Below are 1,137,606 nucleotides of genomic sequence, written 5' to 3'. Positions count from 1 at the left end.
TTCCAATTTTTCTCAGCGATATTGGTATTCACGTTGCACTGCACTTCGCCGAACTATTACTCTTTGTGTAAAACAATTGATAACATGTAAACTTTGCTCAGTGAGCAATTCGATAAAGGCTTCCGGCTCCTCGGGCAGGTGCAAATATTTCTGTGTACCGACGTGCTAATCAATTGGTTTATGACGCACGTTTACGCATTGCTCGCTAGCTGCACTCGCTCGAAAAACTATAGCCTAACCTAAAACCAATCGCTCTTGCGTTCGATTTTCGGTAATGAGGCAAATCACTTCAAATTTGCGAACGTGCCGGATCGGTTGTGAGGTTGGACTATCTTATAACGAGCGTGCGGAGCGAGCAACGGTTACAATTTTATGCTGCACACATTCTTTATAACTCCTAACATATATTTTCATTAGTTTCAACTTCCTGGTCACACATATACTTCATATTTCCTTACATATATTTCCTGTTATTTCCCAGTTTTCTCAGTGATATTGGTACTCACGTTGCACTGTACTTCACCGAACTATTACTCTTTCTGTAAAACTATTGATAATATGTAAAGTTTGCTCAATGAGCAATTCGATAAAAGGGTCCGGCTCCTCGGGCTGGTGCAAATATTTCTATGTACCTACGTGCCATTCAATTGGTTTGTGACGCACGTTTACGCATTTCTCGCTCGCTGCGCTCGCTCGAAAAACTGTAGCCTAACCTAAAACCAATCCCTCTTGCGTTCGTCTTTCGGTAAGGATGCAATTCACTTCAAATTTGCGAACGTGCCGTATCGGTTGCGAGGTTGGACTATCTTTTTACGAGCGAGCGGAGCGAGCAACGATTACAATTTTATGCTACACACATTCTTTATAACTCCTAACATATATTTTCATTAGTTTCATAGCCTTCCCAAAAACCAATCCATCTTGCGTTCGATCTTCGATATGGAGGCGATTTTCTTCAAATTTGCGAACGTGCCGGATCGGTTGTGAGGTTGGACTATCTTTTTACGAGCGAGCAGAGCGAGCAACGATTACAATTTTATGCTACACACATACTTCATAGTTCCTAACATATATTTTCATTAGTTTCAACTTCCTGGTCACACATATACTTCATATTTCCTTACATATATTTCCTGTTATTTCCCAGTTTTCTCAGTGATATTGGTACTCACGTTGCACTGTACTTCCCCGAACTATTACTCTTTGTGTAAAACTATTGATAACATGTAAACTTTGCTCAGTGAGCAATTCGATAAAAGCTTCCCGCTCCTAGGGCAGGTGCAAATATTTCTATGTACCTACGTGCCAATCAATTGGTTTGAGACTCACGGATAGGCATTGCTCGCTCGCTGCGCTCGCTCGAAAAACTATAACCTAAGCTAAAACCAATCGCTCTTGCGTTCGTTTTTCGGTACGGAGGCAAATCACTTCAAATTTGCGAACGCGCCGGATCGGTTGTGAGATTGGACTATCTTTTTACGAGCGAGCGGAGCGAGCAACGATTACAATTTTAAGCTACACACATTCTTTATAATTCCTAACATGTATTTTCATTAGTTTCAACTTCCTGGTTACACATATACTTAATATTTCCTTACATATATTTCGTATTATTTCCAAGATTTCTCAGCGATATTGGTACTCACGTTGCACTGTACTTCGCCGAAATATTACTCTTTGTGTAAAACTATTGATAACATGTAAACTTTGTTCAGTGAGCAATTCGATAAAATCTACCGGCTCCTCGGGCAGGTGCAAATATTTCTATGTACCTACGTGCCAATCAATTGGTTTGTAACGCAAGTTTACGCATTGCTCGCTCGCTGTGCTCGCTCGAAAAACTGCAGCCTAACCTAAAACCAATCCCTCTACCGTTCTTTTTCGGTAAGGAGGCAATTCACTTAAAATTTGCGAACGTGGCGGACCGGTTGTGAGATTGGACTACCTTTTTACGAGCGAGCAGAGCGAGCAACGATTGCAATTTTATGCTACACAAATTCTTTATAATTCCTAACATATACTTTCACTAGATTCAACTGCCCGGTTATACATATACTTCATATTTCCTTACATATATTTCCTGTTATTTCCAATTTTTCTCAGCGATACTGGTACTCACGTTGCACTGCACTTCGCCGAACTATTACTCCTTCTGCAAAACTATTGATAACATGTAAAGTTTGCTCAATGAGCAATTCGACAAAAGCGTCCGGCCCCACGGGCTGGTGCAAATATTTCTATGTACCTACGTGCCATTCAATTGGTTTGTGACGCACGTTTACGCATTGCTCGCTCGCTGCGCTCGCTCGAAGAACTATAGCCTAACCTAAAACCAATCGCTCTTGCGTTCGTCTTTCGGTAAGGAGGCAATTCACTTCAAATTTGCGAACGTGCCGGATCGGTTGTGAGGTTGGACTATCTTTTTACGAGCGAGCGGAGCGAGCAACGATTACAATTTTAAGCTACACACATTCTTTATAATTCCTAACATATATTTTCATTAGTTTCATAGCCTTCCCTAAAACCAATCCATCTTGCTTCCGATTTTCGATATGGAGGCGATTTACTTCAAATTTATGAGCGTGCCGAATCGGTTCTGAGGTTGGACTATCTTTTTACGAGCGAGCGGAGCGAGCAACTATTACAATTTTCATGCTACACACATACTTCATAATTCCTAACATATATTTTCATTAGTTTCATAGCCAACCCTAAAACCAATCCCTCTTGCGTTCGTTTTTCGGTAAGAAAGCAATTCACTTCAAATTTGCGAACGTCCGGATCGGTTGTGAGATTGGACTACCTTTTTACGAGCGAGCGGTGCGAGCAACGATTACAATTTTATGCTACACAAATTCTTTATAATTCCTAACATATACTTTCATTAGATTCAACTTCCTGGTTATACATATAATTCATATTTCCTTACATATATTTCCTGTTATTTCCAAGTTTTCCCAGCGATATTGGTACCCACGTTGCACTGTACTTCGCCGCAATATTACTCTTTGTGTAAAAATATTGATAACATGTAAACTTTGCTCGGTGAACAATTCGATAAAAGCTTCCGGCTCCTCGGGCAGGTGCAAATATTTCTATGTACCTACTTGCCAATCAATTGGTTTGTGACGCACGTTTACGCATTGCTCGCTCGCTGCGCTCGCTCGGAAAACTATAGCCTAACGTAATACCAATCCCACTGGCGTTCGGCGTTCGATAAGGAGGCGATTTACTTCAAATTTGCGAACGTGCCGGATCGGTTGTGAGGTTGGACTATCTTTTTACGAGCGAGCGGAGCGAGCGAGCAACGATTAAAATTTTATGCTACACACATGCTTTATAATTCCTAACATATATTTTCATTAGATTCAACTTCGTTTCTGTACACATACTTCATATTTCCTTACATATATTTCCTGTTATTTCCAATTTTTCTCAGCGATATTGGTATTCACGTTGCACTGCACTTCGCCGAACTATTACTCTTTGTGTAAAACAATTGATAACATGTAAACTTTGCTCAGTGAGCAATTCGATAAAATCTACCGGCTCCTCGGGCAGGTGCAAATATTTCTATGTACCTACGTGCCAATCAATTGGTTTGTAACGCAAGTTTACGCATTGCTCGCTCGCTGTGCTCGCTCGAAAAACTGCAGCCTAACCTAAAACCAATCCCTCTACCGTTCTTTTTCGGTAAGGAGGCAATTCACTTAAAATTTGCGAACGTGGCGGACCGGTTGTGAGATTGGACTACCTTTTTACGAGCGAGCAGAGCGAGCAACGATTACAATTTTATGCTACACAAATTCTTTATAATTCCTAACATATACTTTCACTAGATTCAACTGCCCGGTTATACATATACTTCATATTTCCTTACATATATTTCCTGTTATTTCCAATTTTTCTCAGCGATACTGGTACTCACGTTGCACTGCACTTCGCCGAACTATTACTCCTTCTGCAAAACTATTGATAACATGTAAAGTTTGCTCAATGAGCAATTCGACAAAAGCGTCCGGCCCCACGGGCTGGTGCAAATATTTCTATGTACCTACGTGCCATTCAATTGGTTTGTGACGCACGTTTACGCATTGCTCGCTCGCTGCGCTCGATCGAAGAACTATAGCCTAACCTAAAACCAATCGCTCTTGCGTTCGTCTTTCGGTAAGGAGGCAATTCACTTCAAATTTGCGAACGTGCCGGATCGGTTGTGAGGTTGGACTATCTTTTTACGAGCGAGCGGAGCGAGCAACGATTACAATTTTAAGCTACACACATTCTTTATAATTCCTAACATATATTTTCATTAGTTTCATAGCCTTCCCTAAAACCAATCCATCTTGCTTCCGATTTTCGATATGGAGGCGATTTACTTCAAATTTATGAGCGTGCCGAATCGGTTCTGAGGTTGGACTATCTTTTTACGAGCGAGCGGAGCGAGCAACTATTACAATTTTCATGCTACACACATACTTCATAATTCCTAACATATATTTTCATTAGTTTCATAGCCAACCCTAAAACCAATCCCTCTTGCGTTCGTTTTTCGGTAAGAAAGCAATTCACTTCAAATTTGCGAACGTCCGGATCGGTTGTGAGATTGGACTACCTTTTTACGAGCGAGCGGTGCGAGCAACGATTACAATTTTATGCTACACAAATTCTTTATAATTCCTAACATATACTTTCATTAGATTCAACTTCCTGGTTATACATATAATTCATATTTCCTTACATATATTTCCTGTTATTTCCAAGTTTTCCCAGCGATATTGGTACTCACGTTGCACTGTACTTCGCCGCAATATTACTCTTTGTGTAAAAATATTGATAACATGTAAACTTTGCTCGGTGAACAATTCGATAAAAGCTTCCGGCTCCTCGGGCAGGTGCAAATATTTCTATGTACCTACTTGCCAATCAATTGGTTTGTGACGCACGTTTACGCATTGCTCGCTCGCTGCGCTCGCTCGGAAAACTATAGCCTAACGTAATACCAATCCCACTGGCGTTCGGCGTTCGATAAAGAGGCGATTTACTTCAAATTTGCGAACGTGCCGGATCGGTAGTGAGGTTGGACTATCTTTTTACGAGCGAGCGGAGCGAGCGAGCAACGATTAAAATTTTATGCTACACACATGCTTTATAATTCCTAACATATATTTTCATTAGATTCAACTTCGTTTCTGTACACATACTTCATATTTCCTTACATATATTTCCTGTTATTTCCAATTTTTCTCAGCGATATTGGTATTCACGTTGCACTGCACTTCGCCGAACTATTACTCTTTGTGTAAAACAATTGATAACATGTAAACTTTGCTCAGTGAGCAATTCGATAAAGGCTTCCGGCTCCTCGGGCAGGTGCAAATATTTCTGTGTACCTACGTGCTAATCAATTGGTTTGTGACGCACGTTTACGCATTGCTCGCTAGCTGCACTCGCTCGAAAAACTATAGCCTAACCTAAAACCAATCGCTCTTGCGTTCGTTTTTCGGTAATGAGGCAAATCACTTCAAATTTGCGAACGTGCCGGATCGGTTGTGAGGTTGGACTATCTTTTAACGAGCGTGCGGAGCGAGCAACGATTACAATTTTATGCTGCACACATTCTTTATAACTCCTAACATATATTTTCATTAGTTTCAACTTCCTGGTCACACATATACTTCATATTTCCTTACATATATTTCCTGTTATTTCCCAGTTTTCTCAGTGATATTGGTACTCACGTTGCACTGTACTTCACCGAACTATTACTCTTTCTGTAAAACTATTGATAATATGTAAAGTTTGCTCAATGAGCAATTCGACAAAAGGGTCCGGCTCCTCGGGCTGGTGCAAATATTTCTATGTACCTACGTGCCATTCAATTGGTTTGTGACGCACGTTTACGCATTGCTCGCTCGCTGCGCTCGATCGAAGAACTATAGCCTAACCTAAAACCAATCGCTCTTGCGTTCGTCTTTCGGTAAGGAGGCAATTCACTTCAAATTTGCGAACGTGCCGGATCGGTTGTGAGGTTGGACTATCTTTTTACGAGCGAGCGGAGCGAGCAACGATTACAATTTTAAGCTACACACATTCTTTATAATTCCTAACATATATTTTCATTAGTTTCATAGCCTCCCCTAAAACCAATCCATCTTGCTTCCGATTTTCGATATGGAGGCGATTTACTTCAAATTTATGAGCGTGCCGAATCGGTTCTGAGGTTGGACTATCTTTTTACGAGCGAGCGGAGCGAGCAACTATTACAATTTTCATGCTACACACATACTTCATAATTCCTAACATATATTTTCATTAGTTTCATAGCCAACCCTAAAACCAATCCCTCTTGCGTTCGTTTTTCGGTAAGAAAGCAATTCACTTCAAATTTGCGAACGTCCGGATCGGTTGTGAGATTGGACTACCTTTTTACGAGCGAGCGGTGCGAGCAACGATTACAATTTTATGCTACACAAATTCTTTATAATTCCTAACATATACTTTCATTAGATTCAACTTCCTGGTTATACATATAATTCATATTTCCTTACATATATTTCCTGTTATTTCCAAGTTTTCCCAGCGATATTGGTACTCACGTTGCACTGTACTTCGCCGCAATATTACTCTTTGTGTAAAAATATTGATAACATGTAAACTTTGCTCGGTGAACAATTCGATAAAAGCTTCCGGCTCCTCGGGCAGGTGCAAATATTTCTATGTACCTACTTGCCAATCAATTGGTTTGTGACGCACGTTTACGCATTGCTCGCTCGCTGCGCTCGCTCGGAAAACTATAGCCTAACGTAATACCAATCCCACTGGCGTTCGGCGTTCGATAAAGAGGCGATTTACTTCAAATTTGCGAACGTGCCGGATCGGTAGTGAGGTTGGACTATCTTTTTACGAGCGAGCGGAGCGAGCGAGCAACGATTAAAATTTTATGCTACACACATGCTTTATAATTCCTAACATATATTTTCATTAGATTCAACTTCGTTTCTGTACACATACTTCATATTTCCTTACATATATTTCCTGTTATTTCCAATTTTTCTCAGCGATATTGGTATTCACGTTGCACTGCACTTCGCCGAACTATTACTCTTTGTGTAAAACAATTGATAACATGTAAACTTTGCTCAGTGAGCAATTCGATAAAGGCTTCCGGCTCCTCGGGCAGGTGCAAATATTTCTGTGTACCTACGTGCTAATCAATTGGTTTGTGACGCACGTTTACGCATTGCTCGCTAGCTGCACTCGCTCGAAAAACTATAGCCTAACCTAAAACCAATCGCTCTTGCGTTCGTTTTTCGGTAATGAGGCAAATCACTTCAAATTTGCGAACGTGCCGGATCGGTTGTGAGGTTGGACTATCTTTTAACGAGCGTGCGGAGCGAGCAACGATTACAATTTTATGCTGCACACATTCTTTATAACTCCTAACATATATTTTCATTAGTTTCAACTTCCTGGTCACACATATACTTCATATTTCCTTACATATATTTCCTGTTATTTCCCAGTTTTCTCAGTGATATTGGTACTCACGTTGCACTGTACTTCACCGAACTATTACTCTTTCTGTAAAACTATTGATAATATGTAAAGTTTGCTCAATGAGCAATTCGACAAAAGGGTCCGGCTCCTCGGGCTGGTGCAAATATTTCTATGTACCTACGTGCCATTCAATTGGTTTGTGACGCACGTTTACGCATTTCTCGCTCGCTGCGCTCGCTCGAAAAACTGTAGCCTAACCTAAAACCAATCCCTCTTGCGTTCGTCTTTCGGTAAGGATGCAATTCACTTCAAATTTGCGAACGTGCCGTATCGGTTGCGAGGTTGGACTATCTTTTTACGAGCGAGCGGAGCGAGCAACGATTACAATTTTATGCTACACACATTCTTTATAACTCCTAACATATATTTTCATTAGTTTCATAGCCTTCCCAAAAACCAATCCATCTTGCGTTCGATTTTCGATATGGAGGCGATTTTCTTCAAATTTGCGAACGTGCCGGATCGGTTGTGAGGTTGGACTATCTTTTTACGAGCGAGCAGAGCGAGCAACGATTACAATTTTATGCTACACAAATTCTTTATAATTCCTAACATATACTTTCATTAGATTCAACTGCCTGGTTATACATATACTTCATATTTCCTTACATATATTTCCTGTTATTTCCAAGTTTTCCCAGCGATATTGGTACTCACGTTGCACTGTACTTCGCCGCAATATTACTCTTTGTGTAAAAATATTGATAACATGTAAACTTTGCTCAGTGAGCAATTCGATAAAGGCTTCCGGCTCCTTGGGCAGGTGCAAATATTTCTATGTACCTACGTGCTAATCAATTGGTTTGTGACGCACGTTTACGCATTGCTCGCTAGCTGCACTCGCTCGAAAAACTATAGCCTAACCTAAAACCAATCGCTCTTGCGTTCGTTTTTCGGTAATGAGGCAAATCACTTCAAATTTGCGAACGTGCCGGATCGGTTGTGAGGTTGGACTATCTTTTAACGAGCGTGCGGAGCGAGCAACGGTTACAATTTTATGCTGCACACATTCTTTATAACTCCTAACATATATTTTCATTAGTTTCAACTTCCTGGTCACACATATACTTCATATTTCCTTACATATATTTCCTGTTATTTCCCAGTTTTCTCAGTGATATTGGTACTCACGTTGCACTGTACTTCCCCGAACTATTACTCTTTGTGTAAAACTATTGATAACATGTAAACTTTGCTCAGTGAGCAATTCGATAAAAGCTTCCCGCTCCTAGGGCAGGTGCAAATATTTCTATGTACCTACGTGCCAATCAATTGGTTTGAGACTCACGGATAGGCATTTCTCGCTCGCTGCGCTCGCTCGAAAAACTGTAGCCTAACCTAAAACCAATCCCTCTTGCGTTCGTCTTTCGGTAAGGATGCAATTCACTTCAAATTTGCGAACGTGCCGTATCGGTTGCGAGGTTGGACTATCTTTTTACGAGCGAGCGGAGCGAGCAACGATTACAATTTTATGCTACACACATTCTTTATAACTCCTAACAAATATTTTCATTAGTTTCATAGCCTTCCCAAAAACCAATCCATCTTGCGTTCGATTTTCGATATGGAGGCGATTTTCTTCAAATTTGCGAACGTGCCGGATCGGTTGTGAGGTTGGACTATCTTTTTACGAGCGAGCAGAGCGAGCAACGATTACAATTTTATGCTACACAAATTCTTTATAATTCCTAACATATACTTTCATTAGATTCAACTGCCTGGTTATACATATACTTCATATTTCCTTACATATATTTCCTGTTATTTCCAAGTTTTCCCAGCGATATTGGTACTCACGTTGCACTGTACTTCGCCGCAATATTACTCTTTGTGTAAAAATATTGATAACATGTAAACTTTGCTCAGTGAGCAATTCGATAAAGGCTTCCGGCTCCTCGGGCAGGTGCAAATATTTCTGTGTACCTACGTGCTAATCAATTGGTTTGTGACGCACGTTTACGCATTGCTCGCTAGCTGCACTCGCTCGAAAAACTATAGCCTAACCTAAAACCAATCGCTCTTGCGTTCGTTTTTCGGTAATGAGGCAAATCACTTCAAATTTGCGAACGTGCCGGATCGGTTGTGAGGTTGGACTATCTTTTTACGAGCGAGCAGAGCGAGCAACGATTACAATTTTATGCTACACAAATTCTTTATAATTCCTAACATATATTTTCATTAGTTTCAACTTCCTGGTCACACATATACTTCATATTTCCTTACATATATTTCCTGTTATTTCCCAGTTTTCTCAGTGATATTGGTACTCACGTTGCACTGTACTTCCCCGAACTATTACTCTTTGTGTAAAACTATTGATAACATGTAAACTTTGCTCAGTGAGCAATTCGATAAAAGCTTCCCGCTCCTAGGGCAGGTGCAAATATTTCTATGTACCTACGTGCCAATCAATTGGTTTGAGACTCACGGATAGGCATTGCTCGCTCGCTGCGCTCGCTCGAAAAACTATAGCCTAACCTAAAACCAATCCCTCTTGCGTTCGTTTTTCGGTAAGGAGGCAATTCATTTCAAATTTGCGAACGTCCGGATCGGTTGTGAGGTTGGTATATCTTTTAACGAGCGTGCGGAGCGAGCAACGATTACAATTTTATGCTACACACATTCTTTATAATTCCTAACATATATTTTCATTAGTTTCAACTTCCTGGTTACACATATACTTTATATTTCGTTACATATTTTTCGTGTTATTTCCGCGATTTCTCAGCTATATTGGTACTCACGTTGCACTGTACTTCGCAGAACTATTACTCTCTGTGTAAAACTATTGATAACATGTAAACTTTGCTCAGTGAGCAATTCGATAAAAGCTTCCGGCTCCTCGGGCAGGTGCAAATATTTCTATGTACCTACGTGCCAATCAAGAGGTTTGTGACGCACGTTTACGCATTGCTCGCTCGCTGCACTCGCTCGGAAAACTATAGCCTAACGTAATACCAATCCCACTGGCGTTCGGCGTTCGATAAGGAGGCGATTTACTTCAAATTTGCGAACGTGCCGGATCGGTTGTGAGGTTGGACTATCTTTTTACGAGCGAGCGGAGCAAGCGAGCAACGATTAAAATTTAATGCTACACACATGCTTTATGATTCCTAACATATATTTTCATTAGATTCAACTTCGTTTCTGTACACATACTTCATATTTCCTTACATATATTTCCTGTTATTTCCAATTTTTCTCAGTGATATTGGTACTCACGTTGCACCGTACTTCGCCGAACTATTACTCTTTGTGTAAAACTATTGATAACATGTAAACTTTGCTCAGTGAGCAATTCGATAAAAGCTTCCGGCTCCTCGGGCAGGTGCAAATATTTCTATGTACCTACGTGCTAATCAATTTGTTTGTGACGCACGTTTACGCATTGCTCGCTCGCTGCGCTCGCTCGAAAAACTATAGCCTACCCTAAAACCAATCCATCTTGTGTTCGATTTTCGCTATGGAGGCGATTTACTTCAAATATATGAGCGTGCCGAATGGGTTGTGAGGTTGGACTTGCTTTTTACGAGCGAGCGGAGCGAGCGAGCAACGATTAAAATTTTATGCTACACACATGCTTTATAATTCCTAACATATATTTTCATTAGACTCAACTTCGTTCCTGTACACATACTTCATATTTCCATACAAATATTTCCTGTTATTTCCAAGTTTTCTCAGCGATTTTGGTAATCACATTGCACTCTACTTCGCCGAACTATTACTCTTTGTGTAAAAATATTGATAACATGCAAACTTTGCTCAGTGAGCAATTCGATAAAATCTTCCGGCTCCTCGGGCAGGTGCAAATATTTCTATGTGCCTACGTGCCAATCAATTGGTTTGAGACGCACGGATAGGCATTGCTCGCTCGCTGCGCTCGCTCGAAAAACTATAGCCTAACCTAAAACCAATCCCTCTTGCGTTCGTTTTTCGGTAAGGAGGCAATTCACTTCAAATTTGCGAACGTCCGGATCGGTTGTGAGGTTGGTATATCTTTTAACGAGCGTGCGGAGAGAGCAACGATTACAATTTTATGCTACACACATTCTTTATAATTCCTAACATATATTTTCACTAGTTTCAACTTCCTGGTTACACATATACTTTATATTTCGTTACATATATTTCGTGTTATTTCCAAGATTTCTCAGCGATATTGGTACTCACGTTGCACTGTACTTCGCAGAACTATTACTCTCTGTGTAGAACTATTGATAACATGTAAACTTTGCTTAGTGAGCAATTCGATAAAATCTTCCGGCTCCTCGGGCAGGTGCAAATATTTCTATGTGCCTACGTGCCAATCAATTGGTTTGAGACGCACGTTTAGGCATTGCTCGCTCGCTGCGCTCGCTCGAAAAACTATAGCCTAACCTAAAACCAATCGCTCTTGCGTTCGTTTTTCGGTACGGAGGCAAATCACTTCAAATTTGCGAACGTGCCGGATCGGTTGTGAGGTTGGACTATCTTTTTACGAGCGTGCGGAGCGAGCAACGATTACAATTTTATGCTACACAAATTCTTGATAATTCCTAACATATACTTTCATTAGTTTCAACTTACTGGTTATACATATACTTCATATTTCCTTACATATATTTCCTGTTATTTCCCAGTTTTCTCAGTGATATTGGTACTCACGTTGCACTGTACTTCACCGAACTATTACTCTTTCTGTAAAACTATTGATAATATGTAAAGTTTGCTCAATGAGCAATTCGACAAAAGGGTCCGGCTCCTCGGGCTGGTGCAAATATTTCTATGTACCTACGTGCCATTCAATTGGTTTGTGACGCACGTTTACGCATTGCTCGCTCGCGGCGCTCGCTCGAAAAACTATAGCCTAACCTAAAACCAATCCCTCCTGCGTTCGTTTTTCGGTATGGAGGCATTTCACTTCAAATTTGCGAACGTCCGGATCGGTTGTGAGGTTGGTATATCTTTTTACGAGCGAGCGAAGCGAGCAACGATTACAATTTTATGCTACACACATTCTGTATAACTCCTAACATATATTTTCATTGGTTTCATAGCCTTCCCTAAAACCAATCCATCTTGCGTTCGATTTTCGATATGGAGGCGATTTACTTCAAATTTGCGAGCGAGCCGGATCGGTTGTGAGGTTGGACCATTTTTTTACGAGCGTGCGGAGCGAGCAACGATTACAATTTTATGCTACACACATTCTATATAATTCCTAACAAATACTTTCATTAGACTCAACTTCCTGGTTATTCATATAATTCATATTTCCTTACATATATTTCCTGTTATTTCCAAGTTTTCCTAGCGATATTGGTACTCACGTTGCACTGTACTTCGCCGAACTATTACTCTTTGTGTAAAAATATTGATAACATGTAAACTTTGCTCAGTGAGCAATTCGATAAAGGCTTCCGGCTCCTCGGGCAGGTGCAAATATTTCTGTGTACCTACGTGCTAATCAATTGGTTTGTGACGCACGTTTACGCATTGCTCGCTAGCTGCACTCGCTCGAAAAACTATAGCCTAACCTAAAACCAATCGCTCTTGCGTTCGTTTTTCGGTAATGAGGCAAATCACTTCAAATTTGCGAACGTGCCGGATCGGTTGTGAGGTTGGACTATCTTTTAACGAGCGTGCGGAGCGAGCAACGGTTACAATTTTATGCTGCACACATTCTTTATAACTCCTAACATATATTTTCATTAGTTTCAACTTCCTGGTCACACATATACTTCATATTTCCTTACATATATTTCCTGTTATTTCCCAGTTTTCTCAGTGATATTGGTACTCACGTTGCACTGTACTTCCCCGAACTATTACTCTTTGTGTAAAACTATTGATAACATGTAAACTTTGCTCAGTGAGCAATTCGATAAAAGCTTCCCGCTCCTAGGGCAGGTGCAAATATTTCTATGTACCTACGTGCCAATCAATTGGTTTGAGACTCACGGATAGGCATTGCTCGCTCGCTGCGCTCGCTCGAAAAACTATAGCCTAACCTAGAACCAATCAATCTTGCGTTCGTTTTTCGGTAAGGAGGCAATTCATTTCAAATTTGCGAACGTCCGGATCGGTTGTGAGGTTGGTATATCTTTTAACGAGCGTGCGGAGCGAGCAACGATTACAATTTTATGCTACACACATTCTTTATAATTCCTAACATATATTTTCATTAGTTTCAACTTCCTGGTTACACATATACTTTATATTTCGTTACATATTTTTCGTGTTATTTCCGCGATTTCTCAGTGATATTGGTACTCACGTTGCACTGTACTTCCCCGAACTATTACTCTTTGTGTAAAACTATTGATAACATGTAAACTTTGCTCAGTGAGCAATTCGATAAAAGCTTCCCGCTCCTAGGGCAGGTGCAAATATTTCTATGTACCTACGTGCCAATCAATTGGTTTGTGACGCACGTTAGACGCATTGCTCGCTCGCTGCACACGCTCGGAAAACTATAGCCTAACGTAATACCAATCCCACTGGCGTTCGGCGTTCTATAAGGAGGCGATTTACTTCAAATTTGCGAACGTGCCGGATCGGTTGTGAGGTTGGACTATCTTTTTACGAGCGAGCGGAGCGAGCGAGCAACGATTAAAATTTTATGCTACACACATGCTTTATAATTCCTAACATATATTTTCATTAGATTCAACTTCGTTTCTGTACACATACTTCATATTTCCTTACATATATTTCCTGTTATTTCCAATTTTTCTCAGCGATATTGGTATTCACGTTGCACTGCACTTCGCCGAATTATTACTCTTTGTGTAAAACAATTGATAACATGTAAACTTTGCTCAGTGAGCAATTCGATAAAGGCTTCCGGCTCCTCGGGCAGGTGCAAATATTTCTGTGTACCTACGTGCTAATCAATTGGTTTGTGACGCACGTTTACGCATTGCTCGCTAGCTGCACTCGCTCGAAAAACTATAGCCTAACCTAAAACCAATCGCTCTTGCGTTCGTTTTTCGGTAATGAGGCAAATCACTTCAAATTTGCGAACGTGCCGGATCGGTTGTGAGGTTGGACTATCTTTTAACGAGCGTGCGGAGCGAGCAACGGTTACAATTTTATGCTGCACACATTCTTTATAACTCCTAACATATATTTTCATTAGTTTCAACTTCCTGGTCACACATATACTTCATATTTCCTTACATATATTTCCTGTTATTTCCCAGTTTTCTCAGTGATATTGGTACTCACGTTGCACTGTACTTCCCCGAACTATTACTCTTTGTGTAAAACTATTGATAACATGTAAACTTTGCTCAGTGAGCAATTCGATAAAAGCTTCCGGCTCCTCGGGCAGGTGCAAATATTTCTATGTACCTACGTGCCAATCAAGAGGTTTGTGACGCACGTTTACGCATTGCTCGCTCGCTGCACTCGCTCGGAAAACTATAGCCTAACGTAATACCAATCCCACTGGCGTTCGGCGTTCGATAAGGAGGCGATTTACTTCAAATTTGCGAACGTGCCGGATCGGTTGTGAGGTTGGACTATCTTTTTACGAGTGAGCGGTGCGAGCAACGATTACAATTTTATGCTACACACATACTTTATAATTCCTAACATATATTTTCATTAGTTTCATAGCCTACCCTAAAACCAATCCATCTTGCGTTCGATTTTCGATTTACTTCACATTTATGAGCGTGCCGAATTGGTTGTGAGGTTGGACTAGCTTTTTACGAGCGAGCGGAGCAAGCGAGCAACGATTAAAATTTAATGCTACACACATGCTTTATGATTCCTAACATATATTTTCATTAGATTCAACTTCGTTTCTGTACACATACTTCATATTTCCTTACATATATTTCCTGTTATTTCCAATTTTTCTCAGTGATATTGGTACTCACGTTGCACCGTACTTCGCCGAACTATTACTCTTTGTGTAAAACTATTGATAACATGTAAACTTTGCTCAGTGAGCAATTCGATAAAAGCTTCCGGCTCCTCGGGCAGGTGCAAATATTTCTATGTACCTACGTGCTAATCAATTTGTTTGTGACGCACGTTTACGCATTGCTCGCTCGCTGCGCTCGCTCGAAAAACTATAGCCTACCCTAAAACCAATCCATCTTGTGTTCGATTTTCGCTATGGAGGCGATTTACTTCAAATATATGAGCGTGCCGAATGGGTTGTGAGGTTGGACTTGCTTTTTACGAGCGAGCGGAGCGAGCGAGCAACGATTAAAATTTTATGCTACACACATGCTTTATAATTCCTAACATATATTTTCATTAGACTCAACTTCGTTTCTGTACACATACTTCATATTTCCATACAAATATTTCCTGTTATTTCCAAGTTTTCTCAGCGATTTTGGTAATCACATTGCACTCCACTTCGCCGAACTATTACTCTTTGTGTAAAAATATTGATAACATGCAAACTTTGCTCAGTGAGCAATTCGATAAAATCTTCCGGCTCCTCGGGCAGGTGCAAATATTTCTATGTGCCTACGTGCCAATCAATTGGTTTGAGACGCACGGATAGGCATTGCTCGCTCGCTGCGCTCGCTCGAAAAACTATAGCCTAACCTAAAACCAATCCCTCTTGCGTCCGTTTTTCGGTAAGGAGGCAATTCACTTCAAATTTGCGAACGTCCGGATCGGTTGTGAGGTTGGTATATCTTTTAACGAGCGTGCGGAGAGAGCAACGATTACAATTTTATGCTACACACATTCTTTATAATTCCTAACATATATTTTCACTAGTTTCAACTTCCTGGTTACACATATACTTTATATTTCGTTACATATATTTCGTGTTATTTCCAAGATTTCTCAGCGATATTGGTACTCACGTTGCACTGTACTTCGCAGAACTATTACTCTCTGTGTAGAACTATTGATAACATGTAAACTTTGCTTAGTGAGCAATTCGATAAAATCTTCCGGCTCCTCGGGCAGGTGCAAATATTTCTATGTACCTACGTGCCATTCAATTGGTTTGTGACGCACGTTTACGCATTGCTCGCTCGCGGCGCTCGCTCGAAAAACTATAGCCTAACCTAAAACCAATCCCTCCTGCGTTCGTTTTTCGGTATGGAGGCATTTCACTTCAAATTTGCGAACGTCCGGATCGGTTGTGAGGTTGGTATATCTTTTAACGAGCGTGCGGAGAGAGCAACGATTACAATTTTATGCTACACACATTCTTTATAATTCCTAACATATATTTTCACTAGTTTCAACTTACTGGTTATACATATACTTCATATTTCCTTACATATATTTCCTGTTATTTCCCAGTTTTCTCAGTGATATTGGTACTCACGTTGCACTGTACTTCACCGAACTATTACTCTTTCTGTAAAACTATTGATAATATGTAAAGTTTGCTCAATGAGCAATTCGACAAAAGGGTCCGGCTCCTCGGGCTGGTGCAAATATTTCTATGTACCTACGTGCCATTCAATTGGTTTGTGACGCACGTTTACGCATTGCTCGCTCGCGGCGCTCGCTCGAAAAACTATAGCCTAACCTAAAACCAATCCCTCCTGCGTTCGTTTTTCGGTATGGAGGCATTTCACTTCAAATTTGCGAACGTCCGGATCGGTTGTGAGGTTGGTATATCTTTTTACGAGCGAGCGAAGCGAGCAACGATTACAATTTTATGCTACACACATTCTGTATAACTCCTAACATATATTTTCATTGGTTTCATAGCCTTCCCTAAAACCAATCCATCTTGCGTTCGATTTTCGATATGGAGGCGATTTACTTCAAATTTGCGAGCGAGCCGGATCGGTTGTGAGGTTGGACCATTTTTTTACGAGCGTGCGGAGCGAGCAACGATTACAATTTTATGCTACACACATTCTATATAATTCCTAACAAATACTTTCATTAGACTCAACTTCCTGGTTATTCATATAATTCATATTTCCTTACATATATTTCCTGTTATTTCCAAGTTTTCCTAGCGATATTGGTACTCACGTTGCACTGTACTTCGCCGAACTATTACTCTTTGTGTAAAAATATTGATAACATGTAAACTTTGCTCGGTGAACAATTCGATAAAAGCTTCCGGCTCCTCGGGCAGGTGCAAATATTTCTATGTACCTACTTGCCAATTAATTGGTTTGTGATGCACGTTTACGCATTGCTCGCTCGCTGCGCTCGCTCGGAAAACTATAGCCTAACGTAATACCAATCCCACTGGCGTTCGGCGTTCGATAAAGAGGCGATTTACTTCAAATTTGCGAACGTGCCGGATCGGTTGTGAGGTTGGACTATCTTTTTACGAGCGAGCGGAGCGAGCGAGCAACGATTAAAATTTTATGCTACACACATGCTTTATAATTCCTAACATATATTTTCATTAGATTCAACTTCGTTGCTGTACACATACTTCATATTTCCTTACATATATTTCCTGTTACTTCCAATTTTTCTCAGCGATATTGGTATTCACGTTGCACTGCACTTCGCCGAACTATTACTCTTTGTGTAAAACAATTGATAACATGTAAACTTTGCTCAGTGAGCAATTCGATAAAGGCTTCCGGCTCCTCGGGCAGGTGCAAATATTTCTGTGTACCTACGTGCTAATCAATTGGTTTGTGACGCACGTTTACGCATTGCTCGCTAGCTGCACTCGCTCGAAAAACTATAGCCTAACCTAAAACCAATCGCTCTTGCGTTCGTTTTTCGGTAATGAGGCAAATCACTTCAAATTTGCGAACGAGCCGGATCGGTTGTGAGGTTGGACTATCTTATAACGAGCGTGCGGAGCGAGCAACGGTTACAATTTTATGCTGCACACATTCTTTATAACTCCTAACATATATTTTCATTAGTTTCAAATTCCTGGTCACACATATACTTCATATTTCCTTACATATATTTCCTGTTATTTCCCAGTTTTCTCAGTGATATTGGTACTCACGTTGCACTGTACTTCACCGAACTATTACTCTTTCTGTAAAACTATTGATAATATGTAAAGTTTGCTCAATGAGCAATTCGACAAAAGGGTCCGGCTCCTCGGGCTGGTGCAAATATTTCAATGTACCTACGTGCCATTCAATTGGTTTGTGACGCACGTTTACGCATTTCTCGCTCGCTGCGCTCGCTCGAAAAACTATAGCCTAACCTAAAACCAATCGCTCTTGCGTTCGTTTTTCGGTAATGAGGCAATTCACTTAAAATTTGCGAACGTGGCGGACCGGTTGTGAGATTGGACTACCTTTTTACGAGCGAGCAGAGCGAGCAACGATTACAATTTTATGCTACAAAAATTCTTTATAATTCCTAACATATACTTTCATTAGATTCAACTGCCCGGTTATACATATACTTCATATTTCCTTACATATATTTCCTGTTATTTCCAATTTTTCTCAGCGATACTGGTACTCACGTTGCACTGCACTTCGCCGAACTATTACTCCTTCTGCAAAACTATTGATAACATGTAAAGTTTGCTCAATGAGCAATTCGACAAAAGTGTCCGGCCCCACGGGCTGGTGCAAATATTTCTATGTACCTACGTGCCATTCAATTGGTTTGTGACGCACGTTTACGCATTGCTCGCTCGCTGCGCTCGCTCGAAGAACTATAGCCTAACCTAAAACCAATCGCTCTTGCGTTCGTCTTTCGGTAAGGAGGCAATTCACTTCAAATTTGCGAACGTGCCGGATCGGTTGTGAGGTTGGACTATCTTTTTACGAGTGAGCGGAGCGAGCAACGATTACAATTTTAAGCTACACACATTCTTTATAATTCCTAACATATATTTTCATTAGTTTCATAGCCTTCCCTAAAACCAATCCATCTTGCTTCCGATTTTCGATATGGAGGCGATTTACTTCAAATTTATGAGCGTGCCGAATCGGTTCTGAGGTTGGACTACCTTTTTACGAGCGAGCGGAGCGAGCAACTATTACAATTTTCATGCTACACACATACTTCATAATTCCTAACATATATTTTCATTAGTTTCATAGCCAACCCTAAAACCAATCCCTCTTGCGTTCGTTTTTCGGTAAGAAAGCAATTCACTTCAAATTTGCGAACGTCCGGATCGGTTGTGAGATTGGACTACCTTTTTACGAGCGAGCGGTGCGAGCAACGATTACAATTTTATGCTACACAAATTCTTTATAATTCCTAACATATACTTTCATTAGATTCAACTTCCTGGTTATACATATAATTCATATTTCCTTACATATATTTCCTGTTATTTCCAAGTTTTCCCAGCGATATTGGTACTCACGTTGCACTGTACTTCGCCGCAATATTACTCTTTGTGTAAAAATATTGATAACATGTAAACTTTGCTCGGTGAACAATTCGATAAAAGCTTCCGGCTCCTCGGGCAGGTGCAAATATTTCTATGTACCTACTTGCCAATCAATTGGTTTGTGACGCACGTTTACGCATTGCTCGCTAGCTGCACTCGCTCGAAAAACTATAGCCTAACCTAAAACCAATCGCTCTTGCGTTCGTTTTTCGGTAATGAGGCAAATCACTTCAAATTTGCGAACGTGCCGGATCGGTTGTGAGGTTGGACTATCTTTTAACGAGCGTGCGGAGCGAGCAACGGTTACAATTTTATGCTGCACACATTCTTTATAACTCCTAACATATATTTTCATTAGTTTCAACTTCCTGGTCACACATATACTTCATATTTCCTTACATATATTTCCTGTTATTTCCCAGTTTTCTCAGTGATATTGGTACTCACGTTGCACTGTACTTCCCCGAACTATTACTCTTTGTGTAAAACTATTGATAACATGTAAACTTTGCTCAGTGAGCAATTCGATAAAAGCTTCCCGCTCCTAGGGCAGGTGCAAATATTTCTATGTACCTACGTGCCAATCAATTGGTTTGAGACTCACGGATAGGCATTGCTCGCTCGCTGCGCTCGCTCGAAAAACTATAGCCTAACCTAAAACCAATCCCTCTTGCGTTCGTTTTTCGGTAAGGAGGCAATTCATTTCAAATTTGCGAACGTCCGGATCGGTTGTGAGGTTGGTATATCTTTTAACGAGCGTGCGGAGCGAGCAACGATTACAATTTTATGCTACACACATTCTTTATAATTCCTAACATATATTTTCATTAGTTTCAACTTCCTGGTTACACATATACTTTATATTTCGTTACATATTTTTCGTGTTATTTCCGCGATTTCTCAGCTATATTGGTACTCACGTTGCACTGTACTTCGCAGAACTATTACTCTCTGTGTAAAACTATTGATAACATGTAAACTTTGCTCAGTGAGCAATTCGATAAAAGCTTCCGGCTCCTCGGGCAGGTGCAAATATTTCTATGTACCTACGTGCCAATCAATTGGTTTGTGACGCACGTTTACGCATTGCTCGCTCGCTGCACTCGCTCGGAAAACTATAGCCTAACGTAATACCAATCCCACTGGCGTTCGGCGTTCGATAAGGAGGCGATTTACTTCAAATTTGCGAACGTGCCGGATCGGTTGTGAGGTTGGACTATCTTTTTACGAGTGAGCGGTGCGAGCAACGATTACAATTTTATGCTACACACATACTTTATAATTCCTAACATATATTTTCATTAGTTTCATAGCCTACCCTAAAACCAATCCATCTTGCGTTCGATTTTCGATTTACTTCACATTTATGAGCGTGCCGAATTGGTTGTGAGGTTGGACTAGCTTTTTACGAGCGAGCGGAGCAAGCGAGCAACGATTAAAATTTAATGCTACACACATGCTTTATGATTCCTAACATATATTTTCATTAGATTCAACTTCGTTTCTGTACACATACTTCATATTTCCTTACATATATTTCCTGTTATTTCCAATTTTTCTCAGTGATATTGGTACTCACGTTGCACCGTACTTCGCCGAACTATTACTCTTTGTGTAAAACTATTGATAACATGTAAACTTTGCTCAGTGAGCAATTCGATAAAAGCTTCCGGCTCCTCGGGCAGGTGCAAATATTTCTATGTACCTACGTGCTAATCAATTTGTTTGTGACGCAAGTTTACGCATTGCTCGCTCGCTGCGCTCGCTCGAAAAACTATAGCCTACCCTAAAACCAATCCATCTTGTGTTCGATTTTCGCTATGGAGGCGATTTACTTCAAATATATGAGCGTGCCGAATGGGTTGTGAGGTTGGACTTGCTTTTTACGAGCGAGCGGAGCGAGCGAGCAACGATTAAAATTTTATGCTACACACATGCTTTATAATTCCTAACATATATTTTCATTAGACTCAACTTCGTTCCTGTACACATACTTCATATTTCCATACAAATATTTCCTGTTATTTCCAAGTTTTCTCAGCGATTTTGGTAATCACATTGCACTCTACTTCGCCGAACTATTACTCTTTGTGTAAAAATATTGATAACATGCAAACTTTGCTCAGTGAGCAATTCGATAAAATCTTCCGGCTCCTCGGGCAGGTGCAAATATTTCTATGTGCCTACGTGCCAATCAATTGGTTTGAGACGCACGGATAGGCATTGCTCGCTCGCTGCGCTCGCTCGAAAAACTATAGCCTAACCTAAAACCAATCCCTCTTGCGTTCGTTTTTCGGTAAGGAGGCAATTCACTTCAAATTGGCGAACGTCCGGATCGGTTGTGAGGTTGGTATATCTTTTAACGAGCGTGCGGAGAGAGCAACGATTACAATTTTATGCTACACACATTCTTTATAATTCCTAACATATATTTTCACTAGTTTCAACTTCCTGGTTACACATATACTTTATATTTCGTTACATATATTTCGTGTTATTTCCAAGATTTCTCAGCGATATTGGTACTCACGTTGCACTGTACTTCGCAGAACTATTACTCTCTGTGTAGAACTATTGATAACATGTAAACTTTGCTTAGTGAGCAATTCGATAAAATCTTCCGGCTCCTCGGGCAGGTGCAAATATTTCTATGTGCCTACGTGCCAATCAATTGGTTTGAGACGCACGTTTAGGGATTGCTCGCTCGCTGCGCTCGCTCGAAAAACTATAGCCTAACCTAAAACCAATCGCTCTTGCGTTCGTTTTTCGGTACGGAGGCAAATCACTTCAAATTTGCGAACGTGCCGGATCGGTTGTGAGGTTGGACTATCTTTTTACGAGCGTGCGGGGCGAGCAACGATTACAATTTTATGCTACACAAATTCTTGATAATTCCTAACATATACTTTCATTAGTTTCAACTTACTGGTTATACATATACTTCATATTTCCTTACATATATTTCCTGTTATTTCCCACTTTTCTCAGTGATATTGGTACTCACGTTGCACTGTACTTCACCGAACTATTACTCTTTCTGTAAAACTATTGATAATATGTAAAGTTTGCTCAATGAGCAATTCGACAAAAGGGTCCGGCTCCTCGGGCTGGTGCAAATATTTCTATGTACCTACGTGCCATTCAATTGGTTTGTGACGCACGTTTACGCATTGCTCGCTCGCGGCGCTCGCTCGAAAAACTATAGCCTAACCTAAAACCAATCCCTCCTGCGTTCGTTTTTCGGTATGGAGGCATTTCACTTCAAATTTGCGAACGTCCGGATCGGTTGTGAGGTTGGTATATCTTTTTACGAGCGAGCGAAGCGAGCAACGATTACAATTTTATGCTACACACATTCTGTATAACTCCTAACATATATTTTCATTGGTTTCATAGCCTTCCCTAAAACCAATCCATCTTGCGTTCGATTTTCGATATGGAGGCGATTTACTTCAAATTTGCGAGCGAGCCGGATCGGTTGTGAGGTTGGACCATTTTTTTACGAGCGTGCGGAGCGAGCAACGATTACAATTTTATGCTACACACATTCTTTATAACTCCTAACATATATTTTCATTAGTTTCATAGCCTTCCCAAAAACCAATCCATCTTGCGTTCGATTTTCGATATGGAGGCGATTTACTTCAAATTTATGAGCGTGCCGAATCGTTTCTGAGGTTGGAATATCTTTTTACGAGCGAGCGGAGCGAGCAACTATTACAATTTTCATGCTACACACATACTTCATAATTCCTAACATATATTTTCATTAGTTTCATAGCCAACCCTAAAACCAATCCCTCTTGCGTTCGTTTTTCGGTAAGAAAGCAATTCACTTCAAATTTGCGAACGTCCGGATCGGTTGTGAGATTGGACTACCTTTTTACGAGCGAGCGGTGCGAGCAACGATTACAATTTTATGCTACACAAATTCTTTATAATTCCTAACATATACTTTCATTAGATTCAACTTCCTGGTTATACATATAATTCATATTTCCTTACATATGTTTCCTGTTATTTCCAAGTTTTCCCAGCGATATTGGTACTCACGTTGCACTGTACTTCGCCGCAATATTACTCTTTGTTTAAAAATATTGATAACATGTAAACTTTGCTCAGTGAGCAATTCGATAAAAGCTTCCGGCTCCTCGGACAGGTGCAAATGTTTCTGTGTACCTACGTGCTAATCAATTGGTTTGTGACGCACATTTACGCATTGCTCGCTCGCTGCGCTCGCTCGAAAAACTATAGCCTAACCTAAAACCAATCCCACTGGCGTTCGGCCTTCGATAAGGAGGCGATTTACTTCAAATTTGCGAGCGAGCCGGATCGGTTGTGAGGTTGGACTAGATTTTTACTAGCGCGCGCTGCGAGCAAGCAACGATTACAATTTTCATGCTACACACATACTTTATAATTCCTAACATACATTTTCATTAGTTTCAACTTCCTGGTTATACATATACCTTATATTTCCTTACACATATTTTCTGTTATTTCCAAGTTTTCTCAGCGATATTGGTACTCACGTTGCACTGTACTTCGCCGCAATATTACTCTTTGTGTAAAAATATTGATAACATGTAAGCTTTGCTCAGTACGCAATTCGATAAAAGCTTCCCGCTTCTCGGGCAGGTGCAAATATTACTATGTACCTACGTGCCAATCAATTGGTTTGTGACGCACGGTTAGGCATTGCTCCCTCGCTGCGCTCGCTCGAAAAACTATAGCCTAACCTAAAACCAATCGCTCTTGCGTTCGTTTTTCGGTACGGAGGCAAATCACTTCAAATTTGAGAACGTGCCGGATCGGTTGTGAGGTTGGACTATCTTTTAACGGGCGTGCGGAGCGAGCAACGGTTACAATTTTATGCTGCACACATTCTTTATAACTCCTAACATATATTTTCATTAGTTTCAACTTCCTGGTCACACATATACTTTATATTTCCTTACATATATTTCGTGTTATTTCCAAGATTTCTCAGCGATATTGGTACTCACGTTGCACTGTACTTCGCCGAACTATTACTCTTTGTGTAAAACTATTGATAACATGTAAACTTTGTTCAGTGAGCAATTCGATAAAATCTACCGGCTCCTCGGGCAGGTGCAAACATTTCTATGTGCCTACGTGCCAATCAATTGGTTTGAGACTCACGTTTAGGCATTGCTCGCTCGCTGCGCTCGCTCGAAAATCTATAGCCTAAGCTAAAACCAATCGCTCTTGCGTTCGTTTTTCGGTACGGAGGCAAATCACTTCAAATTTGCGAACGCGCCGGATCGGTTGTGAGGTTGGACTATCTTTTTACGCGCGTGCGGAGCGAGGCACGATTACAATTTTATGCTGCACACATTCTTTATAATTCCTAACATATATTTTCATTAGTTTCAACTTCCTGGTTACACATATACTTAATATTTCCTTACATATATTTCGTATTATTTCCAAGATTTCTCAGCGATATTGGTACTCACGTTGCACTGTACTTCGCCGAAATATTACTCTTTGTGTAAAACTATTGATAACATGTAAACTTTGTTCAGTGAGCAATTCGATAAAATCTACCGGCTCCTCGGGCAGGTGCAAATATTTCTATGTACCTACGTGCCAATCAATTGGTTTGTAACGCAAGTTTACGCATTGCTCGCTCGCTGTGCTCGCTCGAAAAACTGCAGCCTAACCTAAAACCAATCCCTCTACCGTTCTTTTTCGGTTAGGAGGCAATTCACTTAAAATTTGCGAACGTGGCGGACCGGTTGTGAGATTGGACTACCTTTTTACGAGCGAGCAGAGCGAGCAACGATTACAATTTTATGCTACACAAATTCTTTATAATTCCTAACATATACTTTCATTAGATTCAACTGCCCGGTTATACATATACTTCATATTTCCTTACATATATTTCCTGTTATTTCCAATTTTTCTCAGCGATACTGGTACTCACGTTGCACTGCACTTCGCCCAACTATTACTCTTTCTGCAAAACTATTGATAACATGTAAAGTTTGCTCAATGAGCAATTCGACAAAAGCGTCCGGCCCCACGGGCTGGTGCAAATATTTCTATGTACCTACGTGCCATTCAATTGGTTTGTGACGCACGTTTACGCATTGCTCGCTCGCTGCGCTCGCTCGAAGAACTATAGCCTAACCTAAAACCAATCGCTCTTGCGTTCGTCTTTCGGTAAGGAGGCAATTCACTTCAAATTTGCGAACGTGCCGGATCGGTTGTGAGGTTGGACTATCTTTTTACGAGCGAGCGGAGCGAGCAACGATTACAATTTTATGCTACACACATTCTTTATAATTCCTAACATATATTTTCATTAGTTTCATAGCCTTCCCTAAAACCAATCCATCTTGCTTCCGATTTTCGATATGGAGGCGATTTACTTCAAATTTATGAGCGTGCCGAATCGGTTCTGAGGTTGGACTATCTTTTTACGAGCGAGCGGAGCGAGCAACTATTACAATTTTCATGCTACACACATACTTCATAATTCCACACATATATTTTCATTAGTTTCATAGCCAACCCTAAAACCAATCCCTCTAGCGTTCGTTTTTCGGTAAGGAGGCAATTCACTTCAAATTTGCGAACGTGGCGGACCGGTTGTGAGATTGGACTACCTTTTTACGAGCGAGCGGTGCGAGCAACGATTACAATTTTATGCTACACACATTCTTTATAATTCCTAACATATATTTTCATTAGTTTCGACTTCCTGGTTATACATATGCTTTATATTTCCTTACATATATTTTCTGTTATTTCCAATTTTTCTCAGCGATATTGGTACTCACGTTGCACTGCACTTCGCCGAACTATTACTCTTTGTGTAAAACAATTGATAACATGTAAACTTTGCTCAGTGAGCAATTCGATAAAAGCTTCCGGCTCCTCGGGCAGGTGCAAATATTTCTGTTTACCTACGTGCTAATCAATTGGTTTGTAACGCACGATTACGCATTGCTCGCTAGCTGCGCTCGCTCGAAAAACTATAGCCTAACGTATTACCAATCCCACTGGCGTTCGTTTTTCGGTAAGGAGGCAATTCACTTCAAATTTATGAGCGTGCCGAATCGGTTGTGAGGTTGGATTAGCTTTTTACGAGCGAGCGGAGCGAGCGAGCAACGATTAAAATTTTATGCTACACACATGCTTTATAATTCCTAACATATATTTTCATTAGATTCAACTTCGTTTCTGTACACATACTTCATATTTCCTTACATATATTTCCTGTTATTTCCAATTTTTCTCAGCGATACTGGTACTCACGTTGCACTGCACTTCGCCGAACTATTACTCTTTCTGCAAAACTATTGATAACATGTAAAGTTTGCTCAATGAGCAATTCGACAAAAGCGTCCGGCCCCACGGGCTGGTGCAAATATTTCTATGTACCTACGTGCCATTCAATTGGTTTGTGACGCACGTTTACGCATTGCTCGCTCGCTGCGCTCGCTCGAAGAACTATAGCCTAACCTAAAACCAATCGCTCTTGCGTTCGTCTTTCGGTAAGGAGGCAATTCACTTCAAATTTGCGAACGTGCCGGATCGGTTGTGAGGTTGGACTATCTTTTTACGAGCGAGCGGAGCGAGCAACGATTACAATTTTATGCTACACACATTCTTTATAATTCCTAACATATATTTTCATTAGTTTCATAGCCTTCCCTAAAACCAATCCATCTTGCTTCCGATTTTCGATATGGAGGCGATTTACTTCAAATTTATGAGCGTGCCGAATCGGTTCTGAGGTTGGACTATCTTTTTACGAGCGAGCGGAGCGAGCAACTATTACAATTTTCATGCTACACACATACTTCATAATTCCTAACATATATTTTCATTAGTTTCATAGCCAACCCTAAAACCAATCCCTCTAGCGTTCGTTTTTCGGTAAGGAGGCAATTCACTTCAAATTTGCGAACGTGGCGGACCGGTTGTGAGATTGGACTACCTTTTTACGAGCGAGCGGTGCGAGCAACGATTACAATTTTATGCTACACACATTCTTTATAATTCCTAACATATATTTTCATTAGTTTCGACTTCCTGGTTATACATATGCTTTATATTTCCTTACATATATTTTCTGTTATTTCCAATTTTTCTCAGCGATATTGGTACTCACGTTGCACTGCACTTCGCCGAACTATTACTCTTTGTGTAAAACAATTGATAACATGTAAACTTTGCTCAGTGAGCAATTCGATAAAAGCTTCCGGCTCCTCGGGCAGGTGCAAATATTTCTGTTTACCTACGTGCTAATCAATTGGTTTGTAACGCACGATTACGCATTGCTCGCTAGCTGCGCTCGCTCGAAAAACTATAGCCTAACGTAATACCAATCCCACTGGCGTTCGTTTTTCGGTAAGGAGGCAATTCACTTCAAATTTATGAGCGTGCCGAATCGGTTGTGAGGTTGGATTAGCTTTTTACGAGCGAGCGGAGCGAGCGAGCAACGATTAAAATTTTATGCTACACACATGCTTTATAATTCCTAACATATATTTTCATTAGATTCAACTTCGTTTCTGTACACATACTTCATATTTCCTTACATATATTTCCGGTTATTTCCAATTTTTCTCAGCGATATTGGTACTCACGTTGCACTGAACTTCACCGAACTATTACTCTTTCTGTAAAACTATTGATAATATGTAAAGTTTGCTCAATGAGCAATTCGACAAAAGGGTCCGGCTCCTCGGGCTGGTGCATATATTTCTATGTACCTACGTGCCATTCAATTGGTTTGTGACGCACGTTTACGCATTGCTCGCTCGCTGCGCTCGCTCGAAAAACTATAGCCTAACCAAAAACCAATCCCTCTTGCGTTCGTCTTTCGGTAAGGAGGCAATTCACTTCAAATTTGCGAACGTGCCGGATCGGTTGTGAGGTTGGACTATCTTTTTACGAGCGAGCGGAGCGAGCAACGATTACAATTTTATGCTACACACATTCTTTATAATTCCTAACATATATTTTCATTAGTTTCATAGCCTTCCCTAAAACCAATCCATCTTGCTTCCGATTTTCGATATGGAGGCGATTTACTTCAAATTTATGAGCGTGCCGAATCGGTTCTGAGGTTGGACTATCTTTTTACGAGCGAGCGGAGCGAGCAACTATTACAATTTTCATGCTACACACATACTTCATAATTCCACACATATATTTTCATTAGTTTCATAGCCAACCCTAAAACCAATCCCTCTAGCGTTCGTTTTTCGGTAAGGAGGCAATTCACTTCAAATTTGCGAACGTGGCGGACCGGTTGTGAGATTGGACTACCTTTTTACGAGCGAGCGGTGCGAGCAACGATTACAATTTTATGCTACACACATTCTTTATAATTCCCAACATATATTTTCATTAGTTTCGACTTCCTGGTTATACATATGCTTTATATTTCCTTACATATATTTTCTGTTATTTCCAATTTTTCTCAGCGATATTGGTACTCACGTTGCACTGCACTTCGCCGAACTATTACTCTTTGTGTAAAACAATTGATAACATGTAAACTTTGCTCAGTGAGCAATTCGATAAAAGCTTCCGGCTCCTCGGGCAGGTGCAAATATTTCTGTTTACCTACGCGCTAATCAATTGGTTTGTAACGCACGATTACGCATTGCTCGCTAGCTGCGCTCGCTCGAAAAACTATAGCCTAACGTATTACCAATCCCACTGGCGTTCGTTTTTCGGTAAGGAGGCAATTCACTTCAAATTTATGAGCGTGCCGAATCGGTTGTGAGGTTGGATTAGCTTTTTACGAGCGAGCGGAGCGAGCGAGCAACGATTAAAATTTTATGCTACACACATGCTTTATAATTCCTAACATATATTTTCATTAGATTCAACTTCGTTTCTGTACACATACTTCATATTTCCTTACATATATTTCCGGTTATGTCCAATTTTTCTCAGCGATATTGGTACTCACGTTGCACTGAACTTCACCGAACTATTACTCTTTCTGTAAAACTATTGATAATATGTAAAGTTTGCTCAATGAGCAATTCGACAAAAGGGTCCGGCTCCTCGGGCTGGTGCATATATTTCTATGTACCTACGTGCCATTCAATTGGTTTGTGACGCACGTTTACGCATTGCTCGCTCGCTGCGCTCGCTCGAAAAACTATAGCCTAACCAAAAACCAATCCCTCTTGCGTTCGTCTTTCGGTAAGGAGGCAATTCACTTCAAATTTGCGAACGTGCCGCATCGGTTGTGAGGTTGGACTATCTTTTTACGAGCGAGCGGAGAGAGCAACGATTACAATTTTATGCTACACACATTCTTTATAATTCCTAACATATATTTTCATTAGTTTCATAGCCTACCCTAAAACCAATCCCTCTAGCGTTCGTTTTTCGGTAAGGAGGCAATTTACTTCAAATTTGCGAACGTGGCGGACCGGTTGTGAGATTGGACTACCTTTTTACGAGCGAGCGGTGCGAGCAACGATTACAATTTTATGCTACACACATTCTTTATAATTCCTAACATATATTTTCATTAGTTTCATAGCCTTCCCTAAAACCAATCCATCTTGCTTCCGATTTTCGATATGGAGGCGATTTGCTGCAAATTTATGAGCGTGCCGAATCGGTTCTGAGGATGGACTATCTTTTTACGAGCGAGCGGAGCGAGCAACGATTACAATTTTCATGCTACACACATACTTCATAATTCCTAACATATATTTTCATTAGTTTCATAGCCTACCCTAAAACCAATCCCTCTAGCGTTCGTTTTTCGGTAAGGAGGCAATTCACTTCAAATTTGCGAACGTGGCGGACCGGTTGTGAGATTGGACTACCTTTTTACGAGCGAGCGGTGCGAGCAACGATTACAATTTTATGCTACACACATTCTTTATAATTCCTAACATATATTTTCATTAGTTTCAACTTCCTGGTTATACATATACTTTATATTTCCTTACATATATTTTCTGTTATTTCCAAGTTTTCTCAGCGATATTGGTACTTACGTTGCACTGTACTTCGCCGCAATATTACTCTTTGTGTAAAAATATTGATAACATGTAAACTTTGCTCAGTGAGCAATTCGATAAAAGCTTCCGGCTCCTCGGACAGGTGCAAATATTTCTGTGTACCTACGTGCTAATCAATTGGTTTGTGACGCACATTTACGCACTGCTCGCTCGCTGCGCTCGCTCGAAAAACTATAGCCTAACCTAAAACCAATCCCACTGGCGTTCGGCCTTCGATAAGGAGGCGATTTACTTCAAATTTGCGAGCGAGCCGGATCGGTTGTGAGGTTGGACTAGATTTTTACTAGCGCGCGCTGCGAGCAAGCAACGATTACAATTTTCATGCTACACACATACTTGATAATTCCTAACATATATTTTCATTAGTTTCATAGCCTACCCTAAAACCAATCCCTCTAGCGTTCGTTTTTCGGTAAGGAGGCAATTCACTTCAAATTTGCGAACGTGGCGGACCGGTTGTGAGATTGGACTACCTTTTTACGAGCGAGCGGTGCGAGCAACGATTACAATTTTATGCTACACACATTCTTTATAATTCCTAACATATATTTTCATTAGTTTCAACTTCCTGGTTATACATATACTTTATATTTCCTTACATATATTTTCTGTTATTTCCAAGTTTTCTCAGCGATATTGGTACTTACGTTGCACTGTACTTCGCCGCAATATTACTCTTTGTGTAAAAATATTGATAACATGTAAACTTTGCTCAGTGAGCAATTCGATAAAAGCTTCCGGCTCCTCGGACAGGTGCAAATATTTCTGTGTACCTACGTGCTAATCAATTGGTTTGTGACGCACATTTACGCACTGCTCGCTCGCTGCGCTCGCTCGAAAAACTATAGCCTAACCTAAAACCAATCCCACTGGCGTTCGGCCTTCGATAAGGAGGCGATTTACTTCAAATTTGCGAGCGAGCCGGATCGGTTGTGAGGTTGGACTAGATTTTTACTAGCGCGCGCTGCGAGCAAGCAACGATTCTAATTTTCATGCTACACACATACTTGATAATTCCTAACATATATTTTCATTAGTTTCATAGCCTACCCTAAAACCAATCCATCTTGTGTTCGATTTTCGCTATGGAGGCGATTTACTTCAAATTTATGAGCGTGCCGAATGGGTTGTGAGGTAGGACTTGCTTTTTACGAGCGAGCGGAGCGAGCGAGCAACGATTAAAATTTTATGCTACACACATGCTTTCTAATTCCTAACATATATTTTCATTAGATTCAACTTCGTTTCTGTACACATACTTCATATTTCCATACATATATTTCCTGTTATTTCCAAGTTTTCTCAGCGATTTTGGTGCTCACGTTGCACTGTACTTCGCCGAACTATTACTCTTTGTGTAAAAATATTGATAACATGCAAACTTTGCTCAGTACGCAATTCGATAAAAGCTTCCCGCTCCTCGGGCTGGTGCAAATATTTCTATGTACTTACGTGCCAATCAATTGGTTTGTGACGCACGGTCAGGCATTGCTCCCACGCTGCGCTCGCTCGAAAAACTATAGCCTAACCTAAAACCAATCGCTCTGGCGTTCGTTTTCGGTACGGAGGCAAATCACTTCAAATTTGCGAACGTGCCGGATCGGTTGTGAGGTTGGACTATCTTTTAACGAGCGTGCGGAGCGAGCAACGATTACAATTTTATGCTGCACACATTCTTTATAACTCCTAACATATATTTTCATTAGTTTCAACTTCCTGGTCACACATATACTTTATATTTCCTTACATATATTTCGTGTTATTTCCAAGATTTCTCAGCGATATTGGTACTCACGTTGCACTGTACTTCGCCGAACTATTACTCTTTGTGTAAAACTATTGATAACATGTAAACTTTGTTCAGTGAGCAATTCGATAAAATCTACCGGCTCCTCGGGCAGGTGCAAACATTTCTATGTGCCTACGTGCCAATCAATTGGTTTGAGACTCACGTTTAGGCATTGCTCGCTCGCTGCGCTCGCTCGAAAAACTATAGCCTAACCTAAAACCAATCGCTCTTGCGTTCGTTTTTCGGTAAGGAGGCAATTCACTTCAAATTTGCGAACGTCCGGACCGGTTGTGAGGTTGGTATATGTTTTTACGAGCGAGCGGAGCGAGCAACGATTACAATTTTATGCTACACACATTCTTTATAACTCCTAACATATATTTTCATTAGATTCAACTGTCTGGTTATACATATACTTTATGTTTCCTTACATATATTTTCTGTAATTTCCAAGTTTCCTCAGTGATATTGGTACTCACGTTGCACTGTACTTCGCCGAACTATTACTCTTTGTGTAAAACTATTGATAACATGTAAACTTTGCTCAGTGAGCAATTCGATAAAAGCCTGCGGCTCCTCGGGCTGGTGCAAATATTTCTATGTACTTGCGTGCCAATCAATTGGTTTGTTACACAAGTTACGCATTGCTCGCTCGCTCGAAAAAATTTAGCCTAGCCTAAAACCGATCCCTCTTGCATTCGTTTTTCGGTAAGGAGGCAATTCACTTCAGATTTGCGAACGTACCGGTTCAGTTGTGAGGCTGGACTTGCTTTTTACGAGCGAGCAGAGCGAGCGAGCAACGATTAAAATTTTATGCTACACACATGCTTTATAATTCCTAGCACATATTTTCATTAGTTTCAACTTCCTGGTTATACATATACTTTATGTTTCCTTACATATATTTCCAGTTATTTCCAAGTTTTCTCAGCGATATTGATACTCACGTTGCACTGTACTTCGCCGAACTATTACTCTTTGTGTAAAACTATTGATGCCATGAAAACATTGCTCAGTGAGCAATTCGATAAAAGCTTGCGGCTCCTCGGGCTGGTGCAAATATTTCTATGTACCTACGTGCCAATCAATTGGTTTGTGACGCACGTTTACGCATTGCTCGCTCGCTGCGCTCGCTCGAAAAACTATAGAATAACCTAAAACCAATCCGTCTTGCGTTCGTTTTTCGGTAAGGAGGCATTTCGCTTCAAATTTGCGAACGTGCCGGATTGGTTCTGAGGATGGACTATCTTTGTACGAGCGAGCGGAGCGAGCAACGGTTACAATTTTATGCTACACACATTCTTTATAATTCCTAACATATATTTTCATTAGTTTCAACTTCCTGGTTATACATATACTTTATGTTTCCTTACATATATTTCCTGTTATTTCCAAGTTTTCTCAGCGATATTGATACTCACGTTGCACTGTACTTCGCCGAACTATTACTCTTTGTGTAAAACTATTGATAACATGAAAACATTGCTCAGTGAGCAATTCGATAAAAGCTTCCGGCTCGTCGGGCAGGTGCAAATATTTCTATGTACATACGTGCCAATCAATTGGTTTGTGACGCACGTTTACGCATTGCTCGCTCGCTGCGCTCGCTCGAAAAACTATAGCCTAACCAAAAACCAATCCCTCTTGCGTTCGTCTTTCGGTAAGGAGGCAATTCACTTCAAATTTGCGAACGTGCCGGATCGGTTGTGAGGTTGGACTACCTTTTTACGAGCGAGCGGAGCGAGCAACGATTACAAATTTATGCTACACACATTCTTTATAATTCCTAACATATATTTTCATTAGTTTCATAGCCTTCCCTAAAACCAATCCATCTTGCTTCCGATTTTCGATATGGAGGCGATTTGCTGCAAATTTATGAGCGTGCCGAATCGGTTCTGAGGATGGACTATCTTTTTACGAGCGAGCGGAGCGAGCAACGATTACAATTTTTATGCTACACACATACTTCATAATTCCTAACATATATTTTCATTAGTTTCATAGCCTACCCTAAAACCAATCCCTCTAGCGTTCGTTTTTCGGTAAGGAGGCAATTCACTTCAAATTTGCGAACGTGGCGGACCGGTTGTGAGATTGGACTACCTTTTTACGAGCGAGCGGTGCGAGCAACGATTACAATTTTATGCTACACACATTCTTTATAATTCCTAACATATATTTTCATTAGTTTCAACTTCCTGGTTATACATATACTTTATATTTCCTTACATATATTTTCTGTTATTTCCAAGTTTTCTCAGCGATATTGGTACTTACGTTGCACTGTACTTCGCCGCAATATTACTCTTTGTGTAAAAATATTGATAACATGTAAACTTTGCTCAGTGAGCAATTCGATAAAAGCTTCCGGCTCCTCGGACAGGTGCAAATATTTCTGTGTACCTACGTGCTAATCAATTGGTTTGTGACGCACATTTACGCACTGCTCGCTCGCTGCGCTCGCTCGAAAAACTATAGCCTAACCTAAAACCAATCCCACTGGCGTTCGGCCTTCGATAAGGAGGCGATTTACTTCAAATTTGCGAGCGAGCCGGATCGGTTGTGAGGTTGGACTAGATTTTTACTAGCGCGCGCTGCGAGCAAGCAACGATTACAATTTTCATGCTACACACATACTTGATAATTCCTAACATATATTTTCATTAGTTTCATAGCCTACCCTAAAACCAATCCATCTTGTGTTCGATTTTCGCTATGGAGGCGATTTACTTCAAATTTATGAGCGTGCCGAATGGGTTGTGAGGTAGGACTTGCTTTTTACGAGCGAGCGGAGCGAGCGAGCAACGATTAAAATTTTATGCTACACACATGCTTTCTAATTCCTAACATATATTTTCATTAGATTCAACTTCGTTTCTGTACACATACTTCATATTTCCATACATATATTTCCTGTTATTTCCAAGTTTTCTCAGCGATTTTGGTGCTCACGTTGCACTGTACTTCGCCGAACTATTACTCTTTGTGTAAAAATATTGATAACATGCAAACTTTGCTCAGTACGCAATTCGATAAAAGCTTCCCGCTCCTCGGGCTGGTGCAAATATTTCTATGTACTTACGTGCCAATCAATTGGTTTGTGACGCACGGTCAGGCATTGCTCCCTCGCTGCGCTCGCTCGAAAAACTATAGCCTAACCTAAAACCAATCGCTCTACCGTTCTTTTTCGGTAAGGAGGCAATTCACTTAAAATTTGCGAACGTGGCGGACCGGTTGTGAGGTTGGACTATCTTTTAACGAGCGTGCGGAGCGAGCAACGATTACAATTTTATGCTGCACACATTCTTTATAACTCCTAACATATATTTTCATTAGTTTCAACTTCCTGGTCACACTTATACTTTATATTTCCTTACATATATTTCGTGTTATTTCCAAGATTTCTCAGCGATATTGGTACTCACGTTGCTCTGTACTTCGCCGAACTATTACTCTTTGTGTAAAACTATTGATAACATGTAAACTTTGTTCAGTGAGCAATTCGATAAAATCTACCGGCTCCTCGGGCAGGTGCAAACATTTCTATGTGCCTACGTGCCAATCAATTGGTTTGAGACTCACGTTTAGGCATTGCTCGCTCGCTGCGCTCGCTCGAAAAACTATAGCCTAACCTAAAACCAATCGCTCTTGCGTTCGTTTTTCGGTACGGAGGCAAATCACTTCAAATTTGCGAACGTGCCGGATCGGTTGTGAGGTTGGACTATCTTTTTACGAGCGTGCGGAGCGAGGAACGATTACAATTTTATGCTACACACATTCTTTATAATTCCTAACATATATTTTCATTAGTTTCAACTTCCTGGTTATACATATACTTTATATTTCCTTACATATATTTTCTGTTATTTCCAAGTTTTCTCAGCGATATTGGTACTCACGTTGCACTGTACTTCCCCGAACTATTACTCTTTGTGTAAAACTATTGATAACATGTAAACTTTGCTCAGTGAGCAATTCGATAAAATCTTCCTTCTCCTCGGGTAGGTGCAAATATTTCTATGTACCTACGTGCCAATCAATTGGTCTGTGACGCACGTTTACGCATTGCTCGCTCGCAGCGCTCGCTCGGAAAACTATAGCCTAACCTAAAACCAATCCCACTAGCGTTTGGCCTTCGATAAGGAGGCTGTTTACGTCAAATTTGCGAGCGAGCCGGATCGGTTGTGAGGTTGGACTAGATGTTTACGAGCGCGCGCTGCGAGCAAGCAACGATTAAAATTTTATGCTACACACATGCTGTATAATTCCTAACATATATTTTCATTAGATTCAACTTCGTTTCTGTACACATACTTCATATTTGTATACATATATTTCCTGTTATTTCCAAGTTCTCTCAGCGATATTGGTACTCACGTTGCACTGTACTTCACCGCAATATTACTCTTTGTGTAAAAATATTGATAACATGTAAACTTTGCTCGGTGAGCAATTCGATAAAAGCCTCCGGCTCCTCGGGCAGGTGCAAATATTTCTATGTACATACGTGCCAATAAATTGGTTTGTGACGCACGTTTACGCATTGCTCGCTCGCTCGAAAGGCTATAGCCTAACCTAAAACCAATCCCTCATACGTTCGTTTTTCGGTAAGGAGGCAATTCACTTCAAATTTGCGAACGTCCGGACCGGTTGTGAGGTTGGTATATGTTTTTACGAACGAGCGGAGCGAGCAACGATTACAATTTTATGCTACACACATTCTTTATAATTCCTAACATATATTTTCATTAGTTTCAACTTCCTGGTTATACATATAATTCATATTTCCTTACATATATTTCCTGTTATTTCCAAGTTTTCTCAGCGATATTGGTACACACGTTGCACTGTTCTTCGCCGAACTATTACTCTTTGTGTAAAAATATTCATATCATGTAAACTTTGCTCGGTGATCAATTCGTTAAAAGCTTCCGGCTCCTCGGGCTAGTGCAAATATTTCTATGTATTTACGTGCCAATCAATTGGTTTGTGACGCACGTTAACGCATTGCTCGCTCGCTGCGCTCGCTTGAAAAACTATAGCCTAACCTAAAACCAATCCCTCTTGCGTTCGTTTTTCGGTAAGGAGGCAATTCACTTCAAATTTGCGAACGTCCGGACCGGTTGTGAGGTTGGTATATGTTTTTACGAGCGAGCGGAGCGAGCAACGATTACAATTTTATGCTACACACATTCTTTATAACTCCTAACATATATTTTCATTAGATTCAACTGTCTGGTTATACATATACTTTATATTTCCTTACATATATTTCGTGTTATTTCCAAGATTTCTCAGCGATATTGGTACTCACGTTGCACTGTACTTCGCCGAACTATTACTCTTTGTGTAAAACTATTGATAACATGTAAACTTTGTTCAGTGAGCAATTCGATAAAATCTACCGGCTCCTCGGGCAGGTGCAAACATTTCTATGTGCCTACGTGCCAATCAATTGGTTTGAGACTCACGTTTAGGCATTGCTCGCTCGCTGCGCTCGCTCGAAAAACTATAGCCTAACCTAAAACCAATCGCTCTTGCGTTCGTTTTTCGGTAAGGAGGCATTTCGCTTCAAATTTGCGAACGTGCCGGATTGGTTCTGAGGTTGGACTATCTTTGTACGAGCGAGCGGAGCGAGCAACGGTTACAATTTTATGCTACACACATTCTTTATAATTCCTAACATATATTTTCATTAGTTTCAACTTCCTGGTTATACATATACTTTATGTTTCCTTACATATATTTCCTGTTATTTCCAAGTTTTCTCAGCGATATTGATACTCACGTTGCACTGTACTTCGCCGAACTATTACTCTTTGTGTAAAACTATTGATAACATGAAAACATTGCTGAGTGAGCAATTCGATAAAAGCTTCCGGCTCGTCGGGCAGGTGCAAATATTTCTATGTACATACGTGCCAATCAATTGGTTTGTGACGCACGTTTACGCATTGCTCGCTCGCTGCGCTCGCTCGAAAAACTATAGCCTAACCTAAAACCAATCCCACTGGCGTTCGGCCTTCGATAAGGAGGCGATATATCAAATATATGAGCGTGCCAAATCGGTAGTGAGGTTGGACTAGCTTTTTACGAGCGCGAGCTGCGAGCAAGCAACGATTACAATTTTATGCTACACACATACTTTATAATTCCTAATATATACTTTCATTAGATTCAACTGCCTGGTTATACATATACTTTATATTTCCTTACATATGTCTCCTGTTACTTCCAAATTTTCTCAGCGATTTGGGTCCATACGTTGCACTGTACTTCACTGAACTCTTACTCTTTGTGTAAAACTACTGATAACATGTAAACTTTGCTCAGTGAGCAATTCGATAAAAGCGTCCAGCTCCTCGGGCTGGTGCAAATATTTCTATGTACCTACGTGCCAATCAATTGGTTTGTGACGCACATTTACGCATTGCTAGCTCGCTGCGCTCGCTCGAAAAACTATAGCCTAACCTAAAACCAATCCCACTGGCGTTCGGCCTTCGATAAGGAGGCGATTTGCATCAAATATATTGTTATTTTATATAGGCTGGGGTTGATAATCAAGCTGATCCACTCGGATTGGTTATCATACCTTTTATTCTCTCTCTTGTACAAAACACCAAATCACAGAGCAAACGTCTAATCTCTCCCAATGTGTCTTAGCAATTAACACGTGGTCGACTCCTAAGACAAAAGAGCGTCGTGAGGAGTCATACCAACATAACCCTAGTAACCTTTTAGTAACTAGCGGTCATACCAACTGAGCATCTCTCAACACTCCCCTTTGATCGCTAGTTTCCAAAAGCCCCATAGCTTTGGTAAAATACTGGCTCTTAACTCTATTTAACCCTTCGGTAAAAATGTCGGCAACATTCTCAGAACTAGATATGTAGATATAATCCAGTATCCCTTTCCGACACGCAGTTCTTAACATAAAAGTAACGCACTTGAACATGTTTAGAACTCTCGGCCACTACTTCATCCTTGGACCATGAGATCGCTCCACAGTTGTCACAAAAAATTTTGCATGGACGCGGACAATATGACGATTGACCTAACTCCCTTAATAATAAGAACATCCACACAGGCTCTCTAGCTGCCTCTTGCATCGCTACAATCTCTGCCTCGCATGTCGATTGAGATATGATTGGTTGTTTCTTCGACAACCAAGACACCGCTCCACCAGCAAGTATAAAAACATAACCGCTTCTAGACTTCCTATCTATTGCACAGCCTGCAAAGTCTGAATCGCAAAACACCTTTAGAGGTTGTCCTGTCCTTTGGTATACTAACTTTAAGTCTTTAGTTTTCAACAGGTACCTAAAAACACGTTTCACTGCCTTCCAGTCAAACACCGTCGGATTCGCACATCTTTGGCTTAATTTTCCTATTGCACACGCGACATCAGGACGGCTTACTGTGGCGATGTACATTATATGCCCCACAGCCTGTTCGTACAACTTATTGTCTATTGGTTCACTATCCACAATATCTAGACCAGCCTCGCACTCCTTGGCTAGTGGTGTAGACACTCCAACCTCTTGATCAATGTCAAACAGCTCCAACATTTGACTTATCTGCGTGGATTGGTCGAACACCACGGTAGTGCTGTATGGCTTGCTCAAGTGGATGGGTAGGAATTGAGTATCGCTTCCTAGCATCCTCACATCTAGTTTCTCCTTAATCCTAGTTTTGAACATGTGAATCATAGCCTCCGTACCGATACAAGGATATCATCCACATACACAGCCACAATGAGATCCTTGGATGTGTTCACATACATGCATCGATCACTCACACATATGGTTCAGATTCATATCTCTCAAGATACAATTTATATACTTAAACGACACTCTCCCCGCTTGCTTCAAACCATACAAACTCTTTTTAAGCTTACACACATACTGAGTTCTATCCTTCCCCGGAACCTTGTAGAAATCAGGTTGCTCCATATATATGTCCTCATCCAAAGGACTGTTTAGATACGCACACTCCACATCAATGTGTTCGTAACACCGCTCATTCTCCGCACACAGAGCAAGCAATATCCTTAGTGTCCTACGCTTTACTATTGGGCTAAAGATTTCGGAATAGTATACTCCAGGCCTTTGCCAGAATCCTCGGGCTACAAGTCTAGCTTTATGCCTATCTGGGTCTCTTTTCATGACTAGCACCCACCTACAATCTATCACATTTCTATCTAAAGGTCTTTTCACTATATCCCACACATCTTTGTTCGCTAGATTTTCTAACTCTTTCGCAATTGCATCTGTCCACTTTTGAGCATCTGGCCCCTTCAGAGCATCGTGCACATTCACTGACACACATGAACCTTGCTTTCTACAAGCTGTCGCAACACAGGCACAACTATTGCACGTCTTTGGTTTGTGCAATCTCGCTGATCTCCTAGGTACGATTGGTGCACTCACAACTTCTTGCTGACTATTTTCATTTGTTAGGCTATCCAGGAAGTAGTCACTGTGTCCCTCATCGTTTTCACCGTTGCTTTGAGTCTCTATATCGGTTGTATTTCCTCCTCCTTGGAGTTCGAAGTATTCAACGTCCCATATCCATTCGGTGAATCTCCTTTTGATATTCCTTGCATCCACTTTCATACGCTTATAGGGGAATACGTTTTCCTCGAACCTGACATGACAAGGAATTATTACCCTTTTGGTCTTCGGTAGGTAGATTCTATATCCCTTGACCTGTCTGTCATAACCTACAAATATCCCTTCATCTGCCCTGCTGTCGAATTTACATTCACCTGGGCTTTTTAGGTACCAGACTCTGCATCCGAATACCCTTAGCCTATTGATCTCCCCTTGGATGTCGCATCCCTTACCTTTCCACAGTTCTAGTGGGATCTTATCTCCGATAGCAGTGGATGGGCATAGGTTCCTGATATGGCATGCAGTGTTCACCGCTTCTCCCCACAGATAGTCAGGGAGCCCTGATTGGATTAGTAGGCATCTAGACATCTCGACCAGTGTCCTGTTCGCCCGTTCTGAAACTCCATTTTGCTCAGGGTTCCTCGGAACAGTCTTTCTGTGCAAGATACCTCTCTCCTTTAAACAGTTCTCAAAGTCAACCCCTGTATACTCTCCTCCGTTATCTGTCTGAAGGGCACAGATTCTCGATTGATGTAGGGCTTCTACTTCCATCTGGTATTCCTTGAAGCACCTGAATACCTCGCTCTTCCTACTGATGATCCTAACGTACATGTACCTGGAGAAATCATCTATGAACGTTGCAAAATAATTACCTCCACCTAACGATCTGCACTGGGCTCTGCCACTGACATCGCTGTGTACGATTTCTAGAGGACGATGGCACATGTGGTGGGCTGTCTTCGGGAATGTCACCTTTGTCATCTTTCCTTTTTCGCAGACTCCACATAGCTCGTCTTGTCTCTTGGACTCCTCCTTCACACTTTCTATAGGAAGCTTTCTCATTGCATTTCCATGCAAGTGACCCAATCTCTCGTGCCACGACGTGGTACCCTTGTATGCCCTTGCCTCGATGACCTCAATGTCTCCTTCATCCTGGCTAGCTTTCTCCTGATCATGCTCCACGGAGAGGCCTGCCATGTGCTCCTCCGCAGGTATTGTCTCCAGATAGTATACGTCGTCTCCAACCTTTGAGTTGAATACGACATCTCCTTCATCCTGTGTTCCAATGGCTTCATCCCTATTGCACACCGTGGTGACGCCCTTTTTTGCTAGGTGTCTAACCGAAATTAGATTTACGTCTAGCTCGGGCACCCATAAAGCGTTGGATAGGGATAGCGTCCAGCCACCACAGGACTCCGCCATCTTTACGATGATTGTTCCCCTTTCCTTGACTTCCAGGTACCCCTTGCCGATTCTGATCTGTCCCGTCGCGGGCGTGAATTCTACGAATCGGTGTCTGTCCGGTGTCATGTGGTTTGAGGCGCCTGAGTCCAGGTAACTTATCATCCCCCTACTCACATGGCTGATCGAAGACAAAGCCAGAGTCGATATAAGTCCCTTAGATCTTGGCCATTCTTCCGGTCCTCTATCCCTCCTTTTCTCCTTCTGGTTCCTTTCCTCCTTGTCTCCCTTTTGGTCTCGGCATTGATACGATATGTGACCCATTTTGGCACATATGTAGCACTTCTGATCATATGCGTCCTTTGTCTTCGGCCTGGCGCCATCTTTGTGCTGCTTGGACTTCCCTTGTTTCCGGGTCGCCATTGCGCTGCCCCTTTCGGATGATCCCTCCGCCGCATCGAATCTCCTCTTCTCGAGTAATAAATCAGATTTTACAACACTCGCGCTCAGATCCTTATCGATTCTCGTTGTTCTGAGATAGGTTGAGTAATCAGGGTCCGCCACGAGGCCGGCTAAGAGAAAACACGCCCTAACGTGGTCTTCGATTTTTATACCTACGCTGGATAATTTGTCGCATCTTGTATCCTCCCGCAATACTCGGACACGTCCATGCTAGGGGTCTTCTCCTTTGTTCCTAGTTCTCGCATGCATAATACAATGTCCATCGCCGTGGATCTCCCGTGGATATTTTCTAATGCCTTCCAGCACTCCCTTGCTGTTTTCCGGGTCCTGATATCCCCAAGGTATTGGGGGCGTACATGCCGGAAAATATACGCACGTGCTTTGTTGTCCATCTTTATACATTCTGGCTTCATCATTTCCGCTGGCGTAAATCCTGGCTGTACGGCATCCCAGCAGCCCAGAAAAACCAACGAATCTTCCGTCATTGTTCTCCAGTATTCGTAATTTCCTTTCCTCAAGATTGGGTTCATCTCCCTGTCCACATCGGCCATGCTTTCTTGGTCGGACATAGTGTGCTTTCTCCTCGGACAATTTCACACAAAAAAAATTCAAAACTCAAAAATATATATCTCTCCTGTCGCAGTTTACTGCTCTGGGCCCATAACCTGTTATTTTAGATAGGTTGGGGTTGATAATCAAGCTGATCCACTCGGATTGGTTATCACACCTTTTATTTTCTCTCTTGTACAAAACACCAAATCACACAGCAAACGTATAATCTCTCACAATGCGTCTTAGCAATTAACACGTGGTCGACTCCTAAGACAAAAGAGCGTTGTGAGGAGTCGTAACAACATAACCCTAGTAACCTTTTAGTAACTAGCGGTCATACCAACTGTGCATCTCTCAACATATATGAGCGTCCCGAATCGGTTGTGAGGTTGGACTAGCTTTTTACGAGCGAGCGGAGCGAGCGAGCAACGATTAAAATTTTATGCTACACACATACTTTATAATTCCTCACATATACTTTCATTAGTTTCAACTTCCTGGTTATACATAAACTTTATATTTCCTTACATATATTTCCTGTTATTTCCAAGTTTTCTCAGCGATATTGATACTCACGTTGCACTGTACTTCGCCGAACTATTACTCTTTGTGTAAAACTATTGATAACATGTAAAGTTTGCTCAATGAGCAATTCGATAAAAGCTTCCGGCTCGTCGGGCAGGTGCAAATATTTCTATGTACATACGTGCCAATCAATTGGTTTGTGACGCACGTTTACGCATTGCTCGCTCGCTGCGCTCGCTCGAAAAACTATAGCCTAACCAAAAACCAATCCCTCTTGCGTTCGTCTTTCGGTAAGGAGGCAATTCACTTCAAATTTGCGAACGTGCCGGATCGGTTGTGAGGTTGGACTACCTTTTTACGAGCGAGCGGAGCGAGCAACGATTACAATTTTATGCTACACACATTCTTTATAATTCCTAACATATATTTTCATTAGTTTCATAGCCTTCCCTAAAACCAATCCATCTTGCTTCCGATTTTCGATATGGAGGCGATTTGCTGCAAATTTATGAGCGTGCCGAATCGGTTCTGAGGATGGACTATCTTTTTACGAGCGAGCGGAGCGAGCAACGATTACAATTTTCATGCTACACACATACTTCATAATTCCTAACATATATTTTCATTAGTTTCATAGCCTACCCTAAAACCAATCCCTCTAGCGTTCGTTTTTCGGTAAGGAGGCAATTCACTTCAAATTTGCGAACGTGGCGGACCGGTTGTGAGATTGGACTACCTTTTTACGAGCGAGCGGTGCGAGCAACGATTACAATTTTATGCTACACACATTCTTTATAATTCCTAACATATATTTTCATTAGTTTCAACTTCCTGGTTATACATATACTTTATATTTCCTTACATATATTTTCTGTTATTTCCAAGTTTTCTCAGCGATATTGGTACTTACGTTGCACTGTACTTCGCCGCAATATTACTCTTTGTGTAAAAATATTGATAACATGTAAACTTTGCTCAGTGAGCAATTCGATAAAAGCTTCGGGCTCCTCGGACAGGTGCAAATATTTCTGTGTACCTACGTGCTAATCAATTGGTTTGTGACGCACATTTACGCACTGCTCGCTCGCTGCGCTCGCTCGAAAAACTATAGCCTAACCTAAAACCAATCCCACTGGCGTTCGGCCTTCGATAAGGAGGCGATTTACTTCAAATTTGCGAGCGAGCCGGATCGGTTGTGAGGTTGGACTAGATTTTTACTAGCGCGCGCTGCGAGCAAGCAACGATTACAATTTTCATGCTACACACATACTTGATAATTCCTAACATATATTTTCATTAGTTTCATAGCCTACCCTAAAACCAATCCATCTTGTGTTCGATTTTCGCTATGGAGGCGATTTACTTCAAATTTATGAGCGTGCCGAATGGGTTGTGAGGTAGGACTTGCTTTTTACGAGCGAGCGGAGCGAGCGAGCAACGATTAAAATTTTATGCTACACACATGCTTTCTAATTCCTAACATATATTTTCATTAGATTCAACTTCGTTTCTGTACACATACTTCATATTTCCATACATATATTTCCTGTTATTTCCAAGTTTTCTCAGCGATTTTGGTGCTCACGTTGCACTGTACTTCGCCGAACTATTACTCTTTGTGTAAAAATATTGATAACATGCAAACTTTGCTCAGTACGCAATTCGATAAAAGCTTCCCGCTCCTCGGGCTGGTGCAAATATTTCTATGTACTTACGTGCCAATCAATTGGTTTGTGACGCACGGTCAGGCATTGCTCCCTCGCTGCGCTCGCTCGAAAAACTATAGCCTAACCTAAAAACAATCGCTCTGGCGTTCGTTTTTCGGTACGGAGGCAAATCACTTCAAATTTGCGAACGTGCCGGATCGGTTGTGAGGTTGGACTATCTTTTAACGAGCGTGCGGAGCGAGCAACGATTACAATTTTATGCTGCACACATTCTTTATAACTCCTAACATATATTTTCATTAGTTTCAACTTCCTGGTCACACATATACTTTATATTTCCTTACATATATTTCGTGTTATTTCCAAGATTTCTCAGCGATATTGGTACTCACGTTGCTCTGTACTTCGCCGAACTATTACTCTTTGTGTAAAACTATTGATAACATGTAAACTTTGTTCAGTGAGCAATTCGATAAAATCTACCGGCTCCTCGGGCAGGTGCAAACATTTCTATGTGCCTACGTGCCAATCAATTGGTTTGAGACTCACGTTTAGGCATTGCTCGCTCGCTGCGCTCGCTCGAAAAACTATAGCCTAACCTAAAACCAATCGCTCTTGCGTTCGTTTTTCGGTACGGAGGCAAATCACTTCAAATTTGCGAACGTGCCGGATCGGTTGTGAGGTTGGACTATCTTTTTACGAGCGTGCGGAGCGAGGAACGATTACAATTTTATGCTACACACATTCTTTATAATTCCTAACATATATTTTCATTAGTTTCAACTTCCTGGTTATACATATACTTTATATTTCCTTACATATATTTTCTGTTATTTCCAAGTTTTCTCAGCGATATTGGTACTCACGTTGCACTGTACTTCCCCGAACTATTACTCTTTGTGTAAAACTATTGATAACATGTAAACTTTGCTCAGTGAGCAATTCGATAAAATCTTCCTTCTCCTCGGGTAGGTGCAAATATTTCTATGTACCTGCGTGCCAATCAATTGGTCTGTGACGCACGTTTACGCATTGCTCGCTCGCAGCGCTCGCTCGGAAAACTATAGCCTAACCTAAAACCAATCCCACTAGCGTTTGGCCTTCGATAAGGAGGCTGTTTACGTCAAATTTGCGAGCGAGCCGGATCGGTTGTGAGGTTGGACTAGATGTTTACGAGCGCGCGCTGCGAGCAAGCAACGATTAAAATTTTATGCTACACACATGCTGTATAATTCCTAACATATATTTTCATTAGATTCAACTTCGTTTCTGTACACATACTTCATATTTGTATACATATATTTCCTGTTATTTCCAAGTTCTCTCAGCGATATTGGTACTCACGTTGCACTGTACTTCACCGCAATATTACTCTTTGTGTAAAAATATTGATAACATGTAAACTTTGCTCGGTGAGCAATTCGATAAAAGCCTCCGGCTCCTCGGGCAGGTGCAAATATTTCTATGTACATACGTGCCAATAAATTGGTTTGTGACGCACGTTTACGCATTGCTCGCTCGCTCGAAAAGCTATAGCCTAACCTAAAACCAATCCCTCATACGTTCGTTTTTCGGTAAGGAGGCAATTCACTTCAAATTTGCGAACGTCCGGACCGGTTGTGAGGTTGGTATATGTTTTTACGAACGAGCGGAGCGAGCAACGATTACAATTTTATGCTACACACATTCTTTATAATTCCTAACATATATTTTCATTAGTTTCAACTTCCTGGTTATACATATAATTCATATTTCCTTACATATATTTCCTGTTATTTCCAAGTTTTCTCAGCGATATTGGTACACACGTTGCACTGTTCTTCGCCGAACTATTACTCTTTGTGTAAAAATATTCATATCATGTAAACTTTGCTCGGTGATCAATTCGTTAAAAGCTTCCGGCTCCTCGGGCTAGTGCAAATATTTCTATGTATTTACGTGCCAATCAATTGGTTTGTGACGCACGTTAACGCATTGCTCGCTCGCTGCGCTCGCTTGAAAAACTATAGCCTAACCTAAAACCAATCCCTCTTGCGTTCGTTTTTCGGTAAGGAGGCAATTCACTTCAAATTTGCGAACGTCCGGACCGGTTGTGAGGTTGGTATATGTTTTTACGAGCGAGCGGAGCGAGCAACGATTACAATTTTATGCTACACACATTCTTTATAACTCCTAACATATATTTTCATTAGATTCAACTGTCTGGTTATACATATACTTTATATTTCCTTACATATATTTCGTGTTATTTCCAAGATTTCTCAGCGATATTGGTACTCACGTTGCACTGTACTTCGCCGAACTATTACTCTTTGTGTAAAACTATTGATAACATGTAAACTTTGTTCAGTGAGCAATTCGATAAAATCTACCGGCTCCTCGGGCAGGTGCAAACATTTCTATGTGCCTACGTGCCAATCAATTGGTTTGAGACTCACGTTTAGGCATTGCTCGCTCGCTGCGCTCGCTCGAAAAACTATAGCCTAACCTAAAACCAATCGCTCTTGCGTTCGTTTTTCGGTAAGGAGGCATTTCGCTTCAAATTTGCGAACGTGCCGGATTGGTTCTGAGGTTGGACTATCTTTGTACGAGCGAGCGGAGCGAGCAACGGTTACAATTTTATGCTACACACATTCTTTATAATTCCTAACATATATTTTCATTAGTTTCAACTTCCTGGTTATACATATGCTTTATGTTTCCTTACATATATTTCCTGTTATTTCCAAGTTTTCTCAGCGATATTGATACTCACGTTGCACTGTACTTCGCCGAACTATTACTCTTTGTGTAAAACTATTGATAACATGAAAACATTGCTGAGTGAGCAATTCGATAAAAGCTTCCGGCTCGTCGGGCAGGTGCAAATATTTCTATGTACATACGTGCCAATCAATTGGTTTGTGACGCACGTTTACGCATTGCTCGCTCGCTGCGCTCGCTCGAAAAACTATAGCCTAACCTAAAACCAATCCCACTGGCGTTCGGCCTTCGATAAGGAGGCGATATATCAAATATATGAGCGTGCCAAATCGGTAGTGAGGTTGGACTAGCTTTTTACGAGCGCGAGCTGCGAGCAAGCAACGATTACAATTTTATGCTACACACATACTTTATAATTCCTAATATATACTTTCATTAGATTCAACTGCCTGGTTATACATATACTTTATATTTCCTTACATATGTCTCCTGTTACTTCCAAATTTTCTCAGCGATTTGGGTCCATACGTTGCACTGTACTTCACTGAACTCTTACTCTTTGTGTAAAACTACTGATAACATGTAAACTTTGCTCAGTGAGCAATTCGATAAAAGCGTCCAGCTCCTCGGGCTGGTGCAAATATTTCTATGTACCTACGTGCCAATCAATTGGTTTGTGACGCACATTTACGCATTGCTAGCTCGCTGCGCTCGCTCGAAAAACTATAGCCTAACCTAAAACCAATCCCACTGGCGTTCGGCCTTCGATAAGGAGGCGATTTGCATCAAATATATTGTTATTTTATATAGGCTGGGGTTGATAATCAAGCTGATCCACTCGGATTGGTTATCATACCTTTTATTCTCTCTCTTGTACAAAACACCAAATCACAGAGCAAACGTCTAATCTCTCCCAATGTGTCTTAGCAATTAACACGTGGTCGACTCCTAAGACAAAAGAGCGTCGTGAGGAGTCATACCAACATAACCCTAGTAACCTTTTAGTAACTAGCGGTCATACCAACTGAGCATCTCTCAACACTCCCCTTTGATCGCTAGTTTCCAAAAGCCCCATAGCTTTGGTAAAATACTGGCTCTTAACTCTATTTAACCCTTCGGTAAAAATGTCGGCAACATTCTCAGAACTAGATATGTAGATATAATCCAGTATCCCTTTCCGACACGCAGTTCTTAACATAAAAGTAACGCACTTGAACATGTTTAGAACTCTCGGCCACTACTTCATCCTTGGACCATGAGATCGCTCCACTGTTGTCACAAAAAATTTTGCATGGACGCGGACAATATGACGATTGACCTAACTCCCTTAATAATAAGAACATCCACACAGGCTCTCTAGCTGCCTCTTGCATCGCTACAATCTCTGCCTCGCATGTCGATTGAGATATGATTGGTTGTTTCTTCGACAACCAAGACACCGCTCCACCAGCAAGTATAAAAACATAACCGCTTCTAGACTTCCTATCTATTGCACAGCCTGCAAAGTCTGAATCGCAAAACACCTTTAGAGGTTGTCCTGTCCTTTGGTATACTAACTTTAAGTCTTTAGTTTTCAACAGGTACCTAAAAACACGTTTCACTGCCTTCCAGTCAGACACCGTCGGATTCGCACATCTTTGGCTTAATTTTCCTATTGCACACGCGACATCAGGACGGCTTACTGTGGCGATGTACATTATATGCCCCACAGCCTGTTCGTACAACTTATTGTCTATTGGTTCACTATCCACAATATCTAGACCAGCCTCGCACTCCTTGGCTAGTGGTGTAGACACTCCAACCTCTTGATCAATGTCAAACAGCTCCAACATTTGACTTATCTGCGTGGATTGGTCGAACACCACGGTAGTGCTGTATGGCTTGCTCAAGTGGATGGGTAGGAATTGAGTATCGCTTCCTAGCATCCTCACATCTAGTTTCTCCTTAATCCTAGTTTTGAACGTGTGAATCATAGCCTCCGTACCGATACAAGGATATCATCCACATACACAGCCACAATGAGATCCTTGGATGTGTTCACATACATGCATCGATCACTCACACATGGGTTCAGATTCATATCTCTCAAGATACAATTTATATACTTAAACGACACTCTCCCCGCTTGCTTCAAACCATACAAACTCTTTTTAAGCTTACACACATACTGAGTTCTATCCTTCCCCGGAACCTTGTAGAAATCAGGTTGCTCCATATATATGTCCTCATCCAAAGGACTGTTTAGATACGCACACTCCACATCAATGTGTTCGTAACACCGCTCATTCTCCGCACACAGAGCAAGCAATATCCTTAGTGTCCTACGCTTTACTATTGGGCTAAAGATTTCGGAATAGTATACTCCAGGCCTTTGCCAGAATCCTCGGGCTACAAGTCTAGCTTTATGCCTATCTGGGTCTCTTTTCATGACTAGCACCCACCTACAATCTATCACATTTCTATCTAAAGGTCTTTTCACTATATCCCACACATCTTTGTTCGCTAGATTTTCTAACTCTTTCGCAATTGCATCTGTCCACTTTTGAGCATCTGGCCCCTTCAGAGCATCGTGCACATTCACTGACACACATGAACCTTGCTTTCTACAAGCTGTCGCAACACAGGCACAACTATTGCACGTCTTTGGTTTGTGCAATCTCGCTGATCTCCTAGGTACGATTGGTGCACTCACAACTTCTTGCTGACTATTTTCATTTGTTAGGCTATCCAGGAAGTAGTCACTGTGTCCCTCATCGTTTTCACCGTTGCTTTGAGTCTCTATATCGGTTGTATTTCCTCCTCCTTGGAGTTCGAAGTATTCAACGTCCCATATCCATTCGGTGAATCTCCTTTTGATATTCCTTGCATCCACTTTCATACGCTTATAGGGGAATACGTTTTCCTCGAACCTGACATGACAAGGAATTATTACCCTTTTGGTCTTCGGTAGGTAGATTCTATATCCCTTGACCTGTCTGTCATAACCTACAAATATCCCTTCATCTGCCCTGCTGTCGAATTTACATTCACCTGGGCTTTTTAGGTACCAGACTCTGCATCCGAATACCCTTAGCCTATTGATCTCCCCTTGGATGTCGCATCCCTTACCTTTCCACAGTTCTAGTGGGATCTTATCTCCGATAGCAGTGGATGGGCATAGGTTCCTGATATGGCATGCAGTGTTCACCGCTTCTCCCCACAGATAGTCAGGGAGCCCTGATTGGATTAGTAGGCATCTAGACATCTCGACCAGTGTCCTGTTCGCCCGTTCTGAAACTCCATTTTGCTCAGGGTTCCTCGGAACAGTCTTTCTGTGCAAGATACCTCTCTCCTTTAAACAGTTCTCAAAGTCAACCCCTGTATACTCTCCTCCGTTATCTGTCTGAAGGGCACAGATTCTCGATTGATGTAGGGCTACTACTTCCATCTGGTATTCCTTGAAGCACCTGAATACCTCGCTCTTCCTACTGATGATCCTAACGTACATGTACCTGGAGAAATCATCTATGAACGTTGCAAAATAATTACCTCCACCTAACGATCTGCACTGGGCTCTGCCACTGACATCGCTGTGTACGATTTCTAGAGGACGATGGCACATGTGGTGGGCTGTCTTCGGGAATGGCACCTTTGTCATCTTTCCTTTTTCGCAGACTCCACATAGCTCGTCTTGTCTCTTGGACTACTCCTTCACACTTTCTATAGGAATCTTTCTCATTGCATTTCCATGCAAGTGACCCAATCTCTCGTGCCACGACGTGGTACCCTTGTATGCCCTTGCCTCGATGACCTCAATGTCTCCTTCACCCTGGCTAGCTTTCTCCTGATCATGCTCCACGGAGAGGCCTGCCATGTGCTCCTCCGCAGGTATTGTCTCCAGATAGTATACGTCGTCTCCAACCTTTGGGTTGAATACGACATCTCCTTCATCGTGTGTTCCAATGGCTTCATCCCTATTGCACACCGTGGTGACGCCCTTTTTTGCTAGGTGTCTAACCGAAATTAGATTTACGTCTAGCTCGGGCACCCATAGAGCGTTGGATAGGGATAGCGTCCAGCCACCACAGGACTCCGCCATCTTTACGATGATTGTTCCCCTTTCCTTGACTTCCAGGTACCCCTTGCCGATTCTGATCTGTCCCGTCGCGGGCGTGAATTCTACGAATCGGTGTCTGTCCGGTGTCGTGTGGTTTGAGGCGCCTGAGTCCAGGTAACTTATCATCCCCCTACTCACATGGCTGATCGAAGACAAAGCCAGAGTCGATATAAGTCCCTTAGATCTTGGCCATTCTTCCGGTCCTCTATCCCTCCTTTTCTCCTTCTGGTTCCTTTCCTCCTTGTCTCCCTTTTGGTCTCGGCATTGATACGATATGTGACCCATTTTGCCACATATGTAGCACTTCTGATCATATGCGTCCTTTGTCTTCGGCCTGGCGCCATCTTTGTGCTGCTTGGACTTCCCTTGTTTCCGGCTCGCCATTGCGCTGCCCCTTTCGGATGATCCCTCCGACGCATCGAATCTCCTCTTCTCGGATAATAAATCAGATTTTACAACACTCGCGCTCAGATCCTTATCGATTCTCGTTGTTCTGAGATAGGTTGAGTAATCAGGGTCCGCCACGAGGCCGGCTAAGAGAAAACACGCCCTAACGTGGTCTTCGATTTTTATACCTACGCTGGATAATTTGTCGCATCTTGTATCCTCCCGCAATACTCGGACACGTCCATGCTAGGGGTCTTCTCCTTTGTTCCTAGTTCTCGCATGCATAATACAATGTCCATCGCCGTGGATCTCCCGTGGATATTTTCTAATGCCTTCCAGCACTCCCTTGCTGTTTTCCGGGTCCTGATATCCCCAAGGTATTGGGGGCGTACATGCCGGAAAATATACGCACGTGCTTTGTTGTCCATCTTTATACATTCTGGCTTCATCATTTCCGCTGGCGTAAATCCTGGCTGTACGGCATCCCAGCAGCCCAGAAAAACCAACGAATCTTCCGTCATTGTTCTCCAGTATTCGTAATTTCCTTTCCTCAAGATTGGGTTCATCTCCCTGTCCACATCGGCCATGCTTTCTTGGTCGGACATAGTGTGCTTTCTCCTCGGACAATTTCACACAAAAAAAATTCAAAACTCAAAAATATATATCTCTCCTGTCGCAGTTTACTGCTCTGGGCCCATAACCTGTTATTTTAGATAGGTTGGGGTTGATAATCAAGCTGATCCACTCGGATTGGTTATCACACCTTTTATTTTCTCTCTTGTACAAAACACCAAATCACACAGCAAACGTATAATCTCTCACAATGCGTCTTAGCAATTAACACGTGGTCGACTCCTAAGACAAAAGAGCGTTGTGAGGAGTCGTAACAACATAACCCTAGTAACCTTTTAGTAACTAGCGGTCATACCAACTGTGCATCTCTCAACATATATGAGCGTCCCGAATCGGTTGTGAGGTTGGACTAGCTTTTTACGAGCGAGCGGAGCGAGCGAGCAACGATTAAAATTTTATGCTACACACATACTTTATAATTCCTCACATATACTTTCATTAGTTTCAACTTCCTGGTTATACATAAACTTTATATTTCCTTACATATATTTCCTGTTATTTCCAAGTTTTCTCAGCGATATTGATACTCACGTTGCACTGTACTTCGCCGAACTATTACTCTTTGTGTAAAACTATTGATAACATGTAAAGTTTGCTCAATGAGCAATTCGATAAAAGCGTCCGGCTCCTCGGGCTGGTGCAAATATTTCTATGTACCTACGTGCCAATCAATTGGTTTGTGACGCACGTTTACGCATTGCTCGCTCGCTGCGCTCGCTCGAAAAACTATAGAATAACCTAAAACCAATCCCTCTTGCGTTCGTTTTTCGGTAAGGAGGCAATTCACTTCAAATTTGCGAACGTGCTGCATCGGTTGTGAGGTTGGACTAGTTTTTTACGAGCGAGCGGAGCGAGCGAGCAACGATAAAAATTTTCATGCTACACACATACTTTATAATTCCTAACATATATTTTCATTAGGTTCATAGCCTACCCTAAAACCAATCCATCTTGCATTCGATCTTCGATATGGGGGCGATTTACTTCAAATTTATGAGCGTGCCGATCGGTTGTGAGGTTGGACTAGCTTTTTACGAGCGAGCGGAGCGAGCGAGCAACGATTAAAATTTTATACTACACACATGCTTTATAATTCCTAACATATATTTTCATTAGATTCAACTTCGTTTCTGTACACATACTTCATATTTCCTTACATATATTTCCTGTTATTTCCAAGTTTTCTCAGTGATATTGGTACTCACGTTGCACCGTACTTCGCCGAACTATTACTCTTTGTGTAAAACTATTGATAACATGTAAACTTTGCTCAGTGAGCAATTCGATAAAAGCTTCCGGCTCCTCGGGCAGGTGCAAATATTTCTATGTACCTACGTGCCAATCAATTGGTTTTTGACTCACATTTACGCATTGCCCGCACGCTCGAAAAACTATAGCCTAACCTAAAACCAATCCCTCTTGCGTCCGTTTTTCGGTAAGGAGGCAATTCACTTCAAATTTGCGAACGTGCTGCATCGGTTGTGAGTTTGGACTATCTTTTTACGAGTGAGCGGAGCGAGCAACGATTACAACTTTATGCTACACATTCTTTATAATTCCTAACATATATTTTCATTAGATTCAACTTCGTTTCTATACATATACTGTATATAGCCTTACATATGTTTCCTGTTATTTCCAAATTTGCTCAGCGATTTTGGTCCAGACCTTGCACTGTACTACGTCGAACTATTACTCTTTGTGTAAAGTTGCTGATAACATGTAAACTTTGCTCAGTGAGCAATTCGATAAAAGCTTCCGACTCCTCGGGCTGGTGCAAATATTTCTATGTACTTGCGTGCCAATCAATTGGTTTGTTACACAAGTTACGCATTGCTCGCTCGCTCGAAAAAATTTAGCCTAGCCTAAAACCGATCCCTCTTGCATTCGTTTTTCGGTAAGGAGGCAATTCACTTCAGATTTGCGAACGTGCCGGTTCGGTTGTGAGGCTGGACTTGCTTTTTACGAGCGAGCAGAGCGAGCGAGCAACGATTAAAATTTTATGCTACACACATGCTTTATAATTCCTAGCACATATTTTCATTAGTTTCAACTTCCTGGTTATACATATACTTTATGTTTCCTTACATATATTTCCAGTTATTTCCAAGTTTTCTCAGCGATATTGATACTCACGTTGCACTGTACTTCGCCGAACTATTACTCTTTGTGTAAAACTATTGATGCCATGAAAACATTGCTCAGTGAGCAATTCGATAAAAGCTTCCGGCTCCTCGGGCTGGTGCAAATATTTCTATGTACCTACGTGCCAATCAATTGGTTTGTGACGCACGCTTACGCATTGCTCGCTCGCTGCGCTCGCTCGAAAAACTATAGAATAACCTAAAACCAATCCGTCTTGCGTTCGTTTTTCGGTAAGGAGGCATTTCGCTTCAAATTTGCGAACGTGCCGGATTGGTTCTGAGGTTGGACTATCTTTGTACGAGCGAGCGGAGCGAGCAACGGTTACAATTTTATGCTACACACATTCTTTATAATTCCTAACATATATTTTCATTAGTTTCAACTTCCTGGTTATACATATACTTTATGTTTCCTTACATATATTTCCTGTTATTTCCAAGTTTTCTCAGCGATATTGATACTCACGTTGCACTGTACTTCGCCGAACTATTACTCTTTGTGTAAAACTATTGATAACATGAAAACATTGCTCAGTGAGCAATTCGATAAAAGCTTCCGGCTCGTCGGGCAGGTGCAAATATTTCTATGTACATACGTGCCAATCAATTGGTTTGTGACGCACGTTTACGCATTGCTCGCTCGCTGCGCTCGCGCGAAAAACTATAGCCTAACCTAAAACCAATCCCACTGGCGTTCGGCCTTCGATAAGGAGGCGATATATCAAATATATGAGCGTGCCAAATCGGTAGTGAGGTTGGACTAGCTTTTTACGAGCGCGAGCTGCGAGCAAGCAACGATTACAATTTTATGCTACACACATACTTTATAATTCCTAACATATACTTTCATTAGATTCAACTGCCTGGTTATACATATACTTTATATTTCCTTACATATGTCTCCTGTTATTTCCAAATTTTCTCAGCGATTTGGGTCCATACGTTGCACTGTACTTCACCGAACTCTTACTCTTTGTGTAAAACTACTGATAACATGTAAACTTTGCTCAGTGAGCAATTCGATAAAAGCGTCCAGCTCCTCGGGCTGGTGCAAATATTTCTATGTACCTACGTGCTAATCAATTGGTTTGTGACGCACGTTTAGGCATTGCTCGCTCGCTGCGCTCACTCGAAAAACTATAGCCTAACCTAAAACCAATCCCACTGCCGTTCGGCCTTCGATAAGGAGGCGATTTGCATCAAATATATTGTTATTTTATATAGGCTGGGGTTGATAATCAAGCTGATCCACTCGGATTGGTTATCACACCTTTTATTCTCTCTCTTGTACAAAACACCAAATCACAGAGCAAACGTCTAATCTCTCCCTATGCGTCTTAGCAATTAACACGTGGTCGACTCCTAAGACAAAAGAGCGTCGTGAGGAGTCATACCAACATAACCCTAGTAACCTTTTAGTAACTAGCGGTCATACCAACTCAGCATCTCTCAACACTCCCCTTTGATCGCTAGTTTCCAAAAGCCCCATAGCTTTGGTAAAATACTGGCTCTTAACTCTATTTAACCCTTCGGTAAAAATGTCGGCAACATTCTCAGAACTAGATATGTAGATATAATCCAGTATCCCTTTCCGACACGCAGTTCTTAACATAAAAGTAACGCACTTGAACATGTTTAGAACTCTCGGCCACTACTTCATCCTTGGACCATGAGATCGCTCCAATGTTGTCACAAAAAATTTTGCATGGACGCGGACAATATGACGATTGACCTAACTCCCTTAATAATAAGGACATCCACACAGGCTCTCTAGCTGCCTCTTGCATCGCTACAATCTCTGCCTCGCATGTCGATTGAGATATGATTGGTTGTTTCTTCGACAACCAAGACACCGCTCCACCAGCAAGTATGAAAACATAACCGCTTCTAGACTTCCTATCTATTGCACAGCCTGCAAAGTCTGAATCGCAAAACACCTTTAGAGGTTGTCCTGTCCTTTGGTATACTAACTTTAAGTCTTTAGTTTTCAACAGGTACCTAAAAACACGTTTCACTGCCTTCCAGTCAGACACCGTCGGATTCGCACATCTTTGGCTTAATTTTCCTATTGCACACGCGACATCAGGACGGCTTACTGTGGCGATGTACATTATATGCCCCACAGCCTGTTCGTACAACTTATTGTCTATTGGTTCACTATCCACAATGTCTAGACCAGCCTCGCACTTCTTGGCTAGTGGTGTAGACACTCCAACCTCTTGATCAATGTCAAACAGCTCCAACATTTGACTTATCTGCGTGGATTGGTCGAACACCACGGTAGTGCTGTTTGGCTTACTCAAGTGGATGGGTAGGAATTGAGTATCGCTTCCTAGCATCCTCACATCTAGTTTCTCCTTAATCCTAGTTTTGAACATGTGAATCATAGCCTCCGTACCGATACAAGGATATCATCCACATACACAGCCACAATGAGATCCTTGGATGTGTTCACATACATGCATCGATCACTCACACATGGGTTCAGATTCATATCTCTCAAGATACAATTTATATACTTAAACGACACTCTCCCCGCTTGCTTCAAACCATACAAACTCTTTTTAAGCTTACACACATACTGAGTTCTATCCTTCCCCGGAACCTTGTAGAAATCAGGTTGCTCCATATATATGTCCTCATCCAAAGGACTGTTTAGATACGCACACTCCACATCAATGTGTTCGTAACACCACTCATTCTCCGCACACAGAGCAAGCAATATCCTTGGTGTCCTACGCTTTACTATTGGGCTAAAGATTTCGGAATAGTATACTCCAGGCCTTTGCCAGAATCCTCGGGCTACAAGTCTAGCTATATGCCTATCTGGGTCTCTTTTCATGACTAGCAGCCACCTACAATCTATCACATTTCTATCTAAAGGTCTTTTCACTATATCCCACACATCTTTGTTCGCTAGATTTTCTAACTCTTTCGCAATTGTATCTGTCCACTTTTGAGCATCTGGCCCCTTCAGAGCATCGTGCACATTCACTGACTCACATGAACCTTGCTTTCTACAAGCTGTCGCAACACAGGCACAACTATTGCACGTCTTTGGTTTGTGCAATCTCGCTGATCTCCTAGGTACGATTGGTGCACTCACAACTTCTTGCTGACTATTTTCATTTGTTAGGCTATCCAGGAAGTAGTCACTGTGTCCCTCATCGTTTTCACCGTTGCTTTGAGTCTCTATATCGGTTGTATTACCTCCTCCTTGGAGTTCGAAGTATTCAACGTCCCATATCCATTCGGGGAATCTCCTTTTGATATTCCTTGCATCCACTTTCATACGCTTATAGGGGAATACGTTTTCCTCGAACCTGACATGACAAGGAATTATTACCCTTTTGGTCTTCGGTAGGTAGATTCTATATCCCTTGACCTGTCTGTCATAACCTACAAATATCCCTTCATCTGCCCTGCTGTCGAATTTACCTTCACCTGGGCTTTTTAGGTACCTGACCCTGCATCCGAATACCCTTAGCCTATTGATCTCCCCTTGGATGTCGCATCCCTTACCTTTCCACAGTTCTAGTGGGATCTTATCTCCGATAGCAGTGGATGGGCATAGGTTCCTGATATGGCATGCAGTGTTCACCGCTTCTCCCCACAGATAGTCAGGGAGCCCTGATTGGATTAGTAGGCATCTAGACATCTCGACCAGTGTCCTGTTCGCCCGTTCTGAAACTCCATTTTGCTCAGGGTTCCTCGGAACAGTCTTTCTGTGCAAGATACCTCTCTCCTTTAAACAGTTCTCAAAGTCAACCCCTGTATACTCTCCTCCGTTATCTGTCTGAAGGGCACAGATTCTCGATTGATGTAGGGCTTCTACTTTCATCTGGTATTCCTTGAAGCACCTGAATACCTCGCTCTTCCTACTGATGATCCTAACGTACATGTACCTGGAGAAATCATCTATGAACGTTGCAAAATAATTACCTTCAGCTAACGATCTGCACTGGGCTCTGCCACTGACATCGCTGCGTACGATTTCTAGAGGACGATGGCACATGTGGTGGGCTGTCTTCGGGAATGGCACCTTTGTCATCTTTCCTTTTTCGCAGACTCCACATAGCTCGTCTTGTCTCTTGGACTCCTCCTTCACACTTTCTATAGGAATCTTTCTCATTGCATTTCCATGCAAGTGACCCAATCTCTCGTGCCACGACGTGGTACCCTTGTATGCCCTTGCCTCGATGACCTCAATGTCTCCTTCATCCTGGCTAGCTTTCTCCTGATCATGCTCCACGGAGAGGCCTGCCATGTGCTCCTCCGCAGGTATTGTCTCCAGATAGTATACGTCGTCTCCAACCTTTGAGTTGAATACGACTTCTCCGTCATCGTGTGTTCCAATGGCTTCATCCCTAGTGCACACCGTGGTGACGCCCTTTTTTGCTAGTTGTCTAACCGAAATTAGATTTACGTCTAGCTCGGGCACCCATAGAGCGTTGGATAGGGACAGCGTCCAGCCACCACAGGACTCCGCCATCTTTACGATGATTGTTCCCCTTTCCTTGACTTCCAGGTACCCCTTGCCGATTCTGATCTGTCCCGTCGCGGGCGTGAATTCTACGAATCGGTGTCTGTCCGGTGTCATGTGGTTTGAGGCGCCTGAGTCCAGGTAACTTATCATACCCCTACTCATATGGCTGATCGAAGACAAAGCCAGAGTCGATATAAGTCCCTTAGATCTTGGCCATTCTTCCGATCCTCTATCCCTCCTTTTCTCCTTCTGGTTTCTTTCCTCCTTGCCTCCCTTTTGGTCTCGGCATTGATACGATATGTGACCCATTTTGCCACATATGTAGCACTTCTGATCATGTGCGTCCTTTGTCTTCGGCCTGGCGCCATCTTTGTGCTGCTTGGACTTCCCTTGTTTCCGGCTCGCCATTGCGCTGCCCCTTTCGGATGATCCCTCCGCCGGATCGAGTCTCCTCTCCTCGAGTAATAAATCAGATTTTACAACACTCGCGCTCAGATCCTTATCGATTCTCGTTGTTCTGAGATAGGTTGAGTAATCAGGGTCCGCCACGAGGCCGGCTAAGAGAAAACACGCCCTAACGTGGTCTTCGATTTTTATACCTACGCTGGATAATTTGTCGCATCTTGTATCCTCCCGCAATACTCGGACACGTCCATGCTAGGTGTCTTCTCCTTTGTTCCTAGTTCTCGCATGCATAATACAATGTCCATCGCCGTGGATCTCCCGTGGATATTTTCTAATGCCTTCCAGCACTCCCTTGCTGTTTTCCGGGTCCTGATATCCCCAAGGTATTGGGGGCGTACATGCCGGAAAATATACGCACGTGCTTTGTTGTCCATCTTTATACATTCTGGCTTCATCATTTCCGCTGGCGTAAATCCTGGCTGTACGGCATCCCAGCAGCCCAGAAAAACCAACGAAGCTTCCGTCATTGTTCTCCAGTATTCGTAATTTCCTTTCCTCAAGATTGGGTTCATCTCCCTGTCCACATCGGCCATGCTTTCTTGGTCGGACATAGTGTGCTTTCTCCTCGGACAATTTCACACAAAAAAATTCAAAACTCAAAAATATATATCTCTAATGTCGCAGTTTACTGCTCTGGGCCCATAACCTGTTATTTTATATAGGTTGGGGTTGATAATCAAGCTGATCCACTCGGATTGGTTATCACACCTTTTATCTTCTCTCTTGTACAAAACACCAAATCACACAGCAAACGCATAATCTCTCCCAATGCGTCTTAGCAATTAACACGTGGTCGACTCCTAAGACAAAAGAGCGTCGTGAGTAGTCGTACCAACATAACCCTAGTAACCTTTTAGTAACTAGCGGTCAAACCAACTGAGCATCTCTCAACATATATGAGCTTGCCGAATTGGTTGTGAGGTTGGACTAGCTTTTTACGAACGAGCGGAGCGAGCGTGCAACGATTAAAATTTTATGCTACACACATACTTTATAATTCCTCACATATACTTTCATTAGTTTCAACTTCCTGGTTATACATAAACTTTATATTTCCTTACATATATTTCCTGTTATTTCCAAGTTTTCTCAGCGATATTGATACACACGTTGCACTGTACTTCGCCGAACTATTACTCTTTGTGTAAAACTATTGATGACATGAAAACATTGCTCAGTGAGCAATTCGATAAAAGCTTCCGGCTCCTCGTTCTGGTGCAAATATTTCTATGTACCTACGTGCCAATCAATTGGTTTGTGACGCACGTTTACGCATTGCTCGCTCGCTGCGCTCGCTCGAAAAACTATAGAATAACCTAAAACCAATCCCTCTTGCGTTCGTTTTTCGGTAAGGAGGCATTTCGCTTCAAATTTGCGAACGTGCCGGATTGGTTCTGAGGTTGGACTATCTTTGTACGGGCGAGCGGAGCGAGCAACGGTTACAATTTTATGCTACACACATTCTTTATAATTCCTAACATATATTTTCATTAGTTTCAACTTCCTGGTTATACATATACTTTATGTTTCCTTACATATATTTCCTGTTATTTCCAAGTTTTCTCAGCGATATTGATACTCACGTTGCACTGTACTTCGCCGAACTATTACTCTTTGTGTAAAACTATTGATAACATGAAAACATTGCTCAGTGAGCAATTCGATAAAAGCTTCCGGCTCGTCGGGCAGGTGCAAATATTTCTATGTAGATACGTGCCAATCAATTGGTTTGTGACGCACGTTTACGCATTGCTCGCTCGCTGCGCTCGCTCGAAAAACTATAGCCTAACCTAAAACCAATCCCACTGGCGTTCGGCCTTCGATAAGGAGGCGATATATCAAATATATGAGCGTGCCAAATCGGTTGTGAGGTTGGACTAGCTTTTTACGAGCGCGACCTGCGAGCAAGCAACGATTACAATTTTCATGCTACACACATACTTTATAATTCCTGACATATATTTTCATTAGTTTCATAGCCCCACCTAAAGACAATCACTCTTGCGTTCGATTTTCGGGATGGAGGCGATTTACTTCAAATTTGCGAACGTGCCGGATCGGTTATGAGGTTGGACTAGATTTTTACGAGCGAGCGGAGCGAGCGAGCAACTATTACAATTTTATGCTACACACATACTTTATAATTCCTAACATATATTTTCATTAGATTCAACTTCGTTTCTGTACACATACTTCATATTTCCTTACATATATTTCCTGCTATTTCCAAGTTTTCTCAGCGATATTGGTACTCACGTTGCATTGTATTTCGCCGAACTATTTCTCAGTGCGTAAAAATATTGATAACATGTAAACTTTGCTCAGTGTGCAATTCGATAAAAGCTTCCGGCTCCTCGGGCAGGTGCAAATATTTCTATGTACCTGCGTGCCAATCAATTGGTTTGTGACGCACGTTTACGCATTGCTCGCTCGCTGCGCTCGCTCGAAAAACTATATCCTAACCTAAAACCAATCCATCTTGCGTTCGATTTTCGATATGGAGGCGATTTACTTCATATTTATGAGCATGCTGATTCGGTTGTGAGGTTGGACTAGCTTTTTACGAGCGAGCGAAGAGAGCGAGCAACGATTAAAATTTTATACTACACACATGCTTTATAATTCCTAACATATATTTTCATTAGATTCAACTTCGTTTCTGTACACATACTTCACATTTCCTTACATATATTTCCTGCTATTTCCAAGTTTTCTCAGCGACATTGGTACTCACGTTGCACCGTACTTCGCCGAACTATTTCTCATTGTGTAAAAATATTGATACGTAAACTTTGCGCAGTGAGCAATTCGATAAAAGCTTCCGGCTCCTCGGGAAGGTGCAAATATTTCTATGTACCTACGTGCCAAACAATTGGTTTGTGACGCACGTTTACGCATTGCTCGCTCGCTGCGCTCGCTCGAAAAACTATAGCCTAACCTAAAACCAATCCCACTGTCTTTCTGCCTTCGATAAGGGGGCGATTTACTTCAAATTTGCGAGAGAGCCGGATGGGTTGTGAGGTTTTTTTTTTGCGTGGGGAGGGGAAAATGCTGTTACGCATGCCCTGTGACCCGCATCACTGGGTTATGTGGGAGTCGGTCGGATGTCGTTGCCATACCCACTAAAAACCCCTCCTCCTCCTTCCTCCGCTTAGGGGGCAGACAACCCCGGTAAAACCTGTCGGCAGTCATCAGAGTTGTCCTTTCGTGCACCGTTGTATCTACTTCTTCGGGCAGTTACTGCTCATGTCGTCCTCTCAGCCAGTTCAGAATACTGGGCTGGTCTCCTTCTACGGTTTGCCGTTGTTTCATGATCTTGCCCTCATTGCTCCGCGTAGTTGTTGTTTCGCTCTTTCTCCTTCTTGCCTCTTCCCAGGCCCTCGCTGTCACCCTCCTGTGACACATGACGGTCTTGCAGAATTGCCTGAATTTATTCCAGCTCTCGTCCTTGGCGGTCACCGTGGCGATCAGATTGCCCACGTCTATCTTCCCGCCCAGAGCGTTCTCCAGCTCGATCCTTCTCTCCGTCCACTTCGGGCACGCGAAGAGGGCGTGCTCTGCATCGTCGTTCGGGTCTCCGCAGTCGAGGCAGTTGATGTCGCTATCCCTGCCAATCCTTTTCCTATAGACACCGAAGCTCCCATGCCCGGTTAGCAACTGCATGGTGTGGTGATCGATGTCCATCTTCTTTTTGGTAAATAGCAACGCACTCGGTATTAGCTTCTTTGTGATATTTTCTTTTTTGTAGTTGTTCCACTCCTTCTGCCAGTCCTCTTGGGCCTTCTTGCGAATCGCCTCCAGTTCCTCCTTCAGCTTGAAGCCGTCATCCGTGCCAATCCTGGTCCCATGGTTCTTGTTCCTCTCGTAGGTCTCTCCGAACATCTTTATCTTTATGTAGATCGGGAGATTCCCGGTCAACACGCAAAGTGCCGCGTGGGAGACGGTACGGTATGCCGTCGTTGTTATGCACAGGGCCGTTCGTTGTGCTCGTTTCAGCTTTTTCCTGTTCTTATCGGTATTCGCTGCTCTAGCCCACACCGGTGCTCCGTAGGTTACGATGGACTCCCACACATTGTAGTAGAGCCTGCGAGCCAGGCTGGACGGCCCATTGATGTTGGGTAGGATTCCCCTAAGGGCTCCTATTAACTTGTCGGCTCTGTTACACACCATCTCGATATGCGCACCGAACCTCCGACTGGAGTCGATGACGACTCCGAGATACCTGATGCGATCGACCGTTTCGATGTCCGAGGAGCCCAACCTGAGTTTCACCACTCTCGGCACTCGCAAGCTTGTGATAAGCATAACCTCCGTCTTTTCCCTCGCCAGGGTGAGCCCGACACTCATGCACCAATCGTTGGCGATCCTTAGCATCGTGTTGACCTTGACGGAGGCATCTTCGCTCCTCCCGACGGAACATGTGATGGCCAGATCATCCGCGAAGGCGGTTGCTCTGACCATTGGCATGTTGTCGAGTCTCTCGAGCAACCGGTCGTATACCAAGTTCCACAGGAATGGTCCGAGGATGGATCCCTGCGGGACTCCCGCCGCCACCTCGTGCTCCACCGTGCCGTGCTGGTTGCTCACGATGATCCTCCTTCCGGATAGGTAACTGCCGATTAGTCTTTTGACCTTCCATGGCAGCTTCCTCTTGTCAAATTCCTCGTATATGCTCTTCCAGCTGAGCGAATTGAAGGCATTGCTAATATCCAGGGTGATCATCACGCATATTACCTTCTTCTGTTTGCAGATGTTGGCATACTTCATCACCTGCGTGATGGCATCTACTGTGCTCCTCTTCTTTCTGAAGCCATATTGCCTCCGATGGAACGGGTCCGTCCCGATGCATCTCTCGATGATCCTCTTAAAGCATTTTTCCCAGATCTTGCTCATGGTTGGGAGTATGCTTATCGGCCGGTACGCGTTGGGGAGACTGGGATCCTTTCCCGGTTTCCTTAGCAGTATTACTCTGGTCGTCTTCCAGCAGTCTGGGATCCTTCCTGATTCGGTGATGCCGTTGAACGCCCTTGTCACGAGCTCGCTCCTGCGACTCGCTACCAGCTTCGCGATCTCGCCCGGCACGCCATCGACTCCTGCAGCCTTCTTGGAGTTCATTCTTCCGGCGGCATCGACGACATCGCCTTCGCCGATGGCGACGCTGAGGCTAATATCTCCTTCTTCTTCGGGCTCTGCCTCTTCGCGCCCCTCATAATGGGGGGGGGGGTCCGTGTCCCAGGGTGAATAGCCTCTGTAGGACTGCCTTCACCATGTCGATCGGCATGTCGTTTGTTGGTCCCTTGCTTTTACATTTCTTCATGACCGTGCAATAGGGTTTGCCCCAAGGGTCGCTCTCCAGTATCTTGCAGTATTCTGCCCAAGCTGTTTTTTTGCTACAGGCGATCTCCTTTTTTAACTGCCTACGGATCTCCTTGAAGGCGTTGACGAGGGGCTCGGTGTTGCCGGCATTCTTCTTTCTTTCTCTCGTCACCTTCCTGAGCGCTTTGTGCGCCTGCGCTCTCAGTTCCGCGATCATCGGGTTCCACCAGTAGTTCGCGTACTTGCGGCTAGCCGCACCGTTCGACTTCCTTAGCATCCCTTCGCACGTACCTTCTATGCTCTTTTGCAAGGGCTCGGCCCCATCCTCACCGCTAGCCGCGTTGAGGTCCTCCTTCTTCAGTGTGTCGTCGAATCTGCTCAGGAACTCCTCCGGCGACATGTCCTTGGTCACGTACCTGTAGAACTTCGATACGGTTCGGGTCCTCCTCGTCTTAAACCTGTGGAGCACGTACAGATGGTCCGAGGCCGAGTATTTGTCCAAGACCGCGCTTCCGGCGTGTATCTCGCTGACCTTGTTGGATACGCTTATTATGTCGGGGAAGCTCGTCCTCCCGTTCATGAAGAAGGTGTACTTTTCCTTGAGCCTCAATGGAAACACCCGGTGGGCGCTTAGTGCCTCCATTAAGACTCTCCCTCTCTTGTCTGTGGTCGATCCTCCCCAACAGGTTGACTTTGCGTTGAAGTCTCCGGCCACGACGACCTTGTCGTGTCTTCTAGCAACGCTCTTCGTCATAGCCGACAGCGTGTCTATGTATTTGCAGTATGCTGGCTTATTTATGTTGGGCGAACAGTATCCGCTGAAGCAGAAGACGTCGCCAACACGGACGCCCACTATCCCGTCGCTCTTGACCTCCGATGTTTCATCAGGCAGCTTGCCATTGAGGAGTGTGACCCATATCGAGGCGTCTCCTTTGGTGTCATTAAACCAGCGCGGTAGCTGCCTGTTCGGCTCGGAAATTACTATTATATCCGGCCTAAGTTCGATCGCGCATTGGTGCATCATGTCCTGCGCCAGCTTGCATCTGTTGAGGTTTATCTGCAGTATCCTCATTTACTCGCTTTCAACCGCCTTCTATATTCTGGACAAGCCAGGGATCCGGTTACGTGGTCAAATTTCACTCCTTTCTCCTTGCTGCAGATGGAGCAGCAGGGTGCGTTGACGCAGGCAGCTATCGTGTAGTCTTTGGCTCCGCACTTCCTGCAAATCTCCTTTCCAGGGCTTATCGCCGTGCACTTGTTCGCGATATGCCCAAACATGTGACATCTGAAGCACTTTACCACATTTGGTAGTGCCTTTATCGAGGCTATCGTCAAGCCGGTTCTGATCTTCCGGCTCGCCCCCTCTTTGGCCAGATAGGCTTTCGGCATCGTCACTATTGCCGATTTGGTGCCCCACGGCGCCATTTTTAGGGTCTTTACTTCGACCTCAGTGATGTCGCTTACGCCCAGTTGCTCTTCTATCTCCCTGGCTAGTTCTTCCTTGCCTACGAGCGGGTCTATATCCCTGATCTCTACGGAGGTCTTGTCGCGCATTGGTAGCGCTCTCACCTTGCTTCTTAGCGCCGTGTTCATATCCGCCGCGGTCTTTTTGGCGTTACTACCTGCTTTCAGCTCGATCAGGATGTCACCTGTTCTGGTCCTCCTGATCCCGCAGCTCTCTTTGAGGGTTTCCCTTACCCCCATCAAGTCTTTGTAGACCTGGATCCACTCCTTGTCCTGCCCTACTTTGACGAGGATGGTGTCACGTAAAAATAAAGAGAAATTTTATTAGGAAGGAGAACACTTTATTCTTATTTCGTTTATACAAGTATAAGACACTTCCGAACTCTAACCGTGACCGTACGAGAGTGAATCCCTACAAGCTTTTTACTTTCGGTCATCTGTTCTCTCATTACCCCCCACTACCCTGTAGGCGTACGTGATCGTTGCTACGCTTCTGGAACATTTTATGGTAGGACCGTTAGGCCATAAATGAATCCTTAGGTACTCTGCCAATATACATTGTCGCCAAGGTCACCATGTGTTCCTCTCGTCGGTGCATCGGGTGCGAAGTATGCCGACCGGGACACCATCCTGCCCGAGGTGTGTGTGTGTCCTGGTCTCTGATGTAATTTACGTTACATACCTCCCTCCTTAGATTGATTTTGGTCCTCTAAAATCTCAGTGTTTCTTCAGGATTGTTTTATGGAGGCTAATTGGCTAAAACTGTGTTTTCTTCTTTGTCTTAATCGACAAGACAAAATAAAAACAAAGTGCATAACAGCTACTTATGGAGAAGGTGAAGACCGTCCTGGAAAATAAGGTTTAATACGATTACCATGTATTTTCCTAATCGAGTCATTCACCATTATTTCGTAATAAGGGGTTTTTACTTTTTCAATGGTGTATGGCCCTAGCCATTCAGTATCTAACTTGTGTTTTTTATGATCATTATGAACTAATATCAAATCTCCTTCTCTAAAAATGGATTGAGGTTTAATAATTTTTTTTCTTTGATCTCTTTGGTATCTTTGTTTACTCTTCATTAGAGTTTCCCTGGCTTTAAGTAGCTTGGCATCCCATTCTCGTTTCCTGAAGCTGACCTCATCAGCGTATGTTCTTTGCGGATTTTGGGATATGGTAGATGGGAGATTGGCCTTGTGTCCAAATGTTAGTTCGAAAGGGGTATATCCAGTGGCATCATGAACCATAGTGTTATATGCTAGACACACAAAATTTAGGTTTTGATCCCATTCTGTTTCATTATCGTTTTGTATAGCTTTTAACATGTCGGATATTACAGCATGTGTTCGTTCTAGGCTTCCGTTGGATTGTGGATGGAATGAGGTGGTTTTTATGTGTTTGATCTTAAATGCTTCTTCGTATCGTTGCATTAGCTCGCTAATGAAACTTTGTCCTCTGTCAGTTAATATACGTTTCGGTGCGGAGAATATATAAATGTAATGATTCAGTAAAGCATTCCAGATTGATTGGGTCTGTTGTGTTTTTAGGGGCACAAGTATTAAATATTTGGTTAGTTCATCGTGTATAGAGAGAATGTATTGGTTTCCTATCTTGGTCTTTTTCAACGGGCCTATCACATCCATAGCGATTTTGTCGTTAGATTCTAACGGGGTGTCGGTTATCTGTGGTTCCTCCTTTCCTCTTATCCGAGTAGTCTTTGATGTTTGACATGTCGCGCAAGTTCCTATTCTGCTTTTTATTCTGTCTATTAGATGTGGGATATCATATTTGCCTCGGATTCTGTCGTACGTCTTTTGTATTCCGGGATGTCCTACCAAGTCATGATTTTCTTTTAGTACTTGTTCTATTTCCTCTTCGCTTAAACTCTGTATCGGTTCGTAAGCAAATTCTATGTCGTCGCGTTGGTCATTGAAAAATAAAAGAAATCTTTTTATGGGTGCTTTGTCTTGTGCGTTTAAGTTATTGTCTCCTATTACTATCTTTCTATTTGTTTTAAGTATGTCTGATATTTTCTGTAACCATACGGTTTCGTCATATGGGCCCAGATATGGTTTTGTTAATTGGAAAAAGTTGTCTTTGTTAGATGTTAGTTTCAATAATTTTGGTATTTCTTCTGATTTTTCCCAGTCTCTGAATTGTCTTAATAAAACGTCAGTTTGTGTTATCGCGTGTACTCTGGATAGGGTGTCAGCGGCTACGTTTTCCTTTCCTTTTACGTACTCTTAATTCGTCCTGTTGTTCTCTCACTGATACTTGCGCAGCTACATTACTTCTCAATGCTTCATACAGAGATTCGAATTCGGTAATACGAATATTGCGGATTGCCATTGCGGCTTTTCCTACAATCTTCTCTATTTTAATCATTTTTAGTAATAGTGTTGGTTCGCTACACATCATTCTTACTTCTTGTATTTCATGAATAAAATCCTCCACGTCTATATCATCCTTTCCGTTTAATATCGGAATGCATTTTAATGCACTCTCAGCTTTTAGCTCTGGTTGCGTATATTGTTCAGGAAAAGTCCTTTCCCAGGATGGTTGAGGTGGTGTTTGAAGTAATGGGCGAGGTTCTCGAAGGACCGATTGATCTTTAGCGGTGTGGGTCACTTCGTCTACAGTTATTAGGGAACTGGTCTCCGATACATTTCCCGTTTTTGTGTTTGGTACAACTTCATCCATACGCAGTGTAAGCATACTCATTTGTTGGGCCAGTCTCTCATTTTGCTTCTGCATTGCATCAAGCAAAGCTTTAACTGTTGAGTCTATTCCGCTGTTAGTTAAAGCGGCGCTAACAGTTTCGGTTTTGTCTTCTCGTGGCGTTGCCATTGTTATACTAATTGTGCTATCTGTTCTCGATCTGTATTTGACAAAAGAATCCAGGGCTTGCTCACCTTGATCGTTTAACCCGTAGGAAAGGTTCCGTTGCGGTGTTCCTTTGTCGAAACGTCGAAAGTGTCTGCTCTGTTACAGTGGTCCACTGATCCTCAATCTTCAAAGTTGACCGTAGCCCGAAATGCGTAATTTCGTTTTCTTGAAGTTGATGGATCCTGGCACGGATCGCCAAAATGTCACGTAAAAATAAAGAGAAATTTTATTAGGAAGGAGAACACTTTATTCTTATTTCGTTTATACAAGTATAAGACACTTCCGAACTCTAACCGTGACCGTACGAGAGTGAATCCCTACAAGCTTTTTACTTTCGGTCATCTGTTCCCTCATTACCCCCCACTACCCTGTAGGCGTACGTGACCGTTGCTACGCTTCTGGAACATTTTATGGTAGGACCGTTAGGCCATAAATGAATCCTTAGGTACTCTGCCAATATACATTGTCGCCAAGGTCACCATGTGTTCCTCTCGTCGGTGTATCGGGTGCGAAGTATGCCGACCGGGACACCATCCTGCCCGAGGTGTGTGTGTGTCCTGGTCTCTGATGTAATTTACGTTACAATGGCTTCGGGTCTGTTACGTATCCTCTTCGGTCCCTCCGGCCTCTTTGGCTTGTCCACTGCCGCCCTTCCTGCGTTCGCCTTCCTGACCACCGTCGGGGTGTCCGTTCCTTTTCCTCTCCTTCCGCGGACAGGGATCCAGTCTTCCTTTACATCGCTGTCCGTGCATTCCGTAGCCGCTTTTACTGAGCTGTTGCCGGCACAGGCTCCTGCGTAGGAGGCCTCCACGGTCGTTGGTCTCTTTCTCTTGGTGTCTCCCTTCCCCTCGACGGGCGATATCTCCTTCCTTTTTCCTTCCTTCTCCTCAGTCCTCCCCGGAGGGGTGGTCATCCTGGTGGCCGTGACTGTCCTCGCGTTCCTCTTGAGCCTCATCTCGTCCAACATCGAGTGGAGCTTGATCGCTTTTTTACTGATGGCGTCCCTCCTTTTCTTGATGTCGGTATCCTTTTTGCTCATGAGGTAGAGTCTGCTACCTATGTGTTGGGTTTCGCGGAAGACTTCTGTGATGATTTCCGTCATCGCCTTCCATTCGCTCATCTTAATGACGATGCTGTCCTCGTCGTTGCCTTCGGTCTCGGCCGTTGCTCTGTTCGCCATGGCCGTTCCTCCTGAGCCATTCCCTTGGTGCCGCCGCTTCGCTGCCGCTGTCCGACATTTCCGCCGGTGTGTCTGGCTCCGAGGTGCTGGCCGCTTCGTCCCTCGTTGCCCCCGGCTAGCTCCTGGCCAGGCTTCTCGTTGTCATGCACGCGCTCCCCTCCACTGGGGATTTTCTCATATATCTGGTGATCTTGTCACCTCTGAAGATTTTTTCCTTGGCGATTCGGGTCGCCTTTTCGATGAGTGGTGTCTTGTCCTTGAGTGCCTGCATTGGCATCTCGACATCCTCGATGATTCCCGCGTTGTCTTCATCAAATTCGAGGCATCTTCTAGTGCTTTTCATACACGTCATTTCCTCTGTGACAACTGCGGGTGTTTCTTGGTCCCCGGTCGTGTTTACCGAACGAGGGGAGGCCGTGGGAGCGACCTTCCCCTCGCCGTTCGTCCAGTCGTTGGGTGACCTATAGCGTAACCTAAAACCAATCCATCTTGCGTTCGTTTTTCGGTAAGGAGGCAATTCACTTCAAATTTGCGAACGTGCCGGATCGGTTATGAGGTTGGACTAGATTTTCACGAACGAGCGGAGCGAGCGAGCAACTATTACAATTTTATGCTATACACATTCTTTATAATTCCTAACATATATTTTCATTAGTTTCAACTTCCTGGTTATACATAAACATTATATTTCCTTACATACATTTCCTGTTATTTCGATGTTTTCTCAGCGATATTGATACTCACGTTGCACTGTACTTCGCCGAACTATTACTCTTTGTGTAAAACTATTGATAACATGTATACTTTGCTCAGTGAGCAATTACATAAAAGCGTCCGGCTCCTCCGGCTGGTGCAAATATTTCTATGTACCTACGTGCCAAACAATTGGTTTGTGACGCACGTTTACGCATTGCACGCTCGCTGCGCTCGCTCGAAAAACTATAGAATAACCTAAAACCAATCCCTCTTGCGTTCGTTTTTCGGTAAGGAGGCAATTCACTTCAAATTTGCGAACGTGCTGCATCGGTTGTGAGGTTGGACTAGTTTTTTACGAGCGAGCGGAGCGAGCGAGCAACGATTAAAATTTTCATGCTACACACATACTTTATAATTCCTAACATATATTTTCATTAGATTCAACTTCGTTTCTGTACACATACTTCATATTTCCTTACATATATTTCCTGGTATTTCCAAGTTTTCTCAGTGATATTGGTACTCACGTTGCACCGTACTTCGCCGAACTATTACTCTTTGTGTAAAGTTATTGATAACATGTAAACTTTGCTCAGTGAGCAATTCGATAAAAGCTTCCGGCTCCTCGGGCTGGTGCAAATATTTCTGTGAACCTACGCGCCAATCAATTGGTTTGTGACGCACGTTTACGCATTGCTCGCTCGCTGCGCTCGCTCGAAAAACTATAGAATAACCTAAAACCAATCCCTCTCGCGTTCGTTTTTCGGTAAGGAGGCATTTCGCTTCAAATTTGCGAACGTGCCGGATTGGTTCTGAGGTTGGACTATCTTTGTACGAGCGAGCGGAGCGAGCAACGATTACAATTTTATGCTACACACATTCTTTATAATTCCTAACATATATTTTCATTAGTTTCAACTTCCTGGTTATGCATATACTTTATGTTTCCTTACATATATTTCCTGTTATTTCCAAGTTTTCTCAGCGATATTGATACTCACGTTGCACCGTACTTCGCCGAACTATTACTCTTTGTGTAAAACTATTGATAACACGCAAACTTTGCTCAGTGAGCAATTCGATAAAAGCTTCCGGCTACTCGGGCTGGTGCAAATATTTCTATGTAGTTATGTGCCAATCAATTGGTATGTGACGCACGTTTACGCATTGCTCGCACGCTGCGCTAGCTTGAAAAACTATAGCCTAACCTAAAACCAATCCCACTGGCGTTCAGCCTTCGATAAGGAGGCGATTTATTTCAAATTTGAGAGCGAGCCGGATCGGTTGTGAGGTTGGACTATCTTCTTACGAGCGAGCGGAGCGAGCAACGATTACAATTTTATGCTACACACATACTTTATAATTCCTAACATATATTTTCATTAGTTTCATAGCCTACCCTAAAACCAATCCATCCTGCGTTCGATTTTCGAAATGGAGGCGATTTACTTCAAATTTATGGGCATGCTGATTCGGTTGTGAGGTTGGACTAGCTTTTTACGAGCGAGCGGAGCGAGCAACTATTACAATTTTATGCTACACACGTACTTTATAATTCCTAACATATATTTTCATTAGATTCAACTTCGTTTCTGTACACATACTTCATATTTCCTTACATATATTTCCTGTTATTTCCAAGTTTTCTCAGCGATATTGATACTCACGTTGCACTGTACTTCGCCGAACTATTACTCTTTGTGTAAAACTATTGATAACATGAAAACATTGCTGAGTGAGCAATTCGATAAAAGCTTCCGGCTCGTCGGGCAGGTGCAAATATTTCTATGTACATACGTGCCAATCAATTGGTTTGTGACGCACGTTTACGCATTGCTCGCTCGCTGCGCTCGCTCGAAAAACTATAGCCTAACCTAAAACCAATCCCACTGGCGTTCGGCCTTCGATAAGGAGGCGATATATCAAATATATGAGCGTGCCAAATCGGTAGTGAGGTTGGACTAGCTTTTTACGAGCGCGAGCTGCGAGCAAGCAACGATTACAATTTTATGCTACACACATACTTTATAATTCCTAACATATACTTTCATTAGATTCAACTGCCTGGTTATACATATACTTTATATTTCCTTACATATGTCTCCTGTTATTTCCAAATTTTCTCAGTGACTTGGGTCCATACGTTGCACTGTACTTCACCGAACTCTTACTCTTTGTGTAAAACTACTGATAACATGTAAAGTTTGCTCAGTGAGCAATTCGATAAAATTGTCCAGCTCCTCGGGCTGGTGCAAATATTTCTATGTACCTACGTGCCAATCAATTGGTTTGTGACGCACATTTACGCATTGCCAGCTCGCTGCGCTCGCTCGAAAAACTATAGCCTAACCTAAAACCAATCCCACTGGCGTTCGGCCTTCGATAAGGAGGCGATTTGCATCAAATATATTTTTATTTTATATAGGCTGGGGTTGATAATCAAGCTGATCCACTCGGATTGGTTATCACACCTTTTATTCTCTCTCTTGTACAAAACACCAAATCACAGAGCAAACGTCTAATCTCTCCCCATGCGTCTTAGCAATTAACACGTGGTCGACTCCTAAGACAAAAGAGCGTCGTGAGGAGTCATACCAACATAACCCTAGTAACCTTTTAGTAACTAGCGGTCATACCAACTCAGCATCTCTCAACACTCCCCTTTGATCGCTAGTTTCCAAAAGCCCCATAGCTTTGGTAAAATACTGGCTCTTAACTCTATTTAACCCTTTGGTAAAAATGTCGGCAACATTCTCAGAACTAGATATGTAGATATAATCCAGTATCCCTTTCCGACACGCAGTTCTTAACATAAAAGTAACGCACTTGAACATGTTTAGAACTCTCGGCCACTACTTCATCCTTGGACCATGAGATCGCTCCAATGTTGTCACAAAAAATTTTGCATCGACGCGGACAATATGACGATTGACCTAACTCCCTTAATAATAAGGACATCCACACAGGCTCTCTAGCTGCCTCTTGCATCGCTACAATCTCTGCCTCGCATGTCGATTGAGATATGATTGGTTGTTTCTTCGACAACCAAGACACCGCTCCACCAGCAAGTATAAAAACATAACCGCTTCTAGACTTCCTATCTATTGCACAGCCTGCAAAGTCTGAATCGCAAAACACCTTTAGAGGTTGTCCTGTCCTTTGGTATACTAACTTTAAGTCTTTAGTTTTCAACAGGTACCTAAAAACACGTTTCACTGCCTTCCAGTCAGACACCGTCGGATTCGCATATGTTTGGCTTAATTTTCCTATTGCACACGCGACATCAGGACGGCTTACTGTGGCGATGTACATTATATGCCCCACAGCCTGTTCGTACAACTTATTGTCTATTGGTTCACTATCCACAATGTCTAGACCAGCCTCGCACTCCTTGGCTAGTGGTGTAGACACCCCAACCTCTTGATCAATGTCAAACAGCTCCAACATTTGACTTATCTGCGTGGATTGGTCGAACACCACGGTAGTGCTGTTTGGCTTACTCAAGTGGATGGGTAGGAATTGAGTATCGCTTCCTAGCATCCTCACATCTAGTTTCTCCTTAATCCTAGTTTTGAACGTGTGAATCATAGCCTCCGTACCGATACAAGGATATCATCCACATACACAGCCACAATGAGATCCTTGGATGTGTTCACATACATGCATCGATCACTCACACATGGGTTCAGATTCATATCTCTCAAGATACAATTTATATACTTAAACGACACTCTCCCCGCTTGCTTCAAACCATACAAACTCTTTTTAAGCTTACACACATACTGAGTTCTATCCTTCCCCGGAACCTTGTAGAAATCAGGTTGCTCCATATATATGTCCTCATCCAAAGGACTGTTTAGATACGCACACTCCACATCAATGTGTTCGTAACACCACTCATTCTCCGCACACAGAGCAAGCAATATCCTTAGTGTCCTACGCTTTACTATTGGGCTAAAGATTTCGGAATAGTATACTCCAGGCCTTTGCCAGAATCCTCGGGCTACAAGTCTAGCTTTATGCCTATCTGGGTCTCTTTTCATGACTAGCACCCACCTACAATCTATCACATTTCTATCTAAAGGTCTTTTCACTATATCCCACACATCTTTGCTCGCTAGATTTTCTAACTCTTTCACAATTGCATCTGTCCACTTTTGAGCATCTGGCCCCTTCAGAGCTTCGTGCACATTCACTGACTCACATGAACCTTGCTTTCTACAAGCTGTCGCAACACAGGCACAACTATTGCACGTCTTTGGTTTGTGCAATCTCGCTGATCTCCTAGGTACGATTGGTGCACTCACAACTTCCTGCTGACTATTTTCATTTGTTAGGCTATCCAGGAAGTAGTCACTGTGTCCCTCATCGTTTTCACCGTTGCTTTGAGTCTCTATATCGGTTGTATTACCTCCTCCTTGGAGTTCGAAGTATTCAACGTCCCATATCCATTCGGTGAATCTCCTTTTGATATTCCTTGCATCCACTTTCATACGCTTATAGGGGAATACGTTTTCCTCGAACCTGACATGACAAGAAATTATTACCCTTTTGGTCTTCGGTTGGTAGATTCTATATCCCTTGACCTGTCTGCCATAACCTACAAATATCCCTTCATCTGCCCTGCTGTCGAATTTACATTCACCTGGGCTTTTTAGGTACCAGACTCTGCATCCGAATACCCTTAGCCTATTGATCTCCCCTTGGATGTCGCATCCCTTACCTTTCCACAGTTCTAGTGGGATCTTATCTCCGATAGCAGTGGATGGGCATAGGTTCCTGATATGGCATGCAGTGTTCACCGCTTCTCCCCACAGATAGTCAGGGAGCCCTGATTGGATTAGTAGGCATCTAGACATCTCGACCAGTGTCCTGTTCGCCCGTTCTGAAACTCCATTTTGCTCAGGGTTCCTCGGAACAGTCTTTCTGTGCAAGATACCTCTCTCCTTTAAACAGTTCTCAAAGTCAACCCCTGTATACTCTCCTCCGTTATCTGTCTGAAGGGCACAGATTCTCGATTGATGTAGGGCTTCTACTTCCATCTGGTATTCCTTGAAGCACCTGAATACCTCGCTCTTCCTACTGATGATCCTAACGTACATGTACCTGGAGAAATCATCTATGAACGTTGCAAAATAATTACCTCCACCTAACGATCTGCACTGGGCTCTGCCACTGACATCGCTGTGTACGATTTCTAGAGGACGATGGCACATGTGGTGGGCTGTCTTCGGGAATGTCACCTTTGTCATCTTTCCTTTTTCGCAGACTCCACATAGCTCGTCTTGTCTCTTGGACTCCTCCTTCACACTTTCTATAGGAAGCTTTCTCATTGCATTTCCATGCAAGTGACCCAATCTCTCGTGCCACGACGTGGTACCCTTGTATGCCCTTGCCTCGATGACCTCAATGTCTCCTTCATCCTGGCTAGCTTTCTCCTGATCATGCTCCACGGAGAGGCCTGCCATGTGCTCCTCCGCAGGTATTGTCTCCAGATAGTATACGTCGTCTCCAACCTTTGAGTTGAATACGACATCTCCTTCATCCTGTGTTCCAATGGCTTCATCCCTATTGCACACCGTGGTGACGCCCTTTTTTGCTAGGTGTCTAACCGAAATTAGATTTACGCCTAGCTCGGGCACCCATAAAGCGTTGGATAGGGATAGCGTCCAGCCACCACAGGACTCCGCCATCTTTACGATGATTGTTCCCCTTTCCTTGACTTCCAGGTACCCCTTGCCGATTCTGATCTGTCCCGTCGCGGGCGTGAATTCTACGAATCGGTGTCTGTCCGGTGTCATGTGGTTTGAGGCGCCTGAGTCCAGGTAACTTATCATCCCCCTACTCACATGGCTGATCGAAGACAAAGCCAGAGTCGATATAAGTCCCTTAGATCTTGGCCATTCTTCCGGTCCTCTATCCCTCCTTTTCTCCTTCTGGTTCCTTTCCTCCTTGTCTCCCTTTTGGTCTCGGCATTGATACGATATGTGACCCATTTTGGCACATATGTAGCACTTCTGATCATATGCGTCCTTTGTCTTCGGCCTGGCGCCATCTTTGTGCTGCTTGGACTTCCCTTGTTTCCGGGTCGCCATTGCGCTGCCCCTTTCGGATGATCCCTCCGCCGCATCGAATCTCCTCTTCTCGAGTAATAAATCAGATTTTACAACACTCGCGCTCAGATCCTTATCGATTCTCGTTGTTCTGAGATAGGTTGAGTAATCAGGGTCCGCCACGAGGCCGGCTAAGAGAAAACACGCCCTAACGTGGTCTTCGATTTTTATACCTACGCTGGATAATTTGTCGCATCTTGTATCCTCCCGCAATACTCGGACACGTCCATGCTAGGGGTCTTCTCCTTTGTTCCTAGTTCTCGCATGCATAATACAATGTCCATCGCCGTGGATCTCCCGTGGATATTTTCTAATGCCTTCCAGCACTCCCTTGCTGTTTTCCGGGTCCTGATATCCCCAAGGTATTGGGGGCGTACATGCCGGAAAATATACGAACGTGCTTTGTTGTCCATCTTTATACATTCTGGCTTCATCATTTCCGCTGGCGTAAATCCTGGCTGTACGGCATCCCAGCAGCCCAGAAACACCAACGAAGCTTCCGTCATTGTTCTCCAGTATTCGTAATTTCCTTTCCTCGAGATTGGGTTCATCTCCCTGTCCACATCGGCCATGCTTTCTTGGTCGGACATAGTGTGCTTTCTCCTCGGACAATTTCACACAAAAAAAATTCAAAACTCAAAAATATATATCTCTCCTGTCGCAGTTTACCGCTCTGGGCCCATAACCTGTTATATTATATAGGTTGGGGTTGATAATCAAGCTGATCCACTCGGATTGGTTATCACACCTTTTATTTTCTCTCTTGTACAAAACACCAAATCACACAGCAAACGTATAATCTCTCCCAATGCGTCTTAGCAATTAACACGTGGTCGACTCCTAAGACAAAAGAGCGTCGTGAGGAGTCGTAACAACATAACCCTAGTAACCTTTTAGTAACTAGCGGTCATACCAACTGAGCATCTCTCAACATATATGAGCGTGCCGAATCGGTTGTGAGGTTGGACTAGCTTTTTACGAGCGAGCGGAGCGAGCGAGCAACGATTAAAATTTTATGCTACACACATACTTTATAATTCCTCACATATACTTTCATTAGTTTCAACTTCCTGGTTATACATAAACTTTATATTTCCTTACATATATTTCCTGTTATTTCCAAGTTTTCTCAGCGATATTGATACTCACGTTGCACTGTACTTCGCCGAACTATTACTCTTTGTGTAAAACTATTGATAACATGTAAAGTTTGCTCAATGAGCAATTCGATAAAAGCGTCCGGCTCCTCGGGCTGGTGCAAATATTTCTATGTACCTACGTGCCAATCAATTGGTTTGTGACGCACGTTTACGCATTGCTCGCTCGCTGCGCTCGCTCGAAAAACTATAGAATAACCTAAAACCAATCCCTCTTGCGTTCGTTTTTCGGTAAGGAGGCAATTCACTTCAAATTTGCGAACGTGCTGCATCGGTTGTGAGGTTGGACTAGTTTTTTACGAGCGAGCGGAGCGAGCGAGCAACGATTAAAATTTTCATGCTACACACATACTTTATAATTCCTAACATATATTTTCATTAGATTCAACTTCGTTTCTGTACACATACTTCATATTTCCTTACATATATTTCCTGGTATTTCCAAGTTTTCTCAGTGATATTGGTACTCACGTTGCACCGTACTTCGCCGAACTATTACTCTTTGTGTAAAACTATTGATAACATGTAAACTTTTCTCAGTGAGCAATTCGATAAAAGCTTCCGGCTCCTCGGGCAGGTGCAAATATTTCTATGTACCTACGTGCCAATCAATTGGTTTTTGACTCACATTTACGCATTGCTCGCACGCTCGAAAAACCATAGCCTAACCTAAAACCAATCCCTCTTGCGTTCGTTTTTCGGTAAGGAGGCAATTCACTTCAAATTTGCGAACGTGCTGCATCGGTTGTGAGTTTGGACTATCTTTTTACGAGTGAGCGGAGCGAGCAACGATTACAACTTTATGCTACACATTCTTTATAATTCCTAACATATATTTTCATTAGATTCAACTTCGTTTCTATACATATACTGTATATAGCCTTACATATGTTTCCTGTTATTTCCAAATTTGCTCAGCGATTTTGGTCCAGACCTTGCACTGTACTACGTCGAACTATTACTCTTTCTGTAAAGTTATTGATAACATGTAAACTTTGCTCAGTGAGCAATTCGATAAAAGCTTCCGGCTCCTCGGGCTGGTGCAAATATTTCTATGTACTTACGTGCCAATCAATTGGTTTGTTACACACGTTTACGCATTGCTCGCTCGCTGCGCTCGCTCGAAAAACTATAGCCTAACCTGATACCAATCCCTCTTGCGTTCGTTTTTCGGTAAGGAGGCATGTCGCTTCAAATTTGCGAACGTGCCGGATTGGTTCTGAGGTTGGACTATCTTTGTACGAGCGAGCGGAGCGAGCAACGATTACAATTTTATGCTACACACATTCTTTATAATTCCTAACATATATTTTCATTAGTTTCAACTTCCTGGTTATACATATACTTTATGTTTCCTTACATATATTTCCTGTTATTTCCAAGTTTTCTCAGCGATATTGATACTCACGTTGCACTGTACTTCGCCGAACTATTACTCTTTGTGTAAAACTATTGATGACATGAAAACATTGCTCTGTGAGCAATTCGATAAAAGCTTCCGGCTCCTCGGGCTGGTGCAAATATTTCTATGTACCTACGTGCCAATCAATTGGTTTGTGACGCACGTTTACGCATTGCTCGCTCGCTGCGCTCGCTCGAAAAACTATAGAATAACCTGATACCAATCCCTCTTGCGTTCGTTTTTCGGTAAGGAGGCATGTCGCTTCAAATTTGCGAACGTGCCGGATTGGTTCTGAGGTTGGACTATCTTTGTACGAGCGAGCGGAGCGAGCAACAATTACAATTTTATGCCATACACATTCTTTATAATTCCTAACATATATTTTCATTAGTTTCAACTTCCTGGTTATACATATACTTTATGTTTCCTTACATATATTTCCTGTTATTTCCAAGTTTTCTCAGCGATATTGATACTTACGTTGCACTGTACTTCGCCGAACTATTACTCTTTGTGTAAAACTATTGATGACATGAAAGCATTGCTCAGTGAGCAATTCGATAAAAGCTTCCGGCTCCTCGGGCTTGTGCAAATATTTCTATGTACCTACGTGCCAATCAATTGGTTTGTGACGCACGTTTACGCATTGCTCGCTCGCTGCGCTCGCTCGAAAAACTATAGAATAACCTAAAACCAATCCCTCTTGCGTTCGTTTTTCGGTAAGGAGGCATTTCGCTTCAAATTTGCGAACGTGCCGGATTGGTTCTGAGGTTGGACTATCTTTGTACGAGCGAGCGGAGCGAGCAACGATTACAATTTTATGCTACACACATTCTTTATAATTCCTAACATATATTTTCATTAGTTTCAACTTCCTGGTTATACATATACTTTATGTTTCCTTACATATATTTCCTGTTATTTCCAAGTTTTCTCAGCGATATTGATACACACGTTGCACTGTACTTCGCCGAACTATTACTCTCTGTGTAAAACTATTGATGACATGAAAACATTGCTCAGTGAGCAATTCGATAAAAGCTTCCGGCTCCTCGGGCTGGTGCAAATATTTCTATGTACCTACGTGCCAATCAATTGGTTTGTGACGCACGTTTACGCATTGCTCGCTCGCTGCGCTCGCTCGAAAAACTATAGAATAACCTAAAACCAATCCCTCTTGCGTTCGTTTTTCGGTAAGGAGGCATTTCGCTTCAAATTTGCGAACGTGCCGGATTGGTTCTGAGGTTGGACTATCTTTGTACGAGCGAGCGGAGCGAGCAACGATTACAATTTTATGCTACACACATTCTTTATAATTCCTAACATATATTTTCATTAGTTTCAACTTCCTAGTTATACATATACTTTATGTTTCCTTACATATATTTCCTGTTATTTCCAAGTTTTCTCAGCGATATTAATACTCACGTTGCACTGTACTTCGCCGAACTATTACTCTTTGTGTAAAACTATTGATAACATGAAAAAATTGCTCAGTGAGCAATTCGATAAAAGCTTTCGGCTCGTCGGGCAGGTGCAAATATTTCTATGTACATACGTGCCAATCAATTGGTTTGTGACGCACATTTACGCATTGCTAGCTCGCTGCGCTCGCTCGAAAAACTATAGCCTAACCTAAAACCAATCCCACTGGCGTTCGGCCTTCGATAAGGAGGCGATATATCAAATATATGAGCGTGCCAAATCGGTAGTGAGGTTGGACTAGCTTTTTACGAGCGCGAGCTGCGAGCAAGCAACGATTACAATTTTATGCTACACCCATACTTTATAATTCCTAACATATACTTTCATTAGATTCAACTGCCTGGTTATACATATACTTTATATTTCCTTACATATGTCTCCTGTTATTTCCAAATTTTCTCAGCGATTTGGGTCCATACGTTGCACTGTACTTCACCGAACTCTTACCCTTTGTGTAAAACTACTGATAACATGAAAACATTGCTCAGTGAGCAATTCGATAAAAGCTTCCGGCTCGTCGGGCAGGTGCAAATATTTCTATGTACATACGTGCCAATCAATTGGTTTGTGACGCACGTTTACGCATTGCTCGCTCGCTGCGCTCGCTCGAAAAAATATAGCCTAACCTAAAACCAATCCCACTGTCGTTCGGCCTTCGATAAGGAGGCGATTTACTTCAAATTTGCGAGAGAGCCGGATCGGTTGTGAGGTTGGACTAGATTTTTACGAGCGCGAGCTACGAGCAAGCAACGATTACAATTTTCATGCTACACACATACTTTATAATTCCTAACATTTATTTTCATTAGTTTCATAGCCCAACCTAAAGCCAATCACTCTTGCGCTCGATTTTCGGGAAGGAGGCGATTTACTTCAAATTTGCGAACGTGCCGGATCGGTTATGAGGTTGGACTAGACTTTTACGAGCGAGCGGAGCGAGCGAGCAACTATTACAATTTTATACTACACACGTACTTTATGATTCCTAACATATATTTTCATTAGATTCAACTTCGTTTCTGTACACATACTTCATATTTCCTTACATATATTTCCAGTTATTTCCAAGTTTTCTCAGCGATATTGGTACTCACGTTGCACCGTACTTCGCCGAACTATTACTCTTTGTGTAAAACTATTGATAACACGAAAACTTTGCTCAGTGAGCAATTCGATAAAAGCTTCCGGCTCCTCGGGCTGGTGCAAATATTTCTATGTACTTACGTGCCAATCAATTGGTTTGTGACGCACGTTTACGCATTGCTCGCTCGCTGCGCTCGCTCGAAAAACTATAGCCTAACCTAAAACCAATCCCTCTTGCGCTCGTTTTTCGGTAAGGAGGCAATTCACTTCAAATTGGCGAACGTGCCGGATCGGTTATGAGGTTGGACTAGATTTTTACGAGCGAGCGGAGCGAGCGAGCAACTATTACAATTTTATGCTACACACATACTTTACAATTCCTAACATATATTTTCATTAGATTCAACTTCGTTTCTGTACACATACTTCATATTTCCTTACATATATTTCCTGCTATTTCCAAGTTTTCTCAGCGATTTTGGGCCATACGTTGCATTGTACTTCCCCGAAATATTACTCTTTGTGTAAAACTATTGATAACATGTAAACTTTGCTCAGTGAGCAATTCGATAAAAGCTTCCGGCTCCTCGGGCAGGTGCAAATATTTCTACGTACTTACGTGCCAATCAATTGGTTTGTGACGCACGTTTACGCATTGCTCGCTCGCTGCGCTCGCTCGAAAAACTATAGCCTAACCTAAAACCAATCCCACTGGCGTTCGGCCTTCGACAAGGTGGCGATTTACTTCAAATTTGCGAACGTGCCGGATCGGTTATGAGGTTGGACTAGATTTTTACGAGCGAGCGGAGCGAGCGAGCAACTATTACAATTTTATGCTATACACATTCTTTATAATTCCTAACATATATCATCATTAGTTTCAACTTCCTGGTTATACATAAACATTATATTTCCTTACATATATTTCCTGTTATTTCGATGCTTTCTCAGCCATATTGATACTGACGTTGCACTGTACTCCGCCGAACTATTACTCTTTGTGTAAAACTATTGATAACATGTAAACTTTGCTCAGTGAGCAATTCGAATTCAGGCTCCTCGGGCAGGTGCAAGTATTTCTATGTACTTACGTGCCAATCAATTGGTTTGTGACGCACGTTTACACATTGCTCGCTCGCTGCGCTCGCTCGAAAAAATATAGCCTAACCTAAAACCAATCCCACTGTCGTTCGGCCTTCGATAAGGAGGCGATTTACTTCAAATTTGCGAGAGAGCCGGATCGGTTGTGAGGTTGGACTAGATTTTTACGAGCGCGAGCTACGAGCAAGCAACGATTACAATTTTCATGCTACACACATACTTTATAATTCCTAACATATATTTTCATTAGTTTCATAGCCCAACCTAAAGCCAATCACTCTTGCGTTCGATTTTCGGGAAGGAGGCTATTTACTTCAAATTTGCGAACGTGCCGGATCGGTTATGAGGTTGGACTAGATTTTTACGGGCGAGCAGAGCGAGCGAGCAACTATTACAATTATATGCTACACACTTACTTTACAATTCCTAACATATATTTTCATTAGATTCAACTTCGTTTCTGTACACACACTTCATATTTCCTTACATATATTTCCTGCTATTTCCAAGTTTTCTCAGCGATACTCGTAATCACGTTGCACTGTACTTCGCCGAACTATTTCTCATTGTGTAAAAATATTGATAACATGTAAACTTTGCTCAGTGAGCAATTCGATAAAAGCTTCCGGCTCCTCGGGCAGGTGCAAATATTTCTATGTACTTACGTGCCAATCAATTGGTATGTGACGCACGTTTACGCATTGCTCGCTCGCTGCGCTCGCTCGAAAAACTATAGCCTAACCTAAAACGAATCCCTCTTGCGTTCGTTTTTCGGTAAGGAGGCAATTCACTTCAAATTGGCGAACGTGCCGGATCGGTTATGAGGTTGGACTAGACATTTACGAGCGAGCGGAGCGAGCGAGCAACTATTACAATTTTATGCTACACACATAGTTTACAATTCCTAACATATATTTTCATTAGATTCAACTTCGTTTCTGTACACATACTTCATATTTCCTTACATATATTTCCTGCTATTTCCAAGTTTTCTCAGCGATGTTGATACTCACGTTGCATTGTATTTCGCCGAACTATTTCTCAGTGCGTAAAAATATTGATAACATGTAAACTTTGCTCAGTGTGCAATTCGATAAAAGCTTCCGGCTCCTCGGGCAGGTGCAAATATTTCTATGTACCTGCGTGCCAATCAATTGGTTTGTGACGCACGTTTACGCATTGCTCGCTCGCTGCGCTCGCTCGAAAAACTATATCCTAACCTAAAACCAATCCATCTTGCGTTCGATTTTCGATATGGAGGCGATTTACTTCATATTTATGAGCATGCTGATTCGGTTGTGAGGTTGGACTAGCTTTTTACGAGCGAGCGGAGAGAGCGAGCAACGATTAAAATTTTATACTACACACATGCTTTATAATTCGTAACATATATTTTCATTAGATTCAACTTCGTTTCTGTACACATACTTCACATTTCCTTACATATATTTCCTGTTATTTCCAAGTTTTCTCAGCGATATTGCTACTCTCGTTGCACCGTACTTCGCCGAACTATTACTCTTTGTGTAAAACTATTGATAACACGTAAACTTTGCTCAGTGAGCCATTCGATAAAAGCTTCCGGCTCCTCGGGCTGGTGCAAATATTTCTATGTACTTACGTGCCAATGAATTGGTTTGTGACGCACGTTCACGCATTGCTCGCTCGCTGCGCTCGCTCGAAAAACTATAGCCTAACCTAAAACCAATCCCACTGGCGTTCAGCCTTCGATAAGGTGGCGATTTACTTCAAATTTGCAAACGTGCCGGATCGGTTGTGAGGTTCGACTATCTTTTTACGAGCGAGCATAGCGTGCAACGATTACAATTTTATGCTACACACATACTCTATAATTCCCAACATATGCTTTCATTAGATTCAACTGCCTGGTTATACATATACCTTATATTTCCTTACATATGTTTCCTGTTATTTCCAAATTTTCTCAGCGATTTTGGGCCATACGTTGCACTGTACTTCACCGAAATATTACTCTTTGTGTAAAACTATTGATGACACGTAAACTTTGCTCAGTGAGCAATTCGATAAAAGCTTCCGGCTCCTCGGTCTGGTGCAAATATTTCTACATACTTACGTGCCAATCAATTGGTTTGTGACGCACGTTTACGCATTGCTCGCTCGCTGCGCTCGCTCGAAAAACTATAGCCTAACCTAAAACCAATCCCACTGTCGTTCGGCCTTCGATAAGGAGGCGATTTACTTCATATTTGCGAGAGAGCCGGATCGGTTGTGAGGTTGGACTAGATTTTTACGAGCGCGAGCTACGAGCATGCAACGATTACAATTTTCATGCTACACACATACTTTATAATTCCTAACATATATTTTCATTAGTTTCATAGCCCAACCTAAACCAATCACTCTTGCGTTCGATTTTCGGGAAGGAGGCGATTTACTTCAAATTTGCGAGAGAGCCGGATCGGTTGTGAGGTTGGACTAGATTTTTACGAGCGCGAGCTACGAGCATGCAACGATTACAATTTTATTTCACACACATAGTTTATAATTCCTAACATATATTTTCATTAGATTCAACTTCGTTTCTGTACACATACTTCATATTTCCTTACATATATTTCCTGTTATTTCCAAGTTTTCTCAGCGATATTGGTACTCACGTTGCACCGTACTTCGCTGAACTATTACTCCTTGTGTAAAACTATTGATAACACGTTAACTTTGCTCAGTGAGCAATTCGATAAAAGCTTCCGGCTCCTCGGGCTGGTGCAAATATTTCTATGTACTTACGTGCCAATCAATTGGTTTGTTACGCACGTTTACGCATTGCTCGCTCGCTGCGCTCGCTCGAAAAACTATAGCCTAACCTAAAACCAATCCCTCTTGCGTTCGTTTTTCGGTAAGGAGGCAAGTCACTTCAAATTTGCGAACGTGCCGGATCGGTTATGAGGTTGGACTAGATTTTTACGGGCGAGCGGAGCGAGCGAGCAACTATTACAATTTTATGCTATACACATTCTTTATAATTCCTAACATATATTTTCATTAGTATCAACTTCCTGGTTATACATAAACATTATATTTCCTTACATATATTTCCTGTTATTTCGATGTTTTCTCAGCGATATTGGTACTCACGTTGCACTGTACTTCGCCGAACTATTACTCTTTGTGTAAAACTATTGATAACATGTAAACTTTGCTCAGTGAGCAATTCGAATTCAGGCTCCTCGGGCAGGTGCAAGTATTTCTATGTACTTACGTGCCAATCAATTGGTATGTGACGCACGTTTACGCATTGCTCGCTCGCTGCGCTCGCTCGAAGAACTATAGCCTAACCTAAAATCAATCCCTCTTGCGTTCGTTTTTCGGTAAGGAGGCAATTCACTTCAAATTGGCGAAAGTGCCGGATCGGCTGTGAGGTTGCACTATCTCCTTACGAGCGAGCGGAGCGATCAACGATTACAATTTTATGCTACACACATACTCTATAATTCCCAACATATGCTTTCATTAGATTCAACTGCCTGGTTATACATACACCTTATATTTCCTTACATATGTTTCCTGTTATTTCCAAATTTTCTCAGAGATTTTGGGCCATACGTTGCACTGTACTTCACCGAAATATTACTCTTTGTCTAAAACTATTGATGACATGTAAACTTTGCTCAGTGAGCAATTCGATAAAAGCGTTCGGCTCCTCGGGCTGGTGCAACTATTTCTATGTACTTACGTGCCAAACAATTGGTTTGTGACGCACGTTTACGCATTGCTCGCTCGCTGCGCTCGCTCGAAAAACTATATCCTAACCTAAAACCAATCCCACTAGCGTTCAGCCTTCGATAAGGAGGCGATTTACTTCAAATTTGAGAGCGTGCAGATCGGTTGTGAGGTTGGACTAGATTTTTACGAGCGAGCGGAGCGAGCGAGCTACTATTACAATTTTATGCTATACACATTTTTTATAATTCCTAACATATATTTTCATTAGTTTCAACTTCCTGGTTATACATAAACATTATATTTCCTTACATATATTTCCTGTTATTTCGATGCTTTCTCAGCCATATTGATACTGACGTTGCACTGTACTCCGCCGAACTATTACTCTTTGTGTAAAACTATTGATAACATGTAAACTTCGCTCAGTGAGCAATTCGATAAAAGCTTCCGGCTCCTCGGGCAGGTGCAAATATTTCTACGTACTTACGTGCCAATCACTTGGTTTGTGACGCACGTTTACGCATTGCTCGCTCGCTGCGCTCGCTCGAAAAACTATAGCCTAACCTAAAACCAATCCCAGTGGCGTTCGGCAATCGATAAGGAGGCGATTTATTTCAAATTTGAGAGCGAGCCGGATCGGTTGTGAGCTTGGACTATCTTCTTACGAGCGAGCGGAGCGAGCAACGATTACAATTTTCATGCTACACACGTACTTTATAATTCCTAACATATATTTTCATTAGATTCAACTTCGTTTCTGTACACATACTTCATATTTCCTTACATATATTTCCGGTTATTTCCAAGTTTTCTCAGCGATATTGGTACTCACGTTGCACCGTACTTCGCCGAACTATTACTCTTTGTGTAAAACTATTGATAACACGAAAACTTTGCTCAGTGAGCAATTCGATAAAAGCTTCCGGCTCCTCGGGCTGGTGCAAATATTTCTATGTACTTACGTGCCAATCAATTGGTTTGTTACGCACGTTTACGCATTGCTCGCTCGCTGCGCTCGCTCGAAAAACTATAGCCTAACCTAAAACCAATCCCACTGGCGTTCGGCCTTCGATAAGGTGGCGATTTACTTCAAATTTGCGAACGTGCCGGATCGGTTATGAGGTTGGACTAGATTTTTACGAGCGAGCGGAGCGAGCGAGCAACTATTACAATTTTATGCTATACACATTTTTTATAATTCCTAACATATATTTTCATTAGTTTCAACTTCCTGGTTATACATAAACATTATATTTCCTTACAAATATTTCCTGTTATTTCGATGTTTTCTCAGCGATACTGGTAATCACGTTGCACTGTACTTCGCCGAACTATTTCTCATTGTGTAAAAATATTGATAACATGTAAACTTTGCTCAGTGAGCAATTCGATAAAAGCTTCCGGCACCTCCGGCAGGTGCAAATATTTCTATGTACTTACGTGCCAATCAATTGGTATGTGACGCACGTTTACGCATTGCTCGCTCGCTGCGCTCGCTCGAAAAACTATAGCCTAACCTAAAACGAATCCCTCTTGCGTTCGTTTTTCGGTAAGGAGGCAATTCACTTCAAATTGGCGAACGTGCCGGATCGGTTATGAGGTTGGACTAGACATTTACGAGCGAGCGGAGCGAGCGAGCAACTATTACAATTTTATGCTACACACATACTTTACAATTCCTAACATATATTTTCATTAGATTCAACTTCGTTTCTGTACACATACTTCATATTTCCTTACATATATTTCCTGCTATTTCCAAGTTTTCTCAGCAATTTTGGGCCATACGTTGCACTGTACTTCGCCGAACTATTACTCTTTGTGTAAAACTATTGATGACATGTAAACTTTGCGCCGTGAGCAATTCGATAAAAGCTTCCGGCCCCTCGGGCAGGTGCAAATATTTCTATGTACCTACGTGCCAATCAATTGGTTTGTGACGCACGTTTACGCATTGCTCGCTCTCTGCGCTCCCTTGAAAAACTATAGCCTAACCTAAAACCAATCCCACTGTCGTTCGGCCTTCGATAAGGAGGCGATTTACTTCAAATTTGCGAACGTGCGGGATCGGTTATGAGGTTGGGCTAGATTTTTACGGGCGAGCGGAGCGAGCGAGCAACTATTACAATTTTATGCTATACACATTCTTTATAATTCCTAACATATATTTTCATTAGTTTCAACTTCCTGGTTATACATAAACATTATATTTCCTTACATATATTTCCTGTTATTTCGAAGTTTTCTCAGCGATGTTGATACTCACGTTGCACTGTACTTCGCCGAACTATTAGTCTTTGTGTAAAACTATTGATGACATGTAAACTTTGCTCCGTGAGCAATTCCATAAAAGCTTCCGGCCCCTCGGGCAGGTGCAAATATTTCTATGTACTTACGTGCCAATCAATTGGTATGTGACGCACGTTTACGAATTGCTCGCTCGCTGCGCTCGCTCGAAAAACTATAGCCTAACCTAAAACCAATCCCTCTTGCGTTCGTTTTTCGGTAAGGAGGCAAGTCACTTCAAATTTGCGAACGTGCCAGATCGGTTATGAGGTTGGACTAGATTTTTACGAGCGAGCGGAGCGAGCGAGCAACTATTACAATTTTATGCTACACACATACTTTACAATTCCTAACATATATTTTCATTAGATTCAACTTCGTTTCTGTACACATACTTCATATTTCCTTACATATATTTCCTGCTATTTCCAAGTTTTCTCAGCGATTTTGGGCCATACGTTGCATTGTACTTCCCCGAAATATTACTCTTTGTGTAAAACTATTGATAACATGTAAACTTTGCTCAGTGAGCAATTCGATAAAAGCTTCCGGCTCCTCGGGCAGGTGCAAATATTTCTACGTACTTACGTGCCAATCAATTGGTTTGTGACGCACGTTTACGCATTGCTCGCTCGCTGCGCTCGCTCGAAAAACTATAGCCTAACCTAAAACCAATCCCTCTTGCGTTCGTTTTTCGGTAAGGAGGCAAGTCACTTCAAATTTGCGAACGTGCCGGATCGGTTATGAGGTTGGACTAGATTTTTACGGGCGAGCGGAGCGAGCGAGCAACTATTACAATTTTATGCTATACACATTCTTTATAATTCCTAACATATATTTTCATTAGTTTCAACTTCCTGGTTATACATAAACATTATATTTCCTTACATATATTTCCTGTTATTTCGATGTTTTCTCAGCGATATTGGTACTCACGTTGCACTGTACTTCGCCGAACTATTACTCTTTGTGTAAAACTATTGATAACATGTAAACTTTGCTCAGTGAGCAATTCGAATTCAGGCTCCTCGGGCATGTGCAAGTATTTCTATGTACTTACGTGCCAATCAATTGGTATGTGACGCACGTTTACGCATTGCTCGCTCGCTGCGCTCGCTCGAAGAACTATAGCCTAACCTAAAACCAATCCCTCTTGCGTTCGTTTTTCGGTAAGGAGGCAATTCACTTCAAATTGGCGAAAGTGCCGGATCGGCTGTGAGGTTGCACTATCTCCTTACGAGCGAGCGGAGCGATCAACGATTACAATTTTATGCTACACACATACTCTATAATTCCCAACATATGCTTTCATTAGATTCAACTGCCTGGTTATACATACACCTTATATTTCCTTACATATGTTTCCTGTTATTTCCAAATTTTCTCAGAGATTTTGGGCCATACGTTGCACTGTACTTCACCGAAATATTACTCTTTGTGTAAAACTATTGATGACATGTAAACTTTGCTCAGTGAGCAATTCGATAAAAGCGTTCGGCTCCTCGGGCTGGTGCAACTATTTCTATGTACTTACGTGCCAAACAATTGGTTTGTGACGCACGTTTACGCATTGCTCGCTCGCTGCGCTCGCTCGAAAAACTATATCCTAACCTAAAACCAATCCCACTAGCGTTCAGCCTTCGATAAGGAGGTGATTTACTTCAAATTTGAGAGCGTGCAGATCGGTTGTGAGGTTGGACTAGATTTTTACGAGCGAGCGGAGCGAGCGAGCAACTATTACAATTTTATGCTACACACATACTTTGTAATTCCTAACATATATTTTCATTAGTTTCATAGCCCAACCTAAAGCCAATCACTCTTGCGTTCGATTTTCGGGAAGGAGGCGATTTACTTCAAATTTGCGAACGTGCCGGATCGGTTATGAGGTTGGACTAGACTTTTACGAGCGAGCGGAGCGAGCGAGCAACTATTACAATTTTATACTACACACGTACTTTATGATTCCTAACATATATTTTCATTAGATTCAACTTCGTTTCTGTACACATACTTCATATTTCCTTACATATATTTCCTGTTATTTCGAAGTTTTCTCAGCGATGTTGATACTCACGTTGCACTGTACTTCGCCGAACTATTACTCTTTGTGTAAAGCTATTGATAACATGAAAACATTGCTCAGTGAGCAATTCGATAAAAGCTTCCGGCTCGTCGGGCAGGTGCAAATATTTCTATGTACATACGTGCCAATCAATTGGTTTGTGACGCACGTTTACGCATTGCTCGCTCGCTGCGCTCGCTCGAAAAACTATAGCCTAACCTAAAACCAATCCCACTGTCGTTCGGCCTTCGATAAGGAGGCGATTTAGTTCAAATTTGCGAGAGAGCCGGATCGGTTGTGAGGTTGGACTAGATTTTTACGAGCGCGAGCTACGAGCAAGCAACGATTACAATTTTCATGCTACACACATACTTTGTAATTCCTAACATATATTTTCATTAGTTTCATAGCCCAACCTAAAGCCAATCACTCTTGCGTTCGATTTTCGGGAAGGAGGCGATTTACTTCAAATTTGCGAACGTGCCGGATCGGTTATGAGGTTGGACTAGACTTTTACGAGCGAGCGGAGCGAGCGAGCAACTATTACAATTTTATACTACACACGTACTTTATGATTCCTAACATATATTTTCATTAGATTCTACTTCGTTTCTGTACACATACTTCATATTTCCTTACATATATTTCCAGTTATTTCCAAGTTTTCTCAGCGATATTGGTACTCACGTTGCACCGTACTTCGCCGAACTATTACTCTTTGTGTAAAACTATTGATAACACGAAAACTTTGCTCAGTGAGCAATTCGATAAAAGCTTCCGGCTCCTCGGGCTGGTGCAAATATTTCTATGTACTTACGTGCCAATAAATTGGTTTGTGACGCACGTTTACGCATTGCTCGCTCGCTGCGCTCGCTCGAAAAACTATAGCCTAACCTAAAACCAATCCCTCTTGCGTTCGTTTTTCGGTAAGGAGGCAAGTCACTTCAAATTTGCGAACGTGCCAGATCGGTTATGAGGTTGGACTAGATTTTTACGGGCGAGCGGAGCGAGCGAGCAACTATTACAATTTTATGCTATACACATTCTTTATAATTCCTAACATATATTTTCATTAGTTTCAACTTCCTGGTTATACATAAACATTATATTTCCTTACATATATTTCCTGTTATTTCGATGTTTTCTCAGCGATATTGGTACTCACGTTGCACTGTACTTCGCCGAACTATTACTCTTTGTGTAAAACTATTGATAACATGTAAACTTTGCTCAGTGAGCAATTCGAATTCCGGCTCCTCGGGCAGGTGCCAATATTTCTATGTACTTACGTGCCAATCAATTGGTATGTGACGCACGTTTACGCATTGCTCGCTCGCTGCGCTCGCTCGAAAAACTATAGCCTAACCTAAAACCAATCCCTCTTGCGTTCGTTTTTCGGTAAGGAGGCAATTCACTTCAAATTGGCGAACGTGCCGGATCGGTTATGAGGTTGGACTAGATTTTTACGAGCGAGCGGAGCGAGCGAGCAACTATTACAATTTTATGCTACACACATACTTTACAATTCCTAACATATATTTTCATTAGATTCAACTTCGTTTCTGTACACATACTTCATATTTCCTTACATATATTTCCTGCTATTTCCAAGTTTTCTCAGCGATTTTGGGCCATACGTTGCACTGTACTTCCCCGAAATATTACTCTTTGTGTAAAACTATTGATAACATGTAAACCTTGCTCAGTCAGCAATTCGATAGAAGCTTCCGGCTCCTCGGGCAGGTGCAAATATTTCTACGTACTTACGTGCCAATCAATTGGTTTGTGACGCACGTTTACGCATTGCTCGCTCGCTGCGCTCGCTCGAAAAACTATAGCCTAACCTAAAACCAATCCCACTGGCGTTCGGCCTTCGATAAGGTGGCGATTTACTTCAAATTTGCGAACGTGCCGGATCGGTTATGAGGTTGGACTAGATTTTTACGAGCGAGCGGAGCGAGCGAGCAACTATTACAATTTTATGCTATACACATTCTTTATAATTCCTAACATATATCTTCATTAGTTTCAACTTCCTGGTTATACATAAACATTATATTTCCTTACATATATTTCCTGTTATTTCGATGTTTTCTCAGCGATATTGGTACTCACGTTGCACTGTACTCCGCCGAACTATTACTCTTTGTGTAAAACTATTGATAACATGTAAACTTTGCTCAGTGAGCAATTCGAATTCAGGCTCCTCGGGCAGGTGCAAGTATTTCTATGTACTTACGTGCCAATCAATTGGTTTGTGACGCACGTTTACACATTGCTCGCTCGCTGCGCTCGCTCGAAAAAATATAGCCTAACCTAAAACCAATCCCACTGTCGTTCGGCCTTCGATAAGGAGGCGATTTACTTCAAATTTGCGAGAGAGCCGGATCGGTTGTGAGGTTGGACTAGATTTTTACGAGCGCGAGCTGCGAGCAAGCAACGATTACAATTTTCATGCTACACACATACTTTATAATTCCTAACATATATTTTCATTAGTTTCATAGCCCAACCTAAAGCCAATCACTCTTGCGTTCGATTTTCGGGAAGGAGGCTATTTACTTCAAATTTGCGAACGTGCCGGATCGGTTATGAGGTTGGACTAGATTTTTACGGGCGAGCAGAGCGAGCGAGCAACTATTACAATTATATGCTACACACTTACTTTACAATTCCTAACATATATTTTCATTAGATTCAACTTCGTTTCTGTACACACACTTCATATTTCCTTACATATATTTCCTGCTATTTCCAAGTTTTCTCAGCGATACTGGTAATCACGTTGCACTGTACTTCGCCGAACTATTTCTCATTGTGTAAAAATATTGATAACATGTAAACTTTGCTCAGTGAGCAATTCGATAAAAGCTTCCGGCTCCTCGGGCAGGTGCAAATATTTCTATGTACTTACGTGCCAATCAATTGGTATGTGACGCACGTTTACGCATTGCTCGCTCGCTGCGCTCGCTCGAAAAACTATAGCCTAACCTAAAACGAATCCCTCTTGCGTTCGTTTTTCGGTAAGGAGGCAATTCACTTCAAATTGGCGAACGTGCCGGATCGGTTATGAGGTTGGACTAGACATTTACGAGCGAGCGGAGCGAGCGAGCAACTATTACAATTTTATGCTACACACATACTTTACAATTCCTAACATATATTTTCATTAGATTCAACTTCGTTTCTGTACACATACTTCATATTTCCTTACATATATTTCCTGCTATTTCCAAGTTTTCTCAGCGATTTTGGGCCATACGTTGCACTGTACTTCGCCGAACTATTACTCTTTGTGTAAAACTATTGATGACATGTAAACTTTGCTCCGTGAGCAATTCGATAAAAGCTTCCGGCCCCTCGGGCAGGTGCAAATATTTCTATGTACCTACGTGCCAATCAATTGGTTTGTGACGCACGTTTACGCATTGCTCGCTCGCTGCGCTCCCTTGAAAAACTATAGCCTAACCTAAAACCAATCCCACTGTCGTTCGGCCTTCGATAAGGAGGCGATTTACTTCAAATTTGCGAACGTGCGGGATCGGTTATGAGGTTGGACTAGATTTTTACGGGCGAGCGGAGCGAGCGAGCAACTATTACAATTTTATGCTATACACATTCTTTATAATTCCTAACATATATTTTCATTAGTTTCAACTTCCTGGTTATACATAAACACTATATTTCCTTACATATATTTCCTGTTATTTCGAAGTTTTCTCAGCGATGTTGATACTCACGTTGCACTGTACTTCGCCGAACTATTAGTCTTTGTGTAAAACTATTGATGACATGTAAACTTTGCTCCGTGAGCAATTCCATAAAAGCTTCCTGCCCCTCGGGCAGGTGCAAATATTTCTATGTACTTACGTGCCAATCAATTGGTTTGTGACGCACGTTTACGCATTGCTCGCTCGCTGCGCTCGCTCGAAAAACTATATCCTAACCTAAAACCAATCCATCTTGCGTTCGATTTTCGATATGGAGGCGATTTACTTCATATTTATGAGCATGCTGATTCGGTTGTGAGGTTGGACTAGCTTTTTACGAGCGAGCGGAGAGAGCGAGCAACGATTAAAATTTTATACTACACACATGCTTTATAATTCCTAACATATATTTTCATTAGATTCAACTTCGTTTCTGTACACATACTTCACATTTCCTTACATATATTTCCTGTTATTTCCAAGTTTTCTCAGAGATATTGCTACTCACGTTGCACCGTACTTCGCCGAACTATTACTCTTTGTGTAAAACTATTGATAACACGTAAACTTTGCTCAGTGAGCAATTCGATAAAAGCTTCCGGCTCCTCGGGCTGGTGCAAATATTTCTATGTACTTACGTGCCAATGAATTGGTTTGTGACGCACTTTCACGCATTGCTCGCTCGCTGCGCTCGCTCGAAAAACTATAGCCTAACCTAAAACCAATCCCACTGGCGTTCAGCCTTCGATAAGGTGGCGATTTACTTCAAATTTGCAAACGTGCCGGATCGGTTGTGAGGTTCGACTATCTTCTTACGAGCGAGCGTAGCGAGCAACGATTACAATTGTATGCTACACACATACTCTATAATTCCCAACATATGCTTTCATTAGATTCAACTGCCTGGTTATACATATACCTTATATTTCCTTACATATGTTTCCTGTTATTTCCAAATTTTCTCAGCGATTTTGGGCCATACGTTGCACTGTACTTCACCGAAATATTACTCTTTGTGTAAAACTATTGATGACACGTAAACTTTGCTCAGTGAGCAATTCGATAAAAGCTTCCGGCTCCTCGGTCTGGTGCAAATATTTCTACGTTCTTACGTGCCAATCAATTGGTTTGTGACGCACGTTTACGCATTGCTCGCTCGCTGCGCTCGCTCGAAAAACTATAGCCTAACCTAAAACCAATCCCACTGTCGTTCGGCCTTCGATAAGGAGGCGATTTACTTCATATTTGCGAGAGAGCCGGATCGGTTGTGAGGTTGGACTAGATTTTTACGAGCGAGCGGAGCGAGCGAGCAACTATTACAATTTTATGCTATACACATTCTTTATAATTCCTAACATATATCATCATTAGTTTCAACTTCCTGGTTATACATAAACATTATATTTCCTTACATATATTTCCTGTTATTTCGATGCTTTCTCAGCCATATTGATACTGACGTTGCACTGTACTCCGCCGAACTATTACTCTTTGTGTAATACTATTGATAACATGTAAACTTTGCTCAGTGAGCAATTCGTATTCAGGCTCCTCGGGCAGGTGCAAGTATTTCTATGTACTTACGTGCCAATCAATTGGTTTGTGACGCACGTTTACACATTGCTCGCTCGCTGCGCTCGCTCGAAAAAATATAGCCTAACCTAAAACCAATCCCACTGTCGTTCGGCCTTCGATAAGGAGGCGATTTACTTCAAATTTGCGAGAAAGCCGGATCGGTTGTGAGGTTGGACTAGATTTTTACGAGCGCGAGCTACGAGCAAGCAACGATTACAATTTTCATGCTACACACATACTTTATAATTCCTAACATATATTTTCATTAGTTTCATAGCCCAACCTAAAGCCAATCACTCTTGCGTTCGATTTTCGGGAAGGAGGCGATTTACTTCAAATTTGCGAGAGAGCCGGATCGGTTGTGAGGTTGGACTAGATTTTTACGAGCGCGAGCTACGAGCATGCAACGATTACAATTTTATTTCACACACATAGTTTATAATTCCTAACATATATTTTCATTAGATTCAACTTCGTTTCTGTACACATACTTCATATTTCCTTACATATATTTCTTGTTATTTCCAAGTTTTCTCAGCGATATTGGTACTCACGTTGCACCGTACTTCGCCGAACTATTACTCTTTGTGTAAAACTATTGATAACACGTAAACTTTGCTCAGTGAGCAATTCGATAAAAGCTTCCGGCTCCTCGGGCTGGTGCAAATATTTCTATGTACTTACGTGCCAATCAATTGGTTTGTTACGCACGTTTACGCATTGCTCGCTCGCTGCGCTCGCTCGAAAAACTATAGCCTAACCTAAAACCAATCCCTCTTGCGTTCGTTTTTCGGTAAGGAGGCAAGTCACTTCAAATTTGCGAACGTGCCGGATCGGTTATGAGGTTGGACTAGATTTTTACGGGCGAGCGGAGCGAGCGAGCAACTATTACAATTTTATGCTATACACATTCATTATAATTCCTAACATATATTTTCATTAGTTTCAACTTCCTGGTTATACATAAACATTATATTTCCTTACATATATTTCCTGTTATTTCGATGTTTTCTCAGCGATATTGGTACTCACGTTGCACTGTACTTCGCCGAACTATTACTCTTTGTGTAAAACTATTGATAACATGTAAACTTTGCTCAGTGAGCAATTCGAATTCCGGCTCCTCGGGCAGGTGCCAATATTTCTATGTACTTACGTGCCAATCAATTGGTATGTGACGCACGTTTACGCATTGCTCGCTCGCTGCGCTCGCTCGAAAAACTATAGCCTAACCTAAAACCAATCCCTCTTGCGTTCGTTTTTCGGTAAGGAGGCAATTCACTTCAAATTGGCGAACGTGCCGGATCGGTTATGAGGTTGGACTAGATTTTTACGAGCGAGCGGAGCGAGCGAGCAACTATTACAATTTTATGCTACACACATACTTTACAATTCCTAACATATATTTTCATTAGATTCAACTTCGTTTCTGTACACATACTTCATATTTCCTTACATATATTTCCTGCTATTTCCAAGTTTTCTCAGCGATTTTGGGCCATACGTTGCACTGTACTTCCCCGAAATATTACTCTTTGTGTAAAACTATTGATAACATGTAAACCTTGCTCAGTCAGCAATTCGATAGAAGCTTCCGGCTCCTCGGGCAGGTGCAAATATTTCTACGTACTTACGTGCCAATCAATTGGTTTGTGACGCACGTTTACGCATTGCTCGCTCGCTGCGCTCGCTCGAAAAACTATAGCCTAACCTAAAACCAATCCCACTGGCGTTCGGCCTTCGATAAGGTGGCGATTTACTTCAAATTTGCGAACGTGCCGGATCGGTTATGAGGTTGGACTAGATTTTTACGAGCGAGCGGAGCGAGCGAGCAACTATTACAATTTTATGCTATACACATTCTTTATAATTCCTAACATATATCTTCATTAGTTTCAACTTCCTGGTTATACATAAACATTATATTTCCTTACATATATTTCCTGTTATTTCGATGTTTTCTCAGCGATATTGGTACTCACGTTGCACTGTACTCCGCCGAACTATTACTCTTTGTGTAAAACTATTGATAACATGTAAACTTTGCTCAGTGAGCAATTCGAATTCAGGCTCCTCGGGCAGGTGCAAGTATTTCTATGTACTTACGTGCCAATCAATTGGTTTGTGACGCACGTTTACACATTGCTCGCTCGCTGCGCTCGCTCGAAAAAATATAGCCTAACCTAAAACCAATCCCACTGTCGTTCGGCCTTCGATAAGGAGGCGATTTACTTCAAATTTGCGAGAGAGCCGGATCGGTTGTGAGGTTGGACTAGATTTTTACGAGCGCGAGCTGCGAGCAAGCAACGATTACAATTTTCATGCTACACACATACTTTATAATTCCTAACATATATTTTCATTAGTTTCATAGCCCAACCTAAAGCCAATCACTCTTGCGTTCGATTTTCGGGAAGGAGGCTATTTACTTCAAATTTGCGAACGTGCCGGATCGGTTATGAGGTTGGACTAGATTTTTACGGGCGAGCAGAGCGAGCGAGCAACTATTACAATTATATGCTACACACTTACTTTACAATTCCTAACATATATTTTCATTAGATTCAACTTCGTTTCTGTACACACACTTCATATTTCCTTACATATATTTCCTGCTATTTCCAAGTTTTCTCAGCGATACTGGTAATCACGTTGCACTGTACTTCGCCGAACTATTTCTCATTGTGTAAAAATATTGATAACATGTAAACTTTGCTCAGTGAGCAATTCGATAAAAGCTTCCGGCTCCTCGGGCAGGTGCAAATATTTCTATGTACTTACGTGCCAATCAATTGGTATGTGACGCACGTTTACGCATTGCTCGCTCGCTGCGCTCGCTCGAAAAACTATAGCCTAACCTAAAACGAATCCCTCTTGCGTTCGTTTTTCGGTAAGGAGGCAATTCACTTCAAATTGGCGAACGTGCCGGATCGGTTATGAGGTTGGACTAGACATTTACGAGCGAGCGGAGCGAGCGAGCAACTATTACAATTTTATGCTACACACATACTTTACAATTCCTAACATATATTTTCATTAGATTCAACTTCGTTTCTGTACACATACTTCATATTTCCTTACATATATTTCCTGCTATTTCCAAGTTTTCTCAGCGATTTTGGGCCATACGTTGCACTGTACTTCGCCGAACTATTACTCTTTGTGTAAAACTATTGATGACATGTAAACTTTGCTCCGTGAGCAATTCGATAAAAGCTTCCGGCCCCTCGGGCAGGTGCAAATATTTCTATGTACCTACGTGCCAATCAATTGGTTTGTGACGCACGTTTACGCATTGCTCGCTCGCTGCGCTCCCTTGAAAAACTATAGCCTAACCTAAAACCAATCCCACTGTCGTTCGGCCTTCGATAAGGAGGCGATTTACTTCAAATTTGCGAACGTGCGGGATCGGTTATGAGGTTGGACTAGATTTTTACGGGCGAGCGGAGCGAGCGAGCAACTATTACAATTTTATGCTATACACATTCTTTATAATTCCTAACATATATTTTCATTAGTTTCAACTTCCTGGTTATACATAAACACTATATTTCCTTACATATATTTCCTGTTATTTCGAAGTTTTCTCAGCGATGTTGATACTCACGTTGCACTGTACTTCGCCGAACTATTAGTCTTTGTGTAAAACTATTGATGACATGTAAACTTTGCTCCGTGAGCAATTCCATAAAAGCTTCCTGCCCCTCGGGCAGGTGCAAATATTTCTATGTACTTACGTGCCAATCAATTGGTTTGTGACGCACGTTTACGCATTGCTCGCTCGCTGCGCTCGCTCGAAAAACTATATCCTAACCTAAAACCAATCCATCTTGCGTTCGATTTTCGATATGGAGGCGATTTACTTCATATTTATGAGCATGCTGATTCGGTTGTGAGGTTGGACTAGCTTTTTACGAGCGAGCGGAGAGAGCGAGCAACGATTAAAATTTTATACTACACACATGCTTTATAATTCCTAACATATATTTTCATTAGATTCAACTTCGTTTCTGTACACATACTTCACATTTCCTTACATATATTTCCTGTTATTTCCAAGTTTTCTCAGAGATATTGCTACTCACGTTGCACCGTACTTCGCCGAACTATTACTCTTTGTGTAAAACTATTGATAACACGTAAACTTTGCTCAGTGAGCAATTCGATAAAAGCTTCCGGCTCCTCGGGCTGGTGCAAATATTTCTATGTACTTACGTGCCAATGAATTGGTTTGTGACGCACTTTCACGCATTGCTCGCTCGCTGCGCTCGCTCGAAAAACTATAGCCTAACCTAAAACCAATCCCACTGGCGTTCAGCCTTCGATAAGGTGGCGATTTACTTCAAATTTGCAAACGTGCCGGATCGGTTGTGAGGTTCGACTATCTTCTTACGAGCGAGCGTAGCGAGCAACGATTACAATTGTATGCTACACACATACTCTATAATTCCCAACATATGCTTTCATTAGATTCAACTGCCTGGTTATACATATACCTTATATTTCCTTACATATGTTTCCTGTTATTTCCAAATTTTCTCAGCGATTTTGGGCCATACGTTGCACTGTACTTCACCGAAATATTACTCTTTGTGTAAAACTATTGATGACACGTAAACTTTGCTCAGTGAGCAATTCGATAAAAGCTTCCGGCTCCTCGGTCTGGTGCAAATATTTCTACGTACTTACGTGCCAATCAATTGGTTTGTGACGCACGTTTACGCATTGCTCGCTCGCTGCGCTCGCTCGAAAAACTATAGCCTAACCTAAAACCAATCCCACTGTCGTTCGGCCTTCGATAAGGAGGCGATTTACTTCATATTTGCGAGAGAGCCGGATCGGTTGTGAGGTTGGACTAGATTTTTACGAGCGAGCGGAGCGAGCGAGCAACTATTACAATTTTATGCTATACACATTCTTTATAATTCCTAACATATATCATCATTAGTTTCAACTTCCTGGTTATACATAAACATTATATTTCCTTACATATATTTCCTGTTATTTCGATGCTTTCTCAGCCATATTGATACTGACGTTGCACTGTACTCCGCCGAACTATTACTCTTTGTGTAATACTATTGATAACATGTAAACTTTGCTCAGTGAGCAATTCGTATTCAGGCTCCTCGGGCAGGTGCAAGTATTTCTATGTACTTACGTGCCAATCAATTGGTTTGTGACGCACGTTTACACATTGCTCGCTCGCTGCGCTCGCTCGAAAAAATATAGCCTAACCTAAAACCAATCCCACTGTCGTTCGGCCTTCGATAAGGAGGCGATTTACTTCAAATTTGCGAGAGAGCCGGATCGGTTGTGAGGTTGGACTAGATTTTTACGAGCGCGAGCTACGAGCAAGCAACGATTACAATTTTCATGCTACACACATACTTTATAATTCCTAACATATATTTTCATTAGTTTCATAGCCCAACCTAAAGCCAATCACTCTTGCGTTCGATTTTCGGGAAGGAGGCGATTTACTTCAAATTTGCGAGAGAGCCGGATCGGTTGTGAGGTTGGACTAGATTTTTACGAGCGCGAGCTACGAGCATGCATCGATTACAATTTTATTTCACACACATAGTTTATAATTCCTAACATATATTTTCATTAGATTCAACTTCGTTTCTGTACACATACTTCATATTTCCTTACATATATTTCTTGTTATTTCCAAGTTTTCTCAGCGATATTGGTACTCACGTTGCACCGTACTTCGCCGAACTATTACTCTTTGTGTAAAACTATTGATAACACGTAAACTTTGCTCAGTGAGCAATTCGATAAAAGCTTCCGGCTCCTCGGGCTGGTGCAAATATTTCTATGTACTTACGTGCCAATCAATTGGTTTGTTACGCACGTTTACGCATTGCTCGCTCGCTGCGCTCGCTCGAAAAACTATAGCCTAACCTAAAACCAATCCCTCTTGCGTTCGTTTTTCGGTAAGGAGGCAAGTCACTTCAAATTTGCGAACGTGCCGGATCGGTTATGAGGTTGGACTAGATTTTTACGGGCGAGCGGAGCGAGCGAGCAACTATTACAATTTTATGCTATACACATTCTTTATAATTCCTAACATATATTTTCATTAGTTTCAACTTCCTGGTTATACATAAACATTATATTTCCTTACATATATTTCCTGTTATTTCGATGTTTTCTCAGCGATATTGGTACTCACGTTGCACTGTACTTCGCCGAACTATTACTCTTTGTGTAAAACTATTGATAACATGTAAACTTTGCTCAGTGAGCAATTCGAATTCAGGCTCCTCGGGCAGGTGCAAGTATTTCTATGTACTTACGTGCCAATCAATTGGTTTGTGACGCACGTTTACGCATTGCTCGCTCGCTGCGCTCGCTCGAAAAACTATAGCCTAACCTAAAACCAATCCCTCTTGCGTTCGTTTTTCGGTAAGGAGGCAATTCACTTCAAATTGGCGAAAGTGCCGGATCGGCTGTGAGGTTGCACTATCTCCTTACGAGCGAGCGGAGCGATCAACGATTACAATTTTATGCTACACACATACTCTATAATTCCCAACATATGCTTTCATTAGATTCAACTGCCTGGTTATACATACACCTTATATTTCCTTACATATATTTCCTGCTATTTCCAAGTTTTCTCAGCGATTTTGGGCCATACGTTGCATTGTACTTCCCCGAAATATTACTCTTTGTGTAAAACTATTGATAACATGTAAACTTTGCTCAGTGAGCAATTCGATAAAAGCTTCCGGCTCCTCGGGCAGGTGCAAATATTTCTACGTACTTACGTGCCAATCAATTGGTTTGTGACGCACGTTTACGCATTGCTCGCTCGCTGCGCTCGCTCGAAAAACTATAGCCTAACCTAAAACCAATCCCACTGGCGTTCGGCCTTCGATAAGGTGGCGATTTACTTCAAATTTGCGAACGTGCCGGATCGGTTATGAGGTTGGACTAGATTTTTACGAGCGAGCGGAGCGAGCGAGCAACTATTACAATTTTATGCTATACACATTCTTTATAATTCCTAACATATATCATCATTAGTTTCAACTTCCTGGTTATACATAAACATTATATTTCCTTACATATATTTCCTGTTATTTCGATGCTTTCTCAGCCATATTGATACTGACGTTGCACTGTACTCCGCCGAACTATTACTCTTTGTGTAAAACTATTGATAACATGTAAACTTTGCTCAGTGAGCAATTCGAATTCAGGCTCCTCGGGCAGGTGCAAGTATTTCTATGTACTTACGTGCCAATCAATTGGTTTGTGACGCACGTTTACACATTGCTCGCTCGCTGCGCTCGCTCGAAAAAATATAGCCTAACCTAAAACCAATCCCACTGTCGTTCGGCCTTCGATAAGGAGGCGATTTACTTCAAATTTGCGAGAGAGCCGGATCGGTTGTGAGGTTGGACTAGATTTTTACGAGCGCGAGCTACGAGCATGCAACGATTACAATTTTCATGCTACACACATACTTTATAATTCCTAACATATATTTTCATTAGTTTCATAGCCCAACCTAAAGCCAATCACTCTTGCGTTCGATTTTCGGGAAGGAGGCGATTTACTTCAAATTTGCGAGAGAGCCGGATCGGTTGTGAGGTTGGACTAGATTTTTACGAGCGCGAGCTACGAGCATGCAACGATTACAATTTTATTTCACACACATAGTTTATAATTCCTAACATATATTTTCATTAGATTCAACTTCGTTTCTGTACACATACTTCATATTTCCTTACATATATTTCTTGTTATTTCCAAGTTTTCTCAGCGATATTGGTACTCACGTTGCACCGTACTTCGCCGAACTATTACTCTTTGTGTAAAACTATTGATAACACGTAAACTTTGCTCAGTGAGCAATTCGATAAAAGCTTCCGGCTCCTCGGGCTGGTGCAAATATTTCTATGTACTTACGTGCCAATCAATTGGTTTGTTACGCACGTTTACGCATTGCTCGCTCGCTGCGCTCGCTCGAAAAACTATAGCCTAACCTAAAACCAATCCCTCTTGCGTTCGTTTTTCGGTAAGGAGGCAAGTCACTTCAAATTTGCGAACGTGCCGGATCGGTTATGAGGTTGGACTAGATTTTTACGGGCGAGCGGAGCGAGCGAGCAACTATTACAATTTTATGCTATACACATTCTTTATAATTCCTAACATATATTTTCATTAGTTTCAACTTCCTGGTTATACATAAACATTATATTTCCTTACATATATTTCCTGTTATTTCGATGTTTTCTCAGCGATATTGGTACTCACGTTGCACTGTACTTCGCCGAACTATTACTCTTTGTGTAAAACTATTGATAACATGTAAACTTTGCTCAGTGAGCAATTCGAATTCAGGCTCCTCGGGCAGGTGCAAGTATTTCTATGTACTTACGTGCCAATCAATTGGTATGTGACGCACGTTTACGCATTGCTCGCTCGCTGCGCTCGCTCGAAAAACTATAGCCTAACCTAAAACCAATCCCTCTTGCGTTCGTTTTTCGGTAAGGAGGCAATTCACTTCAAATTGGCGAAAGTGCCGGATCGGCTGTGAGGTTGCACTATCTCCTTACGAGCGAGCGGAGCGATCAACGATTACAATTTTATGCTACACACATACTCTATAATTCCCAACATATGCTTTCATTAGATTCAACTGCCTGGTTATACATACACCTTATATTTCCTTACATATATTTCCTGCTATTTCCAAGTTTTCTCAGCGATTTTGGGCCATACGTTGCATTGTACTTCCCCGAAATATTACTCTTTGTGTAAAACTATTGATAACATGTAAACTTTGCTCAGTGAGCAATTCGATAAAAGCTTCCGGCTCCTCGGGCAGGTGCAAATATTTCTACGTACTTACGTGCCAATCAATTGGTTTGTGACGCACGTTTACGCATTGCTCGCTCGCTGCGCTCGCTCGAAAAACTATAGCCTAACCTAAAACCAATCCCACTGGCGTTCGGCCTTCGATAAGGTGGCGATTTACTTCAAATTTGCGAACGTGCCGGATCGGTTATGAGGTTGGACTAGATTTTTACGAGCGAGCGGAGCGAGCGAGCAACTATTACAATTTTATGCTATACACATTCTTTATAATTCCTAACATATATCATCATTAGTTTCAACTTCCTGGTTATACATAAACATTATATTTCCTTACATATATTTCCTGTTATTTCGATGCTTTCTCAGCCATATTGATACTGACGTTGCACTGTACTCCGCCGAACTATTACTCTTTGTGTAAAACTATTGATAACATGTAAACTTTGCTCAGTGAGCAATTCGAATTCAGGCTCCTCGGGCAGGTGCAAGTATTTCTATGTACTTACGTGCCAATCAATTGGTTTGTGACGCACGTTTACACATTGCTCGCTCGCTGCGCTCGCTCGAAAAAATATAGCCTAACCTAAAACCAATCCCACTGTCGTTCGGCCTTCGATAAGGAGGCGATTTACTTCAAATTTGCGAGAGAGCCGGATCGGTTGTGAGGTTGGACTAGATTTTTACGAGCGCGAGCTACGAGCAAGCAACGATTACAATTTTCATGCTACACACATACTTTATAATTCCTAACATATATTTTCATTAGTTTCATAGCCCAACCTAAAGCCAATCACTCTTGCGTTCGATTTTCGGGAAGGAGGCGATTTACTTCAAATTTGCGAGAGAGCCGGATCGGTTGTGAGGTTGGACTAGATTTTTACGAGCGCGAGCTACGAGCATGCAACGATTACAATTTTATTTCACACACATAGTTTATAATTCCTAACATATATTTTCATTAGATTCAACTTCGTTTCTGTACACATACTTCATATTTCCTTACATATATTTCTTGTTATTTCCAAGTTTTCTCAGCGATATTGGTACTCACGTTGCACCGTACTTCGCCGAACTATTACTCTTTGTGTAAAACTATTGATAACACGTAAACTTTGCTCAGTGAGCAATTCGATAAAAGCTTCCGGCTCCTCGGGCAGGTGCAAATATTTCTATGTACCTACGTGCCAATCAATTGGTTTTTGACTCACATTTACGCATTGCTCGCACGCTCGAAAAACTATAGCCTAACCTAAAACCAATCCCTCTTGCGTTCGTTTTTCGGTAAGGAGGCAATTCACTTCAAATTGGCGAAAGTGCCGGATCGGCTGTGATGTTGCACTATCTCCTTACGAGCGAGCGGAGCGATCAACGATTACAATTTTATGCTACACACATACTCTATAATTCCCAACATATGCTTTCATTAGATTCAACTGCCTGGTTATATATACACCTTATATTTCCTTACATATGTTTCCTGTTATTTCCAAATTTTCTCAGAGATTTTGGGCCATACGTTGCACTGTACTTCACCGAAATATTACTCTTTGTGTAAAACTATTGATGACATGTAAACTTTGCTCAGTGAGCAATTCGATAAAAGCGTCCGGCTCCTCGGGCTGGTGCAAATATTTCTATGTACTTACGTGCCAAACAATTGGTTTGTGACGCACGTTTACGCATTGCTCGCTCGCTGCGCTCGCTCGAAAAACTATAGCCTAACCTAAAACCAATCCCTCTTGCGTTCGTTTTTCGGTAAGGAGGCAAGTCACTTCAAATTTGCGAACGTGCCGGATCGGTTATGAGGTTGGACTAGATTTTTACGGGCGAGCGGAGCGAGCGAGCAACTATTACAATTTTATGCTATACACATTCTTTATAATTCCTAACATATATTTTCATTAGTTTCAACTTCCTGGTTATACATAAACATTATATTTCCTTACATATATTTCCTGTTATTTCGATGTTTTCTCAGCGATATTGGTACTCACGTTGCACTGTACTTCGCCGAACTATTACTCTTTGTGTAAAACTATTGATAACATGTAAACTTTGCTCAGTGAGCAATTCGAATTCAGGCTCCTCGGGCATGTGCAAGTATTTCTATGTACTTACGTGCCAATCAATTGGTATGTGACGCACGTTTACGCATTGCTCGCTCGCTGCGCTCGCTCGAAGAACTATAGCCTAACCTAAAACCAATCCCTCTTGCGTTCGTTTTTCGGTAAGGAGGCAATTCACTTCAAATTGGCGAAAGTGCCGGATCGGCTGTGAGGTTGCACTATCTCCTTACGAGCGAGCGGAGCGATCAACGATTACAATTTTATGCTACACACATACTCTATAATTCCCAACATATGCTTTCATTAGATTCAACTGCCTGGTTATACATACACCTTATATTTCCTTACATATGTTTCCTGTTATTTCCAAATTTTCTCAGAGATTTTGGGCCATACGTTGCACTGTACTTCACCGAAATATTACTCTTTGTGTAAAACTATTGATGACATGTAAACTTTGCTCAGTGAGCAATTCGATAAAAGCGTTCGGCTCCTCGGGCTGGTGCAACTATTTCTATGTACTTACGTGCCAAACAATTGGTTTGTGACGCACGTTTACGCATTGCTCGCTCGCTGCGCTCGCTCGAAAAACTATATCCTAACCTAAAACCAATCCCACTAGCGTTCAGCCTTCGATAAGGAGGCGATTTACTTCAAATTTGAGAGCGTGCAGATCGGTTGTGAGGTTGGACTAGATTTTTACGAGCGAGCGGAGCGAGCGAGCAACTATTACAATTTTATGCTACACACATACTTTATATTTCCTAACATATATTTTCATTAGTTTCAACTTCCTGGTTATACATAAACATTATATTTCCTTACATATATTTCCTGTTATTTCGAAGTTTTCTCAGCGATGTTGATACTCACGTTGCACTGTACTTCGCCGAACTATTACTCTTTGTGTAAAGCTATTGATAACATGAAAACATTGCTCAGTGAGCAATTCGATAAAAGCATCCGGCTCGTCGGGCAGGTGCAAATATTTCTATGTACATACGTGCCAATCAATTGGTTTGTGACGCACGTTTACGCATTGCTCGCTCGCTGCGCTCGCTCGAAAAACTATAGCCTAACCTAAAACCAATCCCACTGTCGTTCGGCCTTCGATAAGGAGGCGATTTACTTCAAATTTGCGAGAGAGCCGGATCGGTTATGAGGTTGGACTAGACATTTACGAGCGAGCGGAGCGAGCGAGCAACGATTACAATTTTATGCTACACACATACTCTATAATTCCCAACATATGCTTTCATTAGATTCAACTGCCTTGTTATACATATACCTTATATTTCCTTACATATGTTTCCTGTTATTTCCAAATTTTCTCAGCGATTTTGGGCCATACGTTGCACTGTACTTCGCCGAACTATTACTCTTTGTGTAAAACTATTGATGACATGTAAACTTTGCTCCGTGAGCAATTCGATAAAAGCTTCCGGCCCCTCGGGCAGGTGCAAATATTTCTATGTACCTACGTGCCAATCAATTGGTTTGTGACGCACGTTTACGCATTGCTCGCTCGCTGCGCTCCCTTGAAAAACTATAGCCTAACCTAAAACCAATCCCACTGTCGTTCGGCCTTCGATAAGGAGGCGATTTACTTCAAATTTGCGAACGTGCGGGATCGGTTATGAGGTTGGACTAGATTTTTACGGGCGAGCGGAGCGAGCGAGCAACTATTACAATTTTATGCTATACACATTCTTTATAATTCCTAACATATATTTTCATTAGTTTCAACTTCCTGGTTATACATAAACATTATATTTCCTTACATATATTTCCTGTTATTTCGAAGTTTTCTCAGCGATGTTGATACTCACGTTGCACTGTACTTCGCCGAACTATTAGTCTTTGTGTAAAACTATTGATGACATGTAAACTTTGCTCCGTGAGCAATTCCATAAAAGCTTCCTGCCCCTCGGGCAGGTGCAAATATTTCTATGTACTTACGTGCCAATCAATTGGTTTGTGACGCACGTTTACGCATTGCTCGCTCGCTGCGCTCGCTCGAAAAACTATAGCCTAACCTAAAACCAATCCATCTTGCGTTCGATTTTCGATATGGAGGCGATTTACTTCATATTTATGAGCATGCTGATTCGGTTGTGAGGTTGGACTAGCTTTTTACGAGCGAGCGGAGAGAGCGAGCAACGAATAAAATTTTATACTACACACATGCTTTATAATTCCTAACATATATTTTCATTAGATTCAACTTCGTTTCTGTACACATACTTCACATTTCCTTACATATATTTCCTGTTATTTCCAAGTTTTCTCAGCGATATTGCTATTCACGTTGCACCGTACTTCGCCGAACTATTACTCTTTGTGTAAAACTATTGATAACACGTAAACTTTGCTCAGTGAGCAATTCGATAAAAGCTTCCGGCTCCTCGGGCTGGTGCAAATATTTCTATGTACTTACGTGCCAATGAATTGGTTTGTGACGCACGTTCACGCATTGCTCGCTCGCTGCGCTCGCTCGAAAAACTATAGCCTAACCTAAAACCAATCCCACTGGCGTTCAGCCTTCGATAAGGTGGCGATTTACTTCAAATTTGCAAACGTGCCGGATCGGTTGTGAGGTTCGACTATCTTCTTACGAGCGAGCGTAGCGAGCAACGATTACAATTTTATGCTACACACATACTCTATAATTCCCAACATATGCTTTCATTAGATTCAACTGCCTTGTTATACATATACCTTATATTTCCTTACATATGTTTCCTGTTATTTCCAAATTTTCTCAGCGATTTTGGGCCATACGTTGCATTGTACTTCCCCGAAATATTACTCTTTGTGTAAAACTATTGATAACATGTAAACTTTGCTCAGTGAGCAATTCGATAAAAGCTTCCGGCTCCTCGGGCAGGTGCAAATATTTCTACGTACTTACGTGCCAATCAATTGGTTTGTGACGCACGTTTACGCATTGCTCGCTCGCTGCGCTCGCTCGAAAAACTATAGCCTAACCTAAAACCAATCCCACTGGCGTTCGGCCTTCGATAAGGTGGCGATTTACTTCAAATTTGCGAACGTGCCGGATCGGTTATGAGGTTGGACTAGATTTTTACGAGCGAGCGGAGCGAGCGAGCAACTATTACAATTTTATGCTATACACATTCTTTATAATTCCTAACATATATCATCATTAGTTTCAACTTCCTGGTTATACATAAACATTATATTTCCTTACATATATTTCCTGTTATTTCGATGCTTTCTCAGCCATATTGATACTGACGTTGCACTGTACTCCGCCGAACTATTACTCTTTGTGTAAAACTATTGATAACATGTAAACTTTGCTCAGTGAGCAATTCGAATTCAGGCTCCTCGGGCAGGTGCAAGTATTTCTATGTACTTACGTGCCAATCAATTGGTTTGTGACGCACGTTTACACATTGCTCGCTCGCTGCGCTCGCTCGAAAAAATATAGCCTAACCTAAAACCAATCCCACTGTCGTTCGGCCTTCGATAAGGAGGCGATTTACTTCAAATTTGCGAGAGAGCCGGATCGGTTGTGAGGTTGGACTAGATTTTTACGAGCGCGAGCTACGAGCAAGCAACGATTACAATTTTCATGCTACACACATACTTTATAATTCCTAACATATATTTTCATTAGTTTCATAGCCCAACCTAAAGCCAATCACTCTTGCGTTCGATTTTCGGGAAGGAGGCGATTTACTTCAAATTTGCGAGAGAGCCGGATCGGTTGTGAGGTTGGACTAGATTTTTACGAGCGCGAGCTACGAGCATGCAACGATTACAATTTTATTTCACACACATAGTTTATAATTCCTAACATATATTTTCATTAGATTCAACTTCGTTTCTGTACACATACTTCATATTTCCTTACATATATTTCTTGTTATTTCCAAGTTTTCTCAGCGATATTGGTACTCACGTTGCACCGTACTTCGCCGAACTATTACTCTTTGTGTAAAACTATTGATAACACGTAAACTTTGCTCAGTGAGCAATTCGATAAAAGCTTCCGGCTCCTCGGGCTGGTGCAAATATTTCTATGTACTTACGTGCCAATCAATTGGTTTGTTACGCACGTTTACGCATTGCTCGCTCGCTGCGCTCGCTCGAAAAACTATAGCCTAACCTAAAACCAATCCCTCTTGCGTTCGTTTTTCGGTAAGGAGGCAAGTCACTTCAAATTTGCGAACGTGCCGGATCGGTTATGAGGTTGGACTAGATTTTTACGGGCGAGCGGAGCGAGCGAGCAACTATTACAATTTTATGCTATACACATTCTTTATAATTCCTAACATATATTTTCATTAGTTTCAACTTCCTGGTTATACATAAACATTATATTTCCTTACATATATTTCCTGTTATTTCGATGTTTTCTCAGCGATATTGGTACTCACGTTGCACTGTACTTCGCCGAACTATTACTCTTTGTGTAAAACTATTGATAACATGTAAACTTTGCTCAGTGAGCAATTCGAATTCAGGCTCCTCGGGCAGGTGCAAGTATTTCTATGTACTTACGTGCCAATCAATTGGTATGTGACGCACGTTTACGCATTGCTCGCTCGCTGCGCTCGCTCGAAAAACTATAGCCTAACCTAAAACCAATCCCTCTTGCGTTCGTTTTTCGGTAAGGAGGCAATTCACTTCAAATTGGCGAAAGTGCCGGATCGGCTGTGAGGTTGCACTATCTCCTTACGAGCGAGCGGAGCGATCAACGATTACAATTTTATGCTACACACATACTCTATAATTCCCAACATATGCTTTCATTAGATTCAACTGCCTGGTTATACATACACCTTATATTTCCTTACATATATTTCCTGCTATTTCCAAGTTTTCTCAGCGATTTTGGGCCATACGTTGCATTGTACTTCCCCGAAATATTACTCTTTGTGTAAAACTATTGATAACATGTAAACTTTGCTCAGTGAGCAATTCGATAAAAGCTTCCGGCTCCTCGGGCAGGTGCAAATATTTCTACGTACTTACGTGCCAATCAATTGGTTTGTGACGCACGTTTACGCATTGCTCGCTCGCTGCGCTCGCTCGAAAAACTATAGCCTAACCTAAAACCAATCCCACTGGCGTTCGGCCTTCGATAAGGTGGCGATTTACTTCAAATTTGCGAACGTGCCGGATCGGTTATGAGGTTGGACTAGATTTTTACGAGCGAGCGGAGCGAGCGAGCAACTATTACAATTTTATGCTATACACATTCTTTATAATTCCTAACATATATCATCATTAGTTTCAACTTCCTGGTTATACATAAACATTATATTTCCTTACATATATTTCCTGTTATTTCGATGCTTTCTCAGCCATATTGATACTGACGTTGCACTGTACTCCGCCGAACTATTACTCTTTGTGTAAAACTATTGATAACATGTAAACTTTGCTCAGTGAGCAATTCGAATTCAGGCTCCTCGGGCAGGTGCAAGTATTTCTATGTACTTACGTGCCAATCAATTGGTTTGTGACGCACGTTTACACATTGCTCGCTCGCTGCGCTCGCTCGAAGAACTATAGCCTAACCTAAAACCAATCCCTCTTGCGTTCGTTTTTCGGTAAGGAGGCAATTCACTTCAAATTGGCGAAAGTGCCGGATCGGCTGTGAGGTTGCACTATCTCCTTACGAGCGAGCGGAGCGATCAACGATTACAATTTTATGCTACACACATACTCTATAATTCCCAACATATGCTTTCATTAGATTCAACTGCCTGGTTATACATACACCTTATATTTCCTTACATATGTTTCCTGTTATTTCCAAATTTTCTCAGAGATTTTGGGCCATACGTTGCACTGTACTTCACCGAAATATTACTCTTTGTGTAAAACTATTGATGACATGTAAACTTTGCTCAGTGAGCAATTCGATAAAAGCGTTCGGCTCCTCGGGCTGGTGCAACTATTTCTATGTACTTACGTGCCAAACAATTGGTTTGTGACGCACGTTTACGCATTGCTCGCTCGCTGCGCTCGCTCGAAAAACTATATCCTAACCTAAAACCAATCCCACTAGCGTTCAGCCTTCGATAAGGAGGCGATTTACTTCAAATTTGAGAGCGTGCAGATCGGTTGTGAGGTTGGACTAGATTTTTACGAGCGAGCGGAGCGAGCGAGCAACTATTACAATTTTATGCTACACACATACTTTATATTTCCTAACATATATTTTCATTAGTTTCAACTTCCTGGTTATACATAAACATTATATTTCCTTACATATATTTCCTGTTATTTCGAAGTTTTCTCAGCGATGTTGATACTCACGTTGCACTGTACTTCGCCGAACTATTACTCTTTGTGTAAAGCTATTGATAACATGAAAACATTGCTCAGTGAGCAATTCGATAAAAGCATCCGGCTCGTCGGGCAGGTGCAAATATTTCTATGTACATACGTGCCAATCAATTGGTTTGTGACGCACGTTTACGCATTGCTCGCTCGCTGCGCTCGCTCGAAAAACTATAGCCTAACCTAAAACCAATCCCACTGTCGTTCGGCCTTCGATAAGGAGGCGATTTACTTCAAATTTGCGAGAGAGCCGGATCGGTTATGAGGTTGGACTAGACATTTACGAGCGAGCGGAGCGAGCGAGCAACTATTACAATTTTATGCTACACACATACTTTACAATTCCTAACATATATTTTCATTAGATTCAACTTCGTTTCTGTACACATACTTCATATTTCCTTACATATATTTCCTGCTATTTCCAAGTTTTCTCAGCGATTTTGGGCCATACGTTGCACTGTACTTCGCCGAACTATTACTCTTTGTGTAAAACTATTGATGACATGTAAACTTTGCTCCGTGAGCAATTCGATAAAAGCTTCCGGCCCCTCGGGCAGGTGCAAATATTTCTATGTACCTACGTGCCAATCAATTGGTTTGTGACGCACGTTTACGCATTGCTCGCTCGCTGCGCTCCCTTGAAAAACTATAGCCTAACCTAAAACCAATCCCACTGTCGTTCGGCCTTCGATAAGGAGGCGATTTACTTCAAATTTGCGAACGTGCGGGATCGGTTATGAGGTTGGACTAGATTTTTACGGGCGAGCGGAGCGAGCGAGCAACTATTACAATTTTATGCTATACACATTCTTTATAATTCCTAACATATATTTTCATTAGTTTCAACTTCCTGGTTATACATAAACATTATATTTCCTTACATATATTTCCTGTTATTTCGAAGTTTTCTCAGCGATGTTGATACTCACGTTGCACTGTACTTCGCCGAACTATTAGTCTTTGTGTAAAACTATTGATGACATGTAAACTTTGCTCCGTGAGCAATTCCATAAAAGCTTCCTGCCCCTCGGGCAGGTGCAAATATTTCTATGTACTTACGTGCCAATCAATTGGTTTGTGACGCACGTTTACGCATTGCTCGCTCGCTGCGCTCGCTCGAAAAACTATAGCCTAACCTAAAACCAATCCATCTTGCGTTCGATTTTCGATATGGAGGCGATTTACTTCATATTTATGAGCATGCTGATTCGGTTGTGAGGTTGGACTAGCTTTTTACGAGCGAGCGGAGAGAGCGAGCAACGAATAAAATTTTATACTACACACATGCTTTATAATTCCTAACATATATTTTCATTAGATTCAACTTCGTTTCTGTACACATACTTCACATTTCCTTACATATATTTCCTGTTATTTCCAAGTTTTCTCAGCGATATTGCTATTCACGTTGCACCGTACTTCGCCGAACTATTACTCTTTGTGTAAAACTATTGATAACACGTAAACTTTGCTCAGTGAGCAATTCGATAAAAGCTTCCGGCTCCTCGGGCTGGTGCAAATATTTCTATGTACTTACGTGCCAATGAATTGGTTTGTGACGCACGTTCACGCATTGCTCGCTCGCTGCGCTCGCTCGAAAAACTATAGCCTAACCTAAAACCAATCCCACTGGCGTTCAGCCTTCGATAAGGTGGCGATTTACTTCAAATTTGCAAACGTGCCGGATCGGTTGTGAGGTTCGACTATCTTCTTACGAGCGAGCGTAGCGAGCAACGATTACAATTTTATGCTACACACATACTCTATAATTCCCAACATATGCTTTCATTAGATTCAACTGCCTTGTTATACATATACCTTATATTTCCTTACATATGTTTCCTGTTATTTCCAAATTTTCTCAGCGATTTTGGGCCATACGTTGCATTGTACTTCCCCGAAATATTACTCTTTGTGTAAAACTATTGATAACATGTAAACTTTGCTCAGTGAGCAATTCGATAAAAGCTTCCGGCTCCTCGGGCAGGTGCAAATATTTCTACGTACTTACGTGCCAATCAATTGGTTTGTGACGCACGTTTACGCATTGCTCGCTCGCTGCGCTCGCTCGAAAAACTATAGCCTAACCTAAAACCAATCCCACTGGCGTTCGGCCTTCGATAAGGTGGCGATTTACTTCAAATTTGCGAACGTGCCGGATCGGTTATGAGGTTGGACTAGATTTTTACGAGCGAGCGGAGCGAGCGAGCAACTATTACAATTTTATGCTATACACATTCTTTATAATTCCTAACATATATCATCATTAGTTTCAACTTCCTGGTTATACATAAACATTATATTTCCTTACATATATTTCCTGTTATTTCGATGCTTTCTCAGCCATATTGATACTGACGTTGCACTGTACTCCGCCGAACTATTACTCTTTGTGTAAAACTATTGATAACATGTAAACTTTGCTCAGTGAGCAATTCGAATTCAGGCTCCTCGGGCAGGTGCAAGTATTTCTATGTACTTACGTGCCAATCAATTGGTTTGTGACGCACGTTTACACATTGCTCGCTCGCTGCGCTCGCTCGAAAAAATATAGCCTAACCTAAAACCAATCCCACTGTCGTTCGGCCTTCGATAAGGAGGCGATTTACTTCAAATTTGCGAGAGAGCCGGATCGGTTGTGAGGTTGGACTAGATTTTTACGAGCGCGAGCTACGAGCAAGCAACGATTACAATTTTCATGCTACACACATACTTTATAATTCCTAACATATATTTTCATTAGTTTCATAGCCCAACCTAAAGCCAATCACTCTTGCGTTCGATTTTCGGGAAGGAGGCGATTTACTTCAAATTTGCGAGAGAGCCGGATCGGTTGTGAGGTTGGACTAGATTTTTACGAGCGCGAGCTACGAGCATGCAACGATTACAATTTTATTTCACACACATAGTTTATAATTCCTAACATATATTTTCATTAGATTCAACTTCGTTTCTGTACACATACTTCATATTTCCTTACATATATTTCTTGTTATTTCCAAGTTTTCTCAGCGATATTGGTACTCACGTTGCACCGTACTTCGCCGAACTATTACTCTTTGTGTAAAACTATTGATAACACGTAAACTTTGCTCAGTGAGCAATTCGATAAAAGCTTCCGGCTCCTCGGGCTGGTGCAAATATTTCTATGTACTTACGTGCCAATCAATTGGTTTGTTACGCACGTTTACGCATTGCTCGCTCGCTGCGCTCGCTCGAAAAACTATAGCCTAACCTAAAACCAATCCCTCTTGCGTTCGTTTTTAGGTAAGGAGGCAAGTCACTTCAAATTTGCGAACGTGCCGGATCGGTTATGAGGTTGGACTAGATTTTTACGGGCGAGCGGAGCGAGCGAGCAACTATTACAATTTTATGCTATACACATTCTTTATAATTCCTAACATATATTTTCATTAGTTTCAACTTCCTGGTTATACATAAACATTATATTTCCTTACATATATTTCCTGTTATTTCGATGTTTTCTCAGCGATATTGGTACTCACGTTGCACTGTACTTCGCCGAACTATTACTCTTTGTGTAAAACTATTGATAACATGTAAACTTTGCTCAGTGAGCAATTCGAATTCAGGCTCCTCGGGCAGGTGCAAGTATTTCTATGTACTTACGTGCCAATCAATTGGTATGTGACGCACGTTTACGCATTGCTCGCTCGCTGCGCTCGCTCGAAAAACTATAGCCTAACCTAAAACCAATCCCTCTTGCGTTCGTTTTTCGGTAAGGAGGCAATTCACTTCAAATTGGCGAAAGTGCCGGATCGGCTGTGAGGTTGCACTATCTCCTTACGAGCGAGCGGAGCGATCAACGATTACAATTTTATGCTACACACATACTCTATAATTCCCAACATATGCTTTCATTAGATTCAACTGCCTGGTTATACATACACCTTATATTTCCTTACATATATTTCCTGCTATTTCCAAGTTTTCTCAGCGATTTTGGGCCATACGTTGCATTGTACTTCCCCGAAATATTACTCTTTGTGTAAAACTATTGATAACATGTAAACTTTGCTCAGTGAGCAATTCGATAAAAGCTTCCGGCTCCTCGGGCAGGTGCAAATATTTCTACGTACTTACGTGCCAATCAATTGGTTTGTGACGCACGTTTACGCATTGCTCGCTCGCTGCGCTCGCTCGAAAAACTATAGCCTAACCTAAAACCAATCCCACTGGCGTTCGGCCTTCGATAAGGTGGCGATTTACTTCAAATTTGCGAACGTGCCGGATCGGTTATGAGGTTGGACTAGATTTTTACGAGCGAGCGGAGCGAGCGAGCAACTATTACAATTTTATGCTATACACATTCTTTATAATTCCTAACATATATCATCATTAGTTTCAACTTCCTGGTTATACATAAACATTATATTTCCTTACATATATTTCCTGTTATTTCGATGCTTTCTCAGCCATATTGATACTGACGTTGCACTGTACTCCGCCGAACTATTACTCTTTGTGTAAAACTATTGATAACATGTAAACTTTGCTCAGTGAGCAATTCGAATTCAGGCTCCTCGGGCAGGTGCAAGTATTTCTATGTACTTACGTGCCAATCAATTGGTTTGTGACGCACGTTTACACATTGCTCGCTCGCTGCGCTCGCTCGAAAAAATATAGCCTAACCTAAAACCAATCCCACTGTCGTTCGGCCTTCGATAAGGAGGCGATTTACTTCAAATTTGCGAGAGAGCCGGATCGGTTGTGAGGTTGGACTAGATTTTTACGAGCGCGAGCTACGAGCAAGCAACGATTACAATTTTCATGCTACACACATACTTTATAATTCCTAACATATATTTTCATTAGTTTCATAGCCCAACCTAAAGCCAATCACTCTTGCGTTCGATTTTCGGGAAGGAGGCGATTTACTTCAAATTTGCGAGAGAGCCGGATCGGTTGTGAGGTTGGACTAGATTTTTACGAGCGCGAGCTACGAGCATGCAACGATTACAATTTTATTTCACACACATAGTTTATAATTCCTAACATATATTTTCATTAGATTCAACTTCGTTTCTGTACACATACTTCATATTTCCTTACATATATTTCTTGTTATTTCCAAGTTTTCTCAGCGATATTGGTACTCACGTTGCACCGTACTTCGCCGAACTATTACTCTTTGTGTAAAACTATTGATAACACGTAAACTTTGCTCAGTGAGCAATTCGATAAAAGCTTCCGGCTCCTCGGGCTGGTGCAAATATTTCTATGTACTTACGTGCCAATCAATTGGTTTGTTACGCACGTTTACGCATTGCTCGCTCGCTGCGCTCGCTCGAAAAACTATAGCCTAACCTAAAACCAATCCCTCTTGCGTTCGTTTTTCGGTAAGGAGGCAAGTCACTTCAAATTTGCGAACGTGCCGGATCGGTTATGAGGTTGGACTAGATTTTTACGGGCGAGCGGAGCGAGCGAGCAACTATTACAATTTTATGCTATACACATTCTTTATAATTCCTAACATATATTTTCATTAGTTTCAACTTCCTGGTTATACATAAACATTATATTTCCTTACATATATTTCCTGTTATTTCGATGTTTTCTCAGCGATATTGGTACTCACGTTGCACTGTACTTCGCCGAACTATTACTCTTTGTGTAAAACTATTGATAACATGTAAACTTTGCTCAGTGAGCAATTCGAATTCAGGCTCCTCGGGCAGGTGCAAGTATTTCTATGTACTTACGTGCCAATCAATTGGTATGTGACGCACGTTTACGCATTGCTCGCTCGCTGCGCTCGCTCGAAAAACTATAGCCTAACCTAAAACCAATCCCTCTTGCGTTCGTTTTTCGGTAAGGAGGCAATTCACTTCAAATTGGCGAAAGTGCCGGATCGGCTGTGATGTTGCACTATCTCCTTACGAGCGAGCGGAGCGATCAACGATTACAATTTTATGCTACACACATACTCTATAATTCCCAACATATGCTTTCATTAGATTCAACTGCCTGGTTATATATACACCTTATATTTCCTTACATATGTTTCCTGTTATTTCCAAATTTTCTCAGAGATTTTGGGCCATACGTTGCACTGTACTTCACCGAAATATTACTCTTTGTGTAAAACTATTGATGACATGTAAACTTTGCTCAGTGAGCAATTCGATAAAAGCGTCCGGCTCCTCGGGCTGGTGCAAATATTTCTATGTACTTACGTGCCAAACAATTGGTTTGTGACGCACGTTTACGCATTGCTCGCTCGCTGCGCTCGCTCGAAAAACTATAGCCTAACCTAAAACCAATCCCTCTTGCGTTCGTTTTTCGGTAAGGAGGCAAGTCACTTCAAATTTGCGAACGTGCCGGATCGGTTATGAGGTTGGACTAGATTTTTACGGGCGAGCGGAGCGAGCGAGCAACTATTACAATTTTATGCTATACACATTCTTTATAATTCCTAACATATATTTTCATTAGTTTCAACTTCCTGGTTATACATAAACATTATATTTCCTTACATATATTTCCTGTTATTTCGATGTTTTCTCAGCGATATTGGTACTCACGTTGCACTGTACTTCGCCGAACTATTACTCTTTGTGTAAAACTATTGATAACATGTAAACTTTGCTCAGTGAGCAATTCGAATTCAGGCTCCTCGGGCATGTGCAAGTATTTCTATGTACTTACGTGCCAATCAATTGGTATGTGACGCACGTTTACGCATTGCTCGCTCGCTGCGCTCGCTCGAAGAACTATAGCCTAACCTAAAACCAATCCCTCTTGCGTTCGTTTTTCGGTAAGGAGGCAATTCACTTCAAATTGGCGAAAGTGCCGGATCGGCTGTGAGGTTGCACTATCTCCTTACGAGCGAGCGGAGCGATCAACGATTACAATTTTATGCTACACACATACTCTATAATTCCCAACATATGCTTTCATTAGATTCAACTGCCTGGTTATACATACACCTTATATTTCCTTACATATGTTTCCTGTTATTTCCAAATTTTCTCAGAGATTTTGGGCCATACGTTGCACTGTACTTCACCGAAATATTACTCTTTGTGTAAAACTATTGATGACATGTAAACTTTGCTCAGTGAGCAATTCGATAAAAGCGTTCGGCTCCTCGGGCTGGTGCAACTATTTCTATGTACTTACGTGCCAAACAATTGGTTTGTGACGCACGTTTACGCATTGCTCGCTCGCTGCGCTCGCTCGAAAAACTATATCCTAACCTAAAACCAATCCCACTAGCGTTCAGCCTTCGATAAGGAGGCGATTTACTTCAAATTTGAGAGCGTGCAGATCGGTTGTGAGGTTGGACTAGATTTTTACGAGCGAGCGGAGCGAGCGAGCAACTATTACAATTTTATGCTACACACATACTTTATATTTCCTAACATATATTTTCATTAGTTTCAACTTCCTGGTTATACATAAACATTATATTTCCTTACATATATTTCCTGTTATTTCGAAGTTTTCTCAGCGATGTTGATACTCACGTTGCACTGTACTTCGCCGAACTATTACTCTTTGTGTAAAGCTATTGATAACATGAAAACATTGCTCAGTGAGCAATTCGATAAAAGCATCCGGCTCGTCGGGCAGGTGCAAATATTTCTATGTACATACGTGCCAATCAATTGGTTTGTGACGCACGTTTACGCATTGCTCGCTCGCTGCGCTCGCTCGAAAAACTATAGCCTAACCTAAAACCAATCCCACTGTCGTTCGGCCTTCGATAAGGAGGCGATTTACTTCAAATTTGCGAGAGAGCCGGATCGGTTATGAGGTTGGACTAGACATTTACGAGCGAGCGGAGCGAGCGAGCAACTATTACAATTTTATGCTACACACATACTTTACAATTCCTAACATATATTTTCATTAGATTCAACTTCGTTTCTGTACACATACTTCATATTTCCTTACATATATTTCCTGCTATTTCCAAGTTTTCTCAGCGATTTTGGGCCATACGTTGCACTGTACTTCGCCGAACTATTACTCTTTGTGTAAAACTATTGATGACATGTAAACTTTGCTCCGTGAGCAATTCGATAAAAGCTTCCGGCCCCTCGGGCAGGTGCAAATATTTCTATGTACCTACGTGCCAATCAATTGGTTTGTGACGCACGTTTACGCATTGCTCGCTCGCTGCGCTCCCTTGAAAAACTATAGCCTAACCTAAAACCAATCCCACTGTCGTTCGGCCTTCGATAAGGAGGCGATTTACTTCAAATTTGCGAACGTGCGGGATCGGTTATGAGGTTGGACTAGATTTTTACGGGCGAGCGGAGCGAGCGAGCAACTATTACAATTTTATGCTATACACATTCTTTATAATTCCTAACATATATTTTCATTAGTTTCAACTTCCTGGTTATACATAAACATTATATTTCCATACATATATTTCCTGTTATTTCGAAGTTTTCTCAGCGATGTTGATACTCACGTTGCACTGTACTTCGCCGAACTATTAGTCTTTGTGTAAAACTATTGATGACATGTAAACTTTGCTCCGTGAGCAATTCCATAAAAGCTTCCTGCCCCTCGGGCAGGTGCAAATATTTCTATGTACTTACGTGCCAATCAATTGGTTTGTGACGCACGTTTACGCATTGCTCGCTCGCTGCGCTCGCTCGAAAAACTATAGCCTAACCTAAAACCAATCCATCTTGCGTTCGATTTTCGATATGGAGGCGATTTACTTCATATTTATGAGCATGCTGATTCGGTTGTGAGGTTGGACTAGCTTTTTACGAGCGAGCGGAGAGAGCGAGCAACGAATAAAATTTTATACTACACACATGCTTTATAATTCCTAACATATATTTTCATTAGATTCAACTTCGTTTCTGTACACATACTTCACATTTCCTTACATATATTTCCTGTTATTTCCAAGTTTTCTCAGCGATATTGCTATTCACGTTGCACCGTACTTCGCCGAACTATTACTCTTTGTGTAAAACTATTGATAACACGTAAACTTTGCTCAGTGAGCAATTCGATAAAAGCTTCCGGCTCCTCGGGCTGGTGCAAATATTTCTATGTACTTACGTGCCAATGAATTGGTTTGTGACGCACGTTCACGCATTGCTCGCTCGCTGCGCTCGCTCGAAAAACTATAGCCTAACCTAAAACCAATCCCACTGGCGTTCAGCCTTCGATAAGGTGGCGATTTACTTCAAATTTGCAAACGTGCCGGATCGGTTGTGAGGTTCGACTATCTTCTTACGAGCGAGCGTAGCGAGCAACGATTACAATTTTATGCTACACACATACTCTATAATTCCCAACATATGCTTTCATTAGATTCAACTGCCTTGTTATACATATACCTTATATTTCCTTACATATGTTTCCTGTTATTTCCAAATTTTCTCAGCGATTTTGGGCCATACGTTGCACTGTACTTCACCGAAATATTACTCTTTGTGTAAAACTATTGATGACACGTAAACTTTGCTCAGTGAGCAATTCGATAAAAGCTTCCGGCTCCTCTGTCTGGTGCAAATATTTCTACGTACTTACGTGCCAATCAATTGGTTTGTGACGCACGTTTACGCATTGCTCGCTCGCTGCGCTCGCTCGAAAAACTATAGCCTAACCTAAAACCAATCCCACTGTCGTTCGGCCTTCGATAAGGAGGCGATTTACTTCATATTTGCGAGAGAGCCGGATCGGTTGTGAGGTTGGACTAGATTTTTACGAGCGCGAGCTACGAGCATGCAACGATTACAATTTTCATGCTACACACATACTTTATAATTCCTAACATATATTTTCATTAGTTTCATAGCCCAACCTAAACCAATCACTCTTGCGTTCGATTTTCGGGAAGGAGGCGATTTACTTCAAATTTGCGAGAGAGCCGGATCGGTTGTGAGGTTGGACTAGATTTTTACGAGCGCGAGCTACGAGCATGCAACGATTACAATTTTATTTCACACACATAGTTTATAATTCCTAACATATATTTTCATTAGATTCAACTTCGTTTCTGTACACATACTTCATATTTCCTTACATATATTTCCTGTTATTTCCAAGTTTTCTCAGCGATATTGGTACTCACGTTGCACCGTACTTCGCCGAACTATTACTCTTTGTGTAAAACTATTGATAACACGTAAACTTTGCTCAGTGAGCAATTCGATAAAAGCTTCCGGCTCCTCGGGCTGGTGCAAATATTTCTATGTACTTACGTGCCAATCAATTGGTTTGTTACGCACGTTTACGCATTGCTCGCTCGCTGCGCTCGCTCGAAAAACTATAGCCTAACCTAAAACCAATCCCTCTTGCGTTCGTTTTCCGGTAAGGAGGCAAGTCACTTCAAATTTGCGAACGTGCCGGATCGGTTATGAGGTTGGACTAGATTTTTACGGGCGAGCGGAGCGAGCGAGCAACTATTACAATTTTATGCTATACACATTCTTTATAATTCCTAACATATATTTTCATTAGTTTCAACTTCCTGGTTATACATAAACATTATCTTTCCTTACATATATTTCCTGTTATTTCGATGTTTTCTCAGCGATATTGGTACTCACGTTGCACTGTACTTCGCCGAACTATTACTCTTTGTGTAAAACTATTGATAACATGTAAACTTTGCTCAGTGAGCAATTCGAATTCAGGCTCCTCGGGCATGTGCAAGTATTTCTATGTACTTACGTGCCAATCAATTGGTATGTGACGCACGTTTACGCATTGCTCGCTCGCTGCGCTCGCTCGAAGAACTATAGCCTAACCTAAAACCAATCCCTCTTGCGTTCGTTTTTCGGTAAGGAGGCAATTCACTTCAAATTGGCGAAAGTGCCGGATCGGCTGTGAGGTTGCACTATCTCCTTACGAGCGAGCGGAGCGATCAACGATTACAATTTTATGCTACACACATACTCTATAATTCCCAACATATGCTTTCATTAGATGCAACTGCCTGGTTATACATACACCTTATATTTCCTTACATATATTTCCTGCTATTTCCAAGTTTTCTCAGCGATTTTGGGCCATACGTTGCATTGTACTTCCCCGAAATATTACTCTTTGTGTAAAACTATTGATAACATGTAAACTTTGCTCAGTGAGCAATTCGATAAAAGCTTCCGGCCCCTCGGGCAGGTGCAAATATTTCTATGTACCTACGTGCCAATCAATTGGTTTGTGACGCACGTTTACGCATTGCTCGCTCGCTGCGCTCCCTTGAAAAACTATAGCCTAACCTAAAACCAATCCCACTGTCGTTCGGCCTTCGATAAGGAGGCGATTTACTTCAAATTTGCGAACGTGCGGGATCGGTTATGAGGTTGGGCTAGATTTTTACGGGCGAGCGGAGCGAGCGAGCAACTATTACAATTTTATGCTATACACATTCTTTATAATTCCTAACATATATTTTCATTAGTTTCAACTTCCTGGTTATACATAAACATTATATTTCCTTACATATATTTCCTGTTATTTCGAAGTTTTCTCAGCGATGTTGATACTCACGTTGCACTGTACTTCGCCGAACTATTAGTCTTTGTGTAAAACTATTGATGACATGTAAACTTTGCTCCGTGAGCAATTCCATAAAAGCTTCCGGCCCCTCGGGCAGGTGCAAATATTTCTATGTACTTACGTGCCAATCAATTGGTATGTGACGCACGTTTACGAATTGCTCGCTCGCTGCGCTCGCTCGAAAAACTATAGCCTAACCTAAAACCAATCCCACTGGCGTTCGGCCTTCGATAAGGTGGCGATTTACTTCAAATTTGCGAACGTGCCGGATCGGTTATGAGGTTGGACTAGATTTTTACGAGCGAGCGGAGCGAGCGAGCAACTATTACAATTTTATGCTATACACATTCTTTATAATTCCTAACATATATCATCATTAGTTTCAACTTCCTGGTTATACATAAACATTATATTTCCTTACATATATTTCCTGTTATTTCGATGCTTTCTCAGCCATATTGATACTGACGTTGCACTGTACTCCGCCGAACTATTACTCTTTGTGTAAAACTATTGATAACATGTAAACTTTGCTCAGTGAGCAATTCGAATTCAGGCTCCTCGGGCAGGTGCAAGTATTTCTATGTACTTACGTGCCAATCAATTGGTTTGTGACGCACGTTTACACATTGCTCGCTCGCTGCGCTCGCTCGAAAAAATATAGCCTAACCTAAAACCAATCCCACTGTCGTTCGGCCTTCGATAAGGAGGCGATTTACTTCAAATTTGCGAGAGAGCCGGATCGGTTGTGAGGTTGGACTAGATTTTTACGAGCGCGAGCTACGAGCAAGCAACGATTACAATTTTCATGCTACACACATACTTTATAATTCCTAACATATATTTTCATTAGTTTCATAGCCCAACCTAAAGCCAATCACTCTTGCGTTCGATTTTCGGGAAGGAGGCTATTTACTTCAAATTTGCGAACGTGCCGGATCGGTTATGAGGTTGGACTAGATTTTTACGGGCGAGCAGAGCGAGCGAGCAACTATTACAATTATATGCTACACACTTACTTTACAATTCCTAACATATATTTTCATTAGATTCAACTTCGTTTCTGTACACACACTTCATATTTCCTTACATATATTTCCTGCTATTTCCAAGTTTTCTCAGCGATACTGGTAATCACGTTGCACTGTACTTCGCCGAACTATTTCTCATTGTGTAAAAATATTGATAACATGTAAACTTTGCTCAGTGAGCAATTCGATAAAAGCTTCCGGCTCCTCGGGCAGGTGCAAATATTTCTATGTACTTACGTGCCAATCAATTGGTATGTGACGCACGTTTACGCATTGCTCGCTCGCTGCGCTCGCTCGAAAAACTATAGCCTAACCTAAAACGAATCCCTCTTGCGTTCGTTTTTCGGTAAGGAGGCAATTCACTTCAAATTGGCGAACGTGCCGGATCGGTTATGAGGTTGGACTAGACATTTACGAGCGAGCGGAGCGAGCGAGCAACTATTACAATTTTATGCTACACACATACTTTACAATTCCTAACATATATTTTCATTAGATTCAACTTCGTTTCTGTACACATACTTCATATTTCCTTACATATATTTCCTGCTATTTCCAAGTTTTCTCAGCGATTTTGGGCCATACGTTGCACTGTACTTCGCCGAACTATTACTCTTTGTGTAAAACTATTGATGACATGTAAACTTTGCTCCGTGAGCAATTCGATAAAAGCTTCCGGCCCCTCGGGCAGGTGCAAATATTTCTATGTACCTACGTGCCAATCAATTGGTTTGTGACGCACGTTTACGCATTGCTCGCTCGCTGCGCTCCCTTGAAAAACTATAGCCTAACCTAAAACCAATCCCACTGTCGTTCGGCCTTCGATAAGGAGGCGATTTACTTCAAATTTGCGAACGTGCGGGATCGGTTATGAGGTTGGACTAGATTTTTACGGGCGAGCGGAGCGAGCGAGCAACTATTACAATTTTATGCTATACACATTCTTTATAATTCCTAACATATATTTTCATTAGTTTCAACTTCCTGGTTATACATAAACACTATATTTCCTTACATATATTTCCTGTTATTTCGAAGTTTTCTCAGCGATGTTGATACTCACGTTGCACTGTACTTCGCCGAACTATTAGTCTTTGTGTAAAACTATTGATGACATGTAAACTTTGCTCCGTGAGCAATTCCATAAAAGCTTCCTGCCCCTCGGGCAGGTGCAAATATTTCTATGTACTTACGTGCCAATCAATTGGTTTGTGACGCACGTTTACGCATTGCTCGCTCGCTGCGCTCGCTCGAAAAACTATATCCTAACCTAAAACCAATCCATCTTGCGTTCGATTTTCGATATGGAGGCGATTTACTTCATATTTATGAGCATGCTGATTCGGTTGTGAGGTTGGACTAGCTTTTTACGAGCGAGCGGAGAGAGCGAGCAACGATTAAAATTTTATACTACACACATGCTTTATAATTCTTAACATATATTTTCATTAGATTCAACTTCGTTTCTGTACACATACTTCACATTTCCTTACATATATTTCCTGTTATTTCCAAGTTTTCTCAGCGATATTGCTACTCACGTTGCACCGTACTTCGCCGAACTATTACTCTTTGTGTAAAACTATTGATAACACGTAAATTTTGCTCAGTGAGCAATTCGATAAAAGCTTCCGGCTCCTCGGGCTGGTGCAAATATTTCTATGTACTTACGTGCCAATGAATTGGTTTGTGACGCACTTTCACGCATTGCTCGCTCGCTGCGCTCGCTCGAAAAACTATAGCCTAACCTAAAACCAATCCCACTGGCGTTCAGCCTTCGATAAGGTGGCGATTTACTTCAAATTTGCAAACGTGCCGGATCGGTTGTGAGGTTCGACTATCTTCTTACGAGCGAGCGTAGCGAGCAACGATTACAATTTTATGCTACACACATACTCTATAATTCCCAACATATGCTTTCATTAGATTCAACTGCCTGGTTATACATATACCTTATATTTCCTTACATATGTTTCCTGTTATTTCCAAATTTTCTCAGCGATTTTGGGCCATACGTTGCACTGTACTTCACCGAAATATTACTCTTTGTGTAAAACTATTGATGACACGTAAACTTTGCTCAGTGAGCAATTCGATAAAAGCTTCCGGCTCCTCGGTCTGGTGCAAATATTTCTACGTACTTACGTGCCAATCAATTGGTTTGTGACGCACGTTTACGCATTGCTCGCTCGCTGCGCTCGCTCGAAAAACTATAGCCTAACCTAAAACGAATCCCTCTGGCGTTCGTTTTTCGGTAAGGAGGCAATTCACTTCAAATTGGCGAACGTGCCGGATCGGTTATGAGGTTGGACTAGACATTTACGAGCGAGCGGAGCGAGCGAGCAACTATTACAATTTTATGCTACACACATACTTTACAATTCCTAACATATATTTTCATTAGATTCAACTTCGTTTCTGTACACATACTTCATATTTCCTTACATATATTTCCTGCTATTTCCAAGTTTTCTCAGCGATTTTGGGCCATACGTTGCACTGTACTTCGCCGAACTATTACTCTTTGTGTAAAACTATTGATGACATGTAAACTTTGCTCCGTGAGCAATTCGATAAAAGCTTCCGGCCCCTCGGGCAGGTGCAAATATTTCTATGTACCTACGTGCCAATCAATTGGTTTGTGACGCACGTTTACGCATTGCTCGCTCGCTGCGCTCCCTTGAAAAACTATAGCCTAACCTAAAACCAATCCCACTGTCGTTCGGCCTTCGATAAGGAGGCGATTTACTTCAAATTTGCGAACGTGCGGGATCGGTTATGAGGTTGGACTAGATTTTTACGGGCGAGCGGAGCGAGCGAGCAACTATTACAATTTTATGCTATACACATTCTTTATAATTCCTAACATATATTTTCATTAGTTTCAACTTCCTGGTTATACATAAACACTATATTTCCTTACATATATTTCCTGTTATTTCGAAGTTTTCTCAGCGATGTTGATACTCACGTTGCACTGTACTTCGCCGAACTATTAGTCTTTGTGTAAAACTATTGATGACATGTAAACTTTGCTCCGTGAGCAATTCCATAAAAGCTTCCTGCCCCTCGGGCAGGTGCAAATATTTCTATGTACTTACGTGCCAATCAATTGGTTTGTGACGCACGTTTACGCATTGCTCGCTCGCTGCGCTCGCTCGAAAAACTATATCCTAACCTAAAACCAATCCATCTTGCGTTCGATTTTCGATATGGAGGCGATTTACTTCATATTTATGAGCATGCTGATTCGGTTGTGAGGTTGGACTAGCTTTTTACGAGCGAGCGGAGAGAGCGAGCAACGATTAAAATTTTATACTACACACATGCTTTATAATTCTTAACATATATTTTCATTAGATTCAACTTCGTTTCTGTACACATACTTCACATTTCCTTACATATATTTCCTGTTATTTCCAAGTTTTCTCAGCGATATTGCTACTCACGTTGCACCGTACTTCGCCGAACTATTACTCTTTGTGTAAAACTATTGATAACACGTAAATTTTGCTCAGTGAGCAATTCGATAAAAGCTTCCGGCTCCTCGGGCTGGTGCAAATATTTCTATGTACTTACGTGCCAATGAATTGGTTTGTGACGCACTTTCACGCATTGCTCGCTCGCTGCGCTCGCTCGAAAAACTATAGCCTAACCTAAAACCAATCCCACTGGCGTTCAGCCTTCGATAAGGTGGCGATTTACTTCAAATTTGCAAACGTGCCGGATCGGTTGTGAGGTTCGACTATCTTCTTACGAGCGAGCGTAGCGAGCAACGATTACATTTTATGCTACACACATACTCTATAATTCCCAACATATGCTTTCATTAGATTCAACTGCCTGGTTATACATATACCTTATATTTCCTTACATATGTTTCCTGTTATTTCCAAATTTTCTCAGCGATTTTGGGCCATACGTTGCACTGTACTTCACCGAAACATTACTCTTTGTGTAAAACTATTGATGACACGTAAACTTTGCTCAGTGAGCAATTCGATAAAAGCTTCCGGCTCCTCGGTCTGGTGCAAATATTTCTACGTACTTACGTGCCAATCAATTGGTTTGTGACGCACGTTTACGCATTGCTCGCTCGCTGCGCTCGCTCGAAAAACTATAGCCTAACCTAAAACGAATCCCTCTGGCGTTCGTTTTTCGGTAAGGAGGCAATTCACTTCAAATTGGCGAACGTGCCGGATCGGTTATGAGGTTGGACTAGACATTTACGAGCGAGCGGAGCGAGCGAGCAACTATTACAATTTTATGCTACACACATACTTTACAATTCCTAACATATATTTTCATTAGATTCAACTTCGTTTCTGTACACATACTTCATATTTCCTTACATATATTTCCTGCTATTTCCAAGTTTTCTCAGCGATTTTGGGCCATACGTTGCACTGTACTTCGCCGAACTATTACTCTTTGTGTAAAACTATTGATGACATGTAAACTTTGCTCCGTGAGCAATTCGATAAAAGCTTCCGGCCCCTCGGGCAGGTGCAAATATTTCTATGTACCTACGTGCCAATCAATTGGTTTGTGACGCACGTTTACGCATTGCTCGCTCGCTGCGCTCCCTTGAAAAACTATAGCCTAACCTAAAACCAATCCCACTGTCGTTCGGCCTTCGATAAGGAGGCGATTTCCTTCAAATTTGCGAACGTGCGGGATCGGTTATGAGGTTGGACTAGATTTTTACGGGCGAGCGGAGCGAGCGAGCAACTATTACAATTTTATGCTATACACATTCTTTATAATTCCTAACATATATTTTCATTAGTTTCAACTTCCTGGTTATACATAAACATTATATTTCCTTACATATATTTCCTGTTATTTCGAAGTTTTCTCAGCGATGTTGATACTCACGTTGCACTGTACTTCGCCGAACTATTAGTCTTTGTGTAAAACTATTGATGACATGTAAACTTTGCTCCGTGAGCAATTCCATAAAAGCTTCCTGCCCCTCGGGCAGGTGCAAATATTTCTATGTACTTACGTGCCAATCAATTGGTTTGTGACGCACGTTTACGCATTGCTCTCGCTGCGCTCGCTCGAAAAACTATATCCTAACCTAAAACCAATCCATCTTGCGTTCGATTTTCGATATGGAGGCGATTTACTACATATTTATGAGCATGCTGATTCGGTTGTGAGGTTGGACTAGCTTTTTACGAGCGAGCGGAGAGAGCGAGCAACGATTAAAATTTTATACTACACACATGCTTTATAATTCCTAACATATATTTTCATTAGATTCAACTTCGTTTCTGTACACATACTTCACATTTCCTTACATATATTTCCTGTTATTTCCAAGTTTTCTCAGCGATATTGCTACTCACGTTGCACCGTACTTCGCCGAACTATTACTCTTTGTGTAAAACTATTGATAACACGTAAACTTTGCTCAGTGAGCAATTCGATAAAAGCTTCCGGCTCCTCGGGCTGGTGCAAATATTTCTATGTACTTACGTGCCAATGAATTGGTTTGTGACGCACTTTCACGCATTGCTCGTTCGCTGCGCTCGCTCGAAAAACTATAGCCTAACCTAAAACCAATCCCACTGGCGTTCAGCCTTCGATAAGGTGGCGATTTGCTTCAAATTTGCAAACGTGCCGGATCGGTTGTGAGGTTCGACTATCTTCTTACGAGCGAGCGTAGCGAGCAACGATTACAATTTTATGCTACACACATACTCTATAATTCCCAACATATGCTTTCATTAGATTCAACTGCCTGGTTATACATATACCTTATATTTCCTTACATATGTTTCCTGTTATTTCCAAATTTTCTCAGCGATTTTGGGCCACACGTTGCACTGTACTTCACCGAAATATTACTCTTTGTGTAAAACTATTGATGACACGTAAACTTTGCTCAGTGAGCAATTCGATAAAAGCTTCCGGCTCCTCGGTCTGGTGCAAATATTTCTACGTACTTACGTGCCAATCAATTGGTTTGTGACGCACGTTTACGCATTGCTCGCTCGCTGCGCTCGCTCGAAAAACTATAGCCTAACCTAAAACCAATCCCACTGTCGTTCGGCCTTCGATAAGGAGGCGATTTACTTCATATTTGCGAGAGAGCCGGATCGGTTGTGAGGTTGGACTAGATTTTTACGAGCGCGAGCTACGAGCATGCAACGATTACAATTTTCATGCTACACACATACTTTATAATTCCTAACATATATTTTCATTAGTTTCATAGCCCAACCTAAACCAATCACTCTTGCGTTCGATTTTCGGGAAGGAGGCGATTTACTTCAAATTTGCGAGAAAGCCGGATCGGTTGTGAGGTTGGACTAGAATTTTACGAGCGCGAGCTACGAGCATGCAACGATTACAATTTTATTTCACACACATAGTTTATAATTCCTAACATATATTTTCATTAGTTTCAACTTCCTGGTTATACATAAACATTATCTTTCCTTACATATATTTCCTGTTATTTCGATGTTTTCTCAGCGATATTGGTACTCACGTTGCACTGTACTTCGCCGAACTATTACTCTTTGTGTAAAACTATTGATAACATGTAAACTTTGCTCAGTGAGCAATTCGAATTCAGGCTCCTCGGGCATGTGCAAGTATTTCTATGTACTTACGTGCCAATCAATTGGTATGTGACGCACGTTTACGCATTGCTCGCTCGCTGCGCTCGCTCGAAGAACTATAGCCTAACCTAAAACCAATCCCTCTTGCGTTCGTTTTTCGGTAAGGAGGCAATTCACTTCAAATTGGGGAAAGTGCCGGATCGGCTGTGAGGTTGCACTATCTCCTTACGAGCGAGCGGAGCGATCAACGATTACAATTTTATGCTACACACATACTCTATAATTCCCAACATATGCTTTCATTAGATTCAACTGCCTGGTTATACATACACCTTATATTTCCTTACATATATTTCCTGCTATTTCCAAGTTTTCTCAGGGATTTTGGGCCATACGTTGCATTGTACTTCCCCGAAATATTACTCTTTGTGTAAAACTATTGATAACATGTAAACTTTGCTCAGTGAGCAATTCGATAAAAGCTTCCGGCTCCTCGGGCAGGTGCAAATATTTCTACGTACTTACGTGCCAATCAATTGGTTTGTGACGCACGTTTACGCATTGCTCGCTCGCTGCGCTCGCTCGAAAAACTATAGCCTAACCTAAAACCAATCCCACTGGCGTTCGGCCTTCGATAAGGTGGCGATTTACTTCAAATTTGCGAACGTGCCGGATCGGTTATGAGGTTGGACTAGATTTTTACGAGCGAGCGGAGCGAGCGAGCAACTATTACAATTTTATGCTATACACATTCTTTATAATTCCTAACATATATCATCATTAGTTTCAACTTCCTGGTTATACATAAACATTATATTTCCTTACATATATTTCCTGTTATTTCGATGCTTTCTCAGCCATATTGATACTGACGTTGCACTGTACTCCGCCGAACTATTACTCTTTGTGTAAAACTATTGATAACATGTAAACTTTGCTCAGTGAGCAATTCGAATTCAGGCTCCTCGGGCAGGTGCAAGTATTTCTATGTACTTACGTGCCAATCAATTGGTTTGTGACGCACGTTTACACATTGCTCGCTCGCTGCGCTCGCTCGAAAAAATATAGCCTAACCTAAAACCAATCCCACTGTCGTTCGGCCTTCGATAAGGAGGCGATTTACTTCAAATTTGCGAGAGAGCCGGATCGGTTGTGAGGTTGGACTAGATTTTTACGAGCGCGAGCTACGAGCAAGCAACGATTACAATTTTCATGCTACACACATACTTTATAATTCCTAACATATATTTTCATTAGTTTCATAGCCCAACCTAAAGCCAATCACTCTTGCGTTCGATTTTCGGGAAGGAGGCGATTTACTTCAAATTTGCGAGAGAGCCGGATCGGTTGTGAGGTTGGACTAGATTTTTACGAGCGCGAGCTACGAGCATGCAACGATTACAATTTTATTTCACACACATAGTTTATAATTCCTAACATATATTTTCATTAGATTCAACTTCGTTTCTGTACACATACTTCATATTTCCTTACATATATTTCCTGTTATTTCCAAGTTTTCTCAGCGATATTGCTACTCACGTTGCACCGTACTTCGCCGAACTATTACTCTTTGTGTAAAACTATTGATAACACGTAAACTTTGCTCAGTGAGCAATTCGATAAAAGCTTCCGGCTCCTCGGGCTGGTGCAAATATTTCTATGTACTTACGTGCCAATCAATTGGTTTGTTACGCACGTTTACGCATTGCTCGCTCGCTGCGCTCGCTCGAAAAACTATAGCCTAACCTAAAACCAATCCCTCTTGCGTTCGTTTTTCGGTAAGGAGGCAAGTCACTTCAAATTTGCGAACGTGCCGGATCGGTTATGAGGTTGGACTAGATTTTTACGGGCGAGCGGAGCGAGCGAGCAACTATTACAATTTTATGCTATACACATTCTTTATAATTCCTAACATATATTTTCATTAGTTTCAACTTCCTGGTTATACATAAACATTATATTTCCTTACATATATTTCCTGTTATTTCGATGTTTTCTCAGCGATATTGGTACTCACGTTGCACTGTACTTCGCCGAACTATTACTCTTTGTGTAAAACTATTGATAACATGTAAACTTTGCTCAGTGAGCAATTCGAATTCAGGCTCCTCGGGCATGTGCAAGTATTTCTATGTACTTACGTGCCAATCAATTGGTATGTGACGCACGTTTACGCATTGCTCGCTCGCTGCGCTCGCTCGAAAAACTATAGCCTAACCTAAAACCAATCCCTCTTGCGTTCGTTTTTCGGTAAGGAGGCAATTCACTTCAAATTGGCGAAAGTGCCGGATCGGCTGTGAGGTTGCACTATCTCCTTACGAGCGAGCGGAGCGATCAACGATTACAATTTTATGCTACACACATACTCTATAATTCCCAACATATGCTTTCATTAGATTCAACTGCCTGGTTATACATACACCTTATATTTCCTTACATATGTTTCCTGTTATTTCCAAATTTTCTCAGAGATTTTGGGCCATACGTTGCACTGTACTTCACCGAAATATTACTCTTTGTGTAAAACTATTGATGACATGTAAACTTTGCTCAGTGAGCAATTCGATAAAAGCGTTCGGCTCCTCGGGCTGGTGCAACTATTTCTATGTACTTACGTGCCAAACAATTGGTTTGTGACGCACGTTTACGCATTGCTCGCTCGCTGCGCTCGCTCGAAAAACTATATCCTAACCTAAAACCAATCCCACTAGCGTTCAGCCTTCGATAAGGAGGCGATTTACTTCAAATTTGAGAGCGTGCAGATCGGTTGTGAGGTTGGACTAGATTTTTACGAGCGAGCGGAGCGAGCGAGCAACTATTACAATTTTATGCTACACACATACTTTATATTTCCTAACATATATTTTCATTAGTTTCAACTTCCTGGTTATACATAAACATTATATTTCCTTACATATATTTCCTGTTATTTCGAAGTTTTCTCAGCGATGTTGATACTCACGTTGCACTGTACTTCGCCGAACTATTACTCTTTGTGTAAAGCTATTGATAACATGAAAACATTGCTCAGTGAGCAATTCGATAAAAGCATCCGGCTCGTCGGGCAGGTGCAAATATTTCTATGTACATACGTGCCAATCAATTGGTTTGTGACGCACGTTTACGCATTGCTCGCTCGCTGCGCTCGCTCGAAAAACTATAGCCTAACCTAAAACCAATCCCACTGTCGTTCGGCCTTCGATAAGGAGGCGATTTACTTCAAATTTGCGAGAGAGCCGGATCGGTTATGAGGTTGGACTAGACATTTACGAGCGAGCGGAGCGAGCGAGCAACTATTACAATTTTATGCTACACACATACTTTACAATTCCTAACATATATTTTCATTAGATTCAACTTCGTTTCTGTACACATACTTCATATTTCCTTACATATATTTCCTGCTATTTCCAAGTTTTCTCAGCGATTTTGGGCCATACGTTGCACTGTACTTCGCCGAACTATTACTCTTTGTGTAAAACTATTGATGACATGTAAACTTTGCTCCGTGAGCAATTCGATAAAAGCTTCCGGCCCCTCGGGCAGGTGCAAATATTTCTATGTACCTACGTGCCAATCAATTGGTTTGTGACGCACGTTTACGCATTGCTCGCTCGCTGCGCTCCCTTGAAAAACTATAGCCTAACCTAAAACCAATCCCACTGTCGTTCGGCCTTCGATAAGGAGGCGATTTACTTCAAATTTGCGAACGTGCGGGATCGGTTATGAGGTTGGACTAGATTTTTACGGGCGAGCGGAGCGAGCGAGCAACTATTACAATTTTATGCTATACACATTCTTTATAATTCCTAACATATATTTTCATTAGTTTCAACTTCCTGGTTATACATAAACATTATATTTCCTTACATATATTTCCTGTTATTTCGAAGTTTTCTCAGCGATGTTGATACTCACGTTGCACTGTACTTCGCCGAACTATTAGTCTTTGTGTAAAACTATTGATGACATGTAAACTTTGCACCGTGAGCAATTACATAAAAGCTTCCTGCCCCTCGGGCAGGTGCAAATATTTCTATGTACTTACGTGCCAATCAATTGGTTTGTGACGCACGTTTACGCATTGCTCGCTCGCTGCGCTCGCTCGAAAAACTATAGCCTAACCTAAAACCAATCCATCTTGCGTTCGATTTTCGATATGGAGGCGATTTACTTCATATTTATGAGCATGCTGATTCGGTTGTGAGGTTGGACTAGCTTTTTACGAGCGAGCGGAGAGAGCGAGCAACGATTAAAATTTTATACTACACACATGCTTTATAATTCCTAACATATATTTTCATTAGATTCAACTTCGTTTCTGTACACATACTTCACATTTCCTTACATATATTTCCTGTTATTTCCAAGTTTTCTCAGCGATATTGCTATTCACGTTGCACCGTACTTCGCCGAACTATTACTCTTTGTGTAAAACTATTGATAACACGTAAACTTTGCTCAGTGAGCAATTCGATAAAAGCTTCCGGCTCCTCGGGCTGGTGCAAATATTTCTATGTACTTACGTGCCAATGAATTGGTTTGTGACGCACGTTCACGCATTGCTCGCTCGCTGCGCTCGCTCGAAAAACTATAGCCTAACCTAAAACCAATCCCACTGGCGTTCAGCCTTCGATAAGGTGGCGATTTACTTCAAATTTGCAAACGTGCCGGATCGGTTGTGAGGTTCGACTATCTTCTTACGAGCGAGCGTAGCGAGCAACGATTACAATTTTATGCTACACACATACTCTATAATTCCCAACATATGCTTTCATTAGATTCAACTGCCTTGTTATACATATACCTTATATTTCCTTACATATGTTTCCTGTTATTTCCAAATTTTCTCAGCGATTTTGGGCCATTCGTTGCACTGTACTTCACCGAAATATTACTCTTTGTGTAAAACTATTGATGACACGTAAACTTTGCTCAGTGAGCAATTCGATAAAAGCTTCCGGCTCCTCTGTCTGGTGCAAATATTTCTACGTACTTACGTGCCAATCAATTGGTTTGTGACGCACGTTTACGCATTGCTCGCTCGCTGCGCTCGCTCGAAAAACTATAGCCTAACCTAAAACCAATCCCACTGTCGTTCGGCCTTCGATAAGGAGGCGATTTACTTCATATTTGCGAGAGAGCCGGATCGGTTGTGAGGTTGGACTAGATTTTTACGAGCGCGAGCTACGAGCATGCAACGATTACAATTTTCATGCTACACACATACTTTATAATTCCTAACATATATTTTCATTAGTTTCATAGCCCAACCTAAACCAATCACTCTTGCGTTCGATTTTCGGGAAGGAGGCGATTTACTTCAAATTTGCGAGAGAGCCGGATCGGTTGTGAGGTTGGACTAGATTTTTACGAGCGCGAGCTACGAGCATGCAACGATTACAATTTTATTTCACACACATAGTTTATAATTCCTAACATATATTTTCATTAGATTCAACTTCGTTTCTGTACACATACTTCATATTTCCTTACATATATTTCCTGTTATTTCCAAGTTTTCTCAGCGATATTGGTACTCACGTTGCACCGTACTTCGCCGAACTATTACTCTTTGTGTAAAACTATTGATAACACGTAAACTTTGCTCAGTGAGCAATTCGATAAAAGCTTCCGGCTCCTCGGGCTGGTGCAAATATTTCTATGTACTTACGTGCCAATCAATTGGTTTGTTACGCACGTTTACGCATTGCTCGCTCGCTGCGCTCGCTCGAAAAACTATAGCCTAACCTAAAACCAATCCCTCTTGCGTTCGTTTTCCGGTAAGGAGGCAAGTCACTTCAAATTTGCGAACGTGCCGGATCGGTTATGAGGTTGGACTAGATTTTTACGGGCGAGCGGAGCGAGCGAGCAACTATTACAATTTTATGCTATACACATTCTTTATAATTCCTAACATATATTTTCATTAGTTTCAACTTCCTGGTTATACATAAACATTATATTTCCTTACATATATTTCCTGTTATTTCGATGTTTTCTCAGCGATATTGGTACTCACGTTGCACTGTACTTCGCCGAACTATTACTCTTTGTGTAAAACTATTGATAACATGTAAACTTTGCTCAGTGAGCAATTCGAATTCAGGCTCCTCGGGCATGTGCAAGTATTTCTATGTACTTACGTGCCAATCACTTGGTATGTGACGCACGTTTACGCATTGCTCGCTCGCTGCGCTCGCTCGAAGAACTATAGCCTAACCTAAAACCAATCCCTCTTGCGTTCGTTTTTCGGTAAGGAGGCAATTCACTTCAAATTGGCGAAAGTGCCGGATCGGCTGTGAGGTTGCACTATCTCCTTACGAGCGAGCGGAGCGATCAACGATTACAATTTTATGCTACACACATACTCTATAATTCCCAACATATGCTTTCATTAGATTCAACTGCCTGGTTATACATACACCTTATATTTCCTTACATATGTTTCCTGTTATTTCCAAATTTTCTCAGAGATTTTGGGCCATACGTTGCACTGTACTTCACCGAAATATTACTCTTTGTGTAAAACTATTGATGACATGTAAACTTTGCTCAGTGAGCAATTCGATAAAAGCGTTCGGCTCCTCGGGCTGGTGCAACTATTTCTATGTACTTACGTGCCAAACAATTGGTTTGTGACGCACGTTTACGCATTGCTCGCTCGCTGCGCTCGCTCGAAAAACTATATCCTAACCTAAAACCAATCCCACTAGCGTTCAGCCTTCGATAAGGAGGCGATTTGCTTCAAATTTGAGAGCGTGCAGATCGGTTGTGAGGTTGGACTAGATTTTTACGAGCGAGCGGAGCGAGCGAGCAACTATTACAATTTTATGCTACACACATACTTTATATTTCCTAACATATATTTTCATTAGTTTCAACTTCCTGGTTATACATAAACATTATATTTCCTTACATATATTTCCTGTTATTTCGAAGTTTTCTCAGCGATGTTGATACTCACGTTGCACTGTATTTCGCCGAACTATTACTCTTTGTGTAAAGCTATTGATAACATGAAAACATTGCTCAGTGAGCAATTCGATAAAAGCATCCGGCTCGTCGGGCAGGTGCAAATATTTCTATGTACATACGTGCCAATCAATTGGTTTGTGACGCACGTTTACGCATTGCTCGCTCGCTGCGCTCGCTCGAAAAACTATAGCCTAACCTAAAACCAATCCCACTGTCGTTCGGCCTTCGATAAGGAGGCGATTTACTTCAAATTTGCGAGAGAGCCGGATCGGTTATGAGGTTGGACTAGACATTTACGAGCGAGCGGAGCGAGCGAGCAACTATTACAATTTTATGCTACACACATACTTTACAATTCCTAACATATATTTTCATTAGATTCAACTTCGTTTCTGTACACATACTTCATATTTCCTTACATATATTTCCTGCTATTTCCAAGTTTTCTCAGCGATTTTGGGCCATACGTTGCACTGTACTTCGCCGAACTATTACTCTTTGTGTAAAACTATTGATGACATGTAAACTTTGCTCCGTGAGCAATTCGATAAAAGCTTCCGGCCCCTCGGGCAGGTGCAAATATTTCTATGTACCTACGTGCCAATCAATTGGTTTGTGACGCACGTTTACGCATTGCTCGCTCGCTGCGCTCCCTTGAAAAACTATAGCCTAACCTAAAACCAATCCCACTGTCGTTCGGCCTTCGATAAGGAGGCGATTTACTTCAAATTTGCGAACGTGCGGGATCGGTTATGAGGTTGGACTAGATTTTTACGGGCGAGCGGAGCGAGCGAGCAACTATTACAATTTTATGCTATACACATTCTTTATAATTCCTAACATATATTTTCATTAGTTTCAACTTCCTGGTTATACATAAACATTATATTTCCTTACATATATTTCCTGTTATTTCGAAGTTTTCTCAGCGATGTTGATACTCACGTTGCACTGTACTTCGCCGAACTATTAGTCTTTGTGTAAAACTATTGATGACATGTAAACTTTGCTCCGTGAGCAATTCCATAAAAGCTTCCTGCCCCTCGGGCAGGTGCAAATATTTCTATGTACTTACGTGCCAATCAATTGGTTTGTGACGCACGTTTACGCATTGCTCGCTCGCTGCGCTCGCTCGAAAAACTATAGCCTAACCTAAAACCAATCCATCTTGCGTTCGATTTTCGATATGGAGGCGATTTACTTCATATTTATGAGCATGCTGATTCGGTTGTGAGGTTGGACTAGCTTTTTACGAGCGAGCGGAGAGAGCGAGCAACGATTAAAATTTTATACTACACACATGCTTTATAATTCCTAACATATATTTTCATTAGATTCAACTTCGTTTCTGTACACATACTTCACATTTCCTTACATATATTTCCTGTTATTTCCAAGTTTTCTCAGCGATATTGCTATTCACGTTGCACCGTACTTCGCCGAACTATTACTCTTTGTGTAAAACTATTGATAACACGTAAACTTTGCTCAGTGAGCAATTCGATAAAAGCTTCCGGCTCCTCGGGCTGGTGCAAATATTTCTATGTACTTACGTGCCAATGAATTGGTTTGTGACGCACGTTCACGCATTGCTCGCTCGCTGCGCTCGCTCGAAAAACTATAGCCTAACCTAAAACCAATCCCACTGGCGTTCAGCCTTCGATAAGGTGGCGATTTACTTCAAATTTGCAAACGTGCCGGATCGGTTGTGAGGTTCGACTATCTTCTTACGAGCGAGCGTAGCGAGCAACGATTACAATTTTATGCTACACACATACTCTATAATTCCCAACATATGCTTTCATTAGATTCAACTGCCTTGTTATACATATACCTTATATTTCCTTACATATGTTTCCTGTTATTTCCAAATTTTCTCAGCGATTTTGGGCCATTCGTTGCACTGTACTTCACCGAAATATTACTCTTTGTGTAAAACTATTGATGACACGTAAACTTTGCTCAGTGAGCAATTCGATAAAAGCTTCCGGCTCCTCTGTCTGGTGCAAATATTTCTACGTACTTACGTGCCAATCAATTGGTTTGTGACGCACGTTTACGCATTGCTCGCTCGCTGCGCTCGCTCGAAAAACTATAGCCTAACCTAAAACCAATCCCACTGTCGTTCGGCCTTCGATAAGGAGGCGATTTACTTCATATTTGCGAGAGAGCCGGATCGGTTGTGAGGTTGGACTAGATTTTTACGAGCGCGAGCTACGAGCATGCAACGATTACAATTTTCATGCTACACACATACTTTATAATTCCTAACATATATTTTCATTAGTTTCATAGCCCAACCTAAACCAATCACTCTTGCGTTCGATTTTCGGGTAGGAGGCGATTTACTTCAAATTTGCGAGAGAGCCGGATCGGTTGTGAGGTTGGACTAGATTTTTACGAGCGCGAGCTACGAGCATGCAACGATTACAATTTTATTTCACACACATAGTTTATAATTCCTAACATATATTTTCATTAGATTCAACTTCGTTTCTGTACACATACTTCATATTTCCTTACATATATTTCCTGTTATTTCCAAGTTTTCTCAGCGATATTGGTACTCACGTTGCACCGTACTTCGCCGAACTATTACTCTTTGTGTAAAACTATTGATAACACGTAAACTTTGCTCAGTGAGCAATTCGATAAAAGCTTCCGGCTCCTCGGGCTGGTGCAAATATTTCTATGTACTTACGTGCCAATCAATTGGTTTGTTACGCACGTTTACGCATTGCTCGCTCGCTGCGCTCGCTCGAAAAACTATAGCCTAACCTAAAACCAATCCCTCTTGCGTTCGTTTTCCGGTAAGGAGGCAAGTCACTTCAAATTTGCGAACGTGCCGGATCGGTTATGAGGTTGGACTAGATTTTTACGGGCGAGCGGAGCGAGCGAGCAACTATTACAATTTTATGCTATACACATTCTTTATAATTCCTAACATATATTTTCATTAGTTTCAACTTCCTGGTTATACATAAACATTATCTTTCCTTACATATATTTCCTGTTATTTCGATGTTTTCTCAGCGATATTGGTACTCACGTTGCACTGTACTTCGCCGAACTATTACTCTTTGTGTAAAACTATTGATAACATGTAAACTTTGCTCAGTGAGCAATTCGAATTCAGGCTCCTCGGGCATGTGCAAGTATTTCTATGTACTTACGTGCCAATCAATTGGTATGTGACGCACGTTTACGCATTGCCCGCTCGCTGCGCTCGCTCGAAGAACTATAGCCTAACCTAAAACCAATCCCTCTTGCGTTCGTTTTTCGGTAAGGAGGCAATTCACTTCAAATTGGCGAAAGTGCCGGATCGGCTGTGAGGTTGCACTATCTCCTTACGAGCGAGCGGAGCGATCAACGATTACAATTTTATGCTACACACATACTCTATAATTCCCAACATATGCTTTCATTAGATTCAACTGCCTGGTTATACATACACCTTATATTTCCTTACATATATTTCCTGCTATTTCCAAGTTTTCTCAGCGATTTTGGGCCATACGTTGCATTGTACTTCCCCGAAATATTACTCTTTGTGTAAAACTATTGATAACATGTAAACTTTGCTCAGTGAGCAATTCGATAAAAGCTTCCGGCTCCTCGGGCAGGTGCAAATATTTCTACGTACTTACGTGCCAATCAATTGGTTTGTGACGCACGTTTACGCATTGCTCGCTCGCTGCGCTCGCTCGAAAAACTATAGCCTAACCTAAAACCAATCCCACTGGCGTTCGGCCTTCGATAAGGTGGCGATTTACTTCAAATTTGCGAACGTGCCGGATCGGTTATGAGGTTGGACTAGATTTTTACGAGCGAGCGGAGCGAGCGAGCAACTATTACAATTTTATGCTATACACATTCTTTATAATTCCTAACATATATCATCATTAGTTTCAACTTCCTGGTTATACATAAACATTATATTTCCTTACATATATTTCCTGTTATTTCGATGCTTTCTCAGCCATATTGATACTGACGTTGCACTGTACTCCGCCGAACTATTACTCTTTGTGTAAAACTATTGATAACATGTAAACTTTGCTCAGTGAGCAATTCGAATTCAGGCTCCTCGGGCAGGTGCAAGTATTTCTATGTACTTACGTGCCAATCAATTGGTTTGTGACGCACGTTTCCACATTGCTCGCTCGCTGCGCTCGCTCGAAAAAATATAGCCTAACCTAAAACCAATCCCACTGTCGTTCGGCCTTCGATAAGGAGGCGATTTACTTCAAATTTGCGAGAGAGCCGGATCGGTTGTGAGGTTGGACTAGATTTTTACGAGCGCGAGCTACGAGCAAGCAACGATTACAATTTTCATGCTACACACATACTTTATAATTCCTAACATATATTTTCATTAGTTTCATAGCCCAACCTAAAGCCAATCACTCTTGCGTTCGATTTTCGGGAAGGAGGCGATTTACTTCAAATTTGCGAGAGAGCCGGATCGGTTGTGAGGTTGGACTAGATTTTTACGAGCGCGAGCTACGAGCATGCAACGATTACAATTTTATTTCACACACATAGTTTATAATTCCTAACATATATTTTCATTAGATTCAACTTCGTTTCTGTACACATACTTCATATTTCCTTACATATATTTCCTGTTATTTCCAAGTTTTCTCAGCGATATTGGTACTCACGTTGCACCGTACTTCGCCGAACTATTACTCTTTGTGTAAAACTATTGATAACACGTAAACTTTGCTCAGTGAGCAATTCGATAAAAGCTTCCGGCTCCTCGGGCTGGTGCAAATATTTCTATGTACTTACGTGCCAATCAATTGGTTTGTTACGCACGTTTACGCATTGCTCGCTCGCTGCGCTCGCTCGAAAAACTATAGCCTAACCTAAAACCAATCCCTCTTGCGTTCGTTTTTCGGTAAGGAGGCAAGTCACTTCAAATTTGCGAACGTGCCGGATCGGTTATGAGGTTGGACTAGATTTTTACGGGCGAGCGGAGCGAGCGAGCAACTATTACAACTTTATGCTATACACATTCTTTATAATTCCTAACATATATTTTCATTAGTTTCAACTTCCTGGTTATACATAAACATTATATTTCCTTACATATATTTCCTGTTATTTCGATGTTTTCTCAGCGATATTGGTACTCACGTTGCACTGTACTTCGCCGAACTATTACTCTTTGTGTAAAACTATTGATAACATGTAAACTTTGCTCAGTGAGCAATTCGAATTCAGGCTCCTCGGGCAGGTGCAAGTATTTCTATGTACTTACGTGCCAATCAATTGGTATGTGACGCACGTTTACGCATTGCTCGCTCGCTGCGCTCGCTCGAAAAACTATAGCCTAACCTAAAACCAATCCCTCTTGCGTTCGTTTTTCGGTAAGGAGGCAATTCACTTCAAATTGGCGAAAGTGCCGGATCGGCTGTGATGTTGCACTATCTCCTTACGAGCGAGCGGAGCGATCAACGATTACAATTTTATGCTACACACATACTCTATAATTCCCAACATATGCTTTCATTAGATTCAACTGCCTGGTTATATATACACCTTATATTTCCTTACATATGTTTCCTGATATTTCCAAATTTTCTCAGAGATTTTGGGCCATACGTTGCACTGTACTTCACCGAAATATTACTCTTTGTGTAAAACTATTGATGACATGTAAACTTTGCTCAGTGAGCAATTCGATAAAAGCGTCCGGCTCCTCGGGCTGGTGCAAATATTTCTATGTACTTACGTGCCAAACAATTGGTTTGTGACGCACGTTTACGCATTGCTCGCTCGCTGCGCTCGCTCGAAAAACTATAGCCTAACCTAAAACCAATCCTTCTTGCGTTCGTTTTTCGGTAAGGAGGCAAGTCACTTCAAATTTGCGAACGTGCCGGATCGGTTGTGAGGTTGGACTAGATTTTTACGAGCGCGAGCTACGAGCATGCAACGATTACAATTTTATTTCACACACATAGTTTATAATTCCTAACATATATTTTCATTAGATTCAACTTCGTTTCTGTACACATACTTCATATTTCCTTACATATATTTCCTGTTATTTCCAAGTTTTCTCAGCGATATTGGTACTCACGTTGCACCGTACTTCGCCGAACTATTACTCTTTGTGTAAAACTATTGATAACACGTAAACTTTGCTCAGTGAGCAATTCGATAAAAGCTTCCGGCTCCTCGGGCTGGTGCAAATATTTCTATGTACTTACGTGCCAATCAATTGGTTTGTTACGCACGTTTACGCATTGCTCGCTCGCTGCGCTCGCTCGAAAAACTATAGCCTAACCTAAAACCAATCCCTCTTGCGTTCGTTTTTCGGTAAGGAGGCAATTCACTTCAAATTGGCGAAAGTGCCGGATCGGCTGTGAGGTTGCACTATCTCCTTACGAGCGAGCGGAGCGATCAACGATTACAATTTTATGCTACACACATACTCTATAATTCCCAACATATGCTTTCATTAGATTCAACTGCCTGGTTATACATACACCTTATATTTCCTTACATATGTTTCCTGTTATTTCCAAATTTTCTCAGAGATTTTGGGCCATACGTTGCACTGTACTTCACCGAAATATTACTCTTTGTGTAAGACTATTGATGACATGTAAACTTTGCTCAGTGAGCAATTCGATAAAAGCGTTCGGCTCCTCGGGCTGGTGCAACTATTTCTATGTACTTACGTGCCAAACAATTGGTTTGTGACGCACGTTTATGCATTGCTCGCTCGCTGCGCTCGCTCGAAAAACTATATCCTAACCTAAAACCAATCCCACTAGCGTTCAGCCTTCGATAAGGAGGCGATTTACTTCAAATTTGAGAGCGTGCAGATCGGTTGTGAGGTTGGACTAGATTTTTACGAGCGAGCGGAGCGAGCGAGCAACTATTACAATTTTATGCTACACACATACTTTATATTTCCTAACATATATTTTCATTAGTTTCAACTTCCTGGTTATACATAAACATTATATTTCCTTACATATATTTCCTGTTATTTCGAAGTTTTCTCAGCGATGTTGATACTCACGTTGCACTGTACTTCGCCGAACTATTACTCTTTGTGTAAAGCTATTGATAACATGAAAACATTGCTCAGTGAGCAATTCGATAAAAGCATCCGGCTCGTCGGGCAGGTGCAAATATTTCTATGTACATACGTGCCAATCAATTGGTTTGTGACGCACGTTTACGCATTGCTCGCTCGCTGCGCTCGCTCGAAAAACTATAGCCTAACCTAAAACCAATCCCACTGTCGTTCGGCCTTCGATAAGGAGGCGATTTACTTCAAATTTGCGAGAGAGCCGGATCGGTTATGAGGTTGGACTAGACATTTACGAGCGAGCGGAGCGAGCGAGCAACTATTACAATTTTATGCTACACACATACTTTACAATTCCTAACATATATTTTCATTAGATTCAACTTCGTTTCTGTACACATACTTCATATTTCCTTACATATATTTCCTGCTATTTCCAAGTTTTCTCAGCGATTTTGGGCCATACGTTGCACTGTACTTCGCCGAACTATTACTCTTTGTGTAAAACTATTGATGACATGTAAACTTTGCTCCGTGAGCAATTCGATAAAAGCTTCCGGCCCCTCGGGCAGGTGCAAATATTTCTATGTACCTACGTGCCAATCAATTGGTTTGTGACGCACGTTTACGCATTGCTCGCTCGCTGCGCTCCCTTGAAAAACTATAGCCTAACCTAAAACCAATCCCACTGTCGTTCGGCCTTCGATAAGGAGGCGATTTACTTCAAATTTGCGAACGTGCGGGATCGGTTATGAGGTTGGACTAGATTTTTACGGGCGAGCGGAGCGAGCGAGCAACTATTACAATTTTATGCTATACACATTCTTTATAATTCCTAACATATATTTTCATTAGTTTCAACTTCCTGGTTATACATAAACATTATATTTCCTTACATATATTTCCTGTTATTTCGAAGTTTTCTCAGCGATGTTGATACTCACGTTGCACTGTATTTCGCCGAACTATTAGTCTTTGTGTAAAACTATTGATGACATGTAAACTTTGCTCCGTGAGCAATTCCATAAAAGCTTCCTGCCCCTCGGGCAGGTGCAAATATTTCTATGTACTTACGTGCCAATCAATTGGTTTGTGACGCACGTTTACGCATTGCTCGCTCGCTGCGCTCGCTCGAAAAACTATAGCCTAACCTAAAACCAATCCATCTTGCGTTCGATTTTCGATATGGAGGCGATTTACTTCATATTTATGAGCATGCTGATTCGGTTGTGAGGTTGGACTAGCTTTTTACGAGCGAGCGGAGAGAGCGAGCAACGATTAAAATTTTATACTACACACATGCTTTATAATTCCTAACATATATTTTCATTAGATTCAACTTCGTTTCTGTACACATACTTCACATTTCCTTACATATATTTCCTGTTATTTCCAAGTTTTCTCAGCGATATTGCTATTCACGTTGCACCGTACTTCGCCGAACTATTACTCTTTGTGTAAAACTATTGATAACACGTAAACTTTGCTCAGTGAGCAATTCGATAAAAGCTTCCGGCTCCTCGGGCTGGTGCAAATATTTCTATGTACTTACGTGCCAATGAATTGGTTTGTGACGCACGTTCACGCATTGCTCGCTCGCTGCGCTCGCTCGAAAAACTATAGCCTAACCTAAAACCAATCCCACTGGCGTTCAGCCTTCGATAAGGTGGCGATTTACTTCAAATTTGCAAACGTGCCGGATCGGTTGTGAGGTTCGACTATCTTCTTACGAGCGAGCGTAGCGAGCAACGATTACAATTTTATGCTACACACATACTCTATAATTCCCAACATATGCTTTCATTAGATTCAACTGCCTTGTTATACATATACCTTATATTTCCTTACATATGTTTCCTGTTATTTCCAAATTTTCTCAGCGATTTTGGGCCATTCGTTGCACTGTACTTCACCGAAATATTACTCTTTGTGTAAAACTATTGATGACACGTAAACTTTGCTCAGTGAGCAATTCGATAAAAGCTTCCGGCTCCTCTGTCTGGTGCAAATATTTCTACGTACTTACGTGCCAATCAATTGGTTTGTGACGCACGTTTACGCATTGCTCGCTCGCTGCGCTCGCTCGAAAAACTATAGCCTAACCTAAAACCAATCCCACTGTCGTTCGGCCTTCGATAAGGAGGCGATTTACTTCATATTTGCGAGAGAGCCGGATCGGTTGTGAGGTTGGACTAGATTTTTACGAGCGCGAGCTACGAGCATGCAACGATTACAATTTTCATGCTACACACATACTTTATAATTCCTAACATATATTTTCATTAGTTTCATAGCCCAACCTAAACCAATCACTCTTGCGTTCGATTTTCGGGAAGGAGGCGATTTACTTCAAATTTGCGAGAGAGCCGGATCGGTTGTGAGGTTGGACTAGATTTTTACGAGCGCGAGCTACGAGCATGCAACGATTACAATTTTATTTCACACACATAGTTTATAATTCCTAACATATATTTTCATTAGATTCAACTTCGTTTCTGTACACATACTTCATATTTCCTTACATATATTTCCTGTTATTTCCAAGTTTTCTCAGCGATATTGGTACTCACGTTGCACCGTACTTCGCCGAACTATTACTCTTTGTGTAAAACTATTGATAACACGTAAACTTTGCTCAGTGAGCAATTCGATAAAAGCTTCCGGCTCCTCGGGCTGGTGCAAATATTTCTATGTACTTACGTGCCAATCAATTGGTTTGTTACGCACGTTTACGCATTGCTCGCTCGCTGCGCTCGCTCGAAAAACTATAGCCTAACCTAAAACCAATCCCTCTTGCGTTCGTTTTCCGGTAAGGAGGCAAGTCACTTCAAATTTGCGAACGTGCCGGATCGGTTATGAGGTTGGACTAGATTTTTACGGGCGAGCGGAGCGAGCGAGCAACTATTACAATTTTATGCTATACACATTCTTTATAATTCCTAACATATATTTTCATTAGTTTCAACTTCCTGGTTATACATAAACATTATCTTTCCTTACATATATTTCCTGTTATTTCGATGTTTTCTCAGCGATATTGGTACTCACGTTGCACTGTACTTCGCCGAACTATTACTCTTTGTGTAAAACTATTGATAACATGTAAACTTTGCTCAGTGAGCAATTCGAATTCAGGCTCCTCGGGCATGTGCAAGTATTTCTATGTACTTACGTGCCAATCAATTGGTATGTGACGCACGTTTACGCATTGCTCGCTCGCTGCGCTCGCTCGAAGAACTATAGCCTAACCTAAAACCAATCCCTCTTGCGTTCGTTTTTCGGTAAGGAGGCAATTCACTTCAAATTGGCGAAAGTGCCGGATCGGCTGTGAGGTTGCACTATCTCCTTACGAGCGAGCGGAGCGATCAACGATTACAATTTTATGCTACACACATACTCTATAATTCCCAACATATGCTTTCATTAGATTCAACTGCCTGGTTATACATACACCTTATATTTCCTTACATATATTTCCTGCTATTTCCAAGTTTTCTCAGCGATTTTGGGCCATACGTTGCATTGTACTTCCCCGAAATATTACTCTTTGTGTAAAACTATTGATAACATGTAAACTTTGCTCAGTGAGCAATTCGATAAAAGCTTCCGGCTCCTCGGGCAGGTGCAAATATTTCTACGTACTTACGTGCCAATCAATTGGTTTGTGACGCACGTTTACGCATTGCTCGCTCGCTGCGCTCGCTCGAAAAACTATAGCCTAACCTAAAACCAATCCCACTGGCGTTCGGCCTTCGATAAGGTGGCGATTTACTTCAAATTTGCGAACGTGCCGAATCGGTTATGAGGTTGGACTAGATTTTTACGAGCGAGCGGAGCGAGCGAGCAACTATTACAATTTTATGCTATACACATTCTTTATAATTCCTAACATATATCATCATTAGTTTCAACTTCCTGGTTATACATAAACATTATATTTCCTTACATATATTTCCTGTTATTTCGATGCTTTCTCAGCCATATTGATACTGACGTTGCACTGTACTCCGCCGAACTATTACTCTTTGTGTAAAACTATTGATAACATGTAAACTTTGCTCAGTGAGCAATTCGAATTCAGGCTCCTCGGGCAGGTGCAAGTATTTCTATGTACTTACGTGCCAATCAATTGGTTTGTGACGCACGTTTACACATTGCTCGCTCGCTGCGCTCGCTCGAAAAAATATAGCCTAACCTAAAACCAATCCCACTGTCGTTCGGCCTTCGATAAGGAGGCGATTTACTTCAAATTTGCGAGAGAGCCGGATCGGTTGTGAGGTTGAACTAGATTTTTACGAGCGCGAGCTACGAGCAAGCAACGATTACAATTTTCATGCTACACACATACTTTATAATTCCTAACATATATTTTCATTAGTTTCATAGCCCAACCTAAAGCCAATCACTCTTGCGTTCGATTTTCGGGAAGGAGGCGATTTACTTCAAATTTGCGAGAGAGCCGGATCGGTTGTGAGGTTGGACTAGATTTTTACGAGCGCGAGCTACGAGCATGCAACGATTACAATTTTATTTCACACACATAGTTTATAATTCCTAACATATATTTTCATTAGATTCAACTTCGTTTCTGTACACATACTTCATATTTCCTTACATATATTTCCTGTTATTTCCAAGTTTTCTCAGCGATATTGGTACTCACGTTGCACCGTACTTCGCCGAACTATTACTCTTTGTGTAAAACTATTGATAACACGTAAACTTTGCTCAGTGAGCAATTCGATAAAAGCTTCCGGCTCCTCGGGCTGGTGCAAATATTTCTATGTACTTACGTGCCAATCAATTGGTTTGTTACGCACGTTTACGCATTGCTCGCTCGCTGCGCTCGCTCGAAAAACTATAGCCTAACCTAAAACCAATCCCTCTTGCGTTCGTTTTTCGGTAAGGAGGCAAGTCACTTCAAATTTGCGAACGTGCCGGATCGGTTATGAGGTTGGACTAGATTTTTACGGGCGAGCGGAGCGAGCGAGCAACTATTACAACTTTATGCTATACACATTCTTTATAATTCCTAACATATATTTTCATTAGTTTCAACTTCCTGGTTATACATAAACATTATATTTTCTTACATATATTTCCTGTTATTTCGATGTTTTCTCAGCGATATTGGTACTCACGTTGCACTGTACTTCGCCGAACTATTACTCTTTGTGTAAAACTATTGATAACATGTAAACTTTGCTCAGTGAGCAATTCGAATTCAGGCTCCTCGGGCAGGTGCAAGTATTTCTATGTACTTACGTGCCAATCAATTGGTATGTGACGCACGTTTACGCATTGCTCGCTCGCTGCGCTCGCTCGAAAAACTATAGCCTAACCTAAAACCAATCCCTCTTGCGTTCGTTTTTCGGTAAGGAGGCAATTCACTTCAAATTGGCGAAAGTGCCGGATCGGCTGTGATGTTGCACTATCTCCTTACGAGCGAGCGGAGCGATCAACGATTACAATTTTATGCTACACACATACTCTATAATTCCCAACATATGCTTTCATTAGATTCAACTGCCTGGTTATATATACACCTTATATTTCCTTACATATGTTTCCTGATATTTCCAAATTTTCTCAGAGATTTTGGGCCATACGTTGCACTGTACTTCACCGAAATATTACTCTTTGTGTAAAACTATTGATGACATGTAAACTTTGCTCAGTGAGCAATTCGATAAAAGCGTCCGGCTCCTCGGGCTGGTGCAAATATTTCTATGTACTTACGTGCCAAACAATTGGTTTGTGACGCACGTTTACGCATTGCTCGCTCGCTGCGCTCGCTCGAAAAACTATAGCCTAACCTAAAACCAATCCCTCTTGCGTTCGTTTTTCGGTAAGGAGGCAAGTCACTTCAAATTTGCGAACGTGCCGGATCGGTTGTGAGGTTGGACTAGATTTTTACGAGCGCGAGCTACGAGCATGCATCGATTACAATTTTATTTCACACACATAGTTTATAATTCCTAACATATATTTTCATTAGATTCAACTTCGTTTCTGTACACATACTTCATATTTCCTTACATATATTTCCTGTTATTTCCAAGTTTTCTCAGCGATATTGGTACTCACGTTGCACCGTACTTCGCCGAACTATTACTCTTTGTGTAAAACTATTGATAACACGTAAACTTTGCTCAGTGAGCAATTCGATAAAAGCTTCCGGCTCCTCGGGCTGGTGCAAATATTTCTATGTACTTACGTGCCAATCAATTGGTTTGTTACGCACGTTTACGCATTGCTCGCTCGCTGCGCTCGCTCGAAAAACTATAGCCTAACCTAAAACCAATCCCTCTTGCGTTCGTTTTCCGGTAAGGAGGCAAGTCACTTCAAATTTGCGAACGTGCCGGATCGGTTATGAGGTTGGACTAGATTTTTACGGGCGAGCGGAGCGAGCGAGCAACTATTACAATTTTATGCTATACACATTCTTTATAATTCCTAACATATATTTTCATTAGTTTCAACTTCCTGGTTATACATAAACATTATATTTCCTTACATATATTTCCTGTTATTTCGATGTTTTCTCAGCGATATTGGTACTCACGTTGCACTGTACTTCGCCGAACTATTACTCTTTGTGTAAAACTATTGATAACATGTAAACTTTGCTCAGTGAGCAATTCGAATTCAGGCTCCTCGGGCATGTGCAAGTATTTCTATGTACTTACGTGCCAATCAATTGGTATGTGACGCACGTTTACGCATTGCTCGCTCGCTGCGCTCGCTCGAAGAACTATAGCCTAACCTAAAACCAATCCCTCTTGCGTTCGTTTTTCGGTAAGGAGGCAATTCACTTCAAATTGGCGAAAGTGCCGGATCGGCTGTGAGGTTGCACTATCTCCTTACGAGCGAGCGGAGCGATCAACGATTACAATTTTATGCTACACACATACTCTATAATTCCCAACATATGCTTTCATTAGATTCAACTGCCTGGTTATACATACACCTTATATTTCCTTACATATATTTCCTGCTATTTCCAAGTTTTCTCAGCGATTTTGGGCCATACGTTGCATTGTACTTCCCCGAAATATTACTCTTTGTGTAAAACTATTGATAACATGTAAACTTTGCTCAGTGAGCAATTCGATAAAAGCTTCCGGCTCCTCGGGCAGGTGCAAATATTTCTACGTACTTACGTGCCAATCAATTGGTTTGTGACGCACGTTTACGCATTGCTCGCTCGCTGCGCTCGCTCGAAAAACTATAGCCTAACCTAAAACCAATCCCACTGGCGTTCGGCCTTCGATAAGGTGGCGATTTACTTCAAATTTGCGAACGTGCCGGATCGGTTATGAGGTTGGACTAGATTTTTACGAGCGAGCGGAGCGAGCGAGCAACTATTACAATTTTATGCTATACACATTCTTTATAATTCCTAACATATATCATCATTAGTTTCAACTTCCTGGTTATACATAAACATTATATTTCCTTACATATATTTCCTGTTATTTCGATGCTTTCTCAGCCATATTGATACTGACGTTGCACTGTACTCCGCCGAACTATTACTCTTTGTGTAAAACTATTGATAACATGTAAACTTTGCTCAGTGAGCAATTCGAATTCAGGCTCCTCGGGCAGGTGCAAGTATTTCTATGTACTTACGTGCCAATCAATTGGTTTGTGACGCACGTTTACACATTGCTCGCTCGCTGCGCTCGCTCGAAAAAATATAGCCTAACCTAAAACCAATCCCACTGTCGTTCGGCCTTCGATAAGGAGGCGATTTACTTCAAATTTGCGAGAGAGCCGGATCGGTTGTGAGGTTGGACTAGATTTTTACGAGCGCGAGCTACGAGCATGCAACGATTACAATTTTCATGCTACACACATACTTTATAATTCCTAACATATATTTTCATTAGTTTCATAGCCCAACCTAAAGCCAATCACTCTTGCGTTCGATTTTCGGGAAGGAGGCGATTTACTTCAAATTTGCGAGAGAGCCGGATCGGTTGTGAGGTTGGACTAGATTTTTACGAGCGCGAGCTACGAGCATGCAACGATTACAATTTTATTTCACACACATAGTTTATAATTCCTAACATATATTTTCATTAGATTCAACTTCGTTTCTGTACACATACTTCATATTTCCTTACATATATTTCCTGTTATTTCCAAGTTTTCTCAGCGATATTGGTACTCACGTTGCACCGTACTTCGCCGAACTATTACTCTTTGTGTAAAACTATTGATAACACGTAAACTTTGCTCAGTGAGCAATTCGATAAAAGCTTCCGGCTCCTCGGGCTGGTGCAAATATTTCTATGTACTTACGTGCCAATCAATTGGTTTGTTACGCACGTTTACGCATTGCTCGCTCGCTGCGCTCGCTCGAAAAACTATAGCCTAACCTAAAACCAATCCCTCTTGCGTTCGTTTTTCGGTAAGGAGGCAAGTCACTTCAAATTTGCGAACGTGCCGGATCGGTTATGAGGTTGGACTAGATTTTTACGGGCGAGCGGAGCGAGCGAGCAACTATTACAACTTTATGCTATACACATTCTTTATAATTCCTAACATATATTTTCATTAGTTTCAACTTCCTGGTTATACATAAACATTATATTTTCTTACATATATTTCCTGTTATTTCGATGTTTTCTCAGCGATATTGGTACTCACGTTGCACTGTACTTCGCCGAACTATTACTCTTTGTGTAAAACTATTGATAACATGTAAACTTTGCTCAGTGAGCAATTCGAATTCAGGCTCCTCGGGCAGGTGCAAGTATTTCTATGTACTTACGTGCCAATCAATTGGTATGTGACGCACGTTTACGCATTGCTCGCTCGCTGCGCTCGCTCGAAAAACTATAGCCTAACCTAAAACCAATCCCTCTTGCGTTCGTTTTTCGGTAAGGAGGCAATTCACTTCAAATTGGCGAAAGTGCCGGATCGGCTGTGATGTTGCACTATCTCCTTACGAGCGAGCGGAGCGATCAACGATTACAATTTTATGCTACACACATACTCTATAATTCCCAACATATGCTTTCATTAGATTCAACTGCCTGGTTATATATACACCTTATATTTCCTTACATATGTTTCCTGATATTTCCAAATTTTCTCAGAGATTTTGGGCCATACGTTGCACTGTACTTCACCGAACTATTACTCTTTGTGTAAAACTATTGATAACACGTAAACTTTGCTCAGTGAGCAATTCGATAAAAGCTTCCGGCTCGTCGGGCAGGTGCAAATATTTCTATGTACATACGTGCCAATCAATTGGTTTGTGACGCACGTTTACGCATTGCTCGCTCGCTGCGCTCGCTCGAAAAACTATAGCCTAACCTAAAACCAATCCCACTGTCGTTCGGCCTTCGATAAGGAGGCGATTTACTTCAAATTTGCGAGAGAGCCGGATCGGTTGTGAGGTTGGACTAGATTTTTACGAGCGCGAGCTACGAGCAAGCAACGATTACAATTTTCATGCTACACACATACTTTGTAATTCCTAACATATATTTTCATTAGTTTCATAGCCCAACCTAAAGCCAATCACTCTTGCGTTCGATTTTCGGGAAGGAGGCGATTTACTTCAAATTTGCGAACGTGCCGGATCGGTTATGAGGTTGGACTAGACTTTTACGAGCGAGCGGAGCGAGCGAGCAACTATTACAATTTTATACTACACACGTACTTTATGATTCCTAACATATATTTTCATTAGATTCAACTTCGTTTCTGTACACATACTTCATATTTCCTTACATATATTTCCAGTTATTTCCAAGTTTTCTCAGCGATATTGGTACTCACGTTGCACCGTACTTCGCCGAACTATTACTCTTTGTGTAAAACTATTGATAACACGAAAACTTTGCTCAGTGAGCAATTCGATAAAAGCTTCCGGCTCCTCGGGCTGGTGCAAATATTTCTATGTACTTACGTGCCAATCAATTGGTTTGTGACGCACGTTTACGCATTGCTCGCTCGCTGCGCTCGCTCGAAAAACTATAGCCTAACCTAAAACCAATCCCTCTTGCGTTCGTTTTTCGGTAAGGAGGCAAGTCACTTCAAATTTGCGAACGTGTCAGATCGGCTATGAGGTTGGACTAGATTTTTACGGGCGAGCGGAGCGAGCGAGCAACTATTACAATTTTATGCTATACACATTCTTTATAATTCCTAACATATATTTTCATTAGTTTCAACTTCCTGGTTATACATAAACATTATATTTCCTTACATATATTTCCTGTTATTTCGATGTTTTCTCAGCGATATTGGTACTCACGTTGCACTGTACTTCGCCGAACTATTACTCTTTGTGTAAAACTATTGATAACATGCAAACTTTGCTCAGTGAGCAATTCGAATTCCGGCTCCTCGGGCAGGTGCCAATATTTCTATGTACTTACGTGCCAATCAATTGGTATGTGACGCACGTTTACGCATTGCTCGCTCGCTGCGCTCGCTCGAAAAACTATAGCCTAACCTAAAACCAATCCCTCTTGCGTTCGTTTTTCGGTAAGGAGGCAATTCACTTCAAATTGGCGAACGTGCCGGATCGGTTATGAGGTTGGACTAGATTTTTACGAGCGAGCGGAGCGAGCGAGCAACTATTACAATTTTATGCTACACACATACTTTACAATTCCTAACATATATTTTCATTAGATTCAACTTCGTTTCTGTACACATTCTTTATAATTCCTAACATATATTTTCATTAGTTTCAACTTCCTGGTTATACATAAACATTATATTTTCTTACATATATTTCCTGTTATTTCGATGTTTTCTCAGCGATATTGGTACTCACGTTGCACTGTACTTCGCCGAACTATTACTCTTTGTGTAAAACTATTGATAACATGTAAACTTTGCTCAGTGAGCAATTCGAATTCAGGCTCCTCGGGCAGGTGCAAGTATTTCTATGTACTTACGTGCCAATCAATTGGTATGTGACGCACGTTTACGCATTGCTCGCTCGCTGCGCTCGCTCGAAAAACTATAGCCTAACCTAAAACCAATCCCTCTTGCGTTCGTTTTTCGGTAAGGAGGCAATTCACTTCAAATTGGCGAAAGTGCCGGATCGGCTGTGATGTTGCACTATCTCCTTACGAGCGAGCGGAGCGATCAACGATTACAATTTTATGCTACACACATACTCTATAATTCCCAACATATGCTTTCATTAGATTCAACTGCCTGGTTATATATACACCTTATATTTCCTTACATATGTTTCCTGATATTTCCAAATTTTCTCAGAGATTTTGGGCCATACGTTGCACTGTACTTCACCGAAATATTACTCTTTGTGTAAAACTATTGATGACATGTAAACTTTGCTCAGTGAGCAATTCGATAAAAGCGTCCGGCTCCTCGGGCTGGTGCAAATATTTCTATGTACTTACGTGCCAAACAATTGGTTTGTGACGCACGTTTACGCATTGCTCGCTCGCTGCGCTCGCTCGAAAAACTATAGCCTAACCTAAAACCAATCCCTCTTGCGTTCGTTTTTCGGTAAGGAGGCAAGTCACTTCAAATTTGCGAACGTGCCGGATCGGTTGTGAGGTTGGACTAGATTTTTACGAGCGCGAGCTACGAGCATGCATCGATTACAATTTTATTTCACACACATAGTTTATAATTCCTAACATATATTTTCATTAGATTCAACTTCGTTTCTGTACACATACTTCATATTTCCTTACATATATTTCCTGTTATTTCCAAGTTTTCTCAGCGATATTGGTACTCACGTTGCACCGTACTTCGCCGAACTATTACTCTTTGTGTAAAACTATTGATAACACGTAAACTTTGCTCAGTGAGCAATTCGATAAAAGCTTCCGGCTCCTCGGGCTGGTGCAAATATTTCTATGTACTTACGTGCCAATCAATTGGTTTGTTACGCACGTTTACGCATTGCTCGCTCGCTGCGCTCGCTCGAAAAACTATAGCCTAACCTAAAACCAATCCCTCTTGCGTTCGTTTTTAGGTAAGGAGGCAAGTCACTTCAAATTTGCGAACGTGCCGGATCGGTTATGAGGTTGGACTAGATTTTTACGGGCGAGCGGAGCGAGCGAGCAACTATTACAATTTTATGCTATACACATTTTTTATAATTCCTAACATATATTTTCATTAGTTTCAACTTCCTGGTTATACATAAACATTATATTTCCTTACATATATTTCCTGTTATTTCGATGTTTTCTCAGCGATATTGGTACTCACGTTGCACTGTACTTCGCCGAACTATTACTCTTTGTGTAAAACTATTGATAACATGTAAACTTTGCTCAGTGAGCAATTCGAATTCAGGCTCCTCGGGCAGGTGCAAGTATTTCTATGTACTTACGTGCCAATCAATTGGTTTGTGACGCACGTTTACACATTGCTCGCTCGCTGCGCTCGCTCGAAAAAATATAGCCTAACCTAAAACCAATCCCACTGTCGTTCGGCCTTCGATAAGGAGGCGATTTACTTCAAATTTGCGAGAGAGCCGGATCGGTTGTGAGGTTGGACTAGATTTTTACGAGCGCGAGCTACGAGCAAGCAACGATTACAATTTTCATGCTACACACATACTTTGTAACTCCTAACATATATTTTCATTAGTTTCATAGCCCAACCTAAAGCCAATCACTCTTGCGTTCGATTTTCGGGAAGGAGGCGATTTACTTCAAATTTGCGAACGTGCCGGATCGGTTATGAGGTTGGACTAGACTTTTACGAGCGAGCGGAGCGAGCGAGCAACTATTACAATTTTATACTACACACGTACTTTATGATTCCTAACATATATTTTCATTAGATTCAACTTCGTTTCTGTACACATACTTCATATTTCCTTACATATATTTCCAGTTATTTCCAAGTTTTCTCAGCGATATTGGTACTCACGTTGCACCGTACTTCGCCGAACTATTACTCTTTGTGTAAAACTATTGATAACACGAAAACTTTGCTCAGTGAGCAATTCGATAAAAGCTTCCGGCTCCTCGGGCTGGTGCAAATATTTCTATGTACTTACGTGCCAATCAATTGGTTTGTGACGCACGTTTACGCATTGCTCGCTCGCTGCGCTCGCTCGAAAAACTATAGCCTAACCTAAAACCAATCCCTCTTGCGTTCGTTTTTCGGTAAGGAGGCAAGTCACTTCAAATTTGCGAACGTGTCAGATCGGCTATGAGGTTGGACTAGATTTTTACGGGCGAGCGGAGCGAGCGAGCAACTATTACAATTTTATGCTATACACATTCTTTATAATTCCTAACATATATTTTCATTAGTTTCAACTTCCTGGTTATACATAAACATTATATTTCCTTACATATATTTCCTGTTATTTCGATGTTTTCTCAGCGATATTGGTACTCACGTTGCACTGTACTTCGCCGAACTATTACTCTTTGTGTAAAACTATTGATAACATGTAAACTTTGCTCAGTGAGCAATTCGAATTCCGGCTCCTCGGGCAGGTGCCAATATTTCTATGTACTTACGTGCCAATCAATTGGTATGTGACGCACGTTTACGCATTGCTCGCTCGCTGCGCTCGCTCGAAAAACTATAGCCTAACCTAAAACCAATCCCTCTTGCGTTCGTTTTTCGGTAAGGAGGCAATTCACTTCAAATTGGCGAACGTGCCGGATCGGTTATGAGGTTGGACTAGATTTTTACGAGCGAGCGGAGCGAGCGAGCAACTATTACAATTTTATGCTACACACATACTTTACAATTCCTAACATATATTTTCATTAGATTCAACTTCGTTTCTGTACACATACTTCATATTTCCTTACATATATTTCCTGCTATTTCCAAGTTTTCTCAGCGATTTTGGGCCATACGTTGCACTGTACTTCCCCGAAATATTACTCTTTGTGTAAAACTATTGATAACATGTAAACTTTGCTCAGTGAGCAATTCGATAAAAGCTTCCGGCTCCTCGGGCAGGTGCAAATATTTCTACGTACTTACGTGCCAATCAATTGGTTTGTGACGCACGTTTACGCATTGCTCGCTCGCTGCGCTCGCTCGAAAAACTATAGCCTAACCTAAAACCAATCCCACTGGCGTTCGGCCTTCGATAAGGTGGCGATTTACTTCAAATTTGCGAACGTGCCGGATCGGTTATGAGGTTGGACTAGATTTTTACGAGCGAGCGGAGCGAGCGAGCAACTATTACAATTTTATGCTATACACATTCTTTATAATTCCTAACATATATCTTCATTAGTTTCAACTTCCTGGTTATACATAAACATTATATTTCCTTACATATATTTCCTGTTATTTCGATGCTTTCTCAGCCATATTGATACTGACGTTGCACTGTACTCCGCCGAACCATTACTCTTTGTGTAAAACTATTGATGACATGTAAACTTTGCTCAGTGAGCAATTCGATAAAAGCTTCCGGCTCCTCGGGCAGGTGCAAATATTTCTACGTACTTACGTGCCAGTCACTTGGTTTGTGACGCACGTTTACGCATTGCTCGCTCGCTGCGCTCGCTCGAAAAACTATAGCCTAACCTAAAGCCAATCCCAGTGGCGTTCGGCAATCGATAAGGAGGCGATTTATTTCAAATTTGAGAGCGAGCCGGATCGGTTGTGAGCTTGGACTATCTTCTTACGAGCGAGCGGAGCGAGCAACGATTACAATTTTCATGCTACACACGTACTTTATAATACCTAACATATATTTTCATTAGATTCAACTTCGTTTCTGTACACATACTTCATATTTCCTTACATATATTTCCGGTTATTTCCAAGTTTTCTCAGCGATATTGGTACTCACGTTGCACCGTACTTCGCCGAACTATTACTCTTTGTGTAAAACTATTGATAACACGAAAACTTTGCTCAGTGAGCAATTCGATAAAAGCTTCCGGCTCCTCGGGCTGGTGCAAATATTTCTATGTACTTACGTGCCAATCAATTGGTTTGTTACGCACGTTTACGCATTGCTCGCTCGCTGCGCTCGCTCGAAAAACTATAGCCTAACCTAAAACCAATCCCTCTTGCGTTCGTTTTTAGGTAAGGAGGCAAGTCACTTCAAATTTGCGAACGTGCCGGATCGGTTATGAGGTTGGACTAGATTTTTACGGGCGAGCGGAGCGAGCGAGCAACTATTACAATTTTATGCTATACACATTTTTTATAATTCCTAACATATATTTTCATTAGTTTCAACTTCCTGGTTATACATAAACATTATATTTCCTTACATATATTTCCTGTTATTTCGATGTTTTCTCAGCGATATTGGTACTCACGTTGCACTGTACTTCGCCGAACTATTACTCTTTGTGTAAAACTATTGATAACATGTAAACTTTGCTCAGTGAGCAATTCGAATTCAGGCTCCTCGGGCAGGTGCAAGTATTTCTATGTACTTACGTGCCAATCAATTGGTTTGTGACGCACGTTTACACATTGCTCGCTCGCTGCGCTCGCTCGAAAAAATATAGCCTAACCTAAAACCAATCCCACTGTCGTTCGGCCTTCGATAAGGAGGCGATTTACTTCAAATTTGCGAGAGAGCCGGATCGGTTGTGAGGTTGGACTAGATTTTTACGAGCGCGAGCTACGAGCAAGCAACGATTACAATTTTCATGCTACACACATACTTTATAATTCCTAACATATATTTTCATTAGTTTCATAGCCCAACCTAAAGCCAATCACTCTTGCGTTCGATTTTCGGGAAGGAGGCTATTTACTTCAAATTTGCGAACGTGCCGGATCGGTTATGAGGTTGGACTAGATTTTTACGGGCGAGCGGAGCGAGCGAGCAACTATTACAATTATATGCTACACACTTACTTTACAATTCCTAACATATATTTTCATTAGATTCAACTTCGTTTCTGTACACACACTTCATATTTCCTTACATATATTTCCGGTTATTTCCAAGTTTTCTCAGCGATATTGGTACTCACGTTGCACCGTACTTCGCCGAACTATTACTCTTTGTGTAAAACTATTGATAACACGAAAACTTTGCTCAGTGAGCAATTCGATAAAAGCTTCCGGCTCCTCGGGCTGGTGCAAATATTTCTATGTACTTACGTGCCAATCAATTGGTTTGTTACGCACGTTTACGCATTGCTCGCTCGCTGCGCTCGCTCGAAAAACTATAGCCTAACCTAAAACCAATCCCTCTTGCGTTCGTTTTTAGGTAAGGAGGCAAGTCACTTCAAATTTGCGAACGTGCCGGATCGGTTATGAGGTTGGACTAGATTTTTACGAGCGAGCGGAGCGAGCGAGCAACTATTACAATTTTATGCTATACACATTCTTTATAATTCCTAACATATATCTTCATTAGTTTCAACTTCCTGGTTATACATAAACATTATATTTCCTTACATATATTTCCTGTTATTTCGATGCTTTCTCAGCCATATTGATACTGACGTTGCACTGTACTCCGCCGAACTATTACTCTTTGTGTAAAACTATTGATAACATGTAAACTTTGCTCAGTGAGCAATTCGATAAAAGCTTCCGGCTCCTCGGGCAGGTGCAAATATTTCTACGTACTTACGTGCCAATCACTTGGTTTGTGACGCACGTTTACGCATTGCTCGCTCGCTGCGCTCGCTCGAAAAACTATAGCCTAACCTAAAACCAATCTCAGTGGCGTTCGGCAATCGATAAGGAGGCGATTTATTTCAAATTTGAGAGCGAGCCGGATCGGTTGTGAGCTTGGACTATCTTCTTACGAGCGAGCGGAGCGAGCAACGATTACAATTTTCATGCTACACACGTACTTTATAATTCCTAACATATATGTTCATTAGATTCAACTTCGTTTCTGTACACATACTTCATATTTCCTTACATATATTTCCGGTTATTTCCAAGTTTTCTCAGCGATATTGGTACTCACGTTGCACCGTACTTCGCCGAACTATTACTCTTTGTGTAAAACTATTGATAACACGAAAACTTTGCTCAGTGAGCAATTCGATAAAAGCTTCCGGCTCCTCGGGCTGGTGCAAATATTTCTATGTACTTACGTGCCAATCAATTGGTTTGTTACGCACGTTTACGCATTGCTCGCTCGCTGCGCTCGCTCGAAAAACTATAGCCTAACCTAAAACCAATCCCTCTTGCGTTCGTTTTTAGGTAAGGTGGCAAGTCACTTCAAATTTGCGAACGTGCCGGATCGGTTATGAGGTTGGACTAGATTTTTACGGGCGAGCGGAGCGAGCGAGCAACTATTACAATTTTATGCTACACACATACTTTGCAATTCCTAACATATATTTTCATTAGATTCAACTTCCTGGTTATACATAAACATTATATTTCCTTACATATGTTTCCTGTTATTTCCAAATTTTCTCAGCGATTTTGGGCCATACGTTGCACTGTACTTCACCGAAATATTACTCTTTGTGTAAAACTATTGATGACATGTAAACTTTGCTCCGTGAGCAATTCGATAAAAGCTTCCGGCCCCTCGGGCAGGTGCAAAAATTTCTATGTACCTACGTGCCAATCAATTGGTTTGTGACGCACGTTTACGCATTGCTCGCTCGCTGCGCTCCCTTGAAAAACTATAGCCTAACCTAAAACCAATCCCACTGTCGTTCGGCCTTCGATAAGGAGGCGATTTACTTCAAATTTGCGAACGTGCGGGATCGGTTATGAGGTTGGACTAGATTTTTACGGGCGAGCGGAGCGAGCGAGCAACTATTACAATTTTATGCTATACACATTCTTTATAATTCCTAACATATATTTTCATTAGTTTCAACTTCCTGGTTATACATAAACATTATATTTCCTTACATATATTTCCTGTTATTTCGAAGTTTTCTCAGCGATGTTGATACTCACGTTGCACTGTACTTCGCCGAACTATTAGTCTTTGTGTAAAACTATTGATGACATGTAAACTTTGCTCCGTGAGCAATTCGAATTCAGGCTCCTCGGGCAGGTGCAAGTATTTCTATGTACTTACGTGCCAATCAATTGGTTTGTGACGCACGTTTACACATTGCTCGCTCGCTGCGCTCGCTCGAAAAAATATAGCCTAACCTAAAACCAATCCCACTGTCGTTCGGCCTTCGATAAGGAGGCGATTTACTTCAAATTTGCGAGAGAGCCGGATCGGTTGTGAGGTTGGACTAGATTTTTACGAGCGCGAGCTACGAGCAAGCAACGATTACAATTTTCATGCTACACACATACTTTATAATTCCTAACATATATTTTCATTAGTTTCATAGCCCAACCTAAAGCCAATCACTCTTGCGTTCGATTTTCGGGAAGGAGGCTATTTACTTCAAATTTGCGAACGTGCCGGATCGGTTATGAGGTTGGACTAGATTTTTACGGGCGAGCGGAGCGAGCGAGCAACTATTACAATTATATGCTACACACTTACTTTACAATTCCTAACATATATTTTCATTAGATTCAACTTCGTTTCTGTACACACACTTCATATTTCCTTACATATATTTCCGGTTATTTCCAAGTTTTCTCAGCGATATTGGTACTCACGTTGCACCGTACTTCGCCGAACTATTACTCTTTGTGTAAAACTATTGATAACACGAAAACTTTGCTCAGTGAGCAATTCGATAAAAGCTTCCGGCTCCTCGGGCTGGTGCAAATATTTCTATGTACTTACGTGCCAATCAATTGGTTTGTTACGCACGTTTACGCATTGCTCGCTCGCTGCGCTCGCTCGAAAAACTATAGCCTAACCTAAAACCAATCCCTCTTGCGTTCGTTTTTAGGTAAGGAGGCAAGTCACTTCAAATTTGCGAACGTGCCGGATCGGTTATGAGGTTGGACTAGATTTTTACGAGCGAGCGGAGCGAGCGAGCAACTATTACAATTTTATGCTATACACATTCTTTATAATTCCTAACATATATCTTCATTAGTTTCAACTTCCTGGTTATACATAAACATTATATTTCCTTACATATATTTCCTGTTATTTCGATGCTTTCTCAGCCATATTGATACTGACGTTGCACTGTACTCCGCCGAACTATTACTCTTTGTGTAAAACTATTGATAACATGTAAACTTTGCTCAGTGAGCAATTCGATAAAAGCTTCCGGCTCCTCGGGCAGGTGCAAATATTTCTACGTACTTACGTGCCAATCACTTGGTTTGTGACGCACGTTTACGCATTGCTCGCTCGCTGCGCTCGCTCGAAAAACTATAGCCTAACCTAAAACCAATCTCAGTGGCGTTCGGCAATCGATAAGGAGGCGATTTATTTCAAATTTGAGAGCGAGCCGGATCGGTTGTGAGCTTGGACTATCTTCTTACGAGCGAGCGGAGCGAGCAACGATTACAATTTTCATGCTACACACGTACTTTATAATTCCTAACATATATGTTCATTAGATTCAACTTCGTTTCTGTACACATACTTCATATTTCCTTACATATATTTCCGGTTATTTCCAAGTTTTCTCAGCGATATTGGTACTCACGTTGCACCGTACTTCGCCGAACTATTACTCTTTGTGTAAAACTATTGATAACACGAAAACTTTGCTCAGTGAGCAATTCGATAAAAGCTTCCGGCTCCTCGGGCTGGTGCAAATATTTCTATGTACTTACGTGCCAATCAATTGGTTTGTTACGCACGTTTACGCATTGCTCGCTCGCTGCGCTCGCTCGAAAAACTATAGCCTAACCTAAAACCAATCCCTCTTGCGTTCGTTTTTAGGTAAGGTGGCAAGTCACTTCAAATTTGCGAACGTGCCGGATCGGTTATGAGGTTGGACTAGATTTTTACGGGCGAGCGGAGCGAGCGAGCAACTATTACAATTTTATGCTACACACATACTTTGCAATTCCTAACATATATTTTCATTAGATTCAACTTCCTGGTTATACATAAACATTATATTTCCTTACATATGTTTCCTGTTATTTCCAAATTTTCTCAGCGATTTTGGGCCATACGTTGCACTGTACTTCACCGAAATATTACTCTTTGTGTAAAACTATTGATGACATGTAAACTTTGCTCCGTGAGCAATTCGATAAAAGCTTCCGGCCCCTCGGGCAGGTGCAAATATTTCTATGTACCTACGTGCCAATCAATTGGTTTGTGACGCACGTTTACGCATTGCTCGCTCGCTGCGCTCCCTTGAAAAACTATAGCCTAACCTAAAACCAATCCCACTGTCGTTCGGCCTTCGATAAGGAGGCGATTTACTTCAAATTTGCGAACGTGCGGGATCGGTTATGAGGTTGGACTAGATTTTTACGGGCGAGCGGAGCGAGCGAGCAACTATTACAATTTTATGCTATACACATTCTTTATAATTCCTAACATATATTTTCATTAGTTTCAACTTCCTGGTTATACATAAACATTATATTTCCTTACATATATTTCCTGTTATTTCGAAGTTTTCTCAGCGATGTTGATACTCACGTTGCACTGTACTTCGCCGAACTATTAGTCTTTGTGTAAAACTATTGATGACATGTAAACTTTGCTCCGTGAGCAATTCGATAAAAGCTTCCGGCCCCTCGGGCAGGTGCAAATATTTCTATGTACTTACGTGCCAATCAATTGGTATATGACGCACGTTTACGCATTGCTCGCTCGCTGCGCTCGCTCGAAAAACTATAGCCTAACCTAAAACCAATCCCTCTTGCGTTCGTTTTTCGGTAAGGAGGCAATTCACTTCAAATTGGTGAACGTGCCGGATCGGTTATGAGGTTGGACTAGACTTTTACGAGCGAGCGGAGCGAGCGAGCAACTATTACAATTTTATGCTACACACATACTTTACAATTCCTAACATATATTTTCATTAGATTCACCTTCGTTTCTGTACACATACTTCATATTTCCTTACATATATTTCCTGCTATTTCCAAGTTTTCTCAGCGATTTTGGGCCATACGTTGCACTGTACTTCGCCGAACTATTTCTCATTGTGTAAAAATATTGATAACATGTAAACTTTGCTGAGTGAGCAATTCGATAAAAGCGTCCGGCTCCTCGGGCTGGTGCAAATATTTCTATGTACCTACGTGCCAATCAATTGGTTTGTGACGCACGTTTACGCATTGCTCGCACGCTGCGCTCGCTCGAAAAACTATAGCCTAACCTAAAACCAATCCCTCTTGCGTTCGTTTTTCGGTAAGGAGGCAATTCACTTCAAATTTGCAAACGTGCCGGATCGGTTCTGAGATTGGACTATCTTTTTACGAGCGAGCGGAGCGTGCAACGATTACAATTTTATGCTACACACATACTTTACAATTCCTAACATATATTTTCATTAGATTCAGCTTCGTTTCTGTACACATACTTCATATTTCCTTACATATATTTCCTGCTATTTCCAAGTTTTCTCAGCGATATTGGTACTCACGTTGCACCGTACTTCACCGAACTATTACTCTTTGTGTAAAACTATTGATGACATGTAAACTTTGCTCAGTGAGCAATTCGATAAAAGCGTCCGGCTCCTCGGGCTGGTGCAAATATTTCTATGTACTTACGTGCCAAACAATTGGTTTGTGACGCACGTTTACGCATTGCTCGCTCGCTGCGCTCGCTCGAAAAACTATATCCTAACCTAAAACCAATCCCACTAGCGTTCAGCCTTCGATAAGGAGGCGATTTACTTCAAATTTGAGAGCGTGCCGATCGGTTGTGAGGTTGGACTAGCTTTTTACGAGCGAGCGGAGCGAGCGAGCAACGATTAATATTTTATGCTACACACATACTTTATATTTCCTAACATATATTTTCATTAGTTTCATTGCCTACCCTAAAACCAATCCATCTTGCGTTCGATCTTCGATATGGGGGCGATTTACTTCAAATTTATGAGCGTGCCGATCGGTTGTGAGGTTGGACTAGCTTTTTACGAGCGAGCGCAGCGAGCGAGCAACGATTAAAATTTTATGCTACACACATGCTTTATAATTCCTAACATATATTTTCATTAGATTCAACTTCGTTTCTGTACACATACTTCATATTTCCTTACATATATTTCCGGTTATTTCCAAGTTTTCTCAGCGATACTCGTAATCACGTTGCACTGTACTTCGCCGAACTATTTCTCATTGTGTAAAAATATTGATAACATGTAAACTTTGCTCAGTGAGCAATTCGATAAAAGCTTCCGGCTCCTCGGGCAGGTGCAAATATTTCTATGTACCTACGTGCCAATCAATTGGTTTGTGACTCACGTTTACGCATTGCTCGCACGCTGCGCTCGCTCGAAAAACTATAGCCTAACCTAAAACCAATTCCTCTTGCGTTCGTTTTTCGGTAAGGAGGCGATTTACTTCAAATTTCAGAGCGAGCCGGATCGGTTGTGAGGTTGGACTATCTTCTTACGAGCGAGCGGAGCGAGCAACGATTACAATTTTATGCTACACACATACTCTATAATTCCCAACATATGCTTTCATTAGATTCAACTGCCTGGTTATACATATACTTTATATTTCCTTACATATGCTTCCTGTTATTTCCAAATTTCCTCAGCGATTTTGGGCCATACGTTGCACTGTACTTCACCGAAATATTACTCTTTGTGTAAAACTATTGATGACATGTAAACTTTGCTCCGTGAGCAATTCGATAAAAGCTTCCGGCCCCTCGGGCAGGTGCAAATATTTCTATGTACCTACGTGCCAATCGATTGGTTTGTGACGCACGTTTACGCATTGCTCGCTCGCTGCGTTCCCTTGAAAAACTATAGCCTAACCTAAAACCAATCCCACTGTCGTTCGGCCTTCGATAAGGAGGCGATTTACATCAAATATACGAGCTTGACGAATCGGTTGTGAGGTTGGACTAGCTTTTTACGAGCGAGCGGAGCGAGCGAGCAACGATTAAAGATTTCATGCTACACACATACTTTATAATTCCTAACATATAATTTCACTAGATTCAACTTCGTTTCTGTACACATACTTCATAACTCCTTACATATAGTTCCTGTTATTTCTAAGTTTTCTCAGCGATATTGGTACTCACGTTGCACTGTACTTCGCCGAGCTATTACTAATTGTGTAAAAATATTGATAACATGTAAACTTTGCTCAGTGTGCAATTCGATAAAAGCTTCCGGCTCCTCGGGCTGGTGCAAATATTTCTATGTACCTGCGTGCCAATCAATTGGTTTGTGACGCATGTTTACGCATTGCTCGCTCGCTGCGCTCGCTCGAAAAACTATAGCCTAACCTAAAACCAATCCCTCTTGCGTTCGTTTTTCGGTAAGGAGGCAATTCACTTCAAATTTGCGAACGTGTTGCATCGGTTGTGAGGTTGGACTAGCTTTTTACGAGCGAGCGGAGCGAGTGAGCAACGATTAAAATTTTCATGCTACACACATACTTTATAATTCCTAACATATATTTTCATTAGTTTCATAGTCTACCCTAAGACCAATCCATCTTGCGTTCGATTTTCGATATGGAGACGATTTACTTCAAATTTATGAGCGTGCCGATCGGTGGTGAGGTTGGACTAGCTTTTTACGAGCGAGCGGAGCGAGTGAGCAACGATTAAAATTTTCATGCTACACACATACTTTATAATTCCTAACATATATTTTCATTAGTTTCATAGTCTACCCTAAGACCAATCCATCTTGCGTTCGATTTTCGATATGGAGACGATTTACTTCAAATTTATGAGCGTGCCGAATCGGTTGTGAGGTTGGACTAGCTTTTTACGAGCGAGCGGAGCGAGCGAGCAACGATTAAAATTTTCATGCTACACACATGCATTATAATTCCTAACATATATTTTCATTAGATTCAACTTCGTTTCTGTACACACACTTCATATTTCCTTACATATGTTTCCTGCTATTTCCAGGTTTTCTCAGCGATACTGGTAATCACGTTGCACTGTACTTCGCCGAACTATTACTCTTTGTGTAAAACTATTTATAACATGTAAACTTTGCTCCGTGAGCAATTCGATAAAAGCTTCCGGCTCCTCGGGCTGGTGCAAATATTTCTATGTACTTACGTGCCAATCAATTGGTTTGTTACGCACGTTTACGCATTGCTCGCTCGCTGCGCTCGCTCGAAAAACTATAGCCTACCCTAAAACCAATCCATCTTGCGTTCGATTTTCGATATGGAGGCGATTTACTTCAAATTTGCGAGAGAGCCGGGTCAGTTGTGAGGTTGGACTAGATTTTTACGAGCGCGAGCTACGAGCAAGCAACGATTACAATTTTCATGCTACACATATACTTTATAATTCCTAACATATATTTTCATTAGTTTCATAGCCCAACCTAAAGCCAATCACTCTTGCGTTCGATTTTCGGGAAGGAGGCGATTTACTTCAAATTTGCGAACGTGCCGGATCGGTTATGAGGTTGGACTAGATTTTTACGAGCGAGCGGAGCGAGCGAGCAACTATTACAATTTTATGCTACACACATACTTTACAATTCCTAACATATATTTTCATTAGATTCAACTTCCTGGTTATACATAAACATTATATTTCCTTACATATGTTTCCTGTTATTTCCAAATTTTCTCAGCGATTTTGGGCCATACGTTGCACTGTACTTCACCGAAATATTACTCTTTGTGTAAAACTATTGATGACATGTAAACTTTGCTCCGTGAGCAATTCGATAAAAGCTTCCGGCCCCTCGGGCAGGTGCAAATATTTCTATGTACCTACGTGCCAATCAATTGGTTTGTGACGCACGTTTACGCATTGCTCGCTCGCTGCGCTCCCTTGAAAAACTATAGCCTAACCTAAAACCAATCCCACTGTCGTTCGGCCTTCGATAAGGAGGCGATTTACTTCAAATTTGCGAACCTGCGGGATCGGTTATGAGGTTGGACTAGATTTTTACGGGCGAGCGGAGCGAGCGAGCAACTATTACAATTTTATGCTATACACATTCTTTATAATTCCTAACATATATTTTCATTAGTTTCAACTTCCTGGTTATACATAAACATTATATTTCCTTACATATATTTCCTGTTATTTCGAAGTTTTCTCAGCGATGTTGATACTCACGTTGCACTGTACTTCGCCGAACTATTAGTCTTTGTGTAAAACTATTGATGACATGTAAACTTTGCTCCGTGAGCAATTCGATAAAAGCTTCCGGCCCCTCGGGCAGGTGCAAATATTTCTATGTACTTACGTGCCAATCAATTGGTATGTGACGCACGTTTACGCATTGCTCGCTCGCTGCGCTCGCTCGAAAAACTATAGCCTAACCTAAAACCAATCCCTCTTGCGTTCGTTTTTCGGTAAGGAGGCAATTCACTTCAAATTGGTGAACGTGCCGGATCGGTTATGAGGTTGGACTAGACTTTTACGAGCGAGCGGAGCGAGCGAGCAACTATTACAATTTTATGCTACACACATACTTTACAATTCCTAACATATATTTTCATTAGATTCACCTTCGTTTCTGTACACATACTTCATATTTCCTTACATATATTTCCTGCTATTTCCAAGTTTTCTCAGCGATTTTGGGCCATACGTTGCACTGTTCTTCGCCGAACTATTTCTCATTGTGTAAAAATATTGATAACATGTAAACTTTGCTCAGTGTGCAATTCGATAAAAGCTTCCGGCTCCTCGGGCTGGTGCAAATATTTCTATGTACCTACGTGCCAATCAATTGGTTTGTGACGCATGTTTACGCATTGCTCGCTCGCTGCGCTCGCTCGAAAAACTATAGCCTATCCTAAAACCAATCCCTCTTGCGTTCGTTTTTCGGTAAGGAGGCAATTCACTTCAAATTTGCGAACGTGCTGCATCGGTTGTGAGGTTGGACTATCTTTTTACGAGTGAGCGGAGCGAGCAACGATTACAACTTTATGCTACACATTCTTTATAATTGCTAACATATATTTTCATTAGATTCAACTTCGTTTCTATACATATACTGTATATAGCCTTACATATGTTTCCTGTTATTTCCATATTTGCTCAGCGATTTTGGTCCAGACCTTGCACTGTACTACGTCGAACTATTACTCTTTGTGTAAAGTTATTGATAACATGTAAACTTTGCTCAGTGAGCAATTCGATAAAAGCATCTGGCTCCCCGGACAGGTGCAAATATTTCTATGTACCTACGTGCCAATCAATTGGTTTTTGACTCACATTTACGCATTGCTCGCACGCTCGAAAAACTATAGCCTAACCTAAAACCTATCCCTCTTGCGTTCGTTTTTCGGTAAGGAGGCAATTCACTTCAAATTTCCGAACGTGCCGCATCGGTTGTGAGGTTGGACTATCTTTTTACGAGTGAGCGGAGCGAGCAACGATTACAATTTTATGCCACACACATTCTTTGTAATTCCCAACATACACTTTCATTGGATTCAACTGCCTGGTTATACATATACTTTATATTTCCTTACATATATTTCCTGTTATTTCCAAGATTTCTCAGCCATATTGGTACGCGCGTTGCACTGTACTTCGCCGAACGATTACTCTTTGTGTAAAACTATTAATAACATGTAAACTATGCTCAGTGAGCAATTCGATAAAAGCTTCTGGCTCCTCGGGCAGGTGCAAATATTTCTATGTACCTACGTGCCAATCAATTGGTTTTTGAGTCACATTTACGCATTGCTCGCACGCTCGAAAAACTATAGCCTTACCTAAAACCAATCCCTCTTGCGTTCGTTTTTCGGTAAGGAGGCAATTCACTTCAAATTTGCGAACGTGCTGCATCGGTTGTGAGGTTCGACTAGCTTTTTACGAGCGAGCGGAGCGAGTGAGCAACGATTAAAATTTTCATGCTACACACATACTTTATAATTCCTAACATATATTTTCATTAGTTTCATAGTCTACCCTAAGACCAATCCATCTTGCGTTCGATTTTCGATATGGAGACGATTTACTTCAAATTTATGAGCGTGCCGAATCGGTTGTGAGGTTGGACTAGCTTTTTACGAGCGAGCGGAGCGAGCGAGCAACAATTAAAATTTTCATGCTACACACATACTTTATAGTTCCTAACATATACTTTCATTAGTTTCAACTTCCTGGTTCTACATAAACTTTATATTTCCTTACATATATTTCCTGTTATTTCCAACTTTTCTCAGCGGTATTGGTACTCACGTTGCACTGTACTTCGCCAAACTATTACTCTTTGTGTAAAACTATTTATAACATGTAAACTTTGCTCCGTGAGCAATTCGATAAAAGCTTCCGGCTCCTCGGGCTGGTGCAAATATTTCTATGTACTTACGTGCCAATCAATTGGTTTGTTACGCACGTTTACGCATTGCTCGCTCGCTGCGCTCGCTCGAAAAACTATAGCCTACCCTAAAACCAATCCATCTTGCGTTCGATTTTCGATATGGAGGCGATTTACTTCAAATTTGCGAGAGAGCCGGATCGGTTGTGAGGTTGGACTAGATTTTTACGAGCGCGAGCTACGAGCAAGCAACGATTACTATTTTCATGCTACACACATACTTTATAATTCCTAACATACATTTTCATTAGTTTCATAACCCAACCTAAAGCCAATCACTCTTGCGTTCGATTTTCGGGAAGGAGGCGATTTACTTCAAATTTGCGAACGTGCCGGATCGGTTATGAGGTTGGACTAGATTTTTACGAGCGAGCGGAGCGAGCGAGCAACTATTACAATTTTATGCTACACACATACTTTACAATTCCTAACATATATTTTCATTAGATTCAACTTCGTTTCTGTACACATACTTCATAACTCCTTACATATAGTTCCTGTTATTTCTAAGTTTTCTCAGCGATATTGGTACTCACGTTGCACTGTACTTCGCCGAGCTATTACTAATTGTGTAAAAATATTGATAACATGTAAACTTTGCTCAGTGTGCAATTCGATAAAAGCTTCCGGCTCCTCGGGCTGGTGCAAATATTTCTATGTACCTGCGTGCCAATCAATTGGTTTGTGACGCATGTTTACGCATTGCTCGCTCGCTGCGCTCGCTCGAAAAACTATAGCCTAACCTAAAACCAATCCCTCTTGCGTTCGTTTTTCGGTAAGGAGGCAATTCACTTCAAATTTGCGAACGTGTTGCATCGGTTGTGAGGTTGGACTAGCTTTTTACGAGCGAGCGGAGCGAGTGAGCAACGATTAAAATTTTCATGCTACACACATACTTTATAATTCCTAACATATATTTTCATTAGTTTCATAGTCTACCCTAAGACCAATCCATCTTGCGTTCGATTTTCGATATGGAGACGATTTACTTCAAATTTATGAGCGTGCCGATCGGTGGTGAGGTTGGACTAGCTTTTTACGAGCGAGCGGAGCGAGTGAGCAACGATTAAAATTTTCATGCTACACACATACTTTATAATTCCTAACATATATTTTCATTAGTTTCATAGTCTACCCTAAGACCAATCCATCTTGCGTTCGATTTTCGATATGGAGACGATTTACTTCAAATTTATGAGCGTGCCGAATCGGTTGTGAGGTTGGACTAGCTTTTTACGAGCGAGCGGAGCGAGCGAGCAACGATTAAAATTTTCATGCTACACACATGCATTATAATTCCTAACATATATTTTCATTAGATTCAACTTCGTTTCTGTACACACACTTCATATTTCCTTACATATGTTTCCTGCTATTTCCAGGTTTTCTCAGCGATACTGGTAATCACGTTGCACTGTACTTCGCCGAACTATTACTCTTTGTGTAAAACTATTTATAACATGTAAACTTTGCTCCGTGAGCAATTCGATAAAAGCTTCCGGCTCCTCGGGCTGGTGCAAATATTTCTATGTACTTACGTGCCAATCAATTGGTTTGTTACGCACGTTTACGCATTGCTCGCTCGCTGCGCTCGCTCGAAAAACTATAGCCTACCCTAAAACCAATCCATCTTGCGTTCGATTTTCGATATGGAGGCGATTTACTTCAAATTTGCGAGAGAGCCGGGTCAGTTGTGAGGTTGGACTAGATTTTTACGAGCGCGAGCTACGAGCAAGCAACGATTACAATTTTCATGCTACACACATACTTTATAATTCCTAACATATATTTTCATTAGTTTCATAGCCCAACCTAAAGCCAATCACTCTTGCGTTCGATTTTCGGGAAGGAGGCGATTTACTTCAAATTTGCGAACGTGCCGGATCGGTTATGAGGTTGGACTAGATTTTTACGAGCGAGCGGAGCGAGCGAGCAACTATTACAATTTTATGCTACACACATACTTTACAATTCCTAACATATATTTTCATTAGATTCAACTTCCTGGTTATACATAAACATTATATTTCCTTACATATGTTTCCTGTTATTTCCAAATTTTCTCAGCGATTTTGGGCCATACGTTGCACTGTACTTCACCGAAATATTACTCTTTGTGTAAAACTATTGATGACATGTAAACTTTGCTCCGTGAGCAATTCGATAAAAGCTTCCGGCCCCTCGGGCAGGTGCAAATATTTCTATGTACCTACGTGCCAATCAATTGGTTTGTGACGCACGTTTACGCATTGCTCGCTCGCTGCGCTCCCTTGAAAAACTATAGCCTAACCTAAAACCAATCCCACTGTCGTTCGGCCTTCGATAAGGAGGCGATTTACTTCAAATTTGCGAACCTGCGGGATCGGTTATGAGGTTGGACTAGATTTTTACGGGCGAGCGGAGCGAGCGAGCAACTATTACAATTTTATGCTATACACATTCTTTATAATTCCTAACATATATTTTCATTAGTTTCAACTTCCTGGTTATACATAAACATTATATTTCCTTACATATATTTCCTGTTATTTCGAAGTTTTCTCAGCGATGTTGATACTCACGTTGCACTGTACTTCGCCGAACTATTAGTCTTTGTGTAAAACTATTGATGACATGTAAACTTTGCTCCGTGAGCAATTCGATAAAAGCTTCCGGCTCCTCGGGCTGGTGCAAATATTTCTATGTACTTACGTGCCAATCAATTGGTATGTGACGCACGTTTACGCATTGCTCGCTCGCTGCGCTCGCTCGAAAAACTATAGCCTAACCTAAAACCAATCCCTCTTGCGTTCGTTTTTCGGTAAGGAGGCAATTCACTTCAAATTGGTGAACGTGCCGGATCGGTTATGAGGTTGGACTAGACTTTTACGAGCGAGCGGAGCGAGCGAGCAACTATTACAATTTTATGCTACACACATACTTTACAATTCCTAACATATATTTTCATTAGATTCACCTTCGTTTCTGTACACATACTTCATATTTCCTTACATATATTTCCTGCTATTTCCAAGTTTTCTCAGCGATTTTGGGCCATACGTTGCACTGTTCTTCGCCGAACTATTTCTCATTGTGTAAAAATATTGATAACATGTAAACTTTGCTCAGTGTGCAATTCGATAAAAGCTTCCGGCTCCTCGGGCTGGTGCAAATATTTCTATGTACCTACGTGCCAATCAATTGGTTTGTGACGCATGTTTACGCATTGCTCGCTCGCTGCGCTCGCTCGAAAAACTATAGCCTATCCTAAAACCAATCCCTCTTGCGTTCGTTTTTCGGTAAGGAGGCAATTCACTTCAAATTTGCGAACGTGCTGCATCGGTTGTGAGGTTGGACTATCTTTTTACGAGTGAGCGGAGCGAGCAACGATTACAACTTTATGCTACACATTCTTTATAATTGCTAACATATATTTTCATTAGATTCAACTTCGTTTCTATACATATACTGTATATAGCCTTACATATGTTTCCTGTTATTTCCATATTTGCTCAGCGATTTTGGTCCAGACCTTGCACTGTACTACGCCGAACTATTACTCTTTGTGTAAAGTTATTGATAACATGTAAACTTTGCTCAGTGAGCAATTCGATAAAAGCATCTGGCTCCCCGGACAGGTGCAAATATTTCTATGTACCTACGTGCCAATCAATTGGTTTTTGACTCACATTTACGCATTGCTCGCACGCTCGAAAAACTATAGCCTAACCTAAAACCTATCCCTCTTGCGTTCGTTTTTCGGTAAGGAGGCAATTCACTTCAAATTTCCGAACGTGCCGCATCGGTTGTGAGGTTGGACTATCTTTTTACGAGTGAGCGGAGCGAGCAACGATTACAATTTTATGCCACACACATTCTTTGTAATTCCCAACATACACTTTCATTGGATTCAACTGCCTGGTTATACATATACTTTATATTTCCTTACATATATTTCCTGTTATTTCCAAGATTTCTCAGCCATATTGGTACGCGCGTTGCACTGTACTTCGCCGAACGATTACTCTTTGTGTAAAACTATTAATAACATGTAAACTATGCTCAGTGAGCAATTCGATAAAAGCTTCTGGCTCCTCGGGCAGGTGCAAATATTTCTATGTACTTACGTGCCAATCAATTGGTTTGTTACGCACGTTTACGCATTGCTCGCTCGCTGCGCTCGCTCGAAAAACTATAGCCTACCCTAAAACCAATCCATCTTGCGTTCGATTTTCGATATGGAGGCGATTTACTTCAAATTTGCGAGAGAGCCGGATCGGTTGTGAGGTTGGACTAGATTTTTACGAGCGCGAGCTACGAGCAAGCAACGATTACTATTTTCATGCTACACACATACTTTATAATTCCTAACATATATTTTCATTAGTTTCATAACCCAACCTAAAGCCAATCACTCTTGCGTTCGATTTTCGGGAAGGAGGCGATTTACTTCAAATTTGCGAACGTGCCGGATCGGTTATGAGGTTGGACTAGATTTTTACGAGCGAGCGGAGCGAGCGAGCAACTATTACAATTTTATGCTACACACATACTTTACAATTCCTAACATATATTTTCATTAGATTCAACTTCGTTTCTGTACACATACTTCATAACTCCTTACATATAGTTCCTGTTATTTCTAAGTTTTCTCAGCGATATTGGTACTCACGTTGCACTGTACTTCGCCGAGCTATTACTAATTGTGTAAAAATATTGATAACATGTAAACTTTGCTCAGTGTGCAATTCGATAAAAGCTTCCGGCTCCTCGGGCTGGTGCAAATATTTCTATGTACCTGCGTGCCAATCAATTGGTTTGTGACGCATGTTTACGCATTGCTCGCTCGCTGCGCTCGCTCGAAAAACTATAGCCTAACCTAAAACCAATCCCTCTTGCGTTCGTTTTTCGGTAAGGAGGCAATTCACTTCAAATTTGCGAACGTGTTGCATCGGTTGTGAGGTTGGACTAGCTTTTTACGAGCGAGCGGAGCGAGTGAGCAACGATTAAAATTTTCATGCTACACACATACTTTATAATTCCTAACATATATTTTCATTAGTTTCATAGTCTACCCTAAGACCAATCCATCTTGCGTTCGATTTTCGATATGGAGACGATTTACTTCAAATTTATGAGCGTGCCGATCGGTGGTGAGGTTGGACTAGCTTTTTACGAGCGAGCGGAGCGAGTGAGCAACGATTAAAATTTTCATGCTACACACATACTTTATAATTCCTAACATATATTTTCATTAGTTTCATAGTCTACCCTAAGACCAATCCATCTTGCGTTCGATTTTCGATATGGAGACGATTTACTTCAAATTTATGAGCGTGCCGAATCGGTTGTGAGGTTGGACTAGCTTTTTACGAGCGAGCGGAGCGAGCGAGCAACGATTAAAATTTTCATGCTACACACATGCATTATAATTCCTAACATATATTTTCATTAGATTCAACTTCGTTTCTGTACACACACTTCATATTTCCTTACATATGTTTCCTGCTATTTCCAGGTTTTCTCAGCGATACTGGTAATCACGTTGCACTGTACTTCGCCGAACTATTACTCTTTGTGTAAAACTATTTATAACATGTAAACTTTGCTCCGTGAGCAATTCGATAAAAGCTTCCGGCTCCTCGGGCTGGTGCAAATATTTCTATGTACTTACGTGCCAATCAATTGGTTTGTTACGCACGTTTACGCATTGCTCGCTCGCTGCGCTCGCTCGAAAAACTATAGCCTACCCTAAAACCAATCCATCTTGCGTTCGATTTTCGATATGGAGGCGATTTACTTCAAATTTGCGAGAGAGCCGGGTCAGTTGTGAGGTTGGACTAGATTTTTACGAGCGCGAGCTACGAGCAAGCAACGATTACAATTTTCATGCTACACACATACTTTATAATTCCTAACATATATTTTCATTAGTTTCATAGCCCAACCTAAAGCCAATCACTCTTGCGTTCGATTTTCGGGAAGGAGGCGATTTACTTCAAATTTGCGAACGTGCCGGATCGGTTATGAGGTTGGACTAGATTTTTACGAGCGAGCGGAGCGAGCGAGCAACTATTACAATTTTATGCTACACACATACTTTACAATTCCTAACATATATTTTCATTAGATTCAACTTCCTGGTTATACATAAACATTATATTTCCTTACATATGTTTCCTGTTATTTCCAAATTTTCTCAGCGATTTTGGGCCATACGTTGCACTGTACTTCACCGAAATATTACTCTTTGTGTAAAACTATTGATGACATGTAAACTTTGCTCCGTGAGCAATTCGATAAAAGCTTCCGGCCCCTCGGGCAGGTGCAAATATTTCTATGTACCTACGTGCCAATCAATTGGTTTGTGACGCACGTTTACGCATTGCTCGCTCGCTGCGCTCCCTTGAAAAACTATAGCCTAACCTAAAACCAATCCCACTGTCGTTCGGCCTTCGATAAGGAGGCGATTTACTTCAAATTTGCGAACCTGCGGGATCGGTTATGAGGTTGGACTAGATTTTTACGGGCGAGCGGAGCGAGCGAGCAACTATTACAATTTTATGCTATACACATTCTTTATAATTCCTAACATATATTTTCATTAGTTTCAACTTCCTGGTTATACATAAACATTATATTTCCTTACATATATTTCCTGTTATTTCGAAGTTTTCTCAGCGATGTTGATACTCACGTTGCACTGTACTTCGCCGAACTATTAGTCTTTGTGTAAAACTATTGATGACATGTAAACTTTGCTCCGTGAGCAATTCGATAAAAGCTTCCGGCCCCTCGGGCAGGTGCAAATATTTCTATGTACTTACGTGCCAATCAATTGGTATGTGACGCACGTTTACGCATTGCTCGCTCGCTGCGCTCGCTCGAAAAACTATAGCCTATCCTAAAACCAATCCCTCTTGCGTTCGTTTTTCGGTAAGGAGGCAATTCACTTCAAATTGGTGAACGTGCCGGATCGGTTATGAGGTTGGACTAGACTTTTACGAGCGAGCGGAGCGAGCGAGCAACTATTACAATTTTATGCTACACACATACTTTACAATTCCTAACATATATTTTCATTAGATTCACCTTCGTTTCTGTACACATACTTCATATTTCCTTACATATATTTCCTGCTATTTCCAAGTTTTCTCAGCGATTTTGGGCCATACGTTGCACTGTTCTTCGCCGAACTATTTCTCATTGTGTAAAAATATTGATAACATGTAAACTTTGCTCAGTGTGCAATTCGATAAAAGCTTCCGGCTCCTCGGGCTGGTGCAAATATTTCTATGTACCTACGTGCCAATCAATTGGTTTGTGACGCATGTTTACGCATTGCTCGCTCGCTGCGCTCGCTCGAAAAACTGTAGCCTATCCTAAAACCAATCCCTCTTGCGTTCGTTTTTCGGTAAGGAGGCAATTCACTTCAAATTTGCGAACGTGCTGCATCGGTTGTGAGGTTGGACTATCTTTTTACGAGTGAGCGGAGCGAGCAACGATTACAACTTTATGCTACACATTCTTTATAATTGCTAACATATATTTTCATTAGATTCAACTTCGTTTCTATACATATACTGTATATAGCCTTACATATGTTTCCTGTTATTTCCATATTTGCTCAGCGATTTTGGTCCAGACCTTGCACTGTACTACGTCGAACTATTACTCTTTGTGTAAAGTTATTGATAACATGTAAACTTTGCTCAGTGAGCAATTCGATAAAAGCATCTGGCTCCCCGGACAGGTGCAAATATTTCTATGTACCTACGTGCCAATCAATTGGTTTTTGACTCACATTTACGCATTGCTCGCACGCTCGAAAAACTATAGCCTAACCTAAAACCTATCCCTCTTGCGTTCGTTTTTCGGTAAGGAGGCAATTCACTTCAAATTTCCGAACGTGCCGCATCGGTTGTGAGGTTGGACTATCTTTTTACGAGTGAGCGGAGCGAGCAACGATTACAATTTTATGCCACACACATTCTTTGTAATTCCCAACATACACTTTCATTGGATTCAACTGCCTGGTTATACATATACTTTATATTTCCTTACATATATTTCCTGTTATTTCCAAGATTTCTCAGCCATATTGGTACGCGCGTTGCACTGTACTTCGCCGAACGATTACTCTTTGTGTAAAACTATTAATAACATGTAAACTATGCTCAGTGAGCAATTCGATAAAAGCTTCTGGCTCCTCGGGCAGGTGCAAATATTTCTATGTACTTACGTGCCAATCAATTGGTTTGTTACGCACGTTTACGCATTGCTCGCTCGCTGCGCTCGCTCGAAAAACTATAGCCTACCCTAAAACCAATCCATCTTGCGTTCGATTTTCGATATGGAGGCGATTTACTTCAAATTTGCGAGAGAGCCGGATCGGTTGTGAGGTTGGACTAGATTTTTACGAGCGCGAGCTACGAGCAAGCAACGATTACTATTTTCATGCTACACACATACTTTATAATTCCTAACATATATTTTCATTAGTTTCATAACCCAACCTAAAGCCAATCACTCTTGCGTTCGATTTTCGGGATGGAGGCGATTTACTTCAAATTTGCGAACGTGCCGGATCGGTTATGAGGTTGGACTAGATTTTTACGAGCGAGCGGAGCGAGCGAGCAACTATTACAATTTTATGCTACACACATACTTTACAATTCCTAACATATATTTTCATTAGATTCAACTTCGTTTCTGTACACATACTTCATAACTCCTTACATATAGTTCCTGTTATTTCTAAGTTTTCTCAGCGATATTGGTACTCACGTTGCACTGTACTTCGCCGAGCTATTACTAATTGTGTAAAAATATTGATAACATGTAAACTTTGCTCAGTGTGCAATTCGATAAAAGCTTCCGGCTCCTCGGGCTGGTGCAAATATTTCTATGTACCTGCGTGCCAATCAATTGGTTTGTGACGCATGTTTACGCATTGCTCGCTCGCTGCGCTCGCGAGAGGCGATTTACTTCAAATTTGCGAGAGAGCCGGGTCAGTTGTGAGGTTGGACTAGATTTTTACGAGCGCGAGCTACGAGCAAGCAACGATTACAATTTTCATGCTACACACATACTTTATAATTCCTAACATATATTTTCATTAGTTTCATAGCCCAACCTAAAGCCAATCACTCTTGCGTTCGATTTTCGGGAAGGAGGCGATTTACTTCAAATTTGCGAACGTGCCGGATCGGTTATGAGGTTGGACTAGATTTTTACGAGCGAGCGGAGCGAGCGAGCAACTATTACAATTTTATGCTACACACATACTTTACAATTCCTAACATATATTTTCATTAGATTCAACTTCCTGGTTATACATAAACATTATATTTCCTTACATATGTTTCCTGTTATTTCCAAATTTTCTCAGCGATTTTGGGCCATACGTTGCACTGTACTTCACCGAAATATTACTCTTTGTGTAAAACTATTGATGACATGTAAACTTTGCTCCGTGAGCAATTCGATAAAAGCTTCCGGCCCCTCGGGCAGGTGCAAATATTTCTATGTACCTACGTGCCAATCAATTGGTTTGTGACGCACGTTTACGCATTGCTCGCTCGCTGCGCTCCCTTGAAAAACTATAGCCTAACCTAAAACCAATCCCACTGTCGTTCGGCCTTCGATAAGGAGGCGATTTACTTCAAATTTGCGAACCTGCGGGATCGGTTATGAGGTTGGACTAGATTTTTACGGGCGAGCGGAGCGAGCGAGCAACTATTACAATTTTATGCTATACACATTCTTTATAATTCCTAACATATATTTTCATTAGTTTCAACTTCCTGGTTATACATAAACATTATATTTCCTTACATATATTTCCTGTTATTTCGAAGTTTTCTCAGCGATGTTGATACTCACGTTGCACTGTACTTCGCCGAACTATTAGTCTTTGTGTAAAACTATTGATGACATGTAAACTTTGCTCCGTGAGCAATTCGATAAAAGCTTCCGGCCCCTCGGGCAGGTGCAAATATTTCTATGTACTTACGTGCCAATCAATTGGTATGTGACGCACGTTTACGCATTGCTCGCTCGCTGCGCTCGCTCGAAAAACTATAGCCTAACCTAAAACCAATCCCTCTTGCGTTCGTTTTTCGGTAAGGAGGCAATTCACTTCAAATTGGTGAACGTGCCGGATCGGTTATGAGGTTGGACTAGACTTTTACGAGCGAGCGGAGCGAGCGAGCAACTATTACAATTTTATGCTACACACATACTTTACAATTCCTAACATATATTTTCATTAGATTCACCTTCGTTTCTGTACACATACTTCATATTTCCTTACATATATTTCCTGCTATTTCCAAGTTTTCTCAGCGATTTTGGGCCATACGTTGCACTGTTCTTCGCCGAACTATTTCTCATTGTGTAAAAATATTGATAACATGTAAACTTTGCTCAGTGTGCAATTCGATAAAAGCTTCCGGCTCCTCGGGCTGGTGCAAATATTTCTATGTACCTACGTGCCAATCAATTGGTTTGTGACGCATGTTTACGCATTGCTCGCTCGCTGCGCTCGCTCGAAAAACTATGGCCTATCCTAAAACCAATCCCTCTTGCGTTCGTTTTTCGGTAAGGAGGCAATTCACTTCAAATTTGCGAACGTGCTGCATCGGTTGTGAGGTTGGACTATCTTTTTACGAGTGAGCGGAGCGAGCAACGATTACAACTTTATGCTACACATTCTTTATAATTGCTAACATATATTTTCATTAGATTCAACTTCGTTTCTATACATATACTGTATATAGCCTTACATATGTTTCCTGTTATTTCCATATTTGCTCAGCGATTTTGGTCCAGACCTTGCACTGTACTACGTCGAACTATTACTCTTTGTGTAAAGTTATTGATAACATGTAAACTTTGCTCAGTGAGCAATTCGATAAAAGCATCTGGCTCCCCGGACAGGTGCAAATATTTCTATGTACCTACGTGCCAATCAATTGGTTTTTGAGTCACATTTACGCATTGCTCGCACGCTCGAAAAACTATAGCCTTACCTAAAACCAATCCCTCTTGCGTTCGTTTTTCGGTAAGGAGGCAATTCACTTCAAATTTACGAACGTGCCGCATCGGTTGTGAGGTTGGACTGTCTTTTTACGAGTGAGCGGATCGAGCAACGATTAAAATTTTGTGCTACACACATTCTTTGTAATTCCTAACATATATTTTCATTAGTTTCAACTTTCTGGTTATACATATACTTTATGTTTCCTTACATATATTTCCTGTTATTTCCAAGTTTCCTCAACCATATTGGTACTCACGTTGCACTATACTTCGCCGAACTATGACTCTTTGTGTAAATCTATTGATAACATGTAAACTTTGCTCAGTGAGCAATTCGATAAAAGCTTCCGGCTCCTCGGGCTGGTGCAAATATTTCTATGTACTTACGTGCCAATCAATTGGTTTGTTACGCACGTTTACGCATTGCACGCTCGCTGCGCTCGCTCGAAAAACTATAGCCTAACCTAAAACCAATCCCTCTTGCGTTCGTTTTTCGGTAAGGAGGCAATTCACTTCAAATTTGCGAACGTGCTGCATCGGTTGTGAGGTTCGACTAGCTTTTTACGAGCGAGCGGAGCGAGTGAGCAACGATTAAAATTTTCATGCTACACACATACTTTATAATTCCTAACATATATTTTCATTAGTTTCATAGTCTACCCTAAGACCAATCCATCTTGCGTTCGATTTTCGATATGGAGACGATTTACTTCAAATTTATGAGCGTGCCGAATCGGTTGTGAGGTTGGACTAGCTTTTTACGAGCGAGCGGAGCGAGCGAGCAACAATTAAAATTTTCATGCTACACACATACTTTATAGTTCCTAACATATACTTTCATTAGTTTCAACTTCCTGGTTCTACATAAACTTTATATTTCCTTACATATATTTCCTGTTATTTCCAACTTTTCTCAGCGGTATTGGTACTCACGTTGCACTGTACTTCGCCAAACTATTACTCTTTGTGTAAAACTATTTATAACATGTAAACTTTGCTCCGTGAGCAATTCGATAAAAGCTTCCGGCTCCTCGGGCTGGTGCAAATATTTCTATGTATTTACGTGCCAATCAATTGGTTTGTTACGCACGTTTACGCATTGCTCGCTCGCTGCGCTCGCTCGAAAAACTATAGCCTACCCTAAAACCAATCCATCTTGCGTTCGATTTTCGATATGGAGGCGATTTACTTCAAATTTGCGAGAGAGCCGGATCGGTTGTGAGGTTGGACTAGATTTTTACGAGCGCGAGCTACGAGCAAGCAACGATTACTATTTTCATGCTACACACATACTTTATAATTCCTAACATATATTTTCATTAGTTTCATAACCCAACCTAAAGCCAATCACTCTTGCGTTCGATTTTCGGGAAGGAGGCGATTTACTTCAAATTTGCGAACGTGCCGGATCGGTTGTGAGGTTGGACTAGCTTTTTACGAGCGAGCGGAGCGAGCGAGCAACTATTACAATTTTATGCTACACACATACTTTACAATTCCTAACATATATTTTCATTAGATTCAACTTCGTTTCTGTACACATACTTCATAACTCCTTACATATAGTTCCTGTTATTTCTAAGTTTTCTCAGCGATATTGGTACTCACGTTGCACTGTACTTCGCCGAGCTATTACTAATTGTGTAAAAATATTGATAACATGTAAACTTTGCTCAGTGTGCAATTCGATAAAAGCTTCCGGCTCCTCGGGCTGGTGCAAATATTTCTATGTACCTGCGTGCCAATCAATTGGTTTGTGACGCATGTTTACGCATTGCTCGCTCGCTGCGCTCGCTCGAAAAACTATAGCCTAACCTAAAACCAATCCCTCTTGCGTTCGTTTTTCGGTAAGGAGGCAATTCACTTCAAATTTGCGAACGTGTTGCATCGGTTGTGAGGTTGGACTAGCTTTTTACGAGCGAGCGGAGCGAGTGAGCAACGATTAAAATTTTCATGCTACACACATACTTTATAATTCCTAACATATATTTTCATTAGTTTCATAGTCTACCCTAAGACCAATCCATCTTGCGTTCGATTTTCGATATGGAGACGATTTACTTCAAATTTATGAGCGTGCCGATCGGTGGTGAGGTTGGACTAGCTTTTTACGAGCGAGCGGAGCGAGTGAGCAACGATTAAAATTTTCATGCTACACACATACTTTATAATTCCTAACATATATTTTCATTAGTTTCATAGTCTACCCTAAGACCAATCCATCTTGCGTTCGATTTTCGATATGGAGACGATTTACTTCAAATTTATGAGCGTGCCGAATCGGTTGTGAGGTTGGACTAGCTTTTTACGAGCGAGCGGAGCGAGCGAGCAACGATTAAAATTTTCATGCTACACACATGCATTATAATTCCTAACATATATTTTCATTAGATTCAACTTCGTTTCTGTACACACACTTCATATTTCCTTACATATGTTTCCTGCTATTTCCAGGTTTTCTCAGCGATACTGGTAATCACGTTGCACTGTACTTCGCCGAACTATTACTCTTTGTGTAAAACTATTTATAACATGTAAACTTTGCTCCGTGAGCAATTCGATAAAAGCTTCCGGCTCCTCGGGCTGGTGCAAATATTTCTATGTACTTACGTGCCAATCAATTGGTTTGTTACGCACGTTTACGCATTGCTCGCTCGCTGCGCTCGCTCGAAAAACTATAGCCTACCCTAAAACCAATCCATCTTGCGTTCGATTTTCGATATGGAGGCGATTTACTTCAAATTTGCGAGAGAGCCGGGTCAGTTGTGAGGTTGGACTAGATTTTTACGAGCGCGAGCTACGAGCAAGCAACGATTACAATTTTCATGCTACACACATACTTTATAATTCCTAACATATATTTTCATTAGTTTCATAGCCCAACCTAAAGCCAATCACTCTTGCGTTCGATTTTCGGGAAGGAGGCGATTTACTTCAAATTTGCGAACGTGCCGGATCGGTTATGAGGTTGGACTAGATTTTTACGAGCGAGCGGAGCGAGCGAGCAACTATTACAATTTTATGCTACACACATACTTTACAATTCCTAACATATATTTTCATTAGATTCAACTTCCTGGTTATACATAAACATTATATTTCCTTACATATGTTTCCTGTTATTTCCAAATTTTCTCAGCGATTTTGGGCCATACGTTGCACTGTACTTCACCGAAATATTACTCTTTGTGTAAAACTATTGATGACATGTAAACTTTGCTCCGTGAGCAATTCGATAAAAGCTTCCGGCCCCTCGGGCAGGTGCAAATATTTCTATGTACCTACGTGCCAATCAATTGGTTTGTGACGCACGTTTACGCATTGCTCGCTCGCTGCGCTCCCTTGAAAAACTATAGCCTAACCTAAAACCAATCCCACTGTCGTTCGGCCTTCGATAAGGAGGCGATTTACTTCAAATTTGCGAACCTGCGGGATCGGTTATGAGGTTGGACTAGATTTTTACGGGCGAGCGGAGCGAGCGAGCAACTATTACAATTTTATGCTATACACATTCTTTATAATTCCTAACATATATTTTCATTAGTTTCAACTTCCTGGTTATACATAAACATTATATTTCCTTACATATATTTCCTGTTATTTCGAAGTTTTCTCAGCGATGTTGATACTCACGTTGCACTGTACTTCGCCGAACTATTAGTCTTTGTGTAAATCTATTGATGACATGTAAACTTTGCTCCGTGAGCAATTCGATAAAAGCTTCCGGCCCCTCGGGCAGGTGCAAATATTTCTATGTACTTACGTGCCAATCAATTGGTATGTGACGCACGTTTACGCATTGCTCGCTCGCTGCGCTCGCTCGAAAAACTATAGCCTAACCTAAAACCAATCCCTCTTGCGTTCGTTTTTCGGTAAGGAGGCAATTCACTTCAAATTGGTGAACGTGCCGGATCGGTTATGAGGTTGGACTAGACTTTTACGAGCGAGCGGAGCGAGCGAGCAACTATTACAATTTTATGCTACACACATACTTTACAATTCCTAACATATATTTTCATTAGATTCACCTTCGTTTCTGTACACATACTTCATATTTCCTTACATATATTTCCTGCTATTTCCAAGTTTTCTCAGCGATTTTGGGCCATACGTTGCACTGTTCTTCGCCGAACTATTTCTCATTGTGTAAAAATATTGATAACATGTAAACTTTGCTCAGTGTGCAATTCGATAAAAGCTTCCGGCTCCTCGGGCTGGTGCAAATATTTCTATGTACCTACGTGCCAATCAATTGGTTTGTGACGCATGTTTACGCATTGCTCGCTCGCTGCGCTCGCTCGAAAAACTATAGCCTATCCTAAAACCAATCCCTCTTGCGTTCGTTTTTCGGTAAGGAGGCAATTCACTTCAAATTTGCGAACGTGCTGCATCGGTTGTGAGGTTGGACTATCTTTTTACGAGTGAGCGGAGCGAGCAACGATTACAACTTTATGCTACACATTCTTTATAATTGCTAACATATATTTTCATTAGATTCAACTTCGTTTCTATACATATACTGTATATAGCCTTACATATGTTTCCTGTTATTTCCATATTTGCTCAGCGATTTTGGTCCAGACCTTGCACTGTACTACGTCGAACTATTACTCTTTGTGTAAAGTTATTGATAACATGTAAACTTTGCTCAGTGAGCAATTCGATAAAAGCATCTGGCTCCCCGGACAGGTGCAAATATTTCTATGTACCTACGTGCCAATCAATTGGTTTTTGACTCACATTTACGCATTGCTCGCACGCTCGAAAAACTATAGCCTAACCTAAAACCTATCCCTCTTGCGTTCGTTTTTCGGTAAGGAGGCAATTCACTTCAAATTTCCGAACGTGCCGCATCGGTTGTGAGGTTGGACTATCTTTTTACGAGTGAGCGGAGCGAGCAACGATTACAATTTTATGCCACACACATTCTTTGTAATTCCCAACATACACTTTCATTGGATTCAACTGCCTGGTTATACATATACTTTATATTTCCTTACATATATTTCCTGTTATTTCCAAGATTTCTCAGCCATATTGGTACGCGCGTTGCACTGTACTTCGCCGAACGATTACTCTTTGTGTAAAACTATTAATAACATGTAAACTATGCTCAGTGAGCAATTCGATAAAAGCTTCTGGCTCCTCGGGCAGGTGCAAATATTTCTATGTACCTACGTGCCAATCAATTGGTTTTTGAGTCACATTTACGCATTGCTCGCACGCTCGAAAAACTATAGCCTTACCTAAAACCAATCCCTCTTGCGTTCGTTTTTCGGTAAGGAGGCAATTCACTTCAAATTTACGAACGTGCCGCATCGGTTGTGAGGTTGGACTGTCTTTTTACGAGTGAGCGGATCGAGCAACGATTAAAATTTTGTGCTACACACATTCTTTGTAATTCCTAACATATATTTTCATTAGTTTCAACTTTCTGGTTATACATATACTTTATGTTTCCTTACATATATTTCCTGTTATTTCCAAGTTTCCTCAACCATATTGGTACTCACGTTGCACTATACTTCGCCGAACTATGACTCTTTGTGTAAATCTATTGATAACATGTAAACTTTGCTCAGTGAGCAATTCGATAAAAGTTTCCGGCTCCTCGGGCTGGTGCAAATATTTCTATGTACTTACGTGCCAATCAATTGGTTTGTTACGCACGTTTACGCATTGCACGCTCGCTGCGCTCGCTCGAAAAACTATAGCCTAACCTAAAACCAATCCCTCTTGCGTTCGTTTTTCGGTAAGGAGGCAATTCACTTCAAATTTGCGAACGTGCTGCATCGGTTGTGAGGGTCGACTAGCTTTTTACGAGCGAGCGGAGCGAGTGAGCAACGATTAAAATTTTCATGCTACACACATACTTTATAATTCCTAACATATATTTTCATTAGTTTCATAGTCTACCCTAAGACCAATCCATCTTGCGTTCGATTTTCGATATGGAGACGATTTACTTCAAATTTATGAGCGTGCCGAATCGGTTGTGAGGTTGGACTAGCTTTTTACGAGCGAGCGGAGCGAGCGAGCAACAATTAAAATTTTCATGCTACACACATACTTTATAGTTCCTAACATATACTTTCATTAGTTTCAACTTCCTGGTTCTACATAAACTTTATATTTCCTTACATATATTTCCTGTTATTTCCAAGTTTTCTCAGCGGTATTGGTACTCACGTTGCACTGTACTTCGCCAAACTATTACTCTTTGTGTAAAACTATTTATAACATGTAAACTTTGCTCCGTGAGCAATTCGATAAAAGCTTCCGGCTCCTCGGGCTGGTGCAAATATTTCTATGTACTTACGTGCCAATCAATTGGTTTGTTACGCACGTTTACGCATTGCTCGCTCGCTGCGCTCGCTCGAAAAACTATAGCCTACCCTAAAACCAATCCATCTTGCGTTCGATTTTCGATATGGAGGCGATTTACTTCAAATTTGCGAGAGAGCCGGATCGGTTGTGAGGTTGGACTAGATTTTTACGAGCGCGAGCTACGAGCAAGCAACGATTACTATTTTCATGCTACACACATACTTTATAATTCCTAACATATATTTTCATTAGTTTCATAACCCAACCTAAAGCCAATCACTCTTGCGTTCGATTTTCGGGAAGGAGGCGATTTACTTCAAATTTGCGAACGTGCCGGATCGGTTATGAGGTTGGACTAGATTTTTACGAGCGAGCGGAGCGAGCGAGCAACTATTACAATTTTATGCTACACACATACTTTACAATTCCTAACATATATTTTCATTAGATTCAACTTCGTTTCTGTACACATACTTCATAACTCCTTACATATAGTTCCTGTTATTTCTAAGTTTTCTCAGCGATATTGGTACTCACGTTGCACTGTACTTCGCCGAGCTATTACTAATTGTGTAAAAATATTGATAACATGTAAACTTTGCTCAGTGTGCAATTCGATAAAAGCTTCCGGCTCCTCGGGCTGGTGCAAATATTTCTATGTACCTGCGTGCCAATCAATTGGTTTGTGACGCATGTTTACGCATTGCTCGCTCGCTGCGCTCGCTCGAAAAACTATAGCCTAACCTAAAACCAATCCCTCTTGCGTTCGTTTTTCGGTAAGGAGGCAATTCACTTCAAATTTGCGAACGTGTTGCATCGGTTGTGAGGTTGGACTAGCTTTTTACGAGCGAGCGGAGCGAGTGAGCAACGATTAAAATTTTCATGCTACACACATACTTTATAATTCCTAACATATATTTTCATTAGTTTCATAGTCTACCCTAAGACCAATCCATCTTGCGTTCGATTTTCGATATGGAGACGATTTACTTCAAATTTATGAGCGTGCCGATCGGTGGTGAGGTTGGACTAGCTTTTTACGAGCGAGCGGAGCGAGTGAGCAACGATTAAAATTTTCATGCTACACACATACTTTATAATTCCTAACATATATTTTCATTAGTTTCATAGTCTACCCTAAGACCAATCCATCTTGCGTTCGATTTTCGATATGGAGACGATTTACTTCAAATTTATGAGCGTGCCGAATCGGTTGTGAGGTTGGACTAGCTTTTTACGAGCGAGCGGAGCGAGCGAGCAACGATTAAAATTTTCATGCTACACACATGCATTATAATTCCTAACATATATTTTCATTAGATTCAACTTCGTTTCTGTACACACACTTCATATTTCCTTACATATGTTTCCTGCTATTTCCAGGTTTTCTCAGCGATACTGGTAATCACGTTGCACTGTACTTCGCCGAACTATTACTCTTTGTGTAAAACTATTTATAACATGTAAACTTTGCTCCGTGAGCAATTCGATAAAAGCTTCCGGCTCCTCGGGCTGGTGCAAATATTTCTATGTACTTACGTGCCAATCAATTGGTTTGTTACGCACGTTTACGCATTGCTCGCTCGCTGCGCTCGCTCGAAAAACTATAGCCTACCCTAAAACCAATCCATCTTGCGTTCGATTTTCGATATGGAGGCGATTTACTTCAAATTTGCGAGAGAGCCGGGTCAGTTGTGAGGTTGGACTAGATTTTTACGAGCGCGAGCTACGAGCAAGCAACGATTACAATTTTCATGCTACACACATACTTTATAATTCCTAACATATATTTTCATTAGTTTCATAGCCCAACCTAAAGCCAATCACTCTTGCGTTCGATTTTCGGGAAGGAGGCGATTTACTTCAAATTTGCGAACGTGCCGGATCGGTTATGAGGTTGGACTAGATTTTTACGAGCGAGCGGAGCGAGCGAGCAACTATTACAATTTTATGCTACACACATACTTTACAATTCCTAACATATATTTTCATTAGATTCAACTTCCTGGTTATACATAAACATTATATTTCCTTACATATGTTTCCTGTTATTTCCAAATTTCCTCAGCGATTTTGGGCCATACGTTGCACTGTACTTCACCGAAATATTACTCTTTGTGTAAAACTATTGATGACATGTAAACTTTGCTCCGTGAGCAATTCGATAAAAGCTTCCGGCCCCTCGGGCAGGTGCAAATATTTCTATGTACCTACGTGCCAATCAATTGGTTTGTGACGCACGTTTACGCATTGCTCGCTCGCTGCGCTCCCTTGAAAAACTATAGCCTAACCTAAAACCAATCCCACTGTCGTTCGGCCTTCGATAAGGAGGCGATTTACTTCAAATTTGCGAACCTGCGGGATCGGTTATGAGGTTGGACTAGATTTTTACGGGCGAGCGGAGCGAGCGAGCAACTATTACAATTTTATGCTATACACATTCTTTATAATTCCTAACATATATTTTCATTAGTTTCAACTTCCTGGTTATACATAAACATTATATTTCCTTACATATATTTCCTGTTATTTCGAAGTTTTCTCAGCGATGTTGATACTCACGTTGCACTGTACTTCGCCGAACTATTAGTCTTTGTGTAAAACTATTGATGACATGTAAACTTTGCTCCGTGAGCAATTCGATAAAAGCTTCCGGCCCCTCGGGCAGGTGCAAATATTTCTATGTACTTACGTGCCAATCAATTGGTATGTGACGCACGTTTACGCATTGCTCGCTCGCTGCGCTCGCTCGAAAAACTATAGCCTAACCTAAAACCAATCCCTCTTGCGTTCGTTTTTCGGTAAGGAGGCAATTCACTTCAAATTGGTGAACGTGCCGGATCGGTTATGAGGTTGGACTAGACTTTTACGAGCGAGCGGAGCGAGCGAGCAACTATTACAATTTTATGCTACACACATACTTTACAATTCCTAACATATATTTTCATTAGATTCACCTTCGTTTCTGTACACATACTTCATATTTCCTTACATATATTTCCTGCTATTTCCAAGTTTTCTCAGCGATTTTGGGCCATACGTTGCACTGTTCTTCGCCGAACTATTTCTCATTGTGTAAAAATATTGATAACATGTAAACTTTGCTCAGTGTGCAATTCGATAAAAGCTTCCGGCTCCTCGGGCTGGTGCAAATATTTCTATGTACCTACGTGCCAATCAATTGGTTTGTGACGCATGTTTACGCATTGCTCGCTCGCTGCGCTCGCTCGAAAAACTATAGCCTATCCTAAAACCAATCCCTCTTGCGTTCGTTTTTCGGTAAGGAGGCAATTCACTTCAAATTTGCGAACGTGCTGCATCGGTTGTGAGGTTGGACTATCTTTTTACGAGTGAGCGGAGCGAGCAACGATTACAACTTTATGCTACACATTCTTTATAATTGCTAACATATATTTTCATTAGATTCAACTTCGTTTCTATACATATACTGTATATAGCCTTACATATGTTTCCTGTTATTTCCATATTTGCTCAGCGATTTTGGTCCAGACCTTGCACTGTACTACGTCGAACTATTACTCTTTGTGTAAAGTTATTGATAACATGTAAACTTTGCTCAGTGAGCAATTCGATAAAAGCATCTGGCTCCCCGGACAGGTGCAAATATTTCTATGTACCTACGTGCCAATCAATTGGTTTTTGACTCACATTTACGCATTGCTCGCACGCTCGAAAAACTATAGCCTAACCTAAAACCTATCCCTCTTGCGTTCGTTTTTCGGTAAGGAGGCAATTCACTTCAAATTTCCGAACGTGCCGCATCGGTTGTGAGGTTGGACTATCTTTTTACGAGTGAGCGGAGCGAGCAACGATTACAATTTTATGCCACACACATTCTTTGTAATTCCCAACATACACTTTCATTGGATTCAACTGCCTGGTTATACATATACTTTATATTTCCTTACATATATTTCCTGTTATTTCCAAGATTTCTCAGCCATATTGGTACGCGCGTTGCACTGTACTTCGCCGAACGATTACTCTTTGTGTAAAACTATTAATAACATGTAAACTATGCTCAGTGAGCAATTCGATAAAAGCTTCTGGCTCCTCGGGCAGGTGCAAATATTTCTATGTACCTACGTGCCAATCAATTGGTTTTTGAGTCACATTTACGCATTGCTCGCACGCTCGAAAAACTATAGCCTTACCTAAAACCAATCCCTCTTGCGTTCGTTTTTCGGTAAGGAGGCAATTCACTTCAAATTTACGAACGTGCCGCATCGGTTGTGAGGTTGGACTGTCTTTTTACGAGTGAGCGGATCGAGCAACGATTAAAATTTTGTGCTACACACATTCTTTGTAATTCCTAACATATATTTTCATTAGTTTCAACTTTCTGGTTATACATATACTTTATGTTTCCTTACATATATTTCCTGTTATTTCCAAGTTTCCTCAACCATATTGGTACTCACGTTGCACTATACTTCGCCGAACTATGACTCTTTGTGTAAATCTATTGATAACATGTAAACTTTGCTCAGTGAGCAATTCGATAAAAGCTTCCGGCTCCTCGGGCTGGTGCAAATATTTCTATGTACTTACGTGCCAATCAATTGGTTTGTTACGCACGTTTACGCATTGCACGCTCGCTGCGCTCGCTCGAAAAACTATAGCCTAACCTAAAACCAATCCCTCTTGCGTTCGTTTTTCGGTAAGGAGGCAATTCACTTCAAATTTGCGAACGTGCTGCATCGGTTGTGAGGTTCGACTAGCTTTTTACGAGCGAACGGAGCGAGTGAGCAACGATTAAAATTTTCATGCTACACACATACTTTATAATTCCTAACATATATTTTCATTAGTTTCATAGTCTACCCTAAGACCAATCCATCTTGCGTTCGATTTTCGATATGGAGACGATTTACTTCAAATTTATGAGCGTGCCGAATCGGTTGTGAGGTTGGACTAGCTTTTTACGAGCGAGCGGAGCGAGCGAGCAACAATTAAAATTTTCATGCTACACACATACTTTATAGTTCCTAACATATACTTTCATTAGTTTCAACTTCCTGGTTCTACATAAACTTTATATTTCCTTACATATATTTCCTGTTATTTCCAACTTTTCTCAGCGGTATTGGTACTCACGTTGCACTGTACTTCGCCAAACTATTACTCTTTGTGTAAAACTATTTATAACATGTAAACTTTGCTCCGTGAGCAATTCGATAAAAGCTTCCGGCTCCTCGGGCTGGTGCAAATATTTCTATGTACTTACGTGCCAATCAATTGGTTTGTTACGCACGTTTACGCATTGCTCGCTCGCTGCGCTCGCTCGAAAAACTATAGCCTACCCTAAAACCAATCCATCTTGCGTTCGATTTTCGATATGGAGGCGATTTACTTCAAATTTGCGAGAGAGCCGGATCGGTTGTGAGGTTGGACTAGATTTTTACGAGCGCGAGCTACGAGCAAGCAACGATTACTATTTTCATGCTACACACATACTTTATAATTCCTAACATATATTTTCATTAGTTTCATAACCCAACCTAAAGCCAATCACTCTTGCGTTCGATTTTCGGGAAGGAGGCGATTTACTTCAAATTTGCGAACGTGCCGGATCGGTTATGAGGTTGGACTAGATTTTTACGAGCGAGCGGAGCGAGCGAGCAACTATTACAATTTTATGCTACACACATACTTTACAATTCCTAACATATATTTTCATTAGATTCAACTTCGTTTCTGTACACATACTTCATAACTCCTTACATATAGTTCCTGTTATTTCTAAGTTTTCTCAGCGATATTGGTACTCACGTTGCACTGTACTTCGCCGAGCTATTACTAATTGTGTAAAAATATTGATAACATGTAAACTTTGCTCAGTGTGCAATTCGATAAAAGCTTCCGGCTCCTCGGGCTGGTGCAAATATTTCTATGTACCTGCGTGCCAATCAATTGGTTTGTGACGCATGTTTACGCATTGCTCGCTCGCTGCGCTCGCTCGAAAAACTATAGCCTAACCTAAAACCAATCCCTCTTGCGTTCGTTTTTCGGTAAGGAGGCAATTCACTTCAAATTTGCGAACGTGTTGCATCGGTTGTGAGGTTGGACTAGCTTTTTACGAGCGAGCGGAGCGAGTGAGCAACGATTAAAATTTTCATGCTACACACATACTTTATAATTCCTAACATATATTTTCATTAGTTTCATAGTCTACCCTAAGACCAATCCATCTTGCGTTCGATTTTCGATATGGAGACGATTTACTTCAAATTTATGAGCGTGCCGAATCGGTTGTGAGGTTGGACTAGCTTTTTACGAGCGAGCGGAGCGAGCGAGCAACGATTAAAATTTTCATGCTACACACATGCATTATAATTCCTAACATATATTTTCATTAGTTTCATAGTCTACCCTAAGACCAATCCATCTTGCGTTCGATTTTCGATATGGAGACGATTTACTTCAAATTTATGAGCGTGCCGAATCGGTTGTGAGGTTGGACTAGCTTTTTACGAGCGAGCGGAGCGAGCGAGCAACGATTAAAATTTTCATGCTACACACATGCATTATAATTCCTAACATATATTTTCATTAGATTCAACTTCGTTTCTGTACACACACTTCATATTTCCTTACATATGTTTCCTGCTATTTCCAGGTTTTCTCAGCGATACTGGTAATCACGTTGCACTGTACTTCGCCGAACTATTACTCTTTGTGTAAAACTATTTATAACATGTAAACTTTGCTCCGTGAGCAATTCGATAAAAGCTTCCGGCTCCTCGGGCTGGTGCAAATATTTCTATGTATTTACGTGCCAATCAATTGGTTTGTTACGCACGTTTACGCATTGCTCGCTCGCTGCGCTCGCTCGAAAAACTATAGCCTACCCTAAAACCAATCCATCTTGCGTTCGATTTTCGATATGGAGGCGATTTACTTCAAATTTGCGAGAGAGCCGGGTCAGTTGTGAGGTTGGACTAGATTTTTACGAGCGCGAGCTACGAGCAAGCAACGATTACAATTTTCATGCTACACACATACTTTATAATTCCTAACATATATTTTCATTAGTTTCATAGCCCAACCTAAAGCCAATCACTCTTGCGTTCGATTTTCGGGAAGGAGGCGATTTACTTCAAATTTGCGAACGTGCCGGATCGGTTATGAGGTTGGACTAGATTTTTACGAGCGAGCGGAGCGAGCGAGCAACTATTACAATTTTATGCTACACACATACTTTACAATTCCTAACATATATTTTCATTAGATTCAACTTCCTGGTTATACATAAACATTATATTTCCTTACATATGTTTCCTGTTATTTCCAAATTTTCTCAGCGATTTTGGGCCATACGTTGCACTGTACTTCACCGAAATATTACTCTTTGTGTAAAACTATTGATGACATGTAAACTTTGCTCCGTGAGCAATTCGATAAAAGCTTCCGGCCCCTCGGGCAGGTGCAAATATTTCTATGTACCTACGTGCCAATCAATTGGTTTGTGACGCACGTTTACGCATTGCTCGCTCGCTGCGCTCCCTTGAAAAACTATAGCCTAACCTAAAACCAATCCCACTGTCGTTCGGCCTTCGATAAGGAGGCGATTTACTTCAAATTTGCGAACCTGCGGGATCGGTTATGAGGTTGGACTAGATTTTTACGGGCGAGCGGAGCGAGCGAGCAACTATTACAATTTTATGCTATACACATTCTTTATAATTCCTAACATATATTTTCATTAGTTTCAACTTCCTGGTTATACATAAACATTATATTTCCTTACATATATTTCCTGTTATTTCGAAGTTTTCTCAGCGATGTTGATACTCACGTTGCACTGTACTTCGCCGAACTATTAGTCTTTGTGTAAAACTATTGATGACATGTAAACTTTGCTCCGTGAGCAATTCGATAAAAGCTTCCGGCCCCTCGGGCAGGTGCAAATATTTCTATGTACTTACGTGCCAATCAATTGGTATGTGACGCACGTTTACGCATTGCTCGCTCGCTGCGCTCGCTCGAAAAACTATAGCCTAACCTAAAACCAATCCCTCTTGCGTTCGTTTTTCGGTAAGGAGGCAATTCACTTCAAATTGGTGAACGTGCCGGATCGGTTATGAGGTTGGACTAGACTTTTACGAGCGAGCGGAGCGAGCGAGCAACTATTACAATTTTATGCTACACACATACTTTACAATTCCTAACATATATTTTCATTAGATTCACCTTCGTTTCTGTACACATACTTCATATTTCCTTACATATATTTCCTGCTATTTCCAAGTTTTCTCAGCGATTTTGGGCCATACGTTGCACTGTTCTTCGCCGAACTATTTCTCATTGTGTAAAAATATTGATAACATGTAAACTTTGCTGAGTGAGCAATTCGATAAAAGCGTCCGGCTCCTCGGGCTGGTGCAAATATTTCTATGTACCTACGTGCCAATCAATTGGTTTGTGACGCACGTTTACGCATTGCTCGCACGCTGCGCTCGCTCGAAAAACTATAGCCTAACCTAAAACCAATCCCTCTTGCGTTCGTTTTTCGGTAAGGAGGCAATTCACTTCAAATTTGCAAACGTGCCGGATCGGTTCTGAGGTTGGACTATCTTTTTACGAGCGAGCGGAGCGTGCAACGATTACAATTTTATGCTACACACATACTTTACAATTCCTAACATATATTTTCATTAGATTCAACTTCGTTTCTGTACACATACTTCATATTTCCTTACATATATTTCCTGCTATTTCCAAGTTTTCTCAGCGATTTTGGGCCATACGTTGCACTGTACTTCACCGAAATATTACTCTTTGTGTAAAACTATTGATGACATGTAATCTTTGCTCAGTGAGCAATTCGATAAAAGCGTCCGGCTCCTCGGGCTGGTGCAAATATTTCTATGTACTTACGTGCCAAACAATTGGTTTTTTTTTTTTTTTTTTTTTTTGCGTGGGGAGGGGAAAATGCTATTACGCATGCCCAGTGACCCGCATCACTGGGTTATGTGGGAGTCGGTCGGATGTCGTTGCCATACCCACTAAAAACCCCTCCTCCTTCTTCCTCCGCTTAGGGGGCAGACAACCCCGGTAAAACCTGTTGGCAGTCATCAGAGTTGTCCTTTCGTGCCCCGTTGTGTCTACTTCTTCGGGCAGTTACTGCTCATGTCGTCCTCTCAGCCAGTTCAGAATACTGGGCTGGTCTCCTTCTACGGTTTGCCGTTGTTTCATGATCTTGCCCTCATTGCTCCGCGTAGTTGTTGTTTCGCTCGTTCTCCTCCTTGCCTCTTCCCAGGCCCTCGCTGTCACCCTCCTGTGACACATGACGGTCTTGCAGAATTGCCTGAATTTATTCCAGCTCTCGTCCTTGGCGGTCACCGTGGCGATCAGATTGCCCACGTCTATCTTCCCGCCCAAAGCGTTCTCCAGCTCGATCCTTCTGTCCGTCCACTTCGGGCACGCGAATAGGGCGTGCTCTGCATCGTCGTTCGGGTCTCCGCAGTCGAGGCAGTTGCTGTCGCTGTCCCTGCCAATCCTTTTCCTATAGACACCGAAGCTCCCATGCCCGGTTAGCAGCTGCATGGTGTAGTGATCGATGTCCATCTTCTTTTTGGTAAATAGCAACGCACTCGGTATTAGCTTCTTTGTGATATTTTCTTTTTTGTAGTTGTTCCACTCCTTCTGCCAATCCTCTTGGGCCTTCTTGCGAATCGCCTCCAGTTCCTCCTTCAGCTTGGAGCCGTCCTCCGTGCCAATCCTGGTCCCATGGTTCTTGTTCCTCTCGTAGGTCTCTCCGAGCATCTTTATCTTTATGTAGATCGGGAGATTCCCGGTCAACACACAAAGTGCCGCGTGGGAGACGGTACGGTATGCCGTCGTTGTTATGCACAGGGCCGTTCGTTGTGCTCGTTTCAGCTTTTTCCTGTTCTTATCGGTATTCGCTGCTCTAGCCCACACCGGTGCTCCATAGGTTACGATGGACTCCCACACATTGTAGTAGAGCCTACGAGCCAGGCTGGGCGGCCCATTGATGTTGGGTAGGATTCCCCTAAGGGCTCCTATTAACTTGTCGGCTCTGTTACACACCATCTCGATATGTGCACCGAACCTCCGACTGGAGTCGATGACGACTCCGAGATACCTGATGCGGTCGACCGTTTCGATGTCCGAGGGGCCCAACCTGAGTTTCACCACTCTCGGCACCCGCAAGCTTGTGATGAGCATAACCTCCGTCTTTTCCCTCGCCAGGGTGAGCCCGACACTCATGCACCAATCGTTGGCGATCCTTAGCATCGTGTTGACCTTGGCGGAGGCATCTTCGCTCCTCCCGACGGAACATGTGATGGCCAGATCATCCGCGAAGGCGGTTGCTCTGACCATTGGCATGTTGTCGAGTCTCTCGAGCAACCGGTCGTATACCAAGTTCCACAGGAAAGGTCCGAGGATGGATCCCTGCGGGACTCCCGCCGCCACCTCGTGCTCCACCGTGCCGTGCTGGTTGCTCACGATGATCCTCCTTCCGGATAGGTAACTGCCGATTAGTCTTTTGACCTTCCATGGCAGCTTCCTCTTGTCAAATTCCTCGTATATGCTCTTCCAGCTGAGCGAATTGAAGGCATTGCTAATATCCAGGGTGATCATCACGCATATTACCTTCTTCTGTTTGCAGATGTTGGCAAACTTCATCACCTGCGTGATGGCATCTACTGTGCTCCTCTTCCTTCTGAAGCCATATTGCCTCCGATGGAACGGGTCCGTCCCGATGCATCTCTCGATGGTCCTCTTAAAGCATTTTTCCCAGATCTTGCTCATGGTTGGGAGTATGCTTATCGGCCGGTACGCGTTGGGGAGACTGGGATCCTTTCCCGGTTTCCTTAGCAGTATTACTCTGGCCGTCTTCCAGCTGTCTGGGATCCTTCCTGATTCGGTGATGCCGTTGAACGCTCTTGTCACGAGCTCGCTCCTGCGACTCGCTACCAGCTTCGCGATCTCGCCCGGCACGCCATCGACTCCTGCAGCCTTCTTGGAGTTCATTCTTCCGGCGCCAAACAATTGGTTTGTGACGCACGTTTACGCATTGCTCGCACGCTGCGCTCGCTCGAAAAACTATATCCTAACCTAAAACCAATCCCACTAGCGTTCAGCCTTCGATAAGGAGGCGATTTACTTCAAATATGAGAGCGTGCCGATCGGTTGTGAGGTTGGACTAGCTTTTTACGAGCGAGCGGAGCGAGCGAGCAACGATTAATATTTTATGCTACACACATACTTTATATTTCCTAACATATATATTGTCATTAGTTTCATTGCCTACCCTAAAACCAATCCATCTTGCGTTCGATCTTCGATATGGGGGCGATTTACTTCAAATTTATGAGCGTGCCGATCGGTTGTGAGGTTGGACTAGCTTTTTACGAGCGAGCGCAGCGAGCGAGCAACGATTAAAATTTTATGCTACACACATGCTTTATAATTCCTAACATATATTTTCATTAGATTCAACTTCGTTTCTGTACACATACTTCATATTTCCTTACATATATTTCCGGTTATTTCCAATTTTTCTCAGCGATATTGGTACTCACGTTGCACTGAACTTCACCGAACTATTACTCTTTGTGTAAAACTATTGATAACATGTAAACTTTGCTCAGTGAGCAATTCGATAAAAGCTTCCGGCTCCTCGGGCAGGTGCAAATATTTCTATGTACCTACGTGCCAATCAATTGGTTTGTGACTCACGTTTACGCATTGCTCGCACGCTGCGCTCGCTCGAAAAACTATAGCCTAACCTAAAACCAATTCCTCTTGCGTTCGTTTTTCGGTAAGGAGGCGATTTACTTCAAATTTCAGAGCGAGCCGGATCGGTTGTGAGGTTGGACTATCTTTTTACGAGTGAGCGGAGCGAGCAACGATTACAACTTTATGCTACACATTCTTTATAATTGCTAACATATATTTTCATTAGATTCAACTTCGTTTCTATACATATACTGTATATAGCCTTACATATGTTTCCTGTTATTTCCATATTTGCTCAGCGATTTTGGTCCAGACCTTGCACTGTACTACGTCGAACTATTACTCTTTGTGTAAAGTTATTGATAACATGTAAACTTTGCTCAGTGAGCAATTCGATAAAAGCATCTGGCTCCCCGGACAGGTGCAAATATTTCTATGTACCTACGTGCCAATCAATTGGTTTTTGACTCACATTTACGCATTGCTCGCACGCTCGAAAAACTATAGCCTAACCTAAAACCTATCCCTCTTGCGTTCGTTTTTCGGTAAGGAGGCAATTCACTTCAAATTTCCGAACGTGCCGCATCGGTTGTGAGGTTGGACTATCTTTTTACGAGTGAGCGGAGCGAGCAACGATTACAATTTTATGCCACACACATTCTTTGTAATTCCCAACATACACTTTCATTGGATTCAACTGCCTGGTTATACATATACTTTATATTTCCTTACATATATTTCCTGTTATTTCCAAGTTTTCTCAGCGATATTGTACTCACGTTGCACCGTACTTCGCCGAACTATTACTCTTTGTGTAAAACTATTGATAACACGTAAACTTTGCTCAGTGAGCAATTCGATAAAAGCTTTCGGCTCCTCGGGCTGGTGCAAATATTTCTATGTACTTACGTGCCAATCAATTGGTTTGTTACGCACGTTTACGCATTGCTCGCTCGCTGCGCTCGCTCGAAAAACTATAGCCTAACCTAAAACCAATCCCTCTTGCGTTCGTTTTCCGGTAAGGAGGCAAGTCACTTCAAATTTGCGAACGTGCCGGATCGGTTATGAGGTTGGACTAGATTTTTACGGGCGAGCGGAGCGAGCGAGCAACTATTACAATTTTATGCTACACACATACTTTGCAATTCCTAACATATATTTTCATTAGATTCAACTTCCTGGTTATACATAAACATTATATTTCCTTACATATGTTTCCTGTTATTTCCAAATTTTCTCAGCGATTTTGGGCCATACGTTGGACTGTACTTCACCGAAATATTACTCTTTGTGTAAAACTATTGATGACATGTAAACTTTGCTCCGTGAGCAATTCGATAAAAGCTTCCGGCCCCTCGGGCAGGTGCAAATATTTCTATGTACCTACGTGCCAATCAATTGGTTTGTGACGCACGTTTACGCATTGCTCGCTCGCTGCGCTCCCTTGAAAAACTATAGCCTAACCTAAAACCAATCCCACTGTCGTTCGGCCTTCGATAAGGAGGCGATTTACTTCAAATTTGCGAACGTGCGGGATCGGTTATGAGGTTGGACTAGATTTTTACGGGCGAGCGGAGCGAGCGAGCAACTATTACAATTTTATGCTATACACATTCTTTATAATTCCTAACATATATTTTCATTAGTTTCAACTTCCTGGTTATACATAAACATTATATTTCCTTACATATATTTCCTGTTATTTCGAAGTTTTCTCAGCGATGTTGATACTCACGTTGCACTGTACTTCGCCGAACTATTAGTCTTTGTGTAAAACTATTGATGACATGTAAACTTTGCTCCGTGAGCAATTCGATAAAAGCTTCCGGCCCCTCGGGCAGGTGCAAATATTTCTATGTACTTACGTGCCAATCAATTGGTATATGACGCACGTTTACGCATTGCTCGCTCGCTGCGCTCGCTCGAAAAACTATAGCCTAACCTAAAACCAATCCCTCTTGCGTTCGTTTTTCGGTAAGGAGGCAATTCACTTCAAATTGGTGAACGTGCCGGATCGGTTATGAGGTTGGACTAGACTTTTACGAGCGAGCGGAGCGAGCGAGCAACTATTACAATTTTATGCTACACACATACTTTACAATTCCTAACATATATTTTCATTAGATTCACCTTCGTTTCTGTACACATACTTCATATTTCCTTACATATATTTCCTGCTATTTCCAAGTTTTCTCAGCGATTTTGGGCCATACGTTGCACTGTACTTCGCCGAACTATTTCTCATTGTGTAAAAATATTGATAACATGTAAACTTTGCTGAGTGAGCAATTCGATAAAAGCGTCCGGCTCCTCGGGCTGGTGCAAATATTTCTATGTACCTACGTGCCAATCAATTGGTTTGTGACGCACGTTTACGCATTGCTCGCACGCTGCGCTCGCTCGAAAAACTATAGCCTAACCTAAAACCAATCCCTCTTGCGTTCGTTTTTCGGTAAGGAGGCAATTCACTTCAAATTTGCAAACGTGCCGGATCGGTTCTGAGATTGGACTATCTTTTTACGAGCGAGCGGAGCGTGCAACGATTACAATTTTATGCTACACACATACTTTACAATTCCTAACATATATTTTCATTAGATTCAGCTTCGTTTCTGTACACATACTTCATATTTCCTTACATATATTTCCTGCTATTTCCAAGTTTTCTCAGCGATATTGGTACTCACGTTGCACCGTACTTCACCGAACTATTACTCTTTGTGTAAAACTATTGATGACATGTAAACTTTGCTCAGTGAGCAATTCGATAAAAGCGTCCGGCTCCTCGGGCTGGTGCAAATATTTCTATGTACTTACGTGCCAAACAATTGGTTTGTGACGCACGTTTACGCATTGCTCGCTCGCTGCGCTCGCTCGAAAAACTATATCCTAACCTAAAACCAATCCCACTAGCGTTCAGCCTTCGATAAGGAGGCGATTTACTTCAAATTTGAGAGCGTGCCGATCGGTTGTGAGGTTGGACTAGCTTTTTACGAGCGAGCGGAGCGAGCGAGCAACGATTAATATTTTATGCTACACACATACTTTATATTTCCTAACATATATTTTCATTAGTTTCATTGCCTACCCTAAAACCAATCCATCTTGCGTTCGATCTTCGATATGGGGGCGATTTACTTCAAATTTATGAGCGTGCCGATCGGTTGTGAGGTTGGACTAGCTTTTTACGAGCGAGCGCAGCGAGCGAGCAACGATTAAAATTTTATGCTACACACATGCTTTATAATTCCTAACATATATTTTCATTAGATTCAACTTCGTTTCTGTACACATACTTCATATTTCCTTACATATATTTCCGGTTATTTCCAAGTTTTCTCAGCGATACTCGTAATCACGTTGCACTGTACTTCGCCGAACTATTTCTCATTGTGTAAAAATATTGATAACATGTAAACTTTGCTCAGTGAGCAATTCGATAAAAGCTTCCGGCTCCTCGGGCAGGTGCAAATATTTCTATGTACCTACGTGCCAATCAATTGGTTTGTGACTCACGTTTACGCATTGCTCGCACGCTGCGCTCGCTCGAAAAACTATAGCCTAACCTAAAACCAATTCCTCTTGCGTTCGTTTTTCGGTAAGGAGGCGATTTACTTCAAATTTCAGAGCGAGCCGGATCGGTTGTGAGGTTGGACTATCTTCTTACGAGCGAGCGGAGCGAGCAACGATTACAATTTTATGCTACACACATACTCTATAATTCCCAACATATGCTTTCATTAGATTCAACTGCCTGGTTATACATATACTTTATATTTCCTTACATATGCTTCCTGTTATTTCCAAATTTCCTCAGCGATTTTGGGCCATACGTTGCACTGTACTTCACCGAAATATTACTCTTTGTGTAAAACTATTGATGACATGTAAACTTTGCTCCGTGAGCAATTCGATAAAAGCTTCCGGCCCCTCGGGCAGGTGCAAATATTTCTATGTACCTACGTGCCAATCGATTGGTTTGTGACGCACGTTTACGCATTGCTCGCTCGCTGCGTTCCCTTGAAAAACTATAGCCTAACCTAAAACCAATCCCACTGTCGTTCGGCCTTCGATAAGGAGGCGATTTACATCAAATATACGAGCTTGACGAATCGGTTGTGAGGTTGGACTAGCTTTTTACGAGCGAGCGGAGCGAGCGAGCAACGATTAAAGATTTCATGCTACACACATACTTTATAATTCCTAACATATAATTTCACTAGATTCAACTTCGTTTCTGTACACATACTTCATAACTCCTTACATATAGTTCCTGTTATTTCTAAGTTTTCTCAGCGATATTGGTACTCACGTTGCACTGTACTTCGCCGAGCTATTACTAATTGTGTAAAAATATTCATAACATGTAAACTTTGCTCAGTGTGCAATTCGATAAAAGCTTCCGGCTCCTCGGGCTGGTGCAAATATTTCTATGTACCTACGTGCCAATCAATTGGTTTGTGACGCATGTTTACGCATTGCTCGCTCGCTGCGCTCGCTCGAAAAACTATAGCCTATCCTAAAACCAATCCCTCTTGCGTTCGTTTTTCGGTAAGGAGGCAATTCACTTCAAATTTGCGAACGTGCTGCATCGGTTGTGAGGTTGGACTATCTTTTTACGAGTGAGCGGAGCGAGCAACGATTACAACTTTATGCTACACATTCTTTATAATTGCTAACATATATTTTCATTACGATTCAACTTCGTTTCTATACATATACTGTATATAGCCTTACATATGTTTCCTGTTATTTCCATATTTGCTCAGCGATTTTGGTCCAGACCTTGCACTGTACTACGTCGAACTATTACTCTTTGTGTAAAGTTATTGATAACATGTAAACTTTGCTCAGTGAGCAATTCGATAAAAGCATCTGGCTCCCCGGACAGGTGCAAATATTTCTATGTACCTACGTGCCAATCAATTGGTTTTTGACTCACATTTACGCATTGCTCGCACGCTCGAAAAACTATAGCCTAACCTAAAACCTATCCCTCTTGCGTTCGTTTTTCGGTAAGGAGGCAATTCACTTCAAATTTCCGAACGTGCCGCATCGGTTGTGAGGTTGGACTATCTTTTTACGAGTGAGCGGAGCGAGCAACGATTACAATTTTATGCCACACACATTCTTTGTAATTCCCAACATACACTTTCATTGGATTCAACTGCCTGGTTATACATATACTTTATATTTCCTTACATATATTTCCTGTTATTTCCAAGATTTCTCAGCCATATTGGTACGCGCGTTGCACTGTACTTCGCCGAACGATTACTCTTTGTGTAAAACTATTAATAACATGTAAACTATGCTCAGTGAGCAATTCGATAAAAGCTTCTGGCTCCTCGGGCAGGTGCAAATATTTCTATGTACCTACGTGCCAATCAATTGGTTTTTGAGTCACATTTACGCATTGCTCGCACGCTCGAAAAACTATAGCCTAACCTAAAACCAATCCCTCTTGCGTTCGTTTTTCGGTAAGGAGGCAATTCACTTCAAATTTGCGAACGTGTTGCATCGGTTGTGAGGTTGGACTAGCTTTTTACGAGCGAGCGGAGCGAGTGAGCAACGATTAAAATTTTCATGCTACACACATACTTTATAATTCCTAACATATATTTTCATTAGTTTCATAGTCTACCCTAAGACCAATCCATCTTGCGTTCGATTTTCGATATGGAGACGATTTACTTCAAATTTATGAGCGTGCCGATCGGTGGTGAGGTTGGACTAGCTTTTTACGAGCGAGCGGAGCGAGTGAGCAACGATTAAAATTTTCATGCTACACACATACTTTATAATTCCTAACATATATTTTCATTAGTTTCATAGTCTACCCTAAGACCAATCCATCTTGCGTTCGATTTTCGATATGGAGACGATTTACTTCAAATTTATGAGCGTGCCGAATCGGTTGTGAGGTTGGACTAGCTTTTTACGAGCGAGCGGAGCGAGCGAGCAACGATTAAAATTTTCATGCTACACACATGCATTATAATTCCTAACATATATTTTCATTAGATTCAACTTCGTTTCTGTACACACACTTCATATTTCCTTACATATGTTTCCTGCTATTTCCAGGTTTTCTCAGCGATACTGGTAATCACGTTGCACTGTACTTCGCCGAACTATTACTCTTTGTGTAAAACTATTTATAACATGTAAACTTTGCTCCGTGAGCAATTCGATAAAAGCTTCCGGCTCCTCGGGCTGGTGCAAATATTTCTATGTACTTACGTGCCAATCAATTGGTTTGTTACGCACGTTTACGCATTGCTCGCTCGCTGCGCTCGCTCGAAAAACTATAGCCTACCCTAAAACCAATCCATCTTGCGTTCGATTTTCGATATGGAGGCGATTTACTTCAAATTTGCGAGAGAGCCGGGTCAGTTGTGAGGTTGGACTAGATTTTTACGAGCGCGAGCTACGAGCAAGCAACGATTACAATTTTCATGCTACACACATACTTTATAATTCCTAACATATATTTTCATTAGTTTCATAGCCCAACCTAAAGCCAATCACTCTTGCGTTCGATTTTCGGGAAGGAGGCGATTTACTTCAAATTTGCGAACGTGCCGGATCGGTTATGAGGTTGGACTAGATTTTTACGAGCGCGAGCTACGAGCAAGCAACGATTACAATTTTCATGCTACACACATACTTTACAATTCCTAACATATATTTTCATTAGATTCAACTTCCTGGTTATACATAAACATTATATTTCCTTACATATGTTTCCTGTTATTTCCAAATTTTCTCAGCGATTTTGGGCCATACGTTGCACTGTACTTCACCGAAATATTACTCTTTGTGTAAAACTATTGATGACATGTAAACTTTGCTCCGTGAGCAATTCGATAAAAGCTTCCGGCCCCTCGGGCAGGTGCAAATATTTCTATGTACCTACGTGCCAATCAATTGGTTTGTGACGCACGTTTACGCATTGCTCGCTCGCTGCGCTCCCTTGAAAAACTATAGCCTAACCTAAAACCAATCCCACTGTCGTTCGGCCTTCGATAAGGAGGCGATTTACATCAAATATACGAGCTTGACGAATCGGTTGTGAGGTTGGACTAGCTTTTTACGAGCGAGCGGAGCGAGCGAGCAACGATTAAAGATTTCATGCTACACACATACTTTATAATTCCTAACATATAATTTCACTAGATTCAACTTCGTTTCTGTACACATACTTCATAACTCCTTACATATAGTTCCTGTTATTTCTAAGTTTTCTCAGCGATATTGGTACTCACGTTGCACTGTACTTCGCCGAGCTATTACTAATTGTGTAAAAATATTCATAACATGTAAACTTTGCTCAGTGTGCAATTCGATAAAAGCTTCCGGCTCCTCGGGCTGGTGCAAATATTTCTATGTACCTACGTGCCAATCAATTGGTTTGTGACGCATGTTTACGCATTGCTCGCTCGCTGCGCTCGCTCGAAAAACTATAGCCTATCCTAAAACCAATCCCTCTTGCGTTCGTTTTTCGGTAAGGAGGCAATTCACTTCAAATTTGCGAACGTGCTGCATCGGTTGTGAGGTTGGACTATCTTTTTACGAGTGAGCGGAGCGAGCAACGATTACAACTTTATGCTACACATTCTTTATAATTGCTAACATATATTTTCATTAGATTCAACTTCGTTTCTATACATATACTGTATATAGCCTTACATATGTTTCCTGTTATTTCCATATTTGCTCAGCGATTTTGGTCCAGACCTTGCACTGTACTACGTCGAACTATTACTCTTTGTGTAAAGTTATTGATAACATGTAAACTTTGCTCAGTGAGCAATTCGATAAAAGCATCTGGCTCCCCGGACAGGTGCAAATATTTCTATGTACCTACGTGCCAATCAATTGGTTTTTGACTCACATTTACGCATTGCTCGCACGCTCGAAAAACTATAGCCTAACCTAAAACCTATCCCTCTTGCGTTCGTTTTTCGGTAAGGAGGCAATTCACTTCAAATTTCCGAACGTGCCGCATCGGTTGTGAGGTTGGACTATCTTTTTACGAGTGAGCGGAGCGAGCAACGATTACAATTTTATGCCACACACATTCTTTGTAATTCCCAACATACACTTTCATTGGATTCAACTGCCTGGTTATACATATACTTTATATTTCCTTACATATATTTCCTGTTATTTCCAAGATTTCTCAGCCATATTGGTACGCGCGTTGCACTGTACTTCGCCGAACGATTACTCTTTGTGTAAAACTATTAATAACATGTAAACTATGCTCAGTGAGCAATTCGATAAAAGCTTCTGGCTCCTCGGGCAGGTGCAAATATTTCTATGTACCTACGTGCCAATCAATTGGTTTTTGAGTCACATTTACGCATTGCTCGCACGCTCGAAAAACTATAGCCTAACCTAAAACCAATCCCTCTTGCGTTCGTTTTTCGGTAAGGAGGCAATTCACTTCAAATTTGCGAACGTGTTGCATCGGTTGTGAGGTTGGACTAGCTTTTTACGAGCGAGCGGAGCGAGTGAGCAACGATTAAAATTTTCATGCTACACACATACTTTATAATTCCTAACATATATTTTCATTAGTTTCATAGTCTACCCTAAGACCAATCCATCTTGCGTTCGATTTTCGATATGGAGACGATTTACTTCAAATTTATGAGCGTGCCGATCGGTGGTGAGGTTGGACTAGCTTTTTACGAGCGAGCGGAGCGAGTGAGCAACGATTAAAATTTTCATGCTACACACATACTTTATAATTCCTAACATATATTTTCATTAGTTTCATAGTCTACCCTAAGACCAATCCATCTTGCGTTCGATTTTCGATATGGAGACGATTTACTTCAAATTTATGAGCGTGCCGAATCGGTTGTGAGGTTGGACTAGCTTTTTACGAGCGAGCGGAGCGAGCGAGCAACGATTAAAATTTTCATGCTACACACATGCATTATAATTCCTAACATATATTTTCATTAGATTCAACTTCGTTTCTGTACACACACTTCATATTTCCTTACATATGTTTCCTGCTATTTCCAGGTTTTCTCAGCGATACTGGTAATCACGTTGCACTGTACTTCGCCGAACTATTACTCTTTGTGTAAAACTATTTATAACATGTAAACTTTGCTCCGTGAGCAATTCGATAAAAGCTTCCGGCTCCTCGGGCTGGTGCAAATATTTCTATGTACTTACGTGCCAATCAATTGGTTTGTGACGCACGTTTACGCATTGCTCGCTCGCTGCGCTCGCTCGAAAAACTATAGCCTACCCTAAAACCAATCCATCTTGCGTTCGATTTTCGATATGGAGGCGATTTACTTCAAATTTGCGAGAGAGCCGGGTCAGTTGTGAGGTTGGACTAGATTTTTACGAGCGCGAGCTACGAGCAAGCAACGATTACAATTTTCATGCTACACACATACTTTATAATTCCTAACATATATTTTCATTAGTTTCATAGCCCAACCTAAAGCCAATCACTCTTGCGTTCGATTTTCGGGAAGGAGGCGATTTACTTCAAATTTGCGAACGTGCCGGATCGGTTATGAGGTTGGACTAGATTTTTACGAGCGCGAGCTACGAGCAAGCAACGATTACAATTTTCATGCTACACACATACTTTACAATTCCTAACATATATTTTCATTAGATTCAACTTCCTGGTTATACATAAACATTATATTTCCTTACATATGTTTCCTGTTATTTCCAAATTTTCTCAGCGATTTTGGGCCATACGTTGCACTGTACTTCACCGAAATATTACTCTTTGTGTAAAACTATTGATGACATGTAAACTTTGCTCCGTGAGCAATTCGATAAAAGCTTCCGGCCCCTCGGGCAGGTGCAAATATTTCTATGTACCTACGTGCCAATCAATTGGTTTGTGACGCACGTTTACGCATTGCTCGCTCGCTGCGCTCCCTTGAAAAACTATAGCCTAACCTAAAACCAATCCCACTGTCGTTCGGCCTTCGATAAGGAGGCGATTTACTTCAAATTTGCGAACCTGCGGGATCGGTTATGAGGTTGGACTAGATTTTTACGGGCGAGCGGAGCGAGCGAGCAACTATTACAATTTTATGCTATACACATTCTTTATAATTCCTAACATATATTTTCATTAGTTTCAACTTCCTGGTTATACATAAACATTATATTTCCTTACATATATTTCCTGTTATTTCGAAGTTTTCTCAGCGATGTTGATACTCACGTTGCACTGTACTTCGCCGAACTATTAGTCTTTGTGTAAATCTATTGATGACATGTAAACTTTGCTCCGTGAGCAATTCGATAAAAGCTTCCGGCCCCTCGGGCAGGTGCAAATATTTCTATGTACTTACGTGCCAATCAATTGGTATGTGACGCACGTTTACGCATTGCTCGCTCGCTGCGCTCGCTCGAAAAACTATAGCCTAACCTAAAACCAATCCCTCTTGCGTTCGTTTTTCGGTAAGGAGGCAATTCACTTCAAATTGGTGAACGTGCCGGATCGGTTATGAGGTTGGACTAGACTTTTACGAGCGAGCGGAGCGAGCGAGCAACTATTACAATTTTATGCTACACACATACTTTACAATTCCTAACATATATTTTCATTAGATTCACCTTCGTTTCTGTACACATACTTCATATTTCCTTACATATATTTCCTGCTATTTCCAAGTTTTCTCAGCGATTTTGGGCCATACGTTGCACTGTTCTTCGCCGAACTATTTCTCATTGTGTAAAAATATTGATAACATGTAAACTTTGCTGAGTGAGCAATTCGATAAAAGCGTCCGGCTCCTCGGGCTGGTGCAAATATTTCTATGTACCTACGTGCCAATCAATTGGTTTGTGACGCACGTTTACGCATTGCTCGCACGCTGCGCTCGCTCGAAAAACTATAGCCTAACCTAAAACCAATCCCTCTTGCGTTCGTTTTTCGGTAAGGAGGCAATTCACTTCAAATTTGCAAACGTGCCGGATCGGTTCTGAGGTTGGACTATCTTTTTACGAGCGAGCGGAGCGTGCAACGATTACAATTTTATGCTACACACATACTTTACAATTCCTAACATATATTTTCATTAGATTCAACTTCGTTTCTGTACACATACTTCATATTTCCTTACATATATTTCCTGCTATTTCCAAGTTTTCTCAGCGATTTTGGGCCATACGTTGCACTGTACTTCACCGAAATATTACTCTTTGTGTAAAACTATTGATGACATGTAAACTTTGCTCAGTGAGCAATTCGATAAAAGCGTCCGGCTCCTCGGGCTGGTGCAAATATTTCTATGTACTTACGTGCCAAACAATTGGTTTGTGACGCACGTTTACGCATTGCTCGCACGCTGCGCTCGCTCGAAAAACTATATCCTAACCTAAAACCAATCCCACTATCGTTCAGCCTTCGATAAGGAGGCGATTTACTTCAAATATGAGAGCGTGCCGATCGGTTGTGAGGTTGGACTAGCTTTTTACGAGCGAGCGGAGCGAGCGAGCAACGATTAATATTTTATGCTACACACATACTTTATATTTCCTAACATATATATTGTCATTAGTTTCATTGCCTACCCTAAAACCAATCCATCTTGCGTTCGATCTTCGATATGGGGGCGATTTACTTCAAATTTATGAGCGTGCCGATCGGTTGTGAGGTTGGACTAGCTTTTTACGAGCGAGCGCAGCGAGCGAGCAACGATTAAAATTTTATGCTACACACATGCTTTATAATTCCTAACATATATTTTCATTAGATTCAACTTCGTTTCTGTACACATACTTCATATTTCCTTACATATATTTCCGGTTATTTCCAATTTTTCTCAGCGATATTGGTACTCACGTTGCACTGAACTTCACCGAACTATTACTCTTTGTGTAAAACTATTGATAACATGTAAACTTTGCTCAGTGAGCAATTCGATAAAAGCTTCCGGCTCCTCGGGCAGGTGCAAATATTTCTATGTACCTACGTGCCAATCAATTGGTTTGAGACTCACGTTTACGCATTGCTCGCACGCTGCGCTCGCTCGAAAAACTATAGCCTAACCTAAAACCAATTCCTCTTGCGTTCGTTTTTCGGTAAGGAGGCGATTTACTTCAAATTTCAGAGCGAGCCGGATCGGTTGTGAGGTTGGACTATCTTCTTACGAGCGAGCGGAGCGAGCAACGATTACAATTTTATGCTACACACATACTCTATAATTCCCAACATATGCTTTCATTAGATTCAACTGCCTGGTTATACATATACTTTATATTTCCTTACATATGCTTCCTGTTATTTCCAAATTTCCTCAGCGATTTTGGGCCATACGTTGCACTGTACTTCACCGAAATATTACTCTTTGTGTAAAACTATTGATGACATGTAAACTTTGCTCCGTGAGCAATTCGATAAAAGCTTCCGGCCCCTCGGGCAGGTGCAAATATTTCTATGTACCTACGTGCCAATCGATTGGTTTGTGACGCACGTTTACGCATTGCTCGCTCGCTGCGTTCCCTTGAAAAACTATAGCCTAACCTAAAACCAATCCCACTGTCGTTCGGCCTTCGATAAGGAGGCGATTTACATCAAATATACGAGCTTGACGAATCGGTTGTGAGGTTGGACTAGCTTTTTACGAGCGAGCGGAGCGAGCGAGCAACGATTAAAGATTTCATGCTACACACATACTTTATAATTCCTAACATATAATTTCACTAGATTCAACTTCGTTTCTGTACACATACTTCATAACTCCTTACATATAGTTCCTGTTATTTCTAAGTTTTCTCAGCGATATTGGTACTCACGTTGCACTGTACTTCGCCGAGCTATTACTAATTGTGTAAAAATATTCATAACATGTAAACTTTGCTCAGTGTGCAATTCGATAAAAGCTTCCGGCTCCTCGGGCTGGTGCAAATATTTCTATGTACCTACGTGCCAATCAATTGGTATGTGACGCATGTTTACGCATTGCTCGCTCGCTGCGCTCGCTCGAAAAACTATAGCCTATCCTAAAACCAATCCCTCTTGCGTTCGTTTTTCGGTAAGGAGGCAATTCACTTCAAATTTGCGAACGTGCTGCATCGGTTGTGAGGTTGGACTATCTTTTTACGAGTGAGCGGAGCGAGCAACGATTACAACTTTATGCTACACATTCTTTATAATTGCTAACATATATTTTCATTAGATTCAACTTCGTTTCTATACATATACTGTATATAGCCTTACATATGTTTCCTGTTATTTCCATATTTGCTCAGCGATTTTGGTCCAGACCTTGCACTGTACTACGTCGAACTATTACTCTTTGTGTAAAGTTATTGATAACATGTAAACTTTGCTCAATGAGCAATTCGATAAAAGCATCTGGCTCCCCGGACAGGTGCAAATATTTCTATGTACCTACGTGCCAATCAATTGGTTTTTGACTCACATTTACGCATTGCTCGCACGCTCGAAAAACTATAGCCTAACCTAAAACCTATCCCTCTTGCGTTCGTTTTTCGGTAAGGAGGCAATTCACTTCAAATTTCCGAACGTGCCGCATCGGTTGTGAGGTTGGACTATCTTTTTACGAGTGAGCGGAGCGAGCAACGATTACAATTTTATGCCACACACATTCTTTGTAATTCCCAACATACACTTTCATTGGATTCAACTGCCTGGTTATACATATACTTTATATTTCCTTACATATATTTCCTGTTATTTCCAAGATTTCTCAGCCATATTGGTACGCGCGTTGCACTGTACTTCGCCGAACGATTACTCTTTGTGTAAAACTATTAATAACATGTAAACTATGCTCAGTGAGCAATTCGATAAAAGCTTCTGGCTCCTCGGGCAGGTGCAAATATTTCTATGTACCTACGTGCCAATCAATTGGTTTTTGAGTCACATTTACGCATTGCTCGCACGCTCGAAAAACTATAGCCTTACCTAAAACCAATCCCTCTTGCGTTCGTTTTTCGGTAAGGAGGCAATTCACTTCAAATTTACGAACGTGCCGCATCGGTTGTGAGGTTGGACTGTCTTTTTACGAGTGAGCGGATCGAGCAACGATTAAAATTTTGTGCTACACACATTCTTTGTAATTCCTAACATATATTTTCATTAGTTTCAACTTTCTGGTTATACATATACTTTATGTTTCCTTACATATATTTCCTGTTATTTCCAAGTTTCCTCAACCATATTGGTACTCACGTTGCACTATACTTCGCCGAACTATGACTCTTTGTGTAAATCTATTGATAACATGTAAACTTTGCTCAGTGAGCAATTCGATAAAAGCTTCCGGCTCCTCGGGCTGGTGCAAATATTTCTATGTACTTACGTGCCAATCAATTGGTTTGTTACGCACGTTTACGCATTGCACGCTCGCTGCGCTCGCTCGAAAAACTATAGCCTAACCTAAAACCAATCCCTCTTGCGTTCGTTTTTCGGTAAGGAGGCAATTCACTTCAAATTTGCGAACGTGCTGCATCGGTTGTGAGGTTCGACTAGCTTTTTACGAGCGAGCGGAGCGAGTGAGCAACGATTAAAATTTTCATGCTACACACATACTTTATAATTCCTAACATATATTTTCATTAGTTTCATAGTCTACCCTAAGACCAATCCATCTTGCGTTCGATTTTCGATATGGAGACGATTTACTTCAAATTTATGAGCGTGCCGAATCGGTTGTGAGGTTGGACTAGCTTTTTACGAGCGAGCGGAGCGAGCGAGCAACAATTAAAATTTTCATGCTACACACATACTTTATAGTTCCTAACATATACTTTCATTAGTTTCAACTTCCTGGTTCTACATAAACTTTATATTTCCTTACATATATTTCCTGTTATTTCCAACTTTTCTCAGCGGTATTGGTACTCACGTTGCACTGTACTTCGCCAAACTATTACTCTTTGTGTAAAACTATTTATAACATGTAAACTTTGCTCCGTGAGCAATTCGATAAAAGCTTCCGGCTCCTCGGGCTGGTGCAAATATTTCTATGTACTTACGTGCCAATCAATTGGTTTGTTACGCACGTTTACGCATTGCTCGCTCGCTGCGCTCGCTCGAAAAACTATAGCCTACCCTAAAACCAATCCATCTTGCGTTCGATTTTCGATATGGAGGCGATTTACTTCAAATTTGCGAGAGAGCCGGATCGGTTGTGAGGTTGGACTAGATTTTTACGAGTGCGAGCTACGAGCAAGCAACGATTACTATTTTCATGCTACACACTTACTTTATAATTCCTAACATATATTTTCATTAGTTTCATAACCCAACCTAAAGCCAATCACTCTTGCGTTCGATTTTCGGGAAGGAGGCGATTTACTTCAAATTTGCGAACGTGCCGGATCGGTTATGAGGTTGGACTAGATTTTTACGAGCGAGCGGAGCGAGCGAGCAACTATTACAATTTTATGCTACACACATACTTTACAATTCCTAACATATATTTTCATTAGATTCAACTTCGTTTCTGTACACATACTTCATAACTCCTTACATATAGTTCCTGTTATTTCTAAGTTTTCTCAGCGATATTGGTACTCACGTTGCACTGTACTTCGCCGAGCTATTACTAATTGTGTAAAAATATTGATAACATGTAAACTTTGCTCAGTGTGCAATTCGATAAAAGCTTCCGGCTCCTCGGGCTGGTGCAAATATTTCTATGTACCTGCGTGCCAATCAATTGGTTTGTGACGCATGTTTACGCATTGCTCGCTCGCTGCGCTCGCTCGAAAAACTATAGCCTAACCTAAAACCAATCCCTCTTGCGTTCGTTTTTCGGTAAGGAGGCAATTCACTTCAAATTTGCGAACGTGTTGCATCGGTTGTGAGGTTGGACTAGCTTTTTACGAGCGAGCGGAGCGAGTGAGCAACGATTAAAATTTTCATGCTACACACATACTTTATAATTCCTAACATATATTTTCATTAGTTTCATAGTCTACCCTAAGACCAATCCATCTTGCGTTCGATTTTCGATATGGAGACGATTTACTTCAAATTTATGAGCGTGCCGAATCGGTTGTGAGGTTGGACTAGCTTTTTACGAGCGAGCGGAGCGAGCGAGCAACGATTAAAATTTTCATGCTACACACATGCATTATAATTCCTAACATATATTTTCATTAGATTCAACTTCGTTTCTGTACACACACTTCATATTTCCTTACATATGTTTCCTGCTATTTCCAGGTTTTCTCAGCGATACTGGTAATCACGTTGCACTGTACTTCGCCGAACTATTACTCTTTGTGTAAAACTATTTATAACATGTAAACTTTGCTCCGTGAGCAATTCGATAAAAGCTTCCGGCTCCTCGGGCTGGTGCAAATATTTCTATGTATTTACGTGCCAATCAATTGGTTTGTTACGCACGTTTACGCATTGCTCGCTCGCTGCGCTCGCTCGAAAAACTATAGCCTACCCTAAAACCAATCCATCTTGCGTTCGATTTTCGATATGGAGGCGATTTACTTCAAATTTGCGAGAGAGCCGGGTCAGTTGTGAGGTTGGACTAGATTTTTACGAGCGCGAGCTACGAGCAAGCAACGATTACAATTTTCATGCTACACACATACTTTATAATTCCTAACATATATTTTCATTAGTTTCATAGCCCAACCTAAAGCCAATCACTCTTGCGTTCGATTTTCGGGAAGGAGGCGATTTACTTCAAATTTGCGAACGTGCCGGATCGGTTATGAGGTTGGACTAGATTTTTACGAGCGAGCGGAGCGAGCGAGCAACTATTACAATTTTATGCTACACACATACTTTACAATTCCTAACATATATTTTCATTAGATTCAACTTCCTGGTTATACATAAACATTATATTTCCTTACATATGTTTCCTGTTATTTCCAAATTTTCTCAGCGATTTTGGGCCATACGTTGCACTGTACTTCACCGAACTATTACTCTTTGTGTAAAACTATTGATGACATGTAAACTTTGCTCCGTGAGCAATTCGATAAAAGCTTCCGGCCCCTCGGGCAGGTGCAAATATTTCTATGTACCTACGTGCCAATCAATTGGTTTGTGACGCACGTTTACGCATTGCTCGCTCGCTGCGCTCCCTTGAAAAACTATAGCCTAACCTAAAACCAATCCCACTGTCGTTCGGCCTTCGATAAGGAGGCGATTTACTTCAAATTTGCGAACCTGCGGGATCGGTTATGAGGTTGGACTAGATTTTTACGGGCGAGCGGAGCGAGCGAGCAACTATTACAATTTTATGCTATACACATTCTTTATAATTCCTAACATATATTTTCATTAGTTTCAACTTCCTGGTTATACATAAACATTATATTTCCTTACATATATTTCCTGTTACTTCGAAGTTTTCTCAGCGATGTTGATACTCACGTTGCACTGTACTTCGCCGAACTATTAGTCTTTGTGTAAAACTATTGATGACATGTAAACTTTGCTCCGTGAGCAATTCGATAAAAGCTTCCGGCCCCTCGGGCAGGTGCAAATATTTCTATGTACTTACGTGCCAATCAATTGGTATGTGACGCACGTTTACGCATTGCTCGCTCGCTGCGCTCGCTCGAAAAACTATAGCCTAACCTAAAACCAATCCCTCTTGCGTTCGTTTTTCGGTAAGGAGGCAATTCACTTCAAATTGGTGAACGTGCCGGATCTGTTATGAGGTTGGACTAGACTTTTACGAGCGAGCGGAGCGAGCGTGCAACTATTACAATTTTATGCTACACACATACTTTACAATTCCTAACATATATTTTCATTAGATTCACCTTCGTTTCTGTACACATACTTCATATTTCCTTACATATATTTCCTGCTATTTCCAAGTTTTCTCAGCGATTTTGGGCCATACGTTGCACTGTTCTTCGCCGAACTATTTCTCATTGTGTAAAAATATTGATAACATGTAAACTTTGCTGAGTGAGCAATTCGATAAAAGCGTCCGGCTCCTCGGGCTGGTGCAAATATTTCTATGTACCTACGTGCCAATCAATTGGTTTGTGACGCACGTTTACGCATTGCTCGCACGCTGCGCTCGCTCGAAAAACTATAGCCTAACCTAAAACCAATCCCTCTTGCGTTCGTTTTTCGGTAAGGAGGCAATTCACTTCAAATTTGCAAACGTGCCGGATCGGTTCTGAGGTTGGACTATCTTTTTACGAGCGAGCGGAGCGTGCAACGATTACAATTTTATGCTACACACATACTTTACAATTCCTAACATATATTTTCATTAGATTCAACTTCGTTTCTGTACACATACTTCATATATCCTTACATATATTTCCTGCTATTTCCAAGTTTTCTCAGCGATTTTGGGCCATACGTTGCACTGTACTTCACCGAAATATTACTCTTTGTGTAAAACTATTGATGACATGTAAACTTTGCTCAGTGAGCAATTCGATAAAAGCGTCCGGCTCCTCGGGCTGGTGCAAATATTTCTATGTACTTACGTGCCAAACAATTGGTTTGTGACGCACGTTTACGCATTGCTCGCTCGCTGCGCTCGCTCGAAAAACTATAGCCTAACCTAAAACCAATCCCTCTTGCGTTCGTTTTTCGGTAAGGAGGCAAGTCACTTCAAATTTGCGAACGTGCCGGATCGGTTATGAGGTTGGACTAGCTTTTTACGAGCGAGCGGAGCGAGCGAGCAACGATTAATATTTTATGCTACACACATACTTTATATTTCCTAACATATATTTTCATTAGTTTCATTGCCTACCCTAAAACCAATCCATCTTGCGTTCGATCTTCGATATGGGGGCGATTTACTTCAAATTTATGAGCGTGCCGATCGGTTGTGAGGTTGGACTAGCTTTTTACGAGCGAGCGCAGCGAGCGAGCAACGATTAAAATTTTATGCTACACACATGCTTTATAATTCCTAACATATATTTTCATTAGATTCAACTTCGTTTCTGTACACATACTTCATATTTCCTTACATATATTTCCGGTTATTTCCAATTTTTCTCAGCGATATTGGTACTCACGTTGCACTGAACTTCACCGAACTATTACTCTTTGTGTAAAACTATTGATAACATGTAAACTTTGCTCAGTGAGCAATTCGATAAAAGCTTCCGGCTCCTCGGGCAGGTGCAAATATTTCTATGTACCTACGTGCCAATCAATTGGTTTGTGACTCACGTTTACGCATTGCTCGCACGCTGCGCTCGCTCGAAAAACTATAGCCTAACCTAAAACCAATTCCTCTTGCGTTCGTTTTTCGGTAAGGAGGCGATTTACTTCAAATTTCAGAGCGAGCCGGATCGGTTGTGAGGTTGGACTATCTTCTTACGAGCGAGCGGAGCGAGCAACGATTACAATTTTATGCTACACACATACTCTATAATTCCCAACATATGCTTTCATTAGATTCAACTGCCTGGTTATACATATACTTTATATTTCCTTACATATGCTTCCTGTTATTTCCAAATTTCCTCAGCGATTTTGGGCCATACGTTGCACTGTACTTCACCGAAATATTACTCTTTGTGTAAAACTATTGATGACATGTAAACTTTGCTCCGTGAGCAATTCGATAAAAGCTTCCGGCCCCTCGGGCAGGTGCAAATATTTCTATGTACCTACGTGCCAATCGATTGGTTTGTGACGCACGTTTACGCATTGCTCGCTCGCTGCGTTCCCTTGAAAAACTATAGCCTAACCTAAAACCAATCCCACTGTCGTTCGGCCTTCGATAAGGAGGCGATTTACATCAAATATACGAGCTTGACGAATCGGTTGTGAGGTTGGACTAGCTTTTTACGAGCGAGCGGAGCGAGCGAGCAACGATTAAAGATTTCATGCTACACACATACTTTATAATTCCTAACATATAATTTCACTAGATTCAACTTCGTTTCTGTACACATACTTCATAACTCCTTACATATAGTTCCTGTTATTTCTAAGTTTTCTCAGCGATATTGGTACTCACGTTGCACTGTACTTCGCCGAGCTATTACTAATTGTGTAAAAATATTCATAACATGTAAACTTTGCTCAGTGTGCAATTCGATAAAAGCTTCCGGCTCCTCGGGCTGGTGCAAATATTTCTATGTACCTACGTGCCAATCAATTGGTTTGTGACGCATGTTTACGCATTGCTCGCTCGCTGCGCTCGCTCGAAAAACTATAGCCTATCCTAAAACCAATCCCTCTTGCGTTCGTTTTTCGGTAAGGAGGCAATTCACTTCAAATTTGCGAACGTGCTGCATCGGTTGTGAGGTTGGACTATCTTTTTACGAGTGAGCGGAGCGAGCAACGATTACAACTTTATGCTACACATTCTTTATAATTGCTAACATATATTTTCATTAGATTCAACTTCGTTTCTATACATATACTGTATATAGCCTTACATATGTTTCCTGTTATTTCCATATTTGCTCAGCGATTTTGGTCCAGACCTTGCACTGTACTACGTCGAACTATTACTCTTTGTGTAAAGTTATTGATAACATGTAAACTTTGCTCAATGAGCAATTCGATAAAAGCATCTGGCTCCCCGGACAGGTGCAAATATTTCTATGTACCTACGTGCCAATCAATTGGTTTTTGACTCACATTTACGCATTGCTCGCACGCTCGAAAAACTATAGCCTAACCTAAAACCTATCCCTCTTGCGTTCGTTTTTCGGTAAGGAGGCAATTCACTTCAAATTTCCGAACGTGCCGCATCGGTTGTGAGGTTGGACTATCTTTTTACGAGTGAGCGGAGCGAGCAACGATTACAATTTTATGCCACACACATTCTTTGTAATTCCCAACATACACTTTCATTGGATTCAACTGCCTGGTTATACATATACTTTATATTTCCTTACATATATTTCCTGTTATTTCCAAGATTTCTCAGCCATATTGGTACGCGCGTTGCACTGTACTTCGCCGAACGATTACTCTTTGTGTAAAACTATTAATAACATGTAAACTATGCTCAGTGAGCAATTCGATAAAAGCTTCTGGCTCCTCGGGCAGGTGCAAATATTTCTATGTACCTACGTGCCAATCAATTGGTTTTTGAGTCACATTTACGCATTGCTCGCACGCTCGAAAAACTATAGCCTTACCTAAAACCAATCCCTCTTGCGTTCGTTTTTCGGTAAGGAGGCAATTCACTTCAAATTTACGAACGTGCCGCATCGGTTGTGAGGTTGGACTGTCTTTTTACGAGTGAGCGGATCGAGCAACGATTAAAATTTTGTGCTACACACATTCTTTGTAATTCCTAACATATATTTTCATTAGTTTCAACTTTCTGGTTATACATATACTTTATGTTTCCTTACATATATTTCCTGTTATTTCCAAGTTTCCTCAACCATATTGGTACTCACGTTGCACTATACTTCGCCGAACTATGACTCTTTGTGTAAATCTATTGATAACATGTAAACTTTGCTCAGTGAGCAATTCGATAAAAGCTTCCGGCTCCTCGGGCTGGTGCAAATATTTCTATGTACTTACGTGCCAATCAATTGGTTTGTTACGCACGTTTACGCATTGCACGCTCGCTGCGCTCGCTCGAAAAACTATAGCCTAACCTAAAACCAATCCCTCTTGCGTTCGTTTTTCGGTAAGGAGGCAATTCACTTCAAATTTGCGAACGTGCTGCATCGGTTGTGAGGTTCGACTAGCTTTTTACGAGCGAGCGGAGCGAGTGAGCAACGATTAAAATTTTCATGCTACACACATACTTTATAATTCCTAACATATATTTTCATTAGTTTCATAGTCTACCCTAAGACCAATCCATCTTGCGTTCGATTTTCGATATGGAGACGATTTACTTCAAATTTATGAGCGTGCCGAATCGGTTGTGAGGTTGGACTAGCTTTTTACGAGCGAGCGGAGCGAGCGAGCAACAATTAAAATTTTCATGCTACACACATACTTTATAGTTCCTAACATATACTTTCATTAGTTTCAACTTCCTGGTTCTACATAAACTTTATATTTCCTTACATATATTTCCTGTTATTTCCAACTTTTCTCAGCGGTATTGGTACTCACGTTGCACTGTACTTCGCCAAACTATTACTCTTTGTGTAAAACTATTTATAACATGTAAACTTTGCTCCGTGAGCAATTCGATAAAAGCTTCCGGCTCCTCGGGCTGGTGCAAATATTTCTATGTACTTACGTGCCAATCAATTGGTTTGTTACGCACGTTTACGCATTGCTCGCTCGCTGCGCTCGCTCGAAAAACTATAGCCTACCCTAAAACCAATCCATCTTGCGTTCGATTTTCGATATGGAGGCGATTTACTTCAAATTTGCGAGAGAGCCGGATCGGTTGTGAGGTTGGACTAGATTTTTACGAGTGCGAGCTACGAGCAAGCAACGATTACTATTTTCATGCTACACACATACTTTATAATTCCTAACATATATTTTCATTAGTTTCATAACCCAACCTAAAGCCAATCACTCTTGCGTTCGATTTTCGGGAAGGAGGCGATTTACTTCAAATTTGCGAACGTGCCGGATCGGTTATGAGGTTGGACTAGATTTTTACGAGCGAGCGGAGCGAGCGAGCAACTATTACAATTTTATGCTACACACATACTTTACAATTCCTAACATATATTTTCATTAGATTCAACTTCGTTTCTGTACACATACTTCATAACTCCTTACATATAGTTCCTGTTATTTCTAAGTTTTCTCAGCGATATTGGTACTCACGTTGCACTGTACTTCGCCGAGCTATTACTAATTGTGTAAAAATATTGATAACATGTAAACTTTGCTCAGTGTGCAATTCGATAAAAGCTTCCGGCTCCTCGGGCTGGTGCAAATATTTCTATGTACCTGCGTGCCAATCAATTGGTTTTTGACGCATGTTTACGCATTGCTCGCTCGCTGCGCTCGCTCGAAAAACTATAGCCTAACCTAAAACCAATCCCTCTTGCGTTCGTTTTTCGGTAAGGAGGCAATTCACTTCAAATTTGCGAACGTGTTGCATCGGTTGTGAGGTTGGACTAGCTTTTTACGAGCGAGCGGAGCGAGTGAGCAACGATTAAAATTTTCATGCTACACACATACTTTATAATTCCTAACATATATTTTCATTAGTTTCATAGTCTACCCTAAGACCAATCCATCTTGCGTTCGATTTTCGATATGGAGACGATTTACTTCAAATTTATGAGCGTGCCGAATCGGTTGTGAGGTTGGACTAGCTTTTTACGAGCGAGCGGAGCGAGCGAGCAACGATTAAAATTTTCATGCTACACACATGCATTATAATTCCTAACATATATTTTCATTAGATTCAACTTCGTTTCTGTACACACACTTCATATTTCCTTACATATGTTTCCTGCTATTTCCAGGTTTTCTCAGCGATACTGGTAATCACGTTGCACTGTACTTCGCCGAACTATTACTCTTTGTGTAAAACTATTTATAACATGTAAACTTTGCTCCGTGAGCAATTCGATAAAAGCTTCCGGCTCCTCGGGCTGGTGCAAATATTTCTATGTATTTACGTGCCAATCAATTGGTTTGTTACGCACGTTTACGCATTGCTCGCTCGCTGCGCTCGCTCGAAAAACTATAGCCTACCCTAAAACCAATCCATCTTGCGTTCGATTTTCGATATGGAGGCGATTTACTTCAAATTTGCGAGAGAGCCGGGTCAGTTGTGAGGTTGGACTAGATTTTTACGAGCGCGAGCTACGAGCAAGCAACGATTACAATTTTCATGCTACACACATACTTTATAATTCCTAACATATATTTTCATTAGTTTCATAGCCCAACCTAAAGCCAATCACTCTTGCGTTCGATTTTCGGGAAGGAGGCGATTTACTTCAAATTTGCGAACGTGCCGGATCGGTTATGAGGTTGGACTAGATTTTTACGAGCGAGCGGAGCGAGCGAGCAACTATTACAATTTTATGCTACACACATACTTTACAATTCCTAACATATATTTTCATTAGATTCAACTTCCTGGTTATACATAAACATTATATTTCCTTACATATGTTTCCTGTTATTTCCAAATTTTCTCAGCGATTTTGGGCCATACGTTGCACTGTACTTCACCGAAATATTACTCTTTGTGTAAAACTATTGATGACATGTAAACTTTGCTCCGTGAGCAATTCGATAAAAGCTTCCGGCCCCTCGGGCAGGTGCAAATATTTCTATGTACCTACGTGCCAATCAATTGGTTTGTGACGCACGTTTACGCATTGCTCGCTCGCTGCGCTCCCTTGAAAAACTATAGCCTAACCTAAAACCAATCCCACTGTCGTTCGGCCTTCGATAAGGAGGCGATTTACTTCAAATTTGCGAACCTGCGGGATCGGTTATGAGGTTGGACTAGATTTTTACGGGCGAGCGGAGCGAGCGAGCAACTATTACAATTTTATGCTATACACATTCTTTATAATTCCTAACATATATTTTCATTAGTTTCAACTTCCTGGTTATACATAAACATTATATTTCCTTACATATATTTCCTGTTACTTCGAAGTTTTCTCAGCGATGTTGATACTCACGTTGCACTGTACTTCGCCGAACTATTAGTCTTTGTGTAAAACTATTGATGACATGTAAACTTTGCTCCGTGAGCAATTCGATAAAAGCTTCCGGCCCCTCGGGCAGGTGCAAATATTTCTATGTACTTACGTGCCAATCAATTGGTATGTGACGCACGTTTACGCATTGCTCGCTCGCTGCGCTCGCTCGAAAAACTATAGCCTAACCTAAAACCAATCCCTCTTGCGTTCGTTTTTCGGTAAGGAGGCAATTCACTTCAAATTGGTGAACGTGCCGGATCGGTTATGAGGTTGGACTAGACTTTTACGAGCGAGCGGAGCGAGCGAGCAACTATTACAATTTTATGCTACACACATACTTTACAATTCCTAACATATATTTTCATTAGATTCACCTTCGTTTCTGTACACATACTTCATATTTCCTTACATATATTTCCTGCTATTTCCAAGTTTTCTCAGCGATTTTGGGCCATACGTTGCACTGTTCTTCGCCGAACTATTTCTCATTGTGTAAAAATATTGATAACATGTAAACTTTGCTGAGTGAGCAATTCGATAAAAGCGTCCGGCTCCTCGGGCTGGTGCAAATATTTCTATGTACCTACGTGCCAATCAATTGGTTTGTGACGCACGTTTACGCATTGCTCGCACGCTGCGCTCGCTCGAAAAACTATAGCCTAACCTAAAACCAATCCCTCTTGCGTTCGTTTTTCGGTAAGGAGGCAATTCACTTCAAATTTGCAAACGTGCCGGATCGGTTCTGAGGTTGGACTATCTTTTTACGAGCGAGCGGAGCGTGCAACGATTACAATTTTATGCTACACACATACTTTACAATTCCTAACATATATTTTCATTAGATTCAACTTCGTTTCTGTACACATACTTCATATATCCTTACATATATTTCCTGCTATTTCCAAGTTTTCTCAGCGATTTTGGGCCATACGTTGCACTGTACTTCACCGAAATATTACTCTTTGTGTAAAACTATTGATGACATGTAAACTTTGCTCAGTGAGCAATTCGATAAAAGCGTCCGGCTCCTCGGGCTGGTGCAAATATTTCTATGTACTTACGTGCCAAACAATTGGTTTGTGACGCACGTTTACGCATTGCTCGCTCGCTGCGCTCGCTCGAAAAACTATAGCCTAACCTAAAACCAATCCCTCTTGCGTTCGTTTTTCGGTAAGGAGGCAAGTCACTTCAAATTTGCGAACGTGCCGGATCGGTTATGAGGTTGGACTAGCTTTTTACGAGCGAGCGGAGCGAGCGAGCAACGATTAATATTTTATGCTACACACATACTTTATATTTCCTAACATATATTTTCATTAGTTTCATTGCCTACCCTAAAACCAATCCATCTTGCGTTCGATCTTCGATATGGGGGCGATTTACTTCAAATTTATGAGCGTGCCGATCGGTTGTGAGGTTGGACTAGCTTTTTACGAGCGAGCGCAGCGAGCGAGCAACGATTAAAATTTTATGCTACACACATGCTTTATAATTCCTAACATATATTTTCATTAGATTCAACTTCGTTTCTGTACACATACTTCATATTTCCTTACATATATTTCCGGTTATTTCCAATTTTTCTCAGCGATATTGGTACTCACGTTGCACTGAACTTCACCGAACTATTACTCTTTGTGTAAAACTATTGATAACATGTAAACTTTGCTCAGTGAGCAATTCGATAAAAGCTTCCGGCTCCTCGGGCAGGTGCAAATATTTCTATGTACCTACGTGCCAATCAATTGGTTTGTGACTCACGTTTACGCATTGCTCGCACGCTGCGCTCGCTCGAAAAACTATAGCCTAACCTAAAACCAATTCCTCTTGCGTTCGTTTTTCGGTAAGGAGGCGATTTACTTCAAATTTCAGAGCGAGCCGGATCGGTTGTGAGGTTGGACTATCTTCTTACGAGCGAGCGGAGCGAGCAACGATTACAATTTTATGCTACACACATACTCTATAATTCCCAACATATGCTTTCATTAGATTCAACTGCCTGGTTATACATATACTTTATATTTCCTTACATATGCTTCCTGTTATTTCCAAATTTCCTCAGCGATTTTGGGCCATACGTTGCACTGTACTTCACCGAAATATTACTCTTTGTGTAAAACTATTGATGACATGTAAACTTTGCTCCGTGAGCAATTCGATAAAAGCTTCCGGCCCCTCGGGCAGGTGCAAATATTTCTATGTACCTACGTGCCAATCGATTGGTTTGTGACGCACGTTTACGCATTGCTCGCTCGCTGCGTTCCCTTGAAAAACTATAGCCTAACCTAAAACCAATCCCACTGTCGTTCGGCCTTCGATAAGGAGGCGATTTACATCAAATATACGAGCTTGACGAATCGGTTGTGAGGTTGGACTAGCTTTTTACGAGCGAGCGGAGCGAGCGAGCAACGATTAAAGATTTCATGCTACACACATACTTTATAATTCCTAACATATAATTTCACTAGATTCAACTTCGTTTCTGTACACATACTTCATAACTCCTTACATATAGTTCCTGTTATTTCTAAGTTTTCTCAGCGATATTGGTACTCACGTTGCACTGTACTTCGCCGAGCTATTACTAATTGTGTAAAAATATTCATAACATGTAAACTTTGCTCAGTGTGCAATTCGATAAAAGCTTCCGGCTCCTCGGGCTGGTGCAAATATTTCTATGTACCTACGTGCCAATCAATTGGTTTGTGACGCATGTTTACGCATTGCTCGCTCGCTGCGCTCGCTCGAAAAACTATAGCCTATCCTAAAACCAATCCCTCTTGCGTTCGTTTTTCGGTAAGGAGGCAATTCACTTCAAATTTGCGAACGTGCTGCATCGGTTGTGAGGTTGGACTATCTTTTTACGAGTGAGCGGAGCGAGCAACGATTACAACTTTATGCTACACATTCTTTATAATTGCTAACATATATTTTCATTAGATTCAACTTCGTTTCTATACATATACTGTATATAGCCTTACATATGTTTCCTGTTATTTCCATATTTGCTCAGCGATTTTGGTCCAGACCTTGCACTGTACTACGTCGAACTATTACTCTTTGTGTAAAGTTATTGATAACATGTAAACTTTGCTCAATGAGCAATTCGATAAAAGCATCTGGCTCCCCGGACAGGTGCAAATATTTCTATGTACCTACGTGCCAATCAATTGGTTTTTGACTCACATTTACGCATTGCTCGCACGCTCGAAAAACTATAGCCTAACCTAAAACCTATCCCTCTTGCGTTCGTTTTTCAGTAAGGAGGCAATTCACTTCAAATTTGCGAACGTGCCGCATCGGTTGTGAGGTTGGACTATTTTTTTACGAGTGAGCGGAGCGAGCAACGATTGCAATTTTATGCTACACGCATTCTTTGTAATTCCCAACATACACTTTCATTGGATTCAACTGCCTGGTTATACATATACTTTATATTTCCTTACATATATTTCCTGTTATTTCCAAGATTTCTCAGCCATATTGGTACGCGCGTTGCACTGTACTTCGCCGAACGATTACTCTTTGTGTAAAACTATTAATAACATGTAAACTATGCTCAGTGAGCAATTCGATAAAAGCTTCTGGCTCCTCGGGCAGGTGCAAATATTTCTATGTACCTACGTGCCAATCAATTGGTTTTTGAGTCACATTTACGCATTGCTCGCACGCTCGAAAAACTATAGCCTTACCTAAAACCAATCCCTCTTGCGTTCGTTTTTCGGTAAGGAGGCAATTCACTTCAAATTTACGAACGTGCCGCATCGGTTGTGAGGTTGGACTGTCTTTTTACGAGTGAGCGGATCGAGCAACGATTAAAATTTTGTGCTACACACATTCTTTGTAATTCCTAACATATATTTTCATTAGTTTCAACTTTCTGGTTATACATATACTTTATGTTTCCTTACATATATTTCCTGTTATTTCCAAGTTTCCTCAACCATATTGGTACTCACGTTGCACTATACTTCGCCGAACTATGACTCTTTGTGTAAATCTATTGATAACATGTAAACTTTGCTCAGTGAGCAATTCGATAAAAGCTTCCGGCTCCTCGGGCTGGTGCAAATATTTCTATGTACTTACGTGCCAATCAATTGGTTTGTTACGCACGTTTACGCATTGCACGCTCGCTGCGCTCGCTCGAAAAACTATAGCCTAACCTAAAACCAATCCCTCTTGCGTTCGTTTTTCGGTAAGGAGGCAATTCACTTCAAATTTGCGAACGTGCTGCATCGGTTGTGAGGTTCGACTAGCTTTTTACGAGCGAGCGGAGCGAGTGAGCAACGATTAAAATTTTCATGCTACACACATACTTTATAATTCCTAACATATATTTTCATTAGTTTCATAGTCTACCCTAAGACCAATCCATCTTGCGTTCGATTTTCGATATGGAGACGATTTACTTCAAATTTATGAGCGTGCCGAATCGGTTGTGAGGTTGGACTAGCTTTTTACGAGCGAGCGGAGCGAGCGAGCAACAATTAAAATTTTCATGCTACACACATACTTTATAGTTCCTAACATATACTTTCATTAGTTTCAACTTCCTGGTTCTACATAAACTTTATATTTCCTTACATATATTTCCTGTTATTTCCAACTTTTCTCAGCGGTATTGGTACTCACGTTGCACTGTACTTCGCCAAACTATTACTCTTTGTGTAAAACTATTTATAACATGTAAACTTTGCTCCGTGAGCAATTCGATAAAAGCTTCCGGCTCCTCGGGCTGGTGCAAATATTTCTATGTACTTACGTGCCAATCAATTGGTTTGTTACGCACGTTTACGCATTGCTCGCTCGCTGCGCTCGCTCGAAAAACTATAGCCTACCCTAAAACCAATCCATCTTGCGTTCGATTTTCGATATGGAGGCGATTTACTTCAAATTTGCGAGAGAGCCGGATCGGTTGTGAGGTTGGACTAGATTTTTACGAGTGCGAGCTACGAGCAAGCAACGATTACTATTTTCATGCTACACACATACTTTATAATTCCTAACATATATTTTCATTAGTTTCATAACCCAACCTAAAGCCAATCACTCTTGCGTTCGATTTTCGGGAAGGAGGCGATTTACTTCAAATTTGCGAACGTGCCGGATCGGTTATGAGGTTGGACTAGATTTTTACGAGCGAGCGGAGCGAGCGAGCAACTATTACAATTTTATGCTACACACATACTTTATAATTCCTAACATATATTTTCATTAGATTCAACTTCGTTTCTGTACACATACTTCATAACTCCTTACATATAGTTCCTGTTATTTCTAAGTTTTCTCAGCGATATTGGTACTCACGTTGCACTGTACTTCGCCGAGCTATTACTAATTGTGTAAAAATATTGATAACATGTAAACTTTGCTCAGTGTGCAATTCGATAAAAGCTTCCGGCTCCTCGGGCTGGTGCAAATATTTCTATGTACCTGCGTGCCAATCAATTGGTTTGTGACGCATGTTTACGCATTGCTCGCTCGCTGCGCTCGCTCGAAAAACTATAGCCTAACCTAAAACCAATCCCTCTTGCGTTCGTTTTTCGGTAAGGAGGCAATTCACTTCAAATTTGCGAACGTGTTGCATCGGTTGTGAGGTTGGACTAGCTTTTTACGAGCGAGCGGAGCGAGTGAGCAACGATTAAAATTTTCATGCTACACACATACTTTATAATTCCTAACATATATTTTCATTAGTTTCATAGTCTACCCTAAGACCAATCCATCTTGCGTTCGATTTTCGATATGGAGGCGATTTACTTCAAATTTATGAGCGTGCCGAATCGGTTGTGAGGTTGGACTAGCTTTTTACGAGCGAGCGGAGCGAGCGAGCAACGATTAAAATTTTCATGCTACACACATACATTATAATTCCTAACATATATTTTCATTAGATTCAACTTCGTTTCTGTACACACACTTCATATTTCCTTACATATGTTTCCTGCTATTTCCAGGTTTTCTCAGCGATACTGGTAATCACGTTGCACTGTACTTCGCCGAACTATTACTCTTTGTGTAAAACTATTTATAACATGTAAACTTTGCTCCGTGAGCAATTCGATAAAAGCTTCCGGCTCCTCGGGCTGGTGCAAATATTTCTATGTATTTACGTGCCAATCAATTGGTTTGTTACGCACGTTTACGCATTGCTCGCTCGCTGCGCTCGCTCGAAAAACTATAGCCTACCCTAAAACCAATCCATCTTGCGTTCGATTTTCGATATGGAGGCGATTTACTTCAAATTTGCGAGAGAGCCGGGTCAGTTGTGAGGTTGGACTAGATTTTTACGAGCGCGAGCTACGAGCAAGCAACGATTACAATTTTCATGCTACACACATACTTTATAATTCCTAACATATATTTTCATTAGTTTCATAGCCCAACCTAAAGCCAATCACTCTTGCGTTCGATTTTCGGGAAGGAGGCGATTTACTTCAAATTTGCGAACGTGCCGGATCGGTTATGAGGTTGGACTAGATTTTTACGAGCGAGCGGAGCGAGCGAGCAACTATTACAATTTTATGCTACACACATACTTTACAATTCCTAACATATATTTTCATTAGATTCAACTTCCTGGTTATACATAAACATTATATTTCCTTACATATGTTTCCTGTTATTTCCAAATTTTCTCAGCGATTTTGGGCCATACGTTGCACTGTACTTCACCGAAATATTACTCTTTGTGTAAAACTATTGATGACATGTAAACTTTGCTCCGTGAGCAATTCGATAAAAGCTTCCGGCCCCTCGGGCAGGTGCAAATATTTCTATGTACCTACGTGCCAATCAATTGGTTTGTGACGCACGTTTACGCATTGCTCGCTCGCTGCGCTCCCTTGAAAAACTATAGCCTAACCTAAAACCAATCCCACTGTCGTTCGGCCTTCGATAAGGAGGCGATTTACTTCAAATTTGCGAACCTGCGGGATCGGTTATGAGGTTGGACTAGATTTTTACGGGCGAGCGGAGCGAGCGAGCAACTATTACAATTTTATGCTATACACATTCTTTATAATTCCTAACATATATTTTCATTAGTTTCAACTTCCTGGTTATACATAAACATTATATTTCCTTACATATATTTCCTGTTACTTCGAAGTTTTCTCAGCGATGTTGATACTCACGTTGCACTGTACTTCGCCGAACTATTAGTCTTTGTGTAAAACTATTGATGACATGTAAACTTTGCTCCGTGAGCAATTCGATAAAAGCTTCCGGCCCCTCGGGCAGGTGCAAATATTTCTATGTACTTACGTGCCAATCAATTGGTATGTGACGCACGTTTACGCATTGCTCGCTCGCTGCGCTCGCTCGAAAAACTATAGCCTAACCTAAAACCAATCCCTCTTGCGTTCGTTTTTCGGTAAGGAGGCAATTCACTTCAAATTGGTGAACGTGCCGGATCGGTTATGAGGTTGGACTAGACTTTTACGAGCGAGCGGAGCGAGCGAGCAACTATTACAATTTTATGCTACACACATACTTTACAATTCCTAACATATATTTTCATTAGATTCACCTTCGTTTCTGTACACATACTTCATATTTCCTTACATATATTTCCTGCTATTTCCAAGTTTTCTCAGCGATTTTGGGCCATACGTTGCACTGTTCTTCGCCGAACTATTTCTCATTGTGTAAAAATATTGATAACATGTAAACTTTGCTGAGTGAGCAATTCGATAAAAGCGTCCGGCTCCTCGGGCTGGTGCAAATATTTCTATGTACCTACGTGCCAATCAATTGGTTTGTGACGCACGTTTACGCATTGCTCGCACGCTGCGCTCGCTCGAAAAACTATAGCCTAACCTAAAACCAATCCCTCTTGCGTTCGTTTTTCGGTAAGGAGGCAATTCACTTCAAATTTGCAAACGTGCCGGATCGGTTCTGAGGTTGGACTATCTTTTTACGAGCGAGCGGAGCGTGCAACGATTACAATTTTATGCTACACACATACTTTACAATTCCTAACATATATTTTCATTAGATTCAACTTCGTTTCTGTACACATACTTCATATATCCTTACATATATTTCCTGCTATTTCCAAGTTTTCTCAGCGATTTTGGGCCATACGTTGCACTGTACTTCACCGAAATATTACTCTTTGTGTAAAACTATTGATGACATGTAAACTTTGCTCAGTGAGCAATTCGATAAAAGCGTCCGGCTCCTCGGGCTGGTGCAAATATTTCTATGTACTTACGTGCCAAACAATTGGTTTGTGACGCACGTTTACGCATTGCTCGCTCGCTGCGCTCGCTCGAAAAACTATAGCCTAACCTAAAACCAATCCCTCTTGCGTTCGTTTTTCGGTAAGGAGGCAAGTCACTTCAAATTTGCGAACGTGCCGGATCGGTTCTGAGGTTGGACTAGCTTTTTACGAGCGAGCGCAGCGAGCGAGCAACGATTAAAATTTTATGCTACACACATGCTTTATAATTCCTAACATATATTTTCATTAGATTCAACTTCGTTTCTGTACACATACTTCATATTTCCTTACATATATTTCCGGTTATTTCCAATTTTTCTCAGCGATATTGGTACTCACGTTGCACTGAACTTCACCGAACTATTACTCTTTGTGTAAAACTATTGATAACATGTAAACTTTGCTCAGTGAGCAATTCGATAAAAGCTTCCGGCTCCTCGGGCAGGTGCAAATATTTCTATGTACCTACGTGCCAATCAATTGGTTTGTGACTCACGTTTACGCATTGCTCGCACGCTGCGCTCGCTCGAAAAACTATAGCCTAACCTAAAACCAATTCCTCTTGCGTTCGTTTTTCGGTAAGGAGGCGATTTACTTCAAATTTCAGAGCGAGCCGGATCGGTTGTGAGGTTGGACTATCTTCTTACGAGCGAGCGGAGCGAGCAACGATTACAATTTTATGCTACACTCATACTCTATAATTCCCAACATATGCTTTCATTAGATTCAACTGCCTGGTTATACATATACTTTATATTTCCTTACATATGCTTCCTGTTATTTCCAAATTTCCTCAGCGATTTTGGGCCATACGTTGCACTGTACTTCACCGAAATATTACTCTTTGTGTAAAACTATTGATGACATGTAAACTTTGCTCCGTGAGCAATTCGATAAAAGCTTCCGGCCCCTCGGGCAGGTGCAAATATTTCTATGTACCTACGTGCCAATCGATTGGTTTGTGACGCACGTTTACGCATTGCTCGCTCGCTGCGTTCCCTTGAAAAACTATAGCCTAACCTAAAACCAATCCCACTGTCGTTCGGCCTTCGATAAGGAGGCGATTTACATCAAATATACGAGCTTGACGAATCGGTTGTGAGGTTGGACTAGCTTTTTACGAGCGAGCGGAGCGAGCGAGCAACGATTAAAGATTTCATGCTACACACATACTTTATAATTCCTAACATATAATTTCACTAGATTCAACTTCGTTTCTGTACACATACTTCATAACTCCTTACATATAGTTCCTGTTATTTCTAAGTTTTCTCAGCGATATTGGTACTCACGTTGCACTGTACTTCGCCGAGCTATTACTAATTGTGTAAAAATATTCATAACATGTAAACTTTGCTCAGTGTGCAATTCGATAAAAGCTTCCGGCTCCTCGGGCTGGTGCAAATATTTCTATGTACCTACGTGCCAATCAATTGGTTTGTGACGCATGTTTACGCATTGCTCGCTCGCTGCGCTCGCTCGAAAAACTATAGCCTATCCTAAAACCAATCCCTCTTGCGTTCGTTTTTCGGTAAGGAGGCAATTCACTTCAAATTTGCGAACGTGCTGCATCGGTTGTGAGGTTGGACTATCTTTTTACGAGTGAGCGGAGCGAGCAACGATTACAACTTTATGCTACACATTCTTTATAATTGCTAACATATATTTTCATTAGATTCAACTTCGTTTCTATACATATACTGTATATAGCCTTACATATGTTTCCTGTTATTTCCATATTTGCTCAGCGATTTTGGTCCAGACCTTGCACTGTACTACGTCGAACTATTACTCTTTGTGTAAAGTTATTGATAACATGTAAACTTTGCTCAGTGAGCAATTCGATAAAAGCTTCTGGCTCCTCGGGCAGGTGCAAATATTTCTATGTACCTACGTGCCAATCAATTGGTTTTTGAGTCACATTTACGCATTGCTCGCACGCTCGAAAAACTATAGCCTTACCTAAAACCAATCCCTCTTGCGTTCGTTTTTCGGTAAGGAGGCAATTCACTTCAAATTTACGAACGTGCCGCATCGGTTGTGAGGTTGGACTGTCTTTTTACGAGTGAGCGGAGCGAGCAACGATTAATATTTTGTGCTACACACATTCTTTGTAATTCCTAACATATATTTTCATTAGTTTCAACTGTCTGGTTATACATATACTTTATGTTTCCTTACATATATTTCCTGTTATTTCCAAGTTTCCTCAACCATATTGGTACTCACGTTGCACTATACTTCGCCGAACTATGACTCTTTGTGTAAATCTATTGATAACATGTAAACTTTGCTCAGTGAGCAATTCGATAAAAGCTTCCGGCTCCTCGGGCTGGTGCAAATATTTCTATGTACTTACGTGCCAATCAATTGGTTTGTTACGCACGTTTACGCATTGCACGCTCGCTGCGCTCGCTCGAAAAACTATAGCCTAACCTAAAACCAATCCCTCTTGCGTTCGTTTTTCGGTAAGGAGGCAATTCACTTCAAATTTGCGAACGTGCTGCATCGGTTGTGAGGTTCGACTAGCTTTTTACGAGCGAGCGGAGCGAGTGAGCAACGATTAAAATTTTCATGCTACACACATACTTTATAATTCCTAACATATATTTTCATTAGTTTCATAGTCTACCCTAAGACCAATCCATCTTGCGTTCGATTTTCGATATGGAGACGATTTACTTCAAATTTATGAGCGTGCCGAATCGGTTGTGAGGCTGGACTAGCTTTTTACGAGCGAGCGGAGCGAGCGAGCAACGATTAAAATTTTCATGCTACACACATACTTTATAGTTCCTAACATATACTTTCATTAGTTTCAACTTCCTGGTTCTACATAAACTTTATATTTCCTTACATATATTTCCTGTTATTTCCAACTTTTCTCAGCGGTATTGGTACTCACGTTGCACTGTACTTCGCCGAACTATTACTCTTTGTGTAAAACTATTTATAACATGTAAACTTTGCTCCGTGAGCAATTCGATAAAAGCTTCCGGCTCCTCGGGCTGGTGCAAATATTTCTATGTACTTACGTGCCAATCAATTGGTTTGTTACGCACGTTTACGCATTGCTCGCTCGCTGCGCTCGCTCGAAAAACTATAGCCTACCCTAAAACCAATCCATCTTGCGTTCGATTTTCGATATGGAGGCGATTTACTTCAAATTTGCGAGAGAGCCGGATCGGTTGTGAGGTTGGACTAGATTTTTACGAGCGCGAGCTACGAGCAAGCAACGATTACAATTTTCATGCTACACACATACTTTATAATTCCTAACATATATTTTCATTAGTTTCATAACCCAACCTAAAGCCAATCACTCTTGCGTTCGATTTTCGGGAAGGAGGCGATTTACTTCAAATTTGCGAACGTGCCGGATCGGTTATGAGGTTGGACTAGATTTTTACGAGCGAGCGGAGCGAGCGAGCAACTATTACAATTTTATGCTACACACATACTTTACAATTCCTAACATATATTTTCATTAGATTCAACTTCGTTTCTGTACACATACTTCATATTTCCTTACATATATTTCCTGCTATTTCCAAGTTTTCTCAGCGATTTTGGGCCATACGTTGCACTGTACTTCACCGAAATATTACTCTTTGTGTAAAACTATTGATAACATGTAAACTTTGCGCAGTGAGCAATTCGATAAAAGCTTCCGGCTCCTCGGGCAGGTGCAAATATTTCTATGTACTTACGTGCCAATCAATTGGTATGTGACGCACGTTTACGCATTGCTCGCTCGCTGCGCTCGCTCGAAAAACTATAGCCTAACCTAAAACCAATCCCTCTTGCGTTCGTTTTTCGGTAAGGAGGCAATTCACTTCAAATTGGCGAACGTGCCGGATCGGTTATGAGGTTGGACTAGATTTTTACGAGCGAGCGGAGCGAGCGAGCAACTATTGCAATTTTATGCTACACACATACTTTACAATTCCTAACATATATTTTCATTAGATTCAACTTCGCTTCTGTACACATACTTCATATTTCCTTACATATATTTCCTGCTATTTCCAAGTTTGCTCAGCGATTTTGGGCCATACGTTGCACTGTACTTCACCGAAATATTACTCTTTGTGTAAAACTATTGATAACATGTAAACTTTGCTCAGTGACCAATTCGATAAAAGCTTCCGGCTCCTCGGGCAGGGGCAAATATTTCTACGTACTTACGTGCCAATGAATTGGTTTGTGACGCACGTTCACGCATTGCTCGCTCGCTGCGCTCCCTTGAAAAACTATAGCCTAACCTAAAACCAATCCCACTGTCGTTCGGCTTTCGATAAGGAGGCGATTTACATCAAATATACGAGCTTGACGAATCGGTTGTGAGGTTGGACTAGCTTTTTACAAGCGAGCGGAGCGAGCGAGCAACGATTAAAGATTTCATGCTACACACATACTTTATAATTCCTAACATATATTTTCACTAGATTCAACTTCGTTTCTGTACACATACTTCATATTTCCTTACATATATTTCCTGCTATTTCCAAGTTTTCTCAGCGATTTTGGGCCATACGTTGCACTGTACTTCGCCGAACTATTACTCTTTGAGTAAAACTATTGATAACATGTAAGCTTTGCTCAGTGAGCAATTCGATAAAAGCTTCCGGCTCCTCGGGCAGGTGCAACTATTTCTATGTACCTACGTGCCAATCAATTGGTTTTTGACTTACATTTACGCATTGCTCGCACGGTCGAAAAACTATAGCCTAACCTAAAACCAATTCCTCTTGCGTTCGTTTTTCGGTAAGGAGGCGATTTACTTCAAATTTGAGAGCGAGCCGGATCGGTTGTGAGGTTGGACTATCTTCTTACGAGCGAGCGGAGCGAGCAACGATTAAAATTTTATGCTACACACATTCTTTGTAATTCCTAACATATATTTTCATTAGTTTCATAGTCTACCCTAAGACCAATCCATCTTGCGTTCGATTTTCGATATGGAGACGATTTACTTCAAATTTATGAGCGTGCCGAATCGGTTGTGAGGTTGGACTAGCCTTTTACGAGCGAGCGGAGCGAGCGAGCAACGATTAAAATTTTCATGCTACACACATACTTTATAGTTCCTAACATATACTTTCATTAGTTTCAACTTCCTGGTTCTACATAAACTTTATATTTCCTTACATATATTTCCTGTTATTTCCAAGTTTTCTCAGCGGTATTGGTACTCACGTTGCACTGTACTTCGCCGAACTATTACTCTTTGTGTAAAACTATTGATGACATGTAAACTTTGCTCCGTGAGCAATTCGATAAAAGCTTCCGGCCCCTCGGGCAGGTGCAAATATTTCTATGTACTTACGTGCCAATCAATTGGTTTGTGACGCACGTTTACGCATTGCTCGCTCGCTGCGCTCGCTCGAAAAACTATATCCTAACCTAAAACCAATCCATCTTGCGTTCGATTTTCGATATGGAGGCGATTTACTTCATATTTATGAGCATGCTGATTCGGTTGTGAGGTTGGACTAGCTTTTTACGAGCGAGCGGAGAGAGCGAGCAACGATTAAAATTTTATACTACACACATGCTTTATAATTCCTAACATATATTTTCATTAGATTCAACTTCGTTTCTGTACACATACTTCACATTTCCTTACATATATTTCCTGTTATTTCCAAGTTTTCTCAGCGATATTGCTACTCACGTTGCACCGTACTTCGCCGAACTATTACTCTTAGTGTAAAACTATTGATAACACGTAAACTTTGCTCAGTGAGCAATTCGATAAAAGCTTCCGGCTCCTCGGGCTGGTGCAAATATTTCTATGTACTTACGTGCCAATGAATTGGTTTGTGACGCACGTTCACGCATTGCTCGCTCGCTGCGCTCGCTCGAAAAACTATAGCCTAACCTAAAACCAATCCCACTGGCGTTCAGCCTTCGATAAGGTGGCGATTTACTTCAAATTTGCAAACGTGCCGGATCGGTTGTGAGGTTCGACTATCTTTTTACGAGCGAGCGTAGCGAGCAACGTTTACAATTTTATGCTACACACATACTCTATAATTCCCAACATATGCTTTCATTAGATTCAACTGCCTGGTTATACATATACCTTATATTTCCTTACATATGTTTCCTGTTATTTCCAAATTTTCTCAGCGATTTTGGGCCATACGTTGCACTGTACTTCACCGAAATATTACTCTTTGTGTAAAACTATTGATGACACGTAAACTTTGCTCAGTGAGCAATTCGATAAAAGCTTCCGGCTCCTCGGTCTGGTGCAAATATTTCTACGTACTTACGTGCCAATCAATTGGTTTGTGACGCACGTTTACGCATTGCTCGCTCGCTGCGCTCGCTCGAAAAACTATAGCCTAACCTAAAACCAATCCCACTGTCGTTCGGCCTTCGATAAGGAGGCGATTTACTTCATATTTGCGAGAGAGCCGGATCGGTTGTGAGGTTGGACTAGATTTTTACGAGCGCGAGCTACGAGCATGCAACGATTATAATTTTCATGCTACACACATACTTTATAATTCCTAACATATATTTTCATTAGTTTCATAGCCCAACCTAAACCAATCACTCTTGCGTTCGATTTTCGGGAAGGAGGCGATTTACTTCAAATTTGCGAGAGAGCCGGATCGGTTGTGAGGTTGGACTAGATTTTTACGAGCGCGAGCTACGAGCATGCAACGATTACAATTTTATTTCACACACATAGTTTATAATTCCTAACATATATTTTCATTAGATTCAACTTCGTTTCTGTACACATACTTCATATTTCCTTACATATATTTCCTGTTATTTCCAAGTTTTCTCAGCGATATTGGTACTCACGTTGCACCGTACTTCGCCGAACTATTACTCTTTGTGTAAAACTATTGATAACACGTAAACTTTGCTCAGTGAGCAATTCGATAAAAGCTTCCGGCTCCTCGGGCTGGTGCAAATATTTCTATGTACTTACGTGCCAATCAATTGGTTTGTTACGCACGTTTACGCATTGCTCGCTCGCTGCGCTCGCTCGAAAAACTATAGCCTACCCTAAAACCAATCCATCTTGCGTTCGATTTTCGATATGGAGGCGATTTACTTCAAATTTGCGAGAGAGCCGGATCGGTTGTGAGGTTGGACTAGATTTTTACGAGCGCGAGCTACGAGCATGCAACGATTATAATTTTCATGCTACACACATACTTTATAATTCCTAACATATATTTTCATTAGTTTCATAGCCCAACCTAAACCAATCACTCTTGCGTTCGTTTTTCGGTAAGGAGGCAAGTCACTTCAAATTTGCGAACGTGCCGGATCGGTTATGAGGTTGGACTAGATTTTTACGGGCGAGCGGAGCGAGCGAGCAACTATTACAATTTTATGCTATACACATTCTTTATAATTCCTAACATATATTTTCATTAGTTTCAACTTCCTGGTTATACATAAACATTATATTTCCTTACATATATTTCCTGTTATTTCGAAGTTTTCTCAGCGATGTTGATACTCACGTTGCACTGTACTTCGCCGAACTATTAGTCTTTGTGTAAAACTATTGATGACATGTAAACCTTGCTCCGTGAGCAATTCCATAAAAGCTTCCTGCCCCTCGGGCAGGTGCAAATATTTCTATGTACTTACGTGCCAATCAATTGGTTTGTGACGCACGTTTACGCATTGCTCGCTCGCTGCGCTCGCTCGAAAAACTATATCCTAACCTAAAACCAATCCATCTTGCGTTCGATTTTCGATATGGAGGCGATTTACTTCATATTTATGAGCATGCTGATTCGGTTGTGAGGTTGGACTAGCTTTTTACGAGCGAGCGGAGAGAGCGAGCAACGATTAAAATTTTATACTACACACATGCTTTATAATTCCTAACATATATTTTCATTAGATTCAACTTCGTTTCTGTACACATACTTCACATTTCCTTACATATATTTCCTGTTATTTCCAAGTTTTCTCAGCGATATTGCTACTCACGTTGCACCGTACTTCGCCGAACTATTACTCTTTGTGTAAAACTATTGATGACACGTAAACTTTGCTCAGTGAGCAATTCGATAAAAGCTTCCGGCTCCTCGGTCTGGTGCAAATATTTCTACGTACTTACGTGCCAATCAATTGGTTTGTGACGCACGTTTACGCATTGCTCGCTCGCTGCGCTCGCTCGAAAAACTATAGCCTAACCTAAAACCAATCCCACTGTCGTTCGGCTTTCGATAAGGAGGCGATTTACATCAAATATACGAGCTTGACGAATCGGTTGTGAGGTTGGACTAGTTTTTTACGAGCGAGCGGAGCGAGCGAGCAATGATTAAAATTTTCATGCTACACACATACTTTATAATTCCTAACATATATTTTCACTAGATTCAACTTCGTTTCTGTACACATACTTCATAACTCCTTACATATATTTCCTGTTATTTCCAAGTTTTCTCGGCAATATTGGTACTCACGTTGCACTGTACTTCGCCGAACTATTACTCTTTGAGTAACACTATTGATAACATGTAAGCTTTGCTCAGTGAGCAATTCGATAAAAGCTTCCGGCTCCTCGGGCAGGTGCAACTATTTCTATGTACCTACGTGCCAATCAATTGGTTTTTGACTCACATTTACGCATTGCTCGCACGCTCGAAAAACTATAGCCTAACCTAAAACCAATACCTCTTGCGTTCGTTTTTCGGTAAGGAGGCAATTCACTTCAAATTTGCGAACGTGCCGGATCGGTTGTGAGGTTCGACTATCTTTTTACGAGCGAGCGGAGCGAGCAACGATTACAATTTTATGCTACACACATACATTATAATTCCTAACATATATTTTCATTAGTTTCATAGCCTACCCTAAAACCAATCCATCTTGCGTTCGATCTTCGATATGGGGGCGATTTACTTCAAATTTGCGAACGTGCCGGATCGGTTATGAGGTTGGACTAGATTTTTACGAGCGAGCGGAGCGAGCGAGCAACTATTACAATTTTATGCTACACACATACTTTACAATTCCTAACATATATTTTCATTAGATTCAACTTCGTTTCTGTACACACACTTCATATTTCCTTACATATATTTCCTGCTATTTCCAAGTTTTCTCAGCGATACTGGTAATCACGTTGCACTGTACTTCGCCGAACTATTTCTCATTGTGTAAAAATATTGATAACATGTAAACTTTGCTCAGTGAGCAATTCGATAAAAGCTTCCGGCTCCTCGGGCAGGTGCAAATATTTCTATGTACTTACGTGCCAATCAATTGGTATGTGACGCACGTTTACGCATTGCTCGCTCGCTGCGCTCGCTCGAAAAACTATAGACTAACCTAAAACCAATCCCTCTTGCGTTCGTTTTTCGGTAAGGAGGCAATTCACTTCAAATTTGCGAACGTGCTGCATCGGTTGTGAGGTTGGACTAGCCTTTTACGAGCGAGCGGAGCGAGCGAGCAACGATTAAAATTTTCATGCTACACACATACTTTATAGTTCCTAACATATACTTTCATTAGTTTCAACTTCCTGGTTCTACATAAACTTTATATTTCCTTACATATATTTCCTGTTATTTCCAAGTTTTCTCAGCGGTATTGGTACTCACGTTGCACTGTACTTCGCCGAACTATTACTCTTTGTGTAAAACTATTGATGACATGTAAACTTTGCTCCGTGAGCAATTCGATAAAAGCTTCCGGCCCCTCGGGCAGGTGCAAATATTTCTATGTACTTACGTGCCAATCAATTGGTTTGTGACGCACGTTTACGCATTGCTCGCTCGCTGCGCTCGCTCGAAAAACTATATCCTAACCTAAAACCAATCCATCTTGCGTTCGATTTTCGATATGGAGGCGATTTACTTCATATTTATGAGCATGCTGATTCGGTTGTGAGGTTGGACTAGCTTTTTACGAGCGAGCGGAGAGAGCGAGCAACGATTAAAATTTTATACTACACACATGCTTTATAATTCCTAACATATATTTTCATTAGATTCAACTTCGTTTCTGTACACATACTTCACATTTCCTTACATATATTTCCTGTTATTTCCAAGTTTTCTCAGCGATATTGCTACTCACGTTGCACCGTACTTCGCCGAACTATTACTCTTTGTGTAAAACTATTGATAACACGTAAACTTTGCTCAGTGAGCAATTCGATAAAAGCTTCCGGCACCTCGGGCTGGTGCAAATATTTCTATGTACTTACGTGCCAATCAATTGGTTTGTTACGCACGTTTACGCATTGCTCGCTCGCTACGCTCGCTCGAAGAACTATAGCCTAACCTAAAACCAATCCCTCTTGCGTTCGTTTTTCGGTAAGGAGGCAAGTCACTTCAAATTTGCGAACGTGCCGGATCGGTTATGAGGTTGGACTAGATTTTTACGGGCGAGCGGAGCGAGCGAGCAACTATTACAATTTTATGCTATACACATTCTTTATAATTCCTAACATATATTTTCATTAGTTTCAACTTCCTGGTTATACATAAACATTATATTTCCTTACATATATTTCCTGTTATTTCGAAGTTTTCTCAGCGATGTTGATACTCACGTTGCACTGTACTTCGCCGAACTATTAGTCTTTGTGTAAAACTATTGATGACATGTAAACTTTGCTCCGTGAGCAATTCCATAAAAGCTTCCTGCCCCTCGGGCAGGTGCAAATATTTCTATGTACTTACGTGCCAATCAATTGGTTTGTGACGCACGTTTACGCATTGCTCGCTCGCTGCGCTCGCTCGAAAAACTATATCCTAACCTAAAACCAATCCATCTTGCGTTCGATTTTCGATATGGAGGCGATTTACTTCATATTTATGAGCATGCTGATTCGGTTGTGAGGTTGGACTAGCTTTTTACGAGCGAGCGGAGAGAGCGAGCAACGATTAAAATTTTATACTACACACATGCTTTATAATTCCTAATATATATTTTCATTAGATTCAACTTCGTTTCTGTACACATACTTCACATTTCCTTACATATATTTCCTGTTATTTCCAAGTTTTCTCAGCGATATTGCTACTCACGTTGCACCGTACTTCGCCGAACTATTACTCTTTGTGTAAAACTATTGATGACACGTAAACTTTGCTCAGTGAGCAATTCGATAAAAGCTTCCGGCTCCTCGGTCTGGTGCAAATATTTCTACGTACTTACGTGCCAATCAATTGGTTTGTGACGCACGTTTACGCATTGCTCGCTCGCTGCGCTCGCTCGAAAAACTATAGCCTAACCTAAAACCAATCCCACTGTCGTTCGGCTTTCGATAAGGAGGCGATTTACATCAAATATACGAGCTTGACGAATCGGTTGTGAGGTTGGACTAGTTTTTTACGAGCGAGCGGAGCGAGCGAGCAATGATTAAAATTTTCATGCTACACACATACTTTATAATTCCTAACATATATTTTCACTAGATTCAACTTCGTTTCTGTACACATACTTCATAACTCCTTACATATATTTCCTGTTATTTCCAAGTTTTCTCGCCAATATTGGTACTCACGTTGCACTGTACTTCGCCGAACTATTACTCTTTGAGTAACACTATTGATAACATGTAAGCTTTGCTCAGTGAGCAATTCGATAAAAGCTTCCGGCTCCTCGGGCAGGTGCAACTATTTCTATGTACCTACGTGCCAATCAATTGGTTTTTGACTCACATTTACGCATTGCTCGCACGCTCGAAAAACTATAGCCTAACCTAAAACCAATACCTCTTGCGTTCGTTTTTCGGTAAGGAGGCAATTCACTTCAAATTTGCGAAAGTGCTGCATCGGTTGTGAGGTTGGACTAGCTTTTTACGAGCGAGCGGAGCGAGTGAGCAACGATTAAAATTTTCATGCTACACACATACTTTATAATTCCTAACATATATTTTCATTAGTTTCATAGTCTACCCTAACACCAATCCATCTTGCGTTCGATTTTCGATATGGAGACGATTTACTTCAAATTTATGAGCGTGCCGAATCGGTTGTGAGGTTGGACTAGCTTTTTACGAGCGAGCGGAGCGAGCGAGCAACGATTAAAATTTTCATGCTACACACATACTTTATAGTTCCTAACATATACTTTCATTAGTTTCAACTTCCTGGTTCTACATAAACTTTATATTTCCTTACATATATTTCCTGTTATTTCCAAGTTTTCTCAGCGGTATTGGTACTCACGTTGCACTGTACTTCGCCGAACTATTACTCTTTGTGTAAAACTATTTATAACATGTAAACGTTGCTCCGTGAGCAATTCGATAAAAGCTTCCGGCTCCTCGGGCAGGTGCAACTATTTCTATGTACCTACGTGCCAATCAATTGGTTTTTGACTCACATTTACGCATTGCTCGCACGCTCGAAAAACTATAGCCTAACCTAAAACCAATCCCTCTTGCGTTCGTTTTTCGGTAAGGAGGCAATTCACTTCAAATTTACGAACGTGCCGCGTCGGTTGTGAGGTTGGACTATCTTTTTACGAGTGAGCGGTGCGAGCAACGATTACAACTTTATGCTACACATTCTTTAAAATTTCTAACATATATTTTCATTAGATTCAACTTCGTTTCTATACATATACTGTATATAGCCTTACATATGTTTCCTGTTATTTCCAAATTTGCTCAGCGATTTTGCTCCAGACCTTGAACTGTACTACGTCGAACTATTACTCTTTGTGTAAAGTTATTGATAACATGTAAACTTTGCTCAGTGTGCAATTCGATAAAAGCTTCTGGCTCCTCGGGCAGGTGCAAATATTTCTATGTACCTACGTGCCAATCAATTGGTTTTTGACTCACATTTACGCATTGCTCGCACGCTCGAAAAACTATAGCCTAACCTAAAACCAATCCCTCTTGCGTTCGTTTTTCGGTAAGGAGGCAATTCACTTCAAATTTACGAACGTGCCGCATAGGTTGTGAGGTTGGACTGTCTTTTTACGAGTGAGCGGAGCGAGCAACGATTACAATTTTATGCTACACACATTCTTTGTAATTCCTAACATATATTTTCATTAGTTTCAACTTTCTGGTTATACATATACTTTATGTTTCCTTACATATATTTCGTGTTATTTCCAAGTTTTCTCAACCATATTGGTACTCACGTTGCACTATACTTCGCCGAACTATGACTCTTTGTGTAAATCTATTGATAACATGTAAACTTTGCTCACTGAGCAATTCGATAAAAGCTTCCGGCTCCTCGGGCTGGTGCAAATATTTCTATGTACTTACGTGCCAATCAATTGGTTTATGACGCACGTTTACGCATTGCTCGCACGCTCGAAAAACTGTAGAATAACCTTAAACCAATCCCTCTTGCGTTCGTTTTTCGGTAAGGAGGCAATTGACTTCAAATTTACGAACGTGCCGCATCGGTTGTGAGGTTGGACTGTCTTTTTACGAGTGGGCGGAGCGAGCAACGATTACAATTTTATGCTACACACATTCTTTGTAATTCCTAACATATATTTTCATTAGTTTCAACTTTCTGGTTATACATATACTTTATGTTTCCTTACATATATTTCCTGTTATTTCTAAGTTTTCTCAACCATATTGGTACTCACGTTGCACTATACTTCGCCGAACTATGACTCTTTGTGTAAATCTATTGATAACATGTAAACTTTGCTCAGTGAGCAATTCGATAAAAGCTTCCGGCTCCTCGGGCTGGTGCAAATATTTCTATGTACTTACGTGCCAATCAATTGGTTTGTTGCGCACGTTTGCGCATTGCACGCTCGCTGCGCTCGCTCGAAAAACTATAGCCTAACATAAAACCAATCCCTCTTGCGTTCGTTTTTCGGTATGGAGGCAATTCACTTCAAATTTGCGAACGTGCCGATTCGGTTGTGAGGTTGGACTAGCTTTTTACGAGCGAGCGGAGCGAGTGAGCAACGATTAAAATTTTCATGCTACACACATACTTTATAGTTCCTAACATATACTTTCATTAGTTTCAACTTCCTGGTTCTACATAAACTTTATATTTCCTTACATATATTTCCTGTTATTTCCAAGTTTTCTCAGCGGTATTGGTACTCACGTTGCACTGTACTTCGCCGAACTATTACTCTTTGTGTAAATCTATTTATAACATGTAAACTTTGCTCCGTGAGCAATTCGATAAAAGCTTCCGGCTCCTCGGGCTGGTGCAAATATTTCTATGTACTTACGTGCCAATCAATTGGTTTGTTACGCACGTTTACGCATTGCTCGCTCGCTGCGCTCGCTCGAAAAACTATAGCCTACCCTAAAACCAATCCATCTTGCGTTCGATTTTCGATATGGAGGCAATTCACTTCAAATTTACGAACGTGCCGCATCGGTTGTGAGGTTGGACTGTCTTTTTACGAGTGAGCGGAGCGAGCAACGATTACAATTTTATGCTACACACATTCTTTGTAATTCCTAACATATATTTTCATTAGTTTCAACTTTCTGGTTATACATATACTTTATGTTTCCTTACATATATTTCGTGTTATTTCCAAGTTTTCTCAACCATATTGGTACTCACGTTGCACTATACTTCGCCGAACTATGACTCTTTGTGTAAATCTATTGATAACATGTAAACTTTGCTCAGTGAGCAATTCGATAAAAGCTTCCGGCTCCTCGGGCTGGTGCAAATATTTTTATGTACATACGTGCCAATCAATTGGTTTGTGACGCACGTTTACGCATTGCACGCTCGCTGCGCTCGCTCGAAAAACTATAGCCTATCCTAAAACCAATCCCTCTTGCGTTCGTTTTTCGGTATGGAGGCAATTCACTTCAAATTTGCGAACGTGCCAGTTCGGTTGTGAGGTTGGACTATCTTCTTACGAGCGAGCGGAGCGAGCAACGATTACAATTTTATGCTACACACATACTTTATAATTCCTAACATATATTTTCATTAGTTTCATAGCCCAACCTAAAGCCAATCACTCTTGCGTTCGATTTTCGGGAAGGAGGCGATTTACTTCAAATTTGCGAACGTGCCGGATCGGTTATGAGGTTGGACTAGATTTTTACGAGCGAGCGGAGCGAGCAACGATTACAATTTTACGCTACACACATACTCTATAATTCCCAACATATGCTTTCATTAGATTCAACTGCCTGGTTTTACATATACTTTATATTTCCTTACATATGTTTCCTGTTATTTCCAAATTTTCTCAGCGATTTGGGTCCATACGTTGCACTGTGCTTCACCGAACTATTACTCTTTGTGTAAAACTATTGATAACATGTAAATTTTGCTCAGTGAGCAATTCGATAAAAGCGTCCAGCTCCTCGGGCTGGTGCAAATATTTCTATGTACCTACGTGCCAATCAATTGGTTTGTGACTCACGTTTACGCATTGCTCGCTCGCTGCGCTCGATCGAAAAAATATAGCCTAACCTAAAACCAATCCTACTGGCGTTCGGCCTTCGATAAGGAGGCGATTTACATCAAATATATTGTTATTTTATATAGGTTGGGGTTGATAATCAAGCTGATCCACTCGGATTGGATATCACACCTTTTATTTTTTCTCTTGTACAAAACACCAAATCACAGAGCAAACGTCTAATCTCTCCCAATGTGTCTTAGCAATTAACACGTGGTCGACTCCTAAGACAAAAGAGCGTCGTGAGGAGTCATACCAACATAACCCTAGTAACCTTTTAGTATCTAGCGGCCATACCAACTGAGCATCTCTCAACACTCCCCTTTGATCTCTAGTTTCCAAAAGTCCCATAGCTTTGGTAAAATACTGGGTCTTAACTCTATTTAACCCTTTGGTAGAAATGTCGGCAACATTCTCAGAACTAGATATGTAGATATAATCCAGTATCCCTTTCGACACGCAGTTCTTAACATAAAAGTAACGCACTTGAACATGTTTAGAACTCTCGGCCACTACTTCATCCTTGGACCATGAGATCGCTCCAATGTTGTCACAGAAAATTTTGCATGGACGCGGACAATATGACGATTGACCTAACTCCCTTAATAATAAGGACATCCACACAGTCTCTCTAGCTGCATCTTGCATCGCTACAAACTCTGCCTCGCATGTCGATTGAGATATGATTGGTTGTTTCTTCGACAACCAAGACACCGCTCCACCAGCAAGTATAAAAACATAACCGCTTCTAGACTTCCTATCTATTGCACAGCCTGCAAAGTCTGAATCGCAAAACACCTTTAGAGGTTGTCCTGTCCTTTGGTATACTAACTTTAAGTCTTTAGTTTTCAACAGGTACCTAAAGACACGTTTCACTGCCTTCCAGTCAGACACCGTCGGATTCGCACATCTTTGGCTTAATTTTCCTATTGCACACGCGACATCAGGACGGCTTACTGTGGCGATGTACATTATATGCCCCACAGCCTGTTCGTACAACTTATTGTCTATTGGTTCACTATCCACAATGTCTAGACCAGCCTCGCACTCCTTGGCTAGTGGTGTAGACACCCCAACCTCTTGATCAATGTCAAACAGCTCCAACATTTGACTTATCTGCGTGGATTGGTCGAACACCACGGTAGTGCTGTTTGGCTTACTCAAGTGGATGGGTAGGAATTGAGTATCGCTTCCTAGCATCCTCACATCTAGTTTCTCCTTAATCCTAGTTTTGAACATGTGAATCATAGCCTCCGTACCGATACAAGGATATCATCCACATACACAGCCACAATGAGATCCTTGGATGTGTTCACATACATGCATCGATCACTCACACATGGGTTCAGATTCATATCTCTCAAGATACAATTTATATACTTAAACGACACTCTCCCCGCTTGCTTCAAACCATACAAACTTTTTTTAAGCTTACACACATACTGAGTTCTATCCTTCCCCGGAACCTTGTAGAAATCAGGTTGCTGCATATATATGTCCTCATCCAAAGGACTGTTTAGATACGCACACTCCACATCAATGTGTTCGTAACACCACTCATTCTCCGCACACAGAGCAAGCAATATCCTTAGTGTCCTACGCTTTACTATTGGGCTAAAGATTTCGGAATAGTATACTCCAGGCCTTTGCCAGAATCCTCGGGCTACAAGTCTAGCTTTATGCCTATCTGGGTCTCTTTTCATGACTAGCACCCACCTACAATCTATCACATTTCTATCTAAAGGTCTTTTCACTATATCCCACACATCTTTGTTCGCTAGATTTTCTAACTCTTTCGCAATTGCATCTGTCCACTTTTGAGCATCTGGCCCCTTCAGAGCATCGTGCACATTCACTGACTCACATGAACCTTGCTTTCTATAAGCTGTCGCAACACAGGCACAACTATTGCACGTCTTTGGTTTGTGCAATCTCGCTGATCTCCTAGGTACGATTGGTGCACTCACAACTTCCTGCTGACTATTTTCATTTGTTAGGCTATCCAGGAAGTAGTCACTGTGTCCCTCATCGTTTTCACCGTTGCTTTGAGTCTCTATATCGGTTGTATTACCTCCTCCTTGGAGTTCGAAGTATGCAACGTCCCATATCCATTCGGTGAATCTCCTTTTGATATTCCTTGCATCCACTTTCATACGCTTATAGGGGAATACGTTTTCCTCGAACCTGACATGACAAGAAATTATTACCCTTTTGGTCTTCGGTAGGTAGATTCTATATCCCTTGACCTGTCTGTCATAACCTACAAATATCCCTTCATCTGCCCTGCTGTCGAATTTACATTCACCTGGGCTTTTTAGGTACCAGACTCTGCATCCGAATACCCTTAGCCTATTGATCTCCCCTTGGATGTCGCATCCCTTACCTTTCCACAGTTCTAGTGGGATCTTATCTCCGATAGCAGTGGATGGGCATAGGTTCCTGATATGGCATGCAGTGTTCACCGCTTCTCCCCACAGATAGTCAGGGAGCCCTGATTGGATTAGTAGGCATCTAGACATCTCGACCAGTGTCCTGTTCGCCCGTTCTGAAACTCCATTTTGCTCAGGGTTCCTCGGAACAGTCTTTCTGCGCAAGATACCTCTCTCCTTTAAACAGTTCTCAAAGTCAACCCCTGTATACTCTCCTCCGTTATCTGTCTGAAGGGCACAGATTCTCGATTGATGTAGGGCTTCTACTTCCATCTGGTATTCCTTGAAGCACCTGAATACCTCGCTCTTCCTACTGATGATCCTAACGTACATGTACCTGGAGAAATCATCTATGAACGTTGCAAAATAATTACCTCCACCTAACGATCTGCACTGGGCTCTGCCACTGACATCGCTGTGTACGATTTCTAGAGGACGATGGCACATGTGGTGGGCTGTCTTCGGGAATGGCACCTTTGTCATCTTTCCTTTTTCGCAGACTCCACATAGCTCGTCTTGTCTCTTGGACTCCTCCTTCACACTTTCTATAGGAATCTTTCTCATTGCATTACCATGCAAGTGACCCAATCTCTCGTGCCACGACGTGGTACCCTTGTATGCCCTTGCCTCGATGACCTCAATGTCTCCTTCATCCTGGCTAGCTTTCTCCTGATCATGCTCCACGGAGAGGCCTGCCATGTGCTCCTCCGCAGGTATTGTCTCCAGATAGTATACGTCGTCTCCAACCTTTGAGTTGAATACGACATCTCCTTCATCGTGTGTTCCAATGGCTTCATCCCTATTGCACACCGTGGTGACGCCCTTTTTTACTAGGTGTCTAACCGAAATTAGATTTACGTCTATCTCGGGCACCCATAGAGCGTTGGATAGGGATAGCGTCCAGCCACCACAGGACTTCGCCATCTTTACGATGATTGTTCCCCTTTCCTTGACTTCCAGGTACCCCTTGCCGATTCTGATCTGTCCCGTCGCGGGCGTGAATTCTACGAATCGGTGTCTGTCCGGTGTCATGTGGTTTGAGGCGCCTGAGTCCAGGTAACTTATCATCCCCCTACTCACATGGCTGATCGAAGACAAAGCCAGAGTCGATATAAGTCCCTTAGATCTTGGCCATTCTTCCGGTCCTCTATCCCTCCTTTTCTCCTTCTGGTTCCTTTCCTCCTTGTCTCCCTTTTGGTCTCGGCATTGATACGATATGTGACCCATTTTGCCACATATGTAGCACTTCTGATCATATGCGTCCTTTGTCTTCGGCCTGGCGCCATTTTTGTGCTGCTTGGACTTCCCTTGTTTCCGGGTCGCCATTGCGCTGCCCCTTTCGGATGATCCCTCCGCCGCATCGAATCTCCTCTTCTCGAGTAATAAATCAGATTTTACAACACTCGCGCTCAGATCCTTATCGATTCTCATTGTTCTGAGATAGGTTGAGTAATCAGGGTCCGCCACGAGGCCGGCTAAGAGAAAAAACGCCCTAACGTGGTCTTCGATTTTTATACCTACGCTGGATAATTTGTCGCATCTTGTATCCTCCCGCAATACTCGGACACGCCCATGCTAGGGGTCTTCTCCTTTGTTCCTAGTTCTCGCATGCATAATACAATGTCCATCGCCGTGGATCTCCCGTGGATATTTTCTAATGCCTTCCAGCACTCCCTTGCTGTTTTCAGGGTCCTGATACCCCAAGGTATTGGGGGCGTACATGCCGGAAAATATACGCACGTGCTTTGTTGTCCATCTTTATACATTCTGGCTTCATCATTTCCGCTGGCGTAAATCCTGGCTGTACGGCATCCCAGCAGCCCAGAAAAACCAACGAAGCTTCCGTCATTGTTCTCCAGTATTCGTAATTTCCTTTCCTCAAGATTGGGTTCATCTACCTGTCCACATCGGCCATGCTTTCTTGGTCGGACATAGTGTGCTTTCTCCTCGGTCAATTTCACACAAAAAAAATTCAAAACTCAAAAATATATATCTCTCCTGTCATAGTTTACTGCTCTGGGCCCATAACCTGTTATTTTATATAGGTTGGGGTTGATAATCAAGCTGATCCACTCGGATTGGTTATCACACATTTTATTTTCTCTCTTGTACAAAACACCAAATCACACAGCAAACGTATAATCTCTCCCAATGCGTTTTAGCAATTAACACGTGGTCGACTCCTAAGACAAAAGAGCGTCGTGAGGAGTCGTAACAACATAACCCTAGTAACCTTTTAGTAACTAGCGGTCATACCAACTGAGCATCTCTCAACATATATGAGCGTGCCGAATCGGTTGTGAGGTTGGACTAGCTTTTTACGAGCGAGCGGAGCGAGCGAGCAACGATTAAAATTTTATGCTACACACATACTTTATAATTCCTCACATATACTTTCATTAGTTTCAACTTCCTGGTTATACATAAACTTTATATTTCCTTACATATATTTCCTGTTATTTCCAAGTTTTCTCAGCGATATTGATACTCACGTTGCACTGTACTTCGCCGAACTATTACTCTTTGTGTAAAACTATTGATAACATGTAAAGTTTGCTCAATGAGCAATTCGATAAAAGCGTCCGGCTCCTCGGGCAGGTGCAAATATTTCTACGTACTTACGTGCCAATGAATTGGTTTGTGACGCATGTTTACGCATTGCTCGCTCGCTGCGCTCGCTCGAAAAACTATAGCCGAACCTAAAACCAATCCCACTGGCGTTCGGCCTTCGATAAGGTGGCGATTTACTTCAAATTTGAGGGCGAGCCGGATCGGTTGTGTGGTTGGACTAGCTTTTAACGAGCGAGCGGAGCGAGCGAGCAACGATTAAAATTTTATGCTACACACATGCTTTATAATTCCTAACATATATTTTCATTAGATTCAACTTCGTTTCTGTACACATACTTCATATTTCCTTAGATATATTTCCTGTTATTTCCAAGTTTTCTCAGCAATATTGGTACTCACGTTGCACTGTACTTCGCCGAACTATTACTCTTTGAGTAAAACTATTGATAACATGTAAGCTTTGCTCAGTGAGCAATTCGATAAAAGCTTCCGGCTCTTCGGGCAGGTGCAACTATTTCTATGTACCTACGTGCCAATCAATTGGTTTTTGACTCACATTTACGCATTGCTCGCACGCTCGACAAACTATAGCCTAACCTAAAACCAATCCCTCTTGCGTTCGTTTTTCGGGAAGGAGGCAATTCACTTCAAATTTGCGAACGTGCTGCATCGGTTGTGAGGTTGGACTATCTTTTTACGAGTGAGCGGAGCGAGCAACGATTACAACTTTATGCTACACATTCTTTATAATTCCTAACATATATTTTCATTAGATTCAACTTCGTTTCTATACATATACTGTATATAGCCTTACATATGTTTCCTGTTATTTCCAAATTTGCTCAGCGATTTTGGTCCAGACCTTGCACTGTACTACGTCGAACTATTACTCTTTGTGTAAAGTTATTGATAACATGTAAACTTTGCTCAGTGTGCAATTCGATAAAAGCTTCTGGCTCCTCGGGCAGGTGCAAATATTTCTATGTACCTACGTGCCAATCAATTGGTTTTTGACTCACATTTACGCATTGCTCGCACGCTCGAAAAACTATAGCCTAACCTAAAACCAATCCCTCTTGCGTTCGTTTTTCGGTAAGGAGGCAATTCACTTCAAATTTACGAACGTGCCGCATCGGTTGTGAGGTTGGACTGTCTTTTTACGAGTGAGCGGAGCGAGCAACGATTACGATTTTATGCTACACACATTCTTTGTAATTCCTAACATATATTTTCATTAGTTTCAACTTTCTGGTTATACATATACTTTATGTTTGCTTACATATATTTCCTGTTATTTCCAAGTTTTCTCAACCATATTGGTACTCACGTTGCACTATACTTCGCCGAACTATGACTCTTTGTGTAAATCTATTGATAACATGTAAACTTTGCTCAGTGAGCAATTCGATAAAAGCTTCCGGCTCCTCGGGCTGGTGCAAATATTTCTATGTACTCACGTGCCAATCAATTGGTTTGTTACGCACGTTTACGCATTGCACGCTCGCTGCGCTCGCTCGAAAAACTATAGCCTAACCTAAAACCAATCCCTCTTGCGTTCGTTTTTCGGTATGGAGGCAATTCACTTCAAATTTGCGAACGTGCCGGTTCGGTTGTGAGGTTGGACTAGCTTTTTACGAGCGAGCGGAGCGGGCGAGCAACGATTAAAATTTTATGCTACACACATGCTTTATAATTCCTAGCACATATTTTCATTAGATTCAACATCGTTTCTGTACACATACTTCATATTTCCTTAGATATATTTCCTGTTATTTCCAAGTTTTCTCAGCAATATTGGTACTCACGTTGCACTGTACTTCGCCGAACTATTACTCTTTGTGTAAAAATATTGATAACATGTAAATTTTTCTCAGTGAGCAATTCGATAAAAGCTTCCGGCTCCTCGGGCTGGTGCAAATATTTCTATGTACTTACGTGCCAATCAATTGGTTTATGACGCACGTTTACGCATTGCTCGCACGCTCGAAAAACTGTAGAATAACCTAAAACCAATCCCTCTTGCGTTCGTTTTTCGGTAAGGAGGCAATTCACTTCAAATTTGCGAACGTGCTGCATCGGTTGTGAGGTTGGACTAGTTTTTTACGAGCGAGCGGAGCGAGCGAACAACGATTAAAATTTTCATGCTACACACATACTTTATAATTCCTAACATATATTTTCATTAGGTTCATAGCCTACCCTAAAACCAATCCATCTTGCGTTCGATCTTCGATATGGGGGCGATTTACTTCAAATTTATGAGCGTGCCGATCGGTTGTGAGGTTGGACTAGCTTTTTACGAGCGAGCGGAGCGAGCGAGCAACGATTAAAATTTTCATGCTACACACATACTTTATAGTTCCTAACATATACTTTCATTAGTTTCAACTTCCTGGTTCTACATAAACTTTATATTTCCTTACATATATTTCCTGTTATTTCCAAGTTTTCTCAGCGGTATTGGTACTCACGTTGCACTGTACTTCGCCGAAGTATTACTCTTTGTGTAAATCTATTTATAACATGTAAACTTTGCTCCGTGAGCAATTCGATAAAAGCTTCCGGCTCCTCGGGCTGGTGCAAATATTTCTATGTACTTACGTGCCAATCAATTGGTTTGTTACGCACGTTTACGCATTGCTCGCTCGCTGCGCTCGCTCGAAAAACTATAGCCTACCCTAAAACCAATCCATCTTGCGTTCGATTTCCGATATGGAGGCGATTTACTTCAAATTTATGAGCTTGCTGAATCGGTTGTGAGGTTGGACTAGCTTTTTACGAGCGAGCGGTGCGAGCGAGCAACGATTAACATTTTATGCTACACACATATTTTATAATTCCAAACAGATATTTTCATTAGATTCAACTTCGTTTCTATCCATATACTTTATATAGGCTTACATATGTTTCCTGTTATTTCCAACTTTGCTCAGCGATTTTGGTCCATACCTTGCACTGTACTACGTCGAACTATTACTCCTTGTGTAAAACTATTGATAACATGTAAACTTTGCTCAGTGAGCAATTCGATAAAAGCTTCCGGCTCCTCGGGCTGGTGCAAATATTTTTATGTACATACGTGCCAATCAATTGGTTTCTGACGCACGTTTACGCATTGCACGCTCGCTGCGCTCGCTCGAAAAACTATAGCCTAACCTAAAACCAATCCCTCTTGCGTTCGTTTTTCGGTATGGAGGCAATTCACTTCAAATTTGCGAACGTGCCGGTTCGGTTGTGAGGTTGGACTATCTTCTTACGAGCGAGCGGAGCGAGCAACGATTACAATTTTATGCTACACACATACTTTATAGTTCCTAACATATACTTTCATTAGTTTCAACTTCCTGGTTCTACATAAACTTTATATTTCCTTACATATATTTCCTGTTATTTCCAAGTTTTCTCAGCGGTATTGGTACTCACGTTGCACTGTACTTCGCCGAACTATTACTCTTTGTGTAAATCTATTTATAACATGTAAACTTTGCTCCGTGAGCAATTCGATAAAAGCTTCCGGCTCCTCGGGCTGGTGCAAATATTTCTGTGTACTTACGTGCCAATCAATTGGTTTGTTACGCACGTTTACGCATTGCTCGCTCGCTGCGCTCGCTCGAAAAACTATAGCCTACCCTAAAACCAATCCAGCTTGCGTTCGATTTTCGATATGGAGGCAATTCACTTCAAATTTACGAACGTGCCGCATCGGTTGTGAGGTTGGACTGTCTTTTTACGAGTGAGCGGAGCGAGCAACGATTACAATTTTATGCTACACAAATTCTTTGTAATTCCTAACATATATTTTCATTAGTTTCAACTTTCTGGTTATACATACACTTTATGTTTCCTTACATATATTTCGTGTTATTTCCAAGTTTTCTCAACCATATTGGTACTCACGTTGCACTATACTTCGCCGAACTATGACTCTTTGTGTAAATCTATTGATAACATGTAAACTTTGCTCAGTGAGCAATTCGATAAAAGCTTCCGGCTCCTCGGGCTGGTGCAAATATTTTTATGTACATACGTGCGAATCAATTGGTTTGTGTCGCACGTTTACGCATTGCACGCTCGCTGCGCTCGCTCGAAAAACTATAGCCTAACCTAAAACCAATCCCTCTTGCGTTCGTTTTTCGGTATGGAGGCAATTCACTTCAAATTTGCGAACGTGCCGGTTCGGTTGTGAGGTTGGACTATCTTCTTACGAGCGAGCGGAGCGAGCAACGATTACAATTTTATGCTACACACATACTTTATAATTCCTAACATATATTTTCATTAGTTTCATAGCCCAACCTAAAGCCAATCACTCTTGCGTTCGATTTTCGGGAAGGAGGCGATTTACTTCAAATTTGCGAACGTGCCGGATCGGTTATGAGGTTGGACTAGATTTTTACGAGCGAGCGGAGCGAGCGAGCAACGATTAAAATTTTATACTACACACATGCTTTATAATTCCTAGCACATATTTTCATTAGATTCACCTTCGTTTCTGCACACATACTTCATATTTCCGTAGATATATTTCCTGTTATTTCCAAGTTTTCTCAGCGATATTCGTACTCACGTTGCACTGTACTTCGCCGAACTATTACTCTTTGTATAAAAATATTGATAACATGTAAACTTTGCTCAGTGAGCAATTCGATAAAAGCGTCCGGCTCCTCGGGCTGGTTCAAATATTTCTATGTACTTACGTGCCAATCAATTGGTTTGAGACGCACGTTTACGCATTGCTCGCACGCTCGAAAAACTATAGCCTAACCAAAAACCAATCCCTCTTGCGTTCGTTTTTCGGTAAGGAGGCAATTCACTTCAAATTTGCGAACGTGCCGTATCGGTTGTGAGGTTGGACTATCTTTGTACGAGCGAGCGGAGCGAGCAACGATCACAATTTCATGCTACACACATTCTTTATAATTCCTAACATATATTTTCATTAGTTTCATAGCCTACCCTAAAACCAATCCATCTTGCGTACGATCTTCGTTATGGGGGCGATTTACATCAAATTTATGAGCGTGCCGATCGGTTGTGAGGTTGGACTAGCTTTTTACGAGCGAGCGGAACGAGCGAGCAACGATTAAAATTTTATGCTACACACATGCTTTATAATTCCTAACATATATTTTCATTAGATTCAACTTCGTTTCTGTACACATACTTCATATTTCCTTGCATATATTTCCTGTTATTTCCAAGTTTTCTCAGCGATATTGGTACTCACGTTGCACTGTACTTCGCCGAACTATTACTCTTTGTGTAAAAATATTGATAAAATGTAAACTTTGCTCAGTGAGCAATTCGATAAAAGCTTCCGGCTCCTCGGGCAGGTGCAAATATTTCTATGTACATACGTGCAAATCAATTGGTTTGTGACGCACGTTTACGCATTGCTCGCTCGCTCGAAAAACTATAGCCTAACCTAAAACCAATCCCACTGGCGTTCGGCCTTCGATAAGGAGGCGATGTATCAAATGTATGAGCGTGCCAAATCGGTTGTGAGGTTGGACTAGCTTTTTACGAGCGAGCGGAGCGAGCGAGCATTATTAAAATTTTCATGCTACACACATACTTTATAATTCCTAACATATATTTTCATTAGTTTCATAGTCTACCCTAAGACCAATCCATCTTGCGTTCGATTTTCGATATGGGGGCGATTTACTTCAAATTTATGAGCGTGCCGATCGGTTGTGAAGTTGGACTAGCTTTTTACGAGCGAGCGGAGCGAGCGAGCAACGATTAAAATTTTCATGCTACACACATACTTTATAATTCCTAACATATATTTTCATTACTTTCATAGTCTACCCTAAGACCAATCCATCTTGCGTTCGATTTTCGATATGGAGACGATTTACTTCAAATTTATGAGCGTGCCGGATCGGTTGTGAGGTTGGACTAGCTTTTTACGAGCGAGCGGAGCGAGCGAGCAACGATTAAAATTTTATGCTACACACATGCTTTATAATTCCTAGCACATATTTTCATTAGATTCAACTTCGTTTCTGCACTCATACTTCATATTTCCGTAGATATATTTCCTGTTATTTCCAAGTTTTCTCAGCGATATTCGTACTCACGTTGCACTGTACTTCGCCGAACTATTACTCTTTGTGTAAAACTATTGATAACACGTAAGGTTTGCTCAATGAGCAATTCGATAAAAGCGTCCGGCTCCTCGGGCTGGTGCAAATATTTCGATGTACCTACGTGCCAATCAATTAGTTTGTGACGCACGTTTACGCAGTGCTCGCTCGCTGCGCTCGCTCGCAAACCTATAGCCTAACCTAAAACCAATCCCGCTGGCGTTCGGCCTTCGATAAGGAGGCGATATATCAAATATATGAGCGTGCCAAATCGGTTGTGAGGTTGGACTAGCTTTTTACTAGCGAGCGGAGCGAGCGAGCAACGATTAAAATTTTCATGCTACACACATACTTTATAATTCCTAACATATATTTTCATTAGTTACATAGTCTACCCTAAGACCAATCCATCTTGCGTTCGATTTTCGATATGGAGGCGACTTACTTCAAATTTATGAGCGTGCCGAATCGGTTGTGAGGTTGGACTAGCTTTTTGCGAGCGAGCGGAGCGAGCAAGCTACGATTAAAATTTTCATGCTACACACATACTTTATAATTCCTAACATATACTTTCATTAGATTCAACTGCCTGGTTATACATATACTTTATATTTCCTTACATATGTTTCCTGTTATTTCCAAATTTTCTCAGCGATTTTGGTCCATACGTTGCACTGTACTTCACCGAACTATTACACTTTGTGTAAAACTATTGATAACATGTAACCTTTGCTCAGTGAGCAATTCGGTAAAAGCGTCCGGCTCCTCGGGCTGGTGCAAATATCTCTATGTACCTACGTGCCAAACAATTGGTTTGTGACGCACGTTTTCGCATTGCTCGCTCGCTGCGCTCGCTCGAAAAACTATAGCCTAACCTAAAACTAATGCCACCGGCGTTCGGCCTCCGATAAGGAGGCGATTTATTTCAAATTTGCGAGCGAGCCGGATCGGTTGTGTGGTTGGACTAGATTTTTACGAGCGCGAGCTGCGAGCAAGCAACGATTACAATTTTCATGCTACACACATGCTTTATAATTCCTAACATATATTTTCATTAGTTTCATAGCCCAACCTAAAGCCAATAACTCTTGCGTTCGATTTTCGATATGGAGGCGATTTACTTCAAAGTTATGAGCATGCTGATTCGGTTGTGAGGTTGGACTAGCTTTTTGCGAGCGAGCGGAGCGAGCAAGCTACGATTAAAATTTTCATGCTACACACATACTTTATAATTCCTAACATATACTTTCATTAGATTCAACTGCCTGGTTATACATATACTTTATATTTCCTTACATATGTTTCCTGTTATTTCCAAATTTTCTCAGCGATTTTGGTCCATACGTTGCACTGTACTTCACCGAACTATTACACTTTGTGTAAAACTATTGATAACATGTAACCTTTGCTCAGTGAGCAATTCGGTAAAAGCGTCCGGCTCCTCGGGCTGGTGCAAATATTTCTATGTACCTACGTGCCAAACAATTGGTTTGTGACGCACGTTTACGCATTGCTCGCTCGCTGCGCTCGCTCGAAAAACTATAGCCTAACCTAAAACTAATGCCACCGGCGTTCGGCCTCCGATAAGGAGGCGATTTACTTCAAATTTGCGAGCGAGCCGGATCGGTTGTGTGGTTGGACTAGATTTTTACGAGCGCGAGCTGCGAGCAAGCAACGATTACAATTTTCATGCTACACACATGCTTTATAATTCCTAACATATATTTTCATTAGTTTCATAGCCCAACCTAAAGCCAATAACTCTTGCGTTCGATTTTCGATATGGAGGCGATTTACTTCAAAGTTATGAGCATGCTGATTCGGTTGTGAGGTTGGACTAGCTTTTTGCGAGCGGGCGGAGCGAGCGAGCTACGATTAAAATTTTCATGCTACACAAATACTTCATAATTCCTAACATATACTTTCATTAGATTCAACTGCCTGGTTATACATATACTTTATATTTCCTTACATATGTTTCCTGTTATTTCCAAATTTTCTCAGCGATTTTGGTCCATACGTTGCACTGTACTTCAACGAACTATTACACTTTGTGTAAAACTATTGATAACATGTAACCTTTGCTCAGTGAGCAATTCGGTAAAAGCGTCCGGCTCCTCGGGCTGGTGCAAATATTTCTATGTACCTACGTGCCAATCAATTGGTTTGTGACGCACGTTTACGCATTGCTCGCTCGCTGCGCTCGCTCGAAAAACTATAGCCTGACCTAAAACCAATCCCACTGTCGTTCGGCCTTCGATAAGGAGGCGATTTACTTCAAATTTGCGAGAGAGCCGGATCGGTTGTGAGGTTGGACTAGATTTTTACGACCGCGAGCTGCGAGCAAGCAACGATTACAATTTTCATGCTACACACATGCTTTATAATTCCTAACATATATTTTCATTAGTTTCATAGCCCAACCTAAAGCCAATCACTCTTGCGTTCGATTTTCGGGAAGAAGGCGATTTACTTCAAATTTGCGAGAGAGCCGGATCGGTTGTGAGGTTGGACTATCTTCTTACGAGCGAGCAGAGCGAGCAACGATTACAATTTTATGCTACACACATACTTTGTAATTCCTAACATATATTTTCATTAGTTTCATAGCCTACCCTAAAACCAATCCACCTTGCGTTCGATTTTCGATATGGAGGCGATTTACTTCAAATTTATGAGCATGCTGATTCGGTTGTGAGGTTGGACTAGCTTTTTACGAGCGAGCGGAGAGAGCGAGCAACGATTAAAATTTTATGTTTCACACATGCTTTATAATTCCTAACATATATTTTCATTAGATTCAACTTCGTTTCTGTACACATACTTCACATTTCCTTACATATATTTCCTGCTATTTCCAAGTTTTCTCAGCGATATTGGTACTCACGTTGCACTGTACTTCGCCGAACTATTACTCTTTGTGTAAAACTATTGATAACATGTAAACTTTGCTCCGTGAGGAAATCGATAAAAGCGTCCGGCTCCTCGGGCTGGTGCAAATATTTCTATGTACCTACGTGCCAATCAATTGGTTTGTGACGCACGTTTACGTATTGCTCGCTCGCTGCGCTCGCTCGAAAAACTATAGCCTAACCTAAAACCAATCCCACTGGCGTTCGGCCTTCGATAAGGAGGCGATTTACTTCAAATTTGCGAGAGAGCCGGATCGGTTGTGAGGTTGGACTAGATTTTTACGAGCGCGAGCTGCGAGCAAGCAACGATTACAATTTTCATGCTACACACATGCTTTATAATTCCTAACATATATTTTCATTAGTTTCATAGCCCAACGTAAAGCCAATCACTCTTGCGTTCGATTTTCGGGAAGGAGGCGATTTAATTCAAATTTGCGAACGTGCCGGTTCGGTTATGAGGGTGGACTAGATTTTTACGAGCGAGCGGAGCGAGCAACGATTACAATTTTATGCTACACACATACTTTATAATTCCTAACATATATTTTCATTAGTTTCAACTTCGTTTCTGTACACATACTTCATATTTCCTTACATATATTTCCTCTTATTTCCAAGTTTTCTCAGCGATATTGGTACTCACGTTGCACTGTACTTCGCCGAACTATTACCCTTTGTGTAAAACTATTGATAACATGTAGACTCTGCTCAGTGAGCAATTCGATAAAAGCGTCCGGCTCCTCGGGCTGGTGCAAATATTTCTATGTACCTACGTGCCAATCAATTGGTTTGTGAAGCACGTTTACGTATTGCTCGCTCGCTGCGCTCGCTCGAAAAACTATAGCCTAACCTAAATCCAATCCCACTGGCGTTCGGCCTTCGATAAGGAGGCGATATATCAAATATATGAGCGTGCCAAATCGGTTGTGAGGTTGGACTATCTTTGTACGAGCGAGCGGAGCGAGCAACGATTACAATTTTATGCTACACACATTCTTTATAATTCCTCACATATACTTTCATTAGTTTCAACTTCCTGGTTATACATAAACTTTATATTTCCTTACATATATTTCCTGTTATTTCCAAGTTTTCTCAGCGATATTGATACTCACATTGCACTGTACTTCGCAGAATTATTACTCTTTGTGTAAAACTATTGATAACATGTAAACTTTGCTCAGTGAGCAATTCGATAAAAGCTTCCGGCTCCTCGGGCTGGTGCAAATATTTCTATGTACTTACGTGCCAATCAATTGGTTTGTGACGCAAGTTTACGCATTGCTCGCTCGCTGCGCTCGCTCGAAAAACTATAGCCTAACCTGAAACCAACACCTCTTGCGTTCGTTTTTCGGTAAGGAGGCAATTCACTTCAAATTTGCGAACGTGCCGGATCGGTTGTGAGGATGGACTATCTTTTTACGAGCGAGCGGAGCGACGAACGATTACAATTTTATGCTACACACATTCTTTATAATTTCTCACATATACTTTCTTTAGTTTCAACTTCGTTTCTGTACACATACTTCATATTTCCTTACATATATTTCCTGTTATTTCCAAGTTTTCTCAGCGATATTGGTACTCACGTTGCACTGTACTTCGTCGAACTATTACCCTTTGTGTAAAACTATTGATAACATGTAGACTTTGCTCAGTGAGCAATTCGATAAAAGAGTCCGGCTCCTCGGGCTGGTGCAAATATTTCTATGTACCTACGTGCCAATCAATTGGTTTGTGACTCACGTTTACGCATTGCTCGCTCGCTGCGCTCGCTCGAAAAACTATAGCCCAACCTAAAACCAATGCCACTGGCGTTCGGCCATCGATAAGTAGGCGATTTACTTCAAATTTGCGAGCGAGCCGGATCGGTTGTGAGGTTGGACTAGATTTTTACGAGCGCGAGCTGCGAGCAAGCAACGATTACAATTTTCATGCTACACACATCCTTTATAATTCCTAACATATATTTTCATTAGTTTCATAGCCTACCCTAAAACCAATCCACCTTGCGTTCGATTTTCGATATGGAGGCGATTTACTTCAAATTTATGAGCGTGCCGAATCGGCAGTGAGGTTGGACTAGCTTTTTACGAGCGAGCGGAGAGAGCGAGCAACGATTAAAATTTTATGCTTCACACATGCTTTATAATTCCTAACATATATTTTCATTAGATTCAACTTCGTTTCTGTACACATACTTCACATTTCCTTACATATATTTCCTGTTATTTCCAAGTTTTCTCAGCGATATTGATACTCACGTTGCACTGTACTTCGCCGAACTATTACTGTTTGTGTAAAACTATTTATAACATGTAAACTTTGCTCAGTGAGCAATTCGATAAAAGCTTCCGGCTCCTCGGGCTGGTGCAAATATTTCTATGTACTTACGTGCCAATCAATTGGTTTGTGACGCAAGTTTACGCATTGCTCGCTCGCTGCGCTCGCTCGAAAAACTATAGCCTAACCTGAAACCAACACCTCTTGCGTCCGTTTTTCGGTAAGGAGGCAATTCACTTCAAATTTGCGAACGTGCCGGATCGGTTGTGAGGATGGACTATCTTTTTACGAGCGAGCGGAGCGACGGACGATTACAATTTTATGCTACACACATTCTTTATAATTCCTCACATATACTTTCATTAGTTTCAACTTCCTGGTTATACATAAACTTTATATTTCCTTACATATATTTCAAGTTATTTCCAAGTTTTGTCAGCGATATTGATACTCACGTTGCACTGTACTTCGCCGAACTATTACCCTTTGTGTAAAACTATTGATAACATGTAGACTTTGCTCAGTGAGCAATTCGATAAAAGCGTCCGGCTCCACGGGCTGGTGCAAATATTTCTATGTACCTACGTGCCAATCAATTGGTTTGTGACGCACGTTTACGTATTGCTCGCTCGCTCCGCTCGCTCGAAAAACTATAGCCTAACCTAAAACCCATCACTCTTGCGTTCGATTTTCGGGAAGGAGGCGATTTAATTCAAATTTGCGAACGTGCCGGATCGGTTATGAGGGTGGACTAGATTTTTACGAGCGCGAGCTGCGAGCATGCAACGATTACAATTTTCATGCTACACACATGCTTTATAATTCCTAACATATATTTTCATTAGTTTCATAGCCCAACCTAAAGCCAATCACTCTTGCGTTCGATTTTCGGGAAGGAGGCGATTTACTTCAAATTTGCGAACGTGCCGGTTCGGTTATGAGGGTGGACTAGATTTTTACGAGCGAGCGGAGCGAGCAACGATTACAATTTTATGCTACACACATACTTTATAATTCCTAACATATATTTTCATTAGTTTCAACTTCGTTTCTGTACACATACTTCATATTTCCTTACATATATTTCCTCTTATTTCCAAGTTTTCTCAGCGATATTGGTACTCACGTTGCACTGTACTTCGCCGAACTATTACCCTTTGTGTAAAACTATTGATAACATGTAGACTCTGCTCAGTGAGCAATTCGATAAAAGCGTCCGGCTCCTCGGGCTGGTGCAAATATTTCTATTTACCTACGTGCCAATCAATTGGTTTGTGAAGCACGTTTACGTATTGCTCGCTCGCTGCGCTCGCTCGAAAAACTATAGCCTAACCTAAATCCAATCCCACTGGCGTTCGGCCTTCGATAAGGAGGCGATATATCAAATATATGAGCGTGCCAAATCGGTTGTAAGGTTGGACTACCTTTTTACGAGCGAGCGGAGCGAGCGAGCAACGATTAAAGTTTTCATGCTACACACATACTTTATAATTCCTAACATATATTTTCATTAGTTACATAGTCTACCCTAAGACCAATCCATCTTGCGTTCGATTTTCGATATGGAGGCGATTTACTTCAAATTTATGAGCGTGCCGAATCGGTTGTGAGGTTGGACTAGCTTTTTACGAGCGAGCGGAGAGAGCGAGCAACGATTAAAATTTTATGCTTCACACATGCTTTATAATTCCTAACATATATTTTCATTAGTTTCAACTTCGTTTCTGTACACATACTTCATATTTCCTTACATATATTTCCTGTTATTTCCAAGTTTTCTCAGCGATATTGGTACTCACGTTGCACCGTACTTCGCCGAACTATTACTCTTTGTGTAAAACTATTGATAACACGTAAACTTTGCTCAGTGAGCAATTCGATAATAGCTTCCGGCTCCTCGGGCAGGTGCAAATATTTCTATGTACCTACGTGCCAATCAATTGGTTTGTGACGCACGTTTACGCATTGCTCGCTCGCTGCGCTCGCTCGAAAAACTATAGCCTAACCTAAAACCAATGCCACTGGCGTTCGGCCATCGATAAGGAGGCGATGTATCAAATATATGAGCGTGCCAAATCGGTTGTGAGGTTGGACTAGCTTCTTACGAGCGAGCGGAGCAAGCGAGCAACGATTAAAATTTTCATGTTACACACATACTTTATAATTCCTGACATATACTTTCATTAGATTCAACTGCCTGGTTATACATATACTTTATATTTCCTTACATATGTTTCCTGTTATTTCCAAATTTTCTCAGCGATTTTGGTCCATACGTTGCACTGTACTTCGCCGAACTATTACTCTTTGTGTAAAACAATTGATAACACGTAAACTTTGCTCAGTGAGCAATTCGATAAAGGCGTCCGGCTCCTCGGGCAGGTGCAAATATTTCTATGTACCTACGTGCCAAACAATTGGTTTGTGACCCACGTTTACGCATTGCTCGCTCGGTGCGCTCGCTCGAAAAACTATAGCCTAACCTAAAACTAATGCCACTGGCGTTTAGCCTTCGATATGGAGGCGATTTACTTCAAATTTATGAGCGTGCCGAATCGGTTGTGAGGTTGGACTATCTTTGTACGAGCGAGCGGAGCGAGCAACGATTACAATTTTATGCTACACACATTCTTTATAATTCCTCACATATACTTTCATTAGTTTCAACTTCCTGGTTATACATAAACTTTATATTTCCTTACATATATTTCCTGTTATTTCCAAGTTTTCTCAGCGATATTGATACTCACATTGCACTGTACTTCGCAGAATTATTACTCTTTGTGTAAAACTATTGATAACATGTAAACTTTGCTCAGTGAGCAATTCGATAAAAGCTTCCGGCTCCTCGGGCTGGTGCAAATATTTCTATGTACTTACGTGCCAATCAATTGGTTTGTGACGCAAGTTTACGCATTGCTCGCTCGCTGCGCTCGCTCGAAAAACTATAGCCTAACCTGAAACCAACACCTCTTGCGTTCGTTTTTCGGTAAGGAGGCAATTCACTTCAAATTTGCGAACGTGCCGGATCGGTTGTGAGGATGGACTATCTTTTTACGAGCGAGCGGTGCGACGAACGATTACAATTTTATGCTACACACATGCTTTATAATTCCTAACATATACTTTCATTAGATTCAACTGCCTGGTTATACATATACTTTATATTTCCTTACATATGTTTCCTGTTATTTCCAAATTTTCTCAGCGATTTTGGTCCATACGTTGCACTGTACTTCGCCGAACTATTACACTTTGTGTAAAACTATTGATAACATGTAAACTTTGCTCAGTGAGGAATTCGTTAAAAGTGTCCGGCTCCTCGGGCTGGTGCAAATATTTCTATGTACCTACGTGCCAAACAATTGGTTTGTGACGCACGTTTACGCATTGCTCGCTCGCTGCGCTCGCTCGAAAAACTACAGCCTAACCTAAAACCAATGCCACTGGCGTTCGGCCTTCGATAAGGATGCGATTTACTTCAAATTTGCGAACGTGCCGGATCGGTTGTGAGGATGGACTATCTTTTTACGAGCGAGCGGAGCGACGAACGATTACAATTTTATGCTACACACATTCTTTATAATTCCTCACATATACTTTCATTAGTTTCAACTTCCTGGTTATACGTAAACTTTATATTTCCATACATATATTTCAAGTTATTTCCAAGTTTTGTCAGCGATATTGATACTCACGTTGCACTGTACTTCGCCGAACTATTACCCTTTGTGTAAAACTATTGATAACATGTAGACTTTGCTCAGTGAGCAATTCGATAAAAGCGTCCGGCTCCACGGGCTGGTGCAAATATTTCTATGTACCTACGTGCCAATCAATTGGTTTGTGACGCACGTTTACGTATTGCTCGCTCGCTCCGCTCGCTCGAAAAACTATAGCCTAACCTAAAACCAATCACTCTTGCGTTCGATTTTCGGGAAGGAGGGGATTTAATTCAAATTTGCGAACGTGCCGGATCGGTTATGAGGGAGGACTAGATTTTTACGAGCGCGAGCTGCGAGCATGCAACGATTACAATTTTCATGCTACACACATGCTTTATAATTCCTAACATATATTTTCATTAGTTTCATAGCCCAACCTAAAGCCAATCACTCTTGCGTTCGATTTTCGGGAAGGAGGCGATTTACTTCAAATTTGCGAACGTGCCGGTTCGGTTATGAGGGTGGACTAGATTTTTACGAGCGAGCGGAGCGAGCAACGATTACAATTTTATGCTACACACATACTTTATAATTCCTAACATATATTTTCATTAGTTTCAACTTCGTTTCTGTACACATACTTCATATTTCCTTACATATATTTCCTGTTATTTCCAAGTTTTCTCAGCGATATTGGTACTCACGTTGCACCGTACTTCGCCGAACTATTACTCTTTGTGTAAAACTATTGATAACACGTAAACTTTGCTCAGTGAGCAATTCGATAATAGCTTCCGGCTCCTCGGGCAGGTGCAAATATTTCTATGTACCTACGTGCCAATCAATTGGTTTGTGACGCACGTTTACGCATTGCTCGCTCGCTGCGCTCGCTCGAAAAACTATAGCCTAACCTAAAACCAATGCCACTGGCGTTCGGCCATCGATAAGGAGGCGATATATCAAATATATGAGCGTGCCAAATTGGTTGTGAGGTTGGACTAGCTTTTTACGAGCGAATGGAGCGAGCGAGCAACGATTAAAATTTTCATGCTACACACATACTTTATAATTCCTAACATATATTTTCATTAGTTTCATAGCCTACCCTAAAACCAATCCACCTTGCGTTCGATTTTCGATATGGAGGCGATTTACTTCAAATTTATGAGCATGCTGAATCGGTTGTGAGGATGGACTATCTTTTTACGAGCGAGCGGTGCGACGAACGATTACAATTTTATGCTACACACATGCTTTATAATTCCTAACATATACTTTCATTAGATTCAACTGCCTGGTTATACATATACTTTATATTTCCTTACATATATTTCCTGTTATTTCCAAATTTTCTCAGCGATTTTGGTCCATACGTTGCACTGTACTTCGCCGAACTATTACACTTTGTGTAAAACTATTGATAACATGTAAACTTTGCTCAGTGAGGAATTCGTTAAAAGTGTCCGGCTCCTCGGGCTGGTGCAAATATTTCTATGTACCTACGTGCCAAGCAATTGGTTTGTGACGCACGTTTACGCATTGCTCGCTCGCTGCGCTCGCTCGAAAAACTACAGCCTAACCTAAAACCAATGCCACTGGCGTTCGGCCTTCGATAAGGATGCGATTTACTTCAATTTTGCGAGCGAGCCGGATCGGATGTGAGGTTGGACTAGATTTTTACGAGCGCGAGCTGCGAGCAAGCAACGATTTCAATTTTCATGCTACACACATACTTTATAATTCCTAACATATATTTTCAGTAGTTTCATAGCCTACCCTAAAACCAATCCACCTTGCGTTCGATTTTCGATATGGAGGCGATTTACTTCAAATTTATGAGCATGCTGATTCGGTTGTGAGGTTGGACTAGCTTTTTACGAGCGAGCGGAGAGAGCGAGCAACGATTAAAATTTTATGCTTCACACATGCTTTATAATTCCTAACATATATTTTCATTAGATTCAACTTCGCTTCTGTACACATACTTCACATTTCCTTACATATATTTCCTGTTATTTCCAAGTTTTCTCAGCGATATTGGTACTCACGTTGTACTGTACTTCGCCGAACTATTACCCTTTGTGTAAAACTATTGATAACATGTAGAATTTGCTCAGTGAGCAATTCGATAAAAGCGTCCGGCTCCTCGGGCTGGTGCAAATATTTCTATGTACCTACGTGCCAATCAATTGGTTTGTGACGCACGTTTACGTATTGCTCGCTCGTTGCGCTCGCTCGAAAAACTACAGCCTAACCTAAAACCAATCCCACTGGCGTTCGGCCTTCGATAAGGAGGCGATATATCAAATATATGAGCGTGCCAGATCGGTGGTAAGGTTGGACTAGCTTTTTACGAGCGAGCGGAGCGAGCGAGCAACGATTAAAATTTTCATGCTACACACATACTTTATTATTCCTAACATATATTTTCGTTAGTTACATAGTCTACCCTAAGACCAATCCATCTTGCGTTCGATTTTCGATATGGAGGCGATTTACTTCAAATTTATGAGCGTGCCGAATCGGTTGTGAGGTTGGACTAGCTTTTTACGAGCGAGCGGAGCAAGCGAGCAACGATGAAAATTTTCATGTTACACACATACTTTATAATTCCTGACATATACTTTCATTAGATTCAACTGCCGGGTTATACATATACTTTATATTTCCTTACATATGTTTCCTGTTATTTCCAAATTTTCTCAGCGATTTTGGTCCATACGTTGCTCTGTACTTCGCCGAACTATTACCCTTTGTGTAAAACTATTGATAACATGTAAACTTTGCTGAGTGAGCAATTCGATAAAAGCTTTCGGCTCCTCGGGCTGGTGCAAATATTTCTATGTACCTACGTGCCAATCAATTGGTTTGTGACTCACGTTTACGCATTGCTCGCTCGCTGCGCTCGCTCGAAAAACTATAGCCTAACCTAAAACCAATGCCACTGGCGTTCGGCCATCGATAAGGAGGCGATATATCAAATATATGAGCGTGCCAAATCGGTTGTGAGGTTGGACTATGTTTGTACGAGCGAGCGGTGCGAGCAACGATTACAATTTTATGCTACACACATTCTTTTAATTCCTAACATATATTTTCATTAGTTTCATAGCCTACCCTAAAACCAATCCACCTTGCGTTCGATTTTCGATATGGAGGCGATTTACTTCAAATTTATGAGCATGCTGATTCGGCTGTGAGGTTGGACTAGCTTTTTACGAGCGAGAGGAGAGAGCGAGCAACGATTAAAATTTTATGCTTCACACATGCTTTATAATTCCTAACATATATTTTCATTCGATTCAACTTCGTTTCTGTACACATACTTCATATTTCCTTACATATATTTCCTGTTATTTCCAAGTTTTCTCAGTGATATTGGTACTCACGTTGCACTGTACTTCGCCGAACTATTACTCTTTGCGTAAAACTATTGATAACATGTAAACTTTGCTCAATGAGCAATTCGATAAAAGCGTCCGGCTCCTCGGGCAGGTGCAAATATTTCGATGTACCTACGTGCCTATCAGTTGGCTTGTGACGCAAGTTTACGCATTGCTCGCTCGCTACGCTCGCTCGAAAAACTGTAGCCTAACCTGAAACCAACACCTCTTGCGTTCGTTTTTCGGTAAGGAGGCAATTCACTTCAAATTTGCGAACGTGCCGGATCGGTTGTGAGGATGGACTATCTTTTTACGAGCGAGCGGAGCGACGAACGATTACAATTTTATGCTACACACATTCTTTATAATTCCTCACATATACTTTCATTAGTTTAAACTTCCTGGTTATACATAAACTTTATATTTCCTTACATATATTTCCTGTTATTTCCAAGTTTTCTCAGTGATATTGGTACTCACGTTGCACTGTACTTCGCCGAACTATTACTCTTTGTGTAAAACTATTGATAACACGTAAGGTTTGCTCAATGAGCAATTCGATAAAAGCTTCCGGCTCCTCGGGCTGGTGCAAATATTTCTATGTACTTACGTGCCAATCAATTGGTTTGTGACGCAAGTTTACGCATTGCTCGCTCGCTGCGCTCGCTGGAAAAACTATAGCCTAACCTAAAACCAATCCCACTGTCGTTCAGCCTTCGATAAGGAGGCGATTTACTTCAAATTTGAGAGCTAGCCGGATCGGTTGTGAGGTTGGACTATCTTCTTATGAGGGAGCGGAGCGAGCAACGATTACAATTTTATGCTACACACATACTTTGTAATTCCTAACATATATTTTCATTAGTTTCATAGTCTACCCTAAGACCAATCCATCTTGCGTTCGATTTTCGATATGGAGGCGATTTACTTGAAATTTATGAGCGTGCCGAATCGGTTGTGAGGTTGGACTAGCTTTTTACGAGCCAGCGGAGAGAGCGAGCAACGATTAAAATTTTATGCTTCACACATGCTTTATAATTCCTAACATATATTTTCATTAGATTCAACTTCGTTTCTGCACACATACTTCACATTTCCTTACATATATTTCCTGTTATTTCCAAGTTTTCTCAGCGATATTGGTACTCACGTTGCACTGTACTTCGCCGAACTATTACCCTTTGTGTAAAACTATTGATAACATGTAGACTTTGCTCAGTGAGCAATTCGATAAATGCGTCCGGCTCCTGGGGCTGGTGCAAATATTTCTATGTACCTACGTGCCAATCAATTGGTTTGTGACGCACGTTTACGTATTGCTCGCTCGCTGCGCTCGCTCGAAAAAATATAGCCTAACCTAAAACCAATCCCACTGGCGTTCGGCCTTCGATAAGGAGACGATGTATCAAATATATGAGCGTGCCAAATCGGTTGTGAGGTTGGACTAGCTTTTTACGAGCGAGCGGAGCAAGCGAGCAACGATTAAAATTTTCATGTTACACACATACTTTATAATTCCTGACATATACTTTCATTAGATTCAACTGCCTGGTTATACATATACTTTATAATTCCTTACATATGTTTCCTGTTATTTCCAAATTTTCTCAGCGATTTTGGTCCATACGTTGCACTGTACTTCGCCGAACTATTACTCTTTGTGTAAAACAATTGATAACACGTAAACTTTGCTCAGTGAGCAATTCGATAAAAGCGTCCGGCTCCTCGGGCAGGTGCAAATATTTCTATGTACCTACGTGCCAAACAATTGGTTTGTGACGCACGTTTACGCATTGCTCGCTCGGTGCGCTCGCTCGAAAAACTATAGCCTAACCTAAAACTAATGCCACTGGCGTTTAGCCTTCGATATGGAGGCGATTTACTTCAAATTTATGAGCGTGCCGAATCGGTTGTGAGGTTGGACTATCTTTGTACGAGCGAGCGGAGCGAGCAACGATTACAATTTTATGCTACACACATTCTTTATAATTCCTCACATATACTTTCATTAGTTTCAACTTCCTGGTTATACATAAACTTTATATTTCCTTACATATATTTCCTGTTATTTCCAAGTTTTCTCAGCGATATTGATACTCACGTTGCACCGTACTTCGCAGAATTATTACTCTTTGTGTAAAACTATTGATAACATGTAAACTTTGCTGAGTGAGCAATTCGATAAAAGCTTTCGGCTCCTCGGGCTGGTGCAAATATTTCTATGTACCTACGTGCCAATCAATTGGTTTGTGACTCACGTTTACGCATTGCTCGCTCGCTACGCTCGCTCGAAAAACTGTAGCCTAACCTGAAACCAACACCTCTTGTGTTCGTTTTTCGGTAAGGATGCGATTTACTTCAAATTTGCGAGCGAGCCGGATCGGTTGTGAGGTTGGACTAGATTTTTACGAGCGCGAGCTGCGAGCAAGCAACGATTACAATTTTCATGCTACACACATCCTTTATAATTCCTAACATATATTTTCATTAGTTTCAGAGCCTACCCTAAAACCAATCCACCTTGCGTTCGATTTTCGGGAAGGAGGCGATTTACTTCAAATTTGCGAACGTGCCGGATCGGTTATGAGGGTGGACTAGATTTTTACGAGCGAGCGGAGCGAGCAAAGATTACAATTTTATGCTACACACATACTTTATAATTCCTAACATATATCTTCATTAGTTTCAACTTCGTTTCTGTACACATACTTCATATTTTATTACATATATTTCCTGTTATTTCCAAGTTTTCTCAGCGATATTGGTACTCACGTTGCACCGTACTTCGCCGAACTATTACTCTTTGTGTAAAACTATTGATAACATGTAGACTTTGCTCAGTGAGCAATTCGATAAAAGCGTCCGGCTCCTCGGGCAGGTGCAAATATTTCTATGTACCTACGTGCCAATCAGTTGGCTTGTGACGCAAGTTTACGCTTTGCTCGCTCGCTACGCTCGCTCGAAAAACTGTAGCCTAACCTGAAACCAATACCTCTTGCGTTCGTTTTTCGGTAAGGAGGCAATTCACTTCAAATTTGCGAACGTGCCGGATCGGTTGTGAGGATGGACTATCTTTTTACGAGCGAGCGGAGCGACGAACGATTACAATTTTATGCTACACACATTCTTTATAATTCCTCACATATACTTTCATTAGTTTAAACTTCCTGGTTATACATAAACTTTATATTTCCTTACATATATCTCCTGTTATTTCCAAGTTTTGTCAGCGATATTGGTACTCACGTTGCACCGTACTTCGCCGAACTATTACTCTTTGTGTAAAACTATTGATAACACGTAAACTTTGCTCAGTGAGCAATTCGATAATAGCTTCCGGCTCCTCGGGCAGGTGCAAATATTTCTATGTACCTACGTGCCAATCAATTGGTTTGTGACGCACGTTTACGCATTGCTCACTCGAAAAACTATAGCCTAACCTAAAACCAATGCCACTGGCGTTCGGCCATCGATAAGGAGGCGATATATCAAATATATGAGCGTGCCAAATCGGTTGTGAGGTTGGACTAGCTTTTTACGAGCGAATGGAGCGAGCGAGCAACGATTAAAATTTTCATGCTACACACATACTTTATAATTCCTAACATATATTTTCATTAGTTTCATAGCCTACCCTAAAACCAATCCACCTTGCGTTCGATTTTCGATATGGAGGCGATTTACTTCAAATTTATGAGCATGCTGAATCGGTTGTGAGGATGGACTATCTTTTTACGAGCGAGCGGTGCGACGAACGATTACAATTTTATGCTACACACATGCTTTATAATTCCTGACATATACTTTCATTAGATTCAACTGCCGGGTTATACATATACTTTATATTTCCTTACATATGTTTCCTGTTATTTCCAAATTTTCTCAGCGATTTTGGTCCATACGTTGCACTGTACTTCGCCGAACTATTACCCTTTGTGTAAAACTATTGATAACATGTAAACTTTGCTGAGTGAGCAATTCGATAAAAGCTTTCGGCTCCGCGGGCTGGTGCAAATATTTCTATGTACCTACGTGCCAATCAATTGGTTTGTGACTCACGTTTACGCATTGCTCGCTCGCTGCGCTCGCTCGAAAAACTATAGCCTAACCTAAAAGCAATGCCACTGGCGTTCGGCCATCGATAAGGAGGCGATATATCAAATATATGAGCATGCCAAATCGGTTGTGAGGTTGGACTATCTTTGTACGAGCGAGCGGAGCGAGCAACGATTACAATTTTATGCTACACACATTCTTTTAATTCCTAACATATATTTTCATCAGTTTCATAGCCTACCCTAAAACCAATCCACCTTGCGTTCGATTTTCGATATGGAGGCGATTTACTTCAAATTTATGAGCATGCTGATTCGGCTGTGAGGTTGGACTAGAGCGAGCGGAGAGAGCGAGCAACGATTAAAATTTTATGCTTCACACATGCTTTATAATTCCTAACATATATTTTCATTCGATTCAACTTCGTTTCTGTACACATACTTCATATTTCCTTACATATATTTCCTGTTATTTCCAAGTTTTCTCAGTGATATTGGTACTCACGTTGCACTGTACTTCGCCGAACTATTACTCTTTGCGTAAAACTATTGATAACATGTAAACTTTGCTCAGTGAGCAACTCGATAAATGCGTCCGGCTCCTCGGGCAGGTGCAAATATTTCGATGTACCTACGTGCCAATCAGTTGGCTTGTGACGCAAGTTTACGCATTGCTCGCTCGCTACGCTCGCTCGAGAAACTGTAGCCTAACCTGAAACCAACACCTCTTGCGTTCGTTTTTCGGTAAGGAGGCAATTCACTTCAAATTTGCGAACGTGCCGGATCGGTTGTGAGGATGGACTATCTTTTTACGAGCGAGCGGAGCGACGAACGATTACAATTTTATGCTACACACATTCTTTATAATTCCTCACATATACTTTCATTAGTTTAAACTTCCTGGTTATACATAAACTTTATATTTCCTTACATATATCTCCTGTTATTTCCAAGTTTTGTCAGCGATATTGATACTCACGTTGCACCGTACTTCGCCGAACTATTACTCTTTGTGTAAAACTATTGATAACATGTAAACTTTGCTGAGTGAGCAATTCGATAAAAGCTTTCGGCTCCTCGGGCTGGTGCAAATATTTCTATGTACCTACGTGCCAATCAATTGGTTTGTGACTCACGTTTACGCATTGCTCGCTCGCTACGCTCGCTCGAAAAACTGTAGCCTAACCTGAAACCAACACCTCTTGTGTTCGTTTTTCGGTAAGGAGGCGATTTACTTCAAATTTGCGAGCGAGCCGGATCGGTTGAGAGGTTGGACTAGATTTTTACGAGCGCGAGCTGCGAGCAAGCAACGATTACAATTTTCATGCTACACACATCCTTTATAATCCCTAACATATATTTTCATTAGTTTCAGAGCCTACCCTAAAACCAATCCACCTTGCGTTCGATTTTCGATATGGAGGCGATTTACTTCAAATTTATGAGCATGCTGATTCGGCTGTGAGGTTGGACTAGCTTTTTACGAGCGAGCGGAGAGAGCGAGCAACGATTAAAATTTTATGCTTCACACATGCTTTATAATTCCTAACATATATTTTCATTAAATTCAACTTCGTTTCTGTACACATACTTCACATTTCCTTACATATATTTCCTGTTGTTTCCAAGTTTTCTCAGCGATATTGATACTCACGTTGCACTGTACTTCGCCGAAATATTACTCTTTGTGTAAAACTATTTATAACATGTAAACTTTGCTCAGTGAGCAATTCGATAAAAGCGTCCGGCTCCTCGGGCTGGTGCAAATATTTCTATGTACCTACGTGCCAATCAATTGGTTTGTGACGCACGTTTACGTATTGCTCGCTCGCTCCGCTCGCTCGAAAAACTATAGCCTAACCTAAAACCAATCACTCTTGCGTTCGATTTTCGGGAAGGAGGCGATTTACTTCAAATTTGCGAACGTGCCGGATCGGTTATGAGGGTGGACTAGATTTTTACGAGCGTGCGGAGCGAGCAACGATTACAATTTTATGCTACACACATACTTTATAATTCCTAACATATATTTTCATTAGTTTCAACTTCGTTTCTGTACACATACTTCATATTCCCTTACATATATTTCCTGTTATTTCCAAGTTTTCTCAGCGATATTGGTACTCACGTTGCACCGTACTTCGCCGAACTATTACTCTTTGTGTAAAACTATTGATAACACGTAAACTTTGCTCAGTGAGCAATTCGATAATAGCTTCCGGCTCCTCGGGCAGGTGCAAATATTTCTATGTACCTACGTGCCAATCAATTGGTTTGTGACGCACGTTTACGCATTGCTCGCTCGCTGCGCTCGCTCGAAAAACTATAGCCTAACCTAAAACCAATGCCACTGGCGTTCGGCCATCGATAAGGAGGCGATATATCAAATATATGAGCGTGCCAAATCGGTTGTGAGGTTGGACTAGCTTTTTACGAGCGAATGGAGCGAGCGAGCAACGATTAAAATTTTCATGCTACACACATACTTTATAATTCCTAACATATATTTTCATTAGTTTCATAGCCTACCCTAAAACCAATCCATCTTGCGTTCGATTTTCGATATGGAGGCGATTTACTTCAAATTTATGAGCATGCTGAATCGGTTGTGAGGATGGACTATCTTTTTACGAGCGAGCGGTGCGACGAACGATTACAATTTTATGCTACACACATAATTTATAATTCCTAACATATACTTTCATTAGATTCAACTGCCTGGTTATACATATACTTTATATTTCCTTACATATGTTTCCTGTTATTTCCAAATTTTCTCAGCGATTTTGGTCCATACGTTGCACTGTACTTCGCCGAACTATTACACTTTGTGTAAAACTATTGATAACATGTAAACTTTGCTCAGTGAGGAATTCGTTAAAAGTGTCCGGCTCCTCGGGCTGGTGCAAATATTTCTATGTACCTACGTGCCAAACAATTGGTTTGTGACGCACGTTTACGCATTGCTCGCTCGCTGCGCTCGCTCGAAAAACTACAGCCTAACCTAAAACCAATGCCACTGGCGTTCGGCCTTCGATAAGGATGCGATTTACTTCAATTTTGCGAGCGAGCCGGATCGGATGTGAGGTTGGACTAGATTTTTACGAGCGCGAGCTGCGAGCAAGCAACGATTTCAATTTTCATGCTACACACATACTTTATAATTCCTAACATATATTTTCAGTAGTTTCATAGCCTACCCTAAAACCAATCCACCTTGCGTTCGATTTTCGATATGGAGGCGATTTACTTCAAATGTATGAGCATGCTGATTCGGTTGTGAGGTTGGACTAGCTTTTTACGAGCGAGCGGAGAGAGCGAGCAACGATTAAAATTTTATGCTTCACACATGCTTTATAATTCCTAACATATATTTTCATTAGATTCAACTTCGCTTCTGTACACATACTTCACATTTCCTTACATATATTTCCTGTTATTTCCAAGTTTTCTCAGCGATATTGGTACTCACGTTGTACTGTACTTCGCCGAACTATTACCCTTTGTGTAAAACTATTGATAACATGTAGAATTTGCTCAGTGAGCAATTCGATAAAAGCGTCCGGCTCCTCGGGCTGGTGCAAATATTTCTATGTACCTACGTGCCAATCAATTGGTTTGTGACGCACGTTTACGTATTGCTCGCTCGTTGCGCTCGCTCGAAAAACTATAGCCTAACCTAAAACCAATCCCACTGGCGTTCGGCCTTCGATAAGGAGGCGATATATCAAATATATGAGCGTGCCAGATCGGTGGTAAGGTTGGACTAGCTTTTTACGAGCGAGCGGAGCGAGCGAGCAACGATTAAAATTTTCATGCTACACACATACTTTATTATTCCTAACATATATTTTCGTTAGTTACATAGTTTACCCTAAGACCAATCCATCTTGCGTTCGATTTTCGATATGGAGGCGATTTACTTCAAATTTATGAGCGTGCCGAATCGGTTGTGAGGTTGGACTAGCTTTTTACGAGCGAGCGGAGCAAGCGAGCAACGATGAAAATTTTCATGTTACACACATACTTTATAATTCCTGACATATACTTTCATTAGATTCAACTGCCGGGTTATACATATACTTTATATTTCCTTACATATGTTTCCTGTTATTTCCAAATTTTCTCAGCGATTTTGGTCCATACGTTGCACTGTACTTCGCCGAACTATTACCCTTTGTGTAAAACTATTGATAACATGTGAACTTTGCTGAGTGAGCTATTCGATAAAAGCTTTCGGCTCCTCGGGCTGGTGCAAATATTTCTATGTACCTACGTGCCAATCAATTGGTTTGTGACTCACGTTTACGCATTGCTCGCTCGCTGCGCTCGCTCGAAAAACTATAGCCTAACCTAAAACCAATGCCACTGGCGTTCGGCCATCGATAAGGAGGCGATATATCAAATATATGAGCGTGCCAAATCGGTTGTGAGGTTGGATTATCTTTGTACGAGCGAGCGGAGCGAGCAACGATTACAATTTTATGCTACACACATTCTTTTAATTCCTAACATATATTTTCATTAGTTTCATAGCCTACCCTAAAACCAATCCACCTTGCGTTCGATTTTCGATATGGAGGCGATTTACTTCAAATTTATGAGCATGCTGAATCGGTTGTGAGGATGGACTATCTTTTTACGAGCGAGCGGTGCGACGAACGATTACAATTTTATGCTACACACATGCTTTATAATTCCTAACATATACTTCCATTAGATTCAACTGCCTGGTTATACATATACTTTATATTTCCTTACATATGTTTCCTGTTATTTCCAAATTTTCTCAGCGATTTTGGTCCATACGTTGCACTGTACTTCGCCGAACTATTACACTTTGTGTAAAACTATTGATAACATGTAAACTTTGCTCAGTGAGGAATTCGTTAAAAGTGTCCGGCTCCTCGGGCTGGTGCAAATATTTCTATGTACCTACGTGCCAAACAATTGGTTTGTGACGCACGTTTACGCATTGCTCGCTCGCTGCGCTCGCTCGAAAAACTACAGCCTAACCTAAAACCAATGCCACTGGCGTTCGGCCTTCGATAAGGATGCGATTTACTTCAATTTTGCGAGCGAGCCGGATCGGATGTGAGCTTGGACTAGATTTTTACGAGCGCGAGCTGCGAGCAAGCAACGATTACAATTTTCATGCTACACACATCCTTTATAAATCCTAACATATATTTTCATTAGTTTCAGAGCCTACCCTAAAACCAATCCACCTTGCGTTCGATTTTCGATATGGAGGCGATTTACTTCAAATTTATGAGCATGCTGATTCGGCTGTGAGGTTGGACTAGCTTTTTACGAGCGAGCGGAGAGAGCGAGCAACGATTAAAATTTTATGCTTCACACATGCTTTATTATTCCTAACATATATTTTCGTTAGTTACATAGTCTACCCTAAGACCAATCCATCTTGCGTTCGATTTTCGATATGGAGGCGATTTACTTCAAATTTATGAGCATGCTGATTCGGTTGTGAGGTTGGACTAGCTTTTTACGAGCGAGCGGAGAGAGCGAGCAACGATTAAAATTTTATGCTTCACACATGCTTTATAATTCCTAACATATATTTTCATTCGATTCAACTTCGTTTCTGTACACATACTTCATATTTCCTTACATATATTTCCTGTTATTTCCAAGTTTTCTCAGTGATATTGGTACTCACGTTGCACTGTACTTCGCCGAACTATTACTCTTTGTGTAAAACTATTTATAACATGTAAACTTTGCTCAGTTAGCAATTCGATAAAAGCTTCCGGCTCCTCGGGCTGGTGCAAATATTTCTTTGTACTTACGTGCCAATCAATTGGTTTGTGACGCAAGTTTACGCATTGCTCGCTCGCTGCGCACGCTCGAAAAACTATAGCCTAACCTGAAACCAACACCTCTTGCGTTCGTTTTTCGGTAAGGAGGCAATTCACTTCAAATTTGCGAACGTTCCGGATGGGTTGTGAGGATGGACTATCTTTTTACGAGCGAGCGGAGCGAGCAACGATTACAATTTTATGCTACACACATACTTTATAATTCCTAACATATATTTTCATTAGTTTCAACTTCGTTTCTGTACACATACTTCATATTTCCTTACATATATTTCCTGTTATTTCCAAGTTTTCTCAGCGATATTGGTACTCACGTTGCACTGTACTTCGCCGAACTATTACCCTTTGTGTAAAACTATTGATAACATGTAGACATTGCTCAGTGAGCAATTCGATAAAAGCGTCCGGCTCCTCGGGCTGGTGCAAATATTTCTATGTACCTACGTGCCAATCAATTGGTTTGTGACTCACGTTTACGCATTGCTCGCTCGCTGCGCTCGCTCGAAAAACTATAGCCTAACCTAAAACCAATGCCACTGGCGTTCGGCCATCGATAAGGAGGCGATATATCAAATATATGAGCGTGCCAAATCGGTTGTGAGGTTGGACTATCTTTGTACGAGCGAGCGGAGCGAGCAACGATTACAATTTTATGCTACACACATTCGTTATAATTCCTAACATATATTTTCATTAGTTTCATAGCCTACCCTAAAACCAATCCACCTTGCGTTCGATTTTCGATATGGAGGCGATTTACTTCAAATTTATGAGCATGCTGATTCGGCTGTGAGGTTGGACTAGCTTTTTACGAGCGAGCGGAGAGAGCGAGCAACGATTAAAATTTTCATGCTACACACATACTTTATTATTCCTGACATATACTTTCATTAGATTCAACTGCCTGGTTATACATATACTTTATATTTCCTTACATATATTTCCTGTTATTTCCAAGTTTTCTCAGCGATATTGCTACTCACGTTGCACTGTACTTCGCCGAACTATTACTCTTTGTGTAAAACTATTTATAACATGTAAACTTTGCTCAGTTAGCAATTCGATAAAAGCTTCCGGCTCCTCGGGCTGGTGCAAATATTTCTATGTACTTACGTGCCAATCAATTGGTCTGTGGCGCAAGTTTACGCATTGCTCGCTCGCTGCGCTCGCTCGAAAAACTATAGCGTAACCTAAAACTAATGCCACTGGCGTTTAGCCTTCGATATGGAGGCGATTTACTTCAAATTTATGAGCGTGCCGAATCGGCAGTGAGGTTGGACTATCTTTGTACGACCGAGCGGAGCGAGCAACGATTACAATTTATGCTACACACATTCTTTATAATTCCTCACATATACTTTCATTAGTTTCAACTTCCTGGTTATACATAAACTTTATATTTCCTTACATATATTTCCTGTTATTTCCAAGTTTTCTCACCTATATTGATACTCACGTTGCACTGTACTTCGCCGAACTATTACTCTTTGTGTAGAACTTTTTATAACATGTAAACTTTGCTCAGTGAGCAATTCGATAAAAGCTTCCGGCTCCTCGGGCTGGTGCAAATATTTCTATGTACTTACGTGCCAATCAATTGGTTTGTGACGCAAGTTTACGCATTGCTCGCTCGCTGCGCTCGCTCGAAAAACTATAGCCTAACCTGAAACCAACACCTCTTGCGTTGGTTTTTCTGTAAGGAGGCAATTCACTTCAAATTTGCGAACGTGCCGGATCGGTTGTGAGGATGGACTATCTTTTTACGAGCGAGCGGAGCGACGAACGATTACAATTTTATGCTACACACATTCTTTATAATTCCTCACATATACTTTCATTAGTTTCAACTTCCTGGTTATACATAAACTTTATATTTCCTTACATATATTTCCTGTTATTTCCAAGTTTTGTCAGCGATATTGATACTCACGTTGCACCGTACTTCGCCGAACTATTACTCCTTGTGTAAAACTATTGATAACACGTAAACTTTGCTCAGTGAGCAATTCGATAAAAGCGTCCGGCTCCTCGGGCTGGTGCAAATATTTCTATGTACCTACGTGCCAATCAATTGGTTTGTGACTCACGTTTAAGCATTGCTCGCTCGCTGCGCTCGCTCGAAAAACTATAGCCTAACCTAACACCAATGCCACTGGCGTTCGGCCATCGATAAGGAGGCGATTTACTTCAAATTTGCGAGAGAGCCGGATCGGTTGTGAGGTTGGACTAGATTTTTACGCGCGCGAGCTGCGAGCAAGCAACGATTACAATTTTCATGCTACACACATCCTTCATAATTCCTAACATATATTTTCATTAGTTTCATAGCCTACCCTAAAACCAATCCACCTTGCGTTCGATTTTCTATATGGAGGCTATTTACTTCAAATTTATGAGCATGCTGATTCGGCTGTGAGGTTGGACTAGCTTTTTACGAGCGAGCGGAGAGAGCGAGCAACGATTAAAATTTTATGCTTCACACATGCTTTATAATTCCTAACATATATTTTCATTCGATTCAACTTCGTTTCTGTACACATACTTCATATTTCCTGACATATATTTCCTGTTATTTCCAAGTTTTCTCAGCGATATTGGTACTCACGTTCCACTGTACTTCGCCGAACTATTACTCTTTGTGTAAAACTATTGATAACATGTAAACTTTGCTCAGTGAGCAATTCGATAAAAGCGTCCGGCTCCTCGGGCAGGTGCAAATATTTCTATGTACCTACGTGCCAATCAATTGGTTTGTGACGCACGTTTACGTATTGCTCGCTCGCTGCGCTCGCTCGAAAAACTATAGCCTAACCTAAAACCAATCCCACTGGCGTTCGGCCTTCGATAAGGAGGCGATTTACTTCAAATTTGCGAGAGAGCCAGATCGGTTGTGAGGTTGGACTGGATTTTTACGAGCGCGAGCTGCGAGCAAGCAACGATTACAATTTTCATGCTACACACATGCTTTATAATTCCTAACATATATTTTCATTAGTCTCATAGCCCAACCTAAAGCCAATCACTCTTGCGTTCGATTTTCGGGAAGGAGGCGATTTACTTCAAATTTGCGAACGTGCCGGATCGGTTATGAGGGTGGACTAGATTTTTACGAGCGAGCGGAGCGACGAACGATTACAATTTTATGCTACACACATACTTTATAATTCCTAACATATATTTTCATTAGTTTCAACTTCGTTTCTGTACACATACTTCATATTTTATTACATATATTTCCTGTTATTTCCAAGTTTTCTCAGCGATATTGGTACTCACGTTGCACCGTACTTCGCCGAACTATTACTCTTTGTGTAAAACTATTGATAACACGTAAACTTTGCTCAGTGAGCAATTCGATAATAGCTTCCGGCTCCTCGGGCAGGTACAAATATTTCTATGTACCTACGTGCCAATCAATTGGTTTGTGACGCACGTTTACGTATTGCTCGCTCGCTGCGCTCGCTCGAAAAACTATAGCCTAATCTAAAACCAATCCCACTGTCGTTCAGCCTTCGATAAGGAGGCGATTTACTTCAAATTTGAGAGCTAGCCGGATCGGTTGTGAGGTTGGACTATCTTCTTATGAGCGAGCGGAGCGAGCAACGATTACAATTTTATGCTACACACATACTTTATAATTCCTAACATATATTTTCAGTAGTTTCATAGCCTACCCTAAAACCAATCCACCTTGCGTTCGATTTTCGATATGGAGGCGATTTACTTCAAATTTATGAGCATGCTGATTCGGTTGTGAGGTTGGACTAGCTTTTTACGAGCGAGCGGAGAGAGCGAGCAACGATTAAAATTTTATGCTTCACACATGCTTTATAATTCCTAACATATATTTTCATTAGATTCAACTTCGTTTCTGTACACATACTTTACATTTCCTTACATATATTTCCTGTTATTTCCAAGTTTTCTCAGCGATATTGGTACTCACGTTGCACTGTACTTCGCCGAACTATTACTCTTTGTGTAAAACTATTGATAACACGTAAACTTTGCTCAGTGAGCAATTCGATAAAAGCGTCCGGCTCCTCGGGCTGGTGCAAATATTTCTATGTACCTACGTGCCAATCAATTGGTTTGTGACGCACGTTTACGTATTGCTCGCTCGCTGCGCTCGCTCGAAAAACTATAGCCTAACCTAAAACTAATGCCACTGGCGTTTAACCTTCGATATGGAGGCGATTTACTTCAAATTTATGAGCGTGCCGAATCGGCAGTGAGGTTGGACTATCTTTGTACGAGCGAGCGGAGCCAGCAACGATTACAATTTTATGCTACACACATTCTTTATAATTCCTCACATATACTTTCATTAGTATCAACTTCCTGGTTATACATAAACTATATATTTCCTTACATATATTTCCTGTTATTTCCAAGTTTTCTCACCTATATTGATACTCACGTTGCACTGTACTTCGCCGAACTATTACTCTTTGTGTAAAACTATTTATAACATGTAAACTTTGCTCAGTGAGCAATTCGATAATAGCTTCCGGCTCCTCGGGCAGGTGCAAATATTTCTATGTACCTACGTGCCAATCAATTGGTTTGTGACGCAAGTTTACGCATTGCTCGCTCGCTGCGCTCGCTCGAAAAACTATAGCCTAACCTGAAACCAACACCTCTTGCGTTCGTTTTTCGGTAAGGAGGCAATTCACTTCAAATTTGCGAACGTGCCGGATCGGTTGTGAGGATGGACTATCTTTTTACGAGCGAGCGGAGCGACGAACGATTACAATTTTATGCTACACACATTCTTTATAATTCCTCACATATACTTTCATTAGTTTCAACTTCCTGGTTATACATAAACTTTATATTTCCTTACATATATTTCCTGTTATTTCCAAGTTTTGTCAGCGATATTGATACTCACGTTGCACCGTACTTCGCCGAACTATTACTCTTTGTGTAAAACTATTGATAACACGTAAACTTTGCTCAGTGAGCAATTCGATAATAGCTTCCGGCTCCTCGGGCAGGTGCAAATATTTCTATGTACCTACCTGCCAATCAATTGGTTTGAGACGCACGTTTACGCATTGCTCGCTCGCTGCGCTCGCTGGAAAAACTATAGCCTAACCTAAAACCAATCCCACTGTCGTTCAGCCTTCGATAAGGAGGCGATTTACTTCAAATTTGAGAGCTAGCCGGATCGGTTGTGAGGTTGGACTATCTTCTTATGAGCGAGCGGAGCGAGCAACGATTACAATTTTATGCTACACACATACTTTATAATTCCTAACATATATTTTCATTAGTTACATAGTCTACCCCAAGACCATTCCATCTTGCGTTCGATTTTCGATATGGAGGCGATTTACTTCAAATTTATGAGCGTGCCGAATCGTTTGTGAGGTTGGACTAGCTTTTTACGAGCGAGCGGAGCAAGCGAGCAACGATTACAATTTTCATGTTACACACATACTTTATAATTCCTGACTATATTCCTGACTATATTCCTATACTTTCATTAGATTCAACTGCCTGGTTATACATATACTTTATATTTCCTTACATATATTTCCTGTTATTTCCAAGTTTTCTCAGCGATATTGCTACTCACGTTGCACTGTACTTCGCCGAACTATTACTCTTTGTGTAAAACTATTTATAACATGTAAACTTTGCTCAGTTAGCAATTCGATAAAAGCTTCCGGCTCCTCGGGCTGGTGCAAATATTTCTATGTACTTACGTGCCAATCAATTGGTCTGTGGCGCAAGTTTACGCATTGCTCGCTCGCTGCGCTCGCTCGAAAAACTATAGCGTAACCTAAAACTAATGCCACTGGCGTTTAGCCTTCGATATGGAGGCGATTTACTTCAAATTTATGAGCGTGCCGAATCGGCAGTGAGGTTGGACTATCTTTGTACGACCGAGCGGAGCGAGCAACGATTACAATTTATGCTACACACATTCTTTATAATTCCTCACATATACTTTCATTAGTTTCAACTTCCTGGTTATACATAAACTTTATATTTCCTTACATATATTTCCTGTTATTTCCAAGTTTTCTCACCTATATTGATACTCACGTTGCACTGTACTTCGCCGAACTATTACTCTTTGTGTAGAACTTTTTATAACATGTAAACTTTGCTCAGTGAGCAATTCGATAAAAGCTTCCGGCTCCTCGGGCTGGTGCAAATATTTCTATGTACTTACGTGCCAATCAATTGGTTTGTGACGCAAGTTTACGCATTGCTCGCTCGCTGCGCTCGCTCGAAAAACTATAGCCTAACCTGAAACCAACACCTCTTGCGTTGGTTTTTCGGTAAGGAGGCAATTCACTTCAAATTTGCGAACGTGCCGGATCGGTTGTGAGGATGGACTATCTTTTTACGAGCGAGCGGAGCGACGAACGATTACAATTTTATGCTACACACATTCTTTATAATTCCTCACATATACTTTCATTAGTTTCAACTTCCTGGTTATACATAAACTTTATATTTCCTTACATATATTTCCTGTTATTTCCAAGTTTTGTCAGCGATATTGATACTCACGTTGCACCGTACTTCGCCGAACTATTACTCCTTGTGTAAAACTATTGATAACACGTAAACTTTGCTCAGTGAGCAATTCGATAAAAGCGTCCGGCTCCTCGGGCTGGTGCAAATATTTCTATGTACCTACGTGCCAATCAATTGGTTTGTGACTCACGTTTAAGCATTGCTCGCTCGCTGCGCTCGCTCGAAAAACTATAGCCTAACCTAACACCAATGCCACTGGCGTTCGGCCATCGATAAGGAGGCGATTTACTTCAAATTTGCGAGAGAGCCGGATCGGTTGTGAGGTTGGACTAGATTTTTACGCGCGCGAGCTGCGAGCAAGCAACGATTACAATTTTCATGCTACACACATCCTTCATAATTCCTAACATATATTTTCATTAGTTTCATAGCCTACCCTAAAACCAATCCACCTTGCGTTCGATTTTCTATATGGAGGCTATTTACTTCAAATTTATGAGCATGCTGATTCGGCTGTGAGGTTGGACTAGCTTTTTACGAGCGAGCGGAGAGAGCGAGCAACGATTAAAATTTTATGCTTCACACATGCTTTATAATTCCTAACATATATTTTCATTCGATTCAACTTCGTTTCTGTACACATACTTCATATTTCCTGACATATATTTCCTGTTATTTCCAAGTTTTCTCAGCGATATTGGTACTCACGTTCCACTGTACTTCGCCGAACTATTACTCTTTGTGTAAAACTATTGATAACATGTAAACTTTGCTCAGTGAGCAATTCGATAAAAGCGTCCGGCTCCTCGGGCAGGTGCAAATATTTCTATGTACCTACGTGCCAATCAATTGGTTTGTGACGCACGTTTACGTATTGCTCGCTCGCTGCGCTCGCTCGAAAAACTATAGCCTAACCTAAAACCAATCCCACTGGCGTTCGGCCTTCGATAAGGAGGCGATTTACTTCAAATTTGCGAGAGAGCCGGATCGGTTGTGAGGTTGGACTGGATTTTTACGAGCGCGAGCTGCGAGCAAGCAACGATTACAATTTTCATGCTACACACATGCTTTATAATTCCTAACATATATTTTCATTAGTTTCATAGCCCAACCTAAAGCCAATCACTCTTGCGTTCGATTTTCGGGAAGGAGGCGATTTACTTCAAATTTGCGAACGTGCCGGATCGGTTATGAGGGTGGACTAGATTTTTACGAGCGAGCGGAGCGACGAACGATTACAATTTTATGCTACACACATACTTTATAATTCCTAACATATATTTTCATTAGTTTCAACTTCGTTTCTGTACACATACTTCATATTTTATTACATATATTTCCTGTTATTTCCAAGTTTTCTCAGCGATATTGGTACTCACGTTGCACCGTACTTCGCCGAACTATTACTCTTTGTGTAAAACTATTGATAACACGTAAACTTTGCTCAGTGAGCAATTCGATAATAGCTTCCGGCTCCTCGGGCAGGTACAAATATTTCTATGTACCTACGTGCCAATCAATTGGTTTGTGACGCACGTTTACGTATTGCTCGCTCGCTGCGCTCGCTCGAAAAACTATAGCCTAATCTAAAACCAATCCCACTGTCGTTCAGCCTTCGATAAGGAGGCGATTTACTTCAAATTTGAGAGCTAGCCGGATCGGTTGTGAGGTTGGACTATCTTCTTATGAGCGAGCGGAGCGAGCAACGATTACAATTTTATGCTACACACATACTTTATAATTCCTAACATATATTTTCAGTAGTTTCATAGCCTACCCTAAAACCAATCCACCTTGCGTTCGATTTTCGATATGGAGGCGATTTACTTCAAATTTATGAGCATGCTGATTCGGTTGTGAGGTTGGACTAGCTTTTTACGAGCGAGCGGAGAGAGCGAGCAACGATTAAAATTTTATGCTTCACACATGCTTTATAATTCCTAACATATATTTTCATTAGATTCAACTTCGTTTCTGTACACATACTTTACATTTCCTTACATATATTTCCTGTTATTTCCAAGTTTTCTCAGCGATATTGGTACTCACGTTGCACTGTACTTCGCCGAACTATTACTCTTTGTGTAAAACTATTGATAACACGTAAACTTTGCTCAGTGAGCAATTCGATAAAAGCGTCCGGCTCCTCGGGCTGGTGCAAATATTTCTATGTACCTACGTGCCAATCAATTGGTTTGTGACGCACGTTTACGTATTGCTCGCTCGCTGCGCTCGCTCGAAAAACTATAGCCTAACCTAAAACTAATGCCACTGGCGTTTAGCCTTCGATATGGAGGCGATTTACTTCAAATTTATGAGCGTGCCGAATCGGCAGTGAGGTTGGACTATCTTTGTACGAGCGAGCGGAGCCAGCAACGATTACAATTTTATGCTACACACATTCTTTATAATTCCTCACATATACTTTCATTAGTATCAACTTCCTGGTTATACATAAACTATATATTTCCTTACATATATTTCCTGTTATTTCCAAGTTTTCTCACCTATATTGATACTCACGTTGCACTGTACTTCGCCGAACTATTACTCTTTGTGTAAAACTATTTATAACATGTAAACTTTGCTCAGTGAGCAATTCGATAATAGCTTCCGGCTCCTCGGGCAGGTGCAAATATTTCTATGTACCTACGTGCCAATCAATTGGTTTGTGACGCAAGTTTACGCATTGCTCGCTCGCTGCGCTCGCTCGAAAAACTATAGCCTAACCTGAAACCAACACCTCTTGCGTCCGTTTTTCGGTAAGGAGGCAATTCACTTCAAATTTGCGAACGTGCCGGATCGGTTGTGAGGATGGACTATCTTTTTACGAGCGAGCGGAGCGACGAACGATTACAATTTTATGCTACACACATTCTTTATAATTCCTCACATATACTTTCATTAGTTTCAACTTCCTGGTTATACATAAACTTTATATTTCCTTACATATATTTCCTGTTATTTCCAAGTTTTGTCAGCGATATTGATACTCACGTTGCACCGTACTTCGCCGAACTATTACTCTTTGTGTAAAACTATTGATAACACGTAAACTTTGCTCAGTGAGCAATTCGATAATAGCTTCCGGCTCCTCGGGCAGGTGCAAATATTTCTATGTACCTACCTGCCAATCAATTGGTTTGAGACGCACGTTTACGCATTGCTCGCTCGCTGCGCTCGCTGGAAAAACTATAGCCTAACCTAAAACCAATCCCACTGTCGTTCAGCCTTCGATAAGGAGGCGATTTACTTCAAATTTGAGAGCTAGCCGGATCGGTTGTGAGGTTGGACTATCTTCTTATGAGCGAGCGGAGCGAGCAACGATTACAATTTTATGCTACACACATACTTTATAATTCCTAACATATATTTTCATTAGTTACATAGTCTACCCCAAGACCATTCCATCTTGCGTTCGATTTTCGATATGGAGGCGATTTACTTCAAATTTATGAGCGTGCCGAATCGTTTGTGAGGTTGGACTAGCTTTTTACGAGCGAGCGGAGCAAGCGAGCAACGATTACAATTTTCATGTTACACACATACTTTATAATTCCTGACTATATTCCTGACTATATTCCTATACTTTCATTAGATTCAACTGCCTGGTTATACATATACTTTATATTTCCTTACATATGTTTCCTGTTTTTTCCAAATTTTCTCAGCGATTTTGGTCCATACGTTGCACTGTACTTCCCCGAACTATTACACTTTGTGTAAAACTATTGATAACATGTAGACTTTGCTCAGTGAGCAATTCGATAAAAGCGTCCGGCTCCTCGGGCTGGTGCAAATATTTCTATGTACCTACGTGCCAATCAATTTGTTTGTGACGCACGTTTACGTATTGCTCGCTCGCTGAGCTCGCTCGAAAAACTATAGCCTAACCTAAAACCAATCCCTCTGGCGTTCGGCCTTCGATAAGGAGGCGATATATCAAATATATGAGCGTGCCAAATCGGTTGTAAGGTTGGACTAGCTTTTTACGAGCGAGCGGAGCGAGCGAGCAACGATTAAAATTTTCATGCTACACACATACTTTATAATTCCTAACATATATTTTCATTAGTTACATAGTCTACCCTAAGACCAATCCATCTTGCGTTCGATTTTCGATATGGAGGCGATTTACTTCAAATTTATGAGCGTGCCGAATCGGTTGTGAGGTTGGACTAGCTTTTTACGAGCGAGCGGAGCAAGCGAGCAACGATTAAAATTTTCATGTTACACACATACTTTATAATTCCTGACATATACTTTCATTAGATTCAACTGCCTGGTTATACATATACTTTATATTTCCTTACATATGTTTCCTGCTATTTCCAAATTTTCTCAGCGATTTTGGTCCATACGTTGCACTGTACTTCGCCGAACTATTACTCTTTGTGTAAAACTATTGATAACATGTAAACTTTGCTCAGTGAGCAATTCGATAAAAGCTTTCGGCTCCTCGGGCTGGTGCAAATATTTCTATGTACCTACGTGCCAATCAATTGGTTTGTGACTCACGTTTACGCATTGCTCGCTCGCTGCGCTCGCTCGAAAAACTATAGCCTAACCTAAAACCAATGCCACTGGCGTTCGGCCATCGATAAGGAGGCGATATATCAAATATATGAGCGTGCCAAATCGGTTGTGAGGTTGGACTATCTTTGTACGAGCGAGCGGAGCGAGCAACGATTACAATTTTATGCTACACACATTCTTTATAATTCCTAACATATATTTTCATTAGTTTCATAGCCTACCCTAAAACCAATCCACCTTGCGTTCGATTTTCGATATGGAGGCGATTTACTTCAAATTTATGAGCGTGCCGAATCGGTTGTGAGGTTGGACTATCTTTGTACGAGCGAGCGGAGCGAGCAAGGATTACAATTTTATGCTACACACATTCTTTATAATTCCTAACATATATTTTCATTAGTTTAATAGCCTACCCTAAAACCAATCCACCTTGCGTTCGATTTTCGATATGGAGACGATTTACTTCAAATTTATGAGCATGCTGATTCGGCTGTGACGTTGGACTAGCTTTTTACGAGCGAGCGGAGAGAGCGAGCAACGATTAAAATTTTATGCTTCACACATGCTTTAGAATTCCTAACATATATTTTCATTAGATTCAACTTCGTTTCTGTACACATACTTCACATTTCCTTACATATATTTCCTTTTATTTCCAAGTTTTCTCAGCGATATTGGTACTCACCTTGCACTGTACTTCGCCGAACTATTACCCTTTGTGTAAAACTATTGATAACATGTAGACTTTGCTCAGTGAGCAATTCGATAAAAGCGTCCGGCTCCTCGGGCTGGTGCAAATATTTCTATGTACCTACGTGCCAATCAATTGGTTTGTGACGCACGTTTACGTATTGCTCGCTCGCTGCGCTCGCTCGAAAAACTATAGCCTAACCTAAAACCAATCCCACTGGCGTTCGGCCTTCGATAAGGAGGCGATATATCAAATATATGAGCGTGCCAAATCGGTTGTAAGGTTGGACTAGCTTTTTACGAGCGAGCGGAGCGAGCGAGCAACGATTAAAATTTTCATGCTACACACATACTTTATAATTCCCAACATATAATTTCATTATTTACATAGTCTACCCTAAGACCAATCCATCTTGCGTTCGATTTTCGATATGGAGGCGATTTACTTCAAATTTATGAGCGTGCCGAATCGGTTGTGAGGTTGGACTAGCTTTTTACGAGCGAGCGGAGCAAGCGAGCAACGATTAAAATTTTCATGTTACACACATACTTTATAATTCCTGACATATACTTTCATTAGATTCAACTGCCTGGTTATACATATACTTTATATTTCCTTACATATGTTTCCTGTTATTTCCAAACTTTCTCAGCGATATTGGTACTCACGTTGCACTGTACTTCGCCGAACTATTACCCTTTGTGTAAAACTATTGATAACATGTAGACTTTGCTCAGTGAGCAATTCGATAAAAGCTTCCGGCTCCTCGGGCTGGTGCAAATATTTCTATGTACTTACGTGCCAATCAATTGGTCTGTGGCGCAAGTTTACGCATTGCTCGCTCGCTGCGCTCGCTCGAAAAAATATAGCCTAACCTGAAACCAACACCTCTTGCGTTCGTTTTTCGGTAAGGAGGCAATTCACTTCAAATTTGCGAACGTGCCGGATCGGTTGTGAGGATGGACTATCTTTTTACGAGCGAGCGGAGCGACGAACGATTACAATTTTATGCTACACACATTCTTTATAATTCCTAATATATATTTTCATTAGTTTCATAGCCTAACCTAAAACCAATCCCACTGTCGTTCAGCCTTCGATAAGGGGGCGATTTACTTCAAATTTGAGAGCTAGCCGGATCGGTTGTGAGGTTGGACTATCTTCTTATGAGCGAGCGGATCGAGCAACGATTACAATTTTATGCTACACACATACTTTATAATTCCTAACATATATTTTCATTAGTTACATAGTCTACCCTAAGACCAATCCATCTTGCGTTCGATTTTCGATATGGAGGCGATTTACTTCAAATTTATGAGCGTGCCGAATCATTTGTGAGGTTGGACTAGCTTTTTACGAGCGAGCGGAGCAAGCGAGCAACGATTACAATTTTCATGTTACACACATACTTTATAATTCCTGACTATATTCCTGACTATATTCCTATACTTTCATTAGATTCAACTGCCTGGTTATACATATACTTTATATTTCCTTACATATGTTTCCTGTTATTTCCAAATTTTCTCAGCGGTTTTGGTCCATACGTTGCACTGTACTTCGCCGAACTATTACACTTCGTGTAAAACTATTGATAACATGTAGACTTTGCTCAGTGAGCAATTCGATAAAAGCGTCCGGCTCCTCGGGCTGGTGCAAATATTTCTATGTACCTACGTGCCAATCAATTTGTTTGTGACGCACGTTTACGTATTGCTCGCTCGCTGCGCCCGCTCGAAAAACTATAGCCTAACCTAAAACCAATCCCACTGGCGTTCGGCCTTCGATAAGGAGGCGATATATCAAATATATGAGCGTGCCAAATCGGTTGTAAGGTTGGACTAGCTTTTTACGAGCGAGCGGAGCGAGCGAGCAACGATTAAAATTTTCATGCTACACACATACTTTATAATTCCTAACATATATTTTCATTATTTACATAGTCTACTCTAAGACCAATCCATCTTGCGTTCGATTTTCGATATGGAGGCGATTTACTTCAAATTTATGAGCGTGCCGAATCGGTTGTGAGGTTGGACTAGCTTTTTACGAGCGAGCGGAGCAAGCGAGCAACGATTAAAATTTTCATGTTACACACATACATTATAATTCCTGACATATACTTTCATTAGATTCAACTGCCTGGTTATACATATACTTTATATTTCCTTACATATGTTTCCTGTTATTTCCAAATTTTCTCAGCGATTTTGGTCCATACGTTGCACTGTACTTCGCCGAACTATTACTCTTTGTGTAAAACTATTTATAACATGTAAACTTTGCTCAGTGAGCAATTCGATAATAGCTTCCGGCTCCTCGGGCAGGTGCAAATATTTCTATGTACCTACGTGCCAATCAATTGGTTTGTGACGCAAGTTTACGCATTGCTCGCTCGCTGCGCTCGCTCGAAAAACTATAGCCTAACCTGAAACCAACACCTCTTGCGTCCGTTTTTCGGTAAGGAGGCAATTCACTTCAAATTTGCGAACGTGCCGGATCGGTTGTGAGGATGGACTATCTTTTTACGAGCGAGCGGAGCGACGAACGATTACAATTTTATGCTACACACATTCTTTATAATTCCTCACATATACTTTCATTAGTTTCAACTTCCTGGTTATACATAAACTTTATATTTCCTTACATATATTTCCTGTTATTTCCAAGTTTTGTCAGCGATATTGATACTCACGTTGCACCGTACTTCGCCGAACTATTACTCTTTGTGTAAAACTATTGATAACACGTAAACTTTGCTCAGTGAGCAATTCGATAATAGCTTCCGGCTCCTCGGGCAGGTGCAAATATTTCTATGTACCTACCTGCCAATCAATTGGTTTGAGACGCACGTTTACGCATTGCTCGCTCGCTGCGCTCGCTGGAAAAACTATAGCCTAACCTAAAACCAATCCCACTGTCGTTCAGCCTTCGATAAGGAGGCGATTTACTTCAAATTTGAGAGCTAGCCGGATCGGTTGTGAGGTTGGACTATCTTCTTATGAGCGAGCGGAGCGAGCAACGATTACAATTTTATGCTACACACATACTTTATAATTCCTAACATATATTTTCATTAGTTACATAGTCTACCCCAAGACCATTCCATCTTGCGTTCGATTTTCGATATGGAGGCGATTTACTTCAAATTTATGAGCGTGCCGAATCGTTTGTGAGGTTGGACTAGCTTTTTACGAGCGAGCGGAGCAAGCGAGCAACGATTACAATTTTCATGTTACACACATACTTTATAATTCCTGACTATATTCCTGACTATATTCCTATACTTTCATTAGATTCAACTGCCTGGTTATACATATACTTTATATTTCCTTACATATGTTTCCTGTTTTTTCCAAATTTTCTCAGCGATTTTGGTCCATACGTTGCACTGTACTTCCCCGAACTATTACACTTTGTGTAAAACTATTGATAACATGTAGACTTTGCTCAGTGAGCAATTCGATAAAAGCGTCCGGCTCCTCGGGCTGGTGCAAATATTTCTATGTACCTACGTGCCAATCAATTTGTTTGTGACGCACGTTTACGTATTGCTCGCTCGCTGAGCTCGCTCGAAAAACTATAGCCTAACCTAAAACCAATCCCTCTGGCGTTCGGCCTTCGATAAGGAGGCGATATATCAAATATATGAGCGTGCCAAATCGGTTGTAAGGTTGGACTAGCTTTTTACGAGCGAGCGGAGCGAGCGAGCAACGATTAAAATTTTCATGCTACACACATACTTTATAATTCCTAACATATATTTTCATTAGTTACATAGTCTACCCTAAGACCAATCCATCTTGCGTTCGATTTTCGATATGGAGGCGATTTACTTCAAATTTATGAGCGTGCCGAATCGGTTGTGAGGTTGGACTAGCTTTTTACGAGCGAGCGGAGCAAGCGAGCAACGATTAAAATTTTCATGTTACACACATACTTTATAATTCCTGACATATACTTTCATTAGATTCAACTGCCTGGTTATACATATACTTTATATTTCCTTACATATGTTTCCTGCTATTTCCAAATTTTCTCAGCGATTTTGGTCCATACGTTGCACTGTACTTCGCCGAACTATTACTCTTTGTGTAAAACTATTGATAACATGTAAACTTTGCTCAGTGAGCAATTCGATAAAAGCTTTCGGCTCCTCGGGCTGGTGCAAATATTTCTATGTACCTACGTGCCAATCAATTGGTTTGTGACTCACGTTTACGCATTGCTCGCTCGCTGCGCTCGCTCGAAAAACTATAGCCTAACCTAAAACCAATGCCACTGGCGTTCGGCCATCGATAAGGAGGCGATATATCAAATATATGAGCGTGCCAAATCGGTTGTGAGGTTGGACTATCTTTGTACGAGCGAGCGGAGCGAGCAACGATTACAATTTTATGCTACACACATTCTTTATAATTCCTAACATATATTTTCATTAGTTTCATAGCCTACCCTAAAACCAATCCACCTTGCGTTCGATTTTCGATATGGAGGCGATTTACTTCAAATTTATGAGCGTGCCGAATCGGTTGTGAGGTTGGACTATCTTTGTACGAGCGAGCGGAGCGAGCAAGGATTACAATTTTATGCTACACACATTCTTTATAATTCCTAACATATATTTTCATTAGTTTAATAGCCTACCCTAAAACCAATCCACCTTGCGTTCGATTTTCGATATGGAGACGATTTACTTCAAATTTATGAGCATGCTGATTCGGCTGTGACGTTGGACTAGCTTTTTACGAGCGAGCGGAGAGAGCGAGCAACGATTAAAATTTTATGCTTCACACATGCTTTAGAATTCCTAACATATATTTTCATTAGATTCAACTTCGTTTCTGTACACATACTTCACATTTCCTTACATATATTTCCTTTTATTTCCAAGTTTTCTCAGCGATATTGGTACTCACCTTGCACTGTACTTCGCCGAACTATTACCCTTTGTGTAAAACTATTGATAACATGTAGACTTTGCTCAGTGAGCAATTCGATAAAAGCGTCCGGCTCCTCGGGCTGGTGCAAATATTTCTATGTACCTACGTGCCAATCAATTGGTTTGTGACGCACGTTTACGTATTGCTCGCTCGCTGCGCTCGCTCGAAAAACTATAGCCTAACCTAAAACCAATCCCACTGGCGTTCGGCCTTCGATAAGGAGGCGATATATCAAATATATGAGCGTGCCAAATCGGTTGTAAGGTTGGACTAGCTTTTTACGAGCGAGCGGAGCGAGCGAGCAACGATTAAAATTTTCATGCTACACACATACTTTATAATTCCCAACATATAATTTCATTATTTACATAGTCTACCCTAAGACCAATCCATCTTGCGTTCGATTTTCGATATGGAGGCGATTTACTTCAAATTTATGAGCGTGCCGAATCGGTTGTGAGGTTGGACTAGCTTTTTACGAGCGAGCGGAGCAAGCGAGCAACGATTAAAATTTTCATGTTACACACATACTTTATAATTCCTGACATATACTTTCATTAGATTCAACTGCCTGGTTATACATATACTTTATATTTCCTTACATATGTTTCCTGTTATTTCCAAACTTTCTCAGCGATATTGGTACTCACGTTGCACTGTACTTCGCCGAACTATTACCCTTTGTGTAAAACTATTGATAACATGTAGACTTTGCTCAGTGAGCAATTCGATAAAAGCTTCCGGCTCCTCGGGCTGGTGCAAATATTTCTATGTACTTACGTGCCAATCAATTGGTCTGTGGCGCAAGTTTACGCATTGCTCGCTCGCTGCGCTCGCTCGAAAAAATATAGCCTAACCTGAAACCAACACCTCTTGCGTTCGTTTTTCGGTAAGGAGGCAATTCACTTCAAATTTGCGAACGTGCCGGATCGGTTGTGAGGATGGACTATCTTTTTACGAGCGAGCGGAGCGACGAACGATTACAATTTTATGCTACACACATTCTTTATAATTCCTAATATATATTTTCATTAGTTTCATAGCCTAACCTAAAACCAATCCCACTGTCGTTCAGCCTTCGATAAGGGGGCGATTTACTTCAAATTTGAGAGCTAGCCGGATCGGTTGTGAGGTTGGACTATCTTCTTATGAGCGAGCGGATCGAGCAACGATTACAATTTTATGCTACACACATACTTTATAATTCCTAACATATATTTTCATTAGTTACATAGTCTACCCTAAGACCAATCCATCTTGCGTTCGATTTTCGATATGGAGGCGATTTACTTCAAATTTATGAGCGTGCCGAATCATTTGTGAGGTTGGACTAGCTTTTTACGAGCGAGCGGAGCAAGCGAGCAACGATTACAATTTTCATGTTACACACATACTTTATAATTCCTGACTATATTCCTGACTATATTCCTATACTTTCATTAGATTCAACTGCCTGGTTATACATATACTTTATATTTCCTTACATATGTTTCCTGTTATTTCCAAATTTTCTCAGCGGTTTTGGTCCATACGTTGCACTGTACTTCGCCGAACTATTACACTTCGTGTAAAACTATTGATAACATGTAGACTTTGCTCAGTGAGCAATTCGATAAAAGCGTCCGGCTCCTCGGGCTGGTGCAAATATTTCTATGTACCTACGTGCCAATCAATTTGTTTGTGACGCACGTTTACGTATTGCTCGCTCGCTGCGCCCGCTCGAAAAACTATAGCCTAACCTAAAACCAATCCCACTGGCGTTCGGCCTTCGATAAGGAGGCGATATATCAAATATATGAGCGTGCCAAATCGGTTGTAAGGTTGGACTAGCTTTTTACGAGCGAGCGGAGCGAGCGAGCAACGATTAAAATTTTCATGCTACACACATACTTTATAATTCCTAACATATATTTTCATTATTTACATAGTCTACTCTAAGACCAATCCATCTTGCGTTCGATTTTCGATATGGAGGCGATTTACTTCAAATTTATGAGCGTGCCGAATCGGTTGTGAGGTTGGACTAGCTTTTTACGAGCGAGCGGAGCAAGCGAGCAACGATTAAAATTTTCATGTTACACACATACATTATAATTCCTGACATATACTTTCATTAGATTCAACTGCCTGGTTATACATATACTTTATATTTCCTTACATATGTTTCCTGTTATTTCCAAATTTTCTCAGCAATTTTGGTCCATACGTTGCACTGTACTTCGCCGAACTATTACTCTTTGTGTAAAACTATTGATAACATGTAAACTTTGCTCAGTGAGCAATTCGATAAAAGCTTCCGGCTCCTCGGGCAGGTGCAAATATTTCTATGTACCTACCTGCCAATCAATTGGTTTGAGACGCACGTTTACGCATTGCTCGCTCGCTGCGCTCGCTGGAAAAACTATAGCCTAACCTAAAACCAATCCCACTGTCGTTCAGCCTTCGATAAGGGGGCGATTTACTTCAAATTTGAGAGCTAGCCGGATCGGTTGTGAGGTTGGACTATCTTCTTATGAGCGAGCGGATCGAGCAACGATTACAATTTTATGCTACACACATACTTTATAATTCCTAACATATATTTTCATTAGTTACATAGTCTACCCTAAGACCAATCCACCTTGCGTTCGATTTTCGATATGGAGGCGATTTACTTCAAATTTATGAGCGTGCCGAATCGTTTGTGAGGTTGGACTAGCTTTTTACGAGCGAGCGGAGCAAGCGAGCAACGATTACAATTTTCATGTTACACACATACTTTATAATTCCTGACTATATTCCTGACTATATTCCTATACTTTCATTAGATTCAACTGCCTGGTTATACATATACTTTATATTTCCTTACATATGTTTCCTGTTATTTCCAAATTTTCTCAGCGGTTTTGGTCCATACGTTGCACTGTACTTCGCCGAACTATTACACTTCGTGTAAAACTATTGATAACATGTAGACTTTGCTCAGTGAGCAATTCGATAAAAGCGTCCGGCTCCTCGGGCTGGTGCAAATATTTCTATGTACCTACGTGCCAATCAATTTGTTTGTGACGCACGTTTACGTATTGCTCGCTCGCTGCGCCCGCTCGAAAAACTATAGCCTAACCTAAAACCAATCCCACTGGCGTTCGGCCTTCGATAAGGAGGCGATATATCAAATATATGAGCGTGCCAAATCGGTTGTAAGGTTGGACTAGCTTTTTACGAGCGAGCGGAGCGAGCGAGCAACGATTAAAATTTTCATGCTACACACATACTTTATAATTCCTAACATATATTTTCATTAGTTACATAGTCTACTCTAAGACCAATCCATCTTGCGTTCGATTTTCGATATGGAGGCGATTTACTTCAAATTTATGAGCGTGCCGAATCGGTTGTGAGGTTGGACTAGCTTTTTACGAGCGAGCGGAGCAAGCGAGCAACGATTAAAATTTTCATGTTACAACACATACATTATAATTCCTGACATATACTTTCATTAGATTCAACTGCCTGGTTATACATATACTTTATATTTCCTTACATATGTTTCCTGTTATTTCCAAATTTTCTCAGCGGTTTTGGTCCATACGTTGCACTGTACTTTGCCGAACTATTACACTTCGTGTAAAACTATTGATAACATGTAAACTTTGCTCAGTGAGCAATTCGATAAAAGCTTTCGGCTCCTCGGGCTGGTGCAAATATTTCTATGTACCTACGTGCCAATCAATTGGTTTGTGACTCACGTTTACGCATTGCTCGCTCGCTGCGCTCGCTCGAAAAACTATAGCCTAACCCAAAGCCAATGCCACTGGCGTTCGGCCATCGATAAGGAGGCGATATATCAAATATATGAGCGTGCCAAATCGGTTGTGAGGTTGGACTATCTTTGTACGAGCGAGCGGAGCGAGCAAGGATTACAATTTTATGCTACACACATTCTTTATAATTCCTAACATATATTTTCATTAGTTTAATAGCCTACCCTAAAACCAATCCACCTTGCGTTCGATTATCGATATGGAGACGATTTACTTCAAATTTATGAGCATGCTGATTCGGCTGTGACGTTGGACTAGCTTTTTACGAGCGAGCGGAGAGAGCGAGCAACGATTAAAATTTTATGCTTCACACATGCTTTATAATTCCTAACATATATTTTCATTAGATTCAACTTCGTTTCTGTACACATACTTCACATTTCCTTACATATATTTCCTTTTATTTCCAAGTTTTCTCAGCGATATTGGTACTCACCTTGCACTGTACTTCGCCGAACTATTACCCTTTGTGTAAAACTATTGATAACATGTAGACTTTGCTCAGTGAGCAATTCGATAAAAGCGTCCGGCTCCTCGGGCTGGTGCAAATATTTCTATGTACCTACGTGCCAATCAATTGGTTTGTGACGCACGTTTACGTATTGCTCGCTCGCTGCGCTCGCTCGAAAAACTATAGCCTAACCTAAAACCAATCCCACTGGCGTTCGGCCTTCGATAAGGAGGCGATATATCAAATATATGAGCGTGCCAAATCGGTTGTAAGGTTGGACTAGCTTTTTACGAGCGAGCGGAGCGAGCGAGCAACGATTAAAATTTTCATGCTACACACATACTTTATAATTCCCAACATATAATTTCATTATTTACATAGTCTACCCTAAGACCAATCCATCTTGCGTTCGATTTTCGATATGGAGGCGATTTACTTCAAATTTATGAGCATGCTGATTCGGCTGTGAGGTTGGACTAGCTTTTTACGAGCGAGCGGAGAGAGCGAGCAACGATTAAAATTTTCATGCTACACACATACTTTATTATTCCTGACATATACTTTCATTAGATTCAACTGCCTGGTTATACATAAACTTTATATTTCCTTACATATATTTCCTGTTATTTCCAAGTTTTCTCAGCGATATTGGTACTCACGTTGCACCGTACTTCGCTGAACTATTACTCTTTGTGTAAAACTATTGATAACACGTAAACTTTGCTCAGTGAGCAATTCGATAATAGCTTCCGGCTCCTCGGGCAGGTGCAAATATTTCTATGTACCTACCTGCCAATCAATTGGTTTGAGACGCACGTTTACGCATTGCTCGCTCGCTGCGCTCGCAGGAAAAACTATAGCCTAACCTAAAACCAATCCCACTGTCGTTCAGCCTTCGATAAGGAGGCGATTTACTTCAAATTTGAGAGCTAGCCGGATCGGTTGTGAGGTTGGACTATCTTCTTATGAGCGAGCGGAGCGAGCAACGATTACAATTTTATGCTACACACATACTTTATAATTCCTAACATACATTTTCATTAGTTACATAGTCTACCCTAAGACCAATCCATCTTGCGTTCGATTTTCGATATGGAGGCGATTTACTTCAAATTTATGAGCGTGCCGAATCGGTTGTGAGGTTGGACTAGCTTTTTACGAGCGAGCGGAGCAAGCGAGCAACGATTAAAAGTTTCATGTTACACACATACTTTATAATTCCTGACATATACTTTCATTAGATTCAACTGCCTGGTTATACATATACTTTATATTTCCTTACATATGTTTCCTGTTATTTCCAAACTTTCTCAGCGATATTGGTACTCACGTTGCACTGTACTTCGCCGAACTATTACCCTTTGTGTAAAACTATTGATAACATGTAAACTTTGCTCAGTGAGCAATTCGATAAAAGCTTCCGGCTCCTCGGGCAGGTGCAAATATTTCTATGTACCTACCTGCCAATCAATTGGTTTGAGACGCACGTTTACGCATTGCTCGCTCGCTGCGCTCGCTGGAAAAACTATAGCCTAACCTAAAACCAATCCCACTGTCGTTCAGCCTTCGATAAGAGGGCGATTTACTTCAAATTTGAGAGCTAGCCGGATCGGTTGTGAGGTTGGACTATCTTCTTATGAGCGAGCGGATCGAGCAACGATTACAATTTTATGCTACACACATACTTTATAATTCCTAACATATATTTTCATTAGTTAAATAGTCTACCCTAAGACCAATCCATCTTGCGTTCGATTTTCGATATGGAGGCGATTTACTTCAAATTTATGAGCGTGCCGAATCGTTTGTGAGGTTGGACTAGCTTTTTACGAGCGAGCGGAGCAAGCGAGCAACGATTACAATTTTCATGTTACACACATACTTTATAATTCCTGACTATATTCCTGACTATATTCCTATACTTTCATTAGATTCAACTGCCTGGTTATACATATACTTTATATTTCCTTACATATGTTTCCTGTTATTTCCAAATTTTCTCGGCGATTTTGGTCCATACGTTGCACTGTACTTCGCCGAACTATTACACTTCGTGTAAAACTATTGATAACATGTAGACTTTGCTCAGTGAGCAATTCGATAAAAGCTTTCGGCTCCTCGGGCTGGTGCAAATATTTCTATGTACCTACGTGCCAATCAATTGGTTTGTGACTCACGTTTACGCATTGCTCGCTCGCTGCGCTCGCTCGAAAAACTATAGCCTAATCTAAAACCAATGCAACTGGCGTTCGGCCATCGATAAGGAGGCGATATATCATATATATGAGCGTGCCAAATCGGTTGTAAGGTTGGACTAGCTTTTTACGAGCGAGTGGAGCGAGCGAGCAACGATTAAAATTTTCATGCTACACACATACTTTATAATTCCTAACATATATTTTTATTAGTTTCATAGCCTACCCTAAAACCAATCCAGCTTGCGTTCGATTTTCGATATGGAGGCGATTTACTTCAAATTTATGAGCATGCTGATTCGGCTGTGAGGTTGCACTAGCTTTTTACGAGCGAGCGGAGAGAGCGAGCAACGATTAAAATTTTCATGCTACACACATACTTTATTATTCCTGACATATACTTTCATTAGATTCAACTGCCTGGTTATACATATACTTTATATTGCCGTACATATATTTCCTGTTATTTCCAAGTTCTCCCAGCGATATTGGTACTCATGTTGCACTGTACTTCGCCGAACTATTACTCTTTCTGTAAAACTATTGATAACATGTAAAGTTTGCTCAATGAGCAATTCGATAAAAGCGTCCGGCTCCTCGGGCTGGTGCAAATATTTCTATGTACCTACGTGCCAATCAATTGGTTTGTGACGCACGTTTACGCATTGCTCGCACGCTCGAAAAACTATAGCTTAACCTAAAACCAATCTCTCTTGCGTTCATTTTTCGGTAAGGAGGCAATTCACTTCAAATTTGCGAACGTGCTGCATCGGTTGTGAGGTTGGACTAGCTTTTTACGAGCGAGCGGAGCGAGTGAGCAACGATTAAAATTTTGATGCTACACACATACTTTATAATGACTAACATATAGTTTCATTAGTTTCATAGTCTACCCTAAGACCAATCCATCTTGCGTTCGATTTTCGATATGGAGACGATTTACTTCAAATTTATGAGCGTGCCGAATCGGTTGTGAGGTTGGACTAGCTTTTTACGAGCGAGCGGAGCGAGCGAGGAACGATTACAATTTTATGCTACACACATGCTTTATAATTCCTAGCACATATTTTCATTAGATTCAACTTCGTTTCTGCACACATACTTCATATTTCCGTAGATATATTTCCTGTTATTTCCAAGTTTTCTCAGCGATATTGGTACTCACGTTGCACTGTACTTCGCCGAACTATTACTCTTTGTGTAAAACTATTGATAACATGTAAACTTTGCTCAGTGAGAAATTCGATGAAAGCGTCCGGCTCCTCGGGCAGGTGCAAATATTTCTATGTACCTACGTGCCAATCAATTGGTTTGTGACGCACGTTTACGCATTGCTCGCTCGCTGCGCTCGCTCGAAAAACTATAGCCTAACCTAAAACCAATGCCACTGGCGTTCGGCCTTCGATAAGGAGGCGATTTACTTCAATTTTGCGAGCGAGCCGGATCGGTTGTGAGGTTGGACTAGATTTTTACGAGCGCGAGCTGCGAGCAAGCAACGATTACAATTTTCATGCTACACACATACTTTATAATTCCTAACATATATTTTCATTAGTTTCATAGCCTACCCTAAAACCAATCCACCTTGCGTTCGATTTTCGATATGGAGGCGATTTATTTCAAATTTATGAGCATGCTGATTCGGTTGTGAGGTTGGACTAGCTTTTTACGAGCGAGCGGAGCGAGCGAGCAACGATTAAAATTATCATGCTACACACATACTTTATAATTCCTGACATATATTTTCATTAGATTCAACTGCCTGGTTATACTTATACTTTATATTTCCTTACATATGTTTCCTGTTATTTCCAAATTTTCTCAGCGATTTTGGTCCATACGTTGCACTGTACTTCGCCGAACTATTACCCTTTGTGTAAAACTATTGATAACATGTAGACTTTGCTCAGTGAGCAATTCGATAAAAGCGTCCGGCTCCTCGGGCAGGTGCAAATATTTCTATGTACCTACGTGCCAATCAATTGGTTTGTGACGCACGTTTACGCATTGCTCGCTCGCTGCGCTCGCTCGAAAAACTATAGCCTAACCTAAAACTAATGCCACTGGCGTTTAGCCTTCGATATGGAGGCGATTTACTTCAAATTTATGAGCGTGCCGAATCGGCAGTGAGGTTGGACTATCTTTGTACGAGCGAGCGGAGCGAGCAACGATTACAATTTTATGCTACACACATTCTTTATAATTCCTCACATATACTTTCATTAGTTTCAACTTCCTGGTTATACATAAACTTTATATTTCCTTACATATATTTCCTGTTATTTCCAAGTTTTGTCAGCGATATTGATACTCACGTTGCACTGTACTTCGCCGAACTATTACTCTTTGTGTAAAACTATTGATAACATGTAAACTTTGCTCAGTGAGCAATTCGATAAATGCTTCCGGCTCCTCGGGCTGGTGCAAATATTTCTATGTACTTATGTGCCAATCAATTGGTTTGTGACGCACGTTTACGCATTGCTCGCTCGCTGCGCTCGCTCGAAAAACTACAGCCTAACCTAAAACCAATGCCACTGGCGTTCGGCCTTCGATAAGGATGCGATTTACTTCAAATTTGCGAGCGAGCCGGATCGGTTGTGAGGTTGGACTAGATTTTTACGAGCGCGAGCTGCGAGCAAGCAACGATTTCATTTTTCATGCTACACACATACTTTATAATTCCTAACATATATTTTCAGTAGTTCCATAGCCTACCCTAAAACCAATCCACCTTGCGTTCGATTTTCGATATGGAGGCGATTTACTTCAAATTTATGAGCATGCTGATTCGATTGTGAGGTTGGACTAGCTTTTTACGAGCGAGCGGAGAGAGCGAGCAACGATTAAAATTTTATGCTTCACACATGCTTTATAATTCCTAACATATATTTTCATTAGATTCAACTTCGTTTCTGTACACATACTTCACATTTCCTTACATATATTTCCTGTTATTTCCAAGTTTTCTCAGCGCTATTGGTACTCACGTTGCACTGTACTTCGCCGAACTATTACCCTTTGTGTAAAACTATTGATAACATGTAGACTTTGCTCAGTGAGCAATTCGATAAAAGCGTCCGGCTCCTCGGGCTGGTGCAAATATTTCTATGTACCTACGTGCCAATCAATTGGTTTGTGACTCACGTTTACGCATTGCTCGCTCGCTGCGATCGCTCGAAAAACTATAGCCTAACCTAAAACCAATGCCACTGGCGTTCGGCCATCGATAAGGAGGCGATTTACTTCAAATTTGCGAGCGAGCCGGATCGGTTGTGAGGTTGGACTAGATTTTTACGATCGCGAGCTGCGAGCAAGCAACGATTACAATTTTCATGCTACACACATGCTTTATAATTCCTAACATATATTTTCATTAGTTTCATAGCCCAACCTAAAGCCAATCACTCTTGCGTTCGATTTTCGGGAAGGAGGCGATTTACTTCAAATTTGCGAACGTGCCGGATCGGTTATGAGGGTGGACTAGATTTTTACGAGCGAGCGGAGCGAGCAAAGATTACAATTTTATGCTACACACATACTTTATAATTCCTAACATATATCTTCATTAATTTCAACTTCGTTTCTGTACACATACTTCATATTTTATTACATATATTTCCTGTTATTTCCAAGTTTTCTCAGCGATATTGGTACTCACGTTGCACCGTACTTCGCCGAACTATTACTCTTTGTGTAAAACTATTGATAACATGTAGACTTTGCTCAGTGAGCAATTCGATAAAAGCGTCCGGCTCCTCGGGCTGGTGCAAATATTTCTATGTACCTACGTGCCAATCAATTGGTTTGTGACGCACGTTTACGCATTGCTCGCTCGCTGCGCTCGCTCGAAAAACTATAGCCTAACCTAAAACTAATGCCACTGGCGTTTAGCCTTCGATATGAAGGCGATTTACTTCAAATTTATGAGCGTGCCGAATCGGCAGTGAGGTTGGACTATCTTTGTACGAGCGAGCGGAGCGAGCAACGATTACAATTTTATCCTACACACATTCTTTATAATTCCTCACATATACTTTCATTAGTTTCAACTTCCTGGTTATACATAAACTTTATATTTCCTTACATATGTTTCCTGTTATTTCCAAATTTTCTCAGCGATTTTGGTCCATACGATGCACTGTACTTCGCCGAACTATTACTCTTTGTGTAAAACTATTGATAACATGTAAACTTTGCTCAGTGAGCAATTCGATAAAAGCTTTCGGCTCCTCGGGCTGGTGCAAATATTTCTATGTACCTACGTGCCAATCAATTGGTTTTTGACGCACGTTTACGCATTGCTCGCTCGCTGCGCTCGCTGGAAAAACTATAGCCGAACCTAAAACCAATCCCACTGTCGTTCAGCCTTCGATAAGGAGGCGATTTACTTCAAATTTGAGAGCTAGCCGGATCGGTTGTGAGGTTGGACTATCTTCTTATGAGCGAGCGGAGCGAGCAACGATTACAATTTTATGCTACACACATACTTTATAATTCCTAACATTTATTTTCATTAGTTTCATAGCCTACCCTAAAACCAATCCATCTTGCGCTCGATTTTCGATATGGAGGCGATTTACTTCAAATTTATGAGCATGCTGATTCGGTTGTGAGGTTGGACTAGCTTTTTACGAGCGAGCGGAGAGAGCGAGCAACGATTAAAATTTTATGCTTCACACATGCTTTATAATTCCTAACATATACTTTCATTAGATTCAACTTCGTTTCTGTACACATACTTCACATTTCCTTACATATATTTCCTGTTATTTCCAAGTTTTCTCAGCGATATTGGTACTCACGTTGCACTGTACTTCGCCGAACTATTACCCTTTGTGTAAAACTATTGATAACATGTAAACTTTGCTCAGTGAGGAATTCGATAAAAGTGTCCGGCTCCTCGGGCTGGTGCAAATATTTCTATGTACCTACGTGCCAATCAATTGGTTTGTGACACACGTTTACGCATTGCTCGCTCGCTGCGCTCGCTCGAAAAACTATAGCCTAACCTAAAACCAATGCCACTGGCGTTCGGCCATCGATAAGGAGGCGATATATCAAATATATGAGCGTGCCAAATCGGTTGTAAGGTTGGACTAGCTTTTTACGAGCGAGTGGAGCGAGCGAGAAACGATTAAAATTTTCATGCTACACACATACTTTATAATTCCTAACATATCTTTTCATTAGTTTCATAGCCTACCCTAAAACCAATCCACCTTGCGTTCGATTTTCGATATGGAGGCGATTTACTTCAAATTTATGAGCATGCTGAATCGGTTGTGAGGATGGACTATCTTTTTACGAGCGAGCGGAGCGACGAACGATTACAATTTTATGCTACACACATTCTTTATAATTCCTCACATATACTTTCATTAGTTTCAGCTTCGTTTCTGTACACATACTTCATATTTCCTTACATATATTTCCTGTTATTTCCAAATTTTCTCAGCGATTTTGGTCCATACGTTGCACTGTACTTCGCCGAACTATTACACTTTGTGTAAAACTATTGATAACATGTAAACTTTGCTCAGTGAGGAATTCGTTAATAGTGTCCGGCTCCTCGGGCTGGTGCAAATATTTCTATGTACCTACGTGCCAAACAATTGGTTTGTGACGCACGTTTACGCATTGCTCGCTCGCTGCGCTCGCTCGAAAAACTACAGCCTAACCTAAAACCAATGCCACTGGCGTTCGGCCTTCGATAAGGAGCCGATTTACTTCAAATTTGCGAGCGAGCCGGATCGGTTGTGAGGTTGGACTAGATTTTTACGAGCGCGAGCTGCGAGCAAGCAACGATTTCAATTTTCATGCTACACACATACTTTATAATTCCTAACATATATTTTCAGTAGTTTCATAGCCTACCCTAAAACCAATCCACCTTGCGTTCGATTTTCGATATGGAGGCGATTTACTTCAAATTTATGAGCATGCCGATTCGGTTGTGAGGTTGGACTAGCTTTTTACGAGCGAGCGGAGAGAGCGAGCAACGATTAAAATTTTATGCTTCACACATGCTTTATAATTCCTCACATATATTTTCATTAGATTTAACTTCGTTTCTGTACACATACTTCACATTTCCTTACATATATTTCCTGTTATTTCCAAGTTTTCTCAGCGATATTGGTACTCACGTTGCACTGTACTTCGCCGAACTATTACCCTTTGTGTAAAACTATTGATAACATGTAGAATTTGCTCAGTGAGCAATTCGATAAAAGCGTCCGGCACCTCGGGCTGGTGCATATATTTCTATGTACCTACGTGCCAATCAATTGGTTTGTGACGCACGTTTACGTATTGCTCGCTCGCTGCGCTCGCTCGAAAAACTATAGCCTAACCTAAAACCAATCCCACTGGCGTTCGGCCTTCGATAAGGAGGCGATATATCAAATATATGAGCGTGCCAAATCGGTTGTAAGGTTGGACTAGCTTTTTACGAGCGAGCGGAGCGAGCGAGCAACGATTAAAATTTTCATGCTACACACATACTTTATAATTCCTAACATATATTTTCATTAGTTACATAGTCTACCCTAAGACCAATCCACCTTGCGTTCGATTTTCGATATGGAGGCGATTTACTTCAAATTTATGAGCATGCTGATTCGGCTGTGAGGTTGGACTAGCTTTTTACGAGCGAGCGGAGAGAGCGAGCAACGATTAAAATTTTCATGCTAAACACATACTTTATTATTCCTGACATATACTTTCATTAGATTCAACTGCCTGGTTATACATATACTTTATATTTCCTTACATATGTTTCCTGTTATTTCCAAATTTTCGCAGCGATTTTGGTCCATACGTTGCACTGTACTTCGCCGAACTATTACTCTTTGTGTAAAACTATTGATAACATGTAAACTTTGCTCAGTGAGCAATTCGATAAAAGCTTTCGGCTCCTCGGGCTGGTGCAAATATTTCTATGTACCTACGTGCCAATCAATTGGTTTGTGACTCACGTTTACGCATTGCTCGCTCGCTGCGCTCGCTCGAAAAACTATAGCCTAATCTAAAACCAATGCAACTGGCGTTCGGCCATCGATAAGGAGGCGATATATCATATATATGAGCGTGCCAAATCGGTTGTAAGGTTGGACTAGCTTTTTACGAGCGAGCGGAGCGAGCGAGCAACGATTAAAATTTTATGCTTCACACATGCTTTATAATTCCTAACATAAGTTTCCATTAGTTACATAGTCTACCCTAAGACCAATCCATCTTGCGTTCGATTTTCGATATGGAGGCGATTTACTTCAAATTTATGAGCGTGCCGAATCGGTTGTGAGGTTGGACTAGCTTTTTGCGAGCGAGCGGAGCGAGCGAGCAACGATTAAAATTTTCATGCTACACACATACTTTATAATTCCGAACATATACTTTCATTAGATTCAACTGCCTGGTTATACATATACTTTATATTTCCTTACATATGTTTCCTGTTATTTCCAAATTTTCTCAGCGATTTTGGTCCATACGTTGCACTGTACTTCGCCGAACTATTACACTTTGTGTAAAACTATTGATAACATGTAAACTTTGCTCAGTGAGGAATTCGATAAAAGTGTCCGGCTCCTCGGGCTGGTGCAAATATTTCTATGTACCTACGTGCCAAACAATTGGTTTGTGACGCACGTTTACGCATTGCTCGCTCGCTGCGCTCGCTCGAAAAACTATAGCCTAACCTAAAACCAATCCCACTGACGTTCGGCCTTCGATAAGGAGGCGATTTACTTCAAATTTGCGAGAGAGCCGTATCGGTTGTGAGGTTGGACTAGATTTTTACGAGCGCGAGCTGCGAGCAAGCAACGATTACAATTTTCATGCTACACACATACTTTATAATTCCTAACGTATATTTTCATTAGTTTCATAGCCTACCCTAAAACCAATCCACCTTGCGTTCGATTTTCGATATGGAGGCAATTTACTTCAAATTTATGAGCATGCTGATTCGGTTGTGAGGTTGGACTAGCTTTTTACGAGCGAGCGGAGAGAGCGAGCAACGATTAAAATTTTATGCTTCACACATGCTTTATAATTCCTAACATATATTTTCATTAGATTCAACTTCGTTTCTGTACACATACTTCATATTTCCTTACATATATTTCCTGTTATTTCCAAGTTTTCTCAGCGATATTGGTACTCACGTTGCACTGTACTTCGCCGAACTATTACTCTTTGTGTAAAACTATTGATAACATGTAAACTTTGCTCACTGAGCAATTCGATAAAAGCGTCCGGCTCCTCGGGCAGGTGCAAATATTTCTATGTACCTACGTGCCAATCAATTGGTTTGTGACGCACGTTTACGCATTGCTCGCTCGCTGCGCTCGCTCGAAAAACTATAGCCTAACCTAAAACCAATGCCACTGTCGTTCGGCCTTCGATAAGGAGGCGATTTACTTCAAATTTGCGAGCGAGCCGGACCGGTTGTGAGGTTAGACTAAATTTTTACGAGCGCGAGCTGCGAGCAAGCAACGATTACAATTTTCATGCTACACACATACTTTATAATTCTTAACATATATTTTCATTAGATTCACAGCCTACCCTAAAGCCAATCCACCTTGCGTTCGATTTTCGATATGGAGGCGATTTACTTCAAATTTATGAGCATACTGATTCGGTTGTGAGGTTGGACTAGCATTTTACGAGCGAGCGGAGAGAGCGAGCAACGATTAAAATTTTATGCTTCACACATGCTTTATAATTCCTAACATATATTTTCATTCGATTCAACTTCGTTTCTGTACACATACTTCATATTTCCTTACATATATTTCCTGTTATTTCCAAGTTTTCTCAGCGATATTGGTACTCACGTTGCACTGTACTTCGCCGAACTATTACTCTTTGTGTAAAACTATTGATAACATGTAAACTTTGCTCAGTGAGAAATTCGATAAAAGCGTCCGGCTCCTCGGGCAGGTGCAAATATTTCTATGTACCTACGTGCCAATCAATTGGTTTGTGACGCACGTTTACGCATTGCTCGCTCGCTGCGCTCGCTCGAAAAACTATAGCCTAACCTAAAACCAATGCCACTGGCGTTCGGCCTTCGATAAGGAGGCGATTTACTTCAATTTTGCGAGCGAGCCGGATCGGTTGTGAGGTTGGACTAGATTCTTACGAGCGCGAGCTGCGAGCAAGCAACGATTACAATTTTCATGCTACACACATACTTTATAATTCCTAACAAATATTTTCATTAGTTTCATAGCCTACCCTAAAACCAATCCACCTTGCGTTCGATTTTCGATATGGAGGCGATTTACTTCAAATTTATGAGCATGCTGATTCGGTTGTGAGGTTGGACTAGCTTTTTACGAGCGAGCGGAGCGAGCGAGCAACGATTAAAATTATCATGCTACACACATACTTTATAATTCCTGACATATATTTACATTAGATTCAATTGCCTGGTTATACATATACTTTATATTTCCTTACATATGTTTCCTGTTATTTCCAAATTTTCTCAGCGATTTTGGTCCATACGTTGCACTGTACTTCACCGAACTATTACACTTTGTGTAAAACTATTGATATCATGTAAACTTTGCTCAGTGAGGAATTCGATAAAAGTGTCCGGCTCCTCGGGCTAGTGCAAATATTTCTATGTACCTACGTGCCAAACAATTGGTTTGTGACGCACGTTTACGCATTGCTCGCTTGCTGCGCTCGCTCGAAAAACTATAGCCTAACCTAAAACCAATCCCACTGACGTTCGGCCTTCGATAAGGAGGCGATTTACTTCAAATTTGCGAGCGAGCCGTATCGGTTGTGAGGTTGGACAAGATTTTTACGAGCGCGAGCTACGAGCAAGCAACGATTACAATTTTCATGCTACACACATACTTTATAATTCCTAACATATATTTTCATTAGTTTCATAGCCTACCCTAAAACCAATCCACCTTGCGTTCGATTTTCGATATGGAGGCGATTTACTTCAAATTTATGAGCATGCTGATTCGGTTGTGAGGTTGGACTAGCTTTTTACGAGCGAGCGGAGCGAGCGAGCAACGATTAAAATTTTATGCTTCACATATGCTTTATAATTCCTAACATATATTTCCATTAGTTACATAGTCTACCCTAAGACCAATCCATCTTGCGTTCGATTTTCGATATGGAGGCGATTTACTTCAAATTTATGAGCGTGCCGAATCGGTTGTGAGGTTGGACTAGCTTTTTGCGAGCGAGCGGAGCGAGCGAGCAACGATTAAAATTTTCATGCTATTCACATACTTTATAATTCCTAACATATACTTTCATTAGATTCAACTGCCTGGTTATACATATACTTTATATTTCCTTACATATGTTTCCTGTTATTTCCAAATTTTCTCAGCGATTTTGGTCCATACGTTGCACTGTACTTCGCCGAACTATTACACTTTGCGTAAAACTATTGATAACATGTAAACTTTGCTCAGTGAGGAATTCGTTAAAAGTGTCCGGCTCCTCGGGCTGGTGCAAATATTTCTATGTACCTACGTGCCAAACAATTGGTTTGTGACGCACGTTTACGCATTGCTCGCTCGCTGCGCTCGCTCGAAAAACTATAGCCTAACCTAAAACCAATGCCACTGTCGTTCGGCCTTCGATAAGGAGGCGATTTACTTCAAATTTGCGAGCGAGCCGGACCGGTTGTGAGGTTAGACTAGATTTTTACGAGCGCGAGCTGCGAGCAAGCAACGATTACAATTTTCATGCTACACACATACTTTATAATTCTTAACATATATTTTCATTAGATTCACAGCCTACCCTAAAGCCAATCCACCTTGCGTTCGATTTTCGATATGGAGGCGATTTACTTCAAATTTATGAGCATACTGATTCGGTTGTGAGGTTGGACTAGCATTTTACGAGCGAGCGGAGAGAGCGAGCAACGATTAAAATTTTATGCTTCACACATGCTTTATAGTTCCTAACATATATTTTCATTCGATTCAACTTCGTTTCTGTACACATACTTCATATTTCCTTACATATATTTCCTGTTATTTCCAAGTTTTCTCAGCGATATTGGTACTCACGTTGCACTGTACTTCGCCGAACTATTACTCTTTGTGTAAAACTATTGATAACATGTAAACTTTGCTCAGTGAGAAATTCGATAAAAGCGTCCGGCTCCTCGGGCAGGTGCAAATATTTCTATGTACCTACGTGCCAACCAATTGGTTTGTGAAGCACGTTTACGCATTGCTCGCTCGCTGCGCTCGCTCGAAAAACTATAGCCTAACCTAAAACCAATGCCACTGGCGTTCGGCCTTCGATAAGGAGGCGATTTACTTCAATTTTGCGAGGGAGCCGGATCGGTTGTGAGGTTGGACTAGATTTTTACGAGCGCGAGCTGCGAGCAAGCAACGATTACAATTTTCATGCTACACACATACTTTATTATTCCTAACATATAATTTCATTAGTTTCATAGCCTACCCTAAAACCAATCCACCTTGCGTTCGATTTTCGATATGGAGGCGATTTACTTCAAATTTATGAGCATGCTGATTCGGTTGTGAGGTTGGACTAGCTTTTTACGAGCGAGCGGAGCGAGCGAGCAACGATTAAAATTATCATGCTACACACATACTTTATAATTCCTGACATATATTTACATTAGATTCAATTGCCTGGTTATACATATACTTTATATTTCCTTACATATGTTTCCTGTTATTTCCAAATTTTCTCAGCGATTTTGGTCCATACGTTGCACTGTACTTCACCGAACTATTACACTTTGTGTAAAACTATTGATATCATGTAAACTTTGCTCAGTGAGGAATTCGATAAAAGTGTCCGGCTCCTCGGGCTAGTGCAAATATTTCTATGTACCTACGTGCCAAACAATTGGTTTGTGACGCACGTTTACGCATTGCTCGCTTGCTGCGCTCGCTCGAAAAACTATAGCCTAACCTAAAACCAATCCCACTGACGTTCGGCCTTCGATAAGGAGGCGATTTACTTCAAATTTGCGAGCGAGCCGTATCGGTTGTGAGGTTGGACTAGATTTTTACGAGCGCGAGCTACGAGCAAGCAACGATTACAATTTTCATGCTACACACATACTTTATAATTCCTAACATATATTTTCATTAGTTTCATAGCCTACCCTAAAACCAATCCACCTTGCGTTCGATTTTCGATATGGAGGCGATTTACTTCAAATTTATGAGCATGCTGATTCGGTTGTGAGGTTGGACTAGCTTTTTACGAGCGAGCGGAGCGAGCGAGCAACGATTAAAATTTTATGCTTCACATATGCTTTATAATTCCTAACATATATTTCCATTAGTTACATAGTCTACCCGAAGACCAATCCATCTTGCGTTCGATTTTCGATATGGAGGCGACTTACTTCAAATTTATGAGCGTGCCGAATCGGTTGTGAGGTTGGACTAGCTTTTTGCGAGCGAGCGGAGCGAGCGAGCAACGATTAAAATTTTCATGCTATTCACATACTTTATAATTCCTAACATATACTTTCATTAGATTCAACTGCCTGGTTATACATATACTTTATATTTCCTTACATATGTTTCCTGTTATTTCCAAATTTTCTCAGCGATTTTGGTCCATACGTTGCACTGTACTTCGCCGAACTATTACACTTTGCGTAAAACTATTGATAACATGTAAACTTTGCTCAGTGAGGAATTCGTTAAAAGTGTCCGGCTCCTCGGGCTGGTGCAAATATTTCTATGTACCTACGTGCCAAACAATTGGTTTGTGACGCACGTTTACGCATTGCTCGCTCGCTGCGCTCGCTCGAAAAACTATAGCCTAACCTAAAACCAATGCCACTGTCGTTCGGCCTTCGATAAGGAGGCGATTTACTTCAAATTTGCGAGCGAGCCGGACCGGTTGTGAGGTTAGACTAGATTTTTACGAGCGCGAGCTGCGAGCAAGCAACGATTACAATTTTCATGCTACACACATACTTTATAATTCTTAACATATATTTTCATTAGATTCACAGCCTACCCTAAAGCCAATCCACCTTGCGTTCGATTTTCGATATGGAGGCGATTTACTTCAAATTTATGAGCATACTGATTCGGTTGTGAGGTTGGACTAGCATTTTACGAGCGAGCGGAGAGGGCGAGCAACGATTAAAATTTTATGCTTCACACATGCTTTATAGTTCCTAACATATATTTTCATTCGATTCAACTTCGTTTCTGTACACATACTTCATATTTCCTTACATATATTTCCTGTTATTTCCAAGTTTTCTCAGCGATATTGGTACTCACGTTGCACTGTACTTCGCCGAACTATTACTCTTTGTGTAAAACTATTGATAACATGTAAACTTTGCTCAGTGAGAAATTCGATAAAAGCGTCCGGCTCCTCGGGCAGGTGCAAATATTTCTATGTACCTACGTGCCAATCAATTGGTTTGTGACGCACGTTTACGCATTGCTCGCTCGCTGCGCTCGCTCGAAAAACTATAGCCTAACCTAAAACCAATGCCACTGGCGTTCGGCCTTCGATAAGGAGGCGATTTACTTCAAATTTGCGAGAGAGCCGTATCGGTTGTGAGGTTGGACTAGATTTTTACGAGCGCGAGCTGCGAGCAAGCAACGATTACAATTTTCATGCTACACACATACTTTATAATTCCTAACGTATATTTTCATTAGTTTCATAGCCTACCCTAAAACCAATCCACCTTGCGTTCGATTTTCGATATGGAGGCAATTTACTTCAAATTTATGAGCATGCTGATTCGGTTGTGAGGTTGGACTAGCTTTTTACGAGCGAGCGGAGAGAGCGAGCAACGATTAAAATTTTATGCTTCACACATGCTTTATAATTCCTAACATATATTTTCATTAGATTCAACTTCGTTTCTGTACACATACTTCATATTTCCTTACATATATTTCCTGTTATTTCCAAGTTTTCTCAGCGATATTGGTACTCACGTTGCACTGTACTTCGCCGAACTATTACTCTTTGTGTAAAACTATTGATAACATGTAAACTTTGCTCACTGAGCAATTCGATAAAAGCGTCCGGCTCCTCGGGCAGGTGCAAATATTTCTATGTACCTACGTGCCAATCAATTGGTTTGTGACGCACGTTTACGCATTGCTCGCTCGCTGCGCTCGCTCGAAAAACTATAGCCTAACCTAAAACCAATGCCACTGTCGTTCGGCCTTCGATAAGGAGGCGATTTACTTCAAATTTGCGAGCGAGCCGGACCGGTTGTGAGGTTAGACTAAATTTTTACGAGCGCGAGCTGCGAGCAAGCAACGATTACAATTTTCATGCTACACACATACTTTATAATTCTTAACATATATTTTCATTAGATTCACAGCCTACCCTAAAGCCAATCCACCTTGCGTTCGATTTTCGATATGGAGGCGATTTACTTCAAATTTATGAGCATACTGATTCGGTTGTGAGGTTGGACTAGCATTTTACGAGCGAGCGGAGAGAGCGAGCAACGATTAAAATTTTATGCTTCACACATGCTTTATAATTCCTAACATATATTTTCATTCGATTCAACTTCGTTTCTGTACACATACTTCATATTTCCTTACATATATTTCCTGTTATTTCCAAGTTTTCTCAGCGATATTGGTACTCACGTTGCACTGTACTTCGCCGAACTATTACTCTTTGTGTAAAACTATTGATAACATGAAAACTTTGCTCAGTGAGAAATTCGATAAAAGCGTCCGGCTCCTCGGGCAGGTGCAAATATTTCTATGTACCTACGTGCCAATCAATTGGTTTGTGACGCACGTTTACGCATTGCTCGCTCGCTGCGCTCGCTCGAAAAACTATAGCCTAACCTAAAACCAATGCCACTGGCGTTCGGCCTTCGATAAGGAGGCGATTTACTTCAATTTTGCGAGCGAGCCGGATCGGTTGTGAGGTTGGACTAGATTCTTACGAGCGCGAGCTGCGAGCAAGCAACGATTACAATTTTCATGCTACACACATACTTTATAATTCCTAACAAATATTTTCATTAGTTTCATAGCCTACCCTAAAACCAATCCACCTTGCGTTCGATTTTCGATATGGAGGCGATTTACTTCAAATTTATGAGCATGCTGATTCGGTTGTGAGGTTGGACTAGCTTTTTACGAGCGAGCGGAGCGAGCGAGCAACGATTAAAATTATCATGCTACACACATACTTTATAATTCCTGACATATATTTACATTAGATTCAATTGCCTGGTTATACATATACTTTATATTTCCTTACATATGTTTCCTGTTATTTCCAAATTTTCTCAGCGATTTTGGTCCATACGTTGCACTGTACTTCACCGAACTATTACACTTTGTGTAAAACTATTGATATCATGTAAACTTTGCTCACTGAGCAATTCGATAAAAGCGTCCGGCTCCTCGGGCAGGTGCAAATATTTCTATGTACCTACGTGCCAATCAATTGGTTTGTGACGCACGTTTACGCATTGCTCGCTCGCTGCGCTCGCTCGAAAAACTATAGCCTAACCTAAAACCAATGCCACTGTCGTTCGGCCTTCGATAAGGAGGCGATTTACTTCAAATTTGCGAGCGAGCCGGACCGGTTGTGAGGTTAGACTAAATTTTTACGAGCGCGAGCTGCGAGCAAGCAACGATTACAATTTTCATGCTACACACATACTTTATAATTCTTAACATATATTTTCATTAGATTCACAGCCTACCCTAAAGCCAATCCACCTTGCGTTCGATTTTCGATATGGAGGCGATTTACTTCAAATTTATGAGCATACTGATTCGGTTGTGAGGTTGGACTAGCATTTTACGAGCGAGCGGAGAGAGCGAGCAACGATTAAAATTTTATGCTTCACACATGCTTTATAATTCCTAACATATATTTTCATTCGATTCAACTTCGTTTCTGTACACATACTTCATATTTCCTTACATATATTTCCTGTTATTTCCAAGTTTTCTCAGCGATATTGGTACTCACGTTGCACTGTACTTCGCCGAACTATTACTCTTTGTGTAAAACTATTGATAACATGTAAACTTTGCTCAGTGAGAAATTCGATAAAAGCGTCCGGCTCCTCGGGCAGGTGCAAATATTTCTATGTACCTACGTGCCAATCAATTGGTTTGTGACGCACGTTTACGCATTGCTCGCTCGCTGCGCTCGCTCGAAAAACTATAGCCTAACCTAAAACCAATGCCACTGGCGTTCGGCCTTCGATAAGGAGGCGATTTACTTCAATTTTGCGAGCGAGCCGGATCGGTTGTGAGGTTGGACTAGATTCTTACGAGCGCGAGCTGCGAGCAAGCAACGATTACAATTTTCATGCTACACACATACTTTATAATTCCTAACAAATATTTTCATTAGTTTCATAGCCTACCCTAAAACCAATCCACCTTGCGTTCGATTTTCGATATGGAGGCGATTTACTTCAAATTTATGAGCATGCTGATTCGGTTGTGAGGTTGGACTAGCTTTTTACGAGCGAGCGGAGCGAGCGAGCAACGATTAAAATTATCATGCTACACACATACTTTATAATTCCTGACATATATTTACATTAGATTCAATTGCCTGGTTATACATATACTTTATATTTCCTTACATATGTTTCCTGTTATTTCCAAATTTTCTCAGCGATTTTGGTCCATACGTTGCACTGTACTTCACCGAACTATTACACTTTGTGTAAAACTATTGATATCATGTAAACTTTGCTCAGTGAGGAATTCGATAAAAGTGTCCGGCTCCTCGGGCTAGTGCAAATATTTCTATGTACCTACGTGCCAAACAATTCGTTTGTGACGCACGTTTACGCATTGCTCGCTTGCTGCGCTCGCTCGAAAAACTATAGCCTAACCTAAAACCAATCCGACTGACGTTCGGCCTTCGATAAGGAGGCGATTTACTTCAAATTTGCGAGCGAGCCGGACCGGTTGTGAGGTTAGACTAAATTTTTACGAGCGCGAGCTGCGAGCAAGCAACGATTACAATTTTCATGCTACACACATACTTTATAATTCTTAACATATATTTTCATTAGTTTCATAGCCTACCCTAAAACCAATCCACCTTGCGTTCGATTTTCGATATGGAGGCGATTTACTTCAAATTTATGAGCATGCTGATTCGGTTGTGAGGTTGGACTAGCTTTTTACGAGCGAGCGGAGCGAGCGAGCAACGATTAAAATTTTATGCTTCACATATGCTTTATAATTCCTAACATATATTTCCATTAGTTACATAGTCTACCCTAAGACCAATCCATCTTGCGTTCGATTTTCGATATGGAGGCGATTTACTTCAAATTTATGAGCGTGCCGAATCGGTTGTGAGGTTGGACTAGCTTTTTGCGAGCGAGCGGAGCGAGCGAGCAACGATTAAAATTTTCATGCTATTCACATACTTTATAATTCCTAACATATACTTTCATTAGATTCAACTGCCTGGTTATACATATACTTTATATTTCCTTACATATGTTTCCTGTTATTGCCAAATTTTCTCAGCGATTTTGGTCCATACGTTGCACTGTACTTCGCCGAACTATTACACTTTGCGTAAAACTATTGATAACATGTAAACTTTGCTCAGTGAGGAATTCGTTAAAAGTGTCCGGCTCCTCGGGCTGGTGCAAATATTTCTATGTACCTACGTGCCAAACAATTGGTTTGTGACGCACGTTTACGCATTGCTCGCTCGCTGCGCTCGCTCGAAAAACTATAGCCTAACCTAAAACCAATGCCACTGTCGTTCGGCCTTCGATAAGGAGGCGATTTACTTCAAATTTGCGAGCGAGCCGGACCGGTTGTGAGGTTAGACTAGATTTTTACGAGCGCGAGCTGCGAGCAAGCAACGATTACAATTTTCATGCTACACACATACTTTATAATTCTTAACATATATTTTCATTAGATTCACAGCCTACCCTAAAGCCAATCCACCTTGCGTTCGATTTTCGATATGGAGGCGATTTACTTCAAATTTATGAGCATACTGATTCGGTTGTGAGGTTGGACTAGCATTTTACGAGCGAGCGGAGAGAGCGAGCAACGATTAAAATTTTATGCTTCACACATGCTTTATAGTTCCTAACATATATTTTCATTCGATTCAACTTCGTTTCTGTACACATACTTCATATTTCCTTACATATATTTCCTGTTATTTCCAAGTTTTCTCAGCGATATTGGTACTCACGTTGCACTGTACTTCGCCGAACTATTACTCTTTGTGTAAAACTATTGATAACATGTAAACTTTGCTCAGTGAGAAATTCGATAAAAGCGTCCGGCTCCTCGGGCAGGTGCAAATATTTCTATGTACCTACGTGCCAATCAATTGGTTTGTGACGCACGTTTACGCATTGCTCGCTCGCTGCGCTCGCTCGAAAAACTATAGCCTAACCTAAAACCAATGCCACTGGCGTTCGGCCTTCGATAAGGAGGCGATTTACTTCAATTTTGCGAGCGAGCCGGATCGGTTGTGAGGTTGGACTAGATTTTTACGAGCGCGAGCTGCGAGCAAGCAACGATTACAATTTTCATGCTACACACATACTTTATAATTCCTAACGTATATTTTCATTAGTTTCATAGCCTGCCCTAAAACCAATCCACCTTGCGTTCGATTTTCGATATGGAGGCAATTTACTTCAAATTTATGAGCATCCTGATTCGGTTGTGAGGTTGGACTAGCTTTTTACGAGCGAGCGGAGAGAGAGAGCAACGATTAAAATTTTATACTTCACACATGCTTTATAATTCCTAACATATATTTCCATTAGTTACATAGTCTACCCTAAGACCAATCCATCTTGCGTTCGATTTTCGATATGGAGGCGATTTACTTCAAATTTATGAGCATACTGATTCGGTTGTGAGGTTGGACTAGCATTTTACGAGCGAGCGGAGAGAGCGAGCAACGATTAAAATTTTATGCTTCACAAATGCTTTATAATTCCTAACATATATTTTCATTCGATTCAACTTCGTTTCTGTACACATACTTCATATTTCCTTACATATATTTCCTGTTATTTCCAAGTTTTCTCAGCGATATTGGTACTCACGTTGCACTGTACTTCGCCGAACTATTACTCTTTGTGTAAAACTATTGATAACATGTAAACTTTGCTCAGTGAGAAATTCGATAAAAGCGTCCGGCTCCTCGGGCAGGTGCAAATATTTCTATGTACCTACGTGCCAATCAATTGGTTTGTGACGCACGTTTACGCATTGCTCGCTCGCTGCGCTCGCTCGAAAAACTATAGCCTAACCTAAAACCAATGCCACTGGCGTTCGGCCTTCGATAAGGAGGCGATTTACTTCAATTTTGCGAGCGAGCCGAATCGGTTGTGAGGTTGGACTAGATTTTTACGAGCGCGAGCTGCGAGCAAGCAACGATTACAATTTTCATGCTACACACATACTTTATAATTCCTAACGTATATTTTCATTAGTTTCATAGCCTGCCCTAAAACCAATCCACCTTGCGTTCGATTTTCGATATGGAGGCAATTTACTTCAAATTTATGAGCATCCTGATTCGGTTGTGAGGTTGGACTAGCTTTTTACGAGCGAGCGGAGAGAGAGAGCAACGATTAAAATTTTATACTTCACACATGCTTTATAATTCCTAACATATATTTTCATTAGATTCACAGCCTACCCTAAAACCAATCCACCTTGCGTTCGATTTTCGATATGGAGGCAATTTACTTCAAATTTATGAGCATGCTGATTCGGTTGTGAGGTTGGACTAGCTTTTTACGAGCGAGCGGAGAGAGCGAGCAACGATTAAAATTTTATGCTTCACACATGCTTTATAATTCCTAACATATATTTTCATTCGATTCAACTTCGTTTCTGTACACATACTTCATATTTCCTTACATATATTTCCTGTTATTTCCAAGTTTTCTCAGCGATATTGGTACTCACGTTGCACTGTACTTCGCCGAACTATTACTCTTTGTGTAAAACTATTGATAACATGTAAACTTTGCTCAGTGAGAAATTCGATAAAAGCGTCCGGCTCCTCGGGCAGGTGCAAATATTTCTATGTACCTACGTGCCAATCAATTGGTTTGTGACGCACGTTTACGCATTGCTCGCTCGCTGCGCTCGCTCGAAAAACTATAGCCTAACCTAAAACCAATGCCACTGTCGTTCGGCCTTCGATAAGGAGGCGATTTACTTCAAATTTGCGAGCGAGCCGGACCGGTTGTGAGGTTAGACTAAATTTTTACGAGCGCGAGCTGCGAGCAAGCAACGATTACAATTTTCATGCTACACACATACTTTATAATTCTTAACATATATTTTCATTAGATTCACAGCCTACCCTAAAGCCAATCCACCTTGCGTTCGATTTTCGATATGGAGGCGATTTACTTCAAATTTATGAGCATACTGATTCGGTTGTGAGGTTGGACTAGCATTTTACGAGCGAGCGGAGAGAGCGAGCAACGATTAAAATTTTATGCTTCACACATGCTTTATAATTCCTAACATATATTTTCATTCGATTCAACTTCGTTTCTGTACACATACTTCATATTTCCTTACATATATTTCCTGTTATTTCCAAGTTTTCTCAGCGATATTGGTACTCACGTTGCACTGTACTTCGCCGAACTATTACTCTTTGTGTAAAACTATTGATAACATGTAAACTTTGCTCAGTGAGAAATTCGATAAAAGCGTCCGGCTCCTCGGGCAGGTGCAAATATTTCTATGTACCTACGTGCCAACCAATTGGTTTGTGAAGCACGTTTACGCATTGCTCGCTCGCTGCGCTCGCTCGAAAAACTATAGCCTAACCTAAAACCAATGCCACTGGCGTTCGGCCTTCGATAAGGAGGCGATTTACTTCAATTTTGCGAGGGAGCCGGATCGGTTGTGAGGTTGGACTAGATTTTTACGAGCGCGAGCTGCGAGCAAGCAACGATTACAATTTTCATGCTACACACATACTTTATAATTCCTAACATATAATTTCATTAGTTTCATAGCCTACCCTAAAACCAATCCACCTTGCGTTCGATTTTCGATATGGAGGCGATTTACTTCAAATTTATGAGCATGCTGATTCGGTTGTGAGGTTGGACTAGCTTTTTACGAGCGAGCGGAGCGAGCGAGCAACGATTAAAATTATCATGCTACACACATACTTTATAATTCCTGACATATATTTTCATTAGATTCAATTGCCTGGTTATACATATACATTATATTTCCTTACATATGTTTCCTGTTATTTCCAAATTTTCTCAGCGATTTTGGTCCATACGTTGCACTGTACTTCACCGAACTATTACACTTTGTGTAAAACTATTGATAACATGTAAACTTTGCTCAGTGAGGAATTCGATAAATGTGTCCGGCTCCTCGGGCTGGTGCAAATATTTCTATGTACCTACGTGCCAAACAATTGGTTTGTGACGCACGTTTACGCATTGCTCGCTCGCTGCGCTCGCTCGAAAAACTATAGCCTAACCTAAAACCAATCCCACTGACGTTCGGCCTTCGATAAGGAGGCGATTTACTTCAAATTTGCGAGCGAGCCGTATCGGTTGTGAGGTTGGACTAGATTTTTACGAGCGCGAGCTGCGAGCAAGCAACGATTACAATTTTCATGCTACACACATACTTTATAATTCCTAACGTATATTTTCATTAGTTTCATAGCCTACCCTAAAACCAATCCACCTTGCGTTCGATTTTCGATATGGAGGCAATTTACTTCAAATTTATGAGCATGCTGATTCGGTTGTGAGGTTGGACTAGCTTTTTACGAGCGAGCGGAGAGAGCGAGCAACGATTAAAATTTTATGCTTCACACATGCTTTATAATTCCTAACATATATTTTCATTCGATTCAACTTCGTTTCTGTACACATACTTCATATTTCCTTACATATATTTCCTGTTATTTCCAAGTTTTCTCAGCGATATTGGTACTCACGTTGCACTGTACTTCGCCGAACTATTACTCTTTGTGTAAAACTATTGATAACATGTAAACTTTGCTCAGTGAGAAATTCGATAAAAGCGTCCGGCTCCTCGGGCAGGTGCAAATATTTCTATGTACCTACGTGCCAAACAATTGGTTTGTGACGCACGTTTACGCATTGCTCGCTTGCTGCGCTCGCTCGAAAAACTATAGCCTAACCTAAAACCAATCCCACTGACGTTCGGCCTTCGATAAGGAGGCGATTTACTTCAAATTTGCGAGCGAGCCGTATCGGTTGTGAGGTTGGACTAGATTTTTACGAGCGCGAGCTACGAGCAAGCAACGATTACAATTTTCATGCTACACACATACTTTATAATTCCTAACATATATTTTCATTAGTTTCATAGCCTACCCTAAAACCAATCCACCTTGCGTTCGATTTTCGATATGGAGGCGATTTACTTCAAATTTATGAGCATGCTGATTCGGTTGTGAGGTTGGACTAGCTTTTTACGAGCGAGCGGAGCGAGCGAGCAACGATTAAAATTTTATGCTTCACACATGCTTTATAATTCCTAACATAAATTTCCATTAGTTACATAGTCTACCCTAAGACCAATCCATCTTGCGTTCGATTTTCGATATGGAGGCGATTTACTTCAAATTTATGAGCGTGCCGAATCGGTTGTGAGGTTGGACTAGCTTTTTGCGAGCGAGCGGAGCGAGCGAGCAACGATTAAAATTTTCATGCTATTCACATACTTTATAATTCCTAACATATACTTTCATTAGATTCAACTGCCTGGTTATACATATACTTTATATTTCCTTACATATGTTTCCTGTTATTTCCAAATTTTCTCAGCGATTTTGGTCCATACGTTGCACTGTACTTCGCCGAACTATTACACTTTGCGTAAAACTATTGATAACATGTAAACTTTGCTCAGTGAGGAATTCGTTAAAAGTGTCCGGCTCCTCGGGCTGGTGCAAATATTTCTATGTACCTACGTGCCAAACAATTGGTTTGTGACGCACGTTTACGCATTGCTCGCTCGCTGCGCTCGCTCGAAAAACTATAGCCTAACCTAAAACCAATGCCACTGTCGTTCGGCCTTCGATAAGGAGGCGATTTACTTCAAATTTGCGAGCGAGCCGGACCGGTTGTGAGGTTAGACTAGATTTTTACGAGCGCGAGCTGCGAGCAAGCAACGATTACAATTTTCATGCTACACACATACTTTATAATTCTTAACATATATTTTCATTAGATTCACAGCCTACCCTAAAGCCAATCCACCTTGCGTTCGATTTTCGATATGGAGGCGATTTACTTCAAATTTATGAGCATACTGATTCGGTTGTGAGGTTGGACTAGCATTTTACGAGCGAGCGGAGAGAGCGAGCAACGATTAAAATTTTATGCTTCACACATGCTTTATAGTTCCTAACATATATTTTCATTCGATTCAACTTCGTTTCTGTACACATACTTCATATTTCCTTACATATATTTCCTGTTATTTCCAAGTTTTCTCAGCGATATTGGTACTCACGTTGCACTGTACTTCGCCGAACTATTACTCTTTGTGTAAAACTATTGATAACATGTAAACTTTGCTCAGTGAGAAATTCGATAAAAGCGTCCGGCTCCTCGGGCAGGTGCAAATATTTCTATGTACCTACGTGCCAATCAATTGGTTTGTGACGCACGTTTACGCATTGCTCGCTCGCTGCGCTCGCTCGAAAAACTATAGCCTAACCTAAAACCAATGCCACTGGCGTTCGGCCTTCGATAAGGAGGCGATTTACTTCAATTTTGCGAGCGAGCCGGATCGGTTGTGAGGTTGGACTAGATTTTTACGAGCGCGAGCTGCGAGCAAGCAACGATTACAATTTTCATGCTACACACATACTTTATAATTCCTAACGTATATTTTCATTAGTTTCATAGCCTGCCCTAAAACCAATCCACCTTGCGTTCGATTTTCGATATGGAGGCAATTTACTTCAAATTTATGAGCATCCTGATTCGGTTGTGAGGTTGGACTAGCTTTTTACGAGCGAGCGGAGAGAGAGAGCAACGATTAAAATTTTATACTTCACACATGCTTTATAATTCCTAACATATATTTCCATTAGTTACATAGTCTACCCTAAGACCAATCCATCTTGCGTTCGATTTTCGATATGGAGGCGATTTACTTCAAATTTATGAGCATACTGATTCGGTTGTGAGGTTGGACTAGCATTTTACGAGCGAGCGGAGAGAGCGAGCAACGATTAAAATTTTATGCTTCACAAATGCTTTATAATTCCTAACATATATTTTCATTCGATTCAACTTCGTTTCTGTACACATACTTCATATTTCCTTACATATATTTCCTGTTATTTCCAAGTTTTCTCAGCGATATTGGTACTCACGTTGCACTGTACTTCGCCGAACTATTACTCTTTGTGTAAAACTATTGATAACATGTAAACTTTGCTCAGTGAGAAATTCGATAAAAGCGTCCGGCTCCTCGGGCAGGTGCAAATATTTCTATGTACCTACGTGCCAATCAATTGGTTTGTGACGCACGTTTACGCATTGCTCGCTCGCTGCGCTCGCTCGAAAAACTATAGCCTAACCTAAAACCAATGCCACTGGCGTTCGGCCTTCGATAAGGAGGCGATTTACTTCAATTTTGCGAGCGAGCCGAATCGGTTGTGAGGTTGGACTAGATTTTTACGAGCGCGAGCTGCGAGCAAGCAACGATTACAATTTTCATGCTACACACATACTTTATAATTCCTAACGTATATTTTCATTAGTTTCATAGCCTGCCCTAAAACCAATCCACCTTGCGTTCGATTTTCGATATGGAGGCAATTTACTTCAAATTTATGAGCATCCTGATTCGGTTGTGAGGTTGGACTAGCTTTTTACGAGCGAGCGGAGAGAGAGAGCAACGATTAAAATTTTATACTTCACACATGCTTTATAATTCCTAACATATATTTTCATTAGATTCACAGCCTACCCTAAAACCAATCCACCTTGCGTTCGATTTTCGATATGGAGGCAATTTACTTCAAATTTATGAGCATGCTGATTCGGTTGTGAGGTTGGACTAGCTTTTTACGAGCGAGCGGAGAGAGCGAGCAACGATTAAAATTTTATGCTTCACACATGCTTTATAATTCCTAACATATATTTTCATTCGATTCAACTTCGTTTCTGTACACATACTTCATATTTCCTTACATATATTTCCTGTTATTTCCAAGTTTTCTCAGCGATATTGGTACTCACGTTGCACTGTACTTCGCCGAACTATTACTCTTTGTGTAAAACTATTGATAACATGTAAACTTTGCTCAGTGAGAAATTCGATAAAAGCGTCCGGCTCCTCGGGCAGGTGCAAATATTTCTATGTACCTACGTGCCAACCAATTGGTTTGTGAAGCACGTTTACGCATTGCTCGCTCGCTGCGCTCGCTCGAAAAACTATAGCCTAACCTAAAACCAATGCCACTGGCGTTCGGCCTTCGATAAGGAGGCGATTTACTTCAATTTTGCGAGGGAGCCGGATCGGTTGTGAGGTTGGACTAGATTTTTACGAGCGCGAGCTGCGAGCAAGCAACGATTACAATTTTCATGCTACACACATACTTTATAATTCCTAACATATAATTTCATTAGTTTCATAGCCTACCCTAAAACCAATCCACCTTGCGTTCGATTTTCGATATGGAGGCGATTTACTTCAAATTTATGAGCATGCTGATTCGGTTGTGAGGTTGGACTAGCTTTTTACGAGCGAGCGGAGCGAGCGAGCAACGATTAAAATTATCATGCCACACACATACTTTATAATTCCTGACATATATTTTCATTAGATTCAATTGCCTGGTTATACATATACATTATATTTCCTTACATATGTTTCCTGTTATTTCCAAATTTTCTCAGCGATTTTGGTCCATACGTTGCACTGTACTTCACCGAACTATTACACTTTGTGTAAAACTATTGATAACATGTAAACTTTGCTCAGTGAGGAATTCGATAAATGTGTCCGGCTCCTCGGGCTGGTGCAAATATTTCTATGTACCTACGTGCCAAACAATTGGTTTGTGACGCACGTTTACGCATTGCTCGCTCGCTGCGCTCGCTCGAAAAACTATAGCCTAACCTAAAACCAATCCCACTGACGTTCGGCCTTCGATAAGGAGGCGATTTACTTCAAATTTGCGAGCGAGCCGTATCGGTTGTGAGGTTGGACTAGATTTTTACGAGCGCGAGCTGCGAGCAAGCAACGATTACAATTTTCATGCTACACACATACTTTATAATTCCTAACGTATATTTTCATTAGTTTCATAGCCTACCCTAAAACCAATCCACCTTGCGTTCGATTTTCGATATGGAGGCAATTTACTTCAAATTTATGAGCATGCTGATTCGGTTGTGAGGTTGGACTAGCTTTTTACGAGCGAGCGGAGAGAGCGAGCAACGATTAAAATTTTATGCTTCACACATGCTTTATAATTCCTAACATATATTTTCATTCGATTCAACTTCGTTTCTGTACACATACTTCATATTTCCTTACATATATTTCCTGTTATTTCCAAGTTTTCTCAGCGATATTGGTACTCACGTTGCACTGTACTTCGCCGAACTATTACTCTTTGTGTAAAACTATTGATAACATGTAAACTTTGCTCAGTGAGAAATTCGATAAAAGCGTCCGGCTCCTCGGGCAGGTGCAAATATTTCTATGTACCTACGTGCCAAACAATTGGTTTGTGACGCACGTTTACGCATTGCTCGCTTGCTGCGCTCGCTCGAAAAACTATAGCCTAACCTAAAACCAATCCCACTGACGTTCGGCCTTCGATAAGGAGGCGATTTACTTCAAATTTGCGAGCGAGCCGTATCGGTTGTGAGGTTGGACTAGATTTTTACGAGCGCGAGCTACGAGCAAGCAACGATTACAATTTTCATGCTACACACATACTTTATAATTCCTAACATATATTTTCATTAGTTTCATAGCCTACCCTAAAACCAATCCACCTTGCGTTCGATTTTCGATATGGAGGCGATTTACTTCAAATTTATGAGCATGCTGATTCGGTTGTGAGGTTGGACTAGCTTTTTACGAGCGAGCGGAGCGAGCGAGCAACGATTAAAATTTTATGCTTCACACATGCTTTATAATTCCTAACATAAATTTCCATTAGTTACATAGTCTACCCTAAGACCAATCCATCTTGCGTTCGATTTTCGATATGGAGGCGATTTACTTCAAATTTATGAGCGTGCCGAATCGGTTGTGAGGTTGGACTAGCTTTTTGCGAGCGAGCGGAGCGAGCGAGCAACGATTAAAATTTTCATGCTACACACATACTTTATAATTCCGAACATATACTTTCATTAGATTCAACTGCCTGGTTATACATATACTTTATATTTCCTTACATATGTTTCCTGTTATTTCCAAATTTTCTCAGCGATTTTGGTCCATACGTTGCACTGTACTTCGCCGAACTATTACACTTTGTGTAAAACTATTGATAACATGTAAACTTTGCTCAGTGAGGAATTCGATAAAAGTGTCCGGCTCCTCGGGCTGGTGCAAATATTTCTATGTACCTACGTGCCAAACAATTGGTTTGTGACGCACGTTTACGCATTGCTCGCTCGCTGCGCTCGCTCGAAAAACTATAGCCTAACCTAAAACCAATCCCACTGACGTTCGGCCTTCGATAAGGAGGCGATTTACTTCAAATTTGCGAGAGAGCCGTATCGGTTGTGAGGTTGGACTAGATTTTTACGAGCGCGAGCTGCGAGCAAGCAACGATTACAATTTTCATGCTACACACATACTTTATAATTCCTAACGTATATTTTCATTAGTTTCATAGCCTACCCTAAAACCAATCCACCTTGCGTTCGATTTTCGATATGGAGGCAATTTACTTCAAATTTATGAGCATGCTGATTCGGTTGTGAGGTTGGACTAGCTTTTTACGAGCGAGCGGAGAGAGCGAGCAACGATTAAAATTTTATGCTTCACACATGCTTTATAATTCCTAACATATATTTTCATTAGATTCAACTTCGTTTCTGTACACATACTTCATATTTCCTTACATATATTTCCTGTTATTTCCAAGTTTTCTCAGCGATATTGGTACTCACGTTGCACTGTACTTCGCCGAACTATTACTCTTTGTGTAAAACTATTGATAACATGTAAACTTTGCTCACTGAGCAATTCGATAAAAGCGTCCGGCTCCTCGGGCAGGTGCAAATATTTCTATGTACCTACGTGCCAATCAATTGGTTTGTGACGCACGTTTACGCATTGCTCGCTCGCTGCGCTCGCTCGAAAAACTATAGCCTAACCTAAAACCAATGCCACTGTCGTTCGGCCTTCGATAAGGAGGCGATTTACTTCAAATTTGCGAGCGAGCCGGACCGGTTGTGAGGTTAGACTAAATTTTTACGAGCGCGAGCTGCGAGCAAGCAACGATTACAATTTTCATGCTACACACATACTTTATAATTCTTAACATATATTTTCATTAGATTCACAGCCTACCCTAAAGCCAATCCACCTTGCGTTCGATTTTCGATATGGAGGCGATTTACTTCAAATTTATGAGCATACTGATTCGGTTGTGAGGTTGGACTAGCATTTTACGAGCGAGCGGAGAGAGCGAGCAACGATTAAAATTTTATGCTTCACACATGCTTTATAATTCCTAACATATATTTTCATTCGATTCAACTTCGTTTCTGTACACATACTTCATATTTCCTTACATATATTTCCTGTTATTTCCAAGTTTTCTCAGCGATATTGGTACTCACGTTGCACTGTACTTCGCCGAACTATTACTCTTTGTGTAAAACTATTGATAACATGTAAACTTTGCTCAGTGAGAAATTCGATAAAAGTGTCCGGCTCCTCGGGCTGGTGCAAATATTTCTATGTACCTACGTGCCAAACAATTGGTTTGTGACGCCCGTTTACGCATTGCTCGCTCGCTGCGCTCGCTCGAAAAACTATAGCCTAACCTAAAACCAATCCCACTGGCGTTCGGCCTTCGATAAGGAGGCGATTTACTTCAATTTTGCGAGCGAGCCGGATCGGTTGTGAGGTTGGACTAGATTCTTACGAGCGCGAGCTGCGAGCAAGCAACGATTACAATTTTCATGCTACACACATACTTTATAATTCCTAACAAATATTTTCATTAGTTTCATAGCCTACCCTAAAACCAATCCACCTTGCGTTCGATTTTCGATATGGAGGCGATTTACTTCAAATTTATGAGCATGCTGATTCGGTTGTGAGGTTGGACTAGCTTTTTACGAGCGAGCGGAGCGAGCGAGCAACGATTAAAATTATCATGCTACACACATACTTTATAATTCCTGACATATATTTACATTAGATTCAATTCCCTGGTTATACATATACTTTATATTTCCTTACATATGTTTCCTGTTATTTCCAAATTTTCTCAGCGATTTTGGTCCATACGTTGCACTGTACTTCACCGAACTATTACACTTTGTGTAAAACTATTGATATCATGTAAACTTTGCTCAGTGAGGAATTCGATAAAAGTGTCCGGCTCCTCGGGCTAGTGCAAATATTTCTATGTACCTACGTGCCAAACAATTGGTTTGTGACGCACGTTTACGCATTGCTCGCTTGCTGCGCTCGCTCGAAAAACTATAGCCTAACCTAAAACCAATCCCACTGACGTTCGGCCTTCGATAAGGAGGCGATTTACTTCAAATTTGCGAGCGAGCCGAATCGGTTGTGAGGTTGGACTAGATTTTTACGAGCGCGAGCTGCGAGCAAGCAACGATTACAATTTTCATGCTACACACATACTTAATAATTCCTAACATATATTTTCATTAGTTTCATAGCCTACCCTAAAACCAATCCACCTTGCGTTCGATTTTCGATATGGAGGCGATTTACTTCAAATTTATGAGCATACTGATTCGGTTGTGAGGTTGGACTAGCTTTTTACGAGCGAGCGGAGCGAGCGAGCAACGATTAAAATTTTATGCTTCACACATGCTTTATAATTACTAACATATATTTCCATTAGTTACATAGTCTACCCTAAGACCAATCCATCTTGCGTTCGATTTTCGTTATAGAGGCGATTTACTTCAAATTTATGAGCGTGCCGAATCGGTTGTGAGGTTGGACTAGCTTTTTGCGAGCGAGCGGAGCGAGCGAGCAACGATTAAAATTTTCATGCTACACACATACTTTATAATTCCTAACATATACTTTCATTAGATTCAACTGCCTGGTTATACATATACTTTATATTTCCTTACATATGTTTCCTGTTATTTCCAAATTTTCTCAGCGATTTTGGTCCATACGTTGCACTGTACTTCGCCGAACTATTACACTTTGCGTAAAACTATTGATAACATTTAAACTTTGCTCAGTGAGGAATTCGTTAAAAGTGTCCGGCTCCTCGGGCTGGTGCAAATATTTCTATGTACCTACGTGCCAAACAATTGGTTTGTGACGCACGTTTACGCATTGCTCGCTCGCTGCGCTCGCTCGAAAAACTATAGCCTAACCTAAAACCAATGCCACTGTCGTTCGGCCTTCGATAAGGAGGCGATTTACTTCAAATTTGCGAGCGAGCCGGACCGGTTGTGAGGTTAGATTAGATTTTACGAGCGCGAGCTGCGAGCAAGCAACGATTACAATTTTCATGCTACACACATACATTATAATTCTTAACATATATTTTCATTAGATTCACAGCCTACCCTAAAGCCAATCCACCTTGCGTTCGATTTTCGATATGGAGGCGATTTACTTCAAATTTATGAGCATACTGATTCGGTTGTGAGGTTGGACTAGCATTTTACGAGCGAGCGGAGAGAGCGAGCAACGATTAAAATTTTATGCTTCACACATGCTTTATAATTCCTAACATATATTTCCATTAGTTACATAGTCTACCCTAAGACCAATCCATCTTGCGTTCGATTTTCGATATGGAGGCGATTTACTTCAAATTTATGAGCGTGCCGAATCGGTTATGAGGGTGGACTAGCTTTTTACGAGCGAGCGGAGAGAGCGAGCAACGATTAAAATTTTATGCTTCACACATGCATTATAATTCCTAACATATATTTTCATTCGATTCAACTTCGTTTCTGTACACATACTTCATATTTCCTTACATATATTTCCTGTTATTTCCAAGTTTTCTCAGCGATATTGGTACTCACGTTGCACTGTACTTCGCCGAACTATTACTCTTTGTGTAAAACTATTGATAACATGTAAACTTTGCTCAGTGAGAAATTCGATAAAAGCGTCCGGCTCCTCGGGCAGGTGCAAATATTTCTATGTACCTACGTGCCAATCAATTGGTTTGTGACGCACGTTTACGCATTGCTCGCTCGCTGCGCTCGCTCGAAAAACTATAGCCTAACCTAAACCCAATGCCACTGGCGTTCGGCCTTCGATAAGGAGGCGATTTACTTCAATTTTGCGAGCGAGCCGGATCGGTTGTGAGGTTGGACTAGATTTTTACGAGCGCGAGCTGCGAGCAAGCAACGATTACAATTTTCATGCTACACACATACTTTATAATTCCTAACATATACTTTCATTAGATTCAACTGCCTGGTTATACATATACTTTATATTTCCTTACATATGTTTCCTGTTATTTCCAAATTTTCTCAGCGATTTTGGTCCATACGTTGCACTGTATTTCACCGAACTATTACACTTTGTGCGAAACTATTGATAACATGTAAACTTTGCTCAGTGAGCAATTCGATAAAAGCGTCCGGCTCCTCGGGCAGGTGCAAATATTTCTATGTACCTACGTGCCAATCAATTGGTTTGTGACGCACGTTTACGCATTGCTCGCTCGCTGCGCTCGCTCGAAAAACTATACCCTAACCTAAAACCAATGCCACTGGCGTTCGGCCTTCGATAAGGAGGCGATTTACTTCAATTTTGCGAGCGAGCCGGATCGGTTGTGAGGTTGGACTAGATTTTTACGAGCGCGAGCTGCGAGCAAGCAACGATTACAATTTTCATGCTACACACATACTTTATAATTCCTAACATATATTTTCATTAGTTTCATAGCCTACCCTAAAACCAATCCACCTTGCGTTCGATTTTCGATATGGAGGCGATTTACTTCAAATTTATGAGCATGCTGATTCGGTTGTGAGGTTGGACTAGCTTTTTACGAGCGAGCGGAGCGAGCGAGCAACGATTAAAATTTTATGCTTCACACATGCTTTATAATTCCTGACATATATTTCCATTAGTTACATAGTCTACCCTAAGACCAATCCATCTTGCGTTCGATTTTCGATATGGAGGCGATTTACTTCAAATTTATGAGCGTACTGATTCGGTTGTGAGGTTGGACTAGCTTTTTACGAGCGAGCGGAGCGAGCGAGCAACGATTAAAATTATCATGCTACACACATACTTTATAATTCCTGACATATATTTTCATTAGATTCAATTGCCTGGTTATACATATACTTTATATTTCCTTACATATGTTTCCTGTTATTTCCAAATTTTCTCAGCGATTTTGGTCCATACGTTGCACTGTACTTCACAGAACTATTACACTTTGTGTAAAACTATTGATAACATGTAAACTTTGCTCAGTGAGGAATTCGATAAAAGTGTCCGGCTCCTCGGGCTGGTGCAAATATTTCTATGTACCTACGTGCCAAACAATTGGTTTGTGACGCACGTTTACGCATTGCTCGCTCGCTGCGCTCGCTCGAAAAACTATAGCCTAACCTAAAACCAATCCCACTGACGTTCGGCCTTCGATAAGGAGGCGATTTACTTCAAATTTGCGAGAGAGCCGTATCGGTTGTGAGGTTGGACTAGATTTTTACGAGCGCGAGCTGCGAGCAAGCAACGATTACAATTTTCAAGCTACACACATACTTTATAATTCCTAACATATATTTTCATTAGTTTCATAGCCTACCCAAAAACCAATCCACCTTGCGTTCGATTTTCGATATGGAGGCGATTTACTTCAAATTTATGAGCATGCTGATTCGGCTGTGAGGTTGGAATAGCTTTTTACGAGCGAGCTGAGAGAGCGAGCAACGATTAAAATTTTATGCTTCACACATGCTTTATAATTCCTAACATATATTTTCATTAGATTCAACTTCGTTTCTGTACACATACTTCATATTTCCTTACATATATTTCCTGTTATTTCCAAGTTTTCTCAGCGATATTGGTACTCACGTTGCACTGTACTTCGCCGAACTATTACTCTTTGTGTAAAACTATTGATAACATGTAAACTTTGCTCACTGAGCAATTCGATAAAAGCGTCCGGCTCCTCGGGCAGGTGCAAATATTTCTATGTACCTACGTGCCTATCAATTGGTTTGCGACGCACGTTTACGCATTGCTCGCTCGCTGCGCTCGCTCGAAAAACTATAGCCTAACCTAAAACCAATGCCACTGCCGTTTAGCCTTCGATAAGGAGGCGATATATCAAATATATGTGCGTGCCAAATCGGTTGTAAGGTTGGACTAGCTTTTTACGAGCGAGCGGAGAGAGCGAGCAACGATTAAAATTTTCATGCTACACACATACTTTATTATTCCTGACATATACTTTCATTAGATGCAACTGCCTGGTTATACATATACTTTATATTTCCTTACATATGTTTCCTGTTATTTCCAAATTTTCTCAGCGATTTTGGTCCATACGTTGCACTGTATTTCACCGAACTATTACTCTTTGTGTAAAACTATTGATAACATGTAAACTTTGCTCAGTGAGCAATTCGATAAAAGCGTCCGGCTCCTCGGGCTGGTGCAAATATTTCTATGTACCTACGTGCCTATCAATTGGTTTGTGACACACGTTTACGCATTGCTCGCTCGCTGCGCTCGCTCGAAAAACTATAGCCTAACCTAAAACCTATCCCACTGGCGTTTGGCCTTCGATAAGGAGGCGATATATCAAATATATGAGCGTGCCAAATCGGTTGTGAGGTTGGACTAGCTTTTTACGAGCGAGCGGAGCGAGCGAGCAACGATTAAAATTTTCATGCTGCGCACACACTTTACAATTCCTCACATATATTTTCATTAGCTACATAGTCTACCCTAAGACCAATCCATCTTGCGTAGGATTTTCGATATGGAGGCGATTTACTTCAAATTTATGAGCGTGCCGAATCGGTTGTGAGGTTGGACTAGCTTTTTACGAGCGAGCGGAGCGAGCGAGCAACGATTAAAATTTTCATGCTACACACATACTTTATAATTCCTAACATATACTTTCATTAGATTCAACTGCCTGGTTATACATATACTTTATATTTCCTTACATATGTTTCCTGTTATTTCCAAATTTTCTCAGCGATTTTGGTCCATGCGTTGCACTGTACTTCTCCGAACTATTACACTTTGTGTAAAACTATTGATAACATGTAAACTTTGCTCAGTGAGGAATTCGATAAAAGTGTCCGGCTCCTCGGGCTGGTGCAAATATTTCTATGTACCTACGTGCCAAACAATTGGTTTGTGACGCACGTTTACGCATTGCTCGCTCGCTGCGCTCGCTCGAAAAACTATAGCCTAACCTAAAACCAATGCCACTGTCGTTCGGCCTTCGATAAGGAGGCGATTTACTTCAAATTTGCGAGCGAGCCGGACCGGTTGTGAGGTTGGACTAGATTTTTACGAGCGCGAGCTGCGAGCAAGCAACGATTACAATTTTAATGCTACACACATACTTTATAATTCCTAACATATATTTTCATTAGTTTCATAGCCTACCCTAAAAAAAATCCACCTTGCGTTCGATTTTCGATATGGAGGAGATTTACTTCAAATTTAAGAGCATGCTGATTCGGTTGTGAGGTTGGACTAGCTTTTTACGAGCGAGCGGAGAGAGCGAGCAACGATTAAAATTTTATGCTTCACACATGCTTTATAATTCCTAACATATATTTTCATTAGATTCAACTTCGTTTCTGTACACATACTTCACATTTCCTTACATATATTTCCTGTTATTTCCAAGTTTTCTCAGCGATATTGGTACACACGTTGCACTGTACTTCGCCGAACTATTACTCTTTGTGTAAAACTATTGATAACATGTAAACTTTGCTCAGTGAGCAATTCGATAAAAGCTTTCGGCTCCTCGGGCTGGTGCAAATATTTCTATGTACCTACGTGCCAATCAATTGGTTTGTGACGCACGTTTACGCATTACTCGCTCGCTACGCTCGCTCGAAAAACTATAGCCTAACCTAAAACCATTCCCAGTGGCGTTCGGCCTTCGATAAGGAGGCGATATATCAAATATATGAGCGTGCCAAATCGGTTGTGAGGTTGGATTAGATTTTTACGAGAGCGAGCTGCGAGCAAGCAACGATTACAATTTCCATGCTACACACATGCTTTATAATTCCTAACATATATTTTCATTAGTTTCATAGCCCAACCTAAAGCCAATCACTCTTCCGTTCGATTTTCGGGAAGGATGCGATTTACTTCAAATTTGCGAACGTGCCGGATCGGTTATGAGGGTGGACTAGATTTTTACGAGCGAGCGGAGCGAGCGAGCAACTATTACAATTTTATGCTACACACATACTTTATAATTCCTAACATATATTTTCATTAGATTCAACTTCGTTTCTGTACACATACTTCATATTTCCTTACACATATTTCCTGTTATTTCCAAGTTTTCTCAGCGATATTGGTACTCACGTTGCACTGTACTTCGCCGAACTATTACTCTTTGTGTAAAACTATTGATAACATGTAAACTTTGCTCAGTGAGGAAATCGATAAAAGCGTCCGGCTCCTCGGGCTGGTGCAAATATTTTTATGTACCTACGTGCCAATCAATTGGTTTGTGACGCAAGTTTACGCATTGCTCGCTCGCTGCGCTCGCTCGAAAAACTATAGCCTAACCTAAATCCAATGCTACTGGCGTTTAGCCTTCGATAAGGAGGCGATATATCAAATATATGTGCGTGCCAAATGGGTTGTAAGGTTGGACTAGCTTTTTACGAGCGAGCGGAGCGAGCGAGCAACGATTAAACTTTTCATGCTACACACATACTTTATTATTCCTGACATATACTTTCATTAGTTTCAACTTCCTTGTTATACATAAACTTTATATTTCCTTACATATGTTTCCTGTTATTTCCAAATTTTCTCAGCGATTTTGGTCCATACGTTGCACTGTACTTCGCCGAACTATTACTCTTTGTGTAAAACTATTGATAACATGTAAACTTTGCTCAGTGAGGAAATCGATAAAAGCGTCCGGCTCCTCGGGCTGGTGCAAATATTTTTATGTACCTACGTGCCAATCAATTGGTTTGTGACGCAAGTTTACGCATTGCTCGCTCGCTGCGCTCGCTCGAAAAACTATAGCCTAACCTAAAACCAATGTCACTGGCGTTCGGCCTTCGATAAGGAGGCGATATATCAAATATATGAGCGTGCCAAATCGGTTGTAAGGTTGGACTAGCTTTTTACGAGCGAGTGGAGCGAGCGAGCAACGATTAAAATTTTCATGCCACACACATACTTTATCATTCCTAACATATATTTTCATTAGTTTCATAGCCTACCCAAAAACCAATCCACCTTGCGTTCGATTTTCGATATGGAGGCGATTTACTTCAAATTTATGAGCATGCTGATTCGGCTGTGAGGTTGGAATAGCTTTTTACGAGCGAGCGGAGAGAGCGAGCAACGATTAAAATTTTATGCTTCACACATGTTTTATAATTCCTAACATATACTTTCATTAGATTCAACTGCCTGGTTATACATATACTTTATATTTCCTTACATATGTTTCCTGTTATTTCCAAATTTTCTCAGCGATTTTGGTCCATACGTTGCACTGTACTTCGCCGAACTATTACACTTTGTGTAAAACTATTGATAACATTTAAACTTTGCTCAGTGAGGAATTCGTTAAAAGTGTCCGGCTCCTCGGGCTGGTGCAAATATTTCTATGTACCTACGTGCCAAGCAATTGGTTTGTGACGCACGTTTACGCATTGCTCGCTCGCTGCGCTCGCTCGAAAAACTATAGCCTAACCTAAAACCTATCCCACTGGCGTTTGGCCTTCGATAAGGAGGCGATATATCAAATATATGAGCGTGCCAAATCGGTTGTGAGGTTGGACTAGCTTTTTACGAGCGAGCGGAGCGAGCGAGCAACGATTAAAATTTTCATGCTACACACACACTTTACAATTCCTAACATATATTTTCATTAGCTACATAGTCTACCCTAAGACCAATCCATCTTGCGTAGGATTTTCGATATGGAGGCGATTTACTTCAAATTTATGAGCGTGCCGAATCGGTTGTGAGGTTGGACTAGCTTTTTACGAGCGAGCGGAGCGAGCGAGCAACGATTAAAATTTTCATGCTACACACATACTTTATAATTCCTAACATATACTTTCATTAGATTCAACTGCCTGGTTATACATATACTTTATATTTCCTTACATATGTTTCCTGTTATTTCCAAATTTTCTCAGCGATTTTGGTCCATACGTTGCACTGTACTTCTCCGAACTATTACACTTTGTGTAAAACTATTGATAACATGTAAACTTTGCTCAGTGAGAAATTCGATAAAAGCGTCCGGCTCCTCGGGCAGGTGCAAATATTTCTATGTACCTACGTGCCTATCAATTGGTTTGTGACACACGTTTACGCCTTGCTCGCTCGCTGCGCTCGCTCGAAAAACTATAGCCTAACCTAAAACCTATCCCACTGGCGTTTGGCCTTCGATAAGGAGGCGATATATCAAATATATGAGCGTGCCAAATCGGTTGTGAGGTTGGACTAGCTTTTTACGAGCGAGCGGAGCGAGCGAGCAACGATTAAAATTTTCATGCTACACACACACTTTACAATTCCTAACATATATTTTCATTAGATTCAACTTCGTTTCTGTACACATACTTCATATTTCCTTACATATATTTCCTGTTATTTCCAAGTTTTCTCAGCGATATTGGTACTCACGTTGCACTGTACTTCGCCGAACTATTACTCTTTGTGTAAAACTATTGATAACATGTGAACTTTGCTCAGTGAGCAATTCGATAAAAGCTTTCGGCTCCTCGGGCTGGTGCAAATATTTCTATGTACCTACGTGCCAATCAATTGGTTTGTGACGCACGTTTACGCATTGCTCGCTCGCTGCGCTCGCTCGAAAAACTATAGCCTAACCTAAAACCAATCCCACTGGCGTTCGGCCTTCGATAAGGTGGCGATATATCAAATATATGACCGTGCCAAATCGGTTGTGAGGTTGGACTAGCTTTTTACGAGCGAGCGGAGCGAGCGAGCAACGATTAAAATTTTCATGCTACACACATACTTTATAATTCCTAACATATATTTTCATTAGTTACATAGTCTACCCTAAGACCAATCCATCTTGCGTTCGATTTTCGATATGGAGGCGATTTGCTTCAAATTTATGAGCGTGCCGAATCGGTTGTGAGGTTGGACTAGCTTTTTGCGAGCGAGCGGAGCTAGCGAGCGACGATTAAAATTTTCATGCTACACACATACTTTATAATTCCTGACATATATTTTCATTAGATTCAATTGCCTGGTTATACATATACTTTATATTTCCTTACATATGTTTCCTGTTATTTCCAAATTTTCTCAGCGATTTTGGTCCATACGTTGCACTGTATTTCACCGAACTATTACTCTTTGTGTAAAACTATTGATAACATGTAAACATTGCTCAGTGAGGAATTCGTTAAAAGTGTCCGGCTCCTCGGGCTGGTGCAAATATTTCTATGTACCTACGTGCCAAACAATTGGTTTGTGACGCCCGTTTACGCATTGCTCGCTCGCTGCGCTCGCTCGAAAAACTATAGCCTAACCTAAAACCAATGCCACTGTCGTTCGGCCTTCGATAAGGAGGCGATTTACTTCAAATTTGCGAGCGAGCCGGACCGGTTGTGAGGTTGGACTAGATTTTTACGAGCGCGAGCTGCGAGCAAGCAACGATTACAATTTTCATGCTACACACATACTTTATAATTCTTAACATATATTTTCATTAGATTCACAGCCTACCCTAAAGCCAATCCACCTTGCGTTCGATTTTCGATATGGAGGCGATTTACTTCAAATTTATGAGCATACTGATTCGGTTATGAGGTTGGACTAGCTTTTTACGAGCGAGCGGAGAGAGCGAGCAACGATTAAAATTTTATGCTTCACACATGCTTTATAATTCCTAACATATATTTTCATTAGTTTCAACTTCCTGGTTATACATATACTTTATATTTCCTTACATTTAGTTCCGGTTATTTCCAAGTTTTCTCAGCGATATTGGTACTCACGTTGCACTGTACTTCGCCGAACTATTACTCTTTGTGTAAAACTATTGATAACATGTAAACTTTGCTCAGTGAGAAATTCGATAAAAGCGTCCGGCTCCTCGGGCAGGTGCAAATATTTCTATGTACCTACGTGCCAAACAATTGGTTTGTGACGCACGTTTACGCATTGCTCGCTCGCTGCGCTCGCTCGAAAAACTATAGCCTAACCTAAAACCAATGCCACTGGCGTTCGGCCTTCGATAAGGAGGCGATATATCAAATATATGAGCGTGCCAAATCGGTTGTAAGGTTGGACTAGCTTTTTACGAGCGAGTGGAGCGAGCGAGCAACGATTAAAATTTTCATGCCACACACATACTTTATAATTCCTAACATATATTTTCATTAGTTTCATAGCCTACCCAAAAACCAATCCACCTTGCGTTCGATTTTCGATATGGAGGCGATTTACTTCAAATTTATGAGCATGCTGATTCGGCTATGAGGTTGGAATAGCTTTTTACGAGCGAGCGGAGAGAGCGAGCAACGATTAAAATTTTATGCTTCACACATGCTTTATAATTCCTAACATATATTTTCATTAGATTCAACTTCGTTTCTGTACTCATACTTCATATTTCCTTACATATATTTCCTGTTATTTCCAAGTTTTCTCAGCGATATTGGTACTCACGTTGCACTGTACTTCGCCGAACTATTACTCTTTGTGTAAAACTATTGATAACATGTAAACTTTGCTCACTGAGCAATTCGTTAAAAGTGTCCGGCTCCTCGGGCTGGTGCAAATATTTCTATGTACCTACGTGCCAAACAATTGGTTTCTGACGCACGTTTACGCATTGCTCGCTCGCTGCGCTCGCTCGAAAAACTATAGCCCAACCTAATACCAATCCCACTGGCGTTCGGCCTTCGATAAGGAGGCGATATGTCAAATATATGAGCGTGCCAAATCGGTTGTGAGGTTGGACTAGCTTTTTACGAGCGAGCGGAGCGAGCGAGCAACGATTAAAATTTTCATGCCACACTCATACTTTATAATTCCTAACATATATTTTCATTAATTACATAGTCTAGCGTAAGACCAATCCATCTTGCGTTCGATTTTCGATATGGAGGCGATTTACTTCAAATTTGCGAACGTGCCGGATCGGTTATGAGGTTGGACTAGATTTTTACGAGCGAGCGGAGCGAGCGAGCAACTATTACAATTTTATGCTACACACATACTTTATAATTCCTAACATATATTTTCATTAGATTCAACTTCGTTTCTGTACACATACTTCATATTTCCTTACATATATTTCCTGTTATTTCCAAGTTTTCTCAGCGATATTGGTACTCACGTTGCACTGTACTTCGCCGAACTATTACTCTTTGTGTAAAACTATTGATAACATGTAAACTTTGCTCAGTGAGCAATTCGATAAAAGCTTTCGGCTCCTCGGGCTGGTGCAAATATTTCTATGTACCTACGTGCCAATCAATTGGTTTGTGACGCACGTTTACGCATTACTCGCTCGCTGCGCTCACTCGAAAAACTATAGCCTAACCTAAAACCAATCCCAGTGGCGTTCGGCCTTCGATAAGGTGGCGATATATCAAATATATGACCGTGCCAAATCGGTTGTGAGGTTGGACTAGCTTTTTACGAGCGAGCGGAGCGAGCGAGCAACGATTAAAATTTTCATGCTACACACATACTTTATAATTCCTAACATATATTTTCATTAGTTACATAGTCTACCCTAAGACCAATCCATCTTGCGTTCGATTTTCGATATGGAGGCGATTTACTTCAAATTTATGAGCGTGCCGAATCGGTTGTGAGGTTGGACTAGCTTTTTGCGAGCGAGCGGAGCGAGCGAGCGACGATTAAAATTTTCATGCTACACACATACTTTATAATTCCTGACATATATTTTCATTAGATTCAACTGCCTGGTTATACATATACTTTATATTTCCTTACATATGTTTCCTGTTATTTCCAAATTTTCTCAGCGATTTTGGTCCATACGTTGCACTGTACTTCGCCGAACTATTACACTTTGCGTAAAACTATTGATAACATGTAAACTTTGCTCAGTGAGGAATTCGTTAAAAGTGTCCGGCTCCTCGGGCTGGTGCAAATATTTCTATGTACCTACGTGCCAAACAATTGGTTTGTGACGCACGTTTACGCATTGCTCGCTCGCTGCGCTCGCTCGAAAAACTATAGCCTAACCTAAAACCAATGCCACTGACGTTTGGCCTTCGATAAGAAGGCGATTTACTTCAAATTTGCGAACGTGCCGGATCGGTTGTGAGGTTGGACTATCTTTGTACGAGCGAGCGAAGCGAGCAACGGTTACAATTTTAATGCTACACACATACTTTATAATTCCTAACATATATTTTCATTAGTTTCATAGCCTACCCTAAAACCAATCCACCTTGCGTTCGATTTTCGATATGGAGGAGATTTACTTCAAATTTAAGAGCATGCTGATTCGGTTGTGAGGTTGGACTAGCTTTTTACGAGCGAGCGGAGAGAGCGAGCAACGATTAAAATTTTATGCTTCACACATGCTTTATAATTCCTAACATATATTTTCATTAGATTCAACTTCGTTTCTGTACACATACTTCACATTTCCTTACATATATTTCCTGTTATTTCCAATTTTTCTCAGCGATATTGGTACACACGTTGCACTGTACTTCGCCGAACTATTACTCTTTGTGTAAAACTATTGATAACATGTAAACTTTGCTCAGTGAGCAATTCGATAAAAGCTTTCGGCTCCTCGGGCAGGTGCAAATATTTCTATGTACCTACGTGCCTATCAATTGGTTTGTGACACACGTTTACGCCTTGCTCGCTCGCTGCGCTCGCTCGAAAAACTATAGCCTAACCTAAAACCTATCCCACTGGCGTTTGGCCTTCGATAAGGAGGCGATATATCAAATATATGAGCGTGCCAAATCGGTTGTGAGGTTGGACTAGCTTTTTACGAGCGAGCGGAGCGAGCGAGCAACGATTAAAATTTTCATGCTACACACACACTTTACAATTCCTAACATATATTTTCATTAGCTACATAGTCTACCCTAAGACCAATCCATCTTGCGTAGGATTTTCGATATGGAGGCGATTTACTTCAAATTTATGAGCGTGCCGAATCGGTTGTGAGGTTGGACTAGCTTTTTACGAGCGAGCGGAGCGAGCGAGCAACGATTAAAATTTTCATGCTACACACATACTTTATAATTCCTAACATATACTTTCATTAGATTCAACTGCCTGGTTATACATATACTTTATATTTCCTTACATATGTTTCCTGTTATTTCCAAATTTTCTCAGCGATTTTGGTCCATACGTTGCACTGTACTTCTCCGAACTATTACACTTTGTGTAAAACTATTGATAACATGTAAACTTTGCTCAGTGAGAAATTCGATAAAAGCGTCCGGCTCCTCGGGCAGGTGCAAATATTTCTATGTACCTACGTGCCTATCAATTGGTTTGTGACACACGTTTACGCCTTGCTCGCTCGCTGCGCTCGATCGAAAAACTATAGCCTAACCTAAAACCTATCCCACTGGCGTTTGGCCTTCGATAAGGAGGCGATATATCAAATATATGAGCGTGCCAAATCGGTTGTGAGGTTGGACTAGCTTTTTACGAGCGAGCGGAGCGAGCGAGCAACGATTAAAATTTTCATGCTACACACACACTTTACAATTCCTAACATATATTTTCATTAGATTCAACTTCGTTTCTGTACACATACTTCATATTTCCTTACATATATTTCCTGTTATTTCCAAGTTTTCTCAGCGATATTGGTACTCACGTTGCACTGTACTTCGCCGAACTATTACTCTTTGTGTAAAACTATTGATAACATGTGAACTTTGCTCAGTGAGCAATTCGATAAAAGCTTTCGGCTCCTCGGGCTGGTGCAAATATTTCTATGTACCTACGTGCCAATCAATTGGTTTGTGACGCACGTTTACGCATTGCTCGCTCGCTGCGCTCGCTCGAAAAACTATAGCCTAACCTAAAACCAATCCCAGTGGCGTTCGGCCTTCGATAAGGTGGCGATATATCAAATATATGACCGTGCCAAATCGGTTGTGAGGTTGGACTAGCTTTTTACGAGCGAGCGGAGCGAGCGAGCAACGATTAAAATTTTCATGCTACACACATACTTTATAATTCCTAACATATATTTTCATTAGTTACATAGTCTACCCTAAGACCAATCCATCTTGCGTTCGATTTTCGATATGGAGGCGATTTGCTTCAAATTTATGAGCGTGCCGAATCGGTTGTGAGGTTGGACTAGCTTTTTGCGAGCGAGCGGAGCTAGCGAGCGACGATTAAAATTTTCATGCTACACACATACTTTATAATTCCTGACATATATTTTCATTAGATTCAATTGCCTGGTTATACATATACTTTATATTTCCTTACATATGTTTCCTGTTATTTCCAAATTTTCTCAGCGATTTTGGTCCATACGTTGCACTGTATTTCACCGAACTATTACTCTTTGTGTAAAACTATTGATAACATGTAAACTTTGCTCAGTGAGGAATTCGTTAAAAGTGTCCGGCTCCTCGGGCTGGTGCAAATATTTCTATGTACCTACGTGCCAAACAATTGGTTTGTGACGCACGTTTACGCATTGCTCGCTCGCTGCGCTCGCTCGAAAAACTATAGCCTAACCTAAAACCAATCCCACTGACGTTCGGCCTTCGATAAGGTGGCGATTTACTTCAAATTTGCGAGCGAGCCGGATCGGTTGTGGGGTTGGACTAGATTTTTACGAGCGCGAGCTGCGAGCAAGCAACGATTACAATTTTCATGCTACACACATACTTTATAATTCCTAACATATATTTTCATTAGTTTCATAGCCTACCCTAAAACCAATCCACCTTGCGTTCGATTTTCGATATGGAGGCGATTTACTTCAAATTTATGAGCATGCTGATTCGGTTGTGAGGTTGGACTAGCTTTTTACGAGCGAGCGGAGCGAGCGAGCAACGATTAAAATTATCATGCTACACACATACTTTATAATTCCTGACATATATTTTCATTAGATTCAATTGCCTGGTTATACATATACTTTATATTTCCTTACATATGTTTCCTGTTATTTCCAAATTTTCTCAACGATTTAGCTCCATACGTTGCACTGTACTTCACCGAACTATGACTCTTTCTGTAAAACTATCGATAACATGTAAAGTTTGCTCAATGAGCAATTCGATAAAAGCGTCCGGCTCCTCGGGCTGGTGCAAATATTTCTATGTACCTACGTGCCTATCAATTGGTTTGTGACACACGTTTACGCATTGCTCGCTCGCTGCGCTCGCTCGAAAAACTATAGCCTAACCTAGAACCTATCCCACTGGCGTTTGGCCTTCGATAAGGAGGCGATATATCAAATATATGAGCGTGCCAAATCGGTTGTGAGGTTGGACTAGCTTTTTACGAGCGAGCGGAGCGAGCGAGCAACGATTAAAATTTTCATGCTACACACACACTTTACAATTCCTAACATATATTTTCATTAGCTACATAGTCTACCCTAAGACCAATCCATCTTGCGTAGGATTTTCGATATGGAGGCGATTTACTTCAAATTTATGAGCGTGCCGAATCGGTTGTGAGGTTGGACTAGCTTTTTACGAGCGAGCGGAGCGAGCGAGCAACGATTAAAATTTTCATGCTACACACATACTTTATAATTCCTAACATATACTCTCATTAGATTCAACTGCCTGGTTATACATATACTTTATATTTCCTTACATATGTTTCCTGTTATTTCCAAATTTTCTCAGCGATTTTGGTCCATACGTTGCACTGTACTTCTCCGAACTATTACACTTTGTGTAAAACTATTGATAACATGTAAACTTTGCTCAGTGAGGAATTCGATAAAAGTGTCCGGCTCCTCGGGCTGGTGCAAATATTTCTATGTACCTACGTGCCAAACAATTGGTTTGTGACGCACGTTTACGCATTGCTCGCTCGCTGCGCTCGCTCGAAAAACTATAGCCTAACCTAAAACCAATGCCACTGCCGTTTAGCCTTCGATAAGGAGGCGATATATCAAATATATGTGCGTGCCAAATCAGTTGTAAGGTTGGACTAGCTTTTTACGAGCGAGCGGAGAGAGCGAGCAACGATTAAAATTTTCATGCTACACACATACTTTATTATTCCTGACATATACTTTCATTAGATTCAACTGCCTGGTTATACATATACTTTATATTTCCTTACATATGTTTCCTGTTATTTCCAAATTTTCTCAGCGATTTTGGTCCATACGTTGCACTGTACTTCGCCGAACTATTACTCTTTGTGTAAAACTATTGATAACATGTAAACTTTGCTCAGTGAGGAAATCGATAAAAGCGTCCGGCTCCTCGGGCTGGTGCAAATATTTTTATGTACCTACGTGCCAATCAATTGGTTTGTGACGCAAGTTTACGCATTGCTCGCTCGCTGCGCTCGCTCGAAAAACTATAGCCTAACCTAAATCCAATGCTACTGGCGTTTAGCCTTCGATAAGGAGGCGATATATCAAATATATGTGCGTGCCAAATGGGTTGTAAGGTTGGACTAGCTTTTTACGAGCGAGCGGAGCGAGCGAGCAACGATTAAACTTTTCATGCTACACACATACTTTATTATTCCTGACATATACTTTCATTAGTTTCAACTTCCTGGTTATACATAAACTTTATATTTCCTTACATATATTTCCTGTTATTTCCAAGTTTTCTCAGCGATATTGATACTCACGTTGCACTCTACTTCGCCGAACTATTACTCTTTGTGTAAAACTATTGATAACATGTAAACTTTGCTCAGTGAGCAATTCGATAAAAGCTTTCGGCTCCTCGGGCTGGTGCAAATATTTCTATGTACCTACGTGCCAAACAATTGGTTTGTGACGCACGTTTACGCATTGCTCGCTCGCTGCGCTCGCTCGAAAAACTATAGCCTAACCTAAAACCAATCCCACTGACGTTCGGCCTTCGATAAGGTGGCGATTTACTTCAAATTTGCGAGCGAGCCGGATCGGTTGTGGGGTTGGACTAGATTTTTACGAGCGCGAGCTGCGAGCAAGCAACGATTACAATTTTCATGCTACACACATACTTTATAATTCCTAACATATATTTTCATTAGTTTCATAGCCTACCCTAAAACCAATCCACCTTGCGTTCGATTTTCGATATGGAGGCGATTTACTTCAAATTTATGAGCATGCTGATTCGGTTGTGAGGTTGGACTAGCTTTTTACGAGCGAGCGGAGCGAGCGAGCAACGATTAAAATTATCATGCTACACACATACTTTATAATTCCTGACATATATTTTCATTAGATTCAATTGCCTGGTTATACATATACTTTATATTTCCTTACATATGTTTCCTGTTATTTCCAAATTTTCTCAGCGATTTTGGTCCATACGTTGCACTGTACTTCACCGAACTATGACTCTTTCTGTAAAACTATCGATAACATGTAAAGTTTGCTCAATGAGCAATTCGATAAAAGCGTCCGGCTCCTCGGGCTGGTGCAAATATTTCTATGTACCTACGTGCCTATCAATTGGTTTGTGACACACGTTTACGCATTGCTCGCTCGCTGCGCTCGCTCGAAAAACTATAGCCTAACCTAGAACCTATCCCACTGGCGTTTGGCCTTCGATAAGGAGGCGATATATCAAATATATGAGCGTGCCAAATCGGTTGTGAGGTTGGACTAGCTTTTTACGAGCGAGCGGAGCGAGCGAGCAACGATTAAAATTTTCATGCTACACACACACTTTACAATTCCTAACATATATTTTCATTAGCTACATAGTCTACCCTAAGACCAATCCATCTTGCGTAGGATTTTCGATATGGAGGCGATTTACTTCAAATTTATGAGCGTGCCGAATCGGTTGTGAGGTTGGACTAGCTTTTTACGAGCGAGCGGAGCGAGCGAGCAACGATTAAAATTTTCATGCTACACACATACTTTATAATTCCTAACATATACTCTCATTAGATTCAACTGCCTGGTTATACATATACTTTATATTTCCTTACATATGTTTCCTGTTATTTCCAAATTTTCTCAGCGATTTTGGTCCATACGTTGCACTGTACTTCTCCGAACTATTACACTTTGTGTAAAACTATTGATAACATGTAAACTTTGCTCAGTGAGGAATTCGATAAAAGTGTCCGGCTCCTCGGGCTGGTGCAAATATTTCTATGTACCTACGTGCCAAACAATTGGTTTGTGACGCACGTTTACGCATTGCTCGCTCGCTGCGCTCGCTCGAAAAACTATAGCCTAACCTAAAACCAATGCCACTGTCGTTCGGCCTTCGATAAGGAGGCGATTTACTTCAAATTTGCGAGCGAGCCGAACCGGTTGTGAGGTTGGACTAGATTTTTACGAGCGCGAGCTGCGAGCAAGCAACGATTACAATTTTAATGCTACACACATACTTTATAATTCCTAACATATATTTTCATTAGTTTCATAGCCTACCCTAAAACCAATCCACCTTGCATTCGATTTTCGATATGGAGGCGATTTACTTCAAATGTATGAGCGTGCCGAATCGGTTGTGAGGTTGGACTAGCTTTTCGCGAGCGAGCGGCGCGAGCGAGCAACGATTAAAATTTTCATGCTACACACTTTCTTTATAATTCCTAACATATATTTTCATTAGTTTCAACTTCCTGATTTTACATATACTTTATGTTTCCTTACATATGTTTCCTGTTATTTCCAAATTTTCTCAGCGATTTTGGTCCATACGTTGCACTGTACTTCTCCGAACTATTACACTTTGTGTAAAACTATTGATAACATGTAAACTTTGCTGAGTGAGCAATTCGTTAAAAGTGACCGGCTCCTCGGGCTGGTGCAAATATTTCTATGTACCTACGTGCCAAACAATTGGTTTGTGACGCACGTTTACGCATTGCTCGCTCGCTGCGCTCGCTCGAAAAACTATAGCCTAACCTAAAACCAATGCCACTGCCGTTTAGCCTTCGATAAGGAGGCGATATATCAAATATATGTGCGTGCCAAATCAGTTGTAAGGTTGGACTAGCTTTTTACGAGCGAGCGGAGAGAGCGAGCAACGATTAAAATTTTCATGCTACACACATACTTTATTATTCCTGACATATACTTTCATTAGATTCAACTGCCTGGTTATACATATACTTTATATTTCCTTACATATGTTTCCTGTTATTTCCAAATTTTCTCAGCGATTTTGGTCCATACGTTGCACTGTACTTCGCCGAACTATTACTCTTTGTGTAAAACTATTGATAACATGTAAACTTTGCTCAGTGAGGAAATCGATAAAAGCGTCCGGCTCCTCGGGCTGGTGCAAATATTTTTATGTACCTACGTGCCAATCAATTGGTTTGTGACGCAAGTTTACGCATTGCTCGCTCGCTGCGCTCGCTCGAAAAACTATAGCCTAACCTAAATCCAATGCTACTGGCGTTTAGCCTTCGATAAGGAGGCGATATATCAAATATATGTGCGTGCCAAATGGGTTGTAAGGTTGGACTAGCTTTTTACGAGCGAGCGGAGCGAGCGAGCAACGATTAAACTTTTCATGCTACACACATACTTTATTATTCCTGACATATACTTTCATTAGTTTCAACTTCCTGGTTATACATAAACTTTATATTTCCTTACATATATTTCCTGTTATTTCCAAGTTTTCTCAGCGATATTGATACTCACGTTGCACTCTACTTCGCCGAACTATTACTCTTTGTGTAAAACTATTGATAACATGTAAACTTTGCTCAGTGAGCAATTCGATAAAAGCTTTCGGCTCCTCGGGCAGGTGCAAATATTTCTATGTACCTACGTGCCTATCAATTCGTTTGTGACACACGTTTACGCCTTGCTCGCTCGCTGCGCTCGATCGAAAAACTATAGCCTAACCTAAAACCTATCCCACTGGCGTTTGGCCTTCGATAAGGAGGCGATATATCAAATATATGAGCGTGCCAAATCGGTTGTGAGGTTGGACTAGCTTTTTACGAGCGAGCGGAGCGAGCGAGCAACGATTAAAATTTTCATGCTACACACACACTTTACAATTCCTAACATATATTTTCATTAGATTCAACTTCGTTTCTGTACACATACTTCATATTTCCTTACATATATTTCCTGTTATTTCCAAGTTTTCTCAGCGATATTGGTACTCACGTTGCACTGTACTTCGCCGAACTATTACTCTTTGTGTAAAACTATTGATAACATGTGAACTTTGCTCAGTGAGCAATTCGATAAAAGCTTTCGGCTCCTCGGGCTGGTGCAAATATTTCTATGTACCTACGTGCCAATCAATTGGTTTGTGACGCACGTTTACGCATTGCTCGCTCGCTGCGCTCGCTCGAAAAACTATAGCCTAACCTAAAACCAATCCCAGTGGCGTTCGGCCTTCGATAAGGTGGCGATATATCAAATATATGACCGTGCCAAATCGGTTGTGAGGTTGGACTAGCTTTTTACGAGCGAGCGGAGCGAGCGAGCAACGATTAAAATTTTCATGCTACACACATACTTTATAATTCCTAACATATATTTTCATTAGTTACATAGTCTACCCTAAGACCAATCCATCTTGCTTTCGATTTTCGATATGGAGGCGATTTGCTTCAAATTTATGAGCGTGCCGAATCGGTTGTGAGGTTGGACTAGCTTTTTGCGAGCGAGCGGAGCTAGCGAGCGACGATTAAAATTTTCATGCTACACACATACTTTATAATTCCTGACATATATTTTCATTAGATTCAATTGCCTGGTTATACATATACTTTATATTTCCTTACATATGTTTCCTGTTATTTCCAAATTTTCTCAGCGATTTTGGTCCATACGTTGCACTGTATTTCACCGAACTATTACTCTTTGTGTAAAACTATTGATAACATGTAAACTTTGCTCAGTGAGGAATTCGTTAAAAGTGTCCGGCTCCTCGGGCTGGTGCAAATATTTCTATGTACCTACGTGCCAAACAATTGGTTTGTGACGCACGTTTACGCATTGCTCGCTCGCTGCGCTCGCTCGAAAAACTATAGCCTAACCTAAAACCAATCCCACTGACGTTCGGCCTTCGATAAGGTGGCGATTTACTTCAAATTTGCGAGCGAGCCGGATCGGTTGTGGGGTTGGACTAGATTTTTACGAGCGCGAGCTGCGAGCAAGCAACGATTACAATTTTCATGCTACACACATACTTTATAATTCCTAACATATATTTTCATTAGTTTCATAGCCTACCCTAAAACCAATCCACCTTGCGTTCGATTTTCGATATGGAGGCGATTTACTTCAAATTTATGAGCATGCTGATTCGGTTGTGAGGTTGGACTAGCTTTTTACGAGCGAGCGGAGCGAGCGAGCAACGATTAAAATTATCATGCTACACACATACTTTATAATTCCTGACATATATTTTCATTAGATTCAATTGCCTGGTTATACATATACTTTATATTTCCTTACATATGTTTCCTGTTATTTCCAAATTTTCTCAATGATTTAGCTCCATACGTTGCACTGTACTTCACCGAACTATGACCCTTTCTGTAAAACTATCGATAACATGTAAAGTTTGCTCAATGAGCAATTCGATAAAAGCGTCCGGCTCCTCGGGCTGGTGCAAATATTTCTATGTACCTACGTGCCTATCAATTGGTTTGTGACACACGTTTACGCATTGCTCGCTCGCTGCGCTCGCTCGAAAAACTATAGCCTAACCTAAAACCTATCCCACTGGCGTTTGGCCTTCGATAAGGAGGCGATATATCAAATATATGAGCGTGCCAAATCGGTTGTGAGGTTGGACCAGCTTTTTACGAGCGAGCGGAGCGAGCGAGCAACGATTAAAATTTTCATGCTACACACACACTTTACAATTCCTAACATATATTTTCATTAGCTACATAGTCTACCCTAAGACCAATCCATCTTGCGTAGGATTTTCGATATGGAGGCGATTTACTTCAAATTTATGAGCGTGCCGAATCGGTTGTGAGGTTGGACTAGCTTTTTACGAGCGAGCGGAGCGAGCGAGCAACGATTAAAATTTTCATGCTACACACATACTTTATAATTCCTAACATATACTTTCATTAGATTCAACTGCCTGGTTATACATATACTTTATATTTCCTTACATATGTTTCCTGTTATTTCCAAATTTTCTCAGCGATTTTGGTCCATACGTTGCACTGTACTTCTCCGAACTATTACACTTTGTGTAAAACTATTGATAACATGTAAACTTTGCTCAGTGAGGAATTCGATAAAAGTGTCCGGCTCCTCGGGCTGGTGCAAATATTTCTATGTACCTACGTGCCAAACAATTGGTTTGTGACGCACGTTTACGCATTGCTCGCTCGCTGCGCTCGCTAGAAAAACTATAGCCTAACCTAAAACCAATGCCACTGTCGTTCGGCCTTCGATAAGGAGGCGATTTACTTCAAATTTGCGAGCGAGCCGGACCGGTTGTGAGGTCGGACTAGATTTTTACGAGCGCCAGCTGCGAGCAAGCAACGATTACAATTTTAATGCTACACACATACTTTATAATTCCTAACATATATTTTCATTAGTTTCATAGCCTACCCTAAAACCAATCCACCTAGCGTTCGATTTTCGATATGGAGGAGATTTACTTCAAATTTAAGAGCATGCTGATTCGGTTGTGAGGTTGGACTAGCTTTTTACGAGCGAGCGGAGAGAGCGAGCAACGATTAAAATTTTATGCTTCACACATGCTTTATAATTCCTAACGTATATTTTCATTAGATTCAACTTCGTTTCTGTACACATACTTCACATTTCCTTACATATATTTCCTGTTATTTCCAAATTTTCTCAGCGATTTTGGTCCATACGTTGCACTGTACTTCGCCGAACTATTACTCTTTGTGTAAAACTATTGATAACATGTAAACTTTGCTCAGTGAGCAATTCGATAAAAGCTTTCGGCTCCTCGGGCTGGTGCAAATATTTCTATGTACCTACGTGCCAATCAATTGGTTTGTGACGCACGTTTACGCATTACTCGCTCGCTACGCTCGCTCGAAAAACTATAGCCTAACCTAAAACCAATCCCAGTGGCGTTCGGCCTTCGATAAGGAGGCGATATATCAAATATATGAGCGTGCCAAATCGGTTGTGAGGTTGGATTAGATTTTTACGAGAGCGAGCTGCGAGCAAGCAACGATTACAATTTCCATGCTACACACATGCTTTATAATTCCTAACATATATTTTCATTAGTTTCATAGCCCAACCTAAAGCCAATCACTCTTCCGTTCGATTTTCGGGAAGGATGCGATTTACTTCAAATTTGCGAACGTGCCGGATCGGTTATGAGGGTGGACTAGATTTTTACGAGCGAGCGGAGCGAGCGAGGAACTATTACAATTTTATGCTACACACATACTTTATAATTCCTAACATATATTTTCATTAGATTCAACTTCGTTTCTGTACACATACTTCATAGTTCGTTACATATATTTCCTGTTATTTCCAAGTTTTCTCAGCGGTATTGGTACTCACGTTGCATTTTACTTCGCCGAACTATTACTCTTTGTGTAAAACTATTTATAACATGTAAACTTTGCTCAGTGAGCAATTCGATAAAAGCTTCCGGCTCCTCGGGCTGGTGCAAATATTTCTATGTACCTACGTGCCAATCAATTAGTTTGTGACGCACGTTTACGCATTGCTCGCTCGCTGCGCTCGCTCGAAAAACTATAGCCTAACCTAAATCTAATCCCTCTTGCGTTCGTTTTTCGGTAAGGAGGCAATTCCCTTCAAATTTGCGAACGTGCCGGATCGGTTGTGAGGTTCGACTATCTTTGTACGAGCGAGAGGAGCGAGCAACGATTACAATTTTATGCTACACACATTCTTTCTAATTCCTAACGTATATTTTCATTAGTCTCAACTTCCTGGTTTTACATATACTTTATGTTTCCTTACATATATTTCCTGTTATTTCCAAGTTTACTCAGCCATATTGGTGCTCACGTTGCGCTATACTTCGCCGAACTATTACTCTTTGTGTAAAACTATTGATAACATGTAAACTTTGCTCAGTGAGTAATTCGATAAAAGCTTCCGGCTTGTCGGGCAGGTGCAAATATTTCTATGTACATACGTGCCAATCAATTGGTTTGTTTTTTTTTTTTTTTTTTTTTATTTATTTATTAAAATTCACAATTTGTCCAATTTGGACATTTGGTGGAATTTTTTAACGGTTAAATTAGCATGATGGTGGCTACCCCCAGCGGGGTACCATCCTCGTGTTTCTTAGGTTGTGTCCTTTATAAGGTCGGCTGGGTGCTTCCTTTTTAGTCTTCTGTCCATATTTGTGATTTTGTATGTTTTCGCAGCTAGCCGGTTTATGTGTGTTGCTATTCTTAATTTGTATTTCTCGGAGTATCTGTTGATTTCTTCCTTGACCGTTGGCATTCCCAGGTCCCTTCGTATATCTTCGTTTCTGACGTACCAAGGTCCGTTTACTATTGTCCTGAGGATTTTAGCCTGTATTACCTCTATTTTGTTTATATGGCTCATTGCTGCCGTCCCCCATAGTGGTATTCCGTACGTCCAGATTGGTTTTATGATCGTTTTATATATTTTTAACTTGTTTTCTGTGCTTAGTTTGGATTTTCGGCTTGTTAGCCAATGCATTTGTCTTCTTGTTTTCTGTATTTTTTCTACTATTGATTTGATGTGTAGTTTCCAGGTGAGTTTTTGATCTAAGTGGAGTCCTAGGTATTTGACATGCTTTGTTTGCGTTATATGCGTGCCGTTCAATAGGATGTTTGGTGGTATCTTTTTCCGTAGCGTGAATGTAATATGGTTGCATTTATTGGGGTTTGCTTTTATTTGTTTTTCTTGTAGCCAATTTTCTATTTTTACGATATGTTCTTGCAGTATTTTGACTGCCGTTTCTGGGTTAGTATGCCTGACTAGTATATCTGTGTCGTCCGCGAATGTCAATACTGTGCTGTTGTTAGTTGTTGGTATGTTCGCCGTGTATAATGTGTATAGTATTGGGCCTAGGACGCTTCCTTGTGGTACCCCGGCCTTGATGTCTTTAACTTGAGAATGTGTGTCCTTGATCTTTATTACGAAGGTTCTGCAGCTTAGGTAGGATTTTATTAAGTGGTGTATTTGCTCCGGGAATTGTTTGTAGTAGACTTTCATGGTTAATTTTATCGAATGCTTTCTCTATGTCTATGAAGAGGGCTGTGCAGTATTCCTTGTTTTCTAGTGCTACTATTATTTCGTTTATAAGCCTGTGCATTTGCTCTATCGTGGAGTGTTTGTTTCTGAAACCAAATTGGTGATCCGGTATTAGTTTTTTTGTCTCTATTATTGGTTTTATGCGGTCGTATATTATCTTTTCCAGTATTTTGGAAAATACTGGAAGCAGTGATATTGGTCTGTAAGATGCAGTTTGGTGCGGGTCTTTGCCTGGTTTATGTAACATTTTGATCTGTGCTAATTTCCATGGTTTGGGGAAGTATTGAATTCTTAGAATTGCGTTGAATATTACTGTTATTAGTCTTATTGCTTTTGGCGGAAGGTTTTTTAAGATTTTACCATTAATTAGGTCGATTCCTGGCGCTTTGTTGTTTTTTGTTTTATCAATTATGTTTCTAATTTCTTGTGCCGATGTTTTAGGTATGGTGTATTCCTTGTCGGCTGTGGTAGCAGTGGTTTGTGGATCCTCCTCCGTATGACTTTTGAGGTTGCTGTTGTTGGTAATGTGTGGTGTGAATGTGTTGTAGAGGTGGTTGGAGAATTCTTCAGCTAGTTCTTCGTTGCTTCTTGCCCATGTGTTATCTGCTTTTCTGATTGCCGGGACGGGTATTATTGGCTTCCTTATTTTTTTCGTGGCTTTCCATAGTGAATAGTTGGTGTTCTCGTGTGTGGAGAGTGTCCCTATGAACTTTGAGAATTCGTTATCGTTGTGCTCCTTTATTTTGTTTTTTATTTCCTTTGCAAGTTTGTTTAAGTGTTTTTTGTTTTCTCGGGTTCTGTATTTTTGCCATTTTGCTTTTGCTTTTCTTTTTTCTTTGATTTTGTCAAGTATTTCTTGCGGTATTGTTATTGTTTGTCTGCTGGTTGGTTCGGGAGTAGTGGTTGTCCTTGCTGCTTCCTGAATAGTTGCTGTCAATGCTGCTACTGCCTGTTCTATGTGTTCAGGAGTTTTTAACGGGATGTTGCAGTTTATTTTGCTTTCTATTATTTCTTTGAAAGTTCGCCATTTGGTGGTTTTATTGCATAGTGTTTCTGGTTTGCTATAGTGAATTGGTTTGTTTCTGTATTCAATTATTATGGGTGTATGATCAGAGCTGAGCTCGAGGTTGGGTGTTATTTTTAGTTTATTTGTGTTTAGTCCCCTTGTAACTGCAAAGTCCAGAAGATCTGGTTTTTTGTTCAGGTCAGTCGGCCAATTTGTCGGTGTTCCTGTGGATAATATATTGAGGTTATTATTTCTAATGTATTTTTCCAGTGTTCTACCTCGAGGTGTAATGTTTCTTGACCCCCATAGCGTGTGCTTTGAGTTGTAGTCTCCCGCTGCGATGTACTTGTCCCCTAGGTCCTGGAAGTATTCTTCCCACATTTGTGTTGTTATTTTGTGTCGCGGAGGCACATATACTGCTGACAACTGGAAGTAGTTGCTGCTAGTTTGAACTGTAACAGTGGTTGCTTGTAAATATTCTTTGTTAACTTGGCTGTGTAGATAATGTTTGATATCGTTTCTGACTATCACTGCTGTCCCTCCGTGAGCTGTTCCTGAGGGGTGTTTGGTATCATATATGGTGTAGTATGGTATTTTCAAGTAGCTTTTTGTAGTGAAGTGTGTTTCTGAGACAAGTAGTATGTCTATATTGTTATTGTATATGAATGTTTTAATTTCGAGGGCCCGTTGTTGCAGGCCGTTTGAGTTCCAGGCTGCTATTTTTAGAGTGTCCGTTTTTATTTTTTGCTTAGCACGTTTGTAATTAGTTGTAGCATGACTGTGATTTGTTGAGTTTGCTGTTTTAGTACTGCGTTTTGTTCGCTTATCATTCTGGTTAGCATTTCGGTGTTCTTTATGGATTGTTTGAGCAGTTCTTTGATTTCTGCAGTGTCATTGTTACTATTGTTGTGGTATTGGTTGTGTGTATGTGTTGATTGGCTGGTTATTTGAGCATAGCTTAGACCACCAATGGTGTTGGTGCTGATAGGTTTGGTGTTTGTTGCTTGCTCTGTACTTGGAATTATTTCAGGATTTGTGCTGTCCTGTTGGGCTTGTGTGTTAGTGATTGTTCTGCTTCGTAGGGGCGGGAACAGTTTACGTTGTAATTGTTTTCTTACTTCACATCCTCTATAGCTGGTTGGGTGGTTTCCGTTACAGTTGTAGCATTTAACCTCCTCAATTTTTCCCGTGGATGGGCAGTGTGTCCTGAGATGATTTTTTGCGCATTTAACGCATGCCGGGGTTCTATTACAATAGTTTTTGGTGTGTCCGTATTGTTGGCACCTTATGCATTGTGGGATTTCTTTTTTATGTCTGAGTGGCTCCACTTTTACTATTGTGTTTAGTAATTTTTCTATATCGTATATTTCTTTATTGTTGTTTTTAGGTTCTAGTTCACCTAGGAATAGCGGTAATGGTTGTTTGGTATCGTATTTGTTTATGTTATTTATTGACCTTACCTGGTGTCCGATTTTTGCCAGTTCTTCACTTATTTTTCCAGTATTTGTTTTTGGGTGAAGTCCCTTGATTACTGCTTTGTAGCTTTTGTCGGTTTTGAGCTGAAAAGTGTGATATGCTGCATTTTTTTCCTTTAGTGATCTTGTAATTTTTCTGAATGTTTCTGAGGTGTTGGTTTGCACTTTCACCTGGTCTATTTTTATCTGTTTGATGATATAGTTGTCTTTCCCTGCGATGTTGTTTAGTAGTTCGATGAGGGGGTCAATTATTTTGGCGTCTATGTATATTGGTGGTGCATATTATGCAGTTTGATATCCTGAAGCCATTGTTTTTTTTCCAGTGTTTTGGTTTTCCTCCCGCTTGCGAACGGGTTTACCTTGAATTTTTTGCTGGAAGTTGCCACCGTCCAGCTTTCTTCGTGGTGTGTTGGTTCGTTGTCCTCGTCGTTGGCTCGTGATATTTCCATGTATCGTCTTTTTTTTCTACATATGTAGAGTCTGTAGCTCTATTTATAAAATATGTTTCTCCTGAGTTGTTTATTTTTATTGGTGGAATACGCATGATTCCACATTTCGTCGATGGGCGTTTACTTTGCCGCTTTCTCTTCCCTCTTGCCGCACTTTCACTGGAGCACTGTTTCGCACGTCCGTTTCGGTCGCCTGCACAGGCGGAACTGTGAAATACAAAATGGAATCGAAGAACAGAAAGGAATGTATAAACTCATAAACCTCAACGACAAATTAACAAGAATAGACCAAAGAATAAAATCAGAAATGATGAATTTAAATACGAAATGTCTAGAAAAGTAATCTTGGACAAATATAGATGGAGAAAAAGAACTAAGATATTTTAGAATTTCAATAAATAACTCAAATTAAAAATTAAATTCTTCTAATCTAATCGTAGTTTTGTTTCCTTTAAAAAGATGTCGTAATTTTGAGAAACGTATCATTTTAGCATACAATTAAAATAAAAAGGTGCTATAAAAGATAAGAAATTTTCAGATCGAAATTCTTCGTATTTAATCCCGCTCTCGTCTCGTTGAAAGAATTATGCTTAATTTTTATAATAAATGCAACTTTAGCATACAATTAAAATTTAAAAAATTCTATAAAAGATGCTCTTAATGCTGTTAATTATTATCTTCAAAATTTTTCTATCTAATAACATCTTCGGTTCTTTAAAAAATATCTTGATTTTTATAACATTTTAACTTACATTTAAATCCTGTATATCTTACAAAATTCGAGAACTTTTTTTGCGAAAGATGAATACAATATTTCTTTGTTGCCTAAAATAATGAACAATGAGAAATTATAGTAATATTAGAAAGAGTTGAGGAAGAGTTAAGAAGAATGAAAATGAAAGATAAGACTTGAAAAAGTGTATATAATTGTAAGAATAAAATGTAAAAGTATGAACCAATAAAAAGTCCAAAGATGAGTAAAGAAAAATGAATTTAAAAACGAAATTTTGCTGCAGATGCTGCGAAGCTTCTCTCAAGATTAGAAGACAAGACATGTATCTTACAGTGATTCGCGTGAACACCCGTTGAAGTTCATGGACAAGTAGAATTCCTTCACGAAGACGTAATTGCGGAACATCAATCATGCGCGAATTAGATAAACGGCAATTAAGTAAACCGTACGGTCGATAAAAATGCTCCTTCTAGAATCTAAAGCCAATGCGGTCCACTCCTATTGCGAAGAAGTAATGTCTGCTAAACAGTGAGCAGAACGGGAAAAGGAGAGTACTTCTCACCCTTGTAGGATTCTGCGCCAAAGAGTGGCTTCATTTTGCCCTAGGTTGTCTTGCCGAGGTGGTTCTGGGTCCTCGTCGGACTTGCATGACAGCCCAAGGAATGGCGTTAAGAGGTGTGTTCCCTCTCAACACCTAAATTAGACTCAAAATTCACTCTCAAAATTGGAGAAAACGCAGTAGTGCTCCGGCTGCAATTCGAAAGAACATCCGGGGTACTCTTGTTAAGCATTAGATAGGTCACCGTGGGGTTTCAATCAGTAAGAGTCCGACACTATCCCGCTAGAAGAGCGGCGGGGTGTCCATGAGCTTTTTCCCACGTATAAAAATAAAAGGATCTAAAGCCAATGCAAATTTCCTACATAAACTCTACCTTCAATAAACCTGCGTGTAAACACGGTATCCACGTAAAACAGATTGCAGATACGTAGACGCACTTGATTTTGTTTTATAAACAGATACCAAGACATTTAGAAGATTCATTTTAAGATATAGAAACTTTATATTCAAATGCAAACACACAATCTACACATAATGCAATTTTTTAGAATTATAAAGACGTAAATATTTTGTAAATCGAGGAGTTCAGTTTCAAAATGGTGTTTCCATGGAAATTTCGAACTTGAGGAGCGCAAGCGGTAAAAATTAAATGACAGAAAAGCAGATTTCTGGTGGAAATAAAAAATGTATTTTTGCTAATTTTAATACTTAGATTATGTGTCATTTGAACGTTATATGTATGAACTTTCTGCATTTATAAATGCACCTTTATAGATTTAAAGAAAGAATAAATGTTGTCCAAATAGTCAAATCTATTTATTTGTATACTTGCATACTTTCGTTTCCTCCGATCGCATCTTAATTGATACCTACGATCCATATTTATATGTCGGATGCACGTCAGAATTGAGGGTGGAGGTCTTCGGTGAATCTTCGTTGAAATTAGCCATAGGTGCGGTGTAACAGTAGTTGAGTTTATTGACACAAATTAGGGAGATTACAGCGTCGATAGACAATCGCAAGGTTTTGATATTCGCGGCACTATGACAAATGTCTCGGCTCCGGCAACGTTTCCGCGGTCAACGGATGCTGAACTTTACCCTTCGTTTGCGTCTAAGTTACACTGTATGTTAAAGCAAGCAATTATTACGTATACGAAAGACAGGTCGATTACTGATGAGATCGCACTGGAGAGTGTCTCTCCGTCGCGGTGACGCTGTCGAAGAAAACTATGATGGGTGTGCCTAAGGGCACGAGATCATCGGATTCGCAGAGAAAAGTCTTCGTTCGAAGGGTGAGGGAAATTGACGTTGCTGTTAATTGGTCAATTTCCATGTTGGTGGTTAGAGAAAGATATTAACTGTCCTTGGGGAAAGTTGCTAGCGAGAAGCGTCGTTCGTGGAAGGATAGATTTCTCTTATTTTCCCGTAGTTGGGGCACAGGCCATTTGTCTATTTGAGAGACTTTGTGTAATTGAAATTTAATATTCGTAGCGGGTCCTCGCCCAGCTAAACATATACTGTGAAGATGCGTTGGCATCTGGCAATCGTCTTACCCGAAGGACAAAGTCTATGTGTGGCGAGCCACGGGACAAAAATCGTTGAAATGTCTACCGTCGTGCCCCGTCCTATGTATTTCTTTTAAGGAAAGCTATAGAGTTACTTCATGCCTTTGTTAGATAAAACGTTCATCCCTTGACCGCGACTACGTTCGGCGACCGGTTGTCGCCTCGAGCTCGAGCTCACTATCATAAATTTCGAATAAGTACAGTCGGATCGAATTACAACAGTTTCTTAGTGCGGCTATGATGAAATCTGGATTACAGCACTAAGGGGGTCCTCCCACCGCTCCAAAGGGGAGGCTCCGATGTTCTTTCATCTCTGATATATATATTATACTATGTATTAATATAGACCTAAGCTATGTTAGTGTGAAGATAGAATAAAATATTCTACTGTGAGTAGTAACTATAAAGTATTATATAGTGCCTATAATTTTTTAATGTGTTCCGAATAAAAATTTTCTGGTAAATAAACTTTCTTTTTTGGCACATGTATCGTTTACTATTTCAGACTCTCAATTATTCCATCAGATTTATGACAATACATAAATGACAATATTCGCCATGTGTATAAAGTAACTTCGTTAAACAGCTTACAAACTTTGAGACTGAAATAGCATACCCATAGTAAACTTTTTTAAATTGTGTATAACAATTTCTTTTCGGGTCATTTAATAAATACAAGATATATCAGTGGAGCGTATGAGATGGTATGAACTATTAGTGATCCTATAGGACAGCATAAAAATTATAATGAGGGAATTTTATATTAGTTTTGTTGTACAGAGTATTACTAAAATAAATTATTTACTACATATATTATTTATCATAGTGAATTATTCAAAATATTTTAACCGAAATGAATTATATTTTTATTGTATGACACTTTTGAATGCATTCATTAATATATAGGATGACTGAATTACATAGTAGATGCTAAATGACTTCTATTTTACATATTATTTAAAGAAACTGTTACACAATTTCTTTTTCAGAAAAACATGCTACTTGACATACCTATATCTCCTTGCACATAGTAACATGTTGAAAATAAAATAATTAAAATTTGGTTTGTGTAAATTCGACCAATCGCGGGGAGACGCAATTGTCACGGTGGTCCCGGGAATACAGCGATAGGATATCATATCTCATATACCTTAGGCATCGAAACAATAACTAAACAGTAAAAGGATACCTATGTAATCGGTATCCAGCGATAACCCCTCCACAGGATCCAAACCCTTGATATAAAAATCTTCCCAAGTCAATACTCGACATTCTATTCTGTTCTGTCATAACATTATATATCGTTATTCTGTCAGTTTCTAATAAATTTTGTAATAACGATCATAATTGAAGTACAAATCTCTCACCTCCTGTGCGGAACGTGAAATAATTTCGAATCGACGTGACACAATCGCGAAGAAACACGTCCATGGGAGTCGTAAATTCCCGTTACGATTATAATAATCGACGCCGCGAATAGATCGATCCCCTGATTTCCGTTAAGATAATAGGGGTGGTTGAAATGATATAACTCCGTGATTAACAGTGTTATAACTTATGTATTTTTCAACAACTTCGGAGAATCATACACTTTAGTAACGTCACTGAGTATGCGAACCGCCTTGATTGGTACCGCCTTGATTGGTACCGCCTTGATCTTGCTCAGATTCTGACTGACAATCTGATAGATGAAGGCCCTCGTGTTGTAATAGACGTGGCGACTGATCAAATCCGACCTTGAATGAATCGACTCAACAGAATCAACCGAATAACCGACTGACTAGACTTTGATTGCTTGATTTCGACTGCCTGACTGTTCGTTAGTTGACTTCAACTGCGTGATCTCGACTGTGTGACTTCGACCAGTTTGACTTTTTCTGCGTGACTGCTCTTCCGCTCTTACATATCTATGGAGGAAAGCTCGGTATGTGGGTGTTTTCTGAACGAAGGAAGCTGATTTGTTGTTCATACTTTTCGTTATGAAAGTGAAGACAAGGATCCGCGCTACCCATTGGCTAAGACGTTGATGATTGAAGATAGGAGGTGTAAGCACTCTACCGACATGACTCATGGAAAAATCCAGACATTTCTATTATATAAATGACTGGTTTTCCCTATTATATAATTACCGGTTTTTCCCGTGAAAACTACCGGCTTTCTCCGTAATTTGTAAGAACGTACAATAGACCTAAGAACTTTTTAAGTACCAGTGATAAACCGAAAATACTTGCAGGGTCCCTGCAAGTTTATAAAACTCGGTTTATGGTGGGACCTTAGGTTTATTGAGGGCTTTCTATGGGTGTTTGGGCCTTGATGGTCAGATAATAAAGGACGTCGCGCGGACCTTTTCATGCGACGTGCATTTGATTAATTGAATCGACCAATATTCCGTTACTTTTCAAATCTTTGCATACTTTGGAAACATTATTGTCGTGATCAAGTTTTTCCTTCATAGGCCCGATTTTTTCTAAAGAAATTCTCAATTGAACACTTTTTCAATTTCATAAAATGTAGCAGCGGCCCTAGCGCGCCTCGTCGAAGCGCGTCCACGGCCACTGCCGCGCCCTCGCCGACCGATCCTTTCGAGGTGGGAGTTCTGCACCCTCAGCCTCTCCGCTGTCTCCTTCCAAAACATAACCTGCTCACAGAGGGAGGTCACGGTCCTGCTCCCTCTCTCGCTCACCAACAGTGCCTTGAAGATCGCGAGCGGCGAGAGATCCCATCCGATTTCCACGATGAGGTCCGGGCACAGCTGCGCCCACACCGGACAGTACTCCAGCGTGTGCTGTCCCGAATCTACGCGCGCATCGCAGTGGTGGCAACGCGCGGTAGCCTCTTACCCGATTCGGTGCAGGTATTCACCAAAGCACCAGTGTCCGATGAGCACCTGCGTCAATCTGTAGGTCAGGGACGGCCCGCCCCCGTCCAACCAAACGTCCCAATTTGGAAGGACGACCTCGGGGATCCTTAGCCTCAGCGCGACCGCTCTCATATCGAGGCTGGCGCGCCATCTGTCGAGCAGGGGGTCCGACAGACCCTGAGTGTGGAGGTAAATCTCGCGACACCTCAGAGCCTGCGATGCGAACGGCGGAAACCCGCCGAACACCGCCGCTGCTGCTGCCGAAATGGTGCGGAAGCCCCTCACTACCTTGATGGCCACCGTCCTGTGCAACCTCCTGACCTTCAGGAGACTGCGGCAGCTGGCCATCAGGTCCTCTGTCCAGATCGGAGCAACATAGAGGAGCCTCGATCGCACCACACCGGCGTACAGCCGGCGCACACCGACGACAGACCCGCCCACCCGAGGCAGCAAACGCCCTAATGCGTTCGCCGTCGCCTCGACCGACGGTGCCAGGCACTCGAAGTGAGCGCCGAAGGTCCAGTGACTGTCGAAGATCAGTCCCAGATATTTCATGCTGGTTCCGACCCCGATCTCTGCCCCCTTCAACCTCAGACGATAACCTGCTAGAGGCATCCCGTGATCGACCCTATGGCAGAACCACATTGCCTCGGACTTCTCGGGGGACACACTCAGCCCCAATCCCTTGATCGCGGCGAACGCGCAGGCCATCGCCAGCTCCGCCAGACGAAGGGTTACGCCCTACGCCGCGCCCCAGACCAGCACCAACGTGTCGTCGGCGTAGCAGGCCAGCGCCGAGTCCGGAAGCATCGGCGACCGAAGCACCGCGTCGTACACGATGTTCCATAGCAGCGGACCCAGCACGGAACCCTGCGGGACCTCGCAGTACACCGCCCTCTCAGTCACAGACGGTGTAGCCAATGCTTCGGTCCCACAGGAATGCCTGGACTACAGCCCGCAGGTAGGCGGATACCCGATGAAACTCGAGGGCCCGACATATCCTGTCCCAGGGGATGCTTTTGAAGGCATTGACCACGTCCAGCGACACCGCCAACGCCACGTAACCGCGCCGTTCGGCCCCCTCGCCCAGGGAGCGGAGACGGGCTACAGCGTGACCCGTAGACCGTCCCCGCCAGAAGCCAAACTGGCTGTCATGCTGTCCGGGAACACTTCCGGACAGGTGCGACTCGAGATGGGCCGCCACCACTCTTCCCAGTAGTTTACCAGCCCCGTCCAAAAGGCACACCGGCCGATAGGCAGAAGGCGAGTCCGGAGAGCGTCCCGGCTTCGGCAGAAAGACCATTCGTGCCTCTTTCCACAAGACGGGGAATTCGCCCCGAGACAGGTATCTGTCAAATAGACGCATTAATCTCGGGGCCAAGACCCCGGCGACGTCATTCCATAGGCGGGTCGGGACTCCGCCGGGGCCCGAAGCTTTCCGTGCTCCGATCCTCCCAACAGCCTCGGCCAATTCTTCCTCGGTGACCCTCGATTAGGGGCTCTAACTTCCCGCGGGGTCCCGTGAATCTTCTTGCGACGGTTGAGGTTCCTGCTCCTCCTCATTGGTGAACCTGCTATTCTCCCAGAAACAGGGTGCCGCAACCTCCACTAGGAAGCGAGGATCCATGCTCTCCGTTGTGGGAGGCGCCCATGGACGAAGTTTATTCAGTACCATCTTATAAGGGCGCCCCCAGGGGTCGGCATCGAGGCTGGCCAGAAGCTCGCCCCACGTCCGTCTCTTCACCTCCTTGATGGCTCGCTGCAGGGGCCTCCGCGCTTCGCGGTAGGTCTCATACAGTCGAGCCACCGTGGCTTCGTCCTCCCACCGCTTACGGCGGGATCTTGTGTATCGGCGCTGAGCACGGATGCACGTCTCGCGGAGACGAGCGATCCTCTAGGACCACCAGTACACCGCGCCGGCACGTCGCGGGACACCGGACCGCAGCATACACGAGTCACAGATCGCCTCAGCCGGGTCGCTCCCGCCTCCGCGTCCTCGTCGGTCGGATATTCTTCCGACCAGGCGACGGCTATGGCGGCCGCCGCCATGAAGACCTCGTCGCGGGTCGTGTCCGCCCACCGCGGGAATCTTCTTCTCCTTCCCGCGAAGAATTCGCCCATCGCACCCCCAACAACCTGCATCGAGATATAGAGGTAGTCGGAGAAAGTCTCCGCCGGGGACAGGACCCCAACCGGAAACACGGCTTGATGCGGCGGAGCTTGCCCATGTGAGATCCACTATGGACTCGCCCCACCACGCCACGCACGTGCTGGTCGGCCCCCAGTTCGTAAGCCGGAAGTCGAGTGCAACCGCCCAGTCCTGCACGTCGCGCCCCCTTCCGTTGGTCCTACGGGAGCCCCACGCCGTTCAGTGAGCGTTGAAGTCCCCGAGGACCAGTGACAGACAGGCGCCCAAGCTTCTCATGCAAGCCGCGAGCCCCTTCAGGAAGGAGGCATACTCCGTCCGGCTGATGTTGGGCGACACGTATACTGCCACCACGGCTAGGTGCCCGTCCCCGCTCGATCACCGAGCAGGCGGGGCTTCCCGCGCTCTCGTTCCAGAATATGGCAACCGAGCCGATTAGGTCCCCAGCGCCCCGTGACGCGTCGAAGATGCTATACGGCGCGGACACCGCTGCCAGACCAATCCGCCGCTCCACCAGGCTCTGGAACATTAAGTCCTGGGCCCGCGGGCGCGGTTAAGATTGCACTGCAGGAGCAGCTGTCCTCCTCCCCTCCTTCCGCTTACGTCGGGAAAGGCTCCGTTTCCTCCTTAGCCTCCTCCCGGCCGTTCCTCTCGCAGTCGGTGCATCCGACTTCTCCTTCCTCTCTCCTGGCCTTCCCGGCGCCAGCACACGGCGGCGTCGTTTTCTTCCTCGTTGCCGCGTCCCCGCTATCGCCTGGAACAGTCCTTGCCACATGCGCGGCCCTCTTCTTACGGGCCGGTGGTTTGCATGCCGGCGACCCCATGCGATGTGATGCCTGCAATCCCAGATCCGTGCACACCGGACACTTAGATGCTCGCGCCGAGCAGTCCCTGGCACGATGTCCTTCTGCCCCGCATCGATAGCAGCGCTCCGACCGGACGACCGCCGACTTGCAGTCCCTGCGCACGTGACCCATGCACCTGAAGCACTGGAGCTGACGCGCCGGGAGAGGGAAAGCCCTCGCCGTTGACCAACCTATATTGATCTTACCTCCCGATCGGGCATCCCCTGCTCTGTTGATTTTCCTGGCCGCTGTCAGCGGGTAGCGTAGCCACACCGACCCGAGGTCCCGAGGAGCGTAGCGTATGGGTCTCACACTGACCTCGTCGGCGCCGCAACCCCCGGCCTCAGCAACGGCGGCCGCCACCTTCTCTGGAGTGACCGAGTCTTCCAGTCCGGTCACTCTTAATTCAGCTGTCCTACGCGGCACGGTTACCTTGGCGGGTAAGTCTTTCAGCGTGACCGCCATCCACTCGGCCAGTCGCGATGCTTTGTTCCCATCCCCGTCCTGGGCTGGGATCTCTAACAGCAACGTCCCCGTAATCGCCTTCCTGAATCTCAGCTCCGTCATGTCCGTGTCAAGTTCGGAGAGCTTGACTTCCCTCCTCACTACTGACATCGCCTCCCTGTATGTGAAACCCGAGCCGTCCCGCACGGTGAGCGATACCGCGGCACATCGTGGGGGTTGGGGAAAGCCGGGTACTTTCCCCCGCGCGTGTCCCGCTCATTAGCGGTACGTTTCTTCCCTTTCGCGACAGTTCCCGCTCCGTCGCCGCTCCCTGCTTCCCGCATGGATTCTCGCCCATTGCGGGGATGCACCGGGGGCCGAGCGGCCTCGTCCGCGAAAGTCCTTATCCCTGACACGCCACTGCCGGCTATCGCCCCGCGTGCCGAGACCCCTGTCCGCATTATCGATAACGGCAGAGACGACGATACCCATCCCTCGGTTCTCGGTCGACACATGGACTGTTGGAAGAGGTTGCGCTGCTGGCTTTCTGTTCTTTTGTCTTGCCCTCCCTCTTCCTCCCCCTGTAACGATGGTGAATCCTACCTCGTCGGCCGACGACTCCACGGTCGACCGCGAGGTGTCTCTGGCCGCCCACAACCGCGCTTACACAATTATTGTGGCGGCAGCAGCATCCGTATCCGGAGGGATCGCTGCCCCTGGCTTTATTTCTCGCCACTACTCCTTCAACTTGCGGAGAAACAGGATCTTGAGATCCTCTCGCGGATCTCGAGGTCCTGCGCCACCGAATCTGAGTTTGTCCTCCTCCTTGTTGTTTGCGCTACTCCCTATAGCTCCCTTAGCCCGTCGGGACAGCGGGAGCGGCACGACACTGGCCAGGGGTGTCGGCGATGTGGGGAAGGCGGACCCATAATCGCTCCCGTTGGGGCCCGGGAGACGTTTCCTTTCCTTCCCCTCATAGAGGGATCCTCCCCTTTTGCCCTTCGCTGTTGTTATTAGGGTCTTCGCCAGCCCTCTTAGCGCGTTCCTTGGTCAACCGTTCCACCGTTTCCCGGAGACCGCTGACCTCTCTCTCCAAGAGGCGCACCTTCCTCCGCAGGTATGCGCCGTCCTCTTCCTCTTGACCGTGGGTCGGTTTCGCGCTCTTCATGATCGCTTGTTTATCGACCGGTCCGATCTTCATCCCGTCGCTTCGCGCAACGTCGCTGTCGGCGGCACCGCCGCGGATAGCAACGGCGGCAGCGGCGGCGGCCACAGTAGCAGCCTCGGCGTCGGTATCGGTGTCGGTGCTCGCCCCGCGCCTCGCGCCTCTCTTCTTCCTTTTATCAGGAGCCGGCAGCAGCACGAAGTCCGAATCCGCCGCGGGCGTGTCCCCCGCCGCATGCAGTGTCCCGTGCCACCGCTGCGACCGTTGGCGGCGGAGGCGGTGCCCTCAGCAGGCCCGGCGATCCTGCGGCATGACCGCTTGCCGAGCGCCCCCGTAACGGCCGGAGAGGGAGAACACAACGGCATTTCGTCGTCGGATCCCCCCCCGCCGCGTCCTGCCCCACGAAGTTTCCGGGTCGATGTTCATAACGTCGGGTTCCTCCGGCCCTTTCCGAGTCCTCCCGGTTCCCGTGTCTTCCTCGCCAGACGCATGAGCGCCACCGGGGGCCTTGCTGCCCACCGCCGGACGGCCGTCGTAGCCATGTATTGCTCGATGACGACGCAACGGGGCCCGCTTTACAACCCGCGGCTACGCCGGCACTGGGGTATCCCTCCCCTGCACCGTAAACGATTTTTTGTTTCGTTTTGCTTTCCATAGTGATCAGTAGTAATTCGCCGAGGTCGTCAACTAGGGTTTCCATCCTGGTGCCACTCACTCTTTCGCACCTTACCCCGGTCAAGGCCGGTGCAGGGTGACAGGGAGCACCACAAGAAGGTGAGGTGAGTGGTCTTGGCAGGTGCGAGCCCACCAACTTCTCCGAAGTTCTCCGCACCGAATGGGCCATTGGCGGGTAACTAAGGCGCCGACCAGCCGCCACCCGGCTATAGGAGAACATCAGATTCATCGGGATTTTCCAGGGCGTGGTCCTACGCCCTGAGAACCCGCACCCGCCTCGTGCTCCCCAAAGCGTAAACGTTCTACTTTGTGTTTCGTTGTTAACAAAGGCTTCTTTTTCAATTTTATCCTCTTAATATTTTTGCAGGATAGTAGAACTCGACGAACTCTTGAAACACTGGCACTAACACTCAATTTTTCCATTATTTGCTTCGTTGTTAACTGCGAGTTGGAAACTACACACAAAATTGCTCGTTTATCACGATCGGATAACGATGACGGCCGACCAGTACTTTTCTTTTTGCCATAATCTTCAACATTTTTTAAGAAATTGTGTGTTACTTTAGAATTTCTTATTACTTTCGATATTTTTGCTACTGATAACTGTTGCTGTTTTAATTCAACAATTTGCTTTTTTCAGATTCGTTTAAGGGGGTGTCCTCAATTAGAATGGTAGCGGCACATGAGTCATAAAACGAGGCGGATCGAGAGCGATTCATGTTGTTGTTGTGCCTCGGAACACGAATACCGCCTTGATGCACGAAACATAACGATAGATAAAATCCGGACAAAACTAAGTCACCGTTATGGGCAACCGTCGATCCCGGACAGATTCAAATTTTCTGACCACCGACCAGTATAAATAAACGGACGCGATCGCGAACGAGTTAGTATATACCAAGTATCTATGAATTATCGATCAATATCTACGAGTTATTATCCGAGTCATTATCCGAGTTATAGTTATCGAGTATTCCGCGAGCGATCATACTCTATCTTTGCGAATATATTTGTACGAGCGTCTCTCGACGGTATTCATATTTATTCTTATTTATTTTATTTATTCTAAATATATTTGACGGGTTGCAGCAGCAATTTCTCGTATTCTAAATTATTGATCCTCACACCATCCACTACAGAATATTTTTTGTGATTTTTTTAGAAGGGAAAGGAAGAAATGAAATTATTGAATTTTTAATAGAATATTGAATTGAAAATAAAAAAACCAAAAAAGGATTAAATTATTATATATTTTTCTTCTGGGTGAACTAAAAAAAGGCAGGAAAAAATGTGAAATTAAAAACTTTGGCAAACTTGAAAAAAAGTGTTTTTTTTAAAATAAACTTTAAGGTGCTATAATAATTATTAAATAAACTTATTGATGAAGGTTTTTAGTTCACCCAGAAAAGAAAAATATATAATAATGTAATGTTTTTTGCTTTTTTGTTTCAGTCAAGAATTACAAGGTGGATCTTTCCTACCGATTGAAAACTGCAGCGACAAGACGTCCATGAATTAGGCGTAGAAATCTTTTATAATTTTTTTTTTTTACTTTGAAAGAAATTTTTTTGTATTCGTTAAATATATATAAAACCATACCTCAAAATTCAATAACTCCATTTCATTCTTTCCCTTCTAAAAAAAAATCACAAAAAGAACGCTGTTTTAGAACATTCTAATGCAGGACACCCCTTAATTTTTTCCGCGTCCAATACTTACAAATTTATAGAATATTGTACTGTAATCTTTACCCGTTGATAGATCATGAACTACTGAGCAATTTCTAAACATATTAATAGGATGTGCTATCATTTCGTTCTTAAAATAAAACAATTTTTTTTATTACACATCTCATAATATTTTTAATTATTTTCAACGAACCCCATATTTTGAGCTCATAATGTTTTATTATGATATACCAGGTATATAAATATGAAACCGGAATTTTTTTATAGAAAATACACGTTTATTGTATGAAAATGATTAAAAATATTTTATTCGAAGTATTGCCCATCGCTAGCTATACATTTTTCCCACCTGTCGAGCAATTAGTGGATGCCACGCCAAAAAAACTGTTGCTCTTTTGAGGCAAACCAGTCATCGAGGCATTTTCGTACATTTTCGTAAGAAGAGTTCCGCCTGGGCAGGCGACCTAAACGGACGTGCGAAACAGTGCTCCAGTGAAAGTGCGGCAAGAGAGAATAGAAAGGGACAAAGTAAACGCCCATCGACAAAACATGGAATCATGCAGATTCCACCAATAAAAATAGTTAATTCAGGAGAAACATATTTCATAAATAGAGCTACAGACTCTACATATGTAGAGAAAACAGACGATATCATGGAAACAACACAACCCGACGGGGAGGAAAACATACCAATATACCATGAAGAAAGCTGGACGGTGACAACCTCCAGCAAAAAACGGAAGGTAACCCCGCTCGCAAGCGGGCAAAACTGATACATTTGAAAAAAAACAATGGCTTCAAGATATCAAGCTGCATAATCCATTCAGCGCACTGCCAGAAGAGGCAGCAACGGACCCAACGGAAAGTCCGACAAACCGCATTCCCAAACCACCACCGATATACATAGATGCGAAAATAATTGACCCCCTCATCGAACTACTAAACAACACTGCAGGGAAAGACAACTATATTATCAAACAGATAAAAATAGACCAGGTGAAAGTGCAAACCAACACCCCAGAAATATTCAGAAAAGTGACAAGATCACTACAGGAAAAAACGCAGCGTATCACACTCTTCAACTCAAAACTAACAAAAGTTACAAAGCAGTAATCAGGGGACTACACCCAAAAACAAATACCGGAAAAATAAGTGAAGAACTGGCAAAAATCGGACACCAGGTAAGGACAATTAATAACATTAACAAATACGATACCAACAACCGCTATTCCTAGTTGAACTAGAACCTAGAAACAACAACAAAGAAATATACGATATAGAAAAATTACTAAACACAATAGTAAAAGTGGAGCCACCTAGACATAAAAAAGAAATCCCACAATGCATAAGGTGCCAACAATACGGACACACTAAAAACTATTGCAATAGAAACCCAGCATGCGTTAAATGCGCAAAAAATCATCTTACGATACACTGCCCATCCACGGGAAAAATAGAGGAGGTTAAATGCTAAAATTGCAACGGAAAACAACCAGCCAGTTATAAAGGTTGCGAAGCTAGAAAACAATTACAACGCAAACTGTTCTCGCCCCTACGAAGCAGAACAATCACTAACACACAAGCCCAACAGGACAGCACGAAACCCGAAATTATACCAAATACAGAGCAAGCAATAAACTCCAAACCCATCAGCACCAACACCAATGGTAGTCTAAGCTACGCTCAAGTAACCAGCCAAACGACACATACAGACAACCAATACCACAGCAATAGTAATAATGACACTGCAGAAATAAAAGAACTGCTCAAACAATCCATAAAGAATACCGAAATACTAACCAGAATGATAAGCGAACAAAACGCAGTACTCAGACAGCAAACCCAACAAATCACAGTCATGCTACAACTAATTACAAACGTGCTAAGCAAAAAATTAAAACGGACACTCTAAAAATAGCAGCCTGGAACTCAAACGGCCTCCAACAACGGGCCCTCGAAACTAAAACATTCATATACAATAAGAATATAGACATACTACTTGTCTCAGAAACACACTTCACTACAAAAAGCTACTTGAAAATACCATACTACACCATATATGATACCAAACACCCTCAGGAGAAGCTCACGGAGGGACAGCAGTGATAGTCAGAAACGATATCAAACATTATCTACACAGCCAAGTTAACAAAGAATATTTACAAGCAACCACTGTTACAGTTCAAACTAGCAGCAACTACTTCCAGTTGTCAGCAGTATATGTGCCTCCGCGACACAAAATAACAACACAAATGTGGGAAGAATACTTCCAGGACCTAGGGGACAAGTACATCGCAGCGGGAGACTACAACTCAAAGCACACGCTATGGGGGTCAAGAAATATTACACCTCGAGGCAGAACACTGGAAAAATACATTAGAAATAATAACCTCAATATATTATCCACAGGAACACCGACACACTGGCCGACTGACCTGAACAAAAAACCAGATCTTCAGGACTTTGCAGTTACAAGGGGACTAAACACAAATAAAATAAAAATAACACCCCACCTCAGCTCAGCTCCGATCATACACCCATAATAATTGAATACAGAAACAAACCAATACACTATAGCAAACCAGAAACACTATGCAATAAAACCACCAAATGGCAAACTTTCAAAGAAATAATAGAAAGCAAAATAAACTGCAACATCCCGTTGAAAACTCCCGAACACATAGAACAGGCAGTAGCAACACTGACAGCAACTATTCAAGAAGCAGCAAGGACAACCACTACACCCGAATCAACCAGCAGACAAACAATAACAATCCCGCAAGAAATACTCGACAAAATTAGAAAAAAAAGAAAAGCAAAAGCAAAATGGCAAAAATACAGAACTCGAGAAAACAAAAAACACTTAAACAAACTTGCAAAGGAAATAAAAAAACAAAATAAAGGAGCACAACAATAACGAATTCGCAAAGTTCATAGGGACACTCTCCACACACGAGAACACCAACCACTCACTATGGTAAGCCACGAAAAAAATAAGAAAGCCAATAATACCCGTCCCAGCAATCAGAAAAGCAGATAACACATGGGCAAGAAGCAACGAAGAACAAGCTGAAGAATTCTCCAACCACCTCTGCAACACATTCACACCACACATTATCAACAACAGCAACCTCAAAAGTCATACGGAGAAGGATCCACAAACCACTATTAGCACAACCGACAAGAAATACACCATACCTAAAACATCAGCACAAGAAATTAAAAACATAATTGATAAAACAAAAAACAAATTGATAAAACAAAGCACCAGGAATCGACCTAATCAATGGTAAAATCTTGAAAAACCTTCCGCCAAAAGCAATAAGACTAATGACAATAATATTCAATGCAATTCTAAGAATTCAATACTTCCCCAAACCATGGAAATTAGCACAGATCAAAATGTTACATAAACCAGGCAAAGACCCGCACCAAACTGCATCTTACAGACCAATATCACTGCTTCCAGTATTTTCCAAAATACTAGAAAAAATAATATATTGCCGGATAAAAACAATAATAAAGACAAGAAAACTAATACCGAATCACCAATTTGGTTTCAGAAACAAACACTCCACGATAGAGCAAATGCACAGGCTTATAAACGAAATAATAGTAGGACTAGAAAACAAGGAATACTGCATAGCCCTCTTTATAGACATAGAGAGAGCATTCGATAAAATTAACCATAAAAGTCTACTACAAACAATTAGGAAACAATTCCCGGAGCAAATACACCAATTAATAAAATCCTACCTAAGCAGCAGAACCTTCATAATAAAAATCAAGGACACACATTCTGAAGTTAAAGACATCAAGGCCGGGGTACCACAAGGAAGCGTCCTAGGCCCAATACTATACACATTATACACGGCGAACATACCAACAACTAACAACAGCACAGTATTGACATTCGCGGACGACACAGCTATACTAGTCAGACATACTAACCCAGAAACGGCAGTCAAAATACTACAAGAACATATCGTAAAAATAGAAAATTGGCTACAAGAAAAACAAATAAAAGCAAACCCCAATAAATGCAACCATATTACATTCACGCTACGGAAAAAGATACCACCAAACATCCTATTGAACGGCACGCATATAACGCAAACAAAGCATGTCAAATACCTAGGACTCCACTTAGATCAAAAACTCACCTGGAAACTACACATCAAATCAATAGTAGAAAAAATACAGAAAACAAGGAGACAAATGCATTGGCTAACAAGCCGAAAATCCAAACTAAGCACAGAAAACAAGCTAAAAATATATAAAACGATCATAAAACCAATCTGGACGTACGGAATATCACTATGGGGGACGGCAGCAATGAGCCATATAAACAAAATAGAGGTAATACAGGCTAAAATCCTCAGAACAATAGTAAACGGACCTTGGTACGTCAGAAACGAAGATATACGAAGGGACCTGGGAATGCCAACGGTCAAGGAAGAAATTAGCAGATACTCCGAGAAATACAAATCAAGAATAGCAACACAGTTCGCTGTTGAGTGCCGAAGCGTGCAGACGTGTCTCTAGTGCCCAGTGAAGTTCGAAAGTAGCACGTGTCACCCAACCGTCGAAAGTGAACACAACGTGCTCCTATCCTCCCAAGTGTTTCCTATCCGCCAGAGAGGAGAAAAGCCTACGCACCTAACCCAACCACGAACCGTGCCTCATAGCCTCACGACTAGTTATTCATATTGAAATAACTAGCTCGATGATGGCCCAGCAATCACCACCAGGCTCGCCCGCGCAAACTCACAACTACCCCGCACTACTCCCCCCGTGGCAGAAGTGCAGCAGATCCCCACGCGCCAACGACGCCAATAAAGCGAAAAAACGCAAAATTGAACCACCAAACACAAACTCGAACCAACAGCAAACCACACAAATTAACACTCACAACAAGTTCGCAATACTGGAATCCTCTAACGACGCCATGGAAATCGCAGGCCCGCCACCAAACCACCACGCACAGAGAAGCCCCCCTCCACCACCAATATTTGTTAATGATGTCATCGACATCCAGACAATGATCAAGTCCTTAGAGAGAGATATCTCCAAGGAGGACTACAACCTGAAGATTACCAACAACCAAGTCAAAATCCTGCCGACAAATCCAGAAGCCTACAGGAAGCTCACCAAGACACTTAGGGCCCTGAACGCCAATTTCCACACCTATCAACTCAAAGAAGAAAGACTTTTTCGGGTGGTGCTACGAAACATCCACCACTCCGCAGACATCGATGAGCTAAAAACCGAACTATCTAAACTCGGCCACGAAGTCATCAATGTCAGCAACATAAGGCATAGAGTCACGAAGGACCCGTTATCCCTATTCTTTATCGACTTAAAACAGAAACCCAACAACAAGGAAATCTACAACACCAGTCGCCTAATGAACGCCATCGTAAAATTCGAACCACCGCAAATCAAAAAGGAGATAGTGCAATGCAAAAGGTGCCAAAGATACGGGCACACGCAGAAATACTGCAACCATACCTTCCGCTGCGTCAAATGTGCAGGAACACACCCCACCGACCAATGCAGGAAATCACCGGAAACCCCAGCGAAGTGCATCCACTGTCAAGATGACCATCCTGCCAACTACAAAGGCTGCTCAACCTACAAAACCCTGTACTCAAACAAGTATCCCAAACTTAGAACAAAAAAGGTAAATTACCAAACACCCAGCTCGCCGAAATTCACCTTTACCCCAATCCCACCAACCAAACACCCAGCCCTATCAAACTCACCACTCCCTCAAACTCCTATGCCCATGCGGTACAAGGCACTCGAAATACACCAAATAGCCACAGGGATTCTCCCCAAAATAGTGCCCCCACCTCACCTAATACAGACAACGTCTCTAGACTTGAAATGCTAATAGAGAAACAATCAGAGCAAATAAACAATTTGCTATCGCTATTAACACTCATCATGGATAAATTAATACGCCCCGACACAAAATAAAACCAAGACGCATAGCTCTGTGGAATGCCAACGGTCTAGCGCAACGCAAACTTGAACTAGAACTCTTCCTAAAACACCAGCTAATCGACATAATGCTCATATCTGAAACCCACTTCACCGACAAAAACTACCTGAACATAAATGGATACAAGTTCTACCATACCCAACACCCCAGCGGAAAGGCCCACGGCGGCACCGGAATCATAATCAAATCAAACATTAAGCACTACGAACTTCCACCATTCCAGAAAGACTACCTCCAAGCAACAAACGTAGCAATAGAAGACTGTCATGGTACAATCACCACTTCAGCTGTATACTGCCCTCCCAGACACTTCATCGCCAAAGAAGACTTCGACAACTTCCTGGACACCCTGGGCAATAGATTCATAGCCGGAGGAGACTACAACGCTAAACACACCCAACGGGGCAGCAGACTGGTTACAGTAAGAGGCAAAAACCTCCTCAACAGCATAATAACCAACAACCTCAACTACCTTGCCACATACGAACCCACACACTGGCCCATCGACACAAACAAAATACCCGATCTCCTTGATTTCCTCATAACTAAAAATATCTCGTCAAGACACGTCCAAATCAATTCCTCGGCTGATCTCTCCTCTGATCATTCCCCCGTGATAGTAACAGTCAGTTCAACTATCATCGAGAATACACCTAATGGCTCCATTCATAACCAACACACCAACTGGCAGCTCTTTAGAGAAGTCTTTACCCACACAACTTCAGCCTCAACCTCATTAAAAACCAATGAAGAAATCGAAGCAGCCACGGAATACCTAAACGCGAGCATAATAAACGCTATCCGCTTCTCCACACCGGCAAAAACGTCCATCAGCAATCACGAATACCCCCAGTACATATTAAAAAAAATAGCAGAAAAACGTAGACTAAGAAGGATATGGCAGACCCATAGAACATCGGAAGACAAACGCAAACTAAACAACGCAACTAGAAAACTATCCAAAATCAAAAAAACTACAATAACGACCGTTTTCACAAATATCTCGCCAGCTTGTCCTCCACAGCCGACTCCAACTACTCACTATGGAAGGCCTCCAGGAAACTCACGCGCTCCCCACAAATAATACCTCCAATCCGCCGTCCGCAGGGTGGATGGGCGCGTAGCCCTATAGAAAAAGCCAACCTATTTGCCAAACACTTGACTGAAGTATTCCAACCCCATTCCTCCATAGCTGCAGCGGACGTCACCGAATACCTGCACACTCCCTTCCAAATGTCCCCTCCCATTCAACCCTTCACTTCTGCAGAGATCATAGAAGCAATCAGTCGCCTAAACCCCAAGAAAGCAGCAGGTCACGACCTAATAGGAAATAAAGCAATCAAGGAACTTCCCATAAAAGGGATTGCACTCATCGCATCAATCTTTAACGCCATCCTCCGCCTTGAACACTTTCCTAAGGCGTGGAAAATCTCACTAATCACCCTCATCCCCAAACCCGGTAAACCAATATATGAAGCCAGCTCCGAAAAAATACTGCTCAGCGGTATTCCTAGACATCCAACAGGCATTCGATAAAGTATGGCATGAAGGGCTACTCTGCAAGCTTAAAAAAATCCTACCCCACCCATACTACTCCATCTTAAAATCCTACCTAACCAACGGACAATTCATAGTTAAATGTCTAGGCGCCACTTCCGCAACATTCCCAATAGAATCCGGAATACCGCAAGGTAGTGTCGTCGGACCCCTACTATTCTCTATCTACACTGCCGACTTACCCATATCAAACGAGGTAACAATAGCAACATTTGCCGACGACACAGCACTATTAGCTACCCACGCAGACCCGGCAATTGCCTCATCCACTCTCCAGCGAAGTCTCGACTCCATGGAAAAGTGGTTCCAAAAATGGGGTTTTAAAATAAACGAAAAAAAATCCTCCCATGTAACCTTCACGCTCCGAAAACAAACCTGCCCCCAGGTCACCATTAACAACACAATAATCCCAAGCAAGGACTCCGTAAGATACCTGGGCATGACCCTGGACAGGAGGCTAACCTGGAAAAAACATATCTCGGAAAAAACAAAGCAACTAAAGGAAAAACTAAGAAAATTCTATTGGCTCACGGGCCGACGCTCCAAACTAAACATACAGAACAAAATAACCCTTTACAAGGCCGTAATAAAACCTGTCTGGACCTACGGAATCCAACTATGGGGAACAGCAAGTAACTCCAACATTGAAATACTCCAACGCTTCCAATCGAAAACGCTAAGATCCCTATTAAATGCACCCTGATATGTTACCAACGAAACAATCCACCGTGACCTCAAGATACCTACAGTCAAAGATAAAATACACAAGTCCAGAAGCAGATATAACACAAGAGTCAACAACCACCACAACTCACTAGTCTCCCAACTACTGGACACGACGGACCAGATCCGCAGACTAAAAAGAAAATACTCTCTAGATTAAATCCTTAGTTTCTACTAGAACCAACAATATAAAGCTATTATAATCCATGTCATTGTATCATGCCAAACTGAGTTACTGAAAATTCTCAACGAAAATTGATTGTAAATATTCTAAAAAAAAAAAAAAAAAAAAAAAAAAAAAAAAAAAAAAAAAAAAAAAAAAAAAAATAGCAACACACCCAAACCGGCTAACTGCGGAAACGTACAAAACCATAAACATGGACAGAAGAATAAAAAGGAAGCACCCAGCAGACCTTATGAAGGACATAACCTAACAAACACGAGGATGATACCCCGCTGGGGGTAGCCACCAACATGCTAATTTAACTGTTAAAAAATTCCACCAAATGTCCAAATTGGACAAATTGTGAATTTCAATAAATAAATAAAAAAAAAAACTTAATGTTCCGCCGCGCAACACATCTGCACGCCATCCCGCGCGGCTTGCCAGCCAACGGTCTACGTGCCGTCCTTCGAATACTCCATAGGCCTAAGGACCCACCATAAAGTTGCAATCCTAACTGCATTGTTCGCACATATGGTCTAAGCCAATCTGTTTGCGAGAAAAGACTTTCTATTTCTAGAAGTGTTTTCAGGTGGTTTTTTAGAAGGGCCCTTGAGTTTATTACGCGCTCTTAAGAATTCCGGAGAAAGCGGGTAGTGGCCTAACGTAAAATGGAAATGCCTAACGGAAAAGCCGGGTTTTCCCAAAAAAACAAAGGCATCAAACTAGCAACAGTAGTAGGAGGTTCCGTCCCTTCTCATCACTCATCAACATCGACTAACCAATGGATATCGCAGATCGTTGCCCTCACTTTACGAACGAAAAGTGTGAGCAAGGAATCCGTTTTCTTCACCCAAAAAACCACACCCACACGAGCTTTCCTCCGCAATTGCACGAGAGCAAAGAGTCAGTCTTACTCATTCGGTCATCCGGTCAATCTTCTTTATACAGTCAATCGACTATTCAGTCGCCCTTATACACGAACTCTCGCTTCTAAGAATAATCCTTCTCTTCGCTATCTGTATCTTAAGTAACGGCGTTCTTACTCAGTGTGATTGTATAAATCGTTGGAAATACATATATATTTTTTATAACTCTGTGACTCACAGTGTTATACCACAACAACTACCCCTATTATCCTAGTCGAAATACGGGGATCGAACTATTCGTGGTGTCGATTATTCTAATCGTAACGGGAATTTACGACTCCCGTTGACGCGTATTCTAACGACCGCGTCTCCCCGCGATAGCTCGAAATTACACTTAATAATTGAAATTACTTTCATTTTTCGAAAGCAGAAGTGTTTCTTAACAAAATCACAGAGGTCTTAATTAATATATTAATTGTCCCCTTCTTATCGCAATTCACATTACGTTTGGTATTGTTACATTTAATACTACTTCATCTTCCAAGTATTAGCGTGACATCCTGAAGCCAGTTGCAATGCTGGCGAAACGTCGGAAATCTTTTTCCTCTGGACACAGCTCTTTCCAGGAAGCTTCAAACTGTCTTAGCTGAAGTAATATTTAAATATAACAGTGCCATGTGATAATGTAGACTGTAAAAGCATCAAGACAGAGCTGTTCAAATTTCGAAACTCGTCGACTTACTCATTATTATATGTTAGTTGCTATTGATTTCTGTTTCTCTCAATTGATTTCTATTTTACATAAAATTTTATAGTTTTACCTTGTATATTAATACTTATGTATATATACTTACAATACATGTGTATATATATACAAGAGATTGTAATAAGTTTTTAGCATATTATTAAATCATTTTAAATTAATCATTCCTGATTATCCTATTGATGCGAGGACATTTGAAGCATGATATTGAGAACTGAATTAAAGCGAATTGACTTTAACTTATAAAAAGTACTGAGACTGGCGTCTTACTTAATTTACTGGCGTTGCTTACTTGAAATAACTTACCACGTGCTTCATTGTAATCAACATAAACAGAACACTAACCACTAATATATCATGCACTTTTTATAATAAATCAAATTAATATTGTGTTAATAATAACAAAACAGAGCATCTTTTATTGACTACTTAACATATAAATATCGAAATCGAAATATTAAAATATTACAAAGAAGTTTTGTGAGAATCGATTCTGAAACTTGTAGCGCTAGTAGCAATATTCAGATGATTCGCTTGTTATTACCGCGGTATAGGTTATGTAGTGATTTAAAAATCTAAAGAAACGACAAAATGAATATTGTCAGCAGACAGTGGACTCGAATTTTTAAGACAGATATAATGCATAATCAATTTTGTATTCTTGGAAGAGCCCTTGCTTACAAAAGTGCTTTTTCTCTTGATAAGCTATATCCCACAAGTAATTTAAAACTGTTCACGCCAACCTTTGTAAGTTTATTATAATTTATTAACGTACTAGAATCTACTATTTCGTACATTTTATTTTGTTGATTTCACATACGAAATCTCTTAATTATTTATTCAAATCCTTGTTTAGAACATTTTCTATATTTATGTTTTAAATAAAATTAACATGTATCTTTAATTAACAATTTTTTAAAATTATCTTATACGTTATGAAATATAAAGGCTTATAATTAAGAATTATTTCTACTATATAATTACATAACATTCTCAGATTCCTCATGATCCAAAAGCTAAATTTGATGGCTATATACCAATTAAAGAACTTGATATCACCTATAGTCGTAGCAGCGGTGCTGGAGGACAGCATGTAAATCGCACAAATAGTAAAGTAGATTTAAGGTTACATATAGAAAGTGCTACGTGGCTAGCAGAGGATATTAGAAATAAATTATTGGAACAGGTTTGTAATTTTCACAACTACAAATAAATTTTACAGCTATAAGTACTAATTTCACATAAGAAAGGTTTTAAATAATGATATCATTACAGTATAAAAATAAATTATCTAAAGAGGGTTACTTAATAATCAAGTCAGAGTTAACAAGATCTCAACAATTAAATTTAGCTGATGCTCTTCGAAAATTGAGAGAAATAATATGGAAAGTGGCAAAACCACCATCAGAAATACCTCCTGAAACTTTGGAAATGAAAAGAAAACAGCATCTTCGAGCAGCAAGACAAAGGCTTTTTGAAAAACGAAGACGTTCTGAAATCAAACAATCTAGAGGAACTCCTACTATGGACTTTTAATCTTCTTTATGTTATATGTCGTACATAGAACAATATACTTTTCAATAAATGAAATACAATACAAAATATGTAATCATAGAATATATGTATGTATTATTATAACAGTAATGACTTTGAATACTAGTGATTTTTAATATTAGATGGTGGCTTTCTTAATTTTTATTAATTTCTTTAAATCTATATTTAATCCACATTAGAAAAAAATAATTCAATTAATTAATAATTGTCATTCTGATGTAAATATTGAATACCAATATGTACCATTATTCATATGTACATATATAAATAAGTATTACATTATATAAACTTGAAATTCTTAAAAAAAATTGATATATTACGATTTAGTTACTATAATTTCAATTAAATTTCTTAATTTGATATGTATTGGTTACAACAGAAGTCAAAAACATGTATGAATCAAAATCTTGAGTAATATTTTCAAAGGCCTTCTTTTGAGCCTATGATTCAAAGAGAAGTAATACACTTACATATACAATATATGAAACTCTATGTTTCCTTGACAACGTGTTCAACGTAAATCAAAACATAACGTGGAAAGTCGACGGAAAGTATTGCGATTTATTTGAAATTTGTCTTTAGAAGAAAAATGTCGTTTCGTGACTTGAGAAGTACATAACAACCTTTTTTAAATAAATGTTACAATATAACGTATACTTCTACAATAATTATATTTATTTTTTTGATAGATTTTACAGAAATGATGCGAGTCCTTGGTTATCCTAGATTAATTTCTGTTGGAAATTTTCGACTGCCAAATTTTCCACTGGTTGCTGAAATTCTTGTTTGGCTGCTCAAAAGATTTGACCCAGATGCGGATATATCTAGTGAGCATAATACCGAAGAAGAGCGTATTTCATTAATACGTGCAGTTGCTGAATTTATGGTAATAAAACTTGCAGTTTTTAATTTTTTTAGTTTTATATTTGATATTTAGTTTTATATAAAAATAAAATGTTTCGTCATTGAATTTTATAATTTATATTTTTGCCATCTATGTTTATTTCTTCATTATTATTTAATTTTTAAGCATGCATAGAAAAAATACTTAATTAATTTAGTTTCTAATTTTAATTTTAAGTTTCTCTGGAAGTATCAACTTCTTATTAACGAAATTATAAAAAAATAAAAATAGCAAATTAATATTTGTATTTTTTAATGAATTAATATTGTGCTGTTTATACTATGTTGTTTTTATATTTTTATACTGAAATTTATCATTGTCAAATGATTTTAATACAGGCTTTAAAGACAAATGTCAAATTAAATACAAAAAAATTATACCAAGCTGATGGCTATGCTGTAAAAGAATTACTAAAAGTAGCCACATTACTATACGATGCACAAAATAATAGTATTAATAACAGTATAATGTCTGATGATAATTTTAGTACAGTTAGTTTTGACATTTCCAATAAAGTAAATGAATTGAAATCAACTAGGCAGTTAGCCAGTCAGTTGACTGTTACTGGTGCATCACTTTTTGACTTATTAGGTCGTGAAGTTGATCTCAGAGAGATTCGTAACTCAAAAGTTGCTAGACAATTTGACATCACAGAAATTGAGATGGCCTTGAAAAGTGTTATAGAAAATGTACATAAAGAAATTGATGATACCAAAAAACAAATTGAGAACGTTAAGGTATTACTACCTTGTCATTTTATTCTTGGAACGTTAAAATATTCTTTAGTAATTTCTCTAATCTCTAAATGTTCTGTTATAATTTCTATAATGATTAAAGGACACAGAGCAAAGTTTGGATACAAGAATCGAAAGACGACGTGCAGAGCTTGACAGAAACCAAAAGAGATTGCAAACATTAAGAAAGGTACGCCCAGCTTTCATGGAGGAATTTGAGAAACTTGAAGTTGAATTAAGAGTTTTATATAACGACTACATTCAAAAATTTCGTTATCTTGCATACCTTGAACATCTATATGAAGATGCAGCTAAGACAGAACAAGAAAGATTTGAAAGACGGTACATACACAAATAATAAAAATTAATACTTACTATGCAGAAAACATAATATAATGTTTTCCAACTCTTAATAGGCAAGAAGCAACACGGAAACAATTAGAAAAAATGAGGGCAGAAGACGCTAACTTTGAAAGTATAATGGAAGGAAATGATTCCATATTACCTATTAATCTTCAAGAGCCTCCGCCTCCTCTCGCTAATACAGAGAAACAAAATACCGAGAAAACAACACCAAGTAGTCGATTGAAATCAGGTAAAAATATAGTGCAGTTTCCTTCTCGACATTTTTAAGAATTTGTTATAATATGTAATAACTTTAACAAAATTAATATAATAGTTATTAAAACACGTTTATAATACAATAGCTGGTCGATCATCGAGAACACAAATATCACAACGTCGTATTTACGGAAGTATGTCTGGACGTCAGAGAGGAACTATTCAAGAATCAAATGACAGTGGTGGCTCGCTAGATAGTGACAGTGACTTGTTAATCGATGGTGATCTCGATGACGACGATGATGATGATATTCTAGACTCTGTAGGAGGACCAGAAATTGGGAATTTTGATTTGAAGGTTGGACAAGAAAAACGAGCCGTTAGTAAGCTAGATCATTCGGATGAGGATTTTTAACGATTACATAAAACAATTACAAAAATTTCAAAATATACCGTCCATGTAATTATCGATCTCTATACGCACATTTTTACAATAACTGTAAATAGGTGTCAATAAAAGGTAATATATTATTAATCGTCGTGATCGAATAATTTTGACGGTGGTAAAAAATACTTAAGATATATATATATATATATATATATATATATATTACAATTATTGTATATATATATGACATACGCGTGTTAAATAATTTGAATTTCAATTATCCATATAATTGTACATGTACTCCAGACTTATATTTACGAAATATATTTTCAAGGGAATCAAAATACATATTGTCATCGTATAATATTTATTAACTTTCTCAACATGATCAAACGGCATGTTGATTGTGGCTTAGCACCGATCACATGTACGTATTCACCTATCCTACATGTTGTGTACGTAAATGTATGTACACTTCAGTGTATACACATATATACATAAATGTATGTGCGCATAAAAAATGTGACATTATGAAAGAAATAGAAACAGTTTGCAATATTCATTGTCATAACGCTCAAATCTGTAGTCTCTTATCTTTAGCTGACCGTAATACTTCTTCCTTTGTTGCATCCATTCTGAGCACAATTAATAATCACATTTTTCTTGAAATGTAGCTCCTATTATGTAACAACGTTCTCTGAAATCACTTTAAAGGGCTGATAAAAACTATTCGCGAGGCAGTTCGACAACAAATAAAATTGTAAAACGTAACAAATAAAACGCAACTAATATTAATCCATGATAAAAGATGAACGAATTTTTCCTAGAATTGAAACGTTCTTCGTAGTGTCAATAACCAATCGAATATAAATCGACTATGTTTAAACGGCATTTTAAAAACATTTTGCATTCTACGCGTTTACTATCAGATTAAATACTAGATGTTCTAAATACATATTATACATACATAAACTACGACTATAAGTATTGATCCTATGGATATGCGTACGTTTTTCTTTATACGTTGTGCGGATTTATAGGTGTCAAAAAAAGGAAAGAGAAACGTATCAACAAGACAACAATGTAATATCAGATATCTTACATTATAGCCGATAATGTAGACCGTAAACATAGGCCCTCCTTGGTAACTTCTACATTCCTATTACTATGTAGGTAGTCGGTTTCATGCAGCTCGGTTTCGTTCGAACGAAAAGGAAACTCGTACATAAATATAATACCGTATAAAATCGCGAAAGAAGCACCATAGCGTAAGAGATACAGGATCGTTCGGGAAAGTCATTCGTCATGTATTTTCCCGATCGATCATGAGTCTTCCTCACGTAGAAAAATATTATTCGTCAGCTTTCGAATGAGCATCGTGCCTTTCACAATGCTACCGGCTACCACACTTCATTTCATCATTTGGCTCATCGTTAAACAGGCACCGTTCTCCGTGTTTCCAAAACGAGATTTATCAGGCGTGGACCGCAAAAGGTAGAAAAAACGTGTTATGCTACCCCATAAATCCCGAATTTCTCTGCAATTCTCTTCTCTCAGTCGAAACTGGATTTCGCTGGAGGAAAACTACGGGCCACCGTAGTTGTAGAAATAGGTTCTTGCTACCTTTGGGGTACCAGTAAAATTACTAATATCCCAAAGAGTATCGATAATAGTCTTTTGCTACCTGACCGATTTTAACACGGGGCTTGCTTTTATCCGCGGCGTCATCGCCGGCACTGGTTCTAACTTTGGTAACGAACAATCGGTGCTTAAGTCTGTCCAGATTTTGCCAACGTTTTCGGCCAGTCTATCCTTGTACTTGTAGGCCGTTCTATCGACTACCGATTGAGTCTTTATACAATCATCACCGCCGAATTCGCAGACCCGATAATGATGCAAAATTGCGGCGTCCGATGGAACGTTCAGAGTTCCATGCCCCGGAATAAATTCCCAGACAAAATGATTACCAGCTTCCACAATATCTTGCGGCTTGCAAATATACTTCGAGCGTTGCTTGTGCGGATGCAGTTTTGTTCTACGTCTGGTTTTCTTCAGAGTAATCAAACCTGCCTCTATGGGTGTTCGACTGGCCATCACGAAAGGATCGTCCACCCACTGCAGATAGAAGAATGCGTTTTGAAAAGAATATGCTCCGGTGGATTTTGTATTTGTGCGACTGCTCATCCATCTAAAATATAAAATTTTTATTTTTATTTACATTAATTGAAAAATATAGTGATTCTTATCGATATTCCAATACCACAATATTCGAAAAATTATTGCTTTATATGCCTATTTATAACAATGTTGCTGATTTTTTAATATATTACATTTACATTTTTTAATATATTAAAATACTTATTGCAGTTAGTAGAAACATAAATTTTACTTATTTAATGCACATAGTTCTTTGCATCGTCGAAGATTAAATAATGACGCCATTTAAGATTGCAAAAGAATGTCAACTAATGAGTAAATTATATGAATTTTATATAAAATATGTACATACAATACGTACATACAATATGTACGTAAAATATTATAATGTACGTATCTAGGATAGATAAAATTTATACATATAAATTTGAATTTGATATGTTTGAAGTATCTCCATATTATTAAAAAAAGCAATTGAGTCAATTAAATTATTATGACAAATATACAGAGCAATAATCTCACGTCTCTAAATCGGGGTACACAGATATCGATAAGAGTCATGTATAAGACTTCGTATCAGAAAATATCGTAAAACTACTGTAAAATAAAATATTGAAAATATTATAGATATATTTGGTTGTAATATAAAGGCCATTATATAATACTGTTGGTTATTAATTTATCTGCATATTTCATTAAAACCAATATGATCTGAGAGTTTAAAGAACTTTGTCCTGTAATAATTCTAATGGTTTAATTCCCCTAAAATAGAGTGTTTCCTTTTTCAATCCAAATATTTCTACATATTTCATACGATTCATAATTTACAGATGTGAATATTGTGTTTGAATGATAGAAACACACACAAAATATTTTTTATGAAAGTGAGAAACGAATCTTTGCACCAATCTGTTTTTATATTGATAACTATTTTTTTGTAATTAAATCTTTCTTCATTTCTTCATTTCTTCATTTAAGTTTAGTTTAGTTTATTTAAAAATTTTTATATGTGTTTCAATTTTACTCTAAAAAGTATCTATAATGGATTAAGAAAATATGTAATATGATGCTGTAACAAAAGATCACGCATACTAATCAGAACTTTTTCATGTCTTGTTTGAGTTTGAGATACTCTTTAGAAACATATAGTTGAGTCGAAAATGACCAGAAGAACGCAGTTAGTTGTATAAAATTACATTTCATTCCGATGGTATGTTAATTACTCATTGTTCAAAATTTTAGTATTTTAGTTTTAAACATCTGGCACATTCACACATTACGTATAAAGAAATTAAATAACCACAAATTTAATTATAACAAATTAACAAATTCTCACCTAATGAGATCAATGATCGTGTCGTTGTGCCTCGGTATAATGAACTCGTCGAGGTCCACCAACGCTACGTATTCGTATTTGTACATAGATCGATAAAGGCAATCGTTCAGGGCAGCGAACAGTCCCTCCGTGCGAATTTCTCGCTGCGAAATCATGTCCAAATGATGCCAAGGTAACACGGTCACAAGACCTTTAGTTTCGTAGTACTTAAGAGCACATCCAGCCTCCGTGCCAACCGTGTCGTTGTATAGAGTCACATGGCTAGCGCCAAGCAGTCTGTATAACTCAATGAACTCTATTAGCTGTAACACCTAGAAAATTTGCACTCATTAACATTTTTACTGTCACGACTAAAAGTAGCAGGTCTTTTCTACTTATTTCTTTCTTTTCTTCTCGTTTATTTAATCATCGTAAAATTCAGTCATTATTCACACGAATGCTTGTATACCTCATTCAGTTAAACCCTGTATATTTACAATTTACATATTGCTATATTTAGTTTATTAGGCGTTGTAAACTCTAAAAGCGTTTGAAATTTCATGCAAGATTTACTTTATAATAGATAACTGTCCAGAAACCTACTCGTACATTTACAAATTCTGATTAAGATTAATGAAGTTGTTTGACTTCAAAATTGTGTTCGTATAAGTCAAGTTCCTTAACATATTTGCTACCAGCGTAATATATACAGCGAAGATTAATTTAGATTTAACTTTGACCTACACAACCTAAGAAACGAGCATGTAACCGACACGTTTGGTAAAATAAAATAATCTCAGATACGGATTTGTATTAAACTTATACTGTATTATTAAATATATTATACAAAAGCATAAGGACTAATTGATCTATAGTAAACATTTTGCTCTAAGTCACTATATTAATGAACACGTAAATGTGTTAATGTGAAATCCTTTGCACTCAAATAACCTGACTTTGTTTGAGTATCTATTGAAAAATGAATACCTAAAATGGTATAAGTATACCATTAGAGTGGGCTCGATTTGAGCAGCCAATATCAACAAGCATGTAACTAGAGAAAATATTATATTATTAGACAACTATTGTTCATTTCATGTTAAAGAATAGTTAAGGTGTGTTCAATTTTACCCGAACGTTATAAAGCCACTTTTAGTCGAGCAAAATAACAGGTTCATATTGGCGAATGGTATTTACATACTTGAATACAGGTGACTCGAAGTCGAAAGATTTTATTAATAAGAATCAACGTAGAAATCTAAATGGATATTTCAAATCAAGCAGATAATGGATTTACATTGGTAAACTGGTTTAAAGTTGGTTAAATTTAAATCATTTGAATAAGGTAATTTGACTAATCTGAACAAATTTAACAGTATACTATCTTGCTTTCTATCGCCTCGACAGTGAATATGATATGAATATTTTACCTATCAGGTAACAATTATGTACATGCACGGATTGTGTGCTCGCATTATGGCAACGAAATAATTATTCTATAGCTGACAGCCGAATTGTACTATCCACATGATAATGAAACGATAATAGATATCGATTCTTAATTATACACTCTTATGTATTCAGTATCACCTTCTTCCATTATTTTTATTGTCATCAGTTAGAAATTCACATGCGTAGACGTTCTTTCAATATTTAATATACCTGCATTCATAAGTATTGGACATTTAAAATTTAATGATAAAAATAAAATATAATGTAATATAACAATAATTTCACCAATTTTATCACTTTAGCTACTCTCGTAGTTTGAGCAAATTTTTGATTTCTTTTTTATTTTCCATGCGTACAATAATGTGAAAAGATTTTCGGCCAGATAGATTTTTCAATTTATATTCTAACAGTGATATTTAAACAAGTTTTAACATATTATACCTTAGTGCACTGTTATACATGTATGTATGTACTGGCTCATGAAAATATTTGAACGCTACCTACCTCTTTCAAGTTTCCAGAATATCATTCAACAGTTCTTATTGCGTGTTACTTTAATTTCTTTAAGCAAAGCATAATTTAAACAAAGATATAAGTAAAATGAAAAACTACTTAAAATTACCGGTCGAAAACGATCCAGATCGTTACAGATCATATACAGATAGAAGGTTAAAATATCGTTTTTAGATTATAAAACGAAGAATCTATCTGATCAAGAGACATAAAATTCCGATCGATCAGTCGATTTTTGGAAAATCTAGATTACTATTATTTACTATTATATCATTTATTATTATGTTATTAATTAATCTAAATTGTCCAAAAGTCGTATTAATACTGTAGGTGTGCGACAATTACTGCTAGCCCAATACATAAGTTGTTAGTTAAGTGAACGATAGGCTTAATTCATTCGTCCATACTCTATCGGCTAAGCACGCTTTTGTCGTGACTCGACGCCATCAACTTCTAATCGAGAGTAATTGCCATCTACAACGAAATAAAGAAGGCAGCTCTTTAAGGAAAAGTTAAACAATTAGACTACGATAGAGTCTCGTTCGATGAAACGATCTTGTCATTTGTATAAGGCAGACTGCATAGACTGGTCCAGTAGGTTAACTCGTTAACCGTGGAAGATGATTTGATTTGTCACTGGGATTTCTAGTACCTTGGATATAAGCATTTCTGTATTTGTGGATCTTTACCATTCCTATTAGAAATAAATTATATCATATTCATATTTTCTACAACTGAAATCGACTAGAATTAATTTCTCTTTATTGACTTTTAAACAAAGATTTGAGGATTGAGAACAATTAACGTATTGCACGAGTAGGCTTTATTGCGACTCTGATCCTTCAGCTTCCCTTTGGTACCTATCACTTTGTATTTATACCATGTATCGTCCATAACTGTAGTTGCAGTAGATGCTTATTCTGATTAAACTATCATTCGAATACAAATAAATAGATAAAAGAACAAATAAAGAAATAAATAGATTTTTACGAATAAATTGCAGATATTCATCTACATTCATACTTTATTTTTAGATCGTCGTCAGAACACGCATCCCACTACTCACTGTAATTCTACCCCAATTGTAAGCTTTCCTTACGCACAAATCACTTAAGCCGAATTATGTTAAGCTGCAGTCGTTTTATTCCTTGGGTTCGGTTTGAAGCTTTTCGATTAGAAAACTAAGGGTTTCATTGGTAAGGTTGTAAATTATTGCAAGTCCCAAACATTACTCAGCACGGAAATCGTCACAGTTTGAACACGTTGATCGTAACGCTGGTTATAGGTGGTTTACGTTTCTAAATCTTTTAGAATGATCAAAATAAATTCCATAGGCTAACAAATTTTCAACAATGAGAATAATTTTGATAACAATGTTAGAAGAAGTTGTCAGATATAATACTATAATTTGTAAGAGTTTAATTTTTTGATGTAGCGTATTTCGCTGTATGGCGTCTGCTAGCCTGAAGTATATAAAATTTGCGTGACAATCAACGGGTCAAATGAATTCTCAACATGTACCTTTCGAACTTACTCTGTCGTAATCGTAATGTAGTGGTTTCACGCAAACGGCCAACAGTTCCTTGTCCTTCGTCCTAGTCTCGGGCTGATTCTGTACGAGGATACGATTCGTCGGTGCTGCTTTGAGCCTGGCTACAACGCTCACAGTTTCCGGTACTCTATCAGACGTAGGCGAATCTTTCGGTAGCGGGCAAATCACAAAGCAGGCACTGTACTTCAAGTTCCAATTTTCTCTGATCACCTATCAAAACGATCACGATAACCAGTTTAGCTTTATCGAAGAGCATGCTGCGTGCTTGCATCAACGAGCTTTCTCCCGGGAAAACGGAAATTACAAGCAACGAGCAAGTCGAAGTGTGTTGCCTCTAATTTATCCAACATATAGGGTGAATAAAAGCTGGTTCGAGACACTAAGAAAAAAAAAGGATGAATATTATGCAAAGTAACGTAAAGCGTCAGCTTCTACCTGCATGCTACGATATTTTACTTTTATGGAAGTTAATTTCTCTAGCTATTCTCAATTCTTTTTATTTTTGACTTTTATGATACTTCAGTTGATTCTGATAGATTCAACAAAAAATATTTCGAACAACAGCTTACTGATATCAAACAGAGGATTTACGGATGTAAAAAGAGGTTTCAAAAGTGTCATTTTTTAAACACAAAACGGCAGTCACTTTGTATTTTTTATGTAGTACGATATACTTTTCTGATCGTATTCGGGCGAATTTATAGATGTAATAAATAAGTTACTTCATGATCAAATAGATTTCATATACAAGTACAACATTTGACGCGTTCTTTCAAAAGAAAGTGAACGAGCTTACTGTTTAACTTAATACACAGCGCTCTTTAAATAATATAAAAATTGTTCTTCTTTTACATCAGTAAATTCTTCTCTTAATACCAATAAATTTCCACTGGAAATTATTATTTCGTTGAATTATCCGAGCCGGCATAAAAGTATCTTGCTGACTGATTTGCAGACTATGTTATGTATATTTTGTTCTATTTGTTTTTTAATAATTGATCTTGTTCCAAAGGCAACATTATAAACGTTACAGTTTATTTTACATTTTCTTCATTTGTTTAACGCACCTTCACTTTAGCAGCTACCGTTACGGAAGTTGTTACGTTGCCTCCGTTCTTTGGTCGATACCAAAGTCTACACCAAACGCGCTCTGGTCCTCTTGTCTTTGTTGCGCTTATTATGCGAACCATTCCTTGATTTTTACCTGTTGGTGCGCCCGTGCCACCAACCCTGTTATCGAAGTACGCTGAGTATACAAAGAATTTGAATCTGAGAATTGAAAAAAGAAATATCATCCTTTTAGAATCCGATCAACTCGTGCTATATACAATTACACTGGCTCGCGAAAGTATTTAAGCATTATAATATAACAACAAATTTTTATAATATATATATTGTATGTGTCGTATAAAACATTTCGAAATCTTATTAGCACTGTAAAAAAATTTACACGACTGCTATGATTATATCGGTCAAATTTGAAACCAAGCTGAAAATGTATATATATAGGTTATTACAAGATATTTACTATAAAAATATATTCAATAAAAAAATTGGAATAACACGAATAGCAGCCATCTTAAGTATATAAGTGTTAAATATAGTTCCACTGAATATTAAGGCTTATTCGTATAATAAATAATTGACTATTTAAATACTTTTATAATTTCCACGAAATTTGCACTAAAGTTGTTATAGTTTCTATACATATTTTCAGATTTGTTTCAAAATTTATCGATAATAATCACGATAGTTGGCTCTCGTTACAATGCCACCGACAATGTTTCGTATAATACGTATAATATTATCATAAAAAATGTCCACAAGTGTTTGAATACTCTCCTGAGCCACTACATGTAGCAGTAAATTGGTATAATTACGCATAATACTCTATAATCTATCGCAATCTATCGCACGGAATCGTAAAATGTTATGAGAGAAATAAGATTAACATAAAAATTATTATTGTGAAACGTGTAACAGCGAAAGCAATAAAGAAAAATAAAGAAAATGTGCAAGAGTAACTACTTCTTCTGTCCTAATTTCCTCTAGTTTCCTTTACTTAACAACTTTTTCAAATATAATTTCAAGACTTCTCATGCCACAACTGAATTCAATTTTATAATAAAATATAGGGTGAATAGGGGATCTTACGGGAAATTCAGCCACGTATAAGAAGGTGACCTAAAAACAATCTCGTCTCGACTATTTAGGCCGTGATTATACAGAAGAGCGTTAAGCGGTATAGCGACAGAGCGACCGAAAATAAATCTATAGGTTTGATCAATTTTGTGTCGCTCAACCACTATTTGTTTTATGGCTATGCCGCTTACCGCTTACCCTTCTTCTGTACAATCACGGCTTTACACGTAAAGAATTTTCGCGAAGTTTCTCGGGGTAATAGTCGAGTCGCGATAGTAGTGGAAGAATCAGCTGCATAGGTGCGTTGGCCCAAAAGGGTTAACAGCGAAGTACGCTCTGCGGAATTGATCTTGAACATTCTCGAAATCTCGGAATTAACAACGAAGCTAGCGAAATGAAGGCAATAGAAATGAAGAAACGACTAGTAGAGTTGCAAGAAACAGCAGTAGGGGATATCGCGGAAACAGGAGTGAAACTGAGTAATTTGGAAAATCATCTGAAGACTATAGAAATGACGACGGAAACAAGGGAGAAAGAAAAAGAAATTATGAAAGGAATAGACATGAGGATGGAAAGAAAGGATCTCGAAGAGGAAGTATAAGAGTTTTTAAGAAGCAAACTGGAAGTTAGCGCGGAGGTTGTACTAGCAAGAGAGATAGAAGATAGTAAAGTGATTCAAGCAAGAACAAAAGAGTGGCAAGACAGAATCAAAATAATGGAAAATGAGAAGAAACTGGGAGGTAAGAAAATACGTACATATAGGAAATGATAAAACAAAGATAAAGAGAAACATACAAAGCAAAGTAGTAAAAATAGCAAAATGTCGAAAGTAAGAAGAAATGGAATGAATGGAATTGGAGGGAAAACTTGAAGGGCGAAAAATCTCACGCAGAAGATGAAGAAAAGCTTTCGTTTAGGCCGACTAGGACGATAAAAATTCAACCACGGATAGAAAAAGATAAAGAAAGGTAAGAAAATATAAAAACGTAACAGGGTAAAACAAAAAAATAAGAAAAACACGAGAGAGTAAACCTGTAAATATTATCCTGCCAGGTGGCTGGATTTGCGAAAAGGATCGAAGATTTCTGAATTAGGTAAATAAATCCGATATGATAAACCTTTCTGAAACAGGATTCAAAGAAACGGATTGAGAAGAAGTGGAACATAGGTTAACAGAAGTTTAGGTGACACGGCGTACAAAAGAAGATAAAACGAAAATAGAAGCGACAGCAATAGGTGGAACGTTCACAGGAATAAAGCGGCAGATCGGAAAAGCGCAAACAAGATAGAACGATCCAGCCAACGATGATGGAATTCGTACATAACAGATCTGGCGAAATAAGACCATTAGAAGATTTAGAAGAGTTAACGGAAGACAGAAATTGATAACTCAATAATTGGAAGTGACTTCGATGCAAGAATCGAAAAGAAAGGAGAACTCTTTTGGGATGTACGAGAAAATACAAAACCGATACGATCCAAAGATGAGACGGATAATAAACAAGGAGAACACTTACTGCGAATGGTAGAAAAAGAAACGAATGGGTTATAATAAATGGAAACAAAGCAGGTGATATTACGAGTGAAGGGACAATCGACAGAGGAAACAGCTACTTGATAATAGACTAGGCAATAATAAATATAGCCACGTGGAATAAAGTAGAAAGGATAGAAGCAAGAACAAGAATTGGGTCAGATCATCGACCGTCAGAAATGGAAATCGCAGCCGACATTGCAGAACTAAGGACATGGTAGAAGAGGAGACAGAGATAGAGATGGACAATTGGAATGAAGAAGGGATACAGATTTACGAGGAAGCACAAGAAAAAAGGAAATTTTGAAAACGACGTAGTGCAGGGAGCAATACCCGGACTCACAGGGAAGATGAAAAAGGCAATCAACAAACAGAAGATCGAGAAGCGTGATAAAACCCAGGAAACAGGATGATGGTGGGATGAAGAATGCAGGCATAGTAGAAGAAAAATAAATAAAGCGGTAATGTGGAAACAGGATAAGATAAACGAAGTCAAATACAGAGAAGAGAAACAAAGACACGGCAAGCTACGTAAAGAAAAGACAGACGAAGCAGGAAAACAAGAACAGGAGAAAACAATGAAAGTAATGGAAATTAAGTACCAGGAAGAAATAGAGACGTATATATATACAAGAAAGAAAAATAGAGGTGAAATTCCAGAAAAAGTATAGAATTATCAGAATAGAAACATCGTTTCATGCATATGGTAGGAGCAGAAGATACATATGGATAAAGAAAATACGAATGAATAAAGAAGAAGAAAGCGGAAATGAAGAGAAGGAGGAAGAAATCGGGAGTGGTTATCGGTAAACTCAAAAATAAGAAAGCAACAGAAAAGAAAGAAAATCAAAAAAAAGAGAAAATCAAAGAAAGATTTAAGGAAATTATCAATAAAGTATGGAAAGGAGAGGTATCGTCCGAAGGTTCGAAGAGACTCTTGTTGTTGTGAGAAAGACGTTAAAAATTATAGGAGGATAACGTTAATGGACAGCGGATGTCAAATTTACTGTACTCGATATGAGAAACTAGATTAAGAAAATAGATCGAAGTAGAAATACTGAAATTATTGCCGGATCCACAAGCAGGATTCCGAGAAGATAGAAGCTGCATAGACAACATATTCATATCGAAAACTGCATTAGCAAAAAGAATTAAGATAAAAAGAAGCGTGCTCTGTATACGTTTTGCAAACTTGAAGGCTGCATTAGATACGGTAAACAGGAAAAAATTGTGGCAGAACATGAGAGGTAAAAGAATGGATCTAACGTTAGCGAAAACAATCGAAGAAATCTATAAGGAAGCAAAAAATGGAGTACAGGTGGGAAAATTCAAGGACAGGAGCGTTCTGGATCAGAAAAGGCCTAAGACAAGACTGCTGCTTAAGCTCGCTATTGTTTGCAATATTTATATTAGAGATAGACGACTACTTGAAAAGAACACAAGAAGAAGAAACTATTGTAGGAACGAAGAAAATATTCATTCTATCTTATGCAGATCATCCAGCAGTCATGAAGATAACTCAGAAGGAAGTGGAAAGTAAATTGAAGTATTTCGAGATATTTTTTGATGGAAAGGAACCGGAATTGAACTCGAATAAATCGGCGATCATAATGTTCAGAAAACACGCAGAAATGGATTTGAAAATATAAAGAAAGCGAAAAAATGGTAAAAGACGTGTGTAGAAAAGCGACAGCAGCAATGCCGCGAATCCGGAGAATCGGAGAAAGAAAATTTGCCGATGACTTTTGTGCGAGAATGTTAATGTTTAATGAGATGATCAAAAGTATCTGATATACGGGGCGGACATCTGAGGCTACAAGGAAAGAGAAGATGTGGAAGTAGTATAGGAAAGATATATCAAATGGATACTAAGATTAAATAGGTGCTCTCCAAGATATCTAATAAGAGAGGAAAAGCAAATAAGAAAAATATGTATAAAAATGGAAGACAGAGTTGTAGAATATGAAAAAGAAATTAAAAGTAACTGCAAAAACTCCCTGTTGAAAGAATACAGGAAAGAGATGGGCTAAATCAACTGGGTCAAAACGAAATGAGGTAAGGAAAGAGGCGAGTTTCTGAGAGATGTTGGAATGAGCAGATCGAAAGGTGAAGCAAGAGGCACCAAAACGAAGGGAAATAAGACAATCATCTGATGATCATGAATCCGAAATTTACTTAATCAAATAGAGAGTGTCTGAAAGTATAAAAATTTTGAAAACGCTGAAACTAAACCAATAGGAGCCTATCACAATCTTACTTTTAATAATATGAGTTCAACAAATGAACTCATTCTGTATATTATTATTACATTCAATCACTAATGAATGAACCTTATTCAGAAAATTATTTTCTTCCTTTTAGTACATTTTTGAATAAAACTACACCTTTTTAATTTTTTAATTTAGATATTTTACTTTTTACTTTTAATTTTTAACTGTTATCTGATTATAACATACACTGAAACACATTGAAAGACAAAGACTTTTTCAGATTTCATCTTAGCTACTTGGACAATTATTTCCGATAAAAAAATTGCCAATTTTTTTTTAATTAAGAGAAACATGAAAGAGAATGTGAAAAAGTGGAAAAATAATAATTACATGTTCTTACATTATGTTATTAAATAAAGGCTCAAGTATGGGGTATGGTAATACCATATATAAAATATTTTGCGAAACATCAATGGATCTTGAAGCGGAATTTCTTGTATTAGACTTTCCATCGAGAAGAACGTCAAAGTTATATTGTAATTCACGGTAACCTCCATTATATGCAAATGAGAGGCCAAAAATGTGTTGAGAAACGCTAAGTTGGTATGACCGCTAGTTCCTATAAGCTAAGTTGGTACGACTTCTAACGACGCTCTTTTGTCTTAGAAGTCGACCACGTGTTAATTGCTTAGGCGTATCCGGTGTGATCAGACGTTTTGTACAAGGAGTAAAAATAAAAGGTGTGGTAATCAATCCGTGTGAACCAGCTTGAATATCAACCCCAATCTATATGTAATAACAAAATGAAAGAAAAATATGAAGACATAATGGATCTACTATGTTATATTTCACCGATTCATCACGAATACCTAAAATTTCCAAAACAGAAAATGTTGTTATTGAAGGAGAAGATTATTAATAATTAATTACGCAAGATTATAATATATGTAACATAAGCAAATAAACCTGTTTGCTTTTAACTTGTTTCTTTAATAAAATTAATTATTTTTTATTATCATCATTTTCATATCATCATTATTTTCAATGAAAAAGTATTAGACAATTAATAAAAAAGAAAACTGATTTCGTTTATTTGTATTATCGATTATTTGCAAACTGGCATGCGTATAATTAACATTGTGCTGTAAGAAGTTAATTAACTAATTACGTTCGAAAAAATTAGCCGTAATTTTAGCGCATCGTACATTCTTTACAAAAACATGAAAGAAATACTTTTTTCTGTTATCAATAATTAATAAAAGTTGATCTTCCCAACAGCTTAAAAAAATAGATTTCTGAAAGTAAAAAATAACCGGTTAATTTTAATAAATTTAAATATCCTAGCTGGTCGCATAAAATAATATTAAATTCCTAAATTGGAGATTAACAGAAATTAATTAAACGTGCACGAACTTAGTTTGAAAAATGATTTAGCCTCAATAATATTTAATAGAAAGCGATATAAGTGTAAGCGGCACATTTTTATAGACTGACAATAAAATGATCGATTGGCATTAAACGTAAATAATTATCTGCAATAAATATTCAAGAAGCCTTATCAAATCGTGAACACACTTAGTCTTCGTGACTGGCAACCATTCGGCGTGCGTGATCCTCAAACTCTGATCGAGTTGTGGTAGACGAGCTTCCAAGTTGGGTGGTAAGCTCGGTAAACCTCTCGGGTCCGGTTGTATCGCGGTCTTCTGTCCTCCGTCTTCCCCACGCATCAATAATCCGATATGATCGTCGAAGCTGCCCTTCAATCCAATATAATCTTCAGCCTGTGAAAGCCAACAGGACGTTTAATCGCTACTGTGTATGTATCTTGATCGAGGATGTTATTTCGTAGAAGGGAATTAGAGACGTTTCCAATCTCTACTTTTCGATAAATTATTATTTGACATAATTCTGAGATTGTTTCGTTATGTAATACATACGTTATTATTGACGGATTTAAGATTTTGCACACGCAAATATCTCCAATAAAGTATTGATTTTTATTGATTTAAAAATAAAACACGTTTATTTTTATGTGTGTATCTATTTATTTTCATTATATCATTTTTAATTATGTAATTGGCTATATGCGATAAATTCATATATACGCTAAAAGTTGATATAGTTCTCATAGTTGATATAGTTCTGTATAGTTCTCATGTTAATAATATGTTATGATGATATTTTGTGACAGTTTCTTTTTCTTTGATTCGTTAAACTTTTTATTGCTATTGACGCGTCAGTTGCGTTTCGTCGATTATTTGAACAGCACTGCTTACACAATTATTGAGTTTTTTCTATTATTGAGCATTTATTGCTGTAATATCTCCAAGTTTAAAGAAAGGATACTGCGCCACGAGATAGTTATCGAATATTATTACTCGGTAATTTCTGACGACCGATTCGCCTAAATTAAGCTAAAAATAGTTACGTTAGAAAGAAATATTTCGCTTCTCTCTTTCTCTGAAGGGAAAGTAAAATTTTGACAGTGGGTTAAGTGTTAAGTGAAACAGCGTCGTGAATACTTCACGTAAATAGAAAAGACAGATTATGTAGATCGACAAAAAAAATATATATGTCGGAGATGAAAGAACACCGGAACCCCTCCTTGGATTCGCGGGAATACCGTAACGTTGTAACTTAGATTAAACAAATGCCGCTCCGATTGTTCGAGATTTATGATCATGAGCTTGGGCTCGAGGCGACAATCAGTCGCCGAACGTAGCGGCGGTTAAAGGGATGAACGTTTTATCTAACAAAGGCACAGAGTAACTCTATACCTCTCCTTAAAAGAAATAGTCGTAGCGACACGTGGCAGTAAATACTTCAATGGTTTCTGTCCCGCGGCCCGCCACACGCAGATTTTGTCCTCCGGGTAAGATGATCACCGGGTGTCGGCATGCCTTTGCAATGTATGTTTAGCTAACGTGAGGACCAGCTATAAATCTTAAGATTTAGTCAAGCGAAGTCCTTCAAATAGACTTTGTTGCAACTACGGGAAGATAGGAGAAACCTATCTTCCACGAACGATGCCCCCCGTCAACAACCTCCCCTCAAGGGCGGCCAGCATCTCTTTCAAAACGCCGATATGGAGATCGACCAATTAGCAACAGCGCTAATTTCCCTCACCTTTGGAACGAAAGCTTTCTTTGACGAATCCGAGGATCTCATGTCCTTAGACACGCCCATCACAGTTTTCTTCGACAGCGTCACCGTGATGGAGAACCACTCTCCCGTACGATCTCGACGACGATTCAAGTAACCCTCAGATACGTAGTGATTGCCCCACGCATCAACATTGAGTACAACTTAGACGCTAAAGAAGAGTAGAGTTCGTCATCCCGTTGACCGTGGATTCGTTATTGGGCCTAGGATCATTGTCATTAGCTTCTCGAGTATCTAATTATCGCGATTACTTGTCCAATTCCATCATAGTCATATTTGCACCAGTAAATATCTCCTTTATTGCATAATGATCACGTCTAGTGACAATAGGGATTCGTTTCACGCCCTTAACCCTAACTCTAATCTTAACGCCCACCCGACATATATATATGTATATAGTGTGTGTATTCATGTTATTTGTTATTGTTAATATATGTCGGAGATGGAAAAGCACTGGAACCTCTCCTTGGATTCTCGGGAATACCGTAATGTCGTAATTTAGATTAAACAAATGTCGCTCCGATTGTTCGAGGTTTATGATAGTGAGCTTGGGCTCGAGGCGACAACCAGTCGCCGAACGTAGCCGCGGTCAAGGGATGAACGTTTTGTCTAACAAAGGCATGAAGTAACCCTATAGCTATCTTTAAAAGAAATACTTAGGACGGGGCACGACTGTAAGCGTTTCAACGATTTCTGTCCCGTGGCTCGCCACACGCAGACTCTATTCTTTGAGTAAGATGATTACCAGATGTCGACGCGTCTCCACAGTACATGTTCAGCTAGCCCGAGGACCCGCTATAAATCTTAAGATCTGTTTAACTAAAGTCCTTCAAACCGACAAACAGTCCTCGTCCCAACTACGAGAAAATAGGAGAAATCTATTTTTCTCACCAACGACGCTTCCTCTTCTCGAACTTTCTCTTAAGGGCGCCTAGCACCCTTCCCTAACCACCAACATGGAAATTGACCAATTAACAGTAACGCCGATTTCCCTCACTTTCCGAATGAAGGCTTTTCTCCACGAATCCGATGATTTCGTGCCCTTAGGCACACCCGTCATAGTTTTCCTCGACAGCGTTACCGTGATGGAGAACCACTCTCCGGTACGATCTCGACGACGATTCAAGTAACTCTCGGATACGTAGTGATTGCCCCACGCATTAACATTGAGTACAACTTAGACGCTAAAGAAGAGTAGAGTTCGTCATCCCGTTGACCGTGGATTCGTTATTGAGCCTAGGATCATTGTCATTAGCTTCTCGAGTATCAATTTATCGCGATTACTTGTCCAATTCCAACATGGTCATGTTTGCACTAGTAAATATCTCCTCTATTGCATAGTGATCACGTCTAGTGTCAATAGGGATTCGTTTACGCCCTTAACCCTAACTCTAATCGTAACGCCAACCCGACATATATATATATTAATATAACATCAAAGAATTAATTATACCAACAACAATGAATTGAATTTTAAAGTTTATATTTCCAGTTTATATATTTATTTAATAAACGATATTATGAACTAGATAGTATGTTGGGATACAATTAAAAACTCAATTACTTATTTAAAAATGATTACAATTTATTTACTTAAATGAATATTTGTCATTTATATAAATATACTTTCAAAAAATAAATTGTTCATTTCCTAATGAAAATTCTTGTAATTTTATTTGAGAAATATTACATGCTTAAATAAATTGAAATGCAATTACGAAAAGATGAATTAATAAAGCTTTTACACATTGCAGAAACAACCTAATAATATCTTCCAATAAATCATAGCTTTTGGGAATTGCCTATCACAATGTGTATAGGTATAATTGATCACACCATAATTACTCTACTCGCATAATTTTGAAACTCATCGAACATTTGACCCAAAAATGAAATCATAAATATTGATTTACATGATTGGGGAAATATGTTCCAAGCGATATTTGGACGTCAGAGACCTATTCTATGATACAAAGTGTTGGAACAGTTATTGACTGTGACCTTTTTTAGCTTCAGAGTTACAGACATTGCCTTACGTATGTAAGTTTGCGGGTTTACTAAATCATCATCCATTACATTGAATGTATGTGACTTGATCATCCACCAAAGAGTAATAGCGAAAAATAAATCTTGAATATTTTTTTATAATTAATTTTATAGAATACTTAAATCTTCTATATTTTTAAAAAATAGCTCATCTCTGTATAGAGACATAGATATTTGTGATCTAGGCCACTTGTAAAGTCAGTAGTACGATTATTATTGTGAAATAACAATTGTCTTTCCTAATTACTTTGATCACTAATAATAATCATATCGAATTCCATTTCCATCAAAATAAAGCTTTAAAAATTTCTATGTATGGTTTGTAACCAATTAATAGATGTAATATAATTTATAACGTAACTTATAAGTAAAAATATAATTTATAAACAAATATAATAATTACCTATCTCTAACATTTATAATATTTATAATGATACTACTAAAAATGAGTAATATCAAAAGAAATTACCGAGAATTTCTGACCATTAAAGAAATAAAGAAAAGGTAGTTGATGTGGCGATGAATTATAGAAATCTTTCGCTTACTATACACATATCTAAAATTACGATATAAAACTAAATGTGGCTTGGATACTGTTCTCGTATATCGATAAAGGTTTCTGTGCAATAGATAAAACTTAACATTTTATTTTCATTATATAGTTATCACTATATTAAATGGTAATATCTTTACATTTTATGTCGTCATCTTTAAGCTATATATTTTTCTCATAAAACTTCTGTAATAAAATAAAATAACTCGTAATAACTCGTAAAAAATGTTTCAAACAAAAGTTGCGTGATTTCACAAAACCTCGTTAACTTATTATTAGTTATTTTTAAAAGAATTACATCTCAATTATGTTCAATGATATCATACTGAAATCCATCTTGTTGATCATACAGTAAATTTCAGCTAATTTCATAAGAATATACTAATCTCAAAAAATTAGTGCTATATCAACTACATAGTTATATTAAAAAGAATTATTAACAATAATTTTCATAAAAGTTAGCTTTTAGAATCACCAACATCTATCAATTAACAAAATCTCCAGTTTCAGAATGATCGATATTAACTTGCGAAATCGTCAACTCTAGCCCTCAGAGTTATCGATATCGGCTTCCGCAGCTCCATAATTAGTACTATCAGTTCATACGATACTTACATTCTTCAATATCGCGTGTCACCACTCCTAGATCGTCAATATCGATTCCCCACTTTCCTTTTTTCACTGTTCTCACTATCTTGTTCTGTGCTTCGAGATGATGTATCAAGTGTCCCAAGCGTATTTTATTTATGTGAAAAGTTACGTTATACATCAAAGTTTCCAACTACACATATATTTTATCATGCTGCTTCAGATAAGACTGTATACCTTAACTAAAAAGTATAATGCAAGTGACTTTGTATACCTAAAACCTTGATATATAGGTTTCATACATACGAGCCTCTTTGAAGCGAAACTGTTCAACTCCATCTACTTTTTATCAATTTTTCAGTTTCATGTACGCAAGTACAGGATTGATGTTTAATTCTCGAAAAAATTACTTACTTCCATCAGTTCAATTATCACTACAGGATGGTATAAGTAATAACAAATTTAAAAGTAAATTTAAAAGATAGTGTTTGTAATCATCACTTTTTCATCTCTTTCAATTATAGAATTGATCAATGTGGCTTCTAAACGGCTCATGTATTTGTATCGTTGTGTATCATTTGTATAATGAATCATTTTAATGACGAATGCCGGCAAATTCAATTTAATTTAATCTGTAATTATTACTCAAATTTAAAATTTTTAAGTCGTATCTATAGTATTTCAAAGTATAGAAAGTATATTTTTGTACATTATATTATAGAAAGAATTAAAAAACCAAACCACATATGAGAGTATATGCATAACAGTATAATCAAAATAAGAATATAACAGCAACGATGATGTTATTTACTAACCCTCGCTTCATTATGAACAGGTGGTTTTAGATCTAAATATTGAACAAAACAAAAGAGTACATTTTTAGTGTACCACGTAATATATTCTAATCCTTCGAAAGAAGAAAAGAATATTAGTAATATGATTCAACTTTTATTCACGATTGTGCCTTAGTAGTCTTATAATTTAATAACATTTGTTACATCACATTTTTCGGGATTTTCTTCTAATTCTACAGCATCCATTATATTATTCTGACGTAACAGTAAATTTACTGCTAGAAATAACACTTGACATGTAATTCAATAAAATAATGGTATAGACATAAAGAAGTCACAGAGAAAATATGAATGTACGAAATTTTATTTAGATTTATATTGGATGCAAAATTATCCAATTTACCGGCTTATAATCATAAAAAATTTTGTATATTCATTAAATTATAATCATTAAAATTTTGTATGTATGTATTGTATCATTTTAAAGGAAAGATTAAAAATCTTCTAAAACTCTTGTAATTATTATCTACTTATTACTATAAACGAAAAGTATAAATCATAATTCAATTTTATATATTTTAGAATTAATTCTGTCCTCCTTACAGGTCAATAGTTATCGAACAAATCCTTATTTTTTTTCTCAATTTTTAATATATACGTACATATTATATACGATTATATATACTTCTTTTTTTTTTAAAGATTCCTTTCAAATTGTAGAATCTCTTTTATAATTTTTCATTATACACTTCTATACTTCATAAAATTAATAAACTTTTCAAAAGGTTCATGCTCCTATATCTACCAAAGACATACTTTCCTGATTTATCTGCAATTTCATATGTTACAGCCTAATTTCAACAAATAAAGAAATCGCAATCCTACATAATTTACTTTTCATCTCCAATAGATGATGCAATGACATAAAAATGAATATCCAAACATGGAGATGCGTTAATACAATAATTAATAGAATTGGTGTACAAGAGGTATATGCAGGATTTGACACTATCGAGGTTTGAGTAGGAAAATGCGTTTATTTCACGGGCAATTTCAAATGGATTTTTCGAACGCTATTTTGGCCCGTTGACGTTTGAAAAATTTCATTTCCACGGATTTCACAGGCTTTTTCATGCCTTTCGCCAGATTATACGACACACTCCTATGTGTCATGTATGCACAGTCGGGATCATCATCTGCGTGTACACACGCTTGTACCAGCTTCTGTGCATTTTTTCATTGCACGATGATCGATCGTTCGACTGGATTGCGGGACACAGTGGCCACGTGAAAAATGGCATCATTTTTCTTCGGTTATGGCTCTCTATTTTTACGCGTTACAACCCGCGTACCGGGTCATAAACATCCCAGACGAAATGAATTTTTGTTCAAATAATGGCCATCGTAATTTTTGCATAATTCCGTATTTGAATAATATTAACTACCGTTAGCACAATGGCCGTTGTAATTATTCAAATGACAATGAGTTTTAAATTTATTCCAAACGTGAAACCATTTCAGCCAGTTAATAACTCTATCTTTAAAGAGAGATACATCTTATTTTATGTAAATTTTCTAATAAATTGATTGCATGTAAAAATATAATATACATAAGGGGATATTTTTAAAATATTTGTTGGGAAATTGTTTCATGAAACTTGGGCATTTAAATATGAATTATAAATTTGACATATTTATATCAAACATCTGCCCTTTAATTGTTTTTAATTTTTTTTTAGACATATTTGTTTATAAATCTTTCAATATTTTCTTTTAACGTTTAAATATGTGCTAAATTTTTATAAATTGCGGATTTCATTGAACATTCTTCTTTAATGTTCATTGTTTGATACTAAAATGAAAAAATAATACCCTTCTCTCTTCTTTCTTCTCTCTTTAATTATTATACTGTATATAACTATTAATATTAATTAATAATAATTATAAAGTATAGCTCTCGGATAATATTATAAATTTATGAAGATAACAGTAAAAAGTATATAGCAGATACATCAAGTATAATTGGAGAATTGATAAATTAGTAAACCTATTAATAATTTCCTTGATGTACAAATAAACATGAATACTACAACAATGTTATAGTACTATAGTAGCAGCATATAAGCTGGTTAATAATCTTATCAGTATAAATTAGTTGAATGTATTAAACTATTATTCGTAATACGTTACAAACACAATCAATAATAAATTATATTTCAATTATATTATGAACCGACACACTCTCGATAAATTTAATGATAAGAAATTTAGAAACTTTAAAATCAAACAGGAAACGAAACTACCTCTATTCAAAAAGTAGATTAACTATTAGGTTGTCCGAAAAATTTCTTTCGTTTCATAAGGTGATAATAGATGAATTTCTATTTTATATTATTTTATTGTATTAGGTACGATTGTATTAGGTATTTCGTTATATTTCTATTATTATGTTCGTGCATAATTCAATAAACTAATATAAAACGAAAAATAACTAATATAAAATATAATAATATAAAAATAAACTAATATAAACTGAAAAATTTCAAAACCGGACAAAATACAAAAATATATCATTATTCAAATTACAAGAACTTAACTATGTTAAATATCTCGTCCTCTCATTTTCTAATTCCTCAATATATCTTAAATGAAGATTCCATGCGCATAAAAATATATCACACGTCAATAATTTCAATAAATTTCACTATGACAAATATAAAAACCTTTAGAACCAAACAAGAAACGAAATGAATCTTTTATCTCTATAATACAAACTGTACGTTCAAGGTTTCAATCGAAAATGGTCTAACACGAAGTTTAAGCGAATACGACATCAACGATACCTTTCTTACCATTAAAACAGTTCCATTTGGAACCATTTAATACAATTCCCCTATGAAAACGCTTTTAAAGGAATACAATTAAGCTACCCCTGAAACGGAGAGTTACGCGTTGTTTCATCAAAGCTGTTCAACGTTATCTACTCGAAAGCCGGTGCTCGCAAAAATTCCCATTTTTCCCCCTCCTATCAAAGATTTTATCTGTATGCCATTCTTTAAATGGAGCTATTTAAAAGTTTCAGCGTTTAACAGTGGTAATTTTGTTTCCACGATTCAAACGAATAGCAGAGTTTCCACTAGGGAAAGCGTGTTTTTTTTATCCGCGGAAGAGCCTAAAAACGCAATATGTCAACCGTGTCATGGTCACGCGTTGTGCCGTGACGATTTCAAAGCAAAATTGTCACCTCTATATTAAGTACACCTCTTATGCGATATTATATATATTTATTTATTATAATAATTATAATAATAAATAATATTATTATACAATAAAAATAATATTGTAATAATTATATATATAATATATATAAGGATTATATTATAAATATAATGAGATAAGATTCACATATCAATAATATTTTATCGAAATAAATATATTTGTTGAGTATTAACCTTTGACTGGTCACGAGCCTCGGAATCACGCGATATTTAGGAGATCCCATACGAAATATACATATAATTTATTTTATTATTATTACTATATCAGGTGTTCGTAATGACTTTTATGTACAAATGTTATGTTTTTTAAATTAAAAATGAAACGTAATATACTATTTTTATTTTTATACTGTAAACACAAACCAGAACATTAAAAAATTATTTTCTTGGTAAGAATAAGCAAGAGCAATGCAAGTTTCGTTGCTTCTTCGCGTGTCTACTATCGTGGAGCTTGTAATTCCGAAGCAAATTTTCAACTGTCTCATAAGTAAACCGCTAGAGTGCACAACGAAACTCAGCTATATGAAAGTACAAAATTCGCACGATTGAAATAACAATACTATGAACTTTGAAATTGCCTGTGGTTTGTTAAACCCCACGTGTCCAATCGAGGATTGTAGTAATTAATGTTCGCGTTGTAATTAATATTTTGTGGACTGTCCACAAAATATTTCCTCTTGACTGTGTACATTAACTTACACTTATTTGCATACTTACCAAAACTTTTACATTACACGTGTTATACTTGTAGAAAATATTTTGAAATTTTATTACCATTGTAATGAGACACGACTAGCATGACTATAAATTGGAGATCAATATACAAATGTATATGGAAATTACAGGAGATTTATGGCAAACATATATTAGGTCATCCCATAAGTTCGTTCCGTTTTTCGAGCGGTTATATATGTTAAGATTGTTTACATACCTTTCAGTTTCATGAAAAAACGTAATCCCCCTCTCGTTGTACAACATCTTCCCATTTTTCAAGTGCATTGGTCCCTTATCGACTTATGTTTATAAATAGACACATGAAATGTATACACAAAAGTCGGCACGAACTTATGGGATGACCTAATATTTAGTAGAAAATTAATACATAGCATGAATAATCTTCTTAAGTATATAAGTATCAAGTATATAAGCGTTAAGCATCCGGAATATGACTTTTTACTAACTCGGTTGTTATTATGTGTCTTTTAGTCCCTGACCTGGTTTCTTATTGTTTTGGACTTTACACAAATTTGATCAAATTCTGAGGTATCTGTTATAGTATCTAATTTACCACACAGGCAATACTTTAGCCAAATGTTCAAACCTTTATGCGATAAAAATAAAAGTTTGGTGGAAGATTATAGAAAATAAAACGCGATTGTCATGATTATTTTGATAAAATTCGAAACCAATCTGAAAATTACATATAGAAGTTACAGGATATTTATTCCAAATATATATATTATAAAAAATTAGTATACAGCATGAATAATCATCTTAAGTATACAATAAGTGTTAAAGATGCTCCCACTGAATATTGAAGTTTTTTACTATACTGGATAATTATCTGTTCAATTACAATATCCTTTGCGATATCCGCGAACCATATACATCCACTAAATATTTTGTAGTTTCTATATACATGCCACATTTGCTTGAAATTTTCCCAATATAACGATGATAGTCAAGTCTCATAACAGTGCTAACGAAATTTCAAAATGTTCCGTATAACACATGCAATGTACAGGATGAGTCAGTAGGAAGTTCTACGTAAAATAATTCATTGTCTATTGGTTTTATCGAAAAATGTAAATGAATTATGATGTATTTCAAAGGACTCGTCGAACGGATGCAATTTTATTTTTTTATATCTCATATATTCTGAGATATCGAGTTGTGTTGGTCGAGTTGATTTTGTGTTTTTTAAATTTACTTTTACTTTTTACAACATTAATCGATCTAACTAGATATTCTCTACAAAAAGGTATTAATTTATTTATATCGGGAAACCGTTGTAAGTGAATTATGTTGTATTAACCTATTAATACCGAAAAAGCCATTAGTTTGTCAGATATTTCAACTTTAATTTGTCAAATTTAACGTATGAAAGATAAAGACACATTCCTTGCCTTTCATACGTTAAATTTGGCAAATTAAAGTTAAAATATCTGACAAACTAATGGCTTTTTCGGTATTAATAGGTTAATACAACATAATTCACTTACAACACTTTTCGATAAAACCAATACAGAACGAGTTAGTTTAGATAGCACTTCTTATTGACACACTCTGTATATTCATAGAAGTTATCTATAAATTTTCGAATACTTCCCTGAGCTTGTGTATATGTGTCACATCTTTTGATCACCATTTTGATCGACTATAACATTTATTAATACCATATATAATTGTTTCTCATTATTTAATTGCTATTTTTTTAGGAGATTTTATAATAGAAATTTAGATTTTTAGCAATCTTTTTGTAATGTTTTATTTAATTCATTTGGATCTTGTAAGCAATATGTCGATTAGAAAGATGTAGAGACACGTAATATTATTGTTTATTATGTTTATTATAATTTACTATAATATAATAATAATATATAATTAAATAAAAAAATAGTTTTTCACAGATACTGGAATGCAATTTTGTATAAATATAGAATTCCGACCGAACAGTCGCTGTTTTGTACTTCAGTTAGAATAATCGTCACGTTTCAAATATAAAACCAATAGATATCCTAATACGTGTAAATAGGAACGTATATTTAACCTTGAGAGAGCTCGCGTGCATTGTCGTTCACGCGTATCTCTGTAACTACTTGCAACTGCTGTCTGTCTCTTTCCCTTCCTCTATGTTCCTATCTGTATAACTCTGTTTCTCTCTCTGTTTCTGTCTAGAAACTTGCTCCTATTGACTTTGGAAACTCGAGCACAGATCGACTTTATCATACTATGTGGTAGCTGATTTTTGTTCTTTCTTGATTTGAATAGGTTTACTTTGCGACGATAATAATTCTGAGGGAAGTTTGCGTAGTTTTAAAATTCCAGATACCAGTGCAAGCGATTAGATGGAAGAACGAGTACTGGATGTTTTAATGCAAATATCTTCTTCAGATTATACCAAGTGTCCCCAGGTTTCAAAATTATTTCTGCCTAGAAGGGAAACTCATTGTTTTAAGAAAATTTATTCGACGGAAGAAGGTCCATTTGTGGCAAAACAATAACGAAACTATCCCTGTATATCCCTGACTGTATCCCTGAAATATAAAGGAAAAAGTCGTCGACTTATAAAAATCAGGTTAAATCGATTTAATTAATAATTATTTATAGAGAGACAAAACTGTCCGGATAATGAAATTTTCAGATAATAGAGCAATCATTTTTCCGATATGAGATTTCATTTATTCAAGCACAAATTAAAATTAATTGATAATTTCTTTAAGTATTTATGGATCCCATATCTTTTTGCCTGTTAATGATAAATCACATAATTTTTTCAACCTGAATAACTGCATACAGATTCCTTTTATACTTCGAACCATCGAAATCCTTCTTGGAATGTCACGAATGTTTCGGTATGAGAAGGCACCTCTTCATCGCCGCTTTCGTTTGCTCGTCCCACTTGTGTAACATTGTCTTTATCACAATGAAACCATTTCATCGCATTAGTATATTTAAGGCTTTTCTACCGTCGCTAGCAGAGGAATCCACACACTTTAAATAATTTTCACTATCACGTTCTTGTATTTTATTGTCCCTGATTGTGGTTTTTCCAACACCGTGTATTGCTATCTCCGTTGCACTTACATCACTTTCCAGCTTTTTAATTATTTCGTATTTTGTTCCTATAGTTAGAAGGCTATTAGCTTCATACTAAATTCTTATAATCGGAATTCGCTCAATCGTCGAATAAAGAAACGAATACGTCGTACAGAAACGAACACTAATAAAATATGTACATATTTCAAACGGAAAAAGATATTCATTACTGGGAGATAGTATGATCGGATAATAATGTTCGGATATTAGGGTATTTAGATAATGGATTATTATTCGAATAAGAACGGTTTTACTGTATCTGAAAGCACATATCGATTGTTGAAAACAGTATGTACAAGAATGATTATCAGCTGATTTGTATGTGTATTTGTATGTGTGGTACATAAATTTACTTTTAATAATGAACTACTCGAATTAAATATTTTAAATCTTTTTTGTACATCAGGTTTGCCCAATTTGACATTTAATTTATATTTGCATTATTTAAACGGTTAGGTTATTTCTTATCTTTATAATTAATTGATTTCAATGATTTTTAGAATGTTGAACAGAAGATTGAACAGAAGATTGCTTTCAAAAAATTCACGTACGTAATCATGTTTCATGAGTAAAAGAATGTTGCTGGCTTTAGCTATATATTACCAGTACTTAGAAATTACTATTTTCAAGTATTTTAATCTAATTATCGTATTAATTTCGGCACAACAGATTCTGTAGGAAAATTGTATACGAGTTATAAATTTAAAGTATACAAAAATGATACGCATAAATGCTAATACATAACAATTACTGCAAATAAAAATATCAATTTGTAGAAAGATAATCTAAACGACATTTAGAAAATAATTTATTATATGTAATAATACTCATCAGGCTGAGTATAATCAAATATGGATATTGCCTTTTACGTTTCCTTAGTCATTAAAGCAAAAGGTTTATCTACTTTTATTTCGTAGGAATATTACCTGTATGATATTCATCGAGCGAGCAATTTTGATAAATGTTGCAGATAACCTTCAGCAATGTCTACACATCTCGTTTTAATCTCTATAATTATTAATTTGTGATTACCATAGTTTAGTTGTACCGCTTTGCGACTTTAATAATCTTTAATTATGTCATATTTGATGTCTATACGAAACATTACTCTCATCTAATAACATAGCAACGCTGTGTGAACAATTATGCCGTTAGATCCACGCTACATAAACTATACACGTACGTACATACATACATATGTATGTTGCAGTTATGATTAAATCTGCATAGGCTATCTTTGTCTTCAAAGGAGAATATCTTCATCTGAAAATGCAAGTTGGAAGCTTAGAACGTTAAACTATTCATATTATAAATCATTCGAGGCGATCGTAACTGGACACATATACGAGCTGGAGAATAATAAATAATTGATAAATATGGAGTTAATACGATTACTTCAACGAGCAAATAACTTGAAATATTCAAATATTTCAAAATTTAGTCTGTGTATTTACTATGAATAAAAACATAAATTCTTCTGCCATTTATAATTATATAACGAGGAACATCATTAATTGATATTGTTTCCCCTTTATATAAGAATTATATAACTGTAAAATGTTAAATACAGCTCTTTGTCTTACACAATAATTTTTTATTGACATCGGCTAATTGAAATTATTCATTGAAATATTTTATGATATTTACTATTGTATTCGAATATTCGATAATAGCTACTTAATTTTAAACACACACATACAATAAGGGACAAAAGTATTAGCACAGCCTTCAAAATAAAACAATTTTTTTAACATTGAATCACACGACGTGATTTTTTTGAGAAATTAGGAGTATTATATAACTGGATGACGCGTAAAAATTTTTTCCAAAAAATAGCAATTGGTCGTAATCGCAAAGAAAATAGTAAAGCTCGCTTTTTACAATTGTTTACCTGAGTCAGTGATGAAAAATTGAACATCTTTTGAAGATTTATACCAATTATATACCTACGTGCTGAAAATTTTATCGAAATCGGTTAAGATTTCTATGAACTACACAAACGATTAAAAATGAAAAAACTTTCGACCTAAAATCTCCAGATTCTTACATCTTTCGACGTCTGTCCGTTGTTTCCGCATCAATCGATTTCGATACAATTTTCAGCACATGCAGCATGTCTGGTTCATCTTGAATATTTCATTCAAATATTTCGAAAATTCTTAATGACACAAAGAAATGTTTCTTACGAAAGTTGCGCGATATCGAGAGGGATATACTATATACACTTGTACACTTGACGTCGCCGAGTCCTTGAAACTTGCTGTGAACAACGTGTTAAAATGTTTAAATGTAATAAAAATTTAAACAACACTATGTGAAGACAGTTATACATATGTACAGTGTGCCCAGTTTATGTCGAATCGTTTAAAATATCTCGAAAAACATGAATAGGAAATAGGTAGAAAAAGTGTTTCAGACAAAAATTGTATGATACAGGGGGAAACATATCATGCTCTCGCATGTTTGATCTTTCGGCAACCATGAAACTTTCTGTGAAGCTGATATTATAATTTTTAAATAGAGAATTCTTGTAGCAGACAGTCAGGCATTTTTAAAATAGAACAAACTTATGTATCGTCATATAAATTTTCAAATCTCACAGAGCCATTCAAGAAATTACCCAAAACTGCTGCCAACTCACTGACACACTAAACACACTAGAAAAACGTAACATTGAATTTTCTCAACGCGATATCAGCAATAGAATTATGAAAAGCAGCTGTATGTGCCCGTATGGCGTACGTCAGATAATATGCTAATACCAGCGACATATCGAATTTAAAAGTTCATATACCGCTAGCGGATGATGCGAAAGACACGATAAAACATGGAGGTCTCTATTAAAAAGTTATAATGTCACCGTCACAGAAAGTTCCAAGGTCGCCGCAAAGCCAAACACGCAAGAGCATAGTACGTTTCCCCTATCATACCATATTTGTCTGAAACATTTTTTCATATCATTCGTGTTTTTCAAGATATTTGAGCGGTACGAGTTAAATCCGACACACTGTACATATACGTCTAAAATTGACATAAATCTTCCAAATGTGTCGTTTAAATTTTCATTACGGACCCACGTGAGGAAGTTACTTTCGAGAAGCTACTTTTACTTCTTATCTCACGATCCCGACCAACTCTAGTTATTTGACAAAATTTTTTACACGCTATTTAGTAAACTAATCCTTCTAACTTCTTATTATTAGGTTGTCCGAAAAATATTTTTTTGTTTTATGAGGAAGTAATAGACGCACAACGTTTTTTGTTTTATATTGTTTTTTCGAATTACATACGATCCATTTTGTTTTGTTGAGATAAGCACCGCGACATTTCACAGACTTGGTTTCACGTTTGTATGAAGGTGCATTGTTGTGAGAAACATGTTTGCGAAAGAAAGACACTTTCCGGACAATCTAATTATTTTCCTAATAACATCCGAGTTCGCACGGGATAATCGTAATTACGACCACATCTTTGCAAAATTTCGAAAACATTGCAACAGTGCAGCGTGATAATGCCTGTTCACGCAGATCTGAATAAGCGCATTTTTGCACGCGCGCCTCGTGCGGTGTGGTAGGTAGGCGAAATGCATTGAGCGCACCGTCGCCCATGCGTTTTCCATGAGCTTGTCCAGGAATGTGTAAATTCGGCGATTCTAAAGGTATTGCAACAACGTTATCGATTGAGAGAGTCTTTAAAAAGTGTTCGGTCAGTCTTAGAGTAGAGGAGTCACGGACTAGTTGTCGACGAGTTCGACAAGACGAAAGTCTTTGAGTCCAAGTTAATCAGTTTATCGATTGATTGTTGTTGAGAGTTCGCTGATAGCCGATGAGGTGAGTTCAGGCTCGCAAGCCTCCTACTATGAATTGCTCGCGTTTGGTACAAGTCTCGCGCGTGCGATCGACATCCTACTAAGGCAACAGGCTGCAGTCTGTAAGATAGAATGGAGCACTGTCTGGCGGCAGTAAATTTCGGATAGTGTGGAAGTGAGTGTTCGCAAGCCGAGGTCATCAATGCATATTGTAACTTATTGTGAAACTTCGATTATCCGATACGTAGCAAGTGCAGAGAACGAAATCGTGAGCGTGAGTGTTTGCGTGAAAAGCGATAACGTAAAGTGGACAGCGTTCATCGCAAGTTTTAGCCCAAGATATCTATAAAAATCTACCTAGAAATCTATATCTATAATATCTATAATATCTACAATATTTATAATGTCTTAATGTGTATATCAATATCTACAATATTTACAATATCTATGGTATCTATAAATTTATAAATCTTACGAATAAAGTTGTATTCGATCCTCTTAGATCGAAATATCTCCCTCTTTTCTTTCTTACCCTCCCATATTAGTATATTTCAGGTAAGTAATTTAGAACGAACGAGGCCTGTATCAGACCGACAAAGGTCGGACCCACGATAAAAATAAATATAAAGCTCGAGCACTTTTTGCTCTGCCATTGGATTGTCGCGTGCTCGCTACCGCAACCGTTAGTTATGCTTACGCCCGCACGTCACAACCGAATTGCTGGAAACGGATACCCCGAAATACCTCGACCTTGCCATATTTATTCTGGAATACTTTAATCTTCCTAAATTTCAGTTCTTCAGGTAACTATTTAAAGATCAGCGATCTTATTGATTTCGATGATTTTTGAAGATTTTATAGAAGTCCATATTCTACACAGCTTTTTCATATATATATATATAGGAAATTACAATATATATTTTTTAATTTTTTTCTATTATTATATATATATACATTTTCTAATTTTTTTAATTATATATATAATATGATTTGTAATATATGATTATATCATATAATCCCTGCTCGGCCTTAGTTTCCCAGTTATTTATGAAAATATTTTCGACGTATGTAGTTTGATGTACGTTGGATGCCGATTACGTGTGGGTCAAGCTACTGCGGGTATAATATATGCATAATTATGTGTAATATAATTATATCACACGCTCGTGCCGCGATGTTTATATCTATATGTCACGTTCCACTTTTTAAACACAGAGAAGAAAGAAACACACAGACGAGAAAGAAATGCAACTTATCTTAGCTATTCGAGAGCATTATCTCAGCTATTCGAGGAAGGTGGGAGGCGATCTATGGTTACATTTATTGCTGCAGTTAATGTTGTCCAGCCGCCTCACAATTGCCGAATTAAAGTATCTGGTTTGAACCTAACCCGATGCAAATCATAAAGCTGGTTAGCAATTAAATAAGTTGTTATCTGATTTCAATCAATTTATGTCCATGTTTAACTTCAGTTTCAAGTCAATAAAAAATAAAAGTCAAATAAAAAATCTTGATGGCCTGTATTGTGTTAGGTTTGGGTTGAACTTTTTATTCCGGCTGCTATGAGGTGACTGGCTATAAAACCTACTATACGCATTGATAACTAAATAATAATTATGTAGGATTTTTTTATTTATTTAGAATGGATTAAATAGGAAACGATGGTTATTTAACGTGAATTAAATACAATAATGTGCTATAACTAGGACAACTAAATAGTTCATTTACAACTCTCGTCATCACAGTTCCAATGCTCTCTTTCATGCGGACCATCCTTCTCGACAAAGCTGACAACACTCTCTGACAACGCTGACAACACTCTCTCACGACGCTAATAACACTCTCTCACGACGCTGACAACACTCTCTGACAACGCTAACCACACTCTTTGACTTCTCAGCTCACGACTGCCTGTGAAATCGTCTTTCTCTCTTAAGCATCCCTTTGTCTTTCTCATCGCCCCACCACGTACGTGTTCCGCAACCGTCCACGGCCATGGTCACGTAGGCTTTTTTTCCGCGTAATTATTCGACCGAAGTACTGACGACACATTGATAGATCGCTCGGTCCTTTGAAATTTCACTTAGGCTTTCTCGCAATATTGTTTACGGTTCACCCGATATTTCTTAGACAATTTATCCACGATATTACAATTATAACTAAAAATTGTCTCTTGACCTTCCCTATATTTACAAATTGAAACATGAGATTATAAACCCATCGCGATCCAAGCATGTAATACGAACATGTCCGTAGATAAGTTGAACCCAAACCCAGGCGGCATCCAACACACATTAGTAAAAATGTCAAAGACGTTTTCACAAATATCTGGAGAACTAAGGCTTCTGTGTAATGTTAATGTTCCTCGGATTGAGATGAAAAATTACCGGTAAAATAGTAGATATTGGCTGTGTGCAAAAAGGATCGCTATCAGACAGTAACAATATTGTATTAGGAATCGGAAAGGGCCCACGTGTGCATAAACATTTCGATGAACTAAAATAATTTAGCTATAGGAGCTATTTAGCTATACGAGAGCGTAACAAAATACAAATACGTAATTAAATAGCAATAGATCGCGTTTAGATATATGTATAGTAGTCAGACTCCGTGATACTCATAATATCCCTGAGACGACGAAAACATCCTTTTTGAAGACTGGAAACCACTGGAAACAACTAAGACTGGACCATGGAAATAGGGCACCTCTTAACCCTCCTTTTCTACAGCATCTGAGTGGGAGCAGAGATGTTAATGGCTGCAGAGAACACAATAAACAATCGGGAGTGTATTACGAAACGATGATATCATTATGACTTTAGGGAGCAGAATTGAAATTATCGAAATAGTTGGGAAGGAAAAGAGCAGAAATGAGATCAAAGATCAGCATCCAGGGACTAAGAGAATTCTCGAAATTAGAAACATCAAATTTCTCTTGGAAGTCAGATTAGTACGTTCTGAAAACCTAGCTTAAGTAGTTAGTGCAGAGTTACTACGCTATAGGGACAGGGTATTATTTATACGTACTTCGTTACTGGTTAGGATTACCTATAACCTACATAAAGTGCATCTCTGGTCAGTATTGCAAAAATTAAGGGACACCGTGTGGGACTTGATCAGCAACAGTGACTCCCTACAGGATATTGCAATATTCTGAATGAGCTCCCGACCCCGGAATTCTGTTACCACGACGGTGAGAGAGAAAGAGAGAGAGAGAGAGAGAGAGAGAGAGAGAGACAGAGACAGAGAGAGAGAGAGAGAGGGAAAAGGAAATCCGAAGGTGAAAGTAAGGAACGCGATAACGAAATAATCTGATAGCAACGCTGGAGATGCAGCAGAGACGAAAACGGGGGGTTCTCAGAATTACAAAATAATCAGTCGCGATGGCGGACAACTACCAGTGGAGAACTCCATGAGCCCATCATCACCTGAAAATTCCAAGTGAAACGCAATAATGAATTAGAAATTAGAACCCGGATGAAGCGGAAACTCATTTGGAAAGCGACAGTTACGATGAAATGGTGCCTGTATTGCAGAATGTTGGTCCCGTTAAGGAAAACTCATGCGGGGGTGGAGCACATCCCCTCCTGCATGGAGGAATTCAAGAAGCAAGCAGCAAGAAATCTCGTCATGAGCGTCCTCTGCGGCCCCTGTAGTTCATCCTAAGGAAAGTGTATGATTTACATCTCCAGAGATGTCTAGCCCGCTAGCTTAACGTGGTTTCAGCGCCAACGTCAACCCATGGGGACGACCGTCCGGAGGCCGCTGCATCTGCCACGTCTACCGTCGGTCCAAGTTCGGCGCATATTATTTCGACAGGGGCCAAGTAACAGCAGTTATTGCGTTTCGTGAGAAACAACCAAGGGATCATGAAGCCGAAGTGCAGTGAATCTCATGGAGGTACAGGCCAAAAATGAATACTGGAATCTAGATGGAACTGTGGGTTAAGCATAAAGTGACTATGTTGCGAAGTTAAATCAATGCAACAGACCTGGCATCGCACCTAAGGCTACGCAAACAGACTTCAAGGAAATCCTTATCGACCTCTATCTCGATACGTTCAAAAGCCTCGACACTATAGATACACTTGTGGAGCATCTGGAGCCAGCTTTGGAAATAATCCTGTCACCGGACCAGGATGCTAGGCTGCACTACGATATAGGTCCTGTCATCTTAACCGCTTTCTTAGTGTTCGTGCATGCCACGACAAGACAGGAACAGATAGAAGAACGGGAGGAAACAAGGTATATCCCCATTTGCAAGCGATATGTTAGAATTTTTTAATAGTGTGTGAACGAGTAAACAGAGGCCGATCATTGTGACGCGGAAATTATCAATTCTACTAGACCGATGCATCTCTCTCTTTTCTTTCCTAGCCTCCCACATCGATACGTTTCAGGTAATTTATATATGTCGGAGATGTAGGGACATCGGGCCTTTCTTTAGGAAGTTCCCCAATACTTGGGCTCGAGGTGACATAACTGGTCGCCGAACGTAGCCACGGTCACGGGATGAACGAAATGTCTTACAGAGGAGGTACCCATGTTGAAGACACGCTGTATAAACAATCGAGTCTCGATCAGGAGCAATGTTGATTTACGCGGGACTGCCTAGCTACGGCGCTTGGGAATTTGTTGATATTCCCGATCGATATGTATTTGACATGTGTGACTGTATCTGTCTTTTATTTGCAATCTCCTTGGAGAGTTTTCTGTGATTGACTTGGAGGGAGTCTGAAAGTAACTCAGCGTCTGAGTTAACGTGTCTGCGTGCTACAAAATGTATTCCATTGTACAAAGAGTTTACCCGTTGACCGTGGATTCGTTATTGAGCCCAGAAACATTGTCAATAGCTTTATACTTATTAATGTTATACTTATTAATTATTTCACGCCTAAAATTTCTAACGAAACCCGACATATATAAAATGAATATAAAGCTCAGGCGCTTCTCGTTCGGTTATTTGGTTGTCTTGTGGTTGCTACCGTAACCGCTCGCATGCGCACATCACATTCTTAAAAAAGCTCAACTCGTTTGGCCCAATTTGAAGAAAGTTACTCTATTCCAACGGGTGTACGAATACTTCTCTCTCTCTCTCTCTCTCTCTGTATGTATGAATTTGTACAATCTAACTTAATTTATGTGCTACTTAGTTTTATAACATATATAATGTTCAATAATGGGATAATTCAGGGATCGATTCTGAAGTCTGAAAATCGAGTTTTTTTATTATGAAATGATTTGATAAAATACAAAAATGAACAACAATTAATATGCGTCTATAACAATCAATAACGATGATTATCTAAACGGGAAATTATAAGTTTTTGGTGCAATGTTTATCTGAAAATCGAGAATCGATTTTCAACATCCTGAGCTACCGATCTTTCTTCTTCAGTCTTTAAATCTTAAATCTTCAGTCTTTACAGTTTTAAACAACTATTCTATAACCTTGTCTGTCTCTCTAATGTAACTCTCCGTCCGTCCGTCTGGGGAACACGTGCTTCTTCAACTTTTTTTTTTTTTCGCGTGAGGAGGGGAAAATGCTATTACGCATGCCCCGTGACCCGCGTCACTGGGTTATGTGGGAGTCGGTCGGATGTCGTTGCCATACCCACTAAAAACCCCTCCTCCTTCTTCCTCCGCTTTGAGGGCAAACAACCCCGGTAAAACCTATCGGCAGTCATCAGGGTTGTCCTTTCGTGCCCCGTTGTATCTACTTCTTCGGGCAGTTACTGCTCATGTCATCTTCTCAGCCAGTTCAGAATACTGGGCTGATCTCCTTCTGCGGTTTTTCGTTGTTTTGTATTCTTGCCTTCATTGCTCCGCGTAGTTGTTGTTTCACTCGTTCTCCTCCTTGCCTCTTCCCAGGCCCTCGCTGTCACCCTCCTGTGACACATGACGGTCTTGCAGAATTGCCTGAATTTATTCCAGCTCTCGTTCTTGGCGATCACCGTGGCGATCAGATTGTCCACGCCTATCTTCTCGCCAAGAGCGTTCTCCAGCTCGATCCTTCTGTCCGTCCACTTCGGGCACGCGAAGAGGGCGTGCTCTGCATCGTCGTTAGGGTCTCCGCAGTCGAGACAGTTGCTGTCGCTGTCCTTGCCAATCCTCTTCCTATAGAAACCGAAGCTCCCATGCCCGGTTAGTAGCTGCATGGTGTGGTGATCGATGTCCATCTTCTTTTTGGTAAATAGCAGCGCACTCGGTATTAATTTCTTTGTGACATTCTCCTTTTTGTAGTTGTTCCACTCCTTCTGCCACTCCTCTTGGGCCTTCTTGCGAATCGCCTCCAGTTCCTCCTTCAGCTTGCAGCCGTCATCCGCGCCAATCCTGGACTCATGGATCTTGTTCCTCTCGTAGGTCTCTTCGAGCATTTTTATCTTTATGTAAATCGGGAGATTCCCGGTCAACACGCAAAGTGCCGCGTGGGAGACGGTACGGTATGCCGTCGTTGTTATGCACAGGGCCGTTCGTTGTGCTCGTTTCAGCTTTTTCCTGTTCTTATCGGTATTCGCTGCTCTAGCCCACACCGGTGCTCCGTAAGTTACGATGGACTCCCACACATTGTAGTAGAGCCTACGAGCCAAGCTGGGCGGCCCGTTGATGTTGGGTAGTATTCCCCTGAGGGCTCCTATTAACTTGTCGGCTCTATTACACACCATCTCGATATGCGCACCGAACCTTCGACTGGTGTCGATGATGACTCCGAGATACTTGATGCGATCGACCGTTTCGATGTCCGAAGAGCCCAACCTGAGTTTCACCACTCTCGGCACTCGCAACCTTGTGATGAGCATGACTTCCGTCTTTTCTCTCGCCAGTATGAGCCCGACACTTGTGCACCAATCGTTGGCGATCCTTAGCATCGTGTTGACCTTGGCTGAGGCCTCTTCGTTCCTCCCGACGGAACACGTGATGGCCAGGTCGTCTGCGAAGACGGTTGCTCTGACCATTGGCATGTTGTCGAGTCTCTCGAGCAACCGGTCGTATACCAAGTTCCACAGGAATGGTCCGAGGATGGATCCCTGCGGAACTCCCGCCGCCACCTCGTGCTCCACAGTGCCGTGCTGGTTGCTCACGATGATCTTCCTTCCAGATAGGTAACTGCCGATTAGCCTTTTGACCTTCCATGGCAGCTTCCTCCTGTCAAATTCCTCGTATATGCTCTTCCAGCTGAGCGAATTGAAGGCATTGCTAATGTCCAGGGCGATCATCACGCATATTACCTTCTTCTGTTTGCAGATGTTGGCAAACTTCATCACCTGCGTGATGGCGTCTACCGTACTCCTCTTCTTTCTGAAGCCATATTGCCTCCGATGGAACGGGTCCATTCCGATGCATCTCTCGATGATCTTCTTAAAGCATTTTTCCCAGATCTTGCTCATGGTTGGGACTATGCTTATCGGCCGATACGCGTTAGGGAGACTGGGATCTTTTCCCGGTTTCCTTAGCAGTATAAGTGCTTCTTCAACTGGTCGTCCGTGCAACAAAGGAAGATCGGTCTCTCCGTTGAACACAGCCTGTCGTGCTACCCGTACAACGAAAAGAATCCCTATCCTACATGAACTCTAGGGATTTTACACATATATGTGCTAGATTGTTATATATGAAAGAAATGATTTCAAGAATGTGTAAAATTATGTAGAATTTAGTAAGTGGACGAAAACTATGCGGGGAAAATATGATAAGTCTACTTTTATTGATTTTTTAATTTTTATGTTAATTCGTGTCTGAAAAGAAGTATTTTAATATGGAATAATCGTAGAAAGGAATAATATTAGTTTAACTGTTATATTAATTTAGCTTGTAAGAAGCAATATTAATTTGTATACCTAACGTTATTAGTATCTTTTAAACGCACAAAACAATATTCGATAGAACATGCATTAAGGGAAAGTAAAATTTTATATATACTAAACTGTAATTAAATTCTATTAAATTTATTATAATGTAATAAATTTTATAATGCAACATGACAGTAAAAATGTAATAAGTTTTATAATGCAATTTTTACAGTAAAATAAAAATGTCTTCTTAAGTTTGATAGAAATTTGTATATAGTATATAAGAACATAGAGACTACTATCTGTAAAATATAATCATACCATTAATCAAAAAAATTGATTGTACAATATTTTAGAATGGACCAAGCGCTCTATTTTCTTTCAGTAAATACTGTAAATTCCCAAAATCCTATCCCTTGCAACATCCTGTATATTCAATTTGCTTCTATACAACACAGATAATAATAATCTATGTTGATCTCTGACATATTTCGATATTACAAAGCAAGACCTTAATCTGCCTATAACCGATCTGTTTGTTCTGATATTCATGTCGAGAAAATTAAACAAAGCATTTAATTAAGATAACAGAAAAACGTAGACGCGTTACGATGAATACTTAGTCATTGCAAATCCGTTCATTTGACGTTCAATACAGGCGCACATTTGCCTAATGGAATGCAAACTTGTCCATTCTGGAACACGCTAAGGCGTAAGATGACTCGTGACACGTGACAAATTTAATTTGGCTTTACCTTATAGCCAAGTGCTTTCTTTTCAGCCGGCTCGCGGCTAATTCTGCTCGGAACGAAAAACACTGTCCCGACATTGTCTCCTACTTACCACTACTATTTCCTCAGTTTACACGATGAAACGCGTTACACCAACTTTTCGTGTCGAATATATAAAAACCTTTTTGGTTTTAAAACTTCTATTTGAAGACCACGTGGAAAAGGTATGATAAGTCCATCTTCGTTGTCATTCTTAAATTTTATGTCACTCAATGACAGAAGAGAAGAATTTTAAGATATGAAATATTATTTAATAACTTAATGCAGTGAATAACCTGATAGATTTGGACATATTTGTCTGAAAATAGGTGATAATTCTAAAATATTTTGCAAGAAAAGAATAATACTAATTTGGTTGATACGTTAGTTTAATTTAATTAATATTAGTCTGCATAACTCTAATCTAGTTTATATTTTTCAAACTTTCGGGGAATTGACAAGGACACATATTTAATTATAAAATCAAATGCAAAGATAGTTTTATGTGAAATTTATTAATAACATGTTAGGTTTAGAAAATTCTGCTCTTACATTATATAAAGTTAGTAACAGTGACTTATCTTTCTTTTCACATGTGGAATTCATTTATTATATAATATTTTCGTTATCGAATTAAGACTATTCGAAATTTTCAATATTTTTCATCTTCTTAGCAAAAACAAAGCGCATGAACAATCCTAAATGTAAAACTTATAAATTGCTATAAAACGTTGTAATATAACAAATAATTAAATAATTAAATAAAGTGTTATAATATAATAGATAATTAAATAATTAAATAATGTGTATGAATTAATAAATATGGACATAGTGAATGATTAGCATACATTTATATCTATAATAATTTTGCAATGGATACAACATGACTACATATATCAACATATACTATATTTGTATATATATATATAAATAACATATATTTGAACATAATAGTTTTAATATTTATATCATATGTACATGTACCTATATATATTTATATGTCATATTAATATTTTGTGTTTTCATTATAGTTTTCGTTACAGCTCATATTCTTCTCAGTATGCTTCGTTTGCACTGCATGTCATATATTTTATATAAATTGAAAGTATAGTTAACTTTCTTTAGGCATATTCTAATGTTAATTATTTTTGCTATTTTTTTATTAAACTACTTTACAATTAATTCTTTTTAATGAATTTTCTTAACTCAAATATAGTAAATTTATATCATTATTTTGTCATAATTAGAATCACCGAACATCAAAAGTTAAGAGATAGCGAATATTACATATTATGTAAACATAGTCTGTCTGAGAATAAATTGAAAAATAGGATATAATATAATAAATAGAATAATAGAAATAAACTAAAAAGAAAATGATTTTTATATAAAATTGTGTTTTCAAACGAAAAATCAAGTTGCAATTGCATAAATAAATAAAATATTAACAGAATAATAATTTTCGTTGGTGATATGTTTTTTCTTATTTTCGACATTTAAATTTTGTCCCATATTTCATATGATCTTATAATTTAACAGTACGAAAATTATAGTTTCAACTCATTCAAATCGTTCATCATAAATTAACTGAAATCAAATATAGCTTCTAATTGCTTCTGATTAAATACCGCAGCTAATATTCTTCCTCTTAGTTTATGTACATACTCGGAAACTTCCAACCTTGTTTCAATAACTCTACCAATCTTACTTAGCAACTTGTAATTTATAACTGCCCTTCTATTTATCACCCAAAACTTAGAGAACATTCTGCTTATGTATTTCTAACAAAATCAATATTGAACTAGTTGTCTTTCATTGAAGTTCTATATTAATCCCTTAAATTAGTTTCTTCGGCATTTAAAATACTAACTTATTTGATGGGACATTTTCTTAAAGACTAAATCGATAAGAAACACAAAATATAAAATTAAATTAATATAGATTACTTAAATGGCGTTTCACAAATGTTTAAGTAGTCTTTCCTAATTCCTTAAACTTTCATGTCTGACCCGACATCAATCTTTTCACCGATACTCGTATTTCGAGTGTAGCTTAATATTCTTCATTACAAATTTTTTATTACAAAAAATAAAGAGTACGAAATGTTGAGATTCCTATATTACACAAATTAAATTCCTTTGAGAAGTCGTAAAATTCACTCTGAACTACCCCCGAGCATTCCACACGAAATTCACAACGTCTAATTAAGATCTCTACTCACACGGGTGCATATTTTAAACCCACGTATTCCGCTTAATTTGAACAATTAATCGTGCTAAAGTACTACACTGTTCGTTTTAAACAATGTAATTAATCAACTTCTAAACGACTGAGGAAAAACATATAAATTGTACAGTGTATATTGAAAAATATTTTTTTCAAAATGGAAAATTCCTCCCTTTAATCTCTAAATTTTACACAGCCTCCAGCTGATACACAAAACAAGTTTTCAGATAGTACAATTTATCAACTTCTAAAAGACATAAATAAAATCATGCAAACTATACACAATGTTCAATAAAATATTGGACTGTCTGGAAAATTCGCAGCATTTTTTTAGTAGATGTCAACGTTAAGACTTTTTATAGTTAAATACTACGTATAAAGTTACGATATCTATGTCTGTTATTTTAAATCCTATCCAGTTTCCTAATGTCTACTTAGTAAATATATTTAGTGATCGAATTACTTATTGAAGCGCGTGTAAAGGTAAAAATACCGCCCAAAACCAAGAAAAGATTTATTCAATTTATGTAAATGATGCGGTTGAAAGTACCTTTGAAAAAAATGGCTTTAATTCAATTTGAAGTTGGTAATTTTTTATTTGAGGATACAGAACGTTCCGATATACTATCCGTAATTAATGGCATCGATACTATGATGTTAGTTGAAAACAATCCAGACTACTACGGGAGAGAGTGCAGCTATATTGAAAATATCAAATATTTACGGTACTTGGCCATCTAAGAAGAATTGGATGCATAAGACCGGTCGTTACTATGTCTCTGGTTGCTATCCGCTCGACTGACAAACGAACTTTCTGAATAACTCCGTATTAATTTATAATTCATTTTTTTTAATTTATTTATAATTATTAATTTTTATTTTAATGAATTATATTTATTTGTTTAATTTATTTATAATTAATTCTTCGCAAATTTTCTAAATTACGCAAACGAAACTTGCTGCAAGTTTTTCTCGGACATTCTACGCGAAATTAACAGCTGTTAATTAAATGTTTGTTTAATCAATTAATCGCGCCAAAGTCATACACCGTTTGTATCAAACAATACGGCCGAGTTACAAAGGACACTGTGCTAATTAGAGAAATTACAAACAAGAAAGAGAAAAAGAAGGGGCAATAGACACAGTCGCGATCAAAAGTATTCTGCAATTCCGAGGAGATTGAAAACCGCTGCCCCAGAGACCGCTAATTAGGCTACCGAGCAAATAAGAAGAAGACCTTCGTTGCACTAATAACGAAACCGAGAAAAAAAGCATCTGTAAATGCTAATTCTCCGCACTTCTACCAGCGCAGCGCGGGAAACCAAGTGAGATTCGTGAAACTTTCGCTACGAAACTCTGGAACGGACACATACATACAATATACGTACTTTCGTTGTTCCCCTTGGAACGAAAAGTCGGCGTACACCAGCTTTTATCTCGCGCGGGAAACTCTTAGTTGTAAAGTGAATTTCAAATCGCCCGCCATAATCCACGACGTACGTACAGGTTTCAGTATGCTCTTGCGTACTCAACGTACTCACACTAGCAACTGTATAGATATAAATCGTAGGCAAGTCGTGAGGACTATAAAAATTAATTATGCAGTTCGAGCGAGCGCGCTGTTAATTTTACGCCAACTATTTTAATCTTCCTTATTTCGTCATTAATACCAGTAGCGCGATACGTGCTGCTACGTTTCGCTGAATTATGTGCTTCCGTGTGATTCAGTTTCTGATTTCGCTTTTGAATTATGAAGTTGGAAATGGTTCTCGCGTCTTATCTTTGTCCCCTTTTCTTTTAAATAAATAAAATGTATCCCTTTTTTAATGTAGACAGTTATTGGAATTGTGTAGTAACATTTATATTACATTATATAAAACTTACATAACGAATCAATTTTTACTAGTTATATCTTCACCAAATTTAAAGAAGAAAATTCAATTAAAAGAACCTTTTGTCTGCTTTCGAGAACCATTTAAGCGTTTAGAATTTTAATAATTTGCTGAGAACCGTACAAATAAATTAGAGAAGAAAGTATATCGAGGAATTTTCTATTGTAATTCGGTTAGTTCTTATACAAAATTTTTTGAGAATTAGAAGTCGTAATTCGTATTACAAATACTATATATTGATGTAAGGATTTGTTCGAAAATGTATAGAAAAATAGGAATAGGTGAATATAAAAAAACTAATTTTTTCAATGTAGAACACACAAAGTATTGAAAATAATCAAACATTAACAGAATTTATTAATGTAACAAATCCAAGTTTATTATAATTATTTATTTCCTACTAACCTAGTATTATACTAAAATATAATTCTGTACTAAAATATAATACTAAAATACAAATATAACTATAATAAGAAGAACTACATCTTCCATGGCAAAATTTCTTTTTCAAGATTTTTTAGATATAAAAACATCTTTTTTGTAATACATACGAAGGTGATGCATTCAGCATTATAAAGTGTATATCTAGCAATAAGCAGTTCATACAATCTACATAACTCTAATAATTCTAAGAATAATAATAACGGTTTTAAAACATCAAAGTATAAGAATACATACGTAGCAGTAAATAATTCTTTATGAAAATTGAAGCCGTCAACGATCTCTCTTTCTCTCTCTCACTCTCTCTCTCTCTATATATATATTAGGTTGTCCGAAATGTTTCTTTCGTTTCATAAGGCGATAATAGATGAACAAAAATTTCTGTTCTATATTATTTTATTGAATTAGGCATGATCCATTTCGTTATATTTCTATTATTACGTTCGTGCATAATTCAATAAACTAATATAAAACAAAAAGCATTGTGCGTCTATTCTTTCCTTATAAAACGAAAGAAACTTTTCGGACAACCTAATATATACCTATTTCTTCAAAAACGACTCAAACGATTCTAAAACAAAATACACAACGCAGAAAGCACCATTGCGAACTTTAACTTGTAGAAAAAAGAGTAATAAACCAGTCACTCTAACCACTTTATAATTTTCAACATTAAGGCATCATATATCCAAAAGGATTTTCATACACAGTGAAGTAAATGAAAAAGAGGAATACGAGTTTCTAAAAGCACTTGCACAGGCAAAGCGAAAGTTTCTGGTTAATAAACATTTCGTTTTTTCTTTAACCGCGGCAGACGCAGCCATATACAAGTTCATTGATATATAATGAATAAATGATTCAGCTCTTTCGCCAGTGGTAATTATCGCGTTAATAAGCGAAAGTCATAGCTATCCTGAGGCCGCTTCATTTGCCTGGCATTACGGCATTACAGCGTCAGCTTTTGCTCAATAGTTTATTAAGCGTCGATTTATTTCACTGGAAGACGAAATCAACGCGAGCCTCTATTCATCTTGATAACGGCCTGACGTATCGTTCACCTTTTCATTATTCCGACGATCTCTACATTTCCCTCATTGTTCTACATTTCCCTTTTAGTTCTTGGTCGCGTGGCAGACGAGCACGCGGGCTCTTTTCGCGATAAGGAAGATGAATTCAACTAGTCCTCCGTTCTTCTTATTCGCCATTCGTCTTCAGCTTTCTTCGTTCTTTCAATTTTCCGAATTCTAGTGAAATCAATTCTAAGTCAATTTGAACAACGATTCGCTGATACCATCGGTGAATTTTCAAATGATAAATTATAAGTAAACTGAGAATCGGTACGCGTTTATGGGAAATTTAAGTGTAGAAAAATATACAAGATACATGTAACACGCAAAAATATATAGGATATTATATAAAGTTCCTTATTATAAGTGAAAAGGTATTTGTTATAGTATTTAAACTTGAAACTTACACACCCATCCGTTTATATGTTTCAGGAATTACATATTTTGTACGTACTATACTACTTTGTATTAATTTATTTCTATATATAATACTAGATAAATAATAATAATGAGAATACAGTAATAACAGTAATATATTGGGTTGGTAACTAAATGATTGCGGATTTTGTCATTAGGTAGTATTAACAAAATCCGCAATCACTTAGTTGCCAACTCTATAATTCTAAATAATACATTCTTGCATTAAAGAATTAATTTCAATAAATATAAAAAAAAAGTTTCGTTTAAGTTGCACTTGCAATGGGAATATTGTAGAAAGGTTGCTATGGCAGCTTCAAAAAGAATTTTCAAATGACCTAGAACATGAATTCTAATTCCTAACAGGGTGAAATTTAATGCGCACTTGACACGTATGTACACATTAAAGAAAGATGAAGATATTGTGGTATGGCTAACGAATAATGTTTCTTGAAGGCTTTGTGGACAATCGTTTTGGGATTTGCAACTGCTACTTATAGTCAGGCATTTAGGAGAATCGTCCATTACAGAAAATAGGTCACAAGGGGCTATGCCCCTAGCTAATACTACGCGGCTAATGCTATGACAGGATTTGTAGTTTATGATATGTGTATCACTAGTTATAGATACTATTTAAAGATTCTAGTAATTCGTGACTCCCAAAGCTCTAATCATAAAGTAATGTTTCTTAATTGATATATCAGAACAAATAAATTTTATTCGTCTACATTGTACGTAAATTTGAGTTTCAAAATGCTACATTACAGGCAAATAGTTAATATTTAGGTCGACAATAAATGTATTGTAGATAACTTATGCAATATATTTATTGATGAATTGTATTAATGAGAAATTATTTCTATTAGTCGTTTCGTTTAAATTTTCCTAGTTACAGGATATACGGGTTCTATAAAAGAATTAGGCAATATTTTGGTAGAAAATGTATAAACACGAAGAACAGCACGAACTTTCTGCGATATCTGATACTATAGATTTTTTTTTAAAAAGCTATACGATCCATAAGTAGTCGTAATGGTACAAATTCGAATTTTAGATATGTTAAAAATAATTGTCACATTGTAACTTCTCACAAGCCTAACAGGTTAGCAAAAAGAGAAAAAGAAAATTTTCTATAATACTAGACGGTTAATCATCACAAGAGCTAATAAAATAAGCAATTAGAATTATTATTACTTAATTATTATTACTCTAATAATAGAATTATTATTAGATTTATTACTGTACAGTTTCACAACAAGAAAATTTGGTAACTTAAACGTATTATGTGAACCTTATTCCTGACTTCAACCACAAGATTCATGCATCGATGAAGCACGGCTGAAATTATAGAAACTTAAACAGTACGTTGCGTAAGCTCTAAGAACTTTAAAATAATAATGTTATCGCGTCTTTAGACTATAGTAAAATTGTATATAAATGGTTAAATACAGCGAAGCTTCGCGTAATCTTATTATTGCTCGACTATTTCGATAATTTCATAGTTTATTGCTAATTAAAGCACTTTATCACGGAGACGCCAACAAAATCAATACAGTTTCATTTGAATTTTAACGATGGAAAGGACGCGGAACGAAATTAAAGATCTGATCGAACGAATCGCGCCGGTATTTATTATGATTCAATAGAATTCCCGTTCGTTCTGAACAGCTTTACATTACAGTTCAACGGAATCACGTGTACCATTCCTATAAAAGCTATTTCCTGCTGGACGAAGCCACTTTTCCATCTCGGAAATCATCTGAGACCAATTTAGCCCCTAAACTCGATGTTGCTTTCTCGAACGTTCCGGAACCAGGAAATGCAGAAACGGCGCTTCGAGAAAAAAGGAACGGGGGAAGACAGGAAGCAAATAATGGCGCGAGAACAGCTAAAAGGGATATGATCAAAAAGATTTCTACCCTGCAATGAGATCGTTCTAAGGAAAAAAGTTTAGTCGAGATCGATTTTTGAAAATGCTCCTCGATTGGTTGTGACTAATATTGTAGTTTGTAAATATTCACGACACGTGTTAACTTATTGGTACCATTACACAAAATGTAGTGAATAGTATAATATAAAATATAGAAAAATATCAATATTTTCTGTACGAATTGTTCGTATTATAATTCCCTTGTCGTTAAATATCTTTAATTATTAAGTTGCTGAATTCTTATAGTATCGTTTGTTGTTGCTTAAACAAATTTTCGTTTAATTTGTTTCCTTTATTAATCACAGAAAGATCATAAAATGACTCTTGTTCAAGTTAGTTAGTCTCAAGTTAGTCTTGTGTTTTCCTGTATGAAAACGAAAGAATTCTGTAGCATTTCAAATTTCTGTTCAGTACATGTCAACTTCTTTCCAACAAAATATTTATCACATTACACAATTGCTGTAGATGTGTTTATGATGATATTACGAAAGAACTTTGTTTAGTTTAATTAGATCACGAACTTGTGGAATTAGAACCTTTATAGAACCGTTCGATTTCCATTCGATTATAAATCAGGACGTGGATCATTTTTCGTAATAATTTGTTCTTAACAAGTACGGTGCATTATTATATAAAAAGGCGAAAAATTTAGCAAGAGCCATTTTTTATACGAGTTCTTTGATTATATCATGGATCGATTTATAACTGAGTTACTATAAATTACCATGAAAAAGTGATACGTTAATTTTTGAAAAATAATATAAAATAATAATTATTAAATTAAGGAATTCTCATTTTATCATATTTCATTTAGTATACTTTTTAGTTCTTTTTGGAATCTTATATGTCGAAGTTATTATAAATTACGATAAAAAATTAATATACTGATTTTGAAGAAGTGATTTTGCTTTAATATCTCGCGTGACAAATATTTATTCTGAAAACCGAGTAATATGAATAAATCAACTAATTGGGAATTTTAATTGTCGGCTGCAAGTGGAACGATATGGAAATACATTCTCTGGGTTACACGTCAACACCCTAGAAAAAGAAATTTTAATTTAAGATATTCAGAAAGAATTGATTCGACTTCATTTTTGTAATCCCCCATTTGAATTGCATTCGCGATAACCAGTTACAAATGGGAAGTGAAATAAAATGAAAATATCATTATGCGCAATCAGTGTGAAACTAAATACCAATTAACTAGTACGAAATAGAGGCGGATCTATGAATCGTATTTTAGTTTATCTATCTCTTGCACTGGTACTTTATCTAGCACATGCTAGTGCTATTTAGAATTTGTTATCTTTATTGTCGGAATTCTAACAAGAGAAATATTTTCTCTCTGTGTATAATATTTTTTAAAATTTATCGCAATTTTTATTTCATTTCGTTTTATTAAAAGCGCGAACGCAAGCAAAACTTTACGAAAATACAAGCTCGTAGGTGTGAATAAAAATATTTTAATTAAAACATTTCTCATCATTTAAAGTGAACGGTACAAAAATTTGTAAAACGTAAATAAAGATATAAATAAATACATATTGCAGTGATATAAATAGAAGTTCTTAGAAGTTCTTTTATTTAAATAAAAGACCATTTTATCAAATGTTAAATGCCCTATTTTATCAAATATTTCGATATAAACAGAATTTTATCGAAAGAATATTTATTTAATACAGGTTCACTTTTGCTGTACAGTGAATATAAGCTGAAGTTTGTCTGATATTTTTATCTATGTGTTTATATCTTTTTATCGGTTGAGTTATGTACGTTTCTTTCTGAAGAATGCTTGATATCTATAAATATTTTGAGATTTCTGATTAAAATAGCATGCAAAGCCTATTGCAGGTGCGTAAATTATGTCACGAGAATATTTCTATTGCAGTAACGAATTTTAATTTAGAAATTTTAATTTTCATGTTTTGTAGTTATTTTACATAAAACATAAATATAACAAAATATATATAAATAATCAATATAACTCTATACATAAATATTATCTGCATAAAAAATTAAAATATTAAACTTCAAGTAGCGTGTATGATGGAAAATTCCAATTTTTTTCTATATGACAATTATCTCTTATATTTTTCATGATCTTACTAAATTAAAACAAATTTTATACATCGTACGATATAAATACATATGTATGCATTTACGTACATTGCCAAATCCAAAAGAGAGAAGAAAGTTCTTTATTTTACTTAATAGTTTACGTTATAAAACACATATGATGAGAACGAAATAACATATTTTATACAATAAATTAACAAAATAATTAGATAATAAAAGGACTGAAGAAAACATTCGATTTATACCAAATACCAATAAATATCCTAATACTTATGATTACGAATGTATGTATATTATCAACAACGTACTATAAAACTCGTTCAGATATTTGAACCGAACTTTATGTCACTAAAATTCCTTTTTCTAAATATTTTAACCATTTTTATACACAGAGTGTCCTGCATGATTGGAAGAGAATATATTTTTAAAACCAAATAGAAATATTATAAGGTAAAATAAAATGGCATAGAGAATATGTTGGGTATCGTTTGTCACGATTTTTTAAACAATTTAACAGAAAAATGTTCTGAACAAAAATTAGTTAATATTAAAACGATCACGCGGTGTAACATGAAAGGTTATTAAGAATTTTGTTCAAAATAGATTTTTATCGAATCGTCAAAGGAGTCAACAAAATGTTCAATCAGTCAAAGCTATAGAACGAATAATATTCTAGAATTAATTGGACGCATTTCTATGTATCAATGAATTGGAAAAGTGGAATTACAGCTCTTTTTTAAATAGAATTCCATACTTTCGTCCACGCCGATCGATAAATTGGATACTTAAGCAAACCTTTCGTCACAGTAGAAGAAACGGAACTTGAGCAGAGATTAATCAACGTCACCTGCTAAGTATTATAACGAGTACGCTACTTTGAATATCTTATACACTTTTTGCCTATTACGTACATTTTGTGTATTTTTGCATTTCAAATTCGCTGAATTCATGTAAATACGCAATCTATCAATCAAGCTTTCTTTTCATTCTCTACAAAATTATACCGAAATTCAATTTTACGATTACCACAAAATTCGAAACCTGATAAATTAAAACAGATATAATTACACTCTCTACATACACATCGCTATTGTATCTATAAAAATGCATAGACTTAATCTTAGAATTTTCATTTTTCCTGTATCGTTTCACTTTGTCCTACGGTGTGTTTTCCATTTCTTCCCAGCTTCAATGGCATATCGTATCCCGTGGGCGTTACTGCATGGGCCATCACGTATACGTATATCATCTGGGTGGCATCAGAATTTTTGACGAGCGCGTCCTTCACCCCGACGCGTCGCTAGCACGGAAACTCGAAACACAGGGAAAAGCAGCCTGCAATCGATATTCGTTTTAAGTAGCGGCTATATCAATGCCACGCGAACTGCTTCTTATTCGACTCTTTCGCTGCACCGTGAATCATTGTCCGACACGGTTATACCGGATGAAAGAGAGAAGCGAAAGAGCATATAAAACAGCTGGAGTGAGGTTAAGAGACGCGTGAGGCGTGTGCTATGCTAAAGGGGAAGAGGTAGAAGAGCACGAAATAAAAGGAAGGAATAAAAATAGGAGCGTGAGTAGCAGCGGAAAGCAGTGACAGGGGCAGAAATCGATGGTCCAGGATGGCAAAGTTTTCCGTCTCCACTTTTCTTCCGCTTTGTACGAACAAAGAGCGACCGAGTATAAAGTTGAGCCCTTGCCATTAGTTCGAAACTCTTTTGCCAGTTCCCTTTTGCCTCCAACAGGAAACGTTTGAGGATTATCGACCCCGCGAGCAACGTGCGAGTTCTCCAATGGAAAACCCACTCATTCACCGAACTCGCCCGAGATATCTCTTGCTTATTACTACCGTGGAAGAAGAAAGAGTGGACGAAGAAGTAAGAAGAAAAGGAGAAGGACCCCGAAGAAAGTTCTGATGGTCAGAAGGAGTAACTCGGTTGTCACGGATTGCCAACGGCCATTGAGACATTTTAATTTCCCCGAGGGTAAGCCGCGAACACCAAAGCACGATTTTAGGTCATAATCTGCGCCCTTTTATTCGCGATGATTGCGAACTTTATAGCGGAGATTAAAATGGTTTCCGGATCCGATGCAGAGGGGAACCTCGGGGTCACCTACGACCCCCAATACGCTCTCGCTCGTCCTTCTCGCTTTGTCCTTTCAAAAGATCGAATGAGCCGAGATAGAGAGCGGTTTTTCAGGAAATTAAAATTTATTTAGTCGATTGCGTCGCAAAGAGGCTGCTATTGTCGTGTTTGTTTTATTTCAATGATATATTATCGATTGAGTAGCATCATACGATGTCTGTGATAAAATACTATATTGATTTTGTTATAATCGAAGTTAATTAGCACCGTGAAAAACTCAAATACTGCAATTCTTAGTTTCCTAACCGTCTTTCGGATTGATTTTTCAATTTATAAATCTATCTCGAAAGGCCATATGAAAGTTGCGCGATACGAGTAAATGATATCATTTTCGAACATTTAGATGAACGTGTACTGTAATCTGTTAATAAAATTGATGAAAATGTTAAAACAGTAGATTTAAATAAATGAATTAATGAAAAGTATTATCTCTCCCAACTGATTCTCGGACAACTTTTAAAATTATTATATATGTTTTCTATAAAATTATTCAGTTTAGTATATGTATATTTATATTACGATAATATCTTTAATTTCAAAAATACTGAACTGTAAACTTCGCAATCAGGATCTTTGTAAATTGACTTTTCCACGAGTTCACGACGAAATTTTGTTTAAAAAATATAACCAACTCCGTAGTTCTGTTTAATTAGTTGTAAGCTTAAAATATTTACATCTGTTAGACCATCGATAAGACAGAGATAATCTACCTTCGACATAAAATTACTTTGAGCTTTTATTAGAAAATTATAACATTCGATTAAAATTAATATGCTTCTAATATCAAAATATTATTTTAATATCGCATGTGATCTTTCTTATTAAATCTAAAATCAAATAAAATTTTAATCCATGCGATTACTATTTTATCGACTGTATCAATGCTGTATATTTATCTCAATATTAATTTCATAATTTTTCCTTTCTTTTCTGCTATAATTAATTAGCTCAACTGTGTACATATCAGTAGCGTCATCGTGTATAAACGCTGCATTGAAGTATATATGTTTTTACCTTTACAAATGTACTTCCCATTCTACATAAACTATATTTATAAACTATGAATAAAAATTGCGATAAGCAATTCGCATTATCAATTTTTTCTACACCTCGCTATGGTATAGCTTTTTACAAGACACGTTGCACATAAGCCTGTACGTTGTCAGCGATTCTGACGTTATCGTTATCCAACTAACAAGTACCGTAAACGTTGGTGCAGCGTCACGTGTGCACACAAACAATAATTTCGATATGCACGCTCGTTACAACAAACTGACATCGTATATCATTTATCACGTTTTAATATCGCAATCTTAATCTCGGTGCCGAATCAATGAACGCGAACTGTTAATGCAATGAATCATCTCTTAAACCACTTCGATCGTAACGACGAAACACTGGAACTCATTCAGAGAAAGAGAGAATAACCAAGAACTTAATGAACTTTTAATTTGTTAAATTGACTGGCAACGTTTGTTTCACTTAGATTCACAGTTAATCGACGAAGTATGTAAATTGCCGCGTCGAAAAAAATGTTCTTTGTGATCGTAGTTCACTGCGATATATCATGCGAAGACAGGAAACTTTTATTGAATAACCGCTGAAAAATATGAATTATCGAATGTAATTACAATAAATGGTTACGCGTTTATTTGGAGCGTTTGAGCAGTCAGTGAAAAAGAATGCTGATCGATTGGAAACAATTTGTCGTGCGAATTTTATTGAAAACTTAGAAAAGCGAACGCATCTACATCAATTTCTGATTTTTTCTACCATCAATCTTGTAATTTAATATCCATTTCACCACCTTTTAGTATAAAATATACGTACGTACGTTTTACTGAACTAAATTATTATTGCATTATACATATACATCGAAAGCGAACAAATATTTTGCGTAGTTCAACTCATTGTTACTATGGAAACTTGCAAAAAAAAACTCTATTATATTGATCATTTATCGATTATTGAGATGTGCTGAAGATAAAAAGGCATAAGCACTTGAACATATTGATAAAAAGTTAAATTAAGTGAATATTTGTTGTATCGTCTATTATTCTTATTTCTGAATTATTTTTATTAAACACATTTAGTATAATACATTTTAAAGTGATCCTAAATGTATCTACATAGCATACTTAATGAACACATTCCGTTAATGAATCAATGGCCTATTTAAGATAAAACATCCTAAAAGATGAAATAAAATAAATTCTATAATAAAAAGAAAATGACAGCCATCTACCATTTATTATTTAATCATCGCTTGACAAATGGCAAGAATTTGGTAGCGAATTTTCTGAGAAAATTATTTCCCTTAAATCTTGTTCCTCTGTAAACTTATTATTAAAATATCGTAGTATATGCCCGTTATTAGAAAATTACAAAGAAGAAGTACGATGATTAAAATCTTTTATTTCTTGCGAAAATCGGGTTTTTTAATTTAATACACTGTACATTTAATCTTAGGATCGAATACGTATCTTTTTTATCTTGAAAATTCAAAGACATTAATTGTCATTACTACGTCTTTGATACTTCACAAAAACTTCATAGGTTTATTCTACAATATGAGATTTATATCTTCGAACCTAAGAGGTCGTTTCCTCCTCAACTTCGTCCCGTTTCAACTGTTAAAATACTCCCTCATAACCATCAAAGCGAATCGTCGTTAAATCAGAAAATCAATATGTTTATCCCATGTGACGCTTATTTATTTTATCGGACAATCTGTGCCGAAATCACCGCTGTTTGCCTGTGGTCCCGACACAGTAGCGATTAAATACATATTCGAATCATCTGAAACGAACGGTCGTGCCACCACGATCGGTGATCAAATAAGGGTGAAATATTTTCCGCTTTTTCTTCCCTTTGCTAGGAATACCACCCTCTACTCCATTATCCGATCAATATTTGCATACGACTAACGACGAATAAAGCGGTTAACAAAACAGAAATAAATAGCGTTGATTGGTGAAAACGGCCCATCGAACGATAGTAAATAATTCGTTAAACGAATCGCGGCTCGGTTAATCGCGAGGACCTGCTCGCGTACCAGGTCCGAAACAACCGAGCCAATTTTCTCCCGACATTTATTTCAACGGTGCGGCTGTTAAATGCACAGGGTGTTTCCGAAAGTTGGTATCAAATTTCAGGAGCATGTAAGTAGTACGCTTTGAAACAGGCAGGCAAAGTCGTCTTAATAAACACGAGTCGAAACATCGTTAGTTCCGGAGTTATAAGACGCTTTCAGCTACGAGCCTGTAACATTACACGAGACTCTACTGCGTGAAAAAATCTTCGCGAACTGTAGGCAGCGAACAAATAAATAAACAATCTTAACATATATAACCGCTCGAAAAACGGAACGAACTTATGGGATGACCTAATATATTATAACCGATCGTCATTTTCTTATCACGCAATATATCCGAGTATTGGCTTGTTGGAGAACGTTGCTGCGAAATTAAATTTTAAGAGAAATTGGATACTCTATTAAACAACACAATGAATTTCTTGTTCCTTTTTATGGTGCCATTTTAAAAAGAAACTTATTATTCTTTTCAGCGACGAGTTTCTTCGTTCTTTCTTGAAGCATTCAGTTCCCCGTAATTAAAACGAAAGTTAGAATCAGTGTGAGTATGTTATATCCAATGAATGGAATTGAACATCCCAGCCAAAGTTCGATACTTTTAGTCTGCTTTTCACCGTCACACAAAGCCCGTAATTACCTTGATAAATACAAAACTTTCTAAATGCAAAACTAATTAACGAATTTCGGATTGTTCCCTTAAATTTCATTTTCCCACTGCATCAGACTCTTCTTATGCCATCAGCATCACGATTCGTTCGATCGTACCTTCCTATGCGGCATTAACTGCCAAACAGGCCACAAATTTTTCCAACAGCCTAATGCATAATATACTTTCCTTTTGCGAAACGTCTTATAACTCCAAAACTAATAACAGTTGCATCCACTACGTTCGCTATGACCTTTCTCCTTGTTTCCACGAGTACTACACGCTCCTAACGTTTGGTAGCCAACTTTCCGAAACACCCTGTAGAGTATGAGATTCATATGGAGCAATGGTGAAGTTTAATCAAGAGGATACAAATGGTTCTAATTGCGTACTTACTCCGATTTCCCCGTAATCCGGACGATCGGGCGCAGCCGGCAATCGATGTCCACTCCTGTGACCTCCTAGGGCCCCGGTGCCACCTACGCCCACGCCATGCCTATCGTCGATCAGGAATATCTCCGTAAAGACGATCAAACCGAACACGGCGAAGAACATGACCACCAGCATGAACGACATGCTGGCTCGTTCCTTCAGAACGCCAGCGTTCGCCCGGCTCCCGCTGGAACCGCTCCTTCGGGAACCCATCCTCCAAAGCTTCTGTCGACATCATCAGAGAAATTGTCAGGTCGTTTAGGTCAGTGTGTAGATCGATAGAGTGGAGGGACGAATTCGAGCGATTTGTAGGTCAGTGGTGTTCTCGAATTCGAGGATTCGTTTAGGTACATCATAAATTAAGGAAATATCGCAAGCAAGTTACATATATATATTAGGTTGTCCGAAAAGTTTCTTTCGTTTTATGAAGAAATGATAGACTTACAATGTTTTTTGTTTTATATTATTTTGTCGTAATTTAATTACGTACGATTCATTTTGTTCCGTTGAGATAAGCACCGTGACATTTGGTTTGTATGAAATTTCACTGTTATGAAAAACACGTTTGCGAAAGAAAAACACTTTTCGGACAACCTAATATATACATATACAACCTAATATGTATATATTGGTATACAGATATTTTGAATTTTGTATACAGTGGCTACAAAATGTATTTGCACGTTATTATAGCACTATTGTAGCATTTGCATAGTAATTAATTAGATTAGGCTTCGTATCATTCAGTAGCGCTCACGTATAACATATACAAAAATTATTGTCATATAACGTGCAAGAAATATACATTTCGCCTGCTAGTTGAATGTTCTAAATTTCAAAACGAAAGACAACAACACAGCGTCCCAAGTGACGTCAAGACGACCCTAAATAAGAAGGAAGAAATAAAGCGACTCTTAGAGTTTCTAAAAAGAACACAAACATATTTCAGAGAAGTAACTGCATTCATCACAACTAGTAAGTAATCTAGCCGCAGAGAAGTAACTGCATTCATCACAACTGACATGTTTTTTAGGTATTTAACTATGCTCATTAATATAAATATCACTTTAAATATCGTACATATTTATGATGAAACAATAGTATAATAGTAATTTAATGTAATATTGTATAAACCTATGGAAATGTAATCGTATACGACTGTAGTTATTATTGATCCTCAGAGGTAGATGCGTTTCCAAGTAAATAAACTAAAAGTATGCATTTATATACTAATTGATTAGATGAAATTTCATATCATTTAGTAATACTTTCATACGACGTATACAAAAGTTTGATACTATGAAAATGAAACGTATGGATTTTGGTGAAAATGTGCCTCGTTAGAGAATAAAAGTGTGTGCAGCTATTTCTTCCAGCCATTGTGTTTTTAAGCGTTGCTCAGATTAGTCGAGTTACATGAACCCAAATGATTTCAAGCGAAGCGAATTGACTAATGGCAAGAAGGATAGAAACCTGAAATAATATTTCAAGTTAAATAAATAACCGGTTCAAACTGTTGAAATGCTCTCAAGTTGCTTGAATTTGAAAAGCTTGAATGAGGTTTTAGCGAGACTTTCATTATGTGTGTGTGTGTTTTTTTTTTTTTTATAAGAGATTTGAGTATGATGAAAAAATATGCTCATCTTTAACTATATTTTATGGAGACTATATGTACGCTGTTACTTATGTACAATGTCAGAAATATAGAAAAACATTTATAACTTTAAAGAATTATTTATGTAGTGTGTTTCTATCATTGAAATCTATAGTTATATATTGTATATTGATTCAGTTGTACTCTTTATGTATACACAGTTTAAATATATGTATACGTATATACGAATATATTCATTGTTTATGGTAATCGACAGTATGCAATAAGACAGCTTTCAACATCTTAAGGAATTCAATTATTTTACATGTTACTTGAAGCGCATAGCGTATGGTAAAATTCATCGAGTGGTTATACGTTAGTTAAATCCATATTTTATGAATTTCCAAATTACCTCGAATTTTTTTTAAGGGAAAGAAACAAATAAAAAGATTCTAAGGCTCCAATTTGTTTTTTTCGTAAAGTTTTCATCTGAAACTATTTCGACATTTTTTGTTCCAGCGTTGCTTCGAGAAAATAAGATATCGATATTATAACAAAAGTGTCATAATAAAAATACAATTTACATGAACTTCTGAACGGCAATATACATTTTTTAATAACAATTTGAATTAGTTTATACATTATATCGTGACAGTGGACATTCCAAACCTGAAATAAAACGAAAATAGCATCGTAAAATCGCGTGATTCTATTATACGTGTATATTGAATAAATTATTTAATAATTTAATATTCATCCTTTATTTCTGTTCTCTACATATTGAAATTTAAAAAGTTTCCCCGGAGTCATGGTAAATTCTTTAAAAAAGGAAGACAGTATTACATGATCACAGGCTCCAACGTGTGAAGTTTTAAAACTCACTTTCCTCAGTAATGTTATACATAAGTGATATCGGTCTGAAAAGCGAAGTTTCAAGCGAAAGTTTAGTCGTTGAAAAAGATTCAGGGCAAATTCGATCGAATATTGAACAAACGCCTGTTTTGCGGCACGAAAATAAATAGCTTAGATGAAACGTTTCAGAAAATTTAGGTCTCATTTGGAAGTATATGGAAAATCTAATCTTTTTGTTACTACGAATGCATATTACGAAAGTTTTAATTCTAGAATTATTATATACTTCGAGGGTTTCTAAAGTTTATATAAGGTCTATATGTACTTATGGCTCTATTTAAAAGTAATAGACTTAAAGCTAATGTAGCGAATAGAAAAATTAGTATCTAGAAATAGAGGAAAAAAGGGATTTAATTTTGAAGAACGTCCAATAATCTTTAAAAAAAGAAACTCGTCTAGATACTTGCTATAGAAAGAGGTAATTTCTAAATATTTAACAGAATACATTTTTTGGAATTGTTCCAATTCAATAGCTCAAATCCTAATTTAGTTTTAATCCAATAGATCAAGTTCTAATTTAGAATAATTCTAAATGCACACAATAAATGGAATCATTTATCAGAATGTTATTGCTTGTTTTATCTGCCACTATATTACCCTTAAAGTTTAGTAAATTCGTTGTTGAGAATTTTGTACACAATAGGCAGTTTCCTTTTCAGCGTAACAATGTAACAACAGTAGATACAACAATAGTATATTTATTGATTTACTTTCAATCATTGATATATCGAACATTATCTTTTAAGAAATCATTTGCTTCCTGTGTAACGTCTTCACCCTCTTATTAAATAGTATCTTATTTTTTCTATTAAAAATTGGTTTACATCATACGACAAATAATTTATAACGGCATATAACAAATAGAGCAAATAATAATTTATTACTATTATTTTCATCTATAAAATTTTTATCCTCTCCTTTTATCTATATTATTCTATTAAGACAAAAATTCAGCAATTATATGATATAGAAACAGATATATTATAAAATCACATTAAATGCACATATATATCACATTTGACCTAGTTTTTAAAATAATATCACTTTCATGTTTCAATAGTTTTCCTCTTTTTTACAAGCTAAGCTAGAATTATTGATTTTACCGGTAGAACGTGTCGAGAATCTTCAGATACTCCATCACTATATGAAACACGGTTTCATGTTCAATGTAAAAAAAATCAATAACTGCATACGTAATCAATATCGAATGTTTGCAGACAGGCTTGATATTAAGTTGAAAAATTATTATTTTAATTGCCTCACAATGAAATATTCAACATCGATAAAATCTTTCCTGTTATTAATGAATTAATGTACGCACACGCTATTTATGTATTTACATATCATTTTAATTTATCCTGAATATTTTCTTTTTCTTCAAGTCTTATAACTGCAACCCTCACAATTTCACATACTTTTATTAATTAAGATTAATAGTTCTTATCTCTGATTTGTATCGAATATTACGAAAATTATGATATATCAAAGATGCAAAAAAACTAAACGCAATTTCGGATTTTATACAAATTTAGAATCCTTTCGTTGTATGTTCAACGATAACAAACATTTTTATTAATTTCTTATTTCTTCAATTGTCAAGATTCCCACGTAGAAAAGAAGAGTTGAACGCACAATGTTGGACTTTATGCAGATTTTATGTCAAAATTTCTTATGCTGATGATAATTAAACATATTATATTTTCAACGTTATTAGCAAAGAACGAAATACTCTGACTCTGACCTATTTGCTTTAGTAAATCAATTGACTACTACACAGTATAATTGATAAACGTTGAAAATGACGGACGCAGATCATCATTTCATTAAGGACTCGTAAGCTTCACACTCAGGTTCTAATTGACTCGTGAGTGCTGGTCAATAACAGCTACAGAGACAGATGACAGACAGTTTTTAGATCGTTCCTGGTAACTAGGTCACGATTTGCGCACCTGCTTTTGATCTCGTAATGATCAATTTCCTAACGTTAATTCAATTCGCAGATTCATACCAACAATGTTACATTATGAAAGCTCTCAGAAAGCGTTTCACTGTAGTTCTTCGACTTTCCAAACATGGTTCTAATTCTAATTTAAACGTTGAACGAGAAATATCAAAGAACTGTAATTAGGCAAACATATTTGTATCTTCGCAATTATTAAATTCGATTTGCGTATATTTTTATTTGTATTATAATGGATTATCATTTTTTAATTAACCACGTAATATCAATAAAACGCTCGATTATTACGTTATATGCTTCTATTAATAAACACTGAAGAATGTATATTATTAAAATGCACTAATTATTAATTCTTACTATGGTGGTTCACTGTAATTAAATTTTGATTAACTGTAATTAAATTGTAATGCACTGAATAGTAGATACATTGAAAACTATAAAAATTTAAAGAGACAAATTTAATAAATAAGCAAGAACCTTCTTGAAAAGTAAGTACAGTAAATATGAGTATACAAAGTATTTAGTCCATTCTTGAATACATTAATATTTATGTCATTCTAATCTTTCATGCGATAAGTTCTACAAAATTAGAGATAAAATAATATCTTTTAAGTTAATCATTTTCAAACGCAAGTATTTTAATTTTTGTATAGGAAATAAGGAAAATATATCGATTGGTGTAATTTAAAGGTATACCTATAGCTACATTTTTAAAAAAATTCAATAACAATGTTCATCGTTCTCCAAAACGTCCTGAAAACAATTTTTTACATCGCCAAAATAACTATATAATTATACAATATTAACGGATCCAGGATAATCGAAACATAGTTAAATTATCCTAAAATTTGTATTTATTTCGTAAATATAAAAAAAACAAAATTGTTTAGTAATCATATTTATCAATTCAAACGTAGCTAATATCGAGGAACTGAAATTAAGACTTCCAACATATTTTATTCATTCCCCGTTTTATTTTATGGACTGGAAAATTTATCGACTTAATAGAAAACAGTTCTAAGATTTGTAAAGACGCCTATACCAAAAATCGAAGCAACCATATCACGTAAAATAAAAAATTTAAAAGATTAATTTAAAGTCTTATTTCTAAGACTAGTTTGAAGAATCAACAAGAGATACGTATTAAGGAATTATAATTTATAAAAAAATTTTAATTTATAAAGAAAATTAAATTTTAATTAATATGAAATATGCATCTTTTTATTTCATTAATAATTCCGGTATTTATATTCTTCCAAATTTAAAACGACAAACGCATGAGAAAATGCATATTTTGAAATCCATAAAAATTTTCACAACAAATCTTATATAAAAAATTAAAGCGGTTATTTCAAGTATTCAGTATTCATAAGTTATTTCCATATTAGTTTATATATGAAATAGTAATTTTTTAAATATAAAATTTATTAGTTCTTACTGTAAATAACAGAAACCAATAAAAAATTAATTGTATATGTCTCGGTTAAAGTTTCAAAATGAAAAACTTTTAATTGTTTCCAATAATTTCTAAAAAAAATATCACAATTTGACCTCGCCGTTAAACCGAAAAATAATAATTGTTCCGTGATATATATCTGCTGGTTCCATCAACCAATCAATTGGTTTCGTTTCACCGCTTTTTCAATAACGTCATCTAATTGATTATTTAATGAGAAGGAAAACTCAGGAGATATTTGAACGTTAAAGAGATGTTAAAACGAATATTCCAGTAAAAAGTATTTCGAATTAGAAAGCGATGGAATTATTCTAGAATTCCATCCGAACATTTGCCGGACCGCATAGGCGACATACTCAGACTTCGTAATAGAATGCACGTGGTCTTTAAACTTGCTTCGGACTTTATGTGAAACGTATTCAAATTCACCACATATTTCGGAGTAACACGAGAATTAACATTCCCACATTAAATTTATCGTTATACATATTACCGTGATAGTATATTTTAGATAATACGTAGCAGTGTTGTATTAAATTATAACAACATACAAAACGAACTACATACCTTTAAACTGTTTCTTAATATGAAAACCGTACGTGAATAACGTATCTTGCACTTTTTGTGATTTTAAATTCAACACACAATGATATCATGGAAATATTTCAATATTTGAGGGTGTAAATGCATACATATATCATCCATAGGAACAAGGTAATAAATAATTAACTTCTTTAAAATAATTTAAAAAAAAAAAAAATAAAAACCATGTTTTGGTAAAAATAACAAATATTTCATTTTCTTCCATTAAACTACAGAGATTGACTGAACTTTAGTGTAATTGTACGTTTCCATCCTTCTATTACTTCTACTTTCTCAAGCAACCAACTAACATTTCAATAATGCATAAATTAAATTCAACGTTATTTAATCGCTTGTTTAACGATATATTTTATTTCTTAATGAAGTCTCACCTTCTGCCGATTTAATACCATCCAATTAACACCGATATCAATCAATTTTTCGATAAAACAACTTTTCACACGTAACGTCGTTCTAACTAACGAACGGGAACAAAGTGACTACAGTGATTCAGAAAGGTATTTGAACATTCATCATAGAAAATATTTCTGAATATACATATTACGTGCGTTATAGAAAACTTTTTGATATTTCATGAACGTTCAAATGAGATACGACTACCGTAACTGGTAAACTGATAAACTGGCAAAATATGAAAACGATCCGAAAATGTGCATAGAAGACACACGCATTTATTGCAAATGTACATTTAGTAAAAAACTAGTACGTATATAACACTATCACGTATAATCTCACTAAATACCATGACTTACTAATATAATAAATAATTGACTGTTCGAATACTTTGGTAACCTTTATAGTGTATCCGCTTGCAATAAATAATTGTATAACTTCTACGTTTTTGTAAATTTTTGTAAATTTTTGTAAACTTTATCAATATGATACCTGTGTCTATATCTACGTTAACGAAGTTTCAAGGTGGGATAAATATTCAAGTACTTTTGTAAGTCGTTATACAATATTAAAATTTTCGCAGCAGAAGGGCTTAGCTCTAATTTAATAACTCTGTATCTACCCATTATTTGAAATTATTTTTCGCAATTCAATATAATGAACTATTGCTATAATGTAAAAACTGAATAATTGAGGCACTTTATTCTACATTCTGTTATTCGATTTATTCTTCATATTTGTTGTAAAAGAATTAACAGTGCATAATAACTTCTTTTTCCTTGATTCTATAATATTTCAAACTATTAACCTCTAAACTGTGAATGTGGGTATTTCATGCCCGAGCTATTTCAACCGGATTGAATTTCACGCAAGGTAATAGGCGGCGAACCTCCCGCTCCCCCACTTTCCAAAAAGAAGCTATTTGGTAAAAATATTATAATCTTAAGTTAGAACGTTTGAATGTGTTATATGAATTTTAATGGATTTTTTTCAACAAGTATTACCTACTGAAAAATGCATCATCTAGACATAAAAGATTCTCGTTTACCGTAAGGTACCGTAAAAACGTTTACAGTTCAAGGATTAAATAACTTTGTAATTTAACAAGTATTGAGTACGATTTAATACATTAAATTATTGTTATTATGTAAAAATGTAATAATTGTAGTAATATATCTATTTGTTTATTTATTTATATACTTATTTATTTCTATTTTCCACAGTTCAGTATAACGAAATATTTTTATTGTATAAAAAAAAAAAAATTAACGTTGCATACTATGTCCGTAATATTCCCCATTTACTAATTAAATATAATATTATAGAATATCCCTATATTTAAGAAAAGACACTTCATGATGCTATTCATTTTTGAATGAATTACTATGAGTATTTAAGCAGAGACGAAGCTGAAAGGGCGATATAACTTAATAGTACTTTAACTTAATTTTTTTTTTTTTAGATTTAAGTTATAACTTAGTAGTAATTTAAAAAGCATACCGGAAATTAGAGGAGATTCGGCAAAATTTATTATAGTCAGGATTATACGCGTGCTGTGAGAACTGAAAAAGCATCTTAAAACTGGTATTAACGCGTGAAATGTTACTGGAAGTTGCAGGATCTTGTAGGAAGTTAGAAGGGTAAATGAACAGTAGCAGGAATTCGGTAATTTGGTAGAAAACGGAAAGGGGCGGCGAGCCTGAGGTTCGCAGCGAACCTTACCATCCATTACGCAATACATTCCAACAGCTGCCGACTATGAACTTTCGAACAATTAAAGATGCTAGTTTCCTTAACAAAACTACTAATTACTATTTTAACCTTCTCAAAGGCTACGCTTTATACTATCGCCATTAAATCTAATCTAATTCTACTTCTGAATCTAATTTATCGATTCGTTCGTAAATTTCGATTTTGTTCAAAGTGTTGTATTTTAATTTCATAGAAATGTGTAATTCTGGAAATGTTTGGATCAATCCGGCTTTATTAGAGCCGGATTTTATTACAGTTGTGTTATCTTTAAAAATATAACATTTATCGATTTGTTTTCAAATTTCTATCTTATTCGTGTCATTCTGTAAATCTATAAAAGTCTGTAACTCTAGACATTTTTAAGTTAATCTCCCATTAAACAGACAGATTTTTTAGATCACAGATATGTTGCTTACAAATCGAATTTATCTTATTTTTAGATTTCTATTTTGCTTACGTCATCTGTAAATTTGTTGAGATTTATAAGTTGAGAAATTTTTCTTCTATTGAACAGATGGGTGTATTCTCAAATCTACATAAAAGAGACGCATAAATCTTTTTAGTAATAATACCATATTCCGAAATCTATTTTATGAAAAATGTAAAAGAAACTGACCGAGAGAATCGGATAAAAATTCGACAATGTAAGGCAATTCATCAAATTTATGAAATATAGTAACTGTTATTAATTCAGGAATAAAATGTGAAAAGTTCAATTTTCACCAAAATCTAACGTTTATAAGCTGAAATTTGTAAATTCAGAATAAATTACAAATAGAATACTTACCTCGAAAAAAGTAATATATAAAGTTGAAAATAATTCTCATAGCGGAGTTAACGACACACGATAAAAATGCAGATTATTACAAATTAAATTCGCAATCTACGCGTACTGGTCCGACGGAAATCAATTAAGGTAAGGAGAAAATGAAAGCCTCGTGCAACACTTAACTAAACGCAGCGAAAGCAGAAATCAGTGTTGAATTGGCCATGAAATCCCGCATTAATCGTCAAGCGGTGTTGTTGACATCGTAATTAGTCGAATCGGCGTTCTACCTTCGCTTCTTGCACAACATCGAAAAATTGTTTTCCGATAGCGGTGCAGCATCAGAGCAACGAGTTCCTCGCTGACATTACGATATGACTTCGACGTGAGGTTATCAGAGGCTATTCGATTTTCCTCTACCTTTAAATTGTATTTTAATATTCAATTTTATCTCGATCAATACTGGTTAGAATTGTTCTTTTTTTTATATATATATAAAATGTCATTCAAGACGTAATTAAAGTAATTTAACGTAACCTGATAAAATAATTTCAAATATATGATGCGATAATTATTATAATAATGTAGTATATAGGATTGGGCATATAAATATAACTCACCTCGTAATTATTCCGGGACTTTAGCAAGAATTATAATAAACGAATGTTACGCAATTAAAAACGGACTATTCTATGCGATCTTCTCGTATCTCTTTCCTTGTTATCATTTTTCATTTCCGAGTCATTTTCAATAAAGATAAGAGGCAGCCAAATTTTGTTCATAACGAAACTTATGGAGTTAACATACTTGATGAATTGACGCTTCAAATTACAAGTACATATTTTAAGATTTAGGAATCGTCTAGGTATTCTCCCTATTTAACTCCTTTCAAATTTCTTCTTTCTACGGAATCATGTAAAACGTGCAGCTTATAAAGAGCAAACTTGGTTAGTCGTGAAAATATGCGTCAAAGACTCATTAGTGCTTGTGATAAAGGCAGAGGCATTTGCTTTTTACAAAATGTGATATAGAAAAGAACATTTCCCAAGAAGAAATTAGAGAATCAATTAACGTTCAAAGAAAACATTTTGGATATTTTTTATAAAATATTACAATATGAATAAGCGAATATATTACAGACGTCGTTGAAGAAAATAGAAATAGAAAACAATATTTTTCTGTTTTTACTGTTAGAGCATGAATTCCCCAAACAATAATTATATACATATCTGCAGTGTAACTTAGATTTCGGTGTGTTGACGTGTTCACCATATAAAAGTCATAATTCAAAATCATAAAACATTAAACGAAACTTTCGTTACAAATCATACAAGGTTTATACGTACATAAAATTTTACAACATAGATTTTGCGCGGAAAGTTACGTCGTTAACGTATACCAGAAATAATGAAAATTCGAACAACAGTAATCATATTAATTAATAGAATTTCTTTCGAGATCGTTTATTATGCTTATCGTACATATATTACAACGCATAATCACATTCATTGTCATACGAAATAATAAAATTATCAAATTTCGATGGAAGACGGGTTCATTTATTAAAACTTGCATAATATGAGAGCGTGCAACCTGCATCATGTCTACCTTAAATCTATCACGAATAGTACGGTCAAAATAGACATTTCAAATAACAAAAATTCCGACAGAGCTAAATTTTTGTAGATACCTTGGGTACACCAGTAGAAATAAAGTGGCAAAAGTCCCCATTGATTCCATGTGTGCTAAAAAAGTTATTTAAGGTCAAAATCAAAATTTTCGGATTTTTTAAATTTTTCTTGAAAACGGTAAGTATTATCGAAAATATAGCCCAGGCAAAAATTGTAGATTATAAAATTATCTACAAAAATGTCCCTCATACTTTTTTTTCTAAGAATCACCATTCCTAAGATACCGCTATTCTAAAAGTTGAAGGACTTACATTTTACATGATATGCACACATTTCCACACAATCTATGAGGTAGTGTACTTGGCGCTTTTTTCTTAACGTGGTTTCCCCGGTGAATCTATTCCACGATCCGTTATGACGGAGTTTTATGGCTAGTATTTGTACAAACTAACTTCAAATGCTCCAAATTATGACGTTTGTTTTTAAGAATGACTTGCTCCAAAAAATATGACAATGAATCCGGGATATCGGTATTTATATTCTCGAACATTCTACTCGATGGGGGGTACATAGTATTATCAAACACACAAGATCGAATATCGTTACGAGCTGCCGCGGCTTTCAAAATTTTTAACCGTTCTTCCTTTTCATTCAAGTTTTTCTTATCAGACCAGGCTTGACTTAAAATGTCTTGGCAATTGTCGATGAAACAAATAAATTTTCCCGGCTTTTCTGTAATAATAATTCTACTACCATACTTTACTTTTAATCGTATTTTTATAGTTCTGTTATCCAAAGCTACATTTGTACTAACATTCTTTAGTTCATCCACTGTAAAGTGGCAATCATCACTATTTTTTATAAACTTATAAATTTCCTTCATCGCAGACTTTTGCTGCCTCATCTTGAGGACGGCCTACTCTACCGCCAGTATTAGGTCTCAAGAAAGATTTGTAACAATTGTCATGATACTTAGCCTCAGCAGCAACTAAATCATACTTAAAATTAATGCGTGCAGTAACAGTTTTTGATACGTCATCAGAACGATCCTGAACTACTGTCAAAACGGATTCTTTGAATGAAAGTGTAGTAACGTTATAAATTTTTTGTCGACGATGCAGCGATTTTTTTCAGTCTCTTCATCCGCTTCATTGCCACAAAATAAGCAATATTTTTTAAAACAAAAGTTGGATTCACTTACTCGTGCTGTAGCACGAGGTGGACTTACTTTTGATGTACTAGCTTGTCCATCCTCATGTTGTCTTTTAATAGCAGGAATTGAACTTTTCCGGATGTATGATTTTTGGCAATCCACGTGAACTGTTACAGACCTTTCATTTTTCGGATAATCAACAAACTCATCACCTCTTTCGATACTTGCATCGATCAAAGTTTTCATTCCACGACTAACTGTAAGTTTCACCTTCCGTCAAAAGTTTATTGCGAATAAAGCACAATTGTGACATTTTTTAAAAATATTAATGGGTACAAACTATAATAGTAGACGCTACCAATAAATATATGTATTCAGTCGAAAGGAACGTTCAACACTAAAAGTATTTCACTTAAGCCACTTCAGAAAAGCAGGTATATGAGCGTCGCCACATAGACAATAGAAATTCAACTTTTAGAATGGCGATATCTTAGGAATGGTGATTCTTAGGAAAAAAAGTATGAGGAACATTTTCGTAGATAATTTTATGATCTATAATTTTTGTCTGGGCTATATTTTCGATAAAACTTACCGTTTTCAAGAAAAATTTAAAAAATCCGAAAATTTTGACTTTGACCTTAAATAACTTTTTTAGCACATATGGAATCAATGGGGACTTTTGGCACTTTATTTCTACTGATGTACCCAAGGTCTTTACCAAAATTTAGCTCTGTCGGAATTTTTGTTCCTTGATCACTATTTTTATGTCTATTTTGATCGGACTAGAACTTCAAATTTTCATATTCTAAATATGAAATTCATATTCACTTTCGTTCCAACAAACGAAGAGAAGCAAATATTTGATATGTCAATATTGGTTAATATAGCATATTGGTATATATATACATATACACGCCCCTATGGACCGCGTAATAGTCAACTGAGGTCAAAGGTGAAGGTGATTTTGATCAGGGACAGAGTTTATTTCTGACGACGAGGAGACGCTACGTTGCTATGTTGGTTGCTATCTGTGCCTCATCAAAAGATCACACCAAAATCTGAAATTTGTTTAGGTTACATTAGAAGATAATTAAAAATTATTTTCATTTCCATCCAAGGCTTTCACAGTTTTTTGGCTTTAAGTCTGCAAATAATCATAAAATGCATTTTAACAGCTTTTCCTGATTTTTAAAAACTTCACTTAAGGATGCTATCCGTTTATTTTAGTCCGATGATTAATTTTTCTCAGCACCTCCCCTCTTTATATAAGTCTCTGTAGAACGTGTATGTTTATGCTAATATATTAAACAAGTCCACGTAAAAGATATTCAATGTCTTAGCAAAAACAAATACGGTAGAATTGTAAATGATTATCGAAGTTGCCCAATGAATTCTAATCCTTCGATCGTTTGCAAATTTCTAGAGCTTCAATCCCACATCAATCGAAGTCATACACCGGCTACAATAGAATTAACGTTTGTTTATAGAGAGAATGTAAATAGTACTTCTAATCAACGAGATATTTATTTTAACAGGTGTAATTTGAACGTTTCTGGGCACAGAAGACTATTAATGGAATTCAATGTATACGTAATCAGAGATAATGTAGATGTAAACTAATTGAAAATTGAATAATAAAACAACAAAATAAATACAAAAAGAGATTCTAAAGCCATGAGAATCGAAAAAAGAAAGAACAAAAAAATAAAAGAAAATTCTTGCTGCAATAAAAGAAAAATTCTTAATATTTTCTTTTTCTCTTAATAGTATCTCATTTATGCTTAACATATTAATTAAAAGCATTATCCACCCTTTTATTACATAACTCTCTTTTGATCCTTTACATTAATAAACTTTGAAATTTTACTACCTTAATATATCCAATATATTATAATATATAATACAAAATTATCTGATAAAAGCTTTATACAAGAAAAGAATTATTATAACAATAATAATTAATCTTCATTATACTCAGACTAAATGAAAATATGAACAATGTAATTCATGTTATATGAATAAATGTTTAAAAACATCTCGTTGGGAGGAAAATTAGCTGAGGGGAAGGAAAGCTTTCTTTTGCTAATATCCCGATTCAACGTTGTTACAAAGTCGTTACGAAGATATTAGCTATCAATTCAACCTTAAGTGTAAGAATTTTCCAAGATAAGAATTCTGTTACACGTACATTTATCAGCATGAATACTTTCTTATATCAAACAATGCAATAAGAATAGAAAGTCGTGTAATAAAAAGGAAAAGGGAATTAAAAAAATTCGTATACGTACCTACAATTTTATAAAGCAACTGTAATCTTTCTTTATCAAAAAGATTTATACAGTCCTTGTTTATACAAATATGCATTCTTTCCTTGTTTTCCTTGTATAAACATCGTATATCGAAATGTATGCTGTATACGGTTCTTGTGGGCAGATTCCCTTGCGTAAATTTAAATAGAAGCAATATCCACCTTGTAATTCAGACATATCACCATACGATTTTCATATTTGCCTGAATAATGGAAAGCATGGCTGAGAATTATTCCAACACGGATGATAAAGTGAAAGATGCCACGTCGAAATGACGTTAGAAAATCGGATGCAAATTCTCCAAAAGCGCAATTCACGAATTAGCTTCGTGTTACGATAAACGTTAGCATATCATGAGGAACTATGTTAGTTACTTAAAAATGTAACGATCGAATGTAAGGTTACTGTATACCGCGGTATTAGGGTCGAGAAAGGTGAAGATTGCTCGCAAGAAATCGACGATATTTTCTAGGAAAGTGGTCCGGGATCCGAATACAGCGGGTCAGGGTAACGAAGACAAAGATCGAAAACACGGTTTTCACATGTACATTTTGAACAATCAACGAACTCGGTGTTTGACGAACAAGTTAAGCGCTGCACGTTTCTGATAAATATGAGTTACACGATGTTCGATGATTTATGAATGACGAACTCTTTCCAGCGGTCACGCGATGGTTTTCATATTGGCCTTTGGTGTGTGTTTTGGGACAGCGGCTAGCAACGCTGGTAAAGTTTTACTAGCCTAGTGAAATGTTATTTAACGTAACGCTTTAAAGCGAGGCTAGAAACGTGCAAATGCTGATATTGCGATATGAAGTGTTCCTAAGTCAATGATATTTCTAGGCCGTACATATCATTACGTTAACGATAAGAAACACTTTTTTTTAGCTATTCATAAGTTTTTTAGAGGAAAGCAGTAACTTACTTATTCGCTGACCTATATACTACGTGGCTCGTGGAAATATATTGGAAACTTTTACGTACATAATTGTGTGTGTTATACGCAATATTTTGAAATTTTATTAGCATCGTAAGAAGACGTCGGTATCATGATTACATCGATAAAATTTGAAACTAATCTGAGAATGTATGTTACAGTTACAAAATATTTATTGCAAATATAGGATGTAACAGAACATGTGGCACCCTCTCAGGGAACTGATCGCACACCAATGAAAACAATGAAAGAATTTTATATAAACATAGAGTCTATTGTATACGGAATACCTATTGAAAATGTTGATATATTCAGAATGGAACAAGTTTTTCAACAAACTTGGGAAACACCAGAAATCATTCAAAGTTTAACCGGATTCATGATAAAACGTTTACAGGCTTGCCTTGAAATGCGAGTTGGTAACTTTGAGCATCTTCTTTTAAGGTAATTGCATAACACAAGATCAAAACGTAAAATTCATTGTATCTCGCAAACGAAGATAGATAGAACAGGTTTCTAGCAACTTTCTTCATTGTTTTCAGGCGTAAAATGGGTCCCGCATGTTCTGTCACACCCTGCATATATTTAATAAAAACTTAGTTTGCAACACGAATAGTCACTTTAAACGTATAATTAGTGTTACAGATCAGCCCATTGAATACCGAGTGTTATTAACTAGAATATTAAATATTTCATTTCTTTTGCGACGTATGCGAAGCATATACTCGCATCAAATATTTTGTAATTTCAATGTACATGTTTAAATTTGTTTCATATTTTATGAGTATAATTATGATGGTGGAGTCTCATTACAGTGATAATAAAATTTCGAAATATTTCATATAACACACGTGATCTCTTCATTAAAAGTTTCTACAGGCGTGTTTAAATACTTTAGTGAACAGCAGTAAATATATATGGGATATTTATCACTTCACAGGTGAAACGAATTAATAAACAAAAGTTTTATTTAACAAAGTTCTGTTTTTACCTGGTATAAATATGTATCTAAGCCAAGCACGAGCCGATGAGAAGAACTTCTGATACCAGCTACCGAACAAATACACCTACTTACGTATGTGCATACAGTGCAGGGGAAGTTCAGTCTGGGATTTAGATCAAATCGTCGATCTTCAAGGAAGTTGGAATTAAATTCCGGAAAGTCACAAGTCTCGTACGTTTTCCTCTTATCTACGCTAGATCTGTCTACCACTGAAAAGTATAACACAAGGTAAGAAGTTTCTTTTATCGAATCATCCGCTGTCTGGCACAAACGTTCCAGAGAGGGAAGGCGATAACTATTCTCAGAGTGAACTTCCCTTTTATCAAACATTCGCAAGCGTACTTTTATCCGTTGCTCTGAATATTCCTGTGTCAACTTAGAGATATCTCTCTTACGAACAAAGAGTAGGTACAGACGTGGTAAAAAAGTAAGAAACTGTCTTCCGCTTCTGTTCGGAGGAAGATTTTCATACGGATGTAAAATAAATTGCTATTCGGGTTGAATTGACACGAGAACTTTTTATATTCTTATTTCAGATGTCTTCGAGCTTTTATCTCAAACATTCCCTCCCTACTTTCATACGTTTGGATATTCGAACATTGGCTTAGAAATATCTGTTTCGAAGAAGGAAAATATACGCAAAAGATAGTAAATGTCCTTCTGGTTCTATTTACAGTCGTTACATTACGATGCAAAAGTCTACGTATTATACATGTATAGCGATATAAATTATTATAATGAAAACGTCAATTCTGTGAATTTTGTGAAGACGTTACGACATAAATAACAGAGAAGTAAAAAAATATAAAATACAGAAATTACATACGCCTGTTAACATATACATGAGATGATAAGAAGAGTAATATTACAATAATATATAATGTTAATTATATTTGATAAAATATTAACGCAATATATTTCATTATAATTAATATAATTAAAGTACTTACATAACGTCACGTGTACTTACATAAGCATGGTCTAAGTACTACATGAGTGTAGGCATCTTCTTGGTGTTCGAGAAATTAAGTTTGCAACTTCAGATGTAATTTTTTACAACCTTTTTATAAGTTCAATTCCTCTTAGAAATATATCAATAATAATTGTACTGATAGGCAGGTGATAAATAATTTTCTGACGAAGTACGTTTATTGTTTCTGTAATAAGTCAGATACAGAAAATTCGACAGATGTACGTGTAGACTTTCGTGACTAACTGTATATATGGTAAAATTCTGAAGAACCTGTGCAATTATTTATGATTCACGTAAAATAGATACGAGGTCTTTTTCTATTGATATATCAGCGAACTAATGCTACACTGGCCGACATAGATTACGTTTGTTAACTCGATACGAAACTTGGACTTCCCTACATTCTATGAAGGATGAAAAAGAATTTTCGCTCAGCTATCGAGCTCTTTACAGTCTCCACCCCTCCCGGGCTATCGATTTCTCTTTAAAATGCAAGAGTACTCTGTATCGGTCGATAATAAACGCGAGTGGAGTGCTTTGAATCACACCAGGGATGGGAAAGCGCGGAAGATGGAATGCAAACAATCTTATTGCCTGAAATTTTAATAGAGAAATTTCCATTACTGCAACGCCCGACTCACCTAAAGTGGTCCCAGGAAAGGCACTGCCAAGCATGGGGACGGTAGTTCGTTCTGAAAGCAAATAAAAAGAAAATGTCTAGTAATAATTAATTCTTCTAGTTCTCTGCTATGAGAAACAACACGCTTCTGTTAATACGTGAATTCTTCGAAATTATTTATCTTCGTCCTCGCATTAACGCCTGAAAAATATCGCTCCTTGTTGTAAAATACGTTTGCCTTCCTTTTTATTTTTTATTCCTTTTTTTCTTTTACGCTGTCGACCGTGCTTGTGGATTTTGCGCATTTAGAGACAAATAAAGGAGATCGGTTGGTTCGAGTGACATATTTAATTTACGATACGAAATGGAAAATAAATGTAGCATCCTCTTTAAATACAGCAGCCATGAAAATGATTTGCACGTGTTTTAGTATCTAAAAGTACTGCAAATCAAAATTTGCAACAATTTCTCATTGCCAGTTTTATTTATATCGCACCTTCTGTTAGTTTTGTTGTTAATTCGAAAATTATTATCTACCATCATAAATAGTTATTTTCTTTTTATTTATTTGTTTATTTAGGGATATTAACAATGGTTAGATAGTAAGTTTTCTAAGGTACGAGAAACCTAAAGAGACGTATTTCTTAAATTTTGATTTCGATGGAGCACGTAAAGATTTCGAACTTTTGACCAATAGTATACATATAATTAAAAATTAACAAAATTATTAATTATTCATATATGTATACGTATTACATTGTATAAAACTTAGTATTTGTCAAAGATATACGTTTATACAAATAACTAACTACGAAAATAATTAATTACAATACATATAAATGTGCAACTATTTTTCATATTCACTATAGCTATATGTAACAAATACATAAAAACATAGCAAGTTTTAAACATTAATCAAAATTCACACTTCTATATTCTCTTATGATTTTCGAAATTAATAACTAAATAAGGCATCAAAAATTATGATCGTTGAACTTACCATTGATACAAATTTTAGAATGTTCTCTCGTCTTTGTTACAGAAAAAAAACGCTTTGAGTAATTTCTAAAATATATGCTAATAAAGTTACTGGATCACTGATATTGGAATCACGTATGAATATGCAAAAGTTTCTTCAACAAACACGATACATAACATACATATATATGTATATATTTTATCGAACAGTAGGGTAGCAGTGTTCGATTCGAAAGTCATTTGAATACTTCAATCGAATGTGTGCTCAAGAGATTTCAAAAACTAACTTTCTGTAAGGAAAGAGATACTTTGTACAGAGAAATTTCATCTTGTTGCTTTATAATTTATTTCTCGCATAAAAATATCTCCCTCGTTTGTTTAAATTATGCTTCTTTAAACTATGTTACGAATAAGATATAACGGCCAATATGAAATACATTTTGCTAATATTTTTATATTTTCATAGAATATAATTACAGATATTCTTGAATTCATTATGCTAAAAAAAGAGAAAATTGCATTGATATTTTTTATTTAAGACTTACTGTAACATTATCTTAATTCTAAGGTAATCTACTCCTACTTAATCCCTCTCTTGAAGGGATAAAATGGAGAGATTTCCTCCATTTCCTTACAGGAAATGACACACAAACGTTTGCCTTTTTAAATGGATTTTACCCAACCAATTATTGATTAATGGATTACATACAACCAGGGAAAGCTTTCTTTCTACTCTATATAATTAATTTTCGAACTACTTTTTAAAAGGTTTTGTTTAAACTTTATACACATTTTTCAACCCTCTTTTATACTTTAGAGAATAAAATTAGTATGTGTAATATACCATCTTTTAGATATTTCTAAATATTATTTTACGTTAATTTGCTTTTACAAGAATTAAGTCAATGGCTGGCTTTGTACAATAGAAATGTTTTAGACTGAAAGTTTTTCAGATCTTTCTTCAAAACTCATAGCAGTAATAAAAATTGAACGCGAACGTAAGCGATCTAGTTTGTTTACAAAGTACACACAAAGAGATATATTAGCTTGCAGAAAGATACTTTCCGTTATGTAAGGAAAATATTCCATAAACGTTAATACGAAATAGCATTATAGCGACATAATTGTCACTATAATGCTATTTCGGGTCAAAATCACACATCTAGGCTGTGAAGATTTATGAAAATTCAGATTTTTATCACTAAAGTTAAAGTTAAATACGAAGTACAAAGCTCGAGCTATGAATAAAATTAAAGAAATGGAAGCCAGAGACAAATTCGTTATTCTTATAGATATTACGACAAGTACATCGAACATCTTGTACATTGTAAAATATCATGTACATTCTACATATTCTTCGACACTAGTCTAGCAACTCGAATGAATACTCTGAACACTCGAACCGTAGTCTAATAACAAATCTTGATTCAAAACCTGCATGAAGCAACTTTTCATAGAATGACCTAACCGTGACGCAGAATTTTCACAAATTTCCCTTCTCTCTGCCTCCATTCGGTTTTCAATATCCGACATAATGTTTCGTCGTAAACAATGCGTAGCAATTATTCGCAATTAACGGGGATTTTCAAACTGCAGCTCTAGCCTCGATTACACACACTGGCGCGATATATATCTAGTAATTGCATGCATTTTCAAAAGCACGTATTATTAAAATCGGTTATTCTTATGGAACAGAAACATGATTTGTATGAGCGCGGGCTGCGTGTATAAAGTGCAAACCACAATAACGCGGTCGCGTAGAACGAAAATGAAAAACGCGGTAACGAGCGCGAGGCAGAAATAAAAAAAAAAAAAACGAGGGAAACGCGAATAAATTCCTTCGGTAAAGCGTTTCACGTAATGGCATTAACTATTTCATGTTTTATGGAGATTTTTATAATTCATCGGCGGGTACAATGCGCGACATCAACAGCTGCGATATTTCGAGCATTAAAACTTCACGCTGCGTGCATCGATTCACGTTTCTGCGAATCGGCCGCGCAAGGGAAAATCGGATTGCGATTCACGTTCAAGCTTGAAAGCACTTGCACGATTATTATACCGTTGACCGAGTTTTCCTTTACTGCCTGTCTTTTTGGTAGTCGTGCGACGACACAAAATATAATTATTAGATTGGGCATGTTTATATAAATTCATGTTTTTATCAATACAACTAAAGAAACGATATATAAACAGAGACCTATTTCATCCACTAAGTATTGCAGCAAGTACATTTATATATTTTTATTGGTATTTTTATCGTTATATTTTTTGACCTATGTTACTTTTGTTTTTTATTTTTTATATTTTTTTAGCTCGTGTACATTTTGTATATTTATGCAACTTTAAATTTCCTATGTAAGCATGAACATCAGCAGTTTGAAAATTTACATTTTTATTGGATGAGTTAGAGAAAGAATAAAATGATTTCAGTGGTTTTATACTACTGTTCATACGAAAATTTCACATACGGATCTTTTTTGTTCTACGTATGTTTTTAATAAATAACACCGTTAGCACCGTTCTTTTAAATTATATTTAATGAAAATTCCTATTGATAATTCATATTCAACGAACTCTATTAATAATCTTTAACCCTTAAGTAGTATTACCTGTTTTAACCCTCATGTTCTATATTTAAGGCTTCGTATTTTCTCTTTAGTTTTCTACACTTTCTTTAACGATCTTTCTATGTTCTTGTTGAAACATGAAAAAATTGCTCCAAATGCGCATCCTTGAAAAGTGTATGTGTTTATAATATTCATAAAATCAAATATTCAAGTATTCAAATTATACGCTTTTATTTGTTTGCTCATACACTTTATATCAATAAACAATTATTAATTAAAGCTCTATTAATCTTTTTTATTAATTTAATTAATTAGTATTAATTAAAGCTCTTATTCTACGTAATTCTTTCGTAAAGCCCCTGTTTATAATTTACCTAACAACAATCTATATATTCCATATGGTTATCCGGATATTAAACGAGCGTATAAATTTTAAAACTGCAAAATTTATACTTTCTGCGTATATAAATGTTTTTAAAACAGTGATCGATATAAACGTACGAGCTTTAAAAAATGAGAATGATATTTTGATACTTTTATAACAGAACATATTGTCAAATATAACACGTAAAGAAAAATAAAAATAAAAATGTAAATTGTTAAATATAAATATAGAAGTTGATAGCTAACTGTGAGTACAAGATTTAATTTAAATTGGAAGAAAGGAATATTCAACTGGAATATTTTATTCATTACTTTCGAAAATCAACTTTTCCATTTATCAGTATTGCTACTGACGTGAACAATACAAATTTTTTTTTGTTATTTAATTTGCACTTTACAATTTGTCCAGCTGGATATTTGGTAAATTTTTCTAACTTAATAACAATACAAATGAGTATAATATCGAAGTCACGTAGTACTATAACATATCAATCATTTGGATCTTCAAAACTTTACTCAATGCAATACCATGCAAACATAACTTAATTGTTTTATTGAATATCATACTTCGAATAATCTTTAACACAAATTCCTTTTCGTCGTAAAACCAAACTTATACACAGAATAGTTCCAAGTATACCTACGTACATCTGTATAAGTTAATTAACTTCATTGTGTCATAATTCTATTCACAAACGTATGGCATATTTCAATTATTTAACATTTAATATATATTTTCCTAATAGCGCTCAACACATATCTTTTATAAGAAATCGTTGATATCAGTAATATCTATACCGTAATTTAAATTCGAGAAATTAACGATCTATTTCACTTCATCGGATGCTACGCTGTGCGTTTATGACCAACATAAACCTCTTATCTATATCGTTTTGTTCCAAGAATAAAGGTAGAAGTAGAAAAATAGAAAAATCATGTAAGCTCCGTTGATCTCTTTCTGGCCGTTATAACAATGACACCTGGGTAAGAACAAAGTCGTATCAGTCAGAACTGTCCAAACTTTACTCGCGAGTTAAATGCTTTTCTTTCGTCCCCACGAATGACTTTCTATTTCAGAATGGAAATGGAGAAAAAGCGGGAAAGGTCACGTTAATCGTGTTATTCTTTTTAAGTCTGTACGAGAAAAAATAAAAATATTATATCTGAATAGGTATTATTATAATGTGCACAATGTTTAATTATTAGGTTGCCTCAAAATTGTTTGTTTTTTTTTAAATCAAATTTGTTGAATCAAAATTGCTTTTATAAGGAAATAATAGATGCGTATCATTTTTTATTTTATATTATTTTATTAAATTACGTATGATACATTTCGTTCTATTGTAACAATGCATCTGTTGTGCATCTATTATTTCCTTATAAAACGAAAGAAACATTTGGGACAGCCTAATATTTAGCTTTAGTGTTCGATATATACTGGCTCACGATATTTTTTATTTGCACACTTACCATAGAAAACTTTTACGTCCATATTGTGTGTGTTATATAAAACACTTTGAATTTTCATTAGCACTGTAATAAGACACGACTGTCATTATGATATATTTGTATAATATTGTATCATATTTTATTGATAAAATTCGAAACCAATGTACAAATGTATATAGAAGTTACAAGATATTTATTACAAATAGATATCTAGTAAAAAGTTAGTAATGGTCCCACTGAATACTAAGGCTTATTTATGTAATGGATAATTGACGGTTTAAGTATTGTTGTGTTCTCTGAAAAATATAAACTTGTATTAAATATTTTGTGATTTCCATATATGTATATTAATTATAATACACATATATCACAGAATTTAGGTTGATTTCAAACTTCACTTATATAATCACGATGATTGAATCTTATAACAGAGCTGATGAAATTTGAAAATCTTTCGTACAATGCACACAATGTATTCATGACAGCTATCTATAAGTATTCGAATACTTTCGCAAGCCTGTGTATTTAAATCTTACTATTCTCTTTATATTGTATACCTGTTATGAATAAAGAACGGTAGAATTCCATACAACGTCGTGTTCATATCAAAAAATTCTACTATCTTCGTATGAAAGAGAATACCAAATAATACCAAATGAAATATCTGCGAATAAGGAAGATACAACCACTGAGAGTGAAGAAAATTCAGCCCACGAACAAAATGTAATAGCATGCGAGATACGATATCGACGAAACTTATTTCTAAATATTTATAATATATATTTCAATGGGAAAATCTTAATTTTACGTGCTTCAAGTCATTCTATGCTTATAAAAAAGAAAATCGTGAGTTTCTATTATTTAAAAATAAAATAGACGATACGTTATTTTCTGTCATATTAAAATGAACTTTTTATTTAATGCCGAGTGTGTCTTGGATCCCATGCAACACGAAATTCGTATAACGCAGCATGCACCTTCCGTATCATAGGAAGTCTTATTGTATTTTAAAATTTGAAGAGAAGAAGGAACACAAGGAGGAATGGAAGAACAGCAGGGATAAATCTCTTAAAGTCTCCTTCGAACTCTAAACTTTCCTTTTTTTAGAAGCAGAAAAGGGAACAAGATTAAAAACACTGGAAAATATTGGAAAATCGAACGCCTAACGAAACGCCATACAATGAAAAACAAGATAATGAAATGTGAAACTGAGTGAGACTGGACGAAAACATGGAAAAAGTTACTTCGTGTTCGCAGTTGTGAACCCGAATGCGTGTTGTGTTCACGTATCGAATCGCACGGATTTATTTCCTTCTCGAAATTGTAATTCCTGATCCTATTCCTGTTTCCTCATTCAGTTAACCTCGATGGTGCTCTGTTCGTGAGCCTTGCACGCTAATTTAATTGTCAGCAACTAGTGTAATCGATAAACTGGTTATCAACAATTGAATTCCGCTGACTTATTCGTATCGTGTTGTACGCTTTTTGACCAGAATCGTTCCTCTGCAATGAAAAAAGATTTGACGAAGAATGAATTACTTTTTACTAGCTTTTGATAAACGTACAGTTACAGCAACGTCAAATATCAATTTTATCGAAGAAACAAACTTTCCATCGAAAATTGTATCGAAGAAACAAAGTTCAAGGAGAAATTCAAAGAATATTTGTATATTAGAGTTTCCTACAGTATATCGTTCTTGCCAATATTTTGTGTTTAGTAAATAAATTTTTACAAGCTTCCAAACAGTTTCTCGCTTCCTCTGAAAAACTTGTATTCAATAATTCAATTCAATTGCGTAGTATGTATTCAATAGCTAAAAAATCGATCAATCTGCTATTATTAAAAAAACAAACGCAAGAAGTCACTCATTTCCCTTTCGAGTCAACAATTTTCGAACTGTTACATTGTTTCATAAAATTGACAATTTTTATGAATCTTTCAGCGAATCTAAATATTCCCACTGAACTTTCCAGTATCGAACAGAGCCGTTCAACGAACGAAGTTAATATCCCGTCTCTAAATTCCATTTCTATCCACACGAAGAGAAGAAGAGAAATCAGCATATACAATGTTTCGTTAATGAATTCAGAAGATTACGTGTACGCAACAGAAACAATGCGTAAGATAGGAAGATCGGTGCGGTATTCGAAGCGAGTGCAGGGAATCGCGTGCGTTTCCTTCGACCCAGCGAAATTCATCAAATGCACGTGATTCAGCACAAATTAACCAGAATTAGACTCCGATACAGAGGATGCTAGGTCGATGCAACGCAGCCGCTGACGTTCTGCGATTCGGCAAGTTTATATTTCTAGTAGCGGAATCGCGCGCTTATATGTATGTATTTCACCATTGCTAGATCACAAGTGCATCGCGTTGTTTGTATGCAACCGACCTTACCATTCCAGCTAACTATATTACAGCTGAAACTCGTACGACACTGCGCAGAATGTTGGATCAGCATTGGACAGCGCTGTGCACAACACTAGTTTACATCTGCTACGATGTTGGCGATTTCGATCTTGATTTCGTTAGACCATTGCATATTACGTAACTAGCATCGTTTATGAGTCTGAAGGAATCTGAAGTTAATTAATTTTTTGAAAACTTAATTTTAAATACTCGGCTTGAGATGACGTCTCTCATTCGCGATTGATATTTTTTGCCAAAAAACGCAACTAGGAAACAAAGCGTAATTTCTATAGACAAATCAGTGAATACATTTTCTAGGGTATACGACTTACAGGTATTAGGATATTCATGGAAAATGAGATACATCCGAAGAATCGTTAGAAATTTATCAAAGCTTTTATTAAAAGCTTTACAATAATTATTTGATTTAGAACTGTGGACTACTAAGAAATAAAAGAGTTTATAGTAAGAATCTCATTAAGAATAAAAATAAATTTTTTCTTTTCTCGGTTGTGTGTCTTTTTCTCAATCGTTGTTCCAACTAATTTTTCAACCTGTTTACTACCAGAACATGGATTTTTATGCATATATAAAAAATTAAAAAATGCAGAAATATATAAATTGCGCAGAATGTACAAAAGTATTGCTAACGATCGTCATAGAATTTAGTAAATGAGACAAGTTTCAATTTAGGATCTATTTCTTTAAAATTATGTTGTTCAGGTCGTGTAAGGTATATTGAAAATGGAAAGAGAAATGCGAGATTATTTGGGAAAAAGAAAAACAGGTGTATTCTTATTCTCGTGTCAGTATCATGGAATTCTATAAGGATTATTTTTCGAGATGACTTATGGCCTTAGTAAACGTCAATCGATACTTCAAGAGGTCATAAGAAATCTTTATACCTCAATCTATGTAACATTACTCTAACCATAATGAAATCTAGGCTCATGTCTACACATTCCACCCTTTCAACGTCAACAATATCATAAAAGATATTAAATTACAACAAGCTCTCCTTTATTAGATCACGTGTCACTGGAACGTTCTGTTATCTTCTCTTGGCTGAACGTTTCGTTATTCGAATAGGATATTTTCTACTAAAACATTATAAATAAGTACACACACGCACAATTGATTTCAGTTTATTTTCTTCTATAAAATAAAATCTGCCAATAACAATTCTATATAATTAGTAGAATTAACTGAACATTATGCCTCCATTGCGATAGTGGTATCGATTGTGATACAAATAACAATTATGTTGTTTATTACCCATAAGCTGATTTCAAATTATAACGTTATTCCACAAAATTTGCAACATTTATATAAGACAACATTCGTAGTCTACGTTACGATTATATTGCAACTAATCTATCTGATAAAGAGTATATTCGCATTCAGTCATTTAACAACCAATAAAAAGTTTGTATTAAATTCAATAAAATAATATTTAAGTAAATAAAAATTAAAAAGAAATATATAAATTTAAAAAAGATGCCAATTTAAAAAAAAATGGGAAAAGATTGATTTTAATGTATACAAGTATATATTAATATATAATTATTAACAGTAATATATAGATACTGAAATCTAAATATATACATTTAAATTATATAAAAATTTAAATTTAAATATATATATTTAAGGCTTGAATTGAAAAAAATTCATTATATATAATTATATATTTAAGTATTATAATTTATATAAAATATTATTATTTTATAATCTTGAGATATATAATTATATTATTATATATCTTGGGAAACATTAATATATAATTATTTATGTATTCATATTATATATAAATAAATATATTATGTAATATAAATAATATTTTATTAAGACATTTCAAAGAACCATCAAAAAGCAGATTAATTGAATAATCGTATATCTGACGAAGTAGGTGTCACAGAGCCATAAATTAGCGATAGAAAAATTAATGGGGTCTAACGAACTTCCCGCAGGCCATCGAAACAACAACGTAGAGTGTTCCAGTGTCAGAAAACAGTAACAGCACGGCCATCTCTGACCTGGGTCCCAACGACACCCTTGGCGACACTCCCTTCATAGAAGCCAAACCCATAATATATAAACCTTCCTAAAATCAGCTTTCCACATTCTCTGTTGTAACACACTGAACCGTCATTCTGTTGGATTCGTACAATAAATTTTACCTACTATATCTAAAGTTCAATTCTTTACCTTATTTACCGTTCAAACTGCGACGCGAGGAGATCACCGGTGATGTGTCAGTTTCGTGATTTCTTGTGTCTCCTACGTGACAAAGGCGTACTGGTTTATTAAGATCATTACGAGATCCAAAAGGAATATAATATCGTAGAATTAACACAAGAACTATCGATTTTTAATATTTACTTAAATATATTGCGATTAACAGCAGTATGACAAAGAGGGATAAGTATAATACTATATCTACTATATGATATAGTACTATATCATATAATACTATGTGACAGATATTAAATTCCATTTGACATTTAACTAGGACGTGGAAGAAGATTATACAGCGTAATTTATAAAAGTTGGTGCCAAACTTTAGTTGTCATCAAAACAAGCAAAAAGATCTTAATAAATGTGGGTTGGAAAACCACTAGTTTCGGAGTTACGAGATGTTTTTGTTACTAGGACATTACTTCTGCAACACATGTTCGATATGTCCTCGTTCATTTCAACACAGATCGGCTCGTTTTCTCATAAAAGCACGCACATGTTGAAAGGTCCCCTTCATTTCTCTTACCTTTTGGCAACAATTTTCGATTCGTTGTATAAACTCATTTAACGAAGCAACTGCTTTAATATACGCTACTTTTATACACTGAACATTTCCCAACTCCGAAACTAACGGTTTTTCAACCTATGTTTATTGATCAATTAACTGGGAAACTTAGTTTTAGAAATTAGTTTAGTTTAGACAGTAAATGAAATCAAGCGATGATGAGTATACACGTCAAAAGCAGGGCAAATGCTGCTATTACAAATTTCACAACAAAATTAAAGCAAAATGGTCGATGGCTTACATTTTTATTCGAAAGAATTATCGATTCATTGTCGACAAAATTATTGTTGCACGAAATTTCAAAATTGCAACGAAATAATAACATTCATAAACAAAAAAAATTAAATAACGATATAAGAAATTCAGTTGGTCTTTTTAATGTGGTATTTTTCGAAACAGGATACCGCACAAAGTGGCACTTCACATGTCGTGGCTCCTTACGAATTCCATTTCTTGAACAGACAGCAAATCTTCGAAATGAATTTACTTTTGATGATACAGCTGGTATAAAATTAGGGAAATTCTTTCCGATGAAATGTGTAGGTTGGTCGACTAACTTTCGAAATTTCTGTTTGTTGAATTGCATATTCCTCAAAAATTTGTTCAACACATTCCATCAAAAGATTTAATCAACTTTCCTGTTTTTTCTTTTTATATAATACGTGTGAGTTTATAAGATAGAGAAATATCTTCTTGTAGTATTTCTATTACAATATACAATATACGATATACAATTCAGGAATACCCGATATAACGAGGAAAATGATCAACTGAGTTTGGAAAAAGAAATACATTATACGAGAAATAACCAATATACCGAAGAAAATGATCTAATTTTTCTTCATAAAACAATAAAAAATAAATAAAAGAGACAATAAGAATAATGTAAAAGAAACATACCACTAAAAGACACTTTTATTTCTCCTAACTAGAATTTGGACTTTTTATAGTAAATGGTAATTTTTTATTTTACGCGACAAGTATGTCATGTCAAACGCACAGAAAAATAATTTTTCTTCAACGTATTTAACTAGTTAACACTTTTCTGTTCGTTTTGATGAGTACTACAGTATCAGACCTGTTGAAGTTTGACACTAAGTTTTACAGACATCCTGTTTATCATGAATTTCTCATAAACATTATGATGCCTTTACTTAGACTGCTGTAATTTTTAGTTTGCTAAATACTGCACTTAAACACTTTCTTTTATCACGCGTGAGATTCTTTTGTTGGAAAAATTTCACGCGCATATTTGCTGCAATAACGGTCGTTTATCGCGTCCTACGACATATTTTGTAATTCTTTCGTATATTGCAGAGCCAAATAGCGTTGACGACACGTGTTTTCATCAGAGCAATGCGAAAAACGCAGCCACGTGGAAAGAATGCTAGGAGAAATCACCCAAGTTGCACGATATTGGGAGAGTTCCCAGCACAATACCGTTTAACAAGTTCGGTTTATCCGTCCAGAGGAAACTTTTGTACACTTAATTTTCGTAGCCAGTGCCTTAAAGACAGAAAACTTTAAATTGGAGAAAAATAGTGGTCCCGCGCGTTCCTTCCTAGGGATATATTGCTATCGTGTCGGAGCTAGAAAAGTTTTCCGATAAGAATAGGACGTTTGCAAATTGAAGTTTAATAACTTCGAAAAGAAACCGGTAAACAAACCAGCCAACTTAGTTGAACCTCCGTTCCTCTATTTGTTAATTATTGCATTGTATTCGCAATGATTACATTGACAACTGTTTGTTTCAAGGAACACTTCAGTATGATAAATTTAACGTAAGCGATTCGAAGTCCTTTCGCTATCAAATTATTTAATACGTTACATTTATTTGTAAATTATATTATATTTCAATTTCCTTATTTAATTTTTATATCTATTACTGGCGGATCGATGTATATGAGATATTGTTTTCCTGTAGTTTCAATTGGACAAGCCAATACCAGCTATATTATATGTTTTCCCATTATCAATTATCAATTACAACGAAGAAAAAGAAATCTGTTACGTGTATATTCGATATTAAGAAGATTTGTTAGAAAAATATCAAAATTCATCGTTATTATTTCATATGTATACACCAGTTTAACTTATGCCATTCATATAAATATTTTGATATTTTTTCAATATATAAGGATATTTTATAATTTTGACGTAATAATTTTTAACTTATAACTTTCTGAATATGTATATATTCATACTTCACTAACGAGATGCATATTTAATAACTATTGAAATTTTTTGCTCAAAAGTATAAAAAGAATTGAATTTTTATTTATAAAATATGTCTGTAGAGGATCTCTCTTAAATACGAGAAATTGACGAAATTGAAACTCTAGAAGCAAGCATAGTGTAATAATAGTCACGTAATTGACGATAATGAAATTTGAAAATTCTATAAAATTGTAGCTTTCGTAACAAACGAATAAAAAATGTTATTAAGTCTAATCAGAAAATTGAAATTGGAATTTCCACATACACGCAAACTAATTTCTTATGTTAAAGAAAATATTACTAGTAAAATTCATTGTTTTATTACAATTGCTATTAAGATGTAATAATGAACTTTCAGAATCGGGAAAAAAATAATCGATTAAGAATGAAATATTAAAAGACACGTTCTCCGTTTAATTTAGGGAATGCTTACAGTTGATACGATTTCTGTAATGTGCTCCAGGCTAACATTTCCGTAATACTATCCGAAATACGCAGGAAATTCTGTAATATTCACGAGACACTTCACGAAATTCAGATTCTGGCGCAACTATTTCAATTTACAAATGCTATTATTCCATCAGTATTGTTATACCATTCCTAGAAAGAGATGAAAATGGATGACTAATATGAAACTCCTGCGGACCTAATGCATCTATCATTTTATTCTTAAACCTCTAAACGTACGAACGATGACCATTAAAATTTTCGTATATAAATCTCTTTGAAGAGATTATCGAATTATATCGAAAGCAGTTTCTGCGTGTTATAACATATTTATATTCAGATGATTTATAACGTATAAAATAATTTTTTGTCTTTTTTAAAGTTTTAGATTCTATTATGCTATAACGAAGATAACGAACTACGTATTGATTGGAAAGAGGATGCAATGCAAACGATAGAAACGAAATATAAGTTGTTCGTCACCACATACGTGTAGAAACGAAAACAACAATTATATTTATTTATTTTGAGATGTCATTTGAGATGTCGTGCGAGATTTACCTCAATTCTACGATCTACAATTTTTCTGACAATAAATTTAAAAATTCTATTTACGATCTTTATATAGAAAAAAGGTACATAGCTATGGCAGAGTGCAATATTTATAGACAAAGATTAACTGGACAACCCCAAAAAAGTAAACTTTATTTCTCCAAGGAATATCGCTAAATTTTGCAAACTCATAGCGCAACCAAAGATATTCGACACGTATTTCTTTTTCTCATAAAATACAAAATTCATCCATTGACACAATTCCATCGCCTTTAATAGTTCCGGAAGTATTATAGCAGATACATTTTCTTCCTCCAATTTTAAAAGCCACGCTCACCCCTTGATTGTGATCGATTGCCGATAAAAAGGATACGTGTCGAGCATTTTTGACTGACCTACGAATCTGCAAATCAGTATGACAATTTCATGTATTGTCTCTTGTAGATATAAGGATGATGATCAAAGTAAAAATGATAATCAATAACCAAATATATTGACATATTCATATACTTACAACTTCTCAGAAAAATTATTTTAATCAACAAAGATAAAAAAATTCCTGTAAAAAATAAATATTCTCTAATCCTGCTATTCTCCTCGGGTCTATATGACCCAAAATAAAAACCATATTTCGATAAATCCTATTAAAATATAGATAATGTTTAGTATTTAGTATTTATATTTATTTAATGTTTAGTATTTAATGTTTAGTATTAGAAAGTATTTACTTTCACTACTCGATATATCTAAATTCTGCTGTATGTATTCTATATTTTTACGAACCAAAATATTTCAAAATTTAGAAAGGAGATATCTGAAGAGATATGGTGAACAAGATTGCACCCTTCAATAATTCATACATATTATTTAATAAATCAGAGTGATATTAAACTATGGGATCTGGTTACCACGATCCAATAATTTTTAAATAAAAGTTGAACGTAGTTCACCTTCCTGACACCACAACAGCGTAATCAACAAAGTTAGCAAAACCAACCGCAAATTGTAACAAGAAACAGTAACCAAAAATCCAGAACTCGGGCAAATATCGTTAGAAAGAGTCATTTGGTTAGACCAACCAGTTATTCAATTTCCAGCGCAGTTTTATGTTAGCCTAATCAGAAGAACGTCGCAGCGCCGCGTCATCACGTGAATGGCTAAAAAGAGGCGTTTCGACGAGGGTTTAAATTTTTGATTAAATTAATTACGCGATCCCTGCCAGTGTAGCGGGCTTAAACCATGAAAGGATAAATTATTGACCATCTGCCCGCGGTAGTACATAAGGACCGAATGGACTAGAATTTTCCCGTCAACTTGAAACAGTGAATAAATCCTTGCATGGTCAGCCATGCACGACTGGTTCGTGTAACTTCTGGTCCGTACTTTTTGCCACAGCGTTTTGTCCGTCTTCCCCTTTTGCACGCGCTGAAAGACCAAAAGAACAAACCGTCGCTTCATCCGCGTCGTGCATACTTTATGTGGAAACAGGTGGAATTGAGGGTGAAACACGAATGAAGACTCTATTGACAGAGATTCGTTGACGACTCGTTGATCGGCTTCCATACGAGTAAATACAGACACATGTACATACATATGTAAGTCACCTCATACGTAATGCAATCGTTTCTCGTATATTAAATGCAAAAGAAAAAACGAATTATGTGTTGGTAATTAATCAATGATGAATTTGTCTTTATTTTTTTAACTCTTTAACTCTTTATCTTTTTCCATAAAGTTATGTACTGTATATACAAATTTATGTACTAAATTATGTACTGTATACTAATTGTATAAAACTTCGATTGTAATAATTTTTGGGATTTCAAACTTAGTTTTCAAGTCACGTCATTTATGAGATGATCTAATAGTTTAATACGAATTGGGTTGGCAACTAAGTGATTCCGGATTTTGTTATTAGATAGTATTGACAAAATCCACAATCATTTAGTTGCCAACCCAATAGATGTTTAATATCGCTTGAACGTCTCCAAATGCTTGTTTTTAACATGATATAATTTAATTATACAATTAGAGTTAAAAATTATATGTTGACAAATCATGAACGCTTTCTGTCTCATTGCTTTTTATCACTGTAACGTGATAAAAGTGATTTAAAGATTAATAGATATGTAATAGAGTATTGGCATCTGATAAAGTGGAATAAGTTATGGCAAGATTTGTCAATAAAATTGACAGCAAAACATCCCAGTAAAGACTATCTAGTTTCTAAGATACAGATTACTCTATTGCGTTTGTTTAGACAATAATCAGATTGTGAATACATTTCAAATAAATCAAAATATACCTATAAAATATAATATTAACTCTTTAGCAATATTAATAAAGTAACAAAGAACTCGATATTAGAAAATAATTAGAAAATAATTATTTCCTTATTGTTGAGATTTTTTCTATTTCTGTTATCCGATACAAGTAATACGTATTTTCAACATTTTATAAATAGAAAATAGATATTAATAATTGTATGACGTAATGGTCTTTAAGATATGAAATTAAACTGTAAGATTAGATTATGCTATAAAAAGATGAAGTTTATTGGAAAATTGGCGCCGGACTTTGCCTCCATTTACAATCGTATCTTGAAATTTCTGCAAATTCCACATTATTTAAAATAGCCTTGTTGAATGAAGACAAATAACTTCTTGAAATTACAAGTAGTTGAATTATACATACGTATGTATGTACGTTTTACCGCCAAAACAAAAAGTACAAAAGGACAGTATAATATTGCTAGAGAAATTATTCGTTGTCGGGAATTTGATAAACAGAAGAAGGTGCATATTAATTACATATCGCATTTTATTCGATTGGCAACTAAGTGATTGCGGATTTTGTCGTTACCACCTAATGACAAAATCCGCAATCACTTAGTTGTCAAACCAATATGTAAGTGATAGATGGAAAATTTGTAAAGGGGGGAGATTTCGATTCTTTTCTAGAGAGGTTGTTAGATTGTTCAGATCTTTACAAAACTTTGCCATAGTAGTAATATTTCATTTTAATATTCGAAAGTTGGTATCTTCAAATTTATAAGAGTATTAATTGAACAGCAAATAACTGTTTGATTTCTAGCGTTCTGATAATGAATATGGCTCTGTTTAGACGTTTGTGTTACGAGCAACTCTCAAAAACAAAAATTTAGTAATTAAAAATTATTACTTGTCTTTTACCTTTTTAAATTTATTTCAGCAATGTTAAAATTAGGCTAAGTTTAAATCGACTGTTTTAGTATCGCGACAAATGTACAAAAGTATACGTGCTACATACATACGTAGAATTTGTGAATAATATTGCCTCATTTTGTAAATTGAAATTTAAGTAAATTACACATGGAACTCTTGTTTGTTACATTTGGAGTACAAGCTGTATTGCTGCGCGTATGATTAAATGTTATAACGGAAGGGGTTAAAGGCATTTCATGTTAGTATACTTGATAACATCGATATATTTGCATGTTTCCTTGGTGTTATCGTATCAGACGTATAATAACATAGAAATATAGTTTATTTTTAGGATACGCTGAAACTAGAAATTAGAAAGTCAAATTAGACCTAAACATATGCGAAAATTCACACAATAAAATTGGATGATAATCAAACTGACGACATATCAAATATATGTAAATAGAACCGTAGAACGAAATTTTTAAGAATATACAAAACAAGGAAACGAGGATAAATAATAAAGTAAATCAAAATTTTAATCTGGTCACATCTTTTTCATAAAACCATTCAACGAATTTAATATTTCATATTAACTTTATATTAATAATTAATAAGTATAACCTTTTTCACGGGATAAGGAAATTCGGTCCTGAAAAGATCCTAATCTCGTTTCTTTATAAATCACGGTTGACGATTTAAAGCCAGATTTTTTGGATAGACACGTAGTTTAAAAGGTGAACCGCATTTAAAATCAACGGTAAGAAAAATTCTCGATCGATTAAAAATACGTAGATAAAATAAAATAAATTTAAAAAATGATAAAAACTAAAACAGTAACATAGTTGATGTATTTTGATTCTTGGATATTCTTATCCAAGTTGTACTTTGCCAGTATCAATTATTTAGGAGCCGATGAAATGTTTATAGTATATTAAACTAAAAAGTTTATTTTTAACCAAGAATCACGCATAGTAAGGAATAAAAATGGAAAAAAGATGGAAAACAGAGGGAATGTGAAATCGTATCGTATGCATCTATTAACGTAAAAAGTCCGGAGCGAACTCTCTATACGAAAGAAGTTGAATTATTCATAAATGTTTCTGGTACGTAACGGCATCGATAAAAGGAGAGGAAAGCTGATAAAACAGAAAAGACGTCGACATTTTTCCCCTATTTTCATATCTTATCAACCGACTGTGCCCAACGTAGCTTTGAATACATTTCATCGACTTCGGCTAAGAAGACTGCAACGAGCTTCTATAATTTGCAAGCTATTCGAATTTTATCATCCCTCCCTTACGCTTACTGCAAACCTTCGACTAGCTACTGAATATGTATATCGTCTATCTTTTCCACCCATTAGCCAATGCGTCTCTCGAAAATCAAACGATTTCCATCGAATCCCAACGACGAAAAAGTGATATTAACAATTTACATAGCTTAGAATCATGACAATATTAGGATCGGGTAAGCTAAGTTCAAATATTAGTTTTGAACCCTGATTTCATTAGACATTCTTTTAATTAAATAGGTAATTAATTTGTTTATTAATGTCGCATCAACCTCTAAGGATATTAGCAACACGTGACATAATTTACACGAGTGTCACAAAGTTTTACATTTTATTACAAAATTACTTTGTATTATATATTTTTATTATAAAAAGCTAATTGCATTATTAGCACTAGAACTATTAATAGTTAACACGATGTTATTTCTACCAAAACCAGTCAAAATGACTGGTTTTTAAAAGATACGCAATAATAGAATATTTGTATACTTATTGATTTATTACTTTCTTACAGAAGGAATTCCGTCTCATGCGGTACAATTTTAATATTATTAATTCATCTGGAACCATGATCCCTAAACAAAAGTTGACACATTTGTAAAATTGTAGAACCAGTCATTTTGACTGGTGTGGTACTTCTAATGTTGACATCTAGCGATCGATCCGGAATTTTCCTGATAATTGATATCGTCATATCGAATGATACGCAGTAAAAATTATAAAAACGTGTGGGAAGTTGTACAAAACGAGAAAACTGGTTAATTGGGGTTTGATAAATAGATTGCAGGACCCTTTTACACTTTGACAAGTACCAATCATTTTTAATGGTATTGGTATAAGTAGCCTTGAACAAAATTATTTTCAGTTTAAATACATAAAAAGTAAAATAAAATTCATTATATTATTCTTTTAGTTATCGTTGCGAAAGTCATTACATCATTGCAGAAAAAAATGTAACATGAAGTAGGAATTTTAAAATAAAATTGTAGAACCAGTCAATTTGACTGGTGTGGTAGTTCTAATGTTAAATAAAAACACGTTTATATTAAATCTTAGAGTAAACGACTTTTTCTTCGAACAGTCAATTAGTTGCTATGTGTGTGCTGGTTTTATCAACGTTTCCCGAATATCAATATCAGTTGCATACCTCGAGTTATCCAATTGTCTAATGAATGTCGTAATTGGGATATTGCATTCTTCGCGTACTTCTGATGATTTATCCATTAGGAGTCCATGCGTTACGGTCTAATTAATTCTAAGTCCAGTCATGATCATTTGATCTTTTGTATTTAATTTATTGCTTTGAATTTTATAATTAAAGTAACGAATTAGTTCGTGCATGTCCGAAGTTTTGGTTTCCTAAATGGAGTTCCATTGGAAATTAACAATTCTGTTCATATTGTTGTAATTAAATGATCCATAATTATCACTAAATTGCAAATGTTTATGTAAACTTGTTTTTTCCGGGTATAATTAATCTTTGAATACATACAGTGCTTATCAACATATAAATACGTATTTGATTCACAGTTTATTATTACGATAAATTATACATTTCATGCATAGATGTATCGTACCTACATTTATTACTATAAACTACAATTCATGCTATTAAATATGAAGCATCGCCATTCTATATTTGCATTATAATCTTTGCGTGCTAATCCGAAAATCTCACAGTTAATCGCAGCTATTGTTTTCTCTTATATTTCAAATATGATTACAGTACACTAAAATGTGGCGACAATTGTATACAACTAGCAAGGTGAACAATTTATTCTATTTCCACAAGAATTAATTTTCGATTCGCTCATACGCCCTACACATACACATATAGTCATCTGGTAACAAACCTTTTTTACAAATAAAAAAGATATAAAGCGAGAATATAAATTTTTGAAACTATTCTTTTATTACTTTATAACACATAAATTGGCAACTTGAAATTAAGATATTAAGAAATGGTCATTTTTGAAAAATGTCTGCAGGACATTTAAGAGTATTTCTCAAGTAACAAAGAATGTTCTTAGCGTTTATCCGAAATGTAATGGGAAAGTTGAGAAGAACGAGTGCAAAGATGAAAAAGTAACAACGGTTAGCCTTATCCATACGTTACACTTAATCTTCGTTCTCTTCAAATTCTGATCCAGCTACAGAATAATTGTCCATCTGTATCGACATATTAATTCTTCGGAAATTCCGCTGATAAATCACTTGAAGTTCGAAATCGAGTAGATCTGAAGTATCGCCGGATTGTTGCTACGTGAGAACAATAGCCAACAACGATCTTGTGATACTTGGAATTTGTTCGATTTTAAACTTTCAATCGATTTACCAGCAGAATTTCTAAAAACTATTTCATAGATGGATCAGTATCTGAAGAAAATAAAGATTAAGTGTAACGTGTGGGTAAGTTTGACCGCTGCCATTTTTTCATCCTGGCACTCATTTCTTTCAGCATTCCCATCTCATCTCGGATAAATGCCAGTAACATTTTCTGTTCTTTGAGAGACGTCGTTAAATGCATGAATTTTTCGCTCGCAAGCAGACCCAAAAGTGGCCATTTTTTAACATCCTATCATAATGTACATGAGAAAATCATACGTTTATTTCTTCCCAGATGAAGATTTTTTCATCCTTTAAAATTAGAAATCTCTCAATGTTATAGCTCGCAGTAAGAAGTAAAAGTGAACATGTACTTTATTGAAACGGAATAATTTTCTTAAGACGACCAAACTACTTCACTTTCAGAAGTTAGAAGAACTGGCTCAAACATGTGACAAACATTTTGAAGAATGTGAAATTTGTCGGAATCACGAAGAAACAAATAAATGATACTTTTTTACAATTTTTTATCTGGGCCTGTAATGAAAATTAGGACAACGAATTGGTACCAGTTATGTACCTATGTTTTGAAAATTTTATCGAAATCAGTTAATGCTGCTACGAACTGCAAACGGTTAAAAACGGATGAAAATTACAGTTTTCGCAACTTCCGGTCTAAAATCCAGAGGTTATTATGTCTTTCGTCGCCTGTTTCCGTATCAATCGATTTCGAAAAAACCCTCAGCCCGTAGCCACAGAATTGGCATAAATCAGCAAAATGTGTTGTTTGAATTTTCATTACAGCCCCAGACAAAAATGTTGCAAAAACCAATTGCAATTCCTTCAACACTTTTCTCGCATATCATCTAGTAAACTAATCCTTGATATTTCTCAGAACCAATCAAGTGATTGATTTTGACTGAATTTGAAAAAGTTATTCTCTCTTGAAGGACGTGTTGTTCACTTTGACTCGTTGTAAATATTATAATGAACATTTTGCTCTGAATATGGCGAATATCTTTCCGTATTAATGCATTCTAAACCCTTCAACGCATTTAATATTCTCATAAATGCACAAATACCTGCGATTTAATTATGTCACAGTTCGTGCGAGACCAGCAAGTGTCCTAATGCTTATGAATGAAGGTACTTCACAGGGAAAGTTTATCGCATAGATCATCTGGTTAGTAGATATAAATCTTTCCTCACAGAGCATCGATCAAGCCCGGGACAGAATTTATATCCTAACGATTACACGTGAAGGCGCAAGCTGGACGAATTTATTCTTCGGTTCCCCTGGCTCAAAGATATGCCTCTGAAGCATTTTTCAGGAGAAGTGACATAAGTTAGCAACGAAGTCGGTCATTTTTTCCACTTTAATTAATAATCAACGTTAGCTTTTTGACACAGGTAATTCCTCAAATTTTTTATATCTTTTATATTCAAATTAGAGACACTAGCATCTTCTGCGTTTATATTGGATTATATTTGTCGCATAAATCAAGTGTTTTTTTTTAGTATGAAGTACAAACTCTTTTTTTTAGGCAACTTGCAGTAATACAATTAGTCGAAATATGTACTATTCTGTTCAATAATCTTCTAGCGTGTACGAGCTGGAGATATTATTCTATCAGTGTACAATTTCTATTATTTCTGAGTAAGAACGTGACCTTGGAAAGGTTTAAGGCTTGACCGATAAAACAATATTTATATATTTATTCAATTATTCAATATTTCTTCGATAAGTGAAGAAATTTTTAAATACGAATATACAGTAAGTTCCTTCATTCTTATGAATTTAGTTTTACTATTATGGAACCTTCAAATGCTAAATATTCTAGATATAAATGTTTTATACAAAGCATCATCGAATTTGTTGCAAATGTAATATATATGTTTATTCTGCGTATTTTACCAAATATCATGTAGTATCGTGGAAATTTAGGTATAAATTTTTCCTGATACTATTTATAATTTATAATTTATTTACAATAAATAAACTAACAGATGTTAATTAGACAGAAAATGATGGTTGTTTAACTTGAACTAAATGCAACAATCTTACTTTACTTCGACCACTCTCGCAATTCGACAACGCTAACAACTCAATCTCTCAGCTACGCTAGTAACTCACGCAACTCGACAACGCTAACAACTCTACTCTTCGGCTTCTCGACTAGCTCTGAGCTCTCTAGCTGACTCACTCTCACTTCTCGATTCATACACTCTGACCTCTCGGTCAACACTCTTTGAACCCAAATCGTGCCTCTCCATTAGTGTTATTTTTTCCTCTCTTTAATCTCATCATGACAACGCTCCGCAAGAACTAGATGACCTTAGTCACATAGGCTTTTTTCCTATGTAAACTAACAACCGAAGGACAGATGACACTGTTTTGATCGATCTCTAATCAGGCTTTTTTTACGATACTACAATAAATTAATCATATTAAGCAGAATAGAATTTCAGAAAGTCGAATGCACTATTCTTACAATTCAAATGAAAATACATTAATAATGCCTTCCAGCTTTTCTCACAACGACATCATGCTCTAGTCTTTTATTAATTAATGTTCCGATACGCTCGATAATAATTAATATTTTCATAATTAAAGTTGCTCTGTGCACCTAAACTACTGCCTTAACCATTGTGTTCATTTCATGAAAGCAAAAATGGATGAAGCGTAATTTTTTGTATCAGTCATCTCCATATTTCACACTAATATCCATCTAAAGCACATTAACGTTGAAAGTGCACGTGGCATATCCTACACAGATAAAATTTAAATCAATTTCTGTGTACCAAAGAAAATATAAAATTTCCGCAGTATTGTTCTTTAAAAAAGGTATTCAATATTTACGTAATAATTCATGTGAAACTGTGACATAACTATGCCAAAAAGAACAGTTATCATAATAATTAAATAAACTTTTGTCAGCCAAGTTCATTTAACGACGAAATTAAGAAACTTTCGACAGGGTTGGTTATTAACCAAGTAATTAGCTAAATTAGCCGGCGGATGTTATGCTTCTACAATCAGCCTTCTATTGAGAATATGTAGATTTAGATCTTCTGAATTGCAGAACTAATTTCGTAATTAAAGACTGTGAGTTTCAGAAATAGAAAACTAAGAAATCCCAGACTTTACGAAATTAGCTTAAACGTGAATTGGTTCTGATTTATGGTGAATAATATCGCTGAAAGCGTTTGTATAAAATATTCGCAAGAAAAACTATGAAGTAAAATACTAGGCATAAAACAGATACGCATTTATATTAATAGTATATAATATATGTATAATATACGATAATAAATTAGTATGTTAAAAAATATTTATAATCTTGCTGGTTTTGAAAAGAATGGAACAACATAATTAACAGAGAATCAAAGTATAATTACACGAGTAGGAAATTCAACATAAACTAATTATTTCAATTAATTGAATTAATTAATTTAAGTGCATAATATACGTACATTAATTTATTATCTATCTTTGGCGATGCAAAATTATTTAATAACTTCTAAACAACGTGAAAGTTTCCCATTATAATTTATACTATCTTTTTGTTTCCCCTAGAATAATTTAGAACCAGTCTATTAATTATATAATTTTATAGTGACTTTTATCTGAATAAATAAGTTCCAATTCATCATATTTCATATTGCATACATCTTTAAAAATGTAGAAATAACTTAATTTCGACTACGCTACCGCTCCTAAATATATTTATAAAATTGAAAATTTGCAATCGTATGAAAAATATCTTGTTAAACAGACTTTTTACTCCTTTTCTTTTAACAACAAAGCGACTAAGAATCTTGAATGAGAGAATGAAAATCTACATCCAAAACAAATAAGTAGAATGAATGAACATCCCAGTATTCTTCTTGCCACTATCGTGCAAAGATTATCACATAGAAAAAAAAATTCGTATCGGACGCAATAAAGCAAACAAGATCAATCCTCAAAACATCTCAAAGTGCAAACCCAAACGTGAATATGAAAAAACGCAGTCTCTTCGCATCTCCTAACATTACATTAAATTGTTCGGCGAAAAAATTCTCCGACGATCGAACTGGGTGCGCATTTAGCAGCTTACGACTCCGATCGATCGAGAAAGGAGAAAGCAACGCACTTACACTGGTAGCATTGACACAATGCCATTCGTTATTCAGAGTGCTGCTCCCTTCAATTCATATTAATTTAAAACGCTCGTTTAAGGTCGTAAGGGATGGTAAATTTACTCTCTGTTTTTTTCCCTTTCTTTTTTAGCTCGGTCGACTCCGCTAATAGAGCTGCCTTTCTACACGAGTCACCTAGTGGTTAGAGTCGTATCCGACGTTCGAGTTTCTCTCTGTTGCACAGCCACAGGCAGAAGAGAAAGGAAAACGCGGCGAAAAATCTGAATGCGCCGCCTCACCAAGCCAGAACCAAGGCATAATTACGAAAACGCATTTATGAGCCAACGCGTATGAACGTTATAGAAATACGGGACCAGGGAAAAAACGTTAAAGCCTGGCATCGACATCGGAAAATTATTTTCTCAGCGACATTCCGATACATCGAGCATCGACCATCTCAAAAGCCTCTGGCTGCGCGTTTGAATTCGTATTTTCTAGTGCGAGCAATATTTGATAAAAAATGGAAAATGAAATATGGTTTTTTTAGAAGTAATGCTAATTTTCTCGGGGAAACGGTGTTTATGCTAAACTATTTAAGTGTACAAATATTGTATATTTATTTAAATATAATAGGTGTACGTAAGAATATCAATGAAAGATGAAACGCATATTTTTATATTAATATTGGAATATAGTATTCATATTTGGATAAATGATGCTTATATTAAAATATATACATATGTGAGGATTATATATATATATATTTAATAACAAAGACAATTTTTTATTGACTTCGTTCTCACTTTTATCAAATATTTCTCTTTTATCATCTTTATCAAAATATTTGCCTATTTTGTTACTCGTCAAAGTTTTGCTCCTAACTTATGTTGTTCATTTAAACTGAATGTATCTATTTAATAAAATATTAGTAATATAAAATGGCATCTATGATAAACGAATTATATTTACTTCTATGTATATAAATTATTATTTAATTTGATTAGCTGCGATCACCTTTGATACTTTCAAATTATTCTCTTTTCCCGTTTCCAGCCATTGTACCCTTGTAAAATATTTCAATAAATAAATTACCATTCGCTCGATTACCACAGTCAAACTGGATTTAATTAATTTTAGTAATCAATAATTAAATACAAAAACATCCAATTACTTCTAGATAAGTATACATGTATTAAAGAAAATATATATTGTAATGAATTTATGCATTGAAAATGTCAAACATTAATTCTACATACGCTCCTTTATCGTCATTTTTTTATGGCTAATCCATATATTTGATTTTAAACGAATGAACGTGAAATTATATTTTCTCAATATATTTCTATTCCTTTTAAATATTATTAAAATTATAATATTAAAAATCAATGATATAACTATTACATATAGAGTTTCAATAAACAAATATAAGTATTATTGATTCCTCTACACAACATAATACGAAAGATAATATAGAATATGTAATATAATAACTTGAAAAGTTTAAATATCACCTAATATTTGTGAATATGAAGATTTACAGAATTTACTTCAATAAACCAGAATTTGATAAAATTATGTTAAATATAAATACAGTCCATGAGATAATTCGATAATGAGAAAATCGAAAGAATAGTATCCTCAAGTAAGGTAATTAGTATTTTTAAAAATTCTCGAATCGTATAGACTAAATATTCAGCGAACGTTCTTTTATTTTTGGTTTTGTTTCTTTTGCAAAATTATTTGATGAATGTTTTGCAGAAATATTGTTATTTGATTAATACTGCAGAAAAGAGATACACCGATTATTTTAGATATTGTACGTAGATTAATGCTGCATAATGAACCTGCACGAGTTTTGCGAATACTATGAAAGACATATACATATAGCACAATGAACATTAATCACAGTAGCATAAATCGTTATCCATATCACAAGATGTAATAACTGATATTTTGTATCTCCAACAGTGAAATAGAATTATTAATAGCTGCTAAATATAAATCATGATCGTCTGTTGACACTTGATATATAATTAATGTAGTTAAATCAATTAAAAAATATTCGTGGAAATACAATTAAATCGAAATTAATCTCCATAATATTACTGCAGTCGCGGTCCCGAAATGTCAAGTCAATGTTTAACGCGATATATTCTTACAACATTCGTAAATTTTCGTTAACCAGATTTTATAGGTCGCAGGAATTATAATACCATAATAAAAATATTCGAATGTTACAGTTTGCATGTGTAAAATGCGTGAATCTCCAATTTAGTATGAATATTTGTATGATATACAAAACCAGTATAAAATAAAATATAATAAAAATATAACAAGATTCCTGTAATAAATGATCAAATATTTTCATGTAAACTTCAAACTCAAACGTTATTTTACGAATAAATTGAATAAGAAATCATTGGTTTTGCCATAAAAATACTTTTGTTCACCATCGTATAATTAAATGTTCGTATTTAAATTACGAAATGGTTTTAAAAAACGAGAAAATATGAAATTTCGAGTACAAAATTCACGTAGAAGAATGAATTTGTATTTTTTACTTCAAACCTCTACATATTCAGTTTCATGTATAAAAATTTCCACGATATATTTACGTAATATATTTTTTGGTTTTAATTTGTTACTAGACAATTGCAGAATCAACAACATCGAGGTTTACAAACAAAGGAATAAAATTGATGGGAAGCGTATGTTTGTTCGATTCATCTTATTTATTTTATCTGATCCAACTTATCGATGAAGTCAATATTAACCTGGTGCACACAATCGTGATATATTACAATGACTTCTGATGGAATCTATTACGTTATGAATCTATGGCGTATATATGTGTTCACGATCGCATTTCCAAGTTTGTTTCTCTGGAAAATAACGATTCGATGAAATATGAAGTATCCGCGATTTGCCTATACGTATCTGCAAAATTTGCGAAAATTTAAGTCGTATTGGTAGATCAGTTGGTAAGCATCGACGTCGACAAGATTTCTTACTCACATAATTGTATACTTTTTAATGATTCTTAAATAAAATTATACACGTCAAAGACATATCAAAGTTTGTTGAGAAATTTATCATAATATATTTAATATTTTTCAAACCTTAACAGTCAGTGCATTGATATCAGTTTCTATTATACTTATGAATTTCATACTCTTCGTGGCAATATCTTTATTTTTATTCGTTATATCGTATTGCATATCGTAACATATCTCGTGCAGTTTCTTATCTTGTTCTCTGTGCTAAATTCAAATATTGATTAGAGTCTAGACTTCTAATAATACGATAGTTTCATAATAGGATGATAAGGTAACTAGATAAAATGCTACATACATTTCTATTTCTTTCCTCTTCCTATTTCCTTCTGTAACATATGGTCACAATTTCTGTTGTATTAAAGCTAATGTTTCTTACAAATTCAGACTAATTTCAAAATTAGTCATTTTTATAGATTCATCACATATTTAAATAAAACTATAACTTTAAATGCATATGCGGTATGAATAATTTATAAGCTTTTATAAAGTATTGTCCTTATTCTTATATTATTTATATTATTTAAAGTATTGTCCTTTTTTAACTATTCCCCTTGTTATTCTTTCTCCGACTGCGATCACAAAACAAGGACATCAACTTGTGGACTAAAATCGCATATCCTCTTTGTACAGCAATAAAACACAGAAATACAAATATACCAAGATATATCGAAATTCAGTTAAACTTTTAACAGTCTTCACTTGCTTCCAATATTCATGGATTACGAAAGAAAATAACATAGAAAATAAGATAATTCATTATCTTTACTTCTTACAATCGGCAATTTCAATATCAATCGTAACAAGACTGTGAATATTTATGCAAATTCATATTTTTCCAAATACAATTGAAAAACTGAAACTTGGATAACAAGTTATTTCATATATAAAATACTACAAAAACTACTATACTTTGGATATTTTATATATTTTTACATATTCCGTGGATTTTTTGTATTTCTGCATCTCCAAATTATTGAGATATGTATAATTTTGTGTGCTAGATTAGATTACCCGCGTAATAGTGATGACACATATGTGAGTATGAGTGTATGAAAGTATGTGTGTGCACAGCATCTCGAGAAACAAGTGAATGCAACTGTTCTGTTAGTAGTGTGGTATAGAAGATGGTGAGATAAACAGAGTGCTGAAACGCGTCCACATGTATATCGACGAAGATCCTGTAAATCATTTATTAAATAAATCTAAAACTATTTTAATATAAATTCTAAGTGTAATCTAAGTATTCCTTTACTTTTATTTCGGCGGTTAAGATCCACAATTCTCAACACAAATTTCGTACAGACGCAAAAAAATCCACGGTCTTAGTCATAAAACTACATTTTATAAAATTATGATGTTTCCTCGAACCGCTTGTCGCTTGGAGAACAAGTACATGAACCTATAAAGGCTCTTGGAAAATAAGAATTCTGCTGAATTTTTCACGGGCAGCGTACATAGAGAAACTGCTGTACGTAGAATTCCCCAGCTACGCCAACAGGAAACCGTATAAAACAGTACAAAACTCGTGGTCCCAGGAAGCTCATAAATTCAGCCTAGACCAGAATCCAAAAACGAATAGCTCAAAAAGAATCGAACCGCGTATCGTGGCAAAATAAAACGACGTAGCTTCTCCTATCCTTCTATGCTGGATTCCACGGTTGCTACGCGATATCTCCGAAAACTGGTCTACACAGACGGCCGTGTGTACCGTGAAAAGGTGCATAAATCCAGCTGGGTGGATGTGTCGCGCATAAAACTCTAAACTCGATTGCCAGTGTCGGTGCGTGAATCAATAAAACGTCGCTTTATTCGAAAACGATAAGCCTTTTCACGGCGACAGGTAATCTGTCCAAGTGTCAGCTCGTGTTATTTCCATTTGAAAACATACCCAATTCCACTATTTATATATATATTTCTTGCTTTCGCTCCTTTTCCTTTTGTTACAGTCCCTTTTAGTTTCTTCACTGACACGAAGCAAGCAGACTTCAAGCATTGATTTTCCACGGCCCCGGAGGGACCGATTTCCCAGTAGTGTACACGTCGTGTCACGAAGTTATACATGGTCCTGAGAAGAAGAGAAGTCGTGCGGCAGAAACGTGTGCGATGCGGTTTACCCTCGCGCTGGTTATTACTTCCTTCCGCTTGTTGCACTGAATCGATTCTGACTTCGACCGCCGAACATCTCCCAGGGATTATCGTTGACTCTTCAACGACCATGGATCTCCGCTAATTTATCAAGGAAAACAACGTGGCTGTATAAACTACAGGGTTCGATTGTTTGTATTTCACGGTCGGTCACGAATCCTAGACCACGATGATACAACGATACGATGTTGTTCGTAGCTATGCTTTCAGTCATCTCAGGTTAAGGCTCGATCCATTAACCGATCCATTAACCCATAAGAAACAACATTTAATCTGTAACTTTCTCAGTTACGTTACATTGTCGAATTTTGCGTTTTAACATTACGGTTATGGAATCGCAAGTTATAGGATCGCAAGAATTTGCTAAATTTTTTAGCTAAAGCTTTTCTAGTCGTCATTTCCTCTTCCACTCGTTCCTTACAATTTTAACAAGGTAACAAGAAATTACAAAGATGTACAACATTACGATATTAATTTTCTTTAAATCATCGAATATTTTCGTTATAGCGTAGAGTATTTCTAATTTATGCAATGGACTTCTGTGTAGTATCCGCTACTTTAATACATTTTTTATGACATTCAATTCTTTTATAATAATAAGTCGCTTTATATGCGTGCTGGCGACGACGTATTTTTAAGAGTCGTCGGTGTCAGTTACACTGACATTATTCAGCCTTGTGTATGGCCAGTGAAAATGCAGAAGAAAATAAGCAGATATCCAACGATAGCATATATCTCCAAGTCACGTAATCATCGGGTATCGAAAATAAATGTTTAGAATGAGAGGGTTTAGAAAGGCTCTCTTTAACCGACCTCTCAGTAGCTACAAAAAACTCTCGCAAGTATTCTTATTTTCCAATTAAGCATTTTTTTTTTTATTTACGTTCTACGTTTCACTTTCATAATATCAAATTCGTATAATCATATTGTACTGGGTTGGCAACTAAGTGATTGCGGATTTTGTCATTAGGTGGCATTGACAAAATCCGCAATCATTTTGTTGCCAAGTCAATAGTATCGTGGACAGATTGCCTAAAAAATATCAGGTAAACTATAAACAACGTCGCGAGAAAGCCTAAGTGCCGACAGGCCGAAAGGGTCGGGAAACTTCAATGGGCCAAGCGATCGATCAATGCGTCGTCGGTCCTTCAGTCGAATAGTTACGTGAAAAAAGGCCTACATGATCATGATCGCGGACGATTACGGAACGCGTACGTGATGGGGGTATGAGAAAAGACAAAGGGATGCTCAAGGGAAAAAGACGAATTGATAGTCAGTCGTTAACTAAGAGTTAAGTTGTGAGGAGTCGAGAGTTGAGTTGCCGAGTTGTTATAAGTTGTAAGCAATTAGTTGCGAGTTGTGTATTACCCATTTATTCGTCTTAGTTATAGCACATTACTGTATTTAGTTCACGTTAAATAACCATCGTTTCCTGTTTAATCCATCCTAAATAGATCCATCTATCGATAAACTTATCATTCAGGATAGAAATCATTGGAAACCCTAATTTCTAATATTTCTGAATAAATGAAATCCTATAATTCGAAAGCACTACTGCATGATCCAAAATTTACTACACTCGTACTTTGACCTAATTCATTGCTATCTTCGCAAATACTGTAATAAATGCAATGGTGTACAAATACCTTTTGTATACTTTATGTATCCGATTCATCAAACGAACTCTAATCTCATTTCTTTCTCTTCAAATGTTCCATACTCTCGCGAAATCTTCAAGTAAGTATACGAGGAACGTCTTATCGTATCCTTATCAAGGCGAAAATATTTACATTACCCGCGCTGATTTATCGCCCCTGCCCTTCCCAAGACAGTAGACCAGAACATTCTCCGATATGAGAATTCTGGTATAAATATAGGACTCCAAAGAAAAGGACAGGACACAGAAAAAGTAGAACGTCAAGCTAATATCGGAACTCTGCACGATTATTGTATCGTTCCTTGATAAAAGTTTGTACAAAAGAACTTGCAATTTATATTTCCACGATCCTTCGGAGCACCTCGACGACGATGACAAGCGATCGCTAAAGGCACGCGTGTAAAATGTTAGATCGTGAGCCGAACTGTGCATGTGCGTGCGTGCAATGTAAAGACGCTTCACAGTGGATATCTGAATGCGAGTGCGGTTATTAGGTTATCTATTCGGAGCGTGCAATAGTTTTTTTTTTTCTTTCTTTTTTTTATTACTTAATTTGATTTTACAATTTGTCCAGTTGGACATTCGGTAAATTTTTCTAGTTTAATTGCTAAATAATTTGTAGATGGCTGCCCCCAGTGGGATACCATCGTCGAGTTTGACTATTTTATTTCTTTAGTATGATCAGTAGAGTGTTTTCTTTTTAGTCTTCTTTTCTTGTATTTTTCTGCGTATCTGCCGGTTTCTTCTTTGACCGTTGGTATTTTTAAGTCTTTGCGTATATCCTCGTTTCTGACATACCATGGGATGTTGACTATTGTTCTTAGTATCTTTGATTGTAGCGACTATAGGCGTGCGATAGTGAGCGCGCAATGAAAAAAACGCGAAAGCAGCGAAGAACGAAGAGTAGTTGGTCGATCAGTTATAGAACACATCGGTTTAACATTTTGTCAAATGTGTTTGCATTCCTGTTTTTTCGACGATTTACCTCGTAGTCTCTTTAAAATTTGAAAGATCTGAAAGATAAGCTTCATTTTTTTCAATTTTTTCCAATAACAATTTCTAACTATCTAACACTTTCCCTCGAGTAATTACTTCTTCTTCGTTTAAAGAAATGCACTAATATTATAAGTAAGCGATGGATTTACACTTTTGCGTTTACCCACAGTCGAACAGTTGCTGACAGAAGTCTACTAAAAGAATGAGAAATACCAGGTATGTAAATATGAAACCGGAATTTTTGTATAGAAAATACACGTTTATTGTATGAAAATGATTAAAAATATTTTATTCGAAGTATTGCCCATTGTTCCGCCGCGCAACATATCTGCGCTCCATCCCGCGCGGCTTGACAGCCAACGATCTACGTGCCGTCCTTCGAACCCTCCATATCACCCTATTGGTTTCACATTTAAATTATAAACTGTTTATAAATAAACAGTTCACGTTAAGGCATATGTGAAATTTTTGATTTCTCAATTTTCTCAAAAAATGGACCCACTGCCTTCAGAGTAATTGGTTCATACATGTATTATTTATATCATAATATATATAGATATTAAAAAGAGAGAAAGCAATGTGGAAACAAGCTGAGGACGATAAACTGATTTATGAGAATAACAAGGTATTTAGATTTCACTAATTTCAAGATCGAATTAGTTTATGGCTTTGAAATAACTAACTGTTGACTTCATAAAGGACAATTAAGCGACGATTATTTTGATTTCATTCGTCAAAGGAGATAATTAAGACAGTGTCTTGCCTATGATGGAAGATCGAAATTTAATATTCGTTATTGAATGTTTAGTTGACGGTTCATAAATCTCCGAGATATTAAATTTCCGTCGAGCTTGCAAGGACTAAATTAACTTTCGACAACTTTAACAGGTATTCGACGGATGCAATTACCGACAAACTAATCCTGCATGATCGTCGTGTTAATTACGAATATAATTTACATTTAAGAAATATAAAGTTAGTCTGAATAAATTTAAAAATTACGAAACAGATTACATCTATAGGAAGTTACCAACGCAGTTTATGAAGTAGAAAATTGAGTTCGAAAGTGTCGATAATAACTTACAAACGAACGATCCCTAAGAATTCTGAAGACATTCCTGTATACTCATAAATTCGAAAATAAAGTGTAGAAATATTTCATTGAAATTAGAATTATTATACTAACTGTGAGACTAAGAACAGTGTTAGTTTCCTTAAATAATACCATCAGTTTGAAATAGATCTTTTACAAAATCGACTGGAAATAAGGAGTTTGAAGTAGGAAAATATTCATAATTCAACAATTTAACGATAAAGATTTTGTTGATTTTTAAGGATTACATTTTAAGAATTTCGAGTCAAGTATCCTTTACGTGTAATAATTTCAAATTTCATAATCTTCGTGTATAATATTACTTTACAATATAAAAGAGGGCTAATGGGCTAAAGAGGGTTGTTGGAATTGTAATATTCTTCTCATTAAATAATATAATTTTATCAAATAAAATAATGACAGGTATCGGCAAATTTACGATTTTTATTACGACATTACGACAATAATGTGCACTGAAAATGTAACATATTCACAATTAAAAGTAGAAGTATAATGTATTTCTTTTTACTTGCTCCCTTTCCACCATTTCGCGAATAATATGAAATTATAATTTATTATCATCGATATTTACCTATACGCTTCCCTCGTACATTATGCGACATATGGAGGATATTATCAACAGACATCTATTATTGTTTCCTAACATAATACGCACACGAAGTACACAACATATTATCAATTAATAATACTAAACGTTTCTTATATAATTCAGTATGATTTATTTACTAGGTATTTCGTATTTATGACACAATCTTATATCTCATTATTTATATACCACATATCGATATCATATATATTTAAATGTATTCAGAGTTCCTAATAAATTTTAATAAACGAATCATGTAATTTAAATAAATGGTTCTTTGAAATTCAACAGACAGTGATACAATTCATAGGAAATTTTACGATAATATTTAGAAAGATAAACATTCCTTCATAGAAATCACTTTGTTCACAATTAACATTCTACCTTTTCCGGACAAACAAATTTCATCCTATTACATCCCGTTGAAGCGATTGTTAACAGAAATGAAAAACGACGTACACTGGCAACAAGCGACTTTTTACATCCAACAATTGCATTTAATTTTTTCCTCCGTCAAACGAGCTTTTTGTACACGACCATTCGACTAATTAAAAGGCGCATTAAATGCAAATGCAGGTTACGTTCCCGTTCTACAGCAAGAAAGACTCGAATTTAAAGAGCAATCTTTTCCGCGTCAACTTTACAACAATGCAGTAACAACGGTTCGTTCTGACGAAATAAATTACACTCGAGCAAAAGTCGGCACAAATGAAATACTAATAACTAGTCCGCGAATATTTATACCCGTTAAATGTGCAAGAAACATATCGTTCATTTCCTGCAACAACCAAACAACTCAAGAATCATAATTCTAGAGAAAATGATTTTAGATGTTTCGAATTGTTGTGATTCTTTGCGAACATCAAACTAGCAAATTGCTACGATAATATGTCGAACTTGTGTAAAACTATCGCAACATTATCGTTTAGATTAATAAATTCGCGATTCAAAATTCATTTAAAAAATTCATTTTAAAATAGTTTTTTAAAAAACGTAACTATGCGTATTATTTCTTCGAGAAAATTACACTGATAAAAATATTTAATAAGATAAAATTAATAAATAAGAGATGATATTTCTATGTTATCTTTATGTTATTAGGTAAGTGAAATTAAATTGAGAATAATTATATACACCAATAACTCATAAAGTGTTAAAAGATGGATTTGTGTTGTTTTGGAATCGATGAACTCAATCGAAAGGCTTAATTCCTATAAAACATTTAATGCCGCGAAATTAAACAAGTTAGAGGCCTGCGAACACAGGTTGTGGAAATTCATTATTGAATTTTTATAATTTTATAATTATTTTCTAAAAAATAATCGTGAATCTGTACAGATATAATAGTAGTACTGTAGATCTGTACAGTATAGTAGTAGATATAGTAGTACAGATATAGTAGTATAGTAAAAGTTTCTCAAATTTGTCAACAGACGATATATGATAAAATTCTAATTCCATGAAAATACATGAATTATAAATTTTTCCCAAATTCGCTACGAACATTTCGAACAACTCAACAATTATCATATTTAGTGGATGAAACAAATCCCTACGTAAGCTTCATTTTGTTATTCTATTCGTCAAAATATTTACACATTTACACGAACACTCGTAGTCCAACGATACTCAATGAAACAAGAACAATTCTGAAAATTCTTAACGATTGCCAAGAAACACAAATCTTACATATTTTTTGGGCCCGAAAGTCATTCAAATCATCGAACACCATCCGACCTTTCGAACGAAAAAAAGAGGGTAGCAATAAAGTGGCGATGAGAAGTCAAATATTTCCTGCGAACACGAACTTTCCATGTTATTTCTGGAATATTGTGCGCTCTGAAAAGATGAAAAGGGAAACGATTCGAGGCAATATGGCGAGACTGACCATCGCGGATATTATTTTCTTCCGCTTGTTGCATCGAATCGATCTCAAGCTCGTTCATAATATCGTCGATCCTTCAAGGTTCCCGCCGCTTTTTGAAGACGTGACCTGGACATAATTCAACCACCAAAGACGGCTCTCTTTTCTTCTTCACGAATGGGACATCGTGCTGTCTTGTACAAGGCGAGCTGTTATTTCGTAGAAGTCTACAGGCAGTAAGAAAGAAGGATATTTTATGGGTCAAGTATCGAAACAAAATGCACTTCGTATGGAAGAATATTAAACGATAAGAGCAGTATATTTCTTACGATCTTTCTTTCCTTCTCCTTTTTCCTCCTCTTCATATTTTTAGAAGCAAAACTGGCGACACAGATCCTAAAGGAAGCCTATATATCACCTACCAGGTATTATAACGAGTACTGTCTTTTGAATATTTTATATATTTTTGCATATTACATATATACACTTTGCGCGCATTTTTGAATTTTTAAATCTCCATAAATACGTAAATATGCGCTATTAGTAGACTGCAGATTTTTATGCAATTTCATACATCGATTAACTATACACATAATTAAGTAAGTGGAACCTACGTAAAAATTTTGAACGTTATAACAAATATTAGGTTGGCAACTAAATGATTGCCGGTTTTGTCATTAGGTGGTAATGACAAAATCCGCAATCACTTAGTTGCCAACCCAATACTTCTCGCTTCGAATATTTCTTTATATTTCTGTATATTGCGCGTGCTTTTACATTTCTGTATTTTTAAATTTCCCATAGATGTATAAAAATTCACAGTTTATTCGCGAAATTATATGGGATTACGGACAAAGGGGTCCCAAATTCTTCTGCAACGCGATGGTAGCGTGTTTTGTGACTAAAACGAACAAAATATAGGATCATAAACTCCTGACTAATTACTATTAACTAGTACAAATGACAATAAATTCGTAATCGCTTTTAAAATATCATCACACCAGTGAATAACGATGGATTGAAATTTTCTGATCCGATATTTCGATATTCGCGATTCGATATTTTATCACTGTATTTTCGCGCGACTGAAACAAGATTTCATCGTAAAGCAATATTTACTAAGCAATTATGTTTTTCAGAAATTAACTTAGCGAGCGATAACAAACATGTGTTTGTTGTTCTTAAACAGAATGAGATGATTTTCATGGAAAAAAGAAATGTTTATTATCGGGAAAATATGTATCTGAAGTTTTATTTCGATACTAGACATATGCGATTACGTGAACATCGTATTTCTAAAAATTATGTTGTTTGGATATATCTTAATCGTTGTTTCTTGCTATTATTTAATTAAATTGTCCAAGAGATTTAAGACGAAGTAATTAAATGTAGAAACGCAGCTGTTTTTAATAATTACGTTGTAACTAATTAAATGATCGTAACTGAACGAGATTACGTATAAAAACTCAAATGGGAAATAATGTAATCTTCCTGGTCCTCTAAGGCCAAAAAATCGGAAAATTATATTATTCTTAATGTTCCTTCTATTGTTAATTATTAGATTATTACGTGTAAATGTATTCACAGCTTTTGTACATATAAACACATAAATATGTACGTATTTGTATACAAAAAGAAAGGAAACAAAAAACGAAAATAATTACAAATGTGTTTCATTAATACATTTCAGCGACTGTTACATTTTCACAAATTATTCGTAAATTCTTTTCATCTAGCACATTTAGATACATTTAATCGTATGTATAATAAGCATTAATCGAATATTAATCATTATAAAATGTTCATCACTGATTTGTCTTCAAATACCTATAATAATATTTGCTAACAAATAGACTTCACAGAAAATTTATTAAAAATTTTATGAAATTCAATTAAATCAAACTGATTTAATAATATTAATAAATTAATATATAATATAATATATTAATAAATTAATTAATTTAAACTTATTTAACTAAATGAAATTCTGGAAACTGTCAAATTTCCTGAATCTTAACTTACATCTTATAAATTACAAAACTATATAAATAGCCCGGCTCATATTGGGACGTAACCTGGTTTTATAAAAGATGCGACAATTAACCCAAATTACTAAAGTAATAATTAATCTAAGATCTTGTAAAAAGGGTTATGAAAACTATAAGAAGAATATAACAAGTTAGGAATTACGTGAATGCAAACGCACAGAGATTGTACGCAGTTAAAAACCATAACATGGAAGAACAGGAAAACAATTTTGGTAAAAGAAAATTGCTCTGCTTTGTATTGTATCCTAGAACCATGTACTCTTCCTCAGCAAAAATATGACCTATCATATTGCGGTGTTGTGGCCTTCATATCGTAAAATTACGTGCCAACTGAGACGCCAAACGTATGCACGTAGTAAATGTGTTAATAAACAAGAAGCTGCAATTACAGTTTAGCACAGAATTCGCCGCAAAACCAAGCACGATTTTAATATAGGTCACCACTGACACCATTCTACTATCTGACACAGTCTCTCACTACACGCGTGATTTTAGATTTAAAACATTCGAAACTGGGACTCCCAAAATCAATAGAATCCGATACCGCGACAAAGTGAAATAAAATCTCGTGTACATCGTACGTGAATTTCGAGAATACCGGTCTACTGTCAATCCGAAAGAATCCCTGTAAAATTAAAAGGCTCGGAGCAAAAACGAGCATCGTTCGTGTTCATTGTTCTTCCCAAGAAAACGAAAAGAATATCTTGAAATAATTACGTATTTAAGGTATTTTATTTAAACTTTATTTAAACTTTATTAGGTACTTTATTTAAACCAACGAACGATCTTTCTTGAAACTGTTTTATTATTTGACTATCGAATGAAATAATTTATTTCATTTACTGTCATGTATTCGCATTATATAATAATAATTATATTTTATATAAGGAATTATGTAAATTTGATAGATGCCTTCTAAAATAATCAATATTCCTACGTTACGTCACGTTAGAAGTATAGATTTCCTGACAAAGTTGAAATAATTGATTATTTCAAATGAAACTGAGAATTTTTAACATTCGTCTCAATTATCCAAGATAATTATCGGAATAGAACTCAGTAGGATATTTTATCCGTATGATAATTATTCAGGAATAGTAATTATACAGATAAAAAATTATTTTCCTTATTTGCTCCAACAATGTTCAAATAATAATAAGAATAACTATGATCGCTAATGACTATTAGTCTACGCGACAATAAATAAATAATAATAAAATAATATTGTTTCCTTGCTTAGTAATATTAAAATAGTTGTCTCTTTCCACTTAATTTTTTGCAAGTTTACATGAGTACATTCAGTCACACGCTCACGATCAGTACAACTTCCACTATGAATGTATCAAATGATTAATTCATCGAAGAGCGATGAAGTTTTCTGATCTAACATTTGAAAAAGAATTAATTTCAGAAGTCAATGTTAGAACAGCTGAACGATGGATCTTGAAAATATACTTCACATTCAATACTTCGTTGATTTTCCAAATAAGATACAGTAGTTCACGAAAGTATTGTATTTCAACATTTATCATAGAGAACATTTATGTCCATATTGCATCTATTATATGAACCATTTTGAAATTTCATTAGCGCTGTAACGAGACGTGGCTATCATGATTGCATTAATAACAGATGCAATTTGAAACCAATCTGGAAATATATACAGAAATTAAACGATATGCATTGCAAATATATATTTAGTAAAAAAATAAGAAAGTACATAATAAATGGTAAATGCGATCCCAATGAATGTTGAGGCTTATTAATTAGTATACATATATATATACATACATACATACGTTATGACGTATGCTAAATATATGTATACTTGTACTAATTATCTTGCAATTTCTATATATATTTCCAGATTTGTTTCAAATTTGACCAATATAAATCATGATAGCGCTGTTTTATCACAACGCCAATGGGAAATGTCTGAAACACATAATATATTCATAAAAGAAGTTTACGCATGTTCGAATATTTTCGTCACCTTACAAGAATCAATTATTCGAAGAAAGTTTTATCAAGGTCAGTTCACACACGAGTAATTTCTTATATGAACAAATTCTTCTTCGGATAAATTGGCGGGTTGGATACGAGAATCAAGCAGCTCCAATAATTTCCTTTCGCGCTATAGTGAGCAAGCAGTCACATGACTGTAGTATTCGTCGTAATTTTGGTGCTAGAACTATACTATTTGGTGCTAGAATAAAAAAGCACTTGGAAAATCTCTTAATAGGAATATTATTGTTGTAAATAAAGAACAGCTATCCATTTCAAAATATACGGAACTGCGAAATTGCAGGACGTAATGACACTTGTCGAACGCTATGTGCATTCTAGTGACAAGTAGCATTACAACAACGTACCCAGACATTCAACTGAGAATGGAGTCACGAGTGGATAATAACAGTAGTAACAGCAGTGGACAGACGAACATTCGTACCTACTTAAAATTTCTATAACCTACGATTGCAGTAACGTGATATTTATAACGTTATATTCCTTGTGTAATATACTCGTTTAAAATATTAATAAATATAGAATACATTGAAACAAGGAATGCAAATAATTATAGAAAACCTGGTATTAATCAAATTTGCAAGAACCAGCTGGCTCTACCTGAAGTCTACTGCTCTATGGGCACGAAAAATTGAAAATTTTCCTACAAAACAGAATACATTTGTATAACGGATAAACTACGATTAATATATTGACAGGAGAAGATATCTCGTAATATCATTTTGTAACTTCTTAAACAATTTTCTCTAAAATACGTGTTCCTGTAAAATTAGTAAAAGCGGGGTTAAATTGTTTTCACATCCAACTCTTCGATCTTTATTCGATTGGATATGTTCATTATTGGATTGTTCGTTAGAATTGGCAAATAGAATGGCCAATAGAATTTTATTCCTTATTTTTATCCCTGCTCTGTTATCCGAATAAAAATATCGCTCAGCTCTGTCCTAAATGCGTTACTTACGACTCTGCACGCGAGCTGCAAGGAGAATGAACGTTTAGCCGGAAATTATAACAGGGTTTCCCTAACGAATCACCCTCTTAAGTTGAAGGTAGTAGCGCGCCGGAGTCGCTTTCACGCCCCCATGAGAATCGCTGTTTTAACGTCGGTCTACCGAGAGAGCCGGCTTAAACATACGGTTATACGTCCATGGATTATTTTATCCGGCGTTGAGGGGTCCATTTAAGCCTGTGCAGACGGATATAAAACCCGCGATTCACTTTTTAAGCCTGCTGATCCCACTTTGCTCGGAAACAAGAGAGGGCTTCGCTGAGCCTGCGGTCCGTTGTTACTTCCTGAATTTACGATCCTATTACTGTACTATATCCTAATTCACAGGTTCATAATAAAAACAACCGCGTTAATATTTTGTATTTTCAACATAAAAGTCACGTGCCTGTTAGTCAAAACCTTACAATATACTGAAATCTATATTATAAACAATGATCTACGATCTACAAATTCACGAACAAATTCGAACGTTGATCATAGAAAGCTTTTACGAATATGCTATGTGATATTGCACTAACTGTTAACTAGTTTGAAATTTTATTAGCTTTGTTGGGTGACAAAGTTATCGAGGACTTGGACATAAAACTGAAAATGTACGTCGTAGAGAAAGCCATACGATACGAGTTTAATGTAAATACCAGGTGTTCGCGGATTTACTGACCGACCGGTCTTACTCGTAAACGATAAGTATGTACAGTGGTGCGAAAAAGTTTACGTAGTTTCATTTTATCTTACAACAAATAAAGAAATGAGAAACATTTAGATATGTAGAATGATTTTTCATGTATCTATATCTCGGTGTTAGTCGTTCGATATAGCGATCAGCTATGATCGTTTCTAAAAGTGTCACAGTGCAATATCGGTAATTTATTGATAAGTTCAGAATTATGGAAAAATATTGAGATAATGGAAGTGACAGTCCCTAAATACGTGTATGCGTCAACCGTGATAAGAACTTAGTTTATCTCAAGAGCGCGGCTCCTTTGTGAACTGGGATTTAATGTCTTTCTTGGGATATCGCGCGATTCTTTATGGGCAATGAAAATTTCATATATCAAGAAATATAGTACACATACGTATGAATATTCGCAACTTGAAATATCTTGCTGATATTTTGAAATAAAAAGATGTTAGATTCAAACAGATTTACAAAACGGGTGGATTTCTTAGATAATACACATTATTTTACAGTTTCTGTAATTTACAAGCATGTACCAATTTTATATTTTTCACCATATTTCATGTTTGAAGAGAATCGTCTAAATGTTATTAAATAATATTCTAATATACCTATTACATAGTATCTATTTAAAATTTCACGTTCAATTTGATAATAAAAATTGAAATATTTTCTATATGCATTAGCTTCGAAAGGTAAAATAAATAATTACTGTCAATAATTAAAGACGAAAATTAATAGCAATACTCGTAATTATGCATAGGTTGTTTGAACGTAATGTAAACGTTAATTGATTACCATTAAACATTATTGCTTCGATTAATTGTTAATCGTGAAAAACGAATTAATTCGTCACTCGCGTTACCAATCTCTTGAACATAATAATTTCTTTATTTAGAAATCTCCTACCTTTTTATATTTCGTTTCATTTCCGTTAACAATAAATTATAACACATTTACGTTTGCAGGAATTGAAATCAATTTAACTAACATTGGTTGAATTCCATTGACTTTTAATTCGCTGATTATACAAATTTGATAGTGCATTAAATTATTAGAAATTAAAATATACAAGCATTTCTTCGTATTTCATATCTAATTTTATCTACCATTTCTAACGCACCTATCGAACATTTACATTTTCATCTGTCACTTTAATATATCAAATTAAACTTGATTGGCAGACATTATCATTAGCAACGTTAAAATATGAATTGCAGTAACTCCATTATTTGAATACCCATTATCTAAACGTTCCATTATTGGAATATCCTACTACCTGAACGTTCTATTATATGAATGTCTGTACATGTATCTCTCCTTCACCATTTTATTAGCATACGTATTTTAATTATATTATCGTTATTATAATTATTATTACCAATATTGTATATCGATATTATTATTAATATTCTACTATGTATGTAGAATTTTTGGAAATACCATAGAAATCAGTACTGTGAACATTTTAACACATTTTATATGTAAAATATATATAATGACATCAAAGAGGAGACGTATGATACTATGAAAGTGAAGCAAGACATTTTGAGAGCTAGGAAACGATAAAAATGTCAAAGAAGTATAAATATACGACATTGAAATATACAAGCATTTTCACCTTCAACCATTTATGGTACCAAGGGATGATCACTTAGATGGTTTAAAGTGCAAATAAATGCATTAGATTCAATAGAATATTTCACCAGAGATATGCAAATGTTCTCATGAAATATTCCCAAAGATAAATCTATAAAATTAAGTGAGACAGATACATAAAAAGCTTTTCATCTTTCTTTATATGACATACACAAATATTATTTAGGACACCTGCTGGTTTCATATCGAACGTGACGTATAATCGAACTAGATTACTTGAAAAATAATTAATAGTTATAAAAAGTATCTATAGGATTTTTGAAGAATAATAGTGAATTATTAATTGTAGTGACGAGCAAACTTGTTCACACAGTTTTTACAATTAAATAACTTTTTAATAATTGAACCAAACGACTTGATTTTCTCTTTTTTTTTTGAAAGTTACAAGGATTATTTATTGGATAACGTATAGAATAATTTTGAAAAAATTGCAACTGCTCGGAATGGCGAAAAAAAAGTATACATACTGAAGATTCCACCGAAATTCATTAACATTGCTACGAGCTACAAATACCAAAAAATGATGAAAGTCATAATTTTCACGACTTTCGGCCTAAAATCTACAAATTCTTACATCTTTCGACGCTTCTGATTCTCGAATTTTAAATTATTTGAAAATTTCCGAATAAAAATTGTTATTTCTATAGCACGATCATCAAAGTCGGATTCGAAAAATTAGAAAAGCTTTCCTTCGTTGCCTTTTTAAAAAAAAAATTTCTTTTGTGATAACTTTTACTTTTATTTATCAATAATTAATCAGAGAACAAAGATTCAATAGATTTAGAATGTTAGAGTAATCCCGTTGAATAGTTCAACAGATAATATTTAACATATTAAACAGTTTGTGGAAATCTAATGTTGCCGATATTATTGTTTCTGCGGTATAAGATAATTATCATAAAAAATGAATATTTTTCTATAATTCCCTATATCGAACTCCCTATATCATCCCTATTATTCATATTCTAAACCCAGACAGGCTTCTTTTTCGTTCATTATCTTCAGATTCAAATATTTCCAAAGTTGACGTTATTTATTAACATCGTCTACTCGTGCACATTTTATTATCCAGTACACGTTTTAGGCAAACACGTGTTGAATGAGAAAGAAAGTCTCGTTGACTTCAATCATTAAAATACAGTAAATCCTATTTAGAAACGTTTTTAGCATTTCAATGTTTACACGCATTATTAGCACAATTGTTTCATAATAAAGATGAACAGAGTGGTAAACGGTAAAACAAACGAATAAACGCTAGATGGAAGAGAAGCTTAGAAAACTTTCAAATTAGTTTCACGTTGTTACTATTGCTATCCTTTGCGCTCGTATGTTTTATGGCATTACGCAAAAGACATAAAAATTAAGCCTTTATTTTATCTTGCGCAGACCATAAATTTTAACATGCATTTTTAATAAAATTATTAATACGTTAGTAGCGTATACCTTTTTGAACACATCAAGTATCAAGTGAAGTGAATCATTAGAATATAATTCATTCGAAATTTTTTTCAATTTCGGAGTAAATGTAATAATCTTTAACCAAGATCTTTGAACGGAGCTGTATATACATATGCAGATTAGATTCTATTAGAAACGAATTTCAGGTGATTTGGAGCACAAAGGGAAAGTACGGCTGCTGAAATAATAACATTAAAGCAAATTGCCCAATGGCAGCTCAGAAAAATTGAGAGACACTGAAAAAAATTATTCTATTTTGACCGAAAAGCTTCTCTATTTGTGTACTGTAATACCAATGTACATGTACGTGTCTTTTTCTTAAATTATTTGTAATTTGTTGTAATGTATAGAGTTGTCCAAAAAGTGTCTTTCTTTTACAGACACGTCTTTTACAACGATGCATCTTTATACAAACATGAAACCTAATTTGTCGAACATTGTGATCTTTATTTTATTAGAATAAAATGGATTATACGTAATTCGATAAAATAATATAATACGGAAAATGTTGTGCATCCATTATTTCCTTATAAAACGAAAGAAATTTTTCGAACGACCTAATATCATCACATAATGATAATCAGCATAGACTGCGATGACTTAAATTGACATGAATGTGAGTACATCACGTGGTGTTTTTTATATTATTTAACTTATGTCGCTAAATCTGTAGATGTAAAGAGAGAACTGTTTAATTTTTCGCATTCTTCTGTGGCGATCAGTAGTTTTCTGGCCGGTTTGTTCAGATCTGTACACATCTACGAAATATTTCACAATATATTTGTATGATATTCTTCTTTGAAACAAATTATACAGAATTATTCGATTATTCGAAAATCCGTATTTCGGTCCGAATAATCGAAGTTTTATTATACTTTTCATCAAAATATCTAAAAATACATATTCTAACTTTTCTCAAACAAGTTTTATCAGACACGTTCTACGAAATGTATACACTCGTGACAGTCGAACGAATTTATTACTCGACGGAATATCTAAAAAGCAAAGATTTCTGCTCAAAAGTCTTCGTTCAAAAGTTCATCTCTTACGTATCTCTAATAAAACCTTAATATTTAATTTAATAACATTAGATTATGTTCTTTAAACAGTATGAATTGTTTGAATGAATTTTTAATATATCAGTAGCGCACTCTCTGTTTAACATACAAAATATCGATTCGAATGAGTTATTAAATTAATTATTAGTATAATTCATCTGTGACGTGAATCAATCTCGTTTCGTAGCCGCAAGGCAAAATTTAATGAAATAGATATACATATTAACATAATTGGTTTATGTTAATAACAATTCATTTATACAGAGATAAACAAACATATTCGTATAATTGGAATCTAGAAATATATATTAGTTTATTTATCTATATTATATCTACATTATTACTATAATTGCCTACATTATTAAATATGTTCAGATACACATACATAATTGTATATTATAACAGGTACTATAGCTGTACAGAAACATTCATATTACTGATAATTGAATATACTTAACAATATAGAAAATCTTTTATTTCTACAATTTTAAACTGTGCGAATACCTTCGCCCCTAGCTGTACACAATTGTGCACTATTTTTCAGCAAACACAGTCATAGCCCTAAGACTTTTGAGCGGTGATTATGTCAATTCCAGACGAACAATTAGAAAATATAAAAATATCGCGTTGAAAATACACTGTGTTCTATTTTGCGAGCTTGTTTCTTGAATTTGCACTGTAACGCCAATTCGTCGGGCAGCAACGTGTAATTACAGTAAACTGCATGCAGGCGACAGAGCGCGCGGTTAATTCGAAAAATTCGGATTTCCCCATAAAACGCTTCGAATGCGCGACGTAAATCAAACGGACGCGACAGCGGAAGCAGAGAAAAGAGAAAGAAGAGAAAAGGTGGGAAAGAGGCGAGAACGCACGCGTGAAAATCAGCATTAATAACCCGGAAATGCACGGGACGCAGGCTGCATTTCATAAATTCTTTCCCAAATATCATCTGTCACCATTTATTTACGCCTCGAGCGTGTTTCAAGAGAACCTTAACGTGGGTAAAACGCACGCGCGTGCGTCCGCTTTGTTCCTGTATTACGTCCTTTAAAGCGCAAATTATACCGCCAGCACCGGCCACGTACAATTTGCAATTAGCATCGAGGACGGGGGAACGACAGCAGGAAAATCCTCGTTTTCGCGAAATTTCGCGCGAGTGGGAAAATCAACGACCGCCCACTCGTTCGCGATAAAAACCGAAACATGTAAATTGTTGTAATGAAAAGAACCGCCTGGTAGTTGGGAAATTATATTGCTCGTGCGGTGCACGAGGTGTGGCTGGTCTTATTTCGTTAAATGATGCTTGCATATTTTGCAAGTAAAAGTAGCAAGAGAATTTTGAAAAATGTATAATAGAAGTACTATATATAATAATGGAATATAATGGATTGATTTTTCGTTCGATAAAGCGTAAAAATAGATCGGCTACATTTACCGGTATATCACTTAGCTTTATTTTAAGATGTTACTTACACGTGGGCCTTCTTGCAAAATTTTCAACCGTATAATATTATTAAACAAATTTTGTACAAGTCTCGAGATACATTTTTATCGGCACACTATACATGTGCTTTATTATCTCATCAAATTTTCTAATTAAACTACTGAATACCTTTGCGTAATATTAACAAATTTGGCAGCAAAGCGATGAACATTTTTCAAACAGATTTTACACATTACAAGCTACTTCGTTAAACCGACTATTTCCAAGTCAACTCGATCTAACATATCGTTCTCACCACTTGGACTTGCCATGGGAATAAAAAAGACAAAGATAATCGTTTTTCACGATTTGTTGTCTAATAAATTATTCAACGACCTCGATACAGAATTATTCATTGCACGACTCTATCTGCTTTAATGCGTTTATCTCGACAAAAATATCAACATTCATTATCCATCGTTCTACGTTCAGGTTGGCAAGTATTGATAGGTCTTATTTCGTTTTGTCCTCGAGGATCTGCTCCGACACAGGCCGATGTTTAGTAAACCGAATGATAATGATGAATTAAGGAAGGCACTCGAGGATCATTTGTCACGGGATGGAAAACAATAAAGCTCGTGGCACAGCTGGAAATTTATCGTCCCCCTAATTGTTCTTCCACGCTACTTTCTGCGGATGCCCAACGTTTCGCCCCTGTGAAAATGAAAACGACAAAAGGGAGCACGAGAAAGACGCGAACCTAAGCGTCGCACCATGGTACGACCTTTCGTGGCCAAAATCCAATTTTTCAACATCGCATTGAAAAGGCGAATTGTTCTTCTATAAGCTGACGAACCTCAAAAGCTTCGAAATTCACGCGTACTACTCTTTTCGGACGATTATGCGACCAAATGTACGTAGTATTACGAAAACAAAGTTACGAAATTTTCATACTTTAATTATTCACTGTAGAACATCAGAATACAGGTTTTGTATTACACAGATTTAATGTCTGAACTTCAGTTTTATGAGTATAATTAAAACGCAAAATGTTGTATAAACAGGTCGCTTAAAGTTTCATGAAAATGTTTGAATAGGAACAGTAAGAACTTACGTTTACTATGCCAGATACACGACAAGTGTTCTTTTCTTGGTTTAATTCAACATAATCGTTAACAGAAACCTGTAACAAGTTTACAACAAACGTAACCACCAGCTGTTAATGTTCCATTCCAATAAAAAAAAAATTGGTTTCCTTTCTGTAGGTAAGTTTATTTTGACATTGTTTCGTCTCGATGCACCGATTTACTTTTTGAATGAATTCATCGCACATTTTCACGGTATATGCATAATTTGATATATCTTTCTTTCTCAAAATTTTGCGCATTTAAAATTCCAATGACACGAATTAAAGACGAGATTGCAGCTTTTGTTCACTTTTATTACAACTTTTTAACCATTTCCAGCCTACATATGCGCGAATACGCTCGCTGTATAAGAAAAAGTCGCCACTGTTTTTGCACATACAATGAGATATACGTAGTCTTACAAAACAATTATCTAAATGTTTAGTATCTCTTATTTCTAAAGAAAACAAGCTAAGCTTGAACCTTTAAAAACAGATATATCAATCAACGATTTCTTTCCAGTTCTCTCAATAGTCTGGAAAAGATCTTTTACTATAATTGTTTTATAATACCTAAAAGATTGAGTGGCGCAGCGGGTTCGCAGAAGGAAGTGTAAAGAATTGATGAGATTTTAAGCGATAAGAGTTCAAAAGAGAGGACAGAATGGCTGAACATGTCGAATGGAGGACGAAGGAAGAGGCCAGAGATACCGGAGTCAGTTGCAGGCGATAGTTAGAATTCGAGCTGCTGTTATTGAGCTTGGGAAGGGAAGGAATAACAGGCAGAAATAGGAAGGTGCAATGGGGCAGGATGGCAATAAATAAGCATTAGTTTTAGGCTCCATGTAATTTTCTCGTCGGTTTAATTTTAGTTCCGTAAGCCACACCAACCAAATTTCTTTTTCAAGGCCGTTGCACCAAAAAATAAAAATATAAAATAACAATAGTAATAAAAGATTGATACTTTTATTCTTGTTGGAATACTCATTGCTACAGTGCGGCACGGAAGAAAATATGTAAGAACCGCTGTTTCAATATCTACATATGGAATATATAACGTATAACGTTGTATCGTATTACGATATAACGTATAACGTTGCATACTATTACGATATATAACGTTATATAGTATTACGATATAACGTATAACGTTACATACTATTACGATATAACGTATAACGTTATATAGTATACGTATGTTAAAACGGTTACTGCAATTATGATGCAAAATATCATGAGCCGACTAGTGTTAAGAAGGAAATTCCAATTTACACTACAACTATCGATAGTTAACACGAAGCTATTTTTACCAAAAACCAGTCAAAATGACTGGTCTTCTAAAAAATACGTAATAATAGAATATTTATATATTTATTGATTTATTACTTTCTTACAGAAGGAATTCCGTGTCATGTGGGTACATTTTTGGCATTATTAATCCATCTGGGACCAAGATCCCTAAACGAGGGATGATACATTTGTAAAATTGTAGAACCAGTCATTTTGACTGGTGTGGTATTTCTATTGTTAGCATCTAGTGATCGATCCGGAATTTTCCTGATAACTGATATCATCATATTAAATGATACGCAGTAAAAATTGTGGGAAGTTATACAAACCGAGGAAACTGGTTAATTGGGGTTCGATAAACAGATTGCAAGACCGTTTTACACTTTGACAAGTACCAGTCATTTTGACTGGTATTGGTATAAGTAGCCTTGATAGAAAATTATTTTCAGTTTAAATACATAAAAAATAAAATAAAATTCATTATATTATTCTTTTGATTATCGTTGCGAAACTCATTACATCATTACGGAAAAAATATAACATGAAGTAAAAATTTTAAAATAAAATTATAAAACCAGACAATTTGACCGATGTGGTTAAAGCTTTAAATAACTTATGTTTATATAACAGTTTCTTACTGAATTATATCCATAGAATACGCTGAAAAAATGTGGCTGCTAAACCTTGAAACACTCTGCTGCATTGCAGGTACATTTCAGTTATTTACATATCATAAGCATTTTTTAATTCGTGTATAAAGTTTATAACGATTTATATTCAAATTTGGAAGATTTATGAAAAGAAAATGGTTAAGAGTAATATACAAGGTGTCCTATGTGTAATTTGTGGTATAGGTTAAGGTGAAAGATCGATTGATCTGATTTATACCAATGTTTAACGACGAGAACGTGAATTTTACGTACAGCTTTCTCTAACTCTATGCAGATTCTTACGAACAGACGCTCGATTTTCACCGTAAAATTCCTTTCTTTCGTGAACAATAATCGTGCTGTTTTTAACGATTTACGGCAAACAGTCGATATAAAAAAGCTTTTGTATCGGAGAAAAGAAAGATCGACACATAGATGTTTTTAATTCTGAACAGAAAATGTTATTTCTTCGACAACCGCCAGGCTACTGAACGTTTGCGTTATTGTCCGAGGACAACTTTGTTATTTTCCATCCAACTATCTCCCATTGTGACGTTCACGACACAAACGCAAGGGAAAAAGCGACGAGATTCGTTCGCGAACGAAAGAAGGAAAGTTTTCAATAGGAATTCTATACGCATCGTTCGAAAGAAAAAGGAAATATAAGGTGGATGCCTGTCGCCTTTTGCGCTTCCAAGTTCCTCGAGGAATAGTTTGATAGAAAGTGAGACTTTCTCAAAGAGATTCTTGCACTCGAACTCGCTTTTTAAACGTTTAAGTGGAAGTACCATTATTTAACTTGTCTAACGTTCAGACTTCTCTAGAACACAGCGCTACTATGATTTTCGGTTCGCACAATTAATCCTGAATCACGACTAAATTGCGGATCTCTAAGCAAATTTTATGGACACACCGGTTATATATTAGGTTATCCGAAAAGTGTCTTTCTTTTACAGACACGTCTTTTACAATGATGCATCTTTATACAAACATGAAACCTAATCTGTCGAAGGTAATGATCTTTATTTTGATAGAACAAAATAGATCATATGTAATTCGATAAAATAATATAAAACGGAAAATGTCGTGCATCTATTATTTCCTTATAAAACGAAAGAAACTTTTCGGACGGCCTAATATTATAGATTCAATAGATTCTGGGACGCAGAAATTTGTGATATCTTAGATACACTACGCTTCTGATATTTTAGATACTTTTACCTATTACGTGCATTCCGTGCATTCTTGCTGCTTTAAGTTCTCCATGAATGCATAAACATCCACTAATTATGACAAATATATTTTATTAAATATACTTGATGAAGTATAAATGAAATGTAAATGAATTCAATTTTATTAAATGAAATGAAATTAAATGAAAGGTAAAGTAGCTCACAAGAGTATTTGAGATCGGTCAAAGATGATAGTCAGCGAACGTGTTTGCCAATAAATGTGCATGAAGTGAATACGACCACCGTACACTCGGTTAAACGAATTCGTTTTATTTATAAGGGTTTATGTAACTGTGAACTCCATATGAATACATACAGTGGCTGACGAAAGTATTCGAACGCTAACACTTACAAATTTCAATTAATAAAACGAGGTGTACTAAATTAATTTGTTAAAACAATTTGGTATCCATAATGACGGGAAAGTCTGAAGATTACATCAGTAAAATTTCAAAACGATTCAATAATATAGACAAGAGTTATGATATATTTATTAAAAACATTCATGATAAGTGTCTCACAAAAGTATTCGAACGCTGTAATGAAATGATAGTTTTTCATTTTCCTTTGCACCAAATCTAAATATTATTGCTAAATGAAAATATCGGTACGTTCACTTGTTGTTAGAATATCGTTTCAGTAACAATAACGTAAAAGTGTGCACAATAGTATTTGAAACGAATACCAAAAAGTCTGAAACAAATGTGTGGAAGAGAACTAATATTCCGATTACACGAGGACGGGAAATCATATAACGAGATTGGCGGAATTGTGAATAGAAATAAGTCCACGATACATTATATCATAAAAAAGTGAAAGAATGATGGAACACTTGCGAACAAAACTCGATCAGATCGACCAAAGAAATTGTCTGGAAGAGAGGAGAAAGTTATTATTCGCGAATTAAAAAAAAAAATCCTACTACGTCCGCTCCTCAACTCACAAGTATGGTAGCTGATATGTTTCATAAAGAAGTTCACCCGGGATTATGTCGACGAATCTTACGAAACAATGATTTTCATGGCAGAGTACCGCGAAACAGGCCATATATTAATGCGGTAAATCATAGAAAAAGATTGACTTTTGCAAAAACCTATATTTATAAAGATAATTCTTTTTGGGACAAAATCATCTTTTCGGACGAGTCAAAATTTAACATTTTTGGCTCAAATGGTCAAAATTATGTGTGGAGAAAATCAAATACGGAATTGGAAATTCGATATTTACATGAAACAGTGAAACACGGAGGTGGATCGATCATGGTGTAGGGGTGAATGGCTGCCAGTGGTACCGGAAATTTGATATTTATTGATGGAATACTTGATAAATAAAAGTATTTAAATATTTTAAAAAATAACCTTAGAGAAAGTACCCGTAAATTAAAATTATTGGAAGATTTCCACTTTCAACATGATAATGATCCTAAACATACTGCTAGAATTGCGAAAGAATGGATCGTATATAACACACCACACATGTTAATTACTCCATCGCAAAGTCCAGACATGAATCCGATTGAAAATTTATGGGCTGAAATTGAAAAAAGACGAAATAAATTTCAGATAATCTGAAAGTAGTATTCAGTAGTATACTCTCAAGTATTGAGAGATAAAATTATAGAAATATAGAACTCCGTTGAGTGTAGTTTTACAAAATCATTGGTTTACAGTATGGAACGTCCATTGAGACACACTATTGCTGCTAAAGGTGGTCCAACAAAATATTAATATTAAATAATTTAATAGTATATGTAGCGTTCAAATACTTCTGTTAGTCACTTACAATGCTAACTAATGCAAACTAATAAATGTATCGTAACTCCTACCTACGTTGTTAAATCCTTTTCAAATTTTGCTGACATAATCTTAAGACTTCCATCTTCCTATTGACATCTACTTGTCTAAGCAAATTACTTCAATGTACATTATTTCGGCCATTCGAATTTGCATATGTAAGTGTTCGAATAATTTCGTGAGGCACTGTATATAGCGAATATTAGTGAATTACAGCAATCTACGATCTTTCGACATAAATTTTCCCACTTCGGTACAGCCTTCGGTTCACCGAAGTGACTTCTGACTATGAAAATCATGTAGGTCGGTCTCGTCCGTGTCTAACACTGATAACACAGACGTGCCAAAAGAAACAGAAATCGCTACGAAGTGCAACGAGATAATTAAAAGTACGGATACTGAGATCTCGCGTAAGTCGATAAAACGCGTAAGATCGGAAATAACCGACGACTGAAGCCACAGCACAGAAGTAATCGAAGACCTAAGCTACACTATAGAAACCCCCTAGAAACTTAATTAGGCAAACCTTAATTAGGGATCCGAGATATAAACGGAGAAAGGAAAAAATTAAATTAATTCAAAAAATTACTAAAGCACAAAAAACAACGAACGAAACATAAAATATGTACTACAAGCAGTTAAACATAGACCAGAAAAATCATGTAAAATATTAAAAGTTTCCTTGAATAATTATGTGGATCTTCCAATGCCAAAGAGATTGCCACTAAGTGTACAGAGGACATAGAATGTCTAGCACTTCTCAATCTCTAGCTCACAGGTCGTATCGTCAAAAATAGGGAAAATTGTTTAAAAAATTTAAAGTGATGAGAAATTATAAAGTTAAACCTACTAATGCTGATCTTCCAACGAGCCATTCGGCTCCTTCAGAATACTCTAACAGTCGCCAGATCTCAGCAGACGAATGTACAAACTGAACATAAATACAGCACTGTTCTAAGTAATCTTTAAAGCGAAGCAGAATTTTACAGTGGAATATGAATAGCCTTAAAACACAGTTTGAATTTTTACGTAAATTACTCCAAGATCACTGACCACGTATACCATATCTGCAAGAAGCAAATTTCAAAGCAAACGAATTCATGAAAACGTTAAAAGTTTCAACGTAGCTCGAATAAATAGAACGAGTGCTCTGATTGCAAGTGACAGAATTACAATCTGTTTGAAGCAAAAAATCAATTACACAGAAATTAAATTAAATCCGCTTAATACCGATATTGAAGCAATTAACGTTTCAGTTATCTCGCATCAACGAGAAATTTGTATCTGCAATGCCCATATCCCCAACAATCGTCAACTCGAAGAAGCTGAGCTAGTCGACCTGATACAGTAACTTTCTAAATCATTTTTATTAGTAATAAATTTCAGCAGCCATAATACGATGCGGAGTTGCGCAAATACAGACACCAGAGGGAAAATAATTGAAAACATACTACTCAAATCAAAGATCAGCTTGTTAAACACTATCGAATACACTCATTTGAACATGCCAAATGGCTCTTTCAGCTTAATGGATTTAGCCTTTTGTAACCCCAGCCTTCTCAATATCATTGAATACACAACTTCAACCGATTTACGCAATAGAAATCAATTTGCTAGATTTTATAATCCAGCCGACAAGGAAATTTAAAAGAGCTGATTGATCACTATGCCGCTACGAATTACTCGAAATCCTTCAATGTTACAATGCCCTAACTCCTCGATTTGTAGAAAAGTGAATCAAATACCGGAGGAGTTCGACGAATTAGTAATCGATGCTGCAACAAAAATTTCTTTCTAAAACGTCAAATACCTTGAAGAAAAATGGCCTTCTATGGTGAAAAGAAGAATATCAGAACGCGATAAAAGAAAAGAAACACATTTTCAACGTATGTAAAGAGCATAAAAGCGATACAAATTTGGCAGAGTTGAGACGGATAAAAGCCATAAGCAAGGTAAAAGAAATTCGCGAATTAACAATATCTTTTCGTTAACAGAAAACACTCCATGAGATGAAACGTGGAATGGATTAAAGAAAATCAACGACTAAAAAGCGAGCTCTCAAATTCCCAACTCAACTCTTACGGATTCCACAGAAATCGCCAACCTACTTTGCCAATAACTTTACGAGTAATTCGAGTAATGAAAATTTCGACCCAAAATTTCTCCAAATCAAAGTAGGTGTAGAAGAAGTGTTCAAAATACAAAGTTACGACACCCCCAGACGATAATCACCGTTGATTTTGAAGAAAATCTTAATTTTCAGAAACCTTTAAACTTTCATAAACTACTTAAACCGTAAACTAAAAAAAAAATACTTCAAAAACAAAAATCCTACTACACAAAGAAGACAATAGCAACTCGTATCATGAACAGTAAATATTCCTCGCAAAATCGATAGATTCCTAGAAATAGATAAAGGTAACGACCCTAATGTTTCCAGAACTTTATGCGCTGAACTATCTAACGAATATCCAAACCACAAAGAAACTCAAAGCAATTGAACGGAATACGCGGTATGTATTCCAGAAAATAATCCGCTATTCCCACTTCCACAAACATTTACTGTTTTCACCACTGAAGCATTTGTCGTTTTACAAGTTTTCAAGTACGCAGAAAAATCGATAGACGACAAATTTATTGGGTTGGCAACTAAGTGATTGATTTTGTCAATACCACCTATTGACAAAATCCGCAATCACTTAGTTTCCAACCCAATATTACTCTCTCTGATCGCAAAAGCGTCGTGTTAGCTTTAGCAAATTTGAAAACCAGTAACGCTATGATATGAAAGATTATTGAAATGGATATGCAATACTCAAGTGTGCCAAAAAAGATGTTTCATATTTTTGGATCCCACCACATGTTAATATCACTGGTAACGAGGAAGCTGACTCAACAACTAACCTGACTATCTCCAGTACATCTACGATAAACGATGAATCTACATTCTAGAAAGATTTTCAAAAATATCAGATTAAAGTGAGAAATGAAAAATGGAAAAGTTCAAGATCTACACTACATCTAAACATGCTCCAATTAATTCGTTCAACGTGCTGCAAAAGGAAGACTTCGGGAAGAAAGCTCTAGATTTCCTGAGAGACATTAATTTATACAACTCGCTATAGATTCGTTTTGTCACGCTGATCATTCTTTAACGTGGTCACTGATAACTTTAAAAGCTGCATGTGACCTTAAACAAATAATTAAAAAAAAACATTTAAACATTTACCATAGAAAACCTTTATGTACGTATTGTAAGAATTATATAAAACATTTTGAAATTTCATTAGCACTGTAGTGAGATACGACTACCCTGATGGTATTGGTAAAATTTAAAACAAATCTAAAAATGTGTATAGAAGTTACGAGATATTTGCTGTGTACATATATCCGGTAAAACAATAGTATACATTGGTGTCCATCTTAAGGAAAATTAGTATACATCTTAAGCATATAATAAGTATATATGATCCCAATTAATATTGAGGATTATTAATGTAATGGCTAGCAGATTGTTTAAATGCTGTTGTAATCTCTGCGAAATATGTAATACACTTCCGCTAAATATCTTGTAATTTCCGTATACATTTTTAGATTTGTTTCAAACTTTAACAGTAGTTGTAGTGATAGGCCAGTCTCGTGACAGAGTTAATGAAATTTCAAGATATTCATATAACACATGTAATATATTCATGAAAGCTTTTTACAAGTGTTTCAACGTACTCACCTTCGTAACTGTATAAAGATCGGATACAGGTATGTGAAGAGAAAAATATAGAAAGTTGCTATCAATGTTTGAAAATTAATATTATTTATGTCATGTTTTTAAAGTGGCTAAACTTATAGAAATAAATATTTGTTTCTTGAGAATATTAAAGTGTAGTTATATAATGAAATTGAGAAACTAAGAATAATATATAATTTGATCATACAGTGGTTATCAACAATTTCCAGTCAGATATAGTTGTATCTTGGAGTAACCTATATGGTAGTAAATTTCTTTTTACAAACATTTTTACAATATTGTACTTTATAAGACGCATAAGATGTCCATACTTGTATTAGGTTGTCCGAAAAGTGTCTTTCTTTTATAGACACGTCTTTTATAACGACGCATCTTTATACAAACATGAAACCTAATCTGTTGTACGCTGTGATCTTTATTTTGATAGAACAAAATGGATCATACGTAATTCGATAAAATAATATAAAACCAAAAATGTTGTGCATCCATTATTTCCTTATAAAACGGAAGAAAATTTTCGAACGACCTAATAGATTTTTATTTTTGGATATGCTTTTTCTATTTCAACGATATAGTAAAATTATACTTCGGACGAAAGCTTCTGACAACCACTGTATCTAATTGAATAACGTGTAGTTTAAATCGTTATTTAAATTTTGTGACAAACGTAAGACCGTGAGTTTATTATTAATATCGAGATAATAATTCAAAATTTAATGCAAACTCATTATTAATTTCATATTAAAACAGTTGAATCGCTAAATACAAGCATTTGAATGATAATTAAATATATAAGAAACTATGTATATGCATATCAACGAGAAGAAGAAGAAGAAATCTTTTTCTAAAAATAAAAGTTTATAGAAGTAATTGTACAAATGCATCTGAAAACAGAGATGTAATATTATCTTTTTCATTCTTCTTTACTCTCAAATAAAATTAAAACTTGCAGCATAAAATGTGAAAATATTCATTTTGAATGAAACAAACCTAACGTGTAATATTAATATTAAAAGATTATGTTGCACTGAATATAAAATTAGCTTTGAAAATGTACAAATACAATAACCACTGCCACATGCCATTATTTATGATATAGAAATTATTCTCTGAAAATAATAGATAGTATAGTTATAGGGTGTTTGATAAATTTCTTTAACTATATAAAATTTGAATTACTTATATAAATATTTGATTGCACAACAAAATGAAACTTGTGTTTGTCAATTAAATGAAAAAAAAAAGTAAATAAGAAACTTACCAAATTCCAAATTTGATTTGTGCGGAATTATAAATTAAAATTACTTTTATACAAAAATTATTCTTTCCACGAAACAACTTTCCTAAAGATTAAACTAACACAAAAACAGAACAAACGCCAATCGTTCAAACGCGAACTAATTTACTACAATGTTCGAAACGTTCGCTTCCGGCTCGTGTCACGGAATTAAAGTCTCGAACAAATTCGCAGCAGCGTCCTACATAGCGCGAGTATTGCAGAATAGAAAGCAAAAAAGGAAGAACAGAGCAGAATAATCCTCATGTTACAAATGAAATTTAAAAAAAGATTAAATGCCGAATTTTTTTAAAACACTTGAAAATTATTTTTCCTAGTACAATTCTTATTGCTTAAATAAAAAAACTACCTGTATTTGATTCGTTTGTTTGATAATAATAGAATTGATTAATAGCGATAGATGTGTAATAAATTTGATGATAAGTGATTTTCTATACGTAATTTTTTTAAAATTTCATTTAATCGATAAAATAAAAATAATAACTTTTTCCAACAATGCAAATTAATTTCAATTAACGTTTCTCTCTCGTACTAATATAAACATCGTTAATATAAATATTAAATACAGAAAAAATACGTACTGGAATCGAGAGAGCGTAAGTGTACTTTATGGTTAGCTGTTAGAAAGTTAAAATAAAAAATTAAAGCAAAAAATTAGTCGACATAATATGCTCTTAACCATAAATTAATACAAGAATATCCAACAGGAAAGAAAGTGCAAGTTATTTAATTAGCATCTACCTTTCTTTAAAGGACCTTTTACCTAAAGCAATAGAATTCACTAGCAAGAAGTTATAAAGAACACTCTTTTAACCAAGTTTGCATCATATTTGTGTGCTGCTATTTAATCAATCTAATGAGTCGTTTAAACACATACGGGTACATACGTGCAATGTACGGTACTGTTAGAAAAACATATTCCAGAATGAAATAAAAAAGCTGAAAGATATTCATATTCCATGTTATTACACATACTGCACGGCAGTGCATAAACTGAACTATTTCGTACGCTTTTTAACGTTAACTAGTGGGAGTCTCTTAATCCTCTTATCTTCAAGGTTATCTGATATACACTTGCACATATACTCGATCGCTTCTCATTAAAATTAATATAGTTAAAAAAAAAAAAGAAACGATTATCGAACGATCGAGCAACGATCGTCATCTGATTCATTTTTTTCTCTTCTCTAGCTTTGAGGAAATCAAATGGAAAAAAACGAAACGAATCGTAATCGTCAGTGATTGAATTACGTAGCAAGCATGTACGTAGGAATATTTTTAAAAGTTGTTAAATAACGTTGTTTTAAAATTACTTTTTAAAGTTATTTGTAAAAATATATATAGAGTGCCAAACAAAAGTATTAACACTAGAGGCCGGATTTTCGTATAGAATTCTTTCCAAATCTCTAAAATATGTGATTCTCTATTTAAATCTCTAAAATATAATTTTAAAACTATATAAAATGTATTTATGTAAAATATAAAAATATATTTACGTAAAATATAATTTTTGTTTCGCTAAAAATGCAGCTTCATGCGTAGTTCTTCATTCTTTTTTCTTTGTTATAACTACTTTTAGAATTCATGATATACTTACATTTTAGAGTCGACAGTTATATTTTACAAAAAAATTAAATAGAAAATGGAGAAAATAGAGAATACATTTCTTACAGATTTGCAATGAATTTTACACGAAGATCCTAGCTGTGCAAATACTCAGGACTTTACTTAGACACACAACTTACATGGAAACAATATACTAAATCAATTATAGACAAAATACGGATAAGAAGAAGACAGATGTAGTGGCCAGCTAGTCGAAACTCTAAACTCAGCATAGAAAATAAACTAAAAATCTACAAAACGATAATAAAACTAACTAATTTGGACGTACGGAATACCGCTATGGGGGACAGCAGCAATGAGCCACATAAATAAACTAGAGTCGCTACAATCGAAGATACTGAGAACAATAGTCAACGCCCCATGGTATGTCAGATACGAGGATATACGCAAAGACTTAAAAATACCAACGGTCAAAGAAGAAATTGACAGATACGCGGAAAAATACAAGGAAAGAAGACTAAAAAGAAATTACTAAAGAAATAAAATAGTCAAACTGGAAGATGGTCTCCTGCTGGGGGTAGCCATCCACGTGTTATTTAGCAATTAAGCTGGAAACATTTACCAAATGTCCAACTGGATAAAGTGTAAAGTACAAATTAAATAATAAAAAAAATACTTTCGTCTAGCACTATGTATTTTTAAAATATCATAAATGTCCCGTGCTAATTTTATTCCGAAACTGATTTATTTGTCAGTCGGTGAAATAAATTATTTACTATTTAAGAGTATGTGTATTTGTTAGTTGATTTTAATGGAAATAATAAATTTACTATATATAGCGAGCTTGTTTCATATTAATATCATTATACGTTTGTACACTACGTCTATTACTGCGTTTCTTTCCATTAATGTACACTACTCCTTTTAAATGTTATCTGAAAAAGAAACTTTCGATTAACAAATAAACATTATTTCATAAAATAATCGGCTTCTCGATCAAAATTATTTGTCTAGTTTTAAATTTCTTTCATTGACCGGATAAAAAACGTAGCATTAATTGAAACATATGTAGATAATATTTATCATATAGTAGTTTGAAACATTTATCATTAAGAAATTATTATTTCAAATACAGTTCTCCCGAATTTATTCTGTACTATGAAACAAATATGAAAATCAGTATGCGAAAATGTTCTAAATGAATATTATTATATTATGAACTTAGGTATACGAAAACTGGAATACATATGTATTTAAAGAATAGCTTTTCACATAAAAATATGTCATATATGAACAGAAAATAATTAGAATTAAATTCTTAGATCTATCAGATCTAACTAATATTTGCAAAGTTTCTAACATTTTGTGAATATTTACGAGACAAAAACATAAACTTTTAATCTTGAACCTAAAAAGAGATAAATTCGGCTCAATTTATAATAAAAAAAAAAGATACGAAGGAAAGACAAAAAATGAATGACAAATGAGACAGGGTAAATACAAAACCATGCTAAATCGAACCGAGAACGCTCGGAGTTTGCAATAACCGCAAATTGAAAACTAAAAATTGCAAATTACGGGCTTGAAACGCGAATAGAATGCAGCTAAAAAAGTATTAATTTCCAACTGGTATCATTGAATCGTAGGAAACATACGAAAGTTTGAATTAAATCACTTAATTGTAAAATATTTAATTCTAATTTGTGTCTTATATGATTTTTTATTTTATACGATGAAACACTGTCAATAATATTTCTGACATAAAATACAAAACTAGAGTTAAATGCCTATTACAAAATCGAATAACCTGTCTTAAATGTAACAAAAAAATTATTTTAGTTGCCTGTGATAGCCAGTTGAAGATTCAAATTAAAAATACGAAAATCACATACTAAGAATTATTAAAAATTCAAGGTCGAAGTTCTATTGTACATTATGGCTTTTAATTATTTGAATTATAGATTTCAAGTTCTCATTTCGTTAAGAACACGAAGCACGATAGATGCACCGACATTGATAAATGATTTATCGTCATTTTTAAAACCTCGAGAGCGTAGGATAATAAAGAACTCAAGTGGATTATTCACACTGTGATTAACAGCGAAAGACTTTTCACCACCGACAGAATCATTAACAGGCAGCGAAGATTCATAGCCGAAAAGTCATTCAAGCTACGTGATGTCTAATTCGAGAAAGCAATTCCCTTGTTGTATATCTAACAGTTGAACGATAAGCCGGTGATTTAATGCTTCTAATCATAGATGAACGTGGAAGATCTGTAAGAAGAAACAAATGTGTAGTCATTCATCGCGAAGGCTATCCTTATAGTACGAGCTCTTCATACATTAATTCATGTGCTTATGCATAGATACCTATTAATTAACGCCTACGTGAACATATAATTTGCGTTTGAAATTTATTAAGCCAGCAGATATTAAATATACCAGGCTATTAACTTATTTGTATTAAGCGAAGGTAAATTTGTTAAATTTGCATTAAGGTTAAATTTGCATTTCACAGAGCATCGGTCACTTCTGCAGTCAGTCTGTGATATTTTATCGGAATTGAAATATATCGTAATTCGCATAAAAATAGTGGGGGTATGAGCCAATATTTTACTATCATCGAAATTATCTAAAAAATACAGACCTTTAAACTTACCAATTTTTAACCATTTTTACGATTCCTTCGCAATGTCATTTGTTTTTTCATTTCTTTACGAGCAAATTTTTATCCTCGCGACTACCTAATATGCAAATTTTGCTTTCTCTTGGTTTTAATTGTAAAAAAAACTATCCGTCTTAACTGCACTTTTCTCTTATTCGTAAAGTGGTTTTCGCAATATAAAAGTTATTAAAAATATCGTTATTTTGTAAATATTCGTTTAATTTGTTTTATTTTATTTTGGAAGGCATAAAGTATTGAGTTGGAAACTAAGTGACGCGGATTTTCTCAATACCACCTAATGACAAAATCCGCAATCACTTAGTTTCCAACCCAATGTAAAGAACTGTAAACGGAAAACATTTCGGTATTTTAATATCTTGGAGATTCTTATAGGAATAAAATGTTCTTCTTTTACCTATGAATATATCCCTTATGATTAGTATGATATAACGAAGCAACGACAAATTCTTCCTTTTCAATTTCCTTAAATTTATCATGTTAGAATTTATAAATAAAATTTGTAGATAGCAGAACGTTAGAAAAATTTAAATAAAAGTATAATAGAGAAGAAGATTACGTAATGGAAAACAAAAACTGACGCGCTTAACATCAATTTTAAATCACTTTTACGTTACATGCATAAGCACACGGCAAAAAATCATTTTTTATTTTCTGAGAAAGTATAAACTGTAAATACGCGACAAGAAATACTTTTCTATTGGTATACAAAGAAATAAAACGTTTGTCGTATAATAAAACGTCGATCATGTTTAAAAGGCTTTTCTGAAACTAGCTTACTTTCCAGCAAATAAAATATCACACGTTTCCAATAGTGAGAACGAAATGAAAAATTTCCCCCTGTTTTTATACTCAATTTCGACATTTTCACGAATTTCACGCGAACATACAACATATATATGTAATTTATCAACCACGACGATTCATCATTGGGATTGCTTTGAAAAAAAAAGTGGAGAAAACTACGATTATTATTCATTGTTATTTATATAAAAAAAAGAAATTTAAACATATCTTCACGAAAATTGATACTTTCTAAATTAATCCACTTTTATCGTACGTGATTAATATGCGAAACAACATGCTCCGAATAAACCATCGATCATTCTGAATAAACATCGAAGTCCAAATGGAATTAGAAACTAATACGCGATTATGATTAATGCCACTAAATATGATGCAATTTGAGGAAACCCATATTATCTAATTAAGTCACGCATAACTTTATGATGGATTACATTTATAACTAATTTATATTAACCACGATCATTTTTAATTCTATTCAAACATTGCATTGTGCGAAAGATTCACTTTATATTTTATAAGAATTTTCACCTTATATTCTACTATTTCAAAAGCGACATGTAACAGAATTTTGGCTAACGTCAGGTGTAAGGACATAGCAAGCAAACGAAAGCAGCACAATAAAAAAACATCGTTGTACATATAGTTACTATGTATATGGTATTACTTTACATTCTTGAAAATATTTTTCGAACAGCGAGTGAAGAATTTCTCTGGATGGGAAGTTTCGCGCGACACTGTACCACAAGATTCCAATCGTATAAACATGCCACACCTTCGCACACTATTTCCAGCTACATACAAATATTTGAGTTTAGGTATCGGTATTGGATTCTGTGATATCTATCAAGAAGAAATTTTCTTTAGAAAATAAAACGTATGTGTATGTGTTTGCACGTTTTAAATAGGTATAATATTGTACCTAAAAATGTAAATAAAAGTATGCAGAAAGAAACGAATATCTGCAGGGAAATCTGAAATATGCGGTAATTGAGGATATGCTGCAACGATAAAATTGCAATGACCTATAAACATTTTTCCTGTATTAGCCATAAGTAATTAATAATAAACCTTTATCAGTTAAAATAAATTTATAATTCCATGTTATATTTATAGTTCCATATCACATGATGGGAGCATATGCAAATTTACTGCAGAACTACTGTTCCATTTTTTGTTAATTTTTCAGTAACTTTGCTTTTAAAAATCAGAATATCATTTCAAAATTACATTTAATTTCGGCTATATTCGTTAAATTCTTTTCGGCTACTAGCTCTCTCGAAACGGCTAATAACATTTGCTTAATCTGATAATTTGTATGTTTCAGTAAATTCAAACATGCAATACATATACTTTTGCATGATCTGTTAGAAAAACCATGCGAAATATGCAAAACTATGTGAAATAAATAAGCGGTTAAAATCTGCTGAGGGTAAAATTTCAGCTTATTACTGATCTTCGATAAAAGTATGGTTGTGCATAAATGAACGTAGAGAATGTATTTGGAAACTTGCAGCAAGCAGTAAGATTCATATAATGGTAATCCCTACATAACGAACCAGCTAGATGCAGCAATTAAAAACAAATCTGTCGAATGAATCAACGTTGTTTCTCAACAAGACAAACACGCTACATCTCGTGTATTGATGAAGAGCCAACAAGGATTTTCGATCTTTGGCTTCAGCGAATCTATTCACTGAACGTAATACAGCTCGACCATCGTTCATCCTGGTTTTTGCTAAACTTCAGTAGCCACTGGATACATACGATGTACACTGAATATCTCAAAAAGTTATTTAGAAAAATGTACTACGAAAAAGCGGACCTCGAAGAAAGAGAATATTAAAAGAAGTATTTAAGCTATCCAACACAAAATGAAAAATCACGGAAATGAGATGTTGATTATACCAAACGAATTCCTTAAGGATGTTTATTTAACATGGAAATTTCGTTATTTTTATCACTTTTATTATACTTTACACAATCATCCACGAATATTAATTAAATTTACGCAATAAAGACATCGGTTTACTTCGATATTCCACAATATTAAGCTACCAGTTACCAAAGAAGTAAAGAGCTTGCATACATGAAAACGTCGAAATTGATCATTTCTTTAGCTTTTTATATATATTATTGGGTTGGCAACTAAGTGATTGCAGATTTTGTCAATACCACCTAATGATAAAATCCGCAATCACTTAGTTGCCAAACCAATATGTATTAGATAATTTCTTTAATAGCTTCTCGAACGCTGAGAACAATCTTACGAAAGGAATTCACCACGTAATGAAGTTATGGAAGAATCATCGACAAGATAATGAATGCGGGAATTCACTAAGGACAGAGAAACTGTACGCGATCGTAAGCATTCGGTTCGTCCACCTCTCGTTACGGAGGAGTTGAAAAACGTGTCTGCTATTTCGTTGCAAATGATAAACCAGATTGCCATTTTTTGCAAAACTTGAGGAGTTGTTTGGTCGATAACGCTTCGCAAGAAACGATGATTTAAGAAACTACATAAGACAATTATTGTATGAACTGGCGAGTGTATGACAAAGATATACAAAAACTCGTATAACGTTAGAATGAGTGTTCAAATAGGGCTAGTGATTGTATTGGAAAATGAAATAGTACATATACTAAAGTTACAAATAAAGAAAATGCATTTTTAAAATAGAAATTTGCGTTCTTGTTGTTTCAAAATGGGTACTATTTTCTGAAAAATCTTTGAGATACTAAAAGTAGCTAATGAATTAAGAATTCTGCACGAGCATGTTATTTATAAGATAAAAATATAAATATAAATTTCGTTGAAAATTTCCTAATAAACGCTCTGATATTACGCAACATATGAAGAAGGCATATATACCGGGTGTGACGACATAAAAGGTAAAATTATGAACAGCCATATATTTAATGAAGATGACTGAACATTCTAATTCGCCCTATATAGAAAATTTAATCTTCCGTTTGTAATGGCGGAAATACATCAACAATACATTTATAAGTTTGTATTTACACGTTTACCAGGGATATTTAACCCAAGCGGAAGCAAAATTGATAACAAAAGATTAGCCTCGATTACCCGTACACATTATGAATCGTTAATTCCTCGATCACGGTTCTACAGTCATTAAAATGCGCGCAAAGTTACAGCTAAAATATTAATAACACGTACTAAATATACAGCCGAGTGATTAAAACCTTTGGGTTTATTAATAATTCAACAGAGATACATCATTAACGTAATAATTTCATAATAGCGTGTGTGTTTTCTCTTTTTCGTTCAAGTATTATTATTAAATATAATTTGCATAATACAATAGGAAAAGAGTGCATCTAACAAGCTAACAGCACAATAAACGAAGAGAATACAAAATCGTGTTAATGAATTATACGTATCGTTATCAACAAATCAGTGTGATCAACAAAAATGATCTAAAAACACACATGGTCCAGCTTATTTTGTAGAACTCTAATTTCTCAACAATATTTCTATTTCAGAATATATTTACATTATTTATTCGTTAATAAGTTGATGATATTAAATTTCTTTAAATCTAAACCCAGACTAACGATATAATTGTTTTTTAGACGCGTTTGTCTAGAGGTAATTATGATTTATCTGCAAGTAATTTATATTAATATTTCAATAATTTTTCTTAAGATAGCAATAAACGCTTGAACTATGTTTGTAATCGGTTGAAGCAGAAAGGCACAAGTATCGATTAATTGACAAATTTGTAGTATAATAAGACTTTCTTAATGTAATCTAAAAAACGAAGTCAAAGGAACGATGTAGAATAAGAAATAATTACGATGTAAAATAACACAAGCTAATATAAAAATTATCGACGAAACCTTTTTTATTATCGATTTTCATAACTTGTGTGCACGATCATTTTAACAATAAAAAGCCAATAAAACAAAAAAAGAAGATTAATAATTGACAATTGAAGTCCCACGAACTAAAAAACTTAAGAATTAGATAATTCTCGATCGCTCAACAGGAATTCAAAATAAAACTACTACGTCATAATATCGGGTTGGCAACTAAGTGATTATAGATTTTGTCAATACCACCTAATGACAAAATCCGCAATCACTTAGTTGCCAATCCAATATATTCGATTTGAATAAAAATGTATGTTCTATACGTATATTAAAAATTAATAGGTACTTTGCGCAAAGAGCTAAGAAACATAGTGGTGCAGGTTAATCCACTGTTATCTTTAATAAAATAGCGTTCTGCGTTTGTTATTACAAAAATGTAATTATATCTTTCGAACTAAGGAAACGTATCCCGCCAAAGAATAGCGTTGTAACTTAATTAATTACGAAACTTTCATGATAAAATGGTGCCTGGTGAGATGATGATTTTAAAAGTTGAAATACTAACTGACTAAAGTAACTAAATTAAAATACTCGATATCTTGACCTACACCGCTATAATATTCAACCCGTGTTACGCACCCTAATACCTTGAATTAATTAGAAACAAATTTGTAAAATAATGCAAACTTTAAAATATTCAATGTTGGAAACTTTAATACCCAACCGAATAAGTATCTGATATCCAAACAAAAAAAAATTTCGTAAGAGCAAATTTTAGCCCGCGCTTTTAACCTGCGCTGGATAAATCAAATATTAATTGAACTTGTCACAACGCGTATATACTGGGCGAGCCCCGAATTAAATTCCGTGGAAAAAGGAAGCGAACTACGGTGAAATTTTATCCCCACACACCTTCAACTTGTTTCCACTGTCCGAATCGTCCCGTTTACGAGTTGCATCGTGAATTCCACGTGCCAATCCACATTCGTTTGAAACAGTGATACACTTTCGTGAATAATATATAACCGTGTGCTGTGCTGCAACACGCATGTTTGCGTAGACGGCGATAAGCATAAAAGCAAGTTTGATACGAGTGATGTCGGTAATCAATCGGAAATTGCTAACAAAGTTTCAATGGGAATGTAAGGTGCGCCGAATCGAAACCGAAACATTTCTCTGCTCGTATCAGAACACGTTGAATGTTTCTAACCGGAATGTTCTTTGCTTAACGACGCGAAAAATGATTAATTAAAACTAGTAATCAAAGTTATTAATTGAATGATTTCTCTGCAAGCAAAAACACGATAAGTGAAATTTCCTATTTTTTTAAGGGCACAATTTTAAAATCCACTACGTTATCGATCTATCTCATATTAGCAAAATTATTTGTACGTTGTACTTCACTTTCGAGTTAAATATATGTTCCTTTCAAAGTTTTCAAAATATTGCTCGTTATAGTATTACGATATTAAATCGAAATATTGTCTACCTTAATCGCTAATCACACCTTTGGCTTCTATAAAACTTCTTCAATTTGTCAACTATTTTTAGAAGACTTAGAATCTTGGCTCTGACAGCCTATTTTAATTTTCTTGCAGGCTATTTTAACGATAAATGAATAATATGTATTCTATTACAAAGGAGTAGTACTAGAAGCAAAATTTCAAAAAGTGTGATCTACTTACACAGCTTAATTTCGTTTTTTTTTTTGGTATCGTGACAAATAAGAGAATAATTCAAAAAATAATTAGGTGACACACTCTGTACAATATAATAATCTTGAATTAATAGGCTTTTTGAATATGATTTAAAAAATAAAAAATACTAACTGCTGTATATAAACTATAGAGTACTAATATAATAACATGTGTATTGAATTATTGGGATAATAATGTAAAGTTGTAAGCGTCTTAAGATAAGTCGTATCAAATTAGGTATCAAAAAGAACGTTATTTCGTAAAAATCAAGAGATGCATAAATTTTCATCAATCAAAATCAAATCTGTCTGTAAGAATTCTATTTATTTATTATTTTTTATATAGCACTACACACATACATTATATTTTGTATATTATTATTTATTTTTAATATTATCCTCTTATTATTTTTTAATATTTATTTAAATCGCAATCGAGAATTTAATTTTCTAATTGAAACGTTATTCTCCAATGATACAACATAAATCACAAGTAACAATACGCAATTCCTTTTCATTTAACTTAACAAACCAATTACTATTTTAAATTACTTTCACGATGAAATTATACAAACATTTAATTTTTAACCTCTTCATAGACGATAGGAATTATTTTTCCTGTCAATTAAATTCACATATATAAACAATACAAAAATATATTTCTATTTCTGCAGCTTGATCCAGTAAATACAGCCAGCGGAAATCGTAACACCTGCTACATACATCCTCCCACTTGTAAGGGATGACACAAAAAAGAAATACATTGATTTCTATTTAAAAAAACGTCTACTAAAAGGATATTATGTAGTTAACTGTATTCTATTTAATATCTCATGTACTTGAATTTTTGTTTTGACATAAAAATATAAATTGCATCCATAAAAGTTATATATATACATATGTAATAATATATATATATATATATATATATATATATATATATATATATATATATATGATATGATTATATATATACAGGGTGCTTGGTAACTGGTGATACAAGCAGAAAGGGGGTAATTCTACGCGAAAAAAAAGTCGAAAATGTAGAATAACAATTTTTCGTTTAAGGCTTTGTTTTCGAGAAAATCGACTTTGAATTTTCGCTTATTGTAGCCTTTCATACTTTAAAACAATCGAACACGTTAGAAAGTGTTCATAGAAATTTAATTAGAAGAGCAGAAGTATGTGTTCGGCAGAATGGGCAACATTTTCAGCAATTTTTGTAATAATAAACTTTATGATTACTTCATACTATTTCATTATGTATTCCTAATTTTCCATTACGGCAAAAACAAACTTAAACTGCGATAATATCCATCGAGACAACGATCTACAGTGAGATCCGTTATAACGAGACGTGATAAAGTGCACGCGTACCGAGCGAAAATTTAAAGTCGATTTTCTCGAAAACAAAGCCTCAAACGAAAAATTTTTATTCTACATTTTCGACTTCTTTTTTCGCGTAGAATCACCCCATTTCCGCTTGTACCACCAGTTACCAACCACCCTATATATTATGAATAGAATTTATATTTTTGTGACAAAATTAAAATTCCAGTACACAAGGTATGAAATAGAACATAGTTACCTACATATATATTATGTATGTATATTACTATATATATATTACTATATAATATTACTATATATAACTATATATAATGTATAGTATAGTATTTAGTATATATGTATATTTAATATATAATGTCTAGTATATACTATTTATTATAAGTGATCAAATAAGATTAATAATATAATATGTATATATGAATATATGTATATATGTATATATGTATATATGATTGATTTTCTTCTTGACTTTTAACTTTTCACAAGATCCATAAAAAACACTATTACTTTCTTACCTATACGACACTGATAAAATACAACAGAGTATAGTAATGGCTAAAGCAAAAAAATGTTGAGAGACGTAGACACATAAATATATAGTTTTTAACACAGGGTTATAGAAAATTCAATAAAGCTCACTTAACTATACGCAAGAAGCTGTGAATCAATATGAGAAGAGTTAGTGCGCGTGAAATTGGGAATCAAAATACGCTATATTCTACGTAACCTTTTAGATGAATCGACGAAAACTTATTTTCCAACAAATAATAAAAGAAACACAATTGTTTCGGACTCTATATTAACGCGTGTAGAATAAATATTTTGTAATAAATATGCTTTCTTTCTTTTTTTTATTTACAGGAAAATTTACCAAAAACCTTAACGTTCGTATAAAATATCTTATGTTCTATGTATTTCTTATTTGAGACCAATTTGTAGACAGGTTGATATTCGAAATTAGAACTTGGTGTTCAAAATATTATTACCCTTATATCTAACTCTTATACACATAAATATTTTCCAACAAGTACAATTTAAAAAGAAATATGTAAAACGACTACTGAGTATGAAATTTTGTTACTTGGATTATTTTTTCGTTACTTTATTACAAGTTGAAATCTTGTTATTTTTGTTGCAAATAAAACATTCGATATAAGGTATATGTTTTCTATAGTAAACGTATTTTTATAAAAGTTTTCATAAAAACGCATTACGAAAATATTATTATCTACATAAATAAATGAATGTTCCTGATTCCATAAAATATTTCAAACCCAACAAATTGTTTGTAGTACAAAATCTCCAAGATATTTACTTTACAATTTATATAAGCTATAACTCTATTTATTTTATATTAGTTTGAACTCGTTTCTGAATTTGTTAATTTTAAAACGTGCATAGTCTCACCATTACGTAGAAGCTATGACAAATTTAAATTGTTTATTTGATCCAAGATACTGCGTGTACAAAATATTGAAAAAATATTTAAAAATCTATTCATCACATTGTGTATAAAAAATAACTTATAAAAATATGAAATTCCCTTTTATCTTTGCTACAAACATTTATGATAAAAAATATTGAGAAAGTACCATCTTTTGTAATAAAATATATAAACAAATAAAACTAATATAATTATTTATAATAACCTTTTGGTATTGAAACTATAAATTACGTATTTATTGATATATAGAAAATTTATCTACGTTGAAATTATATCGAAGTGATAATAGCTATTAACATTAATATTCATAAAGAATATTGATATTATCAAGTAATAACATTTGAATTACTGTAAAATTATATTTGAATTATCGTAAATTAATATTTTAAATTTGATATTACTGTCCAATACTAATACATAAAAAGAACAACTATTCTATGTAATTCTTACAATTAAGGTTCTTTAGATTCTATAGTTACCGCAGGCTACTTGCCGTAACTAAAACAGGATAACTAAGATCCTGAAAACGGATTAACATTCAACAAAATCTCTAAAGTGTTACTTTGGAGGATTTTTCAGGGACGAAACTCGAAATAGTTAAATTATCTATTCAAATTAGATCTATCTTTCAACCAAGTACATAATAAGATTTTATTTTCCCATATTTATATAATATTTTTCTTTTCAATAAATTATAGGAACTTTTGTATATCATATGTTCTCATAATAACTTAAAATTAACACGAATTTTTTCTTACCATTGTGTTCTCCCAATTATCGTCTAAATAGGTTTTAATTTTATTGTGTAGAAACAATTATTTGTTACTTACCAAATATAGTATATAAATAATAGAATAAACATAATGTAGCGGTTTCAGTTTATTTAAAAAATAAAAGTAAGATAATAAATCTTTATTAATTATATCTACTAACATATTAAAACTTGCCACAAAAATACTAAAAATTATACTGTTATATTCAACATATATATAGTAATATGTATATAATATGATCTAATAAAATAGAAAACTGATTGAACAATAATTAGAATGATTCATCCAATTTCTCAATAAGTTCCATTAAACTATTAAATGATGAATTTCACTCTGTTCAGTACCATCATATTAAATGCGGAACATCAACCTCATTTCCAGCATTTAATTAATTCGCCAAAATTATCTAGAAATCTAATGAACTTCTAATTATAGGTATCCTAATTACGGCGCATTATTGTACGTCATTTCTTTACGATATAATAAATGTTCGTCCATTACATTAAACATTAAATTGTCCATTATAGAAATTTCTATCTGACTTCAACTTTAAAATTAATATGTTGAAAATACTTTTAATTTTTAAATAAAATTTATCCAATTACAGTGTAGAATTTTTAAAATTGAAACTTCACAAGCAAATGAATCAAGAGGATTTTTATATGGCTCAAGAAGGGACATCGAGAGCACCTGTTTGCACGTGATTAAAAAGTCTACAAGTATCTTTATTTTCTATTTAATAATTTCAACTACATGATACGAACAAAATTGTTAAGTAAAAATTAAATAAAGCTACATTGATTTTGATTACAATTTTTAATATTTGTAATTAATATTTGTAGTTTTCATTAATTTCTTCTTTAATTAATAATCTAATATAATTTCGTTTATATTTTTATAAGTCATTCAAAATTCATGATGTATTTTAAATATAAAATTCATGAATTTTCTCGCCATATCTTGTTACTTACCAAAATATTAATTATAATTCCATTTATACTTTTCCAATTTTTATAATTCGTTGTATAAAATATTTCAAATTATATAGAAATAGAAAATCTTCACACATCTCTAATTCTTCTTTGTTTAAAAATACTTTTCAACGACATTTTAAATGAATGAAACACGGTTGATAATTATGCACGAGGTCGACAAGATTGTTCGATTAAATTAAAATTTGTCCTGGCTACTCTTGCCATTCATTAGGTGGTATACACATACATACATAAGTATGTCAGCAGTATGTTGACTTCCGTTGTCACAATGTATGTAATCAAAAATTGGTATCTGAACTGCACGCAGTCTACACAAAAATTTGTTATTGCCTGTTACGTCTTTTTAATTGATTTGTATTAATATATGTCTTGTTTTTCCCATTAATATATCGTCACGATAAGTGAAACTAATAAATTAAAAATAACATAAAATTTTTTATGTATTTTCTACGATGTATAACATTCTACGATTCTATCAGATACTATGTAAATAATAAGCAATATTATTAAATGAAAACTGTCACATAATTTTTTATGACTAAAATACAGCCTTTATTTCGTATTTTTAATAAAAATGATATCACCTGTACTCCAATTAGAATTATTTCAATTTTTAAACATACGAAATTATAGCAGTGATTCGTGCAAGAAAATTTATCCAATAATTTCTAATCACAAGGAAAATATTTTTAAAACAAATTCCAATCGATATTTACACTTAACCTACTAAAATCGCAAAGGAGAATGAATTTCTAATTCTAAAATATCAAACAGAATTGTTAATCGATTCGAATGACAGGAGATTAAAAAATGAAACAAGAGGATACAAAATAAACTAGAAGTCCAAAGAAAATACAAAAAGTTGGTTTGATCGGAAGGTTAGATCGACTATGGATATCCGAATCGTAACACACATGTACGAATCCACGAGACAATATTTCGTCCTCGTATATCGGTTAATTGTGACAGAAATTGAACTGCCAAGTACATTAACCTTTATAGGAAAGTATTTGGCACGAGTTCGAATTACGTCCCGGTAATCACATTTCGCGGAATGACATCGACAAATAAAATTCAAAAATTACTCACGATTACGCAGCAACACTCTCCAGCTGGCCCGCATTTCCCGTGTTCAATCGGTGTACCGGCATCTTTTTGACAATTGTCGTTACTCGTGATCTTTTAGCTCATTGCTTCATTGCGATCGCATTGACGGTCGCCTCGTCGTAAACAAAAAATATAACAACACCGACAAGCGATGATTCACCGGAACCGAGGACCTTGTTCCCTACGAATTGACGCGAACGAACCCGCGCGAGGAAACACAACCGAATGCGAAAGCGGACGTACTAGGACAACGTCCTCAACTTGCCTGTCGTTGAGGGCGCCGCGACGCTTATCGCGTTGTAAACGGTCGCCCACTGGCGCACACTCCTAGGGCGAGTGCATCGATCGAAGCACCCTCTACTACCCAGCTTCCTTATTGGTCGATCATCGATGCGCGCGCAACTATGAACGTGAGATATTTTTTGCACATGCGTACTCGCGCGGGGGAAAAAAGGGCGCGGAAGCACCCTCGCGCGATATATTTTTAACTTTTATATTTTAATACCATTGAATCATGTCAAATCAGTCGATAATTTATATTGATATAAAAAAAAGAAATGAGAAATCTATTTTCAAATAGTAGAAAAAGGATGTTTCACAGTTATTAACGAAAAGTTTAATTATACTCTATCCGCATCGTTTTTTAATTGAATGATAACATGGCATGAAGGTGAAAAATTATTGCAATAATTTAAACAATCAGGTTTAAAACAATACGCAATTTTAATGCTTCGTATTTATGTATTTGTGCATATATGCAATAAACTGGATTTTGATAAATGATATAATGAAACAAAGAAGTATAATGTTAAATAATAGCTTAATTTAACTATTGTACGTACACAGTAGATAATCTTGATATTTTTGTTGCACAAGCAGTGTGAAAATAATGCATGTTCGTGTCGTTACACTTAAATGTATTAGAGTAATGTACAGGATGTCCCACCTAACTCGAACATCTGATTATATCTCGCAAAAATGTCAGAAAAGAAGAACATTTATTTCGAAGGGACTTACGTGATGACGGGTAAAAAATTTCCTGAAGGTCATTTTTCTTGAGATTTCAAGGTCACCGCAGATTTTTAAAATGGATCTACGTATTTTTGCCATTACGATATGATACGTAAGATCAAGGCAAATCCAACGATCTGTAATAGTATTGAATTTCAGGTGGCCTTGAGTATAAAAAGTATATGTAAAATTATAGAAATATTTCATAATAAAAATACTATTATATTTCTATTGCAGGTACATTATCATTTTGTTTCAATTATGCTGCACTAAACTGAGAAATGTGATTACTATTTAAAAGATTCGCGTCAAAGCTACAGAATAGAATTATATTCCAATGTAATACCAAATTAAAAATATGAATAATAATTATGCAGAGATAGTTACAATTTGATATTCCAGATCTTTCTGTTTAAACTTTTTTGTAAATTAGAAGCGAATTTGTAAGCATCATCATATAAAGATTACACGAATTACTAATTGATAATGTTAAATTTCTGAAAGAAGCTACTCAAACATAATCTCAAATGTAACGCATACGTTACCACTCAAAAGTATCCGAACATTTGTTTAGTTTTGACAAAATGTATTTTAATCACAAAATTACGAATAAATCGAATTGCAATGATTTTGTTCTGTATAATCACCATACATACATTTACCTATGTATAATAAAATATTGTGATTAAAATTTGCGATAAAATTAATTTTCAAAAACCAATATGCAATAATAAAACTGATGTTTGTAATTGTCCAATATCGTAGAACTGTTTCGTTACTTGACAAATTCTTAATCTCCAGTTTCTTGAATTTTTACGTTATGGAATAAATAAAAATGGGATTTCCAAACTGTAAGAGAATATCTTCTGATGTTAATATAACTAGTTGCAGTATTTAAATGGTAAATACATGAAGTAGTATATAATAAAATCTATTAGAGTAATAAATAATAATATATATTTTTGCTATGTTTAACAGGTAATTTGGATTTCCAGACTGATAACTCCATAAGAAACATAATAAGTGTTGCTTCAAATTGTTAATTTATTATTAATCTGAACATGTTGACATATATTTCTGTTATAAAACGGCTAAAGTTCTCAAATATATGAGCGATAATTCATACCGAATAACAAATAAAATTGGACATCATCGTTTGATTCAATTCAACCGATACTCTCATGCACATCTGGAAAGATTAATTTTACATGTACATACAAAATAGTAGAACCATATGTAAATGCTCGCAATTCTCCATCAGAATCATATAGTCACGATGAAAATTTCTCGTATGAAACCTTCTGCTGATTATTCATGGAAACATTCGAATAAAGTTTCATTTTCCGAGCAAAGCATTTCCGTCAATCGGCATCGCGCGGTTACGCAAACGTTATTTATAGGTGAAACGAATCGAAATCCTTCGATACTTTCAATACTGAATCCTATATTTACACGATTCAACGTTAATACTTAAAAGCTATTATAAGTGAAACTGTACCCTTTATGAATAATTTTATTTTAATATTACCATCCTGTAATAATATTACCGCAACGTTATCGTTTGCATCCGCTGCAAACAATAATTTTCTACTCTTCATCTAATATCGAATAATAGTAAAACATTTAATTCGACACATTCAACTGTATTAATTGTTCAATTTTTTAAATATACACTACGGAAAACTTTCACACATGATAGTTAAGGATTAAAAAATCTATCGTTATCGTGGTTGAGCGCAAAACAACACGCGATCACGATTATTTCACAATAATTGAAGGAAAATTGAAAAAGATTATATCTAGTTGTAAATTGGAAAAACATGATTATAGTTCGTGTTTTCCCGTCTGAAACGTAAAATTAGATAAATTAGGAAGATAAGAATAAAAAACGTGTATTATCTTGAAATAAACGTAGCGTTTAAAATAATGGTTAAAATTATGATTTTACGAAATGTGGCAGAAATTTTCACTATTTTTCCACGGAATAATTAAGTAACCATTTGCGAAATTAATTTTAATATATGTGCAGGTAATTTTCTTAAAGCAAACGTTATCAGACTTATTCGTCTTCTTTCGTAAGCCAATGTCAGATTAAATACCTCTCTCATATTCTATCTCTATCGTTAAATAGAAAAAGAAAACAAGTCAATTTTACAGTACTGTAAATATTACGATATAACTATGTATGGATACTTGGATCTAACACCATTTAATTCGTCATCGCAATCGAATATTTTACAGAAAACAATTAAAAATATTTAAATAACGCGTTCGGTCAAGCCAAATTCTGTACAAATGTTTCGCGATAAAGAAAATTATTTCTTCATACGAATGATTAAATACGTTTCCTCTTTTTACATACATATAAAAACGTGGCGCCTTTATTCCATCGGATTTTTCATCGAATAACGAGAAGCACGATCTCTTGATCATCTTTTCATAAAACGATTGGTCGAGATGCTGTTTGAAATGACACTTTCGGCGCGGTTCGTGGAATTTCAATAGATGTTGGTGCATCGAAAGGCAAATTGAAGGCGACTGAAGTTGCACGAAGAACTAATCTTAGCCGAGGCGTGTTCCATCGTTAAATAAAATACGTTCAGCGTTTCGCGAGGCTTCGTTAAACGCGAACAGGTTGAAAAGAGAAGAGCAGCTCTCGTTAAACGAAGCTTAGGAAGATTTCAGAGGCAAGTGTCCCGTGAATTCGTTAGATTCAAAATTTCACTCGCGTGGAACATGAGGTGACGCGATTCTACCTGAAAATATTTGAGCTATGCTGCCGGAACTTCTGAAGGACATCGTGAGAGAAGCGTCGTAGCTTATCAAAGTTCTCTTGGCTTCCTCGCACCAATTCCAGAACACCAGCTTCTGGTCCCTGGTTTCCAAGTCGGCCAGCAGCAAAGCGAGGTTCTTGGCGACGGTTGCATCGATTCTAAGCACGTGACGACCTTCCACTACCACGGGAATAGTTCCTACTCTGGCATCACACCTAAAGAACAATAATGTCAAGTTACTCGAGGTAAATAAAACGAACGGTCTGACAGAAGGCTCGCGAAACCGCCGATTTATGATCCAATTACAAAACCAGAGAAACGCGATTATGGTGACTTTACTCACCACGACATCACCCGTTCACGAAGATATTCCGCAGCTGGGTAGCTCAACGATTGTTTCGGCGATACAAACAGAATCGTCAGCCCATCGACAACACGCTCCTCGATCAATAATCCAGGTCTGGCCGCGAAATAGAGCAGGAGAATTAGATTTACCGCGATCCCGGCAATCATGCCGTATTCTGGACCAATTGCCAAGCAGCTCAACAAAGTCACCGTCAAAGGTATCAAATCGGTCTCTACGAGTAGAGACAAACGCTAAATTACTACGGTCCTACGACACAGCCGATTGTCGTATGAATAGAATTCCCGTGAGGCAAGTGAACTATCATTGGGACTAGACAGGAGAACCGATGATATCGTAAAATGGCATTCTACATGGCAGATGTTGCCAGTTGGCGCGTGAAAATAAATTATATAATGAATCGAAGATCACAGGGAAAATACGATAAATCATATTTTTCTCTTTTTGTAGCAAGGCAATTTTTAAATTCGCTATGCTGTCCACTATCTTCGTGTATTAAAGTTGTTTGAGATTAAGTGCGCGTATATTCTGTTCCTTGAACCTTTCAACGATTAATATTTATTATGCTCATGGTATTTTTCCGATGTTTATAAATATATTTATCGCTTATTTCGGAGGTGTAATCTTTAAGCTAAAGTGGCAACCTTCGTTAAACTATATTGCGTTAAAATGTTCCATTTGAGTTAACAAATAATATGATAAATAGCGTTGTCGTAATTAACTTTGCTACGCTCGACAATGTTGAAACATGAAAATTAACGATTTTCATATTTTATATTACTATATAACAAATTAACGTAGAAAGTAAAAAATAAATAGAAATGGATTTATCGTGTTTTACCGTGTGAACTTTGAAGATCAAGATGAATAATAATCCTGTTTAAATAATATGAAGAGCGTTTCTTTTTTCTTTTCATGTTAGGTTTCAAACTATGTCTCTCAGAAATAGGTGATAAATCTATGAACCGATCACAACCCACAACCAAACACAGGGACAATTTTGATAGCGTAGAGATGATTAATGTTGATACAATCGAATATTCAATCTTAAGATCGCTCACGTTCTCGTCCTGTGGTCTTCGATTATATCGTATCAGGATTCAGCTGGTTTAATCGTGAAACGACATTAAAATTGGAATATCGAGAAAAATGTATTTGTCATGTTTTTATCCCGTGATCTTCGTGTTTAAATTAATTATCGAAAGTTCAAATCCTTTCAATTTGTAAAATTTTTAATTATACCGCAGTCTTCGATCGTAACTTATTACTCTATCACGTAATATCATCGTAAACTATCAAAATGTATCAAACGTTTCCTTAATCCCAGTTTTGTATAGTTGATGCATATCAACGTATCTTACAAGGCTGTTGTTAAACTTCTTAACATTAGAACTACCAATCTTCGTTTTACCAAACAAAATTAAAACAGTATGACGAAAATACATAAGTATATGTCATCGTGTTTGTGATAAAAATAAACATCGATATTGTTATTAAAAACATTCGTTCGTTTAGTAATTACAAGGACAAGAAACCCAGTACCAATGTACTGGCTGGCTTGATAGTTCTAATATTGGATAACTAACTGCAAAACCTTGTTCGATACTTTCAACGACTTTTATGCAACGCTAAGCTTTAGCGAAGCTTAACAGTGACCCTGTTAACGAGCATATTCTTTTTAAGAAATAAATTCATCACGAGACGTGTCTCGGTTACTTTCACATTGAAGGGCTAAATAAACGAAAGAATATTGCGTCTAATATTTTTCCGTCAGAGTATACGCATAGAGAGACTTTTGAAAGACTTTTCAATCTCTTAGGGGTAAAAAGCTGAGACGAAGCCGGGTACGATGCGTTGAACGTAATTTTTTTCCTCTTAATCGGATCTTTACTTTTCGTTCTCCAAAGTACGGTGAAAATATGAAGTTCAAGCATGTAGTACATGGCGACTATAATGACTGCAGCGAGTGTTGCCTTCGGGATGAATTGGAAAGTCGAGGTCAGAAGGCCGCACGCTAAAAGCACCAGGCATCCAGTAATTACACCGCCCATCGGTGTTTTTACACCCGAAGCGTTGTTTACGGCGGTCCTTGTGAAGCTTCCTGTGGTTGGCATTGATCGAGAAAAGCTGCCGAAAAGGTTGCACAGTCCCAAAGCCAGCATCTCTTGATTAGCATCAACGGTCTTCCCTTTGGCTACAAGACACAGATTTTACCATACAAACTAATATAGGATTTTTTTATTTATTTAGAAATATTAGAAATTAGGGTTTCCAATGATTAAAACGTTTCTACTAGTTGCAATACAATTTCGAATAAATATAATCGTAGAAATCAAGGATCGTTCGTAATATCAAAATATAATCATTTTGTTACACGTAAGGGGCATTTAATACTTTGACTGCCACGGTGGTCATTGATGACCGGAGCGCTTGAACTTTTTACAATTGTAAAAATTGTATGAAAATTGACAGTTAGGGCATTTTCAATATAACCGATAAATAGAAGATACTTTGAAACGAAAAGTACCCCATTGAACAATTAAACATTTTTATTAGAACATCGATAAAAAAAATGAGAATAAATCTTGCATCTAACGGTGCACTGTGCTTGCATCCATATCTTTGAGGGGTAATCTACGAATATTATTATAAACACAGCTTAGAAAGTAATCGTAAATGCTGCTTTATAATCATATATATAATTGAAGTTAGAAGTGTGCACATACCTTAATATTATATATAGAACGAGCAAATGTTGTTTAATAATATCTTCTACACGGTTCAACGATATATTCTGGACGTTTTGTTTACCACGAAATAACGAATGCGAATGGTTTGTTGAAATAGACGAAGCCTTGTTATAATATGTCGCCACTGTGATCACCCGTGACCACCAATAAGATAAACGGTCCATTGGGGTAGAATGTTGTCTTACATCAACAATTTATTATTATTTTGCCATTATATGCTTTGAATAATAAAAATACTCTAGTGGCTTGCTGAGCGAAACGTGTGATTTCGGCGTGGCAATCAAAGTATTAAATACGCGAAACAGATATCGCGGTATCGAGAAAAATCATTGGTAACGATAATTGTGAAAGATGAAAATATTAAACGTGAAATTATGAAATATAATTAGCAATGCGAAGTCAGTGATTCTGATATACGTACAAGTAAGATAAACCAGTAGCGAAGGAGGCATTTTTTATTTATATTAAATTATTGAATATATTTGATGTATCTGCTGTTGCGTTACGTTATAATACGCACAAAGGGATATTATAATTAATTTTGTTTTCAAATACTCGTTACTGAAACTTCCATGCGAAGTTGAAACGATATAATTTAACGTAGCAACTTCGGACCTTTGAAAGTACCAGCTTTGTTTCCTCTTAATTTAACTTCCATTTCGTTTGAATTTTAATTTAATGTTTTAACGTTGCTGCCGAGTTATTTGTAATCTTTAAATATAAATACAGTTGAGAAATTCTTTTTTCTGCGTTAAGATACGATGAATGAAACGAGGATTAAACAAAGAAAATAATAATGATAAACAATCGTATTTATATATTCAGTAATTTATATAGATAAAAAATGTATATAAGAAATTATTAAATTAATATTTTCATTTAACTCTGAACGTACCAAAAGCTTTAGCAATGGCAATGCTCTCCAAAATGGCAATCAGCGGGACTGAAATGACAGTGCTTCCGAGTTCGCCAATTAACTCCTCAAAGTTATACGTATGGTTTCCTTTCACAAGAGAAAATGGTGGCGGAGAGAACGGCGGTAAACCTTCCGTTATATGTCCAGTAATTTTAAAGGGTTTAATACCGTAAGAGTATAACGAATAGCTTAATATTATTCCAACAATGACGACTACAGCGTTCCTCGCCAACGATGTTACCCACATGAATTTTTGCAACGCCGTGCCGCTTTTCTTTGCAGGTAATTTCTGTTTCGCGATAGTTAAGCAAACGTGTCATTTAAGAGAGTGAAGTTCAGTTCCTAAATATAATTCATTTTTACAGGATATTTTTAATACAACATCGTTAATGATTTCAAATATCACGTTCTCGTTCCACGAACTTTCAACGATTAGTATTAAATATGTTCTGCGGTGAATCATTTTCGTTTCCGAAGTTTCTATAATTATGTTTTTCGTGATTTTATTGCTTTTCGATGGAAATATAATTTAAAAAAATAGACGAAGTATAATTTTCATCAATCGCTGATCAACGAATATCAACCAAATCGTAAATAGATAAATTCCAATAATTAAAAGTACTAAATTTATGTTTAACGTGGTTACTTTATGGAGAATATTTCATAATCAAAATATTCGCGGAATTAAAATCTCTAAAAATTAAAACGCGCATTAAAGTGGAATTTACGCTAAAAATATTTTCGTGTCTTTCAGCTACCTCCGTCCATATACTACTGAATCATGAATTCATACATATATGTATATAATATATTAAAAGCATATATTAAAATAATGAAAAAAAATAATCTTACTTTAAGACAAACGAGTAAGATCATCGAACAGACTCCTAATATCGGGTCCCAGAAAGTAACTTCATTTACGTGATTGACAACTTTGGTAACTGCATCGATAAAGGAATCGCTTCTGCCACTCAAACCAAGCAACGTGCCCAACTGAGATGTTCCAATTATTATTGCAGCTGCGTTAGTAAATCCAGAGATCACTGGCATGCTAACAAACTGCACAAGAAATCCCAAGCGGAACAATCCCATAAACGTAATCACGCAGCCTGTCAGGAAACATAGAAGCACCTGAGAAAGTAAAAGATTCGCTCGTTGCAATTTCAGCAAATAATCGCATTTACTTTAGATTCCATTTAACAATTTATCCATTTACTTTGTAATATAAATCAGATACGATCAACCAAGTTTTTAGTAATATATGTACATATACGTTCTTAGATTTGGATAAGTTATGAAATTTTGCATGCGATAGTTTTATGTACTCCGCGAAATGTTTAGAAAGGTACATCGAAAGCTTTATGAAACAACGAGATTGTAATCTACGACGCGAGAAACTGGCCTTGTACGAATTTGACGAGCTTCTTTCAAATGGAATTTCCGCTCTTTCCTGGTTAATCAGGCGCTTTTCTTTAAGAAAGTTAGCCAGACTTCTAAATATTGTAGATAGCAATCTAAAAGAGAAAGGTCTGGCGAGCAAAACGGACGAGGAAAAACTTTGTAACCCAGTAGCACCTACAATTTCTTAAAAAGTCGCTATTTCCGTCTCAAATATATCAGCTATCTCGTACACTATCCTTCACTTCGAATTTACTATATCATTCTTTCTCAGAACTTTGTTTCATATTTTAAATACGATCCCTTTTTTCACATTATTTGTACATACTGTTGATAAATACCGCTCAATTAGAAAATACATAATCACAAAATATTGCAAGTAAAGAAGCTATCTATTTAAATAAATATCTATTTAAATGAAAAGACAACTATTTTACTCGCTTGTAGAGTTTAAATAACAAGGTAGCCAATATCTGAACGATACGACTCTTATCCTTTGAATAGCGATAAATTTGTTTATCGCGTTATTTCATAAAAGTTCTCAAAAACAAAACGTATGTACTTGAAAAGAGGAATATTAAAGTTGCTTACAAAGTTTGCTTCTAAAGTTTTTTATTTTTTTATTATCAAGCGCGTTTGATTTTCTCGCAGAAATTTCCGATTCGAAAATAGAGATAGCTTAGTCTTATGAGAAACGCGAAGCTGCACTTACCGCGATATCATCTCCCAGTCTTATAACATGATTTTGCGACAGTAATGCCATTATTGCCGTAGGACCCACAGTGATGTCCTTGCAGCTACCGAACACCAAGTAAACCAAGCATCCCATGAAACTGCTGTAGAGGCCGTACTGAAGTTTTCAAAAGTTTATCTAACGAGAACCGCCTTTCCGGCTACCATTCCATCGAACTGTTCGTTTTTATCAATATTTTTTTCCGATCGTCGAGAAACAACAACACGCGATTACATTCGCAAGGTAAACTAAACGTCACGCTACAGTCTTCCTTTTATGTTTTATCCATACGTTCCGTCTCTTTCCTCTTTCATTTTCATTTTATTCAAAATGTAAAATTTGCAATTTGAACAATAGCTTAGCTTCGATTCGTGAAAGATTCGTTTATATTGGATAATCAATACGTTTACCTTGATTTTCTCGCGCTGTGAAACGAACACCGTTTCTCTTTTTTATGGAAACGAGTTGATTAACAAAAAGCATTTTTCAACAAACCAAACGATATTGTTTCGCTCGAATCGGTATTTAATAATATAAAATAGTAACGAAAGCGACGAGCAACGCGAATAAATGCATTTTTATTGTTTTGTATATATTAACAGGAACGCTCGGAATAATTAAAATAACGGCGTTTAAAATTCATGCAACGATTAGGAAGGATTTTATTGCTCGTGAAACCGTGTAAAAGATTCGAAAGAATATTTCAAATGATCTATTCGCGTAAAAAGTCACCTAAAAACCTACTTCCTTCGACTGTGCATCTACCACTAATAGTAATACTTTTACTAATTATCCTAACGTGTAAATGTGAAGTGTGTGAATTTTAGCTCATAGATTTTTAGCTCATTAAGGATCAACTTTGCCTTAATATTCTTCATTTACACTCTTTTCTTTCAATCAATTTATATGAAATTTTGTTTCTTAACACGTTGGCTGCCACGCCGAAATCACACGTTTCGCTCATGACGCCACGGAAGTATTTTTATTATTCAAAGCATATAATGGCAAAATAATAATAAATTGATGTAAGACAACATTCTACCCCAATGGACCGTTTATCCTATTGATGGTCACGGGTGACCACAGTGGCGACATATTATAACAAGGCTCCGTTTATTTCAACAAATCATTCGCATTCGTTATTTCGTGGTAAACAAAACGTCCAGAATATATCGTTGAACCGTGTAGAAGATATTATTAAACAGTATTTGCTCGTTCTATATATAATATTAAGGTATGTGCACACTTCTAACTTCAATTATATATATGATTATAAAGCAGCATTTACGATTATTTTTTAAGCTATGTTTATAATAATATTCGTAGATTACCCCTCAAAGATATCGATGCAAACACAGTGCACCGTTAGATGCAGGATTTATTCTCATTTTTTTTATCGATGTTCTAATAAAAATGTTTAATTGTTCAATGGGGTACTTTTTGTTTCAAAGTATCTTCTATTTATCGGTTATATTGAAAATGCCCTAATTGTCAATTTTCATACAATTTTTACGATTGTAAAAAGTTCAAGCGCTTCGGTCACCAATGACCACTGTGGCCTCGCAAGAGAAACCGTGGCCGGTCATATATGAGCAACGTGGCAATCAAAGTGTTAACATTACGTACTATAAAAAGGAATTCCAGTGATTTGCTTAACATTTTTTCCATCGCTATTACGTCCGCTTAGATTCTACGTTCTTTATGAAATTTTGAAGAAATCGAAGCACCTCTAACGTTAGGATAAACCATTTTTCGATGTTCAATAAATCTCAAATAAGTAACGACTATCGCTATCAAATGTACGATTATATAATAAAATTATAAGATTATTCTACATTTTACTTTTTTCGCGCTTCTTCGCACCGTAACGCTTCTTTTAAAAACGCGACTCGTTTAATTTCAGACCAACAGATTCGTTTAAATACTTTCGACGAATGGATCGATCTGAATGAAAAACATGGAAACATTCTATTTAAATACCTGCAATGAAAAAAAAATCGATGAAAAACAAAATGACAGAGCGTAACGTAAAAGAATTGCTAGTTACGTTTCAACGATGGAGATCTATCTCGCGTCTGTGTTCTCCGAAACTTTATTTTAAATTCAACAAGAAGAAAGTCCAACACTATCGAACAAATGTACACACCTGAGCTGGAAGTCCGGCCACAATTGCGTAAGCTATACCCTGTGGTATAGCAGTCAAACCAACGGTCAATCCTGCCAAAACATCGTGCAGAAGTTTCGACAAACTATATCGAGGCAGCCATGCCAGGATCGGTATCCTTCGTAGAAGAAGCTGCTTCAAATCGAATCTGGAAGTCACGTTCCTACCTGAAATTTCCCAAGTTTCACAGTTTATACGATATGATTGCTAGATGAACGAGAATTCGTCTATCTCACCAAGCAACCGTTGTAATCACGACCAACAACGTTTTTCAATCAATGAAACATTGTATTGAATATCGCGTTTTAAACAAATCCATCGTCTTCGATAATTTACTAAAAATTCTGGAATAAACAATCGTACGTTGACAAATACTATTCTATGTTGAGCGATAGCGGACACGTATATCAGCGAATAAATTGATAATGCACTGATGAACATTAATTTATCCGCGAAAATAATGTCCGGACCACAGTATCTCCTCTCTCTCTCTCTCTCTCTCTCTCTCTCTCTCTATCTCTCGGTTAAATCGCTCGGTTAAAAATATGTATATTGAGATTAATAAAACTCTGCTTTGAGCTCTTAACTTTTACTCATACGAGGAGGATATTATCAGAATAAATCTGATGTTTCATACACATATTACGTAATTTTGTTTAATGAAAAATGAATACAACGGGTAATTCGATATCAGGTGATTAAATTATACAATATATCGTATTGTAAGAGAATTTTCGAATTACTCGTCGGTAAACTATCTTATTTAACGATAGTCCTGATATTTATTTATCTTAATATTAATATTATCTTAATATCTATATTTTTAATATCGTGACAAAATAGGTTGCAAAAATAATCGAGCGTAGCTTCTCGAAAAATTATTCTTGGAAATAATATTTATATTGAAATATTTATACTTATATTAGTTCATTCGTATTTGATAATTTCGACATGAATTTTAGTAAAAAGTTATATCTAATAATTTCCTAGTAAAAAACTACTGCTACTATAATGTTTAAATATAATACAACAGTACAGCGTTGGAAACTTTTATCTCTAATTCATCTACGTAATCATAGTAACGTCATAGTAATTTGAAAAATTGAAAGTATGTACGTGTTCGTGTTAAATCAGCCAGGATAAAATGTCTCCAAGTTTCCTGATTCAAAGTATCAATTTCAAAGTACAAAGAGCTTTTTATTCGAATCCTTAAAGTATATAGACATGCATTATATTTTGAAACATTCTTACTCGTCGAAACGGCAATATACACCACATCCGACATCTTTCACTAATTATTTTAGGGTAAACTTCACTTTACAGAGAGCAACGAACTGTTGTTATAAATCAATATTTCACGTAGAAATTTTACGTAAAGGAAGCTTGTTGTTTCAAGACGAAATCAAGACGAATGAAACAAGACTCTGATCTTACACAATAAACACCGGATGAAAAATCGAGAGAACGGAAATTAAGTCCTTGAATAGCAAGGCATTACAACATGTTCGTTACATTGACTGCAATCTTTGCATACACCGTTAATATTTTCATGATGTCAGCATATTTTTACGAAATTACTTTCATAATAAAACATTACCGGTAAATACATATAACGTTATGCCGTATGAAACAGGAAATATGTCTCGTATACTACCTACTTACGTATTAGATAATTATTTAATTTAACTAAATAATTATGTTATAAAAGCACTATATCATTTTACGTTGATCTAAGTACAACATTATTTTAGAAATCTGTTCTTTTCGATGTAATGACAAAATAAGCTTAAAAATAATTTGAAAGTATCTTCGTGAAGATTATTTCTAAAAATGAGAAATTTCAAGGATTTCTTCGAAAAATTTTCAGATTTAAGAAATGTCGAAACAAAATTTGAAGATAATGAAAACGACAAATTTGTATAAATTACGAATTAATGATATAATTGTACGAACTATTGATTGGAGATACAAAACATGCAAAATATGTGTAAGATGTGTTTTTGTTTTTGTATTTCTTGTTAAAAAGGGTTGAAATCTTCTGCATCGTTTCAAGGATTATTACTGAATTTAAATATTGCGTAATTTAGGTCATTGTATATTTTTCAAAAAAATGTCTTGAAATATCAGCTACGTCCACTTTCCTGAAGAATTCAATATTTGCAATCCGAGATAACGCTATAACATAAATTGTGTTTGCGTTGTACATATATCAAATTGAAGCGGATAAAATATTCTAAGCTATATTTTCAACTTTTATGTTTGTATACAACTCGTATCCCATTTTTCAAATAACGCATAAACTTTTGAATAATCCTCCTGAAGCTAAAATAACATGCACATTTTTCTTGTTAAATGTACGTACGTAAAAGCTAGAGAAATTTAATACGTCGGTATATTAACAAAATATTAACGAAGCAATTTATAAAAATATATTTAATAAATAATAATAAATCATGCATTTAAAAACTTGATATATATATTTATTTTACTTAAGAATCTTTTTCATAAAAGTATTTCTCGATAATGATGAAACTAAAATATTCTTATAGAAATGAAATGTACAGAAATTGAATGAGAATTGCTAATTAAGAATTAATAAATTTAAATAAGAATTAAATTATTATTTTAATTAATACGTTTGCAGGAGCAGCTACTGTTTCCTACGAGTACACACTTACCATATATATGTCACATATAATCGTTCAAAAAATCTTAAAGTATTAATAAACAACTTCATCTGTATTACTATACTTTCAGAAATCAGATATCGTGAATGTCACAAAAGGAAATAAAATACATTACGTATAGGATCTATCAAAGATCAAACCATAAGCAATAGACTTTTTCAAATAACGGAAGCATACTGTATATCATATTTTATTTCGAATCATTTAAATTATCGCTCGCATATTTCTATTAAATATTTCGATAAACGACCGGACTTGAAAATTTGTATATTCATTTATCTCTTATATTGTTTTTATATGTGTACCTACATAGCACCATTATTTAAATGCACCACAATCTTCTCTTAATCGATAAAGCAATCCTATATCGATGTCGTAAATTGATCAAAATCAAATACGATCTTCGGCAAAGTAAAAAGTAAGATTCACAGGATATCACCGGCGTATTCTTTCTCACTATTCGTCCACGCTTTTCACGGTGGCACGCTTAATAGATAGTACAGTTATAATTAAAATCGTAACAGTCAAGACACTGAAACATAAATTTCAGCGGTAAGATGAACATTCAGATAGCACGTTTAGCCGTGTGATTACCACCCAGCTCTGTAGATAACAACGGTTCGAGCTAACGACACGATATATTGACACTGCATAGAGGGACTTTCTTTATTCGCCGAGATACACTGGTCTGGATGAAACGTTTTATCGGGCGAGCCCGCTAATTCCATTTGATAACAGATCACATGATTAATAACAACAATAAAATTGCATTTCAGTACGAAAAATCCCTGATCCGCTTTTGAATCACAGTTAAGCACACGATTTAATAAAGTGTAAAGATTTTGAAAGACAAATCCTTAAAAAAAAAAGGAAACAGAACGATGTCGAAATTTTATTTTATTTATACTTACATGTAGAATTACATATTCATGCTTCAATAGAGAATTTTTTAACGATGAATTTTTTAGAGAATTTGTATAATGATATTTAATATACTACGAAATATTACTATACTATAATATACAGAAGATATTATAGAATACCATACTGTACTAAATATAGCGAATATACTACTGTAGTATCATAATATAGGAAATGCTAGTCCTATATATAATATTTCAAAGTGCAGTACTATTTAATATATATTTTTTCCAAAAGGAACAAATATATATTCGGATATAGAGCTTTGAACAACATAAAAACGTATAATTATTATTTCTATATATCGACGTTTCAAATGTTAGTAAGAAAAAGAAAATTATAAATATGAAAATTCGAGAAGGATAGTCGATGTTTGCGTAATTATTAAGGATCCTTTTAACATCCGATCCATAAAAAGCCGAATCTATCAAGAACTATGAGACAAACACGATTTGCTTGAAGTAGCGTGTGACGGAATGATATCGATTACAGCCACATAGATACTATAAGTATACAGATGTATGTGGCAATTTATTAATCGATAATAAATATATTTTCTATCAATGGATTTTGAACGTCAGGAGAGATTTATTTCATCCAAGTGTAAATTTTACTTCAACCTCAATGATAATGCAAAAATGATAAAAACGTCAAATTATCATAGAATTGAAAAAAATGTATTTCAATATAATAATTCCATGAAATTAAAAGATGTATTTTTGTCAGAAATCTATTCTGCTTGAGTGACAAATAACGACAGCAGCCTGACATAGAAAGACTAGAAATTAGCAAAGAGAAGCTTATGACGAAAATTTCAACGAAGAGTCGATAAATTGAATTCCATACAGGCCGATCAATATTGGTACATACTATTCAATGGATAAAGTACAATACGTAAACGCACTATCCGAAAACAAAGAACAAACATGATCTGACATGTTTATCGAATGACATTTAAAACATTTCTTCGATATACAATCCTCGAACAAAAACTAATTGAATAAAGAATATTTATTTAATATGTTGAATTAAATTATTTATCAAATTTTATTACTTTTATGCCTGGAATAACTTCAAGAATACGATCAAATGAAATTTTTACTAAAAATGAATATCAATTATCGTTGAGAAACAGTCAGTCGGTATGTGTTAATAAAAACAGTGTGTACCGTAAAATTCGTAAGATGTTAAATTAACATCAAATTGATAAAGACAATAATCTTGTGCTGTATTCCCCGTGAATACACAGCAATAAAATGTGAGTCATGGTACTATGTAATAAGAAGCATATGACACTTAAAATCAAAGTACAAATAATATATCTGATTGTGTATACTATTATTCTGAAATTAGAAACCATTTTCTCTGGCACGATAATTTCGTTTAGAACAAATAAACGGCTATAATTGAAAGCTGGTACTTTTCCCAAATGTGTAACTATCATTTAATTATATACGATATTACAAATAATTGACATTTATTTAGTTGAAAAATAGCATTGAAATGATTACTTTACCACGACTTTAGATATTTTAATCTCATATTTCTATTGTATGAAAAAAACAAAAAAGATATGAAATATGCAACTAGTAATTGAAAACATTTTCAAATAGTTTAGTACATTTAAATTCCGCGAAGTATATTATGAAAGATACTTATATTATATTAGTCAATATATATAGTCAATTATAGTCAATTAGTCAATTTTATATATATAAATAATAATGATAAGAGTATATTAGTATCATATTTATAAGAAATACTGTATACTGAATTCGATCAATGTTACAATTTTACAAATTTAATATTTGACTCAATAAGATTAATACTTTAATAATTAATCAATTTTACATTAGTTTTAAAATACCATAAATTTCAAATTTCAAGCTTCTAAGGTATTAGGTAAATTGCAATTAATATTATTATGTTATTAATATTAAGATGAATTATTAACTATTGATTTCCATTATGGAAATATATAGCAACGATATATTTATTCATTCCTACTACGAAAATAACTAAATTCAACTTCTAAAAAGATATTAATTAATCAATAATAATGAACCATTAACTTAGACGTAATGTTCAAATAGGACAAGACAGACGATAAAAACAAGGACAACGCAACGTCCGTCCTTGCAATTCTTTATCTTTATATCGATTGTCTTGTGTGTTATCATACGCGAATATGTATATGTACTTCAAAATTTGCTATATATTACCCAGATAATTTCTACATGTTCTTACAAAATTTTTCAAAACTTAATGGTTCACTCCTACCTTTCTTTATAATCAAATAGTCTCGTCATTTTAAATTATAATGGGCAAATATAATAGGGTATATTCTATATATTCAAAAATAAATTATCTATTCTAATAAATTATATTTAGTTTAAATATAATTAATATTACTGAAATACTTCAAACATTCACATAAATGAATTTTACAAAAATATGTTTACGCGTATTATTAAATTATTATTATTAATTAAAATTAATTAATACATCAAGTGTTATTAATAAAAAGGATAACTTTTTAAATACAAAATTGAAATAAAGACACGAGAAAATTGGAATACATATGTATACAGGTAGATTTATAAATGCATATGATACGTCAGAGGGTAAATCTAAGCGAAAAAATGGTATATGAACATATAGCATGGTCTGGTTTAACTGGAAACTCTCAAATATCTGGAAAAGTACGAATGATACGAAAAAATATTTAAGACAAAAAATGTATGGTACGGGGAACATACTGTGCTTTTATCTATTCAACCTTGAGCTCTCGAAACGTCCTGTAAAGGTGACATTAAAATTTTTTAATGGATACCTCCAATTTTTATTACATATTCTTGTAGCCGACATTCAAACGTTTTTAAAATACTACAAACTCGTGTCTTTTGCAGCATCCGCTATTGAGATATAAATTTTAAAATTCAATGTGCCGCCGGCATTAGCGTTACCCGATGTACACCGCAGTAACACAGAAAAATGTTTCTGATAGTGGCGCTACTAGTATGACATTGTCGGAACACCAAGTCATAATTTTCCAATGTTCCATAACTTTCCAAAATAAATCGTCAGTTCCGTGCTACATTTAGTAGTAAATTCAGATAGTTTTGTGTATTTATCCGTCGAATCAGAAAGCTCACATCTCAATTCCGAACAATGCAAGAGACACACGTTTGTTGCGTTTTGAAAACATCTGAATGTTAGCTAGAAGAATGTGTAACAAAGAGTGGAGTATCCATTAAAAAATTTTCATCTCATCTTTATAGAACTTTTCAAGACCACCACGAGATCTAATAGATAAAAACAGAATATGTCCCCCTCAATACCACGCAACTTCTGTCTGAAACATTTTTTCGTACCAATCGTTTTTTTCCAGACATTTAGGCACTTCCAGTTAAACTAGGCATATTGTATGTCTTATATATATTATATTATATGTGATACTTTAGTTTTCGAGTTATGCATAATTAAACAAAATTTTCAAAATTCTCGCCTCTTGCAACACACTACTGCGTGCCCTGGTGCGTTCTGAGCTTATCTAATGTTTACGAACGATATCCATCGATATGAAATAGACGAAACTTCGGCCAGTTACTTAACCTGTTACTCTTGCGAATTCAGTATTAGATTTGGAGCTATTCGAAGTATACCTACTACATATTTTCATACAACTATGTCATACATATATGAGTATGGGATTTAGTGTTAAGACGTGCAGTGTCGTGTAAGAGTTCTTTATATATATGTACAAAATAAATATATTATGTATAAAATGTTACTATACAAATTTAATATACTTAATTGTCATAAATTTTAATTAAAAACATTATAATCAAAATATTCAGCAAAGATCTATAAAATATATACATTTACTTTTTATCACAAATTTTTTATAAATATATCGATAATAATTGATTCAGAACATATAATGCATAGAAATTGAGAAAATAGTAGAAAAGGAAAAAACAAAAATATAATTTTTTGTGTTTACCAACCGCAGTCGGTAGGACTCGAACCTACGCTCCCAGAGGGAATCTGATTTCTAGTCAGACGCCTTAACCACTCGGCCACGACTGCCACGATTCTTACTTGCTATTATTATAGTATAAATATAATAGAACATAAAGATAGTATAATTCTAAAACTAAAAAAATGGTTATATATTATTATAACATTTATTATACTTGGTAACTAGATGAAAATCTCTATTAAACTATTGTATATAAATAGGAATGCATCTACGAATCATAACAGAATGATACAGAAGTTCCACATAATTAAAGATTTGTCTGATCCAAAAGATACGTTCATTGTGTACAAAACATTAAAATCATCATGAAACAATAAATAAGGCGAGTTGTAGTTTACAATATATAAATGTTGTTGACAAATTGAAACTTGAGAGATAAAACTTACTCAACAATGATGTTCTTTCGTCGATACTTCCTCTATTGTACGACATTTTTGCATAATCAATATCAGTACTATATCAAAACTAACAGCTTCGACAGAAAATAATGTGTAATGTGTAATCTAACGAAACTGGTAACGTCGATAAAACAGAACATGATAATTATTAAGTACGGTTCTTGATAGACCATTATCATTTCAAAACATGTACACAATGTCATGAACATTGCACATAATAGAATTGATTCATCTATTCTAGAATATGAAAAGTTGAAAATTAAAAATTATAATTTTAAATATTAAACGGCATATTACAAAACCAATTTTTCGGGTTATAGAAAATAAAAAGTGTTAACCTCGGTATTGATAAACGTTGATTTATTAAAAATTCTAATCTTACAGTATCATATTTATTCTTATTAATTAAAAATAAATTATGTCTATAATTATAAGTATTCTTGAATATTTCAATCATTTCAAACCTATAACGTAAAGGATTAAAACACGATTTTCCATGATAAGAAGAAACAAATTTTTTTCGTTACGTAGGTTAAAAATAGAAAAAAATTTGAATTAATGGTAATTGACAACTTCTTCAGAAACATAGTATGAAGATTATATCACTACTAAATACTCAAATAAATCTGATCTTGACAGGAGGCTACAAATGATCACAGTTCCTATTGTTTATCGATTCAATAGCCTTGATCAATGCGATATCTTTGCTTGCAACAATTTGCAAAATAATTGTCTCGAGAAGTTTTTCAACAAGCGCACAAGAAGGCACGCATTTCGTCCTTGAAATAATTAACTATGATCCGTGCATGGTGTACCATTATATTACTTATTTCGTGTTCTAAAATTTAGAACGTATTTATTAAATTCAGACATAAATAAATTCATTCAGAATAAAGAGCCCATGCATTAGACATTTTGAATAAATAATTGAATAGAGTAAATAAATAATGGGATATCCTTAAGCAGAAATGAAAGTATTCATTCTTTTTATGGCACTTCATTTCCAATATATATATATTCTTATTTATAATTTATAGATTATTACGTTAAAAAATCGCATAAATTAACTAATTCCTATCAAATGACGAATTTATACCCATTCAATTACTCACTCGTACACGTGCCTGCATTCTACAATATATCAAAGGTGATTGCGTTCTAAGGAAACAATGAATTTCACTTTGATGGACTTCTTACTAAGAAATTATACAAACTACACTATGACTCAGCGTTTAAACTTTTTATAGCGTAAAATGGACAATACTATAAAAAATATGACTCAATAAATTAATACATAATTTATAGGTATAAATAAACGAGAAAAATTATATTTTATCATCTCTACTATTGAATACTACTTACATCGCTATTTGCTAGTGAAAAATGGCATACACTAGTTGATTTTATTACTTAATATGTTTCTGCGAACTACCAGTGTCATGCTTCATCAAACAAGTAGATCGTTGCTCGCATGATAATTTATAATATACAATTATGTACTCCGGTAATACATAAGCCTAATGCAGTCACTTGCGCTAAGGAAAATCCATTAAATGTGATTGTTTCTTACGATACGAAGACGTAATGAATAATGCAAACGACTAGGGGGTGTTCTGCTAATTACACATTAGCAAACTAATTTACCGTGTACATTTTACACACGTTTTTCATTATCCCACTTTGTTTTCAATTCTATTGACGTCAAATCTCGGTGGTCTATTCGAACACCATTGGAACGACTCCACAAAAAAATTCATGATCGAACATGAAGCACATTCCTCAGTTACATAATTGATTGTGTAACGACGAGAAGCCATCGACGGTAATACAGGTAATACCTCTATTCGAAGAGGATATTTAAAAATTAAACAAATAAATTTGGTTTTACCGGTTCGTCAATTATAAAAATTTACTCCATTACATAAACTTGTTTAATACAATCTTGGCTAAATTCGTGGTTAGATATACGTGCTTAATATCTTGTATTATACTGTACATCAATTATTTTATATCATGTTTGAAGAGAAAGGGAGAAAATGTGCACAAATATACGTAAATACTACGTAGTTCTCGAATAAATATATCTTAATTCATTTGAGCTAATTAACATGTATGTAATAAACATACATTTATAAATTCAATACTCGTACTCTACAATATTTGTAGAAGCGGATTTTAGGGATTTTAATGAATATATTATACTTATTGAAAAATCATTAAACAGTGTCTATAAAGTAATAATAAATTGCAATATATATAAATAATGGAAAATATTTTATTAAACAAACAATCTACGTACTGACTTCAAACTAAACTAAGCTTTTCAAATATGCTATTTCAATAAAATTAGTTTATCCAATACCATAATTTGATAACAACGTGTTACATAAGTAATAAAATTTTACTTCCTTTTTTTTAGTACTTCTGGTTCACTAAAGAGTCGTTAAATTTTTTTTAGTTATGTGTAACAAAAAGTCATTAATCATTGTTTCTAAAATAATAATAAATTAATACATATACAATGGAACTTCATCTAACTGGACTCCATTCGTTTGAACAAAATTTCAGTTAATGTTAACTAAACTTTGTATAACTGAAATTTCGCTACTTGAATTCGCTTGCTTAAACGCAAGCTCCTATTGTATGAACCAAAAATAGTAAATAATGGGAAAATTTGGTAAGCTCTTATTTTATGAATTCCAGTTATATAAAATATAAATTCTTCGTTCCCCGACAAATTCAGATACATGGAATTTTGCTGTAAATAATAGAAAATAATTTTCAAATACGTACCAGCAAACAAATGATCCATGTAGTTACTTAGAACTGAACTGCTTTTTAATTAAATATCTGATTCTGTATTTGTTTCAATAAAATTCATGTATTCAATATTACAATTTAATAATAACGTATTACATACATAATAAAATTTTATTTTAAATAAATACTACATATAAATGTATTTTAAATATACATTCTGAATTTCTACTGCTGCACTTTTCTTTTTATATCGAGTTCAACAAACTTCTGACTCTCGGACATTAAAGAGTCGTCAATTTTTTTAGCAACTTTCTCCAATTGTACATACCTTATGAACTAGAATGTTTTGCAAAGTAACAAAAAGCGAATCGACGAGGATGGGATTCGAACCCACGCGTGCAGAGCACATTGGATTAGCAGTCCAACGCCTTAACCACTCGGCCACCTCGTCCGATGAGAACCCGTGTTTTAGCGAATATATTTTATGGCATCTGTTCCTAAAATAAATCTAGCATATATTATATTATATAATTTATACATCATACCGTTATCCTTGCTCCTGACATCATCCAAATATTCTTAACTCCAGATGGCAGTCATTAATATTCATCTACAGCATTTGTACGGTTCCATCATTCCGATTTAATGAGCAAGAATATTCGATGCGAACGAGTAGACTAGCACCGCCAACATTACACGAATCTAGAACACAATTTGTTAATTACACAATGAATGCAATTTATCTGGTAGAAATTGAAGTCTTTCAGTTGCTATTTAATTTATATCCATATTTAGTAAGTATCTGCTTCCTATATTTTTATAAGCATTGACATATCGTATTTTAAATATGACAATTATAAATAATCTGTACATCTGTTATAATAATTTAATTTATCAATATAATCTGTCAATTACGTAATGAACACAATCTATCTGGTAATATTTGCAATCTCTGTATTATATCAACCAGTAATACACGTATTGGCCTCTCACACCTCTCTAAAAATAAATGTATCATATTTTAAATATAGCAATTATAAATAATATATTTAATTTAAAATAATAATAACATTTAGTTTAATACCGATGTGATTAAATTGCTACAACAATATTGGTCTCTTAAGTAAACTGCAGCAGCACTTAGGTTATCAGAGGACTAACTAGAAGAACAATTAATTCTTGCAACATCAATTAATGTAAAATTTGGGGATGATTCCTTGTAGCAAAGATTGCAATAGAAGAATAGGAACTGAAAGGAATTGTTACAATTTTATTCAAAGTTATTCGATTATCCGAATAGTGTGTATCGTGATTCGTTCGGATAATGAAGATTCTACTGCATTAAAATACACGCAAAGTATAAAGAGCAAATTGCCTATGGTTCTCGATCTCAGAAACACGGGTATAGCACCAAAGCTGGATTACATAACTTAATCAGCAATTCAGAGAAGGTGGAAAGAAAGGAAAACATAGTGGGGCGTGCGGAAAATGCTTCTGGAATAACGGAGGTGGGCATTAACGTGTTTTATAAAAATTTATAAGGAATGCAAGTAATTGTCAACTTGAAACAATGCACGTTCGATCATAGATAACGAAAAGTCACGTGCATTGAATTTATCTGTTCACATTACCATTCAAAAGTACATGGACAGTTATCTCTGATAAAATCTAATGTAGTTTGATTTTACCCTTTATTGAACAGCTGTAGAGCATTATAACACAAAACATATTCACAAAAGTTAATATTCAGTAGTAAAATTGGCATTATAAAGCAATTTTATCATTTAAGGAGCTTCTTATTGAAGGAATTCGTGTACCAATCTATAAATAAGATAAAGAAAACTTTTTAAATTGATAGTTAGGATATCGTGATTAGTTCAAGCAACGGTATTTAAAAGTATTTAAAAGTATTTAATTTTAATATACCATTGATAAGATTTTATATTTCGTATAATATACACCACGGCTTATAAGTATCAGGGCATTTTTGCCAATTTGTAATAACAGTAGGTATCTATATAAATTTTATCGAAATGTTCAAATTGATGATGAATTATAAATTAGAAGCAACATTTACTATCTTTTTCCAAAATAATCAGGCTATAAATATAAGTTACCTATAAAATAAACATGGTAATAATATACATATGTCTGTACTTATCTGTACTTATTATACATATACATTACTAATTATATACATTTCCGATTTAAATATCGCTGTTTATATTAATATCAGATATCTTATAATTAAAAAATTGGAGGATAGACAAATAATCGTCAAGTAATAATTCTATAAGATTTAATAACAGTTTTATTACTCCGTATTGCCTCTAAAAACACAAATTTAATCAAGTGATAATATACTATTATGCACAGCTATGATTGTTATATAACTATTGCAGTCCATCCTATTTTATACCTAAACTAACTTATCTTCTTAGAAATAAGGAAATGTTCGAATATTTTTTAGTGTTAGTATGTACGTATCTGTTGATTCTACAAGGAAATAGATAGATAGATAAATTGTCATTAATTCATATATTTTTGTAACATTCATATATTATTAATATAAATCGACCAATCGTATCGTCCACAAATTTCTGAACGACTATCGGGCAAAAAGTTAAGTAGTCTTTAAATCACATGATTATCTCTCAAGTCAACGCACTTCATTTCTATGAACTTCACGTTTCAGCGATGCAGTTCCTAACCAATCTTCGAACAATATTATTCGTGTCCTTACAAGAATCCTTAAGTTTAACTGCTCTTCTAAAACTGATATATCGACGTATTTAGCACATTAAACAACGTTACAATCGTCTTTCACGCATTTCATATAATTCCTTTATTACGTGAAACGAGTAAGTACTATTTCATATGTTCATAAGGGAAGCAAATGACTAATGAAAAAGACACATTATATTATTATTCAAGATACATTACCGTGATTCGAGCAAGTATTAGTTAACTAAATGGAAAACGACAAAAGTAACCGTAACTCGAAGGAAATGTATGCTGACGTTGTAATCTTGACGTCCTCGGTGGTAGCAAATTAAAATTGCAGGAACTGGTAATTGTAATGAAATCTACGCAACGCGAACAAACTGCACTGCGCATTCATTATAAGTATTCATAAGCAGTTAAATTATTCAGTATTACACTTGAATGCGCTTTTAAAGTTATTCTTTTCCACAATTAAACACTTTCATTTTTGTTTCTTTTCCTTATTGCAGAGACTGATAAACAAAAAGTAATTAATAATATAAATGTTATTCAGCCAGTTTAATATTTAATTTTATTCACATTGTTATCGAAGATGAAAGCAAAGGAGTTTTGTTATTATTTTATTGATTCTTTTATTGAAACAAAAATTTGATACTTTGAAATATATACTTATTTTCTTTCTTCATATTATCGATAGTACGATATACATACAAATATAATAAAATATAATTAAGGTATATACAGGTAAGATAATATGAGAATTATTTTCCAAACTTAATTTGAAATATCCTTTAAAATTTCATTTGTCCATTTTATTTTATTTTAATCAAATTGAAATTTAGTCATTTAGAAACCAAACTTAATAACCGAAAAATGTGAATTTTTCATTATTCAGATAATCTGAAGGCAATCATATAATTGAATAATATATAATAATATATTTAAGTATAATATACATAATAATATATATAATACATATTATTATAATATATATAGTTTAGTATTATAAAAATAATATCATCAGTTTGAAAACACAGAGAGTTTTTGTTCAATTAGATCGGCGACGTCTGGTCATTTGTTTAAAATCAGTCATATTATGTTACGTAATTTATCAAGGGCAATCCATATTAAAATAGGGTTACTGATAATGATAGAACTTACATGAACAATCGATCAAACAATTTCGTTTATCAACGAATTAATTGGTTTCCAATGAAAATTTTTTATCGCAAACACTCAATAATGTACGTGCTTTTAGCTCTTTAAAAAAATCGATCACGATAAAGTACTAACTACGGACATAAGGTTGACGTATGGAATATCTGTTAAGACAAAATTTATAGTCACCTGAAACTTATATACTACGGTAAAAAATAGATTATCTCTCGAAGTTTACCAACATTTCAAAGGATGCAATTATCGAAGATGATAATTGCATATAAATAATTGAAGGTACGCGCGCGCGTGTGTGTATATAATAATAGAAGAATGATACGCAGGTAAACCATTCTGCGAACTTTTCTATTGTTTCATTGAAGAAACTCTTTCTGGGATTTCAAAACGTAACGTGGTTTACCGATTGCCTTAACTTTAGGGTAATTCCAATGTACACGAAGAAAGGAATTCTATTTTTCCATTGTGGACATACCACAAATGACGTAAAAATGAATTACCGATATTGTAACATATTCTTTTTTTCCTCTATTACAGTAAATCCCATTCTAGATCGAAGGTCCATCAAGAACTACACGTTTCAACGGAACAAAGTTCTTTTCTATAGGAAAAACGTGCCAGGCACAATAAAGCCGGATGTTAACTCCCAGGGAACCGAATCCAATGCAACTGGTAAATCGTAAATGATGTTTCTTTTTTTTCCATTCCGTTCGATTCGATTTGCAACGTGCTTTGAACGACGATATTATTTACTGGCTTGATTACGCTAACAATAGGTATGAATTCACATGAATTCCATTTGTGGCAAATATGCGCCACTACGTCTGCTTGTGATGTAAGAGAACGGAAACAAAATGCAAGATAGCAAGCAGACACGTAGAAAAGATCTCTCGAACTCATAAAGAAGGCAACTGAGCTTATCCTTAATGATCCACGCGACTACTGATCGTGTTATGTAACGTTATAACTGGTAGACAGTAATTAACATTATCACGGTAAGAGAATTTTTTAGAAAATCACACTTTCATTGGCGATAGATTTTAATAACAAAAGACCATAACAGTTTCTGTATGTCATACTTTGTCGTGTTAATTCATATTTCTAAATGTTTACGAATTCCTACCAAGTTAAAGTTACTGTTCTTTATTTTTTTTTCTTTTTTTTTTATTATCCTTTCTCAAAGTTTTTTGAATTTCATTCATTAGAAGAATACAGTTTATAATACTATGTATAATCTTTGTGAATAATATTTATTAATTATTAAGAACAATAGATACAATAAGTAATGGATTGCATAATGTATTATATATCTAATACATTGGGAAATATTGCTCAATAACTGTTGGTAATTCAGAACGTATAAGTAGCATCCAAATTATTGATTGCATCATAAAAATCGAGTGAGCAATTTTTTAATTATTGTTTGTATTTTGCATTATAATGAATGATACAATAAATCGATATAATGTAATGTTAAAAAACATACAAGAGAAATATAATTATTTATGAAAGTTAAGTTTTCAAACAATTTTACTTAAGTCTTTCATTAAATCAATTAAAAAATCTGTCATATTTATATAGTATTGAAATGTTTCCTTTTATTTTCTTGATCTTTTGCTGTAGTAATAGAAATGATATACCTATTTAAAATAATTGATTTATATAAAACTATACATATTTGTAAGGTGCGAATAATACACTACTATATTTTCTTAAACAATATCTATATTCATCTTTCATTAGCTTGAGGGGACATTTTTTCTGAAGAAACAGATTGTTGATATAAAAAGCGCTTCTATCATGTAGGTCAGGAGCTGTGTAGTACAGGATTTAGTATACAAACCTAGTTTATAATACTCTTTTATGTATCATTTAGATAACTAGAACTTTAAATGTAACTTATTAATACATTGATAACTTTATTAGAATATGAATGATCCATGTTAATAGTATGCCAATATATCTTTATACATGAGAGGAATATTCATATTTCTCAATACATATATAATTATTAAAATTTAGAAGTTAATATTTACAACAATAAAGTTGATAAATTTAATAGAATTCACACAAGAAACAAAAATAAATTTGTTAAATTTTCTATCTTTTTCTGTATTTGGCTGTCTATAACATATTAAATCTACAATATACTTTAATAGATATAGCAATACAAAGTTATCTACATTATGCATTAATGACGCTCGAGAACATATCTCCAAATACAATCTATTTACAAGTAATCTGAATCTTGTTTAGGAAATTCGAACGTCATATTTTCAGCCCGCTGATTAAGAGATATCATCATCCGATTGCATTTCTAATTTGTTTCTTATTCTTTGTTGCAATAACGATTTTAAAATCGTTAGAACGATCTAATAATCTTGTTTAACATTAACAAGCAGAGATTGGATGATTGATATCAATTTTAAATTAAAGAGATTCGTAACATGTGTATACACATAGAAACTACAAATTCCGATAATAATATCTTTTTTACAATTTGCACCTATTTTTGGTAATAATTGAAATTTGATAAATTGATATATGTTAATATTTATATTTAAAAAATGCCATACTTTAAGATTTCAACGTTATAAAGTTACTATGAAAGATATTTAAATCTATTTTTAATAATGCTTAAATCATAAAAAGCTTAAATTATATTACTATTTATATTAGAAAAGATATGTTCCAAGATCTTCACAATGTAAATTCATTATAAAAATAAAATAAAATTTGAACAACTGAAATTCCATTGCCAAACAAATATTTGTTTTAGTATTACACGACAGAGCATTAACAAAGCTGGAAATTTTATCACTAAATATGTATTTTATAACCTAGATCAAAGAAAAGTCTTATCATATGGAACAAAAGTCTGTTCGTTTTTATTCCTCCCTAAACCCTTTCACATAAATTATTGAAATATCATATAATCCCCAGATCACGCGTGTCGACAAATGTTAAACTATTAATTCAAAATGACTATTCAACAAAGAGAGAAAAGCAGAAAAAGTTGTGCGAAACAAATACCTGAAGCGAGTCGAACAGGTTTCATTACGTTGGAGTTCGTACCACATGTTACGTTAGAGAAACGAATATACTCACCGAAGGCTTTTTGTAAGGAAAGTGTTCAGTCGAGTCGAGTTATTTACATTTTTTAACAAGATATTGGTGGGTTTCCGGGGATTTACGCCGGCCATCTCTTTCCTTATTTTCATCGCGTTTCAACGCACAGTACCGTGTAGCGTGTAGTACAGTGACCAACGTGTAGCGTGGACTGACTCAGAAGCACGTGACGATGTTTTAGGAGAGATGGGTATTAATGCGCAGACGCATCAGCGCACCGCGCAAAGGCGAATTCTCGGCTGTCAAGTTTCAGCTCAGGTGAGCGTTCCCCTCAGAGACACACGGTTTACAACGTTCGAACGTTTATAAAGATTTCTGTTCGATTCGCATCGAAACACATCGACCAATTCAGCGAAAACATACCAGTATTACTTTCTCGATCAAACGGTAACCTAAATTTTTCACGGAACGCGCAGCTCTTTTACCTATTTACTTTTGTTAATAATCTGAAACGAATTTTTCGAGTGTTTCTTATACGGTGGCGATCGCACGTGGTGAAAATTTCTCGCTGAATTTCTCGCGATCGTAGCGTTCAGTTTTTGCGTGGAAGCTGTAAAACTGTGCACAGAAACACATTTGACGCGACGCCAGTGAACTCTTCGCGAGTATTCTCGGAAAAGAAGAGAAAAAAGAAACAGAACGATCGTGGCGTTCGCAGGGAAAACAACACGCCTGTGGACACGCTACTGGTCATGATGGCTTTAGGAATTACAATTACCGTGGTTCACTGTTGGCTGTGATGTGACATTGATACAAGGTATTTATGTATGCGAGATTAGCATGGTGTTTCTATTTTCAATCGATGATATCGTGTACGACCATAGGATCGAAAATTACGAGAAAGTAGAATGGGTTAATGTTAAATGAAGTTTATAATAGCTTGTAGGATGACTTCGAACGGATATCAACGGATTTTAGAACGTGTAATAAAATTAAAAAACAAAGAATCGTTAGTACACGAGACTCTGAAATATCAATTCCAATGGAAATTGTTTTTAACCTTTTTTACAGAATAGATTATTTACTTTATTTATTATATATTCTTATACTGCGGATTTTTATGAATTTATGTGAAATTTAATAATACAAAAATGTACAGAATGCATACATATATGTAATATACCAAAATATATGAAACATTCAGAAAAGGGTATACGTTATAGTAATTTTTAATATGTAAAATGAATCTCTACTTATGCTCCTCTCTCTATTCCGTTAGTTATGTCTATAAAAATATAAATTTGCATAAAAATTCGTAATCTAAGTATTTTATATCACAAATGGTATATAACGATAATATCATAATATAAAATATCTTCATGAAAATAAAATTGATAAATAACAAGCAATGAAAGCAAAGGAATTATAAGAATAAAAATAAAAAGTATAATAGAAATAACAAATAACAGATAGAACAGAAATGACAAATAATGCAAGGAAGAAATATAACAAATTTTTGTAACGTTTTAACTCCTTAAATAATTTGTATTTTATATATTTGCCACAATATATCCAATAATATATAATAAACAAATCTAATAATACATATAAAAGAAATATGCACACACACATATATATATACATATATATATAAATATATAAGTTTACTAATATATGAAAATGATTAATTTAAGTTTAAACAGATTTTGATAACTACTAACTATCTGTTTGAACAGATAACTACGTTTAAACGTAGAAGAAAAAAATTATAAAAGGTATATGTCTCTTCTTTGAGGTAAATTACATATTCTGAAAGTTTAGACAGAATTGAATTAATTACCGTGGTAATAATTCCATGAGAACTCTTTTACTTGATATCTACAGAATTATATTATACGCTTGTGTAATATCCATATTGAACGTGTCGATTTTTATACCAATTATTACTATAACTTACATAAATCATTTCTTATAAATTATATATTATAGTTTACGTAAATTGATATTGAAATAAATAAAAATATAATATTGTTTCGTCCAATAAGGAACAAGATAATACGTAAAAATTACATGAACTGAACGTTATTAAAATACATAAATAAAGCGAATTGTATATTGTTTTACCGAAGTACAGGTAATACATTATAATAATAGATACATTACTTGAAACTTCTTCACAAGATAAAACACATAAATAACAATTTCCATGAATTAAAAATACCACAAATGCCTCAGTTCCTTCACATTCTTGCAGATAATAACTAAACATATATGGAACTAATCCTTGAAATTTCATTCGTAAACACAATGTTTAAAAACAGTATTTAGCAATACAAATTTATTAAAATAGATAAAATATGTAACTAAGATATTATATATCTAACTAAGATAAAATGTAACTAATATATATACTACGAGTATATGTATTAACGCAATGTTTATTTATCTCTGATGAGATATATTAGATATAACAACAATTAACAACAAATAATAGAATGAAACTGCTAGGCAGATTCGCATCTTGAAGCATTGTTTCAAACGAATATCTATAAAAAATTGAATCAAAGAGTCTTCCCAACTCTTTATCGCGTTATATACATGGCCGAACGATTTTCATTTCAAGCGTCGCGTCGCGTCGCGTCGCCACACAAAACATTGAATGAAATGTATCAATTCACTGATCGCTTCGTAATGTTCGTTGAAATCGTTCAGAGAAAGCATCATCCGCCTTTATGTAGGATTATAGGCCTTCTAATAAACTTTCGCACATATACTTAGACGAATAGCCGTGAATACGTAAATGAAAATTGTATCTAGTGAAAAATTCGCGTGTAATCTAGTTACAAAAACTCGTAAAAAAACGGCTTTATATGGCTGCTTGGAATGTAACAGTAAAAAAGAGGAAAGAAGAAGAGAAGTACAATGGCTTATGAAAATATTCCCACATTTCTAAATACCTAAAAATATTTCTAAAGATTTAAAAATTTCATTAATATGAAAGCCTAGTACCACTGACTGTGACTTAGTAAAGCCTGAAACGATTCTGAAGATGAACATAGACGTTAAAAGATATTTAATGTAAGTATATATTTCGCAAAAATCACAAAAGTATTTAAACGGCCAATTACCTACCATATTAATAACGTATTTTATAATAATGTTTAAATTATAATTATAATAAGATAATATAATAATATTATTATAATGATGTAATTATTATTAGCATAAAATAATATAATATAAATGATATTATATTATATTATATTATACATTTGTATTTTTATTAAATGTTTGCAGTTATGCATCTTGTATGTTATGTACATTTACCGACCGAGTTTAAATTTTACAGTGATAATAAAGTTTCAAAATATGTTATAGAACACATATAATCTGTGAATGAAAGTTTTTTACTATAAATGTCCAGATACTTCCGTGAGCCACTGTATATGGTACGGTCTCGTTCAAAACAATTGGATCGCCAATTCGAATAACATCATAGCTTTTTGTATGATACCCGATACATTGAAAGTTTTAACATGCTAACGTGCGTGTTAAACATTCAGGAATTTAGCGGAATCAGAATTTAGGCCAATAGAAAACAAGATTAAACTACTTACGGCGACAGAAAAAGAGAAGCATGGTGCCAAGCAATTTAAAATTTAAATCAAATATAACCGTGCCAAAAGCATAATGTTTCCTTCGCAGCTAAAAATTGGTTTATTTTACAGAAATAACAACAACTCGTGTCAAATTCTTTTAACTTTAGTAATAGAGAAGCTATATTCATCGCATGATGGAATAGACAATACGAAAAAGATACCTCGATTTATTGTTGATTAAAAATTAACTAATTCTACAAAAAAAAAACTTTTATCATAACATTCACAGCTTCATGACTTAATTGGGTATAATTCTCCTGCGATATAAATAATTATAGGCATGTACACTTACAAGAATTGTGTACTTTTATTTCAAAGAACTGAAATATTGGCAGAGATTAAAGATTCTAGCGTATGCTTTTGCTCTCCTGATGAAGGATAAACATAGGCAAGAATTATTTTTGTCGCGAGTTCTTTAATTGTTAGAAGAAAGATTTTATCAATTTCATTATTAGCACAAAAATTTCGTAGAAAGGATGAAGCAGTTGTATATAAGTACAGTGTTAACAGTTGAATAAAGCAATTTTCAGCACCTAAATAAGCGATGCTTCAATTAAAGTCGTTAGTTTTAAATTAACTGGCCCAATTTTTTATAATAATAATTATAGATGGAGATTTGATTTTATTTTGCCTGTAAATAATTTCCAATTAAACTTATTTAAATCGATTAAGAATCATGCTGTGAAATAATGCATAAAAGTTGCGTAAAGGAAAATTCTTAAAATACGTAAATGGAATAATTAAATTCTAAAAAAATCAGATTTCAGATTTTTATAAATAGTAGATAAATTGTAAGAAAAACAGATAAGAAAAACATTAACATAATTTAGAAAAGATAGTTTATCACATTTTTATGAATACTTCGATTTTTACAACCTTCGTGAAATTGTTGGATCTAGGTGGAAAAGGAAATAATAGAAAACATATTAAGCAAATCTTTGGAATTCCCTTTCATAACCACAATGTTGAGAAATAGAATTCAATAATGTAAATTAACTGAAATACCGCGTTAGTTCAACTTCAATAATTAGATATCACCTCACTATTTCAGAAAATTACGCCTTTAATTAATCTATTAAATTAGTCCTATTCGTAGTTATATTAATTTATACTACCCATTCCATTTCTATCTTGCTTAATCCAAATATCTTATCTATCATTTAGAAACTGAAGAAAATTGACGTTTTATTATTTCTATCACCATCTTTGTTTTTCTTTGTTTCGTGTACAATTTACATTTAGTAATTATTTCATAACGTCCTACACAACTTTACTTAAAAAGATAGGAAAGCTAGGAAACTTGAAGTGTTTTAACATACATACATATACATGTTTAGCTATTGGAAAACTGAATATATTTATGTATCTATATAGGAAATTTAAATAAATAAAAATGTACAGAATGCACATATTATGCAAACATATACAAAATATGCAAAGCAAGATATCCATTATAATTAGTACTTGTAAGGAGAAATCTTTTTATGTTTCAGTTCCATTTCTTTAGTATTTTATACAATTTCTGTTCACAGAGGAATATAAATTTGCATAAATATTCGCAGCCTAATAATTTCATTCATCTGTTATTATACTTCTATGCTAGAAAACTAGAGAAGTGAATGTTTTGAGAAAATATTTTAACTGAAAAGGACAAGCTAACATAAATACTCACCTTGCTCTTGCAAAATAGATTATAAAACAACAGAAGTAACTAAAAGAAAAGGTCAGTGAAAAAGCATTGTCGTTTGATGGTACACGAACGCAGCCAATAATCCGTAACCGGAGACGAGAAGAAAAAGAGAAGCAAAAAGATACAAAACGTTCAGCCGCAAAGACGTAACGATGAGACCTTCGCTGGTCCAATTACCATCGTAAAATTACAAAATCGATAGGCTAACTGTTTTTCGAGCAAAACGACACAATTTATGCAACACGAAAAATCGTTTTTTAAGATACTCACCGGGCTCGTAAAATCGGATGCAAATGCATGGAAATCCTACGAATCTCTAGAATTCATTTTTCAAATCCAATTTCGAGAGTTACGATCGTTCCCGGAGGCCCGTTATCGCAAATTGCACTCCGTTGACTGTACTCACCGTAGCGAGATATTAAAGAAAATAACAAGGTATTCATACCGTGACTGATTCACAGCCGGTATATTTAAAACAATTTCACGCTCTTTTCTCTCGAGCAGATTCGAGCGGCGAATTCTCAGTCTTTAATCGCTACTTACTTAATTAAGTCTACTGTGATCTCTGAATCTTTGCTGGGGGATCGAGGAAAAAGGCATGATACCTATATTTTTGCGGATATTTTATTTTTAATTCACTCTATGACTAAAAAGGAATATTTCAATATAAAATAGCTGAAAATAAAAAGGACCTGTTAGATTCAGTCTAAGGTGTAATTATGCCCATCAGAAGTCAAACTGATCACTCTATGTTTGGACAGTTTCTCGGATTCGTTACATTACGTGATTAACGTCTACTTCTAGAAAAGTAAATTAAAGTTAAATTACTTACTTCCATGCAGTCATTTACTACAAGAGAGTGACATAAACGCTAGCAAATTGCAGAGTAAATTTAAAAAATAATGTTTCGATTTCAAGTTTCATCATCACTTTTTTCTGCTTTTCGATTTATGAAGTTGATCAGTGTAGCTTCTCGATTGTTGAAGCATTAAAAAATAATAAATAACCGGTATTTTGATATTCTGATAATAGACATTTTTTAAATTATGTAGCGGATAGAAAATTATATGTACAGCTCGAAAATGATACAGAAGGGCAATTGCAACATGTGAGCAGTCGTCAATGTATTAGATTTTAAAACTACTACTCCGTAAAAAAATGGAAAATATGATTCATCGTGCTTTCTCCCGTGGTCTTGATATATCAATTCTGCTCTTATCTCAACAAACAAAAAGACTTTTAGTGTTCTAAGAAAGTTTTTAACATAGAATGAGAAACTTAAAATGAGAAATTGAGCATACTAATAACAATCCTTTCATAAGTTGCTCAATCTTGTGATATTCTTTAACGTTAAAAAAATACTATTGGGTTGAAAATAATCGAAGGAATGCAGTAAGACTGGATGCAGTTGACGAAAAATAGTAAGAAAGTAGCTAGAAAACATTTTCTGTGCCTTCTAAGAAACAAGCCTTGATAACGCACGCATCAAAAACAAGAAGAAACGAGATACATATGTACTATCTTTCGTTCATCGACCAAAATCGTAGCCCACAATAATGAACACATTTACATGCAGGATGTGTGCAGCACGTAATTAAATCGAGTTACTCATTGCTAAACTGGTTAGGAAACTGTTTGTCCATTTAGAAAGCCAATTCGTACTTTGAGCAATAATAGATGAATTATTTAACACTTTCACGAAATTATCACCTCTGGTGCGTGGTTTATTGTGTGCGTACAAAAGAAATGTGTGTCGATGACCCACGAGGTTCTCAAGGTTCGATGGACAATTACAGTTTCGCGGAGCATGTGATTGGTTTTGACACAATAGTATTCGCTATAATAACATAACGTATAGTATTGTATGGTATGTAGTGATACAAATTTTATTCGTAATAAAAGTAATTTTATGTAACAAGAAAACTAAAAAAAAACACATACTTTTTATGTTTGACAATAAAATGTTTTAATATTTAATTTAATAGTTAAATCTTTTAATATCTTTTTATCCATTCATATTTTTATTCGTATTGTTAGACTGTGGATATTTATGTGCAAAACCAAGCTTTTTGCAAACACAGGTAAAAAATAGATCGTAGGAAAAAGAATTTTTCATCCATCAAATATTATATTGTACTCTGGATATTTTACATACCTTTTCATATCGTGTGCATTCTATGAATTATTGTATCTTTAAGTTTCTCACAAATGCATAAGTATCCTTAATCTATATGTCACTGTACCAAAGTACTTAAAGGATGCAACTTTATGGTTACACATATTTTCTTAAAGAAATGAACTAATATTGTTAATAGAATGTCATAACTCACGCGTTACATATTACCAAATTTTTTCTACGTACAACAACGCCAATAAAACAAGTGAAATTCTACGAGTAAATTTTACAAGTTAGAAATCAACTCCTGATTGACGTAAAACTGTAAAATTATAAAAACTGCTTGAGCAACAGAAAACTATAACTTATAACTTGTAATTTGTCAACTATTGTTTGCCAACTGTGTTTGACTACTATTAAGTATTACATAGTTGGTAAATTATGGTACAAGAAATCCCCGGCCATTCACCTGTCGCTACACATATGATTCCTAAGATATGTTACTGTCTTCAGCGTCTTAATATTGCAATAAGATTTTTGCGACGAACCATATCTTGTAAAATATTTATTGAAAATCTCCGTTCGTGATTTAAAGCATTTGTGCAGAGACGACGCGATTTTTTCTAATACTCCACCGTATGTTAATTATTAAGAATGCAGACTGAATTTAAACTAAGCTCATTTTGTTTCAGAAAATTCACTTAAATTAGCGAGACAGTAACAAGAAATAATTTTCAGGATTTTACATGATATTGGGTTGGCAACTAAATGATTGCGGATTTTATCATTAGGTGATATTGGCAAGATCCGTAAGCACTTAATTGCCAACTCAATAGAATCACTTTTTTAAACAGAGGAATTATGATATAACTGTAATGTGGACTCTTCAATTTATTCAGTGAAGGAACTCACGTTTACATATGTAATTACATAAAATATTAAAAATAGAATTTATTGTATTTGTTAATATATAACTTGGCATTATTTTATTTAGTTATGATAAAAAAGATCTTTTTTGCTGATATCAGTCTTGTATGGAAATCGAGAATTACTAGATAATTGCTATGAATAGAATGTTTGATGCCATTATAAATAGTAATATAATAATAAAGTTAATAATAAAAAATAAATAGAAGATAAATGGAATATTATTTAATTATTATATATGTTTATAATATAAGTATCACTCTCGTGATTTTATAAAAATTTAATCAGTAATTACTTGTATGTTGTTTCCTAGAACTATAATACATTTTCTGATAATGTTTTAATTTTTCTTCCTCGGAAAATTGTTAAGATTTTGACAAATAATCGGACTGACTTCAATTTGGAATTGCACTATGATAATTAAAACAAAATTTAAAAAACATAAAGACATGATGACATCAACAGTTGTTTTCTAGAACTGTGTTTCAATTTATCATAATCTTTTAACTTCGTTCTCGAAAAATTGTTGAAATATTGACAATTGATCGGTCAATGTTATAAAATGACTGCTTTGATGAATTGTCTTAAGCTTATCCTTTACACTACTTTAACAATGGCCGAAACAAATGAAAATCTAACGATGTTAAGTTTAAAGAATAGAATAAACGACGTAATAATTTCCAATTATCATTGTCTGTAAACAATCGCTGACATAACAAAACAGAATCCCTTTCCATTTCATTAATATCGATCACTTTTGTATTATTACTACATACTTACAATTCTTCTAATTGCTAACTGCAAAATATCAACTTTGTCATGAAAATTCCAAGGGCGTACAAGAAACAAAATTAATCATGAAATAACCAGATACGTGAGATTAAAAATGTATTCCGGTTTATCATCTTCTCACATCGTTCAAAAAGAAAAAAAATGTCTGAATAAATGTCTGCGATCGATGTCGTTTAAAACTTGTCGCGTCTAATTACCATCTAATGACCATTGATTTATTCGATCGAATGAATTCTATATTTCTTCGAGTAGATCGTAGTATTATTGCACTCGTACGCGATACTGTTGAATGCGATCGATCGAACGTAACTCTTCGATCACAAGGCAGTATACACGTAGTAGTAACACTAACGGTATCTAATTACGACGTTGACACAATTCTTGAAGCATCAAATCGTTTCATATGAATGAGCGTCCCCTTGTGCTAAAACTGTGATCATCTAATGGGAAAAACGCTCCTGTAACGTCAGCTAATCGTTCCGTAATCTGTTCATTTATTCCACCGGAGGATCGTACGTATCATCGTAAGCCAACAATTCCTTGGGCAGACGCAAATGTTCACGCGCGAAACGAAACGAAACGAAATGGCATTTTTATGTTTGGAAATGTCACGTTAGAGCAATAGTGGAAAATATGTATACGGATAAAAAGGAAATAAATGTAGTATAGATTTTAAACCTACACGATGATTAGACGATATATCTGTGGTTCTTTGGCTTTTGAATCGCGTTTCTCGCGTTTCATCAACATTCCAGCTTCTTCACTCGTTCAAGCTTGACCTGAGTATACACGTATTTAGTACTTATAAGTATATATCTATGTATCTCGCAAATGTGATAAAATTATTCATCAATTATTCATCATATTAATAAGTCTTAATATTGGGATCGCGTTGGATAGCTTGATCTTAAGATGGTTGTTCATGCTATACATGTATGAATTTTTTACTACATATATACATTCGCAGTAAATATCTCGTAACATTTATACACACTTTCTAATTGGTTCTCTATATTACCAATATAATTGTGACGGTTGTGTCTCGTTACAGTGCTAATTAAATTTCGAAATGTTTCATATTAAGATATAATATATACATAAAAGTTAGCTAAAGTAAATATAATGTTCAAATACTGTACTTATTCACTATAGAGGAAATAGACGACCATTGAAAAATGCAAATCAAAATCAATGTTAAATAAATATCCGCCTCGATTTATCAGATATCCGCTTGCATAAATTATAAGAAACAATACGATGAGAAAAGAAGAAAAAGGAAAACTCATATTCTTAGGTCAGAAATATATACGGTATATACGTGGCAATGTCAGACGACTGTCTGAAATCGTTCAGAGAAACCTCGCTCTATGGATAAAGAAGTAGCTACAGCTTCTTTGCTTACGTTCTTCTACTTCTTTTTATCAGTTTTGCCTCTAAGATGCAACGAAGAAGATTATAAACGACTGCATAGTAAAATCACCTTGTAGTTGAAGCAAAAAGAACATTTCTGACTTGCTCTCGAGTTCGTTCGCATTTCATAAAAAGTGAAATTGGATTCAATGGGATTGACATAATAAAGAGGGAATTTTTATGCGATTATGAGAAATCTAAAGACGCAACGATACAAAATGCATGGAAAATGTGCAAAGTAGTGTGTGTACTTGTTAACGATATTTATCGTTAGTGGATGAAACAGATTTCTATTTAGATTCCATTTATTTGATATTCCGGGTATAAAAATATAAATTTGCATAAGTTTTGTTGCATATGATAAGCTTATATTAATTAGAGTCGCATCCAACATATGATATATTTCGTGTGTTAAAAAAATTGCATTCGTCATGCGAATGAAGAAGTGTGTTTTTGTGAAAAGTTATTAGATATAGCGGAATTTCAAGACAGGTAGGATATGAATGTTTGATGCGAAGTAGAATGTCATTTCATGCTGCATATATTATAATTTAAATGAAACGTCGTATTCTTGGTACGAAGTCCTCGCACGTTCCTTTATTTATTCGACAAAACATGAAACTTATTAACATGGAACAATTAAATTTTCAGAATCATTTTTTCAAAAGCAGACCATGTATTTGACCATGTAGTTTGCGAGTTACTTGAGAAGCGTTTTCCCGTCTGCTAAATGAAACGATATTTGCAAAATGAAAACAATCGAATATTGCAACAATCTTTATTTTATTCGCATATTTTTATTAAGTCATTTTATATTTCATATTTTAATCTAATGCACGAACGCAACAATTGCTATAAGAAAATAATTTGCTTCCAATGCAGTGGTATAGAATACGTAAAGACGTAATACTAATATACTACGTGATACTGCAATAAGTAAATAAAAATAAATTTTAATATATGTGTATACGTAACTTCCTATTCCGTTTCAAAGACATAAAGAATCGTTTCGCATATTGATTGGTGTTATTCGCGACCTTGGACTTTTTTTTTCAAGAATCGCGATGAACATATAAAATAGTAATCATGAGAGATTGTTGTTATTAAAATATTAAAAATTGTTCCTGAAAAAGCGAGTAAATGTTGCAACTTCGTTAAGAAGTAGAACTACCTAACCGCCACGTGTTTTCTTCTCTGTTTTTTCATCTGTGACCATAACTTTATGATTATGTGGTAGCGCATACGATCAGAAATGCTGAATAAGAATCATAATTACAAAACTTCATAAAAAAGACGAAAAATACCTGACGCAAAGAACAACTTAGAAAAAGCTGTGTCTATGCGGTCGTTGAATAAGATCTGAAACGATCTAGAAAAATCTAGAATCTTCGAGTAGTTTCATAGTGCAAATCTATTTTGGTCCAAAATTTAATATCGTTGCCGCTGTTCAAGACGCTGCGTGCCGTTAAAATATTTTCAATTCGTACAACGATGTACAAATAAGTAATAGACGAAGAAGGTATTATAATTCATTCTAATAATTTTCCGTGTGATGCAAATAATTATTGCTTAAATAAACAAATTTATCGCTAAGAATCAGTCATATCTTCTTACGATTTGTAACCGATTGTGATGGTATAAAAAGCGCGTTGGTTGCGATACAAATATTTTGAACACGTAACAATCGCAACTATTGGTACTGCCATTGCGCATTTACACCATAAAATTTACGGTCGTGTAAATATGATTATTCTGTTGAAATCGATAGGTCCGAATACGAAGATGTTTTTTTTTTGGAAAACCGCCCATCGAAATCGTTCAATCCCTTCATATCGAAAGACGAAATATCTCGCCACGCAATATCCTTTGTGATACGCTCTGGATGAGATATCTTGCAACAGAATGTCGTTTATGCGATGCTTTGCACAAGATATCCCGCGACGCAATATTCTTCATATGATACTTTGAGCGAAATAACTCGCACGGGGATTCGGAATGTTAAATAAAGAAAATGTTTTATTTTGACAAGCAAATGATTTTAGTTTTCTGTTATATGACACAGTACAAAGTGTGGTATTATATACAATGCCAGGATACAATGACCGATGAGCGACATCCATATATTAGCTTGTCCTAAAAGTTTCTTTCGTTTTAAAAGAAAATAATAGATGCACAACATTTTTTGTTTTAATGCAAACGAAACGTGTTCTACGATAGCTAGAAGACGATCGAAGATAAAGATCACAACATCTGACATATTAGGTTTCATGTTTGTATCAACATAGCCAGATAAACCAGCTGCATGCAGATAACGAAGGACATTTTTAGGACAACCTAATAAATAGAATGCGCCGTATAAACAACATTGAGTTGTAAAAATATTTCGCCCAAAGCTTATAATAAATGACATTACGTGGCAACGTATATTTTGTCCTGATGCGAAGGAACTAATGACCAAAGTACTAATACACAAGATAGAAGATAGTTGGTACTTCACTGAGAATATGATAATGAGTGATAATAATGATGACTGTGATACACAATTCTGCTTACCTAACTTAGGGATTTGTTACTGATTATCAAAATTAATAAAAATTATTCATGCATACTGAATACTGATTTTGAACGATTTTATCCTTATTTGTGGTGCCTTCAGTTTATATTTTAAAGATAATCTAATATTTCAGAAATGATTGAATTTGATATATCCTTGGTATATCTTAATTATAAAATTGATTACTTTTTAATTATTTATTAAATTTACTAGTTATTTTAATATATCTTCATTATTAAGTTTAATATATTATAATTAATATAATAAATATGTATGATTCTAGAAATAATTATAGCTTAGAGAATATAATTTTATTTTATTTTCGGTCAATCTTCTGTTCAATCAATCGATTAATGGATAGAACATTTTTGACAAATATCACTCGCATAAGGAATAATTAATCATAATTTCGAGCCATTAAACTATGCTAATACAAGTAAGTACATATTACAACGAACGACATCGAGCATCAATAATTCCCCGTTTTAATTTTATCTCTATCACAATGACATCACATTTCTATTGTTTCTTCGAGAAGTATCATTTTTCACTTAGGATACGCTAATCAAAAGAAACAGATAGACCAATTTATTACGATAACCGGTTATGCAATATATCAGTTATACGACATATGAAGTTATAATAATTACAGAATGGCAAACGTATTATGTGTTATTTACACATTATTTTTTATCTGTGTCATACAGAAATTACAAAAACATTATACTGGTAGATCGAGTATCACTCGAATATGCCTGATGTAATGCTAAATTCGTTCGACATTACGCGTAAAGTTTGTAATATTAATTTGAATTTTTTATTTTCAACTTTGATTCTACGTTTCTAGAAGTCGGTGAATTAAGTCAAAAGAAAACGATTCAAGATTTCGATCATAATATCTCCAACGCATGTACATATCTATGCAACATTATTTTATTTCGCATCATATCTTGTTAGCGAAGGTAAAATTAATGTTTAAATAGCTTTTTGCGCAATCGATTCTTCGATGAATGAAATACCAGTCGAGACTTGAGAAACTTCATAATGTCGTATCAATATAGTTGGTAAATCGTTTTGACATTGATACTGCTGACTTAACATAAATATGATATTATAGTATTCTATCACTAAAAATAAAATAGTAGCAACGTAATATACTTTAGAAAGATTTTAGTTAAGCGTAACTATTGATACAGCCCAATTTACGTTCTTTACAAGTTTCTGTAGAAATTTGTTTACGTTATTAGATTATATTTTATTTATGTACTCTTTCGGTATTAATATGTAGCTGCAGCTTATAGTTAATTATTTCGTACAAGCTAACCCATTTTTTTTTCTTTTTCTTTACTGTTTTAAGTAAGTTATTAATGTAATTACTAGTGACATCATCTCCTGTATGATACACCGTACATGGTACGGTGAAGCATTATGTATGAATTTATTTATATTATACGTTATTATGGTTTTCGTCTGCAAAAGCTCTTATAGCCACTAGATTACAATGGACGGTGTTATATAATCTGTTCAAGCAGTTCAGTTTTATAATCAGTCAATGTATGATTATTCTTATAAAAAGCAATTTTCTATTGATTCTTTTTATAAGAAATAATATCTTATTTCTTTTTTCTCTTTATTTATTAAAAAAAAATATATTTTTCTTACAAAGGAATTAATAGAAAATTGTTTACTGCGGTAAAACTTTTTAATTTTTAAAAAAATCGATAAAACTAGCTTAACTAATAACGCGATAATGTAATAGTAATAACCTTAACACTATGTCTAATTTTGCTTTTACGTTTTGTACAATTATGTAAGGTTACACAGAATTGGAGATAGTTGAACATATTGGGTTGGCAACTAAGTGATTGCGGATTTTGCCATTAGATGGTATTGACAAAATCCGCAATCACTTAGTTGCCAACTCAATAGTTGAGTTAGATACAAAGCTGAATATGTAATTATTAGGCTATAGATTTCTATACATTTATGGGAAATTTAAGTATGCCAAAATACATAACTTGCACGTAATCTGTAAAAATATGTAAGTACTCAAGGTACAGTGTTCGTGATCGCTATAATAATTAATAACTATAACAAACCGTCGTTTTCATCTTAACTGTTTTCGCGAAGATATGAATTTGCATAAATATTCACAATCTAACAATTATATGAAGAATTAAAAATTGTTGGTAGCGTGAGTTTAAAATTGCAATATTTTGCCATTACTGACCCAGAAAAGAGAAACAAATCGTAGATAAAAATGTTAGATTTTCGATAAAAAGTAAATCACTGATCGTGTGCAAAAATGCGTAGAAAGAATTGTATTGCGCATACTATACTTCATGGAATTGTTACTGCGAAAGTTATATTTGTATCGATTTTCGTAAAGCATGTTACGAAATGTTTGTGAGCCAGCGAAATTTTACGCGGCTTGTGTATTTTATACTCTTGAGAAATGCACTGGCATAATTATTATTTTTGCGATTACATTTAGCTTTGCATTATGCTCGCTATAATTGCTAAAAAAAATATCATAATCCGAGCCATTTACAATTTCTCTAACTCTGACTAGTCTCTGATTCAATTATTCGTGTTTGTATAATAAAAAGCTAATTCTGTTAATTAATTATTGGCTGAATGAAAAAATCAATTAACAACTAATTTAATTATTTTATTAAATTAAGACATCCAAGTATTTTAAAAAGTCAGAATATTAATATCGCGTATTGAACCATTGGAACGAACTAAAAATTCCCAGTATAAGATAAATACCATAATTTCTTCGTTACAATAAATTTAAAGAATTAATTAGATGATATTCTGTAAAGTCAAATGTATACAACCTTACACAGTGCATCGTTTTTATCATCATATAGTAATAAAAGAAACTTTATTATGTTAACTGTAGTAATTGTAATTATTCCATTTGTTACTACTTCGAGCGAAATTCTCTTAATAATTTAAACGAAAAAGAAATATCGAAAGCTATTCTACTCGTGCTATTCTGTTCTAGCTATTCTATTCTACTATTTTAACTTTGAAAAACAATCGATTAAAAAACGCAAAAAGGGTCCAGAGGAACGAAAATAAAGTTACATGAGACAAAGGAAAAAAGCGTTGCAGTGTGAAAATAGATATCCTTGAATCGAATCGTATACGACGAAATTCAACTTGGCAAAATGTGCAAAAAACAATGCAAAGAACCGACAAGAAAAAGCGATCTTAGAAAGCGAATAAAAAGAAAATCTAACGGTACGACGACAAGGGCGATGAATTAATTAGATGTTTTTATTTTTTTAGGGTCGCCACACGTACGAACTCAACAATGGAGTGTCTTTGAGCACCACTCGTGCAATTCAGCTTCCCTTATACATCGATATCTGCCGGAGAAATCATAAAATTGGCGAACTCTCTTCAGCATAGAAAAACTACTCGCAAACATGTCCAGGTATAGCGTCCAAGAGTACGACCTCGAAACTGGAAAGCAAGTCCGGTTAACCGGATACAGCAATGCTGCCTTCGAAGATCCATTTCGAAGCAACAACAACGATTTTGATCAGACTGCTGAACTAGAAAACAGGCTTAGCAATGTCCACGTCTCGAGCCAGGATGACAAAGATATGAATAATGATGGTAAGTTTGTGTAATTTATTCCTTTATGACTATAAATCGACATTACGTTGTACGAATATATGGAAAACGTTAGTAGACGGTGGATATTTATACGAATCAATATTTTCATAAATACAGCCAAGGAAGTAGGACGTACAGCGAAGATTTGTTTATCGCGACGAATTTAAATATTCCAACGAATACTGTTATTTTGTATATTTTATATATTCTTGCATCTTATATGTATTTTCTATGCTATTGCCAGCTTAAATCTTCCGTGAATGCATCAAAATCCACGGTCTATGTAGAATGGAGCGAAAATCAATCCTCACGATTTTTCAAACACTTCCGACAGTCGGACAGGAAAATGTATGGAACGAAAGTTAATCAGCTTCCAATCGACTACAAACTGCGATACTAGGAGTTCCGAACAATGTTTTACTTCCATAGAAAATCGAGGTTACCTCTATTTTTGAAAATGAAGCAATACATTTTTTATACAACGTTTGAAGCATTTTTTTTAATTCTATGCGAAAAGATATTGATATACTTAATTGGAAAAATGACTAATTTAAAGGATATTTTAACTTTGATATTGTGAAACTTGTGGTATGGAAGACAAAGAAAGATATAGCATAGTAATTTTTGGTTTTATGTTTTACTTGTCTCTCATAGGATAAATTTTACAACGTTAAAGTTAAAATATCTTTTAAACTAATTATTTTTCGACTCAAGTACCTTCATACTTTTTTACAGAATTAAAAAATGCATCGAATGGTGTATGAAGGAACGTATTATTCCATTTAAAAAAATAGCGATGACCTTGACTTTTTATCGAAGCAAAATCTTCTTTGAAATTCATAGCATTGCAATTTATAGCCGATTGAAAACTAATTAACTTTTTTTCGAAACATTTTTTTGTCCAACTATTGGAACTATTTAAAAAATCGTGGGAATTGATTTTCTCATCACGCTGTATATTAGACTTGTGAATTTCAATTTGCGTATAGCAACGTTTGAAAGAATCGCAGTGATTATTTTATATAATTGCAATTGGAATGATTGCAGTAATAAGGAAGTAGCTACACCTGCTAGTAATTTGAATCGAGTAGATCAAAAATCAATCAAAGTTGAATCACATTTTTAAATGTGCTCTAAATTCATATTTGTTTAATTCTAAGGCAATTGAAATCTCTATATAGAGATTACTTTGCAAAACATTATAAGTCACCTACTATTCTCAGTAAAAAATTTGTGTACTTTTGGATATGAAACCTATATTTTTCTCTCTCTCCCAATAAATACGATTTAAACATTGGATTATTCTGCTTATCGTTACAAATCCTGTAATTATTTTTATAATGAATTTTAACACGAAGATTTTCAATTTTACTTTCTTCCAACGTGATTACATTGAAATACCCCACTTATGCGAATTAAATTAGATAACTTAATCCATATAGATCAAAATTTCTACAGGATGTTACTTAGAGTATTATAACGCTATCCTTTTATTCGAAATTTAAATTGCAAGCAACAATTAAATTGCTGTTAATACTGTTAGTTCTCAAAAAACTGATTCATTTGAAAGAATTAATTTAAAAATCTTAAAATATAGCAAAATTTACATTCTTTCGGAAGAATTGCAGACATATCTTTATATTCGTTAAATTAGCGGCTATTTAAAAAATATAATACAACTTTAATACAAATATAATAAATATAACAATATTAAAATATAATATAACGCCCCAGGCGAAAACATGAAGTTTTAATTGCTGTCTATTTAGCTTTTTCATACTAAAATTATTAGCTCTGAACAGTCATATAAAATTATTTCTGAACAGTATACACCAACAGAGCATAGATTCATTTTTTAAAATGCTTTTTCACGCCAATTACAAAGACAATTTTTCATTTGATTTGTTTGTGTTCTCGTTTCTTGTGTTTTCCTTTCATATCATAAACTGTTGTTTTGCATTGCAAGAAAAATGTATTGAATTGTCTGAAATTTCCTAACGATCGAACACCCAAGACGGGAACTCTTGTATAACGCAATTTTTAAAGTACAGCAAAATATGTAAATTCGCATTTTTGTACAAATCTTTATACCGATATAATCCAATGAAATTTGATTTTGCATAATTACAACGGTTATTAAATTTTGATTTACATTGTCCCTTTGACATATTAAAACAATTAATATCTAAATGCTATTTTTTTTTTTTAATTAAGTACTTTAACTGCCATTATTCGTAATTGAAATTTTTAATATTTTATTATACAGAATGCGAATGAGTTTATTTTGTATTTATAATTAGGTTTTAAACTATAGAGTATTTCATGAGTATAACTATCTTTTCTACTTTGAGCCACATTCTTCTTAGAGCCTATTTTATAATACTTTGAAAGTGTCTGATATACACATTCTCCTTAATGTTACGCTTTGACTGAAAATGAAATAGTGGAAAACTTCAAGCATCAATATTTATCGAAATAAGATGATTCAGAATAATTTATGGTAATCTATACCAGATCTATAATTTTTAAAATGTATGATAGAAATATATAATCGGGAATTATGTCCACGATATTAATTTTAAATTCATCGAACTTTCGATTATCTGTGTACTAATTCGCATATAATACTTTATTTAATTATTCTACTTCGTCCGGAAATTTTATTCGGATAATAAATAACGGTAGTACATATTACCAATTTATCAGACTAAATTAAATCATTGAACTAAATCAATCTTCTAAAGAATATGCTGGGTTGGAAAATTTGGAATCAATTTTCTCTTACGTCGTATCGTACCGTGATAGTAATATTTATTAAACATTTTTATTAATAATTTATTCGTCAAAATGCTTCGCTATTTTATAGTCGCTTTTGTTACGCCTCTTGCTAAGAGGTAACAATATTTAATGAAAATTGCAGTGTATTACATTCTTTTATGATTATATAATTTATTATCCTGAATAAAATTCTCAAGGTAAAGAAAAATATAGGTATCAAACGCTTTAATCTAACTGAAGGAAAATGATTTTATATGGCTGTTTGAACAAGAAATTGGAATGAAATTAAAATTACGATGAAACGCGATAACATTGAACATATAAAATATTTTTAAAAATTCATGAACGTGAAAATCAATCGTACTAGTGTAATACTATCTAAATATATATAACTCGTGTAATATTAAATAATACATGCAATTCTAAGCATTAAAAGATATAGATATCTCAGATGCATCTCATGAATGAAGAATGAAAATATTTTTCTAATCAACAGGTGATCCGCAGACATTTTATAAATTGATCAATTATTTGATCAATTGGCTGCATTGATTAATTAAATGGATTAGCTTGTTGTATAGCTTTGACACAAGCCTTTATCTTCATTATCTCACAAAGTATTTATAGTCTTGAAATTATTCATCGACTGGGAACTAAATTTTTATCTAGGATGAAACCAACGACAAGCACTAAAATATATTCTCTAAGATACCGTTATTTCAGTATATATATACGTTTACATATTTATAATCATTAGCTACAACCATAAAAACTGGCATTGGATTTAATGGTGTCTAATTTGAATGAAAATTCGATTTGCAAATATACACAAGGTTTACGACACTTTTGATCTTGAAATTATTCGAATGAAACTATAATAATTATTCGTTCGCCAAAGTTGCAAATTATTCCCGTTACTTCTACTTAGGAAATGACTAAACTACAATAAAATTAGTCACTGAAACTGTAAATATAACAGTGTTTTATAATGCTATTATTCTCTTCGTAACTAATATCTTTTTTAAATATCATTACAGTACTATCTGTTATATAATAATATCTTTATTCTACCTTTTTATTTGATTTTATTATTTTTCTAATAATAATAACATTTTCATTCTTCCTTATTCTTTCACTCTTGGTATGTGTAAAAAATATCATATTGCTGCTAAAACAAAGTATTCGCTTTTTTCTCGAACTACAGACATGTTCTTGTAATCTTTCTTATTAACAAGGATCTTTTAATGCCCAAACTCGATCCATCTCAGTCTGTATATAACGTCCAACTGAATATTATAAATCTGTTGCCTGATAATCTCAGTTCTATCGAAGAAAAACTACACAACGCGTGACGTGAGTAAATAATAGGACAGATTACAGATCAATGGAACGAGATAAATCTCTGTCAGAAATGCAATGGAGGATTATTCCGAAGCATGTACTTACACAAATCTAATAGTGTTTAACAGCTGAAACTCATACTGAATTCTATTGGATTGGCAACTAAGTTATTGCGGATTTTGTCCATATCACCTAATGACAAAATCCGCAATCACTTAGTTGCCAACCCAATATGATCGAGTAAAAAATGTTATATAAACATAGAGGTCGTTTAAAACTTTATTAAAAAGTTATAGTAAAAATACAAGACGTGAAGAGAATAATACTTCGAACTCTAATATTACAAATTTTCTACTGCTAGATCACACTTTAATATTAATTCCCCTTCTATAAAAAATAACTCTGCTATTAAATATTAAATTAAATTAATATTAAAATTTTTTAAACAAACTAATCTTTCCTAAAGATTATAAAACTCAGCCTATGGTTTCAGCTGAGACGCTAACAAGCAATGGTTGATCGAACACTTGTAAACAATTAATTAAAAAAGATATATTTCAAACTTTACGACATTGGACTTTTATACAGTGGCTCAGTTAAAGTATTCGAATACTTATCATAGAAAACTTTCATGTATATATATATATATATATGGTAAAATAATAATATATACAGCATAAATAACCATCTTAAATTTATAATAAATGTTAAAGAATATCGATGAATATCAAAGCTTGTTAGTATAATGGATAATTGACTGTTTAAATACTTTTGCAATCTCTGCGAAATACATATATATTGTATACATACTTACATCAAATATTCTGTGCTTTTATGTACATTTTCAGATTTACCTCAAATTTTGCCAATATAATCATGATCGTCGAATTTCATTGCTTCGATGTTAATGACATTCCAAAATGTCTCGTACAACACACGTAATATATTTATAAACCGTAATATTTTTACAAGTGTTTGAATACTTCCGTGAGCTATTGTACGTGAGTAATTTTGCAAAATAAAGATATATGAAACAAGTATTAAAACCTATAGTGCATTAATGCAAAGAATTGATTTATTGGAATAAAACGAAATGAAAATGTGATTTCTGTATTAATAAGTTCAATTTTTTAGTTTTCTACTATCGAAATACGATATTAAACAGCCAATTATTATAATCTATTGAAGTTTTATAGCATAATGATCGCAAGCTCGTTACTGTACGCCAATTTCGTATTTCTGCTATAAACATTTAATAAAACTTTAACACACTAACACGTTCACGCGTTCACTGTGCTTTTATGCTACTATTGGATTGGTAACTAAGTGATTGCGGATTTTGTCATTAGGTGATATTGACAAAATCCGCAATCGCTTAGTTGCCAACTCGATACATACTCTACGTATGTGTTTGACATGAATTATTATGCCCTTTCTCCTTGCAACTTAAATTATTGTATACTTATTCATAATACTATAATTATTATATAATATATATAGTGTAATATATTATATTATATATATTACCTGCGCCTAAACCTTATTCTAATAAATAGCATAAATAACATTTTCTATATATCCATACATATATCCACAGGATACACTGTCAGAGTTTTGATTAAGAACATTGAAACACCCTATATAAGATTAAATTTTCCAATCAGCGGATCATATGCGCATATCATAAAAGTCCCCGTTCAACAGTCGCAAGAGTATCAATAACGATCCGACAGCTTAACGCGTGATTACATCAATTACACTGAAATACTAGCGTCAATTCTTTCGTATGATATAATGACTGCGATTACACACTTATCGGTTCAACTAAGAAAACCGCATTTTGTAGTATCAACTAACGACGTGATCTGCAAAAATTGTGAGAACAAAATCAATTTTACGATGTTGTGCGGTAAACTTGCAACGGTGTATTAACTCATAAACAGGAAGTACGCGGGAATAGACGCGGAGAAACATGTCGTTAATGCGAAAGGAGAATTCCTAAGAGATTGAAAAGGGAGAAAAGAATATTTCATACGTTCACTTTTGCGGTTGAGCAGATGCATTTGACTCATAATACTAACCGTATGCATAAATTAATAATGAGAAATTATTTCAAGGCGCGGGTTCTTTGAGTTTTCTGACTCATTTCGTGACCATTTGTGAGAGAATGACGCGTATGAAAGACTATCACGTATTTACCGAGGTTGCGTTGATACTCGATACGTGTAACTGCAATTATCGTCTCGGTTGAATCAACTACGATTTGCATGTTTTTCGTACGACAGATTTTATTCTTTGATTCTTTCTTATTTCGTGCTTTCTTTCACTTTAATCAACGCCATATGAGTTAGGAGTTACAAAGCTAACGTATTCATAGGTGTTAAATCTCATGTTACTATTTGCCTGCCACTGTGAATATTTCACTTTATTTTGATATTCTACTCATTCTAAATAGTCTATTTAATAACAATTATTGGTTCCTACTTTGTAAATCAAAATGAGGTATTTATAATCGATTGTTTACTTTCGTAAGAAAACGAAAGTTTAGTTACATAGGCTTGATTTATTTATATCTCATACAAATTTACATTGCACGTAGGATACGAGTACGTATCAATAGAACTATATTAATTTATATCAATTTATAATTATTATAATTAATTATATATAATACAATACTTAATTATATTATATATAATACAATTATATATATATATATATTAGGTCATCCCATAAGTTCGTGCCGACTTTTGTGTATACATTTCATGTGTCGATTTATAAACATACGGCGATAAGGGACCAATGCACTCAAAAATGGGAAGAAGTTGTACAACGAGAGGGGGATTACATTTTTTCATGAAACTGAAAGGTATGTAAACAATCTTAACATATATAACCGCTCGAAAAACGGAACGAACTTATGGGATGACCTAATAATACAGTAATTAATATATACAATAATTTACGTTAATTCGTATAATATAATCTATTATTTCTTATATTTTCTTTGTTTTTATATGAAACAAGTGCAATATGGAAAAATCTTATTAGAGAGAAGTAAAGTATCATAAGTAAATTATCCGATGCAATTTTTTTATAAACGAAGAAGCTAAAAATGTTTTAAAATCATGATATCTGGAAAAATGGAATCTTACAATTTGCATACGTAAGTGTCCCTTACATTTAATATCTTCTGTCGCACAAAGCCAATTTTACTCATGAGCTAAGAAATAGCAACACATATGTATTATGAATCAAGCAGATGTTCGAAATGTTAGTCTATAATTTCTATTAGTCCCATCCTGTATACATGTAAATCTTATCATTAGATAGGTATTATTTAAATTCATTATTCATTTACATATATTTTTACAAAGTAAAGTTTTATTATTTGCAAAGTATCCAGATAAATGTCAGTGACATTTAGATATACATGTCGTACAATAAAGTTAATGTTAAGTAATTTTGTATTAAGTGTAGGATTATAATATGGACATTAGCATACGCATACGGAAAAATCTTGGTTGGTTTAGTCGCGTGTGTAAGTTATTTAAAACAGTTTACTAAACAATTTGTTATTTACCGGATATTTCGTAATTTGTTTTCTAACATCGCGGAACAGCTATTTGTGACGTAACTTTTTAACTTGTGCTAACACCACGATAGTATTATTGACATTATGAAGAAAAGTATTCGCATAAATAAAAGCTGGACAACAGAAATTCTTAAAGAATCTATGCTATTTATATGGGTAGAAATTGACATAGAAATTGATAGAGATAGACAAAAATTAGGAAGAAAAGTATTTATATATGTAGATAAAAACTGAACAAGAAAGTCATGACAGATTAAAGCAAGAAATTAGCGCGATCACTGCTAATCGAATTTTCATTACTAGACTACAAACCTTTAAGTAATTTTATATTTTTATGAACGTAACATGTACTTAAGTGGAGATTTGTAAATTATTACACTTGTATAACAAGTATTTTGTTTGTTTCGTCTATTTCTGAATATTACATTTTTTCACTCTAAAATTCCTCACAAATACATAAACAATAAAAAATGTTTTTCTATTGGTTCTTCGGGATTCGATAATATTCTCAATAGTACGTTGCACTTCGTTGCAAATAATTCGATTCACTTCTTCAGGGCAGACCTGAACTGGAATATTCACTTCATTCATGTCGAAGTAAAGCGTAACGTACTAAAAACACGATGAAAATCCGAACAGTCACAGATATTTCATCTAATTAATCATCGTGGAAGCATAAAATCTAAAATATTTTTATATCAAGTCCACACCTATATTACCAAAGCTTCACGTATGATGATGAAAATATTTTTATATCAAGTCTGTTGCTATATCATACAGTTTTACGTATGAAGACCATACGAAGAATATATGACAAGTCTATTTTTGTTGGTTTTCTGGCTGTTACATGACTCGATGGCTAGAAAAAAGTACTTTAATGTTCCAAGACATAAACTTTTTAAAAACAAGCGATATATCCACAGTGTTTTGCAAAAAACGAATAATACTAGCTTAATTGTTGTCTTAGTTCGATATAATTAATATTAGCCTGCGTAAAATAAAATAACGTTATTAATGTTCGACAAAATGACAAAATATATATACATACAATCTGAAAATCTTTTATAATGAATCTTTAAATCGTTTTTCTACGAAAAAGAGGGAACGTAACTCATCGTAATTTTCACCTGTCGTCGTCGTATGTATTTTATATAAATTATTACTTGAATTAGTACGAAATATTAATTCGAAAAAGCTAACATGAATTATTATAAAACTCTTTCTCAATGTTTCATAATTTTTATTTTTCCACCTGCGTTGAAGTCAATATTATTCACACATCGTACACATGCCGATTCGAATACGAGACAAACGTAATGAACGATTTAAAACATGCAATTGTCGAAGTATCGCTGACAAAGCCAATAAATTTCTCAAAAGAAATCCGTGATAACAGTATGTAAAACAAGATATATATCTTTTGACAAAAAGAAAAAAAATACAGTTTCACTAGCATTGTTAGCATCCTTTCAGACAGAAGATTTGCATGTTAAAGCGCGTACGTAAGCACGTGATTGTTACCGCAGATAATTTATCAGATTGATCGTTATCGGTGCCGGTATTTTGTCTTAATTTATTCCTGTCTTCGTACACTTCGTTGAGAATTTATGAACTGTATTTTCCTTTTCACGTGCCAAGCATTGACCAAATTAAGAAATTCACGCTACCTTCTACGTACCAGACGACTCACGTGTTTAACTTGTACGAAAAAGGAGGACGTATATATATATTCGGAGATCATCGTGTTATCGCATTCCACAAATCATAGAATTAATTCGCCAAAAATTGTACGATTTGAGAAAGCTTGGCGCCTGATAAATTTAGAAATACGATGTTAAAAGTGTGCGAATTGACGAGAAAGAGACGATAGAAACGATGTTGCAATAAGAAAAAGTAATTGCGATTGAGATTAATTTTTGTCAATGTTAAACATTTAACACCGGTATAGTTTATAACTTCAATTTCCATTTGCTGGATTTTTCGATAATGCGCGTGCAATTATTTGAATAGATTTTCTTAAAATATTTAACGATAAAAGATTATACAAAGGAATTCACATTTATCATATAACCATATCCTAACGAGTTAATAAATGCTATAATTCACATATAATTATTCGATTAATCGTTTGTTCACTAATTTAGATAAGTTATTTCGAAAATAACTACATAATCTGCTCATTATTTGATCGACACTTTAGATGTGTTTAGAAGTGTGTTTGTTGTATATATGAAAATTTCAGGGAAACGTGATAAGTCAAATTGTTTAGTATATTTTTCAGAAGAGCAATTTTAAAATTCAACACCGTGTTATATCAAAATAAACTATAATACATTGTCTTCTTATTTTGTTTTAGAGTTGAACATGCGCATTGTTTCTCGCTCTTCATGGTCTTAAAAATATTCCTTATCGTAATATTAAAATATCGAAGATATTAAAATGTTGCTTTCTTTAATAATCGTATCTTTGATTTTTATAAAATTCCGACAACTTATAAGCTATTCTTATGAGGCTTATATTTTTGAACCTAAAAGATTATTTTCATTCTCAACCATGTCACTCCTTAGTCATAGAATGACATTAAAATCAAAAAATAAACAAAGATGTGCTTACTATATTTCTTTTCTCTGCGAACGCGATAGAATAGTGCAAATTATTAAGCATAAATATTCATTTGGACTAGGAATTTTTCTATGACTATAACTTCTTGATTGAAATTTCCTTGACAACATTTCGACTTCTAAGAAAACATCTTGTGGTAAATAACCAACGTATAGTAATCGCAATTTCATGCTCGATGTTTCACATGCTATGTAACCAACTCGTGATTGAAATTTAATAGTTCCAGAAAAATGTTTCTATTTTTCATTTCATTCTTTAATATGACAAAGATGTTTATCTATATTTTTATGTATCTACATTTTTACGAGCTCGATTAAATATCCCAGCCAGATAATTGATAATGAATTGTTATACGTTAGAAATTTATTGAAAGATCATTGTAAAAATGTCAAGAACAACTTATCAAGAAATAATAACGGACAAAGTGCTCACAAGTCGCAAAAGTGACGAAGAAACGATTTAATTGGAAATATACGTCGATATCTTTTGAGAAGAGAAAATTTTATTTCTCGTCATTTGAGCTATCCGATATTATAGTTAGCAAAACTAACGTTAAGCAAGAAAAATATTCTTTGATATACTTTTCAGGTACGATAGAAATGAAAGAAGATCAGAATCAATTTAGCTAAATTGCTAATCTTCCGTGAATAAAATAATCCTTAAAATAATCCATTAAACGAATGTCTCAGATATCACAAACATTACGATAATTTTACTTTCATGATTGTAAATTTTCAAATTACAAATTTTGTTTAATTTTCAATTAGACTAAGGAATAGGTCCAGGATTGAATTTTTTTTTATGAAAATTCCTCACAACTCCATCAAAGAATTAATGCGTTTCTATTTCACCGAACAAGTTAAGGTTTAAATATTTTGTTGTATAAATATACTGTTTAACACCCCGATGAAGGATTTCCATCTTTTCTACACACTAAACGCAGTAACAAATTTTTTACAATTTTATTACTATTTAATAATAAACATAGAGTATATTATTTTTGCGAATGTTCATTTAAATTTATATTTTTACGAACATAACTAAAAAAGATGGTGCTTAAATAGAGGTTCATTTTACTTGCCAAAAACTATAACGCGTGTTTCATCTACGATATTTCATATATCTTTGTATATTGTATGCTAATTGAAATATTCCATATATTTTTGTACATCGTACGCATTTTTTCGTCCTTAAGTTTCGTATAAATGTATGACATACCAAGGTCTAGTGATAATTAAAACATTTATTCCTCTTCGTCCGTTTCAATTAAAAAAAAAAAAAAAAGAAGAAGAAACTCGTTGTAAATCTAAGTCTAAGTAAAGTAATAGAATATTTGTATTAGAAACACACTACATATAGATCGAACACAACAACTTACCTTCTTCTCTATTGATTTCCTTAAGTTGTTATTCGAATTAAAACTGAAGACAACGAAAGAATAATTGTGAATCCGATGAAGTTCGAATTAACGTAAGGAGTATAATGTCAATTGCATGGAAATCAATTTTTAAAGCAATTTATTTCCCGCAAACATCACGTGCTACCGTGTAAAACCAGTTAAACCAGTCTAACTTCACTTTTGGACGTAATTATCACCAGTTAGCCAGTACCAACGGTAGCCTGTATACTTGTATGCATTATGGTAATCTTAATATGTATGTAGATGCCTCGTGATTGCAATTTTTATTTCACCTTTACTTTTTTCTATTTTGATTCCAATCATAGTACTTTCTATACTCACTCCTTCAAAAGGTCGTCACATGATCCGAAGAATTTACATCTCCATCCGGAATTCCACACAGATGTTAACCATTTCTATACGTTTAATTGTTGTTTACTCACGATTAATTGACAGTTGACTGTGCAATAATGTTCATTAGTCAAACATCTGCAGGCCTTATTAGTCTGTTATTATGTTAATAAAAATGCCAATGTTTATACATTTATAAAAATAAAATATTTTTGCACTTATTGTTAGCATTTATCGTAACATATTCAGTGATTTCAGACAATTTCAATGCACCAAGTAAGTTAAAGTAAAGGAATATTAACGTCGGAATTATAAATATCAAATATAGTTAAATATAAATTTATAAATTGAAAAGGAAATTACTAACGTACAGATTGTACTCTGTACAATGTAACAAAATAATGGAATATTTGTATTAGAAACATAATACATATAGATTGAACACAACAACTTACCTTCTTCTCCATTTATTTCCCTAAATTGTTTAAACATATAATTTTATATTTATTTGAAGGTTTATATCACGTTATATTTACAAATAATTACCTTTTGCATTAAGCGTACAATTTAATTAACCATTCTTGTGCTCATTCTCTTGCTTGTCATACAAAACAATAAAAATATATTAATAAAGATCTAGAACAGTCGAACGGAGAATAAATCTTTTTTTGCAAACATTCCTGAGCGATGCGTAGTTCGATGCGACGTCTTTTGCTATGTAGAACGGCGTTTAAATACTATATCAACATCTATACTTTCGAGAGAAGCAACACTTAACTAACAAGCTAAGCTTTTCGGTAAACATTGTACTTTCTTAATAGAAAAATAAATTAGTTAATCTTAAATGGCTCAAAATTTAAAATTAAGATAAATTCGATGCGGTTTTTATCATTAACATACAGCACTGGTATTTATATTTTAACAAAAGAAATTTTTCTATGAAATTTTTATGGTAATAATAACAGATGTTTCATATTATGTATATTTTATTACCACACAGGAGTTACAGCGATGTTCATATTCCATTGTACACTAATCATAAAAAAGTATGAAGATATAATATATCTACGATATCTTTTATAATATTTCCTCCTGTTTCAGTTCCACAAAATCGCGAAAAAGGTTTCTTATGCTCCCTAGAAAGGAAGTGGTTATATCAACGAATCAAAAGATCCTGCAGGAAAAAGTTACTTTACAAAAGAATACCTATAGCAGCATGGATACCAAAGTATCGCAAGGACTACATAGTAAGTGATCTTGTTGCCGGTATTACCGTAGGCCTTACCGTTATACCGCAGGCAATAGCTTATGCGAACGTCGCAGGACTTCCTTTGCAGGTAAGACAGTTTGCTCGTTCACTCGTAAAATTTTACAAATTTAATATCATACCACTATACCTTAGTATATTTATAATTAAATTATTTTATATATAGTATATATAAAACTAATTTATTTTGAAGTAAAAAAAAGATTATTTCTCTCTTAAACAGATTTATATATCTTTACTTTCGGAGCTTAATGCAACTTAACTCGTAACGTTATTTCTTAACGTGTTTCTAATATGTATAAAATATTCTTTGAAATATTTTAACACATTAAGATTAATTTACTATTTAAAAAAAAATACTATTAGGACTTAGTTATAAGAAATAAGAAATAAGAAACTTTATATCATTCTTGTTATTCTTTATGAGAAGTAAAAATTTAATATCAGAAGGAGAGTGCTGGTATGTTATAAAATTTTATATTATATCTATTAAAATTTTACAATTAATATTGTCAAAGTTAAAAACAATGTTGCATCTAACTACATACAATTTTATGCCAATCTTAATAATTTGGAAATTAATGGTATATAATTGGAAAGGATAGAATATAATAGTCCAACCTTTCCTTGGAAAGGATAGAATTTGTATTGGTGCGCGTGTTTAATAGCGGTATCATAACTTCCGTCATACGATTGAATCAAAAGATTTATTAGGGATATTCTCGAGAAATGTATAGTTAATTAGAATTTCTGGAAGCTTCCATATGCAAAAGTGTTCTCTAACAAAATTATTCCAACGTTCCATCATTATCGCAACCAGTTTTGAATATCGTTTTAGTAAAACCGATTATGATATTTACAAAATGTCAAAATCATCGGAAATTATAAGAAAATTTATTAAAATTTATGACACACATCTTCCACTATGCAACTGAAACATTGAATCTTAACTCGTTAACCAACGTTTCTTATTAACTTGGCTGATAAGTGTGTTTTAACGAAATATATTTTCACATCTTAAAACAGCCGCGCTGGCTCGGTCGACTGCAACTTAGGTTCGATAATAATAATAAATCGAGTTGCAGAGGTGCCGGCTGTAAAATCGACCGGAACTTTCGATATTCGAACTGGAGACTTCTTCTCGTTTAGACAAGCGACTTTTGTGCAGATGATATCGCTACGGTCTTGTCTTCGTTGTTCCAAACTGGGAAAACAAAGAGACGTATAAGCGATATCGTGCGGGACAAAAGTCGCTCGTCTGCATCGTGTTTAATCGAGAAGGAGTCTCTGGCTCGAATATCGAAAGTTCCGATCGATTTTATAACCAGCACCTCTGCGACTCGATTTATTCGTAGTCGTACTGTTCTTACTTCAGCGCGATATCTGGTGATCGAAACCCGCCTAAAACCCGAACCAATGCACAATATGCACACGAGTGACGAGACAAGATGTCACAGCGACGTCGTTGTGCGATTGTGTAGTCGAGCGATACAATCTCGCTCGTGTGAATTGCACGATTAGAAACATATACGAACTTATGTGTGTAACATACTATATATCTGCCGAATGATTCGAGCGATATCGTAGCGATGTGGTTGCGACAGCGCGTTGTTCGTGCGCATCGAACCTTAAACTGTGTAGGTCCCATTACGTGCCTTCCAGCTGTACCAAAATCATTTTTGCTCACTCTGCGAGTACTAGCGTGTACGCACTAAGAGTTGGGCCTTTGCTTAACGGTAGCTGGTAGAAGCATTACCGAGGCAGAAGATAAATTGGCTGCCCCATTATAATATAAGGCCCGGTGCAGACAAGCGACTTTTTGACGCTGCTTTCTCGTTACGATGTATTTCTGTCTTCGTTGTGTTTTTAGCTGGGAAAATAAAGAAAGACACGTGACGCAACGAGAGCTCAGCACCAAAAAATCGCTCGTCTGCACCGGGCTTAAGATGGAACTTTGAATAGTTTATCTGAAACGAATATTTTTATGTTTTAGTTCAAGTATTACAATAAACTCAGGGCGTTTTCACGTTATTAATCCTACAGCATAACAACTTCAGCTCAATTATAGTTTTCCAACGCTTCTCTACGAAACTATTTTCTAAGTTAAAAAATATTTCGATTGAAAAAATGAGAATTTAAGAAAATTCTTATTGGTATGCACGATTTCGTTTCAATTTTATTTTAAACATTGATACAGGAATTGTATATCTCATAAAATCGAAGTATAAAAATTCGAAGATTACGGCAAAATTAAAATTTCTTGTAAAAGTAAAAATATTTAATAATTTCGTTTGTTTTGCAGTATGGTTTGTATTCGTCTTTCATGGCGTGCTTCGTGTACACCATCTTCGGATCCTGTAAAGACGTTCCAGTTGGACCGACCGCGATCATCGCAATATTAACCAGAGAAACATTACAGAAATCTGATCTAGAACCTGACTTTGCGGTTCTTTTAACTCTCATCTCTGGTTGTATCTGTTTTTTTATGGGAATTTTACATTTAGGTAATTGTATTATCGGTTACTTTTTTTAATTGAAACTCAACAAACTCTCAAACTCTCCTCTTTATTAGAATAGCCCTAGAGCTCATATGTTTTTTAAATTTACTTCTATGTGGAATAATATCGAATGACATGACGGCGGTATTTAAATAATTGAATAAAAATCAAATAATTAAAGTCTATAACGTAATTTTAAGAGAACGGTTATGTGTGAACTATTTATGCAACTTCATATTTTTATGAATACAACTGAAGGAGTAAAATTTAAGCATAGGTTTATTTCATCCTCTAAATATTATAATGAGAAACTTGCTTCGAAAACTTTCTATATTTTTACAATATATATGCCCTGCACATTCTTACGCATCTAAATTTTTCATAAATGCATAAAAAACCACAGTCTAGTTATGTGTATATTCCTATTTATATAAAAACATATTATATATTTGATTATATTAATATTAAATAATATTATATTATATTAATTTATATTTTATAATATATTTATAGTAATTTTATTATATTATACTATAAATATATATATATATATATAATATACAGTATATTTTATTATATTTATTAATTATTGTTTTTATTCATTTTACTTTCCAGTTATTATTAATTATTTATTAACAATTTAATAATATATTATATTTATATTTAATAAATATTGACACTTCTTCTGTTATCAGGCTTTTTATTGGATTTTATATCAGGACCAGTTTCGGTCGGTTTCACATCAGCAGCGGCAATTATTATAGCTACTAGCCAAGTAAAAGATATTCTAGGCATTCATATCGGTGGTAGTAAATTCGTCGAAGTATGGCAAAATATATTTGAAAAAATTGGAGAGACGAAGCTCTGGGATACTGCATTGGGCATCTCGTGTATAATTATCCTTCTTCTTCTCAGAGTTAGTATCATTTCATCGTTCAGTGGAAAATAACACAAGTAGATCCTTATAAAAATAATTTTTTAAGTATATACTAAGTAGATTCATCTTTCTTCATACTTCCTGCCGAGTTGTTTACATACTTGCAGTGCAGACGTGTGACTTTTGTCGCAATCTCGCTGTGATCGTATATCTTTCTTTGTTTTACGAGTTAAGAACGACGAAGTAGACACATGATCGCAGTGAGATTACAAAGATGAAAGTTGCACATCCGCATCGTGCTTTACGTCTAGCGAATGATTCGTCGAATTATGTTGCTTACAAATTAATTCCTTGCTATTACACGTGTTACTTTTACATACAAACATTATTGACTGTTCAATATTTTTTGAATATCATTAATCAAAAACGTGATTTTATACATAATGTATAAGATGTATACGTATAATGTATATGTATATGTATAAGGCATAATGTATACGACACGAATGTAGATCAATTAAAATTTATTCACACGATTCAAATTAAAATTTTCCATGAATTGTAACTACCGAAATTTTATATTTTATGTTTTCACGTATTATCATCGCCGATTTTTTACTCCCTACTTTTTATAGAAAAATAAAATAAAGAATAATTTTTGTATAATTTCTTTTTTTTCAGAAAATCAAAGACATACCGTTTATGAAAAAGGCTGCAAAAATGTCATCAAGAGCACAAGTAATTATGCAAAAATCACTCTGGTTGCTGTCTACGGCGCGAAATATTCTCGTGGTCCTCGTGTGCGGTGTTATGTGCTGGCTTTTAGAAAGTCACTTAGGTTCTTCGCCTGTTAGACTGACTGGCCACGTTAAACAAGGACTTCCGGAATTTCGGCTACCACCATTTCAAACTTACCACAAGAACGAAACGTACGACTTCGTCGACATGGTTTCTGCCCTCGGCTCTGGATGTCTAGTCGTTCCTTTGTTGAGCCTCTTGGAAACCATTTCCATTGCCAAAGTTTTTAGTAAGTTTCATAACAAACGTTTTTCACCAACTACACAATTCATTTTCTCTAAATAAAATATTTCTTTCCGAACATACTTATTGTAGTAATAATTAATTTAGCAAAAAATTAGAGAACTCGATAAAAATTATTTGAAAATAGATCAAATAACGGAAGAAAATTTAATCAGTCAAAGAGTATGTTCTGAAGATCAAATGTCCTTTTTCGCGAATCTTATTACACATATCACAAGGCTTTATTTAAATGAACTTTCTCTGCACAAATGTAAAATATTTGAATTTTAAATGTGAATATATTGAGGCCGTTTTTAAACATGACTCATTATTCAGATTTGTAACTTACCAGAAACACAGGATTTGCTTCCAATCTACCAATCACAAATTATTATAATAGAATATAGTTCGCAAAAAGTGAATATCATAAATTTTGACCTTGACTTTATTCTGAGACCATATAATCATACATTAGCCAAAAAATTGAAGTAACGTATTTTACTTAAGAACATCCTAACTATCTTCAAATTGAAAAAATATAAAACGTAGGAGATTAATATTAAAAATTAGTAATTTTCATCTAACAATAAGTACAGTCAATACGTTTACATAGAAGATAATTAGGAAATGATAGAATCTGGGTAAAATTTATTTTACATACAAAATATTATATACGAATATTATACTTCAAATTATTTATATATTTTTGTATATTACACGTGTTCTTTGCATATTTGCACTTTCAAGTTTCCCATAAGTGCCAAGAAATCCATGGTCACATAATGAGTAACGGATTGTTCAAATACTCTGATGCTATATGCAAAGTGCATACTTCAAATAAATATCTCGAAACTACTATGTATGTTTTCACATTCGTTTTAATTTTTGCTAATGTAGTCATAACAATTGTATCGATTATCCTAGATGAAGGTAAACCAATCGATGCAACTCAAGAAATGTTGGCTTTGGGTGTGTGCAACGTTGTGTCGGCTTTCGTTTCTTCAATGCCCGTCAGCGGTGGCCTCAGCCGAGGTGCAGTAAACCATTCCTCTGGAGTAAAGACAACTCTCGGCGGTATCTATACTGGCCTTCTAGTACTCGTGTCGCTTCAGTTCCTCACCCCATACTTATACTTTATTCCTAACGCCGCCCTTGCTGCAATCATCATCGCGGCGGTCATCTTTATGGTGGAATTACACGTGATCAAGCCTATATGGCGAACAAAAAGTACGTTGTATTATTAATCCCTTTTATTTTTTAAGTAATATCAATATTATTTTTCACATAAAGTATTGCGCCGCTTCAACCTGTAAATAGTATTTATTGCTGAATAAATTAAATTAGTTATGAACATTTTTTTTTTTTTTTTTTACGTGGAGGAAATCCGCACGGACACCAAGCCACTTCTGGGGGGGGGGGGGGAGGAAGTGGCGTGGTAGTGCCGAACTCCAACCGACTAAAACCTCCACGATGACCGACCCGGCTGCGATCGAAAGAGGCCCGGGAACCGGTGCGAGCGACACACCGGGCCCAAATTAGTTATGAACTAGCTTGATATCATTTATACTTATGCTTATCCTTATATCTATTCTTATTTAGCTAAGGTTTTTTAAAATTCGTAAATGTAACTTCTTAAATTATGAATTTTAAAGAATCATAACTAGACTGTGGATGTTTATACATTTATGAAAAAATGCAAGAAAGCGTGTAATGTAAACATATATAAAATATCGAAGCTGTAGTATCCATTATAATATTTTATGAGTAAAATAAACTTTTACTTAAGTTCTGTGTCTTTAAATTTGTTTACAAGTATATAAATTTACATAAAAATTCGCAGTCTGGTCATAGCTCATGGTTAAATTAAATACTCTGAAAGTACTTTCTTGTATTTAGTTTAATTTTAAGAAACGATATTCTATGAACTTAAAAAACATCTTGTAAACGTTTTTAATAACGACTGTATAAATTTCTATTAACTGAAATAGAAGTTTAATAAATAAATATAGAAGGTATAACAAAATAAAAGTAGAAGTTTGCTAACGCAAGAATATATATATATATATATATATATATATATATATATATAGTATAAGAATATATATATATATTCTAAATTGTACTATGTACTAAAATATAGAAAACAAACGGGAATAAAATCACGTTGTAAAATATAAAAATGTTTATAGTACCCTATGTAATGATTAATGTAATTAATACATCATTTCTTTTTCAGAAATTGATCTCATACCAGCAATAGCTACGTTTCTATGCTGTCTTTTTATAAGACTTGAGATAGGTATAGTGATTGGTATCGGTATAAACGTTCTGTTCCTACTTTACGCTTCAGCGAGGCCGTCGTTAAGAGTTCATAAAGATACAGTAAGAATGCTTTTTAATCTTTATATTCTTATTAACTAACTTTCTCTATAGAAAAATGAAATATCAATGTAATAGTAAAGGACAAAAATATTTTCATGTCTTTCATTCATGATATTTTTTATTAAGCTGTTTTCTTAATAATATGATATTTTTATTTCAGAGTATTAACGGCTGTGAATATCTTGTCATAACGCCTGACAGAAGTCTCGTTTTCCCGAGCGTTGAATATGTGCGAGCTGTAATTAGTAAGCAAGGTACAAAACAGGGAACCGCAGTACCTGTTGTCATAGATTCTACGCATATTCAAGCAGCAGATTTTACAGCCGCGAAGGTACACTATGAAATACTATCTGTGAAGTATCTGTACTAACATTCAAATTATAAAATTATCAAATTTTAATTTATTAAAATTTATTCCTATGCTATAATTGATATACTTATTATTTAGGGAATTAAAAGTTTGACGGAAGATTTTTCTAAACGTGGACAGCCTTTAATTTTCCATAATTTGAAACCAAGTATTATAGAAATTTTCAAAGGTGTAAAACCTTCTGGTTTGAGGTGTAGCTCTAGCGAACTTGAACTTAATGACTGTTTGAAAGGTAATTAAAATGTTATTACTTTTTACATAATATATTGAGCAATTAAATAACTGATTTGTTCAATTTTATGTAAAAATGTATGATTTATATAAAACTTTTATTTATTTCCAGAATTTTCAAATATTTCGTCGGCTTCTATGAATAGATACTGACAATATTTAGACTTCTATAAATTCCGTCCCGGAAGTACTCTTTCTTTAGTTTATATGTATCAGTATTATAATAAAACGAAGATGGTCAATATGTTAGACAATATTATGATAAAGAGCAACAATTTTATTTTATAATTAATTGTTACCTTGTAACAATTACATATTTTAATATGTAACAATTAACCCTTTCGACACAATGTTATACTATACGACGATATTTCACGTACATAAGTACTTCTGCATTACAAAACGAAATTTCTGTTTTCTTAAAAATACATATGATACATATTAGTAATATAAAATAATTTTAAATATTACAGGAAAATATATGAAAAGATTATATGTACTACATCGATATTGTGCCAAAAGGGTCAGATTATAAGTAGGATTATAAGATGTACATTGGCTCACGAAAATATTTGAACATCTATCAGAGAAATCCTTTATGCCCATATTATGTGCGTTATATACGAAATTTTGGAATTTTATCAGCACTGTAATAAGATACGATTGTCATGATTATATTCATAAAATTTGAAACCAATCGAAAAATGTATATAAAAATTACGAGATATTTATTACAAACATATTATATATAATATGTGTGTATATACATATATATATATCTTGTAGAATATTCTGAATATCTTTTAGAGTATAATTAAGTCTCAGAGCAGCAATGCTAATGAAATTTCAAAATGTTTCATATAACACACATGATATATTTACAAAAGACCTCTACAAATGTTTGAATACATTCTTGAACCTGTGCATATACAAACATAAATGAATACATTGACGCAAATCCACGTAAACTGTCAATAGTATTTTACATGACTTTTTATACAGACACATTATTTGTACATGCTATTTAAAAATTACTCCTTATTACATTTAACATATGTCAATACTTCATATCATTTCAAAAAATATTAACAAATATTAAAAAATGTTTCAGGCACATTATTCTAAGTTTTAGATAATATCCCATAAAAATCAAAATTTCAATAAAACTACTAGTAGGTATACATATTTTTCTAACAATACATCATTTTTTTCTAAAATTAAACAAGCCTGTTTAATATAACTATGAAAATAAATTATAAATCTTTTTAATTAGATTTCTCCAATAACATGACTTTTTATTAGTTAAAACTAAATAATTACTTCCCATTATCATATTGTTTAATTTATATCCAGGATTCTTGCACCCATTGCAGGGCTTGCTATATAAAATGTTGCATTTCCAGAATACCTATAATAAAAAGACATTTATAAACATCGTTGTGTAAAGAAAAAGGAAGAGAATTATAGAAATATTTAAAGAAAAAATCTAACTTGGCCTTCATATGATTAATTGCTTCATCAATTACATCTTTTTTCAATAATGTTACTGTACATCCTCCAAAACCAGCACCAGTTAAACGACTTCCTAAGACACCATTTATTGCTCTCGCTGCTATTACTAAAGTATCTAGCTCAACAGAAGATACTTCATAATCTGTTTTTAAAGAATCATGACTTTCATTCATTAACTGTCCAAATTTATCAAAATTTCCTTTTTCTAGGGCATCTGCGGCATCAATTGTTCTTTGAATTTCTGTTACTACATGACGAGTTCGTTTTATCATTTCTTCAGGTACATTCTGTGATTTTAAAACTAAAAATAAAATCAACATAATAAAAACACAATTTTGCTTTGTAACATAATTGTATTTATTTTCTACCTTGAATATCACTCATAGATACTTCACGTAAACTTTTTTTATTTAATCTTTTTGCAGCTTCATAACAACAATCTCTGCGCTCACAATATGCGCTTGAACTTAATTTATGAGGAGCATTAGAGTTAGTAATTAGAAAGATATAATCATTTATTTGTGACATAGGTATTTGTTTAGTACTAAGATCTTTACAATCAAGAAGAAGAGCATAGCCTTCTTTACCCATTACAGAGATAAACTGATCCATGATACCACATGGAACTCCAGCAAAATCATGTTCAGCACGTTGACATGCTAAAGCCTGAAAGATATAAGCTTTACATTTCTCTAGTTTAGTAAAGTTATAATTTATGTAATATATTCTGTCATTATACTTTATCCTGTGGCTTTTCTGATTTTATACCAGTTAATGCTTCCAAAAATGTGTAAGTAGCAACTTCTAAAGCAGCTGAACTACTCAGACCAGCACCAACTGGTACAGAGGATACAATCACAGCATTAAAAGATGGCACATCACCTAAAATCAATATTTTAATTAAATTATACAATAGAATTCTTTTATTACATTTTGATAAAATGGATCAAAATAATAAATAAACTAACAAATAAAATTTGCTATACATCCTTTTACATAATTAGCCCATTTTGGTTCTCCTGGTTTTATACTCTTATGAGACCTAACTTCAAATTCAACATAATTTTCAGAACTAACTATTTCACTAAGGGAAACAATTTTACATTTATCCATATTGTTACGTTTTCCAACTATGAGTGTAACCATGGGCAATGCCTAAAAATATGGAGAATGTTATGCTTTACTCTATTATTGGTAATTTGTTATAATATCTCAAATAATTTAACGATTACATATTTTCATTAAATACAAACATATTTATAACTTCTAATTTTAAAAATCGAATAACATTAAACTGTTATTAAAAGGCATTAAAAGACATTATATTGTTAATATAATTAAATTTTCTGTAAAAATAAAACAATTTTTAAAAGTCGTATATAAATAAAATAATACTCTAATAAGTAATACACATTTAGGATTTACTTTAATAGATAATAAATCATTAATATTGTCTAAATTTTTAATACCCGAAATTAATATATATATAATATATTAATAATAATAATATAAATATATATATATAATATAATATATATTTATAAGATATATAGATTTAACAAATTCTGTATAAAAATTCAATTATTAGGTGATTAATAATTTTTAATAATCTATTTCTTATATTCAATAATATATTAGAATCGATGTACGTATGTATTATAAAAAATAACAGTAGTTCATATCGATACAAAATTGCAAAATCAGATGAATGTATGATTATACGATAATAATTGATAAGAGTTAATAAGATACAAATCATATCTTTGCTCAACTAAATTTTGTTATCGATAACTAGTGAAACAAATTTTTAACGAATTAAACAAATCTATTATTTGAAAATGTCATTTCTTATTTAATGTTATTTTTTAACATACATATTTGATTAAATCGATTACTGGATGATAATAAACTGATTGGATCTTTAAATATAATACATTAATGACACGAAAAATAAGGAGTTAAATATAAATAAGTTTAATATAAATTGAAATCAGCGTTACTTCTCTCGAACAATAACGAGTTCTGTAAAATATATTTTCCGATTAATCACGAAAAACAATAATTGCAGATTTAATAATTCTGTGTAATATACAAAGAAACGTAGTATTTATATAAGCATCAAAAATTTTACCATCGGTAGAACAAAACCTTCATTGTAATCAGTATGCTCTCCAATTAAATTCACGCGACCGGGTGCGCACACACAAACGTTCGCATTCTCCTTAAATTTATTCGCAAAAGCTTCTAAAGCTCTCGATTTAATGTCATTCAAATTAAGCACATTTGTTGCCATTTTTACCGATTATTTCAAAACTATTTATATGTAATGTTACTTAATACACGAAATATATAAAAATTTTAAAAAGATAAATGCAGTGGAATCTATGAATTTAATTTTACGTAACTCATAACACAGTAAAGATACGAACTGATACGAATATAAGTACAATACGCTTCAAACGGGTAAAATTGGTATTAAGCACACGTACACGTTATCAATACATCAACTTTGATTATGTGTGCAGTTACATGCTTGTAAATGTACGCTTTATCGTATCGTTAATACAATGCAACTATTCTGCGTGTATATACATACAACATGCACGCCACAAATATAATAGAATTCGTAAAAGTGACGTTTAATATATTAAGAGTATCGTCTCATGCTATTAAAAGAATAATACATGACTAAAATGATATCTCTTTTAATTGTTAATAATTTCTAGTTGATATCTAATTTACGTAATGAACTAATCACCGATATTTGACAATAATTTGTATTGATAATGCCATGACGGTCTCAAATCCCCTTATTAAAGAATTGAAAGGTAATTAAACAATATAACGCTTTTATAGGTTAGGAAATTAATAATTCATTAATAAAATTATTTTACAGTGATTTCTTTATAAACTTTATATTTATCTGAATTTTAAACCTTTATTGTTAGAATTACAAAATTTTTTAATTAATTTCCAAAGATATATTTCCATATTATTTTCTATTTCGTTAAATAAAGATATAAATGCAATGTAAATAAAAAATATTTAAAATGTAATCAAATATTAGTATAAAATAGTATAATAAAATAATTTATTTTTGCAACATTGGTTTGTTGTTTATTATTTAATTCATTAATATTAAAAATGTTTACAAACACTAAACAATGTAAACAATCATACTTTCATCCTTATTCTTTTTTATTATATTATAAATCTTGTCAATATATCATTAAACATGATGAAATGATGTTACATAATAAGTATATTATTAAATAAAATAAATAATTTCAGGCTGGACAAGAAAATTAACTGAAAGTAACATTGAGATCGACGAAGAAAATAAAGACCTGCCTTTCTTTTTTAAATGTTTAGAAAGATGTTTCCAGAAAGGTATATTGATGCGTTTAAATCCCATAGGATTTCCAAAATTACCCGATGCTTGGTATTGGATGGAAGAAATTGCAGAAAAACATTTTAGGTTTGCAAAAAGATTTTTAATAAATAAAATTTATTATAGAATAAAATATTATATTATAAAATATATTATAATATAATAATAATATTATATTATAAAATTTATTATATTACTTAATTCTTTTCTCACTACTGTGGTATTTTAAGAAAATAGAAACATTTATATTCATAAATTTTAATTAAATCTCTATTATAATATTTCAATATTTAAAACTTAATATTAATAACTAAAAACTTAAAATTAAAAATTAATAACATTATTTTAGTTCCTCTTGTACCTATTCTTTGGTAGTCGAACAAGTTACACAAAATCCAAAAGTGTATACACCTACTGGGCATCTCAGGCTTTTAATTAAAACATGTTTAATGCGAAAGTGCCTTCATATGCCAGTTGAAATGCTAGTATGTATAAATGATATTTAATATCTTAAATAGAATGTATATTTTTGATTCTATATAATTATAATTATATTTTTATAATTTATGTATGTAAAACTTCATAGGTCAGAACACCATTAATGGCTACTGATTATTATGATAAAAACAGTATTCTGGGTGATAATATTCTTGGAGAAATATTTTTATCAGTATTACTGCAAAGCAGTAAATTAAATTTCAAGTTAAATTTACGGAATTGTAGTTTTTTGGATGAATCTTGGCAATTACCAGAATGTTTAGCATTGGAATTAGTACCATGTAAAAGCTTAGGTATTTCTGTATGGTAAGAAAGTTACATTAGTAAAAAGAAATGTTCATTGTGAATAATATTTTGTATTATTACAGTTTTACCAAAGGGAGAGCTTTAATAGTTAATTTAGATAAAAACTCTGTAGCTGCAGAAGATGTAATAAACAGAATAATTTTTTAAAATTTCTATATATATACATAATAAAATTTAAGACTCTAACTGTCCTTTATCTTTAACTTTTATTAGGATAAAGTTGAAATTGGAGATATATTAGATGAAATAAATGGAAATGCTATAACATCTAATACCAAAGGACAATTACGTAAATTTATGAGAAAAACTATAGGTCAACCAGTATATTTATATGTAATTAAGGTAAGGTATATTCAAATAATATAACACTTGAGCATATAATATATACCCTACATATTCCTTACATCATACATTTTCAGCACCGCAATAAATCAACCTGTGAATTATATGCACCAATTGTTCATCTTATAAGAAGCTCGGGTATTGAGGGATTAAAACAGATATTAAAAAGATTTAATTCTGAAATACAAGATGAGAATGAGAAAACTGAAATGATTAAGCTACAAAGTAAATCATTAAATGCTGGATTTTCTGTTAAATACTGTGGTTCAATATATATTGGTACAAAAGGCGATGTTAAACAAATTGAAAGAGCAATTCTGCAAGTACTAAAGTCAGAAGAAGTGAAGTCAGTGCCTGTGAAGTTTGAATGTTTAGAACTAGGAATTAGGGTGACTCAGGATTCGAATGATGCAGTATGTAAATATAATTTTCATTATATGTAAGATTATGATATCATAACAATACATTCTAACTCAATGTTTAGATAATATGTAAACAGAGTTACATGGAAATTTCATCTTGTGGTCGTACTGGAAACATTCCTAATTATTTTGCATTTATTGCAGGGTAAGATGAACTGTAATACCTGTCATATATTTTTGTTTTAATGTAAAAAATAATAATAATTAATATTAAACCATTTTATGGAATTTATAAGCTTTTAATTTATTTTACAGAGACACTAATTGCAATTTAGCAACCAAATTTGATGCATATGTCTTTTATCATCAAAATGAAAGCGAAGTGCAAACTATATTGCAAAGTTTGGGTCAAGGATTCCAACGCACTCATTTTGCAGTTTAATGATTTTAAACAAGAGAGATTTATACAGAATTATTCTTTGACATTTAAATCGAACTTTATGTAATAATATGTTCCCAAAACGTTTCTATTCACGTTTCTATCTAGTCAATTCCAAATGAATTATGCTCTCTATTTATTTTATTCCTTGAGAAATATTCTTTTCTAATAAAAATTGTTCCAATCATGTTGAAACTAAATAGTTTCTTGAAAAAGTAAATAAAATTGATTGTTTCATTTTTTGAAGGTATAATATAATTATATTTATTTGAATAAATAAATAATTTAATTATACTTAATTGATTAAATATAATATAATTATATTTATTTAAATAAATAAGGTATTACTCTTTATTGTTTATTAAATATTTGAAAACTATATATATAGATATATTTATTTGACAATCAATCCTGTATATATACAGAAAATTGAATAAATTCATTAAAATTTACGCATATATTAATTTGATACATATAAATAATATTAATATATATTAAATTTTATACTTCTCAATAAATTAAAAAAGTAACTCCATTAAAGAATCCTTATTTTTTCATAAAAGCAAAGCACTAATTCCTTGTTACTTCATATGATTATGAGCTATACATCTGTCAAATCGTACATGAAGCCGCTCCCAAACAAGATAAATTTATCAACTAAACTTTACATACATATGGGCATGTATCATATATACACATTTCATACGCAAACTATACGTAAGTGCTTTATAAATATGTATAAATGTATACTTGATAAGGTACATATTAGATAAAAATATATTTTGACATATGGTTTGAAATGACGATTGAGAAAAGATTGAGAACAATTCTCGATTTGGGAAAAGTCGATAACATCTCGATCGGTGAGAACAATCAAAACTAGTCAAAAGGCACCTAAAATCGGTAGTTTTTAAGTCGGGGTTGGGGTCGGGTTCGGGGTCGGAGCCAAGTTCCTTGCTTGCGACGTGCGCCGTAACCGTTGCGCCGTGTAACCTTCTGTCAGCCGTCGTCGGCAGAAAGCGAGTATTCAGTGATTAGAGGAAAGATGGCTACGAACTTTAGCGTAGAGTGTCAGTACTTTTACGAAGATGTCGTCTATCGTGTGGATAAGAAAGGTAACGTTGTGTTCGGAATTGTTATGGAAAATGACGACCAAGATTTGTCCGAAGAAAGTTCTGACAGCGAAGAGAGCCAAAAGAGGAAAAAGGGCGAGATTCGCGTGGTCTGGCATCCCTCCGGTGTCGAGGAGTTGGTCAGCTCGAAGAAGGTATTTAATAATTAACACGATACGCAAATACATCGCTTAAAAATAGTAGACTATATATAAATTGGTTATTAATATTTCATTACATTATTACCTTTTTCTTATTGTATTTGTTTCTAATTCTATGAAAAGCGACACCTGTCATACCAACGAATCTGCAATTGAATGTTACATTCAAATTTGAATCCATATCTGATATAATAACTGTAACTGTTTATTGTTGCAAGAATATCACGTTTTCTAAAAATGAATTTTTTATTTATAGGTACATTTAGCAGATAGAACACTTATGCCAGGAGATGTTGTACGTCGAATGATCAAAGGAAAGGATACACAGAGAGGATACTGTAGGGATATTGAGCTTACTGCCTGTGTTCAAGTGATTGGTACTAAACAAGTGCTTACCAATATTAGGAGCGAAGATTTAGTTCCTTTGGAAGTATGTAATCATACATTTATAGCTGTTATTTTTATCAAAGTAACTCATATATCATGATTAATAGTTTATGTTTATAGGAATTTGCAACGGATATAGCTGTTTGTATGGATTCATGGGTTGGTGGCATAAAAATGGCAAATTTTAAATTGTGGCTTACTACACCTGATGGATCTCGTTGTGTCATAAATGAAACAGATTCTCGTATTTTAGGACAATTAGAGGAGAGACGCGATAATGTAAGAATTAAATCCAGAATAATTATTTGATTAAAACTACAATGAAAATTTTTTAGGATAATGATTTTCCTCATTCTTCTGAATTTTATCCTGGTCAAAGTTTGTGGGGACCAGTTCACTGCCTGGAAGATGCACAATGGATTACATGTACAAAAGAAATGAAAGCAAAGAGAAAATCTAAACCACAGAAACTAACAAAGGTAATTGTAGAAAAGGTAGAAACAGATTGGGTAGGAGTGCATTGGCAGTGTAGAGCATATTCAAAGGATGGTGCTTGGTCAGATCAAGCTCAACCAAAATTCGTAGTTGAAGGAGAAAATTTGAAGAAACTAAAATTATTGAATGTTTTTGAACCATCTACTGTGCAAGTGGGAGATCGAAACTTTTATGTAATTAAAAGTGATGAAAATGTCATTACACGAGAACAATGGAGAAAACAACAAAGAGACATTTTTCAAGTTCCTAAACATAGTCCAAAGAAAACACGTCCAAATATCAGTGTGACAAAGCCTGTTGAGGATAGAAAAAAGGAGAAGGATAAAGATAAAGTTAATGAACAGCAAACATTAGAAGAGAATGCTCATAATAATATTAACAATTTACAAAATATTACAAGCAATAATACTCTAATGCCTCCAGTACAAAACCAGAATACTGAAAGTTCAGATGATTGGGATACAGAAGATACTGGATCACAAAGTGACAGTGCTTCGGTAAGATCTCTTATTACTTTTTTCACTTAATATCTAGTCAATGATAAACGTAAGATAATGAATGAAGATAATAAATTTTAATATTTCCAGGTATCTAGTGGATGTTCTAGCATGTCATCCATGGGTAAAAAGAAAAAAAGCCCAGCTTTGATGACAAAGGTCCTGAAAAAGAAAAAGTTATGTAAGGCAAAGAAGAAGATTCCACCAGTTCCATTGATTCCAGGGACTAAAATTGTTGTGGAAACATTGTCTACAAGTACAAAAGCTAATGTTGTATGGCAAGATGGTTCAGTAGAATTTGGTAAATTTTATAAATATCTGTTTTGATGATGTGTTACTTTTCGGTAATATATAATCTGTATAACTTCTATTTCTGCTTTTAGGTATTCCATCAACACAACTTTATCCGATTCATCACTTAGATGATAAAGAATTCTTCCCTGGTGATTTTGTAGTTGATCAAAAGGAAGAGTCTAGAATGTATGGTGTAGTTCAAAGTGTTGACCATCAGGGTAGAACAGCTAAAATAAAATGGTTTAAAACATACACTTCTAGTCAAAGTCCGCAGTAAGTATATTTACTACTGATACATTTTTAATTGTAACTAATGGAATTTATTGGAAAAATATAATATTAAACTTGATAAATATTTATTAGACCAACTTTACTAGAAGAACGTGAAGTCAGTGTATATGATTTAAAAGATCATCCAGACTTTCAGTACAGACCAGGTACATTAGTAATTCGAATAGCTAATTTTGAAGGAGAAGATGCTGGATGTACTGCTGGTCAAGTGCTAGATAATTATCCGGAAGGACGAGTTAAAGTGTGGTGGGTTGATGGACATGTAAGTATGTGTTGGCCTCAAGATTTGTATAAAGTAGGTGAATATGATAGTGACGAAGGAGAACTTTGGGACGATGTATCGTCTGACGCGTCATGGGAAACGGAATTGGAAGACTGGTATATCGCCGATACCGATGGTACAGAACAAACAGAATTAGAAAATATAAAACCAAAGCTAGCCGCACACATCGAGAAAGCTCGCATTGCAATGTCTAGACTGGAAGAAATTTTCACTCAAAATCCCTCACTTCAGACAACCGAAGTTATGAGAAAATTATTAGAAGTTTATAAAGATTGTCGATACATGGATAAACTTATGGGTACCTCTTTCTTCCATGAATGTCATTTTCAAGGACTTCTGGAGAGAGTCCGAGAACGTGGTCGTGCAAATGTAGCGCAACGTATGGCGGATCAAGTAACAAGATTATTTACGCATAAATCTGATGGATCAGAAGAAAATATAGAAAAGAACAATATAGAAAATTCCAATAATATACAATCAGGAAGTAATCCTTGTGAAAAGATCATTACCACTGTAACGGATATGACAGAATCCATCGATCATAAAAACGATGAACCCACCAATAAACAGAACGTAAAAGGTGAAGGATCAATTGATCGTTTATTTATTAATGTTAATCCTAATCCTGAGGATTCTGGATTGTATTCTGCAGAAAATTCAAAGAAAGAGTCGGGTTCGAGTGACTCAAGTGGGGAATTTCTACTTAGCGAGGATGTGAACAACGTACCTGATCGTTCAATAGACAAACCAGAAATAAATAAAACTTCCAAAACTCAGATGCACATAACAAGTTCTCACGTGGCTAGTTCTCAAGTTTGCGTTAAATTGTGCACTTTAATAAAAGCTCAACTTGTACTAGCGCATGCAGAAGTTTCTAGACGATTTGGGTTATCAAAAATGTCATTATCCGATGCCGAAAAAGGATCGTCGCCTTTGAAGAAGCAGAAAAAAGAAGAAGAAAGACGTATAGAATTATTACAAGAACCATCAGAATATTCCATAGAAATTCCACCACCAATATATACAGAAGGAGAAGGATTTTCTATAGAAGAGACAGCACCAGATAGTCATAAATTTAAATTAACAATGTTTCAGCCTACAGATCCTACAAACTTTTTCAGAACTGTTTCCAAGGAATTAAAACTTTTAAAAAGTTCACTTCCACCCGGTATATGGGTAAAGGGATTTGAAGATAGAATAGATTTATATTCTGTAATGTTTCGTGGACCTGAGAAAACACCATACGAAGATGGTCTTTTTCTTTTTGATTTTCAATTATCTGCCGATTATCCTGCTGCTCCACCACTTTGCCATTATATTTCTTACTGTAATGATAGGTTAAATCCCAATCTGTATGAGGATGGTAAAGTTTGTGTAAGCTTACTTGGAACATGGTCTGGTCGTGGAACGGAAGTGTGGACAAGTTCCTCAACTCTCTTGCAAGTTATAGTCTCGATTCAAGGCCTTATTCTCGTACCAGAACCATATTTTAATGAAGCTGGATTCGATAAACAAAAAGGCTCTCAACAAGGAAAAGAAAATTCAAGAATGTACAATGAAATGGTTGTACTAAAATTGGTTCAAGCACAGACTAAGTTATTACAACATCCACCACCTGTATTTAAAGATATTATTATTGGACATTTCAAGAGGCATGCAAACAAATTATTGCAACGTTTAGAGTTGTGGATGGAAATTTCTGAACAACATAATAATCAACACCCATTATCTCCAGTAACACCTACTACTTTTAAACAAATATCTGACGTTGGTATGTTGTAATTTTTCTTTCTTTTAATCTATGAAAACTTGCAGTCGATAATTTTAATAATTACTCTTTTATCCAGATAACAAAATTTTACCAGAATTTCCATTAATACCAGCGTCTAGAGGTTTCTGCATAACACTCCGTAAAACTTTAGCTATATTCAAAGAAGTGCTGATTAAAGAGGGTATTATAGAAAGAAACAGCGATGTACGTACTTGGGAAAATATCAAGGAGCAAACAAAGAGCGAAGGTCACGAAACAAGCAAAACTGCTGACAGTAATACAATGGAACAAGACAGTAAAAAAAAGATCAGTGAAGGAAGTTCCAAATTAACTCCAAACGGTAGCCTATCAAAGGACCGTGTATCATCTTCCTCCACGAATATTTCCTCTACATCACTAAGCGAAACGAAGAAAATTACGTTGGATCATACCATCAGCTAGCCACAAGGTAAACCTAAATTTAAACCAAAAAATTTAGTTCGTAAAAGATACACGATTATTCGGTAATACATTCAATTAATTTATTATGTATATATAATATATATATATTATTATATATAATAATATATATATTAATATATATATTAAAGATATGTTCAATGATGTTCGCGGTATTTATTTATTAATATGAACACCACTACTAACAAACGATAACTTTTAACAGAAACGCCGCTGTCATTGCTCCGCAGCTAGAGATATTTGTTACTATAGAGTAACCACATAGTAACGTAATAAATACGATCATATAGGCATGTATGAACAAATAAGATCTTGTTCTTGTATACAATTTCGTAAATTTCTGGGATATATTACACAATTTAATTTATGATGTTATATAGAATATATAATAATAAAAATACACATATGTATATTATATATAATATATAATATTATAATATTTACGAATATAAAATTAATATTTGGTCACGGGATACTATATATGCATTTAGTTCTATAATTCTGCAATGAAAATAGAGAGCGTTTCTCAAAAACGCAGTTTGACTGAATTATTAAAACAAAGAAACAAGGAAGGAGAAAATAATGTCAAATATTGAATAAGCGAAAAAGTATTGTCACTGCATAAAGAATGAGGAAAATTAAAATGAAGAAATAAAGTAACCAATAAAAGGTAGCAATACGTTAAGCCAACGTGAAAACACTTCTCAATATAGTTTAAGAAACACGATAATAATAGTTATTAATTCTACATGCATTTCACTGAATACAATCGAGTAATGACGCCACCAACCTTACGAAAGAGAAATTTATTATCCTTCAAATATCTTAAAAATCATTATGCCATTTAATAATTCAATATTTCAAATGAAATTACATGATTTTGATTGCAAATAGGTTGTAGTTTAGGCACAAAAAGATTCGTATTTAGATGAGAAACCTATGACAATTAATGTCCAATGTTATAAATACTTCTAACGTAGTATATAAATTATAAACAAATTATTATTATACATTCTATTATCTACAGTCAAGGAATTTTCTTTATCGATAATTTGTTTGGTATATTTATAGGAAAAAATTGTTTTTGTGAATTCTTCGTTTTTGTTTTGGTATATATAATATTTATTTGATAATAAAGTATTTGATGTTGTCACGAACATTTGCGGAGAACATTAGTACTTATTACACAACGTAAGCGTTTTGCAGTATTACTTATATTTATTTATTTTTTTTTTTTTTTTAATTCTACACTTCTCTGGTGTAATAATAGAATATATTTGTTTGCTGCGAGGGATTCATGTTTCTGTAAATTTAAAAATGAATGCATATAACTAGGAGTATGAAACTTAATACACATAAACCGGGATATATTGCATTCTGAGATATATTGCATGCAACGAAATAATCGAAGAACGATTAACATGTTAAGAACAACGTTCAGCTTTGTGTTTTTTACTTGATATTATGTTATATAATCTTGTTTTATTTATACATTATTATATTTTATTTATTTTTCGTACTCCAATTTTAAAATATATGTACAACCCAAAATAATTATTTATGTAACTGCCCAGTTATTTTATTAAAGGAACAGAATTCCATTGAAAACTTTCTTTTTTCAAGGATGTCTTATTTGCTATTATATTTATACACTTCTAAGTTTAATTTATTTATATACTGCATTTTTTGTTTATTTATATGCTGATATTTATATGTTAATAAACGTCGTAAAAATTTATGTTACTAGGTGGTGTTTAATTCTATTAACTGATTACTCGTAAATATAAATGCAAATTAAAATTGTATTGATCATTCGAATAATTATTTCTTTGTGATATTTTTACGGTACCGGATATGTACAGTATGTGCGCGACTTGAAACATTAATGCACAAATTCATGTTCCACTCTCGCGCCGAAATGTAGTCAGCTTTAAAAAAAACAATCAACAATTTAATGTGTACGCATCATATACATTTTATCTGCATGTTCTTTCCATTATATCGATTTGTTCTTTTCGTTGAATATCTACCAAATATATATATAATAGCACAGAATTTGCGTGTTAATGAAGGATATACGATCACGTAGTACTGTACATGTCGAAGTGTATCTCTTCTGCTGTAAATCAGTAGATTTGATATTCTTCGACCATATTGCAGTGTTGTCAAGCAATCGCCATAAAGTGCGGCGACTTTGGAATTCTTGCGCCAACAGGGTGCATACAAAATGGGTACAGACAGAGACAGGAAAGTAAAAAAAAAAGAAAGCATATGTTTGCGTGAACGTTTCCTCGAAATCATGTGGTGCTGAATACATAAATAAAAAAATGAAAGGAAAAAATCACAATTATACCAGGGAAACTGCAATCTCTAGGAAAAAAAAGGAAAGGGAGAGAAAATGTATTAAGTAAAAATGATAGCTAAACTAGACGAAGAAAATAACGAGAGGGGACGAAGCAATGCGAGTACTGTCTTTTAAGGCAGAGAAGAGCTTGTATTGTGAAACGTGATGTTTTGGAAAGCCTTGTATATGTGCCAGCTATTTCTATTTACATTATGATGGTAATTATATCCGTAAGTTGCATAGAGCTTTATTTTCGCCGTAAAATTACTTTAATATTGTATGAAAAGAACAGATGGAATATATTTAATTATTCGAGTCAACATATGAACTGTCGATACCAACATTTTAAATGCTGCTTCAGTGACTGTTTCTCATGATCCTTTGAAACATTATACATACATATAAAGTATACTAAACTAACGATTTATTTTACAAATTTAGTTCGTAAGTATATGTAACTATTTTGAAAGTTAATTAAGATATATTTATATATTTAATTTAAATAGAAATATTTCAAAGGATTAGTGAACAACTACATAGAATATTATTATAAACCTTCTAATATAAGGCATTAATCTTAACTATATCTATTTCGTGTATTAGAGAAAGTATCTCATTTGATATTTAGTTGAAGATCTTTTCTCGTTGGTATCGACTAATTTAATATATTACAACGATCATGTAATAATCTATTACTTGTAATTTGATTTCCTTGATTTTTATTTAATAAAAAGTTAGTATGTGCGATTAAAAAATATTAACTGACTATAAATCTTTTCTGTTTCATAGATCCTACCCATACTCACCTGAATCTTCGACCTGCACTCCCGATAATCTGCTTCATATCCGAACCGTCAAATTCCAACTACATTCTGGATTTCCACATTTCTTTAGGCGATTATTCAATGTCAAGCACGCAAAAAATTCAATTTCTAAATATTTAAATCGCCTTAAATCATAGTGTACAATTCGGATGAAGTATTTTATATAAACTTGTACATATATTATTATATGCTTGTATAAATTTATTTTAACTAAGTCAAGTCGTTTGTCATATTTACTTGAATAATTATTTATTATTAAATTATAAGTATAATTTATTTCACTTTTGCCTACAGTTACAAAAACAAATTAAAAAAATTTTAATACATGTTAAAGGTATTAAATATTTACTAATACAAATAATTGACAGAATTAATAAACAGATAATTAAGGAATTTAAAATACCAATTAACAAAGATAACTTGTTTAGTGCTCTCATAAATGCTCATACAAAAAATTCTTTTTATCTCTTGTAAAAATGCGATAAGATGGGTTTCCATTTGTTATCAAATATCTTATCAAAACGTTGATTCACACGTTCGTATCCACATCCTCATCTCTGACACGATTCGAGCGTTATTCACCTGCTTATTTTACCTGCAAGTGTTAATTTTGATTCTAATCTACCTGTAACGTGGTTAGTTTTGGTAAAAACAACAATGTGTTCTAAAAAGTTATTATGCTATGTTGCTATTGGCCTATGTAAGTATATAAATTAAATTAATTATATTTCAAATACAATACTTTTGAAATAATTGTTACATACTATTAAACGTATCTATTGTGCACTGATGAAAAAGCAAAGAATCGACTTGCGTAAAATATAAAATATTTAATTATAATTCTGGAAATCTTAATTAAAATTTGTAAATTATATTAATTCTAAAATTATATCTTAATAAAATAGTTTAGTAACAATTATGCCACATGCACACAATATACGTATTTATGTCCTCATTTCAGAATTTTTTAAATAGTTATATATGAACATGAAACACAAAATTGAAATAAAATATATACATTGAATATATGTAATACATTATTAAAAAGATACATTTATAAATGTAAAAAGTTGTAAAATATATTAGTGTGATCAATAAGGATATGAATAAATATTTGTGTAATGATAATAAAACTATATTGGAATATTATTTCTCATTTTTTTTTACTTTTACGTTCTTATTTATTAATTTTGTATATAGTAATCATGGGAATCTTTATGGATGGAGTTGAAGCAAGACGTAAAATTTTGAAAGGTCGAAAAACAATTACTAGACGTTATTATTGTAAGTAGAAAATATAAAAACAAAATGTGGGGAAAATGATGTATATAATAATTAAATATATCAATTTTTTAGGGGGAACCGCAATACCAGCATGGTCCATAGTATTACTAATAGGAATTAGCATACTATTTGCCGGCGGTGGACTCTACGTCCTATTACAAAAATTTGTGGTTGATAATGCTGATACTGGAGAAAGCCATGCGTCATACCAACCTGCATTGCAAACTGAAGCTGCACCTTAAATATCATATGTTATATGTATGTAATGTAGATAAAAAATGTTTTTATACAAAAAATTGTATGCAGTATGACAATTTATTATTTATTTTTATATAATTCTGCATTTAACAATGGATTATTTCAATCTCACTACTGATTAATGTAAACAATGATGTCACTATTTGTACAATGGTATCCTTTTATAGCATCTCTTTTCTTACTAGCAATTTCATAAATTATGGATTATTTATATCTGATTATGTTATCGAAAGATACGTAAATTACAACAATTACCATTTAATGCATAGTATGATCAAAAAACAATTACATTTTGTTTTGTACATTCCGATAAAAGAGAGTTATTAATTTTTAGATTTTTTAGATTATTCATTCAATACATATATATAATATATATTATATATGTATATATATATATATGTACTTAATGAATATATATGTGTGTATATATATATATATATATATATATATTATACACTGTAGTCAATTATGAATTAGTACGAAAGAAAGAAAATCTTATGTCTTAAAATTCTCTGCGGTGATACTTATCAGGATCAAAATATGATGTTACAACAACGCGATTATTGAATTTTCGTCCTGTAAGAGTCTGCTGTGCTTTCTGACAATCAATCACACTATTAAATTCGACAAATACCTGCAACATTAAGAAACTTGTTAATATATTTTTATAAATTAAAATAAATTAATGTTTTATTATATTAAAAAACATACTTTCCCACATCCAGGTACATCAACACCTTCTATAGGTCTAGGTATTTCCACAGATCGGACCACACCATATTTATTACACTCTTCCTTGATGTCTTCTAAGATATCTTCATATTCTTCTTCTTCCATTAATTCTTCAGGTGTTACCATATTTAGCAAGCAAAGAACCTACATATATGTCATAATACATTTTTGTTAAATGCAATACATGTGTGTTTTATGATGTATTATTACGAAATTATGATTTAATGAATATAATGAAAAAAGTAAACAATAGATATTGGAAAAGCAGTAGGCTATACATGAGGAACTATATAATGAGAAACTGGTGGAATGCTGTAGGGATTATAGGGTGCTGAAAAGAAAAAGGATGAGGTAAAGTGCTTAAGAAACAGAGTATCAAAATAATTAAAGAAATAGAGGAACAATATTAAAAAAGAACAGTGCAATAAAAAAAGAAAACTAAAAATACAAAGGGATAGAAGGGGATGTAAATATAGTTAGAAAACCAAAGACAGTAGTATAGTACAGGTTAAAATAGAGTATAATTTAGTATAATAAGTTGGAATGGATGATAGCAGAACCAAAAAGAAGCGAGAAAAGCATGAGTCGTAAAAGCATATGATATTTTAAATAACTTATTATATTAAAACTAAATTCATCTCTTGAGAAGAATCCGAAATATATATATATATTTATTTATTTATATTTTTGTTTATATATATTTATATATTTATATTATATATATAAATTTATTATAGTAAGAAGTTATAATCCAAATTATCTTACCTCAGTAGCTGGCCCACTTGTGCCCACCATTGATAACCCAGGCACCTGAATTTGAACTGGAGCTTGTGCACCAATCATAGGGTTCTTGGCACCTACGCTAGCTCGTTGAACAATCAGTTTCTTGTCTCCCAGCTGCATTCCATTTAATCCAGCAATTGCTTGATCAGTCATTGACACGTCAACGTACTCGCAGAATGCATAACCCTTGGATAGACCTGTAGCTGAATCCTTTACTAAATTGAATGCTCTCAGTTGTCCAAAACTCATCAGTAACTCCTTCACCTGTATTGTAAAAATAACATTATTTATTTAGTCATGTAATATCAATATAATTTAAATTCATATAGACTATGCAACTTTTAATTTTATTACATTTCCCAACATAATTAATAAACACAGATATTTCAGATTATCATAATGATTTAACACGTTTTCTGCATATCGAAAATCTAATTCAACGAATTTTAAATATATCACAAAAATCCGATCAGCAAAAGCTGCAATAGACTAATTACTTATGAAAATCTATGAGTATAACTACAATCAATATTGTTGTGATTCCTGTTACCATATTTTGCATTTATGCTTTTAGAAAAATAAAAGACTTTGTAATATAAATAAAAATATACATAAGTAATATGAATACATATAACATAGGATGAAATATTATAAATGATAGGAGAACAAAATAAAGTTATGTAATCTGATTATAAGTCAACAGTGGGCAGAATTCTACAATTACTATAATCCAGCCTTATACAACTGAAATTTTACAGCATACTGATAAGATCTGACAGAGTAGACTACTAACATGTAACTTGTGCACATATATGGAACTTCAAATACAACTAGGCAATACGCAGACAAACGTGCTAAATATCATTACATACTTCACTCTAATCTCTTAAAATTAAAATATAAAATTGATTTATAATTAAATTAGAAAATCATTAATAACGTAAAATTAATTTTGGAATAAGGAAGTAAGTCACAATATCATAACTTAAAACTAATATGAAAGTTGCATAATCAAAAAATAATAAATTTAGTATAATTTCATGTATATTATATCTCGCCTACTCGAATTCCATATAACATCTTCACTTAATGTCTTTTTTTACATATAAAAGTTTTACTCCAGTCTGGAACAGATCTTTGTCAATGTTTTAATCAGAATACTCTTGCTCTTCAAACGTGGATTTCCCTCACATTTATTTTTGAATTCTCTCTTCAAAAAAACATGTACCTTAAAGTTACTTACATCTTTCCATTCCCAAGAAGTAACTGAAAACTCTGAAGCAAAGATAACAGCATGTTGCATTTAATGAAAACTTATTTATCTTCACCTCTAGGAGTCAAAACTCCCAGGTAGTTGTGATCTATGTAATTTTATAATAAGTGTTTGTAAACACTCTAATTCATATCATCAAGATATGTAATTGTAATCTCACATATGATTGCTTAAGCCATCCAAGAAATTATATGCTATTAACTAAGGCATTCCAACGAGGACTATATCATTATAAAACCATCAGGTTCGTATATTCTTATTATTTAGAAGAATAAATTACTATTTTAAATAATTATAGAGATAATAAGAAGAAAAATTCCCATTAAAAGTCCATAAGGAATATCACGTATCAATTAGCGTTACCTACTATATTATTAATTCTTTGGCGAGTAAGCAACACGCTATTATCAATAAAAAACTATCCAATTAGAAAACGCACCATTTGTTTAGAAGAACCGAGATCTTCTGAAAGGGGCTGCAAAAGTCGCATAAGCCCAATACGAAGGCATGAAAATGATATAAGTACTTGCCTCGAGGGACTGGGCTAGCCTCTCTCCAGGCAGTGTGGTATTTTGTCATGTTCAGTAGTAGTAGTAGTGGTAGAAGTAGTGGTAGAAGTAGTGGTAGTGGTAAGCAAATGCTTTTGATCGGCGCAACCCTAAGCTAAGAAATGGGGAGAAAGGGCACTGGTATCAGTCCACAGTTACTATATAATAACCAAACGGTTATATTGCTTTGATTGTATTATTCCATCAATGTATCACTTTAATAACACAGTATTAACTTTTTCCGGCGTTTAAAGTTCACATGTACCGACTTTTATTTTTCTTACTTTCTCTTTGCACTTTGTCTTTGTATTAATGCACATTACTGATACTCGAACACATAAATTCGTTCGCGTAACCTGTAAACGTATCAAAGCACAAGGACGAAGAGCTGTAAAGCCTGTAAAAGCCTGTAAAGAAAACAGCTGCAAGAGAAAAGATACTCCTGAAAAAAATAGGTGCCAAAAGACTTGGAGCTGTTACCAGATGCACATAAGATTATGTGTTGACCCTGTAATCCCATCAAGACAAAAAACAAAAAAAACTGATATACTAGGTAAAATTGATTGATTTGTCTGTTGTAGTCCTAAAAAATCTTTTTGTATGTAATACCACTGCATGAAAACAGGCTCATTCTGTAAGAGTTTCAGATGTAAAAATACGAAGAAGATTTCACTTTTGAAGATTTCATCACCTAACAATTCTGCATGACTGCTTTATGTATAACTATTTCTCTTCTCCCTTCCTACCCCTCCCTTTTTCAGTCATTTATTGAAAAATTTCGTATCCCCTTGGCTGGGTCCACGATGTTCCTAGAAAGACTGTAAAAGAAATACGACTGCTGCGACTGCATGCCACCTGAATGCTGCAACGCCTCTAACCAATTTCCTATCCACTATCTAATCATGGCGCTTCGAGAAGAAATACGAGAGATGAAATTCTACATTGCCCTTAGACTTCACTGAACACACAACTGGAATTAGAATCCAAGTCACCTAGCTAAATATAACCTAATCAACGCTGGAATCCAATGGATACACATACATACCTCTATGGCATTTCAGTAGATGACACATCTTCGTAAGTTTGATCTCCGCTAAATAGCTAAATACCTATGTAATAATTTAATCCTTTGGTATAACTCACAATGCTGAGAACTAGCATATATTTAAGGTAATCCTACAGCATTGTTATACAGCAGTGCAGTTGTTTTAATCTCTGATGCCATTTAGATATATTTAATATATTTATTAAAGCTTTTACGAAAAATACTAAATAAATATGAAATAGATTTTAATATACACATAGACATCAGTGAATAAGAACTGCTTCCAAAGGTGTGCAATTAACAAAACTATGTTGTAGACTTGTTTGCATACCTGTTCCTCATTCAAGTAATTGGGTAAACCACCAATGAAGATCTTGTGAGGAGAATCTAAAAATCAAAATATTACATTGTATTTTACATAATATTAAAAGTAAATTTTTAAACATACATAGAAATATAAAGAGTATGTATAAAACATACCGGGAACCGTACCTGGCACGTTCATACTTGGATTATCAGTCATTCCTGGCATTGGTTGATAATCATGTGGTCTTCTTATTTTCAAACTCTGTCCTTTGAAGTTGATACCATCAAATGCCATAGCTTGTGTTGTTTCATCTATCGAACGGAACTAAAAAACAATTTCGTGAATATTTTGTCATGAAACTATAAAAACTATAAATTGCAAAACCTTATTTTCAAATAAACTTTGTTGTACCTCTAAGAAAGCAAAGTTTTTATCTAAATTGATCTGACATGCTAATACTGGATTTCCAGCAGCTTGAGCAAGACCAGATAGATGCATTTGTTGATTAAAGAACTCCATCATTTCTTCTTCAGTCACACCAAATGGAATGTTTCCTACATACAGTCTCCTTGCTTGGCGAGTTATCGTACTACCAACAACTGGCACAGCTGCTTGTGGTGTATCTGCCACAATGTTTGCAGGTATTTGTCCTGCAGCTTGCATAGCTTTATACTGTTATAATTCAAATTAAAATTAAACAAATCTCCAGAAAAAAATTAATTTATTTTGATAACTAATTTAATAAAATTCAATATATTACCTGCAAAGGAGTAATATGTTCAAATCCAGGTGGTGGTACATCCCAATAAAGAGATGGCTTCCTCCTTCTAGAACTGCGACTTTTTTTAGGAGAACTACTTCTTTTCCTATCTCTTCTATCTTTAGAACGTGAACGAGAACGTTTTCTACGATCTCTACTACGAGATCTATGTCTCCTATCACGATCTCTATCCCTATCCCTATCTTTCTCACGGTCCTGACGGTCTCGATCTATCAATACATAAATATATAAATATACACATAAATACACATGATTTCACATTGTTATTAATAATGAAGAAGCTATTCATATGATACTTAATGTATAGCATATAAATTTATCCTAATGGCCTAATACATTTTTTAAAATTATTATATTTAAAATTTTATAATTTTGATACATGTTAAACTACCATACAATTTCATACATATATCAATAACTACTAACTACTATCTGTATATTTAACTTGTAATATACATATACATATATGTTATATGTACTTAGTCATTACCTACATTTGAATGATTAAAGTTACAATCCTAAAATGTATAATTAATAATTCATAACATATAAAAAATATATAATAGAAATTTTGAAGTTGATGAAATAATATATAATCATTATTGTGACGTAATACTATATATAATGAAAAATGTACCCATAAGAATGATCTTCGTAGATGCTTATTTTCAGGTTACCGTTAAACTCACAAGATCTTGCAAAAAATATTTGAACACTATTTTATTCACACTGAAATTAAGTAAACGTTGAATAGTTTGAGATCTTTTAAGAAAGAAATATTGAAAAAAATGCCTCAAGATATGTTGACTCTTCTTGGGAGTATTTCTCCGGCCATTACGATCACTCACTCGACTTATTTACCTGACTGTAACGCGGGAACAATGACGAAAAAGCACAGTATACTTGGCAAAGGTCTCTAAAGAGACCTTTGGGATATTTACCTCCATTATAATCCTCGCCCATTTTTCAGTTACCTAAAACGTAATTTTATTTTGAAGAAGTAATAATATAAATAACAACGAAGTTAACGAGTGTCAATTGCTCTTAAAACAAATTTTTATTCTAAAATGGCGATAGGCTAAGTAGATGTTCGCTAGGAATAATTATTTTGATACAATATCTGGTTCCAGATGGCGTAAGATACAACCGGAATTGATTTCTCTGGTATATTATTCTGATAAATATTTAAATATAAATGTATTAAATTTTAATCAGCATAGATTGTAAATTTATAATCTGAAATTTCCCAATATTTAAACAACAACAGTTAATTGAAATAAATTTTTATTATACATAGTAGTACAAATATTATATTATACAATATTATTTTATTCAGTAAAAGATTAAAAACATTAAATTAATACTTCATTTGAGATATCATCTATTAAAATAAAATCAAATAAATAATTGAATATATTTTAAAAAGTTTAACAATTTGATAAAAAAATTGCAAGAAATTGTAACATTTTTAATGATATATATTAAATTGTTAAGCAAAAATGTATCTAAATAGTTTCAGAATAAAAAATTATTCCTATCAAGCTTTTTACAAAAATTTTCATATTAATTATATTCAGATAAAACTGATATGACTAATTATTTATGAGTTCATATCTTTTTTTTAAATAAATCTGTTTGTTACGAATGAAAAATCTCAAATATACTTCAATATTTTTTAATTTAAAAGTTTTAAAATTTGTAATGTTCAATTTATCTGATGTTCCAGTAAGATTCTTCTAAGCTACCACTCGTGGCGCTTAGATAGCGACTGAGTTTGAATCTCTCAAACACATGTATTAAGTAACGCCATTCTTTGTATTTGTACATTTCAAAATGTCCTAAATAAACTCGAAATGGAAAAAAATGTGAAATCCGTAGACTTATTTAGAAGTTATGATAACATGGAAAATAAGAGAATATTAGAAGAGCGGTTGAGGAAAGCAGCCTGTGTTGGTGATACAGACGTTGTTCAAGAATTACTTAATTTAGGTGTCGATGTTAATGCACGACACTCTGTTAATGGATGGTATTTCTTTTTTAATTTATTATATGCAATTCTTATATTTTTTTCTAATAACTAATAGCAAAGATGTATAATAAGAGTAAAAACATACAATATCTTTCCTTGTATACATGTAATGAAACTGAATGGCCTTGTGTCAAAAATATCAAAATAATGACATAATTAGTATTTTTCCTTTAAGGACTCCTTTACATTGGGCATGTAAAAAGGGGTACTTAGATGTAGCTGCCTTGCTTTTAAAAAATGGTGCAGATAAGAATATAAGATCTGAAATTGGAGAGACTCCAGCATTTTTGTGCATCAATCCACAGATTTTACAACTTCTAGATATGCCACTGGCTATGCCAACTGATACTCAAAGAGTCCTAAATGAATCAGCAGTACACAATGTTATGCCTAAATATGTAAAAAGTGATTATGTACATGGAGCTACAGATTCAGGAATTCCTAGAGTAAGAAACAATGGTTTATACCAAGATGGTGAGAAATTTGTAATAATTTAATTTTTTGTAATTTTAATGTTTATACATATATAAATATTAATAGCTCAAGATAATGAAACAGAACATTAAATCTATACATTTTTTTAGAATTAGTATTAAAGATTCGTATTGCTGATGCTCCTGACCCAGATTTTATAGAAATTGAGTTACCACAAAGTGATTTGACATATCAAGCATTGATTTGGATATGTTGTCAAGAATTAAATGTTGAACCCAACCAAATTGTAAAATTAAGAAAACTGCCCAATACTAGGTTGAGAAAAGATGAAGATATTCAACGACTTCAAAACTTCCAAGAAATAGAAGTTGTTACAAATACCGTAAACACATATAAGTACATGCAAAATACCAATGGTATTTCAACAATGGGACATTCAGGAGTAGTAGCAAGTCCAGCAAATGGGTACCAGAGTATTTCTAAGAAAGATCAGACTATTTTATATTAATTATTGGTATCATATATCGTTTTTCTTCTTTTCATATGTAATTAAATGAAGAAAACTAACATTTAAGTAAAATACAATATATATGCAATTAGGTATGTCAAATTTAAAGTGCAATAATTGAACATTTTTAATATAACAAAGTACTTAAGGTAATAATAAGTAGAAAGATAATTTTTTAACCTTGTTTACTAGATTTAATAAAGTAATAAAAAATAATTACACTTTTTTATTTGTTTTGTTAATTTCTCTTTGGAGAAAGAACCTTTCTTTCCTCTTTAACAGTAATAATGTCTCCTTCAGGAGTAACAGTTACACTAACAATACCAGGTGCAGTACTAAGTTCTCCTGATACATTACGATATGCTTTTGGTCTCTTAGGCTGCACTATTGGCACTCTAACCAAGCATTTGTTTTCTAAAAACAAATAAGAAACACATTAAACATACCTATAATAATAATTAATCATAGTCAGATTGTAAGTCTATTATAAGGAGGTTCTTTGGCACAGCATATTGATTTACATACACATTAAGTTTATATAAAAATATAATTTTTATAAGAATTTTCCTATAAAAATGAGAATTAAATGTAATTAATCAAAACTTACTCAATGTTGTATATATAGGGAGGCCAAGGCTAGAAGATGTTTTAATACGAATAGAACGAATATTAGCCCAGCCCCCTGGGTAGTTTTTAGATAAATAACTGCACGTTGCTAATATATTTTCTATAATTTCTTCTTTTTTCATAGAGGTGTGTCCAATTTGAATTATATGAGTATCGCCATAAGAATGTATCTGCATAACAGTTTTCCTCAAAGCATAATCTATTTCGTGTTTTAAATCTTTGCTATGCATTCGGATGGATGTTGGCAGTTTCCTTTTCTTATAAAATTCTCTTCCCAATAAATGAGATAAATGACCAGCTATTTTTCCATCTACAAGAAAATGATCATAGCTACCAACAAGCTTCCTTTTTAATTCATACTGATCATATTCAGTTTTTACTTGATTCATTGGTATTATAGCCTTTATTCTTGTACAATTGTGTTTACGTAACAAGTTTTCATAATATTCTATCGTTGGTTCATAATCCTTTCTTCTACCTCTTTCAAGATCACCAACAAAAAGTGCAATTTCGTCATTTGATGACACTATTGAATATGGTAATAATCTACAAAATAAATTGGGCGATAAATAGTGTTTTAATAAAATTAATCACACTGATTATTAAAAATAAAAATGAACATCATTTGTGACTTTATAATCACGGTTCCTCATAAGGATCTATTGGAGATTAAACATACATATATATATATATATAATCATTTGTGACTATATATTATACATATGCATTAAATCACATAATAATAATATATAAAAATGATTTTTTGTTTATTTGAAAAGATACGTATAATTAATGTATAAACGTAAACTTACATTCTAATACACCTTCTTGGAGTTTTAGGTACTCTAATACATGTTATTTGCATAAATATTGATTGGCTTTCGTCATCAAACAATGCATTGTTATTCTTCAATTGTTCTTCAGTCAAATGGTTGATTACGCTAATGCATTGTGATATATGTTCTTTTGACAAATCACTCAAATGTAAGCAATCTGTATTTCCTTCGTCACTAACCCTATCTTCTCTTTTTCGCTTCCGCGATTCTGCAATCTCAGAAATTGCTTTTGTATATGAACTAATTTTTGTCTTATTTTGCACATTATTTTTTTTAGAAGATCTTAATGTACGTTTCAATGTTCTATCACTGATCATTTTTGGATTTTTCCCATTTCGTGATTTCTTATTCTTTATGTGGCTGTTACCTTTCGTGTTCTGTGCACTTTTAACTTTCGATAATTCTATACGTTTTTTAATAATTTTACGAGTAGTTACCATCTTGTACACATGGAAATTACTTATGTCCACTTTTCCGAATCTAAGAGCGGAAACGGAAACGGTTCTGTTGATAACTTTCTTATACTATAGTGCATAGTGCCAACCATAGATCACATGCAAGTAAAGAAGGTTCATTCATTTCTAACATTTTATTCACGGCAATAAAAGTATATTTTTCAATCTCTTAATAATTAAAATAAATTATCCTAGTATTTATATCGTCCTTCGAGGTACAACAGAATAAATGAGATATCAATAGATAATAATATCTACATATAATTAGCGATATATATAATCATTACCACTACAGTAAAGACAGAAACTAGTTGTATCTGTGTAAAAAAATATATTTATGCATGCATTATTCGTGCATAATTAAAGAACAATTGCGTATCGGTTAACTATGACATAAGTCATTATTAAAAAATGTATATTGGTTAAGTATAGTTAAAATATAACTTTAATTAACAGAAAATAAAAATATATATTTAAAAAAAATTCAAGTTAATTGTGTTATATATTAAATATTTCAATTAGCGAGTCTATCTGCTTGAATTAAAATGTAAGAACTAATTGTATAGATAAAAGTTTGGAACTGTCACATGTACATGTAAGTAATTTTAAGATTAAGATATCAAAATTTTTCGATTTAAAAAAGTATTGCTAACTAGAATTATAATTGACCTACCATATTTTGTAATACGTATATCTAAAATGTATCATGATTTATATATTACTATAATTAAATGCTATATATTTTCTTGCCAGTAATTAATAGTATATAATAAATTAAATTTATTCGTCATTGATATATACTTTTTTTATTATACAATTAAAATTATTTTTAAATAATTCTTTAATAAAATGTAAATTTGACCATTTAGTAATCATTCAGTATGTATTAACAATTAATTACAGTTACGGAAACATATTGACATGCATTTGTAAACGAAACATTTAATAAATAAGTAGATTGCATTTTTATTACGAATACTAATGAATTGAATAATAACCGCGAAATTTGAAATCCAAACAGATATGATATACGTATGTATGTATGTACTCTTCACACTTGTATACAAAATAGCATAAGATTAAACCAATAAACTTGCCTAATAATAAATCTTAAACGAATATGAACGATTAAGATCTAATTTATTTGGTATTAATATTTCTTCTAATAAATTTAAATATTTCTTGAAACAATAACAAGGGGTGTGATGTTCTATCACCGCTGAGGATAACGTTCGCAACTTACTACACCTCGGACCGTTACACTTGGTTAACCAAGACAATCGAGATCAACGATTGCTTGCAACACACGTCAAAGGTAGCCTCGACTGTTGGTCAGACCTGTTTCTTTTCTCTAAACATTTTTTATCCTTCACCTTATTACAAGTTATCAGTTTTTATACTAACAAAGGTTCATATAGTTTCAGTGTATTACAGCAGCGCTCGAAGAATATATCTTACTAACTATCAATTTTGTCTCATTTAGGCGATTCGTGATATAAAAGTAGAAAAACAGCTGTCAGATGGAAAAATTGTGATGATAAGATAAGTGAAAATGATAGAAGATCGATATGCCACGACTAATATTTGCCACGCTCTATCGAAAAATTCAGAAGTACGATGCGCGGGATTTCACGATATGCGAAACTAATATTATTTCTATGCATTGGTTCCATAATTTTTTGTGCAATTTTTGGTACTCTTCCAAGTATCCTTAGAAGAGTTAATAAAGTGATTGTGAAACAAATAAAACATCGACAACAAATAAAAGAAGAATTACTAAGAAATGAACAGGTACATCTGTATTTGATTTTATTAAGATTAATCTATAATCCTTTTTCTTTTGATTGTGCTATTATTAAAAATGAAAAAGTTTATATATATTTCCTCTACTATTGAGTAAAACACGTTAGTAGTATAAGTAAGTTTCATAGAGTCTCTATTAGGACTTGGATGTACAGGGTTATCCACTTAAACCCGCGGAACCCGCGCTTGCGCGAACATAAGAAAATGGCAACAGTGTAATATATACACTACAATCTACAATCAAATATCACTCGCTATCTATGAATTGTTGCTAGAAGTATAATTAGGTGAGAACACGAAGTGGTTTAGTTATCGTCGGAGCACTTTAAATTTGACGTCACAATAAGAAGACAATCGCAGAGAAAGCGAATTTCGCATTTTCGTGTCCCTGCGGGATCCTATACCATCCAAGCAAGCAAGTGCACCCGGTTCTGTTCTCACATGTAACTTAATTTTTTCTTTAAATAACTGAAATCTTGGATTATATTTACCTGAAATTGAATTTATTTGAAATTAATTTGAAAAAATGTAATTACATTGTAATTTTTTTTATTTAAAAGTACACTCAACTGCCAGAATTATTATCGAATTACAATGAAATTGTTCACATTTTCACAAACATCGCGGCTCTTTCTCCACATTGTTGGTAATGTTTATTTTCAACGTATTAAACATTTTCTTCTACGTCATACTCTAAAAGTTATTCACGATCACTTTCTATAAATTGCCCGTTAATATCTGATTTTGAATCATTCTGCTGTGAATATGTCGAATGTAAGAATAAAAATTGAACAGAGCAATTGAGATACGAGATACCTTACAGAATTCTAGTTTAAAAAAATAGAAATTAATTTAATTCTTGTATTGCAGTACTTGAGTTCGGACTACTCAGCAAAGGCTACTTGTTTATGACACAATCATTTATAAATCGTCAAAATAAAAAATAGTTCTCATATTTTTTTATTTCATTGTTATAAAGTTGTTTTTAATTAGATTGTTGAGATTCTTATCAACAAAATGATACCGAACATGGTTATACCCTTGAAAGGTAGACAGTTCACTGAACTGCATGGGAGACGGTATTTATGTTTGTTCAGACATAACATTTTGATATTGCTTTCTTTACAACAATTTCAATTTTAAATAAGAAAGATTATATTGTAATTATATTTCAGGTAAGTATAATCCAAGATATCAGTTATCTAAAGAAAAAATTAAGTTAAGTTACATGTGGGAACAGAACCGGCTGCACTCGCTTGCTTGGATGGTTTAGGAGCGCGCAGGGACATGAAATCGTCGGATAAAAACACGGGACTCGCTTTTTCTCAGTGATCGTTTTCTCCTTATTGTGTCAAATTTAAAGTGCTCCGACGATAACTAAACCACTTCATGTTCTCACCTAATTATACTTCTAGTAACAGCTCGTAGATGGCGAGTGACATTCGATTGTGTAGCAAGTGTATGTTACACTGTTGCCATTTTCTATTGTTCTCGCAAGCGCGGGTTCCGAATTAAATGAATAACCCTTATAGTATTACTAATTTGCGCCTTTATCCGTATCAGATTGAAACGACGTCTGTACTTGGCAAATGGCTCTTGTCTTCTGAGGGAAGTTTAACACCACCGATAATAAATAAGAGGAAGGAACCGTATTTGATCTTAATTTGGAAGCACGGAATGTTTTTGGAACGTAGGCACATCAGACGTTTTACGAATAAAAAGTTAATAAAATTATATTAAAAACTTGTTTTTTATGAGATATAAATATGCACTTGTTAATTTACAGTAATGCTTGCTGAAATTACAATAAATCAGGTCTTTGCGTTATTCAGGTTGTCTCACCTGATATGTTGATTTATATCACTATTATTATCCGTAACAAAAAATGCTTCAGATAAAAGTAGAATGGTTGCGAAGGAGGTACATTAATCAATGCATCTCGATATTCTCCGTAAAAAGGTATTGATCCCTGTATGTCGAAAAGTTATTGTTAAAGTAAAAGTTAATTGTAAAAGCTTTCGTACAAAAGATAAGGAAAACGAATACAAAAGTATTGCCTTATATCTATATCCGTGTCTTTTACACAATAATGTTTACAAAATAAAAATTAAAATATCTATTAAACTAGTAGCTTTTCGACATAAATAGGTTAATAATTTTTTGTAGAGTATCTCGATCTGCATTAATTAACGTATTAAAAGATATGATTCTATTTAAAAAAACAAAGTTTTTTCAGATGTTTACATGACCTTTACACGATCACCTAAAGAAAAACTAATAACATCAGAATATGTCCTCTTTGAAGCCATACAATCTTTGTCTGAAATATTTTTCGTTACGAACAATAATAATAACATAAATCAAAGTAACAATATCAGATGAGACACCCCGTGTAATTTTCGCTGAACAAGTTGCGACTCTTTCGCAATACTTCTCAATTTCTCGATAAGAACAAATGACATATATAACGAAAGCGAACTAGAAAGATATACATAGTGTGTCAAGAAACAATGGTCGAGCCCTGACATTCTCAAGGGATGTCGCATTCGTTACGATGAATGATCCAATTATACAAATATCAACTTCCACTAATTTTCATTTTATTTTCTTAATTTCTATAATTTCTATCTTATCAATACAAATATAATGATATAAATAAGTTTTATAGATAACAATATTGCTGATTAATAGATTAGTCACAGAATTATCAATAATTTCCAGGATATAAAACGAATTTCTGTTAAAACTAATCTGAGTTGTCTTGTTATTAAGTCACTCATTCATTTCATTCATTCATCTCATTAAATAAAAATTCTATACAATGTGCCCGGTCTATCTGGAAACGTTCAGACATCTCGAAAAATATGTATGACATGAAAAAGTGTTTCAAACAGAACTTGTATGATATCAAGGAGGACATACTATATCCTTGTCTATTTGACCATGCGATAATGTTAAAACGTATGAAGTTGAAACGTATGACGTATTATATTACATTTTTCAAAGTCAATCCTATGAAGGTCATATTACAATTTTCAAGTAGATATCTGCATTTTTTTTATTACATATATTTGGCATTGAGATATTTTCCAAACGTTACAAACTCGTGTCTCCCACCATGTGCTATCAAAATACGAACTTTTAAATTTGATAAAGCGATACAAGAAACTAAAAAGGAAAGTGACTGATCGACTGACTGTTTTGGAAATATATACCAATGGTGGCATTATGAAAAACATCTTTGTGCATCCTCGTGATGTACATCGAATGACGCTAATGTCGACGGCATGCAGCATGCTGAATTTAAAAATTCATATTTTGATAGCAGATGATGCAAAAGACATAAGTTTGTAGCATTTTAGAAACATATCGATATCAGATATATGTAATAAAAAATGTAGATTCCCATTTGAAAATTGTAATAGAATCTTCAAAGGACGTTTCGAAGTCACTGGGAAATCAAATGAGCGAGAGTATAGTATATCGCTCAAAAGTGCTCGATCGTCGTTGCTTGATATACTGTCTTTCTCGTCTATCCTTCCTATATCTATTTACTATTTTCGACAATCGGTTTAATAAATTCGGACTATATTGAGTTTGAGATATAAGGATGTGAGTTACTGAAATGTAAATAAAACAATTGTATTGAAATGAAATTTAAACGAGTATTACTGTAATAATATTAGTACATATACTTTAAACTATAATTCTATTTAACTTTGAATTGAAATGTATTTCCATTTTAGGTTTTCACCTTGGGAAAATTGTACAGTAAAATGTGTACTAAGTTACCAATCCAAAGATTTAAATATAGCAGATGCAGTTGTGTTTCATTTGCATCTGACAAAAGATGTACTGGAATTGCCAATCAGAACACAATGGAATCAGAGGTGGATCTTTTTGACTGATGAATCGCCAATACACACTTTTATCTATGGAAATCAACAATTGTCTAAATATAACGGTTTATTTAACTGGTCAATGACGTATCGCATGAATAGCGATGTACCAATACCTTACGGCAGAACGATTTCTACTTCGTTTATAAATTCACCAAATATAAATTTTTCGAAGGATCTGATAAAAACATCAAAAACTAAACTGGCCACTGTGATGGGTAGTAATTGCGGGGGCACCAATGATCGATGGATATATATTAACGAATTGAAAGTAATTCTCGGTAATGATCTTGATATATATGGAAAATGTTTAAATGGTAATACGACCGCATGTCCGGGACATTTCGATAAAGATTGTTCTGTTTTAAATTCCTACAAGTTTTATTTAGCTTTTGAAAATTCAAATTGTAGAGAATACTTAACAGAGAAAGTATTCTGGCATGGTTATCACAAATTAGCAATACCAGTAATAATGGGTGCACCAAAGAAAGATTGCGAGAAATTATTACCACCACATTCGTTCATTCACGTTAATGATTTTGTTAATCCGAGAGCTTTAGCAGATTATATTCGCTATCTTAATAAGTACGATGATAAATATTTCGAGTTCCATGAGTGGCGTAAATATTACAAAGTAATCAACGAACATGGTTATTTTGGCAGTATGTCACGACATTATTGCCGTATTTGCGAAGCTCTTCATTATAATTCTCCTGCTCCCAAAGTGTACGAGGATATGGAATTGTTTTGGAACAAAAAACGAGATTGTACTCTCTGATATATTTGAATTTATTTGCCTTTGTATTATATTGTTATCACTGTTTAACGTTACTGAATTAAATTTTTATCTGTTAAACTTATAGTTTGTTATTTTTTGTTTGTAATTGTTTTGTTTTGATTATCGCGTAATATTTATTGTAAATAAATTGAATAAAAATATCAAACACACTATAGATCCTATAATTTTTCATACCAACTTGCTATAAATATTTTATACATATAAGATTTATGTTAATTGTAACATCGATTACAATTTACATATTTCATTGCAATTAAATAACAAATAGAAAACGTATGCATAAAATATAATAATTACGTATAACGTATATATAAGAAAAAAATATTTAGCTATGAATTATATAACATTCTATTGCAAAATTTTTTATCTTGAAAGTGTAAGGTCTGCAGACGATGCGAAATAAATAGATAAAAAATAATATTAGGTTAGAATGTTTGACTATTTTAATATTAACATTGTACGTATCAAAATAAAAGCTTCAATCATGTTACGTAAAACTTTTTCCGACAATATTTATGAATCATTATAAGGTATGATAATAAAATATTTTATTAACAACTTTTTCAAAATAGATTCGTGGATGTTCCAATGTACAGTATCGCAATTTCTAAACTCTGTTACGTTTCCACGGTGCTAAAACAACAATATTTAGCGAAATATCGTATTGTTTTTTATCCTATATTGCGTTGTAAAATACATTGCGTCAATCCTTCTGTAATTATGGCTTCAAAGTGTTTTAATGGATGTAATGATCACTACAATGGCGTAACTATTGACTCAAATGACGAATTTTGTACATCTGAAGTGTTCGCTCGTCGTCTTACAGGTTTATAACATAAAATGATAATAATTCTTAAATATATTTATAAATTATTACTTATTTTATCAAAATTGAGGAATTTTAACAAAAATTTTTGTTAGAAATTAATATTTATTTATTATAATTTTTGCAGCATCTTTACAAAAATGGAAAGAAAATAAAAAACGCACAATATGGTTCCGTGTACATTTACCACAATCAGAATGGATACCGTTACTTGTGAAAGAAGGATTCAAATTTCATCATGCAAAACAAGAATATGTTATGCTTTATCGATGGTTAGTTACAGATGAGGAATGCAATGTTCCACACTATGCACACACCAATTTAGGAGTCGGAGGATTTGTCTATAATGAGGAAACTAAAGAAATTTTAGTTATCAAAGAGAAATATGCAAATGGTCCACCTATTTGGAAATTACCAGGTGGTTATGTGGAACCAGGTATATAAATTTTTTATAAACTAGTAAATCAGTACAGTATAGCTAATAATCTTTCTGTTATCACAGTAGAATTAATGAATTTATATATGTACTTCATGTTTTCAATATAATATATAATATAATATAATATAATAATTTCTTATCAGTTTTTTTTTTATTGTAGGAGAAGATTTAGAAGAAGCTGTAAAAAGAGAAGTTTTAGAAGAGACTGGTGTTCAAACTACCTTTAGGTGTATAATAGGTTTCAGACACGTTCATGGTTACGCCTTTGGTTGTTCTGACATATACATGATTGCCTATTTATCACCTATTGATATCAATATTAAAAAATGTGAAAAAGAAATTTCTGATTGCAGATGGATGAAGGTAATTTTTATTATTTGCTCATAAATACTTTGTTACTGTATCTGTTCATTGTTCTCCCAGGTAAATGATTATTTAGAGCATCCAGAAGTATCTGAAAATAATAAACAAATTGCAAAAAAGATAATAGAATTTTTCAAACACAAAATGGGGATTGTTGTGAACCATGAAATACATTTTGCAACAAACAAACCTATTTGTGTATACAGCATATCCAAAATCGGTGATGCATAGCAATACGCAGAATGATTAAAATATATACATATGGTCAATTAATTTCATAGTTTGGAGCGATCTAAAATAATAATTATCTTAGAAAATGAACAAATCAAAATAAAATTTTATGTTTTAGATACATTTTTTAAATATAAGAAGTATAAAATATTTATTTTATCTTATATAAAGTAAATTAATCAAAATTACGTAGAAGTAATTCACACTGTATAAGTTAAATAAAGGATAATCTAAGAAAAATAAAATTTATTGATTTCATTAAACATTCTATTACTATGTTATGTATATACAGCTTTCAATTAATTATATAAGTTGCTTAAATTCTGTAACTAAAGATTATAACATTAGGATTATAACGTAAGGATTATGAAATCGATATAAATAACAAATAAACTGCAAAAATACATATAACAAATTGTGACGTATTATATGTATACATATTTAAATTCCATTTTCCAAAATTATGAGAAAAATGGAACGAAAAGTGTAAATTAGACTTGAGAGAATGATAAATAAAGAAGATATACAAAAAGAGGAATATTATATAAAAAAATTGTATTAAAATATTTTCATACCAAATGTTCCTTGAAAACTCAGCTTTATGTTGGAAAGTAGCTTCTTCAGTTTTGTTTACATTCTTCTTTGTCACACTTTAGTCGATGATTGACAAGTTCTCCAGGAAGATGGAAGAGCACGTATTTGGTTAAGGTTAAGGTTATAGAATATTATTTTGTTGACGATTCGACTAATTTTTCCTGTAAGAAATATTACGTGAATAATTTGACGAGAATTCATATGTAGAAGAGTGTTCAATAAGGCACAAGATTTGTTGCCAAGATGAGTAAGATGTATACAACCGCCAACCTTTCTGACAAAGAATTAAAGGAAGAAGGAAATCGTCTTTTCAATCTTCACAAATACGAGGATGCTGCGCACTGCTACACCAAAGCAATTGTGAGTGCCACTATGAATCTATGCAGGCAAGTTACGACATTGCATCTCATTGCTGCAGATTAAAAATCCAACCCAAGCACTATACTTTACGAACCGAGCGCTGTGTAACCTGAAATTGAAACGATGGGAATCGTCCTGTCTAGACTGCAGACGTGCTCTCGATATTGATCCATGTCTGGTGAAGGGTCATTTTTTCTTGGGTCTAGCTCTTTTTCAAATGGATCTCTTTGATGAAGCTATTAAACATTTACAGAGAGGTACGTACCTGTATTTTTACTTAGGAATTTCACTGGCTTTTTCTTCTCATATGTTTCTTGCAAAGATTTCACTGTAGGTAAATATTCCGTGATAATTTCATAGTCTATATGAAATAATTATAAATTACATGAATAATATCTCGAGATTGACTAACGTTTATGATTTAATCATTTTATCAATTTCATAATTCGTCAAAAATAAATGTTACATATTTGTATTCTGCAGAGTATCTTTTAATGGAAAGAACCTTATTTGATCTTTAATATAGTTTGGCAATATACTCATTTGTGTATTTTCATATTTATGCATTTATGTATCTTTAAAGAAGTTGTGCTATATTATATTTTTAGTACTATAATATATTATGTATATATATATCAGAGCATAATTATACAGAAGTATTTCATGGATATTCTTTTTTATGGTATTCATGGTTTTTACGGCAATGTGAAACTTGTCCTTCACATGGTTACACATCTGAAACAACTACTACAACATAGCTGTGGATTTGGCCAAGGAACAAAAGCTAAATTATGGAGATGATATGACCAGCATTTTAAGGCAAGCGCGAAAACGTTGTTTCCAATTGAGAGAAGAACAGAGAATTGCACAAGATATTGAATTACAATCATATCTCAATCAATTGATAGTAGAAGACGCTGAACGAAGTTTAGCAGCTTTAAAGGAGCAAGAAGCAGCTAAAGATGCAGATGGTAAAAGTGAAGGGGAAGCTTTGTCTATTGAATTAACAAAAAAGAAAGAAAAGGTAGAAGAAAAAAGAGATATGTATATGGCTCACCTTAATGATCTATTTGCAAAGGTAGATGAAAGAAGAAGGGTGAGTTTATATTTTTTAATCATGTTTAGTTATGTGTAAATTAAAATAATTATATATTATTTGCAATTTTTATAAATATATGGAGAAGAAACGAGAAGTACCTGATTATTTATGTGGCAAAATTAGTTTTGAAATTTTGCAAGAACCTGTAATAACGCCAAGTGGAATTACATATGAACGAAAAGACATTGAAGAACATTTACAAAGGGTGGGACATTTTGACCCAGTTACTAGAGTTCGTTTAACTCAGGATCAATTAATCCCTAACTTAGCAATGAAGGAAGTAGTAGATACGTTCTTGCAAGAAAATGAATGGGCATTATATTATTAATATGTAGTTAGGTTACCACCATATTTTTATGATAAATAATTACATTACAATTATGATTATTTTTGGGTCCTGTTATTTTACGTAAATGTGCATATCATTGCCTTGTCAACAATAACTACATCATATATTTATATGAAACTAAACTTAATTCTTTTTTATATTAATAGATTACTTTGTACATGTGCAATCATTGATTAATTAAATAAGATTGACAAATCAAAATTTTTGAGAAATATTTCTTTTAGTTGATGAATTTGTGTATTTATATATGCAATGTTGAAAATAGCACACACAATACCTTCAAATGGGTTGTTAAGTAATATAGGTCATATAAGAGTGTTAAAACTGTATATGTTTCTCTGATAAATAATAAATTTATTGTTTGACGTATATTTAAATATTTTAATATTTCCCAATTATTTACATAATTAAATAAAAAATTTTGTGGTATTTTTAACTGTGTTTACTTATATTAATATATAATATATATTACAATAATATATTTTACACTATCTTAAATTTCATTCTGTTAAGTATATTATATCATACATTCTCTAAAAATAAATATTTTTATGGACAAATATAATATATTACATTTATGCGCATATGAAATTGATGTATGTTGTTTCTTTTGCAAGTAAGCAGTATTAATTGAATAAAAACAAATTTAAAGAAAAATTCCATTTAATGCAATAATAGCAATAGCTCCAGCTACAATAGGTGGTATATAATATTGATAAAAAGCTGGATGAGGTGCTGCTCCCATTAAAAGTACAACCCAACCTAAGAAACATAATATACTGGATAGTATTTGAGATCGACTTTTATAATTATTGGAAGGAAGTTGTACCCATCCCATTGTACTGCATGTTACTAAAACTATCCAGCTTTGAAGTAACAAAGGATCTTCGGAAGAAAGTCTCATATCATAACTAGAACAAGTTTACAGAAATTAATGATAGATGATTGATTGATTAAATTTATACACCAAAATAACAAATTGCAAACCTGAAATTTTTTGCCCATACAAGTACAGATGGTACAGCTGGAATAGCAGTAAAACACCAAAGTATGAAGAGAATAAGATGATTGAATATTTTTTGTCTTGTATCATCATGTTCTCCTGAATTATTTTTCGTATTTCTGAATCGTCGTATCCAATTAAAATGTTGTAATGAAGCCATTAATAGTTCTTCTAAATAATCTTCATAGATTTTTGTTAAATTTAAAAAATAAAGAAAAACTGAAATTAGCATAGCTAAACCCCCACAAGTTACCGGGATTAAAGATAAGACAAGAATTGCAGTAATAAAAGGTAACTGACTCAATCCACCAAGCAGCCAATCTGACCATGTTGTTGAAAAGGCTATTGCACGAGCTAGAAATCTGGAAAATCAATAGATTTATTCAAAAAGATTTTATGTAACATTAACATATGCATTAATGTACTTAAAGTTTCTTACCTCACAGCAATACTATGAGCTACTGAACCAAGAAATATAATGGAACAGCATAGTCCAATAGTAAATACGCAAACAATTGCTAAAGCAACTAAACATTCAAACATTAAGTTATAACAATATGAGAGGTATATCGTAATTGCTATTATTGGAGTTTGTTTGAGACCATGATTAATTCTTGTAGATAAAAACAATAGAAGTAAACTAATAATCGTTGTATACAACAGATACCAGCGATCCCTCACGATACAAGATATTCGATCTATAATTCCACCTTCTTCAATAGTAATTATGTATGAACATGCAGGATCTAGAGTTATCCTTAACTTTGGAAAAACGTTGGAATATTTATATCCAGTTTGGACTTTCATCGATTTCGGTCCATTATCCCTAAAATATTAAAATTGTTTGTTATAAAATATTTTAAAAATAAAAGCAAATTTACTTTAGTTATACTCACACGACCGTAAAAAATTGAATTTGTGTAACTACAATACCCCATGGTTCTAATAATTCAACTATTGCATGATGTTTTGGATCTGTACATTCAAATGCTTTAAGTTCAACAGCTACAACATCCATGGCGTTATCAAAATTGGCATAGTATCTAACATGTCCAAGATCAGATTTTTTGGTTTGAGGTATTATAAATAAATTTTTTAGTAGAGGTAAAGTACTCCTAATAGGTACAAGTCTTGTATTGTAAGAATATAAATCAACATTTATAGTAATATAGTTTTCTAAACTGTCTGGTGTAATTCTTATTATAATATGTGTTACATCAGGGTATTTTATCTCTTGAAAATTTAAGTCAACAGTTTTTCTTAAGCGATGTAAAGGATCTGGTAAAATTCTTGTTCTGTTTGTCAGGTTCCAACCCCAATTGCTAAATTAAAAATAGAATTGTATAATAGTTTGATGAGCTTTTGTAATCTTTGCTTTAAGACAATAATATATAATTTTACCAAACTCTTGATTGTCCTTGTATATTGGATGCTGTACATGCAAATAACCAATCTTTGGATTCTAAATTAATGGTATCAATAGTTAAATAATTTGGTTGTCCATTCAATCTAATCATAAGATAGATAGGAGATGTTCTTTTAGGCAAGTCTTTGTTGGTCCATACATAATGCCTTTGAATGTTCTCTATCCATTCATTGCTAGGTTCAAATTGTATTATTTCTTTATAAGAATATAATCTTTTTCCAGAAGCACGCTGTAAAAATAATTGTTAGTTTAAATGCTATTATTAAAAGTACATTAAAACTTATTAAAAGTACATTAAAATATTTTCTTACATGATAAAAGTGATACGATAATGCTTGTATTCTTTCTTTAGCTGTAGAAAAAATTTTAGGTGGTTTTTGTGTATAATTAACAGAATCAAATAATGAGCGTACAATAGACAGTACTAATTGTTTACACCACAAAATACTCAAATGATCTGTAGATTTCCAAACATCTGGCATAGTATTAGAAAGAACATTAATATCTGCTGTAGGATCTAGGATTTGAGCTGAAGTTATAAGTATATCTCGTGGTCCACCTCCTATTGATACTACACTTGTCCCTGCATCTTTTATTTCACTTAAGCGTTTTTCTAGATTCTGGTAATAATTAGCAAAAGTGTGGTCTAATATCAAAGTAGCTGTATGAGGAGTAGCTAAAGCAATAATAATGCTTGCAACACTAGCGTTTACATTTGGTGTCATTATAATAGAACCTTTAGCTATAATACCTCCCTAAAAAAATGAACAGATATTTTAATATCTTTACTAAAATAAGTATAGTATTATTATATTTACCATTGAATGTCCTATGAGCACAATATTATCTATGTTAGTTTTGTATAAACTCAATATTTTTTGTATACAGTGTGAAACATATATTGTCTCTTCCATTAATACACCTTGAATTAATTAATAAATTATCATTTATCTTTCCTAATCTTTTAAATAAAGTATAAATATTTGAAGAATTGTGGAGACAATAATAAAGCTAACTATTCAACAAAATTGTCTTTTTCATTCATACCTCCATATAAAGCAGAATAATCATTGCCAAATGAAACAGTAAAATAATCAAAATGAAATGGAGTCCTATCTTTTAAGCTTTTCCTTAAACTGACAGAAGCAAGGGATCTTACTAGAAACAATAGAAGTATTAACAATTATTCAAACGGAGACAGAATTTTTAACAGATTTTAAGAACCTTGTTCATGAGATCCAGCATTGCCAGGTATAAAAAGTACTGGTATTCCTGAGAAGTACATCCTTCTAAGCTTCTCGGTAACAAAACCTTCTCCATAGGCGTATAATCTGTATCTTGGATATTGTTCTTGTATCTCATTATCCAAAGAGATTCTCTAATATTTATGTGAATATATGTATAAATGTCTTATATAAATGTATTATATAAATGTATTATATACAATGTCAAATTACTATTATTATTAATAATAATTTTAAAACTATTATTACCAGATTTCAATAGAATTAGAAATGAGAGAAATATGATCGAGTCAAAGTTATAAGGAATGTTATTTAACAATAATGTTTAAAAAGAGTACAGACTAGATTAGTATGGTATTCTTTATGGTATTCTATTAAAAATATTCATTTTGTTTACATACCACATACTGTGGGTATTCAAACATATATGTCATATCACAAGTGTTGTCTTCAAAATCCGTAATGTAAAGAGCAGCTCCAAGTATGTAGAGTAAGAGAATTAACATTAAAAATAAAAAAAATATCGTATAAACTAATGCAGATTTTATTAGAAACATTTTATTTAATAATAAAAAAAATGTTATATCCTTTCAATGGAAGTAAGCATTACTATTACGCAAAAATTGGGAAAATATTATATATCTGTCGTTGTATTTAATATAGTGCACTTATATTATATTATATTATAAGAGAATATGAATGAATATAAATGAATATATTTGTTCTTTTTATATTCTTTAAGTTATACAACATGGTTATGGTTTATGGGTTAATAATAAAATGAAGTTAGTTCTATAGCGTATACTCAGGGTCACCCCAGGGTCATATAAGCAAGTCTGGACACTCCTATATCGTAAACATACAAGAAACCGTCCGAAAATTGAGTCAAGAAAAATCAATATGGAAGACACGAAGGTTCTCGTTCTGCACATGCGTGACGTGCTGTGAATGTTTCAGACCGAGGCAGAGATACTCTACTCATATCTGTCTGTCTTGCAGAACGAGACCCTTCATGTATTCCATGTTGATTTTTCACAACTCAATTTTTGAGCGGTTTTCTCTAGCGAATGTAGAGACCTATTTGTATAGGATAGAGTGGAAATTGTAGTAAAACTGGATGGGATTATTGTACATGAAAAAATAAAAGAAAATTTAGTATAACATTTTTCATCTTAGGCTTCGTTATCGAAAAAATTGAGTTTGAGAATGGTTTAATGGTCAGGCCTCGATACTTGCATAAAGAAATCTAGGGGAAACCGTCCTAAAATTGAGTTATGAAAAATCGTAAAATCGTAAATGCGTAACATGCTATGAATGTTTCAGAATAAGAGACTCTCTACTCATCCATTTGTTTCGCAAGAAAGAGAACTTTCTTGTCTTCCATGTTAATTTTTCATGATTCAATTTCTGGACAGTTTTCCTAAGCGAGTATCGAGCTGTGTTTATATGTTACGTATACTTATCCATACGTATAATATATAAAACTACATATAATACAACCTTATTAATATTATTATAATATAAGCGCAATCTTATTTTCATTGAGTAAGAGCGAGTCAAGAATATGTATGAATGAATAGAACCTGGTTGATTAGACAGATTGTATGCAGTTTGATTATTTGTAAAGGTAGAAGAGAGATTACGAAAAAGTAATTAGGTCATTATACGAAAGTGGCGATTGATATATGAATAAAAAAATTACTGTTAATTATTTAAATGTCCAGGTCCTAAATAATTTTACTACGCACAATTTATTTAAAAATTTAGCAAATCATGTATTGGAACAGAATACTCTCGATAATTATATTGTTTCTTTGATAAGGTTTCCAAGATTATTTTATATTATTAAAGAAAGTATTGATAATTCAGCAGGTATGGAAAATATATTTAGTAAATTAATTTTATATAACGTTCAATAGATATATAGTAATAGATAATGAAATTGATAAAAAACATTTGTGAAAATTATTTATAATATATGCTATTTATTTTATGCATTAGATATTAACAATTTTTTAAAAAACAAATTACTAATGTCTAGATAGTTAGATTAATATTTTATAATAAAGTTGTTAATATTCATTATAAAACTGTGGCTGATATTTTCTTTCACTGTGATAAATTATATACTGTTGTAAAATTTGTTAAATCATATTCTTAATCTTTTAGTTATTTCTATTTCTAAATAGTAATGTTTTATTTATTTACAAATCCTATAAAAAAAAATATTGCAAAACATATTGAAATCATTAAGTATATGCAAAATTAAATACCAAACAAAGATAATAAAAATTTGTCATATCTATAGATTTTATCTTTTAACCATTCATAATTGTAAACAAACTAAATTGAAATTTGAATTTCCAGTTTTTTGAAATGTTGCTCATTTATGCTCGAACTAATGATCAATGCGGTCACAAAATACAACATGGGTACATTCTCCAATTTCCGCAAATAGCTTCACTCTCGATGCCATGATCTCGATACTCACTAGGGAAAACCGCCCTAGGGAGTATCGATGCAGCTTTGTGGGTCGTGTAGCGCGGTAAATATGAATTTGAACAGTAATGTAACCGAGACAATGAAGAAAAGAAAGTAAACGTCAAAATCATTTATTAGTGATAACTATAATTACTCTCGAATTGATCTTTTTACTTTCGTTGACATAGGAAAGAACATTGACAAGGTATAAATCGCTTGCTTTATATATGATTAACTGTTAATTTCGAGTTATTCAATTTCACAAACACGAGCTAAGTACGTTTTTACTCTACGGCAAACAACCCAGTCTGAAATTCCCCAAGTTCCTGAACGATCGCGTAATAGTACGATGATGAAGTTATAGGAATTTTGTAAACAACTTTGTTTACAATTTTAAACGCAGATCAACTAAAATATTAATATTTATAAATCAAAGATAGGTCTACAATAGAAAGCTTCATAAAAAACGATGAAATTGTTCGGTATCGTCTCCACGAAAGAATTTCTATATATTTTTACCTTCTAAGTTTTAAGGAATCACAGAATAATTACAATATCGAAATAATATGCTTCAATAATTTATTCTTTTCATGATAACGATAATATTACTATTAACGTTTGCCACAGTTTAAAACTGTTTCCAACCAATCATAGAATCAACTATCGATAAAAATTTAAAAAAGATTTAAAAAGCGCCATGAACGTCGATGATATCCCTTATCATATTGTCCGGAAACATCGCTAGGAAACCATTCGTTGATCAAACGATAAGTTTAGTCAATCAAACCCGTAACCAATCGCATTTGTTCGAAAAAGTTTCAAAAACGGTGGTCCATTCCATTATCGTTCGGTGAGAATACAATTACTAACTGTTGCGATATAAAGCTTGAATACAAAGGTTTAAATACGGAACAAGTTCGACATACGATATACGTTAGATACACGTTGTTTCGTCGTCCAAAATTTGATACGATAATTATACGAGTATCTTTTTATTAGAATACAGTTTCCAATGAGAAGGATGATTTACAGACGTGTCACTTCAGAATTATTTAGTGCCCTTAATTTCCCATCCGAATGGCTGGATCGACGATGTCGAACTTGAGTGTGCGTACTGATAATATATCCACCCTCCTCCTGTCGATTGTGCTTCTCTACTTGGATCACCGGCATGCACCGCGGAGCTGGACCATCCAGACATTCACAACTCAGACTTGCGTCTAACTCGCCTTGATATGGCGGTGGTATTAACAAACTTTCGGTAGACTTGGTTGGCTGAAAGTGTCTGTTAGAACTACCCGAATACGTAGTACCGCTACTGGTTCTCCTTTGAACGGTTCCAGTAGGCGTTTTTGCTCGTCCATGAGCGCCTTTCCCAGGCCTCTCTGCGCTATGTGTTTTTATAGTAGCTGTATCCAAATAACCGTATCCGAAACCGTAGCCACCGAACGCCTTGGTAGTTAGATTGTCCCAGGACTTTGGTTTAGCATACTGAAGGCACGGTGGTGGTCGTTGATGTACGCTTGGATCCCAGTAGAGGGTATCCGTGCTTAGGCTCGTCGAACAGGAGGCTACGCTTTCGGCTGCGGTCGAGATATCGCTACTAGTAACAGAATGCAGACTGTGTCCTGATGTGCGCGAGCAGCTGTGCGTACCATGTTGTTGCTGTTGTTGCGTTTGCTGCGATTGCTCTCGCTGTACATGATGATGCTGGGCTGATTGCTGCTGCTGTTGTTGTTGTTGTTGCTGATGGTGATTCTGTTCGTTTCTCGCTCTCCTTTGTTTCTCACGACGTCTACGACTGGGTACGCAATTCGGATCACAACAAGGACTTGCTAAGTCGTACGCGTCCAAACTACCGCTATCTGATTGTTCCCTGCGACGACTGGCGCTCGAGATGCAAGCAACGCAAAGGCTATTCTGGGGTGGAGGATGAAGAGGAAGCGGATCTCCACTGGTATTAGACTGTTGTTGTTGTTGTTGACACGATTTGTGCGATTTCGATTTGGCTGGCGTACTATTCATCCCGTTTGCCTGGTGATAGCTATGTCTCGACGAAACGGTTACTCCTGATTCGCTTGACATCTTTGAGAGGAAGTGGTGGTGATCGCTTCGCGAACGGGGAGGCCCTACTGCTACTAGACAAGCGGTGTTCCGTGGAACTAAACATGGTCGTCCATCTGGGAACTATAAAAAGTTAAAAGTATTTGTTATTTTCTTCGATGTTGCAAAGATTAAATCGATCTAAGATATAACATATAATAAACAATAAGATGTTTCTATATAGGATACCACGTTATAAAGTAACAGATGTTCTGTGGACGTAGCAGGCCGACAACATTGAATCGTGGAAGAATTGAAACTCGATGACGGCGATGGCTGATTGGGGTTACTCGTAATGACACTGTTAGGCGTTCTCTTGCGTGCTGGCAGTGAATGGGTTTTCCATCGACCCATGAGAATAGACCGTTCCCTCTCGCAGAGTCTCTCTAATTCACCGAGTCGTGATTGAAGAGCACGTTGTAATTCGATATAGCGCATATGTAATTCCACCTAGCAAACAATAATGAGTATCATGTTTGAGTAAATAGCTAAAGTGCATTCTATTTTTTAAACGAAAATTAAAGTTTTAGAAAGTGGCTATATACTTTCTCGATATTTACCTTTCTTACACAGTCTTCGAACGACACAACCATTCGCATCCTGGTATCACAGTTCTTTATGAAATTGACCAATGTCTTGTGATCCGCTCTGTCCATTTCGTGGCCGTTTATCGAAAGTATCACGTCACCCTCTCGCATTCCTGCTTTAAACGCTGGTCCATCGTATTCCACGTAATCAACGTACGTGACCATCTCGATTTCCTGCTCCCTCTTGTAATGTATCCCATAACTCTGTACAATTTCAAGCGAATCGATTACAATGTTTATATTTAAAACGAATTTTAATTCTTGTAAGAGTTGAACTTTCTGGAGAAATTACCGTAACATTTGTGGAAACAAAGATAGTTACAGGGTACAATGAAGGTATAATTATCGATAAGAGGAGTGCACAAAGATGTTATATTTTATGTAGCTTGCAGAAAGTACGAGCAGATAAACGGTTACGTTACCTGTAACGTGAAACCGTATGTGCCATTTTTCTTCTCGACGATGATGGTACGACGACGTCTGTCCTCATCCGCCCGTGTCACTCGATCTGACTTTGATCTCTCCAACACAGCCTAAAAAGAAAAAGCGCAACACCATGGTAAACTCACGATAAGCGCGAAACAAAGGAGCATCTATTATCATCTTCTAGCAATGCGCATACTTTGACTAGTAAAACACATGTTCCTATAAATTAAACCAACTTTTAACTAAACTTCTAACGAATCTACATCCTAAATGTAGCGTCGCAACGAAAACAACGTAACCCAAGATACACATATAACGATGCATGTTCGGAAAATACTCGCGTGGGAGATGGAAAATAAAAATCAACAGACGCATCTACCAACAGGGAACAGAAGAAAAAAAATCTGGTAACAGACGAACAGTAGCAACAATAATAACAAAAAAATAATTAAGAATCAGATAATAAGATTCAACACACGTTGTGCAATCCACAGAATTTCCTTGACCACGAAAAACAACTCGAAATGGGCAACAAGAAACTGCTCGAGGAAGGCTGTTTCAGCAAATAAAAATCATTCTTTCGATACACGAGTCGATGTAATAACATTACACATTCCACGACACCACTCCATTCCTCCTCGTCGCTGTTCTCAACGCCGGCACGGTGTTGTTGCCCGGCCACCTCGGTATTCTGCGGCGAGTTGTTCATGATCCCTCGAGATACACACGGAACAACGACAAAAAATCGGGAGGACCGACCGTATTATCTCCACGAAGAAATATCGGATCACCACCTGGCGGGGGAGATCCCTATGTGCGTGTGGCCGTGGTCGAGAGAGAGGTGCCGAAGAGGCTTTATCAGGGTGTACACACACGTTCCCCGTGCTCTCTGTACTTCACTTTCGATCGTGCTTCACTTTCACGTTACTCTCACGCATTGTGCTTACATTTCGAGAGGCGACGCGCCAGCCAGCCAACCAGCCAGGCCGCGAGGTTAACGTGCGTTTAGGCGCGATTATATATGCTCTTTTATTGTTATCTTCCTTCCCGGCTGGTCGCCGGTTTCCAATGCGCCTGCCCGACAATATCGGCTTACAACCCTGTTCGTCGTTCGGTGGCGGGCACTGAGGGTGGCGGAGGAAAGAGAGAAAAGCACGCGCAGTCTCATCCTCGTGGTCCCTCCTCTCTCACATTTACCCCCTGCCTTCATTCTTTCCGCCACCTTTTATCACCCACCTTCCTTCCCTTCTTATCCCTTCCCGCACATATATGCGGGACAGGAATAACTCCTCGCGTGCAATGTCCTTGCAGTTTGCACACCGACCGCTTGTTTCCTCCGCGGTTCATGTCAATGAACATATCGTTTTCGATGAATCAACTTAGCTGGAGAAACTTTTCTTTTTTTCTCTTTTCTTGATTTCAATTTTTCTTCCATGTTCTTTGTATCTTGAGATGAAATTTCCTATGATTGGCGGACACTGCCGGCCATAGATACTAGATTAGAATACCTATTGATTATATTTATTGGAAAACTTTAGCAAATTTTACTTTACTATCTCAGTTAAAATGGTAGATGAGAGAGTTTAACTAAGGAAAGTGGCGTAGAAAATCCTCAACTTGTGGAGTGAACATTCTATGAATATTTTATTGCATCTTCAATGGTCTAAGCGGAACGTGTAAGATATTTTGATATTTAACAAAAGGATAATACAGGAAAATGGAAACTGAAGACAGCGAGAATGTTTCATTAGTTAGATTCTTCTTATTTCTTCACTATTTCCATTTTGGTACTTCGCCGAACTGGGCACTGAACGACGAGAATAACGTGTCACGACGCCATCCTCGCCATGGTCTCTGATGTATTTTTACAAATGCCTCGACAAACAGAGAAATACGTATCTTTTGCGTAGCGAAGAAGAATGTAAAGGAAAGATATTCGAGCAAAGTGATCGCAAAGAAATCGCTTATTGCCGGATTCGTTTACTGCTATTTCTTCTTCTTCTTCTCCTTCTTCTTCTTCTTCTCCGTACCGCTCATTTTGTCAACTCTTTGCTTCACGATTCTTTCCATTGGTGAAATAATCGGAGTCTTTTGTACTTTCGGCGGTGGCAGAGGCGGAGGCTTTGGCTTTGGAACTGGAACGTGCCTGTGGAAATTAATTATTCGTTTCACTAAATTATCTTTCATAACAATAAACAAATAAATCTTACTTGATGAACATATGTATTTCTTGAAGGGATCTATCCTTAGTCACATTGATCCAAATGTTTGATTGTGTTCTGGGTTTTACGCATAAATTTTTGCCCACGCAACATTCGGCATTATCGCGTTCTTCTTGAGCCTCGAACTTTCTTTGCCAGCATTCTTCCCATTTACGCAAGCGTTCCTTTTCTTCTGCTTCGCGTTGTGCTTTTCCTGCTTGGTCCATCCATGTTTTCTCCACAGGCCGATGAAGTTTCTTTCCAGTGCGCTTCTTTTTCCCAGCTTGCTCCACTGTTTTCAGATTCTCTACATTCCCGACGTTTATCTTTTCCCAACACGGCTCGCTAATCGTTTCCTCCGGCCGTTTTAATTGCGGGAAAGTTTCTCCTTTAATAGCCGGTAATATCTTTCTCGTGATATTATTCAGATTAAAGAAGGCGTGAACGAATATCGCTTCCCATTGGAGGGCTATTAATGTATTTTCGGTTAGAATCCTGAGTAATATGTATGGAGAGATTAACTGAAAAGGAAAATATAAAACCAATAAAAAAAAAAAGAAAGTAATAGAAGTATGGGTAGCTTAACTCTCAAATGGTATATCATTGAATCGTAGGAAAGTGATAGGAAGTCATAAAAATATTTTTTAATTACCGAGGAGAAGTAGTGATTGCTCAGGTTCGGATTGTGTGCTTCGTTATCTGTTATGCTTATCATGACTACGGACAATTTTGTGTTTGAGTTAGGAAATATGGATAGTTTTCCGAGGTTAGGTGTCGAAACAAAAGCGATTAGTTATTGAGAAACAATTTCACTTTCATCGATTGGTCCCACAAGAACATGTGTTCACATTCTTCGATTTTTTCAACGAGTTATTTTATATCGCATATATTCATCTTAAGGAAAGGCTTGAAGTTCTATAAAACAAAATTTAATTCCTTGTAATTTCTAGAATAAATTAATAAATTTAAATAATGATCTGTTTCAAATAACGATCCTTAATAACCACTTATATGAATTTTATATGGCGTTAATACTTACACAAATAAAATAAAATCATCCGTCTTATTCGCTTGCTACATTATTCTTTTTACCTTCTAAGTATTACGGAGAAGTTTCTTCTGTTTTCCAAGAAAAGAAATTTTCATTTTCATTTCTGTCAACCACAGGTGCAACTGTATTCCTTTACAGGACATCCACATTTTTTCACCGTCTCCTTGCTAAGCAAATCACCGTGTGGTTTGGGTCCTGCCGACAGGGAGGAAGCACCGCAACAAGGTGAACAAGGAGCTGGCTTTGCACACGGGCTACATTTCCCTCCTGCAGCTGCTTGTTGACGAGCAATGGCGCGAAAACTGGATATTGGCTCAGAACAACAACACGGGGAAGCTACTTGATCTTTCCGTCGAGCTTTCGGCGAACATGGACATTGTTTCCTAGAAAGAGATAAAAGAAGCTCGTATATTATTTAGTAAAATATAATCGAAGAATTTGCAGTAATTACGCAGAGTTTCGATGTTTTTAATTGTATTTATTAGAGGAGAAAAATAGTGTAAAAGTTTATTTTGAATTTATCTTGAATTTATATCACGTTTGAAAAAGTATATTGATTTTTAGTTGATTTTTGTTAGTTTATTCAAATTACTGGAAAATAGATCTATTTTCTTATTGCTGCAGTCCATTAAATAAGTGAATAAATGTTGTGACAAAGATCTTTCTTTTATAACGGACATCAAAGATAAAGTAATGGCACTGGAATGAAACAGAATGCACTCAGGCGTGACTAAAGTCTAGGCAAACTGATCCAGCTGAATTGCTTTCGCTTTCGAACGCATCCAGTTCGAACAAACGAACCTCTCTCTGCTCTAGTTTTAGCTCATCCTTCTGTTAGTCACGAATGATTAAAGCTTCTCATCTGCCTATAGTGCAGAAAAAATCTAACATCTAAAAAGTTAGATTATATTTCAGTAATATGAGACAGTGTAAGAAATTAAGAAGAAAAGAACAAAGGGCAGTTAGAAATATCCAAAAATAAACTGATATTTAAAACGTAAGAATCCGGGATATTAAAGAGTGGAAATGACTACGCACGAATGATCAAACTGGTTGCACAACTGTTCATTTAACTCTTAGATTATTAGATCATTGAACCTAATCTTGTTCAAAAAGGATGCAAAACGAGAAAAACGAGTACCCCGAGGATGGTTGACGCGAGGTGCAGCACGGTCGTGGACCATAATCAGGAGGTTTAGGTAAGGGGGGACACGAAGATGTCTGAACGATCGGTGTGGCACAACAGGTTCTTCCTGTAGACTCTCCACTACCATCGATACATTTCTTCGTACAGGTACACGTCAATGGAGCTGGTGTATAGCATTCAGAGGGTATCTTCTTGCATTGAAAAACAGGACTGTCGTCCGCCCCTTTAAACAGATATGGTTTCCTATTGTGCGGTATTTGAAACTGGGTGATGATCTTCTTGCCGAAACAGGAAGCTCTTATGTAAACTGTCACAGATCCAACGCATTGTCCTGTTGCCGTAGTAATTTTAAACGTGTCCTTGATCGTTTGACAAGGATTCGGTATTTTAAAGACCTGTTGGCTCAATACGGCGTTTATTATCGCCTTTGCCTCGATTTGATGACAGCCAACCAGCATCACATCTGGTAGCACTCCAGGTGGTAGTTTCTTGTAGACAGATAGTTTTATGGGGAACGTGGTTAAAGGTCTTTGGAGAGCGATCGATGGCAACGCGAATAAACAAGATTTGCCTTTCTTGAAAACCTGCGTGTCGCCTTCGGTGCAACCGCAGCCATCTGTCAGGGCTTCTTGGCAAATGTCGACTGGCGGCAGGCTGAGAATCTGCGAATTTATTTATGAAAATATGCTTAGTGCAGATTCGACAGGTTTTCTGAATTAAAACAGAATTTTTAACGGGTTTGTACTTTTTAACGAAATTGCTGGAATTGAATATTTTATTGTATAACGATAAAGCGAAAAGCCGATTGAAAAATTGTTTACCTATTAAAAAAATATATAGGAACATGTTTACATGCGTAAAGATTGTGACTGGTGAAAATTTGTTTAGTCGATGATCTATTTGGGAATTTAATAAAATACTGAATTACCTGAAAGGAGACGCAGGTACACGCAGGTAATAGATCGTCCTGCATTGCCCTTATTACTGGGATTTTAACCTTTTCGACTAGAAACTCGATCAAGAAAAGTTCCTGTTCATCTGCCATTTTTTGAACACGATATAATATTACGAAGTTTCGAATGCGCTTCCCATAATTTTAGCTCTTGATTATCGGAATATTTTAGAAAATTTGTCTGTTAACCCTCAATTTTGATATTGCCATCAAGTCGGACGGTTTCGGAAATTTTGAGATTCGGAAACCATCCAGGGGGCGCTCCGCAATATAATTCAAAATGCTCATTCATCCACGACTTTGAGAATAAATTGCGTCTCTCATTTGTATTATTTTACTTCGGTGGATTGTATAATTTTTAAATAGATAAAAGATATAATTTGCTCTACTAATTCGAGTGAAATAATCCTCAAGCAAAAGTAGACTTCAAAACCTCAAACAAATTTTAAAATACTCCACGAAGTAAATACTTAATCAGATCTAACAATAAAAGCTTAATTTAACTTTAAAGTTAGTAGTAAAGAATAAGTTTAATAACAATCCGTATAAACGCAAAATGCAACATATACAACATAATAAGATCAGTGTTCTCGCATTTGTAATCCAAAAAACGGTATCTAAAAAGAGCCAATTTATCCAATTCATTTCTTTTTCTTTTTTTTTGCATGTGTCTTTTTGTACACCTTATCATCAGTCTGCATCTCTCTGGTCTCGCATCGGATAGGAGGTCCCCTTTCGGGTCCTTTCGGTGTTTTCATTTCCAACTGTATATCGGACTTTTCTCCAGCTCCGACAATCCCTTTTTTCCCAATTCTCAGGACGAACACGTCATGGTCAGGATCGGTATCTGGTGTAGCTTCGGACTCGGGTGCCACGGTGACTGTCGGCATTTTGTCCTGACCTGTGTCCAGGATCCCGGACACTTTCAGAACCACAGCTTTTCCACACGGTTGCACCGGTCCACGGCTCGATTGTATCAGACCGGCCTGCTTGTGCACATCGGAACAAATATTCGGTTTCGATGTCGTCACCGGAGTTACTTCGCTGATCTGTTTGCAACTAACGTTTGGTTTTAACGTGGCTCCGATTGGCTGTCCACACGGTGTACAAGGATGTTGTTCCTTGATACAAACGCGACAAGGAGGCCCCTCTTTCAATAATTCGTCTTTCGAATCCCTACAGACGTCCGCAATGTGAGGATCAACGATACGACATTTGTAAGTTGGTGATTTTTCGTTACAGTCGCCGCCTTTGAAGATATAAGACGAGATAGTTCTATCAGGTGGCGCGTCAAATTCGGTGACGATAGTTTGCCCGAATGCAGAAATTCTAACGAACATGCATATATCGCCGATCGTATTTTCGTTATAAATTACAGGAACTTCTCCCTCGAAGACTTTCGGCGGTGGTGCCATTTTGTGCCAGCATTGCAACATTTCTTTTCGTAGGGCGGCGAAATGTTTGGAAATATCTAGCTCCCCGTTACCTATTAATACATTTGGTTTCACACATTCTGGCATTTTTTTTTCTACGCATAGCTTGATGATTAGGTCCAAGTCTTTGTTGACCACAGTGTATTGATCTATGGCGAACATCACGGAGCGACCACAGAAGAAATACTCGATGTCGTCTGCAACTCCTGCTTGAGGTTGAAATAACGGGTCCACCGGAGTTATTTCGATACCGTTTTTCCCTGTGAAGTTGAGGAACTCCACGGATATCGTCGTGGGGACGAAGAACATTTGGTTGAGCTTCGCTAAACGTTCGCTGATAACGTGATGTATGAAGAATTCTAATAAGAAGAGATATTGTTCTTTGCAGTCTGGAGAAACAGCATCGCGACTTCCGAACTCTGGTACTACTGCCGCTTCCGGTTTGTTTTTGCTACTCTCCCTTGAAATTTTTTTCTTCGCACGATGACCACGGTCCGTAGATCGATTCATAGACATCGCGATAATCTGAATGAGGAATCAATAGAGCTTATTTGAAGTTTTTGGTGAGTGGAATTACTTAAATTTACACTTCGAATTTTTATGAAATTAGAATTATTAGGTTAGAGCATTTCCATGAAGCTTGCCACGGAAATTAGTCGTAATGGTTTCAGACAAGACGAACAACCTTGAGGAACTGGTTTCGATTTCTTGCTCATAACTCATTGGAACTTTCGATCGAGACGCGATTTGGCGCCAAGACGATCGGCTTGAAATCGAGAAGCGAGACCGTATTCCCTCGATGAAGTTCCGAGAGTCACGTCGGAACCGATCAGCGACACTGTCATCTTGATGGAATGGTCGTGGTTATCTTCATTTTCAGACAGACGAACCACAGTTCCCATGGAACCTCAGTGAATCATCGATTCGATAAGTTTGACTGATTTACAAACTCTGTAATTTCACAAGTAAATTTCACGTAGGAGTTTAATTCTTCTTTCTTTTTTTCGAATTTGAAAATGTTCATGGTATGAATAACGAACTATTTAATTAGTGTTTGCGTATGGCGAACTGAAAATTATAATAATGTATATAATTTGAGATTTCGAGAGCTTAAATTTAATCAAATATTTTGACTTTTTAAAGTATCATTTCTTTCGCTATTAATATTTTAATTTGTTATTTTAATTAATATTTAAAAATATTTCACTCTCTCGTTGCAGAAATATAATGAATTTTGTATATTAAAATATTAGAAAACTATTTCATGTAAACTTGTAGTGGAATAATTTACACTATCGTGATTCTCAATCAGTCCTCCATATGAGAGTTACAGGAGAAAAACATAATAAGTACATTTTTATTGATTTTTTTATTTTAATATCACTTTATTGCTAAAGAGGAAAATTTTGATATAAAGTAGAAAATTAGATAAAAATTCAATTATGATAACATGGTATTAATCGACTGTTCCCTTTTAAAAAGTCTGAATTATTATGTTCATCATCTACAGTCTCCGCATAATTACGATATAATCATTTTACGGAGGGATGATCTAGTTTCCAGAGCCAGCACCTCTCGATTATTACATAACTGAGGTTTCGCCAACATTCTTATCCGATGGAGTATTTTACCATGGAAAACCGGCTCCCTCCCATAGATGCGTAGCTAAACAGCTCAAGCCGATAAAGAGGACAGTATGTAAGTTTAACGGTTAGAATATCGACTAATCTTGTTCAAATACGATATCATTTTCAACATACGTTATTGTTTGAAGAATGAGCATCTTGTTCAATACGAAAACCGTTATATCAATTTTCATGAAGATATACTTATATCATAAGAAAATTGGAGAATCTCACAACGAAAAGTTTGTCAAATTTGTCGACTTTTTATATAATAATGCATTTCAGTAAGGAACGAAATTCCCATTGGTGGATTGATTGTTTTGCGCTTATTATATAAATTTCTAATAATTTTCCTTTCTTCTTCGACCGATTCTTTGTCTTTTTGTCTTATATTAGAATTATGACTGTTACTTATATTTCAATTTAAAATTCTACTTGTGTGGACAATGTCTCCAGATATATCGGTGCTAATTATGTTGACATTAAGATTATTATGAAATTTATTCCGCAAAGGATTGCTAAAAATAAATATAGATACATTTTTTATTTGTTAAGGCATTCTAAATAAATGAAGTTTCAATTATTAGCTCTGATAAGCGCATCCGTTTAAAGTTTAAAGCACGTGACAGTCAAACGAGGAACGTTATATTATGTTTATCGCCAATCGTTCAATGGATCCCCCTCGGTCAGTGGCATTGAAGGCGGTGCCACAATTGAATTAAGACGATCGAATTAGGCGAATGTTCGTGCAATTGTTACAGACGACCCTATAGCACCCATACAGGAACTGGATACACGGGCTTTAGACCGATATCTTGAAAAAGGAAAAGAAGGGTACGTGGATTCTCCTATAAAGGATAACGGAATCGTTTTCCAATCACTTGGTACCATGCCAAAATGGAAATCTGATTATCAACAGAAGCAAAAATGTTAGTACTACTTAATACTATAAAGATTGTGATTAGAGATTCTTTTACTTTAATTATTAATCTTTCCATAAATATTGAATGAAACTAGCATTCCAAATTTAATAGCGCTAGATTTAGAATTAATTTTATCTGCCGTTTTCTGTCGGTAATAACGTACGAACGAGTAGATCCTCCTCTAGAATATTAATTGCTCCCCAGTTGAAGTAACAGATCGACACATACCGGTCTGGCAATTTCGACCGATGGAATGTTGGCCGGACGAATAATTGAATGTCCCAGAAACAATCAATGATCTAGCGAATCCTGAACGACACTAATTCGCTAATGAGTCACGAATGATTTATGACCTAATTTCAGCAAGCCTTCGGATAAAATGGTATTAATTGCTAATCACCGATCCATGTCACCAGCGAAAATAAACTGTTCCAAGATGAACTTAGTTTCAATCTTAAGAAAAATAAAAAAAAAAATGTTTTTTTTAAAGAAATTTTCACTATATTCTTTAATTTACTAATTCAATAATTTATTACGGTTTAAATATATTTGATTTATAGCTGTGTTCTCGATATTCCCGCGGTCAAGACAATATGAATTATGGTACACTCGTGAAAGACGATTGAAATATCTTGAAAAAGAGAAAGCAACCATTGTACCATGTGGAAAAAGAGTAAAAAAGCTCGAGTAAGTATTCTTGTTGTTCTACTGACACTGACTGAAAAGAATAGAACAGTACTATCAACAGGACGGATGACGAGCCGTGTAATTTGTTACAACCACCAATTTGGTGGAAAGATAAATCCAGAAAATCAAGCAAGTTTCCAGTTGGAGATATAAACGACTATGCGTTCGAAAAATTAAAAGATTTCGATCATGAAAATATGAAACTTAGCGAGAAGCTCGATATGGATCATCCAAAAAAATATATACCAGGCGTAATCCATCAAATACAGGTTACTGTCTATACGGATTATTATCTATATTAATGTTATTATCTATACATCCAAGGTCTTCTTTGTTGGAAATGAATTTTCAAATATTCAAATATTCAAATATTCAAATCTCTTTTGTATTTAGCTGTCTAACAGTAACGTTCTCTAAACCAGTATATACTAGAAAAAATGATTAAAATGATTTGTCTGTGTAGTGTCAGAACAGCAGATCTGTCGAATTAAATATCTGGAATATCGCACTGCGACGCCATAACAATGTTCTTTTCCGTTAAAATCGTCGGTCACATATGAGCTTTATTCGTTTCACCGCGATAAAAATCGTATCCTTATCTCGATATTTGCAAGCAGCACAAAATGGATCATGGTCGCAACTTTGACTATCGTCGGACTAAACATTTGTTACCGCAACTGTCTAATTACCACATTTATATTATTATTAATACCACATTTTTAGTAAAAATTTAAAAAAGACACTAAAATGCAATTTTAAACTATAATAATAAAACATTCGAATCAAATTATTTTGGAATTTTTTTACGATAAAATAATTGAATTTTGATATTATATAAAATAACATACCTGCGATGCTACAAAATCATTTTGAATGGAACAATCTTTGGAATATTTTTATGATAAAAAGCTGCGTAGTATTTGTCTATCTCATTGATGCAATAGGGTTACCGTATGCACAAGATGTTACATGTATTTTTCATACGATATTATATCAAGACTGCGCGATTACACGTTGAAAAATATGCGCGACAGACGCGAAATGAAAATACATATCTTGTTAGCATTTGCGTTTCTTGCACCTCTTTCAACTTGATCGCCTTCAGTTGGCGCGGATAAAAGACGAATGATTAAATTTTGAACAGAATCCAGGAGACACGACTATGAAGGACACTCTTGATCGTGCAGATGCTTTTGAACTCGTTCTAGAAAGAAACGAAACTATGCCAGCGGGACCTGTTGACATAAATGTTTGTTATTCTGAAAGACGTACGTGAACTTTTACCTTTCTATTCTTTTGGAAATCTGTTACGAGATTTTACATTTCATATGATTCTCATTTAAATAACATAAAGTAATCTCTTACTTTTTTTCAATTTTCTAACTATTATAATGGGTATCTTTATCTTCTTTAAAATTATTTAGATTTTTCTTTACCGTTTTTTCAATGCTATAGAAAAAAATGATAGCAATTTTACCGTCTTTTCTATTTCTGTAGTTGACAATGAATTTAAGATTGTAATTTAATAAATAGTTTTTAAATTTGTTTTTCTAGCGCCGATACTGAATTGCTGTGAAGTAGAGAAGGATGTAGAAGATGATAGTGATAGACGATGGCAACCTGTTCATGAAACTCTAAAACTTGCAAAAACGGAGTTTGAAAGAGACCATGTACTACGAGAATTAACCAGGCCGTTTTTACACGATTTGCATACGTGGTACTCGAAGAATAAACCGACAAAGTTAATCATCCCCCTTAGACATTCTGGAAAAAGATCAATGCCCGAATGGCGCTTTTCTCATTTGTAAATTGATTAAAATTAATAAAATTATTTCGATAGAAGTTCATTACAAAATTCAAGCTAAATCTGTAAAGTTATTATACAAAATGGCCTTACACAATATAATCTATGTTATTTATAAATAAGTTAGAATCATACATAGGTTAAATTAAAATGAAATGTTATCGGCTGATAGTAAATCAACGACGACGTAATTATGAAATGTGTTGCATAGATGTTTCACAATTTTTAGTTCTTAATAGAAAACGTCAATAGTTAATTGCAACAAGATAAATACATATATTTTCATTTTTCGATTAATTTTGCTGATACGTGCTATATTATTATACTACCTTGCTTAGTTAAAATGTCCTATTTTATTTTTTATAAAAAAAATTTGAGATTGTATTATTTTTTTGTGCCATTTTGATTCTTCTTTATCCAAGTAAAAATATTTAATCTTTATTATTTCCTAACAGTATATATACAACATTATTTAAGAGGTAAAAAAATTAGAAACTAAATATTTCAATATATCTTGAAAAATCAAAAATTATGTACAAGATAAAATATTATCAATCTAATTTACTAAGCGTAACAAACGATAAATACGTGCACATTATACAGAATTGATTTAAACGTTACTGTTAAACTATGCCATGAACGGCCAAGGTACGGTTATATTTCTATTTTACATGATGCTTGCAAATTCCACAAACATAGCGATCATCCTCACAACGAAAACTGCGTTGTTATACTTTCTCGGAATTTTGTTCTACGATTTATTAAATTTTATATATTATATATCTTAATTTAATTTTTCCCCCAAAAAATTATTAACAACAAAATATTAATAAATCGATAAAACTTAAAATTTGTATTCCAATAAATTTTTCAAGATGGCATGAATACAATTGAATGACAGGTTGCAACATTTCGCAAGGATTACATTTACATTTCATCGAGCACACTCTACTCGATTATCAATGAACCATAGCCACGCTCAATTGCGTATATGATCATGAATTGCGCGATCAGATTGTATCGATGAAAATTACGTTCAATACCTTTTTTTCTCCTTATCGAATGTTTCAACAAGACCCGTTAACTCAACATTGTCTATGTTTTCCGAAGATAAGAACAAAACTTTCGTAATACGATGCAATATGTTTATAATTGTAATGCTACTATACATCAGTGTGATATAGAAAATAAATGTTAATAAAATATAAATATTAAAAAATGTTAATGAAAATGTTTTTGGTATAGGAATTGCGTAATACTGATTAATATCATGTATTACTAGCGGTAACGGTTAAAAGATTTGATTGGTTATAGACGGAATTGATTGACATTTTGATCGTTTAAATCGCATCGCTTTATTTGCCTGTATATCTGTACGTAACTGCAGACACCGCCGGCCAGGATTTCATCATGCAATCCTTACCACGTGTTCGGCGAACTAACTTAACACAAAAACCACACCTCTAATTGCAAATATTAATCTAGATAGATAAATTATTTCAAGTCACAGATAAGTCGATTAAATAAAAAGATCAAAAATAATATTTTTTTAGATGACGAAAAAATAATATGTCTCGATATAGAAAATTTGAAATAATAATATAAAAATTTCACAGATAAGTCGATTAAATAAAAAGATCAAAAATAATATTTTTTTAGATGACGAAAAAATAATATGTCTCGATATAGAAAATTTGAAATAATAATATAAAAATTTCATACCCACAGAATCCATTCAATAAATATATACCTATCTAAATATTTATTATTTATCTTTACCCTTATCTTTTTACTAACATTGAACTTCGATACCAGAAAAAGAGAATTAATTGCAATATTTGTATAGTTAATTATTTTGATATGATTTTAAAGATTATGGATAAACCGAAATTGGACTACTGATTACTACATAGGACGTTCGACCTCTAGCGGTTGCCTGATGAAACGCAGTGGACGCTCTTCCGGGGACAAAAACTTTCAGTTTATTCTCGTTTATTCTTGTCTGGACAGCACGGCACTCTCCTTCAGTCGGTATTTCGCGGTAGAATACTGTGGTCGTGTGGCACGAGTACGAGCCACACTCGTGTAGTATATACTGTACAGTGCTGTATTTGTGTTGTAACAAATTCACTGATCCACTGTACTGAACCGCCGTTTGCCAGAAATGAAGTAACAGTGGATTTGGAACAGTGGAACTTGGACTACGAGAACGGTCCTTACATGCCACGTTCATCTTTATACACCTTAATATCACCGAATAACTTTTGTGTCCCTAACGGTAGGTATGCGTGTACACTCCATTTACATTTGAAACCCATTATTACACTATCGCTCCCTCTATCGCTATTTAAAAGCTAATATACTCGATTTAAATTACAAAACACACGAAGAATGATGATCAAAGTTCTTTTCAATTGATCGATTTCCAAATTAAGCTCCCGCGCGAAAATATTTAATGTTTATGCGGTCAACGATAATTAATCGCGATCAATATGGGTTTCGTTATAATGAATCATGATCAATACAAATTTCATTCCATATTCTGAAATTTATTGGCACGCTCCGAACTGGCGAATTAAGCAAGAGAGGTTTCGCAAATATGGGTAGTATATTTTTGTACCTAAACCTAAGAAGTCACGTCGATCTGGATAGTACCAACACATTTACAATTCTATTGGTTCTTTTTATTTTTTTGTTGAATTCTCACTCGTCGGCAAACATACATTTTGGAAGACTTAACGCGCGCGCATCGAACCAGCTGCATTCAACTGTTATTTATCGTAAATCCTTAACCTATACCTTTGCATACAGTATACGAAATTCAAAGAAACGAACGGCATTTTAATACCGTGAAATTTTATTCCCTCTTATTTTACATCTTACCTTCCGAGCTCTTTGTGAGTTTTATGTTCGTATAAACTTATCGATTAAATAATTTTAAATGACTTAAGATAAGATTCAAAGGTTATTGATGTATCGTTAAAAAAATGCGATTCATCTTAATTCAGAAGATTAAACGTTAGTTTTGTAATAGTTGCCGTTGAACGAAATCTATTCTCGATTACTGATAACATTCTCATGGCAAGTTTATAAGTATGCAAACTCTTTTTTTTTAATATTACATTAATAAAGTATAATAAAAAATAACATAGAAGTTGGAAATTTAAAGAACGATGCTTTATAAATATAACGATTTTTATAATGCATAAGCTATAAACTTTACAAGGTGTTTCATCATTACAGCCACGCCGCGACGAGCACGTGGTGCTAAGTTTGTGTAGACACGACTTGTATGGCTCGTGATCCCATCGCACAGTAGCTATGTATGATGTAACTTCGAGTCGATATTTCGGACCTGCGCATCGAAACTCCCGTTCTCTGTACAGGCGAATTCGTTCGTTACCCTTTCACCACACGGAAATCGATTTTTCTTCTAACTAATTTACACTTTTTATCGCGACAGTATGTTATTATGCTGTATGCTTATCGATACATGAGACGTCAACATCAACCCAATAATTGATGAACTCATTGATATGTGACTCTATAATATGGTTGAAAAATCATCTCTGATTTCCATTTTATCGCTTTGCCATTCGAAAAAACAATGGCTTAAGGAATTGTTTCTAATAAAGGTAACTGTTATAATGAATTGCATCATGTTAACACAGTCAATTGAACAAATTGTTATACACTCAGTTAATTTTTTTTATCAAATATGTAATATTCAAAAAATTTGGCGACGAATTGGAACAATCGTTTGTATAAATAGATAAAAGAGTATTGTTATTATAATTATATTTATAATTAAATTAAATATATATTCAAATCATCTATCAGAAAGCGAATCCATTATAGCTAATGCATTTTTATTCTAGATTTTATTTTCTTTCATTGACTAGTTTTTATGATAATATTCTGCAATCTACATACGCGCATTGTGTACATTAATGGATATTTTTTGCGACCATTTTGATATTTCCACATACCAACATTTTTATATTTTTTTTTTAATTAAATGAAATCTTACTTATTATTTAAATTGTAACCTTTCGGTATATCTATAGTATAACTAACAAAAAACAAGAATTGTAAAATTTTCAATTTTTTACGTTGTCTATTATAGCACTGCCAAATAATATGGGTTGCACCAGAAGGGGGCAAAGACATATTTCTTGGAACGTAAGGAGGGTCTGGCTAAACCTATTTCAAAATAGCATGAAAGGGATTGAATCGACCTTGTCCATGCAACAATAAGTTCTTGGAATGAAAGGTATTTGGCATTCTTAACACTTAGCCAACTGAATAGGGAGATCTCCCTGTGTGAAGGACGGAGAGGTCTTTTTTGAGAGGTCCCTTTTTGACTTTTTGACTTTGGCAACGCGTTTTCTCTCTTTTTTTTTTTTATTGTTGTTATTATCAATTATTGTTTACCTGGAATTGTTCCCAATTAATTGCGCCACCTTTTCTGCTGTTATAAAGTTCAGTATATAATAAAATACATCAATTTAGTGGTGTTAAAATTAATTAAGAAGTTACACTATCCGTTATGACTAAATAAAATTATAATCGAACGATATCACACTGTAAAAAGATATTAGAATGCATTGTGAATTTTTAATTTCACATTCAAGTCGTGTTATTTATCTTTAGTCATCTTTAATGTTTTTAATTTTACCTACATTTTTTTATACTTTTAATATATACTTTTAATTTGGCGTTTTGTATAAACAATATGTGAAATCGTTAAACGTAATCATTACCGCTACGTATAATTGACCACTCGAGTAATTTTTAGACTTTTTTTTTTAAGTAGCGAACATTAGTCCTCGATACTTGGAAAAATGCGCGGTAGACAGCGTATAGCTCGCTGTGACGCGCGCGATTGGCTAAGTGTTAATAATAATTTCCTTGAATTGTAAGAGAAGTTTTAAAGGTTCGGTATAATTTTATTCGAAAAAAATCTGTAGCAGAAAGGTAGATCTGAAAAAATAAAGTTTCTAGGAATAATTCCAAAGTATGTATCCAAATACGTAAATGTAGCATGAGCATCAAGCTCCTTGAACTCGAAAGGAAACCGGTCGAAGGCGAAGCTATTCAAGAATCTTTATGTAGTATGAATAATTTTATTGACCTTGTAGTTCCGTACCAACTTTATCATACATATGTATCTATCTAACATGTAACTGTAACGAGATTGAATTTCCTTGTTACATATCTATAGTAAATATACAAGGTGAATCACTTAAACTGAAATATTTTCGATACCATGAGTTATATGGAAAAATGTTTCAGATAAGGGTAGAATAATTCCAAGAGGGACACATTTGTCATTATTAGTTTCTTATCGGTGGGTGTGTAAAGGTCATGTGAAGGTCAACTTTGTTTTTTTGAACAGAATTATATATTTTTTAGTACATTAATCGGTGCAGATCCAGATTCTCTATAGGAGAGTAATAGCTTACCTATATCGAAAAATTATTAATTTAGTAGATGTTCCAACTTTTCATTGTAAAACTTATTGTATGAAAGACAAGGAAAACAAATACAAAAGTAGTACCTTACGTCTTTCCTTATCTATGATAAGTTTTTCTTCTTTTTTTTTTTTTTTATTTGAAAGAATTTTACAATCAATTCTCATTGAAAATTATAAGTAAAATATGATAAATTATGTGAAAAAGTTGTCAATAGAGTTTTCTCTTAAGGGAATACACAACGTTACATTATTTACCCTATTGCCGCTCTTTTGCTACGATGCTTGTGTTACGTGACATAAGCTTGGTCCAATAACAACCGTTATTTATCCTCCCACCTCCATCTGCATAAAATACGACTCATGATGTCACTGTCCATTGACTTTTACGTCTTTTTTTTTTTTGTCAATTCGATAATGTTACAGCGATGATAACTTACTTTGTTTTAATGTTTCGTCGTAAAATTCGGATTTTACTTAGTATCTATCATACACATATTTAGTATCTACTGTACACGTATTGTTGTACGAAACTGGCCTAAGGTTGCGATTTACTCAACCAATTATTGTTATATGACAACGGTCTAAGGATAGGAATAAAATCGACCACCCGCAGTGATTAATTGTTCTATTCGAAATGCTTTCTTCTCCTTTATTGCTCTTGAAAGGATCAATTCTACGAACCGGTCATAGAGATAAACCTTGACATCTACACAACGAACTAGAAAACGTAGTCTCGAGGTGACCCAGTTTTCAAATGCGTTCAGCAACTTCGATACAGGTGACTATATTATCGAAACACGTGTTTTTCACTAATACAACGATGCTATTGAAATGTAACGATTAATGAAATAAACACGAAAAAGAGTTTTAAATGCTACAGTACAAAATTTGTTAAATAATATTTCCCTCTCATATAATATGTATTTTATTCACGTTACAAGTAATTATCGAGTCGTTCTTCATAATTCATCTAAGATTTATTATAATATTGCAAATCGAAAAATTTTTGCTCCAAATGTGTCTTTCCGAGAATATTTTTAAAAATCAGGGTCATTTTTCACGATAATGAACGGTTTTAAAAATTCGTCTTCGTGAACGTTTGACAAAGATCTTAACATTAAGAATCGGCGCGAAAAATGATCCACATTTTCAGCTTCAGCAACCTTGAAAGTCCGTATGAAACGTCATTAGCCGAATATATTGCGGTACGGATACTATAGTAGGGCTTTTAGCTGTTTCAGATAAGTCTCGTATGACGTTTAATTTCCTTCCTTTCTTGTTATTGTCGATTTCGTAGTAATCGCTAAATAAATGCTAGAAGATCATGACTTTATAACTTTATATTGAAAGTACTAGTAGTTTTGAAAAATTGCTTCGTCATGTTTTTACGAAAGAAAAACAAACGTGTAAAAATACATACAGCATAGTAGGTAATAGAATTAGAAGTTACATGGAAGTAACAATTTTAAGGATGATTCTTTTGCTTATTTGACTAATCCTATGCGCGAGTGAGAGCGAAGATTCTCTAAATTTAACCACTAACTCTAAATAATTCTTTAAAACTAAATAAAAACTAAAACGAAAACTCTATTCCCCCTCTCCAACTATAGACTGGACCTTTCAAAGGTCAAAAATCGTTGATTTATTTATACAATGATTACAGAAAAAAATACATAGTATGCCGATCATTCCGATAAATTTATAAATTTGAGATCATTCGATCAACACCTGCAACATTTATTAAATTTTGCAAACAACTATTACAGGTTGCTGAATGACATTGCTAAAAAAAGTTCGCAAGTAAACATTGTCGGTGTATAATCTGCTAAAGCCGTGAATCATACGTACTTACTAGCGTTTTGAAATTGAACAGAAGTTACGAATAATTATACGGTATTACTAATAGATAAAAATATTTTCATTGACTAGTTTCTATTTTTACGTAATCTTTTTGCGATCTTCTAAAATTGCATTATATCTGAAATACTTGATAATAGAAATCTGAGATTTGCATTTTGTTTAATGAAGTGATTTAAAGGATAGTACAAATTCGATCGCTTGAATCGATTTCGTTCGTTACGTTCATTTAACATTTAACATACAATTAAGTTAAAATGAATCGCGATTAATTATCTAAAGTTTCATATGTAGAACTCTATTTAATTCGAGAGGCGAACAAGTATGTTTACGTAGAATATGTTTTTCACTAAGTACATAGATCCATGGCGGCGAAGTTCAACAAAACAGTTATATCTTTATACAACTATGACGACAAAGAACTATCGTACCATAAATCATTGTAAATATTATCGTTGCGACTTGATTTGACAGAGTAGGAGTGAAGCATGGGGTCACTAACATTAACCTTATCTTTTTATTTACATGCATTATAGATACGAATCAAAGTTCCTTTTTCGTGATTTTCCATTCCACGTGATTTCTATCTTTTACGTCGAATCTATCTCCGAAACATTTCTTTCTATTGCTTTTTTTATACACATACATCGTTAATTAGTAATCTGATAATAACATTAGCTGTAAAATTGACCACAATGAACGAAAGGTTAACTCTGAAAGTTGAACGACCTAATTTTCCATGTAACACTCGTTCCCGTAATTGTCGCCTTAACAAGGATAGATTAAAGATTAATTAATTTCAATGTGAATAGCTAGGACTGTCGGTACAATTAATATCATAGTTCTCTTATCTGATTTTACGTCATTCGTTGTCAGTACATTTGTTGAAATATTATAAAAACGGGGAACAAACTGTTAGGGAGGAAAATACCGCGATAGGTGATCTGGAAATGCACTATCGAGTTTAAGTGCACGGTAATTACATAATATTTCTTTTATTTCGTCTATTTACACAAGTGTGCAATTTCTATTCGACGAAATAGCGATGACTGCATCGTAACCGCAACTAGTTTCGTGCATAAGTGACAACAAATTGTCGTGTCATATTTATTTTGTTCTCTTATCGCATGGTGTCACTTTATCATGTAATAACACTTAAGCTATAACGTTATATTCAACATTGCAGGATCTGCTATTGATACCGATTATCATACACTATATGAATGAAACCAGAATATTCTCACATAATTGCCGTGACTCGAACCTATCAACACAAAAATTCCAATTACATTCTCAAAAGGAATTCTGTGATTTTATTTATTTTAATCATTTCCCTATTCGACAGATGAATAAAAAACGTAATATTCACTGTGAATATGAATTATTATGTAACATATAAAGAGAGCAATCGAGGTATAAGATCGAAAAATTCATTTATAAACGAAAGAATTAATTAGATTTCTAATTTTAAATAGTGGAACATACTTGAGAAACTCTAACGTATAAAAATAGCAATCAAAATATAGGTTCAAGAGATTTATAAAAAATAAAATAAATTTCTAATTTTAAATACTAGGATGTAACTGGAAATTTTTCAGCACCATGTTTCAATTACTCTTATAACCTTAAACTATGAAATTCTGTAATATTGTGCGGCCGAATGCTTTTAGTCATCTTTCTATAACTTGAAAAACTCGTTTATTCCGACGCAGCTCCTAATCGTAGACAAATGATTTTTGTTAGAGATTCAGGCAGTGTACTGTATTTTAATTAGCACCTCTGCGACGGCGCGATTGTGATACCGTATTGTCAATGTGGCGCCTCGTAAGGCGTCTTTGGATGCAGCCGCACAATCGTATACCTAGAACCTGTAACCACGTGTATAACAATTTTCGCAACGTCATGTCGATTATCCTGTTCCGTAAGTTACAATTTTCTCTCCTCTTGTTTTCTGAGAATCGTCGAGGCGTAGAAAGAAATTTACATAAATTAGGGTTTATTATCGCCACGAGCAACGTAAAAATTAATCTCAAATATAGATACGTCTTATGTGGAAATCAAAATTACATGTGTAAATGAAACATTTCCAAATTTAAGACACACATTCGAAGCCAATATTTCAAGCTTAAAGTGATTTGCACTTCCCACGTAATAGCGATATCTAATTTTTGACGCAATGCAACGTCGTTTTTTTAAATGTATCGCGAATAAAAATATAAAAAAAACACGGGATTAAATTATTAAACACAGTGAACATTTGAATGGTTACTCCGTATAATAAAAGAGTATGTACTACTGACATATAAACTGTCTTGGAATATAAATGTGTAATTTACGCGCAATTTGACCAGATGTCGTGAGTCGAAGTTGTTCTACCGGTTTCTCGGTTATCTTGCAATGAATGATCAATGGCGAATGAGATTTCAATCTATGTTGCATTGGCAATGAGTAGCACGAATGTGTACATTGTTAAAATTAATGTGTCATTACTGTACTCCAATTCCAAATATTTCTTTTCTTCCTTAATATATACATATGTACCTAATTTAATATTTATTGGAATCTCTCTTTATGTCTCGGATTACTTTGAAACCTTACGATATTATACATAGAAATTGTTTAATTACATATATAATGATAAAATATTATATATAAATTACATAAAATATATATACTCACGAGATATATATTCATATATGTGTACAAATATATTTACGAATGCAAAATTATTTTTTAATCTAGATTCATTTAAACTCATATATATATTATATTTATATATATATTATATTATATTATATATATATAAATTATTTTTTTATCGAATCTAGATTCATTTAGATTCATATATAGTAAAAATTATTATTATTTACTGTAGATACGATAAAAAAATAATTTTGCATTCGTAAATATATTTATACATACATTTGAATATATATATCGTGAGTATATATATTTTATGTAATTTATATATAATATTTTATTATTATATATGTAATTAAACAAATTATATGTATAATATCTATATCTACTATATAATATCTACTATATATATATATATATATATATTGTGAGTGTATAAATAAATGACTTCAAGTTTCATTTAAATCGAGATTTTATGACCTAAAGCTGCTAAATGTGCCTCACAGAGGATAGTAATTGGATAAGCTGGTAAGTTGGGTTAGAGAAGGTTTACGAGGTTTCAAAGACAATAAGTGACTCAAAAGCCTGTAGCCACCAGCGTCTATTTAAAATAAATTTGGAATATTTTAAAATAGCAGATATCTTAAAAGTTTCCAAATGCTCGAATATTATCGAGAACTTTTAATCTTGTACCTCAATAAAAGTTTTAAATAGACTACTAGTGGCTACAGGCGTTTGGGCCAGCTATTATCTTTGAACCCTTGTAAACCTTTTCTAAACCAACTTACTAGTTGCGTTTCTGCAGTGCATTATTTATTTACTTCTATCTCTTGTGAATTATATTCAGCCGCTTTAGGCCATAAAATCTCGATTTAGACGAAAGTCGAAGTAAGTATTTATATACTAACAATATATATATTCAAATATATATTCTAATATATGTACGGATGCAAAATTATTTTTTTATCGAATCTGGATTCATTTAAACATATATATATATATATATATATATATATATATATATATATATAAAAATCGTGAGTATATATATATATATATGTAATTAAACAATTTATATGTATAATATCGTAAAGTTTCAAAGCAATTCAAGACATAAAGAGATTCCAATAAATACTATATATATATAGTAGATATAGATATTATACATATAAATTGTTCAATTACATATATAATAATAAAATATTATATATAAATTACATAAAATATATATACTCACGATATATATATTCAAATATATGTACAAATATATTTACGAATGCAAAATTATTTTTTAATCTAGATTCGTTTAGACTCATATATATATATGTTATATTATATATATATATAAATTATTTTTTTATCGAATCTAGATTCATTTAGATTCATATATAGTAAAAATTATTATTATTTACTGTAGATTCGATAAAAAAATAATTTTGCATTCGTAAATATATTTGTACATATATTTGAATATATATATCGTGAGTATATATATTTTATGTAATTTATATATAATATTTTATTATTATATATGTAATTAAACAATTTATATGTATAATATCGTAAAGTTTCAAAGTAATCCAAGACATAAAGAGATTCCAATAAATACTATATATATATATATAGTAGATATAGATATTATACATATAAATTGTTCAATTACATATATAATAATAAAATATTGTATATAAATTACATAAAATATATATACTCACGATATATATATTCAAATATATGTACAAATATATTTACGAATGCAAAATTATTTTTTAATCTAGATTCGTTTAGACTCATATATATATATGTTATATTATATATATATATAAATTATTTTTTTATCGAATCTAGATTCATTTAGATTCATATATAGTAAAAATTATTATTATTTACTGTAGATTCGATAAAAAAATAATTTTGCATTCGTAAATATATTTGTACATATATTTGAATATACATATTGTGAGTATATATATTTTATGTAATTTATATATAATATTTTATTATTATATATGTAATTAAACAATTTCTATGTATAATATCGTAAGGTTTCAAAGTAATCCGAGACATAAAGAGATTTCAATAAATACTATATATATATATATATATATATATATATATACATATATTTATTATACATATATTTTATACATATTATACATATATTATACATATATTTGAATATATATATATATATATATATATATATATATATATATATATATATATATATATATATTCAAATATATGTACAAATACATGTACAAATGGAAAATTACTTCTTTGTCGAGTCACGTATGCTCATATATTTATTATAGAATCGTAAATACGAGATGACTGAGGGATTTAGGTAATGGTTTCCAACTATTTTTAGACTCGTGCATCCGTTAGTGGTCACCGTATTACAAATTGCCAACGATTCTATATTTTTGAGGACAATGTCCGGTGCTACGTCAAGGATGATCGATAAACGCTATTCTCAATGAAACACTTTTCTATGGTTTCACTCGCCAGCACTCTGTCCTGATGCATTTCACTTGCAAATGTCGCTACGTATCAACAATTTGCTTTCCTTTGGTATTATTCATCTTAGAGTCATGGAGAGACCTGTAAATGTTATATCATAATTATAGAAGGGGAATTTTGAAATAAACAACATTTTGTAATAAAATTAGACCGAAATAAACATTTAAGATTACTTAATAGCTATTCTGATATCTGGGACTTTTAGTTAATTTCTTATACTATTATCTATTATTATAATTTATAATTGTAATTGTAATTGTAAAAAAAGTGAATAAATTTTTATTTTTCGGAGAAATAATCTTATATATTTGAATATATAAAGTAAGACATAATACAAATAGAATATAACATTAGGATTCTAGTGAAAAATATTAAGCAGTTTACTTTAGAAGAAACAGTCTTTATTCAATTTCTAAGAAAGAATTTGCATGTTACAATACTATTAGCGAACAAAGGAGTCTTTCATCCGTTGGCCTTTTTAAGCAACATAATTATACACGTTTAAACCATTCAATTGTGATGCATTCAAAAAAATTCATCTGAATAAGTTTCAACGATCGGTATTACTTAATTTATTTCGGTATCAGAAAATATTGCTTATACTTAAAAACCCGTTATTTTCTTTTGTACAACTCTGTTAAAAGGTTCTTTGTGCCATAGATTACTTATGTAGAGAATATTTTGTTCAATCATCGTCACACAACATTATCATGACTTGATTAATCTACTGATTACATGTATTTTAATTCGCACGTACTGATATCAATACGTACGATAATTTCAAATATTTCGAAAGTTTCGAGTTCTTAATTTTAGAGTTATTGAAGATTTAAAAAGCCTAATTTCAAAATTATTAAAGATTCGGAAAGATTCCACAAATTTCAAAGAAATCACGAATTCACGGAGATTCCAAATTTTCAAGTACGTAGACATCCTAAAAATTTTCTAAGATTTCAAAGCAATTAAGGATTTAAAGATGTACTTTAAGGATTTTAAATAACAAGCTTCAAGGCCGTTGTGGATTCGACAAAATTTTCATTCTAACGGTTCTCGAAATAATCTCTAAAATATACTTGGAATGTTCTACATAAAAATAATTAAATAATTATTGAAGGTATATAATCCTGTACCTCAATAAAAGTTCTAGGACTTCAAGACTTTGAGTTATCTATTATCTTTGAACCCTTGTCAATCGTTTATTACCTACAAACCTTAAATTTCACAAGAACCTCGCAAGTGGCCGAGATTTAACAGCTGTTGAAATCTTTCACTTCTATAGAATTTTTAATTTACTTTTAGTATAGTGATATAATAGTAAAGTAATATACTTTTAGTATATACTCAGATTAAATACTATATACATCTATATTTTATTATTATTAAAAGTATTAATAAATTAAACAATTTATTAATATTATTTGAATATTTGCTAGTTTAGTTTGAATTCTTATGATATCACGAAGACAATTGTTGGTATTGTATCAGGTAACATTCACGCGTTTATGTTAATTTTCCATGCCAGCCACCCACAGTTATGCATTTCCGCGTATTTATACCATTAATATACTTAGAAACGCAAGGCCGAGGTCTTGAAAATAAATACTGTTTCTACATGATGTTTTGCGTAATAATACTTTGATTCTACGTAGATCAACTCATTTCAGAGTTGCAATATGATAAAAATAATTTTATAGCAATTTATAATCTCCCTTGTTTGAACAAGGAAAAAGCGGGTTTTTCCCATGTTCGACGGCCACTGGTGACGGACACACACGATAGATCTATATTTCACGTATCAGTGAAACTATTTTTATATGTTTTATACTTCATTAATGTCGTCACACCATTGTAGTAATGATGATAATAATAAAAAATTTGTAACTATTGACATTTGTTTAAATTATGTATTTCTACAAATCTTGGTGCGCCGGTCACCGGTGACCCCCGTGGCATTCAACGTGTTAATTTCAATCAGGTGCCACAAATTTCGCATGCAATAATTTACACAGAAAAACAAATGTGTGTTCTATACCAAATATTTAACTTTTACGATATCAGTAGCTCTCCAAATATTGTCAACGATAATTCTGCTGATAAAGCCCTATTTCGAGCTAGACTTGTACTAGCGTATACCGAGGTTGGGCTTCGAAAAGCTTTTACAGAAACACGTTTTTCATTTTATCTGATATAGTAGTACTATATGTACCATAAATGCTATAATATGATCGCGTTATTTATATATAATTCCTATCAATTGTACAATCAATACCGATCAACGATAATAATATCCTTAAAAAAAAAAACAAAGAATTTTATTATTATGATTTAACGAATTAATGATAACAATTTCCATTGAGTCAAAACACATAATCAATTGCACTGTTTTGATGTAAATCGAGTAAAACGCGTGGGCTGTAAAGAAGAAGAATAGCGATAGTCGGTCGCGTATCCATAACTTTGCATTGTAAATCAAATAATAATTAGTTTGTAAACTTATGATAGTAGTATTATTTCACTTTCCATCGTTTAACTCTAATTCACGAGCGTGGAAAATTGCTTGTGCAAATAAATGCGATATATACATTAATTTGTTTTAAAAGCAGCTTATGTTTTTTGAATTTACACTATTTTAAATGTACACTCGTGACATTGTAATATGTGTTACTGTATGTTAATATCTTTTTGTAATATTAATTTCGTTTGTTGCAGATAACATACAATAATCAAACCAAGATATACACATACAAGCATTCACAATGGTAAGTATCAATGAAAATACATTATTTTATAAAAGAAAATGAGTTGTTATTTAAAATTTTATTATATAATGATCGTCTTTTACAGGAATACAAAGCGCCGACGGAAATGGACACCTTCCTACCCCAAGATGGGTCCAATGCGAAGGATGGGGTATTGTCCAAGTAAGAATTTATTATATATTTACATAGTTTCGACTTATTCACAGGTTCAGATTCACTCCCTATTAACTAAAAAAATCGTATTAACAAAAATATCATCGTGAAATACAACAATCTTGTTGATTCGCTAAGTAAAAATGTTAAACAAAGTAGAATTTATTCATATTTATTGCAGATACAAAGTGCAAGTCGCTCCACGAGATATAGAGGTCGGACAGGGTGATGGAAAAAGCTTCGACCCCTTCAATGAACGAAAAGTTGATAACCCGACGACGTAAGTCGCGATATGACAATTGATATAAAAATATATAATTAACTGATATTCTTAACTTTTATGTTACATACTCAGGGCTATTATATTATTTGTGATGTTTAATCAAAAATAAGTAATATCTATATTATATAATGTTAAACAGTATGAAAGTTAAATGGCACTGTAAGTGACACATTTATACCAAAATAATTGCAACAATAATAGTCCGTAATTTCCTTTCAGGGACGGTGACACATTAACGCATTTGTTGAAAGCTGCCCTTGGAACGGGTATATTATCCATGCCAATTGCTTTCAAGAATGCCGGACTTGTCATTGGTGTATTTGCCACAGTTCTGGTGGCGTTCGTATGCACACATTGCGCCTATATTTTGGTACATAAATACCAATAATATTGAACACAGTAACCGAAATAATAAACTAAATTACGACTCATTAATATTTTAGGTAAAATGTGCACATGTTCTATATTACAAAACGAGGCGTACAGAAATGAGCTTTGCCGATGTAGCAGAAGTAGCGTTTGCCACGGGACCACAATGGGGGAGAAAATTTTCAAAACCGATCAGGTAAGATATCATGACAATAATATACAATATTTATATTTATGAAATAAAATTTAAAAATATCTAAGGAATCATGTTTTCAATAGGATAATAACCACATAATATATTATTTACAGATACCTTATACAGATCAGTTTATTCGCAACGTATTTTGGTACCTGCAGTGTGTACACAGTTATCGTTGCTGCAAACTTTAATCAGATCATTGAACATTATCACGCGGAATCGGAATTCAGTATCCGGTTAATAGCAACTTGTTTACTGATTCCATTGATACTGCTCAGTTGGATACCGAATCTGAAATATCTTGCACCTGTTTCCATGGTAGCCAATATATTCATGGGATCAGGTTTAGGAATAACTTTTTATTACTTAGTTAGGGATATGCCATCTATCAACTCTGTACCTTTATTCGCGTCCATTCAAGACTTCCCGCGATTCTTCAGCATTACTATCTTTGCAATGGAAGCAATAGGTATTATTCGACTATTTAAAGGAATATTGATGTTTTACTAAGAGAATGACGTTATAGGAGTTGTAATGCCACTGGAGAATAATATGAAAACACCCCAACATTTTGTCGGAATTTGCGGTGTTCTCAATAAGGGAATGTCCGGGGTTACGTTCATTTACATTTTACTTGGATTCTTGGGATACGTGAAATATCAGGACCAAACTTTAGACAGTATCACATTAAATCTACCAACGGAAGAAGTGTAAGGATTACAATAAGATTAACCCTTTGCGGACGGGTGTTGGCATATAGCTGCCCCCGAATCTGTTCATTGTTCCGGATCGGATCGCTTATTTTGAAATGGCTGGCGTACGTCTATTTTCCTGGGCGATAATGTAATGCGTATGGGTATAATAAACTAAACAGTATTATGTTTTCAATGAAAGAAAATTATAGATCTTTAGAAATTTTAACGTCCGTTTAACGTAAACTCGCGATGTAAGATGATGGTCGAGTCAAAACGAATTTCATTGGCATTACCAGACGAATCAACAAACTTTTTATGTTTTATGTATTTTTTATAATACCTTATACACGATGCCTAAAATATCTAGAAACGACATGTTCGATAGAGATAGTAGTGATAACGAGCATTATTTTGAACCTGACAAGATAGGAGACGACGATAGAGCTTCAGGCAGTGGAAACGAATTCCGTTCAACAAGGAATCGGCTCAGATGTTTCAATATTTCTAATAATAGTGACAATGATGATGAACTAAATATTGATGAAAATAATACAAGCCTCAACAATGAATAACACAAACATTCAACGTGTATATATTCTCAACTGCGCGCGTCAATATATCTCGTCCACAGCGACGGTCATTCGTCGAGCAGCCCCGTCCGCAAAGGGCTAAGTTTTTGAGTAATACTATTGAGTTGACTATATATTATATCTTTTTTCTCTAGAGCGGCACAAATCGTAAAGATATTAATAGCTCTTGCCGTTTATTGCACATTTGGATTACAGTTTTACGTTTGCCTGGACATTGCATGGAATGGTATAAAAGATCGATTTCAGAAAAAGCCACTGCTGGCAAATTATATTTTAAGAACAGCTATGGTCACAGGAGCAGGTGTGTATTTTAATTTATAACAAAATTTTCGCTATAAAATTTATTAATTCATATAAAAATCATAAATGTAATTTCAGAATCCTAGAAATTTAAGAAATCTGTTTATATGTTTTAGTTTTATTGGCTGTGATCGTACCAACTATCGAACCCTTTATTGGACTAATTGGTGCATTTTGTTTTTCAATATTGGGACTTTTAATTCCTGTGTTCGTCGAAACCGTCACTTATTGGGACGTTGGTTTTGGACCCGGAAATTGGGTAGCACTGAAAAACGTAATCATATGTATCATTGGGCTTATGGCTCTAGTATTTGGATCTCGAAGTGCATTAATACAAATCGCGGAACTTTACAATTAAGAAAAATTGGTTTCATATACATAGATTTATAAATATTCCAATATTCCAAACTCCAAAAACGTTTGGAAGCCATTTAACAGGTTTTAATGCAATAAATTTCTGATAATTTAATTATTTTATGATGACAATCAAGAATATCAAAATAGGATATAAATTGAAGATATCAATTTATTTTGTAAGATACGTATAATCAGAAGTTTGACAAAATTTATATCAGAAATTTAGATGCGATCATATTATGCTTACAAGACATGCCCTAGTATTTTAGTAAGATAGAATGAATTCTAACCAATGTAACTTTGGTTGTTGTGCAAATGAGAATTCAATGAATCAAAAATGAATTCTTTTAAGAATGAGAAATTGGAAAACTAACATTCGATATAGTTCAAATAATATCTACGCACAATTTATATTATAAAATGAGTACTATTAGGGGAGGTTATATGAGAAGATTTAATCGTTAATATGTGACTAATTTGAAAATATATCTAGTAACTTACTCTGTTCCTAAAACATAATATATAGTATATATATTCTATTTAATTCGTGAAGAGACTAGACTGAGAGAAGTTAACAGTATTCATAAGAAATATTTTACATTGGAGCAATACATTTTAATTAATTTTGATTGATATTATTTATTTAACAAATTGAAATTTTTTACTTTATTATAATGATAAATTACGTTTGAACATTTTTTTTATATTCTGCACATATAACTGTACCCTATCGGAAACATATTATAAAGAATTTTTAAAAATTCTAGCTACAATTAAGATCTATAAAAATTGTTAATACATAGAGAAGTATGTTTGCGTGTTGTTAGTCTTATGAATTAACAATCAAATCTTAAAGTATAACCTTCATTTTTTTTTCCTAAATTTAATAACATGTATTATTGTAATAATTCAAACATTTATAAACAAGCCATAACATGTTTCATGTATGTGATTCACAGTGCAGCAAATGTTTCACTCTACTGTGTTGCATTTAATACAAATGTATATTTAAAAGAAAGCAAAATCCTTTTGAAGCAATTTTTGCTTATCGAACTTGTTATAAATCAATCGAATTTTTATACAATTGTTGGAAATTTTTACATATTCCTGGTGAAAAAGAAATAATGAGGTGATTACAATATTTAAATACAAGCCATTTTACAATATCCTTTGAATTTTTTATTCTACCTTATCATCATATATTTCCTAAGAAATATTTCTCTATAAATAACAATATTCTATCATATAATTGATAATTTGTAACTTAATATTTAAAGTAAAATGAGAGAATTTTTCTCACATTTTTATTTTTCTAATGGTGCGTAATTCAAAAGCTTCTCAATTAAATCTACGTGTCCAAGAAGCATTCTACGGCAGCAGTATCGTTTTAAACCCAATGCGTCAAGAGCATCACTGTAACATATATTATATGGTTACATATAGAAGATTGCAGCAAATAGACAATATTTTAATGTACTTGTTATTAACAAAAATAGTTAAAAATCTCATTTCATTCATTAGAATCTCTATACAGCGAAGGTTAGAGTTACTATAAGTGTAAACACAGTATATAAATTACGTTATTTACATTATAGTATATCTAATTTATGTCGTATTTCACTCATTTAATTTGTTTTCACAGTTTGATATGACAATGTATATGCTTACCCTTCAGTGTATTCTGCCTGTAACAAACCAAGATAAGCTTCCCACTTATTGCCGATCACTTTTCCACACGTAAAACAACGTACAGGTATAATCATCGTGTTTTTAATTTGATTAAGCAGTCGGATTTTTTATTTTCAAAATGATATTGTCGTTAATAAACGTAAATTCCACTTGTTTAATAATAAGTAGACGTAGCAAAACGCACTTTCTCGAATGCTTGATCGTTTAGATTGCCATATGACTGAAACGCTTGAAGTCTAACACTTCAAGCAGTGTTGCCAATACAACTACCTAAATAAAAGTACAGTTAGGTAGATAATCCGAAAAAACAACAGTACCGAGGAAAGCTCGGTATATTACTTTATTGCTATTGTAAAGATTTAAACCAAATGAATATTATAATAGGTGTTGTAAACGTCCAGAATTTATACCTGCGATTAATAAATATATAGTTAAATATATCTCTGTCTTGTAGAAAATAATGTAACAGAAGTAAAATCGTATTTCGAATTCGAAAGTCTCTTTAAATGGTTCTTATTAGCAACGTGTTATATAAATTTAAAAATCATCCAAAAATATTGCAAATAATTTACTCGCATTGATACTAGATGCTTTAAACAAAATTTTATTTTTTCTTTTACATTATATAGTTTTCGTTACACTTTTGCTACAAATTCTATATCTCAATTGTCAGTAGATTTAGTTTTTCTAAAATCATACTTCCCAATGTTCCATGGAAGCATAACAATATTTTGTCTATAAAAAGAATAAAAACATAAAATCTATTGATACAGATCGATCATATATATTACAATGTACAATAATTTGCACCCTAGTGTATAATTTTTCCTATTTCGAAATATAATTTGACATATGCAACGTATCGCAATAATCGTAGTATAATCGGCAATAGGGTAATTCTATATGAAAAAAGTCGAAAATATAGAATAGAATTCTTTCATATAATTCTTAGTTTTCAAAAAAGTCGAATTTGAAACGAAATCGCCTAAAATTAGTACAGTATGACATTTATTAAGAAAATAATAATACAGAAATAAGAATAAGTCATAAAGAATAACAATATATGTAATTAGTAAAAGGGTTCGAAAAGGTAAATATACAGGTACGTGACTCGCGCGCCCGGAGACAAGCTGTGGTAGAGAGACAGCTGCTCGGATCGAAGGATATGAATAGAGGGGATGGAAGGAAGAGAGGGAGAAAGAGATAAATAGGAGGCCGGAGCAAAGGGAGAACACCATAAACATACAAGTTTCGGATTGGTTCTGCTTTCTCCTTTGTCTCCGGGATGTTATAATACGAGCAGGCTGCTTCGAAACCATCACTTCACAGTTGTATTTCGTTGAGTGCGTTTGCAGTGCCATTTCGGAAATCGGAGAGATCGGAATTTTGGCGCCGTACCACCGACGCGATATCAGTGACAGTATAAATGGTTATGTTGCCGTACTTATTTGCCATACGCGTTTTATCGTACACGTAGCCGTATTAGATCGTTTTCAGTGTCTTTATTGCACAATCATACGGACTTTTGATCGAAATTGTGTTCACGAGTGAATACCTCGCATCACCAATAACGTGGAATCAAGGTTATATCCTGTGCGTCTTTTTCACTTGTATTGTCAAAATCAGCTGCCATTGCTATAGCATGCGATTCTACTTGTTCTTTTCGGTTTTCCTTCTTTTTTCTTGGCTCGAGCTGCGCTCATCGTTCCCGAAATTTCATTCAGGATTTACGATTTGTTGTTATGTTTAGTCGTATTGAGTCATACGCGGCAAGTGATCCTTCGTTTATAACGAGCAGTATATTTTATATCGAATTTATGCATCACCGATTTGACGAACACAAGCAGATACCGGAGTAAATTTCGAGTAGTGTAAATAAAATTAAATCGGTTTTCTGTAATTTCTAAGTAGATGGTAGCTGCTTTGGACATATTATACTTATTTGTTTAATAATTTTTGTCTTTTTTTTTTAATAGTAATAGAAGATAGTAATGTTTTTAACTTTGAATTTTGTCACATGAGAACAAATGAACTAATTTTTTGACAAAGCATAATTATTTGAACTTTATATATATATTATAGTTTATACTATTATTGAATAGTTATTGTTACAAAATGATATTGAATGATAGTTGGAGTAATATGTAAAATACGTAATTGTAAGTTTATTTTTTATTTATATTTGTGTATTTATAAAATGTGTTGCAGGCTTTGGAGATTGATGTTATATTGTGCATCTGTGTAACAAGGAAATATAATCATACATAAAGTACATTTGTTCATTCCCGTTGAAAGAAAAATACAGAGAGTAGAAGTGACGGACAGTAGAAGTGTGATAGTAAATGCAGTGGGTGAGGAAGAGATGGACCCATCAATGTTTGTTCCATATACAACTCAAACAAACGGTGTGCCATTGGAATCTAAACTTGCAACCTACATGGTAATTATTTGCAATTTATTTGAAAAAACTCCTAATAAAGATATTGTTTTATGTTATATTATGCTATTATATATATGTATATATATATATAATATACTGTATATATATAATATAATATATATAATATATTGTATATATATAATAATAATATATATATATATATATATACACATATATATACACAAGATATCTATTAATAAGTTATAGAAAAGATACACATTAATATAATTTTATTATATATTTTTTAACAGAATCGCCAAAATTCAGCGATAGCTCTAGGTACTACAGTTGTCGCCAAACATCTGTCTAACCTTTCTCTGGATTCACAGAAAAAGGTAACTGCCAGTCCAGAATTTGTACCTGGAAGAGCTCTTACTGGTAGTAACAGTAGCTCCCCAAATCTTTTCAATAATTCTTATCACTCACAGGAGAATGTGGGTGGTACTACATATTTCTACCTTGGGAATGCAGCAGCTGATACTGTTGGAACTGAGGAAGGAACTGAAAGTGTAAGTAATTGTAGAAATTCAGAAAAGCTTTTCGTTAATTCCGCTCAATTGATTAACGAATTAATTAATATCTTTTGTGTATAGATTGGAAATGTAGGAGCAGGTCAGATAGGTTATGTCTATCCAGGTACACCTGCGCACCTCCAACCAGTAAAACCTACAAAACCTGTGTCATCTAATAGTTCTTCAGCTCCCTCAACCCCTCCCCCTCAAGCAACCACCGGGTTTTTTGTCAGTGAAAATTTAAGGATGGATATTGTTCAAAAAAATGCTTTAACGTTAGCACAACCTGATGTAGTACGATTTCCTGACCTACCAAACGAGGTAGATAATTATCATGAGTTGTGTCCATTGGAACAAATTCATAAGCCTGCTTCGACGATGCTAGGATATCACACTTCGACGTACAAAGCTACTAGCATTAAAAGCGGTACACGTTACTGTCTGCGACGTATACATGGTGAATATCTCTATATCCTTACGAACTATTTAATACTGTGTAAGAGGTACAGAACTGGTAATGAAATAAGCATTTATTATATTTTTAGATTTCAGACTTGCTAATACAAAGTGTATGATGTTGGTGGATATGTGGAAAAGATTATCGCATACGAATTTAGTGCAGTTAAGAGAAGTTTTTACCACCAAGGCTTTTGGTGACCATTGTATGTATTAACTTCTTAAAATGAAATTGATAAATGTACTTTTATGAAAATCTTCTTTTATGAAAATGTACTTTTATTATTTCAGCCATGGTATTTGTTTACGATTATCATCCGGGGTCGGAAACGTTATTAACTAAACATTTCTCAGCAACTGAATTAAATGGTTATACAGATCCATTTTCTTCAGATCCAAATGCTCCTCGACCTTATAGTCATACCAAGAATACTATTTTGAGACAACAGCATAGCAGTATGCTATCAGAAAGTGTTATATGGAGCTACATAATTCAGTTAACTGCCGCACTCCGTGTTGTACACGCTGCTGGTTTGTATCTATCAATTACATTATCTTACATCTTATTTGTTTATTGTCTAGATAATTAAATAATATTTTTTATTTTGATGATTTAAAGGTTTGGCATATAGGTGTTTAGATCCTACAAAAGTGTTACTTACATCACCAACAAGACTTCGTTTAAGCTGTGTAGCTATACCAGATGTTGTTACTTTCGATGGAAACTCAGCGAATCCACTTTCGCTTATAGCACACTATCAGCAAGAAGATTTAATCGCCTTAGGAAAGTTGGTGTTGGCATTAGCATGTCGCAGTCTCCTAGCCGTCCATCGCGACAACATGCAAGCCTCCCTCGAGCTCGTCACACGTTCTTATTCTGCGGATCTTCGAAACCTTATTCTGTATGTATACATTTTATCTTTCTCATTAACTCTAACACTTAACATTAACTCTTCTTTTTACTCAGTAACTTCTAACATGATGAAAACATTGCATGATACATTTCTTCATCAATTTAACATTTCATTGTTTAACTTGATTTATTTATAATCATCTTGAGGTAATACCTTTTATGCGAGATAGATTTTATTATGAAATTGACACTTTTGATAAAGAAAAAAGAAGTGACACATCTTATGTTACCTAATGTATCTATATTCGTGTTAATGTATGTTCTCATAAACGAATATAATTTTATAGGTACTTACTTTCGAATCAAGCACGAAGAAGTGTAACAGATCTCATGCCGATGATTGGAGCACGATTTTATACGCAATTAGATGCAGCTCAGCTTCGATCTGATGTATTGGAAAATGAACTTTCCAAGGAATTAGAAAATGGGAGATTATTTAAGTTACTTGTAAAGTTGGGTACTATCAACGAAAGACCCGACCTTAATATGGAACCTACGTGGGCAGAGACAGGCGACCGATACATGCTCAAATTGTTTAGGGATTATGTTTTCCATCAGGTAGCAGCTGATGGAAGACCTTGGTTGGATATGGCACATGTCGTATCTTGTTTAAACAAGTTAGATTCAGGTTCACAAGATAAGGTAAATTTTTTCTTTCTAAAATCATACTTTTTTTTTTTCTTTTAAAGTAACTTCAATTTCTTTAGTAATATACAAAATATTCAAATAATTAAAAATCGTTCAATATGTACTTTAAAATGTATTTTTCTAATTTTATAGGTATGTTTGATGTCACGAGATGAACAGAGTATATTAGTAGTAAGTTATGCAGAACTACGACAATGTTTGGAAACCTCATTTGGAGAACTGATACAATCCGCAAAAGAAGCTGTTTAGATCCGTGCCACATTTTTTCTTGATTGACCACATAGTATATACTCTGAACTACAAATGTGATATCACGATTGTATGTTATTTTAATCTTTATGAAGACGTAGAAAAGTAAGATTTAATCTAAGAATTAAGTTGGTGATAAGAATAATAGTATGTGAACCAGTTTGTAAGCATGATTACAAGGTTGATTGAAAGGTTATATGCAAAATACATTCTGGTATTTGAATGTAATATATGTATGTGTGCAAGGAGTGTTATGGTGTAAATCTGAAAGCGTTTGATCTTGTTGTGAAAGCTATTATGGTAGCATACAAACAAACAAAAGATTGTACACAACGTAAAAATGTAATGAATTCTTAAGATGTTTTGTGCGTGAATACACCTAAACACAATCAGTGTATAGGATAGATCTTAGTTTTTAGGATAAAACTGATAAGCATTAATTTTGAAATAAATGTTTATTTTTGAAAGCAATCTTAATCAATCCTGTGTAATTATTTCAAAGTGACATGTCATTAAAAATCCACTATATTTCTCTGTAATAATATATTTTTATATTTTAAGTATCAATAATTATAAACGATGGTATTTGATACTCGCAGAAATCTGGTATTTCGTTTGTTCCAATTTATCCAGCTGGCAATCTGTAGATTCGGTTCTTGAACTGTCCTATCTCCATTCCCTGCCTCTCTCCGCCTCTGTTCGACTGCTGTCCGCAATCACTCAAACTTGATCTCATTTCCTTCGCACAATTGCACGACCGCAGTACGGGCAGACTTTTGCACACACGCACACTCTCTCAATAGTATTATGCACATGGTTGTCGCTAGCGATTTATTCGTGAAATGCAACCTTAAACCAGAACTTATGCATGTATTTTTCAACGATACACAAGTTCAGGGGTAATACCTATATATATTTTAAACAACAATTTTCCTATATATAACTTGTTGTAACGAACGAAAATTGCGTAATTACATGATTATAATATGTGTCACATTATTCCTCATTTCTAATGCTCTGTATCGACGCCCATGCATTTATCCTACGTACGTCCTGTGGTTCGAATAAGTGTTTAACTTATATGTGCATGTATGGCTGACCATGGAGTCGAAATAAAAGGCATATTAGACATCTGTTTCTGTCCAAGACACGTCAACTGACTCGGCTGAACCCGTCGTTCTACACCTAATTGTCTTAATGCCGACGTGATTTACTCCCCCGTGCCGTGTCACTTCTGACAATCACTTCTCGTATACGTATCTGCCATATACACATAGTACGACCGCGTGTAAGTCTTCATTTTATTCGACATCAACCCGCTAACCCAGAGACGTCACGCTAACATTATGCGATACTTTTTTATCACATTTAACAATAATATATATTGTTCATAAAAATAATATTTCTTATTATCAATAATTTTTATGCGTCACTAATTATTTTGTAAAAAAAATCTCAATAATATCAGTAGAACATTTTTTTAATATCAGAAAAAACATGTGCTATCAATTTGTAATTTTTATACAAATTTTATAAATTTACAGCGTTGCATAATTTTAGGGATTTACTTTATATACTTTTTCATATAACTTTTATTTTGATTTCTTCTGAAAATGTTTTACACTTTAGTAGTCGGTAGATCCAGTTAAAGTAATCTGGTCGACCTATCATCTTATAAACACAATGAAAGATCTAAGATACACCTATAATAAGATCGTAAAATCGTGTTCACTTTAAATCCAGTTCCGCCGGTCGTTAAGAAACTTTAAACTGACGGCCGGAGCAGCGAACCCTTGCGCAAGGCGATTTTTTTTCTGATCGTCCCACGATCGTGAAACTGGATTGTACGGAAGGTCGCATGAAGCACATCGTCAGTGTATAGGTTGAAAAGACACTAGTCGGTATGCCTCCTGAGCGAGAAACCACTCCTGGCTGGCAATTAAGGAACCAGCGAATGTATATGACCTGAGCTTGGTGAGGAAGAACGTCTAACTTCTTCTGTGTGTTCCAAGAAAAGCGAGATACCAGTGAAACATGCTCGCGCAATATATGGTATATTGAGTGTCCCGTCCATCTGTAGTTATTCCCCTCTTGTCCCTTCTGCATGTTGACTTTCGTGAAGTCGAGGTATTTTAACGATAAAAAATTTTACCAGAATTCATTTATCGGACGTGTAGGTCGAACAAGAACGCGCCACGACTATTGGTCAACATGAAGTTCGTTAGCGCGTGTTTTTCTCCCTTCCCATAACGGTTAACTGTTCCTCGGCTCGTGCACACGCACACGAACATCGTACACACCATGTTTTGCATCTGATTCGTTTGAATCGATATTCTTGCCTACTCACAGTCGTGGTTTAATCGCCACGTTACGGAGATTAATCGTTGGCTAGATACGAGAGACAAGTTATCTGGTAATGTATGTGTGTCGTGGCAAATTTACATGACGATGGTAGTAACACGATTTACGTAGGAAATACGAGGTTGATTAAAATATGTAATCCCTACTTTTAACGATATCGTTTCAAACAATTTTCATCCTCTTTATCCCATTTCTTTTTTAATTAGCAAATGCAAATGCTGGGGAATGCTTGGATAATTTAGTATCCCAACGACGCCACGATATACGTAATACCTTACGAGCAAAGTTATTTGTTAATCCTCGTTAAACGCCAAAAAAAGGGAATGTAACGCGAGTGCATAATACGATTGTCGGTAAGAACAAACTTGCAAAATACGATGGCGTGAATTACATTTTCTAATTTAAATGTCATTTTATGTCACGCTTTTCGTGCTATCGTCTATAACGCTTCTACTTCATCTGTATTTTTCTTTCCAACTACAGGGGTATCGATTCATACTTGTCTCCCACGATATAACATTGTATTTGAAATTTACATTTATTCCTAACCGTAATATTATTATCATCATCATTCGTATACGTCTCCGTTGAAATTAATCCCTTAAACGATCCTCAAACATTGTTAAAACCTCTAATAATTTCGTATATTCATCTGGAGGACATTGATCTATATTTATTCTCTAGATTATTCTCGAGTTTAATCCTAGCGGGGCTTCATCTCTTCCCGCTTAATCCCATCGTTACAAACGATTAGCAACATTATCTCTGGGCGATATAATATTTATCATTTCCATGACTGTAGAGGCGAAACCCGCGGAGCAGCGATGCAAAATAGCAGGCAGGTTCTATACATTACAGGTATAGTTTGAAAATATCCTTCAGCGCAGTGGAACGATACGATGGGGCGACGTTGGTAGCGGCAACCCCGCGCCGCGCTGCTTGTGCGAGGCGAAGGTTGCTGCTGCGTAGACTCGGAGGGATGGTAGAGAGGCAGACACAGAAGAGGGAAGAGGTCGTCGTGGAGCGAGTAGAGCGGTAGTGGCTCTGGCAGCAGCAACACGTAGTACACGGTAGCACCGCGACGAGGACGCACACGGTTTGTATCACGTCGCTTTGGTAGTTAGTAGTCGGTAGACTCGCTTCGAGCCAGTCTCACTTCGGTCCAGTGGCGCAGTCGCGTTACGCGTATACATTTTTTCGTATTTCCAACCACTACCAGCGGGGCATCACCATCGCTACACCACCACCACTACTACTATCAGTGTCGCTGTTACCACCGCTACCACCACCTGCATCGTCGAGCGTGTCAACATACACGTAAACGTTAGCAGGACTACCAAGCCACATCGGGTTGTTCCTGGAAAATAAGCAAGAGAACATTTACATCTTCGAGACGGCGCGAGGTATGTAATATACTTATCACTTTCTTTTTTTTCTTCAGAATTTCTTTCTCTATTATAATTCTCATGTCGATCCACGAGCGTGAAAATGGTGGACCTTTTACGTGCGCGGGTTCCGTGACGGAAGTGATCGCGCGTCGTCGATGAAGACGCGAAGCAATTTTCTTCTGGAGCACCGCCGTGTTTCGTTCTACACGCTCTCCGTGTATTCCCATCGATTTTCCACGGCAAGACCCGCCCTGTAATTTACCGTTCTCTTTCTCTACAAGTATACCTTACTCTACCTCTCATTTCGCGCCTACGATTTGCAATCTAATTTTCATTTTTTCCAATTATAAGATATTAGATTTGGACATAATATTGTATCTGTTGTGGAAACATTAATATAATCTTCTCGATTATCGAGACGAGTCTGCAGATCCTTTTTTTCGGCGAGCGCGCTCGTGTTTGCCGTCGACGATCGATGGACTCTATCGGCTTCTCTCTTTCACCCTCTATCCACGAATCGTGGTTAGCCATTTCTTTCTAACGTAATACGCTTGTTAGACGGCCTCCCTCGATGGACCACGCGTCTTACGTATCGATTCTCGATAGAATAAGAAGATCGAAGCCCGATCGTTGTTCAGCATATTTTCACCAGACCTTTCTCATATGTCCTAACAGAAGTGTGCAGAAACTATGCAAGTTTCTAATGCGTTTCTAAAGCGTGCAGCTTTATTATTCGTTCATTTTTCATACGAGTTTTTAATATTGATATAAATATATTTCTTACATTTATATGTGCAATTTATTGTAAATATCTCCTTATCATTTAAAAAATTTATTTTTTTTTTTTAAATTTGAAAAATTTTTAATTGCATTTTATTCGAAATAAAAAGAAATTTCGTAATAGACAATTGAATCATGTTTGTCACGTTTTGAGCTTATTGTTTACGTTCGATGTTTCCTGCATATATTCTTTTTCTCGTTGAAAGCGTAGAGACATCGGTCTGCATCTCGAATTACAACCGGCAAACCCCATGAACAGAAAGAATTCATTGGACGGAACTTTGCCAACGCTTCGACCGACAGTTCTAAAGTAGTTTTAAGTTTTACACGAGAGATCGAATCTATTGTTGGAATTGAAAATAGCTATGAAGGTATTTGAACGTAGAATCTGATGTACCGTCAAAGTTTCTTCTAGAATTTTCTGTAGTTTATTTTCATTTAAATTATTCCCTTTTTCTAATCTTATTTCTCATTTTTAAAAATTTTGAAATATAATTAGGCTTTAAGAAAACAAGATATAGATATTACAAATATGACAGCATAAGTTCCACATTCAGATAGAAGATCCTTTATGTACGTGACATAATATAGCATTTCATTCTCCATGAGTGAATTGTATGCTAGGATAAAAATCCATTTATCTTAGTTAGAATTTCGGACAGTAAAAAGATCAGGTTAAAGATGAAATCTTTGTTATTTGAGTAGTTAAAACACCAGACATTAAACATTCTGTAATATAATTTTAGAGGAACCGGTATTCCCTATAAAAATGGTAATTACTCCATAAAGTATCCGAAATGATCTTCTTTTACCAAAGTTTTCTAAACGAAAACGTGGTAAAAAACGCGTGGCGATATGACAGTACACTTAATGGATACACCACTTTGAAGATACCGTATTCCATAAAAAGGTACTATATACACAGTTCACGCGCATGGACTTATCACACATACATAGATACATCTCTCTCGGCTTTTTACGCAATAAGGTCTGCTTCTCGATATGAAAAGTGTAATACATGTTTATCTTGGATAGTACACAGGTTCCGTAGGATAGCCAATGATTAACGATTTTTTTTTCGAGCTGTATGCGTCACCCTCTGTACGTTCGTGTGTTAATTCATTAAAGGATATCGAGTAGGCGACATGATGTTGCAACAACCCTTTGAAGCAGATAACACTTGAGAAAAACACGTCGATCCGGATATCGACCATTTTTTTTTCTTCATTCCCCTTTCCTCGATGATAAATTCAATTGCACCCGGTTTAGACGAAAATGGTAACAATAAGATTATTCGTTAATAGCTTTCTTTCTTCTCGAAAAATGTTACCGTAATTCACTATTTTACTACGCATTCTCTAAACATGTGCACCGGTGTTCCTAAAAACTTTTTCCCTAAAAGTTTTTAACTAGCGATTTCAAAGTCCAAGGAACAAATGTTCCAACTTTTATTTAGCAAATGGCATTGACAATAGATGTTAAATTAACTCTCGTGGAGCATTGGCGTTTGCAGTTTAATAATGTTAATAAAACATAATGTGTATGTATGTGTATGCTTCGATGATAAGTGATACTTGCTTGATAGTGATAACGTGAGATATCAAGAAACTACTCTCAGTCATGATTTGCTGGTTCCATTGGTTTCACTGGGTAAATTATATGCGGAAGATGGGAATTTGTAAACGAGAAAGGTACTTAAAAAAGTAAGGCATTACATCGTTCAGAATTATTAAACTGTTCGTATAAACGTTTTCACCGGGCAACAAAATAAATATTCAAAGCTTCCTCAGTGAAAGCGAGTCTCTTAATTGTTTCGACTAATGTAGTACGAAAAATTTCGTCGCGAGTATCACGTGGAAATTATAAGAAACACGCAATTATAAATAATATGTTTTCTTTATCTTGTATCTGTGTTTCTAACAACTTTTTGAAACTTATCTTTTTTTCTGTACCATAATAAAACTATGGATGTTTATCACTTCTTTCGATCTTTTCTTTCAAATTAAAAAATTTTTGAATACATTAAAAGATGAGAGTTAACTTAAACTTAAACCAACTAAAATATCAAATTTCCATGATTCTTCTTTGCAACAACTAAAGTATGTATGCAGGCTAAGTTGTAATCGTATATAAAAAAGAGTTTCGATTCTGGTGGATCGTCGCGAGCGTCTAACATGGCGGAGACCCTGACAAAAAAGCGTATCTGTGTGACTGATATCGTGAGAGAAATTATCACCGATGGAAAAAAAGGAGGGTTGACGCGCTTCGCCATCGCCAGCGAATTAAGTTACACGAGAGCAATTTGAGGGGAAATTGCGTGCAATATTTGCCATTGCCGTGATGGAATCATATTACGTGCGAGAAAGAGGGTTAGGGAGGGAGGAAAGTAAAAAGGGAGGGAAAAAGAAGAGAAGCACGGGGTCTCGACAACATGTGAGCAATTCGCGACGTCATGTTTTATCGTGTCGGAAAAGGTTTCACGATGATACTGTGACATGCATATTTTTCACGGGATCTCGAAAGACTCGGCTTCGCCTACGGAAAACTGTCTCGATTTTCTTTCGTAGCATATAGTACACGCGAATAACAGGATAGCTTGATATATGAATCTTGAAGCACGAGTGACACTCATTTTCTGATTTCCTGCTTATCGTAATGTCTATGTTTATTCTTAGTGCCACTGACATTTGTACCTCCTCTGAAGCAGATTAAAATTATAACGCGACTTGAAGCATAACGTTGAAATTCGCTGATAATTAAAGTTTAAAGTAAAATACAAATTGGTATTCACGATCTTTGTATACGAAGACTATTTATCCATACGTTAATGTTATTAACTTTTTAATTATCGTGTACAAGGGCATAGATAAATTCTTGTGCTTATTCTCCTAACATCCAAAATTAGATACAATATTTTTAAATCTTGCTTTTCAAAGAAAAAATGTATATCAGTTTGTCTACGCGTAATTTTATTTAAATCTAATTTATTTATTTAATTTCTAGATACCCTGTATAATTTATCGCACTTATCGTATTACATTGTGGATTAAAGCTGATTTCGTGTAAGTCTGAAGGTCTATTAAAAATGAGAATGCATTTAGACGTATCATGACCGTATTACCACGCTATATTTCCCTCTTTAATTAACCTCAATTTGTGTTACATGTGGCGACATAGTTGCCGCCAATTTGCAAGCATCTCGCGTTCCCCGAGCAGTTTATCGTATCGACAGTATCGTACGAATCGCGCTGCTAAATTGTCAGCAAGACATATAGGCTTGAGGGCGGTGTGCGATCGAGGTTCATTGTCAGCACCATATCCAGATAGCATATCATGCGTATAACCATACGAGTTTCTTGTTGGAATAGGTTTCGATTGAAAAAGCTCATTTGCGATAGTCTCGTAATTCGAGCTAGACTATTTTCCCTTCTTCTGGCAAAGAAGAGAATATAGAACGAAAAAAAGTCCAATAAACGAGGGAAATCGTTGACATAATATCCATGTTAAATAGGAGTATTTGAATTCAAATGTTCCTCTGCATTTTCACATATATATATAAAAAAAAAAAGAGAAAAGGTAGGTAATTTTTTTCATGTGGATAGAACATGTTTAAGTACATTTTAATTTAATCGGTTTTAATATAACGTTTAATAGTTTCTCTATTTTGGACTTAAAATTCAGAATGATATTCTTTCATCAAGATATAAAAATGTATTGAAGGATATATACATATCATTCTTATATTCTACAAGTTAGAAACATTTAAAGAAACGTTCGATTATTTATACATTACAGTAACACAAATCATGACATCCGAAATTTGATTGATGCACTCTACACGTTCGACCACGATTGATTTGTACATATGTCACCACCGGGCGTTTATCTGAAAAAACGCATAATCTATTTAATCGATTCTAGACATTTCCAAGAACATAGACTTATGTAAATAAATTAACCTTCCTTTCCTTCCTCTTTTTCTACATTATGCATTAGCCTTTTTCATGTTTGACAAGAACTTCCGTCCGAGAGTCTTCCGTTAAGAGATCCTAACCTCTTAGAATTTCAATGCTCCCATAGATATTCATGATATTCCTTTTCCGCTTTTCGTCAACTATTTTTATTCAGAAAACGTGGACGAGAAGCTGTTTCATAAAATACTACATTCTTACACTCGAAAATTTGTTAAAATGTCGATTACCTCCTGATTCTGACAAGGTCAGTTATACAGTTAACCTATTCGATAATTTATCGACCAAGCGTGTTAATAGATTCGATCCACGAAACTTGCTATCTGGCTATTGTAATTTAATCCTTTAAATACGGGTATATTTCTATGAATCGTTTCTAATCATATAGTATAAACACAAAGCTATAATTATTTGTATAATTATCATAAAATAGAGTCTTCAATAAGCGATTCTTTCATCTCAAAATCATTTAAGATTTTAATACCGCTCACTGAAATTTTCGTTTCGTCGTCCATTGGCGAAAGCCATATTTAAAAGGATTAAACATTTGTATCCGAGATTCAACGATATCAATTGAAATTTCTTCGGTCGATATGTCACTGCTTTTTTAATGAAGCCTTTCTTTTTGTTTGCGTGGCTAGGAACACATTCATGCGTCGAGTGTTTGCGATGTAAATCATCGCGCGGGTGAAACATTTCGTCTCCTGGACTGTCGCAAAGGACGTAGATGTCACATACAGTAGAAAATGCGGTTTTACTCGTGGATATATTGTATGTAAATGGCGCACAGTTTACGTCGTTCCGTTTCTCTTTCCCTTTATAATAAACGTCTTAGCTTCCTGTTCCCCTTCTCCATCGGGGCGAAATGTATTCGTTCTGTCCGGGGTTTTAACCCTTTCACCAAGCATTACAGCCAGGCGCAATATATAACGCGTAATAGCTACAAGTGAACACTTTTCACGCCCGAGGAATAACCTCCTTTTCCGAATTACCTTACGAGGACGATCCATCCGGCAACTGTCTTGAAATTTCGTTGACAGAACTAAGAACACACAGATTGCATGCGATGTTTGTGTTATTATTCGAACTCTATACAATAGTAGCTACAAAAAATATTTGCACGTACCATTATTTTCTAATAAAGCATTTGTTATTAGATTCTATATTTGAACCTATCAAAAGACAAATTAATTAATCCTATTTTTTATGAAATTCTCCATCTTATTACGCAAGTATACAAGGTATCGTATATGAAATCCTGTAATAAAGTAAAATCTCTTGACAAATCGGTGAAACGTATCCCCGTTATTTTGATTTCACTAATGTTAACGCGATACCTTTGTTTGTTTAAAGATAATCTTTCGCTATTCAAACATTCCTCTTCCCGTGCTTCTTCTAATAGGAAGTATATAAATCTCACATAAACACCAAAAGCTATCCTACTGAAAATCTACAGTTAGAATACAAAAAGCAAAAAGTAAAAATACTTTGTACAATTAAAATTATAAATCTTCTTGTTTTATTCTACTTATGTAACAGAAGTCAAATCTATGAATTGTCATTCGTCATAGAATTGTAGATTAGTAAGTAATTATATATGAGATCTATGTTAACGATTTCATATATTGATAACCTTTCAAACCATTCCAAACATTAAGTTAAGTATCACAACTGAAAAATCGAAAAAGGAATAGTACCTTTTTACAAGTTAGGGGATTGTGTCGAAACTTTAACGAGAATTTCGCCTTGTAACAGCGAAGCATCAGAGGTGAAACGACGAGATGGCTTGTTGCTCATAGGGGATAGAAAAGAGAGAAGAGTCGGCGAAGCTTCCCCGGTTCTCTCGAATAGCCGGAAGACACGGTACCGGAAATACCACGGTATGTAAACGGTCGCCCCTTCTTTTCCTTCCTTCCTCGTTTCGTGATCTTTTTCTAGCCGCTGCAAGGAAAATGGATCGTCTCGTAACGATCTCACCGTAAGACGCTTCTTATCCCGGCTTAACGCGACTCTCTTCCACCTTTTTCCCCTTTCCCTCTCTCTCTCTCTCTCTCTCTCTCTCTCCTCTTTCCCGTTTTCTTCGTCGTTTACCTCCACATCATCTTTTCTTTTTCGCTTCCCTTCAAATCCTACGACAGCAACGTGCCGCTGGCATCGAGGTGCCGATCGTATCTCGCAGATACGGCCTTATCGGAAGCATCTAGATTCCAAGTCGGTTCGCTTAACGCTCGCCGAATAATCGTTCGCTCGCGCCCTCTTCTCGACTCTACTTCTGGTCAGTTGTCTTGGTTTTTAAACGAGATCTCCTAGCTTGGTGATCTGGTTACCGGTTTTGCAGGCTCGACCCTCGATTCCATCGAATGCTGTAGGTGCTACGAATGCTTCGTGGCTGTAGTAATTACGATTATTATCGTTGGTGTTATCTTATAGTAAGAATGTTGTGAGGTTAGGCTGCGAATATTTACCGGAGGAAGGCGAGAGGGCTTCTGACGAGTAAAATCCAAAAATACTAGTCATAAGGCGCGAAGTTCATTGTTTCCGTAGTCATTGACGAAATCAATTTAATGATTCACGCGTAAGTAACTGAATGTTCGTCAAATATCTAATTTACTTTAATGAGCATGTATTTTAATGGTGTCTGTACGACATAGGTACTTCAGTCTTGTAAATGAATTTTCAATATATATTCTCTAAAACTCAAAACAATTCCTCCTATCATAGAATAGAATAGTGCAAATATAGCTATAAAAATTAAATTTTACATTCGATGAAACGTAAATGATGCATCGATGGCAAAGATGGTAAAATATATCGTTGGAGTTTATCATGGTAACAACAAATCGGTAATTTTAATAATTTCAACATGTTGGTATCGCATGTAAATGAAAGATGCATGCGTGCTTGAAATTACCGTGGTAAATATTAATTTTCTCCGGCAACATCGCGCAATTTCGTATCGTTTTGCTGCCAAATTAGGGGGAATGCATGGTAACTTCGTTAAGACGTCGTGCAGCACGGCACGGCATCCCAATTAACCAGAGATAATTAATTGGGATCTATTGTTCCAATTGCATATTAATGTCAATTTGCATGGACGAGTTCCTCGTCATCCCTTTCGCGACTTAAGTGTCCCCAGACGTAGATGTATATAGATGAAATTGCAGCCGCGTTTCCAACGAGCAGCATCGTTTCGTTTTAAAACGACCGCAGCGAAGATAATGTCAAGTGTCGTGTGCCGTGGGATCTCGAAATTTCGTTCGCCATTCTTCCTCCAATTCTTCGTCGAATTAATCTTTCTGTCGAATCTTTTGAAGGGCATAATTTCATTTATTTTCCGTCTTTTTTGCTTGAAGCACTTTAAACTGAAATTAACAGAAATTGCATCAGTGTATAATATAATGGTGTAACAATAAATGGAAGAAGGAAAGTGGAAGATGATGTAGCAAGTTGTGAATGAAACGGAATGAAACAATTAGTAGACACGAAAGCTACACGCTTTATATAGCAATGTTGCGAATATATAGTTGAAATTTTGAGAGAAAATTGTGTTTAAAGTTCGGTACTTTGTGCGCACTGAAGATGTACTTGCACGTAATATTACTTACTGATGACATATATGTAATCTAAAATTGTGGTAGGGAAACATATTCGGTTAATAAGTAGAAAGGCTCGAGTTTAGGTTACTTTGGTAGATATTTGGATAATAAAATGAACTGGTTCCTTAGAAGTTCAAAAGCATCTTTCCATCGCAAAGTGAACGTTATTGATACGCAATATAATTTAAATGTATAGAGCAATTTTATACTAATATCATTTGGAAAGAAAATAATTAAATGTAAGTAACAGAGAAAAAATTTGACACTAGAATATACTAGATAGAAACATCAATGGCACAGTATTAGAGTATATACATTAGCACACGTACAAGTCACTGATTGGACTAAAAGAGCCAAGTTCTCTAATAGTAGAGCATTTAACCCTAGAAAGACCTCTCTAGCTTCTCGGGTCACTTGAGACCGCTTAAATTGTATCCACTTAGAATCAAATAGATTTACATCGACCACAACCTAACTACACGAAACAACTTCCTATCAAACACATAAATATATACTCATTTCCCTGCAGATTAATCATTCTAACAGCTCAACGAAATTGTTTTAGCAACGTTTAACGAAACTCATCCGTTCCACTTCTTTTCTCTGTTTTCTCTCTCTTTTCACTATAACAGCAACTCAACCAAAACCGCAAAAGACGATTAATAATTGAAGAAAACCGAGTCCCAGGTAATCCACAGATCCAGAGTCTCGCAGTAGTCTCCCAACAGGGAAACGAAAACGGCGAGGAAAGGGAAACGTAGGGGACAGGGTTCACAATGCGCCGGACGAGGCGAGCAAAGAGGCCAACGGAAGAAAGATTCTGTCGCTGGGCTCGCGGAACGAACGACGCGGATAAATGATTCACCGGGTCGCTGCGAGCATTTGCGTTTCCGCGCCTCGTCCCCCGAGCATTTCTTCCTCGTTCTTCTTCCTCTTCTTCCTTTTTCAAACACTCCCGGACAAATTTGTATTTCGCCGGAGAAAACCAGGTTCTCCTTAAGAGACGACGGGAAGAAACGAGTAGGAGAGAAGAAAAGAAGGAGGCTTTGCGAGAGGAATAAGAGGAACGTCGAGGAGACACATATACCGGATGGACCGGATATAGGGGTTGAAGGGCGGAAATTGAAGTTCTTAGGGCAGGAGAGAGGAATTTATTGTGTCATCAGTAGCAATTACGCGGAATCGCGAAATTACATGGCGACGGTAGGCTGTAGATTTCTTTGTGACGATGTGCACTGACCCGGATTTTCGGTGTTTGCTTCGACAAGCGAACGGTAAAAGGGAAGAAGAAGAAGAAAAGAGGGGGGGGGGTGGAAGTCCCCTTTGGATTCCTGCGAACTTTCTTGTACTCCCGATTAAATTGATCTTATCGAAGGCCGCGACATGCTGAAATTCCACTCCCCTCTACTCCCGATCCGACTTCGGCTATGATCGGCAAGAAATCGGGAAACGATTTCCGCTTCATGAGTCCGTTTACTATTGTACATAAAGATGGATCTTTATGTGACTCGATGATGAATTTTGAACTCGAGTAGCGTACTCCTAAAAATATTCCTTATCTTTCGGAAGATTAATGAACGAGGAGATGCTTTTTTTGATATAGTTATGATACTTTCGTTATTTTGGAATCTTTTTTGTGAAGATTTTTTGTCGCTGTCTTTTTTTGGTAATAGAATATTTTTAATGAATTTATGATGGTTTATTATCACTCTTATCACTTTCGGAATACATAATCATTAATTTTAGATTTATCTTTCAATAGCGTTCTGTTTTATTTTTAGTTTTACTTGAAACTAAGTGTATGACCGTTTTGAAAAGATATTTATTACTTCCCGGCGAGAAGTTTGTTTTTATTCTGTATAATGAATGACTCGCATATCAAGCTTTGTTTATATTTTATTTATTTGTAAAGCAAAATCAGTAAGTAACCTTGATATTCCGTTTTCGATAAGTAGTGTAAACGATTGCTCGAAAAACCTGATGTATCAGTATACTGAAAAAAGGAAGTCGCAATAGCACACCGATACGAATTATCTTTAACCTTTGCCGAACGCGTGATGCCTTCCTCTTGCCTTGTCAAATATGGTCAAAATATATTTTTACTATCTTATAGCGGTCTTAATGTAGACAGATGATTTCTTAAAATTATTCAAGTTGTTATAAATCAAATAATTATGAAAAAATACAATACAAAACAACATAAAAAAAAAAAAAATGAAAAAACTAATAGGATCAAACGGAATTTTTGACGAAATATGGATTTCTGCGAAACGAGTTCTAAAAAAAAAGAGGAAGGAGAGGAAAGAAATAAAAACTACATTTCAGAAAATTTTCCAAGTAGTAAATTATATTGTTCGAAATAAAAAAAAATGAAATACAGTGGGAAAAATTTTGATTGCCGACCTGGTACGAAACTAGCAACGCGAGCTGCAGATACTCGGCGAATGACCAGACTATTGGACATCATTGCTTTCGGTGGTAACACGGTGTTACAATCTGATGCAGCTCGTCCGTGTCGGTAATCGTGGTCGCAACACGCGTAAAAACAGCGAAATAGGTGGCACTTAGGCAGCTCGGTACATCGACGATTCGTAATATTTTATTATTCATTTCCGTCCATGAATTATTCACGTGAACAAGAATATAGGGGGCTGGCTAACAGAAAAACTGTGGATGATATTCAAGCTCATTATTTTATAAGCGTTATAATACTTCTCTTAGGAACAGATTTTTCAAGCGCATCCTCTATGTCTCTGCCTTATACCCCACATTTGCATATTTCGTACAGAAACGATGCAAAAGAAAGTTTTAATTGGACATACCCTCGCAGACGATACTCGATAACAGTTTCGTATACCGAAATACTTTCGTAAATATATGTATTACTGTAGAAAAGCATCGGGATACTTGTTTACTTTTGATACGATTTACTTCAAATAACGTTACGGATGAATCAAACGGCAATGATTTTATTGTTTGCGATCATCATAACTGCATTTAATAGTAGGAAAGTTTAAAAGAAGCGCATATACATAGCGTAGAAAAATACATAGAATATTTAAAATATAACGCATCTGTTAAAATATTTAGAAGCTAGAAATAAATTTTTATTTAGATTTTATTTCTTTAGTTGTATCAATAAAAATTAGAATTTGTATAAACATCTACAGTCTAATGATTACAAAATAATGAAATCAATTTAGTTCGATTCACCTATAATTTAATAATAATTGCAATACATTTTATTGAAAACAAATAAATATCCGAATAATTTTTTACATAGCGTACATAACTAATTCTTTCTTTCTTTGCCTCTTGAAGTAGAAAAAGAAAAAAATATAGATGGATAAAGGAAAATCGGATTTTTACATATAATGCAAGCAGATGAGAGTAGTAGATTTGAGTGAATACGGCTTTGAGCGGCATGCACGCCTCCACTTGGCCATTTATCCGGGCCACGGGCAGAAATGGCCCTTTACAGCACGGCTAGCCCGGTAATATACAAGAAAGGAGAAACTGGTAACTAAAAATATACGGGTACACTGGGGCTTGCAACGAGCCCGACTTCAAAGAAATGGATGGCCTTCAAAGGCCACTCGCGGATGGTTACGTGCGAATTTTTTAGGATCAACGACTACGTTTGTATGATGGCGGCGCCTACCGGACAAAAATATTTTCCCACCGTTTCGTTTGCTCTAGAGGCTCGTTCGCTCTGTTAGCTTCGATCGAGTAACGATTCTACTGGGATAGTTTCTATCCCGAGAACACTCGGTTATCTCTTTGTTTTTGATTGTTACATAAATGTGCTATAACAGAATTTTTTTGGACTTGGTGTATTTGATGGTTAATTTCACCGAAGATGTTAGGTTATATCAAATTAGGTTCAATTAAAAGCTGTGTTTTCTGTGAAATCGGATTCATTAATATAGTTGTTCTTTCGTTTTCTTCATAGTAAAAAGATGAATTTTGTTTACTTCATAATAAAAATAAGTATTGAACAAAAACATCACTATTAGTATTGTCAAGAGCTAATCAACTTTCTACTGATTAATGCCCATTACCGATTAATGCCCATAATGCCCGTTCAATTATACCGCATCAGCCGTACCATAAATGTCCATATTAACCAAGTTTCATCGCCATCTAATGACTTCGATATCCACGGGCTAATCCGCGTCCAAATACAGGCAGGAAACTGCACACGGGATACAATAACGACTGTGTATTCCTGTTGTCCTAAGATCAACTCGTATCACCATCACGCATATCTTGATTTACCATGAAGGTATATATGTGCAGTAAAGAAATGAGATAAGGTAAATAACCAAACTAGTCAGAGAAAGGGTATTCAGAAGATTTCAGTAATCTCTAGGTAATCAAGTAACATTATTGGGCTATTTGTCTATCTCTCACTGAAGATGTATAGCTAGTGGAAACGATATAGCGTGGTCATAAATTAAAGCGTTAGGTGGCGACAGTTATCGATGTGGAGCTACCATATCTACAGCTGTATGCATGATATAGCAATGTTTTAGCATTTTCATTTGCAAAACCTTTCTATAAAATAGATCTTTGAAATATTTATTAATAAAAATGGAAATTTGGAGGAAAGAGAGATTCGAAGATTAAAAACGTCTTTTTTGGCCCGAGTTTATATTTTTATTGATAAATATTCCAAAACTCTTGAAAATTAATGCATTAAAAAAAATTAAATTGTTTCTCAGAAAAGTTAGTCTTGCTCTTCCCCTTTATAAGAATTCATTGTTCTCGAACCATGTCTCATAATTGCGTAGAGAAGTAGCGTAATCGAAGTTGCTCTAATAATTCCGAGAAAGGGTGCTTTCGTGAAAGATGTGTGGTTTAGAAACGAATGTAATAGAGAGGCACGTAGATCTGGATCCAAGAGCAACGTCCCCTACATGGATATGTCGAGACTGGTGGCTGCTTGTGTCGAGCTACCGCATGGTCTATATCTGACGACGCATTATCTGCTTTACTGCCTCCAGCAAACTGGGTATTGCATCCTACTTGAGTTGTTCTCGTGACACTCCCGATACATCCACTGCTATACCTATAGTACTACTATATTCCACCTTTCTTTTAGGCGGAACCTTTACCCAAGTTTCCCTTTTCTTTTTTTTCGTCCTTTTTCTATCTAGCTCCTTTTCTAGGATCTTTTTCTTGTCCCTTCAACAGACTATACATATATCTTTATCCTTTGCTTTGTCGCGTGGCCAGCCACCTTTTATTTTATGCCTTGCTCTGTCTCCTTTCTGTCCTTTCACCGACGTTTCAATTTTTTCGCCTCTATCGAACATTTTGCTACCTTGAGATCCAATTTCTCTACTCTGATGTTGCTCTTTTCCTCATCTACCTTTTTCGATTTTCTTGGTCCCTTCTGTGTCACTTGTTTCTTTCAAATTCTTCTCTCTCTTGGGGATTACACGATGCTGCGAGAAGTATCGTTTGTTTAGACAAAGAATATCTATCCAGAGATTTCTGAAGTTAGACGTACTAAGTTGCAAGTTCAAAAGACACGTTATTGCAGTAACTGTTCAATCTGGTTTCTATAGGCCAGAATTTTCTCGAAACACATCTTTGATCGCCGGAACTTAATCCTTTACTCGAAGTAGTTTAACATTGTCCAAAGTGACTTTTCAAGCTACCGGGCTTCCCTCCTCTTTTCAGGGTTGATACATGAATTCCGATCGAAATCTGAAAGCTCATATTATATATGGAAGACCTATATTATAGGACAGTTACCTTTCACAAAAATTGTATTATTACAATTTCTGTAACAAATTAAAATTGAAAAAATTTAATTAAATTTATAGAAATTGAATCTATTAGAATTTTAGAATTAAAAGATTCTTGTCGGCTGCAATTTTTACAAGAATTTTCCTATCGTTTTAGAATCTTAACCATCTTATTTATCTATTATACTCTTTAACAGTCGGAAAAACCGTAATCTATGTAGCTACATTGAACTAAATAATTATCGAACACTTTTGTATAGCTATATTTTCTATAAAAGTCAATATTACAACTATTCTACAGTAGAATATTGCAATATATCTATATTAAAAAAATTCATATAGAAAGTGTTTGTATGATAAAATTTTCTATAAAAATAATGTATAATTACAACTAAAAATAAGAATCACAATCTCCAAAAAATGCTTTATAGCCCCGTTGAAAATCGCGACAAGTTGAGAACCCGGATTATAAAATAAAATGTTTCCCCTAAAGTGCATTAGTTTTTCCATTTCCATTTGCATAGAAGACGCAACGTTGACACACGATTAAAGATTGCCTTCTGTATATCACCAGCGTGTCTGCCACACTCCAACTCCCATAAACTCGATTCCCGTTACTTCGGCCGATTCGGTTGCACCCTGGATACCGGAAAAGTATCTCGTCCGAAGTCGAAAAGCGATGACGGCCGCGCACCGCGTCGCAACGCGACAATAGCTCCGATGAGCAACTTCGACAAAGGGAAACGTGCGTTTATTGTCTCATTGTCTTCGTCTCCACTTCGTTGCTCTCGATAATTTTGTCAATTTCATCCGGCCCCTAGACGTTTCGGCCATTGCACGGTTTCCACCGACGAAAAATCAATTCGGACGCGAAGTAGTCCCAGTCGAGATTCTTTGCTATGTTTACGATATATTTGAATTGTATTCTGGTATTTTACTATTTCAAATACATAAAATGTAGATATATTGCTCAGGGAAGTTGAACTTTCTACTCTCATTATTAAAATGTTAATTTGTGTAGATACGAATTCGTGTGCTCCATTTTTAATTAATTCGAATATGTAAATATCAATATTATCAGAATTACTAAAAGACAAAGGTCAGAGGTAAGAATATTATTGGCGAAGGTGGTTCTTTTTTGTTTTTATGGAATATCCTTGGAAAAGGGAGAAATATTGATATGAGATATTGCTCGTTTATTATGGAATTACGTATCCAAAGATAATTCCGTCAATTAATCGGATGTTCGTAAGAAAGATGTAAAAATTGCTCTATATAACAACCTACTTGAATGGAAACAAAATTAAATTTAAAATCCTAATAAATATATTGCGGATGTTTATGCATTTCCATATTTTCATAAATATAACTAAAGACTTGGATGTAAATAAGAAATTTGTTTCATTCATTCACTAAATATTATAAAAAGTACTTCGTTTTAGATATCCTTGTTTATTGTATGCATTCTGCGGATCTTTGCACTTATAAATTCCCCCAAAATGTATAAACAATCGCAGTTTACTAATTAATATCTAAATGTATCTTACGACCCAACATGTTCGATTAGACTAATCGAAATCGATCAACTCGTACACAGTATTATAGTTTCGAATACTTGTGAGACATCTGAATATTAAATTACAAGAGCTGATAGCCTTGATTCATCAACAAATATGTAACTTCTTGTCAGTTGAACGATGTTTTTCAATTGCACGTGTTCGTGTCGTTAATTTAATTGGACTTCAGGAGCGGTTCCCGTTTCGTTCATCCTCACTGCTTACCTAACCTCACTCGCTCGGTTTCTATTTCCTTTATTGCGCTTACGTATGCAACATTTCCAAATCAGGAGTGCTGCCAAGTGGGACGTGGCACATTTCCTGCTTTACCCTGTGCTGGTTACTATTTTCAGGGTTTTTTTGCTCTTCTTTTTTTCAACAGGAGTCAATGACTTCGCGAATGCACGAACCTGTGTGTGTTTGCGTCAAAATCTGCATCGCTCAGGAATTGGTAGGAAGTTTTGACAAAGAGAACGATTCCAGCGTTATCGCTGTACGTTGATGGAGGATATCCAAATATAGTACTGGTTATCGCCTTAATTTAGAACTATGCCCGCCTGCATGCAAACGCGTGTATCATACGCAACGATCACCCGTTTGATTACAATTTAGCTCACAGCCGGCAATATTTCGCAACTTTGTTGAAATTGGATTAAGGAACGTGCCGGATAATAAATAAATTGTTCTCGCGGCCGAGGCAAATTGCAAATAATCGTGATATGAATTCCTTGCTAACCTCAAAATGTTGAAGTTTCTTATTTTTTGTAGAGCGTTTAAGAAATATCAATTTTATATGGACATTTACGATTTACAATAGTTTACAAAAAGTATACGACTAATTATTGAAAATACTGTTTTGAATATATGTATTATGTGTGTGTTATATGGAATTTGGAAATTCCATTTTTCATTTAATTTCTACATTAAGTGTTAAAATACTTTAAACTACTATAACTAGTAAACTATAGTAAAGTGCTATATGTATATCTTTAATGTTAGAAATATGGACATGTATTTAATATTAAAATGTTACAGATTAATTTGTATTCCACATTCAAAACACCCGATACATTTTTTCTAATCTAATGAAAATTTTAGTGCAATTGTTGGTGAATACGCATTCCTATGAAGACGTTCCATTCTAAAGGGAGTTGAGTCTCGCATGTTTTCAAGCTTCCTTTTCAATTTTCGAATGTGAAAGCGTATATGTTATGTACATAGTATACAATACACACGTCTCTGTCATCGAACGTGACACAATGGCCATCGATGAGACGACGACTCTCGACAAAGGTAAAAGTTGCTGTATTGTCTCTCGGCTTCCACGATATCCACTGAAGTGTACCGATAATTTTGTCAATTCCGACTGGTGGCAACGCTGCTTTTTCTTCTTTCTGGATACAAGACAAATAGTAACGGTTTTCAATTACCTTTCACAGCACATAGGTTTTTTTTATTGCTAGACGCCTGGTAGATTTTAACCTGCCAGAGGGGTTGTTGTCACTTTTAACCTTTACTCTTCATGAAAATCAATTACTTTTTTTAACCCTTTTTTTGTTTGTTTGTTTTCACAGTAACTTTTTATACTCTTTTTCCTTTTTCCATTTTCTACTTTTTATTTGTATCGTGCACCGGAGATCAATTTGACAGTCATTGGAATAGTTTTGACGTTAAGTGTCCTTTACAATAGTAAAATGTGTTCACCGATTGTAAGATATATTCACTCAGTCAGACATTAACATTTTTGTTAAAAATATTTTTTTATTGGAAAATGATATAAGCCGAATTTTCGATATTTGAGACAATCGATATAATGGATACGTATAAAGGATCACCGCACGTATTGAATATATTAAAAACCTAAAGTAACAGAAGAATTAATATTCATGGGTAATTCGGAAAAGCAGATCTTTGCGTTTTTGTAACCTTTAATAGGTAATTCTTCTAGACATACGTGAGATAAATTCGAATCTGCAAACCATTTTTTCCTAGAATCTACAATTATTCGAAAATATCATCTAAACATTTATATATGTTTAAATAATGATCGAAGTGAAAAGGACACCTAAAACACGCCATTTTTTGCTTATATTAATCAGTTTATTTCAAAAACTAAAAATCTGGGAAATAATTTAACCATAGCACGCAATAGAATAGACATTTCTGTTCAGGATAGCATCAAGAAAAAGTAGAAAACCATATTTTGTTTCCAATAGAAAAGCGAAACAGTAACAAAACACATGGTGGTGGCAGTGATACTCAATGTTGGTGATTCCCTCGTCTGCCGCTCGGCGTAATAGAACCGCTAAACGCGCGCGGCTGTTATCCTCCAGTATTGAGTACCATTACCGTTGCTGCGTGTTTTGCCAAAGTTTTTCGCTTTTATATTGGAAACAAATCACGATCTTCCAGCTTTTCTCGATGCTTTCCTTAACATAAATGTCTGCTGCATTACATGCTATAGTTAGATTTTCTTTTACGCTTTTAGTTTTTGAAATAAATTGAAAAACGTAAGGAATGTCCACAGAATTTTTTCGTCTCAATTGCAACTCACTAGCTGCTAATATAGAAGCACAAAACATTTCCGAAATTGAAAATTTGCAATTATGTTCAAAATTTTTTTTTTTTTTTTTTTTTTGAAAACTGTGGGTTCTAGGTAAAAACGTTTTGGAGGTTCGTGTTTACCTCTCTACGGTCTACAGAAATCGCCAATTGAAGGTTGCAAAATTAAATACGTGTTATACAGTGTTATCAGCGACGAAATCAATAGTGAATATTCGATGTAATTATATTCCCCTTTATATTTCTACTATATAACATCACTCTATAAACTTTCCAGTAATGATCAAAGCTATGAAAGACTGTAATTAAGACCAAACTACAAACAAAGTGAACATACATGTATGCTTTATACTCCTTCATCAAAGCTTTCATTCATTTGAATCTCTCCTAACCTGTTACGTCTTTGAAACTTCTTAAGACATATATAACGTGTATAAGTACAAAGATCTGGAAATTAGTAAACGAGCTTCAAAGAGTTCGTATGGTAGCTGTTCCGTGCAACATACCGCCTCTTGTTATCTTTCAGGACATTTTCAAAGAATCTGTTAATCCGAGCTTCCATCATGGCGGAAAGAACGCATCGTGTTCCAATGTGTGAACTCCTGTACAACATACACATAAGTACTTTCCTCTTCCACGAGATTCCTCCAACACGAGTTTTTACCTTCCTTTGTCACCTTCGTGCGTCTGTTCATTTTCTCAACATCGCGTCGGTTCTATCTGGCACGCCTCTGTAAACAAAAGCAAAGCCGCATTGCTGGGCTCCACGATGCACACAGAGCGAGAGAAAGAAGAAGAAAGGATACGGCGAGGGTGGTCTGGAAGGGGGAAGGGATCTTTTAAAAATAGCTTTCTCTACAAGAAAGCCTCGAGTGGGTTTCTCTAATTAAACAGAATTTCCTTGGTTAACCACGCTGACAAGTGTCGCCAGGACTCTCTCTCTCTCTCTCTTGTTGCACTGAATCTATACTTGCGCCACTGTCACTGCGGCTAATTATGCAGCTTAGTAACTTTTCTCAATTTTCACTATTTTATTTCAGTTTTTCTTTTTTTTCCAAAGATTTATTGTATTACTAGACAGTGAACTTTTATATATTCATATTCATATTTTTATTCATATTTTTATGAACACATTTAAAGAAATAGAACTCAATTAGAAATCTCTTTCAAAAGAAATTACAAAAGAGCACTTTGTAAATTTTATATATTCTTATATGTTACATTTTGTAAATTTTTGTGTATGTAAATTCTCTGTAAATGCATTGACCTTTTTGATAAATTTTAGTTGGATTAAGCTGAAAAGGCATTAGGTTCAAAAGCCTTCTCCTTATTATAATTACCTCACCGAGGTTTCTATCTTTGTTTCTCCCTTCCTCAACCCCTTTTTTCCTTCCCCTCCTTTAATCTACAGGTCCTACAGCACGCCAAATATACAGAGCGGACTGCTCGAAATTTCCAACGTCTGATTTACGTCGATAATATCGGCTCTAAGAGGGAAATGGGTCAAACGAATGTTACGTGTTATCAAAGGGAAAATTTGATCGAATAAAATCGTTCCAACGGAGACGTACGAAGTAGCGTCGAACGTATTACATGTACATAGGTTAGGGTAGCCTTTTGTTGGTTCTATGTCGATGAAACTAACAATATGTATTTATCTGCTCGTAACGTATTTAAGAAAGCAAGTTTGCACAAAGTGCGACTTCCTCGCTAGGTATAACTAGACTTAGAGGAGAAGCTTATCTCCGTTACGACCCAAAAACCGTTTTAGATACATGATAACTCATTTTAATAATAATATTTGGTTCATATTATGAACTGAAAGGTTTACGATAGTTCCAAGTTCCTTCAAGTGCTCAAGTTAATTTGACATCTGATATTTTTTTTGGCAGAAGTTATATATTTATGTTTAATATAACATTTTCCTTCAGAAATAGCAATATCGTGTGAATGTAAATCAAATGGCAATTTCGAATGACTTACTTCGCGCAATTAAATGTTTTTTTTGTCCATTGTCAGAATTCACTGCAGAAATTTCATCTTCAGCTCTACTTTTTTTTTTTATCTTGGCTTTTTCTTAATCGCGAGCATCGTGTACGTTGGTTGCTGGTGGATTTTTCCTCTGTCGTTTCTGTGACTGCTTTCTATGTTTTTATTTCGTTAATGCTTTATAATTGAAGAAAAAAGCGCTTCCCAAGTAATAAGGGCGGAATCTCTAAAACGTAACTTTCTTACGGTTCTGCTATAGAAAAAGCTCGAGTGGACTTCCGTAATTAAAGAGAATTTTCCGAGTGACATGTCAAATTAACTTAACGACTTTCGTACTGTGTTACGCTGGAGTTTTAACGATTTCGAATTCCCCTCCTCCATTTCATCCTTTCTTTTTAGCTCTCCTATATATATATATATACACATACATACACTCTTGTTACGTTCCACCGCGTGGTCTAGTGATTTCAAAGATTTCAGAGTGTGATGTATGTTTGTCAGTCGGTAGGCATTTAATTTTCGCTAAACCAACAAGGATATGTTTGAAATTGTGCATATACAGGCACGAAAAGAATTTTTCTGTAAACGAACATCGTTATTATCTGATATTTATCAAAGCGGAGATTAAAGAAAATGTTTCTCCATTTTGTTGATAAATAAATAAAAAACAGTATAATTACAGGATTTTTCAACAAATTGCAACCGCGTATTTCAAGTGCAATATATATATATATATATATATATATATATATATATATATATATATATATATATATATATTGCACTTGAAAATATTATATATATATATATATATATATATAATTATTATATATATTATTATATATTATATTGTTATATATTATTTTATATTTTTTTATATATATATAAAGCATACTAATGAAGCGCGTTAATTAAATTATTCTCAGCAAATGCAACAGTTAGAGAATTCGATTCATTGTTGCTTATTACTGCAAGTATTGTTGTTGAAACGCATTGTGTTCAAAATCACAGTAGGTAATGTATGCCTGTGTTAATGTAAACAATTTTATTGCTCATAGCACATAGCGTTTTGGAGGAAAAGAGACCCTCTATAACCTAAGGTCCTACCATAAACCGAGTCTTATAAATCTACAGGAACCGTTAATCCTGCAAGTATTTTCGGTTTATAATTGGTACTTAAAAAGTCATTAGTAAGTTCTATTGTAAATTCTATTGTAAAAGTATTGTAACTATAGTATAGTATAGAAAAGCAGGTAATTACCTAATGGGGAAAAATCAAATAGTTGTCTAACGGAAAAGCAACTTTTTCCCATAAATACTGTCGCCCATGAACCACATTGGTAGAAGGCTTCTTCCTCCTATCTTCAGCGTGGCAAATAAATTTTATAATCCTGTGAATCACAGTGTTATACTCCAACAACTACCCCTATTATCTTAACGGAAATCAGAGGATCGATCTATTCGTGGCGTCGATCATTGCAATCGTAACGGGAATTTACGACGCTTTGACGCGTTTTCTCGCGACCGCGTCTCCCCGCGATAGCTCGAAAATACAGAGAGATTACAAAAATTTGATGGCACTCCAAAGCATTTAAAAATGATCAATGTCTGATCACTGCTATCTTGTGTTTTGCCTTACAATTAATCTTTTCATATATTGTTATATTACTTTATATTCTTCTCCTGTGGCGCTTTTCATTATTCAAATAAATCCTTCAAAAATAGAGTTTTCTCTTCATCAAAATTTTTACCATGACATTTATCGAGAAATTAAATTAAGCCTACAAAAATGTTGTAAAATCACTTTAGGTCTCATACATAAAAATAATCTATGAATAGAAGTATCTGTTGCACCAATGCAAGATGGCGAATAACTTAGTAGCAGCCACCCGCTATACATCTCTTCGATTTATCTTTCTATTCGAAATTGATTTTTCAACGGACATGTCACAGAGAATGCAGAGTTACGCTGCTTACCCCCTATACCCATGGATGCTTGCAGATCCTGAAAGCTTGAGATTCGCCAAATTCCATAGTTTACAGTCGAATGACGAGGACAACTTCCATTCTCCACCTAGAGACGTATAATACCATTCCCAACCTCGCAACCGACAAAATCTGAAAATAAACGTGTCGACTCAACTTTCATGGAAATAGTTTTTATTGTTATAAACTTATATATGCATCTATTATATTTGCACATACATATATCCCTGGAAATATGTAATGGAAAAATATAAGAAAAATTTTTCTATATCATATTTTTCTATTCATAGCTAAAGCATTAAAGGTGAGAATATATGGTAGTGCGATATCTCGACCAGTTTCCTGTGCAGCGTCGTTGCTCAGGTCGGTAGCATTCGATATCAGGCGTTGCTGTTGGTTCCATAGAAATGGATATTATAACTGATTCCGTTCTCCTCTTCATCCTTACAACGCGCAGGGAGGGAAAGGAAATCAACAATACAGTTCCTCGTTAAAAGGATCGTTTCTATGTAGTTTATCGACTCGCGCACCCGATTGCTATCTTTGCCTGTCATAAAAACATGCTTCTTTTTATCATTTTCTTATACGTACTTCAATTCTACGAATAATAACTCTTATTAATATTTAAACAGATATATTTTTTTCTTTTTTCACTGTATATACCATACGTTCATGTCTTGAACATTTCTTCAAAATTCAAACGTAGGAAAGTCAATGTCGTGTGTATGTGTGTAAACAGCAAAGAACCAAATAAATCCTGAACATACATTTTTAACCTTTTCGACCTCCCTGAAACGCGCTGCCATCGTAGGATTGAAAAGTTTACCTTAGAGGTAAACAGAGAACCCCCTCATGACGTCCTATTGTGAGAATTCCCTTCCCAAGGAAAGAACACGTGGACGACAGGCGATTAGTTATCGTCAAAACACATGTCGAGGGTTATTCGTGGTTGGAGAGATCACCGTGTTACTTTTTCACGATAGAGATTATTTCGTGAGTCGACATATGTCCCCCGGACATATGACATCAAGATACTCCTTCCAGAGTTCTTTCAACTCAGAAGGTTTCTTTCGATGTCTCAGGGTGATGTCATGCTCATAAAATTTACCCTAAGGACTCCTTCAATTGTCGTAGTTATAATAACTGTTTACAGACAGCGTTGCCACTACTGTTCGTGCGAAAATTTCAGTTTACAGTTACCAGGGAAATACCTGATGACCTATTAATACCTGAATACCTATTTTAATTGTACGGAGGATATATGCGGTGACTCACGAAAGTATTTAAACACTTACCATAAAAAATGTTTATGTATAGATTGTATAAGTTAATGAATTAATTTGATTATACTGATAAAATTTGAAACCATTAAACGTATTATGTCTAAGTTATAAGATATTTATCGCAAACATATATTTAGTAAAAAATTAATTTACTGCATGAATAGCCATTTTAATCATATAGAAAGTGTTAAGAAATATCCTACATACTGGATACATATTGAGGTTTATTAATATAATGTATAATTGATTGCTCGAATAATTGTAGCCCCTATGCATTATATTCGTAATAAATATTTTCCAACTTTTATGTACATTGTATATTCGGAAATAGTTTCTAGAAGTGTCCAGGTATCTTTTCCAGCCACTGTACGTTTTATCGGTTTCTTTATAAAAAGACAGGATCGTAATGTTTCGTATAGCTCATAAAATTCCCTTCGTTTTCGGATTTCAGCCTTTTTTTACTGTTTGAAATATAAATACGTATATATAGCCAGTGGTTATTGTGACTAACTCGATATGCCACTTCACGCGAAGGCCATTACGCATAAATACAGTTTCTGAATTACGATCACATATTATTATTATTATCGCAATGATTGCAGATGACGCCCACTGTATGAGTAATTAGTAATACATATTCTTGGACGGTAATTCCATCTCGCAAATAACATGGACTACTAAGCAGTGTAACACGATACTAGAAACTTTCTTCATCGATGTCGCCACAACAATAGGCTGCAGGAATGCTGGAAGTAGCGGTTTTTGTTGCGTGCGATCGCAGACTTTGCTAAGCCTTGTTTACAAACAACTTATCGACATGTTATTACGCAGGGTTGCGGTTTTATAGTCTCGTTTTTTTTTTTTTTTCGCCAGTGTCCAACCCTCGATTTAATCAACCGAATAACACACGAGAGGAGAAAGTATACGACACGTAGCTCGTTTTAAAGTTAAAATGGAAAGTCGTTGGATTATATAAGAAATTCTGAATTATTCATGACTGAAATTGAACGATACGGATTTGTTCCATTCTATTGAGCATGCGACAGAAAAAGTATTTATTGAAATTCTTTCATCTTATTATTCGATGAAAGTTCTTGAGCTTTCCTGTCGTCCTCACCACACTATCAAGGTTGTAATATCACAAATATAAGGTTTTTGCGAGGACGAACTGCTCGATCGTCTCGTTAGTCTTCTTACTCGATGAAAGGACTAACAATAGTGATGTGACCAGATATTGTAACGACACCTTACATTGATCTTCGCAATGTCGATACATCTACTACGAAGAAAATATTCGTGTCACGTTTGGCAACAGATGAAAGCAACAAAGTTACTCGGACAAACGAAATTGTTATCTTACCAATCTTTATAAAAAGATATGTTTATAGCTAGTATATCTTCGACGCCCAACCAAATACGTATTAATTTATTCGATTTGGTTTGGTATATTTGAGATGTTAGATCTTTATAACATTTAGAATGAACATTATCTATTCAGGTCAATTGAAATTCAATGCGAACAAAGTCCAAATTTATCCCTATTGTATTCCATTTTCTCTTCAAAGAAATGTTTGACAGTTGTGTATTCACACTGTGACAGACTAAAGAATCGAATTTGAAATGGAGAGCACGAGGTTGCAGTAACAAGTTTTCCGGTGACTTTGTCCTTGTCTTGCATTTCGTTTCCGAAACAGCCGGTTTGGCAGCCACTGTTTTGCACAGGATCAATTTCAAGAGATCTCTTTGAAGACGTACTCAAAGCGTTGCATATTATGCGCCTCTAACCGTACATCGTTCAAACGCGTGTGATGCAAGGAAGGACCTTGAAACAATGATTTATGCGTATCGTCATGTGCACCCTTTACCAAATCAATCTGCAGCTTCCGTGGCCGGGATCGGTCAGGGCCGTCGTACAGTGTCGCAATTTTGTCGCGCCACCACACGTCGTTCCGCATATTTATGAACCTCCATTGAAAATGCACCGCCTTTTCTCACAAAAATTTAGTGGACCAGCCAACATTTTTACATATTATGCACACGTATATATTGTAAGATGGATTTAAAAAGATTAAAAATTTAATTCCACTAAAATTTCGTCTCGTTAAAGCGTCAGATGTTATAATAATAAACGTTATATGAACGTTATATTAATGAACGTTAAATGAACAGATGCAAATATTCTTAACCTCAGAATAAGATAGTGATATTTTGTCTCGACTGTTATCGAACGTTCATTTATAACAATGATCAGCATCTTTATATGTATACTGTCTGTGAAAATTTGACAATAGAAGACAAAGCTTTCCACGAGATACACAAAGTGGTAATTAATCTCGAAAATTAATTCAACGAACAATTATCGTGGTGAGAGATATGTATTGAAAATAGCACGCTCAGTACGCCATATGTTCTTCGGAATAGATTAAATTTCCCGGATGATCACGTCGCTTCGAAATTATAATTATGGTTTATTCGATATTCTGTACTAACGTTTAATCGCGTATCGGCATAGCCTGAAAGTGATTCTGTATGTAACATTAATTAGAAACATAATTTGAAGAATGTTGTTCTTTTGCGTTGTATTATTCGAGTGTTACAATCTATTGAATGTAATACCACTTGCTAGATTTTAAGCAATTAATAAGATCAAAAAACTTAATTGATTTTATAAAACTTTTATGAAATACAAATACTCAGAGAGGACACTTGCGAAAAGCGTTTGTAATCTGGGTATATTGCATCTATTATAGTCCTGCCATCGTTCATTTGTGCGAAGTTTAATATACGTAGCTAATTCATTTTCCGTCTTCCTTTTACCACAGTCTTTGCCTTCTCCACTTTTGTCTCTGACCAGCTTTTCCTTTATTTAGGGAATATATTCTCTTTAACTTCGTGCACACTTTATTTCGCTTACTTATGAGCTTTTTACTACTTGATCCTCTTAATTGTGTATATATTATATATATACATATATATATTATTACATGTAATTCCTTAAATCACTACTATTTCTTTGTCACTTTTATTCCCATTTATTGCCTTCGCGCACCTTTCCCCCCTTTTTTTATGATATTTTTCTTTTCTTCAATTACTTTTCCAATTTTCAATTTACTCCTTCTTTCTCTTTTCTTCCTTACTCTATTTTTCGTCTCTTCCAATTCTTTTCCCAGAAACTCGCATACATGTTTTCCATTTCTTACTTCTTTTTTCGCTCGGTCACTCCATTTTCATCAAAGTTCCATTTTAACCCCTTTATAATTCTTCAAACTTTTAAATCCTTTTCTCTCCTCCTTTTGACAAACTATTTTACTCATTTTCACTCGCCTCTTTTGTTTCTTTTTTGATTTCCACCCGTTCCCATTTCTTTCGATTTTTCTTCACGTGTTCCCGATTTTTACCCTCTCCCCTTCTTTTCTTCTCCTTCTTCTGCCGCTCCCCTCTCTTCCGTACTCTTTCCAGCGATCCCTTTTTTCTCTCACCAATGGCTGTTCTTTTCACCCCATAAGAATGCAGCCTGTGCGAAATGGCACCGCTACGAACACGATTCGCGGAACTGCAGCTGCCGTTCATTAACGCGCGGTTATTAAACTTTTCGCCGCTGGTTTAGGCCCGATTTGTGCTATTCTCTTATGCCTACCTCCCTCGTTAAAATTCATTCTTCCAGGCCTTCAACATTCACAGCTATTTTCGCGTTAATCCTCTCTTCTGTTGGGATTCCGAACGAACTTCGATTTGACATTCTGTTCTTATGTGTTGAAATGTTGTTACATCGCCTTTTATACAATTTACTCAATATGAGCGGAATTAATTATTAGAATATTTCCGATGTTATGTAGGAAGTTTAAAAATTATTGTACTAAAGTTAATTATAGTATGTGAAGGAAATTTGGTTTAGGAAATTTTCACATTGTATTTACAACTGCTATTTACAATTTACAATCACTTTGCACGATTTAAAAAGACTCAGTTTTTTTTACATTATACAATTCTTAGTATCACTATCAATAATTTATTATGAGAATAATATGTTTAATAAAGCTAAACAATTTCTATATAAATAATTTTTAAAAAATTTATTTTAAAAGTGCAGATTTATGTTCGGAAGTTTAATAATTTACAGAAGGATACATAAAACTGAACACTGTAATTTTTCTTCGGCTTATAACCTGTTTGATATATAGCGCCGCGAATATTATATCGTGCAATATCATTTTCCGTGAGTAATATTACTAAAAACGGAAATTTTATTGTGCCTTAGTGCCGTAAAATTAGTGGTTGAAAAACGAAGTTCGTACGAAATTTATGCTTCATAAATCGTACGCACCTGACAGAGTTCCGTAACATTAATTTTAACGAGGCATTGCTGCTTTGTCATACGCTGACATAATTATTAACCTACAAAAAGTATATAATAAAAAACTATTAACAGAATTTGAAAAAAGGTAGAACTATCTGATGCAGTATTTGTTTAAATTCAAGTAAAAACTACGGATATAAGCTTTCAAAGCGAAGAGTGAAAAACGAGGTGAAGGAACCAGCTTAATTATAAATTTAAAAAGTTGGAAGCTAGTTTCTCGTTTGTAACGCCTCGTTAACGAAGACAGTTGCTTCTTAAGATTAATTAACATCCCTCTCGTCGAAACGAGGTTATAATACGTCGGGCCGCGAGTTCTCCCGACATTAAAAAATCATTGCTCCCTTCCCCGTCATTCCATGACCTCTTTTTTTCTTTCAATCTGCGATGTTTCCCGCGTTTCGATAATAATTAAACCAATCTGTACGAACAAAATGCTAGTAGTTCCTGATCAATTGAACTTTAGCCGAGCCATTAGTACCTGTATTAACTGCTGCCGAACGTGAATCCACTTATACGAACGTCTAACAATAAGATGTAAAGAGTAGCAGCACGCGTTATGTGATTCTCGTGCCTCGCAGTCGATACAAGTTTGCAACATTATTATGTATTTAAGAGCAAATATTTCATTGAATTCTCTGACATGAATATGAACTTCTATTAACCGAGTGAAAAATCATGATTGATTAGGGAAGATATAGGTAGATTCCTATTATATGAACGACCTGGTTATATGAACTAACTTGGCCCCCGACAGGCTATCAGAACACTCGTGCCCGCTTTCAATGTCATAAGAGATTGACGAACATCCGTCGCAATTTCTATTGAACTTCGGTTGCCATCAAATAAATTCCTTCGTTTCGTTGGAAAGAAACGTGTGCCGTCGTATTTCAATCACTTTATCATTGTATTATGAAATTGTCGTATTATCATAACCTTCGACTTCATTGTTAGAAAGCGACATACGTTTCACAAATACTATAAATAATTAATATTTGAATTTTGTGTGAAGAAAAAGATAGAAAGCTGTTCAAGAATTATTACATTGAATATAGAATAATCAATAAGAACAAAGAAATTTATACGAAGAATATCAAACGTGTACACTTGGTGGAAAAGATATATATATGTAGCCATAGAATTAATCAGGCTCGAAAATATACATATTTTATTCTATACATTATATAATATTTTAAAATGAAGTAAACAAGAATATTTTATAGACTACCATCATAAACAAAATTGAAGGTGTTCCCACTTTAAGGTCTCTTTAAATTGATGAAGGTATCTATATGCGTACGAGACGTATACGACCCTAAAAAGATCAATCGATGTGCCTTGATAATGCTTTAATTTACAACCTCGCTACACCTAATACTCCTATCAAGAGTATGTACATATTTAATATATTAGATAAAGGAAAAAGCAACTGCGTATATAAGGATGAAAGATAAAGTCGAGCTTTTGAAATGGAAATATAATCCATCCTTGTTCCATGGAAATAGAGTTTGTTCAAGACAATGAACACCAGAAACGGTAGTTTTATGCGGGTACCACGGAGTATTAATTTACTTCCAACGAGAAATGCGTGCGACCAATATCCTCAGTAAAACCATCGCAATTTCCATAGCGATATTAGCGCTCTCTGTTTACTAATCGCTAATTATATGTAGTCGCTCATTCCGCGAAAATTGAATCCACGGTTCAACGTTAGTCACCGAGTAACGATTATTATTTTTCATGCAATGTTTTCTAGTGGAGCTCATTAGTGAAAATGATCCAACGTTAATTGTACACAACGTATAGCGATAAAAATTTTCATAGTATTTCTCTTTCTCTGGCTTCTCCCTTCTTCTTTCCTCTTCTCAACCTAACCTGTGTCGTATGCTACTTTGCTCTCTCAATCTTCAGTTTTAGTAACAGTTAGCGAATAACTGAATCGATATCGTTCGATCTTCTGGTCTTTGTTTCTTTTAGGAAATTAATTGAGACGTGGCATTCATTACCGGGAGACATTTGATCGTCACGACTCGAGCTTTTCTGTATTCATAATTTCTTTTTTATGGAATACCGAAGAATATACATTTTTCTCTCTAACTTTTCCATTGTTTATTAATTGCATTTTTCCCGTACATGTTTATGATACACATACATACTGATATAAGTACAACAAAAGATATTAATTCATTTAATTGGTACTTTTAGGTTATGGATGACCCATAGATCCTTGGGTTAAACTATTCAATTTATAGTTATTCGAGTGGGGCTAGGTCCTCTTATATGGTAATTAAAAACTAGTTAAAGTAAAAATTAAAATTAAATAAACTAGTCAGTTGAGGATAAAAATGAAAGGTAACCTAGAAAATTCTTTTCTAGGTTACCTTTATTTATCTTCTTTATCTACATTTTAACTGTAATGCACCCTTGCTACAAACTTATCACTCATAATTCATAAAACTTGTCTGCCATATATCACAAAATACGTTATCCTCAGGTTATCATTTGATGAGCAAATTTCTTTTGGGTTACAAACTAAAAATTACAGAAACGACGTCCTATTCTATTTTACGAGTTCTTATTACTAGTTTGAGGTTAGGTTCTTATTACTAGTTTATTATTTTCATTAGTAATAAATTAAAATAGAAAAATATTCAAAGACAATTGTGCCCACTTTTTGAGAAACTAATATATTTGAGCTATGTCACAAAGCGAAAGCGCAGCAAAAAGTAATCAATTTGTTACTTCTAAATGTATTGGTCGAAATAGGTGTTTTCAACTGCCGTAAATCGTTCATTGCCGATACGCACGATGAAAAGGGAAAATTATATAGAAATACATAGTGTCCCAGTTTTATCGCTTTTTAAAACGCGATACCATGAATATTTTATCGACGATACCGGTGAACTGTTACGTTCAAAATTAACTTTCCCCCGGTAAAATAAAGGCAAGGCCGCCAATGCGTGTAAGCCGGTTATGTATTCGACGTTTATTGTCCGAACAATTTCGATTGATTGCACCGCAAAGTAGCTTCGTAATGAGATAAACATATCATTGTTTCATTGGCATTGATTGTCGAAATCGTTGACACAAATGGACAAGATTTCAGTAATTGCGGTGCAAATGTAAGAGACAAACGAACGTTTCCTCCTGTGGAAGGGTGACGAATTGCTTTTGGTATAATTTTCTCGCCCCCGCACTTCCCTATTAATTAACCTGACGATTTAACTTGTCCATGCATCTGTGTCAAACATCGGTTTACATACAGAGCGAGACACGTAAAATACGAGGACCAAAATATTTTTGTGAATATTAAAGATATAAACCTAGAAATTTTAATCAAAATAAAAATAAAATGAAAAGAGCAATTATTCGATTTAATTTGCTTTTGTGTATGAAAATATCAATCAGGTTTCAAGCTCATTTACCTCCTTTTTTTTTTTAAATAGAATAGCATGTTTTATTCGGTTACATTTACTGCAAGTGTCTAACACACACTTCATCTAATATTTTATATTATAAGGCACATATGCAAATAAGGTTACAGGTTGATAATAAAATAAATATAAAATGAAAGTAGCAAAGAACCTTCTATCTTTACTAATCGAATAGTGTTTTATCTTAGTAATCCCTGTTGTTATGTCGAGCCTCTATGTCAAACATATAATTATAACTTGTAAGCTCAGATTAAACTTTTTTATTGCTGTATCTTCCTAAGACGTCATTAGAGGGTTAACATCTCCATTTCATCCCAACAATTAAATCTTTAAAAAGTATTTAGTGGTCTTGATACCTTCTTGACGAAAGCTTTCACGAATTAAAAAATACAAAGTAAACCAAACGATTAAGTCCCTAAAACTTTCAATACGGACAACGTTTATTGAGAAATTCAAATGTTATGCTTTGCATATCTCAACCTATACATGTATACAGTCAAGCATGTAATTATTCTGCGCAATAAATTGGCATTTGTTTGTCTAAAGCCATCGCCCTCCTCCGTATTTAATCGAATATTAAGACAGAAAACATTCGACGTTTATTTAACCGGTTCATTTAGTCCGGTTCTTCCGGTACAACGGCGCCCCGTTGATTTCAATAATTACGAGGAGAAGCCATTGAGGCTTGCAGCTTTGGCAATTAGTACTTCCCATGTTGTCGAGCGATTACAAAATTTACGAGGGACAAATGGGCGAAACTTTCCGACGATATGCAAACTACGGCCTTGTTTGACCCATGTTTTTAGACATAACTTACCGCTTGAAATAAAACGAGCAATTATCTTGTCAATAACGATGAAAGTTCCTGTAAAATAAAACATTGTTATTCGTTAAAATATTGTTCACGCGTTATTGGCCAATCATAATTCTGCTCGTGCATTAACTTGTGCCATTATTATTAAAATATGTAATTTTATGTTATACGTGTAAGTAGTTATTACAGTATTATCTAAATTGTTGCGTAGTATCTTATTGAAATATACAAAGATCTTTTAACGTTTTATGTTTTCTTCTATTTGGGGAAAATATAAATATTCTATTTGTTACGTATAACTTATAATACAACTTACAATGTACAAAATACTAAGTCTTATGCAAAATTATTGGAATTCATTTACTCCGAAAATATCTATGTAAAAAGATAGTAAAAACGTACAAAACTTATAAAAATATATGCAATTACGATATTGTTTTAAGAAATGGATTTGATCTGATTCACGCACAGAAAGAAAAACTATGAATCGTGGTTTGATGTTTGCGAGAAACTTGTGATAGTAAAAACATTAGTTCTCCCCATACGGAGTTCCAATCTCGCGGCAGTGGCGCGAACGAATTGACCCGTAAATTTTGAACGTGCCATACACGGACGAAAAAATAGCATTCGAATCGTGTGTTGTTAAAGGTCCGTGAGAAAACGAAAAAAGAAGGAATGTCGCCCGTCAAATTCGTGTTGGCACAGTGAAAATTGATTTGAGCGCGATTTTTCAACGAACGTCCGAATCTGTTTCCACGAAACTGACAGAAAAATAAGAACATTTTCGAAATCATGGTTTCTTCGAATTTTACCTGTGATTGTTAACTGCGAAAATTTTTGACTGATTATCCTCGAAATATTTGATTGAAAATACTTTTCCTGTAAACGTTTGCTACGTTTGAATTTAAAGGGTGTTTCAAGAATGTTAGATAAAAATTTAGGTACAGGTTCTATGTGTTAAACAAAAAAGAGGAAAAGAAGTTGATATAATTGTTTTGGACAATAAATTTACTTATAAACTCACGTTTGTATGAAACTTTTTCTTGCCTTTGACATATATAACGTGTATCTATATAGATAGGAATATTCCTGTCGATCATTTTTTAAAAACTCGATACATATAATTCAACGTGGCGATATGTTGAAGTTTCTATAAGAAAACACGATGTTTCTTCCACTTCGATCTCATCATCCACTTCCGGTAGACGTGGCTTTTTTTCTTTTCGTTCAAGCCTATCCGACCTCGTTTCTCGATGCTCTGTCATATAATAATTAAAAGAGCGCTGATTAAAGGCAGAAGATTAACGAGGCGTTCAGCTTATCTTATTTTCTCACATTTCTTTCCTTTTTTGTACGCAGAATGAAGCTGTGGTGGAGTTTGGCGCTGGTCGGTGTCGCCCTGTTGATGATCATCGTCACCACCAGAGCGGAATCTGATCTATGGGAGGAAGATGACAAGGAGGTTCTTGTACGAACTGTTCGTGGCACCAAAGAACGAGGTATATATTAAATTTAATTAAGAATCTATATATACGTCACGTTGAAATAAGGTGAAATTCATTCCGGAGATGCATCTTTTTAATATAATAAATTAAAAATGAGAAGAAAGAGAATCGAGGCTCCTCTAATTCCTTTATTTCTGATTTCGATTGAACTCCGGATTGGGAAGAAGAAAATTTAACAGTAAATATTAGTCTAATATATTCTAACCCAGACCAATAACATTTAAATAAATTAAATAAGTAAATTAAATTGAGCAATATCAATTAAGTCAAATCTAGTCCAAACCGATACCAATTCAAAATATGCATGAACTTTATATACGCATAGCTTTTGAAATAATGATCGTCGCGTCGTAAAATCAGTATCCCTTTTTCAAAAGTCATATTTAAAAAAAAAAAAAAAATGGAGAGGGAACAAATACAGAAATAAGAAACCTTCAAGCGTTTTTCGGCTTTGATCTTTCAAATACAACTTGGTTTTCTGGCCAAGATTTATTTACGTTCTTCGAAAAGTCTTCATTCAAAGTTCCTTTGTAAGATTGAGTTTTAGAAGATCAACGGGTAGAATTGAAATCTTGCAAGTTCCGCGTAGATTCTGTGTTACTTTCGTCAAGAGATGAAGAAACTTAATATCTGTTAAGTGTTTACAAGATGTTCGAGTCAGGCTGTTTGTTCGCAGAAAGGTCGGTAGTGTAGTATCATGGCGTCGGTAACCGGGTCCCCTTTAAATTTCGCTTCCACATGGAAAGAAGTCACGTCCACTGTGTATACACATAGTTACTCTTCGAAACCTCCTCGCAAGTGTTTTGTCTTCAGAAAAGCTCAGAGTTTGTTACCAAGTAAACATTTTAGGTTAGATGGTGTCGGCTATGTTTGTTAGAATTAGATCGTCTTTACCGAACTTTAAATATTTAGACGGTTGTATCAGTATAAAATAGAAGATTTTATTATACACAGTAACTTACATCAAGTTTGAAAGCTGTGGTAACATTATTATCCAAATGTTAGGTACCCAAATAATCACTCAAGTACATAGGGTATCTTAAGTATCAAGTATGTATATATGTTTTAGGTTAAGATATTCAGGAGCGTTGCATATTTTAGCCGTTTCAAATACTTTTGATATTTCAGATAGTTTCGGATCTTCAATATTTAAGAATCCATATACTTATTACGCTTGCTCTAGTATTCACATACACACTCAAAAATTTTTAGTATATATATTCGAGTACTCTTACCGTTTTAGATTCCATGCTATAATCTCAGCTACCAAATGTCTATATTATACCCTATGCTCTTAATTTCTCAAGTAAATATATTCTTCCGCCAACATAACCTCCAAACTCTTATCATTCAGGTGACCTGTAAACTTCCTCCATGAATTCTTATCTTATCCTCGATATCTCTACGAACCAACAAAAAAAAAAAATCAATCCTCAACTGACAGTAGTAAACAAAGCAGGAAAGAAACTGAAGATAACGTGACACATTGGCGAGGTCGATCGAGCGTATAGCATATCAAGAAAAGACGGTCCTCGGTGCGGATTGAGCGGTGGTATCGCGAACCCTGGCTTGCGGAATGAAAAGCCTCTTTTGTCTCTATGCGGCTCTTTCTCTCATCTTTCGGGCTTCCTCTCCCGCGGCCAGGACTGGGAATACAATTGAAATATCATCCAGTGGCGCGCACCGTTTCATTGTCGACTAAGATCATTTGGTCTTAGAAATTTATTCGGACCAGGATCGTGCTTCCGAAAGGTCACAGGCGCGGGCGTGAGAGAGGGAAGCAAGGGCTTTTCTTCGAGTTCCTTTTCAGAGCGGAACAAGTCGCCGAAAGAAGGGCAACGCTGAAATTCCAACTTCGAGGATCACATTGAATTACAGGTCGAGCTACGAAGCGCACGCTATGGCTTTTAGTTGCTGCAAGTTTCTACTCGCACGTTTTCCATCCTCGTCTCAAACTCGGTAATTTTACTCTACCGAGTTCTTGCTTGTTCTAGGGGTGCAGGAAGTTGTATCAGAGATTCGGCGTTAGAAAAAATAGTATGAAGATTGTAGTTTTATAGTAGCGTTTATTTTTGCTTAATAATGAGAAGAAAAAATTTTAAATATTGTTTCCTCTATTTTTGGTTATAGTTAAGTTTCCTTTTTATTTTCCTTTTTATTTTCTTTTTGAATTATAATTCATTTTATATTTTATATTTGAAACCTAAGATGATTGTATAAATGTTATTGTATATTAACAATTAATATGACTATTTCAAACTTCGGCTCAATTTTTAAGATACAGATTAGTATTTCAAAGTTTTTTTACTAGATTTTGAAATGAGATTATAGAGAAAAAAATGAAATGATGTTTACACATCTTGGAGCCTGAAGCATTTCCTTGAAAATAGAAATTGAAACCGAAAATAATTATAAGTATTCCATGGAGAGACAGCTACAATTGTGAACGTGTTAATCTGCTTAGAGCAATATATTGAATGGTCATTAAGGAAAGGGCTAAACTCTTATGTGGTAATTAATTTTCCTGTTCGGAAATTTCTCTGTCCACTTGATCGGTCGTGCCTCCAATTATCTCTATTGACGTTTTGCATCTGTTGACGCAGCATCCGGTAGCACTTCGTCGTGCAGATACGTGAAGGGTCAATGGTCGGAATGCGACTCGAAAACCAACACGCGGTCCCGCACACTGAACCTTAAAAAGGGAGACAAGTCCTGCGAGCAGACCAAGACCATCCAAAAAAAGTGTAAAAAAGGTATGAAACTTTTATTCGTTATTCGTTTCCCCTTTTGGCAACCCTCATTCTTTAGTCCATTCTTGATTTAATTTTTTTGAAGTTTATGTGATTAGCAGACTGCGGATTTTTTTAATACTGTATGCATTCTATGTATTTTTGTACTTTTAAATTTCCCATTAATACATAAATATTTACATATTAATAATTGCATATTAGTATTTACTGATTAGTAACAAAAATCAGAAAAATATTGTTCATTAATTAAGATGTTTCGAAAAATCACAAAATTATAATAGAATGTGATGTTTGACAAAGTAACAACACTGAACAGCATCCTATTTGATAGTACTTATTTTATCCATCAAAAGGATTTTTGCAAATTTTTTTATCAAAGGACAAAAGGAATCCAAGCAACTGGAATGACTAATAAAGAAGAGAAAACTCTATAATCAGAATCAGTTCTTTGTTACTTTCTCATCAAAGAACATTAACATGCACTGTCCCATTCCGAATTCTCTCATATATAATTCATAAAATTCCAGAAAAAGGCTATTTGATAAATCTGATAAGGGTATTTAACCGTGACATGTTTGTATTTCACTGATATTAAAAAATGCACGACGTGTCCTTCGCTAATTAATACACACTTTAATTTGGAGACACGAACGAGGTTGAATAATTCTTTACATAGAACGAGAGTTAATGGACCTGACTAATTAGCGAGAATCTTAGGAACGTCTTAATTAATTGAACGGAACGAAGAAGCACGCTTCTAGTTTATCGATAATTTCGGACAACGGTGCACAATCCCTGTGATAAAGGCATGCTAAAATGACCATGTCTCCGTGCGTAATCACTGTCATAATTATGTTAGTTAAATTTGAAACCAGTCTGAAAATTTATATGCAAGTTACGAGATATTTATTGTAAACATATATTTAGTAAAAATATTAATGTTAAAAATGGTTCTAATGAATATATATTTAGGTTCATTAATATTTCGTATAGTATAAAAATAAAAAGTATAATATAAATATTTCGTATGATATAGTATATTTAAAAGGTATATATATATAGAAGGTTCCTATTTTACATACAACTCGAATATTTTTGCGACCAACTGTATATCAGAATGGACGAAATGAAAAGAATTGAAAGAAAAGTACATTGTGGTTAAAAGCTCGTTAAAACAACGCTATCAAACGTAGACTGGTCACGTTCAACGTATATAAACCGACGTGGAACTTTTTAATTTAATGGACGCCGCTCCGTTCCCCCGCGTCTTTCCAATCGAGTTAAATGTGACATTTAGAATCTAATCTACCACAATGGCCGCACAGATATTTCGATTTCGTGCGACGACCATTTGCTTAAAGGACGCCACTTTGGGAAACTAAATTAAAATAAATTGCCACGAATGTCATTCCCAGATCGATACTTTCAATGCGTACAATGAATAAAGTGTTGCCATCTCTTAGTAATTTCTAAAACAAAAACGAATTTAGTAGTATTTCAGTAGAAGTAATTTTTCATAAAACTGAATAAAATATTGGTAAAAAACAAAAAAGAGAATCTATGGTCGTGTGTCGTGTTGTAACATGAGATGTGCACCGTTGTCGCCTTAACTTGTATCGTGAGTGAATAATGGAGTTTATGGCGTTGTGATTATCTCTGTGCGGCGGGGAATATAGCTTGCCGGTACGAAAAGGGCACGTGGAGCGGATGCGTGAATCAGCTGATGACGAGAGTGGACAATTTGAAGGCGAACAGTGACGCCTCCTGCGAAAAGACGCGCCGGCTGACCAAAAGGTGTAAACCGGAGACCAACACTAAAAAATCTCCTAAAGGTATTTTTCTTGCCATTCTTCTTCGAATATAAGTATTCTAATTAAATATGATCCTGAAAAATGTATTAACTATAATCATCTAATATGATAATTGTCCATAAAGAAACAATGGAAAAAATAGGTAATTTTTTAAAAAATTAGTAATGTACAATTCTAAAATAACTAAATATCTATTCTGAACACATATTTCTACAAATCTATTGAAATCTACATTGATTTTAGTAATCGTAATAGATATTTCACCTCACTTCTTATCTCCGTTGTTTAATGAATATCGATTATATCTGTAACGTTAAAATAAATGCAAAATATCGTTCAAAATAATTTGAGTATACACCAGACATACTATACTTTCGAACACAAGCAACAATGGCGCCAAGAAAAGATAATTTGTCATTGATATAATGCAACAGAGCGAAAAAGATGTTCCTTGAAATTTTATTAAAAGACGCAACAACGCTATTGTCTGAAGTTCAGAGTTCTGCAATGGTGCGTAGTTGTACTCTCAAGATCGACACTGGTGTCACGATTCATGATACCTCGCTTCGTCGAGCATGCTTGACGATGGCATTGACAGAGTTAAAGATAGCTTATTGAAGCTTTTTCATGCGGTCACGATCAGACAATAGCAGCAATAAATGTTCCGTCTAAACGTTTGAATAGGGAGAACATACGTTCAAGAACATTTTGTTCATCGTAATGATTCTTTTTCTCAATGAATTTTCTTTTATGAATGTATTCTTTTTACTAGATCATAAAACATTCATACGAATAATGTATCAGGTATATCTCATTGTTTTAAATCGTGACCCATAAAACTGAACTCATTCAGTTTTGTAAGTTACAAATTTATTATCGGCAATCGATAACACAAAACAAATAAACACAAATAACAAATAAATCACGCATGTACATATTTCAAAAATATCATAACTCAAACTATTTTTTCAGCAAGAAGCTATTTGAAAGCTTACAAAAAGATATTTACTAAGTTTACAAATACGTAATATCGGCAAAAAGAATAGATTCTAGAAAACAATGGTCTTCGTAATTTTCCATTTTCAGCCCTTAATATCTATAAATATGTGGAAATTACGATTTATAATTTTAATGAAATTGTAATTGTTTTAGGAGAACGAGCAAGCAAGAAGTCGGGTAAGCAGTAAACAGAAAAAATCGTCGATCATACAAAATGGTGCGCGGCGATCTGTTTCGACAACAGGCAACGAAAACACAATCTTGTCTTTTCCATGTGAAACTCTAATTTTCAAACAGATACTATTTAGCCTGAGCGTATAAAATGAAATGGACGAAGAAACGGAAACGTTCTGTATTTTATAGTACTGGCAGTGATTGTAATTGAAAAAAAGAAATTTCTTAAATACGATCTGTAAATCTGACTTTCGAACGTTTTCGAACGTTGCTGTCGGTACAAGCTCGACCGTCGGTAATAATTATCGATCGTATATGTCGGCTGTTTTCAGAATTACTTCCATTGTATGTGGCCAAATGTTATTAATCACTATGCGAATATGCAGTAAACCGCATAGTTACATTCAATATTGTTCTTCTTAACAGTTCTACCGACTCTGTAATTGCTGTGTACCAATTTACATGTTAATATTACGGATTTTGTCCTCGATACAGTAGCATAATAAAGTCATTAACATTCCTTATTATTCCTTATTATAATAATATTCTTTTTTAATTCTTTTACTTGGTTTCCATTTTTTAATTGTCGAGTCTTTAGATATAATAAGTAATTCAATGATTAGCCGTAAATATAAGTGATAAAATAGTTGATTGTTACTTCTTTTAAGAAAATCATCTTTCCTTTTTATATTTTTTATTACAATTATTAGACTATGCTACTATACCGATGATGAAACGTTCCAAGATATAGTAATTGTATAGCAATACGCTATGGTAAACCTCTAGTTTCAAGAATCAACACGAAACTACTGCCGTTGAGATTCTTCGCGAAATATATTCTTACTAGAATATACATCTCGTTACGAACCCATTCGATTTTTCAGCGTTATTGATTATCGATCATAGCGTGCTAGAAATCCCCAGTTAGAAGTAGTTTATCTTTTTTTTAGTGTGCGTCGAAAGATTAAAGGATCGAAGGATTGAAGGGACAAAATAATAAACTCTATGTTTTTAAAATGCCCATTAACTTTGTCTTCCTCTAAAGAATAAACGATCTCGCTATTGACGCAAATATTCAATTCATTGAATCCGCTAGAAGTCTTTTCCGCACACATTCTTACGCGTAATGTGTTTTAAGCTGACTCTCTGTTCGGTTTATTTTTTCATTGACAATATTTATACTTAAAACCAGGTACAATGTTCGTGGACAAAGATTATATCTTCTCAGCTATCGCATAAATAATATACAGTGTTCGATGTTAACTATGTCTTATACATCCAAAGGTTTCCAAACTTCTCGGACGTTTTTATTTTTATTAGGACATAATCGAGGTTCCAACGCAATTCATAAATTTAATTATAATAATGATAAAAGAAAAGAAACTACTCTTTTGCAAGGAAAGGAATTATAATTAAAAATAAATAAATATTTCCCGTAATTGTTGAAATGAAATAATTTGGAAAGTGTTATTTAAAAACTGCCGCGTCCTTAAGTTTGGGAATCAGCGACTTACCTAATAAGCACGATTTAATAATTATTACCATTCTCCGATATGTACTAATGATTCTTCTCGACAAGACGTAAACCTTGCATAAAATGAAACGTCGATATATACAGTCGTTATATGTGTCTCGTATTATCTCTGAATGGAAAAACTTAATAATAACGAAAGCCAAATGAGCATGAAAATCAAATTAACATAATGCAAAGTCTCAGGCATTTCGTAGATCCGGGGGCTAATTAAATTAATTAGAACTCGTCTCTACGAGGTGTTCCATTGAAACTATAGAAATCAAACCTTTCCCCCTCCCGAATACAAGATTGTATTTGTTTTTAAGTCTAGATGTATACAAAACAAGAGAAAAATTTGACAAAGTCAAGTCAGCTGATTCAGGTAATGATGCTGGATATATACGACGTATCTGTATAAAAAGAAAAATAAAAAGAACAACTCAGCGAACACGCGCACTATACGGATCGATCGTATTGATCGGTATCAATGATCGTAGATTAGACTACATATGTACATCATATCATCATTATGCATAAAAAAAAGAAAAGATAAAAAAACGAATCTATCGATAGAGTAAGATAGCATTACGTTCTATGGTTTCTTCTAATTAACTACCATTAAACGTCTACTAAAACGTAATTAAATAATAACATGCTTGACCTCTATTTGTGTGGAACTCGATGGGAGTTCTCAGTGTTTTAAACGCATTGTAACATAGCATAATAACGATAGAAGGTACGCTAACGATTAGAGATTAAAATTGTTCTTAAAACGCGAGTGAAGTATCATGGCGAGAGGAAGCGTTAATTGCTTTTTCAAATTTCGATCCATCATTGTACTTGCAACATAATCAAAAGTCTTTCCAATTTTATGTTATTGAATTTTTTTATTATGTCATTCGAAGTTTTTTAAATCATTCATAGTATTCACGTTAATAGATTAAACATGTTTAGCGAATTTGAAACCAAATAATAAAACCGGAGAAGAAATTCTGTTCTCGGTATCTTTCTATATAGCAGTCGCGGACGAGTTTAAATCAGATCAAAACAAAGCGAGAAATATTAGTCGATTAAGGAGGGCATGTTCGAAAGAAAGATGTCTTCGATAGGAAGTTCAGGTTTTAGTTGCCTAGGCCCTAGGCAATCGAATCAAATTCATATTTCTTAAATCAAATATCTCGTAGCTCGTGGGAAATCGTCGTCAGTAATTTATTTACAAGCTGACGTTATAACTGAACGCAAAAATTGCATAATGTATCTACTTACTTATTAAATAATTGTGTAACCGTTACACATGTAATAAAAATCCAATGTTGTCAATAAAAACTAAATATTATATACAAAACTGTTGATGAATCTCTTGATTTTCAATCAAAGCAAATTGATTTGAATTTTTAATAAGTGAAACATATAATGCGTGCATGTTTTATGTAAAGACAAGCATTTTTTATTTATATGAAAACCATATAAAAAATACAAAAGTTCAAAGATAATGATACAATTGCCATTGCATAAAAAACGTTAAAAAATTGGACGGATACACATCTTAATTTCTTCAATATAATTATATAATCTTCTTTCGCAAATACTATATTTCTTTTCTTTCATGTTGTGTCATGAAATATATTTAAATTCAACACAGGATTTAAAAATTATTGCTTACTTTGTTATATGTATCATTCTTTAAATGAATGTTTATAAGTTTAGAAGTTATCTTGGTAAAGAAGAAAATATTTTACGAATTTTCATGACACAAATCGTCATTAAAGAGAAAGAATTTGAATGGACGGAGATTCGTTAAAATTCCTTACTCTACGTATAAAAAGGTAACGTATAAAAGACACATGGAATTACATTTATAAGGCACATAACTACATTATCTTAAGGTAGAAAACTGATGTTGCCTGCATGTGTTGTCAAAGCAATTTTTTTAAGGTATGCTTGTAAAGAATTTTCAGATCTGAAGTGTTACTCTGAAATATATAGTAAACACATACTTATATGTTAAAATAGATTCTAATTTAATCTAAATTCTTTTCTAATACGAAATAAATCCGTAACATGATGTGAAAACATATGGTGATATCTATCTAATTTTACGCCATAGAAACTGAAAGTTTTCGAGAATACGCCTTTTCTTCCCATTCTCGATCAGACGGCAACGGTGCATGCCGTAGCTTACAAATACGCGAACCGTATCTTAATAAGATTATTATTACACAGACAACCAAAAGGGTTAAACAAGTGGATGCTGGCCAAAAAATATGCAGTCCCATATTTTCTACTTAGATGATTTTTTAAAAGTATAGTTTTACCTTGTGTACCTTGTGTTTTACCTTTGTACACTTGCTACTTTCCAACTTTGGCTATTACAGTAGATCAGTTTATATGATTGTAAAACAATTGTGATGTTCTTAATTTAATACTAATACTCTTGAGAGCTTGTAAACTTTTGTATACACATAATATCAAGACTAATGCCTAATTAAATTTCACTCTCACGTTTTTGCATCTCCATATATTCTTGTGTTTGTGGTGCGGTTCCATATGGTTTTGGATTGTGATATTGTAAAACTTCTTGTTTATCTTGTGTCACAAGACGTCCTGGTTCTATCTCACTTAAGTCCAAAGGTGGTGTTTTATAAGGTAATACAGTCCACAATGGTTGAATCCACCTATTTCCTAATTACATAGAAAGAAGGAGAAAATTATAAGATCATTTGTAAATGAAAGATGAATAAAACATCTTATAAAAGTTACCTGTATGAGGACTTTGCCAATAATTTCTATGACGGGAGCACCAACAAAATCCAATGTTCAAAATGCATAAGAATGCAAATATGAAGGAACAGATAGTGACAGTGACATAAAATGGAGTAAAATCACCATACTCGTGCTTCACAAAGTATGGATTCTTCAGATAATCCTCTCGCTCGTCTAAAATGGACATTTTATAAATTTTAGACTGAGATTCTTCTGAAAAAACAAAGATAATTTTCCCTTCAATGCTTAAACTTACACCAAAATTTTTAAAATCAATAATTAAAAAGTTGATCGAAAAGAATAAACAAATATTCTTAATCATATAATAACATCACTCAACATTTAAAAAAAGTATAATAAATAGTCAATTAACAAGATAAATACATGTCTTCCAAGAGATTTAAAAAATGTATATTTCAAAAACTGAACAATGTCTTACATATTTATAATACAAAAACTCCATTTTTTTGAAGATGCAATCTCGCGTCATTCACTTAAAGTAATGAAGGCGTGGCGTAAGGTCAACATTACGAAATTAGAGTTACTTTAAAGTGTGTGTATATTGTTTACCATTGCCATTATTGATTATATTGTATTTGAAATAATAACTATACCAAAAATTATAGTAATATTGATTTATCCTCAAAAAAAATATGTAGCCAGTTCGTAAAAAAAGAAATTAGGAAACCTCAATTTGAATAAATGAGAATAACATCAATATTACATAATACGCACCTTCAAATAGTTCTTTCGTTCTTCGTTCTTCTACCGATCATTAATTAAATCTTTTATTAATTAATAATATATATAAAGTAGTTTTACTAACATTAATGCAACGACGTAGTTATCACAATTACTCACATCACTCAGTGCATTAGAATCTGTTACACTAAGTTGTATTTGGGCGGGGCGTTGTATATGGTAGGGGAAATGAGTGCTTTATGCAATGTTCACATGTAGCGATAGAATGAAATAGTCGTGTTACGCTATCGCAAGAACTTGTTTTGTAAATTTAGTTTTAGCTAGCTGAAGTTACTCTGTGTATATAAATTAAGAATAAAATTCTAAATCGATTGATTTTATGCTTATATGAATAGAAAAATCAGCATTGTCTAAAATGAGAGAAAGTTAGAAGTCGGCAGACAGGAAACACTTCATTAAATAACGTTCAGTTGAGAGCTGTCTCGAATTAGCAATTATGGGACAGGTCACGTATAGTGCTTGAAAGAGTCTGCTCTATTGTCTTTCCCAAGTTATGTACATATTTCTTTCGCAGCCATTTCCCTTCACATGTGTGTACCCCTCGCTTTCTGGTTGGACCATCGAAGTGTTTTCCATCTCCATCGACTCAGTAGTGGATGGACCCGAAACATGAGGTTTCGATAAACGGGGAGAAACCCCACCCAATATTGAATCAGGATGAGCAGGGAAGGGGATCTGCAGCAAAGAAACGAGGGCAGAAACAGAAATCGCGACTTCGCAAACAAGAACTAGTTTTTCGAATTAGATCAATTTTATTCATTCTCGAAAATTAGTCTTCTTGCATTCTTGACGAATTAATTTTTGACGCGAAGTGTAAGGTTTTTGAGTAAATCATAAATCTAAAGTATAAAAGTTTTCTCAATTTCGCACATTCCGGTGAGTAGAGTGGTTCAGCGCTTCACGAGCACCAATGAGCGACGCACTTTTCCCTAGAACCGAGAACGTAACGTAAAGCCGCATTCTTAATCTGTAAATGCTTCAACAATTTCGGTTAAATGAAAGATTGGTTGAAAAGGATAAACTTCATTTTGTTATAATAAAAGTTTATTTAAATTAAAGTTAAACCATTTATTTCATGTTATTTGTTTATATTAATTCATTATTATATTTCATCTTTTGTAGCCACGATACACATATTTTCTAGTGATACATCGGTAGTGGTATAATAAATTAGATTAGTTTGAAATCCAACTTTTTTTAAATACTCCAAGCGACCCCAATTCAATATTGAATTTACTTTTCGGCCGATTTGTTCTTTTTCACTTGAGGTTAAAGTTTTTATGTTTGTTCTTAAAAATATTAAATAATATATTTTTTTATCTTTGATGGTTAATTATAAAAAATGATATTTGGAATTTTAACATGAATACCTTACCTTGTCTCTCCTGAATCATTTTGAGTTTCTGGAGTATTAATTGCCTTGTTTAGATCAGAGCCACAAGTTGCCCAGCTAGCAATGCTACATAAAATTGTAAATTCATTTGGTGTAAATCCAGACTGTTCTAAATATTCTTTCCCAACATATGATGCATATTTACATCTGTGATGGCAACAAAATGCAATGATTATACCAGTAACATTGCATTTAGGTTCATTTTGCATTGCTTGAACTAAGCAATTTAGAGTTAAATCTATGAAATAATTTTTTTTAGTAATTTTAATATAAATATTATGAATATAATATTAAAAATATATAAAAAATATATATATACCTGTAGCTGCTCCACACAAATGTTTTGCAATACCAACTTTACGTTCAAATTTTTTAATTTCTGTTATATCATTCAGTTTCAAGTCAGCAATGTCAGCACGTATTCTTTCTATTAAGAGAGAAGATTGTTCATTTTTCAATTTATTATCACTCTTATGTCTGTGACTTGAACGGTCTACTAATAAAATACAACAGTCTTTTTTATGCTTCACTATTTGGCCCAACCAATAAGTTAGTTTACCCTTTCCTGCTCCAAATTCAATAAAGCATGTATTGTCTTTTATAAGATTTACACGTTCCAAGTGTGATAATAACGATGAATTTTGTAAGAGATGTTTCTTAATAGTTTTTCCATAAGAATTATTATTTATTTTATCTTTAAGTATTGGATGTTCCAATACTATTTTATGAAATTGGGGTAACTTTGCTATAAAAGGATTAAAGAATTATACACTTCCTAATTTCAAGTTTTGAATTTACATATGTATGTATTACTAACCGTGAACAGCTTTTACTTTGTCTATAACTGTATTTACTATAAGGTCGTTTAATTCAGAGAGTGGTATGTGTCGTGGTGCTTCGTAAGTCTCATTAGCATTAATTCCTTTTACGATAAATGATGGTTGTGCATCAATCAAGCGTTTTGCATTGCATACTTTCAAATGTTTAGTTAGCTTAGACTCATAACATGTACTGGAAATGATCTATAAATTTTATATACATAACAAAATATGAAATATTTAATATAACAGAGATGTAAACTCACTGTGTTGGATCAAGTGGACATTTTATTCGTTTATTTTCAGATCCTTCTTTATCAGAATGATTAAATTCTAATGAAACTGGCTGATGTTCGCCGCAATACTTCTTTCCTTCCTTCACTATCATACGACAATAACGTCTTTTTCTCTTCACAAAATACATGCAATGACTTTCTTCAGTCATTTCACTTAATCGCTAGATTCTTTGTTCTATAAATTGTTTTTCTTCGATCAGTATATATTTGAAAGAAGCTACAATTCACGTATACATAACGTGACATAACCTAACAGTAAATTAAACATGCTATGTAGGTATGTGGGATTAAACTTACTTAATTGAATACATAAATATGTATTACTACATCTAATAATTTTATGATTGAAAAATTTTATTTATTATAAGAAGTTGATCATAAAATTGAGGCTACTTTAAATTTGCGTGAAATATAACTCAACTGAAGAGTATGTATATAATAGGCAATTGCAGCAAACTTCTATAGCAGTCGCTTTCAAGCATTCGAAGAAACAGAGGGTGTTCATTTTTAAAAATATTATATATTTTTTAAGGTTATTTATTTAAACAATTGCATTTGTCTCACAAAATTTCTATTTTGATGTTACATTACATATTCATTAGTCAACTATGGTTTGCCATATTGCACTGATAAATTGTTTTTATATTTAATGTATAAGTTTCTGTATTCATTAAAAATTTTAACATTAGATTTTATCAACAGTTAAAAGAGTAGATAGTTAACTTATAGTTAATTTATAGTTTACTTTGTGGATGAAACAGGAATTCATAAAACCAATTGTCGTTAATACAGTTTTCTATTAAATCGAATATACATGCTTCATATTTTATCATTTCTACAATTTCAGAAACACTTCCCTCTGTATTTAAATCTAATATACTTAAAATGGAGCCCTTATCCAATGCAAATATCTTTGTGTGATATATCTATGCTTACACTTCGCATATCTATTTTATTGGAGTATAAATATGTATATACATACATATACATATTGCTTTTATGGCAATTATCCAACACGACCAATATTTGTTATCGGAACTTCATCGAATTTCCTATTCGCTGTATTCTCTTGATAGCAGTTAGTAGTGAATCATTTAACAGGAAGAATATAAATCGAATACAGACGATTTAACTCGGTGACTATTTTGTAAGCATCTAGCTATGCATATGTAGATTTAATATCTTTAAGTATAAGCGTGCGTTGTGTGCTTCTGTTCTTCTAGTACACCTACCAGACGAAACATTTTCGACAGCCAATCGCGTGTAAAATTACTCTTTATACAGCGTTCTCCCGAATTAAGGTGCGTGGCATTCAGAGTTCAGCTGGAGTGTTATTCGCAATAAGTTCTTGTTCTTTTATGCAGTTAACTACGTTTATACTAAAATTGTGTACATGTATGTATGTGTGTGTAATACAAGTGATAGTGAAGAACATTATCTTAAGAATCTGTTATGTATTCCGTGCCTTTTAGATCATAACCTCTATTTATATATTCCAACGAAATATTTAAAACAACAAACGATCGATATTCAGTGAACTATGATGAGAATCAATCTTTTCTTCTAACGATGCTTTGGATTTTTATTTAATTTAAAAAAAAGTATATGATGACAAAATTAAAAATTGAATAGTATTTGAAGTAATATTTTGATTAATTTGTCTACGATCTACCGGTCAACACACGCAGATAAGATTAAGAGTTTTAGAAACTATTGTGAAGTGATTCAGTCTCTCGTTATAGTTTCGTGCACTACGACCTTACACCAGTTTGTCTTTGTCACCGCATGTACGGTAGCTACCTGTTGCGAGCTTGTGACCGTTAAAAAAAAATGTCCGGTACAGATTCCCGCAGTCAGCATGCGTACATTTATATTTTAAGACCATTTTGGAACCGGTGGAAATGGTACGCGGTGATCGCATTATTAGGCATCGGTTCGATTATTTTAATTCGGCAATTCATATTCGCGTCCTATTTTCCTTTGCATCAGGTAGGACATAATCTGTATTCGGAGGAGCTAAATCAAGATGGTACGTATTTATTATTCAATGTGTATCTACTTGGATATTGTCATGGTAAAAAAATAAAATTTAAGTGGTAAATGAATTTGATAAAATCGACTAGATTAATATTGAAATAAGAAATGAATAATAACAAACATGAAATCAATATATAAAGAACGCTATAATGAGCGAGGAATATTTTTATTGATATGAAAGAAATGTTTTTTAAAAACTAATAAAATAATAGATTGATTTACCGGTGGAAAATATTGAAAATTCATGACGAAACATGTGACAATATTCTTGTTGACGTGCAACTTCTAAACAAATATATTATTAATAATAATTTGTTTCTACTGCTGTTGCAGTCCTTAATAGGTGGTATAACTTTACCAATGGTGAGTTCAGAAAATTAATTATTTATCTTATATTTTTAAAAGATTTAATAATGTAACAATAATTATAAAACGTTATACAACATTGTTTAATTTGTTCTTTTGTTTCTAAATCTTTTCACGTATTTAGATTAATTTCGTAATGGTTTCGTATTAAGAATAAGTATATCTTTTACAGACATACTTTGTTTATATTTACACAGGAATATAGAATTTCCGTAACATAATAACAATATTGTTTAAAGTTACAAATATTAATCTTAATCCTTCGAATTACATTTGTATTCAATCTGCATTTATTAATTTGTGATTTACATCATCTACAATCAAAACAATTGATAACGTCTCTTTATCGATCATTTATTGCTATCTTTATTGCCATGATCGTGTTATACTACAGGTGTATAAACAGAGTAAAAAAATAATTGATCGAAATCTCAAATGAATGCACTTACGCATAACTATTAATTACTCTTATTAACCTCTTAAACTTGAAATATTTTCCTATATATATTGAAATAGCCATATTGACATAACGAGATATGTCTCATATCCTGTTAGGAAGTTAAGAGATATCTGTTTCGCGGACGTTTGTAAACGTAATTAGTTATGGAATGATCGAGTTAAAATAAATATAGATTGAGGTTAGCAAATGTTACAAATTTTTATTGTCCTTCTTTATAAATACATATTCGACAGGAATGCTTGATCGGTAATGTCGACTACTGTTACTATTATTTTTCAAATTTTTAGTTTGAAGTGATATTTTAGATTACATATCCTTTTTATTGTATCGTTAATTGTAATTTTATGAAATTCTTTAAAAATAGATAAAAAAAGTGAAATTCCAGAGAAACTAGCTCATCTTCGATTTCGATGATTTTAAAATATGATACAGAAATCAACATTTTGAACATTTATTTTCTTATATATATCATTAGGTGGTAATGGCAAAATCCGCAATCACTTAGTTGCCAACACAATACATACATATAGCCGGCGGTCTCGCTTAGTTTGCGAGATATTCGCACAGAACTCTCGGTATTACTACAGTGATTTCTACCTATAGTTGTGCATCCGTAACAGTGTATGTATTAGTTTGGTTGCTGGCCGCCATTTTCCTCATTTTCTGTTTATAAAGCTAGGTCGGGCGAGTTTAGAACCCTATGCACAACTGCAAATGCGAACTCGTAAGTAATGTCCGTTATAACTTATAACTCAATTAAAAGTGAATATCATCAGTGCATTGGGTTTGGATTAGATTTTTCAATTCAACCGCCACAAAGTGGCCAGCAACTCTTACGTAAAGTAATAATTATTCCGTTTCGTAAAATAATATCAATTATTCATTCGTATATAATTTTCATAATTAATCTGTTATTATCTTACCTAAGTATTGCCGGCTATCTTGCAGCTGCCGGTTTGAAAATTCTAACTCAAACTCAAACCCAATACAATGAATCATATTCGTGTAATTTATAACAGGCATTTTTTACAGCCTTGTGTATGCAGTTGTGCACGATGCTTTAAGCTAGTCCACCGTCATTTATAAACAGAAGATTAGGTGGCCGGCTATCAAATCGTACACATACGCTGCTACAAAGGCACAACTACAGGTAGAATTCATTGCAGTAATACCGTTAGTTTTTTGCAAATATCTCAAAAATGAAGAAAGATCGCCGCTAATATGTATAGGAAAAGTTATTCACAATATCGATTTTTAAAACATATCCAAAAATCATCGAAATTGGAGATAAGATAGCCTTTCTGCAGTTTCACCAGTAATAATTTCTATGGTCTGATGCATATGCATATTCTTTTCCAATGATGTCTCAGCTATTTCAGTCACGTTTACATTAATTTGTTCAGCCTATGTTTATGTCATGCTATATAGTTATCAAATCACGGTATTAATATCGCATGTTAAGGATACTACATCAAGGACATTGCAAGTAACGGGATATTAAATGTGCATAACACTCGTACTCTTACTTATATGACAAATTGATACATATTTATCGAATGTTTTCTCTAAAGTTCAATTACAAATTAAAATCTGCACATAATTCTGATTAATCTGATTATATATATTGTTTTAAGTTGTTAAATGGTACAATGGCAAAGTACAGTCACCATCGGATCCGGCACATTGGCAGCGGTACATGACCGATATTCGTCGACATTGGATATTTCGGGAATACAATCCGGATCAATCATACAACCTTGAAAATCCAGAAATCGAAGATCAATCGATGGGCCAAGCCGAACATATTCGAAAAATTTTCAAAGATAAGGTAATATTAAAATATTGTGTAATTATAATACTTTTAATATGGAATTAGTAAAAAGAATCACTGTCAATGGTCTCAATTCAAATATTTTTTAAATATATACTTCTAATATACAATTTTTACTATCAAATATTTTTAATATAAAATTGGTAAAAAAGAAATTACCGTCGATAGCCTTAATTAAAGAATTTTCAGATACTTTCAATATAAAATTTCTGCTGTCAAATATTTTTCCTTTAACGAAGAGAAAGAAATATTGTCAATGATTTCAAAATTCAAATATCTCTATTTTTATTATTCAAATTTCTGTTATCAAATATTCTTAAATTGAAATTGATAAAAAAAAAAAATACTCTCAGTGAAATCTCAATTCAATTTAAGAGAAATGTATTTTAGTTCTTGATGTTTGAATAAGTGGTAACTGACAACGCAAACATTTGGTAATTTGTTTCCAGAAAAATGGCTTCTTCGTAGAATGTGGCGCTTACGACGGGGAGACTCGGAGTAACACATTGGTATTGGAACGATACCTCGATTGGAATGGTCTTCTGGTAGAGGCGGATCCTTTGAACTTCAGTAAAATGTTGAGAAAAAACAGAAAGGCTTATCTAACACCTACGTGCCTTGCCACTGAGCCATTTCCCTCCGTGGTACGAAAGTTCGTAATTTGTTGCAGATAGTTATATAATAAGTTACCGTATAATATTTTGTAATATTTCATATTTTTTATACATATATGCATATATATTTTCCGTTGTGCAATTTTCAGAATTCCTTCTTGATGGCCAATAATGTTGGACGTCTTCACGAGCCAAATGCTTCTGATAGCCATTTACCTAATTCTCCTGATGTTGCCCACAGTGGAGTCCACATCTCAGTTCAATGTTTTCCATTTATAGATTTAATGGCTGCTCTTAATGTGACTACAGTAAATTATTTTAGTCTTGACATTGAGGGGCATGAGCTTCAAGTATTAAAAACGATTCCTTTCGACATGATAAATATCGAGGTGAATTTAACTTAAGTTAAAATTAAGGAATAAATTATAATTTTAAATTTTGTTACTATTTTTATTATTTTTTAATTATCTTTGCATAAATTTTGAATTACGAAATTTTCAGACACTTTCTGTGGAATTCTCTCATGTTGAAGAAGGCAAAAAGGAGTTGATCGGTTTTATGGAGTCAAAGGGTTATTATGTGTATTCAATGGTTATTAGATCAGATAATTTAGCACACGATATAATATTCGTGAAATACGACGAAAAGTTTAATTCACTAATAGAATAATCTCGCCTTAGCTACGTTAGCGTTTTTCTTTTAATATCATATTTAAGTAACTTATTTAATTGGAAAACTACATCATTAAGTTATACATTATCACATTACAGTACATAGCATAAAACGTATTTCATTGTAAAATGTATTTTTCCATTGTTAAATGCAAAGTGTTAATATAAAAAACTAGTTGATTCAATATTATGAATATTGTTCGAATTTTATTTTACAAAATATTTACAGAAACATATATTTTGGATAATAAAAATAAAGTGTCTCTTTGTAAATAGTTCGCATAAATAAAAATCAATAATAATCTATAAACTATTGAAAACGAACGCTTTGCAGTCAATTAGGAACGAAATCTATACATATAGCATATAAATCGCATTAAGAAGTTTGTTTTACCTGCTTCAGCTTATGCGTCCTAGATACTTAAATATTTTTTGCGGTAATTGATTCCTATTGTAAAAATAAAAGTGAATATTATACAATTTTTAAAGACTACTGGAATGATTTAATGTACAATTAAATCAACCTGCCATTTATTGCTACGTCATGAGCAATAAAGTTTTAATAGTTAGCGCGATGGCAAAAATGTCGATGTATATGTTCCGCAGAGACTGTAATTAAATAAATAATTATTTAAAGCTTGCAGACTAGTTTCGTCACCTCCTCAATACTTTTACTTCATGGAAAATTATATTTATACAGTTTAAAAATATCTCTAATTGTTGTAATATCTGTCATGATTATAAATATAAATCGAATATGTATGTAGTTCGATAAGCGCATAGGAACTTAAAATTTCCGTAGAAACTTAATTTGTCATTTTGTACATTCATAAAGATGAAAATTCAACAAAGAAATTCGAACAAACAATTTTGGCAAATCACACGAATCTTGGTAAACATGAAAGAAAAGCTACTTTTTAAGATCCCTTTTGGTTCTTAAAAATTAATCAATTTTATCTATCGTATAGCTTATCTTTAGTTTTCCTTCAACTCGAAGACACAACTGTTTCATCTTTGTTCTAATACTTACTCGGTACACGGTTATATAATTAGTGATCACAGATTCCAAAATCCTATGCAACGATAATTCGATCCTAATATATCGTTCATAATCTTATGCGGATTAGTGTTCTTTTTTGGTAATGAATAACATAAGCATTTTTAGGTCTCTTCCTCACGCTATTGAAGGTACAAATAATTGAAATAGATTATTAGACAGTCGGTACTTAAAATTAAATAAATGATTCCAGCATTTTTTAATTTCTTTTAAATTAGTTTTTAATAAATAATGTTTCTATAAAATACAGAATTTTTCCGAAATCGTTGATTGAAAAGTTGAATAATTTTACTCTTTCAACTTAGACGTAACAGAAAATTCAGAGAATGTGTACAAAATGTTAAATGTAGAAATCAGAAGCATAATGAAGTTTGTTTTCTTCAGTCATCTCAGTCCGGTGGTCCGGTTTCACCCGGTAATGTCAATTGGTTATGGGCTGGATGATATAGAATGCGGGATGTAAGATGTAGGACGTAAAAGATGGGATAATCTTGGGGACCATGGAAAAAAGAATAGTATAGGATTTGCCGAATAAAAATCTGTCTGAGGCACCAAGAGGGACATTTTCAACAATTTGTAAAGAATTAAAATAAATGTCATTGAAACTACGATTTCGAAAAAAATCTATATATATGTACAATATACAATCCACATACGAATACGAACGACGTTAAATAGTATAATCAGTGGAATTGATATAGCCAAGTCGTCAGTGTGAAAATGATAAATAGTACATTTAAATTAAAGAGAGGAGGTATGGAAAATGAAGACGAGTGTGATATGCGGTGCGATTAGCAGCATGCGATCAACTAGCAAGGAAGTCATCCTATATATAGCCCTAAACACAACACTATTAGTAGATGCTAACACTTAAGGCTTTAATTTACAACTTCATTGCCATATCTCTTCCACCGAATATGCTACGATATCATGGAATGGTTCGAAAGATCACAGTCTTAGAAATTATCCTCGTCATATTCCCACTTTATCCTTTCAAACATAACTCTCTTGTTTCTTCCTAACGATACTTCCACTAACAACCGTCGTCTGAAGTGGCACTTTAATCTGTTTTTCCGCGGTCGTGTTGTTGCAGGGTGCCTTAACGCTGTTGCTCTTATTACTGCTGTGTCTCCTCCAGAAATCAGACTGATTGCTACTACAATTGGTCGAGCCAGTAGTATAAGTACCAGTTTTGTCCGACGTTTTTTTCTTTTTCTTCCTATTAGGGCCCAAACCACAAACCCTGAGAAAACCTTCCCTGAATTTCGTGGACATCAGATTGTAGAGGATAGGATTAATGGCAGAGTTCAGATAGAACATCACTCGACAGAAATAGAGCAGGGTGAAGTAGCGCTCGATACCAAAGTCGAGGATTACTTTAATTGGAACGACCAAGATCCAAAGTGTCAATGCCCTAAATGGTAACAAGCATAGGAAGAAACAAAACACCACTGTCCCTAGCATCAGCATCACCTGCTTGCGATATTTGAGCAAGTTATTGGACGAGCCACGGCTAATCGTCGAGTTCGTCATCAAATGTCGTGCAATCACCGTGTACAGAACCACAAGGATCAGCAGCGGTATCACGAAGAACACGATTATCGTGAACAGAACGAAACTGATCGGCCAGAATGAATTTGCAACTGTGCTGCAGGTCGGAATGTACGTACCGTTCGAGTTTTCTTCCTCTTCGTATTTGACCATCAGTAGAATGGGGCTGTGAACAGACGTTTTATCTAAATGATTGGTGATTTATGTTATTTTCGTTTCGTATATGGTATACTTTTTAAATATTTGTTATTTTTCTTTTATATCTCTTGCAGAAAAATATTATTAGCTGGTCAATATAATAGAAGCTGATTTGGAGTAATGTATCATTGGATTTTGATAGTTGCACTACTGCGAGCTTAATATTGGTCAGTAATTGCCAGCAGTAGCTAAAGCATTACAAATGAATTATTAGCTATATTGATGAAATAGTAGCGCTGGAACTAACGTAATTAAATCATTATTGGAAAAGCAGTCATAGTCAGTAGTTTTGGGCAGTTCTTCAGTATATTTTTTTATTAGATTTTCATAGTCTTTTTTCTGGAAGAGATACTTCATATATTATACATAATTATATATACAATAACTATTATAGTAATGTATATGGTAACATATCAGTATATTTTTTTCAGTTTTATTTTTAAAATATTTTTATAAATTTACTACAGTAATTTCATTTGGAGCTGAAACATGGAATGTTATTATTAAATATTCTTAATCGTATTCGAAAAAGGTTACCATCGGTCAGTAACATATAAAAAGTACATAAAAATTCTTATCACAACAATACAGTATTTGTTCGAAGAATACCGTTCTTTAATACATTCACATAAATTGCTGTTTACAATACTGTAAGTGAGATTACGTTCTCTAATTAATGCCAACTGAAAATGTAAATGTACAGTAAAAACATCATGCCGGTTACATAAGAAAGTATCACACGAAGTTCTCTTCCTGTTCACTACTATCAATTTTCCTAGTTCCGGTCATATTGCCCCTTAATCCTCTCTTGGCACACTTCTTCATTCTGCATAGTTCCAAGAACCCTTTTTTGAACTTACTGCTCATCAAATTATACAATATTGGATCAATGGCGCTGTGCAGATAAAACATGATCCTGCTAAAGTTAAGAAAAGCGAAGAACGTATCTCGATCAATGGCAGCAATTTGTTCTGCTGGTGCGATCACTATATAAAAGATCAGAATCCTGTATGGCGATAGACAGATGAAAAAGCTGATAACCACTGATAGTAACATTGTAATCACGTGCTTCTTTGCCCTGGTATGGTAAGAGTCGCTTGTATTACTGGGATCTGGCATCAATTGCCTGATGATGAAAGTGTACAGGATCAGCAGGATCAGCAGTGGCGCTATATAGAAGATGAGGACCAGAAGTAAGAAGAATACCACAGTGGCGCTATTGTCGGCCATCGTCAAACAGACTGGAACAAAGTTCCTCGCGTCTTGATCGTTCTTGTTCTCCTTCACGCGCATCTCCTGGTACTGAGAGACCCAGATTATGGGACTGCAATCAGTTAAAGCGAAATTGGCGTGCAACTGGAACTTTCAGAATCTTCAAGCTGGACGGAGATCGAGCAGGAAGGATGGCGGTTTGAGATTAACGTGTAAGCGGTTTTTAGCCCCTTTACCGACCGAGTTTGCAGAGGATTTGCCTTGTAAGCTCGGCGAAGCTTGTGATTCGATTGGAACTTGCACCACTTTTTTTTTTTCATTGAGTACAAGCTTTGGACCCTCATGGGTCTATAAGCCACATGAACAATGTTGAATGTTAACAATATAATAGCAATATAAGAACAATACCAAAATATAAAAATAGGGAACTCAGAAGTAAAAATCCGAGTAATCGCATAGTTCGTAATACTTCATCTTAATCTCTGGATTTAGTCTTAAATTTAGCGTTCTTCTTTTTAGTCTTTTTAACCTACGCCTGGTTTCAGTTTTATGTATTAGAAAACACCAGTACGATGTGTACGGTTTGAACCTATAGCTGAGAGCTATTTGTTTTCTCTGAGTTTCAACGTCATTATTTTTGTTATAAAATAACTTGCACTATATTGAAGGATTGAATTTAGTCTCACTTGGACAGACCAAATTTTTAGGTTAAAACAAGCAATATGTATTCAAAGCAATTATTTTTTCCTATACTCTGCTCTTTCAATTGGAATTATTGAATCAGTGTTGTATTGACGAAAATGTGACGCAAATGCTTTCGACACGTTTTCCAGGAAATTGTTCAATGACTCGAAGTTTAATGCTCGACGCACAAAAATAATCAATGGGGATTTTATTGCTGAGACGAAATGGATCCACCGTATTTTAAACCCAAGTATTGTACAAACTTGATTAACAAATAATTTAATTAACTCGATTAATAATAATCGAGTCTCTTTATATTTATTCGAACCACGTATAACGTTATTCCCCTTGTTTCTCTATTTCAGCAGTAATTTTCATTTTTTTCCGATTTTTCAACGAATAGATTTTTTCTTATTCTTACTTTTTATATAAATATACTTATATATATAAAAGAAGAAAGAAAATCATTCGAATTTCTTTGTTGAGATACAGGAGCTCTTAACTTTTCTGAAAGTCGTTTTAGGTATCGAGACACGGGAAAATAGCTTGCCGTCACACGGTGACACTCCCACGTAACCGAACATAGTATCCTGTTGCTTTCTTTTCTTTCTTCCTCCCTCTTTTCTTTTGTCTTGGCACGAATCTCGGACCCGATCTTCGCACGAAAGACGGCACCGTGATATTGAATTTCCTCGAATACTCGAACTGACGCAATTTTCGGTAATTGCACAGAGACTGTTATGTTTTCTCTCTTTATAAATGGAGAGAGGAGAAGAAAAAAAACAACGCATTTGTCAAAATTGCTAACACCGTTAAAAATTTGTAGAAAACTGTTAAATTATATCAATGTCTGTAGAACAATTTATTTTCTGAGATTTTAAGTTAGATTTTAAAGATAAATAGTTTTGATTGGACTATTCAAAATCATATTGTAAAGTAAAAATATAAAATAAAAAGCATGCTTTTTTATTTAAAATGAAGAATTATTTTTCTTAAATCGACAATAAAGAAACGCAAGTGATCATTGATAATAATAAAATTAATGTAATAAAATTCTTACTGCTTTCATTGGACTTATAATTTATATTATACCAACGTATTTCTTCGAATTTGAGTATGTTAGAACTCACTTTGTATTGTTACAGTTTGCTATAAATTTCTTCGTCTGATATCCCAGATACAGGGAAAAGGCAGATGTTTGAATATTTAAGGAACTGTGGGTTATTTTGTTAATAGTGATAGTAGAATCACCCTATATATCAGACAGAGAGGATTTCCCGGGTGATTCATCAATAGTATTGTGTTGCAAGGCCGTATACGAGCTTGGAGTACTTGGAGCTTCATTCAAGAAACTTCCCTCTGAAATTATACTAGGCATCTGTCTTGTTTTCCTGCCTTGATAAACTGCGATACGCTTGTGCTTACTCAGCTTCCCAATGTCTGACAGATATATATATGTTGGAAAGCAACAGTTTCCGCGCTCGATTTCAATTTCTAATTTCTTTTGTTGTCTCTTATAATCTATTTCTTTCTTATTTCTTCGAGTTGCAATGTTAAAAGAAAGAAAAATATTTCGTATTTGATTTCTGACGATCTAAAACAATACCGGATATTTGTTTTCTTTTATGCTTATCTAAATTCAAATTTTTATGCTTGTATTTGAAGTTTTAAATTTAAATCCAAATTCTAATTCTCTAATTCTATTCTATCACTTTATAGGCTAAATTATCTGTACATACAAATTGCAATTTCTTCCCCTAAATTTACTTTCAAATCTACCGCACGTCATTAACCTGGAAAACGTGTTTCTTATCACACCAAGACGTCACAGATCCAAAGGAGATCCCTTGTTTAATATCTCCTCTGCTGATAGGTCCCTCAGGAATAAACTCGGCAATTACTTTCCTTTTTTACCCTGTCCTAAGTAACTTGAAGCCTTCAAACAGTACCATTATAACATTTCTACGATATATTTTCTCCCTTCATATATTCAATTATAGTTCTCTATAATTCTAATCGAGTTCTACATCTCTGGTTTTTTCCTAATTTAATCCTGAACCTTTCTGCTCCATTTATGTTGTTATCTCCTGGCAATTTTGGCCTCACTCAAACGATCATTTTGTTTGTACTTTTTCTGGCGAATGGACGTAATAACGTTCCTTGTCAATTTTTAGCAATTTCATATATTTTTATTTATTCACAATGTAATTGTATTTTTGTATGTCTAGTTTCTGACAAAGCCCACCATCTCGTGGGCCAATTACATTTTGTACGCTTAGTACAAGTTAGAAAACTTTATAGAGTGTTCGAAGGTCTGCTCACAAATCAGATTCGTTATCATTGGGACGAATCTCAGAAATGGATGGGCCACGTTTATTTTTTCCATTTCTACTAGAGAATAAAAGCTTTAAATACAAAATTTAATAGAAACTCAGATAAGTGGTTAAATAAATTCTCTCTGTAGTAGTATTGCAATATGTTTCAAAAAATAGATTGAAGATAAACTTTGATAACTTTTTCATATTATTACCTTCGATATATCGATCTTTTCTTCTTGGAAACAATGTTGACTTTCTAAGAGAAACTCCTTTGAATATCAGATATTGAATATGATAGAATTCATGTAATAGGAATCAAACAATCATGTCTTCTAAAAGCGAAAATTGATTTCTGTAAGATGTGTTACATCTACGTTCAAACCAATGATGTTATTCAAAAATGCTATGAAATTCCCTTTGAACAAAATATTTACTTGTTTACTTGTTGATCATAAATGGTTAAAGAATTTATAACATATATATATTTCTAATCTCCACTTTGCCATTTTCTTTTTCGAAAGCAAACTTTCAGTTAATTTCAATGTTTTCTTTCCTCTTGCTAGAAGGTATTCGGAGACTTTCTGTTTACCGAGTAGGCACGGGAGTAAAATTTTCCTATCAACTGGCATCCTTCTAATCCCCTAATCTATGGATGTGGATTATGTATTCTGTCTCTATCAATAACACCGTTGAAAATCCGAGATTACTATTTCAGAAGGCGGTACTGTACGGTAAACAGCGGCAGACGAACATATACAAGTATTTATATCGCAGAGGAGTAGCGTTGTATTTTCTAGTCCTTTAATACCATTGATAAGCTTTGCCCCAGAAATTCGATTCGGTGAAACATTTTCGAATGTCTCGAGCTATTACTTTCCTTTCAACTTCTGTTTTCTTCCAATTTTTCGGCACTTGTGCAATCAATCTGGGACTGGAATTCTAGGAAGTTGATATGATACGACACTGTCACAACTGGCTACAGAAAGTGCAATTTATAGATTTCTCAGAAAGGTATGTAGAAGTTGTGATGGATTTAGGCTTATTGGATCTTTTAGTTCTGAAACTTTAAATACTTCTTCCTTGGAATTTATCCAAAAGAATTATTGTCTTTTAAATTGAAGTTATAATATAACTTCCTCGTCATTTTCCTAAGTAGTTTCACATCATCTAGTTTTCACTTTTTAGTTAGAAATTGATGAATCTTTTTCTACCAGTAACAGAATATGTCTATATGATAAGTTCTATTTGAACGAATGATTGAACTTAAATTTAAATATTTCTTCAGTCAATTAAAAAACTGAAACTGTTCCAGATTGTGTCCACTTAATAAAGTGCAACGAAACATAACGTAAAACATAATCTTTCGATATTCTAAATACTAAACAACATTTTATACTAATCCTGTACAGAATCATTTCTTTCCATCATATTATGCAAGTCAATTCAACCTTTATTCTATGTTGAAACACGCACAATAATTTTCTTGCGAAGCCATCGCCATCTGGGTTGCCTTCCATCTTCCTCGAAAGCTTTGTTCTTTTTCACCACGACACCTAATGCCACTCTTCTTTCTTTCTTCGATATTTTTTTTCTTGGAAGACGATCCTCCGCCAGCTTTTTCACAGACTGCTTTCCCGAGCCATAAATTCAGCGAACAGGGGCCTCGTCTTTGAACCGGATAACCGCGCCCTCGTGATCCAAGGGAGGAAAAAGTGTTACCGATGTGTAAAACTCTACCTCAGAAGTGGTTCACAGGCGATATTCCTTTTATGACCAGTGATACACGTTGCCTTTCTTCGTTTGGGCCAACTCGAACGTGAATGAAACACCAGGTAGATTTCATGACTCGTTTGAAATCTTTCAGCAATATATGGTAGACTTTCTTTGTTAATATTGGACTGCAGATATTTAAATATTTATAAAACATTTAATTTTTAATTGGTATTGTTAAGTATGAGTTATTGGTATGTTGAGATGATAACGATTATTTAGGTTAGGTTATTTAATTTTAATTTATATCCCATATCTTACGCAATAAGATATGTTAACGATATTTATCACGTAAATCAGAAGATACAAATTAGAATAAATACTTTAAGATTAAATAACCTACACCAAATTATTATGCGTCACCGAGATAACCATTGAGAGGTAAGAATGTAAAAACTGCGTGGAATATACATAACCTGCAACAATATATAAAATATCGCAAAACATAATATGCCTTATGATATTTAGGGATCGAAATAAATCCCTACGTAGGTCCTTCCATTTCTCTGGTTATATTTATAAAAATACAAATCCTCACAAATATTCGTAGTCCAATTATTGCGTTTCGAACGAACTATCGATAGATCTAATAAGCTTAAATCTTTTCTTGTGTCGAGAAAACTTTTTATCAAGTGTCGAAGAAGTTTAGTAAAAAGTTTTGAAGTGTTCGTTGGAGGAATTTGTATTTGAAAGACGATGTTGGTTTGTGTGCTTGGAGCTTTCGGGATTTGTGAAGTTCTATCGTAGTTGTGAAGTTAGTAATATGGACTTTAAAAAATTTCTCAATTTTATAAACTCGTTAAACCAAATCACTACCAACCCATTGAAAGAAAAAGACTAAGTTTTGATTATTTCAGGTATCTTAGGATATATGTGAGCTTTCTGAATATTCTTTTTGATTGTTTCCTAGCGACCCATTTAATTTAATTACATAAAGTGACCACGCATAGCGATTTTACTTAATGTCCCAGAAGAATGGTTGCATCACAGTCTTATGATTACTAATGTAATTCCAGAAGAGTATCCACACTTTTATTAGGACCATCCTTCTTCCAGCCCTTCTTCGCGCACTTGGGGATCAGCCTTTAATAATGATTAGCGTATTTGGACGATTCTAATTTGGTTTGAAGATATTCTATTCTAAATAATTAAACTATGTTCCTAAGCATGAAATATTCACATTTAAGAGTCAAATTTAATCATAATTTAAATCGAATTGAAACATGAATATCCTAATAGTGTATGGTAATTTAATGTAAATTAATGTATCTAAGAACCTTTGAAATGATCAAAACTATTAGCAGTGGTACTAACGTGAGAAAAATCAAAATCACTGTCAACATGAATTAAACGAATCTCAATTTTAAAACTTTGTCACAAGACAAATAAATCTTCGGCAATAACACAAACAGAGAAATAATCGTAAAATAGAACTCGGAACGTATTACGGTGGTTTTTACAGCTTTCCTTTTAATTTCCATTTGGCTAGGTCATCATATTCCGCCCTCGTTATCCCTCCATTTATAATCCTTGCTCGTTTATCACCAGGAGTAAAGTCAGAAATTTTTCAGAGGATGTCTTACGGACCATTAAGGTTTTGCGGGTCACCGTCGTGATTTTCTTATCATCGCCACTCCATATCGATTTTTACAGCCGGATTTCCCCGGAAAATATCCCTGAGGGAAGCTGTTTCTCGCGCGTACAATGATATGGTAACATATGGCTTTAAATTACTATCGTCTTCGGTAAAACTCCCTTTCGCAATGTATATATATATTGTAATTGAGAGAAACAGCTGCCTTTTAGCTTCCATGTATCCTCGATTCTTCTTCAACGCTCTCCTACCTCTGTGGCGTCATATTTCACCAGTAAAAAATCGTTAGTACTGTTAAAAATGGTTAACCGCAGCTATTTTTCTCTTTAATGTTTCCGAAGATAGATTGCATAGCGTGGTATTGAAAAGTTTAGTTCAGTTTGTTTTTATAAATATTTTAATGTCAATAGCTTAAAAAACCAACATCTTCTAAGTTCTATCATCTTTTGATTTTTACGCGTTATGGTTGGCACGCATGTCACACAGTTTACTAATTTACTTATATAACGACCACTTCATCGATATTGATACTTGTTGAATCTTTCTTTTTAAATACAAATCACAAAATGTTTAAACACCTCTGTTTTGGCTATTAGTCTTGATGTTTCAACGTTTCATTTATTCATATCTCACGTCACGTTGCCGTTTCAATGATTATCTGTATCGCGACAAAAAGTCGTCAAGCGTGACCGTGGTGCTTAATTAAACGCTTCAATCGTCAAGCTACAATTGGTATAAAAATAGAACGGAAAAATAAATAAGGAAAAATGTCGGGTAAGTAACGTGCTTAATAGGACGAACGTTATTGCCTACGTAACTGATGCACGACATTCAACTGCGTGATTCACTGCAGTTTGCAGCTTACGCCACAGTGTTGCGCCACTTTAACACGTTGTTTACGCCCTCTGGTAATTAAGTTGAAAATCGTCTCGGGAGTCGAAAATGTAAGCGGCCCTTTCGTACACTATGGAATGATTTCATGGGAAAATAGATTTGGCACATTGATGAGATCTCGTCTTTGAATCGAATGAACTATCAACTACAGTAATTAACCTCAATTACACGTTTCTGATAGATAATTTTACCGAAATCTTAAAATGTAGAATGACTAGATTCAGCAATTACACTCTTGACCGAGAAAGACCAGTCAACTTATAATTTTACGTAATAGCCATTTTCTTGGGCAAAATAATTTTTTTACTTAAAGATTTTCTATCTTTTTTAATGTCGTTTCATTTCTATTAAAAACAAACTATATCATACTTACATTCGAAAGGGCTAAAACTAACCTTTAATTAAATTTAATTTATCTCTATTAAGTTTTAACTTTTTAATCATAGAAACTTCTGCTTAAGGGATCCGGTTAATAGGTTAAGGTAAAGATAAAAATTCAAAGAATTTGATTTTAATTATCATGCGTTGTATGATATTGTTTTATTTATCGAAAAACGTAATATATAATTAAAGGCTGTTAATATTGTAATAAAAAATTTCGAAATATCGCGATATTAAGTAGTCCCAATTAAAATATACGGCAAACGCAGTCAATAAAAAACAGAAAAAGGAGTTTGCGTTTAATTGCCTTTTCACGAAGTTTATGAATGCCACTTCAAAGTTTCAAACTGTACAATATTAAATTCACGGAGAAAGAAGAGGCCTGACATTCCAGTCTGTTTCTCTCGAATGAACAGACTGCAATATTCTGGACATTTCCGTTACATAGAAATGCAGCATCAAGGGCAAATGAAAAAAAAAGGATGGAGAGAGACCAAGAGATAGCGAAAGAAAAATAAAGAAGTGGAAGAAGAAGAAGTGCAAGAATTGAGAAGCGAATGAAAGCATGGTATGCGTCAACAGCGAAGAAAGCGGATAAAAGAAAAGTGCGAAGTAACAATTCGATGTTTCTTTTTATTTGTCTCACCTGGTGCAAAGTGCCGCCGCAACCCACGCAACGAAGCAGAGAAACGTCGCTCTGGCCTTCGTGCACATATACCTATGCAAAAGTACCTTTTGTCAATCCCTGTTTTCGTAAAGCTTTAAAAAGTAACTATTATTTTTGGTTTGATTTAAAAAATAAATAAGTGAGAACCATAACTGACACGGTGTCGCACATGGATAGTCACACACGAGTTATGCATCAATTCACTATTTCAAAGGGATGAATGATTTCGACAGACACGTTTCATCAAGAGATAGCAGAATAACATACTTTTGTTTTTAACAGAGTCGTCGCTTTCGTTCGTTGGTGGAATTTCGATAGATCGAATGTTTGGTTAGTTTCCTGTCGATTGAATTCCACAGTGTCTGTTTCGGAACGTGAGTATTATTGTATCAGAAAAGAATTGGATAGAACATGTAGCGTGGGACTTTTACCGTTGCATACTTTTATATAAACGGACGAATACGCGGCTAACGTGAAGATGAGCTTATTTTCTCTTTATGTTCTGAACACATGTATACAGTATATGTATATATTTTGTGTATAAATGAACATTTTGAAATTTCATTGCCATTATGACGAGAATCGACTATCGTGATTGTATGGGCCGTTTATTTTGGAAGTGGTGTAAGTCCATTTCCCTTTGTTTCGAAATATCGAAGCGTACGCGTTCCCATCGATTAAAAAATCCTGATAAAGTTCAGTAAGCAAAGTAAACTTAGTTGGTCTAAGTTTCTACGTATTAAGTAAATATAAATTCAATTTTAATAAAAAATCAAAAAAATTTAACAAATGGTTCTTTTTAGAATTAATTAGATCAATATCATTTTCAGGGTCATGAATGGACTTGTAGAACTTCTAAAATTAGAGAATTGTGTAATTCATTAAATTTTTATTATTTAATATTTATATGTGTGATATTTGAAAGTAAATAGAATATAACTAAATAAATTTAAATTATCATAATATTATTATGTCAGACTCCAGTAAATATCCGTATAACTATTAGATTCTAATGTTAATCCAAAATTATTCAATGAGAAAAGTAAGGAAGATAATAACAATGTGTAATACTTCCTTCAGTTTTAGGTTTGTATTATACTTCGATACGATATAAATGTAAGATTATTAACAGTTTAATAATAGTTTAAATGTAATAATAATAACATTTAATTATAACAATTTAATTAAATGATACAATAAGTATTCAATGAATGTAATAATAATTTATTAGTATATTACTGAATTACTGCAATATTATGCCAGATACAGAAGTTAGGATAACATTCGTTTTTTATTATTGGTGCCTGGATTACTTGGATAAAGTACAGTTTACAAGAAATGGATTTACACCACTTTCAAAATAAACGATTATGCAATGCCAATTACTAACAAAATCTCAATTGATTAGAATAAACGAATATTTTAAGATTTAAATTATAAATTGTATACAAAAATTTTTCGTTTTCTCAATTTTTTCAAAACATGGACTTACACCATTTCCAAAATGAACGGTTCATATTGACCTAATTCGAAACTTGTTTCAACGTGTATTATATAGCACATGATATATCCACAACAGGTTTCTATATGCAGATGTTCGAATACTTTTGTGAGCCGATGTATTTCGTAGTATATTTATATATATTATATATTATATATATATAATAATGTAAATCCTTAGGGTAAATAAGACGATCGATTTTGGAAAATCGAGTTTATTTTAGGAATAAATTAAATTATATACAATAACAGCTAATAACAAATCTACTACAAATTTTACGTGGAAAATCGAAAATCGATTTCTAAAGTCCTAAATTACCGTTCTTCTCTCGTGATCTAATCTATTCATTAAAATGACTGCCGGTAAAACAAAGCAAAAGTAAAAGTGTGGGTTGGCGGGTAGTTTGAATTCTATAGAATTTACATATACATATATATTATATATATACCACACCTAATTTTGCACTCGATATAAAGCATACACGTTAACTCATACTTAAGCTATATTTCATCAGCGCTCCACTCGATAAGTATTAAACTTGCAAACTAACTTTGACTGATTTTTCAAACTGATACTCTCCTGGTTACAGAGAACGTAATATACTCGCTACGATTCAACTTTTAAGTTAGTGTTTTGTTTACTTGGGAACGCCACGCGGTTCGTGACCGGTTTCGTAACTATTTCAAAACCAATTGTCTCTGTATTTGTCGAAAGTACGCAGAAAGATGCTACGTGTTTACTTGTAAGATATTGCTCTATTAAATATTCTCTTTACTCACCCAACCCGTAGGGGCTCGCAAATTGCATAATACCGCTCGAAACTGATCGCCAAGATCGTTAGAACCGAAGCGTGTGCCACAGTCAATTCCACAAATGGTACCGCTTTACCTGAAATTGGACAAATTTTCTATTAGCAGAGAATTACTCAAATTATTGTTAATTGAAGATTACAAAGGAAAAATATAAAATCATTAAGAAATATTAAGAAATAATACAAAAATATTTCACTTTGTTCGTAAGTCTTGTTCGCTGGTATTGTTCATAAAAATATCAATTTGCTTAAACATCCGCAATCTAATTATAATATAGAATAATTTATGAATTAATAGATAATTAAATACTGTAAGTACTAATACTAAATGACTGAGATTGACTACTTTTAGAGAGATTGGGAGAGACTGGTCCGATTATTGGCTGGGATATTCTACTGATTGATCGATCAGCTGACTACAGAAGCAATTTGATTGGCTGTTGATATTTGCAATGCTCGAGTTTATGCTATACATTCGTATCGTATGTACATATATTCAACATATTAATACAATTGTCCATGCAAATAAACGGATCTTATTGTAAATGTGATTATTGTGTGTTGAATATTTCAGAAATTTAATTTGACGTGCGAGAAATGCGATCTCGTTTGTCGTCGTAATTTGCCGATCAGAGAATAAATAATTGACGGAATTTCGTGACCGTACAAATAAATGCCAGATATTTTAATATTTCAATTTAAATATTCGAAATTAAACAGGAACTTTAAACGCGAAAGTCGGGTCAAGTTTCTCTTTTAAAGAAATACCTATTATTATCGAAACATGCATTATATTTTATATAACGGGTAACTCAAAGAGAAACTTTTACGTATGATTAATGAAATTTAACGCAATTCTCGATTTCATGTTAAAATATACTTTCGAATATATTTCATATATAATATAAATATATGTATAATAATAATAAATAATAATATATAATATATAAATATTAATAATAATAAATATATTTAATATAATATAAACATTTAAAACTGAGCTATCACTGAACCCGAAAATCACTTTCAGCTTTTCTTTCATACATATAACGTGGACTGTTTAATTATTATTAATGAAGCATAACTTAAGAGGATGTTTCACATATAATTAACGAAGTTTATTCCCAGATATTCGATATATTCAGCTTCATCCTCTCTTCTGACATAACTGCAACGGGTTTCAAAAGTTGAAGGGTCAATTTTCTCGTTGAACAGCCGGCAACGAGATTTACGATTAGAGATTTATGGTTGCGGAAAGGAAGCTTGCTCGACAATCAGGGTGTCGCAATAAACTGGTACGAAGCTCTGGATGCTATTATTTTCCGTATACCTTTCTTCCATTTACTCTATGTCCACGGAGTCCAGAATCGGCTGAGTAATTTTGTCCTTTGTCCTGTTTCCTGGAAGTCACCGCGTTTTTTCGGTGAATATATCCACAACGAAACAGGAAGCATTCTATTACGAACATAAAGTCCTCCGAGTCGTTACCCCTTTACTTTTTACTCGACAACCTCTCTGGCAACTTATTTTGCTATTTAAAGCGTACTTCGTGTTTCAGATTATTATAGCCATACATATATTTATAATTGTTATATAACAATTGCTCCTCTATGCTTCATTATGGTACCTAACTTTCAATCTTTTAATATAACTTTGAATAATTTTTATTCAAATATAATTTTTATTTAAATATAACTTTAAAAGACACGGTCTTTCGATGTCTTAAAATATATTTCATGATTTTAATCAACAATGGTTATCATAGAGTGGAGTCTCATACCGCGCAAATCTGTTTACTTTAAATTTCATTTTCATCGTAATGTTAGTTGTAATCATTGCGACGAATAATCTTTTTCACAACTAATCTAGTTTTAAATAATAATAAAACATTTCTGTTCAGCGATTCCACTTCCTTGAATATATTAACTTTTTTTATTTAAAAGAAGTAGAAAATAGAGGGATTTACTTTTCTCCGGTTCTAATAAATTTGTTTCTGAAATTGGAGAGATTTGGAGGGGTGGATCGAAGTTTACGAGACGAAATTAGAAAAATGTGTCCAATAATAGTACCGTCAAAGATTTCGGAAGCTTGGCAAACGCATAAGCCATAGGAAATTATGAATCATTCTGGAGCACTGATCCACTTTGGTTTCCAAATATTTGTTCTTGTCGACGTTGCGTTCGTAAACACAATCGTCGCAAGAAGAATTCAGTCCCCGTATTATTATTTTGCCTTGTACCGGCCACCGTTATTTTTAATTCTTTATGCGTTTTAGTGATATTTGTAGAGCATCTGCAACACTGAATTATGTAATTTGACTTTCTGGAACATATCCAGTTACTAACATAAAATAATTTATTCGAAAATAGATATTATTTTAACTAAGACAACGAATATCCCTAATGCTATTCAGAGATAAAATAAAGTCACTTATTTTCCAAACAGCTTGTATTACGTTTAAAAGATCACAAATCACGCGGATCATAATTTACCCTTCTTTTAAATATATTCAAATCCACAGTTACTTTCGACATTGTACAATTTCCTATTATCAATCTTTGGAACATTTTGTATAAAATTTTAAAAACAGCAACGAATCGCACGACTATCGAAACAGATAATCGTATCTTCAGGTTCATATTTACTCGTTTACTTTACGATCACGCTGTACAATCTTCAATGCGATATATGAAAGTGGTTTCATCTTATTCCGTCGAATTGCTGCACGAGTTTCCAACAAGTCACTGCAATTGCCGTGAAAATTCTCTACGAGGGAAAATAAAATAACGAGAAAGAGATGTATATTCGAATTCCGTCAGATTTTTCCTTCTTTTTTTCCCTCGTGCAAGTCACTTTCGAACGTGCACAGAACGATAATAACGCGCCGAGCACTTCTCCTCGCGCAACAGGAAATGCCCCTTCAAGATTGGACGACTTCCGGTCAAACGAAGCGGTAGAACCAGCTCTGCAACTTCCGATACTCGGAAAATCTACCAACGCAGCGCACGTGGAAAGAGAAGAAACGGAACAGCGCTCTCCTTTGTTTCAATTTCACCCACCTTTTAAATTACATTTTGGTTTTATTATTAAACATACTCTTTAATTTATACATCCGTCTGGCTAATTTTTTTCTACCCAATATAATTTAGATTCACGACTCCGCACGATGCAATTAACAGAACGCATCGATTAAACTACTGCGTTTAATTGTTTCATTAAAAATAGAAACGTGGACACGAGAATGGATAATTCTTTATGACTATTAGAAAATTAAAGGTTTCGTCAACGGCGAGTTGTAGATTTATACTTTTTGTCAGATTTATAATTATTTACAAGAGCGTGAGAAATCGTGGTATACAGTGGAATTACTATTTTAATATAATAGTATAGTAGAATAGTAGCAGTAGTATAGTAGTAGAATTACCATTTTAAGTGATGATGGTTTTATTCGTTAAATCGAATTTGTGAACCAAACTCTTATGTTTACAAAATTAGTTCTTACAATGGATTAGGTATGTTGTGAAGCGTGTAAAATGATCGAATATAAATATACAATTTTTTGAAGAAGAATTTCTTTGAATAACTCCAAGTCGACAGGTAGATCGAAAATAGTCCACTTTTCGTAGTTAACATGGTAAACGCTTTGTAAAAGGGGAGCGAAATATCGCTGTACGCAAACGAAGAATAAACGGAGTCGTGTAGCAACGTGAGTATTTCAAAAGGTTACCACGGTCTTTATCGTCGTCGTTGTAGTCGTATATCAAATGCGAGGCATTATCATACATGCTAACGCGCCTGCATAATGTCTATTGGGTTGGCAACTAAGTGATTGCGGATGTTGTCAATACCACCTAATGAGAAAATCCGCAATCACTTAGTTGCCACCCCAATAGTTTGAGGATTTACGCGTGACCATTTTATCTTTGTTTCCTACCTCGTTAATGAGACTGTCCTTACACTGATACTCGTACGAAAGGGAAAGAAGACAAAGGTGGAAGATATTTTTGCTCTGGAGTTGCTCTGGAAAATATTGTAAAAAGAATACTTAATGCGAAAAAATGCGCGCTTTCAGAAGAAAGAAGGAAAGATACTTTTTCCAAAAATAATAGAAAATATTTTCGATGTAAAAAAAGAAAGAAAGAGATGTTAAAGTATATAAAATACACAAATTTACACTGTGACATTTTCGAATGATTAACGACGCGACGAGCGTAATATGAGCATTTGTAATTATTTAAACGATCAACGTCGTACAGTGCATTAATGCAATTACGCGTACGACATTTACATTACAACGAACGAATAGCGATGGTCGAGAAATGAACTGGAAGCATTGATTTGCAATTATCGGGCTTTCGAATTGACAATGAACAGCACACCGAAGAATTATTTGTTTTCAATAATTTATCAACAATTAACCGAAACTCTCTTCGTTATTTATTCTTTCACAGTTAATAAAACGATTCGCTGCGTCTGTCAGCGTTCCACTTTGTTTTTATTTTATTATTTATGAGTATCTGGCGTAAACAGAGGACACACTTCGGTTACGGCCAAATTGGAATCGAATGGACGTTCGATGTTGAATTATGGATTTTTAACAATTTCAAACGAACTTCAGTTACTTCCAGCCTGAGCTCTAAGCGTCTATAGAAGCAAGAAGAAAATACAAAATATAAAACGAATATAAATATTGTGTTTCATTTCCAATAATTGGAAATAAGGTTGCACTTTCAATTAAGGATTTTCAAGGAAAGTTAGGAGAATCGAAAGATTCCTTATTTTCGACAAATTTGTACCTTGAAGTACGAATTTTCAAATACAGTCGAAGAATTTAAAGATTCTTTTTTCTTCGAAATTCCATAATTGGCAAAATAGTCTCTCGTGAATATTCCTAAAAATTCTCGCAAATGCAGAAGCAATTTTATTTTAATATGCAATCACGAATTTCCTTTCCTACATTTGCCCCCATGAAGTTCTTATCAGTCCTCGTTAACCAAACATGTTTCGTTTCGCCCGTAAAACCTGCGCCCGATAAGAAACGCGCGGCTTAAGACGGATTGTCGTATTTTTGATTATCGTTCCGCCTAGTTCGAGTCCAGTATTTGATAGCAAGAGGTTTGTTTTCCGGGAAATTCTACCCTACAATTGACGGGTATTCTCGTCACGAAACACATGACAATAAAATACTAATAATTTGGGGAGCAGCACTAATAAATTAGAATTTTCATATTCGATGTATATTTCGTTCTATACGTTTAATTATATTTCGATCGTTTGGGCAGACGGGTTTGACTGAAGAGAAAAGTTATGAAAATAATCATAAAATTCGTTGGTTATATTTTAAGAAATTTGACTTCGTACGGACGAAGATTTCATAGATCAGGTCTTAAGAAATGTTTTACTTTTATATGTAAAAGATTAATTGTTCCAAAAACTACGAGCTACTTCCTTATCGCGTTAATTTCTAAGATTCCAATTATTGTATAATTGTATATAAATCTGTTGTTTAAAATCAATAAAATACTAAATGCGCCAAGTGCAATAAGAAACGTATTGTTGCAATATTTATAACCAACACTGTGTATTCGTCAGGCTAACGAAACAGCTGATGAGAACTTGTCGGTTTAGTTGAAATGTTCTCAAAATTCTCAGTAATTTTCTGAAAGTTCAAGCCACTTTTTCAGCGTTTCTGTCGAAGAGACGAGAGTATCGCCAAGAGGATCCGGCGGTGGGAATCGGCGGCGCCTTTTCCATTCTATTTCCTGCCACGAAGGTTAAAGAGAATTGGATAGAAAGCGGCAGGACAAGGAGGTGTTATGCCGGGCGTAGCATTAAATGCCTTAGCCTCTAAGAGCAACGGTAATTCCTAGCGGGAGGTAGAAGTTGAGCCGCTCGTTTCAGCCAGCCATCAACCTTGTCCATCGCATCGAGCTCGAGCCGAGTGTGTCGTTTGCTAACGCGTGCCCTTTTCGTCCATTTTGCCATAGCCTTGCTCAGGCAAGTCCTCGAGACCTTCACGAAACAAATAGAACAGCAGATCGACTCGGAGAAGCTTATTTAATTAGCCATCGTTCGCAGATTTTATCGCTAAAATTTATTCTTTCGGTCGATCTTCTCTGCACTCGCCTTATCGTTAGTTGGCATTGGTTGCATAGTTAATCTTTGGCACATGCGAAGATCACGTTCACATTACGTCGAACGATCATTTTACGGAAGATCAGAAAATTTCACCGAGTACTTTGCAATAACAGTCTTGTTTGGTTACGAAGCAACGTAGGAGATAATAATTGTAGAAATTGTAAAAATAATGATAATAAAAAGTAACAATGTAGGAAAGAAATAATACTACTGAAAAGATTCTTTGTTTATATATGAACATGATGAAGTTTCAACTGCTTAATTAAAAGGAAGCAAAAATAAATAGTAATGATAATAATAGGAGTAAATTTTAAAGAAACATAGATATCGTTACATGAAGAAATTTTGGGACTAGAGGATGGACTGACTGATAAGTAAAGACTGACAAACTTTTGTAACGAGAGCGTGGTTCTAGAATTGTCTGACAGAGAATTCTTATACCTTTAAATTTAAAAAATTTAAATTCACCAAAAAGCACAAAACTTAAATTCGTCTTTTTTCAAATGACAAATCTGAAATTGAAACTGACAAATGTCTGACAAACAGAGAAATATGTACAAGCGAACATAGTACCTGTATTATGAATTTAAACGGATGTTCCTACGGCGTTTTCCACTGCAAGTGAAATTAGATTTGTCATTGAAGAATAGGACCAGCGGACGTGACATTTCAAAGAAACCTTTTCGCTAATGAAAATGATAATACATTTGAGAGAAAACTGATAGTACGTGAGAACGACGCTAAAGGATTTGAGACTGACGAATCGTCAAAGGAAATTCATCCTGCTTTGTTATTTCCACGTGCACCTTCTCTTAAGAGATTAAAAAATTGCTTAGCTTGTTCTTTAATTTGCGTAATTTTTAAACCATTAATTTTCTTTGCTTGTTTCGTTTTTAACTTTTTAGTTTACGGCTGAATTTGACGCGGGGTTGTTTCTCTGTAAGGCAGAGTTTGACGCGAATTACGCGTAAACGATACAGCACTGCAATGTGTAGCATAATGCTGTTTTCTACGCGAGCACATTGGAATAATGTTTTTGATAACTAAATTATAATTTTTTTTAAAGGTATGATGCATATACTTTAACTTTAATAATTTACTTTAATAATTAATAATACAATTGAGTGTGACATATGTTAAAGCACGGTACGACACATAGACCCACGTTACAATTTTCACATTCATAGCGCGATAGTGTCTGTCAAATTGCTCTTAGTTTTCTATTTTGAGGCGAAATTTTTAGGTTGAAAATTCTACAAAATTGTAAGGATACGAATCGGCATGTTAAAAAGAGCATCTAATGGTAATTTTAATAAAAAGCAACAATTGATACTTGACACTGGCGTATCAAAAACAAAGACTATATATATTCTTAACACTGTTATAAAACGTTGCGAGGCAAGACAAACGTGAAGCAAGACAAATGAAACAGATCATTTAGTTCAAACGTTGAGCGAATGAGTCAGTAAAGTGAGCCACTATAGTGGCGCGTCGTAATACAAGATGACATCCGCGAAAGCCACTATAGTGGCACGTCGTACCTAAGAGTTTAAAAGCCTGTCTTTCGTTCAAATTTTAGGAATTTAAGGAATTTCATTGCAATATGGTAATATATAGCGAAACATAATAATATAATATATAAATATATCATTTGAAAAAATACATACCACAATAAACAAGTGTTTAACATAATTGAATAAGTTCATATTTTCCCTTTATGTCCGCAATTTTTAATCTCTGTATGCATCAAAATTGTAGAAAATCCAGCAGAAGAGTTTCGTTCTATTACGTTCTCGCAGAAAACAAAGGATTTCCCTGTTTCTGCCCCTCTCTATGCATTAGTAGATTAAACTCTTTGATTGAATTACGTTTACGTTTATCGTTTCAGTTCTGGCAAAAGGAACACCGTTGCTCTCTTTTGTTCTCTATCCTTATTATCGTTAACTATTAATGTTTACCAGTTTGTAAATAAATAATTACCATAATAAATTGATCTCGTTAAAAGTTGGTGCAACTGGTTTCTGGGCGGTTCAGAAACTGCGAATTAAATTTTGTTCGTTAAAACATAGTTTAATATCGAGATACTGGAGGATTTCAAAATGTTATCTATGTCATATTGGAAGCGAATGATTCGATGGACGTTTTTCAATGAAATTTTGATTATCATTTGGGTTGAATAGTTCTGTTAAAAAATGTAAATATTCAGAATTAAAATATTATAAATCGAAAGATTCGGAATCGGAATGTCGGAAATTGCAGCATTCAAGATTCAATGATTCGAAATTCAAACGTTCAAAATAGAAGCGCCCAGAAGATTCAAAAACTCAAAATTAAACGAAATCGAGGCGTTCAAAATTTAAACATTCCATCATCGAATTGTAACATTATATATCGAATATTGAAATATACTCGAAACTCAAATATCCAAAAATTAAACATTCAAAATTCCAAAATTCGTCATCGAAATATCGTGTGGTATATCGATGAATATCGTGTCGTCAATTATCCATTTAAAGAGCGTTTTTGCTTAAAGAGCGTTAAAACACAACCTCTGAAATTATCGTAGGAAAATCCTCGATGGTAGCAATTTAATGGATTCTCGACCTAAAGTAATTCGAAGTGAAACAGGTGGTTCCATCGCGAGGTCGATCCTTCTCGATGATCGATGAAGACAAAAGTGTTTCCAGCAGGACTGTTTCAAACTGATCCCTCGTAAATATCCCCATGCGCAACGAAGAAGTAACGAAACAAGGCTAACAAATTATACCTGCTGTCTGATACTGGGGAAACAATTTCCTTCGGAGCTAGCCTTTACGCGAAACAGGCTTACCCTTGTAGCGTTTTACATTCAAATAGAAATTCCTCTATAAACGCGTCTCCGCGAGAATGTCTACATCTTTTCAGTCTCGTCTGTTCTTATTTTCCTCTCGCGCTCTATTGCAATTTATCATTCGGCAGAAATTAGCAACAATTTCTTTTTTTAAAGATAATGAACAATCTCAATTAAAATAGAGATTATTATATAAACTGCATAATATTGTTTCATCGCTGTTGGATTTTTATTAAATGTTTCGTTCGATTATCCGTATTAAAATTATCTTTGATTTTATTATTTTGAATCGTCGAATTTTCCGTGAATTTTTAAACTTCGATCCTCGCGTCCGAACGAATCGAATTTTCAAATTAGAAAGCCAGATATTGTTTCATGAATTCTGACCGTAGTAATGGAACTCTCGTGATATATCATTTATCTGGCAATGATTTCATCAACAAAAAATAATTTCCCCACGAAATATGCATTCTAATATAAATGTACATTATGGTTCTTTTTTACACATGGATACGCGACAATTGAACACTTGACTTTTAAATAATATTTTCTTTCAATTTATTCAAATTATACGAAACTGGAACTGTTTTCTTATCGCTGTAATCCTTGCGATTTTGCGAAATCAGTCACAAAGGGAGTAAAACCGGGCGACTAACTCTGCGAACGATTCGTTAAATCATAACTCGAGAAACGATAATCTGCTGCACGTTATGAAATAGGAAGGAGGTAGGAGGAATGTGTAAGGTATATATTGGGTTGGTAACTAAGTGATTGCAGATTTTGTCAATACTACCTAATGACAAAATCCGCAATCGCTAAGTTGCCAACCCAATAGCATCTACTACAGAGCGTCGGCATTTTGGTACCACAGTTTCTGCCAGGGTACATGGCCAGAATAACTCAACTCAAGGTAGAGGCAATGGCACTCTGGAATTTTCAACTTAAAATCGAACATCAAACTAGTTATCTTTATATCCGGTTACGTATTTTCTGCTTCTAGTTTGCTGCAATGCCTCGGGTTATTTTTGAGCAAGCTATTTTAGGTTACTTTATGTGTAATCGATGTCTTCGACAAAGATGGGTCAACACGATTTTATGGAAGCCATGTTGGTAGCAGAGATGAAGTTAAGATGCTTTAAGAGTAGAGGCGAATAGTAAAATTTGTTTGGAATTTATTTAGTAAAATTGGAAGTTATATTCGGAGAAGCTAAGATATCATTTATCATAAAGTTTACTTGAAATTTATGTAGTAAAATTTGTATGAAATTTATGTAGCAGTATTTACATCAAATTTATTAATTAAAGTCTATGAAAAATTTATTTAGTAGAATTTCATTAAAAATTTATTTAGTAAAATTTGCAGCACCTTCGGAAGGGGTAAAACATTATATAATTATATAATTAAAATATTATATAATTTAATTAAGAAGAGATGATGAACATTCTTTAGACATACGTATGTAGAAAATTCATTTGAATTTTAGTAAAATACTTTGGCGTGTCTTTGGAAAACATAATAAACTGTAAGATTTCTTAGGAATCATATATGTCTATCATTAGCTTATTACGAGTCACGAAATAGAAAAACGAGTACAAATTATAAAAAATTACACAATTCTCTAGAAGCCACACTAACAATGGAATATTTTACTAATGGAATTTGAAATAATTAAGCGCGATAATGAATGCTCTAGAATATTACATTTTTATATTCGTACAATTTTTTGGAATCTTTAAAACAGACAGAAATATTAGTAGCAAGATATGAAATTAGTCCGATGAACTTTATAATCCGTTTGCGAACAAAAGGTACCGCGAATTATTCAGAATATTAAATTTGAATTCTGTTCTGATAGCAGCAAATGAACCGAATAGTTTCTATCTATACATGCTATGGCAGTCAAAGTGATTAAAACACAGAATGGAGCCTTTAGAAAATTAAACTTTAATTGTATTAAAATTCAATTTTCTAGAAACAGAAGGCACGCGCATACTAACGATACTAATCACGTTTTGAAACCAATGACAAACGACTTTTATCGTACAAACCGCGAAACCAAAGTGGACTAGCAGGTCAGACAATTAACTGCCAGCTTGTTCCTAAAAATTGACCTAAATCTGTAAAACGTTGCTGCAATTAACTGTGATTTATTTATAGAAAAACAAGTAGCTCAACCTAAGTAATATAATAAACGATACACTGAAGTTACTACAAAAGAACCAGAGGAAATTGAAAAAGAAAGTTCGTGTTAATAAAAGATACAAGAAAAGGTAAATAAAAGTAAAGGTGCTGACAAAATTGGTTTTCTGCAACATTGCGCAAGTCTTGAACCAGGATAAAGATCTTGGATCTATAATTCTCAGTGGAAGGAAAAATTGAGGATAGGTGAGGATGAATGAAATATTTTAGCGGTTTATAGCAAGGCAGGAATGAAGGAAATGGCGAAAGGAATTAATGAATTGGGAAAGGGATATGTAAGAAGAGTGGGAAAGGCAGAATATCTGGAGAAGAAAGGCGAAGCAAGTGACCAGAGGCGACTGCCTAGATTAGGTTCCAGCATTTTTAACAGCGGAATTATTAATAGTAATTAATTTCCTAGTAATATAATTTATTAACAGATATAGTAAAAACTGGTTAAGTGTTTTAGAAAAAGCGTGAAAATATAGATAGTGAACTAACAAGTAAATCAAAGATAGATCTGTGATATAGTGTACAGGTTATGTATAGGACAGTGTATAGGTTATGTATAGGTTATGTATAGGTTAAAAAAAACAAAGATATACAGAGAATTCGACCGAATAACGCGTAAAAGCGGATGCCACGTAATTCTTTGTAGAAAAATAGAAGAAAAATAGAGAATAGAATTTTTTTATTCTAAGCTTAGTTTTCGACAAAATCGAGTTGGAAATTTGTCAAGTATACTCGAACGTGGCTAATTCTGGACTGACCAGGAGCAAATAATCGACAGGAGATTCTTCTACGCGAGAAAATAAATCGCAAATGTAGAATGAAATTTGTCCGTTTGAAGTTTCATTTTGAAGGAAATAGAGTTTGAAGATGTTTACTTAAGAATCGATCTGGTCCTAATGACCGGTCATTTTGTCATATTGAGAAAATCCGCAATCACCAATTTGTCAACCCAACAATGCGCGCGTATGACAAATTTTTAAATTTATTTTTCCTGGAAACAAAGCATCTTCTGAAAAATTCTATTTTATTTCTTAATACTAAATTCTTTCTTTCTTTATTCTTAATTCTAAAGTCGAGAATGAAAAAGATTTATTACATATCTTTTTCTTGGTTTTCCACAAAGAATCACGTCGTGCTCGCTTTCACATGTTACACGGTCGTATTCTGTATGTTTACGCATTAGATAGAAGATGAAACGTGTGCGTTTGGGATGAGAGTGAGGATGAGTATGGGTCTGTGAATCTAAATAAAGTATGGGCTGAGTGAGAGTAAGAAACGTGTAAGCCAAGTGCTTTTTCCGGGCTGTGAAGCCGAAAAATAGATAAAACAGAAAATAAAATGAAAATTATTAAAAAATAAAAATTAACAAAAGACGAAAAGTAAATAAAAGTCACATCTAAACTATATTTACTTTAAACATTAGAAGCTACATTTAGGAAAACAGAAATTTTTGTAACGTTTCATCCAAAAATAAAAAGGAAAGGAGCTTCTAAAAAAAAAAAAAAAAAAATAAATTGAAGGAAGTCGTAAAAAGAAATGAAATCGTTTCATCGGAAGAAAAGATAAAAAGTGGAAACTGTACGACACAATTAAGTGAAACTTATCTATACGAAAACAGAAAACTACAGAAATGATATAACGAATAATACAATAAAGTCACTAGAAAGATAGAGGCAAGTTGTAAAAAGAAACGAGGATTACGTTTCATTGGAAGAAACGATAAAAAGTAAAAAGAACGAATAACTGTACGACCGGAACTTTCCAGACGACCAGCATAATTTCAACTGTCTTTAAGTTATAGAATCTTGCGTAACCTATTTGTATCGCGAACTATACACCATCCTATATGTACGTGTATATGTACCGAGCTTGCTTTGCTCTCAATTAGCGTCTGCGTTCGCTAATCTCGAAACGTAATTTCGTTGAAAGCATTGGACACGAACCATTTGTTCTTCAATAATCGAAGACACTTTACGATCTCTAACGACGAGTGGACTAGCCATTACATTCTTGAAATATCATCTTGTGAATCTTTTATCTAGGCAACTACAATGCTATATTGGGTTGGCAACTAAGTGATTGCGCATTGTGTCATTAGACGGTATTGACAAAATCCGCAATCGCTTAGTTGCCAACGCGATATTTGCATAAATTTCATCGTTTACGTAAACGATCAAGATACTGTAATTACAAGCGTATAAGAAGTAAGTTCGGAGCTTTGATATTTAATTGCATAAATTTCACTGAAAAGAAAAAAGGAAAAAATGATATTTCTAAAGATTTAACCCCAAAAATGAGATTTCAGGGCGGTTTTTACGAAACAATAAAAAATTGTCAGAAGAACTATTAAAAATCAGATTTCCTCTACTATGGATAAATGAAGGTTTAGCTTTCTCAGCTCGCGATAAAAATAACTTTCTATTCATTGCGGAACTTTCTGGGAAAAGATCGATGAGACGAAATTACGATTGTAGTATATTATTGGGTTGGCAACTAAGTGATTGCGGATTTAGTTATTAGGTAGTAATGTCAAAATCTGCAATCACTTAGTTGCCAACCCAATATATTGTAGTAGCATTGGCTAACAATCTTCTGATTTGTAAAACGTCAGGTGAAACGTTTCCGATGCAAGTTAAGGTGGGTTTCCAAGGATTCCTGATTACGAAGTGGTCTAACCTAAATAGATAATGAAAAAGCGGGCTCTATCGGGTCTCTGATTCGTCGACTATGTTAGTACAACCCCATGGTCGACGAGATAACCGAGCGAATTTAACGAAACCGACGCAAGCGACGCTTTCCACTAAATTAGTTCTCTAACCATTCGTTCATTCACCGACGTTGTTCGTTATTTACCGCTGATTAATTTATCGAATTATTAGAAATTCTCCCGACTATAAACAAAATGAAAATAAAACACAGTAAAAATGCTGGCAACTGTTTATTGCTAACTAATTCATTTAATTTATTCTCCTGATTATAATAGAAACTAAAATAAGATATGGTAGAAACGGCTATAGAAAATTAGACAATTTTAAAATAATAGGGAAATCACGTCCTATTGTCTTAAAGTTATTTACCAATTGCTAGGGTTTTACAACAATTAAAGTTCAATTGCGAAAGATGATTTTTCCCAGTGTGCGAGGCAATGTCGATGGAATGTTCGTTGCATACAACGACTCTGATTTTCTTAAATATATTCAACGGCAAGCGGCAACGACAAGCATGGTAAATACGCGTAACAAACCCGGAACTCATTGGTCGTGCAAGTTCGATATCTTGGCAGGTTTCGAGCGGCATGAGAGCCACTCTTAGAATAAATTAGCTCAGCATTTCATCCACGACAAGCAACTTGTAATTTATTTCGAAAGTTGTTATATGCGACGACGAGAGATCGTCATTATATGCATATTATTATAACTATCAAGTAAGAAGTTTTTTTTATCTTTTCGTTAGTAAAATCACGCAGACGGTTCTAACGAAAAATTGTCTTTTATCGAGATAGCAATACGATTCTGATGGAAACGGAGATTATTTAGAAATCACTCTGAAAAGCTATAATAAAATTGTACTTTTAATAAAACCGGATGAATATCACGGTAAAAAATTGTATTCTGGAAGGCATCGGCCTGCTGCCAATTCGCGAATTATACGGCAGTACGCACCTCCGTAAATATTCCTCTGTTTACCAGCCTCAACGATTCGTTCGGTAAAAATGAGTAAGCGTGCATTCCCTCACGGAAAATGAGTAGGCCCGCACCTCTTCTTCCTTTCTTTTCTTTATCTCGCTTTTTTTTTTAGGCTGCGCTTTAAACAGCAGCCTCGTGGAATATCACCGAATTAACGAGTTCCAGGAATCGCGGGCTACCTTGCTGTTCTTTGAAACGTCCTCAGACAAGCCTTCCTTTTAATCCTATTTTTCTGTTCTAGTTTTATATTTAGTCTTGCACGAGTCGCAAGTAAATACAGAATATTCGCGTGATTTCTTTTCAATACGCGTCTAACTGTTTCACGCAGCGTAAAGAACCTTCTGCAATGTATATGAGAACTTTTATAGTTTAATGAACATTCGCTGTAATTACCAGAAAAGCGTAGAGTCGTGTTTCTACGAATACAATAAAGAAAGTGTAGTATAAGTAGAGAATTGTTTTACTTGACATCATATGGAACACCATATTTTGGGTATTTTATATATTTCTCTTATTATTTCAACGATAAATTCGCTATGAATCTCTCGTGATCGTAGGATGCGACATCGTAAAACGAAGAACGTCGGATATGACTGGAAAACACAGAGTCAACGTTTAGAAACGAATAACTCGATAAACGTCGTCACAGGAGGTCGTTAAAGCTCGAATATGAATTTGCGCGAACAGATAGTTTAATGGACACACGTGGTATTATATCGCTGGACAAACAACGTTCTCTTATCCACCTTCCTCTTGGCCAGTTGTTTCTCTTTGACTTTAAAATGGTCTGGATTTGCAACGAGGTCTCGCTATCAGCTCCGTGGAAAATGCACACGTGTCGTTATTTCACATGGCCGACCGTTCTGTATCACGTCCCCTATCAAATTCGTTCCTTAAATTATTTAAATTACAACGAAAATGCGATGCGGTCGAACGATTGAAATCTTGAAATATTGCTGCTTCGCAACCTCAAATTAACTGGATCGCCATTCTCATTCTGTTTGTTAACAACAATCGATAAATTGAAACTTAAACTTGAACGTCGTTTATTCATTTCGAAATTTATCCTTCACATTTGACTTCTGAAAAAGGTGACATTTTCTCGATATAAGAAGTTAGATGGCGCGTTAATTCACGACACTGACATGATTAATTAGGATGAACTCGATATCACGGATCAAAGCATAGCGAGTATCATAAATACAGCAACTGCGTAAAATTGCAATAACCTGCCGCGCTGGAAAAGATCACGCTCGTATTTTCTTCCTACGTCAAATACAGCGATAAAAAGAAATATTTACAAAATGATAAAAAATTTATCGATATCAAGATGGTAAATTAAAAATATAATTAACAAAAATATAACATAAATAATCCAAGAGGCAGAAAAGTTTCCTTGTTTCAATTGTTAGGTACAAATGCAAATTTTTAATAATTTATTACGTTTCACCCTCTGCGAATTAAATTGAAAATCCGATCTTCTATAATGGAAATGAAATTTTTTTTTTATTATTTTATCGTCTATGGTGTTCCACGCTTCAATAATCGCATCCTTTAATTCCACAATCTTGTCATACTTTCGAATTTTCGAATGAATCCAGCAAACTAGCGTATCCCACATATTTTCCACTGCAGGCAATTCCAAAAGAGGAATATTTTCCGAAAACCGGTGTAAAGTGCGGGCCGACGGGTGCATAATCTCGCACAAATATTGAGTTTTTATCATTATTATCTATGCGAAGGAGTTTTTAATAATTTTCCAGCATATCCGTGCAATCGATATTATTTGTCCTGTTTGAGATTAAAGCAACGCCAGAAACGGAAAACCTCGCGCAAACCAGGACGCCTTTAAAATTGCGTTTCGAAAAATATTCTGTTTCCTTCCTACGCCGATCGTAATAATTGTAGCCGACCAGCCGGACTAAGTTAAACTTTCTTTCATTACCGAAAATTAGCTACAAACAAAGTTATTATTAAAACATAGTTCGGAAGAAAATAGATTGTAATTAACCGTTTTTCAGCTTGCGCGAATGAAAATCTTGTCTCTTTATCAGGAATTTTTAATTTCGATGCTGATTTCATTTTTCACATTAATTTTGAATATCGGTCAATGATTTTAACGAAGTCAATGAATTACATGTTTTCTTAGTATTTTACGTTCGTCTCATAATTTTCGCGCTCGACGTGGCCTCTTCTTTCTCCAAGATTACGTTTCCTTGCCACACAATCTATACAATTGCGATCTTTGAACGGTTCAGAATATAACAATAACTATAAAAGCTATAACAATAACATAACGATAACATAGCAATATAACCGTATTCCCTGCATTCGATGCGAAAAGCATCGGTCATTGCATTTTCTTTAATAGAAAGTTCCTCTCCACAAAGCATTTTCTTTTCTAAAAGACTTTATTTTAACCAATAAACGTAACGACCGATGCCAAGCACGTGGAATAAAAGAACGAGCAACTGCTGCATTGACAAAATAATAAGAACGATAAAAGTTGATATAAATGGAATATTATATGAAGAATTATATAGAGTATATTAATATATCGATGCAAGAAATTTAGTACTTAACTTTCTGTTCCTTTCCAACCAATTCTACTGTACGCGTTAAATCGATTTTTTATTTGCTTCAACTGTACTATATATTGTTCTGGAATAGAACGTTGACATAATTTTTCCTAAACTGACAAAATATCCAAATATAAGTGGATGGGTATATTTTTGACACACGCGGTGTATCATCATCTACCTGACGATTGATTGTTCCCAGATAAACCGTATCATTCGACACTAACAAATAAGGGTGAACATACGGGGGGTGAACTTTATCTCCGTAAGAACGTGAGAAGAATGAATTGGTCGACTGACGTCGTCCGTTACGTCTGCTAACCCAAATTCTAACCTAACCTAATCCAAATATAAAGAAAACCCAAACTCGATGCGGACCTAACTCAAAAACTAATTCGAGGGGTCAAATTTTTTATTTCTCACGTACACTGTGATGAAAATTTCTCTGTATCCTTAAGTCAAATATGGTATACGATAGGGTGAAAGAATTTAAGAAATGGTCTAACTTTAGGTTAGGGTGTTGCTACCTTTTTCTCTCTATCTTTTAAAAGTGTATATACATTTTCGCGTGGGTGACGTACAAGGTTGGATTTTTCGCTTCGAATCGAACCGTCGGCAACTTCCACGGAGTTTTACTTCGCAAATCTATCGCGACAAGGTGCAGTGGCGTTTTTCTAAAGCTCGCGGGATCGCTTGAAATATTATAGCGATCACCGCCATCTTTTCCCCACAAAGTAGTACCACATGAAAACGAGACTTAAGGCATCGATTGAATTGAAAACTAAGTTCGGAGGTAATGTTAGAAAGGAAAAACGAAGGCGACAAGATTTTGTAAATGCAATAAAAATTGTAAGCTTGTGTTATTTTATATTTTTCACCTGTTTTCATTTTTATTTCACACGTTTGCGAACACGATTCTCTAAAAACTGCAGCTGCCCCGCACAATTTTCTTATTTTTCATTTTCGTTTGATTTCGAAACACGTGCTACTTATCGGTAATCTTATCTTTTACTATGATAGTTTTCTTTTATAGTATTCAATAACTTCGTTATTTCTATTTAGAAGGTTTGCACGAGGTATAAATGGTCAAACAAAATTAATTGCAGTATCCAAATATAATATTCGAGGGTTAATATGCAAGAATCTGAGAGAAGTGTTTGATAGAAGCGGCGTCGCTGCCACTTTTCCGTAAAAATGTTTTCTTTGAAAATACATTAGTCATGTAGTTAGTTTGGCTTTGGTATCTTCTTGCGTCATGTGTTCAACGTAAGTTCGGATGATAAGTCTTTATAGTAGCTCAAGAGGGATCGATGATATATTTTTAACATGTTCTTGTAGGGTATCCGTGGTCCTCTGTAAAGAGGAAAATTTTCATTCAGAATAGAATGGACCGTCCGTTTAATTCGTTTTCTCCTCGAAGTATCAAGAATTTTGACTCGTTGTTATTTTCCTTAAGATTAGTATCGCATAGTTGAAATAAGAAATTTCGATACTAAAGTAAATTCTATGTTGAACAAATTTTCACATCAAAATTTTCATCTAAATTAAATTACGATTAAGTAACGATACCAACGACTAAACTATAAAACTTGTGCCAGACAAATCAAAATATACACAGCGCATGTTTTACAAAAAGCTATTTAAATCCTCAAAACCGCATAAATCTAAATATATATACATAAATCTACATATAAAATTAAACAAAAATTATGTATTGGTCACTTGGACTACTCTGATACCTTCGTTGTAAATACTTTTTTCAGAAAGCTTTAGATCATGCAAATTCTTCCAAATAAATAAATACAGTTAATAAATACTAATAAAATTCTTTGTAAATCTGTAAAAAACGTAATACTGTATTTAATTTTTTATGAAATGCAACTGTCCATTGTAAGGTTTAAGCACTATAAAGTAAATATAAGTTACAATAAAGGAAAAAAGAATATCCATAGAGGTCCGTTTTCAGCGGAACAAAGGTATTGGCTCACATGAAAAATTTGTTATTGCTTGTATTCTACCTAAACACTTCCAATGTTGGCCTGTTAAGTCGCGGGAAATTCCTGCATCCAAACTGATCATCATTTCTTCAAAATTGCTAACAGTATCTCGTAGAAAAAAGGAAAAACCTGAATAATGGAACAAAACAAATAAGAATAATAATAGAAAAATAGAAATAGACGAAAGAACAATTGCTGAAAGATTGTATTGGATTTCTATAAGCAAGGAAAATTCTATTCGGAAATAGGAAAAGTTATTACTAGAAGTCGTTTTATTGAAAGAGATGTGATTGAGCGATTTGTTGGCAAAGGGGATATAACAAATGCAATGTTTTGCTGAGAAAAAGTAACAAATGCACGAAGCGAACGTCCTCAGAAGCTTACAGACCGAGAAAAAAGAAAAATAGTTAATATAATAAAAAAAGTACCTAAGACTATATTCTCAAAAATAGCTTGAATAGTAAAAAAACGAACCTAACATGGAAATACACTTTATAACAGTTCGAAGAACATACAAAACTGTTGTATGTGAAACAGGAATTGCAAGTCGAAAATCACGCATTAGCAAAATTAATAAAAAAAAAAAAATTGGTATTCGTTATTAATTAAGTGCATGAAAATATTGGGTTGGCAACTAAGTGATTGCAGGTTTTGTCGTTAGGTGGTATTGACAAAATCCGCAATTACTTAGTTGCCAACCCAATACAACTGAACTGAATAAATTAAAAAGGACACTGTCCAAATCGTTAAACAAGGGGATGGTGGCTTAATGATATGGGGGTGTATGAGATTTTTTGGAGTTTGGAAGGCTTGTCTTTGTTATTGAAATGCGCAAATGGAATTATTTAAATATCCCAAGGAAAAGAAGAGGAAAAAATAAAATTTAGCACAAAGTTATTATCTTTTAACAGGATAATGATCCCAAAATATGAGCCTATATTGTTAGATAATGAATCATTTTTGATACACTGCATACGTTAGCTACTACCCCACAACTCTCAGACCTAAATCCTACTTTTCGTTTGAATTATGAGGATGGATTTAAAGCAGATCATATTACGTCTCAGTAGGATCCGAAGAAAGTATTCCTTAAGTACAAAATAAGTGCAAAAATCAGAAAAAATTAGTAGAATTCTTAATCGTCTGAAAGCTATTATAAAAAAACAGAAATGCATATTAAAATATATCAAAAGTTAGAACAAATTTCTACCGTAAAATCGTAAACGTACTAATACTTTTGTTCCGTTGGAAACGGATCTTTATGTGTTTTGTTTATTTGTATTATTTATTTTTATTGCATTATATCTTTTTCTCCGTTATAACTATTTTTAAAATTTATGATACATGGTATACTTAAGACTCGATAAGAACTGACAGTTATATTTTACAAAAAATTCAATAGAAAATCTCGTTCTTTATAGATTAATAAAGAATGTTATACGAAGATCTGTGTATCGTATCTGTACATTTATATTGTATATTGTGCATCTACAAAATTCCTATGAAAAAATTCTCAATTTATTATTTCGAACATCTTTCGATTTCGACCACTGTTATTCTATGAAACACACTCGAGCGACACAGTTATTCAGTTTCTACGTGTTCAGGACACTTTGAAGGAACCACGTGTGACCACAATAGGTTGCAGAAGCGCCAGCATTCGCTTCATGACTCCAGAACAAAATCAACCCCTTCCTCTATCGTAGATCGTAAATTTTCTTCAAAGTTTTTTGGGGAACAGGCTCTTTCTCGAAGACCAGGAAAGATTGAAATTCCTGTAGGGTAGCTAAACCCTGCTGATACCTCGACGTCTGGAAATAGGGTAACGTGAAAAATTAGAAAGACTTTCGCAGAATACCTTCCTGAGGATCCCTCGACCGCGGAAAATAACTTGGAGACCTCTAATCCGTACAATTCTTTCTTACTTTCTTCGCTCCATGATAATCAAGTTGGAGTTTTCTGTATTTATAGGTTTAAAGTCTGCTTTAGAAGATTAGGAATCTGTAGTTATTAATTCACTAAAATGAGAAAATTTGAACGATTCTATTGGAACTTTTTCTTTAACTCTTTGTAACCGCAGATTTGCTTAATTGTTTAATTAATCAAGTTAAATTAATTACAATTATTGCGCAGATTTCTATTTCCAACCTTTGCCAGTGCTAACAAAATTCTGCCACGTGAGAGCAAGAAATGTAATAAGAAAAGAAGGAAATTTTGCATGTTACGAAGCAGTTGATTATTTATTCAACGCAAAATAGTGTAATAATATAATTGTACAAAAGAACCCAAGATAGACAATACACCTGTTTATAGAAAAGGATAGTTAAGCCAGGTTTGTCAAGAATTATGTTTTTTATTTGAATCTCTCCAATGGCGAGCGTAGGAGGATCGTCACAATGGTATTAATACTCCTCTGGAAATGGTTTGATGGCATGCATCGTAATAAGAGACATTTATAATATTTCAGTAAATTATTATGGACACGTGTAGATAAATTTACGGCGAAAAATTTGGGACGCTCTTTACTTTTTAGGATAAACAACGTTTTTCATACATTTTTCTGAAAAATGATAATATCATAGTGATAACGTTGAATTGTAAATATAATTAATTACAGCTTCAATACCATAAAATAACTATATTATGAACAAATTATTTATTTAATAAAGAAAGTCATTATTTTTGTTGAAGTCTTTACAGGTTTTCAACTATTGAATAAGAGTATAAACAAATTGAATGTATACAAAAGTTCGGAAATTCTTCGAGCTTGACTTTCCCCTCGTAAACGAAATCTGCTTTGTCTCTGAGAAATTTCTAGAGAAATTATCCTTCGTTAGTTGTCCCTTTTACCAACTTTAGCAAGTGATTAACAAGTTCAAAGTTGTATAAAATCAAAGCATTTCTAATTAAACCCGGCGTATGATTAAGTACTAATTAAAAGAACAATTAACCTTTTTACTGTACTATTGCATAATTATAATGTTGTGTCTCAACAACTTATCATCTAATTAAATCACAGATGTATTTGCGTTGCTTAAAATTTTATTTCATCTTCAGTGTATTATATTTTCTTAGAAAATTTGTTTCCAATTTTACCGCGTTATACCTTCTTTCTTATAGAATTTTATTATAATTTTATTTACATATTTTATTATATTCTATCACTATTTTATTACATTTTCTATAAAACGTCAGAGAAGAAGTGTCTCTATTATGACTAATAATTAATAAGGAAGAAATCTTCCCACAGCCCCAAAAAAGTTGTATTTCTAGAATGAAAGAACTCTTTAATTAATCAATTTAAAATAGTAACTATTTCTAAATTTTGCCTGAAATAATTGCTATAAATAAAACGTTAAAAATTGAGAGCAAGAAATTTAATAAGAAAAGAAGAAAATTTTGCATGTTACGAAGCAGTTGATTATTTATTCAACGCAAAATAATATAATAATATAATTGTACAAAAGAACCCAAGATAGACATTTTCAACCGAAGCCACTTGTAATTAAATCGAAGTAAAATACCATATGTAACCAGGCATATGTAAACCGTAAATTCATAAATCTATGGTTAATCGTTTAGTAAAAGAAATAAAGTCGAAGGAAATGTGCGACAACGAAAAATTCAAGGGGAAGAGAAGACGAATGACAGGAGGCAATGTCGAGATATCGATGGTACTTTCCAGCAGCCGTGCCCCATATATCCGGCAGGTCAAGTAGAAAATGCCGGTCCCCCGAAGACAATATGGCACAGTATAGTTATAGCCAAAGCTGAACACAGCTCGTTTCGTAACGAGTATCGCCTCGCCTTGTTGTTTCCATATTTGTCCGATGTTATTAATACCATTAACGAACTCGACATTCCTTTCTTTCACTTTCCTTATTTTCTTCTTCTTCGTTTTCCGATTCAGTTCTCTCTCTTCTTCTAATAAATCCATTCAATTGGTAACCAGCAGCGGTTACGTCACGGCTATTTTATTAATTTGCATGCTACGTTTTCTTGGCTGCGACTTAACAGCCTCTGAAAGGGAAACGGCCGTTTCTCTGCTTACAATAACGAAACGTTTCTCTATACTACGGTTTTCACGAAAGTTTCGGGTAGGAAGGAATAGGGCACAGGTCTGGCTGAAACGGCTGAAGGGAACACGCTGAAAATTGTTCGCAGCGTGCGAACAGTTTCGTTGCGCTTTAACTTCGCCTGGTTTACGATATTCGCTGACAGTTCTAACGGTTTTCGTACTCGTTCCACAGTTATTAAGCAAAATTTAATTGTTGTCTCGTTGACTCTGTTTAACCAGAATCTCGCTTGCTTTTATGGGATGAAAAATAGATCGGAGTTTCTTATTTTCATTTGGAAAATAGGATAGTTGGTTATTAATGGACCGGTTGATATTCGTATAACGATGTAGTATTGTGTAAATTTGTACAATAGGAATATGCATAACACAGGATATATTATGTAAATATAGTCCATACGAGACTCTAATTTATAGGTTTTGTTCAATGAATTCTGTATAATGCAAACCTTCTTTATATTCCATGGTGTTCCATTCTATATAACATTTACGTTACACAGATTATTGTATCTTACATATGTTACAGGAAACGAAACGTATAATAACATAAAAACGTCGAATTACGAAGGATCCATAAAAACGCATAACACGTTTAGAGACATAACACGAACAACAGAAATAATTTAACAATTTGAACGATGATAAAACAGAGTCGAAGAAAAATACATGTAAACATGAAGTTTATGATATAAAGAGCGTTCTTTCCTATTTCCTAAAAATGAAATGAATTACCTCTTTGAGTTGTTGGAAGAGGGAAACGCTTCGAAACATAAAGAAAGTAACACATGTCACCCTAAGAACCGTGACGTCTAAGAACTTTTAAGTCTACACTGACCCGAATCTCGTTATCTATTTTAGACGTGCGTATAATCGAAACCGATATCCTCGAGTCTTTGCAACTTTTAAATTTATCCTCATTCTTCATTTTTCTTTCTTTTTTCACTTGCTCCTCACAGCCAAAACAAAACTAAAAGAGAACGGGCAGGATGAGCATAAAATCGCGTTTTACGAGCCAGATGATCTTTATCTCGAGTTTTTAATACTTCTAAACCGAAACGAAAGCGATAATCGATGACAGTCTAATGATCCTAATCCGAAACCGACGATTTTATTTACGCGGCGTAACGACGCGCGACGCGGCTCTAGCCAAAATTTACGATTGGTTAAAGTTAAATCGGAGAGTCGCGTGATTCTTTTAGCTTGCCGGCAGAAAAAGTGTCTTTACCTGTGAAATATTTCATACACAAAAATGGGATATTATATACGGGATAGCGTAAGGAACAACAGGTATTTTAAGAAAGATATTAGATTAGACGAATGAGAAATATTTATAGTTAGAATTTGATGTTGCACCCCTTGATTGTGCTATTACATATTTGGCAATGGTAACAATTTAGCATTAGATCACTCAATTTTAGGATGTTTCGTTTAATTTTATTTTATCATCCATCTATACCACCGATCAAAAAACTAATAAGATTGACAATTTTTTAAATTGTCCTATAGCTTTTTAAATTACTATCCACCAATTCTTACTATCGTTCTGACATTATATTTACGTATACAAATGGCAATATCGTACGAGAATCAAACGTATAATAATATATCATTGGTGCAGGAAGCGTATAGCTAGAACAAGTGTGTAGTATCTCTGAAAACTAAGATCGACAATTTTTTAAATTGTCGTACAATTTGTTTACTGAGATGTATGTGATTTTGTGTACTACATCGGATCAGCCGCGCAGTAGTGATAGACATATACGTGTGTGAGTACGTGCGTGCGCAGCGTCTCGTAGAACAAAAGAATGTGTTCCGCACGCATGGTAACGGTAAGATTAGAAGAGTGCCGAAACACGTGAAATGGTATCTATGAACATCTTGTAAATCACATGTTAAATAAATACAAAACTATTTTATTATCATCTCTACATGTAATAAAAGTATTCCTACATATTTATTTCGGCGATTACGATCCATAATTCTCCACATTGTTAAATTATAATCCAATAATTCTTATTATCGTTCTGACATTTACGTATACAAATGCCAATACCATACGAATATCAAACGTATAATAATATATTGTTGGTACAGTATCTACAGCGAACGTACAGCTACAACAGGTGTACAGTATCTCTGAAAACTAATAAGATCGAAAATTGTTTAAATTGTCGTACAATTTGTTTACTGAGACGTATGTAAGTTTGTCTGCTACACCGGATCAGCCGCGCAGTAGTTATACACATATACGTGTGTGAATATGTTGAGTATGTATGTGAGTATGTGCGTGCGCAGCGTCTCGTAGAACAAAAGAATGTGACTGTTCCGCACGCATGGTAAAAGTGAGACTAGAAGAATGTCGAAACACGTGAAATGGGTATCTATGAACATCTTGTAAATCACATGTTAAATAAATACAAAACTATTTTATTATCATCCCTACATGTAATGAAAGTATTCCTACATATTTATTTCGGCGATTACGATCCACAATTCTCAACATTGTTAAATTATAATCCAACAATTCTTACTATCGTTCTGATATTATATCTACGTATACAAATGCCAATATCATACGAGTATCAAACGTATAATAATATATTATTGGTACAGTATCCACAGCAAACGAAAACGATTAATCTTTCAACATTGAATCGTCGTATATAATACAATTATTAACGTTTATTCTGTATTAAAGATTGAAACACGAACATATGAATTTTTCATATAATTCTTGTATTTGATAGAAATGTAGGCTACCCTAATATAAAGAGGAAGTTTTTTTTTAAATTATTTGTTCTGAATCCGTCGTTAATTTCAAAGGATTAAAGCGATACTATCTTACTGCGTGTAGCTTGGTGGAGGAATCGGTTGAAAGTTTTTGAGTTAACAGGGTGTTGGAGACGAGCTGTAGTTGGGAATTACTCTTCCGATCTAAGACGCGCAGCTGTTGCGTTTCCCTAGGTGCTGTCGTTCGATGGACAAGCAGGCTGACGACATAATAGCGATGCCTCGATTCTCCGCGAAGTTGCTCGTAAAAGAAACAAACAGCAGATGCCACTAACAAGGTGCGAAACGTTTGGAGAGAAATAAACGAGGAAATGTAATAAGCAACCGTGGCGTGTCGTTTTATTACACGATATGTACGATATATCGATCGGTTCACCCTTTCGACTTTCTTTTATTCTTAACATAGCGTGCGTCCCGTGAGACGTTGTTATACTTTTATTGATACGCTGTTCTTAATGTGGATTTTTTAAATTTATTTTTCAAACAAAATTGCTGCACAAGAATATTAAAAAACTGGGAAGTATTGGGTTGGCAACTAAGTTATTGCGGATTTTGTCATTAGGTGGTATTGACAAAATCCGCAATCGCTTGGTTGCCAACTCAATAGAAAAAGGAGAATTAGGGGAAGAGGAGAGAAGCAAGCGTGCGAAGAAGATAAATAAAAGTAACGATACGATTATTAAGTTTTCCCACAAATATAGAAAACATCATACTTTGTACGTTTTTCACACGAGCGGTCTGCTTTGTAACGTAAATAATAATAATTGTCATAACAAACTTCTTAATATCGACGATATTTCTATTAACGTTATCTATGCATTTTTATTATTTATTAATAAATCTCTACCAACGCTGTTTCTACACTTTTATTAATTTCAATAAATTTCCATTATTTTTAATAAATTCAGCTCTGAAGAGATTTTACTTAGTCTTTTATCTAGTTTATTTAGATTTCATTGAGTTTCCGCCAAAAATTTAAAGAAAAAAGAACAGCAGGTAACGATGACTTCACAACTTTCAGACTTGCGTGGAATTTTTTCTCGTCGCGTGTGGAACGCTGTGAATACTGTGTTGCATTTCGTTAAGGCCAGTGACGTCGAATTCCGTGAGGGGGCGCGAAATAAAATACGATCTCCGAGCTTTTACGGCTTTCCTCGCGTGCAACTGGAACGGAAAGCTTCGATGGGAGTCTCCCAGTGATTTCTCGCTGGTAAATCGAGATGTTGGCAGGCCAGCTAGTGGTTTTAGTTCACACGAGGCGAATAAAGTTCCTTTGACGAGATTCTCGAGTGGGGAACTGCTACATTTTACACAAGTTGCCGTAGCAAACGATTTCAAGGGATTCCGATAAACGACCAACTTCCCAACTGCTTCGAGGAAATTGTTGCTGGATCACATTCCCGCCCATGACAAACGAATCTCTGTTTTTTAACCGGCATGATAGGCCAGTCTATGGGCGAGATCTGTAAACTGTCGTAGAAATGGAGAAAGTTAAATCCGATAACAATCGAGAAATTTACGAAGTGCCGTAGAAATCGAGAAATGAAAGGAAAACAGAGTTACAGAATCGCGCAGTGATGGGTTCTATCAGGCAATCGAGAAAGTTCTGTCGTTTATGACAAAAAAGGATGATGCAGAAGTCGTAAAAGAAACTCTCTTGATTACCTAACAAATTTGACAAGTTTTAAGTAGAAAGGATCCACGCGAATAAATATAAATATAAAATAGAATTTGATCTCTCAGGAAAAAACTGCACTTTCCAAGGAGCATCATATTGAAACTCGAATTAATAATAAAAGATTCGGAGAGCAAGCTTGGAGGTCGGAAGAAACGTTGACGAAGTACTGTACGCTTTAAAAGGTTGGAAGAAAGTTGAAGTCATTTAAATCATGCAGAATGTTGGAATATTGTGGCGCTAGCTGGCCAACGTTCGAGAAGAGACGCGCTAAGAATTCCGGGGAAAATACTCGAAGGCCGAGGGGATGGAAAGCAACTTAACGTAAACCGTACGCGGCTCATAAAACCCAGACACCTAAACGCTCTTCCCCCAGCGAAAAATCCCCAAATGCAACCCCTCGACTCTCGGTAACCGCATACAGAACCTTTGAACCTCCACACTTCTTGATTCCATCAACATGCCTATTTTCTGCACTCGTTCGATCGCAACGAAAAATGCTTTATCGTGATACAGAAAAAAAAAGAACAGAAGTATAATATCGTGTTCTGAGGACGATTTTCGGGATAGCTGCCATTACCATAAATTCTGCGAGCTGTTAAGCATTTTCAAACGAACAACAAAAGGAAGATATTACTCGGATATTGTGGATAAGAAACAATTACGTATATATAATACGACAAAGTTATGTTAAATAGTAGAATTTGTTGTTTTTATGAATTATATGAATTTATCAGGCGACTATTTAATTTGTTAATTGGGTCATTCTCTGATTAGGAATTTCGCTAATTTTGAGATTGAATATTAATACAGAAGAATATTAATACGACAAAGTTATGTTAAATAATAGAATTTGTTGTTTTTATGAATTATATGAATTTATCAGGCGACCATTTAATTTGTTAATTGGGTCATTCTCTGATTAGGAATTTCGCTAATTTTGAAATTGAATATTAATACAGAAGAACTAGTTTTAGTTCTTAATGCAATATAATACAAATATATTGCGCTTTTAATAGAAGTGCAAGAATGTATCGAATAATAGAGGTTTATAATCAATGAATAATAATCAGCGAATAATAAGTCATATGGGTAATAAATTACGTACAAATATTTTTCCAGATAATGTACGTATTCATAAAGATTTGAATTTACGGATTTGCATTTATTCTGATTAACCGCATAACATCATAGTGTTTTATCACATAATCGATAACGCAACTTACAAGATGGAACAAAGTGTGTAGTAGGAACGAGAGAATAATTCAGAACGTATAAAGTGAGAGCAAAGTCATAGGGCTGGTTATTTTCAGAAGGCAGAATCGTTGATTAATTCCACTCGGAGTGGCGACGAACTGTGATCGTCGACTGTTTTCGTGGCAGAGAATTTAATAAGAAGAATGGAAATGAAAGGAATACTGTAAAAATGTCGGTTAACGGTCTATTAAATCTTTTCGTGTACGAGTGCATTTTTTCTTTTTTTTTTTTTTTTTTTGGTAGAGTTAAGATGAAGGGAGAACAGATGGATGAGAATAAAAAGTTACGGGGATAATGCAATCCGGGAGCATTTATTAGATTTCGTGTTCTCTGGGGCAAGTTTGCTGAAAGAGGAAATGAATACAGCTGGTAGAAAGACTGGCCAAGATGTATGGAGAATAAAATGCACCATGTTTTAAAATGTGATAGGATTAATGAGCCATAAACAAATAATAAATGCTACATTCTCTATGAAACAAGAGAAGATTAAAAAGGAACGAACAGATTTCTGCTTTTACCGAGAACAGATTGGTATAAATAGCAAATAGTTAGAAAAGAAATGAAAAAGAAAGTAAAGGAAAATTATCCACAGTCAATAAACAGATTATATTTTTGTCTGTGATAGAGGAACAGAAGAAGAACAAATGAAGAAAGTTACGTAATAGCAAATAATAATATAGTTCACAAGTGATACCATTCATTGCAGTCGTTGCTTCGCTTCTGTTACAAAAGCTGACGAAGGATTCCTTGCTATTGTTAACGCATACGATTCTTTTCTGGAACAATAAATACCGTTTCGATTGTATCATTGGTTGGAAATTGTAAACTGACTTTGATTCTGAAACTAAAATAGTGAACTGATTTTAATTGGAAATCCTAATTGATCATTGTTAATGTAATAAACGATTCTTTCTATCTTAACTTGAAATAGCAAGTAGCTATGATATTTCAAGGTAAATATCAAGGCCAAATCTGTATTCTTCTGTAAATAGCAGAAGTTCCTGAGACATCTAGTTTTTAGTCTTATTCCTGTTCAAGCAGCTTTCAGTTTTGACAGAATGAAGAAATTAAATTACTCCGACTGCGAGAGTATTTTAAGAACTTTTAAAGGATGAGCTTACGTAGGATAAATCGATTCTCCTGTGTCATTTTTAAGAACAATGTTTCAACAACGATAATTCTCATACTTTTAGTCCTTATTATATTCTATTATGTTTTTTACGTCTTTCGTACCATATTATTATTTAACGATATTCTTCGCGAATAAAAACTCGACAAATGCACGTGAAATTTCTATTAAATGTCTTTCTCTCCACAAAGTGGTTTGATGAAATGTAAAATTATATTTCGTGTAGAATTTACATAATAAAAATTTCAGAACAAAGAACAGAACAGAGGAAGCTAAAATTAATAATAGCAAAGAAGAATGAAATTATATATTTTTTTTATTAATTATATACTATATTATATACTTTATATATAATTAAATAAATATATTTAAGAAATTGGAAAATTGTTCCATAACATTGTCAGCTGAAATTTCACCTAGAAATTTCAAATTAACCAGCCTTATGTGTATAAATAAGATACAATGAGAGTTCACCATCTACGGGCGTAAAAAATAGACAACACTCGCGTTTGACAATGTAAAAACTTGGAATATCAAACATAGAGCGGAAAAGGTATAGCCTATGAAATTTTATTCTGAAACGAAAGAACGTCTCTCTGTCACAACATTATCTAATTAACTTGCGCGACATTACAACTAATGACAATGAACACTCGCTTTATTTCTACGTTTGTTACTGCTGTTATCCTCTCATTTTGCCACTTTGCTGCAGTCTGTATGCTTCTCCTCTTGATGTTTAAAAATCTGCTAGTGAAACAACGATAGTGAAAATTTCGTAAAGGAACAGTACGAAAGGAAACGTTAAAAGACAGCAGAATTAGAATTTTAGAAGCTGAAAGCAAATTGGTGAGGTGTTAAAATTTTGGTAACTTACAAATTCAGGAAATAAATATTTCAGAGATTTAGAAATAAATCAAATTTTTTGGATAAGAATTTAGAATTCTCACTCACTTTAAATAAACTTTAACATTTAATGGATATTTTTATAAAATCATACTCGGAAAATACGCCATAAAAGCTGTTGAAAGCACGGACTCGACGCTTGAAGAAAATTATGTGATTGATAAGTTCAAAATGTAGACTCAAAATGCGAACAACTGATCGCTTGTTGGAACATAAATTAAAAGAAACTGCTGTGTTGCACTTAACAGGATGTTAACGAATAAGAATGATACTTCCTCTTAAACGAATCAATGTTTTCAATTATATATCATAGATATGGTACATTACGTTTAACTCTCTGACATTATAATTATAAACTTTTGAATGTATCAAATGTCAAAACTCGGATAAATAAATGCAACTATTGTGCGTTAATTAATTCTATTATATCTTAATTGTTCCTTACCTAAAATTCTACTTTCCCTTCATCTTTTCTCTTTTATATCATAAAACATAATGATATAAAATATCTTGGAAACATTCGAATTGTACGAAATAATAAAATATTTGAATTGTTTCGTACTAAACTATCCGATTTATTAAACCTAAAATTAGTCGTTCCAGCTTGATAACCGTTAATTTCCAACATAACAGAAATGTCTTCGTTGTAGAAATTCTTTTTACAGGATCACGTAATTATTTCCATGGATGTTGCAAAATAAGGTTTCGAAATTATTTTCCAATAAATTCATCGATATAACGTAATGTTGAACGATGAAACGAGATTCGAGATCAAAGGTATTGGGTATTTCATAAAGCGGCGAATTCATCGTGAAATCGATGAATACGTCATTCTGTATCAGCACAAACGGAATATTTAGGAAAGAAAAGCAACCCCTGAAATTAATACCCTTAGTACCGCATACGTGGCAGGAAAGTCCAAGCAGTCAAGCGTTACCATTATGATTTACTATTCAGGTCTAATCTAGCGAAAAATCATTCGACCTTGCAAGAACCTAGCGACTGTTCAATAAATATGGTAATTTTGACAAATGAAAAATATAGGAGCGAAATATACAAATGGTATTTTCTACGCTTTTATTATTTCCAAAGAAACATTTTTTTTATCAGGTTCTATATAATATGATCCCTAAAAATTTCACTTACAAACAACCTAATAATCATAGTGCGGATTTTTACGTATTTCTAGGAAATTCGAAAATGTGAAATTGCATAGAATGCACATAGTATGAAAAACTATATAAAATATCCAAAGTATAGTGCTTTGTATAACACTCGATACGTAACGATGTTCTATTACGAGGTTCTACGTTTTAAATTATATTCTCAAAAACATGAGTTCGTATAAAAATCAGCAGTCTGTTTAATAATAATAATCCAGGAAACAAGAAGGAGAAGGGCTAACATAATCTCGAAAGCTCTTCCAATTTCACGCAAAGTCATTCCGAATAAACGTACAACCTCGCGTAACAGTTAAATGAGGTGAAAAGTGGAAACATGGTGTTACGCGGCTTCTCCGCAACATCATTCGCGTTCTTGCGTTTTCAAGTTAACTAGGTGCGAAGTGTGTTTCATGTTCAAAACGAATCGTGTTAGCGGAACGCTCAGCCCTGCAACCGAATGTTGCTTTTATCCAGAGTATACAGTCATTTTGGTAACTGTCTGGCAGAATTCTTACGAATAAATGAAAAGTGTCTGACCTCGTTTTCTATACGCTTTTTACAGGAATAGTAACATATGATACGGCCGTATGTCCCTGGTAAACACTCGCTGAAACTGCAGATAAGGAAACTTATTATCCCAGTTTGGTAGTTTTAACTACACGCGAATTGATTTAAAACTGGTGTTCCCGAAATGTCTACTTGCTAAGACAGACAGTAAAAATCTCTCAGTAGGAAAGTTACTAAAATTCATAGTGTGTCAACTATAAACTTTCTATTGCCCGTCGCTGCGTGCAATGAAATTATGCATTTCTAAAAAACTGACTAGACTGCGGATTTTTATGCAAATTTCTATCCTTACGAACAGGACTAAAAGGATAGAATTTAAATGAAGATTTCTTTCGTTTATCAAGCGTTATAAAGAGTACTCTACCTTTATATATTTTGGATATTTTATATATTTATATTTTATATATTTTATATATTTTCTCAATTACTTAGTTGCCCAACCAATATATACAATCTGTCATGTTGCGACGAATAAACTTATGGAAGAAAGTCATCTATTTCATGGGAATTGAACATTAATCGTATGCTTATGTAACGAAATTAAGAAATTATTAAAAAGTGAAGCTGCTCGTCTTGAGCGAGGTTCGTATTATAATCGTGTACTTCATATTCGTAGTCTGTGACTGATTATACAGTTATTCATCGATTAATCTAGAAAATAGTTTCTTAAGAAATGACATATTCACGTGGATATATAAAAATAGGAGTGAGAAGTTTGTATGGTTTCATAGTTGAGATGATGTATACATTCATCGATAATTATCAATTCCTCCTTGTCTTAAGACGTGTCACAATACCACGCAACTCTCGCACTTTGTCATCAATAATGATGATTTCAAACGGTTACACTATCTTGGCTAGTATCCAACGAAACGACGGTAAATTGACAGTGTCAGAATTGAATTAAGGATAGCATAGATTTTCTCATCCATGGCCGAATGAAATACGAATTCGACCCGGATGGTTAATTAATGGGGATTCGTGGCAAATTAATTGCTTAACAAACGGCCGTTTCCTCGATCGCTGTTGGCCATTCGCGCGATTTTCCGCCGGTATACAAACCGATAATCAACGCCGTGAATCTAAAATCGATTTACCTCGACAATTCACTGGAACGGTTCGATTGCCCGCGGATATCAAACTACCAATGTATCACAAAATTGCATTAGTCCCTGATAATTATTTCGGAAAGATTTTCTCTATCGTTACTTGCAAGTCATTGAATACTTTTAACACTAGATGCGAAACAAGCGGATGAACGTAACATAAATTTCTAACTACATTTGTAGATTTGTTAAGATCTATTAATATCTAGGAATTTATATTATCGTAGATCTGCAGAGATATTTATGTTGTAGGAATTTAATTCCTCTGTACCTGTCAACATTTATTACGATCTAGTATGATTCATATTACAAAGGAGGTTACATCATTATATCTAAACTGCCATCTTATTTCCTCTTATATTATACGTATTATTATTCCACATACTACTGCTACTGCTATTTTAATTTATAATATGTCTATCTAATTCCATTGTAAAATTTTTACATAGTGACCCATAGATGGTTGTACTTTACTATAGTATACAAAAACTGCTTCTAAAAACTGCACGGTCCTCTCCAGTTTCGCGCAAAAAAATAATCTGCGTATAAAAATCGACTGTACGATGAAAAGAAAAGAATCATCCATTCGTTCGACTAATTTCATCGAAAAAAAAGAACAATACCAACGATTAAACATGCACGACAGTTGATTCAAGCATTTCAACCGATCGATATCGTCGATTTCGGTAGAGGGAGAATGTCAAAAATAACAAAAAACAAAAATCAGAAAAAAAACATTTCGTTGCTTGTTTTTTACGAACGTTCGACCGTTTGCACACGTGTGCGAGAATCATATGTGCATCGCGGCGTGTAATAATAGTTTACGTGCAATGTATGGTAGTATGGATCGGCTTGACTTACACATGTGTTCGCCAAGCAGCCAGATTTCAGGTCCAGAATTCACCTCGACAAGAACGGTCGGTGTACAGATCAAAAGAACGCAAAGGTCGGCCACGCTAAGGTTTACCAGAAAGATGTTCGTGCTGTTCCGCATGTCTTTACCCCGAAACACCACGATCGGTACCTGAAACGAATAAAAAAGTCATGTTTCTGATATTCGATCACGAGAGCAACTCGACGTATGGAGAGGGTGTAGGATATGAAGGGATGGAAAAAGATCGAGTAAGATATAACGTAGTAAGATGTTTCTAAATCACCTGGTAGTTAAATGTTAGAGATAATTGAGTAATACAAATTTAATATTTAAGTAGTAAAAGTAAAAGCAACAAATTTCTGAAAATTATTCGACGGTAATAAGATTCGGTTCAAACTGAAATTAAGACCGCGATATGGATATAAGCGAATATTGTAAAATAACTTCCGCGCATACTGTTCCGTTGCCTTATTTCAATTCTTATACATTATTGGAAAATGATGATGACGAACGATAGGTAAAATTGAACGGCGGAACTTACCATGAGATTCCCTATTATGCCGAGAACCATCACCACGATACAGGCGATCATGGACGTCGTGCGGATGTAAGCCGGTAACATGTAAAGATCAGTGGTATTTTCAGTCTTGATCACTGAAACGTTACAATTCGTTTCGTATTAAATCGATTATGTTCTCTATCGAGATTTATTAAATAATAAATAACGAATAAATAATACACTTGCTCTTGGAACTGTAAAAATATATCTATATTTTAATTTATTCGATCAAATATTTAAATTCATATTATTGTACAAATGATAAAATTTATGCTTCAATTTTCTTTATATCTACTCGATTTCACCGATATCTTTTATTCAGAACTTTATCTCAGATTATCTTCTACATTTTGACGACATTTAAGGGGGCTCATGATGAAACTGATCCTTGTTGAATTTTGTTTACTTTTATTTTATAACTTGAAAAGTATTTTACTAAAAAAATATACCGAAGAGAAATGAAAGACGCTAGAGAGTTCTATTCTGTCAGTTTCGCCAAGGAAGAAGACGAACATAGACAAGGGCCGGTTCTACCAAGAAGTCATTCGATCTCACGATACTTTTCTCTCTCGTAAAATACAGTCCAAAACTACAAAAATTTCTGCGATAATAATATTCATACTAATAATATAAAACGATGATAGCGATTACCATCGTTATTTCGATGTTTCGATATTTCGGCTAATGCAAATACATTTACATTCTTTCGCCTAGACATCCTCTTCACCGCATGCATTTTATCAAATAACCAATCGTGAAATATAACAAAATTAAGCGTGACATGGCACGCCGGTGCATACCCGATAACGCATTGAGACCGTTGTTTCCAGTAACGGTTGTACAACACGAAGAATTTAATTCGAGCGGGACACTGGACACCGTGGACAACATTTTCGTCCCTTGCTGCGCCAGGAACAATTTCCAATCGTGTATTTTGCCCCGCCTCCTGTCACACGAGCGCGCGATGATGCTTCTGTTAGTGTCGATTGTCCATCGTGTGTCTGTTTTATCCTTTGCGAATTCACCTTACTCTCTCACTTGCGTTTTTACGTTAAGCGCACATAATACACTCGCACACTCTATCGCATCACAATTTCCACACAACGAACGCGCATCTCAATGTTACATATTTACAGGCGAAGGGTACGTGTCACGGTTAACGGTGAAACGTATTACCGAACGTCTCGGTGTCATCGAAACGGTTTGGTCGGTAACCTTCTTACGTCGGTAATTTGACGATCGGACCAACGAAAATTCGCGAATTCGAGACGTCAATTACAGTACCGAATTCCCCGATCGACGTCGATGATAACCGGAGAAAATCCATAGGGAATCGTAAGAGGAACGCCGGCCACGTAGAAAGACCGTTGGATACGGTTTCCTTTAACTTGCAGGCAACCGTGGATTTCGTTGAAGCGATGGTATTATGTGACATTATAATCTGCTTGTTCGTGACCGCCAAGTAGTTCTGTGCGAACAGACAGTTTCTAGCCAAACCGGTAATCAGTCGTCCCTCCCACGGTGCGCGAGGGTTTTCGTCTCGACCACGTACTTGTCATTCCTTCGAGACGGCCGATTCCAATTTAATATGCTCAGCCTCCTCCGAACCCCTGTGGTCGCGTTAAGGCAACTGAGTAGGTTGTGTTTTTCTAACAATATATCTAGTTATATTTTCATGGCTAAGGAAGAAACGTTTCGTATATTTCCGCAACGGATAAATAAATAATATGTACGAATATAATAATATAATAATGTAATATAATATAATGGATGAATAAGTAGGTGTCGTTTGTAAGTGTATCATTTAAGTTGTTTTGAAACTATGCTGATCAATTCTATCAATCGAAAAGTACAGGAAATTATGTTGCAAACGTTGTTTCCTAAATTCCCTATTATCCGTGTCATATTTTTAGAGAAATAGATTATTCGTTTCTCGAGAATTGATTATTAATCGCGTACATAATGAAATTAAAAAATCAATAACGAGTGGACTATATTGACTATTGATAGTAACAGAAGACAACGAGCATTATGAGAGTTTAATGAAAATTATAGAATCGTTTCATGAAATTTAGAATTCTTTGATGCGAAAGTGGACATTGTTGTAATGGTCAAGGTAAACAAACTTTTTGGTACACTTGCAAAAAATAATAGAATAGAATAGTATCATACATCATACATATATTCGATTCGTGTTTAAACAAATTCCAATTTCGGACGTTCCTTTACGACAAAGCTGACTAAACTTGTTACCTGACCTAACTTAACCTATCGTACATTATAATCGTCTTCTCCTATTTCAAGTTGCTACAGACGTGTCTTTAATTTAAATGGACCGTTTGATCGCGCGCCGTCTAATAGAATCGTATAACGATTAACGAGAATTATCGCAGTTTATTGGAAACGAAGAGTTCGTAAATATAGATCAAAGGATGAAATTATGCGGTACTAACGTTTGAAACGATCGTAATAAAAAGAGCAAAACGTTTTCAATTTACTATCAAATCTTTCCTTATTTTAGAAGCAATTATATTGTCGAGTGATATATACTTTCGCCCCGTTGCCTCTTTGTATGACTGTTCCATTTATCTCCTATAAACATGGAATATAGGTCGAAGCATCTCAAGTATGTACGTTGCTACGATCAGTTAACATCGATTAACTAACGCGCTATGAAAATCTATTCGAAATCTAATAGCATCCTCGTCTTGTTTAATCGTGCGTATAAATGGAACACATGAACGGACTTTATGAAACTATTTGCCCTAAGAATATTAACATCTCACTAATTTTCACTTCCAGAACTGTTACGATGAACGTTGACAATTCCTCATAATCATAACCTCGATTTTAACAGTCATATCGAATAAAAGTAAGAGGAATGATAAAGTTGTAACGAAAAGCGTTCCATATTGCGAACATAAAAAGAAATAGTACTGTGTTTTTCCTTTTTTTATTCTACTATTACGAAAATAATTAGTCACTTGTTCCTTTTATAAGTGAAAAATTGTACAAATATGATACGTTCCCTTCCATTTCAACAAAATTTCCATTTACACATTTTTGCAAATAAATTCTGTTCTCCAAATTGACGACTACCGACTCTGTCGATATACGTTCGAAATTTCCAATTTTTCGAGCAATTGATGAAATACTTGGAATTGTAACGATGCTTTTTCGGTGCTTTTTCTGAACGTGGTTGAGCAAAGAGCGCAAAAAAAAAAAGAAAGAAAGATAACGTGCTAGCATAACCTATAAAATATGAAAATTATATAATTTATATTCGAACATTCCTTTCCGAGAATGTTTCGACCGTTTGGATTGCGAGAATTTAATTTACAATTGTATGTTTCTATTTAGATCTAAACAACCTTATTTTTACACGACACTTGGTAAGAAGTTTCGTAAATTGCGATCACGTCTCGTTTCGAAACATTAGAAATCGTTATTACGATTCAAAGTATCGCGAAACTGGGAATTCTGACGGGGCACGAACGACACGTGACAACCAACAAGTTTCGAAGCGGTCACATTTCCCGAACTACGACGACCGCAGCGAACAAATAGTACTGGTGAACTGAATGAATATCGCTTGGCCCGCCACGATTCTCGAACGCGCCGCCTGTACTGCGCATGCGCAGTCCTCTTCTTTCCTTCGATTCCTTCGCACGCGCGTTTTGATAACGTATTTCCTTTTCTTTTCGTCACGACACGAAACACTCAAGCTTCAGATTTTTTTTTTTTTTTATAGAATTTAGTCAAAAAGTAGGTATGTAATGGAAGAGATAGACGACGTTGATACTTATAAATAAGCAGGTCCGTCAATGTACAAAGTGGAATGATGCATTGCACGGGAAACTGTCTTCGTAAAGCTTAAGTCAATACTTTTCTCATATATCTTTGGCCAACTATTTTATTCAAAAGTTAATACGTAATATTGACTATCTTATATAACAGAAGTAAAGAAACGTAAGTCGAACTACTAGCCTGCGAATAATAATAATAAAAATAATCTGTAAAGATCTGCAAAATATAATATCTATTAGTTGAAACGAATTTGTATTTAGGTTTCAGTCTTTTTCTATTTCTACATGTTTTATAATAATATGAATTTACGTAAACATTCAGAATCTACTAATTATTTCAACATTATTGGGACTGGTGAAGATCAAGTAAGAAACAATTTCATTAATTTTATTTGCACAAAGAGCGTTTCGTGTAATTTATGTGAACTCTTTTGCGTGCGTATGCGCGTGCTTGTGCGTATGTGTATGTGTACATATGTTATATAGATAATTCCGGTAATTATAAACACAAGCCTAAGTCTCTTTCTCGAATGAATTAAGAAAAGATCATACAGAAAAACTTTGCACTGTTAAACTCGCACTATTATTCTGTAGTGCGATCTTCTTCGCATGTTCTTTTCAAATAGGACCATATATATGACCTTTCTGCATAAATCATGCTACGAGCGAGTAATACGAGGTCATTGAAAAATTCAATGTTTTAGAAGATATCTTATTTTTTCAAAAATTTGATTCGATCATAAAGGTATCTCCGTTGCAACTTAAACATTTCTTATACATTCCTGAATATATTTCATTAAGTATTAGTAAGTATAAAGAACTCGTAACGCATAGAGTGAAACGAAAACAGACGAAGAGGCCATTTATGGTAGATTCAATTCTTTATTTATAATAACGTTGCATTCGTAAAAACAAAGGGTACTTTAAAACTACCGATTCCATATTGAATAAAAAGTTAATTTGTCCTTATTTCATATGATTTTTATAATATTTTATCCTTACTGTCACATTTGAGTCATCTTAGACATCATCAAGATTTTTTGCTATTAATAAATTATTTGTTTTTAGAGAAAATATAAAAAAATCGTTGATGTCTTATTTCGACAGTACAAAAAAATTCTTCTTGAAAACATTCAAAATCTAGGCGACATTGAGATACATTAATAACGTTACTATAAATTTATAAATAAAGATATATTAAATTTATAAAAATTCTGTATAATAAAAAAGAATTTATTTTATCTATTTACGCATACTTATCAAATATTCTAGCATCGCTTAATAAAAAAAAAAAATCTAATACATCCTCTATAATGTATTGAAAATATTTTCAAAAATATCAATTTATCTTTACGATCTTCATCTCTTAAATTTTTCTTCCAAGAAGAATCTTTTATATAAAAATATTTTACAGCAACTGCATATTCAGGAGATTATACAGATTATCACGTAAGATTCGTAACTCTTCGCGATTCCTTTCTCCTTCCTCGATCCTTGGACATTGGCAATCGGGTGGAACGCAAGAGGGAAGCGAATATTCGTGGGACGTTATTTCTTCAACGGATTTCGAAATGATTCTCCGTTACTGAGGTGGCAACCGGGGCACAAAAGAAGAAGAAGGCACAAGTTAAATGGAATTCCGTATTAGGAATCCAAGCACATTCCGTGTAGCTCTCACAATTCAGTCTATTCAACCGATCCATGTGAAACGTTTTTTCAGCTTCGCTATTTTCAGCCAGAAACATTCGACGTAGCACTTGGTAATAATATTTGCTAAAATGGGATAATAAAAATAGAGTAATCCTACAGTAGACCAAATCAAGAACAATCCTGGGAACAAATCTAGAATACTAGAAATCAGAAACAATTCCAGGAACGAATCTAGAATAATCCGAAACAAGAAAAATTCTAAGAACAAGCTTAGAATAATTCAAGATCGTTATTATAATGAGATATACTATAACAAATGATAATACAAAGAAACGAATGTTTTAATAAATATAATTCCGAAATATAATTTTTATAAAACAAAAGTTGAAATAATACAACGAATGTGGAGAAGTATTTATACAAATAAATTACAAATTACTTTCCTATATAATTTGAACCATATGCCATAACACAGTAACAAAGATAATTAACTCAGACATAGATACAATGCGTAAATATTAAGTAAATTCATCTTATATTATTTTCATACTTAAGTAAAATTCAAATCTCCAAGTACATGTACATGTATACATGTGAACTGGTGCTAAGGGATAAAGATTAGAATTATGTACTTGACGATAAGGCAAGTTTTCATTTTCACGCTTCGACTTTCGATTTCTCTTTATAGGGTCAAGGAATTTTTATTTTAGACAGAAGACAATGAGATGAAAAATGATAGTAACGAATTTCCAATAATGTTAAGCTGAGAAGGAGGATCGTCATTGTCCTTTTCCCTCAAAAGGTTATCACGCGGATGCTTGAACCCAACCGGGACAACAATGGACCTCATTCATTGTCCACGCACATTCGATGTAATCTGATTTTATCGAGAGATAAAGAGCGAGCGAGAGTGGGGAATAAATCTTGCGGGTGAAAATCTTTCTGCTCATCGTCAATTTAGAGCGTTTCGACTAATAAGCTCTTCGTGATTTATGACTCTGCTTATAATCGCGCCAGTACGATAAAGGATCATTCTCGGTAGTTACTTTTTACTTAACAACTTTTCCATCCGGTAATCTTCTTTACTTTAACATGTTTGTTAATCAGATCAATTTCTTGTTTATACTTCGTACTATATGTTAACGAACAATTTTATGATACCTCGATATAATAATTATTTCTGTGATATAATTAATCTAGCTTTTTTGTAGACATAATTATATTTTGAAGCGAATAAAAGTCTTTTTTTATCAAAATTTTGTACAAGCATCGGTTAACTTGAATTCAATACATCAAGTTAATATGATCGCCCGTGATTTCTATGATTCCATGAAAATGCACCAAAAAGGAGACATAACCTACAAGTATCTGTTAAATGTGATACATAGTTATTAAAATTCAATAAGATGTGTTTATATGTTTTTACTTTGGAGGGAGATTCTTAGGTTTATGGAACATTTTGTAGGGAAAGTCAAACCGACGCGAGACGGTAGAAAATATACGACGTTATTGTCACGCGTGCCGTGAAATTAAATTCCTTACTACGCGACGCGCATTCATTCGGAACTTTACGATCGAACTTTGATGACCGCGCCACTTCGCTACAACATCTTTTGTCGAGCTTGGAATTTTTCTGATGCCCCGACTAGACAACTATGAATTTTAAATTTTCTTCGTCTCGGGGCTTAGAGTTTGTACGATCGAACAATTAAACATCCACATGCAAACTAAAAAGGAATTAAATTGAAAATAAGGAAATTACAATTGTAAAATAAGAAACTGTACTAAATCGCAACTACGCTAAATTCAATCGAATTCAACCTTACGGATTGTTAAAATTAACATTGATAGTACAAAAAGGAAGAAAAATGTGAAATTGAAGAAAAAAAAGATGAAGAGAAAAATTACAAAATAAAGAATCGTATTAAATTGCATATATCCGAAGTGCAATCGAGCTAAAGTTCACACATGCAGCGAGCATGCGCATGTTTTCGTGGCGCGAAGGGCAACAAATATTGCCGCAACATTAAACATTATTCAATTACGTTTGCCGGATGTCGCGCGTTTGCGATGCAACGAAGGACACTCCATGCTCCCTCAATTATACACATGGTATATACATTGCATCCACGTTGATTTGTGTCACGTATTCGCGTGCTTCGTTGAAGACTCAGCCTCGAACTGAGCCAACGGTCCGAGCTTGTTATATTAATTCATCTTGCTCGGTTCGTTTGTGCGAATTTCTCGTCGATAATTCGTATTCATCCGTGTTCAACGTGATCGTAAGAGATGCCATGGCTTCGATTCATAGCAACCACGGATATAAATGACTTTGTCAATGAGCCGCGTAAACATGAATGCCTTGCTAATGTTCTCGAGGGATGGATTCTATTGAAAATTGCCGCAAGGGTAAACGATGTCCAAAGATCTTCTCTATGTGTTAACAGTTGTAACCTTCGTGTTTTCGTTGCTAATATTCTTTACGGTTCTTTGTTTTTCTGTTGTTTATTGTTGTTTCTGTTGTTTTATTTTCATATCAATTTTTTGCCCCTTTTACTTGATTTTTTCATTTACTTATTTATTTTCTATAGTTATATATTGCGAAAATCTATGCTATAAAATTTCTTGGAAGCTATCATTTCTCTTCTTATATATCGATCAACTTTGAATTATGAGATGGTTCTTGAAATTAAACCTATTTATGACAATACTCTGTCCGTATCTGATTTAATAAATCACTCGCGATTCGAGAATAGTTTTGTTCAACTGATTTACGACTAAATACGTATTATTCGTTATATAGCGTGTATCGAATATCGTGGTACCAGTCGGAACAGGCTGATTCCCATGCAAAGGTAAGTCGAAAATGCAGAGTGACAATTTTTCATACAAAGTTTGTTTTTTAAAAAAATCGACGATGGTGTTTCATCGAGTGGCGCGTCACACTTGAGTGGTAACGACAGTCGATTGAACGAGTCTCTTCGCTTCTAGATACTCTGTTCGGTGGTACAAGCCAAATGGGGGTGATTTCCTACGCAACGAAATCCGAAAATATAGAATAACAATTTTTGATGTTAGTTTGTTATCATAAAATTTCTACATATCAAAAAATGTGACCTCTTTCAGTTTTAAAACATGTGATAACTTATTTGTATGTATACGAGAGAATGTTGTATGTTGTATGTTGTATGTTGTCATAGTTCATGAAGAAAAGTAAGAGATTCGAAAAATAAAAGAGAAGCGGCCAACACCACACGGAGTTCCCAAGCGACACCCATCTAAGTACTACCCGTGCCCAGCGTTGCTTAACTTTCGTGATCGGACGAGAACGAGTGCTTTTTTTTTTAATCTTTGTTTATTAATTTTAGGTTTTTTACATATTCCTTTTTTACATGATTTTTTTCAGAATAAACGCTGAATTCTAATTGTAGAGTGGTTCAGGCAAAAGTACCGATACGCGACGGTACGACATAGCCATGCATTATTACATTTTTTTTTTTAAGATTATTATTGTAACTTAAATTTAAGCCGCTGTTGCGCTGTGCTTATGTGCGATATTTTAATTTATGTCCTGAAAGCCTGGACGTAAAAACAGGACAGTTCGTTAGCCTATTTGGGAGGGGATGGGAGAGGGTGGACTGGAAGGAGAGGAGCGACGGGAACGAGTGCTCTCAACGCAGTATGAGAGTTGGCTGAAATAAGTAATTTTGTTACTTGATATTATTGTGCAGAAAAATATTAGAAAGCAAGTATACGAATATGAGTAAAGATGAATTTTATTTACGTAATTATATTTATTTATATATGTGCATCTAGATGTGTAAAATTTTGTCTGGCTCTGTTATCAAGAAAATGGACTATGAAGTTCGGCGCATGTAGATACGCGTGCACTTGAAAAGTAACGAGAGTCAAGTGGACGGAACTTCATAACTGATTTCCTCGAAAACGAGACCTTGTGTCAAAAATCGTCATTCTACATTTTCGGCTTGTTTTTACACGAAGAATCATTTCCTTTCTGTCTGTACTACAATTTTCCGTATATCCTGTATATGTAACGATAGAAATAGAAACATCAATTTTGAATGGGCTAACATTAAAATTTTTGAAAATCGTGATGTTCTTGGCAGCATACGTTTATTACCGGCGATTCTCATCTAGTTCTGAACTGTATTTAGCTTACAGTTTCCAGGTCGAAATAAATAACACTAAGGTAAACTCAGTGTTTCCTATCGATAGTTACGACGTTTCACATCAAAGAGATCTGTTATACCCAAGAATCAATCATCCTTTTCGAATATTCACACCTTCAAACACGCCACGACAATATTTCAATCGAAACACGTATATACCTTTCCAACGTTTCTTTGAAATCCATCTTTGAATGTCATTTCAAGAAATATTAAAGTCAATCACGTATTTTCTTCTAACATTAAATAGAGCAACGTTTCGATCTCTTCCGATTGTTAATATGAAACTCTAAAGCAGAAAACTTCATTGCACTACTTAATTTTAATTTAATTCAGTAGTTGAAAATTTTAATACTGGTGTACTTTTGATATTTTCTTCAGCCGTACATTTATTTCGAACTAAAGAAAATGATAGTCCCCACAGAGAGAAATTAAATGAAAATTTATTCATTGGACGTGAGATATAAAGAGTAGAAAAAGAAAAGAGTAACGTAAAAAGAATTATAATTAGGTAGCCATACAAGATCGGACATCTAATTTGAATACCCTCTTTGAACTATGTAGGTTTTTCCTTTGAAATTTATAACTAAATGCATGAATAATGTTTTCATTTACAATTACAACATCTATTCCTATTATTTCATTCCAAAAAATTTTGTAACACTTCCTTATCATTTTTGTTTTAACTTTGTTCGATCGAACGTAGATTTTGATAAATTATATTTATGTTAAAATGTAATTAATGTCTGTCGTTAATAATATTTAGCACGTGAAATATGGAACATAGTAGAATTGAATATTTAAAAAATAAATAATCTAATGAAAACGCAACTTCAATTAATTATTGTAGCCATTTATGATCCAAAGATACTAACTAAGAATTAATTTTGATCTTATGAGTTGTTGCAATTGCATGAACCATCCTATACAGATAGTACAATGAGGGTCGGAATCCCAAGAGAAATTTGGAAGCGGGGAAAATTCGGGAGGATATTAATCGAGCCATACGCGATCAGGAAATACGCGTGTCGCGAGATTCGTTAAATAAATCACAATACCATTTCCAGGTCCCTTGTCAATCACCGAATAAGAAAGTAATAACGACATCGATGAATCAATTTATCAATCTTGAGGGATTGTGACCAAAATTGAAAACCAATATTAAATAATACCATCGATGGTAATTGCTTCATTGTATTTCATTGGATCACTGATGCAATATTGGATCCAATATTGAAACGTATCTAATTATTCCACTATATATTTCCTTTAATAATATGTTTAAATTATACAGTTAAACATGTTTCGTTTAATCAAGATCATATACAAGTTCCTGAAAGAGGTTGTGCAAGTATAAAATTATCGTTATTCGCATCTACATATATATATTTCCTTTGATTATACTTCTAAATTAAAAACGTTTCATTAAATCAATTTCAAAATCATACGCAATCTAAAAACAGTTATACAATTTTAAAATTACTAATATTATTCGTACAAAAATATCTTTGTGTTGATAAAAAGGAAAATTATTTCTTCATCGTCTGAAGAAATTTAAATCATTTAAAAGAAATATTTAAAAATGAATTGATAATTGATTAGTACATATTTATCTTATATTATTTATTAATATTTATGCGTATTAATCTTGTACTTTACAAGAAGAAGAGCAATCGTGTTCAATATCAAGAAACCATAAAATGTATATACATTTAAATATAATAACATATAAATGTATAAACGATACAAATGAGAGAGGTTAAGAAATCGAATTATAAGTAACTATTTTACCGATCAATCTCCCGATTGTCGCTTCACTAAGCTCTGATTAATATCTGCATGAGAAGCTTCCATTTTTCTGAACCTGGGGTGGCGTGTACCCAACATCTCCATTTTGTAAGCATCGCCTCGCCTCCGAGAACTCATATTTTACCAGTTTACTTGGCCCCAACTTAGTGAAACCTGGTAAAAGAAGGAATGGCAATCTCAGTATTATGCGATACATCAAATTTATCAAAATCGTCATCTGTTCCCATCTATCTAACCTTTTTTTCCCCCTTTCCAAATTAATATAGTATTAAATACACATATAAAACTACTTTATTTTGTATTCTTTGCTATTATAAATGCAAATTGTCTATGATTAATCTATATTTAGATAACTTACACTTAATGTGTCATTTGCACTATTTGTTTATAATTTTAATTTGATTTAACCTAACCTAACCTCTCAATAATATCTTCTCCAGTAAATACATTAAAGCTACACAAAAGCTAAAATTTTGATAATGTTTTTCATACAGCATTGCAATAAAAGCAAAAAAATTTATTACGTAATCTACAATTAATGATCTCAATTAATAATCTCTTCAATTTTTCTGCAACGGAAAAGACATAAAAATCCGTAAAAGTTAGGAAATTATTTTCAAATAATTCCTGCAATTATTCAACCGTGTATTCACCAAGCTTGATCTCGGTTCTTTATACGCTCCTCTGAATACAGAAAGCGTAGATATTAACGGCGAGATAAAAAGGATCAGGTAACTGCTGGAAGCTCGGAAGCTACATAGATTAGACTTACTAAATAATGCTACAAGTACGACAAACTGCTGCAAAAGAAACTTTAATTGGATCCTTCCATCTTTTCATGGCTAAAAGATGCATCAGAATAGAGCTTGTTTCGTCACTGAACATAGAAGAATCTCTGTATTTCTGCTCGGCAGATTTCTAGAGTTGTTCGTGTTCAATTAGTTTCAGTCTGTGAAGTCCGTGACGCGACCTGGTTTATGGGAGACAGACATAGAAGTCTTTGGACTGCGGTAGGTCTATAGACAGCTTGGATCTCTTCAACTGACGGGTTGAAATTGTACTCCTAACCTTACATTGCAGTCTTAATTACGCAACAAGTGAATTTTCATTTGGGGAAATGGAATGGAACATTGAACAGATTATTGTTCTAATTGTTATTTTATTTCTTTAGATTATACACGTTACTGAAAAAGATATTGTCAGAAATGTTAGGGCAACTACTGATTTGATCATATCCGGTTTTCATGATTTGTCAATTTCAAAAAAAGGAAATTAATATTATAACGTAATATAATATAATAATAGTAACATAAATTAATATTCCATTTTTAAGATACAGGTACTTGGCTTTTAAAAGTTCATTTACTATAACCTGACATATCTGCGCAGAAAAATTGAGAAATAACAGTTATCTATCCCCGTCAAAGTTGTACCTAAAAACCTAAATTATAACCAAAAAATACATTTTATTTATATTTACGAGATAGTATCTACCACAGTTCTTGCAAACTAACCAACCAATGAATGACTCTCATGCTACCCACAGAAAAGAAACTACCTATATACCACCATAGAAAAATACAAGAATAGTAGTCATCTACCACTGTCAAACCTACACGCATTATGTCAATTTTAACTAAGAAACAGCTGCAAAAATTTTCTATTTGCGAGAAAATACCTACAACAGTTGTCACGAAGTACCAGTGAATGATTCATACTGTTCTGTTGAGGTTATGTTTCGATGGTCTAGCTGATCAGCTCTATGCTTCGTTCAAATTCGAATTGGGCTAATTATATTCGATGTCGAGCAGAAAGTGAGAGAAAGAGATAGTGAGAGAAAATGTGAAACAAACTTCAGCATCACGTTTAACACGAACCTGTTGTCTCCTGTCGAGATTCTCTCGTCTATCGGTTCGTTTGGTATTCTTGTAGCCGTCTAAAAAATCTGACGCGTAATTTATGAGTTCTGTCGAAATCTGAGTCCTGTGATTTATCCAAATTCCCATAAGTTTCCGGAAAAACCACCGGTATTATTTTTCTTGGCCGACCACGTCCAATAAAAAGGTTAGGAACATCGAAAGTGAATAATCGCTACAACCTCTGAGAATTTGGACGTACGTCTTCGATCTTTCGTGTTTCATGGATCTTTTGATTTATCGCGCAGGGTCGCTAACCTCGTTTTCACGTGTTGTACGTGTCGACGTTTTAATGACCTCGTTGCTTCGTTTACATGATCCTGTAGTTTGAGTAATTCCAAATGAAATTAACAATTTCAGGAAATTCGATCAGTAGAAATATTTTGGTTTTTATGTGAATTTTAATTGATCTTAATTTCTTTTTTTTCTTTTATTAATTCATTTCCTAATGATATCGTAAAGTTTACCGCCGTATCTTTTGCTGTTTCTTAGATTTCTTGTTTGCATTGTTATTTTTATATGGATGTAAAATAATTTGAGAAAAAGAAGAATAAATGACAAATTATACTTCTAATATGGAAAGTAAAGTTTTTTGAGTAAAGAAATGGGTTGCAGATTAGGAATTTAGATGAGGTTATTAGAAATTGTTACGTGTAAAGGAGAATTCGATTATATAGACCGTAATCGACTAAATGTAGAGCAAGTTCTACCTAGAACTATGAGCTGTTCATCACACGGAACAATGTTTAGGTCTTCCTACGTGTAATTATCTTCTGAAATCTGGTAGTTCCGTGCATTGTTTCATGCGAATGGAGATTGAAGGTGTTTTAGATTATCTTCTAACAAGATAATAACGCTAATAATAACGATAAACATTTGTATTACATATTATGAGTGAAATAAACAAAAAGACCATGCCCTCTGAATAAGATAATAACGAAATCAATATCGTATGTAATACTATACTATACTATATACTATAAATGTATACTATAAATCATCAAATCAAGTAAATATTTATTTAATTTAATTATCCAAACTGTCTATAGTCATTTGAAAAAAACGAAAAGAAGAATATAACAAGTTTGAAGATGGCGGTGGATTTCAGGTCGTTTTCACGTTAGCGCCCCTGTCCACTAGGGTCGACGCGAATTTCGATATATGTATACACAACAGGCCATGATATAACTATCTGATGAAAGATTTACAACAGTTCGGACAGATGTGTGGATAAACAGTGGGGATTCGTTCGCGATTCGCAACGAGGAAGATGTTAGAGATCCGAGGAAGATTCACGTCTTGCTTTTAAAAATTTCGCTGTTATTGTTGGTCCTGGGCCAAGCTAAGTAATGCCCTGCACGACGCAAATACATCAACCTCGCCACCATCGCCACCATTTGCCTTTCCTTTCGAACTTCTCGCCTCCTCTTCTACTTACAAACGTGACAAATCGAGCATGTTGATGGAATTATTCTAGTCCCGTGGATTAGGTTGGTGTATTTCCATATAACCCAGGGAATCACTTTCTTTCGAAGAATTTTTGAATATTATAAAATTTCTTGGAATTTGGAATGCTGATTCGTTGCTATTTTTTTGATCCTTTCATTGTTAATTGTAATTAAAATCACAGATCAATGAAAGACTGTTTACTTTTAGTTTACAAATCTGCTTAAAACTTTCAGGTTAACTTTTATCTTTTTATCTTATTAATGGTCCTTTTTATTTTTGAACGCGTAACATAACCTTAATACTAGAATAAATTTTTCACGCGAAACCATAGCATTAAATATTATGATTTACTAAATCGTATTTTTCTGACATGTATCTATTTGTAATTCCTTATACAGGGTGGGCTAAAATTCGTGGTACAAATGAGGTCAGGCAGATAGTACCTTCGGCTCAAAATAAGATGAAAACAGAGTAACAAGATTGCTGAATCTTTGTTTACGAGAGAAATGCAATTCAAAACCAATCTAGTATGCGTGTATCTAACTGATGACTAGCGTTGCAGATTTCAGACTGCAGACCGTTACTGTCATTGTTTTTGTGCAGGATACGATGTCGATGTCAGGCATTGTTTATTATTAGGATATTAACTGTTAATTGCTATCGGGCAAGCGACATAACGTGATACACTAACGAGGAGTATAAGGGCATGGTTTTCGCACTGGGAGATTGTGATGAAAATGCATCTGCTGCAGCACGCTATTATCGTGAACAATACCGAACAATTGCTGTCATCCGGATAGGAGAATTATCACTAGAGCTTTCTCTTTCCCCGTTCAATGTTTGTTCCTGTTCTTTATAAATCACAGAAATGAAAAGTCATGGCCGTGACCGCGGAATTTATGACAATGCAGAGATAGAATTCTCGTATAAAAAGATCTATAAACACGAAATCTCTTTCTGTTCGACGTAGTGTGAGTAAATCAACATCGTCGCGTAGCATAGGATACTAATATATACCATACCGGTGCTAAGACATATAGACTTTGCATCGCGTTTAATTTTCTGCCACTAGTTGGAGCAGCAGTATTCTAACGACGTAAGTCTTTTTATCATGCATTTCATGGCCGGGTGAATCCAAAATTACGAAACACGCGAAACACGCAAAAAGAATGTATGGGCCGAAATAGTCCGCAACGTAATTGTCGGTCCCCATTTTCAAATAACCTAAGTGGTGTATCGTGTTTTTACTACTACCTTCGTCACTTCCACCATTCGAAGAAATAATATGATTTTTTAACGTGACGGAGCCCCGCCACAATACACCAAGAATGTATGTCAATCTTTAAATGAGCATTTCGAATGTTGGAACGACCGTTGAGGAACAGTATCTTGACCTCCTGAAATAACGCCTCTTGTTTTCTATCTGTGGAAGCACGAGAAAAAAATAGTTTACTCCAAAAAAAAATAGCAAGCCTCGAGCAATTAAAACGAAGAACCATCCTGCCATTTGAAGACATAAAAATGTAGAAAACACTGCAGGCAGTTCGGTATAATTTAATTGGCGAAGTACAATTTTGTATACGGAAGAACGGTTAATATTTTAAAAAGTATATAAATAAAAATAAACTGAAGTGATGGACATAAACTGTATTTGATTAAAGCTAGACTGTTTTAAGGGGGAATATCTCCTTCTTTGTCAAAAATATTAATTTTTTAGCATTTTTTTTTTTATTACAAAAAGATATGAAATTAGTTAATTTGAAACTTTCGATGTGTTTTATTTATTATACTTTTATTAAGCAACACAAATTTTTTCAGTTCAATTTACTGAAAAATACAGTTTAAATGCAGTTTTCCTGAAACAGCTTTCTCGCAGCTGGATGGCACGATTAAAAAAAGGTATTGGGGTGACCAACTTGAAATCTTAACTGTATGGTAAGAACGAGTCCTTTTATCGTTTGACCTACACGAAAAATGTTTTTTCTTTAATACCGAAAAGTTCGAGTAATATACTGGGTGAAATCGAACATTTGGATTTGAACTGTTGTTACCATACCTAGAAAATGAAATATTTTTCGTTGATTGCAGATCAAACGATAACTATACGCGTATAAAATATAAACTCAATGAAATATTTTTACTTTGGACGAACTAGAGGGTTCACGTGCAGTTCAAACAGTGGTAAATTTTTTTGGTAAATAGAATTAAAAAAATTTGTATAACTTAATAAAAGTATCGTACAAACATATAAAACATTCAAGATTAATAAATTTCATATCTTTTTGTAGTTAAAAATGCTAAAAGGTCGATAGTTTTGATAAAAAAAAATTAGTTCATTGATGTCACTTATTACATTTATTGCGTTCATTTGTAAACCTGAACAGTATATGTAGCATGGATAAATATCGATAGTAAACAGTGCCTGATATCATATCCTGTATAAAAACAGTAGTAGCGTCTGCAGTAAAATCTACAACGTTAGTCATCAGTCAGGATGCACGCACACGAGATTGATTTTTAAATGTATTTTCTCGTAAACGAATTTTGCTAACACAAATTCGATATTCTTGATTTTCGTCTTATTTTGAACCGCATTATATTCCTGATCTCGTTTGTGCCACAAATTTTGGCCCGCTCTGTATATTAATTTGAGATATACAACCCGCATAAAAGCCCATACCTTGCAGAATATAACAAAACAATAGATGTTACGTTCTTTTCATAAGTAGATTCGTGTTTCTATTATTTCAGGCGTATCGTAATTTTTAGTTAAAAAGATTTCTATATTCTTTGACAGACGTAGATCTTATTTCTTTCCTTTCCTTGTTTTGTGCTTGTTTTGTGAAACGATTGCAAATATAGATTATGAGATTAAATGCGTATTGGCTAGTGGCGCCAGCTAACGAGGATCCTCCAAGTAACAATAGTTGCACTTGTCGACTGATTTCTACTGCCACCTGCTTCATTATCGATAACAGCCCAAAAGAAAGTTCCTAAGATCTATACATAATGCTACGTAAGTGTCCATTTGACTAACTATCGTAATAGTGTCGCGAATTGCGCTGGAGAACATTTCTCGCAAGTGGATACTGCGTTGAGAATGAGCCGAGTGAGGATGGCACTCCCAAATGCAAATTTTTACGCAAACCAAACGGCATTCGTTTGTCCACAATTGAACCACGTTTGCCCACCCAAACATTTTGTTTATCCACTCTTCAAAAAGAGGTTATCACCAAATGAACATCTTAAAAAGTTTGTAATCAGCGTCTCGTGAACATCTTCGTTCATTTTTTAAATGCTATACGTTTGGTTAAGCTATTTTTTTTCATGATAACACCTTACCTCGCCCGCATTTCATAATGAAAAAAAGAATCGTATGCAGCATACGACTGGCATACTGGACGAATCTGAAATGGATGCCTGTATGAAGTTGACCCTCCATTGCCAATTACTATATTTTTGTTGTTATTCGAAGTTGTTCTACATTGTTCCAGACGAATAATGATTTATCTCGAAAGTTTTCAGAAACAACGCCAAAAAGTAATTTTCTTACCAGCTCTCCATTTAATGAAAATCCAACATATAACAGTTATTCTAGGTTGTTCTAGTTGTTCTAAACATTGTTCTAAACATTGTTCCAAAGCATTATTTTAATAACATATTTAATTTAAGAAATAATGTGAATACACTGTACCCATAAGACAATGTTCAGTTTTCTTCATTTTGACAATAATAATACAATGTAAAGAGTTCTTCTGTTAATAAACATATTAACATCTTTAGAACAAGCCACAACAAAGCTTTGAACACCGAAACACGAATACAAGGATGATTTTATTCTCGCGTAGTCGTCGACGAGCAGCGTTGAAATTTTTGTCCTGGATTGTTCTAGGGATGTAGATGACTGTTTCGAACAAGCAAGCCTGGAATAACTTCCATTCTCGAGAAACCTAATAAAATGCCGTCAACAGGCGGCATCAATGCAAAGGTAAAGTCACTGTTGTATTCGCGTTCTGGTCTTCAAACTTTTGTTCTGGTTTATTTTAGAGATGTAAGTACGTATTCCAAGAAAAGAACTCCTTATTGTTACTATACTATTATTGCTATTGTCGTCAAAATAAAGAAAAGTGTCCAGTCCATTGTCGTATGGGTACAACTTCTCGCATTATTTCCTAAACTAAATATGATATGGAAGTAATATTTTGAACTAGTGTTGTTAACACTCTAGGGACCGGGGACGCGAATTTGCGTCTGTCATACTTCATGCGGTATCCTATAAGAATTTTAGCTACTGTTAAATAAAACAGTAAAAAAGCGACGGATGCTATAAACGAAATGTTATGAAAATGTTTTTACATTACATGCTTGAATAATACGAAACCGTTATCAATACATTACATATAATATTGGTCGCTTTGAATCTTCCTCAATCGCCCTTTGGAAAACAAAACCCGCGAATTCAGGCTATATGCCTGTCAGAGCAGTCGATGCTCAGATTGTTAAAATGAGCTTAGAACCATGATCTTTGAGAATTCAAGCGACTATTTAAGGCCGTGAAAGATAAAACTCTTTGGGTTCAAGCCTCGAGCTGTAAGAGCTACGAATCTTCAACGCTTGAGCCTGCGAATTTACTGTGTATATATACTATTCTTTGTTTTCTTATACACACTGTTCTCTAACATTAAATTCTGTATTGCTTATTAATATAGTAATATATAGTAATATATGTTGTATATATATAATATATTATAATATATATTACAATTATTAATTATTTACAATTACAACAATTACAATTAAATTAATATTATAATATTGTACGTTGTATATATAATATATTATAATATATTAATATTAATTAATATTATAATATTATATGATGTATATTTATAATATATTATATTATATTATATATATACTACATATACTATTTTTTGTTTTCTTATATACACTATTAGAATATGTGTAGAATATGCTATTGAAGAATTTGATCTTGCGAAGAATATTACAAGCATTGTAACAGATAATGCAGCAGCTAATTGTAAATAAAATCGTCATTAAAACTTAATGAAAATTATAACACATATACCCTGTATAGTTCGTATTTAAAATATAATTGTTCAAAGTGCTCCGAGAAAAATTGAAAACGAAATTCATGAGATATCCAGGCTTGTATATTTCATTGTATTTTCTGCAAAAAGAAACCAATGCTTGAAGAATGTTGCAGTTCAGTAAATATGAAGCATTTAACTCTTATCGAAGATATTCCCGTTCGATGGAACTCAATTTATCTAACGTTAGAACGTGTTATTTAGACGAAAAAAATTCTTAATTGTCCATGAGAAGAAACAGAATTTATTGAATACTTTACATATTTATAGTTGGAGCAATACCGAAACAATTACAGAATTTCTTAGTAGATTTAATGACGCCGCAGTTATTTTATCAAAGTCGAGATACCCAAGTACATGCTACGCACATGTAATTATTCACACACTATTACAGCGTATATCTAATTCTAAAAAAGATAGTGTAAGAAAATAAGTATATGTCGAGTCTTCGGAATGACTTAAGCGAATTTGTTGAATATCCTTGCTTAAATAGCGATTATTATATATATACACATACAATATATACATATTAATACATCACAGGAATGTAAAGATGCGATTCCACTCACATGCTGGAATTATCGGAAAATGTCGTTTTCAACTGTAAGCCAAGTCGCTTTGAATATTTTGTCAATTGCAGTTACGAGTGTTCTAAATGAACGAACATTTTCAACAACACAAAACGAAGGAACAGAATGAGCAACCCAATAATTCAGGCTTCTATGTGTTTAAATTCTATTTTTAATTCTAAATTCTACAATCTAAAATAAATAAGAAACCACCGAAAGCTTATTGATTTCGTATAATAAAAATTATCGATATCACCAAATTACTAGCAATTTATTTATTGTTATATTATATTATTTATTTATTATTTATTTATATAACACTCAAGAACAGCTTCTCTCTGTTCAATTTAGCCGGTAAAAAATTTCCTGCGGTTGTTATTGAGATCTCTGTAGATAAATCCTTATTCCTCTGGAACGATGTAGAACAAACGTAGAACAGTTTGGAACAACAAACAAGAATTGGAGATTTAAAAGATGTGAGGCTAATTTCATACACGTTGAATGGATACGATTCTGAGAGTCCTGTCTCATAGTAAGCTCTCGGCGAGTGTTCTACCGTCCGCCCGAAAGTAAAAGGTCTCAAAGTGACTCTCAAATGGACACACAATTCGACAGTACTCTCGAGACAAACTATCGGAAGAAACTTTCAAATGGACGCTTGCAATTAGCATAAGATCAGATCGCACGCGATCGCCACTTGCGACTACACGCAACTTTGCCTCGACGTAGATAGGATTCTCTATAAGCGTCAAATGTCTGCATCTGGACACACGCACTTGCAGCATTTATTGGTATCTTGCCGTCTACCTAAACGAAAGTTTAACGAAAACGTCTAACGAAAAGATAGTGTGCAGTGTGTACTTGAAGAAAATGTGTATTTTGAAACGGAGCTGCTACTATCTTGAATTTCGCTGCTATTAGAAGAGAACGAAGAAGATGAGAAAATTCTTTTTAACAATTTTAGCGAAAAAAGAGATATATAAAGCAAATAAAAAATATGCGCAAAAATAAAATTATGGGGTAGGTTAATACCATATATTAATGTTACGTCTATTCTATTCTTAGTCAATGATCTTACGTAAATGAATAAATCTCCTATTTCTGAGGGATTTCAGTTAAGAAGCATTGAAGTACAGTCTACATATATAAGCATAATATTATAGGAAAAGATCAGATTCAAGGTAAAACGTAAGCAAACAGCCACCTTCGCCGTGGTATTCGACGTATGTTTAATCCTTAACCAGTGGCGATACATTGACGATCGGTTACGTCAAATGTGGAATCCTAAAGTGATTCGAACTACGACGTATTATTGACTTCTCGACGATTAACTTTAATGCGAAAGTTTACTGTTCGCTTTTAAATAGTAATTTGGATGATAATTTAATTTAGATAATAACTTTAATAGCTAATAAAATAAGTTTCATCGTAATATAGGATGATTTATTGTACGATTTTATTTAAAACAAAGCTGTGAAGTCAAAAGAGATTAGTTAAGAGTTAAAAGAGATTAAATCTCTAACTATACCGTCTAATATGAAGGATTTCATGCGTTATTATAAAATTACTTTAGAGTCTTAGAAATTATTTTTTACTAAATTTTTCGACAACAGTTTTAATCGAATCTTTAAATCTATCAAAGTTTTAGCTCTCTATCGAAATTCAGCTTTATTTTCACACATATTATATGTCCTATTGCAAGGTTACCTACTTCAACTATAAATATCTAATTTTCTAAAAGGAAAAGAAGATTGAGATTTCCTAAACAGCTAATTTCCCACAAAAAATATTAACTGTCTCGACCTTGAGTATATAATTTGCTAAGAAAGTAATTTAGGTCTCATAGTCTCAAATAGCCAATTATTTGATTCCTGAAATTCTTAGAAATTTTCTATTAAAAAATTTAACTTCGCTTTCCGGACTTCCAATATATTTCACAGTCACGCCCCTTTTCAAACACTATATATGCAAATATTTGATTTTTCCAAGCAGCATGGCATTTGATATTCTTCGGCGTAATTCGAACAGGAAAACGAAAGAATTTCAAACGAGTAAAGAAATCACACACATACACAAAGAAAGAGGAAGGACAAGAAATACACGATGAAACGAAAAAAAGGATCGTATCCTATTAATATGAAAATTCACATGGGCGTATAATCTGATGAAACTATCAGTATCTATTGCGAAATAACGAAGGAAACACAGCTTCTTATACTCATATTGTCGATTTTCCTCTTTCATCTTATACGCTTGTTTATCACATGTTTGCAAGTCTGATTTCGATGAATCTACCTTAAACGCATTTGATATACAACTATAAATGTAGGAACTGTTTTTTATAAAGCGTGTAACGAATAAAATATCCGAGTTGTTTGCTTCTTTCTTCGTTTCGGAGATTTTTATGTTATTATTGAATGAAAACTAAAATTATTTACTACGATTTTCCAATATACATTTATTTTGAGAAACGAAATTATCTTCGATACTGATTTGAAAATTTGAAAATTCAGAATTTCGATTAGTTGGAAATTTGGGGAATTTGGAGAAGCGTTTTATTTATCTTTTATTTATCGAAGAAATTTCTATGATATTATTAAATCTAAAATCAGAATTATTTATTATTAAAATTACCATTTGTCGAATTTAAATAATTTAATCCATTTTAACTAGAGAAATTTATAGAAATATAATTAGAAGTAATGTAAAATATACGATATAAAATTATAGAAATTTATTGAACCAAAAGTCTACAATATTATTTTTAATGTTTTCAATTTAAAACTCGTCGGTAGTTTTAATGTTGAGAATTGAAAGATACATATATCATACTACATACATGGTGTATGCTAGGGGAGAGTGAGGAAATACCGGTGAGTTAAATATCTAATATATGGCTTTGTTTTATACCGACCTTTTTTCGTGCTGCTCTGTTTCAATCCAATTAAGTAATCTGCAACGAGTCGCAATTCTCTGCTGAAGTGTTTGGCAAAGGTACGTGGGTGAAAATTGTGCACGTTTTTTGTTATAAATTCCTAAAGTGAATAAGAAGTTATGAGTATTACTTTAACTTATCATTGTCTTTCCAGTTTTAGGAAATAGTTTTACTCTATAAACACAAGAAATCAATTTTGTCATCTTAACACGTTGACTGCCACGACACCCGTATTCGGGTGTCAGCAAAGTTTCTGGTTGGGCCGCGTAACCCATATTCGAGCGTCGCTTATTTGACTACTTGCGAAGGATCCTCGTAGATATTTGAAAAGATATTCCATAATAATAAAACTATTGAATCGTTATAAAGGTAATACGAAAATGATTTATTAAAAGAATTATTTAGAACGTAAAACTAAGAAACAAGTTTTCAATTTTTCTGTTCGACATTGCAACGAATTGGAGCAGAGATTTTAAGTTATACCGTTCGTTGCTCGGCCAAGATTCAAACTGATTTTGTAGAAAGTGGAAAGATGAGAAACAAACGCGAAGGAATAGAAGCAAAAGAAACAAGAGATCTTTTTTGAGACCACCACTTGAGCGACTCGCATTACTAAAATATCGATGGGAGCACCTAGCAGGAAACGCTTGATACTGCTGCACGCGTGACCTGACGGAGATTTCTTTGAAAACACGCGTGGCAGTCAACGTGTTAATGAAATAGTTTTATTATATGTACTTAATGCACTTAGCGTACTCGTCGAGTAATATCGATCAAAAGAAACCGGGGCTTCTCGATCGGTACAGCCCATTAGGGGAGATTTTTCATTATTTGGGAGCTCCTTTTTCTTTTCAGATGCCGTGTAAGTGGATTAGAAAATCAGATAGAGAAAATTGGGGCGAATTGAATCTTTTTTCCTTAATATTACATTTATAAAGACTTTACTCTTGTACTTTTGTCTATTTATGTGCAATAAATATGTTACGTTATCAAATCTATGTTATCAATAAACTAAATAGTCATGTTATTAATACTTCTATAAATAATTTTGTCTTTTTTCATTTGTAAAATGTGGAAGAAAAAATCAGTATTACTTTATAGATGAGATAATTGCGGTCAAAGCTAACTTTTCGTACTTTTCGATTCTTTTAAATGATTAACCTTATGCATTCCATATCGCTTCGTGATACAAAGAATACACTAATTTATTTGTTATTATTTCTTAAATAAAATTTTTAGTAAATCTGACAATCTAAGCCTGTTTTTAAGCAACTTATTTTAAGCGACCAGTATTTGCCCATTTTCTCCTACGTGTCAAGGGATAAAAGATGCATGTTCTTAATATGTGGATAATGATGCGTTCTTCAATATCCGTATAGATAAAAGATATTAGATGTTTTTAATTCAAGTGTATCTTAATTACGCGGAGTGCATTATCCATACCACTGCACGTATATTAATTATTATTTATTCATATCCTATGCGTAAGTGATCGTATGTAATTTGAATTTAATTTAAAACGTGTATCTACAGCTCGTGTCTCTGACATTTTACAGTATGAATAATTCGAAGGTACTGTTGAGAATTAAATACAATGTGAACTAAACTACCGAATATGGAAAAATTTAAGTTTTATTGCAGTCTATAACTAAACTCGCGTGTTATATTATTTTCGGTAAGTTTTAATTATTTCCCTAATTGTTTTTGTCAATTTTTAATTCTAACCTAAATATTTTACCATTCTAACCTCAATAAAATTCCAATCTAACCTAACTCTTCCATTAAATTTTCGAATTTTATGAAACGCACAGTGATATTCCAAAATAATTTACCAGCATAGAAATTATATTCTTCAGATTGAAACGCTGCTAAAAGAAATCTGCTTGAGATCTTTCTTATCTACTGAAATTCGAATTGCAATCTTAATTGTGTATTGTAATTCACTGGTAATATATCATGCGATGCAAAGCGTATTGAATATCCGTTCATGTATGAAAAGGAATGTTTAGAAATGACGGTGAATCGCGATGGAAGATGCATTCTAATCAAGCGTCGCGGTTATGCAAGGGTGAAGTTGTGCAACTAGGATTTGCAATCTCGATAGTCCCATATGCTATGCTAACGAACTTAGTTACGCTTGATTAAGGAGGTTCTCATTGTACGAAACTTTCACCCAAAAGTAGCCAATCCTACATTATTATACTTGTTATTACACTACGCTACGTAATATAATATTTGATAACATAGAATATAATGTGATTAATAGAATATAGAACCTAATAGTATATACGAACATTAAAATAGATAGCTCTAAAATAAGAAATAAGTGACTAAAAGAAAATCATTGGCGGAGAGATGTAGAAGAGAAGCATAGCTGAAAAGGGTATTTAATTTGATCACGTACGACTGGACAAAAGTAAAATAGGGGAACAGTAATCGAAAGGTGGAGAGATACATATGAAGAAAGCATTTAATTCTATTATATATAGTCGACGAGATGTTAAATGAGACACTTTTTATCTGTAATTGTCGTATCGACTGTGTAATATATATATTCCGTTGGTCAGTTTGATATATATTCTGTGTATACAGGCGAAATTGTGCATCGCATTATGTAAAGCTGCTACAACAAAGCAAGAGGGTTGTAGAAGTTTTCCGCTGTAACGTAATAAAGAAACAGGCTTCGAACGAAAGGAACAGTAGAGCAATAGTTTCACGTAATAGGTTTCAACTCTTTGTAACCAGTGCTTTTTGCAGTCATGAAAGATTAAAGTACCTACACGGTCGATTGTAATTTCTACTTGTACGGTGCGAGATAATGTATTTATAGAACGTAAAGAAACAGTCTTGAGATAAGTGTAGAAAATAGGGAATCAATATATATTAAGCTTAGAAAAAAATTGTAGCCTGTTATTAGAAAACTGAATAATTTACGAGATAGATTTGCCCCATATTAATTTGAAATACGAGTGGTTTCTTGGTTTCGAATGTTCCGTTACACCAATGAAATATAATGACACAGCCTTAAGCAAAGAAAAAAATACAATTTAACCATTCGAACTTTTTAAACATGATTTTCCGTACAATCAATAATATGTATTTTACACGGCAAACAATTACAAAATATATATTAGGTCATCCCATAAGTTCGTGCCGTTTTTCGAGCGGTTATATATGTTAAGATTGTTTACATACCTTTCAGTTTCATGAAAAAATGTAATCCCCCTCTCGTTGTACAACTTCTTCCCATTTTTCAAGTGCAATGGTCCCTTATCGCCGTATGTTTATAAATCGACACATGAAATGTATACAAAAAAGTCGGCACGAACTTATGGGATGACGTAATAGTACGAGATGTTTCACTCGAACCGAATAACTAGATAAATTACTAATTTTTGTTAAATTAATAGCTTGGCAAAATACATTAACCTCGTCCGAGTATCTTCTACAGAAACGTGTTAAAAAAAAGAAACGAGTATTGACATATAAAGAAATGTCAACAAACTTCAATACGAAGTATATCCTTTTCTTACTGTCACCGGATAGTGCTTTGATATTGTACGCAGAAAACTTCTCTCCACATGTTAATCGCTTTGTTTTATCTATATTTAGCAATTTTAATTGAGATATTCAATATAATTCTATTATAAAACAAATAAAGATTCATTCTTCAAGCAGTTGGAGCATAAAAGATTATATATTGCTAAGATCGATTTAAACGAAAGTAAATAAATGAAATTAAATGAAGGAAAATACAAAATATTCGAAGTTGTTATATCGAACGATGTTAAGAAGGGTTGATACGTATAATAGTAGGATTGAAAGAGGAAGAGGGAATAACAAGGTCGTCTTGAGAACACCTGGCGCGTGGTTATTGGGGCCTAAAACCCTAGAAATTCGCCTAATACATACCGTATTGGCTTCCTTATATAAAGCTTCCGCTTTTCACTATCAAGGTCCACAGTTCGAGGAGAAGCTGCTGAAGAACGATCTTCGCCCCCGTAACGAGAGCCTCACACTGACGTTCCGTCATTTTTCTGCGCGTCCGCGTCGTTCCTTGTCGCGTACCATAGTTCAGTGACGACTAAGAGAGCGATTAAAAAGAGAGGAAGAAAGAAATCGTTCACGTTGCAAGATTTTACGGTGTATTCGGTACGAGTGTTTAATATTCTGTAATTATTGCGAGCTAAATCTAAAATTACGAGGATATAGAAGAAGGGAAGAGAACCGAAGAAAAGTCGAAGGAAACAGGGAATTGAAGATATTGAAAGAGGAAAGAGGACAAAGATGAAGAGATGTAACGTAATGAAACAATGAAAGATTAGAATACAACGTAACGAGAGATTTCAAAGTAGCAAAGGGAAGGAAAGTGGAAAAAGAAGGACAGAGGGAAGAAGAGAAGAGATACGAGAGGATTTAGAATGGGGAAGATGCGAGCTTTGCTGATGATAATCGGCATTATCTACGCGTGTACCTGTGGCGGGCGTACGGAATGTGGAAATCACGCGCAGATTTCGCTGTTGACAAGCATCCACGATGATGCGTCCTGCAGGAAGCTATCCGCTAGAGGTGTACTGCTGTACGAAGCGGCGAAGCTACTCGCAGAGATTCACAATAACAAGACAGCTGGCTACGATATCGGTAAACGAGAGAAATATTATTTCGACGTTAGACTTTCACGATGATTAAACCGATTATATGTTTGTGATCTTGTCTTTTTATCGTCGCGGGGTAATAAACAGGGACAGAAGAAGATGCTGAGCGAAGAAACAAAAGGATATAAGAAAAGAAATAGCGTAAAGGAGAAAAAAGAAACGATGTCAAGGAAACATTCCTGATACTTATCCGAGCAGAATAGATTAGATATATATCGTATAATATATATCGTATAATAGCTTGGCTGTCTCCGGTGTTGGGTAATATCGTTTCGAATGAATTGTTTCACAGGTTTTTGACTTTCCATTCTTTAGTTTTGCTCGGAGCGATTGTAGTCATAGAGAACGGAGATTTCCTTTTATCTTTTGCGTGGAACGTTATCCAGTCTCCTTGGACATTTAACAGATAACGAATATTCAAGCGAATGGAGTCCAAAAGAGAGAAACTCCGACTTTGCAGGACTAATGATCGCTCAATTTTTAGGTTGACAAAATTCTGTGAAAATTCAACGTATCGTTAACGTTAGTTCAATTCTATCGAGGAGAATGAATTCCAAAGCATACGGGTTCTAATTTTTGAAAGTTAAGCGCATATTTCCTAATTTAATTTTTCATGGAACTTTATGTGGAAACTTAATACAATCGGTCGCGTTACAGTGAGCAAAACTGTAAGACTAAAGCCTGAAACCCTTAGATTACCCTCTGGATATAGAAATGTCGAATTTCTAGAATTAAACATCTCATTAATATAAATAACTTAATGCCTCGGTTGGATGGTCTTCTATAAAAGCTTAACGCGATTAGGTTTAACATCTTAAAGCAAACAAGGCCGAAATCTCGAAATTCCAGCATTAAATCCTAAACGTTAAATCAGAAAGTTCGGAAACTTCAGTTTCCCCATATTCACCCTTCAAGACATTCCCTAACTTTATTTTTCAAACGAATAACATTCTAGCTTAACGCGATTAGGCTTAACATGCTAAAGCGAACAGAGACCAACTCCAATTGAAATCCAATCTCCAAATCCTGAAACCTGGAATCTGAAAGTCTGACAACTTCTATCCGCAAACGTAACCCCCCCCCCATTTTAATTAAGATCATTCCTTAACTTAATTTCTCAATCGAATAGCGTCGAGTGAAAGCTCAACGAAATGAAATCGTGTTAAGGTGAATAACTGAAGCATGGCTTCTACTATTTTGCAGAAGTGACTGTTGTGGACACGTGCGGTAGCATAACCGGCGCTCTGAAAGCAGCGATGAAGGCTCTCGTGGGGGCAGACACGAGCTGTTTGCAACCGCCCTACTACTTAGGTAAACGCAACAACTTGGAACATCGATCATGAGATTTTCCTAGTTGATACTTAGCCAAAGAAGGATGTTTCGTACGACGTGTCACGATCCCCCCGTTTCCATTGCTGCAATCCCCTTCTGTTTGCGCTGTTTCAAGCGCACACATAGCTCGTCGCTCGGTTAGTCGTAAAATCGTGAAGCCGAGATCGAAGAATTTACGATCGTGACTCGAATACCTGTGTTTTATCACCAATAACGTTTCGCATTCCTTCTTTTTCTTTTTTCTTTTTTTCAATCTTTTCTTTCAATCATATTAACGTTGTAAACAACTACGTCTAGAGATCCTCGCATTTGTCCTTTTATTCGATTATTTGTTTGCAAAAACAGAGCAAACTTTATGATCGTCAAATTTCTTCAGCAATTGACTAAGAAGTTTAAATTTATCATTCTTATGTCATCGTGTTTATAAAAGATACGTTGTTCTTTCGTGTTTTCAAAAGCTATAAATTATAGTAGTTTTTAAGATGCCATTAAATTTCCTAACTGAAACGGTCGTAAGGAGATCGCTTATTTTCATCATAAATGCATATAAAATTGAGTTTTTAAAAAATAACTGTACATAGAAATACAGCTGCGCAGGCAATTCTATTGCTTTGGCAACTAAGTATTGACAAAATGGTATTGACAAAATCACTTAGTTGCCAACCCAATACTTCGTTCTAAGTTGTGTTACTTTGTTGAGTAGGAATTATCGGGCCAGACACTGTGACAAATGCGGAAGCCGTACACAAGATAACGTCAGTGCTGAAAGTGCCGCACATCGTGAGACGAGAATCGAATTCTCCGTACCTTCATCATTTAATGAAGGAATCCGATTCTTATCTAGTCCAGGTGACTAATTGCTTATTATAATAACCTTCGCATAACGAGATTAATTGATACAATGACGTCCATGATCATTACAACACGTGCATCCTATCTTTTTCAATAAAGACAAAAATATTAAACCATTACATTAATTGTAAATTAAAATATCTGATGATGCGTAACGATTATTGATGTTGCGTCACGTAATCTACACTACATTCCATGCATCTTTGCGATGCTAAACTATAAATATCAGCTTGATCCAGGGTCGTTCGCAGCGTTCTTTTCCATGCGGATTAATTCCAGCTAAATGACATTTAGGAAATGTTTCAAGTTTCTTCGTAAAATCAAGATACAGTATTTTTAATGAAGTAGAAACGTAGCTAGTTCGCTTTCGAAAACGTGCCTAGTAATAAATAATAGTAAGCTGGGGTCATGTAAATGTTAATTCATGCCACTTGCTCTATATATATATATACAAAATACATATATATATATATATATATATAAATATTACACCATTACATAGTATCATGTAGTGTATGTACATGTAGTATCTTACTACTTTTTCCTTTTTTTCTATACGTGGGGAAATCCTCATGGACACCCCCCTCCCGCTCTATGGAAGCGATGGGGTAGTGTCGAATTATACCGACTAAAACCCCACGGTGGACCGCCCGACGCTCAGCTGGGATGCCCCGGGATCTCTTTCGAATTACTGCCGAAGCATAGTATCTTACTACTACAATTAGTTTATTTGCAATAAATGGATTAAACAGGAAACGATGGTTATTTAACGTGGACTAATCACAATAACGTATTATAATTAAGACAACTAAATAATTGATTTGCAATTCTCTCTCTACAACGCTAGCAACACTATCTCGACAACGCAATTCGCACTCTTTGGCTTCTCAACTCATACTGCCGTTAATTCGTTTATGTCCCTTAGCAACCCCTTGTCTTTTGCCTTAGCCCTACCACGTAGCTGACACACCCCAGGCCCCTCGTCCACGATACTATATATATATATGTAATGGTGTAATATTTTTGGAAATCAGGCGATCGATTCGTGAAACTTAAGAATCGATTTTCTAAGTCTTCTTCCGAATCTCCTCAAAACTCTCCGCTTCCAGTTCCTTTTCTCTTTCTCCTTCTAACTCTTAATTTGCTCTACTTCTTCTTTGTTCAATCTTCGCTTCTCGAAATCCTGTTTTATTCTCTGTATTAAATGCCCGTCCTTCTTTATTTATATCGTTCGACCAACTCCCAGTAAACACAGGGAAAGTCAAACCGTCGGTTGGTGTTCTAAATCCTATAGAATTTACATATATATTATATATTATACACGCATAATTGCAAATTCAACGACGCGAAAATAAAATTGCGGTTACGTGTTACTTAATGCTATTCGCGAACACGTGCTTTCTAATCGTTATTTCTCGCAAATTTCATACGAATCTTATGAAATAACGGAGATTTAAATAGAATAAATGCGAAAAGTATTGCAATTTCGAATTATTGAATCATCGAATTATTGAGAAGTGGCAAAGTATTCTCGTAATTCTTTCAAATCATAATCTGTGGCAAATTAATGGAAGCAGATGGATCATTGTAAAGGAATTTCAGATCATCGCTGACCAGACACGATTTTCTGTTTCAGGGCACCTTGAAGGTCGTGGAAGAACTGAAGTGGAAGTCGTTCACGTTGGTGGTGAACGCGGATGAAGACGGCGAGGATGATGCTCAAAACATTGCGAAAAAACTGACAATAGCAGCCATTAGAAAGGGTCTGTGCGTTTTGATCGATGACGGCGATCAAGACGGTGAGATTGCTAATTTATTGAGTTTATCAGGACAGGATTATCGCTATATGAAATTAAATCAGAATAATTGCGATATAATTGAGTGGTAGAATTGGGAAATCGATAATAACAGATAATAGTATGCAGCATCTATTCTATTACAGTGTTCTAAATGTTCCAGGATTTAACAATCCGAAAATTCAGAAATTCAAAAATTATATAACGGGGAAACAGAATAGGAAATGGTGCTGCCCATCAATCTCGATGATCCTGAAATATACTGTCAAAGTCATCATCGCGAACAATTTTTCCACATTTTTAATATGCGCTACTGTCGCTCAGTCTTAGATGTTTCATTTAGTCTTAGACTGCACTCTTTATATAGGTCACGCTAAATTTATCTTATCGATACTAATTACATTTCATATAAATAAAAAATAGATAAATCAATAAGCTATAGTTTGGCTGGGATTAATATCCTTTATACGTACTACCAAACATATTTTTGTGTATGACTTACATGCTAAGACGTGTTTATCACTAGGTTACGTGTGGGGGACATGTATACACACGTATCTGCTGACTCTAATTATGAACATGTACGTGACGTGTTCTGCTGAAAGACAAGACGTACGAAACAGCATTACGTTGGTTATATCGCAGAATTTCTATTTCGTCGCTGATATCATTTTGACGATCGAATAACTGCATTTCCCGATATGACAGAGATGTTTCTGGTGAGATAATATTAATTATAACACGAAGCAACGGATCTACTAATTATAAATTGGAATATATCTATTTATTACTAATTACCTTTGATTCAAATGAAAATTCTAAGAAATGCATAGTATTAAAAGTACATAACTAAGGCCACGATGGTAATACGCGTAGGAAAAGATTGTTCAGCACGATCACCTTAATAACATATTTTAAGGCTATCGAGATCGGTGGAGAGCATCCTTTTGTAAATAATTGCTACATTTTAACATTTCCACCTCTGATAATTCACAAGTTAAGAAATTCGAAAGTTTGAATATGCAACAGACTTGACCTCGCACATCGTGCATATTGGAACGCCGCAAGACGAATTCTTCGGCAAACCGGTGAACGCGACCGTTCTGGTCGTCAGCGAAGGGCGCCTCGAAGAACACCTGAAGCACGTCAACTCGACAAACACTATACTGCTTCTAGAAGACTCCAGGTAATGAAACGTGCCTCTACCTCCCCCTGCGCACTGATTCAAACCTATTTTCAATTCAAGTCATCTATGACCTTCGAGTTTATTATAACTCTCAACTAACCTTCTCTCTCTACTTTGAAAAGATCCGGAACACATCCTCGAGAATCTTAGGATTTGTTATGCGCCATTCCTCTACTTCACATAGACTTCGACAATTAAATTATTATACTGCTCGTTAATCAGATTCCGCCACAAGTATGCATCTCCCATCTGATTTCCTTATCTTATTACACATGCTGCTTCTCGAAACAATTTAATACAAGCTTTTTTTCGCATAGTATACACAGTCGATTGCAATGCTCTATGAGCAGAGGGTTTCATGATTGTTCACCAAGAATTACTTAATCTAAGATCTCTGAATGGGCTTGGATTTGTCGTCGATTTAAGTTCGCCATATGAAATCATCAATGATCAAACAAACAGTTCTTTTCGCATATTCTTACATCGACCAATCTTAACGCACCATTTCGTTGCTATTTTCGGCGCTATGCTTATAAATCTAAATATTTCCATCTTGATACTCTAACTCGTATTTGTCTTCTAGCTAATAGTTTTTCGGACCGCGTAGACTTCTCTTCGTTACCTTGAATCTAAATTTACTGTTCTTCAATTATGTCTTTTAATCTATATTGTATAAAATTTTGATTTTTGACCTTTTTCTCTTTTCTGTTTTTGTAAGTTGCTATATCCGATAAATACACGTCGTTGTAAATGCATTCTAATGGGCATACCTTCTTATAAATAAATAAATAAATAGTAATTAAGATTGTATCGAAAGCTGACTAATCACTGATGCTAAATCGTTAATTAAAAACTTTAATATATCAGATCTAATGCCAAATAATTTTCCGAGTATTACGTATTACTCTTAAAACTCCAAAATATCTTAATCGTTACCTTGATAAATCCGATTACAGAGGAAACGAAAGGAACATAATTTTCTGTCTAACAATTACAATCGAAACCAATGAAACCATTCCGCCAATTTACAATCGTCGAAAACAATTGAGTGTATTTATAGAACTTGATTATCAATTAGTGATTCACGTTGCCAACACATTGAAAGACAAATTAAACTGGAATTGAAGATCCGTTCTTCTACATAATGCATAATTCATTTGACATAACGGGAAATCGTCTCTACTTGAAATTCGATTACAGAATTTTATTGTGAATAGCTTAACGCCCATCAACTCGCACTTTCAGTTGCCCAAAACCTGTTTGCTGTAAACGTCGCTTTAAATCCTCGTTCAATTCGCATATTTACAAAGAGAAATCACGTTCGTTCTCCACGCTGAACGTTACAATGTGCACCACAATCATTAGACTTTCCATGTGTCATTTGTTCGACTGGACCTTCATCGACTCTCTGATTCATCCAACCGACGCGACATGACAATTCATCAGAATTCCATGTCTAGCGATGTCTGGTATCTAATATCTATGAAAAAAATGTAAGAAAACCAAGTTTCCAATTTGAGAAAAATTTGTTTCTTAATTTTTGAAATTTCGGAGCACAGAAAATTCTATCGATCTAAAATTTAAATTTTACAATTTTACATAAATTCTATCTCTCCTCAGGTACACGTAGATTATATTAACCGCATAATTTGCAAAAGTTGAAATGGTCAAACACTTATTTTTCAAATCTTCAAATATAGAGAAATCTACTCACGCTATAAAATAAATTAATTCATAAATTTTACAATTTATTTCCCTTCTACGATCGTCTTAATCGCATAAATTATTCAATACCAAATTTTACGAATCCACTTTGACAAAAATAGAAACGTTCGTCGACCCTAGAAATTAATTTAATCTATGTGGCTTTTGCGATCTTCCAAAGTATCGACCGCGTCAATTGTGTAACTCAGAAATGTCGAAGTTGCATAAGTTCAAACCGAGAATTACCAATCGTATCGATCTATCACAGCTTATCTCTCACTCACGATCATTCGTGAGCAAACGGTAGTCATGCTGACCTATTGTTGCGTAATACTCCGCCTATTAATACAATAGCATATTTTTTCTCTCTTTCTCTCCCTTTCTCTCCTCTCCAGGTGTCATCACAACAATGGAAATCCTGCGTCGACGTCTGACTCATACAACCGCACGTAACAAAAAGCTTCAGTAGATCGCGTGCCGATTGTGCAAACTTCATACGAGTTTACTGTTAAGCATAATTAATGTGATCGTAAATATCGTGTACGTAACCAGTCGCTGGATTCAGGAAGAAAAAGGCGAGGCAAAAAATTAATTACCGAACGGATCGAACTTCCAACGAGTTAGTTTCCTGTTGCCACGATTACACTGATTCTTTTTCTTTTTTTCTTTTATTGTGAAAATTGAAAATGCATGTTCATCCAGCAGGGACCAATGCTGCGTTAATGCACCAATTCATTTGCAGTTTTGTTTAATCAAACTGCATCACCGAATTCTGTTTCTTAACATTCTAATTACGATAGAGAATTGCAAGAATTCGTTTAATATTCTTTTCGTTACGGTTTCACACGCTTACATTTATTAGTTGTATTCGCATTTTGAACAGTATATGTAAAAATGCATATTACTATGTTATCCATATTAATCAGATTTATCACGATAATTCATCTATTATATAATAATTTTTAATACAGTTGTTAAGGCATAACGCAGCAACTATCTAATACATAATACAGCAATAACTAAAACATAATAAAGCAACTATCACACGTTTTTACAGTATGCATTAGAACATTAGTGAAGTTAACCGAGATGAGATTAAAAAATACACGTGTAACAGTTTCTTATTTTTTAAAAATTATTCACGTATTATAGTTTCAGTACGTATAATCTATTATCTCGCGATAAAGCATCAGTGTTGGCGCTAGGTTTCGAACGGACGAGGAAACAATTTTTAGGAAACGAAGCAACAAATTAAAAATTAACATATAATAAAAATAAATATAAAAATTGTTTTTCGATCGAATGAATTACGTTTATGTTCGCACGCTATTCGACAGATTGTGTCACCGAGACGCACTTTATATTCAATGTATCGTCATTATAGCGGCAATCTGTTATTCATGGAAATAAGCCTAATCGTGCAATTAGCCTTTGCATATAATATCAGGATAATAGATAGCGGTTAATAGAAATATAAATACAAGCAAACATTAGCACGCGACCACACCGAGTTCATTAGCACCTACCTATCTGACGTTCTGTCACCTAATTAGTGACTGTTATAATTCTACCGCTATATTCTATTATTACTCAAACGTCGTTCTGATCGATTGTATTTTATATTTGCATTTTATTTCTCTTTAATCTGTTTTCAACCGATTTATCGTATATATTTAATGTGTCTTTAATAGCAATTAAATTCTGCCACCCATTTTATTTTCTTATATATATATGAAATAATAATATATAATAATAATAATGAATGAATAATAATAATATATATGAAATATATATATTATTATATATATAATTAAGTTTGTAATTATAATTTCATATAATTTCTTGAATATAATATAAGAAATATAAAGTAATATTGAGGCAAGATATAATTGAAAAATGAAGGGGAGTTGTTTTTTAGTCAAAGACGGATTGTCAAGGACGTGATGTAATTGCTTATATATATGTTTTTACTGGAAGTCATGGAAATTACACGATAATACAGATATTAGAAATAACAATGACTATATATACGTGAGGTGTTGCATTCAATTTTCATAGATTTAATCTAAATAATGCAACCATAAAAAAACGGGATATTCCACGAAGATCTTCCAGAACATAAAGTCTGATTTATACTGGTAACCAAGGACGTATAATCGTAATTTAGTAATCTTATTCTCATTTTCGTTATTAAGATCGTTATATGTTAAATTAGCGTTTCCGTAATTTAATCATTGCTATTAATCACTCGCTCATACCTGTCAGAAACTCCTACAAAAAAAGAAATTTAATTCGATTCTGGAAATACACATAAGTATACTTTATATGATTACATCTTAAAATGCATAATAAAAATTCTAAGAAATATACAATTCTATTAAACACGAACTATTAAACAAAAGTCTCTGTATGTAGCAAATCAAATGTACCAAATATCCAAACAGGACTTCATTTATACATTTGAATCCCTATTTTAAAATGTGGCCTCATAAAAATAATAAATAAATAAATAATCATAATAATAATAATTAAAAGATAAGAAAATATATATACACATGTATACAGAAATATTCTATTAAGTTTCTTTCGTGAAATCAGACAACTTTCATATAAACAATTTTTCAAGTAAAACAAATAAAAAATTCGAAGAAAATATAATTATAAGCATTTCTTATATATGTATATTACTCTATATTTTTTATATTATATTTAAGAAATTATATGAAATTATAATTACAAACATAATTATATATATATATATATATTGTAATTATAAGCATCTTAAGCATCAATTGTATATATAAGCATCAATTATATATATATATATATATATATATATATATATATATATATATATATATAAGAGATGCTTATAATTACAATTGCTTCGAATTTTGTATTTGTTAAACAGATAATAACAGTGTAAATATATATTAAACATATCTGTATCTAAATCTATATAATATATTAACCTACTATATTCAAATCTATATGTTGGGTTGAGCAATAAATTCGTTCACATTTCACTGGTGAGTTTTTTGTAGGCTTCAGAAGAATGCTATAAAAACATTCGAAGAATGTAAAGATATAAAATATACGTCTCTGAATTTTTTAATGGTAGATATATGTACGTTAATAAAGAAATAATAACACTAAAGAGGACTCGGTAGATCTTATGTAAAAATTATAATAACGTGCTCTTTTAGGAACTCGTGAGTGAACTTATTACTCAACCTAACAGTACGTACTATAATACATAATTGTATGTATTATAATATACGTATACGTAGATTTTATATGAAAATACATAAAAATATATGGTAGAAAAATTCCGTGAACTTTTCTTTGCTTTTTAGGAACGAATTCCCAGGATTAGAAGCAAGGGTAGAGAAGTCGAAATGGTGGTCGAGCAAAGATAGCGGGAAGTACGACTCGGAGGAACTGAGGGAAGTTAGATGGCTTGAGGACGCGATAAAGGTGTATGCGAAAGCGTTAGACACGCTGTGGTGAGCATGACCATTTGATTACTCGTTAATCGTCTATTCCCGCGAAAAAATTGCAAAATACACAGTTACCCATGGCATAAATTCGCAGCATCTAACTATGTAAGAAGCAAAAAGCCAGCCAAGATAATCAAAATATGCTTATACTTTACATCTTCAACAGTGGAAACGTCGTTACGTAGTCGGCCGATTCAAAATTCAAACAGACGCTCACTTTTATCAGTCATATATTTATGAACGACTATCACTAATAAGCGGTACCTGTTATTTACAATTATTAATTTACGTCACGTATGTATGTATGAACGGCAATGATTAATAAATGATACATATTATTTACAATTAAAATATTCAATATTACTTAGGATTTTCTTTGTGAGAAATTATCTGCTATAACATTGTCTATAGAGATTAATACAATATAGCTGATTCAAAATTGATGAGACACCAATAGTAATTTATTTTATTTCGATAGATCTTTGACGAAAAACAAAACATTCTCACCTAATTTAATATTATGAAATACCTGATGATCCCACATTTTTCGTCAGTAGCACATAACATATAACATATTAATAATATATAACATATAACATATAACAACATATAACATATTTATAATAACATTGGTATAAGCATTCTAATCTAAAACTCGTATTTAAATCTTTCGCTATATTTAGAGCCAAATTAAAGTATCAGAGTTTGATCTTAATGTCGAACTTAATCCATAAGGTATTAATCGTTACCATCAATTTGCTCATTTTACAGAGCAATTTTCATGCAATGCAAATTGGTATAAATTAAGATCAGTTTGATAATCTTGAAACACGATTCAAGCGTTAGGTAGCTTGTCAAAGTTTATTTTGTCATTCTTTTCATTCTCCTGTAAAAACATGATCTATCGTACATGGAACAACGTGTAATTAGATTAATTAATTGGCAGGATAATAATCGAGTTTGATAGAATCAAGCGTTAATTAGCGAAATCTCAACGACGTGCTACGAATACCACGACAGAAATTATTTCCGTTCGTTATACGGAGATCTATCGACGTCTATTTATAATTAATTAATAATAAATTATATATATTAATAAATTAATTATAATAATTTTTTACTATAATTGCCACATTGAAAGATTAACATTCCAAACCTATCTTTTTTCATTTTGCATCGATAATATCTCAAAAGCGATCTAACCTGAACGCTTTGTCGAGATAAAAATTGAATGAACCGTTTGACTCGCTTGTAGCAAGAAGAAGAAGTGCAAGAGCCAGGTGAACGCCGTCGACTGGAACAACGTTGTATCAAACGTAATCGCGGGTCACGCGAAGGAATCACAATCAAGTGCTGCTTCTCTCGAGCTGTCGATGAAAGTAAAGGCCTCGGATCTACAGACAATAGGCTCGATCGTCGTCAGCAAGAACAAGGTGAAATTACATTGGGGTGACGACGATGACAACGATGGGGACAAAGACGACGATGATGAAAAGGATGATGATAAGGATGACGATAACGAGGATGATGAGGATGTAATGCCTAAAGCGTTCAGGAAGTTGATCAGTAAGGAAAAAGGGACGAAGACTGGTTGTGCTACCACACCGAAGGAGATCAAGATGTTGCACGAGAACGACGACGAGACTGCTCAGGTTCTCGTTTCTGAGATAGATAACACCGAGTGGTGGACCATGGTTAGTCATTTGTTCAGTTATTAACCTACATCAGTTGTTCTGCAATTCTCATTTAGGGTTTCATTATTTGTGCAGTCGTTGTTCAAATTTTTCACACTTGGCAGATGACTGTGCATGTTAATGAGTCAAGCCTCGTTCAGATCAGTCAAGTAACTTGAATTTGACTAATCTAAATTGAGTTTTATTTACTTGAATACAAGTGGCTTGTTACTTTGAAGTTATTCCGACCTAAGTAATTCCAAATAGACACGTAATAGAAAATGGATACCTAAAATGGCACATGTCTATCGTCGACCTAATATACAGCCTTGTATATAACTTATTGTAGATAATTAAATTGCAAGTTTCCCTAATGAGAAATCAGACACAAATTATGGGATATCGTAGAATAATATTCCGATAGATTGTGATAATTAAAATAAAAGAATGAAATTGTTATTGATTATATGATATAACGATATAGGTTGGCACGGTAAGCGGCGTCGGTGTGGCCATGTTCGTGGTCGGGATCCTAGCCGTTTACGTGGTCTACACAAATATTCGTGGTCCCGTGGCACCGAAAAACGCTCGTATCGAAAGAGACACTAGTCTGAGAAGAGTTGGTAGCGATAGGGAACCACCTGTCCGTACCCAAAGACATCAACGTACGTTGCAGAGGAGGGACAGTAACAGAAGCACCATTTCAGAGAAAAGCGTCTGACGGGATTTTTCGATGGCAGGCAATCTCAAAAACTAAAGCTAGTCACACACTTAAACGAATCGAATATTTCGGTAATACGATATCTTTTTAGTTTTGATTGATCTTGAGTCGCCTCTAATCGGTTTGAATCGGATTGAATTATTTTAGAAATGATTTACAGTGCTGCGAGTGATGATAGACTCAAACACATTGTTCATCCTTTCTTCGTTATTTCTTCAATGTCTGCAAGAAACCACTGATCATGTCTGGATATGTTCAATGAAATTGTTTTTCTAACAGATCGATCGAACGCTATAGAATATGAAGAGTTGTCTCACGACGAAATTTCATAACCGAAATAGCAAACAAGGAGACAATTTTTCAACAATACAGTGCTCCCATTTATACAGCCGCCACTACAAAAAATTGTTTGCCAGATTTTGGAATAGAATTATTACCATAACCAGCATTGAGTCTTGATCTGAACCCTATCGAGAAGCTGTGGGGAACTCTAACAAGTATGGCCGGTTATTCAAAACGAAGCTTTAAATAGGTTTGTGAAGGTTTATCAAGTCAAGGATAGTGCGAAATGACGAAAACAATTATTGCTGTCACAGCTTGTTATATGTATTTCTGGTGCTTAAATAGCTCTACGTACACAATATACAATTTGCGGAGATACCCGTTAGTGCTGATGATTTCTGTGTATATTCGCTCGATATTGTATTACATTCTGCCCGCCCGCGAACGTGTCTGTTTATTTATACTGGTCGATGGAGAGTCGAAAAAATTTGAATTTGTTCTGACCGGACGGTTGCCTATAGCGGCGACATTGTTCTGCCCGGAGTTTACGTTACTTGTATTCTAACGGTCTTGATGCTCCGGGACAGAACAATAACATGATTTGATTTGTCCTCTAAATCATGCGCCGCTACAGGTTAATGGATAACAGAAGTAATAGAAAATAAAGAGAAATCCACAAAATATTGAATGAGAACGTAACAAAGTTAACATCAAGTTTATATTTTTTCATAGTCGAAAACGTGATTTTAAGAGAAAGTTTAATTTTCTACAGATTTCTAAAGAAGACAAATTTTACATGTCGTATCTCCAGTTTTATATGACAATATGAAATTATATAAAAATACACTTTGTCAATTTTTGTTTTAATATTATGAAAAATCTAAAAATGGGCTTGAGCTTATAATTATTCACGGCACTGTACGTTAACACAGTTAACATATTTAGTATGATGTCGATATGTGTATCGAAGTGGAAGAAACTCTTTAGTAACGATGTCGATGCGTGTGGACAATACTTCTGACGTGTGTTGTAGCCACTTTTTAAGGAAAACCAAGTGAAAAAAGTTGTTTTTAGTATTCTTCAATGCGGAATATAGGAATCGACTTCGTAAATCGAAATATTCTCCGTTTAACGTGTTAAGGTAGGTTTAGGATTAACAAGCTCGTCTCGATTTTTCTTGATTTGAAATGATTTGTTCGATTAAATCGATGTTAGACTGACTTGTTCGATCGAATTTCGATTGATTCTCTATTCGATTGATTTGTTTGAGATTCGGAATGGTTTGACAACAGTCGTCATTTCCATTTGCAATCGATGCAAACCAACTTAAACTCGATTCACTCAGTTCAAATACATTTAAATCGGTCCAAATTCGTTCGAATCGACCAAAATGCCTTCAATTTCCGATCTAGTCACTTTCAATTTAGTTTCACTCGTTGGAAAAAGATTCAATTTCGATTGGAACAAGTGTACGACTGGCTGGTCCTCTATTCAACCTAGCGCGTCATATTTCGCGGAAACTTTCAACAAGCAACCTCAATCTCCATAGAATCGATGGGAAACCTCAAATATCAGCAAAATGTCAACAAGCTGTCTGTTTGCTTTTACCTTCTTATCTCTCTCTCCCTCTCTCTCTCTCTCTTTCTCTCTCTCTATTTCGAAAGAAAATTGGAATGAGTACACACTGAGAATACTTTCTTACAAAAGAATAGTTTTTCCTTTAATTCTCTCATTGCTGAATTATTGGAAATTGTTGAAAAATCGCTATGTTGGCATATATAGAAACGAGTTTAAACCACTATTTGGTGTCTTTAAACTAACTTTAAAAAAAAAGAGAAAAAACGAGAAAAAGCTAAAAAAAAAATATTAGACGAAAATGTTAAAAATATTAATTGACAAATAATATCAACCAAAGTACTCATATCAACCAGAAACTAAACTTTAATTACTAGGCTCTAGTCACTAGACTCTAGTTACTCGATTGCTCATTAACACGTTCACTGCGGTATAGGACATATAGGACCCGCAACGAACTTTCCTTCTGGGTAGCCCCTTTTTCATTAAACTTTCCCTATTTGCGTAACTACTATTTCCTTCATTTTTCAACATTTATCAACGATATAAAAATTAACTGAGTCTCCGCAGAGTAGAGTAACATAATATAGTTGTAAATCATAAATCATCCAATTAGTGCGAAAAATTTAACGATTGTAACGATTTGTTGTACGGGACTTGTTTGTCACGTACCGCTAAGAATGGAACAACGTTGCTCGTTATCAACAAATGGCCACTTTATTATATTATAGTATATTTCATAAATCTGTCAAATATGGGAGTGCAATACGAAACATATGTCAAAAGAGGTGCGGAATTACGGAAAGGACAGTATGGTTATTCGATCAAAATTGTTACGGGTCACTGTTGCCCCGTATCGCCAAATACGAAAGTGCATTAGGTAGCCTATTTGTCCCGTACCGCGAAATACGATAGTCTTTTAAAAAAGTGAACGCCGTAGTAAACGTGTTAAGCGTCCGGGCACTTTAAATGATTTGTAGCAATAATAAACGAATATTATTAAAATATATGAATTAACGATAAACATTACCAAGAAATATTTGAATACCAAGTACCATCTTTCTCACTAGATTCGATGTTACACGAATAAACAAATGTCAAGTAACTAGAGTATTATTATTCTTATTATAGGTATTTGAATCATCAAAATAAAGACCAGTACCATATGGTACATCTTCGATATAGGTATCAGAGAAGTATGCATGAATAAAAGGAACTATTATAGAAATAATGAATTTAATATATGTAAGTAAAAACGATTGCTCTTATTACTTATCACAAAATTGTTAAGTTTTCTCCTGAGAACTACCGACTGTTAATAAATTATTATGCTCATACGCAGCAGTTGCTTACAATTTAATAAATTTCAAACTTTGGGGAAACGATGTTTCATAGTGCTTAATAGTTCCGTTTGGATTTCACCACAGAGTCCTGTGTAAATTTACATTCACGATGGCGATATGACTTGTATGTAAACGCTCGAAAGAATATTTCAATTTTAACATCGTACGATTACGGAAATTTCTGTATAAGCAAATGAATTAAATATGTAAGAGATAATACAAGCTTAAATGGCACCTGCCATGAGAATCGATGCAGTTACCGTTGAAGCTGAATGAAGTCATCTCTTTAAGGAAGAAATTCCTCGAATCTTTGAAATATTTCAACGATTGTATCCTGTACTATCAAAAAATTAGAAAAGCATTAGAAAGTTCTGATAAGAAGTTCATGATCTTTTTACACTGTTCAAACATTTGAATAGAATATCACATCTTCTTTAAAACTACCTAAATTCCAACATCCCACTTCTCGTGACCAGATTGCGAATTCTTGTGTAATTTCATATCTTCATTGACGTTATTAATGAAACGGAAATTGCATAAAAATTAATTTTCCTTATTAAATGTTACAACAAGCACTTCGAATATTATTTACCTTTCTGTATATTATGTGCACTTTGTACATTCTCGTGATTACATCGCGAATTTTTGTGCAATTTCATATCTTCATTGACGTTATTAATGAAACGGAAGTTGCATAAAAATTAATTTTCCTTATTAAATGTTACAACGAGCACTTCGAATATCATTTACCTTTCTGCATATTATGTGCGCTAAAATTTTAAATTTAAGTCTATAAAAATCCACAGTGCACTCGTAGCTTTTTCGTTCTATCGAAAAAATTGGCAAAGTACCATGTCGTCTTTAAAACCATAAAAATTCCAATAATTCCTTTCCCTTTCCTCTTTCTGCACTCTATCCGAAAATTCAAAAGGAATCGCATCTTGTGTAAAATCAAATAGATAAAAATGCCAGTGCTGTGTTTCTCGTGATTTTCCTTGAATTTTTGCAGAATTTTCTTTGCAACCATACAAAATTAGAATGAAAAATTGAATGTTGTAAAAAAATGATGAAATTCGTGGGTTGATTTAAACGCTGAATAAATGACGCGGCTTACTCGTCGTTGTTTTGATCAACGCGACCGATGATCGTCGAGTATTTTGCGTGTTACATAACTTTGATTGAACGTCTGATTGGGTCAAGTGGCGAGAACAATAGTTGATCTCTCTCCACGCTGGGCATAACCCTATTTTACAATCTTAATTTATCACATCCGCGGCAACACTCGCCCCATAGCTTTTACGTGTAAGCTTCCTCGTGCCGGAAGTGTTACTCTGATATCTTGTTTCGCGACTGATAATCTCTACGAAGTTGAAAAGAAACGCCAAGGTCAATTTTATCGACCTCATCCTCCTCACTGCGCCGAATACCACACACTTAGACAACGCTTCTCTTTCCCGCGTAATTATTCATGCTTGGATGCTGCACCTTTTCTTGGAAATAGTTATCGCGAATTATAGTGGAGAAAGGAATGTTGGAATATCATGAGAACGAACGAAAATAAATTAAATTAGGACAACTTTCACACGCAACAATAATATCATCAAAAATGGCAACTTTTTCAAACTGATAAAATAAATCGATTCGTATGAAATTCTGTGTTTCATTTTTCTTGTTTCACTTTTTACCGTTTATACTATTTAAATGGCGCCTTCATTAGAGGCTGCGATTGTAAAATCGTAAGGTTTAAAAGATCAGTGGAACTGATCAACTTGAGCTTCCAACGAAATATATCTAGTGCAATAATTACAGCGTAACATTATTGGCACGTGTATTTAGTGGCAGTGTGACAACTGGTTCTTAAAGTCAAGCGAAGAAAAAGTATCATTGGTGTACATATTAATAGAACTAAAACATTCTTGCATTTTTTATCTTTCCTTTGCAACACTTTTTTCGACACGTTTCTAGTTTCTTTCCTTATTTAATATACCCATATATCAATGAATTACTATATATGTAACATCTATAATATATACATACATATGTAGAGAGCGTGGTGCTGTTTGGAGCAGAGGTATGGAGCTGGAACATGGAAGAAAGACTGGATAAAATACAAAGAAGATATGTGAAATGGATCTTAGGTTTAGATATAAAAACACCAAATTATATATTGATAGAAGAATGCAAGCTAATAGAAATCAAAGAAAAAGCATTAAAAAGAGCAGCAAGGTATGAAGAGAAAGCCTTAGAATTAAAAAAGGAACTAGTAAAGGAGTGCATAAAGGAAAGAGAGAGAAACTGAGGAAATTTCCAAGAAGGGAAAAGAACAAGAAAGAGAAAGGAGGGGCTAGAAGAGGTGAGAAATGGAGGGACACAGATGTAAGCAAGAGAAGAGCAAGAAAGGATATCAGCAGATCAAATTATAGAAGAAAGAAGAAAGAGAGAAACAGAAGAGAGGGGGGAAAGGATAAGGGAATCTAAATATAACATCCATTACAGAAAAATTGCCAAAGAAGAGTTACCAAAGTATTTAGAAGGGAGGATAAAGTGGAATAACAGAAAAATATTAGCAAGATTCAGATGTGGACACGAGACCAAAGCAAGGGAATACTGGAAAGAAGAGGGAGAAAAAAGATGCAGACTATGTAAAAGGGAAGAAGAAGACCCGAGACATGTAATAGAAAAATGTGAAATAACAGGAGGACCAAAGGACATAGAAAAAACACTAAATGAGACTGGAGAAGGACTAACAGAACTAAAAGCAATAATAGAGAAGAGAAGAGCAATACAAGACGGGGAGGAACGACAAGAAGGAGGCAAAAGCCGAAAAATTGCAATAGTTTTTAGTCATTAGTTTTTAGTTTTTAGAGATAGAATAATTAAGGCAGTGCAATATAATAGAGTGGATAAGAGGGGAGGTAGATATACAAGAAGCGAAATAGGTATAAGAGATGTAAAACCGAAAGTTCGTCCAAAGCCGAAAGGCACGGACTAAGCAATAATAAATAAATAATAATAAAATACATACATATATATATATATATATGTCGGAGATGTAGGGACATCGGGCCTTTCTTTAGGAAAATCCCCAATACTTGGGCTTGAGGTGACATAACAGGTCGCCGAACGTAGCCACGGTCACGGGATGAACATTTTACCTAACAGAGGAAGTACCGATGTTGAGGGACACGCTGTATTAATAAACAAGCCTCGGCCAAGAGCAATGTTGGCTTTACGCGGGTTTGCCTAGTAACGGCGCTTGGAATTTTGTTGATATCCCCGATCAATATGTAATTGACAAACATGACAGTATCAGTCTTTTATTATTACGATCACCTTGGAGAGTTTACTGATATCGTGTTGGCAGTCAGTATGAAAGTGACCTAGCGTCTGAGCTAACGTGACTGTGTGTTACAAAATATATTCTATTGTACAAAGAGTTTTCCTGTTGACCGTGGATTTGTTATTGAACCCAAGAACATTGTCAATAGCATTCGTTAAACTTATTGTTCGTTAAACTTTGTAAAAGTTATATTTATACGTGTAAATAGAATCTCTGTTGTGTAACACGATGGCTAATTCAAATGAAGAATTATCACGCGCCCAAAATTCTAACGAAAACCCGACATATATATTGTACATTATACATTATATTAATAAATATTTATAAATTAAATATTATAGATATTACATATAATGAAATTAAATACTAAATATATTATGTATAATATTTCATACAAATATCACTGAGTAGTTCAGACATTTAAACAAAATTTTCAAAGATCCTAAAGTAAGCATACAAATACTAATAGAATGAAAATTAGATAAAATCAAGCTTTGAAAATCTTGATAAGAATTTAAAAACGTAGGCGAAATAAAGCGGCAATAAACTTATGTTTTTCGGATTGCTTCATTCATATACATATAACGGTATATCGATCTGGTATTTCTCTAAAGTCTAGAGTGTACAAGATCGTTCACCGCCTATCGACTGGTTCATTCAACGATCAGGCAATGACCTCTGAAAACCAAGAAGTTGTGACAAGCGCAACACCAATGAATAGTATGTCGCGTGAGTGTAACAGGAAAATGTCACGCGTAGTTGCATATCTACGACGGGATTTCCAATTTCCTCCAACCGCATGGGATTCCCTTAAGAGTAACAATGCGATAACTCGTAAAGCAAAATATACGGGTAGGTGATATTTATGCTGAAAGAATCGTAAATAAGAAACTGAAAACAGCGTGACTTCAAAAAATACACAGGTAACATTGGCGAATATAGTTTTGAAAAAAATATTAAATCTCGAAAGGGAATAACGGAAAAATATAATTGATAGATTGTGTTAACTGTGGGAAATAATTACGGATGAACATACTGAAAGTGGCATTGTTAACAAAAATAACAAATATCGAAAAAGTAACAAGTAAATGCGCTGGAAACATCGCGATAAGAAGAGGTAGCGATCGTGAAAAGAAGATTACATGTAAATATTGAACACTATGGCAATTATATTGAAAAACTTCAGAAAATTTTAGAGAAATATGCTGCTATAAAGAATCGATACTGCTACAAATGATTACACTAAAACCATCATAATCATAATAGTAATAATGCTAACTGTTCGAAGAAATTTATGGTAAATACAGTATAAGCAAACTAATGGAATGTTATCAATTACTAAATAAAAATGGGAATAAATACATTAAATACGATCAAAGCAGTATCGATTAGTAGAAAAAGGATTGAGATCAATAGATAGAAGGAATAAAAGTATTAATTATATCAAAAGGAAATTATGATAAATATAGTACAAGTACCATAATTATAATAGTAGCAGTTATCGAATAAACATATAATTTATATTTTTCCTACGTATATTTATCTTATATAGCGAATAACGCGTCATCTATTCCTTTTAATAAAGTCGCAATTTTAATTATTAAAATAGCATATTACGTATGAATGAATAGTACTGTGCCTCCAATTGAATGTCACATCAATATCGCAATAGGCAATGAAAAAAATGATCGCTTGCCTTTGATAAAAATGCAGAAGCATTATCGGTGGAAAGTAAATAACGTTCATGCATACGTCACTATACAAGCAGAAATGTTATGTTTAAAAACATTTAATTTCAGAATGTTTTACATAGAAAAATGACTTGATTTTTAATAAAAACACAAAAAATCTCCTCCTATTTCATGCTGTAATTTGCTTGATTGTATGGTACTGCTGGTAGTTTGCACAATTTTAGCAACAATCAGCATACCTGCTGCTGCACCGATATCCAATCAATTCTAACACAGTTCCAATATCAAATACGTCAACTCTGATTACGTAATTAGTCCTTTAAATCAAAAACCGTAGGAGGGATAATTTAAGTCAATTACTAGTGTTCCTTGAATACTTTTTTAGAGATGGTATAAATATAAAATAGATATACGTATACATATGTATAAATATAAAATTAACACATTTCCTGCCATTGAAGACCGAAGCAGAAGGCTCACTATAGATCATGTTCCGCTTTTTTCCGTATATTTCGATCTGATTTTTTTAATTAATTAAGTATACAGTGTACAGTGAAATTAAGTAAAACATAATATTAAGACGTCACACATAGGATGATGGTAAAATATTCTTATAAATATAATTTCAAAATTGTATACAGGTCAAAACAGTACACTTTAATTTCTTTTTTAATATGATAAAATATTTATAAAAAATCTATAAGAAATATCATTAATCACTTCATACTAATAATGCTATATCAATATATTAATCTGGATAAAGCTAAAAATATACTCAATAACGACGGTATACACTGTTGTACCTTTTTGCAGATTACTATGCTATTGCGTGAATAATTATATAAATAATTCCCAAGGAGCCTAATAAAATGTAAAAATTGTAAAGTAATGCACGTTGATCGATTTCCCAGCATAAACAAACTATCGCATGCACCTGCACCGATAACCTACGCAACTCGATATGCGAAGTAAAATGTAGTATGTATGTACTCGTTGTTAGATTCAATGTCACAATCGTGAATGGATACATCATACACGAAAAATTCTTAGAATACCGTGGAATTCTCCGAATTTTAGTAAGTCACTGGGGAAACAAGTGTTTTCGCCTTTCGATCTTTCCGGAATGACAAATTAGATTGTATTATTCAAATTACTCGAGTCATCGTTGTTAGAAACATTATGACGATAACTGAATACGAGTAACCAAACGAATATTTATGCAAAATAAATAGAACAACCAGAGATTTGTTTCGTTTGTAAGCACTTTATTTTTCCATATTTCCATTGCATGTCGTATTTATTCTGTAAATTTTTATATCTATAAATTTTTCATAAATATATAAATATTCCCATTAATCCACCGTGCATCAATCGTGGATGTTTATAAATTTATAGAAAATATTAATACGTAAAAATATACAGAACGCAGATGATACGCAAAAGGAAAGAAAGTTTTTAATAACAAATAAATCCCCGATAAAAATTCTGACAATCGCGAATAATATATAACGAATGATCGATGATGTATGTAATTTGTTATTCTAACAGGAACATAAAAAGACAAGACAATAACAAAAGCAGCTATTCATGGAATAAGACGCAATTAATGTGCGCCACTCGAAACGATTATCTAATTAGCTACCGTTAGATAAGTTAGAAGTTACCATTCGCCCCGACCATGTTACCATTACGTCGTTAAATTTGAATTAAACTAATTGAAGCTGAACACGACGAGCCACGAGAACCGACCTTGAATTTCTAAGCATTCATCCATATCCCCATTATTTTCCATCGTTTCCACGTATTTTTTCAAGTATAATAAAAATTACTCTGCGATCATCCTTTTTGGAGAATACTAACTGTATTTGAATTAACCAACAATAATAATCTCTCTGATTAAATTTTATAAGAATTGAACTTTATTTTAATATTTATATCATATATTATTTATATAAATAAGAATTAATCATTTAGATTAGAAATAATTACTTCGATATTAAAATTCACATTCGGAATTCATGTAGTTTTATAGAATTTCTCAGCATTGTTCGTGCAGCCGAACATCCTTTTAAAAAGATGGCTATCCTTTGGGAGATCAACTGACAGCAATGAAAATTAACGATCAGATAACAATTTAATAAATATATCTAATGTGGAAGATTGTTGGAGGAATCAGGTGGAAGAAATATGACAGTATCTTAAAAAATATCTGTCACAGATTTAGATATATCTCAACTAACCCAAATGACTATTAATCTCTCAAAACGATGATTGCAAGATAAAAAGAACAATTTCCTACCTATTGTATAATGTTCTTGGTAGTGTCGTTCACGTTTGATAATATTCTTCTATTTAAATAATTGAAATAATAAGAGACCAACATACAACACGTAAGACAAACTTTTAATTAATACATTCGATTTAGCATTAGAACCAAAGACCTACAGAATATTTGTAATTAAATACACTGTGTATAGATTATTATAATTACTTATATTCCTGTGTTCATTCTTTGTATTCTGTGTTTTGTCGATTAAAAATAATTTTAATAGTTACAAAAAACAAAAAATCTGAAATCCATCACTTTGACAGTTAAAATAGTTACATTCTAAATAGAAGATAAAATTGTTCTGAAGAACATCGAAGGGCAAAGATAGCTGAACGATATACGTCTAATATTTGAAATATCTGACTAATTATACCCACAATAATTTTCAATAAGAGTAGTACACGAAACAGTAAATATGAAACAATATTTAAACAGAGAATATAGGATTATGATCACAAACTAAGCCATTTAAAATTCATTTGTAAGTTTTCCTGCTGGTTTCGTAATACGTAACTAACATTGCGTTGCGTTACACGCGTTTCCAATTGGATTATTATGCACGGAGCGATGGTAAGTGCAAGCGTGAATTTAGAATCGCATCGATTTGTCTTGCAAGTCTTCTTTACACCTCCAGATTCAAACTCGAAAAATACGGTGGCAATTTACGTTGCACAGTTTCGCTCGTGATCGAAACGAGGAAAAACACGAACAAACACGACAAGAAGTGTAATAGTGCAATCAGATGGGACGATACGTCGTTAAAGTTTCACGAAGCTGTTCGTTACAGATCGTGTGACAAAAATCGTACGGGTGGGTGATTCCCAATGCAATCTGGAAGTTCCAGTTGCGAATCAGAAAAATGGATTTCAGCTTTAAAAAACGCAAAGTCAAACGCAAGCCATAGCGTCACGCGCGATTATGCGTCACTGATAATATATATATCAAGCGGTTGATTAATCGTTGCTGGCGTTGCAACTAATAGTAAATGTAAGCCTGTGCCTGCTTACATACTTTGACAAATTGTTCTATCTCGATCGAACGACTACATATATTATTCTTTCTCCTCTATCATAAATTTAAGCTACTATATTGTTACTTTGTAGCACAGGTATTCGTATAATTGGCTAAACATTCTAATGTTTAGAATAAAGAATTTCTGTTAGGTTTTATTACACAATCAAACTTAAAATATCATCCTAATCTCTCTCTCTCTCTCTCTCCCTCTACATCATCTGCTAGATAGGTATACAATTGGTTGGATATTGCAAGATATCCGATAATTGCAATTTTTGGAGATTTTATTATACGATCATGTTTAAAATATCTAACATAATATTTTCCTACTCTCTGTAACATTGATTGTAAATCTATATTACCTATATCGTTCTTCCATCAAACAGGTATCTATTAGGTTGGCAACTAAATGATTGCGGATTTTATTATTAGGTGGTAATGATAAAATTTGCAATCACTTAGTTGCCAACCTAATAGATATCTGTTTGATGGAAAAACGATGTAGATAATATAGATTTGTATAATATATAATTGACTGGAAATTGGAATTTTCTGTAACCAAGAATTCTCTTTAGATATTCTTGGACTAACATAGTAACATATTTTATCGTCATAATTTCGCACAACCTTTGGTTAACAACGTTCTTTGGTTAAATCGATATACATACGTACCTATAATTGGCGGAAAAATAGAAACATTGTATAGAACAGAGAATTGCTTTCAGATTTTATCGCGTGATAAGGGGAAAGGATTTACATAGAAAATGAAATGGCATTACGTTTGCACGAATCACTAGGGAGATGCCAAGTAGGAAATTTTGAAGAATGAAACAATTAGTCATAGGTAATGGACATTATACAATAATTAAAAGGACATTAACAATGTTATGCGCCGTCTCCTTGAGATTATGCAACGAGCAATATTTCATAAATAATTCTCCTTGGCTCCCCTTCGGATCTAGTAAAGCTGTGATTTACCGTAACAAAATTGTATCCACTCACGACCAATTAAAAATTTTAAGTCAGTTTCTCAGTTATAGCTACGCTAAATCGCTAGTTATTATATAGAAATTAATTTCATAGATATCGAAAACAATTTATTTGGATTTAGATTTTTAACTAGAAAGTAGCTTAAGAGAACAGAATTCTAGGATACCACTTAATGTTTAAATTCAAATCTTCTAGAAAAGAATCCTAAAACTTTACTCTATAGTTTATTAATATCACACGGGTATTAATAATGATTTTCTTTATTTTGATAGAGTTTCGGTCAAAAAATATTCCAAGATAAAGAAATTTTAAGCTGAAAACTTTTCTTAAATACTAAATTTCTCTGTAGGAGATAAATTAATTTCAAACTTTTAGTCGCTAATTTATTATTAATAAGACAACAGATAATTTAGTTCTCCATATAATAATAAAATTTATTGAATGCTCATCTGAAAAATTATATACAAAATTACGAATAGATGTGAACTACGAATAATTATGTTAAGAAAAATGTTTTTAAAAAAGTTAACTTAATTTTTTTATACAATACCACAAATAATAATAGTAATTGTTATTCTGATAGATTTTTCTTTAAAATAATAACTCTAACTTGCAATCTTTTTAATTTATCAAGTTCTATGAAACATAAAGTGATTCTAAACTTTTCATTGAGAATATATTTTGCAATGATAAAGATAAAAAGAGGGTGTGATAGACTTTTGATCGGCGGGGGGCATTCGGCCGTAATAAACAGTAAGCAAGCAATAAAGCCTTGGAACAAATGTTTCTAAGTGGTCATGATACTTTTGTTTACGTTCTTATAGTCGTAAGTTTGTGTTATAGCCGTCTCCTTAAACGCACATGTTGCAACCTGACCACCAACGTACACTGAAATAAAATTAACGATACACTAAAATTATCCAGTGCAAACTGACAAGCAAGAAGTACCTGTATCTTTCATATTCTCATTCCCGTAAGTGCGTATCTTTATGTTATTATCATTTTTTATAAGATGACATTACATGATTCCAACATGATAAATCATGCTTAATGTTGTTTTTACTCATTCGGTCGATTATCATGGTTAACATGTTCGTTATATATCTGATTTCTATTTTCTACAGTGCTGTATATTAACAGAAAATATTCATACGATACCTGTATTTAAATTCTGAATTACTATGAAATACTTGTCATAATTTTGGGATTTTTATAGTCGATACCACACATAATCTACAGTGGCGTGAAAAAATTTCTCGATTAATTTTCAATTTTAAATTGATATACTTAAAGTGATATCTATTGGGTTGGTAACTAAGTGACTGGAGCTTTTATCATTAGATGATATTGACAAAATCCGCAATCACTTAATTGCCAACCCAATAGATGAAAGTGAAATAATATTGGTATTATTATTATTATTTATTATTATTATTCTTGTGTCAGGTTTTCGCTAAGAGTTAAGTTAGGCATTGTATTACAAGTTTAGATAATAAAGTAAAATAGTAATCATATTATAAAAGTATATGAGTAGATATATAAGTAACATTAAAATAATACTCGTACAAGAATATGATAAGTAAAAGAAAGTAGTATAATACACAAGCACTATACTATAGTTGTAAACTATTGCTTAAAATTATGAAGATAGCGTTTTGAAAATATAAAATGAAAAATCAAGTACAAAGTTAGCGTTAAGTGCATGTATTACTAGAACTTGAAGAAGTTAATAACACGTTGATCATCAATGACGTTAATCACGGTGGTCATCAATGATTCACGTGTTATTAAACGTTTTAAAATGACAAATGCCATGGATTGAAAAATGTTCAACAACATGAATGACCTAGATAACATTGTGAAAGACAAAGTGCGCAAATACAATATACAATCAACTCTTCTATAACACTATTAATTTGTTTTATGTTTCTCATTATAGTATACCATACTGTATAGCATACCGTATATGTGTATATGTGTAGAACGATCATCCTTTGCTTAGAAATGCTTACAGTCAACTGTGATATATAGTAGAAGTTTAATAGAACGACAAAGTGAAATAATTTTACGATCCACTGATTTTCTTGAGGTCGTCATGACAAACGCGTTTATCCGTGATAAAGTTACGTAGAAACGTGTAATTAAGTATAATTCTTAATTCAAGGATTATTGGATATTGTGCCGCGAGCTCGTTCGAGCTTACGATAGAACGAATCGGCTCGCCCTTATTCAATTGTCAGGGTTGTCTACATATCTGCAGTTTCCGATCGTGTATAAATAATTACTTAGTAACTGGTTCAATCAAGTGGCAAACGATTTGATTAGCTTAGTTAGTTAATGTTATTCTCTCCCTTTGTTTCCCACTCTCAACCAATTTCGAATAATTCTGTGCAAACTCTGGATTAAACAATTTTAAACGAAGCTAATTTTAAATAAATAAATCTTACGGCAATGCTAAAAAATTGTATGCCAGGTAAAAACTAATTATTTGAGTAATTATAACTAAATTTTGAACAATTTTATGCAAACTTTGAATCAATTTAAAATAAATCTGATAGAAACTTTCAAGAAATTCAAAATAACTCGGAAAGAAACTTTTATCCGTCTGTGCAATCTTGATATGATCCTATGATACAAACTTTGAATCAATTTAAAATAATTCGGAGAGAGACTCGGTGGCTACTTTGAGCAAACTTTGAACTGCCTTCTCATCAGAAATATGTATCAGCCTCGTATCATCGTTATAGGAAAGAAATAGTATATTATCACGTCACAGATGAGAAGCCCTGTAAAAATTAATTATGATCATTAATTTCACTTTTACTATTCCAATACTTGCTTCTGATCTTGCTAATAACAATGTCTACAGTCTATGGCATAGCGTCATTTAATCGTCAGGAACGTCATCATAATTGAATGTATCAATTATACATCGCTATCCTAGAAAAAAGTCAGACAACAAAAAGAAGAAAAATGAATAGAACGAAAGAACCTACTTACACGTTGCATTAAAATTACAAAGTCTACGATCTACTCTTCTAGAACTTAATTACGTAGTACTCGATTACTATTGCATACCATATCTCATAGTCTCCAGTTTTGGACATCATATTACATACATACACATACACACACCAGGAAATGTAAAAAAGTTACTATAATTATACTACTATATACTGCTATAACTATACTTACATATTACTACTATCAATAAATTCATACACATATTACTATATAGAATATTACTATATCGTATAATTGTTATGGTTATACTACACTGCTGAAATTTTATATGTAACACAACTATAATATGACTGCTGTTAGTAGCAACTACGTTACTGCTACATGTAGCAACATAATACTATACTACTATGCCACTATGATATTCGGAGTACCATGCTATCACTTGTACATGTATTACCATTTCAATAGTTATACTATTCATATGAAACTACTATATACAAATATATATTACGACTATGCAAAACCACTACATATATCTAATACTATTATAATTGCATTGATACTGTTATACTGTACATAATATAATACTGTAACTATTATTGCAACGTACATAGTAACCACTATAACATTGTAAAGCTTGTATTATACCACTGCACTGTATATAACATAATGTCACAACTATAGCGCTATAAGTACAGCTATTGGAACATATCATACATGAATCGGAGTTCTTTATCGATGGGATATTACCGAGGAAGTAACACTTCCTCGGCAGACAACGGTGGTATACAGCCGACACAAAAGATGCAGAGAGGTAGATGGTGGTGGCAGGATGGGGGACAACGAACAATTCAGGGTCCTCGTAACCGGTTCTATATAAAAGCACATGCTACGTCAACGGGAGGAGACATTCTCACCGAGTAATCGGACCGGTGATGATCGAGCCCCATATAAGGTCATTGAGTTATCGCCACCCGAACTAGTACCACTCTCTCAATCAGTGTACCCTCGCGAATTTTCAAGTGCAACAAGTGTATCAATCGTCCACCTCCGTTACTAAACGACGTGTGTTTTAAAATACAAGTTTATAAACTAAAAATTAACTAAATAAAACTAAACTAAAATTTAAATCGGCATTTAACAAGGGCATATTAAGGCAGAGGATATTATTTTCGATTGGCATTCGATCGATTTTATTGCCTAGAAGATATTAAAGTAACATATATTTTCTATCGTTTTCATTCAGATGTAATAGACAATCGTGAAACGAAGAGAAAGAAGAAAGAGAAAATAAGTGATCGTGCGTAACAAGGAAGAAAAAAAGCGGGAAAATTGTAAAGAGAAAGGAAGAATAACCGCAAATGAGGAAACAATCGTAAGTAGAGAAATACAGAAAAGTGAAACATAACATACGTGGAAAACACTGCTGTAATACCGTGAAAACTACGTAAAGGAATAATCTCGTTAGAAGAAAAGAAGAACGATCTGAAACTAAAAGGAGACAGAAAAGTCGAAGATATTATACGTTCAACAATTTCAAAATACGTGACAAATCAAAAAAAAGAAGAAGAATCGTGACGAACAAACATTACGAAAATTTCCAGCGGGAGGAAGAAATAAGGAAAACGTCGCCACTAAACAGAGAAGATAAGAGCTTACAATTAGTAAGAAAGTGTGAATACGTGGAAGACTCGGTAAGAAAAAGAAAAAAGAAGAGAATCTTGGGGAATTCGAAGAATCCGTTAAATATCATCGTATCTACGATATCATATCTATCCATAACGTGAACTCTCGTTGAGAAGTCAAGCGGACAAGAGTGAAAGTCCGCTGCTTCCTAAATTCTATCGAAGTTTCAAGTGTGCTGCTGCTGGTTCTTTAATAATACCGAGCACCTGTCCGAGTTTTGGTCGAGTTGGTCGCCGGATCTCTGACGAAGAACAGGAAACGATATCAAAGGCGAGACGCGGAAAGGTCAAACCACGTGAGACAGCAGTTCTGAGGTGAGCGAACGCGAAAAACTGCATCTTGTTCTACGGTGAATTAGTCAGTAGCATCGTATAAACGATGTTTCATGGAAAACATCGTAGCAAACCACTTGTATAAACGTACATGTATCTGTACAGGTCGATTTTCTAATGAGAATGAATGTGCAAAGTCTAGTGAAAGTTGGCGATTAGCCATGGGAAATGACAGGAGGATAGAGCAATTGTTTTGGTTCGTTTTTAATTCTTGCTTTAGCTTAATACCAACAGTTGAGAAACATAAAAAGATCTGGAAAAATGAATCTACTGTTACTTTAGTCCTTTTCTAATCCTTGGTTTAGTTTAATACCAATTTAGAATTTATTTAATACCAGTTTAATACTAATTTAGAAACGTAACAAGATCTGGAGAAACGAGTTTACAATATATTTCCATTCGTTTTTAATTCTTGGTTTCGTATAATAACAATAATTTAAAATTATAAGAAGATTTAGAGAAATTAGTTTATATTCTCTCTTTTTTTATGAATCATTGATATCTCACAATATATATGTAGTATTGTTAAAACATCGTTATAGTCTCGTGACTGAAGAATAACATGAAATAAATTGATCATTTACTCACGATTAAGTAATTAGGTATTTAAGTATTTAGAGTATGATAATAAAGAATCGGAAAAAATTATACGAATCTTGAAAATCTTACAGCAAAATCTATTAAGAAAATTAATAAGTCTGACAAAAATATGTCAACAAAATGAATTTTTAAAGAAAAAATATTACTTGAAATCAATGTAGGTGTTGTAAAATCAGTCTGCGTTTAATTAAATTTGTGTCATCGTTGTCTTAGCGATATTACGGGCAATATTTCAATATTAATAATATTTATCGATAACTAAAATAGACAAAATTTAACATTTTTCGAAGTTCCCGAAAATCATTTTACTCTTATAGACACTACATGAAACGTTTTTCTTCCACTAGCAATTTCATTTCAACTGATCATTTGATTGAAAATCACATAAACGATAGCGATATTAGAAGCAATATTTCAATATTAATAATATTTATCGATAACTAAAATAGACAAAATTTAACATTTTCCGAAGTTCCCGAAAATCATTTTACTCTTATAGACACTACATGAAACGTTTTTCTTCCACTAGCAATTTCATTTCAACTGATCATTTGATTGAAAATCACATAAACGATTATCGTTCAATCAACGTTTCCAGATTCGATTATTATCCACTTAACGTCAAATAAATGTCAATACCTTAACCACTTATTTTATAGGATCTGCTGTAAACCTCCAATTATACCGTAACACTACAATTATGCATTGTAGATTATTAATAAAATGTTTAAAGGCATTGACATTAATTTACGGTTAAAAATTACGTGATTTTATATTATATCATTTGAATTTGTATTTTACTTGATTATATAACACTAACCATCTTTGTCGTGTAAAATGTAACAGTACAAATTAAAAAGGATAATCTAAAACGAAATAATAAAATGGAAAATCTTACGCATCGCTTAAAATCCAACAATGTCAGTCGAATTAAAAATAATAATAGTTGCTGACTATTTGCTTCAATATGCTTGCATATTTTCGATACTTTCGACACCAAAAATTGATGACAAAAAACCTAGATTCCTAGACATAATAAATCATGAAATATAGTCGGATACTTTCAATCGCTGGAACAACTTTTCGTTTCTTTCTAGTTATTACAAAATGTAGCAGACTTATATAAGCGTTTCATGCGTTTCTCTGTCGTATCGTCACTTGCAATATCACCGTGAAAACTATGACAATCACGTTTTCGACTAGTTGCACTTTGACGACTGACTTCCTTTTTTTTTTTTAAATCATTATATTAATCGTCATATTCAGTTTTCAACGCGTAAGATAAGAACGCAGAAAATAACGATGCAAATGTTAGAACAACGAAATCAGGACGTAGAAAATTGCTACTGAGAGGTAATGGCATACGTCATTTGCAACGATCGGTGAAAGTCAACTTCACGATATAGAAATTAATCGTAATTTAGAAAATTGGCAGTTGGAAGCAAGCAGCTGGTATAAAGGATACAAATAAGAAGGTTACAAAATACCTTTGGTACAATACACGTACATACATATTGAGTGGCTTTGGTCTTGCAGAATTTATTGATATATTATAGGATCGATTCTAATTTTTTAATGACAGGAATCTTCCTCAAATATTTATTTGCCCGATGAGCATAATAACTTACAAGAGCGTAAAGGAATTGGAAGTGGAAGAAATATTTACAAAGATTGGTGAGAATAACGAAGGTATTGTGTGAAAAAATTATTAAGAAGTTATTTAAAGTTATTAAAAAATATATTAATCAAGTATTTTTATGAATTACGATGTAAGTATCGATTTAAAAAAAAAAAAAACTAGTAGGAAAACTTGTTAGAGAAGAGATGAAATGTTTCAAAATATTGGAAACAAAAGGACGAAACTACATCAACGAAAACTAAGAGAAAAAAGTTACTGTAGTATCGGAAAGGATAGGATTAGGATAATTTAGATTTGTAAAATTCTCCTAATACTATTTATTTAAGATAAATAAAAATAATAGAGATTAATTGGACAAAGAACGATAAATGTTCAACTTGAACTAAACGCAAAAATCTTATTCTACTCAAATCACTCTCGCGACTCTATAACTCTAACAACTCAATCTCTCAACAACGCTAGCAGCTCAGGCAACTCCGCTGACTCTCTCAACTCTACAACTCTACTCTTCGGCTTCTCGACTAACTCTGACCTCTCGATAAAACGTTCTCACTTCTCGATCAACGTCATTTTGTCCTTTTCCTAATCCGGTCCTGTTTTCGTGCCGCAAGGACTAGGTGACTTTAGTCAATAGGTTTTTCTCCTATGTAAACTAACAGCCGAAGAACGGACGACATTGTTTTGCTTAGTTTCTAACCAGGTTTTTTCCTCACGATACTACATTACTTAAAAAATCTACTTCGGTAGCTCAAAGGAAATTCATAGTGAGTGGTACCAATACACCTATAATCGGTAATTTAAGATCTAAAAATCTAAAACCTGTAACCAGAAATCTAAAACGTGTCAAAGACACATCCCCCGAAAACTGTTAATTGTCGCTATTTAGTTATCGGAGTAGAATGTTTTACCTTCTCGTTTGGAGTCGATCAGTGCATCAAATTGATTAACTAAAGCACTTTCACGCGTACAACTCAATTATTTTGTAACAGCGAAGGCTACAGATTTACCGTCGCTATTGAATACGATCAGTTAATTATTAATTTTCTTTATTCTACCAACGTGACGAAATCGGTGAGTGGGGTAACCTGGCACAGATTACTTCATTCTTACCAACTCACGTGTAAGATAATAATAGATTCCGTGTTTGATAACATCTTAGTGTTTTCTAAAAAAAAAAAAATGCTAATCATGATTTCTAAAATATCAGTAGCGAAATAGCACGTGTTTCTTTCTTAATCGTAGAGTTTAGCTTTGTGCCTAGTTTTGTATTATACTATTTAACAAACAAAAATAAGAAAATTCTATAAATTTTTATTTTGATTAATATATTATTATATTAACACAATAAATGTTAATTTATGTTAACATTTACGTCTTGCACTATACAGGGTGGTCCGTAACTGATGATACAGAACAAAATGTTTTCATATGACGCTTCATTTCCAAAAAGATTGACCATGACAATTTAACACGTTCAAACTAATTTCGAACTGAACGAGAGTAAATAATCGACAGGACTATTGTTGTAATTCGTTACAAACTTAATCTACACGTGAAAATAAGCAAAACGTGTAGGATATATTTTCTTCACGAGATGCTTTGCTTTCGAAAAAAATAGTTTTCAAGATGGCTATATATATCAGATCGGTGTTAACACTTAGCCAACCTAGCTATATGTTTCCACCGCGTACTAGTTAAAAAACAAAGAAGTCTAAAAATTATTTAAGTGATTAATTATATTTTGCGGTATATCTAACGATTTCACATATTGTTTATACAAAACATTAAATTAAAAGTATAAAAAAATATAGGTAAAATTAAAAACATTAAAGATAACTAAAGATAAATGACACAACTTGAGCGTGAAATTAAAAATTCATAATGCATTTTAATATTTTTTTACAGTGTGGTATCGTTCGATTTACCGATAGTGTAACTCTTTAATTAATTTTAACACCACTAAATTGGTGTATTTTATTATATACTGTACTTTATACGTGGCACAATCAATTATGAACAATTCCAGGTAAACAATAACTGATAATAACAACAACAAACAAAAAACGCTTTGCTAAAGTCAAAAAAGGAGATCTCCCCGTTCGGTCACACAGCAATGTTCTTTGCAGAGGAGAGATCTCTCTATTGGGTTGGCTAAGTGTTAACTAAGCATATTCCAACTTTGTTTACTTAAAAACGAGGCTTTGAACGGAAAAATATTATTTATACACTCTTGACTCATTTTTGTGTAATAACCTCCTGTTGACTGTTTACTCATGTCGATACTTAACCAGGTATAAATATACCTGAGAAATATTCAAACTCGATATTCTCAGGAACAAAACGTCATATGAGAAAATTATGTTGCATATTTCTGACTTATTTTCTCACGTAGAATAGAACAGACCGCCCGTTATTATTGTCAGTTTTGCGATAATAATAGGGACAATAATCTTAGCGGGCTATCGTCTAGAAGGCAGCAAAATAAGTTCGTTAGAATAAGAACTGAAATAGATAAAACGGTTTGCTGATTTAGAATCTAGAGAATCGCAACTACTTTAATCGCTTCGGCCAGGCGCTTCTCCGACCTTTTGTTTCCTGTTAATAGGAATTTTTTCGCAATTGTTATCGATATATCGGTTAATTGAGGAAACATCGGCAAGTTTTCTACGACTGAACTTAATCTAGCACGTTCCGTCTGTCGTTCGGAATTTCAAATTCTCATAGCTATCGATGAATCACAGATAATAGCTCCGATGAACATTTTTATCCTGAACGACTCACCAGACTCTCCGTCTCTTCCCATTAATCGATAAAACATGCATTACGTCCATATTATAACTCTGAATGTGAACGTTGATGTATTTATGGAAAATTGAGAGTTGCAAAAATACTTGCAAATGCACGTAATACGCAAATACATAAAATATCGAAAATATAGTAAACTATTAGGTAAGACAAATGTCTATTTAAGTTTCATTCTTTTAGTTGCATTCATGGAAATAGAAATTTACATAGATATTTTGTAAGAATTTTCATTCTGAAACAGTGAAAGTGATTCCTCCAAATGTAAATTTATCTATCATTAGAAATCATAGAAATTATAGAAAAATAATTGTTTAAAGCTATACGTAAAGAAAGATAATGAACTTTTACTTTAGATGAGATTTTTTTCTGGAATTTTTGTAGAAAAGAATTTTATTAGTAAAAAGTAAAGTTGTTTAAAGTAACAACTAGAAAAGATTCATTAGATATCGAGAGCCGATTGAAAGTCATAAAATTTACACCCACAGATGGGCACTATTTTGCAACAGTCGGTATTAAAAGGCCGACAGATCAGCAACGCCGGCAAGGAGAAGGATTTACTTCATAAATTATTCAGTCAAGCGGCGGCAAATTATTCCAGCCAGTTGGCAATCCGCTACGAAGGTACTTGTCATTGATATTCTTAACGGGAAATAAAAGAGGAAGTAAAAAAGAAATAAAAAAGGAAAATACAAACAGGTGACTGGGTGAAAGAAACAAGTGGAAAAATTCCTAACATACTAACACGATCGTTTCGCAATTTGAAAATTCCACAAAGTTAAATAACGTCTCGAAAAAGAATTTTTTTATTTGGTAGAATTTTACAATCAATTCTCATTGATAATTATAAGTATTCTCGAAAATGAAAATTAATCGCATATATAAAATAACTCGTCGTTAAACGTACATAATTTAATTTACCCCATAGGGGTAAATTTAATTTACCATAGAGAGAGAAAACCCTATAATAACGAGCATATAAATAGAGAAAATTCTTATATCAAATTCAATTAAACTTACTTTATAATAATTTTTATATTTGTATAATACAATTAGTTGGATTTACGCGCGAATAAATATTTTCCTATTTATCCTCCTCGCGTCTATCCAAACGTCTTAGAATCGTTCAAACAACAATAATCGAATGCTTTGGATTTTGATCAAACATGGAATATAACAAATTTTCCACGCATCTATCTGCCTAAGATTACATCCTGAGATTCGAATCTAAAATCGAGCGGTTTTAAATTCAGGCAAACGCGAAATACCATTACACCATTACACGTATTATACTTTTATTTTGCAACGCAGATGACGATGGACACGAGTACACTATGCTTTACGATGAATTGAACGAGCTGACTAACAAATTCGCCAGAGTATTCCAAAGATTGGAAAAGCCAGAGAATTTATCGAAATCATTCGTAGCAGTATGTATGAAGCCATCGCATCGACTGCCAACAGTGTTAATTGCCATACTGAAGGCCGGTATGGCGTATCTGCCCTTGGACGCAGAGTTTCCGATGGCCAGGGTGAAACATGTTCTGCAAGAAGCGAAACCTTTCGCAGTGGTGATAGAACAAGAAGGTAAATACGATAACACTTGCTCACTTGTCTTCCTCCTCTCCATAAACAGGCTGTTGATCTACTAAACCGGTTTCAGTATTTTCGATGTTCCACGATATGTATTGCCACTCTGTTTAATGAACTAAAATTTCACCTAGTTTTATCCTTTGCTATAAGCATATTTTTCTGGTACCATTAATAATTATGTGCATAGCCGAAACAAAGTGTGAGTAATAAATTTGTATTTATAGCTGTGTTTATGGCTATATTTGTGTTTATATTTTGTATCATTCATTCAAAGACACTCTGTTTGCTAATGTTAGCAAAAAAAGAAATCACGTTTCTTTATTTTTTTTTTTTTTTTTTATTACTCTCATAGTTCCACTCTCATAGTAGTTGCAAATAGCAAAATACCCAGATGATTATTTAACGACTCGATTACTAATTTCCACGGTTTATTAGACGGGCGTAAGCTAATCGATTTTTTCAAAATCAAACAATTGCTTTTTGATTTCTGCGTGACACAAATAACGCGTTAATTTGCTTTAAGAACTTCGTGTCATTTGCATCGAACTATTCTCCAGCAGACGTGGAACGTGCCGGTCGATGACTTGGTTTAACAAAAATTTCTCCCAAAGAGAAATCTACGCTGTATGTTTCGAAACACATTGTGTTCTCGCCAGGGTTACGAAGAAAAAAGAAGAGAAAAGATCCTGTTTCTTTGTCTTTCCTAATTACACTACGTTTCGCGGTAATTGTACAAATATCCGAGTAAAAAAGAGAAGCAAAAAGAAAGGAAACGAAGCAAAGTAAAACGTGAGAGAAAAAGATGTGTGTCGAACTAGATCTGCTAGAGAGTATAACGCTGTAAAACGATTTTTCCTTCGAGCAGTAAACGGAAGGACCTTGCTATCTATGCAGATTGGCGTGCTGGACTTTTAAGGTCGACAAAGAACCGCTCCTACGAACGTTCGATTTTCTCTGACTACAAGTCACAACTTCCGGAAGCTTAACGCGGCCACGGTTTCATTGACATTTATCGTATTTATTCGCCCGTTTCACCACGTAAATAGTTCAGCTGTTTAGCTGAGGGCCGCATCGAAATTCTAATTAGGAACTTTATCGGTACCGGCACGACCGGGAAATTGTCACTGTCCTTTTTAAGAATCTTTTCTTATATCTTACAAAAATCTTTATATATATATATAAAGTTTTATTATGTTATAAAGTTATATATCTTATATATAAATATATTTTTTCAAGCTGATGCATCGATTTATGAGGGAACAAATACGATAACGTATGAACAGTTGTTGAAACAATCTGAAGCTGAGGAGAAAGAGGATTTGGAGTATAACGAGGACCCTGAAAGCACTGCTATCGTTTTGTATACTTCTGGTAGCACGGGCACGCCTAAGGGTACTATTCATTTATTTATATATAATAGTGACAAATTTCAGATCTTACGTATATAATAATTAGAGCGCGGATTTCTATGCGTTTATTTATAGGAAACTTGAAAATGGAAGATTACACAGTATGCACGTAATACGAAAGAATATATAAAATATCCAAAATATAGTGGTTTATGTAATATTTGCATAATAGTTTAGATATAACACTTGTATAATTTGTATAAATATCCACAGCCTAATAACGCAATAAATATAATGAACTATACATAAGATACATCAGCCAGCTTTGTACGTTGATGTGAAGAATTATAGTACATTATAGTAATTACGTAACATTGGAATTATTCTTTTTTTTTCTTGTTTCTTTTTCACTTTTCCCATCTTGTTCTTAAATCTCGTTTTTACGGCTTTCTACTTTTCTTGATTTCATGATTGAAGGAGTGCTTTTGCCACACGCGGTTGTGTTAAACCGACTGCAATGGCAATGGCGCGAGCTGCCTTATGCCACCGACGAGCAACATTGTATTTTTAAGACATCTTTGACTTTCGTGGATAGCGTGTCAGAAATTTGGGGACCCCTGTTGCAAGGAAGAACCATAGTAATTGTCCCCAAACATATTACCAGGGATCCAGAGAGATTCGTCTCAATATTAGAAAAGTACAAGGTGAGCATCTACGGTTATGTCTAAAACAAAATAGTTGGAAATTTGTTATTAACAAAAAAAAAGAACAGAAATAAAGAAGACAAAGAAATTCACGGAAAAGAAAAATCTTTGAGAAAAGGAAAAAAAAAAAAGAAAGGAAATCTCATTTTTTAATCTCGAAAAATTATTTTCATTTACCATTAACACTAAACCTACCGACACTTCGTGTATACCTATTCCTACCGTGTGCAGTCAAAATGATCGGTGATTAAAGAAGTAATAATTTGTATGATTTAACTTAAATAATGGTTAATTTATAATTAAATGTATATAAATGAACTTTTATAAAATTTCGTCCAAATTTACTTCTGTTTAATTTCAATTATAGACTTAAATAGAATTACACTTTTATTTATATAGAGATATATCTTATTCAACTTTGCTGCATTTTTTACAAATTATCTTATTATCAAATGTACATTTGCCGCATAAATATTTCCCGCATCTTAAACAAATTTTCCTAATTTTGTAACCTTTACAACTTTTTTATAGTAATGAATCTGAACTTGTTGATAGTTTTATTGCATGGTCTTTTTCCTGCGATTCTTTATATAAAAGTAATGTATGCACCAGGTTTATAACAATTTTGTCAATTCTCTGTAAATTGGCCCCATACTGTAGATACCATTGCAAATTTATTGGTTCGTAAACGTTGGCTTCTTTCACTCTTCTTATCAAATCGTATAAACCTCATAATTTCAGCAAAGTCATTTCTGCTCATTGTTTTTGAAAAAAATGCAGGTCTCCAAATTTTATTCCACAAATATGAGGCATCTAAATTTTTTATATAGCATATAGCATATAGCAGAGCAATAAATGCATCTAGTTTTGTTGCATCTAGCTCCCTCTTAGTCCCCAATACTCTAAATTCTTTTTCTTCCGTACATTTTATTATATAATCCTTTGTACGGTGATCAATGATGAGATAAATGCCGTCTTTACTTGTCCTTTCATAATATGCCGTTTAGCATATCCCTAAAAATATTATAGACTGATGTTCTGCCAAGTTTGGGACTTGCATCTATTTCTCTCCAAACTGTCCCATCGGGTCTAGTTTCGATACATTGGTTCTCTACGTCAGTCTCACCCTTTCTTGTCAACGATAATTTCTTTCCTTTTTGCCTTGGACTTATTTATAATATTCAACTCTGATTCGGTTTTAAATAACTTTTCATGTGTTTCCATGTCGTTTTCAGTTGCTGAAGTTTCTTGTTCATCGCACACTGAACAGTCTTCTTCTATATCCGTAATTTCTTTTTTATAACTATTTTTTTAAAGTCTTGACATTTCTAGGGTAAATATTTATCACAGAATAATACCACGTACGGAATACAAAATTATTGTCAAATTTGATATGCTTTACTTTCCCTTTCATAACAACTTTACGCAAAACGCTCTGAGATGCTTTCTGTCTGAGTTTTAGAGATAACAAGTTTAGATGATAGCAAATAGACAATAGCAAATAAGAATATGGCCTGTGACGGCGATATTTATACAAAAATATTGATGAGTATTGGCCGTTCTCCACCAACGGTTACTCGAGGGTGGAGTTGGGGAAGCTTTTCCCGTGTTTTATCGCAATGAGCAATAACCCTAAGAAACTTCCCGACTTTTAAAATGTTTGTAACAATGGGCTGTAAAAAATGCTAAATTTTATGGCGGTTCCTTAGAATTGTTATGGGCCTGAGTTGATATGTCTTGACAGCTAGTGTCTATCTTGATCCAGGGATAAATTATATTTTTATGACAAAATTACGGGTTAAGCTATTATTATTTGTTATTATCGATTTTGTTTGTCATTTGACCTTAGGATAGCCTTTTATTTGTACTGATTGTATTTATTTTAAGAATAACGAAAATATTTTGTAGGACGATCAAAATGACCGCTCACGGTAGCCAAAGCAGAGTACAAATTTTTCTCAAGAAATAAAAGAGCAAACTAAAAGTAAATACCGAAAAATATATTGTATGCATGTTTTAGGAAAAGTCAGAAACTATGAAGCGATATGATAAAGTTTAAATATGGTTAAATTTGTATAGAAGTTCGAGGGCGGTCAATTTGACCGCCGCTGGTAGGTTTAGTGTTAAAAAGATTTTTATTCTGCAACATAAACTTTTTTTATTCTATAAACTTTATCTACGATAATTATTTCAGATTCAACGATTGGTGCTGGTCCCATCGCTACTGTACTCTATGTTGATGTACTTGAATATACGGGTAAGATAATAATCGGAAATAATAACCACGCGCTCAGGTTCTCAGATCGTAGATCATAGATCATAGATCGTAGATCACAGAACGTACATTATATATCGTAGATCTTGTATGATAAATATCCTTCCCACTTGTTTCGATTACAGATATAAATGACGTAAACATTGTTAAGTGCTTCTGTATCAGGCTATTTCTAAGCACCTTCAACAGATTGACGTTCCAGATACCAACACGTCCCTTTCAATAGACGCAATCTTTATGCATTAGATCCGCTATTCACGAACGGCAAACGTTACGTCGAAATCCGTGTGTTTCACCATCGTTTCTCATATTCATTATTACGAGAAAAAGAAAAAAAAGAGGATAATCTAACGACGGGGATAAAAGCATGAAAATTGATTAACCGACGCAGATTAACTTAATCGTTCAGATTGTACGAGGTTAGTGCGGAAAGTACTAACAGTTTAAATGTAGAAGCCGTGTTAAACGATGGAATGTACTTATAGAAGGTCACGTAGCTTCATTCATGTATTGACATAAGTCGTGCAAAGTTTTCTGTTTGCCTATTTTAATAATATTGCCGCTGTATCGTACGTTCAAACTGACGACGGGAGTTAACACTAGAACTAGCACGCCAGTCAAATTGATTGGTTTTACAATTTTATTTTCAAATTTCTACTTCGTGTTATAGTTTTTTTCCGCAATGATGTAATGACTTCCGCAAGAATAACCAAAAGAATGGTATAATGAATTTTATTTTCTTTTTTATGTATTCAGACTCGAAATAATTTTGTATCAAGGCTACTTGTACCAATGCCAGTCAAAATGACCGGTGCTTGTCAAAATGTAAAAGAGTCCTGCAATCTGTTTATCGAACCCCAACTAACCAGTTTCCTCGTTTTGTACAACTTCCCACACGTTTTTACAATTTTTACTGCGTACCATTCAACATGATGATAATTCAATTTTATAAATGTGTTAATCCTCGTTTAATCCCTTAGTCCCGGATGAATTAATAATATCAGAAATGTACTACATAACATGGAATATAAAAAAGTAATAAATCAATGAATATAAAAATATTCTATTATTACGTATTTTTTAAAGACCAGTCATTTTCACTGGTTTTAGCTTCGTGTTAACTATCGGTAGTTCTATTCTTAAAGATCCCGCTGATGACGCTTTTGCGCTTCTCGGAAGCTGTAAAAATTCTTGCAAAAGGCACTCACCGCCGAATTACAGCAATTAACGATAACAGAGTTATGGATGAGTTATCGGTAAGAAGTGTGGGAATTCAATAGGGACAGAGAAACTGTAGCTGATAGTAAACATTCAGACTGACCGTCTCTATTTACAGACGAGCTCGAGAACGTGTCTGCGATTTCATTGCAAATGATATTCATTGCAGTTTCTTTTTTTGCAAAACTTAGAGCTGTTTGTTCGATAATGCTTCGCGAGAAACGATGATTTAAAGGATTGCGTAAGACGATGGTTATGCGAAGCGACGGTGGAAACGTATGACAAAGTTATACAAAAACTCGCGCGACGTTACGATAAATATTGAAATAGGGCTGGTAATTGTATTAGAAAATAGTTTAGTATATATAGTAAAATTACAGACGAAGACATTTCAAGATGCATTTGTATCGTTGTTATTTCAAAACGAGCATTAATTTCCAGACAACGCTCGTGTGTCTATTCGATCTGTAAAATGTATAAAATATTTTACAATTTCGCGTATTTCTATGTTTTTCTATGTATCTAAGTATTAGGTTGTCCGAATGTTTCTTTCGTTTTATAAGGAAATAATACACGCACAATGTTTTTTGTTTTATATTAGTTTATCGAATTACACATGAACGTAATAATAGAAAAAGAACGAAATGGATCATACCTAATTCAATAAAATGATATGAAACAGAAATTGTTGTTCATCTATTATCACCTTATGAAACGAAAGAAACTTTTCGGACGACCTAATATTTGCTGATCGAGTTCGAGTAATTGACTCGGTGTATTTATAACCAAGTGTCGATCCAAATGATTTTTCTTATGTGAACATCACGTGGTAGGAAAATTTCTGAAGCTAATCACTTCCCTAAGTCAGCCTGTTTTAAAATACATTATTCGTTATACACGTGTATATAAATTAATCGCCCTTCGTAATAATCGTCGTATTTCATAATAAATTAGATTCTATGTTTTTTTACAAGATGTAAATCATTAATCGCCTGTATTGATACATTAAAGTTGAATATTCCACGATTAAGTAACCCAATTGTGTTAACAATCCGAGTATAGCTCAAGGTCATCGAAATCACCGACGAGGAAGCTTTTCAATTGTTCGATCGTAACTCAATCTATTAAGACTTAATAATACCAATCGAGAATAAATATAGAACTAATTTATGATCAAATAACAATTAAGACTCGATGATTGAGACACAAACCACGTATTAACATTGCCCTTGGATCGATGCCTGATTAAACAATTAATACGCTTTAAGATTGCCTTCATTACGCTTTAAATGACGGAGATTGGTCATATTAGTTAGCAAGTATTGCATTAACACCATTGACTGGTTTCAGAACAAGGACAGTGTGCTACGTTCTCTAAGACTTTGGGTATGCTCTGGAGAAACGTTGCCAGTTTCGCTGGCGGACCAATTCTTTGCAACTTTCGGCGACGATAGTAAAATCTTGGCAAATTTCTATGGAAGCACGGAGATCATGGGAGACGTTACCTATCATCTGTTAACCAATCGGAAGCAACTACAGAATATGCAGAAAGTGCCAATTGGTAATTGGAAAATTGCTACTTTTTTAAAAACAAAGTATGGTAATCAAATATGAGACGAATAGTAATAATTATAGAAATAAGTTCAAAGAAATTTCCAAACAACTAATTACCTAGCCGTATGAACAATAAATTCGAATAACTGTTCACGGTATTGAAATGATTTGCAAATTTCGCAAGTTTTCAATCGATAAGTTCAAATTTCGAAAGCAAACGAATAGAGTGGAATGGATTTTTGATTACAGGCAAGCCATTGGACAATTGCGTTATTTATATCGTGAACAAAGAGATGCGGCTGGTACCGCAGGGCGAAGTCGGAGAACTGGTAGTCGCCGGAAAGAACCTTGCAACAGGGTACATCCGCGACAATGAGTCCCGCAAGTTTCAGGACAATCCTCATGCCATCGATCTAGGTAAACATTTCACGGTTTACTTCATAAACTTTTTAACCCTATGCACTCGACGGCCTTTTCGGTCGGGCGTAGCAGCAACTCGAGATGATTTTGCGCGTATGTGACGAGCGTCTTGTAGGTAATATAAAATGATTTTATACAAAAATTAACTTAAAAAGACATTATATTTTAATAATCTATATATATGTCGGGTTTCGTTAGAAATTTTGAGCGTGAAATAATTAATAAATATAACAAAAGCTATTGACAATGTTCCTGGGCTCAATAACGAATCCACGGTCAACGGGTAAACTCTTTGTACAATGGAATACATTTTGTAGCACGCAGACACGTTAACTCAGACGCTGGGTTACTTTCAGACCCCCTCCAAGTCAATCACAGAAAACTCTCCAAGGGGATTGCAAATAAAAGACAGATACAGTCACACGTGTCAAATACATATTGATCGGGAATATCAAAAATTCCCAATCGCCGTAGCTAGGCTGTTTATACAGCGTATCCTCAACATCGGTACCTCCTCTGTAAGACATTTCGTTCATCCCGTGACCGTGGCTACGTTCGGCGACCAGTTATGTCACCTCGAGCCCAAGTATTGGGGAACTTTCTAAAGAAAGGCCCGATGTCCCTACATCTCCGACATATATTTACATCTTTGAACATATTATTTTTTAATATTTTTTCTGTATTTTTTTACGATAATTTGTGAAACGATCTGGCCAGATGCATTCTTGGCTTGTCGGGACAAGTATCGTAATTATAAGTTGTTTCGTGTCTTTCTCCTGCTTTGTTTCGGTGAGAACACGCCTTACCAATCCTTTTTTTCTTCCTGTTAAAATTACATGGAGCTTCCCATTTAACCGAATTCCATCACGGTTAGCAGTCGACATAGAAGCTCGATCTCGCGGTTGTCGAATATCTCCTTTCAACTGATCTACTAAAGTTTTTATAAATCGCAGCTGGTTAAGTGGTCTTTCGTTCTTTCGCTTTTTTACAGAATATATGAATTAATTAAACAAATTTCCAAATCCATTTTTTTGCAGCTTCTGAATTTACGAAATTAGAATACTTGTGCCACGATCGTCGAATCTGAACTAACGTCAGAGACGTTGCCAGAATCATAGTTTCGGAAGATTTTGAGCATAAATATTTCATCTCCATCTTAAAGTGTAACACTTCACGTTTCATAGCAATCAATATAAAGAATGAATCTATTTACGAACTAATACTGCGCTCTCATCAATTAGAGAGGTCGAAATCTAGCATAAACAGGGGCTATTGCCTTTCGTTCTCCTCTCAAGTTGCCACACGGAACACCATCATGAGGAAAAATAGCCTCTCGGGTGCAAAGGGTTACATTTTTTTCCTATGAGGATAAAGATATTTTTTTTATTATTATTATTTAATTTGTACTTTACAATTTGCCCAGCTGGACATTTGGCAAATTTTTCTAACTTAATTGCTAAATAACATGTGGATGGCTATCCCCAACGAGATACCATCTTCGAGTTTGACTAGTTTATTTCTTTAGTGAGGTCAGTGGGGTGTTTTCTTTTTAGTCTTCTTTCTATGAGAGTTTTGTTCGCTTCAGCAGCCAACTGGTTTGGATGCGTTGCCGTTCTTCCCTTGTATTTTTCTGCGTATCTGCCGATTTCTTCTTTGACCATGGTATTTTTAAGTCTTTGCGTATATCCTCGTTTCTGACATACCATGGGCTGTTGACTATTGTTCTCAGTATCTTCGATTATAGCGACTCTATTTTGTTTATGTGACTCATTACTGCTATCCCCCATAGTGATATTCCGTATGTCCAAATTGGTTTTATTATCGTCTTGTATATTTTTCATTTATTTTCTATGCTGAGTTTAGAACTTCGACTAGTTAACCAGTACTTTTGTCTTCTTTTTATCCGTATTTTGTCAATAATTGATTTAGTATGTTGCTTCCATATAAGTTGTGTGTCTAAGTGAAGTCCTAGGTATTTAACTTGCCTTGTTTGTGTTATGTGCGCGCCATTCAATGATAAAGATATTTTTTTTTATTTGGAAGTAGTTTACAATCAATTCTCATTGAAGATTATAAGTAAATTATTCTGACGTAGTACTATAACGTGAATAATAAATAATTATCGTATGTTTGATTCTAGCTGAACCTGATATTTAAATCTAGAGGGTAATATCCTTTTAGCCTGCGGATCTGATCCGTCGTGTCAAGTAATTGAGTAACTAGTGGGTTTTGGTGGTTTTACTGAATTTGGATATTTCTTCTTTAACTGTAGATATCTGAAGGTAGCGATATTGGTGGCATACCAAGGTGCATCTATTAAGGATCTTAGAGTTTTTGATTGGAATCGTTGAAGAATTTCTATGTTGAAATTACTCGCTGTTCCCCATAGTTGGATCCCATAGCTTCAAACATGTTTTAATGTGACTTTATATAGCATTATTTTATTCTGCACGCTTAAGTTAGAAAATCTGCCAAAGAGCCAGTAGAATTTTTTAAATTTTAATTTAAGTTGCTTGGATTTATCTACGATGCGTCGTTTCCATGTCATTCTTCTGTCCAGAATCATGTCCAGATATCTAACTGAATCTTTGTTCGGAATTGGAATATTATTTATGCTCACCTGTGGGCAGGATTGTTTTCGCAGTGTGAAGATTATATGACTGGATTTATTTTCATTTATTTTGAAGCGCCATTTGTGGAACCACTTTTCCATAGAGTCGAGACCTTACTGGAGAGTTGAGGAAGCAATTATCGGGTCTGGGTGGGATGCTAATAAAGCTGTATCATCAGCAAATGTCGCTGTGATTATTTCTGTTAAGATTGGTAAATTGGCAGTGTAGATGGTGAACAGCAGAAGTCCGAGGACACTGCCTTGGGGTATGCCAGCTTCTATTGGAAATGTTGCGTTATAGCGTCTAAGTATTTAAATCATGAGCAACCTATTGGTTAGATATGATATTAAGATGGAGTAGTGGGTGTCGAACGCCTGCTGAATGACCAGGAATAACGCAGAGCAATATTTTTTCTTTTCTAAATCTTGGCTGATTTTACGAGTTAAACGATGAATTTGCTCTATCGTAGAATGTTGCTTCCAAAAACCGAATTGACGATCTGGAATTGTTTTCGAATCCTCTAAGAGCGGAAGGAGTCGTTTCGTTAGCATCTTCCCAAATAGGATAAAGATATGAAAATGAAAATTTATCGATATATCAACATATAAATTAGAAAAATCAGAGAAGAATAAAACGTCGATAGAAAAGGGTAAACGTGTTATATTTCGAGAATTCGTAATCTTATATTTATATCTAGATTCAGCCATTTATCGACTATAGAAAATTCTATTTACTTCTTATTTTTCAATCTTTCTTAGTTTTCTCGTTTCCGTAGTTCTTCGATCAAATTTCAGTCTAAAGAATGAACAATGATTAAAAACTAAAGAAATAAAAGGGAGCGAAGAAGTCTGAAAAACGAAATAAGAGATGAGAAGAAATATCATCGAGAATTTGATCGATATTTCTAACTTTTTCCATGCACACAAGAGAAACAAATTGCGAGCGTGCATCTTGGAGTGTACAGACGAGCTTCTATCTTGCTTCTTTTTTTCTCTGCCAGCCAACTACCATAATCTCGTTAAGAATATAACGTTCGACCTTATTTCACCAGGGAAATAATTCTCGCAAACACCGTAGAAATCCCCTGTTGTTTTCATTCGAATCGCCGATAGGCATGAATCACCGCATTGTAGTGAAAATTTATTTATCCTCGACGCGTCTCATTACACGTGACACGTGATCGATAACCACGTGTAGTTGTATCGGATGGATTACCGTGGATGGTATGGAAATGAGATGAGAAATACCGAAAGAAAAAAAAGATAAAAAAATATTGTACAACATCAAGATTTTTAACATTTCCGCGATTTTAATCTCGACGCATCGCTGTGCATTATGTTCAGAACACACCTGGTATTTATATTCTCAAAGCGATGATTCTTTTCTTATCGAGAAAAGATTTAATTATATCAAATTACTTGTATGAAAAGATTTAATCGAAAAGACGATCCTTCTCTAAAAACGTAGAATTCTATCAACTAACATTGTAGCAACTGATGTTTATTATATGGAAAGATTTGCGACATATGTTGTTATACCGAAAATTCGTTTTAAGCTTTGTTAGCATAATATAAAAATTAATATCTAATTTTTTATTTGAAAAGAACACTCGAGGATTTATTGCACTGGAGATTATGCAAGAATATCGAAAGGAGTGATCCTGTACGAAGGACGCGTAGACTCGCAAATTAAAGTTAGAGGACACCGTGTAGACCTCACGGAAGTGGAGAAAGTAGTATCAAAGGCACCTGGTGTCGACGAAGTGGTTGTCCTCTGTTACAAACCCGGTGAATTGTCTCAGGTACCATTAATAAAATTGTCTTAATATCTCTGATATAATATTGTTATATATTATATTATAGATATCCTACAAATAATGCATCGAATAACGATTATACATATAACATAAAACATAGTACATACAATTACAAGATAGTTGTATCGAACATAATAAAAAGTCAAAGGTATAAAATAATGCATAGAATAATATTATATGAAATTACATGTACATAAAAAATATTAAAAAATTTTCAGGCACTACTTGCTTTCGTAACTGTTACAAACGATTCGTCCACTTGCACTGTAAAAATTGAAACGTTTCTACAAGCCAATCTACCGGTATACATGTTACCACGAGTCATCATCCTGGATAATATTCCTCTTTTAACAAACGGGAAGACTGATCGTCAAACACTGCTCAAGCAATACGAATCTTCTCATCTCAATAACGGTACCTGTATAACTTTCAATTTATCTGTTCATATTATCAAAACATTTATCACATAAAATAATCTGAATTTCGGTACACATTGCGATGATCAAATTATTATAATCAATTGTAAATTACCTGCTATTCGAGGTTCAAGTAAGAATGAACTTGGAAATACGCTTCAAGTGAAATATTTCTCATTACAAGAAGCATTGTTAAATGTTGCGACATTTAAATAATATAACATTAATGTAATAAGGATTTCAAGTATTCTGATAGGAATTATTTTGGTCACATATGAACCGTTGATAACAATTAATAGTCAAATATACAGGGTGGTTGGTAACTGGTGGTACAAGCGGAAAGGGGGTGATTATACGCGAAAAAAGAAGTCGAAAATATAGAATAAAAATTTTTCGTTTAAGGCTTTGTTTTCGAGAAAATCGACTTTGAATTTTCGCTCGGTACGCGTGCACTTTATCGCGTCTCGTTATAACGGATCTTACTGTAGATCGTTGTCTCGATGGATATTATCGCAGTTTAAGTTTGTTTTTGCTGTAACGGAAAATTAGAAATACATAATGAAATAATATGAAGTAATCATAAAGTTTATTATTACAAAAATTGCTGAAAATGTTGCCCATTCTGCCGAACACATACTTTTGCTCTTCTAATTAAATTTCTACGAACACTTTCTAACGTATTTGATTGTTTTAAAGTATGAAAGGCTACAATAAAGTGCACGCGTACCGAGCGAAAATTCAAAGTCGATTTTCTCGAAAACAAAGCCTCAAACGAAAAATTTTTATTCTATATTTTTGACTTCTTTTTTCGCGTAGAATCACCTCCTTTCCGCTTGTACCACCAGTTACCAACCACCCTGTATATTATAACAACAAAGATAGGAATTCAGAGTTATTAATAATATATATTATTATATGAATATTATATATAGAGAATGAGCAATACATGAACTGCGACTACATCGACGTACCTGAAGCAGACTTAGCAAAGGCAAAAGTTCTGTTTCCAACGGTGGCGTCTGTAATCGGTGGAGGAAGTCGCGCAGACGTTAGGATCGATGCAAATTTCTACGAGATTGGCGGAAACTCCTTGAACTCGATTTACACGGTAACAAAGCTACAAGATCAAGGTTACGAGATAGGAATCACAGAGTTTATCACGGCGAAGAATTTGGGTGAGGTGCTCAACCGAATGAAAACCAGCACGGATGGCGAACCGATTGATAATGGTCTTAACGAGGAAGAACATGTCTTTGAGATGTTGAACGATTCTCATAAAGAGGATGTGACAGAGTACGTAGAATTCATTGAATTTACATTTGAAATTTTTTTGTGAGGAATTTGAAGCGAGAGATGAATCATTAAAAGTGAAATTATAGAGATGCAAATTATTTATTTATGTGGAGACAATCTAAGATTTAGATTTAGTACAGAGAAGAGTCATGTTTATGCGATGGGAATCTGAGATATAAATAAAGTCGTTTGTCATATTCATAATGGAGACTTAAGATTTAAGACAAATTAATAAAGTAAGAGTCTAAATAAAATAAAATATGCTTCTTATGGGATGAAATATCAAGATTTAAATAAAATTACAGAGATGAAAATCATTTGTGATACTTATAGAATGAAAGAGATAGCCATGAATAAGTATAGAAATAGTTCTGTCATCTAAAATATATAAATTTTATCATAGAGAATGATAATTTTTTTGTCCCACAGAATTATTACAGAAAGTTTCTACAACAAAGCAGACTTAGAACAATGGTTAATGGAAGGTATAGCAAAGGAAGATTACCGTATAATGATGGAGTTGCTTTGGAAACCATTGGTAGAAAAGAATTTAAGTTTCGCAGTAAAATCGTCACAAAATGGCAGAACGATCGGCGTAGCATTAAACTTCGATCTCTGGGACGAGCCTGAGTTAATTCTCGATTCCAAATTAACGATCGTTTTCGACTTCTTGGAATATCTTGAAGCACCCATTAGAGAAAGGAAATTGCCAAAAGGAACGGGTCAGATTATTCATAATTTTATGATGGCAACGAGCGGTGACCTAAATCCAGCTGAAAATGTAATTTTGATGAAAGAGATGGAAGAATATTGTTTACAATTGGCTAAGAGAAAAGAATATGCTGGGATTTTCACCACCAACACCAGTCCACTAACACAGGTATTAATAATATGTTAAATATACAATTAATTTATTAAAAAGGATACTATCTTATAGTTTAAAGTCTTTAACGAAATTGTAACAAAAGAGACATACTTCTATCACACAATTTCTATACGAATAGAGCATGAAAATTGAATTACACGAAGAACACATTATTGCTAGTGTTATATCGAGCATCTCCGAACGTCTTAATCTCCTCTCTTATTATTTTTAAAGCAACCTGAGAAACTTTCCTTCTAGACCATCTAACTTTTGAACTTTTTTCAAATTCCCGCCAGAAGCAACGGTTAACGGAATAACAGAATCATCTCTCCCTCCTCCTTTTTTTTTTTTTTTTGTATTAACTTTTTCCAAATAAAAATACTAATTTTAGGTTTGATTCTAAAATATTATTTCATATATTTAAAGCAACGTTTCGGAAATTTTACTCGGATCAATCAAACATTTAAACTTATTTGTATTTTTCTTTCCAGTTAACTTCTTTCAATAGATTTAATCACTAATTTTATACTGGATTTTATTAATATTTTAAGAATATTAGTCTTATCATTATTTTGTTTATTACAGCAACTCGGTATAGACGTATTTGGATATGAAACAATGCTGACTTACCAAGTAAACAGGTACATTGCCCCAGACGGTACGAAGCCCTTTGAAAAAGCGCCGGACAGTCAACTGGCAATTTGCTCGTTGAAAATGATCGCTTAATGTACCCTGGAAACCAACCGGAAATATTAGCGTTTCGAATTGCACGAGAGTATGACGCTTGTACCAATGAAGTTAATAAGCATGTCTGTATTTATATCGATATACCCTCAGATATTACATTAGGTATTAATATACTCCACTTGTATAAGCTACCGTATATTTGCTATTCTTTAGAAAGTAATTCTGTCTAAAATAGTTTCATTCCTGTGATTGTTTTGTGTTTAGTATATGATTATTATTATTAATTCTTATATAAATTATAGTAATAGAATAGGATTGATACATAATTAAGATATATATATACCGCAAAACATTATTAATATTTTTGTACATAGAGTAGAGTATATACATATATACGTATATACCTAATAGATTATTAGGATTAGATACATATATTTTCCGACTGCTCACTGAATTTTCTACATAAAAATCATAATATGACACAGATTCGAATATTTGAAATAATTATTCAAATTTTATGTTATGTATTTTTATGTTATATTAGACGCCGAGATATATAGGTTATGTAAATTATGATACGTATGAAATAAGTAAATTACTAAATGATTGAATAAAAAAAGTTCGTATACCTTTTGATGTTCTTCTCCTAAATCCCCAAAGTCGATTTAGATATGAAAGTAACATTATAAACACCACAAACATTCACTATTCACTGTAAATCAAATTTCGTTACTAATAAAGAACTTTCCTTTCACTGAGTTAGAAAATTGCAAACTGGCCAATTTAAATTTTTTTAAATATTTGTATTTTCATATTCTACCGCAAAAGGCAGCACTTGACAGTCTATACTTGTGTCTTATTAACACACCCCTTTTGTAAAACATAACCTTACGAAACGTCAAACTTAACAAGACCAATTTTTATATAAGTACATAGCATGAACACTTGTATCTAAGTATAAATAATAATATGACATTAACATTTTTCAATAAAAATTGTTGGTTCGAATTAGCATCTATTCGTTTTAACATAGTTTGATGGATTCATCTGTCAACAACATAATTTCGAAATGGCACCTCTTACGGATTTACTCTCATGTAGCATAATTGAGAAAGATTCCAACAGTGATATATTATGGACCTGGTCTTATCCAATCGTTTCAGAATCTCAAAAAACAGTTGTTGCAAGGAAATGTAACTTAGAAGTAGAACACAACTCCCCTCAAGTATTTGTATTCTCAAGACACAAATACGATTGGTTCTACATACACTGTAGTGAAGTATTTGATTCGGATAAATTACCAAAAGTAAGTTACATGCTTTTTTTAAACGGTAACATTACAATAATTATATACGAATATAATAAAAATACTTCAAAGTTATCTTTGAAACAGGTAAAGCAATTTGCATTGGTTTTATTTGCCAAAGACTTTAATCCAAGGAAATATGAGGTTCTTTCAAGAGTCCTTAGCAAAATGTATTGCAAGACTGGCAAGCCAACAGAAATACTACAGTTATATCTCTCTGTATTTACAAAAGGATCATGTTCTACTCAAGAAAATGGAACATTTGTTTCTGATAACTTTAATAGCCATTGCTTTACAAACAACACAAATGTCAGAGAAATGATTAAAACATTTGAATTGGAAACAATCTTGATATACACTGCTCTTCTTTTAAAAAAACGGATTGTAGTCTATCATCATAGCTTGGAACAACTTTTAAAATGGATTGGAATATTTCCTGCATTAATGAAGCATCGTAAAGTCACTGATAATTTGTTTCCTTGGGTTGATCTAATCGATGATGAACTGGCAGAACTAAAAGTATGTTGAACAAGCTGTATTTCATTATTTAAAATTATCTCATAACCCTAATAATGAAATATTTTCCAGGGTCTTTCACACTACATTGCTGGCTGTAGAAACAGTTCCATTTCATCAAGAACAGATTTATTTGATCTACTTGTAAATATTCCAGCTAGAGAAATTACAGTTGCATCACATGCAAAAGGTAAATAAAGATATTTAAAATATCGTTAATCTAATAAACATTAATCCTATCAATTTTTCTAGAAAGCCTAACAATGACAAAAACGCATAAAGAAATAGCTCTATTCATGATCCAACTAAGTGAAAATCAATCCTACGTAGAAAGCCAAATAATATCCGAGATAAATGACAAAACTCAAGACCTGTTAAATCAGTTGAAATCATTGGCGGTAGTTCAAGGACCTGACGGAAGAAAAATGGTATCAGCGCAAACGCTGAAAGAAAAGAATCTACCGTCAGCAGTAGAAAATTTTCTAATTAACTTGGCTGTAGCTGAAAATTTGTTTTTATTGTAATTTTATATATTTTTGTAAATACGTAACTGTAATATAATCCAGTAAATAATTTCCACCACTTAATTTATCTTGATTACGATTCAAAAAATTATTTAAAATATTCTAATTCTAATAGAATGGTCATTCAATTCAGGGACAACATTCAAAATAGATCTTCACGACATCTAGTGCCAAATCTACTTACTATTTACTAATAATCGGAATTAATGAAAAACCAGCAACAAAAAGTTCATAATTTTCATGAGAAAAAACGATAAACTAACTGGGATGCTTTTTGTAATAATTTAATTATAGATATTGTTTGGTTTTAAAGTGTTGGAAAATTTAGTTGAATTGTCTTGACTCGCATATTACAGGAAGCCATTTTTCCGTAGTTTCCGCCTTTCATCCGGCACACGCGGTCGAGGTACGCCGTGATAAACGTCGCGTAATTAAAAGAAAATATATCCTAAGTTTCCCACAGAAATTTTTCGAATCCTATGATAGCGTATATGGTTTGAAATCGACTATATTCCGTGAAAAAATGGCGCGATATGGACAAAGACCTGAGAATGCTCTGAAAAGAGCAAATGGTTCGTATAACTATGTCGTAACAAGAATGACTATGGCCGATACCTATTTAATCTAGAGCTGCAAAAATTCTTCCGTTCCGTTCATCCAAAGATTTTGCGATCCATATCATTTTACTTAACCATATTTTTACAATATTGGTTAATCGCCATCAGTGGCGTTTACTACTTGTCATATAACATTCAATATGGCTAAAGTCACGTCTCATTTGACTTTTTTAAAATATTAATTTTGCCCAAACATATGCACTTAGAACGGAATAGTTGCGAAAGGTTAGAGTCCTGAATAGAAAGTATACTATGATTCCGAATGAAATATAATATTCTATTCTTTTATATATGTTTGTTGAAATGCAAAGATTATTAGTTTATGTTAAATAAAGTTGTCTAGTATATGTTTTTTTATGTGAACATGAAAAGCTTTATGTGGTAAATGTTCTTTAAATGTCTTTTCATGATAGTGACACTGACCTAACTTTGACATTATTGTATCACTTTATTTGTTCTGTTACATAAACACTAGTTATAAATTATTCTTAGACAAATATTCTTTAATATGCTTATAATGAAAATGTCACAGTGAATTATTATAAAGCAGTATGATTAATTATTTTTGAAAAAATTTAAAAACATATGTTTCCTTTCTTTTTTGACAGAATTCATTGAAGTAGGCAAACCAGCCCGAGCATTAGATACTTTGCAAGAAGTCTTCCGCAATAAAAAATGGACATACAATTGGTCAGAATCGGTATTGGAACCGATAATGTTCAAATACCTGGACTTATGTGTGGAGCTGAAAAAATCGCACATAGCAAAGGAGGGCCTATTTCAGTATCGAAATATGTTCCAATCGGTAAATGTTGGAAGTTTAGAAAATGTCATACGTGGATATTTACGCATGGCAGAAGAAAAAACGAATCAAGCACGGAAACAGAGTCAACAGGCTGTTATAGATATAGATGATCTTGATAACTTAGCCACGCCTGAAAGCATACTGTTGTCAGCGGTCAGTGGCGAAGATGCACAAGACCGAAGCGATCGCACTATTCTGACACCATGGGTGAAATTTCTATGGGAATCTTATTGCCAATGCTTAGAATTATTAAGAACCAATGCTCATGTTGAAACGTTATATCATGATATTGCACGTATGGCCTTCCAGTTTTGTCTTGAATATAATCGTAAGACTGAATTTCGTAAATTGTGTGAAAAACTACGAAAACACTTGGAGGAGATTTGTAAACTACCGGCGCTAGTTTCAAACGTTTCCATGAACAGGGCGGAAACGCAACAGCTGAATTTGGAAACACGACTGAATCAACTTGATTCTGCAATACAAATGGAGTTGTGGCAAGAAGCATTCAAATCCTCTGAAGATGTACATGGTATGATGAATTTATCTAAGAAACTTCCAGTACCAAAAACCATGGCCAACTATTACCAGAAATTAGCCATGGTTTTCTGGAAGGCAGGTAACTATCTATTCCATGCTGCCGCATTGTTTAAATTGCTGCAACTCTCCCGCGAAATGAAGAAGAATATGTCTTTGGAGGAACAGCAGAGAATGGCTAATCGTGTGTTATTGGCCACCCTATCTATCCCACTGCCATCAGCGCACCCTGAATTTGATCGTTTTATAGAGACAGACAAGAGCCCATTAGAGAAAGCTCAGAAACTTGCTACACTTCTAGGACTCACTCAGCCACCAACGAGAGTTTCTTTACTTAAGGACATCGTTCGTTTGAACATCGTTAATTTAGCATCACCACAATTGCAAGAATTGTATTCATGGCTCGAGGTCGAGTTTCATCCTCTGGAGCTATGTAGCCGAGTAGATTCTGTCATTCAAACGCTACAAGCAGACGAAAATAGTCCATTGATTCAGTATGTTCCAGCTTTACAAGATGTAACACTTGTACGTCTGGTTCATCAAATATCTCAGGTTTATCAAACGATACAATTCGCTAGACTTTTGGAACTCGCCAAATTTACAACAGACTTTCACCTAGAACGTCTGCTGGTGGATTGTGTAAGATACAATGATATGCAGATAAGGATTAGTCACGGAAAGAAGTGTGTGCACTTTGGAGTTGATTTGTCAGAAGCTCAGAGAGAAGATCATCCCGATGGTCCTGTGTTACAAGCAATGCCTTCTGAACAGATTCGTTGTCAACTTGTAAATATGGCCACCGTGCTGCATCGAGCGATCAATATTATTAATCCGAATAAGAAGAAGATAGAGCGAGAGAAATTGCGTTCCGCCATGGTAAGCCATTATCATGAAACCAAAATGAAAGAACACCAGAGAATCTTAGGAAGACATAAGATTATAGAAGAAAGAAAAGAATATATTGAACATATTAATACAGTCCGCGAGGAAGAGGAAATGCGAAGACAAGAAGAACTCCAGAGGCAGCAAATGTTAGCAGAGCAGAAGAGACTCGAACAAGAGAGAGAAGAGCGTGAGAGGAAGCGACAACAGAGTGAGATCCAACAGATCAAGGATAGACATTTGAAGGAGAAGATGCAACAGATATCACAAACTAGTCATGGTCAGAAGGTACTGAAGAAATTGGATGAGGATGAAATCAAGAAACTAGATGCAGAACAAATTGCAGCTCGAGAAGCAGAAGAATTGCAGAAAGAACGTAGGGAGATGCAACAGAAATTGAAGTCACAGGAAAAGAAAATAGATTACCTGGAACGTGCTAAACGTTTAGAAGAAATACCACTACTAGAGAAAGCGGTTGAAGAAAAAATGGAATTAGCTAAACAACGCTGGGAACAACAGGAAGCTGAACGAATTGCTGCGGCCATTGAGGAGAGACAGCAAGCTGTTGCTACTCGTGAACGTATGGCGAGGATGAAGGAGGATCACGATATTTTCTTAGCGAAAATTTTGGCCGAGCGTAAGAGTATTTATTTAGAGAAGTTGAAAGAATTTGAGAAAGTATTGAACGAGGAAAGAGTTAGCAGATTGCTGAAACGTAAGATGGAGCGTAAGGCTGAAAGAAAAGCGAAATGGGAGAAGGAACGAGCTGAAGCTATTGAGAGAAGACGTCTAGAGGAATTGCGTATTAAGCAGGAAGAAGAAAAACGACGTTTGGAGGAGGAAAGAGCTAAGAGAGAGGAGGAAGAGAAATTGAGACGCGCAGAGGAACAAGCAAGGGAAGCTGAACGTCTAGCTAAAATTGAAAAACAGGCAGAGATTACTAGAGCTAGAGAAGCTGAAATAGAACGAAAGTTAGAAGAGGAGAGACAAAGGGACAAGGAAATAACCAGATGGAGAGGAGGTGGAGAACGTCATCGTGTACCAGAAAGGCCAGGTGCATTTCTACACTTTATTGTTCAAAAATGTTTTAAGGATTACATGATTATATGATATTAATTACATTTTATTTGATTAAAGTCGAAATGTCATGGCGTCGTCCTGTTGATGCAAAAGATGACGGTATGAAGGAAGAATCCACTCGCTGGAAAAGACGGGACGCGAGAGAGGGACAAGATAATAAGTGGCGAAGGGATGACGATAAACCGAAGAAAGATACAATCGAGAGATGGAGAAGAGACGATTACGATAAGGATGATACAAGGGATCGAATAGATAAAGATCGTGGAATGGATGGACGTCCAGTAAGTATAAAATAATTGTATAAAAGCTTTATCGAATTATAAATAAAACATACTTTCAACTTACTTAACAATATTTTACAGATGCGTGACATTCCACGTGATCCGTTATCTGATGGACCTCGTAATCGTGGCAGAATGCCTGATCGTCGTGGAGGTGGTGGAGGTGGTGGCAGTGGCAGCGGTGGTGGCGGTGGCGGTGGCGGTGGCAGCGGTGGTGGTGGTGGCGGTGGTGGAACGCGTAGTCAAAATTGGCGCGACAAAAGCGATACAATACAAAATTCGCCTCGAGACTTTCCGAGACGTGATGAAAAGTGACTATATTTTCATTAATTCAAAAATTAATTTTATAAGCTTTAATTTTGAAATTGGTATGTTATTAAATATTTTTAAATTAATAGGCGAGATGATACTAAAGATGATAGACTTCCACCAAAACACGATGAGAGAAGACGACCGCCTGAAGACGATGGATGGTCACAGGTGAGCCGGCGTTAATAGATGACAGAGGTTTAAAGTCTCAAAACATTAACGAAATTCTCTTGTATCCTAACTGTTACATCAATTTTTTTATAAAACCGGTATACATGGCGTGATACCTTTTCCTTGGAAAAAGACGAAAGAAATAACAAATCGTGTGATTTTAACTCTTTGCGGATTGTCGCTCAAAGAGTGAGCGTCGCTGTGGACGAGAGGCGTTTGCGCACACAGTTGAGAAAATATACACATTGAACGTTTGCGTTAATCATTGTTGAGGATTGTGTTATTTTTATCAATATTTAGTTCATCATCAGTATCACTATTACTAGAAATATTGAAACGTCTAAGCCGATTCATTGTTGAACGGTGTTCATTTCCTCTGTCTGTAGCACTGTCTTCGTCTTCTATCTTGTCAGGTTCAAAATAATGAACATGTTCTTTCTGCAACTTTTAGGCATCGTGTATAAGGTATTATAAATGATATATAAAAAGCTTTCTGATTCATCTGGTAATGCCATTGAAAGATTGAAATTCGTTCTGACTCGACCATCATCCTGCATCGCGAATTTGCGTTAAAGGGAAGATAAGATTTCTAAAGATCTATAATTTTCTTTCATCAAAAACATAATACTGTTTAGCTTACTATACCCATGCATAAATATGCTTAAGATTATCGCTCAGAAAAATAGACGTCCACTTCAAAATAACTGTCCGGAATTGTGAACAAATTCGGGCGGCTATTTGCTGACACTCGTCCGCAAAGGGTTAAAAGGTCTACGTAAAGTAATCTTCGGCGCTCATCCGAAGCAACGATATTTAGCATTATATAATAATGCAACAAAGTTTTGAGACATAAAACATAAGGACAGACCTCTTTATTGTGGTATAAATGAAGATCTACGCATCTTATCCGTATTGTCTTTTTAATTGTTTTATTACATTTATGATATAGTTAATAATTAAGATACTACGTAATAAATAAATCACTACAGAGTATCAAACTCCGTTTCTATTTACAACCTATGAAACTTAATGAACAGAATATTCATGAAATCTTGAGTTAAGTTGACTTTTTTTATCGCTGCCGACAAACGTACAGATAGAAAACATGAACACACTATTTATTATCCATTTTCTGTTTCATTTACCTAAACGGCAAGAAATATATATACTACCCTTCTTATAATTCTAATTGTTAATCATACTGTACGCAAGAAAAGGGCTAGAAGTTTCTAAAAAGGGGAAAGATTAATTTAAGCATTAATAAATGCGCGTATAAAACTAGATATTTCAAACGCAAGGAAGATTAGAAAAAACAGTGAAGATATTTAGAGAAGACGTCGACCGACGTGATTCAATGACGATGGCCGAAATATACTGTTATTATAATAAAACAAATCGCGATACACTGTCGCATAGGTATACGTATGTATTTATATCTGATATTTCTCGAAATTGTTACACGAAAATATAGATATAGTTCATCATGTATAGTATACACTTTGTCACACGCGTACTCAACTGTTCAAAATGTTTCGAATCACGCAATATTACGGTGCAAGCTCATAACTCCGTGTAGAAACGATCAATTACATGGCCTGGTTTCCACTCTCGATAATTTCAGCGGTCTGAAAAGCTCGCGGTCATATTTTTTTAAATAAAAGCGTTCAGCCGGAAACTACATTCTGATCAGATCGTTACAAAAATCGTGTTTCCACCTTTGCGCTCGGTTTAGTGAAATTTTAGTTTTTATTTCGCGCGATGAAATTCGCGTTTCATTTATTGTTAAATGTTTCAACAAATTCGTGATCCGAATATCGGACAATAATTGTATTATATAAATCGAAGGTTTTTTTTTAACATTCTTCAAATTTCACACTGAAGCTTTAACACGATTTAAGTGGTAATGCCGTTAACGTGCTTGCTCTTCCTTTTTTTTTACATTACGATGCTAAGTATGCTAACAAACATCTAGGAACTTGTCTTTTCTCGAATAGCAGAAATATCGTAGCCAGCTCTCTGCTTAATCGACTCCTGTTGCCTCGACACATGCTAACAAATATGAGCAGCACTCTGTGTAATTTTTGTAATGGATCTCTTCTGTCTTTGAGTCCTCGTCTCAAGAGCCTTGGGATTCAATACAGCATTATTGCCGCGGCGGTCTTTTCCTCCAGTGCGGGAATTGTCTCCAGGCGTTCGATTTTGTCTCGTCCTGAGCCCCAGCCTACCAATGCTATGCTGATTAAATGCACCACACCAGCACAAACAACCAACCTGAAAGAAGAGCAATGTAATGAGAAAATTCAGAGGTTAAATTTCAAATATACCTCTAGAAACCTAAATAATTTTCTGTATTTCATTTTTTCTACGCTTTGACTGTTGTAACTTAACAGTGATTAAAAGGAGGAAAGTTACATCGGATATAACTACATATCTAAAATCAGTTAAATTCTCAAGGACACTTTCCTTAACGCATTAATACATGCAGAAATAATAAATAGATCATAGATCTTTATGCAAATTTATATTTTTTATGAATACAATTTAAAAAATGCCACTTAGATAAAGTATTGTGTATATATTATTGATTTATATATTGTGTAAATTTTTTGCATATTTAAATTTTTCATAAATGCATAAACATTCGTAGTCTGATAATAATCATATCTCTTTCCTTTATCTTTAGAATGATAAAAGTAAAATAATTTGAACGTTTAAAAGATACGATACTTTACACTACAAATTATAAATTAACTTAAATTGAATAGTATTCTACAAAGCTGCAAGTTTCACGCTTTGCATTCACTGCTCGTTATTTGAAAAGGTTGGACTTTTACTGGAAATCGAAAAACATTCACAATATCGAATGGCGCGCATAAAACTTGCAAACAACTACGAAAATGCGAGATCATCGATGAGGCTTGACCGAGGATTTCTATTGTGAATGCAACCATGCTATCGAGCAGAAGAATGAAAAGTCTCTTACCAAAATGAATAACCAAGCTCGGCAGAACCTTCGCTGGTCCACATATTATCAATATCCTCCTTTGGAAGCACGTTGAAGTATAGCTTCGTGTAATACTGCGCCAGCCAAGTGCTCGTACTCGCCATGCACATTAGTACTGAATCAAATATCAATTAGCTTTGTATTTCAAATTTTACGTATTATAATATAATTGATCTAATGAATTTTAACCAATTTTTTAATTTTTTAAAAAGATTGCTTCTTTTCTATTTGAACTTTAAAGTAATCTATCTGTACTAAGTATTTGAAATTAAATACTTTCATCGACGTACGTGTTAAGATATTTATAAAATATACTCCAGGATCAGAAAGGATCTTAGATCTAGGAGAAGTGGCTGTGTTCAGAACGGCGAGTAAAGCAGCCAGGCCAGCGGTGACAAGTGCAGCTGAGGTTGTTGTTAGAGTGCTGATCCACAGTCCCCAGGACATCACCGTCGGATCTTGCTTGATCATTTGAGGTACTGAAACGAAACAAACGATTATTTTTATGCGATAACTTTAATAATAGCGTTTCAATGTTCTTAGTGGCAGCAGTAAAAATCAACGATGCGGGCCTCGTTATCTCGCATTTATATTTCAGTCATTTGCATTTAAATACTGCGATATTTTCTATATTATCAAATTATAATTAAAAATAACAAAATAACACGCAAAAAGTCTGTAGACTAAAAAAAGTGTTTAATCTCGCTAGAAAAGAGAAATGATTAAATTGAGAATAGTTAATAAAATTGAGCCGATCAAATCAGAGCAAAGTATGTTAAAAACCAAACTAATCTACAAATCAATTATAATTGCTATAATAAACTCTTATTATCATTAATCAACGTTTCATTAGCATATTATTAATGTACGGGGTCCATTATTATCGTTGAAAAAGTCTCCATGCATTTCAGAGCTCAATTTTTCTCAGCAAACCGAATCCCACTTTGGATTGACGTGCAAACTGAAGCTATCGTGGTACGCAATGAATAATTAAGCGTGCAGTAAATACTCTTGCTTTAGCTAGTTCAAGTTATATTGCATCGCAAATAACGGACTATTTAATTAGCCGCGGGCGGGGTTCTCAGTGAATCGCTAAGTTAACAACTTGCGTCCACGAAAGGACATCCGAGGAATTTCTCAAGAGCTGCACCCTTCCTTGTGTTCGACGTTTACTCCCAGCACTCAGTTCCAGCACACAAAATGACCATATTTTACCTTAATAAAGAATAAATTCTTCAATTACAGTAGTTTGCCTTAATAATTTTGTTCAGCCACAAGAAAAAGATTTTTGTAGGTATGTAGGTGAAAAGAACAATCCAAATAAATATCTTCTTTCTAAAACAATCTAATCTAATAATAATAATAAGTGGAATATTGAAGTAATTTTTGGTAACCTTTGGTTGCTTGAGAGCTAAATCCGTAATTATTAAAATACTCTTTGTTCAAACATACCATTAATCCATTAAATATAATGAATTCGACTTGGAATCATGAAAAGAAATGTGCACTATTCATAAGGGAGGATTCCTTTTAATTCAAGAAATATATTTAATATTATATATTAATATATTTCATATTTCAGAAATATATTTTTTATGTCTATGAAAAATCGACATCCGTAGGAGATCAATTAAAATATGTAAATTATATAATTTCAAGGGGAGAAATTGAAAGTTGATAGATCAGAGTATCAACCTTGTAGAACACACACAAAAAGAGAAGTGTACAGAGATTATTATGACCAGACGAAAGCAAGGAAATATATAATCTAGGACCTTCGGTGTCTTTAAAATCAGATCCAAGATTATCAAACATAAGGAACAAGAAAAGACGAAATGTACCGTACATTTCATTTAATCTTAAAGTACCAATCTTAGAACAGCTCTAAAAAAAGGAATTTATAAAGATAATTATAACTAGATGAAATGTGATCCAAGACTTTCGTTGGCCGTGAAAGTTTTCCAGGAAAAAGGGTCTTAATATTCCCCGTGGTCAGCATCCGGGGAACAGTCGATGATACGACGTAGCCCGAGCACGTGAAAGTCGACCACGAGGCTCGGTCGTGGATTTTTGCACACTCAGAAACCAGTTTCTGCTCCTATTGTTACAACCGTCGCGGCTACTCTCGCGCACGGAATCTTTCCCTCGGGCCGTATTTCTTTATTCAACCGCTTCTTTTGCGCGTGGGTGTCGCAAAACTTTTTGCCGCTGATGAAATCTCCATCGGAAACGAATTAAAACCGTGTCAGACAGTTCGAGACTCTTACGGCTGTCTGTTCTACTGTTAAGTAATTTAAATAACCGCTGACACCAAACCATTAATCATACAGAGACAAGAAAGAATTTTTTCTCCTTGCGTTCTTCTCTTTCATTCTGAAGAATTTTTATTTGAGAAATGAATAAAATGTGTTCTTCATTTTATCTTGCTATATCATCCGACAAATTTTTAAAAAATTTTTAAAAGATTAGAGAATCGACATAGAGAAAAAGATCATTTAATACTACACCGAAACTAATAACTAGTACATATAATAACTGAAACTAATGGAACTAATACGTTATCAATATAACGTAGACGTTAATAAATTATTGATATAAAATAGAAATTAATAGATAGATTATTTAACATCAGAATTACCAATCTATATCGTATACAGAAATATATATTAAAATGAAAGTTATTAATATGTTTTAAAAAGAACTCTACGCTTCCAAATATTCTAGTATTAAAAGGACGTTATCGACTTAAAATTCCTCCGTTTGAAGGAATCTACTTTACATAAAATTCTTCATTCTACTTCCAAGTACCAGATTCCAGCAATTAACATCTCGTGAATTCCGCCACCAATAAAGAACCTACGATTCACAAAGAGGTTAGAATTCAGCTGAAAAATTTATTACGTACGATTGACAAAAAGAAAGAAGGAGATAAATACCATTCAAAAAATAATAAATGCCATTGGCCTTTGTCATTAAGCGCACGTTCGACGAATGATCAAAGAGAATATGCTAGTCGCGTGCATCAGCGCGATTAATTCTTTTCTTGATTATCAATGAACTATATAGCCGAAGAGGAACGGAGGGGGAATTAATAAATGATTACGCCAATTTCATTGCGTCACGCATACCAATGGCTGCCCCGTTGCAGGTACAATAAAACGAAGAGGCTGTTATTGACCTCACGTTTCAGGCTAAATAGTAACTATACATGATGGTTGATCGTGCACGCCATGCGACTATCGCTACATACATGATCGAACCGGTACGTGTTTCTCGTGTGTCCCTTTGGGACCATTCCGTGGCTCTATGAAAGAGAAACGTTTCTCATGACGCGTGCCAACAATGTCATTGTTCTTATCGGGGGAGAGACGGCTGAACCTGATTCCACGCTGGCTCCATCTATATAACTGCTTTCACACGCATATATGCGGAATTGGGCAGTAACGTTGAAGTATTACTCAGATTAGTCAAGTCATTTGAAGATTCGGATTATTCAAGTTGCTTAAGGATTTAGATTATTTGGCTTAACTGAAATTCGAATTATTCGAACTATTTGAAGATTTATATCATTCATGTTACTCGAAGATTCAGGTTTGATCGGGAGAAAGAATCGTTTTCGATCTATGGTTCCTTCGAGACTTTCGTCGCTTGTAATGGGCGGAATACATTCCAATAAACAAAAATTTAATCTTGGATTTTTCATGATCATGGCCGCATTTGCATCAACGTTTTCTTACGAACCTCCCGCGATCTGGAAGTTAAGATCATGTTACGATTCTCGTTACACTTATATTTCTTACACATTGTATATATCTCTTTGAATATTGTACAATCTCTTGTATATAATGCAAAGATAGATCCGAAGATTCATATAAAAAGTAGACGTCACTATCTTGAATGAGAAATTGTCCACAATGTACAGTTTCAACAGGAGATTGTTATTCGATACGTAGCTGGTCATTACTGAATCGTAATACGAGAAGGTGATAAAGAAAAGAAGAGAGAATCATCTGTAATAAGAATTGCGATGTGGTTGATACTCTACACTTAGCTGCCACTGGGTCAAACTACTTGGCCATGAGAGTGCAATTACCGTTCTGCTACATTCTCCGATTTCCATAGATATGTATTGTGTACATTGAACATCAAACTTATCGGTCATCGTAACACAAAGCATTTCTAGAACCTTCTCAACGTAAAAGTATTATAAATTATTTATAATCAAAAGCATTAAACGAAAGTTAACTACAAATGATCTGTGATCAAAAATATTAAACAACATTATCCTGTATTCTATACGTATAACAATTCACTAGACGAAATATATCAGGATGCTCTGGATATTTTTCAAGGATATCCTTCAGTCTTCATTAGTTGCTCTACAGATCAGACTTCTTCGAGGATCGAGACCAGAATATCAAGTTCTTATTACACGGCGAAAATTTTGTGAACGAACAGAAACTGGGCAAAAGAAGATACTGCACTTCCAGATCGAGAATGCAATATGAAATGGTTGCTGGGAAAAACGAATATGTCGAGGCGGGCGGGAAATGCTACGAGGAAATTGGATCTGTAGATCGAGCGTCCAATACGAAACTTGTAGAAAAAAAGATAATGAAAATTTCAGATATAGATGTAACTAGATAAAAAAAAAATATCACCATACCTTTATATTATCTGATGTTGCAGAACAATGGCTACCAGCAGAACTATTTTCTGATTACTGTAACCAGGTTAAATTTGAAAGGAAATTTACATTCACTATTTCTCTTCAGCTGACTAATTTTAGATCTTGTTTATCTAATTCAAGTTTCTATTAAAATCCCTTACTCCCTTTAGACCCCTAACCTCTACGTCAAACTTTCTAACCTAAAATGCAAATATACAATATATATGTTCCTTTATAGATTGCAATATAAAAATACAAATTTAGAAAGCCTAAAATACAAATAGGTATAGCTTTACATAAAAAATAAGTAAGCGACTATCTACCATCTAATAGGAACCAATTTAGGCCATAAACAGGCAAAGTAACGAGGATATACCATTTCGCCGGTACTGGGCAGGTTTTTGCGTCCGGTCTGCCGCGAAAATTATGCCGAGACCGAAGTGCGTGAGACGAACCGTTATACACGGTGAGCCCGTAAAATTGTTATTCAAATGTTTCAGCTGGCGGACAGCGTACCCCATGGATTACGTGAATATACCGGCTGATTCCACGTTGAGGGTAAGATGCTAGGGGGGAACGGATGTTTTCGCTCGAGTGCCCGACCGGCATTGTACCGCCGCTTATGGCACGATAACAGTTTCCTCCGGCAATAACGATTTCAGTATCAGGATGACAAGACACGCGAGCATTATGAACACTCTTGTTATTCGAATTCGGCCGTGAAGCTGGGAAAAAATCGTGGATAGATAACGAATCAAGAATTCCTCGCATTTCCGGCATATTTCTCATATATATGTATAGATAGATATTCTTGTATGTATATGTACATGAATATGGATGTTACACATTTATTGTTATAGTAAACTGTGTCAAAATGTGTACCACAGTTTATGTTTAGCTAGTTTTTGTACCTTTTTTGTTTGTTAGTAAATATTTGGAATTTCATGTTAGATTTATTACAATCAATATTGACTGGTTCATATATTTACAACTTTTTAAAATGTTGTCATCTCTCTCTCTCTCTCTCTCTCTCTCTCTCTCTCTCTCTCTCTCTCTCTCTCTCTCTCTCAGCATTCAAAGTATGAATTCACTTGACACATATTTATTTATCTCTATGGTAAAAATATTGAAAATGAATGTTCAAAAAGGAGTCTAGACAGACTGACCCATTTCATTCTATAAATGCTAGTACTTCAGAATTTATATTCAATTGGAAGGACAGATAACGTCCGTTGAGTCTGGAGAAGAAGTATCAATAGAAACATATTAATTAATTTGCTTTGTTCAATATGTAACTTCTAAGTTCCTACTTCATTACCACTTATAGATAAAAATAGGCTGTCCTGCATACTATATCTGAATTTAACTAGTCCAGAAATTCACTTGTGAATTATATTTAACCGCTAGTAAATTACTATCGCTGTATGTACATGCTAGGTATTATCGTTTCTGGTGAACGGCTCATTTTCTAAGGAGTACATCAGATTTTGATTCCACCAGCTCGACCAATGTGTATAACCTGGAATAATATCCAGTGGACGAGTTATCGTCGCGGAGAACCGCATGGAGGGAGATTCTCCGGTGCTTCAGGTACCCAATGTGATACTGGGACCATAAATTCTGCCGGATAGTTGGCCAGACCAGGAGAATCTCATTCGGCATAACTGTACCTGCACGCGATTTCTGTGGGAGATGGTGAACGGCAGAGTCGCGCGTATCTCCCATAAATCTACTATTTGATAATCGGCGTGCCCGGATTAGTTTCGTTCGACCGTGTTACACGATCGAGGCTCCGATTCGTTAACGCGTCCATTGGCAATGATGGTCATCGATGACCCACGTTACTAAATTTTTTAGAATGCATTGTCACCCGATTTTTATATACTCACTTTTCAATCGCAACAGATTGAAATATATCATACGCCATAACATTTAACTTTTGCACATTTTATTTTAATTACAACAATAAGTTGTTCACTTTACTAAACATTCTTTAATCCATATATGTAATTTATTTTAACCATTTTAAAAGATGTAGTAAAACATGTGTTACATCGTAGCAGACAACATAGATTTCATGGACTACAAGATCTTCAATAATGCGAACGATTTAGCTTATCAGAGAAAAAAGCACAAATACGACATTTTGCAAAAATTAAATGTTATGTGTACATTTCAATCTATTCTATAAGTCTATTAAGCTATCCATGATTTCTAAACATGACTCGAATACAGGATTTTTTGCTCTTCTTAGTACATATCTATGTTTTATCAACAGGATAAAGACACAAGGATGACAGCTGCAGGATATAAATTACGTATAGAATTTTCCAATCTTCTCGGGGCAATTATCTGAAACGTTTTAGAGAAGTGGTTGAGTAATAAAGTCATACCGACCGAGGTAAGATAAAGATAAATACATAGATAAATTTATACTGCTGCAATCACAATTGATTATCGATTGGTGTCATTGTAGGTAGCACACAGATAATAGAGACAGACTGTCGTGCTTGGTTGTTCTTTCAAAGATAAGATCACCCTCCTTGCGTCGAATGAAAGTTATGTAAAACGCGTTGTTGGTGAGAAACTCGTCAGAAACTCAGATTAGCCAACGGTGAACAGATTGAATAATTTAACAGATCAGTGTCCGTGTCCAGTACACGGTCGTGTTGAAAAACTACGTGGTCAGTGTTTTAAATCATAAACCTCATCGTAAATTGAATTGTGCAAATAGCACCGATGTTTCCTGGTAATCTTTGTGGCAAGCAATCACGTACATCCAATACGAGCTCGCATTCTAGATGCTTGAAAAACCCTTCGGTTATTCGATTACGAAAAAATAAGCGAAAATCATAGGGGAAACTTATGATAGCTGGTTTTGTTGATTTTTTCAATTTGTTACTCAATGGATAAAAGAAAATATTTTAATGTAAAAAGAAAAGAAAATAGTATGGGACAAATGTGATGAGCTACAGTTTTTGTTTCTCACAGTGAAGCAATTCTAGAATTCCATACACTGTTGACTAGTTCTATATTACTTAAATTACTCTTTAATTCGATTTGCAGATGAAATATGGGCTCATGCTATGTGTTTGTATAATAATTGAATGATATTTATAATTTCAAAAATATTAATATATATTCCTAGATTTTAAATAATGATGTATAATTTATATACTGATAATTCAATATTTACTTAAATTATCTAACATTATTCTACATATAGATACATCACTTTTTAAATATTCAGGAAGATGGCAAAAGCATACATACATAGTCTGAAAATCAAATGGAGAGATAGTTTTAACAAGACGTAGAATTAGTCGACGATATATTGTGGATTTTGAAATTGTTCTTCCATAAGAGGCAGGATATTTTCTTCACCTTCGACCTCCAAAAATGAAATGCATGAAACATTTTGTAGAACGACGATATTGAAAGCTATTAAGATAATTATTAATACCAAAACGCAGCTATCCATTAGTGGAACGCAACTGTAAATGGTTTAATGATTACAGAAACCGTAGAGTACATAATAGCCTCTGTACCTGGAAGCTTCGGTTTAAAGTACAATGTATGAAAGACTGCAGAAACCACTAAATGCACGGAAAGGAGTTCAAGCGTTTAATTACCACTCGGTAATGCATTTGCTGTCGTATAAGCAACATAATAGCTATATGCTCGGTGGAGCAAATATAACACGTTGTGAGAAAAAAAAACGAAGATACGTAGTAGGAAGAGAAAACGATGGTATCCTTGAATGGAGAGTGTTAACAATTCAGGGATGAAGGTAAAATCCGATCCATTAACCGTGACGCTTTATCTAACAGAAAGTGGTTCCGATGGTTAGAAGCCATGTGGTGGATGTTGGCTAAAGTCGAATAGTTTAATGAAGCTGACCACCTTCATAACCGCAAAGTATTTCCCAGAGACTTGTTGCGTTTAATTTTGGAGTAATTATTTTTATAGAATAATAGTATATAAACATATATACTCTTGTCATTTCACTAAAAATTTAATCGCACAAATTTTCATTGCCTATCTGTCTCAATAAGACTATACTGAAATACTTTACTAGTAAGTGTCACATTAATTTTCCATATATAGTGGCTCTTTAAACAACGTCACAAATGTTCCTGCATTTATAGTATGTATTTATTTTTTTATAGAATTTTTTCATTAGAGCTACGTAGTAATACTTTACTAATAATTATAACACAGATTTTTCCTACACTTGTAGACATAATTTACCTCTCTCTTATATGAACGTGATGGTTGCCATTCAAAGAAGATTGGCGTTGATTAGTAACAAGATCCAATTCAATTAAAAACTCCAAAATTAAATAATTTAAACCTAAATTATCACGGTGCCCAATAGCCCAATGATACCTGCCAGTTAACAGTTACATATCAAAGAGTATCCAAATACTTATAACTATATGTATAGTCGATGTACATCATTCAAAAACTATTGGAAGAACTTACCAGAGATATGATATGTCCTCCAGCCATAAGCGACGTTTAGTTCCTTTTTTCCTTGAAGAAGGCCGAAGTGAACTCTGCCAGCGCTTTCTTGAGGATTTGGAGTTCTTAAGGGTCGCGCCTCGACCCAATGTTGCGTCACCAGAGCAGCACAAACCAGCCCACCGCCCAGTAACGACAAGAAGAACGTAGCAAAGATCGTGCCCCTTCGGAACATCGACGTCATCCTTGGATCACGGGGCAAGCCAGTCTTCGGATAGTTTGAGATCACTGGACAGAGGAGGAACGAAAGAAGTGGCAAGTCATACCGGATGCGCGGCTCGCATTCCTTTCATTCTGAGAGCGGCCAGCCCATGAAACTTCAATGAAGTTTATATACTGTGACAGGAAACAAGTTTGTGTACGGTGCATTCCGTCGTGTAATTAAACTCCGGCACATGAAGCTTCGTACATGATAAGTATGCGTTGTGTTAACTATAAAATCATTGTAGTTCAACGAAGTTGAAATAAACGAGATTTATAAGAGGAAAGTATAGAAGTATTTGGAAATAAATGTCGGTGATAGAGCGTAATAGAAATTACAGGATCGACGTACACAGGCTCCGATTGAATAACGAGTAATCACACCGTGGTTCCTTGTGTAAAAATAAGGGAAAAATATAGAATAAAACTTTTTCATTTTCGGCTTACTTTTCAATAAAATCGAGTTTGAAAATTAGATAGGATTAAGTAATCGACAGATGGTCATTGTGCGTGTAAAAATAAGTCAAAAATGCGGAATAAAATCTTTAAAGCTTCATTTTCAAGAAAATAAAATTTGAACGTGTTTAGTTAAAAATTGGTGTAGTACATGCGCGTGACAAATTCTACTCTGTATCTTTTTCTTATTTTTACATTCATATTATTTCCGCTTTCGCGTGTTATTCAACCGGACCCTGCGTCTACTAGGATATTTCTAAGACTATAATATAGTCGACTTTGGACGGTATTTCTCTATAATACAAATTTCAAAACTGTTATCGATTTTTTAAAGTGCTTAATAGTCCCTAAATTTTCTCTAGCATCTAGAACCACTGATACTCTTGAAATCCTCACGAAACCTCAGACCCTTTAGAACATACTCAATTACCCTATACTACTGGAATCTTTGAAACCCTCTGAAACCTCAACTACCACTAGAAAGTTTCGAAGCTGCAGCGCACTCGAAACTTCAAAATATCCCAAAATCTCCGATCTAGAATGCCGTATATGTATCTCAAATCTTTAATCGATCTTTAAATGATTTTTATAACATTCTCAATTTCTACATTTTCTTCAAACTCTTCAAATCTTTGAGACCCTCTGAAATCTCAAATATCACGCAAAGCTTTTCAACCTTCTGGATTTCTCCGCATTGCTAAGATCTTCGAAACTGTCTGAAATTACAGGTCTCAGTGAAAAACTTAGAACCTGCAACACGCATGAAAGCCTCTAAAGTTATCTCTACTCATCAAAGCGAATAAAAGAGTCTTAACTCCTTACGTTCTCGTGTGCTTTATATCGTAACATAAACCTAGGAGGTGCGTGGAAAAATGTTGTCCTATTCGCTGTCTCTGCTAACTCGTAACTAGCTAGTGCGTACAACTTGTTTCCTTTTGCGAGTAAACGCGAGAACCATTCGGAGACAGCGCATATTTCTCGTCCAAATACGATGTCCTCTGTGTTCGTAGGTTGATTGGAATGACGCCTTATATTTGGACAATGTTCCTTTCTCTGGTGGCGGTTTCTCTTTTCGGCAAAAGCAGCGTGTTGACGCTTTAATCGTGGACAAGACAGTCGACGCGTGGGTATCGGTAGTCTACTTGACGACAACAACTATTTAAATTATGCCACAGAAACTATGCCGCTTTCGCAACAATTATCCGGTCTGCTAGAAAAATACTGCTGGTGTGAAAGCGCCTAGACCAAATATTACGCTACTTTTCCAGAAACCTTTTTCATCCGTCCGATGAATTACTGTTTTGTCGGAATTCTCGGAGCGATAGGATTGTACGAAGCAGATGAAAAGTGTTTGGGAAAAGAATATAGAGAGTGAAGTCGAATTTCAGAAACAAATAGTACTCATCAAAGCGAACAGTATAGAATAAATAGGATACATTATTCTTTCGATAATACAAATTTATAGAATGCTTATCTAACGATATTTAATCCGCACGCTATTCTAAAGGGAAAAGGATGAAAGGAAGCAAGACCAGTGAATAACAAGCAACCTATCAAACATCGAATTCACACAGCGTATCCGACAGCTTATTAAACGACAACATCAACGTAGCAATTATTTTAATTCTCCAATTATTTCGAGCATTAAAGTTCATCCTTCTCTCGCTTTCCTTTCGCTCAGCAGCTCGGTCATTTTGTCAAGACACTCTCAAAATGGTTTTGTGAAGCATAAATTGATCATTTCAACGGTTTTTGTCATATTTAGAAAGATAGTATATCTAAAGCTTAGCACATTGCAAACAGGTCAAGCTGAACTCGATTACTGCAAATAGAGATGTTATTAAACTTTGAATTGCGAGAATATAAAAACAGAAATTTGATCGTAAGCAAATTATGAACAACTTTAGAATTTAATCTACCGAGTGACGCGATAAAACACGGTACAATATTCAATTAAGTCGAACAACGAAATGTTAACGCGTTACATTCGCGCGTGTATTTCAAACACAAATCAGCTGAAACGCGCTTTTCGAGAAAAGCGGAAACCTATCTGGAAACGTCGCAAAAGTGACTTGTATTAAACACATCGTTCTGGTAAAAAGGACATGTACCTTAAATTTTAGCAAAATGAGGAGAGAACGGAGAATCGCTCTCTTAGTCTATACGTCTTAGGATAGAACAGAATTATCCTAAGTTGTGACATATTTTCAAAACACACGTGCGATGTGCAGCGAGAGCCAAAGGTTCAACATGCACCTTGAAGGCATAAAATTTATTTAAAAACTTTTATTATAAATAAAATTTGATAAGTTAAAAACACATGAATGTAGCACGCATAAATTGAAAATGAATTAACAGATCGGATGTAAAGTACGCAGGATTACAAATTAATAGTAAAAAAGATCATACGTAAACCAGTATTACACGAACATCATTTTTCTACGGTGTATCGCTCACTTTTGACTCTCATTATTGATTCTCTAAATGTCACCTACGATGTATATATCTAGATGAAGAAAAATATGATGATAAATACCTTGCCCCTGGCTCTCGACAAAGTGCACCTGGCTGAGGCTTCTCGAGAACTCGCCCTGCTTGACCTTCTGCGAGAAGTCGCCGTTGCCGAGCCTCTTGGAAAACTTGACGCGACAGTTGCTCCGAGGTTTGCCTGGCCTCAGCAGCGACGATGGCCTCGGTCTCTTGGCGAACGTGTACGGGATAGTATAGGGCTGTGCTACGTAAAAGTAAATCGGCCGATAGTCTTCATGGAGATGAGACTGCACGAACCCGCCGTTCGTCGGATAGCTGTTGTACACGCTCGGTGCTCCGTTGCTATAAGCGTACGAGCCCGTGTAGTGGATACCGTAGTGGTTCGCCGTGTTTCGTGACTTCCTTTCCACCGTTTTGAAAAAAAGTGTCCCTTTCGTCGGACACTGTCCTTAACTTAATAAAACTCGTCGACAAACGTCAATATACCTGCTGTACAGTTCAATTCCTCTATCCAGTATACGGTTGATTAAGTACTAATGAAATAGTTTCTTATATTTCGTCTACTAGTCGACTACGACAGGATCGTTACGTTATTAAAATTCTTCAACGAGTTCTCTAGAGTTGTTGCTCGACTGAATTTCTCTATTGACTATCGTACTAAATTAATGAAATATCATCTTATACTTCGTTTACTATTTAACTGCTGTTAGTTCTGTTATTAGAGGAAGTACTTTGATGGGCAGAATCTTAATATTTTTTAAATTGTTCGACGATCGTCGCTAGATTTGTTGCTCAATTCAATTTTGCTGTTTGATAATTAATAAGCTAGTGTCTTATACTCTGTTTACTACTTGTCTATTACTAGTCTTGTTACTAGACACAGTCCTTTCCTTTTCCTCTTTTTTTTCTAAATTATACAAGGACAGTACTGTAACAGCTAGTTTTTCTATAATTCCTCACAAGATCGAAGTCGAACTTAGTTGCGTTTCTTTCTAGCTCTTCGTGACTTCTTTCTCGCCACAGTTGTTAACCTTTTGATGAACCGCGTAACAAGTGTCTGAATGATTGATCGCTTTCTTGGTTCCTTCAAACGTTCTTCAAGATCGAGATTACTTTTCTTTTGAACAAGGAGGTATTCGATGGTCTATCAATAAAAATTTTAGGTGGATCCGTTTCGTCGGATGAAGAAAACTGGAGCTGGTTATTCTTTCAGCAGTCGAAGAAAGAGAAGTAAGAAAGAGAAAGAGAGAGAGAGGGAGAGGGAGAGGGATAAAAAGGAACCCTTCTGGCGCCCGAACGGAAATTCCTTTCCGGCGATTCTTTATCAAGGGACGTGATTCAAGCCAGCAATTGAATTTTTCACTGGGACCGTCCGTTCCGTGTGCAGGAGAGATTGTTTTCCCGTAAGATCCTCTGCTCCACGCTGCGGGTATTCTAAATGAGAAAGTCGCCCCCTCTCCGCTTCTTTGCCGCTTAATTGTCAATTAAGTGTGCTCGCATATACGTGTCTGAAAGTTTCCAACCCTCTGACCACCGTCAGTTTCCAGTTAACTTAGAAACGTTGTAATTTGCATGTAAGAGTGAAGCGTGGCGTTGCCGTTGTTTTCCCGCGTATGTTTCCCTCCAAGCTGCTTTGAATAGTAAAGGGAGATCCTTCTAAAGTTAACGGTCCCTTAGTATCCTCTTTTTTCATGAATATTCTCGCGCTGCTTTTCATGTCATATCCTTGAATCCTTCACTCTCCTCCCTCGATCCCCTTCCTTTTTCCTTTTCTTTCCTCTACCTTTCTATCTTTTAACGACCACTTAGCTACACGAAGCGTTCTTTACCAAGCACGAGGTTAAAATCCCAAAGAGCTATTAAGATTCTCTTTTCGAATTAAAATTTGAACGTGCCCGTTACGACAACGCGAAGCTTCCGGCGCATAGTAATCGCATTAATTGGACCACGTTCGTTCCGGTGAAAATCGTAAAAAGCTTAACAAACGCCTCTTTCTCTTTCTCTCTTTCTTTCTCTCTTTCTCTCTCCGTTTATCCGATACACTTCTTGCATCAGAGAGGTGCCACGAGTGGCAATAAGTACAGACTCGCAGATAAGCTAAGGACTATGCCGGAATTAGAAGAGAGGGGAAAACACTCCGAGACTCTGGACTCTGGTCGTTTCTTCGATCTTGTAATAAATCTGCGACAGACGATCAGCACATGTACGAGTCTGAAATTTTGTCAAGCCATATATCGTGTTTCACGTTTTAGACCGAATTGTTTCTTTCTTTTCTCTTTTTATTTCTTTCGTTTTTTTCTTTTCTTTTTTTTTTTTTTTTTACCGCAAGTTATTGTGCAGAATGTCAAGCGATTTTGTATCCACGATGCTTCGGAATTCTTCTCGAATACCGCTCGGAGTCCAGATTTCTCGACGGCGACGACGTGCAGCGTGATCTTTTCTTCCTCTCACCGTTTCACGTTGTGTCAACTGTAAACAATGCGGTTCCACGTAAGTCGCGCGCTCGAAAACAACATGTATATATATATATATATATATATACATACAATGGAGACGGACAAAAGAGAGATTTTTCCCTGCAAATTCTTTCGTCTTGAATCTTAAGTATATCTAAATTAGAATCTTGCATTTAAGTCCTTTACGATTAAAAATTTCGTATGAACATTTTTTTCTATCGTATTCCAATCTTGTTCTTCTTTTTTTTTTTTTGTAAACCAAAAGTTTCAAACAGAAATTTTTCCTTCCAAATCCCTTTATCTTAAATCTCTAATAAAACTAACAACAAGTTAGGATTCTTTAAATTTAAATTGCATTGCATGTATCTTTTCATTGTACCGTGGTCTTATTCCTCTTTTTACGACCTAAAAGAGAAGATAATTAGAACAGAGAATTTTGCTGCATGAACTCTTCCGTGTTGTATAATTTACCAACTTCCATGTCATCTTATTCTTTAAATATTTTTGTTTCCGCTTTCCCTCTTAAATATTGAATCATCCATCCCTGTTTCATTCTGTAACTTATCTTATCCTAACCTAGCTTAACATTTACGTTCCAAATCTCCTGAAAGTCCTAAAAGCCCTGAAATTTTCTCCAATCAAAGATTTCTTCTACCAGAACTTAGTGTCGACCTCTGTACATAATGCTACAAAATGAAATTCTATATTTCCTATAGTCAAATAATGAATTTCGTTAAATAGCGTAATTCACCTATTACAGTATAATAATTCTTTCGCTAAAAATTTCAAGCAATTCCTCAGCAGTAAATCCGCAAAAAAAAAAAGAAAAGTTTCAACAAACAAACACACGATCCATTTCCAATGTCCAAGCATTGCTTAATCATGTCGCGTTTTCCCCACTCTCTTCATTCTCTCAGTTATTTTTCAATGTTCTCAAAATGAGTTTACGTTGGCATTCATGAACAACGCCGTCGGGTAACGCTCTTGACGTAACTGGAGCAGCAGTTGCACGAACGTAATATATTACATTCACACGTCCGCGCATCGTTTTTTACAAATTGTTTAAGGGTTCCTCCATTACCGTCCGTTCCTGTCCCGCCAAAATTATGTACGTATAGCGGTCGGACTCGGAGGTTGTTCCAATTAATCGTTGTTCCAAGAATCGTGCGCGATCGTCAACAAAAAACCGGTAGTGATTCGTTCAAGGCCGAACGCACACGAGTGATGCGATATCGACTTGCGTTGTTCGTTATTTGCACGCGAATCATTAGTAGACGAGATATAAGATAAATCTGACACCTTGTGAGATTTCGTGTCACGTGTTCTGACATACTGATCGTGGAAAAAATTAGAGGTTTCGTTGTGCCATCTACCATTTAGAGCGACAAGCTCTACCTACGAAATAGAGTAGAGCATACGATTATCCTAAATTTAAATTCACATTCAAATTTTCGGATGCAGATTCAAATTTAACTATCAAGAATACAATTATCAAAATAGTAGAAAAATTCCAAGCGAAGTAGTCATAAGGAATTTTTAATATTCTAATTTTTTTTAACAAGAGATGTGTGAAAAACTTTTTAACCGTTTTATGTTATTTCCACCACAAAAAAATTCCCTCTTAAACCTGTCAAACACGTAATCCACACGGTAGCGACTTTCCTTTCGAAATTCATATCATCTCTGTATTTGTGAGATAATTAGCATTTATGCTAATGCAGCATAAACCTTCCTCTTTTTAGCTTTTTTTAAATAAAAATTGCAAATCTTTAAAACAGAAAATCTTTAATAATCAAACTCAAAAATTCATAGCCTATCGACATATAAATTATAACAATATCGTGTTGATTGCCTGTACGAGACTAAACAACGAAAAACGGAGATAAATTTCTGGAGAATCCGTGAATTACCAAACGGTATTTTCACAGCTGTAAAGGAAAACAAGTTACGTTGAAACTGGTCTTGATGATCATTGGCCACGGTGATTTTCGTAATCGGAACCTTGACGCGACATCGCTGACATTAATATGTACCTGTTATGTTAATGAAAAACGATAACGACCCGCAGAATCTATCTTAAGAGCGGGTAATAGGAGATATATTAACAAGGATAAATGAATACTTCGATGGACGTTTTCCTTTTCATCGACGGGAAAACATACGTAATTACGTGACGATTAATGCATCCTTCTAGTACGTCTTCCTTCCATTGTATCACAAATAAAATAAATAAATTCATAGGAAATTTGAAGATGCAAGAATGCATAGAACACACACGCTACATACATACAGTATCTAAAACAAAGCACTTGTCAGAATACTCGGTACGTCAAATAAATCTTTGCTTACTACTTTGCTCATTTTCATAAAAATATAAATTTTCATAAATATCCTTAATGTGCCCTCGGTCATGAAATATTAAGATTGTAACTATTAAATGGATCTAGCGCTTCTGTATACATAGTAATAATTTGCATAAGCATTAATGTCACAGAATATGGCATAAATGTCATCTGCGGTTTGCAAGAACACAAGTAATAAATTCCTTGACAGATATTTGCCCCTCTAAAATCTAGTGTAGGTCTACTCGCGCGTCGCCAATCGGTCTTTAAACGCACTAATTGGACAATACGTCGGTACATCGCTGGAGAGACTTCAGGTGATTAACCACGTGACCGAGAAGATGAAACAATCGAAATTAATCTCCGTTATTGAAAGACCAGTCAGGTTTAATGGATGCCCTTAGTTTCTGTCGTGGGCAGAAATATGGAAGAACCAAACGTACAAAGAGAAAATAGACGGAGCGGACGAAGGGATCGCGGATATGAGAGGAAAATAGCGAACTTTGGGAGAAAAAGAGAGAGAAAGGAACGATCAGAGAAAAGCTGACAGGAAAGAAGAGCGAAAAGTGGCAAAAAAGCGAGAGAACAAAGGGAATGCGGATGGAACGGAGAGAAAAGAAGCAGAAATTGGTAAAAGTAATATAAGAGCAAAGAAAAATGCAAGAATGTGTGTGACTGAATGTGGAGAAGCGGGATGATGAGGTCGACTGAATGCCGTTAGACCGTGTCGTTGATGCAGCTACATGACTACGTATACATAGCCTCGTGTGAAATATCATCGCTCGTAGGAAAGGAACAAACGAAAAGCAGAGAAAAATAGAGAAAGACTTAACAAAGAGAGAGTCGCCGACGTTCCGAATCTGTCTGGTCGTGACAGTCTTGCATGAGATGGAACGGATCAGAGTGTAATTCTATTGTGACAATGCCCAGCGCTGCTTCGTATTGAGACATTGTTTTCGATCGTTTCTTCGCAAACATAAAAATAAAAAAGGAAAAGAAAGAGATAAAATGTACAAGTTGGAGACGAAATGGTTAGAGAAAAACACCGCCTCGATATTTTCATTCTACTTTCTCTCGTTCCTTTTTTAACACTTTCATTAACCGAACAGCACCAGAGTGTATATAGACAACTTTAGAGAGAAATAAATGGCAGATGTTCTTCTTGCACATACCTTAACCGTGTTTATAGACAAAATAATCAGAGCAAAGGAGAAAGTGCAGAGATTACGTTCTGACAGATATTCAATTATAACGTTCAAAAACAAAATTTTTAAAAAACCATAATAGCTATAGTAAATTATAATAAATCATAGGAATTATTAAGCATAAATACGCTACATTAAAAATGTAGATAGAATATAATATCAAAATAGTAGAAAAAAATGAAATATCTTTTAATTATCGTTCGTCGAATTTCACGCGCACGTAATTGCGTGTCCGTACGGTATTTTCTCAGTAACCCGTTCTTTCTGCCAGAAGAATTTCTCTTTTTACTGACGTACACATCGAACAGGGTTCGAGATAGCTATCTTCGGTATGTCTTTCTGAACGTAACGCGATTCTATCTCGCGCACGATATCTTGGAATTTTTTTCCTCTCCAACAGATTGACTCGTCGTTACAACCGGTCCGGTTCGCGGATTTTTCTTCCCGCCTGACGTAACTCTTTCGACATATACCGACCATTTGCTTCGGGGCATCGGACAAAGATGCATCGTGGTCCACCGTAGTCCACGAAACTAGGACACGTAACCATCCCCCCCACCATCTCCGACAACTGGCCAGTGTTTCTTGTCCTGTTCACTAGCAACTCGCGTAACATGACTTTGTACGTAGATAATGAAATTACGGCCATCGACCGATTCACATGACAATCCATTTATTTTTATTCTTAATTTATAGGCACGTTTGAAAAATATCTATAATTGAGGCTAGTTTTTCTCACGTATCTTACGTAAAATTTACATGTATAAATTAGCATAAATATATTGTAGAGGAAGGATGCTTAAGGAAGTTTCAGTACTTATACTTTATCCTCGAGCGATAAACACATGTTTTCTTGATTATACGGCGTAAAATACTTCATGGTAGCATAACAGGAATAACCATAAAATATGCTCAATTTTACCCGAAACATAGGTCCTTAATTCGATCGAATGAAAATAGACGAATAATACATGGCTTAAGGTTTCTCTTATCGTGATTCGATGAGATCCGTTTGACTAGACCAGAGGACAACCATCTTGTTAGGATAAAAAAAGAGGAGAGAGGGGAACGATGAGAGAAAGGTAGTTGCGAGTATGTACGTGTAGTATATGTAATTTCTGTACGGTTCTTCGAGATATAATTCCATTACGAAATTCTTCTCACGAGATACTTATATCCCACATAACATAACTTTAATTCTGGTATAATTAATTTCTTCTTTTTTCACGAGATCAGGTGAATGAAATTTAATCAACGTGGTAGAATTTACTGGCAATTTCGATCGAATTTCGTCGAGTCAAACGCAGCGGTTTCATCACACCTCAAATTGCTCGACGTTTGAATCTGCGTTACGATGCAACAATGACCTCATGAATAATTTAACACGCGCCATTGTCTCATCGGTATGTACTAATAACATCACGTCAGTTGTAGCGTATCTGACACTGATTCACTCCGTGAATGCGTTCTTTCTTTATTTTCCACTCGTTCACCCGTGGCGCGTAGTTTTTAAAAATTGTTAAACCCGGATACGCGTGATTTTTATCGATATCAACGCAATGCAACATTCACCGTTTCTATGCAACTGCAATTTCACATTACGTCGAAAATTAAAACGAATTTGCATACGTGATTAACAAAATTTTTCTCCTTTTTCGGCATGGTAATAAAAGTTAACGAAATTTTCGCGGGATGTTATATAAAAATGAAATTACTCTTGCTAATATAAAAAAGTTACGTTATTCGCAAAAATTATACATATTTTTAACCAACTCCGTTATTCTGAAAACTGAAATCACAGATCCTATTAGTGGTTCAATGAACTTCCGTTTCGTACCACAAATTGAGATCAGATGAAACTTGAACAATTTAAGTCTGAATTCAAATTTTTTGTTCGTGAAAAGGAATTCGAATACTTTTCATTTCGTAAAATATGCAAGACAAATATGAGTAACAAAATAAAAAAAATAACTGTTAGTAAATATACTAACAATTAATCACTATAAAAAGATCGATTGAAGAAAAAAAAATGAAGAAGTACAAAATTTTGCCTGCATTGCTTTGGCATCGTTTGTGTCCCGTTCCGCTTCTCTCCCACGCTGTAAAGGTCCTCTTGTTTCACAATTCAAACTTGAACCAGATAACCTTCAGCATCCACCGATAAAGGACCGATTTCCGATCGTTTCGATCGTATCTCTGGCACAACACTTTTTCGTCACTATATTAGCACAATTTAGTCGCAACAATTAGAAGAGTAACCGCTTCGGGACGCATACACACGTTCTACAGCGTCTCTTGAACTGAATTTCTGACTGAGGCCCTGAGTCTTTATGCCCATCTGGCTCTGGCAGGTGTTACAGGCTACAGGTGGCACCACTGCTCGATCAATTATCTTACCTATATCGGTCCCTTCTACGGTTAATATGAAGTGGGGCCCACATGCACCACTTTTGTAAAAAGTTTCGTAAAAAAAATGTACAAAAACATTTCTTAATTCAGTAAGGAAAAATGCTTTTTAAACTTGATTTGATAAGAGCACTAATAATTATTACTAGACTGTTTTATTAGACTGTAAATTTTTATACATTTATGAGAAATTTGAAAATATGCAAATAATCTATGTAATATATGAAAATATATAAAATAATTAAAGCGGATCTTGGATTAGATTCCATTTCTTCAATTTATATGATTATATTTATATGAATTTGCATAATTAATTCTAATTATATTAATAGATGTGTAGATCTTCTTTATAAATCTATTTACGAAGAATGTACACGATAATTTATATCACACATACATAGCTAAAAATCCCTCCTCCGCCTTACTGGACTTAACAAATATTAGAAACATCGGTGTTCCCCCGCGAACTATAAATCTGAAATTTTTTATTTCATAAGTGGTTGCGTTTTTAATTTCCTGTATCTTAATTCATGAACTTACCGCTCGTGCTGCAATATTTGCCCTAGAGACTGATGGACGTTCACTTTATGCAGAGAACATTTATCTTTATCCTCAAAATAAACATTTATATTTTCAGGAGTATAACGTCTGTGTGAGTCCCACTCAGGTGGATCATTAAATAACTGTTCTAATTGTTCTATCAACCTGAATAAGTAAATTTATTATATGTGAAATAACCTTTAATTTTTTGTATAACGTGAGATTCTTATATGATATAAAAGCATACAATGTATCCTCGTGAAAATTTTGTATGAAATCTGTCTGCTTTGTTTCAGGATATAAAATCAGAACTGGCCAAATGAGCTTATTTTGTGCATCCAAATGAAAACTACATTGTGCCATTTCTGGAATTTGAGGTTCTAGGTCTTTTAAATTTAAATTTCTTTTCCCTTCGATCACTTCTAAATTAATACCTTTCTCTTTTATTATATTTAGTAATTCTTCTTCTTTTTTATTTAAGTTCTTTTCTAATCTATCTTGTTTTCTTTTATCTCTTTTCAGGCGTTCCTATAAATATTCAAATATAAGTTGCACATAATAAGTACTTTCTCAAGTTTATATGCACTAAAGTATGGATATTCTTACTCCTTCAACTACTGCTTGTGATTTTAAATATAACATTATCTTGTCAGTAGGAGATTCATCGAGTAACCGATCACAAAAGTCAATACACTGTTCGTAATCTTTTATATGAAAACAACAAGTGGCAGCTCTATTCAAAACTTTTATGTACTTTGGTTTTAACCTCAAAGCAAGCTTGCAGTCATTTAAGCTTGATCTGTAATTTATATAAAAGACAATTTTCATAAAACTAGAACAAAACTGTAATATTAAAATATGTGTAATATCAAATATACCTATAATTTTTTAACATAAAATGTGCAGCAGCTCTATTATTATAAAGCTGAGCCATTAAGTCAATATCTTTACATTTAGTTCTTATTCCTTCTGTGTAACTCAGAATACCTAATCTATAATTTTTATACTTGAAATTGAAATTTCCATCTTCCTTATAATTATTTGCAAGTTCTATAAAACATATTATTATTACATTTATTTATTACATTTATTACATTTGTATTGGTAGTATTCTACCAATATCTATATAAACATTTATATTGTTAAATTAACTGTTAACCCTGCAATCTCAATAATGCTGGAAATATATATTTTAATTGCAAAAATAAATAAAAATAGAGTCTAGATGACTGAAAAACATGCTATTATTGAAACAAAAATCGCTTTAAATAGGTTTAAATTTCCTGAATAGTCTTGGTGTTTGTACAAAAATAACAAAAAGTTACTACCTTTCTTAGAAATAGTTAAGACAAATACCAAATAAGAATATAGTACCCTGTTATGATATTCCAAGGTTAAATTAGATGGTTACAAGACTAAATAAGAATAAATTAATCCAAACCCTCAGGTGTATTCTCATCTTCCCCATATTTGAGCTGTTGTAAACCTTCCATCAATGGAGAAAGTTCTTCTCCAGGTTCCGGTGTCTTTTTCATGAAAAATGGATGTTTTTCCATTTCCTCTTCCCACCGATCTTCTGGCCATCCTTCAGTATAGCTCTTCTTTTCCAAATTACTAATATATTCATCGAGTTCAGCGTCTAATTTTGAAGCAAGTTTTAATCTTTCGTTATCAGTCCATACTTTACTTCCTTCTTTACTTGTTCCTTCCATTGTTTAACGATTATTTATATTAACTTTTTATATTTATTGGCAATAAGAAAGAGTACACAAACATAAATATCACTGAAACAGTTGCGATACAAAATTATTCAACGACACCAAATTAAACTCCAAATAGTACAAATTGAATTGAGAATAAAAATAAAACAAATTTAACCTTACAAACCACAATCTCTAAAATTTCACGTGTTTATGTATCATTTCTTAATGTCATAACATTATCGACCGAGTAGATTCTCCAATTCTTCCTCAATGATGGCGCTGGTAGTATTCTTATAACCACTATTTTAAAAAAGCTTATAACATTAACACCTTCCTGTTTTTTACATTTCTCATATTAAATATTTTATACAACCTCAAAGCATATCACCAAGAAACTTACTGGTAAAAAATTATCAATATTTTAAAACAGTAATATTCGTTTAAAGGTCATAATTTCAACTAATACATTTAACAACATGATTACTTTAAAGTTTTTCGCTCTTAAAGAAGAGGCTCTAAAATACTTGAAAAATATAACTAACGAAACATCCGAAAGTTTCTTTAATTAATATAAAAACAATCGTTCTCGTTTAACGCTTCCAATTTTCCTCAAAAGAAACAGTAAACAATGCAACGACATCGTTGTTGAAGATTCATCGGTGAAAATACGATTCTTAGTTTCGAATTGGTTTGATACGTAGTGGAAAAAGGAAGAGAGGGGCGGGTAATCCTACAATAAAATCTGTATTGAAAGTTAGGGATGAGAAAATCCAGAGGAGATACGTCGATCGGGTAGGTAGGGGTGGTTAAGGTTCGGACGTTTACGCAAACATTCGGGTTTTGGCCCCTTTGTGTTCGGCTGGGCAAGATGGCGCTCGGTGAAAGCTGGTCCACGATTGGTCGATGAGACCGCACCGCGAATCTCCCGAGAACAGTCGCTTCCACGGCCTCGGAGCGGGCGAGTTGTTGGTCCCCTTGGAAAAAAGCAAAACACGCTCTCTCGTTGCGGCGGCGAGTGTAATGGCCACCGTGGGCCTAGGATAGCAAGAGAGGTGAGGCGGTTCGCGAATTCTTTTATTGAAACGCTGGCTAATCAATGAACGACTTATCAGCCCGGTCAACAGTCAGTGCATATAATAATACGTGTGTGCCGAACTGCCGCTCTTTCGTCTCGATCGGTGGCTTCTGTCCGGTGAAGAGTGCGTGTACATCAAGTAGTGCATCAGTGTACTTAATGTGTGCCAGCCATTGTCGAGCGTGCATCATAGTGCCGGTCACCTAATAATTGTCGACCACTACTGGATAATATTGCTTGTTCGTCTTGTCTGTTGGATTCTACCCTGCTGACACGCGACGCAGCATCGGTGAGTACTACGACATAGTTAAATGAAACCGTATCACACGATGTCGACGACCGTGCGTATATGTATGTCGAGGTGGCTTAGCGTTAGAACTAAAGTATCTACGATAACGTGTGAAATTTACAATAAAGAAATCAAAGTGAAAGATACGTTGAAAAATACATAGTACGGGGGAACCAACAAACCTTTATCTGTGTACTTTACAAAAAGTCACTGAAAATCCAAATCAAATTTGTCTTGCTATAATTCTATCAGATTTGCGTGAAATATTGAGAATTAGTCATTTTAAATAATCCATTAGTATTAATATTCACAATGAGCGTATGTGTACATTGTGGTCGTTTTGTTCCGTCAAACAAGAGATTCTTGTCTATCGATACTTTCGCCTAAGACTAGACGCACCCTTAACTCTCAGTCTCTCTCACTGAATAAAAACAATCTTCTCTAAGTTGTCATCACCACCATTCGATGATTTACGTTCGAAAAACTTGTACTCGTCCATAGATCGTAAAGTTGTGTTTCTGTTATCCAATCGTTCGCACATGTACGGTCTATACTTCCCATGGGGGAAAAGTCCATTTATTGTCATATGCAAGTAGTAATGAGAGTATGCGCGTTGCGAAGCACGATCAATTTCGGAAGATCTACCATCACGCTGCAAAAGATGTCGCACCACCCTTCCCGTGCTAGTTTATTGTTGCTAAATATTTTTGAGCATTCTTTCGCGCACCGACTCATAGGGTGTAACCTCTTTCTTCTCTCGTACCTGATTGCTGCAAACGTTCTACCCGCATGAATGATATTAGATGCTAAGCTATCTATCTCAATTCGAATCAAATTACCCTATATAGTACAAACGCATGTAATGTTAATGCTACTGTTTCTCTCCCATGGTACACTCATTTATAGCGTCGCTAATAACTTTGTACATGACATTAAACAATAAATGATGAGAAAGGAGGTGTCCGTGGATACATCTTCGTCTCATTCGTCGCGTATTAAGGTCACTGTTACCTTTTATCCTTTCTGTGTTGTATCGATGCAGCATATACCTATAAGAATCGCTCATGCATATATTTGTAAAAGCAAATATACTTATTAAACGTCGTATCAGTTAAATATAAGAGGCAACATTAATGTCATCACTTTGGTTATTCGTTTTCGAAGGTGCGTTTCTCCGTCGTTTTTCACTGGTTACCACGGATGGGCGTATTCTTTTGCAAACAAGTGTACTCGACGATAATCCCATTTGCCCGGAAAGCATAAACGCGTCCCGGTAACCGTGAATGACCCGTTTCGCGGCTTTAATAGGGATCATTCGGGATATCGCGAAATAATGTATGTATCGCGATGGTAACAGGTGCCCCCCTCCATCGCTCTTTTCCGCCCTTTTTGCAAAGAAAAGCACGTGCCTCGCGCTCAGAATCGGCGTATTCGCGCATACGCTATTATTAAAACTGCCACTTATAATTCATCAATGCAACAATCATATTGTGTTTTTACCTTTCTGTTCACCTTTTTCCGTCTTTCATTACTTCGCTTTTATAGCGTAATACATATTTTAAATTGAAGCATTTTCGTAATTCGAACTGAATTGTAACATACATATATGTTTTTCAAGATAAATTTTCCGAAGACTGTTCCGGATTGTTATTGTTCCTTTAACACTAACGAGATCCCTAACATAAATCAGGCTACGTATTGCACTTAAAAAATATAATCTAACCTACTTTTTTCAAATTTAAATGTATGCGTTATTTATTGTTGAAAGAAGAATCTGTTTTGAAAGTGGTAAATCTTAAATTATTAATGAAATGACTCGACTGTTACAATACGCTTATTATCAATTGTAGCCGTATCTCATTAGTTTTCAAAATTGAGTGTTTCAAAAACAAAACCTTCCGTACCAAACTTTTTGCTTCTTTTTACACCAAAATCACTTTGGCTTTTACTTTCAATTGTAGTATTTAACTACCGTTTTCGATTGCGCTTATATGTATATTTCGCTGTGTAATACGCGGCAGCGGCCCTCGTAATACCGACGGTAGAACTTTTGCACGTGTCGCTGACAAAACGCGTATCGTCGCCGTTCCGCAGTCGGGGGTAGAGTTTTTCGATCGTACGAATTATCGATTTCGAGCCGTGCGAGAGTGCAGGTAATTTTTTGCGGGATGGCTTTTTAATTAAATTTCGTCATCGTACGCATCTTTTCTATACGTTTAACTCCGTTATGATATTCTATTGGGGAAAAATATTACTTTTTGTGGGTTGGTTAGGAAAATTCTTCCGTCGATGATAAAACATTGAAGATAGCTTGATGTTGATGTCGTCGATGTATTATTGGAAAGTACGTTCTCGTACCGACGAAACTTTTGTGAATGTCAAAAGCGAAACCCACGTAAAACGCGAAAATAAACTCTTCAATGGCAACACGTATTTATACACTAGCTGTGAATCAATTTTAACTACGGATACTCTCAACAGAAATAACACGATTTCTGTACATTGTAAAGTTCAAAAGGTTAGTCCGAGAATCGAATTTGCTCTGTGAAAAATGACAACGTCCAGTTTCGTCTGTTGTTCCTCCCCTCCTAGAGGTTATTAACTAGATAAATATCGATTATATCGATAGCAACAGAATTTTTCTCTACGAACGACATTGCGTCGAACAGAACTATTTAAAGGACATTTACAGTCGATTTAAACTCCAAATAGAGAGAAAGTAATATCATGTCGAAAAATTAAGTCGGACAAAAATTCATGTATATTCAGAATTAGCATTTTGCGATGAAAATACGGAAAATATTATACTAGGATAATTCGAATTGCCTTTCGAATAAATAATATCCTAACTCGAGAGATCTCGCGTAAATATTAATTAAAGCTCGCTGATGAAAAGACTAGCAGCTATCGATCAGTTTATACGAAGTACATACATACATACTTTGCGTTGAGGATGATGAGGCTGTGCTCGAAATGACGCTTGGAATACTTTCGACGAGAGATCCACTCGTGAAATACTTTTTGACGTTGATTGCGCGTACCTTATGTGTACTGGCGGCGTTAAATCGCGTTCGAGACTCGCCCGACTCCAGTCTTCTTTTCTCGAATTCCGTCGCAAGTTTTCTCTCCCCCCCTCCCTCCCCCTTCCCTCCGCCGTGAGTCTTCGGTTAATCTGCCGTGATTTATGCATAAGTGCGATTAAAGCCGAAGCCTCTATTGATATGAGCAATAAATCCGGCGATAGAGATTAGCCCTGGTCACTAATAGTTGAGATTTCTCAACGGGTAGCTTTGTGGTCAAGCGTTCGTTGTTAAGTCTAGGACTGTTTAGTGTGTATATAGATGTGCCCACGGTGTCTCTAAATCACGTGGCCCGTAATAACGTATTACTCGAAGTAGCGCTTAATCCCGGGATGATTTGTGAAGTTTACCGGTCGGCCATTTTAATACTTTAATAGCCAACCTGTCACCTTGTAATTTAGTAAGTTCCATAAAAAGTTTCGGGAAATGATCAATAATATTATCACACCGATAGTATTATACATACATTCTTGATGCGTTAGATCGGTGTGGATAAAATGTCGATGAATGAAGTTTGAATTTGCTGGGCCATCAAATTTTACTATACGTCAATTATCAACTACGATAAAGAAGTTGAAGATTAAGAAGAAGGAAATTGTTATCAATTATGTGTATTGTAAAGATCATTTAGGCAATCATTTAATGTATAAATTATTATGTGTACTATGTATATTATAATATGTATTTTAAATGACATGGAAATTGGATATTACGGTTTACGTTATATGTAACTAATGTGTCGATATGTTACAAGTTATATGTTAAAAAAAGACATTTCGTGTGAACCACCTTTCTAACGATATCAATTTAGTCATGACACCGAAAAGAATAACCTATCGGTCTCTACCGTCAAACGTGTTTATCTAATTTACTAAGTAGTCTCGCAAATAAAGAAATATTAAAGCGTCTTAAATTATACCAAGTGTCAAAAAGATTAAAAATTATTTGAATGTTAAGGAATGCCATATATGAGGATATAAAGACTCTAGCTAAAGTACGTTTCACTGAAACAACAGGTGTACAAACAACCGTCCTAGCAGCGGGCGGGCGCATCACTACGATTCTGAATATTAACCTCTCTCTCCTCCGAATCGTATATCGAGATAATAATAGTGATTGGCCGGTGGTCGGTTGTTCGTTACGGTGTCGTAAATGTCACGCGTGACAATAAAAATTTCTGACGTTATGTATTATACCCTTTACCATCGGACCATTGACCGAAAGGAGTCATTGGGAGCGTTTCGATCGCCGCTTAGCAGTTCGCTGTCGATAAACAAACATACTGGCCGCGGTTAAAGGACAGCTTTCAATAATCATAGAAAAAAAAATATAAACAGAGAGAGGGTTCAGCGTAAAAGAAGTTCGTTACTCCGCCACGTTCCTCGTGTAGCACGAGGCGCGCCTGTTGTGTATATGTGTGGAGGCGAGTTAGGGGCAGCACCCACCGTTTAACTCGTTGAAATCTGACGATGTTTAATGAGACGTCAAGAATTTGATGCGAGTTTCGAAAGCACGGTTGCATAGTACAGAAGAAGAGTGAGGCCAAGCGCACACCGCGGGGCGGTCTTTATAAAGACGGCCTTTATATTTGACCGGTCGGAAATTCAGTGAGCATGTGGCAACGTCGGATATCCCTCTCTGTATTTCTTTCTTCCTCGGGCCAAAGCTCGATTCGTTGGCCACGCATCTTTTTCCAGCAGCGCCGGGCAGCCGGCCGGCCATCGGGCCCCCATCGCGTTCTATACCCGTACCAGAAAGTTTCTTCTACCTTTACCACGCCACCACCTTACACCCCATCCACCATACTCTTTTATTTTATTATTCGACCCGACCTCCAACGAGTTAGGCTGTTGCCTTCGCCTTTACAGAGAGCCCTTTGCCTCTCACTCTCTTTTCTCGGACTTTTGCTTACTCTGTTTCTATCTCTCTCGTTCAACCATAGCCTCCTCTTCCTCCCACCGCCTCTACCTTTCTCTTCGAAGCGATTCGCTTCGCGACTAACGAAGAAACTGGAATCTCGTTGTATGGATACGAAGAAGATTCTTCTTCCTTTCGCTCTTTCTCGTGTCTCCGCGTCCTTATCTAACATTGGCTGCCCCCTCGCCTCCCTCTTTCATGCTCCGCGTACAATTAGTTTGTTCGAACTTGTATGGGCCAACGAGCGTTTCCCTACCATTTTCTATATGTATCATGGACGCGTTATCGATGCAGCCGGCTAGAGGCGCGCATATTAAAACTTGACGAGACTCGCCAGGAATCCAGGAAGAGGCGCTGTGAAGCAGCTAGCGGCGGACAGTGGGGAGAAAAGGAAATCGTATATAGCCGACTATATCGAGGGAAACTTTTCATAATGTTGGATGCTGGATCCGTTTAGAAATTTTTCAATCGTGCCCTCGGTATCGTGAACTTTGCATTCCTCGCGTCCTTCGCGGTTATTCCACGCAACCGGATCATGTGGAATAATATTGACTCGCATCAAGTATCCCTTTACGTTCTTGCATTTTTATACGAATATTCGGTATTACACCGCGCAGGTTATATATTTCTTACTCGACGTCACGATATTACAGGTGCTATTTCTCTCTTTCTATCTGCTTTTTCCCGTCCGGTTCGTTTAGTTCTCACGATAACGCGCCTTTGCTACGAGTCACAGGACTCATAGGTCCGTGCGTTATCAACCGCGAGTGATAACGCGTGTACATTTGTATTTGTTTTGGTGTGAACTTTTATGTAGTCACAGTCTTTTTTGTTTCTTTTAAGTTTTATTAAATTATAGCGAAATATATTACAGTTTCATATCGCATCGCACATATAAAGGATTTTATAGTACACAACAAAATCACTTAATCTTTTGATTTTACAATTAACTCTGTCTTTTTCGTAACTTTCATCAATTTATTACATATTATCCAAGTAAGGCTATTACAAACTTTCGAAGAATAAAATACATACGGACAGGTGAAATTCGCGTTGAAATTAATAACATAGACGGCTCTTCCGCATTTAGCATCGTGTGAATTGCAACATTTTCAATAGATTCCGCGAATACCTAGCGCTCGTGTATAAGTTAACCCGTTTGAATTTTTTATAGGCTCATCATCATATTTCTCTTTTGCCTTGTCGTTCGGCATTGAACAACGCAACATGTTGACCGCATTTAAATGTAAACGGGCTCGCGCCTCTCTGACAGTTTTCGCGAAATATTTTCAAGTTTCCCTCCCCGCCTTTCCCCCGGTTCCGGCACTATTTTGCGCAAAGAATCGCGTTAATTCGTAAACCGCAATGCAGTAGCTTCGCGTAATTGAAACCACTGTGTGTATCGATGTAACTACTAATGGTAACGGAAAGTCATCGGAAATATATTTTTATCGACCGAGCGGAGAAAATCGTGGACTGACCATGGGCCAGAGAGCTTATTGCGAAATCAATCACGTTCACGCGCGATTGTTTTACCTAATACAACACACGGGGTACGTGACTGCCGCGAAACTGGCTGGCTTGTTGCCATGTTTTCTCGCACGGAAACGCTCGCGATCGGTTAAATGTTAATTAACATCCTGACCTTTAACCGATCGTTCATGTATACCTGCGGATAATCGCTGATTTCTAACCGTCTATGTATCTGGCGCTAATATTTTAACGCGCTTTCCTGCACCTGACTGGCTTACCGAGATATTTGAACACCTACTACAGGGAACTTTTATACGTAACGTATATATCGTATATGTTATATAAAAATTTTGGAAACTTCGTTAGCACCGAAGAGAAACGACTGTCATGATTACGTTGGTCAAATTTGAAGCGAATGTCAAGATGTAGTAGAAGTTGCACGATATTTGTTGCAAATTTATACAGCATGAATATTAGCCTTAAATCTATTACCATATACGAGATGGTTCCGGTAGATATTGAAATTTATTAATATGATATAATGGATTATTAATTGTTCGCTGATACACCAGTGTAATCACGATAATTCGTGATATATTACAAAGCTAATCAGATTTCAAAACGTTTCGCGTGACACTCACAAAATATTCGTAAAAGTCTACAAATGGTTGGAATACTTTCGTAAATCTATGTATCTCTGCTAGTCGCTGGTTTTTACCTCGAGAGGAATTCTCGCGTATCGTTGCCGCGTAACCCGCCGTTCGAAACCGTGGAGAGATGAGTCAGTATGACGGTGGTAGAGCGAAGGATATTTTGCAGTGTAAAAAAAGTCTCGCTTAGCTCCCTCGCAGAGTGCAGAGGTCCAAAGCTATCGTTTTCTCGATTCTCACGAGAAGGCTTGCCCCTTGTATCGGTTTCATTCGACTCCTTCTGCCACACAGTAATTAGAAAACACGTAAACGAGTTTTCGGTACGTTAATTCCGAAGAACGTAATTCCGAGCGTTGCTGCATCCTGGTATCTTCTCTTCTCCCCGTCTTTCACTCCACGCCTCGTACCCCTCTATTGGATGACCCCATGGACTTTCAGCCGCGCACACTCACACGTATATATGCGTATACTTACCTATGCGTACACATGTACACAGTTTATTGAACAGTGGGGATCGGTCGTTAGAAGTTAGAAACGGGGGGATCACGTGCGTCGCTTCACCGTTTCCCCGGTAATGCGTGCACAATCGCGTGTATCTCTAATTTTTTAAATAATAACGAATACACACAAGCCTGATAAATTTCCCCTCTGCATTCCGCGTTTGTTTGTACTGGTCTTTTTTACGCTTTTTTTCAGCGATGAATTTATATATAGAAATTCAACGAGGAAGGCACTAAAGATAATATCGTTTTTCCAACGGTGACAAATAGGCGGTTCGTTGCGCGCCAACGCGGATCATAAATATTGAAATATTACACCTCTGTCGGAATCGGTTGATTTTATAGAACACGCGTGCACGATAAGCGTTGTGTTACGCTATTTCAGTAACCATTCTCACGGTTGTTCCAGGAACATTTAGAACGCGTCATTACCATATAATACACAATTACCCACAAATCTGTATTATCCTGTATAAATTCCTTTCAGAAGCCACCTGTAGAAAAGACGCTGTATTGTTCGTGTCGGCGATACGACGCGTCAGACGCCGCGAGTAGGTATTCATAAATCGTAGAAAATTAAAATTACTTCCAACAAGTCGTTTTTATTGCTGAAAAATAGTCGTCCGTATTTACGACTTCTCTTATAATCACTTTCTTTTGAATTTCATTCTAGGAACAGTAGCAAACTAATATAGTCGAACTTCTAATTTCTTCCATATTTTTCCATAGCGTTTTTCTCATAAGTTTAATCATTCTCAATTGAGGCCATAGGAAAAGAACATTTTCGGTCATATACCTTTTTTTTCTTTGCTGGATATCAATGTTAAGATTCATTCAATTCACGTGTCAAGTAACTCGATACATTTTACTTACAATACTTAAAAAATATCCATGTCTCAGCTGTTTTTCTTTTTTATAATACTTGATACGTTTGTTACTTAATTTCAGAATTCTTATGTGTGAACATGAAGACATAATCTTTCAACTATTAACAATACCATATTAAAGTACCATCTTCTGATCACCAAACGACACAAAAATCAGAAAATCAATGAATTATCGTGTTTCTCCTATGTGATCATCGATTTGAAACACTATAAACTGAAACGGTAGCATTAGTATCGTACCGACGCGTCACAACGAGAAATCGCGTACATTTCATATACATAAACGATCGGTGGGGTCTGTTTCCGCGTGCTAAAAAATCCATTCGGATCTAGCGGGGCGCTCTTGCCGGCGCTGTATTATGGAAATCAGTGGAATCGGAGTGCCGAGTATGCAAGACACGTGAATTAAACACGTAATACACCGACTCCGCAGTGTGCACCTGTCGCGCATGCAAATCACTTAAGCCGCTGAGCCCGCTCCTGCTCGGTTTCCGAGCTTTTTCGGCCGCGATGCATATCGCTGCGCGCTCATTGCGCTCTCGATTGTAATGCGCGTTCTCTCTGCGTGTCCTTGCCACTTTTCTGTTTCTCCCTTTTTCTTATAGACGTATACGCGATAAGGTAGACTTATTCGAGTCACCTAAGCTTTTATATCATAAAATTCAATCTTGATCTTTGCAGAGAATAATTAAATTTGTTGTATATTATGGAACACCGTGATTCTTCGATGTGATAATTTGCCTTATATCTCTACATCTGTTTTTTTTTTTTTTCCCCCGTTAAAATATCTATCGCTTTATACAGATATCGTATAATAAAATATATTTTTTTGTAACGTTTTGCCTGCGATATTGCGCTTTATTTTACTCAACCAACTTACCAATGAATTCCCTGGAGTACGTTTGAAAGTCTTCTGCAGTGTTCATTTATCAGAATATAAACACGATGGAATAGACGGTTGATAAATGTCGATCATTCTTTACCTAGCCTTTATACAAAATATAAAATACAAAATGTTTCTCGTTGAAAAATCACCTTCCTTCTATTGACAAATACCCGATTTGTTCCTTTAATAGATGCACTTGATGTGCAGCTAAAATTAGTATTAGCGACGCAGTATTTTCCAAAGTAGAAAATTAATTATGTTTAAATCTCGGCTGTGTACGAGTATACAAGATGTAATAGAACAAACAGACTGTTTAAAACGCTGCAAAATTATCGAACGAGTCAATATCTTCCTCTGTAAACCTCTCTCTTCTCTCTATCTTTTTTTACCATCGTAATTTTCCATCTCCCGTTCCCCCTGCTCTTCGATTCTCGTAACTTTCACCATGTTTCCCGTCTCTTCTTTTTTCCCGGCCTCTCGTAAAATTTGTCACTCTCTACGGCTCTTTGCTCTTCTACCTTCCCTAGCACACAACTTGCCGCACCTGTAAGCACAATCAACGATTAGATGTAATCAGTTACGCTTTCTTTTTCCTTCGTGCGTGTCTCTGCGTCGTTTCTTGCTACAATCACTGGAATACTTTATCGATCGCATGTACACGTGATATTTCAGTTAATATTTACCGACGTTCGCGTTCCATACAGATTTTTCGTCCGCGATGTAACCATTACACAAATACAATCCAGGCGGTGTATTCGTCGTCGTCGTCGTCTTCGTTATTACATGCCACTACCAGTAACCGGAAGATCTTGTGCTCTGATAAATTACCCTGTAACGTAACCGGTGCGCTCGCCTTCTTCCGTCGTCCTTTCTGTGTCCGAGATACAGTCGGAGACAAAAATAATTGGACAGATAGCGGAAGGTAGGTATCAATGAAGTTTCATCGAATTAGTTCTAACGTTATATTGTACTGATATAATTAAGTTTCATTTATTACAAAGCAGCGGACAAAAGGAAGTTTAAAATTCGCTAAGCAGTTAATAATTTCAAGATCTGTTAGTAATTATAAATAATTATTCGAAAGTAATTTTGTGTATGCGAGTATATTAATGACCTTTCCGTTAGCTATTTTTCAGCATGTTGCTGACCGCTCTAGAGTTTCATATTATATCTAGTCGCTTTTCTCCTCAAATACAATCTGTCTTGTAAAATTATGGTGTCTATTGTACCACTTACGTTTAAATTTCCTTTTACCCGCTACTGTGTACGCTGTGGTACGTACGTCTCATTTACATCTGTGTAAACAGACCGTATTTAACGAAACGTCGTCGATACCTTATTTCCACCACCTATTTAACTTATTTTTGCCTCCGACTGTATTGTTCACCGAGTTTTCTCGTTCGAGGAAAATAGGTTCCAGCTGCATGAGGTAGGTCAGCTAGGGCTTCCTGTAAACACGATGAATAATCCAAATTAATGGTAAATGCATACCACGAGCGAATATATTTCTACAAGAAAAAAAAGAAGGAAATATCTGAATACCACGCTAATTGAGACTTTGAAAGGATTAAGCTTATAGGAGATAATTGGTTTGTCATTTAGGTAGTAGGTCATCTTAAATTTCCAATTTTCCCTGTCCAAGTAGCTGTGAAACGCTGAAAAGCCGCATTTCCATGGATATAGCCAACATTCACCCGTTGAATTATGCTCGAGAGCTTACTAGACCCCGTCTTTCGAGAATATGCGTCACGCCAGTATGTTGTCATATATAGACACATACACGGTGTGCCAGGATTTAAAATTTGGTAGATGTATTCTATGAGTATAATCAGGCGAAAAGTATTTTATAAACGTATCTTATTCGAAGCTTTATCGAAAAGTTATAATAAAAATAGGAAATGCAAAAGGGACAATAACGGACTCGTCAGGATTATCATGCTATAAGACAAGAATAAATTTACAATCAACGTAATCGTTGGTTGTTAATATATAATTCGCAAGAAAAGTTGAATTTATTACTGTATCGTGTATCACTATAGAAATACCCACGCAAAGTTGTAACAAAATTTAGCTGCCAAACTCTGGATCACCCTATATTATATAATATATCATAAAAACATTTTGAAATTTCACGAATAGGGAATGATGAGACAATCGTCACGGTTATGTTGGACAAATTTCAAACCAATCTGGAAACTTACATAGAAATTATAAAATATTTATCGCAAACGTAATACATAAAAAATGGTGTTCAAATACTAACACAAACCACTATATTTTATACATATAACATTTTATAATTATAACCTTAAAGTTGGCCTTATAATCTTAGAATTTACTAAATTTGTTAAACTCTGGGACACCCTGTATGCACATGTACATATATATACGGGTAGCAGGTATATATACGTGGCACGCATAATGATGCTTCCGCCACACATAAATTAGCATCACGAGTGGCCGGCTGACCCGGTGTACGAGACAATTTTCTAAGAAATTTGTCAAACGATAATTCGAGCGGCTTCTCAAGTGTAAATTCAGCTCTCGCGGTGGCTGCCGACCGGTCGGTCCGCCCGGTATGCAAATAAGTTGGTCAAGATAGCCGAGCGATGAGAGAGGCGGGACGTGTCGTTATTCCGATACCATTGTTTGTATTTCATGGCGGAACGTGAATCATCGGTTACTTAATTCCGATAACGCCGCCAGCTACCGATGTCGGACGCATTTTAAACGCGCCTTGTCTTCCCTGCTGCCTGCTTCCAATGGACCGCCGTGACCGATTCTACCGTGCGGAAGTCCAAGACTTGTATTGGCGAATATGTAGGCGCTTTTGCCAGGTCGTACTAGATAGGATGAAAATTTGGAAAATTATTATCATTTGTAAAAGAGATATACGAAAGTTTAGAAAATTAGATTTTTTTTTAATTAGTATTGTTGATGGAGGAGATATAAAATCGGCCAGATGCTAAAGTTTATGTGCTTCTTAACAATTTAAAACGCAGCGAGAAACAAAGAGCTTCAATATCTTAACCAGGATCGGACAGTTCAACGATATGGAGTTGTTTCTTCCGTTGAAAATATTTAACCGTTTGTGCCCCAAGTGCTGTTTAGATTTTGTGTCGAAAAGTCCCAGTATTCTCTATTTCATTGTTATCTTCTGAATAATTTTTATTCAACAAAACTTGAAATATTTATAAAGCAATAATGCGCGTATATAATAATATAGATGTATTTCATAAAAATAACAAATATGCCAAGCGCTATCGCGCTGTTCGGGATTTTTCGACCCTGTTTCTTCAAAGACCCCTGGGTCTCAAACGGTTAACATAGCAATTCATTGATGACTTTCACAATCTGAGATTCAAGCAATTCAAATTGATTTCGTGAGACGCGTAGAATCTTCGGTGTGGCTGCATTAATCGTTGTCGTCAATTAATACTTCAATGTACAACCTCATTATGTTCTTTGCATCAAGTATACACAGAGTACGATACAGAAAGGTATTTGATTTTGCCTTTGGATTCTTTTGTGTCGAAGCTTTTTCTAACGCCTTTTCAAGAGAATCGTCTTAATGGTTTTTTGCTGAAAGATATTTAAAGCTAAGGTCTATTGTTCAACTAGAGGACGAAGGAAACCTAGTAAACTGAAATGACCTTCGAACAAGTCAAGGTCAAAGGAATGGTGACAAGCATGTTTAGCCGGTGCAAATTTGTGTAGAGAGTAATGGATACGTCTTGGTAGTCCGGTCCTGTTTAAATAACTTCTGCTCTCGTGCGACTTTCGGATTGTTTGAGGGTCATCGCCGTTACAGCTTTGTTAAATTTACTTCCACAGCACTGCAGTATGCCCCATTTCTGAAATGCAAAACTGTGTTTAAACGACCTTCCACAAGTAGCTAATTTTACATTTTCTCAACTCAAAACTTTGCGAACAATATCGTATTATAAGTTAGTCATATCGTAAAATAATTGCTGCCATATTGTTATTAAATACCGAATTTTATATATACGGTGATATAATCTCCTTATATTCCCATTTAATAAAAAGTAATTTAAAAAATGTAATCGTTGCATAAATTGCCAAATTGTTAGAAACAGACTCACAGAATGTTGTATGTACCTTTAGAAGCTCGTTTAACACAAAAGTATGGTGGATTAGTATCCGTGGAAATAAGCGAATATCAGGCAGCTTATCTCTCTAGAAACGCGAAAGAACCGTAAAGCTTTCGATGTATACGTATCGTGTAGATGCTTCAATACAGAAGGCGATTTTGTTGAACATCCACCTGTGAGACGCGAGCACGAGAGCGCGCGCGTATCGCTGAAAGCCACGTTTAAAGAGATATTCGCGGCCTGTATTGTATAACTCCTTTACGAGAGTTACATTTCCTTGTATATATTTGTTACGGGCAAAATTGTATGATACGCGCTACTTCTCACGTGGAATTTACAACGATCCTAGTTGGGTCTCTTTCGAATAATTAAAATTGCTGTTCCGCAACCGGTAGAAATTCCCCGAAATACGAAATTATCGCGTCTACGAGTATCTTACTCACACGTGCGAGTGTGCAGCAAACGGGAGCTGCCTATCTTCATTAAATTAATTGTTAATTTACCGATGAACGTGGAGTACAATTAATTTCTTCGTGATACTTGTTACTCGTTAACTTGAAACAGGCTTCAGATTCCGTTGCTTCCTTCGTTTACATCGATACGTTGCGAAACATAGGTCTTCGTTGGTGTTGCGATTTAATTGAGCGATCTCTTCATTTGTGTGCAATTAATATTATTCCATTTAGCTAGGGATGTGTATTTACTGTTACAGGTCAGGGTCTTTTATAGTAACATTAATTTATACCTTTTTTAAGGCTAAATATCGCCATACTGTTTTATATTTGCTTTTAGCTACCATAGTTGCAAGCGAAGAATTTCATGTAATTTGGACTAACTCCTTCGAGACTTTCCAATGCCAAGTATTCCATAGTGAACCGTTACTGTTCCATATTTTCTATAGATATTTGTTTTTAAACAACCCGATTAGAATAAAAAGCTCATTGGATAGTAATTGTCTATTTAGGATCATCGTAACCGATTGCCTGCTACTGTCCCACCATCTATCTCTTCCACGCCCAACTCCACCCCATTGTTTGTTCTAAAGACAGATATATAGGTGTACCTTGAGAGATGGCGTCATCCCTAACGCTGTTCCTACAAATACCACCTTAAAAGTATATGGGCCAGTGTACACAGTGATCTTTTCAAGTTACAAATGTTATCCAATCGATACCTTCGTGAATCAGGATTGCCAATCATACTCGATGTGTCAAAGGCTATTGATGCACTGCAGTAGCGAACCAATCCCATTCCATTTGATTCTCGCTCAAACATATCGACAAACGTACAAAATAGACAAACATCTTCGCGAACAGCCATCCGTAGTCGACCCTGTCCTATGATCGAACACGGTTGAACAGTTTCAAAAATTCCTCTTCTCGTACCAGGTTTCGACAGCCATAATGGCCGCTGACACGGTAGCACGCGATTTCATATATCATATCGTTTCGACACGTTGAAGAGTCGCAGATGCTTTCATTGTCAGTAGCTGACAAAAATATTTCAACAGTTATCATAGAAAATTTCCACGTATATATTGTGTATCGTTGTAGTTTGAAATTTCATTAGTATCGTAATGAGACACGACTACTTGATTATATCGGTGTTCGAAGTTGATTTGGAACTGTACATAGAAGCTACAGACATTTACCGCAAACATATATTTAATAAAAAATTTGTAACATGAATACATAAACACGTAATAAGCGTTCAATACGGTTCTAGTGAAAAACTAGTGATATTTATAACTCTGGTGATTTCTAGAAAATATCGAATCTTCGGATTTGTTAACTGTTACATTCGCTATCATATCGCTAATAAAATTTGACAATGTTGCGTATAACGTGCGTAATACATTCGTCAAATTTTCTACAAGTTGTTTGATTTCTTTTCTGAGCTATTTCGTATATGAGAAAAATCCACATTGTACGGCTTAAGCTACACGTGTAGGTCAGGCCGCTTAGCTTCACCTGCTCTCCATTTGTCACGTCCGAAATTGCATTACGCGGCACGTCAAATTTCTATATAAAACGACCCTAAGATGCCATTGACTGCGCCCCCGTGGTCGTTTAACATGTCGGCGTTCCGCTTTCTGCTTTACGTCTCTCTACTCCTCTGTGCAATCTTCTCGCTCTCTTTCCATCTCCGTCTCGCTCTTGTTCTCGTCCAGGTACTCTGTGCGTTGCTCTCTATGTGCCTCTCCGGCCATATGGTTCGCGACCCTGCTTCTGTTCATTCATAATACACGCAGCCCTAAAAGTTGAACGCGTTAGACCATGTGCACGGTGAAACTCGGACAGGCGGTTTTCAAAGCGACGCACTGGATAGCCAGTTGAAAATTTTAAAAGCAACCTGGAACCTGGTGGCGCCACCGGCCAAAGTCGTCCCTGTAGGGACTAATTTGTAGACAGTAAAATAAAAACTTGGAGGTTAGCTGGTCGATGAGTTCTTTTCAAATATGCAGTAGCCAAGGGATGAAACGTAGGATGTGGTATTATTCCCTGTATAAGAGCTGTACTCTGTACGAGAGTGCACTTTGCTTTTATTGTAACGTTTACTCTGGATCGTAATGCTGTTAGACAGTTTACTGTTTCTATTGTATTCGCGAAAAGTGTATACGGTAGTTCATAAAAGTGTCCCGACGCTTTTACGAATACATAACGTTCCGTACATTATATAACGTTATACGAAACGTACATGTACGTTTGAATTTTCATTAGCTCTACGTTATACACATGAATTTTTTGATAATGTTGGTAAAAATTTGAAACAAATCCGGTTATTCCGCAAACACGCTATGAATGTTCCGAAAAATCCGGTTTAATATTTTGACGTCGTTACAAATTCTTTCTTAATTCATCCTTTACCGCAGACCCTTGTAAACCTAACTGAAAACACGTGACACAAAGGAATAGAGTCTTCCACGGACTGGAAAATCTCAGCTCAAAAGATTAGCAATAACAGCATGGAGTAATGGCACTACAGAAACATGGTTTACTTTAGATACCACGAGCGCCACTATTCTACCGATTCCCATCGAACTCTCCCCCTAATTTCCAGTGAGAAGTACACCATCGGTGGTCATTCCTACTACCAGACGCAGCAGCTGGTTGAGCTAAAAGCTAATCACAATAGAGCGTGTTCCTTCCTGGCCATGTATACCTGCAGTTTCCCCTCTGAGTCTACGCTTCTTTCAGAATTTCTGCCAGGTAATCGTGGAAATAGGCGAGGATGCTCGAAAAACTTTCTATCGTTATTTCGAGGTCGTTTTCCTTTTGTCAAGCCAGACCGACGACAGGAAGAGCCTAGGCTGACGACATAATCTGGCCAGGCCTGGCTTACCTACGCTATCTTAACTTCGTTTTTGCCTAAAACGCATTTGGCTCCCGCGTACTCGACGTCCTTGTCGCTGACTCGTCCCTAAGGCGCAGCCGGGGATTACTTCTTAACTCCTGACACAGATTTCCAGAGAGTTTCCACGAATTTATGACTTAGCGTGGCAGCCGTGCCTCACGGAAGGAAGATAACATTTACATAGTCGGATCCTTGGCTGTGCGGCGTTATACCGATCGAAAAAGCTGATGTTTTATGTATTCTCTTTTTACGCGCTGTTTAAAATTCCGTTTGAAAAATAAACGAACATATGGCATTTGGTAACGAGAGAGGAACTATCGTGCAAATGGAACGGTTTCTTTTGTCCAGCTCGTCGCACCGGATCAGTCGATGATACTCGTCACTGTAGAATTCTCTCTAGTTTCTGTGTTTCTGTTTTTGAAATGGAGCAAGAGAAAGATATAAGTACATATCTTTTGTTGACTTTCTGTAAAAAATAACGTTGTAGGTGGCAGCACCCTCTTCCATAATCTCTCCATATCTAGATTTACCTTTATTATCTTCGCAGCAAATATTAGGACGGGGAACGATTCCAAGTTAGGTTAGGATCTAAAAATAACAGTATCATATTTTAATAATAATAAAAGATAAAAGGGAGCCGGTAGGATAACACCACAATTGAGGAATCGTATGTAGGTCCTGAGTGGCTCTGTTAAAGGAATCGCGTCCAATAATACTTGTTTCCAGGCACATTGCCATTCAATACACTGGAAATGACATTTTGACGAATTATTGATAGAAATACGGAAAAAGTAGCGGGTATTGTTCTTGTCGTCGCTAAAGTACGCTAAAGGCCTATATCATTTCCGCTTTCATTAGCTTGTAAACTTGCCAGAGAGAGAGAGAGAGAGAGAGAGAGGAAGGGGGGAGAGAAAATTTCCCCACATCCATAGGTCGTGGGCTGGAGCTTTCAGTATTAATACCATAATTGGCTTGATACAACGAAGTTGTTACAGTTCTCGAGGGTCTCTCGCGCACGTCCGTCGATAACCATTACACATTCATATGGCAATTGAAAAGTCCAGGAAAGTCTAGCTCACCGCAATAAATACACTATACGGTCGTCGACCAGAGTCACCTCGTCGTCAAGAGAATTGTTTGCCACTGACGCGTACATTCGTAACGCGATCACGCTGTTTTCTTTTTCTCCCACATACAGATAGAAACAGTGGCAATGCACCAAGAATACTTAAGTGATGGAGGGAAGAGCGGGCAGAACGTGATAAGCCAAATTGATCAACTTCAGTTTCTATAAAGTTATCAATTTCACATTATACAGACATTGTTCGACAATTTGAGAATAATGAAACGAATTCAACCATTCAAACGGTTAATTTAAATACTCCTTTCATCTTTTATATTCACGGTAGATGAATCATACACGATGCACGTCCAAAGTGTAAATTCATTTTAAGAGCGACGCGAGCGCGCGAAAAACGCAACCCAACGGCAACGATAGTTATTTTCAGGTAAAAAGTTAGTTTCCATGTGTAAACAGGTCGAATGCTAGTTTCGTCGTATCATTGCCAATCGATTTCTTACGTACCGACCGATACTTTACGCAACAGCAATCCAAACGGTTACATTTCTTTTCTGTAACAAAAAAGAGATCTCGAGGTCTTCGACTACCTATCTAGGTTACGTTTCAATTCCTGTCAATCTTTACAGAGGAGATAGATTTGTTTCGATAGATTTGACTAATTTCATAAACTATTCTGGCAGCTATCGATTCTTGATACCCATCGGTCTATTATTATTGCTATTCAATATGAGTATCGAGTAGAGATTGAAACAAACGTATTCTGCTGAATAATAGCATTTTCGAACGAGAAGCTATCGAGAATGATCGAGCCTCGAACGTTGCACGAGTATCGATATCCCCGACGATATCTCTCGCGTCCTCGAATCGAAAGACCAAACAAGTCGCACGGTAGTCTCTTGGAACTAGACACCAACGTCTCCTTGCGGAGACAATCGAATGACGGATGTCATGTATCACCGTCGTGACTCTACAAAAACGAATTCTCGCCAACAAAACGAAGCGATAGAGAGCGGCAAGCACAGCTCGATCGGAAGATCAACAGGAACGCCGACCTGACATTTATCAAGACGTGATTTCGGCTCCGGCATTCCTAATGAATTCGAGCGAATCTAGGTTGGTGGATTGCGCCTAACAATGATGGATGGGTTAGTCTATCGATTCGTTGGATTAGATGGAAATAATATGACGTTATCGAATAGAGGGAGCCACGTAGGGGACCGCCCCGGCATTTGGTTATTATGCACAGGGGAAGTTGAATTCTATTCGACCCCTGCGAGATGCGAGAACGCTAATGAGCGTATAATGCGCATTGAATCGTGATCATTACACCTAGTGCGTTACGAGCATTGACTGCATGTGGTAGGGTCATAGACATCCGTGGAAAATACGTGCAGTTCTGTCGACAGAGTCGAGTCCATTTAGGGTATACTGTCGTGGTTAAGGGTGAGGTAAATCCTCTCTCTGTGTGTCTGTATCTATGTATCTTTCTTGTGTCTGCTTCTATGCTTCTCTCTCGTTTCTTCGTCTGACTAGGAGCGTACGCACTAACATGTCTTCTCTCTCTCTCTCTCTCCCTCTCTTCGTCTCTTACCCTCTTCCTCTCCTCCCCCCTCTCTGGAGCGTCAATCCATTCCCTTCAAGCAGGTCTGCCTCGCGTTGCTTTGATCCTGAGTATCTCGCATGCATCGGAATCTTTCTCTGTGCGGACACATTCTAGGTGGCGTCCGTGAATTTCAAAGCATGGTATTGTAGCTAGGTAATAGTGTTTCATCTCCGTATTACCGATACCATAGTTCACTCGGGGATCTTCGCAAATGGGGGCGCATTGATAACGCGTAGAAACATATAGGATTTGGTAAGGTGTTAGACGTGTACGCGAGAGTGTGTATTAACTCGCTCGCACGTATGAATAGATTATGGTACATAGCCGTTAACACGATGGGAGTTTTTCATTACGAAATTGAAAACGTTTTACTTCTTTTGTTCGCAAACGTTACGGTAAAACTATGACAAGCGATCGATGTTTATAAACGTCGAGGTTACCAGAGAATAATTACATAACGTGAAATTTTTTAAAACAATTTACAACGGAATAACAAATGCTGTGTACGTTTATAAGGGAAATACGTTATAAGCTTAATATCAAAACAACATCGTAGCGATGAAAAAAATGGCAAAACAAATTCCAAAGAGATGAAACTCGATTATCTGTGAACGCATAGCGATATTTCTCACTAGCTGGCGGGAGCAACGCGTTCGATTGGTGGTGCCGGAGAAGGGAGAAAGGAAGAGAGGGGAATGCGACTCGTGTGAGGTTATATCGGTGAATGAGAAGAGGCTACTTCGTGGAACGTATGTGTTTGTATTTCGATTGCATTCACAGACCTTTTTTCTAGTCGGTCTAACCACCTTGGAATTTAATGATAAATGATAAACTTCACGCCGAAAGAAATCCTCGTGTTTGAGTTGCCAAGAAATATTACGGCGTTGAGTCACGTCTTAGGTACCTTCGTTGAACGTTCCCCGCATGAAAGCCAGCTCGTACCGTCGAGTGGCCGAGGCGAGTGCAAATGTCGAAGTCGAGCGAGGGTAATGAGTGAGAAAAGATGAACCTTGCATTCTCCTCGTGAATCGAAAGGATCGACGAGGAGCGTCACTCGAAGATCGACGCCAGCGCTGTATGCATACGTAGTGGCGATTGAGGACGACAAATTTAAAACTATTCTACTGGCGGTGCACAGTGTGATATTTCAGTAGTCTAGCGACACGAAATTATTGTACCTATTAATATCTGTTGGTTTTTATGGGATTTTCAATCGAATATGTATTGATAAATGTTTAATACTTATATATATATGTATTAATAAATATTTATTAGACAATCAGTTAAGTAAAGTATAAAAGAATTTCTTCTTCTCTGGTTCTCTATTAAACGGAGAAGCCAATTTAAATTTCGGATTTCCTATCTCTTGGACATGATAATTTCTTTATTTAATCTTTCTACGCGTCGTTTAATTTCTATAAAAAAAGGATCGTATTTATATCTGCGAAAAGCAAAACTAATTCTGAATTGTTTTGTCTGCATCAATTTTGAATTCAATACTTGTAAAAATTTAACAGCTCGTTAAAAACCGCAATATAAATTTTCCTACTGCCTGATAAATTCCATAATTTCATTTCTGTTGGTTGTTTTTCATTCTCCTTTTGCTTGTTTTTTAAATATGCAACTGTTCATATTTCACAAGTTAATACGAACAGTTCAACATTTTTTCTAGCAGCATATTTTTTAAATGATACACATCTAGTAGCGTGTTCTGCGATAAAAAAAAAAGAAGAAGAAATAATTGATTTCACCATTGTACAATATTTCTCGAATTTCGTCGAAATCGGTTGCCGCGTTTGATTCCTAACAATTTTTCAGTTTTACACACTTTTATTATCGCTGTATTAATGTATAAAAGACTCATACTTTGCATACATTCGCAACAATAACAAATCAATCCGTGAAATTACAAATGGAGACTTTGGTAATCTGAGAGATATTCTCCACGAATAGATGACCAATTTATCGAGAGTAATTTTCCCGAACAAATTAGACTCGACCACCGTTAAAAATTAATTGGTTCCGAAGCCACAGAGACCGCTAGCATCAATTTTATCGAGAACGAACAATAGGTTCGATATATATATATATTCTTTTTTTTTTCTCTTTTTTTTCCAAACCTGTCATTTCACGGAAATGGAAATTATTCGTCTTTTAATATGCGCAGTGGCTCGACTATCCAAAAATATTTGCAAAAGAAGTACTTCAATTAGCTTTGGATATTTATAAAATTTTTACATACGAGTATTTCCATAATATGGTATTCTTGCAACACGGATTCGCTCTAACATGGTTTGAGAATCGACGAAATGCTCGTACAGCACGGTATTTCTATAACGCTACTTCGCCTTATCACGATTCGAGAATTGGAAAAATTGAAGAAATCCGTACAAAATGGAATGTAATGATCGTTTTTTAATACAAGCACCGTCATTCGATCTTATTAGTCGAGCAAGTGTGCTTTGCTGTGTTATATTAGCGTACGGAATTTTTAAATATTAAAATGTTTAATCTATTTTTAATTCGTCGAGTACTAACCCTTTGCAGCCGAAAATTGTTCGCTACAGGAGAACGACAACTCTAAGCTTCTCAGATAAACATAAATAATATTAATATGTAATATTTTGAATTAATTATCGATTGTTTTAATAAATATATCTCATTTATGTTATGTTTGTTATGAAGAAATATTATTATATGTACTTTTATTAGCTACTGGAACCGAACCACCATTTTCACATTCTTCGTTTCGTATAATACGGTTACGAAAGACGCGGCATTTTTTCCGAACCTAATTACCGTATTATACGAGGTTATACCTGTTCTTATACCTTAACTATTTTTACCTTTGTGATATTTTGGTGAATATTCATAATGAAGTTTGTATGTTTGTTTTATTTTTTAAATTATCCTCAAATTTCTGAACATATTGTCCACATGAGAATATGACCACACAGGCAAGTTAGAAGTTTAGTATGGCACAGTAGCGCCACGAGCTAGAACTATCATATTTCAAATCGGATCACGTAGTATCGCGTAACCAAAAGAGCAAAATACACAGAATACGTTAAAACTGAGCGAAATAGAGGGAATAGTGTGTACCGCAACGAATTTCGAAGCATTACCATAATTATACATAGGTGGAGAGTGTTAACTATTAATATGTCATGAAACCGCCGTCGTGATTCATTCTACAAGTATTAAATACGGTACATATTAGGCGAAGTACCGCTTTTGTTCGTGCACTATTCGGCTAACCAACTTCACATCTCTGCACACTATATCGTAAAATAGGTTATGATGGCGTTAAGAGTATAAGAATAACCTTGAGTGACCAAGTGATTTTATATGGGCTGTAGCGAAACAATTCCTGCTTACGTATTAATACAAATTTTAATCTGTGCCCAGTGGTAACTGGTCTGACAGTTAATCAAATTTAATTGAAATTCATCTCTTTTAGTCAAGTTTGCTCTCCCACCACTTCCTCTATTAATCACTTAATTTTAACTGACGCGTTATTTTTATCTATTATTTATCTTAATACCATTTATTTACATTATAATTTGATTTCTCATTCGCTCAAAAAATAAAACTATACAATCTCGTAGGGGACGATACATAAATATTATACGATCAGAGAGCATAAACGTGAAATATTGCTATAGTTCCATGAGCGCGCTGTCTGAGGTTTAAAATTAATGAAATTCAAATTATACAGAGTAAGCTTCGTGTTTGATCCAACCTATTAATTATGTTTTTAATGATATATTTCATCTGTCTGTGTAATTATGACAAATCATTGCACGCCAAGCCCTTATCAAATCTCTCTCTTTCCTTCTATTCTTCCATCCTTCCTTCTAACGGGCCTCTCTTTATCCTGACAACACAGTAGCTACGAGAGATCTGTAATTTCACACCTCATATACGCGTGTTTGTAATCGGCGACGCGATGAACTCGTGTTGGTAAATGCTTCATTAAATTCGCATCCTCCAGGTATTTGAAAATTCAAGCGTTTCTAACAATTCCCTGGTTGTTGCTCGCGAGTGCAACTCGTTTAACTCAAATACGGGAAACAAAGCGGGAGCGGCCGACAATGCCCGCTTGGATAGGCTTCCACTACCAGCGCAGCAAGTACGAAATAACAAATAAAGAGTGCATGATAAGCGTTCGCTGTGAAACTTCGTTAAAATCAACGAACCATATAACTGTCGCTAATATTTCCGATATTTGATTCATTATATGCAAATCTTATTTTCTTATCGGTGACGTGTAAAATATTACTTTTAAATCTCATCTTACTAGTTTGGATGAAACCTACTACGAGCAGCAAATTAATTTTATTCAAACTGTATGTTATGTATTCCCCAATATATAATAGCTACTTTACAAATCGATCGTACATCTGAAAGCACCGAAAAATTCAAATAAACAGATGTCCTATTTATCCTTATCTATAATCCTCATGTTCTGTCATTTGTTATACGATTGCACTAAATGGCGCCTTTGTTCTCAAGATAAGCCTGCAGACGTCTTGTTATTAATCTCTCTGGTTATATTTAGTAACATTTTCGTACTACAGTATCGTGGATAAACCATAAACAGCTTCCCAAACGTTCATACAACTCACAATCAGAATGAAAGATAGTTACCGCGAAGAAGGTGGCACGAGAAGCTGATGAGAGGGAACTGCCTACTCTCTCGCGAGCATCATCTTGAAATCCGAACACGAATGGGAATTAAATGCGATGTATGCGCAGCGCTTAGAGGTGGCGCGCAGTGTAAATTCGATTTCATCGAATCGCGCGGCTGAGTCACGGGGATGACTGGTTCCTCTCGCCGCCGTCATTCCCGTTCTCATACAAAAGGCGCGGCGATATAAGTGCTCACCTTCTTCGAGTGTCGAGTTTCTTTCTCTCTGTCGAGTGCAAATGTCGGGGAGTCGAAGGTAACGAGGCAGAGAAAAAAAGAAGACCGGTGTAGTGTGAGTGGAGAAGGAGGATGGAGAGGAAGGCTCCTCTCACCTCCTCGATTGCTGATGACGCGAGAAGAGCATCAGCGATCACCAGCAGCTCTGTGTCCGACGACGTTCGCCGCAAAGAACGAAAGTGCAACTGTGCGTATAATCATCGCGAGCGCGAGTACGTAACGAGCGTAGTGTTCGTGCGCGTGCATGCATCGTCTGGTGAAACTTTGCCGTGCATTAAAACGTCGTGGAATTCCTCGCGTTTTCTATTAAATTGCTGCATACTTACAGTGGCTCACGAACGTATTCGAACACTTGCAAATTAATTTTATGAACGTATTCTGTGTTATATGAAACATTTTGAAACGTTATTAGCACTATAACGACACCTACAACTATCGTGTTTGTATCGTCAATATCGTGGCATATCTGAAAACAGATATAAAAATTAATTATTTACGCAATCTATTATCCATTATGTTAATATCCCTTCTGTGCTTCAGATGATTATTCATCCTGTGAATTTTTTATCAATTATATGTTTGCAGTAAGTATGTATGTAGTATATTGTAACTTTTATATACATTTTCAGATTGCTTCCAAATATGATCGATATAATCATGACAGACGTGTCTCGTTATAGCGTTAGCGAAATTTCTTAAATGTTATATAACACATACAGAAGTAAAAAAAAATCCACTTGTGGGTCACGTGTTATATGTAATTGCGGTGATTCTGTGCTGTGCCGATGATATTATTGCGTGTGCACGCCGAGGTTTGCGCAAGTCGGAGGTCGTCGCTGTCTGACCCGAAGGTATTGCCGCTGTAATGAGAAACGTCGGTGAATGTGTTGTTCCGTAAAAGGACTCGCTTATAGATTGGATTATAGGGGATCCAATGGTAATTTAATTTATTTTGATTTTTGTTGTTTGGAAATATCGAGGTATTGAGCGATTAAACTTATCCTATAGTAAATTCTAACTTAAACGTAACTTCTTAAGTCTTTAAGATTATCGCTTTTCTTTTCCTTTTGCTTCTTCCATTTTCATGTTTCAATGGCGTGACAGTACTAGTTCTCTTCGGAACTTATGAGTCACTTTTGACGTGACACTTGATTACTATTATAGTTACTGGAATAACTTAGTGGGAAACACTTTTGTGTATGAAAGTTCTATGTTTTACACCTTTCAACGTAGAAACAACTTCAATGCCACTCTTCAAATTCATTCAAATCATTTCTTTAAACGTTCCTCTTCAAACTCATCCAACCAACTTTTTCAAATATTTCTCCACAAACTCTTTCAAATAATTTCATTCAAATGCCTCTTACGCTTACCTTGTATTGCTTACGTAAGACGATTCAAATTCGCTGATGGTGCCACAGACAAAAAGACAACATTCACATAAAGGTATTTTTATCCCGGAACAAAATCAGGATTATATACTAGCTTCCTTGCAATACAGAAATTCCGGGATAGAACTTCTTCCGGCTATCTTTTTTGTCATATCGGTAATCGAACAGACGATGAAAAAATCCGTTCGTTTTTATTATTTATAATTTCATATCGTATTTCGTATTGCCTCCGAGTTTTCACTTGCCCGTGTCAGTTTGCGACTGATTATGAAAAGACATTCACGTACGATTGTATGTATACGTATTCATAAATTGCAAACAAGCGCCGGTGACAATGGAAAGTTTCAATTGAAGAGCGCAAGATATTTTGGTGACGACAATGTGACTTGGTTCGTGGCGTGTTTCCATGGTGTAATGCTCGACGGATAAACGAGAAACAGGAGCGATTTCGTCGCGCTTCGTTCTTAAAATTGCGTACCACGCTTCAACTGATGCGCAAACAGCGGAGAAAGAAGAGCAAGACAAAAGGCACCGGGAGATAAAAACAAAAAAACGAGGCCGGATAGCTAACCACTCGCGAGGAACATTCGATCGTCGATGCTATCTTTCTTCTCATTTTCTCCCTCGCGCTCGTCCACTTCTCTATACATCTCTCTCGTTCTCTTTATGCCGGTCGGCCACGCAGTTACCAGGTTGCGTGAGAGCCTGGCAGCGCTGCTTGCTACCTCTTCGAACGAAAAACGAAATACGATTCTAGGCAGTGACGGTGGTAATGCATTGTCGAGAGAGCCTCGTCAAGGTAACACGAACTCCACGTCGTGGCTCAACGTGAAATCCATAGACCTCCGGCTCTTTAATGCTCGAATCCCTGGCAAAGTGGTAATGCAGAAGCGAGACCAAAGAGATTTCAAGCCGAATTGGTCCAACTACATCTTTTTTAAATTTCTAATTCCATTTGATGTGAGAACCGTAACTCTGCGTTAATTTTTATAAAATAGCAAAAAATTCCTTATATTTCTTCGTATCGTAAAAGTGTCTCATGACGAAGAGTAAAATTATAAGTTAATTAATTATGTATATAAATATATTAATTATAAACCAAGTGGACGATACTCGTGATTAAATTGGAATCCTCAAATTGGACTTGCGCCACTGCAATTTTCAGTCCGCTGTATAATTCTACAGGTCGTGCGAAATCGGCTGCTTTCTCAAGCTCATCCTCCACTCCAAGCATGGAACATAAATTCCATTTTCTCTTCATGGGCGCTTTATACTCCGCAAATTACATTCTTTGGAAAAAGCTACGTTTAATTTAAGACGGGTTAACATTGACTTATACTTGTTAATTATATTGTACGAGATAACAATTTTGTAGCAAGACTTTTAACGATAATAATTCACGCGGTTCTGCGTGTAGCAAAGTGGCAAACGTTTGTCGTTAATGTGCTTCTTTCGGTTTTCATTCTACGCAGTATCGATACGCGGAAACATATTTTCTAGATCATTTGAAATGCATTAAAGGTGTGCCATTAATCCGCTAATACACGCGCATAGAAGAATACGTTAACAAATCTACCTGGTCGGTCCGGGTCGTGTTGTGCATATAAACAGCACTGAAACGAAATTGATGCCACTCTTTCGGTTCAGTTGCTTTGCAAAAGTTTCGAATCCATTCTGCACACATCGAGAAGCACATCAAAAGATATCGATATAGTCCCCCATATAACGGGCGACTACTTGCAGGCGCGCGCACACGCTCGTCCATAAAGCGGAGCTGTGACGAGATTCAATTTTTTATTCAGAAATATCGGTTCTACAGGCGCACGAGTGCTCGTTTCTCATTCCTACGTGGCGACGAGTGCCTTCGCGACTGTAAAACGTCATACCGTCACGCGTATATTTGCTACCAAATAAAAGCGTCATAAGGAGAAGCAATGAAAACCGCAATACGGAAAGGTGTCCGTCAAGGATTTTTACATGTTCCTCCCGCTTTCTTTTCGATAGTGTCAATGAATCATGATAGCGCCATCGCGTGTTGTTCGTAATAACGCACTCTGGAATATTTCCATATTATTAATTCTCTATCAATAGTAGTGACAAATTTATTTCAATTTGGTCAGGTTTATTTTTGTTAGAAATTCTAGCATATAGGTAAAAAAATGTGTATCCCTAAATAGAGAAATTAGTATCTGAACGAAGATTCATCTTCTTCGGTGAATAGGTTAACTGACTACCTAAGTTTTCTTATTTCGCTGTAGACAAATCGCAGTAAGCTCTTGCTGTTCAACTTCCAACCGACCCTCGTTCCAGAATACCATCGCTCGAAATAAAACGCGCGGTGTATTGAAACGACGGAATATATACATAATATCAAACGCGATGGCACTGAAATATTCGAAGGAATAATCTTACTATCACGGAACCCGACGATCATTTTTTCACCGACTTTAACCTGCTGAAGACCAGGCAATAACAGCACCGCTCGGAGCCTCGGGAAGTGTATTATAAAAGGAAGCATACATTAGTGCGAGAAAGATAGAAGGACCAAAGATCGAGGGAGACACTACGTAGCCCTCTAGCTGTAAGGCACGATGGAACGCGCGGTCATATCCTCGCGAGTCGGTTCGGTTCGTTTCTCAGTCTGTTGTGTTAGTGGTTGTTCGAAGGCGTGCAAAGGCTGCGCGAAGAACGACCACGTACCGTGGCGAACTTCGATCATGCTTCAACGGGTGGCTTCCTTTGTTTAAAATCATCCCGTTTGCCTGGCTCGTGGGATTATATCTGCTTGAGCGATCAAGCATCTGAGAATCATCTTGGAACAAATGCTCGGCCGTCGATGTGAATCTTGGCCCTTTCTCTGCCCTCGTCCCCTCGCGCCTCCGTTCATCTATCCCCGCCACTCGTGTCTCTCCCCGCCATAAACCAACGACAGACATCGGTGGGCTAAAACACGTGGAAAACGCTTTATCTTGGAGTGTGTATTTCATGAAATTCCACGCTGTCGGTCGATCCATCGTCTGTGACCGACCACGGTACCGACGTAGGAAATCATCCTCGATTATTTTTAATTTCTTCCTCCGTTAAGGTTGGAAATTACCGCGGCTTCTGAGATCGAGGCGTCTCGAACCGGCAATCTTTATTGTAAATGGTGCGTGTAGGAGAATGTTATGAGTTAGTAAAATTTTTCGAATGGCTGTGGCTTAGGATCGTTGTTAGAGATTGTTGGATGTAGAGGTTTGTTTTTGTATGAATTCTGGGTTTATCATAACCTCGAGTCAATACAGGACTGAAACGAGCGAGAACATATTCATCTCATTATTAATAATGCTAATTAGAATTTATAATATGCGGATTCTTTTTTATATAATCCTTTTGCACCGGGAAGCTCGTACGAATAATACCCCGCTACCCATACCATCGTATATTCTCGCTTGACTTTTGGTGCCCAAGCTGATTAGCGGTTCGTGATTTATGATTGATACGTTAAAGAAATTATATATAGGAACAATACTGCTTGACGTATTTTGTTATTTCGTTGAAGTTTTATCGACAACAGGATAATAAAAGGGACGTGATAACCCATCAATGTTAATGATATGAATATGAATGAAGGTTTACAATAAATACGAAAATGATAGGATGAAAATATCATATTTATAAGTGAATATTGGAAGAGGATTCATCTGTTTGCTTTCAAAATCAATCAGGTCCTATTATCGTATCGCGGTAAGAGATACCATGTTATAGAACCGAATGTTTGTTTTACGCGCATGCGTTTTGTACGCGTTACACATATCGCTTGAAATGCGATATATTTACGTTTCTCGTTCGAAAGGTATTCAGAATTACTGTTTGGTTATTCAGTATGGATCAAAAGGAGTCAAAGTGGCTGGTCGGTTTCACTGAGACTGTTTATTGATTAGTCAAGACTCGCGTTTAACAGTCTTTATTCGGTATACTTTACTCGCACGTGTACTGGGCGTTCTTTTTTTAACTGGCGGAAATTAGGTTATGGTTACTCGGACGTTGGACCGTTTAGTTTACAGATGTCGTTACTTTGCTTTCCTTAAACTTGAAAACAGATAAAGGATTTAATTGTCATAGGTTATGAATATTCTTAACATAGAATATCAAATTTCTTCTTCCATAATAATAACCATACAGTAGTATATGTGGATGATGGAATAATCGAATTTAATGAGTCGTACTTCCTCGTCAAATTCAAATTTTGGAGAAACGACATTTCATACATACCAACACTAATATAATCAGTGTACGAGTACACTTGATAATCATTATATGTAGAAATGCACACAGCGTGATATATTCGATTACACAAATGGTTGTTAAATTGCTCTTGAAAGTGCATTCCGGTATCAGTAAACCAACAATTCGTTGCATTTAATTAAGTTTAGCCCGGACAAATATATTTGTTTGCCATCACACCAGCAGTCAATATATGTGCGAGGACTAGTAATGCGATCCGCGGATCTGTGGTCATGGTTTGCTCCACTAACCGGGATAATATTTATGCGTCGAGCACGCGGCATGCCAACTGCTCAATAACCTTAATTTTCTTAATCGAATAAGACTCGTTGCTGTAATCATGCCGGCATTTTTTCCAATCATGCCTCAGCGAGATTAAGTTATATCGCAGCACGCTGATTGATTTTAATCAAATTCTGAGAGAAATTAATATAATGCTTCGCGCTTTCATGCTGGCTATTGCATTTATAACTAATTTCCATTTTCATTGCTCCTTCCATACTTTGTATCTTGTTTGACATTATCAGTTTTTTTGTCAGATACTATCGAATCTAAATATAAAGGTCAAACATTCGCTATTCATTCGCAATTACACTTGACAATTAGAAACATTACACAGTTTGGTAATAAACAAAAAGATATAATTTTTTTAATTGACTTAATATTTGAAATTTACCAAATAAGCAAGGTTAGGTCTGAATTAAATTTCAATGAATTTATTTAAGCGTATTGAAGAAATTGTTGGCCCAAATCTAACCCGATGTTGTGCTAAGTTCTGAACATTAACTATACGTTAAATGGATTAAACTTAAAATATATCGAATTTAATAAATTTGTTTCTCCTTAAAAAAAAAAAAAAAAAGAAAGAAAGAAAAACGACCGGAATTAAATAGTCAAAGTTGGGAAAGATCACTGAACAGTATAATTACCGAAAACACGTTTTGAAAAAGATCTTTCCACTACCATGTAAAATTAATTAAATAAATACCAAAATTAATCGAATAGTTAAAAGCACATTTTGACCCGCCATAATTTATTCCGTAAACAGAATGACTTAACGCTGTTTGCAGACGTTATTAGTTATAGCGGAACCCGTGTACCGCGAATCCACTTGGACCAGTAACACGGCGAACGCGCAATTGACGACGTTTCAGTTACGACGCGAACGCGCGGCCAAATGCAGTGCATCAACGCGGCAATTATAATTATTTTGATTCGACATCGTACGCTTCGTAGTTCGGTTAAGGCCACTTACTGCTGTTTCACGCACTCGTTCACCGTTAATTGGATTTAAATCAACGCATAGCGTGAAGAGCATTTTGAGCCGATGCGCCGTGCCAGTTGAATTATATTTGGTCCGAACTATATAACGATTAGTACAGACTTACTACTCGGCCGTGTTGTGGAATTTTTGCCACAGACTAACGCGTTCCCGCTTATTTTTACCTCCGTTGATCCTTTCCTATATTTTCTACGGGATTTATACGTGCCCTTTTACCAGTGAATAAATTATGCAGAAGTCGAATGTACGTGCCTAGATTCCGGAATCAAATATCAGGAAATAATCAAGAATGAATTATTTATTGGGTCGCGCGCGCGGTCTTCGGGCTGATGCCTAGAAAGACATAGAACGATTGGACGAACGATGAGAAGAAAGATGGCAAGAGTGGCGCGTGGTGGGGGTAACGGTGAGATGAGAAGGAGGCTGCGAACGAAGATGACGAGGAAGTGGAAACGAAACGGAAGGCAAGGACCAGACGAGGGAATGACAAAGACGATCAGAGCCAGTGGTGGAAAATGACGAAGTATAATGGGAACTAATAGAAAAGACGGAGATAGAAGACCGAACAGGAAGGATGGGTACGAATAGGTGGTAGAAGCTGCAGGTATAAAGGAAGACGACGTTCTGTGCTTATTATTACGCGCAATCTCTTCCTTCGAATCGCAACATTTTCGCGGCCACCGCACCGATATTTCGATCCTTCGCTCCGCGAATCTCATTATTTCCAATTGCCTGGTGGCGTTGATGCGAACGTTGTTTCGCCTCGAACCTTTCCCAAGCCAGAGACAGCGATATCTATCCCCGTATAACCTTTCCACCTACACCATGATGTCGGAGGTCAGCACCTCGTCGTTTCCGTTTTAATCGTCGAAACGATTCCCAGAGCCGAAAGTAATATCTCCGTCGTCGATATCGAATTGCATAACTTCATTGTCCTTCGGGTCACGCCGAGGAGCAGAGCTGTGTCGTCCGTATGTAAACGTTAGGTAGAGAGCGCGCTGTTTCTGTCGGTTAACTTGGAAAACAACGGCGTGAAGGAAGCAAACGGTGCCACCCTTCGAAGTCGATTAAAACGGTCCGCAGGAGGTTCGTTAACTTCCACTCTAATTCTGAATAAAATATAACGAGTTCGGAGCGGCAGTTCGGCCTTAAGCCAACCAACTTATCGATTGCCGAGTTTCGAAGAAAATTCCAAGATACCCCGAGAATATCGCAGATTGCTTTATATCGCCGTCTGTTCTACGAGTTTGTGACAGGGAAATTGATCATCGGTTTCGGTTCAGAATACATATACTCTATCTCTTCCTATGTGTGTTTTCTCTCTTTGTTTCCCGGCGATGAAACCGCCGACGACGTTGCCTCTCCTCTTTCGAGACCTGTTTGCGCTTCGAAAGATATCCTGGCCGCGTTAAATTATGGATACTCGACTCTCTCGTTAACGCGAAGCACACCGGGTTCCTCTGTTTGAGACGGATAAACCTTCGCTCGGCAAACGTTCGTTTCTATCTCGACGTTTTATCTCTCGGCTATTTCCGGGATATCGTTTCTTTCGTATACACTGATTTTCCTGCTCGTCTGTTTTCCTTCTGAGTTTGTACATATCCATATCAACGCTGCTTCGTGACCAATTTACGCAGTAGTCGTTAGTCGAACATAAAACAATTTCGTCTGCCCTCTGTGTCGTGTGTCTCTGTGTTTTTTCAGTTTACACGGTTCCACTCGGCTGGTTAACTCAGCGAGAAATGCGGAAAGAAGAGTGGACGAATATACAGCGGAATATTTTTACTCGTTTGAAATTATTTGTCACTGGGAATTACTCGCTGTAGGGAGGGAAGTCAGCTTCAATAATGTTACCTTTGATATGTATCATGTTTCCTCGCTAAATGTGTCAATTGACATCCGAGATAACGGAATGCAAAACAGAATGCAATCCATAAACTAGTGACGTATTACTTGCGCATTAAAGAGATAAGAACGGGCCCTCGTTACACTTTGCAGCTCTCGTCTCGAGAGTTGCTAATCCACCGCTTTTTTACCCAGTTTTATGTAATGAAAAAAGGAACGTTCAGCGAACTGTGAACGAGCTGTGTTTTTACTCAAAGACAAGTATCCTACCTTCTGCGAGTGACGTTGATAGCTGTGTAGAAGAAATCAAGGAAATCAAGTAGGATAAAGCAACAAGACAAGGTTTACGTAAAATATTGATCAATACAAGATCGTAGTTATAAAGATATTACACAACATTATCACTGGTTCTCTAATGTTCTTTACATACATTATAATAAAAATGGAAAAAGACACTGTGCCTTCAGCTAGTCAATAATGAGCAACAAAACATTTTTGTTATTATGAATTTCATTGATCTCAGAATTCATCATTTAGAAGAATAAATAGCTTAACCAAAGAAATACAAATTTCCGATATTCTAATATTCCGTTCCTCAAGGAATTCACTACCTATCAGCGTACAACTTAGAACCGGCTGGCCGGGGTCTATGCACACGCTGCCATAATTGCATAAAACTTCGATTGGTTCGAAGCTCCCATCTTCCTCTCGCTCGCTCAAGCACAAACAAGTCGCGAGCGATCGATAATTACAGTCCGTTCTCTTAGTACGAAAAAAAAGAAAAAAACGAAGTGGAGAAAGGATTGGCAGACGAAGAGGAGGCAGAGGGAAAAAGAAAGAAGCTGTTCACCGGTGGCCTTTCGCGCATCAAAAAACACTCGCCGTTAACGACGCGAACGTGAGAAGAATTTTAATCTTGGCCAGGCACGAGAAGCGGAAGAAGAAACGTCCGCGTGGCACAGTTTCGACTCGCGGCATGCCTCTCGTCGCGTATTCACAATAAATTTTCTGATTTAGCTCAAGTCATTTACCCACTTCGTTCGCCAGTACCTCCATTCTTTTCGTCGTTTCGCGTTACGCTTTTCACCCTTCTCGTCCTCCTTCTGCTCTCTTCGTCCCCTCCACTACTTCCGTTTAGCGTCTGTTATTCTTCCGGTTGGCGCGTACCACTACTACCACTGTTTCCATCTCAGAGTCTCAAAGTCTCGAAACGTTATGTTCCAGTTACACGCTTCCGTACTTCCGTCTCTCTATTACTCTCTCGCATCAATACGTAAGTTTACAGATAACTTGTTTGTGGTTGCTGTCTATCAATGAGTTGTTCATCGTTATGAGCGGTTTCGGTTCCAAAGTCTGAATTGCTAACTTAACCCTCGGGTAGTGAATAGTGTACCACAATGGTAGATCATTTTCGATCTGTACGTTTTCTATAATTACTTGATTAGGATTTTGAAGAATGTTTTAGTTAGGAATTAAGGACTATTATAGTTAAAAATTTTCGTCAGCTCTTTGTCATCGTTATTGCGAACGTACGAATGTATAGTTACCTTATCTTATCTTGTTCGAAGTTGTACCGTGAAATAATCGTATTATTATAATCTTACATTTCATTAGTAGCAAACGTATGTCTTTTATATATCTTATATATAGACGTCCTTTTAAATTTCAAATTTAATCGATATTTGAATTTAGTATAGTTCCGGCATCCACTATTCTTCCGGTGACGCGTATACCGCTACTCTTTCGTGTCTCGAAGTGTTCCAGTTATCTACGCGCTTCCGTACTTCCACTCCGAATGGATAGAGGGAAAAGGAGAGCGCGTACATCCAAGCCTAGCCTCTCCAGTGCCAAGAATAGCCCGGGACGTAATCACGTGCCGCCACTTCTGGTAAAACAGTTTTAACTCCCGGCCGACTTGAATGGAGACGACCAGGCGTGTCGTGTGCCTGTCCCGCACGTGCGCGCCTCGGCCTGTTCATTGAACGTGGTATTTTAGCCGTGTAATGATTCACGTGTGCCAACCAGCCGCACGTCGTCGGGGAAGTATTTTAAAACACGCCGCCAGAGGGGGAGACGCTCGCGAAATCACCAGAACTTTCATTTTTACAAGAATTACAGTTCCTTCTAACTTTGGATAGATGCTATGATCTAGATTGTGGAGAGTTAATGATTTTGATTTAGTCGTACGATAGACCATTAATGTGACTAATGTGATTTATTTTAGTTAATGATACTAGGCATAATCGTCGTTAAAGAAGGTAACTAGAAACAGGTTATAGGTTACAATTGATATATTATCGCTATTTGTGATATTTGTATGTTACTAATAGTTGGTATTACTGAATAAGGGTAGAATTGTTTTGGACAGATATTATGGACAAATTGGTGTTTCTAATTTAGTCATTAGAAGATTCGATATAAATGATTAACGTAAGAATTAATTTCCCGAAATAAATCTCCTTCCTTCCAAAAGATAATCTAAAAGTATTCTATATAAATATCGTCAGTACTGGCGACATTTTTCTTGCTAACAGTAGGTTTTACCGAGTGTAATCTTACTAGAGGAATACTTTAATTCAATTTTCGTGGAAACTAAGCATCGCGTGGGAAAATTTGATCGTATATTTCGGATTTATTTTTATGCGTGCGGTGTCATTTGTGTAGTTCGTAAGCAGGTTTCGTTGGAAACAATATTCTGACTGGAAGTGTCTGGATGTAGAAGATAATCGAGGAGTGATATCCTATGACCGGTCCTGTTTACAATTGGAAATCACGATATTTTCAGACCGATATTGTCCCGGTGATAAATTCGTTATTCTTCAATCTCTTGCGCAGATTCGGACAATCGGCGTGTGTTCGATAACGCAACCGCATCGAATTCATTGCGTTTCGTTTATAATTCACCGCACGTTGTTAATTGCACGCGAGCATAATGATGATAATTGGTATCGTTATGTTATAGAGCATTGAAACGGACATGCGACTGTATACAGCTGCACACGGTGGATTATACACGGTATAAATAATTCGGTGCTTCCAATGTTTATGAAATATCCAATGAAAACAAAGAGAATAGTTAGTTCTCTATATCTGCTGGTGTGACTCGAAACGTTAGTTAAATTTTCAACCGTTAATTGGCATGATTTGTGTTAAAGTCTCGTTTAATCATTATTTCAACATTTAAGACGTAATTTCATTTTGTACTAATATTATCCATAGCTGTTTTTATGAAGAAGTATGAATGTAACTTCAAGTGGAATCAAAATCGATACAACTTGAAAATATCAATTTCTTAGAACACATTATGTTGTAAATTAAATTTACCAGGAAAAATAACGATGATATGTGAAACGAAATAACGATAGCCAAGTGTCAAGTCCGATAATAATGTTCAAAGAAGATAAAATATTATTCTCAGCTTGTAATCCAAGGAAACCGAGAATAATTTTCCCAAGCGAAACAGTAAATTTCCTGAATTGTATCAATTCTGTAACAGGTCTGTAATATAGTATCGTTTCAATATATAACTTATATAAGCGACCTGTTTTTTAACAAAGTGGATTCAAAACAAATATGCCGCGTCATAAATACACTCGGATAATTAATATTCCACGCGTAATCGATACGATCGTGAGCGCATAATAAAGAGAAATATAAACGAATGGACAGTCGGACACTCCGTACCCACTTCGGGGAATCGGTCGTTATCAATTTAAAATCGGCTCTCTTCGGATCCAATTTGCCAATACGTCGCATATATTTTTCAGAGTTCCTGGCGACGTAATCGAACGCGTCTCGGCGTCGTTTATCAACGCGTCGTCCGAGCGTCGTTTGTACAATTCCCAGAATGAATAATGTGGGCAAATCATCGGAATCACGCGCCGCTTATATATGTATATATGTACATCTACCTCGTCGCTTTTCTACATTTTTCTGCCTTTACACCAAGGTAATGATAAATGAACGGCGACCGGGGGACACAGTGGAGGCATCTGCTTCGTTTCGCCGACCATTTTCTCTCAGTGACCTAGAGAAAACGATTTGACCGTAGTATTTTTGAAGGCTCACATGAATTTGAATAATTATCTTGGAAAGAGATGGTGGATCTGTAAGATAGAATCTTGACTTGAAAAAATTCATGCGTTCAGACTGTACAAGCAAGTCTCTATTATGTTTACAGGAGACAGACACGATAATTGACATTTCAGATTTTTCATATAGAAGTAATTTCTAAATTCGGTATATATTTACCGTGTCAACAAGATATTACTAAAATTGTATTCTTATCAGATTCGGTTTTCGTTTGCGAAAATTGTTTACCTCAGAAGTATGAATCCACCAAATTTCATCTCGATCGGTCACCGATGCAATTCGGAGGAACGGGCAACATGGAACGTTTCCATCGAGAAAACGTCATCCAGAGGTTAGCCGCGATCTCTCGCGGCAGATTTTGGGAATGATCACTGGCGAATTGCTCGTTCACGCAAGATCGAGTTCTCGACCGCAGCATGCGATGGTACGTACGCTGTCCCACGCGATACACAATATCCGGCGCAGAAACGTGCCAGAATTTTATTGAGAAAAAAGGCTGAAATAGGGGGGGGGGGAGGGCAGCCGCGACCTCATCCCCTGTCTTCGCAAGCCCTTAATCTCTTCGATTATTTCGTTTGGGGATGCCGCCAACAGATGGTGGGTTCGAGAAAGCGGAGAATCAATTTCAAGGAATCAGCCCCCGGGCTCTCTGTTTCTCAGCGGGGAGAGCTAAACGCGGATAGAAAGAGCGAACCGGCTGGGGAAACATTGGAAATTGCTTGGACGCTGGTAATTATACGGTCCTGCCTTCTTCGCCCCTCTCCACTTATCCCCCACTTGTTTTACTAACCGTGGATCACGGCTGAAAAGGTTGCAAATCCGGGATGCGTGGATCGAGAACACGTCCATTATCATAATTCGGCGTAAACTGCAAGAGAACAGTGTTATATCGCTGGAACTAATCCTTGCTAAATTTTATTCCATTTCCGACTGACCGTTTTTCGACTGTGGTATTACCTATCTAACCTAAAAATTGACTCTATCCCGTTTTGAAGTAGCAGTTATAAGAGGGGAAATTAGGAAACGATCGTTCGACGAAATCACGCACTGTGAGTCACGAAGGTATTCGAACGGTCGTAAACGTCTTCTATAGATATTTCGTTTCTTATACGAAACATTTTGAAATTTCGTCAGCACTGCGTTGTCGTAATTTAATTATATGTTATACGTTTGAATGCGAAGATATTAAGATTCACATACCTTGTTTGCTGTCTACGGAAAATACAAGAATTGAAAGTATTGATCACGTTTTTGTCCACGTTTTAATTTCATGTACTACGACGCATTCTTGCAAAAACACATACGTGAAAAATATATCACCAGATGGGATCGGTTCTAGGGAATTTTTCACTTCTTAACTTATCCTATTATAGCCTTCCAAAACGTGTTATACACGTAAAAGTATTTTATGATATACGCTTAAACACTTTCATGATTCACCGTACGTGATTTCCTGAAACGATTATTTGGTTGCTTCGAAATTTCGATTTCTGAAGACCAGTTGGAAGAACGTCGGTAGGAAGCGAGATTATGAAGCGTTTTAGTTTATAGCTGAACTATAGGCATAGTAAAACGGCGTGGCGTATATATAGCGTAGATAGCGGATTCTTACTAGCTAGGGCGGCATGCATCACAGATAGCTGAAATCATAATCGCACAGGAAGTGAACTCTGCAAACTGCGATCATTACAGACCATCTACTTCGCGACTCGCTAGCCTCGCGAGGAACTATAGATACTGGCAACAAAGAATTCTAAGTATACGTTCTTCAATCACAGACTGCGATAAAAGTTTACCCCTAAGGGGAAAGATTGCGAAAGAAAGTAACTTTGATTGCTGATAAATTTCTCATAAAATAGCACGCGCACATATGTAGTCGATAACCCTAGGTTTTTATGTGCGAAGTGGGATATTTCGCGGATGTAGATGGCGCGTTTGTAGATACATAAAACAACGTAATTAGTTTCATTTGTAAGCTACACGGCTTCAAAATAAATACGGAACTCGAACTATAACATGAAATAAACAAACAGCAGATAGAATAACAGGGCAAATATGCACAGTAAATAATATGCAGAGGTTATGTTCGTCGATAACTTTGCGCTATCGGTACATTTAACATCCGCCTGAATCATCGACATTTCAGAATCGATCGAAACAATGTCATGCATTATTCTAGTTACAGTATGACTATTATAATTCTTTCATGACTCTGTAATTTTCATATATAATTATGTGCATATTTTTATACACGTATAACTTCGTTCATGATTTACAACACTCATATTCACAAGATAGATGCAATAATCAAGAGAAAAGAATGTATTCTGTCTCAATACAATTCTTAAATATGAATGCATATTGCAGTACTAATAAATGAATTGTACAAATACAATCCAATAAACGTATAGACGAGAAATCGTCGTATATCCTATAGCGTTTGAGAGCTAAGTTTGCATTTCAGACTTTGGAACCAAAACTTTGGATGTATGAATCATTGACAGGCAACAGCCGCGAGGAGGTTATCGTGTGGACATTTACGTATTGACGCAAGAGAGTGATAGAGAGACTTGGACGCATGGATAAGTTGCGCGGTGTTATTCACAGTCTGTACGCTCGATAAACAATAGAGACAATGCATAAAGATAACATAAACGTGAGTGACACGCCTGTGAGAACGATAATTGATTAAATTTAGCATGAAATCGGTTTCCTTGTCGCTGTTACGCGTCTTGATGGCCTGGCTGTCTCTCGGTGGAGATTTTCAAAGAACAATGGCCGTCACTGTGATCGAAATAAAGCGAGAGGCGAATTGAGTAGCGTGTGCACGCGCGCGCACCAAGTGCGTTCACGCGAAATTAACAATCGCTTACAATGCCTCCTTTGTGCTCGTCTTGAAAATTTGCGTGCTACAGTACCGGTCGCCAAATACTCGCGTATAAATACACGCGGGTCACACCGTCTCGTGTCCCCGCCTTCTCTGATTCTCGTGTTGGTATCGTTGTTCTCAAAACTAATTTCGTCGCGGTACATTTAGGGCAGACTGCTACATGGTAGTGGCACGCGTTAACGCACTATGGCGCGCGCACATGCACACGCATAGACACAGTAGCTCACGAAAGTATTTCAACAGCTTTATCATAGAAAGCTTTTGTGAATGTGTTATGTGTGTTGTACGAAACATTTTGAAATTTTATTATCACTATAACGAGGTATGGCTATCATGATTATATTGGGCAACTTTTAAACGAACCTGCACATGTACATGTATGGATAGAAATTGCAAGATATTTATAGCAAACATACTTTAACGAGACGCTCTTCGGTATTTTCGTGAGCCATTTTTGTGTGTATATACAGTGCGTACGAAAATATTCAGAAATACGTATCTCATAGCGCGTAGGAGAAACATTTCGTGACAAAAAATTATCTTTATTGCGGCACGTAATGCCAGGACAAAAAATATGTTTAGGATAAACTCATAATTCTCTTGGTTCTTTTATCGGCCGTGTCGATCTTGGGGAATGCCGTAAACTATCGAAGAAATTTGATCTAACGCATTTTTTGTCGTTCTACAGAAAATGGAACACCTACTTAGCTTGGCGAACTAATCTTTCTTCAAGAATATTTCACTGAATTAATCATCGTAAATAGATCATCGAATATAAAATATTCTATGAAGAAATCGCGATCACCATATTTGTACGAGTAAATCCTTCACTCGATAACCTGTACATTTTCCTCTTTGCATCTTTTATGCATGTTTTAAGCATAAAAGAATCCGTAGAACATCAAAGTAACAGAATTACGCTAAACACGTGCAAATGACTGTAAAACCGGTGACCACAGAGCAATTAATGAAAAACAATTTCAAGTGCAACTTAAAAAGTGTGGAAGAATGGACATTAAGAGGTCCCTATAGAATTCCACGAAAGCGCGCGCGCGCCATACGGTCAGGAGTTACGAGCGCCTGTCGCGGAAGCCTGTTTTTTCTTTCCCTCTTGCTTGCCCCCGACTGGGTAGGTAGCCAGTAATTGGAGCTCCGCGACCATACTGTCCGATAGAATTGCTACGTTCGACTTTTCTTGGTTTCCGGAAGCTCGAAGCGATCGTTTGGTCACAAGTGGAAATGTCTGCAAACCCCTAGCTGCACTTAACCGTCGCGTCGGTTTCGTTTCGCGAACGATGCGCCAAACCGACTCACTGCGTATGGCCTTTCTTTCCTCTCCTTTTTTTCTCTTCCTCTCTTTTTTTCCAATTTATACCTCTGTCTTTCTCTTTTTTTTCAAGTGGGTCGACGACTGCCTGCGTTCGATGAATGTTCAGTTTTATATTGATCACACGCAGGACAATATCCCCGGTGAAGTTAGAAAAAAAAAATTGTCGATCTCTGGTGGAAACAGATTTTATTCAGAGTCGAATGAAAGAGGTGTCGACCAGTAGAGGACGATGGAGGTTGGTGTGGATTTGAATAGGTTCGGGTATTCGTCTAACGATTTTTCCCATTTGTATTCTCTTCCAACGACGAGTATCTTTGTTTCTTTTTTTTTTTATAATTTTTTTCGTTCGTCATAGTCGAATGTTTTAATTTAAAGCGTGCAGGAAATAATTAGCGAGAATGAGCGTAATTGTAAGGACGTGTTGAAGTGGTGGCAGCACCGGTGCCGTTTTCTCGTTGGTTAACAACAAGCGAGTTTCGAAACTGCACAAACGGGGTCGTTTCAAAGTTCCTGGCCAGGGACAGATTAAAGTTAGAGAGAGATTAATAAATTGCGGCGGCATTTGAATTTCAAATGGTCGTAATTAAAAATTTCGACCACCGCCACTGCGAGGAACTACACAGGCAAGTTGATAAGAACCTCCGCCATTTTCAATTACATTATAACCTCTTTAAAATTCGCGAACCTTCGAACTGGAAAGTTATCCAAGTTTCTGTAACCGCCGTAAAATCCCCTAGCAATATTAGCACTTTAATCTAATAGAGAATCATGAAATCGATAACTACTGAAATTTGTATTACCTTTAGTTAACCGATTATTTCTTCGAGTATTCTGCACTTCTGCTTACAATTAGCTGACTGAAAGTCATAGTGGTGTGTAGAATACTATTTTATAAAAAACTAGCAATAAACCGATTTACATTGCTATGATTTTCAGCCCTCCCCCCTCATTTTTATTGTCGACATTAGAGGCAACGGTTATGTCAAATTTAACCTAGGTACAAACTATTTTAGTGGCAAACAAGAAGGCGGCCCAAAAGCTTGTTATTTTTTCTTTCCGGCTACATTGATTTCCACGAAACATTCGTTGGCGCGACTTGTCGCGTCGAAATTGCTGCGGTAAATGGAAAATTTCCGGAAACGCCACAGCTTCCGATCATTGGACGTATCGTCGCCGATTGAAAGGAAATAAATTGTCGTTTGGTCGGAACACTAACTGACTTGTTGGTACGTGATCATGTTTGGTCCCTTTATTTTTTTTTCCCTTTCTACATCAGTTCCGTAACCTCTCTTCCTTAACGTACTACATTTCGATGCATCATCGTTCCTGTTTTAACCTACGTTGCTTTTAAGGTGCTATGAACCGAGGGAATGAAATGGAACTGCTGATTGACAGATTTTTCGATGAGACGTTACTCTTCGACTGAATCGACCTCTTTGTTCGAAACGAACGTTGTTTACTCTTCCTCCTTTATAACATACATGATGTCAGCCAGATGGACCGTGCACGAGCCAATCCGATTTCGATGGCACGTCCTCTCGAGTTTCGTCGGTGTAAATACCTACAGCCGCATTTGTTGACTGCACTCTGTTTCGCTAGTCGAATCTAAAAGCCTTACAAGCCAACGCTTGAACTATTTGATTAATGAACACTCATTTTTCATTTTCTTCTTTCGTTTTTTCATTTATATCGAATATCGAACTTTAAACTGTTTCAAAGATGGCGCTCTCCCGCCATAACACCAAGTTTCTTCATCAATCGTACTTGTCACTCTAAAATTCATCTTCCATAAACCTATAACATTTTACTCCTTTGCGTACAAAATGTAGATGAGAAGATGCTTCGATGCAGAGCCACATTTATCTCCCAGGATATTATTTATTCAGTCAATCTTGCGAAAGAAATGAGCCCAACGAACTTTTCCTTTTTTCGGAACTTTTTGTTTTTTCCTACTTTTTTCACCATCCCCATGAATGATTTATGAACGTGAAATGCCGTTACGAGCTTCTCGGTGATTTCCTTCTTTTTCTTTTTTTTCTTTTTTTTTTTTTTTTTTTTTTTTGCTTTCCATTGCGTACACCGGAGAAAAACTTTTAAAAAGTTTCTCGCCGTTTTGTATTTCCATAATGAAATCGTATTGTCGCGCGGCCCCATCCCGTCGCAGTTCCATTGGTTTTACTCGGGGACGAACGAACGAACTCGGCCGTGTGATAACCAGAGGAAATCCATTGAGAAAAAGCGATTATAACACTCGAGTTGTCTGTGGTCTAGAAAAAAAGTAACAGCGTGCCTCCTTCTTCTTTTTGTCATCTTAAACGGGGCGCGTTAACGTGTGTTGTGCACTGGCGCCAAATAAATAGGTCATTTCGACGCAGTGCGGGAAGAAACAGAGAAAAGAAAGATGGCCGCTGCTTGTTCGACCACCGGCGATGCGCTTTCGGTTCATGGCTCAAATGAAACGTGGAACTTTACGGTAAAGGGAGTAATAGCGTTTGGACTGTGTGCACACGGAGATATCTTTACCTGTACACTTTCCTCACGCTTGCTCTTGTCATTCCGCGGCAGCAATGTTGCCGACCCAGCTGCAACACACCTGTTGTTCCATTTTCTCTCCATTACCCAGAAACCATCATTCACGTAATGATATCAGAGGTCGAGGGCGCCACCGTTTCGCTACACTCCCTTTTACGAGAAACGTGACCGCTTTTTTCTCAATTCTACGAAAATTCTTCCATTTATTCTTTTTCCTTGTCGCAACACTTTACGAAGTTTTCGTAAGAAATTCGTAATAGATCGCTACGAAACGTTGTAATCTAATATTTATATATTTCTTGAAATTAGTACAACGATCTATTATATCTTGTACGAAAATTGGTTAAATTGATTGAACGTCAGACTACGTATATTTATATCGAACATATTATATAAGGATTTACTGGTAGACCGTACAGCAACTTGATTCTCAATATCGAGAGCAAACGAATCTGTACGATACATTTTTCTCCAATCCACCCTGTACGTGATCTTCGGATAACAATCTCGCAGAAAGCCAGATAATGCTACCTTATCCGCGACCTATTGGCAAATTGAATGAAAAACAGGTCGCGTGATCGGTAACGAGCTATCGGCCGATTATAACATAACCACAGCAGCTTCCATTTTGAATCTGTTGCACCACAGTCGTATTTGCAATAAAGACCAAGAATAGTGGGACTCTTTTTCCATTGGTTACATCAGAACGTCGAGAAACGTTACGCGTGGGGTTATTGTCCATTTTTTCTTGGTGGTTTCCCCGAAGGGACCGATTATCCACGGTCGACTAATCGCGTCCAAGCGATTGCCAGGCCACACAAGTATGACTTTAATATAGAAAAAAATTGCGTCCACGTAACGGACCGGACGCAGAAAACGTAAAAATGTCTTGCTGGCGATAAGGATCGTCTCTTTTCTCTCTATTTTGATCTCTCTTCTTCTCATGGAGAACAAGTGATTCGTTATTCCGGCGGGCGAAACGCGAGTAGAGTTTACGGTTTTGTACGACGATAGGAGCCGATAAAACATGAGAATAGGGGGCTGCTGGGGGGACTTGAGTAGGTTCCTTTTTCGGAGAACTGTTTAATTCGGAATAGCGAGGCCTGCGCAGCGTGAACCGGTTGCCTGACTCGACCATAGCTTCCGTGCTTGTATATATATATGTATGGTTCAGTGTGCGCATGTTAGACAAGGCACCGACACGCGCGCACGAACGTGTTGACCATCGAAGCACTCGTATGCACGACTGACCTTTCGAGTCTGCTGTGCGTGACCCTTTCATTGCCCACTTGTATTCTTGCTCACTCGCGAGCAACATGTGGAGTTTAGACCCTGCGATTTTTGTCATTTCTACGTTTGTGCATCGAAATCAGAAAATACTATTACGGAGTCAAACCCGCGTAAAATTATGCAGCTCTATAGCTTCCCAGAAGGTGTATCGGATTATACCTTTTTGCCCACTTTTCTTTGTTTTGTAGTTGGTTTCTGTTTACCCCTTTTTCGTTGTTCGAGTTTGTTTCCGGGACTTACTTTTTAGCGACATGTCAATTTTACATAAAAAATTATCGATAGATGCGATATCGTCTAGTGTAACAATAGTGCGAATATGGCGACTGCCAGAATGTATGTGGTCTAATCTTTAGAGATTTAGAGGTTCCCAGGTTCAACGAATTTTTCCTGTTCTATGTCCGAAGCTTAAAAAATGATAATCCACGTAACCGATGCACGAGTATCCGAAAGTAAATCGTTGACCCGAGTATTTTTATTACTCTAGTGATAAATCTATTATATATTGCATTATTTAAGACTGGGTAACTACCTACTTACCTTTGCAAACGAGCCTTAGTGTTCTGAAATAGGTTCTTCGAATATTTGAATATTTAAGACCTGCTAGCTCCAGCCCAGATAAAGGCAGTAGCTTTATGTGTTAATTTTTATTCATTAAGTAACACGATATTTCCATAGAGGTAAACGAATGGTCCTTTCATTTGCACCTGAAGAGCAAAGCCCCGCTGTGCGTTCCAAATTTCTTTTCTCTATTCAGAGTTCTTGTCTCGTATATACAGGTGGCGCGAGGGATGCGAGCGTTTTTAATCATCGCGGGCGTATCTGAGATATGTTAATGCATTGTGTCACTGATGTGTTTATATTATGGTCGCCACCGGGTGCTACATAGTTGCACGTTTGAATTACGTATACGCGTTCAGTACAGTATAACGTGTTCATCGAAAGATCAAGCGTTCGTTCACGTAGCTCGTTTATATTTAAATGAACCGTTGATTCGATATTGTAGCGGGACGAGGCGTGTGTGTTCACCTTTTCTTTCAGAGTAGGAGGACGTGGAATGTAAAACTCTATGACGAATCGAATACGAGAGAGGAATACCGAGTTCAGGGAATTCCCACAGGATCGGAATATTTCTTTGCCGCATCGTCTATGTTCTCTCAGCCCTTTGCCCCATCTTTTTCCACTGCTGGTATTCCCGCATCAGAGGCGTCATAAATAACGCGTGTAATTATCCCTGTCGCGAAGTTTACCCTCGGTTGAGACGTAAAATATTCGAGACGTTCTGTGATCGTATTCGAAACGACATGGTCGTGCGCGCTCGCTACAGCGTGCATGCATGCAGAATAAAACGAGTGGCGCGCTTATGCAAATTAACGACCCCTGAATTTTATGTTGCCTCGATTATTGTTGGTATATCATTTCCTGCGCTGCTTTTATGACCACGTGGGGAACAACACACGACCGATATCCAATTTGCCGTAAAAATAATCATTGTCTATGCGACGCTCATTAGCGATAGCCGCTTCTTTTATAAAAGAAAGGGAAAAGGAATAATTGAAAAAATATAGTGGGATATTTTCTTAATTTTTGTAATACGTATATCCGATATTTGAGATATATAGTTGTTTGAATGCAAACTTTGACGTTTATGCTGAAACTTTTTAAGAGAGGAAAATGAAATGAAACGCAAATAAAAATAATATAGCGTGTCCTAGTTAAACTACTAGTATTGGTTGTTTAATGTTCTAGTTTTAAATCACAATGGTCATAATGACCCGTTTCTAAGCAACGACGTGAATCTGCATGGCCTATTAGGTGGCATAAGGACCAAACCGTCAATTTCATGCGATTCACTTTGTTGGATTCGATTGGGATAGGTGGACCCGATGGTCGTTTACGTGCCACGAGGCGCGCATCCTGTCGAAATTAGTTACTGAATCGACCGACAAGAGGTCGCCAGAGTCGCGTCGTGTATCGTTAAACCAATCGGCATTTGACGGTCGTAATTGCCACCTTTGAACGGTGGCCACGCTAATTTATCGCCGCCATTTACGAGCGGTCGAGTGTTAAAATCACAATAGAGATTTGTCCAGCGGTCGCTTCTGATCCCGAATATACGTGTATTCATGGGCATGCGCCCCTGTGTTATCCACTTTCGATTTACGGGGTCTCGCGGATGTTTTTGGTGGCGTTAAGTCCGGAATTTCGCACTTCATTCCACTATTTATCGCCACTGATAAAGTAACCTAGTGTGTGATTTTGATATTTTTTCCTCATTGAGCTGCACATCGTTAACATGATTAATAGAGACCAGATTAAGAATGAGAGAAGGTAAAACAAAGAAACGAAACGATTTCTGTATCGAGCTGTCCTCTTGCACAATTAAACCAGTACTATCGGTGAAAGAGAAAACGACAAAGAAATGGTTATAGAGAAATTTATTGTCCTTTATCCAAGTAGGAGATTGTCCTAGTGTCTCCACTAGGACAAACTTGTAAAATTATGTAAATTATAACCTATATTCTGTAACTTGCCGATTCACTAATATTATCAGTCGGTAAATTAGTCGCGCAAGGTGGCTCAGATAAAACGCGACGGAATAGATGGATGGATTTTTGAACATCGTGTGCCTCGCGAAGTTTATTGATTGTCCCGCTTGCATTTCATGAATTATTTATCGCGATCGTACAGTCGCGGGCGGTCGAATTTAATATTTCAATAAATTTTCATAAAAACGAGCTGCTGTCGCGAAGAATGAAAAGGGGCGAGAAGGAGTGGGGGAAGAGATACTGGCCAATGAAGTGGCGGGCGAAGGGAGGTAGGAGAGGGGGACGGGAGTGTCGTCCTCGTTTGATGCGCGTGATCGAAATGCAGAGGCGTTCAATTTATCAGGAACCCGAAAGATACTTCCCGAGGTGACTGCACCAGCTTACGCGTCCGGAAAAATCAAACTTTCATCCTAAGCCCCGTGATCGAAGCGAATGGTTCCTCGTAAAGAACAACTTTAAAAATTCGAATTCGGAAAGGGAATTCGAAATGAAACGAAATTTCGGACTGCGAATGTTGCAAATTGACGTTTGCTTAAATTTGTACTGTCACATTGAGAAATTTGTTATGCCGATGTTTCTCGTTCTTAGTATGGAAATATTATTGGAAAGTCCAAATCCTCGCTGAAAATACGTTATTTATGAATATTAATCTTTATATACCAGAACTCACTTGCTCAATATAGTGCAATAAAAATTCTGCTGTACTGCTCAGTACCTTTTCTTTTCTAAATACTCCACGTACGTGCTCATTGAAGGCATGGAATACGTTATTCAATAAAATCAAATATTAAAAGACTGTGAATTATCAATTAAACAGATTGGAATGTCAGACGCTAGAAATGTAATCGAGAAGAATCCCGTGGGACGTACCCTCAAATAGCAAGTGAAAAATAGTAAGAATTATGAATAACAATTTTTGACGAATAATGAGAAGTAGAACTGGCAATTGGTTCATAAAGTAAGTTGAAAAGCTAGGATATTCAAACGTGGATAATGAATGTTATTTCATTTTTAATGTTTTAAGTTTAAGGGATAAGAACAATATAATGATCGACTGAATATCGATCAAATTTCAAGGTCATCAGAGATCAATCACCCCCATAGCTCAGGAAATGAGGAATAATTTAATGTTCGCCATCTAATCCAGCGTGAATCGTCGGGGATTCACCGTACCGTCGAGTCATAGCATTAGCCCGTACCTCTGATGGTCTAAAGTACCGTGTAATTACGAATTAATGTAGTCCTTGCCACTAAGATACACGGCTACTTATAATTACTCGTAAAATGGAAAAAAAGATCAGTCGAATTTATCAATGGTTATTAACCTCTTAACTCCGGAGGCTGGGTATATCCGTTATATTAGAACAGTCTGTTAGATATAAAGAGAGACGCCGAAAGTGATATAAAGAATCAAGATTTAATGGCTTTATATTCTTGCAGCCAGTTTTGAAATAGAACGTCTTAAAATCGATATTTTTACAGACCCGAAATAATATATAACCTTTACTTAATGGAATAGAATTTAATAGAATTTTATATCTTACAAAAAAGAAACGTTATTATATAAGATAACATATAATATAATATAACCTATAACGGTCTCTCGTTACGCATTTGGAAATTAGGCTTAAAGTTTTTAATCTATGAAACGCCGCGTATACGTACGTTACATAACGATGTCAAAAGATTCTATAATAAATTACGTCGATAAGACGTCAGATGTCGCTGATTCTCCACCGCAACTTTACAATATCAAGCCCCCTTAATTTATGAGTAGATGCAGGGAGACACGGAAGAACAGTGGCTCGGTAAATACGATCAAACATCGGACACATCCCCCGGTTTGAAATTCATTCGTCTTAGGTTCGCAACAAAAGGGAGCGAGAACACGCCAGAAGGAATATATTATCGTCGATTGTGCGGTTTATTGGCGTCGAATCGAGCATCAAGCGTGTATGTGTGCGTACATATCTTCCTTTTCGTCTGTACAGGGTGTCTCGGTAATCATAGTGCAATCGGCAAGATATTTTCAATTCTATGCAAATAAATAAGTCAGAAATACGAAATTTGAAGAAGATATTTTCTTATAACGTTGAATATATTAACGTTGAAAATCTATCAAGCGTAGAAAAAGTTGGCTAATTCCTGGCTGAACAGAAATAGATATTCGGAAGCAAATTATTCTACGTGAGAAAACAGATCGGAAACGTAAAATAAGATTTTTTATTCTGAGTTTCGTTCTCGAGAAAATTGAATTTAAATGTCGATGAGCATGCGAGTCAATTCTTCATTAAACACATTCGAACTTCATTTTCTTTAAAACGAGACTTTAGCAAATGTTATTTTACATCTTCCACTTATTTTTACAAGTACAATAACGTTCTATTATCATTATCATCGTAATCGTATAGTCGTATCCAGTCAGGAATTACCAAATTCATACATCTCCACCATATTTTCAAATTCCATTTTCTCGCGAACGAAGCGCCCTCCGAGAAAATGTTATTCTGCATTTCTTGTTTATTTTTTCACATAGAATCGCCCTCTTGCCGATTCTATCGCCGTTACCGGGCCACCCTGTATAAGAAGGAGACAAGCCAAGGTTCCAAGCTAAACAAGCGCCCGTTCCGTAGTGCCCACGCACCATTATCGGCGCATCAATTAAGGCCGAAAAATATTAACGTCCCAACGGCAGACAGGAAAACGAAGTGCAAACAACGATAATTATTCTCCACATAGCTGCATTCACGGCAGACGTCCAAGCGTCGTGACGCATGGCGGCATTGTTCTACCTACTCTCACTCCGTTGACGGTCCAACAATACGTCTAGGATGACTAAGGCAACGAGCATCTCTCTCTTACTCTATACTTTCACCTGTGTGTATATACCTCGTTTGATATTCAACGGAGAGAAGACCGCGGGCGACGTGAGGGGGAGGGCAAACCTCTCTCCATGGGATAATCTGTAAAAAAAAAAGAAAAATATACGAGGAAGAGAAAATAAAATGCAGCGAGGAATCGGTGAAGGATGACGCATACGGTACAAAGAAGGAGCGTCTACCGAGAAAACGTGCTCGTCCGAGGCAGAGAAGGTGTACGGTTCGCTAATTCCTAGCGGTTTTATCTACAGCTACACAGGTTCTTGAAAGTAGTCGAACACTTGCGGATAATATTTATGAATATATTTCGTTGCATAACTTACGTGTGTTGTGTGAAACGTATCGAAATCTTATTAACATCGTAACGAAAGCCGACTACCATGATTGTATCGGTAAAACGAGACACGTCTGGGAGTAGATACAGAAGTCACAAATATATATGTATATCATATCTGTATTGTTCAGTAGCACCATCCTCCACGCTTATTATTCTTATTTGAAATGTCTATTCATATTCTATTGTATGTACCTTTTGTAGTATCGTGTAACTTCCGTGTATACTTTCAGATTCGTATCAATCTTCAGTCTTAAAATTTCAAAATGTTTTACGTAATGTGTATAATGTATACGTATAGAATAATGTAAACGTAACACACATAGGACACACATTTTAATACCTCGATAAATCTAGGTTTGAAGCTTGATCAATGTAGTCCCGATAGAGTCGTGTTTCGTTACAGCGCTAGTGAAATTGCTAAACGTTATTCATTACAAGAGTTGTCATAAGATGTTTTAGGTAAAAGTTTTCTTTGACAAGTACTCAAATACCTTCGTAAGCCAGTATCTCTTCACTTATGTCGGTAGGGCCACGTAACCCGTCGAGAATGACGTTTCGATTTTCAATCGATGCACCTTACATTCGACCTCTGTCGGCTTTCGAGGTTATGTCGGTCTTGTTTTCGGAAGAAACGTTCAGATGCATAAATGTGTCTTCTAACATAGCGTCCTTTTCAAAGAGCATTCCATAGTATTCCGGAGAAGTCTTCGGTGCCTGTCTGCTGCCTTTTTGCCTTCCCATCAGCATCTTTGTGCGACGTGTAACTGTTTTGAATGAGCCAGAACCGCGTCTTCAGAATCGTATCTGGCGAACGCTATCTCGCTATGGAAATCATAAGAGAGCCATATCATCCATGGGAATTGTGGATTCACGTAGACGTTCAGAATGTGTGTATCGTCGGCCATGCCTCGTTGGAATGCATTATTGGAAGAAAAGAAATTGAAAATCTGTTTATAACAAGTTCCATCTTCTTTTTTTTTTTTTTGCTGTTTTGTAACATCATAGCAGGTTTTTATTAAAATCTCTGCATTTAGTACACTTAAACCCAGATTTCTATATCATATGAAGGTCTTCGCTTCTTTTTTTTTTATCTCATACAGTCGCATTCTGATTCTGTTTCGCTTGCATGCCATCAATGACCAATCTCTCCATATTCAAACATATGTCCTTGAGAAACTACCGTGTCAAACCTAACCTAAATCACGAGAAACCGGCCATGGAGAAACGCGGACGAATTTCAAAGCAATTGAAGGTTAGGTTGATCATTCACTGAGCAGGGATTAGTTCCCATAACAGACTAAGAGGACAGGGAGAAGCGAATCACTCAATAAGAACGTCTTTCTAGTCTCTAGTCAGCAAGAAATGCCTTGAAATGATCGTGATATGGCAAATGTTTGAAATGTTTCCTAACAAGGGAAGGATCCCGGGCGGACTGTATACACAAACGTGCAGACCTGTCGGATCCTGTGTGTGCGTATATGCGTCCTATGTATGCGTGCATGCGATCACGTACACACATAAACAGTAGGCAGCAGAAACGCGGCTACCTTGATTGGACGATGATGCAAAGGTTTTAAAGGGGTAGGCAAGAGGAGGGTAGGCTAGACGGGGGGAACCCGAAGCAAAGAGGGACAAGAGGACTGACTTGTTGGCTTTTAATTGCTCGCTTTTACTTTATTTCCTTTTTGCAACTCGATGGTCCGGCAAGGGGATCTAGTGGCTTTGATGGTCACGTATCGTGATTAGTGCTGATAGAAGTCCTTTACATTCAGAACAGTGTGTTCTCACGCAGAAACTTCGCAATAGTGCGATAATGATAGCCATCGAATGCTTGGTTATTGAAAAGGGACAAGAACAAAAATCCTATAGGTTGAAAAAGCGAATAGAAAGGAGGGAAAGATAAGGGAGAAATTGGACGACTCTTTGAAAGAAGTGGTCGCCGTTACTTTTTGGTAGATTTGGTATACGTGTATCATCATTGATATAATCACAATTATTCGTTATTATACATTAACAAAGATTAATGCTGTCGCGTAATATACACAGGCCTAATTATTTTACGCAAAGATCGAATTTTAAGATGATGAAGCTTACTTGACTGAGATAATCCTGCACTGTATATACACGTCGTTTGTAATCTCGTATACTGTTCTTGGCTGGTCGATGATTATAGCGATGATCGATAGACGGCTGACGATTGGTATACACGTACGCGTCGCATAATAGCAGCTGCCATGCGCGCTCATCTTGCTCGAATAATATTAATATTGTGATTGTCACTTTTTTCATCGGCAAGAACGCTGTGAAATGCATACCGCTCCGCGACGAGATTAAATCCGGTAGACGGGTTTATTCAATTAATCAGCCGAAACAGCCTTGATGGACGTGGAGGATGAACGATCGAACTCTCCTCTCCTTCGCTTTGATTGCATTTGTATTTTTAAAGATTCCACGGTGTCGTAACGATATATGTATCTATTATTATATTTCAACTTATCTCGTTAAACGACCGTAAAGCAACTCTTCTCTCGATACATGTCATTTACATATAGATAGACTTCTCGGTAATCATCCTAGTACCAAACATTTCCAAAGATAATTGCTACACCAAACTTATCTGTCGAATATCCGTTGGAGTCTTGGCGTCATTAGAGGATCGTTCATCCTCGGTATAGTATCGCTCTGCGAAACGTGTAACGATGCTATGAAATTCAGCGACCACGAAGGTCGCGTGTCTCCCGGAAACGCTTCTCGCGGTACAGAGCAACGACACCATCGAGAAACGTAGAAACTTAAGGCTACGTCCTCACTGAAGCAACGGCGCGGAACTTTTTGTTGGTGTTTCTTGAAGGAATTAATTATTGCTGTTCGCTATTTTTCCATGTTTTTTCGTATTTTTGTTACCAGTAACAAAGGTTGCTGTCTATTGCCTATTTTTGTTCGGAGCGGTAAAAATCAAAGGAAAATAAACATTGCAGTAACAAGTTGTCACAGAAACAAATGTCTCTTCTGTCTATACAATATCGTTGACTGTTTCACAACGTATTCGCGCACGAACAATTTGTTGCTAGGAAAACATGTCGCTTTCATCGAATCAATTCGAAAAAATCAAATTACCTTCTCATTACGTTTCTTTGTCGAGGGAAATCAAATTTTTCCTTTAACTACATCGTTTTATAAAAAAAAAAAAAATTAAATTTTCTGCCAAGTTGCTTTATCGATGCAAATCAAGCCCAATAATTATATGTCTAGGTCAATAAAGTCGTCAACGTCTTTATCTACACAATTATTCAACATCTTTCTATAGAACGATACTCGTCGGATGTTATTTGAAACGTTCAGCAACGCTAGGCAAAAAGTTCCGCGTTGCTTCGACGAGAAGGCAGCTTTAGAAGAGGAGAAATACAGAAAGATAGTACGAATTATAGTTAAGAGAGGCATTGCTCGTCGAATTGATGAAAAACGAAAGAAAACGTAATCGCGGGGCCTCCGGGGGATTTTGCTTGCAGATGCAGCGCCGAGGGAAAGGAACTGGGTCCAAAGGTCAAGCTAGTCGCTTCTGCCGGCGACGTTCTCCTGCCGCTCGAACGTTAATGCACCGAGAATATACATTGTAGGGATCGGTAGCAGCGTACCGTAAATCTCCCATGTAAATACACGGCTGGGCTAGTGTCGATCCAAACACGAGTACAGTCCCTTAACTAAGCTGTCCCACGAAAAGCGGTTCTTGCTTGGGAAACGATTTATTTATGGCGATTCGATATTCGCCGACTATAGAGTCCAATTTTTCCCTCGTCGCTCCCTCTATCTATTACTTCTGCTTCTTTCGTTCCATGTCGTGGCTAGGGCGATATAGACGGTGTGTGGTTATCGACTGGTCGGCACCGGTTTTTTAATGATCACTTTATTTATCGAGCGCCTCGTGCGAGTGTTTCATACTTTTTCGAATGGATTAATATCGTCTAGGAGAGATCGGTATATAGGTTAGGATTAGGTGAATCTTGATATCTCGGATCCGGGTATTGGATTTTGCGAAGAATTCCATACAATGGAATTTCATTTACAGACAAACGATTATCTTATTGTCGTTTCTATTTTTGGGAAGAATTGGCGATCGAAGGGTTTGCAGCTGTAAGAAGGCAGCTGCTTCGATATTTAAATCGCGCTTATTGGAAGAGAAGAAAAGCGTAGGTTTCATACTCAACGGTGCAAATGTTTGGTTTTAGTATAGAATATAATTTTACTATGCATAATACATGATATATATCCCTGGTTTTCATGAATAAAATACGCGAAAAACGGAAGATATTTGAAGAAATACGAACTCGAGGACGAAGCGGGGACTAACAGGGTTAAGCAAAGATACATTATTTACAAGCATCCGAATATCCACCTGTTCCCGAACATCGCATCGTCTTTCAATTCGAAACACGAATTCTCGGAGTCTATGGAGCGTACACGCCCGTTTGGGAATTACATGGTCGAATCGGGGGCCGAGTTAAGAAAATTTAGTGGCTGCCAACTTTATTAGGCGCGATTATATTAGGCCTGTACGCCGCCAGTGATTTATTCGGTCGCTGCTCTTGAACGTACACACGAATCGTTTGTACCGCGTTATATATATGTATATACGCTCGTGTACGTGCTCTATGTATTGGTAGTTGCCATATGGCAACGAACGTGGTAAATCATTTCTCGTTAACCGCGCGAGGTCTTAAGCTCGTTATAAAGCGAAGTTCAAACTTTTTAAGCGTGCAAAATACGCGAGGGGACATGGACAAAAAAGCACGCATCCAGCTACCGATGCTACAGTGTTTATCATTGGTTGTAGAGCCGCCTGATGCCATTGGCGGTGGCAGAGATTCGTGGGGGATCGACGACGACACGAGCTGCAGAAAAAGTGTAGTTTGTTTTTCCGTGACATTCGACACCGATTCCAGATTTTGTATCGGCTGTGTGGACGTGATCGTGTTTAAATACTTACGGAAACGTTTTGCGAATACACAGGTTGCGTTACGCAATTGAGCCGGGATATATCTCGAAGTCGGTAAGAGATAGAAAAAAAAAAAGGGTAGAGGAAAAAATTGAATGGTGCGGTAAGATCCATGTTCGCAGGTACTCACTTTTTTTTAGTATGTAACGATGCTTCGGGAGAGTGCGATAACACTCTTCCTTTTTTTATATGGTATTCTGTAAGTTTTTATTAACAGTTCAATGCATTTTTTAATTTTTTAGTCTGTATAAAAAAAGTGTGAAGGTATTTGAGTCGAATTTTCCCTCTACAATTTTTTCTATCTCTTACCGACTTTGAGATTTAGCTAGACTCAATTGCATAACGCATCCTGTATAATGCAAGACACATTTAGAAATTTAGTATTAGAATGAAATGCAAGTGTTATAATTATGTTGGTAAAATTTCATATGAATCTGAAAATGTATAGATATTCACAACATAACTCGCAAAAATACTTATTGAAATCACCCTTGGTACTAATTGTATATTTAAAAACACTATCCATGCTATGGATCTTGCTAATTTTTGTATCGCCTATATGTTTCCAATAAACCTTTGTAACTTCTACATATATTTTCAGACTAGTTCCATATTTGAGTTGAATATAATCACGACGCTCGTGTCTCAATATAGTTGTGATAAAAAATTGCATAATGTTTTGTGCAACGCATAGGACATTTACATAAAAGGTTTCTATGAGTAAGAGTCCAAATACTATCGTGAATCATTGTATGCGTATTCTGTACCAAACGCGATTGCCGACCGTGGTTGAAACGTTGGTGGAAGGTGAAATATGTAAAGCACGTAAATACAGCTTAGAAAGAGTCGTCTGTTGCATTTGCATGAAGGGATTAAACGAAAGGCCGTATGCGCGGTAACGGAACCAGAGGAGGCAGGTTACAAAGAAAAAAACGGTTCGCCCCAAGTTTGTCGAAACAATTGCCCATCGAGTGATGGGAAAACGACAAGTAAACGATCAAACGAAGGCTGACTTTGTATTTTGTATATAGCCTCGGTGCTTCAAGCCCAGGGATTCCCTTGCTGGTGCACGCGTTTCGAGTGCTTTTCACAGCGCTCTCTAGCGGACGCCATCGTAAAACAACAATTAATGACAAAAAAGGCAATTGAACTTTGAACCCGTGAAGTGGAGAGGAGCGTTATTAAAGTATCGATATCCTCTGAGTGCTCGAGCGATACTACGCGATGAGGGGCATCCCTCCCACTAATGAAGAGAAATTAATCTGCCAACGATTTCGACGAGAGCGAGCTCTTCAGGCGTTTCGATCTTACCGACCGAATATCTAAAAACCGTTTCGTGTCTTTGAAATATCATCGGGGAAGAAAACACGCCACTTTATGTGGAGCCGACGTTTGTACAAAACCTAACGACCATTTCTTCCCGTTTTATCTAAGTTCCCCTTTCTCTTTTGCATTTACCACTATTCATCTTTGTCCCTCTCGTACAACTTTCTTTCCTTCCCTTTGTGTAATACCAATTACACGGATTTGTCTCAAGTCTCCGCGTGTCTACCGCGTTCGCCAGCCATGCAATCTGACTTTACTCTCTGTCTCCGTACCCGAGGCGTATCTCTTGTTTCCAGCGGCTTCGTGACTTGGAAGGAAAAGGACGGTTAATTGGTGGGGGTGGTAGTAGTGGTGTGTGGCGGTCGCGGTGATGCGCCTTCTCCATCCCATCTCTCCTCTCCACCTGTCTCGCTCCACGCCGCCCTCTCTCTCTTCTCGCCATCTCCACTTCGCTTATCCCCTTTTCGAAGAAGCGAATCCACCGACAACGACGAGAAGATCCGTGCGGTTAGAACGGCGCAATATAATGAGCGGCGAAAGGAAGAGAATGTCGATTGCAAATCTCGTCGATGCTGAATAATCGGGATCCTCTATTCACCCTCTCTCTCTACCACTTCTAGATTTCTCTTCGTATACCTTTCCTCGTCCCGCACATACTCTTCGCTATATCCTCTCACGCTTTCTCAAGATCTTCTCTTCTCGTCCCTCGCGATTTCTACGATGGCTTCTCACCCGTTCTCCCCTATCGACATCCTTATCTATCAATGGATGGGTAGCTTCACCCGCACTTCTCTCGATTCTCATCGATATTCACCTGTCCGTTCAGTCGCATACCTTGGCCTATCGCCCGCAGGCGGCTCGCTTTTAATGGCAGCACCATCGCTCCACTCGCGCGTTCACAAAGCCTTATGATTTTACGTGCCGAAATGCTTCCACGATATTTACGAACATTCTTTTAAGTGTCCTTTCGCAGTAGAAAGGTCGGCAGAGGCTCGCTTTAAACACAACCGATATACCATCGTGGCTGGATCGTAAAAAACTCGCGTTATATACGCACGATGTACATTTAGTTTTCTGTTATTGCTGGTGAGTACTTCTGTTCCACGCTGGCTAATTAAAAGGCCCCCTTCTCTCTCTCTCTCTCTCTCTCTCTCTCTCGCTCTCTCTTCATATCACGTGCCGCATTGTTCAACGAGAAGAGTCCAATTGATATTGCCGCTTGGATCGTGGCTATGATACTCGAAATTGATACTGCGAACAGACAAATTAATTTCGAGCCCGTCGTCCAACCCTCTGCATGTTCCAACGGGATTATACGACGTTCACTTTTTCCCACCGTTCTCCAACAAAAAAAAAAGAAGAATAATATAAAAAAGAAACACGATCCGCTAGCCTGTGTCTCGATTCTGTTAACAAGCTTATTTCCCGTATCTCTGTTAATTATTCGACTACCATGCTGTAGCTTACCCTGTCGAGAATCGCAATTAATTTTCCGCCGAATGGAAAACCGTGTACGCGCACTTTGATAACCATCAAAAGCTACAAATCGTGCGTTCATAAAGTACACACGCGAGCCAACATGGCCGCCGCTCCACCACGAATGTAAATACCTGCTGCCTTTTCCGATGGTTACGTATATATACGGTTTGAACGGATGTCGTTGGCTAAGGTTCGTAACGAAACTGTAACAACTGAAGAAAAGAAAGGCTTAACAATTTGCCCGCGAGACAAATGAATTCGAAGCGCCAAACACACTCGTTCTGATTTCCACGCTGAAAGAAGAATGGACCGGCGACCTCGACACGGAAAGGAATACGGCTTTTCTACGTCCTCCCTCGACTCCACCTCCTCTTCCTCCTACTCCACCTAGTTCTCCTTATTACAAGAACGAATCGAGAGATTCGTGCGACGTACATAGCGAGGCTTTGTAGGGACCAAGCTAATTATCATTCGTGCACGGTTCCAGCGTACGCGCGTTAACGAGTCGCGTCCCGCCGTAAATGGAATCGCGGTATAGCTGATACGCATCCTGCGCGTGCGCATGCGTGGCCGTGAAGCTAGTGACCGCGCACACGTACATGGTATTTTCTGGTGTAATTACGAGGATCATCTATCTCTCCTGGTTAGGATTGTCGCAGACGTGGGAACTGGACAAATAATTCCTTCGCGCAAGAAGCAACTTTTTGAATCGAATTTCTTGGATGTATACGCCGTCGTTCATAAGTGAGAATCACGGTGGGAAGATATTGGATTGGCAACTAAGTGATCGCGGATTTTGTCATTAGGTGGTATTGACAAAATCCGTAATCATTTAGTTGCCAATCCAATATAAGTCGCGTTTCTCATGTTTCATGCAACTATTCTAAAAATCAATATTTCATCAAATAATTCCATTATTTATATCCGCTATACATCTTGGTCATTGTTTTAACCAATTCTACCACTCGTATCATCAATTGTTCCAAATTTCAATGCGGATTTGAAATAATCGTTGCTGAATTTCGCTTCTAATTCGGTCAAGTCCTTTTCGATACGATTTAGCTTGCGCTTCTTCCCGTAATTCTTGCAAATATATTCTTCTTATGAATATGATTATACGATAATAGAACGTACGTAATGAATATGATAGCACAACGATATCATCATCGTTAACTCGCACGAGTACAGAATCACGATCAATTTATCGACGTCGTGAACCAGGCTCGCATCTTATACGAATCCAGGTGTTCTAATATTTAGCGCTGTATATTTATAATTCATATCGGTAACGTTATGAAACTGTTGTAAGGCGTATCTACTTATGCATACCGAAGAAAATTGCATGAAAGATTCATACGCGTGCATACGTAAACTCTTTCTGGTGTATACTCTTCCTTTTTTCCTTCTTACTTCCCTGTGACTTCTTTTCTTTTCTTCCTTTTTCTCTTGTCCTTTTTGTCTTTGCTCCTCTTTTTAATTTGAACTTTGGCGAAGCGAGCACAGAAGCGCGCTGGTACATGTCTTCACGGAGAAAAGCTTTGTCTTGGTCCTTTTTCCCTGCCTCGGACTACTGAATACGCGGTCCGCCAAAGGAACAGTCTTTGGAATTGAAACAAAGAGCGCAAGGATAATCCTGACGGAAAAATACAGGTTTTTAATTAAATTGCGTTGAAGGCGGGGAAATTGTGTTCCGGCGGGGAGAACTGGGCGCGAACGTGATTATTCGCGGGATAGGTCTGTTTGCCGAATACTTTGTGCCCCGTCGAAAGCGGAGAATTAAATCGGAACGGATAATCGAGGCCATAGATCAAATAATGTTTGATGCACCGTCAGAGATTGACTTTGCCAACGTATCGCGCAGATACGTTTGCCATTGCATATAAAAAGAGGAACAAGAAGACAAAAGAACGAAGGAAAGCCACTTCGTTGCTGGCTTTTTATCAGTTTTTAACATTTAACTATTAGATCCAATAAGTTCGTATATTCCATTTTGTTTCTTCTATAGATGTTTTTAGTTTTGGCTTTATTCCATTTTTTAAATATCAATGGAACTTGAAATATTTAATATCTTAGACGCTTGTCTAATAAATCAATTTTCTATCCCAATTAAGATATCATTAATTTTATTCTATTTAAAATTGCCATAAGGAAGGTGATCGATCTTCGAGAATAAAAATTTTCCGAAACGTATGTAGCTTTTTAAAATAATGAAACGTCCGCTCAGTAAGCGAGACGAATACTGTTTATAATAATTGATACTATATTTTTCTTGTAAAATTTATAGTCACGATAAGCGAAAAATGAATTCGCATTCCAATTGTTTTTCATATGATAGAATCAAAATATGTAGTTGCTATTCAGTGTGTTTTTCATTTCGAATACCTTCTCTGATTGGAATTTGATGCTATATTATTCACTACTGCTGTGCCGTTTATTCGTATAGGTTTTGTATTCGTCAAACACGTCACAGAGAGCTAGTGCAGTCAACGTTAAAATTAAGAAGCCATCCATTTGGAATGATATGTCATCGATTAATGAAATGATTTACTACACAGTAAATACATACGTGCCTGTATTCATATCCTATACTGGGTTAATTCACAGAGAATTTTCGAGCAGTAGAATAAAGGTTCGAAATGCAATCGTTTGATGTTTGTCATGCGGATTAAATTTGCTATTCAACTATAAGTAACGGATTGCAGTAAAAATTTGTTCTACTTTGGTAGCGGTGTTTCAGCGAGCCGTTAAAAGTAGTACAGGTAACAGCCTATTCTACTTTTTGAATATGCGAATGCTGCAGGTTACGAGTTAGTCGAATGAAAAAAGCAGCTTGAATATAAAGGAGAACGAGCCTGACGTCCCCTCGTATATCCAGTCGTACGAGGGCAGGTGCTTGTCACTCTATGCGCGACTTAAGCGGCTCCTAAAAGGTTTAATATAGTAGTGGAATCTTATTGGCTGGTCATCGCGTATCTCGTGACTTGTTCGTGGCTCACGTGGATGCTTTCTGTGCGACCCTTCTCCATTGTATATCTTGCAATCTCTCTTTTATTCCTTTCCTTTTAAAGGAATGGTTAAAGGTTTTTTAATAATCGCTTTAGTTGATAATACGTAAATGCATAAAATAAGATGGGATCATTGATTAAACGTTTTCTTCCTATGTAAGAGGAATGTTTACATTCGCTATGCGCATTATACTTAATATATGCATACAGTGGCTACAAAAAGTATTTGCTTATTTTTGAATAAAGCGTCTTCCTACCAGCTTTCACGTTTCATTTTAATAGCGATAGAAAATTTAATATACTGGAACCTAATTAATTAATACGTAAGTGTTATGATCAATAAAATGGCAAAATATTTTCTGTAGCCATTGTATGTATATTGCCATTTGATTAATTTCAATGGTCGTACCAAATTGGAGAAAAGCAAGACAAACGTTAAGGCGATTCGAAATACCATTCGTTCTTCGATACAACGCTACAACGGTTGCTCCGTGTTCGCAATTGGCAGAATAATCGCCGTACGGGCGACATTTATCGTTCCCAACCGAAGAACCTCTCTACGCGGCAGACTTTCGAGCGAGGAGCCATCTGTGTCGGTAATACGTTCGAATCAGTAAAAATAATTCATTGGTTCGATCGGAATTGCAGCTCGACCAATACTTCACTTACGTTACCACGTAACTTTTCTTCCAGTTCACCGTTCCCCTTCAGCTGTGTTCCGCCTTTACACGGTTTTTCACGTGTAGAACGAACGGATGCCAGACCGCGAGCTGCTGAAGAAATTAAAACTACTCTTTTTCCCGGTTTCGTTCCTCCGTCCTCCTCTTCCTACCACGCGACCTACGAACGATACATCGGAAATACCTCGAGCTGTTGCCCCTATCAAAGTTGTTGCACTGAAAGCAAAAGGAGACCCGTTAAAGAGAGACAGACACCTCTTGCCCGAGGAGGTGACGGTAGTGGTCTGTTCTGCTGCAAGTGGATACGAGTGAACTGAGAAGAGCATAGAAGTTAGGGGTAGCTGTAGAGTGGGGAGGGCAGTCGAGAAACACAGAGCGCTAGAGAAAGAGAAGGATCAAGGAAAGAGGAAGAATCCCCCGGAGGAATTTAACGCATGGATGAAGCCGTACCACCCTGGAAGAGGGGATACGTACTTCTGCGTGTATACCGACATATGTATACCTATCTTTCTATATAACGTAAAGTAAATAAGGTTTCCCTTTTTCGTTCTCTCGATCCCGGTGCCTCTTTCTCTGTCTCTTTCAAGTTTGCCTGTCTTTCTTCGCTTTACCTCGAGAGTACTCCGTTGGTTCCTCGTCTTGCCACAGCCTCAGGCGAGTTTTGAAACTTTTAAGCCGATTTCGTCTCGCCTGTATAAGGACGTATACGGCCGTCAATCTTGCCTCGTGTAAAATTGGGCATTATTCCCTGGCACAGCGTATTGTGCGGTGCTACGTGATTGGCTACGTGGCGGCACGCGAGTGCATCCAGCTGCACGCGCGCGCTTCTGCATGGCCAAGATACACTGCATATATACTAGGCTCTCTCCCGGCCGGCTGGCCTGGCATCGACATCGGACGACTTAATGCTACGAGCGTTCCCCGGGCTAAGGCTTTCTCGAGGCTCAACGATGCTCGCACGCGGAAGAATGCGCGGCATTATTTAGTTATTGCAGCATAAGCTGTCGGAGGTGCTCGCCTGAATAATGGATCACACGTGCTCCCAGACGAAACGAAATATTTACGATCAGCGGGTTTCTTTTTTATTCTTGATGATCAAGATTGTTGTCGTTTCATCGAAATTGCTTTAAATCCGTGATTGTAGTATACATAGTGTAAAAACGTCTCTCGTTTCTCTCTCTCTTTTTTTTTACTGCGTTTTTCTTTTTTCATTGTTCAATGGTTATGAGGAGAAATTCGTCGAGAGAAAGAGAGGGAGAAAGCGTTGGTTCGTATTCCCTTTGTTTTTCCCGCACACCAGAGAAATTTATCGTTCACGTTCTGTGCGCTTCTGGTTCCTAGTGCTTTTTTTAGGCTAACCATCGCTGCATACAAACAATCACGGAAAAAGAGGGATAAATGAGACGTGTTCGCGAGCGTCGCACCGCAAAATTTTCTGGACTTTCCTTTATCCTATGGCTATGTGCGGTCGGATATTCATTGCGCGGCTTTCGCGCCTTGATCTCGAATCCGAATCTATGGAGAATCAAGGGTGCTGTAACAGTTGGCCGGTCAATTGGACGCTCGGTTTCCCACAGATTCCGATCCTTCTGAAGCGTAAATCCAGCTTTACCATACACACCGTACCACCACCGCCTGCTCACATGTGTATGCGGCTTAGCAGCGCGAGTGTGACAAATGAACGCACGATAGAGATGGAGAACGAAGCGACAAAGTAAGAAATAGAGCGATGAGGGGAAAAAAGGAAACAAAGTGCCGTCGTCGGATGCAAAGGACAACTCGTGGAAACAGAGTCACACAAAGTGGAATGATTCGCGTGAAACATTAAGAAACGATTATAGAAATAAATCGTAGAATAAAATAGAATTTCCTTGGCGGATCTGCTAAGATTTAAATACATGCTTAACCAATTGAAAAATCCTTACAAGAATCAGTCACGTCTATTGATACATCACATTGCCCTCGGATTAATTCTGCCTGATTGGTTTTCATGAAGTTCCCTGAGCTTTCGAACTCCTTACCTTCGACGTTAAATATTCTTACTCAAATTAAACTGTCAAATACTACCAAATTAAGCTCGTTAAATCATCAATAAAATTCTTCCTAAGTCTTCAAGCGTCTGCCACTTATCGACCGTGGTATCAAAAAGTGAGACCACGTCGCCAAAAAAGAAACCTGTAAGTTGCGAGGATCATTAGCGTGAGAGATGAAGGCGTCAAAGAAAGAATGTATGCGAGAGAAAAGGAAAAGTAGTACCATTTCGAAGAGCGGCAACGACGGCACGGTATTCTTGAATGCCACAGCGCGCATCCCACAACAGTTTGCGAAAATTACTGCTGTCATTTGCCGTCGGCTTTGTTCTTACCGTATTCTGGTATTGGTATGCCTATATATATATATAGATACGCAAATACCTATAGCCACACATCGGATATGCACGTATGTACGTGTAGCCACACATAGAGGGCCAGACTCTTGGTATACACACGCGCATATACACATACACACACATACATAGCCAGGCGTGGTATTATTGCGAGCGAGCATGCTCGAAGCAATTTCCGATCTGCCTTCCTCTCTCTATCCTCTCTGTCCCTTCCTCTTTTCGCTCCCTCCTCTCCTGGGCCACTTCCTCCGTGTCCATCCTATCTCCACGTCCTAACCCCCTGAATGCATCCGCCGGTGTGCACGTTCATCCCAATCGGTTGTATTTGCACTTAATTGCTTCTAGTAAGGTATTATTACGGCACGTTTAAAAGTACGCGCCGGTCCTTTGCATAGGAAACGAAACAGCGTTTTCATTACTATGCCGTGGATATCGTTTCAACGGAATGAGAATAGACCCTTGGCCGCGTACGGATCTCCGATGGCGCTCTCGTCGGCGAACGTACGTCACGTGACTTCTATTATATCCTTTGTCGCATTGTCGAATCATTCTTCGACTTTTTTTTTGCGCATAAATGACTTTGTTATTCTTCTCATATGGTGGCTAAACAACATGGTTGTTTCTTATGTATTCATGAATTTAGAAAGCTTGCCCAGTAATATACTAATCGCACTAATTTGCATATGTTATTACTTGAGACTTCTACGAGCGAACTGTGTCTAATAGGGATATTATCTAGACGTTTCACTAGCATTGCAATTAGCTTCTTTGAGTGATCAAACGACACGTTGCAACTGTTGTATTGTAGTAATTGTTTATTTTGTAGACGATCATCCTTTATTCTACAGCTAGAGAATCGCGAAATTGGAAAAAATGTGGACCAAATAGGTAGCTAGTATCGCTGTTGATATTATTCGAATGTTTAATCATTTCTAGGGATTTTTCGCATTTTCCGATGAAATATTCCTCGCCCGAGGCTATGGTATTAGTTTTATCAAAAACTAAACCATCACGACCAGTATTACCTTCAAATAGTAATAACTGCAAAAAATGTGGAACATAAACGCCTTACAATTTTAATAACTGCATATTGTTTTTTCGCGAAACGTATTGCCAATCAGAAATTTTTAACCCTTGACGACGTGACCCATTAAATAGTAATTAAGACGAAATACGAAATTACTCGCTACTACTCGTTAATTTCGCGATTTTATTTATTCGATGACTGATGTATTAACGTATTATTATTAATGTATCGTACGCAATTCAGTCAGCTTGCAAGAGTAATTCGTTTTCTCGCGCTGTTTTACGCAGGATCGCGGCCAATGAAATATTCCCCTCGTCGGAGGACGTGCTGCGGCCGTCCGTGCTTGTAAAGCGTTTAATCGACGGAAAACGCGCGGACGAGACGGATTCGATTAAAATTTGAAAATCCCGCGTTTCCGGCTGACAGCGCCAAATTGCGTGCGTTCACTTGTCGCCGTCGGATAAGCGAGACGAGATTTTACATTGAAGCTTGACGATCTGATGCGTTCACCCTCGAAATTGATTAAGTACGTTATTATGTATCTGGCCCATTTTGCATTCATACCGTATACCCATATAATTCGTTGAAACAATTGTTCTGTATCGATAATCTTGCAAATGATAACTTAATTTACAAGCTCTTTAAATCACTTACTTTCCAATGAAAACGACAGTCATCCTGTTGCAATGAACGTCCATGAAACACTGTAACGAGACACGATATCATTGGATATAGAAGAAACTTAAAAATTCTATGGAATTTTAAATCTTTCAAATCGAGTAAGACGTGTAGATTCGCCTATGTTTTATAGTTCTTAGAAGGACAAAAATTTTACAATTGTAATCTTACTCCTTCGTTAATGCGAATTGTAAAAAGTGTAACCTCAATTATCCTCAGATTTTAGGAAATTGCAAACCCATAAACAAGTTATATTACGTATATTATTTGTTGCTGAAATAATATATTTAATATTATACCTGTTAGCTTGTCAATCATCGTCATCAGAGTCAAACAGACCGCAACATTAAAAATAAGTTAACTATATTGTTCGCTGAAATAATACATCTGTCATTATAACAGATTGTCAAGTAAATAACTACCTCGTTAAATTGTAATAAGACAAATGAGTTGTCCTTCATAGAAATCGTCCATTACGTTTGCGAGAGTTGTAAACTCGTTAAACTCGAAAAGATAGAATCGTCATTAACAAGCAATAAAATAATAACAATAATTTTGCTGGCTTTAAGTCACTTTGAACGCCATATAATCGTTTTACACGAACGATTAGCACGCCATCATCGAGCGCGTCGAGAACAAACAATCCATTTTTCTCTCAAAAATTGTATCAATAACTTTGCCCGAAACCGCGATGAATTTCGTATTTTGAACGATATAGGTGAGGGGGAACGAAAACACGGCGACGTCAATGGAGCGGCATTGTATCGATTCTTCCATTATTCGTTGACTGATCTAACTCGATAGCTCTCTTCGTTCGTTAGCCGACGCAAGTTTCGCGATTAATTCCAATATTTCACTTGGCGTCCTAGCCTCAATTAAAAGCTGTCGTCACTGTTTTAACTGCGCCGTATTCTCCGCTGAAAATCCGTTTCAAGTGTTTCATGGCGGTCCTTCTATGGAGCATACACGTGTGTCTGTATATTGTACATATATATGTATATTGTATACCGTGTATATCGATACACGAACGATTCTTCAGATATTTATGCCGAGAAAAATACACGTCGATCAGCGAACGGTGAAATGTCATCGTTTTTAATTCAATGACACGTTAAGAGATTTCTTTGATGAAAAAGCGGTGGTTGCGGCTGTAACTCAACTGGTAACCGGAGATTCTTCATCCACGAATGACGATCGTGTTTTCAATCGAGATATACGTAGAGGTGTGTGCGTCCTGAAATTTATGCGTACGCGTATAGTTGTAGATAGAAGAAAACGTAGATAGATACATATAAGAAATATGAGATACCGATGCAAACGAATTCCTATTTTCAATTTTCCATTTTGCTTAACAACGTGGAGGTCGAATTTCGATATATATCCTGGTCAAGCGTAATAAATTACAACGGTATTATCGTCATCGATCCGCGATGAGATTCGACGATACGAACGATGGAATATTTTGCTGAAAATATAGCCCCCTCTGTATTGACCTTAATTTGTTCGGTCGGTAGTGAACGAAGCACAGCCCCCGAATGATGGGACGAGGGCAAGAAATCCGCTTTTCCGCCGCTCGGAAATTCGATTTTTCAATTTTTTATAAAATCCGTTCTCGCATAGTAATAACACGCACCTACCGATGTAATTTCCGGACGAAAATAGGTTAAGTGCAGTTGGTAAACTGGATCGACAGATTTGTTGTTTCGCGCGATTCACGCGCCACCTTTGCCCTTGTATATATGCTTTATCATGTACACTCGACGCGTGAAACAACGCACAACTGTAGACATCTGAAACGGAAAATCTCGAGCTGTTATTGTGTCACAACGACGGTTTAAGCTTTCAGCTAGTACTTGACACTCGCTTCAACCGTCCGTAATAAGCTTTCGTCAGCGTTGAAAGAGGAGACAGTCGAAAAAGAAAAGAAGAAGAGAAAAAATGACTTCTGTCTCCGCCTTGGTGTATTGTCGTTAGCAAAAGTTTGCAGAGATGGTATAACACTTGACCCGAACGTACTTACCGATCGTTAAGATCGAGTCGTTACCGATTCTTACGGAGCAACGCCATCTTTAGTCGTTTTTACTCACTGAAAATGAACCACGGCTCATCTCGAGGAGGTCGTAGACAAAAGTTTCGATGATTGGCTGTCCGTACGTCGAGTAGCTCGCCTTCCTTTTTATCGGAACCTTCTTCGAATCTCTTTCAAGTTGTCTAGAAATCTTGCCCTCCTCGTTTTCGATTTTTCTGTCTGTCTTTGCCAATGTTAGTAGATTTCTGTACCGTCGCTGCTCGTTAAGTGTACCAGTTCGAAAAATAGTCGCGTTTGCTTAGGTCGTTTCGACGACCGAAGGCAAGAGAAAACACGAGAACACTGAAACATAGTACCGTTTTAATTAACCGATACTCTGCTCTTAATTACTATTAGTTATATAAGGTTCGAATAAAAGTGTGATATCACTGCCAATTTCATCTATATATAGTACTATTTAAAATTCTTAGATTTTGTGTCTTCAAATCACTCTCATATTTGCCGACGTAAGATCACAAAGGAGCGTTGTGATAAATCATATTTTTGGTTTTTAAATAAGAAAAGGATATTTTTTAATTTTATTATACTGTCAACTAATTTCAAATTATCCCCTGATTTAGTTTTACGATTACGTTAAATAGTTTTTGGTTTCTTAAAAATTCATAGATTTTGACTTAACTTATCCTTGTGTCAATTATTTCACACTGAAATACATCTTTTTAACCATCAATTAACGTAAAAATCAGGAGAACAATAAAAATGAACTGATTATGTTTTCTCGGTGAATTTCTATTTTATCGATGTGCATTTTCTACACCACCTGTATCAAATAAAATCGTATCCGTTATTTCTGCATTTACGGTAGCCTGTCCTATAACATATCGAAGAGAGAATTACGCAGCAAGGCGGCTAATAATCGCGGACAACACATGCAAGTGTAAAGCTAGCGTTTCCTTCTGCAATACGTTTCTCGATACGGGACAATAACACAAATCGAAGAATAGATCGAGACAGTTGCGCTTTCGTTCAGAATGGCGCTACGTTCGCAGATCAAATTTGTTCTATATTTATAAAACGGATACAACCGGTTCACAGTCTGTTTCGATTAAACTGTTCCGCGTATATTTATAGGTTTCATTAAAGCGATTGTAGTTCCATTTTAAATTTTCATTAGCGCGAGATATAGTGGATTCATTCTACCAGACCATTTTTACCAAGTCATTTTTATCGTTCATATATATATATATAACATCCGAATCTTTCTTTCCGTAATTTCGCGCATTCCTGCTACGTTTTTAACGTTGAAATAGCGCATTGTTTCTTTTGGATTGTCACACGTCACACTTCTATGGCCCTTTTGTAAAATTATTTGCTAATTACGAAACAATAATTTGCTATCTACATTTCGAATATGTAAAAAATTTTGCGAAAATGTACCAACACTCTCTCATATATAATGTGTATACTTCATGTAAGATTGTTGAGAATTATAGATCGTAATCGCGGAAATAAATACGTAGCAACATTTTCATTACATATAGAGACGATAATAAAATAGTTTTGTATTTATTTAATATGTGATTTACAAGATGTTCATAGATACCCATTACACGTGTTTCAGCACTCTTCTGCTTTCAATTTTTACCCTGCGTACGAAACAGTGACATTCTTTTGTTCTACGAAATGCTGCGCACGCACATCTCACACACATACTCATACACATATACTTATATATATAGTGTATCACACTATGCGGAAATTACATATATTTCAATAAAAATAAACACGTTACTCAATACATGAAAGATTACAGTATAATATCATTCCAGGATTAATAACTCGTTTCCACCCGTTTCACCGATCTTTCCATTACCCTGTCGAATTTGTCTAATCGTTCTTCGATTTCCATTAACAGTCGATGGTTCCGCTTCGCTCATGGCTCTTAAATTATCAAACGCCCTCGCTAGGGTAAACGTTTCAACCACGCAGACGTTAATTCAATCGTAACGCTGGCGTCGTTGTCAGATGATTTTACTTTCATCCCATCTGAAATTCATGTCGTCCCGGCTGCTGCGCTCGACTGCGGCGCAAAGAGGTTGGGACAGTGCGTTAAATATTGAACAACACGCTCGACGCTGCACGATTTCCAAGAGTTATCGATCATAAACACATTCTCGACCGCCGTGCCTCTGTTTACAAAAACGAGGAGGGAAACGGGGCACACCCGTTCTCATAGGCGTCTAGTCGTTAAATGAATCAGTAAGAGCTCCTTCACACGGCTGTAAAGTTCTCGTAATTACGATAAAGCTTTCGATTAATTTTATAGTTGTAATTGTTTTTCGGTTTGTATCTATCGTAGCCATTATCTGTTCTTTAGTTTCAGTGCTTCCTTTCAACAAATAATTTCCTTTCGTTCTGCTATCGCTTTGGTAAAACTAAGGTGTAAACTAGCATCCTTTCACTACTTGGCGTTTGATGACCGTGTCGAAGAGTCTCTCGTAGCGTTTATTACTAGAGTTGAGGAAGCAGTTGCTCGATGACCATTTACATTGAATGCTTTTACTCTCGCTGCATGTTCTTGCTAATTTGCTAAACGTGTCCTAATGAAATTGAACAATTGACGAGAAGTGGACTCGATAGCATTATCGACTGAGGGTTACGTATGTAAAAAGAAGATACTCAGAATCTTGATTTTGACAACATATTTACGACGAATCACCGGAAATGTACCCTATTCTTATCTAAGGATAATTCCCAATTAAGATGTACTCTATTCTGAATAGTTAACAAATACAGATAAGAGGCAATGAAATCAGCGTGTATTTTTAGTCGATGAAGAGCAGTCAGAGTAACGGAGTTCGTGAAACGTTTCACAACCTCGAACGTGTATTGCCACCTGCATGAATTGAGATAAACGATTTCACGGGTTTCGGTACCTGCATCGTCTATCTCTTCCTTTCTGAACCATATCGTCATCTGCCACTATCCTTGCATCAAGCATACATATCTACTGCTTTAATCCATTCGAACATTATCTCATGAACGAGATAAGTTGCTCCAGCGAGCTGCTTTGCTCCCGAATCCTTCATGGTCGTCCCCTCCGGTGCTTCTCCGAACCATTTTAATCAGAACCACTGATCGATACGGATAGACACGATCGAAACTGGCTTTCAGGTAGCCGTGTGGTTTTATAGACGAGGATTTAATCGAACCGTAGAGTGGGAGAAGGTTCTTCGTACAGTTTGGTAGATGGAGCGCGTGGTGAGTGTCTAGTAAGTGGATAGTTTATGGTGGTTCGTGGCCATAGCCTAACCCAGGAGCAGGGGTAGCAACTCTGCTTCCGTGATTAAAATCTGATGACGTTAACGGTTATTACGTGGTTATCGCGTAGCTTTCTTTTTACCGTTCTGTAATTGCACGCTTTTGATGGCTCGGAATCACCTTAATTACAGAGAAAGGTGGCGCACTTACGCGAACATGTCCAACTTATCGAAATAGATTATTACTAGATTGCGAATTTTTGTACGAATTCACATCTTCGTGAATACGAATAAAAGAATAGGACCTAGCGAATGTTATAAGGTGTGCTATACTTTGGATATTTTCTATATCCAATTTGTTTGCATATTACATGCATTCTATGCATTTTTGTATTTCTAAATCTCTTATAAAAATCCGCAGTCTAGTTATTAGATATCTGCGATTGGTAATATGATACTTCGGCAGCTTATGGTAGCTTATGGTAGCCAATGGGCTTTACGTTGTAACAGCTGACAATTTTATTCTTCTAATTGAACGATATTTCGTTTTCTCTGTATTCTCACGCGCGCGCGCGCGCGCGTGTGTGTATTGAAGAGGATTGTTTTAATCAGAATCCGAGGATGGCAGTTCTCTGGTCGTTCGATCGAAATTAACCGTATCGTGGCATGCTTTCCTAGATACGGAATCAGATCGACGCGTTTCCTATTGTCTATGTTTCGTGTTTGGAGGACGTGTCTGCGGTCTAGACGGCCAAGCATTTAGTAAATCGGAGGATTGGTTCTTGTTCAATTTACTTAATTAGTAGTTAGGATTTTGCGTATTGGCTTACAAATAACATTGTAAAAGTAAATATTGGGAATTCTAGGTTATGAAACGAAATTTCGTTTTCCCGCCACTTGGTACAAAAGTTGGAGTTATTGTGAATCTTGATGACAAAAGTTTTATAGATGAGACAATCATCTGAATTCCTGAGGTAGATGGAGTTCCGCTCCCTTGAGATGTACCGTGACTCTGACCTATAATGATCCCCAATGTAATGTAATTACATGCATTCCGCCGGATATAATTCATCTCCATTCGAATATTCATGCAGTTTACGATTAATCGCTAATTAATCGGGGCGTATCCTTAATGTTACGTAATAATAATGTTACTATCATGTGTAAACTTGATAATTATCTTCTAATTCGCAATCAAAAATTTCCATACATAAATTGACTTCTCCGAGGACTATTACGTAACTGCTAGATGCATTTACGAAACATCTTGTAGCTTCTACGTGCATTTTCATGTCTATTTCAAACTTTACCAATATAATTATGCGCTGATTGTAGAGAACACTGTAAGTGCCAAGAAAAAAGTTTTCCAGGAAGAAAAGAAAACACGCATTAATGTAGTCCAAACTCATGAAAAAGAAAAATGTATGTGTAAAAAAACCTCTTGTGCCATCTCTTGGTTGTAAAGAAAACTCAATGTTTCGTTCATTTAGGGTAACTTATATAGATGGCATGTGCAAAGGTATAAAATAATTAACTAATGTTCATTGGCACTTTATTTTTTTCTATATAGACGACCTTGTGACGCTGTTTTGTAGAATTATGATTAACTATTTAGACAGGGAAATTGCATTTAGATTGTATAGCACAGCAATCTTATTGGCACGTAGAACATCTTCCAGTAAAAAAAAAAAAATAAAAATTTTTCAATTTTGGCACTTACAGTGTTTGTTACAAGCACTCTTCAATTATGCAATTTCAAAATATTTTATGTACACATGTAATGACACATAAATGCGCTTTCATAAGGTATTATAAGTATCCACGATAAGTAACACTTATCAATTCTCGATGTATTTAATTTCTCTTGTCGTGTAATTGTTTGTTTCATCGTACGTATTCCAATCTTCTCGGTAAATAGACAAGTGCGTGTCTGCCTTCATGAACGCGTTGTACTTTATTTTGTGTTTTATGTTCCACTTGATCGCGTTGTCGTGCAAGCGTGAGAACTGTAGCCTGTCATTGCGCGCGATTTTAATACTTAGCGTGTAGGGATCACCGTAATGGGCGACAGTAGAGTAATGGTCTTGAGGATAAAAAGGCGGCTAACAACGAGGAAAACGCCTCGTAAAAGGTAATGAATTTACGGACGCGTTTTCCCTAATATCACGCGCTATATTATGGCGCAACGCCAACCTCAACGAGCCTCAAGCAAAGGGAATGAAAAAGCGACGTAAAAATAATAAAAGGAAAAATAAACGCGTAAAACTTGACGTTAGACAAGCAGAGTGCGGAAACTGATTCGAAATGGCGCATGGACCGACGCCACGTATGAAAAGTGCGGCAACGTAATATCACAGTGATTAGTTGCCATGTAGAACAATTATTGTAGAATTAAACCGGCCTCAAGGGTAGTTGGCTTAGCGAATTACACTATGCTCAAAACGATTATTGCCGCATTAATTTCGTTTTATGCGCCTTGTTGCAGGTCCGAGCCGCGGAATAATTCGGTACAACGACTTCCCTCGCTTCCTTCTACGAAAACGGCCTCCTATTATTAGGTTTGCTGTTGAATAGCAGACGACCTCAATAAGCAAGACCGCCAACCCTATAAAAAACAAGTGGGTATACCTATAATTTATATATATATATATATATATATATATATGTACATTTTTCTTTCTCTACTTATACCTGCTTTCTTTGTTTCCTTCTTGGCCGAGACTTTTGTTCTTCTCTTTTCACATGCAGTGTGTTGTGCACCTTTTTCACGCAGGTCCAGCGCGTCTCGCGTCTCTGTGACTCGTTAACTCCTAACTTCTTTCAAAGGAAACGCTAGGCGCTCACCCCGTTATTCGACAGTAGAATCTTCTCCACTAATTTTTCTATTTTTGCGCTAGCCCGTGTGAAGTAATGAGCGCGAGAAAAATATTTCGCCGCGCCATGTTCTCTTTGAGAATTATTAACACGAACCTATACCCAAGCACACATCCCACACTCGAATTGTTTAGACAGATATTAAATAGCAATTAAACGCGTAGCTTCGATTTTTCTCGATTAAATTCCAATTTAGTTTCTCGATTTCCTAGATTGCGGTTAACAAACAGCAGGTATTGTAAGGTTATGTAAGGTTATGTAAGAGATCGGTTTGAGGTTATGTAAAGTTTTTCCTAAGAAACGCGAACGTTCTGTTTACTATTTCGTTGATATCAATCATTTAATGGAATTTTTGGTGCTTATTACGGAAACACGTTCTTCAACTCTCAATCTCTGTTTACACTCGAGCGATGTTCTTCTTCGTTCATTCTCACCCTTTCATTCTACCGCCTCCGAAGTTCCTCCAACCTCGAACCGAAAGCGCTGAAATGGGCGAAAGCATGCAAAGTGCGTTACGACGATAATGGGCGTAGTAAATAAGCAAGTGCAGGCTAAATTATAGCTGTCCCCCACCCCACATCCATCTTTGCTCCTGCTTAGGATGAGTGAGAGAGTAAAAGAGGGGGCAGCTGCTGAAACCACTTAACTTAACGAATCCTGCGGATAAAGGGTTATGCTTGGCTGCACAAAGGAGAACACTCGAAAAAATATAATTAAATGCTTTATTCATAATTCTCTTTCGTTCTCCGCTCTCTTGTTCGTCTTCCTCACCCTTCCAAATTTCCCCTCTATCTTGCATCTCGTTTTCTCCTCTCTCTCTCTTCTGTGTTTTTCTTTTTTTTCGACACGAATAGAAGGGTGCACGAGCCCGCAGATGCAAATGAATATAAAACAATTGTTCGGTCTGCCTCGGGAAATGCGACAAACGAGCGTGAGCACATTCGCGTTATTACGCACGAGAGGTGCATGAGAGGTCAAATTTATCAGAAGCACGAGAGAGACGCGCGTTCGTCTAGCTGCAGGGGGTGTGGGGATCAAGCGGATCGCCGAGCCAGTGTTAGAGGAAGGTAAGCAGCCAATGACAATATAGAGTTAGGGCAGTCGAGAAAAGTCACGCAGCATGTGAAACAGAGACACACGTACAACCGTGTGTAGGAATCCTCTGAAGTATCCTGGATGAATATCAGAGTTAACTATTCTGGCTGGTTTTAGTCCCGTTTTCCTGCCGCTCTCTTCTTCTCTGTCAGTTTGCCCGTCGAAATTACGTTTTCGAGTCACTCCACCGAACGCGATTTGCCTATGCATCGAAAGAGGGAGAGAAGTTGTTCATCCTCTATCGGCGGAATTTTTGCAATACGCTTTTGAATAGCCGCCATTGCTTGTGCTCGACTGAACGCCGAGCTTTTCAGCGGGACACAAACACACATATATATAGGAACCACGCAAGCAGAGAGACAAACGTGGACTTAGGGTGCGAGAAAGACGGAGTATACAGTGGATGGGGATTGTAGGGATGGGGAGAGAACGTACAGAGTGATAACTATTCCCTCCTGAAACTGTACGTTGCCTTGTTGCCTGCAGGAAGAAAAGCTGTTCTGGTGCAAATTGAACGGCACCGTCGAGTATATAATTTGCACGTAACAAATTCGTTACCGTGCCGTTTTCGTGGCGTTGATTAACCGGCTGTGTTTTCATATTAAATTCATGTTTACGATTTTCTATCGATTACCCTTGCAAAATATATAAATCGTTTTTATATGATCAAAATACGTGTCTTCACCGATTGAAATACATGTTTCGTCGGTTTTCAATTATCGATTAATCCGCCAAATGTTACTGTTTATCTACGAAGTTCCGGTTATTGTATTCAAACAGGTCGCTTAGTATTACACACATATACACGATAGTTGAAACGTATTTGATCGTAATTACGTACCTATAATGTGTGACTTGTGCGTCCACCCTAAGGGCCCATTCTCCCAGGAGTCTGTTGCAGAATCTTAGGCCAAACTAACGACCAGATACTCTATGAACTTCATCTATATCCCCAGTGTATTATCGAGATTAAAAAACATGTACATATCCGCTACATCGGTTCACCAATAGGAATACAAGTTCTCACCTCGCGAAAGCCATCCGATGAAAACACATAGGGGGCGTTGAAAGCAATGCAATGGGGTCCTCCATTCTGTTCTCGCTTTACTCTCTATTCGTGGCGGATATTTTCTTACATGGCACAAAGGGGACGAGCTGTTCGTAATAATTATTACCCTCTGCCACATATGTGCCACATCCAAAGAAACAGAGACGGACAAAAGGAGAGACGTGGAGAGGAGTGGCAAGGGGAAAAAGGAGACACAGTAGCGAAAGAGAGCAAATGAACGAGGGTTTGGAATAGGAGAGTGGTGGGAGCAGATAGAGGACATATACGTCGTCTAGTCTCGGTGTGTAGTCGCACGCGCCCCGGTATCGAACGAAAATGTCGGTGCAAGGAGCGAGAAAGAAGGATGGCAAGGAAAAGGGGTGTGAGGAGGGGGGCTATACGCGTAGCTTGGCAGATGGGTGCAAGAAAGACGAGAATACTGGGCGAGTCTGCTGCCGGCGAAACTGGCGTGATTCCAATGAACAGAGGAGGAAGAGAGAGAAATACACAGGTACATGTCGCGACACAAAACGGGTCCAGTCATTCTCGAAATAGGCGGCTGGAATGTCAGTTCTCGGTAGAGCGTGAGACAAAGACAGATGGATAGAAAGAAACTGGGGATAAAATAAGAGAGAGAAGATTCTACCTATCCGCACACTCTTCTCTTCTCTGCTGCTGCTGCTGCTGCTGCTGCTGCCGGGTCGTTCGTTCTGTTCTTGTTCCCTTCTTGATTCTTCGTTCTTTATAATACGAGCACAGGGAAGGAAAAGGCCACCCATGTCTAGGCCACGATCTTGGAAGACGCTGAGCAGCCAGTCGGCACAAAGGAGAGAAGAACGACAAGCGCGACAAGCGGGCCACCGAGAAAGATACCGATGGCATTTAATAGCTTACCTCAGGACGTTTTAGATAATGACTGGCTGGACCTCGAAGTGCCTTCTTTCGTTTGATTCCGACTGTGGCGCGGCGTGAGCAAGAGAGGCTATGTCGAGTGAGGGGAAAGAGAACGCAGACTGAAAGAGGGGAGAGAGACGAACACGAATAGATAGGCGAAAGGGGAAGTACGCCGCTCTCAGGGCTTGTTGAAAAGATGGGCGAAACAGAGAGAACGCTGGTGAAATGAAATGATTGATACCAGTCTTTTTTCTTTTTTCATTTTTCTTTTTTCTTTTTTATTTTTGTTCGTTTTGCCAAGGTCTATAAAACGCGACTGAAAAAGTAAAATTAATTGCACGCGGGAGTTATCGTTCTTTCGAACGGAAAAACGAGCGACGTGAATGGGCGGGTGTGAAATACTTTTTGCTCCATTGTTAGAACATTCTCGAAAAATGAGCGAATTCTTTTCTTCTCCGTGTTGGAATACATCTTCGGCGTATTCGCTACGAGGTTAATAAAATTATCGAAATGGAAATTAGATGTCGTCGACAATGTTCATTGATTGTTCCGGTAGTTTCTGCACCTCTATAACATTTGTACACATTGGTCTCCCAAGAGATGCGAGAAATAAAAGAATAACGAAGAAAATGGCAACTTTTGGCATCGCCGTTGTTCCGTTTCCACTAGTTTTTCTATACGCGTTTCTGAACTGACCAGTCCGACTAGAAAACTCGGTGAAGTGGGAAACACAGTGTTTAAACAAAACGAGGAAAAAAAACAGTTGCAAGAGAGAAACGTTTTCGCATTCGTTTAAATTGAAATCGCGGTGGAGCGCTCTGGCTGAATGGTGGGAAGCGCTGAAAACGTTTAAATTCGCGATAGTGGTTGGCAAACTTGTCTCTTGCGTTCACCTTCCTTTCTTGAATTAAAGTTTTTTCGTGCGCACGGCTACTTTTTATTTCGCATATATGTTTTTCGTAACAACCGCTCGTTCTTTTCTTTTCATTTTCTATTTTCGCAATGACAACTCTGTGTTTGTTACATTTTTCGTTAATAATAGAAAAAGTCTGGCAAAATAGAGACCAGAGGTGACATTTGGCAACTCTGACGAATCCTGTGCTTGACAAAATGCGCTACTAATAGCCGTTCCCGTATTTCTCGTAGATTTGTTTCGAGCGAAGCGTAGATGAATTATTAAACTCATGATTGAAGCGCCGAGAGTATATGAATAATCGTAGTTTCTACTCTGAATGATAAATCTCTATTGTCGTAAAATTTATAACCGACTGCAGACTAAAAAATATTGTACGAATATTGGTACTTGTTAATATTCATTTATACAGTAGTTGGCGAAAGTACTGCAACGCTTATAGAAAGCTTTTATGAATATATATATCAGATGTGTTACACAAAACATTTTGAATTTCCATTAACACTGTAATGGGACCCGATTGTCGTGATTGTGTTGCTAAAATTTGAAACAAATTTGACAATGGACTTATTTAATGGATATCTAATGCAAGTATCGCAAAAATATTTGAACACACAGTTATTATCCATTACATTAAAAACCTCAATGTTCAGGGACATCATTTTTTATAATTATTACGTGTTTAAGATGGTTGCTCATGCTGTATATTGATTTTTTTCCTAAGTGTGTATATGAAGGCTAAAAAGGAAGCACTCAGCAGACCTCACAAAGGATATAACCTAGCAAACGCGAGGATGGTACCTCGCTGGGGGTAGCCACCTACATGTTAATGTAACTACTAAAAAATTCGACCTAATGTCCAAATTGGACAAATTATGAATATTAAGAAATAAATAAAAAAAAAGTATGTATATACCTGTAATAAATATCTTATAACTTCTGTATACAGTTTCAGATTAGTTTCGAACTTAACCAACATAATCATGACAATCATTTTCATTGCAGTGGTAAAATAAATTTCCAAAGGTTTCGTGTGACTTATACAATATATATATATATCCAAATTTTCTATGGTAGGTGCCAACGTATTTTCATTAACTGTATATATATATATATATGATTGCATTGTTTCAATTTAATTCAGAAGCAAAAGTTTATGACGAAACTTTGTCATTAAACTTACAATAGGGTTTGAAAAACAGTACCCTATACATTTGTTGTAGCAAGAATATAACCTCGGATATCACGGACACGTATAATAAAATAAAGTTGCTTTTAAGCGAGGGAAACTTAGTGGTACGTGATTTGCAGTTTATTGGCGATCGACGAAAAAACAGAGTGCTACGTGATCTGCGGTTCACCGACGTATGACAAAAAGGTTCGTAACAGGCAATTCACACTTTGCCATGAACTAAAAAACGTACCATGGTATATGATCATAGATGTCGCGAGGAACGAATAAGTAATCCATAAAATCGTATAGTATGTTAGTCACGATTTGTATAAACTGTTAATACTACGTGACATATTCATCGCAAAAAGAAAATCGTACTATACTACGTGTTTTGTGCATGTGACGTCGTACATAACCTCTGATCGACTTCGTTTCGCAATGTTTACAGGTTACAATTTTTTGCTGATTCCTTAACCAAATCCCGTACGAGGTCAACTCGAACACATTTTACGTACCTATTAGATGTAGATAAGGGTAAAAAATATTTCGCACGAGATTTTATATGTTAGAGATACACCACCATTTATAAGTATTTTGGCACCTAATGCAGTTCTCTAAATATAAAAATAGTACATTTTGCCTCTTGCCATGACTGGAAACAAGTGCTCTGTTAAATTTTAAACTGAAACGAGGAATATACCTGTATCATTCAAGTTCCATGTTTACTTGTAGTGAATAGATGACACTTCATAGAATCTATAGAAACTTCTAGAGTGTGACTAGAATCATATATTTCAATTGCTCCACTGTTCCAACATTGAACATACTCACTTAATGTCATTTAATTCAAGTGTCTGTACTAATTTTCATCCACCTTTAATTACGGCTCTTTTAGTTGTATTGAGTAATATCAATTACTGTTTTTATTAATATGTACTAACCATGTACAATTCCTTGAGATAAGATCCAGGGGGAAAATTAGATTAAAAAGTTTCATTTGAAGTATGTCTGTACATATTTGTAATAATTTAGAATTATGTAGTTATGATCGGTACTGTACACGTGGAACAGAAGGCGTAATGCATCTGCTTTGTGATGTAATAATAATGCGCAGGAGTGTTCCAAATAGTTTGCGCTGTTATCCCGGACGGAAATGAACGCAACCATTTAAGTCTTGGTAGAAAGTGTAGACACGAAATCATTAACGCGATACATTACTGTCGGTTCACGTTAAGAGAAGTTACATCGTGTTACTAAGGTAGCCGGTAATCTCCTTTCTTTCCGTTTTCACCTTTTTCTCATGGTACGAGTAAGATGCACTTATGTCACCGGTTCTTTGCTTTATTATACGAACATATTACCCATTTATCGTAGCATCGCCACGCGAGCGACTACTACTTACTAACAAATGCGTATAACGTGTAATTGACCCAAACGATAACGTGATCTGCTACAATCGTGGGAATATGTTAATGGAGAGAAATCTCTTCCCATTAGGTTCAGTCTACCTGTATTCTTAGCTATTAAGGGGAAGAGAACAAGAAAACAAAAATCTCTCTTCCAGTGCTTTCCTAGATGTCTGTCCATCGCAGGATCACTGCACTCTTCATCGCGTATTCCGTTCTTAGCTTCTCGTTTCCTTTCTATGGCTTCTCCGCACCATGGTTAATCGCTATGTAATTGTAGTCAAGAATCCAATTTCACCTCAGACATTCTGCTTCCATTTAGATTTTCCATAATGTGTATGAGAAAAGTACCTTCATTTATTTGGTATGAAGAAAATCCCTAGGATAATTCCCTAGGCGTTAAATTAAATTCAGAGACCAATAATATATCTATAATCTATTATATTGAATATATCATAAAATGAATTGCATGGTATTTTTGTAAATGCGTTATTACATTCTCCTACAGTAGCTCACGAACGTACAAGTTATAACTATATCAGCACATGTTATAGGAAACTTTTATATGTATATATATATTGTGTGTGTTATATAAAATATTTTAAATTTTATTGCATGTTAGGATAGTTCTCGCGAGCCGTTATATATCCATAACGTGTCTTTGATGCCTTTGTTCGATGATCGATTCGTTGGCAGGTTTCAAAAATTAAGTTGCATCTATCGCAAAAAAGAAAATTCGATTTGCATGCATCGTCGATAAATCTTGTTGTTGATATTTCGATACGTGTATTTTTCTCGCTCTTGCTCTCTCTTTCTTCGTTCGAACAGTTACCAAATTGCAGCCTACGGGGGCAAGCCGATGTTTCATCGTATAATTCGCCGAGAAGCAAAGTCGCGAATCGCGCGTCGATATTATCTTCTCGCGGCCGATATTATCAACCTGTGGAAGCAATCCACGTGCAGGGTAGCGCGTCTCGCATGCATAAACTTTGTATACACACGGGGCTGAACTGTGTGCAACGATCCCCGTGGCAAAAAAACGGCAAACGCGAATGTGTATGTGCGCTGGAGCGCGTAACTCGAGGCATAGTCGATAATTCGATGCACGTGTGTACGATCGACACGAGTGTCTCTGGTGTATTTTTCGATAATATTCTCGAAAGAAATCCTCTTCTGGCATGTAACGTAACTTGATACTGATTTTTTTATCGAAGAATGGTAATGCGTTCCCATAAAATAGATGTTTTACAATTCGTTGTAGTTAGTAAATTTGCAAAATGTCAAAATCGAAACAACACAAATTTGGAGCGTTTCTGGGATTTTGTTCCTCGAAATAAACCCATTTTTGACGTGTAACGTAACTTGATATTGATCTTTCATCGAAAAACGACGATCTTCCTATAAAATAGACAATATTTTGCAATTTGTTATATTTAATATTGAATTTTTAAAATTGAAATAATACAAATTTAGTTTGAACAAGGAACAACAAGGTTTTGTTCTTAACAATACGTTTCGTCGAGATAATTGTATCGGATGTATGACTGATAGAGTAGCAAGCCGAAGTGACAAGTAGTATAGTTTAAAATTGTGGCGTCAAGTAGTAGTATGTATGATATAACTAGTGACCGAGTTTTTTTTTATGTTGTTTCGTACGTACAGTGTTCTTTTCTTGTTTGAGTTTACGATTTTCCTCTGTGATTTCTAGCTGTGGACTGGATCGGTTACAAGATTTAAGAGCGAACTACCAAACACGTAAAGCAAAGTTTGAAATATGAGCATAGGATCTATCTTTTGACAGACACACCGGTACCATCGGGATTTCTGACTCCAGATTAACTTCGAATCTGGCTTATTGTATTTTCTGCTCGGCCGTATACAATGCTTTATGTGCACCACTTATGTCCAAAACTATCGAACTAAACGCTTTACAGCTGAAATATGATTTGCCAGATGGCGACACCTCTCCTGGAATAATGGCTACCTGCATGAATGAAACATCGAATTTCATAATGATTAAACTTCTTTAACTTTCATGAATTCTCAATATTGTATAAGATTTAGTTCCTCTAATAATTTTCCGCTTAAAATTAACATTCTGAAATATATTATGAACAACCCGGTTCCTGTGCTATATTTTAACGTTCTATTTTAAACAGAACACTATCATACTAAATATGGGTGACGCTCTTCTTGTTCGAGTTAATTAAATATAGGATATTATATATAGAATATACAACATAAAAATATTAAAAACACATTATACCATACTATTTATTAATTTATATTCTGGATAAAATATTACATTATTCCTATGTTGCATGGTATTCGTTCAAACATTTCAAACACATTTGAGGTGATTTTGGACACTTCGAACAATATGTTGTAGTTTTTTTTACCTTTTTTCTCGCAATTTGATATGCAACAGTTTGCCTCTTCTTCTCATAACATAGGGCGCGCATCCTTCTTATAGGATTGCCCTGCTGATTCTTATGAATCTCCAAGTGGTGAGACACCTTCTTCATTTTCTTCCGATGGTTGTCGAACTGTATTTTCTGAGGACACATCGGACCATTCGGAAGCGAGAATTTCCCGAAATTTGTTTATCTGTATGTTTTTGTTTGTAGCTGTTTGGTACACAATTAGAGCATTTACTGCAGTTGTTCCTAAGAGTATGGTAAATGTAGTGCTAGTTTTCGATACTACTTGATGCTGATACTGGTCACTTCTGTCAATACCAGTTTTTTCATTATTGGATACAATTACCGTCAAAGGTTTCTGTTTCGGAGGACGTCCGCGATATGTAGAATTCGAGCTCGAAATCATAATGGGTCATGGTTTGTTGATAATATTCTAACATCTCGAACATCTCTCCATTTGAGCATCACAATACCGTTCTTACCTTCTTGTGATTTTTTCAACGGGTAAAACATTACGGAATTTGGCATATATTTTTTGTTGTGCCGTACAGTTCCAACGTCATGCGTCTAACGTTCTGCGTACCGACGGTCGGATTTGGACCTCGCGGGAAACTTAGCCAAATTACGCTGGGCGACCAACGTGTTAATATAATAAATTCTATGATCTTGTCGATATTATCGATAATATTATTCAGTTATTGGGGACAAAGATGGTTATGTCATGCATAGTGTTCGTAAAAAGAATATTTTTGATCGGTCGACTTCTTTATTAATACCTAATAACTTCATGCTGATACTATCCACGCACAACATTATTTGTTTACGCAGAATAAATGTGGTTGTCCCACACATGCTGTTTATATGAAAAATAGCTTCAATACTTTGGACGCGTAGCGAATACCGCGTGCGAAACAGTCTAACCACAAACATAAGTGCTATTCGCACGTTAAACCGCATTGCTAAGTTACAATTGAGTACCTCTTCAATGAGCTTACACTCATGAGCATTATACGTACAATAGATCGTGATAATTATTGTTATATGGGAACTTATCCTTGAGTAGTGCTTAGTTTATATAATCACTTCGACATATTCATCCTTCATAAAGATTCGATCCCCATTTTTTGAGCCCCTTCTTTAGGTTCGTTCCCTAACCTCTCTGTTCGTTAAGCTCTTCATTTTTTAACGATATTTATTTCTTTTTTCTTTGTGCACTTAGGATACAATGTACAATATTAATAATATGTACAATTCGCTAATTAAATTTGTCAGTAACATAAACGATATTTGACAATTTTAATGAAGCCAGCCGGTGATAATAAAAGTTGAAACATTTAATAATTACAGGACGTAAATACAACGACAGTGATTAAGATAGGACAAAGCAGCGTAGTAACTATCCTAAGTACACGTTCCGTTTTTTATTTCTTTTTGTTTTTTAATCACTAGTCGTGTACGACACTCCCATCTGACATGCTGAGTAATTCGAGAGGGAACAGAGCGATTTTTTCGTACGGCGGATCGTGACGAGGCCAACGAAAATAGCACCCTACAGAGACAATAGCGCGTGACGATCTTAAGGTCAATGTACAGAATTTTATAAACCGTCCTTTCATCGATAGGACACGTTGCACTTCCGTCCTTTCTTCCCTTCTTTCATATTTTTTCTCTCACTTTTTATTATTTCACTGTTTATAACCTTCGAGCAAAAAACGTTGATGAGTTGCCATTTTAGCGAGTATAATACGTTTATCTTGGCGATTTTATGATAATTAATTACCCGTGCAATTACGCGGAGCCTTTTTAAATTTCGAACAGACAAAACATTTTAACGAACGGACAAATCGTCGCGTCGCGTCGCGTTGCGTCGATTTGGGCGAATAACGGTAATCGAGAAATCTGTGGCCCTCCCCTTTATCGCATTTATTTCCCAGACGGAAAAAAACGTATCGTGCCATTGAAGCCCGAAAAGCAAAAAGAGTAATAATAAAAAAATTGCATTCCATGGAAATATCGTACCGGTTATGAATTACAAAAGAGGATAAAAATGCATTTTATTTCCATAAATTTTCTGGAAATTCCTGCTGTATTAAAAAAAAAAATCGTTTCTGACTTGGTTCGAAATACACGATTAGTACATTCGATGTTTCCGAGTCGTGACTAAAAAAATATCGCACTCACCCTGAGTACATGGGGAGGTAATGCGAGAAAAAAAAGGACGTGAAATCTCTCGAAAACATGATTATCGGTTCCCTGGTAGATTAAAGCAAAAGAACAAAAAAAGGAAAAGACCAGACGCGCATAATACCGACGTGGGAGCCTGAAAAGCGTGTAATTGTGCTACGGATATACGTGTGGCCTTCTCTCTCTTATGGGCGTCGGCGTCTGAGGGTGCAAAACTGTATACAAGATGAAGCGGCGCCGCTTTGTTGCGTACCTTCACCGTGCTCCTACAATTAGACAAGCCCTCGTACTCATTTTGGTTCTCCGCGCTTGGTATTCTTACAGAACGATGAAAGAGCGAAAGGAAAGAAACACGGGCCGGTGAGAGCTCCGAGAAAACGACGAGAAGCGATTCCGAGAAAAGGTAGACGCGTCTGTGACTTGAGGCGTATCGTGTTTCGCCGGAGTCGCGCGACATGTGTACATATAGCGTCCTGGCATGACCTAACCTCCAATGTCATCGTGTATCGTGGCCACTTAATAGATGCTTGTATGTTATCTTTGTCTGTTGTTGTTTTTTCGTCCATAGAGATACGTGGAATAAAAATTCGCGCCTTGCTGCATAACCTAACCTCGAACATGTATTGTGCATTGCGATTACTTACTCGATAGTCGAATGCTGTATTCATTTGTTGTTTTATGGTTTGTGGACACTTATAGAATCTCTAAAGTATATGATCTTCTAAATATAATAAAACAGTCTACAAAATGATTTCAAAAGTTAATCTTGTCTTTTTTTGTTTTTAAGAGTTGAAGTATCGTTTATATTGAAAACATAAAGATGTTGTGAAAATAGGATGAACTACTTATCTCGTTGGTCGAACATGTTGAAGGATACGGAATTTGCGAATAAAATAATTACCAGGATTTTAAAAAAGTGAATATTTTCAAATTTAGCGAATACGTTTAAATATCGAATGTTCTTGGCAACGCACTGAATGTTGAATTGTGATCTTTTTCCGCTTCTATTCGTTCGTTAATAGCTACTGAAAATTACCGATACTATATTACACCAAAATCAATAATCAGTTGTTGGATCCGTTACAGGATAGGTTCAATTGCTACAGTTTGCTCGCGACATTGCAAACACTGACAGTCAATGGTCAGCCGTTCAAACAATTCTGCATGGTGGTCGTTGTTAATTTGTCTGTTGGTTTGATCGAAGGCTGGCAAACAATAAATTAACCATAATTACCTCCTTTCCGTGACAAAGGGGAAAAAGTGTTGACACGTATATAGATTTGTATGCGTTCGTACGCGATTCGCTACTGCGCATTATCCCTACTTTACTCCCCAACCCGGGAAGAACCCAAGTGTACTATGCGAAACTATTTGTATAAACACGACACGTACATGCGAAAATGGGGAATATTGTTTGAAAACAAAATAGAATGGCCTTTGGTATGCGTAACTTAATAAAAGTAGCTATAGTTGAAGCTGTGGCGTGACCTCGATGCATCGGTATATGTGCTGCAAATTTAATTGAAATATCACAAAAGCTCGCGGATTCTCTTTAGTTTCGCGGAGGATAATTAAAAACCATACTATGTCGCGCTCATAATATTCATAAATATTGCTTAATATACAGCAAGGCAAATACGAGGCAAATACACACACACACACACACACGAGCTCGAGGTTTCCGTTGACCAAATGAGAAACTCTCGCGGAATTGTTTAAGGAGGATGATGAGTGAGGGAAGGTGAGGGTGAAACAAATCTATTTACACTGACAAGTTAAATGAAGTTAAAGTGAATTGAAGATCTCGAGGTTGCGATAATAATTTGTCATTCAGGCATGTCTGGAATGATTTCGAGAAATCGTACTTTCGCGAGAAACTGTTCAACCGTGAATTACGTTGTTCGAAGAAACGGAAACGTGTATATGTACGTGCTATAGTTCACGAAAGCATTCCAGCACTTACGGAAATATTTGAATATACTGCATGCATATACTACATATACTAAATGTCCTGTAACTTCTATATGCATTGTCAAATTAGTGGAAACAAAGCAAGCTTTACACCTAATCTTTTTTTCGAATAATCAAATTTGGATAATGGAATATATGATACAATGAAATAAAAAATAATGAATATATCTCGAACAGCGAATTGTCTGAGAGACAATTGTATGTAAAATTTCAAATGTGTATACATTGTATATACTTCGACGACAGTGACGTTATGTCTCACGCTACGGTTCCTTCGATTGCCAACTAAAGAGGGATTGAAATCTTTTTTATCGAGCTCGAAATTTCATGAGTTTCCAATGACTCTGGGTGATCGCTGAACCGGGACCACATTTCACCTAATTCCACGGAGAACTCAGTTCGTTTATAGACAGGCAGTATGTTTGCCCTAAAACCGCCCCAACGATTTCTTTTATTGGTGCGTTCCAGCGTTCATCGATCGTTTCCGCGTAAATGAATGTCGATTAATGGAAATGCCAGTTTCGATCGTAAAACAAGTTGTTCGAAAAAGAGGAGAAAATAATCTGAAACATCCAATTCGGTTAAATATCGGGTTTATCTATAGTTCGATCAAACATATATATCACGTATAAATCCCGGAATGGTATTAATAATTCTAACACAAGTCAATTACGTTTAATACGGAACAGGATGGAAACGCATTTACCGATCGTTATCAGATGACAATTTATCTACGCGAGTCCGACATTTCAAGTAAACATATATATAGTTACGATATTATAGATCTTCGCACACACGTGTGTTCAGCACGTCCCTATCACAGATTGCAGTTCAATTGAAATCCTCGAAACATCTTCGTGCCACCTGAAGAAAAACAAGATTCCAATAAAAGAAAATTTTTTGCCTCGAACTGTGTGAAACTTCTGTCACGTGACACTGTAGCGAAGTGCTTCCTTTTTTTTTTTATTACAAAACAAGAAGTTTCGCCGTGGCACGATGCAGTCCTTTTCCGTAGAAGGAAATTGTGAATCGAGCTAGCCAACTGAAAATTCCAACTCGTCGAAAGAGCTTAATAAAGAAAGTTGGTAAAGTCTTCGGGAGGTTTCGGCGTTTTGTCGCGTGGTTAAGTGACGCAAAGGAACTAGGTGTTTGTCGATGGATCCGCAGCATAGCGTTGGCCACCGTCGTTATAGAAGAAATTCCAACGGCGAAGCTCACGCCGGCTGGTTAGAATAAGGGCTCGCATTAACTTCCTGAACTCGGCGAGTATCGCCGGCTTAATGAAATTCTCCGTCTGCTAGGAAGACTCTGGGAACAACTTCGCGTCTTTATCGCGAAAACGGCCGAGGGAAGCTGCCAACTCCATTTAGGGGAGCTGCTATCATTGCGCAGTCCAGATATGCCGGCAGGTCGTTACGCCCCCAAGCAGTAAGCATTACTACACAAGTAAGGGGTCGCGTTTGCGATGTTCACGATGTGCGCGCGATCTATCTTGCCCGAGGTGTTTGTATAAAGGTAACTTAACGATAAATATATGCAGACGCGCGTGAAAGGAACGAAGCCAGAGAAAGCGATGCGCAGAGTACACCGCGGAATGCAAGAAGCATAGCGAGGCGAACGCGGGCACAGGGCGACTACAGTTTGACACACTTCGTTTGCGCCATCTAGGATTCTCTCGGGCTGAACTTCGTTTGGTTTTAGGTCACATCGAATTTGTGACTTATTTTATAATATATACGATTTGCCTGAAGCGAAATTTTTCTTGCTCCTCCTTTAGTTTCGTGTCTTTTTCCATTACGAGCACTTCAATAAAGAAACAGACGTAATCGAAAACGATCAAATGTATAATTTTTTTTCTCATCAGACAGCTATCTTAACGCACTCTGGTGTCACGCCTCGACATATCAAATGGTCCGAATAAAATTGCGTTGGCTGCGTCTCGTTGCTAATTCGTGTTTACACTCGCTGTGGTATTGGTCGTATCTTGAAAGATAACACAGCCTCAGAGTACGAATTACGATGTTACGAAGGCTGTAAAATGAGAATGTTTGTTGCTATAACAAAGAAAGAGCTTGTAAATAGATCGAATCGGAAATATGTAAAATAGCGTCGTTAACATTCATGGAAATCGTTCGATTACGATTTGTACCTAATGGACGTTATAGACGTTTACGGCTGCTTTAATCCATTTTCATTTTGTTCCCTGTTTTATGCTTGGTGCGAGTGAGAACAGGGAAGAGAATACCAGTGAGCATTCCGGTGGTAACGTTCAGGGAAAACAAATCGTGCGTCATGTAGGTGAGAAGTTCAACAGGTTGAGAAATAGAAGACCTTAGATTCAGCTGGTGGTCTGAAAATTGGAGAAAGAGAGAGAGAGAAATGTCTTGCTTTTCTTTCCTTTCTTCCCACTTCCTCCACTTCTACTTTCACTCATCTTCATTTTCTTAGATTCTTTTCATTCTTCTTATTTTACTTTTTGTTTCTCATGTTTCTTTTTTGCCTTTGATTCCCACCTTATCTGCTTTTACATGTGCCAGTTTTTACATATATATATATATATATATTTCCTTCTACGTCTTTCTTTACCATCTTTTCTTTGGACTACTCTTGTTTCTTACTTTTTTCCTCACCACCGTTGTTCCTCATATATCTTAATAGTTCTGAAACGATTGCTCTCTAGCACTGGTTATGAGTTACCTAATCTGAAATTGCTTGTCAATTATTTTTCTTATATAAAGAAATGCTTTTTTCTTCTTGTGTGAAGGAATATTTTGCTTTTTTTTATAAAGATACAAAGGTTACCTTGATGTTTTTAATGGCGATTAGAAAGAATATTTGAACGTTGAATAAAATCTAGTAAGATATATGCGGTTAAAAACCAATAATTATCGACATATATCTTTAAGTGGTCTAATCATCCTTGATACTATACAATCTTTTGTTTGAAACTGTTCTTCTCCTAACCGCTATTTGTCTCTATATACCCCATATTTCTTATTGCCATCCTCGCTCTTCTTGAAATTTCAAAATGTTTTCAATAACACTCGTAACATATTCACAATACCTTCCTACGAATGTCCAAATATTAGATTGTCCCAAAAGTTTCTTTCGTTTCATAAGGAAATAATAGATGCACAGTAGATGCATTGTTCCAATAGAATAAAATGGATCATACGTAATTCAACAAAATAATATTAAACAAAAAATATTGTGCATCTATTATTCCTTACAAAACGAAAGAATCTTTTGGGATAAGCTAATACTTTCGTGAGTTACTGTAAGTGACAGTGTTAAATGACTCACCCTATATATATTCTCTCTTAACGTTTGTCTCTTTCTTCGTCTCACGTTTCATACCACAGTGCTTTTCCCTTTTACGCGACCATGTTATTCAACACTTTCTTTCAGTATTTTCTTCCCTTCTTGTCCCTTTTCCGAACTGCATCTCCTTTTGCGCCAATCTTTCAGCGACCGTAACCCTTCGACGAGTTCGAACAGTTGGGTACCCCCGGGAGTACCTCCTACCGAGGTATTGCCAACCCCTTCGAGTAGCACTCGTAACATCTCACTAATACCTATTATATTAAACTCTCGTTGCGAAAGGGGCCATTGTAAAGGCCTTTGTTAAGTGCAAACGCACAAAGCCAATTTGAAACGGTACTTTAATCAAAAGTCGTCATAGTAACCGGTAGATCGGCGGTGTGCACGCACCCGATTAAAGCGAAACGATTGGAAGAAAATATTTGTGTCCCCGCGGTGATTTACACTGGCCAATTAAACGATAGGATAGCCTCCAGACCTGAAGGGAGATGAGGCATTAATACCTCGTTCAGATTGCGTTTAAATGTAATTTTTAGTGCGTTGAAAACGTATCCATGAGCACTTTCGCTGACTAAATATTTATTCTCCTTTCAGCGTGTCATGCTTTGCGCGCGGTGTTTTTGTTCACGCGAGACTGTTTGCCTTGCGTCGCCGTCGTCGTCGCCATTGTCGACACCGCTTCAGAGCAACGACTAGTTTTTCAATGCTAATTGACATAACGACTATTGTTTTCACGGCTGTAGTTACGTAAATTCTAACCTAAATTGAAATACTGGTATGATTGTGTTAACAAACGTAGCGTTAGGATAATGTAAATAATTGTAGAGATTGCTGACAAAAGTAGACGATATTTACATTGTGTCATTCTAGACATCGATACAATGGAGAAAGTTTATGTACAAAAATGTCGTTTGAGGTTATCTTTCAAATTGTAAACAATCTGATTTCACGCTAGAAATACACTATTTTCATCGCCACCCTTGTTCCTCATATATCTTAATGGCTTTGAAACGATTGTTCTCTAGCACTAGTTATGGGTGAGTTACCTAACCTGAAATTACTTGTAAATTATTTTTCTTATATAAAGAAATGCTTTTTTCTTCTTGTATGAAGAAATATTTTGCTTTTTTTTTATCAAGATACTAAGTTGCTAAATATGTCTTTCTACTTCACTCACGCTTTGCGTTTCTCGCTATGAAGAAACAAATGACAGTAGAATTTTTAAGGTTATATCAGACTTAGAAATATGACGTGTCAGTGGAATGATTGAAAAAGAGTGCAAATGAGTTGTTGCGTTAACGTTGTCCCTTTAATAGGTTAGGTGACTAAGAATACTTAATGCGGAGTTTTAGCAGAATCGTCCCTTCGTGGAATCCCCTAAAACTCCCCATTAAAATTCAATTCCCAACCTCAGCATCGAGGACGATCAACGATAAACTCGATGTTCCCTAGAAAAGGTTTTAGATTTTTATCGGGGGCGTGCTAGCGGCACAAGAACAATATCATCGAAAGTAAATTCATACCTCGTGGGAAAGGAATGCACAGATACTGCGAAGCAGGGGAAGAATCCATCGTTGGTTGTGGAGAAACGTAGAAAGGGAAGAGAATAAGAAGAGAAGTAGTAAGTGGTGGGAGTAAGGGTAAAAGAAGCAGACGATGAAAGAAACTAAGAAGCAAAAGAAGTACAAGTAGAAGAAGCAAAAGAGGAAAGAAATAAAGAAAGAAAAGAAGAAGAAGAAGAAGAAGAAGAAGAAGAAATAGCAGTGGCGTCGTGCCAACGATCGATTGCAAGTATATAGCCGTGTGGCTTTGGGTTGAACATCGAGGAAGCAACTCGTAGGGAAAGCGTATATATCCGGGATACACGTTCGCGGAGTGGTCGAGAGGGGGTTAATAAAACCTGTCTGCACTCTCTGTATGCACTGCAGATCTAAAGTAAACGTAGTCTATGCCTGTACCACCAGACAAGTTGCGTATCGGCAGTCTTCTCGTTCCTCTTCGCTCTGTCCTTTCCCTTTCCGCTCCTCACTATCTACTCTTTCCGTGATACTCCGTTTTCTCATTTTCTCGAAATTGTTTTCTTCTGTTTATCTTTTCCCCTGTGTACTCTCTCTGTTTCTTCCTCTCTCTCTCTCTCTCTCTCTCTCTTTCTTTCTTTTCGTCTATATCCTGTTTTTTTTCAACTTCGTTTACTTACCTTCAGTCGGGCAGGTCATTTTGTCTCCTTCAATCCTTGATTCATAAACTTCAGTTTTTTTTTTTTGATTAAGATAAAATATAAATTTCATTTTTTAACCTTTTGCACATAGTTGGTTCCATTATTTTCTTGGCCAACTCTAAGTTTATTCTGGCTTAGATATTTTATAGGTTAGATTGCTTTTCTAATATGATTTATAATTTATTCTTTTCTTATAATTTTTAATATATTCTTGACCTATGAATCCTGATTTCATCTCTTTTGGTTTTGATACTTCATAAGTTAGACACAAAAAAGCTTTTTACACTTATTTAAAATTCAGTCTGCACTGTTTTAGTCTTCAACGAGTAATACGTAAAATAACTTCTCAAAAGAAGAGGTTGAAGAAAAGTGTTTTCATCATATCAATGATGATCTAATAGTCTAAAGTCCAAAGGGTTATTCCGTTCTTTTGTTTGATTCCTTCTTTTTTCTCATATTCTGAGTCGATAATTCTATTTGCCTTCAGCTTGCTCGTAGGATCAGTTTTCATGTTAGAATATTGAAGCCAATAAAGAAGAGATCGAGGTCGGAACTTCCTGCGTTGAATCGTCGAAGGCTTGTACTTAGGCGGTCGCGCGCTCTCGATAAGAAAAATATCAAGTTACATTAAACAGCCATAAATTACTCCCGATCAGTCAGCTACGACTTATCATCATCGATTACAGGTGGATGGATAATATAGGTTGGCCCTGATCGATATAATTAATAATTTCTCACGGATCATAGGGGTATCTCGAAGCCCTATAATTTATCAAGAAAGAAAATCGCTAGCCCTATAGCGTTGAGATTTTAATTAACATCTTCCAATATTAAATCATGTTGCGGCTGATACACACTGTGTATCGAAATATCGGTCAAAACCGATTTACGAAACGCATAGACACAGATTGTCCATTTCGTTAATGGAATATGTTGATTCGGGATGAGGGCGCCACCTGTGCATCGATAATGTCGATATTTCGAAAACTATTGTTCTCTAAACGCGGTTTTATTTTATTACCATATGATCGAACTGTTGTAAGTTAACATTGCCGACGGAACCTGCCACGACGACAAATATGATTTCGATACTCGCGATCGTATAAACGCGAATCGCTGGAAAATTGGAAGGTTGGAAGTTAAATCCGATTTACAGTGATGCGTACTATGAGGGATATCTTTGATTTAATGGCAACCATAAATTAAACTTAGCTTAATTTAAATTCTCGTGATTAAAGGTAACTTAAAACCTCTATTATTTGCCTTCAACACGCTTGTATGTATAGGGTGTCCTATAAAGCTTTTCTTAAGAAAGATATAATTCGTAGCGTCAGTTATGTGGAATAACGGAAAATGTTTCAAGTAGATATTATTAAATTTGGCAACATCTATCTAAGTAAAGCGAACTGAATACAGCGCTTCATTTAGAAAAATAACAAAAACTTTTAGTAGTAATACCAAAAGAATATTCGTACACCCCATAATTAATTTTCTCATTTTATTAAATTGAAAAAAATGTTAGATTAATATTTGCCTTGGTTTCTGAGAGAACAGTTCGCATGGCCCACCCTGTATATAAGGTATACGTATCGAAAACTTTATGCTAAATTATGGCGAAACGAGGAAAAGGGGAAGAGGGGAGAGGGCAGAAGGGGAAGCACGTGGTGAAAATTTCGTGCTGCTCGACGTTGCGTTCTTGAGAATGTCTCGCAGCGTAATTTTATAATAGCTGAGGGGAGAAACAGCGAAGAGAGAATCCCGTTTCTAGCTCGTCTGTGCCTTGTCTCCGACAGGTTTCTGACCCGAACCTGATCCGAAGTTGGCCCGAACTTGGCTAGTCTCTATCCTTAACCCAAGTTCGCATCCAACAAGCCTCAACTTACCTTTTGCCGTACACGTCTTCTCGGTCAGTTAACTCAATTATCCGGTACCCACCGTAACGAAATATTCCTTGAAAATAATATCCCTTTTATCCGAAGTGATCCGTGATCGGATTACTATCGTATACGTTGCCAGTGCTAGGTTATTGTTTCACCAATTTTGAAATTCTGAGTTCGTCAAGAAATACATCTTCATATGTGTCTGAAAAGTGTCACGACTCAAAATACTTCAATTTTGTGTTAGAGTAATGGAGAATTACAAAAATAATATCTGATCATTGTTTCGTAGAATCCATATTTTTCTTTTTTTGTCAACATCGTGTATTTATTGCAAATCATTTTTGTAAGCTTCTAAATAGTTTTTTATTTTCCTGGAAACCCTATTTGGATTGTTACTTTTAAAATGCGCGTGCAACATAAAACAGTGTTAATTGAAAATGTGGACGAATAGCAAATATTTGTAGCGCTCACGCAGTGAATCATTTATGGGAAACAACGTTGCCAAAGGTAAATGTTTCCACAATTATTTATTCCTTAATATTAGCGCGAATGGTAAATAGTTCTAGCCAAATCTGTCTGTTTGCTTTTAATCGAAACGCATTTTTATATCGACCGAATGGTACATTCACATACGCGTCAGATCCGTTGAAAATATATATTTTCAAGTATACGTTTGAATCGCTGAAACAGCGCGGACAAAAGAAGCTTAAGTGATTTTCGTCTGGGTAAATCGCGCGAGTGCGCTACTTGTCTTGTAAATGCTGCATAAAGCTGTAAGGAGATGGATTCTGAAGTAACGCGTTTTTGAGCTTTAGACGCGATGGCAACGCCAACGCGTTATGCAACGGCCCTCGTATTATGTATAGGCCTGATTCTCGTTCAACTTTCGTCTAACTCCCTGAGCAACTGGTAAATCGAGGCGGGAGCGCATATAATGCCTCGCGAAAAGGGCTATTCGTTCGTCGGTCTACGTATATATCCCTCCCCTCCGTAAAAATGCGAACGACGGTTTAATAAAACTTGTCGGTGGCCACTGAAAAGTTAAGTAAAATGCAATGGATTTTTTTTTATACCTAGTAAAGTTTGCATGTATCGACTCGTATGTTGCTCACACCACGCTTCGCGGTTTTACAAACTACCAAACCTACACCGCGCCATGAGAGTTTTAATGCTACGTGTAGTGCAGCCCGAATTGACGTGTTTCAGTCACCGGAGTAATTACGCATGTGTGCATGAGAATCGTGACAGCGTTGGTGACATTGTACGACGAACGCTTCGGAACGTAATGATGCATTTGCACTGGACGAGCGAGACCATGAGAGAATATAGGTTAGTGGAAGCATATTCCTAACCTACTTCAATTGTACATCTTCCTGTATCTTGGTTATGCAGATATCCTATGGAGATTATTCTACCTGAAATTATAAATCATTAGATAATGTTCGTGTAGGGACTGTTTTATCGATCGAATTATTAATCAGTATTATTATGTTCATGATGCATCGAGAGGTTTACAACGAGAGCATACTTTGGTTACACAATCACCTTTCGATAATGGTTCTGTGAACAATGAATGTAACATCGGTAAATATTCTCAGTTCAAACGCAATTTACAGTCAAGATTCAGCGAAAGCCAACGCTGGTGAGACATTCACTCATGATGCCCACACCAGCGAGCATAAATGATTGCGAGCAAATGTTTGCGCTTGCAATTGCTTATCCAATAGAGAGGCACCGTCGGCGACGAATCGAATGAAACGATCCGCAAATGGTTTGCCGTTCCCTCCGTAGGGATTGTAGAGGTCTCTCGTAAAATGTGCCACAAATGAAATGGTCCCCGCCCATTTTTACAAAGATTTATGACTCGGTCGATAATCATTTGCAGGAATGCTCGTGCAAAGAGAAATGCCATTAGATTATATTTCTTCGGAATGTCAGATTTTATCCTTCGAATAATTAAAAGATCCATTTGATACAAGAAAAGCGTATGTAAACAGCATTCACAGGTACACAAGAACCTGTTTCACGGTTAAAATTAAATTTGTCTTGTTGGTGTAATTATTAAAAGGTACTGTTACGCACAGCGAGTGTGCATACTTTATTGGCGCGTGCTACGCGCTGAAACCGGTTAAACCGTATCAGCTTTCCGGCCATCAATGAAATATACCAACCTCCTAGCTAAATGTGGGTCATTACACGAATAATGGTTCTTTTGTTTTTCTCCGATATAAGCAAAATGAGAATATGGTTCGTTTACATACGAAGGAAATGGAAATTTTCTTCTTGAATTTCTATCGCTCTATCGTCAGGCAGATCGTTAATAATCCATGTCAAACAATCATTCGTTTTACGGATAGCGGGTTCTCTCCCGAGTTGAGAGAATCGAATTTCGAAATCCTCAGTATCCAGCAACTTTGACCGATAAAACTTTCCGAACTAAACTCACGTAGCGCGCAACTGTACCGCCATACCCTTTTATCGTTTCCTCTCTCACTACGTGTACCGGAAACGTAGGAACCGGTCGTATCAACTTCTCCGAGTAAACTACGAAAAAATTTCTGGATTCCTAAATTTCTCGTAAAGGCCGGAAATTCATTCGACGCGTTAACCTTTTCACAGAGGATGGAAATTATGTTTCCCATCAATTAAGATTCCAATCGTAAAATACGCTACCATATATACACGATCGTAGAAAATAAGATTGAATTTTATTAAATAATAATTTAGTGAAATATATCTAATATGGCTGACGGAAATGACATTTCCTACTATGACACTTACCGCTCCTAGTTCTAAGTAATAATATAAGAAAAGATAATCTTGTTTACTTAAAATAAATATATATCGCATTTAATATACTTTGTATCGAAACTGGTGCCCTTTCAGAAAAATTTAAGATATGCTTACGAAAGTTAGGTTAAGACCTCATTAGTCGAGGGAAGACTGGTCAACTGTAAGCCAAACTATAAAGATACTGTTCGGTTCGAAAGTTCAAATACGCTACCATGTATACACGATCGTAGAAAATAAGATTGAATTTTATTAAATAATAATTTAGTGAAATATATCTAATATGGCTGACGGAAATGACATTTCCTACTATGACACTTACTGCTCCTAGTTCTAAGTAATAATATAAGAAAAGATAATCTTATTTACTTAAAATAAATATATATCGCATTTAATATACTTTGTATCGAAACTGGTGCCCTTTCAGAAAAATTTAAGATATGCTTATGAAAGTTAGGTTAAGACCTCATTAGTCGAGGGAAGACTGGTCAACTGTAAGCCAAACTATAAAGATACTGTTCGGTTCGAAAGTTCAAAGCTGGGTCGTTCGATCGGTGTCGCGATCAATTTTTTCGTCGGCCTATAAATAAACGAGGTAATCTGGCGTGACCCTGTTAAAAGGCTCCTTGTGCGTAACGAGGCGCTTTTACGTCAACTTCTCCAATCAGTGTCGCATTTTCGTGTCAATGGGAAGAGGATTACGACATAGTGATCCTATGCCTTCTTGGACACGTATGGTAACATATACGGCCGGATAAACCTTTGTAGCAGATATAACATGGTTCTAAATTAAAGCATTTATACCGATACAGGTTGATGCAATAACGTCCCTGACTGTACATAGTATTGTACCTTTTTCATTCGCTGGAAAGAGGTTAAGATACATACATATATGTTCTTCAAATTCAACTGCAATTTTGAATTCGCAGATCCAATTAAAGATTTGGATGTGGTCAATTTGTTCAGTAGACCATAGAAGTATATGAACTCAGATGATATAGTGTATGAAATGATAGGTTAGAATTAGAATGTGAAATCAGTAGATATAATACTTACTATTATACATACAGTGACTGCTCACCTTACTGTTAATGAATATTCCTATCTATTTTTATCTCCTGGAAATATCTTCAATGGAGAGGAACTTATACATGATACAATGATACATATGTATGTATTTCTTTCATTTCAGTTGCCCACAGTCTGTCTCTCCACATTCAATTGTTTTTATATAGAGTATCGATTTCAGAACGCCGAGTATATCTCGGGTTGGGTGTCGGGTATCATTGTTTCACTCCCCTCTATCCATTTCTATCCATTTCACACCAAGATAGAATAAAATTCTTCATATAGACTCTCTTATTAATAGCCAGGCTTGGTTGAATCTTGCTGCCAATTAGGAAGGCACTGAAGTACTTATATCTTATTAGGAAATATTCGACTGTGTGTATTAGTGCAATAAATTGTTAGCATTCCTTTAAATTTAAATAAGCGTATATTTCTCAGAGTTGCTCGCATCTTGTTGCCAATTAAGAAGACATTAAAATACATATTTATGTATCTTCTTAAAGAATATTCGATTGTATGTTTCGTTATGGTAAATTGTTAAGATTCTTCCAAATATGAGTGAACATACAGATACTTTTAACGAAAGATCCGATTTCTATGTCATCAATTTCATATTCGGATCTTATGTGATCAAATAAGTGTCGATTAGTGGCGAGGTGCCCTAAACTAGCCTATATTATCAAAACTATCCCTTTGATCAATAAGCTGCCATAAGCAACTATGCAGTGGTTAAATAACGGTCATTATCGATCACCGTCTTCAAAATTGTCCCTGTCAACGACCTTAACTACCATGAACATATTTGAGGAAAGGGGGAACTTCTCTTTCAGTTCCAGCTATTTCTGTGACAATGTCCATCTCGAATCAGCGGTGGAAAATAACCTATCATCCAACGGACTTCCCTTCGGCAATAACTTCCTGGGGTACACTCTATCGTGATGAAATTGGAACTTAGAAAAATTTCTACATTCGGGGAAACAATCCTACTGTGAGAGAAATCTCACATAAGTGAAATTGCTTGTGCAATTCTGCAATAAAAAGACACAAAGATATCAAGGAAGGATTACAATGGTAACAAAAGTAGCACACTGCGATCAAATATGAGATACCGACAGTAAGGGAAAAGACCAAAAGGGAAACTATAATACTTAAAAAGATGCAGTGAGTGGGAAGCAACAATTGCAGCAATAAGTAAACAAAGTGTGACAGTAAAAGTAATGTTAATCTGTCCTCAAACAAAAATACTTAAATCTCCAAAATATCTTGAGATTTGAAGAAACTTTAGTATTAAAGTATAAAGTTACCAATGACAAAATGTAATAAGATGTACATAAATTATACACAACCGCCAGTCTGTAATAGATTTCAAGATATAGTGAAATCTTCAAATTAAAGAACCAAGTAGTGGTGCCGATTGATGAGGTTTGCGTAATGATACGTCTCATGAAATAAAGATAGGATAATAAAATTCTACTTGTCACGTAGAATCAATGACGACAGACTTCCTGTTCCCTGAGTATTCCGTGAGATCATTACACAGATTAAAATACTACCTGTGCCTCAGCTTCATTTGCTCCCTCTTCTCCCATCTTTTCTTTTCACGGTTTTTAAATTCCTAATACTTTCAGACAAATTGAAATCGTGAACGACAAACGTAACAATCACGTAAGAGAAAAGTAACAATTTTCCTTTGAACGTTCGCTTCTCAATTAACTCTCATCACAATGGTTTAGCGACGAAAAAAGAAACGTCTGTAACATCTGGACCGATTTACAGAAACGAAGGTAAAAGAACAACGAGTGTTGATAGGGAAGAACGAGTGATAGAAGAAGCGAGTGAGCCAGACGAAAAGAGAGAAAGGATGCTTTGTTTTCCGCGGCGCGATTACGATGATTCTTGCGGCGCGGTGCTTTAAAATCATTTCGCGAAAGTTTACAAAGGAGAGTTTAAATTGAAGTGAGTTTAATTTTATTACTCGGACGAGCTTCGTGCCATTGTGTATCGCGCGTCCGTTGCGGCGCCTTTGTTTTTCAAAAGAAGCGACGCCTTTTGCCATAGTATCCCCCACCTCCTCCTTCATCTCCTCCCGCCTCAGTTCCCTTCCTCTTCCTTTGCTAAAGGGAAATAATTCGTTGCGAAAGTAAATGTACCGTGAATTCATTAGAGCGCAGTTGCAATGGCGCAGTTAATTATTTCCAGGTGTAATTAATTATCTCCACCTGGTGTATCACTCGACGGAAAAACGAAATTATCAACGTATTTCTGATATTGTCATTCGTTCTGGCCTGACATAACTACCGCTACTTAACTATCTTTTAATTGGCTGAAAGAATGCATACGTTCCTGATTTAAACAGCATAAGCGATAGGTTATGTGAAGTGCAAGTGACACAAGAAAGCATTGCGAACTTTAGGTTAGTTCGTATATTATCTTCTATATTGCAAAATATTTTATATTATGAACGAGAAAGTTATTAACGAGAACATTTTTTACAACTGTAACAAATGAATAAAGGATTCTCGTTATAACTTCCGATATATTGTTTAACAATAATTCGTACGATAATAAGTGTCGTTATTTCGATATATCATGTGTAATTTATAAATTGATTTCATATTTCCATATATAGGGAATTTTGTCAATAAAAGAAGATTTTCGTTCATAGTAATTGTGCAATCTAACGATTCTTCCCAATTTTGAATATGTATTTAACTCCCGTCCTTTTTTTACGAAATAAGGAGAAATTGTAAAAACTTTAGAATGGTAGAAACTAGAATCAAACAACCAAAATTGGGAAAATTCAGTAAACTGCAATTAATTATTTTAACTCATTTTCTAATTAAAACTGCGTCCGGTATTTTCTTCTCTTCGGCTTTTTTCTCCTTTTCTTTTTAATATTGTATCGATCGTTGACGGGTAGATTTGTGTCGGTCAACCGCACGAAATTTTTTTAGAATACAGTTTTCACACTTCGATAGATAGACGCTGCACTCCACCCCCGCCTTGTTTAATTAATAGAGAACATAGTAGATGGCTCTAGGCTTCGTCAAATCTCGTTCGATATAACCCTATCGATCGCGGTCGAAGCGCTAAGCGCTATTCCTAACCTAATTCGTCTAATGTCACGGACATAGAGGGCCGTTAAGGTGTCACACTTTTTTCGCCCAGCGTCTCTCTCGATTTCTCTAGTTTTTCCTGTCGGTGTGCTTTTTTCCAACGCTATCCACACGCAAAACTGGGCGTGGCACCAGATAGCATAAAGTTCTACAAAGGTTCGTGCGCGGACCACGCCGACGTTATCTTTCTGTTCTTTCCTAGTTAACCGTTTTAGATCGGTAGCAGCGCGGAACACGTTTCGTCTACTGTGAAATTGTATCACGTAATTACTACGACAAACGTTTCGGACAATTTGTTTGTACCCGTGTCTGAGATAATTGGAGCGTTAGCGCTCAAGTATTATCTCATGACAGTTCGCCGGGTAAATCAAAGTAATAAATGCGGCGTTTTCATCCGCGTTAATTTACGAGTGGCACTCGCAGGCTAGTGATATTTTCAATTTGCAGGTTTGTAGAGATGATTTGTGTACTAGATGCAACTTACGTCACGATGGTTAAATAACCCCTAAAAAATTCCAATTAAATTTGACATTTAAATCGAACCCCATTGCTGCTATTAACTTTGCTGCGTTCATCCAGATACTTTTAACTCAATTATATTTTTATAATATTAAAAATATGTCAAATTTGTGCAGAACATCGACAATTGTTATTGCTATGAATGATTTCTAGCTATTGTTTTGTTATATATCATTTTAAATGTTTTAAAATATCATAAACGCTTTTTGTTCACTAAAACGGAAGCGAGATTGAAAATTCGCAAAGAGATCGCAGCAAAATTAAAGTAAAGATGAAATGATAAAACATTTTTATTTTGACGTATGTTACACTTGGATGAAAATAATAGAGGAGATTTGAAATGCGTGGCTTGCAATTTCTGGGATGTACGCAATATTCATGGAATAAAAAGTACGTATTTCGAATGCCAGGTGATCGTTTGCAGACTCACTGTACAAACAACTGCGCGAACTGCAAACAAGTTCGTGGACCGCGAAAACACGAAGCAAGCTAGTATTTCGGATTTATTTTCATACAAGCAATGATAACAAACTGATGAAATTCATCGAACGTAGTTACATTTTTCGCCATGTTTTCTTGGAAATTTTCTTCGTTCTCTCGGTCGTCTTGAAATAAGATGAAAGAAATTTACATAATAATTTAAAAAAATACTGGCAAAAGTAAGCAGCAGAAAGTCGGAGAATAATTTTACTTTCCGAGTTGTAACGTCGCTGGCCGGTGAAAAATTAGAGATCAACGTCTGATAAAACAAGACGTCAAACGAATTTCCACGTAATTTTATATTTCCCCGCGAAAGTAATCCGCCGTTCGATCCACCTGAGCTACCTCCATTAAGTTTTCTTCCCACATTAATTCACATCTGAATTTATCCCCGCTGCAACGCCGTGTCCGCGTTAAGCGGCCAAGAGTGGGGGAGAAAACGCTGGGGGAAAAAATACCTAGAGCGGTTCGACCTAATTATCCGAGGTAAGATAATAGAGTGACTTCCATTACGAAGGAAATTTTGTCTGGTAGCATCTGGAAGGAAAAATTTTTATTATGCCCCAGGGATAATCTTCCATGGGTAGCACGAGTCCCGGTATGCATTGCAAATACAACGGAGAACGAAGGAGATGGCATAGTTAAAAAACGGACGTTAACCGTGCAGGTAGAGAGAGAGAGAGAGAGAGAGAGAGAGAGAGAGAAGAACGTTAACTGTAGATAAAATAAGAGAGAGATGAGGCCAGCAACGACGAAGATGGAAATAAGTCGAGATGAAATGATAACGAAAATGAAAACGGTTACGTCTTCATGAATATCCGTAGTTGCGGAAGTTTATGTTAGAGAAAGCGAAATTGCCAATTAGCAGGATTCGTGTTTGTTTCGCGAAATGGCAATCTGTCGTTTCTAGGGAATTTCAATCTGAAACACGACACTATGGTATTACGGTAGAGGCGGGGAGTTCGTAAGCTGTTTACCACTCGAGTTTCAACAACTCTTGTCCTATCGTTGATATGCGTACGTTTCTTTCTCCTCCCTGTTTGTTTTTTCGTAATAATTTCGGGAATATAATATTTTCCATCTGCACGGTTTTATTTGCCAAAGGACACTTCTGTACATTTCCGTAAGCGAGGGAGGAAGTTTTTTAATCTTGGATTCAAAGAGTATAGTTCTTTAGTTAATCAGTCCGGCTTCACGTTCTTTTTTCCTCTTCTTTATTTTCATTCTTTTTTTCTTCTTTTTTTTTTAACCGGTCGGGACTTCTAAATAGATGGTAATCTGTGCGAGGAAGTCGAGAAGTGAACAGGGATAAGGAAGAAGTTCGTAGCCCAATTGGAAGTTTTTAGGAGACTGTATTACTAAGTTGTTCTGCGTTATCGTAGAGCAGAAAGAAATTTCTACCACAATAGAAATCTATATACACAACTTTTAATGGTAAGCTCTTTTTTATCAACCATGAGCGCCACCAAGATTTTATAACTAACAACCTCTAGCATAACTTTATAGTTGAAAAGGGGAGATAAAAGAAGAGGACAAATAAAGACGAAATAATGTATAGTGAGAACAAATGTATAGAAAGAACAATCCTGAAGAATTTCTTTACAAACACTCGGTTTATCATTAATGGCGCATTCTCGAAAAGCACTTACTTTATGTATGTATATATGTATATATCGGCATATATCTCGCGCTTGCATTCTTTCAAACAAAAATTCCCAAGGCGCTCGTGTTGCACGGGTATAAAGCAGCGATCGCGTGTAAACGCTTCGATCTCACGAGAGAACAACCTGTTACGACTAACAAAGTAGAATTGGAAAATTTCTCGCCCACCAGCCGGATCTCGACTGAGAACCGTCTGCCTGCTCGTCTTTGTCCGCCCTACGGACGAGGAACAAGAGGACTCTCGCTCCCTCGTGCGATAATGCTTCCCGGGAGACAAGCTCGTAAAGGCAGATAATTGCACGTGAAAGTGAACGCTGCTAATCCCCGCGGTGCATTGAGTGTGTATATGTATGTGTGCGCCCCGCGCGCGCTCGTTGCGTTGCAAAGCTGAATTCCTCGCGTGACTCGACTACTTGGCCTGCTCGTCCCGATTCTGACCAGCTGGTCGGTGGCAGCGTGTAGCACGTGCATTATATATATAGAAGGCGAGCGTCATCGTGTGCGTTTGGGTCTGGCACGACTCGCAATCACTGTGCAAAAAGCGCCGGCTATTGGAAGAGAGCACAGTTATCACGATAATTGCGAGTAACGACATTACCGGCTAGTTGCTGTCTATGGTCGTTCCTGCTTAGGTGTCACAAAGAACATACAACACTGATTTCCTAACTGGTCATGGGACCACCTTTTGTGTGGTCAGTTATTAAGAGAAGTATATTTTTAGGAAATTCATAGTTTCTTTCTTCTTCATTGGGTGGTTGGACGTACAATTACTTGATACATTTGGCTACAATAATTAATTACTAAGAGTGTAATAGTCATAAACCAGTTAATATGGTGCTACCATACTTAAGACAAAAAGGGTCCAGTATAACCCCCATGTTTTGGACCTCGAATAATATACGACGAGATAAGGCAGGCAAAATTTGTTTAAGTGTTATCATTCTCTCTGGCTCGAATCCATTCCATAGTATCTGGTGTGTCCGTCGTGCCAAAATGCGTTCCTTCCACGCCATTATTTTTGACGATATCGGCCGTTTTTAACGGGAATCCGTCTTCTCGGGCATCTGCTACCACCACCGGTTCGCGTGTGGTCGTTTTTCTCTCTCTCTCTACCTCTCTCTCTCTCTCTCTCTCTCTCTCCCTCTCCCTCTCACTCGCTCGCTCTCTTTTTTATTTGAACTTCTCATGTATTTTCGTGGGACCGGACTGTCGGGGTAGTTTTTCATGCGAACTGAAATTAGTCTTCCTATGAGAAATTGAGGTTTTATCGACGATCGACCCAAGAGTATCTTGTGAACCTCCGTGGATAAGCAATTGTGCGTTCGTACGGTTTAAACGGTCTACGTGTCTGCGTTTTTATGAGGATGTATAAAGCGTGCTTTTGTTCCACAGCAATTCCAAAGGACGTTCTTCCAGGATGCGGTTTTCATCGCCGTTTTTATCCGAGAAACATGCGCGGCACACTAAACAGCCGGTTTGCACGGTGCAAAAGCTGTCATATATGGCTACACGAATTAGACGGTTTGTTACATCTCCGGGTGGTTTTTCTTTGTTCGAACGAATATCTATTCCACAACAAACTAAATTCAGTGTATTCAATTCAGTATATAAAATTCGAACAGACTTAATCTCTACTATTAATTAATTTTTAAAAAATGTTACTCTTTTCCATTTTTCCTGTTATTAATATAATAAAATATGTATATATAATCGTTGATCCTTACAGTGAAGAATACATTTCAGCGGCATACATAACCTAAAAAAAGAAAAAATTCAATAATATAAATTGACCAAAAAAGAAATGTTCGATTCAAACAATGTTAATCCTTGGATATTTAATCATGAAATTATTTCGAGACGTTAATCATATCATATTTCTCCAAACAGGAAACGTGATTACACCATCTTCTTTATGGTTCAACCATAGATCCAATTATTAACTGTACGTTATTATCACATACATATATCGACTTTTTATTGATCGAGGATAAGACCCGATCTCTCGAAAGCGTTCGTTCTATGAAATTCTATGTTAGCATCGACAAGCCTCAGTTATGCTATGTGAACTGATCAACACAGGTTCAGCACAATGAGAAACACAGACCGATAGGGAGTGAGAGAAACGTAGATGCGCAAACTAACGAACGCCGCGTGTACTTGCCAAACGAAACCAACTAGCCGCTAAATCACAGCCGGTAAGTCGTGTTACCGTTCCAAGCAAAACGCCGATTTTCAAAGGGCGACGTGTATTTTTTTTTTTTTCATATTTCAAAAAAATAAATCGACATTTCAATATGAACGACCGTTCTCAGACGATTTTTTGTAGTCAAAAAGCATTAAATCGTGTATATATATATTTTTGAAGCTATTTTACATGTACATGAATCTTTTGACTTTAATTTACGAATGAAATTTGTAAAAGACGAAATGAATTAACGTAACAATGACGCATAAACAAGAGAGACGGATAAATGTAGATTTTAGTTTCTACGGAAAAGTTTTACTGGTTTTCCCCTAGGTTTTCATTTCCAAATAAAGGAAAGAGGAAATCCGGAGGTTCGATTAATTCATTTAATTCTACTTTTGACCGTAATAAATTTTAATTAAGTTTTTCACGCCTCGACGAATTCCCAGTCTATGCGGACGAATTTCGAGGTTTTCGTTTTATTTTGGTTTAAGTCGCGAACAATCATGGAGAGTAATTGTAAAAGTTGAACAAATCGCATACTATACCGAAACTGACGTCAAGCAATTCTTTCCCGTAGTAAGTAATGGCATCGGTTCTGTATGAGTCACGTGATCAAGAATGTAGCGCGGAGCGCCATTTGGTATATCGCTGCTTTACGCTAATTGTAAGACTGTTTCGCGAAACAAAATTCCATCGAATTCCGATATCCGACTACTCCCGAACCATGTTTCAAATCGAGACCTCGAGATTTCAGAATACATATCTTGCGAAATATAACTTCCAGTCGTAACTCACCTATAATACTATGCCAGAATTAAATTATCTTAATCTTATTAATAATACAATAATGCAACATTACGCTTAATGATTATATTGATTAATAATGTAACTGTTCCCGATTTTAACTATTCGACTCTAGTCCTTTTTTTACAAAATAAAAAAGATTACAAATTTGATGTCTTTTTGGTGGAATGATATTTTCGTTTATTCAAACATATTTAAATAAATTTAATGAAAGCTAACTCGAATTTGATTCAAATGTAACAGAATCTAACCTAACCTTTTTGATAAATTTTTCGGCTCCCCCAATTTCTTTTAATGATTGTTGAGAATTGTGGATTTTAATCGCCGAAATAAAAGTAAAGGAACACTAAGATAACACTTAGAATTTATATTAAAATAGTTTTAGGTTTCTTTAATAAATGATTTGCAGGATCTTCGTCGATATACATTTGCACGCATCTCAGCATTCTCTTTGTCTCGCCATCTATCACCACACCGCTAACGGAACAGTTGCATTCACCTGTTTTTCGAGACGCTATGCACACACATACTTCCATACACTCATATTCACATATGTGTGTCACTACTACGCGGCTAATCTAGTCTAGCACACAAAATTATACATATCTCAATAATGATAAAATAAAGCTTCAAAAGAAAAGGTTCGAGTCAAATAGTCAAAACCAAGAAAAGTAACTAAATAGTGTAATCACATTTAATAATTAATCAATATATTTTTTACTGAGTATTAGCATCGAATTAAACTTTTTCTTCTGAAATATTTATACAAATCGTATTTGTAACTACAGCATCATTGATAGATATATCATTTCTGATCAGCCGCATGTGCAATCTCTCGTGAAATATGTAATCTTCATGTATCTGTTGCATGAGTCGAAACAGAATACACATTGTTTAAACCTGTGTGTGAACTCTAAAAGTTTTGTGTTGAAAGCTCTTCGTAAATAGCTGAAAAGACAAATCCTGTATGATCCAATCGCAAAATCGGATCATCGTGTGCCATTATATGAAAAAGTTGGGACGCAACACGAAGCCCTCCGGTCCATTGGGACATATGCGTTGAGATATATATTTTGTTATTTCTACAAATATTTATCATGTGTGCTCGAGTAGAATCGCACGTATACGTTTGTATGGAACAAAGACATAAATACCAGAATAGATAGGGGCAGATTTCCGGAAGTAATTGTGCTTCGTATGAATCGAGAATGTTCGGTGATTTCACGTATTTTTGCCGAATCTTTCAATTGGGGGCAAACAAAAGTTCCTCGTAAATAATACGAACAATTGTGAGAGCAGTTTCATTTGGAAGCGTTTTAGCGCGAAAATTTGAAGAACTTATAATCGTATATTCGTGTTATAAAAATTTAATCGATAAGAATTTTTCTTAAAATAAGGGAGATAATTTATCGTCGAATTCAATATATACAATTAATTGTATGAATAGTTCTTGTACGATTGCGAAATTTCTGCTCGAATTAGTATAACGCAATTTTGAAATTGTTGACGTTCAAACGAAATTAATTTCACATAGTATTATAATACATATATATATTTTCCAGTTATATTTTATAGCTAGAGTTGATGTGGTTGACAAAGTTCGCTAAACAACGTCATATTTGTTGGACGTAAATTAGTACATATTTGATGGAATGAAATTTCATCGAGATTTACTTTATCGACAGAGATCTTTGAGCTCCATTGTTTAATACGATAATGATTTTATATGCTTACATGTGAGCGAGTGTAATCCATGCAACACGTTAATCATCGATTACCAGCTTAAATCCTGCATTATGCACTGTTTTGTACATCCCTGGAATTTTCCTCGTTCGGGTTATATTCTCCTGTATTACAAATGGAAACATTTGGGGAAATGAAAATTGTATGTATGCGCCGCATGGTTGGTGACCCGCTGTAATTGAAGGGGCTATCACAATAAGGAAGCAGCTCCAATTTTTAGTAATTTCAGTAAATCAACATTGCGCTAAATACGTACATTTTTAAATTTCTTTTAGACTGTACCAATATAATCATGAAAATGTTGTGTGTAACACACATATTACATATACTTACAACAAAAATTTTTTCAAGTATTCGGATATATTTCTGAACCACTGTATATATTTCTTGCTCTTCTAACGAATAAAATTTAAGTATCGTAAAGGTTACCCCTTTGTTGTTGCAAACTTTTCAGTTGGTAAATGATCGTGCTAGAAAATTGAGTCACTCGCGTATGCTCTTTTAACCGGTCGACCAATTTCCTGTAACATGCATCCCCTGTGTAGCCTGAGTCGTCTACGTTCGAACGGCTTCCGTCTAGCTGATATATCCGAAATTTAATACCGGCCGACCCGGCTCATACGGCTCAGTTGATGATCGATTGTTAACGTAAAATTAAGTTTTTTAAATCAGGTCTCGCTATTGTGCCATTGACGAGGCTCTAAGTGGAACTTCACCGTCTTTTCCTTCTTACTTCGTATTGGCTTACGTGCCTTATCTGTGTTCCTTATATTCTATGAAAGTGCTATTTCACTGGGACCTACATTTACCGACGTCCTATTGAAAACTCGCTTCCAATCTTTAATTTCTGTGCTCTATGACCCGTTTATTCGTTTATTCTTACGATGTCTCCTCTTTGTCGCGGCAGATTCTTTATTCTGCCGGTTAATGACACGAAGAACAGAAGTACGGGCGAATATATGCCAGAAAATGTTACACTAAGGTCCTCTTACATAACTAATAATATTAAATAATTTTAATGAAATTAATTTTAATGATTTTAATGAAATAATATTAATGAAATTTTACAAGTTATAAGATATAAGTTCATCAGAATTAATAAGTTTTCTTACATAACAAGTTTAGTAACGATATAAGCAAATAATAAAATAACTAATTATAATTAAAGTAAACATCTTAATTCTCCCAAATTGTAAAAATTGTATGAATAGATTTCTTCTTTCTTAATAGATTTCTTAAATAACTTACGAAATTGCAAATGATCTTAATTTGTAATTTGTTAATTCACTAATCTTATTAGTTATAAAGTTAATAGAACGTAATACAATATTATTAGAGTTTAAATAGAGATTACTATAAGCGAAACTTCAAGAAACAGATTGCTTTCTACATTAACCCTCCGGGGTTAAAAACAAGCGTTGTAGTTAATCATAATATGTATCGCAAACTACGTGTCTCTGACGGTTACTAAAATAATTTGTTAGCATAACCTATATTACATATCTTCATCTGATGGATTTTATTACAGCGGAATATGTTACGTGAAATCTGCAAATACCGAAAAATAAATTATAAATAAAATCTAGTCGTATATAATTGAATTATATCGAAATTATTTTAGCTTGATCAGTTCCCAGTAAATTTATGCAGCGCTTAGTTTTAGCATCATATAAAATAATCACGTGATAGACATTGAAATATACATATTTCCTGCCCGTATATTTAAACAGTTACCTTTCCAATCGATGAGTTGTTTTGAACATTATCGCCTTTTCTTTGATCTACTTTGAACAAACATAATTCTATTGAAATTCAGTCTCCTTTTTATAATAAGCACAAAGTAAGAAACGCTAAATGCCATTCACGGATCAGGAGAGATATAATAAGGTCATTTAAAAATCATAGTTCAAAATTAGATGGATTCTCTCAGCATAAAATCTTTCCATGGCCATTAGACAATATTAAAATTAGAAGAAGTTCATCGGGTCAAAAATTAGCTCGGTTGATATAACATGCGTCTTGTCGCGCGAATAATTGGTTCGATCCCTTCTTCTACCCTATTACACTTTCCAATAACTATCTTTTTTCATCCCATATAATTTCATCGGACATTTTTAATTCATATTCTACCAGCGTAATCGATATTCGACTGAAATAACAGAAAGAAAAGTAACGGAAAAATATTTTTCACAGGTCGTAACCGCGCAGGGATACCAATTGAGAGAGGCGAAAAGTGGCCAGCAGCAAGTGCACAAAAACAGTTAGAGCGACAAAGAGGAACAGGCGGAAACGGTGGCACACGCATTTCGAGGAAATGAATGGACGCGGTAACTACGAGACCATCCCATCCAGAAGGAACTCCGACTGATTCTAGACATTAAATGTACCCTCAGGAATTCAGGTTTCGCCCGAGGCTCTCGCGAATCTGGGATGGCTTCGAGCAATGATGATATCGGATTAAGCCCGGCTAACAAGTTCGCCGACGTTCTATCGTCCGTAAAAGTAGATAGGTTTTAAATCGAGTCTTGCTCCGGGAACAAGGCAACGTTGTAACGCCGTTACCACGGCGAAATAATCCGAGGCTTATTGAATCCCGATGATATAATGGAAGTACACGAGCCGAAGCGGTAATAGTTGGTCGTGTGTAGAGCCTCTCTTCTACCATATAACGAAACAGAGAAAATCCGTAAAGAAGGTCAGCTTTAGTATATGTGTGTGGTTCTATACCGTTGATAGAAAGCAGCAACAACAGCAGCAGTAACAGCAACGGACAGGGAATATAGTCAGCAGTAGTCCTGTCTTAATTTCTAACGTCCATTCAGCTGGGTCCGTCTATCGACGAATCGCGTGGAAACTTGGTTTCGCAGAATTCTCTTCTAAAATGTAGATATCTATATATATACACACACACATATACAAGTATAGCTAACGGAGAGAGAGCAAGAGAGAATTTGAAGCGTTTTAGGAGGGATCCAACTGTTCGGAGGACGAAGTAAATTGACCACGAAACCGCTCCCAAAGATCAGGCCAGTGATATAGTTACTATCTGAAGGGTGGAAATGCAACAGATGCCGTTGATAACCAACGCCGCAACAGGGGAATCCGCCAAGAACGCATAGACTACTAGCCCGCCATCGCCGCCGCCGTCGTTGTACATTTAGGAATGTAATATTTGACTCAGGTTGCACACCTCGTCAGGCAAGATTCGTTCCGAGATTGGCCGCGTAGCTGTAATATCGACGGAGGAGACTTTTAAAGAACGCACTGAGCCAGAGGGCAGAGAAAATATAGGGATTCGTTAGAAGAAGATACATAGACGTCTTCACAAGTGTCCTTAGAACGTTGAGTGCACTCGTCGTCGCGTGCGTGCGTGCCAGCAAGCTCTCTCGTTTTCTACTCATGGTTATGGAATGAACCGATGCCCGGCTGAATTCTCCAACTGTCAGTGCTTTAGGTTCTACTACTATCATCGAGCATCATCATGACCCCGATGATGCGTCTGCTCCTGTCGACATTGCTGCTGGTACTGTCCTCCTGCTCGATCCTTCTTTGTTCAGCGAGCGGCGATGGTGGACCTAATAGCCCTATTTTTAACCTGGACAACACCGCGTTAGAGAAAAACCTCGCGGCCATATTTAACAAGGTAGCGCACAGCTCGGCGACCACAAAACGCAGCGTGCCCGCTTATGATGCTCAAGTTTCGGCCAGTACAACGTTGTCGACGGTACCGTCGCCTTTGACAACCACTACTACGACCACAACGACGAGCTCGTCGATACCATCCGTCAGGTATCCTCCTGTTCCTCGAGCGACCATGTCGCCGGCCTTCCGCGAACTGCCTTCCTACGCTCCCCCGTCTCGCGCCCTCTTCACCCCTCCTCTGCCTCCCGAGTACCTTCATCCGTTTGCAAATAAGCCAACGCTGAGAGGAACCAACTCGGATGTTCATTCGGGTCTCAAGAGACCGGTACCACCACCGAGCGGCACGCCAGCCCATGAGAGGATACCCATTAGGCCTCCCGATCTTCAGGGTCCCTCTCAAGTGCCAGAGAGACACTCTCATTCTAGAAACAAACCGTTGAATACGCCCAGTAAGGAGCAGAACGTGGTAGAGTCCAGCGAGCTGGACAGAAGGAACAATACTAACGAGTTTGTGCCTACTCTGCATTATCCAAGCATCTCGAGAATATTATCTGGCAGCAACGGTCGTAAACAAGATATTCCAGAGATACTTTTGAAGCCTCTAGCCACGAAGAGCCCAGCGCAAAATGCGCCGGTAATTCCAACCACCGAAAAGATGACGACATCATCTACAACAACGACCAGGACGTCTAGCACGTTAGATACTTCCAAATCTGTTACACAACCGACGATTTTCAATTTGCCTAATACCAGGAGACATGACGATGATAGTTATCACGGGCTCAGGAATGAAAACGGCTTCAAAACAGAGAACATCGAGATAGTGGACACGGAAAGGCTTCCGTATCCCCAACCACAACCTCCTGCTCCACCCCCTAAGAGGCCCAACGAGGCTGGTGACCGCATTGTACCTCAAGTTGACACGCATCCCCTTGAGTCCACCTGGCGGATCGCTTGGTTCCTCCACGTGTACGTCGCTGCGATCTTGTTCACGCTAATGGCTCTATACTCGATCTACAAGATCGTTCGTTTCAACGAAGCAACGAATCTACTCACCCAGTCGTACTTCCTCACGGTTCATCTGCTTCTCACGACCGTCTGTACTTTAAGGTGCTTTCACCTGTTCTACGACGCTTACAATTTAGGCCATTCACTGCCCGAGCCTCTGTCCCGAGTGCTCATGTACCTACCAGCACCATTATTATCCACCGCGTTCGCCACCTTGGTGCTATACTTAGCTCGTTGCTCAGAGGCCCCATCTTTAAACAGCAGGTTTCTGTCGCCAGCTGCATTGGTATTGTCCTCTACGGTACACATAGTTCTCTGTGTTTCCCTGCACGTGTCCACGCACGTGCTTGGCTATCCGGATGAGGCGAAGATATTGCCGTTGATCTGCCAGTGCATCTATATCATCGTCTGCGTGATCCTTGGCCTAGGCTACATGTACGTCTACCGGGTGGTACGCTCGCAGATCCTGTTAACAAATAACAAAACGGCAGGGACGAATCACATAGTCGGTGCTGATCCTACCACGATGGCCTTGAGCACTGCCATCACTACCAGTATCGCTACCGCCCTACTCTTCATCCTGATGGGATTCGTCCAGTTGTATGGCATATTTGGAAATGTCCAGGAAAGACCACAATCGCATCCATGGCTATGGTGGGGCTGGCAGTTCTCCGTTAGGCTACTCGAACTAGCAGTATGCGGTTTACTCGCCTGGGTAGCCAGTCTATCCCAGTACCCGTTGCGGGAGAAACAGCTGCAACAACACCCGGTCCATTCTGGCTTCGCTCTGTTTCCATGCGGTAGCTCGACCTCCACCGAGAATATGGACGACGTGCTTTACCCAGCTATCTGTAGCACCAACCAGGCGATCCAGAATTACACGATGAGAACCGGGAAACAGGTTTACGACGATAGCTTCCCGCTGAACACGCTGCCCGAACATTTGAACATATCAGGTATCGATGCGCGCGCGCTACCGTGTGATTCAACGTTACGAGCTGAATCAACGGGCGAATTACTTCTCGTTTTCTGGTTCGTGAGAGAATTTTCTAACCTCTTACAGGTCCTACCAACGTTTCTTCTTTTTCCTCTTAAATTGCATTAAAACGTGACGAACAGATTTGAAAGAGAGTTTGTTAATTTTTGTGTATCTCGTTTAAAAGTAAATTCTTACTTAAACAACATTTTTTTTTCTTTTTTTTTTTGTAGAATACGAGTAAAAAAAAGTTAGTTCACTCTTTTAATTTGTAGAGAAAAACAAAGATCTGCTTGTTTTTAAAGCAGTTTTACGAAAACATAGTTATATAATTCTCTGGTGCAGGAGGATGTTCGCAGAAGAATATATCATAATACTTCTATAAAATACTTGTTGAAATGAGAAATGAAATTGTTGTTTTTTCTAATAATCTTGCGAGATATAGAACGATAAATTAGGTCATCCGGAGCAACGTGCTGTTACAGTTCGTGCCCTGAGAGGAGTTCAGAATGCTGACTCGCGGTATTAGTACAATATTGAAACCCCGAAATCAGCAGTTCTTTTTACGCTTTGTCTTCTAATCGACACGCTATTACCTCTAAGATGGCACGACCGGAATGGCATATTGTCCGAGAACATTGATTTTTTTCTATTCGTGTGTCCGTTTTAGAATCCGACGTAAGTGAACAATTATTTCAAGTATCATTTCAAGTACCCTTTTCTTCATGTCCATTCGAAAAAATTCGATAATCTTAGTAATTTAAAAAAATAATTTTCATCGCGCATACTTTTCTGTCAAACTCTTTCTAGGACCTACACTTAACGACGCGTTAACATGTCATAAAATGTCACATCCGTTCTCCATTAACAGAGCTCCCATACTAAAGAAAAACAAAATTAGAGATATAACAAATAACTCTTCCGCGTTTTTAAGCACTCAAATTATTGGTTTACCTAAACGAGATACACCACGAACCGTAACGAGGCAAAAGAAAAACGAAAAAAATTGGAAAAATAATAAACAAGCAATTTCCCTAGAAAGCATGGGACTATATATGCTGAATAATATTGTCGTTGTTGCAGGTACTTTTGAGAGGCATTCCATTCGCAAGTCAGGTACCATGGGCCATTTCCCGCACGAAGGTCGCGGCTCGTTAAACCGGCATGGTAATGGGATACAAACTCTAAGGAACTCCGAAAGTCGCGGCAGACACACGCCTGTGCAGCAGGGAGGCGGTGGCGGTATCCACGAGCAAACACCGACCACAGGCTCTACGATGCTCGTTGACGAGGATGGGTTCGTCAGGTTTCGTAGTCTAGGAGCAGAGGACGACGAACTGTCGGATACACCGAGTGTTGTTGGCACCCATGGTAGAGGAAGTTCGCTGGCCGGAAGCGTGAGATTCAACGCGAGACACCCGACGCTGCAGCATCAGCATCCTCATCAGCACCAGCATCAACACTCGCTGCAGCATCCGCATCAGAGTCAGCATCAGGCTCATCATCAGTTGTACATCAACACGTAAAAGTATATTGTTCCAGACGTTCCAGATTATAACTTCTCGTTCCCGTCGACTCGGTGAGTTTTATTGAGAACTAAAAATAGGAAAAGAAGTGATTGATGTATGTAAACAATGTTATATCTTATTGTAGAAGTCATCAGTATTCCTTGTTTTAAGTTAGAAATGAACTTTTCCTTATAGTTGTAATAAGTTTAATAGAGAACTGGAAATAAACGGAGACTGTCAGGGAAAAAGTGATTGATATGGAAAGGAAATGTCGCATATAGCTTTTATTATACCTCATGATAGACGTCGTTGGTGTTTCATGTTCTCAATTCGAACTAGATCTAACCTAAAGTTCAGAGTTAACTTCTCCTTATGAAACATGAATTTAGTTGAGACCTGACAATAGTAGGGATTGTTAGAGTAGATGTGATTGATATGCAAAAAAATTGTTGTCTATAGTTTTTATTTTACATTATATATAGAAATCATCAATGTTTCGTGTTTCAAGTTAGGGGTTAGTTTATCCTTAAATGGGATGTTGTAGACACTGTAAAGTTAAAATTCAAATTTAGTGTGTTGGCTGAGGTATATGACAGGTATAGTGGGTATACAGGGAATATGAAACTATACATACGTTGTCGATAAAAGATAAAGAACAGTTCCCATGAAGTTTTTGCCCAGACGTCGTAAAGGCGTCTGATACACAACGGCGCCCGCGTAATTCGGTTAAAATGAAGGAACGCGAATAGCGGGAAAACGCGGCCGTGTGAATCGTTAAAAGTTGAGATTCTGCGCGTTTTATCTCGCTAAGAAGTTGATAAAAAAGTTTACCTAGCAGAGATTAAAGTTCCTTGCCCCTGCTCTTCTTTTATACGGAGCAGCTTTAAAAGTAATTTAATAGAAACAATGAATTAACGGGATGCGCGCGCATGAAATCTCCCAGCTTTCCGGGCTATACGAACGATACTGCTCTTTTAAGAGATTCTATATATAGTTTTTAATGATAACGAGGGATAAGCAGCAATTTCCTTTCGGGAGATTTAAAATTACGATCGTATAGAACGAGAAGAAAGTGCGACATTTTACAATATTCCCACGATTGTTCCTTACACTCTTTCTGTTGCAGATTATGGTCAGAGGAGATCGTCAACGAAGATTGTATAAGAAATAAGAATACGTTCCGTGGCTCCCTCTCTGGCGACTAATGGTCTAAACAACTTCGAAGAAACTAATTTTACTTTTAACTCTATGTAAGATACGTCCTTGTGTATAGACAAAACCTTAAAGCGAAAAATGGAAAAATATATGAAAACTTGCCATTCGCATTCTCCCGCTTCGCGTCTGCGTCCGAGCCGACGAACCTTTGCTGTTCATGGTATCCGTAATATTTATTTCGGGGTTCTCGATCGAGAGGCGGAGAAGAAAAAATGTAACGAAGATTAACAAAAAGATAAAAGGAAAAATGTATACGTGAAACTCTCGGTAATTAGAGTTTCTTTCCTCTACCTATTAACATAGGTAGTGTTCAGGGTATCTCGAACGTTGACCTTACATTAGGCACTTGGTACTTATTAAGGTTCATGTGATTCAAACGAACGATCGTATATCGTAATCGAAAAGAATGGAAACTTATAGGAGGCAAGCTTTCTTTCGTTTTACCTTCTTCTAGTAGCGAGAAAAACTCGGCTGTGGAAACGTATCGGTATAACACGTGATTCGGTGAAGAAAGCTATCGTGGCGAGGCCCCGTGGGTAAACCACGAACACGCCATCTAGTAATTTATTTTTCTCACTATATAACTTTTTCACCTCTCGTCATTTGCAAAACTCACGGAATAATTTGTTTTAACGACACGAGTTATTTCCAGAAAGAAGTCGAATTTTTTCCGGCCCGTTAAATTTTCACTAGCGAAAATGAACCGTGCGTTTGTACAAATTTCAAGTGCTTGACACACCATTTTTATCACCTGTTCGACCGATACGCGTGTATTCTTCCTCGAGATCCCGTCTGCACGTAATTCACGGCTTCTGCGATATCGAGAGGAAGTATATTTTATAATGAAGAGTGAAAGCGAAAAAAATATGTTAAACAATAAAAAAGTGGAAACTTATTCACGTGGTCCAAATAAAATGAACGAAAAAAAACGAAACGAGACTCGGAAGATTTGTAGTAGTTCTGCGAAAAAGAAGTAATTCCGAGGAAGTAGGAAAATGTACATTCTTTTTTGTTTTCGTTGTCAAGTTGAAAGAAAGCAAAGTAAAAAGTAAAAAAAAAAAAGAAAACAAAGTTGAGAACAAAAAGAAAGAAGATATGATGATGAAGTTGAGAAGAAGGAAAAAAAAGACTAACGGCGTTGTACAGTCGATAATAATTTATCACTCAGTCCAATTGTAAGATTGATTTAGCAGTTAAGGGTTGGATTAAGAATTCCCTGTTACATATTAAGTTACGTCGATGTAGCCGGTAGATGCTACTGCGCTCGTAGAGACGGATATCAGCGATTTCTGTTAAACGAATTCAATGTCGAGCGACAAGCACGATGTAACGATGTTTCCTCTCCGCGTCGGAGACACCACACACGAAGGATTGAACTTCGCGCACAGGCCAGCATATTTCTTCCGTTCCTTCCACCTTCTCCTTTCTCATTTCTTAATTTTTCCTTTTCTTCTTTCTAGTAATTTCTTAATTTACTTTTTAACTCATTTGTTTTATATTCTTTCTCTTCCTTATTTTTTCTTTTTTTTTTTTAAGTCATCTCCTTTATACATTCTATGTATGTATGTACGCGTTTCTTTCGCATTGAACCTACGGTACAAAACAGTACTTTCTACCTTCTTCACTTCATAATATTGGTAATAAGTTAAATAAGCGGTCAGCGCAATGTATATGTTTATATGGACATTGTAAATAAGGTATACGGGCTCGTCGTGAGTAGATATAAATTCGTTGCGATAGAATCTGTGCAGATTCTATCCGACATGCACCGAGATTCACATGTAAACAGACATTAACACAAGCGTCAGCCCTCGGGTACTCATGTACACATGATCATACACGTCCACATGTTCACTACACACACACGTACCTAATCTCCACCCCTTCATATTTCTCAGTTGTAAATTGCAAGACTCGTTTTTAATTTATGTCGAAAGCTGTATTTATTATGTGAAACATTCCACAACAAGATGTTGATCAGTGTGAATGCGATTTTGTGGAATTTTATTGCAATTTTAGATTAAAGGAAAAAACATAGCGCTAAAGAAAGAGGAACAAATGTAAATAAAAGCTTTTTTGCGAAACACCTTATTATGTTTCTTCTAATTATCTACGATTATGTTGATATTAATCGTTGCACAAAATAATTATCTATCTTTTTTACCTTTTTACTTTTCTGAAAAAAAAAAAAAAAACACGGAGATATATAATAAATTAAAATGGTCGGACATGTAAACAAATTCTTGCCATTGTTCTACTGAAAAATTTGTTTAATCTATAAGATTCTCTGAAACTGTTTTGGATCTTAGTTTTGTCCCATATTTTCGCGTTGTTTGAACGTTTCGCATTATTATTGCATATACTGTACTTTGCGTCGTGAAATAATCGTTGAGCATAAAGTTTTAATTTTCTTAATGCCAGTACAAATTAAGTTAATTGTCATGACCTAATTATGAATCAAACGGTGCTACTCGCAACGAATAGTAAATGCAGTTTAGAGCGTTTTTTTCGGTGTTGCTTGTTTATAAATTCGTCATTTAATGAAAATGGAGAAAAGGAAAATATTTGAAAATGAGTTGTTTGCCGACCTATGTCGCGATGTAAAAGCAATTCTGTATAGATAACGCAAGTATGTCAGGAATAATGTACATAAAAAATATTTAATAAACCTTATATGTAAAAACTCTGCTTGTTTCGGAGAGTAATTTTATTTCCATAAAGAAAAAAGTCAGAATAATTATTCATTGAATATGATAATGTATGACAAACATATGTCAAACATAAAAGAAATTGGATCAATGTTTTGTAAGAATTCCAAGTTTTTTTTATATAAAACCACTCTAAAATTAATAATCGAAAGTAGTATACTTGTATCGTATTTATTGAGATAAAGATTGTAGACTTAAATTGGACCTACGAATCTAGTTAAAAAAATAAAAATGTACTTAGCTAAATGATATAGTTATATGATACGATATCTTACACATTTAACATTAGATATCGATATTATGTGATTGAAGATATTGATATATATATATAAATTTAGTGTTTGATGTTTTGGTGAAAAAGCATTTAATGGAGTGGAGAGAATTATAGAACGAATTGCGTATAGGTAGCCATCTATCGACAAAAAGTAGAAATACTGAGCGAAAGATTCATCTAATAAAAATTGTTACATCGACGTATGATCAAACCTAATTCCTCTGCAATAATATTACTATAAATTAGATCTCTTATTTGTAGTCTTTATATAGCCTTTAGAATTTAAAATAATTATTATAAAAATTACATTCAACTAAACTACCGAAGCTGATAAAATTATCAGCTGTTAAAAGATGGTTTCTACCATTATTGGCTGGGAATAATGTAAATTCTTCCATCATGGATAGTTCAAAATACCAGTGAAATTTAAAATACTATCTTTAAATTAAAAACAACAGAACCATTGCACTTTTAGATTAACCACAAATGATCTGAAAGTAAATTAAGGAAATTTTGAAATTATAGATAACATAATTATAAGATATATGAATATAAATTTAGTTGTAAATATTATAAAAATATTAGCACAAACAATGAGGTATTCCATATTGAATCGGTAACACTGAAAATGATTTGAAACTGGCAATGGATTTTGTGAACTCTCAGACAGAAAATTGCAATGAATGTTAGATCTATTTAGTATCACGTCTATGCTTATCCAACTATTTAATTTTAAATTTAACGATATATACTCTTTCGATAAATTTCGTTCAACTAAAATCTATGACACATCTTAATCCTTCGAAGATAGAAAGTTATCTTTTTTATAATTCGTCGAAGATATCTATTACCTTCTGTGATTGGATTTGAAAAATTTGCAATTGCACCAATTACATATCTCCATATTGTAAATAATCCTTAAGGACAATATTTTACAAATGTACAGATTTAAGTTAAAACGAGCAAAATTTGTATTATTAAAGGCATTTCTTTTTACAATTTTCTCTATTTTTAAACGTCAATATATCCCATTCAAGTCATCTTACGTTCATGCAAAATGTAATTAGATTATGCTAACATTAAAGAGTAGAATTTCAAAGACACGTAATGAATAAGTAAATTACTATGATAGTTACATTAAACAATCTTTGAGGTACATATAAAATTAATAATGAATTTTTCATGTACGTATTTCTCAAATTGTATGCTGACTTAAAAGAGAAGATATTTAAATTTACGTTAGTGCAAGATGTACCTATGCTATATTGTACAAAGTTTTGGTAGTTCCCGAAACACCGGAAACGTCCTTTGGTTCGTTTGCCGCCAAAGCAAGCAGTGTGTTGGGATGAAATTGTTTATACTTTAATTCGAGATCCTACGCTTATCAAGAGATTAGTTGTCTAATACAGTACAAAGAACAAAATCTGGCGAACAGTCCCTTAAACTCGTTATTGTAAAATTATCAGTGTTTTGGTGAAATTATTCGTTAAACGAAGTCAACGATGGCCAAAGTTCAGTTAGCAAATGTAGCCGTTCTCGATAATCCTTCACCGTTCCTCAATCCATTTCAATTCGAAGTTACTTTTGAATGTATCGAAGAACTAAAAGAAGGTACATTTTTTTATATTATCTTCTTTTACAAAATATGTTTACAAATTGATGTCAGTGTTATTCAAAATGAAGAAATATCCAAATATTTTTGGTGCTTATGCTAGGTTAGTTTCAATAATTTAATACCAAGCTCTCCAAGGACAAATTAGTGAAACTTTCTCTGACATTTTTTTTGCCTTCAATTTCAGTATAGTTTCTTTTAAAATTCATATTGAATAATTTGTTTGTAATAAACAGTAGGATGTTTTACAATGGTGGTGCTGTTGCAGATTTAGAGTGGAAAATGATCTATGTTGGAAGTGCCGAATCCGAAGAATTCGACCAGGTTTTAGACACAATTTATGTTGGGCCAATTCCTGAAGGAAGGCATATGTTCATTTTTCAGGTACATTAACAATATTGTCTAACTAAGTATGAAATGATAGCTATGAGTTCCTGTTAAAAATCTTTTGTTAAATATATACTTAATGCATGCATACAGTTTTTTCTATAAATTCAATATTTACTGCTTATTTTAGGCTGATCCTCCTGATGTCAGTAGAATTCCAGTAAATGATGCTCTAGGAGTCACAGTTGTTTTGTTAACTTGTTCATATAGGGGACATGAATTTGTGCGTGTTGGTTACTTTATAAATAATGAGTACACAGACGCAGAACTTAGAGAAAATCCACCACCACAGCCTCAGTTTGATAAAGTACAAAGAAATATCTTAGGGGATAAACCACGTGTTACTAGATTCAAAATAAACTGGGATGATGGAGCAAGTACGGCAACAAACAATGTACCAGAAGGCATGGATGCACAATCATTAGAAGAGACATCACAGGATGCACCAACATCTACATTGGGTTTTACAGAAAATACACACAATAGTATGGAAGTGATGTGAATGTCCGTTAACTGCCAATAATACATAAGCTAGCACAGACCATAATATGATGAATGAAGTAGTACCTGGAAAGAAGATTCGAACGGTTCATATATTTGGATACCTCAAAGGAAAAACATTATAAGAAAATGATAGCCTTTTATGTGGTACATGCTAATTGATTTTGCTTTATTAAGAAAGCTCATATGTTCAAAGAAAATTGCACAATAATAAGATTATTTTAACTTTGTATAGAAATGAAATTGTTTATTGTTGGATACTTATATATAATTGTTTGTCTTTTGGAAAGAAGCTAGAATTACTTACTATATATCATTGAAGAAAAGTAATTTTATTAATCACGAAAAAGTAAATTTCTAATAAAGATTATAAACAATAAGTTTATTAAGAAAAACATTGTATTGAAATACTTTTTAATAACAGAATATGAAAGAAGAATGTGCTTCAAACTAACATCGTGGTCGTTAATACAATTAAAAATATTCTGGAACTGTTTAAACATTAATACTTAATAACGGTAATTTAAAGCTGATTGTATGATGATATTCTAGAAATGTTTGGAATTTTTGTGTTTAATACTTTAAGTATTATGGCTTATTACATCATAAATTAATAGAAATAAGGTTGTTCCCATTTCATCAGTGTATATACATATATACTAAAATGAGAAATACACATTATGTTTTTTACTTCATTATACATTGTTTTTAAATATTCCATCTTCTCTAATTATCTAGGTCTAAAGACCTGTAGAAGTAAAATAACATTAACTATGATGCAATAATAAATCTAGTAATATATTATACAGTCTTTTGAAATTTAACAATCAAAAAACATCATATAAACAATAGAAAGTTTCTTCTAATCGATTTCAAACTCAAATTTAGCTTTATTCCTAATACGCACAATTATAATGGATATAAACTTCATATTTTCGACTTTTTCTAATTCATAATTTTGATACAAAAGTTGCCATGAACAGGAATCCATGATATTACAATATGTACGTTACTGAAACCATTTATCCCCTCGCTTTCACGTATGCTGTTTCAAAAGCGAAATGGATCACTTTCCTGGATTTACACAATTAGTATCAACCTTGTAGTAAATTTTGAACAATTCAGTTATCAATAATTATTAATTAGTAAATGTAATTTAAAAAACAGTATCAATCTACACAATACATCGAGTAATAAACAAGAAAAATTCCTAATGTGTTGCACATTAAAAACTTGTGTTTTGCATCAATCCTTTTTAATTTATTTGTATATATCTTATTTGTATATATATATACGTTATATATTTATAACGTATAATATCAAGGTGCATTTTACAACATCGAAGAAATTTAAGTGTCTCACAACAAGAGTGTCTATCTACATGCATACATTCAGAGGGCCTAACCTGACAAATTTATATTAAAAAAGTATTTTTTTTTAATTAAAAATGTTTTATGCAAAAGAGAAGAAAAAAATTCCTCATAATATGTTGAAACATATTTGCATACAATTATTTTAATAGAATTCGCCTTTTTCAATTTATCACCTTTTTATTTTGGTATTTTTTTATTTTTGCTTTGTGTCGCAGTATCATATTACGGTTCAATTATCCTTATGACGCAGTTGGAAAACTTTTTATGAGGCAAAAAAGAGAATCTATTAAACATTTATGAAAAGAATAGTCACGTAATCTACCTTTCTGAATGCACAAAGTCAAATTACAGAAATCAAATCTCTTTATATGATCATATTCTAGAAGCTATTGAGGTATTAACATTGATAAGTAATATAACATTTGCATTTAAGGAGAAAAACGTGACAAATCACATTTCATATTCTTTACGCGAAAGGAATTTTTATATTTAATATAATACATCAATTACAATTTAAAGGTCAATATAATACAAAATTTTATATGATAGAAGATTTAATATAATACATTAATTATCCTTAGTATAATTATTTGCGAGGTTAATTTGAATTTGAATAAGAAAGATCATACATACAAAATAACTAGATATTTATACATTTATTCGTTTATAGATTAATAGTGCGATATATATTTAATATTTGATATTTGTAACATACTTCAAATTTTCTAAAATGTAATTGTTGTATTGCTTAAACTTTAAGTATTAAAGTATGGTAACTCTACGACCATATTTCTGCAGACCAACTGCAATTGAAAATTTTGTTGAAAATGAAGCCACACGTATCGATGATAATGTGAGTGCAACTTCAATTGAAACAACTCAATAAGGAGAATACTTATTAAATTTTGTCTTTAGAAAATACAATCTTAAAAATATAATTATCAATCAAATTTAATATTAAGAAATATAAATATCTTCGTATTATTTATAATATACAAAACAATAAATGTACTCTAACTCTAAGTTAAAAATCAATCTTATTCGCAGTTATTTTTACAAATATACTCTATTCCGAATTAGTGAATTAAGTATATGCATGTTAAGTATATACATATGTACATAGCGAAAGTGTTCCATTGTTGTGAGAGACGAGGGACCGGTATAGTATTATTACATTACTGGCAACCATCCCCACTACCTGTCTTGTTGCGAGCAGGTTTGAACACGTTCAGTATACGCCGGTTCTGCCGACGAACAACGACAGATTGCAGGTGTATTCCCAACAGTGCAAGTGTCTCTACGTGCGAAGTTGTGCGCACGAATGAACCTGTCAACATTCTACGGAAGAATCTTACTCATATACGAGTATATTCCCAAAAATAACTCATATCTTCAACCTTTATACGTTCATATTATATCTTCCAATGGTAAGTAAAAAAAAACTCTAATACAGTAACATCAGAATTTTCCAATTTTCTTACCTATCACAATTTCCAATCATGGGTGAATCAGATGACCTAAATCAACAGGTTATAACATGCTCACATATCGTTACAATACAACGCATGATACATTGGTATAAATATATCCGAGTTGTTCAATTGGTGCTACAATCAAGTTTGAGGTACATTACATGTCAGTCATAGTGCGTGTATGTTACATATTAGATACTTACAGAGTCCTTTTGCAAACATGCAGGGATAGCGATAATGATATGCACATGATGATGATGGGGAGAATGAAATGTGCCACCGATGTGGTTAAATGTCCTTCTACCTGTTCTAGATTGTTCTATTTATTCACTATCAAGAATAACATTAAAAATTAGATTTAAGATTTTTACAAATTTTCATAACTCCAAGTTATGATTTCATCATCTTTTCTGGATTTGATTATTTCTAATATATTTCTTCTAAATTTGTAAGTTACATTCGAATTCATGAACGATCGTGTTCCTTTGTAAACAGACTTGCTTTTATTGTGCCTATGAAGAATGCGGCAATTGTTACTGATAACAAACGCTCAGTTTTGTTTACTTTTACTGAAATAAAGTTTAATGACAAAGTAAAATAAATGAGAAATATAACGAAATTTTAATAATGCGTAGTATCGTGACGAAATCGCACTGATCTTGTTGCTAGAACCGGAATATGTTCCACAATTCTCAGTACCACATCAACGCGCCACGATGACTCACTCAACCACCACTTTTTTCTTTTTCGCCCGGGAATCTCTGCGACCATCATAGAAATAAGATATCGGAAAGAAATAAAGGGAGCAATTCTAATATTAAACTTTCTGGTATTCTATATTAATAATTTTCAATTGTATAACATTCTTCTGTTCTTTTTGATTATAAGTTATTGCAAATTGCAACGATAGATTTTTCATATAGCGAAATCATACGATATCGGTTGACAGATAAGAGTACTTTTTGCTTTGTTTACGGGAAATTGAATATGTGAATCAATGAAATTTCAATCTTTCTTTAAAATATTTTTAAATTTATCAAACGACTTTTCTTTATTTGATTAATTTTAAATATTATTATTGAATTCAAAATTTGTCAGTTGACATATATATATATATATATATATATATATATATATATATATATATATATAATGTGATGTTAATTTTAAAGTAATTTATAATATAATACATAATTTTATTATGAATTTAGCGTAACATAGATAAAGTCCAAGAAGATTATCAAGGGAAGGGGTGTTATCAAATATGACGTATACTATTCTTATTTCCTTTATTATATTATAAATATCGCAATTTGATACACGCACGATTAGTATTTCTTACGATGTCTAACAACATGTGACACGTACTTTAGCAAGTATTACAAGTGGAATAAATTTCGGTGATAATTTTAGAACATTTAATTTACAACAATAATGTAAAAGTCATGCTTATAAAAAATGCAAAAAATTGTTTGTATTACATAATTTCTACAATTTTACATTTTATACAGGAAATTGCTGTAGATATTTAGAAGTGACGATAATAACTGTTTATATATTCATATTCATGTAAGTTTATATCATAATCAAAATAGTAGTTTAAACCCATTATATACAGGTTTTAGTTAACCACCATTTTAGGTTGCATGGTGAACTATTAGATGGCGGTTACTCACTAACAAGATGGCGGTTGAATGACAAATCAAGACTACAGAATAACCCTCCTATATGTTTTTATTCAATTAATCGAAAATATTAACAAAATTGTACACTATTTTTCCTTTTTGTAAACGAAAATATAATTCTTTTTAATATTTATTTCTGAAGTTTTCAAAGGATTGTGATGTATTAATAAAATTATATTTCGAACGATACAATCTAATTTTTCTTCTTTCTATAGAAAAAATACATCATAGAAAAATAGTGGTAATATGATTTTTATTTCAGAAAATGAAAATTTATTTCATATTTTTGGGGGCATGTTTATATGTTTATTGTTTATCGAACTTCATTAAATTTAAAGTTAAAAATGTTTCAATAAATTATTATTAAGTTTTTAAAGGTAAACATTTATAAAATTACGTAATATAGTAAAAGAATTAATATATACGTGATACATAATAAAGAAAAGACAGATATTTGTTTTTATTATATTGTTGTATAAAATTAATCGTGATCGTGAATTTGTATTACCTATTTGTATTAGTTAATATTTGAGCAAATCAAATTTTAAAAGAATAATTCTTTAAAAGTGGTTTGAAATCGAAATGTAGGTCGTAAGTCGTAAAAAATTGTCCAGAGTCCTTGGGCTTTATTAAACCGGAAGTGCCGTGCGTTCCACACCCGGTTTATACCATACAAAAAAATTGAGAATCACCCTGACTTTTTAATGTAATAGTTTCTTATTAAATTCATATACTTTGGTAATTGATAACAATTAATAATTCCACATAGATTATCAATTTAGAAAGTTTGAATGAAAACTTATACAAAAAGAAAGCAATTACATTATCGTTTTAAAATTTTTAAATTTGTATACAATATTTTTTGCCAGAATAAATGATGCTCTATAGAAAAATAATGGAAGTAATGTGGAATAATATGTAGCGATCTGTCATAGGTAATTGTAAATTTATTAATATAAAATGCTTTTGTTAGAAAGATAGTTAATTTCTTATAAGACTCCTTATAAAAAATATTGTAGTTAAGTTTTGTGTCTACTACAAAAATAACTTTATTTTTCAAAGTAATATCTTTTGAAATATAACTGATATTATAACTATTAGGTTGTGTTTCTTTTGTTTCATAAGATGATAATAAATGAACAAAAATTTCTGTTTTATATTATTTTGTTGAATTAGGTATGATCTATTCACTTATATTTCTATTATTATGTTCGTACATAATTCAATAAACTAATATAAAACAAAAAACATTGTGTATCTATTATTCCCTAAAACGAAAGAAACTTTTCGGACAAACTAATAATATAGAAATAAAATTTTGAAAATCAATTTTTTGTAGGCTATGATAGAGGAAAGATTTTGTCGTGATGATGGTGACTGTTCCGATAAACAATACTGCTATCATGTATCGGAACGGTGCGTTGATTATACCCAATGTAACAGGTATAATAGACTGGAAAATCATGAAAAAAAATCACGAGATCCCTCTCAATGCGGTCCCTGCCTGCCTGGGTATATATATATTTTACTATTCATTTATCTTTTTCTCTGGTTTATTTTTTAATTTTCTTGCCAAATATTCATACATGATTACGATTTATTTGATTATATTTATTAACCCTGATATAATTGCAGCTACATCGCCGAAAAACTTGGTACAGGAGAAATGGCATTATTTTGTAGAAAAACCAGCGCTCAACAAGACATATCCGGTAAGCAAAGGAAAAATTAACGCGATGAAAATTGTATTTGATATCATAATTTTTGTGTACTAATTTTCCTTTGTTTTATATAGAAGTAGTAAAACTGGACAACACTATGATTATCTACCCAGTAATTGGAACATTCCTATTTGGTATAATGGCAGTTTTTGGTATATTACTTTTCAAAAGACGTAAGTAACAGATCCTAAATATTTACAAATATGTTAAAAACATATTTAATATTATTTAACATAAATAAAATTATTTGGAAAATAAATTTCAAAATGCAATTGTATAAAATGTTTTGTAGGAAGATCAAAGCGGCAAAGAAATATGATAAAACCGTACGATGAACTTGGCGTGATGGAACCGACGGCCCCGCCATTGGAAAATAGTGAGTAATACAGATTGTTACAAACACCGTTAGTACTAAAGTACACATTCATATTAATTAGTGCAGCACTAAAAAAAATCCATTTTAAATAACACGAAGACGCGGCGATTATTTGCTACTAATAAGTGGGTAGATTAGAAGCTTATTCTATAATCTTATTCATTTGTTCGTTCAAAGCTACTTTGTTTTACGTATTCTTTTCTGCAATCGATATTTCTATTAAAATGAACACTTGTTACAAACACACTAAATTGTAAATAAAGATACACGAGCACTGTAGATTGTAGCTTCTTTGTCTTAATTTTTAACATTTTCTTATATGTTTGAAGTTACTAACCGTGATTAAAACGGTTAATTTTTTTATACGAAAAACACAATTATTTCATTACAGTATACCTACCTACTTGAACGCTGAATTAACTGCGGGCTGTTCAACGCGGTAATAATATGTATAGAATTATGTATATTACATCGAAAATGTTAATATGATGTTTAATATAATTCCTTCATAACTTAATATTTTACAGGTCCTTTCATTAGATGCAAAGAAGGGTCATCTCCTGTACCATTTAACAATAATAAAATTTTGAAGGATAAGAATGATCTTGTGCGTGCAGTAGGTTTCCTACCTCCAAATTGGGTTCGTACGAATTCTAATTATGAATATGATATGAGTAATGACAACATAGATGCAATAGGACAACATCCTGTGTCTGAACCAACCGATAATCGATCTAATAATTTGATGCCAGAGTAAGTAGATATTTAGTGTTTCAGAACAGAACATTGTTGTTTTTTGTTATATAACCATAATCATGTTTTTATAGGCAACTAGCACATGAAGTTACAAATGGAAATTTAGCAGGATATGAAATCGAACAAGCGGATAATAGTTTGAACACAATTTTAGTTCAAGCAAATAATCCTTCTTCATCTAACGACTCGACTCAAGAAAATAATAATAACAATAATAATAATAGTTCAACATCAGAATCAAGTAATGCTCAAAATAATAGAGAAAATATACGGATATCAAACATTTTGATTTCTCAAAAAATATCTATGAACGTGAATCTATTGAATGACGATTGTTGATCTCAAAAAATTGTGATTAAATATGTTAAGCAAGTGCCTTTTACGAATGAAGTGACATCTTAACGTTAAAAATTAGATAAATGATAAAAGATTACATTTTAATATGCAAACGTATAAGTAAGACTTATCTTGTTATATATTCATTATATGGGCCATAATATTTTAGTGATATGTAGTTCACACTTGAGAAAACGATAATTGAATTTTAAGATTATCAGTTAAAAGAAGGTCAGTTCTAGTCAAAACATAGGTAACTACTAAAATTTGTTATTTAATTACATATATTATATCGAAAATTATAATTTTATCTCTGTTCTTTAAACACAATTCAAAATGCTTACAAAGTAAAATTTCGCTTTTTTTCTATCTGAACTTAAAATGAGTTTACATTCTTCACATAATATGAATCACATCAACATTATGGCCACTAGTATTTTATCTTTCTTTGTCTTTTGTTACTTTTGTAAGATGTACACTTTCAATTTTATTGATTTACAATTTAAAAGTGAGATTTAACTTTTAAATTCAGTAGACAAAAACGTTTGAAACGAAGCAAGCGAATAAACATTATTTATGATTATAAATTATTCCAATTTGATATTGATCACATTTGAGAAGTTTTATATGTATATTTTTAAGTATTATATAATGGGTTCTTGATATTTTCTTATAATAACATACAAGAACGTTGAGATTTTTACTTATTTTTATAATTAATATGCATGATAATTATATAACAATAAACTATTTTGACATTTATAAACTGCTCAATATCTTGCGACACATAATGGACGCAAATGTTAGACAAAAAAGTACTAAGTTCGTAAATAATTTTTGTTAACCTGCAGTATTTATAATGTATTAATGTTTTGAGAAATTATATTTGAATAATAATTTAAAAAGAAATTCTTTAGGTGATTTAGACACAACTTATTTGTAAAAGAGCAAAATTTCTTTGAGACAAAAATGTCTATGAACATATTATGTTTCAAGAACATAATACACATTATCATTTAGACAATATAGATGTTATTAAAATATCATGTAGGGATACCTAATTATATAGGTATCATTACATTGTACTTTATTTTACATGATATTTTCTTTTTATGTGCCATTATAAGTTACAATATCATAAATGAACTACATCTAAATCTTAAATATAATCACTAATGTTTAGTACACTTTTATTATAGTAAGACATTTATTGTTATAAATGACTAGTATATATGTCATTAAATGAAGATTTGATGTAAAAAGGAAATTTTGATTTTAATCCTAAAAATTCTCTAATGAAGTTAAACAAATACTTTTTTTTAACTAATTAAAAAATTGATTAAAAATATAAAATTTATTGTATATAAACATTTTATATAAAGCATTTCTCATTTTAATCCATCTTCATAAGTATCTCCTAAACTTTACATTATTAATAAAATTTATTCTGTTTTGAGGGAATGTTCTATGATGACCATCAGGTTTATCTAACCAGAGGTGTTTCAGGGTGTCAAGGTGATCTTTATTTTGTTGAATGCAACTCTATATTTTGATTTAACCAAGTTTGTAGCCCACTTCGAGATAAATTTATTGACTTATAAAACGTTAATTTTTAAAGGTTATCCAAAACCATTTACAGCTGTTCTAAACCTGCTCTGCATACAACTAGAACATTTTCCTCGGTGTAATATTCAGTTGTAAACATGACGCGTCACTTACACAAGTGGTGCGTCTCGCACTACTAGAATTACTATTTCACAGTATTTACTTCGAAGGGATTAGTATTATTATAGTATCACACATCCTTCATTTCGATAATAATTCAGTTTGCGATGTGTAATTATACGCCTAGCGAAATTGTTGGCATGACTTCGATTTCAGGAGAGTGTCAGAAAGATTATAGGGCAAATGCATGGTTGCCTCGAGAAAGATTTCCTGATCGCCGGCTAGAAGAGGAAATTTGCACCGATGACGTAACAGAAGTAGTACTCGCAGTAATTTCTTTAAATTCTCATATCAGCGCACAACTCTCATATTAGTCGACAAATATTGTAAAAACCAATTATGGCATGTCTCATGTTACACATCTGACGAAAGCACGTTCAAGAATAGTGGACTATTGAATAGATATAGTAGCAATTATTGGGTCGATGAAACCTCCACATTAGCAGAGATCGGTTGATTGTCGACACCAATGATCGTTAAATGTATGGTACGACATAGTGAAAGGTTACTTAGCGAATTTAAATTATTTAATGGAACATTAACTGATGCCCGATCAATACTTTCTTAACTAACAAATTACAAAATCCTCTTGAAAACGTTCCATACGCTACCAGGACATGGTTTTAATATGATGGTGCTGCTATACATAATGACCGCCGAGTTTATATAACTCTGAATAAACATGTCTTCTGGAAAATGAAGTAAAATTCTCTTCTCATCAAAATCTCCAGATCTAACCCCTTTAGGTCTTTCTTTGTAAGGTTTCACGAGGAAACAACCCATTTATTGCAAGGAACTAACCACTCCTAAAAAAGTTAATATAAAAATTCGCACAAGGAATGCCTGCCAACAAATTAGTTCCGCAACTTTCCAGAACGTGGAGAACTGTCGTTTATGAAGAGAATAGCTCATTGCATCGATGTACAAAGCTGCCCTTTCAAATGTAAGACATAGAGAACAAATTCTATACATATTTGACGAAGATAAGCTTTAAATGGGAATGAGTGAACCCGAATGACTTTTAGAAACCAACATTTTATAGGTCAATAATTTCGAACCATGGTTTATAAACATGACTAAATGAAAACATATAGTTCCATTAAAAAAAAAAAACAGAGATCTTGACATCTCGAGAACACCTTCACCATCATTATAAAATATTTTCCTTGAAAGAGCACAAGTATTACTTGAAATACTTTTCTGAATAATGTACAGTTTACGAGATATTTGCATGGATCAATTAAAATTATACACCCTGTATATAATCTTATCTATTTTCTTAATCGTAATTTTGTTTTATCACAGCGTGATAGTAGCATATTAATTAAAATCCCTAACTCGCTTTGAGGCGACTTTGGGATATTTTGATGGTATTATTGGCAGTAACACATAGTGACGTTTCAAAATTTGTAACTGAAGATAACTGACATTATAAATTTGTGTTTATAGTTCTCTCATTTTTACCAAATGTTTTAACAGTGACATTAGTGTAAATGTAATAATGAATGAAATAATGACGCTTAAGGAAAATCATATAAAAATTTCGGATTTACAAGTTAAGGATTTACTGCAGAATCAGATCAAGTTAATCGATCATATCAAAAATAAACGAAATCAAGACTTTAGCGGTAATTTATTACATTATTTGTATCGTACTTTTTGTGTACAAATAAAGGTATTTTCTTTTTCAGAAGATGGAATAAAGATCACAGATTTAACATCAAAAATAACTTCTATGAGGGATACCCTTCAGTCTGAAAAACAAACATTGGAATATAAAAATCATGTTTTATCTAAGCACATAGACCACATAGTAATTGTTATTTTTGTATATTACATTGTTATAAAATAATACAGCAGAAATAAAAATTTAATACTTTTTAAAGACAGAGTTGGATGCAGAGAAAAATAAATTTTTGGAAGAATGTCAACAATTGGAATTGCAAAGAAATAAACTTAAAACATGTAAACGAAACATACAGGATCAAGAATTACTAGATCAAGGAAGGTTTGTATCTGGTTATAATTTATTAATATTTTACTATGCTCATTCATACTTGTATTATGTCTTAATACTAATAAGATTTTGTTTTTTTGTTCTTTTTTGTAATTACAGAAGAAAATATGCTTTATATAGAGAATTAACTGGGATACGATGGGATTTTGGAAAGCTTAAAGAGAATATTACAGGAAGTATCCTTTTAACTTATAAAATTCCTGTAATTTAAACAAAATTTAGAATTTCACACATGTGTGTACGTACGTGTGTGTGTATAGTATGAAAAGTATATAGTTTTATTATATGAAAAAATGGTTCAAACAAGAAGTGAGTGGTTTTAAAGGACATAATCTGGTATAATTAGTATTTTGGTGATGGTTAGGTAGAGATTATATGAGGATGGTATCCATTTTTTTAAATGGGATCATACAGTTTTAAATACAGTAATCGATCTATTTCTGCATTCCCTATAAAAAAGTATTAATCTATTTATATCGAAAAAATATTAGTTGAGCAGATATTCTAACTTTAATTTGTAAAATTTAATATATGAAAGACAAAAGCAATGTAAACATGTTTTGCATCATTCATTATTGTTTATTTTTGCTTCGTACATTAAATTTGACAAATTAAAGTTAAAATATCTCCTAAACTTATAAAAAATGTTTAGCTGGATCAATTAAATGCTATGTCAAAGTTACCTTAATATCTCAGATAATATAAGGTATTGGGAAATCAAAATGTTATTTTCTGGTCAGACTCCTGAAATATAATAAATTTCATTTTAAAGATTTTTTGATAAAGTCAATAGATAACAACTTATTTCAGGTGATAGTTTTTACTGATACATCCTATATATATATAAAACTATATCCTTAATAATAATATTAGATATATATAAAGGGGTGTACATCCATCACTTTTCTTATTCAAATGAAGAAAATACAAAAGATTTGAATAATCTTTTATGGCAAGAGATATATCAATCTGTGATCCATAATGAACATAAAAACACATATGACAAGGAAAATACTGTACAAAATAAATAATTGTATCATGAATTGAAATAAATTTCTATTCCATAAATTTTGTCACCAATATAAAAATATTCCTTCAAAAGTAAAAGCATGATAAGTTACTAGATTTGAAAATCTACAAAGTAAATATGTGTGAAGCTAATATTATTTTTAATTTTAAATATAATCCTGAATATTTATCATAGTTTATTATATTTTTTTATTATTTATATTATATATTAATACTTTTCTGATTTATTTACAAAATCTACTCTCTTCAAGCCGTAATCATCAAATTGATGATTACCTTTCTCAAATTTAAAATCAAGGCGCCATATTACATGTGTCTCTAAATGTTAGGTTAGGTCATTCACGCAATTTATATTTGCAATTTCTAACCTTTAAAGTTGGTCGTCATCTTCTACGTACATGTATGCGAGTATCTAATTTTGGTTTCTGAAATTGTTACGATATATTGGTAACATAATAAAGTAACGAATACATAGAAGAACGGTATTTTGCTAGAAAAAATAAGTTCTCATTAAAGAAGGATGTCAATTCTACTACGATTCATCCGTTCTCAAGGAATTAAGAGCGGATTGACGTTTCTAAGGCCGAAAGAAAACAATATATGTAACAGAATACACCGAAGTGATGTATCAGTTAAAAATTCTGAAAAAGAAAGTACGTATGAGGTAAAAAAACCATGGGTCAGCTATGGATTTTATAAAGACGATCAAAAAGCTGATAGCCAAGCCATGCATGTAACATTCTTTATATCTGTATCCGTGGTTTTGGTGTTTGGTGCTCTTGTAATTGGTTATGCACCAGACCCATTTCTGAAAGATTGGGCTCAACGAGAAGCATATTTGCAACTTCGTTACAGAGAAGAACATGGTTTAGTACCAATTGATCCAAATCTAATAGATCCATCAAAAATCAAGCTCCCAAGTGAAGAGGAATTAATTGATGTTGAAATAATTATTTAAACAATATCAAAATTGTGGAGAAGAAATTCTAAGAAAAACACTAGCAGTTTTAATTATTAAAATAAAATCTGTTATTCTAATATTTACACAATAACAGTTGATACAAGATCAATCTGTACAATATTTAATAAATGATTCTTGTTCAAAATAATAGTTTTGATTTTGCTGTATAAATGTTTTCCAAATTTAATGTTTATTAGCAGACACACAATTTATATTTTGAGAAAGATATATTTGCATTTGTTTTGCTGTCTACATTGTTAAAAATAATTGCTGAAATTTAAATCACTATTAATTTCTGAATCTTAAATAAAATCTATTTCATTAATATGTAAATGTTTTATTCCTTTATTTAATAACAAATTCAAACTTTTAGTCTGCATATACATTACATATATATAAAGTTTAGTGAATAAAAAATAATATTTATCGTTATACATAAGTATCGACAACGACAAAATATAAGAAGAAACAGATCAAGTAATATGTCAAGATTTAATACTTTTTGAAATGTTTTAATTTGACTTTAGTTTAAGTAGTTATTTCTTATTATTCCTTATCTATGTACAGAATTACATAATTTATCCCTGCATGTCTGAAAATTTGTATACATTACGTTTAAACAAATAATAAAGTATAAATGCATAAAGTATAGTAATACATATATTCGTAATAGATACATTACGCTCTTTATTTTATCTTTATTCTTCAATATTTACTTTATTATAAAACAGATATTTTTTTTCATTAGAAATAACATAATCGTTACTGCGTTGTTGTTGGTGGCACCGTAAATGTAGGAGCTGTACTAACACCAATCAATTCATTTTGCTGGAGAACAGATGGATAGAAAGAAGAATTTTGTGGCATACTTGCACTAACGGTAATAGGTGGCATCCCGGGTAACGATATAGGCGTCATTACTACGTGAGGTTGAGGCACATTAAACTGTACTGGTGGTGATATATCACTCTGTACAGTTGTGAAATCTTTGCGTGTACCGACAACACCAATTGCTTTGCTTAAAACTGTCGCATTAGTAGTAAAAGTTGGCAAAGGTGGAGTAGTTGGCATACCAGGTATATTCGGCATTGTATTTTGATGTGATGATGACATGATAGGATCATTATCTGAATAAAAATAATGTCATTATATTTACTTATTTAAAAGTTAATAATAATTTATGTATACTTACTACATGTCGTATTTACAACAGTTTGATTAGCCATAACATGGGACACAGAATTAGTAGTAGTAGATCCTCCAATAGTAGCAGGATTCAATTGAGGCATAGTATATGTTTGTACACTCGATGTGTATATATTTTGCACCGTTGTAGTAGAAGTAGTTTCAACTTCGGATTTTGTAACATTTTCTTGTGCTGACATGTAATTCGGTGGAATAGAGAAACCTGGTGGTACGTTTATAATCACATTACTTTCTTCTGTTTGAGTAATGCTTGACGTAACTGGATTTGGATTAGTAGCTTTAACATGAGACTACAAAAGAAAGAAATAGAACTTAGTTACAATACTTTGATAAATTTCTTGTGATATTTCAAATTGGTACATACTGTATACAAATTATTTGATTTATGCTCTTGAATATTTCTAATGGGTATTCTGTGCAGATATCCATAACCAATTCCACAACCCAAACTATAAAAGTGTAAAAAATATTTGTAAGATATGAATTACAGTAATATTTTGAAATACTAATGTTAGGTTAACAAATTTACCTTCCTTCTCCACCCCAAGTATGATTGGGTGTAATTGTAACTTCTCTACAAGAATCATCTTCTGTGTTATATATGTACATTTTCAAAGGTCGTGATTCATGTGCTTCTATTAAAGTAAATATATCCTCAGATTCGTGTAAAACTGAATCAGCACCAATAATATAATCTGTGAATGGACGTAGACCTGCTAATTCAGCTGGAGAAGATGGATGCACTTCCTACAAAACATAATTCAAAAAATTTGCCTTCTTATGTACTTTTTAACTTTTTCTGACTTAATTGAGGTTATACTTACAAGAACATGCCAAACATTTTCATTGGAACCTTCAAAAGAACAAAACCTTACACTAACACCAAGGAGACCCTGTCCACCCCATGTGAGACTAGGTACTATAACAGTTTGTCTTACAGATTGTGTTTTACTGCTGTATACTGTAAGTGTTAGTTTTTTATCTACACCATTTCTGAGAAGCTCCTTTAACGTATCATTATCTTGATTCTGTAAGAATAAATTATTCTTTTAATTTAAACATTACACAAATTTAATAAATTCTATTAATATAAAGTATCAATAGGTATCATGAAACACATACCAAGCGTGTATCTCCAATAGAGACAATAAAGTCAAAGAATGCTTCCAGTCCAGCTTTCTGACCAGGAGAACCTTCCTGTACCTATTTAAGTCATGATGTTTGAATCAAATTTACTAAATATCTAACAAAAAGATAGCTACATTTATTAAAAAATAACTTGAAACTTCCAATTTTAGGATAATCTAATATGTGATGAAATTACTTCATAAATTTTTTCTTAAACTATAGTAAATTTATAATATATATCAAAATATTAATTACTGAAAGTTTAAGATTTATTTTGGTAAATAAAAAAAGTATGAATATATAAAATAAACTATACTATTTCAACAAATGTTCTTACCCTCAATATATGGTAACCTTCTGTGCCACCTCCTGGTATTTGGATACTATGAGAAGATCCCATTTTTAAAGAGGAAACTTCTTAGGTCGCTTGGTTTAAAAGAATACAAAGCATTAAAGTGATTGTTGTCTGAGAATTAGTAACAGAAGTAGAAAAATATGTAACACAAAATCTATGTACAAATTCGTTGGTGACGTAGCCTATCATATGCAGAGGTTCTGCTATGCTATATACTTACGATTCAGTGTTACCAATTTAACAATATAAATATATGTCATTTCTTTTATAAAAAGAGAAGTGTTTACTGATTGTAAATAATTTGTGACTAAATTAGTTAACTTGGCTGATTTAATGAACTCACAATAATTCTATAATATTATCGTTATAATTTTATAAATATATACATTGAAATATAATATTGAATTTTGTAATGACATTTAAATTGTTAATAGGACTTAAATTTTGTCTAATATTTTTCTTCATGTATAAATCATAGCAAATAATATTTCGCATGTAATATCGATAAATTTATTTTTGAGTATTACACATAATATAACATATATATACGTATAGTATTTTAAATAAATTCATTTTCTAAAATATGAAAGACGCATTTAATGCATTTACATGAAAAATTTTAGAAAATTAGTTATAGATCTTAATTTGATATATGTTAATTTATGAACTTATATATTTAATAAATACAAGTAGATATTAGGAGATTGATATGAAAATTTCAATTGAAAACTTGCTATAAAGAATAGTTAGACATCATTTGCGCATGTGTTATAAATAAATTCGAACATGTTTGAAATTAAACTATCTGTAACTGTCTCATAAAGGTAAAGCGAGAACAATTCGTATTGTAAGTACGAAAAATCTTTAAATACGAAACATGGATTTAGATATAGAAAAGATTCATAGTATTTTAACTGAAGCTAATCTTCCGTCAAGCATAAATGATTTAAAAAATCCAACAGAAGAATTTATTGTAAACCTAATTGACACATTTCTAAGAAGGTTTCATATTGATGTTAATGCAATTGATAATGTAAGAAATATATTATTTATTATTCAAATACAAATATAATTATACAAAAAAATACAATACAAAATACAATACACAAAATTTAATTTTACTATAGGCAACAATAGAACAACGGGACATAATGTCATACTGTGAAGATTTTACTATAATTGCACTCATAAATTTGCATGTTGTTATGGTTCAAATATGTGATAGAATATATTTAAAAGATCTGTGTATTACAGATATTACTAGTCCAGGTAGTATTTAATTATAAACTTAAAAATGTTATAAATAATATTTGTCACTTTGATGAAAAATGACTATTATTCAGGATCAAAAAGAGTACGGAAACAAGCAAAATTCCTTGCAAATTTCATATTGTACGCAACTAATAAAGAATCAGATATAGAAGATAAAGTTATTGAAATTCAGAACCGGGCAAAGATCTTACACGATATGGTAGAAAAGAAAAATGAAATATTGCAAGCTATAAATGACAAGGCATTGCATATAGCAAAACAACTATCAATAAAGGAAAAGGTACTATTATTGGTAAATTCAGTTTGTATTTATATTATGAATTATTTATATCATATTGATCTATTCTTATTTAGCTTATTGCTGAAATTCAAAAGCTACAGTCTAAACGTGAGAAGAATAATAAAAAACAAATTGAATTAGCGGCAAAGATAACAGCTGCAGAAGAGGAAAAGCAAAAGACAGTGGAACTTTGTGGAACTTATAAAGCACAAGCATTAAAGGTAAATTAACATCTGAAAATTGAAATTATTTGTATGTATTATATTACATAATGATTACAATATATAATTATAGTCAAATAAAACAATAACAGAATTGCAATCAGAAATTGTAAAATCTCCTGAAGGATATCAAAAGCGTTTAAGTGAATTAGAACAACAGCTAAGTGCTAAAGTCAAGGAACGTGAAACAATACAGGCAGCATTCCAGGATAAAAAATGTTTGATCGAACAACAAAAAAATGAATTGGCTTTTACTCAAGAACTATTGGAAAAGTTCACTGAAGTTCGAGATGTACACGATCGGTTAAAGTGATTAAATAATTTTTTTTTAATCTTGATATATATATGATGATATAATTAAGAATTTCTTAGGTATTAATTTATTACACTCTCAGCTTTTTTCTATTTCCTATTTTCAGAAAAATAAAAGTACAAGAGGATACTGTAAAGAAACAAGTTGATACTCTCAGAACAGATGTTGCAGAATCTGAGAAAAGATTAGTAATTCAAAAGGATCATGATAAAGAAGATGAAATAAACGAACTTCAAGCACAGTGTGATGAACGTCTCTCCCCTTTACGTAATTTAAATACTCAATTATTAAGGTGATTTAGAATTAAAATTTCCTATACTATTTTAAATAAAGGATTATTTCCTTTGCCTGGATCTAAAAAAGATTTTTAATTACAGTAATAAGAAATTATGTAAAGAAAATTTAGAAAAAGCACAAATTCAACACAATGAAGATTGTTTAAAGCTAAAAAAGATACAGAATATGATAAAGAAATTGGAAGATGAAACTGCAGGACTTTTAAAAAATTACCAAGATTTATACAACAATGAAATGTCAAATGTAAGTTTTATTAGAATGTCACATATTATACAATATATATATAATTAATTTTTTTGCATTATTAGGAAAAATCATTATGGAAAACGTGGACAATAGAATAACAATCGTGTTATATCTTGTAAATGTATCAGGGAATATATATTTAAAAACACAGTGTATCTTATTTCATTTAATTACATATATTAACAGCATTTCTGTATAATTTATTGCGTATTTATTTATCTAAATATTATTTTTATTGCATCATTTAATAAGTGCTAAAGAATAATTAATGTGAATAAATATATAAAATACAACAATACAGCTTTAATACAAGAATTAACATAAATATTTCGATTTTCTCTATTAGCTTATTTAATAGTTTTATTGCATGTATTACCAAGTAGTAATTTCAACAGATTTATGGCGATAAGTTTGATAATTACAAGTAGATTTTCTACAAGTCATAATACTCGTAAAAAGATAAATAAAGAATAAATCTTTATTTTATTTACACTTATAATAAAATTCAATTATATGTGTATATATGGAACAAGTTACATACTTGATTTTAAATTCAATGTACAAAACTCATCATTATATCTATAAAATTCATAAGTTGAAATATATCTCAATTCTCATGGCTTTACATTTAAAATAGTTTTCAAAGCATGAACGTTTTAATAAAATAATTTCAATTTATATAGTTTTAATATATTAACAATTTTAATTTAATAATATCTGTAATGTAACAATTTCAAATTGTTTGGAATGTATTCTGTTTTTAAAAATGCACAGTTGCAAATGACTGAATTTTTACTTAATAGTGAAAGAAAAGTATGCCTTCATCTTTTGATGTTGATAATGAACATATGTCGTCATTATGAAAAAGATATGTATTTTGTGCATTTTGTTTTAATTTTGTTTTATGTTTACAAAGTATGCCAATGTTAATATTGGCTTTATATTAGACATGCAATGAAAATCGAATGTTTCATCAATAAACTCAATCAAATCTCCTCTGTGCAATAAGTTTATATATTATTTACATATTGATAGCTTTAACAATATAACAAGCTTTAACACTATATCATAAATTAAAATAATGTACAATATTTATAACAGCATATACATGAATCGTCATAATTTTGCATAATTTGCACAAACATACAAGATATTGTGGTTATTATTTATCGCTGTATGAGTATCATTAATAGTTGTCATGAAACATTATATACATATTTTTCTTTTTGTATACAAGAGTTTTCTCTATGTATATATGATAGAATATATACTAAGTGCCCAAGAAAATTTGTCAAATGTACAGAAAAGAGCAATTCTTTAACAAATAGTGAATGGCTCCAATGTTTACATTAAATCTTACATTTCTTATATATTCACCAATTCCCCTTTGTTTTTATCTTTTGTACAAGTATTTCAATAAATTTAACAATCTTTTAACTTATCTGCTGTGTAGATGTTCTCCCTATACAGTTTATATTATTTAATACTTACAATTCATATTATTTCTTGTTTGTTTAAACATTTATATTTCACACACGTATGTATAGGGACGTGTAATTTTAGGTATAATAATGTATATAATCAAACCAAACTTATAAACTTAAGTTATTAATACAATTTAATTGATTAAATTACACTACATGGCAGTGATACAGAAAACTAAATTCTGGCTCCCTCCAAATAAATTAATTTATAATCTTGTGGTTTCTGCTTTTGTTTCTCCAATGGTTATCAACTTAGAACTTTCAAATAATATAAAGAACTATTTTTCTTAAATTGTGTTTCACATCATATGCTATGTATAAAGTATTAGAAAGTGTTCAGATATTTTCATTTTAAAATCTTACTAGTTACAAAGATTCTCCGAACTAATTATCTTCAATGTTCAAAAAAAGCAGAAACACATGCATTTTGCACAGTATTTTTTAATAATACAAAAGAAATAAAAATAAAATATCTTTTTATTGAAAAATTATAATATAACATTCGTAACAATAATACACTGGAATAGGGAACAATTTGAAAGTTGTAATAAAATATAGCAAATTTCGATCAGTTTATGTTCTAAATAAATTCAGAAATCATGGAATTCCAAAAATAAATTGTGAAAGTAATGATGCTATACAAAGTCCCGTCTTTCTTAAGAAGTAGAATATAAATCAGCCTCCTTTTATTATTTGATAGACTGAATTTATGATTATTAAAAATATTTTAAAGTGTCACAAGAGTTAAATGATTGCTTTGGGGACACATTCATATAATGTATATTATATATTTCCCTTTCTTTCTTTTTTTTTGATTTGATATTAATATGCATATGATACCATACTGAACACTTTGATTGATTAATAAATCATAATGGTATACTTTTTTATCGGACTAAGTAATAATGTGATGTAATGTACAGTCTTTTTAAGTAAATACCAATTCCAAGTTTTGATCTTTTAAACACATATTACTCAGATTTATGAACATTTTTATGATTCTTAGTATTTTTTCAGTAATTATAAATTTTAAATTAGTTTTGTTATGTTATTTAAAACAAGAGATAATCAATAAATAATTTTGAAAAAATATTTTGCTTTAAATATTTTCTGTCACAATGTATATTTACAAACACTGTTATGTGCTGTTAGAATTGTGAAGATTTACTTGCAAATATTTTTCTCAACGCATTTTTACTACTATAAAGTAAGATTACTCTTAGTATTAGAATTATGGGAAAACATTCATATAAATTATTTTAAAACTGAGATTGAATAAACACGATGCAATGAGTTAAAAACATTTTGTTCATTCGAAATTTATGACAAAACATATTTTTATTTAAACGTAATTTGCACGTAATTCTATATAGATAGACATAAAGATGTTATAGAAAATACGATTATTAGAAAAATTATAAGATTTCTTTAAATTCAATTTTTACTGTCTCAAAGAATAAGCCAGTCATATTATATTCTTTTCACAGAATATTCCATACTAGATATTCGATACTGCAAATAATTTTTTTTATGAAATTATAAGATATCTCCATTATTTTTTGCTATAGGATACAGAACGAAATTATTAGCATTCATAAAATTACTAGCCATTTAGCCTATTTTTCCATGAAAATGTACAAACATAATAGAATTAAATAATGTAGTTATTAAAAAATAACATTAGCCCATCTGTGTGTCTTTCTGGTTTCCAAGGAGCCAAGGCCTAAGTAACTGAGTGAAGAATGACAAAATAAAAGATATTATATTAAAAAGCAACATTACTTAATTTAATAAATATAATTTTGAAACAATTGATATAAACCTTTTTATTATAATATTCTGAATTAATTAAAATATTGTCCTTTCACTTTGATACTTTGAATTAATTAAAATATTGAATTACTTTCCTACGAGTCTATTAAATTTTTTGATAAGTAAAATCTTTAAACAATCATATACTAGAATATTCGAATATAAATCTATTGAATGGTTTAACAGACATATTATAAGAACGATTATAACAGAATCCTTTAATATACAAAGATGTATCTTCATCAAAGAAAAATATTTAGTGTGAACTTATTATTCCCTTCCCCATTACTATTTTATTAACTTTTTTTTAAACAGAGTATGGAGATCAATATAGTAATGGACCACTTTTGAATCAACTATGTACAATAATATTCGCTCCAAAATACAATAACATATTAAATAAATGTTGGTCTGTCACAGAATCAATAATTTAATTTAATTATATATAAAACACTGTGTATATATTCTTAAAAATAAGGAAAGAATATGTATGTACAATTAAATAAGAAACTACAACAATAATTTGTTTCAGTCGTTCAATGTATGATCCATTACTCTTTTCCTCATTTCCGTTCTAAAAATCTATCTGTATAATTTAAACAGAACTGACTTGGATAGACGAAGTTAGCGATTCATTTTCATTATGTGTTCTTAAAGTAACAGAAGTATCCATATTAGTGTTATCTATCTCTCCGCCTAACGCAAGACGTTCACCATCAATCAAAGAAACATTGTCTACTGTAACTGAATTATTTTCTACACTATTATTCTTTTTCCTGACTGAACACCCATTAACATTTCCATCGATTTCTGTTGATTCACTATTTAACATAGAGGAACTACCTTTAATACTTTCCTTCGAAGTCGCTTGAGATCCAAGTCTTTTTTCCTTTTCAGGAATGCTAACGTGAGCATTCTTAGCTATTTTACCATCCTTTTCTCGCGGCTTTTTCCCAAGTACCGGGAAATTCGTGATTTTGGACGCAGTCTTTTGATCTTTCGATTGTCTTATTGAACCACCTCTATTTGGTTCTATCGATTCTTCTTCTGTGATTGATACAAGATTACTTTTACCTTCCCCTCCAGAATCTTCCTTTGTTTCTTGAATTGGTATGTCATCTAAACAAAAGAAAAAATAAGAATACGATATTAAAACCGTAAAAAGGTCATATTTTTAAGAAATACATTAAAATACTGTGAGAATAAAATGCACGAAATTAAGCAATCTGTGTAAAGCAGAAAATAAAAGGATTAAGCTTTATATTTGTACTATTATTTATATTTGTAAAATTTACATGTATGACAACATGAATGAAACATTTCATGCATGTTATAAATTAAGGGTAGCAAACAAACAAAAATATTAAAAAATTAACATTTAAGGACAGAATAGGAAATAGGAAAGACGTAGGGTAAACCTGTGTGATAACAAATGCACTATCTTCAGTGAAAATAAATGTGCCAAAACTGCATGCAGGTTTTCCATTATGTGCCTTTCGATAAAGTAAGTAATACTTTAGGCTTGAATTCTTTTGCTCTTAATAATGGTGGATCCTCTGAAACGAATTTATTGATAAATGCACAAACTGCTACTAATTAAAATAGTTAATGTTACACAGTGTAACAGCTAATTTGCCGTGTGTTTTGCTGGAGAAATTTTGATAATATTCAGTGATTCTAAAGTGCTGAAACTGAATCACTAGTACCATGTATTTGTTGACAGGGCAGCAGTCGTATGAAAACCAATTGATTTATTTCCTTCCAGATACAAATTTTCCATTGATTCATGAACCATTTCCCCTAGAAATTGTTCCTCCAATACATTATACAAATGCGAACTAGATCCAATTTTATTTTCGTCACGAGCTAAATCAGTGTTTTCTTTATGCTCTTTTCTCACTTTTTTCATATTGTGATCTTCACCCTTCTCAAATACATTTTTCTTCAAATGTTCTCTTAGATTTCGTTTAGGAGAGGATTTGATAGGGGAATTTTGATTGCTACATGTGCTTCCTCGTCTAGAGAATTCCATTGAGGAAGAACTGAGTTTTCTTATTTTGGTATCTTCTTCGCTTGAAATCGGAAGTGAATGCTTCCAATGCCAAGGGAACCTCTTCGTAGTGTTAGATACTGTTGGTTGTGGTTGCTTTTCAAGTTGGGTAGCGTACACTTCATCTTCAAATAACTTCTCATCCAGATCGTCTAACGACATATGTTTGCAAGCAATGCACATTTGCTTAGTCCAATAACTTATAAAATGTATTTGTTACTGATCAAGTATTTAAATATGTGTTCTATGTATTTGTGGAATATGTACTTCATGCAAAATTAAACTTTTATAAAGAAACAAATTTTTCTATCTGTGAATTTTGGAAATCTCATTCATACTACTAAATGCAAATATTGATCTATTCTAACTTAACTCTTATCACTCAAACCGTCAGCGATGCTGCCAATTGCAAACCAACGTTCTACTCCAACCGACAACATTGGAGTGATGAGGGATAAGAGTTATAAACTAAAATATATTTAGAAAGATAACTACAATTACTATAAAATGCCATTTGTTTATGGTAAAATTCATATACTTCATTATATTCATGCATTTTTCACCATGTATATATTAATATCTCATATTATATACTATATGTTTATCTTTTATTCTTAACTTCTATTTAAAAAAATTGTCTAGATTAAAAAGCTTTTAATTCATTTATCATTATGTTATTCATTTATTTCAGTGCATACTAATTAGTAATTGCTATACAACAACTGACATGCTGGATATTTATAATTAATTTAATAAAAGATAGTTCTCGTATTGTGCGTAAGACATTAAAAAAAATAAACATAAATAAAATGTCTGAGCATATTAATTTGTCAGATGATGTAAAGATTTAGTTAAAATAAAACATATACCTGGTAACTTTTTGGTCCGGAACGAAGCATTTGTGATCATCGATTTAGATACCGTAGCGGTTGCAGTAGCTGGCGATAATGCAACACTAATCCCAATTGGCCCGTCATTAGGTTGTCCTAGAATGATTAATTATCATTAAATATTTGTATAACATATTTTACATTTTTGTATTAATTATCTTGTATTGACATACCTGATGGTCCAGTACTGGCAGAATTACGTATAGCATTTGTGACTAGCATAACATCTGGATATGTTTCATAACATGCTCGATTATGAATATCGTCTACTGCTTGTGTTCCTAAATACCAACAGTCATTATACCTGCCAATATATGTTACTCTTTATTACTATTAATTTTAATAAAATATTTTCTTTATTAATATGATATTTACTTTACTTGACAAGTTACTATTTGAAAAATATGTTACTCACATAGCAAAGTATACAGCATGCAAAAATTCAAGGAGAAATTGACTTGATACAGGTATACGTGGTAGAAGTCTTGGAACAAAACTAGACTCGCTTCCATACGAGGATCGTTGATGATGTCCTGGCTTCATAAATCCTTGAGTAACAAGTCTGCAATAAATGATTTGATATAATTATTATATATTTATCAAATATATAAAAACAATTAGTTTCATCTTACTTGGTAGCAACTTTGCATAATTGCTCTAATGCAAATTTACTTATATAACCGAGTTGTTGATTATAGATAAAAAGAAGAGCAGTCATAACTTTTAATCTATTTTGAGCATTTAGTGTCTCAACTTGTTGCAGTGGACCCCAGCTAACAAGTTTCGTATTACATTCTTCAAACCTGCGTACTGCACTCTCAGTTAAAGAAGCAGGTGCTAAACTTGCAGGCTGTACAAGAAGGAGTAATTAGAATAACATTTACATACTTATAAAATTCAATTGTCTAGCGAAACAGATATACCTCATGAAATATGGAAAGCATGGCAAGTGAAGGTAGTCTAAAAGAAATTGCTTTTTGTTGCCCAGATTTATCCACTATTTCTAGATTATACAAACCAATTAGTAGTGTTTCTACAGACCGACAGTTCTGTAAAAAGAAAATTAACTTAACTGAGAGTAGTCAAATTAAAAGTTTGAGATAATGGATGCGTATGATTTACTTTTTGTATTAAGAAACAGCACTTATAATTCTTTTGTATATTTCTTAAGATGTATTTAACAAAATATTTAAAGAATGAAAATATTGATACATATTAAATGAAAATTGAGATCAAATATATTTTTAATTATCTGTTGTGTAAAAATTTCTAAATTACTGATATCATAATATCTTTTAACTTAAATTGCAGTTTGTACATATTTCGCTTGAGTATAACTGTCCTATAATTAAGGAATGACAGTGCTATTTTACCATATAATTTTGATTTAAATTATAGTTGTTTTGTTATATAACATAGACATTAATATGAATTATATTCTATTACATTATAAAACATGATTTAAGTATGTTATTTAAGTATTGTTTCCCAACAATTATAGTGTCTTACCTTAATGTCACCATGAGCTGCAGAATTCAAGTAAATGTATACTAATGTTGGCAAAAATTGCAAGGTAAACCTTTGCAATTCTGTTTCTCGAGAGCGATAAAAATTGTATAACTGATCGCATACTGTATCCATTAACTACAATGAATAAAAAATTGTTGATATAAATGAATAAAATATAATCTAATATACTTTCAAATAAAAGATAGAACTTTATACAGAAGACATTTTATTTGAGTTTTATTTCAATATAACATCTTTTCGGTCATAATTTCTAAGGGCATCGGTCTGCCCAATATTACAATGCTAGACAATACTTGAACTTTGACAGGAAAGAGTTAAAAAATAAACTAACAAAAACTTTATAAGATTTAATATATATGTCAAAGGAATTAATTAAATTCTATTAAGGTATAAAAAATATTTGTCAGAAATATATTACCTGACTATATTTACTACGTTCTTCCAAGAGTACATAAAGCGCTCTGACTATTTCATTGTCTTGTGATAAAGTAGTGGCAAAAGTATGGAGCTCTGACGATGACACATCTGCACAATCTACTAGCCATTCATTTATTAAACTTTCCGTCATTTTTATTTTCCTTTTGCCTGTGTCAATAAATCAGGATTTTGTTGATAAGAAATTTCGGTATCCAAGATAAACCATCTAATACTTTGACAATCATTACACGAATCTTATGATTGATCATCAAAATGATTTACTTATTCATAAATACGTTTCTTAAAAAACGTTCGTCCAGTATGCATCATTACATTCAATCGATTAATTTATGTCATGTTTAAGATAAATATGTAAATTGGAATACCAAGACAACTGTAATAGCATGAAATATCAGTAACATTGCTCGACGTCGTTGTCACGCGTGATTTCAATCTCTTAAATTTAAATCTCTCGTTTGTCGTTATAGTTACTCTTGTATTAATTAATGATAGTTAACAAGAAATCTACAACTCTGTTGAGATCACGCTGAAACATGTTTTAGTTACCTCCATGTCTTCATCGAACGGCATACAATTCTCACTTTTAAGGCTGACACTTGTAACTTTGTAACCACGGTCGCTTGTGAGATGAATTGCTAACAACTAGATAGGTATGTATCATTGTCATAAATGTACAAGAGAATCTACTCATTTTTGATTGGATAAAAACTTTAAATTATTTAGAATTAACGAAACTGAGATATAAATGTTGAATAAATATACAGTTATGATTTTTATAATACTTACATAAACCTCCAATTTTTTCATAATAATTCTATAATTATAAAAAATATGTTTTCAAATAGCCCTGTTCAAGATTATCGCATACATAAGAATTTACCCAGAGTCGGCAAAAAATGAATGTTCAGCTTCAAACTTAACATTCATACTTTTGGATCATTTTAAACATTACTGGTACTCACGCTGGTGATTCACAAAGATGTTTAAAATGAGGTTTGAAAATTATTTATTAAAAACTGAAGCGGCCACATAAGTTGGTCAAAAAATTAATGGAAAATTATAAAGATGTAAAGTAAAAGTTTTAGAATGTCATTTTATCCTTTCTCAACTTCTACAAATATTAACACAAGTAAGTGTCCAGCACATGTTTCCTATTATTTACAAATTTGCATTTCTTTCAAGATTTTGTAATCTAAAAACATCTGTAATAATAAATTATCGTTATTATGCAATGGTATTTTAATCAGTTAATTCTTCGTATTTATGAAAATTCTAAATAAATATTTTTGAACTTTGTAACAATTTATTTCCAGGAGGATCATTGAAACTTCCTAATGGTTAATCAAAGAATATCAAGGAAAAATGAAGTAGTATGTACTGTTTTTTTTCTTATTCTTATTTGCAGTAATATAAGAGTCTATATGATGAATCATTAACCACTGTATAAGATTCCATGATTATTTGGTACATGTACTACCAACTGAATCATTTGATTTAAGTAAACAAATATTGTAATTGTTAATAAAAATTTAATTTAGTTATATTGATTTCAGGTTATTGAATGGAGATATAATACTTACAAAGAGTTATTGCGATATGGTTAGTATTATTATTACTTCTTTATAAGATTTGTATTAAGAATTTTAATATATGATGACTTTGTCACTCATGAGTCCATGATTATTTGGTACATGCACTACCAACTGAATCATTTGATTTAAGTAAACAAATATTGTAATTGTTAATAAAAATTTAATTTAGTTATATTGATTTCAGGTTATTGAATGAAGATATAATACTTACAAAGAGTTATTGCAATATGGTTAGTATTATTATTACTTCTTTATAAGATTTGTATTAAGAATTTTAATATATGATGACTTTGTCACTCATGAGTCCATGATTATTTGGTACATGCACTACCAACTGAATCATTTGTTTTAAGTAAACATATATTATAATTGTTAATAAAAATTTAATTTAGTTATATTGATTTCAGATTACTGAATGAAGATATAATACTTACAAAAAGTTATTGCGATATGGTTAGTATTATTATTACTTCCGTATAAGATTTGTATTAAGAATTTTAATATATATGATGATTTGATCACTCACATATGAGTTCATGATTATTCATTACATGCACTACCAACTGAATTTTTAAACCTAAATGTTCAAACTTAATATGTTTAAGACATGTATTTTATAATATTTTTCATATTTTAGATGAGAAGATAATCCACTAAAGCAGTATTATCTAATTTGTACTTTTAACAAGAAAGTAACTGTACATATAATAAATACTATTTTTTAAAATATATATTTCTGTTTATTTAATATCTGATTAAATATCTAAATAGTTAATTTTCAATCTGTTTTATTTCAATTGTTTTCTATGTCTTTGTAATAAAATAACAGTATCTTTAAAGAGGTTTATGAATTATATTTTTCAAAAACAAATGATATGCAAAAATACATATATTATCTATATACAATATTTCATATCATCGGTGCAGCAATCAAGATATACATATATCATACATATAATTAACATTAAAACACAGATGAAAATGTGTACAGTATTACTTTGCCTAAATTAAACCAAATCTAAATCTGTGGGAGAAGAGAAACTTATAGCGAATCGTTTTTATTTTATAACAAGTCACTATAAGTACATTGTACTTTCAATTTACAGAGAATAATTCGGAAACGATATACTTTGCAATAAAAGTATTCAATTACAAATGATATATTAAGCATGTACGAAGATTATAACTGTATTTGTTTTCTATTATCAGAGTGAATAGTTTTGATAACAAATAAACTTGACAAATTACGCATCATACCTATACAACAAATCTTTCCAGTCTGATCAGTAACTGTAAATTTTATCTGGATTTTATTTAAAAAATATATATTATTAATATTAAAAAAATGATATGTATGCAAATAGTACGAAATTAATATTACAAATATGTTTTTGTATAAATTATTTTACAAACAATTATATTTTGATATCCTATAAAAAATCAAAAAGAAACAAAATTACACCAATAAAATAATTTCAAATAATCGGCAATATCATTCTTAAACGTGTTGAACAGTTTATATTACATCATTGAATGATCAAACTGGATCTTTCATATTTGAAACTGTATTTTTCTTATAAATATATAACAATCAAAATTATACATCAAATAGTTTTCATACTTAGATTACAGAACATTGATTTTATGGGAAAAATGCATTGGATAAATAATTCCTAGCATGATGATAAGTATGTGTCAGACATTAAAAAATAATTTCTTTTTAATAATATTATAAAACATAATATGCAAATTATCTGATTGTAACAAATTTTCCTATTTTCTATTGGGACATGAAATAGATGCAATCGTATCGACATGTAATTTAGTTTATGGCTTATACTAGCGATTTAAAGGTTTTATTTAATTTTAAAAAATATGAAAATGTATCGGAATAGAAATTTCAATTTTAAAGCAACTGTACGATTTTTACGCAGGGCGTAAAGCTATAACATAATATATAATTCAAAAATATTGTTATGTACCCACATTTACCTAAAACATAATTTTATACATACGTATGTATGTATATATGTGAGCGCACTTGCGCGTATTTATTTGTATACTATATATATATACAGGGTGATTCATAAATGCATGTCAATACTTCAGAAAGTGAATCTATACATTAAAATAGATTAGCATAGATTCATCACCTGAAGTATTGACATGCATTTATAAATCACCCTGTACAGAAATCTTCAAGGCACTCCAGATATATATTACATTTATATTTATATTTTACAAATTTATATTCTTAACCTTCTTGCACTTGAGGCATCTTAAAATAGAAAGTAAAATAAGACGAGAGCATTTCACCTAATGCTTTTTTATAGCACATTTCTCTACATTGTATAAATTATATTTTTCTTCATAATACATTTCTGAAGTTTGTATTTAAAGTAAAAAATTATATTGAGACGACACTTTATACACGTACATATTGCAGTAGCAATGATCAAAGTAGTAGAATTTCGGTCTATTTATCTATTTACAACCATCCCATTATTTTTTCATTCAAACACCTCTAATTGATGCACTTTTTTAATGGACCTGTCTCTTTCAAGTATAAAAGAATAGAGAAATTGAAAAAAAATTATACAGAAACTATTGTCTAACAACTATGCTCTTTTTTTTAATGCAGAAACTATGTGATTTTAATTCGTAGCTGTATCTAATTTCTAAGTTACACTAGCAAATATTGTGTATAAGGCGTTTTCCTCAAGTATGTGTATTTTTAGCGACCAATTATTTATTATAAATTGACTACTAAATATACTCTCGTGTTCTTGTTTTTTATAATTCTTTTCACTTTTTTACTAATGTAAATTTTTTTTCGGATAGAATGAAACTACATGGATACAATATTTATGTGTAAGTAAAACAGTTCCGTTCAACATCACATAGTTACTGTAATCTAAATGAATATATTCCAAACGTTAATATTATCGTCTGGTTATCAACAAATTTTTTGAATATGTAAACGTTAATAACCTAAATTTATATGATTGTTAAGTTTATCCAAAATATAGATTGACTTCCAGAATATTGCCTATAAGTTTACTGTCTCTGCATCTCATATACCTTTGGCTTCTCGCTTTAGTAACAGCAAGTTTCACAAGCCTTCATATTCGCATTTTAAATACAGTATGTTACAGAAACACTTATTTATAAGAATGCATGTACATCACCATCGCTTACCTAACAACGTTTAGGATAATGTACATAAAGAAGACATGTACAAATTTTTTAGCAGGTTAATAGTTTTCATACAATGTTTCAACATTAAACACCAACCTCAGTCAGTTTTCGGTTCGCATAGCTGTTTTAACGATTTGAGTTCTTCTATTAACGTCTGATTTCTATTTTCCAATATCGCGACACGGTTTTCTAAACACTTTATATATTCTTTCTTTTTCCTTCTACACTCGCGGGCTGCTTGTCTATAAAAAAAAAGTATTTTTATATTTTTAAATATTTGTATAAACAAGAACAGTTACGAAAATTATAATTAAAAGTATTTCCAGTTCCTTCAAATCTTACCTATTTTTAAGCAACCTTAATTCTCTTTTTCTAGCTGCATCTTCTACTACAACACCATGTCCTGTGTAAGCTGGAACATTGTCAGAGACTGTATTCCCCAAATTTTTAATTTTGTTATTCACAATCAGTCAATGAAAATTTATGTATATTATTAATATTATTATTAAATACTAAAAGTAAGCGAGTACCAGAATTTCTTTAACAATTGAGTTTACCTGAAAGTTTTTAATTAAAATCTGAGGTTCGTGAATATCCATAATTCCGGATACTCGCACACTTCTATTGAATACAAAAATTATTTATATTAAAAAAAAAAAATTAAAAGAAAATGTCAGAGATATATCAGTTATCAAAAAATTCAATGTTAAAAAACTATGAAAAAACGCGCACCTGGGACAAAAAATTGTGTATCTTGGCCTTGTGCATACTGTACTATAGCTCCACCTGCAGTTGCTGCATTACTCATAGTTAATGTATGAAGACCAGGCACACCTTCCCCTTGAGTTGCAATTTGTATGGTTCCAGCAGGAATTACTGTAAATTGCATTAATCTCAATTACTGACACAGTATTAATAAAGACAATACACATCTAGCTAAGCATATTTCATATAAAACAATTCTTTACTAAATAAAGGTATTAAAAGTCATTTATTTTAAATGATGGCACATAGAAAAGGTAAACATAAATCTGAATGGCTTTTTAACAATTATAATGATTATTTATATTATTGGGTATATATAGATAAACCTATATATATTTATGAACAGAACTGAAAATCCCATAAGCAAGGATGCCACACCAAGCAATCATACAAAATATTAAATCATATATAGTATTACATCAGGTAATATGTATAAGGACGAAAGGAATAAAATTTTAAGTTCTTCAGACTAATAGTTCTAATTTACTCTCCTAACATTATCTTCATTAAAATGAAAGGACAATGGCTAGGATTGCGCACAGAATTAAATAAAGGACAGCCAGGAAAGATATGTAGAAGAAAAAATAACCAACCTGTCTGATAATGAAGCGAATGGGACGACACTTCACTGTCCACGTTAGAATCACACTCAGAAGATGATTCTAGAGGGGGCAATCGACCGTCTGTAACACCGAATTAATACAACCCCCAATTATAATAGAGTTGTTATCGGTGTTAATTTATTTAATCTAAATCAATTTGAAAAATTTCCAGAATGTGACATATATTTCATGAGAAAATAATATAATGAATATCTTATGGCATTCATTTCTAGAAACAATGATACCAAAACAATTTGGTTAATATTTGGTACATTTCTTCTTAAATAACTTTCCTGATTGCATAAAGGCATGTAATTGTACATATGTGTATGTTTAAAAAGATGTACATCCAGAAAGATGATTTTGTATAAATAGAAAGTATAATAAAAATAAAATATCATTGTATGCTATTTCCTTTCTGGCTGCTGTTTTCATATTTTTATATAATGCTGTGCAGTCAGCTCATACAAAAAGGAAATAGATTAAAATAAAAATAAAAGCTAAGCAATAAAAACATGCAGTCTTGCAAAGTATAAATAGAACAAATAATTTTTTAATATTCGATTTTTTGTACAAAATGAAACTTTATTAAAAATAACAAATGTGTCTTGTCGGTTTTAATAATTTTTTAAATTTTAGTTATAAATATCTTTAACTTTGATTATAAAATTTATAATTGACCAATTATCTACAAATAGATATATTGAGAATACTAGATATTTTTAATCAAATTAATTGTGTATTTACTTTAAATTATAAAAAAGTTACTTTTTAGTTCATTTTATTGGTACTAAATAAATAAACATAAGCGGGATTTTATTTAAATAAAAATAAATAATTTTCCTTCATGTCATGTATCTATAAATAATAGAGGAGAATTCAATGCATTGTTTTTGATTTAATATTATTAACTTAAATTTTAACTTACATTCTAAGCTTGGTATGGCATTCCCTTTCTTAGATGTATAAAATAAAATATTAAGAAGCATAAAGTATCACATTTTTATTCCTTATTATTATCCTAATACAGTTATATAAATATACTTAAATATTTGTTTGATAAAGAATGACTTATAAGACAGATTGATTATACATATATTTATTCAGATTTAAAGTAAATCAATAAGATAATAACTAATTGGAATAATTATTTAAGAAATACGTAGACAGTACATAACAATAGTTGTATGAACTGACATGCACTTTATCATTTTGTAAGAATCAATGTATTTTTGAAGACATAGAATAAAAAGGTGAATATAATAATATTACACATATACATATATACATCAGTTCAAATAATATGTAAAAGTAAGCACAATGTCATTCCTTACGGAAAAATAAGAAAAAGATATAGAATAAAATTTGTTCACTCTCTGTTTAGTTTTCGAGAAAATTGAATTTGAAAATTTATCAAATATACCTGAACACGAGTATTTCCAAACTGGACAAAAACAAAATAATTGACTCAAGAAGTAAAGTTTTTTAGCAAAACGCTGTTTCTAAGAAAAATTATGAATAATTTGAAAATTTATCATACATATGTACTAGGTCGATTCTTAAATAAATATGTTCAAACTCTATTTTCTTAATTCTACATTTTCGACTTATTCTTACACATAAAATGACCTCCTGTCAATGATTTAGTCTTGTTCAGTCCGAAATTAGCCAAGTTCAAGTATACTTCATAAATTTTCAAACTCAATTTTCTCGAAAATTAAGCCATGAATGGAAAAATTTTATCTAATGTCCTTTTTTTATTTTTCAACAAGGAATCGCGTTATACCCGCTTTTACATGTTATTTGGTCATCCTGTATAAATGAACTAATAAATTTATATGCAAGTTTAATTAAGGTAATAAAATATCTAGATGATAATTTGTTACTTCTTGTAAATATTCTATTAAAAATTGATATGTTTGTTCTGATTTTAATTTTATTCCTGATATTTGATAAAAATAAATTTATCATACCTGTAATTTCACCACCACCTAAGTCATTGAGAATTTTCTTGTAAGACGGTCGTCTGGTAAGAATTCCTCCCCTTTGTTCTGGAGATTCTTCTGAATCTGAGAAACTATCATCACTACCAGTTTCAACCACCTATACATTAATGTACAATATAATATTTAATTATATTTATTGAATATTATTTATTTTTATTTATATTATTTATTTTTATTTATATTATTTATTTATTATTTATTTTTAATATTTAATATATATAAAATGCTATCATGTATATTCAAATTTTATATCTACTTATAAATGGTTTATTTAAAGGAAGATGAGAAGAGATCAACAGTATAACTTGGTCTCGAGATATTTACCTGAAGTGTTTGCAAACTTGCTTGGGCTGTTTGTATGACAGAATTGGGTTTGCTGACAAGTATGACATTTCCTTTTGAAATAGCAACAGGTTGAATGTTCGTTGCAGTTTGAATTACTGATTGTTGATTAGGTTGTATAACAGACTGTACCTAAACAAATAAATAAACATTATATATAAATGTATAAAATGTTATGCATGTTAAAGAATAGATATTACTGAATAAATGAACATGAATATTTATAAAATGTTTTAATATGAATCAAATATAATAAATTTTATAATTGATTGATATCATCATGCATATGCAAGTCATCATAAAGTGGGTATGGAATAACTATTTCATAAAAATATTTATCATAAAAATTGAAACACCAAATTCAGTGTATCAAGAAATAAAGAAGTAATTAATTAAGAAAACTAAATTTGAATTTTAGTTTCTTAATTTGAACCAGCATTATGCAAGAGTGAATATACACACAGTGCTTATTTAATTAATTGATAATTATGATTAAAAACATAAATAAATTATATCTGCATGCTTTGAATTAAAATAAAGAAATAAATGATCAGACATAGATACACAGGAGATTCTCCTGTATACCTGTGTTGCCCCTGACGTAGGTAGTGTCAGTTGCACAATGCTGGTAGAAGCTACCAGATGATGAGTTTGCTGCTGTGTTCTATTGAGAGATTGTACCGATGTAGCTATTGCTGGTGCTGCGTCACCGCTTTGAGAACCCGTAGACAATGGGTCAACAGCTGATCCATTTTCCTCAACCATACTTTCCATAGCCTGGGGACCTCAAACCCTACAAAAGATGAAAAATAATTTCATAATTACGTATATTTTTATAATTGTATTTATATATACTGTATAATCAAACCTTTCAATTTGTATCACTGATAATTAAATCTATTTTTTGATACACTAAATGATAAAATTGTTGCACAACAAAAAATTTCACATTTAATCGAATCGTCCTATTAAGAATAAACATTGTATACATCTCATTAAGATTACATTTAACCTCCTCAGTGATCTTTTAAGCATTTTAATGAAAACAAAACTACACAAAAACCGTAGACAATATTTTATTGAAAAAAGTCAAATATATATGCATAGTTGAAGTATTACGAAACGAATTCCAGATTAAATATAAACATCGTCGGAACAAATAGGATTTCGAAAACCTGTGTGTATTCAAGTCAAAATCAGGATCTATCCATTAAAGTGCAAAAGTTTTAAATTTCCCGCCAGTCAGCGATCGGCGGTGTTACTGCGTCATTTACATAAGCAGATCTAAAAATAATACGAGAACAATAAACACTTAAAAGAGATGTTCTTGTGGATGATCGAAGGGTCAGAAAATTAATGAAAAAAACACGATGAAACATGGCTAAGATTGTACCGATTGGCATCACGATGTGTCGGTTATTGGTGAAAAGAGATGTCAGAATTGTCACGTAACCCCCATTGCCCTTTTCAAGAAATTCATACATCTTCCTTAAGGCGCCATATTTTACGGCATATTCCACAGCAGACGTAAAACTGATTGTACTAGGATCATGAAAAGTCAAATGCTAGTAGTTTCGGCAACAATTTTCGGTGCACCGTTAGCGCAGTGGTCCATGCCCGGTTGTTATTATTCTCCAGCTGGGTACTTACCAGTTACGTATTTCTCGTCACCAACTTTGCTGCAATCGGAGTGGGCAAACGGGCAGGTACGTAGCAGCCACGTCAAAACTCCAGTGGCTTCGTCACTGGTGGAGCCCACGATCTCCGCGCTGCGCGTCACCATCAAAATGGCCGACGTGCTTTCCCTCCACCCCCTCAAAAAACTGATCGTGCATCGGATAGTGATGGGTGATGGACGATGCTCTCCTACATATGTGCTTCACATCAAATACTAGCGACGTTTTCTTAAATATTACCTTCGACTTACCAGTCATCAAACTCCGATTCATATACAGTGGTATATTTATTAATCGAATTTATTAATCCAACGAAAGAATGTTGAAATTACTCAGGCGTCGTAAAAAATGATATCGCATTCCAAGTATACTAATCGAGCAAAAAGGTGTTTCAGAAATATATATTTGTTTATAATAGTGTTGGTTTTTGATATTATTGAAACATTTATTATAGTTAATAAAAGTATTAATTTATTAAATGCACAAATTTTTTTATATAAAAAGCGTTACATCAAATTTATATTAATGTTATATAATTTAGATATATATATTATATGTGTGTATATTTTATATTTTATAAACTGTATCTTGCTTAGTATTCAATACTAACTTCGTTTTCTTAAACATTCTCTTTTATTGCAACTACGATTCGTATATGAAGACTACAGAGAAAAAATATGACACGTTAATTTTCTAATCTTTATGTTACTTGTTTATTTTTAATTAAAAAATAGTATTTTAATGTAAAATGATTAGAAAAAGGAATAATTTGATAGGTTCAAAGATGCAAGCCTTTTAAAAATTAGTGATAAAACTACGATGTTAGTTTAACTTAATTAATATTAATCTGCATATTGTTATTCATATTTTTGGAATCTTTAAGAATAGTTTTAAAGAAAATTTTAGTGTGTAATTGATTGACAACACATCGAATTTTAAAACTGCTCTTTTATAAAAGGTAGGAAATGTGACTTACCATGTTTTTCACTTATAATTTTCATATGTATATCTAAATGGGCATAGTAATTTCACAGTTAGCCTTACCGCAATAATGTTGAAACATTATTATTAACTGTAATAATAATGAAACATGTTGTTAAATGTTTGGTGAAAATTTAGTTAGTTATCTTTATTCTATATGTAACATAAAGCAATGTGGTATGTATGTATTATTATTATTATTTATATAATAATTATATACATACATATAAATTTCATATATTATTACGCATTTATTATCTATGCATTTAGTCATAAAAATAATCTTTTAATCAGTATTCCAACGAAAGAATGTTGAAATTACTCAGGCGTCGTAAAAAATGATATCGCATTTCAAGTATACAGTATAGTATAGTATAGATTTCACAAATCAGCTACATTTATTTGTTTAAGATGTGGATATTGAAATAATGAAATCCTTTAAGATTAATTACAGCTTTTATGTATGTTTCAGTTATGTCCTTTCCTGCAATTTTAGTTGAATAATTTCTTTAACTGATATTGATATATGTATAAACATTTGAAACATCAAATGACATAAAATCTAGATTTGATATATAACGATATTCACATGTATAATGTAGATAGGTTTATGTGTTAGTTTAAAGAAACGTGTCATGGTGCTGACGTCATTCACTGACGTCATCGTCATATTTAGAAAGATGCACATGTTTCACATGCTCAACCAGATTTGTACTATCAACCTTTTCCAAAATTTTGTCTTGTATTAAATCGTCAAGAAACTATATCAATTTTTTTACTTAGAACACAACAAGTATTGAAAATTTCAAGTAAACATTATAATGTAATATAATAATGTTATATCATATGATTGCTATAATTTACTATTTTTAATTACTAAATTGCATGTAGCATATTTTTTATATACATACATTAATTTGTTACATACAAATTGAGATATATGTCATTAAATGCAATTGTCATATTAGATTGCGCATGATATCTTTAATTTCATAAATTTCATTGTATTTAATGCAACATACATTATAATTCAAAAATTCTGCATAAATATACATGAGTTTTAAAAAACTTGTCGATTCACAACATATTCATACATATAATTAATGTTTATATTATTGTTAAATATAAAATTATTGTAAATATAAAATATTTAAAATAAATATAAATATACAATATTATTTTAAATATTTTCATTCGTGTTATGTATACAAACAACAATTACGAAAGAATTCATTGCATTATCTTTATTAATTAATATTATTTTTATATTATATTATATTATTACCTTACATTACTGTTATTTTTATTGTTTAATTTTTATTTAACATTATTGACAACAATAACTTATGAAACAGATTGGATCTATTATATATATATGTTTAGACATAATAAGATGCTAAGAGACATTTTTAGAAATATATAAAGTTTAGAGCATTGAAAATTAATATAGCAATTTAATTATATCAATTTTTAATGCTAATTTTTAATATAGCTACTTTGATAACATAACCTAAGAAAATGGATGGAAATGCCAATCAGTGTCGAGGTTACAAATCACAACAGAAGGATGGCCAATAAGAGTGTTCGTCCCTTACAAGCTCTCCAAGCGATTATTCATTGTGTCTATCTGTGTTCCTTTATTGTATATGTATCAGTAATACCAGAATATACTTTAGTATACATATAGTAAATGTATTGTTGAAACTTGTGTTGACATTTCTAGTGACATAACCCTTAAGATTGAATCGCATTATTGTTTTTATCGTTGAATCGGATTTTATATTTATACACAACTTTTTCTTGAGCTAGCACTAAACTTCTCTAAACTCACATCTATTTATTAAATATTCGATGTGTGCGCAGTGACTGATAAGGTTATAGAGTGAATATATCAATCATTTGTAAGTGTCTTATTTTGTTAAGATGAAAAACTATTTTTCACCGGATAAGTAGTGCACTACTGATGATATGTGCATTGTGCGGGACGTCAGTGATATAGGATGTTGCAAATCTTTATTACCCTATTTGTTTCCTAGAAGAGTGACTCAACTAAGAAAAATACATTTTGTCAGAAAATTACTTTAAAATGGAAAGTTTGAAGTGTTGGAAAGCTATTAGTTATCCATCTATTTAAGAAAAAGATTTATTTAAAATATTTGTAATAGTCTAAATTTTTTAGGGTTTCTAATAAAATATAATTTAATATGTATATTATTTAAAAAATAGTTGAAACTTCTATTTTTTCTTGTGACACATTGGACTCAGTAAATAATATAATTTTGTTAAGGAATCATGCCACTCCCATAATAACAAGTGATTTGCTTTTAGAACAGAATTGATGATTGTTAAGATGTGTTAATCTTTTAGAAAACCAACAATTTATGATTGATATATATGAACAGGTTGACTCAGTGTATAATATTTTTCTACTTCTGGAATTTGTAACAAGTATCGTTTACTATGTTAGTTAACTCAAGTTATATTATTAGATAAAAGATTCTACTGCAATGTGTTAAGAAGTTTGTACTGATTAAAATATAAAATTTTTTAAAAGTTGTACACATATTGAATAACGTTATAAAAGGTGATTTTAGAAAGTAAACTCTCCATTTTTGTAAAATACATTATGTACAAAAAATAAATATAAAATAGATGAAAAAAATTTACCACAATGATCTTTACTTAGTTTATCTGATTTAACATATCATTATCAATGATTATTCATTTCTCCTATTATTTATGTTTTTTACAAAATGATTATTTTGATTCTATTACATTATTTACAATTTTATTCTATTCGTACTATTGTTTTCATTTTTTTTTATTATTATGAATCAATTTTATTTTCAGATACACTTATAGACACAAACAATGCCACAAGCAACCACTATTGAAACAATCACTATTACTAGACCTTTCAAGGTAAGTTTTAAATGTTTTAATTTATTTTTAACTTCAATATGTTGTATGAATCTTATCTTATATTCTGAAAATATTTATAATTACAGTTATATTATTATAAAACAATAAAAATTATTCTAAATCATGAAGTGATCAAAATATCATAAATGGAATTTGATTTAAAAATATCAATCAATATGACTAAATTTCGAATTCCAATGTTATATGATTACTATTATTAATAATCAAACTAGGGATGTTCATGCATTTTGAGAAATTTAAGGGTGTAAAAATCCACATAATATTTAAAGTACAGTATTTTATAATATTTAGTGGATGAAAGGAATTTCTGTTTGCCTCCAAATTTTTTAATTATGTTCATAAAAATATAAAAATGTATAATATTTTATTAATAACATACATTATATCAATAAAGATAGAATATATATATCAATATCTACTTAAGAAAGCTGAATTATTTGTACAGTCACGTGATTAGGAAAATTTCTATAAATGGAAGCGTTCTTCTCAATTTTCGTCTATCCTAAAAAGCACCCTCTATCACGTACGCGCACTGCGCCACGACCTTTAATGGGCGCAGCTTCCCTGGAACCCAATTACTCCCCCAACTTTGGATGGAGATTGTCTCTGTTCGATCTTGCTAGCCAAACGATATTTTTCCATTTTTTTTTTAGTGAATAAACCAATATAGAAACAAAGGAGATAGCTCTACCAACAAAATGTACTTCGCGTGGCGTTCGAAGCGGGAACTTGATTAGAAAAATTATTGTTTTATTCGTATCGAACAAAGGTATATATACGGGAAACGCGAGCTGTGTTTACCCTGGAAGTGTTTGTCATTTTGGGAGAGTTTCATGTCTCTGAATCGTTTCTAAATGCTTTCTCGACGTTTGTTGAGAGTGATGTGCGGAGGAGTGTACGATGTCCCGTAAATGGTATTCGTTGAAGAGACCAAAGAAAGTGTGAAGAGTTTGAGACCCTCTTAATTAGATAGGTGCATTTTGGTTTTGTCCGTTGGGACTAATCTTAACAGTGTACGCTGGATTTACGATGATCATGTATACAGTCGCGGAAGATCACATGGGCGATACTGAGATCGCACAGGTATATTCGGGATGTCTTTTTTATAAGTTCGTAGAGGTGATAATGAGTACTTTTTGTAATGATTGACTGTTCATGTACAGTAGTTTATGAAAGTATTTGAACACTTGTAGAAACTTTTTATAAATATATTATGTATTATACAAAGTATAACTGAAAATTGAAATTTGATCAACTTTGTAAAGACACTTTAGTATCATAATTATGTTGTTCAAGTTTGAAATAAATCTGAAAATGTATATATAGAAGTTGTATTTGTACTTTGAGAAGTTCAACTTACATAGTTCAGAAAGTGCAGTTGATCAGTTTGCCTTCTAATAGGCTTAAATAATATTGGAGCTAAAATTCTATAGTATTGTGTAGTACAGAATTAGTGATGAAAATATACTTTTCTGAATTAAATGATAAAGATGCAATTTTGTTTTTATGTTACAGGTGATAGCATTCATATGTGGAATAATAGTAATATTATTAATGATAATGGGCTTAGCCTCTACCGACTGGTTAATGGCATTGGGATGGAGACAAGGTCTATTTGCACATTGCATTGAAGAAGCAGCACCTACTCCTCTCCCATTTAATGTGCCAGATTCGGCAGGATGTTTCCAAGCTAGAGATGTTGGTATGTTCAAACAAAATAATTACATTTGGTAGAATTCTTTAAGGAATTAATTTAGTTTTTCTTTCTTTACAGCTTATATAAAAGCAGCTGCTGCCTTATGTGTTGTATGTCTAATAACAGATATTGCAGCAACGATCCTCACTGGTCTTGGTTTAAGGTCACAAGATAATCGTGACAAACATAAATATTATAGATTTGCAGTCTTCTGCATGGGATTTGCATGTAAGATTCATTACTTAAAACAGTAAATATATGTATAGTATTTTTGTAATATAAATATATGTATATATAGTGTATGTATTTTTGTAAAGTACATCTATATTTTTCTTATATTTTAGTGGTATCACTCTTAATAGCTTTAGTAATATACCCAGTGTGTTTTGCTGCAGAACTTAACTTTGGTAAGTTTGGACATCTCTAAAATATATATTTTAAAATTCCTACCAAACGATCAATTCTACCTTTTTAAATATTTTATATGATAAGAATTATATTATACAGGAAACCGACCAATGTGGGAATTTGGTTGGGCATACGGAGTTGGTTGGGGTGCGGCTATATTTTTATTTGGTGGAGCAGTGTTGTTATTATGCGATAAGGAAAGCGAAGAAATTTATTACAAAGAAAGAAAAATCGTTCGCGATGATGTCGGCGGCGGCGGATCTATGATTGGTATGGGACATCATGGTGGACGAAGTGGGACGCAATTAGCCTAGTGGCATTGCTCCCTGCCCGACGTTGTTCTCTAGGTGATTAATTTCTTCTTTTTCTGTCCTCACCATTTGATACATTTATGGAGAAAAACGTACACATGTATAAGAGTGAATGGTTTTTATATATAGTCTACTTGTTACACCAGCATATATTGGACATAATTATCACTTTGATATAGGATGTACCAAACATCTTATCGACGAAAACAAGGTTCGTAAATTGACTGAAACTTGATTAATTCGTTCGTGGGTTACCAATTTCCAATTTCTCATAGTAACAATTTTGGGACCATTGCTCCATTCAGTTTATTATAAAATTATGTGTTATGTATATTATATAACTACACATATTTTTTTGTGTAGTATGTTTACATCATTCCTTTTAAATTTGTTAAATAACTTTTCATACCATTATTACAATGGTAGCATTGATGTTGCGTTTCTTACCTGTGAAACATTACAACAAAGCCACAATTATTATTGCTTCTTTTAAAGTAAAGTGACAAAAGCCACAATTATTATTGCTTACTTTTAAAGTAAAGTGACAAGCAATATTTTTAATATGAATTACTCAATCTGCTAGCATTTATAACTTTTTGTTAGAGTTTATTATTGTGCCTGAATCAACAATGTATTATCGTATTTGGCCGACGTTAAAAATGAGATTTGCCGTTCGAAAATAGCAAACAATACCGGAGTACTTAAATAAAGTTTGATACTTCTTCATTTATGAAGATTTAGACAAAGATTTCAGTAACAAAAAGTTAAAAAACTTACGAGTAACTAATACGATCATAGGATCAGACACTGCCTGACTTTTAGTCAAATACCGAGTATCATTAATTATTTCTATATATAAAATTGCAGCTTTGATTAGTTACTATTTATTACGTTTATTTCTTATATATTGTATGTACATATACATTTATATGTATATATATCAGATACTAGTAATTTATTACTTGCTTGCATTTATTTTTCCTACTATTATTGAAAGTGATATTTGCTTTAATCAAATGATTTATGTCATCAAGGTGTTCACTAATATTTTTGGTATATTATTATTATTTATATCTTCATACATTTTGCAATAAAACTTGGCCAATAATTGTTTTAAGCGATATATTGTGATTACATACACGCACAAAAACTATATAAATGAAATAACAAAAATTTCAAGTGGTCTTCTGTGCTGGAGGAAAGTAGCACCTATGAAGAAAATAATTGCATGCTTGGGCACATTATTGATTAGTATAAATTTTGATTAATTATTGATTTTAAGGTATTTTGAGATGAATGATGTATAATGATCAAATTTTCCATCGCATAACTATAATTTTACGGATAAATTATCATTAATACCTATATATTATTTCCAAGATTTTTATACAGATTATTCTAAAGTCTTTTTTTGTTAATAAAAGTGCAAATGTGCAAATCTTTTTCTATTGTACTCTAGAACATGTAAATGCATGTAATTTTTATTTTTCAAGTACAGTTATTTAAATTATAAACATTTTTTATTGCAAAAAGTGCATGAAAAAAGACAGAACAATATAATTCTGAAGCTGATATGATATTTGATTTAATTATAAAGAATATCTTTAGTTGTTTATCTTATATATCTCTAATTGAGACAAAGATGTTTAATTGTAAATTTTTATTCGTGTAGATGGTTTAGTTTCATATTAATAACAATAATAATAAGAATGACTATTTTGTTCTGCCTTAATTTAAACAAGTAAAATCATTAAACTTAAATAAATAAAATCATGTATATCTATCCTTTGTCAATATGTTAATATAATTAAATGTTCGAGGCGATATGTATAAACTGAACAAATTATAAGGCTGGTATGAATTTTTATAATAATTTATATATCTCAATATTTTCATTATGTTTTATTTTTATTTAATAAAAGGGAAGATTAGTATGTGTCATCGTATTAAGAGTAATCATATTAAATTATCACACCATTTACCAAGCATGTATGCAATGTGAGAGCTGACATATGTATGCATTATAAGTTTCTAATGATATTTTCAATATTACAGAAATGAAAAACAAAAAACAGTAATATTGAAAATTCATTAAATTGGATAAAAATAAATTTCTAGCAGTATTATGTATTTCATAGTAACTCTTAATTGGTAACCATATCTTTTTTCCATTTGATTTTTATGGAATGAACATTTCATAATTTTCATCTACCGTCTGTAAGGAGAAGTTTCAACTTCCCCGTGAATTAAATATATTTTAAGTTAAAAACAGCACCAAATATTTAAGTGTGCGACAGAATAGAGGCAGCTCGGGCAGGTATTATCTATTATGTTATCTGCATTACATACGTGTACGTATATGTATATATAGGTATTTTATAAATACATGTAATAGAATGATACAGTTGCAGTTATGGCGACACTCTAATAAGAAAAAAGTTTGAAACAGGAAACCCGTACATGCACTTCGTATGACGCGGCAAATCAACCATGCTTTTTACAATGAAAGACAAATTCGTATTTTAATGTTAAGAAGTTACAGTGCGTTTGATTCTTTAACAAACACTGTCGATTTGCGCCTTTCGATTTTGATATACTTTTAAACGAAGTACCGTGTAAGATTTAAGCATATAATTAGATATCGAAATATGTTTGAAGATGGAGAAAAATGAACAAATTACGATATGTTAATTAAGAGGTTTATAAGTAACAACAAACAACTTATATGCATAAAAAAGGGGGATATTTCATGTTATCACAAACTGAATATATAATGTGAGTATTCTGTTTGTATGTGCATCTTTCCTGCTGTACTTTATACTTTAGTACCTTAAAATAAAAAAAACAGGGAATAGAAAGTAAAGTTTCAAGAAACTAATGTTCTAAGATGTTGCAAATTGTAATTTCCGAGAATTTCTGTAATCGAATCCACGTTTCGAAGTTGCAATCAAGAGAAATCACCATTTTTAACTTAAAAGAGAATACCGTTATATATAGCGATTTGTTAAAGAACTGTCAACAAAGCTTGTATTTCTGTATTAGAAGTGCAATGTAGATAAATTAATTTTCCGCTCTACTATCACGATATATGTATATGTAAGCAAACAGACGAAGATGATTGTAATTAAATAACTATAGATATAATGTAGAGTTAATAGAGCACCATACCAGAGTAAAAAGACCTTAGTAGTTTGTTACATACATGCATACATACAGTCTTGAAACAAAAATGAATTCTCTGTCATGTATAATAAATATATACATATATTGAAATTAAGTAGTGAGATGAAAATAATTAAATGAATGCTGCTGTAAATGTGTAATTTCTGTAATGTCTTTATTATGTATTTTTTTTTTTTCGAGATATTACACTTATGTTAACAAAACATAACGAGAAGTTTTTATTATCAGAGAATTGTTTCAATGATGATTACTTTCTAATTTGTACATTGTAATAAATATACATCATATTCTAATACGTGAGAAGGAAACTTTCAAAGAATTATTTACAAGAACAAAACTATGTTGTAGAGGATTTATTGTACGTAAAAAAGTTCATGAAAAAAAGTAACTGACAAAAGTAGTGAAACGTAAAATACTTAACATTTCATATTGTATAGTACACATATCGTACTTATTCATGCATATCGTAGTAAGTTTCATGAAAGTTATTAACGTAGAAATAAAAAAACGTGTAAATTCGTTTTCTGCGTTAAGAAATATTCGAAGCGATACGAGTAGAATTATATGTAGGAATAACAAATTATTTATGCGCCATATTATAATGTAAACATATCGTAATATTGTACAAAGAATAAACCGTATACCTGAAAACCAATGTTATTCAGAATTTTATTTTACTACCTGAACCTTACATACTCATATGGTAACATAAATCTATTGATCTTCAAATTGTTGTTAATCATGAAATTGCAAATATTTCATAATAATCGAGATAGTGGAAGGTAGAAGGAATAAAGAATTTTGTACATTCGTTTTTTAAATAATTATAATATCCAGCAATATAGCAATACAAAGTGAAAATCATTGAATCGAATAGCTTTTTCGAACGCTAACGTAACAAAATTTTCGAGTTTCGTACATAACAATAATACAACGTTACGACTTTTTTTAAGTAATAAATATATGCGCGCGCAATGTATGTGTGTATAACGTGTGCGTGTACCGTGTGTGTAAAATAAAGTATTGCTGAATAAATTCCACGTGTATGTATCATTCGTATAAATACAAAATAAGATTACATTTATGTATATATTTATATAAACCTAAACAGAAAAAAATGTAGTGTACAAAATATAAATCTATCCAGGATTCATTTGCGATATAAAAATTAATTTCCTCGGAAAATATGATATGTACACGCAGACTCGTTCGTCCATGCCGGTAGCGAAAAACTTAACAGCACATTTGCGACAAAACTACGATATACTTCTCTCACTGGGTAACTGATATAAACATTTTTCCATCTTCCAAACCTCTTTTTTTTTTTGCCTGGTCGATCGTATCACAAGTAAAGAACGGACAACATGCAATGTCATCGATCTTCAGAGATCTTTTTGTTTTGCGCATCCTTTCTCTCAACCACCATTTTTCTTCCTTCTTTTGAGAAATCTTTATCGCGTTTGGCAGTAAAATATATATCAAAAATGTTCAACGTACTAACGTTTATAAAAGATATAAAATATATCTTACGTACCTTCAAAAAATGCTATTAAATATTACCGAATGATCTATAACATCATTTAGTAAAGAACAATAGCAACATGAGATTCATTTTTTTTTTTTTTTAAAGCATTAGAAAAACCAAACTTCAAAATTTTTCACTTTTATTCTACCAATAAAAAAACTAAATGTGTCCAATAAATTTGGTTGTATATTTTGAATTTTCTTTTTTTTTTTCTTTATTTTATCGATGCAAGAAAAAACTTAAAGAAAATGTTTAATATTGTCAAAGATTTAGCGTATGCTAGGCGCAGTTAATGCATCAAAAAGATTAAATCACAGGCGCTGCTCTGTGCACTTTATTTTGTCCCCAGCTTACAAAGATTGGGGTTTTCTTTTAAACTTTCATTTACAAGTTTTGAAATGAAAACACGAGAAACACTTAAAAATTCTATCGTCTTTCCCTCACGACGCGAAACGTCCTGCGTATAAAGCGTAAGATAACGTTTTATATTCATATATCTTACAAATTCATGTGCACATCACATGATTCCCATCGAATAACAAAAGTTTGAAATATGGAATTTCAAATCAATGGTATTCAAATCATGTCCATTTTCATTCGCCATATTAAATTTCAAATTAATCCATTAGTAATTTTCGATTTTTTGTTAAATTATCTATAAGAATACCACTGCTTTAAATTGTTTTTATACGTAACTACAGAAATAACAATGTTTATTAAAATACACGTTGAAAGATTAATTCTTTCTTCCAATAACGCGCACACTCGTATATCAGTACATATTTTCAAAACCCAATATTTAATTACGTTTATATAGTTATACACATATACTCAACGCCTTTTGTTCCGTTAAATGTGCTTCCTTTCTTTACTCTTTTAAATAAAAGAAAAATATAAATAAACATATACGAGTGTACACGAAAGAAACACAACAGCCTAAGAGAAAGGAATATAAGATTTTGACCGTATTGAAGGACTAAAGAGTGTATAATAAAATACGAGATTTCTGCTTCCTCTTTCTGTGTTTAGAGAGCTACACGAAAAAACTAGATCTTTGCACTGCAAACGATAAGAACGTTCGAGAAATGTTGAACATCATTTTCAAACATAGTTCCAAGAGATATTCATATCGAACACTCGTTGCGACTAAACTTAAAAACTACGCTAATTAACGAATCCTTACCGAGTATCCTTATTAATTAAGTGGATATCAGTTTGACAATAGTTTCTTATTTTTTTTTTCCTTTTTTGGTCCTATACGCCGATACTACAGAGCTTGCCATCGGCTATTGAAAGCATTTTTTAAACAATTCTATCCATACTGGCGTAATGATAGGCCTAGCGTAACTGAGTATCATAATTTCATTTCCCACAATACGATATGGGCATCGTTGCTGTTAGGATCTTTGAAAGTGTAACCCGATTTAGAGCCTTTGTCGGTGACCGATTGCGCGTTTAACTGTCTCCAATTGATGTAACCTCGACCACCCATTAATGTTAGAACGGTTTTTTTAGGCTGTTCAATTTGTTGCAACGTTTTATTGATCTTTTTACCGTTCGTTTTCAAATTATTGGGCGGTGATATCGTTTCCGGTACAGACTGTGCTATACTACTGTTGGGAGTAGTCGTTTCATAAGGACCATTTCGACTAGCTGTACTACTATTTCGAGATAATTTGCCAGTTTTCAATGAAAGATTCTCTTCAGAGCCAGAAGACGTATAGAGAGAACTTGCATGAGAATCGACTGACCAATTCGACAAGTCGAGCGATCTAGGTCTGGTGATTTTCATCTTCAGTCTACGATCTAAGGTACTAACTTTATTTGGTATGGCTGCCAGTTCTGGATCGCTTCTTCTTAGTGGCTCGTAAATTAAATCAATACCAGAGCTATTCTCGTTTTCATAATCTTTCACATACATTAATTCTCCGTATAGGCCGTAGACGTCGCAATTCTCTCCAGAACTCTGCGATCCGGACATCGAGCTTGACAGAAAGCCTCCACCAGATCCGAGCCCTCTGGGAAGTGTCTTCGAACCTCTGTACTCGTATTCTTTGCTACGTTTTCGTCTTAACATTACTGGACTGCTCGCCAATTGTTGTTTCAATTTCAATATACTGTTTGACATAGATGAATCCAAACTTGCTCGATCTCTATTCCTACTACTATCAGATTCCTTTGACCGTAACTGTACAGTTTCCTCGTCGGCGATTTCATCGGTTGTACAGCTTATCGTGTTCTTTGGATTCTGAATGGCAAGTAAGAAGGTGATAGGACCGAAGTGCGCGTGATATGAAATATTTACACGGCCACTAATGATAGGTACTCCTTCCAATCGTGGCAGGGGAATCGTCAGACTGATGCCTACGTTTGTACCGACCCAGAGTAAGCCCTTGCACGCTAGAAGTGCTGTCACAGTGACTGCAGTTTGATTGTTGTTTAAGTTATCGCCACAAGAATTTGAGGCATTGTTCGACCTCGTTACTCTCAACACGTTGGATGCTATATTGATGTCTTGCAGGTGTTTGAAAGTTTCTGTATGATACAGGCAAACGGTGCTGGAATTCTTAAGAGCAACCCAGAGACCTACTCCGGAATGAGCCATCAGTTTCACGCTGCCAACGTGTTCGTGTTGCGCGCTGAAACTTTTCGTAATGTCACCACTGACTGCGTTAAGTACCCAAACTTTTTTGCCGCAAGCAGCATAGACAGACGCGTTAATTGGCATTAAGCAAGAGACCGGTTCGCTGCCTAGCGATATTACAAACGGATCTCTCAGATTCCAAGTGCCGTCCACTTGCCTTTTGAACAGGAGAAGTAAACCAATTCCTAGGGCGACGAAAACGTTGTCACAATGATACTTGATTTGTATCACTGGACCTGAGACGGAATAGTTTCCAAGTTCTTCTTGCTTCTCAGGTTCCGAGGCGATGTAGATTAAAATTTTCCGAGAGTCTGTACCCATCCACACAAGATCGCTCGCTAATGAGAGTGGATCGGAAGAAACACCCTTTACAAATTCTATGGCGGCCACTCTAGTCTCTACCAAATCAAATGCTGTAATTTGCTTCAAGGAAGTTGCCGAGGCTGTTGTGGATTGACCAAATACTGTTACATGACTGGATATACCGTCGCCTGTACATATCCACAAGTAACTTTGACTTCTTCCACGACGCCTCGTGGGACGTGGATTCTGCGTGGTATAATAGCAGCCGCAACGTACCTGAAAAACATCGTTTTATTATGTATAAACATTGCTGATAAAATTTAAAAAAGATAATTGAAAAGATAATTAGAAATATAATCATTATTATGTTTGCAAATAATTGAAAAAAAATATTTTATGGTAGCAAAAATCTTACCTCTGTCTGATGTTGCGAATGATATACTTGTTGGGAACTAACGAAAAGTGGCATTTTTGTAGATGGTCGCTGTTCTTGCTCAGGTACTTCCCAAGATGGCGAATTATTTGGATCCAAGGCTAGCTGTGCTAGTCTAAGCTCCGTTATCCAGTCTTTCTTTACCAAAGGATTTTCGGTTTGAAACGTGTACATCTGTCCTTGCTTCGTTACTAATTGCAGGCAACAACTATCTGCCCAAACCATGTCTTCATCCTTTTGTTGTATTGAAAGTTGTATGGATTGCAGAATTTGTTTAGTTTTCTCAAGCGTCATACCCTTTGAATTCAAAATGTTTTTATTTGTATACGTATAAAATCAAAGTAAACATAGTTTGTTTCATGTAATTTGGCTTACCTCGTATTTACCCTTTAGTTGTGCGACTAAATCGCTTATCCTAGACATGACTTCATAGTCATGCATTAGATCGTTCATCTCTACGCAGAGACTATCTGCACCCACTTGTCCGCAATCGCCGCTCTTGTCAGATTTTAGGCTTCCGCATTTATTTAGACCAGCAGTCAGTAAACGACTTAACGTTGGTGAAGTGCTTGTATCCTGAATCTGTAGTATAGCATAATATTGTTAACATTACTATTATTGACGATATTAATTTTCGTCATTAAAAATATACTTCAAATCGTTAGTAATCGTTATTAATTGTATACCGTTCTTATACCTCAATATCCGATACAGGATATGTCCATTTCAAAGTTAGTCTTTCACTCCCGCTAAAATCCTCTGCCGATCTTGGAGTTACCGAAACGCACACTACAAGATCATTCAATAATAATAACCTTCTTCTTTTAGACTTCGTTATCATGCCGTTTTGATTAAATTCCTAAAACAATTTACCATGATATAAATGATACGAATTATATTAGAATATCTGAAATGGTGTTAAGGATATACTACACTTACCAATTGCGTAACATTATCTTCTCTTATAAGATACCTAGATGACGACGAAAGAGGTCGATGGGACAATTTCCCAGATACATGTCGAAGCATTTCTTTAAACGCTTGGAACTGTTCCGCTTCACGTTTCCTTTCATTCAACATTTCCGCCAAACTCTCTAATTGGGTCAACGCCAATTGCAACGACATTCTATCGTGATGACCTTGTGGCGTGTGTTTCAGTAAATCCTAACAAAACGTTTGCATTATTTCAATGTAGCCGTTAAAAACAAAAATAAAAGATACTTACTTGTAAGAATAGTATAAACTGTGGAAACCTCTGCACAGGTTTTACCATTAATCCAAAGAAGGACAATCTATCGTGTGCACTTATTTGTTTCACCTAAAATACAATCATAACCATTATATAAAAATTCAATTACTATAGAATATAATCATTAGCAAACATTGTTATGGATTTATACCTTGAAAAAATCGGCTAGCGCAGTCTTTCTTTTTGATTCTTGCTTAGCCAAATCCATAGCTACTGAAAAATTATTTATAAACCCACTATAAATGTCAAGAACGATAGCTTTGCTGAAACTTGCTACAAACACGTCTCCTAACTTTTCGTCCTTGTCCCACGAACGTACGCATTCAGCTAATGCAATTCTAAATAATGTATGGCATTGCAGAATTTCAGGCAATCTGTGGAACAATGTTACTATTTTTGCCTGGCTCAATATAGGCGGCGAGGATTCTTCTAATGGTTTCTTGTAATCCTGAAGAGGAAAATATATTTTTACATAAAGTTCTTTGAAGGAGTCATATGTACATAGAATGGTTCGAACTAATATGTACGTACGTTCACTAGCCTCTGTAACGTGGACACATAACTGTTTTCAGAGTGTACTATAGCTGCTACTATATGTCGACGTTTTAGCTGTTGAGGAGTTAAATTCGGAGGTGTCGGAGGAAGGGCGGGTGGAGTTTGCCTACGTTGCTGCATGCACTGAAATTGTACCATTGCACTGTTTTCCTCTTCAACCTGAAACATGTATATTTCAGTAAATCTGTGTAAACCTGTACTATCGGTGTTTAGGAGAAATTCTAACTTTTTTTTAAAAGTTTTATTTTATATTGTTTGCAATAATTTTTATAATAAATTTGTTAATAGACTTTTGTAATAGAAAATACTAATTATTTCTTTTATCAAAGTATAAAACAATTCTTTATAGAGAAAGATGAATCAAAATTATAAAAATAAAAGATACCATTCGTTTTCATTATTAAGGTACAAAATAATTCCTTATTTAAAAAAATTAATCTTCTAGATAATTACTTCACAAAGTTGCGGCATTTGAGGTGTTTTGATGGGACTGGTGAGGGATACCGTGTCGGAGGAATCCACATCATATTGTTGTGTCGATCCTCTCCGGATACTGAACCATCTAGATAGTCTTCCATGGTTTCCGGGCGAATCCAATGGATCAGCATTGTTCACTCGCATATTTTGTGGCCTCCACTTGTCACACAGCGTCCTTGCCTTGTGCAACGTATTCCTCAATTGGCAATTGCTTCTATGGAGAATTAACAATTGTTCCGATTAATTATATACGCCCTCAGGAGGATGCCAGTGTGGGAAGAAATAGCAGACCAATGATTGATTCGCTGAACCAACAACAATTGTATTGATGAACTGATTCAAATCATTAGGTTTCTCCCTTTCTTTAATGACAATTGGAAAAAAGGACATTAAATGAAAAAGCTTAAATTTCATAAAAATATTTAAATTATGTATTATGGAAAATCGGTATCTCTTTTTTCAGATACTATGAAACTTTTAATTATTGGATATCAATAAATGACATCAAATTTAATTATTCATAGCTATTATTTATTATCATAATTTATCCGATGAAATTGGTGCTTACTTAATACTGATATTACTCTTCTCACTTTCGTCGTCTGAGGAAAGGTCATGATCCGATGCTGAGCACCAAGAATCCTCGCTTCTAGCCGACTGTGTCGACGTATTGGACCTAGTTGCCTCTAAGGAGGGATGATGTTGTCTGTGCGTTTGGCCGACAGTTTCCATTTTAGTCGGTCCTACGTCATCCCATGATCTACACCTTGAACGTGGTTCATCTATAATGAAATGACACATGTTAGTCTCAAATTATTCTAACTTAAGCGCCATAATGAAAATTATTAATAATTAAATTATCATTAATAAGAACATCCAGATTCATCCCTTTTATTACGACCTTATTCATATAATGAATCAACAAAAGGCAATAATTACATTGAATACCGTCTCTTTTTGTCTGGTTTGTTTGTACCAAAAATTTAATTATTATCATTATAGAATTTTCTTTAGTTAGTTTCCGCACCCACAGCTAGATGGCGAAGAGCATTAACCGATTCCCACAAGTTCTCAATTATTCCAAAGTCTTTACAAATACGAATCTTCCAAATTATTCCCGTGTATCGAACAAAGTTCAGGAAATAATATTATCAAAGAATTTTCCTTAAAAGATAGATAGTTCCAACTAAAAGTGGGGCGTTATTCTCTGCGTACTTTACTCTCTCCTATTTATTAGACACCATTAGTTGTGTAGGCATTGTTTCTAGTTTAATGGGTATGATGCCTTCATAATTAAGCCGAAGTTGATCCCAATATTCAAACAGTTCTACTACTACGCTCTATTATGTTCTACTACGTACTACTACTATGCTCAAAAGACTTTTATCCTAAAATGGCACATTGTGTTTTCAGACTCCAATACCGGGATCTTTCAGGTTTGGCGCGATTTTCATATATTTTAAGTACGTAAAAAATTCTGCGAAAATTCAATAAAATACAAGTATGTAATTTAAGAAATGTTGGAAAAACCTTTTATTTGTAATTATTTTGCAATATAGAATAGCCATAGAAGACATCGATGTGTTATTCCAACTTGAATATTACATTTTCAAGAAGAAAGTAGCTTTACAGTTAGCGAAGCGAAAAAGAGATGGTATTACAAATCTAGTGTTTAAAGCAACATAAGTTTCGTAAGAACGTTCGCTAAACAACAACCTTCTCGAGATCAAGACAACTCATTTCCATACGCCTCTTAATACTAACTACATTTTTGTGAAACGTGTGACGACAGCTTCTATTTATACAATATGTGTCAATCGTTCTGGATTTGATCACTCCTCTTCGAAAGTGGATAGAACCTTCATTATCGATTACATATAGCACCTATTATCTTCATTTCCCCATTTTTTAATTTACTTATGTATATCAATGAACGGGAATGTAGAGATTGTGAGTTTTTATACAAATTACTATTTTTATAAATGTTTAGAAATTTACATAAATATTTCTTGCAGACCATAATGTTCTTTTTTCTTTTTAATCAATTTATTAAACTTGAATTGTTGGCAATATTTCTCTTTATCCTAATAGCTTTCCAAATATTTGCGATTTACTAATGGAAGAACACCAAACGTTTTGCACTCGTATCATATGAAAATGCTCTAAACATGTTAGAAACAGTATAAACGAAGATAAGGGTAGTTCGCTTGAGTCATTTCTTTAAAGTCATAATATTGGTTTAGTTATTTCATGTATAGTTGATCTTTGGTTGCCATGTACTGTGAGTTTGCTAAAAGAGGTATTATTGTTCGAACACGAAGCAGCTAAGAGATATAGATAACCTTTATTACCCTCAAGGTCACGGTTTCACTCACTATTTAGTTGCGTTGTGCATTTTTGTTAAACGAGGTAAATATTTCTCCTAATACAAGAAATAAATAATAATATTGTAATTAGAGTATATAAACTTCGACAGATAACAGATAATAATATGTAAACGATCAACTTTTCAGTATATAAACAGAACACGAATTAAAGTTATTTGCTCTTATGGTAATAGTAGGATACATACTAGAGCAAATTACTTGAAATTTTAGAAGCAACTGCCACGAAAAATTTGAAGGTTAATAATTTAGACTACGGATATTTGGTCAAATTCATATTTTTATGAAAATAATTAAAAAGATGAAACCTAAATAAAGATTTTGTTTCGTTTATTAAATAGTATAATAAGTACTGTATTTTACATATTTTTGCGTATTGCGTAAATCTTAGAAATAATAGCACAAAACATAATAAGAAGTTATCTTGTTAATGCTTTTCTTATGAAGAACACTTTCACTTGCAATGTCAAAATGTATATATACATATGTAGCGATGTGCTCGATTATTTAATTCTAACGTCATTTATGAGCTTTGCGTGGACCGCGTTTGTCCGGTCAGCAATCATTCGAATTAAACACTTGACTCGTTCCCACGTTTTAGAGACAAGCATAGACAATGGCCGATGTTTACCTTTCCTCGTATAAAGTCAGTCAGGCAAGGCTTTATAATCCTACTCTCTCGCACACTTCATCTCAAGTATTTTCTCTATGATATTTTTATTCGTACAAATCATTTTATAAATATTAAGCTCATTATTCTAAATTCGTAACTTATTAAGTAGTGCATGTGCACATAATGAATAACAGTAAATATATTTTGATTATCGATAGATGGTATGTAAAAGAAAATATTTTAAAAATATTTTTATTTCTAAGAAACTTAAGACAACTTCGTTCACGGGTTTTGCGTGTTTTTTTTTTTTTAAATATCAAATACTTGAGAAAAACAAACGTAATAGAAATTTAAATTAAATTCGATTAAAACCACCCAAACATGCGAAAATATTTAAGCTTCGTTTATAAATGTGGGAAAGAGCATATTAAACGCAAAACGACTTGCGTTAACCATATAGTCACCCTGATGTTAACACCAAAGTAACTTGAGCACAGCACGCACACCGGAAGACCCAATAAAACCAACAACGCGTGGAACCTACCACTTCCGTACAAGGGACAGTCTTAGAATCATACACGGTACACTCTAATTGTCAAGGAAAAGATCTAAGTTCAAGTTCAAAAGATGTCAATATCTTACAATAGATTTATATATTTTATCTTATAACATCTCCCTGTGGAAAAAATTATTTTAGTAAGTAAAAGAAGGTTCTGTATATCTGAAAGATCCCTTCTATTAAAATTCCTTATTGAATTAATACTGTAGTTACTATTCAGTGAATAATATAAATGAATACCACATAATATTGCAAATAATACTACCGAGCTCTTATAAATTCCTCCCTAATGTCAAACGACGCGTCATGCATGCATGAAGAGACTGTTTATCATTCCCTAAAGAGCTGTACGACCAATGCACCAGTGACTACTGATATTCACTTAATGTTTCACCTATTAACCTCACTAGATTTCGACGCACACTTAGTACGTAATCATGTTCATTTGATAAACAGTAATAACGACGATTATGTTCACTACATAACAATATGTCAATAAATTCGCTACGAGTATTAAATTTAAGTAATTATATAGTGTAGGTAGTATAGTTATTTTTACATTTAAAGTTATCTCTACATTTAAAAAATATTCAGATGGATCATAAAAGATTAATAAAAATATAAAAAAATATATGCTTTGTATTAAATTCTACTTAAGTATAAGATCGATAGGAAGAAGGTTATGTAGGTTATGTAGCACTTTCGATTAAATTTGTTACAGTTGCAGCGTCAATATATACTATATTTTTATCGATATTCCCATAACCTTGGATCTTGTATCTTAATAGATCAGTCACTGGATATTCATGAAGGATGTTCATTACATAATTCAACATACATAACCTGTCCGCGCGTGTGCATCTGTTCGTCAAACATTTCAAACTTTCAATCCAGTATGAATATTGCAATAGATTAAGCTCGATTTCTAAGGAGAGATCGTTCTTCGCTAATAAGACCGAGCGATTCAAGGAAAAATGCGCAGTGTCATGTTCAAGGCTACCCCGTACGATCGTAATCGTTTTACCGACAGTTTACACTTGTTTTCTATATCATCTATGATCATAACCTATTATGACAATGGGAATATGTATAAATTTTCTAGTTATTCGACAAGGTTGTCCTTCGAATAAAGTTGTCGTGATGGTCACAAATTATGTTTCACCTTGTTATTTTCCTCATTTCTTCACGATCATCTCTTCAGTGCACTCTTACACACTTGAGTTAATATTATTAGTAATATTGTAGAAGTCACAAGTTATAAATTACTAGCACTAATAAATTTTCTTGTATAACAGTAACAATAAAACAAATGAAATTTTACAAATTACAAATCCTCACATTACCCCACTCTATGCAACATTATAAAAATATAGAAAGAAGTCTATAACTTACAATCTGCAACTTGTCAGTGTATTAGTATCATTAGTTAATAAATTGTTGTCACGTATACTGAATACTAAAACCAAATATAATGATATCTATTAATATCTAATATTCATTTTGGATCGTATAGACCTGAGAACAAAACCCTTAAACAATGGGTTTAACATTTATTGTATGATTTTTATGAAAAAGTTGTGTCTAGCGCGTAACATGATGTTATTAAACATGATGATGCATACGAATCACGTTTACCAACGAATGATGCGATCTCCGAAGGTATATCAACGGTGTAATTGTTAAAGCATACGACGCAGCATTGCATCACATTTCTGTAAATGGTAAAGACAGAGATAGGTAAAATGATCTTGTGTTATATGTCGCTTGTAACGGGTGCACGAGTTTAATCATCTTTTTCTGCTCTAATAACACATTTATCAGATTAAATCTTACTTACTATTCATGCGTATAGTTTAATTATTATAATTTATTTATAGCATTGACATTTACAGGGACTAAAGTAGAGCTAACTGGAATTATTTTATTTCTATCCGCTTTTAATTCTGCAATTATAGAAGTTTCTAGGAATAATCAAGGAATAATATAATTAATAGGTTAATATTTTATTCCAAAATTATATATTCTAAAAGCACGAAATAAAAAGAAGAAAAATGAAACCAAATTCTTTTCTTCCGGAAATACTAACCTTTCCAAGAATAATTAAGGAATAATATCATTAATAGGTTAATATTTTATTCCAAAATTATATATTCTAAAAGCACGAAATAAAAAGAAGAAAAATGAAACGAAATTCTTTTCTTCCGGAAATCCTAACCTTTCCAAGAATAATTAAGGAATAATATCATTAATAGGTTAATATTTTATTCTAAAATTATATATTCTAAAAGCACGAAATAAAAAGAAGAAAAATGAAACCAAATTCTTTTCTTCCGGAAATCCTAACCTTAATCTTAGTCCTAATTCCAACCTTAAATCCTTCTCCTTAATGTAATTAGAGATACGCTGACCCTTGGAATAACGAGATGGTGACTTATCTCGGTCGCCGTGTATGCAGCTGCGTTGTTGTCTCGGTTTTTACAAAAAATGATTCAGAAGAAAGAGAAACAGCCTAAATACATACAGACAACGTCGCTCCAGGTCGTGCAACGAAAGAAGGTTAAATGTTCAAGGATAAAAACATCATAGACAAAAAGGACGCGATCTTTACGCCATATCCTTTCTTCTCGCGAACAGGAAACCGCCACGAACGACACATAACGCATTCAGAATGCTTGCTCGACACGTCAGTTTGACCTCGAGAGACTGACATATGTACAGGCTCTTGCTTTTACGACCCGAGTATCTCGTATGAATTGGAAAACACAAAAACAAATGAGTATATTAAACCGAAATTTCAGTAAATCTAATATAAATATAAATGCGAAAACATATAAATTTCGATCACCGATACAACATGAAAAATTCATTCGAAGATTTCACGAACAAAAATTTACTAAAACTTGAACCTGCGATTTTTCACGACTTTCTGACGGGTCTCCTTGAACGAGTGCATTATTCTCTTGAGATTAAAACGTTTCAGTGATAATTTCGGTTTGCACACCCTCACAGTTTAGATAAGATCAGTACAAAATTGTACGGGTTCTCCGTTGGTATCATAAAGTACACGCGCGCATGCGCATACACATGTATCACACTAACTCTTAAAAATGTTGGTTCACTTCTATAATCACGATTTATGAAAGCACGATTGAAAACAAGGTTAAAAATAGTTAAATATAGTTTAGTGTTTCTTATCTTTATTAGGTTCATTATATAGAAGTTTCTTCTATTGTATTTAATACTCCATATAAAAAATTCTCTGATTTAAATAGAAAGACAAAGACGTGGCAATAATCTTTTTTTTTTGCTCAAAATTTTATGTACTAGAATGAGATATGCATAATTGAGAATTTAATTATTTGAAATTTTAATTTATAAATATTGTCTTAAGTTCTCCTTCAAATATCAAATAAGTGATTCTAAACTTTTGACTGATAAGTATATATGCGTGTACTTTGTCGTAAGATTTATCAACCATCAGTGAGGCGAGAGAAACAATGCATTGATGCTCTTTGAACAGGCTGTTCGAAGAATGAAAAACGACAACTGCTAGATCCGAGGCTTAAAGGATAAATCATGGATCGCTACCATTGGTAGACTCGATCATTACTGTCTTCGGAGATAAACACGACCGGTCGGGACACCCCTTGCGTTTACTCGTGCGCAGGAAGTCGATTATCGCGCCACCATGCATCGTATGCAACGATCAAGAAAATTATGTTCAATAATAAGAGGAACAACCGGCAATTTAGCGACTCTTTAAAACATAGTTGATCGTTTCCACGTCGCTAGATATTGGTACTAGTTCATACCCTATTATTGCACGATAGTTAAGTACAATTAAGAACCATTTTATTACTTTTTCATTGTGCTATGATCAATAAAGCTTCGAATGCTAGATATGCTCTGTGTCGATAATTGTGATTTTCGTGGGATCTTATATCCGATGCTTACTTTGATAGATCTCAGAAAATTATCAACAGAAACTAATCGATAAAAAGAGGGTCTGCGTGATTTAACAATTTCGTATTTAAAAGTTTTATGTAAATGTCAATTAAACGGAAACATCTATGCAACTTAAAAAATTATGCATTGGAATTTCAATTTTTATCAATGAGTCTAAAGTTCTGAAAGAAGAAAGAAAAAGGAGAAACATCACAAATGCTAATAACCGGCATTAATGATCCCAAGATCACACAATATAACATCATCAACAGAAATAATTATAAAAGAGTCTTTACCATTTTCATGATAAGCAAACGGAAACGGCTGCCAACAATGTTACTTCGCTCTTCGTGAAGAACTGCGCAGCCAAAGAATGACTCGTTTTCTCGATTCACCGAACACTCGACTTATTTTTTCAAGCGCTGGTGTCGCAACGCGGACTTTCACGAAACGAAAATGTTTGAAAACGTATCATCGTCCACCCACGCGGCCTGGCCACGCACGAGTGAACACACAGAGTACAAACGTATTTATCTAGCGCGTGCATGCACACCAGCTACGAGAGCACGTGTTCTTTTACAGGAGAAAGAAAAATATTCCTCGATTTTCTTACACTTTAAACTTAAACGAATTCGAAATGATGCTCGCGACATGAAGAAAACGAGCGGAGTTTCTTCTCTAAGTCGGTACTTGCAAGCCGTGGCAGAGATATAAAGTAATCCTTTAAAAGCTTCGGAGTCTCTGTTACGGAGAAAGAATCTCTTTAAGGTCGATAATTTCACACGAACGAACTTGACTACTTCGCGGAATAAGGAAACGATTTTTAGAACAATAGAAGAGTAAATTATAATACACAACAAACTTGGTATTTTAAAAAAATGAACAACAATTTGAGTATAAATTCTATCCCAAAACAAGAAGGAAAATTCGTATAAACTTATACAAAAACTTATAAATTTATGTAAACTGTTAAATGTGTTCCTGTTGAGATGTTATATGGCGATTAGTATATTTTAATTCTTTTTCTCTCACTACGTAATATTTATTTTGATATATAATAATTTAAGTTCAACATTTTTACCTAAGCTTCTACCTTTACCTTTTGTCTAAGCTTTACCTAAGCTAAAACATTCTGTGTATCCGAGGACGAGCTATTGGTTTGCTCCACAAGATTTATCTATCAGTCAAAGCTGACGAGTTCTATTTTCTGAAATTGACAAAATAAATATAACTCTGTCCAACTTAGTATAACACAATGAACAGTTTCTCCGTTGTTCTTTTTCCTATCGGACCTGTTCACCCGTGCCCTTTTCATGTTTAAATATATGGACATATACGAACGTCCAATTGTCCACACAATTCCACGTCGTTGGAGCGCGAACTTTACAGAACGTTAACAAGTGGATTGGCCCTGGGGGCACGGGTATTTTCTTGCAAATAGTATTCCTTTGTTTTTATCCTATTCAACATTGGAAAAATTGATAATATTTATTTATATATTTATTCCTGGGATAAGTATAATATTTAATATATATTATTAATGTTTAATAATGTACTGCAAACTAATTTAATTGAAAAAATTAATTCATGAATTGATATACATAGAAATATAAATTTAGCGATTATTTGACGGTATCAGAGATTTTACCGAATTTTTCTGTTCGCATTAGAGATTTCATCTAACATTCACCTAGCAAAAACAAAGATAATAATCCAGAGTTCTCATAACACATAAAAGTCAACAAAACAATAATCCTTAATTACCCTCCGAATCCTCACGCGGAGTCAATTCAGCACGCGATTCAATGCAACCAATTCGACATTCAATCATAGTGCATGCTTCCCACACACCCACACAACCAGAAAAGCATCCCGTTTGCGGCCTAGCTAATCTACTAACCAGCCTCACTTCGACAAAATGGGGCTTCGAAATCGATGCTAGATCTTGCTCTCAGAACTCGTACTCTCGAAATGTTGTATTAAACATACCCTTCTTATTCAACATTAAAGACCACCAACGTTACTAAAGCGTTATCACATAACCACGTTACCAAAAAAAACAAATTACTAAGATAACAAATTTACACCAATATAAATATATTTATTACACAACGTCGCAATCTAAAAAAGCGCAAATTCCAAATTACTTTGAAGAAACACTTGAATATAATTTGACAATTTAGAACAATCGACTCCAGCAGGAAATTGAACGTCAGTTATTTTACTTTTCGAACACGGATGTAAACACAGGAAAGATTTGATCATAGAAAGAAACGCGACCGTCAGGCCGGAGCTTACGATCGACACTATTTCCTCGCGAGTCGCGCGTCGTTCGTTCCTCCGTCGCGAACGGCCCACGCGTACGCTCTCGCGGAACGGAGACAGAGGGACGAGCGAGCTTGTCTCGCGCGATGCACGCGATAGCGCGAGCGCATGCGTTTCACGCGTCTCGTCTGCGCGTCAACCGGCCCCAGCGTAACGTCACGGTCTATTCCTTCGATCGTTTCGACGACGGGGTGGAAATGAATCTTTAACGTCACACAAGCATGGGGGGAGGGGAGAGATGTCGGACATTACTCCAATCGCGATCGGTTCAACGCTTTATATCATCGAATTACTGAAAGGTTGGGTAAGGAGCAAAATTTTGTTTTTTGATAATTTGATAATTTCCTGGAAAATCAATTTGATAATTTTTATTTTTGGTCAGTTAACCTTATTGCTACAATATGTGAATAATGCAGCTTGCATGTTCTTAATCATTTGTGATCAGATCGAGTGAATTTAAATAGTTTTGTAAAAATATAGTGAAATCTGTTAGTTGATCGGTATTGTTGGATGTAGTTCTTTCTTGTAAGCAACTTCTCTTTTTTCATTTTCTTTTGTAAATAATTATTAAAACAGGTTAATTTCTTCTATTTATTCTTCAAATACGATAATACAATAATCAACCAAATTATATAATATGTAGGAATTAATAATGTATAGTGAACCCTGTTGTACAAATGAAATATGACTTGGATAAAATCACTCACGAAGTACTAGTACGTTATCTAGTATGTCTATTCACTGTGTCATATATATATAAAAAGCAGATGTACAAGCGGATATGCAAAAGGAAGCTACGCATATACGAATAAGGTTAGTCATACGATGATATCGCGATCCAGTGATTTGCATATGTTGAACTGCACCTATTTGATCAAACATACAAATTTTTTTACAGATACTCAGAATTTACAAAACGATACCGATGAAATAAAAAAAGTAGAATGAATAATTGAAACGTCGCGTTACTGTGTGGTCCGATCGATTTGTTGCCGATGATTCATAATATCATTGCGCGATCGCGGACTACCCGCGAATCACTCTTCAATCACTGTGGTCTAGTAGAAAAATTTTGATCGATTCTAAGGGAATCTACTTTATCGACCAACAGATTGTACCTTCTTGAAGTACATTTTATGTAACCAATATGAGCTAGTTTCAATATAGATCGTATTATATTTTACAAGTAACTTATAGAAAAGGTAGACCATAAATCTCATGAACGATTTACAATACTGGTCACGCAAGCAATTAGCCACGAACAGCGTGGGTCACCTATAGTCGATTCGTTGCAGGAGGCGTGGGTCACTTAAGCGATTGATTACAGTTACGTGGTTAACTTAATAGATTTCTCACGCTATCGTAAGTCATTTCACCAATTTTCCGTCAAAAAAATTATTAGTAAACAGAAACAAAATTTCGTATCAGGAAGAGTATGTCACCATAGTGATCTTTCGCATGATATTATGAGTCAGAGTAGGTCATGGTCGTGGTATAATAATGCTAAATCAATAATAAAATGCTAAAATTTCTTAAATCGTCCAAATCGGTCCTAAAACGGGACCATTACATGAAATGTATAACACGCATCGACTAGCTTGACCTGATTTTTCAGATGTTACGAAATCATGGTTATCGATATCCTGTCTGTCGTTTATCTTCGTCTGTGTGGGATGTATATCCGTAGAGATTCGTACGAGTGTGAATAATTCACACACTTACTTGTTACTTGTTAGTGGAACAGTAGGGTGAGAGACTATGCATTTTATCACTTACGCTCCTAATCTATTTTCTTAATTCTTTGCATTGATATGAGGCGATTATGAAACGCGTAAGATTGCGACGCATACAAGAGGAGACGATTGGACACATGAAAGTGCTTCGATACAACATACAAGGGACTTTTGTTCAAACACGTTTTACCTTACATTAAAATGGTTTCAGCAATAACGGATCATTGTAGTTCTTCAATTAAGTTTTTTCCAATTTACATTTGTACGGTTTAATAGGTTTAAGAATATACAAAATGAATCGCGAACGTTTATGTCGCTATTTGAGTCACGTCGAATTTCTAGAACGGCCACGGAGACAGTGGCGCTATTTCGAACGTTATTACGCACTACGGATTCACGCGCATGGTAGTATCAGCGGAGAAGTATTTTTCATGCTGCCTGGCTGCTTTCAAACATTGCTTCTTAACCTCCCATTTACTTGCTCTATTCGGATGGTTCTTTTCATCGGCAAAGGCAAGGACAGAGGAAATACGCAGCAGGTGCATCGGCTCTTGCTTAGTCCTCGATAAACAAGGACTTTTGAACAAACAGAAATATCCCACGCAGGTGTGACGATAAAAATGACCTAGCGACTATTTGCTATTTTTTAAAATTAACTTCTTTGTCGTAGAATATATATTTTTATCATAATTTCTCATTAAGTATTAAGATTTATTTGGACCGACGATAGATCAAGCACTTACTGGCGACTCGTTGAGCATTTATTGTTAAGACAAGTAGTGTCCAAAAGTAGTGGACAAATTTGTGACCCAAATATTCAAACATTATTGTACGTTGACAAAGTTCAGTCTTCATCCAACAATCGTACTGTACGAGCATCATATTCGCAGAACGTGATAAGTGTATCAAAACATATACCATTGCGTGACGAAGAAAGTGAATGAGACACATGAAGACCAACTGATTAGGGCACTAACAAACGATGCAATGAAAAGATCGAATGTTTAGTCTGAGACTCTATATATATATGACTATAGTATGATACGTACTATGTTTATGAATTATTAAGGTTCATTTGTTGTATCATATAATGTATACGTATAATCGATGACAAAATCATCTAATATTAGGCATTCAACATATCTTATGTTAAATTATGTATCGAATAAAAAAGAGAACATAATTCGAAATTTATTTTTAACAATGATGATGTGATTTGAAAGCAAACCAAAACATACAGTAAACAATTATATTCTGAACATTAAATATGAAATAATCAAACAACTGACTACTTTTGTGATTGTACGTACATACAATAACTCCTTTATACGTACGTACAAGTATGCACTATATTTTCCCGTACACAAATTATCATTTCTCCCCAATTCATGCTGTAATACACTCATAAGCAAAATGCGTAACAGCATCCATTCTAAACGCACTCTAATTGTATATGCACATATACATATGCATGTGAACATATCGAACACATGTGCTCGGGATGTCGCGAGCACCGGCTGCCTCGGCTGCATGATGCATCGGCATGCCTCGAAACCTGCAAGACAATTCAAGCCAGTCGAACCAGTTAAGCATGCTCGTTGTATCGAACACCCACGTAAATGCACTTCGCCTACGAGGCGAGGTATATTGTTTCCTTTCTTCGAAAATAGAAGCTGGGTACTTATATACGCATCCCCTCGACTCTGCGTGTTCCCTTCAATGCATCTCGTCGCCGTCTGCTTCGCTTGGTTTTAAATAAGAACGGGCACATCGAACGGGTAAGGCATAGCATGCAGGTGCAACGCGGCAATGCACAACAAACTGCAGGTACACGACCGTTCTCATACATAGACGCGTACATAAACGCGTGCAGACGGTAGCTGCAATATCCGAGAGATGCATCCCACACACCGCGTTTGAACTTTCTCGTTTGCAGGGATGTTGAGTAATATCGCGAATTTAATTCATATCTTGCCAAGAATCTCAGGTGTATTGATTTCAATATTTTTTGATACTATTCGGAAGTTATAATAGATTATTTGAGAATTTGAAGGTTAGGATTAATTATGTTTATTGTCGACCATTTTGACAACCTTCATGTTACGTTTGAACTTTCTCATTTGAAGATATACTGAATAGTATTGCGAATTTTATTTATATCATGCCAAGAATCTCGCGTGGATTAATTTAAATAATTTTGCTTTTCTTTGGAAGTTTGAATAATTAATACAAATGTAATACTCGGAAGTTTGAAGGTTAAGTTACTTGTTTAACATCATTTATATCCTTTCTTTTATATTCTTATTCTTCATTTATATTCTCATATTCTTTCAAAGTTCGAAACGAAGTTGATACAAATAGGTTGTTTAGAGAAGGTTTAGAGAAGATTAGGTCAATTGTTTGACGTTATTGAACATTCTAACAACCTACACGCCATGTTTGAACTTTCTCGTTCGTGAGCACATTGAGTAATATTGCGAATCTAATTCATATATGTGGTAAGAGATCTCACATAGATCGGCTTAGATGTTTTTCTTACTAATATCATTCAGCATGTCGTACAAAATTTGAAGGTTAAATTAATTGTTGCTGTTGATTCTTCTAACAAGATAGTGACGTTTATTTTTTAAATCAATAAATTACTGAATGGCTCGTGACGAAAACGCATGATAATTAATCGCGAGGGCAATTCAATTATATACAGGATATACAATAACGTCCTTGTCTTCCGGAAGAGTCTTGTAAAATCTAATGCGTCACATATGTCTATACAACGTCAAATTATGTTATACTTGTACGACCGATTAACTACTACGCGTGTCGTTTATCGCTGTATCCTAGCGTGCTGATTAACTGTTCCATATTTCTATTGCGAAACGGTTGTCATTCAGTTCCTAACCTATTTCGTGTCTTCCTTGCTGAGAACCTACATTTCTATGAATGAAGAGCATCAATCAATTAGTTTACATATCTAAAAATTATATTATTAAAAACGATCTTTATTGAGGATAAACCTAACCTATATCTTTCTTTTTATCTAAAAATCAATATTTTTGTAAACGCATAATAACAAATGAACTAATTCACTTGTCTAAAAATTATTTAATTATAGGAAACAATTATTATTGAAAATAAGCTAAATATGCTATTCAAAATTTCCATACTTCCATTGTTATATATTTGTCTTCCAGTTCTTAATATCTTCATCCCTTTTACCTATAAACCAATGTTTTTGTTAACTGATTCACCTGTCTAACAATTATTTTAGCGCAAGAAACAATTGTCATTGCGAATATACCTAAATATATCAATCAGCGAGGAGCTAGAAGAAAAAAGCGACGTTTTGCGTTTTATAGTGTGCGGGCATTAATTTTAGGACGCGTCAATTAGTTAAAAGCAACTAGTGGAGTGTGGGCAATATAAGTCTGGCAACAGCGCGCCACTTGAATGCTCATTGTAAGCACGTAGCTCGTGTGTGTCCGGAGCCGTGTGAGCGGCACACGGAGAGGCTAGCTTTTTACAGTGACACACGTGCTCCCCACTAACTTTATTTCTGACGACAGAGTCCACGATTCGAGGAGTCATCGGCACCAGAATACTTCCTTTTTCGCTAGCGGGGAGCCGAATTTACTGCGACTACGCACCCCGTTATCCCTGTCCTCTTACCCGGTTCACATTTAAACACGCATAACTGAGATTAGGCGGCAACTGTTTCTCCCCAGCGATGCAACCAAACCAGTTCGTTATATAGCTGCGGCTATGATTTTCAATGGGATACGAAGTAGTATGTATTCGCGCAGAGATTCTTCCACAGGATATTACGTAATAGCACAACGACCTCGACCGTTATAAACAATCGTTCGGAAAGCGATCACTGAGTTTTCTTCTTTACCTATTGGGAGTAGTTAACCTTGAATTTGAATGTTTGATTAGCAATAAAGGGATGTTAAGATAACCTAACTTTCTTTGCAAAATTTGTTTCTTTATCATTTTTTGTTATGACTCTATGATAATAGAAGATGAGAAAAGGAAAGGAAGAGTGTTGCTTAGAATCATCATTTAGCAGGTCTATAATTTGGAGATTGAGTCACAGGAAGCATAGGTGGGCTAAGATTTTCATGAAATTCTGATTTGGTACACATTCTTCTGATGACGAGAATAGAAGAGCTATCAGAATTATAGAGGCTTATATGTAGCATCATACAAACTATTATATAATATATATACCTATTATAAATATATAACTATTCATTTGTTTATTAAATGAATAAAGTTAAATGATATTGTAAAAAGATGCGTGTATTTAAAATTTATATGAAGGTTAAAGTAGATAAACATTATATATCGGGAGGTATTGAACTCCATGTTGATCTACATATATCTATGGCAGAAAGGAAAAGTAAAGTGAAACAGGTTTTTAGGAAAAGCGAAGTGACTCGCGTACAGCGAAACGACATAGGTTATATCGAATTACGTGTATTGCCGTGCGCTATTATCACTACGAATTGCCTTTTGCGGTTGTAGTCATGCAATGCTTGTCACGGTCAGTGTCCCATTTTTTTCTTCTATTCTGTATATTTTTTCCTTCCTCTGTCCTCCCTTCGTAACAGCAAACATATACGCATAATAGCTGGGTTCTATACAAATTTTCTGCTACCTACTCTATAACTACGTTAGATGATATACGACGCTACCACAAAATATTTTCGATTATTTGAAAACTAAAATGATGACGATAAGACAAACAGTCTATATAGATATTAATCAAACATGCGAAAGTCGAGGCTCTGCTTACGTAATAAATTTCATTTTGGACCGGGGAAAACAGCGATTTAACGTTTACTGGGAGCAACAAACACAAGACGCACGAAGAAAACCACGTGGTCACATGGGAGAAGATTGACGAGGCGCGCGCATACGGGATGATCTCCTGGTACATAGAACCCAAACAAGATGTTTTTTGCTCGTTCATTTATGAATATTCAATCAAAGGTTGTTGGACGTACGATTACCGGTGTCGCTTTCGAAAGGTACAAATTAGTATCTATTTGTTCCCTTTCACTATCTCAACCGGTTCATCTATGTACGTGCACAATAATAAAAGCGAACGGAACACAACGGTACATTTTTAATAACCGGCGAAATACCGCCGACCGGTATGACATTTCAATCTGCACTTTTATAAGAGAAAGCACGCCCACGCGCGAATAACAGGTCCTATGATCTAGTGGACATTCGATACCAGCTCGGCCGCCGGTTTATAAGGCCATACATCACTCGGCATAAATTACCATATTAACTAACCGCGTAGAGTTGTCCTAAATGGGTTGCTCAAGCGTCCCAATCTCGAATTGAGACGAATTAGAATTTTAAATCGATATCTCACAGGTGTCGCGCGTGCACCAATACGGGGGAGCTGCCGGATTGTACCGTACGAGGCGTGCCGATTGCGACAAATGCACCTCGATCCCGTGGTAAAAACATACGGTTTACTTTTTGATACCATGTTCATGACACATGTGGCTATTTCATACATCTACGTATTCACATTGTTGTTTTATGACATAATGATCTACGTGCGACCGACGATTACATACATATATATACATATATATATACAACGTAGAAGAAATAAAATTACGAAATTTATTTTTCGTCAGTAAGGACGTTTATGTAATTATTGAAAATTTATAAATTGCATATAATAAACAAAAATAATATATAAAATGATTAATATGAAACGCTTGTTATGATAATACAAATTTCTGTTTATATTACATTCGTTTAGTTATGTTTTAATAAAGATCTATGATGCTGTTAAAGATTTGTTGAACCGAACCGAATATAAGTACGGAGATCAATGGCGAAATCGGATATAAATAGATATAAATTTTCTAATTTGTAGAATGATATCGAGTACCAGCAAGTTATTTATAGCACATTATTAATTTTACGATCACTTTTACCGGTACGCTACCAGGAAAGACCAGCGATTGAAAATCCCAGCATGATTCACGAACGGATTCGCGTTACTCACGAGTATTAACGAGGATTTGATAATGATAGGCGTCGTGAACCGATATGCGGGAGGATCCGGCCAGAAGGCGAGAAAGAGACATATGGACGATGCACCAAGAACGCGGAACGGGCACTGTCCTGAAGCTGACGCTGCACGATACGGGGCGTTTCATCGTTTCCACGCAACCGTGCCGATGCCAATTACCGGAACAATGATCGACCGTGTCGCAATAGAATCGGTCGTACGGAGTCAATTTCATATTTCAAACAATGTTCCACTGAGTTGAACACCATTTTCAAAAATGATTATTAATACCAAAATCATCATCAACTATAACCTTCCATTAAAAGAATTCACTCTATTCTACATCTAGACTTATGAATGCATTTCAAAACTATACAACAGGTAGGTAAGAAACTTCGTATTTTAGCAAGACAACAGTTCAAGAATTCCAATAATGTCAAAGGGGTGAACGTTCTGTTTCTGGTTGAACGCTGTCATCGTGCATGCGACACGATAAAACCGCACCACGCGAGATAGGAAGCATTTGACAAGCCACTCACGAAACTTACACTTGATCAGGATGACACCGTTATGCAGTTCCTCCATCTCGCGGAGGCGAGCGATCCACGTCGCGTTTCGTTCTCCAGGTTAAAAGCCACTGTTCGTTATTCGAATACCGAGCGTGGTTAGGCGTTCGTTTCGGTTTCGGCCAACGTGCTCGCCGATCGGAGCCGAAGAGACCAACATACGCGCACGCTCTTGGCGTTCAATGGACAGAGTTAAGAAACGACACTTTTTAAGCACAGGGAACACAATTCCGTAAAAATCACGGGGCACACGTGGTCACGCGGCCGGCCGCAGGCATAATTAATATCACAGCGTGTACCGATAAGAATGCGTTGTGTCCGACAAAGAAACGCCACCAAAGCGAGTAAACATGGCCGCGCGCGCGCGCTTCTCTAGCTCTCCGTGGCCCGCAGACCCGTCACGCACTGAGGGAGGTTGCATGGAAACGAAGGGCACGAAGGAGAAGAGAGACGGAGAAAGAGCGAGATAGAGTGATCGAGGCTGCGGCTGGTCGACTGAAAAAGAGATTTGCCGAGAGAGGGAGTAGAACAGAGGGTGCTGTAACTTGTGAACGAGAGAGAAAGTTAAAAACGGGCTTATGTGTGCAAACGAAATGGGAAAGACAGAGAGTCTTGTGGATGGACGAGGATGAAAAATATTGGATAGAGAAGTAGAATAAAAGAGTGGGCCATTCTATACGTTCTCAACGGAAGTAGGGAGAAAAAAGAGAAACGAAGGTACGATCGACATAGAGTAAGAGAAACAGAGATAGTCATAGTGTTTGGAGAATTTGCCAAAGCTACCGCTACGCGGCGCCACCTCAAATGTCGGAATTTCGATCACGAGAATTTATGCTGCTGGACAATCGGGGAAAAACACGATTTTCTGGTCTAGGGTATCATTAAACAGAGAAAACGTGTAGCAGCTGGCCTTTGAGAGCTTTTGTTGCTGGAAAAATATGCTCGGTCCTATGCACTCAAAAACGAAAAGGCACTTTGATGAAAAATTCTTGGAAAAACTTTACCGTGTGAAAGAAGTGAAACGCGTCGTATTTTAAGAGAAAAAATTTTTATTTGCACTAGAAAATATTCGTCTGAAAGCTGTTATTATCAAATTGCTTATTTTTAAAGCACCGAACTTCTAATGCTATAATACATTAGTGTACCTTAGTAGTATTAGTGTACATTAGTGTATATTTATGCATACTAACATTATCGGATTTATTGATTTCTATATATTTTCATAAAACTAAACGCGTCAATTTAATGTTAAAAAGTTCGTTCAACTTATGCATGCAACTAGAAATTTTAGTTATGTAAGAAGCATTATATTATATTTTTGAAACGATGTATGTAGTTTTAGTTTATAACTGAAAATTAATTTTACATAAGACTACCCATTAATGAGTAAATAAATGAGAAACAGCAAGGCAAATTGAATGGAGATATAAATTATTTGTAACTCGAAGATCAATGCAAGCAAGATGTTGACGTCGACACACAAGCAGTTCTTATGTAAGTGAAATATGATGCATTTCGGAAATCCAGGGGTTTATTGCATACACAAAATATGTTTATATATGCACAAATACGCCAAAAAGTAAAACAACTCTTTTTCCTTTACAGGAAAAGAGAATACATATTCTCGAAAAAAATCAAATAAACTGAAAAACCGTATTGCACTACGGAACGACTGCAGGAAGTCATCTGATAAGAATATGAGTTTCTGGCGAGGTGAGAATATGCTACATGATGTTGTCAAGGGGTAAGTAAGACTAGTATTTATGAAAATTTCCTTGACAAGATTATCCAATAATATATATCAGATAAATGCAAACTATTTTAATTTCTAGTTAAAATTAATCTTTTTCGACAAAAATAAATAGAAGTTTCTTATTTTATTCGAATGCCGTTGAGAAAATTTGTATTATTCACAAAAAAAAAAACCCTATGAGAACACAAGAACAGTCAGATACATCTTGTTGACAAAAGTGCATCTCTGCCAAGGATCGAAGATAGGATCGATATCGCTGGCTAAGAATGGTTTGTCGTCGATAACACAGTGAATCACGAGAGCAAAGCACACAGTTGGCCGAGCAAGAGGAAAAAGAGCTGTTGTGCAGCTCTAATGGGAGATGGCGACGCGGTTTGTTTTCCTTCCTTGGTTGGTGTACACTCAAAGAGCAGCCGGTTATGTGCCTTGTCCACGGACAAACTCGCGCATATTCTATCTCAGAATCGCATACCCCACCAAAATCTATGTTTGCAGTTTCCACCACGGCGGTAGTGGCATGTGCTCCACGTACACTCCCCTCTTGCTTATTAGTGAAGACTGAAACCAGGTCTAGATTTTAGTACGCATCAGAATCTCCGACTATGAGAAGTTTTCACACGTCCAATCGTATTTTCTGTAGATTTGTATCGAACGGTCATCATGACGGAGGTTTCTCAGCACGCGAAATTTCGATGTGAGTTCTGGGTTCTATAATAAACACATTTGTGTCCGGTGTCATTCAATAAAAACCACGTGTATACTCGATTCTTTCTTTCGTATTTGGTTATGACGTCTTTTATCTATGACGATACGAATTGTGCCTTGGACGCGAAACGAATGACACACTGCTTTATCAAGAGGTTCCTGTCTTTATATTTTTATTCGTCCCGTGTATACGTCAGCCACGATGATTCGTTTTGCTATGTGAATGTATCGCAAGTGCGACGCGCAATCGAATTTCTTTTGCGTCATCATCACTATGACGCTCCTTTTACATTGCTTCAAAACAACTTCCTACCTTTCTTAATGCTTCAAATCTTAATATTCAAATTACATACCGTTCAATTTATTACCACTTTCACTGTTATCTATTGTCTTTTGTTTTGTTTTTGGTCAGATTTACAATATATATCGCGTATCGTGGCGTTGCTTCATGACGTATTGACTGCGCCTACCAAAGATTTACGCGCGTTGCAACTGCGCGCGCAGCCAATTTTCTCATTTGCCCAACACCATCCTTCCCTATAACTCTCCATCTTCGTTTCGATTCTACATCTTTTTTCATTTCTAAGTAACTACTATGACAATGCGATTATCCCATAAACATAACATGATTTCACTGTCCATATAACTAAATTGTTCGTCTCGTTTTTATAATCACCCAATGGACTTATCTCGATGCACTCGAGCGATTCGAAGAAATGGAATGCGCAGTCGTGCGCGCCTGTCCACGTGTTCCCGCACTATTAAATTGCACACGTTCGAATTGTTATTCCTCCCATTATCTTGTTCTTCTACCATACCGTTTCTTATTTTTCCTTCCACCATGTCAACCGGTCTGCGTCTGTCCCATTCTTCGAGACACAACATTCCTCCGCCGATATAATAAGCGTCTAATAGGAATCATTACCACGACCACAGTGATAATAATCGCGAGTCATGCAGGTAGTCACAGCGATTTTTCCCTCCCGTTTTGCGGATGTCCACAGGGACCGAGAACCTCACCTGCCGGTTTATTCAGCTTCGAAAGGAAAATGGAAAGCTCTTTACCGGACGCAAATATTCAGCCCAAGCTGGATGGGAGTAAGTATAATACGGACCATATACCCTAACTCATTCTCTGGTATCTTTTTTTTCTGTGCTCAAGAACTTTGCTAAGAAAATTTCGAATGTTTCTTTTATTATTAAAATTTCGTAGTCTACTGTTTTCTTTATTTTCTTAAAGAAAATTTGGAATATTTTTTTTTATTAAAATTGCCAGACTGGATTAAAATAACGTTTACTATTTTTTTTTAAGAAAATTTGAAATATTTGTGTTTTATAGAAGTTGTTGTCAAAAATTAAACAAAATTCACTGTAAAACATTTAAGTTAGAAAAATATCAATTAAATTCACTGTAAATTCTTAATCAACCTCTTATTATCAACGAAAAATATTTTGTTAATATTTTATAAAATCACAAAATTATATATTTTACGCTAGTGTAAATATAATATCATACTTGCTTAGGGGAAATGGAATTTCTAATTGCTTTCAAATCACAATACAACGAATATATCACACTGATTATCACTTTTTTCATTGATAAATATTAGAAAATCTTACTAAGAACTCGACGTACTAAAAAGAAGCGCGAGGTTGACAGAACACCGGCGGAATTAAAGGAACGTTGAAACGCGTCTTCTGCGCGCACATATAAAAATACCGACAAAAAGAGTCTTGTTTGCATCATTTATCAACCGCGACATTCCCGCGCCAGTCGACCTCGAGTGTAAAGATATGGGACGAATAATTTTTCACGAGTCGAAACGTAATCGCAGTTGTCATATTTTACTATTCATCGCATTTTTATCTATTTTCTTCATTCTTTACCAAAATTTAAATGAAGACACTGAGACAATTACATTTTGAGGGAAGTAATTGAAACTGGTGAAATCGAAAAAGAGTGGCTTTGCCAGAAACAAATCGTATGTACTAAAATAGCACGGAATACAGAAATATCAAGACACGAATCACTATTATTAACGACTATGACGAAAATTGGAGGAAAAATGTTAGCCGAATTTAATCGGTGTATTATAAATTGTCTGAGGGATTTGTTCAATGATTAGCTTTCATTTAATGTTAGGTAATATTGTGAAAAAATCTATGAAAATATTTTGATATAGCATCTTCAAAAATAATTTTTGATATATTTTTGAACAAAGTAAATAAATAAAATTTTTATCTCGATTAATTGTTATGTCGTATCATATACATATATGTATAATTAATATTAGACGTACAGATTTACTCTGTTTTAGAAAATATATCTTGCTTTATTATGTTTTTTAATAAGTTAAATTATCAGTGAAATAAATATGTGTAACCAAAAAAATCAAAATGTAACATATAAGAATTTTAAAATGACAACTTGCTGAAATACATTATTATTACCTAATAGGCTTAACCGACTTGTTTGATACAACTATTTACCTACAGCACTAAAATATATTAGATATATCACATTATAATTAAAGAAAGCATTATACTAACACTGTAAACGCAACGTGTGACAATAACGAAAACGGAAATTGACAGCAATACATGCACTCCATCCCATGTACCATCTTGGCTACTATATTACGCGTTCTTCTTGAACCGTTTCGTTATCAGTCAAAACGTGTACGCTTATTGATAAAAGCAAAACAATAGGCCGATTTTATTCCGTATTGTGAATAGTATCCTCACTGTTCGTTTCTCGGAATGCGAATCGCGAAAATATATAACACAAAAAGCTGAGACTGAACGCGTTTCATTGTCGTCCATTATCTAAAATCATCTCTTACTATATTTATCTTTTTTTACTTTCGTCAATTCTTTAGGTATATTTTGCAACAGATGAGAGAAGAATTTCCTACTATAATGGCTAACGTACATTACAAAGTGCTGAAGAAGAAATGGTCGAACCTGCTGCAGCAGTACAAAGTGAGACAAGACAGACACGCCTTTTATTGCCCTAACGATTAACCACGATCGCTCGTTGATCCCCGTGCATGAGTTAGTTTGCTTTACTCTCGTTTGTGTTCATTTCAGCGTGAAGCATAATAAACCCGTTTTCCTTACCGCGAGATAAGCGCCACGACGCGGAGAAACCACCAATCACGATGATACCGCGTTAAACCGTCGACAATTCGTAAATTCGACACGATACTTTTCTCGCTTCTATTTTATTCAGTATCATCGTCGTTTGCTTTGAATTGATGTCTTTGTCCTTGACACTAGATATCACATGCAACTGTTTCTTTAAATATGAGACGACGATTTTCACTCATAACGTGTGAAAATGAGAAGAACAAGTATTGCGTAATAGTGTTATAAGTATGTAAAACAGATTATAAAATTGGTTATATAAGCATGTTTCTAAAACTTGTGCAGAATTGTCGATTCGAGGTTTTTAAGAATAATGTCTTAGCATAGTAGTTACTCTCTAATTCTATCTCCAAATCTTCTCTCAGATTTCATGTTCTAAATTCTAAATTGTGCTTTCTATAAAATTTACTTCAATACCTTAGTTCTAAACTGATATTTTTTAGATGTCACTCGAATCAGTAACCCCAAGAATGCAGCTGATCTTAAACAGCCTCTAACCTAACTCCAGCAAACACCAGTGTTTTGCATATCATCTAAAGAAAGTCTTTGTTAGCTAAAAATAATATTTTCACTTTGTATAACTTATCGAAAGATTCCTTACGATCTAGAAACAAGAAAAAACACATGAAGATCACTAAATACGAATTGTGGTACGATTATCCGTTTAGTCCTCGATTTTTGTTAAATATTGTGTATCAGCAATTTGTTAAAGGAACTGAAGAATCCGGTTCACGGAGACAGAAACAATGTGGATGACGTTTCATGGCCCTTTTACAATGCGATCGACGAGGTTCTTGGATACGATCGGGGATCTACGCCGATCGGCGATGAGTACATCGATCCCCACGAATTCCTTTGCGTCTCCGTGACACCGGAAGAGCCCACCTCGTCCGTGGACGCACTTCCTGCGCAATCTAATCCGGAAATCGATCGTCGAATCAACGATTCGTTTCCGGAACGGAGGTTAAGGGCACTTAGTGCCAACTGCACGATTGAGGTCCAGAAAGTACGACCTTCTGGTGTTAACAGGTATAGTAGTCATTGTGAAAAGTAGTTTCTTTTAGCAGGTGTTAAATTGTAACTTTAAAGTAGATATGTGGTTGGACATAATTGGATATTAATTGATAAGGTAAATAATATTTATAAACAAAAGTCGTCACGTAACTTTAGTGAGATATATGGTAACTAAAATTATCAAGGTCACTTATTAAAATATGATGAGCATGTATATCTAACGAATCGAGTCGTGCAGAACAGATAAATAAGATAAGTATTCACATATGAAGCATGTAAGAGTCTATTGTTAGAGACACTGTTTTACAATTTTACAATATAGTATTTCATAATAATTTCATAGTACTGCATTCTTACTACTGATTATGATTTAGAAGCATATTTGATCAGTTTTCAAGGCAAATCGAGTTTTAAAAAAAGATGTCTGTACTGCTTTGAGTACGAATGAGATAGGGATAATTGATATGAAATATTCAAGATCTAAACTGGTAAAGATAATTACGGCCAGCTACGTACATTATCTTAATTAATTATTACTAGGTAATTTCAATCGGTTTTCAGACAGATGAACAAAAATTTCGCAAAGAGGAAACGAACCACGCGGAACGTCGCGGTCGCGATACCACGGCTACCACATGCCACAGAACTAACGATCGAGAAAGTGACGTCAGAGACGGACTGCATCAAGGATTTATCCAGACTACGTGGAAGGGACGCCGCGTCGAGTCAAGAAGACAAAGAGAGGTTAGAGCGTAACGAGGATGAGGGGATGCCGAGAAAGTCGCGAAAAAGCCGTATGGCAGCACCGTATTGTGATGATCGCGATTCACGGACCGATCGCCGTATAGAGCAGATCTTTGAATATATCAAACGACGAGACGAAGAGAATAGATCTATCATGGTACGAGTGATGCACGCGGTGGAAAGCATCGCTAACAAACTGTGACACTGCTGTGGATATAGAAGGGGAGGGGATGAAACCGTATCTGACTACTTTCTAGAAATTATGCAATCGGTTGATTAATGATGCGATAAGATTATATGAACGACGCTTTTATACCACTCTTTGCGTATTCCTTTTATTGAAGATAATGTAGATGTATTAAATATGTATGAATGAAAATATGAAAATGTTTTTTACTTGTTTCATACATGTTTAATTAAATGCAAGAGAGGTTAGGTGTGTAAATTATTGGATTTTTGAGAATAAACATGGAGCAGTAATGAAAGAGATTTTCTTTCAGAAATATTACAGGGCTATTACTGATGGGCGTAAAGTTCAATCGCATAGTAAATTAGACTTAAGTTTATATACAAATTTCAATTTTAAGGCGGAATTCGAGTTTGTTAATAAACGATATTTTCAAAGATAATTTATCTTGAACTGAGTTCGTTCGGTTTCTTTAAAATTAATAAACCATGTACAGATTTGAAAATTACGAATTAAAAAAACAGATTGCACAGTTTTATAAAACAATTCTAATATAAGTAAATCGATTCTAAATTAATAAATAAAATTATTTCATCACACACGTAAAGAATATTGTAACTGTAAAATATATGAGTTACTTTTATCGTAACCACAATTCAATTCACTATATTGAAACGGAAAAGAAAAAAGGAAAATTGGCAAACCAAGAAAAAAAGGACGATATCGATAGAGTGAATTCGAGAGAAGCACGGATGTACCAAGGGTTAGAGATCGATTACGATATGAATATTACACGCTGTCGAAACGAATACCTATAAAGTATCGGGGATAACAGCGGCGAGCCTCGTCTGGCGCCTTTCTCTTCGTTCTTAACGCGTTTCGCCTTCTTTCGATGGCTTTTCGCATACCTTCCTTCCCGCCAAAAGGTTTCGTATCCCTTTCAGTAACACAACTGCTATTGCTATTGCAGAACGGATAGATTGTTGCACTTAAGGAAGCTTGTTTCTTTAACCAATAATCTCATATATTTTGCCGCAAGGGTGTTCGAGCATAACCGAGGTAAAATGTCTCCCATTCACAATGAAACCTCGAATCTGATGTATCATCTCATTTTAATTATCCTAATTCCATTCCATTTATTATAAACTTCAATTCATGATTTTATTTGATACTAAATGAAAGAAGATAAAAAGTTAAATCTATTTTTTAATTGCCATACTATGCCTTCTTTAAATTAAATTAATGAATGATCTTTTACCCAGTTATATCACTCTTTTTAAAATAACCTGTATATTGACAAAAAGAAAATCGATCGTTCGAAAACGAAATCTCAAGTGAAATAACTTTAGTGTTGTTATTTTATGTTTTAGAGGTAGGATCGCGTTAGTTATTATTATGTTATCTAGATAATAAATCCATACTTCTCGGAGCAGAAAAACCTTTATTGCACACACTTAGAAGGGTCACAAACGAATGAATGAAAAAAAGGCAAGAGAGGTCCTAAAACTATCGATCAGGTCTATCGACCGTGTCTAGGAATAACTTCTAGTTACTCCTTTTGTAACTAGCCGTCAGCATATAGATGGCGAGCGAGAACTCACGTTGTTATTTTCAACATTTAGTTTTAGAAATAATTCTAATTTTTATTTAGTTTTATTTCTACAGATGTACTACTCATTCTGAAACATTCTGTATATATAGACAAAAGGAAGTCGATAATCAATTGCTCCAAAGAAAATTATTCGAATTACAGTCCTCCGACCAAAACGAACAGCGTACCTTTACTATTCTGGAGTTCGTCGTCTTCACCTTGAAATTCCGAGAAATCTCGTAACATCCGCTGGTCATTACAAAGCTGGTATTGTTTCAAACGGGACAAGTGTCGTCGAGGTTCTGTCTAGAGATTAGGGTAGGCCTGAGCCGTTCGAGAAACGCCACGGGATCCCGGAAACCATATGGTCGAGTGCCTTGGGAGACTGCTCTTTTCTGAACATCTGCCCCGTATGCACACGATTCTTTGTTTACAATCTCTGTCGGCTATCGATGGAACCTTCTGTCGTATAATATACGACTCACTACCATGATTTTACGCTGATTTTAGTAGGTAACAAAAAGGTTTGTAGACACTTAAAAATAACGTGGAAAAATTTTGGGAATGTTGTAAAATGAAATGCATGATAGGAATAGCGTAAGTACAAACTAAAGATGCTATTATTATAGTTTCTATAAAATATATGTTTCTGACATGTTTGATAATAAATGTATCCGCGACTTCAACAGTGATACTCTCAGCTTAAGTCACGCAAAAATGACAGTAGATGTTACGAAACACCTAATTTCAACATCTTTAATGCATATAATAATATCATTATTATTAATGCACATTATATTATCTAATACATATAAAAATTACCATCATACCAACCATCAAAAAATTCCAATACTCTGCATAATATAAAATGCATATATAAAAAATGTTTTCTAACTTTTTGTATATACAACGCATAAATCTCTTTCTAAGAAATAAATAATATATGAGAGCAAAAGTGTACTAATTTCAATATTTAATAAACTCGATAATTCCTGTCGCTGTCTCAATCAATATTTCAGTCAGTATATTTACAATATGCAATATTTATAAATTATAATAACCTATCAATTGGTTCTTAATAGATTAATGCTAATACAGTTTAACAGGATAAATTGACGCTATAAACTCTCATTTACAAAAAAAACCATAGATTTCCATTTTTGTTGTCGAGTGTCAAACGTATCATGTAAAAATAAATATAACCAAATCGAGAACCGTTCAGAAATCTGAGCGCAACGTCCGAGCGAAACCCTCGTTCAAACGAGATAAAAAGAGATGGAAACGGAGATGATGCAAAGCAGAGAAGAAAGATCACAGCGGGAAGAATGTGCGAGAAAGAAAGACAGAAAAGAATGAGTTGGGCGTGCACGTGGTCTCGCATCTGCTTCTCCACCGAGTGACCCCGCGGCTGACCCGTTCCAAGTACCAATAATTAACTCGGTTCGTGCGCCAAATGCACACGAGCGTACACGGGGCCAAACGCTTGCGTCATAGTCCGGGAGAGGGCAGCGTTCCCATGAAAGAAAGGCCTGCGCATACTTGTGCAGTTATGCGCGACAAAGGGCCATGAAACGAACGCACAAAAGGTGCTCGATGGGCCTCCGAACACGACCAGACGTGTTCGCCGGGGGAATCGATCAAGATTGCGGTTAGGTTTTGCAGTGTATTCCATTCGGCAATGTATGCCGTTCGAAATAATTAGCTCCGCTCGCCCTCGGAGAGAATTGCTTTATTACTCTTCCAGACATTTGTTATTTGGAGGAATTCTAATGTATTGGATCTGATTAATATGCTTTTACCAATTATTCTGTTATTTTAACTATTAGTATTAAAGATGTATATTGCACATTGACATAGTAGAAGATCTGTGCTTGAGGTTACTTATACCTATTATTGTATATATTGGCAACTGAATAATAATAATTTTTAAGATTTATTATACACATAGTGGGTTACTAGTTTCGCTAATTAGTCATGGATCAGGATCTTATGTGATAAAGTATGGAAAAAGATATATTTCTGAGAAATTCAGAACATCTCTCGCCTCTAGACTTATAACTCTCTTGCCTTAAGTACGAGTGAGATATAGATATGTGATATATTTGTTTATTTTATATTTATGTTTAACAGCATTCATAGGCTGCAATACTAAATTTCTAATTTTAAAAATGTAGTAGAGGTATATAGATATGTGTTGAAGTTAAGTTTAACTGAAATCGTAGGTTGTAATAATTCTAAATATTTCACATTGGTCACATAGAAACGAACGTGCTGAAGTCCTTGCATACTTTTCAAAGCACTTGTACGAAGGAGCGGCACTTCTGGAGATTTCTCTCTCTGCACACCTCTATTTCTTGCTCCCACTGGCTTCGTATTCGCAGCACGATAGTCGAGAGTCGCGCAGCGAGAATTTTTAATACAGCTACAGCCGCGAGTATAATTAATTCCCAGCCATGAGCAGTTCGTGACCGAAGCTTGACCACAGCTTACACTTTCGTTAAAGCAGAGATTTATTACAACTGAGGTAACCAACGGAAAAAAGCTGAATCGAATGCGCTATGAATTATCGTTTGTTTTTTTCATTTTTTATTATTGTTTTTTCTGAGTATTTCTTTGTAATCAAATTTTTTTCAAAACGTGATTTCATTTAAAATATTTATTCTTTACTCGCTATTAATTTTAAATTAATTCTTTACTTGCATTCTGTATTCGATAATGCTAGATTTTGCGGGATACCCTGTATATACGTTATAATGAATATATTAACTCAGTAAATACACACTTGTTAATCACGTATGCATGTACTAAGTGCAAAAAGTAAATGAATATACTTCTTAGGAATAGTAAGTATTTTTATACTCAGTCAATGTTATTGCAAAAATCTCATATATGTAAATATATGTAGTGTAATATATTGAGTAGTTGGTACCTATATACATTTACTAAATTTTGTGCTTTGATTATAACACTATTTCATATATATATATATATATCTGCTTATATTAGTAAATGTTGTATATGTAGAGGATACATGCAGCTTGTAATAATATTTTTATGATAGCGATTAAATAACGTAGAGTTCCCTATAACCTGAATTGCACAATATAAATGCGGGCCAGCATATAGTACAAATGACTCACCAGTCTTGTTGCTATTGTTTCCGAAAGAATGCAGTTTCTTCCAGCCTTTCCAACCCTTTTTCCAGATCATAGCCGCTTTCGTTTTACGCTGTCCGCCCGCTAATTCCGGAGTGCTAGTCTTGCCCATTCCCCTCCTCAACGATCCCAGCCCCGACCTGAACAAACAACAATCAACATTCTTAGATCCCTTTCTTCTTCCTTAGTTTTTTTCTTCTTTAGGTTCATTGGTTTTAGGAATACTTAGAATTAGAATTGTACGAGGTGTGTACAAAGAGTTCGTGGACTCATTTTTTATTAATGGTGGCAATGTTTTTTATGCACTTCTTGAGTGCAAGATAATAGAGAAACTTCTATTCTGTGTAGTTGATTCATGGTCACTTCCTTTTTAATACAGGTAAAGTACGTATAAAATATTATAAGATATATACTTTATGACATGTAATTGAATAAAATTTATTTACAATTCTCTAGGAGTAATTAGTTGCAAGTAAATATCAATAAAATGATCTATATAAAAATTGCTATGCATTAAATCCTTTCTCTACTCTAGAATACTTTGTAATATCCCAATGAACTACAGGAACAATTAAAAATATCTAAAACAGTTTATCTTCAACATGATTGTATAACACTTGAGTTCCCTCATAAATACATAAATGAATTCTTCAATAATCCATCTTTGAATCATATGAAGTCCTAAAAAAGGATTCTAGCATGAATATAAATAAAAAGGAATAATAAAGAAGCGAGTCACGAAAAGAATGAAGTAAAATAAATTATAGAAAGTTTGTATACGGTGCTCCACAAAATTATCCACCCACACCAGGTACATACACGTTATTACAATGTGTCTCTATCAACCTGTAACTTGCACTGGAGCTTCCACTGAAGCCGCTGTCCATGTCACAGCCAACAGGCGAAAGGAGGTCGTCGGTGGGACTGACCGAGGATAACAGTTCCTCTGTGGACGCCCCTCGTTGGTCCTGTGGCTCGTCCTCGTCGTTGTTATCGGCTACGGTAGGCATCAGCATCGCCTCCACGCTCAAATTCAATTCCCCGAGTACTCGACGATGCCGTGACTGAACTCGTCGTACCTCTTCCGCCACTAGGGATCTTCTCGAACCATGCAACGCTCGGTGACATTGTCTGCTAATGAATTCGAGTTCTCCATTAGTATTTACATACATTTCCCTCTTGCATATACAATGTGAAATCATATAAAGCGATTGTTTGTGGATGACCGATAATCGTTCAGCAATGATTCATAGTTATTAAAGTAATTGATATTAAGAGGATCCCTCAAAGTTCACGAGATATATTTCAATTATTGGAAGGTTATTATGACTATATATATAAGATATAATTTAACTACTTTTATTTCTTATTTAATTATTAATGTTAATAAATACAATATTAATTATAGAATATTATGAATATTTTTAATTATATTCAATGTCGATATAAATTTTTAGAACTTTCAAATTTATCACTGTAAGACCTTCGAGAATTGTTTTTCCAAATTTTTCAAAATTATTATTGATACTTCCAGATACAGTAGTGCTCATTTAATTTCCAAGATATTTCACAAGAAAGAAAATTAGATCCAGTAAAAATAAATTAGAAAGATATAATATTTTTTCGATTTATTCTTGCTATACCCATACACTGTCTATAGATGTATATTATATTAAGCTTCTAACATTAAGTATGAATAATTGAAACTTGACTTTATTTATTTACTTATTTTTGAGAAACGAAAGGATATATGTATGTACAGAGCGAGGTCAGTATTCGACCATATGTTTCGGAGCGCACCATTATGACAAACGGTGTTAGACACTCGTAACCATAAACTCGGGGTTGTTTTCTTATTGTTTGCGACTTTAATCGTTAAGTCTGATGGCATCCGGTGCAGGGAATTCGTCGAATCGGGCCAAGTGGTCGGGCAGGAGGAGAAGCTCGTTGTCCACTTGAACCTCGCGTTCAACTCGCGCCAGTTGAAGTTCACTTTGCATCGAGGCGAATGAACGTGCGTATTCATCATCGTTTAGATTGAATGAAACGTAATTCTACCGCGACTATCATCATCGGCGTTCCTATCGACCGTATGAAGCTCGCGTGCTTCGGGTCTTTTTCCCTTGAAAGCTAACACCGTCTTCCTGTCATGGAATAATATCCATCGTCTTTAAAGTAGTAAATATTATAAATGGGAAAATCGATCGACTCAATATTCAAGATTTGACTTAATTATTCGCCAGGTTATTTATTTTGCTGTTAAGCTCCTTTTATTGTTGAGAATATTTATTGGAAATTATTGGGCCTAAAAATTACTTAATAAATTTTCTTGGAAAGTGGAATTTGGTCGATTTTGGTGAACTAAATTTTTAGTTTCTATCCTTAGTAAGATTCTAATATATATTGTTATATATGAAGTCTATAAATCCATAAGAATCTTACTTGTAAATACTCGAATGGAACATGGTGGCTACAATGAATGTCTAAAATTCATCTTTTAAATCATCTTTTATCAGAATCATCTTTTAAAGAATCATTATATGAACTGTTCTCTAGGTAATGGAAACCCGCCCAAAGGATGTTATCCGATAAACCATCAGAAAAAAAGTCGCTAAAGAAACCGGTTGACTTGAACGACGGGTAAGACTCTGCTCTTCCCATATTAACCTTCAATTAAAGTCTCATAACATAACATAAATCCGATACTTATCTAACGCATGCCATTATTACGAATATTATGTCTTTTTTGTTTTCAATCGATCGCGTTCTCACGCGCTACTGTTACTCTCTGTTAATTCCAAGGTTATAGCAAATTCTTCCTTAAATTGCCAAGGAGAAACTCTAGCTTGATTTCCTCCATGCTCGTGCACGTTATATTTTGGCTCGAAAGGTATTATTTACGAACAATTAAGTTTTATGATGAATTTCTCACTTGATCTCCGATATCTCCTCGTAAATATTCTCCTCTGTCCCATATCGTGTCATGTATGTGTGTCTCTTGAACGAATCTGCGCGCAATTGTTGCTGTTGTTGTGGCTGCACACGATTCAGGCCAACTTCCGCCGGATATGTACCATGCAGCCGACTCGGTCCAGGTTCGAAGTAAGCATATGAATAATCCTGAAGGGGATGCTGATGAGCAGAACTCGTCATCGGTGACGCTACCGATCCAGGATCCACCAATCCAGGGCAGGCCATCTGAAAGAACGGAAAACAATATTAGTTGTTATGGTAATCGTACGGAATAATGTAATTTTGTAGTGATAAATTGATGTTTAAAGAATGGAATTATATTTTTAATAATTTCCCAATTTTTTAATTCTTAATAATTTGAATTCTGCAATTTCCTAATTCTTGATAATCTTAATTTTGTAACTTTTCAAGTTTTAGCAATTTTATAAATTTATTCAATTTTGGTAACTTAGTGATAGTAAATCGTTAAAATTTCATATATGTATGTAATTGATTTAATTATCTATTCAAAACAGAATCGCTCTTATATAATTGAATACTAGAAATCATCGAGCACGTGATCGCGTTATAGATTATTACATGCACGACTAATTTGTACATACGTATGCAATGGACGATGCCAAGTGGTATATTAAATTAAGTGATCATGATTGGAATTTTAATAAAATGATGACTAATATCCTTCATATTATTAGTATTAAAATTCTTATATTAAATTGAGTATTAAACATAATTTCTTAAAATAATTAAAAATTCCAACAATTACAATTTCTAATTTCTGTAGCAAACGATGAGGTTATGTATCATATATTATCATATCATACATTATCATATCATGTATTAATTACATATAGATACTCTAATACTGATTCAAAGCAATGGCAAAGCTGATTTTACATACAGGTTAGAATTATACACGCATTCGAATTCACATTAGACATAAGTTCTATAAGGTTTAACATTGCATGCTGAAAATTATACCTGACTGTGAGGCGGTGGATAAGGTGGAGGTGGTGGAAACTCCAGGTTGACTCTTCGCGGTGACGGGACACCTGACGCCATTCCTGGTCCCCCTAAAGACGAAGCCATGATGCATCGTTCTGATTATCGTTCAATTAATGCGCCTCTTTTTCATCGTTCTCTCACTTTTTCTGGAAAAACCATACCATCTACCATTATTACTCATTTCTGTTTATTGCATCTTCAAAATATATTTGCTTTCTCTTCACATATTCGATTTGTAGCTCCTGGAAAAATAACTTAACTCGTTCTGCGATTAAAAACGCCTTATCCTATATATAACCACTAGAATTCGCAATAAAAATCAAGAATAACCGAACCACTTGAATGCTCTAAATTGGGAACTAAATCTCGCTGGCGCCATGCTGTTCTAACCTAAAATTCCTAGTTTCGTACAAACTTCATTCCGTGTGTGTCATTAAATCACAGTACGTTTAACGTAAGGAAGTGTTAAATCTTGATCCCTAACTATTGTAATATTTTTAAATCATACGTGACTTCCAACAGCTTAGTCTACGTCAAGTTAAGCTGAGTCAATTTTAGAATCTAGGTTAAGTTACTTTACTTTATTTTACGTAACAAAATCCATCAATGATACTTATTACGTAAAATAGAAGGTATAAAAGAAATTCAAATTAAATAACCTAGCTCAAACCTAACCTAAATTGTTATTTAATCGCTTAAGATAATCCAACATTACTAATTTCAAATTAGACTTATAATCCTATTATCTTAACATATATATTTCGTAACCTTATTAATACATTGCATATAATAAGCACGTTCCCTAGTCGCCTCGTATCTTGGATCCTCGCTTTCATCGCGAATCGTCTTTTCACATGTTTCACACGAACGCACGTTCGCGTGTCTGGCGAAAGAAAACGCGACAGAGCATAATCGCAGGAAAAAGCAATGTCGATCGACGACACACTCGATCCCTTCAAAGAAATTCAGCGACGCGTGTAACATAATCCTGTATATGTGTATATACGTACGTGTTCTTTGAACTTCGTAAATGATCTACAGTCTACACGATTTTCAACGAGAAACGTATCATTATTCTCCTGTACTTGAATAACGTGCCGGACGCTCTTCACAAACAAGAAAATCGAGTCATTAAAATAATTTTGAAGACCCTCCTGAAATTTTTTCTATATCGTGTCTGTTGAAGCACAAAGGAGACAAGAAATAAAAGTTTCAACTTACATAAAAAATTAAAGATAAAAGCTACGAAGTGGCTTCTGTGGAAAGGAAATTTTAGCTTCGACTCGGCAACTTCGTTTCACAGATAAAAGTTGCAAAAGGCTTGTTCATCGAGGAAGCGAGGAATTTTAATACTCGGATTTACTTCTATGTGGATAAGGGACGACAGTTGTAAGAGTACTTCCTCTTCGCAAGAAATAGAATTTCCAAGAAGATATTTGGGTAAGTTAACTTTGTAAACGGAAATTTCCTGTGCGACATCTAGGCGAGAGACGAAATTAAAGGAAGAAGCGAAGTCGAGTGTTAAACGCGCGATAAGATCGTGTCTGATGTCTCCTACTGGCAGCGAAAGAAAAAAGAAGACACAGGTGTGGGACGTGATGTGCCGTAAGAACTCGACGATTGAGATTCAAAACGCAGCATATAATTCGCTAACACCCTACACACGCAACGTCGTGTAATAATGTACGTCGGGTGTGAGATCCAGCTAACAAGATAAACGTGTGTTATTTGCGACGCTCACGTACATGTTTCCCTGCGTATTACGATAATAATGATAGAAATTAGTCGATTTATCATTGGCAATGATATACGATAATAATAATTACACGTTATTGGAAAAAATGTACTCGCAAAGATTTTGACACCCGTTGGATCATGGGAACCATTTTGAAATTCAAGAATTTGTCTAAGTTCCGTAAGATAGAACCGTTGAATTATCGGCGTGGCAACTAAGTGGTTGCGGATTTCGTCAATACTACTTAATGACAAAATCCGCAGTCATTTAGTTGCCAACCCAATATATCGAAATTACAAAATTTGTCCACCAATAAGTCTCTGTAATGTGAGAGTTTATAGTGAAAAATTATGAAAATCTAAGAATTTCCCATGAAATTACTAAACGTTGCTTTTAAACTAATAAGAAAACAGTGGAAATCCATATTTAATACATCATGTGTATATGAATGACGTTTATCGATAGAAAATAGTAAATTTTGTCTAATGTAAATATTATTTTAAATGAAACACACAACCGTATTAATATTGTTTCTACGGAAACGAAATTAATACGGTTGTAGGTGTTTCATTTAAATGTTTTATTTAATTAAAATTCAAATTACGTAGAATGTGTAAAGGAATGTAGCTGCCAGAACGAAGAAAATAGGGGCACACTGGTCTTGCATGATAAACGATTGGTGTCTATCTTCACCTGCCCACTTGACGTTAATGCAGTCAATTACCAGGCATAAGTGATTTGGCTGAAGTCATAATTCTTTTTTGATCAAGTACGTCAATCGAAATTATTGACACTAAAATGGCGGTAATGCGTACGTACAGAATAAGGAACTACGAGATAGGTTGTGTTACAATTCATACAAAAATTATTCAATTGCAACGCTATTGTTTATTACTCCATCATATTCTAATAGTTTATTTCATAAATAATTAAATGCTATATCTGATATTAAAAAATAAAAAATTTTCAAAACACGGAATTGATGAATTTGATTTCTGAGTGGTACATAAATCATGCTTCTTCCCGCGTTTTTTTGTTTGGTCGATGGACGCGAACGCACTGAAGTTGCGCATACTTATTACGATCGTTGTCATAGCAACGTGAAGTATTGGAAATTTGATAAATTTCAATATATTCAATAAACAAGAATCCAATAAAGAATAGCTTTAATAGAAAATTGTTTCTAAATGTCAAGAATTGAATGTTGTTATTTAGATATAACGATATAAATAACAATTATAAAGAATTGAGTATGTAACAGAGATAATGTTTCAATTATTGACCAACATAATACGTCGGTTACGATCTCAAACATAATACTCAAACAATTCTTAAGTTAACTTTGTAGAACCAAATTTAATGATGAAAAAATCAAATTATACGAAAATATTATTTCCTCAAACATTTCCTCCACACCAGTAATAACTATATATAACAGACTAATTTCATAAAGGAATTCGCCGCATCCGCCTTAGGTTGCTCAAGTTGATGAACCATTTGCCTTAATTACGTAGTCCATACAATTGCCTCGAGACTTATGACGGCTTTAAACGTCTCTTCAGACTGTTTACGATAAACTGCGATTTCATTTGAATTTATTCTGTCGATAAAGATAGAAATCTACCTAGTAAATATTTATGATAACGTCTACATGATTTGTATTTATGATGTCAAATATTGAATATCAACTATCAACATTTTCATTCAATATTCCGCATTCTCCGTTATACGTAGTCAATTTACTCGCATTGTTTACCTAAGCGAATCGATGGAAGATGATAAATAAGATATTTAAATAAAGTTCTTTACACAATTATACCATCGTCAGTGTTTAGATATAATTATACAGGACACGTGAAATATATTAAATATTCTAATTCTATAGAATTTATTCTAGTAGTTAATTTCAATGTAACGAAAAGTAATTTTAAAAGAATTTTACAAATAAGCCTGATACATTTGTATATAATGTAGTAATACGTATATTACAAACATTCTATATACTTTCAATTTTATCGTCATTGTCATGTCAATATCACCGAGGTCGCTTCCTAAGGCATACATCACTCAACGCGATCAAACGCACAAGGTTCTCCGTACTGAAATATCATTTCCGTTATATCGTGTCTCGACCATGAATATACGCATACTTTCAGCGGTCGTCGGTATTTTTGGACAGCATCCAACAACTACTAAGACGATGCGGGAAGAAGGGCCCATCGATGACGTCGATTTCTCTGACTTTAACTAACTATTAAATACCCAAAATACATACTTTGCGATCGCGACTAACGACATCCACGCAGTGGCATTTGAAGGAAACACGTTCCTAAAATCCCTCTGTTGAAAAGGTTCTTTACGCGTCACGCCGGCTTTTCGTCCGGGGTTCTATTTCGTTTCATCCCGAATTAAGCTGAAAGAGGGGCTTCTCAAAGTCAAAGCGTGTCCAATTTGGTTGAACCTAACTCTCGGACATATGTCCGCGCTCAATTATTCGCTTCTATACTAGTAGATTATTCCCTTGAATTATTTGAGGAAGAAACAGAGAAAAAAGATTTAGCGGAACTACTTCTATTGGGATGAAAGTTTCGTGTTTGATTAAACGAATTGTCGATTCAATCCACTTATCTAAATTCCTATTATATGGTACAAATCATAGGTAGGAGATAGAGAGAATCAATTAACTATTATATATACGGTCCATTTAGGAGCTATATTGTATAAATATATAAATTGAAAAGAAAATAGATGAATTAAAAAAAGATTTAATATAATGTTGGACGTTTTTAAATTGGACACTAATCACATACCTTGAACTTTCTTGCGCAACTGAGCTAATATTACTGATGAAATTATATAAGTTATAAATTACTACTATTAATAAGATATCCTTACGTAGCTCTAACGAGTTTAATAATGAAACGAATGAGAATTTTCAAATTAACTTTAGAGGTTATAATTCTGCCTTTATCCAGTTGTAATGAGTTTAATAATAATAAGAATGAAATTATCCGAGTCAATTTTATATGTTATAGGTTACTTGATCGTATGATTTTGACTTTATTGATATCGACTATCCTATTTGATGAAAAATTAAAAAATCGTAAAAGAAAAATTCATAATCTATGGTTTACTTGTCAATTCACTACTATTATTATTTGATGAATTATTGTGCAAGAGGACTGACGTAATAAAATTGAGAAGTTTATGAAAAGTATCCGCTATATGAATTCCAGTTCCGTGAACTGTTTGTCCTACCATAAGTTCAAATAAATAGAATTCTACAATAATAACAACAAGGATTTTCGTTTTTAGCGTGACCGTGTGTCGATATCTCTAAGAACGATAACTATCTTCATAGACCCGTAACGTTTCTCACGATCTATCACACGAAGTAATGGTATTTCGAAATGGGAACATGATACCTATTGGTTCAAAGATTATGAATCAAAGCCGATACACTGCGACGCACAGTCTGCGAATAGACGCACACGTTCGATCCGGATTGGGAAACTTGTTCGAAAGAAATATTATCGATTTGACAAGTAATTTGGCAATTTAATAGGATTAAAGAAAAACTCGCTGAAAGCTAACTTCTTTTTGCAAGAGAAGTTTTTTTCGTTTAAGAAGTTAATTGAAATGATCAGATCAGTTAATACATGATGATACCGCGCACATCGAAGCAACGTGTTACAAAAAAGCATGGAGACTATGCCGAAACTCCGTTTATTCGGATGCATCGGAAGACATGGCAATTCGAATAACTGGATAGATCTTATAATAAATTTTCTAGCTGTCGCCCCTCCATTTTTTTAAACTGTGAACTGTTATTACATTACTTCAGGGAACCCCCATTTGTTTTTATTAATTTCGATAGTAGGAGCTAAGGTTCAAAAAGTTGAAGTTGAGCACACTATGAATTTTATCTATTCTATGAATCGTCTGGGTATCACAGATTTCAACTGTTCCTTGTATTCGACGTACACGCGAATTATTCTGAACACAAATATTATCAAGAATTTTAAGACTTGCCGAGCCTTATAAAGGTTTAAGGAATAAAATCATGTTCGAAGTAATTTAAACTTCAGAAATATTTGAACACTTGTCACAGAAAACATTTATGTACAATGATAACTATGTCTCCTCACACTACTAGTATGTTGTATAACATGTAACGTATTCATAAAAAGCTTCTGTATATTTAAATAATTTCCTAAGTTACCGTATATATTCAGAAGCGATACACAGAAGCGATTCAATGTGCTTCAGAACAATGTGTTTCATTAATACTAAAAATAAACTTATTAAAACAAACGAAATCCTACTGTTACTCGAAAAGAAGATATATACACAAGATAACAACATTGGTACACTTACCTTCCGGAAAAGTGATGTACGCTGAAAAGGCGATCCTCTGGTTAAGTTATTATTGACCGTTGTGAATCCATTTGAAATCCGGAAAAAAGGGGTCGAGCGACCGTATCACAGGAGTAAACACACTCGCAGGGCAAAGATCGGGCCACACACAGTCAGAAAACACAGGGAGAACCATTCGTTCGCGCCTCGTGCTTAGATAGTTTTGCGTTCGCTCATTGTTGAATGTGGCCAAGCACGCCCCCTTGAGAGACCGGTCGACCGAGGAATGGAGTAGAGAAAGGAGCGACAAGGAGCGAGAGGTAGACGAAGATAGTGAGAAAAACAGAAAGAGAGGATCGCAAAGAGAAGATAGGGACAGGAGGATGGTCGAAGGGAATGCAAGATGAAAGGGAGCGAGAGAGTACGAGGCGGCGACACCAAACCAAAGAAAGTGCGTCGACTGCACGGATTTCTTAAATCATGAACACTTAAATACACTCGATTCATTTATTCGAACGAATCGATAATCACTCGTCGATTGTACAAACTTAAGGTTTCAGATGAGCCAAAGGACACACAGCCACATCGGTGTGACAATCAGTGGACGATTACTGCGATTACGATCCCATGAGGCGCGTTTTACAATTAGCTTTCCAGGGACGAAGATCAACGAATGATACCGATTCCATACGAAATTCGTCTCTTCTGTCGGTAAACACTGCTCATGGAAAGATATATGTACTTATGTACACTCACATGCCGGGTGATTCGTTCTGTGCGTTTCCTTGGCTACCGTGATCCAGTATCGATCGACGATTCTCACGCGCGCTTTAAAAACACCCTCGTTATGATCACAGTGATGTATATAATCTAGATGTATTTTATGTTTTATTTTCATATAAAACTTCTGACGAAACACAGTAGTAAACACACGCGTTAACAAACTTTCACAATGTGAACGTTTCACGAATCTCTCCAGGCCAACACACAAAGCGTTCCTCCTTGGTCGCGGCCCGGCCTCTACTGAGAAACAAGTACGCCAGGGGGCAGTCACGAGCAAGCGGTTCTCGAACTGCTGGGAGCCTGAAAACCGTCTTCAGAAATCCCCGGTGCATGTACGGTTTCGTGGATGTACGAGACCCGAACGAACAAGCAGACCAAGTACAATCCACCCGCTCGCCTCGCTACTCGGACCCGAGACGACGACGACGTTCCATTGTTTCGTTGTCTCCTGGCTCGGGAGCGTGGCACACAGACAGACACGGCTGCGGTAGCGCACGTGCACGCCCGCTCAATACACGCTAATCTCTGCACATGTACGAGCAGGTTAGGGGCACATACACACGGACGCACACTCGCAGCTATAAACCGACTATATACCGACCGACCAGTCACGCACGATCTCTCGTTCGTGTATGAATGCCGTAGTCCGGTTACCACCGGACCCGAACCCATCACGAATACACGCCTAACTCATACCTGCATGTATATGCTCTCACACACAAGCTGTTCGCTCGCTCACGAACGAAAAACCTATCACAGGTCTTTGAAGTACCGATGAAAATTTATTGTACGCCCTTCTTGCCACTTGCTCTTTTCTCCTCGACTTTGCAGTCATTTCGGCCAATTTCACGTCCATGGAAGGGTATTTACTGCTAGCAGTTTAACACCGAGGACTCCAACGAAGGGAGGACAGAAGAGGGAAGTAGAATGCGAAGAGAAATGGTTGGATGGGTGTGAGAGAGACGAATATATAAAGGGAACTTAAGTGGGTGGGAGCTAAGAGCTAGGTGGAATACGATGGAAGGGGAAGATGATGTCGAGCAACCGAACTTGACCCTCCGTGGATCTGCATTTTCGTTGGTTTGCTTAGCCGACAGAGGATCTTGAGTTTTTAATCGGCTGGAAAAATTATCGTTCGCACGACTGGAAAAAGAACGTATACAAGCATGAGATTTATTATCGTAATTTTAAAAATGTCATTTCTTTGAAATTATGAAGATTGCTGGTAATGTCAGATGTTATATTTATTGTTGAATCGTTTTTTGTTTTAACTTTGTAACTTGAAATATACGCATGTATATGTATGCTAATTAAGATCTTTTCATACTTTTATGATAAAAAATTAGATGTTTCACTTGCAAAACTTTGTAACAGGGTATAAGTAAGAATACGATTATAAAAATAGTACGTATGGCATACTTTGATCGATTTAAAAAAAATGTGCAAAATAAAACGGATATTTGAAATTCCTTTCTTGATGTGTTAATGCCAACGCAACGCCTATCTATGTATTTTCTTTGTGTTCTAGCGAAAGGAATGCCGTGCCAGCGCTCCGTTATGAGCTTCTAGATATGTACATTGAATACGCATCAAGGAATTTGTTCTTGCTAGAACCGTGAACTACATAATGCTTTTTACCTACAGCCTATATTGAATGATTTATCGCAACCAGTCAACTATGTAACCTTCTACAAAATGATAACAGTAAAACTGAACTGCTAATCTGCATGTTAACCAGAAAATGAGAAAGGTAGATTTTTAATTAAATTAATTGCACAGAATCACTTATGTTATATATTTCCTGTAGTTAAATATGTTCTCCTTCAGAAGAATTTTGTAATGTGGCGCTTAAAAAGCGCACGCATATCTGTATATTTCAATTTGACTCTTCTTAAATACGCGTTTCGAGTATGCGATTTTTATTTATATTCATTTGGAAAATAATAATTTTTTAATTGTATACATTTTAAAATGCATAAGTGAAATTGTTTAATCAACTATACCAATCGTGGAATTAGTTATTTTAATATAATTATTTATATTTATATTTAAAATTCTCGTAAATTTGTTTAGATTCTGCTAAAAATAAAAGAATCATAATCTTCTGACTACGTGTCCAGGATCACGTGCGAGAAGAAACCATAATATAATGCTTGACAAATGAGCACGAAAGAAGTTTTGATAAACGTAACCTGAAGCGGATCTGATAACGACTCATCGTATTTAGGAAGCTAATAGCGAACCTACCACGACAACAAAAAGCGTTTAAACGCACATTCATTTTTTCCATTAGCACGTTTTACCATTCCATATTCTGAGTCAGTGTTGTTCACGAGTTGCCCCATAGTTTACGGGACTTCCCCTATTTTTTATACTTTATATTCCTTACTTAGATACTAGAACTCGATACTGTATTGCACAAGCATACTGTTTACCTGTGTACTTTATGAAATTCAAGTCTGAAGAAGAGAAAAAAAGTAGACAAGGAACATAAAAGGTAATTAAAGGGAAGAAAGGAAAGGGGAAGTGGAGAAAGGAGAAAGAGAAGGAAACTTAGGAAAGAAAAATGAGAAACGAGATCGCTACTGCGAAGATAGCGGTTGATTTGTCGTTGGAAGTATACATAACATGAAATCCTTTTATAAATATTTTTAACGCAAAGTTTATTTACTTTATTTATTGATCTTTACGGGTTCATGTTACGATATCTTATACAAAAATACATATGTATTATATAAAAGATATTTTGCATTTAATCTACATAACCTAATCCATCCTAATTATCTAATAGATAAGATTAGTGTCTCTCTAATGGATAGGTGCAAATTTAGTTTTGAAATAACACTTTATCGCACATCTTTTTACAATTGTTGCAATCGTATACTTTGTTCGAAAATATATATTAGTTATCTTTTTCCGCTTATTAATTATATAATG

General features: G+C 36.1%; 47 protein-coding genes, 14 long non-coding RNA genes and 2 other non-coding genes across 136 annotated transcripts; 34 read left to right on the top strand and 29 right to left on the bottom strand.

Moving 5' to 3' along the window:
- The first annotated feature begins 390,031 nt into the window (after nucleotides 1-390,031).
- On the top strand, nucleotides 390,032-391,196 carry LOC105665890 (peptidyl-tRNA hydrolase ICT1, mitochondrial). The gene is made up of 3 exons (XM_012310064.3): nucleotides 390,032-390,268; nucleotides 390,519-390,707; nucleotides 390,797-391,196. Exons 1-3 carry the CDS (start codon nucleotides 390,113-390,115, stop codon nucleotides 391,055-391,057), a joined length of 606 nt encoding a protein of 201 aa, XP_012165454.1. The 5' UTR covers nucleotides 390,032-390,112; the 3' UTR covers nucleotides 391,058-391,196.
- On the top strand, nucleotides 391,014-393,847 carry LOC100646297 (clusterin-associated protein 1). 2 transcript variants are annotated; one of them, XM_048407860.1, is made up of 6 exons: nucleotides 391,014-391,143; nucleotides 391,765-391,961; nucleotides 392,318-392,716; nucleotides 392,817-393,055; nucleotides 393,130-393,308; nucleotides 393,421-393,847. In XM_048407860.1, exons 2-6 carry the CDS (start codon nucleotides 391,776-391,778, stop codon nucleotides 393,687-393,689), a joined length of 1,272 nt encoding a protein of 423 aa, XP_048263817.1. In that variant the 5' UTR covers nucleotides 391,014-391,143; nucleotides 391,765-391,775; the 3' UTR covers nucleotides 393,690-393,847. The 2 variants fall into 2 exon arrangements, with proteins under 2 accessions (XP_048263817.1, XP_012165455.1); XM_012310065.3 differs by lacking the exon at nucleotides 391,014-391,143 and adding an exon at nucleotides 391,455-391,686.
- A 165-nt stretch (nucleotides 393,848-394,012) lies between these two features.
- LOC100646414 (beta-1,4-galactosyltransferase galt-1) lies at nucleotides 394,013-542,794 on the bottom strand. Of its 2 annotated transcripts, XM_003396373.4 has the most exons (8): nucleotides 542,453-542,794; nucleotides 467,596-467,646; nucleotides 449,477-449,737; nucleotides 408,113-408,318; nucleotides 401,719-401,920; nucleotides 400,634-400,861; nucleotides 397,156-397,466; nucleotides 394,013-395,850 (listed from the first exon to the last, which is right to left on the bottom strand). In XM_003396373.4, the coding sequence occupies exons 3-8, from the start codon at nucleotides 449,723-449,725 to the stop codon at nucleotides 395,343-395,345; spliced, it is 1,704 nt and encodes a 567-aa protein (XP_003396421.1). In that variant the 5' UTR covers nucleotides 449,726-449,737; nucleotides 467,596-467,646; nucleotides 542,453-542,794; the 3' UTR covers nucleotides 394,013-395,342. The 2 variants fall into 2 exon arrangements, with proteins under 2 accessions (XP_003396421.1, XP_012165453.1); XM_012310063.3 differs by lacking the exon at nucleotides 467,596-467,646.
- On the top strand, nucleotides 464,993-493,419 carry LOC125385512. The gene is made up of 3 exons (XR_007224900.1): nucleotides 464,993-465,422; nucleotides 465,521-466,209; nucleotides 492,455-493,419. It is a non-coding gene; the product is annotated as an uncharacterized LOC125385512 (long non-coding RNA).
- A 1,711-nt stretch (nucleotides 542,795-544,505) lies between the features above and the next one.
- On the bottom strand, nucleotides 544,506-562,748 carry LOC100646107 (sodium-independent sulfate anion transporter). 2 transcript variants are annotated; one of them, XM_003396370.4, is made up of 8 exons: nucleotides 562,620-562,748; nucleotides 554,563-554,747; nucleotides 552,396-552,533; nucleotides 551,138-551,416; nucleotides 550,265-550,574; nucleotides 548,511-548,813; nucleotides 546,599-546,833; nucleotides 544,506-546,470 (listed from the first exon to the last, which is right to left on the bottom strand). In XM_003396370.4, the coding sequence occupies exons 1-8, from the start codon at nucleotides 562,663-562,665 to the stop codon at nucleotides 546,203-546,205; spliced, it is 1,764 nt and encodes a 587-aa protein (XP_003396418.1). In that variant the 5' UTR covers nucleotides 562,666-562,748; the 3' UTR covers nucleotides 544,506-546,202. The 2 variants fall into 2 exon arrangements, with proteins under 2 accessions (XP_003396418.1, XP_048262968.1); XM_048407011.1 differs by lacking the exon at nucleotides 562,620-562,748 and having other exon boundaries at nucleotides 552,396-552,480; nucleotides 554,563-554,673.
- Nucleotides 562,199-562,280, bottom strand: TRNAS-AGA. The gene has a single exon. It is a non-coding gene; the product is annotated as a tRNA-Ser (tRNA).
- A 3,012-nt stretch (nucleotides 562,749-565,760) lies between the features above and the next one.
- On the bottom strand, nucleotides 565,761-565,842 carry TRNAS-GCU. Its single transcript has one exon. It is a non-coding gene; the product is annotated as a tRNA-Ser (tRNA).
- Nucleotides 565,843-572,545: 6,703 nt separating this feature from the next.
- LOC100645631 (sodium-independent sulfate anion transporter) lies at nucleotides 572,546-610,129 on the top strand. 4 transcript variants are annotated; one of them, XM_012310061.2, is made up of 11 exons: nucleotides 572,546-572,675; nucleotides 588,806-589,138; nucleotides 602,326-602,561; nucleotides 604,794-604,995; nucleotides 605,685-605,905; nucleotides 606,548-606,893; nucleotides 607,811-608,113; nucleotides 609,123-609,268; nucleotides 609,429-609,599; nucleotides 609,717-609,870; nucleotides 609,982-610,129. In XM_012310061.2, exons 2-11 carry the CDS (start codon nucleotides 588,946-588,948, stop codon nucleotides 610,020-610,022), a joined length of 2,013 nt encoding a protein of 670 aa, XP_012165451.1. In that variant the 5' UTR covers nucleotides 572,546-572,675; nucleotides 588,806-588,945; the 3' UTR covers nucleotides 610,023-610,129. The 4 variants fall into 4 exon arrangements, with proteins under 4 accessions (XP_012165451.1, XP_003396414.1, XP_012165450.1 ...); XM_003396366.4 differs by lacking the exon at nucleotides 572,546-572,675 and adding an exon at nucleotides 572,682-573,174; XM_012310060.3 differs by lacking the exon at nucleotides 572,546-572,675 and adding an exon at nucleotides 582,994-583,443.
- On the bottom strand, nucleotides 610,126-613,986 carry LOC100645989 (galactokinase). Of its 3 annotated transcripts, none has more exons than XM_048407707.1 (6): nucleotides 613,871-613,986; nucleotides 612,350-612,536; nucleotides 612,121-612,263; nucleotides 611,750-612,047; nucleotides 611,361-611,682; nucleotides 610,126-611,277 (listed from the first exon to the last, which is right to left on the bottom strand). In XM_048407707.1, the coding sequence occupies exons 2-6, from the start codon at nucleotides 612,525-612,527 to the stop codon at nucleotides 611,208-611,210; spliced, it is 1,011 nt and encodes a 336-aa protein (XP_048263664.1). In that variant the 5' UTR covers nucleotides 612,528-612,536; nucleotides 613,871-613,986; the 3' UTR covers nucleotides 610,126-611,207. The 3 variants fall into 3 exon arrangements, with proteins under 3 accessions (XP_048263664.1, XP_003396417.1, XP_048263663.1); XM_003396369.4 differs by lacking the exon at nucleotides 613,871-613,986 and adding an exon at nucleotides 613,513-613,837; XM_048407706.1 differs by lacking the exon at nucleotides 613,871-613,986 and adding an exon at nucleotides 613,382-613,469.
- On the top strand, nucleotides 613,921-616,842 carry LOC100645874. The gene is made up of 9 exons (XM_003396368.4): nucleotides 613,921-614,209; nucleotides 614,673-614,859; nucleotides 615,122-615,257; nucleotides 615,359-615,576; nucleotides 615,639-615,699; nucleotides 615,790-615,918; nucleotides 615,996-616,331; nucleotides 616,403-616,485; nucleotides 616,596-616,842. The coding sequence occupies exons 1-9, from the start codon at nucleotides 614,173-614,175 to the stop codon at nucleotides 616,720-616,722; spliced, it is 1,314 nt and encodes a 437-aa protein (XP_003396416.1). The 5' UTR covers nucleotides 613,921-614,172; the 3' UTR covers nucleotides 616,723-616,842.
- Nucleotides 616,843-617,367: 525 nt separating this feature from the next.
- On the top strand, nucleotides 617,368-625,570 carry LOC100645522 ((E3-independent) E2 ubiquitin-conjugating enzyme UBE2O). Of its 3 annotated transcripts, none has more exons than XM_012310058.3 (9): nucleotides 617,368-617,986; nucleotides 618,249-618,422; nucleotides 618,500-618,658; nucleotides 618,715-619,371; nucleotides 619,462-619,672; nucleotides 619,755-619,938; nucleotides 620,029-622,010; nucleotides 622,087-622,458; nucleotides 624,630-625,570. In XM_012310058.3, the coding sequence occupies exons 1-8, from the start codon at nucleotides 617,765-617,767 to the stop codon at nucleotides 622,449-622,451; spliced, it is 3,954 nt and encodes a 1,317-aa protein (XP_012165448.1). In that variant the 5' UTR covers nucleotides 617,368-617,764; the 3' UTR covers nucleotides 622,452-622,458; nucleotides 624,630-625,570. The 3 variants fall into 3 exon arrangements, with proteins under 3 accessions (XP_012165448.1, XP_048263661.1, XP_048263659.1); XM_048407704.1 differs by having other exon boundaries at nucleotides 622,675-625,570; XM_048407702.1 differs by having other exon boundaries at nucleotides 622,087-625,570.
- Nucleotides 625,571-626,018: 448 nt separating this feature from the next.
- Nucleotides 626,019-627,445, top strand: LOC100645408. The gene is made up of 3 exons (XM_003396365.4): nucleotides 626,019-626,337; nucleotides 626,838-626,921; nucleotides 626,994-627,445. Exons 1-3 carry the CDS (start codon nucleotides 626,295-626,297, stop codon nucleotides 627,161-627,163), a joined length of 297 nt encoding a protein of 98 aa, XP_003396413.1. The 5' UTR covers nucleotides 626,019-626,294; the 3' UTR covers nucleotides 627,164-627,445.
- LOC100645286 (splicing factor U2AF 50 kDa subunit) lies at nucleotides 627,218-633,765 on the bottom strand. Of its 3 annotated transcripts, none has more exons than XM_003396364.4 (8): nucleotides 633,590-633,765; nucleotides 632,628-632,857; nucleotides 632,279-632,539; nucleotides 632,041-632,191; nucleotides 631,892-631,947; nucleotides 628,677-628,958; nucleotides 627,891-628,055; nucleotides 627,218-627,813 (listed from the first exon to the last, which is right to left on the bottom strand). In XM_003396364.4, exons 1-8 carry the CDS (start codon nucleotides 633,609-633,611, stop codon nucleotides 627,682-627,684), a joined length of 1,299 nt encoding a protein of 432 aa, XP_003396412.1. In that variant the 5' UTR covers nucleotides 633,612-633,765; the 3' UTR covers nucleotides 627,218-627,681. The 3 variants fall into 3 exon arrangements, with proteins under 3 accessions (XP_003396412.1, XP_012165446.1, XP_012165447.1); XM_012310056.3 differs by having other exon boundaries at nucleotides 632,053-632,191; nucleotides 633,590-633,764; XM_012310057.3 differs by lacking the exon at nucleotides 633,590-633,765 and adding an exon at nucleotides 633,286-633,571.
- Nucleotides 633,766-634,415: 650 nt separating this feature from the next.
- LOC100644558 (ankyrin repeat domain-containing protein 40) lies at nucleotides 634,416-635,845 on the top strand. The gene is made up of 3 exons (XM_003396358.3): nucleotides 634,416-634,674; nucleotides 634,853-635,151; nucleotides 635,262-635,845. Exons 1-3 carry the CDS (start codon nucleotides 634,502-634,504, stop codon nucleotides 635,618-635,620), a joined length of 831 nt encoding a protein of 276 aa, XP_003396406.1. The 5' UTR covers nucleotides 634,416-634,501; the 3' UTR covers nucleotides 635,621-635,845.
- Nucleotides 635,789-637,665, bottom strand: LOC100644925 (ribosomal L1 domain-containing protein 1). The gene is made up of 3 exons (XM_003396361.4): nucleotides 637,060-637,665; nucleotides 636,228-636,793; nucleotides 635,789-636,034 (listed from the first exon to the last, which is right to left on the bottom strand). Exons 1-3 carry the CDS (start codon nucleotides 637,521-637,523, stop codon nucleotides 635,859-635,861), a joined length of 1,206 nt encoding a protein of 401 aa, XP_003396409.1. The 5' UTR covers nucleotides 637,524-637,665; the 3' UTR covers nucleotides 635,789-635,858.
- A 220-nt stretch (nucleotides 637,666-637,885) lies between these two features.
- LOC100645047 (alpha-(1,3)-fucosyltransferase 7) lies at nucleotides 637,886-644,193 on the top strand. 2 transcript variants are annotated; one of them, XM_012310055.3, is made up of 5 exons: nucleotides 637,886-638,133; nucleotides 638,737-638,946; nucleotides 639,022-639,329; nucleotides 640,905-641,062; nucleotides 643,088-644,193. In XM_012310055.3, exons 3-5 carry the CDS (start codon nucleotides 639,156-639,158, stop codon nucleotides 644,016-644,018), a joined length of 1,263 nt encoding a protein of 420 aa, XP_012165445.1. In that variant the 5' UTR covers nucleotides 637,886-638,133; nucleotides 638,737-638,946; nucleotides 639,022-639,155; the 3' UTR covers nucleotides 644,019-644,193. The 2 variants fall into 2 exon arrangements, with proteins under 2 accessions (XP_012165445.1, XP_003396410.1); XM_003396362.4 differs by having other exon boundaries at nucleotides 637,887-638,133; nucleotides 638,737-638,853.
- Nucleotides 644,194-644,627: 434 nt separating this feature from the next.
- LOC100644679 (nudix hydrolase 8) lies at nucleotides 644,628-645,940 on the top strand. Its single transcript, XM_020863738.2, has 4 exons — nucleotides 644,628-644,865; nucleotides 644,993-645,301; nucleotides 645,465-645,667; nucleotides 645,728-645,940. Exons 1-4 carry the CDS (start codon nucleotides 644,628-644,630, stop codon nucleotides 645,896-645,898), a joined length of 921 nt encoding a protein of 306 aa, XP_020719397.1. The 3' UTR covers nucleotides 645,899-645,940.
- On the bottom strand, nucleotides 645,468-645,976 carry LOC105665888. Its single transcript, XR_002307851.2, has 2 exons — nucleotides 645,858-645,976; nucleotides 645,468-645,758 (listed from the first exon to the last, which is right to left on the bottom strand). It is a non-coding gene; the product is annotated as an uncharacterized LOC105665888 (long non-coding RNA).
- A 559-nt stretch (nucleotides 645,977-646,535) lies between these two features.
- LOC100644803 (E3 ubiquitin-protein ligase CHIP) lies at nucleotides 646,536-648,671 on the top strand. Its single transcript, XM_048407850.1, has 4 exons — nucleotides 646,536-646,852; nucleotides 646,911-647,109; nucleotides 647,611-647,948; nucleotides 648,037-648,671. Exons 1-4 carry the CDS (start codon nucleotides 646,736-646,738, stop codon nucleotides 648,277-648,279), a joined length of 897 nt encoding a protein of 298 aa, XP_048263807.1. The 5' UTR covers nucleotides 646,536-646,735; the 3' UTR covers nucleotides 648,280-648,671.
- Nucleotides 648,672-648,945: 274 nt separating this feature from the next.
- On the bottom strand, nucleotides 648,946-652,832 carry LOC100644440 (GPI inositol-deacylase). Of its 2 annotated transcripts, XM_003396357.4 has the most exons (10): nucleotides 652,375-652,832; nucleotides 651,954-652,107; nucleotides 651,777-651,887; nucleotides 651,548-651,651; nucleotides 651,041-651,484; nucleotides 650,705-650,958; nucleotides 650,200-650,625; nucleotides 649,743-650,129; nucleotides 649,288-649,665; nucleotides 648,946-649,211 (listed from the first exon to the last, which is right to left on the bottom strand). In XM_003396357.4, exons 1-10 carry the CDS (start codon nucleotides 652,528-652,530, stop codon nucleotides 648,947-648,949), a joined length of 2,679 nt encoding a protein of 892 aa, XP_003396405.1. In that variant the 5' UTR covers nucleotides 652,531-652,832; the 3' UTR covers nucleotide 648,946. The 2 variants fall into 2 exon arrangements, with proteins under 2 accessions (XP_003396405.1, XP_012165437.1); XM_012310047.3 differs by lacking the exon at nucleotides 652,375-652,832 and having other exon boundaries at nucleotides 651,777-651,883; nucleotides 651,954-652,093.
- A 2,184-nt stretch (nucleotides 652,833-655,016) lies between these two features.
- Nucleotides 655,017-658,647, bottom strand: LOC100644208. Of its 6 annotated transcripts, none has more exons than XM_020863737.2 (5): nucleotides 658,518-658,647; nucleotides 657,567-657,677; nucleotides 657,118-657,348; nucleotides 656,747-657,007; nucleotides 655,017-656,641 (listed from the first exon to the last, which is right to left on the bottom strand). In XM_020863737.2, the coding sequence occupies exons 3-5, from the start codon at nucleotides 657,307-657,309 to the stop codon at nucleotides 655,481-655,483; spliced, it is 1,614 nt and encodes a 537-aa protein (XP_020719396.1). In that variant the 5' UTR covers nucleotides 657,310-657,348; nucleotides 657,567-657,677; nucleotides 658,518-658,647; the 3' UTR covers nucleotides 655,017-655,480. The 6 variants fall into 6 exon arrangements, with proteins under 6 accessions (XP_020719396.1, XP_012165434.1, XP_012165435.1 ...); XM_012310044.3 differs by having other exon boundaries at nucleotides 656,750-657,007; nucleotides 658,049-658,596; XM_012310045.3 differs by having other exon boundaries at nucleotides 656,750-657,007; nucleotides 658,181-658,596.
- Nucleotides 658,495-663,033, bottom strand: LOC100649809. 2 transcript variants are annotated; one of them, XM_020863736.2, is made up of 6 exons: nucleotides 662,898-663,033; nucleotides 661,964-662,631; nucleotides 660,811-661,205; nucleotides 660,424-660,686; nucleotides 659,781-660,292; nucleotides 658,495-659,716 (listed from the first exon to the last, which is right to left on the bottom strand). In XM_020863736.2, exons 1-3 carry the CDS (start codon nucleotides 663,012-663,014, stop codon nucleotides 660,929-660,931), a joined length of 1,062 nt encoding a protein of 353 aa, XP_020719395.2. In that variant the 5' UTR covers nucleotides 663,015-663,033; the 3' UTR covers nucleotides 658,495-659,716; nucleotides 659,781-660,292; nucleotides 660,424-660,686; nucleotides 660,811-660,928. The 2 variants fall into 2 exon arrangements, with proteins under 2 accessions (XP_020719395.2, XP_012165474.2); XM_012310084.3 differs by having other exon boundaries at nucleotides 660,864-661,205.
- Nucleotides 663,034-663,540: 507 nt separating this feature from the next.
- On the bottom strand, nucleotides 663,541-665,447 carry LOC105665898. Its single transcript, XM_012310083.3, has 2 exons — nucleotides 665,040-665,447; nucleotides 663,541-664,879 (listed from the first exon to the last, which is right to left on the bottom strand). The coding sequence occupies exon 2, from the start codon at nucleotides 664,868-664,870 to the stop codon at nucleotides 663,563-663,565; it is 1,308 nt and encodes a 435-aa protein (XP_012165473.2). The 5' UTR covers nucleotides 664,871-664,879; nucleotides 665,040-665,447; the 3' UTR covers nucleotides 663,541-663,562.
- A 978-nt stretch (nucleotides 665,448-666,425) lies between these two features.
- On the top strand, nucleotides 666,426-669,657 carry LOC105665897. Its single transcript, XM_048407609.1, has 6 exons — nucleotides 666,426-666,443; nucleotides 666,716-666,908; nucleotides 667,463-667,589; nucleotides 667,651-667,858; nucleotides 668,734-668,857; nucleotides 669,144-669,657. The coding sequence occupies exons 1-6, from the start codon at nucleotides 666,426-666,428 to the stop codon at nucleotides 669,395-669,397; spliced, it is 924 nt and encodes a 307-aa protein (XP_048263566.1). The 3' UTR covers nucleotides 669,398-669,657.
- A 1,720-nt stretch (nucleotides 669,658-671,377) lies between these two features.
- LOC100643972 (proton-coupled amino acid transporter-like protein pathetic) lies at nucleotides 671,378-688,760 on the top strand. 3 transcript variants are annotated; one of them, XM_020863653.2, is made up of 11 exons: nucleotides 671,378-671,671; nucleotides 673,520-673,666; nucleotides 684,599-684,648; nucleotides 684,734-684,810; nucleotides 684,983-685,081; nucleotides 685,304-685,454; nucleotides 685,528-685,649; nucleotides 685,763-686,121; nucleotides 686,179-686,362; nucleotides 687,072-687,238; nucleotides 687,354-688,760. In XM_020863653.2, the coding sequence occupies exons 3-11, from the start codon at nucleotides 684,646-684,648 to the stop codon at nucleotides 687,593-687,595; spliced, it is 1,404 nt and encodes a 467-aa protein (XP_020719312.1). In that variant the 5' UTR covers nucleotides 671,378-671,671; nucleotides 673,520-673,666; nucleotides 684,599-684,645; the 3' UTR covers nucleotides 687,596-688,760. The 3 variants fall into 3 exon arrangements, with proteins under 3 accessions (XP_020719312.1, XP_012165429.1, XP_012165430.1); XM_012310039.3 differs by lacking the exon at nucleotides 673,520-673,666; XM_012310040.3 differs by lacking the exons at nucleotides 671,378-671,671; nucleotides 673,520-673,666 and adding an exon at nucleotides 678,628-678,647.
- Nucleotides 687,264-689,530, bottom strand: LOC100644091 (DNA-directed RNA polymerases I, II, and III subunit RPABC5). The gene is made up of 3 exons (XM_012310042.2): nucleotides 689,263-689,530; nucleotides 688,895-689,007; nucleotides 687,264-687,502 (listed from the first exon to the last, which is right to left on the bottom strand). Exons 1-2 carry the CDS (start codon nucleotides 689,355-689,357, stop codon nucleotides 688,899-688,901), a joined length of 204 nt encoding a protein of 67 aa, XP_012165432.1. The 5' UTR covers nucleotides 689,358-689,530; the 3' UTR covers nucleotides 687,264-687,502; nucleotides 688,895-688,898.
- A 950-nt stretch (nucleotides 689,531-690,480) lies between these two features.
- On the top strand, nucleotides 690,481-694,978 carry LOC100643848 (PAN2-PAN3 deadenylation complex subunit PAN3). Of its 3 annotated transcripts, XM_012310038.3 has the most exons (10): nucleotides 690,482-690,866; nucleotides 691,492-691,723; nucleotides 691,975-692,058; nucleotides 692,152-692,232; nucleotides 692,317-692,692; nucleotides 692,781-692,897; nucleotides 692,983-693,222; nucleotides 693,311-693,593; nucleotides 693,892-694,246; nucleotides 694,385-694,978. In XM_012310038.3, exons 2-10 carry the CDS (start codon nucleotides 691,646-691,648, stop codon nucleotides 694,499-694,501), a joined length of 1,731 nt encoding a protein of 576 aa, XP_012165428.1. In that variant the 5' UTR covers nucleotides 690,482-690,866; nucleotides 691,492-691,645; the 3' UTR covers nucleotides 694,502-694,978. The 3 variants fall into 3 exon arrangements, with proteins under 3 accessions (XP_003396400.1, XP_012165427.1, XP_012165428.1); XM_003396352.4 differs by having other exon boundaries at nucleotides 690,481-690,866; nucleotides 691,975-692,232; XM_012310037.3 differs by having other exon boundaries at nucleotides 690,481-690,876; nucleotides 691,975-692,232.
- A 62-nt stretch (nucleotides 694,979-695,040) lies between these two features.
- LOC125385454 lies at nucleotides 695,041-695,938 on the bottom strand. The gene is made up of 2 exons (XR_007224751.1): nucleotides 695,477-695,938; nucleotides 695,041-695,350 (listed from the first exon to the last, which is right to left on the bottom strand). It is a non-coding gene; the product is annotated as an uncharacterized LOC125385454 (long non-coding RNA).
- Nucleotides 695,939-697,799: 1,861 nt separating this feature from the next.
- Nucleotides 697,800-740,428, top strand: LOC100643574. 3 transcript variants are annotated; one of them, XM_048407546.1, is made up of 7 exons: nucleotides 697,800-697,958; nucleotides 698,082-698,265; nucleotides 704,757-704,881; nucleotides 731,691-731,830; nucleotides 734,440-734,589; nucleotides 736,263-736,418; nucleotides 737,550-740,428. In XM_048407546.1, the coding sequence occupies exons 4-7, from the start codon at nucleotides 731,692-731,694 to the stop codon at nucleotides 737,582-737,584; spliced, it is 480 nt and encodes a 159-aa protein (XP_048263503.1). In that variant the 5' UTR covers nucleotides 697,800-697,958; nucleotides 698,082-698,265; nucleotides 704,757-704,881; nucleotide 731,691; the 3' UTR covers nucleotides 737,585-740,428. The 3 variants fall into 3 exon arrangements, with proteins under 3 accessions (XP_048263503.1, XP_048263502.1, XP_012165426.1); XM_048407545.1 differs by lacking the exon at nucleotides 704,757-704,881 and having other exon boundaries at nucleotides 697,801-697,958; XM_012310036.3 differs by lacking the exons at nucleotides 697,800-697,958; nucleotides 704,757-704,881 and having other exon boundaries at nucleotides 697,965-698,265.
- Nucleotides 732,388-733,467, bottom strand: LOC125385452. The gene is made up of 2 exons (XR_007224749.1): nucleotides 733,072-733,467; nucleotides 732,388-732,976 (listed from the first exon to the last, which is right to left on the bottom strand). It is a non-coding gene; the product is annotated as an uncharacterized LOC125385452 (long non-coding RNA).
- Nucleotides 739,911-741,364, bottom strand: LOC110119458. Its single transcript, XM_048407548.1, has one exon. It carries the CDS (start codon nucleotides 741,357-741,359, stop codon nucleotides 741,180-741,182), a length of 180 nt encoding a protein of 59 aa, XP_048263505.1. The 5' UTR covers nucleotides 741,360-741,364; the 3' UTR covers nucleotides 739,911-741,179.
- Nucleotides 741,365-741,392: 28 nt separating this feature from the next.
- On the bottom strand, nucleotides 741,393-742,754 carry LOC100643694. Its single transcript, XM_003396351.4, has 3 exons — nucleotides 742,582-742,754; nucleotides 741,844-742,059; nucleotides 741,393-741,765 (listed from the first exon to the last, which is right to left on the bottom strand). The coding sequence occupies exons 2-3, from the start codon at nucleotides 742,031-742,033 to the stop codon at nucleotides 741,569-741,571; spliced, it is 387 nt and encodes a 128-aa protein (XP_003396399.1). The 5' UTR covers nucleotides 742,034-742,059; nucleotides 742,582-742,754; the 3' UTR covers nucleotides 741,393-741,568.
- A 527-nt stretch (nucleotides 742,755-743,281) lies between these two features.
- LOC100643326 lies at nucleotides 743,282-751,734 on the top strand. Of its 4 annotated transcripts, none has more exons than XM_048407544.1 (7): nucleotides 743,282-743,484; nucleotides 746,588-747,144; nucleotides 747,486-747,515; nucleotides 749,613-749,806; nucleotides 750,259-750,453; nucleotides 750,573-750,812; nucleotides 750,925-751,734. In XM_048407544.1, the coding sequence occupies exons 2-7, from the start codon at nucleotides 746,946-746,948 to the stop codon at nucleotides 751,090-751,092; spliced, it is 1,026 nt and encodes a 341-aa protein (XP_048263501.1). In that variant the 5' UTR covers nucleotides 743,282-743,484; nucleotides 746,588-746,945; the 3' UTR covers nucleotides 751,093-751,734. The 4 variants fall into 4 exon arrangements, with proteins under 4 accessions (XP_048263501.1, XP_048263500.1, XP_012165420.2 ...); XM_048407543.1 differs by having other exon boundaries at nucleotides 746,339-747,144; XM_012310030.3 differs by lacking the exon at nucleotides 743,282-743,484 and adding an exon at nucleotides 745,874-746,262 and having other exon boundaries at nucleotides 746,339-747,144.
- Nucleotides 743,662-745,841, bottom strand: LOC100643449 (tRNA:m(4)X modification enzyme TRM13 homolog). Of its 2 annotated transcripts, none has more exons than XM_003396350.4 (6): nucleotides 745,413-745,841; nucleotides 745,086-745,290; nucleotides 744,819-745,012; nucleotides 744,321-744,746; nucleotides 743,984-744,239; nucleotides 743,662-743,897 (listed from the first exon to the last, which is right to left on the bottom strand). In XM_003396350.4, exons 2-6 carry the CDS (start codon nucleotides 745,262-745,264, stop codon nucleotides 743,711-743,713), a joined length of 1,242 nt encoding a protein of 413 aa, XP_003396398.3. In that variant the 5' UTR covers nucleotides 745,265-745,290; nucleotides 745,413-745,841; the 3' UTR covers nucleotides 743,662-743,710. The 2 variants fall into 2 exon arrangements, with proteins under 2 accessions (XP_003396398.3, XP_012165425.2); XM_012310035.3 differs by having other exon boundaries at nucleotides 745,086-745,332; nucleotides 745,413-745,733.
- On the bottom strand, nucleotides 751,535-814,802 carry LOC100643200 (growth hormone secretagogue receptor type 1). Of its 5 annotated transcripts, none has more exons than XM_048407539.1 (7): nucleotides 814,581-814,802; nucleotides 812,686-812,856; nucleotides 801,234-801,346; nucleotides 800,680-800,842; nucleotides 765,701-765,809; nucleotides 763,400-763,471; nucleotides 751,535-753,868 (listed from the first exon to the last, which is right to left on the bottom strand). In XM_048407539.1, the coding sequence occupies exons 3-7, from the start codon at nucleotides 801,312-801,314 to the stop codon at nucleotides 753,145-753,147; spliced, it is 1,149 nt and encodes a 382-aa protein (XP_048263496.1). In that variant the 5' UTR covers nucleotides 801,315-801,346; nucleotides 812,686-812,856; nucleotides 814,581-814,802; the 3' UTR covers nucleotides 751,535-753,144. The 5 variants fall into 5 exon arrangements, with proteins under 5 accessions (XP_048263496.1, XP_048263494.1, XP_048263493.1 ...); XM_048407537.1 differs by lacking the exons at nucleotides 812,686-812,856; nucleotides 814,581-814,802 and adding exons at nucleotides 802,052-802,930; nucleotides 804,623-804,813; XM_048407536.1 differs by lacking the exons at nucleotides 812,686-812,856; nucleotides 814,581-814,802 and adding exons at nucleotides 802,052-802,900; nucleotides 804,623-804,813.
- On the top strand, nucleotides 755,137-766,577 carry LOC125385453. Its single transcript, XR_007224750.1, has 3 exons — nucleotides 755,137-755,324; nucleotides 766,085-766,214; nucleotides 766,307-766,577. It is a non-coding gene; the product is annotated as an uncharacterized LOC125385453 (long non-coding RNA).
- Nucleotides 762,151-763,344, top strand: LOC125385455. The gene is made up of 2 exons (XR_007224752.1): nucleotides 762,151-762,252; nucleotides 762,332-763,344. It is a non-coding gene; the product is annotated as an uncharacterized LOC125385455 (long non-coding RNA).
- A 13,825-nt stretch (nucleotides 814,803-828,627) lies between the features above and the next one.
- On the top strand, nucleotides 828,628-845,683 carry LOC100649693. The gene is made up of 8 exons (XM_048407535.1): nucleotides 828,628-829,324; nucleotides 830,542-830,649; nucleotides 831,374-831,519; nucleotides 833,159-833,321; nucleotides 834,348-834,504; nucleotides 839,565-839,714; nucleotides 840,964-841,402; nucleotides 841,866-845,683. The coding sequence occupies exons 1-8, from the start codon at nucleotides 829,105-829,107 to the stop codon at nucleotides 842,100-842,102; spliced, it is 1,620 nt and encodes a 539-aa protein (XP_048263492.1). The 5' UTR covers nucleotides 828,628-829,104; the 3' UTR covers nucleotides 842,103-845,683.
- Nucleotides 845,684-858,552: 12,869 nt separating this feature from the next.
- Nucleotides 858,553-882,119, top strand: LOC100642844 (mycosubtilin synthase subunit C). Its single transcript, XM_012310031.3, has 13 exons — nucleotides 858,553-859,630; nucleotides 865,178-865,313; nucleotides 866,001-866,276; nucleotides 867,519-867,674; nucleotides 868,109-868,335; nucleotides 870,530-870,592; nucleotides 873,179-873,389; nucleotides 873,632-873,799; nucleotides 878,019-878,215; nucleotides 878,449-878,644; nucleotides 879,579-879,939; nucleotides 880,369-880,819; nucleotides 881,390-882,119. The coding sequence occupies exons 2-13, from the start codon at nucleotides 865,178-865,180 to the stop codon at nucleotides 881,528-881,530; spliced, it is 2,583 nt and encodes an 860-aa protein (XP_012165421.2). The 5' UTR covers nucleotides 858,553-859,630; the 3' UTR covers nucleotides 881,531-882,119.
- A 124-nt stretch (nucleotides 882,120-882,243) lies between these two features.
- On the top strand, nucleotides 882,244-883,900 carry LOC100642962 (DENN domain-containing protein 10). 2 transcript variants are annotated; one of them, XM_003396346.3, is made up of 4 exons: nucleotides 882,244-882,797; nucleotides 882,885-883,316; nucleotides 883,386-883,503; nucleotides 883,566-883,900. In XM_003396346.3, the coding sequence occupies exons 1-4, from the start codon at nucleotides 882,561-882,563 to the stop codon at nucleotides 883,835-883,837; spliced, it is 1,059 nt and encodes a 352-aa protein (XP_003396394.1). In that variant the 5' UTR covers nucleotides 882,244-882,560; the 3' UTR covers nucleotides 883,838-883,900. The 2 variants fall into 2 exon arrangements, with proteins under 2 accessions (XP_003396394.1, XP_012165423.1); XM_012310033.2 differs by having other exon boundaries at nucleotides 882,870-883,316.
- A 300-nt stretch (nucleotides 883,901-884,200) lies between these two features.
- LOC100642726 (eukaryotic translation initiation factor 3 subunit A) lies at nucleotides 884,201-889,512 on the top strand. The gene is made up of 5 exons (XM_003396344.4): nucleotides 884,201-884,409; nucleotides 885,063-887,732; nucleotides 887,816-888,039; nucleotides 888,121-888,350; nucleotides 888,438-889,512. Exons 1-5 carry the CDS (start codon nucleotides 884,361-884,363, stop codon nucleotides 888,532-888,534), a joined length of 3,270 nt encoding a protein of 1,089 aa, XP_003396392.1. The 5' UTR covers nucleotides 884,201-884,360; the 3' UTR covers nucleotides 888,535-889,512.
- An 863-nt stretch (nucleotides 889,513-890,375) lies between these two features.
- LOC100649578 (clarin-2) lies at nucleotides 890,376-907,394 on the bottom strand. 2 transcript variants are annotated; one of them, XM_048407534.1, is made up of 8 exons: nucleotides 907,071-907,394; nucleotides 906,410-907,005; nucleotides 906,187-906,332; nucleotides 903,910-906,074; nucleotides 900,678-900,944; nucleotides 891,814-892,002; nucleotides 891,503-891,638; nucleotides 890,376-890,790 (listed from the first exon to the last, which is right to left on the bottom strand). In XM_048407534.1, exons 5-8 carry the CDS (start codon nucleotides 900,898-900,900, stop codon nucleotides 890,652-890,654), a joined length of 687 nt encoding a protein of 228 aa, XP_048263491.1. In that variant the 5' UTR covers nucleotides 900,901-900,944; nucleotides 903,910-906,074; nucleotides 906,187-906,332; nucleotides 906,410-907,005; nucleotides 907,071-907,394; the 3' UTR covers nucleotides 890,376-890,651. The 2 variants fall into 2 exon arrangements, with proteins under 2 accessions (XP_048263491.1, XP_048263490.1); XM_048407533.1 differs by having other exon boundaries at nucleotides 906,410-907,394.
- On the top strand, nucleotides 897,242-900,789 carry LOC125385448. The gene is made up of 2 exons (XR_007224745.1): nucleotides 897,242-898,593; nucleotides 898,669-900,789. It is a non-coding gene; the product is annotated as an uncharacterized LOC125385448 (long non-coding RNA).
- A 5,014-nt stretch (nucleotides 907,395-912,408) lies between the features above and the next one.
- On the bottom strand, nucleotides 912,409-914,809 carry LOC100642518 (DNA polymerase interacting tetratricopeptide repeat-containing, protein of 47 kDa). Of its 2 annotated transcripts, none has more exons than XM_020863997.2 (7): nucleotides 914,696-914,809; nucleotides 914,254-914,596; nucleotides 913,691-913,862; nucleotides 913,419-913,611; nucleotides 913,060-913,340; nucleotides 912,813-912,977; nucleotides 912,409-912,747 (listed from the first exon to the last, which is right to left on the bottom strand). In XM_020863997.2, exons 2-7 carry the CDS (start codon nucleotides 914,522-914,524, stop codon nucleotides 912,660-912,662), a joined length of 1,170 nt encoding a protein of 389 aa, XP_020719656.1. In that variant the 5' UTR covers nucleotides 914,525-914,596; nucleotides 914,696-914,809; the 3' UTR covers nucleotides 912,409-912,659. The 2 variants fall into 2 exon arrangements, with proteins under 2 accessions (XP_020719656.1, XP_003396391.1); XM_003396343.3 differs by having other exon boundaries at nucleotides 914,691-914,798.
- Nucleotides 914,810-915,438: 629 nt separating this feature from the next.
- LOC100642402 lies at nucleotides 915,439-1,036,695 on the top strand. The gene is made up of 5 exons (XM_003396342.4): nucleotides 915,439-915,879; nucleotides 990,378-990,510; nucleotides 1,027,854-1,031,266; nucleotides 1,032,370-1,032,865; nucleotides 1,033,921-1,036,695. The coding sequence occupies exons 3-4, from the start codon at nucleotides 1,029,142-1,029,144 to the stop codon at nucleotides 1,032,810-1,032,812; spliced, it is 2,568 nt and encodes an 855-aa protein (XP_003396390.1). The 5' UTR covers nucleotides 915,439-915,879; nucleotides 990,378-990,510; nucleotides 1,027,854-1,029,141; the 3' UTR covers nucleotides 1,032,813-1,032,865; nucleotides 1,033,921-1,036,695.
- LOC125385449 lies at nucleotides 924,082-928,376 on the bottom strand. The gene is made up of 2 exons (XR_007224746.1): nucleotides 925,956-928,376; nucleotides 924,082-925,816 (listed from the first exon to the last, which is right to left on the bottom strand). It is a non-coding gene; the product is annotated as an uncharacterized LOC125385449 (long non-coding RNA).
- On the bottom strand, nucleotides 949,518-955,182 carry LOC125385450. The gene is made up of 3 exons (XR_007224747.1): nucleotides 954,426-955,182; nucleotides 953,454-954,093; nucleotides 949,518-953,160 (listed from the first exon to the last, which is right to left on the bottom strand). It is a non-coding gene; the product is annotated as an uncharacterized LOC125385450 (long non-coding RNA).
- Nucleotides 1,020,817-1,023,169, bottom strand: LOC125385447. Its single transcript, XR_007224744.1, has 2 exons — nucleotides 1,022,887-1,023,169; nucleotides 1,020,817-1,022,681 (listed from the first exon to the last, which is right to left on the bottom strand). It is a non-coding gene; the product is annotated as an uncharacterized LOC125385447 (long non-coding RNA).
- On the bottom strand, nucleotides 1,032,713-1,033,518 carry LOC125385451. The gene is made up of 2 exons (XR_007224748.1): nucleotides 1,033,429-1,033,518; nucleotides 1,032,713-1,032,882 (listed from the first exon to the last, which is right to left on the bottom strand). It is a non-coding gene; the product is annotated as an uncharacterized LOC125385451 (long non-coding RNA).
- A 1,579-nt stretch (nucleotides 1,036,696-1,038,274) lies between the features above and the next one.
- LOC100642283 (histone chaperone asf1) lies at nucleotides 1,038,275-1,040,186 on the top strand. Its single transcript, XM_003396341.4, has 3 exons — nucleotides 1,038,275-1,038,602; nucleotides 1,038,872-1,038,987; nucleotides 1,039,121-1,040,186. Exons 1-3 carry the CDS (start codon nucleotides 1,038,494-1,038,496, stop codon nucleotides 1,039,490-1,039,492), a joined length of 597 nt encoding a protein of 198 aa, XP_003396389.1. The 5' UTR covers nucleotides 1,038,275-1,038,493; the 3' UTR covers nucleotides 1,039,493-1,040,186.
- Nucleotides 1,040,187-1,042,021: 1,835 nt separating this feature from the next.
- On the top strand, nucleotides 1,042,022-1,048,472 carry LOC100651997 (uncharacterized protein DDB_G0292186). 2 transcript variants are annotated; one of them, XM_003396338.4, is made up of 7 exons: nucleotides 1,042,022-1,042,291; nucleotides 1,045,361-1,045,533; nucleotides 1,045,657-1,045,733; nucleotides 1,045,817-1,045,915; nucleotides 1,046,035-1,046,118; nucleotides 1,046,646-1,046,871; nucleotides 1,046,946-1,048,472. In XM_003396338.4, the coding sequence occupies exons 1-7, from the start codon at nucleotides 1,042,289-1,042,291 to the stop codon at nucleotides 1,047,211-1,047,213; spliced, it is 930 nt and encodes a 309-aa protein (XP_003396386.2). In that variant the 5' UTR covers nucleotides 1,042,022-1,042,288; the 3' UTR covers nucleotides 1,047,214-1,048,472. The 2 variants fall into 2 exon arrangements, with proteins under 2 accessions (XP_003396386.2, XP_048263489.1); XM_048407532.1 differs by lacking the exon at nucleotides 1,042,022-1,042,291 and adding an exon at nucleotides 1,044,885-1,044,956.
- On the top strand, nucleotides 1,043,473-1,044,884 carry LOC125385446. The gene is made up of 3 exons (XR_007224743.1): nucleotides 1,043,473-1,043,772; nucleotides 1,043,848-1,043,905; nucleotides 1,043,978-1,044,884. It is a non-coding gene; the product is annotated as an uncharacterized LOC125385446 (long non-coding RNA).
- Nucleotides 1,048,473-1,050,280: 1,808 nt separating the features above from the next.
- Nucleotides 1,050,281-1,052,020, top strand: LOC100652119. Its single transcript, XM_003396339.4, has 5 exons — nucleotides 1,050,281-1,050,563; nucleotides 1,050,627-1,050,748; nucleotides 1,050,822-1,050,943; nucleotides 1,051,052-1,051,128; nucleotides 1,051,826-1,052,020. Exons 1-5 carry the CDS (start codon nucleotides 1,050,437-1,050,439, stop codon nucleotides 1,051,981-1,051,983), a joined length of 606 nt encoding a protein of 201 aa, XP_003396387.1. The 5' UTR covers nucleotides 1,050,281-1,050,436; the 3' UTR covers nucleotides 1,051,984-1,052,020.
- A 306-nt stretch (nucleotides 1,052,021-1,052,326) lies between these two features.
- Nucleotides 1,052,327-1,053,090, top strand: LOC105665884 (NADH dehydrogenase [ubiquinone] 1 beta subcomplex subunit 11, mitochondrial). Its single transcript, XM_012310022.3, has one exon. It carries the CDS (start codon nucleotides 1,052,502-1,052,504, stop codon nucleotides 1,052,937-1,052,939), a length of 438 nt encoding a protein of 145 aa, XP_012165412.2. The 5' UTR covers nucleotides 1,052,327-1,052,501; the 3' UTR covers nucleotides 1,052,940-1,053,090.
- Nucleotides 1,053,091-1,053,589: 499 nt separating this feature from the next.
- On the bottom strand, nucleotides 1,053,590-1,055,850 carry LOC100651640 (Golgi reassembly-stacking protein 2). Its single transcript, XM_003396335.4, has 7 exons — nucleotides 1,055,614-1,055,850; nucleotides 1,055,271-1,055,351; nucleotides 1,054,973-1,055,176; nucleotides 1,054,678-1,054,895; nucleotides 1,054,513-1,054,597; nucleotides 1,054,135-1,054,438; nucleotides 1,053,590-1,054,069 (listed from the first exon to the last, which is right to left on the bottom strand). Exons 1-7 carry the CDS (start codon nucleotides 1,055,674-1,055,676, stop codon nucleotides 1,053,705-1,053,707), a joined length of 1,320 nt encoding a protein of 439 aa, XP_003396383.2. The 5' UTR covers nucleotides 1,055,677-1,055,850; the 3' UTR covers nucleotides 1,053,590-1,053,704.
- Nucleotides 1,055,851-1,056,247: 397 nt separating this feature from the next.
- On the top strand, nucleotides 1,056,248-1,058,459 carry LOC100651880 (probable kinetochore protein nuf2). Its single transcript, XM_003396337.4, has 8 exons — nucleotides 1,056,248-1,056,664; nucleotides 1,056,759-1,056,900; nucleotides 1,056,975-1,057,183; nucleotides 1,057,258-1,057,404; nucleotides 1,057,478-1,057,713; nucleotides 1,057,824-1,058,009; nucleotides 1,058,095-1,058,257; nucleotides 1,058,323-1,058,459. The coding sequence occupies exons 1-8, from the start codon at nucleotides 1,056,509-1,056,511 to the stop codon at nucleotides 1,058,356-1,058,358; spliced, it is 1,275 nt and encodes a 424-aa protein (XP_003396385.1). The 5' UTR covers nucleotides 1,056,248-1,056,508; the 3' UTR covers nucleotides 1,058,359-1,058,459.
- A 603-nt stretch (nucleotides 1,058,460-1,059,062) lies between these two features.
- On the bottom strand, nucleotides 1,059,063-1,067,135 carry LOC100651760 (hyccin). Of its 5 annotated transcripts, none has more exons than XM_012310017.3 (9): nucleotides 1,067,011-1,067,135; nucleotides 1,066,445-1,066,837; nucleotides 1,066,006-1,066,140; nucleotides 1,065,420-1,065,545; nucleotides 1,065,129-1,065,346; nucleotides 1,064,912-1,065,058; nucleotides 1,064,670-1,064,800; nucleotides 1,064,476-1,064,592; nucleotides 1,059,063-1,062,675 (listed from the first exon to the last, which is right to left on the bottom strand). In XM_012310017.3, the coding sequence occupies exons 2-9, from the start codon at nucleotides 1,066,592-1,066,594 to the stop codon at nucleotides 1,062,152-1,062,154; spliced, it is 1,548 nt and encodes a 515-aa protein (XP_012165407.1). In that variant the 5' UTR covers nucleotides 1,066,595-1,066,837; nucleotides 1,067,011-1,067,135; the 3' UTR covers nucleotides 1,059,063-1,062,151. The 5 variants fall into 5 exon arrangements, with proteins under 5 accessions (XP_012165407.1, XP_012165406.1, XP_012165410.1 ...); XM_012310016.3 differs by having other exon boundaries at nucleotides 1,066,445-1,066,611; nucleotides 1,067,011-1,067,113; XM_012310020.3 differs by having other exon boundaries at nucleotides 1,066,445-1,066,560; nucleotides 1,067,011-1,067,097.
- Nucleotides 1,067,100-1,068,787, top strand: LOC100651523. Of its 2 annotated transcripts, XR_007224742.1 has the most exons (7): nucleotides 1,067,100-1,067,114; nucleotides 1,067,310-1,067,593; nucleotides 1,067,778-1,067,834; nucleotides 1,068,018-1,068,063; nucleotides 1,068,241-1,068,286; nucleotides 1,068,464-1,068,509; nucleotides 1,068,694-1,068,787. It is a non-coding gene; the product is annotated as an uncharacterized LOC100651523 (long non-coding RNA). The 2 variants fall into 2 exon arrangements; XR_007224741.1 differs by having other exon boundaries at nucleotides 1,068,464-1,068,787.
- A 441-nt stretch (nucleotides 1,068,788-1,069,228) lies between these two features.
- LOC100651248 (cyclic AMP-responsive element-binding protein 1) lies at nucleotides 1,069,229-1,076,764 on the bottom strand. Of its 19 annotated transcripts, XM_012310001.3 has the most exons (10): nucleotides 1,076,620-1,076,724; nucleotides 1,076,363-1,076,511; nucleotides 1,076,145-1,076,253; nucleotides 1,075,555-1,075,762; nucleotides 1,074,952-1,075,101; nucleotides 1,074,595-1,074,724; nucleotides 1,072,613-1,072,702; nucleotides 1,071,987-1,072,130; nucleotides 1,071,597-1,071,684; nucleotides 1,069,229-1,071,496 (listed from the first exon to the last, which is right to left on the bottom strand). In XM_012310001.3, exons 4-10 carry the CDS (start codon nucleotides 1,075,741-1,075,743, stop codon nucleotides 1,071,352-1,071,354), a joined length of 936 nt encoding a protein of 311 aa, XP_012165391.1. In that variant the 5' UTR covers nucleotides 1,075,744-1,075,762; nucleotides 1,076,145-1,076,253; nucleotides 1,076,363-1,076,511; nucleotides 1,076,620-1,076,724; the 3' UTR covers nucleotides 1,069,229-1,071,351. The 19 variants fall into 19 exon arrangements, with proteins under 19 accessions (XP_012165391.1, XP_020719290.1, XP_012165389.1 ...); XM_020863631.2 differs by lacking the exon at nucleotides 1,076,620-1,076,724 and having other exon boundaries at nucleotides 1,071,597-1,071,666; nucleotides 1,076,363-1,076,603; XM_012309999.3 differs by lacking the exon at nucleotides 1,076,620-1,076,724 and having other exon boundaries at nucleotides 1,076,363-1,076,602.
- Nucleotides 1,076,765-1,076,798: 34 nt separating this feature from the next.
- Nucleotides 1,076,799-1,086,822, top strand: LOC100650926 (transmembrane protein 47). Of its 4 annotated transcripts, none has more exons than XM_012310015.3 (6): nucleotides 1,076,799-1,076,926; nucleotides 1,080,477-1,080,548; nucleotides 1,082,085-1,082,271; nucleotides 1,082,344-1,082,493; nucleotides 1,082,610-1,082,672; nucleotides 1,082,773-1,086,822. In XM_012310015.3, the coding sequence occupies exons 2-6, from the start codon at nucleotides 1,080,498-1,080,500 to the stop codon at nucleotides 1,082,985-1,082,987; spliced, it is 666 nt and encodes a 221-aa protein (XP_012165405.1). In that variant the 5' UTR covers nucleotides 1,076,799-1,076,926; nucleotides 1,080,477-1,080,497; the 3' UTR covers nucleotides 1,082,988-1,086,822. The 4 variants fall into 4 exon arrangements, with proteins under 4 accessions (XP_012165405.1, XP_003396378.1, XP_003396377.1 ...); XM_003396330.4 differs by lacking the exon at nucleotides 1,076,799-1,076,926 and adding an exon at nucleotides 1,078,980-1,079,527; XM_003396329.4 differs by lacking the exon at nucleotides 1,076,799-1,076,926 and adding an exon at nucleotides 1,078,980-1,080,210.
- Nucleotides 1,086,823-1,086,975: 153 nt separating this feature from the next.
- Nucleotides 1,086,976-1,134,440, bottom strand: LOC100650685 (rho guanine nucleotide exchange factor 10). Of its 8 annotated transcripts, none has more exons than XM_012309990.3 (15): nucleotides 1,133,908-1,134,440; nucleotides 1,127,772-1,127,941; nucleotides 1,126,750-1,127,015; nucleotides 1,124,664-1,124,948; nucleotides 1,123,803-1,123,957; nucleotides 1,093,922-1,094,135; nucleotides 1,093,330-1,093,567; nucleotides 1,092,853-1,093,035; nucleotides 1,092,473-1,092,769; nucleotides 1,092,298-1,092,390; nucleotides 1,092,012-1,092,236; nucleotides 1,091,770-1,091,931; nucleotides 1,091,448-1,091,654; nucleotides 1,091,055-1,091,369; nucleotides 1,086,976-1,090,915 (listed from the first exon to the last, which is right to left on the bottom strand). In XM_012309990.3, the coding sequence occupies exons 2-15, from the start codon at nucleotides 1,127,877-1,127,879 to the stop codon at nucleotides 1,089,047-1,089,049; spliced, it is 4,617 nt and encodes a 1,538-aa protein (XP_012165380.1). In that variant the 5' UTR covers nucleotides 1,127,880-1,127,941; nucleotides 1,133,908-1,134,440; the 3' UTR covers nucleotides 1,086,976-1,089,046. The 8 variants fall into 8 exon arrangements, with proteins under 8 accessions (XP_012165380.1, XP_003396375.1, XP_012165383.1 ...); XM_003396327.4 differs by having other exon boundaries at nucleotides 1,124,664-1,124,951; nucleotides 1,133,908-1,134,439; XM_012309993.3 differs by lacking the exons at nucleotides 1,123,803-1,123,957; nucleotides 1,124,664-1,124,948; nucleotides 1,126,750-1,127,015; nucleotides 1,127,772-1,127,941; nucleotides 1,133,908-1,134,440 and adding an exon at nucleotides 1,111,504-1,111,900.
- On the top strand, nucleotides 1,103,147-1,106,183 carry LOC110119391. The gene is made up of 3 exons (XR_002307823.2): nucleotides 1,103,147-1,103,483; nucleotides 1,103,823-1,103,992; nucleotides 1,104,078-1,106,183. It is a non-coding gene; the product is annotated as an uncharacterized LOC110119391 (long non-coding RNA).
- LOC100651128 lies at nucleotides 1,113,506-1,119,524 on the top strand. Of its 3 annotated transcripts, XM_003396331.4 has the most exons (5): nucleotides 1,113,518-1,113,968; nucleotides 1,114,984-1,115,077; nucleotides 1,116,859-1,116,961; nucleotides 1,117,839-1,118,155; nucleotides 1,118,702-1,119,524. In XM_003396331.4, the coding sequence occupies exons 1-5, from the start codon at nucleotides 1,113,935-1,113,937 to the stop codon at nucleotides 1,119,084-1,119,086; spliced, it is 933 nt and encodes a 310-aa protein (XP_003396379.2). In that variant the 5' UTR covers nucleotides 1,113,518-1,113,934; the 3' UTR covers nucleotides 1,119,087-1,119,524. The 3 variants fall into 3 exon arrangements, with proteins under 3 accessions (XP_048263485.1, XP_048263484.1, XP_003396379.2); XM_048407527.1 differs by lacking the exon at nucleotides 1,114,984-1,115,077 and having other exon boundaries at nucleotides 1,113,514-1,113,968; XM_048407528.1 differs by lacking the exon at nucleotides 1,116,859-1,116,961 and having other exon boundaries at nucleotides 1,113,506-1,115,077.
- Nucleotides 1,134,441-1,137,606: the final 3,166 nt, after the last annotated feature.

This window comes from Bombus terrestris, chromosome 7 (genome assembly GCF_910591885.1).
Source record: "Bombus terrestris chromosome 7, iyBomTerr1.2, whole genome shotgun sequence".
Classification (NCBI taxonomy): domain Eukaryota; kingdom Metazoa; phylum Arthropoda; class Insecta; order Hymenoptera; family Apidae; genus Bombus; species Bombus terrestris.
This window is presented reverse-complemented; position numbering and strand designations above follow the sequence as displayed.

Coding starts and splice junctions, on each gene's coding strand:
- LOC100642844 (XM_012310031.3), top strand. CDS start 865,178: ATGGGCACTATTTTGCAACAGTCGGTATTAAAAGGCCGACAGATCAGC. Junction 866,277..867,518: donor AGTGGTGATAGAACAAGAAG/GTAAATACGATA, acceptor TATTTTTTCAAG/CTGATGCATCGATTTATGAG. Junction 878,216..878,448: donor AACCCGGTGAATTGTCTCAG/GTACCATTAATA, acceptor AAAAATTTTCAG/GCACTACTTGCTTTCGTAAC.
- LOC100644925 (XM_003396361.4), bottom strand. CDS start 637,523: ATGGTAACTACTCGTAAAATTATTAAAAAACGTATAGAATTATCGAAA. Junction 636,794..637,059: donor CCAAGAAGGTGTATTAGAAT/GTAAGTTTACGT, acceptor TTTATTTTGTAG/ATTATTACCATATTCAATAG. Junction 636,035..636,227: donor CCCTATATATACAACATTGA/GTAAGTTTTGAT, acceptor ATTTGTTTTTAG/AAAACAAATGCTTGGTTAGA.
- LOC100649809 (XM_020863736.2), bottom strand. CDS start 663,014: ATGGCAGATGAACAGGAACTTTTCTTGATCGAGTTTCTAGTCGAAAAG. Junction 662,632..662,897: donor GTACCTGCGTCTCCTTTCAG/GTAATTCAGTAT, acceptor ATAAATTCGCAG/ATTCTCAGCCTGCCGCCAGT. Junction 661,206..661,963: donor TCGCGTCAACCATCCTCGGG/GTACTCGTTTTT, acceptor ATCTCTTTCTAG/GAAACAATGTCCATGTTCGC.
- LOC100651760 (XM_012310017.3), bottom strand. CDS start 1,066,594: ATGACGGAAAGTTTAATAAATGAATGGCTAGTAGATTGTGCAGATGTG. Junction 1,065,059..1,065,128: donor TTATGCAAAGTTGCTACCAA/GTAAGATGAAAC, acceptor CATTTATTGCAG/ACTTGTTACTCAAGGATTTA. Junction 1,064,801..1,064,911: donor CATGCTGTATACTTTGCTAT/GTGAGTAACATA, acceptor ATATATTGGCAG/GTATAATGACTGTTGGTATT.
- LOC105665898 (XM_012310083.3), bottom strand. CDS start 664,870: ATGTCTATGAATCGATCTACGGACCGTGGTCATCGTGCGAAGAAAAAA.
- LOC110119458 (XM_048407548.1), bottom strand. CDS start 741,359: ATGGGACTGCATATTTTTTGGCCAGCATCCACTTGTTTAACCCTTTTG.
- LOC100642726 (XM_003396344.4), top strand. CDS start 884,361: ATGGCGCGATATGGACAAAGACCTGAGAATGCTCTGAAAAGAGCAAAT. Junction 887,733..887,815: donor TCGTGTACCAGAAAGGCCAG/GTGCATTTCTAC, acceptor ATTTGATTAAAG/TCGAAATGTCATGGCGTCGT. Junction 888,351..888,437: donor TTTCCGAGACGTGATGAAAA/GTGACTATATTT, acceptor TTAAATTAATAG/GCGAGATGATACTAAAGATG.
- LOC100642962 (XM_012310033.2), top strand. CDS start 882,561: ATGGCACCTCTTACGGATTTACTCTCATGTAGCATAATTGAGAAAGAT. Junction 882,798..882,869: donor ATTCGGATAAATTACCAAAA/GTAAGTTACATG, acceptor AATACTTCAAAG/TTATCTTTGAAACAGGTAAA. Junction 883,504..883,565: donor AGTTGCATCACATGCAAAAG/GTAAATAAAGAT, acceptor CAATTTTTCTAG/AAAGCCTAACAATGACAAAA.
- LOC100652119 (XM_003396339.4), top strand. CDS start 1,050,437: ATGAATGAAATAATGACGCTTAAGGAAAATCATATAAAAATTTCGGAT. Junction 1,050,749..1,050,821: donor CTAAGCACATAGACCACATA/GTAATTGTTATT, acceptor TACTTTTTAAAG/ACAGAGTTGGATGCAGAGAA. Junction 1,051,129..1,051,825: donor TAAAGAGAATATTACAGGAA/GTATCCTTTTAA, acceptor TAATAATATTAG/ATATATATAAAGGGGTGTAC.
- LOC100646414 (XM_003396373.4), bottom strand. CDS start 449,725: ATGGGTTCCCGAAGGAGCGGTTCCAGCGGGAGCCGGGCGAACGCTGGC. Junction 397,467..400,633: donor TACATTACGATTACGACAGA/GTAAGTTCGAAA, acceptor CAAATTTTCTAG/GTGTTACAGCTAATAGAGTT. Junction 395,851..397,155: donor ACGATCATTGATCTCATTAG/GTGAGAATTTGT, acceptor TTTATATTTTAG/ATGGATGAGCAGTCGCACAA.
- LOC100642402 (XM_003396342.4), top strand. CDS start 1,029,142: ATGACCCCGATGATGCGTCTGCTCCTGTCGACATTGCTGCTGGTACTG. Junction 1,031,267..1,032,369: donor CGAACATTTGAACATATCAG/GTATCGATGCGC, acceptor TCGTTGTTGCAG/GTACTTTTGAGAGGCATTCC.
- LOC100651640 (XM_003396335.4), bottom strand. CDS start 1,055,676: ATGGGATCTTCTCATAGTATCCAAATACCAGGAGGTGGCACAGAAGGT. Junction 1,055,352..1,055,613: donor AAGGTTACCATATATTGAGG/GTAAGAACATTT, acceptor TGACTTAAATAG/GTACAGGAAGGTTCTCCTGG. Junction 1,055,177..1,055,270: donor CTATTGGAGATACACGCTTG/GTATGTGTTTCA, acceptor TTATTCTTACAG/AATCAAGATAATGATACGTT.
- LOC100645989 (XM_003396369.4), bottom strand. CDS start 613,674: ATGGCAACAAATGTGCTTAATTTGAATGACATTAAATCGAGAGCTTTA. Junction 612,537..613,512: donor AAGGTTTTGTTCTACCGATG/GTAAAATTTTTG, acceptor CCATATTTTTAG/GCATTGCCCATGGTTACACT. Junction 612,048..612,120: donor CAGAAAAGCCACAGGATAAA/GTATAATGACAG, acceptor TATATCTTTCAG/GCTTTAGCATGTCAACGTGC.
- LOC100650926 (XM_012310013.3), top strand. CDS start 1,081,599: ATGATCATGTATACAGTCGCGGAAGATCACATGGGCGATACTGAGATC. Junction 1,081,653..1,082,084: donor GCGATACTGAGATCGCACAG/GTATATTCGGGA, acceptor TTTATGTTACAG/GTGATAGCATTCATATGTGG. Junction 1,082,673..1,082,772: donor TGCTGCAGAACTTAACTTTG/GTAAGTTTGGAC, acceptor TATATTATACAG/GAAACCGACCAATGTGGGAA.
- LOC100643972 (XM_012310039.3), top strand. Junction 684,811..684,982: donor AAGGATGGGGTATTGTCCAA/GTAAGAATTTAT, acceptor TATTTATTGCAG/ATACAAAGTGCAAGTCGCTC. Junction 685,650..685,762: donor AAATTTTCAAAACCGATCAG/GTAAGATATCAT, acceptor TATTATTTACAG/ATACCTTATACAGATCAGTT.
- LOC100645047 (XM_012310055.3), top strand. CDS start 639,156: ATGCGCGGGATTTCACGATATGCGAAACTAATATTATTTCTATGCATT. Junction 639,330..640,904: donor AATTACTAAGAAATGAACAG/GTACATCTGTAT, acceptor TATCCGTATCAG/ATTGAAACGACGTCTGTACT. Junction 641,063..643,087: donor AGACGTTTTACGAATAAAAA/GTTAATAAAATT, acceptor TTTCCATTTTAG/GTTTTCACCTTGGGAAAATT.
- LOC100649693 (XM_048407535.1), top strand. CDS start 829,105: ATGGGGAAGATGCGAGCTTTGCTGATGATAATCGGCATTATCTACGCG. Junction 829,325..830,541: donor GACAGCTGGCTACGATATCG/GTAAACGAGAGA, acceptor ACTATTTTGCAG/AAGTGACTGTTGTGGACACG. Junction 833,322..834,347: donor CGATGACGGCGATCAAGACG/GTGAGATTGCTA, acceptor AATATGCAACAG/ACTTGACCTCGCACATCGTG.
- LOC100644208 (XM_012310043.3), bottom strand. CDS start 658,279: ATGAACAACTCGCCGCAGAATACCGAGGTGGCCGGGCAACAACACCGT. Junction 657,678..658,048: donor AATTCTGTGGATTGCACAAC/GTGTGTTGAATC, acceptor TTTTCTTTTTAG/GCTGTGTTGGAGAGATCAAA. Junction 657,349..657,566: donor CATACGGTTTCACGTTACAG/GTAACGTAACCG, acceptor GAAATTGTACAG/AGTTATGGGATACATTACAA.
- LOC100644679 (XM_020863738.2), top strand. CDS start 644,628: ATGTACAGTATCGCAATTTCTAAACTCTGTTACGTTTCCACGGTGCTA. Junction 644,866..644,992: donor GTTCGCTCGTCGTCTTACAG/GTTTATAACATA, acceptor TAATTTTTGCAG/CATCTTTACAAAAATGGAAA. Junction 645,302..645,464: donor AGGTGGTTATGTGGAACCAG/GTATATAAATTT, acceptor TTTTTATTGTAG/GAGAAGATTTAGAAGAAGCT.
- LOC100650685 (XM_003396327.4), bottom strand. CDS start 1,127,879: ATGGCTTCGTCTTTAGGGGGACCAGGAATGGCGTCAGGTGTCCCGTCA. Junction 1,127,016..1,127,771: donor ATCCACCGCCTCACAGTCAG/GTATAATTTTCA, acceptor CCGTTCTTTCAG/ATGGCCTGCCCTGGATTGGT. Junction 1,091,655..1,091,769: donor ATCCTGTATCGGATATTGAG/GTATAAGAACGG, acceptor GCTATACTACAG/ATTCAGGATACAAGCACTTC.
- LOC100645408 (XM_003396365.4), top strand. CDS start 626,295: ATGTGTTCTAAAAAGTTATTATGCTATGTTGCTATTGGCCTAT. Junction 626,338..626,837: donor CTATGTTGCTATTGGCCTAT/GTAAGTATATAA, acceptor TTTTGTATATAG/TAATCATGGGAATCTTTATG. Junction 626,922..626,993: donor AATTACTAGACGTTATTATT/GTAAGTAGAAAA, acceptor TCAATTTTTTAG/GGGGAACCGCAATACCAGCA.
- LOC100649578 (XM_048407533.1), bottom strand. CDS start 900,900: ATGACGTCGATGTTCCGAAGGGGCACGATCTTTGCTACGTTCTTCTTG. Junction 892,003..900,677: donor GAGGACATATCATATCTCTG/GTAAGTTCTTCC, acceptor GTTTCGTTTCAG/TACCTCAAATGATCAAGCAA. Junction 891,639..891,813: donor TTTTATAAATATCTTAACAC/GTACGTCGATGA, acceptor TATTTGATTCAG/TACTAATGTGCATGGCGAGT.
- LOC100645286 (XM_003396364.4), bottom strand. CDS start 633,611: ATGGGCGAGGATTATAATGGAG. Junction 632,540..632,627: donor AACATATTACTCCTTTGCAG/GTAATATATTGA, acceptor GAATTATAACAG/TATAAAGCTATGCAAGCTGC. Junction 628,959..631,891: donor ATTACTTGAATGAGGAACAG/GTATGCAAACAA, acceptor TTTACAATACAG/GTGAAGGAGTTACTGATGAG.
- LOC105665890 (XM_012310064.3), top strand. CDS start 390,113: ATGAATATTGTCAGCAGACAGTGGACTCGAATTTTTAAGACAGATATA. Junction 390,269..390,518: donor AACTGTTCACGCCAACCTTT/GTAAGTTTATTA, acceptor TAACATTCTCAG/ATTCCTCATGATCCAAAAGC. Junction 390,708..390,796: donor GAAATAAATTATTGGAACAG/GTTTGTAATTTT, acceptor ATATCATTACAG/TATAAAAATAAATTATCTAA.
- LOC100645874 (XM_003396368.4), top strand. CDS start 614,173: ATGACGGTCTCAAATCCCCTTATTAAAGAATTGAAAG. Junction 614,210..614,672: donor CCTTATTAAAGAATTGAAAG/GTAATTAAACAA, acceptor AAATAATTTCAG/GCTGGACAAGAAAATTAACT. Junction 614,860..615,121: donor ATTGCAGAAAAACATTTTAG/GTTTGCAAAAAG, acceptor ACATTATTTTAG/TTCCTCTTGTACCTATTCTT.
- LOC100643694 (XM_003396351.4), bottom strand. CDS start 742,033: ATGTCCATTTTAGACGAGCGAGAGGATTATCTGAAGAATCCATACTTT. Junction 741,766..741,843: donor TTGGCAAAGTCCTCATACAG/GTAACTTTTATA, acceptor CTATGTAATTAG/GAAATAGGTGGATTCAACCA.
- LOC100643326 (XM_048407544.1), top strand. CDS start 746,946: ATGTCCGGTACAGATTCCCGCAGTCAGCATGCGTACATTTATATTTTA. Junction 747,145..747,485: donor GGAGGAGCTAAATCAAGATG/GTACGTATTTAT, acceptor CTGCTGTTGCAG/TCCTTAATAGGTGGTATAAC. Junction 750,813..750,924: donor TCGACATGATAAATATCGAG/GTGAATTTAACT, acceptor CGAAATTTTCAG/ACACTTTCTGTGGAATTCTC.
- LOC100651880 (XM_003396337.4), top strand. CDS start 1,056,509: ATGGATTTAGATATAGAAAAGATTCATAGTATTTTAACTGAAGCTAAT. Junction 1,056,901..1,056,974: donor TACAGATATTACTAGTCCAG/GTAGTATTTAAT, acceptor ACTATTATTCAG/GATCAAAAAGAGTACGGAAA. Junction 1,057,714..1,057,823: donor GATGTACACGATCGGTTAAA/GTGATTAAATAA, acceptor TCCTATTTTCAG/AAAAATAAAAGTACAAGAGG.
- LOC100643200 (XM_048407537.1), bottom strand. CDS start 802,142: ATGTTGTCCACGGTGTCCAGTGTCCCGCTCGAATTAAATTCTTCGTGT. Junction 765,810..800,679: donor GCTGCTTGGCGAACACATGT/GTAAGTCAAGCC, acceptor GTCCAATTTCAG/GTAAAGCGGTACCATTTGTG. Junction 763,472..765,700: donor TGCGAGCCCCTACGGGTTGG/GTGAGTAAAGAG, acceptor ACTTTTGCATAG/GTATATGTGCACGAAGGCCA.
- LOC100651248 (XM_012309998.3), bottom strand. CDS start 1,075,743: ATGGAAAGTATGGTTGAGGAAAATGGATCAGCTGTTGACCCATTGTCT. Junction 1,071,685..1,071,986: donor TACACAATTTTTTGTCCCAG/GTGCGCGTTTTT, acceptor TGGGGAATACAG/TCTCTGACAATGTTCCAGCT. Junction 1,071,497..1,071,596: donor TTAAGGTTGCTTAAAAATAG/GTAAGATTTGAA, acceptor TTTTTTTTATAG/ACAAGCAGCCCGCGAGTGTA.
- LOC100644091 (XM_012310042.2), bottom strand. CDS start 689,357: ATGATTATACCTGTACGTTGTTTTACGTGTGGAAAAGTGATCGGCAAT. Junction 689,008..689,262: donor CAGGCAGAATACACTGAAGG/GTAAGCATATAC, acceptor TATATGTTACAG/TGATGCTCTTGACGCATTGG.
- LOC105665884 (XM_012310022.3), top strand. CDS start 1,052,502: ATGTCAATTCTACTACGATTCATCCGTTCTCAAGGAATTAAGAGCGGA.
- LOC105665897 (XM_048407609.1), top strand. Junction 667,590..667,650: donor AAAAGAGTAAAAAAGCTCGA/GTAAGTATTCTT, acceptor TACTATCAACAG/GACGGATGACGAGCCGTGTA. Junction 667,859..668,733: donor GCGTAATCCATCAAATACAG/GTTACTGTCTAT, acceptor AATTTTGAACAG/AATCCAGGAGACACGACTAT.
- LOC100644803 (XM_048407850.1), top strand. CDS start 646,736: ATGAGTAAGATGTATACAACCGCCAACCTTTCTGACAAAGAATTAAAG. Junction 646,853..646,910: donor ACTGCTACACCAAAGCAATT/GTGAGTGCCACT, acceptor TCATTGCTGCAG/ATTAAAAATCCAACCCAAGC. Junction 647,949..648,036: donor AGGTAGATGAAAGAAGAAGG/GTGAGTTTATAT, acceptor TATATGGAGAAG/AAACGAGAAGTACCTGATTA.
- LOC100651128 (XM_003396331.4), top strand. CDS start 1,113,935: ATGACGGAGGTTTCTCAGCACGCGAAATTTCGAT. Junction 1,113,969..1,114,983: donor TCAGCACGCGAAATTTCGAT/GTGAGTTCTGGG, acceptor GGATGTCCACAG/GGACCGAGAACCTCACCTGC. Junction 1,116,962..1,117,838: donor ACCTGCTGCAGCAGTACAAA/GTGAGACAAGAC, acceptor AATTTGTTAAAG/GAACTGAAGAATCCGGTTCA.
- LOC100646107 (XM_003396370.4), bottom strand. CDS start 562,665: ATGTCGTACAATAGAGGAAGTATCGACGAAAGAACATCATTGTTGA. Junction 552,534..554,562: donor TGGCCGGACTTCCAGCTCAG/GTGTGTACATTT, acceptor TGAAAACTTCAG/TACGGCCTCTACAGCAGTTT. Junction 551,417..552,395: donor GACTGGGAGATGATATCGCG/GTAAGTGCAGCT, acceptor TTACTTTCTCAG/GTGCTTCTATGTTTCCTGAC.
- LOC100643449 (XM_003396350.4), bottom strand. CDS start 745,264: ATGACTGAAGAAAGTCATTGCATGTATTTTGTGAAGAGAAAAAGACGT. Junction 745,013..745,085: donor TGTCCACTTGATCCAACACA/GTGAGTTTACAT, acceptor GATCATTTCCAG/TACATGTTATGAGTCTAAGC. Junction 744,747..744,818: donor CAAAGTAAAAGCTGTTCACG/GTTAGTAATACA, acceptor ATCCTTTTATAG/CAAAGTTACCCCAATTTCAT.
- LOC100645522 (XM_012310058.3), top strand. CDS start 617,765: ATGGCTACGAACTTTAGCGTAGAGTGTCAGTACTTTTACGAAGATGTC. Junction 618,423..618,499: donor AAGATTTAGTTCCTTTGGAA/GTATGTAATCAT, acceptor TTATGTTTATAG/GAATTTGCAACGGATATAGC. Junction 619,939..620,028: donor ACTTCTAGTCAAAGTCCGCA/GTAAGTATATTT, acceptor AATATTTATTAG/ACCAACTTTACTAGAAGAAC.
- LOC100644558 (XM_003396358.3), top strand. CDS start 634,502: ATGGAAAAAAATGTGAAATCCGTAGACTTATTTAGAAGTTATGATAAC. Junction 634,675..634,852: donor CGACACTCTGTTAATGGATG/GTATTTCTTTTT, acceptor TTTTCCTTTAAG/GACTCCTTTACATTGGGCAT. Junction 635,152..635,261: donor CAATGGTTTATACCAAGATG/GTGAGAAATTTG, acceptor ACATTTTTTTAG/AATTAGTATTAAAGATTCGT.
- LOC100643848 (XM_003396352.4), top strand. CDS start 691,646: ATGGACCCATCAATGTTTGTTCCATATACAACTCAAACAAACGGTGTG. Junction 691,724..691,974: donor CTAAACTTGCAACCTACATG/GTAATTATTTGC, acceptor ATTTTTTAACAG/AATCGCCAAAATTCAGCGAT. Junction 693,594..693,891: donor GATCTTCGAAACCTTATTCT/GTATGTATACAT, acceptor ATAATTTTATAG/GTACTTACTTTCGAATCAAG.
- LOC100644440 (XM_003396357.4), bottom strand. CDS start 652,530: ATGTTTCTAATAAAATCTGCATTAGTTTATACGATATTTTTTTTATTT. Junction 650,959..651,040: donor TATCGTATCACTTTTATCAT/GTAAGAAAATAT, acceptor TTATTTTTACAG/CGTGCTTCTGGAAAAAGATT. Junction 649,666..649,742: donor GCTCATAGTATTGCTGTGAG/GTAAGAAACTTT, acceptor TTGATTTTCCAG/ATTTCTAGCTCGTGCAATAG.
- LOC100642518 (XM_020863997.2), bottom strand. CDS start 914,524: ATGGAAGGAACAAGTAAAGAAGGAAGTAAAGTATGGACTGATAACGAA. Junction 913,612..913,690: donor TTTATGTTAAAAAATTATAG/GTATATTTGATA, acceptor TATAAATTACAG/ATCAAGCTTAAATGACTGCA. Junction 912,978..913,059: donor AATTTTCACGAGGATACATT/GTATGCTTTTAT, acceptor TTACTTATTCAG/GTTGATAGAACAATTAGAAC.
- LOC100642283 (XM_003396341.4), top strand. CDS start 1,038,494: ATGGCCAAAGTTCAGTTAGCAAATGTAGCCGTTCTCGATAATCCTTCA. Junction 1,038,603..1,038,871: donor TATCGAAGAACTAAAAGAAG/GTACATTTTTTT, acceptor GTGCTGTTGCAG/ATTTAGAGTGGAAAATGATC. Junction 1,038,988..1,039,120: donor GGCATATGTTCATTTTTCAG/GTACATTAACAA, acceptor TGCTTATTTTAG/GCTGATCCTCCTGATGTCAG.
- LOC100643574 (XM_048407546.1), top strand. CDS start 731,692: ATGAAGCTGTGGTGGAGTTTGGCGCTGGTCGGTGTCGCCCTGTTGATG. Junction 731,831..734,439: donor TCGTGGCACCAAAGAACGAG/GTATATATTAAA, acceptor CTGTTGACGCAG/CATCCGGTAGCACTTCGTCG. Junction 736,419..737,549: donor CACTAAAAAATCTCCTAAAG/GTATTTTTCTTG, acceptor TAATTGTTTTAG/GAGAACGAGCAAGCAAGAAG.
- LOC100645631 (XM_012310061.2), top strand. CDS start 588,946: ATGTCCAGGTATAGCGTCCAAGAGTACGACCTCGAAACTGGAAAGCAA. Junction 606,894..607,810: donor TTCCATTGCCAAAGTTTTTA/GTAAGTTTCATA, acceptor CGATTATCCTAG/ATGAAGGTAAACCAATCGAT. Junction 609,871..609,981: donor ACTTAATGACTGTTTGAAAG/GTAATTAAAATG, acceptor ATTTATTTCCAG/AATTTTCAAATATTTCGTCG.
- LOC100651997 (XM_003396338.4), top strand. Junction 1,045,734..1,045,816: donor CGCTCAACAAGACATATCCG/GTAAGCAAAGGA, acceptor TGTTTTATATAG/AAGTAGTAAAACTGGACAAC. Junction 1,045,916..1,046,034: donor TATATTACTTTTCAAAAGAC/GTAAGTAACAGA, acceptor AATGTTTTGTAG/GAAGATCAAAGCGGCAAAGA.
- LOC100646297 (XM_012310065.3), top strand. CDS start 391,665: ATGTCGTTTCGTGACTTGAGAA. Junction 391,687..391,764: donor GTCGTTTCGTGACTTGAGAA/GTACATAACAAC, acceptor TTTTTTTGATAG/ATTTTACAGAAATGATGCGA. Junction 392,717..392,816: donor AACAAATTGAGAACGTTAAG/GTATTACTACCT, acceptor TAATGATTAAAG/GACACAGAGCAAAGTTTGGA.